Consider the following 1153433-nt stretch of genomic DNA (forward strand, 5'->3'; position numbering starts at 1 on the left):
ACTGGCTGGGCACAGTGGCTCACGCGTGTGATCCCAGAACTTTGGGAGGCCAAGTCAGGCAGATCGACTGAGGTCAGGAGTTCGAAACCAGTCTGGCTAACATGGTGAAACCCCATCTCTACCAAAAATTTGTAACTTAGCTGGGTGTGGCGGCAGATGCCTGCAATCCCAGCTACTGGGGAGGCTGAGGCAGGAGAATCACTTGAACCCAGGAGGTGGAGGCTGCAGCGAGCTAAGATCATGCCACTGCACTCCTGCCTGGGCAACAGAGCAAGTCTCTGTCTCTAAGGGGAAAAAAAAAACCAGAACAGCTTGGCCTGAACATGACAGTAAGGATGAGAACACTGGTCTTCTGACTTGGAAAATGGGTTGTAGGAGGAGAGCTTGTTGTTAAACTGGATTAAACTACACTAAAATAATGTCTCTGCAGTCAGCTCGGTGCTCCCTATCAACACCCTTCAGTGAGTCAATCCATGTATGACACAAAGCAAGGGGCTATTCTTAATGCCGCAAACCATGAGAAGAATAGGCAGTCACGCCCATCCTGAAATGACCTAAATATGGCTAACATGACTCCCTAGGAAAACTGCCAAGTCAAGGAGTAATAGAAATTTAGTTGCTGTGTCCCCCTTCCCACTCCACTCCACTTTCCCTCCTCTTTTTTTTTTTTTTTTTTTTTTGAGACAGACTCTTGCTCTGTCGCCCGGGCTGGAGTGCAATGGCATGATCTCAGCTCACTGCATCCTCTGCCTCCCAGGTTCAAGCGATTCTCCCACCTCAGTCTCCCAAGTAGCTGGAATTACAGGCACCCATCATCATGCCCGCCTAATTTTTGTATTTTTGTAGAGACAGGGTTTTACCACGTTGACCAGGATGGTCTTGAACTCCTGACCTCAGGTGAATCTCAGCTCACTGTATCCTCTGCCTTCCAGGTTCAAGCGATTTTCCCACCTCAGTCTCCCAAGTACCTGGAATTACAGGCACCATCATCATGCCCGCCTAATTTTTGTATTTTTGTAGAGACAGGGTTTTACCATGTTGACCAGGCTGGTCTTGAACTCCTGACCTCAGGTGATCTGCCCACCTTGGCCTCCCAAAGTGCTGGGATTACAGGCATGAGCCACCGCACCTGACCTCTTTTCTCTTTTCTCAGAGGTCTCTTTTCCCATCACAAAGCCAGAAATTACCAAATAAAATCAAGCATTTAAAATCATATAAGGCTATTTGCAGGGCCTGACACAAAAGGATGATTCTAATATCTGTCTTCCTAGAACTTTAATTTTTATAGATGCCATATTTATACACTTCATATTAATTCTAATTATTCAATTTATCAAGTGAATATAGCAAGATATCCAAGCAATTCTATATCGCAAATTCTCTTATAATTTTATCACACTTTATTAAATGATCTTTAAGATAATAAAATAGGAGAGGACTCAAGATGGCGCTGTGAGAACAACCCAGGATTGAAGCTCACGGTCAATGCGGGGAAGGGGTGAGTCAGGGCCGCATTTCCAGACAGATCCTTGTTGCCCACAGAATGGGGAAATTCCTAGGTATAGAGGAGATGCGGGACGCCAGGCAGAGGTTTTGGCTGGTGCAGCCGGCAGCCTGCGCTGTGGCGGCGCTACACAGCGGTCCACACAAAGCGCGCTCGTCCGGGTGCCCTGTTGGGCCAGCAACCTGAGACTTGGGAGGGCTGAACTTGAGACTGAACAGGACAGGGACAGTGAGCCAGCCCAGGAGATTCCAGGGTGACAGCGTTTGGGGTAGCGCAGTGGAACAAACAAAACGGTGATTCCAAACGCTCCCGTGGAGGGGTTCCCTGAGGCCGCAGCTCCATGGGGGAGGGGCGCCCACCATTACCGAGGCAAACCGCCCCTACTGAGGTACACGCCCATTGCCGACACAGCCTGCCGTTGCCGAGGCAACCCGTTACAACAGAGAGACTCCGCCGCAGGGCGTAGCCCGTGGCAGCAGGGCAGAGACCGCAGCAGAAGGGCAGAGCCTGCAGGAAAAGGGCGAACCTCACACCAGCAGGGCGGAGCCTCGGCAGGCAAATAGTGACTAGACTGCCTCCTAGCTGGGCAGGACAGCACGGCGGACACTCACAAGGAAAGCCCCAACCCCCCACTGACAGAGCATCTGAGAAAAAAAGGGTTTTTTTATGAGTTATGTTGCAGCAGAATTAAACATAGCAGCTTAACAGCCCTGAATGAACAATGGAGCTCACAGCTCAGCACTTGAGCTCCTACAAAGTACAGACTGTCTCCTCAAGCAGCTCCCTGACCCTCTATATCCAAAAGACTGACATTTGGCAGGCATCATTCTGAGACAAAGATAGCAGAAAAACAAACTGGTAGCATCCCTCACTGTTCCACAGCTGCTATAGGTGCACCCCAGAGAAGCAGGGCCTGGAGTGGACCTCAGCAGTCATACAGTGAAGGGGCTAGACTGGTAGAAGGAAAACCAAGTAACAGAAATACTTCATCATCAACAATCTGGGTGTCCACTCAGAGACCCAATCGAAAAGTCACCAACTAGACAGACAACAGGTGAATAAATCCACAAAGATGAAAAGACACCAGCGCAAAAAGGAGGAAAACACCTGAAACCAGAACACCTCGCCTCCTACAAAGGACCAAAACTCCTCACCAGCAAGGGAACAAAGCTGGACAGAGAATGACTGTGACGAAATGACGGAATTAGACTTCAGAAGGTGGATAATGAGAAACTGTTGTGAGCTAAAAGAACATGTTTTAAATCAATGCAAAGAAACTAAGAATGTTGAAAAAAGATTTGAAACAAGAATCGAGGAAATGATAACAAGAATGGATAACTTAGAAAGGAATATGAATGAATTAAAGGAGCTGAAAAACACAATACGAGAACTTCGCGAAGCATGCACAAGTTTCAATAGCCGAACTGACCAAGCAGAAGAAAGAATATCAGAAGTTGAAGATCAACTCAATCAAATAAAATGAGAAACCAAGATCAGAGAAAAAAGCGCAAAAAGGAATGAACAAAGTCTCCAAGAAATGTGGGACTATGTGAAGAGACCTATCCTACTTTTGATAGGCGTACCAGAATGTGACGAAGAGAATGAATCCAAGCTGGAAAATACTCTTCAGGACATTATCCAGGAAAATTTCCCCCATCTAGCAAGACAGGCCAACACTCAAATGCAGGAAATACAGAGAACACCACAAAGATATTCCGCAAAAAGAGCAACCCCACGGCAAATAATCGTCAGATTCAACAAGGTTGAAATAAAGAAGAAAATACTAAGGGCAGCCAGAGAGAAAGGTCGGGTCACCCACAAAGGGAAGCCTATCAGACTCACAGCAGATCTCTCAGCAGAAACTCTACAAGCCAGAAGAGAGTGGGGGCCAATATTCAACATCCTTAAAGAAAAGAACTTTCAACCCAGAATTTCATATCCAGCCAAACTGAGCTTCAATAGTGAAGGAAAAATAAAATCCTTCACAAACAAGCAAGTACTCAGAGATTTTGTCACCACCAGGCCTGCTTTACAAGAGCTCCTGAAAGAGGCACTACAGGTAGAAAGGAACAACCAGTACCAGCCATTCCAAAATCACACTAAATGCTAAAGAGCATCAACATAATGAAGAATCTACAACAACTAACAGGCAAAACAGCCAGCTAGCATCAAAATGGCAGTATCAAATTCACACAAAACAATATTAACCCTAAATGTAAATAGACTAAATGCACCAATCAAAAGACACAGACTGGCAAATTGGATAAAAAGCCAAAACCCATCAGTGTGCTGTATCCAGGAAATCCATCTCACATACAAGGATACACAAAGGCTCAAAATAAAGGGATGGAGGAAGATTTACCAAGCAAATGGAGAGCAAAAGAAAGCAGGAGTTGCAATTCTCATCTCTGATAAAATAGACTTTAAAGCAACAAATATCAAAAGAGACAAAGAAGGACATTACATAATGGTAAAAGGATCGATAAAACAAGAAGAGCTAATGATCCTAAACATATATGAACCCAATACAGAAGCACCCAGATACATAAGGCAAGTTCTTAACCATTTACAAAGAGACTTAGACTCCCACACAATAATAGTGGGAGACTTTAACACTCCACTGTCAATATTAGACAGATCAACCAGACAGAAAATCAACAAGGATATCCAGGGCTTGAACTCAGACCTGGAGCAAGCAAACCTGATAGACATTTACAGAACTCTCCACCACAAATCCAGAATATACATTCTTCTCAGCACCACATCACACCTACTCTAAAATTGACCACATAATTGGAAGTAAAGCACTGCTCAGCAAATGCAAGACAACTGAAATCATAACAAACAGCCTCTCAGACCATAGTGCAATCAAGTTAGAACTCAGGATTCAGAAACCAACCCAGAACCGCACAGCTTCATGGAAACTGAACAACTGGCTCTTGAATGTTGACTGGATAAACAACGAAATGAAGGCAGAAATAAAGAAGTTCTTCAAAACCAATGAGAACAAAGACAAAACATGCCAGAATCTCTGGGACACATTTAAAGCAGTCTCTAGAGGAAAGTATATAGCAATAAGTTCCCATATGAGAAGAATGTAGAGATCCAAAATTGACACCCTATCATCAAAATTGAAATAGCTAGAGGAGCAAGATCAAAAAAACTCAAAACCCAGCAGAAGACAAGAAATAACTAAGATCACAGCAGAACTGAAGGAGATTGAAACACGAAAAACCCTCCAAAAAATCAATAAATTGAAGAGCTGGTTTTTTGAAAAGATCAACAAAATAGACAGACCACTAGCCAGATTGATTAAAAATAAAAGAGAGAACAACCAAATAGATGCATTAAAAAATGATAAAGGGGAATCACCACAGATTCCACAGAAATTCAAACCAACATCAGAGAATATTACAAACAACTCTATGCACATAAACTAGTAAACCTGGAAGAAATGGATAAATTCCTGGACTCCTGTGTCCAGGAGGAGCCTAAACCAGGAGGAAGCTGAAACTATGAATAGACCAATAACAAGGACAGAAGACGAGGCAGAAATTAAGAGCCTACCACACAAAAAAAGCCCAGGTCCAGATGGGTTCACAGCCAAATTCTACCAGACACACAAAGAGGAGCTGGTACCATTCCTTCTGAAACTATTCCAAATAATCCAAAAAGAAGGAATCCTTCCCAAATCATTCTATGAGACCAATATCATCCTGATACCAAAACCCGGCAGAGACACAACAAAAAAAGAAAACTTCAGGCCAATATCCATGATGAACATAGATGCAAAAATCTTCAATAAAATATTGGCAAGCCGATTGCAACAGCAAATCAAAAAACTTATTCATCATGATCAAGTAGGATTCATCCCGGTGATGCAAGGCTGGTTCAACATACGCAAGTCTATAAACCTAATTCACCACATAAACAGAACCAAAAACAAAAACCACATGATTATCTCAATTGACGCAGAGAAGGCATTTGACAAAATACAACAGCCCTTTATGCTAAAAACCCTCAATAAACTCGGTATCAATGGAACGTATCTCAAAGTAATAAAAGCTATTTATGACAAACCAACAGCCAATATCATACTGAATGGGCAAAAACTGGAAGCATTCCCTTTGAAATCCGGCACTAGACAACGATGCCCCCTTTCACCACTCCTATTCAATATAGTACTGGAAGTTCTAGCCAGAGCAATCAGGCAAGAAAAAGAAATAAAGGGTATTCAAATAGGAAAGGTGGAAGCCAAATTGTCTCTGTTTGCAGACGACATGATAGTATACCTAGAAGACCCCATCGCCTTAGCCCAAAAACTCCTGAAACTGATAAGCAACTTCAGCAAAGTCTCAGGATATAAAATCAATGTGTAAAAATCACAAGCCTTCCTCTACACCAATAACAGACTTAAAGAAAGCCAAATCAAGAACGAACTGCCATTCACAATTGCTACAAAAAGAATAAAATACCTTGGAATACAACTCACAAGGAACGTAAGGGACCTCTTCAAGGAAAACTACAAGCCACTGCTCAATGAAATAAGAGAGGACACAAACAGATGGAGAAACATTCCATGTTCATGATTGGGAAGAATTAATATTGTAAAAATGGCTATACTGCCCAAAGTAATTTACAGAATCAATGCTATACCCATCAAACTACCATTGACTTTCTTCACAGAACTGGAAAAAACCACCATGAACTTCATATGGAACCAAAAGAGAGCCCACATAGCCAAGTCAATTCTAAGCAAAAAGAACACAGCGGGGGGCATCACACTACCGGATTTCAAATTATACTACAAGGCTACAGTAATCAAAACAGCATGGTACTGGTACCAAAACAGAGATATAGACCAATGGAACAGAACAGAGGCATCAGAGGCAACACAACATATCTACACCATACAATCTTTGATAAACCTGACAAAAACAAGCATTGGGGAAAGGATTCCCTGTTTAACAAATGGTGTTGGGAAAACTGGCTAGCCATGTGCAGAAACTGGACCCCTTCCTAACAACTTACACCAAAATTAACTCCAGATGGATTAAAGACTTAAACATAAGACCTGGCACCATAAAAACCCTAGAGGAAAATCTAAGCAAAACCATCCAAGACATAGGAGTAGGCAAGGACTTCATGACCAAAACACCGAAAGCATTGGCAACAAAGGCCAAAATAGACAAATGGGACCTAATCAAACTCCACAGTTTCTGCACAGCAAAAGAAACAGTCACTAGAGTGAATCGGCAACCAACGGAATGGGAAAAAATTTTTGTAGTTTACCCATCTGACTAAGGGCTGATATCCAGAATTTACAAAGAACTCAAACAGATTTACAGGAAAAAAACAAACAAGCCCATTCAAAATTGGGCAAAGGATATGAACAGACACTTTACGATAGAAGACATACATGAGGCCAACAATCATATGAAAAAATGCTCATCATCACTGGTCATCAGAGAGATGTAAATCAAAACCACATTGAGATACCATTTCACGCCAGTTAGAATGGTGATCATTAAAAAATCTGGAGACAACAGATGCTGGAGAGGGTGTGGAGAAATAGGAACACTTTTACACTGTTGGTGGGAGTGTAAATTAGTCCAACCATTGTGGAAGACAGTGTGGCAATTCCTCAAGGACCTAGAAATAGAAATTCCATTTGACCCAGCAATCCTATTAATGGGTATATATCCAAAGGACTATAAATCGTTCTACTATAAGGACACATGTACACGAATGTTCATTGCAGCACTGTTAACAATAGCAAAGACCTGGAATCAACCCAAATGCCCATTGATAATAGACTGGATTGGGAAAATGTGGCACATATACACCATGGAATATTATGCAGCAATCAGAAATGATGAGTTTGTGTCCTTTGTAGGGACATGGATGAATCTGGAGAACATCATTCTCAGCAAACTGACACAAGAACAGAAAATGAAACACCGCATATTCTCACTCATAGGCGGGTGATGAAAAATGAGAACACATGGACACAGGGAGGGGAGTATTAAACACTGGGGTCTATTGGGGGGAAAAAGGGAGGGCCAGTGGGAGGGGGTGGTGGGGAGGGATAGCCTGGGGAGAAATGCCAAATATGGGTGAAGGGGAGAAAGGAAGCAAAACACACTGCCATGTGTGTACCTATGCAACTGTCGTGCATGTTCTGCACATGTACCCCAAAACCTAAAATGCAATAAAAAATTTAAAAAAGAAACTTAAATAAACTAAGGTCTCTATTTTTTAAGAAACATTACTTATTTGTTTATTTCTGTAATTACCTTAAATAAATTATGTATATTTTTAAAGTACAAAAAATAAATAAATAAATAAAATAGGCTGGGTGCGGTGGCTCACGCCTGTAATCCCAGCACTTTGGGAGGCTGAGGTGGGTGGATCACGAGGTCAACAGATCGAGACCATCCTGGTCAACATGGTGAAACCCCGTCTCTACTAAAAATTACCAAAAATCAGCTGGGCATGGTGGCGCGTGCCTGTAATCCCAGCTACTCAGGAGGCTGAGGCAGGAGAATTGCCTGAACCCAGGGGGCGGAGGTTGCAGTGAGCCGAGATTGCGCCATTGCACTCCAGCCTGGGTAACAAGAGCGAAACTCCGTCTCAAAAAATAATACTAATAATAAAAAGATAATAAAATAAGATAAACCTTGAGATATAAAGCCCATAGCCAAATCCCTTTTGAGACATAACCAAATAAAGCACCAAGAGTGATAAAATAATAATTTAAGGCCCTAGACAAAATATGCGTTCTAATTCAATGCTGGAAATACTAGAAATTCAATCTGAAAGCAGATAACAGCCTCCTGGTGTTTGGTTTTCTCAACCAATACTCTGATGTTGAGCCACAGTTTCTTGTCCCTCAGTAACTCTGGTACATCCCCTGTTTGCTCATCTAAGATCGGTCTCTGTTAACAATCGGTTTTGCCTTTTTAAAACTGCCAGCTGCCAGGGTCCAGCATGGTGGCTATAATCCCAGCACTTTGGGAGGCCAAGGCAGGCAGATCACTTGAGGTCAGGAGTCTGAGACCAGCCTGATCAACTTAGTGAAACCCCGTCTCTACTAAAAATACAAAAATTAGCCAGGTGTGGTGGCACGCACCTGTAATCCCAACTACTCAGGAGGCTGAGGCAGGAGAATCGCTTGAACCTGGGAGGCGGAGGTTGCAGTGAGCTGAGATGGCACCACTGCACTCCAGCCTGGGTGACAGAGCGAGACTCCATCTCAATGTCAATCAATCAATCGATCAATCAGTCAATCAATAAAAATAAAACTGCCAGGATCATTTGAGGAAATTCCATCCATAGTTTCTCTGAACATGGTTGCCACATAGTGAAATGGCACATAGCATTTCAGGAAAGGAAGCGTGAGTGTTCTCCCCTCACAGGCTTCTGAACCCTCATCCTTGTCTCCCGCAGCCAGGCTGGCTCCACCTTGCCATGTGTCTTCCTCCAGCTGACTCAGAACTAGAAGGGAAGGGAGTCGAACTCAAGGTCACCTACTATTTTAAGAGCAACGGAGAAAGAGAAAGCACTTCAGAACTATGTAGGCTTCACTTATGTGTTCACAGCATGATATAAAAAGTGAATCTTCAGGAGAATCAGAAAGGAAAAGCACCTGCCTGCTCCGAGGACATGCATTTTGTTTCTGACGAGCCTCTCTAGAGACCCGTGTTTTATGCACACACTCCTCTCACTCAAGCTGGACTCCCTCCACATACACAGCGCGGAATGCTGTGGTCGGCTCTGATTTCTGCTGTGTCACATGAAAAGCAATTGCAATGAAACATGTATGCACATTTTTACATCTATAAAGTGCCTGGCACTAAACGAGTCTGGTCTTTGCAAATTTTCAGCTTCTATTTAGCAAAACCAAAAGTAAAACAAACAAATGTCCTGTTTCTCTTAGGAACTGCCGACTGGCAAACAGTTCTGGTCACACACAGGAATTTTTGCTCCCCGAAGGCCAAGATAACACATGTGCCTATAAACAGCAAAGAAGCAGTTCTGGAAAGTAATACATGAAAATGGGCGATGACAAGCTTCTTTCTCTCCGAGTCTCGCATCAGCCCCAGTGAATTTCCTCCAAAGGCTGCCTTGCTGAGCCTGCTTATTTTCAACCCAGTCTGGTCACCTCCAGCTATTACATTACCAGGTCAGAAAACAACAGAGATGGGCTTTTTGGGGGAAATCCTTTATCCGTCAGCACTGCCAAATGACCCCCTTACTCATCCATATACTGTTCTTCTCCGAATCGTCAAGGCTGTTAACCAAAGCAATAGAATAGAGAGCACCATGGTATCAGATGTTCTTTATCTAGCTTAAGTTTTAGGTCTCCTGCTTCCCAATTCAACTGGATGGCAGTCGACAACTTGCTTGGTGAGCTGGTATTTCAGAATTCAGTCAGCTGAATACACTTTTAGCAATATTCCACCCCTCTCCTTGCATCCTGCCAACCAGGAAAGTCGGTCCTGGAAAAACCTTGGCGGCAGAGCAAGATGGTAGAACAGATGGCTCCAGCAATCATCCTCCCTCTGGGGGGACACCAGTTTAACAACCATCTACACACAAAAGGCACCTTCATGAGAACCAGAAATCAGGTGGACACTCACAGTCCCGGGCTGTAACTTCATATCGCCAAAAGAGGCACCAAAGAGTTAAGAAAAACAGTCCTAAATCGCCAATGCCACCCCTCCCCAACCCCTGGCCGTGGCTGTATGGTGCCCAGAGCATCTCGGTGTGCTGGGGAGAGGGGAACGCAGCAATCATGAGGCCTTGAATTCAATACTGCCCTGTTACAGCAGAAAGGAAAGCCAGATCAAACTCAGCTGATGCCCACCCAGGAAGGGAGCATTTAAACCAGCCCTGACCAGGGGGAAACGCCCATCCCCTCCATCTGAACCTGAGTTCCTGCAAGCCTTGCCACCACAAAGCTTGGTGCTCTAGGACCCTACATAAACTAGAAAGGCGCTCTAGGTCACAAGGACAGCAACTTCTAGGAGACTCCAAGTGCTCAACTGGTCCCAGACCCGGAGAACTGGGGGGCACGTGACATACTGAGACACCAGCCAGAGCAGCTAAGGGAGTGCTGGCACCACTCCTCCCTTAACCCCAGGCTGCCCGGCTTGGGGCTCCAAACAAGACCCCTTCGTATGCTTGAGGAGAGGAGACAGATGAGTGGGGAGGATTTTGTCTTGTATCTTGGATGTCGGCTCAGCCATGGCAGGAAAGAGCACTGGGCAGAGTCATGAGGCCCCCTTTCCAGGCCCTAGTGCCTAATGATATTTCTAGACACATCCTGGGCCAAAAGCAAACCTGCTGCTGCCTTGAAGGGAAGGACCCGGTCCTGGCAGGATTCGTCACCTCCTAACTGAAGAGACTTTGAGCCCTGAATAACCAGCAGCGACACCCAGGTACTGCGTCAGGGCCTTGGCTGAGACTCTGGGACTCAACACATTCCCAGCTGTGGTGCTATGGGGTGAGCCTCCTTCCATGTGAGAAAAGCAGAGGAAAGAGAAAATGGGACTTGGTCTTGCACCTTAGGTGCCAACTAGGCCACAGGGGAGTAGAGCACCCTGTGGGGTCTACTGTTTCCAGGACTTGGCTCTTGGACAGCATTTCCGGACCTGCCTTGGGCCAGTGGGCTGCCTGCTGCCCTGAAGGGTGAGTCCCCCGCCAGGCAGCACTCACCACACACTGAATGAAGAGCACCTGGGACTCAACGGAACCTCGAGCATAGTTTGGCAGTACTCCCATGGGCCAGTGGAGGCAGGGCCGTGGGGTGAGGCTCTGCTGCCTTGGAAAGGGGATGGAAGAGTGGGAAGCATTGCATCCTGTGGTTTCAGTGCCAGCTCAACGCAGTACAATAGAATACAAGGTAGACGTCTAAGGGTTTTTACTGTAGTTCCTGGTTCCCAGATGGCACCTCTAGACCTGTTCAGGGCCTGGGAGAAGTCGCCACCAGGAAGGAAAGGTCACAGGCCTGGCTGGCTTTGCTACCAGCTAACTGTAAAGTCATGGGGCCTTCAGCAAACAAAGGCAGGAACCAGGCAGCGGCTATGGCAGGCCTTGAGCAACACCCCGTCATGTGCTGCCTTCCAGGCCTACACCCCGTCATGTGCTGCCTTCCAGGCCTACACCCCGTCATGTGCTGCCTTCCAGGCCAACACCCCGTCATGTGCTGCCTTCCAGGCCTACACCCCGTCATGTGCTGCCTTCCAGGCCAACACCCCATCATGTGCTGCCTTCCAGGCCTACACCCCGTCATGTGCTGCCTTCCAGGCCTACACCCCGTCATGTGCTGCCTTCCAGGCCTACACCCCGTCATGTGCTGCCTTCCAGGCCTACACCCCGTCATGTGCTGCCTTCCAGGCCTACACCCCGTCATGTGCTGCCTTCCAGGCCTACACCCCGTCATGTGCTGCCTTCCAGGCCTACACCCCGTCATGTGCTGCCTTCCAGGCCTACACCCCGTCATGTGCTGCCTTCTAGTCCTAGTGGTGGTGGCCACAGGGGCACTTGCATCACTCATCCCCAGGTCCAGGTAGCTCAGAACAGAGAGAGTTTTCATTTGTTTGGGAGAAAGTAAGGAAGCAGAACAACAGTTTCTGCTTGGTAATCCAGAAAATTCTTCCAGATCTTGTCCAAGACTCTCAAGGCCATACTTCTGCAAGTCTACAAGAGCCAGAAGCTTGGGATGACCCTAATGCAGACACATCTTAGATAAAAATACCTAAGTCCTTTTGAATAACTGGAACAGATTCAAACATGCCTAGACTGAGAAAACTGTAATAAACACCTAACTCTTGAATGCCAAGATATAAATGAACATCTACAAGTATCAAGGCCATCCAGGAAAACATAACCTCACCAAATGGACTCAGGAAGTCACCAGAGATGAACCCGGGAGAAACAGAGAATTTCAAACAGAGAATTCTTTCAGACAAAGAATTCAAAACAGCTGTCTTGAGGAAACTCAAATTCAAGATAACACAGAGAAGGAATTCAGAATTCCATCACATAAACTTAACAAAGAGATCGAAATAATTTAAATGAATCAAGCCAGGTGCAGTGGCTCACACCTGTAATCCCAGCACTTTGGGAGGCTGAGGCAGGTGGATCACAAGGTCAGGAGTTCACGACCAGCCTGACCAATATAGTGAAACCCCATCTCTACCAAAAAATACAAAAATTAGCCAGGCATGGTGACACACACCTGTAGTCCCAGCTACTAAGACACTGAAGCAGGAGAATCACTTGAACCCAGGAGGCGGAGGTTGCAGTGAATTGAGACTGCGCCACTGCACTCCAGCCTGGGTGATAGAGTGAGACTCCATCTCAAAAAAAAAAAATCAAGCAGAAATTCTGGAGCTGAAAAATGCAATTGGCATACTAAATGCATCAGAGTCTTTTAAAAGCAGAACTGATGAAGCAGAAGAATTAGTGAGCTTGAAGACAGGCTATTTGAAAATACACAGAGAAGACTGGGCACGGTGCCTCACAGCTGTAATCTCAGCACTTTGGATGGCCGAGGTGGGCGGATCGACTCAGGTCAGGAGTTCAAGACCAGCCTGGCCAACATGATGAAATCCATCTCTACTAAAGATAAAAAAAATTAGCTGGGTGTGGGATGGGTGCCTATAATCCCAGCTACTCAGGAGCCTGAGGCAGGAGAATTGCTTGAACCTGGGAGTCAGAGGTAGCAGTGAGCTGAGATTGCACCACTGCACTCCAACCTGGGCGACAGAACGAGACACCATCTTCAAAAAATAAAATAAGAAAAGAAAATGTACGGAGGAGACAAAAGAAAAAAGAATTTTTTTTAAAAAGTGAAGCACACCTACAGGACTTAGAAAACAGCCTCAAAAGGGCCAGGCGTAGTAGCTCACGCCTGCAATCCCAGCACTTTGGGAGACCAAGGCAGGTGGATCATGAGGTCAAGAGATCAAGACCATCCTGGCCAATATGATAAAACCCCATCTCTATTAAAAATACAAAAATTAGCTGGGTGTGGTGGTGCACACCTGTAGTCCCAGCTACTCAGGAGGCTGAAGCAGGAGCATTGCTCGAACTGGGGAGGCGGAGGTAGCAGTGAGCCAAGATGGTGCCACTGCACTCCAGCCTGGAGACAGAGTGAGACTCCATCTCAAAAAAAAAAAAAAAAAAAAAAGATAAGATAATTGTCTCAAAAGGGCAAATCTAAGACTTACTGGCCTTAAACAGGAGGTAGAGAAAAAAAATAGAGGTAGCAAGTTTATTTAAAGGAATAAAAACAGAACTTCCCAAACCTAGAGGAAGATAGAAAGACCCAAATACAAGAACGTTAAAGACACAAAGCGGATTTAACTGGAAGAACGCTACCTCCAGACACTTAATAATCAAACTCCCAAAGGTCAAGGGTAAAGAAAGAATCCTAAAAGCAGCAAAAGAAAAAACCGAATAATATACAATGGAGCTCCAATACGTCTGGCAGCAGCTTTTCAGTGAAAACCTTACGGGCCAGGAAAGAGTAGCATCACATATTTAAAGTGCTGAGGGAAAAACCTTTACCATAGAATATTATATCCACTGAAAAAATGCTTCAAACATGAAGGAATAATAAAAGACTTTCCCAGACAGACAAAAGCTGAGGGATTTCATCAATGCCAGACCTGTCCTGCAGGAAATGGTAAAGGGAGGACTTTGATCTGAAAACATAAAGGTTAATTATGAGCAATAACAAATCATCTGAATGTTCAAAACTCGCTGGTAATAAGTACTCAGAAAAACACGGAATATTATAACACTGCAGCTGTAGTGTTTAAACTGCTCTTAAGTAGAATGGCTAAATAATGAACCAATCAAAAAGAATAACCACAAGAAGACAAATTATAACTACAACAACTTTTGAGACATAGATGGTACAATAAAATATAAATAGAAACAACTGAAAGTTGAAAAGTGAGGAGATAAAGTTAAGGCATAGAGTCTTTATTCGTTTTCTTTTTGCTAATTTTTATTTGTTTATGCAAACAGTGTTAAGTTGTTAGCAGTTTAAAATAAATTATAAGATGGTATTTGTAAGCTTCCTAGTAACCTCCAATAAAAAAATACAATGGATACACAAAAAATAAAAAGCAAGAAACTAAATCGTATCACCTGAGAAAATCACCTTTACTAAAAGGAAGACAGAAAAGAAAGAAAGGAAGAGAAGGACACAAAACAACCAGAAAGCAAATAACAAAATGGCAGGAGTGAGCTCTGACATATCGAAAATAAAATTGAAAGCAAAGAACTAAGCTCTCCAATCAAAAGATACAGAGTGAATTAATGGTTTTAAAAAATGATCTGTTGCCTACAAGAAACACACACTTTACCTGTAAAGACACACATAGACTGAAAGGACAGAAAAAGATAAAATTCCATGCCAGTGGAAGTCAAAAAAGAGCAGGAGTAGCTGTATTTATATCAGAAAAAAAATAGATTTTAAGGCAACTATAAGAGACAAAGAAGTCACTATATCAACAAGAGGATGTAACGATTTTAAATATGTATGCACCCAACACCAGAGCACCCAGATATATAAAGCAGGTATTATTAGAGCTAAAGGAAATCAGAGGCCCCAACACAGTAATACCTGGAGACTTTAACACCCCGCTTTGAGCACTAGACAGATCTTTCAGACAGAAAATCAACAAAGAAACAGTGGACTTAAGCTGCACTATAGACCAAATGGACCTAATTGATATTTACAGAACATTTCATCCAATGGCTGCAGAATACGCATTCCTTTTTATTTTTATTTATGTATGTATGTATTTATTTATTTATTGAGATGGAGTCTAACTCTGTTTTCCAGGCTGGAGTGCAGTGACGTGATGTTGGCTCACTGCAACCTCCGCCTCCCAGCTTCAAGCAATCGTGCCTCAGCCTCCCAAGTAACTGGAATTACAGGAGTGCACCACCATACCTGGCTAACATTTGTATTTTCAGAAGAGACTGGGTTTCACCATGTTGCCCAGGCTGGTCTTGAACTCCTGAGCTCAGGTGATCCGGCCACCTCAGCCTCCTAAAGTGCTGGGATTACAGGCATGAGCCACTGCTCCTGGGCCAGAATGCACATTATTTCCTTAGCACCTACATTATTCTCAAAAATAGACCACATGTTAAGTCACAAAACAAGTCTAAAAACATTCAAAAAAAATGAAATAATACCAAGCATCTTCTCTGAAAATGGAATAAAATTAGGAACTAATGACAAGAAGAATTTTGGAAACTATACAAATACATGGAAATTAAACAATATGCTCCTGAATGCTCAGTGGGTCAAGGAAGAGATTAAGAAGGAAATTGAAAATTTCTGGCAACAAATGATAACTGGAACACAGCATGCCAAAATCTTGGTACTGCAAAAGCGGGGCTAAGAGGAAAGTCGATAGCTATAAGTGCCGACATGAAAAAAGAAGAAAAACTCCAAATAAACAACCAAATAATACATCCTAAAAAATTGGAAAAGTAGGCCAGGAGCGGTGGCGCATGCCTGTAATCCCAGCACTTTGGGAGGCCGAGGCGGGCGCATCACAAGATCAGGAATTCGAGACCACCCTGGCCAACACAGTGAAACCTCATCTCTTAGCAGAGACAAAAATTAAACTAAATCGTAGTTTAGTTTAATCATAGCTGGCTGTGGTGGCACGTGCCTGTAGTCCCAGCTCCTCAGGAGGCTGAGGCAGGAGAATTGCTTGAACCTGGGAGACAGATTATAGTGAGCTGAGACCGCATCATTGCCCTGCATTCTGGGTGACAGAGTGAGTGAGACTCTGTCTCAAAAAAAAAAAAAAAAAGGAATTAGAAAAGCAAGTGAACGCAATCATGGCATCTGCGGTGCTGGCGCTGAAGACCCAGACAGCGGTTACATCCTTGCTGAGCCCCACTCCGACTACAGCTCTTGCTGTCAGCTATGCATCCAAGAAGATAGGTGGTAGCTCCAAAAACCTCAGTGGAAAGTCATCAGGCAGACTTTAAAGCCAAGGCATTAAGACGATGGAAGTCACTATGTTCATGCCAGGAACATCCTTGGAACACAGCACCATTTCCACTGGCACCCAGGTGCCTATACTGGACATTGAGAAGGACCAGATTGTTGAGATAGCCTGTCTGATAACTGACTCTGATCTAAACATTTTGGCTGAAGGTCCTAACCTGATTATAAAACAACCAGATGAGTTGCTGGACAGCGTGTCAGATTGGTGTAAGGAGCATCATGGGAAGTCTGGTCATACCAAGGCAGTGAGGGAGAATCCAATTACATTGCAGCTGGCAGAGTATGAATTTCTATCCTTTTATGACAGCAGACTCCTCTGGGGCTCTGTTCACTTACAGGAAATTCAGTCCATGCAGATAAGAAGTATCTTGACAAATACATGCCCCAGTTCATGAAACATCTTCACTGCAGAATAACTGATGCGAGCACCTTTAAAGAGCTGTCCAGACACTGGTATCCAGAAGAATCTGAATTTGCACCAAAGAAGGCTGCTTCTCATAGGGCTCTTGTGACGTTAGTGAAAGCATCAAAGAACTTCACTTTTACTAAAATAACATCTTCAAGGAAAAAAACAGATGAAAAGAAGAGGAAAATTATAGAAAATGAGAAGACAGTGAGCTGATGCCAGTTATCATGCTGCCACTACGTCGTTATCTGGAGGCACTCTGGCGGGTTTGGTTTTGTTTCTTTCATGCTGATGTCCTGGCAGATCACCTTCTTTCAGTGAACTCGCATCTCCAGATTGATTGCTCAAGCAGGCAGCACATGAAATACATTTCTCTTAATATGCTGTTTCCATTATGACACAGCAGCTCTTTTGTATGTACCAGGTCATGTCACTCCCTTGGTACATATATGCATTTACTTTTAGATTATTTCTTTTGTTTAAACAAATAAATAAGTGAATAAATAAAGCTAGTTCTATTGAAATGCAAAAAAAAAAAAAAAAAACAAAGAATTTGAAAAGCAAGAGCAAACTGAAGCCAAAATTAGTGGAAGAAAAGAAATAATAAAAATCAGAGAATAAATAAATGAAATTGAAATGAAGAAAACAATACAAAATATCAGTGAAACAAAAAGTCGGCTTTTTGGGGAAATTAAAACTGACAAACCTTTAGCCAGACTAAGAAAAAAAGAGAGAAAATCCAAACGAATAAAATCACAAAGGAAAAAAGATACATTAGAGCTGATACCACATAAATTCAGAGGATCATTAGGAGCTACAAGGAGCAACTATATACCAATAAATTGGAAAATCTAGAAGAAATGGACAAATTCCTAAACACATATAACCTAGCAAGACTGAACCATGAAGAAAACCAGTCTGAACAGATCAGTAACAAGTAATAAAAAGTCTTCCCCTAAGAAAAGCCTGTCACTTTGGGAGTCTGAGGCAGGTGGATCACCTGAAGTCAAGAGTTCAAGACCAGCCTGGTCAATATGGTAAAACCCCATCTCTACTAAAAATACAATAATTAGGTGGGCGTGGTGGCGCATGCCTCTCCAAGGCTGAGGTAGGAGAATTGCTTTAACCTGCAGTGAGCTGAGATTGCACCACTGCACCCCTGCCTAGGCAACAGAGTGAGGCCCCATCTCAAAAAAAAAAAAAAGAAGAAGAAGAAGAAAAAAGAAAAAGAAAAGCCTAGGACCCAATGGCTTCACTGCCGAATTCTACCAAACATTTAAAGAACTAATACCAATCCTACTCAAACTATCCCGAAAAACAGAGTGGTAAGGAATACCTCCAAACTCATTCTACAAGGCCAGTATTACCCTGACACCAAAAGCAGAAAAAGACACATTAAAAAGAAAAGAAAAGAAAACTACAGGCCAATATCTCATGATGAATATTGATGCAAAAATCCTCAACAAAATACAAGCAAACTGAATTTAATGATACATTAAAAAGATCATTCATCATGACCAACGGGATTTCTCTCTGGGATGCAAGGATGGTTCAACATATATGAAGCAATTAATATGATACGTCATATCAACAGAATGAAAACTAAAAACCATATGATCATTTCAATTGATGATGAAAAAGCATTTGATAAAATTGAACATCTCATCATGCTAAAAACTCTCAGAAGTGGGGTATAAAAGGAACATACCTTAACATGTTGAAAGCCCGGTAAAACACATCCCCAGCTAGTATCACATTGCTTGAGGGAAAACTAGAAGCCTTTCCTCTAATATCTGGAATGTGACAAGGATGTCACTTTTACCATTGTTATTCAAGATAGTACTGGAAGTCCTAGCTAGAACAATCAGAAAAGAGAAAGAAAGAAAGAAAAAGAAAGAAAGAAAGGGCATCCAAATCAGAAAGGAAAAAGTCAAATTATGTTTGTTTGCAGATGATATGATCTTACATTTGGAAAACCTAAAGACTCCACAAAAGAACGATTATAACTGATAAATTCAGTAAATTTGCAGGATACAAAATCAGTATACAACATCAGTAGCATTTCTATATGCAAACAGTGAACAATCTAAAAAAGAAATTTAGGCCGGGTGCAGTGGCTCATGCCTGTAATCCCAACACTTCGGGAGGCCGAGGTGGGAGGATCACTTGAGCCCAGAAGTTCAAGGCCAGCCTGGACAACATGGAGAAAGCCTGTCTCTACAAAAAATACAAAAATTTGCCAAGCATGGTGGTGTATGCCTATAGTCCCAGCTACTCAGGAGGCTGAGGTGAGAGGACTGCTTGAGCCTGAGAAGCGGAGGTTGCAGTGAGCCAAGAGTATGCTAGTGAACTCCAGCCTGGGTAACAGAGTGAGACTCTGTCTTTAAAAAACGACATACAAATGGCAAACAGGCATATCAAAAGGTGCTCAACATCACTGATCATCAGAGAACAGAGAAATGCAAATCAAAACTACAATGAGATATCATCTCACCCTATTTAAAATGGCTTTTTATCTAAAAGCAGTAAGAAATGCTGGTGAGGATGCAGAGAAAAGGGAACTTTCATATGCTGTTGGTGGGAATGTAAATTAGTAAAACCACTATGGAGAACAGTTTGGAGTTCCCTCAAAAAGCTAAAGAGAACAGCTACCACATGATTCTGCAATCCTACCCGAAAGAAGGAAAATCCGCACCAAAGAGATCTCTGCACTCACAGATCTGTGGCAGCACTGCTCACAATAGCCAAGATTTGGAAGCATCCACTGTCCATCAACAGACGAACGGATAAAGAAAACGTGGTACATGTACACAATGGAGTACTATTCAGCCATAAAAAGATAACGAGATCCTGTCATTTGCAACAATATGGATGGAGCTGGAGGTCAATAGGCTACTGAAATAAACCAGGCATAGAAAGACAAACGTCGTATGTTTCCACTAATCTGTGGGATTTAAAAATCAGAACAATTGGTTGAGGTCAGGAGTTCAAGACCAGCCTGGTCAACATGGTGAAACCCCATCTCTACTAAAAATAGAAAAATTAGCCAGCCATGGTGATGCGTGCCTGTAATCCCAGCTACTCAGGAGGCAGAGGCAGGAGAATCATTTGAACCTGGGAGGCAGAGGTTGCAGTGAGCCAAGATCGCACCACTGCACTCCAGCCTGGGTGACAGAGTAAGACTCCATCTCAGAAAATAATGATAATAATCATCACATACTATTTGAAAATAAACAATGGCAGTACATATTCAAGACAGTAGGAAATAGTTTAAAGTCATACTCAAAGGAAAAATTGTAACATTGATTTCAAAAAACAAGAGTGAAAATAAATCAACTCATCTTCCCTTACAAGAAAGTGGTACTAACAATGGTAGCTAACATGCATTGAGGGTTCTTATGTTCCGAGTGTTTCATGTGTATTACTTCATTTAATTCTCACATCACACTACAACACAGGCATGATTATATTGTCATTTGACTGATGAGGGCACTGAGGCTCGGTGTCTACTAAACACACTGTTACAACAAACTGAGAGGAAGCTCCCAGAGCCCATGCTGTTACCACCAAACTGTCTATGACTCAGATAAAAACAGCAAAACAAAGGCAGAGCAAGCAGAAAGCAGATAATATGGGGAAAACAGAGAAGTGGATGAAATGGAGAATATAATTTTCAAGAAATATATAAAGAACCAAAATATATTTGACGAGTAGTATAAATACTAAATAAAACAATAACCTCAGAAGCTTGAGGTTAATCCCCAAATAAGTGATATATTCTGAATGCTCTAAAGGAGAATTATCCCAAAGCTTTAATACACCTATTTTTTTATTGCGTTTTAGGTTTTGGGGTACATATGCAGAGCATGCAATACAGTTGCATAGGTACACACATGGCAGTGTGTTTTGTTTGCTTTCTCCCCTTCACCCACATTTGGCATTTCTCCCCAGGCTATCCCTCCCCACCTCCCCCTCCCACTGGCCCTCCTCTTTTCCCCCCAATAGACCCCAGTGTTTAGTACTCCCCTCCCTGTGTCCATGTGTTCTCATTTTTCATCACCCGCCTATGAGTGAGAATATGCGGTGTTTCATTTTCTGTTCTTGTGTCAGTTTGCTGAGAATGATGTTCTCCAGATTCATCCATGTCCCTACAAACGACACAAACTCATCATTTCTGATTGCTGCATAATATTCCATGGTGTATATGTGCCACATTTTCCCAATCCAGTCTACCATCAATGGGCATTTGGGTTGATTCCAGGTCTTTGCTATTGTAAACAGTGCTGCAATGAACATTCGTGTGCATGTGTCCTTATAGTAGAACAATTTATAGTCCTTTGGATTATACCCAGTAATGGGATTGCTGGGTCAAATGGAATTTCTATTTCTAAGGCCTTGAAGAATCGCCACACTGTCTTCCACAATGGTTGAACTAATTTACACTCCCACTAACAGTGTAAAAGTGTTCCTTTTTCTCCACATCCTCTCCAGCATCTGTTGTCTCCAGATTTTTTAATGATCGCCATTCTAACTGGCGTGAGATGGTATCTCAATGTGGTTTGATTTTCATCTCTCTGATGACCAGTGACGATGAGCATTTTTTCATATGATTGTTGGCCTCGTATATGTCTTCTTTCGTAAAGTGTCTGTTCATATCTTTTGCCCAATTTTGAATGGGTTTGTTTGTTCTTTTTCTGTAAATCCGTTTGAGTTCTTTGTAAATTCTGGTTATCAGCCCTTTGTCAGATGGGTAAACTGCAAAAATTTTTTCCCATTCTGTTGGTTGCCGATTCACTCTAGAGACTGTTTCTTTTGCTGTAATGCACCTATTATTATTATAAACTAGGCCAGGCGTGGTGGCTCACGCCTGTAATCCCAGAACTTTGGGAGGCCGAGGTGGGTGGATCACGAGGTCAAGATATCGAGACCATCCTGGTCAACATGGTGAAACCCCATCTCTACTAAAGATACAAAAAATTAGCTGGGCATGGTGGCGCGTGCCTATAATCCCAGCTACTCAGGAGGCGGAGGCAGGAGAATTGCCTGAACCCAGGAGGCGGAGGTTGCGGTGAGCCAAGATCGCGCCATTTCACTCTAGCCTGGGTAACAAGAGTGAAACTCTGTCTCAAAAAATAAAATAAAATAAACTATTCCACAGAGCAGAACACATTGGGAAGCTTCTAAATCCACTGTATTACTACCACAAATCCTAGTATAACCCTGATAACCAGATTATGTTATAGCAGAACTAAGAAAAACTCAAAAATGCCAAAAAATCAATATGCAAATGTCCCTATGAATAAAACTGCAGATATTTATAAAAAGTAGCATATAAAATCCATCAATATATTAAAATTACTACAGTACGACAGTAATGCATAGAAAATTTATCATTACTACATTTAGCAACAAAGCTCATCTTATTAATAAATACTACTTTCTAGGCTGGGAACAGTGGCTCATGCCTGTCATCCCAGCACAGTAGGAGGCTGAAGTGGGCCAATCACCTGAGGTCAGAAGTTCAAGACCAACTTAGCCAACATGGTGAAACCTCGTCTCTAATAAAAATACAAAAATTAGCCGGGTGTGGTGGCGGACACCTGTAATCCCAGCTACTTGGGAGGCTGAGCCAGGAGAATCACTTGAACCTGAGAGGCAGAGGTTGCAGTGAGCCAAGATCACACCACTACACTCCAGCCTGGGCAAAGTGAGACTCTGTCTCAAAAACAAAAACAAAAAATTACTTTCTAAAACAAATTACCATGAAAGTTAAAAATCGATCAACAGGTTGGAAGTAACTTGGTTGTTAATGCATATAACAGAAGACAAAGATTAAACCTTGAAAAATATACAAAAAGAGCTCATAAATGAAATGAATATCTAAACAGAGAAAAAAAACAAGCAGTAAATAGCAAGGGAAATACAAAGGAATAAGCTTATTAGAAGATGGCCAGGCAGGGCGTGATGGCTCCCACCTATAATCCCAGAACTTTGGGAGGCCATGGCAGGAGAATTGCTTGAGCCTAGGAGTCTGAGACCAGCCTGGGCAACATAGCAAGGACCCATGTATACAAAAAAAAAAGAGCTGGGGTCAGGGTGCAAGCCTGTAGTCCTAGCGACTGGGGAGGCTGAGGTGGGAGGATGACTTGAGGACAGGAGCTCCAGGCTGCAGTGAGCTCTGACCACACCACTGCACTACAGCCTGGATGACACATTGAGACCCTGTCTCAGAACAAAAGAGGATGGCAAATACTCCCTATCTAGAAACATTCACAGTAATATAATGCCACAGTTCTCACCTGACAGAAAACAGTGGAAAGGATTAACGATAGGCAGTTCTGTTGTATGCTAGAGAAAATGGATATATTGTCTACTCTGGGTTAGAATGTAAATTGGTTCAGCATTTGAAAAGAGAATTTGGCAGCTTTCTCTTAAATTTTTAAGTTTGCCATTTCTATGGAATCATCCTGCAGAAATACACATTTATAACAGTATGTATAAAAGCTGTTCATAGCAGAATTATTAAGAGAAAAAGTAGATGTTCACCAATCACAGTTTGTTAACCCAATACACCCAGAGCATGGAATGCCGGGAGGAGTGAGAAAGAATAAGGTAATTTACATGTGTGAACATGCGGAGATCTCCAAGACAAAGTACAAAACAACAAAAATACGTGCAGAAAAATAAAAATTAAAATTAAAAAAGAAAGGTAAATTATTTAAATAAAAATAAACAAAAAATTTAAAAAAATTTTTTTAATAAAAAGAAAAAGAGAAATCCATGCAGAATGTATAGTCAATATGGTACCACTTAAGTAAAAACAAACACACAAACCCCAAACTCTATTTCTAACCTTACATATGAAACCAATCTGAAATAACAAAGGTGAAATTGTTAAAGATGGTGATTTTGGGAGAGGAATGGAATTAACAAGGGTGAGGAGGTGGATATAGGAATGGGGCTTGCATCTTAACATTTTTCTTAAAAATAAGCAAATATTATCTTAATATATATATGTAATTTACATTAGCAAAATGAGAAATAAAGTCCTAGAAATATGCAGACATTTTTAAAACACTACTGGCAAAATAAAGGCTCAAAGCAAAAAACTGGCAGACAAAATTTTTGGTTCAAATAATGGTTCGTAACTCAGATGCCATAAAATGAAGACTATGAATTTGATTGCATATGAAAATTAAGACATACAGCAAATGACTGGGAAAATTATCCTCAACACACAGGACAGATAGCAGCTAATTTCCTTAAGACGTGTGGTCACAAAACAATGGAGACGGGAACGATCCAAGATGGCCGATTGCTAACATCTCAGGATTGCAGCTCTCAGGGAAGGCGGGGAGAACTAGAGGAGGCCACACTTTCAGACAAATTCTGGTCGCTCACGGAGCAGAAGATCCCCCAGTGGAGGAATCACATGGGTCGCCTGCGTGACTTTCATGACCGGCGCAGCGGTTCCGCCAGCACCTCGGCGCCGCAGCTCTCGGAGCAGAGTAAACAGTTTCGGAGGACCCACAAGGGTCCCCAGCACAACACCAGAGCCCAGCCCAGCGGCTGTGACAGCACCTCGGCGCGGCAGCTCTCAGCGCAGAAGGACCGGTTCCCCTTCTGACCGAGGTTTGGAGCCCCAGGAAGGCAGAGTCGCCTACTATGGAAACAAGAAGGAAGCCCGACAGGAGAATCCTGGGCAGAAAAACACCATCAGTCTTAACGCCGCTGCTCTGGCCCTGGGAACTAACAACCTGGATGCCCACTCAAGAGACCTAATCTGAAAGTTGGTAATTTCAAAGAGGACAGGAGGATAAATTTACAATGACGGGAAGAAACCAGCGTAAAAAAGCTGAGAATACTCAAAATCAGAACGTCTCTCCCTCTAAAGATGATCACAGTTCCACATCAACAATGGAACAAGGCTTTATGGAGAACGAGCGCATCCTGATGACAGAATCACTCTTCAAGGAATGGATAATAACAAACTTCGGTGAGTTAAAAGAACATATTGTAGCCCAATGTAAAGAAACTAGGAACTTTGAAAAAAGGTTTGATGAAATCCTATTGAGAACAGACAACTTAGAGCGGAGTATGAGTGAATTAATGGAACTGAAGAATACAATACAGGAACTCCGAGAAGTATGCACAGGTTTAAAAACTCGAATTGTTCAAGCAGAAGAAGGGATATCAGAGGTCAAAGTCCAACTTAATGAAATAAAACGTGAAGAAAAGATTAGAGAAAACAGGATAAAAAGGAACGAGCAAAGTCTCCAAGAAATGTGGGACTATGTGAAAAGACCAAATTTACGTTTGATAGGTGTACCTGAATGCGACGGAGAGAATGAATCCAAGCTGGAAAATACCCTTCAGGATATTATTCAGGAAAATTTTCCTAAACTAGCAAAGCAGGTCAAAATTCAACCCCAGGTAATACAGAGAACACCACAAAGATATTCCTCAAGAAGAGCAACCCCAAGGCACATAATCATTAGATTCACCAGGGTTGAAACAAAGGAGAAAATACTAAGGGCAGCCAGAGAGAAAGGTCATGTTACCCACAAAGGCAAGCTTATCAGACTTACAGCAGATCTCTCAGCAGAAACTCTACAAGCCAGAAGAGAGTGGGGGCCAATATTCAACATCCTCAAAGAACAGAACCTTCAGCCCAGAATTTCATATCCAGCCAAACTAAGCTTCACAACTGAAGGAAAAATAAAATCTTTTATGAACAAGCAAGAACTCAGAGATTTTATTACCACCAGGCCTGCTTTACAAGAGCTTCTCTGAAAGAAGCATTACACACAGAAAGAAACAACCAGTATTAGCCTTTCTAAAAATACACCAAAAAGTAAAGAGCACCAACATAAAGAAGAATTTACACCAACGAATGGATAAAACAGCCGGTCAGCATCAAATGGCAGTAATCCTAAATTTAAATTGACTAAATCCCCCAATCAAAAGACACAGCCAAAACCCAATGGCATGTTACATCCAGACCTGTTTCACATGCAAGGATACACAAAGACTCAAAACAAAGGGATGGAGAAAGATTTACCAACCAAATGGAGAGCAAAAATAAATAATAAATAAATAAAAAGCAGGAGTTGCAATTCTCGTATCGGATAAAATAGATTTTAAAGCAACAAAGATATAGTGGTAAAAGGATCAATGCAACAACAAGAGCTAACGATCCTAACACCCAGATACGAGACTTAGATTCAATGAGACAGAAAATTAATAAGGATATCAAGGACTCGAACTCAGATCCGGAACAAGTAAACTTAATAAATATTTATAGAGCTCTCCACATCAAATACACAAAATATACATTCTTGTCAATACCACATCACACCTACCCATAAGTTTAAATGAAACATTCATTGGCCATTATTAATACCCAATTTTTTTCAAAATAAAGCAATATTTCCATTTACTCTCCCTCTTTCTCTTCCTCTTTCTTCCTCTCCTTTACTTATTTTTTTTTTCTTTCCTTCTCTCAAAAAAAAAAGAAATCAACTTGTAAACCTCTAGATCCAGGTCGGCAATATCTCTCTCATTGCTTGATTTCCTTCCTTCCCTTCCCTCCCTCCCTCCCTCCCCGCTTCCTCCCTTCCTTCCTTCCTTCATCCCTTCCTTCCTCCCTACCGTCCTTCTTCCCTTCCTTCCTTCCTCCCCCCCCCAAAAAAAAACAATGGAGACAAATGAACAACTGAAAAATGGGTGCACAGCCACTCATGGCGATATGCACCTGTGGTCCCAGATACTCAAGATGCCAGTGCAGGAGGATTGCTTGAGCCCAGGAATTGGAGGCTTTGGTGAGCTGTGACTGTGCCACTGCACTTCAGCCTGGATGACACAGAGACCCCCTCCCCTGGGGCTTCTGCAGAGTCACCTCGTGCATCAATGACATGTCACATGTTCTTACTGCCACCGTCCAGCAGCTCACCCCCAGCCTTCAGGGACTCTCCTGTTTCCCAGCTACCCACAAACCGCCACGGATTTCTGACAGCTCGTCACACCCAGGAATTCCATAGAAACTCAGACCTCACTGGGATTCTCCCCTGTGACTCCTGCTCCTTCACCCCCAGCCTCAGGGACTCTCCCATGTCTCCCAGTTACTCTCCAGCATCCCTGATCTCAGTCAGCCTCCCACACCCGGGAAGTACCTACAGACACAAATCTGAGTTCTCCTCCACGCTGTCTCTCACCTCTCCTGCGGCCCTTCGGGACATTCCACTGTGTCCCAGCTCCTCTCCAGCTGTTCCCCAGATTTCTCCTGGGCTCAGCCCGTAACACCCAGGAGACCCCCAGAAACTCACAGACCTCCCTGGAGTCCTCCCCATGTCTCCCGTGTCTTCACTCCCAGCCCACAGGGACTCTTCCGTGTCCCCCAGTTCTTCTCCAACCACCCCACATTTCAGCTGGAGTCAGCCCCCATACCCAGGAATCACCTAGAAACCCGCAGATCTCCCCAGGATCCTCCCCAACGTCTCCCTCATCTTCACCCTTTGCTCTCAGGGATGCTCCTCTGTCTCCCAATCCCTCCAAGATCCCCAGATTTCTGCAACAGTCAACCCTACACATCCAGGAAACACCCAGAAATTCAGAGACTTCACAGGACTACTCCCCCATCTCTCTCACTTCTTCACCCCCACCCTCAGAGACTCTCCCATGTGTCCCCACTCCTCTCCAACCATCCCCAGATCTCAAACCCCCACACCCAGGAATCACCTAGAAACTCACAGAGCTCCCTGACATCCTCCCCAATCTCCCTCATATCTTTACCCCCATTCCTTATGGACTCCTGTGTCTCCCGGCTCTGCTCTAACCATCCCCAGTTTTCTGCAAGAGCCAGCCCTAGGCACCCAGGAGACCCCTAGAAACTCACAGACCTCACCAGCTTATTCTCCCACAACCTCCGTCTACACAGCAGTGGCCCCCACATATCCCCCGTGGCTGCACGCCCATCTCCCTTCACACTCACACACTCCCGGGCCTCACAGCCACTCTCCATTATTGTCCTTCAGCTCATCGTCCCAGCCAATCTGCTGGCCAGCATGATGGCTTACTTGCCCCTTTCCCCACATTCCTGGCCAGGGCCCCACATCCAGCTACAGAAGAGCCCCTCCTGCCTTCCACACAGGCCCGTCTTTCTTTATACCGTCACACACTTGCCGGCAGTCTCTTCTGGGGCTCTGCACAGTCGCTGTGGACTGTGTGGACGGAGGTTGTGGGAGAGCCCCTCTAATGGCCAGCATCCCCAATCAGGCTATCATCGCCCCTCAGCTGGGCATCGGGACCCCCTGCCTGCCGACGTGGCTACCAGCATCCGTGCCAGCGTGACCCCCAGCCTGTCAGCATCCCGTGGGTGAGCCTCCTCTCTGGCAGTGACACTATTGGTGCGAACCCCCATTTTCAGGTCTCTCATTTGTAAACATGACCGTGTTCCCTTCTCTCTATTTCTTCCATTCACAGGACATCTCACTGTCTCTGTTTCTGCCTCCAAACAGTTACTCATTCTTTTTCCCTTTTCACTATGTCTGCCCCAGTCTCATTGTGGATGCCTTAGATGAGATTCACCTGATTAAGGTGATGGATTGAATGGCTTTCAGTATATTCATAATTGTGCACAGTCAATTTTACGATTTTATAACATTTTATCACCACCACCCCCACTGCCCCACCCCTGCCAAGGAAACCCTGTGAAAAGTAGCCATTCCTCATGCTGTCTCCAAGCCCCACCCACAGCCACAACCTGGGCCCTAGGTAACAGCCTCATAGAGAGCTCTACCCTAGCTCCATAGATTTGCCTATTCTGGGTATTTTTCTGTAAACAGAATAACACAATATGCGAGCCGTTTTTTTTTTTTTTTTTTTTTTTTTAGCTCAACTGCCTTTTTACTTAGGATAACGTTTTCAAGGTTCATCCTCATGGTAGCGTTGCCTACAGCTTCATTCGTTTTATGGCCAAATGATGCTCCATTGCATAAATACGCTCCTGGGGATGCTAGCAAGTTGATGGGTATAAGGCAGTTTCTACCTTTCTGCTTTTGTGAATAATGCCGCTCCGCACACTCCTGTATGCTATTTGGTGTGGAAATCTTTTCTCTTGGTGCATACCCAGAGAATTCCTGGGTCATATGAAGACTTACATGACATTTAACATGTTGAGGAACTCCCAGATTAGTTTCCAACATGGCTGTAGCATTTGACAGTCCCACCAGCAGTGCAGGAAACATTACAGCTTCCTTGCATCCTCATCTGCGGTTATCTAGCTTTTCCATCCTGGCCATTCTGGTGAATGTGAAGTGGCACCATTGTTGCTTTGACTTGGGCGTCCCTGAGGACCGAGGACGCAGAGAATCATTTCTTGCGTTTTGTGGGAAGTAGAAAAGTTCCTTTTTAAAGTTTCCTTTCTTGTTAAATCGTAAGTGTACTAATAACTCTTTGTTAAGCCCTATCCTATGTAGCTGTTAGACAGGTAGTACATTCTATGTCCTTGTACTTTCACCAAGATATCTGTGCTGGACATGCTCACGGGCTTGTCCCAGCTCTCCATTGATTTTACCTGTTTAGAAAAGTTTTAAGTTATTAGCCAATCAAGTTTTAGTTTAGATTGTGAGGTCCAGCTCCAGCCAAAGGAGATCAGACACAGCACTAAGGACATTCCAAATGCGTAAGGAGTAACTGTAGTATTCCCTTGGTTCTTTGTACTCTCAGAGCATAATGGCTACCGGAAGTACCCTTCCTGTAGTCCAGGAAGTAAAAATTGCATTGCTGAAAAATTCTTTGTCTCAGTGCTAATTTTTCTTTGCGGCACCAAGCATTTATTTCCAACATGTTTCTTGTCTATTTATGTATCTTCTTTGGAGAAATACCTACTGAAATCCTTTGCCTATTTAAAAATTGAATTATTTTTCTTCTTTTTATTGACTAGAAAGAATTATTTTTGTAATCCAAATACAAGTTCCCTATCAGGCATATGATTGCAAATATTTTCTCCCATTTTGTGGTTGCCTTTTCACTTTTGAAATATAAAATGTTTTACTTTTTATAAAGTACAATTGTATTTTCTTTTGCCACTTTGTGGTTTTGATGCCACGTCTTAAAAGACTTCATTTTACCTGCAGTTATATTTTCTTCTGAGATTTTATCTATTATTGGTTTGTTTTGTTATTTTTTATTTTTTAAGATTTTATCTTTTATTTATTTTATTTTATTGTGAGACAGAGTTTCACTCTGTTGCCCAGGCTGGAGCGCAATGACATGATCTCAGCTTGCTGCAACCTCTGCCTCCCGGTTTAAGCAATTCTCCTTCCACAGCCTTCTGAATACATGAGGTTACAGGCACGTGCCACCACGCCCAGCTAATGTTTATATTTTTTAAAATAGAGACAGAGTTTTGCCATGTTGGCCAGGCTGGTCTGGAACTCCTGACCTCAAGTAATCTGCCTCCCTCAGCCTCCCAAAGTTCTGGGATTACAGGTATGAGCCACTGCACTGGACAGATTTTATCTTTTTAGGTCTTAGATTTAGATCCACAGTCACGTTGGAATTAATTTTTGTGTGTGGAATGAGGAAGGTATCCAACATTATTATTTTGTATGAGGGTATCCCATTGTGCCAGCACTATTTGTTAAAAAGGGGATTCCTGGCCCATGGGGGCTCATGCCTGTAATCTCAGTACTTTGGGAGGCCGAGGTGGGCAGATAATCTGAGGTCAGGAGTTCTAGACCAGCCTGGCCAACATGGCGAAATGAAACCCCATCTCTAGTAAAAATACAAAAATTAGTCAGTCGTGGTGGTGTACTCCTGTAGTCCCAGCTACTCGGGAGGCTGATGCAGGAGAATCACTTAAATCCGAGAGGCAGAAGTTGCAGTGAGCCAAGACCACACCACTGTACTCCATCCTGGGTGACAGAGTGAGACTCTGTCTCAAAAAAAAAAAAAGATTCAGACTTCCATTGAATTTTCTCAGCACACTCTGAAAATCAATTGGCTGTAAATGTTATTCCCATCATCTATATCTCTATGTCTGCATCCCAGGACTATATAGCCATGATTATTGCATCTTGAAGGATGCGTTAACACAGGGAAGAGTCTTCCAATTCTGTTTTTTTCTTTGAAGATTATTTTAGTTATTCTGGGCCCTTGGCAATTCCCACATGAATTTTAGGATCAGCTTATCAGTTTCCGCAAACTTGCCAACTAGGCTTTTGATGGGAAGTATGTGGAATTGAAACAGGAATTATCTCAGTTATTTTGCCAGTTGTGACCTCTGGCCGGCGATGCCCCCCTGCCCCAATTCCCAGGCCTCACTCAGCCCCGGGGCCTGCCACTGGAGGTACCTGTATTATAGCTTATACCTGTGTCTGCTGGTTCCTGAGTTCTTGTTCTATGTCCAAGAAGAATGAGGTTGCACTGACAGTTGAAGGGTGAAGGTGGGCAGAGAGGGGATGCAGAAGGGCATGTGGGGGATTCCCTACCTCCACAGTTGGGTGTTCTTTTTTCTCTCAGTGTGGCTGGCCCTGGGCTTTTTATGAATTCAGAATGGGGAGTGTGCTGATTGATTCGTGAGTATGCAAAAAAGGTTAAAGCAAAGACACTACTCAAAGGTGGACATGACAATGTAGAAAATCAATTAGGAAAGGTTATGTACACATAAAATAGGTGAAGGATGGGGATCAATAAGAGGAAAGAATGCCAAATAGGAAGAGAGGTTCTCAATCCTGGCAAAAGATTTAATTTGTAGCTTCGATTTCGGGCTCTAAACTGCCTTCAGTTTGAAGGTGTGGTTTCACCAGAGACTCGCCCCTATCTGCCTGGGCGTTTGGCTGCCTCCCATCACTATCAGAATGTGTAGAACACTTTGGGAATTCTTACCACCCCAGCACTATGAACTCTTTCCATCCATGAACACTTTTTGTCTTTCCATTTATTTATGCAATCTATAATGTCAACAATATTTTGTGGTTTTCAAGATAGATGTTTTGTAATTTTTTGGTCAGCTTTAAAGCAAGTATTTTATTCTTTTTGATGCTATTGTAAATGGAATTGTTAAATTTCATTTCAGACTGTTCAATGCTATTGTGTGGAAATGTAATTGATATTTGTATATTGATCTTGTGTCCTGAAACCTTGTTGGACTAATTTCGTAGTTCTGGTAGTTGTTTTAATAGTTTCCTTAACATATTCTATATGTAGGATTATGTCTGCAGGGAATAGAGATCGTTTTTCTTCTTCCTTTCTAATCCAGACACGTTTTGTTGCCTAATTTCCCTGTCTAGAAGCTCTGGTACACTCTTGAATAGAAGTGGAAAAGTGGACATCTTTGTCTTATTCATGATGTGAAAAGGAAGGCATTCAGTATTTTGCCATTAAACATTGGGTTTTTTTTGTAGGTTTTTTTTTTTTTTTTTTTTTAGCTAATCTTCAACAGGTTAAGGAAGCTCCCTTCTGTTTACAATTTGTTTTTGTTTTGTTTTGTTTTGTTTTGTTTTGAGACTGAGTCTCACTCTGTCGCCCCAGGCTGGAGTACAGTGGTGTGATCTCGGCTCACTGCAACCTTCACCTCCCGGATTCTAGCAATTCTCCTGCCTCAGCCTCCTAAGTAGCTGGGACTACAGGCACACACCTCTACACCTGGCTAATTTTTTTGTATTTTAGTAGAGATGGAGTTTCACCATGTTGCCCAGGCAGGTCTCGAACCCCTAAACTCAGGCAATCCACCCGCCTCGGCCTCCCAAAGTGCTGGGATTACAGGCATGAGCCGCCACGCCTGGCCCCAGTTTTTTAAGTGTTTGTATTGGGAAGCGTGTTGTACTTTTTCAAATGCACTTTTTGTATTGATTGAGATTGCCATGTGGTTCTTGCTTTTATTGATTGTGTACTGTATTTCATCTCACTCTCCAGGAACTCCCCTTCAGCACTCATATTTCTAGTCATGATGAAAACATCTTTGTGTTTTTACTGTTTTGAGATATTTCTTCTCTTCGACATTCAAGTCCACACTGTAGTTGAAATATGCCAAAATTTCCCTTTTTATCTCCTATTTCAAATATTTACATTTGAGAAACTGATTCAGTTTCTGCTTTTAGTCCCGCCCAGTGTTTTCCCCTTCCTCCCTTTCTAACTACTCCCCCTTTCCTTCCTTTACTTTCTTCCCTCCTTCCCTTCCTTCCCATATGTTCCCATGTCAGATCCTTGAGAATTCTCAGTACAATTTCATTGTTGTTATGTACCAAGGTCCCTCTTCCAGGATTCCCCATCAACTGTAAACATCTTCTGGTTCCTCTCAAGTCACTCAGTATACTGTAATTAGTTAGACCATTTTGCCTTATTCAGCTACTCCTGGATTTTTGATGGTGTTATGTACTGATCGCCCCATCATAACTCAAAAACGGTTATCCCTATAAACCAATTGTAAAGTTGGTGGGAAAAGATAATAGACAAGAAAAAGAAATCAAAAGTATTCAGATTGGAAAAGGAGAAAAAACATTTGCAGATGACAGGATCTTATATATAGAAAAGTCTAGGCCAGGGGTGGTGGCTCACGCCTGTAATCCCAGCACTTTGGAAGGCTGAGGCAGATGGATCACCTGAGGTCGGGAGTTTGAGACCAGCCTAACTAACATGAAAATAAATTTATTTATTTATTTGTTTATAAGAAATTAATAAATACATAAAATAAAATAAAAAATCTATAAACAATAAATACATAAAATAAAAGTCTAAATAGTTTATGCCGAAAAACTATTAGAGTTAATAAACTGTTTCAGCAAAATTGCAGGATACAAGACCAACATATAAAAATCAGTCGTAGCAATAATCCAAAACTGAAATTAGGAAAACAGTTCCATGTATAATAGCATCAAAAAGAGTAACATATGTAGGGATAAACTAAACCGGAAGTGCAAAGTTGTGTGCTGAAAACCACACAATATTGTTAGAAGACATAAGTAAACAAAAAGCCATCCCATGTCCATGGACTGGAAGATGTAATATTTTTAAGATGGCAATACTCCCCAAAGCAATCCACAGCTTCACTGCAATCCACCAAAACTTCAACAGCCTTTTTTTTTAGCATGAATGGACAAGCTGATCCTAAAATTTATACAAAAATGCAAGGAACCCAGAATAGCCAAAACAGTCTGGAAACATAACAAAATTGGGCCTGAACAGAACAAAAAGTGGAGAACAGCAGAACTTGTTCCTTCCACCTGCCTGCTCCAGCTGGGACACCCATCTTTACCTGCCTTGGACTGAGACTTACACCATCAGCTCTCCTGGTTCTCAGTCCTTTGAACTCAGACTTTCCTGCATCTCCAGCTTACAGACAGCAGATGGTGAGAATTCTCCACCTCCATAATCATGTGATGCAGGTCCTCATAATAAATTTCTATCAGTCAATTGATCAATCATCTATCAGTTCTGTTTCTCTGGAGAACCCTCCACAGTGACTTTGGACTAGGCAATATTTTCTTAGATAAAACCCCAAAAGTACAGTCACCAAAAAAAAAAAAAAATAGAAAACTTGGGCTGCATCACAGTTAAAAACCTTTTTGCATCAAAGAATAATATTAAGAAAATAAAGAGACAATCCAAAGACTGGAAAAAAATTACTCGACTGGAAAAAAATTACTCACAAGCTATATATTTGATAAGATCTAGTATCCAGAATACATATACAAAAACTCTTACAAATCAACTAAAAACGGTCCAGGCATGGTGGCTCATGCCTGTAATCCCAGCACTTTGGGAGGCCATGGCCCGTTGATCACCTGAGGTCAGGAGTTCAAAACCAGCCTGGCCAAAATGGTGAAACCCCGTCTCTACTAAAAATATAAAAATTAGCTGGGCATGGTGGTGTGTACCTGTAGCCCCAGATACTCAGGAAGCTGAGGCAGGAGAATTGCTTGAACCTGGGAAGAAGAGTTTGCAGGGAGCCAAGATCATGCTACTGTACTCCAGGCTGGGCAACAGAGTGAGACTCCATCTAAAAAAAAAGTGACAAGTAACCTAAATTTTAAAATGAGCAAAATAGCCAGGTGCAGTGGCTCATGCCTGTAATTCCAGCACTTTGGGAGGCTGAAGTGGGTGGATCACTTGGGGTCAGGAGTTCAAGACCAGCCTGACCAACATGGTAAAACCCCTTCTGTGGCTGGGCGCAGTGACTCACGCCTGTAATCCAAGCACTTTGGAGGCCAAGGCAGGTGGATCACCTCAGGTCGGGAGTTCCAGATCAGCCTGACCAACATGGTGAAACCCCGTCATAAAAAAAAAAAAACCCCTTCTGTACTAAAAATACAAAAATTAGCTGGGCATGGTGGCATATGCCTGTAATCCCAGCTACTTGGGAGGCTGAGGCAGGAGAATCACTTGAACCCTGGAGGTGGAGTTGCGGTGAACCAGGATCCTGCCACTGCACTCCAGCCCGAGCAATGACAGCAAAACTGCATCTCAAAAAAATCTTTAATTAAATGAGCAAAGGAGTTGGACAGGATTGCTCCAAAGATGTACAAATAACCAGTACACACGTAAAAAGATGTTCTCCAGCACTAGTAATTAAGAAAAACCACCAGGAAGGCTAGAATTTAAAAAACGAGAAATAACAAGTGTTGGTGAGGACAGAGAGAAATTGAAACCCTCCTCCACTGCTGGTGGGGATGTAAAGTGGTACAGTCACCTTGGAAAACATGGTAGCATTTCCTCAAATGGTGAAACATAGCATCCATATGGCTCAGCAATTCCACCCCTACCCAACAGAAATGAATACACCCACACAAAAACTGGTACACAAATGTTTATAGCAATATTATTTATAATAGCCAAAAGGTACAAACAGCCCAAATGTCCATCATTCTGGAATTAGTGGTAATGGTTACACAATCTTGTGGCTGTAATGAATGACACTGATTGCACACTTTAAAATGGTGCATTTTATGGTATGTAGTTTATATCTCAGATAAAAAATAGAAAGAAAAAGCCCATGGAAATAGAGGCACAACAAAACCTCATCCCCCAGCCATTCCTGTCCTCAGGGCTCAGCACCACCAAGCTTAGAACTGAGTGGGCCTCATGGAACAGCAGGGCCACATTCCCGCGCTGTCCAAAATGACTTCAAGTCCAGTGACCACCTTCCCTGGGCACATGAGTCATTTATGCTGAGGAGAGAAGGTCTCATGTTGCTGTTGGTCACCCCCGACTAATAAAGAGCCCACTGGGCAGTGTTTCATATGAAGTTAACACAAACGTGGACTGGCTTCCTCTACATGCTCTACCTGTACATGTCCAGGGTGCATCTGACACATCCAAAAGTACCTGTCTAGCCCCTACACGGTTACCTTGGAGACCGAAAGGTCAATATCTCTGGTGGGGTTGCACCAACCAGCGGACCATGCGCTGATACCTGGTGTTGTTCAATGACACCACGAACACTTCCAGATTCACACCTGGTGTTCAGTGACACCACGAACGCTTCCAGATTCACACCTGTTGTTCAGTGACACCACAAACGCTTCCAGATTCACACCTGGTGCTGTTCAGTGACACCACGAACGCTTCCAGATTCACACCTGGTGTTGTTCAGTGACACCACGAACGCTTCCAGATTCACACCTGGTGTTGTTCAGTGACACCACGAACACTTCCAGATTCACACCTGGTGCTGTTCAGTGACACCACGAATGCTTCCAGATTCACACCTGGTGTTCAGTGACACCACGAACGCTTCCAGATTCACACCTGGTGCTGTTCAGTGACACCACGAACGCTTCCAGATTCACACCTGTTGTTCAGTGACACCACGAACGCTTCCAGATTCACACCTGTTGTTCAGTGACACCACGAACGCTTCCAGATTCACACCTGGTGCTGTTCAGTGACACCACGAACGCTTCCAGATTCACACCTGGTGCTGTTCAGTGACACCACGAACGCTTCCAGATTCACACCTGGTGCTGTTCAGTGACACCACGAACGCTTCCAGATTCACACCTGGTGCTGTTCAGTGACACCACGAACGCTTCCAGATTCACACCTGGTGCTGTTCAGTGACACCACGAACGCTTCCAGATTCACACCTGGTGCTGTTCAGTGACACCACGAACGCTTCCAGATTCACACCTGGTGCTGTTCAGTGACACCACGAACGCTTCCAGATTCACACCTGGTGCTGTTCAGTGACACCACGAACGCTTCCAGATTCACACCTGGTGCTGTTCAGTGACACCACGAACGCTTCCAGATTCACTCCTGGTGCTGTTCAGTGACACCACGAACGCTTCCAGATTCACTCCTGGTGCTGTTCAGTGACACCACGAACGCTTCCAGATTCACACCTGGTGCTGTTCAGTGACACCACGAACGCTTCCAGATTCACACCTGGTGCTGTTCAGTGACACCACGAATGCTTCCAGATTCACACCTGGTGCTGTTCAGTGACACCACGAACGCTTCCAGATTCACACCTGGTGCTGTTCAGTGACACCACGAACGCTTCCAGATTCACACCTGGTGCTGTTCAGTGACACCACGAACGCTTCCAGATTCACACCTGGTGCTGTTCAGTGACACCACAAACGCTTCCAGATTCACACCTGGTGCTGTTCAGTGACACCACGAACGCTTCCAGATTCACACCTGGTGTTGTTCAGTGACACCACGAACGCTTCCAGATTCACACCTGGTGCTGTTCAGTGACACCACGAACGCTTCCAGATTCACACCTGGTGCTGTTCAGTGACACCACGAACGCTTCCAGATTCACACCTGGTGTTGTTCAGTGACACCACGAACGCTTCCAGATTCACACCTGGTGCTGTTCAGTGACACCACGAACGCTTCCAGATTCACACCTGGTGCTGTTCAGTGACACCACGAACGCTTCCAGATTCACACCTGGTGTTGTTCAGTGACACCACGAACGCTTCCAGATTCACACCTGGTGCTGTTCAGTGACACCACGAACGCTTCCAGATTCACACCTGGTGCTGTTCAGTGACACCACGAACGCTTCCAGATTCACACCTGGTGCTGTTCAGTGACACCACGAACGCTTCCAGATTCACACCTGGTGTTGTTCAGTGACACCACGAACGCTTCCAGATTCACACCTGGTGTTGTTCAGTGACACCACGAACGCTTCCAGATTCACACCTGGTGCTGTTCAGTGACACCACGAACGCTTCCAGATTCACACCTGGTGTTGTTCAGTGACACCACGAACGCTTCCAGATTCACACCTGGTGCTGTTCAGTGACACCACGAACGCTTCCAGATTCACACCTGGTGCTGTTCAGTGACACCACGAACGCTTCCAGATTCACACCTGGTGTTCAGTGACACCACGAACGCTTCCAGATTCACACCTGGTGCTGTTCAGTGACACCACGAACGCTTCCAGATTCACACCTGTTGTTCAGTGACACCACGAACGCTTCCAGATTCACACCTGGTGTTGTTCAGTGACACCACGAACGCTTCCAGATTCACACCTGGTGTTGTTCAGTGACACCACGAACGCTTCCAGATTCACACCTGGTGCTGTTCAGTGACACCACGAACGCTTCCAGATTCACACCTGGTGTTGTTCAGTGACACCACGAACGCTTCCAGATTCACACCTGGTGCTGTTCAGTGACACCACGAACGCTTCCAGATTCACACCTGGTGTTGTTCAGTGACACCACGAACGCTTCCAGATTCACACCTGGTGTTGTTCAGTGACACCACGAACGCTTCCAGATTCACACCTGGTGCTGTTCAGTGACACCACGAACGCTTCCAGATTCAGACCTGGTGTTGTTCAGTGACACCACGAACGCTTCCAGATTCACACCTGGTGTTGTTCAGTGACACCACGAACGCTTCCAGATTCACACCTGGTGCTGTTCAGTGACACCACGAACGCTTCCAGATTCACACCTGGTGCTGTTCAGTGACACCACGAACGCTTCCAGATTCACACCTGGTGCTGTTCAGTGACACCACGAACGCTTCCAGATTCACACCTGGTGCTGTTCAGTGACACCACGAACGCTTCCAGATTCACACCTGGTGCTGTTCAGTGACACCACGAACGCTTCCAGATTCACACCTGGTGCTGTTCAGTGACACCACGAACGCTTCCAGATTCACACCTGGTGCTGTTCAGTGACACCACGAACGCTTCCAGATTCACACCTGGTGCTGTTCAGTGACACCACGAACGCTTCCAGATTCACACCTGGTGCTGTTCAGTGACACCACGAACGCTTCCAGATTCACTCCTGGTGCTGTTCAGTGACACCACGAACGCTTCCAGATTCACACCTGGTGCTGTTCAGTGACACCACGAATGCTTCCAGATTCACACCTGGTGTTGTTCAGTGACACCACGAACGCTTCCAGATTCACACCTGGTGCTGTTCAGTGACACCACGAACGCTTCCAGATTCACACCTGTTGTTCAGTGACACCATGAACGCTTCCAGATTCCATCTGCAGCTTGCCTTAGTCAGGACAGAAAAGCAAGGCAAACAATCCTAACCTACTCATAGCTCACTTGACCATGGGAAGGGCAGGCATGGAGCTGGGCTTCAGAAACCACAGGAGCTAGCCCTGAGTCACAGCACTTTCCCCTCTGTCCAGCCCCATGTCTGCCTCTGCCAGCTTGTCCTCTCAGACTGCTTTCGCCGTCACTGGGGGGATTGCAGCCCCCAGCAGCCCCTCTCTCCCTTATCATACACATCTGCCCTCAGAGGACACTAATCAACGTCCATCTCTCAGATGAAAGCAAAGAGGCCGACAATGGGTATCTCCCACACTGGTTTGCAAAGAGTGTTTCAAATTCTATAGATCTCATGAAAATTTCATTCCAGGCTACAACACGTGTATCTAGAACCTGAGCTGACAAAAATGTTATGAGTCATCATGGGGAGTTATTTGTACCTTTACTGTTTGCTTAGAGAAAACAATTCCAAAAAGCAGTACATCTGTTGACAAAACCAGGCATACTTCTCAGTGATAAAAAAAAAATGGTTTTTTTTTGAGACAGAGTCTTGCTCTGTCACCCAGGCTGCAGGGCAGTGGCACGATCTTGGCTCACTGCAACCTCCGCCTCCCAGGTTCAAGTGATTCTCCTGCCTCCATCTCCTGAGTAGCTGGGATTACAGGCACACATCACCATGGCTGGCTAATTTTTGTATTTTTAGTAGAGATGGGGTTTCACCATCTTGACCAGCTGGTCTTGAACTTCTGACCTCATGATCCATCCACCTCAGCCTCCCAAAGTGCTGGGATTACAGACGTAAACCACCACACACAGCCTTTCTTTCCTTTGCCTTTTTCTTTCTTTTTTTTTTTTTTTTTTTTTTTTGAACAGAGTTTCGCTCTTGTTGCCCGGGCCAGAGTGCAATGGTGCAATCTCAGCTCACTGCAACCACCACCTCCCAGGTTCAAGTGATTCTCCTGCCTCAGCATCCTGAATAGCTGGGATTACAGGCGCGCACCACCATGCCCAGCTAATTTTGTATTTATAGTAGAGACGGGGTTTCTCCATATTGGCCAGCTCCATATGAGCTCCCAACCTCAGGTGATCTGCCCGCCTCCGCCTCCCAAAGTGCTGGATTACAGACGTGAACCACCGCACCTGGCCAAAAATATTTTCAACACAAGGGCTGTTTGTGATGTCATTGTTCCCAACTTTGGTTCCAGCAGGATCCACCTGTAACATAATTAATCCTTGACAAGCAGCTGACTTCTTCCTTACCCAATGAAAACATCTTGAAACTCAGTGGTAACCAAATAGAGCCACCATTCAATGAGAAATGTTCTCAAAAGAAATTATCTCAAAATCAGAGAGGAGTCATAGGCGACCAAAAGCTTACATAAGTGACAACATAGCATCAGAAAGAGAAAGGTCTGTGATGCTGGGAATGCACTAAGCGGCTTTCTACCTCACAGATTGACAGATATCTACTATGGATCTATTTGCGTCTATGTGTCATACGTCTACTGGCCCTCGTCATTTAAAAATGTTTCAGGAGTATATACTGAGTCAAAGCCACCGCACAGTTCTGCCGTGCGGAGACCCGAGCGGGAGGCAGCGATCTTCCACTGTACACCGGCATTTCGACCTCACCCCGCAGCGTGTTTCTTCCCGCCCTGACCCTCGAAGCCAGTCGCTCTGCCAGCAGCGGGCAGGGTGGCTGGTGCTGGTGAGGGCGGCACACACACCACGACAAGCACTTTGTGACCTCCGTCTCATGATTTCCCTTTATCAATACAGCTTGAGGGAGGGAGAAATAAGCATGACCTGCAATTTTTAGTTGAAAAGGGATTATTTAAACTTGGCCTTAACAGATGGAAGGACACTTTGGGGTATAAAACCTACTTATGGTTTTCCCTGCAAGAAATTTCATTCATTCTGCAAAAGGAAGCAGTCATGTGCCTGGAACAGGGACGAGGAGGAGGAGCTTCCCAGTCCTAGGGAAAGGAGACAAAGGTTAGAATCTGCAAGGTGGCATCAGGAAATGCCTACCCGGTGGGGCCCTGCCAATACAGCTCAGTACAGCCCAGAAGACTCGGTGACGTAGATGTGCACCCACAGGTCATCTACAAGGCGCCCACGCTCAGCTAGGGGTTGCGCCAAACACATCATAAAGATTACTGAACACACAGCCCAGATGGGAACATTTACATGGGAACTGATTTTCGTGATGTGGCGATGTTAAAATTTAAACATTTCTGGTGCAATTGTCCTCCATGCCCATCCCTAAAAACACACACACAGATACACCCAACACTCACGTCCTGAGAGTCAGGAGGTCTCAAGTCAAAAGTCTGCAGCTGGAGAAGAACACAAGAGGAGGTTCCAGCAGAGAGCCATGAAAAGCGAGTGAGGACAGAGTTCAGGGAGACAAAACCAGAACGGCCAAGGGCACCGTGGTGAGACTGTCCTTGCTCCTCTCTAGAGGAAAGAGAATTGAGTATGTGTACCTCAAACGGAATATATTTCCTACTCCCCAGTGCCCGGTATATGCTGGACGCACTTCCACTAAGCCTCCTCCCAAGCCACTGTTTATTAGGCCCTTTGCTCCCCAAAGTGTGGTCTACCAACCAGTGGCCATCATGGGAAGCCTGTCAGGAACAGAACTGCAGGCCCCACCACGGACCTACTGAATTAGAATCTGCACTTTAGCCGGGCGCGGTGGCTCAAGCCTGTAATCCCAGCACTTTGGGAGGCCGAGGCGGGTGGATCACGAGGTCAAGAGATCGGGACCATCCTGGTCAACATGGTGAAACCCCGTCTCTACTAAAAATACAAAAAATTAGCTGGGCATGGTGGCGCGTGCCTGTAATCCCAGCTACTCGGGAGGCTGAGGCAGGAGAATCGCCTGAACCCAGGAGGCAGAGGTTGCGGTGAGCCGAGATCGCACCACTGCACTCCAGCCTGGGTAACAAGAGCGAAACTCCATCTCAAAAAAAAAAAAGAATCTGAACTTTAACAAACCATCAGGAATGCCATTAAAATCTGAGAAGCACTGGTCTATACCAAAATTATGCCCTTTCAAAAGACTGTACACTACATGTGAAAAAAACTGTCATTCTGTGTGCCTCCCACAGGACCAGCAAGGTTGAATACACAGTAAAGCATTCTATGCTCTTCAAAAACACACTGTAGGCCAGGCACAATGACTCATGCCTTATACCCAGCACTTTGGGAGGCCAAGAAAGGTAGATCGCTTGAGCTCAGGAGTTCAAGACCAAACTGGACAACATGGCAAGACCCCATCTCTACAAAAAATGTAAAACTTGGCTGGGCACAGTGGCTGATGCCTGTAATCCCAGCACTCTGGGAGGCCAAGAAAGGTAGATCACTTGAGCTCAGGAGTTCAAGACCAAACTGAGCAACATGGCAAGACCCCTTCTCTACAGAAATGCAAAAATTTTCCAGGCACAGTGGCTCATGCCTGCAATCCCAACACTTTAGGAGGCCAAGGCAGGTGGATCATTTAAGCTCAGGGGTTCAAGACCAGCCTGGGCGACATGGCAAAACCCTGTCTCTACAAAAAAATGCAAAAATTAGCTGGTCGTGGTGGCCTATACCTGTAGTCCCAGCTATTCAGGAAGCTGAGATGGGAGGATCACTGGAGCCCAGGTGGCAGGGGTTGCAGTGAACTGAGATCCCGCCACTGCACTCCAGCTCCAGCCTGGGTGACATTGCAAGATCCTGTCTCAAAACACACACACACACACACACACACACGAGTAAATGAGAAATTAAAGGAGTTAGCACCAAAGGTTTCTGAAATTGACTACTCGTTTCCATTTTGTCAAGACTAAACTACTCATGGGCTATCCAGAGTCTAAGAGGTAAAGCTGAGTATCATTAGAGAAAAAAAACTACAATAAGATACCATCTCACACCAGTCAGAATGGCTATTATTAAAAAGCCAGAAAACAGATGTTGGCGAGGTTATGGAGAAAAGGGAACACTTACACACTGTTGATGAGAGTGTAAATTAGTTCAGTCCTTGTAGAAGGCAGTACAGTGATTCCTCAAAGAGGTAAAAGCAGGACTACCATTTGACCCAGCAATCCCGTTATTGGGTATATACTCAGAGGAAAATAAATCATTCCACCATAAAGATACACATGTGCAAATGTTTGCTACAGTACTGTTGACAATAGCAAAGACATAGAATCAACCTAATGCCCATCAATGACATATTGGATATAGAAAATGTGGTACATATATACCATAGAATACTATGCAGCCATAAAAAAGGATGAGATCATGTCTTTTGTAGGAACACAAATGGAGCTGGAGGCTATCATCCTTAGCAAACTAACAGGAATAGAATGCCAAATATCACATGTTCTCACTTATAAATTGGGGCTAAATGATAAGAACCTGTGAACAGAAAGAAGGAAACAACAGACACTGGGGTCTAGTGGTGGGAGGGTGGGAGGAGGGAGAGGAGCAGAAAAGATAACTGTTGGGTACCAGGCTTAAAATCTGGGTGATGGCATAGCATGTGCAAAACCCCCATGCCACACACATTTACTTATGTTACAAACTTCACATGTACCCCAAACCTAAAGTTTAAAAAACGCTTTTTTTTTTGAGACAGTGTTTTACTTTGTCACCTAGTCTGGAGTGTCTGGAGTGCAGTTATGCGATCACAGCTCATTGCAGCCTAAATGACCTCCCGGGCTCAAGTGATCTTCCCATCCCAGCCTCCCAAGGAGCTGGGACATGCCCAGCTATTTTTGTATTTTGTGTAAAGACAGGGTTTCGCCATTGTTGCCCAGGCTGTCTCAAACTCCTGGGCTCAAGTAATCCACCCACCTCGCCTGGGATTGTACAGGCATGAGCCACTGCATCCAGCCAACAATATAACTCTTTAGTAAATAATTTCAGTTACCAAACACCAGGATGAGGAGCAACTCCCTATATTTAAGTATAGTTTTCATTCTCCCTAAAAGACAAGCTATCACCGGGCGCAGTGGCTCACACTTGTAACCCCAGCACTTTGGGAGGCCAAGGCGGGTGGATCACAAGGTCAGGAGTTCAAGACCATCCTGGCCAACATGGTGAAACCCCGTCTCTACTAAAAATACAAAAAATTAGCTGGGTGTGGTGGTGTGCGCCTGTAGTCCCAGCTACTCAGGAGCTAAGGCAGAATGACTTGAACCAGAGAGGTAGAGGTTGCAGTGAGCCAAGATCGCATCACTGCACTCCACCCTGGGTGACAGAGCAAGACTCCGTCCAAAAAAAAAAAAGACAAGCTAGCTATCAGTAACACTTGTTGTAGCACTATTCAACAACCTTAGAAATTTAGTCCTGGCTGGGCATGATGGTTCACATCTGCAATCCCAGCTCTTTGGGAAACCAAGGAGGGAGGTTCACTTGAGCCCAGGAATTCCAGACCAGTTTGGGCAACAAAGCAAAATCATCTCTATCAAAAATACAAAAATTTAGCCAGCCATGGTGGGGCATGCCTGTAGTCCCAGCTACTCAGTTGGCTGAAGCACGAGAATGGCTTGAACCCAGGAGGCAGAAGTTACAGTGAGCTGAGATGGTACCACTGCACTCCAGCCTGGGCGACAGTGCAAGACTTCATCTTAAATAAACAGCCTATCTCTAAGTTCCATCACATTGTATGTGTGAGAAGAGGCGGTGTATCTTCAGCATCTAACAGTGCCTGCCAGAAGGCAAGGATTAATAAGACAAAAGTCCTACTCTCAAGATTTGCTGGAAGCACCACTCATTGATGCTTATTAGAAGTAGAAATCAGCTGGGCAAGTGGCTCACGCCTGTAATCCCAACACTTTGGGAGGCTGAGGCGGGCAGATCACAAGGTCAGGAGATCAAGACCATCTTGGCCAACACAGTAAAACCCTGTCTCTACTAAAATACAAAAAAAATTGCCAGGCGTGGTGGCACGTGCCTGTTGTCCCAGCTGCTCAGGAGGCTGAGGAAGGAGAATCACTTGAACCCGGGAGGTGGACGTGGCAGTGACCCGAGATCGAGCCACTGCACTCCAGACCGGCGACAGAGCAAAACTCCATCTCAAATTTAAAAAAAGTACTAACTGACTTTTTTGTTTCACAATTCATACGACTTCACTGTGATTACATTCACAAGTGACTAGTGGAAGATAAGCTTAAAACGTAATCTCCCTTTTCTAATTAATCGTGTTTTTCTTAGTACATATGTTTACTTTACCTAGGTTGCATATATGAAGAATTGAGTTTTCTTATAATGTAGTTATAATACCAAGAGCTTTTCAACCCAAGCTGTGTGCACCTGGCTTCCCATTACCAGTAAGTTACCTCTTTCCAACAGACCTCATCTTACTGTTGAGACCAAAGCAATTGTACCCAACCTGAGAGGCATCCACCAGGGCCCCTGCGCAAGGTGTGCTGCATGCGGGGGCGTCCTCTCAGCAGTGTGGGGACATCAAGAATCACCAACGTCCAAAAGCCTATCTGTTCACCTTTGACCATGGGCAGAAATTAGGTGAACTCAGAAAGCACAAAAGGCTTAATGGTATCCCATATGACCGCTTTTAAAAAACCAACCCATTCTTTACATAGAAGTACAGGCTTGATGCAAATGCAAATTTATTTATTTATTTATTTTTTAGAGATGGAGTCTCACTCTGTCGCCAGGCTGGAGTGCAGGGGTGCGATCTTGGCTCACCCCAACATTCGCTTCCCGGGTTCAAGTGATTCTGCCTCAGCCTCCTGAGTAGCTGGGACTACAGGCACGCGCCACCATACCCAGCTAATTTTTTTATTTTTAGTAGAGGCGGGGTTTCACCTTGTTGGCCTGGATGGTCTCCATTTCTTGACCTTGTGATCCACCCGCCTCGGCCTCCCAAAGTGCTGGGATTACAGGCGTGAGCCACTGCCCCCGGGCCGCAAGTGCAAATTTTAACATAGACTAAGCACTCTTAGATTAATAACATAAAGAAATGTTACCGTTTATTGATCAGTGTGCATCAGACTCTGATTAAACCCATTCATGTTATTTCATCAAAAGACAACTCAGAGGCAAGCGCAGTCTTTACAGAATAAACTGAAGGTTACAGGGCTAACTGCCACAGTCACAGGACAGAGGCAAAACAGGCGTTTTCCCTGGGACTTGCAGTAGATTCCTCTGGACTGCTCTTCACTTAGCAATATTACTATCCAGTCCAGCTTAGAACGTTACGCTAATGGCTTCATTTATCCAGTTCAGCTTAGAACATTATACTCATCGGTAGTCAGACTCTACCAGACAGGAGGAGCCAGACGACGCACCGGCAGATTGCATCATCATCTCCTTAACCAAGAGTTGACAATGATGTACATATATTTACCTATGAACTCAATACTATTCACATGCAAGTACCTTTTATAAGGACTAAACATGGGGTGGGTTTAATAACAAGCATGCCAACATGTTTGAGAAACAGAACTCAAGTTTTCATTTCATAAAATATTACCTAGTTTTTAGCAATAAAGATTTCATTTTTTTAACCAAAACACTATTCCAACATTTTCTGTAACCAGATACACTGTTTTCAAAAAGGTATTTCTAACATTCTTTTGAAAAATCTCAAGCCAGGCACGGTGGCTCACACCTGTAATACCAGCACTTTAGGAGGCGGAGGCAGGCAGATCACCTGAGGTCAGGAGTTTTGAGACCAGCCTGGCCAACACGGTGAAACCCCGTCTCCACTAAAAATACAAAGATTAGCCAGGCATGGTGGTGGGCACCTGTAATCCCAGCTACTTGGCAGGCTGAGGCATGAGAATTATTTGAACCCAGGATGCAGAGTTTGCAGTGAGCCAAGATCACACCATTGCACTCCAGCTTGGGCGACAAGGACGAAACTACATCTGTCTCAGAAAAAATAAGGTCTCACTTTCTCTCAGCCTAGAGTGCAATGCCACGATCATAGTTTAAAGTAACCTCAAACTCTTAGATTCAAGCAAACCTCCCTCCTCAACTGAGATTGGCATGCCACCGCACCTGGCTAATTTTTATTTTTTGGAGAGATGGGCTCTACAAGTGATCCTCCTGCCTCAGCCTCCCAAAGTGCTGGGATTGTAAGCTTGACCTCCCATGCCCAAACTGTAATTTACTTTATTATTATATTTATTTATTTATTTTTGAGACAGAGTCTTGCTATGTCACCCAGGCTGGAGTGCAGTGGCCCAATCAGCCCACTGCAACCTCCACTTCCCAGGTTCAAGCAATTCCCACGCCTCAGCCTTCCAAGTAGCTGGGACTACAGGCATGCACCTCCATGCCTGGCTAATTTTTATATTTTTAGCAGAGATGGGGGTTCACCATGTTAGCCAGGCTGGTTTCAAACTCCTGGCCTCAGGTAATCTGCCTGCCTTGGCCTCCCAAAATGATAGGATTACAGGTATGAGCCACTGAATCCAGCCTACTTTATAATTTTAAAAGACCTTGCAGTTTTATTACAGGTCTAAAGAAGAGAAAAAAATCTAAGACCCTAAGTTCACACAATGTATGCATTAAACAATAGTTTAACAGAAATAATCCAAGACAATACTAAGTCCACAAGAACTTTTCTTCTCAAAGGGATTCATGTTACTAAAATTTTAAACCTCATGCAATTAATTTACTCTTCTTGTGAACTTAATTATTTTCACTTGAGTATTAGGATAACTGAAAACAGGCCCATCACCCACTTAACATTTGTCTGAAAAATCATTGCAATTATCCAGAATTTTTTTAATTATAGTAACAAAGAATTTATAATAATGGATGTAATCAGAACATTTGATTGCCATTACTTAATTGGCTAATATGGCTTGATAAGGAATGAAACAATGTATTTCTTGATCAATTATAGACTGTGGAGGAAATCTGTTCTTCCAGTTAAAGGCTGATAAGCCTCAAGGGCTATCAAATGTAATAAAGCACTTGCCAAGTATCAAGTACCATGTTTATTAATTATAAATGGATAACAGTATTGCAATTAAAAAAGCCATTCAGTATTAAAACAAATTTTACTACATGTTAATATGAGGATGTCCTGTTAAAATCGAGATTACTTTGTAATCTATTATTAAAAGGAAAAAAACAACTGAGCTGGGCAAGGTGACTCATGCCTGTAATCCCAGCACTTTGGGAGGCTAAGGGAGGAGGAAGGCTTGAGGCCAGGAATTTGACAGCAGCCTGGACAACAGAGCAAGACCATCTCTACAAAAACAATTTTTTTAATTAGCTCAGTGTGCTCCTGTGGTTTACCTGCTCTGGAGAATGAGGCAGGAGGAATGCCTGTCAAAAGGAAAAAAAAAAAGTGTCATCTTTGAACAATGCTTTTCTTCCATTACTCAACCACTGTACTGAAGAAGCAATGGAAAGTATTCACTATGGATAAGGCCACCAATCTGCTTTTCTACTGACCACAGGTTTCTTACTGGTTTCCTAGTGCCAACTAAGAATAACTCTGCTTTTGTACAGTAAGAATTCACACATTAAGTCCATATATTTGGCAGCAAATGGATCACTGCACAACACTTTCATGGTATTTGGTCAGTTCAACATTTGAGAAAGGATAATCCCCGGAATCTTTCCAATAAAACAAGATCTATCAGCCTTTATCATTTATTTCACAAATTAACCTATAGCAAAAACTTTGAGATGGTCTTATAGACTACATAAAAATATGAGATGCTGGCCAGGCACGGTAGCTCATGCCTGTAATCCCAGCATTTGGGAGGCTAAGGCAGGAAGATCACTTGAGGCCAAGAGTTTGAAACCAGCCTGTACAATATAGTGAGACCCTGCCCCTATCAAACACAAAAACCAACAACAACAAAAAACAGACATGGTGGCCCGCACCTGTAGTCCCAGCTACGCAGGAAGCTGAGGCAGGAGGATCGCTGGAGTAAATCATCATCACACCAGTGCACTCCAGCTGCATGACAGAGCAAGACCCTGTCTCTTTAAAAAAAACTTTTTATAAACATGAGATGGAGCAGACTCTCAGGAATTTTCTAGACGAAAATATCCTACTAATGATATAAACACCATAGCAACACCTCTTCGTGTCCAATGATTTTTTTTTCAATCATGTAACTCACTCCTTGAGTTTGCAAAACTCCTTTATTTCAACAAAATGACTTTTGCTTGTCACTTATTTCCTATATCATTAAATACCTTAATTTTCCCTTCAGAAAATACTTATAGTGTACCTTTATTTTCAACACTCCACAATACTTTTAAATAGACATTTTCAGTATGAATTATGGTTAAGATTTCATCCATTCTATAAGGCATATTTTAGTGGAAGAGGCATTCCTTCCTCCTATGCATTTCCTACTTTATAGTAAATTCAGTATCGGGTAAAAACTGCAAATGTTCCTATCAATCCTATAACACAATTCATTCATTACTTTTTATGACGCTTTTATTTTTACATACAAAAAAAAAATACACACTTTTCCCAAACCTTGAGGAGTTGAATTTCGTGTTTATGTGTGTGACAATAATTAAAAGCCAGGCAAGCTGGTATGGAAAATGATTTTGATAGTTATCAGAAAAGCAAAACCAGTGCCTTTCGATCCACCCCAGCAATAAATGATACCATGACATTACATATCCCAGCAATAAATGATACCATGACATTACAGATACCTAAAAAGCATTCTTATAAAATTCCTGAAATACCTCCAAAATCCTGTTATGCATGATACTAGACTTTATCATCAGTACTTATACTCTTCAGAATACGGTCACATGCTCATTAAAGAGCGGACAGTTTTGACGGCAGGCTACAGTTAGTTCACTGCTGTCTTTCCATGATGCACCAGCAGAACCATCCAAAGCCAAACACACCAAACCTATTAAGAAAAAAGCATTCACAATTCCCACCTGTGTCCTCTACATTTTCTAAACAGTATTAATTTCATATGTATTTGTCAATATTACATATTTAGTGGGAATTGACATTAAAATCAACATATTGTTAAGTAATCTTGACTAGTAAACCATGCGTCAAACAAATCCTGTCTGCAAAAACCTTAATTCTAAGTGTGATAAATTATTTTTAATAACATAAAACTATAAATTTTCTATTTTTACATTCAAGACTAAATACCATTGACTATCCTTCAAAATGTTTATGTTCCAAATTGCTGTAGTTCCAAAACCCATAAACCTACAACAAATGACTTTAGAATGCTAGAAAACTTTTTTTTAATTATCAATTCTGAAAATTAAGTAATTTAAATCATTAAATCATAACATTGACCTAATAGGACAAGAAGTTTCTTTGGGTAATCTTTATTAATATATGACCATCCTCAAGGGTCTCACTTGCTAGCCTTTTAAACAAATTTCTAAGGCAATTTTACAGTTCATTTAAAAGGTAATACCACACACTCCTACAACCTTAGCCACTTTACAAAACAAAGGCAAAATTTCTTCCAAATGTTACTACTATAGTGTTTCTGTCTTAATTCCTCTTACAGTCTCCCAGTGTGTCTCAGATTGCCATGTACATCTAGATTGTGACATGCAAAATGGATTCTGCTTTAGAAATGGATTAATTGGCATGCAGATTTCTGCAGAGATCCATAATCCCACAAACAAGAGGGGAAATGAACATTATAGGGCTGACTCTGACATGTAAGGGGAAGCGGGGTTGGCAACTTCACAATGGTGGTTATGGGGAAAAGAAAGACAAGAGACTGAGGTACCCAGATCATCATCCTGCCAACAGCATTCAAGTAGTTACTAGCTTCCATGTACAAGACACATTTTCAAAGTGGAAAGACAGTTCTCAGAGAGTTGGATTCAGACCATCAGTTACCATTAGACTACAGTGTCAGTGTAATTCAATTTAATCTTCAACCATTAAAAAAATTTTAAGACTGTATTTCAAGGTAATAATTCAAATTTAACAAATTACATACACACTAACTCGTACGTGTATGTTCTCTATGTGTCATCTTAAAGCATTTTAAGCATTTTTGATAACTAAAATAGAGCAGCCATGTTGAAATTAATGTTTACATAAAATGTCAGTGACTTTAATGTACTACTGGCCAAGAAAAGGTAGCTCAAAGCTTTAACTTTCAATGAGCTGGATAAAAGACTTTCAGGGCATGTTTGAGAAACATGTTCTACTAAAAACGTAATTATTATTTTTTTTCCTTTTTCTTTTTGAGACGGAGTCTCGCTCTGTCGCTAGGCTGGAGTGCAGTGGCATGATTTTGGCTCACCGCAACCTCCGATTCTGAGGTTCAAGCAATTCTCCTGCCTCAGCCTCCTGGGTAGCTGGAACTACAGCCGCCCACCGTCACTGTCACCATGTTGGCGAGGCTCAAGCTCCTGACCTCAAGTGATCTGCCCGCCTCAGCCTCCCAAAGTGCTGGGATTACAGGTGTGAGCCATCGTGTGGCCAATACTTTACTTTATAAGCAAAATTTGAAGATCTAATTTAATATTTGATAATCAAGGTTTTGGTTGGCCTATATATAGCAGGGTAAAGTATGAGACAAATTATTAAGCTTGACAAAATAAAAGGAGACTTTACCTGACCACCTTTCTATATTCTTCAGTGAATTAATCAAACAGTATTTTCAACAAAGCTTTGTATCCAGTACTTTGAAGTAAAAGTTACCTAAAAGCCTCACGTCACTTTGGTAAAAGCAGAACATATATGAGTTTTCAACTTCAGTTACATATTTATTAGAGTGGAGAGTACATGGAATGAATGAAGTTATCCTTATTAGTGTTAAAAGCACTAATTGGAAGAGAAAATGTCTCCAATTAGTTCACCCTATTTAATAGCCAAAAGTTTCACAGAGAAATAACAAAAAAGGTGTTATGATTTAAAAAAAATGAGGTGTATATTTAGATAATTTGCAACCTATAATTCTAAAAGAATTGCCAGAATGCAAAGATCTTTTGAATAATATTAATTCTGGTGAAATCAAGTTCAAAATATAATACCCAGGATTCCTCTTTATCCAAAGAAGAAATCAAACTAGGTAATTTCTTTTCTGAAATAGTCTGCAAATTCTAATTCAAAAGAAGTACACAAAATAGGATAAATAATAAAGGGTATGTATAAAAGAAAAGCTACAATAATTCCAATTTTTGCTTCCTTAGTACTGTACATATACTACATCGACATAATAGAAATGGCACAGTCTCTGAGGACACGTTCCACAATTTATTTACATTTTAAGACTAACTTTAATCTCAAAATCACATATCCATATACCTATTTCCTTTTTGTTGAATTCACTTAAAACTTAAATGCATGGTTAAACAAAGTCTGTAAACAAATATTTACCATGTCTGTTACATGTAACACACAAGAACAGCTTTTAACAGAAGTTCATCAACTCCCCCCAACATTTTTTATTATAAATACAGGTATCAAAACAATCCTGAACATATTTTTGATACAACTAGTAGTCAGCACCCACACCGCTTCAAAAATTAACACATTTGTGACAATATTCATTGTACCTGCTACGTTTTAAACAATTTCAACTGCAGCTTTCACTAAGCAAGATGGATAAAGCATGCCATTCCTGTTTTCTTTCTTGAGATTTTTACTTTTTAGAAACACACATGCTTCCACTGCCATCTGACACTTCTCCACACGCTTTCATCTTGTAAACCTGAATTCTATTTCGAGCGCTCCAGGTTTATGTTTAAATGACAGTGTCTTAACAAGAGAAAAAAAAATTGTGCTGCATTTTTCCTCCTGTTACCTGAAAACATAATGGGTGTACATATATTAAATATATTCTTACAAATGTCCAGGTCATGTTTACCAGCTGGAATTCTTTTACTTAATGTGTGGGTATTTTGCATTGTGATATTTAATCAAGACATTAACATGAGTAGAAGGTTGTTGATTTAAGACAAGTTTGAGATCCACTAAAATTAATTGTTGTACGTTTGTCCTTCTGGTGGCTGTGGAAGCTTCATATTTTCTTTGGACATCATTAGACGTCTTAGCTCTTGAAGTACAACTTTAATGCTATATGAATTTTGCCATTTTGCTAACACTGGTATGCTCCGGGCATCCACCTGAAAGGGGAGGAGAGAGCACAGTTAACCCGCAAGTTGAAAGTGGCGTCAATTTGTTAAGCATATTCTAGTAAGAATGATTTGGAAAATTCATAGCTTGCCTCTATTTTCACAAGTACACTATGAAATTACTAATACCATAATGAGTATACTTTATCATAATTAGCTTAATATTTAGGGAAAATATAAACATACAAAACATATAGTGAACTTTGACCATCAGAAATAAATGTTATATTAAGTAACTACTTCGTAAATAAATAGACCAATTCCTTCTTCATGGAGTAAGGTCAAAAGGTTCCTCTCCATTTCTAATGTCACTACCCAAAATCTGGGGAATTACCTCACACTGAGATTTAGACGAAAGCTACCAACCTGACTCTTTCACATTTTAATTTCCAGTGTATTCTATGTACTATTCCAAATAAGTCTTTTTTTTCTTTTTTGAGACAGAGTCTCACTTTGTCACCAGGCTGGAGTGCAGTGACACAATCTTGGCTCACTGCAACCTCTGCCTCCTAGGTTCAAGAGGTTCTCCTGCCTCAGCTTCCTGAGTAGCTGGGACTACAGGCACACCCCACACCCAGATAATTTTTGTATTATTAATAGAGACAGGGTTTCACCATCTTGACCAGAATGGTCTCAATCTCTTGACCTCATGATCCACTCTCCTCGGTCTCCCAAAGTACTGGGATTTTTGTTTTGTTTTTTGTTTTCTGAGAAATTCTTGCTCTGTCACCCAGGCTGGAATGCAGTGGTAAGATCCTGGCTCACTGCAACCTCCAACTCCCAGGTTCAAGCAATTCTCCTGCCTCAGCCTCCCAAGTAGCTAGGATTATAGGCGTCCGCCACCACGCCCAGCTAATTTTTTCTATTTTTAGTAGAGACAGGGTTTCACTATGTTGGCCAGGCTGGTCTCGAACTCCTGATCTCATGATCTGCCTGCCTCAGCCTCCCCAGGTGCTGGAATTACAGGCATGAGCTGCCGTGCACGGCCAATTTTTTATATTTTTTATAGAGACAGGGTTTTGTCATCTTGGCCAGGCTGGTCTCAAACTCCTGTGCATCTGCATGCCTCGGCCTCCCAAAGTGCTGGTATTATAGGCATGAGCCACCACCATCTGGCCCCATTCTCATCACTTCCTTCCAGTCAACATTGTACTGGAGGTTCTAGCCAGGACAATTAAGAAAGAAGGTGAGCTAAATGGCACCTTGATTAAAAAGAAAGAAGTAAAACTAATTCTATTTGCAGAAGAAATAATCTGGTATATAGATAATTCTTAGGAATCCACTAAAGAAATTATTAGAGCTAATCAACAAGTTCGTCAAGGCAACAGGATACAGGATCCACATACAAAAATTAGTTTTTCTTTACACTTGCAACAATATGAAATAAAAATTAATAAAATACCTAGGTATAAATATTTTAAAAATGCAAAACTTGTGCACTGAAAATTGTTAAGTAGCTCCCCTCCTTCCTTCCTACCACCCTCCTACCACTCCCTTTCTCTCCCTCCCCCCACCCCCAGAAAAAAAGAGAAAAAAAACTTTTAAATAAAAATAATTTAAAGGCCGGGTGCAGTAGCTCCTGCCTGTAATCCCAGCACTTTGCGAGAGGGAGGCAGGCAGATCACTTGAGGTCGGGAGTTTGAGACCAGTCTGGCCAACATGGTGAAAAAACCCCATCTCTACTAAAAATACAAAAATTAGCTGGGCATGGTGATGCATGCCTGTGATCCCAGCTACTTGGGGAGGCTGAGGCAGAATTGCTTGAGCCCGGGAGACAGAGGTTGCAGTGAGCTGAGATCACACCAATACACTCCAGCCTGGGTGTCAGAGCTAGACTCCATCTAAAAATAAAATAAAATAAATAAATAAAATAATTAAAAGAAAACTGTGAAATATAGTTGACAGAAATTAAAGACGTAAACAAATGTACATGGGTCAGAAGACTTCCTACTGTAAAGATGACAATATTCAAGTTAATTTAGATTCAGTATAACTCCTATTAAAATTTCAACTGCTTTCTTCTTTCTTGCAGAAATAAACAGGCTTATTCTAAAATTTGTATGTGAACGCAAGAAACCCAAAATGGCCAAAAAAAATGCTAAAAAAAGAAGAACAAAATTAATGATTTCAAAATACTACAGGCCAGGTGCGGTAGTTCACACCTGTAACCCCAGCACTTTGGGAAGTCAAGGTGGGCAGATCAACTTGAGGCTAGGAATTCAAGACCAGCCTGGCCAACATGGTGAAACCTCATCTCTACTAAAAATACAAAAAATGAGCCAGGTATGGTGGCGCATATACTGCTGGTAGCAATGTAAAATGGCATATTCACTTTGGAAAACTGTCTTGACAGTTCCTCAAAAAGCAAAACATAGAGTTACCATATGACCCAACAATTCCACTCCTAAAATTATATACCAAAGACATGAAAATATTTGCCCACTCAAAAACTTGTACACAAATATTCACAGCAACAATATTCATAATAACCAAAAGTAGAAAAATATACATATCCACCAGGTGATGAATGGATAAAATGGGATATCCATACAATGGAATATAATTCAACAATAAAAAGGAATGAAGTGCCAATACACACTACAAACATGAATAAATCTTAAAAACATTACATTAAGTCACAAAAGAGCGCACATGATATTGTTCTACTTATATAACATCCAGAACGAGCAATCTATAAAGACAAAAGGTGGATTATCGGTTGTTCAGGGGTGAGGGAGGGGGGATGGGAAATGATAACTAATGGGCACAGATTTGCTTTAGGAAGAAAAAAATGTTCCACAACTGGGTCATGGCAGTGATTTTACAATGTTGTGAATACTAAAACCACTGGGCCGGGCATGGTGGCTCAAACCTGTCATCCAGCACTTTAGGAGGCCAAGGCAGGCGAATCACGAGATCAGGAGATCGAGACCATCCTGGCTAACACGTTGAAACCCCATCTCTACTAAAAACAGAAAACATTAGCCAGGTATGGTGGCACATGCCTGTAGTCCCAGCCACTCGGGAGGCTGAGGCAGGAGAATCACTTGAACATGGGAGGCGGAGGGTACAGTGAGCTGAGATCGTGCCAGTGCACTCCAGCCTGGGCAACAGAGCAAGACTCTGTCTCAAAAACAAAACAAAACAAAAACCACTGTATTGTACACTTTAAATGGGTGAATTGCATGGTATATGAATTATATCACCATAAAAGTGTTTACAAGCAGAAAAGAAAAATAATTTTAGAGTGATACTTATCTTAGAAACTAATGTCAGGTGCGGTACCACACACTGTAATCCCAGCACTGTGGGAGGCTGAGGTGGGTGGATCGCCTGAGGTCAGGAGTTCAAGACCAGCCTGGCCAACACAGTGAAACCCCATCTCTACTAAAAATAGAAAAAATTAGCTGGGTGTCGTGGCGGGTGCCTGTAATCCCAGCTACTAGGGAGGCTAAAGCAGGAAAATCACTTGAACCCAGGAGGCGCAGGTTGCAGTGAGCAGAGATCACGCCACTGTACTCCAGGCTAGGTAACAAGAGCAAAACTCTGTCTCAAAAAAAAAAGAGAAACCAAGAAACTAACCAAAAAAATAAGAAAAATGTTACAATGGTAAGGTACATTTAAAATGCTTCCTCTGGCCGGGCGCAGTGGCTCACGTGTATAATCCCAGCACTTTGGGAGGCCGAGGCGGGTGGATCACTAGCTTAAGAGATCAATACCATCCTGGTCAACAAGGTGAAACCCCGTCTCTACTAAAAATACAAAAATTAGCTGGGAATGGTGGTGTGCACCTGTAGTCCCAGCTACTCGGGAGGCTGAGGCAGGAGAATTGCTTGAACCCAGGAAGCGGAGGTTGCAGTGAGCTGAGATCATGCCATTGCACTCCAGTCTGGGTAACAACAGTGAAACTCCATCTCAAAAAATAATAATAAAATAAAATATAATAAAATGCTTCCCCTAACGATTTCACTTTAAAGAGTGGCAACCTCTGGCCAGGCGTGGTGGCTCACACCTGTAATCCCAGCACTTTGGGAGGCCAAGGCGGGCGGATCACGAGGTTAAGAGATCGAGACCATCCTGGTCAACATGGTGAAACCCCATCTCTACTAAAAATACAAAAAATGAGCTGGGCGTGGTGGCGCATGCCTGTAATCCCAGCTACTCAGGAGGCTGAGGAGGAGCATTGCCTGAACCCAGGAGGCGGAGGTTGCGGTGAGCCGAGATCACTCCATTGCACTCCAGCCTGGGTAACAAGAGTGAAACTCCGTCTCAAAAAAAAAAAAAAAAAAAAGAGTGGCAACCTCCTTAGCCTATTTTAAATAGACTCCATAACTGAACAGTTTATAAAAATAGGTAGAGAGAATACCATGCTATTTCCAAAGCAGAAACAAACACAGCTGTAAATGGTAGTTAAATAAATATAAGTGATTGTAAATCCTGTGAAATACCAACAGGGTGCAAAAAAAAGAAAACCATACAAGATGAAGGGAGAGAAGGCAGTAAAGAGCATGGGAAAATAAATACCATGTCAGAACAAAATCTGCATCTTATCAGTCTACAATATACAATGACCTCCAAAAACAATATGCAATGAGATATGAGATCTCACTGCATAAAACAATGAAATTTAGACTTCGGAGTCCTAACCACCCACAAGGAATAATTTTGCCTTGTTGTATTAAATAAATATAAACCCAAATTACTAAAGTGACACCCACTATCACTGCCTGTGAACTACAATTCATGAGATACTTACAGCCTCAAAATATATAAAACTATCCTGGCACAATAATCAGTGTGAAATTCTACACCATTTACTAGTTATAAAAGTAATAATCCAAACTCTCAGATGTAAATGAAGAGAAAAACAGATGTCCAATATATGCACCCTACCCACAACCCTCTATACACACAACTACACTCCAATAATGATTAAAATCAGTACTTAATTTTTCTATTTCCTAGTCCCCATTCCAGGTTGACAGTAAGAAGGGTTGATGGGAATATACATTCAGAGGGTTCTGTTATACACCACTGGTGGGGCTGACATTGACCCAGCCCTGAGGAGAACAGCCTGGCAATATTCAAGGCCCCATGCCACAGCACACTTCTAGAGGCATTCCTGAGAGCAGCCCTACTCAAGGTACGTCCATGGAATGGGGCAGGCCACGAACAGAATTCTATTGGTCCTTGACAAGATAAACATTGCAATGGGAGTAACAATTTAGAAAGTTTTACAGAAATTTGATGGAGAACATTTTAATTTAAAAATTTTAAACTTGGCTGGGTGCAATGGCTCATGCCTGAAATCCCAGCATTTTGGGAGGCTGAGCTCAGGAGTTCGAGACCAGCCTGGCCAACGTGGTGAAACCCTGTCTCTACTAAAAATACAAAAATTAGCCAGGCATGGTGGTGGACACCTGTAATCCCAGAGAAGCTGAGGCAGGAGAATCGTTTGAACCTGGGAGGCAGAGGTTGCAGTGAGCTGAGATCCTACCATTGCACTCCAGCTTGGTCAACAAGAGTGAAACTGTCTCAAAAAAAAAAAAAAAAAAAAAAAAGCCACACACAGAATTAACTCTACTTATAATGTAGTCTTTGTCCTAATAAGAAAAAATTCTGTTACAAATAAGACAAATGTTAAGATTTGACAAAGCCAGGAGGAGGACACATAGATATTGGTTCTATCATTCTCTATTTAGCCAGGTGTGGTGGCACACACCTGTAGTCCCAGCTACTTGGGAGGCTGAGGCAGGAGAATCACTTAAACCCAAGAGATGGAGATTGTAGTGAGCCAAGATCCTGCCACTGCACTCCAGCCTGAATGACTGGGTGAGACTCTGTCTCAATAAAAAGGAAAGTGGAATCTGCAGGGAGAAGTGAAGGACCCACAGGAATTAGCCAGACTGGAGAGAAAGGAGGAAGAGAAGTGCAAAGGTCTTGCGGCCAAACAAAGGCATGCAAGCCAGTGTGCACCTTGAGTGCTCCTAGTGACCAATGGCAAGAAGCACGCACACTGAGGCTGTCCCTAAAGGAGTTTGAAGTGCAGAAATGACATGACACGATCCGTCTAATAGAAGGATCCCTCTGGCTGCTGGCTTTGGAAGGATTAGAAGGGATTTTAAAAAGTAGACCAGAGACGTTGTTGCAAGAGTCCAGACCACAAATGATGGCCAATATTCACCTGATGGCAATGCACATAGAAAAATAAGACCGAAATCAAGTTACACTTGGAACATAAAACTGATGAGGCTTAGTGATAGATGGGTTGGGGGAGGGGAGGTAAAGAGGGAGGCAAAATATAAGCTTATGGACCAGAGCTCAAGAGATCAGATAAGCTTATTAGAGATAGGTCTGAAATTTAATCCGAATTTCCTAGCTCCCATGGCAATGTAGAACACACCATTAGTTACTTAATTTACAGAAGCTATAATGTAAAAACAAACTAGTAATGAAGAAAAACAGATACATCTAGTAGCAAAATCTAACAAAGGTCTTCTTCATAGAGGCAATGCTATGTCACACAGGAAATTCCCTAAATAATATCCTTTCTGTACAGTCATTTGCTGTATAATCCTGCTTTCATCAAACTTCTTAAAAATAGATGTGTACTTACTTTCTAGAATAAGCACTGAAAGAACACAAACTGAATGAAAGAAGTTGAGAACAACCATTCCAACAGTAGGTAAGAAACACCTAGAAAAATAGAAACCACCAACTAAGATGACCTATTTAAACCTGAACGTGTCAGTAATTATGGATATTAAATGTAAATGGACTACATGCTCCCAGCAAATCATAAAGACTAACAAACTGAGGGCTGGAGAGAATCTCAAGTCCCAGCTCTGAGCTGGCAAGGGGCCGGGGGTTGGGAGGCGTGTGGGAGTGCTGATGGCCCAGAAGGTGCAGGGCTGAGGTTTCCAATGACCTTTCCCACCTTCTTCCTTTCTCAGGGTTATGCTTTATTTGGCCTGGTTCCTCCCTGCTGGATGCACTAGCCAATCTGGGGCCCCACCTCAGACCTACCTATTAGGCCGGGGTTGAGGGGCGGGGAGCAAGCTTTGGATCCAGGAGTCAAATTGTTGCCAGAAGTACAGTTACATGCAGAGGAAACTGAGAAATAAGTAAATGCATTGGGAATCATGGAAGCCAGTTTCTCAAGTGTTAGAAGAGAGAATTACAGATATGGAAAGGAAGAATCATAGAATAAACCCTATAGTTTTAGAATAAAGTTAGCAGGAGTTGTTAATATAAACTTGTGGTTTTTAACAGATGGTAAATAGATGGGAAGGAAAGAGAGAAAGAGAGGAAAGGGGGATGAATTTGTGTACAGATGTGAAACATCTGTGGTACAAAACAGGTTAGTAGACAGAGGGAACACCAGGGTAAGATGAGCAATCAAGAAATACTGAGGTCTTACTTCCTAAGATGGATGATACTCATTTTATGATGATGATATGTTATTTCACCTCCTAAACGGTATTTTGTGTGTGGTGTGCTCTCAACATGGCACCAAGAGAGCCTGGGCTTCAAAGTCTTATCATGAACCTAACAATCTACTCATACTGGAAATTCAGCTGTTTCTACCAACTAACTTATGTGCATCAAGCAGGGCATGTCATTTTGTTTAAAGAGACAATGGGCTGGACACAGTGGCTCACGCCTGTAGTCTCAGCACTTTGGGAGGCCAAGGCAGGTGGATCACTTGAGGTCAGGAGTTTGAGACCAGCCTGGCCAACATGGCGAAACCCCATCTCTACGAAAAAATACAAAAATTAGCCAGGCTTGGTGGCATGTGCCCTGTAGTCTCACCTACTCAGGAGGCTGAGGTGGGAGAATCACTTTAGGCCAGGGAAAGGAGGGAAGAGTCACTGCACTCTGGCCTGGGGGACAGAGTGAAACCCAAAAATAAATAGATAACGATGCTCAGCCATGACTGTTTCAACACAGATATACCTGTTTCTCAAAGAAAAAAATCCTTCATAAATATTCATCCTTTTCATCTCACCAAATTTACCTTAATCCTAAGAAAAGTAACATTCAAAGAGAAATAATGGGTTTTTTTCTTTTGAGATGGAGTTTTGCTCTTTCCCCAGGTTGGAGTGCAGTGGCACGATCTTGGATCACTGTAACCTCCACCTTCCCATTTCAAGTGATGCTCCTGCCTCAGCCTCTGGAGTAGCTGGGATTACAGGCACCTGCCACCTCGTCCCACTCATTTTTGTACTTTTAGTAGAGTCGAAGTTTCACTATGTTGGCCAGACGGGTCTCAAACTCCTGACCTCATGATCCACTTGCCTCAGCCTCCCAAAGTGCTGGGATTACAAGCATGAGCCACCGTGCCCAGCCCAATAATGGTCATATTTTTACCAAATAAGGATCAACTGAATATGACTACTGAGACAATTAAAACCCTACGAAAAGTTTTGGCCAAGCATAGTGGCCCACACCTGTAATCCCAGCACTTCGGGAGGCCCAGGCGGGAGGATCACCTGAGGTCAGGAGTTCAAGACCAGCCTGGCCAACACTGTGAAACCCAATCTCTACAAAAATACAAAAATCAGCCAGGCATGATGGTGGGCGCCTGTTATCCCAGGTACTTGGGAGGCTGAGGTAGAAGAATCACTTGAAGTTGGGAGCTGGAGTTTGCAGTGAGCTGAGATCACACCATTACAGTTCAGCCTGGGCAACAGAATAAGACTTCGTAGCAAAAAAAAAAAAAAAAAGTTCTAACCACCACATACATCTATTCTAGGCATGTACATTAAGGTTTTTAAGGATGGCCTAATTTATATTAATAAAAGAAAAATAACATAATGCAACCTTCCTTAAACTTTTGACTTAACTAAGTTCCTCATTTAAAAATATTTTCCTGACTACATATTCATATCTTAAATATATTATGTGTGTACAATTATATATAACTCTTTATATTATGTTCTAGAAAAACAAAATGACTATATTAACTTACCATCCCACTGGAATTATTTACTCCATTCATATTAATTTTTGTTACAAATCTAACTGACGGAGGAGCTTCAGGGTATTTAGGTCCACATTCTACTTTCAGGCTATATATTCTGTTTTCATAATTTGTCTGAAAGGCAATAAAACAAAAAGACAATCAAAATAACAATATCTAAAATATTAATGTCTAAGTGCTAAGAAAAGGAAAAGTACAATATGAATATACTTGATAAGACAGTGCTTATGATTAAGAATTTACTTTTCTACATTCAAATTTATTTGACCTATATGGTGAGAAAAAAACACAGTAGGCATACTTAAAAATTGAGATTTTACAAAATTAATTCCACAAAGTATTATCAGTATGATCACAACTTGCTTTTATGATAAAAATGATGCCTGTAAACAAATTAGAAAGAAAAAAAAGAAAACCACTTAAATTTAGATTTTGCTTAAAAGTTTACTTGTAGAAGGAGGGGCTACTTGAGACTTGTATCCAACATATATAAGGGTTTCTGTTTTCCAGAACAGCTCTGCTTATTCCTATTGTCCCAGAATTAACTAATAGCAGTGCCTCTTTTCATTCTCAAAAGGGTCTTGTTGGATAACAAATTATATGATTACCCTACTTAATATGACAATCATAACTTCTAACAAAAGGGAAAACACCATATTATACCATTTTGTAACAATAAAACATAATTATTTTATGTCTCCTATTAGTTATACTTACGTTACTGCTTCATTAATTTTGAGATTCATTAAATCCCATTATCTTAATTCAGAGATATAATAGCAAACTTCATGTTTATACATCATTTTCAAATAGGGTTTCTGAAGCATGAAGTTTGATTAACATAAACACAGCCATTTTAAAGCTGTCATACTTAAAGCTTCTAGATTATCCAAGGCTTATTTTCACGCCTATAAATTAACTCTTCTTTCTCCTACGGCTTTTGTTCACGTGGTTAACTTATTAGTGTACCATTAAAACAGTAAAGTAGGCCAGCATGGTGGCTCACGCCTGTAATACCAGCACTTTAGGAGGCCAAGGTGGGTGGATCATGAGGTTAAGAGATCGAGACTGTCCTGGCCAATATGGTAAAACCCTGTCTCTACTAAAAATACAAAAATTAGCTGGGTGTGGTGGCGTGTACCTGCAGTCCCAGCTACTCGGGAGGCAGGAGAATCGCTTGAACTCAGGAGGCGGAGGCTGCAGTAAGCTGAGATGATGCCACTGCACTGGCAATCATCTCAGATGTCCCACTCAGCCTGGCAACAGAGTGAGACTCCGACTCAAAAAAAACAGCAAAGTAAAAAATAAATGAATTCTCACCTGGACTCAGGAAATTAAAAAGAAAAAACAATGTTTCAGATAATTATAATTATCAAAATGTTAATACATTTTCTAAATTATAATTAAAATAATATAAAAATAAATACATAAATAGATGAAAGTGACAAATTTAATACCTGCTGGCTGCTGTGTAAGACCAGAGAGGCAGGAAGCTAATCAACCATCTGTAGATCTCACCTACTCAAACGGTCCCGCCCCCTTCAAAGAGCTATCCAAATGGAGGTCACATTTACAGTATTAAACGACCCGAATATAAAAGCTGTGCAACAATCTTATATGTATGTTATTAAATATTTCAATGCTTTAAGGGAAAAAAGAGCTGTATTAAACTCATCTGAGATTAATAGCAAGCAAATAGTAATATGCCCAACACTTTCAATCTACAAAAATGACTAAAATCAGATGTATCTCAAGATTATCTTGGCTGTGGTTCCCCAATCTGGATGCATATCAGACTCCCCTATGATACAGCAATTCTATTCCTTGGCATTTACCCAAGCGAAATTGAAACAAACATGTTCACAAAAAGACTTCTACAAGAATGCCCAGAGCAGCTTTATTTGTAACAGCAAGAAAGTAGATTAAGTCCAAATGTTCATAAAAAAATTGGTAAACATATTGTGGTATGTTCATACAGTAAAATACTATTCAACAATAAAAAGAAACACATTACTACTACCTGAGATAACAGAAGTGAATTGCGCAGACTTTATGCTGAGTAAAGATGAGAACCATGAGTATACACACTGTATGACTCTACTTACCAAAGCTCTACAACTTGCAAATCTCTCAGGTGCAGGAAGCAGGGGTGGGAGTGGGAAAGGACACAGGCGGGTTTCTGGAATGCCAGGAATGTTCTGTATCTCAGTATGGGGTAAGGTAACAAGCTACCTCATGGCAAACTCATGGCACATCTGCGCATTTCACTACATGTAAATTCTACCTCAATTTCTTTAAAAAAAAAAAAAAAAAACCAAAGCTCTTTCCTGAAAGAGTTTACGTAAAGAAAAAAAAAACTTAATCCCAAAGCTAACCTAGTAATCTAATCCAATGACTACAGTAAATATCACCCTAACTTCTGAAACCTTTGATTAATTTTAGTACCTCGAAATTTGAGATTAACAGGCCAAGTGTCGTGGCTCACACCTGTAATCCTAGTACTTAGAGGACAGACTGCCCGAGGTCAGGAGTTTGAGAGGTCAGCCTAGCCAACATAATGAAACCCCATCTCCACTAAAAATACAACAATTAGCAGGGCATGGTAGTGTGCCTGTAATCCCAGCTACTCGGAGGCTGAGGCAGGAGAATCGCTTGAACCCGAGAGACGGAGGTTGCAGTGAGCCAAGATCGCACCACTGCACTCCAGCCTGTCATCTAACAACAGAGCGAGACTGTCTCAAAAAAAAAAAAAAAAAGGAGAAAAACAAACTAATATTTACTAAGCCAGGTAGTCAGCTACTCTCCTATTATCTAATCATTATTTCACTTAACTCTCTCTCACTGTTTCTATTTTAAAGATGGGGACAGTACCCTTCATTTGCATATGAGAAAACTTAAAAAGTACTAAACTAGTGACAACAAATATTGCTTCAGAAAACTAAACACGAAAACATAGAAAAACAAAACTGCTAATCATATAAATCCAAAGAAGTACCTGAACAACATAAAAACCAGGGATCTTGGTCAACAGAGTATAAAAAATAAACAACAACTGGCCAGGCACAGTGGTTCACATCTATAATCCCAGCAGTTTCGGAGGCCAAGGCAGGAGGGTCATTTAAGCCCAGGAGTTTCAGACCAGTCTGGGCAACATAGTGAGACTCCTGTCTCTACACTCACACAAAAATTAGCCAGGTGTGGTGGTGCAACCCTACAGTCCCAGCTACTCAGAAGGCTGAGGTGGGAGGATTGCTTGAGCCCAGGGGTCCAGGCTGTGAGCTGTGATTGTGCCACTACACTCCAACCTGGGTGACAGAGTGAAACTATCTCAAAATAATAACAAAATAGCTGGGCGCGGTGGCTCACGCCTGTAATCCCAGCACTTTGGGAGGCTGAGGCGGGTGGATCACGAGGTCAAGAGATCGAGACCATCCTGGTCAACGTGGTGAAACCCCGTCTCTACTAAAAATACAAAAAATTAGCTGGACATGGTGGCGCGTGCCTGTAATCCCAGCTACTCGGGAAGCTGAGGAAGGAGAATTGCCTGAACCCAGGAGGCGGAGGTTGCGGTGAGCCGAGATCGCACCATTGCACTCCAGCCTGGGTAACAAGAGCAAAACTCCGACTCAAAATAAATAAATAAATAACAAAATAAAAATTAAAAAATAACCAACCATGTGAAGTCTTCTTCCTCTCCTGGCTAGATAGTCTACCCTGGAGACAAAACTGCTTTCAACATCATACCTTCTAAAGAGAAAACAACTGTGGTAAGACACCAATTCCTGCCTATTTTATGAAAAGGCAACTGAATATGCCCACCATGATCTCCTGCCTTCGAGAGAACCGGAGAGAGGGTGATGCAAAGAAGATCATCAGGTGGTAAGCAGAGGCCAGCTCCAGAAGAAGCCTGTGCCTTTGCAGGGCACACCCTCACACCTCTGCCTGGCACTAAAAGGAAGTAAGGGGGGGGGTCTCTGATGAGGTTCAGGACATACTATCCCAAAATACGGCACCTTGGCACTTGAGAAAACAGCAGAAGCAAGCTTACTTTTACCTTACCTTTGCCCCTTTCTCCCCTGAAGCAGACCCTAAAATCTAGCTGACCTCTCCATGAAGTAAGTCATGAGAACTACTCCAAAGGGGTCTTGTCTTATGTCAAAAAAGGAATAAAATGCAAAGACACAGGAAGAATCTGAACAACAGGCCTTGGTAAGCGCCCCGAGTCTATTACCTAGTATGTTACCAACAGACCAATCACACGGTTGCACCACCATCCATTCTTCATCAAAATTAGCATTAAAAACAGGTTTCATGGCCAGGCGCAGTGGCTCATGCCTGTATCCCAGCACTTTGGGAGGCTGAGGCAGGCAGGTCACTTGAGGTTGGGAACTCAAGACCAGCCTGACCAACATGGAGAAACACTGTTTCTACTAAAAATACAAAAAATTAGCCGGGTGTGGTAGTGCATGCCTGTAAACCCAGCTACTTGGGAGGATGAGGCAGGAAAATCGCTTGAACATGGGAGGTAGAGGTTGTGGTGAGCCGAGATCACGCCATTGCACTACAGCCTGGGTAACAAGATCAAAATTCCATCTCAAAAAAAAAAAAATACGTTCCCTTTATCCTTGGGTCTTCTTTTCTGAATGTTCCCATGTTATGTAAAACTTAAATAAGTTTGTATGCTTTTCTCTGCCTTTTATTATAAGTGTCTCAGTCATGAAGCTTGAGACAGGTGAGGAAAAGTTATTATTACCTTTTTTCCCCTGCAGCATCCAAACCACTCCCCATAGAGAATAGAGAACCACAGTAGCATCTTGCCTGTGTGCCCTGTGCCCCTGGAGCAAGAAGGGTTGCAGAGCAGCAGCCTTCACCCCACCCCAGTGGATGGAGTTTCCTGAGGTTTAGTGACACCAGTAATGGCAACTAGTTGGGGCAACCTGGTGGGGAACTCAATCAGGTGAAAGACCAAGCAGAAGCCAGTCCACCACAGCTGGGAACTGTGTTATGGGTCAGCCCACAAGACCACTGATGAACTCATCACAAACTCCAAAACATTCATAAAGAATAAGGTCTGCAGTCCAGGTGTGATGGCTCACACCTATAATCCCAGCACTTTGGGAGGCCGAGGCAGGTGGATCATGAGGTCAGGAGTTCAAGAGCAGACTGGCCAACATGGTGAAACCTGTCTCTACTGAAAATACAAAAAATTAGTTGGGCATGATGGCAGGTGCCTGTAATCCCAGGTACTCGGGAGGCTGAGGCAGGAGAATCACTTGAACCCCAGGTGGCAGAGGTTGCAGTAAGCCAAGAATGAGCCACTGCACTCCAGCCTGGGTGATAGAGCAATTCTCTGTCTCAAAAAATAATAATAATAATAAGTCTCTGTCTCAAAAATAAAGTCTGCTGCAGGCAGTGGCTGGAGAAAAAACAAATCTAAATAATTTCAAATTTATATTCCACCAAGTTCTGACTAAATCTTCCAATCAGTAAGTCAGAATGTTCATCAATTATAAGCACTTTTTCAACCAAACAAATCATGTTAATCATGTTCACAGGCAGTGAAACTCAAGGCTTTCATTATACTCACCAAGTTATAAGGAATTCTATTTATCAATATTATATTTCCTCCCTCAAATGTCTTTAGGAAAAAACAGAGCAAGGGAGGAAACAGGAAGCCTATCAGTTTGAGAGTGTGCATGAATTTTTCAAAGGAACACCAGAAAACAACGTAACACACACACTAATTCATTCTCTACCATTAATGTTGCTAATTACCTAATACATTTTTCTTTTATAATAATCAAAAGGGGCTGAGTACAGTGGTTCACACCTATAATCCCAGCATTTTGGGAAGCCAAGGCAGGTGGATCATTTGAGGCCAAGAGTTCAAGACCAGCCTGGCTACATGGTAAAACCCCATCTCTACAAAAACTACAAATATTAGCCAGAAGTGGGGACACACACCTGTAGTCCCAGCTCCTTAGGAGGCTAAAGTGGAAGAATCGCTTGAGCCCAGGAGGCTGAGGCTGCAGTGAGCCAAGATCGCACCACTGCACTCCAGCCGGGGTGAATGAACAAGACACTGTCTCAAAAATAATAATAAATAATAACAATCAGGAGGAACTCTGAATTCTACCCAAGAGCAAAACAGCTGAAATGCTCTCATCATAAGGTAGCAACCAGTATGCAAAACCAAAGACTTAACTCTTCAAATGTATGCTCTTTCCAACAAGCCAAAAACATTACAGAATATACATTTCAAAGACTCACTGCAGCGAGTGCAGTGGATGGGACCATTATGTAAGGAATTCAGTGTAAAAAAAAAAAAAAAATCCCAAGCTAGAAAAAAAGATTTTGAGTAAAAATAAAACTTCGTAAACCCAAGAAGGACCTAAGGACAAAGTACAATGGGCCAGTTGCCAACCACACTAGAAAAAAAATGTAAGAATCACAGACTTCTTATCGATGAAGGAACTGAGGCCTACAGCATTACTACTGCATGTGGAGTGTCAGAGGGCAAATAGCAACGTGCACTCAATGCAAACCCATTCAGAAACCTCAGTTACACACGAGAGGTTAGTAACATGTTACATCAAAATGACTGCTCTCCCCCAAACCCCCTCCATTTCCTCACCTTTTCTCCTCTCTATCTGGAATGTTCTCCATCCCCATCACCACCTTCTGAAATCCTACCAGTCAGTCCTTTAGGGCTCATTCCAAAGGCAACTTCCTCCACTGTTCAGCCTTCCTCAATTATTCCAGCTAGAAGAAACATATTCTAAAGTCCCGTAGTGAACTTGCTCTTTCATATTTAGAAGCCGTCATTTACACTGATTTTTCTCCTTTACTAAACTGCAAAACTTTGATGACAATGACCATATCAACCTTCCTCCCCCCAATCCTCTAGGAAATCAAGCATTACACCCTGCACATAAAAGGCATCAATAAATGTAAACAAAATAAAGAACTATTTTAGAAGTTATCATAATTGTTTAATATCGACAGTATAAAATTAAATACTTACTCTAAAGTAACAATAAATATTAATAGAAAAAATATAATTTATAGCACTGACCCTTGGTGGCCCAATAATCATGCCTGTCCACCTTGTAAGTGTCATATCTTCATCATCTTCAAGGCCCCAGCTAACCGTACCATCGCCTACTCCTTTTTGTCCTTCTTCAAGTTCTTCCAACAAGCGAAAATTACGGGGAACTTTAACTCCTATACAAAAGAACGTCAGTGTCAATGTAAAAGTTTGTAAGAGCTACACATATCTAAATTGTTTTTTCTGAATTAACCTTTATAAATTATTCCCCAAAAAGACAAAATCCCCTTTAAAAAGCATTCTGCTCTATACAAAAAAATTAATGAAAAAAAAAGCATTCTGCTCCAGAAAATGCTGAATCTAACAACTCCTCAAAGTGAAACCACTAAAGAAAGCACTGTACCAAACATTAACAGCAGTATAGAATGTGTATATAAATTCCTACTCAATTATCTACTGACGTAAGTCAATCAATCATAAGGTAATCATTACAAGTGAACGTTTTCCCTTCTTGAGGTTTCTGTTCCAGCCAAGGACTCTGGCATGACCAGAAAGTTCATTAATGTATACTCTCTAATGGTTTTTAAAGAGTAAAATTATGTTCCCTCTGAGACAGCGCACCAGAAGGTACTGCCTTTTAGAATGCTGAAGCGGTCCCACCCACGGTCCCCAGTCTGCCTCTTTCCTCCTGTCCCTAACCAATGAGGCCCTACTTCCGCCAAGTCAGCACCATCAGTTAAGGAACACTTGGGGAGTTACTGGATTCGAGGACAAATCTCCTGATATTCCAGTTTCCTAGGACATCATCCTTTACCTCCTTGCCTGACCTAGCAAATTTTTTGTAATCCACTAGCCCTTCTGACATCTCCACTCCATGCCATACATGTTTCTACCCTTTCAGCCTTTATCACTGCTTATTTCTAAAATCTTTTTTTTGTTGTTGTTGTTTTGAGACAGAGTTTCGCTCTTGTTGCCCAAGCTGGAGTGCAATGGTGTGATCTCGGCTCACTGCAACCTCTGCCTCCCAGGATCAAGCAATTCTCCTGTCTTAGCCTCCTGAGTAGCTGGGATTACAAGCACTTCAGGCGTGCACCACCATGCCTGGCTAATTTTTTATATTTTTGGTAGAAACGGGGTTTCACCATGTTAGCCAGGCTGGTCTCAAACTCCTGACCTCAGATGATCCACCCCCACCTCGGCCTCCCAAAGTGCTGGGATTACAGGTGTGAGTCACCACTCCTGGCTATTTCTAAAATCTTAACACAGAAATCTCTCTGCCTAGAATGGGTCCCACTCCTACACTTGCACTGAACCTGGTCTTTGCCATCATTCCAACTGCCAACCCCTGGAATCCAACCACAATTCCCCCAATTTTCCACAACCTGTCCTAGGATTACTGGCCTGGCCTCTCTACCAAAGGATGAACACTGTGGTCTTCCATGCCCTCCACAGCATCTAACATAAAACATCCTCTAACTTCATCACACAAGTCTATAAAAAATATGAAAATGAATCCTCTCTCTCTCTCTCTCTCTCTCACATACACACAATTATAAGGCAGAAAAAAAATCTACTTAAAAGTAAATGTAATTTTGTGCAGCTTCTCTTTCCCACTGAAAAAGTCGTTACAATTACTGTAATAGGGCCGGGCACGGTGGCTCACGCCTATAATCCCAGCAGTTTGGGAGGCCGAGGTGGGTGGATCACGAGGTCAAGAGATCGAGATCATCCCGGTCAACATGGTGAAACCCCGTCTCTACTAAAAACACAAAAAAATTAGCTGGGCATGGTGGCGCGTGCCTGTAATCCCAGCTACTCAGGAGGCTGAGGCAGGAGAATTGCCTGAACCCAGGAGGCGGAGGTTGCGGTGAACCGAGGTCACACCATTGCTCTCCAGCCTGGGTAACAAGAGTGAAACTCCGTCTGGGGGAGGGGGGGGGCAATTACTATAATTGTTAATAGCCATTTGTTTAACAAATATTATGTGCGATTTTAAATAAAGTTTCCCATTTAGTTCTAAAGTACCTGAAACTGAAAACGTGATGTGACCTTCTCAAGGTCACACAGCTATAAATGGCAGATCCAGTATTAAAATCCAGTTTCTAGACCACAGCAGCCCTTCTCACCACTAAGTGGCACAGCACTACAAGCACTACAAGCACTACAAGCACTACTGGCAGCACAGCCTGTAGTCTGAGCACACATATCAGACTGCCTGAGTTCAGCTCCAGCTCTGCTGCCCACCTGACCTGTGACCCCAGCACAGTTTTCTCATCTGTAGAAGTGGGATAACAATAATCCCTACCTCACTGGATCACTGTGAAAATTAGACAAGGTTACCCATCTCAAATGCTTACAATGTCGACTATGATCATTTCAGTGTCCACATTAAACAGAATGTTGTAAAACCTCTATGTACCTCCATCTAAGTTGTTGAAAATGAAAGTTCTTTATAAATTCCTCTAGGGTGGCCCTGGAAACGTTATCCTAAGGTCTAAGTTTCTACTAATATAACACTGGACAACTACTTTTTTATTTTACTATACTGTGTGGTTATGACCTCCAATATACTCTTCTTGAATAGCTTTTTAAAATAACTTTAAACAAGCTTAGTTACCCTTGCCATTATTAAGTCATTCCCCCAACAATCATTTTAAATTTGTATTGAATTTCTATGCTTCCTCTTTATAACCAATTCAGTGAGGTGACCTTTATGGGCACCCAAAACCACAAAGTAAACAATGTAAAACTAACGTTTCCTTTTACATAAGTGCCATAAAAGTGACAAATCTAGTTACTGCTAAACTTGTCACCATCTCTCTTATACAGCACTTTGGGAAAATCGTTCTAAGATTAACAGATAAATTATTGGCAATACTAATATTTAAAGAGTTATTGTAGCTTTTTGTTTTTAAAGTATGAGACTCACATCAGGCATGCTGGCTCACGGCCGTAATCCCAGCACCTTGGGAGACCAAGGCAGGATTACTTTAGGCCGGGAGTTTGAGACCAGCCTGGGCAACATAACAAGACCCTATCTCTACAAAAATTTTAAATATTAGCCAAGCAAAGTGATGCATGCCTGTAGTCTCAGCTACTCGGGAGACCAAGGTGGGAGGATCCCTTGAGGCCAGGAGTTCGAGACCACCCTGGGCAACAAGGCGAAACTCCGTCTCTACAAAAAATACCAAAATTAGCTTAACTGTAGGCCCAGCTACTAGGGAGGCTGAGGTGGGAGGATCACCTCAAGCCTGAGAGGCTGAGGTGCAATGAGCCGAGATCACAGCACTGCACTCCAGCCCGTGACAGTGAGACCCTGTCTAAAATAAAAAAAAAAAAGTTTAAAATTCAAAAAAGAAAGAAAAAAAAAATCCAAAAAAGCATTGAGACTCAAAACAACAGTGAGCTGTTTTCAAATTCTGGGCTAGGGCACTGTGGTCTTATTCTACCTAACCACTAATGCCTGTCAAGAGGAAAAAAAAAGCCACAAGGTGGGGCTGTCGCTCCACAAAAGTCACAGCATGCATGCACTGCCCTTGAATTTCTTGCATTAGTCAATAACCTAAAACTTCCAGAACTACTAGAGTTACCAAAACAAGCTGAGAATCCAAGTCTCCAGGCTTCCCACTAATCCAGTCTCCTAGTTAATACATCACAATGCACCTCCATTCACGAGAGATAAGGCCAAAATTAGTAATTTTCAGAAACAAAACCCTGCATGCAAACGTACTGGAAAACATGCTTCCAGTTATTAATCTGAAAGTTATGATACCGAGTTACCTGCCTTGATACCCAAAATGCGCCATGATACCCAAAACATGGCACGAAGACTGCCAAATGCTAGGAGAATGAGTCTTGCCATGCTGTGCTTACCAGAAACACAGATCTTCCTAATTCATAAACCTTTGACCTTTTTTAACAGGAAAAAAGCAAAAACAGAACTTTAAAGTTATTTTAAAATATTAGTCTTGTTAGTGGACAGGAGCAGAGAATTTGCCACTTTTTTTTTTTCTTTTTTGAGAAAGAGTCTCCCTCTGTTGCCCAGGCTGGAGTGCAGTGGTTCAATCTCAGCTCACTGCAACCTCCAACTCCCGGGTTCAAGCGATTCCCCTGCCTCAGTCTCCCGAGTAGCTAGGACTACAGGCACATGCCACCACACCCAGCTAAACTTTGTATTTTTAGTAGAGTTGGGGTTTCACCACATTGGTCGGCTGCTTTCAAACTCCTGAGCTCAATCTGCCTGCCTCAGCCTCCCAAAGTGCTAGGATTACAGGTGAGCCACCACACCCAGCCAGCCACACGCTCTTTTACACTACTTGACCAGATGACTGATCAGGCTACTCAAAAATTAAAGTAAAACACCTGCAGGAATCGAAGAAACGCTTTCCACCTTATTTATTTTCTAACCCCACAGCTGGTTCTCATAAACATCCAGGTGGGTCAAAGGTCCCCATCCCCTTTTACCCACTGCCCAGAGTATCTGTGGCATTAAGGAAGAAGGAAGAGGGTGTCTGGGGGCACATAAGCAGTGGGATGACTGGCATCTCTGGGGATTCACACCCAGCGTGTGGGGTGCCTGACCTCTGCAGAGTGCTCTCAGATGCATGGCTCTCAGTCTCTCTGAAGAGAGTGTTCACATTCTGTAGTCCCTGAGGGTAGGTACATCTTGTTAACTCATTACAAGTTCCACCTATAACTGTAGTTCTCTGGTTCCCTCCCCACTGCGGGAGTTCCCCTCAAACCCACGGAGTTGGTTAAAAATAAGGTATTTATTGAGCACTTCCTACATGACAGACATTTGCTACAAACTTTAGAGGCAGAAGTTTCTCATTAAGTCTCACCTTGTTAACATGACCATTATACTGTAAGAAAACTGAGGAATATATTACGTTAACCCTTATGAAACTGCTGATATGCAGGCATCTTTTTAACAGAAATAGCAATTTCATAAGGCTCAATCTAACAACATGGAGAATGAGTGGGAGAGTCAGGGCTGAAACTTGGGTTTCAAAGCCAAAGCCTATGGCCGTTATCCTTCCAGTCTCCACAGGGAACCTGGTGAGGCCTGCATGGCACTCACTTGGCTATCTTCCGGCACCATTGCCCGTAATCTCATAAGGAACGCGCCTTAACCAACTGTGGGAGCAATTTTGACAAAACACACCATGAGCTGATCTTTTTTATTTCTTTTACAAGACAGGGTCTCACTCTATCGCCCAGAGTGCAGACGTGCAATCATAGCTCAATACAGCCTCAACTTCCTGGGATCAAGCGATCCTCCCTCCTCAACCTCCTGAATAGCTAGGACTCAAGGTGCTCATTCTACTCACTGCAACCTCTGTCGCCAGGGTTCAAGCTATTCTTCTGCCTCAGCCTCCCCAGTAGCTGGAACTACAGGCACGCACCATCACACTTAACTAATTTTTGTATTTTTGGTAGAGACAGGATTTCACTATGTTGGCTCTGCTGGTCTGCTCACCACCTCGGCCACGATCCACCCACCTCGGTCTCCAAAAGTGCTGGAATTACAGGCGTGAGCCACTGCAGCCAGCTTTTTGGTTTTTTTTTGAGGCAGAGTCTTGCTCTGTCACCCAGCTGGAGTGCAGTGGGGCATTCTCAGCTCACTGCAGTCTCCGCCTCCCAGGTTCAAGTGATTCTCGTGCCCTCGTGCCTCAGCCTCCCAAGTAGCTGGGATTACAGGTGTGCACCACCACACCTGGCTAATTTTTGTATTTTTAGTAAAGATGGGTTGTTGTTTTTTTTTTTTAAAGTCAGAGTTTCGCCATGTTGGTCAGGCTGCTCTTGAACGCCCGACCTCAGGTGATCCGCCCACCTTGGCCTCCAAAGTGCTTGGATTACAGGCGTGAGCCACCACGCCCGGACCCAGCTACATTTTTTTCTGAACTTTAAAACTAAAATACATACATCATTCATACACTGTGAATTTATACAAGTAGATTTAATATTAAAAATATTTACATAATTCACCAAAAAATCAGAAGGCAATATTATTTTGCTGAAATGAAGGTTTACCAGAAAAGCGATTTTCAACTTTAGCCTCTAAAATATTTCAAAAAATTGTATAAGATTAAAAATATATTTCAATAGAAGACACTTAAGTTTAAATTGATCACACTGCTTAGTATTCAGGTCACAAATGAGAACACATGTCAATATGTTTGTAGAATACAGTATTTTGAATCTATTATATATATTTACCTCCATGTGGGTGTCTTAACAGATTTTTAAGTACTGTCTTTCATCAAATCTAAGATGGCACAACCAACTACATGATGCCATAATTTTAAAAAATTTAAAAACTTTACCAATTAAACTACAACACATATACCCATTTTGGATATTTAAATGTATTTTAGAATTGATGAAATATAGTAGTTAAAAATGTAACTTATAAAAGCAAAATTCAAGTCAAACTTCATACACCTGAAGCATCTATACTACATTTTCAAACACAAGTAGAAAAACCTCTGGATTAGAGGATTTGCAAAGTATCTCAATGCTGTGGTGTGGAGAATATATTACACACAAGAGAATATTAATCATACTACTGTTACTCTTTAGGTTGTAACCAACACCACCCTGCCTGCTGCCACTGAAAAAAAACCAGCACCTACATGGAGAGTTCATTCAGAATCTACATGTGGGCTGGGCGCGGTGGCTCACGCCTGTAATCCCAGCACTTTGGGAGACCGAGGTGGATGGATTACGAGGTCAAGAGATCGAGACCATCCTGGTCAACATGGTGAAACCCCATCTCTACTAAAAATACAAAAAAATTAGCTGGGCATGGTGGCGCGTGCCTGTAATCCCAGCTACTCAGGAGGCTGAGGCAGGAGAATTGCCTGAACCCAGGAGGCAGAGGTTGCGGTGAGCCAAGATCGCACCATTGCACTCCAGCCTGGGTAACAGCAAAACTCTGTCTCAAAAAAAAAAAAAAAAAAATCTACTTGTTAGATACTAACTCAGCTAGGTAAGGGGAAAATAAGCAGCTTCATGATTTTAGATTTAATAAATATATATTCACTAAAATCTTTTAGTAGTTTCCCTTCAGAAAAGCAAACTAAAAATAAGACAGTGAAATATTACAATATACAAAAAGGAAAAGTTATGTTTTGGAGGTCTTGTTTTTGAGACGAAATCTTGCTCCGTCACCCAGGCTGGAGTGAAGTGGCACAATCTCGGCTCACTGCAACCTCCGCCTCCTGGGTTCAAGCCATTCTCCTGGCTTAGCCTCCCAAGTAGCTGGGAGTACAGGTACCTGCCACCACACCTGGCTCATTTTTGTTTTTGTGGCTTTGTTTTGAGATAGTCTTGCTCTGTCACCCAGGCTGGAGGGCAATGGCATGATCTCGGCTCATGCAACCCGTTTCCCGGGTTCAACTGATTCTCCCACTTCAGCCTCCCAATTAGCTGCAACTACAGACATGTGCCACCACACCCAGTTAATTTTTGTATTTTTAGTAGAGACAGGGGTTTCACCATGTTGGCCAGGTTGCTCTAAACTCCTGACTTCAAGTGATCCATCCACCTTAGCCTCCCAAAGTGCTGGGATTACAGGCATGAGCCACCGTGCCCAGAGGTTTTTGTTTTGTTTTTGGTTTTTGAGACAGGGTCTCACTCTGTTGCCCAGGTTGGAGAGCAGTGGCATGACCTCAGCTCACTGCACCTCCACCTCCCAGGCTTAAGCAATTCTCCCACCTCAGTTCCCCAAGTAGCTGGGACCACAGGCATGTACCACCACAATCAGCTAATTTTTGTATTTTTAGTAGAGACAGGGTTTTGTCTTGCTGCCCAGGCTGGTATCGAACTCCTGGGCTCAAGTGATCCACCCGCCTGGGCCTCCCAGTGTGCTGAGATTAGAGGAGTGAGCCACCTTGCCAGGCCTGAAAAGCTAGGTTTTACTTGAGCCATTTATTTTCTCATTATTAAATCCCTGACACAGAAATTGTACCACAGAAAATGATGACACAACAGGCACTCAATAAACACTTGGTAAATTTGGCAAATGCTTACTTTTAATCTTTCAATATGTGTGAACTGACAGCACATGGTGCTGATACTGAACAGAGAATCCTTTCCTCAGGACACTACTGTCTAGCGAGGAAGACAACCATGTAAGTGAATACATCCCAATGTGATGCAGTAAGTTACTGCAGAAGGTTTCACCTGGATACACTACAAATATCGCACTGAGATAAGCCAAGGAATGCAGCCGTTACTCCACATTCTCCAATAAGGTAGTTCAGAATGTTCACTGCAGAACTATCAAGGAGACTTCCCTTAGACTACACTAGGAGTGGAAGAAAGTTAAGTAAGCTAATATATTCCAGTTCCTCTCTACTTTTAATTCCTAAGTAAAATTAGAAATGGCATGCACTTTAAAAGATGGGAGTCCTTCTAACAGACTATTAAATAAGCAGAACTGCTCACCTGTGAGTCCAGAAAGCTGTAGCTGGCTTCCAGTCAGAAAAGCTTATTAGGCAAAATAAACAGGTACAGTTATCTCTCCAAATCACTGCTTATGAGGTGACAACTTTAGAAAATTAAAGGCTTCTCAACAACAGAAATATTTCCTCTGAGGACAAAACCACTTACATGAGTATTGTTTAGTAAACAACCAATAATTTAGGCAGAACGTGACACGGGCATGAAGAGCAGTACACCAAGCAATGCACTGTCTCTACTTTTCAAGAACATTCCAATCCATAAACTGAAAAACCTCTGGCATAATCATACTACTTCCAAAGAATAAACTGTCTACAGTATGCATGATATCTGGCTATCAAACTTTTTTTAGTGTGAGATTAAACCTCACCTGGCAAGGTGAAGCTCAAACTCCTGTCCTTCTGTCACATATTAATCATAACCAGAGAATCAACTAGAACTCACAGTACTTCATCAGGATGTTTTTATTCATTTATTTTCGTTTCTGGCCATATCCTGCATAAAACATGGTTCTCAGTCGGGCATGGTAGCTCACGCCTGTAATCCCAGCACTTTGGGAAGCCGAGGCAGGTGAATCACCTGAGGTCGGGAGTTCAAGACCAGCCTGACCAACATGGAGAAACCCCGTCTTTACTAAAAATACAAAATAAGCAGGTGTGGTGGCGCATGCCTGTAATTCCAGCTACTTGGGAGGCTAAGGCAGGAGAATAGCTTGAAGTGGGGAGGCAGAGGTTGCAGTGAGCCAAGATCATGCCATTGCACTCCAGCTTGGGCAACAAAAGCAAAACTCCTTCTCAAAAAAAAGAAAGAAACATGGTTTTCTGGTGTGTGTGTGTGTTCGTTTTAGAGAGAGGGTCTTACTCTGTTGCTCAGGCTAGAAGGCAGTGGTACAATCAGTCTCATTGCAGCCTCGAAATCCTGGACACAAGTGATCCTCCTGCTCAAGAGGCCTCTTGAGCACACCTGTAATCCTAGCTACTCTGGCGGCTGAGGTGGGAGGATTACTTGAACCTGGAAGGCAGAGGTTGCAGTGAGCCAAGATCACAACATTGCACTCCAGACTGGGTGACAGAGTGAGACTCCAGCTCAAAAATAAGTAAGTAAGCCAGGTGCAGTGGCTCACGCCTGTAATCCCAGCACTTTGGGAGGCCAAGTCAAGTGGATTACAAGGTCAGGAGACCAAGACCCTCCTGGCTAACACAGTGAAACCCCATCTCTACTAAAAATACAAAAAATTAGCCAGGCATAGTAGCACATGCCTGTAGTCCCAGCTACTCATGAGGCTGAGGCAGAGGAATTGCTTGAACCTGGAAGGCAGAGGCTGGAGTGAGCTGAGATTGTGCCGCTGCACTCCAGCCTGGACAACAGAGCAAGACTCTGTCTCAAGCAAAAAAAAAAGCTAAGTACTGATACATGCTACAACATGGATGACCCTTAAAAGCATTATACTATTAATGCCATTTCTTACAATTTGTAGAAACAAGAAAAAACATTATGCTAAGTGAAAGAAGCCAGTCACAAAAGGCCACATAATTATGACTCTGCACATATACAAGTACAGAATGGGTAAATCTATTGAGACAGATCAGTAGAAGCCAGGAGCTGAGGTTTGGGGTTATAGGGCAGTGAGAACTACAGGGTTTCTTTCTGAGGTGATAAAAATATTCTAAAATGACGCTAAGAATATGATGGCCGCCTGTGGGGGGAAAAAAAAGTTCTAAAATGACCACAATTGCATATAGCTGTGAACATGCCAGAAGTCAGTGAATTGTACACTTTAAATAGAAAACTGTACGGTTTGTGAATTATATCTCAGTAAAACCATTCTGAAAAAAATAGCTCCCTGAAACCAAACTCGATATTCATTTACAACTCCATCCACCAGAAATTCAGCTTTCTTATGAAGCATCCCTCAAAAGTATGGTCAAATACTAGAGGAAACTGGCTCTTTTCCATAGAACTTTAGATTTTGGTAACCACTTCATAACCCCTCGAGAGAATAAGCCCAGGTTACAAGGCTGTTGTCCAGTCTTCTCAGTCCCAAAACTCCTAGAACCAAGTTCTTCCTACCTGATAATATAGTCGTATCTAGAGGTACCCTAGTTGGAAAAGTAGGTAAAATGAAGAATAAAAGGAAAGGAAGGAAGGAAGGGAGGGAGGGAAGGAAGGAAAGAAAAGTTCTAAAAGGTCACCTTAGGAATAACAGCAGCAATACTGAGATGTTTAGGATAACTCATCAGGTTATAAATTCTACCTCCTATACAAGATAAGTTTCTATCAAACACAACACTCCCAAAAACCTCCTTCTCCCTCCCTTCCCTTAGATAAACCTCAGATAGAAAATCGTAGACAGGCCAGGCACAGTGACTCACACCTGTAATTCCAGCACTTTGGGAGGCAGAGGCAGGCAGTGGATCACTTGAGATCAGGAGCTCTAGACCCCTCCTCTACTAAAATACAAAAAAATTAGCTAGGTGTGGTGGCTCAAGGCTGTAATTCAGCTACTCAGGAGGCTGAGGCAGGATAACTGTTTGAACAAAGAAGCAGAAGTTGCAGTGAGCCACGACTGCACCAGCGCACTCTGGCCTGGGCAACACAGCAAGACTCCATCTCAAAAAAAAAAAAATCACAGATTTGTAAGAATCACTAAGGGAACAATTAATATATATGTATTTACCTGCAACATCAAATATGTGCTTACAAAGAAGATTTATGTGAATACTGACAAGCATTTAGCCACTAAAATCTTCCTCTTTTTTTCTTTCCTTTTTCTCTTTTTTGTAGCTTTTGGCCACAATACTAGCCACTAAAATCTTTCCCTAAATTTCTGAAACTCATTTCAACATAATCCTTCACACCTTAACAGAATATGGAGTTTTGATAATCTATTGATACCTTTAGACTCTATCTAGGTTTTTTTTTTGGGGGGGGTGGGTTTTTTTTAAAAGATAGGGTTTCATCATGTTGGCCAGGCTGGTCTCAAACTCCTGACCTCAAGTGGTCCGCCCACCTCGGCCTCACGGATTACAGGCGTAAGCCAACTCGCCCGGCAAGTATTTTGTCTTGATTCTTTACGGCATTTATCTGTTTTGTTTTTGGTTTTCCTTTTTCTTTTTCTTTTTTTTTTTTTTTGAGATGGAGTCTTGCTCTGTCACCCAGGCTGGAGTGCAATGGCATGATCTCGGCTCACTGCAACCTTTGCCTCGTGGGTTCAAGCAATTCTCCTGCCTCAGCCTCCTTAATAGTTGAGATTACAGGCATGCACCACCACATCCAGCTAGTTTTTGTATTTTTAGTAGAAACAGGGTTTCACCATGTTGATCAGGCTGGTCTTGAACTCTTGATTTCATGATCTGCCTGCCTTGGCCTCCCAAAGTGCTGGTATTATAGACGTGAGCCACTGCACACAGCCCACAACAGCATTTACCTGTAAAATAACATCACTGGGTTTCCAGGAAATAAAAGCAACCAATGCATATGTAAGATACAGTGTGATACAAGGGCAGTATTAAAAACTTTTAAGACATCAGCTCTAGACTCAAAATCTAGCTAAAAAAAATCCTGCAAAAGCCATTTCGTAATCTGTATTTCCACCATTCGTCTATAAAATGAACTTGGTCTACAGTCTAGGCAATCCACAATGTATGTTCTATTAAACTGTTTTTTCTGTTTCTATTTAAGTACCTATACAAGGCCACAGGGATTTATCTCCTAAGATTTGAAACTTCTGCTGAGTTCCAACTTACTGAAAATACTATCTGCCCTCATTCAAATCAGCTAAGACTTAATAAACAAGAATAAAGCACTCCCAGCAAGGTGTGGTAGCTCACGCCAATAATCCCAACACTTTGGGAGGCCAAAGTGACAGATTATCTGAGGTCAGGAGTTCAAGACCAGCCTGACCAACGTGGAGAAACCGCGTGTCTAATAAAAAAAAAATTAGCAGAGCATGGTGGCGCATGCCTGTAATCCCACCTACTTGGGAGGCTGAGGCAGGAGAATCGCTTGAACCCAGGAGGTGGAGGTTGCAATGAGCCAAGATCATGCCATTGCATTCCAGCCTGGACAACAAGAACAAAACTCTGTCTCAAACAAAAAGAATAAAGCACTCCCAAATCCAGTCCTTAAATCCCATCTTACATATGTCAAAGACTTATTTTAATCAGCTCTTTGAAAAAGATAGCTACTCGGGAGGCTGAGGCAGGAGAACTGCCTGAACCCAGGAGGCAGAGGTTGCGGTGAGCCGAGATCGCGCCACTGCACTCCAGCCTGGGCAACAAGAGCAAAACTCCGTCTCAAAAAAAAAAAAAAAAAGTTATAGGATAGCTGACCATAGGAATGTTGACACTGCTGCCATCAAGAGACTCCAGATGTACAGCCAGAAAACCTGTGTCAAGGTGAGGCTGTCAACAGAAATAAGAAAACTGGTTGTGAGCAAAGGATGATGTCCCACAGGAGTGAAAAACTTCACAAAACAGAACTCACAGAGAAAGTTTCTACCATTGAAAGTACAAAGGATAAAATATTGAAAGGTGGTTCAAATTTATTATAGGACTATGAGGATTCACCAAAGTTTAGAAAAAAGGCTTCCTCTGGAAGAGAGTGGTGCAAGACGGCAGCACAGGACTTTCCAGCAACTGTACTTTGCAGAAACATCAATCTGAACTATCCACACACAGAAATAACTTGTTGAGAGCTACGGAAGCCAGGTGAGAAATCACAGTACCAGTATAATAAGATACACAGAGGAAGGTAGAACGACAGTTTTACATTACTCACATCACCCTTCCCCCAAACTCAAAAACAGCTAGCACAAAAAGCGATACTGTGCTCAGACGAAAGAAGGGGAAGCGCAAACACAAGACTCCAACTGTCCTGTGCTTAGACCAGGGACAGTTGGCTAGGACCCTAACACCAGGCCTACCAAAAGTAAAAGCCAGCACTGAACAGACTTGCACAGCCCAACTACAGATGGGTACTCAAAAACTGAGCCTTCAGACCTGCCCCAGCACCAGAATGCACACATTCATTCTGCAGTCTGCATCAGCGCCAGCTAACGACTAGAACCGTGGGTTCTGGAAACACCTTAGCAGGCAGGCCTCAGTGAGCATGGGCTTCAAACACAACCCCAGTGCTGTGCTAGCCTCACCAGCTGTCGGCTGTGGGTAGACCCCAACACTATGCCAACCTCAGTTGGTCACAGGATTCCAACCTGGCACTGCACTAGCTAGCTGCTGCAATCCTGGGTTTAGGGAACCCCCTAGCCCGGCAACATTTGCAGCAGTCACAGGCTTAGAGACTATTTGATTTGCCCAGAGTTTGTGGACAAGCTTAATGGTGAAGGATGTTCCCAGACAAAGCCAGACAGCAAAGACTTCAAATAAATAAATACTTCTTCAATGTGCAGATACCAACACATGAGCACAAAGTTCAAGAACATTCAGAGAAACATGGCATCACCAAACAAGCAAAGTACAATGCCAGTGACTGACACTGAGGAGATGGAGATGTGGCTGCGCACAGTGGCTCACGCCTGTAATCCCAGCACTTTGGGAGGCCAAGATGGGTGGATTACTTGAGGTCAGGAGTTCAAGATCAGCCTGGTGAACGTGGCACAACCCCATCTCTACTAAAAAATACAAAAATTAGCTGGCTGTGGTGGTGTGCACATGTAATCCTGGTTACTAGGGAGAATGAGGCAGGAGAATCACTTGAACCCAAGAGGCAGAGTTTGCAGTGAGCTAAAATCGCGCCACTGCACTCCAGCCTGGGTGAAAGAGTGAGACTCCGTCTCAAAAAAAAAAAAGAGAGATGAAGATGTATGAACCGCCTGCTAAAATATTCAAAAGAATTGTTTTAAAGGAGCTCAGTGAGATTCAATAAAATAAAAGAACAGATCAGGCATGGTGGCTCATGCCTGTAATCCCAGCATTTTGGGAAGCCAAGGCAGGTAGATCCCCTGAGGCTGGGAGTTCGAGACCAGCCTGACCAACATGGAGAAACCCCATCTCTACCAAAAATACAAAAAATTAGCCGGGCATGGTGGCATATGCCTGTCATCCCAGCTACTCGGGAGGCTGAGGCAGGAGAATCGCTTGAACCCCAGAGGCAGAGGTTGCGGTGAGCCGAGATCACGCCATTGCACTCCAGCCTGGGAAACAAGAGCAAAACTCCCCCCCCCCCCAAAAAAAAGAGGAACAATTCAACAAAATAAAAATAGTAACTGCCCAGAAGGAGAAATTTAACAAGAGACTGAAATGTTAATTTTTAACAATCAAACATATCCTGGAGCTGAAAAAATACAATAAACAAAATAAGTGTAATACAGAACACCAACAACAAAATCAAACAGAAAAATCTATGAACTCAAAGAGAGGTTATTTCAAAATACACAGGCAGAAAAAACAAAAAGGTCAGGCACAGTGGCTCACATCTGTAATCCCAGCACTTTGGGAGGCCAAGGCAGCAGATCATGAGGTCAGGAGATCAAGACCATCTTGGGTAACATGGTGAAAACCCCGACTCTACTAAAGATACAAAAAATGAGCCAGGCATGGTAGCACGCACCTGTAGTCCCAGCTACTTGGAAGACTGAGGCCGGAGAATTACTCGAACTGGGGAGGCAGAGGTTGCAATGAGCTGAGATCGTGCTACTGCACTCCAGCCTGGTGACAGAGAGCTTGACTTAATCTTAAAAAAAAAAAAAAAGTGACCAGGAAAAAACTGTCCTTCTGACAAAGCTGTCTGTCCCAGGACAAAGCTATTCTTCAGAAACAAAGGATAAAGACTTTCTCAGACAAAAGCAGAAGGAGTCAATCATCAAAAATGCTATGGCAAGTTTTTCAAACTGAAAGAAAAGGATGCTAATGAGTACACAAAAACATCTGAAACTATAAAACTCAGCCGGGCACGGTAGCTCATGCCTGTGACCTACTGTCACAGCACTTTGGAAGGCCGAGGCAGGAGGATCACAAGGTCAGGAGTTCAAGACCAGCCTCGTCAAGATGATGAAACCCTGTTTCTGCCAGGCGCGGTGGCTCACGCCTGTAATCCCAGCACTTTGGGAGGCCGAGGCGGGTGGATCACGAGGTCAAGAGATCGAGACTATCCTGGTCAACATGGTGAAACCCCATCTCTACTAAAAATACAAAAAATTAGCTGGGCACAGTGGTGTGTGCCTGTAATCCCAGCTACTAAGGAGGCTGAGGCAGGAGAATTGCCTGAACCCAGGAGGCAGAGGTTGTGGTGAGTTGAGATCGTGCCATTGCACTCCAGCCTGGGTAACAAGAGCAAAACTCTGTCTCAAAAAAAGAAAAAGAAAAAGAAACCCTGTTTCTACTAAAAATACAAAAATTATCCAGGCATGGTAGAGAGCACCTGTGACCCCAGCTACTCGGGCGGCTGAGACAGAGAACTGCTTGTAGCCGGAAGCAGAGGTTGCAATGAGCCAAGATCACACCACTGTATTCCAGCCTGAGCAACTTGAGCAAGACTCTGTCTCAAAAAAAAAAAAAGTATAAAACTCACTGAAAAAAGTAAACACAAGCTCAAATTCAGTATACACTAATACTGCAATGGTGGTGTGTAAATTACATGTATCTTTAGTAGGAAGGTTAAAAGACAAAACTATTAAAGTAACTACAATAATTTATAAGGAATATGCAATATAAAAAGATGCAGCCCAGGCGCGGTGGCTCACACCTGTATAATCCCAGCACTTTGGGAGGCCAAGGCGGGTGGATTACCTGAGGTCAGGAGCTCCAGAAAAGCCTGGCCAAAATAGTGAAACCTCATCTCTACTAAAAATACAAAAATTGGTGGAGCGCGGTGGTGGCCACCTGTAATCCCAGCTAATCAGGAGGGTGAGGCAGGAGAATCACTTGAACCCAGGAGGCGGAGGCTGCAGTGAGCCAAGATCACGCCATTGCACTCTAGCCTGGGTGACAAAAATGACACTGTCTCAGAAAAGAAAAAAAAAAGATGCAAGCTGTGACATCCAAAATTCAAAATGGGGCAGTAGGGTAAAAGTATAAAGGATTTTTAGGCAATCACGGCTAAATTGTTATGGCTCAAGCTGTAATCCCAGCACTTTGGGAGCCCAAGGCAGGTGGATCACGAGCTCAAGAGATCGAGACCATCCTGGTCAACATGGTGAAACCCCGTCTCTACTAAAAATACAAAAAATTAGCTGGGCATGGTGGCGCGTGCCTGTAATCCCAGCTACTCAGGAGGCTGAGGCAGAAGAACTGCCTGAACCCAGGAGGCGGAGGTTGTGGTGAGCCGAGATCGCGCCATTGCACTCCAGCCTGGGTAACAAGAGCAAAACTCCGCCTCAAAAAAGAATAATAATAACCTTTTGTAACTCTAAGAGCTTTTCTGTAAGCCTCATGGTAATGACAAAGCAAAAGCCTATAATAGATAAACAAAAAATAAAAATCAAGGAACAACCCAGCAAAGGGGATCATGCCTGAAACAGTAGTGCTTTGAGAGCCCAAGGTGGGAGGAGCACTTGAGGCTAGGAGTTCAAAGCTGGCCTGGACAATATAGCAAGACTTTGTCTCTACAAAAATAAAAAATTACCTGGGCATGGTGGCACATGCCTGCACTTCCAGCCACTCAAGAGGCTGAGGCTGGAGGATTGCTGAAGCCTAGGAGGTCAAGACCAGCTTACACAACATGGCAAGATCCCATATCTACAGGAAAAAAAAATTAGCCCGGTTTGATGGCACACACCTATCGTCCTAGCTACTCCAGAGTTTGAGGCGAGAAGACTGCTTGAGCCCAGAAGCTGGAGGTTTGAGTGAGCTATGATCATGTCAGAGCAACATCCTATCAAAAAAAAAAAAAAAAAAAAAAGGCAAGGAATCAAAACATGCTAGAGAAAACCAATTGCCAAATAAGACTGAAAGAGAGGAAGAAAGGAGCTACAAAACAAATAGAAAACAACAGAATGGCAATATTAAAACCTTATCTATCAATAATGACTCTGAATGTAAATGAACTAAATTATCTATCAAGACACAGAATGGCTGAATGGTTAAAAAAAAACAAAGACCCAACTGTATGCTGCCAACGAGAGATTCACCTCACCTGTATGGACACACGTAGACTGAAAGCAAAGGAATGGAAAAAGATACTCCATGAAAATGGAAATCAAAGAGAACAAGAGCCTGTTTCCCCAGCACTCTGAGGCGCCAAATTCCTGGTATTTTAGCCCAGGAATTTGAAAACATCCTGAGCAACATGTTGAGGCCCTATCTCTAGATAAAATATAAAAAATTAGCAAGGCATGGTGGCATGCGCCTGTGATCAACTACGCAGGAGGCTGCGGTGGGAAAATCACTAATCTCAAGAGTTTAAGGCTAGAGTGAGCCACATTCATGCCACTGCACTCTAGCCTAGACAGGGAGACCCTGTCTCAAAGAAAGAAAGAGAGAACAAGAACTGCTTCACTGGTATCAGGTAAAAATCCTTTTTGTTTTTGTTATTCTCAGACAGAGTCTCATTCAGTCTGTTGCCCAGGCTGGAGTACAGTGGCAGGATCATGGCTCACTGTAACCTCCACCTCCTGAGTTCAAGCAACTGTCCTGCCTCAGCCTCCCAAGTAACTGGAATTATAGGTGTGTGCCACCATGCCTGGATAATTTTTGTAGTTTTAATACAGATGGGATTTCACCATGTTGGCCAAGTTAGTCTTGAACTGCTGATCTCAAGTGATCCACCCATCTCAGCCTCCCAAAGTGCTGGGATTACAGGCATTAGCCACCACACCAGGCCCCCAATAAAATGGATTTTTAAATCAAAAACTGTAAAAAGATGTTTCTCACTGTAAAAAAAAAAAAACTGTAAAAAGACATAAAGAAGGTCATTATATAATAATAAAGGATTCAATTTGGTGAGAACAAATGTAAATAAATATGCATGCAGCATCAAAGCACCTAAATGTATAAAGCCAATTTTTTTCTTTTTTTTGAGACAGAGTCTTGCTCTGTCACCAGGCTGGAATGCAGTGGCACAATCTTGGCTCACTGCAACCTCCACTTCCTGGGTTCAAGCGAGCCTCCCGAGTAGCTGGGACCACAGGCACATACCACCATGCCTGGCTAAATTTTGTATTTTTTAGTAGAGATGGGGTTTCACTATGTTGGCCAGGATGGTCTTGATCTCTTGACCTCATTATCCACCCACCTAGGCCTCCCAAAGTGCTAGGATTACAGGCGTGAGCCACCACGCCCAGCCTATAAAGCCAATATTAACAGAGCTGAAGATAGACTGTAATACAGTAACAGTAGGAGACTTTCACGCCTCACATTTAGCAATGCACAGATCATGCAGACAGAAAAGCAACATGGAAACATGAGACTTAAGTGATACTACAGAACAAATGGACCTAACAGACATCTACAGAACATTCCATCCAACAGTGACATAATATACATTATTTTAAGCTGCATATGGAACATTCTCAAGGATAGATCATACGTCAAGCCACAAAATAAAGTCTTAACACATTTAAGAAGATGGAAATCGTATCAGATATCTTTTATGACCACAATGGTATAAACTAGAAATCACTAACAGGAGGATCTTCAGAAAATTCATGGAAATTAAACACATGCTCTTGAACAACCAATAGGTCTATGAATACATTAGAAGACAAATTAGGAAATTTTTTTTTTTTGAGATGGAGTTTTGCCAGGCTGGAGTGCAATGGCGCGATCTCTGCTCACTGCAACCTCCGCCTCCTGGGTTCAGGCAATTCTCCTGCCTCAGCCTCCCGAGCAGCTGGGATTACAGGCACGCACCACCATGCCCAGCTAATTATTTGTATTTTTTTTTTTAGTAGAGATGGGGTCTCACCATGTTGACCAGGATGGTCTCAATCTCTTGACCTCGTGATCCACCCACCTCGGCCTCCCAAAGTGCTGGGATTACAGGCTTGAGCCACCGCACCCGGCCCAGGAAATTTCTTGAAACAAATGAAAATTGAAACATAGCATACATAACCTATGGGATACAGCAAAAGCAATTTATAGTAGTAAACGCTGACATCATACATCTCGTACAGACAGGAACAATTTAACTTCTTCCTTTAGGCCAGGCACAGTGGCTCATGCCTGTAATCCCAGCACTTTGGGAGGCCAAGGCGAGCAGATCATAAAGTAAGGAGTTCAAGACCAGTCTGGCCAATATGTGAAACCCCATCTCTACTAAAAATACAAAAATTAGCCAGGCATAGGGATGGGTAATCCCAACTACTCAGGAGACTGAGACAGGAGAATCGCTTGAACCCAGGGGGTGGAGGTTTACAGTGAGCCAAGATCTCGCCACTGCATTCCAGCCTGGGCGACAGAGTGAGACTCTGTCTCAAAAAAAAAAAAAAAAAAATACAGTAGGAAATGTTGGTGAGAATGTGGAGATAAAAGAATCTTGGCAAGGCACGGTGGCTCACACCTGTTATCCCAGCACTTTGGGAGGCTGAGGCGGGCAGATCATGAGGTCAGGAGGTAGAGACCATCCTGGCCAACATGATGAAACCCTGTCTCTACTAATACAAAAAAATTAGCTGGGCACGGTGGCGCATGCCTGTAATCCCAGCTACTCGGGAGGCTGAGGCAGGAGAATTGCCTGATCCCAGGAGGTAGAGATTGCAGTGAACTGAGATCGCGCCACTGCACCCCAGCCTGGGCGACAATGAGACTCGGTTTCAAAAAAAAAAAATCTAAACACACTGTTGGTGGGAATGTGACTACAACCACATGGAGAGAGAACACTATGGAAGTTCTTCAAAATTTTAAAAATAGAACTACCATATGATCTAGCAATCCTGCTACTAAATATATAGCCAAAGAAAATAAAATCAGCATGTGAAACAGAGATATGCACTCCCATTTTATTGCAGCACTACTCAAAATATCTAAGATACAGAATCAACCTAAGCATCCATCAACAGATATCAACAGAATGGATGGGCCAGGCACGGTGGCTCATGCCTGTAATCCCAGCATTTGGGAGGCCAAGGCAGGTGGATTGCTTGAGGTCAGGAGTTTGAGACGAACCTGGTCAACATGGTGAAACCTCATCTGTACTAAAATACAAAAATTAGCTGGGTGTGGTGGCAGATGCCTGTAATCCCAGCTACTAGAGAGGATAAGGCAGGAGGACTGCTTCAACCCAGGAGGCAGAGACTGAAGTGAGCTGGGAACACACCACTGCATTCCAGCCTGGGCAACAGAGTAAGACTTCATCTCAAAAAAACACAGACGAATGGATAAAGAACATGTGTTATAAATATACAATGGGATACTAGTTCAATCACAAAAAAGAAGGAAATCCTTTCATTTGCAACAACATGGATGAATCTGGAGGACGTTATGTTAAGCAAAATAAGCCAGGCGCAGAAAGACAAATAGGTATTATTTCACTCACATATGGAGTCAAAGTTGATCTCACAGAAGTAGACAGAAGAATGGCAGCTATCAGAGGCTAGGATGCTTGTGGTTATGGCGGCGGAGGGGGGCAGGAGGGATTGAGAAGATGTTAGACAAAGGATACATAATCACAGTCGGAAAAATAAGTTCAAGAGAACTACTGCATAGCATGGTGACTAGACCACGACGTACTGTACTATTGAAAAATACTGAGTGGATATTAAGTATTCTCATCACAAAAAGGATAACTAGGTGAGGTAATATATTTGCTAATGAGCTAGATTTAACCATTCCACAATGTACATATAGTAGCCGGGCACGGTGGCTCACAACACTGTAATCCCAGCACTTTGGGAGGCCAAGGTGGATTACAATGTCAGGAGTTTGAGACCAGCCTGGCCAACAGAGTGAAACCCCATCTTTACTTTAAAAAATATGTAAAATTAGCCATGTGGACCAGGCACGGTGGCTCACACCTGTAATCCCAGCACTTTGGAGGGTGAGGCAGGGAGATCACCTGAGGTCAGGAGTTCAAGACCAGCCTGACCAACATGGAGAAATCCCATCTCCACTAAAAATACAAAATTAGCCAGGCGTGGTGGTGAGCGCCCATAATCCCAGCTATCAGGAGGCTGAGGCAGGAGAATCACTTGAATCCGGGAGGCAGAGGTTGCAGTGAGCTGAGATCGTGCCACTACACTCCAGCCTGGGTGACAAGAGCAAGAGCAAAACTCCATCTTAAAAAAAAAAATTAGCCAGGCAAGGTGGTGTATGCCTGTAGTCCCAGCTACTGGGGAGGCTGACGGAGGAGAATAGCTTGAAACCGGGAGGTAGAGTTGGTGGTGAGCCGAAATCGTGCCATTACACTCCAGCCTGGGCAATAGAGCGAGACGCTGTCTCAAATAAATAAATAAATTAGCAAGCACTGTTCAAATTACTTTTTAATTTTTTTTCCTAGACGGTGTCTTGCTCTGTTGCCCAGGCAGGAATGCAGTGGCACGATCACAGCTCACTGTAGCCTCAATCTCTCTAGCTCAAGCAACACTCCACCACAGCCTCCTGAATAGCTGGGACTGCAGGTGAACATCACCACACCTGGCTACTTTTTCTACAGATGGGATTTTGTTATATTGCCCAGGCTAGTCTTGAACTCCTGGGTGCAAGTAATCCACCCACCTCGACCTCCCAAAGTGCTGGGACTGCATATGGAAAGGTGGAGGCCACTGCACCCAGCCTCAAGCTACTCTTGACAAGCTTTTTTTTTTTTTTCTTTTGAGATGGAGTCTCACTCTCTTGCCTATGCTAGAGTGCAGTGGTGTGATCTCAGCTCACTGCAACCTCTGCCTGCTAGGCTCAAGCGATTTTCCTGCCTCGGCCTCCTGAGTAGCTGGGATTACAGGCACGTGCCACCATGCCAGGCTCATCTTTGTATTTTTAGTAGAGATGGGGTTTCACCATGTTGGTCAAGCTGTTCTTGAACTCCTGACCTCGTGATCCACCTGCCTTGGCCTCCCAAAGTGCTGAGATCACAGGCATGAGGCAATGCACCCAGCCGACAATCTTTTTTTAAATGAAATAAAACACTTTAATTCTTAATAACTGATACTTTAAATATAACATACTAAATATTACTATTTTCATTTTCCTGCACATTTTTTTTTTAAATGGGGTTTCACCATGATGGCCAGGCTGGCCTTGAACATCTGACCTCAGGTGATGCACCCACCTCGGCCTCCCAAAGTGCTAGGATTACAGGCCTGAGCCACTGCGCCCAGCCTCCTGCACATTTGTAAACAACAGGGAGAGTTCTTAATGTTTTGACATTTTCAAAAGTCTCAGAATAACTGTAATTTTCCCAATTAATAAGACTGCTTTGAGCAGTTTCTTGCATGGCAATTTTTACCTCTGCAAACTGCTGTTCAAAGGAATGCCTGTATAGTGAGGTTGTGTCATATTATCAAAAGTGTTTTATGTTTATCAAGGCCATCCAGGCTCCCAAATGACCTAGAAAAATCAACCAGGGCTGGATGTGGTGGCTCCTGCCTATAATCCCAGCACTTTGGGAGGCCGAGGTGGGTGGATCACAAGGTCAGGAGATCGAGACCATCATGGACATGGTGAAACCTCATCTCTACTAAAAATACAAAAATTAGCCAGGCATGGTGGCACGCACCTATAGTCCAGCTACCTGGGAGGCTGAGGCAGGAGAATCGCTTGAACATGGGAGGCAGAGGTCGCAGCGAGCTGAGATCGCAACAATGCACTCCAGCCTGGGGACAGAGTGAGACTCTGTCTACCAAAAAAAAAAAAGAAGAGAAAAGAAAAATCAACCAACTCAGTTATGGAAGCCTGATGAGGGAAATACACTAGACTACCATAGTTCAGCTCCTCTACTGCTTAGTTCCTGGGCTCTAGGTTATGATTTAAACTATGTAATTCTCTTCTATTACTACACCCAAGTTCTGTCTATATCCAATTACCTTCATCTAAAGAAGAGAAAAACAAGATCATGTTGCCCAATCTTTTAACAGATGGGATGGGAAAAGCAACGTTTAGTGATTACGTGACACACCCATGGTGGCACAGTAGTCTGTCAGGGGCTGCAGGGAACTCACAACACTGCTAAGCAAGTTCTTCTTCCAGTATACACAATGCTGCCGACTTCTGAATAAGGCAATTAGTAGGTTTTACTTTGGTTTGGGTTTCTGCCCACGTAGCACACACAAATCTATTCTTTTAATCTATTTTTTTCTGAGTCTCTCACTACTCAAAGACATTTTCCAAGCATCTGCAAAGAGACTAGAGCTTCATTGTACCACTATCATCTAAGTGATAAATTTTTTTTTTTTTAAATGGAGCCTCACTCTGTCGCCAGGCTGGAATGCAGTGGCGCGATCTCGGCTCACTGCAACCTCTGCCTCCTGGGTTTAAGCAATTCTCCTGCCTCAGCCTCCCAAGTAGCTGGGACTACAGGTGTGCGCCACCATGTCCGGCTAATTTTTGTATTTAAGTAGAGACAAGGTTTCACCGTGTTGGCCAGGATGGTCTCGATCTCTTGACCTCATGATCTGCCCGCCCCAGCCTCCCAAAGTGCTGGGATTACAGGTGTGAGCCACCGCGCCCGGCCTAACAATATTAAATTTCTATTCCCGAGAGTAGCTTCTTAAGCTTTGTCCTGTGAAATCCTCTTGAATCCTAGGGGTGACTCTGTCTATTGGAAAGGTGGAACCTAGATGAGGGCTACTTTCCCCTTTCATCCATGAGAAGGGTCTAACAGTCCGAAACAATTGTGCTAGGAAGGGAAGTGTGAAAGGGAGTAACTAAGTTTCATGTTCTGAGACTATTCCAAATTCAGGGTTCCTCATAATGGAGAGATCATCAGACTGAGGATAAAAGATCTGGATTCTAATCTTGCCTGTACTAATAACCACCTATATATAGCCTTTTATTTCTATAAGCTTCAGTTTTCTCATCTATAAAATAAGAATACCAGATGGCATGGGCAAAAATCTTTCTGCTTAAAAGTCTCAGTCTGGCCAGGCACAGTGGCTCAAGCCTGTAATCCCAGTACCTTGGGAGGCAGAGGCAGGATGATCACCTGAGTCCAGTCCAGACTGGGTAACATATGAAGACCCTGTACCTACAAATAATTTAAAAGATTATCAGGCTGAGCACAGTGACTGACACCTATAATCCCAGCACTTTGGGAGACCGAGGCCAGAGGATCAGTTTAGGTCAGGACGTCCAAGACCAGCCTGACCAACATGGCAAAACCCCGTCTCTACTAAAAATACAAAAATTAGCTGGGCGTGGTGGCAAGCGCCTGTAATCCCAGCTACTTGGGAGATTGAGGCAGGAGAATAGCCTCAATCTGGGAGGCGGAGGTTGCAGTGAGCCTAGATCACGCCACGACCCTCCAGCCTGGGCAATAGAGTAAGACTGTCTCAAAAAAAAAAAAAAATTAGCCAGGTATGGCAATGCATGCCTGTGTTCCCAGCTTCTCAGGAGGCTGAGGTAGAAGGTTCACCCAAGCCCAGCAGGTCGAGGCTGCAGTGAGCCATGATCACATGGCACTACATTCCAGCCTGGGCAACAGAGCAAGACTGTCTCAAAAAAAGAAAAAATAACTCGGTGCAGTGGCTCATGCCTATAATCCCAGCACTATGGGAGGCCGAGGCGGGTGGATCACAAGGTCAAGAGATTGAGACCATCCTGGTCAACATGGTGAAACCCCGTCTCTACTAAAAATACAAATATTAGCTGGGCATGGTGGCGCACGCCTGTAGACTCAGCTACTTAGGAGGCTGAGGCAGAATTGCTTGAACCCAGGAGGCAGAGGCTGCCGTGAGCCGAGATCATGCCATGGCACTCCAGCCTGGGTAACAAGAGCAAAACTCCGTTTCAAAAAAAAAAAAAACAACAACACAAAACACGTGCCTTAGGCCAGGCTAGGTGGCTCATGCCTGCAAACCCACCACTTTGGGAGGCCAGGGCAGGTGGATCACCTGAGGTTAGGAGTTCAAGAACTACCTGGCCAACATGGTGAAACCCTATCTCTACTAAAAAACTATATACAATAAATTAGCTGAGCATGGTGGTGCATGCCCATAATCCCAGGTACCAAGAAGGCTGAGGTAGGAGAATTGCTTAAACCTGGGAGGCAAAGGTTGCAGTCAGCTGAGATCACGCCATTGCACTCCAGCCTCACCAGAGAGACTCAGTCTCAAAAAAAGAAAAAAAAAGGTGCATTACCTTTTTTGCATCTACCTCGTCTAATTTTAAAATTTTTGAATTTTAAGCTGTATCACATTGCTTTCACAAATACACAGGTATTATTTACTTCCCATGTTACCAAAAAGCAAACAAAAGTATAGCTAATAGTATAATTAAAACTAATTAATAGACCAGGCACAGTGGCTCACACCTGTAATCCCTGTACTTTGGGAGGCCAAGATGGGTGGATTACTAAAGGTCAGGAGTTCGTGACCAGCCTGGCCAAGGGGAAACCCCGTCTCTACTAAAAATACAAAAATTAGCCAGGCATGGTAGCGCAAGTCTGTAATCCCACCTACTGAGGAGGCTGAGACAGGAGAATGCTTGAACCCAAGAGGCAGAGATTGCAGTGAGCCAAGATCATGGCACTTCACTCCAGCCTGGGCAAAGAAGCAAGACTCCATCTCAAAAAAAAAATAATAATAATCTAATTGGTAGACGGGAGCACTTTGGGAGGCTGAGGCAGGCGGATCACCTGAGGTGAGAAGTTCCAGACCTGCCTGGCCAACATGGTAAAACCCTGTCTACTAAAAATACAAAAATTAGCCAGGTGTGGTGGCAGGTGCCTGAAAAAAATAAAAGATTTAAAAAACTAAAAAAAAAAAAAAACCCCACAGTGGTAAAGTTTCTTCTGAGCTCATCTCCCACCCAGTTTGACTATATTATCAATTATCTAAAGTACAGAAAATGAATAAACAAAATACGAAACTGAACAGGGCAGGTTTTTAGCAATAGTTTCAAATCAAATTTCAGTGGTTTACAAAAATTTCATTAACTCTCTAAAATATATTAACTTCTTAATTTCCCCAAGATTTCAAATTTCCTAAGTCTAAAAAGGAAGTAAAACTGTAACAGAATGCTGAAATAAAAATTAGAAAATATTGGCCAAGTATGGTGGCTCACACCTGTAACCTGAGCACTTTGGGAGGCTGAGGTGGGAGGATCTCTTGAGCCAGCAATTTGAGACCAACTTCAAATTCGAAGTAGGAAGCATTGTCATTCAACATAGTGAGACCCCATCTCTATTTTTACAGAGAAAAAGAAGATACAGACTCCCTATCTACAACATGCTAATAATTTATCAGTAATCTTTATAATTTATATTCAATTTTCAAAACTAAAAGTCCTTAACAAAAAGTATTTGCCATTAATATCATCTAACCTTTGGTCTTTTCAAAATATAACATTCACTCATATGCTCAGTGTTATGAAAAAAATTGTGTTTAAATAAATAATGCAATTCACAAAATGAAAATGAAAACTACTACATTAAAATGCATTATTTTAGCCAGGCGCGGTGGCTCACGCCTGTAATCCTAGCACTTTGAGAGGCCAAGGTGGGGGGATCGCGAGGTTAGATCAAGACTATCCTGGCCAACATAGTGAAACCCTGTCTCTACTAAAATACAAAAATTAGCTGGGCGTGGTGGTGCGCGCCTGTAGTCCCAGCTACTCCAGAGGCTGAGGCAGGAGGATTGCCTGAACCAGGGAGAGGTTGCAGTGAGCCGAGATCACACCACTGCACTCCAGCCTGACACCTGGAGACAGAGAAAAAAAAAAAATGCAATATTTTATTACTAAATACTCAAAAATCTCTAAGAGGCCCTAAGCACAACTCTTAAAAATATATGACGCCATTAACGAGCACACAGATTTCAAACAGCACGCACAGTAAAGTCATAACACTAAAATGCCTTTTTTTTTTGGACAGAGTTTCACTCTTGTTGCCCAGGCTGGAGTGCAATGGCGCGATCTCTGCTCACTCAACTTCCGCCTCCTGGGTTCAAGCAATTCTCCTGCCTCAGCCTCTCAAGTAGCTGGGATTACAGGCATGCGCCACCATGCCGGGCTAATTTTGTATTTTTAGTAGAGAAGGAGTTTCTCCATGTTGGTCAGGCTAGTCTCGAACTCCAGACCTCAAAAGATCCGACCGCCTCGCCCTCCCAAAGTGCTGGGGTTACAGGCATAAGCGACCTCGGGAGGCTGAGGCAGGAGAATCACTTGAACCTGGGAGGTGGAGGTTGTGGTGAGCTGAGCTCACACCATTGCACTCCAGCCCGGGCAACAAGAGGGAAACTCCGCCTCAAAAAAAAAAAAAAAAAAAATCATGCAGAATGTATCCTGAGGTATTACTCTAACAATTACAACATACATTCGAAGCCTTGCATTTCAGTAAATACGGATTTGAAAATTCATTTTATTATGCAAAGATGGCATGAACTATTAAATCACAGTGCTCTATAATCTAGTTTCAATGAAGTCTAGGAAAAGGCAGATCATATGTGTTGACATTTTTAAACGTGTAGTAAAACTTAACCTTTTTAACGTTTCCGAAATGGTCTAAAACCTCAGCGTTAATACATTGTATTCAGTAGGAAAGAGGAGTTGAACGGCTTATCTAAGAAACCACTTGTTCTTCAATTAGCTTTCATCTTGCTCTGTGCTTTTATTTTGTTTGCACTGCAGTTTTTCACTTAAATAAAAAAAAAAATACGTATTCAGTCGGGTAAGAATGACCCTCTATCCCTCCCTTATTTTAAGGAGCAACCGATCTCTACTCCCACACCCATGTCAAGGAGAGTCCCGGGGAATGGGACCCCCACCATGATCCAGGACACCTCTTGGCCTGACCCCTCTCCGGTGTCGGAGGTTGACACCCGTCCACCTTGGGCCTCCTCGCCTCTCTCCCGTAGAGCCTTCAGCCCACAACTAGGACCGGCACCCGCCGGACCCTACGGGTGCACCCGCGCGGGAAACACCCCGCCCCCAGCCTGCAGGCGCGCGGCCGACGCGCGAGCACGACCCACCACCCCGACGGCCGCCGGGGCCCTCGGCGCCGGTCCCACCCGGTCCCAGGCTTCGCTCCACAGAAAGCGCAGCATTCGAGACAGCGCTCTCGAGCTTTCCCCACAAGGTCACAGCTCGGCCGCCAGCAGCAGGCGGAGAGACAGAGCCGGGTCGGAGCGGAAAAGCAGGCAGCCCGGCCCGGGAACAGACCTGTGGAGACCGCCATCTTCTCCTGCAGCCCGACGCAGCCGCCCGCACGCACGCACGAGCCGTCGCACGTCACTTCCGGGAGCGCGCAGCCCTGCATTCGTCACGGCGGCCTCCGCCCCCGGCTGGCGGGGGCTACCCTAGCAGTGACAGCGCGCACGTGGGCCGAGGTGTCGCGGGCCTTGCTGCTGTTTCTGCGGTTCCTTGTGAATCTGCTCTCAAAATGAAATAACTTCATGAGGGCCAGGCGCGGTGGCTCACGCCCTTTGCACTTTGGGAGGCCGAGGCGGGCAGACCACTTGAGGTCATGAGTTCGAAACCGACCTGGCCAACATGGCGAAACCCTCTCTGCTAAAAAACACAAAAATTAGCCAGACGTGGTGGCGCGCTCAGATAATCTCAGCTACTTGGGAGGCTGAGGCACGAGAAATCTCTTGAACCGGAGAGGCAGAGGTTGCAGTGAACCTAGATCTCGCCACTGGACTCCAGCCTGGGCTACAGAGCGAGACGCCATCTCAAAAAATAAAAATAAAACAAGTGGGCATTGACGCATTTGCGTTGATAAATGATTCAAAAGAGTTGGACAAAGTTAAGGAGCAAGGGAGACTGAGATGGGAGGATTGCTTGAGCCCAAGAGGTCCAGCTGTAGTGAGCAGAGATCACTGCACTCCAGCCTGGGTAACAGAGGGAAACTCTGTCTCAAAGAAAAGAAAGAAAGAAAAGTAATACAGGCTGGGCACCGCAGCTCACTACTTCTACTACTACTAATTTCTTCTCCTCCTCCTCCTTCTTTCTTCTTCTTCTTTTTTGAGACAGTCTTTGTCACCCAGGCTGAAGTGCAGTGGTACGATCTTGGCTCACTGCAATGTCTGCCTCCTGGGTTCAAGCAATTCTCCTGCCTCAGCCTCCCGAGCACGGTTCAATTTTGTATATATTTGTTTTTAATTAGAGATGGGTTTCACCACGTTGGTCAGGCCGATCTCAGACTCCTGACTTCATGATCCACCTCGGCCTCCCACAGTGCTGGGATTACAGGCGTGAGTCACCAGGCCTAGCCAATTTTTGTATTTATAGTAGAGATTTCACAATGTTGGCCAGGCTGGTTTTGAACTCATGACCTCAGGTGACCCGTCCACTTCAACCTCCCAGAGTGCTGGGATTACAGGTGTGAGCCACCGCATCCGGCCCACAGCTCACTTCTGTAATCCTAACACTTTGGGAGGCTGAGGCAGGAGGACTGCTTAAGCCCAAGAGTTTGAGACCAGCCTGGACAACATAGTGATACCCTGTGTCTACATAAAATAGTCTACATAGTGATACCCTGTGTCTACAGGTGGTTCATGCCTGTAGCCTCAGCTACTCAGGAGGCTGAGATGGGAGGATCACTTGAGCCAGAAGGTTAAGAAGTTAAGGTTACAATGAGCTATGATGGCACCACTGTAATAGAGCTTGGGCAAAAGAATGAGACTCTTTTTTTTTTTGAGACGGAGTTTTGCTCTTGTTACCCAGGCTGGAGTGCAATGGCATGATCTCGGCTCACCGCAATATCCGCCTCCTGGGTTCAAGCAATTCTCCTGCCTCAGCCTGCCGAGTAGCTGAGATTACAGGCACGCGCTACCGTGCCCAGCTAATTTTTGTATTTTTAGTACAGACGGGTTTAACTTTGTTGACCAGGATTGTCTGGATCTCTTGACCTCATGATCCACCCGCCTCGGCCTCCCAAAGTACTGGGATTATAGGCCTGAGCCACCGCGCCAAGACTCTATCTTAAAAAAAAAAAAAAGAAAAAGAAAAAAGAAAGAAAAATAATACAGTATCCTTACAGTAAGCCACTCTAACTTGACAAGCCAAAATGAGACTGTTTTTCTCACAAAGGGACCTGATATAACAACCTAACTGAAATGCCAGGCTCAGTGGCAAGTCCCTGTAGTCCCAGCTACTCGGGAGGCGGAGGCTGGAGTATTGCTTGAGTCCAGGAGTTCTGGGCTGTAGTGTGCTATGCCGATTAGGTGTCCACACTAAGTTCGGCATCAATATGGTGACCTCCCGGGAGCAGGGGACCATCAGGTGGCCTAAGGAGGGGTAAACCGGCCTAGGTCGGAAATGGAGCAGGTCAAAACTCCCACACTGATCAGTAGTGAGATGGGGCCTGTGAATAGCTACTGCACTCCAGCCTGGGCAACATAGTGAGACCCCATCTCTTAGAAAATAAAAATAATAGGCCGGGCGCGGTGGCTCACGCCTGTAATCCCAGCACTTCGGGAGGCCAAGGCGGGTAGATCTTGAGGTCAAGAGATCGAGACCATCCTGGTCAACAAGGTGAAACCCCGTCTCTACTACAAAAATTAGCTGGGAATGGTGGTGCGCGCCTGTAGTCCCAGCTACTCAGCAGGCTGAGGCAGGAGATTTGCTTGAACCCAGAAGGCGGAGATTGCAGTGAGCCAAGATCGCGCCATTGCACTCCAATCTGGGTAACAACAGCAAAACTCCATCTCAAAAAAAAAGAAAAGAAAAGAAAAGAAAAATAATTTCTTACCAGTGCAGAGAAAAACTTAATATTATCATCAAATTATTAAACTTTCCCCAAGTTTGTCTGCTGAATTCTAGTGATCTCAACATTACATACTTAGCAACAGCCTCTTGCTGACCTATCCTGAATATCAGTGTTTCCTAAACCCCATTTATTATGTCTGTACTGATTGAGAAAACCAACATTTGCTTCCTTTTGCCTGCCACCAGATTGGTAGTAACTTTCATATTGTTTGCCAGTAACGATTATCTGAAAAGCCATTTCTAAGGCCATATCCAAGCTCTGCAGAACAAAAGCGCTGTCATCCCATGTTGATGTACCTACCACAGGGAGTTATAGCAGACAATGGTCCATTTACCAACCTGGTCAAGGATGCCAAGCCCACACACCACAGCCTGATATTCAAAACCTACCAGAGCCCAGCCTCCACTGACCTATCCTGAGTGATTTCCCATCTCTGTCCAGTGGATGCCCACACTCAGCCAAGTGCGTTATTGCCGCTCAGGTGCGCTATTGCCACTGTCCTGGTAGTTTCTCCACCTTTCAATATCCTGTCCTTCCTTAAGGCCCAGTTGAAATCCCGCTTCTCTGAATCTTTTCCTGATTTCTTTTTTTTTTTTTTTTTTTTGGAGGCAGAGTTTTACTCTTGTTACCCAGGCTGGAGTGCAATGGCGCGATCTCCACTCACCGCAACCTCCACCTCCTGGGTTCAGGCAATTCTCCTGCCTCAGCCTCCTGAGTAGCTGGGATTACAGGCACACGCCACCATGCCCAGCTAATCTTTTGTATTTTTAGTAGAGACGGGGTTTAACCATGTTGACCAGGATGGTCTGGATCTATTGACCTCATGATCCACCCACCTCGGCCTCCCAAAGTGCTGGGATTACAGGCTTGAGCCACTGCGCCCGGCCCCTTTTTTTTTTTTTTTTTTTTGAGATGGAGTCTTGCTCTGTCATCAGGCTGGAGTGCAGTGGCACAATTTTGGCTCACTGCAACCTCCATCTCCCAGATTCAAGCAAATCTCCTGCCTCAGCCTCCTGAGTAGCTGGGACTACAGGTGCACACCACCACACCCAGTTAAGTTTTATATTTTTACTAGAGAAGGGGTTTCACCATGTTGGCCAGGATGGTTTCAATCTCTTGACCTCATGACCCACCTGCCTCAGCCTCCCAAAGTGCTGGGATTAGAGGTGTGAGACACTGCACTTGGCCAATTCTCTTTTATTAAAAACAACATGTTATTTTGAAATATGTGTACATTATGGAATGACTAAATCAAACTCATTAACATATGCATTACCATACACATCCTATTCTGGTAAGAACACTTGAAATCTGTTCTCAGCAATTTGCAAGAATATAGTACGGTCTTATTAACTATACCTCTCCTGAATTTATTCCTCCTGTCTTACTGAAATTTTGTATCCTTTGACCAACAACTCCCCAATCCCTCCCATACCCTGTTAACCACTGTCTGTCCTTTCCTTTTTCCTTTCCTCTTTCCCTTCCTACTTTTTTTTTTTTTTAAATATTCACCCAGGTGTGGGTGGGCTGAGTCTGAAAAGAGAGTCAGCCTCCTTTTTTTTTGAGGCAGTCTTGCTGTGTCACCAGGCTCCAGGTTGGAGTGCAATGGCGCAATCTTGGCTCACTGCAACCTCTGCCTCCTGGGCTCAAGCAATTCTCCTGCCTCAGCCTCCCAAGTAGCTGGGACTACAGGCATGTGCCAGCACACCCAGACAATTTTTGTATTTTTAGTAGAGATGGGATTTCATCATGTCGGCCAGGATGGTTTCGATCTCTTGACCTCGTGATCCACCTGCCTCAGTCTCCCAAAGTGCTGGGATTATAGGCGTGAGCCACCGAACCCGGCCTTTCCTTTCCTTTTTCCTTTTTTTTTTTTTTTTTTTTTTTTATCTTTCTCTTCTCTTCTTCCCTCCCCACCCCCTCAGTTTCACCATATTGGCCAGGCTAGTCTTGAATTCCTGAGCTCAACCAATCTGCCCACGTCAGCCTCCAAAAGTGCTGGGATTACAGGTGTGAGCCATCATGCCTGGCCTTCATTCCTTCCTTTTGAGTTGAACTTTTTTTGTATTCCACAAGTAAGTGAGATCATGTGATACTTATCTTTCTGTGCCTGGTTTATTTCACTTAACGTAAGGTCCTCCAGGTTCATCCACGTTGTCACAGATGACAGTACTTCTTTTTTTTTTTTTTTTTTTTGAGACGGAGTTTCACTCTTGTTACCCAGGCTGGAGTGCAATGGTGCGATCTTGGCTCACCCCAACCTCCACCTCCTGGGTTCAGGCAATTCTCCTTCCTCAGCCTCCTGAGTAAGTAGCTGGGATTACAGGCATGTGCCACCATGCGCAGCTAATTTTTTGTATTTTTAGTAGAGACAGGGTTTCACCATGTTGACCAGGATGGTCTTGATCTCTTGACCTCGTGATCCACCTGCCTCGGCCTCCCAAAGTGCTGGGATTACAGGCTTGAGCCACTGCACCTGGCTGAGCCTCTGCTTCTTTTGCAAAATGTCTTTTTGGATCTGTTGCCCCCTCCTTTTTTTTTTTTTTTTTTGAGGCAGAGTCTAGCTCTGTTGCCCGGCTGGAATGCAGTGGCGAGATCTCAGCTCACTGCAACCTCCGCCTCCCGGGTTCAAGCGATCTGCCTCAGCCTTCCAAGTAGCTGGGATTACAGGCATGTGCCACCACATCTAGCTCATTTGTATTTTTAGTAGAGATGGGGTTTCACCATGTTGGTGAGGCTGGTCTTGAACTCCTGACCTCAAGTGATCCACTTGCCTTGGCTTCCCAAAGTGCTGAGATTACAGGCATGAACCACTGTGCCTGGACTGTTGCTGATTTTTTAATCAGGTTATTTGTTTTCTTGCTTTTGAGTTGTTAGAGTTCCTTATATATTTTTGACACTAAGCTCTTTTCAGATATATGGTTGCAAATATTTTCTCCCATTCTGTGTGTTGTTTCTTCTTGAGAATCAGTTTTTCACCTGGCTTCAAAGCTTTGCTCCTGCTGTTCTGTTGTTTTGTTTTAGAAACAGGTCTGACTGTGTTTTCCAGCCTGGAGTGCACTGGCACCATCACAGCTCGGTGCAGCCCTGACCTCCCGAGCTCAAGTGATCCTTCCCCTCGGCCTCCCGAGTAGCTGGGACTGCAGGCACATGCCACCACCACACTTGGCTAATTTCTTTTACTTTTTGTAGAAGTGGGGTTTTGCCATGTTACACAGGCTCATCTCAAACTCTGGGGCTCAAGCCATCTGCCCACCTCGGCCTCCCAAAGTGCTGGGATTACAGGCATATCCTAGTGTTTTAAAGGTATTTAACATTTGTTTTAGTCAGGTATGGAAAGGCACACAGACATGGAAATGACTGTCATGAAGAGATAATTTTCTAGTCACAGATCCCTAGAAAGAGGAGGCGCAGCAGGCCACACAGGGCCACATGGCACTAGGTTTGGTCAGGAGGCAGAAGGAGTAAGGAAAATGTGGGTAACAGCCTTAATTTATTTTCCATGGGAAGGAACAAGAAAGGGATGATAAGCTTAGCAGCCAATGCTAAGCAGGCTCTGAGGCATACAGGCTGTTCCTAATTGTCAGTTACCTCGTCCTTGAATGATTAAGGCAGATAAACAGTGACCAAAGTGTGAAAGCTCAATAAAGGTGGTGGGGGAGGGCACTCTATTGGTTTGTATTTGAGAACCATAATCCCCAAAGCGCTGTTTAGCACCTCTAAGAATTAGCTAACACTGAGAGGAGCCATCCTTCAAGGGTCCACAAGGCCCAAGTAGTCAATGCATCAGAATACAGATAAACACCCGTCCTTGCCATTCATTCTGTCTCCTTTTCTGAGTCTTCCTCTTCTCCATGAAGTCACAGTATTGAGGACTAGTTCTTACTGGGCCTTATCAGAGCACCAGCAGCAGAGTGGTTGGCTTGCAGGTGATAAAAGAATTTACCACCAGCCAGGCGCGGGGGCTCACGCCTGTAATCCCAGCACTTTGGGAGGCCGAGATGGGTGGATCACGAGGTCAAGAGATCGAGACCATCCTGGTCAACATGGTGAAACCCCGTCACTACTAAAAATACAAAAAATTAGCTGGGCGTGGTGGTGCGTGCCCGTAATCCCAGCTGCTCAGGAGGCTGAGGCAGGAGAATTGCCTGAACCCAGGAGGTGGAGGTTGCAGTGAGCCGAGATCGCGCCATTGCACTCCAACCTGGGTAACAAGAGCGAAACGCTGCCCCCCAAAAAAAAAAAAAAAAAAGAATTTACCACCAACAGTTTAGGAATGTTATAATAGATAACACACTGCAGCAGAGTGCAGCAGGGCACCTCAGCAAGAGAGGACTGAGCAGCACCGTGGATTTTCCTTAGGGGTATTTATGGACCTTAAAGTGGGAGCCTAAGGGTAATCTGGACCATCTTCGCAACATATGTGGTGATAAATGATTACGCCTGTAGACATTTTGGTGCCGTGATGTCAGCAATGGTTGCATAATGAGTTTTGACATGTATGCATTTTGAAGATGTATAGAAATTCTAGTCACTTGTGAGTTGCCTGGAAAGAAGCCTGCTGCCAGATGCTGGCTTTAGATAATAGGGAGGCTAATTATCCTGAGTTCCTCGGCTAAGCAGTGCTGCTGTGGGTGGTCTGCTTCATAGCCACCAGGTGATCTTTGCTCTCCTCAGTTCTCAGTCTTTGTATATATACATTTTTATTTTATTTTATTTTTTAAAGATGGGGTTTCACTGTGTTGGTCAGGCTGGTCTTGAACTCCCGACTTCAGGTGATCTGCCTGCCTTGGCCTCCAAAGTGCTTGGATTACAGGCGTGAGCCACCACGCCCAGCCATGTCTTTTTATCTCTTCTCTACATTCACTTGGTGATCACACAGTTAGGCTCGTCATTTTAACTAGCATCCATATATGTGTATATATATATATATATATATATATATATATATATATGTATATATGTATATTTTGTTGGTTTGTTTGAGACAGAGTTTCACTCTTGTCACTCAGGCTGGAGTGCAATGGTGCAATCTCGGCTCACTGCAACTTCTGCCTCCCAGGTTCAAGGAATTCTCCGGCCTCAGCCTCCCAAGTAGCTGAAATTACAGGCATGCACCACCATGCCTGGCTAATTTTTGTATTTTTAGCACAGATGGGGTTTTACCATGTTGGCCAGGCTGGTCTCAAACTCCAGACTTCAGGTGATCTGCCTGTGTTGGCCTCCCAAAGTGCAGGGATTACAGGCGTGAGCCACTGTGCCCCGCCAGAAGCCTTTTCTTTCTTAATAAACAACAAATCTATTCTTGCTGAGGCCAAAATCCTTGGAATCATCTGATTTTAATTTGCTTTCCCATATACCAGCAATCATCAAGTAGAATCTGAAATTTAAAGCACAATACTGAAACTGCCTTTCCAAGAACCGTAACAGAAAAATATTACAATGGAAGAAGTCTGACCTGACAGAAACTGTCTCGCTTCTAACCCCGGACAGTCGTTCACTCCTGGGCGTAGGCTGAACTTTGTTCTGCAAACAGGAACTTACTTTACAGTTTAGCTTTGAAACAAAGACAATAATAGCCCTTTCCCAAAACAAGCCCCCTTCCTGCCTGGAGACTAGACTGCCTTTGCAGGACTACTAATTTAGCCACAAGATTAGAAATTATGGTTAAGGAGTCATACAGCTGGAGGCTGCAGGAGTCTAAACCTCTCCAAATTGCTCCTGGGAATAACATCACTATTGCAAAAACTACCATCAGTGCTTTGACACTTGGGAGGCTGAGGCAGAATAATTTTTTTTTGTTTTTTTTTTGAGACAGAGTCTCACTCTGTCGCCAGGCGCCAGGCTGGAGTGCAGTGGTGCGATCTTGGCTCACTGCAACCTCAGCCTCCCGGGTTCAAGCAATTCTCCTGCCTCAGCCTCCCAAGTAGCTGGGACTACAAGTGCACACCACCATGCCCAGCTAATTTTTGTATTTTAGTGGAGGCAGGGTTTCACTATATTGGCCAGGATCGTCTCAATCTCTTGACCTCATGATCTGCCTGCCTCTGCCTCCCAAAGTGCTGGGATTACAGGCATGAGCCACCGTGCCTGGCAGGAGAATTGTTTGAACCCAGATGAGGTTGCAGTGAGCTGAGATTGTGCCACTGCACTACAGCGTGGGCAACAGAAGGAGACTGTGTCTCAAAACAAAAACAAAAACACTCATGCCTATAATCCCAGCACTTTGGGAGGCAGAGGCAGGCAGATCATGAGGTCAGGGGTTTGAGACCAGCCTGTCCAACATGGTGAAACCCTGGTCTCTACTAAAAATACAAAAATTAGCTGGGTGTGGCGGCACGTGCCTGTAGTCCCAACTACTCGGGAGGCTGAGGCAGGAGAATCGCTTGAACCCAGGAGGCGGAGGTTGCAGTGAGCCTAGACTGCACCATTGCACTCCAGCCTGGACGACAGAGCAAGATCTCAAACAAAACAAAACAAAAACTGGTGTGACACAAAGACAGACTCAGGAGTCCAAAAGCTAAAGGTTGGATTGGGATTCATAGTGGATTTTTAGGTGTCTGGCTAAAGTGTGGTCAAGGAGAGACTCTGCAACAATGTATATGTGAACCTCCTAACCACCCTGCATCATGGATTAGAACAAGTATCTTTAATACTCCTGTATGAGGAATGAGGATACAGAGGTTTGGCGAGATTAAGCTGGAAAGTGAGTTCAGGCCTTCTGATCTGTTATTATTGCTCTTTTTTTTTTTTTTTTTTTTTTGAGACCGAGTTTTGCTCTTGTTACCCAGGCTGGAGTGCAATGGCACGATCTTGGCTCACCGCAACCTCCGCCTCCTGGGTTCAGGCAATTCTCCTGCCTCAGCCTCCCGAGTAGCTGGGATTACAGGCACGTGCCACCATGCCCAGCTAATTTTTTGTATTTTTAGTAGAGACGGGGTTTCACCATGTTGACCAGGATGGTCTCGATCTCTTGACCTCATGATCCACCCGCCGTGGCCTCCCAAAGTGCTGGGATTACAGGCTTGAGCCACTGCGCCCGGCCTGTATTATTACTCTTTTTTATGAGGCTTGAAAGCTGGGAAGGAAACGGGATACATTTTTGCAGGTAAATGATAATTGCTACTACTAAGTTGAGGGCTTCCCCTGTTATCAGTCACTGTACTCAATTATTATTATTTTTATTTTTTTGAGACATGGTCTTGCTCTGTTGCCCAGGCTGGAGTACAGTGGTGCAATCTCTGCTCAATGCCACCTCCGCCTTCCAGGTTCAAGTGATTCTCCTGACTCAGTTTTCCACGTAGCGGGAATTACAGGCAATCACCACCATCCTTGGCTAATTTTTGTGTTTTTAGTAGAGACAGGGTTTCACCATATTGGCCAGGCTGGTCTTGAACTCCTGACCTCAGATGATCCTCCTGGGATTATAGGCGTGAGCCACTGTGCCTGGCCTCTATTATTATTATTATTATTTGAGATGGAGTCTGGCTCTGTCACCCAGGATGGAGTGCAGTGGCGTGGCCTTACTAGACATCACACCTATTGGCACTTTGCTCTTGGACTTCCTGCTTCCAGCACTGTGAGGAATAAATTCTATTCTTATAAATTACCCAGTCTCAGATATTTTGTTCTAGCAGCACAAATAATAAAAAAGTAATTACGCTTTTACCTTGTTGCACTCCTGAGAGCAAGGTGGGTCACCAGCAGCTGTACTGGAGCCACCCGTGAAAATTCGGCCAGGTTTCTTGCTCTTGTCATGTCTGTTCAAACCAGCAGGGTCTGATCCGGAAATATGGCCTCAATATGTGCCACCAGAGTTTCCACCAGTACTCAAAGGATATTGGTTTCATTAAGCTGGACTAAATGATCTTCCTTCAAAGGACTATCCAAGGCATCTACCATGAAAAACCATAATAGTTGGCCGGGCGCAGTGGCTCACACCTGTAATCCTAGCACTTTGGGAGGTCAAGGTGGGAGGATTGCCTGAGGTCAGGAGTTCGTGACCAGCCTGACCAACATAGTGAAACCCTGTCTCAAAAATAATAATAATAATAATAATAATAATAAACTTTTTAAAAAAGTAATTAATTAATTTTTTTAATGCCTCTCCATCTTAGGAAGCCTAGCCAAGGTCCTGCTTTCCCATGGGTTTGAGTGACTTCCCCTCTTCTTGAGATCCCCAAAATGTCCTGAGGTTCCTGGTCCTGTGGAAAGTGACTGTCCCTTCCTCATTGTAAGGGAACCATGTGAGGGCATCTTGTGTACAAGGTACAAGGCCAGCTTTTTCCTTCAAGGGGCCTTATTGGCTCCACGGAGTCAACCTTAGTACCTAAAAATTGTCTGATAATATCTGAAAATACGACATTTCAGTCAAAGCCTTGGTAATACGACTAATGTTTCCAATTGTGTCTTGGTACAAACAGAACAGATTCTTACTGAACTTATGCAAATAATTAATTATATTGCCATGAAAACAAAATACTCACTAATAGTTTCTAAATTCTAAAGGGATCAAGTACGAAGAAGGGATAAATGTTTACATTCTTGTACAAAATTGTAATTTACCAAATGACTGTAAGCAATAGATAGCTTAGGAGAAAAGAAAATGGTATTCATATTATAATGATACTGATAAGGAAATTTTGTTATTTCTTTTTACTTTATAAATTTTTTCCTTTTATATTTTTTTCCTTGAATTAAGAAATTTTGCTAGTTCAAGACATACAATTTTTTTTCTTTTTCAGCAGGTGAGTTGTTACACACTCCGACTTCCATGGCCACCATCCTGCTGACATGCAGTATTTTAAGATAATAACTAGAATTACGATTAATACTATGGTCTCAGGACTATCAGAATTCTAGGAACTTTATATAATTTCTTTTTTTTTTTTTTGAGATGGATTTTCACTCTTGTTGCCCAGGCTGAAGTGCAATGACACGATTTTGGCTTACTGCAACCTCCACCTCCCAGGTTCAAGCAATTCTCCTGCCTCAGCCTCCTGAGTAGCTGGGTTTATAGGTGCTCACCACCATGCCCGGCTAATTTTTTGTATTTTTAGTAGAGATGGGGTTTCACCATGTTGGCCAGGCTGGTCGAGAACTCCTGACCTCAGGTGATCCACCTGCCTGGGCTTCCCAAAGTGCTGAGATTACAGGCGTGAGCCACCCTGCCTGGCCACTTTATATAATTTCTTGAACACTAGTACTAAATATACCCCAAAATGTATAATTTAAAGAAGGCAAAACATAACTTTTCACTTGATAATACTTCCCGTGCAAATTTAACACATCAAATAATCTTATTTTTAATATCTCTCTTTTCATAAGGAGGGAAAAAAACTTCTTTTGAGATATTATAGGGGCCATCAGAACATTCCAAAGTTATTTCAAGTTCAAAATAACTTAATTGAGGGGGCAGGGAAGGGGAAAAAAACTTAATTTAGAAGTTGATTTTAGGGCTGGGCACAGTGGCTTGTGCCTGTAATCCCAGAACTTTGGGGGGCCAAGGTGGGCAGATCACCTGAGGTCAAGAGTTTGAGACCAGCCCTGCCAATATGATGAAACCTCGTCTCTACTAAAAATACAAAAATTAGGCCAGGCCGGTGGCTCACACCTGTAATCCCAGGACTTTGGGAGGCTAAGGTCGGGGATCACAAGGTCAGGAGTTCAAGATCAGCCTGACCAGGTTGGTGAAACCCGTCTCTACTGAAAACACAAGAATAAGCCGGGTGTGTTAGCAGGCGCCTGTAATCCCAGCTATCTGGAGGCTGAGGCAGGAGAATCTCTTCAACCTGGGGGATGAAGGTTGCAGTAAGCCGAGATCATGCCACTGCACTCCAGCCTGGGTGACAGAATGAGACTCTATGCCAAAAAAAAAAAAAAAGAATTAGCCAGGTGTGGTGGGGGTGGTGCCTGTAATTTCAGCTACTCAGGAGGCTGAGGCAGGAGAATTGCTTGAACTCACTGCAGAGGCTACAGTGAGATAAGTGCAGTGAGCCAAGATCACACCACTGCACAACTGAGCAACAGAGCGAGACTCCATCTCAAAAAAAAAGTTGAGGGCCAGGCGCGGTGGCTCACGCCTGTAATCCCAGTACTTTGGGAGGCTGAGGCAGGTGGATCACGAGGTCAAGAGATCGAGACCATCCTGGTCAACATGGTGAAACCGCGTCTCTACTAAAAATACAAAAATTAGCTGGGCATGGTGGGGCGCGCCTGTAGTCCCAGCTACTCGGGAGGCTGAGGCAGGAGAATTGCCTGAACCCAGGAGGTGGAGGATGCGGTGAGCCGAGATCGTGCCATTGCACTCCAGCCTGCGTAACAACAGCGAAACTCCATCTCAAAAAAAAAAAAAAAAGTTGATTTTGTGAAGTTGTAAAAAATGTCAAAAGGTTTAAAATATTCAACTGGCCAGACGCAGTGGCTCACGCCTGGCCAATTGAACCCAGGAGGCGGAGGTTGCGGTGAGCCAAGATCGTGCCATTGCACTCCAGCCTGGGTAACAAGAGCAAAACTCCGTCTGAAAAAAAAAAAAAGAAAAAAAAAAAAAAAAAGAGTTTTCACCACGATGGCCAGACTGGTCTTGAACTCCTGACCTCAGGTGATCCACCCACCTCAGCCTCCCAAAGTGCTAAGATTACAGGTGTGAGCCACCGTGCTATACTGTTCTTGCAACCCTTTTTTTTTTTTTTTTTTGAGACAGAGTTTCACTCGTTACCCAGGCTGGAGTCCAATGGTGTGATCTCGGCTCACCGCAATCTCCTGGGTTCAAGCAATTCTCCTGCCTCAGGCTCCCAAGTAGCTGGGACTACAGGCACGCGCCAGCATGCCCAGCTAATTTTTGTATTTTTAGTAGAGATGGGATTTCACCATGTTGACCAGGATGGTCTTGATCTCTTGACCTCATGATCCACCAGCCTCAGCCTCCCAAAGTGCTGGGATTATAGGCGTGAGCCATTGCACCCAGCTCGTTCTTGCAACTTTTGTGTAAGTTTGAAATTATGGTGGCATTTTAAGGGTTTCTTAGATTTAGTACTCAACAGCAGTTTTTTAAAAAATTTTTTAAAATAAAAACCAGTCAAATTTAGCAGTGGGGGCTTGTATACCAACTTTAGTGACACTAATGTTAATAAGTTCTGATAACCCACTACCATTGGACCAGCCGCAGCAGCAGTTTTTAAAAGTATTTTCTAACTGATGTGCTGAGAGTCATTACAGTCTAGGTTTCCTCATTCCTCTTCTTAGCCTGCACTCCTTTAGATGGAGTTGGTTTTATCTATGGTGGATGCTGAAGGAGAATGGCACGTGGATTCTCCAATTAAATAAAGCAAGCCATTCTAATCAGCAAGACTAGGTATCTTCCAGAGTCAATGTCTGAGGGAAAATTTCAAATGGAATGACATATTGAAGTCTAAAAATTCAAGAGAATTCAGCTGAAATTATATCATCTTGGTATGAATAATCCACACTGTCCTGACTTTTCACAGTAACAACTAAGATGTTTTGAGCATTTGTTGTGTTCTATCCACTGTTCAAAGCATTCCACGTTTTGGGTAAATGGTGAGTGTGATTCAAACCTGGGCAGTTTTGTCCCGCACTCAGTATTTATAGTATAAACCAGCTTCTACAGATAGGGAAGACGCTCTCCCACCCAACGCGGTGCTCTCAATCTTTTCCGATAGCACTGATGTCAGGCATGCCTGAGGTGTAGCTTGGGTTCCATGAAATCACCAGGCATACCCTCTGGAAGGAATATTTATCAGAATTTATGGGGTATAACTGTTGTTCCTCTTATTCCTCCACTCCCCCGACTGATACTTCACTCTTTTCAAAAATGCCTTCTGACAACTTTTACACCTACACTCTTTTTTTTTTGAGACAGAGTCTCACTCTGTCATCAGACTGGAGTGTAGTGCCATGATCTCTGCTTACTGCAACCTTTGCCTCCAGGTTCATGAGATTATCCTGCCTCATCCTCCCGATTAGCTGGGATTACAGGTGCCTGCCACTGAGACGGGGTCATTTTTCTTGTATTTCTCTCAAGTTCTGGGGTACATGGGCAGATCATGCAGGATACACAGGAATACATGTGCCATGGGGGTGTGCTACATCCATCCCTACCGTCATCTACATTAGGTATTTCTCCTAATGTTACCTCTCCCCAACATCCCCACACCCTGCTATCCCTCCCCTAGCTCCCCCATCCCCCAACAGGCCCCAGTGTGTGATGTTCCCCTCCGTGTCTATGTGTTCTCATTGTTCAACATCCATTTGTGAGAACATGTGGTGTTTGGTTTTCTGTTCTTGTGTCAGTTTGCTGAGAATGATGGTTTCCAGCTTCTTTTCTTCTTTTGAGATGGAGTTTTGCTGTTGTTACCCAGACTGGAGTGCAATGGTGTGATTTCGGCTCACTGCAACCTCCGCCTTCTGGGTTCAAGCAATTCTCCTGCCTCAGCTTCCCGAGTAGCTGGGACTACAGGCGCGCTCCACCATGCCCAGCTAATTTTTGTATTTTTAGTAGAGATGGGGTTTCACCTTGTTGACCAGGATGGTCTCGATCTCTTGACCTCGTGATCCACCCGCCTTGGCCTCCCAAAGTGCTGGGATTATAGGCATGAACCACTGCGTCCGGCTGGTTTCCAGATTCATCCATGCCCCTGCAAAGAACATGAACTCACTTTTTTATGGCTGCATAGTATTCCGTGGTGTATATGTGCCACATTCTCTTTATCCAGTCTATCATTGTGGGGCATTTGGATTGGTTCCAAGTCTTTGCTACTGTAAACAGTGCTACAATAAACATACGTGTGTGTGCACATGTCTTTATAATGGAATGTTTTATAATCCTTTATATACCCAGTAATGGGACTGCTGGGTCAAATGGTATTCCTATTTCTAGATCCTTGAGGAATTGCCACACTGTCTTCCACAATGGTTGAACTAATTTACACTCCCACCAACAGTGTAAAAGCATTCCCATTTCTCCAGTCTCTCCAGCATGTTGTCTCCGGATTTTTTTTTTTTTTGATGGAGTTTCACTTGTTGCCCAGGCTGGAGTGCAATGGCGCGATCTCGGCTCACCGCAACCTCCGCCTCCTGGGTTCAGGCAATTCCCCTGCCTTAGCCTCCTGAGTAGCTGGGATTACAGGCACATGTCACCATACCCAGTTAATTTTTTGTATTTTTAGTAGACACGGGGTTTCACCATGTTGACCAGGATGGTCTCGATCTCTTGACCTTGTGATCTACCCGCCTTGGCCTCCCAAAGTGCTGGGATTACAGGCTTGAACCACCGCACCTGGCCTGTCTCGATTTTTTAATGATCGCCATTCTAACTGGCATGAGATGGTATCTCAATATGGTTTTGATTTGCATTTCTCTAATGACCAGTGAGGATGAGTTTTTTTGTTTTCTGCATAAATGTCTTTTGACAAGTGTCTGTTCATATCCTTTGCCCACTTTTTGATAGTGTTTTTTCTTACAAATTTCTTTGTAGTTTCTGAACATGAGCCCTTTGTCAGATGGTTAGCTTGCAAAATTTTTTCCCATTCTGTTGGTTGCTGGTTCACTCTAATAGTTTCTTTTGCTGTGCAGAAGCTCTTTAGTTTAATTAGATCCCATTTGTCTATTTTGGCTTTTGTTGCCATTGCTTTTGGTGTTTTAGTTATGAAGTCCTTGCCCATGCCTATGTCCTGAATGGTTTGCCTAGATTTTCTTCTAGGGTTTTTATGGTGTTAGGTCTTATGTCTATATCTTTAATCCATCTGGAGGTAATTTTTGTGTAAGGTGTAAGGAAGGGATCCAGTTTCAGCTTTCTGCATATGGCTAGCCAGTTTTCCCAACACCATTTATTAAACAGGGAATCCTTTCCCCATTTTTTTTTTTTTTTTTTTTTTTTAGTAGAGACAGGGTTTCACCATCTTGGCCAGGCTGATCTTGAACTCCTGACGACCTCGTGATCTACTGCACCAGGCCCCCACCCTCCTTTCATGACTTAATTCCCTCTACCAACATGTTATAAGCATCTAGTGCCAAGCACGAGGCACTGCATTGAAGGATATAACCATTTCTTCTCAAGAAACTTATGACCAGACTGGGTGTGGTAGCTCATACCTGTAATTCCAGTACTTTGGGAGGCTGAGGCGGGCAAGTCACGAGGGAAATTGAGACTATCCTGGCCAATATGGTGAAACCCCATCTCTACTAAAAATACAAGTAGTCCCAGCTACTCGGGAGGCTGAGACAGGAGAATTGCTTGAACCCCGATGGCGGAGGCTACAGTGAGCTGAGATCACATCATGGCACTCCAGCATGGGCAACAGATGGGGACTGTCAAAAAAAAAAACAAGTTTATAACCAGTGGTCAGGCTATAGAGTTTACTAAATAACTACAATTTTTTAAGGCCGGGCGTGGTGGCTCATGCCTGTGATCTCAGCACTTTGGGAGGCTGAGGTGGGAGGATCATGAAGTCAGTTCAAGATGAGCCTGACTAACATAGTGAAACCCCATCTCTACTGAAAATACAAGAATTATTCAGGCATGGTGGCTCGCACGTGTAATCCCAGCTACTCGGGAGGCTGAGACAGGAGAATTACTTGAACCGGGGAGGCGGAGGTTGTAGTGAGCTGAGAGGTGCCACTGCACTCTAGCCTGAGTGCCAGAGCGAGACTACATCTCAAAAAAAAAAAAAAAAAAAAAAGGAAAAAGCAACAACAAAGAATACCTACAATTTTTTTTAGCTTTTAAGATATTTAATTCAGCATTCCACTGATATTTTAATGCTATTTAAATATTCAGTTAGAACTATCATTTTCTGTAGCTACTTTATTAACAAATGTTGATTCTAAGTTATAAAAAAGGCCCAACTCATAAGATGTAAAGGTTTCAGAAATTATTTATTATAGTAGTATTTACACATAAGATTTCAGTCTATCGTCATTTTATAAAGATGACTGCTAGGATTTAATTAATATTTTTAAAAAACAAGACCCATTATATTATGGTGAGTTTTTAGGACCTATAAAATACTCACCACTACAAATTTCCATAAATGTAGTGGTTAGTAAAGCTTTTTTTCTTAATGAAAAATAATGCCAGATAACAAAATTCTGTTACCCAGGCTGGAGTACAGTGGCACCATCTCAGCTCATTGCAACCTCTGTCACCTGAGTTCAAGCAATTCTCCTGCCTCAGCCTTCCGAGTAGCTGGGATTACAGGCACGTGCCACCATGCCTGGCTAATTTTTGTAGTTTTAGTACAGACAGGGTTTCACCATGTTGGCCAGACTGGTCTTGAACTCCTGACCTCATGATCTACCTGCCTTGGCCTCCCAACGTGCTGGGATTATAGGCGTGAGCCACCATGCCTGGCCAGCATTAGTTTTATTTATAATGTAAAAAATAAAAATAAAACACACGCTTCACTACAAATATTGAACCTAAGTTAGAAAATTTTTATGTAGCCAAACCATGACTTTCAACTCTCTTTACACTGACGGCAGTTAACTGGGCTGCAGGCCACACACTATGTGCAACAAGGAGGACGTGCAGGCAGTCTTGCCCACAGGGCTTCAGAGTAAGCGCACGGTCTTCCCAGTCACTGTCAGGAAGTCATCATCTGCCAGGGCACGCAGTGCTTCCTCAAACATATCTTTGGTAATTGCCTGTGGAGAAGAGAACGAAAATAAGTATTTCACACATTACGTCCCTCCGTTACCTGTTAGAGACACAATAATTTTAAACTACAACCCAGTCTTCTCTTTTTGATGGGTATACACATGCCTTATACTCTAAATCAGGAGTGGAGTGGCCAGATAGTCCACATGGTAGAGTTGGCGTCTGTACAGTACACGCTGTAACTGTCAACTCTGCCCTCTCAGTGACAACACGGCCACGGAAAGTGAACTGGTGCTGAAAGCCTGCATATTCTTCCCACTAAATAACTCGCCTTACGTATTTACAAAAGGACACCTGAGTATTTTATACTTAAAACACACTTATATTTGTAACAACTATGAAAAGGGCATAACAATTTTTTTTTTTAAGACAGAGCCTCGCTCTATTAACCAGGCTGGAGTGCAGTGGTGCGATCTCAGCTCGCTGCACCTCTGCCTCCCGGGTTCAAGCAATTCTCCTGCCTCAGTCTCCTGAGTAGCTGGGATAACAGGTGCCCGCCATCACGCCAGGCTAATTTTTGTATTTTTAGTAAAGACGGGGTTTCATCATATTGGTCAGGCTGGTCTCGCACTCCAGACCCCATATCTGCCCACCTTGACCTCCCAAAGTGCTGGGATTACAAGTGGGAGCCACCATGCTTGACCAACAATTTTTTTTTTTTTGAGACAGTTTTGCTCTGTCACCCAGGCTGGAGTGCAGTGGCGGGATCTTGGCTCATTGCAACCTCTGCCTCCCAGTTTCATGCAATTCTCCTGCCTCAGCCTCCTGAGTAGCTGGGATAACGGGTGCCTGCCATCATGCCTGGATAAGTTTTATGTTTTTAGTAGAGACGGGGTTTCACTGTATTGGTCAGGCTGGTCTCAAACTCCTGGCTTCAAGAGATCCACCTGTTTCCGCTTCTAAAAGTGTTGGGATTACAGGTGTGAGCCACTGCACCTGGCCGAAAAATTTAATTGTGATTATTTTTTGATGATGGGCTTATGGTTCATCTTCCTTTCTTTATTCTTATCTGTATTTATTTTTTTAATAAACAAATAAAGGAAAAAAACCAAAAGCATAAGGAAAAGGAGAAAGCTCTATCAAACAAAAAATACATATACACACTTACTATGTCAGATTGCCCCCGAATGTCTTCAAAAAGTTGCTGGTATTTTAGAGCTGGCATTTTGCCCTTAGATAAAATTAGCTTTTTCAATGCTTCAGCTAATTCTTCTTTCCGTTTGCGAGAGGTGGCACTCATCCCTGATTTGAAAAGAAATCAATGAAAACATTATTGCTATGTTTCAAATTCTCAAAAATATTGCTTTGGTAGTATTGCCTAGAAGGGTAAGGGGACAGGGGCTGAGTACATTTGAAAGGAATGAGTTGGGAATGATTTTTCTCTAAGCCACTCGTTGCTGCCTTCCATGGAAACAGTCTACATATTTATGCAGCAAGCAGCTGCTGCTGATTAGGAAACACACAGCTTCTCTAAAATGGGTTAACACAACTGGCCAGACAGCCAAGGAGACAATCTCCTTAACACTATACACAAAACTCTGTATTAATGAATATTGTTATTAAGAGATGAGTAAGGGGCAACTTTCATCAGATTCCCAAAAGGGTCCTAATCCAAAGAAGGTTAAGAACTTTTGTTTCAAATGATTTAACTGTTAGCTTAAATCTAACATATGAACTACTCACATATTGAAATTATTTTCAAAAGCTTTTCCGTTCACTGAGAATAACAAACCTGTAGTAAGAATAGATATGTCCACGATGCCAGTTCGGGGGTCAGTTGCAGACTGCTTCAGAGCTTCCCGATGGAGGCGTTTGGCCTCTTCCACATCAATGGCTTCAACTTTGTTAGAAAATCTTACTTTAGCATGGGCTTCTGCTAAGCGGATTAGTGATTCTAGCTGTCGGGGGTATGCAGAAACCATTCCACGGCTACTGCCAATCTTCCTCATATCTACATAAGCCTATTGTAGGTAGAAAAACAAAAGCAAACCTCCTTTGTAGTAACTTTAGTTTTGTGATTGAATTTTGAACACTCAGGCTTCTGTTAAATAAACTAAACTCAGATCTGGTCCTGGGCCCCAGAGTGCCTCAGATGGTAAGTCGAAAGAAATTTCTACAGAAATCCCACATCCAGCGTGCAGTGGTGGGTGAACATATTCCAACTGGGAGACACTCGGGAAGACTTCTTGCAGAGGGTGGCATCTTACGTAGCTTTAAAGAACAGAGATGGGCATGGTGTGACAGAGGAAAGGGATGTGGCGTCGGGGGAGAGGAGCAGGCTCTCAGGACTCATAGGGTCAATCAGGGCCTGTTTGAGAAAAGTGCTCGGGGATAGTAATCCTGATCTACACCCCTGGCTAGGGGTACACTTGATGGGACACAAAAGGATTGCTGGGAGAATGCTGCAAAGGTAAGTTGGATCAACTTCACATACAGGTGACACAGTCTTATTTCTTCATGAACCACCCGAAGACCATGACACAAAAAGTTACATAATGTCTGCAACTTTCATCTTAGCATTTTTGGGAGCTCAGTTAGGATGTAAAGTTCATCAAAGCATCAGGAACCTGTGTCTACTAAAAATACAAAAATTAGCTGCGAGTCATGGTGGGCACTTGTAATCCCAGCTACTTGGGAGGCTGAGGTAAAAGAATCGGTTGAACCCAGGAGGTGCAGGCTGCAGTGAGCCAAGATTGTGCCACTGCACTCCAGCCTGGGCAAAAGAGCCAGACTCTGTCTCAAAAACAAACAAACAAAAAACAGTATGTTTTTATTAAGAAAATAATTAATGTTTTCATAATTTTGTTTTTTACCCATCAGCAGGAAAATAATTAATGCTTTAAAGATGGCTGGGCAGTCATATTAATGCTGTGGGCTACAGGCACAGTAAGCCTTTCCTCAGCTGGGTTACCTCGATGAGAGCCTGGCTAGCTTCCTCACTTAGCCGTGGCATGATGGTGCTGTGCGCATAGGCAATGTAGTCCTTCAGGACCGCCATGTCCAGGAGCTCCTCCTCTGCCTGCTCCTCGCTCTGGTAGTACAGTGCAACCAGGTGGTGAGCCAGACGCCTGTCATAGGCTTCGTCCTGAGGGTCCAGCATGAGGAAGATCAAGTCAAACCTAAGAAAACAAAGTAAAAACAGTTTATTCAGCACTGGGAGGCCGAGGCGGGTGGATCACCTGAGCTTGGGAGTTCAAGACCAGCCTGGCCAACACGGTAAAACCCTGTCTTTACTAAAAACACAAAAATTAGCAGTGTGCCTATCATCCCAGCTTTTCAGGAGGCTGAGGCAGGAGAATCACTTAAACTTGAGAGGTGGGGGTTGCAGTGAGCGAAGATTGTGCCACTGCACTCCAGCCTGGGCGACAGAGGGAAACTATCTCAAAAAAACAAAATAAAACAAAAAAACTGTTTTCCTAGTTGAGACACCAATACACCTACAAACAATGTATTAAAGAATGCTCGAGCACCGCAGATGTGCCGTGAATGTGCACCCTGTGAGTGCCCCAGGGAGAAGCATCTTTGCCTGGTGCGGAAAGAGCCTTTTTCTGTCCATCCGTTCAACCCACTCACCCTGTGCTGTCCCTTAGGTCTGCCCAGGGAATGACTAGAGACCAATCAGATGAGTCAAGGGAAGACTTACTTCCCTTAGAAAAAGGTTACTATAATTTTTTGACGATGGACAGTTTTTTTTTTCTTGTTTTTGAGATGAAGTCTCACTCTGTAGCCCAAGCTAGAGTGCAGTGGAGTCCTCTCAGCTCACTGCAACCTCTGTCCCCCCGGCCCAAGCAATTCTTGGGCTTCCTCAGCTTCCTGAGTAGCTGGGACTACAGGTGCCTGCCACCACACCTGGCTCATTTTTTTTAGATGGAGTTTAGCTGTTGTTACCCAGAATTGGAGTGCAATGGTATGATCTCGGCTCACTGCAACCTCCGCCTTCTGGTTCAGGCAATTCTCCTGCCTCAGCCTCCTGAGTAGCTGGGACTACAGGCACGTGCCACCATGCCCAGCTAATTTTTGTATTTTTAGTAGAGACGGGGTTTCACCTTGTTGACCAGGATGGTCTCGATCTCTTGACCTCGTGATCCACTTGCCTTGGCCTCCCAAAGTGCTGGGATTATAGGCATGAGCCACCGTGCCCAGCCTCATTTTCTTTTTTTAAGTAGAAACGGGGTTTCACCATATTGCCCAGGGTGGCCTCAAACTGCTGAGCTCACTCGATCCACCCACCTAGGCCTCCCAAAGTGCTGGGATTGCAGGCATGAGCTACTGCATGTGAATGACGACGAAAAGATTTGAACGAAAGCACATGCAACTATTTTTTTGGGGAAAAAGCTATTAAAAATACAAAAATTAGTGGGCATGGAAGGCACACCTATAATCCCAGCTAGTTGGAAGGCTGAGGCCAGAGAATTGCTTGAACCCGGGAGGTGGAGGTTGCATGAGCTGAGCACACCATTGTACTACAGCCTGGGCGACACAGAGAGACTCCGTCTCAAAAAAAAAAAAAAAAAGCAAGTAATTAAAACCTAAGATCCGCTTATGAGATATGTCCAATATTTGTAGTGGGGCTGAGAGTGAAAATTATGTGACTGATCTTTAATGAATCTACCTTTTCAGAGCCTCATCTACTGTACAGCGTTGTTCTCTGTCGATTCTCAGTGCTAGCTTTAGGAATAAGGATAGTGAGTGACAGCCATGTGAAAACGGCATGGGATTGAGATACCCCAACTGGTTAAAAAACAAGTAAGAGTATACATCATCCTTGCCTCGAAAACCCTTGACCAACCAAATCTGAAACATCCTGATGAGCGAAGAGTTTCCATTAGCAGTTGCCGAATCTTAGTAGCTCCTTTTCAATCTCATCCTGAATATTACACAAATGAACAAAATAAAAATCTGTTTTAATACCTTGATAATAAAGTGTGAGGTAGCTGGATGTTTTCAATGGTTGTTTTTTTAGGGTCCCACTGAGACTCAATGGGATTTGCCGCTGCCAGGACGGAGGTGCGTGCATTGAGCTGACAGACGATCCCAGCCTGTCACGAGAAAACAGCGCCGTCAGAAGCCTCTCAGACACCAGCAGTAACAAGCACCACCTTCGCCTGACCACCTGTTAAACCCACGTTCCCTCTGCTGCGGTTCTACTGCCTGAGCCATGTTGCCTTCACTGACTTCAGCAGTTCACCTGGATAAGCCCTGTCCTCAGGGTCATGTCAAGGACTGAGTTGAGATGAGTGTGTGCTATACCCACATCTTTCACAGAAAGCAAGCCCTTGCAAGAGCTTTAGGACAAACTCAAGTTTTTTGAACATGACGTCAGTGGGTTAGTAGAGTAAAAAAGACAAAACTGGATACCCTGTAGAAGATATGTAGAGATTTAGCTGAAATATGATGTGAAAAGCACTTATCGATCTCCCCAAGTTAGAATCAAAGTAGCACAGCACAGTTCCAGACGCTGTCTTTCAAGGATCCACACATTTTAAACATGCCCACGTCGACAGTGGAGAGGGCAACGTACCTTTGCGATGGACAGAGTCTGCTGTCCCATGACTTCATGCAGTACAGATAGGGCGACGTACCTTTGCGATGGACAGAGTCTGCTGCTCCATGACTTCATGCAGTACAGATCGTGTACTTTCATTCATCTTGTCGAACTCATCGATACAGCAGATGCCGTTGTCACTCAAGACAAGGGCACCTGTCTGCAGGACCAGCTGCCTTGTCTCAGGGTCTTTCATTACATACGCGGTGAGGCCAACTGCACTGGAGCCCTTCCCAGATGTGTACTGGCCCCTGGGGACCAGGTTGTACACGTACTGCAACAATTGGGACTTGCTGGTACCAGGGTCGCCACATAGCAAGATGTTGATCTCAGCCCGAAATTTGCCCCTTCCTGTGTGACTAAAATCTTTCCTTGTCCCACCAAAGAGCTGAAGCAAGATTCCCTAAAAAATCAAACACACAGACATGTCTGAACATTCATTTTCTGCACAGTAACTGAGACGTAGTTTAAACGTTACAGATACTTTTCTCTCTTATAAAGAACTACAATTAAGAAATCATAGGAAAGCATAAAAAGGCTTGTGGAAGTACTTGATATGCTCTCAGTTATCACGGACCAATTTATTCATCAGCACCTATCATTGTACCAGAATGGTGGCCATGCAAGTCCCTATTCTGACATGGTGTGTCCTCTTCTGTTTAGCAACCTAAGCTCAGAGCAGAGATGAGGACAGACAATGCTGATTCTCTTCAGCCAATGGCACGTCAGGATGCCTGCGCCTGCTCTAACAGGCCACAACTCATGTCCTTTATGGTGGAAGGCTCGAGGGGTGGAATGGATGTTTACACTATTTGATCTCAAAGAACTGTAAATCCCAATGCCTAGTCAAAAATTCAGTTACCTTCTTTATATCTTCATGTTCATAAATGCTTGGAGCCAAGGCTGAAGCAAGCCTCTCATAAATGTCTGGTTTCCTGGAAAGTTCCTTCAGCAATTCCACACGTTTCTCTGAAAAAAGTTTCTGTTCTGCTTCTTCATCAAGGCCATGCAGACGTTTTGCATCCGTTTTCCGATAATGAATGACATCAATGTGGGTTTTGTAGACAGACTTCACATTACTCACTCTTGGATTGACTCGAATAGGCACTGCTCGATAGATGCCTGAGAGCACAACCAGGAGATGCACTTTTACCTTCCCATGTCTTCCTCCAAGTGACTCAGCAACCAGTGTAGGCAACAAATGCACTAGGTGAGGCACTACACTGGGCTGGCCCTGGAGGTGAGCTCCACCATCTCCTCCATGACCCTCCCAAGCCCAGGACTCAGTCCGACGTTGCAAAGCTCCCGCCCCCTCTGAGCAAGTGGGGAAATGGCAGCAAGAAAGGGACAAACTTGAAAGAACCCAGGTTGGTTGGGTGTGGTGGCTCATGCCTGTAATCCCAACACTTTGGGAGGCCGAGGTGGGCGGATCACCTGAGGTCGGGAGTTTGAGACCAGCCTGGCCAACATGGTGAAATCCTGTCTCTGCTAAAAATACAAAATTAGCCTGGTGTGGTGGCACATGTCTGCAATCCCAGCTACTTGGGAGGCTAAGGCAGGAGAATCACTTGAGCCCAGGAGGCGGAGGCTGTGGTGAGCTGAGATCACGCCATTGTACTTCAGCCTGGGCAACAAGAGCAAAACTCCATCTTAAAAAAAAAAAAAGAGAAAGAACCCAGGTTTCTGCAAATGATAGACCCAAGGATGTGTTCATCTGGGTCCAGTCATCAGCAGTGTTCTGGGGCGGCTGCAGCTATGTGAGCACACCCGCAGGCACACAGTTGCTCTCAGGGTGAAATGAACCTGCTGTGCTTCTAGCTCCATGCTGGGTTCATTGTGTGTTCAATAAGCAGTATTTTACTTCTCTCAGTTGAGTGTACAGAATCTGCCTAGCACTTACCTGACTGCAACAAAATGCTAAAATCCTCCAGCCACTGAACTAGACTAGGTCCCTGCCTCCTGCCCCACAAAAGCATGCCAACCACGTCCTCCCAGAAGCCAGGCTCCCCACATGGAGAAGTCTCATCTGATGTTCATCTTTTCTGGATTTCAAATCAGAAGCCTTGGACTTCAGAATGATTCTGGCAGCTTTTGGAGAAAGTCTGACCCTTCCCCTGACAGCTATCTCAATGCGATGGCACTGAGTGCTGTCCTTGTTTATTTAGTGGGTCAGCGTATTTCTTGTTTAACACAACAAACCAGTTTACACACAGAATACACACTACTCTTCACTCCAATACAGGCTAGGGATGGACGATTATGTTGAAAGAGGTCTGTGATGATCTCACAGAACAGCACTGACACTTACTTCACATCTACACAGCACTTTCCACAGCCCCTTGGCCCCAGACAACTCTCACACATGTATCATCACATTAACTCCACTTTGTAGGTTAGGAAACTAAAATATTGGACTACTTTTTTGAAGGTTACAGGGTGGCAGAACTGGAAATGGCGCATGTCATTCACTAAAGACTACGCATTCTTTCAAATTCTCGGTGACTACAAGTACTTTCACAACTGAAGATTGCTAGTGACAACTGTGGGACTTCACACTGGGGAAGAAACAGGGAGCACTGCCTCATTGAAAACAAGAGCTGATGAATGGCGTGCCCCAGGCCCTCTGCTCAGGACCAGATCCAGGCACTCCCTGCCCATCAATGAAGAGCTATGCTGCCTTTAACACTCCCTTGCCCCAACCAAAATCCATTGTTCGTCTACAGAATCAAAAAGACTGCCACACTCATGTGGTGCTGTGCTAACAGCACTCTCATGGCAGCAAGAGGGGACCCGGGTCCTGGGTCATCATTTACTGTGGCATCTGAACTACCGCAGCCTATGTGCCCCTAAACCTCATGTGCTTTTGCACATGGAAACAAGGCGCTCTGACCTGTTCTTCGTAATAAACAAATATTAACTCTTGGCTGTACATTTCGGAAACAAGTAAAAATTGCTTAAAACTCCAGCCTTGAGATGGCGCTGTGAGAACAACCCAGGATTGGAGCTCTCGTTGTGTCCGCGGAGAGGGACATGGATGAATCTGGAGAACATCATCCTCAGCAAACTGACACAAGAACAGAAAATGAAACACTGCATATTCTCACTCATAGGTGGGTGATGAAAAATGAGAACACATGGACACAGAAAGGGGAGTACTAAACACTGGGGTCTATTGGGGGGAAAAGGGGAGAGCCAGTGGGAGGGGGAGGTGGGGAGGGATAGCCTGGGGAGAAATGCCAAATGTGGGTGAAGGGGAGAAGAAAAGCAAAGCACACTGCCATGTGTGTACCTACGCAACTGTCTTGCATGCTCTGCTCATGTACCCCAAAACCTAAAATCCAATAAAAAATTAAAAAAAAAACAAAAAAAAAACTCCAGCCTCTGGGCTGGGTGTGGTGTCTCACACCTGTAATCCCAGCACTTAGGGAGGCCAAGGTGGGTGGATCACATGAGGTCAGGAGTTGAAGACCATCCTGGCTAACATGGTGAAACCCCGTCTCTACTAAAAATACAAAAAATTAGCTGGCCGTGGTGGTGTGCACCTGTAGTCCCAGCTACTCTGGGAGGCTGACGCAGGAGAATCTCTTGAATCCAGGAGGCAGAGGTTACAGTGAGCCAAGGTCACACCACTGCACTCCAGCCTGGCAACAGAACAAGGTTCAGTCTCAAAAAAATTAAAAAACAAACAAAACAACCCACCTCCAAGATCGCACAACTGCACTCCAGCCTGGCGGCAAAGTGAGACTGTCTCAAAAAAACAAAGAAAAACTCCAGCACTGGTGATCCGTCTCTGAGCTGCTGGCATAACTCAAAACTTGACCCATTCCAGCCGTCCGAGGCTGCTCTCTCGTGATGCGAACAGTACGGACCAAAGACACATATAACTCCAGGATACTGAGAAAGCAAGAGGCAAGTGACCTCATAAACCACGGGCTCCAACATTCAAGTTCAGGAAGAATTGAACAATTTCATACTGCTGGGCTGTGGGACGCAGTTTAAAAGGTGGCAGACAAAGCGGGGATATATCCCACAGTCTCAAAGACGTGCAGTGACAACAGGAGGCAGAACTCGCCCATCCCAATGAACCTGGGATCGAGCCCAGTGACTCACTGAAGGGCAGCACTGAAAGCAAGACACGACACATGCTTACATGCTGGTACAAACCTACTCTTACCTGTAATATTCACTCTGTCCCCAGGCTGAACCTTGTCAACGAGATCATTATGAGCAAACAGGATGACGGTGTGTGGTGTCTGCCCCGCAGGCATGTCTTCCGGAGACTCCTGAAGCTTGATCTGAAGAGCAAAAGAGAGCATGTGGGCCACAGAGTGCAGGGGGGACACAATCTGCATGTGTTTGTACTGCTTTGTACTACATTTGCCACACCTTCTCTTGCAATCTGTTTTTGCCATGTAAGTCTACAATACGTATCTCTGCATGAATGTTTGTCCATGTTTCTCATTATTTAAGAAGTTACTTCTAGATCTCCTGGGTGACGCACCACACTTTTTTTCTACTTTATCTTAGCTCACCGCAACCTCCACCTCCTGGGTTCAAGCGACTCTCCTGCCTAAGCCTCCCAAGTAGCTGGGATTACAGGAATGTGCCACCACAGCCAGCTAATTTTGTATTTTTAGTAGAGACAGGTTTTTTCCATGTTGGTCAGGCTGGTCTTGAACCCCTGACCTCAGGTGATCCGCCTGCCTCAGCCTCCCAAGGTGCTGGGATTACAGGTATGGGCCACCATGCCTGGCCACTGCACACACTCTTAAGACTCACTGTCAGATGCACCTGTGCACCTCACAAACCCTGCCTGTGTCCACTCAGCCAGCCGGTGTCTGTGGTGCACCTGGCTTGTGCCAGAACCCATTCTAGGTGTCAGGGACTCCAAAGTGAACAAAGTTCCCTCACTCAAGGAGTGGAAGGGCGAGGTACAGAAAAGTGAGCACATAACATCTGACAGTGGCAAATACAGCAAACAGCAACAAAACAGGAAGGAATGCAGGGAGCTGCGGTGGGAGTGGTGGAGATGCTTTTCATAAAGCAGGGTCGAGGAAGGCCTTCCCAAACCAGGTGCCCTCGGAGAGGTCTAAGGATGCTGTGCTTTTCTCTAAGCCACTTTGGGGGCCCTGCCGGATTCTGAAAATAGGAGGCCGTGTGCCTGCCTTTCTGCCTCCAGCTCTCTGTGCCATGCAACATTAAATGAACTGTGTACATGTCGCCACTGAAAACTCAAATCCTGTCCTCCCACATCAACTTTACAGTTACAATCACGATAAATATGCAATTTTCTACCTTCCCCTCACTTATTTCTGTATCATTTTAATAACTTCATCTTAAATTTCATGAATAGAGAGGAAAAAGATCAAACTTTAGACAACAAAATTTGTGAAAAAGATTCAGAAAAATTCCTCCATCCTTCACTGATGGAAAAGCTGCAGAACGACATTTAACCAAGTATTCTGATCTCAAATGTTTAATGTTTACAGTAGAAAAAGGTTTTCTTAGGCCAGGCGCAGTGGCTCATGCCTGTAATCCCAACACTTTGGGAGGCTGAGGCGGGTGGATCACGAGGCCAATAGATCGAGACCATCCTGGTCAACATGGTGAAACCCCGTCTCTACTAAAAATACAAAAATTAGCTGGGCATGGTGGTGCACGCCTGTAGTCCCAGCTACTCGGGAGGCTGAGGCAGAATTGCTTGAACCCAGGAGGCGGAGGTTGCGGTGAGCCAAGATCGCGCCATTGCACTCCAGTCTGGGTAACAAGAGCGAAACTCCGTCTCAAAAAAAAAAAAAAGGTTTCTTTTCATGAAAATATGGTGTCTCCGACAATGGACATTACTACTGGCAACAGCATAGGGACAGTGCCCTGAAGCAGGGGCTTTGTGTGCTCTGTGTATTCAAACCACAGGCCACTAACAAACCCCACACCACCAGAGAGAGATGGAGCTGGATGACATTCGGGAAGCAAGGCTCAGGGTCGAAGTGACAAGTTAAAGTGGCCTTTTGAGCATACAGACAGAGGCAGAACAGAGGCAAAGCATAGCCTGGGGGGCCAGCATGGCTGCGCACCATCTGCTTGTCGGAGAATAGGGAGCGGTTGTGGATGAGTGCCATGCTGTGAGTGGTGTGGCAGCGCCCGCACACACTGGGCTCTGCGATGCGGCCGCGGTCCATCTCCACCCGTGTTGTGTGGGCGCACACTTGGCACTGGAAGAAGGCCTCCTGCATCTCAGGAATCAGCTGGGATGTCCTGATCACCATGCCACTGATGGTGATGAGCTGGTCGATATCTGTGAGGGGAGAGATCAGCACATAGGACCTGAGGTGAAGAGGTCCAGGAAAGGCTGGGATCATAGGCAGGCACTAGGTGCCCATGAGTCTGCCTAGGGTGCCCTTTCTGTGTCCAGTCTTCTTTAGGGTACATCTTCAGGAGACTCTCAAGCCCAGTGGATCTCTGGCTCTTTCTTCCTCAGGGCCCCTGTCCAGCAGGCATCCACTGCTCCCTTCTTGTCTGCCTACCCTGCTCTCTGCCTCCTGCCTCACTTACCCAGCCCCCTGTATGTCATCCTGCTGCCTCAGGGAAAAAGCCAGATGGTATAGACTGAGTCCTGACCCTAACTTGTCTCCTCTATAGAATAGGGTGATATCAGCACCTACCTCAGAGCTGAGGACTGAACGAGTCAGTGTACAGCAAGCCTAGTAAGAGCACCTGGCAGAGAAAAAGCCTTCTGTACTTCATAATCATTACTATCCACACAGGAGGGCCCCTTAGATGGTCTGATCTTTCACTCTTGCTTGTTTCCTCTAGGATTTGAACCTTCCCTGACATACAACGTTTCCCCTTTGAAGGTCGTACTGCCCCAACTAATTTCCCCTGCTGGTTTCAGACAAGCTACCCTGTATTGGTCTGTGGTTAGCCATTGTTAGACATAAACATCACCCTATCCTTCCACTGATTCATGAGACCTCTATAATTTGGTTGTTTTTGAGATGGGGTCTTAACCTGCTGCCCAGGCTGGAGTGCAGTGGTACAATCACGGCTCACTGCAGGCTCAAGTGAGCCTGTCACCTCAGCCTCCCAAAGTGCTAGTATTACATGCAGGAGCCACTGTGCTTGGCTAATTTCTTCCTAATTTTCATTTGTTTAAAGACATGGAGTCTATGTCACACAAGATAATCTCAAACTCCTGGCCTCAAATGATACTTAAGTCTTTAAAATCTATATATATATATTTTTTGGAGACATTCTTTCTGTCACCCTGGCTGAAATGCAATTGTGATCTTGGCTCATTGCAACCTCCGCCTTCCAGATTGAAGCACTTCTCTTGCCTCAGCCTCCCAAGAGTAGCTGGGACTCTAGGGGCGTGCCACCATGCCCTGCTAATTTTTGTATTTTTGGTAAAGGGGTTTCACCATGTTGGCCAGGCTGGTCTCGAACTCCTTACCTCAAGTGATCCACCTGCCTCAGCCTCCCAAAGTGCTAGGATTACAAGTGTGAGCCACTGTGTCTGGCCTTAGAATCTAATTCCATCTTCCTTCCACCTATTTACAATTCCTTCCTGCCTCCCTCGCCACTAGTCTTTTACTGTAAAATGCAGTTTGGTGACGTCTGAAATCAGGTGAACACTTGGCAGTTTCCTGCCTTCTACGCTACGATGATCTCCAGTCTCACTCAGGCAATGTTTGCGTAACGATGCCTTAATGCCGTGCTTCCGGAAGTTTAAACGCACCCCCTCACCCAACCAAACAGCGCTCTACCTCCTCCCGTGTTCCCAGCATCAGGATGTCAGGAGCCAGTTTCTTAAGAGAAAAAAACCATTCCTCCTCATGTTCACCGACTATGTTACTTTGTTATTGATTTTTTGTGCCCTTGGCACATTTTACTTAGAGATATTTATTACTTTTTAACAGCTTTCATAGTTCAATCTTCATACGTGGCAAATATATTTATCCTGTACTTTCAATCCTATGGCCACTATCTAGGTTACGGCTTAATGCCCCATGTTTTAACTACTGTCCAAGTTTACTAATAGAACTTCAACATGCCTTGCACATTAGAACCCCCACAAACTTCAACAGTGGCAAAATCTTTTTTTTTGCCACTAAAGGAACTAACGGTGCCTTATTTACTATGGAATAAAAATCTGGATTCTTTTTTTTTGTTTTTTTTGAGACAGGGTCTCGCTCTATTGCCCAGGTTGGTCTTGAATTCCTGGCCTCAAGTGATCCTCCTGCCTTGGCCTCCCAAAGTGCTAGGATTACAGGCATGAGCCCCCATGCCCAGCCAAGTCCTCTCTCTTATAGGAGAAACTTCAGTTAAATTTAAAGAGTATAGTGGATTCATAAGTATATAGGATTACTGAATCTGCATTATTTGTCAATTTATAATCCGTCACCTTGACTACCACCAGCAATGACTTCTTTCACAGTTTCTTGATGAAACAAGGCTATTTTCATGCAAGGCATTTTCCTTCCACAAAAGTAATCCTATGAAGTACATCACCTTCCGGATTCAGGTTTCTCATATTCTTAGTCTTCAATGCGTTGAATGGTCTTACTTGAATCTGATGTTCTAAGATTGAGTCAGGGTAACGGTCAAAGAAGATCTCATTGACAGCCATGTCAAAAGTTGGAATAACTTCCTGTAAAATAAATTATCAAGATGCCAGGATGTATTTTTATTCATATCTCAGTGTTAAATACAATAAAAGCACGTTAGAGTAGCAAAGCATAAAAACAAGACGACATGGCTTGCCCCCAAATGTTACCCTACAGAATCATTCACACGCAGTTGTCAAATTTAGGTATACTAAACTATCTACCTCTGCGTACTCTCATTTGGTTTAATCTGACAATTTACATGAAAGTGCCTTCTTGGCCAGGCGCGGTGGCTCAAACCTGTAATCTCAGCACTTTGGGAGGCTGAGGCGGGTGGATCATGAGGTCAAGAGATTGAGACCATCCTGGTCAACATGGTGAAACCCTGTCTCTACTAAAAATACAAAAAATTAGCTGGGCATGGTGGCGTGTGCCTGTAATCCCAGCTACTCGGGAGGCTGAGGCAGGAGAATTGCCTGAACCCAGAAGGCAGAGGTTGTGGTGAGCCGAGATCACGCCATTGCACTCCAGCCTGGGTAACAAGAGCGAAACTCCGTCTCAAAAAAAAAAAAAGAAAGTGCCTTCTTGACCAGGCATGGTGGCTCATACCTGTAATCCCAACACTTTGGGAGGCCAAGGCAAGTAGATCATTTGAGGTCAGGAGTTTGTGACCAGCCTGGCCAACATGGTAAAACATCATCTCTACTAAAAATACAAAAATTAGCTGAGCGTGGTAGCGTGTGTCTGTAATCCCAGCTACTCAGGAGGCTGAGGCAGGAGAATCATTTGAGCCTGGGAGGCGAAGGTTGCAGTGAATCAAGATCACGCTACCACACTCCAGTTTGTGCGACAGTTAAGACTGTCTTAAAAAAAAAAAAGCACGTGCCTTCTTGACGTACATTGGCATATTTTATGCTTTCTATTAGAAGAAAATATTTTTATCTCATATTTTCATTAACTTCCCCCATAATGAAATGATACCAAAGTAAGTTAAATCATATTTATTCAGATTTGTTAACATACAGTTCCCATTTTACAGATGAGGAAACTGCTTTTGGTTGGCTAAGGAACTTGGCCAAGAATATGCAGCTAGTAGTCAGCAAAACCAAGACTAAAAAAACCAAGTCTGCTTTCCTCCAAAGACTACACCCAGAGTCAACAGAGCTGATATTTCATTAATAAAAACGAATCTGAGGGCAAGAAGTAAAAGTCTACAGTACAATAAATAGATTATTTTAAAGCAGGAAGTATGCAATGCGTTTAAAATATTTCCACTTAAGACAACTTACTTCATGAAACCCAAGAAGCTATCAGTTGAAAGATTCATAATTTTTGTAGAGAAACACTGCCAATTAAACCATAATCTGTCATTGACAATAATACAAAATTCACATTCAGAAACATTCAAATGTGAAAAAAAAAAGTTCATCTTAAAAGGAAATAATACATGGTTTTCTTTTTCTTTTTTTTTTGAGACAGCCTCACTTTGTTGGCCAGGCTGGAGAACTGGTGCTGTGTCAGCTCACTGCAACCTTCACCTCCTGGGTTCAAGTGATTCTTCTGCTTCAGCCTCCCGAGTAGCAGGGACTACAGGCACCCACCACCATGCCCAGCTAATTTCTGTATTTTCAGTAGGGATAGGGTTTCACTATGTTTGTCAGGCTGGTCTCTAACTCCCAACCCCAAGTGATCCACTTGCCTTGGCCCCCAAAGCACTGGAATGATAGGTGTAAGCCACTGCACCTGACCCAAGGAGACGATACATGGTTTTTCCTAAAGCGTTTGTGCAAACTTTCTTCATTACTGAGGGATTTCTGTTATCTAGAAACATTCTTTCTAGATAGTTACTAAAATTCATCAAGGTCAAAGGCAAATTCTTACCTGTGGGTAAGAGATGAGCTGTCTGTACATATTTTTGTCAAATGATTTGATGTGTTCACAGTTTACATTTAAAAATGGCTCACCAATAACATTAATCTGCAAGATAAAAATGAACAAGCTGTATTTTGCTAATATAATCATTTTAAAACACATAACTGGGATTTAAAGAGCATTTGATTACCTCCCCAAGTCGTTGCATGTATATAGGTTCAGTAACATCTATGCCAACATTTTCTTCTTCTTTAGCCAGAGGATCAATAAAACGCTGAAGAAATCTCTTCAAGTGAAGAGAAAAAATATTAGGCATATAGCATTTGGGAACAAGCAACTATTAAAAACACACAAAGTTATGAGTATGTCACTATCAAGAGACAGAAATAAATAACACTTTTTCTTTTTTAAATTTTAATTTAGAGATGAAGTCTCACTATACCAGTCAGGCCGCTATCAACTCCTGGCTTCAAGTGATCCTCCCACCTTGGCCTCCCAAAGTGCTGGGATTATAGCTGTGAGCCACAACAGTAGCTCTTCTTAAACATTAGAAAGACATCAGTAATTCTAGGCCACCTACAAATCTGCCCCTAGTCATATGGCTACTTAGACATGGGTTACAAACACCACTGTCTCCGAATATTTTCAGAGCCCAAACAAGAATTTCAATACATATGGCTCACCTGAAAATTTTCTTTGCATGCTGCCACGTTTACATCTGTTCCCCAGATCACAAGCTTCTGGCCTAGAGACTGCTCACTTGCCACCATATCTTCTGCTGCTGCCTACACAGAAAAACATGACAGAACCATGACAATGAAGTTACCCACGTGATATCTGCCATAAGAGGGTTTCAGGAGACGGCATACTTACCGCGTCAGACTGCAGATCCACCTGCAGGCCCTTCTGTGCGGAGCCCAAGTCAGGCCTCTGTCTCACAGGTGTGCCTCTAACACCACTTCTTGGGGTTCCCTCTACCCTCGAGCTGGGAGTGCCATATGTCAGTGGTGAACTAACATCAAAGTCAAGAGGGATAGCTATAAAAACAAAATTAGGAGGTTTACAAGGAAATTCTGGTGGCATATCAAACCTTCAAACTACAGAATGTTGTCTGTCAATCTATATCATCTAATCTCATCGCAACAGCACACTGAATTATTTATTGCAACCTTCGGTGGTTGAAATTCTGAGCACTATTAAATGTCCTATTAAAAAAAGCACAAGAGAAGCTGCTTCCTCTGCTCACTAAGCCCTAAAACTACTATTCTCTGAGCTTTGTTCTGCAGGTCGTCTGGTTCAGAACATGCTCACACATGTGCAGAGGGGATGCTTTAGGCATTATGACAACCACTGTTATCAAACTAGTAAACCTGAGATGAAGCATCAGCTGTGTGTCAGGCACCCAGCATAACCTAGATCTCCAGACACGCACCTGAAGAATGCATTTGGGGAGGGCTGGAAAATAACGTGTCCTGCGCGGCTGGGCTCTGCAGGTCTGCTCCAGGTGAGGTTGGCATCGGCTGCAGCTCCCCTGTGGAGGTGGAATCCTCGCCTCTACGTCTCTGAGAGGGAGATGACCTAGCATCCTCACTTCGAGCTTGTGTCACACAAAACAGAAAAGACGGTCATGAACTTCCAGATCCGGCCTTCCTGGATTTGTCGGTCCTTTGGGGCACTATTGACCCATCACTGAACCAAACCAAACAGGGACAGATGGGTAATCAGTACCCAGGCCAGGACTGCTGTGACTGTGCGTACCACGGGGCAGCGCCCGGCCCGCGCACCCACCCAGCGCTGCCAGCTGCGGCGGGAGAGGGCGGAGGGGCCGCGCCAGGGGGCCGTGGAAGGCCGAGCTAGAGGGACTCACGCGTCTGAGCGGGGGTGGCTCTTCCACGCCGGCTACCGCGGCGGCTCGGGGTCGACGCAGGGGATGACATGGTGCTCGAGGTACCTGCACGATAAGGATAAGGTCGCGCCGCGCCAGCCTCCCGGCTTACCCGCCCTGCCCCGCCGCGCGGACGGCCCCGCCGGCTCCGTGCTACGCCCTCCCCGCCGGCGCGCGGTTACCAGTGAAAAGCGGCCTCTTGCAGATGCTCGCAGGGCTCCGGGTACACCTGGAGGGTCTAGCTCCCAAACCGCGAAACCGAGTTCCCGCCGGCGGCAAGATCGTCTCCGCCCCTGGCAGCGCCTCACCAATCACAGCGACGCTCGTGCGTGGCTCCGCCTCCGGGAGGCACCACTGCGCACTGGTAGGGGAGACACTGCAGCTTCCTTTGGCGCCCGTGCGGAAGCCAGATGTAGGCCTCGCTCAGTCCCCCCTCGGTCCAGATGGTCTGACCCCCCTGCCCTCCGGCGTTTTCGCGGGAAATCTGGGTCCGACGGCACCAGTTCTCGGGGATGTGTTCCTCTAGTGTTGGCTGGGGAGCATGTGCTTCTTTATCCCTTAATTGTTTTTGTCTAATAAGGACGTTACAGGTGCATTTGTCACTGTTAAAAAATTAAAAAAAAGCAACTAAGGACAGGGCAGGGATGGTCTCATTATGCTGCCCAGGCTGGCCTCGAACTCCAGCGATCCTCCCGCCCCAGCTTCCTAAAATGTTGGGATTGCAGGCGGGAACCACCGCGGCCGGACGCGTTTGTCACTCTTTATTGAGGAATAAACTTGGAGTTCTTGACCTAGGCCCCTCGGTTCTTTTATCTGCCACTGGTATTTATTTAGTCAACTCCAATACCAAGTAGCCACCCCATCTACTTCCGCAGGTCAGACTTATGGACGGCGTATCTCCTTAGGTTTCGTGGTCGATACGGACCAAGGAGACGTACCTCCAGGCCAGGGCCCTCCCGCAGGGGTCTCTGGGAAAGTTCCTGCCGCCGCGCTCCGTAGCCCCGCCCCCGCGCAGGGGCATTTCCGGGTCCGGGCAGAGCGGGCGCACGCGCGGGAGCGGGACTCGGCGGCATGGCGGGCTCCGGAGCCGGTGTGCGTTGCTCCCTGCTGCGGCTGCAGGAGACCTTGTCCGCCGCGGACCGCTGCGGTGCTGCCCTGGCCGGTCATCAGCTGATCCGCGGCCTGGGGCAGGAATGCGTGCTAAGCGGCAGCCCCGCGTTGCTGGGTGGGTACCGGTCAGAGCTGGGCCGCGGGTGGGTCCTGGCTTCACGAGTCGTTCTGGAGCTGGGCAGCCCGGCGCTTCTCTCTGTTTAGATGACGATGTTTTGAAGTACAGCGTTTAGGTTCTTGAGGGGAATTTCTGTGTATGAAAGGTGATTTGTCATACTGCTTTTTTCACGCTAGTATTAGAGGAAAGATATTTTAAAACCAAAGTTGGTGAAAACGACCGGTAATTTGGCAATCATTGCTATGCAGAGTGGGGGGAGGGCCAGAGAAAAAGTGCGTGCGTGTGTGTGTGTGTGTGTTTGTGCGTGCATGCGTGTCTGTGTGTGTGATGGAGTCTCTCTCTGTCGCTCAGGCTGGAGTGCAATGGCGCGATTTCGATTCACTGCAACCTCCGCCTCCTGAGTAGCTGGGATTATAGGCGCGCGCCACCACCCCCGGCTAATTTTTTTGTATTTTTCATAGAGATGGGGTTTCACCGTGCTGATCAGGCGGTCTTGAACTCCTGATCTCTTGATCCAACAGCCTCTACCTCCCAAAGTAGAGGTAGATTACAGGCATGAGCCACCGCGCCCAGCCAAGAGAAAGTATTTGCTTTCACCTGAATCTCGCCTAATTCCCAGCAGTACCTTTTCCAAACCCTTATATTTGCTGTTCCTGCTTTGAGAATAATTGAAAAAATATAATTGAAGTCGTGATGTTCTTTTAACTTAGCAATGCCTGGGTGGGAACTTTTTCCCTTTGTAGTAAAAGTGCCTCTTTTCAGTATTTAAAAAATTCAAATATTTCATTGTGTGGAAACTCCTGTAATTCCTTCTTTAAAACATGAGTGTGCAGACCTCTTCTGGATGTTGTGCCCAGAACACCATCTCACCAAAAGTTAGGTGAGATTTTCTGCTGGAGAGGCTAGTACTGAATATGGTGTGGGAATAGCATAAGCAGTTTAAACAAGATAGTGTATGTGGCCGGGTGCTGTGGCTTATGCTGTAATCCCAGCCCTTTGGGAAGCCGAGGCGGGCGAATCACCTGAGGTCAGGAGTTTGAGACCAGCCTGACCAGTATGGTGAAACCTCGTTTCTATTAAAAGTACAAAAATTAGCCGGGCACGGTGGTGTGCGCCTGTAGTCCAGGCTACTCGAGAGGCTGAGACAGGAGAATGGCTTGAACCCAGGTGATGGAGGTTGCAGTGAGCCCATATCATGCCACTGCACTCCAGCCTGGGCAGCAAGACTGTCTCAAAAAAAAAAAACATGCTGCATATATGTATCTTACATATTCTTTTTTTTTTTTGAGATGGAGATTCGCTGTTGTTACCCAGACTGGAGTGCAATGGCGCGATCTCAGCTCACCGCAACCTCCGCCTCCTGGGTTCAAGCAATTCTCCTGCCTCAGCCTCCCGAGTAGCTGGGATTACAGGCATGCACCACCATGCCCAGCTAATTTTTATATTTTTAGTAGAGACGGGGTTTCACCTTGTTGACTAGGATGGTCTTGATCTCTTGACCTGGTGATCCACCTGCCTCGGCCTCCCAAAGTGCTGGAATTATAGGCGTGAGCCACCGTGCCCGTCCAGTATCTTACATATTCTATGTGTTGTCAGGAACATATTAACAATGGGGAAATATAAAAAAACTAACATTGCATAATTACTTTCTCTTCTCAGGTTTCGAATTTATAATTCATTTTTGTTTGTTTAGCAACTTTTTTTTTTTTTTGGAGACGGAGTTTCGCTCTCGTTACCAGGCTGGAGTGCAATGGCCCGATCTCGGCTCACTGCAAGCTCCGCCTCCTGGGTTCAGGCAATTCTCGTGCCTCAGCCTTCTGAGTAGCTGGGATTACAGGCACGCGCCACCACACCCAGCTAATTTTTTGTATTTTTAGTAGAGACGGGTTTCTCCGTGTTGGTCAGGCTGATCTGGAACTCCCGACCTCAGGTGATCCACCCACCTCAGCCTCCCAAAGTGCTGGGATTACAGGCACTGCACTCGGCCAACGTATCTCCTTTCCCTTGAGAGATTCCAGGAGAAGTGTATTGGTTCCTTATTGCTGCTGTAGCAATTACCACAAACTTGGTGGTTTAAAACAGCATAGGTCTGTTACTCTCACAGTTCCCATTGCAGGAGGGATTCTGTAAGTCAGAATCCCACACAGGTCTCAGGAAGATGGAACCAAAGTACCACCAGGCACGGCTGCTTTCTTTCTGAAGGCTCCTGGGAGGATCTATTGCCTTATTCATTCAGGTTGTAGGATTGAGATCCCTGACATTTCGTACTTTTTGAAGCTGTCCCTTTCCTTGGATCACATCTCCCTTCCCTCCATCTTCAAAGCCTGCAACAGCATGTCAAGTACCCCTAACCAGAGGTTTGGAATCTTCTGCTTTCCCACCTTCTTGTCTCTGTGACCCACTCTTCTTTATTTTCTTACCTTTTTTTTTTCCCTATGAGTAAGCAGGATCTTATTATCTTCTTACTTTTAAGGGCCTGTGTGATTACATTGGACCCTCTGGATAATCCAATATGATCTCCCCATTTTAAGGTCAACTGATTAGCTACCTTACTTCCATCTGCAAGCTTAATTTCCTTTTGCCATGTACAGTTTACAGATTCACAAGGTGTGACCCCAGGGATTGGGATGCAGGCATCTTTGGGGCCATTATTCTGCCTACTGTATGCCTGTGGAACATTGTCTAGAATTTTTTGCTTTCCTTGTTTTAATACAGCAACCTTGGGTTAGTGTTTGATATTTTTAAGGCTGTGCCCTGAAAATCTGTGCAGCCCCCTTAGGAGTAGTTTTGCATGATGCTCTTGGCACTCTCTTAACTTACTTACTTGTTTTTTTAAACAGCATTACAGACATCTCTAGTTTTTTCCAGAGATTTCGGTTTGCTTGTATTTGTCCGGAAGTCACTCAACAGTATTGAAGTAAGTTGACAGTTTTTGTTTTGATTTTCTTGTATATTCCTGAAATGATTCCTCTTACCCAGATTTACAATGTGTATCTCTTTCATTACAGTTTCGTGAATGTAGAGAAGAAATCCTAAAGTTTTTATGTATTTTCTTAGAAAAAATGGGCCAGAAGATGGCGCCTTACTGTCTTGAAATTAAGGTAAGAAGTAAAAAACACACCTCATTACATTATATATCAACTTATATTTAACTTACGGTGTAAGGAACTTGGATTTTTATTTTAAAGATAAAAAATTCTCCTTTTTAAATGGGGAATTTGCTTATTTCTGCTTCATTGTGTTACAAAAGTAGGCTCTTCATTATTTTTTAGATTTAGTAAGCAAAGGCCTTTGTCAGGGAAACTACTTTGATAATTTTTTTGGTAACTACCTTAATTTTTTGTCCTGAGGAGACGGCAGTGGCACCCTGGGCTCCCTGGCCCCCTGACAGCGTTTTACACGTGAGATAAATAGTACCTTTCACAAAAAGTCATCACAGGTAGCATTTTTTGAATTGTGGAGAGATTCTGGAACTTTTTTTGTTGTCATTAAGACGAGGTTTCACCATCTTGGCCAGGCTGGTCTTGAACTCCTGACCTCCTGATTTACCTGCCTCAGCCTCCCAAAGTGCCGGGAATACAGGCGTGTGCCACCACACCTGGCGGATTCTGGAACGTTTTAAAATACAATTTAAAGAAAGCCTTTCACTGGGTGAGATTGTGTTCCCTGTAGTTTGTGTGTTCCCTTTGACAACAGTCGGAAAAGTTTGGCTCTCTTGGGTCTCTCTCCAACCTGCTGGCCCCAGGTTTCTTCTTCATATGGTAGGAACTAGCAGTCATAAATGAGGTTGTTTCTTATTTGTACTTTCAAGTACCACATATCATATGTGGTAAGTTTTTATTGGTCCTGAATTTGCTTCTAGAAGGATGAAGGAGGTATTCAATTGGAGGTCATTTTTAAGATGTTTTACAAATTTTAACTAGATAAAATATAAAAAATATTCCTTATTTTTTTTTTTTTGAGACAGTCTTGGTATGTTGCCCGGGCTGGAGTCCAGTGGTGTGATCTCGGCTCACTGCAACCTCCACTTCCCGAGTTCAAGTGATTCCCCTGCCTCAGCCTCCCGAGTAGCTGGGACTACAGGCGTGTGCCACCATGCCCGGCTAATTTTTATATTTTTAGTAGAGACAGGGTTTTACCGTGTTGGTCAGGATGGTCTCAATCTCCTGACCTTGTGATCTGCTGGCTTCAACCTCCCGAAGTGGTGGGATTACAGGTGTGAGCCACCATGCCTGGCCTAAAATATTACTTTTAATGGTTATCAGTCATTTTTGTTTTTGGAGGCAGGGTTTCACTTTGTTTCCCAGGCTGGAGTGCAATAGTGCCGTTGTAGCTCCCTGCAGCCTTTAACTCCTAGGCTCAGTGGATTCTCCTGCCTTGGCCTCCCTAGGGCCTGGCTAATTTTATTTCTTTGAGACAAAGTCTTGCTCTGTTTCCCAGGATGGAGTATAGTGGTACGATCATGGCTCAAACTCCTGGGCTCAAGGGATTCTCCTGTGTCAACCTCCTAAGTACCTGGGACTATAGGCACAAGCCATTATGCTGGCTAAATTTTTTTTAATTTACAGAGATAGAGTTTCACTATGCTGCCCAGGATGGTTTCCAACTCCTGGCTTCAAGCAATCCTCTTGCCTCAGCCTCCCAAAGCTATGGGATTACAGACATGAGCCACTGCATTCTTGTTGTCAGTCTTTTTTAATAGGTGTTTTAAGTTTTATTCCCTTTTCACTTCTAGGCTATCTTGATTGGAATCTTAATGTTTTTAATAATTGTCTCAGTAGTAGGAGTAGCTAATACTTTTTGTAGAGTGCTTTTCAGTTTACAAAGTTCTTTAATTTCTAGTTTGTCTTACTTAATTTTACCAAAACTCTGTGAGGAAGTTATTCCTAATCTCACTAGCTTATGAATGAAACTTAGAAGGAACGAAACTCACCTGTCTTGGAGCCAGGGCCTCAGTCCAGAACACGTGCTGTTTAGTTACACTGCTCTTTTCCTGTAGAGTCCCAGCCCTTCTTCTCTGAACGTCTTTTTTTGTTTGTTTGTTTTTTCTGTAGCTGTGCCACAGAACTCTGAATATCTTTAGTTACCCTTTTTATATTTCATTTCTTTCTCTCGATACATTGCAGTAAGTACTATGAGAAGCATATAAAGATGAGTGACTTTAAAAAAAATTCCACCGAGGTATCTGTTTAATTTGTATTTTTTTTTTGTTCTCGTCTATACCATTATCACAGCGTATTGCATCAATGTTTTTAATTATTTTTTTTTTTTGGCTGGGCGCAGTGGCTCACACCTCTAATCCCAGCACTTTGGGCAGCTGAGGCAGGTGGATCACCTGAGGTTAAGAGTTCAAGACCAGCCTGGCCAACATGGTGAAACCCCATCTCTACTAAAAATACAAAAATTAGCAGGCATGGTGGCGGGTGCCTGTAATCCCAACTACTTGGGAGGCTGAGGCAGGAGAAACCCTTGATCCCGGGAGGTGGAGGTTGCAGTAAGTTGAGATTGCGCCATTGCACTCCAGCCTGGGTGATGAGCGATATTCTGTCTCAAAATAATAATAATAATTTTTATTTTTATTGTTTATTTTTATTTTGTGAGACAGGGTTTTGCTCTGTCATCCAGGCGGCAGTGCAGTGTGTGATCGTGGCTCACTGTGGCCTCCATCTCCTCGGCTCAGGTCATTAACCCATCCCACCTCAGCCTCTGACATTGCTGGGACCACAGGCGTGTGTCACTATGCCCAGCTGATTTTTGTATTTTTTTTTTTTTGGTATAGACAGGGTTTTGCCCTGTTGCCCAGGTTGGTCTTGAACTCCTGAGCTAAAATGATCTTCCCATCTCTGCCTCCCAAAGTGCTAGGATTACAGGCATGAAGCACAGCATCTGGTCGATAATATTTAATCTGTACATTTATATACTCATATATTTATTTATTTGTTTATTTTTTGAAATGAGAGTCTCACTCTGTTGCCCAGGCTGGAGTGCAGTGGCACAGTCTTGGCTCACTGCAACCTCTGCCTCCCAGGTTTAAGCAATTCTCCTGCTTCAGCCTCCTGAGTAGGTAGGGTTACAGGTGTGTGCCACCATGCCTAGCTAATTTTTGTATTTTTAGTAGAGACAGGGTTTCACCATGCTGGCCAGGCTGGTTTTGACCTCCTGACCTTGTGATCCACCCGCCTTGGCCTCCCAAAGTACTGGGATTACAGGCATGAACCACTGCGCTCGGCCTAATGTTACATTTTTAACAGCTCAATACTAAGGATTGGTATTGTTCCTCTTGGAGATGTAGTTTTAGATATTGCTGAGTCTTAGTTTTTATATCTTATTGATGATTTTGGTTATGTCTTTTTTAAAACCTAGAATACTTGTACCAGTGTTTATACAAAAGATAGAGCTGCTAAATGTAAAATTCCAGCCCTGGACCTTCTTATAAAGGTAATTATGTTTCTAAGTACATGTATTTTATATTCAACATATAACTTTTGAAAGACAGATTTTTGAGTTTTGTTTTGGGTGAGAGTTTTGGAGAAGGATAGAATCTCATCACATTGATGTATGTATGGGTAAGAAACACATTTTCCGATGGTCACTTGACAATACCCTGGCTTTTTGTTCCCAGACTCTTCTGTGTAGTAAAAGAAGAATTTTGAGTTGTGAGAATGAAGGAGGAAAATGACTAAGGAATTTATTGCTCTTTCATTTATCGCCCTTACTGGCTTTGGTGAAACCTATTGCTGTTAGGAATTGCTGAAAAATCACCTCGTATCTCTGAGGTTTTTCCTAAAACCGTAGCAGTGGGAATGGGTTGTTATGTTGGATTTAAGTGGTTGTTGGGGTCACTGTGACCTGTTTCTGGTTTTTTTTTTTTGTATCTGTATTTTAGAATTCCCTTGTTTCTTGTTGGTCCTTGGTTTTGAGAGGGTAGTTCTAGTCGTCTTGGTTTCTTGGGAAGGTAACAAGCCTAGAGGACTCTTCCCCTGGTGTTCGTCCACCACCCACCTCAATCTCTAATTCCCAGATAAGCTGGGTTGGATGTGAATCCCGAGAGGCCAAGCGTAAATCTTTGAGACACACCTGATTCTGAACCTTTGCTGTGTACAAACGCACTGAGATAGAGAAATCCCTTTATTTTCCTCTTTAGAGAGAATGCTAACTTTTATTCTTTTTTCCTTCATTCCTGCACGACACTGATGTACGAATTTGTATTCTTTTAGTTACTTCAGACATTTAGAAGTTCTAGACTCATGGATGAATTGAAAATTGGAGAATTGTTTAGTAAATTCTATGGAGAACTTGCATTGAAAAAAAAAATACCAGATACAGGTGAGATGCATTTACATGTTATTTTCCAATAGTTTAGTAAATTAATATTACATTATTAGTGTAAGATTTAGGTTTTTTGTACTAGGTCTTAAATGTTTTACAAATGAATCCTTTTTTGCTGAAAACAAACCAAAATGGAACCAAACAAAAACAATATATGAAGATTTCCCTTCATAAAAACGTTATTATTTTTTTTTTTTTGAGATGCAATTTCGTTTGTTGCCTAGGCTAGAGTGCAATGGTGCAATCTCTGGTCACCGCAACCTCTGCCTCCTCAGTTCAAGCGATTCTCCTACCTCAGCCTCCTGAGTAGCTGGGATTACAGGCATGCTCTACCATGCCTGGCTAATGTCTTGTATTTTTAGTAGAGATGGGGTTTCTCCATGTTGGTCGGGATGATCTGAAACTCCTGACCACAGGTGATCCGCCCACCTCAGCCTCCCAAAATGCTGGGATTTCAGGCATGAGCCACCGTACCTGGCCAAAAACATTAAATTTTTACAAAATGATTTCTTTAAAAAGAAAACTCATAAGACATGTCAAATACATTTGCATAAAATTTATCAGGAAAGAATGCAGTCCTAAAAGCTATGTGTTTTATATGTCCTAAAAATTTATTTTGAACTTAACATAATTTTATTTTGGTTATACGTTTTGGTTTAACTTATTTAAATGTAGTTTGAGGCCTTCACTTGTCTAAATTTTTTTTTCAGTTTTAGAAAAAGTATATGAGCTCTTGGGATTATTGGGTGAAGTTCATCCTAGTGAGATGATAAACAATGCGGAAAACCTGTTCCGTGCTTTTCTGGGGGAACTAAAGACCCAGGTATGATGAACTTTCTGATACTCTGCTTCCATAGACACGGTCGTGTTTTTCTCTTGTAGTGGCAACTTCTTAAATCTTTCCTTTTAGATGACATCAGCAGTGAGAGAGCCCAAGCTACCTGTTGTGGCAGGCTGTCTGAAGGGGTTGTCCTCGCTTCTGTGCAACTTCACAAAGTCCATGGAAGAAGGTATTGCTTGGCTTCACTTGATTTTCTTTATTCAAAATCTGTAAGTCTAACGACAAATGCCTGCTTATTTCTTTGAACTCTTAAGCCAATAGTGAATTCATATACAGTAGCGGGAAATAATCCAGAGGGGCCTGTGTGCCTGCCCATTTCCCCCAGTGATGATGTCTTTCCCACCTGCAGTACCGCAGCGTGGTGGGTGTTAACATTGCTGTTGTCCACGGAGCTTTGTCGGATCCCAACAGTTTAACATCCACACATTTGTGTATGTGTATTTAGTTCTGTGCAATTAAAATAAACTAAAGAAACATTTTTTTTTGAGACAGTCTTGCTCTGTGATCTGGGCTGGAGTGCAGTGACACTTTCTCGGCTCACTGCAACCTCCACTTCCCAGGTTCAAGCAGTTCTTCACCTCAGCCTCCTGAGTAGCTGGTACTTAACAGGCACACACCACCACCTGGTTAATTTTTGTGCTTTGTTTTGTTTTATGTTTTTGAGATGGAGTCTCGCTCTGTTGCCCAGGCTGGAGTGCAGTGGCTCGATCTCTGTTCACTGAAGCCTCTGCCTCCCAGGTTTAAGCGATCCTCCTGCTTCAGCTTCCCCAGTAGCTGGGATTACAGGCACCCGCCACCTTACCTGTTTAGTTTTTTGTATTTTTAGTAGAGACAAAGTTTCACCATGTTGGCCAGGCTGGTCTTGAACTCCTGACCTCATGATCCGCCCGCCTCGGCCTCGTAAAGTGCTGGTATTACAGGCGTGAGCCACCGCACCCGACCAATTTTTGTATTTTTAGTAGAGATAGGGTTTTGCTGTGTTACCCACCTTGTTTGAAACTCTTGATCTCAAGTAATCTGCCCAGATTCACCCGCCTAGGCCTCCCAAAGTTCTGGGATTACACAAGTGAGCCACCGCTCCTGGTCCCTTTTAATATATATATATTGCTTTTCTTTTTTTCTTTTTTTTTTTTTTTTGAGATGGAGTCTTGCTCTGTTGCCCAGGCTGGAGTACAGTGGTGCAATCTCCGCTCACTGCAACCTCCACATCCTGAGTTCAAGCAATTCTCCTGCCTTAGCTTCCCGAGTAGCCGGGATTACAGGCATACACCAACACGCCCGGCTAATTTTTTGTATTTTTAGTAGAGATGGGATTTCACCGTGTTAGCCAGGATGGTCTCGAACTCCTAACCTTGTGATCTGCTCGCCTCAGCCTTTTTTAAATAATTGAGACAGGGTCTTACTATGTTGCCCAGGCTGGTCTTGAACTCTTGGGCTCAAGTAATCTGCCCACCTCAAAGTGCTGGGATTATAGGCACGAGCCACCACACCCAGCGAGTTCTGTGTAATTCCGTCACATGTGTATGTGCCATTGCAGTCAAGGTATTAACAGATTTATTGGCACAAATATCCCATGTGCTACTATATTAACAGCCATAGTTATGTCTTCCGCTGTTTTGGACCCCTAATCACCACTCCTGTCTATCTCCATTCGTGGTTTTGTCATTTCAAAAATATTACGAAGATGGACTCATAGTATGTAGCTTTTTCTGTGTGGCTTATTTCACTTAGCATAGTGTCTTTCAGGTTCGACCGTATCCTGATGTGTTAGCATTGTCTTCTTTTTGAAGGCCGAATCATATTCCTGTGTGTATATACTACATTTTGTTGATGAATTCATCCACGTATGGATACTCGGTTTGCCTCTACGTTTTGGTTATTCTCAGTGGTGTTGCCATGATCACTGTTGAACACATGTCTGTTAGCAGTCCCTGCTTTTGATTCTTTTGGTTATATACTTAGAATTGCGATAGCTGGATTACATGGTAACTTTAGCTTGAGTTTTCTGAGGAATCGTACCATTTTTCACAGTGGCTGCAGCATTTTACATTCCCACCAGCAGTGCACAAGGGTCGCAGCTTCTCCACATCCTCACTGGCTTGTCATTTTCTGTGTTTTTGGTATTAGCCATACTAATGCCTAATGGTTGTGAAGGGATATCTTATGGTTTTGATTTGCATTTCCCTGATGATGAAGATGTTGATTGTGCACCTTTTCATATACTTACTTGCGATTTGTGTATCTTTGGAGAAACGTCTGTTTAGATATTTTGCTCAATTTTTAGATTAATTGGTTTTCTTTCTTTTTTTTTTTCTTTCACCTTTTATTTATTGTTGTTTTTTGAGACAGGTTCTTGCTCTGTCACCCAGGCTGAGTGCAGTGGCTCAGACATGGCTCACTGCAGCCTCAACTTCTTGGGCTCAAGGGATCCTCCCACATTGGCCTTCCGGGCAGCTGGTACCACAGGTGCACAACATCACACTGAGCTAATATTAAAACATGTTTTGTAGAGACAAGGTTTTGCCATGTTTCCCAGGCTGGTTTCCCAGTCTGGTTTCCCAGTCTGGTTTCTAACTCCTGGGCTCAAATGATCCTCCTGTCTTGGCCCCCACAACGTAGTAGGAGGATAGGCGTCAGCCACTGTGCCTAGCCAGATACCAGTTTCTTATCAGATACATGATGTATGATTTGCAAATATTTTCTCCCCCGCAAGATAGGGTCTCGCTCTGTTCCCTGGGCTGGAGCACAGTGATGGCTGTCTGCTTACCTCCACCTCCTGGGCTCAAGTGATCCTCCCACCTCAGCCTCTCAGGTAGCTGGGACCACAGGCATGTGCCACCAAAGATGGCTAAGTTTTGTACTTTTTGAAGAGACGGGATTTCCCCGTGTTGCCCAGGCTGGTCTCCAAGTGATCCACCCACCTTGGGCTCACAAAGTGCTGGGATTACAGGTGTGAGCCACTGCACCCAGCCTTCTCTCATTTTTTGAGTGTCTTTTCACTGTATTATGTCCTTTGGTACACAAAAAGCCCTTATTTTGCTGAAGTTCAGTTTTTTTTTCTTTTGAGATGGAGTCTTGCTTTGTTGCCCAGGTTGGAATGCTATGGCATGATGTCAGCTCACCACAACCTCCACCTCCTGGGTTCAAGCAATTCTCTTGCCTCAGTCTCCTGAGTAGCTGGGATTACAGGTACTGGCCACCACGCCTAGCTAATTTTTGTATTTTTAGTAGAACCGGGGTTTCACCATGTTGATCAGGCTGGTCTTGAACTCCTGACCTTGTGATCTGCCCACCCTGGCCTCCTAAGTGCTGGTGCGGTGAGCCACTGCACCTGGCCCTTTTCTTACTTTTTTTAAGAGATGGGGGTCTCACCATGTCTCCCAGGCTGGAGTACAGTGGCTGCTCACAGACACAGTCATCGCTCACTACAGTCTTAAATGTCCAGACTCAGGCAATTTTCCTGCCTCAGCCTCCAAAGTAGCTGAGACTATAGGCGCCACCATGCCTGGCTCCTTTTATTTTTTGTAGAGACGGAGTCTCTCCATATTGCCCAGGCTGCTATTGAACTCTTCTCATCAAGTGATCTTCCCACTTCAGTCTCTCAAAGCATGGGGATTGCAGGCATGAGCCGCCATACCTGGTCAATGAAATTCATTTTTTTTTAAAAAGACAAATATAATTTTTAATCCTAAAAGAATTTTAATGGGTGGGGGGGGGGACTCCTTTGCTTTTCCTCATCACTTTTTCTTTTTTCTGAGACAGGTTTGCTCTCGTCATCCAGGCTGGAGTGCAGCGGTACAATCTTGGCTCACTGCAACCTTTGCCTCCCGGGGTTGAAGTGATTCTTCTGCCTCAGCCTCCTGAGTAGCTGGGATTATAGGCATGTGCCACCATGCCCAGCTAATTTTTATACTTTTAGTAGAGATGGGGTTTCACCATGTTGGCGAGGCTGGTCTCAAACTTCTGACCTCAGGTGATCCACCTACTTCGGCCTCCCAAAGTGCTGGGATTAGAGGCATGACCCACCACCACTGGCCTCTTTACCTAACTTTATCTTCAAGTAATTACCAGATGTTTGTACCTAGTCTGTTTTTCTTCCATTAGGTTGAAACTTCCAAAATTGCTTATATCCAATAATTTTTTTTTTTAACCTGCAAAAAGAGCAGTTTTAAGCTAATATTTCTTTTTTTTTTTAGATTATAAAAACTTCCTCTTTAATCAAGGTTTATAACATGAACAGATTTCTTGAAAAAAATGGAAAGTTTCCAATACACTGAAACATAAATCCACAAGTCACCACACATACAACACCCGGCAGGAAAAGACTAAAACAAGTTTACACGATCCCTGTCACAGCCATGGTCTTCATCTCAGATGCTTCCATTTGCCAAGTGTGTTCTGGATACACAGCACACTGTGGCTTCTGGGGTCACACTCAGCTGAGGCTGTGTGTCCACAGAGCACTCATCAGGCTGGGCTATGGTGGTGGTGGCTCTACTCAGGAAGCAAAGCAGTTACCAGCACATTCAAACAGTGTATTGAATCTTTTAAATATCAAAGTGAGAAGCAAGAAGGCAACACAATAATGTCATCAGAAAGATGTTAGGAAGTAAGGACAGCTGTGTAAAGCTTGAAGCTGAAAAGTGGCTTGCCAGCTTCATTTCTTCGGCTTCTTGGGTAGTGGGCGCCGGAGCAGTAAGATGTGAGGTTCTGGTTCATGGATCACATAATGGACCCAACCCTGACTCTGCTGAACGCCAAGATTCCTCCATTCAGATTCAGACATCAAATGGGTTTTAGGGACCAGCTTGGCTATGTCCTTGGGCAGCATGACATGCTAATACTCAAACTCCTCGTCGTCATATTTGTCCGAATAGTAAATTTGTTTGTGCGACATGATCGACACGATCGCTCCGTCTGCTAGCCTTCAGCCCCGTGCCGCCAACCTCCAAGCAACTCCCAGCAGCACGCTAAACTAATGTTTCTACGCAAGCCTTCTTTGTTGCTTATCAAGATTGTTAGAGTAGCCCTGTGTGATTTTTCTTCCTGTCATCTTTCTCCTGTATCCTGTGGCTCCCACTTCCTCAGCTTCTTTTCAACCATCGCCCTTTTGGGAAGCATTTATCATTCATTCCCCTGAGGTGAGCCATTTCCTCTGTCCTCTGTCCTCCCCTCTGTGACAGCACTTAAGTTGGGTCATGTTTCATTCTGTCCCTAGACCCTGCTGGCAGGTGTTGTTGCTTATTTGTCTTTATGTGTACTTGGCATATATAATGCAAGGAAAATAGTAGCACTTACTGCTCATTTACTGTTCATTAAGGACTATTCTAGACATGTTGCAAGACAAGCTCCTGTAATGACTCTGCATGACAGGTAAAATATCTCTGTTGTATAGATTAGTAAACTTGTCTAAGTTAAGTCACATAGTGACTTGTGTGGTTAGGAGAATAATGGCTCCCAGGGTGTCCCATCTTAGTCCCTGGTATGCTACATAGCATAGCGGAATTAAGGTTGCTAATCAGCTGACCTTGAACTGGAGAGATGAACCTGGATCATCCTCATGGCCTTGGTGTGATCACAGGGTCCTTAAATGTGGAAGAGGAAGGCACAGAGGAGTCAGGAAGGGGATGTAGAAGGCGGCATAAGCCAAGGCATGGGGTCACCCCTCGAGGCTGGAGAAGCAAGAAAAGGGTTCTTCCCTAAGCCTCTCGGAAGGAGCACAGCCCTGCTGATGCCTTGAATTTAGCTCAGTGAGAATCATTATAGACTTTTCGCCTCCAGAACTATAGATAATAAATCTGTATATATATATTTTGAGACGGAGTTTCACTCGTCGCCCAGGCTGGAGTGTAGTGGCATGATCTCGGCTCACTGCAGCATCCCTCTCCCGGGTTCAAATGATGCTCCTGCCTCACCCTCCTAAGTAGCTGGGTTTACAGACATCTGCCTCCATGCCCGGCTAATTTTGTATTTTTTTTTTTAAGACAGAGTTTCGCTCTTGTTACCCAGGCTGGAGTGCAATGGCGCAATCTTGGCTCACCGCAACCTCCGCCTCCTGGTTCAGGCAATTCTCCTTCCTCAGCCTCCTGAGTAGCTGGGATTATAGGCATGCGCCACCATGCCCAGCTAATTTTTTGTATTTTCAGGAGAGACGGGGTTTTACCATGTTGACCAGGATGGTCTCGATCTCTTGACCTTGTGATCCACCCGCCTCGGCCTCCCAAAGTGCTGGGATTACAGGCGTGAGCCACCGTGCCCAGCTAATTTTGTATTTTTAATAGAGATGGGATTTCTCCCTATTGGTCAGACTGGTCTTGAACTCCGATCCTCAGGTGATATGCCTGCCTCAGCCTCCCAAAGTGCTGGGAATACAGGTGTGAGCCACTGTGCCCGGCTCCAAATCTGTATTGTTTTAAGCTATTAAATATGTGGTAGGTTGTTATGACAACACTAGAAAATCAATTTGGCTAACAAGTGGCAAATCTTGGACTGAGGCTAAAATTGATAAGTTTTTTGATGCCATGATCATGTGACTTCAAGCACTAAATACAAATCCTAATAATTCATTCGTACACATATGGAAGTCACCCAGGAAATACAGAGTGTATGTATGAGTTACAAAAATAATTTTAAGGGCAGGCCCGGTGGCTTGCACCTGTAATCCCAGCACTTTTGGAGGCTGAGGCGTCCCACAGACACTTAGGAAGCATCCTTAGGGTGGATCTCAAGGTCAAGAGATTGAGACCATCCTGGCCAACATGGTGAAACCCCGTCTCTACTAAATACAAAATATCAGCTGGGTGTGGTGGTGCGCGCCTATAGTCCCAGCTACTCGGGAGGCTGAGGCAGGAGAATCACTTGAATCCAGGAGGTGAAGGTCACAGTGAGTGAAGATCATGCCACTGCACTCCAGCCTGATGATAGAGCAAGTCTCTGTCTCAAAAAATAAATAAACAAATTTAAAATTATTATATATATATAAAGAAATATATATATGTATATATATATTTTTTTCTTTTCTTTTTTTTCTTTTTTGAGATAGAATCTCACTTTGTTATCCAGGCTATAGTGCAGTGCTGTGATCTGGGCTCACTGATCCTCAGCCTCCTGGGCTCAAAACAATCCTCCCACTGTAGCTGTCCCCAAGTAGCTGGGGTCTACAGGTGCATGCCACCATGCCCTGCTTTTTTTTTTTTTTTTCTTTTTTCTTTTTTGGTGGGGAGGAGGAAGGCCGGAAGGGAGGGAAGAAGGACGGTAGGGAGGAAGGAAGGGATGAAGGAAGGAAGGAAGGGAGGGAGGAAGCGGGGAGGGAGGGAGGGAGGGAGGGAAGGGAAGGAAGGAAATCAAGCAATGAGAGAGACATTGCCGACCTGGATCTAGAGGTTTACAAGTTGATTTCTTTTTTTTTGAGAGAAGGAAAGAAAAAAAAATAAGTAAAGGAGAGGAAGAAAGAGGAAGAGAAAGAGGGAGAGTAAATGGAAATATTGCTTTATTTTGAAAAAAATTGAGTATTAATAATGGCCAATCAATGTTTCATTTAAACTTATGGGTAGGTGTGATGTGGTATTGACAAGAATGTATATTTTGTGTATTTGAAGTGGAGAGCTCTATAAATATTTATTAAGTTTACTTGTTCCGGATCTGAGCTCGAGTCCTTGATATCCTTATTAATTTTCTGTCTCACTGAATCTAAGTCTCGTATCTGGGTGTTAGGATCGTTAGCTCTTGTTGTTGCATTGATCCTTTTACCACTGTATCTTCGTTGCTTTAAAATCTATTTTCTCCGATACGAGAATTGCAACTCCTGCTTTTTATTTATTTATTATTTATTTTTGCTCTCCATTTGGTTGGTAAATCTTTCTCCATCCCTTTGTTTTGAGTCTTTGTGTATCCTTGCATGTGAAACAGGTGTGGATGTAACATGCCATTGGGTTTTGGCTGTGTCTTTTGATTGGGGGATTTAGTCAATTTAAATTTAGGGTTACTGCCATTTGATGTTGACTGGCTGTTTTATCCATTCGTTGGTGTAAATTCTTCTTTATGTTGGTGCTCTTTACTTTTTGGTGTATTTTTAGAAAGGCTAATACTGGTTGTTTCTTTCTGTGTGTAATGCTTCTTTCAGAAGCTCTTGTAAAGCAGGCCTGGTGGTAATAAAATCTCTGAGTTCTTGCTTGTTCATAAAAGATTTTATTTTTCCTTCAGTTGTGAAGCTTAGTTTGGCTGGATATGAAATTCTGGGCTGAAGGTTCTGTTCTTTGAGGATGTTGAATATTGGCCCCCACTCTCTTCTGGCTTGTAGAGTTTCTGCTGAGAGATCTGCTGTAAGTCTGATACGCTTGCCTTTGTGGGTAACATGACCTTTCTCTCTGGCTGCCCTTAGTATTTTCTCCTTCGTTTCAACCCTGGTGAATCTAATGATTATGTGCCTTGGGGTTGCTCTTCTTGAGGAATATCTTTGTGGTGTTCTCTGTATTACCTGGGGTTGAATTTTGACCTGCTTTGCTAGTTTAGGAAAATTTTCCTGAATAATATCCTGAAGGGTATTTTCCAGCTTGGATTCATTCTCTCCGTCGCATTCAGGTACACCTATCAAACGTAAATTTGGTCTTTTCACATAGTCCCACATTTCTTGGAGACTGCTCGTTCCTTTTTATCCTTTTTTCTCTAATCTTTTCTTCACGTTTTATTTCATTAAGTTGGACTTTGACCTCTGATATCCCTTCTTCTGCTTGAACAATTCGAGTGTTTAAACCTGTGCATACTTCTTGGAGTTCCTGTATTGTATTCTTTAGTTCCATTAATTCACTCATACTCTGCTCTAAGTTGTCTGTTCTCAATAGGATTTCATCAAACCTTTTTTCAAAGTTCCTAGTTTCTTTACCTTGGGCTACAACATGTTCTTTTAACTCACCGAAGTTTCTTATTATCCATTCCTTGAAGAGTGATTCTGTCATCGGGATGCGCTGGTTCTCCATCAAGCCTTGTTCCATTGTTGATGAGGAACTGTGATCATCTTTAGAGGGAGAGGCGTTCTGACTTTGAGTATTCTCAGCTTTTTTTACACTGGTTTCTTCCCATCATTGTAAATTTATCCTCCTGCCGTCTTTGAAATTACCAACTTTCAGATTAGGTCTCTTGAGTGGACGTCCAGGTTTTTAGTTCCCAGGGCCAGAGCAGCGGCGTTAAGACTGATGGTGCTTTTCTGCCCAGGATTCTCCTGTCGGGCTTCCTTCTTGTGTCGGTAGTAGGCGACTCTGCCTTCCTGGGGCTCCAAACCTCGGTCAGAAGGGAAACCGGTCCTGTTTACTCTGCGCTGAGCGCTTCTGCGCCGAGGTGCTGTCACAGCTGCTGCCGGGCTCTGGTGTCATGCTGGGGACCCGGGCCGGTCCTCCGAACCTGTTTACTTTGCTCCGAGAGCTGCCGCGCCGAGGTGCTGGCGGAACTGCTGCACCGGCCACGAGAGTCGCGCTGGCCACCCGTGTGTTTCCTCCACTGGGGGATCTCCTGCTCCGTGAGCGACCAGAATTTGTCTGAAAGTGTGGCGTCCTCTAGTTCTCCCCGCCTTCCCTGAGAGCTGCAATCCCGGGATGTTAGCGATTGGCCATCTTGGATCGTTTTCCCCTATTTGTTTTTTTTTTTTTTTCCTTTTTGAGACTGAGTCTTGCTCTGTCACCAAGGCTACAGTTTGGTGGCGCAATCTTGGCTTGCTACCACCTCTGCCTCTTGTGTGATTCCAATACCTCAGCCTTCCAAGTAGCTGGGCTTATGCCAGGCTAGTTTTTGTGTTTTTAGTAGAGACAGGGTTTCAGCATGTTGCCCAGGCTGGTCTTAAACTACTGGGGTCAAGTGATTTACCTGCCTGAGTCTCCCAAAGTGCTGGAATTACAGGTATGACCCAGTGCACTTGGCCCTAGCTAGCTGTTGGATTTTTCGTAGAGACGGGGTTTCACAGTGTCGGTTAACTCCTGGGCTGAAGCAGTCCATCTGCCTCACCTTCCCAAAGGTGCTAGGATTACGGGCTTGAGGCACTGTGTCTGGCCATGGGTGCCATCTATCTAAAGAGTGAAGAACCTGATGTTAAACCAGTGATTGAAATCACCGAATTCCTAAAATCATGAGCTCAGTCTAGTGGAGGAAACAGATGAACAAATAAACCAGCTCTGCTGATGTTGGGGTTCAGCAATGCCCAGAGGTGGGGTGCATTGAAGGGGAATGCCAGAATTTGGAAAGATGGAGCACACAGCCTGCTGGTGCTTTCTGAGGATGTAATACAGAAACTGTGGTCAGAAGGAAGAGAGGGAGACAGCTGGGGAAGTGCTGAAAAAGCAGTCATTCTAGGCAGTGGTTGCTTAGTGCCCAGCCCCATGCTTGGCCAGCCTCTGAGCCTGTGCTTAGCCTGCTTGTTATAGTCTGAGAGTCTATAAGAGCTGGCGTGTCTAGAGTGTGAAGGCCAGGTGAGATGGGAAGGACAAAGGGTTGGTATGTGAGGGGCTTCTGAGCTGGAATCTCATTCCAGATGGAGTGGGAGCCAGGGCTTTTCAAAAAGGAGTAGATGTGGGCCAAGAGATATTTCACAGGGCTCTGCCTGACCGCTGTGGGGTATGGGCTATGAGTTAGTGTAGGAATGAGACACTGTTCCTTAGTGAGGAACTGAGGGCTGTGCACTGACTCCTAAGCTGAATGGGATGGGATAGACCAACTTTCTGGTAGAAACCTGGCCTTTGTGTTGGATGTGTTTAACTGGAGACACTTAGGAAGCATCCAGGCTTAGATGTCATCTGTGTGGTTGCATGTATAACATGGGATGTTGCAGCAGAAGTCAGACCTCGGGCTATGCATTTGGAGGTCTTCAGCACAGAGGTAGTATTTAAAGCTAGGAGTGTGAGCAAGATAAGCATGGGGCAAGAGCGCAGGGCAAGAGCGCAGGACCAGGCAGAGGGTCGAGGGAGAGTGCTGAGGAGGTGATGCAGGGCTGCCTTGCCTCTGGTGGGGTCTGGGGAGGAGGCACCTGCAGTAAGTGGTGGGTTCAGCCCCATGAGAGCAGCATCCATTGAGCATTGGAGAAATGGGACCTCTAGGGTGAAGAGCAGGAGGAGCTAGAGACCGTTTGTAGAAAACACTAGTTAGATAAATCTTTTTTTTTTTTTGAAGTAGGGGACTGTTTCACTCTTGTTGCCCATGCTGGAGTGCAGTGGCGTGATCTTGGCTCACTGCAACCTCCACTTCCCGGGTTAAAGCGATTCTTCTGCCTCAGCCTCCCAAATAGCTAGGATTACAGATGCCCACCACTAAGCCCAGCTAGTTTTTTGTATTTTTAGTAGAGATGGGGTTTCACCATGTTGGCCAGGCTGGTCTCGAACTCCTGACCTCAGGTGATCCACTGCCTTAGCCTCCCAGAGTGCTGGGATTACAGGTGTGAGCCATCATGCTCAGCCAACGCTAGGCAAATCTTATAATGGAAGAGAGCAAAGAAATGGGCTGTGGCTGATGGGAGATGTGGGTGTCGGAGAGGGTTTTTTGTTGTTTTTGAGACATTCTTGCTGGAGTGCAGTGGCATGATCCTGTCTCACTGCAGCCTCTGCCTTCCGGGTTCAAGCAATTCTCATGCCTCAGCCTCCTGAGTAGCTGGGATTACAGGCATGCACTACCACACCCAGCTAATTTTTTTATTTTTAGTAGAGTTGGGGTTTCACTGTGTCGGCCAGGCTGGCTTCGAACTCTTGACCTCAGGCAATCTGACTGCCTCAGCCTCCCAAAGTATTGGGATTACAGGCATGAGTCACTGCACCTGTCCAAGAGAAGGTTTAAAAAAAATAGAATTTGTACTCCCATGTTCCTAGCAGCAAATCCACAGTAAGTCAAAGGGCAAGAACCACCCAAGTATTCATTAAGGGATGAATGGATAAAAACAAGATGGGGCACATACACACAATGGAATGTTAATTCAGACATAAAAAGCCATGAAAGTCTGACACATGCTGCAAGTTGGATGAACCTTACGGATGGGATGCTAAGTAGAATAAGGCAGCCACGAGATGCAAGCAATATGTGATTCCACTCATGCTTGGCACTTAGAGTAGCCAGATTCACAGAAACAGTAGAATAGAGGTGCCTGGGCCTGGGGGTGGGGAAACGGGAGTTACGGTTTGAGGGGCACAGCCCTTCTGTTACTGATGGTCAAAACATTTTGGTTATAGACAGTAGTGATGGTTACACAGCAGTGCGAATATATTTAGTGCCAATGAATTCTATCTGTGCATATTGTTTAAATGATAAATAGGTCTATTTTACCACATTGAAAACAACAGATAAAAGACCATGCTTGTACAGGGAGTGGGTCACTAGAGGGAGGGGGTGCAGGAGAGTGGATTGTGGAGGGCAGAGCCTAGGGAAGTCGGTCTTCGCAGAGTCCACACCCCAGACCCATTGTGCACTGTCGAGTGCCCGGTGCGCTGTGTATGCACACTTGTGTTTATTAACATGATTACTTTCTATTTGAATGACCTTTTCCCCAACTAGTACCTATTCTTTGAGCCTCAGAACAAATGCTACCATGTCTGGAAAGCCTTAATAGAATACTCAGTCAGAAATCTGTCATGAATTTCAAAGTAGCTTTTTAAATGTCTTTTTTATGCCACCATCCTGCAACTGTGTTGATGTTTCTCTGCTTTGAGGCCTATCTGACCACTTTCTTTATCCAGCTCCTGTCACATCATCACCAGGGCTCTGTCTCAAATATGTCAGTTCTTGGGTCTCTGCTGACTGATGACAAGTCACCGTTAGAAGGGTAGAGGAATTCGTGATGCCTAAAGCATGATTCTTCACAGCTACAGTGAATAATCTGGTGTGAGACGATTATGCAGATAACTGTGGTGTGTGTCGGGCCAGGATTAGAGCCACATGCTATAGTCGTGTGCCTGTTTTACGTTACCTTTCAGTAATAAGTTTGCTGAGGTCAAAAGTCATATTGTATTTGTATTCGTAATTCTCATAATATCTTGGCAAGTACCTTTCTTTTTCCTTCTTCTTTTTCTTTCTTACACGTACTGCGCGTTGAATAAATGCCTGGGTATATTGGGGAGAAATGGTGTGTTTGGCTATGAGTAAGTTATTTTATTTAATCCTCTGAACTATCCTAAAAGAAAGATATATACTGTCTCTAACACAAATAAGAAAATTGAGGCTTTGAGAGATTATTTAACAGAGCTTGTAAGTGATGAGTTGGTGCTTAAACCTCTCAGAGCTTGTAAGTGATGAGTTGGTGTTTAAACCTCTCAGAGCTTGTAAGTGATGAGTTGGTGTTTAAACCTCTCAGAGCTTGTAAGTGATGAGTTGGTGTTTAAACCTCTCAGAGCTTGTAAGTGATGAGTTGGTGTTTAAACCGTGTCTTTGTTATCCCAGATTTTCTTTGTTTCCTCGCAGTCATAACTGTGCAGCAGTAATAACTTGGAACGTTCTAGCTGGATGGAATGATGAAAGATGATACTCTTGAATTCACCAGGGACGAATAGGGTTAATATAGGCATCAGGCTGTCTGTAAGCGTGTCGCGTGATACTGTTACTACTGTTTGTAACAGAGGCTTCTTGGTATTTCCCCAGATCCCCAGACTTCAAAGGAGATTTTTAATTTTGTTCTGAAGGCAATCCGTCCTCAGGTAGGATTTATATTACTATTAATATTACTCTGATGCCTTTGCAGTGCAGACTTTCAAATACTGATGGTGAATTTTTGTTTTCTAAAATAGATTGATCTGAAGAGATATGCCGTGCCCTCAGGTAGGATTCTGATTTAATGAGGTATGTTATCTTAGATTACTAAATTAACATCTCAGGTAGGCTTTTGCTTAAACTCTGAAGGAAAGCGAATGTGATAGCATCTGTTATGTTTCACACAGTTATTTACAGGGAGTCTTTTGGTGACTTAGGAAGTTCTGGCTGAAACGGTGATACTCAGGCCATATGGTTGAAAGCATTTTATTTTAGGGTATCTTTCAGGGGATCCAGGCTGTTCGATTCCGCCTGTGTCTCAGTGAACCCTAATTCCACTTCTGACCCTTGGTTTGGGATTTGTCGGCTAAGTTGTGGGCCTGTTTAGAGCGCTGACGGGAATCCCTGGGTTACTGTAGTGTAATGGTACCAGATCTTCCTGAGCACAGTCTTGACTTTGACATAGCCCTGCAGCTTTTTTGGTTTTCTGTTCTGTCGTATGTCCTCTGATTTTAAATATAATGGCTTTTGCATTTGCAGCTGGCTTGCGCTTATTTGCCCTGCACGCATCTCAGTTTAGCACCTGCCTTCTGGACAAGTACGTGTCTCTATTTGAAGTCCTGCTAAAGTGGTGTGCCCACACAAATGTAGAATTGAAAAAAGCTGCACAATCAGCCCTGGAATCCTTTCTGAAACAGGTACTACAAATTCAAATGTCATTTAACAATGTTTCTTTCACACACAGAATTAAATTCCAATTGTATGCATGCGTGTTTGAGGATAAATACAAGGTGATCCATTAGCTTTTGTAGTAATGAAAGCAGAAAACTGTAGATCAGCCAGCCTCATGGGAGGCAGACAGGCTGAAATAGAGCTAGGGAGATACCAGATTTGATTAGGGCCTCAGAGCCCAGATTAAGACAGGTCTAATAGAGCGAAGACATGGTGGTAAGGAGGTGGTGGGAAGGGCTGGAGAGTGGATGGAGGGCTGAGGGGAGCCCCATCTCCTGGGAGCTGTCACCAGGGGATAGATGCTTATGTGTCAGCTTGAAAACTGGGAGTGCCCCTTTGCCCTTGTGGATTTTCCTCCTGGTTAGGAGGTGGTTACAGAATCTGCACCTGCGTGCATGGAAGCTTATCTGGTCGGCCGAGGAGACTGTGATTGTCGTTCTGAGCGCTGGTCTCCAGGATGTCCTGGACGTCCAGAGGTTTCCACAGGGGCTTGGCCGCCAAGGAAGTAGAATTCTGGGGTTGCTCTGAGGGAAAGGACTGGAGATTCACAGCAAAAGTTTTCTTTGGGGCAGTTCCATACCTGGGTAACCAGTAGCTGAATTCACAGGCTATTCACATAAACTGTGGGAACAGTGTTGCAATTGTGTTAGCCTTAGAGTCACAGCTGGAATGCGTAGAAGCTGAAGAGAGAGCGAGCACTGCCATCCTTTTTTCAGGTCTGGGCCCACCTCCCGAGAAAACCCGGCCCCTGGCTCTGCTGCCTGTCCCTTTCGCCCCTTAGCCTCCCTGCTATACTTGGCCTTCCCATCCGGCTTGTGTTCTCCCTGAAGTCTTGGCTTTGAGGTTGCCTCTTCTTGGTCCTCATAAAACTACTATTCTGCTTAACTTGCCTGGCCTTACTTGCTAAGGGAAATACAAATTTGAGGAATTATTTTTTACTGATTCATATAATATGTCTGGATTTCAGTAAGCATTTGCTGAAATAAACATCTTGAGAGAGAGAATTTCATGCTTTGTTAGCAAGGAGGCGTGTCCACGATGTGTGCAGAGTGATCATCATCCGTGGTGGCACCCTTGCAGCCTTGTTCCCTACCAATGCCTGCCTTTCCTAGTGCAGGGCTGGGCGGGGCATGGGCCTGCAGAGAAACCCATCAGCCCTCCCTCCACTGTGCTGGTTGTCTTTAATGAGCCACGCAGATATCTGTATTTCACATCTTGCCAGAGACTTCTCAGTCTCCCACTCCTATTCTTAACAAAAACTACATTGAGTAGATATTAGAGTTTAATTGAGGAAGTATATTCTACCTGCTAATCTCTACCTCGTGAGAAAGTCATTCAAGAAGTTCAGGAGAACAGGCCTCAATGCTGCCCTCAAGGGCTGATGCCTGTTGCAAGTTTGGGAGTTTCCAAGATACCCTCACATTTGATGCTCACTGCTATGGTTTATTACAACTAAAGGGCCCAGGTAAGAATTGACCAAAGGTAGCAGCAGCACTTAGTGCAGACACTAAGAAAGTATTGAACATGGAGCTTTCCTGGTCCTCTCCCTGTGGAGTCAGGGCAGCGTTGCTTCCCAGCATCTGTGTGCAGCAGCGCATGTGGAGTATTGACTGAGTGCTCCCCTGAACCTCAGTGTTTGGAGTTTCCCTTGGGGCCCCAGCATATAGGCATAGTAGGTTGTTGGGTCTCAGTTTCCAGGGATGCCAGGTGACCTAAAGCCGCCATTCTGAATCACATTGTTACCAGGTATGACCAGCCCCACCCTGAGTCCCATTGTTAGATCATCCCGTGTGACCTGAGGCCCCAAGCAAGGAGAGATACCTCCTTTCCCTCCTTCTTCAGAAGAGGGAGTGAGGAGAGGAAGAAAGAGGACTTTACATAAAGGAAACGTACTCTTTAGGCCTTAAGATTTTCCACTATGTTGAATATATTTTCCTCACAGTGACAGCTATATTTTTTTTTTTTTGAGATGGAGTCTGCTCTGTTATCAGGCTGCAGTGCAGTAGCACAATCTTGGCTCACTGCAACCTCTGCTTCCTGTGTTCAAGTGATTCTCTTGCCTTAGCCTCCCAAGTAGCTGGAATTACAGACACCTGTCACAGCTCCTGGATAATTTTTGTATTTTTAATAGAAACAGGGTTTCACCATGTTGGCCGGGATTAACTCAGGTGATCCACCTGCCTCGGCCTCCCAAATTGCTGGGATGACAGGCATGAGCTTCTGTGCCCGGATATTACAGATGATAATAACATCTGTAATCATACAGATGTTATGTTAATTCATAACATCTGTATTATTATCAACAGCAACGTAATATACGTATATATATATTTATATATATATAATTTTTTTTTTTGAGACAGAGTCTTGCTGTGTCATCAGGTGCCAGGCTGGAGTGCAGTGGTGCAATCTCAGCTCGCTGCAACCTCCGCCTCCCAGGTTCAAGCAATTTTCCTGCCTCAGCCCCCTGAGTAGCTGGGACTACAGGCACGCACCACCACGCCCAGCTAATTTTTGTAGTTTTTTAGTAGAGACGGGGTTTCACCATGTTGGCCAGGATGGTCTCCATCTGTTGACCTCGTGATCTGCCCACCTAGGCCTCCCAAAGTGCTGGGATTACAGGTGTGAGCCACCGAGCCTGGCCTGTAATATATATATTTATGAGCCATAATGTTTTAATCTGTCCCCTGTCTGCTGTTGAATAATTATTTTCAAGTCTTTAAATATTATATACAGAAATAGTTGAATATAGATACATTAGAAACATGCTTACTGAGAATACAATAATAGAAAATTAGCAGTGTTTAAGTGGTTACACATTATAGTATATAATATTCCCTATTCTGTAACTAAATAAAATGATGTTTGTTTACTTGCTGAGAAACATTTGTGATGTGTTTTATGAAGAAGGAAATTATGAAAGAGTACATATGATGTTTTATTCTTCAAACACAAACAGGGAGCAAAGTTCCCAGAAGGTCACATGCTAAGACCTGTTGGCTTTAGGGACACTGGGAAGCGTATGGGTAATTTGGCAATGGAAGGTGGATTTTTTTTTTTCTTCCTTTGGTGACTGCCTGGATTCCTTCCATTCTTGTCCTGGACAGTCTTTGTGCTGAAATGGGGAATGCTATGTTATTTCCTGCATTTAGGCTCCTGCCTCTTGGTTTGGTAAATAATTATCTATTGGCTTCTCAGATGACATTTTCCCCTTACATCACTTAATTTAAGCTTCATAGTTTGTAGCTTATTTTTTTGGAAACTGAGATGCCTTGTCTTTCTGATTGTTCTGAACTCTATTTATTGATGATGTCTGAAGTCCCTGATCCCCTGACAGTTCTCTTTCACCCTGTGGGTGACAGGTGAGTTCTAAAGACTGCTCTTTGCTTCATCAGAGAGGCTTAATTCAAAACCTCTTTTTTTTTTGGTCAGATCTAGGTGTATCCTTGGTCTCTTAGACCCTTTCTCTAGGAAAAACATGTCACTTAGCCTTATTTAAGACACTTTTCTGACCCTGATAGAGACTAAGGAAAATGGAAGAAAGGGTCTTTATGATTAAAAGCAATTGTGTATAACTGTAACAGTACATTAGTAGCATCTAAACAGTTCTAGTTTTTCCATGTTTGTATAGATTCTGTTGTTATTAAATATTTCCAAAAAAATAAATATTATATATTTGCAGGTTTCTTATATGGTGGCGAAAAATGCAGAAATGCATAAGAGTAAGCTGCAGTACTTTATGGAGCAGTTTTATGGGATCATCAGAAACATGGATTCAAACAACAAGGAGTTATCCATTGCTATCCGTGGATATGGACTTTTCGCAGGAGTATGTCTCATTAACTTACTTTGTTTTCTCTTGGTTTCTCATGATTGTTTAAAGGAATCTAATTCATTGCATTTTGAGTAATATCTATTATTTTTAACAATATAGCAGGCCCTGTGAACTGCTTAGGTCCACTTATATGCAGATTTTTTTTCAGCCATACATGGATCAAAAATACAGTGTGTGGCCAGGTAGGGTGGCTCACACCTGTAATCCCAGCATTTTGGGAGGTTGAGGCAGGTAGATTACGAGGTCAGGGGTTCAAGACCAGCCTGGCCCAGATGGTGAAACCCCATCTCTACTAAAAATAGAAAAGATTAGCTGGGCGTGGTGGCACATGCCTGTAATCTCAGCCACTCGGGAGGCTAAGGCGGAGAATTGCTTAAACCCGAGAGGCAGAGGTTGCTGTGAGCCGGGATTGCTCCACTGTACTCCAGCCAGGGAAAGAGTGAGACTATGTCTCAAGAAAACAAAAATACAGTGTGTGCTGGATAGGAAATGTATATAGAAGGCTGACTTGTATGAGACTTCCATAGGTGACTGTGGACTTGAAAGATTTAGGTATACTGAGGAGGCCCAGAACCAGTCCCTTCTCCACATATCCTGAGAGTCACTGCATTAGGATGTTTATTGTCTACTGTGTATTAGAATTCTTTAGATATGTTATCTCAAGTTTTCCTAACTCTCTTAGGAGCTGAGTATTACTGTTTTACAGATAGGAAACTGAAACCCAGAGAAATTAGGAAACTTGTCAAGAGACTCACAGAATTGACAGAACCACGGCATAAGTCCAAGTCTGAAGAATAGAAACACCATGTTTCCTCTCTGTGTTATGCTCCTCCTTATTCTTAAAGTAAAATTGTAGTTGATTTCACTCAGTTTTAGAAAGAGTTCAAAAAAAAAAAAAGAAGTTTATATGACAGGAAGAGATATATTTAAGAATATTAGCTAGGTGTGGTGGCCCATACCTGTAATCTCACCACTTGGGGAGGCCAAAGCAAGCACTTTGCCTGAGGTCAGGGATTTGAAACCACCCTAGCCAACGTGGTAAAACCCTGTCTCTACTAAAAATACAAAATTTGGCCTGGTGTGGTACAGACCTGTAATTCCAGCTACCAGCATTACAGGTGTGCACCACCGTGCCCATCTAATTTTTGTGGGCTTTTTTTGTTTAGTAGAGACAAAGTTTCACCATGTTGGCCAGACTGGTACTTGAATTTGTGACCTCATGATCTTCCTGCCTAGGCCTCTCAAAGTGCTGGGATTACAGGCACGAGTGACCGCACCTAGCCAGATACTGTGTTTTATGTCTGTATTTCCTCTTAAATAAAAAGCTTATTAAACTTGTGTTTATAATCACATGGCTTAATACATGATACCTTATTAGATATCACTATTTTGATCTTGATAAGATTGATGAAGACTTCTGTTTTACCTTTTCTAAAGCCTTGCAAGGTTATAAATGCAAAAGATGTTGACATCATGTACATTGAGCTCATTCAGCGCTGCAAGCAGATGTTCCTCACCCAGACGGACATTGGTGATGACCGTGTTTATCAGATGCCAAGCTTCCTCCAGTCTGTTGCAAGTGTCTTACTGTACCTTGACACTGTAAGTGAAATAGTTAAACTGAGCACAGTTTTAAGTATTTAATCTTCATTTCTTCAAATCATTTGATGGAGTCCTATTATACATTTAGTGTAGGCATTGTTGTGAACAACTTGACGTATTTAGTTAGCATTTTGTGGCAATGGAATTATTGTCATGAAACTTGATTTTTTGTTATCCAGAGCAAGATAACAAATTTGTTTCTCTTTCCATCTTTCTGAAAGATTCAGAATTGTTGCTTGGGATAGAATTGCACCGCAAGACAATTTTTACTCTATGTGTGTGTTTTTTATTAAGGCAATCACAGTAATAAATGTTAACTTAGCAGGTTAGATGACAAACCATGTTTTTCTTTTAATAAGTATCTAATTCAGTTGTAATTACTTTGAATATTTGTATTATTCCTGTATTCCCTGATTCCTTCCTCTAACTCACAGTTTGCTGTTTATTTCTGGTAGGTTCCTGAGGTATATACTCCAGTTCTGGAGCACCTCGTGGTGATGCAGATAGACAGTTTCCCACAGTACAGTCCAAAAATGCAGTTGGTGTGTTGCAGAGCCGTAGTGAAGGTGTTTCTAGCCTTGGCAGCAAAAGGACCAGTTCTCAGGAATTGCATTAGTACTGTGGGTAAGTTTGCAATTTATTGTTTTTATGAGTAATGATGGATAATTAAACATTATTTGATATAGGTAAAGAGAATCTGGTTACCAAATTCTTTTGCATCTTTGATACAGTTTCTGATGAACTAAATTTTGGTAGACCAAAATCTCTTCCTTTTTTCATCCTATTACCTCTGAATCTTAATAGTTTTAAGTTTTAAAATTAAAGTTATTAATGAACTTAGAAAATAAATTGAGAGGTAAAGTTGGGTTCCAAAATATGATGACTGCTGACTTTTTTTTTAGTGTTTTATTGTATATTTTTCAGCGTTTCCTTCATTTTTGTTTTTTCCTCTTTCAGTGCATCAGGGGTTAATCAGAATATGTTCTAAACCAGTGGTCCTTCCAAAGGTAAATTCTGAATTCTAATGTTTGGAAACTTAATCTGTTATCACAGGAAGTTAGGAATGTTGCTGAGGATTTCGAGTATAATTTTGCAAAAGTGGCTGTTCTTTTCTTTTAGCCATGCCTTACATTTTGAAAAGGACATAATACCTCTATAATATTTTATTAGGTGCGCAGACAACTTCTAAGGTGTAAAACGTCTTTAAGCATAACTTTAGGTTTTATACATTTTTTTAAAACAGAAATGTTTTCTCTCTTGAAACTCTAGAACAAAATGCTAAGGGAGGCATACCTTAGTTCCCAGAAGTTATAGGACATCTGATGAGATGGAGTTTGAAATATGTAAGAAAGCGAGATTAAGGATTATAGCGCATTCAGTGGATATTGTATTGAAATACCTTGTTGGTGTATCACAATTTTAGTCACAGAAGACTCACATTGTTTTCAGCTTTTTATCTATTTATTTATGTTTTGAGGCAGAGTCTTGCTGTATCATCCAGGCTGGAGTGCTGTGGTGCGATCTCAGCTCACTGCAACCTTCGCTTCTGAGGTCTAAGTGATTCTCCTGTCTCAGCCTCCTTAATAGCTGGGATTACAAGTGCCGGTCACCATGCTTAGCTGATTTTTATGTTTTTAGTACAGGTGTTTGCCATTTTGGCCAGACTGGTCTCAAACTTTTGACCTCAGGTGATCTGCCCACTTGACTCCCAGAGTGCTGGGATTATAGGTGTGAGCCACCGCACCTGGCCTCAGCTTTTTAAATTATGATTTTATAATACCGAGTCTTCCTTAATTATATGGTTTCCTATGAGTGACAGTTTAATCTAGAAAATTCTGAAAACTGGCACTTTCTGTCAGCAGTGCTGCTTCTGAGAATCTGTCACTAAATGTTGTCATGCTGTCTTCCTGGCCAGGGTGCTGAGTCTGAATCTGAAGACCACCGTGCTTCAGGGGAAGTCAGAACTGGCAAATGGAAGGTGCCCACATACAAAGACTATGTGGATCTCTTCAGACATCTCCTGAGCTCTGACCAGATGATGGTAACATTTACCATTTGAAAGCCTTAAATGTACCCTACTTTCTCTATTAGTCTCTGTAGTTTAGACACAAGAATTGTTTATTTCAGAGTTATATTTTACTAACTTTCAAAAGTTGAAAACAGTGTACTTCAAATAATAAAAAATTAAAACGATCAGGAAGTTAGAATGAGAGTAGAAAGAAACAAAAATATAGAACTCCTTTGAGTTCATGTGAATTAGTTACTGTAGCTGAGTCCTTATTTTAGCTTTAAGTAGCAGGATGGTACAGCTCATGCTAAGCTGTTCTTCCTCACAGATCCAGCCCCCTAGGTAACAAATTATCACTATGGAAGAGCTATTCTCTTTATTTGTTTAAGGTGAAGATAAATCCAATAAATGTAGTAGATATAAAGAGGATTGGTGCATAGCTATTCTGTACATCACTTCGGAATTATAATAAGGCCTCTTGCTTAATACATTTCTCACAGACATTTCCTCAGTGTCTACTTTAAGTCAGGTAATGGCTTATATTTTAGTACAGTTTGATTAAGCATTAATAGCCTACGACAAGCAATTTTTGTCAATATGTGATTCCTATCTTGTGAAAAATCTTAGGTGGTTTTAGTTTTTTTCTTACTGAAATAAAATACCAGTTGTTAGTAAGTTTGCCAGTATCTATTTTTTACATGTGATGTTAGGTATCTCTGTAAGTACCGTAAAATACGAGACTAAATATAGGCAGAGTAATTGGCCTATTAATTTTGGAATGGTAGAATGGCTTCACTTTTAAAGAAATGACAGATTATACTTTTAAATCAATTCTGAGGGTGGATATATATATATCCATGTACATAAAATACATGTACATGTTTATTTTTATTCTTTTTATTTTTTATTAAGATGGGGTTTCACCATTTTGGCCAGGCTGGACTTGAACTCCTGACCTCAGGTGATTCACCTGCCTCGGCCTCCCAAAGTGCTAGGATTACAGGTGTGAGCCACCACACCCGGCCCATGTACATGTTTATATATGTGTTCATATTTAGTTGTATATGCACATAGCCGTATGTGCGTGTACATATATGTTCACAGACATAAAAGACATAGTGTCTGTATATGCATATTATACATATTTGTGTTTATACATACACATCTACAAATTAATTGGGGTAAATCCTTTGACAAGGCCTAAATATTCTCAGTTACCACTATGTACATAAGTATTTGTTACATGACTAGATAAATGATATCTCACTGAAATGATGCTGTCATAATAATTTAGGAAGGTATCTTGCAGCTTGAAAACTCCAGGTAAATCTTCTGCAGTTTATAATCACTGTTGCCGTAATACCTGAATCGGCACGTACGTCTGTATATGTGTTTTAACGCTTATAAAATACTCATACTTTTTTGCACAAGATTTTGAAGTGTATTGTTTTTCTTTATTTAAAGGATTCTATTTTAGCAGATGAAGCATTTTTCTCTGTGAATTCCTCCCATCAAAGCCTGAATCATTTACTTTATGATGAATTTGTAAAATCTGTTTTGAAGATTGTTGAGAAGTTGGATCTTACACTAGAAACACAGACTGTTGGGGAACAAGAGGTTAGAAGTTTTTATCAATAGTACTTTTTCATCATCTTTGCACAACTGTCTTTGCATATAAATAATCAGGGCTTAGTAGCACGTTTGTAGAGGACTGGAGAAAATTGATTTCGTCAGGATTTTTATGTGCCATTGATGCTTTTTTGTTGGATGTAACCTATTGTATAGAAAACGTTATTACTAGATGGCTCAAGAAGTAATTTATATATTAATACGTTATTTTTTTTGGAAAAAGTTATTTACTAGGCTCATTTATTTCTTAATCTTTAGCAATAGTAGTAAAGAGTGACAGAAGTCTTATTTTGTGTAGAAATGACTTTGTGTAGGATAGGGAAACCTGGGGCTGCTCTTGTTTACAGTTAAGGAAACTCCAAATTGTGGTACAAGGTGTTAAATGTGTTCCTGAGATAGTAGAATATAGATAATAGAGAAATAAGAAAATGCCCTCCCTTTCTTTTGCACCCAATTTTCCTAACCTGGGTTAAAGATAAGTCATGGGTTAAGGCTGCCAGCCTGGAGTTGTCCTGCTCTTACTTAAGGCAACTGGACTCCATAGTAATTAGGCTGGTGAGAAAGAGCTGCGATCCTGGCAAGGCCTCTCCCTTGCTTTCTACTGCAGTGATTGTTTCAGGCTAGATGGTGCTGATTAGAGTTCAAGCATCAGTACCTCCACTGCTGTCCTGAGATAGACAAGAGGTAATGGAGAGGATGGGCATAGGAAATGTGAAGGTAAACAGTACAAGTCCGTGGCAAGGTCAGCTTTGTTGCACTTGGGGTATTCTGTTTTCTTTTTCTTTTTATTTTTTTGAGACGGAGTTTTACTCTTGTTACCCAGGCTGGAGTGCAATGGCACGATCTCGGCTCACTGCAACCTCCACCTCCTGGGTTCAAGCAATTCTCCTGCCTCAGCCTCCTGAGTAGTTGGGATTACAGGCACGCACCACCATGCCCAGCTAATTTTTTGTATTTTTAGTAGAGACGGGGTTTCACCTTGTTGACCAGGATGGTCTCAATCTCTTGACCTCGTGATCCACCCGCCTTGGCCTCCCAAAGTGCTGGGATTACAGGTGTGAGCCACCGCGCCCGGCAATACTCTTCACGTTGGGTGATAGATAACAACATCAGTGTGTACTTTATTGCTGTCTGTGCTTTGCATATGTCTAAAATAGTTTTATTAAAAAAAAAAAAAAACTTGCCGAAAGGGACTTTCTGGAACTGTGTCAGCTGACAGACCCACATTTTAGAACACGTGTATGTTCATCGCTGTCTTCAGTGGCTTCCTTTCTCCTCTGTTCCTGCCCTTCTAGTTTCATTCCAGCAGATCTGTGACCACCTGGTAACACTTCCCAGACACCTTTGGTCTCCAGCCTCCTCATCCCTTGTTGGTTCCTGTTCTGTATTTCTAACTACTTGTTTAACATTTGAATTTGAATACACAGTTGTGTTCAGTAACACAATTTGGTGACACAAACTTAACGTGTTTAAAACTGATCTTCCTGCACTTCCCCAAATACTGTATCTTTCATTTATACTGTTCATAATTTCTGTATTTTGCTGTTTCTTCACTTGACATCTCCAAGTCATCACCTATTAAAATTCTCTCTGTCAAGGCATCGTGGTTAGCTTCCTCAAGCAGTGCTGCCCTCCTGGCGTTTCTGTGTTTGACCCATTCTTTCATCACTTCCCGTGAGTCCTTTTGGTTAGCGCCTTCTGCAAGACCTGCCCTTTTCATCAGACTGTAGCTCTTGAGTGCCCATCTTGGTCTCTCTTGCTGTCACATTCTTTTTTCATAGCATGGGCCCTAGACTATGAAGTCAGTTGGAAAGTTATTTGTTGAGTGATTTGTGATTGAATGGTACAGTGTTTCTTTGCTGCAATTACTCTTTAAGAATGGAGATGAGGCGCCTGGTGTTTGGGTGATCCCGACTTCAGATCCAGCGGCTAACTTGCATCCAGCTAAACCTAAAGATTTTTCGGCTTTCATTAACCTGGTGGAATTTTGCAGGTATTTTGTAAAATTTCAATTATTTAAGAATAAAAATGATCATTAGTTATTGGCTATAAATTCCTTATATAGCTGTAAGAAAGGAAATAAAAGACTTAAAATCTATCATTGATTATATAGATCTTTAAAATATATCTAAGTATACCAGCTTACAGTTTTTATTATTTATTTATTTTTTTTTGAGATGGAGTCTTGCTTTGTCAGCAGGCTGGAGTGCAGTGGCATGGTCTCAACTCACTGTAACTGCTGTCTCCCAGGTTCAAGCGATTGACTCTCCTGCCTCAGCCTCCAGAGTAGCTGGGACTACCGGCCCACGCCACCATGCCCAGCTAATTTTTTTTTTTTTTTTGTATTTTTAGTAGAGATGGGGTTTTGTCATGTTGGCCAGGATGGTCTGGATCTCTTGACCTTGTGATCCATCCGCCTTGGCCTCCCAAAGTGCTGGGATTACAGGCGTGAGCCACCACACCCAGCCCAGTTTTCATTTTTTTTAATATTAAAAAGCTCCTAATGGATTATAGATATATCTAAACATTTTATGTATATCTAAAATTGTTGTGATGGAATTGTAGCTTATAGTTGTTTATGTACCTTATACTTTTAAAGCTAAATACAGATTAGTATGATAACAATTTCTACCTTCGATTTCTAATTTGTTTTTGCAGAGAGATTCTCCCTGAGAAACAAGTTGAATTTTTTGAACCATGGGTGTACTCATTTTCACATGAGTTAATTTTACAGTCGACAAGATTGCCCCTCATCAGTGGTTTCTACAAATTGCTTTCTATTACAGTAAGAAATGCCAAGAAAATAAATTATTTTGAGGTGAGTCTTTTTTGCAGGACATTGAATCTTCTTGTGTTTTTTTTTTAGGTCATGATCATGAGTCATGAAATATATGATTATGGCCCATGCCATTTTAAAGTCTACTAATTTTATTATATGTATTTAATAAAATGATGTGGCAGTTGGATAGCACTCTAAAAACTTAGCAGCATTTTTTGCCCTGATGCTCAAGCACCTGGCTAATTATATAAGATTAACAAGGCCTCTTAAAGTGTGGTCCTGGGACCAGCAGCCTTGAGCATTGCTTTCTGCATCAGAAGCCCTGAGGGGAGGTCTCTGCCACTTGTGCTAGGAGCTGCCTGGTGATTCTGGCACCTAGTGAAGTTTGAGAACAGCTGGATTAGCATTCTGGAGGCTCCAATCAGTAACTTGCGGAGCCCACCTGGGTGATTACAGGGTGAGATGGGGAAGAGGGAATGGAGTTAGCTGTATCCATGGCTTCTGAGTAGCTTCCGCCTTCCCTCTTCTTGTTCTGACTGGCCTGTGACTTGAAATGTCTGCAGAGCTGATTCTCCCTCTGGTCTGCACTAGATGTTGGTAACTTGAAATGGATTTGCGCCTTAGACAAGCTGGGAAGTACTGGATTAGGATACAGTCTCCGGATTCTTGTGCAGTGTCCTAACTTGCTGTTTTATTTGACAGGGAGTTAGTCCAAAGAGTCTGCAACACTCTCCTGAAGACCCAGAAAAGTATTCTTGCTTTGCTTTATTTAGGAAATTTGGCAAAGAGGTAATTTTTAAATGACTTATTTTAATGTTATCATGAGCTATTGTTAAATGAATGTCTATTGAAAAAATCCTAGTTAACATAAATAATCTAATTATTTTAAGGATTGGGGGCGGGCATGGTGGCTCACGCCTATAATCCTAGCACTTTGGGAGGCTGAGGTAGGTGGATCAGGAGGTCAGGTGTTTGAGACCAGCCTGACCAACATAGTGAAACCCCGTCTGTACTAAAAATATAAAAATTAGCCAGGTGTGGTGGCGTGAGCCTATAATCCCAGCTACTCAGGAGGCTGAAGCAGGATAATCACCTTAATCTGGGAGGCGGAGGTTGCAGTGAGCCGAGATGGTACCATTGCACTGCTTCCTGGGTAACAGTGAGACTCTCTCTCAAAAAAAAAAAAAATTAACAAATTGGGCTGGATTGGGAGGCTGTGGGAGGAGAATTGCTTAAATCGGGAGACAGAAGTTGCAGTGAGCTAAGATGGTGCCACTGTACTACAGTTAGGGCAACAGAGCAAGACTCTGTCTCAAAAAATATAAAAACAAAAAATGATTTGCTAAATCTAGAGTGGGAGTATGGTCTTTAAAAAAAATGAATAGAGGAAATTATTGTGCTTCAAAAGTCCTCAGCCAGGTGCAGTGGCTCATGCTTGTAGTACCAGCACTTTGGGAGGCCAAGATGGGCGGATCACTTGAGGGTAAGATTTCAAGACCAGCCCGACCAACATGACGAAATCCCATTTCTACTAAAAATACGAAAAATTGGCCAGGCGCGGTGGCTCATGCCTATAATCCCAGCACTTTGGGAGGCCCAGGCGGGTGGATCACGAGGTCAAGAGATCGAGACCATCCTGGTCAACATGGTAAAACCCTGTCTCTACTAAAAATACAAAAATTAGCTGGACATGGTGGCTCACGCTTGTAGTCTCAGCTACTCGGGAGGCTGAGGCAGGAGAATTGCCTGAACCCAGGAGGCAGAGGTTGCGGTGAGCCAAGATCACGCCATTGCACTCAGCCTGGGTAACGAGCGGAACTCCGTCTCAAAAAACAAAACAAAAGGCCGGGCATGGTGGCTCACACCTGTAATCCCAGCACTTTGGGAGGCCGAGGCAGGTGGATCACGAGGTCAAGAGATCGAGACCATTCTGGTCAACATGGTGAAACCGCGTCTCTACTAAAAATACAAAAAACTAGCTGGGCGTGGTGTCGTGTGCCTGTAATCCCAGCTACTCAGGAGGCTGAGCAGGAGAATTGCCTGAACCCAGGAGGCGGATGAGCCGAGATCGCGCCATTGCACTCCAGCCTGGGTAACAAAAGCAAAACTCTGTCTCAAGAAAAAAAAAAAAAAACCTAAAAATTAGTCGGATGTGATACTATGCACCTGTAATTCTAGCTATCGGGAGGCTGAGGCAGGAGAGTCACTTGAAGGGAGGTGGAGATTGCAGTGAGCCAAGATTGAGCCACTGCACGCCATCCTGGGTGACAGCACGACTCTACCTTAAAAAAAAAAAAGTTCCTCAGGCTCTTTTAACATAATTCAGTTGAATAATGGCCACTCAAAATGAAATAGATTATTGCTTTTCCATGTAGTAGGAATTATGCATTTCAACAAATTAACTTTCCTGGAGGTTAGTGCATAAGTTGTAAGTGAATGTGGTCTTGTCAATAAAGGCTACAAGCCCATTTTTTGTATTTGAGAATAGGGCAAATATTTGTTAGTTGATTTTCAACAGTAGGCTCTATTCAGATACACAGCACTGTCTTCCTTCTTGTTTAGGTGGCAGTTAAAATGAAGCAATACAAAGACGAACTTTTGGCCTCCTGTTTGACCTTTCTTCTGTCCCTCCCACATGACATCATTGAACTCGATCTTAGAGCCTACGTTCCTGTGCTGCAGGTGGGTGTTATCTTGAAGAGAGCCATGTCTTCATCACCGTTGTGAGTCCTGGAGCACTTGGAAACGCCATGCTCTTGCCCTGGCAGTCCCAGCATGCGCTTCCCAGCAGGCACAGCTGGCTCACGGTCTGCTTCTGCCACTCACTGGCTTTGGGACTCAGACCCTTGCTGACTTCTGAGCTGCACTTGGAGGTCGATGTGAGAGTTGCACCTGTGTGTCGTGAAAGTTCTGCGGTGTACCGCAGTCACAGAGCCAGCTGCTTGCTTTCCTCCTCGTTTCCTGGACTACACCCACTTACCTCCAGCAGTATCTGGTGTCTGGCATGAAAAGGAGTATTCATTAGAAACCACAATTAATTGGTATATTTTTTCTTTAAATCTTATATTTCCTGCATTTCAGTTTAACTTGTTTGTATTAACATACAGATGGCTTTCAAACTGGGCCTGAGCCATACCCCCTTGGCAGAAGTAGGCCTGAGTGCTCTAGAAGAATGGTCAGTTTACATCCACAAACATGAAATGCAGCCTTATTACAAAGATATTCTCCCCTTCCTGGATGGGTACCTGAAGACTTCAGCCTTGTCAGGTAAGGTTTAGAAGAATTGCTCTGGGTACTGTAATTAAAATGGAAATGGAATAACTTTAATAGGTAGGACTGTATTTTTGTAACTTCTGAAATTTAAACCCAGCATGTTCAAAATTTGATTGCTATTTTTGTAATTTCTCTAATTTGTCTGAACATATTTGGGATGACTAAGAAATATAGTTGAGATATTAAAAATATTTTTATTTACTTATAGCTTACTAATATTTATAAAATCTTCAATAATAAGGACTGTCTTAAATACCTTGGGACTTTTTATGGCTCCTAATACACTGCTTTGCAAAAAAACTTGTTGAATAAATCAGTCAGGATTAAAACCTTCAGAAAATTCATTCGTAATTTTGTATTTTTACTTAATTTCACTAGAGTTTTACTGCTTTTTAGAACTGATGAAGCAAACTAATTGTAGCTAATTAAAAATTTGGGGAAAATGTCATCATAGAAAAATTAGGTTTGGGAAAAGAGTCAAAGAAACAAGTTATCTGGCCAGGTAGGAATATTACTAGTCAAGAAAAAAACAAGTAGGACGTCAGAGTCAGGGTCGGGGCACAGACTTACTTAAACTGGAATGAAAAGAGGCATTGTCGTCTGATGATGGAACCAAAAAAGAAAGATTCCGTTGGGAGAAAGGCTGAAGTATTTCTAAGAATTTAAACTTTATTGTCTTCAAAGTACAAGTCAATTGTTAATTTGTAAGTTTTTTTCTTCATGAGGCTAAGAAAAGAAATATAGAAAAAAGTTGTGAGGTTTTACTTTTGTAAATCATTATTTTATTGTTAAATTTTATTGGCTTGGAAATACTCTGTGGAAGTTGTGACAGATTTCATGCACCATGTCTGATTTTTGTGACATCCTCAGTACATACACAGAGTTCATGAAGAGTCACAGTTTTTAAAGATTAGAATAGAAGTATGTTTTAGAGACCAAAACCACAAACTAGCTATAAGCTTTTTAAATTCACATGTATATAAGGAGTGCCATTATTTGAGTATTCATGTTAAATATATTGCTTAAATGAATATATCTGATAACACATATCTTTGTAGTATTTTCTTACTTGAGTTCTGTTAATTAACTCATTGAACAGATTTGTTTTAGATTAATAAAGGAAGTTACTGTGATTATTTTAAAGGATTTGCGTGTTAAACATACGTACTCTCAAGGTGATTCGATAATTGATAAAAGCAGAAAGTAAGCAAAATTAGGTGACAAAAGTTACTGTTTTAACCTGTTTTTGATATGCCAAACTTTCAGAACAATTACCTGGACAGTAAGAAGAACTCCATGTGTTCCGCCTAGATTCAGCAGTTATTAAGATTTTGTACCATTTGTGTTATTCCCTGTACTTTCTCTGATGTATGCATGTGCATGTTTTTATATTTACATGGGACATTTTTTTCGGAACTGTTTGTGAAGAAGCCGAAGATGTTATAGATCTTGAATACGTCATTGTATATTTCTTTAAGAGTGAGGATGTTCTTTTATATAACTACTGTATCATTATCAAAATCAGGAAAAATGACGTGGGTACATACTCTTTCAAATTATAGTCCATGTGCAGATTTTTCACTTGTCCCATTAATTTTTTTAGTGACACATGTAGGCTCATGTGTTACTTTTAGTTGTAACTCTTCAGCCTTCTTTAATGTGTGATAGTTCTTCATGCTTTCTTAGTTCTCATGTCCTGACATTTCTGAAGGCTGCAGGCCAGTTATCTTGTACAGTGTCCTTCCACGTGGGTTTGTCCGCAGTTTCCTCCTGGTGACTTTGGGCTGATGCTGGGTCCTGTTAGGACAGTTAGTGCCTTTGCTGGCTGTTTTCACTCTAAACAATTGGCCAGTGTTTGCATCATCTTTTTGTGGTTGTCAAGTTACTATTTCTCCCTCTGTGTGTGTTAGTAATTTGAGGCCTTCCTAGAGGGCTCAGTCCTGAGGTCTTTAGGTGGTACAGAGGGAGGTAGATGCTGGGCAGGGGGAGGTCCTAGCTGCTCTCGAGGATGTGAGGAGGGCATGCCTTAAGGGGCGGTCTGGCATGGAGTCCACCAAGCAAGATGAGGCACCCACATTTTGGGACAGCCGTCTGGGATGTCAGGGTGCAGGCTGGGCGAGGATGGGATGGAGGTAGTAGTTTGGCTACATATAGAGGACTGAATAAATACATAAATTCATTGAGAATAAAAGAAACTAGGTTTCTCATGTTGAAGTGAGCTGCAAATACAGAAAGACAGGAAACTGGAATGGACACGGTGGAGGTGCATTGGAAGTGGGTATATCAGTGTGAACTGATGGTCCCCCCTCTCTGCCCCTCCCCAGTTACATATGTACATTCACATATGGATGCATCTAAATAAATGTGGAAATAGAACTGAGAGGGAGAGAGAGATTGAGTGTGTGTGTGTGCGTGTGCGTGTGCGTGTGCGTGTGTGTGTGTGAGAGAGAGAAAGAGATACATACTCTGGCCTTCCTGCGAGTGTGGTACCTGAATAGGAACAAGCAAACCTGGCATATGGATCATGGCCTCCACATCTCATTTTCTTTTCTTTTTTTTTTTTTTTTTGTCCTGAGACAGAGTCTAACTCTGTTGCCCAGACTGGATTGCAGTGGTGCAGTCTTGGCTCACTGCAACCTCTGCCCGCTGGGCTCAATTGATCCTTCCACCTCAGCCTCCCAAGTAGTTGAGATTACAGGCATGCAACATCATGCCTGGCTAATTGTTGTATTTTTAGTAGAGATGGAGTCTCACTTTGTTGAGCAGACTGGTCTCCACCTTCTGACCTCAAGTGATCTGCCCAGTTTTGCCTCCCAGAGTGGTGGAGTTACAGGCATAAGCTATCACATCCAGCCCTACAGCTCATTTTACATTAATGGAACCTGGACTCCTTGGTTCCAGCCTGGGACCAGGAAAATATATTATGAACCTAGAATACTATATTTTATAGAACATCCAGAAAGTAAGGACCTATTCAAAGAATGATGGGGAAATGTCACAGGCAAAAGAAGTGATATTTGAGCATCAAAATAAATGCTTTGGAAACATTATAATCCATGGAATCAAATAGGAAACAATGAGCATGTACAGATATAAGTAAGTAAAATGAGTACATTCAAGTCCTAGTGGGGTGTTGTTTTTTTTTTTTTTTTTGGCTTGTTTGTTTGGTATGTAGTAAGTTCTTGTAAACTTAGCTTAAAATAGCACCTGTGAATTATTTCATAGATTTGTAGGACACAAGTCCAGATGTGCTGAGGCATATGACTGAAATGGAGGTGTTGGCTAGGCCAGGCTTGTTCACTCCCCATCCGGGTTGTTGCCAGGATTCAGTTTCATGTGATTGGAGGACCGAGGTTCCTGTCTCCTTGCTGACTGATGGCTGGAGCGTGATTCTCAGTTTGTGGAGGCGTCTGAGTGTCCTAGGTGGCCCCTGCACCTTCACAGCCAGCCTGGCACTTTCAATTCCTTGTATGCTCCGAGTCTGACTTCCTTTTCTAATACTTCCTGCAGAAAACTGCTTTGAAGGGGCTTGTGTGATTAGCTTAGGCCACCTGGATGATCTCTGTTTTGCCATTGATGTAATAGTTATGGGAGGAACTGCAGAGTTCAGTCCACCACACTTGGTTTTAAAGCACCTCACCCAGACACGTTCCATTGACTGAGAGTGAAATAGTGACTTTATAGCAGAGACACCTGGTAGAGCCCTGCTTAGCCCACTGACTAGCAGTCGGGCCTGTGGGCCCCATGTGTGTCTTGATGCGGCTTGCTGAGGGACCTCAGTACCACTCTGGGCCTCCTGCTAAAGACACAGGGCCTGAATCTCCTTTTTCAGACAGTGAAGTCAGCATAAAGCTCAGAAGTTTTTTTGGTAAGTCAGTGAATCTTTTGCTATTTCGGCAGATTATGTAGAAAGAATGACTTCTTGGCTGAGCACAATGGCTCATGCCTGTAATCCCAGGACATCAGGAGGCTAAGGCAGGTGGATCACCTGATGTCAGGAGTTTGAGACCAGCTTGGCCAACAGGATGAAACCCCACTTCTACTAAAAAGCCAAAAAATTAGCTGGGTGTGGTGCTGCACCCCTGTAATCCCAGCTCCTCAGGAGGCTGAGACAGGAGAAATGCTTGAACCCGGGAGGTGGAGGTTGCAGTGAGCAGAGATTGGGCCACTGCACTCCAGCCTGGGCCACAGAGATAGACTTGGTCTCAAAAAAAAGAAAAACTTTTCATGGTATAGGCAAAGACCTCAATCATTAAGCCAAAGAAGCAAACTTTTCAAGGTTGAGTGACCTTTGCTAGAAATTTAACTCATTTCAAATTATCTTCTCAGACTCATATAGTTACTTTCTGAGATTGGTCCTGTGTTATGTCCCTTCATATTCTGAAACCAGTTGGCATAACTTTCAAACACCAGTTTCCAGGGAATCTTGGAGATCAGAACTATTCTCATGGAAATACTGAGATGTTATGCAATGTTAGCATGATCTCCAAATTAGTCAATAAGTCTTTAAAACGTTGTCTCTGTTTCCAATATGGTAACTGCTGCTAGTTTTAACCCACAAAATAAAGATCTGTGGGGTAACTCCCAATTCTGGAAAGAGATCCAGATCCCAAAAAGCCTGAGACTCACTGTTTTATCAGAAACTATCCTTCTTCCTTAAAAATAAAAAGCAGGTGGCCGGGCGAGGTGGCTCACGCCTGTAATCCCAGCACTTTGGGAGGCCGAGGCAGGTGGATCACGAGGTCAAGAGATCGAGACCATCCCAGTCAACATGGTGAAACCCCATCTCTACTCAAAATACAAAAAATTAGCTGGGCATGGTGGCGTGTGCCTGTAATCCCAGCTACTCAGGAGGCTGAGGCAGGAGAATTGCCTGAACCCAGGAGGTGGAGGTTGCGGTGAGCCGAGATGGCGCCATTGCACTCCAGCTTGGGTAACAAGAGCGAAACTCTGTCTCAAAAAAAAAAAAAAGTACATTTCATGTTATGTATATTACACCAAAATTTTAAAAGTTATGAGAAGTAATATTAGATTACTAGACTAAATAACTGTAGAGAAAACAAACCCAATTAGAATAAAGTATATTTTCATGTTATACTTAATACTGATACATAAAACATATTTATTTAAGCCAAAATATTAAACTTGTCTGTTTACTATAGATGTGCCTTAATTATGTGAATATGGATTCCTAAATGATCCTGAGTTGAAAAAAACTTTAACGATTTTTGAAGTCCAGCACATTTAAATGACTGTTAGTTCAACTTCATTTTTGGAGAATTTTAGAAATACGTAATTTACATATCTGTATAAATCAGAACAGAGCTCTTTTAATTTCAGAAACTTTATAATCTAATTTTTCAATACCCTCCAAATACAGGAGAACGTTATACACAAAATTAGGTATAGGCCTTTATTAACCATAGAAACATAGATGCAAAAATACATAGAGAACTTAGTGAATAGTTTCAGTTCTGCAAGTTGAGCCGAAAGCCAGGAGATACAGACATCGAAAATACTGAATAATGCGGTTATCAAAGATCTGTTTTTTCCAGTGGACTAAAAATTCTTAACTGGAGTTAAAAAAAAAAAAACACAAAAAACTAGATTCTCTTATTATCTCTGGCCCATTAGAGATTGGAACTCTAACATGTACCATAGAAGGTCACCAAAGGAACCACCCAATTATAGAAAGGAAAAGAACTAGCTAGAGAGACAGAGCAGAGGTAAAATCCCACTGCTAGGGATTCATTCTGGAACCAAGAGAAGAGTTGCTGGGGTTAAACCACTGGGAGATGCCTCCCACAGGCTAATCTGGGTGTGTCAGTTAATGCACTGGACATCTCAGAACTGTTGGAAATGACTTTATAGTTGTAGAACTGTGACTCTGCAGAGAGAAAATGAACGTGTCAAAGTTTATTTAATTCAGCAGTTAAGAAGGGAACTAGTAAAATGTTACAACTGGTTCCCATAACCTGAGTCTAATCATGAGAAAACATTAGGCAAATGCAAATGGAGGGACCCTGTATAAAATTACTGGCATATAATTTTTTTAAATGTCCAAATTATGAAATGCAAGGAAATACTGAAGAACAGCTTCAGTCTGAAAGAGACTAAAGAGATAGGTCATTAAGTGCAATATGCTGTCCTGATTGAAAACATTCTTAGGCGAACTCTGAGTGGGGCTGAGGAGTGAATGTTGGTAATCTGGTTTGGATGGTTGTGGGGCCGTTGTGTGGGAGAATGTCCTATTGGAAAACACACATTGAGGCATTGTGGGCAGTGGGGTATTGAGTTGGAGTCAGTGCCCTTAGTGCTTCAGGAAAGAAGTTATATACTCTGCCCTCTGTAAGTTTATGATTGCTTAAAAAAAAAAAAAGGAATTTATAGGGGGGTACTTTAACACTGTAAATATTCTTCCTCCTTGAGCTCACCATAATAGTTTAGTATTCACTGACAGTTCTTCCTGAATCATTTCTTTCATCCTGGTTGACATTCTATTGCAATAAATAACTTTCCCTGTTATTTATCTATATTAGTAAGATTTGTGGATTCTTCTTTTTTCAGTGGGATCTTTTGCCATCATGATTGGTTTTGTTGCTCAGATTGTCTGAGATTTGGCCCAGGTGTGATGCTTGGAAGCCACTTCCATGCCACAAAATAATTCAGGTTCTTCTTGACCCTGGAGTCAGCCGCTTCCTCAAGGAGGCATGTTCCTTTTGGCAGACAATGATGTTTAAAAACAACTACCATTTTGTATTTTTTGTTCTGGAAACTTATTTTTTTTAAATCATAATTAAAATTAGGAATTTAATGTTTCTCTTTGACAATATAATGTGTTCTCTCTAATGTACATTAAATGAATGAATAAATGCTACTTTTAAATTATTTTTGTTTACTATTGATAGATGAGACCAAGAGTAACTGGGAAGTGTCTGCTCTCTCTCGGGCTGCCCAGAAAGGATTTAATAAAATCGTATTAAAGCATCTGAAGAAGGCAAAGAACCTTTCATCAGTAAGAAGTCCTTTGTGTTTTCTGTACCTTACATAATACAGAGATCAGATTCTAAACTTGTGAAAAGTAAAAATCTTCATTTAAAATGTTAGTTGTTTTTGTATACAAAGTGAGGCACAATATAGAAATAATTTTAACATATTGGCCGGCATGGTGGCTCACACCTGTAATCCCAGCACTTTAGGAGGCTGAGGTCAGTGGATCGCTCAGTCCAAGCCTGGTGCAACTAAGGAAGACCCTGTCTCCACTAAAAAATATAAAAATTAGCTTGGTGTCATGGCACATGCCTGTGGCCTTAGCTGCTCTGGGGGCTGAGGAGGGAGAATCACCTGTGTCTGGGGAAGCTGAGGCTGTAGTGAGCAAGATCACACCACTGCACTCCAGCCTGGAATGGGAGTGACCTGACTAAAAAAAAAAATCAATATATTTTTAGCCATGAAAATATAAACTATATTAACTATTTTGTTTATTTTTTAGGTCTTGTTTTTCTGTTTATCCCTGCCCTCAAATGTATTTAGTGGATAATCAGAGGTAAACTGGTTCATATTAAATAAGCAAGTCAGAATACTGACACCAGGGATACGTAAGACTTTCATTTATGACTAGATCTTAAATATGTCATTTTATCAAGTTTAGTTTGTTCCAGTTTTCTTTTTTGTTCTTTTGGGTTTTTTTTTTTTTTTGGTGATAATTTCTTGAGGCCAGTTTTCTTAGGATGAGCCATATGACATATGATGTGATAGTCAAAATGATGTAAATAGAGAAAATTGAGTTAGAATATTTTGGAATGAACTAAAAATTAAAATTTGAAAAACTTTTAACACCTAAAAGTGATAATGCAAACTCTAGGGTCAGTTCTTCCTACATCATTATTTTGGGCACCTTTTGATTGAGAAACTAGAATGAAACTAGAAACGGCAGCATAAAATTTTTTATAATTTTATCACAGCAGGATAAAACAACTTGAATATATCTCAAGTTTTACAAATAAAATTTCTTTTATTCTTATTGCTTTAATTTTGTTTTTGAGTCAGACCCTGGAGTGAAGTGGTGTGATCTCAACTCACTGCAGCTTCAACCTCCCAGACTCAAGTGATCCTCCTGTCTCAGCCTCCTGAGTAGCTAGGACCACAGGCGTGTGCCACGATACCCAGCTAATTTTTGTATTTTTTGCAGAGACAGGTTTTGCCATGTTTCCCAGGCTGGTCATGAACTCCTGGGCTCAAGCAGTCTGCCCAACTCAGCCTTCCAAATGCAGGGATTACAGGCTTGTGCCACTGTGCTTTGCCAAAATTTTTGTACAGATATACAATGCCAGTTCCTCGGGACTGTGGTTCTCTAAGTATAGCTAGACCCTGGGCGATCCAGGGTGCAAGGCCAAAGCTATTTTTACTCTGTCTATTTGTACCATGGTATTATGCTAGTCAACCACTGTCGATTCCCTAGCATTGACTCTGAGCGCAGATTTTTAAGAATATTCTGTGTGTGAGGCAGTAGGTGCACATGAAGCAGGCCTGCATAGTGAAGTGTGACAGCTATCTGGAGAAAAAGCACTGTATAGTGCTTTGAACTGGGAGCGAAGTAGCCACTGCTTTTTGGACACAATTTTTATTGAAATGACAATGACACGAACACTGAGGTTATTCAGAGGTGGATGTGTGGCAGACATTTTCCCTAAAATGAACGGAGCCTGCCACTTGAAGGAAAGCTTTTGAAAATCTGTTGCCAGTGACAAAATTTAAGCTTTTAAGTGAACTGTAAAATTTGGGAAAACTTGTAACTATTGCAAGTAAGTTTGATAGCTTCTTATTACTTAAAGATTTTTTGTTTTCTTTTCTTTTCTTTTTGTGACTGAGTCTCTGTCGCTCAGGCTAGAGTGGTGGTAGCCTCTGCCTCCCAGGTTCAAGCAATTCTCCTGCCTCACAATCCTGAGGAGCTGAGATTGTAGGCACGCAGCACCATTCCCAGCTAATTTTTGTGTTTTTAGTAGAGATGGGATTTTACTATGTTGGTCAAGCTGGTCTCAAACTCCGGACCTCATGATCTGCCCACCTTGGACTCAGAAAGTGCTGGAATTACGGATGTGAGCCACCGGGCCTGGTTTAAGATTTTTTCTATAAGATTGGTGATGATACTTGCTGATGTTATTTTTTGCATATATGATGAAATGTGTCAACATGTGGGATACAATGCCCTGAATCAGTATTTTCAGTTGAGGAATGCATAATGTTTCCAAATTATACATGGATGAAAAATCCACTCCAAGTACAAGATCAGCCACTGGATTTTAAAGTAGTAGAGTACATAGAGTTCGTGATAGCAATTCAGATTGCACGATGTAACTAACCTTTCAGACACTACCAATGGTTCCGTTTTGCTGTACTATCAGATAAGAATAACCACAGTTACCTAAAAAGACTATTTAAAATTTCCTGCCTGGTTTTCCAGCTACACTGCTGTGAGGCTGAGACTGCCCCCAGTGAGCTAGACTGTGAAGGGGTTTGCACTACTGTGAAACAGGATCACTTTGCCCGTAGTTTTTGTTTCTTTGAAAAATATAGTTGCTTTTTATAAAAGTGTGTCATTTGTTAACATGTAATGGGTTTAGTAGTTTTAAGTAAATATTTACATAATTTCTAAGTTTCAATTTCTATGTCATTAATACTGATAAACAGGACCTACATAAAACAAAGCTCTTTGGGGGTCCTTGATCTTTCTTAAGAACGGAAAGGATCCTGTCAAAAAGTTTGGAACTGCTGGTCTGGGAAATGGAAATCTAATTGGTGGCAAAGAGTTTCTTCCTATCGACTTCTGTTTAATCTTTAACCGATTTGTAATCATATATACAATTGTTCAAATTTACAGAGTGAAGCAATGTCCTTAGAAGAAATAAGAATTAGAATAGTACAAATGCTTGGATCTCTGGGAGGACAAATAAACAAAAATCTTCTGGCAGGTAAACTTTCTTTTAAAATAACCTCCGTAGATACATTTGTGCTTTTATTTAGATGTATCCAGGTTATACTATATTCTGAATGTTTACTTCTATATATGAGTTACATATTTTAGAATAAGATTATAAAGGATAATATCTTGTCTAATGAAATTCTTTGACTATATCCATAAAATTGGAGCAATTCAGTATACTGATAGAGCAAATGTTCTGCCTTGTTAAGCACGTTACCTAGTTTGAATCGATGTCATTTGTTACTCTTTTCTATATTAAAGTGTCGAGAATTCCAAGTTAATCTCTTTGAGATCAATATTGTTAATATTTTGATATTTTTAGAAATTTAAAAAAATGAGAATGATCATATTTGATTAGTAGGCTGGGCGTGATGGCTGATGCCTATAATCCCAGCACTTTGGGAGACTGAGGTGGGAGGATACTGCTTGAGCTTAGGAGTTTGAGGCTAGCCTGGGCAACATCATAGCAAGAGGCTGTCTCTCTTTTAATTTTTTAAAAATCCACTTTTTGGTAAGGGTTGGACATGGAGTCTTGCTCTGTCGCCCAGGCAGGAGAGCAGTGGCACAATCTTGGGTCACTGCAACCTCTACCTCCCAGGTCAAGGGATTCTCCTGCCTCAGACTCCTTAGTTGGGATTACAGGCAGATGCCACCACTCCTGGCTAATGTTTTGTGTTTTATTTTTGACATGGAGTTTCGCGGTTGTTACCCAGACTGGAGTGCAATGGCAGGATCTCGGCTCACCGCAACCTCCGCCTCCTGGGTTCAAGCAATTCTCCTGCTTCAGCCTCCCGAGTAGCTGGTACTACAGGCGTGCACCACCATGCCCAGCTAATTTTTGTATTTTTAGTAGAGATGGGGTTTCACCTTGTTGACCAGGATGGTCTCGATCTCTTGACCTCGTGATCCACCCACCTTGGCCTCCCAAAGTGCTGGGATTATAGGCGTGAGCCACCACACCCGGCCTTGTTTTGTGTTTTTAGTAGAGATTGGGTTTTACCATGTTGGCCAGGTTGGTCTTGAACTCCTGACCTCAGGTGATCCACCAGCCTTGGCCTACCAAAATGCTGGGATTATTGATGTGAGCCACCATGCTTGGCCAAAAATCCACATTTTGATTAGTAAAAATTCATTTGTAGTTTTACTTTTGAAATTTGGTGGTAAATATACTAGGAACTTTTGGTCATTTAGGGAGTTAGAGCCTGTATTTGTAAAGTGTTTTAATGAGGTTTTTTTTTTTTTTTTTAAAGAAAAATATCGTTCATTGACCTTTTTTTACAAAATACCTTAAGTAACTCTCACTGAATTTGGATGTTAAACATTCAAGACTATTAGGCTTGTTAAAAGTAATTTTATGAGGCCAGGCACGGTGACTCAATGCCTGCAATCCCAAAACTTTGGGAGGCTGAGGCCAGTGGGTCACGAGGTCAAGAGATAGAGACCAGCCTGGCCAACATGGTGAAACCCTATCTCTACAAAAGATACAAAAATTACATGGGTGTGGCGCTCGCCTGTAGTCCCAGCTACTTGTGAGGCTGAAGCAAGAGAATTGCTTGAACCCATGCGGCGGAGGTTGCAGTAAGCTGATACTGCGCCACTGCAATCTAGCCTGGTGAAAGAGCAAGACTCGTCTCAAAAAAATAATAATAATTTTACTCTAAATTAAATAGACTGATTTCTAATGTTTTAATTACATATCTGAGGCAAAGAAAAGGGAAAGATGAATAATGTGCTTCGCTTGAACAGAATGTAGAGCAGCTGGCATTAGAAATGTTTCGATTTGTAAATAATTCTGACACTTCTTATGCTAATAAAAAGAAGAAAAATGTTTCGAGTGGAAAAACCCTCTTCTTAAATCTTTTCTAACAGTTGCCTCCTCAGATGAGATGATGAAGCGTTATGTGGCCTGGGACAGAGAGAAGCGGCTGAGCTTTGCAGTGCCCTTTAGAGAGATGAAGCCTGTCATTTTCCTGGATGTGTTTCTTCCTCGGGTCACAGAATTGGCACTGACAGCCAGTGACAGACAAACTAAAGTACTTCTATTTTTCATTTTACCCATTATGTAGAGCCTATTGCTTTAAAAATACATATTGGTTAGGAACTGGAGAACACACTTCAGCCAGTATTAGGAGTTTTGTATTTTCTATAATACAGTAATTAGAAAACTACTTATTAGAAGTCAGTGTCATTGATAAATGGAAGTTAAGCATAAATCATCTTAATGGATAATTGGGCTGGGTGCAGTGGCTCATGCTTGTAATCCCATCATTTGGGAGGCTGAGGCAGGCAGATCACTTGAGGTTAGGAGTTTGAGACCAGCCTGGCCAAGATGGTAAAACCCCATCTTTACTAAAAATATAAAAATAAGGCGTGCTGGCGTGTGACTGTAGTCTCAGCTGCTCGGGAGGTTGAGGCAGGAGAATCTGTTTGAACCCAGGAGGCAGTGGTTGCAGAGCAAGTCGAGATTGTGCATTCCAGCTGGGCCACAGAGTGAGATGCTGTCTCGCCTTTCAAAACGTTGATATACCAAAAGCTCTTCAGTATACGAAATGCAATATTTATGAGTGATATTCAGTCTATGCTTGGTTATCCCCTTAACTTTGGGAGATTAGAAACAGATACTCTCAAATTTTCTTACTGGTGTAGCATACTTTGGTGGTATTGCAGATTCAGCTCCAGTTAGTGTCTCTGCAGCCATAAAAAAGAATGAGTTCATGTCTTTTGCAGGGACATGAATGAAGTTGGAAATCATCACATCATTCTCAGCAAATTAACAGGGGAACAGAAAACCAGACACCACATGTTCTTACTCATAAGTGGGAGTTGAACAATGAGATCACGTGGACACAGGGAGGGGAACATCACACACTAGGGCGTGTTGGGGTGGGGGGCTATGTGAGGGATAGCATTCAGTGAAATGCCTAAGGTAGGTGAACGAGTGATTGGTGCTGCCAGCCACCATGCTGCATGCCTCCCTGTGTAACGAGCCTGCACATTCCGCACATGTATCCCAGAACTAAAAGTAGAATAAAAATGAATAAATTAATTTAAAATGTATCTTGGCCGGGCATGGTGGCTCACACCTACAATCCCAGCATTTTGGCAGGTGGAGGCAGGCAGATTGCCTGAGGTCAGGAGTTTGAGACCAGCCTGGCCAGTGTGGTGAAACCCCATGTCTACTAAAAAATGCAAAAGTTAGCTGTGCTTGGTGGTGCATGCCTGTAATCCCAGCTACTCTGGAGGCTGAGGTAGGAGAATTGCATGAACCTGGGAGGCAGAGGTTGCCGTGAGCCGAGATCATGCCATTGCTCTCCAGCCTGGGTGACAGAGTGACAGTCTGTCTCAAAAAATATATATGTATATCTCAATGTAGCAAATCACATCAGTTTTTTGGTATTTCAGTACATGTAAAAGCTATGCTTACACTATACTGTGGTCTATTTAGTGTGTAGTAGCATTGGGACTTGAAAACACATACTTCAATTTACGTGCTTCAATTTAAAATACTTTGTTGCTTAGGAATGCTAACAAAGTGAGCACATGATGTTGGAAGAATTTTGCCAATTCACTTTTTCAATGCAGGGTTGCCATAGAACTACAATTTGTTAAAAAACACTTTGTGTCCAAAGCGTCATATAATGAGGTCTGCAAGTATTAATTTGTACATTTCCTATAGTGCTTCAAAAGTATTTTTACTAAAAGTAGTAGTTGAAAATGTGCTAACAGTTGAAGCAAAGTTATATAGTTACTTAATATGACAGCAGTGAAATACACTTCTCGAGAATGTATTGGTGTCAATTTCTAAAGCTCTTAAATTTTAATTCTTAGTTCTTAGATAAAAACAAAGTGAGCAGAATCATTAGTTTTATACGAGAAATGCTTATTCTAGTTAATTTATGTTTGTGTTAATGATAGTTATCTGCATTGAAATTTTTCTTCTTAAAGGGCTAAATTGAGTGACATTTCAAATATTCTCTTGTCATCAACGTGGTTACTTAGACTTTGCTGTCCTTCTGGTCTGTTTTAGGTTGCAGCCTGTGAACTTTTACATAGCATGGTCATGTTTATGTTGGGCAAAGCCACGCAGATGCCGGAAGGGGGACAGGGAGTCCCACCCATGTACCAGCTCTATAAGCGGACGTTTCCTGTGCTGCTTCGACTTGCGTGCGATGTTGATCAGGTAAGGGCTCTGCATCTGAAACAGTCGTAAAACTTAAAAAAGTTTAGTTTGTTTGGTTCAGTGCTTAGCAAGCCATGCTGCATATTGGAATTACTTGGAGATCATTAACAATACTACTGCCTGGCTGCTACCCCAGGTGCTCTGGTTTAATTGGGCATGTTCATGACCTGGGCACAACCTGGGCACCAGGACTCCTAAAAGCTCTCCCCTCCACTTTTAGTGTGTCTCAGAGTTTGGGAATTGTTGTTGTTAAAAGTTACTGGGAGTCTGCCCAGGCATCACAGGGGGAAGAATAGAGAAATAACCATGGGCCGGGAGCGGTGGCTTGCACCTATAATCCCAGCACTTTGGGAGGCTAAGGTGGGTAGATCACCTGAGGTCAGGAGTTCAAGACCAGCCTGGCCAACATGGTAAAACCCCCATCTCTACTAAAAATACAAAAATTAGCTAGGTGTCGTCGCGTACGCCTGTAATCCCAGCTACTAGAGAGGCTGAGCCAGGAGAATCACTTGAACCCAGGAGGTAGAGATTGCAGTGAGCTGAGATCACGCCACTGCACTCTAGTTTGGGCAACAGAGGGAGATGAGACTCAGTCAAAAAAAAAAACAAAACCTGTGGCTTATAGTCATGGAGGGGGTTGGAAATGCTGGCAAGTGGCCTATACCTGATGACTTTATGGACAAATGCTTCACTGCTGCCATAAAGCAGAAAAAGATAAGAAATCAGGGTACACACATGAAACTGAAACGCAAGATCAGCTGAGGTTGGGAGTCCAAGACCAGCCTGACCAACATGGAGAAACCTTGTCTTTACGAAAAATTAGCTGGGCATGGTGGCACATACCTGTAATTCCAGCTACTCGTGAGGCTGAGGCACAAGAATCACTTGAACCTGGGAGGCAGAGGCTACAGTGAGCTATCATGCTACTGCACTCCATCCCGGGCAGCAATGCAAGACTGTTTCAAAAAAAGAATAAATAAATAAATGAAGATGAAACACAAAACTCATTGATAATGCAGTTGGAAAATTCTGCAGTATACGTAAGTGGATATAGTCTAGTGATTAAGTAGAGTTCATGGTGAAAACTGGAAACTTAAGACAAATAGATTTAATGTAGCAGTGAACCTCTCCACGGAAGCCTGGAGGGCATTTGGCAGCTCCTGATAAACTAGTAGTTTCACATGATCTTTAATCTGATAGAACGTCAGCCTGAATCTTGAGCAGCCGAGTCATCCTCTGTGTGAAGTTCCCATACTCCTTTGTGCTTCTACCCAGCACAGGAGTACTGCCTATTTCTGGGAAGGGTCAGTGCTTCACTTGGAAGTAGTTATTTCTGTGTTTAGCATCTGACCCTCTCAAGGTCTGTGAGTCCCCTGAGAACATGGACAGAGCCTGGTGTTCCTCGTGCGCGCGCACTCTCTCTCGTGCGCTCTGTCTCTCTCTCCAGCATCTGCCTCAGCACTTGGCTCTTGGCAATTAAAAGATGATTGTTAGTGGGCTAGTAAGTATAGGACATCAGCCCTACTATTTGGGAAATTCCAGTCAATAATGTAAGATAAGAAAAATCATAGAAGGAATATTAGGAAGGAGAGAGATTATTATTTTGAGTATAATTATTTTCAAAAATCTGGAAGGCCAGGCTTAAACATATCAGCTGATAAACTGATAAAGGAAAACGCCGATAAAGTATACATACAGAATTTTCATATATCAGCTAGTTTCTTTTATTAGTCTCATAATTTACATATCAGTATTGACCACTTGAAAAATATGTCTAACATCTTATTCATAACAGCATCCAAAAAAAGGTGTAAGAATAAACTTCAAGGTGCCAGGCAAATGTATTTTACAACCATAGAAGATGAATAGCCCATATACTTGAATTAGAAGACTCATTACTGAAAAAAAAAGTCAATTTTCCCAAATTAACTGATAACTCTGGTGTAATTTCAGTAAAACAGTCCAGAATTAATTTTATTTTTTCCGCTTCAATTATCAATCTGAGGGAATAATTGCTTGAACCTAAGCAAGACCCATTTTGACAGGTAGTGTCAAATGGGAGGGAGTCCTGTGTAGGCGGTGTTAAAAACAGGCCTTATGGCGTTTTAAGAGGTTGAACGAGTGCACAGATGGCTCGGTAAGAGAGCTAGGTGCTGGGAAGTGGCCCCTTGTGTATGTGAAAATTGCGTGTATGGTAGGGGGTTATTTAAGTGGGAAATGGGTCATGTAATAAACGGTGGTAGGACAGTTGACTAACAATGTTAAAGAAAAAAATTATGACATTCGTTAAAGATGTTAAGGCAGACGATGAAAAGGCCTGCTCCAGTGGGCTTCTCCACTACTGGAGAGGGATTGGGCTCTACTCTAAATGCTCATTGACCAGGGAGATCAATAGCCAAGAAGTAGGGTCTGGGTCAGTGGTTGGAAAATCACTAAGAGGAAACGTCCGGTGTCAAGAGGATTTTGGCTGACCCAATCTAACAGTGTTACGGCAAAAACAAAGCAAAACAAAAAATGTATATAAATAAACGATTTGAGAGTTAACAGTGGTTACCTTTGGGATGTAGGATTGTAGAGGGTTGGTTTTCTATAAAGGGGAATGTGTATATTGTATATATATCTAGCTATGTATACATGTATTTAAAAACTTCTGTACTAAGAATAAAATAGTATCATACCTTTGTGGGGGAAAATAAGTGATGTTTTAAGACCAGGTTAAACTTTTAAACTGAAAGACCCTTTTATATTGATTAATCTTAAAAATTGCTTCTTAGAGGCCAGTGAAGGCACTGGGGAAAGAAATAACTTAAAAGGCTTGAAAAAAACGCTTTGGAAGAGTCTCTGCGTTGTTTAGCCTGAGCCCTGGGACATTTTGCATGGTTTTTGAGGTGTTATTAACTACAGTAGGGACCTCTAATATCAAAGTGCTTCATTCTTGAGCTCAGTAACTGGGGAATAAAGCTCTCCTGGATGGCTCAGTGCTCCTATAAAAGCTGTGGCCTCTGAGGCAGAAATGTACAGGATATCAGCTTAGGGAGTGTTTGCCTTAACTTCCCCCACAAGCATTTTACTCTTTGTTTTTCTTTTCTTTTCTTTTTTTTTCTGATAGGGAGTCTCACTCTGTCTGGAGTGCAGTGGTACAATCTTAGCTCACTGCAACTTCCACCTCCCAGTGCAAGCCATTCTTCTGTATCAGCCTCCAGAGTAGCTGGAATTATAGCTGCCCACCACCACACCCAGCTAATTTTTGGATTTTTAGTAGAGATGGGGTTTCATTATTTTGGCCAGGCTCGTCACGAATTCCTGACCTCAAGTGATCCACCCTCCTTGGCCTCCAGAAGTGCTGGGGCTACAGGCACCAGCCACTGTGCCTGGCCATTTTTATCTTCTTTAAACATGGTGTTCCTCTGTCACCCATGCTGGAGTGCAGTGGCACAATCATAGCTCCCTGCAGCTGCCATCTCCTGGACCCAAACCATCTACTCGTCTCAGCCTCCTGAGTAGCTGGGACTACAGGCACTCACCACCATGCCCAGCTAATTAAAAGATAATTTTTTTAGAGACAGGGTCTTGCATTGTTGCCCAGGTTGGTCTTGAACTGGCTTCAAACAATCCTCCTGACTTGGCCTCTTAAAATGCTGGGATTATGGGTGTGAGCCCCTGTGCCTGGCAAGTATTTTACTCTCATGTATAATGAGGATTGGATCTGGAACAGTTTGTCTAGTTAAAATTGCTCTGATCCAATTCTCTTACTGCCCCAAGATGGTCACACCTTGACCAGGCCACTAGGTTACACTTCCAAGCTTCCAGGAAGGCAGGAGCTCTGCTTCCTTGGGTATGGGTTTACTTTTCAGAAGGAAGGAGTTCAGGCCTGGAGACATCTTGGTTTTGCAAAGCCAGAGAGCATGGGACTGCCTGGCTCCTGGAGAGGCTCTATTTATGTTCCAGAAGATGAGACCTGGGATCCTTTTCATCCCGTCTCTGTAGAGGTTTTTCCCCCTTCTTTTGGCAGCAGTGTGAGAGGCAGGTTCCTCTTTGTCCTGAATGTGAACAGATTAAATCTGTTTTTCTCTGTTCTTCTCCTGTGGTATAGGCTTTTAATTTGTATATATAGGACATTGATTGGGCTTTCATTTTGTCACCACAAGGGGGACAATTAGGCCGTTAGGGAACCACAGGATTATTTCCTTTATAGAATAGTTGAATAGCGATTATCTGTCTGTAGTCTAGAATATCCCGTGTGCATATTGAAGATCAAATTACTAAGATGAATATTGAAAACGCAACAGTATCTACCCTAAATTGCCCTTGCAGTCCAAGGAACAGTGAGCTTCAGTATGTGTATTTTCCTTTGATGAGCTGGTCACCAGGGAATCAAACTACAAAAGGAAACTAAAGGGAGTGAGGATGGTGGCTCATACCTGTAATCCCTGCACTTTGGCAGGCTGAGGTGGGAGGATCACTTGAGGCCAGGCGTTCAAGGCCAGCCTGAGCAACATAGTAGGACTCTGTCTCTACCAAAAAAAAAAAAAACATTTAAGTTAGCTGGGCATGGTGGGACATGCCTGTAGTCCTAGATATTTTGGAGGCTGAGGTGGGAGGGTCACTTGAGCCTGAACTAAAAAAGGAAACTAATACAGTCATGGTGGTAGTATTGGTTAATTTTACCCCACTGCAAATGCCATTTAAATGGGACTCTTCACAGTATAAAATTTCTGTAACACGAAGGGAATTAACTCTAATGATATTCTTTCTTCAGGTGACAAGGCAACTATACGAGCCACTGGTTATGCAGCTAATTCACTGGTTCACTAACAATAAGAAATTTGAAAGTCAGGATACTGTCGCCTTACTGGAAGCTATATTGGTAAGTAATAGTTAATTCTCTTCCTTGTATTCCCATTGATTCGTTGTATTTGATGTTTGTTTATTTATTTATGTTTTTGAGACACAGTCTTGTTCTGTTGCCCAGGCTAGAATGCAATGGCACGATCTCGGCTCACTGCAACCTCCTCCTCTCAGGATCAAGCAATTCTCCTGCCTCAGCCTTCTGAATAGCTGAGACTACAGGCGTGCCCCACCATGCCTGCCTAATTTTCTGTATTTTAAGTAGAGACGAGGTTTCACCTTGTTGGCCAGGCTGATCTTACTCCTGATCTCAAGTGATCTGCCCACCTTGGCCTCCCAGAGTGGTGAGATTATAGGCATGAGCCACTGCACTAGGCTGGCTGATGTATATTTAGAAGTTTAACTAAAGTTACCTTTCAGAATCCCAAAATACGGCATGTAGGTGGATTATTTTCTTCTTTTTTATTTGTGAAATGATGTGATGGACATGATGCCGTATTTACTTTCTTGAGTGTTACTTTTAAATATCTGCAACTAAATGCTAGTTCTTACGTTTTGTTCTGTTTCTGGGAGGATGGTCATAAGACCTGACAAGTTTCATCTACATTAATGATGTGAGTGTGTGTGTGTGTGTGCATGGGTGTGGAGTGGGTGTGTGCATGCGTGTGGAGTGGGTGTGTGCATGTGTGTGCAGTATGTGTGTGTGTGCATGCGTGTGGAGTGGGTGTGTGCATGTATGTGTATGTGTGTGGAGTATGTGTGTGTGCATGTGTGTGGAGTGGGTGTGTGCATGTGTGTGGAGTATGTGTGTGTGTGCATGTGTGTGGAGTGGGTGTGTGCATGTGTGTGGAGTGGGTGTGTGTGTGCATGCGTGTGGAGGGTGTGAGGAGTAAGAATGTTCTTAGACTTCATCAATTGTGGTAGCTCTTAAGAAATACCCAGCTGATCACAGTGACTCATGCCTTTAATCCCAATCTTTGGGAGGTTGAGTCTGGCAGATTGCTTGAGCTCAGGAGTTGGAGACCAACCTGGCCAACATGGAGAAACCCTGTCTCTATTAAAAATACAAAAATTAGCTGGGCGTGGTGGTATGTATCTGTAGTCCCAGCTCCCCAGGTGGCTTAGGCATGAGAATAGCTTCAAACTGGGAGGCAGAGGTTGCAGTGAGCTGAGATTGCACTACTGCACTCCAGCCTGGGTGGCAGAGTAAGAAGACTCTATCTCAAAAATTAAAAATGAGAGGAATTTGTGATCATATCAGATTTTCTCCTATACTCAGATTCATTAAGTAAAGGGCCCTGGAAACAGCAATTCGCCTTTTACACAGAACTCTACTGACACAGATAAGCAGCATCTTAGAATCTGGTCACCAGCTCACTGAGGGCAGAGGCAGTGAGGCCAGCTAAACTGTAGGGTCTTTTGATGATTATTTTACTGTAATTTTTGAACCTGTGCCAATAAGTTTACATTGCCAGAGTCCTGGTTATGCTGCTGGTAGTGTACTCTGAGTGTGACCCTTCTTTGTAGTCATGTTACGGGTAGGAGAGAGTGACTGAACGTCCGTTAGGGTGGTGACATGTTTATACCTGTAATTTAATTCCCTGCCTTGTCTACCAGTGAATCCTACCTATAATAAATTCAGTTAATTAAAGTTAATTTATGGCTTATTTGCCTTCAGATTATTTCATTATAATGTTTCTGTTAGGAAGTTTTTATTTTAGTTGTTTCTGTTTTTCTCCTTTTTGATCCTTGAAGGTAGATTAAGTAATAGCTTCAGAAAGAAATCTGCTAAGTAAGATGAGATAGTTGAGGAAGGAAAAGGTCAAGAAGCAGTGTGAACTCGGTGGCACAGCAGTCAAGTGAAGGAGGGCCGTATGTTTCCTGGTGAGCGCTGCCGTTCCCTGCCAGCAGCACATGGAGCCGGTGACCTACTCTGAGAAGCAGGAAGCACCCCCGCCTCACATGCTCATGGCTTGTGTTACCTTTCTGAGTTCTAATTACTCCCGCAAGAAAGGATTTTGTATGTAGCAAATAACTGGAAGTGTTCGGCAAAACTCCCTCATTTCAGTTTTGAGTGCACAGTTTTCAAGTTAAACTTTTCTTTATAGATCTGAGAGAACATCATGCACAGAAGGAAACAAACCTTTAAGCAGAATACATCTCTGTGTGGTCACTGGCCAAATGACCGTAACTTTTTGGCAGGTATTCAGTGCCTTTATGGGGCTGCTCTTCATTCCTCCACAGGATTTTCCTGTATAGAACAGTGTGGTTTCTTTGGAACTGCCCAGGGTCTTACTCTTTTTAACTTCAACATGCAAAGTGTCTCAGATGCTGTTACGGGGTAAGATCAACAGCCAGCATTCCTCAGAAATTCTTCGGATATAGCTATTTTTGGGGGGAGAAGGGAAAGATTGTTTTAATTAAAGTTTTTTCTCCCTTCATGGATTTTCAGTTTATTAATTTGTTTAAAAGAAAATGTTTTCATTATGTCAGAAAGAAATAGTTATTCAAGCCTAGATTCTGGATAAACTGTGGAGATTGGTCTTACTCATGTTTATTTTTTTCTTGACTAGAGCTATAAATTAATCTTAACATACTTTTAGTTAGACAGATCAAGGGTATTCAGTTGTCGGTGGTTATAAGAATGGAAACAATCAAGGTCTCTGGGTTTTGTTTCAGGATGGAATCGTGGACTCTGTTGACAGTACGTTAAGAGATTTCTGTGGTCGGTGTATTCGAGAATTCCTTAAGTGGTCCATTAAACAGACAACACCACAGCAGCAGGAGAAGAGTCCAGTAAACACCAAATCACTTTTCAAGCGACTGTACAGCCTCGCACTTCACCCCAATGCTTTCAAGAGGCTGGGAGCATCACTTGCCTTTAATAATATCTATAGGGAATTCAGGTTTGTAACCTACACAACAAGGACGCCTGTCCAAGGTGCCCTTTAAACTTGTGGTTTTGAAAAGTGACTTAGAGTTTCGCTCTGTGTATCTGTGTATTCATATATTCTGCATTTAGTAAATAATTATGTGCTGGATGCTGTGCTGTCTTCTGGGAAATAAAAGAGTTAAAATTCAGTTTGTACTCGAGAAGCTTGGAAACTGCTGAGAAATGTTTATAAACACTACCTCAGCAGTATTGGAAATGTAACAAAAGACATATATATACAAGGGCTTTGGGTGCACAGATTAGCAGCTAATCCAGAGTGAGCAGGTTAGCTGAGACCTCTTGCTAGGGGGTTTATATTGGAGATGAGACTTGAAGGATGAATGGAAGTCAGCCAAGGCATTTTAGTCGGGGGTAGAGATAAGAAACAGGAAGGTGTCTGAGGCGATAAAGGCCTTTGAGGTTTGAGGTTTGGAGGCAGATGTCGTGAGGCTGGTGAGGAGAGCTCTGCCTGCTGTAGTGAGGAGTGTAGGTCACCTCTAGTGACAGGATCTGTGGAGTAGTGGGTGCAGGGAGAGGTGCATTCAGATTTCCTTCTAAAATTCACTTGCTGGTAGCTGTGTGGAGAGTGAGTCTGAGTAGACTGAAGACTGGGACACCAGTGAAGAGGCCATTTCAGAGGTCCAGGAAAATAGACCAATGGTCAGTGACCTAAGGTAGTGGTGTTCATTCATTGATTCAGCATTCCTCATTAGAAATATGTCCACATTTACCTGTGTAACAAACCTCACATCCTGCACATGTACCCCTGAACTTAAAAGTTGGGAAAAAAAAAAAAAAAGAATATGATGTGCCCGGCGCTGAGCCCATGTTGGAGGTATAATGGTACAGCCCTTTATGCGGGTTCCATTTCAGAAGGTCACATAGATAATAATCACATAGATAAATGAGCATTTATGCATTCTCAAGGGACGGAGTCACTTGTGTGTGGAAACAGAGTGAGTGCTGCCTCTGATTCATGCCTTTTTCTAGTCTGTGATTGAAGACGTATCTTTGAGAAGTATTTTAGGTTGTTTAATGTTTTGTTTTGTGGGGTTTTTTTTTTTGAAAGAGTCTCGCTCTGTCACCCAGGCTGGAGTGCAATGGCATGATCTTGGCTCACTGCAACCTCGGCCTCCTGGGTTCAAGCAACTCTCTCTGCCTCAGCCGCCTGAATAGCTAGGACTACAGGAGCCCACCACCACACCCGGCTAATTTTTGTATTTTTAGTAGAGACGGGGTTTCACCATGTTAGACTGGTCTTGAACTGCTGACCTTATATGATCCCCCCACCTCGGCCTGTTGCTCAGACAAGAGTGCGGTGACGCCATCATGGCTCACTACAGCCTCAACCTTCTGAGCTCAAGTGATCTTCCTGCCTAAGCCTCCCATGTAGCTGAGACCACAGGTGTGCATCATCTCACCTAGCTAATTTTTAAATTTTTGTAGAGACAAGGTGTCATTTTGTTGCCCAGGCTATTCTCAAACTCTTGGGCTCAAGCGATCCTTGTAGGCATAAGCCACCACACCTGGCTGAGCCTTTAAAAAAAACAAACAAACATTTAATTAATGTGTACCTTCTTTAATTCCATTCCTTCTTTTCTTTGTCCTTCCTGCTTTATTGTTATCGTGGGTCAGTTTTCCTCTTCCTTATTTTGCAGGGAAGAAGAGTCTCTGGTGGAACAGTTTGTGTTCGAAGCCTTTGTGATATACATGGAAAGTCTGGCCTTAGCACATACAGACGAGAAGTGCTTAGGTATGTTTTGCCCCAGTGGTCTGTCTGCCTTACGGGTCTGAAGAGTTTTCCTGAGTCAGGAGTTAAGACTCGTGTGATTCTCTCATAAGGTTTTTTTTTTTTTTTTCTAAGTGTTCCATAAATCATTAAATGTGAAGGGAAGATAAGCCCCTCCAGTGCCTCAAATCCAGCTTGTTAATGATTTTTTTATGGCTTCATTCTCTTTGACTCACCGTATACTCCTGGTGGCCATTGAGCTTGACCCTGATTGGTTGCAGATCCTGCTGAGGGCAGTGGAGGCAATGAAGCCAGTCAGACACTATGATGCTGTGATGACAGAACATGAAAATGTGTAGATGTGGTGCTGAAGAAGCTGGTATCACTGAGATGTAGTCAGTATCTCTGCACTCACTCATGATTACTTAGAAATTGGGTCTCATTACAGGACTGTGATAAAGCGATTTCATCCATGATGAAGGAATATTATAAAGATACTAAGTCAGAAGTAGGCTAAGGTAGCTAAGAGAGTAATACGTGATTATAATTAAATTCTGTGCGAGAAGCTATTAGGAGCGGCGTAGAGTTGTTGAGCTAGAAAACTTAACTCTCCATCGGTCCCAGCACGTGATGTAGTTGGGGCGCAGAGGCCCGGGCATGTCAGTGACTGAAAGGGCCACATAGCTGTGGCAGGACTCTGTCACTGATTGATACAGGTCTTGCTTTGTTTATTTTATTTTATTTATTTATTTTTGAGACAGAGTTTTGCTCTAGTTCCCCAGGCTGAAGTGCATTGGTGTGATCTCGGCTCACTACAGCCTTCGCCTACTGGGTTTAAGTGATTGTCCTGTCTCATCCTTCCTAGTAGCTGGGATTATAGGGGCCCACCACCACGCCCAACTAAATTTTTGTATTTCTAGTAGAGATGGGGCTTCACTATGTTGGCCATGCTGGGAACTCCTGACCTTACGATCTTTCCACCAAAACATAGAAAACTTTTTCCTAGTGACACAGTTCAAAATAAGATGTATAAGCCTTCTTTCCTAAATAATTACAGACTTCTGTGAGTGACTTCATGATCTGACCTCTGTGTCCTTCTACAGAGGTTGTATTACCAAATGATACCATAGTTTATTCTGCATAGGAAGGGAGGTCAAAAGACTTACACCGCTTTAAAATAGCCTCAAATTGAAGTCCACAGGTTCTGGCCTGGTATGTGGGTTTTGTAATACCTGCAAATTCTCTTCCATCTCAGGTCCATTAGGAGAGGCTGTACTTTGAGTGACTGAGATGTTGGTGGTACAGTTTTTAGTTATGCGTGGCATTGAGTTGTGGTGTGCCTGTGCCTGTGTATGTGCGTGCATGTACCATGCTATCTTGCAGTCTTAAATACGAGTTTGTGTTCAGTTTCGAATACGCAGTATAAATCATTTATCTAAATTTTTTATTCTTAGGGATGAAAACATTAAATCTATAGTAAAATTACCTTTTCAATTAAAAAATGAAGCCAACAAATTTGTAAAAAATAATCAGCAATATATACCTTCTTTGGAAATGTATCTTTGTACAATTGAACAGGTACAATCCAACAGTGTTGTGATGCCATCGATCACCTATGCCGCATCATTGAAAAGAAGCATGTTTCCTTAAACAAAGCAAAAAAACGACGTGTGCCTCGGTAGGTGATCTTGCTTCCTTTTCCGTTTTTCCCCCCAACATAAAACTAATTCTCAGCTAATAAAGGACCACCTGGGATGAGAGTGTGGAAGTGTAAGTAGTCTAAACAAGGAATGTGTGGAAGCAGGAAGAGTGCGTTTCCAAAACAGTTAAAATGCTTTATCTTTGAAAACACTTGGTTTACGGGATAAGGTATACGGTATTCGATCTGGACTGAGATAGTACATACAAATTTAAAATTACTTGTGTAACTGAGTCGTTTCATTTAATGTGCACTGATTTTGAATGTGATTTTATGTGAATGATTTGACCAGAATATGCATGAACCATTATTGAGTAAATTTTGAAGTGTATGAACTGGATGTTCAAATAGTAATGTTTTGACAGACATGGAATTATTAAATTAGGAAATAAAACTGCTTAGAGCCAAGGCTCGGGTGTTGGCCAGTGGTTTCCAGTGTTTGGCCTTATTCCATCTCAGTGGTGTTGCTTTCTCCAGTAGGGTGAGTGCTCTCCATCAGCCCCTCCAGGTCTCTGCAGGGTGTCTGGGGATGTCTGTTAATCTGTGCTAGTGGTCGCCACTCTGGAGAAGCACAGTCCCATGTGGACTGGATATTAATATTTTCTCTGTTGTTTTAAAGTTGATTCTTCCAGATTCTGTTAACTTACAATATCACTTTAGTTCATTGATTGTAACCTTAGCATGCATCAGAATTGCCTGGAGAACTAGTTAAATCACAGATTGCTGGGCTGCCCCACCCTCAATTTCTGTGTGCATCTAGGGTAGGCCAGATAACTTATATTTATAACAAGTGCAGAGGCAATGGTGGAACATCTCTCCAGGGACCACACTTTGAGAAGCACTGCTTTGCAAGGTACATTGCAAAGGAAACATGAAAATACTTAGCGCCGTTCTTTTAGGAAGTGCTCTTTTTTTCATTTTTCTTTCTTCTTTTTTTTTTTTTGAATTGGAGTCTCACCCTGTTACCCAAGCTGGAGTGAAGTGGCACGATCTCAGCCCACTGCCACTTCCGCCTCCTAGGTTCAAACAATTCTCCTGTCTCAGCCTGCAGGGTAGCTGGGACTATAGGCATAACGCCATCATGCCCGGCTAGTTTTTGTATTTTTAGTAGAGACGAGGTTTCACCATATTGGCCAGGCTGGTTTTGAACTCCTGACCTTGTTGTGATCCACCCTCCTCGGCCTCCCAAAGTGCTAGGATTACAAGTGTGAGCCACAGTGCCTGGACAATAAGTGCTTTAAAATTTTTGGCCACATGAAAAAATGAACATGAGCAGCATTTAGGACCCATTTCACCTGTGTTATTTTGATTGTGCTCTAATGATAATATATAGAAAATGAATTGAATGCCTGTCAGTGAGGTTTCTACGTGTATGTGTGTGATAAAGGTGAGTTTATGAATTCTAGAGCCTTGGAAACTGAATGTTGCACGTTGGAGAGGGACTAACAACAGTATGTTGTCTCTGCAGAGGATTTCCGCCGTCAGCATCATTGTGTTTATTGGATCTGGTCAAGTGGCTTTTAGCTAATTGTGGGAGGCCCCAGACAGAATGTCGACACAAATCCATTGAACTCTTTTATAAATTCGTTCCTTTATTGCCAGGTATGGTGATCTGTATATTTTTTATTTCACTACAGTTGGCTTTATTATCCCATTTAAAAGAAGTAAAGAAGAATTGAGTGATTGGGTGATCATTGCAGTTAACATGATAGTCAGTTAAGATTCAGAATATTAACAGTTGTTGAGATAATACAGTTCTATTTCACTGTGTTGTTAATAAGAAATTCCCAGCATATTAAGCCTGAATGATCTCAAATCATTATGATATTAAAGGAAAGCAGTGAACCTGTGCTTTTCAGTAATTACTAAAGCATTAAACTGCTTATGGACTGAAATAATTATGAGTTTCTTAGAAATGAATGTATTGTTCAATTTAGTCCATTAAGTCCAAACCCAGGTTTGATAGCTTGGGGGTGGGGAAGCTGTGCTCGGGACAGAACAGGCTCTGACTTCCCCCATTGTGTGCTGTGTGGCAGTTCACAGCCCCATGCAGTGCTTGGAGAGTACGTCAGGCTAGATGGGCACATTGGCTCCTTGGCAAAAGTTGGGGTGGAGTTCTGTCTGGGCTTTTTCTTCATGGAACAAGAGGGAAAAGTTACTTTATGTATTTCCGGGCTTCTAAAACTTACAAGGACTCTAAATTTTGTTATATTATGGGGCATATGATAATATTATATACTATAGAATATATATAAATACATACCATAATTGAATTCAATTATTTGATACATGCTATATGAATAATATAGTATACATTTACTGTACTATACTATTTTACATATATAATAGAAATGTATATCTATATTTTAATTTAGATAATTGTTTAAAAATTATTTTATTATTATTAGTTTTTTTTATTGAGATGGGGTCTTGCTCTGTCACCAAGGCTGGAGTGCAATAGCACGATCTCAGCTCACTGCAACCTCTGCCTCCCGGGTTCAAGCAATTCACCTGCCTCAGCCTCTGGATTAGCTGGAAGTACAGGGGCATGCTACCACACCCAGCTAACTTTTGTGTTTTTAGTAGAGGTGGGGTTTCACCATGTTAGCCAGACTGGTCTCGAAGTTATAACCTCGTGATCTGCCTGCCTCGGCCTCCCAAAGTGCTGGGATGACAGGTGTGAGCCACAATGCCTGGCCTAGCATTTTAAATTTGCTTACTGTGTTTAGCTAACAATTTTTTTTTTTTTTGAGACGGAGTCTCGCTCTGTCACCGAGGCTGGAGTGCAGTGGCGCAATCTTGGCTCACTGCAACCTCTGCCTCCCGGGTTCAATCAGTTCTCTGCCTTAGCCTCCCGAGTAGCTGGGATTACAGGCCCTGCCACCATGCCTGGCTAATTTTTGTATTTTTCCTTTTTTTTTTGAGACGGAGTTTCGCTTGTTTCCCAGGCTGGAGTGCAATGGCGCGATCTCGGCTCACTGCAACCTCTGCCTCCTGGGTTCAGGCAATTTTCCTGCCTCAGCCTCCCAAGTAGCTGGGATTACAGGCACGCTTTTAGTGGAGATGGGGTTTGACCATCTGGGCCAGGCTGGTCTTGCACTCCTGACCTTGTGATCACTTGCCTTGGCCTCCCAAAGTGTGGAATTACAGGCATGAGCCACTGCACCTGGCCCACAGTTTTTTCTTTTATATGTTAAGGCATTCTCTCAGTGACCCTGTGAAATTAGTCATTCAAAAGTGGACCAGTAGCTATGGAAGGGGTGGAAGACAGTGGGTGGCATTTTTTCCTTGTATTTAGTAGAAACTGAGACCCTGATAATATGTTAGTAGAGCTACTTATCAGCAGACCACTGTCTCACATTGAGTCTGTGACCGATAGCACACAGGATTTCTTGTGGCAACAGCTGTACTAATCTCAGGCATTTCTACAGCTATTCTCTTCTTAGTTGCCTATGGTACGGACCTCATGTATTCTGAACTAAATAGAGATCCATCTCTCGGAATTGTTTATTGGACAAAGGCTGCTAGGTAGTAGGTGAGCCTTGCCCTTCTCCCAACATTTAATTTATATAACATTAAGGAGCCTTCCTTGATTTGTCTCTTCGGTGGCCTTCTAAGGTGTAGCCACCTTTTTCCTTTGGTATCTTAACCCCCTAGTGGATATTTTTGTTTTCTTTTTTTCCTTTTCAGTTTTAGAGACAAAATCTCACTATGTCGTCCAGGCTGGACACAAACTCCTCAGCTCATGTGGTCCTCCTGCCTCAACCTCCTTAATAGCTGGGACTGCAGATGTGCAGCACCTGTTTATTTTTAAGAGACAAGGTCGGGCCGGGTGTGGTGGCTCAAGCCTGTAATCCCAGCACTTTGGGAGGCCGAGGTGGGTGAATCACGAGGTCAAGAGATTGAGATCATCCTGGTCAATATGGTGAAACCCGTCTCTACTAAAAATACAAATTACTCAGGAGGCTGAGGCAGGAGAATTTCCTGAACCCAGGAGGCGGAGGTTGCAGTGAGCTGAGATCTCGCCATTGTACTCCCTCCTGGGTAACAAGAGCGAAACTCCGTCTCAAAAAAAAAAAAAAAAGAGAGAAAGACAAGGTCTCACTTGTGGCCCGGGTTAGCTTGCAGTGACGTGATTATAGTTCACTGCAGCCATAAACTAAGCTCAAGTGATCCTCCTGCCTCAGCCTCCTGAGTAGCTGAACACAGGCATATGCCACCAGGCCTGGCTAATTTTTAAATTTTTTTGTAGAGAAAGAGTCTTGCTATTAATATGTTGCACTGGCTTGTCTTGAATCCTGGCTTCAAGCCGTCCTCATGCCTCGGCTTTCCAAAGTGCTGGGATTACATTACGAGCCATGGCATCCATGTTCCTTCAGTGGTATTTAAGTGACTGTGTCAGGTGTCTGTTTAGGTCACTGTGTAGTTGCAGTGTTGGGTGACAACAGGTGCAGGGTTGTCCCTCTGACGTGTCCAAGAGAGGCATCTCCTGACGCCTTCTGAATACTGAGAGTCATTGTGGCCCAGGCCCAGAAATAGAGGAAGGAAGAAGCAAGGCTGGGCAGGCTCCCGACCCCATGCATGCTTTTCTACATCTTCAGCTTCTCTCTCTTCTTGTGTTGTTCCCTTGTCTCCCCTCTCTCCATCTGCCCATCATTTTTCTTCTGTCACTCTTGATGTAGAATTTAAATATCTTACTATTTGTATTTTTGCTTATCATTATAGATTTGTCTCTTAGTGGAAGTAACAGAATATTTCCTCCTTTTTTTTTTTTGAGACAGAGTTTCGCTCTTGTTACCCAGGCTGGAGTGCGATGGCGCGATCTCGGCTCACCGCAACCTCCGCCTCCCGGGTTCAGGCAATTCTCCTGCCTCAGCCTCCTGAGTAGCTGGGATTATAGGCACGTGCCACCATGCCCAGCTAATTTTTTGTATTTTTAGTAGAGACAGGGTTTCACCATGTTGACCAGGATGGTCTCGATCTCTTGACCTCGTGATCCACCCGCCTCAGTTCCTCCTCTTAATATATAAAATGTTCTCTCCCATTTTTTTTTTTGAGACGGAGTCTCGCTCTGTAGCCCAGGATGGAGTGCAGTGATGTGATCTTGGCTCATTGCAGCCTCCCCCTGGTTTACGAAATTCTCCTGCCTCAGCCTCCTGAGTAGCTGGGACCACAGATGTGTACCACCACGCCTGGCTGATTTTTGTATTTTTAGTAGAGGTGGAGTTTCACCATGTTGGTCAGGCGGGTCTTGAACTCCTGACCTCAAGTGATCCGCCCATCTCGGCCTCCACTGAGCCGCCATCCCCGGCTGAGTGTTCTCTTCTTAATATATGATACCAATTTTCAGTTCTTCTTTAGAGTCAGACTGCTTTGATCTTTTCAATGCTATTGATTTCAGAGCATACAAAATGTAATTTTATTTATTTGATTTTTGATTTAGAAGAAGTTTAATATTTAAAAGAAAATTTCCTGGAAAAACCAGCTCATTTGATTCTCTTTTTTTTTTTTTTGAGACGGAGTTTCACTCTTATTACCCAGGCTGGAGTGCAATGGTGCGATCTCGGCTCACCGCAACCTCTGCCTCCTGGGTTCAGGCAATTCTGCCTTGGCCTCCTGAGTAGATGGGATTACAGGCACGCGCCACCATGCCCAGCTAATTTTTTGTATTTTTAGTAGAGACGGGGTTTCACCATGTTGACCAGAATGGTCTCGATCTCTTGACTTCGTGATCCACCCGCCTCAGCCTCCCAAAGTGCTGGGATTACAAGCGTGAGCCACCGCGCCCGGCCTGATTCTCTTTTTTAACAAATGCTGCACTTACTGTGTGCGTGGTAAATGTTATTCTAAGCACATGGGGTTCAAATGTTAAATACTTTAGTTCATCTAATCCTGTAACAAGACCAAGAGGTGGATATTATTGTTCTTATTTGCACGTGCTGTTTTGTTTCTTAAAGGAATAATAATTTTTAAATAAAAAGGCAGGGGAAGGAGTAGTAGTATGCTGCTATTCCGAATTGCATCCAACTATTGTTATAATGTTTAAGGAACCTGAAGAGAATAGCTGTGGTGGAAATACCTTCTTGGAAGTAATTACAGTGAGACACGTTGAATGCATAATTAAATGAAACAAGATTGTCCCATATTATTTTGAAAATTTAGGTATAAAGATTAGATATGTGGGAGTTATTTATGTGTCTGTATTTTAATCTTGTTTCTTTGTCTTGCCTATAGGCAATAGATCCCCTAATCTATGGCTGAAAGATGTTCTCAAGGAAGAAGGTGTCTCTTTTCTCATCAACATCTTTGAGGGGGGCAGCTGTCGCCAGCCCTCAGGTATCCTGGCTCAGCCCACCCTCCTGCACCTGCGGGGGCCCTTCAGCCTTAGGGCCACGCTTTGCTGGCTGGACCTGCTTCTGGCTGCACTGGAATGCTACAACACGTTCATCGGGGAGAGAACTGTGGGGGCGTTCCAGGTCCTAGGTAGGTTGCCCTTGCCTCATGCTTGTGTGTATGGTGCTGCCAGGTCAGAATCCCAGTGACATGATGACGGGTTCTGTGTGGATGCCTTGCCTGCTCTTTCGTGCCACCTCACTGTGAGGGTTCCTTCCTTCACACTTCACAGTTGACAATAGTTTTTCTCATAGCTTTATATAAGTGAAAAAGTTACACTTTTTGGTGTGTTGTAAATGTTGACGTTTTAAATATACAAAACTGTTAATTTTACTTGAAAAAATATATTGTTTGGACAGTAAATACTGTAGCAGTTTTATATTCAACATCATCGGCTGAAAATATAGCTGCTTTGTTGGAAATTATGTAGAGTACCTGAATTCCTATTTTCATTCCATACACTTTAAATGAGTTTATCCTAAAGTATTACATTTTATGCTTAAAATTTTACTATATCCCTCTCTATGTCTTTTTAATGAAAGGGTATACCTATTTAAAGATTCCTTGGCCAGGCGCAGTGGCTCACGCCTGTAATCCTAGCACTTGAGGAAGCTGAGGCAGGAGGATCACTTGAGCCCAGGAGTTTGAGACCAGCCTAGGCAACATGGCGAGACACTATCTCTACAAAAAGTACAAAAGTTAGCCGGTTGTGGTGATGCATACTTGTGGTCCCAGCTACTAGGGAGTCTGAGGTGGAAGGATCGCTTGAGCCTGGAAGGTTGAGGTTACACTGAGCTGTGATTGCGCCCCTGTATTCCAGCCTGGGCGACAGAGTGAGACCTGTCTAAAAAGTTTTTTCGGCGGGGCATGGTGGCTCACGCCTGTAATCCAAGCACTTTGGAGGCCAAGGCGAGTGGATCACCTGAGGTTGGGAGTTCAAGACCAGTCTGACCAACGTAGTGAAACCCCATCTTAGAAAATAAATAAATAAATAATTTTTTTCCTTTTGTGTTATTATTACATTTGTTGTTAGTGCACATTACATTTTTTACTGCCAGAATAACATAAAGATGGCAGTTTTGATAGTTATTACATATAAAAAATAAAATTATGTGGTTGGAATTCTACTTTTGTTTGTATAGATTTTCATATTTAAAAAAACTTGTTCATGGTCGGACACGGTGGCCCTTGTCTGCACTCCCAGCACTTTGGGAGGCCGAGGTGGGTGCATCACCTGAGATCAGAAGTTCAAAACCAGCCTGGCCAACAAAACAAAACCTTGTCTCTACTAAAAATACAAAAATTAGGCATGGTGGCAAGTACCTGTATTCCCAGCTACTTGGGAGGGTGAGGTACGAGAATTGTTTGAATCTAGGAAGGGGAGGTTGTAGTAAGCCAAGATCAAACAACTGCACTACAGCTAGAGTGACAGAGTGAGACTCCATCTCAAAAAAAAAAAAAAAACTTGTTCACGGCTTTGTGCAGTGGCTCACGCCTATAATCCCAGCACTTTGGGAGGCCAGGATGGGTAGATCACTAGGTCAAGAGATTGAGACCATCCTGGTCAACATGGTGAAACCCTATCTTTACTAAAAATACAAAAAATTAGCTGGGCACGGTGGCGCATGCCTGTAATCCCAGCTACTCAGGAGGCTGAGGCAGGAGGATTGCCTGAACCCAGGAGGCGGAGGTTGCGGTGAGCCGAGATCGCGCCATCGCACTCCAGCCTGGGTAACAAGAGCAAAACTCCGTCTCAAGAAAAAAAAAAAACAAAACATGTTACCAAAATTATTTTTAATGCTTTCAGTTGACAATTTGATTGACTTTTCTTAAATTATATTGGAAACAAAGAATTAGAAATGGTGAGACTTATAAAAAGGCTTTTTCTACTCAATCATTGCCTTTGCTCACTCTTTAAACAGTATAAAATTATTTTAAATTGTCCCTCAGGGCTCTGAAGGGCTGTGGACCTTGAAGTAATAAACTACAGTTAGAGTGGAGAGAGGTGAGGATGGATCTGTCTTTGGTTAAGCAGGAGAGTCCTGGTGAACAGGGAGAGATAGGGAGAGGAGAACCAGCTCCAGGGTGTTTTCAGACAAACGAGTTTTATGAAAAAGCCCATTGGAGAATTGATGTGTAAGCTGATTCAATAAGATGACTGGTGCTCCATAATTTGTTCCTGTCCTTTGAAGGACAGGATTTTTAATTTTTTCATTATTAAAAATAATGTTAAAAGGAACATTCTTAGAAACTCTCTCTGCAATTCTGTAGTCATTTTATTAGGTTAAATTTTCAGTGCTAGATAAAGCATAATGAGTTTTTAAACATTTGATAGAAACTCATGCATATTTTCAAAAACTTGGTCTGAATTGCCAAAATGTCCTTTAAAATGATTATAATAATTTATCTTCTCACATGTAATGTTTGAGAATCAAGACCTATCTTCCGTAAATGTGTCCTTATGGGATGAGTCTATGGTTTGGTTCTGTTTAGGCTGTGTTAATTTTGAAATGAGAAAAAATAACTGCCAACTTTATTCAGCTGTTATTAAGCTGTTTGTTTCTTTTGAAAAGTTGTGAATTTTTACTGAGCGAATATCATACCTATACTCAGAGAACCGATTTTATATTAATCTTAGTGGAGTTAAAAGGAAGCCTAAATTAATGTTTTAATCTAATTGCTTCTAGGTATTGAAGCACAGTCTTCACTTTTGAAAGCAGTGGCTTTCTTTTTAGAAAGCATTGCTATGCATGACATTGTAGCAGCAGAAAAGTGCTTTGGCGCTGGGGCAGCAGGTACCACACCAAGCCCACAGGAGGGAGAAAGGTACAACTATAGCAAATGCACCGTCGTCGTTCGGATCATGGAGTTCACCACAACTCTCTTGAACACCTCCCCTGAAGGGTGGAAGGTAGGCTGTCCTGCTGCTTTGTTAATTGAAGCTCAATATTTGGTACTGGAAAAATACTTCAAAGGTTCCTGTTAGAAGGGGTTTTGACTTTTTACAAAAAATCATTATTATATTTCATCCTCTCAATCCAGCTTTTCCTGACTCCAGGAAGAACCAGGAAGAGAAGCCCAGGTTTTGGCTTTTCTAAATCTTTTCATTGTCTGAAGAGTTATCTGTTAAAATAAATTTGTCAGTTTATTTTAGTTGTTAAAAACTGTATTTATGGTATAAAACAACAGCATGATGTTTTGATATGGTTTGACTTGTGGAATTGCTGAATTAGGCTAATTAATGTATCTATTACCTCACATGTAATGTATTTTGTGATGAGAACATTTAAAATCTATTTTCTTAGCAGTTTTCAAAATTACAGTGCATTGTTATTAACTAAGGTCATGATGATGAACAATCTACTCTTGAAACATGAAACTTTGCATGTCCTTCAGAGTTTCATTGCGTAAATAAAATACAAAATAGTGTTTTCTAATTGTTTTCTTGGATGCTGTATTTTGTACTGTGATCAAACATCTACCTTAGGAAACATAGGTTAGCAAATATTTATACATGTATCCGTGAGCTTTATTGTGTAAGCAAACTCCCTGGGATGCAGCAGTCCCCTAAGTCATAGATTGGGAAACTGTCCATGGGCACAACCCCACCTTTTGCCTGCTCTGCAGATAAAGCTCTGTAGGAGCATGGTCATGCGCCTCTGCCCACCTGTTGTCTGTGCTGCTTTCTTACCCGATGCATAAGGGGTTGCACAGAGACCACCTAGCCCACAAGCCTCAAGCGTTACTGTGCCCCTATTTTACAGAGAAACTCTGCCCACTCTTTCCCTAGTCAGGCAGAAATTCCCAACCTCATGGGCCCTGCACTCTGGTGAAAGTAGAAATGCTGGCTGATGACGTTATGTTTATCAAACCATGTGTTGCAGCTCCTGAAGAAGGACTTGTGTAACACACACCTGATGAGAGTCCTGGTGCAGACGCTGTGTGAGCCCGCGAGCGTAGGGTTCAACATCGGGGACATCCAGGTTATGGATCATCTTCCTGATGTTTGTGTGAACCTGATGAAAGCGCTAAAGATGTCCCCATATGAAGATACGCTAGAGACCCACCTGAGAGAGAAAATAACAGCACGGAGGTGGGCACTCGGTCGCATTCAGGAATGTGTTGTCTTGGAATTTCAGGTCCTAGTATGTTCCCGTGTAACTGCAGCTGCTCCTGTTTCCTCAAGTAAGGGTCATATCAGTGGGATGTTTGCTGCCAGTGACCTCAGCAGTTGTTTAGAAATTGCATTTAGCCTGTGCCTTCCCTGCACCAAGCTTCAGCAAACTTCAGACGCGGTTAGCACCATGTTTGATCTCCACACTAGCTTAGGGTGTGTGCATTCTGTTAGGTGTTGCCTCTGTTTGCTTTCATAACAGTGCAGACATTTTTCTCAGAGTGTCTTGATAATTTAATGAGATCAGAGCTCATATAGATTACTGTTTTTCTCTAATGGCCAGGATTGAGGAGCTTTGTGCCGTCAACTTGTATGGCCCTGATGCACAAGTGCACAGGAGCAGGCTGGCTGCTGTTGTGTCTGCCTGCAAGCAGCTTCACAGAGCTGAGCTTCTGCATGCTATATTACCATCTCAGGTAATTATATCCTATTTGTTTTTACATGTCTTTGAGCTTTAGTATGATAATTAGTGTATTTATTTATATTCTTAGTTAAATATCCTTTGTGTATTGAGCATGATGAAATGAGTTACAGAAATACTTGGTCTAGTATCAGTATAAATATGAAAGCAAATGTAAAAATTTGTAAACATAAATGAAAGCAAAATAAAGGACCTTGGGCAGCTTTCTGAAAAACTTTAAGAACTGCTGTTGTGCCTTTGTGGCAAGACAACACACAGGAAGAATCTAGCATAGAAAGCAAGGTTGAGCCAGATACAGTGGCTCATACCTGTAATCCAGCACTTTGGAAGTCTCAGATGGGAGGATTGCTTGGGGCCAGAAGTTTGAGACCAGCCTGGGCAACATGGCAAGAATTCATTTCTACAAAAAAATTAAATTAAAAAACAAAAACCCCACAAAATCCAGGAATGGCTGGTGTGGACCTGTACGCCCAGCTACTCAGGGCTGAGGTGGAAGCTTGAGGCTGCAGTGAGCCACGATTGTGCCACTGCACACCAGCCTGGGCAATAGAGTGAGACCCTACCGCAAAACAGCAAGGACAGCAGAAACGATGTTGAATTAAAGTTTTTCTGAATATTGCAAGGTAATTGTCAGTGCTCTCTATGGTGGGATTTTTATTTAATGAGAGGAGTGAAATTGTGTTTTCCTATGAAATGTCTTTTTGCTCGGCATTTCAGTGTCGGCTTTGTTTTAGTCCACAGATCTGCCTCATTCTCTCGGCACAGAGCTTCTTACCCTGGTTTATAAAAGCATTGCTCCTGGAGATGAGAGACAGTGTCTGCCTCCTTTAGACCCCAGTTGTAAGCAGCTGGCCACCGGACTTCTGGAGTTTGCCTTTGCTTTTGGAGGACTGGTAGGAAAGACCTCAGCATGCCGCACTCTCCTAATAATGGAAATACATACCTCACTTGCAGGTGTTGCTAGATACTGGCATTTGGGTAGTAAGGTCTTAGCTGAACAAGTATTGAATGATTAACATGAGCTGACTTTCTTTCTAAAAGATTCTTTTTTCAGTCGTTTATGAAAAAAAAAACAGAATAGAACAACATTCTTTTAATATTGAGGTATTGTCTGTCCCACTTTGTTTCCAAAAGGAATTATTAGCTACAGAACGTTTTGTGACTATGAAGCTGAGCCGTGTTGACATGTGGCCTCTTCTCTCCTTGGTGGTCCTCCACATGGATGATTGGGAGGGCCTTTAAAGGATAATCCCAGAGGCTTCAAAAAAAATATTCTCATGACTCTTTGAACTATGCTGGGCTGGCCTTAAATAGTCACTGCTGTAGCTGAGATCTGCAGCCAGCCCTCTGTGTTCACTCCATCCCAACTTCCTTTCTTCTGTAGCAGAAACCCCCTTTTCCCCCCTTTGTCTGGTTAATGTAGACAATTAACATATTTAAATTGTCTAAAAATACTCACCCTTACTAGACTTTACCCTCAAAGCAACAACACTGGGTGGGCATATGGCTTGAGCCCAGGAGTTTCAGAATAGCCTGGGCAACAAAACGAGACCCTGTCTCTACCAGGTGTGGTGGCATATGCTTGTAATTCTAGCTGCTCAGGAAGCTTGAGGTGGGAAGATAGCTTGAGCCTAGGAAGTAAAGCCTGTAGTGAGTCATGATCATGCCTCTGCACTCCAGCCTGGGCAACAGAGTGAGACCCTGTTTTTAAAAAACAAGGCTGGGCACAGTGGCTGATGCCTGGAATCCTAGCACTTTGGGAGGCCAAAGCAGGTGGATTGCTTGAGGTCAGGAGTTTGAGATCAGCCTGAACAAAATGGTGAAATGCCGTCTACTAAAAATAGAAAAATTAGCTGGGTGTGGTGGTATGTGCCTGTAATCCCAGCTACTTGGGAGGCTAAGGCAGGAGAATTGCTTGAACTCAGGAGGTAGAGATTGCAGTGAGCCGAGATCGTGTCATAGCTCTCCAGCCTGGGCAACAGAGCAAGACCCTATCTCAAAAAATAAAGTAAAAAACAAGAAGATTTTTTGTGCTTTCACAAGAAATATGGGTCAAGTAAGATTTCTTTCCCAAAATGACACCTAGAAAATGGAGGCTAGTTGAAATATATACAGTTTCAACTTGAATCAGGCTCTTTTTAGACTTTACTGCGTCATTTTCCAATTTCAAAGTTATCAATTGCCCAAGGGTCTTTTTGTGCCATGCAAAGACGTGCCCAGGTGATGGAACCTCTCCTTTCTTCTTTCCAGTGTGAGCGCCTTGTGAGTCTTCTCCTGAACCCAGTACTGCTGTCCACGCCATCCTTGGGCAGCTCACAGAGCAGCGTCATCCACTTCTCTCATGGGGAGTATTTCTATAGCTTGTTCTCAGAAACGATCAACACAGAATTGTTGAAAAATATGGATCTTGCTGTATTGGAGCTCATGCAGTCATCAATGGACAATCCCAAAATGGTAACAAAATTTTCCTTTAAGTAAATATTTTCTTTCCTTTCTTTTTTTTTTTTTTTGAGATGGAGTCTTGTACCATCGCCCGGGCTGGAGTGCAGTGATGCAATCTTCGCCGACTGCAACCACTTCTGCCTCCTGGGTTGAAGTGATTCTCCTGCCTCAGCCTCCCAAGTAGCTGGTATTACAGGCACCTGCCACCATGCCTGGTTAGTTTTTTGTGTTTTTCAGTAGAGACGGGGTTTCCCTATGTTGGCCATGCTGGTCTTGAACTTCTGACCTCCTGATCTGCCCACCTTAGCCTCTAGCCTCCCGAAGTGCTGGGATTACAGGTGTAGCCACAGTGCCCAGCCAATATTTTCTTATGTAATGCTTGTTAAAAGGTTGCTATATTCCCGAAATATTTCATTAAAATATGACAAGATTCTTTTTCTAGAAGATTAAAAGCTCTTTCTTTTAACAAACTCAACAAAAACCTCAAAACACACCTTTTATCAATAGTTAGTGGATGTTAGGTCAGGCGTGATGGCTCACCCCTGTAATGTCAGCACTTTGGGAGGACAAGGTGGGCAGATCACCTGAGGTCAGGAATTCGAGACCACCCTGGCCAACGTGGTAAAACCTTGTCTCTATTAAAAATACGAAAAGTTAGCTGGGTATGTTGGTGCATGCCTGTAATCTCAGGTACTCAGCAGGCTGAGGCAGAAGAATTGCTTGAACCCAGGAGGCGGAGGTTGCAGTGAGCTGAGATCATGCCACTGCACTCCAGCCTGGGTGACATAGGAAGACTTTGTCTCATAAAATAAAAAATAGTTAATGTTATTATCAGATGCTGAAACATTTTTTCTGTTCCCTCATGCTTTGCAAATTTTTAAGCCTAAGTATTACGAAGCAGAGCTATGCAGGATATTGATGTTTGCCAAAATGTGGCCTTGGAGCTTACAAACCCATCCCGGGGCCCAGAGGTGGCTTTGCATTCATACCAGCTGCAGGCGGGTCTCTGCGCCCCGGTAGACCTCTCTATTCTCAGCTCTCTCGTGGCCTTGATGCCGAGTTACCATTTTCTGCTTCTTCCTGCTGTGTCCCCCTTCCCCCCCACATCAGCTTTCTGGAGATCAGTATTTAATATACAGTTGACTTTCATTCGCTAAACTGGGATTTTGAAATCTAACCTGCTCTGTGGACGGAAACTGTTGGTATGTCCAGTTTAAGGGAGAGTACATGGCTTCCTAAGTTGAGCTTTTATTGCAAACAGTGCTTGTCTGTTGTAGGGGAATCTTTGGTGATAGATTCCTAGAAATTTGTATTTTTTTTTTAAGTTAGAAATAAAATCATAGTAGATGACATTCAGATTTAACATTCTGATTTTGTAAAGTATAACCTCTGAGGGAAATGATAGAAAAATTATAAACCTTTACCTCTATTCTTTTCCCGAATTTCTCTAAAGTAACAGAATGGGATTTAGAAAAAGCACCACTATAATCTCGAAGGACATGGAGAAAAGGATTCCCAAGAGTGACAAGAGCTGTAAATCAAAAGGACAGGTGTGGCAGACTGCATGCAGAGTCCGAGATAGCTGTGGGGTGATACAGCCTTTGGAAGATGGGGTCCGCACTGGCTGAACCCCAGCAGGGCAGGCATGGGAGCAGGGGTGGGCAGAGGCTGAGAAGAGAGGACTGGGGGAAGGCCAGCTCTCCCTTTCAGGGCAGCCTCCTGCTGTTGGGGGTCTGATCCTCCCCACTTGAGGAGAAGGGGAGGGGGCAGTGACACTGGGAAGGATAGACCTCTAGACTGGAGGTTTCTGGCATGGCTGAGTATACGGATAGCATCAGGAAAAGGGGGAAGTTAAGTGCAGGCCTACCTAAATTCTAGACTTCGAGGCTCTCTGCCCTTTCCCTCCAAATGCTTTGAGTTCAGCATCAAGAATACCCTGCCAAGCCCTAAGAGAAAATAAAGATGTAGGCATCACAGCCACCTGGGTCAGCGACAGTGATCCTCCCCACCAGCGAGTCCTGCATGCTGCACAGCGCTTCCAGCCAGGTCCTACCTGTGAGCCAAAAGACCAGCGGGCCAGGCATCTGAGGAAAGGAACGCCAGAGGGCGCAGCAGGACACAGGCATCTGTGTCAAGGCCTGTTCAGTGAGATGAAAATGTTAGGCGGAGAAGAGAACCGAAAGATGAGAGACTGTACTGTACCTGTGAAATAAGAATTGCTGTCAAGAGTGAACATCAGAACAGAAAAGGTCTCTTGGGAGTTAAGCATAGGCATCAGAAATTAAAAATGAAATGGGTTGAGAGTGAAAAGACAAAACAGAAAACACGAGAGAAATGAGGAGGAGACGGCTTTCATGCACAAGGTGGAGCAGCAAGGCCTTGGCTCCAGAGAGCAGGGGCCCGGAGAGGCATTTGCTGAGGACACAGCCCCAGAGGAGCCCAGAATCACAGGCCTTGAGTTCCCAGGGGAAAGAAGGCCATGAGGTGTCCAGCATGGTGCATAGAAACAGCTCCACGTGGAACACATTTCTTGAGAATTCATAATCCTGGGGTTTTACCAGGAGAAAACATTCTCAGGTTTCCATTGGAGAAAAAGCAGTTATGTGTGAAGGATCTAGAAATTGAATGACATATGTCTTCTTAGCAGCAGTGTGGATACTGCAAGACTTGAACCAAATTTCTTCCACAATTCATGAAATAAATCTCCAGCCTAGAGTTCTGAATCCAGCTGGTTTATCTATTATGTGAGAGTAGAATGCAGATGTTTTAGACAACCAAATCCCCAAGAGGTCCCTTTGCACTCTCATCAGGATGCTGCTGGGTGGAGAGTGATCAGGCAGTGAGCCAAGAGGGGAGGGTGTGGGTGCAGGACGTCGGCCCCGCACAGAAGCCTGGATGGCCCAGCACTGGCATTGCAGATCAGGAGCTGAGTCGCCACGGAGATGGGGCAGATGGACCTGATAGGCTCAGAGGGCTTTCAGCAATTTCATAACTTGGAGAGTTTGATGATGAATTAATGGCAGACACACTGAAAACAATGAAAGCAAATAAAATTAACTTTAGGAAGTACAAAATGTGCAAAAAGGAAAACCCATTGTTTCTGCTTGAAGCAGATCGCGTCTATCCTGGTCAACATGGTGAAACCCCATCTCTTCTAAAAATACAAAACTTAGCTGGGCATGGTGGTGCGTGCCTGTAATCTCAGCTACTCGGGAGACTGAGGCAGGAGAATTGCCTGAACCCAGGAGGTGGAGGTTGCGGTGAGCCGAGATTACGCCATTGCACTCCAGCCTGGGTAACAAGAGCGAAACTCCATCTCAAAAAAAAAAAAAAAAGAAAGAAATAGCTTCTTTATTTTCCAAGAATAGCTTTGAAATGAAAGTAAATTTTGTTTTCTGTCATTCTCAAAATTAAAAATTTTCCTTCACTCTCACCATCAAATTGTCTCAGGTGAGTGCCGTTTTGAACGGCATGCTAGACCAGAGCTTCAGGGAGCGAGCAAGCCAGAAACACCAAGGACTGAAACTTGCAACTGTGATTCTGCAGCACTGGAAGAAGTGTGATTCATGGTGGGCCAAGGAATCTCCTCTCGAAAGTAAAATGGCAGTGCTGACCTTACTGGCAAAACTTTTACAGGTATTTTGAAATTCCTTTAAAAAGCAGTTATGTTTGTTCTTTGAACTCTGTAACTTTTGTCTTTAAAATTTGATGGAGGTTGCTCCAAAAGCTCATTGGTTTGACAAATAAGAAAATATTTTGACAGGATGGGTGTTTATTTTTACCTTCCTTTTGAAAATTTTACCATTATTATTTATCAGACTTACTGTTTCTTCTGCTTTATCTTTTTAAAGCACCTTTGCATGTATTGTCTCAAAAGTATTAAAGTATTTTACAATAAGCTTGTGAAAATATTATTGAAGCCCAAAATTAAATTTACAGTTTATTTCCAGAATTTAAACATTTGAGCAATGGGTTAAAGAAACAGAGACATAATATAGAAATGTGTCCTGTTTTTCTTTTCCCTCTTTTAGATTGATTCATCTGTATCTTTTAATACAAGCCATGGTTCATTCCCTGAAGTCTTTACGACATATCTTAGTCTACTTGCTGACACAAAGCTGGATCTACATTTAAAGGTAAATAGTGAAATAATTATTTTTTTGGATTACATTCTCTTTCTTGTTTTTTTATTTTTGCATATTTGTGATTTTTTATTATGGAAAATTTCAAGCATTTTTAAAAATAGACTAGCACAGTAATCCAGTAATCCTCCTGTACTGATGAGCCAGTCTCGATAACCAGCCTGTGTGGGCCTCTTTGTTTCCCTGTGCAGTCACCCCACCCGTCAGTTGGCTGGGAAGGCCAAGCAGGCCGGGCATGTTATTTGACCTGTACCTGCTTCAGTTCAGTGTGTCTTTCCAAGACATAAGAACATTTCTTTTCCTTCCTTGCTTCCTTCCTCCCTTCCTCCCTTCCTCCCTTTCTCCCTTCCTCTTTTCCTTCCCTCCCTCCTTCCCTTCTTCCCTCCCTCCCTTTCCCTCCTTCCTTCCCTTCCTTCCTCCTTCCCTTTTTCCCTCCCTTCCTCCCTTTCCCTCCTTCCTTCCTTCCTTCTTTTCTTTCTTCTTTCTTTTTTTTTTTTTTTCTTCCAAGAGTCTCACTCTGTTGCCGAGGCTGAAGTGCAGTGGCACAATCAGTGCAACCTACACCTCCTGGTTTCAAGTGAGTCTCATGCCTCAGCCTCCCGAGTAGCTGGGATCACAGACATGTGCCACCAGGCCAGGCCAATTTTTGCATTTTTAGTGTATTTCACCCTAGTGGCCAGACTGGTCTCAAACTCCTGACCTCAAGTGATCCACCTCCCTCAGCCTCCCAAAGTGCTGTGATTACAGATGTGAGATGCTACGGCCTGAGAACATTTCTTTTAAAGTATAAGATTGTCATATTTGTATGAATTGACATTTGTGTTTGCATATATACTATTTAAATTGGCTTTTTGGGATTGCTATAATGACTTTATTACTCATTTATTAAACAATATAAAACTTTTTGGTGAATTTTACGGTCAAGAATTAATAAATATTGTCATTTAAAGGTTATTAAATTTAAAGTCCTAGAACAATTAGATTTTAAAGCCTATTGAAATGTGGCCTTAATGCAAGAGACCTTATTACTGGATAAAGGGGATAATTATTTGGAATTTTCAGCTGTGTGATTAATCAAATTTCCCATTTCTCCATAGACAGTCTTAGAATTTATCTGCCATGCAAGGGAGATAGGAATCAACTCCTAGTTAAGCTCAGTATGAAGTTCTCAGCTAGTTCTGCAATGTGTAGTTGTTAACCACCCCATCTACACAAAGCTTGTCCAGTACATTTTTACTAGGTTCATTATTTGTAGAAGAGGAAGCACATACCGAATCAGCACCATGTCGTATTTATTTGTGTGTCTACAGCCTGAGTCAACTGACCAGCCTGGTTAAGATTCAAAGGTGAGGTTTGTAGGCTGGGAACAGTGGCTCACACCTGTAATCCCAGCACTTTGGGAGGCTGAGGTAGGTGAATAGCCTGAGGTGAGGAGTTTGAGACCAGCCTGCCCAACATGATGAAACTCCGTATCTACTAAAAATACAAAAAAAAATTAGCCAGGTGTGGTGGCAGGTACATGTAATCCCCGCTACTCTGAAAGCTGAGGCAGTGAGAATCACTTGAACCCAGGAGGTACATGTTGCAGTGACCCTACATCGTGCCACTGCCGTCCAGCTTGGGCAACAGAGTAAGACTCCCATCTCAATAAAAAGATGAGGTATAGAATTGTGTTCAGGTTGGTTTTTAATATAATTTAGAAATTATGCTGAAGTCATTCATTGATTCCAAATAGTGCTTTATTTGCAGCGTCTTTAGAAAACAGTAATTTTATTTATTCTGTAGGATCTGTAAGCCACAATTAGTGCAGTTTCTTATGTCTGCCTTGCTCCACAGGGCCAAGCTGTCACTCTTCTTCCGTTCTTCACCAGCCTCACTGGGGGTAGTCTGGAGGAACTCAGGCGTGTTCTGGAGCAGCTCATTGTCGCTCACTTCCCCATGCAGTCCAGGGAATTTCCCGCAGGAACTCCGCGGTACAATAATTACGTGGACTGCATGAAAAAGGTTAGTTTCTAGTAGTATCAAGTAAGATTAAAACACTGATTTTTTTTTTCTTGTTACATATCTTGATGAAAAGAAGTGTGTGGAACATACAGAATCAGAGAAGTGCTCTAACTTTAAGAATTCATTTGATTCACTTGGAGAGCAGTGGTGGCAGGAGTATATGTGAATCCACTGGAATTTTTTTTCTCCCATTTTTAAGTTGTGAAACATTTTATGCATAAAATCGAATATATAAAGTACATATAAGTTATGAATAATGATACCAAAAGAAGCTAAGAAATGGAATATTACCAGTAATTTCCAGTTTCTAAAATTTCATAATGATTATTTAAGAAGCATTTCATGATTATCCCTGATACTATACGTTGAGCATCTCATTGCTGAAATGATTGGAACCAGAAGCATTTCAGATTTTGGAATGTTTGTATATACATTATGACATATCTCAGGGTTAGGACCCCATTCTGGATATAGACATGAAATGCATTTGTGGGGTGTGTGTGTGTCTGTGTGTTTCGTTGTTTGTTTATTTTGAGACAGAGTCTCGCTCTTTCACCAGGCTTGAGTGCTGTGGTGCTCTCTTGGCTCACTACAACCTCTGACTCCCTGGTTCAAGCAATTGTCTTGCCTCAGCCTCCCGAGTAGCTGGGATCACAAGCACGCGCCACTACACCTAGCTAATATTTTTGTATTTTTAATAGAGATGGGGTTTCATCATGTTGGCCAGGTTGGTTTCAATCTCCTGACCTTGTGATCCACCCACCTCGGCCTCCCAAAGTCCTGGGATTACAGGCATGAGCCACCATGCCCGGCCTTTTTTTGTTTTGTTTTGTTTTTGAGACAGAGTGTTTCTTTGTCACCCAGGCTCAAGTGCAGTGGAAACTGCACAGAATAGTTTCAGAGATGAAAGAAGGTATTATGTCCACGAGATGGGCTAAGGGTCCTTGGAAATTAAATATGCAGAAGCAAAATTTAAATAAAAACATACCTGTTTTATTCTGAAGGTAAAATTAAGGGTGTCTCCTAGAAAGTAGAACAGATACTGAGACAGAGAAGGGGATGGTTAGGATGAGAACATTGAGGGAGCGGCCTGGGTTGTTGCCTCTATAGCAAGGACAATGTGGAAAGCATGCACATGACCAGAATCGGAGTAAGGGCAAGAGTCTCTGGTGTGGTGAAGGAGGGGGCCTGTAGAAGGCGCATCACCATGGCCTCTCAGAACCTGAGACAGAGAGGAGAGTAACATTTGCAAAACCTAAAAAGAATACAGGCCCAGTATGTAGTAAACACTGATATATACCAGCCACCCACAATATCTGTAAAAATGACAGAAATATTAGTATTTAAGTCTGTGAAATTGTTTTTTTATATGTTATTATTTTTACTATATAAGAAACTTTTTAGATGTTTACATTTTTCACTATGTAGCTAGACGATTGAAGCAAAAGTAAAACCCAACACAATTTTGGTGATGCATTCCTTCCAGTTTCTAGATGCACTGGAACAATCTCAGAGTCCTATGTTGTTGGAATTGATGACAGAAGTTCTTTGTCGGGAACACCATCATGTCATGGAAGACTTATTTCAGTCCAGTTTCAAGAGGATTGCCAGAAGGTAACTCATTCTAGCCTGGGGTCCCAGGAGCCATATGCATTTCATTTTCGTCGGAAATTATCTTCTCTGTTTCAAAAAAAGCTTAGCTGCAGTTGCACTCTTGCAACTAAGCTTTATTTGGTTTTTGTCTTTAAAACAAAACTTTTATTATAATTTTTCAGACATATGCAGAGCTAGAGGAAGAGTATAAATAAGGCCCCATATTGAACAAAGTTCAACATTTTCCCAGCTTCATCTTGGCCTTCTGTTTTTTTTTCTTTTTTTTGCTGCTGCTATTATAATTTAAAGCAAAGCTCTGATACCATGTTCTTTCACCTCTAAATCCTTCTGTATATATCTCTAAAAAATGCAGTCTTCTTGAATAGCTACAGTACCGTTATCAACTGAATAACATTGTTAGTAATTCCATAGTTGATTTCCTTGGTCATCTCAAACGTGCTCACAGTGTTGGGTTATTGGAAATTTGATCCAAACAAGTTCATATATGGCATTTCACTGTTGTGTCTCTTCAGTCTGTCTTCATCTAGAACAGTCCCTCCTTTATTAATGTTTTGTTGTTGAAGAAACTTAGACACTTGTTGTGTACAATTTCTTAAACTCTGGATTTATCTGATTCTTTCATTTTCATTTAACTTCTTCCTCCAGCCCTTGGATTTCTGTAAATAGAAAGTTATATCTAAAAGCACAGTTAGATTCAGGTTGAAATTTTGGCCAGACTGTTTAATAGTTGATGCCTTATACTTATTCATGGCATTAGGAGGTGCATAATGTCTGTCTCTTTAGCTGTAATATTTGCTTTATATATCTGGGTGCAGCAGTGACGGGTGTAATTTGCAGTTGTTGTATCCTCTGGCTGAATTGGCCCCTTAAGCCTTGTATAATGACTTAAAAAAATCGCTTTTTATAATTTTTGTCTTGGACTCTAGTTTGTCTGTTATAAGTATAGGTTCTGCTCTATTTTGGTTTCCATTGGCATGAGATATCTTTTTCCATCCCTTTGTTTTCATCTACGCGTGTCTTTATAGGTGAAGTGTGTTTCTTGTAGGCAACAGATCATTTGGTGTTTTTTTTTTTTTTTCTTAATTCATTTAGCCACTCTATTTTTATTAGACAATTTAGTCCATTCACTTTCAGGTTGTTCTGGTAAGTGAGGGCTTACTTCTACCATTTGTTATTTGCTTTCTGGTCGATTTGTGGTCTTTTCTTCCTTCTTCCCTTCCTGTCTTCCCTATTAGTGAAGGTGATTTTCTTGGGTTGTGTGTTTTGATTTCTTGCTTTTTATTTGTTGTATCTTATTTTTGATTTGTGGTTACTGTGAGGCTTTCAAATAATACCTTATAGCCCATTATTTTAAACTACTGACAGCTGAACACTGAGAGAAAACTAATAAAAATTCTGTACTTTAACCTCATCTTCCATGTTTTAATCTTTTTGCTGTTTCAAGTTATACCTTATTATACTATGTCTGGAAAAGTTATCATTTTTGATGAATTTATCTTTTTAGTCTTTCTACTCAAAATATAGGTAGTTTACATCCCACAATTGCAGTGTTATACTATTCTGTGGTTTTCTTTGTACCTATTAGTGAGTTTTATCCCTTTAGGTGATTGCTTATCACTCATTAATGTCCTTTCATTTCATGTTAAAGAACTTGTGGCCGGGAGTGGTGGCTCATGTCTGTAATCCCAGCACTTTGGGAGGCCGAGGCAGGTGGATACCCTGAGGTCAGGGGTTCAAGACCAGCCTGGCCAACATGATGAAACCCTGTCTCTACTAAAAATGCAAAAAATTAGCCAGGCATGGTACTGGGCACCTATAGTCCTAGCTCCTTAGGAGGTTGGGGCAGGAGAATCGCTTGAACATGGGAGGCGAGGTTGCAGTGAGCTGAGACTGTGCCACTGTACTCCAGCCTGGGCAACAAGAGCGAAATGCTGTCTCAAAACAAACAAAAAACTCCTTTCATAATTTCTTGTATTATTTCTTTTCTGGTGTTGATAAATTCCTTTAGTTTTTGTTTTCAAGGAAAGTCTTCATGCTTGAGGTATATTTTTATAGGATATACCGTTATAGGAATAAAGGGTTGTTTTCCTTCAACATCTTAAGTATGTCGTGCCACTCTGTCCTGGCCTACAAAGTTTCCACCCGGAAGTCTGCTGCCAGACCAGATGTGTTGGTACTGCTTTGTGTGTTACGCATTTCTTTCCCCTTGCTTCTTTCAGGAGTCTTTGTTTTTCACTTCTGGATGATTGGTTGTTAGATGCCTTGAGGTAGTTGTATTTGGGTTAAATCTGCCTGGTGTTCTGTAACCTTCTTATACTTGCACATTGATGTCCTTCTCAATAAGGTTTGGAAAGTTCTCTTGTTGTTATACTTCTGAGAAAACTTTCTACCCCATCTCCCTCTACCTTCTATTTAAGGCCAGTAAGTCTTAGATTTGACCTTTTGAGGCTATTGTCTAGATCTTGTTGGTGTGCTTCATTGTTTTTTATCCTTTTTTCTTTTGTTCCCTCCGTGTATTTTCAAATAGCCTGTCTTCCTGTTCACTAATTCTTCTGCTTCATCAGTTCTGCTTTTTTCTTTTTTTGAGAATGTGTCTCGCTCTGTCACCCATACTGGAGTGCAGTGGCTTAGTGTTGGCTCACTGCAACCTCTGCCTCCTGGGTTTAAGTGATTGTCCTGCCTCAGCCTCTTGAGTAGCTGGAACTACAGGCACATGGCATGGTACCCAGCTAATTTTCGTATTTTTAGTAGAGATGGGGCTTCATGTTGACCAGGCTGCTCTTGATCCCTTGAGCTTGTGATCTGTCTGCCTGGGCCTCCCAAAGTGCTAGGATTACAGGCGTGAGTCACCGTGCCTGGCTTTTTTTTGGGGGTGGAGTGGGGTGTGGAGTCTGGCTCTGTCTCCCAGACTGGATTCCAGTGGTGCAATCTCTGCTCACTGCAACCTCCACCTCTGGAGTTAAAGCAGTTCTCACGCCTTAGCCTCCGGAGTTGGTCGGATTACAGGCATGAACCACCATGCCCAGCTAATTTTTGTATTTTTAGTAGAGATGGGTTTCACCATGCCCGCTTCAGCCTCCCAAAGTGCTGGGATTACAGGCGTGAGCCTCCATGCCCAGTCCCATCAGTTCTGCTTTTAGGAGACTCCAGTGCATTCTCCAGAATGTCATTTGCATTTTTCAGATTCAGAATTTCTGCTTGATTCTTTTTAAATTTTTCAATCTCGTTGTTAAATTTATCTGATAGGATTCTGAATTCCTTGTCTGTGTTATCTTGAGTTTTTGTTGGCCTTTGTCAAAACAGCTATCTTGAATTCTCCATCTGAAAGGTCACATATCTCTGTCTTTCTTGGATTGGTCTTGATGCCTTATTTAGTTCATTTGGTGTAGTCATGTTTTCTTGGCTGGTTTTGATGCTTGCAGATGCTCACTGATGTCAGGGCATTAAAGATTTAGGTATTTATTGTAGTCTTCTGGGCTTGTTTATATGCTTCCCTCTTGGGAAGGCTTTCTATGTGTTGAAGGGACTTGTGGGTGTGATCTACGTCTTTGGTCACTGCAGCCATAACTGCTTTAGAGGCCACACTATGTAATAATCTGCTGTAGGAGGCACCCCAAGCCCACACTGTGTATAGACTTACAGACGTATCACCTTGGTGGTCTTGGTTAAGACCTTGGAAAGCTCCCTGGATTACCACCAGGCAGAGACTCTTGTTCCCTTTACTTACCTTTCTCAAACAAACGGAGTCTTTCTGTGCTGAGCTGCCTGTAGCTGGGGGAAGAGTGATATGAGCACCTCTGTAGCCACCCCCTCTGGGACTACATGGAGTCAGACCTGAAGCACAGCACAGCACTGGCCCTGCACTGGGTCTCATTAAAGGCCTGCAGTGACCACTGCCTGGCTACTGTGTATGTTCATTCAAGGCCTAGTGGCTCTACAAGGGAGCAGCAGGCAAATCTAGCTAGTCTTGTGTCCTTTCTTTCAAGATGGTGATTTCCCCCTGGCTCCAGGTAGATCCAGAGATGCCATCTATGGGCCAGGCTTAGACTTGGAAACTGTAGGAATCTGCCTGGTGCTCTATTCCACTGTACTTGAGCAGGGACCCAAACTGCAAAACAAAGTCTTTTTCATTCTTCCCTCCCCTTTCCTTAAATAGGGAAGTCTCTCCCTGTGGTCACCATTGCCCCAGGCCTGCAGTGAGTACTGCCTGGCTACTACTGGTTTTCACGCAAGGCTCAAAGGCTCTGTAGTCAGCTTTGGTGAATGCTGCCAGTCCTAAGCCTCTCTCCATGGCAGTGGGTTCCCTTGTGGCTCAGGGCAGGTCCAGAAATCCCATCTAAGAGCCAAGGCCTGGAACTGGGGACCCCAGGAGCCCACTTGGTATGTTACCCTGCTGTGGCCAGGCTTGTGTCCATGTTGCAAGACATGAAAAGTAATGCCAGTCTCCTTTACTCTTCTTTTTTACTCAAGCAGAAGGGGTTTCTCCCTGTGGCCACCACAGCTGGGAATGTGCTAGATCACACACGAAGCTGCATGGCCCTAGGTGTTACCAAGCTCCATGGCAAGTACTACCTGGTTATCATCACCCAAAGACCCTTTAGTCAGTAGGTGATGAGTCCCATCAGACTGAGTCCTTCCCTTCAAGGCGTGGGTTCCCATCTGGCCGAGACTGTATCTAAAATAATTGCCTGGGAGCCAGAACCTGGAGTGAGTGAGGGCCTCAGAATTCTTTCTGGTACCCTGTTCTGCTGTGGCTCAACTGGTATCCCAGTTTTAAGACAAAGCCGTCTTGATTCTCTCCGTCCTCTCAAGCAGAAGAAGGAGTCACTTTCATTCTTGCAGGCTTCACTACTTGGGTTGGGGTAGGCAGGGCCAAGCACTCCCATGGTGGCCACAGCTGGTATCTCAGGTCATGTGCCCCCCAGGTCCACTGGTTCTGAGCCCAGCCCGGCACTAGGATTTGCCCAAGAATTGCAGATTTTGTCATCTTAGTTGCCGTTCAGGTTTATTTGGGACCTCAAAGCACTTTAGACCATGGTGGCAGGGCTTGCCAGAATGTAGGTTCTCTTATAGGGCGGGTCTAAATGTTCTCTCAGCGAGTGCTGGCTAATTCTGCCCTGGGTTGGTTTCTGCTGTGACAGGACAGCACCGAATTCCAATGCAAAGCACCCAGTCACTGTGCTTTTTGTCCCCCAAGTGCAAAGCTTGTGTGTCCTGTGTGTGACTGCTGCCGGGGGATGGGGAAGGAGTGGTGTAGCTGATTGAAGACTATCTTTCTTAGTTTCTTCAGTGCCTCTTTCCTTAATAGGAAGTTAAAACCAGTACCGTGATCACTCACCTGATTTTTGGTTCTTAATGACGGTGCTTTTTTTGTGTAGATAGTTGTTTATTTTGGGATTCTGCAGGGGAGACAATCACTGGAGACTTGTCACTAGCCTTCTTGGTCCACTGCTACCATTGAATTTTATCATTCATTCATCTGTAATTTTATCATTCATTCATTTATTATTTTTGAGATAGGGTCTTGTTCTGTTGCCCATACTGGAGTGCAGTGGCATAATCATTGCTCACTGCAGCCTTGACTTCCTGGGCTCAGATAGTCTTCTCTCAGCCTGCCTGGTATCTGGAACTACAGGCATGCTACCATGCCCAGCCTGGTTTTTTTTTTTTTTTAACATTTGAGAGGTTATTCTTAAGTTGCCTGGGCTGGTCTTGAACTCCTGAGCTAAGTTGATTCTTCTTCCTCAGCCTCCCAAAGTGCTGAGATTGCAAGTGTGAGCCAGCATACCTGGAATTCAAATATTTAAAAAAGAAATCATACTAGTAGTTCATAAACCCTTCAGGATATAGAGGAGGAACACTTCCCAACTCCTTTTGTGAGGCCAGTAGCGAGACCATCATAAGAGAAAGCACAAGAAAACTATAGACCAGGAAGTATCCTTCATGAATATAGACACAAAAAATTTTAAGGATACATTAACTTACTCAGCAACACTTATAAACAGTGTACGCTATAACCTTTTGGTGTTTATTATAAGAATGCAAGTTTTCTTTTCTTTTTGTTTTTTAAATTGTACTTTAGGTTCTGGGGTACATATGCAGATCATGCGGGATTGTTGCATAGGTACATACATGGCAGGGTGGTTCGCTGCCTCCGTCACCCTGTCACCTATATCTGGCATTTCTCCCCATGTTCTCTCTCCCCAACCTCTCCACCCACTGTTGTCCCTCCCCTCCCATCCCCTCCCCCGCCCCCCATCAGACCCCAATGTGTGATGTTCCCCTCCCTATGTCCATGTGCTTTTCTATCTGGGCATCAGTTAGTCTTAGATTTTTAAATTTTAGTTAGATGCAGACAAACACTTGACAAACTGCAGCACCCATTCATGATAAAACTGACAAAGGCTGTCTATGAAAAACCAGTAGCCAACAAAATATGTAATAGTGAAGGACTGCTTCCTCCTGAGACTGGGAGCAAAACCAGAGCGCCTGAAAAAATAAATAAAGAGAAATAAAACGCAACCTAATTTTTTGCTATTCAATTTATTTTCTTATTCTTTTTTGTTTTATAGGATTTTAATATAACTTCCTGTCTTCTTCCTTTACACTGTGCATCTTACTCTCTTTTCCTTTCTAATGTTGTTTCCGTTGATACTCTGTAATTACTCAATGGCTTTACAATATACACTTTAAAAAATGACAATACCAGTATTAGTACATAGAATAGTGACATCTAAATGAAGTTAAAATTTTTCATTTTAGCTATAGTTTTCTTAGAACATGCCATCTAAGGATCTACAGTAAAATTTTGTGTTCTAAAATCATTTGATGTAGTTTTGTGGTTTTTACACCAATCAGTAATGCTAATTTAATTAATTTTCAAAGTTTAGAGATTTTTTTTTCTTGACTCTAGTTTCTTTTTGAACATGTAAGATATTTACATGAATAAAATCAAAGCTGTATAATGAGCTGCATTGCAGAGGGTCTTTCTTCCATCTCTGGCCCTTCTCTCATTCCTCTTTTGCCTCTTCACCTTCCCATGTCTTCCACCTGTGTCTTGTACAGATCATTCCCTAGCAGCACATAGAGAGCCTCCTCATTCTTTTTTATTTAAAATGTGTTTAATTCTTCATTGCAAAGAAGTATTATAGTATTTTTAAGGCAACCTTTTACCAGTGGACTTCTGGGTTCAATCTTCTGCTGTTAAACATAATGCCACAGTGAAGCCAGATGTGGTGGCTTATGCCTGTAATCCCAGTGCTTTGGGAGGCTGAGACAGATGGATCACTTGAACCCAGGAATTTGAGACCAGCCTGGGCAACGTAGCAGAACCCCATGGTTAGAAAAATATTTCTTAAAAATAGTAATAATGCCACAGTGAATAGCTGTTTATTTATATCGTCTTGTATTTGTCCATATATCTTTGGGGTACATTCCTAAATGCAGATGAAAAGGCAAGTGCATTTGTAATTTTGCCAGGTATCTCTGTATTGCTTCTTTTGGGGCTGTATTATTTGAATTCTTTCCTTATTTGTAATGTACTAGAGTATCTGTTTCACCACTGTCTTGCCAACGTCGTGAAATATTTGGATTTTTCCCAATTTATAGGTGAGAAAGGGTCTCCTCTTGTTACCTTCTTTTATTATGAGTGAAGAAAATAAAAGAAAATTTTTCTTTATTATGAGTGAAGTCGGACATATTTTTACATATTTAATTTGCATTTGTTTTTCACTAAACCATCTACGGGCCCATTTACAAAATTAGGTCTTCGCTCTTTTAATTCTGCTTCTTTTTACCATCTTAGCTTTTTATGTAAGAAATGTTTTAAGACTAGAACCCATGTGCTTCTCTACCATGCTTGCTATTGGAAAGCTCCTCTAGAGAAAATGAGGCTAGGATGGTGCATGTGTTATTCCTTTCAGCTACTGTAGCAAAGTAGCACAGAGTGGGTTCCCTATAAACAACAGAAATGCATTTCTCTTGGTTCTGGAGGCTGGGAAGTCCAAGAATGTACTGCCAGGAGACATGGTGTCTAATGACAGCCCACTTCCTGGTTCATAGGCAGCACCTTCTCTCTGAGTCATTCATGGTAGAAGGGGCAAGGAATTCTCTAGGGCCTCTTTTTTTGAGACAGAGTTTGTCTCTTGTTGCCCACACTGGAGTGCCATGGTGTGATCTCAGCCCACTGCAACCTCTGCCTCCTGGATTCAAGCAATTCAAGCAATTCTCCTGCCTCAGCCTCCCAAGTAGCTGGGATTACAGGCATGAGCCACCGTGCCTGGCCTGTGGTGCCTCTTATATAAGGGTACTGATAACTTCCCAGCAGCCTTACCTCCTAATAAATCACATTAGGGGTCAGGGTTTCAACATAGGAATTTGGGGAGTCATAAGCATTCAGTCCATTATAGTGCCTAGATGAACTTTGCAAAGCCTGTGAGGCATCTAGTAGTGTCCTGCAGTCTTTTTATTGACTGAGTTATCTTCTGAATCTAGTATTTTTGCCCTGGTTATCTAACTTGATGGCATCAGGATTTTAATGGTTATTTAGTCTTAACCCTCTTATTTTTATAGATGAGCATACAACTCCGTTCTTAATTTGTAGATTTATAGACAAAACTTTATAGATGATTATTCAAATAAGGTATTTTTCAGGTGAGTAAATAAAGGACCAGATAGGTATATTTCTGTTTGGGAAATAGCAATGGTGGTTCATTGGTAAGGAGAAACTAGAATTTTAAAATCACAACTGCTGAGTTTTATATCCTGGAAATGTGACCATTTTTAGGCTTGAGACTCTTCCAGAGACTTCCAGATGTTCTTTAAGCAAGACCAAATTTGAAAGTAAATGAAAACAATCTTATTTTCAATGGCCACATTTGATTCGAAGATTTTGGGGAGCGAATAAAAACAATATAGTTTGTGTACAAATGTTTCTTGTATTTTGTGGATTTTACATATATGTAATCCTTAAAGTTATTTTTGTAATTTGTAATCATTATTGTTTATTTTGCCTGTTATGTAGTAGGCACTGAAAGTTCCTCTTCAGAGCAGGAATGTTCACGTGATTTTATCTTGTTTTCTTAGGGGTTCATGCGTTACACAAGTAGGCCTTCTGGAAAGTGTATACGAAATGTTCAGGAAGGACGACCCCCGCCTAAGTTTCACCCGCCAGTCCTTTGTGGATCGCTCCCTTCTCACTCTGTTGTCTCACTGCAGCCTGGATGCTTTGAGGGAATTCTTCAGCAGAATTGTGGTGGATGCCATTGATGTATTGAAGTCCAGGTTTACAAAGGTACCATATGCCTTAATCAGTTAAATAGTAATAAGAAGTGAGCAGCCTGCTTGACTTGTGTGCTTAGACACTGCTGTGTGCTCAGTCACTTGGCCTCTGCTGCTTGAGGAGTGTGCCACATAACAGACTGTATGGCATCTGCATTTATTTCCTGTGGCTTCTGTAACAACGTAGGCAAATTTGGTGTTGAGAACAACATAGATGTATTCTGTTATACTTCTGGCTGCCAGAGATCTGGAATCAGTTTCACTGGGATGACATCACATTGTTGTCGGGCGATGCTTGCTCTGGGAACTCAGGGAAGAGCTGTTCCTGGCCTCTTCCAGGTTCCGGGGGCTGCCAGGATTGCTTTGCTTGTGCTGTATCACTCTGGTGTCTTCCTCCCCCGTCACATTGCCATTTCCTGTCTATTTAATCTCCCTACACATCCTCCGTACGAGGTTGCCTGTGGTCTTATTTAGGGTCTATCCACCTGAACAATCCAAAATAATCTCATCACAAGGCCCTTAACTGAATTTTGTCTACGAAGTCCCTTTTTTGTCACATGAGGAAGTTGTATTCAAAAGATTCAGGGATGAGGGCATCTTTTGGATACCTTTTGTAGGGCAAGGGCGGGATGTATCATTCAGCCTCCCTCGGAATCCTATTGGGAAATACTGTGAATACCCAGATGCCACATTGTTAAAGCAAACTTCAAAATAGCTGAGAAATTTGTGTCTTAATATGTTGAATTTTCACTTTCACCTGCTGTTCCCATATCTTCAGTAAGATTTTCTGCAAACATTTCCTACCCTTGGCTCACTATTTGGATGCCATGCATTATTTCCTGCTTCACCTATTGTAACATATTAATGTTTCTATCTGTGTTCTAGACCCTGGACAATTACACACTCTTATTGAAGTGATTTAGCATTTTTGACTGTTAAAATTCTGTCGAAAGGATATTGAGTATTAAATTTGATATGTTTAATAAGATATATTTCATGCTTAATAAGACCAAAGATAATTATTTGTTACCTTTTCTAAGCTGAATGAATCTACCTTTGATACTCAAATCACCAAGAAGATGGGCTACTATAAGATGCTAGATGTGATGTACTCTCGTCTTCCCAAAGATGACGTTCACGCTAAGGAATCAAAGATTAATCAGGCCTTCCATGGCTCATGTATTACAGAAGGAAATGAACTTACAAAGACACTGATTAAGTAAGATTTTACTTCATTTTGGATTCTATTGTATTTCTCAGTGCTTTGGGTAAATATATTTTTATGCGTGTATATAATGTGAATATTTTATTTACATACTGAGCTTTTATAGTTTTCTTATGTATACACTATTTAGGTGAACTTTAGGGTATTATTGAATAACAGTTGTTTTATCTTGTACTAATCTTTGACAAAGAATAATACCTTTTCTTTTACTGTTCTTTTCCTGCTATTTTTTTTCCCCTCGAATAGTTTGATATATTTTTGGTGATTTTCAGTAAGAAAATATGTAGAATATATATATATATATATATATATATATATTTTTTTTTGTCATTTGAAATTAAAGGAATAGTAAATGTTTTTTTAACAGGCATTCTAAAAAACACAAAAGTAATCAAATGTATTTTCTCTAAAACTTGTTTTTAATGAAGTTTTCCTCCTAGTAAATATTGAACACAGACTTTGCTGTGTCTCATTGGCATCTCCGAACAAACTCATTATTGCCCTCCTCTTACCTAGTCAGTGAATGACGTCAGTCATGACTGGGCTGTTGTCTATACTCCTTGCTTCCTTATCTCTTTACTTACTGCACTTGATCCTGTTGCCTCAGTGACCTCTGTGTGGTGAGATCCATGTATGTATGCTGTGCTTGCTGTGAGATGGGTGACATGCACCTTTTCATGTTCTCAGTGCCCAGTACTCTGCCTGGCACAGGCTTGATAAGAAAGGCTGAACAGCATTAGGTCCTGTTGTCTGGCATTGTTGGGGTGGAGCAGTGATTTGTCACCTGGATCTACTCTGCAGGTTGTGCTATGACGCATTTACAGAGAACATGGCAGGAGAGAATCAGCTGCTAGAGAGGAGAAGGCTTTACCATTGTGCAGCATACAACTGCACCATATCTGTCATCTGCTGCGTCTTCAATGAGTTAAAATTTTACCAAGGGTTTCTGTTCAGTGAAAAACCAGAAAAGGTAGGCCTCTCCTAAGGTGTGCACTGTTGTAGGAGTGCAAAAGTTAGATTATATCTGCTGAAGTTGTATCATAATTTGCACCATCTTAGATTAAAGATGTGATTCTTTTAGTTCTGCATAGGTATATTTAAAGCTGGAGTGCTTTTCCATGAACTATTAAATAGCATTAATTCTAGAGCAACATCAGTTACGAGGATCTTCACCATTCAGATATTTTGACATTCTTTGTGTCCACAGAACTTGCTTATTTTTGAAAATCTGATTGACCTGAAGCACCGCTATAATTTTCCTGTAGAAGTTGAGGTGAGTGAAATTTTCAGTGTTTTGGGTTAAAAAAAGCTTTATCAAGTGCTCACAAAGAAAAACATACTATGTCAAACATGTTAAATTGCCAATATTTGAGCCAGCTTTTAACAAGAACTGGTGGTTTCAGGTCGTTTCTACAAAAATTGGCAATTTCAGCTGGAGGTACAATCTCAGGCAACTACAAAATTTGTCAGAACTTGATTTTTTCATCTCTTGACATGGGAAGGAGTGACAGTCCCGGGAAAAGGAACTGTTAGGACGTATCCCAGAAGTTTTTCTTAGTGAATTACTGCAGCCAAAGAAGTTGAGATCCTTACTGTGGTCTTGCTTGGGGAACATGGTAGGGTCACAGGAAAGTCATGGGCTAACTGGAATGCTCTGGCAGATAGGACAAGGCTTGTTTTAGCCAAGCTCAGATTGACATGCCAGCCTTAGCAATTGGGCAGTTGGTGAGAATGTTGTGGTTGCTGCCTTCACCAGCCATTGGAAATGGGAAGGTGGGCAGAGAGGTGAGCTCATCCGTCATGGTCTGCACTTTCACACAGCTGCTGACCTCCACCATGCCTTAGTGCTTCATTACTACATGTGAGTGGTGACTTCCCGCCTTGTACGCATTCGGAACAAGGCTAGGATTGTCTTCTAGCCGTATGTTCAAAGAAACAAAGTTAGCCAGTTTATTGAGCATGTAGACACATGCTATATGTTACAACAGTATAAGATATTATGATATATCATAACTGTAGATTTGAAGAAATTGAGGGTCAGAGATAAATCTGTCAGCAATCAGGCGTAAGAGCTTAGGACACACCGTGCAGTGAGCTATACCAGAGCTGAGATGGAGGGCAAGTACCCGGGCTGAGTTCTTTGGGAGTCCACAGGAAGGGTTTTCTTAAGGGGCACTCAGTGGTCTTATTTTGAGGTTATTTTTTGAGTGCTTTTAAATTTGTTTTGTTTTGTTTAAAAATTTATAATCTTTTTTTGCCAGATTGCTACTAAAACATAAAAAGTATGACTGATTATAAAATGTTGTACATTGTTTATTTGTGCTGCCTAACAGATTCCTATGGAGAGAAGGAAAAAGTACATTGAAATTAGAAAAGAAGCCAGAGGAGCAGCAAGTGGGGATTCAGGTAGGATGTTTTCAAAATCATGAGAAAGGATTCAAATCGATGGGTTCTTCTGTTGTGTTGTTTTGTTTTGTTCTAAGACAAATAGAGGAGTAAGGTATTTTTTATGTAAACAAAATAAGTACTCTAAAACATTGAAATTGAGTTTGAAAAATACTTTAAGTGGCAAATTGAATTATATTAAAAGAAACGTACTTAGCCAAACTTAACTGCATAAAAAGATCTCAGAGTGGCCAAATGGGCTCAGATATGTTACACTTTTTTTAAAGTACAAAATTAGTTTGGTGTCTTATTGTTTGCATATGGATTTTATTTGTATGTTATTTAGATATATTCAGAAGTGTGTATTAGAATACAAGTCTATTCCAGCCACTCTTCTGTGCCCAACCTCACAGTGGCTTCCCATCTCCCTCAGGACAGAGCTGCCCACAGCCCCTCACCTGCCAACCCCCTCCCCTGGTGCCCTCCTTCCTGTTCACTCTGGCAGATGGCCCCTGCCTGTGCCTTCTGGGTGCCAGGCTTCCCTTTGCCCCAGGTCATTTCCACTTGCTGTTTCCTCTAATACCCTCAACCCCAGCTATCAGCATACGTCATGACGTTTTGTTTAATGTCAGCCCCTGAAGTAGACTCTTCCTGGCCTCCCTATTTAAAATTAACCCTCTATCCCTCTGTATTCTCCTTGGTTTTTTTTATTTTTCGCTTAATTTTTCTTCGTAGCTTTTATCACCATTTCTTGACAGGAGAATAAAATTTGGACTAGTTTTCTAAATCCCTTAGATACTTTGGATCAGCTACTTTTCAGTAATATTTCTTCCCACATTTATGTTAGATTTAATGGGCAAAATGTACATCATCAAAGTTTTAAATGCAAAGAAAATTTGTTAATATTACGCCAAATTGGATCAGTATAACAATTTCCTTGTCTGTGAAAGAATAACTGCTAGATAGCAACAAAAACAAAATGAAATCTCTTCCATTTCCCTTTTGCTTTGTTAATCTGGATAATGGGTTAATAATCACAGGGTTGATGAAAACCTTAGATTAAAATACCCTTGAATTTTAATATCATTTGAGCTTAGAGAAGTACATTTCTTGCTGATTATGTTTGAATACATGTAATTTTCTTCTTATTCATATTTCAGATGGTCCTTCCTATATGTCTTCTCTGTCATGTTTGGCAGACAGTACCCTGAGTGAGGAAATGAGTCAATTTGATTTCTCAACCGGAGTTCAGAGCTATTCATATAGCTCCCAAGACCCTAGACCTACCACTGGTCGTTTTCGGAGACGGATGATCACATTTCACGTACTGAAAGAATATTGTTGTTTGTGAAGAAAGGGGGTCATAGCTCTGCCTTGCTTTTACTATAGGAAGCCAGTTCTCTGTCCATTGACAGCCCTCAGAGTATAGAGTTAATCTGGAGAATTTTCCACGATCTAATTCCTAGCCTTTTATTCTGTAGATTCAGCAGTCAGATCATCAGCACAGAAGGAAGTCAGAGGTCAGGGGTCAACATAGCAAAGTTGCTCTGGCCTGAGGTACACTCCTGGGAAGTGAGTATACAGTCAGATCAGGGATCAACATAGCAGAGACATCTGACCTGAGGAGCCATTCTGGGGAGTGGCCATAGATGGGAACAGGGGTCAGTTTAGCAGAGACATCTGACCTCAGGAGCCACCCTGTGGAGTGACTGGGCAGACGGGGCAAGGGGACTGTGTACCTGGGATGTAAGGAAGACATTAAATCCTTTCTATGTATTAATTGTATAGTGAGTGTATTTGATATTACTACAGAATTATCATTATTACCTAAGTGTTGTATGCTGTTGCCCCAGAAAGAGCCTCCCACATCCACTGCCACGTCCACTGAATGTTAACCATACTTTCTGCTCTTCTGGACTTCCCTTTCGCAGGAGCAGCAGGACCCTGCAGTGCATGCTGACGTGCTGGAGCTGGAAATGGATGAGCTCAATCGGCACGAGTGCATGGCGCCCCTGACTGCCCTGGTGAAGCACATGCACAGAAGCGTGGGCCCACCTCCAGGAGAAGAGGTACTGTTTACGCTATTCATTGGTGTCATATTGAGACAAACTTTTAATATTGAAGACCAAACCAAACTGCTTATCAAATATACATGATGTTTTTGTTCATGTATTATTTTGTTATTGTTTTCTTATAATATCAAAATGTAAGGTTATTTCATTCCACTTTTTAAGGTAATTTTGAGTGTTTTATTTCAGGAGTCAGTGCTAAGAGATCTTCCTCCTTGGATGAAATTTCTCCATGGCAAACTGGGAAATCCAATAGTACCATTAAATATCCGTCTCTTCTTAGCCAAGCTTATTGTTAATACAGAAGAGGTAAGTAATTGATTATTTTATTCTTTGAAGAGATTCTATAAGTCTGTTTATTCAATTCTGTGAATGGATCAGTTTCAATTCTATGAATCTACTTAAAAACATACAACAAAAGGGAAATATAAAGGGACAAAGCATGATATTTTTGTTATCTGATTAGCTATTCAATATTTATCTACTTGTTCATCATCATTTTTTTATCATTTTTAACACATATATATTCACCTCTCTCGAGTTAGAAGTGGTCTTTGTATAAAGTAGCAGCTTTCTTATGGCTGCCAATATTCTTTGCTTATAGTACCCAAAAAAACGGTGAGGGAGAAAATATTCCCGTTAACTATAAGAAAACAGCTAACTCTTAGGCATTTGCTGAGTTTGTCAGGCTGGAGGATTTTGAGTCGATTTTTGAAAGGCCTTTGAGCTAGACCTGGTGAAGTGCAGTGAGAGTTGAACTCAGCAGGGTAGGAGCGGCGCAGCAGGGGTGGCCCTTCGGTGGACTGAGCAGATATGCACGGACTGCACAGGCTGTGGGAGTGTGGTCTGGAGCAGAGCCAGGCTAGGCCCTCCAGGGCTATGCAGAGGGTTGGGCTCATTCATTGAGCAGTAGGGAACCACTGAAGGCCACTAAGTGGCGCTCTGACACCATCCACTTGGCTCCATAGAAAGTCTTTCTGGGCAGCTCTGCAGACATGGCGAGGCTGTCAGGAGGCCCCCGACAGGCTGCTCCAGGGATACCGCAGGACCTGCTTTCCTCAGGGCTAATTTGATTCTTTTCATACCCTGGGTATGTGGTCCCAGGGTGCCATACTGGGGGGACTCAGCTGTGGCCTGAGATCAAGCTGCTGGCAGGGTTGGTTCCTTTGAGGACTGAGAGAGAGTCTGGTCCAGGCTGCTCCCAGGTCTGGTGGCTTCGAGCACCGTGTGGTGTGTCAGAGGCGTTCTTCCTGTGTTTTCACTGCCTCTTCCCCTTGGATCTGTCTCTGTGTCCTAATTTTCTCTTTTTAATAAGGATACCAGTTGTATTGGATTAAGGTCCACGCAGATGACTTCACTTTAACGTGCTTATCTCCATTTTGAATTTAGATTCAGTCATAGTATAAAATTTTAACTGATGGAAGATATAGTCTCGTTTTAATATTTTGGCTACTCAGGACCATTCTTTGATGTTTGACTTTTAAATGTTCTTGTAGGTCTTTCGCCCTTATGCGAAGCACTGGCTTAGCCCCTTGCTGCAGCTGGCTGTTTCTGAAAACAATGGAGGAGAAGGAATTCACTACATGGTGGTTGAGATAGTGGCCACTGTTCTTTCATGGACAGGCTTGGCCACTCCAACAGTAAGCACCGATGCATCTTTTATGTTAATATATTATCCTTTGCCAATATCCTGTAGAGCCTATGACACATACTTCAGGTCCCCGGGACTAACTAGTCACAGTTTTCAGCGTTAGTTGCTATGCTGCTGGTGTGCACCTAAACCAAATGGCCTCAGCCTGCTTTGGTTTTGTTTTGTTTTCTTTGTCTATGGTAATTTCCCTGACCTTGCTTCTGTTATGAAATTGTCAGGTGTTTGTTTTATTTGCTGCCTTTACTTGCCTTGGAAATTTGATTGCAGATTTATTAAAACTATGTGTAAACTGAATGTCAACCAACCCTGAATGGGAGGCTCTGAGGCCTTCTGCCCTGACATTGGCATTTGTGCCAGCTTCTTTACCCTCAGAGTATTGCCTTTTATCAGTAATGGCAAGATGAGGGCTAAAGCAGCAGCTGCCAGATGATAGCACCATGTTATATTGAGGCAAATGTGGTACCACCAGTGTAGACATGTGTGTTGGAGCTTTGCCTATTCATTTAAAACTGTGGACACTGACAGCATACAAAAGTTTTCATGTGAGGAGGTGGTAGGAACAGTCCATATTAAATATAATACACACACATGGGCCTGTAATCCCAGCACTTTGGGAGGCTGAGGTGGGCAGATGAGTTGAGGTCAGGAGTTTGAGACCAGCCTGACTAACATGGTAAAACCCAATGTCTACTTAAAAAAAAAATTCTGTGGGGTGGAAGCAGAAAAAAGAAATTAGCTGGGGTGGTGGTGCACGCCTGTAGACCTGAGGCAGGAGAATTGCTTAAACCCAGGAGGCCGAGGTTGCAGTAAGCAGAGATCGTGCCGTTGCATTCCAGCCTGAGCGACAGAGTGAGACTCCATCCCCACCTTTCCCCGCAGAAAAGTACATAGAGCTTTCTCATGCACTTGTCTCTGGGTGTGCCTATCTCACTTTTTTTCAAACTAAACCAAATTTAGATTTTTTTAGTCTTAGTGTGATGAAATACTTTGTAGTCTGCTTAATAAAATGAAAAAAGGGGATTTAGTTTAACTTAGGATCCATTGGGAGAGATTGATGTAGCTGTCAGAACTCAGCTGAACTCGAGAGAGTGAAACTGCTGGCCTCAGGGTATCTGATTACAGCAATAGCAAGCCAGAAAGAAGGTTGCCGTGAAGACTTGACTCACTCTGGAGTCATGGAAGTGAGAGGCTAACACTGGAGGGGGACTCCCCCTGTTCTGTTTCTCCCTGGAGGGAGAAGCAGCCAGGTGGATTAGCACAGACACGGACTGTCTCGCTGTTGAGGTGTCCTGAACAAGAGACTCTGCAGTTTTATGGGGGAAGAGCTGAATCAGAAAGCACTGACTGGGTACTGAGTCGGAGTGGGGAAAGTACCTTTATGCCACTCTTGTGCCCTGCAGGCAGGCCCTGTTCGGGGCCTCACATAAAGGGTCCTAGGCATGGAGGCTCCAGGGAGGGATGCAGAGGTGCTTGCACGGGGGATGGCGGCTGGCATCCTGCACCCTGGATGACATCTCTGAGACTGCAGCGATGGCAGTGCCCAGTTCTCTTTGTTGTTGCCTTTTTCTGAGAAATCACAGAAAGGGCTTTGAAAAGGAGCCGGATTCCTCTGTAAAATGCCAGATTTCTTTAATAGACTTAAGCAATGCTTTTCCAGGCTCACGTCTGTAATCCCAGCACTTTGGCGAGCGGATCACGCACAAGGTCAGGAGTTCAAGATCAGACTGGCCGACCTGGTGAAACCCGGTCTCTACTAAAAACTACAAAAATTAGCTGGGGTTGCTCGTGTCTGTAATCCCAGCTACTTGGGAGGCTGAGATAGGAGAATTGCTTTAACTGGGACCCGGGAGGCGGAGTTTGCACGGAGCCAAGATTGCACCCCTGCACTCCAGCCTGTGCTACAGAGCGAGACTCCACCTAAAAAAAAAAAAAAAAAAAAAATGCGTTTCCAGAATGTAATGCTGCATATTAATAAAGAATTCTGTACCTTTTCAGGGGGTCCCTAAAGATGAAGTGTTAGCAAATCGATTGCTTAATTTCCTAATGAAACACGTCTTTCATCCAAAAAGAACTGTGTATAGACACAACCTTGAAATTATAAAGACCCTTGTGGAGTGCTGGAAGGATTGCTTATCCATCCCTTATAGGTATGTTTACTGGGTTTTGCAGTATTGTTTAGAAATTTAGGTTAAAACGTAGCGTGTGGTAAATGGTTATTACAGTGAAATTTAATTACATGAAATGATAGGAGGAAGAAAACCATTTATTGCTACTAATAATACTACAGCCTCCAGAGTGTGGCACCAGGCGTGTGTCTCGTGCTCTCCAGTGGCCCTGCCTTTCCCCTTAGCTTACCTCTACTGTCCACACACTGGGGTGGGGCACCACCCTGCATTGGCCCATGGGGTAGAGGGTGGTGGGGGGTCGGGTAGGATTGTGAGTAATGCCTTTTAGTGTAGCCTGAGGCAAGCTACAACTTTCAAAAAGTTTTGCTATCAACTAAGGGAGAACTTAGGCAAATAATAAAAATACGAGAGTAATAAAATTACCAATGTTACAAAGCTGGGATAACCTCTGAACAGCAGGGTATTATCAAGCAGGGGTATTGGATATGGGAAAAGAAAGAGAAAGCATTGCTATAAAGTCAAAGCTAGACCTGGGGAAGCAACAGAAATAAAGAAAAGGCATTTCTTACCCTGAAGATTAGCTTTAGAAAATTCTTTATCTGTCCAAAAATCAGCTGGGCATGATAGCTCACACCTGTAATCCCAGCTATTAGGGAGGCTGAGTGAAGCAGAATTGCTTGAACCCAGTGGGTGGAGGTTGCAGTGAGTCGAGATTGTGCCACTGCACTCCAACCTGGGTGACAGAGCAAGACTTTGCTAAAAAAAAAAATCTGCATTTCTCCTCCTGCTTCTTATTTGATTATGTAACTGTCTCAATTTTCTTTTCTGTGCTTATGTTTCAGGTTAATATTTGAAAAGTTTTCCGGTAAAGATCCTAATTCTAAAGACAACTCAGTAGGGATTCAATTGCTAGGCATCGTGATGGCCAATGACCTGCCTCCCTATGACCCACAGTGTGGCATCCAGAGTAGCGAGTATGTGTTTGCTTGATTCATTTTTAGGTCACATCTCCTCAGGCTGGATTGACGGACTGCAATATGGTGCAGTTTTGATAAATTTAAGGACGGACCCACGTTAGAAATGTTTCTGGACCAGGCACGGTGGCTCGTGCCTGTTACTCTAACACATTGAGACGCCAAGGGGGAAGGATTGCTTGAGTCCAGGAGTTTGAGACCACCCTGGATAGGATAGCAAGACCTCATCTGTACCAGAAATATTTTTTCCACCTAAATTTAGGAAGTTGGATTTAGATTTTTTTGGAAGAAAAAATGTGTTTGGAGTAAATGAGAAATATAGGTGTTTAAAATCAGTGAAATTTTTTTATGTACATGCTGGCAGATGAGAGCTGTTAAGTATTTCTCATATCTAAACTGATATCTGAACATTTACCCCCGAAAGTGACATAGGTTCCCCAAGAGGCTTTGTTCAGGGCTCTCTGACCATGAGGGTTGGTGGACACTGGGCTGCACCGTCCCGCCTGGGAGCTAGGGCAGCTGGGCACAAGATGCCAAGGCAAGAGACCATCCGAAAGATGGTTTCCAGACATCACAAAAGGGTGTTTCTTTGTGAGTGTTGAGAACGGTTGTGAAGTCCGTGTTGAGTCCTGGCTACTCCCTGGCTTTCAAGCCTGCCCTGTCTGAGCCTCACATCCCTGTGGGGGTTTCACTTTCTCTATTTGGTCCTCTGTTAGCTCCCCAGCACTGTCATACCATTTACCCGTGCCAGAGACGATGGGTGACCTCAGGACTGAGACAGCCAGTATTGCAGCAGCCTTTGTGGGAACTCGGCTCGTTTTAGACAGTCACTGGCTGGAGCTTTGGCTTCTACACTGGGACAACCTGGCAAAGTTCCCTGAGTGCTGACAGTGGACGCATGGCTCCCTGGGAAGCCTCTTCACATAGCATGGCACTGGGAGTATGGTCCTGCTCTTTCTCAATTTATTGTCCTTGTCCTGGTATAGTAGGTGGCTTTTGGAAGTGAGTCAGTGCCCCGTGATTGTGGATAGTAGCTCTTACTTTCACCGTAGCTTTCTGTCTGTCCAGCCTTATGGGTGGGTCCAGCTGCAGTGGGTCTGCATGATGGAACAGCAGACTGCCTTACGCCTTTCTGGTTGTGACATTAGTGCCCTCACATCTATGCTTATGTGTGCATTTGTACACAGAATTTGCATCACGTTCTGTATTTAGATGTTCTCAACTTAACGCTGTCAGTACGACATGAGAAGGAAAATTGTCATTTATATTTGTGGAACACCAGAATGGATTATTTGATGCATATGTCTTTTTGTTTGTTGTAGATACTTTCAAGCTTTGGTGAATAATATGTCCTTTGTAAAATATAAGGAAGTGTATGCTGCTGCGGCAGAAGTTCTAGGACTGATACTTCGATATGTTATGGAGAGAAAAAACGTGAGTGTGCTATATGCAATTTTCAATAAATACCTCTCATTCTATTTTGTTATCACCCTTGATACTTATATATGTATTTCCTGTATGATTAGAAACAAAATGGGCCTCTGCATTTATTAATATTTTACTGTTTATTACTATGATATATCAAATATAACACTTATTTTTTTAGATAGGACACATGATTTTTAAACACCTTGGACACTTGGTGAACATTGAGAGATCAGCAACTAACTTTGTAATGTCAAATCTGGATGAGAGTATTTAACCAGCTTTTATTACTGTGAACTTGTTTCTAAGGAGTTCCTTTTGGAGGAGATGGTCTTGGTAGATAGGTGCTGTGGTGAGTGCTGAGTTCTCTCGGTCTGGTCTTCCACTTGTAGTTTTCAGTGTAGCTATTGAACAGGAGCAGGGGCTTCCCAGGAGATCCTCTCAGTACTGCTGCCTTGCCCGCTGGACGGACTGTGAGGCAGCCTAACTGATCGTTTAAGTGCAGTGCATGTTCAGATCAGAAGACTAATGAAGAAGTCACATATTCTTTATTGTTTTACATTTTTTTTAGAGCTGGGGGTCTTGCTCTGTCACCTGGCTGGAGTGCTGGAGTGCAGTGGTGTGATCATAGCAGCCTCACACTCCTGGGCTTAAGCCATCCTTCCATCTTAGCCTCCTGAGTAGTTGGGACTATAGGCATATACCACTATGCTTGCCTAATTTTTGGAAGTTTTGTAGAAACAAGGTTTTGCTGTGTTGCCCAAGCAGGGTTGTGGGTTTCAGGGTTTTCAATGCTGGCGTAATCACTGGCATAAGGTTCTGTGTGGGACACTGGGGATCTTGCTGCTGCAGAGCCTGTCTGGGTGGCCCACCTGGTCATACCCTGAGGACGCTCTTGGCTCCCTTCGTCCTCTTGTAGCAGCCTCTCCTCCCTTTCCTCAGCTGCACTTCCCTGACCACCTCCATAGCTCTGCTTTGGCCTCACTAGCTGCTCATCTGCCTGCCTCATCCAGCTTCATGGCTTTACAGACTGCTTTTATGGTGGCAAGTCTCAAGTTTGTAGCCCTAGCTCAGTTACTCTCCTAAAAGAAAGGACAGAGTGGATTCCAGGCCCCAGTCACTGTTGGGCTGGGTGAGAAGAGGCTCGGGAGAAGCCAGGTGGTCCTGAGGAGGCACCAGCAGGCCCAGCACTGTGATTGGACCCTTGTCCATGTCACCAAGTATGGACTTGTTTGGATTTAAAATAAAATTAAGCTGCAAGGAAATAGATCCCTTTGGAAAGATCAAACATTACTTTCAATTTATTTTAGGAATTATCACCTATTTTTGTAAATAAACAGATTTTTAAAATTCAGTAGAACCTTTTTACAAGATGATTCTAACATCCCTAAATATGACATTTAAATCTATGTAATATGCTTCATTTCCACCATAAATGGAGTAAGTTACAGCAGATCCCTAGGTTTAATCTCTCTTAACTTAAATTTCAGCTTAAGAGTAAGAAACACTTTGTTTTATATATTTTTTTCTAAATATAAAAGTGATGACTTATCGTAGAAATTTGAAAAGCAGAGTAAACATGAAGTTATTAAGAGGCTGGATACTGTGGCTCCTGCCTGTAAGCCCAGCACTTTGGGAGGCCAAGGCAGGTGGATCACTTAGGTCAGGAGTTGGAGATCAGCCTGGCCAACATGGTGAAATCATGTCTCCATAAAAAATACAAAAATTGGTCAAGTGCTGTGGCTCACACCTGTAATCCCAGCACTTTGGGAGGCCAAGGCGGGCAGATCATGAGGTCAGGAGTTCAAGACCAGCCTAGCCAACATGGTGAAATCCTGTATTCACAAAAAATACAAAAATTGGTCAATCGCTGTGGCTCACACCTGTAATCCCACCACTTTGGGAGGCTGAGGCGGGTAGATCATGAGGTCAGGAGTTTGAGACCAGCCTGGCTAACATGGTGAAACCCCATCTCTACTAAAAATACAAAAGTTAGCTGGGCGTGGTGGCAGGCATACGTAATCTCAGCTACTTGGGAGGATGAGGTGGGAGAACCCAGGGGGTGGAGGTGTGGCGAGCAAAGATCACGCCACTGCACTGCAGCCTGGGCAACAGAGTGAGACTCCACTAAAAAAATGTAAAATGAAAAGAATAGAGTGAGATAGGCTCACACTCTTCCCACACAACGGTTGTCAGCACCTGGGCCACACGGCTCCACGGTCTTTGGTCTCTTACTCATACTGTTTTACAACTTGCTTTCTTTACGTGCTAGATTGTGACCATTTCATTGTGTTGTCGTATTACTTTTTTTTAAATTTTTTTAAATTTTTTTTTTTATTTTATAAAGATCAGGTTTCACCATGATGGCCAGGCAGGTCTTGAACTCCTGACCTCAAGTGATCCACCCACCCCAGCCTCCCAAAGTGCTAGGATTACAGGCGTGAGCCACCGCACCTGGCCTTAAATACTTTCAATAAAAGGAATCGGTAGTGCAATACTAACCAGCTCAGTAGTGAACATACAGCACTAACCACTGTATTCTATATGGGGTTCAGGCCATGGAAATTTGTGCTTTTGTGTTAAGGATTTTTCTTAAACATAATTTAAAAGTAGTCTCATACTATTTTGGAAAAGTATGTCTTTTCCAAGATGCTTGGGACCAGGATTGTTTCCAGTTTCTGGTTTTGTACTGTTTGCATTATAGTTCCTGTTTGAACACCCCTTATTCGAAAATCCAAAATTCACATCCTCCAGTGAATGTTTTGTCACTGAGGCTCAAAAAGTTTCTCATTTTGGAGGCTTCTGGATTTTCAGATTTGGGGTGCTCAGTCTGTGGTGAGTTTGCTTTGAAAAACTGTTCAGTCTTTGTGTCTTTGAAAAGGTTGCCTATGCTCCCTTCTGATGTTTGTGAGGAAGGAGGTGAGCCATGAAGGACAGCAGTGTTTTCTGTTGCTTCCTTCCAGTAGACGCTGCCGAGTGCTTCTCTGTGTGGAGCACATTTGAGGACTTTCTGGTTCTAGGTTCTAGGGATGCAGTAGGGAACATGTCCCTGCCCTTCGGGAGCCGGCATTTGAGGAGGTGAAACAGATGGTATACAGACAAATAGGTACAGTAGGTAGCAACCGTTGGTGAAGAGAGGTGGTGGGATGTGAGCAGTGCTGAGGACTGCTGTGTGAATAGAATTGCTTGAAAATTCTAGTCCATGTGAATATTTTTCATCAGAAACCTGGACGTCATAAAATATGTCTCAAACAATATTTAGCTTAGCTTCTCAAAGAACTTACTGGGAGTGTTTTGGTGTCAAAACACTAATCTTCATTGGTCTGACATCTGACACGAGCCAGATACCTGGGTGCTCAGCACAGAGCACAGCCACGTGGACTGGCTCACTGAAGTGTAGGAACTCAAGGATCCAGAGCCCGAGGGTGTGCGATGATCAGCGCAGACCAGCAGACATCCCCAGCACCTACTGTCCCATCATCTACCTTGTTGTAGGTGATAACATTGAGCACCTTCCTTGGGCTCACTTAAATACTAAAGATAAACCTTACTTAGGTGCTTAACCTATGTTACTTTTGTGTATTTGAAAATAAACTTAATTTTTCAGATACTGGAGGAGTCTCTGTGTGAACTGGTTGCGAAACAATTGAAACAACATCAGAATACTATGGAGGACAAGTTTATTGTGTGCTTGAACAAAGTGACCAAGAGCTTCCCTCCTCTTGCAGACAGGTATGGGCTGTCCAGGGCGTACCTGTTGGGGCAGGAGGGTCCTTGACCCTCCTTTCACCAGTCGTCTTGCTCCCCAGGTTCATGAATGCTGTGTTCTTTCTGCTACCAAAATTTCATGGAGTGTTGAAAACACTCTGTCTGGAGGTGGTACTTTGTCGTGTGGAGGCAATGACAGAGCTGTACTTCCAGTTAAAGAGCAAGGACTTCGTTCAAATCATGAGACATAGGTGAGTGAACACTAGCCCTGCTCTCAGGTCCCATTGGCTCATAAAGTGTTAATTTGTTCAGATATCTCCACCTCAAGAAGAACCTGTGGGTTTCCATGAAATGAACATTTATGAAGTTGGAATCTCTGAAGAAAAGGTGAAAGCAGAATAAGAATAGGACGTGTGCTGAGCTGGGCCTGCTTTCTGCTCCCTTGGCCTGGCATCTTGGGAGCCACATCCCAGGGTTTGTGTTTCACCACTAAATGAAGGAGGTGGCCTCTGGGGTTGCCTTGACTCTAGATTTAAAATGTATGCTTTTGAATTCTGTACCTATTTTGCCAGGTGAGAGGCTTTTGTTAATGTGTTTCAGTTGTTGATTTATTTTCAAAATTGCAACGTAGCATAAAAGTATATGTTAACACTTTGAGAGGCCAAGGCAGGTGGATCACGAGGTCAAGAGATCAAGACCATCCTGGTCAACATGGTGAAACCCCGTCTCTACTAAAAATACAAAAAATTAGCTGGGAATGGTGGCGCGTGCCTGTCATCCCAGCTACTCAGGAGGCTGAGGCAGGAGAATTGCCTGAACCCAGGAGACGGAGGTTGCGGTGAGCCGAGATCGGGCCATTACACTCCAGCCTGGGTAACAAGAGCGAAACTCCGTCTCGAAAAAAAGTATATGTTAGAAGAGAAAGCTGCTGATCACTTACATTATAGTATTTCCCTGTACTCTTTTCCAATTTTAGTCTATATACCTTTTTTTTTCTCATTTTTTTCAACTTTTATTTTTGAATCAGGAGGTACAAGTGCAGGTTTGTTACAAAGGTGTATTGCATAATGCTGACCTTTGGAGTAAAGATGAATCTGTCACTCAGGTCCTGACCGTAGTACTTAGTGGGTAGTTTTTCAGCTCTTGCCTCATTTCCTCCCTTCCCCTTCTTCTGTTCCCCAGTGTCTGTGGTTCCTGACTTTATGTCTATGTGTACTCAATGTTTAGCTCCCACATATGAGTGAGTACATGCAGTATTTGCTTTTCTGTTTCTGCATTAGTTCACTTAGGATAATGGCCTCCAGCTGAAACCATGTTGCTGCAAAGGACATTATTTCATTCTTTTTTTTATGGCTGCCTAACAGTCTATGGTGTATATGTACCATTTTCTTTATCCAGTGCATCGTTGATGGGTGCCTGGGTTGATTCCATGTCTTTGCTATTGTATATGGTGCTGTGGTGAACATACGGTGCATGTGTCTATTTGGTAGAATGATTTATTTTCCTTTGCATGTGTACCCAGTAATGGGATTGCTGGGTCAAATGACAGTTCAACTCTCACTTCCTTGAGAACTCTCGGATAGCTCTCCACAGTGGCTGAACTAATTTACATTCCCACCAAAAATGTGTAAGTGTTCCCTTTTCTCTACAACTGTTGCACTATCTGTTATTTTTTAACTTTTTAACAAAACCATTCTGACTGGTGTGACATGGTATCTCATTTGCATTTCTCTGATGATTTACTATGATGACCTTTTTATATATATATGTTTGTTGCCTGCTTATGTCTTTCGAAAAGTGTCCATGTCTTTTGCTCATGTTTTAATGGGGTTGCTTTTTACCTATCGTTTACGTTTTTTATGGATTCTGGATATTAGACCTTTGTTAGGTGCATAGTTTGTGAATGTTTTGAATATTTTCTCTCATTCTATAGGCCGTCTGTTTATCTCTTGATGGTATCTCTTGCTGCACAGAAGCTCTTTAACTAGGTCCTGCTGATCAATTTTTGTTTTCATTGCAATTTCTTTTTAGAACTTAGTCATAAATTCTTTGCAAAGGCTGATATTAAGAAGGGTATTTCCTAGGTTTTGGATTTTTATAATTTGAAGTCTTACATTGAAGTCTGTAATCCATCTTAATTTATCTCAGTGCCATTTATTGAACAACATATCTTTTCACCATAGTTTGTTTTTGTTGACTTTGTGGAAGACCAGATGGTTACAGGTGTGCAGCTTTATTTCTGGGTTCTCCATTCTATTCCATTGGCCTTTGTGCCTGCCTGCCTCCCTCCCTCCCTCCCTCCCTCCCCTTTTCTCTCCTTTCTTTCTTTCTTCCTTTCTTTTCTTTCCTTTTCTTCTTCCTTTCTTTTTACCAGTACCATGCTGTAGCCTTGTAGTTGTAGTGAAGTTGGGTAATATGATGTTCTGCCTTTGTTCTTTTTGATTAGAATTGTTTTGCCTATTCGAGCTCTTTGGTTTCATAGGAATTTTAGAATAGTTTCTTTCCAATTCTGTGAAAAGTGAGATAAGTAGTTTGATAGGAATAGCATTGAATCTGGAGATTGCTTTGGACAGTGTGGGCATTCTAACAATATTGACTCTTCCAATCCGTGAGCATAGAATGTTTTTTCATTTATTTTTATTGTCTTTTATTTCTTTTCAGCAGTGTTTTGTAGTTGTCCTTGTAGAGATCTTTCACCTCCTTGGTTAGCTGTATTCCTAGATACTTTATTCTTTTGCTGTTATATGTGTTGATTTGGCTCTCAGCTGTAATGTTATTGGTGTATAGAAATGTTACTGATTTTTGTGCATTGATTGTGTATCCTGAAACTTTACTGAAGGCATTTATCAGTTCTAGTAGCCTTTTGGCGAGTGTTTAGGGTTTTCTAGGTATAGAATCACACCATCAGAGAAGAGGGAATAGTTTGATTTCTTCTTTTCCTATCTGAATACATTTTATTTCTTTCTCTTGCTTGATTGCTCTGCGTAGGACTTCGAGTGCTGTGTTGAATAGGAGTGATGAGAGTAGGCATCCTCGTCTTTTCCAGTTCTCACGGGGAATGCTTCCAGTCTTTGCTGTCATTCAGTAGGACATTGGCTGTAGGTTTGTCATAGATGTCTCTTATTATTTTGACAAATATTCCTTTGATGCCTAGTTTGCTGAGGGTTTATATCATGCAGGGATATTGGAGATTTTTTAATTTATTTTATTATTTATTTATTTATTTTGGAGACCGAGTCTCCCTCTGTTACCCAGGCTGGAGTGCAAGGGTGTGACCTCAGCTCACTGCAAACTCTGCCTCCCAGTTTTAACTGATTCTTTTGCCTCAGCCTCCTGAGTGGCTGGGATTACAGGCAGACACCACCAGGCCTGGCTAATTTCTATATTTTTAGTAGAGACGGTTTTTTTTTTGTCTGTTTGTTTGTGGGTTTTTTTTGAGACGGAGTTTCGCTCTTGTCACCCAGGCTGGAGTGCAATGGCGCCATCTCGGCTCACCGCAACCTCCGCCTCCTGGGTTCAGCCAATTCTCCTGCCTCAGCCTCCTGAGTAGCTGGGATTACAGGCAGACACCACCAGGCCTGGCTAATTTCTATATTTTTAGTAGAGACAGTTTTTTTTTGTCTGTTTGTTTGTGTTTTTTTTTGAGACTGAGTTTCACTCTTGTCACCCAGGCTGGAGTGCAATGGCGCCATCTCGGTTCACCGCAACCTCCGCCTCCTGGGTTCAGCCAATACTCCTGCCTCAGCCTCCTGAGTAGCTGGGATTACAGGCACGCGCCACCATTCCCAGCTAATTTTTGTATTTTGAGTAGAGACGGGGTCTCACCATGTTGACCAGGATGGTCTCGATCTCTTGACCTCATGATCCACCCGCCTCGGCCTTCCAAAGTGCTGGGATTACAGGCATGAGCCACTGCGCCTGGCCCTAGAGACAGGGTTTTACCATGTTGACCAGGTTGGTCTTGAACTCCTGACCTGAGATGATCTTCTCCCCTCAGCCTCCCAAAGTGGGATTAGAGATGTGAGCCACTGTACCCAGCCTTGGTTTGTTCTTGTTTTTCTAGTTTATATGCGATGTTTGATTGTTGATTTGAGGTCTTTCTAATGTTTTGATGTAGGCATTTAGTGCTGTAAACTTTCCTTTTAATACTACTCTAGCTGCATCCCAAAGACTTTGATATGTTGTGTTCCTGTTTTCCTTAACTGAAAAGTAATTTTTTATTTCTGCCTTTTGTTGTTTATTCAACAATCATTTAGGAGTAAGTTGTTTAATTTTTGTGAAATTATGTGGTTTTGAGAGATACATCTTCATATTGATTTCTATTTTTATTGTACTGCGGTCTGAGTATGGTTTTGATTTTGATTTAATTGAGCTTGTGTTATGACTGAGCGTGTGATTGATCTTAGAGCACGTGCAGATGAGAAGAATGTATATTCTGTGGTTGTTAGGTGGAGTATTCTGTAGATGCGTTGGGTTGGATTGTTCAGTGTTGAGTTTAAATCCAGAATTTCTTTGTTAGTTTTCTGCCTTCCTGATCTATCTGACCATATCAGTATAGTGTTAGCTTTCCACTATTACTGTGTGGCTCTATAAATTTCTTCATAGGTCTAGAAGAACTTTTTCTTTTTTGAGACGGAGTTTCACTCTTGTTACCCAGGCTGGAATGCAATGGTGTGATCTCGGCTCACTGCAACCTCAGCCTCCTGAGTAGCTGGGTTTACAGGCACGCGCCACTATGCCTAGCTAATTTTTTGTATTTTTAATAGAGACTGGGTTTCACCATGTTGACAGGATGGTCTCGATCTGTTGACCTCGTGATCCACCCGCCTCGGCCTCCCAAAGTGCTGGGATTACAGGCGTGAGCCACCACGCCCGGCCTAGAAGAACTTTTTTTGTGAATCTGTGTGCTCCAAAGTTAGGTGCTTATATATGTAATATAGTTAAGTCTTCTTGTTGAATTGAACCTTTTGTCATTATGTAATGCTCTTTTTTATCCTTTTTAACTGTTGTTGGGTTAAAGGTGTTTTTCCTAATAAAAGAAGTGACCCTTGTTTTGTTTTCTGTTTTTGTGATAGATCTTTTTCCATCTTTTTACTTTGAGCCTGAGTATTGTTATATGTGAGATGGGTGTGTTGAAGAGAGAAGAGAGTTGAGTCTTTATTTTTAAATCCAAATTGCCACTGTGTGGCTTTTAAAGGGGGCCTTTAGACCATTTACATTCAGGGTTAATATTGACATGTGAGGTTTTGATCCTACTGTCTCATTGTTAGCTGGTTGATTTGGAGACTTAACTGTGTAGTTGCTTTATAGTGTCTGTGGGCTGTGCATTTTGGTATGTTTTTGTGGTAGCTGGTCTTCTTCTTTTGCTTCATGTTAAGCACTCCCTCAAGGAACTCTCATAAGGCAGGTCTAGAGGTAACAAATTCCCTTAGTGTTTCTTTGTCTGAAAAAGACTTTATTTGTCCTGTCCTTATGAAGCTTAGTTTGGCAGCATATGAAATTCTTGGTTGGAATTTGTTTTCTTCAAGGATGCTGAAAATAGGTTCCCAATCTCTTCTGGTTTTTATGGTTTCTGCTGAGAGGCCTGTTGGTACCCTGATGGGGTTGGTTCTCTCAGTAAATGACCTGACCCTTCTCTCTAGCTACCTTTAAATTTTTGGTTTCATTGGTAAATCTGATGACTGTGTCTTGGGGATGGTCTTGTATAGTATCTCACAGGGTTTCTCTGAATTTCTTGAATTTGCATGTTCACCTCTCTCGTGAAATAGGGAACATTTTCATGGACTGTATCTCAAATATATTTTCCAAGTTGTCTCCTCTTTCAGGAATGCCCATAAGTCACAGGTTTGGTTCTTTTTACATAATCCATTATTTCTCAGATATTTTGTTCATTTTTTAGAATTCTTTTTTCTCTATTTTTGTCTGACTGGGTTCATTTGAAGGACTGGTCTTCAGGCTCTGAGATGGTTTCCTTAGCTTGGTCTATTCTGTTGTTAATGTTTCCAACTGTATTGTGAAGTTTCTGTAGTGAATCTTTCAATTCTGGAAGTTCGTTTTGGTCCTCCTGTCTTCCTTCCCTTCTGTCCTTTTTTTTTTTTTTTGAGACAGGGTCTCACTGTGTCACCCAGGTCAGAGTACAGTGGTGGGACCGTGACTCGCTGCTGCAGCTTCTACCTCCCAGGCTCAGTTGATCCTCACACCCCAGTCTCCCTTGGAGCTGGGACCATAGGCATGCGCCATTATGCCCAGCTAATTTTTTGTGTTTTTTGTAGTGATGGAGTTTTATGGTGTTGCCCAGGCTGGCCCCAGACTCCTCAACTGAAGCAGCTACCTGCCTCAGCCTCCCAAAGTGCTAGGATTACAGATGTGATCCTAGCGCCTGGCTTGTTCGTTCTTAAAATGACTGTGTTGCCTTTTGACTCTTGAATCATTTTACTGGATTCCTTGGATTAGATTTCAGCCGTCTCTTGGATCTTGAATTTTCTCGCCATCTGGATTCTGAATTCTATTTCTGTCATTTCGGCCATTTCAGTCTGGCTAAAAACCATTGTTGAGAAGCTAGTACAGTTGTTTGGAGGTGAGCAGATATTTGAACTGCTGGGATTCTTGCACTGATTCTGTTACCCGAGAGGATGCTGCTCCTTTATCTTTTTAGAGTTGCTGCCGCTTGCATGGGGCCTTTTGTTTTCATATTCATCATTTTCCTTGACGGTTTGATTGTGGTGTTTGCTGAATGTAATCGATTGGCTTACTTTTTGGGTGCTTTCAGGGGGCGGAGGCTCTGTATAGGATCTTTCTTTGTGCTAGGTTCCTGCATTGAGTTTCACAGGTGATGTATACTAGAAGAATTTTTTTAGTGATTTAATTCAGACTATGATCCATTATATGGCACTTAAGGGTAAGGGCTAGCACATAGGCTCTTAGATTGGAGTCCGTTCAGCACAGTGCTCTGTTCTGGGGGTTAGGGGGAGGGAGACAACCCCTCTCACCAGGGTTATTCTCAGGCCCTAGAGGAGCCCCCTCCAATCACTGGTGCCATACTCACATTTCCTGAACCCCAAGGTGGGGGTCCCTGGCTGGCTGTGCTCCCCACCCCTTAGCAGTGGCCCGAGCTGAAGATTAGGTCACCAGGAGACCCGCAGCATTTTGGAGGCCTGCTGGTCCTCTGTGCTGCAGAGTCAGAGTGGGTTGTGGAGTATGTCTTTGGGTGGTCTGTTGGTATAGTAAATCAAGGGTTGGGGATCTCAGGGCAGGGTGATGTCATGGTGGTGCAGCTGTATGTTGCCTGCAGTCTGTTGCCCACAGCCTGGGGTTTTTGCCCAACTGACAGTTGTGGGGACTGCCCAGCTTCCTCAACCAAGTCTGTTGGTGTCTGCCCCTGTAGCTGGCCTGATCAGCTAGTGTATGCCATGCCTTCTGTGCCAAGATCGCTGGGCTGTTAGGTGTTTCATGTCACAGGGTTCCTTAGGCACATGCAAAGCTGGCAAACAGGCCTCGCCCTTCCCAGACCAGCCTTGTGGAAGGGGGCTCACCCAGCATTCATGCTGGAACACGAACCCACGTCTCACTCTGCTCAATCTTCTAAGCAGAGCTTGAGCTCTGACCCCAGATCTTGGCTCTATATTCGTTGCACCCTGGGGGCTGAGACCAGGCCCACAGCTTTGTCCTCTGTCCCTTTGGAATCGAGCGTCATCTGTGCTGGGGTGGTTGAAGTGTTCCCAGGCCATTGGCAAAGCTCTCAGGCTGGGTAGTGGAGGCTATGCTGTGTATATGCTCTTGTGGAAGCAGCCAGGGTTAGGGGAGGGGCTGGGAAATGGATAGATCGGCACACAGATCAAATTCGCCCCAGACCCTTGGGAAGGACAGTTCTGCTCTTTCCTAGCCCAGCATTCAGCAGGGACTAGAGTGACTCAGAGCAAGGTAAGAGCCTGGAGGCATGGGTCCCTGGGGTCACTTTTTGCTGGAGCTACCCCACACTGAGTAAGACCCGCTGGGCTTCATGTACGCCCGTGCTCTGCCTGTGCCTTCTCTCTGACATACCCCTGCCAATTAAAATGTCTGTGGGTTTGTGGGATCTCTTCTGACTAGTATCCCAGTGCTTAGCACCAAGTGTGGGTGGCTTTATAGTCACTCCACTCACCCCTTCCGTAGGACCTGATCAAGGCCAGGAGCAGGTCCTGGCACCTGGAGACTCCGTGCAGGCTTCCCAGCCACCTCCCTCTTCAACCTCAGTGTCTGCGTTGTCTCTCTATCTATACTATGTTTTCTTTCCAAAGATCTCTTCAAAGCCTGTGGTTTACTCACTATTTTGCTCTGTTTTGATGGGAGGGGCCCTCCTGACTACGTCTAGTCAGCCATCTTGTCTCCCTCCTATGGACGTATTTTTATATAGTGATGTTATTGATAAACATGCACTGTGTCAGTAACAAAGAATGTATGTCACTGTCCTAATATCCTTACATTCACTGGGTATCTACTATGTGAGGCATTCAGCTGGGTGCTATAAGGAGTCAAAACAAAGAAATAGCTATTTGCCTCATTTAGCGCTCACATTGCACTTAACTTCACTATACAGTATGCCACGTAGCACTGGAAGTCATTTTAAAAAATAATTTGTTTGCCATTGTTAGGTTTTTCTAAAAATGAGCTTTTTTTTTTGAGACAGAGTTTCACTCTTGTTACCCAGACTGGAGTGCAATGGCGCAATCTCAGCTCACTGCAATATCTGCCTCACGGGTTCAAGCAAGTCTCCTGCCTCAGCCTCCCAAGTAGCTGGGATTATAGGCGTACGCCACCACACCCGGCTAATTTTTTGTCTTTTAAGTAGAGATGAGGTTTCACCATGTAGGTCAGGCTGGTCTGGAACTCCTGACTTCAGATGATCTGCCCACCTCAGCCTCCCAAAGAGTTGGGATTACAGGCATGAGCCACCACGCCCGGCCTAAAAATAAGCCTTTTATCTTGAAGTAATTTTGTATTTACAGAAAAATTGAACGATAGTACACATAATTTCAATATAAGCCCTTTACTCAACTTTCCTTTCTTACATAATCTTGGTAAATTTGTCATAAGTAAGAAATTAACATTAGAACATTACTATTTACCAAACTAGACTTTACTTCCATTTCGCCAATTTCCTCCTAATATCCTTTTTCTATTTCAGTATCCAATGTAGGATAGCACATTGAAGTAATTTCTCTTATATTTTATAATCTGGTCCATGATTATTTTAAGAATATAAGTTTTATATAAGTGTAGTATTATCTATTATAACAAATTTTGAAATGACTGAATGGCACAGAGAAGAAAAACTTGTCTGTCATGCTTTGAAAGTACAATAATAAAAATAGTTAAATTTGTGTGTTCTTAAAATCTCTCCCATAGAGATGATGAAAGACAAAAAGTGTGTTTGGACATAGTTTATAAGGTGATGCCAAAATTGAAACCAGTTGAACTCCGAGAACTTCTGAACCCTGTTGTGGAATTTGTTTCCCATCCTTCTACGACATGTAGGGAACAAATGTATAATATTCTCATGTGGATTCATGACAATTACAGGTAAGCTATACATTGACTTTTTTTTTTGTAATATTTTGAATCACAGGTCACTGCAGCCTTGACCTCTTGGGCTCAGTTTATCCTTCCATCTCAACCTCCTGAGTAGCTGGGTCTATGGGTGTGTGCCACCATACCTGGCTAATTTTGTTAATTTTTTGTAGAGAGCAGGTTTTGCCTTGTTGCCCTGGCACCATGACATTTTCTATTACCTTTTTAGGGATCATTTGGGTCCAGTATAGCAATCTGGAACATAATGCATTTTTTAAATCATATGATTAATAATTAAAACACATTTATTTTAGTATATTGTATCCTTTTAAAAACTCATTTCACATCCATGTGTGAAATAATCAGCGAAAAAGTATAGTGTTGTGCAAATCAAACCTATTTTCATAGTTGTCCTTTTAAAATCCGGCAAGACTAAGGAATGAAGTCTGCCGGGACCCTTACCCTCCAGGGGCACCGGGCACTACCGCACCACCACAGCTGAACGTCACAAGACCACTTGGCCTCCTGTGGGCCTACCCCCTGTTCCACTCTCCTGCTGCTGTGGGCAAGGATGGGTTCTCAAGGCTTGTGCACACACCCGTGATGGGGGCAAGCTGTGATCTGAGAATCTGAAGTCTAACGGGAAAAGCCAGCCTTTTGAAATTTAATTCTAGACAGTGTTATTGTAGTTGAACAAAAGGGCTAGAAGAGAGCATTCATGTTTTGTCATTTTGTTGTTTTCTCAAACAGAGATTCAGAAAGTCAGACAGATAATGACTCCCAGGAGATATTTAAGTTGACAAAAGATGTGCTGATTCAAGGATTGATCGATGAGAACCCTGGACTTCAGTACGTGCTCCCCTGAATAACTGGGTCGGGACAATTAAATGTTAAGGGTACTGCTTTCTAAGGTAGCATGGAGTATTTTTCAGCAATTTTAGAAATCTGTGTGCAGTATTAGCAGTTTTTCTGCTTTCTGCATTTCCTAATATTTAGTAAAATTTTAAAGCACATTATGAAGAGTAAGTCTTTAAAATCCTGACAACTTAAAAGCACTCTTGAAACAGTGGTACGGACCAAATGCCGTATGCTATGGCAGTGAGATAAAGTGTTTCAAAATGAATAGAAAGTCTGTAATGACAATTCCTCTGTTTCCCATTTAACACACGTACTTAAGATCATGCTGTAAGTATTAATATTGAGAAAATGAAGTGTTTGAAACCTTAGAAATGAGAGGAAACCATTAATATTAGTTATATACAAAAGTGTAAATGTTAATTGTTACCCTCTAAAATGCTCGCCCTGAGTAAGTCAGTTATATGTGTTTCTTACCAAATACTGACTACATAAGAAGGGGCATAAACTTTTTTTTTTTTTTATTAATTACTATAGTTTTAAGAGATGAGGTCTTGCTCTGGCACCCAGGCTGGAGTGCAGAACTGTACACTTGTAGCTCACTGCAGCCTCTGACTCCTGGGCCCAGGTGATCCTCCTTCCTCAGCCTCCTGAGTAGCTGGGAATATAGGCACACAACACCAGGCTTGGCTGATTGTTTATTTTTTGTAAAGATAGGGTCTTGCTACGTTGCCCAAGCTAGTCTTGAGTGCCTGGCCTCAGTCCTCCTGCCTTGATTTCCCAAATTCCTGGGATTATAAGTGTAAGCACTGCGCCCAGCCTCAATATAAGAAGACACACGCTTTTTATATGTTTCTGTGTATCACTTATTTTTCTATTCTATTACAGTTTTAAATTCATGGAGCTTCTTAAAGTTGTATTTGGATTTCATATGCATTCATAAATTATAGGATGGAGTTATTTATTTGAGTTGGAGGCTCACTCTGTCACCCAGACTGGAGTGGAGTAGCATGATTTCAGCTGATTACAACCTCTGCCTCCCAGGTTCAAGTGATTCTCCTGCCTCAGCCTTCCAAATAGCTGGGACTACGGGTGCATGCCACCACATCTGGCTAATTTTTGTTACTTTTTTTTTGAGACGGAGTTTCACTCGTGTTACCCAGGCAGAGTGCAATGGCGCAACCTCGGCTCACTGCAACCTCCGCCTCCTGGGTTCAGGCAATTCTCCTGCCTCAGCCTCCTGAGTAGCTGGGATTACAGGAACGTACCACCATGCCCAGCTAATTTTTTTTTTTTTTTTTTTTTTTGGTATTTTTAGTAGAGACGGGGTTTCACCATGTTGACCAGGATGGTCTCGATCTGTTGACCTTGTGATCCACCCGCCTCGGCCTCCCAAAGTGCTGGGATTACAGGCTTGAGTCACCGCACTTGGCCATTTTGTTACTTTTAGTAGAGTTGGGGTTTCACTATGTTGACCAGGCTGGTCTTGAACTCCTGGACCTCCAATGATCCACCCACCTCAGCCTCCCAAAGTGCTGGGATTATAGGTGTGAGCTACCATGCCTGGCCCTAATTTGGTATTCAGTTAATATAAGTTTTAGGTATTTTATGGTAGTAATTTTTATAGTGAATTGTTATGGCAAGGCAGTGAAGGATTTCGTGTAATTTCTTACATGTTATGTTTGTTTGTTTGTTTCAAATAGTTAATATTACGTACTCATCATTGAAAACTTCCCAGGGAATTGAGATAAGAGAATAAAATCACCCAGTTTCTCCCCTCTTGTTAAATATGCTACGTTTTTTTTTTTTAATGTTCCCGTCCTTTATTCCTTCGGTGGATATGTTTCATAACTCAGACTATGCTTTTTTTTTTTTTTTTTTGAAAAGTCATCTCACTCTTGTCCCCCATGCGGGAGTGCAATGGCATGATCTTGGTTCACTGCCACCTCCACCGCCTGGATTCAAGCGATTCTTCTGTCTCAGCTTCCCGAATAGCTGGGATTATAGGCACCTGCCACCACGCCTGGCTAATTTTTGTATTTTTGGTAGAGATGGGGTTTCACCGTGTTGGACAGGCTGGTTTTGAACTCCTGACCTCAGGTGATCAGCCCACCTAAGCCTCCCAAAGTGGTGGGATTGCAGGCATGAGCCACTGTGCCTGGTGCCAGGATATACTTTAGATAGTGTTAAATGTGGTTTCCCTCTTTGTTAAGCTTCATGTGGGTGAAGAGCTGTGCCCTCTCCACGGGACACCCTGTACAGCACATTCTTTCCCATTTTCCATTGTCTGAGCAGTATACTTTTTCCTCTTTGGTTTTCAGATTAATCATTCGAAATTTCTGGAGCCATGAAACTAGGTTGCCTTCAAATACCTTGGACCGGTTGCTGGCACTGAATTCCTTATATTCTCCTAAGATAGAAGTGCACTTTTTAAGTTTAGCAACAAATTTTCTGCTTGAAATGACCAGCATGAGCCCAGATTATCCTAACCCCATATTCGAGCATCCTCTGTCCGAATGCGAATTTCAGGTAATGTGGTCTTCTCTCGCGGTAGTGAGTATTATAAGGTTTTCCTGTTCATGAACATTTGTAATAGCCTTGACTGCCTCTTAGCCTTCTCAAATACTCACACGTTCTTTTCTGAAACTCGTGCCTCTGCTCTTCCCACCTGGAGTTCTACAGGTCTCACCCTCTTGGCTTCCACTAGATTTCTCAGGATGGCCATTGCTCTCACTCCCCTCACTCCTCACAACCCACAGTGGATGCTGAGTCTGTGCTGTCTCGCAGCAGCCTTAACAGTGGGCATGATGGGCAAGTGTCAGAGAGCTCCTGGGGCAGGGCCCCTCTGTCCCCCCCACACACTCAGGATCTGTCCCAGTGTCATGTTCATGTGTGGTGAGTTGGGTCACTTGGTTTGTGGTGCTGAGCATGATACCAAGCCTTTTTATGCAAACATTAAGAAAGTTGGGTTTTCTCCCTCAAAACGTTAACTAGTTTTTCTAATTGGCAAATCACTTAGTTAAAACTTTTAAATTAGAGAAGGTTCTTCTTCAGCTGCATGTGAAGTTTTGGTACAGATATGCTGATGGTACCACTGGATTTTAAATAGAAATATATCAATGTTCCTACAAAAAGAGCATTACTTCATTTGAAACGTCCTTATATACAGGAATGCACCATTGATTCTGACTGGCGTTTCCGAAGTACTATTCTCACTCCAATGTTTGTGGAGACCCAGGCGTCTCAGGGGACTCTCCAGACCCGTACCCAGGAAGGGTCCCTCTCAACTCGCTGGTCGACGGCGGGGCAGTTAAGGGCCACCCAGCAGCACTATGACTTCACACCGACACAGACTGCAGGTAACAGTAACCCGGTCCTCCAGGCACGTATACAGCACTCTGACCTGTGGGCAGCTTCTGTCACAGAGCATTGGCCTTTTGCGAGGGAAGTAAGGGATAATAGCATAAAACAATAAGAACTCAGGGTAGATGTCAGTCAAAGGAGGGGTTCCTAGGACAGTCAGACTCATGGAAACAGAAAGTAGTGTGCTAGGTCCCAGGGGCTGGGAAGGAGGAAAGGGGATTTATAGTTTAATGGGCATAAAATTTCAGTTTTGCAAGAGGAAAAGTGCTGTGGAGGCAGGGTGCAGTGACTTATTCCTCCAGCTGAGGCAGGAGGATCACTTGAGCCCAGGAGTTCACCACCAGCCTGGGCAACATGGAAAGACCCCATCTCTACAAAACAATTTAAAAAATTTAGCTGGGCATTGTGACACACGCCTGTAGTTAGTTCCAGCTACCTGGAATGCAATGGTGCAGTCTTGGCTCACTGCAACCTCTGCCTCTCAGGTTCAAGCAACTCCCCTGCCTCAGCCTCCCAAGTAGCTGGGACTACAGGTGTGTGCCACCACACCCAGCTAATCTTTTGTATTTTAGTAGAGATGGAGTTTCACCAGTTTGCCAGGATGGTCTCAATCTTCTGACCTTGTGATCTGCCTGCCTTGGCTTCCCAAAGTGCTGGGATTGCAGGTGTGAGCCACTGTACCTGGCCTATTTTGCTTTAATTTTTCTGAGAAAGAAATGGATTACTTCTGACCAGAAAAAACAGAGAAAGTTTCAGTATATGTGTGCTTTGGTTTTGGTTTGGTACAGGAAAACATGGTGCAGCAAATTTAAGTCATCTTATCCCCAAAGCAGAGTAGAGGTAAACGAAATTCATTCACTAGATTTATAGTTTATTGAACTGTTCTTGCTCAGATGTTTAACTGCTTCCTTTGATGAGCAAAGTACAAATTGTAGAGTAAAATATCTTAATGCTTTTTAGAAACCCTTTAACATTTTTCCTTTATGTAATTTTTTTCAGATTTTGTTGATTCTGGAAGTGGGACTAATTTGAATAATCACAGTGCAAATACTGTGACACTAATATTAGAAGTCAGGGGCTCTTAGCACCTTTTAGTAGATACAAAATGTCATTACTGTGGTTGGAGCAGGTGGCCTCTTAACAAATGGGGACACTGAGGTCCATGAACCCGGTTTTCCTTGGGCCATACCCTGGTACCTGACAGAGCCTCTGCCCAGAGTTGGAGGTGAGCATGGAGGCCTAGGGTGCCACCAGGTGTGTCCTGGTAGGTGGCCCTGCCCCATTTGCAGAGCTGGGTGTGCTGAGTGCCTGACCACTCTGATTGCATGTTGCAGATGGAAGAAGCTCGTTTGATTGGCTGACCGGGAGCAGCACTGACCCGTTGGCCGACCACACCGGCCCCTCATCTGACTCCTTGCTGTTTGCCCACAAGAGGAGTGAAAGGTCACAGAGAGTACCCTTGAAGTCAGTGGGGCCTGATTTTGGAAAGAAAAGGCTGGGCCTTCCAGGGGACGAGGTGGATAACAAAGTGAAAGGTAAGCTGGGTTGCTAAAGTGTGCTTAAAATAGCCTCCCCACTAAATTAGTGCAGAGCTCAGGTCTGGAGACATTTCTGATTGTATCTGTGTTTCCTTGTAATTCATAATCAAGCCCATTAAAATTTAATTCAGTTAATGTTGTCTAGGCACTTACCATGCTGCAGACATTGTTTTTTGGGAGTTCCAGAAGAATCCTTCAGTAAGTTATTCTCGATGCATTGTTGAGTGACCTTTGGAGCATTAGGGGTGGGTGAGGCATTAATAAAGGGGTGATTGTAACATGAGGTGGAATTAGCAAGCGCATTCTAGGGAGAGAAGGCTTAATAATCCTGGTGGAGAATTGGGAGAGTGTCCGGAGAGACCGGGTAATGGAGGGGCCTTTGACAGGAGTCTTGGAGTTGGGGGTGCGGAAGGGAGAGTATGAAAAGGACAGGGATGGAGAATTTTCGGGGTGAGCAGGCCCAGAGCAATTCTGTAGTCCAGGTGAAGGGATGCTTTGGGGCATGCTGGAGTAACAGCAAAGGGTACTTCGAGGACAGGCTTGTGGGTATTGAGGTTTGCATCAAACCCCAGCTTCAGGAAGCAGGCCTTCCTTCAGAGGAAGGCCTGGGACTGAATGGCTTTCCCTGAGAGGTTTGTGTGGGGCAGAAGTGGAGTGACAGGGACTGGGAGGCAGAGGCCACAGGCACCAGGACCTGGTCTTGGCTGACTGATGACCAGAGGCAGACAGTGCCGAGAGGCTGGAAGCAGCTCTTTATGAGAAGTGTGGCTCTGGGAGGGATCAAGGGCCCAGAGGAAGGACAAGTGCAGAGTGATAAGGGCCCAGGACAGAACCCTGGGGGAGCACCAGCAGGGAAGCTGAGCTCTGTGGAAGTAAACTGAGAAGAACTTAGAAGCAAGGCTCGCTGCCTTCTTACCTAATCGTAGGACCTGAAACACATGCAGCATAACTTGCTTTACTCCGCCACTCTCTTTCATACTTTTCAGTCGCAAACCTGTGGCCCACACACAGTTCTCTAAATGGAAACCAGGAGAGGTCAGTGTGGCCCACCTTTTGACACGTGCTATGAGGTGAAGGTGCTCTGGTGGCCGTCATTCAGGTGGAGCTGCCTGGGTGCTGAGAATGGGGTCAGCGTCGGGGAGCTTTCTGGGAGCTGATGGCTCAGTGGCCTGGCGGGGCTGCTGCTGTGGAGCTCCAGGCCTGGTGCCATCCTCCACTGGTGATACTTTGTGAGAATGTAGGTCACTCTCTTTTAAACCAGTGTTCTGACGTTGCACACAAGTGTCCTTGGGCATAGGTGTGTTTCATTCTGTTTTCTGGGCGTATGGTGGGAGCTTTCAAGCTGCTGACTCTCACCTCCAGTTATGTAGCATCATCATGGGTGATTCTGTTGCGTTCTTCACATCGGTTTGCTGTTTTCTCTTTTTGGAGTCCTAGTGCTTGGATGTCACACCTGCCTGAGTGTCCTGACATGTCATATTTTTTGCTCTGCCTCATCTGGGAAATCCCTTCAACCTTATCTTGCAACCTGTGCTTTTAAGTTATGACATATTTTACTTTCCATGAGCTTTTTTTCATGTTCCAAACATTTATTTAGTTCTTGATTCTCTGCTGTAATGTCTACTCTCTTCTTTCTGATAAATGATAATATTTTGAATTTTTTTCCTTTATGATCTGCTTTTAACAATTGCTGTTTCCTTGTTGCTTACTTTGGCTTCTATCAATGATATTTCAAGCCTTCCTTAGAATGTGTGGTGATTTTGGGATTGTGGCTGGTATCTCTAGGTGGGGTACTAAACAGGTGTTTGGGATCGTGCTGGTTAGGAGTGCTGCGGTCACGAGGGGGCTGGTCTGCATGGTAACTGTTAAAGCCCCTGAGGGATCTCCTCTGTTGTTCAGTTACCCAGAGGCAGAGCACTCCCAGGTGAGGCGGGTGGAGTTTCAGAAGGTGACTGCGTGCCCTCCCCAGGGGCCACCTCTGCTAGCAGCACTCATCCACTGTTCAGTTGCAGCTGCACTCCCGCTCCCGGTTGTTGCCTCAGCAGCACTTTTAGGTTTTGTCTTTGAGGAAGCCCGAGATGAAAATGAACAAGCGGAGCCAAGTGTCTGGGCAGTCGGGAGTAACTGGGCCTCCTTTCCCTCTCCAGGTGTAGCTGGCCGGGTGGACCTACTGCGGCTGCGCAGACGGTTTCTGAGGGACCAGGAGAGGCTCAATTTGATTTATGCCAGAAAAAGCCTTGCTGAGCAAAAACGAGAGAAGGTTTGTATTGTCAAGAATTTGGTCAGAACGATGCAGTTTCTGTCACAAGATACAGGTGAAGTGAACAGGCTTCTGCTGGACACTGGCTCCAGAGTTGCCTGCAAACCAGGTGGCGGAGCTGCTCCAAGCCAGCCTCCTGGGGCTCCCCCGTGGGGATGCACCCACTGTGGCTCCCTGGTGGGGGTGTGGGAGTGCTGCTCCATCGTCTCCTTGGGTGGAAGCGGGGCCCGCAGCCATTCCAGGGATCAGACCAGCCCTACCTCAAGGTCCACACCCTGGCAGGGCTTCATTGGCCCTGTTTCAGGCGCCGGGACGCACAGTAGCCACAGTATCTATTCCTTTTAGAAGTATGTCAATAGGATGCCTTTGTAAGAAGGGTAGGACAGGTCTTGATGAAAAATCCCTGGAGGTGCTCCAGTTCAGCACCAGCCGCTGCCACGGGAGTTGCTCTGTCAATATCTGGGTGTGAAGGCTCGAAGGGCAGTGCTGTGCTGGCCCTTTCCCCCAACCCTGCTGCCCAGTCATCCTTGGGGAGCCTGGGGTCTCCTGGGCTGCACCCCCTGGGCTCTGTAGCTGCCTGGGGGCAGAGGTGGCCCAAGGGCAGGACCTGAGGCGGAGTGGGCACTAGCTGCCAGCTGGCCTTCCATTAAATCAAATTTTCTGATTTTATAAATATTCAGATTACTTTTTTTTTTTTTTTTTTTTTTGAGACGGAGTTTCACTCTTGTTACCCAGGCTGGAGTGCAATGGCACGATCTCGGCTCACCACAACCTCCACCTCCTGGGTTCAGGCAATTCTCCTGCCTCAGCCTCCTGAGCAGCTGGGATTACAGGCACGCGCCACCGTGCCCAGCTATTTTTTTGTATTTTTAGTAGAGAAGGGGTTTCACCATATTGACCAGGATGGTCTTGATCTGTTGACCTCGTAATCCACCCACCTCGGCCTCCCAAAGTGCTGGGATTACAGGCTTGAGCCACCGCGCCCGGCTTCAGGTTACTTTATAGTGAATATTGAGATAGCCTTTCCACTGCCTGTTGTGTCGTGATTTTTTTATTTTGGATGCAGCATCTGCCCTAGTCAGTAAAGCAGAGCGACTGAGCCTCAGTGAACAGCAGTTCCCACCGCTTGCCCTTATGGTTCAGGGATCCTGGCAACCTCATAGTTCATGCAAGACTGGTTTCCTTCATTGAGAAAGCTCGTCATCATCTTTGGTTCTGGTACTTATAGGAAATGAAGAGCGAGTTAAAAATGAAGCAGGATGCCCAGGTCGTTCTGTACAGAAGCTACCGGCATGGAGACCTTCCTGACATTCAGATCAAGCACAGCAGCCTCATCACCCCGTTGCAGGCGGTAGCCCAGGTTGGTCCTTGCCACTGCATTTTCCGTTGAAAGGTTAAAAGCTCTGTTTACAGTTTAGGGGTCTGCTTGTGTGAGGAAACATGCTACTAGACTGTCCTGCAACACGGACGAGGTGTTTGCTTGTCCTCCACAGTGGACTTGCTGTAAAGACCTTGCTCCAAGTCCTGCTCTGCCGTCTCCTGGTTCCGTGACTTCTTTACACATGCTGAGATTCAGTCTGAGATCGTCAGTGCTGAAGACGTTGTCTATCGGTTACCATTGCGTTTGTCTGAACAGAGGGATCATAAATGAACAAATTCGTTCCTAGCTCTCAGGAATCAATCAATGGATTGTAGACCTGGAAACTTGTCCACCACGTGCTACATAAAAACAGGAGGTTACCAAACATATACTGTGTAAAAGTGTGCACATTAGTGAAAGACACGTGCCAGTGACTGATCTCTTTATGGTATGATTATGGGTGATATTTATTTTCTTTTTTCCTAAACCACATTTTCTGGGTGCTCTGTTCTGTTCAACTGATCTGTGTGTCTGTTTTTGTACCAGTACTGTGCTGTTTTGGTTACTGCAGCCTGGTAGTATAGTTTGAGGTTCGGGAGTGCACTGCTTCCAGTTTTGTTCTTTTTGCTTAGGATTGCTTTGGCTATTCAGGCTCTTTTTTGGTTCTATATGAATTTTAGAATAGTTTTTTCTAATTCTGTGATAAATGATGTTTGATAGAGTTAGCATTGACCCTGTAGATTGCCTTGAGCAGAAGGGCCATTTTAACGATATTGATTCTTTTAATCCATGAATATGGAATATGTTTCCATTTATTTGTGTCATCTCTGATTTCTTTCATCAGTGTTTTTTAGTTCTCCTTGTAGAGATCTTTCACCTCCTTGATTAAGCATATTCCTAGGTATTTTATTCTTTCTGTGGCTGTGGTAAATGAGATTGTTTCTGATTTAGCCATATTTTCTAAAATTTTGTATAGTAATCACTAGAACTTCTTATAACAAGATAAATACGTTACTTAAACAATAGGGAATAAATCAAATTTGTATGTTTTAGTCACACATAGTTTTTTTCAAATAATATTTTTGCATTTGATAGATTTGTTTTTTAAAAATATTAAGTTTAATCTTAAATCAGAATTTCACAGTAAACTTTTCAAGTATTTAATTTTTGGCTGAGGTAACTAAGTGTAAACTGTTGCTTTTAATGTTCTTTTCAACAATATGCAGAAATCACACCAGAACATTCATTTAATGTAATTTGTTCATAAAACATCAAAAATGGATTACTATTATATCGTAAACATAATTAAAATAGATCTTAGACGTGAAAAAAGAACACGATTCCAAAAAGCAGCGCAAGTCTCACCTCCTTTAGAGGCAAACATGTAGTAAAATTAACAAAAAGATATTAACAGAACTGATCTGTCAATTATGATAGAAAACTTTTGAACAGGGTGGATTTCTAGAAGATTACACAAAGTAATTTTTAAACTTTATTTATCCATGCGTGCATGCCTCCATTTAGCAAAGATAGACACTGTATGCCAGGAACTGTTCTTGGTACTGATGCCACAGCGTGAATACATAAAGGGGAGTATCCTGTGGCTGTAGTGTGTGAGGGTTAGGGCTGTAAGCGTGCTGTTGGAGGGAGCTGATGCTCAGAAGCAGCCTCTAATGGTTTCAACAGTTGTAAATGGTCAGGTGGTGGGATCTTGAAAATTAACACTGGCATTTTATTTAAGCTTGTCAATTACTTTAAGCTTTACTGCGATGCTGATAGGAGGAAAATTCCTAAACATTTAACTTTCTCTGAGATTTTATGGAGTGCTGCCCTAAGCACTGGTGGGGCATCACCTGGGCTAATCTTCCCCACAGCCCACTGTGGTGTGCTCTGGTACCTCCCATTTACAGATTGGAGACCAGACTCAACTCAAGAGGGAAGCTGTGTCATTATTCTGTATTGATTACGCCAGCTTTTAAATTCACCTCTCTGGGCCAAATGTCCATGTTTCCATAACATACATCAAATATATGTTTGGTTAAATTCCAAATGCTCCCCTTGTCAATGCGTGTTAAATCTTTTTAAATAGAGTCGAGAGGTATAATAGATGTGTTTGCAACAGTTTGTATTTTCCAAGTTCTGACAATATTGGTGATTTATAGTATTTTTGCTTCAGATCCTAATTTGTCTTTGTTTTGAATTTTTTACAGAGAGACCCAATAATTGCAAAACTGCTTTTTAGCAGCTTGTTTTCTGGAATTTTGAAAGAGATGGATAAATTTAAGACACTATCTGAAAAAAACATCATCACTCAGAAGTTGCTCCAAGACTTCAGTTGTTTTCTTAGTACCACCTTCTCTTTCTTTCCACCTTTTGTCTCTTGTATCCAGGTAAAGTCTGCACAGACTTCACGTGTACATTGTCTTCTGTGGCTTCACGTGGTCGTTTTGTCATTGTGTTTCCAGTGTTGAAAATCTTCATAACCTGGTGTTGAACAGAGTAGATGTACTGTTTGGGTTACTGCTGCCCAAATGGGTAGATGTAATTTACGTCCCGTCCCTCACCCCCCCAGAAAAAACGATATGTGGCAGAATAACCAGAAATCAAACATGTCGTGTTTTATTTTGTAGTAAGCCAGTCCCCTCAGTGTTTTTGATGAAACCCTTCAGTTGTTTAGTTGTTTTTCCTTATGTAGTATTTCACCAAATTTTTTCCTGCCTTCTGACTGCTATCAAAAGGTGTTGACTGAGAACATGCCCGGCTCTGTTCTAGGTGGTTGGGCATCATCAATGAAAGGGCCAAAATTCCTCCCCTCCTGACCTTACATTCTATTAACAGACAGGTGATAGGCTACCCACAGGGAGATGTAGAACCGGACATTAGGTAGTAGTAAGGATCATAGTACCTGAGTAATAGGGAATTATTAAAGCAGCGTAAGGTAGTAATGAAGCAGGTAAGCAGGTGCCTCTTGATGGGGTGGGGCGTGTGCCTGGATGCAGGGGTCAAAGAAGTCCTTTCGAGAGGAACACAGTCCGATCAGAAAATCTAGTGTAACATTCAGTTACTACTCAAATATATTTGTCAGAAGATTATTTTTCATGTAAGAAATGTTTTCTTTGCCAAAGTATGGATTATATCAAATTTCCTCATAGAAAATCTCTTTGATTCATTTTAGTATATTTGTGTCTAGTGACCTTTTCTGAAATAATTACTAATTTATATAATATTGTTTATTGGTAGTATTGGTTTACAAACTAATTGGGTAATGCTTTTCTGAGATGAAATAGTTTTCCTGTTTTATTCTTTTTGATATAACATGAAACTGTCAGTATAAATTTCTTTTATACATTATTAGCTCTGTTTTTTAATGGTTTCTAATTTGTGTGGGTGTGTAAAATGTTCATATTTTGGTAGTGCTTTTCTAGCTTTAAATTGATCCCTGCATTGGAAGTGTAACATTATTGAATATTGCGGGAAAATTTGTTAATAGAGTTACACAGCAAAATTTCTGGTGATATCACTACTTAATGTTGGTGCCTTTTATGTTTAGTAAAGTGTGTTTCTCCTTATGACGACATGGTCCAAGTACCACAGGCTAAACAGCTGCTTGTGTGTGTGGTTTCACAGGACATCAGCTGCCAGCATGCAGCCCTGCTGAGCCTCGACCCTGCAGCCGTGAGTGCCAGCTGCCTGGCCAGCCTACAGCAGCCTGTGGGCATTCGCCTGCTGGAGGAGGCTCTGCTCCGCCTGCTGCCCTCTGAGCTGCCTGCCAAGCGAGTCCGTGGGAAGGCCCGCCTTCCTCCTGATGTCCTTAGATGGGTGGAGCTTGCTAAGTAAGTTTGAGGTCGAGCACTCTTGGGAGCACACTAGATTTGACCGAAGGAATACAGAAAACACTTGGCTTTATTTGGCAAAAAAATAAGCTAATACAGTTGATAGTATCACTAATGCGAAATTTAAAAAAAAAAAGTCTTTCAGGCTGATTACCATTCTCAAAATCAAGAACAGTTGCCACAGCAAGCAATGTCTTGCTCAAGGAAAGAGAATGTTTAAACCTGCTGATTTCTTTCACTGTAGAATCTTTTGGACTTGGTATTATTCACCAAGTTTAGTTTCCTATAAAGCGTGGCTGTGATTCATAGTTCCTAATATTTTATGTTTTTTCCTGCTTCACTACACTGAATAGAGGATGATTTCGTAGTTTCAGCAGGACTGAAGATTTTAGAAAGATTTTAATTCAGTTACTTTATTTGGGAAAAAACAGATTCCATTTTCTAGTTATGCCATTTTGCGTTATGTCTGATTCTTCTCTTCCTGTGATCTCATAACCTTCTGAGGAGGTTGTTAGGGTAAGGTTGAAATTTAACTTGAACTTCATTTTGTAGTGCAGATTTTTAGGGCTTTAGGTTCTAGGAGAAAAGATAGTAAAAGTAGGGGAGGGGAATCCTTGTTCTTTCCTGCCGTTTTGTAGTTGTTCACATCTTTCTTGACTGAGCACTGAGCGTATATGGTGCTGTACCCAGCACTAAAGAGACACGAAATTGGATTAGAGACATTGATCACAGACTCACAAAACAGCAATCTAGTAGGAAGTGTGTACTTTACACATAACTAATCATAACTGAAGTAGAAGGTGGTAAGTACTGAGAGAGACAAGATAAAATGCAGGGCCATTCAGAGAGGGCCTCGGATCGATGCTGCTTTTACCCAGGAGGCAGCTTTCTTCTGTTGCTTCAGATATGTATGTGAATGGGAAGTTACACCTTGTATGTTTACTGTTTCCAGGAGTGGTAAACACATAGAATGTGTATTTGCTAGGTAAATGGAGCAAACAACTTTTAAGGGCCTAAATATTAAACTTTTTTTTCTAACTGTATTAAATACATTTTCATACTTTTGTGATATTTTTACATTCCTTGCAGAGCACTGTGAACCTAGTCTACCCTTTTTTTTTTTTTTCCCTGATATGTCATGGCCATTGTTTTGACCATGTTATAGTGAACATAATCCAGGGACCTGGGAACCAGTATGGGGGTACATAGGTGATCTCTTTCCTGAGTCTGTGCAGAATGTAGCTCTCTGTCTTCCCTGACGCTGGGGCCATGAGCTGCTGCTCTATCACCCGTCTACCCACCCACCTTTGCTACTGATTTTTAACCCCTAACCCTCTGTAATCAGGACAGTGAGAGAGCCACATCTAGTAGATTTTATCGAATTCAGAATCCATAAGCTCTAGGAAAGAGCCTGTGGGGCTCTTTTGATGTAAATACAAGAGACTTAGTAGCCAGAAGGGAACTGAAGAGCAGGAGGACTAAGGAGGGAGCAGTTCTTGACTGGCTGGTTTAGGAAGAGATAACATTTGGGGTAAGACTTCAGGATGCAAATAAATTACCCGAAGGAAGAGAACAAACCTAATAAACACTTTGAGAATATCATCGATTGGGAAGCTTCATTGAATGGGTCAGGCCAGAATTGTTAAAGTAAAGAGATGAATGAACGCTCTAACAGATTGAGATGGTCTATAGAACATGGATTATAAACATGGCATCAGAGTCAGGAGTATTTTTTATTTGCTTCTGGGTTCTATGGGCTAGACAAGGATTCAAAATGGGTCACCTGCAGATATTATAATGGATTATTACTAGAGAAGCTTATGTAATAAAACATTTTATACACTGTGAACCGTTATTTTCAGATTCCATTTAAATGCACATCAGAATAATTTCTGCCTTATGTATGACTAAAGTTATAAAACTGAAGGGCTTCACAGTTTCTTAAATTTTATATTTTTAGCAGAATTAAAGTGACATTTTATGTCTCTTCTTTTGTTAATTATAATGTGTGGCAACTTGATTTACTGTTATTTCATTAGAATAAATAATTTCAAAATACTGGGGTGTTCCTTGATTTGGCCTTTTTGATTTGTTTCGTAGGCTTTATAGATCAATTGGAGAATACGACGTCCTCCGCGGTATTTTTAGCAGTGAGATAGGAACAAAGGAAATCACTCAGAACGCATTATTAGCAGAAGCCAGAAGTAATTATTCTGAAGCTGCTAAGCAGTATGATGAGGTAAGATTGATCTCTGGCAAATATGACACTTAACACTTTTATTCTCTGCTCAACTATGACTTTAAGCAAAACGAGGTACAGCAGATCTGCGAATAACGTTGTTTGGTTCAATGTCTTTTCATTATAATGTTGATGAGGGAGAAAATTGGTTTCATTATAGGTTCACTTAAGTGAGGATCTACTGTACTATGAAATTGTATGATATTATTTCTCTGTCTATTCTTATACAGTTTCTATTTGAATAGGTTGTTTTCTTTCAATATGTTAAAATTATAAAGAAGTTGTGTTAGGCTGTTCTTGCATTTCTATAGAGAAATGCCTGACACTGGGTAATTTATAAAGGAAAGAGGTTTAATTGGCTCACAGTTCCACAGGCTGCACAGGAAGTATGGTGCTGGCATCTGCTTGGCTTCAGGGGAGACTTGGGGAGCTTTACTCATTGCTAGAAGGTGAAGCAGAGCAGGCACTTCACATGGTGATAGGCAGTAGCAGGAAAGAGACAGTTGCTAGGGTGCGCCACATGCTTTTATTTATTTAGAGACAGGGCCTCATTCTGTCACCCAGACTGGAATGCAGTGGCATGATCATGGCTCACTGCAGCCTTATCTCCTCCCAGGCTCCAGCGATCCTCCCATCTCAGCTACCTGAGTAGCTGGGACTACAGTCATGCCCCAATGTGCCCAGCTAATTTTAATTTGTGTGTGTGTGTGTGTGTGTGTGTATGTGTGAGAGAGAGAGAGAAAAGAGAGAGAGAGAGAGAGAGAGAGAGAGAGTGTCTCGCTCTGTTGCCCAGGCTAGAGTGCAACGGCGCAATCTTGGCTCACTGCAACCTCTGCCTTACAGTTTCAAGTGATTCTCCTGCCTCGTCCTCCTGTGTAGCTGGGATTACAGGGGCGCACCACCATATCTGGCTAATTTTTTGTATTTTTAGTCAAGACAGGGTTTCACCATACTGGTCAGGCTGGTCTCGAACACCTGGCCTGGTGATCTGCCCGCCTCAGCCTCCCAAAATGCTGGAATTACAGATGTGAGCCACCACACCCAGCCTTAAAATTTTTTTGTAGAGTCAAGGTGTCACTATGTTGCCCAGGCTTGTTGGGATGTCATGAGCTCAAACCATCATGCCTGAACCTCCCAAAGTGCTACGACCACTCATCACCATGGGAATGGCTCACTCCATTCATGAGGAATCTGCCCCCATTGATCCAAACACCTCTCAACAGACCCTACCTCTGACATTGAGGATTACATTTCAACATGAAGTTTAGGTGGGGACACATATCCAAACTATATCAGAGGTAAAGAAGAATTTGGGAAGATGACTGTAAGTTCAGTTTTGTGCATTTTGGGCTATTCAAGTATAGGTATTGAAATTCAGAATCTGTGACCTGTGAGACTCTACAATGAGCAGTTCAGGTTTTAAAATCCTCTACAATTTTCTACAAATGTCCTATATTCTAATTTTATGTTCTAAGAACTTGTCTTCAGTCTTACTAATTGGTTTCATTGATAACTTTCTCAGAGAAATGACTTCCTCCTAGTTAGGGTTTTTTGTTTTGTTTCTCCCAAAACAGGTTCTCTTGTCACTCAGGCTGCAGTGCAGTGGCATGATCTCAGCTCATTGCAGCCTCAGCCTCCTGGGCCCAGGTGATCCTCCCACCTCAGCCTCCCAAGTAGCTGGGACTATAGGTGCTTGCCATTAAACCTGGCTAATTTTTGTATTTTTTGTAGAGACAGGGTTAGGCAATGTTGCCCAGGCTGGTCTCAAACTCCTGGACTCAGGTAATCTACCTGCCTCAGCCTCCCACAGTGCTGGGAGCACAGGCGTGAGTCAGTGCACCTAGCCGGGTTTTTCTAGTCATTTAGTGCTGTAGGATTCCTTTTGGTTCTTTTTCCATTCAGTGTTACTCTGAGTAGCTTCTCTGAAAAGGATTGTTTTTAATGTGATTGTTGCATTCCCCCATTTTACATGTTTTCATTGGTATTCTTTCCAAATTTGTAAAATAATTTTATTAACTTTTATATACCAGGCTCTCAATAAACAAGACTGGGTAGATGGTGAGCCCACAGAAGCCGAGAAGGATTTTTGGGAACTTGCATCCCTTGACTGTTACAACCATCTTGCTGAGTGGAAATCACTTGAATACTGTTCTACAGCCAGTGTAGACAGTGAGAACCCTCCAGACCTAAATAAAATCTGGAGTGAGCCATTTTATCAGGTGGGTAAAATTATTTTTAAGTCATTGAAGTAAATATTTTAGATAGGTGTTTTCTAGTTAACAAAGTTGTTTAAAACGTTTCAAAAACAAGGTAGTTATTGTGAAGCATTAGGGTAGTTGCATGACCTGACTCCACCTCAGAGTATTGTCAAATCTCTTATCCTTTTTAGCTAATAATCTTTTCCAAATGAATGCGATGCATTTTTAAAATAAGTATTAACATTCCTGGTGTGAGTACATGGTAGAATATTTCCTGTTGTCTCTTATATTACAAGAAGTTGCCCTGGATCACTGGCTACACACAGCTCCTGAGACAAGCTGCTCTCCTGGTTTTTCCACACCAAACCTATCCTGACTGTGCTTGGAAATTCCTCAGTTTGTGTGTAACATCCAAATCATCTTCCAGCTCAAAGTAGTTCCCATTTTGGGTAGATGTTGCTGTATGTTTTTTGGTTACGAAACAAGCTATTTTAGATGAATTTGTTATAAAAGTTAGAGTTTACTGTTATCAGTAAATGTCATCACTTTGACTCTAAATCTTGACCTATAAAAGTGCAGGAAAGAATATTATAGAAATAAAATAATTAGACATACTCAAATTGGCTTTCTGAAGTTATAAGTATCTTTTTATGTTCCTCAGGAGACGTATCTACCTTACATGGTCCGCAGCAAGCTGAAGCTGCTGCTCCAAGGAGAGGCTGACCAGTCCCTGCTGACGTTTATTGACAAAGCTATGCATGGGGAACTCCAGAAGGTGATTCTAGAGCTTCATTACAGTCAGGAGATGAGTCTGCTCTACCTCTTGCAAGATGACCTTGACAGAGCCAAATATTACATTCAAAATGGCATTCAGAGTTTTATGCAGGTAATACTATATATTATATATATTATTATAATAGGTCTATCTGAAATATACCATTTTTAGGATGTATTTAAAACTCAGTAAACTCATGGGGAAAAGAAACAAACATTTTCAAGTACTTTTTTTTTTGAGACTGAATTTTGCTCTTGTTGCCTAGGCTGGAGTGCGATGCTGCAGTGTGGGCTCATCGCAACCTCTGCTCCCCGGGTTCAAGTGATCTTCCTACCTCAGCCTCCCGGGTAGCTGGGATTACAGGCACCCAGCTAATTTTTGTATTTTTAGCAGAGATGGGGTTTTTACCATGTTGGCTAAGCTGGTCTTGAACTCCTGACCTCAGGTGATTCACCCACCTCAGTTTTCCAAAGTGCTGGGATTGCAGACGTGAGCCACCACTCCAGGCCGAGAGTAGACTTTTCCATTTAGGGTAGTGGAATGGCAGATTGGTTGCTTTGTGTAGAAGAGCAAGGGTTGATCTTCCCTGATTGTTTTCTGCCACTCTCTCATTCCTTTTTGCTTTTCTGAGGCACTTGTTTATAAGTCAGTGTCTCATATAGGGTTTATTAATAACATTTAGCATAGGTTAGTGACATTAAGCATAGAAGCTTATTCATTTGTTGTTTTCATTTTTGTTTAATGTGTTAAAGTTGATTAGCACACTCGAGAAAATTTATGAACAAGAGAATTAGCTTCTGTGGTCAGCAGTCTTACATGATAGGATGTTGGGATTATTAAAACTTGGTGGCGAGTCGAGGCAGTGATAACCTGACGATGTCAGTTTTATTCATTATGTTTTCCCAAAATGTGATTGAAACCTTAAATTATTTTTTAAAAATTTAAACTGTTAACTATATCCGTGACCTAATCCTTAACCATTCTGAGGCACACTGGGTAATTGTCATATTTATAGAATAATTGCTATATTTCATATATTAGAGGATTGTTAAAAATTTAAAGTCACAACTTGATTTATATAACATGGCATTTGCCTTTTTTCTTTTAGAGTTATTCTAGTATTGATGTCCTCTTACACCGAAGTAGACTTACCAAATTGCAGTCTGTACAGGCTTTAACAGAAATTCAGGAGTTCATCAGCTTTATAAGCAAACAAGGTAATTTTTTAAATCTGTCATTTTTTTCATTTCTAATTGTGGAAGAGTTTTAGCATGTAAATTTTTTTTCTCCTTAGTGAAAGTGCTTGTTTCTTAATGTATGGGTTGTAAACGCCATTGAATTTCCTCTACAAATATATATTTTCAGATCATTGAAATAAATGTTTAAAATGGTCAGCAGTGGTCTAGGCACCAGGGATACAAAGTGAAAGAAAACATGCTCCCTACATTAATGAAGCTTTTGCAGTAGCTCGGGGGCTTCAGAGGATACCTGCCTACAAGGGTGGTGGGCCCTGCGCTAACCTGAGGGGTTGCAAGACTCCCGGAGGAGGGTCCTGAACAGTGGGAAAGAGGCAGGGGTTTGCAGACAGAAAGTTGTAGTGCCCCTGAAGTGCATACTGAGGGCACTGGGTGCCCAGCTTGAAGGGAGAGCAGGGAAGCTGCAGGCAGCAGGGCCCACATCAAGAAGGCCTTTGTGTCACTGATGAGTGGGTTTTATCCCAGTGCCTATGGTAGGCAAAGAGTCTAAGGGGAGGGGTACATCTTTGCAAAGCTAAAATGTTTTATTTGTTCATCTGAGTTTCATTTTTGTCATCAATAATTAAAAATAAATACAAAAGATGCTTTTCAGAATATTAATAAAAACTGATATTTATAGCTACCTAGTTATTTGCTATTTTATTTTTGGAAAAATATTTTTCAAGTACATATTAATGATGTATCATTTATTAACTGCTTTCTTCTTTCAGGAGCTGCTTTAATCTCTATCAGTATTACCTAGTCTTGATAACAGCCTTATGAGATGTATTTTGTTCTCCTCATTTTTTAGAGGCTTATAGAGATTAAATGACTTGCCTAAGCTATTAAGTCAAATATGAAAATTTTGAACCCAGGACTATCTCATCTAAGCTTGGGTTCCCGACTGCTGTTTTCCCCCAATAGAAAGAAAACACATTAGCGATGTGAACTTTCAGTTTCCTGAAGATTATTATGAATCTCTTTTCTGATACCCTCGGGGCCAGAATGTTTTAGACGTCAGAAATATAACCTGTGTACACACCAGGGGCTGGGGCAGTATTCTGTAACTCTCCAGCTTAAGTTATGAATATTCACATTGATGGCATAAACAAAAGCTAAGTAGCCCTATACCAATGAAGATCAGATTTGTTTTATTTTTATTTTTTGCCAAGAAAATTTGCTGCAACCCTATGAAAATCTTTTTTAGTTATGAATGCTTTTTAGATTTTGATATTGGAGATGAAGGACCATAGACCTGTAATAAATGTAAAAAGAACTTGTGCAAGTGTATTTCTCCATGTTTATTCTCTGTCTTTAGGAAATTGAGTTTAAATGTCAGAATATATTAGGTTTAGTATGGTAACTTTGTGTTCCTTTTGTGAAAAAAAAAAAGATGATTTAAAAAAAAAATTTGGGCAGGGCCGGGTGCCGTGGCTCACGCCTGTAATCCCAGCACTCTGGGAGGCTGAGGTGGGCGGATCACGAGGTCAAGAGGTCAAGAGCATCCTGGCTAACATGGTGGTCCAGCCTCCCCGGAGGCGGAGGTTGCCGTGAGCCGAGATGGTGACACTGCACTCCAGCCTGGCGTCTGGCGACAGAGCGAGACTGCCTGAAAAAAAAAACCTGGGGGGCAGGAAGTTTGAATGTCCTGTTTACTGGTAGTGGCCTCACTTTATCATTTGGTTGAGCTGTGGGTATAGTCACCGTCTAATACTATTCTTAGGGAATTTATCATCTCAAGTTAACCTCAAGAGACTTCTGAACACCTGGACAAACAGATATCCAGATGCTAAAATGGACCCAATGAACATCTGGGATGACATCATCACAAATCGGTAAGATATAGTCCCTTTGAGTCAAATGTGGATTGTATTTTGAAATTGTTGGAATTTTTTTTTCCAAACCGTGATTTAGAGAAATGTGGGATTTGAGTCTAGTGAAGCTGTTTTCCATCCTGCCTGTTTCCCATGTAAGTAGTTCTGACAGAGCTCTCCGTGTCTGCAGTGTCCTCTTTCTCACTCGCCCTTTGGGGATGCTGCTGTCAGGGGGTGCTGGTGGCTAATCCTAAACCTGCTCCTCCAAGAAGGGAGACAGAGTCAGTGTGCATTTGCTCTTCCCTTAAGATGGAACGTTAAGTAGTCAGGTGACTACAAAGAAGATGACTACATAATGATTTTTATCATCGTATTTTATAACTTGGATTTTTGACACTCATGCCTCCTACCTCCCAACTTCATTATGCAGCAGTCATGTGTCACTTTCCCACGTCTCAGGTCATTTTCATATCCTTGTCTTCTCCTACCCTATAACTACCCTGTGGAATCCCTAGGGCAGGTAGTAACCATGTAATAAAATCAGAGAGGTTGTGATTTATCACATGCAAATGTGCATAGGAAATAGGACTCAACGACTCTGACCCCAAGTGTAGTGTTCTCCCATTATTTCCTCCACTACTACTATTTTTTTTAATGCTTTATTTTGAGATGAGTTCTCGTGGAAAAGTTGCAAGAAAAGTAGTGCTCTCCAGGGTGCCTTTAACCCCGATTCACTGATGTTTTAAATGACATTTTAAACATTTCTTCATGTTAGTGTTTGCATTATTTATTTTCTGAAACAGTTGTGAGTTTAAGCTGGATACATCCCTTTGCCTAGTTATAGATCAGTGTTCATTTCCTAAGAAAAAGAGTATTCTTTTATATAACTACAGTTCAGTGATGTACCTTGGTGCTTTCAGTGTTCCTCTAGAGCCCAATTTCCGTTTTGTCAGTTGTCCCCGTAATGTCCTTTGCAGCGTTTTCTCCATCTCAAGGACGGGGCCAGTACAGAATAATGGACTGCATTTAGTTATTGTGTCAATTTTTAGTCTCCCAAAAGGCTTTGTGTATCATAATAATTGACACTTTTGAGGAATGTTCCTCTGTTTGGGTTTGTCTTACGTTTCCTCATGGTGGGACTCAGGTGATCTGCCTCTGCCCAGAATACTCCTTAGGCTAGCAAATCACACGTAGGGGACAGTGTCCTTCTGCCTTTTACTGGTGATTACTTATTTATTTAGATAGAGTCTTTTTCCGCAAGGCTGGAGTGTAGTGGTGCAATCTCGGCTGACTGTAACCTCCGCCTCCCGGGTTCAAGTGATTCTCCTGCCTCAGTCCCCCAAGTAGCTGGGATTACAGGCACGCACTACCATGCCTGGCTAATTTTTGTATTTTTAGTAGAGACAGAGTTTCACCATGTTGGCCAAGCTAGTCTTGAACTCCTCACCTCAAGTGATCACCCACCTTGGCCTCCCAAAAGTGCTGGGATTACAGAAGTTACCTACCACGCCTAGCCTGGTGATAATTTTGATTGTTTGGCTAAAATATTGTTTAGTCTCTCCACTGTATAATGCCATTTTTTTTTTCTTTGCAACAAACAAATGTGGGAACTGCGTTGAGACATATACATGTCCTGCTTTTCCTAAGACTTACCCCTCCATATTTTGCATTTGTGGATGACTCCTGGCCCAAACTAGTCTTGACAATAATGGCTGTAAAATAATAATAACCAACTCCATCATTCATTCCATGTGTATTAGTCTACATCTTATTGTAAGGAGGCACCCCTCCCTTCTCTATTTACTTACTTATTTACTGTTTAAAAATTATCAGTACAGACTCAGGGATTCCAATTTTATTTAATGGGATATAACCTACTACTGTACTTACTTATTGTGTGTTCAATTATCTCAGGTTTGGCCAGCAGGCTCCCCTTTAAACTGACAAACCAGGCTCTTCTTGCCTATCCTGTTTTCTTTTAGAAATGTTATAGTTTTAGCTCTTACATTTAGGTCTTCGATGTATTAGAAGATAATTTTTGTAAATGGTGTGAAGTAGGGGTAAGTGTTTACTGTTTCCATATGGATATCTATCTAGCCCCATTTATTCAAAAAGCCTTTCATAATTGAGTTGCCTTGACAATTTTTTTTGGAAAATCAATTGACCCCCAATACGGGGGTCTATTTCTGGTTGCTACTGTAGCCCTTGTTTTGTGTTTTTTCACAATAGCAAACTGTCTTCATTTATATTGCTTTATAGTATGTTTTGAAGTAAGATAGGTTGAATTATTGAACTTTCCATTTTGAGACAGGGTCTTACTCTGTCACCCAAGATGGCCTACCACAATGTCAACCTCCCAGGCTCAAGCAGCCCTCCCACTTCAGCCTCCTAAGTAGCTGGGGCCACAGGCGTGTGCCACCAGGCCTGACTAATTTTTTTGTCTTTTTTTTTTTGTGGAATCAGGATTTCACCATGTTGCCCAGGCTGGTCTGGAACTCCTGGGCTCAAGTGACCCACCCACCTCAGCCTCCCAATGTGCTGGGATTACAGGCATGAGCCATGACAACCAGCTGTACTTTGCTTTTCTTTATGAAAACTAATTTATTTTAGTTTATTTGCATTTATTTTGCATTTTAGAATCTGTTTGTCAATATGTATAAAGAAAAACTGCTGAGATTTTGATTGGGACTGTATTGACTGTAGTTCACTTTGGGGGAGTTGTCATCTTAACAATATAGAGTTATCCAGTTCATTAATATGGCATATCTGTTAATTTAGATCTCTTTAATTTCATTGATTTGTATTTTTTTATCATAGAGATGGTGGATGTCTTTTGTGAGATTTATTCCTAAGTATTTTATGTTTTTTGGCACTGTAATAAATGGATATTTTCCTCAAAATTGTTCTATATTTTCCAATTATTTGCTGCTAATATCAATTGCTTTTTCTATATTAACCTTGTATCTTTGCTGACTTCCTAGTTTCAGTTCATGTTTTGCAGATTCTCTGGGATTTCCTATCATGTCATCTGTAGACAGGGTTATTTCACTGCTTTCTGAACTTGATGCCGTGTATTCCTTTTTCCTGCTTTGTTAAAACCATGAGAACATCAAGTACAGACTTGAAAATAAGTGCTGAAATGAGCATCTTAGTCTTATTTCTGATGTCAGAGAAGACAACTCACTCATTCAGCTTTAAAAAATGATTTTTTTTTATAAATGCCTTTTACCAGATTGAGGAAATTCCCCTTTTTTCCTGGTTTTCTGAGAGTCATGTTTTATCATGAATGGATGTTGAATTTTATCACTTTTTCTGCATCCCAGCTATAGGCCAAGGCAGGAGAATTGCTTGAACCCAGGAGGTGGAGGTTACAGTGGGCAGAAATCGTGTCATTGCACTCCAGCCCAGGAGATAGCACGCGAGACTCCATCCCATCCCCCGCCCCCAATTTTTTTTTTCAATTTCTTTTTGTGTCATTTTTGTTAAATTGTAATTTTCAATCACTTTGTCGATTTCTTTTTTAATTTCTGCCTTCGTTGTTTTTTTAAAATAAATTTGTCCATTCTATTAAAGTCATCAAATTATTGGTTTAAAATTGTTCACATTATTCTCTTATCCTTTTTTTTATTTATAGTATCTGTGGAGTGAACCCCTTTTTCATTCCAGATATTGGTGATTTGTGCTCTCTTTTTTAATCCCTGATTCATCTGGGTAAAGGTTTGTCAGTTTTGTTGATCTTTTCAAAGGACCAGTTTTTCACTTTTTTTTTTTTGAGACAGAGTTTCGCTCTTGTTACTCAGGCTGGAGTGCAATGGCGCAATCTCGGCTCACCGCAACCTCCGCCTCCTGGGTTCATGCAATTCTCCTGCCTCAGCCTCCTGAGTAGCTGGGATTACAGCCACGCACCACCGTGCCCGGCTAATTTTTTGTATTTTTAGTAGAGACGGGGTTTCACCATGTTGACCAGGATGGTCTCGATCTGTTGACCTCGTGATCCACCCGCCTTGGCCTCCCAAAGTGCTGGGATTACGGTGGCCTGAGCCACCGCACCCGGCTCAGTTTTTGACTTTCTAAGTTTTTTATTATCCATCTGTTTTCTATCTAATTGACTTCTGGTGTCATCTTTTCCATTTTTTTCTTTCTACTTTAGATTTACTTTGCTTTCCTTTTTGTAGTTTCTTTAGGTGGAAACTGTTGATCTTACACCTTTTCTTCCCTTTAATAATAAGCATTTGAAGTTACATGTGTCCTTCTACTGCTTTAGCTGCATTCTGCAAATTTTTGTATGTCATTCAGTTCAACATATTTTCCTAATTCTCATGTGACTTGATCCATTAAATATTTTAAAGTGTTTTAATTTCCAAATACCTTGGTTTTCTGGACATCTTACTGATTTCTAAATTCCCCTGTGGTCACAAAACACCCTCTATATGGTTTCAGTCCTTTTAAATTTATTGAGACTTGTTTTATGTGCCACCGTATGGTCTATTTTAGTAAATACCCCATGTAAATTTGAAAAATGTGTATATTCTGTAGTTCGTGGGTATCGTGTTTTATACATGTCAGTGAGATCAAGGTGGTCAGCAGTACTTTTCAGATCTTCCATGACATTTGTGTCGTTCCATCACTGCTGAGATAGGACTGTCAAAACCTCCTATGATTGCAGAGTTGTCTATTTCTTCCTTTAACTCTGTGTATTTTTACATACTGTATTTTGCTTCTGTTGTTAGGCACATACACATGGATAACTGCTATCTTTCGGATGAAATTCTTTTTTGTTGTTGTTCTTGAGTCAAAGTTTCCCTCTTGTTGCCCAGACTGGAGTGCGAAGGTGTGATCTCATCTCCCTGCAACCTCTGCCTCCCAGGTTCAAGCCATTCTCCTGCCTCAGCCTCCCAAGTAGCTGGGATTGCAGGCATGCACCACCATGCCCAGCTAACTTTGTGTTTTTAGTAGAGACGGCATTTTCCCATTGTTGGTCAGACTGCTTTCAAACTCCTTACCTCAGGTGATCCACCTGCCTTGGCCTCCCAAAATGCTCAATTGCATGTGTGAGCCACCGTACCCTTCTGAAATACTCCTTTTATCGTTATGAAGTAATGATACATTGATGTGTGTGTGGATGGATTTCAGGTATGTTTATATATGAAGTAACATGAAGACACCCTAGATAATACTGTACTTTTCACAGTCATACATATTCGACAGAACATATACACATTCCCTCACATGTTCTTCAGAACATAAGTGTATCTTCTATGTTCTTTATATGTTAATATATTTTTATATGTTCTTCAGAACATAAGTATATGTCTTTCATTACACTTGCCACTCTGTACTCATCATTTATTCCTAAGACCCGACTTTTCCTCTTGTGTCATTTTCCTTTAGCCTGAAAAATCCTTTAGCAGTTCTTGTAACGCAGGTCTACTTGTGATGAAGTCTGTTAGTTTTTTCCTACTCTGAAGTTATCTTTATTTATGTCATTCTTGAAGGACACTTTCTTAGAATATAGAATCTGGGTTGATTGTCCCTGCCCCTTGCAGTATCTTTTGGCTGTTGTGTCTCTGAAGAGAAAGTCCTGGTTATTCCCATTGTTGTGTTATATGTAAATGTGTCATATTTTTCTGGCTGATTTCAAGATTTTTTTTTTTTTTATCATTGGTTATCAGCAGTTTGATTATGATGTATCTAGGCATGGTTCTCTTTGAATTTATCTTGCCTGAAGTTCACTGACCTTCTTGAATCTGAAACTTTATGTCACCAAATTTGGAGAGTTTTCAGTCATTGTGTTTTTCCAAATACTTTTTGTCCACATTTATCTTGGTCTCTTTGTGGGAATCCAGTTACACCTACATTATGCCTTTTGATATGCTCTGTTCCTTTTTATTCCATCTTTTTTGTGGGGGGGTTATTCATCATATTAGATCATGTCTATTGATTTATCTTCAATCTTACTTTTACTTTGTTTTGTCTTGTTCTTCTAGTAGTCTGTGTAGTAACTATTTTATCTTAGGTATTGTATTTTCCAGTTGTAATATTTCCATTTATTTTTTTTAAAAACATTCTCTCGACTGGGCGTGAACGGCTCATCCTGTAATCCCAGCACTTTGGGAGGCCGAGGTGGGCAAATCATGAGGTCAGGAGATCGAGACCATCCTGGCCAACATGGTGAAACCCCATCTCTACTAAAATAAAAAAATTAGCTGAGCATGGTGGCACATGCCTGTAGTCCAGCAACTCGGGAGCTGAGGCAGGGGAATAGCTTGAACCTGGGAGGTGGAGGTTGCATTGAGCTGAGATTGTGCCACTGCACTCCAGCCTGGCAACAGAGCAAGACTCTATCTCAAAAACAACAACAAAAAAGCATTTTCTCTTTTTCTGCTGAGATACCTTTTCATTTGTTGCATGTGTTTTTTTCTTAACCCTCTGGAGCACAGTTAAAATAGCTGCCTTCAGGTCCTTATGTGATCATTCCAGCGTGTGGGTCAGGATAGAGTTCGCATCGGTTTTCTGTTGAGATGAATACATTCTCCTGGTTGTTTTTATCAGTTAATTTTGGAATGTAACTTGTGAATATAGTAGTCCCTTGTCTGTAGGAGATACATTCAAAGATCCCCATTGGAATCTTGAAACCATGGATAATACCAAACCTTTTGTATACTGCTTTTTTCTGTACAAACACGTCTGTGATAAAGTTTAATCTATAAATTAGGCACAGTAAGAGTAACAACAATAACAATAATAAGATAGAATAATTCAAACAGTAAACTACAATAAAAGTTATGTTGGTGACATGTGCCTATAGTCCCAAATACTGGAAAGGCTGAGGGAGGAGGTTGGCTTGAGCCTGGGAGGTGGAGGTTGCACTGAGGTGAGATCTTACCACTGCACTCCAGCCTGGGAAACAGAGACATGCTCTGTCGTTAAAAAAGAAAGAAAGAAGAAAATTCTGAGTCTGAATTATTATTTTGTGGACGTGGAAGCACTAAGTGATGTCTGGAAAATACTCCTAAAATATCATTGGTGATCTTTAAAGAGTTGGTTTATTAAAATGGGGAGTAAGTATAATACATGGAGTGTATATTTACGGTTTAAATGTGAACCTTAAGGCCAGGTGTGGTGGCTCATGCCTGTAATCCTAGTACTTTGGGAGATTGAGGCATGTGGATTACCTGAGGTCAGGAATTTGAGACCAGCCTGGCCAACATGGCAAAACCCCATATCTACTAAAAATACAAAAATTAGCCGGTATGGTGGTACACGCCTGTAGTCCCAGCTATTCAGGAGGCTGAGGCAGGAGAATGACTTGAACGGGGAGGCGGAGGTTGCAGTGAGCCAAGATTGCACCACTGCATTCCAGTGCAGGTGACTGAGCAAGACTCTGTCTCCAAAAAAAAAGTGAACATTTGCTAAGTGTACAATTTCTGCCTGTAATTGCTATCCAGCAGTTTCCTATTCCTGAGTCTGTGACACTGTCTCATTTTTCTTTGTGTAGATGTTTCTTTCTCAGCAAAATAGAGGAGAAGCTTACCCCTCCTCCAGAAGATAGCAGTATGAATGTGGATGAAGATGGAGACCCAGGTGACAGCGGGGAAATGCAAGAAGAGCAGGAAGAAGACATCAGCTCCCTGATCAGGAGCTGCAAGTTTTCCATGAAAATGAAAATGATGGACAGCGCCCGGAAGCAGGTGGGTGCTCATGTCTATGCTCCCTGCTATGTCACAGGGTTTTGCTAAATCAGTTCTTGTCTGATTTTAGCTTTTCTTTAAAATCTGAACCTTAAAATAATTGAGTAAGTAAGCTTGGCCAGGTAGAGTGGCTCACACCTGTAATCTCAGCACTTTGAGAGGCCAAGGCAGGCAGATGACCTGAGCCCAGGAGTTATAGACCAGCCTGGGCAAGAGTGAGAGCCTGTCTCAAAAAAAAAAAAAGAAACGAAAGAAAGGAAACTTGAAGGAGCACTTATTCAAAACTCTCCAGAAAGCCGCTAGAGTTTATTATATTCCTGTTAAATGTTTTAAAATGATTATTACATGTTACTTGAAAGGCAAATAAACCTACTATCAGGTCTGATCTCCTTTAACAATGAATTCTTACCAGTTAGTCAGGAATTACTTTTAGGGTTAGTTTGTAGGAATTGTTATTTAATAATAGAACCCTTTGTTGGTATTAACTATACATTACTTAAACATCGCTTGTAATGTATTTAAATATATTACCATCTTTGAATATGCTAGTGAAGCTTGCTGTGTTAATGACCCTATATCAGTTGCTATTGCAAAGAAAAGGATGTTCTAGTGGAAATAGTATTTCTTCTTTGTAGGTTTAAATGCTCATTTATAAATTTTTCTTTGGATGAGTGCCAAATCAATTCTGAATTTTTATATTGCAAATAACAAAATCCAGTTAGAGGTAGGCAGAACAGGAACTGGGTGAGAGAAGAGCAGGTGTGGCTGGAAGGGGCAATCTGAACTCAAGGTCTTACTGGTAAGGGAGCTGGGGTCGTGGGTAGATGACCGCAGTGTACTTAGGAAACTACACTGTAGCTAGGCACGACGAGGGAAAAGACACATTCCCTGCCATCACTGTTACTGTCTAGTGAGAGTGGGGCCGGCATGCATGATGACAGCAGCACTGGTGGGCTATGAAGAGAGATGTCAGCAAAGCCAGGAGGGCATAGGGAAGAGAAGAGCTTCCGCCTTGGACAGGGGAAAGGTAATAATGGTTAAGGTAGACTTTGTGGGCACGGAAGGATTTGGACATGGAGAGGAGAAAGGTATTCCAGGTGTTTGGAGACACACACAGAAACATGAAGGTGAGAAGAGTCTTAATGCTGGGTTTGTGGAGGGCGCGAGGCTGCAGCCCTTGCATGGATCAGGAGGCCAGTGAAGGTTCGATGCATGCTGGCCAGTTGTAAGCTGGGTGGGGGATTGACAGCTCTGGGGAACGCAAAGGCAGAGAAAGACTAGGAAGCCCCGCATTGGGGAGTAGAGAGGGAGCGAGTGGGGCAAGAGATGTGCTGTAAGGAGATCAAGAAGGACCTAAGGTAACATAAATGAGTGTGCGTGGCTGGGAATAACTCAGATTTCTAGCCTGGGTGCTTGAAAGGGCAGTAATTAGGAAGACCCACTTCTAATGAAAATGTCTCTGAAGCTTGAGAGAGAGTTAGAGGTGTAGATTTAAAAAGACATCCATGTAAGCAACTAAATTAAAAAATGAGTCAATTGTATTCAGAAGAAAAAACTGTTGTGCCTTGCCTGAGAAGCTAAAGAATATGAAAAGACAGGTGCGATGGGTCATGCCTGTATTCCCAGCACTTTGGAAGACTGAGGCGGGCGGATCCTGAGGTCAGGAGATCGAGACCATCCTGGCCATGGTGAAACCCCATCTCTACTAAAATACAAAAAAAATTAGCCAGGTGTGGTGGCATGTGCCTGTAGTCCCAGCTACTCAAGAGGCTGAGGCAGGGGAATCGCTTAAATCTGAGAGACGGAGGTTGCAGTGAGCCGAGATAGTGCTACTGCACTCCAGCCTGGTGAAAGAGCAAGTCATAAAGAACACTTCACAGCTGAACAGAAAGTCAAACAACCCAGTTAAGAAATGGGCATGAAGGGCCGGGCCCGGTGGCTCAAGCCTGTAATCCCAGCACTTTGGGAGGCCAAGGCGGGTGGATCACGAGGTCAACAGATCGAGACCATCCTGGTCAACATGGTGAAACCCCCATCTCTACTAAAAATACAAAAAATTAGCTGGGCATGGTGGTGCGTGCCTGTAATCCCAGCTACTCAGGAGGCTGAGGCGGGAGAATTGCCTGAACCCAGGAGGCGGAGGTTGCGGTGAGCCGAGATCGCGCCATTGCACTCCAGCCTGGGTAACAAGAGCGAAACTCCGTCTCAAAAAAAAAAAAAAAAAGGGCATGAAGTATTTGAAAAGATATTTCTCCAAAGAAGATAGGCAAGTGGCCAACCAGCTCATACAAAGATGCTCAGTATCACTAGGTTTGAGGGAAATGCAAATCGAAACCAGTGAGAGACCACTTCATAGCCACTGGGATTGCTGGAGGCATACACACAGATAACGCGTCGATGAGGATGTGGGAGACCGGAACCCTCCTGCACTGCTGGTGGGAATGTAAAATGGTGCATCTGCCATGGAAAACAGTCTGGCAGTTCTTACAAAAGTTGAACATAGAGTCTGGTCCAAGTGCAGTGGTTTTTACAACTACCTGATCACAACCAGTTACAGATTTCTTTGTTGATTCTCCACTTCCACTGCTTCAGTTGACTAGCTTAAAAAAAATAAGTTGAGGCCTGGCACGATGGCACACTCCTGTAATTCCAGCATTTTGGGAGGCTGAGGCAGGCGGATCACCTAAGGTCAGGTCACGAGTTCAAGACCAACCTGGCCAACGTGGTGAAATCCTGTCTCTACTAAAAGTATAAAAATTAGCTCGACGTGGTGGCATTTGCCTGTAGTCCCAGCTACTTGGGAAGCTGGGGCAGAAGAATCACTTGAACCCGGAAGGTGTAGGTTGAAGTGAGCCAAGATTGTGCTGCTGCGCTCCAGGCTGGGCCACAAGAGCAAAATTCTGCCTCAAAAAAAAAAAAATTGAACCTAGAGTAACCATATGCATATGACTCAGCAATTCTACTCTCAGACCCAAGAGAAACAAAAGCATAAGCACACATGGAAATTCATACACAAATGTTCTCAAGAGCATTACTCAAAATAGGTGGGAAGGTGGAAACAACCCAAATAAGATGTGGCGTGTCCAGCCAGGCGCGGTGGCTCATGCCTGTAATTCCAGCACTCTGGGAGGCTGAGGTGGGCAGATCACTTGAGGTCAGGAGTTCGAGACCAGTCTGGCCAACATGGTGAAACCCCATCTCTACTACAAATACAAAAACCAGCCAGATGTGGTAGCGCATACCTGTAATCCCAGCTACTCAGAGGCTGAGGCAGGAGAGTCACTTGAACCTGGGAGTCACAGGTTTTAGTGAGCCGAGATAATGCCACACTCCAGCCTGGGCAACAAGAGTGAAACTCCGTCTCAAAAAAATGATGTGGCATGTCCATGCAATGGAATATGATTCAGCCATAAAGAGGAAAGAAATGCTGACAGGTACCACAACATGCATGAACCCGGAAAACGTCATGCTAAGTAAAAGATGCCAGACAGAATCACCACTTACTTTCTCCTACCATTGTTACAGAATGTTTGGTGTAGGCAAATCCATAGAGACAGGAAGGGACTTTATGGTTGCCAGTGGCTGGGTGCTATGAACGAACAGTGAGTTTCATTTTGGGGTGATAAAAATGTTCTGGAATTAGGGGTGGTGGTTGCCCAACTTTGTGAAAAATACAATTTTTTTTTTTTTTTTTTTTTTTTGAGACAGAATCTTGCTCTGTTGCCCAGGCTGGTGTGCAGTGGTACAATCACAACTCACTGTAGCCTCAACCTCCCAGGTTCAAGTGACCCTACTACCTTAGTGTCCAGAGTAGCTGGGACTACAGGCACATGCCATGATGCCCAGCTAATCTTTTAATTTTTTGTAGAGACAGGGTCTCACTCTGTTGCCTGATCTGGTTTCAAACTCCAAGACTCTAGAAATCCTCTTACCTTGGCCTTCCAAAGTGCTGAGATTACAGTCCTGAGCCACAACACCTGGCCTGAATTGTACTCTTAAAGTGTGACTGATATCTCAGTGATAAATTAAAAGATATAACTGAAGTGAAAGAAATGGATTCGCTGCTCTGTGTTGGATTGTCTCATACAAAGGGAGAAGTAGGCCACTTAGAAGCTTCTATCACTTGTGTATCCTCATACCACCTTCTCTCTTTTTCTTCTATTAATACAGAACAATTTCTCACTTGCCATGAAACTACTGAAGGAGCTGCATAAAGAGTCAAAAACCAGAGATGATTGGCTGGTGAGCTGGGTGCAGAGCTACTGCCGCCTGAGCCACTGCCGGAGCCGGGCCCAGCGCTGCTCTGAACAGGTTCTCACTGTGCTGAAAACAGTCTCTTTGTTGGGTAAGTTGACTGCTTTTACCCATATAAATCTCAGAGAGCTGTTTTATATTGTCTTATGTATCTTCTTCTTTGTGCTACATCATGTGACATTTGGGAGGTAAATCTTTGCAGTAATTTTAGTGAATATAGCAAAGTGAGCCAGAGAATGATAGTTTGATTATTTTGAGAACTTTATATGTTTGCATGTAAGATGTAAACAAACATGAAAAGCCATTTCCGGGCAGCCATAGTGGCTCATGCCTGTAATCTCAGCACTTTGGGAGGCCGAGGTGGGCAGATCATGAGGTCAAGAGATCAGGAATATTCTGGCCAACATGGTGAAACCCCGTCTCTACTACAGATACAAAAATTAGCTGGGTGTGGTGGCAGGCACCTGTAGTCCCAGCTACTCTGGCAGCTGAGGCAGGAGAATCGCTTGAACCCAGGAGGTGGAAGTTGCAGTAAGCTAAGATTGTTCCACTGCACTCCAGCCTGGGCAACAAAAGTGAAACTTCATCCAAAAAACAAAACACCATTTCCTCCTTAGTTTTCTTTTTAAAATAGTGTAGTCTTTAGGACTACATTAAAGGAAAAAGTTTCTTGGGCAGGTTTGGGTCTGGTCCCCAACTCTGTTGCCCCGTGTCCAAGGGTGTGTGCTAGCACTGCAGTCAGGCACGATCCAACTAGGTTCCAAGACCAGCATCAGCCTCAACAAAGGTGTCTAGAGGAGAAGCACTCTTTATACCCTGATCCCAGGAGCAGGCGATTATCCTAACTGGGCATAGTGGCACGCACCCTTAGTCCCAGCTACTGGAGAGGTGGAGGTGGGAGGATGGCTTGAGATCAGGAGATCGGGGTTGCAGTGAGCCATGATTGCACCTGTGAATAGCCACTGTATTCTGGCCTGGGCAACATACTGAGATCCTGTATCTAAAAGAAGAAGAAAATCATCGTGATGATTTTTTGAGGGGAGAAGGAAGAGTTTGCTGATGTTAATACTGGTATCCATATACTTACAAGATAACAATTACACAGTTAGGGTATGGTTTTATAGTTCGTAACGGCCTTGCATGATAAGCAGGGCCAGTAGTTGTGATCTTGCATCTGAGACAACTCTGGCAGAGAATTGTCAGATCATGGGCAAGGAGGGCATGCGTTTGACCAGGCCTCCAAGTTTCAACACCATTATTGTGCCTGTGGACCTTGCAGACTTAACCAGCCCTGGTTCAGCTCCTTGCCCAGAACCACACAGTAGAAGCAGAACTAGAACTTTAAATGCAGCAGTGTCTGTTGCTTCATTAGCCATGGGCCACAGTGTCAATTTTAAGATCTACTCTGTATTGTTAATATAGGTACAAACACATTAGTAGCCATTTTCTATTCTTTTTAATAGAATTAGGTACTTGGCACGGTGGCTGACGCCTATAATCCCAGCACTTTGGGAGGCCGAGGCAGGTGGATCATGAGGTCAGGAGAAGAAGACCATCCTGGCCAACATGGTGAAACCCTGTCTACTAAAATGCCAAAAAATTAGCCCGGCGTGGTGGTGCGCACCTGTAGTCCCAGCTACTCAGGAGGCTGAGGCGGGAGAATTGCTTGAACCTGGGAGGCAGACATTGCAGTGAGCCGAGATTGCGCCACTGCACTCTAGCCTGGCGACAGACCGAGACTCCGTCTCAAAAAAAAAAGAAAAGTTTCCATTGCTTAGCCTCTGTGAACTTTGATACAGTTACTTATAACAAAGAACATTTTTCATTAATATGTGAGTTCAAGAAATTCCCTAGCCAGTATTTGAGGTCAGTTTCTTGTACTTGCAACATTTATTTTTATTAACTTCTTAATAGAAGACAACTTTTAGGCCAAGCACAGTGTCTCACACCTGTAATCTCAACACTTTGGAAGACTGAGGTGGGCAGATTGCTAGGGCTCAAGCGTTTGAAACCAGCGTGGGCAACATGGCAAAACCCATCTCTAACAAAAATACAGAAAATTAACCGGGCATGGTGGTGCAAGCCTGTAGTCCCGCGAATCGGGAGGCTGAGGTGGGAGGATTGCTTGAGCTCGGAAGGCAGAGGTTGTAGTGACCCAAGATCGTGTCACTCCACTCGAGCCTGGGTAACAGAGCAAGACCCTGTCTCAAAAACAAAAGAAAACTTTTGTAGATAATGAATTTCTTCTTTTTAATTTCACTCACACAAAGTGTTGTTTTTTGTTTTTTAATTCAACAGATGAGAACAACGTATCAAGCTACTTAAGCAAAAACATTCTGGCTTTCCGTGATCAGAACATTCTCTTGGGTACAACTTACAGAATCATAGCTAATGCTCTCAGCAGTGAGCCAGCCTGCCTTGCTGAAATCGAGGAGGACAAGGCTAGAACAATCTTAGAGCTTTCTGGATCCAGTTCAGAGGATTCAGAGAAGGTAATACTGGATGCTGGTGTGCTGTGTGTGTCTTCAGTGTGTGGTCTTCAGGCTACAGGAAAGTCATAATAAGGGTATTGCTTTGTGTTTGTTAAATATATTTGACAGTTATGCACAGCCAGTTTTCTTATGTGGAAAATTGACATACTCTGTACTTCTGTTTCTTTGAATGATACAGAGTTTTAATATTAAAACATGAATTTTAAATTTTTGTTGGATTGATTGGACAGTTCTCTTATGACTTTTGTTAATGAAATTTCCCCACCTTTCAGACATCCCATCAGCTTATGGAACAAATCAGCCTTTTCTGCCTTTTTTTTTTTTTTTTTTTTAATGCATGCTTTGCTTGGCTTGTTGCCAGTTACTTTGTCTTTTTCAGTAACTGTTGTCCTGCCTCACCTCAGCTGTGTGGCCTTGTCTTCTCGCTCTGCGTTGCTCGTGCACCACCTGGCCTGCACTGGGCTTGCTTTTTTTGTTTGGCTGTTTGTTATGTGCTGAGGATCTTACTGGAGTTGATTGCTCCTTCATAGCCAGGGCACACTCTTGTGTTTTCCAGTTCCAGAGTTTCAGTGTTATTTTGGAGCTGTTGATCCATTTATGTGTCATGAATCACAAATAGAAAGCAGAGTTCTTTGAGAGTTTCAGTCATGCTGATGTGTTGAGGTCTCTGAATTCCAGGTGATTGCAGGTCTGTACCAGAGAGCATTCCAGCACCTCTCTGAGGCCGTGCAGGCGGCTGAGGAGGAGGCTCAGCCTTCCTCCTGGAGCTGTGGGCCTGCAGCTGGGGTGATTGATGCTTACATGACTCTGGCAGATTTCTGTGACCAACAGCTGCGGAAGGAGGAAGAGAATGCAACAGGTGAATTGCAAAATTTTAAAAAACTAGTGTTCCTTTGTGTCAGCATAAAGTCTTACGAATTTTGTACATACTTTTGGTCTCCTAATTTTTTGTTTTCAAATTGCAAATGTTTTGAAATTTGTTGAATCTGTTGTCTTTTTTGTTTCTTTGAGATGTAGTCTTCCTGTAGCCCAGGCTGGAGGCCAGGGGCACAATCTCGACTCACTGCAACCTCCGCCTCCCTGGTCTCAGTTCAAGCAATTCTCCTACCTCAGCCTCCTAAGTAGCTGGGATTATAGGCACAAGCCACCATGCCCAGCTAATTTTTGTATTTTTTAGTAGAGACAGGGTTTCACCACGTTGGCCAATCTAGTCTTGAACTCTTGATCTCATGATCCACCCGCCTCGGCCTCCCAAAGTGCTGGGATTACAGGCATGAGCCAGAGACAATAGCAACTGGGTATAGTGGATCTGTTGAGGCTAGGAGTTCGAGACCAGCCTGGCCAACACTGTGAAACCCCATCTCTACTAAAAATACAAAAAAGTTACCTGGGCGTGGTGGTGCATGCCTGTAGTCCCAGCTATTCAGGAGGCTGGGGCAGAAGAATTGCCTTAACCCAGGAGGCAGAGGTTGCAGTGAGCCTCTGTCACACCACTGCACTCTAGCCTGGCCAACAGAGTGAGACTTCATTTCTAAAAAAGAAAAAAAGAGGGCCGGGTGCGGTGGCTCACACCTGTCATCTCAACACTTTGGAAGGCCAAGGCAGGCAAATCACCTGAGGTTGGGAGTTCAAGACCAGCCTGGCCAACACAGAGAAACCCCGTCTCTACTAAAAATACAAAATTAGCCAGGCATGGTGGCGCATGCCTGTAATCCCAGCCACTCAGGAAGCGGAGGTTGTAGTAAGCTGAGCTTGGGCCATTGCACTCCAGCCTGTGCAGCAAGAGCAAAGCTCCATCTCAAAAAAAAAGAAAAAGAAAAAGAGAGACAGTGGCCTGAGCAACATGATATACATTTAAATGGAGTTAAGCGGTCCCCTCTTTCCCTTTGCTTAATTTATACTTCGATATTTAGCTTGCAGCTTCTGTATTACTGGCTCGTGTGGCCTGCTTCATGCTCCTGGAATAAATTCAATAACTACCAACTGCCCCTTTTGTACTCAGCCCGGGTACAAAGACTCAGACTACTTCCTTCCGAGTGGGCACGCTAATGGAAGGATTTGGCTCCAGGGTAGATACAAAACTGTGCCTGGTATTTGTTGGTCTAAAGTAGTTAGGAAGAGAACAGCGACACTACAAAGTAGAAGCCCAGAAGGGAACGCGTTACTGTGTGTTAAGTTCATGGTTTATGGATAGTGAATGTAGTAACCACTGCTTTCTTCTTTGCTGTCCTTGGTAGTTACTGATTCTGCAGAACTGCAGGCGTATCCAGCACTTGTGGTGGAGAAAATGTTGAAAGCTTTAAAATTAAATTCCAATGAAGCCAGATTAAAGTTTCCTAGATTACTTCAGATTATAGAACGGTATCCAGAGGAGACCTTGAGCCTCATGACAAAAGAGGTTGGTGTCTTTCTTCTACTTAGCGGTAAGGAACTTTACAGAACTTAAAGATATGCTAATTTATATCTAAACGCGTTAGTGTGTCCAGTGCCTGTATTACAGCTTTTCCCAGTCAGCAGTGAATTCTGCTACATTTTGAGGACACAGGTAATTTAAAGCTACATAAATGAGTTTTCACATTTACCCATTTTCCTCTGTGGGTGTTAAGAACACTGTGTCTGAACAGGGACCCAGAGAAATGGAGGCAGGGTGTGTGGGATGGTGATGGAATCCTGTGTGGAAGGCTTGTTGCCCATGCAGTTGAGGCTGTGGTCAGTCACATCTGCTGTGCCCAATGCTCACCTGTCATTTAGCACAGAGGGAGTGAGCAAGGTTCAGCTTGCATCCCACCTTCCGGGAGCACAGCATGTGCCAGCGGCACAATGTCCAGATGGGTCTGGGGCATGTGAGCATGAGTGAGGGGTCAGTCTGTAGGTGTGGGAGGAACCTCTACCCCTCCATGTGACCTGCCCCTTGGCCCTGCCCAGGGCAGCACTGACAGCTGCAGTTCTGTCCTTTGGGCTCTGTCTGTGTGCAGGAGGGCTCCACTGACTTCATCTGCAAAGTGTAGGGACTCTGAAAGACTTCCTAGTTGACTTTTATAGACGTGTAGCTGGAAGATAGGGCCACGTTTGAATTGAAAACGTAATCGTTTACAAAGGGTTACATGGTTCTCTCTTTATTAGCTTTGCATGGTGAGTTTTTAAATAATGTTGGTCTCTGGGCTGTGGGGGCCCAGTTTGACTTTAGGGCCCTAACCACTCCCTCCATGTTTTTGTGGATTCTGAATAGTAGACTTTCTCAGTAAATTCAGAAATGCAGCATGTCTGAGTTTTTCTTCAAGATAAGTGAGCAGATAATTAAATAACTTTATTAAGATTTTGTTTTTTTCCAAAATAATAAAATGTTTATATATAATAAAAACAGCATTTGAATTTGTGAGGACATAAACTATTCACTCTGAGTTGTCAAGACACCCAATAGACATGTGCAGTGGAACTGGTAGCCTCTCGCGTGAGCTTATATGAGCTGTGTGGACTGAGCCGTCCTCACATGCCATGCCGTCCTCAGCGCACACATGCAGTCAGGAAGCCTGCCCACACTTCACGCCTCACACCTTATGCCAGCGTTTCAAACACGTCAAGTTTTATCTACACAATGACACCTTAAAAGTATCAGAGGAAAATGTGAACACGTTTTTAAAATGGTCTTGGAACGAAGAGACCAAATCTAGAATCCATGAAGGAAAATAGTTCGGCACTTCTATACAGAAAAAGAAAACACCATATACGCAATTTTAAAAAACAAATAAAGGGCCAGGCACAGTGGTTCAGGCCTGTAATGTCAGCACTTGGGAGTCTGAGGCAGGCGGATCACAAGGTCAGCAGATCACCAGCCTGGCCAAACATGGTGAAACCCCATCTCTACTAAAAATTCAGAAATTAGCCAGACATGGTGATGGGTGCCTGTAATCCCAGCTACTTGGGAGACTCAGGCAGGAGATCTGCTTGAACCTAGGAGGCGGAGGTTGCAGTGAGCCAAGATTGTGCCACTGCACTTTAGCCTGGGAGACAGAGTGAGACTCCACCTCAAAAAAAAAAAAAAAAAGAAAAAACAAAAATATTTGTAACACATCAAGAAACAGAAAGCTGACATTGGCAATCGACAAAATAAACGGTCACAATAGACCAGTAGAAAATGGTGAGAGAAAATGCAAGCATGATTAAAGGATGTAAGGCAAATAAACATGGAGTACTCAGCCTCACTAATAATGAACCGTGAAAATTTAAATTAGATTATTTTCACTTCTCAGATTGACAGTGATTTTTAAAGTTGATTACGTTCAGTGTTGGTAAAGACTTTTGGAAAGTAGTCAATCTAATATTTTCAGAAATGAAAATTTGAAAAATCCTTTACCAGTGTTTATTACAATTTTTAAGGTTCACACAGTAATTTTAGTTCTAGGAATTTATTCCACAGGTATATAGCACAAAGAGTTTTGTGTACAGGGATGTCTACTGCAACATTACCTGTGATAGCAAAAAAGTGGAAAAACTCCTAAATATCCATTGTAGAGCAGTAAACCACATGGAATACAGCTGGCAAGAGGAATAAGGTAAAAGGCTTTTCTCTACATCTGTCTGAGAACAGCCAGCAGCAGCTGTCTCATGTGATTCTATTTTTGGACAAAAGGCTGTGCGTGCACCTACACAGAAAGTGCCTGTGTAGTCCAGTGGCTGCCGCAGCAGAAGACAGCTGAGGGAAGACTGCTTTTATACTTCTGCTTTTATACTTCTGAGTTTTCTGTATGTTGGACATATGTTACTTTTATAACAGATGATGTGAGATGTTTTACTCAGCATTAAGTTTCAACTTTCTATTTTAGATGTCTTCCGTTCCCTGCTGGCAGTTTATCGGCTGGATCAGCCACATGGTGGCCTTACTGGATAAAGACCAAGCCATTGCTGTTCAGCACACCGTGGAAGAAATCACCGATAACTACCCTCAGGCTATTATTTATCCCTTCATCATAAGCAGTGAAAGCTATTCCTTCAAGGATACTTCTACTGGTCATAAGAATAAGGAGTTTGTGGCAAGGTAATATTGCAGAAAGGGTTATCAAATACTATAGGTTATAAAAGTGTGGTTAAAGCAAACATGTGGACACTTAGTTTTCAAATTAATTACAGTTGTCATTGAAGAATAGAAAAATCTTAGCCGTCCCTTTGTTGAATATATCTACTCTGGGTATGTTACTTGTTATAGGATATGTCTCATTTTTTAAAAGACTTTCATCTTACACTGCTAACAGAACACCCTACTCATATGCTTATCTGTTGCTTGGGGTAGCCTAGTTGAGATGCTTTTTGAAATCAACTCCTGAAATTTGTCCTGTAATTTAAAATACACAGAAAGACTCCTCCTTTTAATTAGGGCTCAGTAGACAGTCCTCCTGTCCACTCCTAAGTGGATTGATGAGTTGAGACTGATAAGCGAGCAGTAACGATTACAGGGATGCTTTGTAAAATGTGTAATATCTTAGTCACAGTCTCCCTCATGAGGTTTTTTTTAAAATTATGAGCAGACCTGCCTCATTACTTGAATGTTTAGATTTCAACAAGATGAAAAAGAGTGCCAGCTTTTAAAATATTTATATATATATTTATTTATTTATTTTTATGTATTTACATATTTATTTTTCAAGACAGAATATTGCTCTGTCAGCCAGGCTGGAGTGCAGTGGCGCAATCTTGGCTCACTGCAACTTCCGCCCCCTGGGTTTAAGCAATTCTCCCTGCCTCAGGCTTCCGAGTAACTGCGATTACAAGCATGTGCCACCATGCTCGGCTAATTTTTGTATTTTTAGTAGAGATAGGGTTTTGCCACGTTGGCCAGGCTGGTCTCAAACTCCCGACCTCAGGTGATCCGCCTACCTTGGCCTCCCAAAGTGTTGGGATTAGAGGCGTGAGCCACCACACCCAGCCAGGGCCCAGCTTCTATTGCAGTTGGTGGGTGGTTTGTGTGAACACATCCCTGTCTGCCCACCATACCATTTCTCTGAACAGACAACTGTTATCCTAAAAAATGAAAGAAGAGAAAAAGATGTGAAAGACAGTGTGTCAAGACGGTCACCTTCTGGGCATGGTGTCATATGCCTGTAACACCCAACTACTTGGGAGGCCAAGGCAGGGGAATCACTTGAGACCGAGAGAGAGTTCATTACCAGCCTGGGCAACATAGTGAGACCTCATTTCAAAAAAATTAAAATAAAAATAAGCCAGGCATGGTGGTGCATGACTGTACTTCCAGCTATGTAGGAGTGTGAGGTGGGAGGATTGCTTGAGTCCAGGAATTCAAGGCTGCAGTGAGCTATGACTGAACTTGTAAAATGCCACTGCACTCCAACCTGGGCAACATAGTGAGACCCCATTTTTAAAAAAGTGACCTTTACTTTCATAACATAATTTCAGAAACTATATCAAGTTATATCAAAATGTCAACATCAGTTGCAAGATTTGCTTTTATCTAAGAACATCTTTTTCATTTTAATTTTTATGAGTGCATAGTAGGTATTTTTATGGGATATTTTGATACAGGTATACAATGTGTAACAGTCATATCAGGTTAAGTGGAGTATCCATCACTTCAAGAGTTTATCATTTCTTTGTGTTACAAATATTCTAGTTATACTCTTAGTTGTTTTTAAATGTACAATAAAAATTCTTGACTGTAGTCGCCCTGTTGCACCACCAAATACTACATCGTTTGTGCTGACAATATTTTTGTGCCCATTAATCATCCCCACTCTCCACGTCACCTCCCCATGAGTTCAGTTGCTCTCATTTTTAGCTTCCACAAATGAGTAAGAACATGTGAAGTTTGTCTTTCTGTGTCTGATTTATTTCACGTAACATAATGTCCTTCAGTTCCATCCATGTTGTTGCAAGTGACAGGATCTCATTTCTTTTTTGTGGCTGAATAGTACTCCATTACGTGTATGTACTGCATTTCCTTTATCCATTTGTCTGTTGATGGACAGTTAGTTTGCTTCTAAATCTTGGCTGTGTGAATAGTGCTACAATAAACTTGGGAGTGCAGCTATCTCTGACATACTGATTTCCTTTCTTTTGGGTATGTACCCAGCAGTGGAATTTCTGGATCATATGACAGTTCTAGTTTTAGTTTTTTTTTTAGGAATCTCCATATTGCTCTTCTTAGCGCTTGTATTAGTTTACATTTCCACCAACAGTGTACAAGGGTTCCTCTCTCCACATCCTTGCCAGCATTCATTATTGCTGGAGGTGAGAAGATACCTCGTTGTGGTTTTGATTTGCGTTTCTCTGATGATAATTGATGTGGAACATGTTTCTATAAACCTGTTTGCCATTTGTATGTTTTCTTTTGAGAAATGTCTGTTCAGATCTTTTGCCCCAATTTAAAATGAAATTAGATTTTTTTTCCTATTGAGTTTTTTGAGTTTGTTATATATTTCGGTTATTAATCCCTTGTCAGGTAGTAGTATTCAAATGTTTTCTCTCATTCTGTGGGTTGTTTCTTCACTTTATTGATTGTTTCCTTTGCTGTGTAGAAGCTTTTTGACTTAATGTGATCCCCTTTGTCCATTTTTGCTTTGGTTGCATGTGCCTGTGCGGTATTACTCAAGAAATCTTTGTGCCCAGACCAATGTCCTGGCGAGTTTCCTGTTGTTGTTTTTGTAGTTTCATAGCTTGATCTTAGATTTAAGTCTTTAATCCACTTTGATCTGACTTTTGTATGTGGCGAGAGATAGGGGCCTAGTTTCGTTCTTCTGCATATGGATACCCAGTTTTCCCAAGATCATTTATTGAAGATTATCCTTTCCCTTATGTATGTTCTTGGCACCTTTGTCAAAAAATGGGTTCACTGCAGGTGTGTGAATTTATTTCTGGGTTCTCTATTCTAGTCCATTGGCTTACGTGTCTGTTTTTATGCCAGTGCCATGCTGTTTGGGTTACTATAACTCTGTAATATAATTTAAAGTTAGATAATGTGATTGTGCCAGTGTTATTTTTGCTCAGGGTGGCTTTGGCCATTCTGGGTTTTTGTGGTTCCATACAAATTTTGGGATTATTTTTTCTATGTCTATGAAGAATGTCATTGGTATTTTGGTAAGGATTGTGTTGAATCTATAGATTGCTTTGGGTAGTATGGACATATTAACAGTATTGATTCTTCCCATCCATGAACATGAAGTTACTTTGCCTATTTTTGAGTCCTTCAGTTTCTTTCATCAATGTTTTACAGTTTTCATTGTAGAGATTTTTCATTTCTTTGGCTAAGTTTACTCCTAAGTATTTTTATTTTATTTGTTGCTATTGTAAATAGAATTATTATTATTATTATTATTATTATTTTTGAGATGGAGTCTTGCTTTGTTGCCAGGCTGGAGTACAGTAGCGCAGTCTTGGCTCACTGCAACCTCCATCTTCCAGGTTCAAGCGATTCCCCTGCCTCAGCATCCTGAGTAGCTGGGCCTACAGGCATGTGCCACCGTGCCTGGCTAATTTTTTTTTATTTTAGTAGAGACAAGGTTTCACCATGGCCAGGATGATCTCGATCTCCTGACCTCGTGGTCTGTCGGCCTCGGCCTCCCAAAGTGCAGGTGTTACAGGCATGAGCCATCGCACCCAGCCAATAGAATTACTTTTGTGAATTTTTTGTTTCAGGCTGTTCACTGTTGGCATATAGAAATACTACAGATTTTTGTATGTTAATTTTTGTATTCTGCAACTTTACTGAATTTATCAGTTCTGAGAGTGTTTTTGGTGGAGTCTTTAGGTGTCTCCAAATAAGAGATCGTGTCATTTGCAAGCAAGGACAATGTGACTTCTTCCTTTCTAATATAGATACCCTTTATCTCTTTCTCTTGTCAGCTTGGTCTAGCTAAGACTCCCAGTAGTATGTGGAATAAAAGTGGACATCCTTATCATGTTCCAGATCTTAGAGAAAAGTCTTTCTTTTTTTTTTGAGATGAAGTCTCCCTCTTTCGCCTAGGCTAGAGGGCAGGGGTGTGATCTCTGCTCACTGCAAGCTCTGCCTCCTGGGTTCAAGCAATTTTCCGGCCTCAGCCTCCTGAGAAGCTGGGATTACAGGCACGCGCCACTCCACCCAGCTAATTTTATGTTTTTAGTAGAGATGAGGTTTCACCATGTTGGCCAGGTTGATCTCAATCTCTTGACCTAATGATCTACCTGCCTCGGCCTCCCAAAGTGCTGGGATCACAGGCGTGAGCCACTGTACCTGGCTGGCTTTCAGTTTTTCACTGTTGGGTATGATACTAACTGTAGCTGTTTCATATATGGGCTTTTATTGTGTTGAGGTATGTTCCTTCTATACCTAGTTTTTCTGAGAGTTTTTATCATGAAGGGATGCTGAATTTTATCAAATGCTTTTTCAACATCAGTTAAAATGATCAATGGTTTTTGTCGTTTATTCTGTTGATAAAGTGTATCACATTGATTGATTTGTGTATGTTGATCCATCCTTGCATCTCTAGAATAGATCCCACTTGGTCATGATGAATAATCTTTTTCATATCTTGTTGAATTTGGTTTGCAAGTATTTTGAGGTTTTTTGCGTTAATGTTCATCAGGGATATTGGGCTGTAGTCCGTCCTTCCTTCCTTCCTTCCTTCCTTCCTTCCTTCCTTCCTTCCTTCCTTCCTTCCTTCCTTTTTTTTTTTATTAAGATGTGTCTTTGTCTGGTTTTGGTATCAAAATAATACTGGCCTTGTAGAATGAGTTTGGAAGTATTCCCTCATCCCCTGGTGTGTGTGTGGCTGGAATTTTAAATTACTATGTCATTGGTTTTTTATATATATATATATGAGATATGTGTAAACAAACTATAATTATATGTAGTTATATAATTATGTAAAGCATACATTATTATCTGTATGTATAATAGGTCTTGATTTTTGAAAGATATTTGAGTACTTAAACTCTGTAAATTTTTTTTAATAGGATTAAAAGTAAGTTGGATCATGGAGGAGTGATTCAAGATTTTATTAATGCCTTAGATCAGCTCTCTAATCCTGAACTGCTTTTTAAGGTAATGATAGAACAGCTTCTGGCACATAAAACATAAAACTTGAGTAAAACTTAATTTCAATCTACCTTGACTTTTTTTTTTTTTCCTGCACACACAGGACTGGAGCAATGATGTAAGAGCTGAACTAGCAAAAACCCCTGTAAATAAAAAAAACATTGAAAAAATGTATGAAAGAATGTATACAACCTTGGGTGACCCAAAGGCTCCAGGCCTGGGAGCCTTTAGAAGGAAGTTTATTCAGGTATGGACTGGCACAGCCTGCCTTTATGATTGTAGAATCATTAAGACAGTCAAATTTTACATTTTAATGATTTCACAGTTCTGAATTCAAAATATCTGTTGAATGTTTTAGATGTCATGCTTTCTATGATGCGTTGATAACATTTTTAGGTCTGCAGGTTGGTCAGTAGATAAAACTTCATTACATGTTGCTTATGCTCAAATTTTTAGATCTGAAAATTACATGTAGTTTGGTATTTTCAATTCTTCAAATGGCTTCAGTACTGGATCAAGAAAATATTTGTACGTTAAGTAAGCTGATAAATATTTTCAAGCACTTAGTTTGGGGCACAGTTCTGTGCTCAGGAAATACGTGGAGAAGACAGATCCAGTCCCCAAATACCAAGGAGTTACGTGACAAAACTGCACACCAAGGGCTGTGCTAGGACACATGTGGCAGTCATGAGATCTTTCAAGAATGTGCTGGAGTTGGAAGGAAAACACACCATCATTTGATGGGAATGATGGAGCAGGTAGACTGCAGTCCGCCCAGTTCCCACAGCTTTGCCCACTTGGGTGCTTCTCTCCCTCCTCCATCTGGAGACTTGCTAGGGCTTGTCGTCAGCGTAATTTCTCCTTTGAGCCTTTCCTGTCCCTCCCCTGACAGTGACCTTCAGAAGAGTCAGGTGTTCCTCTCCTCAAACACCTTGCTTTAGAATCTCTCTCTTTAGCTTGCTGATTTTTCTAATTTTTATCAAATTACCTTTATTCATTAAACCTCAAGAAATTTAAGGGTCATAGGTAAGTCTTGGAACTCCTGCTGCCAGAGTTCTCAAGTTCCACTGTGTACACTGCAAAAGAAGAGCTTTATCCTTTTTAAATAGTTACTTTATTAAGATGTAAGTCACTGACCCACAGGTCATCCATTTAAAGTATACAACGCAGTAGTTTTTAGTACATTCACAGAGTCATGAAACCATCACCACATCAATTTTAGCACATTTTCATCACCACAAAAAGAACCCATACCCATTAGCTGCACTGCCTCCACACAGCTTCCAACCTAGCCTGTCCCAGCACAGGCTACCAGTCTGCACGTAGTCTCGGAATTCATGGCCACTTTGTTGCTGGAAGCCCTGAGGCTGCCCTGAAGGCTCTCCACAGGGAGTGCGGTTCTTGCCCCAGCAGCGGCACCTGGCCTGTAGGGTACCAAAAGATCTCCTGTATTCTTTCCAGGCAGGAGATAATATTTGGAGTTTAATTTCTAGTATAGTAGAAAATCTGTGCAGAATTTTCTGCCTTGTACAGCATCCAAAATAACTTGGATTCATTCAAATAAAAATCTGCCAAAACAAAGTGCCTCGGATTTCACATTAGAGTATGCTTAGGGGCATTGTGCCTTTCAGATAGGATGTTGCTGGTTACATTTGGGGAAGAGCTAATCTTCCCACGTATTCCAAAAATGCAGATTGCGTCTACGTTTTTCATCAAGTTAGAGACCAAAGAAGAAATCTGTTTTATACATGTCAATTTTCCTATAGTGGATTGTCTTAAAATAGAGCATTACTAACCATGGTTTGTTTTGCTTTTGTTTTTGAGACTGAGACTCACTCTGTTGCCCAGGCTGGAGTGGAGTGGCACAATCTCAGCTCACTGCAACCTCCACCTCCCGGGTTCAAGCGATTCTCCTGCCTCAGCCTCCCATGTAGCTGGGATTACAGGCATGAGCCACCACATCCAGCTAATTTTTTGTATTTAAAGTGGAAATGGGGTTTCACCATGTTGGCCAGGCTGATCTTGAAACTCCTGAGCTCAAGTGGTCTGCCTGCCTTGGCCTCCCAAAGTGTTGGGATTACAGGCGTGAGCCAACACACTCCACCAAAACTATACATCTTAAAAGCAGAGAAGCAGCCTATATCATTGCTCACTCCATTTATTACAGTTACAAGCTTAAGCCTTTTCCAAAGTCCAAACTAAACATCAGTCTTTATAGTAAATTCTTCTTAATTTCAGACCTTTGGAAAAGAATTTGATAAACATTTTGGGAAAGGAGGGTCTAAGCTACCGAGAATGAAGCTCAGTGACTTCAATGACATTACCAACATGCTACTTTTAAAAATGAACAAAGACTCAAAGCCCCCTGGGAATCTGAAAGAATGGTCGCCGTGGATGAGCGACTTCAAAGTGGAGTTCCTGAGAAATGAGCTGGAGATTCCTGGTGAGTTCGCCTCCAGGGTGACAAAACTGTACTGTCAGGAGCACAGCACTAGAGTAAGAGGTCTTGGTTTCTGGACTCGTGCTGCTGGGGTATTATTGGCAGTTACTCTTTTTTTAAAGAATTTTAAAGGTCACCAAATTTTTCATCATTAAAAAATTCATGATTACACATTACTAAATGTTTAATGAGGTTATAGTTTTTATATTCCTGATCCTGACAAATGTTCAGATTTTCATTTCATAATAATGGTAACCAGCAGTCATAGATTTCCTCTGAACATACTCATGCTTTGCTCCTGAGTGACTTTTCTTCAGAAACATAATACAGGTCTAGATGCAGATTGCTTCTTGGGATGTGTACACAGTTCCACTTAAAGTGACAAGGTTTGTGGTTTTTTTTTTGTGACATATTAATGATAAGTCACTTACCTGCAGGAAAAAAGACTGTGATATTAAGGATAGAGATGCACAGAAAATTGGCCAGAATTCAGGGCATGACTTTTTCAGAGGAAACCTGTGTACATTTATTTTCTTCACCCCAAATTTGCCAGAGGAAAAAATGTTTTAATCTGGTTATTCATGTTCTCATTCCAGTGGGTATAAGAAAAAACATATTTGGAGAAACACTTTTCTTTGTTATTAATAATGACTGTGCAGTTGCACACAGTCCATTTCAAGAAAAACATGGAAACGTAAGCCTTGTCATGTGCAGCTTGATTTTCCTTGAGATATGCACTGTTCTAGTCGGTGTATTATTTTTTTCTATTTAGGATGTGTCCATGCTATTAAAATACAGAGCTAACTTTCATTAATCAGTCAAACTGAGAAATAATTTTTAATGTCAGTTTCCTCCAAATGAGAACTTTCATTAAAAAGTTTTATCATGTTAAATTGACTTTTTAAAAAGTAGATCAGGAGGCGTGTTTTAAAATCCAGGTGGTTGTCTAACAAGTTCTTCCTAATAAGGCTCTGGTTTGTTTTAGGTCAATATGATGGTAGGGGAAAGCCGTTGCTAGAGTACCACGTGCGAATCGCCGGTTTTGATGAGCGGGTAGGTGTGAGGGTGTGCAGCCCAGTCCCCGTCTTGATGATTGTCCTTCAGATACAAGAATGATCTGTTTGCCTTTAGTAAAAAAGACACAACGGCCCATGTTGATCTCAGATATATGGGGTTTACCATGTTTACTGAATACCTTTTGTGTGTGTGTGTGAGAGAGAGAGAGAGAGATAAGAGTGTCACTCTGTCACCCAGGCTGGAGTGCAGTGGCTCAGTCTCAGCTCATTGCCTCCACATCCTGGGTTCAGGAGAGTCTTCATGTCCCAGCCCCCAAGTAGCTGGGATTACAGGTGTGTGCCACCATGCCTGGCTGATTTTTATATTTTTATTAGAGACGGGTTTCACCATGTTGGCCAGTGGCCAGGCTGGTCTGGAACTCCTGCCTGCAAGTGACCTACCCGCCTCAGCCTCCCAAAGTGTTGGAAGTAACAGGCATGAGCCACTGTGCCCAGCCCTAATTTCTTTTTTCTTTTATATATATATATATTTTTTATTGCATTTTAGGTTCTGGGGTACATGTAAAGAACATTTCTTAATATAATGTCTCCAGTGTTTTAACAGTAGTCCGATTTATCATAAATTCAGAGTAAGCTGTGTGTGAGTGTCCACTATAAAATACGTGTAGCATTAGCTTCCTATAGAAAGTTTGCATGCTGACTGTTGCTGGTTGCTAAGGATATCCACATTCATAAGTATTTATAACCAGGATTACGACATTTCTGCGGGCACAGCAGTCAGGCACGTGCAGGTAGCAGAAATTTATTGCTGGCCTTGGTGCTGTGCTCTTCTCTGGCACTGTCTTCAGAGGGTGGCCCCTTGGAGGAATGCTTGCAGCCAGCCTGGCTTTTCCCTCTGAGTTTGACAAGCAGCTAGCCTGTGCCCTGAGGTGACATTCTGATTTTTGAAGGTGACAGTCATGGCCTCTATGAGAAGGCCCAAGCGCATCATCATCCGTGGCCATGATGAGACGGAGCACCCTTTCCTAGTAAAGGGTGGCGAGGACCTGCGGCAGGACCAGCGTGTGGAGCAGCTCTTCCAGGTCATGAATGGGATCCTAGCCGGAGACTCCGCCTGCAGCCAGAGGGCCCTGCAGCTGAGGACCTACAGCGTGGTGCCCATGACCTCCAGGTAACTGCCAGGCTGCTCCCAGCCAGGAGGGTGCTGCACGTTGCTTGGCGTCCACGGGACTGTTTTTCTAGTGAAGAAAGAGCAGTTTGGGTTTACTCGTTAACTTTTTATTCTCCCTTTCAGGTTAGGATTAATTGAGTGGCTTGAAAATACTGTTACCTTGAAGGACCTTCTTTTGAACACCATGTCACAAGAGGAGAAGGCGGCTTACCTGAGGTAAGGGCGGCCACACGCCCTGCTCCCCCAGCAGTCGCCTCCCCTCACTTCTCCAGTGGCAGGTCGGGGCCATGACAGGCGCGGTCGAGAGCCCACGCTGCCTGCCCCGAAGTCTGCTGGCTGGGTCAGTAAACCAAGTGGAGTGCAGGCTGCTAACCAGGAGTTGCAGATATTTTACCATAATACAAATATAGATTAACTGGGGGGCGGGGTGAAAAATTGTTGAAGAAAATCAATAATAATAAGATTAGCAGATAACATGTAGTAAAACATTTTCTGTGGGCTAGATACTATTCCCAGTTTTTAATGTGTATGAACTAATTCTCATCAACCACCTACAAGGTAAGTGTTAATATCACTTCTGTACAGATGAGCACCCTGAGGCCCAGGAAGGTCAAGTGACTTGTCCTGTGTCACCCAGCCTGTAAAGCGGGGTAGCTGGGATTATTAGTAATGAATTCTAGGTTATGATAGGGATGCTTTTTATTTTTCTTTATCCTTTTCTCAGTTTTCCAAGTTTTCTACAATTAACTTACATTTTTTAGCCAGAAGTTTTTTTATTTGCCTTTTATTTATGTAAAGAAAAATAAGGGCCGGGTGCGGTGGCTCACGCCTATAATCCCAGCACTTAGGGAGGCCGAGGCGGGTGGATCACAAGGTCAAGAGATCGAGACCATCCTGGTCAACATGGTGAAACCCCGTCTCTACTAAAAATACAAAAAAAAAAAAAAAAAAAAAAAATTAGCTGGGCATGGTGGCATGTGCCTGTGATCCCAGCTACTCAGGAGGCTGAGGCAGGAGAATTGCCTGAACCCAGGAGGCGGAGGTTGCAGTGAGCCGAGATCGCGCCATTGCACTCCAGCCTGGGTAACAAGAGGGAAACTCCGTCTCAAAAAAAAAACAAAGGAAAAATAAGGACAACACAAGAAACATTTTGAGTGTTGATGGGTTTTGGTGACAGTGGGATGAAGGAAGACCACACAGTCAGAGACAGCTTCAGGGCTTCTTTCTCTTTGATGTCCTCTCATTCTTTCCTGAAAGTATTTAAATAGGCATTGGAGTATTTGCTTAGAATTGTTTCTACTTTCCCTGGAAGAAAGGGGAACTGATGAGCTTCCTGGAGTCTCACAAATTCCAGATCTGGTCCTGGCACTGAGGCTCTGCCTGGCAGTGGCGATGCTGAGCAGGTGTTGCCTTTCTTGTGGTACCTGCCTGCATTTGTGGGACGGGGTGGTAGCGTGAAACTGCACAGGGTGAACATAGGTACTGGAAGAGCCGAAAGCGCCTTTCAGATACGGAATTATGTAAATAACTTCCAACCGCCTTTTTACAGCGCACTCCCAGTACCCACGGTTAAAATCCTTGGTATTTTTTTCTTAATTCAGCATGTTTCAGTTTTATGACCTAAGAATTTTCATCTCAGTTTAGGAGGAGAGAATTTTAAGACGGAGTGGACTACTTATGAAATTAACTTCTGTGGCAACTCAGAAAAGATTTCACCTGAAGTGATTGAATTGCTAAGTCACATGTGAAACTGTTCTGCCTTTAGACTTTATTGGGAAAACTTGTTAAGGCTATCCACACAAAAGTACCTAAACATACCCATATCACATTGTTTCCCGCTGCCCAGGAACCACCTTTTTTCTAGGAAACATTGAAAACAGCTTTTCAATTCACTTTAAGCATCCATTGTCATTTAAGAAAATACTTTTCGGTTGGGCGCAGTGGCTCACGCCTATATCCCAGCACTTTGGGAGGCCGAGCAGGGTGGTGAAGAGAACAAGACCATCCTAGTCAAAAAGGTGAAACCCTGTCTCTACTAAAAACACAAAAATTAACTGGGCACAGTGGCGCATGCCTGTAGTCCCAGCTACTTGGGAGGCTGAGGCAGGAGAATTGGTTGAACCCAGGAGGTGGAGGTTGCAGTGAGTCGAGATTGCGCCATTGCACTTCAGCCTGGGTAACAAGAGCAAAACTCCGTCTCAAAAAAAAAAAAAGAAAGAAAATACTTTCTCATAGGAGTGCAGATGGCTTATTGGAGGAAAAAAGAAAAAATATTTTCTCCTACCTACTATGGTTTGTGTGTCTATCTACATATTGGAAATGTGAAGAAAGATGTGGCACTGGCTGGGTGTGGTGGCTCACGCCTACAATCACAGCACTTTGGGAGGCTGAGGTGGGCTGATCACCTGAGGTCAGGAATTTGAGACCAGTTTGGCCAACATAGTGAAACTCGGTCTCTACTAAAAATACAAAAGTTAGCTGGGCGTGGTGGCAGGCGCCTACAATCCCAGCTGCTTAGAAGGCTTGAGGCTTGAGAATTGCTTAAACCTAGGAGGTGGAGGTTGCAGTGAGCTGAGATCACTCCACTGCAGTCCAGCTTGAGCAACTGAGTAAGACTCTGTCTCAAAAAGAAAAGAAAAAGATGTGGCAGTGGTCTAAATAAGCATAAAAACAGACAATCCATCTTCAGCAAAACTGCATGCGTTTGTTTGCTTTGAGATGGAGTCTCGCTCTATCACCAGACTGGAATGCAGTGGTGTGATCTCAGCTCACTGCAACCTCCAGCTCCCAGATTCAAGCAGTTCTGCCTCAGCCTCCCAAGTAGTTGGGCCTACAGGCACATGCCATCAACGCACGCTAATTTTTTTGTATTTTTAGTAGAGGGTTTCACTGAGTTAGCCAGGATGGTCTCTCTCTCCTGACCTTGTGATCTGCCCGCCTTGGCCTCCCAAAGTGCTTGGATTACAGGCATGAGCACCATGCCCGGCCTGTATAGGCTTTTTGGCTGTGGTGGTGACACGGTCTGATGTGTCCTGCGGCTTCCAGCAGCCACCTGTGGTGCTGTTGCCCTCTTGCTATGCTTCTTTCTAGGTCAGAGTTTCAGAACTGCATGTCTGCTTAATAACTAGTGATGTTTAGTTCATCTTATTGTCTATATGAAGTGGGAAATGTATTGGATCTGATGGTTTTGTACCTAAATTTTTCATAGGAAGTATCTTGGATTTCTTTAGGAATAATTAAGAATGAATAATGGTATACTGAAATCCGAGATCCAGAGTAATACGGGTTCAGTGTTAATATTGAATATGATTAAAAGTCATATTTTTTCCTGCCTCTTCACTGTTTTTCAATGAATTCTTGGTGAGCTTTGCCTTTGAAATCACATAATGCTAAAATCTTCCTAATTCCAATTTCTCTTCTCACTCATTAGTGATCCCAAGGCACCACTATGTGAATACAGAGACTGGCTGACAAAAATGTCAGGAAAACATGATGTTGGAGCTTACATGCTAATGTATAAGTAAGTTTGATTTTGATTTTCATTTGCTTTGCTTTATTTATTTATTTATTTTTGAGGGCACTAATCTGCCGTTTTTTTCTTTTTATTTGTGTATTAGTTATTCTTCTCCAAGTTGCATGTTTTCTTTCAGTTCTTAGAAACCTTTGCCTCAGAGAGATCATCAAGATCTAGTTATTTGATATTTGACTCAATATGAAAAAAAGTTTTAAAATTTACATTTCAAGTCACAAGAAAATTTTTCTAATTAGATGTTTCTATTATTAAATCCTAGGGGAGCTAATCGTACTGAAACGGTCACGTCTTTTAGAAAACGAGAAAGTAAAGTGCCTGCCGATCTCTTAAAGTAAGTACCTTCTGCCCTCACCCTTAGTGGGGTCACAGCAGCCACACAGCCGTGTCTCTCTTGCAGGCGGGCCTTCGTGAGGATGAGTACAAGCCCCCAGACCTTCCTGGCACTCCGCTCGCACTTCGCCAGCTCTCACGCTCTAATATGCATCAGCCACTGGATCCTCGGCATCGGAGACAGACACCTGAACAACTTCATGGTGGCGATGGAGACCGGCGGCATGATCGGGATAGACTTTGGGCATGCGTTCGGATCCGCTACGCAGGTGCGCTCGCCGTGCTCTCATGGTCCTGGGCTAGGAGAGTCATCACAGGACTTTCAGCACCCTCCAGAAATAGACCGTTTTTAAAGAAAAACAGCACGTTAGTTAGGTTGGTTTTGTCATGGCCATTGAATGCAGAAGGGATAATCCCTGCGTTCAGCCTCATTCAGACAGGTCGCAGAAGTCATGGTGATCAGTGACATCAGCAGAGCCGGGAGTAAAATGTGTTCCCAGGTCAAAGAAAGACTCTAATATGAAGCCCATAATAAAAATGTCTTGTGCAAAGTGTGATACAGATCCTTTCTGTGGCTAAGCTCTGAATGTTTTGGATTGTCCTTCTCAGTCTCTGCGGCTTCGTGTCCTGGGCACGTGGGTTTTGCAGTGAGGGATGACGCAAGTGAGGTAGTTGCTGTGGAGCACAAGGACTCACATCTGTGTGTCCTGATTTCAAGGGAAGCGGAGTCTGTATTGTTACTAAATGTGAACAGTAGCTGTGACAGGATGCTGTTTTGTGCTCGGTACTCTGAGAGTTCCAGCTTACACATTCTGCCGTTTGCCTTTTTTCTTGTTTAGTTTCTGCCGATTCCCGAGTTGATGCCTTTTCGGCTAACTCGCCAGTTTATCAATCTGATGTTACCAATGAAAGAAATGGGCCTTATGTACAGCGTCATGGTACACGCGCTCCGGGCCTTCCGCTCAGACCCTGGCCTGCTCACCAACACCATGGATGTGTTTGTGAAGGATCCCTCCTTTGACTGGAAAGTAGGTTTTGTTTCATGTGCACTTTTCACTTTCGTGACAGTGTCCCCATGGGCAAACTGCTGTCTCCTGTGCATGATAGAAATGCAGTGAGTTGTGTCGATGAAAATATTTACGTTATTTTATACAGCATTTCTCAAAGTTAGTATTTAGCATTGTCTGGCACGAAAACCAGTTAAGAGGCTGGGCACAGTGGCTCACACCTGCAATTCCAAAACTTTGGGAGGCAGAGGCAAGAGGATCACCTGAGGTCAGGAGGTAGAGACCAGCCTGGCCAATGTGGTGAAAACCCGTCTCTACTAAAAATACAGAAATTCACTGGTGGTGCGTGCCTATAATCCCAGCAACTTGAAAAACTGAAGCAGGAGAATGGCCTGAAACCAGGAGGCAGAGGTTGCAGTGAACCAAGATCATGCCACTGCAACCCAGCCTGGGGGACAAAAGTGAGACTCCGCCTCAAAAAAAAAGGAAAAGGAAAAAAAAACGGTTAAGAGGCAAAAACCTTTATTTGGAAAAATAAGGGCCCCACTGAGGCCCCTGTTCTTATGCATGTGTGCACTGTGCAGTCGTATGAGCAGCTTGGTAGCTGTAGACAGGAAAGCAAGGCTGCTCCTGGTTGTAGATGTTTGCGTTAAGTTCTTCACTAGGTTTGATCTGTTTGGACATGACTGTGTACCATTGTAATAAGCAGGGGAAATCATACCCTTTTTTTTTTTAGAATTTTGAACAAAAAATGCTGAAAAAAGGAGGATCATGGATTCAAGACATAAACGTTGCTGAAAAAAATTGGTATCCCCGACAGAAAATATGTTACGCTAAGAGGAAGTTAGCAGGTGCCAATCCAGCAGTCATTACTTGGTAAGATTTTTATATGTGGGAAAAACTAACGGGCCACCAACATGCTACTGTTTCTCGGAGAACCAGCATATGTACAAAGTGCTGAGCACTTGATACTCTGTTAACATGACTTCTCCCCTGTCAATGAGGAGCAAAGCAGTGCTTCGAGAGGCTGACTTCCCCAAAGCCAGGGTGAGGCCTGCAACTGTGACGTATGTGACCCCTGCACTGTCTTCAGCACACTCAGTCCTTGGAACATGGTGCCAATAGAAGAGGCAGAAAGTGTACTCTTAGAGAGTTTTCATAATACTGTTCCATCCATGAGGAGACTTAGGTTTTAAGTTTGCTTTTGTACTTTTTAGGGCATTTGACCCTGATGGACATAGTACCTAGGTGTGAAAAGCATGGCTTGGGCTTGTTTAGATGAGAACCCAATCTGGGTTGGCTTTAGGTTAGCTTTAAATTTCTTTCTTGTTGAGGTCTAAAGCAAATAGAAATTTGTGGAGATGATTCACAGGAAGGAAAAAAGTTGGACTTTAGAATTAAGTAAAGTAAGTGGCAATCTGTTGTCAGCTTATTTTTGACAAGGGCACCAAGACCATTCAGAGACCTTTCCAACAAATAGCGCAGGCAAACAATGAAGTTGGGTTTGTGTTTCACACCATGTGCAAAAATTAATTCAAAATGGATCAAAGAGCTAACATCAAAACTATAAAACACTTAGAAAAAGGAGTAAATTGGCCAGGTGTGGTGGATCACTTGAGGTCAAGAGGATGGGACCACTCTGGCCATCATGGTGAAATCCCATCTCTACTAAAAACATAAAAATGAGCCAGGCACGGTGGCGCATGCCTGTAGTCCCAGCTAATAGGAGGCTGAGTCAGGAGAATCACTTTAACCCAGGGAGGTGGAGGTTGCAGTGAGTCGAGATTGTGCCACTGCACTGCAGCCTGGGCAACAAAGAAATAGGAGTAAGTCATTCTGATCGGATTTTGTTGTGAAACTTGCTGTTTTTTAGGTATGTATGACACCAAAAGCACAAGCAGGAAACAAATACTGCATACATTGGGCTTCATCAAAATTAAGCAGTTTTGTGCTTCACAAAGTGCTATTAGGAAAGTGTTTCAGCCTTCAGAATGGGATAAAATGTGTGCAAGTCATATATCTGATAAGGGACTTGTATCCAGAATACATTAAAAAACTCTTACAGCCCAATAATAGACAGACAGATAACCCAATTAAAAAGGGTCAGGGCCAGGCACGGTGGCTCATACCTATTCCCAGCTACTGTATAATCCCAGGCTGAGGCAGGAAGATTGCTTGAACCCAGGAGATGGAGGTTGTAGTAAGCCAAGATCACACCATTGCACTCCATCCAGCCTGGGCAACAGAGCAAGACCCTGTCTTAAAAAAAAAAAAAAAAAAAGGTCAAAAGACTTGAACTGACATTTCTCTAATGAAAATATACAAATGGCCAATAGGCACATCAAAAAATGCTCAACATCACTAGTCATCAGGGAAATACAAGTGAAATACTACTATGCAACTGCTAGGATGGCTTTTGTCTGTTAATTTTTATTTTATTTATTTATTGGTTTTGAGTCGAAGTCTTGCTCTGTCACCCAGGATGGAGTGCAATGGCGTGATCTCGGCTCATTGCACCCTCTACCTTCCGGGTTCAAACGATTCTCCTGTCTCAGTCTCCCAAGTAGCTGGGATTACAGGCACCTGCCACCATGCCTGGCTAATTTTTATATTTTTAGTAGAGATGGGGTTTCACCATGTTGGCCAGGCTGGTCTCAAACTCTTGACTTCAGGTGATCCACCCACCTTGGCCTCCCAAAGTGCTGGAATTATAAGTGTGAGCCACCGCGTCTGGCCAGATGGCTGTAATTTTAAAATGGGGCTGGATGCAAAGGCTCACACCTATAATCCCAAGCACCTGGGAGGCCAAAACAGGAGGATTACTAGAGCCCAGGAGTTCAAGTTTAGCCTAGGCAACATAGAAAGACCCTGTCTCTGCCAAAAAACTTTCTTTCTCAAATTTTTTTAAAAAAGAAGAAAAAAAGAATCTAACGAAGTGTTGAGGTTGTAGAGAAGGTAGACTCCTCAAACTCTGCTGGTGGGAATGGAAAAGGGTGCAACCGCTGTGGGAAAGTGGCAGTTCTTCACAAAGTGGGACATAGAGTTACGATTGGACCCAGCAGAGCCGCTGCTAGGTGAATCCTAGGAATTGGTCCATGAGAAGTGAGGCTGCACATTCACACAGAAACTTGAGCAGCATAATTCATCTTCTGTTTCCCTACAAATCCAGTCTTTGACTTCAAGGTTATAAGCCACAGAAAATACTCTGTGAGTGATGAGGTGGGGAATGGGTTTATATGTTCACTGGGAATATAGGCAACAAAGGAAAGTAACACATGGTTGGTGTATTTGTGTTTGTTCCATCTTTTTCCAGTGATGAGCTACTTCTGGGCCACGAGAAGGCACCTGCCTTCAGAGACTATGTGGCTGTGGCACGAGGAAGCAAAGATCACAACATTCGTGCCCGAGAACCAGAGGGTGGGCTTTCAGAAGAGACTCAAGTGAAGTGCTTGATGGACCAGGCAACAGACCCCAACATCCTTGGCAGAACCTGGGAAGGATGGGAGCCCTGGATGTGAGGTGTGTGGGAGTCTGCACATAGAAAGCGTTACATTGTTTAAAGAATCTCCTATACTTTCCGTGGCAGCAGTCCATGAGCTTGTTTTCCTGAAGCACTAAAGAGAAGAAATCTCTTTTTGTGCTACCGTTTTGTAGCATGAGTTTAAACAAGATTATGATGAATAAATGTATATGGGTTAAATCAAAGATAAGTTTGCAATAACATCAAAGATTAGGTGAGGGTTATAGAAAGATATGTATCCAGGCTTACCAAAGTATTAAGTCAAGAATATAGCATATGATCAGCTTTCAGAGCATTTACATGTTAAAGCATTCAGAAAGTTAGTGAAACAGCTGTGTGTATAAATGGAGGAAACATGGGGAAGCCTCGGAATGCCCTTCTGGTTCTGATACGTTGAAAGCACACCCAGAAGGCTTCGTCACCAAGATTTGGGGAGAGTAAAGGTGACGGTATAGTTGATGTGACATTGTAGAAGCAGTGTAGGAACAGTACGAACAATAGGTGAAGCTATACTTACAGCTTACTATATTTAGAAATGACTGCATTTGATATTTTAGGATATTTTTCTAGGTTTTTTCCTTTCATTTTATTCTCTTCTAGTTTTGACATTTTATGATAGATTTGCTGTCTGGAAGGGAACGTCTTTGTTTAGGAGGGAAAAACTTTGTCCTTAGCATTCACTTCTGCTATTCCGATCTACAACTGGAAGATCCTAAAAGTGCCGTATTGCACATCCGAGATAACTTCAGAAACCCCCAGGTTGGTGTGAGGGAGAGCACTAAGCATTTCAGTTCCAGGAGAATAAAAGAAACCCCTATTTGAAACCAGTTCCTCATTCGGAGTAAAGCAAGCATGCATTCTGGCACAAGAGCAAATCATGAAGTCCAAAAGTGGCTCCTCCCATGTGCTGTTGTGTCCCGCCTCCAGGCCTGTGCTCCCGAACTCGTTTCTGATTGGCTTTTAGCTTTTCGTTGTTGTTGTTTTTTCCTTCTAACACTTGTATTTGGAAACCCTTCTGTGATTTTGAGAAGTAACAATCTTGAGTGTTTAATAAAGTTTTTTTCCAAAAGTAATGTGTATCTCTTTTCCTTAGTTTCAAGAGCAAAATGTTTATCTTACAACTAGTTCATTATATTACTTGCCTAGTTTATTTTGATAAATGCAGGTAGGCACATCATGGCATTTAAAATAAACATTTATGGTCAGGTATAATGGCTCATGCCTGTAATCCAAGCGCTTTGGAAGGCCACGCGGGAGGATTGCTCGAATTCCTTGAGCCCAGGAGTTAAAGACCAGCGGGAGCAGCATAGATCCCATGTCTGTTTTCAAACATAAAAAAACATGCATCTTCTCGACAGATGACACCTATTGAACCAAAGAAACTTCATCTGCAAAGAAAAATAAGTAATTGTGTATGTGAAAAATCTAGTACACAGGTTTTAGTAAATACTTTTGCACCAAAATAAGCAAAGTAAACCTACTCTGGAGTAGAGTTGATAATACATTGTTTTCTGTAACAACTAATTAGCTATAATTCTTAAGTCCTAATAATTCGGGCTACATCATTAAATGGATCCACCTACATTATGGGAAACCTTGTTTTTTTAATGACTACTTTTCATGTCAATAGTTGATTGTTACAAGTTGTGTGTATGGGTCAAGTCTCAGCTGTGTGCTTGAAGTTCACCCTTGCTCATGAGAGTGCATTAAGAAGAAACTTGCTGTGTACAGCATTCAGGAGACACTCATAAAATTACACTAGATGTTAAATGGCCATTACACAATCTAGGAACTGGGTGACACATCTGAGTCATCACTGGCGCTCAGACTTCAACTTGTGATTCTTGCTGAATAAGAATATTTGATTGGGAGGCCAGGCGCAGTGGCTCACACCTGTAATCCCAGCACTTTGGGAGGCCGAGGCGGGTGGATCACGAGGTCAAGAGATTGAGACCATCCCAGTCAACAAGGTGAAACCCCGTCTCTACTGAAAATACAAAAATTAGCTGGGCATGGTGGCGCGTGCCTGTAATTCCAGCTACTCAGGAGGCTGAGGCAGGAGAATTGCTTGAACCCAGGAGGCAGAGGTTGCGGTGAGCCGAGATCGTGCCGTTGCACTCCAGTCTGGGTGACAACAGCGAAACTCAGTCTCAAAAAAAAAAAAACGAATATTTGATTTGGAAACCAAGAAACAAAAAAACACTTCTACTGACTACAATTTTTTAGTCGAAGTCTTGCTCTGTCACCCAGGATGTAGGGCAGTGGTGCAGTCTTGGCTCACTGCAACCTCCACCTTCTGGGTGGAGGAAATATGAGTGATATTAGTATTTTCATTAAGCTTTTTATTAAGCATTTTAATGTTTAATAAAAGGTAGGGATGGGCGCGGTGGCTCCTGCCTGTAATTCCAGCACTTTGGGAGGCCGAGGTGGGTGGATCGCCTGAGGTCAGGAGTTCGAGACTAGCCTGACCAACAGTGAAACCCCGTCTCTACTAAAAATATAAAAAATTAGCCGGGAGTGGTAGTGGGCCCCTGTAATCCCAGCTACTTGGGAGGCTGAGGCAGGAGAATCACTTAAACCCGGGAGGCAGAGGTTGCAGTGAGCCATTGCTCCATTGTATTCCAGCCTGGGCAATAAGAGCGAGACTGTCTCAAAAAAAAAACAAAAACACGTAGAAGCCATATATATTTTCAGAAATGTAAGAGTTCAAAGACAAGCATAGGTTGTTTTTTCCCAGAAGTAGGGCAGAATGAGCTATTTTCCTCACGCTTACTGTCAGGTGTAGCAGTGTGGCTTTGTTTTTGAGACAGAGTTGTCCCCTGGGCTGGAGTGCAATGGCGTGGTCTCCACTCATTGCAACCTTCGCCTCCCAGGTTCCAGCAGTTCTGCCTTAGCTTCCCGAGTAGCTGCCCACCACCACACCCGGCTAATGTTTGTATTTTTAGTAGAGATGGGGTTTCACCATGTTGGTCAAGCTGGTCTCGAATTCCTGTCTGCAGGTGATCCACCCACTTCAGCCTCCCAAAGTGCAGGGATTATGTGCGTGAGCCGCCAGCTCAGCTGTGTTGCATTTTGGTCAGAGAAGACACTGAGATTTCAATCTATTTAAATGTATTGAGACTTGTGTGTTCCTTAGGTTTAGATGGTGATGGTGCCGTAGTCTGCTATTTCCTTATTGTGTAGATGTTCTAGCCCTTAATGATCGGGGTATTGAAGTCCCAAATCTTATTCTAATTTGTTTGAGACAGAGTCTCTGTTGCCCAGGCTGAAGTGCAGTGGCGCCATCTCAACCCACTGTAACCTCCACCTCCTGGGTTCAAGCAATTCCCCTGCCTCAGGCTACCGAGTAGCTGGGACTACAGGCACCTGCCACCATGCCCAGCTGATTTTTGTTTGTTTGTTTGTAAGTAGAGATGGGGTTTCACCGTGTTGGCCAGGCCAGTCCCAAACCTCTGACCTCAAGTGGTCCACCCACCTCGTCCTCCCAAAGTGTTGGGATTACAGGCGTGAGCCACCGTGCCCAGCCCCCAACTATTACTTGAGGTCTCTCTTCTTCCCTTCACTTCAATGTTTGCTTCATATATTTTGGAGATCTGCTGTTTGGGTCTTTATAATTCTTATGCTTTTCGTGGATTGACCTTTTATCAATATATAACATCCTTTTTTGTCTCTTATAACAAGTTTTGACTTATTTTCTGTTATTAGCAGCCATGCCAACCTTTTTTTTTTTAACAGAGTTTTGCTCTTGTTGCCCAGACTGGAGTGCAATGCCACGATCCCAGCCGTGCCAGCTTTCTGTTGGTTACTAATGCACGGAAAATCTTTTTCCATCCCTTCACTGTTAAATCTCGTTGTGTCAGGATTTAAGTCGCCTGTCAGTAGCATATAGTTAGGTCATGTTTTGTTTTATTTTTTATTTTTTATTTTCACCATGTTGGTCAGTCTGGTCTTGAACTTCCGACCTCAGGTGATCCACCCACCTTGGCCTCCAAAGTGCTTGGATTACAAGCATGAGCCACCACACCCAGCCAGGCTCTATGTTTTTAAAACCCCCTCTGCCAAGCTCTCTCTCAGTTGGTGAGTTAAATACATTTACATTCAAAATGATTTCTGATTAGGAAGCACTTCTGTCATTTTGCTATTTGTTTTTTATTTTATATCTTTTTCCCCAAATTCCTCCAATAGTGTTTTGTATTTTATTGATTTTGCTAGTATTCCAGTTGAATTTTCTCATTTTCTTTTCTCTGTATGTTTTAAAGTTTTTTTTAGTGGTTATATTGGTGATTGTAATTAATAGCTTAAGTTTCTAAGAATATAGTTTGAATGGATATAAGTGAGTTTTCGTGGCATACAAAAACTGCTTCTATAGGCCGGGCGCGGTGGCTCACACCTATAATCCCAGCACTTTGGGAGGCCGAGGCGGGTGGATCATGAGGTCAAGAGATCGAGACCATCCTGGTCAACATGCTGAAACCCCATCTCTACTAAAAATACAAAAATTAGCTGGGCATGGTGGTGCGTGTCTGTAATCCCAGCTACTCAGGAGGCTGAGGCAGGAGAATTGCCTGAACCCGGTAGGCGGAGGTTGCGGTGAGCCGAGATCACGCCATTGCACTCCAGCCTGGGTAACAAGCGAAACTCCGTCTCAAAAAAAAACAAAACCCTGCTTCTATAAAGCTCTGTTCCTTCTCCCACTTTATGTTGCTTTTGTCAGATTGCATATTGCGTGCCCAATAACAGATTCATGATTATTGCTTAATGCATTTGTCTTTTAAGTCATACAGTAAGTAAAAACAGCAGTTGTAAACCAAAAATATGGTATGCTAGTTTTTAAAAATTTTTTGAGGTAAAATATACATATTTAATTTGTCACTTTTACCATATTTAAGTACACAGGTCGGTGGTATTAAATAAATACACTACATTATTTCCCTTCATACTGTCGCTGTCATGCCCTGTCTGGCCTCTGGTAACCATCAGTCTACTCTCTGTCTTAATGAGATCCACTTGTTTGAGCTCTTAATTTATGAGTGAGAACATGTGATATTTGTGTTTCTGTGCCTGGCTTATTTCACTAATGCCCTTCAGTTCCACACATGTTGCTGCAAATGACTGGATCTTACTGTTTTGTTGTGTGTCTGACTCATGCTCCGTTGTGTATATGTACCACATTTCACTTGTCCATACATCTGTTGATTCCATGTCTTGGCTACTGTAAACTGTGCTGCAGCCAGCATGGGAATGCAGACACCTCTCTGATAAACTGATTTCTTCTTTTGGGTGTATACCTAGCAGTTAGGTTGCTAGATCCTACGGTAGCTCTATTTTTAGTTTTTAAAGGAACCTCCAAACTGTTCTCCATCATGGTTGTATTAACTTACATCCCACCAGCAGTGTACAAGAGTTCCCTGTTTGCCAGCATGTTATTGCGCGACCTTTGGCTATCAGCCATTTTAACTGGGGGATGGTACCTCACTGTGCTTTGATTTGCATTTCTCTGAATACCGATGATGTTGGGCATTTTTTCATGTACCTGTTGGCCGTTTGTGTCTTTTGAGAAATTCCTGTTCGTATGTTTTGCCCATTTTAATCCGATTTTATTGCTATTGAGTTGTTTGAGCTCCTTATATATTCAAGTTATGACCCTTATCAAATGGACAGTTTGTAAATATTTTTTCCCATTCTATGGGTCATCTTTTTACTACGTTGATTGTTTTGCTGTGCAGCTTTTCAGCTTGATGTAATCCCGACTGTCCATGTTGGTTGCCTGTACTTTCGAGGCTTTATGCAAAACATTTTTGCCTGGACCAGTGTCCTGGAGAGTTTCTCCAATATTTTCTTCCAGCAGTGTCACAGTTTCATGTCGTGAATAAGCCTTTAATCCACTTCGTGTGATTTGTGTATAAAGTGAGAGTTAGGGTCTCCACATTCTGCATGTGGATATCCAGTTTTCCCAGCACCATTTATTGAAGACTGTCATTTCCCCCATTGTAAATTCTTGGCACCTTTGTGGAAGATGAGTTGGTTGTAAATGCCTGGATTTATATCTGATTTTCTATTCTGTCTCATTGATCTAGGCCTTTTTATGCCAGTTCCATGCTATTTTGGTTATAGCTTTGTAATAAATTTTGAAGAAAGGTGTGTGATGCTGGCGTTGTTATTTTTGCTCAGGTTGCTTTGGCTATTCGGCGTCTGTTTTAGTTCCATGCAAATTTTAGGATTTCTTTCTCTAATTCTGTGAAGCATGTCATTTGGTAGGGATTGATAGAGATTGCACTGAATGTGTAAATTGTTTTTGGGTAGAATTTTCATTTTAACAATATTCATTCTTCAAGTCCATAAGCATGGATTATCTTTCACTTTGTGTGTGTGTGTGTGTGTGTGTGTCCTGTTGTTTTTGAGACAGGGTCTCAGTTTGTGGCCCAGGCTGGAGTGCAGTGGTGCTATCATGGGTCACTGCAGCCTTGACCTGGGCTGAGGTCATTCTGCTACCTCAGCCTCCTGAGTAGCTGAGACTACAGGCTCGCGCCACTACACCTAACTAATGTTTTGTATTTTTAGTAGAGGTGGGTTTTCACCATGTTGTCCAGGCTGGTCTCAAACTCCTGGACTCAAGCAATCTGCCCACCTCGGCCTCCCAAAGTGCTAGGAATACAGGTGTAAGCCGCCGTACCCGGCGCACACATTAGCTTTCTAACAATAAACGAGTCCTCTGAACTCTACTAATACACACAGGAGTGAATGGTAAATGCTTTTATACTTAGCTGAGATCAAGGAGAAAAAAAAAATTGGTCAAGTTGATGGAAAAATGAAACCTTACATACACAGTACCTGGGGACCACAGAAACAGAAAGGATCAAGCGGCCTGGGCTTTCCAGTGGAGTTGTAAGGGGACCCAAAAGCAGCAGCGGGAAGTGGGGCCACTGGAACCAGCTTCTGAAGCCATGGCCATCAGGACAGATCTGGTCAATCCAGTGTGTCTGCTGAATGCACCACTGAGAGCAGCTCTTTGGCGCCTTGGGCAGCGCTCAGAGGAGTGCATTCGAGGGGAGCAGACCCGAGAGAGAAGACCGGGGGAGGGTGTGGGTAGTGGGGAGCCGCGGTCTCGCGTGTCACGTGCTCTGCCGGCAGAAAGTCTGCAAGGGCGGCCCTGCCCCCGGGGCCTCCTTGCTCACCTGTGGTTGCCCGCGCCCACTCGCCCGCACCTGCCTCCGAGAGGGGCCCCAAGGGCAGGGGAGAGCCCGTCCCTCCTGGCTGCACCCAGCCAGGACATCCGAGCCTCAGGGCATAACGCCTGGCTGTGAGTCCCGGACCCACTCCCTTCTTGTTTTGGGAAAACGGAATAAAACCCCAGCGACACGGAGACGGCGCCCGGGACCTGATGGGGACGCGGTTTCCCCAGCGACGGCCAGACGGACTTGGTGCTGCGCAGTTGTCAGGGCTGCTGGGTCTCCCTGGCCTGCAAGTGTCCGCCACGCCCTGGATGGTGTGGAGGGTGCCTGGGCACGCGCGGTCTTGGGGTCGGCGCGGGCTGCCGGGGTGGAGAAGGCCTTGCACGGCCGCTCTACATTTAGGGGAAGGGAGATGTCGCCCTCCAGGCGAGAGACAACGTTTCCAACGCAGCAGGGTCCAGGCCTAGAGCAGGCAGCAGGAAGGGAGAGGGGCACACACAACATACACAACCACACCACACACTCCATCCCACACCACACACCCCATCACATCCCACACCACACACACCAAAAACACCCCGTTACACACACCACACACCCCATCACAACACACACCCCATCACACCCCACATCACACACACCATACCACACACATACCATCATGTCACACACCACACACCCCATCATACAACACACAACCATACCACACATCCCATCACACATGACACACCACAATACACACATCCCAACACGCAACACATTCCATCACACACCAGACACCCCATACACACCACACACAACACACTCCATCACACACCATTACACACACAACCACACCACACACCCCATCACACACATTCCATCACACCACACACCCCATCACACACACTCCATCACACCACACACATCCCATCACAGACCACAACACGTACACTCCACACACCACACACCCCATCACACAATACACAACCATACCACACATCCCATCACACAGCATGACACAACCACAATACACACATCCCATCACACACTTCACACACCACAACCACATCACACACCACAACCACACCACACACCCTATCACACCACACACCATCACAGTCACACCACACACCGCATCACACAACGCAACCACGGCACACATACCCCATCACACACACAACCATACCACAATCACACCACCACACAACACGTAACCACAGCACACACATCCTATAAACACACAACCTCACACCCCATCACACACACACCACAATCACCCCTGCCACACACATCACACAACCACACCACACCCCTCTACACACACCCCATAGTCTCACACACACACACACACACACACACACACACGGAGGTTCCCTGCGAGAACTGTCTTGGGAGACTGGCCTGGCCCGGCCGTGCTGAATCCTCTAGGGCGAGCGTGAGCCGCCGGCGGCCCAGGCAGACTCTTGTTCCGGGACTCGGCCGGCCGCGGCCCTGAGCTCTGTCGCCTGCCTGGATCCTGCGGGTGCGGATGCTGGTCGCTCAGTGAGCGGGCAGTCGCGGCCGGGGAAGACGCGCCCTTCGCCCGCGCACGGACTGAGGGAGTAGCGGGTCTGTCCGCACTGTCTCAGACGGGGTCTTCACGTGTTGGGGCACAACCCGCTGTTGTGCTGTCCCCTTGTTGCTCAGCTTCCCTTTCACACGTTCTGTCACTGCAGGATGCCGAGCTCTGGACCCAGCCAGACAGCCCGGGGCGCTGGTCCTGGGACCACAGAATGAGGCCAGAAACCCGGGGCTGGTCCAGAGCGTGCTGTCACTGGTTGGCACTGGGAACCCCCGCTTTTTAGCTGAACGGACTAAAATGCTAATTCCCCACCTCGCGTGCAACTTGGAGGAAGCGTCCCCAAGGGGTCGGGCACAGGCTTCTCTGCAGGGAAAGGGCGCAGCCTCGTGGCTTCCTGGCTCAGGCAGCACAGACCTGACCACCCACCCCTGCGCTTTTTTTTTTTCCTTCCTAAAGAAGGGAGGAAAGGAGGAAGGGAGGGAGGGAGGGAGAGAGAGAAGGGAAGGAAGAAAATCGAGCAATGAGAGAGACATTGCCGAACTGGATCTAGAGGTCTACAAGTTGATATCTTTTTTTTCTTTTTTTGAGAGAAGGAAAGAAAAAGGAGTGAAGGAGAGGAAGAAAGAGGAAGAAAAAGAGGGAGAGGGAACAGAAATGTTGCTTTATTCTTTAAAAAAATGGGTATTAATAATGGCCAATCAATGTTTCATTTAAACCTATGAGTAGGTGTGATGTGGTATTGACAAGAATGTATATTTTGTGTATTTAAGGTGGAGAGCTCTATGAATATTTATTGAGTTCGAGTCCTGGATATCCTTATTAATTTTCTGTCTCATTGAGTCTAAGTCTCTACGTATCTGGGTGTTAGGATCATTAGCTCTTGTTGTTGCATTGATCCTTTTACCACTATATCTTTGTTGCTTTAAAATCTATTTTATCAGATACGAGAATTGCAACTCCTGCTTTTAATTTATTTATTTATTTTTGCTCTCCATTTGGTTGGTAAATCTTTCTCCATCCCTTTGTTTTGAGTCTTTGTGTATCCTTGCACGTGAAATGGGTCTGGATGTAAAGATACTGCAAAAACCCAACCCCTGTACTTCTTTTACATGACAGAGAAAACCTTTAGACCTGTGAAGTCAGATAGTTTGGACTGCCTGTTACCCCAAATGAAACCGAATACGCAGGAGCATTCTTTTTAGCAAAGCTAAAGTCCCACAGCATTCACGCAGTAAAAGCCACATATGGCAAAGAGGCTAACACAACTAAATGCGTCTACAGTTGAGATTCCGCGTTTCAGCTCTCTTGAGAGGTGCCTGACTCTAAGATGCACCCAGACTTTATGTGCCACGAAGAAAGAAAAATGCTTCCCTTTAAACAGTGACCCAGGTCGGGCCCGGTGGCTCACGCCTGTAATCTCCACACTCTGGAAGGCGGGTGGATCACCTGAAGCCAGGAGTTACCAGTCTGGCCAGTGTGCTGAGATCCCTTCTCTACTAAAAATACAAAAAATAGCCGGGCATGGTGGCCAGCGCCTGTAGTCTCAGGTACTCAGGAGACTGAGGCAGGAGAATCGTTTGAACCTGGGAGGCGAAGGTTGCAGTGAGCTGAGACCACGCCATCACACTTCAGCCTGAGCAACAGAGCTAGACTCCAACTCAAAACTAAAATTAAAAAACAATTTTTTTAAAACAATGACCCAGAGTTTCTATCATCTATCTATCTATATCTATCTATCTATATCTAACTATATCTATCTATCTATCATCTATCTATCTATCTATATCTATCTATCTATATCTATCTATCTATCATCTATCTATCTATCTATTGAGATGGAGTTTCCACTCTTGTTGCCCAGGCTCGAGTGCAATGGGACATCTCGGCTCACTGCAACCTCTGCCTCCTGGGTTCAAGCGATTTTCCTGCCTCAGCCTCCTAAGTAGCTGGGATCATAGGTACTTGCCACCACAACTGGCTAATTTTGTATTTTCAGCAGAGATGGGGTTTCACAGTGTTAGCCAGTGTGGTCTCAAACTCTTGACTTCAGGTGATCCACCCACCTCAGCCTCCCAAAGTGCTGAGATTAAAGGTGTGAGCCACGGCACCTGGCTCATGTATCATTTTAAAGAGACTGTATAGGCTGGGTGCGGTGGCTCACATCTCTAATCCCAGCAGTTTGAAAGGTTGAGGCGGGCGGATCACCTTAGGTTAGGAGTTCGAGACCAGCCTTACCAATATGGAGAAACCTCGTCTCTACTAAAAATATAAAATTATCTGGGCGAGGTGGCACATTCCTGTAATCCCAGCCACTTGGGAGGCTGAGGCAGGAGAATCGCTTGAACTTGGGAGGCAGAGGTTGCAGTGAGCTGCGATCTAGCCATTGCACTCCAGCCTGGGCAACCAGAGCGAAACTCTGTCTCAAAAATATTTAAAAAAAACTGTGTATTGCTTTAAGACTTTTATTCCTTGTTGTTACATTAATGGGTAAATTATAAGCCTCCTACATATGTATGTATATTTATGTTTTTATTGAAATAAAATTCACAACATATCATTCTCCATTTAAATAATTTTAGTGGCCAGGTGTGGTGGCTCACACCTGTAATCCCATGACTTTGGGAGGCTGAGGCAGGCGGATCACTTCAGGTCAGGAGTTTGAGACCAGCCTGGCCAACATGGTGAAATCCCCTCTCTACTGAAAAAAAAAAATAGCCAGGTGTGGTGGTGGGCACCTGTAATTCAGCTACTCACGAGGTTGAGGCAGGAGAATTGCTTGAACTCGGGAGGTGGAGGTTGCAGTGAACCGAGATGGCACCACTGCACTCCAGCCTGGGCAACAGAGTGAGACTCCATCTCAATAAATAAATAAAGTGTATAATCCAGTGGCATTTAGTACTTTTACAGTGTTGGGCATACATTATTTAAATCTAGTTCTAATTTTCAACACATCCAAAGGAAACCCCTTCCCATTAGGCAGTCACTCCCTACCCCTGTCATCGGGTCCTGGCAGCCAAAATCTGCTTCTTGTCCCTATAGATTGGCCTCATCTGGATATTTATACAAACAGAATAATACACTGTGTGCCCCTTAGGGTCCGGCTTTTCTCATCTGGTGAATGTTTTTGAGCTCATCTGTGCTGCGGCGTGCATCAGTACATGCTCCTTTTCATGACTGAATGAGACTCCGTGTTACTGATACATCCCATTTGATCTACTCATCTGTTGCTTGACAGTTGTGTTCCACCTTCTGGCTACTGTGAATAATGAGTATTTATATACAAATTGGTGTGAATGAATGCCTGTTTTCAGTTCTTCAGAGGTATATAACCGGTAGCAGAACTGGTTGGTCATAAGGTAGTTCTATGTTTAACTTTTTGAGAAACGTCTGTTATCCACAGCAGCTGCACCATTTTACATTCCTACCAGCAATGTGTGAGGGCTCCAATGTCTCCACATCCTTGAAAAACGCCTTTTATTGGGTTGTTGGTAAGATGGCCAAATAGGAACAGCTCCAGTCTGCAGCTTCTAGCGAGATCGACGCAGAAGGTGCGTGATTTCTGCATTTCCAGCTGAGGTATGCGGCTCTCTCGTTAGGACTGCTTACACAGTGGGTGCAGCCCACGGAGGATGAGCCGAAGCAGGTGGGGTGGACGTCCTTTTTGTTGATGTTGGTGCTATTCCTGTTTGTTAATCTTCCAACAGTCCCGTCTGTGAGGGCGTCCTTTTCGTTTGTTCCTTCCTCACACTCACTCTGGAAGCACAAGGGGTCGGGGAACTCTCTCCCCTGCCAAAGGAAGCCATGAGGGACGGTGCCGTGAGGGACGGTGACGTGAGGGACGGTGCCGTGAGGGACGGTGACGTGAGGGACGGTGCCGTGAGGGACGGTGCCGTGAGGGACGGTGACGTGAGGGACGGTGACGTGAGGGACGGTGCCGTGAGGGACGGTGACGTGAGGGACGGTGACATGAGGGACGGTGCTCTCCAGGCCAGATACTGTGCTTTTCCCATGGGCTTTGCAACCCACAGACCAGGAGATTCCCACGGGTGCCTACGCCACCAGGGCCCTGGGTTTCACGCACAAACCTGGGCAGCTGTTTGGGCAGACACCGAGCTAACTGTAGCTTTTTTTCCATACCCCAGCGGCACCTGGAATGCCAACAAGACAGACTTGTTCACTCCCCTAAAAAGGGGGCTGAAGCCATTGAGCCAAGTGGTCTAGCTCAGCAGATTGCACCCCCACAGAGCCCAGCACGCTACAATCCACTGGCTTGAAATTCTCGCTGCCAGCACAGCAGTCTGAAGTCAAACTGGGACTCTCGAGCTTTGCAGGGGGCATCTGCCATTATTGAGGCTTGAATAGGCAGTTTTCCCCTCACAGTGTAAACAAAGCCCCCGGGAAGTTTGGACTGGGTGGAACCCACCACAGCTTGGCAAAGCCGCTGTGGCAGACTGCCTCTCTAGATTCCTCCTCTCTGGGAAGGGCATCTCTGAAAGAAAGGCAGCAGCTCCAGTCAGGAGCTTATAGATAAAACTCCCATCTCCCTGGGACAGGGCACCTGGGGGAAGGGGCAGCTGTGGGCGCAACTTCAGCAGACTTGAACGTTCCTGCCTGCTGACTCTGAAGAGAGCAGAGGATCTCCCAGCACAGCCCTCAAGCTCTGCTAAGGAACAGACTGCCCCTCAAGTGGGTCCCTGTCCTGGGTGCCTCCTGACTTTGAGACACATCCCAGCAGGGGTTGACAGACACCTCATACAGGAGAGCTCCAGCTGGCATCTGGTGGGTTCCCCTCTGGGACGAAGCTTCCAGAGAAGGAACAGGCAGCAATCTTTGCTGTTCTGCAGCCTCCGCTGGTGATACCCAGGCAAACAGGGTCTGGAGTGGACCTCCAGCAAACTCCAGCAGACCTGCAGCAGAGGGGCCTGATTGTTAGAAGGAAAATTAGCAAACAGAAAGGAACAGCATCAACGTCAACCAAAAAAAATGTCCACACAGAAATCTCATCCAAAAGTCACCAAAATCGAAGACCAAAGGTAGATAAATCCATGAAGAAGAGGAAAAACCAGTGCAAAAAGCCTGAAATTTTAAATGAATAGAATGCCTCTTCTCCTCCAAAGGATCACAACTCCTCAGCAGCAAGTGAACAAAACTGGATGGAGAATGAGTTTGACAAGTTGACAGAAGTTGGCTTCAGGAGGTGGGTAAATAACAAATTCCTCCGAGCTACATGAGCATGTTCTAACCCAATGCAAGGAAGCCGAGAACCTTGAAAAAAAAGTTAGCAGAATTGCTAACTAGAATAACCAGTTTAGAGAAGAACATAAATGACCTGATGGAGCTGAAAAACACAGCACAAGAACTTTGTGAAGCACACACATGTATCAACAGCTGAATCGACCAAGCAGAAGAAAGGATATCAGAGATTGAAGATCAGCTTAATGAAATAAAGTGTGAAGACAAGAGTAGAGAAAAAAGAATGAAGAGAAATGAACAAAGCCTTTAAAAAACAAGGGACGATGTGAAAAGACCAAACCTATGTTTGATTGGTGTACCTGAAAGTAATGGAGAGAAAGAATGGAATCAAGCTGGAAAACACTGTTCAAGATATTACCCAGGAGAACTTTCCCAACCTAGCAAGACAGCCAAACATTCAAATTCAGGAAATACAGAGAACACCGCAAAGATATGCCTCAGAAATAACAGCACACTTCTACAAACATCTGAGCTTTGACCTGACAAAAACAAGCAATGGGGAAAGGATTCCCTATTTAATAAATGGTGTTGGGAAAACTGGCTGGCCATATGCAGAAAGCTGAAACTGGACCCCTTCCTGACACCTTATACAAAAATTAACTCCAGATGGATTAAAGGCTTAAACATAAGACCTAACACCATAAAAACCCTAAAAGAAAACCTAGGCAAAACCATTCAGGACATCGGCATAGGCAAGGACTTCATGACTAAAATACCAAAAGCAACGGCAAGAAAAGCCAAAATTGACAAATGGGATCTAGTTACACAAAAGAGCTTCTGCACAGCAAAGAAACTATCATCGGAGTGAACAGGCAACCTACAGAATGGGAGAAAAATTTTGCAATCAACCCACATGACAAAGGGCTAGTATCCAGAATGTACAAAGAACTTAAATAAATTTACAAGAAAAAAACAACCCCATTAAAAAGTGGGTAAAGGATATGAACGGACACTTCTGAAAAGAAGATATGCGGGCAGCAAACACATGAAACAAAGCTCATCAGCCGGGTGCAGTGCCTCAGGCTTGTAATCCCAGTACTTTGGGAGGCTGATGCATCAGGATTTTGAGACTAGCCTGGCCAACATGGTGAAGACCCGTCTCTACTAAAAATACAAAAATTAGCCAGGTGTGGTGGTGGGCGGCTGTAATCCCAGCTACTTGAGGCTGAGGCAGGAGAATCACTTACATCTGGGAGGCAAATGTTGCAATGAGCTGAGATCATGCTACTGCACTCCAGCCTGGGCAACAGAGTGAGACTCTGTCTCAAAACAAAACAAAACAAAACAAAACAAAACAAAACAAAAACAAACAAAAAACCTCATCACTGGTCATTAGAGAAATGCAAATCATAATCACAATGAGATACCATCTCACGCCAGTTAGAATGGCAATGAATAAAAAGACAGGAGAACAGATGCTGGAAAGGATGTGGAAAATAGAAATGATTTTACACTGTTGGTGGGAGTGTAAATTAGTTCAACCATGTGGAAAGCAGTGTGGCGATTCCTCAAGGATCTAGGACCAGAAATACTTTTTGACCCAGCAATCCTATTACTGGGTGTATACCCAAAGGACTATAAATCATTCTACTATAAAGACACATGCACATGTATGTTTATTGCAGCACTGTTCACAATAGCAAAGACTTGGAACCAACCCAAATGCCCATCAATGATAGACTGGATAAAGAAAATGTGACACATATATACCATGGAATACTGTGCAGCCATAAAAACAGATGAGTTCATGTCCTTTTCAGGGACACGGATGAAGCTGAAAACTATCATTCTTAGCAATGTAACAGAGGAGCAGAAAACCAAACACTGCATGTTCTCACTCATAAGTGGGAGTTGAACTAGAGAGCACATGGACACAGGGAAGGGAAGATTACACACCACGGCCTGTTAGGGGGTGGGAGACTAGGGGAGGGAAAGCATTAGGATAAAGATGACAGGTTGATGTGTGCAGCAAACCATCATGGCACGTGTATACCTGTGTAACAAACCTGCACGTTCTACACATGCACCGCAGAACTTAAAGTATAAAAATACAAAAACAAACAAACACCTTTTATTTTCTCTTTTTTAGAAGAAGTCTCCATCCCAAGCCCAGGAGTGGTGCCTCATGCCTGTAAACCCAGCATTTTGCAAGGCCAAGGTGGGCAGATCACTTGAGGTCAACAGTTCAAGATCAGCTGACCAGCCTGGTGAAACCTCATCTCTACTAAACATACAAAAATTAGCACCGTTGTGGTGGATGCCTGTAATCCCAGCTACTCCTGGGGCTGAGGAAGGAGAATCACTTGGACCCAGGAGGCAGAGGTTGCAATGAGTTGATATCACACCACTGCCCTTTAGCCTGGGCGGCGGAGTGAGACTCCATCTCTAAATAAATAAATAAATAAATAAATAAATAATCACCATTCCAGGTGTGGTGTGTGTAAAGTGGTATCTTACTGTGATTTTGATTTACATTTCGCTAATGATTAATTACGTTGTGCACTTTCCATGTGCTTTTTGGCCATTTGTATGTCTTCTTTGGAGAAAAGGCTATTCAGATCCTTTGCCTGTCTTGTAACTGGGTCGTCTTTTCATTGTTGAGTTCTAATATATTCTGAATACTACACATTTATCAGAAGACAGTCTGCAGATATTTTCTCCCATTCACTGGCTTCACGTTTCACTCTCTTGATGGTGTACTTCGATGTACAAACATTTCAATTTTGATGACGTCCAGTTTATCTATTTTTCCTTTTGTTGCTTGTGCTTTTCATGTCATTATTAAGAACCCATCAACAAAATGAAAGTCATGGAGATTTTCATTTCCTATGTTTTCTTCAGTGTTTGGTGGTTTTAGCCCTTGCATTTATATCTTTGATCAATTTTGAGTTAATTTTCCTACATGGTGTAATGCAGGTGTCAAAATTAAATCTCTGCTTTTGTATGCCCAATTGTTTCAGGTTTTTTTTTTTTTTTTTTTTTTGAGGCGAAGTTTTGCTCTTTTTACCCAGGCTGGAGTGCAATGGCGCAATCTCAGCTCACCACAACCTCCACCTCCTGGGTTCAGGCAATTCTCTGCCTCAGCCTCCCACGTAACTGGGATTACAGGCATGTGCCACCATGCCCAGCTAATTTTTTATATTTTTAGTAGAGATGGGGTTTCACCATGTTGACCTGGATGGTCTCGATCTCTTGACCTTGTGATCCACCCGCCCTGGCCTCCCGAAGTGCTGGGATTACAGGCGTGAGCCACCGCGCCCGGCCAGGTTTTTTTGTTTTTCTTTTTAGATGGAGTCTCGCTCTGTCACCCAGGCAGGAGTTCAGTGGTGCCATCTTGGCTCACTGCAACCTCCACTTCCCAGGTTCAAGAAAGTCTCCTGCCTCAGCCTCCTCAATAGCTGGGACAACAGGTGTGCACCACCATGCCCAGCTAATTTTTGTATCTTTAGTAGAGATGGGGTTTCACCTTGTTGACCAGGATGGTCTCGATCTCTTGACCTCATGATCCACCCGCCTCGGCCTCCCAAAGTGCTGGGATTATAGGCGTGAGCCACCGCGCCCGGCAATTTTGTATTTTTTTTTTAGTAGAGACAGGATTGCTCCATGTTGGTCAGGCTGGGTGTGAACTCCTGACCTCAGGTGATCCACCTCCTCAGCCTCCCAAAGTGCTGGGATCACAAGCGCGAGTAACCACACCTAGCCATTGATTTCTTTTTCTTGCCTAATTGCTCTGGCTAGAATTTCTAGTACAGAGTGTGTTGAAAGCAGGTACACTTGTTGTTCCTAATTTTAGACAGAAACAGCTTTTGTCTCTCCCCATTGAGTATGATGTTAGCTGTGACTTCTTCATAAGTGCTAATTATTCTGTTGATGAAATTCTCTTATATTCCTGTTTTGTTCAGTGTTTTTATCAAGAATGTATGTTGGATTTTGTGAAATGCTTTTTCTGCAACAATTGAGATCATCATATAGTTTTCCTTCATTTTATTAATGTAGCATTCATTGCTTTTTTTTTTGTATGAAGAATTACCCTTGTGTTTCTGGAATAAATACCATGTGGTTGATATGGACAATTCATGTAAAAGGTGGTTGGATTTGCTTTGCTAGGTTTTTAGTTTTTATTTTATTTTGGGGGGTATTTCTGCATTCCCTATATTTGTAGGGACGCTGGTCTGCAAATTTTCTTTCCTTTTTTCTTTCTTTCTTTTTTTTTTTAAGACAGGGTCTTGGGCTGGGGCAGTGGCTCACTCCTGTAATGCCAGTATTTTGGGAGGCCAAAGTGGGTGCATCACCTGAGGTAAGGAGTTCAAGATTAGCCAGTCAACATGAAGAAACTGCATCTTTACTAAAAATACAAAAATTAGTCAGGTGTGGTGGCTGAAACCTGTAGTCCCAGCTATTCAGGAGACTGAGGCAAGAGAATTGCTTGAGCCTAGGAGGCAGAGGTTGCAGTGAGCTGAGATTGTGCCACTGCATTCCAGCCTGGGTGACAGAATCAGACTCCATCTAAAAAAAAAAAAAAAAATACAGGGTCTCATTCTGTCACCCAGGCTGGAGTACATTGGCATGATCACAGCTCACTGCAGCCTCAAACTCCTGGCTCAAGCAACCATGCCTGGCCAGTCTGCAAATTTTCTTCTCTTGTGATATCTTCATTTGGCCTTGGCATCAGGTACTATGTATATGGCTTTATAGAATGAATCAGAAAATGTTCCCTCCTCTTCTTCTTTTTGGAAAACTTTGAGAAGGATTGATGTTAATTTTTCTTTAAATGTTTGTTATAGTTCACCAGTGAAGCCATCTTGCCCTGGGCTTATTTTTGTTAAAAAAAATGTTCGATTACTAATTCCAAAACGTTATAGATTTGCTCAGGTTTTTCATTTCTTCTTGAGTCAGTTTTAGTAGTTTGTTTCTAGGAATTTGTTCATTTCGTCTAGATTATTTAATTTGTTGGTGTATAATTTATCATATTATTCTCATGATCTTTTTTATTTATATAAGGTTTATAGAAATGGCCTAGTTTCTTACTGGTTTTCATAATCTGACTCTTCTTTTTCTCTGCTCAGTCTAGTTAAACCTAATTAAATGCTTCTCTTTCTTTGTTCCACTTGTTGAAAGAGCCACCTTTTGGTTTTGTTGATTGTATTATTTTTCGGTTCTTTCTTTTTTTTTTTCTGTAATCTTTATTATTTTTTCTTCTGCTAACTTTGGGCGGCTTAACCTGTTGTTGCTTTTTTTTCCCCTGGTTCCCTAATGTGTAAAATGATTGATTTGTGATATTTCTTTTTCTCAATTTATTTATTTAATTTTTTTTTTAAAGACAGGGTTTCTCCATGTTGGTCAGGCTGGTCTCGAACTCCCGACTTCAGATGATCTGCCCGCCTCGGCCTCCCAAAGTGCTGGGATTACAGACTTGAGTCACTGCACCTGGCCTTTTTTTCTCTTTTTAAAATGTAGGCATAAGTAGCTATAAATTTCCCTCTGAACACCATTTTCAGTAGGTTCCATAGGTTTGGATATGTTCTATTTTTGTGTTGATTTATCCCAAAAAACACATTTTCTAATTTCAGCTGTAATTTTTTCTTTTGCACATTGTATATTGTGTAAGTTCCACGTTATTTGTGAAAACTGAGTTTTCCTTCTATTTTTGATTTCTAGTGAGAGAACGATTGTAGCCTGAGAAGACGCTTTGTCTTATTTCAATCCTTTAGAAGTCTGTTGAGACTTGTTTGTGACTAACATGTTGTCTGTCGTAGGGAACGTCCTATTTGCAATTCAGAAGAATGGTGCTCTACTGTTGCTGAGTCTATGTATGTCCATTAAGTCTAGCTGGTGTGCAGTGCTCTTTAAGGACTCTATTTTGTTATTCATATTGAAAATGATGTATTTAAACTCTAATGATTATTATAAAATTATCTATCTCATCCCTCACCTCTGTCAAATTTTCCTTCATTTATTTTGGGGCTCTATTTTGATATGTGTATCTGTAAAACCGATATATCTTCTTGATAGGTTGACCATTTTATCTACATATAATGTCCTTATTTGTCTCTTGTAACAAGTTTTGACTTAAAGTCTATTTTGTTTGATACCATATAACCCACCTCAACACATTTTTTACTACTTACATTTCTACTAATTAGAAAACACTTCTATCATTTTGCTTTTTTCCCCTGTAAGCTTCATGTTACTTTTGTTCCTGAATTCATCTAATTGCCTTCTTTTGTTTGATTTTTTCTACCATACCAGGTTTCCCCACTTATTACCCTTATTTTTTAATGTAAAAAATATAAGGTAGGCTGGGCGCAGTGGCTCACGCCTGTAATCCCAGCACTTTGGGAGGCCGAGGAGGGTGGATCATGAGGTCAAGAGATCAAGACCATCCTGGTCAACATGGTGAAATCCCGTCTCTACTAAAAATACATAAATTAGCTGGGCATGGTGTTGCACTCCTGTAGTCCCGGCTACTCAGGAGGCTGAGGCAGGAGAATTGCTTGAACCCGGGAGGCGGAGGTTGCGGTGAGTGGAGATTGCACCATTGCACTCCAGACTGGGGGACAGAGTGAGACTCCATCTTAAAAAAAAAAAAACCTTCACCTCCCAGGTTCAAGTGACTCTGCTGCCTCAACCTCCTGAGTAGCTGGGATTACTGGTGCCCACAATCATGCCTGGCTAGTTTTTGTATTTTTAGTAGCGATGAAGTTTCAACATATTGCCCAGGCTGGTCTCGAACTCCTGACCTCACGTGATCCACCCATCTTGGCCTCCGAAAGTGCTGGGATACAGGCGTGATTCAGTGTGCCAGGCCTATTATTTATTTAGGTAGTCTTTCCACTACTTTCTCTTTGTCTCCTCTTTTGGAAACTCTCATTATGCATATGTTGATCTGCTCGATGATGTCCCATAGGTCCCTCAGGCTTGGTTCACTTTTCTTCATTTTCTTCTATTCTCACCTGGCTGCATAATTGCAATTGTCCTATTTTCAAGTTTGCTGATTTTTTCTTTCTTTTCTTTTTTTTTTTTTTTTTTGAGATTGAGTCTCTCTCTGTTGCCCAGGCTGGAGTGCAGAGATGTGATCTCGGCTCACTGCAACCTCTGCCTCCCAGGTTCAAGAGATTCTCCTGGCTCAGCCTCCTAAGTTGCTGAGATTACAGGCGTGCACCACCACCCCCAGCTAATTTTCTTTGTATTTTTAGTAGAGATGGGGTTTCACCATGTTGGTCAGGCTGGTCTCAAACTCCTATTCTCAAATGATCTGCCCGCCTCAGCCTCCCAATGTGCTGGGATTACAGGCATGAGCCACCACACCCAGCCTGATTATTTCAGATGCCTGTTCAAACCTGTGGTAACCACCTAGTAATTGTTCACTTCATTTCAGCTCCAGAATTTCTAACTGGTTCTTTTTGGTAATTTCTCTCTGTTTACTGATATTCTCTCTTTGGTGATACTTCATGCTCCTGACTTCCTTTAGTTCTTTGTTCGTGGTTTGCCCTAACTGAGCATTTTAAAGACAGATTATTTAGTTTTTTTTCCACTGAGTCCAGTGTCTGACTTAGGGACAGTTTCTAATTCATTTCTTCAGAGTATGCTTGTGAATGGTCCATACTTCCTTGTTTGTTTGAATGCTTCATAAATGTTTGTCAGAAACTTAGCATTTTGATAATTACAATGTGGCAACTCTGCAAAGTAGAGTGGGGATGTCCAACCCACACACCCCTACCAAGGGTAGGGTTTGTTGCTGCTGTTTGTTGTGGGCTGTTGTTACTGACTGCAAAATGACTTTTGTAACATCTGCATTGTTTGTTGTGTGAGGCCAGTAAGTCTGTGTTCCATTAGCTTAGCGGTCAGCTAGTATTTTTAACAGAGTAAACTTAAATACCTAAAGCCCTCAACCCATAAAAGAAATAAATGAAAAAGGGAAAAAACCCAAAACGAAACAAAACCATACGTACAGAAACTCTCCCAGTCTTTAGAGGTCGGCTCTGTGTTGGCATCGTCTTCTAACACTTAGCCAGGGTGTTGGCATTTCTGTCTTAGCTTCTCTTCTTGAACATGCACATCTTGAAGGTCAGCCGGAAGTGGAAGTCTGGGGTCTTTTCAGGCCTTTTCCGAGCACTAATCCCATGCTGGGCATGCACATGGCCATCTTGATTCCCTGGTACGCGCAAGAGCTTTTTTTTTATTTTTTTCCTTTCATTTTTTTTGAGACAGAGTTTCGCTCTTATTGTCCAGGCTGGAGTGCAGTGGCACAATCTTGGTTCACGGCAAACTCCGCCTCCCGGGTTTCAGCGATTCTCCTGCCCCAGCCTCCCAAGTAGCTAGGATTGATTGCAGGCATGCGCCACCATGCCTGGCTAATTTTGTATTTTTAGTAAAGAAGCGGTTTCTCCATGTTGGTCAGGCTGGTCTTGAACTCCTGACCTTAGGTGATCCACCCACCTCAGCCTCCCAAAGTGCTGGGATTACAGGTGTGAGCCACTGTGCCCAGCCACACAAGAGCTTTTCATGGTCCTATTCCTTACTTATGTTTTTCCCCAAACTCTTCCTTTCCAGACTTTTTGGTCTTCCTCTTGCTTGTCTCGGGCTCCCACAGCCAGTACTTTCAACCTTACTGCTCTCGGCAAGTGCCCAAATGCAAATGCCACCCTTGCTCTAGTCTGTCAGGGGTCTGCCAGCCCGGTCCAGACACACACCCCTGGTTCTTTGAGAACAGAGTGTGTGTTGTTCACTCTGGCCCTCGTCGGGAGCTCATGTTGCCATCTTCATGGCCGCCAGCGATCTAGAGAAGGAGGGACAGCAAGCAGGCAGCTTAAAGCACCACAGTGCTCTCTTACACAACGCAGCAGCTTCTCTCGTCATTATCCTTTCCCTGGTTGCTGTACGTCTGTGGCTAGATTTTGGAGTTCTGTAAAAGTTGATGAGGACAGCTTTTGCCAGTTGTATTTGGGGAGGGATGGGGCACTGAAATTCCTTACTCTGCCATTTTTGGTGATGTTGCTTCTCTCATATTTCTTAAAATTTTGATTTTGTACTCATAGAACTTATCTCTTTTAGGCATCAATTTTAATAATATATAATGCGTACCGTACATGTAAAAAGGACAATATAAGCAAATCAGTTAAGATATTCCCAAATGTCTTCATGCTTACTCTCTGTCTCCTCTGAATTACTTTTCATTTAAGAGTCATTGTCCTGTGGGTTTTTACATGCCACTGCTCTCCATTCCATCAGGACAGCGAGAGACATAGCATTTCTTTAGAAAATGCTCCCCGCTATCATCCTCAGAATTCACTCGCAGCCACTGGCACCCGTGTGGTCAATGACGAACACCCTAACTGATACTCTGGACAACAGTGATTGTCACATGCATCCCAATTTCAATAAAATGTGAAAAAATGTGCACTTAATAAATAATTGCCAAGAGGTGGGATATATTTTTCCTGAGAAGTCAGATGAGGAAGTGATTTGTTTGGCTCAAGGAAGTCACAGAAAGCGCCATCAAGGCAGGCACCATTTTAGGCCAGTCCGTAACAGATTGAAGGCTCTTGCCAGTGGAGTAGTGCAGAGAAACGGAGGAACCATCAGCTTCACACACAGGAAACCAGGCAGGTCCTGGGCATTTGAAATTGAGTCAGGGGCCAGTTGTTGTGAGAGGAAATTGACTTCTTGAAGTGGGCGGTGAAGGGCTCCCACTTGGGGACTGAAACTCCATTCTCTAGGCCAAGAAAGCTTCAGCAGACCCTAAGGAACACAGTGATGTGATGGGCTCTCTCGGGCGACCATCTGGAGGATGAGCAAGCTGTGAGTCCAGACCTGGTGTGCCCTTCCCGGGGAGCAGCTGCAGCATCACTGTCACCACGGAGGCAGCTGAGGACCCGGGCTGCAAGGACTCTGATGGTGGGGCTGTCGTGCGTGGGCCAGGGAGGGATGAATCCATTTGATAAGAATGTAGGCTGGGGAAGACAAATTGCTTTTCCTTTTCTGTTACGGAGAATGTGAGGAGGTATTTGGCCTCAGCCTCTTAGATTCTAGAAGCTGAAATGCACATAGAAATTGTTACCAATCATGGCAGGTTTAACAGCATGAGGGGTTCATGACCCCAAAACCCACTGGTTTTGTTCCTTTGACCCTTGTCCTTCTTTTTCCAAACCCACACAATGGGAATAAGGGTCATCGTAAAAAGTCGGTAGTTTTGGATATAAACATGTAATATATAATAATTTTGCTATTGTAACACAAAACATGGGAAAATCAGCCATAAAGTTAAAACAGTCCTAAGGCAGAAGGTAAACAAACCATCTAATCTGATAGTTGAGAATAACAATCTGAAGAAGGCACTAAAAAGTTTCCCACCTCTTGAAACTTCCTTTCATATTTCCATATAGAGAGCAGTGCACAAACATTTTTAATTTTTTCAGACTGTAATTTGGAGCAGAACTGTTCTTCTGCCATCTGAAGTATCCAAATATGATCCCTAGGAGGGAGAGAGCTGAATTATGGTCAACTTCATCCTATGAATGAGCAAGGGAAGCCAGACTGGCTTTCAGACCCCAACAGCATATAACAACTCAAAACATATTTTAACCATTTTCGACCCCAGAATTTCTGAACACTGATGTGTTTAGTGAGTCCACATGGGATGGACTTTGTAGGAAACACAGGAATGTTCTGGTCGGTAGTGGGGAACCAAAGGCCCCACTGGGATGCCCTCTGACCTCACTCCTACCTTCGGACAGGTCTGAGGAGGATATCAGAGAGTCAAAAAGGTTCAGATAATTACTTGAAATAGATGAATAATGAGAACTGGCTAGAACAGCTTTGTACTTGTCTTGAATAAATTAATAGTAGCGTTAAACTAGGACTTGAAATATGGACCAAGTAGAGACAGTAAAGAAATGACTACAAACAACCGTCAAACTAAATTTTTTTTTGAAACGGAGTCTTGCTCTGTCGCCCAGGCTGGAGTGCAGTGGCACGATCTTGGCTCACTGCAACCACCGCCTCTTGGGTCCCAGTTCAAGCAATTCTCCTGCCTCAGCCTCCCGAGTAGCTGGGCTCACAGGCGTGTGCCACCATACCCAGCTAATTTTTGTATTTTTGGTGGAGGCGGGATTTTACCATGTTGGCCAGGCTGGTCTCGAACTCCTGACCTTGGGATCCACCCGCCTCAGCCTCCCAAAGTGCCGGGATTATAGGCGTGAGCCACTGCACCCAGCCACTAAATTTTTCTTATTTTTTAAAAAGTCTTGAATTGCTCTCAGATGTCACAAGTCCATACTTCGTTGTTCAATCATCTCTTCCTCTGTCTGGAAAAGGAAAGAAAAGCCTTAAATCTAAAAGTAATGTTAGCTGGGCACAGTGACTCATGCCTGTAATCCCAGCACTTTGGGAGGCTGAGGCAGACAGATCACCTGAGGTCAAGACCAGCCTGTCCAACATGGTGAAACCACATCTCTACTAAAAATACAAAAATTGGCCAGGCATGGTGGTGCACACCTCTAGTTCCAGCTACTCAGGAGGCCGAGGCAGGAGAATTGCTTGAACTGGGGAGGTGGACATTGCAGTGAGCCGAGATCACACCACTGCACTCCAGCCCAGGTGACAGAGGGAGATTCTGTCTTAAAATAAATAAATAAATGAAAAATAGATGTAATTATGCTATCGGAATCAGTAGATTATCTTACTGAAAATAGTCTTTCAGTTGTTTTTAGGAGAATATGGTTATCCCTTATAAATATTTATTTTGCATCCCCTCAGTGATTAGAGAGGGCTTTAACAGTGTTTCTATGGCCTCTCAAATACATGAGAATGAAAAAAATTGTGCTAGGACTTTTTCTGGATGTGCATGAGTCCACACTCTATGCATTGTTGGATTTGAGTCTTCACAGGTAATTAATTGTCTGACATCATTATTGTGTATCCTCTGAGTACCTCTGAAGCAGAATGTTTGTTCTTTAGGAAACCTATTAAATATCCCATAGTGCAGCATTAGAAATGACTTCTGAAACTGACTGCAGAAACAACTACATAGCAGTGAGTAGCAGAGCTTGGTGTTCCGACGCAGATCTGGTGAGAGACCAAGGTGAGGAAGAGCCGCGACATGGAGCGGTGTGACTAGGGATAGTGATTTAATAGATTTGAGCTGGGCCTGGTGGCTCACGCCTGCAATCCCAGCACTTTGGGAGGCTGAGGCCAGAGGATCTCTTAAGCCCAGGAGTTTGAAATCAGCCTGAACAACATTGTGAGATCTCATCTCACCTCAACAATTTTTTTCTTTTTTTTTTTTGTTTGAGATGGAGTCTTGCTCTGTCACCCAGGCTGGAGTACAACCTCCACCTCCTGGGTTCAAGCGTTTCTCTTGCCTCAGCCTCCTGAATTGGTGGGATTACAGGGGTGTGCCACCATACCTGGCTAAGTTTTGTATTTTTAGTAGAGATGGGGTTTCACCATGTTGGCCAGGCTGGTTTCGAATTCCTGACCTCAAGTGATCTGCCCACGTCAACCTCCTAAAGTGCTGGGATTACAGGCATGAGCCACTGTGCCCAGCTAAAAAATTTCTATTTTTAATTAAAAATAATAAATGGGTCTGACCAGAAATGGCTGCCTCAAATTTCAGGACACATGACAAAGCCCATCCTTACTTTGTAAATTTTTTCAGATGCTGTTCTAACCACTTTATTTGCTTTTTCTCAACTCCTTCCAGCAACCCTATGGGGCAGGGGCTGTGGTATCCCTGCTGTGTAGACACAGTCTGAGGCTCAGAGAGTTTACCTGCAAGGGCGCTTAGCTACCAGGCTGACTCCAAATTCCATATTCCTAAGTGTGAGACTGTTTAGTGCCTATCAAACCCTGTCAAGTGGTGTCACTGCCCTGTAGGACCAGAATCAAAACAAAACAAATGGCCCCTTTGGAAATTTTCCTTCCGTTTGTTGCCGTGGTGGACGCAAGTTTTTTCTTTTTGGCAGGTGCTGTGCTCCTGGCTCAGTAATAGCCCAAATTATGAGGAGTCAAATTTATATTGATTCTGGCTGGGCGCGGTGGCTCACGCTTATAATCCCAGCACTTTGGAAGGCCGAGATCATGCCACTACACTCACTGCACTCCAGCCTGGGTGACAGAGTGCACTCTGTCTCAAAAAAAAAAAAAAAAAATTTATATTGACTCTATAGGAATCAGTTGTTTTTATGAGGATGTGGTTGGTTATCCCTTATAAATATCACCAAGTGGCACCTGGGCTGGAAATCCATGTTCTCAGACCAAGTACAGGCACATCCATTTGTCAAGGACAATTTTTTCTTTTCTTTTTTTTTGAAACAGAGCCTTGCTGTTGCCCAGGCTGGAATGCAATGTCGCAATCTCACTCACTGCAGCCTCTGCCTCCAGGGCTCAGGCCGTTCTCCTGCTTCAGCCTCCCATAGGCTGGGACTACAGGCCTGCACCACCACACCTGGCTAAGTAAAGGACAAATTTAATGAAGCACCTGATGTGTCATGAACAGGGCAGCATCCTCCAGCGTTGGTAAGTGAGGGTGTCTGTTTTGGATGTTCTGGCCCTGAGTTTCTGATGCAGAGTCCTCTGGTCCCCACAGGCAGCCTAAACTTTTAGGCCACACTTTGGGTGGAGACAGATTCTTACCCTCCCGACTGGGTGGTGGCCAGCTGGTGCTCATTGCCAGGTCTGCCTGACTGGGAAGAGCATTTTTCCCTGAATGGGAAAAGCTGAACTGACTTAAGCTGGATTCAGATGCTGCCAGTCTAACCCTGGGTGGCCTTCTCAATCACTGTGCTATGTGGCCTTTTAAGCCTCATGCAGGCTTCTGCTCGGCCAGCCCTGAGTAGCTACTCAGGTGTTGCATCTTAAGTGTGGAGTCAGGCAGAGCCTAACATTTAGAGATCGCTCACCCTCACTAAGCCCCATTTTACCTGTAGAACAGTAAGATGGACAACACAGGCTTCAAGAGGGCTTGAATTCATGTTTGTGTCTAGCCTTCAATCGGTGTCGTCTGTGTTGGCAGAAGCAGGCAGTTCACTACACTAAGTATTCCCAAGTTCTAGGTAAGCCATCCTGCTGGATCATGACTACCTCAAAGTGTGTTCATGTGTCTACACCTGGGAGCCTGTTTCAACCAGACATGTGCTCCAGTGTGCGGCCATCAGAAGACAAAGGCCAGTGTTGCTCCTCAGCCGATTATCAGCATTGGAAAGGGAGCATCCGACCGTGTTTCACAGATAAGCCCGTGAAGCCCAGAGCCTATTGGAGGGCACTTAGTTAAAGGGTGGCAGCTGGGACTGAAATCTTTCTTTCCTGAGTCTTTAATTCCTGCTACTTACTGTGTCTTTTCAAGCATTTTACAATGTGAAGAGCTAGCAACGTAGTGCAGTCAGCCCGACTAGCGACGGTTCCCTTTCCCATGGTGCGAAGGCAACACGCATTGGGCAGGCTCCTTGAAACCTGCCATAAATTGAAAATATCCAAGTAGAAAATGCACTTTGGGCCTGAGACAGTTTCAGTGTGTGATGGGTCTACCGCGATGTAACCCCATCGTGAGTTGAGGCCCATCTGCACCCTGCCATAGCTACTGGCAGAAATCTTACCTGTCTCCCAAAAGGGACCCAACTACGTTAGGTTCAAGGCACTTCTTGGAATATTTAGCAGGGAAAGGGCCTGGAACTAAAAACGCGTCTAACACAAGATGCCGCCACACGATGGCACTGCTTCTGTAGACCTGGAAGAAACGCGGGCGCCGGAGCTGGCGCGGGGCGCCGGGCTCAGTGGGGTCGGGGAACTGCGTCCGGCCGGGGCCCCCGCACCTCGAAGGGCCGGCGGAGGACGCAAGGTCGTGAGCGCGTCTCCCCCATCTGCTCTGCTCTTAGCGAGGGGGTCCCGCAGCCCTTTCGGCCGGGACGCAGCAGCCGCCTCGCTGGGCCGGACTGGGGACCTCCGAGGAAAGCAGCGAGAACCCGCCCAAATTCCCCGAGGCGCCCGAACGCGGTGCGGACAGCCCTCCCCGCCCGACAGGCCGCCGCCCGGAGACCCCTCGAGGAGGCTGTTTGTCCCCACGTTCCGACCGCATGTCCGGCCCCCCGCGCCTCTTTCCGCATCTGGTCCCGCAGTGGAGGCGCCGGGCGAGGGTCTCAGGCGCGTGGTCACGGTCGGGGGAGTCCTTGGACGCGCGGGTCCCCTCCCACGGGTTCACACCCCCGCCCTCCGGCGACGGGAGCAGGCCCGGGACGCGCGCGCCGGGGCCAAGTCCTGGTTTTGATTTCACTCCCAGCCCCGAGGAGCGAGGAGGTTCCAAGCCCACAAACAGGAAGAGGAGAAGGCCCTGGAGTGCGGGCAGAGGGAGTGACATTCCCAGCGGCGCGGACCGGGCGGGGGCCGCAGCGCGCACCCCCTCCTGCAGCGCGGGCTGGGGAGAGGGTCCCGGGGAGGAGCAGAGAGAAGGCGCGCCCCGGGAAGGCTCGGGGCGGCTCCGGGGGCTCCCAGGGCGCCCCCGCCCCTTCCCCCGCGGCCCCGGGGCGGGGCGTGCGCGTCAGCCGGGGCTAGAAAAGGCGGCGGGGCTGGGCCCGGCGAGGTGACAGCCGCACTTGGACGCAGAGCCCGGCCCGACGCCGCCATGAGCGCCGCGCTCTTCAGCTTGGACGGCCCGGCGCGCGGCGCGCCCTGGCCAGCGGAGCCCGCGCCCTTCTACGAGCCGGGCCGGGTGGGCAAGCCGGGCCGCGGGGCCGAGCCGGGGGCTCTCGGCGAGGCGGGCGCTGCCACCCCCGCCATGTACGACGACGAGAGCGCCATCGACTTCAGCGCCTACATCGACTCCATGGCCGCCGTGCCCACCCTGGAGCTGTGCCACGACGAGCTCTTCGCCGACCTCTTCAACAGCAATCACAAGGCGGGCGGCGCAGGCCCTCTGGAGCTGCTGCCCGGCGGCCCCGCGCGCCCCCTGGGCCCGGGTCCCGCCGTTCCGCGCCCACTCAAGCGCGAGCCCGATTGGGGCGACGGCGACGCGCCCGGCTCGCTGCTGCCCGCTCAGGTGGCTGCCTGCGCGCAGACCGTGGTGAGCCTGGCGGCCGCCGGACAACCCACCCCGCCCACGTCGCCGGAGCCGCCGCGCAGCAGCCCCGGGCCGACCGCGCCCGGCCCCGTCCGGGAGAAGAGCACTGGCAAGAGGGGCCCGGACCGCGGCAGCCCGGAATACCGGCAGCGGCGCGAGCGCAACAACATCGCGGTGCGCAAGAGCCGCGACAAGGCTAAGCGGCGGAACCAGGAGATGCAGCAGAAGCTCGTGGAGCTGTCGGCCGAGAACGAGAAGCTGCACCAGCGCGTGGAGCAGCTCACGCGGGACCTGGCCGGCCTCCGGCAGTTCTTCAAGCAACTGCCCAGTCCGCCCTTCCTGCCGGCCGCCGGGGCCGCCGACTGCCGGTAACGCGCGGCGGGGCGAGAGAGACTCAGCAACGACCCATACCTCAGACCCGACGGCCCGGAGCGGAGCGCGCCCTGCCCCGGCGCAGCCAGAGCCGCCGGGCGCCCGCTGCAGTTTCTTGGGACATAGGAGCGCAAAGAAGCTACAGCCTGGACTTACCACCACTGAACTGCGAGAGAAGCTAAACGTGTTTATTTTCCCTTAAATTATTTTTGTAATGGTAGCTTTTTCTACATCTTACTCCTGTTGATGCAGCTAAGGTACATTTGTAAAAAAGACTTCTCAGACAAAACCCTTTGTATTGTAGATAAAAGGAAAAGACTGAGCATGCTCATTTTTTATATCAATTTTTACATTATTCGTAAGAATAAAGCAGCATTTGAAATCTCCCCTGCTTCCTATGTTCACAGCGACTCCTGCACGCCCGCCGGTGGCGCAGGACCCAGCTGGGGAAGGGTGCGTTCCGGACCCGCAGCCAGCGAGCACGCACCTGGGAGTCCGGGCGCCAGGTGTGGTGTGTGTGTGTATGGGCGGGTGGGGTGGAGTGGGGAGGAGGCCCGAAGTGCTCAGGAGAGTGGGTCTGCGTCGCTTTTGAAACGCGCTAAAGGCTCCGCTCCCTCCTGGCTTTAACTTGCCTAGGCTCAGTGGAGCACGAGCTCAGGTAAGCTAGCAGCTTTCCAGCAGAAGGTGCTCTCCCAAAGAACTCAGACCTGGGGAAGGGTTGGCTGTTTGGGGGGCCCTGCTGAGAAAAGTCCAAGAGCTCCCTAACTATAGAGGCTGCTGGACGGGCGAGAGGGGCTGTAGGCCAACTAGAAGCCTGGCTGAATCATCTCCCGCTTTCCCAGGAGTTTGCTTTCACTTTCCTCAGTCATGTGGACGAGTCAACTAGATTTTCTACGTGCGCCAGAAAGGACAGAATAGTCATGTAGTGGATGAAAAGGGCAGTCACACAACTGCTGAAGACCGGCTATCTTGCTAGTAATTTGCAATGTTTTAAGGTTTAATCCTCCCTAAAAAGGCCCTCTGCTTTTACCCCAAGAACACTTGGTATTAGGCACCATTTCCTAGTCATGGGCTGCTACGCGTATATTATGTAATTAACCATGGCATGTCATGATTATATTGCTATAAGGAGGGGAACAAAGTCTTTAGTGTCCAAAGATAATTCTTGGTTTAAATCTCTGCCAACAAAGCAAATGATAACCAACTGCTCCTTAGTCTGTGATCTTTGCTCTCCGTGCACGTTACCCAGCCTGATTAAACAGGCGTGTGGTGGAGCCAGCTATCTCCACCTCCATTCAGCAGAGCCACAGTCACACCGGTTCAGATAGCTACACTTTATGGGTAACAATTTCACCTCTGATACAGTTCCCTGGAAAATTTTCCCGAAGTAGTGAATTGCAAAATACCTAGGCTTGACATTTATTGTAGCAGAACAGTAATATCACAATATGGGACAAAAGTTCACACTGCAGGGTACTCTTTGGGGGAATGTTAAAACATACTGTAAGAAAAACATGCTCAATCATGGTAAAATGTTCAACGTGTTAAAATTACAAATGAACAGAGTATTTTTCTGATATATTATTGCATAAAATACTAAATGAGCTCAAGCTTAAGATTCAACGTGAAACAAGTCAATGTCCATAAATTTATAGAAAATAAAAAACATAAAAACTGTATGAAAGGGTATTTTGATTTATAAGTTTACAAAACTTACATCTTATTAACATTTCCTCAGAAAAATCTAAGTTTCAAGATTGTAAACTATGTTCACTGTGTCCATAGTTAACAAATAACTACCCCAAATTACCACCAGCAGCACCCTGGCAGCCACATTGCAAAGTTCACAGATCCTGTGGCCACTGCTGGTGTTCTGCAGAGGCCCCTCCGGCACTCAGAAGCTCAATTTCCTCCAATCCAATGCAGCTCGTGGGGTGGGTGGTTATGGACTGGACAAAACAATTTAACAACCCCACCTCCTTTCCGAGGACACTCTTCACTTCGTAGCTCTGCAGTGATAAAGGTACACTGGTTAAAGCAAACAGCCTGGAACGTTCTGTTCCCAACAACACAAAACCAGAGAGCCAGCGTGGAAGGCCCTTTCCCCAGTCCACGACCTTCCATTCCTCAAACAGCTGAGAACAGTGGTAGGAAGGAGAAACAAATGAAGAGCCGCTATTAAAAAAAATCCCCATTTATTTTGGCAAGTGAAGGAACTACCTACCCTGTTCTGGGAACTGAATTCTGTTTTTACTTGGGACAAGATGCACACAGGCTCTGCTGGGAAGGCAGGGGCTGGGCGTGCAGTGCCCACAGCTGTCTCCCACTTCCTTTGGGACACTTCCCCAATCTAGTAACACTTCCGGTCAAGGGATTTCCTGGTGCCTTGCCCCAAACTTCCTTCCTTAATAGGATCCTATTTCTTCTAGAGTTACACTGGGCTAAAACCCTCCGTGTTTTTGTTATGAGACTTAGCTTTTCCTTTGCATTGTTTTTTTTTTTTGAGACAGTCTCACTCTATCATCAGGCTGGAGTGCAGTGGCGGATCCTGGCTCACCACAATCTCCGCCTCCTGGGTTCAAACAATTCTCCTGCCTCAGCCTCCCGAGTAGCTGGGACTACAGGCATGCACCACCATGCCTGGCTAATTTTTTGTATTTTTAGTACAGATGGGGTTTCACCATATTGGCCAGGATGGTCTTGATCTCTTAACCTCGTGATCCACCTGCCTCGGCCTCCCAAAGTGCTGGTGCATTCTTCAATAGTCCCAGATGAGTTTCATCTCCAGATGAGACAAGTACAGGGAGCCCTGGCCCCCATCCCTGATGAGGCTGAGAGGGTGTGGTGCACCCCGTTATAGATCAAGCTGCAGTGTTTGCCGGTGGAGGTAGGGCTGAAAATAAAGGCTCAAAAGCACTGCAATATTCCATATCTGGCCTTCTGGGAGGTTAAAGCTCTAGAAGGCAGTGCCACTTGCAGAGTAATATGTTGACCCCAAACCCCTCCTCTGTGCAAGGCACTTGGCAGTTGCTACAACAGTTCTATTTGGTATCTATTAACTCACCCCGCCCATCATTATGGTGTTATAGCCAAAGAGATTGAGGCTGGAGAAGCCAGACAACACGGCCAAAGCAGGCAGAGTGTGGCTCCTTGGTGCCCTTCCCTTCAAAGGTGTGTGTCTCACTGCCTTTCCCCAAGTCTGAGCTTCCCTGTCTCTGGCTTCTCATGAACAGAGTGCAGTGGAAAGGACACCAAGTGACGTTCCACAGTTGGTTAGGGAAGGTGCCCAGCCTTCAGCTGGCCCTTGGGATCCACACATAGACTGAGGGGGTCTGGCCAGAGTTGTGGCCTGGACATAGGAGCCTTCTGTGACCCCTGCCAGCCTTGGGGACACCTGCTAATGCCCAATGGAGCCAAGGGGAGCTGTCCTGATGGAACCCTGTCCAAACAAGAGTTCTGTGCACAGAATGAATATTGATGCCACCAAGTTTTGAAATGGTTTGTAACAATAAATGTCAAGATTAGTCTGGGATGTGAACACTACTGATGCCAACTTGTGGGGGGACTTTCATTTTCCCATTTGCAAGACAGGCATGGTGCCTATTTACTGTGCTTTGTCAAGTGTTTTGGCTTCCTTGGTGAAAAAGAATAAGGTCAACAGGATGGTTTAATGTAGTGATGGGGGCAGTGGGAATTACTGGTCAAGACAGGCAAAGAGACAGAACTTGGCAGTAGAAGCTGAGCCCTTCCCAAGGGTTCTGAGGTGGCATGGACAGCAAGTGCAGCTGCTCACTTACTCACGCGTGGGGGTTTATCACAAGCCCATGTGGGACTGTCGCTGAAGAGACGGCAGCGAGCAAGACAGAGCCTCCAGGCTGCTGGTCTGGAGGAGACACCAGGGGGTGCAGAAGCAGGGGGTCACCGCATGGGGAGGGAGGGTGGAGATGGCGTGCTGGACACCCTTCTGGTCTCCTTTTTTTTTTTTTGAGACAGAGTTTCATTCTTGTTGCCCAGGCTCAAATAAGGTGGTGCCATCTTGGCTTACTGCAACCTCCGCCTCCTGGATTGAAGCGATTCTCCTGCCTCAGCCTCCTGAGTAGCTGGGATTACAGGCGTGTGCCACCACGCCTGGCTAATTTTCTATTTTTAGATAGGGTTTCTCCATGTTGGTCAGGCTGATCTCAAACTCCCGATCTCAGGTGATCCGCCCGCCTCGGCCTCCCAAAGTGCTGGGATTACAGGTGTGAGCCACCGCACCCAGCCGCCGGTCTCTTACGGTACATTTGTCTTGCATGTTTGTGCAAGTGTGAAACAAGACCCTGTGGTCTTCTGGAATAAAAGTACGTGATTCTGACTTGGAAAAAGTCAGCAGAAAATTATTTATTTGTAAAATATTGGGTTTGCCTATATCATCTGTAAATGGAGTTTAAATTATATATATATATATATTTTTTTTTTTGTGTGTGTGAAACTGAGTCTCACTCTGTCACCAGGCTGGAGTACAGTAGTACAAACTCGTCTCACTGCAACCTCTGCCTCCAGGGTTCAAGTGATTCTCCTGCCTTGCCTCCAAAGTAGCTAGGATTACAGGTGCACACCACCATGCCTGGCTCATTTTTGTGTTTTTAATAGAGATAGGTTTTTGCCATGTTGGCCAGGTGAACTCCTGACCTCAGGTGATCCGCCCGACTGGGCCTCCCAAAGTGTTGGGATTACAGGCATCAGCCACTGTGCGCAAATAATAAATCTTTTATGTGTGGGAGAAATTAACACGAAGAGGTTAAAACAACCATATCGGCAAACTCCCAAGCACTATTCATATGAATGTGGGTCTGCACATGTATAAAATGTGTCTCTCTTTTAAAAAATCACTATATATGTTCTTTAAACTTTTCCTTTTCTAAAAGCTAAGGAAACACACTTCAAGTTCCATGTCACAATAATGTTACTACTGAGAAATGAGATGCACAGCTACAGACAATCATATTGTTTTTACATCTGCAGCCTGACCACATTACAGTAAAGGCAGAAAACTTAACACTCATGCATCTTAACTGAAACAGCATGTTTGCCCCAGGGAATAGAGTTATGGTTCTTGTGGAAAGCCCCAATTTGATTCTCTGAATTTTGGTGAATGTGCATGCTCACCCAGAAAACTGACAGAATCCATACTGGGTATCTCTCAGCTAATGTCTCCGCCCAGTCCCCCCTGGCACCCATCTTCTATCAGCTTCTTTCCAGATCGGTGGTAAAGACCTGATCACCCACTGTGAGTGGAGCTGGGCATGGGGTAAAGAGCCTCCTAAATTGTCTACTTCCAGACTTGGAACTTACCCACAGCCCACTGGCGTTGTCCCTGAAGCCAGAGCACCCAAGAGGGTGATACTGGGGCTGCTGCCACCCTCTGGCCCTCTACCAATGCATATACATACACACATGCACACATGTACACGTGTCAAGCATATGTACATAACAGCACACTCAAGTGGACACATATACACAGGCAAATGGGCAAAGGTGCTCTGATGCACACAGACGTCACAAACATGTGCATACATGTGTACTCATGTACACACACATTTGAGCTCTTTATAAGCAGGGCTTTTATCTATGGGAATATTCTAGTTGACAAGCTGAAATGTGTAGGAGGAACAAGCGCCTTAGCCAGAAGGAAACCAAGTGAAGGAAGGATTTCTACCAGGGTTCCTGGTCTCTGCATCTCTAAAGAGGGTGTGGATCAGCAGGGGTGTCAAGCGCTATCCATTGCTGGAGGCTTCCTGGATGGCAACCAGGGTGCCCTCCTGAAAAGCCTGCAGGGACCAGCAGGCAGCTGCTGCCACAGCACTGCCCCACCCTTCTGAGCAGATGGAGCAGCTGGGAGCTGTGGCCATGGCCAAGTGTTGTTGGTTGAATGCGTTGAGGTTGTGAGTTGCGGTTCATTTTGTTATGTGTGCTCAAACAGGCGTGTTTCTAATGCTTTCTCCCAATATTCTCCATGAAGCTGTGTTCCTAGAAAACCCAGATCTGCCATCTTTACCACCTGCTCAAACCCCCCTAGTTGGAAACTTCTACCCAGTCAGCTGTGGGCAGCTACCCCCTTTCTGGGCACTGCCTCCTCCTTTCTTCCTCCCTCCCTCCAGGACTGAGACAAGGAGACAAGGAATTGGCTGACAGGCACTGCTGTGTGGTCGGTTGCCTGTTATACACTTCAACTCCCTCAAGGACAGAAAAGCACATATGCTGTTCCTCATTATGCCCCTTGGGCTGGCTCCCAACTCTGCAGGTGTTCACTCTGGGGGTAACAGTGACTTTCCCTGGGCTGGGCGCGGTGGCTCAAGCCTGTAATCCCAGCACTTTGGGAGGCCGAGGCAGGTGGATCACGAGGTTGAGATCGAGACTATCCTGGTCAACATGGTGAAACCCCGTCTCTACTAAAAATACAAAAAAAAAAAAAAAAATTAGCTGGGCATGGTGGCACGTACCTGTAATCCCAGCTACTCGGGAGGCTGAGGCAGGAGAATTGCCTGAACCCAGGAGGTGGAGGTTGCAGTGAGCCGAGATCGCGCCATTGCACTCCAGCCTGGGTAACAAGAGCGAAACTCTGTCTCAAAAAAAAAAAAAAAAAAAAAGACTTTCCCTCTGTGGGACGTCTTTGCCCTTGGCGCTGCAGGGAAACGTGGACTCCACCTTGTTGGAACATTGGACAGTTGAATGGGGAAATGTGAGAACAAGGTAGGCTCAGTTCCTGGCCTGTGCTGAGGACTCAACTTTTGCACCACTGGGGAACGCTTGCTGCTGAGCCTCCACAGCCCTGCCTCAGCATCAATCCCTGTGCGCAGCAGTTCAGGGGACGGGTCCGACCTGGGGCTCAGGATCACTGAAGAGCTTTAAAGCTGGTGGGCATTATGCCAGGAGGGAGCGGAAATTTTTTTTTTTTTTGAGATGGAGTCTTGCTCTGTCGTCCAGGCCAGAGTGTGGTACGATCTCGGCTCACTGCAACCTCTGCCTCCTGGGTTCCAGTGATTCTCAGCCTCCTGAGTAGCTAGAGTTACAGGTGTGTGCCACTATACCTGGCTAATTTTATTCTATTTTTAGTAGAAATGGGGTTTCACCATGTTGGCCAGGCTGGTCTCGAGCTCCTGACCTCAGGTGATCCACTTGCCTCGGCCTCCCAAAGTGCTGGGATTACAGGCGTGAGCCACCGCACCTGGCCAAGAGCAGAAGCTCTTTTGAGCTTGCAGGTGATTCTAGTGTGTAGTCACCTGTGATCCCCAAAGATCCTGCTCATAGACTTGTCCATGTTCCACTTTAATCCAACTCTGACAGGCATGCTTTCCATGAGAGGACAAACTGCTGCTCTGCCTCCCAGGGTTGCTGGCCCCTCCTGAGGTGCAGTGGGGGAGAGGGTGGCAGGGGTCATGAGGCAGGGAGGAGTCTCCATAGGATGGGTCGAGTCACCATAAATTCGGGCTGGATACTTTGGAGGCTGAGGTGGGAGAATAGTTTGAACCCAGGAGTTCAAGCCTGTTGTGAGCTTATGGGTGAGCCACTGTACGCCAGCCTGCATGACAGAGTAAGACACTGTCTAAAAGAAAATAAAAAAATTCTGGCTAGAGTCTGGCCATGGGGACCCATTAGACAAAGACCCCTTATCTGACTGACCACAGAGCTCCAGGCATGATGGGCCTCCCCAGTCACCACACTCTCATCCAGTGTGGCCCAAGTCAGCTCCCTGGATATGGAGCCCACCTGGGTTCCAGGTGCCTCTTGTGAACTTGGGCTGTGCTCAGGGGCCACCGAGTGGCTGGACCCCAGCGCCCTTCCGTGGCTATTCCATGAGCCACTTGTGGTGTTTTTAAATGGCTTTGACAAGACAGAGGTGGCATCTCCAGGACAGATGCTTCATTTATGAGGGTCAATTTCCACACAGCAGAAACTCTTCAGTCCATCAATTATATATTTAGGTGACTTTTCTTGGAGGAGCCACCCCACTTTACTAAGCGTCACCATGGTGACTCTCAGGGCTGGACAGTCACATTACCAGTTATCTAGAGTCTGGAATACCCAGTGTTTAAAAAAAGAAAAAAAAAGCATCTCAGGGAATTCCATCCTATTAACATGACACCTTGGCAGTAGCACTCCAGCCTCAAGACTGTGTTGCTGTAATCAAAGCGGGGGACAGGCTGGGTGCAGTGGCTCACGCCTGTAATCTCATCACTTTGGGAGGCTGATGCGGGAGGATCACCTGAGGTCAAGAGTTCAAGACCAGCCTGGCCAACATGGTGAAACCCTGTCTCCACTAAAAATAAAAAATTAGCCAGGAGTGGTGTCTCATACCTGTAGTCTCAGCTATTTGGGACGCTGAGACAGGAGAATCACTTGAACCTGTGAGGTGGAGGTTTTAGTGAGCTGAGATCACGCCACTGCACTCCAGCCTGGGCACAGAGTGAGACTCTTAAAAAAAAAAAAAAGCCAGGGGACAGATTCCTGTATGTACCTCACAGCTGATCTAAAATAACCTCATTTCCACAGAGGAAAGGATCCCACTGGCCTGAATGGCAGTGGTGAGACATATCTGCCTTTCACTCGAGCATCTATACCACTTCCTTGTGGGATCTGTTGTAACAAAACACATTTGGGAGTGGGGGGTTCCTCTGGGGATGAGCTGCTCATGTAGGCTACCAAGTGTGGGCCCCTGGACTTACCCCATCCTCACCGGCGGCAAACCTCAGCAGGGAGGAAATGCTGCGCTGCGACAGCTGCAACGGCAGAAGCAGGGCTGGGTTAGACTCCCTCCAATGCAGTCAGTGCGCCAGTGAAATCACTCTCCCGAAAATTTACACGTCACATCCAAACCACCTGTCTCAGAGCTTCAGTCTCACGGCCTTTGGTCAAACGTGTTTTAACATGGAGAGACTGTGTTCAAATAGGGGGCATCCTCCCACCTTTCCCAGGGAAGCTCCTAGGACCTAGACGGAGCTCCAGATGCAACCCATCCTAGCCAAGTCCCAGCGCCTCTGCAGGTGTGCAGGAGGACGTGCACCTGCTCCAGCTCAGCCTCACCCTCGCTGTGCTGGAGTGAGCTACGAGTGCGTGCGTGCGTGCTCTGGCCTGGCTCCTACCTTGACCTTCACTCTGCAGCAGGGTCTTGAGCGGCAGTCCAGGAAGACCTGCAGGTGCCTCTTGAGAACAGGAGCTGTGACCACCCGGGAGCAGTCCCCACAGGAAAAGGCGCCTCTGGTATATGAAAAGCCAAGGGAAGACACGCCCCGGGAGGCATAAGTCAGGAAAGCTCCAGTGGGAGACATTTTCCTAAACATGAGTGTCTGCTGAGATAGAAAACGGGCTTTACTCTCAGAATCAAGTTTCTGAGAGAGGCCTGCAGCTGCCTGGACTCAGCCTGTCCAAGGGATGAACATCATCTTTGAGTAGCACTGGCTGGAGGCCAAGGAGGGTAGCAGAGGAGGGATAGGGAGCCTCCCAGGAAGGGAGGCCAGGGGTCAGGCTGCCCCCTGGACGGGGAGAGAAAGCCTGCTCTCAGATGCTAGCATGGCCACTGCGCTGTGCTACCATGCACGCCTGCACACGTGCTCCCCTATCCCTTCCACATGGCCTGGCGATGGCTTGTGTAAGGCCACCAGCAGAGGTGCACCAAGGAGACATCTGCTCTTTGCTATTTTTTTTTTTTTTTTTGAGATGGAGTCCCGTTCTTGCTCTGTCACCCAGGTTGGAGTGCAGTGGCGTGATCTCGGCTCACTGCAACCTCCCCCTCCCTCTGGTTCAAGCAATTCTCCTACTTCAGCCTCCTGAGTAGCTGGGACTATAGGTGTGTGCCACCATGCGTAGCTAATTTTTGTATTTTTAAAATTAATAGTAGAGATGGGGTTTCACGGTGTTGGCCAGGCTGGTCTCGAACTCCTGACCTTAAGTGATCCACCCGCCTCGGTCTCTGACAGTGCTGGGATTACAGGTGTGAGCCACTGCACCTGGCCATTAAGAAGCAGAAAAGTAATGAGCCCGTCTCTTTCTATCATATGACACTGCACGTGAGAGGCCGGAGCAGTTGACTCCACAGGGGCAAACTGCACTGACACTGGCCCAGACCCTGAGGGAGGGCAGCACAGTGGGGCAGGAAGGGACATCTGTCCAGCAGCTGCTCACTGTAAACCTGGTCTCTGTAACTGCACATTTCACAAAGGCCAAGCTGTACAGTTACCAAGTTTGTCTCACTTATTCATGTTTGTCCAGTTTTTCTTTATTCTCCTGACTGATAATAAAGAAGGTGGGGACAAAACCCAGCACTATTATCTCATAACAGGAGCAGTGCAAGAAGCAGCAGAAATCTCAGTAAGGAAAACCCATTGGCTCCAGGAGCCTCTTCCCTTGCCGCTCAGCAGAGGCAGAGGTTGCCCCTTGAGCTCTCGGGGGAGTCACCTGAGGCAGCAAGGCCCAGGCTCTGGGGCTGGGTTGCTGCTGTGCCCTTTGGGTTCCAGAGTTTTCAGGACAGTCCTGTCCCTTTACCTGTCTTCCGGCCTCTGTTCCAATCTCCCGTTGCCACACCAGTCACACACAGGCCATGAGAAAGCAGTGCTCTCGTCCACGCCAACCACAGTGCCTAGACCCAAGGGAAGAAAAGCCCACCTCAGAGGTGCTCCTGCCTCTCCGGTTCCTCTGCTCCTCCACGTGCAGATGACAACATGAGGGGCCTCATGATTTTTTTTTCCCTTACTTGTGAGTTTATATAAATGCTCCTAAGTTTTTATAATTTCCATTTATTGTACAAAGAAAAATGATGACAATAAAAAGTAGGTTTTAAAACTTGCCCGCATATTACCGCCTAACCGAAGTCTTTTCATTGGGCTCTTTCTCCAGGTGCATAGTTAGATCGCCACAGCGGAGCCGCCTGTGTGCTGTCTCGTCCTCCTTTCTGGTTGCTGGAAGACTATGCTGTCTTACCGATACTCCTCTGAGGTGCCCTGTCACAGTCCCTCAAACATTCCCCATATGGCATACTTAGGTCTGTGCTTTTTCTGTAGCATAATCATAGTATATAGACTCCTTAACACAGTAATGAGTGTCTGAGCTGTGACTATGCCACTGCACTCCAGCCTGGGAGATAGGGAAGACCCTGTCCCCCACCTTCTCCCCCCCCACAAAAAATGAAATAAATTGACAAATGAAAGACATCTGAGACGTGTGTCAGAGACACCCCTGGGCTTCCCAGAGGGTCACGGAAGGCTTCCTGAGGAAGGGAGTGAGGGGGTCCGCCAGCCAGCCAGTGCAGGCCACATGGGGCCTTGGCCGACTGTGCACAGCATGGCCAGGGTGAGGCTGGGTGAGCTTGCTCGTGCTTGCTGGGGATTGAGATGGTTTGATTTTCCTGGATGTGAAGCATTGTAATATCATCTAGAGAGAGCGGCAAATCAGACATCCTTGTTGAAAAGTGGTGAAATTAGATGTTTGAAGAAAAAGTAAAAGGAAGTTTCTAGAAAAATAGAAGGGTCTTCCTTTCCACTCTTGGAGCAAAAAAATTTCATTCCACACTAGAATAAGCGTTAGGAGAAATTTATCTTTAGAGGATAAAGCAGAGGTATGAGAATGAGTAGCTTGGTTCATTAAAGTGCATTCATGCAATGCATACTTGACTTACTTTTAAAAAATGAAAATAATAGATCTTGATTTTGAAAAGGCTAATGACATTGTCAAAGTGAGTCAAAGGGATGAAAAGCAAAGTCAATAAAGGCTCATAATGGAGCCGGAACACAGTGTTGACTAATTCACAACAGGCAGGCGCAGGAGGAGGTACAAAGGGAAAACGGAGTGGCCGCTTCCCTAAGCCCCAGAGCACGCCCCGCACCACCTGGCTCCCGCCCAGGGCCTGCAGGCCCAGCACAGGCCCACTGCCTGGTTTACCCGGTGCTTGGTAAATGACTGCTACCAGCCAAAGTTCCCTTTTATCCTAGGATATCCATGGGTGTTAATAGCATTTACGTTATGTGGGATTAAGCAATTTCCTTCCAATTAGAGAACAAGGCAAGAGTTGAGGAAATGCATTTCATCTGAGGTCCATAAGCCATTGGAAATCTTTTCTGGCAACCCTAAATAAAGAAAAAGATAGTTTACATCAGGGTTGAGGACACCACACTCATGAGCTTGCCAGCAGTTTGCCATTAAGTTGTTGCTTGTCTTACGTGCAGAAATGTCTTGCAATTAGGTTTGGGAAAGGTGTATCGCTTAGTTACAAACATATCTTTTTAAAAAGGTCCTTTCAAAGGGTCCTCAGGATGGGTGGGTCTGGCGTTCACCACAACCTGGTGCACACATTTCTTCAGTAACTTGAACTCTGCTGTGCCCTCTTCCTCCTTATCTCCAGATGGAAAGAAGTCAGGGCTCACAAGTCTTCTCTTTAGAGGCTAGAACCTGGTTTTAGACAGGACTTTGCCCCACCTTCCACAGAGATGTGAGCTTGCTGCATCCCTTCCCGCAGCCCTGTGCCAGGTCCCATCGCTAGTGAGTGGTGGATAGAGAGGGGGTGAGCAGTGTGAAGGAGGGAAAGCAGTGCTACAAAACGATTTCACCCCAGAAGACACAGCAGAAAAATGTTTCCACACATCCCAGAGCTGCCATTCAGGGAGCACAGAGATGAGGAGGCCTTGTGACTCCAGCAAGGAGTGAGCGCCTCCCATTCACCCTGTCACTGAGGCTTGGATGGACAGAGGGATGCTGCCAGCTCTCAGTAAGTGAGTGCTCCATGCTCAGAGTATGTTCAGGGTCTTTTCAAGCTCTGCTCAGAGAAAATGTTCAGAAGCTCAGCTGGTTCAGCTGCTGATGACAGCGGCCCAAGCCCTAGCACCAACTCTCTGCAGATGTGAAGGAGTCCCCTTGGAGCCATGCAGGGAACATGTCATCACTGAGACCTTCCGGGCCAGGGCAGGGAGGAGCAGATCAAGGCTGAGGTGCTGAGATGGGGACAACTGCTATTGTCAAAGAGCAGTGAGGGCTCCAGCCTTGGATGGATTTGATGGAGTTGGGCAGGCCCGTGGCTGGCCGGTGTGCAAGCTAAGGACTGCATAAGTGCAGGTCACTGCCTAGCTGCTACCTTGCTATGGACATGCCTGTCGGTGAGGCTTGGATAATCTCTGCTATTTTGCAGCTGGGGCTTTGTTTTCTCTTAATGCCCAGTTGACTGGTTCTCATGAGTGGATCTGGCAGCACTTGGCCCTGCCTCTGTGATAAGTCTGTTTACAAATCCTGAGCCCTACATGTGGGCCTGCAGGGCAGCTGTGGAGCAGGCCTGGAGGCAGAAGAGGCCCACAGGGAATGCTACATGAAAATGGCAACATATGAGGAAAATGAAATGTTAAAAATGGGGATCTATATAAAGAAAGGAAGAATATTAGAGAAGGAATAAATGAAGGTGAAATAAAATCTTGTACATATCGAATTCTAAAGTGATAGAAAAGATAATCATTTATTTAAATACTAATAATGTAATCAATGATTACACCTTTTGAGTAACTGAGATGCGTAACAGCAGTTACATGGGATGGGAAAGAAAGAAAAGGATTGGGAACACTCTTGAGATGAGGTACCCGTATTACCTGTGAAGCAGGACAGTGTTATTTGAAAGTGGCTATAAAGTGTATTGCAAACTCCAATCAAAATCCCATCAAGTTGTTTTGCGGATATCAACAAGTTGATTCCGAAGTTTATATGGAGAGGCAAAATGACCTAGAATAGCCAAAACAATATTGAAGGACAAGAACAAAGTTGGAAAACTGACAGTACCCGACTTCGAGACTTAAAAGTTGCAATAATTGAGACAGGGTACTGGTACCCCAAAGAACAAACAGATCAAGGGAACACAGCATAGATCCTTGTAAATATAGTCACCTGAGTTTTGACAAAGGAACAAAGACAGGCCAGGTGTGGTGGCTCACGCCTGTAATCCCAGCACTTTGGGAGGCAGAGGCAGGCAGATCACAAGGTCAGGTGTTCGAGACCAGCCTGTCCAATATAGTGAAACCCCGTCTCTACTAAAAATACAAAAATTAGCCGGGTATGGTGGTGTGCACCTGTAACCCCAGCTACTTGGTAGGCTTTGGCAGAAGAATTGCTTGAACCTGGGAGGCGGAGGTTGCAGTGAGCCAGACTGTGCCATTGTACTCCAGCCTGGGTGACAGAGCAAGACTCCATCTCAAAAAAAAAAAAAAAAAAGAACAAAGACATTTCAATGGAGGAAGAACAGTCTTTTCAACAAATGGTGCCAGAACAACTAGATTATTTCCACATGCAAAAAATGAATCTAGACATAGATCTCACATCTTTTACAAAAATTAGCTCAAAATGGATCACAGACTTAAATGTAAAACACAAAACTAGAAAGAAAACAGGAGAAAATCTAGATGACCATGGGTTTGATAATGAGTTTTTACATGTAACACTAAAAGTGCAATTCATGAAAGAAAGAACTGATGTGGGACTTCATTGAAATTAAAACTTATGGTTTGCAAAAAGACTATTAAGAGTATAAAAAGGGCCAGATATGGTGCCTCATGCCTGTAATACCAGCACTTTGGGAGGCCGAGGTGGGTGGATTACCTGAGGTCAGGGGTTCAAGACCAGCCTGGCCAACATAAGGGAAACCCTTTCTGTACTAAAAATATAAAACTTAGCCTGGTGTGGTGGTGGGTGCCTGTAATCCAGCTACTTGAGAGGCTGAGGCAGGAGAACTGCTTGAACCCGGGGGGCAGAGGTTGTAGTGAGCCAAAATCACACCATGGCACTCCAGCCTGGGTGACCGAGTGAGACACCATCTCAAAAAAAAAAAAAAATAATAAGTATGAAAAGACAAGCCATGAGCTGGGAAAAATATTTTCAAAAATACATCTGATCAAGGACTGTTAACTTTTAAAACTCAACAATAAGAAAATGAACAACCCAATTAAAAAATAGGCAAATGATTTGAACAGACAAATCATCAAAGAGGAACCATATGAAAAGATGCTCAATGTCATACGTCACCAAGGAATTGCAAATTAAAGCCACAATGAGATACTACTACACACCTATGAGAATGGCAAAAATACAAAACATTGGTAACAACAAATGCTGGTGAGGATGTAGATCAAGAGGAGTTCTTATTCATTGCTGGTGGGGATGCAAAATGATACAGCCAACTTTGGAAGACAGTTGAGCAGTTACTTCCAAAACTAAACATGATCACAATCGTACTTCTTAGTATTTACCCACATAAGTTAAAAACGCACGTTCACACAAAAACCTGCCCACACGTTTATAGCAGCCTTATTCATAGTTGCCAAAACTTGGAAGCAAACCAGAAAACTGTGGCATGTCCATGCGATGGAATACTACTGAGTGCTAAAAAGAAATGAGATACCAAGCAATGAAAAGATGTGGAGGAACCTTAAATGCATATTGCTAAGTGAAATAAGGTAATCTGAAAAGGTTGCATACTGTATGATTCCAACTATGTGACATTCCGGAGAAGGCCAAACTCCAGGGACAGTACAAAGATGAGTGGTTGCCAGTGGTTAGTGGTGAGGGAGGGATGAAGAGCCAGGCACAGGGTTTTTAGGGTGGTGGAGTTGTTCTGAATGATACAGTAATGGTAACGGTAGTACACAGTATCATACATCTGTCAAAACCAACAGAACTGTACAACACAAACAGGGAATGCTGGCTCCCCTGGGTGTTGGGGTGCACAGGAGCCCTGGCTCGCCTAAATGTAAAGAGCATCAGGTTCCTTGAGTATGGGTTGATTCTGGGAGATGTGGGATCCCTGGCTTACCTGGGTGTGAGGAGCATTGAGACCCTGGCTCCCTTGGCTTTCCCAGGGGTGGGAGCCCCTGGTCCCTCCAGCTTGGCTCCTAGGGCACCCTCCCATGTTAGCCCAGTGCCTGGGCCAGCTGTAGCTGCTTGGAGAAGGCAAATCCCCTGCTGCTGGCAATGCTGGCCGTAAGGAGACTGCCCAGATGTAACAACTGGTGCTTATATCTTTTCCATGAAGCTTAGGATGGCAGGGATGCCTCCTTCCTGCTCAGGCCACTAAAGTGACTTTGGTTTCCTAGGACATTTATTAACTGATGTGAGAGGCCTAGAACTTCTCATTGGCAAACCAATGGTGCCTGTGTTCAGTGCTGTCTCTGTGCCCTGTGGGCCAACTCCCCCAAAACCCACTGCCTTCCTGCTCACCACCTCACCTCAGCCTTTACCCACAGCTCTCTCACAAGGAGGACCTGTGAGGGTTTCCAACTTTTATTAAAAAGGAGCCCTGGGTGGGGGAAGGGAGAGCATCAAGAAGAACAGCTAATGGGTGCTGGGCCTAATACCTCGGTGATGGGTTGATCTGTGCAGCAAACCACCATGGCACATGTTTACGTATTTAACAAACCTGCACATCCTGCACATGTACCCCGGAACTTAAAAGTTGAGGGGAAAAAAAAGAATCCTGCCATTCCTGGCCAAGACCATATTTCCATTCTTCAGTATTTCTCTAGAAGAAAACAAAGTTTATCAGTAATGTTTGAATGCCCCACTGTGGTTTACACTTTATAAAATAAAATTTTAGCAAAGTACAGCGAATGAAAGGAAGCTTACTTAAACCATGAGGGTAGTAATGCATCTTCTGACTAGAGCCCGTGTGGGCAAATGAAACACGAAGGAGCTCTTTCCTCTAATGAGGTACAGAAGAAAGGACAAAAGAGCCAAAATAAGTAGTTTAAGCTATTTCTTAAGTGAATTTGAGAAAGGAAAACGTGTCAAATACGACTGGCTTAGTCAGAAATGTTGATCCCACCAACTTATAAAATGAGGGCACAGAAAATAAAACACCCCTTTTCATCTTAATACATGCAAAATACATGAACCAACTGGAGTTTGTTTTCCTCCCCTTTTTAGAAACCTTGCTTCTTTGCTTAGGGTTGGGAAGAGTGCTGACTGAGAAAAGGACAAATGCATATGAGGGTCTCTGTATGTGACTGATATGATGCCCTCTCTACTGCACTCGGAGGCAAGCACGGAGCTTTAATAGAGCACACCTCCACTCTTACTGTCCACTCAAACCTTGGAATAAAAACACGGATCCTGGCTGCAAGCTTTGCAATGTGGCTTGGGTGGACTGGACACAGGGAAGCCAGTCTCTGGAGTCCTTCAATGTGTCTGCACATGGACACGGGGCTTGGACCTGTGCAGCTGTTTTTGATTAAGGAGGGTGCCAGGAGAGCATGTGCTCCAGTGTCTCTCTCATTTTAGAAAGGTGTTACACTCAGCAAAGCCCACAGAGATCTGAAGGCAGCAGCCAAGTGTTAGGAATGGCATCTTGTGCTGCTCTCCTGCCAGTGCTTAGCTGCTTAAGGGTCTCAACTGAAGATCTCTGGAACACCTAAATTTGCTATCAGGAACAGAGCTTTATGTGCCTACTGATTACACTACACATATTTAGTTCTTACCACCCATATGAAGGTTCAGTTTGAGTGAGGTGGGGCCTAAGGATGGCTCAGCCTCATCAGTGTTCCCAGCTGCTGTCACCACAGCTAATGCCCAACAGGGAGGTTGCTGCACTGTCACAGGAGGCTGCATCTGACCACCTAGAGCAAATTTCCCTCAGCGTAAAAGTTGAGGGGAAAAAAAAGAATCCTGCCATTGGATCCTGTGGCCTACTGCCACAGGAACTACAGGGGAGTGTCTGCCTCTGTGTGCACCTCTGTGGCACTCACTGGCTGTAGTTAGGAATGCATTAGAGAAACCCTCCTTGGGGTTCTTCAGGTACATAATTACTCATGAGACACTGCTATGGGCGGTGGCGATTCTTATGGTCACAGAATAACAGGGTCCCATTTAGCCTAACTGGTGTGTGGCATGGCAGTGACTTTAAGACTCAGAGCTGAGACCTCCACTGTGGGATGTTCTCTCTCTGAGCCCCTGGCCAATCCTGCGGGGGAGGAGAACAGGTAGCAACCAATGAAGAGAAGGAATGTGGAAGGGATGTCCTTATAGAAGTGCCTGGAGACCAAAAAGCTCTGGAAGCAGGTGATGGATCATTGCCAAAAGCACACAGATACCGCATGCACCCCTCTGCGCCATGTGCCCTGTCCTTGTAGTCCGCTCAGGGGTGCAGTGCTGCTCTACACCAAGGAGTAGCTCCATGCTGTCACACATGGGCCAGGCGGTCTGCTCTACCCCTGCAGACCCTCTGCCCTTCTACCTCTTCCTGCCAATCATCTCTTGCTGCTTTGCCTCACAGTCTATGGGGCAATTTCTTCATTAAAAAATCCAGCCAGGCCGGGCGCAGTGGCTCAAGCCTATAATCCCAGCACTTTGGGAGGCCGAGGCAGGTGTATCACGAGGTCAAGAGATCGAGACCATCCTAGTCAACATGGTGAAATCCCATCTCTACTAAAAATACCCCATCTCCACATGGCCAGGGAAAGCAGAGCGATACACAAACAACTGGGTCCCTGCTGCCCTTCTTGGTCCCGCCCCTCTCCCAGCACTTGAAAGGGTTTATAACAGCTCCCAGCACTTCTGTGGGTTTTCCATGTGCCCTTCTACCAGCTCTTATGGCCTTACCCAATTCTGTTTGACAAATTCTGATGGTCCTAAGGCCACCCACCCACTGCAGTCACTGGCTGCAGCCCTCAGACATCCCTCCCTCCCTTCCTGACTCCTGGTATCAGTACTGAGATGCCTCAGAGCTTCAAAGCCCCCAAAGCCTCCTGAACATTATCTCATTTAATTCTCAATAGTGGTTTGAGGCTGATTCCATTAGCCCTATTTTACAGAAGAGAAAATGGAGGCCCCATATGAGCCATCACCCCATAACTGCAGTTATGTGTCACATTAGCCCCAAAAGGAGATGCACAGAAGAGAAAATCCAAATGGCCTCAACACAGTGAAAGAAGGTGAAAGCAACAATGGAATCATAGGAGTTTTCTGTTCATCAACAATTATAAAACATCAGGAACTAGTTATAGGGAAGGGTGAGGAAAACCAGTCATCTTAGACATCACTCTAGGAAGTCTGAATTTTGATATGCTTTCTGTTAACTAATTTACCAAAATCTTTAACTATTAAAGATGTAGAGGCTGGGCGCGGTGGCTCACGCCTGTAATCCCAGCACTTTGGGAGGCTGAGGCGGGTGGATCATGAGGTCAAGAGATCAAGACCATCCTGGTCAACATGGTGAAACCCCGTCTCTACTAAAAATACAAAAAATTAGCTGGGCATGGTGGTGCGTGCCTGTAATCCCAGCTACTCAGGAGGCTGAGGCAGGAGAATTGCCTGAACTCAGGAGGCAGAGGTTGCGGTGAGCTGAGATCGCGCCATCGCACTCCAGCCTGGGTAACGAGAGCGAAACTCTGTCTCAAAAAAAAAACAAACAAAAAGTAGCCAGGTGTGGTGGTGCATGCCTGTAATCCCAGCTACTTGGGAAGCTGAGGCAGGAGACTCTCTTGAACCTAGAAGGCAGAGGCTGCAGTGAGCTGAAATCACGACACTGCATTCCAGCCAGGGTGATACAGTGAGACTCTGTCTCAGAAAAAAAAACAACAACAAAAAAGAAGATGCACAAACCCCCAGTGTAGCCGCTTTGGAACATACTGGTGTTCTTCAAAAAGGTTAAATGCAGAATTACCATATGACTAGGCAATTCCAGTCCTGGATTCATACCCCAAATTTCAAAACAGTTGTTCAGACAAAATCTTGTCCATGAATATTCATAGCAGCTCTATTCTTAGCAGCCAAAAAGTAGAAACAACCTAAATGAAATGTCCGTCAACTAAGGAAAGAATGAAATGTGGCATAGCTGTACAATGAAAGGCTATTCTGCCACAAAAGGAATACAAAGTGCATTGTGGATGAACCTTGAAAACATTATGCTGAGTGCAAGATGCCAATCATGAAACACCACATAGTATATTAGGTTTGTGAAAAAGCAATCTCAGCTCTTTCCCTTACTTTTAATGGCAAAAACCACAATTACTTTTGCACCATTATTCCAGTTAACATGAAATGTCCAGAATAGGCTGGGCGCAGTGGCTCACGCCTGTAATCCCAGCACTTTGGGAGGCTGAGGTGGGCGGATCACCTGAGGTCAGGAGTTCAAGACCAGTCTGGCCAATATGATGAAACCTCGTCTCCACTAAAAATACAAAAATTAGCTGGGCATGGTGGTATGTGCCTATAATCCCAGCTCCTTGGGAGGCTGAGGCAGGAGAATTGCTTGAACGCAGGAGGCGGATGTTTTGGTGAGAAGAGATTACACCACTACACTCCAGCCTGGGTGACAAAGTGAGACTCTATCTCAAAAAAAAAAAAAAAAAAAAAGTTCAGAATAGGCAAATTCACAGACGCCAACAGTAGAGTGGTGGTTTCCTAAGACCAGTATGTGGGAGGGTGGTTGGTAACGGGACATGACTGATAACGGGTTCAGGTTTTTGTTCTAAAATTAGACAATAGTGATGTTTGCACAATTCTGCGAATACTAAAACACTTTAAATGAGTGAATTATATGGTATTACTGAGTTATAGTGCAATAAAATTGCTTAAAAAGTCCATGAACCCCAAACTGCTGAAATCCTCCTTTACAGAAATTGGTAGGAACTGATATCCAAGAATGTTTATTACAGCCTTGTTTAATAATTGCAAAAATATGAGAAATCCTGGATGTCCAGGACTGGAGGAAGAGTTTATTCATATGAAGGGATGCTATGTGATTATTAAACTCTTGAGTTAGATCTCTCTCCCCACCTGGACAGACATCCCTGCTAGAGGGAAGCGAGTGGCAGAATAATGTGCAATAAAGCATCTGACTTGCAGGCACACACGCCCCTCAAGGCAAGTAGCTGCGTCTCCTGCACCAATGCAGCAGGAAGCCGGGGACGGAGGGTGGGCTGTTACCCTTGTCTTCATTTATTTTTCACTAGTTCTGCTAGACATGTATGACTTTTATTACTAAGTTTTATAAAGTAAAACAAGAGAAAATATTAATGCTATTTTCAGCTCCAGACTCACATATCCTATCAGCTGCTGAACATCTCAGATGTATACAAAACACACAAACTCTCCAGATAGAACTGAGAGGGTCCCCTCAAAGCTGACCTCGCCTGCCACATCCTACTTCATGAACAGCACCGTCACCTCGTCTGAGCCAGGAGCTCAGAGGTTGTCAGCTACGTCTTTTGCCTCCATCTATGCCCAATTCATTGCTCAACCTTCTGATTTCCCTAAGTTCACCCTGGATTTCCTTCTCTATCACTGCCTCCACTGCCACCCAGCCCCTCCACTCTTCTCTGCAGGGAGGACATCAGACCAGGCCCCCTGTGCCAGTGACAGAGCGCACTCCTGACACCACCAGCCTGAGTTTGCGCTCAGCTCCATCTGGCTGCCTGTCCTGCCTCTTCCCGGGCACCCCTGCTCACCAGCTCTCTCATGCCAGTGGCCTTTTGAAGTCCTGCTGTCTTCCCAGGAATGTTCCTCCTGCTCTGTCCCTGACCTAAGTAGTCCCTCTATGCTTCAGATCTCAGCTTGAGACTCCTGTCTTTGGGAAGCCTTCCCTGAGCTCCCCGACAAGACATGGGCCCAGGTATCGGTGGCTGGAGCACTCAGGGCCTGAGGGCTAGGTTTGTCTGTGCTCAGCTGATTCACATCCTTCTGACTTGGGTCTGATACCAAGAACAACTTCTGCTTTTGTTCCTTATGTATCCAGTGTCTGGAACTTAGCGGGTGCTCCAGAAATCCTTGTTGAATAAATGAGTAAATGCATATAAAGTAGTTAACAAAGTATAAACATCACTTCCTGTGAGGCAGCTGCCTACCTTGAACACTACAGATGGAGTTGACAGGTGTGGCAGGGTCCAGGCTGTCGAGCGTCACCGGGCCAGGCAGCTCACAGGAGCTTACACCAGAGCCCACACTCAAAAGGGGCTTCTGAAGCAAGAGGACAGTCCTTTCAGCACAAACAATCCGACCTGCCAACATAGACACTTCAGGTTATTGAAGCCTTGACAAAAAAAGTGAATTGTGCCAATAATGGCAGCCTCCTTTGCTACCACTAGAGTCATATAGGTGAAGGTGCAGGTATGAGACTGTGTCCAGCAGCACAAAGCAAAGCACTGTGTGGACATACTCCAAACCCCGTGTGCAAGGCTAAAAAAGCACTCAGATGTGAGATTCAAGTCAATCCAGAAAGGGTAAATTATGTGGAATGTGAATAATGTCTCAATAAAAATGTAAAAAGACAGCTTAGCCAGGATTTTAGTTTGATCCCTGGAAAAAGGGGTTGGCTGATCTAAGTATATGCATTTATAATATTCTAGCTTCGGTTTGTTTGTGGATTCTGCAGCAGAACAGGGGGCCACCAGCAGACAATTCTGGAGTGAGCAATAGCATCTGCACAGAGCTGGTTCTGCCCAGGTGGCTGCTACAGGGTCAGTGAAGCCTGGTACATGGGCCATGTCTGTGATGGGCTCCCTGAAGACGCCAGCAGTGTCCAAGCAACTTGGAGGCATCCAGAGGCCACAAGAGCTATTCTATGGGCACCTATCAGCCGCCCCTGCACCCAAGCTGTGGAGAAGCAAGCATACCCTGGTCTCGGAGAGCATCTTTGAAGAGAATGCTGTGAGAGGCAGTCCCAGCCAGTGCCTCTAGGACTTCAGAGTCCAGCACACACAAGGGGGTCACATAGACCAGCAGGGTTTTAGGGAGCCTGGGGTCACTCTCCTCCTTAGTTTGCAGGGTGACGTCGGTCACCAGTAGCCAGATCTCCCTTTGCTCCAGAAAAAGCAGACTCTTTAGCTACAATTCGAAGACACAATAAAGATTAATTATCATATCAAAAATGTTTTAAAGACATTTAAAAGCAAAAGTTATATATACACTAACAATTTTTTTTTTTTTTGAGACGGAGTTTCGCTCTTGTTACCCAGGCTGGAGTGCAATGGCGTGATCTGGGCTCACCGCAACCTCCGCCTCCTGGGTTCAGGCAGTTCTCCTGCCTCAGCCTCCTGAGTAGCTGGGATTACAGGCACGCACCACCATGCCCAGCTAATTTTTTGTATTTTTAGTAGAGACGGGGTTTCACCATGTTGACCAGGATGGTCTCGATCTGTTGACCTCGTGATCCACCTGCCTCGGCCTCCCAAAGTGCTGGGATTACAGGCTTGAGCCACCGCACCGGGCCTATACACTAACAATTTAAGATATTATTTTAAATACACTTTAAAACATACATTGGACTTTGCACATCTTGGGATCCTCGACCTTGCACCTGGTTAAAGGCTGCCTTCACTGGGAACAGGCCATACTTCCCTGGCAGCATTCCATTTGTCTGCCGACCTCCTCAGGCAGAATCCATTGTTCTTTTCCTGCTGGTCCTGTGTTTATATTCTTAAGAGTGTTAATTACAAGGTTGTTTCCTATCTAGTACATACACATTATTCTTTCCAGGCAGTTTAGGTTTCCTGAGGGTTAGGAATAGATCTTACTTGCCCTCAGACTACAGGGCCTTGGTATAAAGCAGGTGTTGCAAATTTGTTGTACCTGCAACAGGCTTTATTATTTTCTTTTCTTCTTCTCTATTTTTTCTTTTTCATTTTTTTCTTATCTGCAAAACTTGTAATGCCTTTTCAAGTTCCATTAAGCTGGTATTCTGCCCCTTCCTCTTGGTCAGGGCTTAGGATTCAGTAGACGCAAATGGGGCCAAGGATGGTAAGCAGGGTAGGGCCTGAGGACACGGCTATTTGGAGGTTCGGCTGGTGTTGCCGGCACAGATTGTGTGGTCAGGCTGAGGATTCCACATGGGTGGTTAACAGGACTGGGCAGAGAAGGTCACTTGCATGGTCTGTAGCTGAGGGTTGGGGTGAAGGAGGTGGTCTACGTTGTCAGGAGGTTGATTACACACAGGAAGTATGAATAAGTAATATTGAGGAAAATGAAGCCAAGCCTCTCACTTTTGGAAAAGGGAGTTATACATATAGAAACAGGGAAACTTAGAATAAATTCTGTGGTAATGCTCTAGAGTTGGAAGTACTGGTATGAAATCATGATTTTAGACAGACAGAAATACAGAAATAGATATGGTGATGTATGTGTGTATGTGGAAGGATATACACACGTTTCCTTTCTCTGTCCACTGAGAGGGCATAAAGGCAATGACACCCCAATAGCAGCAAGCCCACCTAGAACCCAGATCTTGGCTTCTAAATATCATTCTTTTTTTTTTTTTTTTTTTCAAATGCAAGAAAACTTTTTATTTTACTTGCGTAAATTGTTCAGGGTTCCTTTGTATATATATATATATATTTTTTAATTTTTATTGGATTTTAGGTTTTGGGGTACATGAGCAGAGCATGCAAGACAGTTGCGTAGGTACACACATGGCAGTGTGCTTTGCTTTTCTTCTCCCCTTCACCCACATTTGGCATTTCTCCCCAGGCTATCCCTCCCCACCTCCCCCTCCCACTGGCCCTCCCCTTTTCCCCCCAATAGACCCCAGTGTTTAGTACTCCCCTTTCTGTGTCCATGTGTTCTCATTTCTCATCACCCACCTATGAGTGAGAATATGCGGTGTTTCATTTTCTGTTCTTGTGTCAGTTTGCTGAGGATGACGTTCTCCAGATTCATCCACGTCCCTACAAACGACACAAACTCATCATTTCTGATTGCTGCATAATATTCCATGGTGTATATGTGCCACATTTTTCCAATCCAGTCTATTATCAATGGGCATTTGGGTTGATTCCAGGTCTTTGCTATTGTAAACAGTGCTGCAATGAACATTCGTGTACATGTGTCCTTATAGTAGAACGATTTACAGACTTTTGGATATATACCCAGTAATGGGATTGCTGGGTCAAATGGAATTTCTATTTCTAAGGCCTTGAGGAATCGCCACACTGTCTTCCACAATGGTTGAACTAATTTACACTCCCACCAACAGTGTAAAAGTGTTCCTTTTTCTCCACATCCTCTCCAGCATCTGTTGTCTCCAGATTTTTTAATGATCGCCATTCTAACTGGCGTGAGATGGTATCTCAATGTGGTTTTGATTTGCATCTCTCTGATGACCAGTGACGATGAGCATTTTTTCATATGATTGTTGGCCTCATATATGTCTTCTTTCGTAAAGTATCTCTTCATATCCTTTGCCCACTTTTGAATGGGCTTGTTTGTTTTTTTCCTGTAAATCTGTTTGAGTTCTTTGTAAATTCTAGCCCTTTGTCAGATGGGTAGACTGCGCAAATTTTTTCCCATTCTGTTGGTTGCCGATCCACTCTAGTGACTGTTTCTTTTGCCGTGCAGAAGCTGTGGAGTTTCATTAGGTCCCATTTGTCTATTTTGGCTTTTGCTGCCAATGCTTTTGGTGTTTTGTTCATGAAGTCCTTGCCTACTCCTATGTCCTGGATGGTTTTGCCTAGATTTCCTTCTACGATTTTTATGGTGCCAGGTCTTATGTTTAAGTCTTTAATCCATCTGGAGTTAATTTTAATGTAAGGTGTCAGGAAGGGGTCCAGTTTCTGCTTTCTGCACATGGCTAGCCAGTTTTCCCAACACCATTTGTTAAACATGGAATCCTTGCCCCATTGCTTGTTTTTGTCAGGTTTATCAAAGATTGTATAGTTGTATGTATGTTGTGTTGCCTCCGGTGCCTCTGTTTTGTTCCATTGGTCTATATCTCTGTTTTGGTACCAGTACCATGCTGTTTTGATTACTGTAGCCTTGTAGTATAGTTTGAAATCCGGTAGTGTGATGCCCCCCGCTGTGTTCTTTTTGCTTAGAATTGACTTGGCTATGCGGGCTCTCTTTTGGTTCCATATGAAGTTCATGGTGGTTTTTTCCAGTTCTGTGAAGAAAGTCGATGGTAGCTTGATGGGGATAGCGTTGATTCTGTAAATTACTTTGGGCAGTATAGCCATTTTCACGATATTAATTCTTCCTAACCATGAACATGGAATGTTTCTCCCTCTGTTTGTGTCCTCTCTGATTTCGTTGAGCAGTGGTTTGTAGTTCTCCTTGAAGAGGTCTCTTACGTTCCTTGTGAGTTGTATTCCAAGGTATTTTATTCTTTTTGTAGCCATTGCGAATGGCAGTTCGCTCTTGATTTGGCTTTAAGTCTGTTATTGGTGTAGACGAATGCTTGTGATTTTTGCACATTGATTTTATATCCTGAGACTTTGCTGAAGTTGCTTATCAGTTTCAGGAGTTTTTGGGCTGAGGCAATGGGGTCTTCTAGGTATACTATCATGTCGTCTGCAAATAGAGACAATTTGGCTTCCACCTTTCCTATTTGAATACCTGTTATTTCTTTTTCTTGCCTGATTGCTCTGGCTAGAACTTCCAGTACTATATTGAATAGGAGTGGTGAGAGAGGGCATCCTTGTCTCGTGCCGGATTTCAAAGGGAATGCTTCCAGTTTTTGCCCATTCAGTATGATATTGGCTGTTGGTTTGTCGTAAATAGCTTTTATTACTTTGAGATACGTTCCATCGATACCGAGTTTATTGAGGGTTTTTAGCATAAAGCGCTGTTGAATTTTGTCAAATGCCTTCTCTGCGTCAATTGAGATAATCATGTGGTTTTTGTTTTTGGTTCTGTTTATGTGGTGAATTATGTTTATAGACTTGTGTATGTTGAACCAGCCTTGCATCCCCGGGATGAATCCTAGTTGATCATGATGAATAAGTTTTTTGATTTGCTGTTGCAATCGGCTTGCCAATATTTTATTGAAGATTTTTGCATCTATGTTCATCATGGATATTGGCCTGAAGTTTTCTTTTCTCGTTGGGTCTCTGCCGGGTTTTGGTATCAGGATGATATTGGTCTCATAAAATGATTTGGGAAGGATTCCCTCTTTTTGGATTGTTTGAAACAGTTTTAGAAGGAATGGTACCAGCTCCTCCTTGTGTGTCTGGTAGAATTCGGCTGTGAACCCGTCTGGACCTGGGCTTTTTTTGTGTGGTAGGCGCTTAATTGCTGCCTCAACTTCAGACCTTGTTATTGGTCTATTCACAGTTTCAGCTTCCTCCTGGTTTAGCCTTGGGAGGACACAGGAGTCCAGGAATTTATCCATTTCTTCCAGGTTTACTAGTTTATGTGCATATAGTTGTTTGTAATATTCTCTGATGATGGTTTGAATTTCAGTGGAATCTGTGGTGATTTCCCCTTTATCATTTTTTATTGCATCTATTTGGTTGTTCTCTCTTTTATTTTTAATCAATCTGGCTAGTGGTCTGTCTATTTTGTTGATCTTTTCAAAAAACCAGCTCTTGGATTTATTGATTTTTTGAAGGGTTTTTCGTGTCTCAATCTCCTTCAGCTCAGCTCTGATCTTAGTTATTTCTTGTCTTCTGCTGGGTTTTGAGTTTTTTTGATCTTGCTCCTCTAGCTCTTTCAATTTTGATGATAGGGTGTCAATTTTGGATCTCTCCATTCTCCTCATATGGGCACTTATTGCTATATTCTTTCCTCTAGAGACTGCTTTAAATGTGTCCCAGAGGTTCTGGCACGTTGTGTCTTCGTTCTCATTGGTTTCGAAGAACTTCTTTATTTCTGCCTTCATTTCGTTGTTTACCCAGTCAACATTCAAGAGCCAGTTGTTCAGTTTCCATGAAGGTGTGCGGTTCTGGGTTGGTTTCTGAATTCTGAGTTCTAACTTGATTGCACTATGGTCTGAGAGGCTGTTTGTTATGATTTCAGTTGTTTTGCATTTGTTGAGCAGTGCTGTACTTCCAATTATGTGGTCAATTTTAGAGTAGGTGTGATGTGGTGCTGAGAAGAATGTGTATTCTGTGGATTTGGGGTGGAGAGTTCTGTAAATGTCTATCAGGTTTCCTTGCTGCAGGTCTGAGTTCAAGCCCTGGATATCCTTGTTGATTTTCTGTCTGGTTGATCTGTCTAGTATTGACAGTGGAGTGTTAAAGTCTCCCACTATTATTGTGTGGGAGTCTAAGTCCTTTTGTAAGTCATTAAGAACTTGCCTTATGTATCTGGGTGCTCCTGCATTGGGTCCATATATGTTTAGGATCGTTAGCTCTTCTTGTTGTATCGATCCTTTTACCATTATGTAATGGCCTTCTTTGTCTCTTTTGATCTTTGTTGCTTTAAAGTCTATTTTATCAGAGATGAGAATTGCAACTCCTGCTTTTTTTTGCTTTCCATTAGCTTGGTAAATCTTCCTCCATCCCTTTAATTTGAGCCTTTGTGTATCCTTGCATGTGAGATGGGTTTCCTGGATACAGCACACTGATGGGTTTTGGATTTTTATCCAATTTGCCAGTCTGTGTCTTTTGATTGGTGCGTTTAGTCCATTTACATTTAGGGTTAATATTGTTATGTGTGAATTTGATACTGCCATTTTGATGCTAAGTGGCTGTTTTGCCTGTTAGTTGTTGTAGATTCTTCATTATGTTGATGCTCTTTAGCATTCAGTGTGATTTTGGAATGGCTGGTACTGGTTGATCCTTTCTATGTGTAGTGCCTCTTTTAGGAGCTCTTGTAAAGCAGGCCTGGTGGTGACAAAATCTCTGAGTACTTGCTTGTTCGCAAAGGATTTTATTTTTCCTTCACTTCTGAAGCTCAGTTTGGCTGGATATGAAATTCTGGGTTGAAAGTTCTTTTCTTTAAGAATGTTGAATATTGGCCCCCACTCTCTTCTGGCTTGTAGTGTTTCTGCCGAGAGATCTGCTGTGAGTCTGATGGGCTTCCCTTTGTGGGTGACCCGACCTTTCTCTCTGGCTGCCCTTAGTATTCTCTCCTTTATTTCAACCCTGTTGAATCTGACGATTATGTGCCTTGGGGTTGCTCTTCTTGCGGAATATCTTTGTGGTGTTCTCTGTATTTCCTGCATTTGAGTGTTGGCCTGTCTTGCTAGGTGGGGGAAATTTTCCTGGATGATGTCCTGAAGAGTATTTTCCAGCTTGGATTCATTCTCTTCGTCCCCTTCTGGTACACCTATCAAACGTAGGTTAGGTCTTTTCACAGAGTCCCACATTTCTTGGAGACTTTGTTCATTCCTTTTTGCGCTTTTTTCTCTAATCTTGGCTTCTCGTTTTATTTCATTGAGTTGGTCTTCGACTTCAGATATTCTTTCTTCTGCTTGGTCAATTCAGCTATTGAAACTTGTGTTTGCTTCGCGAAGTTCTCATATTGTGTTTTTCAGCTCCTTTAATTCATTCATATTCCTCTCTAAGTTATCCATTCTTGTTATCATTTCCTCAAATCTTTTTTCAAGGTTCTTAGTTTCTTTGCATTGATTTAATACATGATCTTTTAGCTCACAAAAGTTCCTCATTATCCATCTTCTGAAGTCTAATTCCGTCATTTTATCACAGTCATTCTCCGTCCAGCTTTGTTCCCTTGCTGGTGAGGAGTTTTGGTCCTTTCTAGGAGGCGAGGTGTTCTGGTTTCGGGTGTTTTCCTCCTTTTTGCACTGGTTTCTTCCCATCTTTGTGGATTTGTCCGCTGGTTGTCTGCGTAGTTGCTGACTTTTCGATTGGGTCTCTGAGTGGACACCCAGAATGTTGATGATGAAGTATTTCTGTTGCTTGGTTTTCCTTCTACCAGTCTAGCCCCTTCGCTGTACGACTGCTGAGGTCCGCTCCAGACCCTGCTTGTCTGGGGTGCACCTCTAGCAGCTGTAGCACAGCGAGGGATGCTACCAGTTTCTTTTTCTGCTATCTTTGTCCCAGGATGATGCCTGCCTAATGTCAGTCTTTTGGATATAGAGGGGTCAGGGAGCTGCTTGAGGAGACAGTTTGTACTTTATAGGGGCTTAATTGCTGAGCTGTGAGCTCTGTTGTTCATTCAGGGCTGTTAGGCTGCTATGTTTGATTCTGCAGCAACAGAGCTCTTTAAAAAACCCTTTTTTTTTTCTCAAATGCTCTGTGTTGAGGGGTTTGGGCTTTATTTTTGGATGTCCGTTGAGGTCCTGCCCAGCTAGGACGCAGACTAGCCACTGTTTGGCTGCCGAGGCTCCACCCTGCTGTTGTGTGATTCGCCCTGTTCCTGCAGGCTCTGCTGTGGTCTCTGCCACGCCCTGCGGCGGAGTCTCTCTGTTGTAGCGGGTTGCCTCAGCAACGGCAGGCTGCGTCAGCAGTGGGCGTGTATCTCAGTAGGGATGGGTTGCCTCGGCAACGGCAGGCTGCGTCAGCAGTGGGCGTATATCTCAGTAGGGACAGGTTGCCTTGGCACCGGCTGGCTGCGTCAGCAATGGGCGTGTATCTCAGTTGGGGCGGGTTGCCTCGGTAATGGTGGACTCCCCTCCCCCTCAGAGCGTCTCGGGCCGTCTGCCCGGGGCTTGTTTGAAATCGCGGTTTTGTTCGTCACACTGGGCCAACCCTAATGCTCTGTCCCTGCGATCCCCTAGCTGGCCCACTGTCCAAGTCTAGCTCAGTCTCAAGTCCAGCCCTCTCACGTCTCCTGTTGCCGGTTCAACGGGGCACCCGGACGAGTGCGCCCTGTGGGGACCGCTGGGTAGGGCCGGCCGCCGCCACCCCGGCTGCCAGCTTTGCCAAGCGGAGGTTCTGCCTGATGTCCCGTGTCTCCTCTTCACTTGGGAATTTCCCCGTTCCGTGGGCAACAAAGATCAGTCTGGAAATGCAGCTCAGACTCACCTTTCCGCGGACACAACGCGAGCTCCAATCCTGGGTTGTTCTCACAGTGCCATCTTGAGTGCTAAATATCATTCTTAACCAGGCACAGTGGCACAAGCTACTCAGGAACAATCTCAGCTATTTGGGAGGCTGAGGTGGGAGAATCACTTTAGCTCAGGAGTTTGAGGCTGTGGTGCACTAAGATCGTGCCTACAAATAGCCACTGCATTCCAGCTAGTAAACATAGCAAAACTCCATCTCTGAAAAGCTAATAAACAAACAAACACCATTCTCCATTAAAATCAACCAGAGCTTCTTGAAAAGATGGCTGATTCCAGAGCACAGAAAGCATAAGATGAGTCTGATACAACTTACTGTGTCAGAAAATAAGGAGGTACTCAAAGAATGATGGGGATGTGTCCAAAGGACACAGGAGACAGCTTAAATATGGTAAAACTGAGCATCAAAATGAATACAGTAATAGATACAACTTGCTGAATAAAAGATGAATCCACTGGTCCATACTGATATAAATAAGTAAGTGGGCTGGGTGCAGCAGTTTATGCCTGTAATCCCAGCAATTTGGGAGGCTGAGATGGAAGGATTATTTGAGCCCAGGAGTTTGAGACCAGCTGGGGCAACAGAGTAAGACCCCATGTCTACAAAAAATAAAATAAAGCTGGGTGTGGTGGCAAGTGCCTGTAGTCCCAGCTACTTGGGAGGATGAGGTGGAGAATCGCTTGGGCCCAAAAGGTCAATGTTACAGTCAGCTGTGACTGTACCACTGCACTACAGCCTAGATGACAGAGCAAGAACCTCCTCTCAAAGAAAAAAGAAAGAAAGAAATTAAAAAAAAATTGGTGAATATTTCAGGAGGGGCAAAGATTTCTATAAAGTTATCTGAGGTTGGGAGTTCTGACAGTCTCCAAAGATTTTAGGTGTTCTTTGTAAATAATCTGGATTTGGCCAGTGGCCTCTCTTTCAATCTGTTAATGAACCAAAATGTTCTAATCTCCTTTGAATTAACTATGAAATTGTCTCTACGATTGGGGTTATGAACACAGTAACAATAAAATCATCTGTAAAACGACATCAATAACTAAAGCAGTAATACCACTACACTGTGAACATTTTATTAAAAATAGATTTCTTCTCTGGTCAGGCATAATCCCAGCCTGTAATCCCAGCACTTTGGGAGGCTGAGGCAGGTGGATCACTTGAGGTCAGGAGTTTAAGACCAGCCTGGCCAATATGGTGAAATCCTATCTCTACTAAAAATACAAAAATTAGCCAGGTGTGATGGTGAACACCTGTAATCCCAGTTACTCTGGAGGCTGAGGCATGAGAATTGCTTGAACCCAGTAGGTGGAGGTTGCAGTAAACTGAGCTCATACCTCTGCACTCCAGCCTGGGTGACAGGGCATCTCAAAAAAAAAAAAAATTGGTGAATATTTCAAGAAGAGCAATGATTTCTATAAGATATCTGAGATTGGAAGTTCTGACAGTCTCGAAAGATATTAGATGCTCTTTGTAAATACTCTGGATTTGGCCAGTGGTCTCTCTTTCAATCCGTTAATGAACCAAAATGTTCTAATCTCCTTTGAAATTAACTATGAAATTATCTCTAGCTGGGCACAGTGGCTCATGCTTATAATCCCAGCACTTTTTTGGGAGTCCGAGATGAGCAGATCACCTGATGTCAGGAGCTCGAGAACAGCCTGACCAACATGGAGAAACCTCATCTCTACTAAAAATACAAAATTAGCTGGATGAGGTGGTGCATGCCTGTAAATCCCAGCTACTCAGGAGGCTGAGGTAGGAGAATTGCTTGAACCCGGGAGGCAGGTTGCGGTGAGCTGAGATTGCGCCATTGCTCTCCAGCCTGGGCAACAACAGTGAGACTCCGTCTCAAAAAAAAAAAAAAAAAAAGAAAGAAATTATCTCTACTATTGCAGTTATGTACAAAGTCTTTAACAATAAAATCATCTGCAAAAAGACATCAGTAACTGATTAAAGCAGTACTACCACTACATTGCTAAAATTTTATTAAAAATAGATTTCTTCTCTGACTGGGCACTGTGGCTCATGCCTGTAATCCCAGCACTTTGGGAGGCTGAGGTAGGGAGATCACTTGAGGTCAGGAGTTCGAGACCAACATGGTGAAACCCTGTTTCTACTAAAAGTACAAAAATTAGGCTGGGTGCAGTGGCTCATGACTCTAATCCTAGCATGCTGGGAGGCTGAGATGGGTGGGTCACCTGAGGTCAGGAGTTCAAGACCAGCCTGGCCAATATTGTGAAACCCAGTCTCTACTAAAAATACAAAAATTAGCTGGGCGTGGTGGCACATGCACAGAATTGCTTGAACCCGGAAGGCAGAGGTTCCAGTGAGCTGAGATTGCACCACTGCACTCCAGCCTGAGCAAGAGCGAGATTTCTGTCTCTCTCAACAAAACAAAACAAAACAAAACAAAACGGCTGGATACATTGTCTCAAACCTGTAATCCCAGCACTTTGGGAGGTCGAGATGGGCTGATCAGGAGGTCAGGAGTTTGAGACCAGCCTGGCCAACATGGTGAAACTAATTTTCTGCTAAAAATACAAAAAATTAGCCGGGCATGGTGATAGGTGCCTTTAATCCCAGCAACTCTGGAGGCTGAGGTGGGAGAATCGCCTGAACACAAGAGGTGGAGGTTGTAGTGAGCAGAGATCATGCCATTGTACTCCAGCCTGGGCAACAGAGTAAGACTCCCTCTCAAAAAAAACAAAACAGAACAAAAATTAGCCAGATGTAGTGGCAGATGCCTATAATCCCAGCTACTCAAGAGGCTGAGGCAAGAGAATCTCTTGAACCTGGGAGACGGAGGTTGCAGGAAGCTGAGATTGTGACAATGCACTCCAGCCTGGCAACAGAGTGAGATTCTGTCTCAAAAAAAAAAAGGTTTTCTTATTCATAATTGCCAAAACCTGGAAGCAACCAAAATGTCCTTCAGTAGGTAAATGAATAACTAAACTGAACCATGTGGTACATCCAGACAACGGAATATTATCCAGCGCTCAAAAGGAAATGAGCTATCTAGCCATGAAAAGTCATGGAAACTTAAATGCATATTATTAAGTAAAAGAAGTCCATCTGAAAGGCTACAGACTGTAAAGTTCTAATTTTATACAATATTCTGAAAAGTCAAAACTATGAAGATGGTAAAAATAATGTTTGCCACGGATTTGTGGGGAGGGGGAATAAACAGGTGGAGTACAGGCTTTTAGGGCACTGAAACTACTCCGTATGATACTGTGGTGGTAGATACAGATCATTACATATTTGTGCAAACCCATAAAATTACACCGCCAAGAGTGAACCCTCATGTAAACTGTGGACTCTGGGTGAGTATGGTGTGTCAGTGTAGGTTCATTAGTTGTAAGCAATGTGCTGGTAGGGATGTTTGTAATGGAGAGGCCATGCATGTGGGAGTAGACGGTGTATGGAAAATCTCTGTACCTTCCTCTCAATTTTGCTGTGAACCTAAAACTGTGCTAAAAGAAAAAAGTCTAATAAAATTTTTTTTATATCAGGAAAAGTTTTTTTTTTTTGAGATGGAGTCTTGCTCTGTCGCCCAGGCTGGAGTGCAGTGACACAATCTCACCTCACTGCAACCTCCACCTCCTGGGTTCAAGTGATTTTCCTGCCTCAGCTTCCCAAGTAGCTGGGATTACAGGCACCTGCCATCCATCATGTCCAACTAATTTTTGTATTTTTGGAGAGATGGGGTTTCACGATGTTGGCCAGGCTGGTCTTGAACTCATGACCTCAGGTGATCTACCTGCCTTGGCCCTGCAAAGTGCTGGGATTACAAGTGTGAGCCACCGCACCCAGCCCAGGAAAAGTATTTAAGCATAGATGATATAGCCACCTATAATGCTAGCAATCACGCAAAAGTATTACCAATGTAAATTTATCAGGAAAAAATAGATCTCTCCCATACAAATATGCCCAATTAATATCTGACAAAGGTGCAACAGCAATTTAATAGAGGAAGGATGATCTATCAATAAATGGTGATGGAATGAATAGATACCCAAAGGTGAAAAAATTAACCTTGACTTAAACCACACACCTTATACAAAACCCAACTCCAAATGCATCATGGACTTGAAGGTAAAGTGTAAAATTAAATATACTAGAAAAGAACACAAAAGAATAACTCTGGGACCTATGACTAGGCAAAGAGACTTGACTTCTCTTAGACTTGACAACAAAATTGTGATCTGTAAGAGGAAAATTTGGTAAATCTGCCCACATCAAAATTAAAAACTCGTACTATGTAAAAAAACCATTAGAAGGATGAAAATACAATTTACGGATCCTCAGAAAATATTTGCAAATCCTGTATCTGACAAAGGATTTGTATTTAGAAAATAGAATTTTAAAGGCTCAACAATAAACTAACAAGCAATCCAATCAGACAATGGTCAAAAGACGTGAACAGGCATTTTACTAAAGAGTACACATGGATGGCAAGTAAACATATGAAAAGTGTTGAGCACTACTAGGTCTTTGGATGAATCTCCAGATAATACTGTTAGCTGACACCTTATATCTCTTTAATTATTATTATTAATTTTTGAGGCAGAGTCTTGCTCTGTTGCCTAGGCTGGAGTGCAGTAGAGCGATCTTGGCTCACTTCAACCTCTGCCTCCTAGGTTCAAGCGATTCTCCTACCTCAGCCTCCTGAGTACCTGGAACTACAGGTGTGCACCACCATGCTTAGTTAATTTTTTGTACTTTTAGTAGAGATGGGGTTTCACCATATTGGCCAGGCTGATCTCCAACTCCTGACCTCAGATGATCTGCCTGCCTCAGCCTCCCAAAGTGCTGGTATTACAGGTGTGAGCCATGGCACCCAGCCTAATTAAAAAAAAATTTAAATAGAGACAGAGCCTCGCTATGTTGTCCAAGGTGGTCTTGGGCTCCCCTGGCCTCAAGTGATCCTTCTGTCTCAGCCTCCCAAAGTGCTGAGATTACAGGCATGAGCTACCATGCCTGGCCACTGCTAACACCTTGATTTCAGGCTTCCGGCCTCTGGAAGTGTGAGAGAATACATTTCTATTGTTTTAAGCTACCTAGTATTTGGAACTTTATAGGGTAATCCTAGGAAACTAATACAGATACATATTGCATGTAACAACGTGAAGATAACATAATTATAATGACAGAGAACAGGTGAGTGGTTGTCAGGGCTAGGGATAGAAAAAGGATGGACGTGGCTATAAAGGGGAACATGGGAATCGGTGGTGATGGCACAGCAGAGGATTCTGACTGCAGAGACTGTGATGTAAGGCTGAACATGTGACAAAACTGCACAGAAGCGTGCGTGCGTGCGCACACACACAGTGCACGCGTGGCTGCTGAAACTTGAATGGGCTCCATGGATTGTGACCATGTCAGTTTCTTTGTTTTGGTTTTTACTCTGGTTACTGTGGGTGTGGGATACTGGCATGGGGGTGGAGGGATGCACTAGACCCCCCTATATATTTCTTTGCAACCTACTGTAAAACTATAATTATTAAAAAATAAAAGTTAAATAAGAAAACTATCTTTTCACCTTCACAACTTAGTCATTAGTATAAAGGAAATACAACTGGATTTTTTTTTTTTTTGAGACAGGGTCTTACTCTGTCACCCAGGTTGGAGTGCAGTGGTGCAATCACAGCTCACTGGAGCAACTTCCTGGGCTCAAGGGATCCTCTCATGCCAGCCTCCCAAGTAGCTGGGACGATAGGGATGCAGCACCATGCCTGGTTAATTTTTTATTTTTTTGTAGAGATGGGGTGGTGCTATGTTGCCTGGGCTGGTCTGGAACTCCTGACCTCAAGAGATCCTCTTGCCTCAGCCTCCCAAAGTGCTAGGATGACAGGTGACAGCCACCACACCTGGTCTGGGTCTGTTTTTATGACTCAGGTTCCAGTAATGACTCATGGTACCATCCTGAAAGTTAATCTTCACTGCCAAGGATGCAGGCCACTGGCTTAACCATGGACTGGCCCCAGGACTCCACTTATTTCAATTCATTCTTGAGACTGCTGGTTTCTGGTGATTCTCTTACACAGAAAAGCAGATTACTAGAGACAGACAGAATTTCAGTAGATCATGGAACCTGTTTCGTGGATATAGGACCACTGATTCCTAGGCACACATACTCACTGGAAGCCATGCTTGCTGAAAGCTGCACCTGCACTGGCCTGTTTCTTGGACAGGAGGAGATTAACATATCCTCTCTACTTCCCTTCACAGGGCAAGGTGATAACCTGCTTTAACCTTGGTTTCTCTCTGCCGCAGAGTTCCCCTCTAACCGGCTTTGGTGCAAGCATTTTGATACTTGCTTTCTTTACTTTCAACCTCGGTCTCAGAGGGCCGTGGGCAGGAGTGTGGGCTGCAACTACCACATGACTGTTCTGAGGACAGCATTCCCCCTCTGGGTGAATGGCACCTGCACAGCGAGCCACAGCCTGGCCTATGATCCAGAATAGCAGGAAGTGCCAGAGGCCAAGGGCATTGCTACACATACTGAGTATTCTCAAGGTGGGCAGAGGAGCATGAAATCAATCTTAGGTCTCCATGGGCTTGGAAAGTATGAGACATAGCACCTGCCCTGCCTAGTCCTTGCTGGGAGCCCTGTCCTCCTATCTGCTGAGCCAGAGCACCACTGAAGGACCCATGTCAGTCATTCTCTAATTCTTCACGAGAGGCACTAATCAGCTGCCAAATGATGAAAAGGGGAAAAGATGAAGAGAAACAAAGGGAAAACAGTATTTCAAAACTCCTAAATTCATCCTAGAATAATCTACTATGGTGAGAGAATGTCATGCTCATTTGACAGATAAGGACACGAGGCAAAGTGGTGAAGCACCTGCACAAGCTCAGCCAGCATGTGGCTGGGGTGGGGGCATGTTGCATCCCTGCCCCACCCCCAGGGCTCCAGGTAACTGAGGGACTGTGGAGCCAGGAGGCACCATGGGACACTGGGCTGAGTAAGATTTAGGAAACCCACACCAGGCTCCACCAGGGTTTGGTCATGTGTATCAAAGACAGCAGGTAACCAGGCCTAACCTTGGTCTTCTCCACTTGGAATTAGGAACAGTGACACTAATGTTGCTGAGATAAAATGATATATACATGAGAATAATTTGAAAATCTGAAAAATCCCTCACAGAAATTAAAGATGGTCAAGTATTGATAATAAAAAATAAAGAGCTAAATGTGGTTCGTTTATCTTCATAACTCAGCCCTCTGATTTCTCTTTCTGTGAGCAACACTGTGCTGGCGAACAATAGCTAATCCACAGGTCAAGCTGCAGAAACACAAACATACTTTCTGCAGAGAAGGAAAGGAAACACAACCGACAGTTACTAGCGTATCATCTAAAGCACACTCCTCACATCTGAAATGCAAATATTAAACTGAGATAAAGCCTTAAAGTACTTTCATACAATGATCACACGGATCAGTGCTGTGTTCTTGCACAGAGCCTATGGCATCCTCAGGTAACAAGCTTGCGCCTAACTCAGTGGCCGTCAAGAGATGGCCCTCCCCGTCTCCTCTCTCTGACACAGCCTGCAGCACTGCACATTCAGTACAAACTTCAGGACAACAGGAGACACTCAGGTTATCTTTTCTTATTTTTATTTTTTGAGGTGGCGTCTTGCTCTGTCACCTAGGCTGGAGTGCAGTGGTGCAATCTCAGCTCACTGCAACCTCTGCCTCGCAGGTTCAAGCAATTCTCTGCCTCAGCCTCCTGAGTAGCTGGGATTACAGGTGCTTGCCACCATGCCAGGCTAATTTTTTATTTTTAGTAGAGATGGGGTTTCACCATCTTGGCCGGGCTGGTCTTGAACTACTGACCTCAGGTGATCCACTGACCTCAGGTGATCACCCTCTCAAAGTGCTGGGATTATAGGCATGAGTCACCGTGCCCAGCCAGGTTGTGTTTCTGTGTCACAGCTCCTGTGCCCTGTAGCCATGCTCAGTACCTGAAGAACATCAGTAAACCATGGCCTGCGGGCTAATCCATCCTGACCCCTGCTTATTTGTGGCCTGCAAGCTAAGTATGGTGTTTATATTTATTCAAGGTTCTTACATTTTCAAATGGCTAAAAAACCGTAAGAATATTTTGTGACAAGTAAAAATTATGTTAAATTCAAATTTTGGTGTCTGTAAATAAAGGTTTCTAAAACACAGCCCTGCTCATTCATGAATGACAACAGCCGCTTTTACACTGCAAGGTGGAGCTGAGCAGTTGCTATGAAAACCAAAACCATACAACCCAAGAAGCCTAAAATATTGACTATCTAGTCCTTTACAGAAAGAGTTTTCCTACTTATTCCTGATGCAGATAAAAGAGATATTGATTTAACATGCTTGTGATAACAATGACGTAATGACACTCGTATATATGCAACTCATCCAGAACTTGACTAGAAGTTAAGAAACATATTCTTTTAGTCACTTTCTTGTTCTACCGCTGCCTAAGAATAATCAGAGAAATGCAAAGAATTTGTTCAAAATAAATGCACAATAGAAAATAACTCTGGATAACTTAAGGGGAAGAGAAAGGCTCCAAAACCAGGCAGCCGAATTGGGTTGTATGCAAGCATGAATGCTTTGTAGAGATTCGTACCAAGTGTGTCAGGGTGAAATGGCACAAGGTCTGGGTGTACCTTAGCATACTTCAGCAACAAAAAGAAAAGTGAGGGGTGTGAGTGTCACATCTTGATAACCAGGCATAGTATGGTTAGAAGACAGCCGCTGGTGCCACCCTCACCACTGTGCCCTGACTTGAGGTGCACTGGGGCGCCTGGCTGAGATTGCTGGTCCAGGCGCCAGCCTCCTGCCCTCCCTCGAGACTCCTTGCTGGGTAATTCCTGGGTATTCTGGCCTGGCTGGTAGCTGGTGATCCACTGACAGCCCATGTGAGTGCAGACACCAGGGGCCTGGTTTGCTCCACTCACACACACCCTCGAGGAGGCAATGCGTGGGGCACTTGCTCTCTCCTGCACTAAGGCAGACGCACCTGGTGCACATCAACCATTACTGGACAAGAGTTTAATAAACAGGATGTTCTTAATGCCTCTTGGGTGATTGGACCTACATAGATGTTTCTGTAGGAGGTAAGGGCCGGCAGAGGTTTCTTGCAGAACATAGTTCATGCATTCAAACCGGCAAGCACATCGCCTTCCCTCCTCTACTCCTAGCTGATTGACAGCAAGATCCTCCAGGCCACTGCTCTCTAGAGTAGCCCAAGGCCTCATAGGGACCATGGGGTGGGATGGGGTGCTTTCAGTTTTGAAGGCTGTAAAAGTTCCCAGAAGTAGCTGAGCTCAATCCTGAGATTCCCACTTCCGCCCCATAAATGAGGTTTCTGCATCTCTTTCGTTTCTTCAACCTGCCTAAGTGTCAGAAAAGAATGAACATTATTGGGCGGGGAAGCTTTGGGGACAGGGTTGTCTGGGTCTTACACCCCAGTGCTTAGCACAGTGGCTGGTAGCTTGCACCTGTAAATGGAATGGATTTACTGCCACTTCAGTATATGGGGCATGCTTAACTGGACTTTAAAAATGCTTTTCTGTTTTGGCAAGCCATTAATTTCCAAGGGAGATTACCCTTTAATAAACCTCTAACGCCATGCATGTGTGTGTTTGTGTGTGTCTGTGCTTGTGTGTGTGTGTATGAGAGAGAGAGAAAGAGACAGAAAGAGAGAGAGAGAAGAGAGAGAGAGAGACAGACAGACAGACAGAAAGAGAGACTGAAAGATTGAGAGAGCTTACCTGTGGTCTTTGATAAATCACCCTGGCATAGAAACTGCAACGGGTACCAAGATCATTCATCTGGAAAGGAATTAGAAAAGGTTGGCAGCATTACAGGAAGCACACAGACACGGCCAATACCTAAATAACTTGTTAGAAACAAAGACATTACCTGGAGAATGTCTCGTAAGCAGCGAGTAACTGGAGGCTGGTAAAGGTTAGAAATGGGGTCTCCGTCAATTATATCAATTTGTCCCAGACTCGGTTGAGCTGTGAGGATATAACATAAGGCTGGAGGAGGTAGATGAGTTTTTATCTGTTTAAATGAGGCAAAAATAGAAGGTGAATGTATTGTTAAAGGACTCAACACATGATTAAAATATCCTCTTTAATATAGACATATTTGCTTACAGATGTGTCCTCTCTCTGGAATGCTGTACAATGAATGCATTACATCGTTTACTTCCGGGACCAAGTATAAGAACTTCTATACTTATGAACCTATTAACAATTCAAGATATCATTTTGAAATCTTTCCGGGTATACTGAAAATATCACCTAGAAATTACTTCCTCTTAAGTAATCTAGAAATGGGTTTTTTTTTTTTGAGATGGAGTTTCATTCTTGTTGCCTGGGTTAAAGTGCAATGGCATGATGTTGGCTCACCACAAACTCTGCCTCCTGGGTTCAAGGGATTCTCCTGCCTCAGCCTTGCGAGTAGCTGGGATAACAGGCATGAGCCACTATGCCTGACTAATTTTGTGTGTGTGTGTTTTTTTTTCTGTAATAAAATTCTTCTTGGCAGGCTCATAATTTTGTGTTTTTAGTGGAGATGGGGTTTCAACATGTTTGCCAGGCTGGTCTCGAACTCCTGACCTCAAGTGATCTGCCCACCTTGGCCTCTCAAAGTGCTGGGATTACAGGCATGAGCCACCACGTGTTTTGACAACTATTACGCTGTTTGACACAGTACGGAGTCACAGACTTAGAAGTTAGCATGACCTAAGGCAGATGTTTTGTTTTGGGAGCTCTGGCCCAAAGCAGCAGTTGTCTAGTCTGTGGGGAAAAGGCTCAGGAGGGAGAGGAAGGAACATTTTTAATCCATTTTGCTTCTTCTTAGACACTATCATAAACAAGCAGGACAATGGAAGTTCCTGGCTCTCCAGGAGGTTGTATGAATGCCTATGGATTATATTGAGTTGCTGCTCTAATTGGTAACTGAGTGTTGGTTCTGTGAGTGACTAGGAGTTCATGGGAAAAATTCTATGCCTACTTTAGCATGAGGCTGAAACCCCAATTGTTCCCACAGCATGTGAGGGTTGTAGTTTAAGCATTCATCACAAGTTAACTTCAAGAAAATGTGCAGCACAGTAGGGAAGGCAGCCAGAGCCTGGTCTCCAGGGACCTGAATCCCAGTCCTGGCTCATATTCACAGGTCACCACAAAGGAACTGGCTGCACGGGGGTTCCTCGTTGACACCGCAGTGGGGGACATAGACTGTGTGGGTGGCAGTGATGATGACTGGCTTGGCACCTGGTATGGAGTAGTCCACAACTGGGGAAGTTTTCCCAATGCCGGGCTTACCTCTTCACAGGGCTGGTCATGGCCAAGTGTTTTCAGAGTTACCGCTGGGGGCCACAGGGTGTCAATCAGACTGAAGATCCCTGCTGTCCTGGAACAAGAAAAGTCAAAGGTATTCATCATCAAACATCCCTTCCTAAGTATTTGGTCAGTGAGCTGGTAGAATGCTTCACAGATTCTAAAGTCTAATGCCACGGAGCTACAATTCGAGATGTGTGGTGATTCAGATGGGGAAGAAAGAAGGCAGACAAATGGACAGACACTGTGGGAAACCGACTGCAGAAGAATAAGAGCCTGCTCCCTAAATTAGGATCCATCCACACAGTGAAGTATTATACAGTCACTGAAATGGTTACAAAGAAAATATTTACGGACATGGAAACATGTTTATGATACCCTGCTAAGAAAAAAGCAGGCAACAAATTAACTTTCTCTGTGTGTGTGTGTTTATCTATGCAAGCATTTATATATATTAAGCCAAAGAAAAAGACTGAAGCCTATAAGAATATTTTCAGTGTTCATCTGAGTAGAGCTTGGAGGTGATATTTACTTTCTTACTTTGGAGTGGGTATTTTGTATATTTTCCCCAAAAGCTAAGTATTACTTATGTAAGAAAAGTTATGTGGGCTGGATAAGGTGGCTCATGCTTGTAATCCCAGCCCTTTGGGAGGCCGAGTCAGGTGGATAAGCTGAGGTCAGCAGTTTGTGATCAGCCTGGCCAACATGGTGATACCCCATCTCTACTAAAAATACAAAAATTAGCTGGGTGTGGTGGCAGGTGCCTATAATCCCAGTTACTTGGGAGGCCGAGGAGGAGAATCGCTTGAACCTGGGAGACGGAGGTTGCAATAAGTTGAGATCGCACCACTGCCCTTCTAGCTGGGCTAGAGGAAAACTCCATCTCAAAAACAAAACAAAACAAAACAAAATAAAAGCAGAAAAGTTATCTGAAGTAAAAAATACAGAGTTTTGTCTTTTGCACAAAAAGACAAAACACTGTTATGATTTCACTTATATGGCTCTCACCTTAGATCTGACTGCACTTCCGAGACCTGGCTCTAACCTTTACCTGTGCCCCTTGTTAATAGAGATGGGGAATAGCAGGGCCCCTGGAATCAAGAAACTCATCTAGTGTAAGCTCTGCCTTTTATATACTGTGAGACCTTGAGAAAATGCTAAGACCTTGTGTCAGCCCTTCTGGGAAACCGGGGGGATGCTGCTGGCATTATTGCAAGGGGTAAAGAAGTAAAGAATGTATGTGCAGCCCCTACTAGGGTTTCTATGCTCAGAGTGAGTGCCCAACACATTCGCCACTTGACGTTACTCTAGTTATCAGCATTGTCATTGCCAAAGCCGTAAACTTTTATGCTGCTTTTTGCTCAAAAGTCTGCCCAGTTTAAGACAGGATTTTAATCCTAGTGTTACTTTGTGAAGAAACAGAGTAAAATTAAGATAAAATTAAGTAAAATGTATTCATGATAAAAGATGAATGTAAGGTGGGTGGATCACGAGGTCAAGAGATTGAGACCATCCTGGTCAACATGGTGAAACCCCGTCTCTACTAAAAATACAAAAAATTAGCTGGGCATGGTGGCGCGTGCCTGTAATCCCAGCTACTCAGGAGGCTGAGGCAGGAGAATTGCCTGAACCCAGGAGGTGGAGGTTGCAGTGAGCTGAGATCGTGCCATTGCACTCCAGCCTGGGTAACAAGAGCGAAACTCTGTCTCAAAAAAAAAAAAAAAAAAAAAAAAGGTCTTCTTTGTATGGTATAGAAAAATAAAAAACCTTTTCCAGACGGTGACAGAGTACTTATCAACGTTTCTAAAATTTTGGAGTTTCCCAAAAAGTGTTCTGTGGAGTGTAACCCATGAGAACAGAACTCTGTGGCCAGCACTGCTGTGTGGTGCATCTGCAGCTGGCAGGACACTCACATGCTACGGTGGGACTGGACATGGTGGATGGCCCAGAGAGCTTTGTGTAAAAGGTGCCTGTGGCATACTGTTTTAAACCAAAGCTTCTCCCGTTTTTAACCAGGAAACCCTTTTTGGTGTCATCACTAATCACGTCCTGAGAAACTAGTGTTCTCTTGGAATTCTCTTTGATAAATGCTATTATGGAAGCACACAGCCATAGGAAAGTTCTATTTAAATTTAACAACTTCTGTTTATTTAGAGGATGCTACCAGCTAATTCAAAGACTTTAGACATATTATACATTTATATTTGATGCAAGATGCTTAGCTGAAGAATGGCTATGAGTTAAATAAAATGCCTAGTGTCATAAAAAATCAGCTTCTCTACTGTTTTTAAAAACTATTTTTAAAAAGAGATAATGGTCTGGATGGCTGCTATTGCCCTGTGAAGCAGAATCATCTGGGGGCAGCTCACACATTCATTTAAAGACTCCAGCCTGTGCTGCAAACAGACTTTGTGCAGAAGCTCACTTTTGGCACAAAGTGTATTGTTCCTCCCGCTGCAATTCATTCTTTACTATTAATTTTGCATAAGGATTCATTTTGTTACATAGGAAACATTTTTTCAAAAAAGTGATCCTTTAAAAAGATGTTTAAGCAACAAACAAGCTGTCTGACAGGGGAGTGGTTATCCTAAGTCTGTCTTTTCAAAAATTAATAAACGTTTGCATTAAAAAAATTTTAAATATAGGCCGGGCACGGTGGCTCACGTGTGTAATCCCAGCACTTTGGGAGTCCAAGGCAGGCAGATCATGAGGTCAAGAGATTGAGACCATCCTGGCCAACATGATGAAACCCTGTCTATACTAAAAAATAAAAAAATTAGCTGGGCATGGTGGTGCGTGCCTGTAGTCCCAGCTACTCAGGAGGCTGAAGCGGGAGAATTGCTTGAACCCAGGAGGCAGAGATTGCAGTGAGCTGAGATTGTGCCACTGCACTCCAGCCTGGAGCCTGGCAACAGAGCAAGACTGTCTCAAAAAAAAATTTTAAATATAAAGTAAATGTTTAATTACAGGAAAATGGAACATACAGATTACTTCATTATGCTTATGATTTGATAACATCATTATGTTGGAATAAATTTCTTTGGGTATACCTTAATTTACAGACTGTGTAAAATGAGTCTGCAGACAAATTTGGGTCATTAATCTGTGACAACAAAAGTTTGTGGAGCAGACAAGGAGAGAAACAGGGCCAGCTGTCCTACCCACCAGGTCCCCAGTTTGGCAGGCTCTGCAGCAGCCAGCAGCTCTCCCAGCAGCTCTCACAGGACTCCCTTCCAGAGAGCATGGGTGGAGGTCAAGTCAGCTGCCCATAACTGAAAGGAGAACCGCGTTTCCCACCACTCAGTCACAGTTCATCCAACCTCTAAAAATCAGCTGCATTTGAAGAGCAGCAAGAAGGGGGCTGGGGGTGGTGCAGGACACACGGAGAAGGAAGGAGGCAGCAGGGTACAGGCAGGCAACAGGGACAGGCTGGGAGCCTCCTCTGTGCACCCACTTGGGGGCTGCAGCAATCTGCCTGCACGCACAGGCTGTAGAACATGCAGCTGCTCATGGAGGTGGGAGGTGGGAGGTGGGAGGCCTGGCGGGAGCCCACACAAGATTTCCTAAAGTCAGGCTCAGGAAGCTGAAAGACTTGCAGTGCTATGTTTTTATTACAGTAACCAGTGTACTTTTTAAGTAGAAAGATATCAAGATCTATACATATGTTAAAATTATATCTACCAAATTATACTTAAAATGGTTAAAATAATAAATTTTGTTATTTTACCACAATAAAAATTATATTTACCATAAAAATAAATACTAAGTATTGTTTCTTCCTTCCCCCCTCCCCCCACTTCATCTCTTCTTCTTCTTCTTTTCCAACAGGGTCTCTCGCTCTGTCACTCAGGTTGGAGTGGCACAATCATGGCTCCCTGAGGCCAACTCTAAGACTATTTTCAAGTCTTCCACACTCTTTAAAGCAAGGCTACTCTGACATGTGACTGACTAGTCACTGAAGTGTAAGAGGCACTTTCTGAGAACATGTTCTCACTTATAAAAAAGCCCTTGGAGACACCCCTCAAGAGAGATAAAATAAGGACGGGGGTACCACATCACTTACATCTCATGAGGGCCCATGGAGAGACTGAGGCTGGGCCTGCACACTCCAAACCCATGATGCTGTGGGTGATGTGCATTTGCTTGGAGGAATGCTGGCCACAGAATTGAGGATAGAGTGGACAAGGTCCACCTTCCATCTACTGTGGAAGTTCTGAATCTCTCTCGGCCTCATTTTCCTCCCTTGTAAGATTCTGTGTTTCTCTAATTCCTAATGCTGCTGCTGTTCCTCACTGACACGTGCCTCTGTTCAAGGGGGAAAGATAGTTCCAAAGTCTCCAGTGCTAGATGTGGGTGGTGAAGTTGACACTTTCTCTGCAAGCGTTGCAGCATTGGGCGCTAGAAACAGCCAGCCACCTGCGGTAAGTGCCTTCTGCAGGCTGACAGGTGAGCTTGGTTGATTGAAGGCTTTCTGTGTTGCAAAGGGCTCTCTGGCGCAAAACAGAATTGCACCTGAACCTTTCCAATCTATTTGTAATGAAAAATTTACAAAGACAGAACAGCTAACTTTAACTTTAAAAAGCATTTTCAAATTTGTTGTTTTAGTAATTACCAGATCCTTGAGAGAGAGAAAATGTACTCTGAACATTACAAAGGTTAGGAATAAACCGATGGGGATATTTATATGGAGCAAAGTTAATTTCTTAGAATGAAAAAAATCGATTTTCTTGCCTGAATTTTGTTGTTGGTAAGATATTTTGGGGAGCTGTCAAAATCTAAGTAGAAAACACACAAATCACAAAGGAAGAGAATCAACTTGAGACCATCTCCGGAAAAAATTTACAAATGCAGTTCAAGAGCTGGAAGTGATGTCAATACACAGATGGGTCTCCTGAATGAACTAGAGCCGAGGTTTCCCATTGTGCAACAAGAAAGGTGAATGGAACAGAGTAACCTACCCAGGCGCAAAGAACCTCAACTGGGTACCTCCATTTCCTGAATTCCTAAAAAGGCAGCCCCTGTATCACCCACAAGCTCAGAAGTGAGGATGGGGCAAGTTCTGGGGCAATGGAAGTTGGCTGCGGACCAAGAAGAGAGTGGGAGTGGGCACCACACCCAAAAGGAGTCTCAGAAATACACAACAGATGAAGGAAGCAGGGTTTCTGCCTCACTGTCACTGAAACAATGCTAAATTTACGTATTTCTACACATATTTTACGGATATTTTGGCGCAGCAAATTATCTGCTTCCTCTAGCCTCATTATAGCTGGTGTAATTTACCTTGACCGGTAGATGACAAATGTCACTTGGAAAACCAATCATTCAAAGTAAGGGCAACCAAGATTTCCACACTCCAGCCCACTGGAAGGAAGTAAATATGGAGTCTTTGCACACTGGAACATAAGCTGATATTACCACCTTCTTGACGATTCTCTTAGTTATTTCAGGGTTTATTTTTTCCACCTGATACTGTCTCATGCAACTACTCTCAAATCTTCACAGAGCAATTTAAAACTGCCTGAATCACTTCCTTTTCAGTGTGGATAGAGGGGAAACTGCTCTAGGAGATTTAAGCCATACTGGTGCTGTGGACAACAGGAAGTGGGAAGATAACAAGTAAGGAAGCACCTGCCCCTCCACAGACTCATCCTCAGAGAGCTTGGAATCATTTTTTTTAACCAAGCATATATTTTGCGTATAGAATGTTCTTCAGATTTGTCATGTTGCTGCTAATTTCTCTGTACCTATTACTATAGTTGGACTCATATCTCTCCAAGACAGTTCACTTGGATAGTGGAATACTTCAGACCAGTCATTCATAAAGTGGAGTCTGGGGATCGCTCGAGGTTCCAAGAGCCTTCAAGGCCAAACTATTTTCTGCTAAGCCTTTATTTTTCTTTCTCACTTCCATTCTCTCACGAGTGTACAGTGGTGTTTCCTAGAGGCTCATATGTGATATTACAAAGACTGAAGGTGGAGCACAGATGATAATCCATCATCTCCCGTTCAACCAGTGAAGAGACCTGCAAACCACTCTCACCACTAAACACTTCTTTTTGTGTTTTAGGAAATATTTTTCATAAAAAATGTTATTTAGGTTGTCATATAATGGGTTTATTACAGACACTTTTAGGTAAATTAATGCATTAAATCTTTTTCAGTTTAAATTTTTAATACAGTAGACGATTAATTCATATTTAAAAAAAAACCTCCATGGGCCCTCATTATTCTTTTATATTACAGACACACACACCCTCCCCCAGATATGTTTTGGAGATAGAGTCTTGCTCTGTCACCCAGGCTGGAGTGAAGTGGTGTGACCTTCTGGGCTTAAGCAATCCTCTGGCCTTAGCCTTCCAAATAGCTGGGACTACAGGTGTGCACCACTGTTCCTGGCTAATTTTTTTGATTTTTTCTGTACAGATGGGGTTTCACTATGCTGCCCAGCCTGGTCTCAAACTCTAGGCCTCAAGTGATCCTCCTGCCTTGGCCTCCCAAAGTGCTAGGATTATAGGTGTGAGCCACCATGCTTGGCCAGTCCTCATTACTTTTTATTTTTTTCCTTCTTCCCTCCTTGTCTTCTACCTGGATGGGTTCTTTAGATTGCCTCCCCTGTCTCAGTCTGTCTCCCTCTCCTGCCCATTGCTGGCCAAACACTACACATCTTCCCTCACACAGCAGGGTCTCTACATGCCAGAGACAACAGACTTCAGGCATTTCTGGTAGGTGGTATTTTAAGATATAACCTCAATGCAGTCTAAGAAACAATTTCCTATTTGCTGCTGAATCATTATTAATTGTGTCCAATAAACTTAGATAGGAATCCTATTTCGAGTTGCAAAGGTAACTTCCCATTCATTGTAAAATTAGGTCAATGCATGTGGGTTATGTGTAAATAATCTAACACTTCCTATAACTCCATTCTTTCCTGTGGCTCCACACGCAACATGAAAATAGTCGTTTTAAGAGCAGGCCAACTTGCGACATTGAGAAAGACCTGTGGAGACTCTGAGGAAGTATCTCTGGGCCGGAAGGGAGCTCTTCATGTGGCTCCTGGTGTTGCTGGGGCTCCCACTACATGAATGCATCAGTGCCAAGAGAACAGCAAAGGGCAAGCAGTCTTGAATCGGCAATTCCTGCAAGAATCACTGTTGGCTTTTGTACAAGGACATAGGCGAGAAGAGGCAAAGAGGTCGCCTCTGATGCCACTCTGAGGCGTCTCCGCCCTACCTCACCCTGTGTTCAGGGCTTATCACCAAACTAAGATCCTCTTGCTTAGCTAGCGCTGCCTGTTTTGTGTCCTCATAAGAATGTGAGCCTTCTGAGAACAGGCTCTGTGTGTCTGTTCTCTGCGGAATCCCGGTCCTTAGATGAGAGTCTGGTGCCTGGGAGGCGTATAATGCTGGCATGGGATGAGGTCATGGGTCTAGGGTGCCAGCTAGCAGGGCCAGCAAGCCTCTCCAATCCCACTGGCTGGTATTGCACAGTGAGGACACATGGCATTTCAGCAACGCTGGCACCTGTCACACATCACAAGTGTCCCTCAATGCTTCAGAGTTTGGTAACTTTTCATGAGCCCTGATTTCTCTTATAAGAAATCCATGGCTTCTGATACATTTCTTTAACCTAAATTCACTTGTTCATTTCATTCATTTAATGTTAAACTCTAGGATAGTTGGAGATACAGTTTAGGTATATAATTAAGAAGTAAAAATAATGCCTTCAAGATGACAGCTTATCTCCTTTTATGACACCCTTAAACACAAAAAACAATCTTGAGTGAATTAAACAAACTCTTACCTCGTACTGAAATGGATTTTCTCCAACAAGGTTTGTTCTACTAGGGTAGCAGCAACAAATGGCCCAAAAGATCATGAACAACTGGTAGGAGCCATGGAACCTTGAGACTCTAAGAAGATTAGATTAGCTGTGATTAAAATGTACCATTAGGCTGGTGGGATAGTAAAATGAGGCCATCACTCTGGAAAACCACATGGCAGCAGTCCAGCCATTCACCTCCTGGCTGTCTATAAAGAGAACTGAGAACTTACATCTACATTTGTATATGAATGTTTGCAGCAGGATTGTTCAAGATACCCAGAAAGTAGAAACAACACAAATGTCCATCAACTGTTGAATGGATAAATTTGATGTACCTATGTAGTGAAATATTATTCAGCCATAAAAAGAATAAAATTTTGGCTGGCCGCAGTGACTCACACCTGTAATCCCAGAACTTTGAGAGGACAAGGCAGGTGGATCACTGGAGATCAGGAGTTTGAGACAAGCCTGGCCAACACGGTGAAACCCTGTCTCTACTGAAAGTACAAAAATTAGCTGGGCATGTCGACATGCACCTGTAATCCCAGCTACTCTGGAGGCTGAGGCAGGAAAACTGCTTGAACCCAGGAGGTGGAGGTTGCAGTGAGCCAAGATCGCGTCATTGGACTCTAGCCTGGGCAACAAGCAAGAAACTTGATCTCAAAAAACAAAACAAAACAAACCAAAAAAAAAAAAAAAGAAGGAAATTCTGATACATGTTACATCATGGATGGACCTTAAAGACATTCTGCTAAAGTGAAAGACACCAGACATCAAAGACACCAGACACATCTGTATGGTTCCATTGACAGGAAATGTCCAGAACAGGCAAATCCACAGAGACAGAAAGTAGAGGAGTGGCCACTGGGGGAGGGGATGTGTGGAGCTCTTGTTGAAGGTACAAGGTTTCTTTCTGGTGTGATGAAAATGTGCTGGAATTAGGATGCTGGTTGCACAACCTTGTGAGTAAAATAAAAATCAATGATTTGTACACTTTAAAAAGGGTAACATTTCATGGTATGTAAATTACATCTCAGTCAAGCTGTTACCTAAAAAGCGTCATTAAGACGGGGGCCTGTAATCTGGAGACTGCTAAACCTGACCTGAAATACGTCCACTGCTATACTTTCTTCAACTCTGCTTAATGATTTTGCTACAAACATTATCTCTTCCGTTCCTCAAAGCCCCCACCCAAACTAATCTCAAGCTTCCGGGAAACGAAAAGCTGGGGACTTCCACAATAAGAGTAGTGCTGTTATCTTCACTGGAAAGCTGACACAGAACCCAGGAGCAGTACAGGGCTGGGAGCGAGCCCAATGGCTTCAGTACTCTACTTTTGGAGTGGCCGAGCTTCCTGCTCCTACGTGATGACAGATGGGTGGTGGAACACTAGCTCCATGTAACTGCTGCTGTGCCCCTCAGCCCTGCTAAGCAGGTCTTAAGCACCAGACAGGACAGCCCTGCTCTGTGGCTCTTCACAGGACAGAGATGGTACCTGGGCTGGGCCCTGGGTTTGTGGCAGCACAGGAGAACATGGCTTAGAATACAAAGAATAATACTTCCTTGGGTTTCCACATCTATATAAAACTGTGGCCATGTGAACTTCATACTTAAACCCTCTCCTATGACATAAGGTATTGCAGAACAGTAAAATGCACACTGTAAAGCAGTATTTCAGCAATACTTCTGGTATGTCCTGGAGCAGCCCTTCAAGCACCGTGGTGGGACAGCCAGGAAGGGCATCTGATCAGGCATTCTGGCTCCAGAGACTGCTCTCTCCTAAGAATATACTATGAATACCGTATAGATGTGGGAACTTACAATACATTTCCAAAGCAAGTTCATTTATTGAGATGGAATCTCGCTTTGTCACCCAGGCTGAAGTGTAGTGGCATCATCTTGGCTCACTTCAACCTCCACCTTCTGGGTTCAAGTGATTGTCCTGCCTTAGCCTCCAAAGTAGCTGCAAGTACAGGTGCGTGCCATCACGTCTGACTAATTTTTGTATTTTTAGTAGTGATGCAGTTTCTCCATGTTGGCCAGGCTGGTCTTAAATTTCTGGCTTCAAGTGATCTGCCCATCTCAGACTTCCCAAGTGCTGGGATTCCAGGTGTGAGCCACTGTGCTTGGCCTGCTATTATATTTAAAAATATCTCTGTTAAAGACAGGGAATTAAAAATAATACATAGAACAAAAGAAAAAATCTCCTCCTAATCAACTCTTGACTCAAGATTGGGGACACAAAATTATTAAGTAGTATAATGTAGTAACTTTGTGAAAAAAAGTTCTTCACACACTTCTGTTGTACCTCATCAGGGAATTACACACACACACAGACACATGCATACACACACACACCCCTGCACAGGAGATGAAGAGCTCCTGAAACGTGTTGCTATCTGCACCTCTGCAAACAGTTCTCTCTTCTGTCCTGGTGGTGGTACTTACTATTCCAAAAGCCTCACATGATCCATCTGCTCACCAGCATGAAGGTGGAAAAACCCAGACTTTCACAAAAAATCTGTCAGCCCATAGCTCTTATATACACATAGGTTTTTTTTTTTTAAACCAAATATTACAAGTGTGCTCTGATACTTAAAAAAAAAAAACAAAACCAAAACCCTTGTCTCCTTACCATTCATCCTATTATTGTGAATTCACACATCGAGTAGCCTCCCCTCATATAATGCTTCAAAGACTGAAACTGTGAGTCCCATTAAAATAATTTACATTGACATGCCAAATAATGAAGAGGAAAACAACAAAATACCCTTTATCAAGTGACCAGGCTTCAACCTAATCAGTAAGCAGCCTGCACTATGCCACGGCTGGCCTTGGGGAGGGAAGTGATGCTGGCATTGGAGTGTGCCTCATCAGAGCTCCCACACAGCCCCCAGTAACGGAGAGCGGAGGGGAAGGGCCTGGGCTTGTGTCACAGTCAGACATCTGTCTCACCGCTGGTCCGCACCACGGACAGAGACTGTGGTGTGGACTCTGTCTTACCGCTGGTCCGCACCACGGACAGAGTCTGTGGTGTGGACTCTGTCCCCCACAAGGTGCCTGTGCCATGAAGCCAGGCTACGCTTCAAGCTGCCAGAATAGATGCAGAATTCTTTTGGGAGCCGTGTCAAAGGAAGCTTTACCCCTACCTTCCCACTTTCCAGTTGCAAAATCTTTATTGCTGATGAGCTTCAAGCTCCTCATCTGTGAAGTGGGTAAAATAATATCTGCTTCTGAGACTTTTTTTTTGGATCACAGAAACAGCCTAATTGGCCTATGATAAACAGTAGTTCTTGTTGTTATACACATCCATCTGACTTCTGCACTTCACTGTTTCCCTTGGTGCTCAAGTTAATCTCATTTTACCCGAAGGAGACATAGACTACAGCCTCTGCTGTAAGTATTCTGATTAAAGGTAACCCAACCAACTCAAGAGACTTATGAGTCCAGAAGCCATTTCAAAAACACTTAATGTTTCCTGGGATCCTGCCTGTGGGTCATGAAAACAAGTCTAGTTACATACTCTGGCCAGGCAGTCCCACTTTGGGGATGCTATCCCCCTCCCCCACATAAATTGGTACTTCTGTTGATAAAAAGACAAGCCACCCACAACATATAAATTATATACAACCAGTGACAGACTACTACTCGTAATATAGAAAGCTCAACACCCCAAGAGAAAAATAAAGGAAAGACTTGAGCAGCACTTCACCGAAGTGGAAACACAAATGGCAGTACAGTGCAAGAGGCTCTCAGCCTCAGCAGTACTCAGGAATTGGAATTAAAGCCACGGTGAATTCCACCACAGACCTACCAGGCTGAAAAAAATGCCTCTAGGAAAAAGATAAGAAAAAAGACATATACGTGCAGCGACTAATGGAAAGAGAGCAGAGCAGCAGGAGTGCCACCATGCTAACAGGAACGGAGGTGGAACTCTGCTCTTGGAAGACAGTCTAGCATTATCCACTGAAGGTGAGGAACACCCTACCCCCATGATGTGCACACCTGTGCCCTAGGAGATACACGGCAGGGGTTCATGCCTCTGCCAGCAGTGCCCGGAAATGCCTAGAACAATTGCATGAACAGATTGTGGTAAATAAATAAAATGGAATGAAAACAAATAAACTGGAGCTACCTGCAATAGATGGATAAATCTTACAAGGTTTACTGATTAGCACTATGTTGTCTCCAGCCCTCTTCTGTAAGAGGCTCCAACACCAGGGTCCTCTTGTGTGCAGCTGGGGCTGCAGCATCTCTGGTGAGCAAAAAAAGCAAAACACAATGTGCAAGCATGATGCTGTTTCCATAAAGTTCAAAAACAGTTAAACACACACACACAAACATACACACACACCACACACATGCACTTGCACGTGTGCATATTTAGTACACAAATATAGAGCAAAAAAAGCAAAACACAAAGAATGCACAAGCATGATGCTGTTTCCATAAAGTTCAAAAACAGGTAAACCTACACCCACACACACACACCCACACCCACACCCACACCTTTTTTTTTTTTGAGAGCCAGGCCTCTCTGTCACTCAGTGATTCTCCCATCTCACCCTCCCAAGTAGCTAGACTACAAGTGTGCACCACCACACTTGGCTAATTTTTTATTTTTTGTAAAGACAAGGTCTTACCACGTTGCCCAGGCTGGTCTTGAACCCCCAGCCTCAAGTGATCCTCCTGTCTTGGCCTCCTGAAGGGCTGGAATTACAGCATGAGCCACTATGCCCAGCCTAAATATATTTTAAAGACGTACAAAAAGTAGTACAACTGTAAAGAAACACATGGAAGAAATCCCCAAAGCGGGAAGATCTTGAGGGTCAGGGTGAGGGCAGCAGGTGGCTTCTGAATACCAGCCATGTTTACTGAATTCAGTGGTAGCTTCATGGGTGAGCTTTATTTACTCACTATTTGTTACAATCTACAATTATGCCCTCTTTCATATGCTTGTTATATCTCACAGTAAAGAAGCTTAAAATATAAGCTCAATAAATAAAGGGGACACAGACAGATATACAAGGAAGTGTGTTGCAACGCTGCTTTGAAGTGGTAAAAACCAGAAATAACCTGAATGACTATCAGAAGAGGGACATCCTGGTGAAATTAAGTGAAAAGGCAAGCCATACCTTTTTGTTTATAGATACCTCGGCATTCCTGGAGAAAGGTGTGAGATTACTCATCGGGGTAAATATCCGGTGGGTAAAAGGGAGATTATTAAATTGTTTTTATAATTTATGCTAATAATTTGAACAGCAACAACCAACAAAAGCAGTGGCTATATTATTATCGCATTTACAGATCATTACTGAAAGTCCTAATCTGAAGCCTTTTACAAATGTACAGTCCAGGTTCGACGGCCTCATGACAACCTACCCCATTGTTGGTGGCTTTAGAAAGAGAATTAAATTATCTTGCTTTTATTTAACAGTAATGACATTAAAAGTAATGGCAAAAACTGCAATTACTTTTGCACCAACCTTTCCTTAAAGCTAATTATTTTTGTTAATAAGTATCTAAGTAAACTGGGGGGGGGGAACCCTAACTAAACCAAAAGCAGGCAGTGTAATTATTTACTATGGATTTAATACTCTTCTTGGTTACTCAAGACAATCCTACTGTAGTTACTACTGTTGTTTAACAAAAACAGTGGAAAATGCTAAGAATTTAAATTCATATCAACATTACTGACAAGAAATAATCAGATTTTTGTTTTGAGGCCCAGGGGTTATAACAACAAAGCAAATGAGAAATTTACAGAAATGAATTCTCCTAAAATTGGAAGTAATTAAATGTCAGATGTAGTACTGAATATCAGACTTTGGAATTTGGTGGAACTGTCTTGAGACCCAGCTCACATACAGGGAGCCAAATTACTTAGTGTCAGTGAGCTTCAGGGTCTACATCTAAAAAATAAATACCATGACCTAATTTATTAGCTAGTTTGAGAGTAAAATGAAAAAACAGAGTGACTCCAGTGATGCTCAAGTTTTCTTTCCTTTCCACTTTCAACATTCCATATTAACAGAGAGAGATTTTCTTGGCAAATTATAAAGATTTAAGTGTTCTTTTCCAAAATTCAAATCTGTTAGATTTTCCAAATTTGATAATTCAGCTAATAATGGCATATTTAAAGTAAGTATTTGGATTTTTAATTTGAGATTAATACAGGAATTTCCATTCTGCTTCTGAATCATACTGCTACCCAGCGTCCCCATGATAGCAACTACTACCACAAGCTATTAACCCAAAAGGAAGAAAGAGGAAGAACTAAGGAATTTGTGAAATGTTTATATGATCAATTAATCCACAATAGATGCTTTCAGACTATGTTGCTGGACTCCTAAGGAGCTGGGGAGGAGCCATGTTGGCCCAACTCATCCACCTTCCAGAACAAACAACTTCACATGATTTGTTTTGTAAGCTTTTCCTTTAGATTTCCTTCCTTCCTTCCTTCCCTTCCCACCTCCCTCCCTTCCCACCTCCCCGCTCCCTCCCTCTCTTTCCTTCCTTCTTTCCTTTCTTCCTTCCCTCCCTCCCCTCTGGTCCCTCCCTCTTTCCCTCCTTCCTCTTTTCCTTCCCTCCCTCCCTTTCCATGTCTCGCTATGTTGCCTAGGCTGGTCTTGAACTCCTGTGCCCAAGTGATCCTCCTGCTTTGACTTCCCAAAGTGCTGGGATTACAGGCATGAGCCATCATGCCTGAACAGATTTCTACTAAAGAAAAATAAAAATGGAAAGTTTTAAAATTACTGACCTCCTACTGGTAGATAACTATGATTTCTGTGGAAAGAAGGATAGTGAGGGGTGGGGTGGGGGAAATATTTCTAAGAGAATAAATGAATAAAAAGAAAAAAAACAAAACCCTGCCCATTTACTGAATTCTAGACTTACCGTGCTGCAAGGTAAATTAACTAGTTAAATTACTAACCTGGAGGGATAAGTGGTATTTGTTTTTATGCTGTCATATTAGCTGACCTTCCATTTGGTTTCTCTTTTCTTATTTTTTTTTTTGAGACGGAGTTTCGCTCTTGTTGCCCAGGCTGGAGTGCAACAGCACAATCTCGGCTCACTGTAATCTCTGCCTCCCAGATTCAATTGATTCTCCTGCCTCAGCCTCTGGAGTAGCTGGGATTACAGGCACCTGCCACCATGCTCAGCTAATTTTTTTGTATTTTTAGTAGAGATGGCGTCTCACTACATTGGCCAGGCTGGTCTTGAACTCTTGACCTCAGTAGTTATCCACCTGCCTCAGTCTCCCAAAGTGCTGGGATTACAGGTGTGAGACACTGCGCCCAGCCCATTTGGTTTCTTTTATTCCTGTTTTAACTAAATCTTTCTGTATTAATCCTACTGGCTTCATTATATATTCTTTCCCATTATCAAGTAATTGACAATGCCTAGCAATGTCCAACTAGATGATTTATATTCTTCCTTGGGAAAAATATGGAACACTTTCAAACCCTATCATTCTTCTAAATTATTCCTGATTTCCTTTCTCTATCCATTTTGTTTGTAAAAACAAGACAACAAAGCCTTGGGTCAGTGCTAGCTGGATTTCTACTTTTTCAGTTAAGTAGAAATAAAAAAAAGTTTGATGAAGAAGGGAAAAGCCACTTCTTACATGGTGGTTTACACTGCACAAGGCACTTCTATGAATGTGGTCTCATTAAATTCTCCTAACAACTTTGGGAAGTAGATTTACTACTTTGGGAACAAGATGCAGTTGTGCAATCTTGGCTCACTGCAACCTCAGCCTCCTGGGTTCAAGCAATTCTCCCTGCCTCGGCCTTCCGAGTAGCTGGGATTATAGGTGCCTGCCACCATACCTGGCTATTTATTGTATTTTTTAGTAGAAACAGGATTTTGCCATGTTGGCCAGGAGAGTCTTGAACTCCTGACCTCAGGTGATCTGCCACCTTGGCCTCCCAAAGTGCTGGAATTACTGGTGTGAGCTACTGCACCTGGCCAAATTGGGTTTTTACTCAATACTGTGCTAACTGCTATAGAGGACACAAAAATAACACTTGGCCCTGAACAACAACCTGTTTTTGGTGAAAAGACAGAAGTTGAGTATCCCTAATCTGAAATCCAAAACTTTCTGGGAGTTGATGTGACACTCAAAGGAAATACTCTTTGCAGTATTTTGGATTTCACAGTTTCCAATTAGGGATGCTCAAACAGTAAGTATAATGCAAATATTTCAAAAATCGTAAAAATCAGAAATTTGAAACACTCCTGGTCCTAAGCATTTCAGATAAGGGATGCTCAACCTATACTGGGAAAATAAGTTTCTGGGTAAGATCATTTTACCCTGAGTGCTTCCCCATGGGCCTCTGCCTAGAAAATCAATGAACTTAATGAGTCCCAGCCAAAGGGCTCCTCCCCTGCTGACCAAAGCAGATGAGGGGGACATTCACCCACCCCAGCAAAAGTGTTATTAACCTGCTGCCCTTTGGAGTGTAAATGCTTTGAGGGCAGGAGCAATGACTTCACACGCCCATGCTAAGGTGCTATTTGCTGAATGAATAAGTGAAGCCATAGGGACATACAGAAGGCTGTAGTCAAAGCAGAACTTTTATCTAATTGACAATAATGTGAACTTATTTTTGTTGAGTAGTAGGGTAAGTATAGTCTAAAAGTTTTAAATAGTTTTAGCTTCAGTGGTAAAAGGGTAGGTACTCAGGGCATGAATGCTGGCAATGGTTAATGCTTAGCCTATACAGTTCAAACAGAATCTCTCAGGTGGTTTGTGGTTCCCATCCATCCTCCTTCCAGGGACCAAACAGGTAGGTGTTCCAAGCCTGGTCACAGTCCCTTGTCTTCCCTTTGCATGCTTTAATCACTTTTGCTTTCACTCTCATTGACAGTAAAAGTAGATTACATAGAGTAGATATAAAATCGGGTTTCTCACGTTAAAGATCAGAAAGAGATCTTCCACTGAAAGACAAGACTGATGGCTGATTTAGAGGGTTGCCCATTTTAATAAACAAATCCATGTCCTTATTTCCCCGAAATAGCCTTACTGGCCAAGGTTAATAATAATTGGCATTTCCTTTTTAAGTCCCTATTTCTTATGTTGTATCTTTTTGATATATGTGGAATTATGCCCAGAAGTTTCATTGAGAAACTATTCTTTTCCAACTGAACTTATGAAATATTTGTAGTTATAACAGTGTAAGTACTTTCTAGACAATTAGTTCATTTTTCTTTTTTAAACTTGGGGTAAAATTAATATAACAAAATTATAGTAAGAAAATAACTAAAGGAAATGAAAACCTCAAAAAATCAGTCATTTTAAAGTATGCAATTCAGTGGCATTTAGTACATTCACAATGTTGTATACACACTACCTCTATTTACAGAATATTTCCGTTATCCCAAAGTAGACACCATCCCCATTAGCAGTCACTCCCATTTCCTTTCCTCCCAGACCCTGGTAGCCAATCTGCCAGGTCTAGATTTGCCTGGTCTGGTCATTTCACACAAAGAGAGTCACAAGGAATGAGACCTTTTGTGTCTGTTTTTCTTTTCTTTTCTTTTCTTTTTGATTTGGCATCGTGTTTTTGAGGTCCATCCATGTCGTAGCATACTCCTTTTAGCTAGTTCACTTTAGACTCAATAAAACCTCTTTTACGGCCCATTTCATGTCTTCTCTTAAAGATGTTTCCTTCCTTTACTTCCAGTTCTATTTCTGTGTTTGCACTAGAGTAATGTTTCAGGACAATGACTAGGTTGGTTTAATTGTATCCCTTTGAATTTTATTATTGGTGCTATACCCCATATTCTTCTGGCCTTTTTCCCTCTTTAATTAAATCACTGAAGATTCATGACTGTTTAGCTGCTAATAAAAATGAAGAAACTAAAACTTGGAAGTATAATATTGCTCAGGTTACTGTCTTATTCTAATGAGAAAATAAGTACTTGTAAATTAAAGATTCAACTTTTCATCTTCTCCTGATCAAGAAAAGAACAAACTTTTCTTGATTTTTCTTACGTAAAATATGCAATATCAAAATTATTGTAAGCAGATTCAGTCATTAAGATAAAGACTCCTTGTATAAGAATAAATTAATGTGTTCAAAGTAAAGCAACCAAATACATAGGAAATGAAGAAACAGTTGAAACCTTAGAGAGTTATAAATTCTAATCATGATTTGTGTGACTTGGGACTAATACCTTCGATTTAAAAAATAGCTTTCCTTGGACCCAACACAGGAGCACCCAGATACATAAGGCAAGTTCTTAATGACTTACAGAAGGACTTAGACTCCCACACAATAATAGTGGGAGACTTTAACACTCCACTGTCAATACTAGACAGATCAACCAGACAGAAAATCAACAAGGATACCCAGGGCTTGAACTCAGACCTGGAGCAAGCAAACCTGGTGGACATTTACAGAACTCTCCACCCCAAATCCACAGAATACACATTCTTCTCAGCACCACATCACACCTACTCTAAAATTGACCACATAATTGGAAGTAAAGCACTGCTCAACAAATGCAAAACAACTGAAATCATAACAAACAGCCTCTCAGACCATAGTGCAATCAAGTTAGAACTCAGAATTCAGAAACAGACCCAGATCCGCACAGCTTCATGGAAACTGAACAACTGGCTCTTGAATGTTGACTGGGTAAACAACGAAATGAAGGCAGAAATAAAGAAGTTCTTCGAAACCAATGAAAACGAAGACACAACGTGCCAGAACCTCTGGGACACATTTAAAGCAGTCTCTAGAGGAAAGTATATAGCAATAAGTGCCCATATGAGGAGAATGGAGAGATCCAAAATTGACACCCTATCATCAAAATTGAAAGAGCTAGAGGAGCAAGATCAAAAAAACTCAAAACCCAGCAGAAGACAAGAAATTACTAAGATCAGAGCTGAGCTGAAGGAGATTGAGACACGAAAAACCCTTCAAAAAATCAATAAATCCAAGAGCTGGTTTTTTGAAAAGATCAACAAAATAGACAGACCACTAGCCAGATTGATTAAAAATAAAAGAGAGAACAACCAAATAGATGCAATAAAAAATGATAAAGGGGAAATCACCACAGATTCCACAGAAATTCAAACCATCATCAGAGAATATTACAAACAACTCTATGCACATAAACTAGTAAACCTGGAAGAAATGGATAAATTCCTGGACTCCTGTGTCCTCCCAAGCCTAAACCAGGAGGAAGCTGAAACTATGAATAGACCAATAACAAGGTCTGAAGTTGAGGCAGCAATTAAGAGCCTACCTCACAAAAAAAGCCCAGGTCCAGATGGGTTCACAGCCGAATTCTACCAGACACACAAGGAGGAGCTGGTACCATTCCTTCTAAAACTATTTCAAACAATCCAAAAAGAGGGAATCCTTCCCAAATCATTTTATGAGACCAACATCATCCTGATACCAAAACCCGGCAGAGACCCAACGAGAAAAGAAAACTTCAGGCCAATATCCATGATGAACATAGATGCAAAAATCTTCAATAAAATATTGGCAAGCCGATTGCAACAGCAAATCAAAAAACTTATTCATCATGATCAAGTAGGATTCATCCCAGGGATGCAAGGCTGGTTCAACATACGCAAGTCTATCAACGTAATTCACCACATAAACAGAACCAAAAACAAAAACCACATGATTATCTCAATTGACGCAGAGAAGGCATTTGACAAAATTCAACAGCCCTTTATGCTAAAAACCCTCAATAAACTCGGTATCGATGGAACGTATCTCAAAGTAATAAAAGCTATTTATGACAAACCAACAGCCAATATCATACTGAATGGGCAAAAACTGGAAGCATTCCCTTTGAAATCTGGTACTAGACAAGGATGCCCTCTCTCACCACTCCTATTCAATATAGTACTGGAAGTTCTAGCCAGAGCAATCAGGCAAGAAAAAGAAATAAAGGGTATTCAAATAGGAAAGGTGGAAGCCAAATTGTCTCTATTTGCAGACGACATGATAGTATACCTAGAAGACCCCATCGCCTCAGCCCAAAAACTCCTGAAACTGATAAACAACTTCAGCAAAGTCTCAGGATATAAAATCAATGTGCAAAAATCACAAGCATTCGTCTACACCAATAACAGACTTAAAGAAAGCCAAATCAAGAGCGAACTGCCATTCGCAATTGCTACAAAAAGAATAAAATACCTTGGAATACAACTCACAAGGAACGTAAGGGACCTCTTCAAGGAGAACTACAAACCACTGCTCAACGAAATCAGAGAGGACACAAACAGATGGAGAAACATTCCATGTTCATGGTTAGGAAGAATTAATATCGTGAAAATGGCTATACTGCCCAAAGTAATTTACAGAATCAACGCTATCCCCATCAAGCTACCATCGACTTTCTTCACAGAACTGGAAAAAACCACCATGAACTTCATATGGAACCAAAAGAGAGCCCGCATAGCCAAGTCAATTCTAAGCAAAAAGAACACAGCGGGGGGCATCACACTACCGGATTTCAAACTATACTACAAGGCTACAGTAATCAAAACAGCATGGTACTGGTACCAAAACAGAGATATAGACCAATGGAACAAAACAGAGGCACCGGAGGCAACACAACATACATACAACTATACAATCTTTGATAAACCTGACAAAAACAAGCAATGGGGCAAGGATTCCATGTTTAACAAATGGTGTTGGGAAAACTGGCTAGCCATGTGCAGAAAGCAGAAACTGGACCCCTTCCTGACACCTTACACTAAAATTAACTCCAGATGGATTAAAGACTTAAACATAAGACCTGGCACCATAAAAATCGTAGAAGGAAATCTAGGCAAAACTATCCAGGACATAGGAGTAGGCAAGGACTTCATGAACAAAACACCAAGAGCATTGGCAACAAAAGCCAAAATAGACAAATGGGACCTAATGAAACTCCACAGCTTCTGCACGGCAAAAGAAACAGTCACTAGAGTGGATCGGCAACCAACAGAATGGGAAAAAATTTTCGCAGTCTACCCATCTGACAAAGGGCTGATATCCAGAATTTACAAACAACTCAAGCAGATTTACAGGAAAAAAACAAACAAGCCCATTCAAAAGTGGGCAAAGGATATGAACAGATACTTTACGAAAGAAGACATATATGAGGCCAACAATCATATGAAAAAATGCTCATCGTCACTGGTCATCAGAGAGATGCAAATCAAAACCACATTGAGATACCATCTCACGCCAGTTAGAATGGCGATCATTAAAAAATCTGGAGACAACAGATGCTGGAGAGGATGTGGAGAAAAAGGAACACTTTTACACTGTTGGTGGGAGTGTAAATTAGTTCAACCATTGTGGAAGACAGTGTGGCGATTCCTCAAGGCCTTAGAAATAGAAATTCCATTTGACCCAGCAATCCCATTACTGGGTATATATCCAAAAGACTATAAATCGTTCTACTATAAGGACACATGTACACGAATGTTCATTGCAGCACTGTTTACAATAGCAAAGACCTGGAATCAACCCAAATGCCCATTGATAATAGACTGGATTGGAAAAATGTGGCACATATACACCATGGAATATTATGCAGCAATCAGAAATGATGAGTTCGTGTCGTTTGTAGGGACATGGATGAATCTGGAAAACATCATCCTCAGCAAACTGACACAAGAACAGAAAATGAAACACCGCATATTCTCACTCATAGGTGGGTGATGAAAAATGAGAACACATGGACACAGAAAGGGGAGTACTAAACACTGGGGTCTATTGGGGGGAAAAGGGGAGGGCCAGTGGGAGGGGGAGGTGGGGAGGGATAGCCTGGGGAGAAATGCCAAATGTGGGTGAAGGGGAGAAGAAAAGCAAAGCACACTGCCATGTGTGTACCTACGCAACTGTCTTGCATGCTCTGCTCATGTACCCCAAAACCTATAATCCAATAAAAAATTAAAAAAAAAAAAAAATAGCTTTCCTTTAAAATAAATCATGATCTCTCAATCTTTGATTAGACTCACTAGTAAAAATAATTGTCAGTTTACAGAAACAACAAGGACACTGAGAAATAAAGCAATTAAATAAAAATTAGGAAAACAGACTTCATCTTCCTAAAATGTAACCAATCCAAAGAAAATTTTTGTATATCTTATTTCACCTTCTAAAATGTTTTATGTTAAAAAAGAAATCACAATCTAGATGCTTAGAATGCATTATTTTAGGCTGGGCGCAGTGGCTCACCTGTAATCCCCATACTTTGGGAGGCCGAGGTGGGCAGATCACAAGGTCAGCAGTTCAAGAGCAGCCTGACCAACATGGTGAAACCCTGTCTCTACTAAAAATATTTTAAAAATTAGCTGGACGTGGTGTAGCGCGCCTGTAATTCCAGCTACTCAGGAGCCTGAGGCAGGAGAATTGCTTAAACCTGGGAGGTAGAAGTTGCAGTGAGCCAAGATCGCAGCACTGTACTCCAGCCTGGGCAACAAGAGTGAAACTTCATCTCAAAAACAAACAAACAAACAAAAACAAAACAAAAAACCCCACATTATTTTACAAAGACTTTACAAAGAGATACTTCAATTATTTTTATTATGCTTGATCAAAGATGCATGTTACACATCTGGCAGTTAGATGGCAAGTTTTTGAGTGTATCTGTTAAAAAAAATGTTTAGGTTCAACCTCTCCTTTAAGAAAAGGCATTCAAATAAAAAAAGTGTTTATTTGCACAAAGGTAAAAGAAAGCCCAACCCTACTAACCCTGAAAGGGAAAAGTCACCTCAAACTCTCAAGAAGCTTAAAGGTCATTTGCTCCAGTCCTTTCATTTTCTGACAAATTGGGGCCACCTCTATTGGTACTGGAACAGAGCTAGGAATACATTCCAGGTCTCTTGATACCAAGTTTAGAGCCCTTTCCGATATGTGCAGAGTGCCCACATGCCCCCCAAATTAGAGAACACCATGGCCATAAAATAAGGTGTGTGAACAGAACAAATACACAAGAAAGACTAAGAGAGAATGTTAAGAGAAAGTGCATCAGAACACAAAACCAAAACATTCACAGTATTAATAGCCAGGAAAAGCTGATGCCCAAGTACTGATTATCAGAAGAGGGGATACAATCTTGAAAACAGTTGGTTATGTGAATTTCTTTCTTTCTTTTTTTTTTTTTGAGACGGAGTTTCTCTCTTGTTATCCAGGCTGGAGTGCAATGGCGCGATCTCGGCTCACTGCAACTTCTACCTCCCAGGTTTAAGCGATTCTCCTGCCTCAGGCTCCTGAGTAGCTGGGATTACAGGCACGCGCCATTATGCCCAGCTAATTTTTTTTTGTATTTTTAGTAGAGACGGGGTTTCACCATGTTGACCAGGATGGTCTCGATCTCTTGACCTCGTGATCCACCCGCCTTGGCCTCCCAAAGTGCTGGGATTACAGGCTTTAGCCACAGCGCCCGGCCCATTACGTGAATTTCTATTCACTGTTTTACTGTTATTTATCCTTCCCCGAACAATAGTTAAATATTGGCCAAAATATCCAGTCTTAAAGGACAATAAAAAGATTTAATTTTGACTTAAAGTACTAGTGGGAGGTAACATTTGGCAGAAAGAGAAAAACTATAAAGAAAACACAAAACATACCTCTAAATTGATGAAGGGCTTGAAGTAACAGCATGCTGCTCAACTAGGAGGTGTCCAGTGCTGCTCTGAGCAGCCCTGGTCTCAAGATTCAGCAATCTTTTTTTTTTTTTTGAGAGAGTCTTGCTGTGTTGCCCAGACTGGAGCGTAATGGCATGATCTCAGCTCACTGCAACCTCCAACTCCTGGGTTTAAGTGATTCTCCTGCCTCAGCCTCCTGAGTAGCTTGGATTATAGGTGCCCACCACCATGCCTAATTTTTAAAAAATTTTTAGTAGAAACAGGGTTTCGCCACATTGGCCAGACTGTTCGCCAGCTCCTGTGATGTGCCTGCCTTGGCCTCCTAAATTGCTGGGATTATAGGTGTGAGCCACTGAGCAGGGCCCAGCATTCTCTCTCAAGTGCTACTTCATTCTCCTTTCAGGAACTTCAGTGAAGTCACCAGGAACAATTTTATTTTTCAAAATCATGAAAGAATTCGTAGAAATGTCCCTTGAAGCATGGTTTCTAAGCATAGCAATTAAGAAAGTTCTGGACCTCAAGCCCCGAGGGAAGCGTGTGGCTTTTTAAAAGAGCGGCCTTTTTGAAGAAGGAAAATCAAAGAAGGGAAATTACTATTGAAGTTTCTTACCCGAGGAGAGCTCCTACCACTACGCATTTCCTGTTAAAGGAGGCTTTGAAATGATTCTCCAATAAATAACCCAGCCCAGTAAACTTGTGTAGAATGATTCCTAAGGGTTCCCTCTCCAGCACTTTGGTGTATGCCAGTCTCACTGAGCTGGATGGAACATGATGGGCTCTGGGAGAGACTGAAGGCCCCAGCACCCTGCCCAGTCACAGCTGGGCTGGCTGGCAGACCCCGGGCCAGTCACCCCACCTCTGTCTCAGGCCCTCCTCTGTAAGACTGGGTGGATACAGAGCCTCTCCTCTGTAACTGACTTTTGTGAAGACTAAAAGGAAAAAGAAAAGCACAATGTATACATTTTTTTCCTGTGAAAATTAATAATGAACACTCACACTCTTTGCCATCTGTGATAAGCTTTCCCCGCGTGCCCATGTTAACTTCCCCTTAGATGAGTGAAGACACCAAGGCTGTGTGTCCAGAGGCACATAGATAGTGTGGTTTGTCACCTGCACTGCACACAGACCCTGGCACCAAACAGGTCTCTACCCTTATTGCCAAAATTGAGTTCCAAGAATTATGCTTATGAAGTATAAAAATACACATTTAAATCTTGCTAAGAAAAGTTCTAAGATTAATCCAAGAAAATACTTAATGTGCATCCCACAAATACAAATTATTTACTTATCATGTATCAGAAATTCTGCTATCTACAGGAAATATAATGGTGAATGAAAAACAGCACCTGCCTGGAGGGAGCCTACCAACCAGCAGGCAAGTGTGAAATACGGTGACTGGGCAGGCAATTGACACACCTTCACTGACTGCCTACGTGTCAGACACCCTACAGTTGTGATGATGACGAAGCCATCATAGGTCCATTAGACTCAGAGCCCAGACAGCGCATCGTACAGGTCAGCACTGGACGGGGTGGTGGGAGGTGGGCATATGGCACAGGCCAGCACTGGAGGGGATGAGGGCAGGTGGGCACCTAGTACAGACCGGTGCTAGAGGGGATGGAGGCAGGCAGGCTCATGGCACAGGCCAGCACTGGAAAGGATGGAGGCAGGTGGGCACATGGCACAGGCCAGCACTGGAGGGGATGGAGGCAGGTGGGCACATGGCACAGGCCAGCACTGTAAGGGATGGAGGCAGGTGGGCACATGGCACAGGCCAGCACTGGAGGGGATGGAGGCAGGTGGGCACATGGCACAGGCCAGCACTGGAGGGGATGGAGGCAGGTGGGCACATGGCCTGGGCCAGCATTGGAGGGGATGGAGGCAGGTGGGCACATGGTACAGGTCAGCATTGGAGGGGATGGAGGCAGGTGGACACATGGCACAGGCCAGCACTGGAGGGGATGGAGGCAGGTGGGCACATGGCACAGGCCAGCATTGGAGGGGATGGGGTGAGGTGGGCATGTGGCACTGGAGGGGATGGGGGGAGGTGAGCACCTGGCATAGGCCAGCACTGGAGGGCAGCCCCTGTATGATGCATCTATGATGCATGGGAGGGCTCCTCATAAGAATGTCATGATGTTCTCATATTAATCAAAAAAAGGGACACACTCAAACCCATACCTGTGACATCATTCACTGACATTAAAATATGTGTCTGTGTTGGGTCACAGGTCAGCAGACATCCCACACAGCCCTAGAAACAGGAACCAGAGTGAGCTGCACCTGACCTCCACGGTGCTTGCAGTGGAGAGGAAAGGGGACCTGGTGGTAGCTGCAGAAGGAGACGAGGGTGCAGCATGAGACTGGCCTATGAGGGAAAAGGGGCTTAAATAAAGCCCAGGAAACTAGTGCAGAGGCTAGCAGGGCAGTGGGCTGGGAATCCCACTGGGGGCTTCAAAGAAACTTTCTATCCTGACTCAGACTGGTTAATTTCTGAGCATACTGACTGAGTGGGGCTTCTGCTATAAAGCTTATCACCACTTAATCTGCTGCCATAAAAATGAAAGCTGATATTAAGACAATAGCTTCCCAATTGGCTAATTCTCTGAAATGCACTTCCTCCACTAACCTGTCATGGAAGCTGACCAGGGAAGCGGTCCTCGCCTTGTCTTCACTACCTATGAAATGGTTATGTGGGCCTGGGAGCTTTTCCTCCCTTCCATTCTAGTCCTTAGCCCATGCCTTTCCCGTTCTCTCCAGAGCTCCTACATTTTACCCCACCCTCTGCACCCCCTCCAAGGTGGCTGGCTCTGAGCCTCTGCTCTCTGTGTGGATGCTTGCCAGGTGGTGCTACATCACCAGCTATCCTTCTGAGTCCCCGCCTGCCCCCCACCGCCAGCTCCCGTGCTGCTCTGGGTGCAGAGAAAGTGGCATGTGCCACAGCTCCCGAGAGCTCCTTATGTACCGGTTTTCTGTTCCCCTTCCTTCAACTGTGGGAAGTTTCCAGCCTTGTGGCCCTGTCCTAGTCTCTCCTTCCATTTCTCATCTATTGTAGCTACAGGGGTAAAGACAGTCTTATACTCCATTTTCATGTTTACGACCTCTTCTCTTCACTCAAAAACTCATATTGACCCTTATTTCTCTGGAATCAATGCAAGATCCCTAATAGGATTTAGGCTTTATCTGACAGACTTTATACCTCACTATATTCCAGTGTGGCGTAAATCCCCCAAATCTGGCACATAGCTCAATGTCATGGCAACTAGCTAGAAGCATAGTACAAAGAGGAACTAAATAATATTTACTGAATAAGTGAGTGAATTATTTTTTCTTTTCTTTCTTTTCCTTTTTTTTTCTTTTTTGAGATGGACGTCTCACTATGTTGCCCTGGCTGGTCTTAAACTCCTGAGCTCAAGTGATCTGCCTGTCTTGGCCTCCCAAAGCACTAGGTTACAGGCATGCGCCACTGTGCCTGGCCATATTATCTTTTCCATAAACCGTCTTACTTCCCCTTTTGCATCTTTCTCTTTCTCTCTCAGTCCTACATTTGTCTTCACAGATAACATCTCACCAATTTGGAGACACTTTTCTTTGTGTTAGATCAAGATGTTTAAAGCATTTGTTCTCACTTCTTTCATGAAACTTTCTGAGATCAGTCAGCTATGATCTACTAGATTTTTGAATTGAATCATCAACTGCTTTAATACTTCTGCCTGTCCTGTTTTGGGTTGAAAGAGACACAATTCAAGGTCAAAGACCATGTCAGTTGCTTCCTTTGTCATTCTCCATACTGGGACAGCACCCTCTGTGTTGTATGAACAAAATGTTCTTCAATATGAGCTTCTCCAGTGCATTACTGTAAAAGGGACCTTCAAGAGGTCTACAGAAAATAGTACCTATAAATTAATAATATGGATTGATCCAAGATGGCTGATCGCTAACAGCTCGGGATTGTAGCTCCCAGTGAAAGGACAGAGAACGAGAGGAGGCCACACTTTCAGATGAATTTTCGTCGCTCACGGACCAGAAGATTCCCAGTAGAGGAGCCCTACGGGTTGCCAGCGAGACTCTTGTGGCTGGCGTGGCAGCTCTTCGTGCAGAGTAAACGGGAGGAGATTCCCGGGCAGAAGAGCACCATCAGTCTTAACGCCGCTGTTTTGGCTGGCGCAGTGGGTTGCTCGGATTCCAGCACTGGGAATCAATAAACTGGGCGTCCACTCAGAAACCCAACTAGAAAGGCGGTAATCGTAAAGACGACAGATAAATAAATTTATAACAAAGGGAAGAAACCACCCTAAAAAGGCTGAGAATACCCAAAATCAGAATCCCTCTCCCTCTACAGGGGATTACAGTTTCTCATCAGCAACAGAACAAGCCCTGATGGAGAAGGACCGTGTGCCATTAACAGAAGTGGGCTTCAGAAGGTGGATGATAAGAAACTTCTGGGAGTTAAAGGAACTTGTTCTAACCCGATGTAAAGAAACTAAGAACTTTGAAAAAAGGTTTGACGAAATGCTAACAAGAATAGACAATATAGAGAGGAATATAAATGAACTAACGGAGTTGAAAAACACAACACGAAAACTTAGCGAAATATGCACAAGTTAGAATAGCCGAATTGATCAAGTAGAAGAAAGGATATCAGAGGTCGAAGACCTAGTTAATGAAATAAAACGAAAAGACAAGAATAGAGAAAAAAGGATAAAAAGGAATGAGCAAAGTCTCCAAGAAATATGGGACTATGTGAAAAGACCTAATTTACGTTTAATAGGTGTACCTGAATACGATGAAGAGAATGAATCAAAGTTGGAAAATACTCTTCAGGATATTATTCAGTAAAACTTTCCCAATATAGCAAAGCAGGACAATATTCAACCCCAGGTAATACAGAGAACACCACAAAGATACTCCTCAAGAAGAGCAACCCCAAGGCACATAATCGTTAGATTCACCAGGGTTGAAAAGAAGGAGAAAATACTAAGGGCAGCCAGAGAAAAAGGTCAGGTTACCCACAAAGGGAAGCCTATTAGACTTATAGCAGGTCTCTCAGCAGAAACCCTACAAGGCAGAAGAGTGTGGGGGCCAATATTCAACATCCTCAAAGAACAGAACTTTCAGCCCAGAATTTCATATCCTGCCAAACTAAGCTTCAAAACTGAAGGAAAAGTAAAATCTTTTATGAACAAGCAAGTACTCAGAGATTTTATTACCACCAGGCCTGCTTTACAAGAGCTTCTGAAAGAAGCATTATACATAGAAAGGAACAACCAGTATTAGCCTTTCTGAAAATACACCAAAAAGTAAAGAGCATCAACATAAAGAAGAATTACATCAACAAATGGATAAAATAGCCAGTTAACATCAAATGGCAGTAACCCTAAATTTAAGTCGACTAAATCCCCCAATCAACAAATACAGCCAAAACCTAATGGTATGCTACATCCAGACCCATTTCACATCCAAAGATACACAAAGACTCAAAACAAAGGGATGGAGAAAGATTTACCAACCAAATGGAGAGCAAAAATAAATAAATAAATAAATAAAAGCAGGTGTTGCAATTCTCACATCTGATAAAATAGATTTCAAAGCAACAAAGATACAGTGGTAAAAGGATCAATGCAACAATAAGAGCTAACGATCCTAACACCCAGATACATAAGACCCATAAAGAGATTTAGACTCAATGATACAGAAAATTAATAAGGATATCCAGGACTTGAACTCAGATCCGGAACAAGTAAACTCAATAAATATTTATAGAGCTCTCCATTTTAAATACACAAAATATACATTCTCCACCTTAAATACACAAAATATTGATCGGCCATTATTAATACCCATTTTTAGAATAAAGCTACTTTCCCATTTTCTCTCCCTCTTTTTCTTCCTCTCCTTCACTCCTTTTTTTTCTTTCTTTCAAAAAAAAAAAAAAGAACTGCTTTTTTACAGAATATGTTATTTCAACTATTTTCCTTAGTTAAAAAAAGAAAATTAAATACAGTGGGTCATTCTGTATACCCTTCTGCTAGGGCAAAGGCTGAGTGTGGTTTTTCTTTAAAATAAATGAATAAATTAATTAATAATACATTTTGGACTCAGTGGTTGTTTTAACAAGTTGGGAAATAAGTTCCAGTAGATTTTTGAACTGAAAGAGGTCCCCTTTCCCCATTCCTCTTAAAATAATTTGCTAGCTATAGTTTCCATACCTATAATAGGTTAACATATTTCAGGGAATTTCTTTTTTTTTTTCTGAGTATTGCCCTGGCAAATAAAAATGAAAGCATATAATAAACAGCAATAAAAAAAATAAAGTTCGCATACAGAATTATGACACCAAAGCCATGTGACTTCTCAGCTTGTTTGGCCTACTAAAGTGCCCCACAGACCACTTGGGAGGACAGAGGTTGGGGTGCCGTAGCACAGAGTCACGGAGGAAGAAATAGCAGGAGTGCCCCGGAGAGGAAGGAAGCACAGGCCGCGCTGCACGTCCTGCAGTAAGCATACATCACACTGGCACTGTTGTGAGAACTGTACAGTTTTCAAACTGATGCTCAGGCTGTTTTTTTAATTCTTCTTCCTCTGATCAGTTGACAGACATTCAAATCCGAAAAATTAGTCTGTCAGAGAAACAAAAGCTATGTCACTGTTTTCCTGCAAGCCTCTGGATCAAAGCAGGTGGCAGGAATGGTGCTCCCTGTATAGGTGTATCTGGCTGATAGCTGGTGGCTCTGGTCATGAGTCCCCTGCAACACGGCCTTTCAATAGCAGGTAGGGCTGAGTGATGTTCCATCACCAGAACTGTGGATCAGATGAAATCGGTAGGCTAAATCTAAAAGGCTGTGTGACTTAGCTCAAACATACAACTATCTTCCAACTGGGAAAAGGGTATTTTCTGTCTTAGATACTGAAATTATAAAATTAATCATTTTAGCTTGAATTTTGGGAAGTAAGCATATTTTGTTAAGGTTTATGAGAAGTGTATTTTGTTAAAGTTTACAAGAGTTGCTATGAAACATGATAATTCATAAAAAAAGGAAAAAAAAAGAGACACAATGTTGTGTTTACTGGGCCATGGATGGATGGACGGATGATGTCACTAACAGGCAATTATAACATTCTGCATTCCAAAACGATTTAATAATTTGTTTTGAAGAGATATAGCTTCCAAAAGAACAAAAACACAATCTAAACATTTATTTGGATGTTTGCATGGCAAAATAAAAATAAATACATAAAATAAAGAAATTAATCCCAATCTAAAAAAGCATCAAATATTTAGTCACCAATGTCAACATGGAAGGAGGTTCAAACGTTTATCAGTAAATGAACTGGCTGGAATACGCAATGCATTTCCCATGGAAAAAAACATTTCCCATGTAAATGTTATAGATGGTGGTTAGGCTTCTAGTGACAGTCACAAAAACTAGGTTAAATGTTAGATACATGTATGGCTATAAAGAAGAATGGTGAAAAAAACGGAACTTTAGAGTCAAAGATTCCTGGGTCCTGTCTGGCTGTGTCCTTCCCCAGTAGTATTTCCATAAGATGCTATGTCCTGCAGTCTCCAGCCAGGACAGCTGCCTCTGGCCTGGAGCACACCAGGACGCCTGACAGCTGGAACATCCTGTTGCGGGAGCCCCATCATATCCTTGCTAGGCTCAGGTGGGTGGGAGCCGAGTCAAAGAGCGCCCCACTCTAAACGGTACTGATGGTTAAACAGTACTGATGGTTACCATAACTACGCGTAGTCCTCAGATGACTGTGAATCTGAAACGTTTACAATGAATATTCTTTTCTTTTTGAGACAGAGTCTCACTCTGTCTCCCAGGCTAGAGTGCAGTGGTGCAATCTCAGCTCACTGCAACCTCTGCCTCCAGGGTTCAAGCAATTCTTGTGCCTCAGGCTAAGTAGCTGGGACTATAGGCATGTGCCACCATGGCAGCTAGTATTTTTTTAGTAGAGACGGGGTTTCACCAAGTTGGCTAGGCTGGTCTCAAACTCCTGGCCTCAAGTGATCGGCTTGCCTCAGCCTCTCAAAGTGCTGGGATTATAAGGGTGAACCACCACACCTGGCCTACAATGAATATTCTAATGAGGACTAAAATGAGGTTCAGTGTTAAGGGTAAGATTCATGTGACCCAATCAAGCTTTTCTCGTATCTAGACATGCTTTCCAAATATCTGGACAAATAGCATTCCCCAAATACATAATGCAATTAAGTTATAATACAGCTGCCTGTTTATAAATAAGAGGAAGCATTTATTATCAAACATACCTGGCTGGATGTGGTGGCTCATGCCTGTAATCCCAGCACTTTGGGAGGCTGAGGTGGGTGGATCACCTGAGTTCAGGAGTTGGAGACCAGCCTGATCAACATGGTGAAACCCCATCTCTACTAAATACAAAAAAATGGCCGGGTGTGGTGGTGCATACCTGTAATCCCAGCTACCTGGAAGGCTGAGGCAGGAGAACTGCTTGAACCCAAAAGGTGGAGGTTGCAGTGAGCTGAGATTGCACTATTGCACTCCAGCCTGGGCAACAAGAGCAAAACTCCATCTCAAAACAAAACAAAACAAAAAACCATAGTTATACAAATTGATAAAAATGTGCTTTTATCTTCTCAGGGCTTACAGGGGATATGTCTATGAAATATATGTCTCCCAGGAAAATAAGCTCTTAGGAAGAGCTGACATTCACCAGTATGGTGCCACAGGAAAGACAGACAGCGCTCAAAGTCAAGGCCTGTGGGATAGCTAAATGCCTACTGAGGTCAGTCAAAGAAACGCTCACTAAACATTCACCATTTAGAATGGCCACAGTCAGAGTGGTTATGATGCAAACTCCTGGCAGATGCTATCAATAAATGCTCCAAAAGCAGAATATCATACACTCAACGGGATTTTTTCCCCTCAGATCCTGTTACAGCTCAGATGTTACTATAATTAAATAAAACATCGACGAGAGGTAAAATAACACACTATTTAAAGAAAGAAATGTAACCAGAAGATTGAGAAAACCCTCAATTCACTATATGACTGGATAGTTCCATAGAAAATGTTTCTTTTTTCTCCTAATTCATGGATTAGGATTATTACCAGAGAACAGGCACAGATAGGCCAGGTCTTTGTAACACTCCACCTCTGCCTATCAAAAACAACATTTTAGGGTGAGGTGCCATTAAACCTGGCAGGGAACAAAGCTTGCTTACTATGGAAAGTGCAAAGACATGACAACTTGAGAATTTTGCTTAAAGCTCACAAAATGTCTTTTCACTAAATTTGATTTTCATTTATACAATCTACCACCCAAAGATGCTTTATTGTTACAGTGAGGAAAACACGCAAAAGACAAATCTTCATAATTAAAACACATGTATAACATTTTAATCTTATTTTAAATAAAATTATGAATCATGAAATCTGCCTAATTTTTTTTGTTGTCAATCATAATTCTTCCTCTAAAGGTACTTTATAGGTTCCACTCAACTTCTGGTCTTGTTTTACAGGCAAACTCCAGGATCCTGGTTTATTACCTTTAAAAACAGAATTAGAGGGGAGTCGATCCAAGATGGCTGAATAGATACAATTCCAGCGCACAACTCCCAGTGAGAGAGACACAGAAATCCAGAGATCTCCTAGCTCCAACCAAGGTACCAGGTACATTTCAACAGGTCTGGTCTGATGGAGAGCAAAGCCCACTCAGGGCAGACCGAGGTGGGGAGGGGTGCTGCTTCACCAGAAAGTGCATCTGACTGGCAAGTCAGAGGCTGTCACCTTAACACTAAAATTAACTCCAGATGGATTAAAGATTTAAACATAAAATCTAATACCATAAAAACACTAGAAGGAAACATAGGCAAAATCATCCAGGACATAGGCATAGGTGAGGACTTCATGACTAAAACACCAAAAGCAATGGCAATAAAAGCCAAGAGAGACAGATTGGATCTAATTAAAATTCAGAGCCTCTGTACAGCCAAAGATACCATCATCAGAGCAAATTGGCAACCAACAGAATGGGAAAAAATTTTTGCAATCTACCCATCTGACAAAGGGATAATAACCAGAATCTACAAAGAACTAAAACAGATATACAAGGGAAAAAAAACAACCCCATTCAAAAGTGGGCAAAGGATATGAACAGACACTTTTCAAAAGAAGACATATATGAGGCCAACAAACATATGAAAAAATATTCATCATCATTGGTCATTAGAGAAATGCAAATCAAAACCACATTGAGATACCATCTCATGCCAGTTAGAATGGTGATCATTAAAAAATCTGGAGACAATAGATGCTGGAGAGGATGTGGAGAAATAGGAACACTCTTCAACAGTTGGTGGGAGTGTAAAGTAGTTCAACCATTGTGGAAGACAGTGTGACGATTTCTCAAGGATCTAGAAATAGAAATTGCATTTGACCTAGCAGTCCAATTACTGGATATATATCCAAAGAACTATAAATCATTCTACCATAAAGACACATGCACATGTGTTCACTGCAGCCCTGTGTACAATAGCAAAGACCTGGAACCAACCCATCAATGATACAGCCCATCAATGATAGACTGGACAAAGTAAATGTGGTATGTATACACCATGGAATACTATGCAGCCATAAAAAACAATGAGTTTGTGTCCTTTGTAGGGACTTGGATGAATCTGGAAACCATTATTCTCAGCAAACTGACACAAGAACAGAAAGCCAAACACCATGTTCGCACTCATAGGTGGGTGTTGAACAACGAGAACACATGGACACAGGGAGAGAAGCATCACACACTAGGGGCAGTTAGGGTGGGTAGGGGAGAGACAGTGGTGGGTGGGGAGGCATAATATGGGGAGAAATGCCAGATATAGTATGCACCTAAAGTTAAATAAATAAATAAAAAATAGAATTGGAGAGAAAAGACTAATAAAAAAGAACCAAGCACTGTAGCAAATTGGTCGCACATTCTCACCTTCCTCTGGTGGCTTTCTGTAGAACCTTCATTCCCACCAGGCTGCAACACTTCCCTTCCAACTGTCTTGCCTTCAACATGGTGAACTCCAAGTGTACTTCACCAAACATTCCACAGGCATCTTGTACTAGAAGGCAGATTCTGTAAAAAAGCATTCATAGTTGTTCTTTGAGGAGGCAGTTTGGATTAATACAGAGATCAAGACTTCCCTCTTCTTCATTAGAAAACCACTATATACTGTGGTGACTGGTCAATATAATTTAAATAAATTAAAGAAAAAACAAGAAAAAAAAAAGATATCCACTGTGGTGATCATCCTGAGTGGGTTAGTCAGGATAAAAAAGTTGGATTCAAGACATACTTTCTGCGCGTGTGCATGCAGGTGTTTGAATCACCATTCACAGGCATGAAACTAAAACCTAAGTCAAATATGGCTGAAAAATACACCAAGATGATAATATTTTTAAACCAACTATATTACCTGGATACAGAGTGTCCTTTTCTCATTTTTTACCCTGTTTCCCATGAAAGAAATATTTGTTTTGTGTGGATGCTCAATATTGAGAAAAGCTGCAGGATAACATTGATGAGAACAACAATAAGAGGCTTTCTCTGAGACACTACACATTTAGAGACACGCATATCCACGCAGGATAAAACGTGGTGTCCCAGCTTGCAGCAACACCGCTGTGATGGACAGGTCAGTGACATGATGGGATTCCCTCTAGTTTTTAAGTTCAGAAGATGGTTTACATAAAAGCCTATTTATGACTGAATTTCCAATCCTCTCATTTTATAACTGAAGTAAATGAAGTCTTATTTATCACAAAATGACACATTCTCAGAAAACATTTCATGGAGCCTGAAGAAATTATAGTCAGTAAATAACATCACAAAATGGACATGAAAACTATTCTAAAGATAAGAATGTAAAGAAAAGTACATGTTAGAAGAGAACAGATGAAGCCAGGAGCCTTAAGTGCTGCCTTGGCAAAAGGGTCAAGAAGTGTAGATACCTTGATGCTGTCTTCCAGGCCCACAGGGCCTGCTAGATTGCAAAAGAAGCATCTTTACTTGGATTGCTAGTTTGCCGTGGAGTAAGGCCAAACAAAGATATGCTCAAAGAAAAATCAAACACAAAGAAACAAACTGTCATGTGGGAATAGACCTGCTGGGGACTTGAGATATTAGAATTAAAGGATAGAAAATATAGAATAACTGTTTTAGAAAGGTAAAAAGTCCCCAAAATACCGGTAGGAGACAAGAAACTACATAAAATGACTTGATAGATTTGAAGAAGGATGCAATTACATCTTCAAAAATGAAAGCTACATTTGTTGAAACAAAAATATTCATTGAGTAGGTGCAACAAATGGCTATATGCATCTGAAGAGTGTATATATGATATCTGAGGTATAAATCTAAACAAATTGCCTAGAATATAGCTTGAGAGCTAAGAAGAAAAAAACATGAGAGAAGGTGCAGAAATAGAGCAAAGCGAGAAGGTCTAACATACGTCTAATAGGAATTTCAGAAACACAAGACAGAGGAAGGGAAGCAATAATATGAAGATATAGTAACTGAGAGATTTTCCGAACTGATTTAAGATACAGGAAGAAAAACAAATACCAAGTGGGGCTGGCCATAGTGGCTCACACCTGTAATCCCAGCCCTTTGGGAGGCCGAGGTGGGAGGATCACTTGAACTGAGGGGTTCAAGACCAGCCTGGACAATGTAGTGAGATTTTGTCTCTAGGAAAAATAAAAAAAAGTTAGCTGGGTGTGGTGGTGCATGCCCATAGTCCCAAATACTTCAGGGGCTGAGGCAGGAGGATTACTTGAGCCCAGGAGGTTGAAGCTGCACTGAACTGTGATCATGTCACTGCACTCTAGCCTGGGCAACAGACCAAGAACCTGTCTCAAAAATAAAAACAATGGGAGAAAAAACAAACAAACAAATACCAAGCAGAACAACTAAATGGAAATCCAACTAACATACTCACTGTAATGAAACTATGAGTTGTTAAAAGCAAGAAGCACACAAATAAGATTTTAAAAGCATACACAATGAGAAGATTTAGAAGACAGTACATCTGCAAAGGAATACATATTTGACTTAAATCAACCTTCTAAAGAGCAATGAATGAAGTCAGAAGACTGGATTATTTTCAGAATTCTGAAAGCCATCTCAGAACGATATCAGCAAAACTCCTTTCAAGAATGATGGCAAATTAAGGACATTTTTATTTTTTAATATTTATTTATGAGATGAAGTCTCAGTCTGTCACCCAGGCTGGAGTGCAGTGGTGCAATCTCGGCTCACTGCAACCTCCACCTTCTGGGTTCAAGCGATTCTCCTGCCTCAGCCTCCTGAACACCTGGGATTACCAGGTGCCCCCCACTATAGCGGGCTAATTTTTGTATTTTCAGTAGAGACGGGGTTTCTCCATGCTGGCCAGGCTGGTTTCGAACTTCTGGTAAAGTGACCCACCCACCTCAGTCTCCCAAAGTGTCAGGATTACAGGTGTGAGCCACCAACACTGGCCTGGGACATTTTTAGACAAAGAAAAACTAGGAGGATTTTCTACCTACAGAATCTGAAGTATTTACTAATTACTAAAATGAGTTCTAGACCAGGTACAGTGCTTGACACCTGTAATCCCAGCACTTTGGGAGGCTGAGGTGGGAGGGTCACTTGAAACCAGGAGTTTTTAGATCAGCCTGGGCAACAAAGTGAGACCCTGTTTTTAAAAAAATAAAAAATTTAGTCAGGTGTGGTGGTGCATGCCTGTTGCCTCAGCTACTCACGAGGCTGAGATGGGAGGATCCCTTGAGCCCAAAAGTTTGGGGGTTGCAGTGAGCTATGATTGTGCCACTGCACTCCAGCCTGGGTGGCAGAGTGAGACCCTGTCTCAAAAAACAAAGTGATTTCTAAATTATGTACTTTAGGAATAAGGAAATTATCGTGGAATAAAGGTCTGAGATACAGGAAGAACTAATCAGCAAAAATACAAACAACCCAAAATAAGTACAGTAGGATAGAATAACAACATAATCAGTAATATTAAATGTGTAGAGAGCTGAAAAACTGAAAATGTATAGCAAGGAAATCAAACGGGGGGTGACTGGAGCTCAAGTGTTCCCAAGTCCTTATATCACTCTAAGCCTAGAGTGAAGACATTAACTTAAGAATAGTATATGGGATACCATTTCAAGGATAATCACCAAAGAACAGAAACAGGGAATATAACCTTCTAATCCCTAGAGGAAAAAAATTGAGTGAGAAATATAGGAAAACAAACAAAAAAGGAAAACATAAAGAAAAAACATTTAACAGCCAAAAAAAAAAAGTGATAAGTGAAAGGGTAAACAAAAGCCCTGCATATTAGAAATGGAACAAAAATGATTTAAACATGTCAAAGACAGAATCTGTCATGTTGTTTGAAAGAAATAAAAATGTCTTCCAATAAACTGGTAACAGAAGTACAGAAAGATTAAAAGTAAAATGACAGGAAAAAATGTTTCTGACAAAATTTTTTTAGTTTTAATTAAGTTCTAAGACACATGTGCAGAACATGCAGGTTTGTTACATAGGTAAACATGTGCCATGGTGGTTTGCGGCACACATCGACCTGTCATCTACATTAGGCATTTCTTCTAATGCTGTCCCTCCCTTAGCCCCTAGGTCCCACTGTGTGAGGTTCCCTTCCCTGTGTCTATGTGTTCTATAGTTCAACACCCACTTATGAGTGAGAACATGTGGTGTTTGGTTTTCTGTTCTTGTGTCAGTTAGCTTAGAATGACAGTTTCCAGCTTCATCCATGTCCTTGCAAAGGACATGAACTCATCCTTTTTTATGGTGGCATAGTACTCCATGGTGTATATGTGCCACATTTTCTTTATCCAGTCTATCACTGACAGGCATTTGGGTTGGTTCCAGGTCTTTGCTATTGTGAACAGTGCTGCAATAAACATATGTGTGCATATGTCTTTATAGTAGAATGAATGATTTGTAATCCTTTGAGTATATACCCAGTAATGGGATTGCTGGGTCAAACGGTATTTCTGGTCCTAGATCCTTGAGGAATTGCCACAATGTCTTCCACAATGGTTGAACTAATTTACACTCCCACAAACAGTGTAAAAGTGTTTCTATTTCTCCACATCCTTTCCAGCATCTGTTGTTTCCTTTTTTTGGAGACACAGTCTTGCTCTGTTGCCAGGTGCCAGGCTGGAGTGCAGGGGCGAGATCTCGGCTCACTGCAACGTCCGCCTCCTGGGTTCAAACAATTCTCCTGCCTCAGCCTCCTGAGTAGCTGGGACTAAAGATGTGCACCACCATGCCCAGCTAATTTTTATATTCTAGTAGAGATGAGGTTTCACTATGTTGGCCAGGATGGTCTCGATCTCTTGACCATGTGATCTGCCGGCCTTGGCCTCCCAGTTTCCTGACTTTCTAATCATCACTATTCTAACCGGTGTGAGATGGTATCTCATTGTGGTTTTGATTTGCATTTATCTAATGACCACTGATGACGAGCTTTTGTTCATATGTTTGTTGGCCACATGAATGACTTCTTTTCAGAAGTGTCTGTTCATATCCTTCACCTACTTTTTGATGAGGTTGTTTTTTCTTGTAAATTTGTTTAAGTTTTATATAGATTCTAGATACTAGCCCTTTGTCAGATGGATAGGTTGCAGAAGTGTTCTCCCATTCTGTAGGTTGCCTGTCCACTCTGGTGATAGGTCCTTTTGCTGTGCAGAAGCGCTTTAGTTTAATTAGGTCCCATTTGTTAATTTTGGTTTTTGTTGCTGTTGCTTTTGGTGTTGTAGCCATGAAGTATTTGCCCATGCCTATGTCCTGAATGGTATTGCCTAGGTTTTCTTCTAGGGTTTTTATGGTTTTAGGTCTTATGTTTCACTCTTTAATCCATCTTGAGTTAATTTTTCTATAAGGTGTAAGGAAGGGTCCAGTTTTTGTTTTCTGCATATGGCTAGCCTGTTTTCCAAATACCATTTATTAAATAGGTATTCCTTTTCCCATTGCTTGTTTTTGTCAGGTCAAAGATCAGATGGTTGTAGATGAGTGGTATTATTTCTGAGGCCTCTCTTCTGTTCCATTGGTCTATATATCTGTTTTGGTACCAGTACCATGCTGTTTTGGTTACTGTTAAAATAAAGCCGAAAAGGTGGTTTTGACTGTAAGCAAATTAGATTTTAAGAAAGTATTATTAAGGATAGAGAGGTCACTAATATAGGTAAGAAGGTTTAATTCACTAGGAAAACATACAATTACAAACTTTTGTGCTCTTACTAGCCTCAAAATATATAAAGCATAAACTAATAAAACTACACAGAGAAATTAACAAATCCACTACCACTGTGGAAAATTTTAGCACATCTCTGCCTATTATTAAGTCAACAGATGAAAAAGTTAGTAAAAATTTAGAAAACTTGCATATACCTAGTTTGATTTGTTGGATAAACAATTAGAAAAACTGCTTGTAATTAGAAAAGAATGCATTCTCAAGCATACATGGAAGATGTATAAGAGAGGACTAGAGGCTGGATGTGGTGGCTCAGATCTGTAATCTTAGCACTTTGGGAGGCCGATTTGGGAGGATGCTCAAAGCCAGGAGTTCAAGACCAGCCTGGTCAACAAAGTGAGACCTCATATATATAAAAAAATAAAATAAAAAATACATATTTTAAAAATCTTCTTACATTTGGAAAATTCACAAGCTTTTTTTCAGCTCCTAGGTCAAATAGGAAATGACAGAGAAATACTTTGACCTAGTTGATAATCAAAAGACCACACATTGAAATGTATGGATTACATCAATACATAAGGAAATTCATAGGCTTTAGTATAATAACACATAATTACCTTACTTTTCTGATATACATTTATGTATGTATGTATGTATATACACATGTAGAGACAGGGTCTTGCTATGTTGCCCAGGCTGGTGTTAAACTCTTGGCCTCAAGCAATCCTCCCACCTTGGCTCCCAAAGCCCTGGGATTACAGACACAAGCCACCACAATTTGCTCCCTATATTCATTTTAAAATTAGTTTTTTATGCACTGATCATAAAATCTACCCTAAACCTCAGTCAATTACCAAGATCTTCTCTCAGGATGCTTAACCTCACAGGCATTGTACCCTGAAAAGCTCTTCTGGAGCCGTCTGCTGTACTCCAATCTGGATGGGTCAGCATCTGTATACCTGGGCACAATATCATCCCAGGATCTACTGGCACAAAATCTGGGGGTTCTCCCTTGCTGCTCTAATATGTTGGAGCTGCTATTTCTTACACCTACATCTTTTGACTTCAATTCAGTAGTTCCTGTCTTCTACTTTCCTGAAAAAAGAGAGTGTAAGGTAAAGTTTTAAAACCATTCATAAAGTTGTTGGTAATCAATCCACAAACTTTATGGGCAGTTTAGCTGGGTATAGATTTCTAGACAGGAACAAATTTTTCCATTCATAGTCCAATCATGTTTTGTTTCCCTCCCTTCTCTCCAAGTGCTAAGGTCTTTTTTAGTTTCTAGTATGCTACCTGAGAGCAGGTATAAAAACATACATTTTGATGCTGAATTTATAATGTCTTTTTTTTTTTGTCTATACATCCATTTAAAGGCCTCCTTACCTCCTGGTTACCTCTTCACATGACTCACTTCTCTGTTCCATATCTAAATAGGGAAGTCCAGGCCAAGCCTTGGGGACTAGGACATGGAGGGGAACTGGAGGTAGGACCAGGCTGCATTTACTACGAGAAATCTATCTCCAGGCTCTCCTGATAGAGAACAACCATGGTGGCCGGCTACCTTTCACATGTGATTATATTAAGGCCTGCTCATCTCCTCCTGATATGCCCAAGACTTTGCCTTAAATGCTATTTTTTAACCTATACAAAAGTGAAGACAAATACAAAAATCTCCACAGATCCATATACAAAGTTTCTATATTTTTGATTGTTTGTGTTGAGAAGGGAGAGGTGTAGAACTGGCTACTACCTTTGTCTTTAAGTTTGCCCTGACATTTTCCTTTGCCTCAAATAACAAGGAAGGGTGCTTCTGTCTATTCTTTTGCCCTAGAGATGAGTTATCACTATTCTTTTCCTGGTGCTCACACCCACCACACACACTCTCCCACTCTGTTCTGCTCACACAGCTGCAGCTCAGAGGCAGGCTGGCTCAGGCCCGAGGTGGAGTCATCACCCCCCTGGTTCAACTGGATTAGAACTGGCATTCCACAGACTGCCCAGACCAGCATGAGTTTATCAGCAGCCCACGTTGAATTCCACCCACTTGTCAATGCTTCCTGCCCAGTGAAACACTATCTCCTAAAATCTGTGCTAGTGTGACAGGTCTGAGCAGCAAAGTGTCCCCATGATTGACTTGTTTTTCTTGAACCACCAGGTATTTATCATACATTTTATCATATTCAGTGGAACACAAATGGCTTTCCGGGGGGCAGCATCATGTCAATAACTTTGGATCTTACAAAAGTTACTTATCTGTAGGAGCTTGAATTCATTCATTTTTAACACAAAATAAGAAAATCTAATTTAGAGAGGTGTTGTAAGCATTAAAGTCATTCACATGATATAGTGATACAGGACATGGTACAGTGACTGGTAGATAAATCTTTTTCTTAGTGGGGTACTTAGGTCAACTTTTATAATAAAATCTTATAATTTTCTCCATATAGCTCTTGTACATGTTTTGTTAGATCTACGTCTAGATTGTCTACGGTTTTGTGTTCTATTTTAAGTGGTGTTTTTGTTTGTTGTTGCATCTTGCTCGTGTGTTAAGAATACAATGGCCTTGTATACTGAACTTTTGTAATAGTCCATCAACTTACTAAATTTTATTATTATTTGTAATCCTTTTAATATACTTTTATGCAATTATTTCATAATTCCAATTTTGCTTCTTATTTTCTTTTCTGACTGCCTTTTAGGACCTTCAGGGCAATGCTGAAGAGAAGCCAGTGACTGGGCATCCTTATTTTGTTCCTACTTTAAAGAAAAAGCCTTCAATGTTTCACAGTCACTAATGTTTGCTTTATTGTTGGTGGTTTTTGTTTTTGTTTTTGTTTTTTTTTGTAGATATCCTTCACCCAGGTGGGGATTCCTAGTTTGCTAAGGAATCTTTTTTTTAAAATAATGAATGAGTGTTGGATTTTATCAAATGCATTATCTGTATTAATTGAACTAACTGTTTTCCCCCTTTAACATGTTAACATGGCAAATGACCAATTACAAATTCTTTCCAAGTATTAAAGTAATTTTTCACTCCTAATGTAAAGCCAAGATCCTATTTGCTATGTTTTATTTAGGATTTTTGTCTTTAGGTCCATTAATGATATTGATCTTTAATTTTATTTTTATACTAAATTTGGTATCAAGATCATTATATTAGCTTCACAGAATGAGTCGATGATTACCTTTTTTTTTTGAAAATTTTAGATACAAAGTATAAGACTCAAATAAACTATTTTGACAGTTTGAAATAATTAAGGAATAAAATCATTCAGCTTTAGTGTTTGTTTTTTTTTTTTTTTCCTGAGTAGATTCTAAACTACCAGCTCAACATCCCTAATGATAATTGGACTATTTGAACTTTTAAATTTTTTTCTTAAGATATTTTGGTAATAAATTTTTCTAGGGGTTTTTTTATCTTGTCTGTTTTCAAACTTAATAGCAATATTCTTACCTTTTTTCAAGTTTTGTGAATATTACTCAAAAATATGCTTCATGACTTTGCATGTCATCCTTGCCCAGGGGCCATGCTAATCTTCTCTGTATCCTTCCAATTACAGTAGACATTCTGCCAAAGTGAGCACATCTGTTTCTAATCCCTAAAGGAATTGATATTCCTAATTTTCCTTTTTACTATTATGTATCTTTTATTTATCAATTTTACCAAAGGGTTGTTATTATTTCTTGCTTTTGATTAGTCATTGTTTATGTCATAATTTCTACTCTTGTAATTTTTTTTCCATTTTCTATGGACTGATTCTATTATTCTTTTCCTATTTCTTATGTTGGAGGCTTGGCTCATTAATTTGCAGGCTTTCTCTCAAGCTATTGTCCTACTTCAGCCTCTTGAGTAGTTGGGACCACAAACATATGCCACCATGCCTGGCTTTTCCTTTTTTTTTTCTCTTTTCATTTTAAAGAGATGAGGTCTTGCTATGCTGCTCAGGCTGGTCTCTTACAATCCTGCTGCCTTGGACTCTTAAAATGCTGGGATTACAGATATGAGCCACTGTGTCCAGTCCTTTCTTCTTTTTATTTTTATTTATTTATTTGAGACTGAGTCTCCCTCTGTTGCCCAGGTTGGAGTGCAAATGCATGATCTTGGTTCACTGCAACCTGTGCCTCCCAGGTTCAAGCGAGTCTCATGCCTCAGCCTCCCAAGTAGCTGGGACTACAGGCATGTGCCACCATGCCTGGCTAATTTTTGTATTTTTAATACAGACTGGGTTTCACCATGTTGGCCAGGATGGTCTCGAACTTCTGACCTCAGGTGATCTGCCTGCCTGGGCCTCTGAAAGTACTGGGATTATAGGCATGAGTCACTGCACCTGGCCCCTTTCTTCTTTTAAAAGTTGAGCTAATTTGACTAAAATTTATTCTAAATATCAAGTTAATGACATCACATAAATTTTAATATTTAGTATTTTTATTTTTTTATCAGTTGTAGATATTTTAAAATTGTCATTATTTCTTTTTTGATCCAATAGTTATTTGGAAGTATTTTTCAAATTTTATAGTGGTTTTAAAATATATTATTTTTGTTACTAACTCTTACTGCATTCATTGTATGTTGCTACATAATACATTACTTCCACAAATTTGAAGCTTAAAATATAAACATTAATTTTTTTCATAGTGCATGTGGGTTAGATGTTCATCTTGACAGTTGTCAGTCATTGCCAGATCCTGCTCTATTTGCATCCCTCTCCTCAAAAGGCGCTTAAGAGCTAGGCTATTAATATCCCTATTTAGCACATAGAAGACTGAAGATCAGAAAGATTTACTATCTTGCACAAAACCATACAACATTAAATAAGCAAACTAACAAATGAATATATAAGCATATTTGATATAAATATATCTTTAAATTTACAGAAGTGCAGAATTACCAGCTTAATTTCCAGAGCTAAACCTCCATTAGAATTCAAGTGCAGGTGAAATTGATTTATAGACCACCATAGTCAGCAATAAGGAAGAGACAACTCTCTGCAAGGATGGAGTGAATGTTCTATGTCTATGTTGTCTAATGTGGTAGGCACTAGTCATATGTGGCTACTGAGCACTTGAGATATGGCTGATACAACTGAGGAACTACATTTTAAATTTTATTTAATTTTAATTAGTTTAAATATAAATAATCAAATGTGGCTAGTGGCCACCCTACTGGAAAGCACAGTTTAAAGTCCTACAGAACTGGAAGAACCAAAAACTATGAATACTTAAAAATTGGTTAATCAATTTTTCAAACACAGTAATTAAAAAGTGATGAATTTTTGGCCGGATGCGGTGGCTCACACCTGTAATCCCAGCACTTTGGGAGGCCGAGGTGGGTGGATCACGAGGTCAAGAGATGGAGACCATCCTGGTCAACATGGTGAAACCCCGTCTCTACTAAAAATACAAAAATTAGCTGGGCATGGTGGTGCATGCCTGTAGTCCCAGCTACACGGGAGGCTGAGGCAGGAGAACTGCTTGAACACAGGAGGTGGAGGTTGAGGTGAGCTGAGATCGTGCCATTGCACTCCAGCCTGGGTATTAAGAGCGAAACTCCGTCTCAAAAAAAAAAAAAGTGATGAATTTTTAAAGTGACTAGGAAAACCACAGTGGTTTAGAGGATAAGAGGTTATTATTTCAAATAGCTTTCTATTTAAAGATTATGTTCCAAATTATGTTTCATCAAAAAAGCAAAAAATTTGTTTCATTAAGCACTAATATTCACAAAGTATTAATAGGTGTTTCTCAAAAATTAGCACTATCACCAAAATGTTGTTAGCAATGTTTTTTCTAACATGTATTTTAAGATATCAAAACCATAAATTACTACTGTGTTCAATCTCCTTGATAATACAATATTTTATACCCAAGAATGCCAGGAAATCCCTGAGTGGTCACCTGATCCAGAAACACATGATTTTAGGTACGCATACTGTGTATAAGCAGTATTTAGCAGGTGATACCCAGAAGAATGTACCACCTATCTTAAGATAACTGGTCTTAATATTTCCACAGATATGTATGACATTATTTAATTTGTAGTGGCTATAAAACATTTATACAGCACAAACTAATTTCTCATGGTTCTGTGACTTAAGAAAAGGAAATTTTATACAAAAATTAGGTTTCTGTGACTAATAAGTAGGTCTAGTTCAAACAAGTATAAAGCTAGAACACTTCGAAATGAAGATGAACAACTGCGGTCTCTGGTTTCTATAAAAATTAAAAGGTGAGCTGTCTAAGATGAAACAATTAATCTTTAATCCTACTGACCTAACCTCAGGAATTAAAGGCCAGAAAGAAAGTATGGTGTAAGTAATTTGTTTCTTTCAGCATTTTGAAGATATTATCCCAGTGCCTTCTGCCCTCCATTGTTTCTGATGAGAAGTCAGCTGCACAGTCACTGGGATTCCCTTGTATTACTATATGATGAGTCATATTTCTTTTGCTGTTTTCAAGATTTTCTCTTTATCTCTGGTTTTCAACATTTTGACTATGAGGTGTCTGGGTGTAGATCACTTTGACTGTATCCTCCTTTGAGTTCACTGAGCTTCCTGTATATGCATATTAAAATTTTTCATCAAATTTGACAAGTGTTCAGCCATTATTTCTTCAAATACTTTCTGCATCATCCTCTCTCTTTGTGACATTCTCATTACGCATATTTTGGTGAACTTAATCATGTCCAACATTTTTATGAGGTTCTCTTTTGTATCCTACATTCTTTTCTCTCTCAGATTGCACAATCTTAGCTTAATTTCTTTCTTGCTCTCTTTTTTTGAGACAGTGTCTCACTCTGTCACCCCGGCTGGAGTGCAGTGGCACAATCATGGCTCACTGCAGCCTTGACCTCCCAGGCTCAAGTGATCCTTCCACCATAGCCTCCCAAGTCCACCACACCAGGCTAATTTTTGTATTTTTTGTAGAGATAGGGTTTCTGCATGCTGCCCAGGCTGGTCTCGAACTCCTGAGCTGAAGTGATCCACCAGCCTCAGCCTCCCAAAATGCTGGGATTATAGGCATGAGCTACCACGCCTAGCCTGATTATATTAATTTCAAGTCCACGAATTCTTTTTTCTACCCTCTCAAATCTACGGTTGAGCCCCTCTGGTGAATTTTTCACTTCGACTGTTGTTCTTTTCAACACCAGAATTTCCATTTGGTTCTTTTCATAGTTTGTATCTTTTAACTGACACTCTATTTGATAAGACAGTATTAACATATGTACCTTTAATTATTTAGATATGGTTTCCTTCAGTTCTTTGGACATAGTTATAACGGCTCCTTTGAAATCTTCTGTCTGCTAAATCAAACATCTGGACCTCTCCAAATGCAGTTTCTATTGCCTGCTTTACCCCTCCACCACTATTCTTCCAGGTTGGCCTCTCTAGCATGAAGCCTCTAACCTATTGGTGAGCTGGGATGGAACAATCAGGTCTTGGCCTGACTCATCTGGTAGGTGATGAGAGATGCTGAAAGCTGGCCATGAAGAGTGAAATGTACCCTACACTGGGGGTTGGGGGTAGAGAGGACCATCTTCTTGACTGGACCCCCTGAAGTAGAACCCCAGGTTAGTCTATAAAATGAGTTTGGATGGTGGGGGAGTGGATCGTGGCTCACAGGCCACAGACTTGATATTCTCACTGAGATTTAGTAGTTATTTTTGATTACATTCATAGAATGTTTATCCATTTGCTGGATAAACATATCCCTTAGGACAATTTCTAGAATTTTTAAATGCCTATCTTTCATAATTTTCTCTAGCTAAATGTTTGTTAGAGAGAGAATCTACTGGGACTCCACATTTGGGTACCCTTCCACGAACATTCCCTTCGTGGAAGCCTGTCTTCCCCTCCTAAACTCCATCTCTCTCTATTCCCTTCCACTCAGTGTGGAAGCTGCTTTCCTCTCCTGGATTCCATCTTTCTGGATTCTCCCACTCAATGTGAGAGTTAGCTGTTTTTTTCTCTCTCCTTCTCCTGTTTCTCTTTCTCTAATTAAATCACTTTCTATAAAAAATAAAATAAAAAAAGAGAATCTACTGTGTCCTCACTCTGCAATTCTGAAAGTTGGTTTGTTTCTTTGATTTATTTCCATTGGAAGTAAAGATTCTCTAGATGATTAGCATGTGTCATGTGAGAAAACAAAACGGCTCTTTAGCCTTTATTTATATATCTTGAGAATATTTGGCAAATATCCTTTCTGAATTTGTAGACTTAAGTGTGAGTTGTTATTTCTTAAGAGACATCTTGATTCGCTTGAACCCAAGAAATGAGCCAAGTACAAAATTGCAAAGCCAGATAATGGAAGTGCAACATATGCAGTGAGGCATGAAGGGCCGTGGAGCCATGAAATACGTGTCACAAGATTTTTAGTAACAAAAGCATTTGGGGGTTTGTCACTGTGCTCCATAACAGTGTCTTGGCCTTCTGGGGGTATCCAGTAAATCAATGATCCATCCCTTTATGTGCTAAATGCAGCAGGACTGCATCCTGGATAGGCCCTGTGAGGTGCTAGGTACAGGGTAGCAGGCAAACAGTCCCTGCCCTCTTTGCTCCTTGGCAAGAGAGACCAATCACACACAATAGGGCAACCGCAGATTGTGTGAGTATTAGGAAGGAAATAAAGTGCTGTGAGAGACAGCACTGGGGTGGTGGGTAGGTCTAGCCAGGGTCGTCAGGGAAAGCTTTTTAAAGGAAATGATCTTTACGCTGAGCCTAAAGTGAGGGAAGCAACCAGTCATGCAAAGGCTGAGAGAACAATGACAACAGAAATAACTGCATGTACGAAACCCTAGGATGGGAGAGAGGTTTTCCACGTTGGAGAAATTGCAAGGAGGCTAGAAGATAGTAAGGGAGAAAGACAAGATAGGTGTTTTAGTCCATTTGAGCTGCTCTAACAAAAATACCTCAGATGAGGTGGCTCATAAACAACAGAAATGTATTGCTCATAGTTCTGGAGGCTGGGAAGTTCTAGATGAAGGCACCAGCAGGTTTGGCATCTGGTGAGCGCCTGCTGCCTGGTCGACAGCTGTCTTTCAGAAGCAACCTCTTCTATGGTGGAAGGGTCAAGAACTCTCTCATGGGCCTCTTTTATAAGGATCTTAATCCCAAAGGCCCCAGCCCCTAATATCTTGGGGATGAAGATTTCAACATATAAATTTTGGGGAAGATACAAACATTCAGACCATAGCAATAGGGGAAAGCAGAGATAAGAGGAAAGACTATTACTTACTATTATTATTGTTGCATTATTCTTAATTAAAAATTAAACTTATATTTGTGAAAAAATTAAAAATTTGAGAAGAATTCTTTTCTCTTAGAAAGAAGGGAGTATGGCTCTGGGGAGGAAAAGGGTTTTGTGGGTGGGGGAGGGAGAGGCCCCTCCCATGGCTGGGTGCAGTTGGCACCTTTCGATGCCCAGAGGAGGATAGAGTCTGTGTGAGGGCTGTGTAAGGAGGCTGACCTAACTGGGAGACTTAGGGGTTATGTGTGTCAGTATATCTGGCTCCTGTCATCAATGAGTAAATGAGGAGGTGCCACTCAGAAGTGCTGGATTAAAAGAATATACTGATACAATGTTTGTTTCAGAAATGTCACTCTTGGGCAGGGTGGAAGATTGCTTGAAGAGGGAACTTTTAGACAGTCTCTGTAGACCCAGTGGGAGTCCACTGCCCTAATCAATGACAAACGGCTGAGAGGAAGGAGTGAAGGTACAAAGTGATGCTCACTGGCTGGTATGTTTTCTCTTGTTTATACAGTATTAAAGTTTTCAGAAACTGGTAACTAAAATTAGAAACTGGAAGACTTTACATAAAATTCAACTTTCCAGTTATCTTGAGAAATCTGCAACTCTGGTAGCACCAGGTCAACACCCACGGTGGCTGTCTCAGGATGAGGCATGGACTCATGGGTCCATCCTGGTATCCTCCCCTCCACACCTGGTCTCAGCCCTCTGATGCTGCCACTGTCTTTGCCTCTTTGGCTTCTGTCAGCATGTGAGAACGCCTTCAAGATATTCAAGAAACATTTCAAGGTAGAGACCAGAGAGCATACTAGTGGGTAAGGGATGTGGGAGAGAGCGCCTGCACTGGCCTGAGGTTCAGAGGAGGTGAGCAGGCGTGGAGAGTGAAGAGCAGCTTCCACATCAGGCATGGGATAGGCCCATTTCAGAGAACAGGGAGCTGTGAAAGAACCCAGAGGCTGCTCTAGTGACTCGAGACAGGATGCAAGCAAGAACAGGGCTGATTCACATAGAACTGGGAAGGCCAAACTGCTCTGTGGAGAATGTGACTCAAAACAGGAGAGCAAGGGCATTGGGATCCCGGCTCTGCTGCTACTGACAAGGCACAGAAGCTCTCTGGGCTGACAGTCCTTTTATAAGACAAGGAGCTATTCTCTAGAAGTCCTTTTCAGTTATTTTAGTTTAAGGAAGGTTAAATAGATGTATATCTAAAGAGAAGGCTGCAGCTGCAGCTCAGACACCAGCACCCAAGTTGAGGAGCAGATGCTTACTGTGTGTGGCTGTGCTCTGCATGACAACCAACAGACACCAGTACCATCCTCAGTAAGCTCTGAAATACTGGGAACCTGTGGCTAGCCAGGCTGCAGCAGGAGATCTGACATCCGAAAGTTATGTGATGAATGTTCATAGAACAGAGTTTCCACTTTGGGAAGCAGCTGAGTACATTCCTTTGCCGCCCTACCATAGCAAATCCACCGCGGAAGGCAAAGGTATACATCCAGTACACCATACTCTCCACTGCTAGCAATCTTGAGCTAAGGCCGTGCTGCAGGCGACTTCTACGCCCCATGCTATCTTTAGGAGTGATTAACTAGGATAAGTGCTTAGAACAGCCATGATAAAATATCTCACAGGGAAGAAGTAGAGCACATGTGTTTAGAATGAGAGTCTCAGAACTGCACTAATTTCATCCGCCAGAGAGCCATTCAAAAGTTCTTGGAATAAGATCTGGCAGGTGAATTCCACTTATGTAATGTTTAAGATCAATGCTTCTCCCTTAGACATTCACCCAATTAACTCCACTTTCCTGACTACAAGACTGCAGTGTAGGGGAGCAGGCACCACATGGTATGAATGGACACAGGCACTAGGAGTTCCGGTACCTGCACAATATAGATTATGTGAATTTGTTTCACACTCAGGTAAGTGCCTGCATCTCTTCTGTGCTCAAACTCTGAGTTTCCTTTACCTATCAGACAAATTCTCATTGTTAGAGATGTAGTTAACTGACAAGAAAATAGGATTCTCTTTCAGTAAGGGCCAGCTCTCCTAAGTCCTGAAGCAGGTGTCTGCCTCTTTGGAAAAGGACTAATCTTATGGGAAGGGGCTCACAGGAAGGTGCCATCTCACACAGATGTGAGCTTTTCCCATGGGAACCCAACATGTGATCGGCCTTATGATGCTGACATCATCATTTACCTACTGCAGTTTTGCTTTGTAAGGTAAAGCTCCATTCTGGGTAAAGCAATACATAACCATTAAAATACCATGTCTACAGCTGGTCCCTGACCCTAGCCAGCCACACTCCACCCCTCTCAACTGGGAAAACAAGGCAGCAGTCAGAAAGTGGTTCCAGGGGAACAGAGTAGCAGCAGAATCACCTGTTTCAGCCATCAGCAGCCATTCTGCAGGACTTTGATTCTCTGCATTTCTGAGCCATAGGTGAGGCCTGGACCATGTTGGAAGAGCTGATTAAAACTGGTCCCAAATGAAACCACTTTCCACCGCACATTCCCAGCAACATAAATAATACAGATAAGAGGTTCCTTGTTCACGATGGAAGTATAAAAGTCCATTATGAAGTTAATATTTGTCTTTAAGAATTTTTTTCTTCTCTTACCAACTTAATGTACATTATGCCAATTAAAGAATATTTTAAAACTAAAAATACATGTCTTGTTTATCTGTAAAGGCAACAGAATAAATCACAAGGAATAAAAACAAAAAAACCTCTTGATTTGTAGGGGAAGTTGTAGGAGTACAATTTAATTTCTCTTTTAAGTTTTAATTGTCCCGTCCCCTCTTTCCAAAACTATGTGTTTCCCTTTCTTTCATTCACTGGCTCAGTTTCATAGCTACACAAGTGAGGGACAGCGAGAGCACAGCAAACGTGTGTGCCTGTGCACGCATGTGCTGAGAGGGCAGATTAAGTGGCTATGTGGGATGTTTACGTGAGTTATGGGAGCAGTTCTTAGCAGTCCACCAAGAATTCCCGGAATCGGAGTCAGGCCCGGCTGTTTCATTCTAGGTCACTGTCAACTTAAGCAGCCTCGAAAGATCAACAAAGACCTGCCCTCCACTTTATAATCTCTTATGAAGCCTCGACTCAAGGAAAAAACAGAAGAAACTGGAGGATGAACTGATAAAAACAGAGAGAGAGAGAGAGAGAAAAGGGAGCATGGAGAGAGGAAAAGAGGGCTGGAACCCAAGCGCTAGGGAGCCACTGAGAAAGGGCGGGGGCGAGCGAGGCGGGAGCGCGGGCGGGGCAGGGACGCATAGAGGGCGGGGGCCTCGCCCACTCCTGCAGCCGCCTCGAGGACGGCCGGGAAACCAGAGACAGCAGGACATTGTGTTCTTCTTCTCAAAAACAACCAGCCTCTGCACTCCCAAAGTAAACAGTTAATCCTGTTGTTTATCTTTTTAACATGAGATGTTAGCACGACTTCTACTGCACAGAAACGTGTTTTTTATCCAGTTAAAAATCATATTTTCTCTTTGTTGAAATCAAAGTGTGACACGTAAACTTTTAAATATCAATGAACCGAAAGGAATAACAATCTTACTTTACTAAAAGTGATTTAGCCAAAAGAAGAGGCAAAAAAACAAAAAAAAACAAAACAAAACCCACAAAAACCATCAGCCTTTTTTCTCTTCTGAGACAGTGCCTCCCTCTGTCTCCTAGGCTGGAGTGCAGTGCTGTCATCTCTGCTCCCGCAACGCAACCTCCACCTCCTGGGCTCAACTGATCCTCTCACCTCAGCCTCCGGAGTAGCTGGGACCACAGGCACACTCACCAACAGGCTGGCTAATATACATATTTTTGCTAGAGACGGGTTTATGTCATGTTTCCCAGACTGGTCTAAAACTCCTGGGCTCAAGGATTCGCCGTCCTCAGCCTCCCAAAGTGCTGGGATTACAGGCATGAGCCACTGTGCCTGGCTGAGAAAGGCCTTTTCTATACTCACATATCATCTTTATTTTAAGAAACTACTGTGTTACTGAAATTAACAACAACAAAACGCTGCTGCAAGCTTGGTCTTTAAGGAAGACACAAATAAAACCGCTGACGCAACTGTGCCAGTCTGGACTTTGATTTGGTGATTGCCAGTGAACAGAAGACGTTTTATAATTTGATAGACATTTACCGATGGAACAAGTTTTCAAAAATACTTACCTCTTTTGCCTTAAAAAAAATAATAAAAATAAAGAAAAAAGAGACAGAGTCTCAATCTGTTGCCCAGGCTGGAGTGCAGTGGCATGATCATGGCTCAGTGTAGCACTGACCTCCTGGGCTCAAGCGATCATTCCACCGCAGCTTCCCTAATCGCTGGGATTAAGGCCTGTGCTACCATGCCCAGCTAATTTTTAAATTTTTTGTAGAGATGAGGTCTTGCTATATTGCTCAGGCTGGTCTGGAACTCCTGGGCTCAAGGATCTCAAACCCGCCTTGGTTTCCCAAAGTGCTGGGATTACAGGCAAGAGCCACTGCTTCCAGTCTGCCTTTTCATTAATTGAAATTTTTATTGAGTTAATTGTAGAGTCACATGTAGTTCTAAGGAATACCACAGGCTGCCAGCAGTGGCTCATGCCTGTAATCTCAGCACTTTGGGAGGCCGAGGCAGGCGAATCACCTGAGGTGAGGAGTTTGAGACCAGCCTGGCCAACATGGTGAAACCCCATCTCTAATAAAATACAATAATTAGCTGGGCGTGCTGACGGGCACCTGTATTCTTAGCTACTCGGGAGGCTGAGGCACTAGAATCACTTGAAACTGGGAAGCGGAGCTTGCAATGAGCCAAGACTGTACCACTGTACTCCAGCTTGGGCGACAGAGCAAGACTCTGTCTCAAAGGAAACAAAAAGAAAGAAAGACCCCAGAGGGAACCCCTGTACACTTTGCCCATTGCCCAGTTACCCTAATAGTATAAACCATACGTACTAGGGTATTGACGTTGATGAACCCCCCTACTCTTTTACTTGCATGTGTGTCACGTATTTAGTTTGATGCAGTTTGATCAACTGTCTAGGATCCTGTACCTTTAACCACAGTGAAAATACTGAAGTTTCATCCCCATAAGGGTCGCTCGGGTTGCCCTTTAAGAACCTACCTCCTTCCATCTCCCCACCCTCATCTCTCACATCAGAAAAACATTCACCTGTCCTTTTTTCTAAAATTTTGCCATTTCAAAAATGTTATAAAATTCAATCATTCAGTATACAATTTTGGGGATTGGATTTGTTTTCCCTCAGCGCAATTCCCTGGCAATTAAAACAAGCTATTATGCTTTTTTATTTTTATAACGGCTTTACTGAGGTATAAGTCACATACCATGGAATGCACCTGTTCATATTGTGGCAAAAGACACATAACATAAAACTTACCATTTTAATCCTTTTTTTTTGAAATGGAGTCTCGCTCTGTCACCCAGGCTGGAATACAGTGGCGTGATCTCGGCTCACTGCAACCTCCGCCTCCCAGGTTCAAGCGATTCTTCTGCCTCAGTCTCCCAAGTAGCTGAGACTACAGATACCCACCATCATGCCCGGCTAATTTTTGTTTAGTAGAGATGGGGTTTTACCATATTGGCCAGGCTGGTCCCGAACTCCTGACCTTGTGATCTGCCTGCCTCAGCCTGCCAAAGTGCTGGGATTACAGGCATGAGCCACTGTGCCCAGCCCATTTTAATTATTTTAAAGTATACCACAGTGGCATTAAGTACATTTGCGATGTTCTTCAACCATCAGCACTAACTAATTCCAAGATACTTTTACCATCCCCAAAGGAAATCTCCATTCATCAGTCACTCCTATTCTCCCCTCCCTGAGTCCCTGGCAACAAGTGATCAGATTTCTGCCTCTATGGATTTGCCTGTTCTAGTTATTTCACATAAATGGACTCATATAATATGTGGCCTTCTATGCCTAACTTCTTTTCACTTAGCATAATGTGTTCTAGGTTCACTCGTGTTATAGCAAGGGTCAGTGTTTCATTCCTTTTTGTTGCTGAATAATATTCTATTACATGGATATATTATATCACATTTATTTATCTTCCATCAGCTGATAGATATTGCAGTTATTCTGACATTTTTGCATTATGAGTAATGTTACTATGGAGTGACTGTGTAGAAGTTATGTGGACATGGGCCAGGCATGGTAGCTCAAGCCTGTAATCCCAGCACTTTGGAAGGCCGAGGCGGGTGGATCACGAGGTCAAGAGATCGAGACCATCCTGGTCAACATGGTGAAACCCCGTCTCTACTAAAAATACAAAAAATTAGCTGGGCATGGTGGCACGTGCCTGTAATCCCAGCTACTCAGGAGGCTGAGGCAGGAGAATTGCCTGAACCCAGGAGGTGGAGGTTGCGGTGAGCCGAGATCGCACCACTGCACTCCAGCCTGGGTAACAAGAGCGAAACTCTGTCTCAAAAAAAAAAAGAAGTCATGTGGACATATGTTTTCAATTCTCAAGAGTATATACCTAGGAGTGGAAATTCTGGGTCAGATGCTAATTCCATGTTTAGCTTTCTGGGGAACTGGCAGACTGTTTTTCAAAATGGCTACAACATTTTACATTCTCACCATAGTGTGCAAACATTCCAACTTATCCACATCTGGATTCATCCACACTTAGTACTGTCCCTGTCCTTTTTTATTATTGCCATCCTACTGACTTGCTATCCTAGTGACTGTGATGTAGTATCTCACTGTGGTTTTTATTTGCATTTCCCTAGTGTCTAATGATATTGATCATCATGTGCTTATTGGCCATTTGCATATCTTTGAAGAAATGTCTATTCACATCTTTAACCATCTTTTATTTGGGTTATCTTTTTATTGTTGAGTTGTAAGTGTTCTTTACATATTCTGGATACAAATCCCCTATAAATATTACTTATTTGTGGCTGGGCGTGGTGGCTCATGCCTGTAATTACAGCACTTTGGGAGGCCGAGGTGGGTGGATCACCTGAGGTCAGGAGTTTGAGACCACCCTGCCAACGTAATGAAACCCTGTCTCTATTAAAAACACAAAAATTAGCCAGGTGTGGTGGCAGAGGCCTGTAATCCTAGCTACTTGGGAGACTGAAGCAGGAGAATCGCTTGAACCTGGGAGGTGGAGATTGCAGTAATCCAAGATTGTGCCACTGCACTCCAGCCTGGGCGAGAGAGTGAGACTTTGTCTCAAAAAAACCAAATACCAAAAAAACACAAAAACTAGTGATTTGCAAATTTTTTTGAGGCATTAAAGTTTGTAATTTTGATAAAGTCCCATTTATATATTTTTTCTTTTGTCGTTTATGATTTTCGTGTCACATCCAAGAAACCATTGCCTAATATATAAGGTTAGGAAGATACAGTCCTACATTCTCTTCTGAGAAATTTAATTCTTCCATTAATTTTGCAGTAATTTTTGTATAAGGTGTGAGGCAGGGGTCCACCTTAATTCTTTTACAGATGGATACTAGTCATCCCAGAACTACTGACTGGAATGACTCTTCTTTCTCCATTGAATTGTCTGACTGACACTCATGCCAAAAATCAATGTACAAAAAATGTAAGGTATTATGCCTTTTTTTTTTTTTTTGAGACAGAGTTTCGCTCTTGTTACCCAGGTTGGAGTGCAATGGCGTGATCTCTGCTCACTGCAACCTCCGCCTCCTGGGTTCAGGCAATTCTCCTGCCTCAGCTTCCTGAGTAGCTGGGATTACAGGCACGAGCCACCATGCCCAGCTAATTTTTTGTATCTTTAGTAGGAACGGGGTTTCACCATGTTGACCAGGATGGTCTCAATCTCTTGACCTTGTGATCCACCCGCCTCGGCCTCCCAAAGTATTATGCCTTTTTAAGAACATATACATGATGTCAATGGTATTAAAAGATAATGTCTTATATGAGTATAGGTCTTTAAGAAAGAAAACAGTCTAAACCCTCTTGAGAGGATCAACCAGAGTTTTAGTTTATCACTGGCAAAGAGTTGTATGAGTGCATCTATATTTCCTAGGGTACACCGAATAAAATCAATGCTGTGTTTAGGCTAATGAATATACAACTAATGTAACTGGCCAGTATCTATCTGTCTTTCTCTAGTTCTCTTACTTTACCATCATTATGCCGAGCTCCCTCTTGCAAAATGCCCCACCATTCTCGCAGTCACTCAGTCTCAAAACCTGGGAGTATGTTTCCTTTTACATCCAGTTACTGTAACCTGTCCATTTTCCTTCCATGTTACCTTTTTAATATTCTCCTCCTCATCCCTGTTGTCATGGTCTTATCCTGCTTGTGGCCGTTGCTGCCACCTATATGGATTAGGCAGGTGCTTCCCAACCTGTCTCTTAACCCCCGTTCTTTCCTTCCTTCTAACCCCTCCTGCAGATTGCTGCTACAGTGCTCTTTCTTATTGAATAGAGTGAATCATGTCACTCACCTAGCCAGGGAACTCTGGGGGCATCCTAGTGGCTCCTGTATGTTTCTTGGTATACACCTGTTGGGGTCTAAGAAGGTCAAGATGCTGCTACCATGCCCCCATCTGTCTTGGCTCCTGCCTGTTCCCCTCATGGAATCTGATAGTCCTCGCGACTCCCACTCATCTAAGTATGCTCATTTTTCAAAGTCAGATGGAAACTCCATGTCTTGTATGAAGACTTCTCTTATCACCACAGTGTAAACAATTATTTTTCTTTTGCATTTAAAGCGGTTTATTTTTTGTCTTTTAGTTCTCATCACATTTACTATGTATTATAATAATTTGAGGAGATATTTTCTCTCTCCTGGAAGTTTCTTGAAGGCAGGAATCATATCTCTACCCTCTATACCTGTCAGAGCCCTTAGCTCAGAGACTTATGCATTACAGAAAATCAATATATGCTTGTTATGCCAAGTTGAGTTAATCAACAGGCATTTATTCAGCCTTCATGGGGAAAAGGGACATAAGACATAGAGGTAGGTCACAAACCAAAACTTATATTGCTACAAAGTGTACAAGCAGGAAAGAAAGAACTTAGTGAAATTGTAAATGAGGAGAAGAATAATGAAGGAAGAGGGAGGGAGGAAGGAGAGATCTACACTAAGAAAGTTTAATGTGCCACCAGCTCAGCATCCCCAGGCACACTAGGTCTTATTTGCTCTCATGCATTCCCCGACTGACTATCAAATGAAAGGCCATTTGGTATTCCCACTTTCCCATGCCTATTCATCACTGAAACCTGAGGAGACAAGGGTTTATAACCAGGTATAGAGTAAGGAACAAGACACTGGCCCGGGGATGCAGGTTTTGGTGGTGCCATGGGTAATTTAGTGACCCACAGCTTCTCCTGGGCCACCAAAGGGCATGTTGGCCCAAACAAGAGTCATCACAGGCTTTCAGAGGCAGGGTTCTCGGAGGGAATAAGCCTATAAACCCTGAGACTCCACTCCATGGAATGGATTAGCATCCCTCCTGTGCATGGTGAGTGGTATCAGTCATTGGCAGTCTAAGGAGAATGCGAAGACAGGCTCTGTAGTTCCAGAGAGTCTAATGAACTGGGTGAGGTGAGGGTAAACAACTAGTATAATGGGCCTACTGGCAGAACAGGAAACACAGTGTTGAGTCATCCTTAGGTGATTCGCTTCTGAATCAGGGTTTCACATTTTAAGCTGACTGACTGGCTTGGAAACAAGGCCTGTCTAATGCAAAGACTTATATGTCACTTGTTTTTGTGACATGTGCATACATATTCTACCTGCTCTGACCCTACCAAATAAAAAAGAAACTGCCTTGGCAAGCGCATAAATACAAGGCTTTACCTGGACTAATTTACATTCCCACCAGAAGTGTGTAAGAGTTCCCTTTTCACCATATCCGTTTCAACATCTCTTGTTTTTTTAACTTGCAAAATAATGTCCATTCTTGAGGGGGTAAGGTGCTATCTCACTATGGTTTTAATTTGCATTTCCCTGATAATTAGTGATGCTGAGTATTTTTTTCATATGTTTGTTGGCCACTTGTAAATTGTCTTTTGAGAAATGTCTATTCATGTCATTTACCTACTTTTTGATGGGATCTTCTCTTTTTTCCTTGAGGATCTGCTTGAATTCTTTGTAGTTTATACATTATTAGTCCTTTGTCAGATGCATAGCTTGCAAATATTTTCTCCCATTCTGTGAGTTGTCTGTTTACTCTGATGATTGTTTCTGTTGCTCTGCAGAAGTTTCTTGATTAGGTACCATTTATTTATTTTTGTCTTTGTTGTAATTGCTTTTGGGGTCTTAGTCATGAATTTTTTGCTTAGGCCATGTCCAGAAGAGTTTTCCCTACATTATCTTCTAGAATTTTTATCGTTTCAGGTTTTAGATAAGTCTTTGATCCATCTTGAGTTGATTTTGTATAAGGTGAGAGCTACGGATCCAGTTTCATTCTTCTACATGTGGCTTTTCAGTTGTCCCATCACCACTGATTAAATATGGTGTCTTTCCCCTAATTTATGTTTTTATATGCTTTGTTGAAGATCATTGGCTCTTAAGTATTTGGCCTTATTTCTTGAGCTTTCTATTCTTTTCCAGTGTGTATCTACTTTTATATCAGTACCATGCTGTTTTGGTAACTACAGCCTTACAGTATAATTTGAAGTCAGGTAATGTGACACCTCCAGATTTATTCTTTTTGCTTATTCTTTTGGCTATTCAGGCTCTTTTCTGGTGCCATATGAATGTTAGGATTTGTTTTCTTTTTAATCTGTGAAAAATGATCTTGGTATTTTGACAGAAATTGCATTACATCTGTAGGTTGCTTTGAAAAACATAACCATTTTCATGATGTTGATTCTTCCAAGCCATGAGCATGGGATGTTTCCATTTGTTTCTGTCATCTATGATTTCTTTCAGCAGTGTTCCGTAATTCTCTTTATCTTTCATCTCCCTGGTTAAGTATATTCTTGGTATTTTATTTTTTGCAGTTATTGTAAGAAAGACTGAGTTCTTTATTTGATTCCCAACTTGGTCATTGTTGGTGTACAGCAGTGCTACTGATTTTTGTACATTGATTTTGAACTCTAAGACTCCGCTGATTTGCTTATCAAATCGAGATGTCTTTTGGAGGAGTCTTTAGGGTTTTCTAGGTATACAATCATATCACTGGCAAACATTAATAGTTTGACTTCCTCTTTTCCAATCTGGGTGCCCTTTAATTCTTTTTTTTTTTTTTAATTTTTTATTGCATTTTAGCTTTTGGGGTACATGTGCAGAACATGCAAGACAGTTGCATAGGTACACACATGGCAGTGTGTTTTGCTTCCTTTCTCCCCTTCACCCATATTTGGCATTTCTCCCCACGCTATCCCTCCCCAGCTCCCCGTTCCCTGCTGACCCTCCTCTTTCCACCCAGTAGATCCCAGTGTTTAGTACTCCCCTCCCTGTTTCTATGTGTTCTCATTTTTCATCACCCACCTATGAGTGAGAATATGTGGTATTTCATTTTCTGTTCTTGTGTCAGTTTGCTGAGAGGGATGTTCTCCAGATTCATCCATGTCCCTACAAACGACACAAACTCATCATTTCTGATTGCTGCATAATATTCCATGGTGTATATGTGCCACATTTTCCCAATCCAGTCTATCATCGATGGGCATTTGGGTTGATTCCAGGTCTTTGCTATTGTAAACAGTGCTGCAAAGAACATTCATGTGCATGTGTCCTTATAATAGAACGATTTATAGTCCTTTGGATATATACCCAGTAATGGGATTTCTGGGTCAAATGAAATTTCTATTTCTAAGGCCTTGAGGAGTCGCAACACTGTCTTCCACAATGGTTGAACTAATTTACACTCCCACCAACGGTGTAAAAGTGCTCCTATTTCTCCACATCCTCTCCAGCATCTGTTGTCTCCAGATTTTTTAATGATTGCCATTCTAACTGGCATGAGGTGGTATCTCAATGTGGTTTTGATTTGCATCTCTCTGATGACCAGTGATGATGAGCATTTTTTATATGATTGTTGGCCTCATATATGTCTTCTTTCGTAAAGTGTCTGTTCATATCCGTTGCCCATTTTTGAATGGGCTTGTTTGTTTTTTTCCTGTAAATCTGTTTGAGTTTGTAAATTCTGGATATCAGCCCTTTGTCAGATGGGTAAACTGCAAAAATTTTTTCCCATTGTGTTGGTTGCCAATTCACTCTAGTGACTGTTTCTTTTGCCGTGCAGAAGCTGTGGAGTTTGATTAGGTCCCATTTGTCTATTTTGGCTTTTGTTGCCAATGCTTTTGGTGTTTTGTTCATGAAGTCCTTGCCTACTCCTATGTCCTGGATGGTTTTGCCTAGATTTTCTTCTAGGATTTTTATGGTGCCAGGTCTTATGTTTAAGTTTTTAATCCATCGGGAGTTAATTTTAGTGTAAGGTGTCAGGAAGGGGTCCAGTTTCTGCTTTCTGCACATGGCTAGCCAGTTTTCGCAATACCATTTATTAAACAGGGAATCCTTTCACCATTGCTTGTTTTTGTCAGGTTTATCAAAGATTGTATGGTTGTAGATATGTTGTGTTGCCTCCAATGCCTCTGTTTTGTTCCATTGGTCTATATCTCTGTTTTGGTACCAGTACCATGCTGTTTTGATTACTGTAGCCTTGTAGTATAGTTTGAAATCCGGTAGTGTGATGCCCCCCGCTGTGTTCTTTTTGCTTAGAATTGACTTGGCTATGCGGGCTCTCTTTTGGTTCCATATGAAGTTCATGGTGGTTTTTTCCAGTTCTGTGAAGAAAGTCAATGGTAGCTTGATGGGGATAGCGTTGATTCTGTAAATTACTTTGGGCAGTATAGCCATTTTCACGATATTAATTCTTCCTAACCATGAACATGGAATGTTTCTCCATCTGTTTGTGTCCTCTCTGATTTCGTTGAGCAGTGGTTTGTAGTTCTCCTTGAAGAGGTCCCTTACGTTCCTTGTGAGTTGTATTCCAAGGTATTTTATTCTTTTTGTAGCAATTGCGAATGGCAGTTCGCTCTTGATTTGGCTTTCTTTAAGTCTGTTATTGGTGTAGACGAATGCTTGTGATTTTTGCACATTGATTTTATATCCTGAGACTTTGCTGAAGTTGTTTATCAGTTTCAGGAGTTTTTGGGCTGAGGCAATGGGGTCTTCTAGGTATACTATCATGTCGTCTGCAAATAGAGACAATTTGGCTTCCACCTTTCCTATTTGAATACCCTTTATTTCTTTTTCTTGCCTGATTGCTCTCGCTAGAACTTCCAGTACTATATTGAATAGGAGTGGTGAGAGAGGGCATCCTTGTCTAGTGCCAGATTTCAAAGGGAATGCTTCCAATTTTTTGCCCATTCAGTATGATATTGGCTGTTGGTTTGTCATAAATAGCTTTTATTACTTTGAGATACGTTCCATCAATACCGAGTTTATTGAGGGTTTTTAGCATAAAGGGCTGTTGAATTTTGTCAAATGCCTTCTCTGCGTCAATTGAGATAATCATGTGGTTTTTGTTTTTGGTTCTGTTTATGTGGTGAATTACGTTGATAGACTTGCGTATGTTGAACCAGCCTTGCATCCCCGGGATGAATCCTACTTGATAGTGATGAATAAGTTTTTTGATTTGCTGTTGCAATCGGCTTGCCAATATTTTATTGAAGATTTTTGCATCTATGTTCATCATGGATATTGGCCTGAAGTTTTCTTTTCTCGTTGGGTCTCTGCCGGGTTTTGGTATCAGGATGATGTTGGTCTCATAAAATAATTTGGGAAGGATTCCCTCTTTTTGGATTGTTTGAAATACTTTTAGAAGGAATGGTACCAGCTCCTCCTTGTGTGTCTGGTAGAATTCGGCTGTGAACCCGTCTGGACCTGGGCTTTTTTTGTGTGGTAGGCTCTTAATTGCTGCCTCAACTTCAGACCTTGTTACTGGTCTATTCATAGTTTCAGCTTCCTCCTGGTTTAGGCTTGGGAGGACACAGGAGTCCAGGAATTTATCCATTTCTTCCAGGTTTACTAGTTTATGCGCATATAGTTGTTTGTAATATTCTCTGGGTGCTCCTGTATGGGTCCATATATGTTTAGGATCGTTAGCTCTTCTTGTTGTATCGATCCTTTTACCATTATGTAATGGCCTTCTTTGTCTCTTTTGATCTTTGTTACTTTAAAGTCTATTTTATCAGAGATGAGAATTGCAACTCCTGCTTTTTTTTGCTTTCCATTAGCTTGGTAAATCTTCCTCCATCCCTTTATTTTGAGCCTTTGTGTATCCTTGCATGTGAGATAGGTTTCCTGTATACAGCACACTGATGGGTTTTGGATTTTTATCCAATTTGCCAGTCTGTGTCTTTTGATTGGTGCATTTAGTCCATTTACATTTAGGGTTAATATTGTTATGTGTGAATTTGATACTGCCATTTTGATGCTATGTGGCTGTTTTGCCGGTTAGTTGTTGTAGATTCTTCATTATGTTGAAGCTCTTTAGCATTCAGTGTGATTTTGGAATGGCTGGTACTGGTTGATCCTTTCTATGTGTAGTGCCTCTTTTAGGAGCTCTTGTAAAGCAGGCCTGGTGGTGACAAAATCTCTGAGTACTTGCTTGTTCGCAAAGGATTTTATTCTTCCTTCACTTCTGAAGCTCAGTTTGGCTGGATATGAAATTCTGGGTTGAAAGTTCTTTTCTTTAAGAATGTTGAATATTGGCCCCCACTCTCTTCTGGCTTGTAGTGTTTCTGCCGAGAGATCTGCTGTGAGTCTGATGGGCTTCCCTTTGTGGGTGACCCGACCTTTCTCTCTGGCTGCCCTTAGTATTCTCTCCTTTATTTCAACCCTGTTGAATCTGACGATTATGTGCCTTGGGGTTGCTCTTCTTGCGGAATATCTTTGTGGTGTTCTCTGTATTTCCTGCAATTGAGTGTTGGCTTGTCTTGCTAGATGGGGGAAATTTTCCTGGATGATGTCCTGAAGAGTATTTTCCAGCACCCGGAAAGCGCACCCTGTGGGGATTGCTGGGTAGGGCCGGCCACCGCCGCCCCGGCTGCCGGCTTCGCCAGGCAGACCTACTGCCTGGCGTCCCGTGTCTTTTTTATACTTGGGAGTTTCCCCGTTCTGTGGGCAACAAAGATCAGTCTGGAAATACCGCTGTGACTCACCGTTTGCAGATTCAACGAGAAGAGCTCCAATCCTGGGTTGTTCTCACAGCGCCATCTTGAGTCCTCCCTCCGACTTCTGACCTTGTTATTGGTCTATTCACAGTTTCAGCTTCCTCCTGGTTTAGGCTTGGGAGGACACAGAAGCCCAGGAATTTATCCATTTCTTCCAGGTTTACTAGTTTATGTGCAGAGTTGTTTGTAATATTCTCTGATGATGGTTTGAATTTCTTTGGAATCTGTGGTGATTTCCCCTTTATCATTTTTTATTGCATCTATTTGGTTGTTCTCTCTTTTCTTTTTTATCAATCTGGCTAGTGGTTTGTCTATTTTGTTGATCTTTTCAAAAAACCAGCTCTTGGATTTATTGATTTTTTGAAGGACTTTTTGTGTCTCTGTCTCCTTCAGCTCTGCTCTGATCTTAGTTATTTCTTGTCTTCTGCTGGGTTTTGAGTTTTTTTGATCTTGCTACTCTAGCTCTTTCAATTTTGACTATAGGGTGTCAATTTTGGATCTCTCCATTCTCCTCATATGGGCACTTATTGCTATATATTTTCCTCTAGAGACTGCTTTAAATGCGTCCCAGAGATTCTGGCATGTTGTGTCTTCATTCTCACTGGTTTTGAAGAACTTCTTTATTTCTGCCTTTATTTCATTGTTTACCCAGTCAACATTCAAGAGCCAGTTGTTCAGTTTCCATGAAGCTGTGCGGTTCTGGGTTGGTTTCTGAATTCTGAGTTCTAACTTGATTGCACTATGGTCTGAGAGACTGTTTGTTATGATTTCAGTTGTTTTGCATTTGCTGAGGAGTGCTTTACTTCCAATTATGTGGTCAATTTTAGAGTAGGTGTGATGTGGTGCTGAGAAGAATGTATATTCTGTGGATTTGGGGTGGAGAGTTCTGTAAATGTCTATCAGGTTTGCTTGTTCCAGGTCTGAGTTCAAACCCTGGATATCCTTGTTGATTTTCTGTCTGGTTGATCTGTCTAATATTGACAGTGGAGTGTTAAAGTCTCCCACTATTATTGTGTGGGAGTCTAAGCCTCTTTGTAAGTCATTATGAACTTGCCTTATGTATCTGGGTGCTCCTGTACTGTGTCCATATATGTTTAGAATTGTTAGCTCTTCTTGTTGTATCGATCCTTTTACCATTATGTAATGGCCTTCTTTGTCTCTTTTGATCTTTGTTGCTTTTAAGTCTATTTTATCAGAGATGAGAATTGCAACTCCTGCTTCTTTTTGCTCTCCATTTGCTTGGTAAATCTTCCTCCATCCCTTTATTTTGAGCCTTTGTGTATCCTTGCATGTGAGATGGGTTTCCTGGATACAGCACACTGATGGGTTTTGGATTTTTATCCAATTTGCCAGTCTGTGTCTTTTGATTGTTTTGTGTGAATTTGATACTACCATTTTGAGGCTAGCTGGCTGTTTTGCCTGTTAGTTGTTGTAGATTCTTCATTATGTTGATGCTCTTTAGCATTTAGTGTGATTTTGGAATGGCTGGTACTGGTTGTTCCTTTCTATGTGTAGTGCCTCTTTCAGGAGCTCTTGTAAAGCCAGCCTGGTGGTGACAAAATCTCTAAGTACTTGCTTGTTCACAAAGGATTTTATTTTTCCTTCACTTATGAAGCTCAGTTTGGCTGGATATGAAATTCTGGGTGGAAAGTTCTTTTCTTTAAGGATGTTGAATATTGGCCCCCACTCTCTTCTTGCTTGTAGAGTTTCTGCCAAGAGATCTGCTGTGAGTCCGATGGGCTTCCCTTTGTGGGTGACCCGACCTTTCTCTCTGGCTGCCCTTAGTATTTTCTCCTTCATTTCAACCCTGGTGAATCTGACGATTATGTGCCTTGGGTTGCTATTCTTGCGGAATATCTTTGTGGTGTTCTCTGTGTTTCTTGCATTTGAGTGTTGGCTTGTCTTGCTAGGTGGGGGAAATTTTCCTGGATGATATCCTGAAGAGTATTTTCCAGCTTGGATTCATTCTCTTCGTCCCCTTCTGGTACACCTATCAAACGTAGGTTAGGTCTCTTCACATAGTCCCACATTTCTTGGAGACTTTGTTCATTCCTTTTTGCGCTTTTTTCTCTAATCTTGGTTTCTCGTTTTATTTCATTGAGTTGATCTTCGACTTCTGATATTCTTTCTTCTGCTTGGTCAATTCGGCTATTGAAACTTGTGCATGCTTCGCGAAGTTCTCGTATTGTGTTTTTCAGCTCCTTCAATTCATTCATATTTCTCTCTAAGTTATCCATTCTTGTTATCATTTCCTCGAATCTTTTTTCAAGGTTCTTAGTGTCTTTGCATTGATTTAAAACGTTCTTTTAGCTCACAAAAGTTTCTCATTATCCACCTTCTGAAGTCTAATTCCGTCATTTTGTCATAGTCATTCTTCGTCCACCTTTGTTCCCTTGCTGGTGAGGAGTTTTGGTCCTTTGTAGGAGGTGAGGTGTTCTGGTTTCGGGTGTTTTCCTCCTTTTTGCGCTGGTTTCTTCCCATCTTTGTGGATTTATCCACCTGTCGTCTGAGTAGTTGTTGACTTTTCGATTGGATCTCTGAGTGGACGCCCAGATTGTTGATGATGAAGTATTTCTGTTACTTGGTTTTCCTTCTGCCAGTCTAGCCCCTTTACTGTACGACTGCTGATGTCCACTCCAGGCCCTGCTTGTCTGGGGTGCACCTGTAGTGGCATCGGAACAGTGAGGGATGCTACCAGTTTCTTCTTCTGCTATCTTTGTCCCCGAATGATGCCTGCCAAATGTCAGTCTTCTGGATATAGAGGGGTCAGGGAGCTGCTTGAGGAGACAGTCTATACTTTATAGGAGCTCAAGTGCTGAGCTGTGAGCTCTGTTGTTCATTCAGGGCTGTTAGGCTGCTACGTTTAATTCTGCTGCAGCAGAACTCAAAAAAACAAAACACTTTTTTTCTCAGATGCTCTATCTTGGGGGGTTGGGGCTTTCTTTATGAGTGTCTGTTGCAGTGTCCTGCCCAGCTAGGAGGCAGTCTAGGCACTATTTGCCTGTCGAGGCTCTGCCCTGCTGGTGTGAGGCCTGCCCTTTTGCTGCAGGCTCTGTCCTGCTGCTGCGGTCACTGCTCTGCTGCCACGGGCAACGCCCTGCGGTGGGGTCTCTCTGTTGTGGCGGGTTGCCTCGGCAATGGCAGGCTGTGTCAGCAATGGGCATGTACCTCAGTAGGGGCAGATTGCCTCAGTAATGGCGAACGCCCCTCCCCCACTGAGCTGCACTGTCCTTGGTTCAGCTGTGCCCGTAGTGAAACTCTCCACCTGGAGCGTTTGAAATCGCCATATTGTTTGTCCCAGTGTGCTGGCCCAAATGCCGTTTCCCTGGAATCTCCTGGCCTGGCTCACTGTCCAAGTCCCGTTCTATTAGATGGATATGTCAATCTGCCCTCTCAAGTCTCAGATTGCTGGTTCAACAGGGCTCCCAAACCTGTGCGCTTTGTGCGGAGCGCTGTGGAGTGCTGCTGTGCTGTAGCGCTGGCCGCCGGCTGCACCGGCCACTGGCTGCACCAGCCAAAACCTCTTTGCCTGCGCCCCGCGTCTCTTTTATACCTGGGAATTTCCCCGTTCTGTGGGCCACAAAGATCCGTCTGGAAATGCGGCCCTGACTCACCCTCTGCACGTTCAACGGGAGCTTCAATCCTGGGTTGTTCTCACCATGCCATCTTGAGTCCCAGACCCCTTTAATTCTTTCTGTTGCCTGATTGTTCTGGCTAGCACTTCCAGTACTATGTTGAATAGAAGTGGTGATGGTGGGCATCCTTGTCTTGTTCCAGTTATCAAGAAAAATGCTTTCAGCTTTTCCACATTCAGTATGATGTCGGCTGTGAGTCTGTCACATATGGTTTTTACTACTGTCAGGTATGTCCCTTCTATGCCACATTTTTGGAGGGTTTTTATCATAAAGATGCTGGATTTTATCAAATGCTTTTTCTGCATCTATTAAGATGACCATATAATTTTTGTTTTTTTAAACATTTTTTTATGTGATGTATCACATTTATTGACTTGTATATGTTAAACCATCCCTTTAAAAAGTTTTAAAATAATCTCAAATTCTAAATACAGTAACAAGTTCTAAATACAGTACAAATCACGTTTTTCCCCCTGAATTATTTGAGGGTAACTTGCTGACCCCTTCATTCTCAAATGCTTTTGTGTGTTTTTCCTATAAATAAGGACTTTTTCCCACATATTCACTCTACAGCCATCAAGAGCAGGACATGAACACTGATCTTCCCTCTACCTAATTTTTCTGCCCATTCAAATTTTATGCATTGCCCTAGTAATGCCAAAATAAAAGATAGTTCAGAATCAGATTGCATTTAGTTGTCATGTCTCTTAATACTTGGCAATCTGGAATGGCTCTTCAGTCTTTTCTTGATTTTCATAACCCTGACATCTTGGAAGGAAACAGGTCAGGTGTTCTGTAGAGTTTGAACCCTCATTTTGGGTTTGTCTGATATCTTCTAAATATGAGATTCAGGTGATGTATTATTGGTAAAAATAACACAGACATGATGCTGTGTGTTTTTTTTGTTGGCACTCTTTCCCATTTTTCTTAAGACAAGCTCTCTTTCTGCTGCCTAGTCTAGAATATAGTGGCTATTCACAGGCGTGATCATTGTACACTACAAATCTCAAACTCCTGGGCTCCAGTGCTCCTCTCACGTCAGCGTCCTGAGTGGCTGGGACTATAGACATGCATCCCGTCCTGGCTTCTAATTACATACTGTGAGTCTGTGAGTTGGCACATTATTTTGATTTGTCCCGTTACTGATGATGTTCACTTTTTAAAACTTGATTAAGGTGATGTCTCTCAGGCTTCCAACTATAAGTCATTTTTTCCTTTTGAAGTAAAAAACATTGTGCGGGAGATACTGTGAAGCCATCTAATATCCCATTCCTTACCAAATTTCCAATTCATTCATTAAAAAATTTTTTTAATTTTTATTTTTCATTCATTTTTATATCAGTATGACTCATGAATTCTTACTGAATGAGTTATACTCCATAACGATCCCTTATTTTTTTATTGCATTTTATGTTTTGGGGTACATGTGAAGAACATGCAAGATTGTTGTATAGGTACACACATAGCAGTGTGATTTGCTGCCTTCCTCCCCATCACCTATATCTGGCATTTCTCCCCATGCTCTCTCTCCCATTTTGATGCTCGAATTGTCCCAGATTTGGCTAGTTGGGGACTCTTTCGAGTTAGCTTCTGTGTCCTTTTGCTTTTTGATGTCCTCATCATTCTTTGAGAATATTCTTACTGTCTGACATAACAAGATTTCAAGGCTCATCTGGTATTTTCTCTCACCAAACTTGGAATCAGCCACTTTGCCAATTTCCTTCAGGTATTTAGAAGTTAATATCTGGCACTGGGTGTGCTCATTGCTACTGATGTATCACTAACCTAGGGCCTCTAAGTAGACAGCTGGGAAGTGTGTGCACACATACACCCTCACACACACAAACACACACTGTCTACTGTTTATTCATCCATCCATTTTGAAAATCATGAGTTTATACTACCCTAATTTTGATGAAAATGACAGGATTCATTTTACTTTACTTCCTTTTGATATTTGTGACTCACAGGTCTCTCAACTCAACATGTTTAAAACAAAACACATCATCTCAGCTCTCTCCAACTCTGTTCCCTCTCCTGAATTTTGTCTCATTTAATGGTACCACCATTCATCTTGTTGGCCAAACCTTAGAATCCTTCTGGATCCCTCCCTTTTCTCCACCTCCCACATCCAATCCTTCAGAGTGCTAAGCTGAATTACCTTTCTACTTCTTGGATATCTCCAGTTCTGCACCATGTCTTTATCCACCAGCTTGCCCTAATGGAGGATTCAGACTCTCTTGCTTCTCGCACAGTCATTCAGAATCACTTCTGCAAGGGTTCTAGAATTTCTAATGGCTTTGTATCACATGTGGAATAAAATCCAAAGGCCTTATTATCATGGCTTTCTAGACCTCCTCGTGACCAGAATCCCAACCCTACCCTTTCTACCTCTCCAACCTTCATGCATGTGATTGACAGAAATACTGGCCTCCTTGTCATTCCACAAACATACCAAGTATATCCCTTCTTGCATCCTCAAGTACCAGATCTCCCTGCTGGGATGCTCTCTCTGCACATTTGCATGGCATACTCACCCACCTCCACTCGAGTATGACCTGCTTGGTGAGGCTCTCCTTGAGTCTCATGTAAAAATAGCAACCCTCCTTCCTTGTCTCTTATCTTGCTTTATTTGAAGCTGTAACCACTATTACTATTTTTTGGGGGGGATGGAGTCTCACTATGTCGCCCAGGCTGGAGTGCAGTGGCGCAATCTCAGCTCACTGCAACCTCTGCTGCCTGAGTTCAAGTGATTCTCCTGCCTCAGCCTACTGAGTAGCTAGGATTAAGGTGTGTGCCACCACGTCTGGCTGATTTTTGTATTTTTAGTAGAGCTGGGGTTTCACCATGTTGACGAGGCTGGTCTCAAACTCCTGACCTCAGGTGATCCACCCACCTTGGCCTCTCAAAGTGCTGGGATTATACGCATGAGCCACTGTGCCTGGCCTTAATTTCTTACATTATATCTATTGGTCTGTGGCCATTCTTCCCCCAAATAATGACAGTTCCAATGGTGTATGGATTTTATGGTTTTTTTTTTTCTCTCTTATTTATTGCTGTATCCCTAACACCTAAAACAATCTTTGTTATATAGCGGGCACACAATAAATATTTATTAAATGGATAAATGTTTCAGCATGGTCTTCTTAGTTATATTACACAGTGGCTTAATATCATATCATGCTGTATGTATGTCATATTCAATTAAATAATACCCCTACACTGACATTTAGGTTGCTTCTATTTTTCTCATTATTATAGGTATTGTTACCATGAAGAGGAATAGTGTTTATGTTTGTTTTTCATGAATTAAATTTCTAGGAAATACTGGGTCAAAGAGTATAGCATTATTGCTATATATACTGCTTTCATATATATATATATATATATATATATATATAATATGTCCAAAAATCTCAAGATCAATAATTTTATATAAAGTCCTTTAATTTTTCTGAATACATATAATTCAAAATTTAAAGGTATATGGTGACAAGTTTCCCTCTCTCCAGCTCCCATCCTACATTCTCTAGTTCCCAGCTACCCCTCAGAGATAATCAGTACTTTCTCACATATGCTTCTAAAGTTTCTGTCTATATATGCAAGAAATATAGCCCATTCAGGCATCCCACTTGCTTTTTCAATGTAACAAATTTTTGTGTCAGTTCATTTTTTCCTCATTCTTCTTGCAGCCACATGGAGAGCTGCATAGTATTCCGCTATAAGCATATGCCTTGGGGAGGACTCAAGATGGCGCTGTGAGAACAACCCAGGATTGGAGCTCTCGCTGTGTCCGCGGAGAGGTGAGTCTGAGCTGCATTTCCAGACTGATCTTTGTTGCCCACGGAACGGGAAAATTCCCAAGTGAAGAGGAGACGCGGTACGCCAGGCAGAAACTCCGCCTGGCGAAGCCGGCAGCCGGGGTGGCGGCGGCCGGCCCTACCCAGCGCTACCCACAGGGCGCGCTCGTCTGGGTGCCCCATTGAACCGGCAACTGGAGACGTGAGAGGGCTGGACTTGAGACTGAGCTAGACTTGGACAGTGGGCCAGCCCAGGGGATTGCAGGGACAGAGCGTTAGGGGTGGCCCAGTGGGACGAACAAAACTGCGATTTCAAACAAGCCCCGTGCAGATGGCCCGAGACGCTCTGAGGGGGAGGGGTGTCCACCATTACCGAGGCAACCCGCCCCAACTGAGATACACGCCCATTGCTGATGCAGCCAGCCATTGCTGAGGCAACCCGTCCCTACTGAGATACACGCCCACTGCTGACGCAGCCTGCCGTTGCTGAGGAAACCCGCTACAACAGAGAGACTCCGCCGCAGGGCGTGGCGGAGAACAGCAGAACAGCAGAGCCAGGGCGAGCGTCACAACAGCAGGGCGGAGCCTCGGCAGGCAAACAGTGGCTAGTCTGCGTCCTAGCTGGGCAGGACCTCAACGGACATCCAAAAATAAAGCCCAAACCCCTCAACACAGAGCATTTGAGAAAAAAAAGGGTTTTTTTTTTAATTGAGCTCTGTTGCAGCAGAATCAAACATAGCAGCCTAACAGCCCTGAATGAACAACAGAGCTCACAGCTCAGCAGTCAAGCTCCTATAAAGTACAGACTGTCTCCTCAATCAGCTCCCTGACCCCTCTATATCCAAAAGACTGACATTAGGCAGGCATCATCCTGGGACAAAGATAGCAGAAAAAGAAACTGGTAGCATCCCTCGCTGTGGCACAACTGCTAGAGGTGCACCCCAGACAAGCAGGGTCTGGAGCGGACCTCAGCAGTTGTACAGCGAAGGGGCTAGACTGGTAGAAGGAAAACCAAGCAATAGAAATACTTCATCATCAACATTCTGGGTGTCCACTCAGAGACCCAATCAAAAAGTCAGCAACTATGCAGACGACCAGCGGACAAATCCACAAAGATGGGAAGAAACCAGCGCAAATAGGAGGGAAACACCCGAAACCAGAACACCTCGCCTCCTAGAAAGGACCAAAACTCCTCAACAGCAAGGGAACAAAGCTGGACGGAGAATGACTGTGACGAAATGACGGAATTAGACTTCAGAAGATGGATAATGAGAAACTTTTGTGAGCTAAAAGATCATGTATTAAATCAATGCAAAGAAACTAAGAACCTTGAAAAAAGATTTGAAAAAAGATTTGAGGAAATGATAACAAGAATGGATAACTTAGAGAGGAATATGAATGAATTAAAGGAGCTGAAAAACACAATACGAGAACTTCGCGAAGCATGCACAAGTTTCAATAGCCGAATTGACCAAGCAGAAGAAAGAATATCTGAAGTCGAAGACCAACTCAATGAAATAAAACGAGAAACCATGATTAGAGAAAAAAGCACGAAAAGGAATGAACAAAGTCTCCAAGAAATGTGAGACTATGTGAAAAGACCTAACCTACGTTTGATAGGTGTACCAGAAGGGGACGAAGAGAATGAATCCAAGCTGGAAAATACTCTTCAGGACATCATCCAGGAAAATTTCCCCCACCTAGCAAGACAGGCCAACACTCAATTGCAGGAAATACAGAGAACACCACAAAGATATTCTGCAAGAAGAGCAACCCCAAGGCACATAATCGTCAGATTCAACAGGGTTGAAATAAAGGAGAGAATACTAAGGGCAGCCAGAGAGAAAGGTCGGGTCACCCACAAAGGGAAGCCCATCAGACTCACAGCAGATCTCTCGGCAGAAACACTACAAGCCAGAAGAGAGTGGGGGCCAATATTCAACATTCTTAAAGAAAAGAACTTTCAACCCAGAATTTCATATCTAGCCAAACTGAGCTTCAGAAGTGAAGGAAAAATAAAATCCTTTGCGAACAAGCAAGTACTCAGAGATTTTGTCACCACCAGGCCTGCTTTACAAGAGCTCCTAAAAGAGGCACTACACAAAGAAAGGATCAACCAGTACCAGCCATTCCAAAATCACACTGAATGCTAAAGAGCTTCAACATGATGAAGAATGTACAACAACTAACAGGCAAAACAGCCACTTAGCATCAAAATGGCAGTATCAAATTCACACATAACAATATTAACCCTAAATGTAAATGGACTAAATGCACCAATCAAAAGACACAGACTCGCAAATTGGATAAAAATCCAAAACCCATCAGTGTGCTGTATACAGGAAACCCATCTCACATGCAAGGATACACAAAGGCTCAAAATAAAGGGATGGAGGAAGATTTACCAAGCAAATGGAAAGCAAAAAAAAGCAGGAGTTGCAATTCTCATCTCTGATAAAATAGACTTTAAAGCAACAAAGATCAAAAGAGACAAAGAAGGACATTACATAATGGTAAAAGGATCGATAAAACAAGAAGAGCTAACGATCCTAAACGTATATGGACCCAATGCAGGAGCACCCAGATACATAAGGCAAGTTCTTAACGATTTACAAAAGGACTTAGACTCCCACACAATAATAGTGGGAGACTTTAACACTCCACTGTCAATACTAGACAGATCAACCTGACAGAAAATCAACAAGGATATCCAGGGCTTGAACTCAGACCTGGAGCAAGCAAACCTGATAGACATTTACAGAACTCTCCACCCCAAATCCACAGAATACACATTCTTCTCAGCACCACATCACACCTACTCTAAAATAGACCACATAATTGGAAGTACAGCACTGCTCAACAAATGCAAAACAACTGAAATCATAACAAACAGCCTCTCAGACCATAGTGCAATCAAGTTAGAACTCAGAATTCAGAAACCAACCCAGAAACACACAGCTTCATGGAAACTGAACAACTGGCTCTTGAATGTTGACTGGGTAAACAATGAAATGAAGGCAGAAATAAAGAAGTTCTTCGAAACCAATGAGAACGAAGACACAACATGCCAGAACCTCTGGGACACATTTAAAGCAGTCTCTAGAGGAAAGTATATAGCAATAAGTGCCCATATGAGGAGAATGGAGAGATCCAAAATTGACACCCTATCGTCAAAATTGAAAGAGCTAGAGGAGGAAGATCAAAAAAACTCAAAACCCAGCAGAAGACAAGAAATAACTAAGATCAGAGTTGAGCTGAAGGAGATTGAGACACGAAAAACCCTTCAAAAAATCAATAAATCCAAGAGCTGGTTTTTTGAAAAAATCAACAAAATAGACCACTAGCCAGATTGATTAAAAATAAAAGAAAGAAAAACCAAATAGATGCAATAAAAAATGATAAAGGGGAAATCACCACAGATTCCACAGAAATTCAAACCATCATCAGAGAATATTACAAACAACTCTATGCACATAAACTAGTAAACCTGGAAGAAATGGATAAATTCCTGGACTCCTGTGTCCTCCCAAGCGTAAACCAGGAGGAAGCTGAAACTATGAATAGACCAATAACAAGGTCTGAAGTTGAGGCAGCAATTAAGAGCCTACCACACAAAAAAAGCCCAGGTCCAGACGGGTTCACAGCCGAATTCTACCAGACACACAAGGAGGAGCTGGTACCATTCCTTCTAAAACTATTTCAAACAATCCAAAAAGAGGGAACCATTCCCAAATCATTTTATGAGACCAACATCATTCTGATAACAAAACCTGGCAGAGACCCAACGAGAAAAGAAAACTTCAGGCCAATATCCATGATGAACATAGATGCAAAAATCTTCAATAAAATATTGGCAAGCCGATTGCAACAGCAAATCAAAAAACTTATTCATCATGATCAAGTAGGATTCATCCCGGGGATGCAAGGCTGGTTCAACATATGCAAGTCTATCAATGTAATTCACCACATAAACAGAAGCAAAAACAAAAACCACATGATTATCTCAATTGACGCAGAGAAGGCATTTGACAAAATTCAACAGCCCTTTATGCTAAAAACCCTCAATAAACTCGGTATCGATGGAACGTATCTCAAAGTAATAAAAGCTATTTATGACAAACCAACAGCCAATATCATACTGAATGGGCAAAAACTGGAAGCATTCCCTTTGAAATCTGGCACTAGACAAGGATGCCCTCTTTCACCACTCCTATTCAATATAGTATTGGAAGTTCTAGCCAGAGCAATCAGGCAAGAAAAAGAAATAAAGGGTATTCAAATAGGAAAGGTGGAAGCCAAATTGTCTCTATTTGCAGACGACATGATAGTATACCTAGAAGACCCCATTGCCTCAGCCCAAAAACTCCTGAAACTGATAAGCAACTTCAGCAAAGTCTCAGGATATAAAATCAATGTGCAAAAATCACAAGCATTCGTCTACACCAATAACAGACTTAAGGAAAGCCAAATCAAGAACAAGCTGCCATTCACAATTGCTACAAAAAGAATAAAATACCTTGGAATACAACTCACAAGGAACGTAAGAGACCTCTTCAAGGAGAACTACAAACCACTGCTCAACGAAATCAGAGAGGACACAAACAGATGGAGAAACATTCCATGTTCATGGTTAGGAAGAATTAATATTGTGAAAATGGCTATACTGCCCAAAGTAATTTACAGAATCAACGCTATCCCCATCAAGATACCATCGACTTTCTTCACAGAACTGGAAAAAACCACCATGAACTTCATATGGAACCAAAAGAGAGCCCGCATAGCCAAGTCAATTCTAAGCAAAAAGAACACAGCGGGGGCATCACACTACCGGATTTCAAACTATACTACAAGGCTACAGTAATCAAAACAGCATGGTACTGGTACCAAAACAGAGATATAGACCAATGGAACAAAACAGAGGCACCGGAGGCAACACAACATACAGACAACTATACAATCTTTGATAATCCTGACAAAAACAAGCAATGGGGAAAGGACTGCATGTTTAACCAATGGTGTTGGGAAAACTGGCTAGCCATGTGCAGAAAGCAGAAACTGGACCCCTTCCTGACACCGTACACTAAAATTAACTCCAGATGGATTAAAGACTTAAACATAAGACCTGGCACCATAAAAACCCTAGAATGAAATCTAGGCAAAACCATCCAGGACATAAGAGTAGGCAAGGACTTCATGAACAAAACACCAAAAGCATTGGCAACAAAAGCCAAAATAGACAAATGGGACCTAATCAAACTCCACAGCTTCTGCACGGCAAAAGAAACAGTCACTAGAGTGGATCGGCAACCAACAGAATGGGAAAAAATTTTTGCAGTTTACCCATCTGACAAAGGGCTGATATCCAGAATTTACAAAGAACTCAAACGGATTTACAGGAAAAAAACAAACAAGCCCATTCAAAAGTGGGCAAAGGATAGGAACAGACACTTTACAAAAGAAGACATATATGAGGCCAACAATCATATGAAAAAATGCTCATCGTCACTGGTCATCAGAGAGATGCAAATCAAAACCACATTGAGATACCATCTCACGCCAGTTAGAATGGCGATCATTAAAAAATCTGGAGACAACAGATGCTGGAGAGGATGTGGAGTTAAAGGAACACTTTTACACTGTTGGTGGGAGTGTAAATTAGTTCAACCATTGTGGAAGACAGTGTGGCGATTCCTCAAGGCCTTAGAAATAGAAATTCCATTTGACCCAGCAATCCCATTACTGGGTATATATCCAAAAGACTATAAATCGTTCTACTATAAGGACACATGTACACGAATGTTCATTGTAGCACTGTTTACAATAGCAAAGACCTGGAATCAACCCAAATGCCCATTGATAATAGACTGGATTGGGAAAATGTGGCACATATACACCATGGAATATTATGCAGCAATCAGAAATGATGAGTTTGTGTCGTTTGTAGGGACGTGGATGAATCTGGAGAACGTCATCCTCAGCAAACTGACACAAGAACAGAAAATGAAACACCGCATATTCTCACTCATAGGTGGGTGATGAAAAATGAGAACACATGGACACAGAAAGGGGAGTACTAAACACTGGGGTCTATTGGGGGGAAAAGGGAAGGGCCAGTGGGAGGGGGAGGTGGGGAGGGATAGCCTGGGGAGAAATGCCAAATGTGGGTGAAGGGGAGAAGGAAAGAAAAGCACACTGTCATGTGTGTACCTACGCAACTGTCTTGCATGCTCTGCTCATGTATCCCAAAACCTAAAATCCAATAAAAAATTAAAAAAAAAAAAAAAAAAGCATATGCCTTAATTTAATTTTAATTTCCTAATGCTGATAATTAGGCCATTTTCACTTGCTATCACAAAGAATGGGGCAAGGAATAAGCTTGTATTTCATATATACACAAGTATATCTGCTGGATAAACTTTAAGAAGTGGAAGTGCTTGGTCAAAGAGCTGTGTGTAAAATTCACACACACACATCTGTACACATGCCAAGGTGCTCTCTCTGGGGTGGTGACGATGATGTACTCTCCCTCCTCCTTTGGTTTATTTCCCCTTAGCCTCACCAAGCAAAAGTTACAAATTACTAAAATTTCAGATTTCTGCAAAATTGATAGGGGAAAAATAATAGTGTCTAGTTTATATTTTTTATCATGAGACATTGAACATATTTTCCTTCTGTGAGCTGTGTATTCACACCTTTTGCCCATTTTTATACTGGGTTGTCAGTCTTCCCTACTAATTTCTATGAGTACCTCATGTACTAGAAAGAGTGGCTCTTTGTAATACAAATTACACATATATATTCTAAATTTGCCATTTAACTTGTAACTTTGTCATGTAGGCTTAATTAATTATTATTTTCTTTTGGATCTATGGATGTTGAATCACAGAAAAAAATTCTACCTCAAGATACTTCTCCCATGATTTCTTCTAGAACTTTTACGATTTCAGTTTTTATGTTTAAATATTTGATTCATTTGGAATCTATCTTGGTGTAAGATTAAAGTATAGATCCAATTCATTTTTTTCCAGATGGTTAACCTATTGTCCTTACTCATTTATTGAATGGTTTATCTTTCCTTATTGATTTGAAATATATGTATTACTAACTATATTCCTGTATATATTCGGGACTCTCTATTCCACTGGTCTATTACATTAAGGGGGAAAAATCCTTTAACTTAAAATTAACCTTAAAAAGTGGCTTTGATTAATTTCTCTTCCCATAGCTAGATGTTATTTATCCTGTGGTGTTTTTATAAAGACTAGAGAAGGTAATTCCTGCCTGGGTCTGGTAGTTGGCCTTCATGTGCTTACCTCTCTACTCCACAGTAAGCGCATATCCAATTTGATTTCTTCAGCTTGGTGTCTTACAGGTGTTTCCACCTCAACAAGGCCATCACTAGAACTCTGGCCTCCCCCAGTCACTCCCCACCTCAATAACTGCCACCCTACTTTCAGTCCAACAACCTCACCGTTGCCCTTGGGTCCTACTTCCTATCATCCCACATCTGATTTTTAGCTAGCACTATAAACCATATCTCTAAAACACACCCTGAATCTTCCTGCATTTCACCATGAGCACTCTGGTCCAGGTTGTCAGTCTGACATACTTAGATTTCTGAAATGGCCTAGCTTGTTTCCTGTTCCTACCCTTGTACCTCCACATTCCATTTGATGTGGAGCAGCCTAAGTGATCTTTTCAAGGCACAGATTGGATTGCATGTATCTCATGCTGAAAACCTTAAAGGCTTCTCACTGTCCTCAACAAAGTCTAAACTTCTGGCACCTTGCTCTTCTCTGTGCTAATCTTCTGTCTCAGCCCCTGGGTTCTCTATGTCCCAGGCACACTGGCCTCCCTTCTGCTCCTAGAATACACCAAGTCCATCCTTTTCTTTGCAATAGCTGGTGCCTTTGCCAGGAAAGTGTGTCTCTCCATGGCTGACTCTACTTCTTCTTTTAGGTTTCATCTTGAAGCACTCCCTCTTAGGCTTCCCCTCACTGCTCATTCCAAGGTGACCTTGATGCTCCTACCCAGGTTACTCCGTATCATGGCACAGTGTTATTTTTCATAATAATTGGGAGTGCATTTTGAGTACTTAGCATTAACCATATACCAGGACCTGTTCTAAGTGCTTTGCGAGTGTTATCTCATTCACATATCCATCACATAAGGAGACACGATCATAATCTCCATTTTACAAATGAGAAAAGTAAAGCATAAGGTAATTTGTCCAAAGTTACATGGCTGCAAACCAACTGAAAATCTTATTTACTTTGTTCTAGAGAGCTGGTCCCTTGTCTGTTTTATTCATTGCTTTATATTCCTAAACCCCATATGAAGAGGCGCTTCATAATTTTGTAATGCCTAGCAAGCACTCAGTAAATCAACATGATCACCTCATCATCACAGAACGTGCCACATGAAACACCTTGCGTGATAGTGGAGCACTGGGAATGCCAAGAAAGGAGAGAGACCTGACATCAGCTTGCATTCAGATTTATACTGTGCTTGGCTGTCCCACCTACCCCTCCCTGCCAGGTATGCAAGTAAAGGGATGGCTCGGGAGGCATACAGTGGAGCCTGCAATCCCCAGGACCCTTCTTCCTTGATAAACACCACAGGACTGGCTTGGGCATGTGGCTAAGCTTGAGTGTGAGCTGGAGTGACTGCTAAGGACCAGCCACCAGCACTCCATCTTCACAGCAGCCAGGACAGACTGAGGGTGGAATGCAGAGGTTCTAGAAATGTGAATACCACATCCTAAGCCTCTGTGGACACTGTTAAAACAGTGTAGTTAAATAGCATCTATATGTCACTAACTATATGAATGACCTCAAAAAGTGTATGTAGTTGAACAAAACATAACATGAAAAAACCCAATCTCTAGTAATATTCTACAAAGTCATAATCAAATATAGTTGATTTCTATTTCATGAGGGAAGGAATGAAAGTCTTTCCATTTTGAATAATCCTGTTCATATTAAAGCTTTTGAATACACAGTTCAGGTTTTCCATGGCAAATGCTTTTTCTGTGTATATAACATACATAGGAAATACTCCACTAATTATTGAGTTGCTGTTTTCTCTAAAATAGAAGTTGCAGGCAGGCACAGTGGCTCATGCCTATAATCTCAGCACTTTGGGAGGTCAAGGTGGGAGGATCTCTTGAGCCTAGGAGTTTGAGATTAGGGTGGGCAAGATGATGAAACCCTGTCTCTAGAAAACAACAACATTAGCCAGTTGTGGTGATATGTGCCTTTAGTCCCAGCTACTCCAGAGGTGAGGCAGGAGGACTGCTTGAGCCTGGCAGACTAAGGCTGCAGTGAGTTGTGACTGCACAGCAGCCTGGGCAGAAGACCAAGACTCTGTCTCAGAACCAACAAACAAATAAAAAATTAAGAAAAAATAGAAGTTACAGTTATAGAATATGGAGAATTCTACAGAATGCAGACTAGAAGGTAAAGAGTCTTATACCTGTTAATCATATGAATATTAAAATTTTCATATTTTAGATATGGAATGAATGACTTAAAAACACATTCAGTTAAAAAAAAGCATCCCACAGTTATGTAGGTATTATTAATGTTTTAAGGCCTTTATAAACCTTGGTAGTTATCTAGGTATAAGATGTTAGCTGAGAAGACTAAATATACTAACAATGATTTTCAATGCAGTAGAACAAAGCAGAATCAATTGAAATAATCCAGTCAATCCATAAGAGTCCATATGCTAGAATCCATATATATAAGATCTTTATAATTTCCCAAATTTGCAAATACTTGGCAATATTTGACATGTTCCTGCCTTCTATCAAATCCCATTTTTCCCTTTATTTATTTATTTATTTATTTAGAGACAGGGTCTCACTCTGTTGCCAATCATGGCTCACTGCAGCCTTGTGTTTCTGGCCTCAAATGATCCTCCTGCTTCAGCCTCTCGAGTACCTAAGACTATAGGTGTGTGCCATCACACCCAGCTAATTTTTAAATTTTTAGTAGAGATAGAATTTCACTTTGTTGCCCAGGCTGGTCTCAAACTCCTGGCTTCAAGCAATACTCCTGACTCCCAAAGTCCTGGGATAAAAGGCATAAGCCTCTGTGGCTGGGCCACAGTTGCTTTTCAACCTTCCCTAAAGTTTCCTCTTTATTGATGAGCTTTTTTGAATTTGATAAACATTAACACTTTAAAAGAAACTATGACAGGTCCCAAATAAGTCAGCAGGGCTGTCTTAACCTATAAATGCTGGGCTTCAGAATGCAGGTTCACTCACTGGCCTCACATAGCAATCACATATCAAATTCTTGACCCACAAAATTGCTGCTCCACACACATAGCGCCTGCCTTCACAGCATCCTCAACCAAGGCCTTGAATGCAAATCCCTGCATGCCAGGCTGTTCCCGCACGTGTGTGGAGTCCACTCTGGCTGGAATACCATGCCAGGTCTCCAGGTCCTGAGGCTCTGCATAGGTCTGCTACAGCTTTTAGTCCCCATCAGGCTGTGAGTAGGTGAAGCCTAGCTTTCCAGAGTGCTGGCTTTTTTCCCTCTGCCCAGCTGCTGGCAGGTGTTCAATCTCAGTTCACCAGAGAGCATGCAGCAGTTTAGGGAATTTAATGTTGTCACAACCAGCTCTTACACATGCTGGGCTGGGTAAGCTACAGCAGTCAGCCGGGCTTCTGTGCCAGACAGTGAGTGGCCAAGTTCCCCAATTTCACTTGGTCCATCCCTCCTGTGTTCACCCTCCTCCCTTGAGAGGCTGCAGGGATGTCCAGCAGCACTCCAGCCACATGTGGCATTCCTTCATGCTTGTGTTAGAACCACTACCTTTTACTTAAGTTTCAAGAACTATTTTTTTTTTTTTTGAGACAGAATTTCGCTTGTTACCCAGGTTGGAGTGCAATAGTGCAATCTCGGCTCACCGCAACCTCCGCCTCCTGGGTTCAAGCAATTCTGCCTCAGCCTCCAGAGTAGCTGGGTCTACAGGTGCGCACCACCATGCCCAGCTAATTTTTGTATTTTTAGTAGAGACGGGGTTTCACCCTATTGACCAGGATGATCTTGATCTCTTGACCTCGTGATCACCTGCCTTGGCCTCCCAAAGTGCTGGGATTATAGGTGTGAGCCACCGCTCCCAGCTCAAGAACTATTAAGGCCTTAGCATTACTACTCACTATCATTAACATATATTTGTAATGGTTATACTGTTTTAAAAGTCTCACCTATAGTAGACACTCAAGTAAATGCACTGAATTGAATCTTGTTTGAGATGTAAAGCAGGAAGGAATCCATAACAAATCTTACATTACGGAAATAAAGAATATTTAGAAGTAACACAAGTTCAGTCTCGGATGTAGCAAGTAGAACACAGAAGAGTCCAAATGGACTAGTCTGGCTGGGCACAGTGGCTCCCACCTGTAACTCCAGTGCTTTGGGAGGCCAAGGTGGGCGGATGGCTTGGGGACAGGGATTGGAGGGTGCCAGGAGCTATGACCATGTCACTGCACTCCAGTCTGGGTGACAGTGAGATCGTGTCTCTAAATAAAATGAAATTAAAAATTAACTAGTCTTATTTATTTCTTAGTGTTTGCAATGTCTATTTGCCTTAAGATTTGCTCACTTAAAAATATTTTAAAGTGTACTTCAAATATTCATGCCCCTTTTCAGCATCTAATTAAAAATTTCCTTTTAAAAATCACAGCTCGGCCAGGTGCGGTAGCTCATGCCTGTAATCCCAGAACTTTGGAAGGATGAAGTGGGTGGATTGCCTGAGCTCAGGAGTTTGAGACCAGCCTGTGCAGCTTGGTAAAACCCCATCTCTACTAAAATACAAAAACAAGCTGGGTGTGGCAGCATTTGCCTGTAGTCCCAGCTACTCGTGAGGCTGAGGCAGGAGAATTGCTTCAACCTAGGAGGCAGAGGTTCCAGTGAGCCAAAATCACATCTGTACTCTGCAGCCTGGGTGACAGAGCAAAACTCCATCTCAAAAAAAAAAAAAAAATCACAGCTCAACGGTTGTAGTCCATAGCATAAAATTTCATAGTTTTAATACTTATTACCAAGTAATACATATAAAAATATTTGGACTTTGAATTCTTTTAAAAAGATAAAACATTAAAAGCTAAAGGACAAAACATGTTTTTCTTCACCTGCCCTCTATTTTTTATGTTCCACACTCCACAGCTAATGGCGTTCTAAAATGAAATTTTAGGACTGTGGGACTTCGTTGTTATTCTCTGCTTTGTTCGTGTTTTAACTTCTCACTTCCTAAGAGTTCTTTCTAACTCTTTTGGTGAATAAAAAGGAGTCCAATGCCTTCTATGGGCCTTCCTAACTCCAGGGCCTGGACAGCAAACTCTACCCATCTCAGGTTCCCCTGTGACCTGTCAGTTCGAGCAGAAAGCCTGACTATACTACTTCTGCCAGCAGGCATAACATTAACAGAGATCTCAGGGTGTAGGCCAACAGCTCTGCAGCATTAAAAGGCAGGAATGGGGCATCTAGTGTATTGATTCAGCTCGCAGCCCACACTAAATGGTTTGAAAGCTGGAAGGCAACAGCTTCGGGGTCATGCAGTGCCCTGCTGTCGGCTGTGGCTCTGGGGATGCAGGTGAGCTGGCTTGCCATATTTCTGGTCGTATTAATAGAAGAGGCAGCAGCTCCCATGGCAGCCTGGCTCGTCAGTGTTGCTTAAAGCCACTTAAAATCCATTAATAAATCAATCTCTCTCTCTCTCTCTTTCTTTCTTCACCCAGGCAGGAGTGCAATGGCATAAGCCTGCCTCACTGCAACCTCTGCCTCCCGGGTTCAAGCAATTCTCCTGCCTCAGCCTCCTGAGTAGCTGGGACTACAGGCGTGCAACAATAGTCCTGGCCAATTTTTGTATTTTTAGTAGAGATGGGGTTTCACCATATTGGCCTGGCTGGTCTTGGACTCCTGACCTCAAATGATCCACCTGTCTCAGCCTCCCAGAGTGCTAGGCTAACAGGTGTTAGCTCCTGCGCCTGGTCAATACATCTCCTGTTGAAGTTGGACAGAACAGATTCGTCACTGAGCCTGACACATTCAACATGTAGTCAAATATGAAGATCCTACATCCAATATTTGATATGTGGAAGCGAAGTTACAGGGTAAAGGAACGCCATACACTCTTCCCTAGATAAATCAACAACTACAACTAAAAGTAAAAAACAAAATCATGAACAAATCTTACAATTTGGTGTCCATTTTTATCTGGAAATAATGTATCTCTTTAAGAGACAAGTGAAATTAGGAGTGAACCATTTCACTTCCCTAGTCTTGAAATCTCTAGAGAACAGACAATTAATCGGCAGCACTGAGGTCTTTCAGTATATATTCATTGTTATGACTTGTGCAACAAAACATCATTTATGCTGCGTGAAGAACTAGAGAACTTCTCTACGGGAGCTACACACACAACAAAGGAGCACACCTGGATGATACCATCTTCCCTCCCGTGTATTGTTAGTGCCATTTCACCAAAGACAACCATAAATAGAACACTTCTTAGCTAACATACCAAATTTTTATAAAAACAGAAATTCTAAGGCTAAAAGAAAGCATTTACTATTTGACAACCAGTAGTTAAAATACCTAGTTTCTATCTAGCCAAACAATATTTTAAGAAGTATTTGAGAATGTACATTCTTTCAATACCATCATCACAGATCATAGAAACCATGGCATCTAGGCACCAGAGACTCATAAATAGAACGGTAAATCATTTAGAGAGCCTTATTTTGAATAGAAACCTTTCATGCAGATGATATCCTGAAGTGATTTAGGGTATGTGATAATGCTGGCATGTAGTTAAGAAGCCTGCAGAGGAGATAAAGGAAGAAAGAGGCCCAGGGAGTTACTGAGGCTAACAGACAGAAGTCCTCGCACTATCTCCTCCAGAAATACTTCAATGAAGGCGGTAGATGATAAAAGGTATTGTCTATGGAGAGTTAGGGTGTCAGTGATACTGAAAACTAAGCAAACTACGGAAAGAAATGGCAAATGAGTAAACAACGAAATAAAGCTTATCTATAGATCAGTTTTGAGAAAAGGGCCCTTTCCTGGGGCTATAAAAGCTCTCCCAGTGGCAAGAGCTACATATCAAACATTCCACAACAGAGCATTCATACTTCTAAAGTCTCTATCTGGCCATGACTACCAATGCTAGTATCAACCCTATGCTTTAAAATGCGTTTGGGCTGGGTGTGGTGGCTTGTGCCTGTAATCCCAGAACTTCGGGAGGCTGAGGCAAGAGAATCCATTGAGTTCAGAAGTTTGAGACCAGCATGGGCAACAGTAAGACCCCCATTTCTTTTTAAAATGAATATAAATAAGTAAAATGCACTTGTATTCTCTTCATCTTCTTGTACCTCTTGGTATCTAATACAATTCTTCAAAAAAAGGAGCCAGGGCTCCTTGGAAAAATGGTTGATTCCAGGATGAGGGCAGAAAATATATAAGATGAGCCTAGAACATCTTACAGTGCCAGAAAGTAAAGAAGGACTCAAAACAAAACGGAACACTCACAATTATGGGAGTATATCAAAGGGATACAGACATCAACTGAAAGAACTCCAAGGGAAAAAAGCTGGAGCAATCTGAGCAATAAAATAAATAAAATAGTATTGGATTATAACTCAAAGTATAAAGCAAATAGGCACAAGCCCATAGTGATATAAATAATTAAAATAAAAAGTAGAAGAGAAGAGACGAATCTCCCATGCAGAGGAATTCCAAACAACTGCTCCACCCTCACAGAAGGGGAGCAGAGCTCTCTGTTCCTTAGGTGTGCATTGTGCATGATGGCTTCCTTCCAAAGACTTCAGGATTGAAAGGAGGAAAAAGTACAGTTCTTCACAGCGCAGAAACCTGACAAATACTACCTTAGCCAGGTGATCAAGGTCAGCATCAATGGCAGGAACTCGTGTTGAGTGTGTACACTGGATATGACACAATGAAAAGTACTTTATCCTGTGGTCTTCTTCCTAAGAACACATAACTCACGTAACTCTAGTCTCATCATGTATAATAAATCAGACAAATTCCAGTTAAGCATACTTTTTTCTTTTTTGAGACAAACTCTTGCTCTGTTGCCTAGGTTGGAGGGCAGTGGCATGATCTCAGCTCATTGCAGTAGCAGGATCTCAGCTCCGCCTCCTGGGTTCAAGCAATTCTCCCTCCTCAGTCTCCCAAGTAGCTGGGGCTACAGGTGTGCACCACCATGCCCAGCTAATTTTTGCATTTTAGAAATGGAATTTTACCATGATGGTCTTGAACTCTAGGCCTCAAGTGATCCGTCTGCCTCAACCTCCCAAAGTGCTGGGATTACAGGTGTGAGCCACTGCACCGGGCCCAGTTAAGGAGATTCTGCAAAATACTTTACATTTCTCAAAACTGTTAAGATCATAAAAGAGAAGCCTAAAAAGCTGTCACAGCCAAGGGGAGCCTGAGGAGACATGGCAACTGAGTGTAATGTGGTGCCCTTAATGGGCTCCTGGAACAGAATTAGGTGTCACTAGGTAAACACTAAGGAAATGTGATTAAAGTACATACTTCAGTTAATTTAAAAAATCACAACTATGTGCTTACAAAAGTAGAGTATATTTGTGTTAGACATATTATTTAAGTCTATGTAGACAATGGTGAATGTCTGTCAATTCCAGGGTCCCTCACTCTACTGCGGAGGCCCCTGGTTGAGATTTGGTAATCAACACCCTTGGAAGGAACAGTACTCTCATGACAGGCATAATTATCTTACTGTTATATCACTGTGAATATTTCCAAATAGCTGTTATTTTAGATAATCTCTTTTTTTTTAGACAGGGTTTTGCTCTGTTGCTTAGGCTGGAGTGCAGTGGTGTGATCATGGCTCACTGCAGCCTTGAACTCCCAGGCTCAAGTGATCCTTCCACCTCAGCCCCCAATTAGCAGAGACTACAGGCTCATGCCACCACACCCAGCTAATTATTTTTTACTTAAGAGATGTGGTCTCTGTATGTTGCCCACACTGGTCTTGAATTTCTGGGCTCAAGTGATCCTCCAGCCTTGGCCTCCCAAAGTGCTGGGATTACAGGCATGAGACACCTTGCTAAGCCAACAATCTCATTTCTTAGTACAGCCATACCTTGGGGATATTGTGCGTTTGGTTCCAGACCACTGTAATAAAGCAAGTATCACAAAAAGGTAAATCACACACATGTTTTTGGTTTTCCAGTGCATATAAAAGTTATGTTTACACTATACTATAGTGTACTGTGTGCAATAACAGGTCTTAAAAGAGTATGTACCATAAGAAACACTTTATTGCTAAAAAATGCCAACAACCATCTAAGCCTTCAGTGATTCATAATCTTTTTACTCATGGAGGGTCTGGCCTCAATGTTGATGGCTGTTGACTGGTCAGGTGGTGGTTGCTGAAGTCTGGGGTGGCAGTGGCAATTTCTTTAAATAAGACAACAATGACGTTTCCTGGGACGACTCTCTTTCATGAAGGATTTTTCTATAGCATGTTATACTGTCTGATAACATTTTAACTACAGTAGAACTTCTTTCAAAATGGGACTCAATCCTCTCCCACCCTGCCTCTGCTTTATCACCTATGTTTATAGAATATTCTAAATCCTGTACTGTAATTTCAACAATGTTCACAGTATTTTCACCAGGAGTAGATTCCATCTTAACAAATCACTTTTTTCGGCTCATCCATAAGAAGTAACTCCTCATCCCATTCAAATTTTATCATGAGATTGCAGCAATTCAGTCACATCTTAGGCTCCACTTCTAGTTTTCTTGCTATTCTACCACATTACTTCCTCCACTGAAGTCCAGAACCCCTCAAAGTCATTCACGAAGGTTGGAATTGACTTACAAATTCCTATTAACATTGAGATTTTGACCTCCTCCCATTAATCATAAATGTGTTTTTTAAACTACATTTATTAATTTGTTTAGGATAATGTCCTCCAGCTGCATCCATGTTACTGCAAAGGATACTATTTTGTTCTTTTTTTATGGTTGCAATGCATGTTTCTAATAGCATTGGGAATGGTGAGTTCTTTCTGGAAGGTTTTCAATTTACTTTGCCCAGATCCAGCAGAAGAATCATTACCTACAGCAGTTAGTAATTACTTCAATTACTCCTTAATCCCCAGGATGCAGAATGAATGTTGTGTTAACAGGCACGAAAAAACATTCATCTCTCTGGACATCTCCATCAAAACTCTTGAGTGACCAGGTACACTGTCAGTGAGCAGTAACATTTTGTAAGGAAATCTTTTTTTTTTTTGAGTAGTAGGTCTCAACAGTTGGCTTAAAATATTCAGTCAAGCATGCTATAAAAAAGGTGTGAGGGCATCAAGGCTTTGTTCTTCCATTTATAGAGCACAGGCTGAGAAGACAACATTATCATTATTGTTGTTTTTTTTAGAGACAGGGTCTTACTCTGTCACTGAGGCTGGAGTGCAGTGGCACAATCACAGCTCACTGACTCAAACTCATGGGCTCAAGTGATCCCCTTGCCTTAGCCTTCTGAACAGCTGGGACTACAGGTACACAACATGAGGCCTGGCCAGTTTTAAAAATTTTTTTGTAGAGATGGAGTCTCACAATGTGGCCCAGGCTGCTCTTAAACTCCTGGCTTCAAGAGAGTCTCCTTCCTCAGCCTCCCAAAGTTCTGGGATTACAGGCATGAGCCATCTATGTCCAGCCCAATTTAACATAATTGTTAAGGTCCCTAGGATTTTTGGAATAGTAAATGGGTATTAGCTTCAACTTAAAGTCATCAGCTATATTATCTACTAACAAAAGAGTCAGCCTATTCTTTGAAGCTTTGATGCCAGGTATTGACTTCTACTCTCTAGCTATGCAAGTTCAAGATGACATTTTCTTCCAACAGAAGGCTGTTTCATCTACACTGAAAATATTTTGTTAAGTGTGGCCATCTTCATCAAATATCTTAGCTAGGTCTTCTGGATAACTTGTTCCTGCTTCTCTATCAGCACTTGCTCCTTCGTCCTGCATTTTAATGTCATGGAGACGGCTTCTTTCCTTAAACGTCATGAACCACGTCATGAAACGTCTGCTGGCTTCATACTTTTCTTCTAAAGTGTCCTCACCTCTCTTAACCTTCACAGAATTGAAGAGAGTTAGGGTCTTGCTCTGGATTAAGCTCTGGTTTAGGGGAACGTTATAGCTGGTTTTACCTTCTATGCAGACCACTAAAACTTTTTCCATATTGGCAATAGAGCTGTTCTGCTTTCTTATCATTTATGCGTTCACTGGAGAAGCACTTTTAATTCCCTGAAAGAACTTTTGCTCTGCAGTCACAACTTGGCTGTTTAATGCAAAGGCGTAACTTTTGATCTGCCTTGGCTTTTGACATGCCTTCCTCCCTAAGCTTAATAACTTCCAGTTTTTTTTTTTTTGAGACAGAGTTTCACTCTTGTTACCCAGGCTGGAGTGCAATGGCGTGATCTCGGCTCACCGCAACCTCCGCCTCCTGGGTTCAGGCAATTCTCCTGCCTCAGCCTCCCAAGTAGCTGGGACTACAGGCGCGCACCACCATGCCCAGCTAATATTTGTATTTTTAGTGGAGACGGGGGTTTCATCTTGTTGACCAGGATGGTCTCGATCTCTTGACCTCGTGATCCACCTGCCTCGGCCTCCCAAAGTGCTGTGATTACAGGCTTGAGCCACCACGCCCGGCCCCAGTTTTTTATGTATAGTGAGAGATGTGCAACTCTTCCTTTCACTTGAATACTTTGAGGCCACTGGAGGCTTACTGACTTGTCTAATTTCCATATTGTTGTGTCTCAGGGAAGGCCACAAAAGAGGGAGAGAGATGGAGGAACAGCTAGTTGATAGAGGAATCAGAACACACATATTTGCTGATTAATTTTGCCATCTAATATAGGTGTGGTTGGTGGTGCCCTGAAACAATTACAGTAGCAACATAAAAGATCAGTGACCACAGATCATCATAATAGATAATAATAATGAAGAGATTTGAAATATTGTGAGAATTACCAAAATGTGATACAGAGACACGAGGAGAACATACGCTGTTGGAAAAATGACACTGATAGAATTGCTTGATGCAGGGTTGCCGAGAACCTTCAAGTAATAAAAAGAGCTCTATTTGCAAGTGCAGTAAAGTGAAGCGCAATAAAGTGAGCCATGACTACAAAGCATTCGCATATTACTAGAAAGCTTTTCTGACTAAAGTTCTCTACACATAAGGAAATAGTTACCTTTGTGGGTGGGTTTTCTTATCCAAGGCTACACAGAAAGCCAACATGTATGTCTGCCCAATTTTCACCCACTGGGAAACAGGTAAGCACATCAGCTTTCTCCTTCCTCCCAGAGGTCAGAAGCACTTTAATGCAAATATCCTCTTCTTAGGGTAATTTATTCCTTTTTATTTCTTTTTAGAGACAGTTTCTTGCTATATTGCCCCAGCTGGAGTGCACTGCCTATTCATAGACGATCATAGCAAACTGCAGACTGAAACTCCTGCTTCAAGTGATTCTCTGACCTCAGCCTCCTGATACATGGGACTACAGGTGCTACTGTGCCTGGCCAGGGTAATCTGTTTTTTGATGGTTGATTATAGTTCTTCCACAGTTCCTTTATTTATTTTTAAATTTTTTGAGGGTACATAGTAGGTATATATATTTATGGGAGTACATAAGATATTCTGATACAGGCATACAATGCTTAATAATCACATCAGGGCAAATGGGGTATCCAGACTCTCAAGCATTTATCCTTTCTTTGTGTTATAAACAAGACAATTTACTCTTTTGGTTATTTTATTTTATTTTTTTTTGAGACAGAGTCTCGCTCTGTCACCCAGGCTGGAGTGCAGTGGCGCGATCTCAGCTCACTGCAACCTCTGCCTCCCAGGTCCAAGTGATTATCGTGCCTCAGCCTCCCAAGTACCTGGGATTACAGGTGTGGGCCAGCACACTTGGCTAATCTTTATATTTTTAGTAGAGAAAGGATTTCACCATGTTGAATAGGCTGATCTCGAACTCCTGACCTCAAGTGATCCACCCACGTTGGCCTCCCAAAGTGCTGGGATTATAGGCCTGAGCCACCACACTCAGCCTACTTAACTATATTTTTGGACCCATTAACCATATCCCTTTCCCCCAACCCACAGTTCTTTTAACTGACAACACAGCAAACTTTAGGACTCCACTCTCAAGAAAAGTGTTAGTTGATCATACAAATGCTTTACTGGGGCCAGGTGATGAATCATTACAGCCAGATATATAGGAGATTCACTGGTGAAATCTGGATGATGAAAAACTTTCTCCAGCTAGTCAATTCTCCATTCATTTCTGTGGAGGCTAAGTCAGCAAAGGTTGCTGGCCAAGGTGTGAGTGGACAGTGCAGGTACAGGCTCTGAGCCAGGGGAGTAGGTTGCATTGCTCAACAACAGCTTGCCCTTCCGCTCAGCCATGGTGGGCAGGGATACCACAGCCAGGCCCGGGCCCGGTGAGCAGGCTGTCCTCTGGATCCTGGGCAGTGCATGATGCTAAAAAAACACATGGTTTTAATGAATACCCCTACTAATTTCAGGGTCTCTAAAGAGTGGAGGTTTTTCTCTGGAGGAATACAGTAAGTCAGAATATTAAGTTTCCTTTCTCACTTTTGTATGTGAAAAAGTTCTTTCTTCATTGTTTTTAAAGTTGCACTAGGATCTAACTAGACAGGATACAGGATTCAAGGTTATTCTTTTTTTTTTTTTTTTTTTTTGGAGACAGGGTCTCACCTTGGCACCCAGGCTGGGGTACAGTGGCATAATCTTGGCTCACTGCAGACTCAACCTCCTGGGTTCAATCCATCCAACTGCCTCAGCCTCCAGAGTAGCTGGGACTATAGGCATGTACCACCATGCCCAGCTAATTTTTTTGTATTTTTGGTAGAGATGGGTTTTGTCATGTTGCCCAGGCTGGTCTTGAACCCCTGGGCTCAAGCAATCTGCCAATGTCAGCCTTCCAAAGTGTTGGGATTACAGGCGAGAGCCACCATGCTCAGCCTCAAGGTTAATTTTAACTTATTAAATTCATTATGCTTTTTTCAAGCCATAATATTGCCCTGTACTTTGAGTGAATATTTTTTATAATACATAATGAAAATGCCTAATAAACATTAACTAAAGGTGATGAGGAATGCAGTCATTAAACAGTATCTCCCACCCCACTTCCTGAGTGTCTGCCCAGGTTGGTCTTGAACTCCTTAGCTCAAGCAATCCTCCTGCCCTGGCCTCCCAAAGCTACCATGCTGTTTCCCGCCCCCCTCAATCATTTCTATATCTAGTCTTCAATAGGAAAAAACCCGAATCTTTCTGTATTCTCTCATACACATCAGGTGGCATGGCCTGTAGGCCCAATGGCAGCAGGTAAGAACACTGTCCTTGGTTCAGGTTCTGCTGCCATCCTCCTATGCTGAAGACTGTAGTCCTTTTCTGGCTACCCACACAGTCAACAAAAGCAGGAGGTGACATTTTCTTCGACTTCCTTCATCAGAGTCTTAGATCACTGGCTTTTTGTTTATAAATATTTTCTAGACATCAATAATATGCAAATAATATTAATTTTCCTAACTCCTGATTATAGACACAGCCAGTTTCCTTACAAGTGAGGCTGACAGATAAATGCTCATGTCTCAAATAAAAATATTATTTGTATTTTTCAATTCTCTGTACTAGTGTGGTTTCCATTAGAGTGAATGAGAATAATTGTTTTTATGCTGTTACCAGTGTTTCTAAATGATCACTGTTAACTGAGCACAGAATGTGAAATAACTTGGATAGTGTGTTTACAAAGGCAATTGCCCTATGCCCTTGTTGGCTTGAAGGCGCAGAGGCAGACAGACCTGGTTTCAAGTTCCCGCTCAGCCTGGGAGCTTACGTTGCAGGCCCATCGCTCATTCCTCTGAGCAATAGGGAACTCACCCACCCCTGGAGACACACTGTCTTCTCCACAACTGCTGTGCAGTGTGCCCCTGAAAGCCAGCTACTGCCTGGGGATTTTGTGTGCTTTATTCATTAGTTACTCCAAAAAAAAAAAAGACTAAACAAAAGACAAAAACCAGGCACTTGGGATATATAGTTTCTCAACCAAGCTGCCTTCTTTTCCTCTGAGTAGGTAAAGTGAAATTGAAATGCTGCATAGTGGGAGTAAGGACCATTAGAGCTTCCTGACATTCTTTGGCTAAGAATAAAAAAAAGTTTCATGATTTCAACTTAAAATAAATATTATAAAACAGACTGGAAGATAATATGCAAAATAATTATATGGGAAGTAGAATTAGAATAAATTTTCTACTTTTGCAAATTTTGAAACCTATAATGGTACTATATTGATTTTACCATTTAAAATTACATGAACAATGATCCAGGCTGTCACATTATTTTATACATAAGATGGGCTGTTAGTGCAGTGAAAGGGTGTGATGTTGAGCAATGTTGCTTGTATTTTGAGTTTTGCCAAGCCTAGCCCAGGCCTGGGTACCACGTGTTAACTCTCAAATTTCAGAGTAGGCGAAACTTTGCAGTTTGTTTGAAGAAGATGGAATGGTAGTTCAACTCAGTATTTCACTTTCAGTAGGGTGAACCACAGTATAGCACAAGTCATGATTAAATTAAAATGTAAATTTACTTTTTTGTAGTACATAATGAAAAAGGTTGTGAAGAATATGTTTCCTAGCCACCCCTCCCCCCACCATTTCTCTAAAAATAGTCCATTCCAGAGGGTTTAACTGAAAATATGTTCCATTTGGGTGCTGGGGAGGGGGATGCGTGTGCAGAATTCTCTTTTACATCTGTGACTCCTGCAAAAATATCTGGCAGTACATTCAGTTCTATGTCTTCAAGCCTTGCAGGGCCAATTTGAAAATATTATTATAAATGCTCATAGTTATCATCACCTAACTGATCTAAAGTAATAAAACAGTTGGCCTTTTGGTTTTCTCAGACCATCCAGAGGTAAGGGCTGCATTCTAAATGTTGGTCTTATTAGAAAAACTTAGCTTATTAGAAAGTAAATTTCATTATAAATTAAGGAGCTGTATCTCACTGGCCTTCCAGAAAATAAGCTACAATTATAATTTGTATGTTGATTCTCTGAATTTCTGGTGAATAGTGAACTCTTCGAAGAGGCAAATAAGAGTTCTTTATCAACTTTTCATTCCTTTTTAATATGTCCCAAATAAATAAAATCCAAATCTGTTTTAGAGACACAAATTTCTTCTTTCACCATTTTCTGACATATTTATGGTGATGATTCATAAATCCAGTACATTTCTGTGTTGCTTTTTAGTTTGAACATATTCAATAATATTTGTGTGGTTTTAGAATTCATTTATTAATGCATGCCATATGCAACCACCAGGAGGTAAGACCCACTTTACTGAACAAAAGCCTCAGTTCTTACTTTGAAGAACTGTAAATTGACCCTAAGACAGATTTTTCTAAAAATCTATTATTATAACTGAGGGCATAGAGAGTGTGAAGTCTAAAACTAAAGACTGCGGTCTTTCTTCTCCCCATTGTTACAAAGCCTTGGGGTAGTCACAACTCTGGGTCTAGGGTGTCCCTCTGCCCACTTCAGAGTCAGAGAATCATTGGGTTGCCTGAGGCAGGGCGGACTTAGGAAGAGAAAGGGCTTACCTCTACCATCCAGTGCCTTTGTGACCTTTGGGAGTGGTCAGAGATGAAAGCCTCAGCCTCTTTACCGCTGTCTCCCTCTGTCCTTCCCTCCAAAGCCCTCATCCTGGCCTCTGCCTGCCCTCAGGGTGCTGGGAGCTATTGTTGAGTTCTTGCTCTCAGTCTGGAGGTCGCCCTTTAAAAAGGCCTGGAATTCAGTGTGACAGGGGTACTGTGACTTCCGCCTAGTGGTTGTAACTTTTACTTTTTTGAGTCAACAGGTGCATTGGAAGATCATAGGGGGCTACAGGTCCAATGGTATTTTCTGAGTAAGGAGTCAGGACATTTGACCTATGCACACCTGTAAAGGCTGGGATGACAGCCAAGACCAATGTGTGGATAACTGAGACAAGCTACAGGTCCTCTTAAATCCTGCTGCCCTGGAAAGGCCAACTACACTTCTCAGAAGGTAGCTTCAGATCGCCCAGGATGGACGTAGGGAAGTGCATCTGCTACAGTAGTAAATGGTAGTATTTATAGCAATGGAAAGTTTGAGGGCAAAGCACTTCACACATCTCTTTAAGACTCTAAAACAACATGTATGAAGTATATTATTCTCTCCACTCAGTACTGGGAAAACTAAAGCTCAGAGTAAGTTGCTCCCGGTCACAAACCTGTGGAGTCCAAGCTGGCACTGGAATTTAGAACTTTTGATGACAAATCCTGGATGCTTTTCCACTCCCCTCTATTGCTCTTTTTTTGGCGTTTACATTAAATATTGCTTTCATCATATTCTACATGTTTTTCTTCCTTAGGCTATTCTATTTTCCCCAGTGTTCCTTCTTTCACTTGTGAACAATAATTCTGGTATAAGGGTTTTAATTTTTATCTTGGTTCAAAAATTCAATTTGCTACCTATATTATTTTGTAATGTAACACATTCGAGACAAAGTATGCTGAGAAAACTTGACATTTCAAAATGTCACATAATTTTACCTCATGTGATAGAAGCTATTTTATCTAAAAATTAACACATGAATACATTCAGCAGTATAATTTTATATACTTTTTTGCATGTAGTTCAAAATATATAAGCACATATTTATACCTTCAAGTATTATTTTGATGTGCAGTGTGGGAGCTTGGAACTGGAGTCAAACAGTGGCTGAAAATTCTCTTTTATCCCTTGAAGAAAGGTCAAGGGAAATACCAGACATAACATTTACCTATTTATATAGATCAGAGGTTGGCAAATTATGGCCTGTGGGCCAAATTGTACCTATCCCTTATTTTTGTACATCGTTTCTTTTGTCGAAACAGAGCCTCGCTCTGTCACCTAGGATGGAGTGCAGTAGCGCGATCTTAGCTCACTACAACCTCCACCTTCCTGGGTTCAAGTGATTCTCCTGCCTTAGCCTCCCTGGTAGCTAGGATTACAGGTTTGCGTTGCCACACCCAGCCAATTTTTGTATCTTTAGTAGAGAGGGGTTTCACTATGTTGGCCAGGCTGGTCTCGAACTCCTGACATCAGGTGATCCACCTGCCTTGGCCTCCTAAAGTGCTGGGATTACAGGCGTGAGCCACGGTACCCGGCCCTTTGTACATAAAGTTTTACTGGCACACATCCACATTCATCTATCTGGGTATTATTGTCTTCTGCTGCTTTCAATGTTTCAGACTGATGCTTTCAGACTATGGTATGGCCCTCCAAGCCTAAAATAATGTTTGTCAATACCTGCTATGTATAAACAAAATAAAACCCCCAAAATCCAGACCTACTGGGTGTCCAGCATCTCACTGGGTGTATCTTTGTTATCTCAATCTACCAAACAATCCTGTGAGGTGGATGACAATTGAGTGCATACTACCATCCTAACATATATAATTACTAAATCCTTAATACTGTCTACCCTATTCTGGGGGAAAAGAAAGCATCAGGAAGAATCAAACAAAACTTTTCCTCAAGTGATCTAGCTAAACTGTGAGAGATGCCTGTTCTCTTCTAACAGCTGCTGTGACCCTTAAGGAAAGAATCTTAGCCCTTACATTTTTACAACTTAATCATTTAGCACTTTTCAAAGGTCCTAAACTCATTTTTGCAAATGTATTAAGTTTAAATGGAGGATATATTTTCCAATTTCCAATGAGACTGATCCAGAAAGTAACTGAGTCCTACAGATTTTTAGCTACTTCAGAATATTGGCTAAATTGATTTATACTTTAATCCCAAAACAAGCCACATCAAACCCAACAAACATTCTCCATTCAATGTTTTTTCATCTCCCATTTCCATTTTGTTAGACAGAGTGAGTATATGTGCACTCATGATACATACAGGTTGAGTATCTCTTACCCAAACTGCTTGGGATTAGATTTTTTTTTTTTCCGATTTTAACATATTTGCATAGACATAATAAGATATCTTGTGGATGGGACCCAAGTTTAAACACAACATTCATTTATGTTTCATATACACTTTATACATATAGCCCAAAGGTAATTTTATACATTTTATTTATATTTTAAATAATTTTGTACATGAAACAAAGTTTTTGTACACTGACTCATCAGAAAGCAAAGGTGTCACTACTTCAGCCACTCATGCTGGTATTCAACAAGTTTTGGATTTTGGATTAGGAATGCCCAATTTATATTAATGTATCCTAAACTAATGATTCTTAAAATGGTTAATTTTTGCCTTTATTCAGAGTTCTACCCATGAAAACGTGAACAATTCTGTTTAACTGCCAGAAATGGTTGGCTAAATTATTCTCTACCTCATAAGATGATGGTTCCTTGCCGTGGCTGGAGGAAAAACAACCTTTTCTACCCAATTTTTAAAACACTATGGGGAAACCATCCTGAGTAGCCAAAATCTAGCTTTCTTTAAAAGCATCATCTAAGGAAGCATGTTCTGTGGAAGGATGGCTACTTTAACAGGGAAAGCCATCTATATTTTTGAGTCTCTTGTTTGTTTTTAAGGATGGATCTGAATAGCACCCAGGGAGTTCCTGTATTTTAATGGAGCCATTCGAAATCACATCCCATGACAGAATGAGTGAGTTCATGTAAACACAGTCAGTGGTATCATGAGTAACAAAATCTGTTTTCATCAGAAGCCCTTCATCCTGCGTAAGAGACCTGTACACTACTAGGCAGTCCAGGCTAGTGTTAACCAGCTCCAGCCGGTCCACTGCTATAAAAAGAACTAATGAAAACACAAATGCTAACTTCTCCTTTCCACTCCGGCCAGTACGTCAAGGCTGCACAAAGACAGCCCTTTCCAAAAGCTCTTAGTGAATGAACCGGCAGGTCTGGTTCTCTAAAGTTGTTTACTGAACAGAGTGTGCAGGCGACTCGCTGAGCATTGACGGGGGTGCTAGGAGCCAGGGGGAGGAATCACATGATCTGTCAGTGCATAAAGCCAATTTTTCCAGTCTAGATTTAGTTCTATAACACACAAAGGCAGAGAAAGTTTTCAAAAGCAGAGACAGAGTACCTTGAGCAATTTCTTAAACACATATACACACTTAGGGTACTCTGGTTTTTCTTATGAAAATACATAATTATATCTGAGATAAATTAATGCTTTATTAAATATTCAAAATTCTTAGGTAAAGGTAAATCATATCTTTTGTGACATCAGAAATTCTTGGCTGGGCACGGCGGCTCATGCCTGTAATCCTAGCACTTTGGGAGGCTGAGGTGGGCGGATCATGAAGTCAGGAGTTCCAGACCAGCCTGACCAACATGGTGAAACCCTGTCTCTACTAAAAATACAAAAATCAGCCAGGGGTGGTGGCACGCACCTGTAGTCCCAGCTACTCAGGAGGCTGAGGCAGGAGAATCTCTTGAACCCAGGAGGCAGAGGTTACAGTGAGCCGAGATCACACCACTGCATTCCAGCCTGGATGACAGAGCGAGACTCCATTTCAAAAAACAGAAAACAAAAAACAAAAAAAGAAAAAGATACTTGAATTGAACCTTTGACTGGAGGTGTAAATGAAAGAAAGAAAGAAAAAAGAAATTCCTACTAAAGGTAAATTATTTCTTATTCAGTGACTTAGTCTATAAGAGGAGGCAATGATAAAGAGATGATCTATTTTAATTCTTTATATGGCTAATAAACTCCAGACTGTTAGTGCTAGAAGGTCCTGTGGAGATTTTTCTTATCTTCATCTCACAGATGGACACACTAGGAGGGCTTTGTGGGCCAGACTGCTTGGTGGCAAAAGGAACAAGGGTGTCTTGGCACCCACAACTGCTTTTCTGCTCCATTTCATTCTAGATGTGGCTAAGTGAATACAGCCAAGAAATAAGCGAAGAGGGTGCCTGGATAATTTCATAATATAGATTTCGCCTAACCTAGTCTTTTAACATATGAGGTTACTTGCAATGTCAACTGAAAATTTAGGGAGCTGACTTGACGTTTTTTTATTTTTTGAAGAGGCTGAAAGTGTGATTCAATTAGTTATCCTGCTAGATGAAAAGGTTTTTGCCTCATCCATGCAGGGCCAATGCTGTGTCTGGGACATTAATCTTCAGTACGAATGCTAACTCTAGAGTCATGCCCATCTTCCTGGGACCCCAGCCCTTACTTCCCATGACATGCTGTCATTACCTCCACCTTCTGTGCACCCCCCAGCCAGCCAGCTGTGAGGCTGTAGCAGGCGAAGCAAGCACCAAAGGAGAGCCGCATCAGGTTAGCAGTACCTGAGTATAGGCCTGACTCAGGCCCAGGCTTACCTCTAACCAGCCATTGGAGGGTTATGCCTCATGTAGCCAAGAGGCTGGCAGCTTAGGAACGTCCCAGGCTATACAGCTACTTCAAGCAGTGCGTCTCTGACTTCGAATCTAATCCTTCTCATGCCCTCTCCTTAGGCCTATGATTTTCCAAGTTATTGAGGTTGAAAACTTCAAAGCCATCTATAGACATCTTTCTTTTCCTTACTCCTTAAATCCTAACTATCACTAAGTCCAAATTTTTCAGTCACTCAAGCAGCCCTTCTCTTGCATTTATTCCTCTGCTGGGACTCCCTGCAGGGCTGACAGTGCTGAGCAATTCCCCCAGACATTCAAGCTCTCAACTCTGCTTCTTGCTTGCATCATATCAAATGCCTCAGTGGTCTGCCCATAAGATAACTCTCAAACCCTCTGCAACATGATCTCAATCTACCTTTCCAGTCTTACCTTGCAATGACTTCCCTCCATCTCACTCTGTCACCCAGGCTGGAGTGCAATGGCACGATCTCGGCTCACTGCAACCTCTGCCTCCCAGGTTCAAGTGATCATCCTGTCTCAGTCTCCTGGGTAGCCGGGACTACAGGCACCCACCATCATGCCCAGCTAATTTTTGTATTTTTGTAGAGATGGGGTTTTACTATGTTGGCCAGGCTGGTCTTGAACTCTTGTCCTCAGGTGATCTGCCCGCTTCAGACTCCCATACTTGAACTTTTAAAGTTTGAAAATCTGACTGTTGATTTCTCTAATAAACATTTATGGGGGTCCTGTATTCACACAGCTCTGTGTCAGATGGCACTGAGAGGCCTGGGGCCTCTCAGAGTATCAGGTAGAAAAAGCAAACAGACTGATCTTACATGACCTACATGACCCTGAGAGGTAGTGTCAGTTCCAAGGGGCAGAAGATCCAGGGAGAGAGGTTCAGGTTCAAGATAGGACAAAGCCTTCTAGGAAAGGGAGCTGCACAGGGGCTGTAGTAGAGCAATGTGCTGCCATGGGAGGTGCTCAAACGTGCAGCTGGGATAAAGCAGTAAATTAATAATTTGTAACTGGTATTTAAGGGTCAACTGAATGCTAAGATTCCATGATTCCAGAACACCAAAAAGACATTTAAACTAAAACCCCAAACACACAAACATCTAAATTATTTTAAGCTGAATAATCCTACTACCTAAAAAGACATATGCAGAGATTCATTATGTAGAATTATACCTCAGAGCACACAAGATCAACTCCATGACTAAAACCAATTTAATCATTAACAAACCTTAAAGCTGGCTAGGACTCTTGGATTATTCATTACAAAAGGCTTTTTAACACAAGTAACCCTTTCACATGGTTCAAAATTCAAACTTCTCCCTTCTCTTCCTAACTGCCTTATTCTCCCATGGGGCAACTAAAGTTACCAGCTTCTTGTGTATCTTCCGAAGATATTTCATGCATAGAAAGAACATTAGTGCCCATGGTACCCCTTTGTTTTAACCAAATGGTAACACACTTTGTGCTTGTTTTGGACCTTGTTCATTTGTCATAATAATACTGGTGATCATTCCATATTAACATAGAAAGACTGTTCACATTCCCTGTTTTTAGATGACAACATAGTATCCTGTTTTTGACATTTATATTGTTTCTAAACTAAGTTGTAAGTTCTCATAAATGAAGCTAAAGACCAATAGAACTAAAAAATGATTACTTTAAAAGTTGGTTGCTCAGCTGTTCTTACCTCAAAGTACACATACACACAAACTATTTTAATTATATAAAACCTTATATGTGGGTTTTAAAAATAAGGCCTTGCCCAACATACTAAACCTTTGTAGCTCACTTATTGACACTAAAGGTATCTTTTGGCCTAAAGGAAGTCTATTAGGACATAGTGCACCCAAAGCTGTCGCAAATCTTGACTATATGATTGTCACTGCCCTGAAGACTGGGGCCTGTCTCTGGCACACCCCAAGAACTGAGTAGCAGCTGAGCACCAACAATGTGGCTCAGAGAAGCAACATTCATTTTAAGTTAGTACTTCCCATTTCCAAAATGGCATAAAGTAATCTGAGGTCAGTGTTTTGGAAACATTAGCTCAAATCATCCAGGACAAGTCTTACTATTATGACAATACTACTTAATTAATTGTCACATATGTGGCATACTAATGTAAGATGTAACAACAGGGGAAATTGGGTATGCAATACGTGGAAACCCTCTGTATTATCTTCGCAACATTGTAAAAGCTAAAACTATTTTAAAATGAGAAGTGTATTAAAAGTAATTAAGTAAAAAAACTAATGATATGTACATATTTATAAATTCCCATTATAGAGAATATCATTGTAAAGAAGGATCCAGTAGAATGGAACTGGTTCTATATCCTGATGACTCAAAGCAATTATTTTAGCAATTTGATTATAAACAAATTCTCTATTAAGAATCACTGTATCTAAGAAACTTCTATGATTCCTAACTATATAGTATATAAAATTTAGCAAGTGTGATTATACTATGCAGAAAAAGCATTTGACAAAATCAGACATTCTTTCATGACAAAAAAGACTCAACAAAGTAGGAAAAGAAGGAACTTTCTCAACCTGGGACAGGGCATTGATGAAAACTCCACAGCTAACACACTCAGTGGTGAAAGAATGAGAGCTCTACCCAAGATCAGAAACGAACGATTCCCGCTTTTGCTACTTCCATTCAACGCTGTACTGGAAATTCTAGCTACAGCAATTAAGTAAGAAAAAGAAAGAAATAACAAAAAAATTGGAAAGGAAGAAGTAAAACTGTCTTTACTTGCAGATGATATAATCTTTTATGTAGAAAAATTTTTTTTAAATCCACAAAAATTTGTTACAGTTAAAAAACTTAGCAAAGTTGCGGGATACAAGATCAACAAACAAAAATAAGTTGTCATTTTTTTTTTTTTTTTGGAGAGGAAGTCTTGCTCTGCCACCAGGCTAGAGTGCAGTGGTGTGATCTCAGCTCACTGCAACCTCTGCCTCCTGGGTTCAAGCTATTCTCCTGCTCAGCCTCCCAAGTAGCTGGGACTACAGGCACGTGCCACCATGCCCAGCTAATTTTTGTATTTTTAGTAGAGATGGGGTTTCACCATGTCAGCTAGAATAGTCGCGATCTGACCTTGTGATCTGCCTGCCTCAGTCTCCCACAGTGCTGAGATTACAGGCTTAACCACCAAGACCAGCCTATAAGTTGTATTTTTATACACTAGCAATAAACAATCTGAAAAGAAAATTAAGAAACAACCTGGTTTATAATAGCATCAAAATAATAAAACAGAAACAAATGTAAACAAGAGATTGTAAGACTTGTATAATGAAAACTACAAAGTATTTCTGAAAGAAATTAAATAAGACCTAAATAAATGGAAAGGCATCCTGTCTTTGTGAACTTAAAAACTTACTAACATAAGACACTGCCATATGATGCAATGCAATCCCTATCAAAAACCAATGGCTGGCCAGGCTAGCCGTGGTGGCTCACACCTATAATCCTAGCACTATGGGAGGCCAAGAGAGGGGATCACCCGAGATCAGGAGTTTAAGACCAACCTGGCCAACTTGGCTAAACCCCTTATCTACTAAAAATACAAGAATTAGCCAGGCATGGTGGTGTGTCCCGGTATCCCAACTACTTGGAAGACTGAGGCAGGAAGATCGCTGGAACCACAGAGGTGGAGGTTGCAGTGAGCCAAGATGGTGCCATTGCATTCCAGCCTAGGCGACAGAGAGAGACTGGCTTAAAAAAAAAAAAGGCCGAAATGGAAATGTCAATCCTAAAATTAAGGTGGAATTGCAGTGAATTAGCCAAATTAATTAAAAATGTGCCAAATGGGGTGTTGAACAATGATAACACATGGACACAGGGAGGGGAGCATCATACACTGAGGTCTGTTGGCCGGGGGGGGGACTAGGGGAGGGACAGTGGGGGGTAGGGAGTTGGGGAGGGATAACATGGGGAGTAATGCCAGATATAGGTGATGGGGATGGAGGCGGCAAACCACATTGCCATGTATGTACCTATGCAACAATCCTGCATGTTCTTCACATATACCCCAGAACCTAAAGTGCAATAAAATATACATATATATAAATAAAATAAAATGTGTCAAATACCTAAATGCACATGGAGGCTAAAACTGCAAAATTCTTGAACAAAAACAGGAGTAAATCTTCATGACCTTGGATTTGATTACAGTTCAGATACCAAAAGCACAAGCAACAAAATAAAAAATAGATAATTTGAGTGTTATCAAACTGAAAACTTGGCTGGGCACAGTAACTTACCCCTATAATCCCAGCACTTTGAGAAATTCTCATGGGTGCAAGAGTTTGAGGCTGCAGTGAGCTATGATCACACCACTGCACTCCAGCCTGGGTGATAGAGCAAGACCCTGTGTCTTAAAAAAAAAAAAACTTAAAACTTTTGTGTATCAAAGGACACCATCGAGAAAGTGAAAAGACAACTTATAGGATGGGAGGAAAATGTCTCAAATCATGTATCCAATAGGGGTCTTATATCTATAATATATAAAAAGAGAACTCTTACACGAATGCGAATCAAAACCACAATGAGATACCATCTCATGTCAGTCAGAATGGCGATTATTAAAACGTCAAGAAACAACAGATGCTGGTGAGGCTGTGGAGAAATAGGAACACTTGTAACAGCTGTTGGTGGGAATATAAATTAGTTCAACCATTGCAGAAGACAGGGTGGTGACTCCTCAAAGACCTAGAACCAAAAATTCCATTTGACTCAGCAATCTCATTACTGGGTATATACCCGAAGGAATATAAATCATTCTATTATGAAGATACATGCATGTGTACGTTCATTGCAACACTATCCACGATAGCAAAGACATAAAATCAACCCGAATGCCCACCAATGACAGACTGGATAAAGCAAATGTGGTACCTATACACCATGGAATACTATGTAGCCATAAAAAGGAATGAGATAACATACTTTACAAGAACATGGATGGAGCTGGGAACCATTATCTCCATCATAGTAACACAGGAACAGAAAACCAAACACCACGTGTTCTCACATATAAGTGAGAGCTTAACAATGAGAACGTATGGACACAGGGAAGGGAACAACACACACTGGGGCCTGTCTGGGGTGGGGAGTGGGGAAAGGGAGAGCCTCAGGATAAATAGCTAATGTCTCTGGGGCTTAATATCTAGGTGATGGGTTGATAGGTACAGCAAATCACCATGGCAGATGCTTACCTATGTGACAAAGCTGCACATCTTTCCCATGTAACCTGGAACTTAAAATTAAAAAAACAAAACAAAATCCTCTTAGAACTCAACAGAATTTTAAAAAATATGACAGAATTTTAAAGAGTAAAAGACTTGAAAGGTCATTTCTCCATAGTAGATATGCAAATGGACAACAAGCACATAAAAGGAAGGCCATCATCAGTCCTTAGAGAGATGTGAATCGAAGCCACAGTGAGATACCACTTCACACCCATTAGGATGGTTATTGTTACAAAAAGAAAACAGCAAGTGCCGACGAGGACGTGGAGAAATTCTAACACTTATGCACCAATGGTGAAAATTTAAAACGATGTAGCCACTGTGGAAAACAATATGGTGGTTTCTCAAAAAGTTAAACACAGAATTACCTTCCGACCCAGCAACTTACTCCTAGGCATATATATAACCAAGAGAAATGAAAACAGACGTCCACAGGAAAACTTCTGTGGGGATGTTCACAGTAACATTATTCATAATAGCCAAAAAGTGAAAACAACACAAATATCCATAAATCAATGAACAGATAAAATGTGATATATCTATTCAATAGAATATTATTCAGTCATAAAAAGAAATGAAGTACTGGTACATGCTACGTATTATTGAGCCTTGAAAACTAAGTTGAAGATGCCAGACACAAAAGGTCAGATGTTATATGATTCCATTTATGTAAAATATTCAGAATAAAAAAATACACAGAAACAGAAAGCAGACTGGTGGGTGCCATGGGCTGGGGAAGGGGTTAGTGGGGAGGGACTGCTTAATATGCACAGGGTTTCCTTTGGTGTGATTAAACTGTTTTAGAATATATAGAGTTGGTAGTTGTATAACATTGTGAATATGCTACCACTGATTTACACACTTTAAAATGGACAATATTGTGTTAATTTTATCTTAATAAATAAAAACAAGTTGATACATAGATACACATAAAATTCATAAGGTTCTACCAGGCATTCAGGGAGCCTGCCCCATAGCATCCATTTCCTCTGTGGATCAATGACTGGAAACATTCTCTTATGGAAGCTTCCAGGTAGTGTATAAGGGGGACATATATGAATGCATATATGTAAATGTGCATACTTAGTGCTGTTTTTACCATGATGTTAACAGAGCATGTTCTGACCAGGCAGAGGTGACAGATGAGTCATAGCTGCCCAAAGGCCTAAAAGTCACAGTGGTATGTAGCTTCGTTTCCCCCCAGCTCCTTGGGCTATACTTTCCTCAACTTCCCACCCAAACATAAAACAGAGACCAGATATTCATATTTAGGAGGCACCTGGAAGAAGTTCAAAATTGAAACATAAAAGTAAATTGCCAGATAGTGCCTTTATGGTCTGCCATTAGGAATGACACTTTTCCCCAAATATATGGTAGCTCTTGAATAAAGTATATTATTTCAGGAAATCTTGTTCTAGCCTTTTCTGGAGAGGGGATGATGCATCCATGAGCTGAGTACAAACTAGAATTACACTGAAATTTTAAAGACAAGGTTTCCTGGTATCCTTGCTGTCACCGCAGTTTCCCACTTTTCCATAGCTCTTGAGGAGATGGGTCCTCAGAGATGTTCAGCTTCTCCCCATTCAATGTCTGTGGGATTCCTGGATAGCCAGGGTTCTATTTAATCAATCTGTGTGCAAAGACTCGAGGTACAAAGCTGAACAAGCCACTTCTGAAGTTCCAAAAGTCTGATTTCACTGGGAGGCATCAAGAAGATTTTGACATTTATCTCACTCTTCTTCCTACTCTATAACATGCAAATATAATCTAGTCCTCTCTTGTTCCCTCCGCTAGGAGCTGTCAACAACCTGTACTGAGATTCCACACCAAAGAAAGGAAGGGTGGTCCTGTGCTTATGGAAAGCCAGGTAGCAGGCCAGGTATGCATGGAGGGCCTCACACAGCCGCCCTGAGATGGAGCTGCCAGCAAAAGGCCAGAGGCCTGAAGAGTCTCTCCCCACAAGCTACCTCTGGATGGCTCAGTTTTCCTTTTTTGTTTAATTCAAATGATGAGTTCCTTCCTCTCAGGTGATTTTATTTCATTCAGTATTAAATGTCATAGTTTAATTCTTCTATCATCTGCCTATCTTTGCTTAATTTTTGCTTGAACTTTCTTAGTTCTACATTAATTGCAATGAATGCTTTAAAACCCTTACATCATTATTGACTGAATTCTCTATTTTCTTTATAAACATCTTCACCCAAAGCTGACCTTGTTCCTCCCTTGCCACTTTCCTAAGTGTCCCTCCCTGTGCTGTTCCCTGTTTGTTTACACTGACTGACATTTTTCAGGGACCTTGGTTCTCAATGTCTCATCCTCTATCTGATTGGAACAGACTAGACTTCACCTCTGTCCTAAAGGTGAGTATTCCTGGCAATTTCTACATCACTGGCCTCCTTGGCAATCTCCTTAGACAAACAACAGCATTTGTAGTACAACTCCATGGAATGGTTCATCCTGAGAAGAGAAGGGGAGCCACAACCTCATCCCACCTCCTCAGCTGCTCAATCAGCCACGGCTGTTTCCCATCAACGCATACTTGCTGGGTGTCTACTGTATTCATGGTCCTGTACCAAAACCAGATGATTGACAGCCCCTGACCTCTGAGGGCTTATTTATGGTTAAATGAGAGAACTGAAGTAAAGAAAACATGTAGAGTTTATTTTGAAGGCACTGACAAGTATCAGTGCAATGTTTAATACTTGGTCGTTTAGTCTCACCATATAATCAAGCATCTGTCACTCTCTTGGCATCTGTAAATAGAGGTGAAAGTTCAGACCATTTATAATACCAGTGCCAGGGTAGCAAGTGAGGAAGAAACAAGGGCACCTGTTCATGTATAATCCTCTCTCCTGGGAAGGAGGTGTACATCCCAAGAATTGCTCTGCAGGATTTTTGCTCCAGTCCCTGTGGAGAAGGAGTTGAGCTGGCTCAAGCCATTGAGAACTGTGGAGCCAAGAAATAAGCACAACAAGGGTGAGCCTACCAAACCTGCCAGCTGGCTGCACCAAGTGCTCTGGGTCTAGCAGCTGTTGGGAGACAGGCAAAAAGGCAGAGGGGCAGCAAGGTGCAGCAGCTCAGCTGGAGGAGGAAGTCAAGGTGGGTCAGGCTTCATCTCACCCTGTTTGTGCTTCCTGCCACCCACAGAGGCACGTGGCACTGTGTGCTTGCCTCTGGCCACCCTTCAAGACTCTGCCAGGCTGTGTGCTTTGTCTCCCATGGCTCTTCTCTGTGCTGTCATCTCAGCAAAGCACATTCCAGAGCAGCAATCTGACTCACAGGAAAGTTCTAGTGTGATCACAGTGCTGATCCAGATTGCAGCTGCAGGAATGGGGTGGGGGTGTGGTGGGAAGAGTCAGGGAGACTGTTCCAGGTCTCCAGCCTCTTTCTCTTTCAGAGAAAGGAGGTCAGAAACAGGGAGGAAAAAATTCCATGCCTTTTATATAGGGCCACCTTGAAATCCTTCTTGATCTTGATGGAGGACAGGTGCTGGAAAATCACCATGGCCAGGTTAAGATGCAAACTTAGAATGGTGGTTACACATACCATGACTGGATATGAATCTGGAAAATTACTCTTGCTATTTTCATTCTATTATCAAAACTTCATGGTTGTCTGTACTCACATCCCCAGGCTGTTGCCATTCCATGTCATTTTTTCCTTCAAGTCTATCACTGGATTAATATATAAAAAAAAAATGAACATGGAAACTTTCACTGCAGTTTTCATATTATCTGTAAGTTCACCAAGAAAGTTATTTAATGTTTGTAGCTATAAATGAGAACATGGGTCAAATGATATAGGCTGGTGTTTATCGAGTGTTTAAAAGAGCATTAACATACTACTTTCATATTATTTATGCTCTAACTCTACTCTGAAACTTTTACTGTTTCAGTCAGATAACTGTAATTCGACACTAGATCATTAAAATGATAAAAACTAAAAGAAACAAAGGGTGGAGAAATGAATCCATTTTCTGCCACCTACAAGGGAAGAAATGCTATGCAAAGACATAACACAGTGCAAACTGTAACAAACGCCAAAAGATATACTTTTAAATAAAATATAAAGACTGCTACTACTAACCACAATCTTTAATCAAAAGGAGGGTCCAACCTACATTGTTGAACCATACACACAAATTAACTCAAAATGGATCACACACCAAAATATAAGGGCAACAAACTATACAATTCTTAGAAGAGAACATAGAAGTATGTTTGCATAACTTTGGATTCACCAACGGTTTCTTAGATATGACACTGAAAACACAAGCAACAATAATAACAAAATGATCAATTGGACATCATTAAAATTATAAATCTTTGTGTTTCAAACGACAGTATCAAAAAAGTGAAAAACTCCACAGAATGGGAAGAATATTTGCAAATGATAAAGGACTTACACAGAGAACTCTTACAAGTCAACAACAACAACAAAATAACCCAACTTTAAAAATAGGCAAAGGACTTGAAAGACATTTCTCTAAATAACATATACAAATGGCCAATAGCCTATGAAAAGATGCTCAACATTGCTAGTCAACAGGAAATGCAAATCAAAGCCACAATGAGATACCTACTTCAAACCAATGCGGATGGCTACAATAAAGAAGACAACAATAATGAATTTTGAGTGGGTGTGGAGAAATTGAAACCCTGGTATACTCTACATTGTTGATGGGAATGTAAAATCGTGTAGCCACTTTGGAAAACAGTGTGACAGTCCCTCAGAAAATCACACATAGAGTTACCTTATGACTCAACAATTCCATGGGTAGATATATACTCAAGAGAACTGAAAACACATCCACACAAAAAACCTGAATGCAGATATTCATAGTAGCACTGTTCATATTAATCATAAAGTAGAAACAATTCAAGCGTGCATCAACTCAAGAGAAATAAAATATGGTATGTCCACATATAATGGATTATTATTCATCCATAAAAAGGAATGAAGAACTGAAACATGTCACAACATGGACAAATCTTAAAAATATTGTGCTAAGTAGAACAAGCCAGTCACAAAAGACTACAGGTTTATGATTCTATTTATATGAAGTATCCAAAATAAGTGAATCTGGAGAGATGAAAAGTAGATGAGTGGTTGCCAGGGGCTGGGAAGAATGGGGTGTTGGCAGTCATCTGGTATGGGGTTTATTTTTGAGGTTGCAGAAAGTTCTAACATATTACAGTTATGATTACACAAGTCTGTAAATATAATAAACAACTGAATAATACATTTTAAATAAATGATTTTATGGTATGTGAATTATGTATCAATAAAGCTCTTTAAAAATGTGATAGAGATAAGATAGACTCTTTCAGGTCCCCATCAGTCAGGTTTCAATTTTTAGATCTCTCTGTGTATACATGACAGAATCATAAACATTAGACTGTAATTCCACAGGTTCTGATATGTCTTTATTCTTACAGTAAGTTGGCATGTGGACAGGAAGAATGGCAAAGTACATAAAGGGCCTGGATGTCAATTAGTAGAATAAACAGTAGTAAGACTAATACTGCTAGAATTAGCCTTTTTATGTGGGAGATATTCTTGACTCTGTCTCCTTTTCTATTTCCTTGTCTATCTCCACAGTAGAGAAAGACTCTTGGGTCAAGCTTACTAGATTCCTCTTGAAAAGGTGGTCAGACCTTTTCAAAAGGAATTCAAAATGGTTGATCATCTTTTCAAAAGGAATTCAGTAAGCTTGATTCAAGAGTCTTTTTCCAATGTCCAAACACACACAAATCCTAAGGCTCTTAATCATCACATCCATGATCCACCAGTGCATGTCCCTCATTTGGCTTTAATACTGAGTCAGGGCTGAGAAGAAGCAATGTCAAACGACCCTGGACATCATAAGGGTCACCGGTGACTGTTTTAGAGAGGAAACAGCACAAGTTAAGAAGAGGTGGGCTGCTGAGATTAAAAGGTTTATTTAAGACTCATGGACACAGAACTAATAATTAAGGGATAATTTAAATTTATTGAATAAGCACAGGTAAGAACAAATCTAAGGAAAGGGCTATGGCATCAGTTATGAGGACATGCAAAAAAATGATAATCTCCACTTACAGTATCTCTCACATTACAATACAAAAATACTCAAATCATTGAAAAGGAACAATTCCAATTTTTCTACAACAGGAAGAAGCCAACAGACTTCAGAAATAAAATATGAGTGACAACAACCACCTTATGAAAATGTGACGCTAAGCAGATGGATGAATAAAGTCATTCCACCAACTCTGGCAGCATGTAGTGGTACATAAAAGAGCAGGTTAAATGGTCCCGTGTGACCAGGGAGCTGGCTTCCCTTCAGGCTTTTTAACTGTAGACAGGGATATGCCACTGTTACAGAGAAGGAATGTATGCTACCCTATCTCAAAACAGAAAAAAGGAGATAGAATCAAGAATATCTCTGTTTACTGGGAAGAAAAGTCAAGGTTCACAAGCAGAAAGAAGAGCTGTATTCACCCAGGGGGATGCAGCAGGTGAGCACACAGCTGGGGAATCAACGTGCCACAGCTGACCAGCTGTTCAAAAGGAATCTAGTAAGCTTGATCCAAGAGTCTTTCTCCACTGTCCTAACACATGCAAAGGCTAATGCCCCTAATCATCACATCCACAATCTACTAGTGCATGTTCCTTGTTTGGCTTTAATACTGAACCATTCTCACCATCAGGAGTTTGGGTTCTTTATTTGTTTAATGCTCTGGACAAAGTAAAACATTTTCCAGCCACAATACCAGCACCATCCAACACTGGCCTCAGCATTAGGGCAGTTTTCTGCGACATGTTTATTACTTGTTCCATCATTTAGACAGCAGTGGTCATATTTCACATATAAATTTATACAAATGCTTCTTTTCCAAAATAAGTGAGCATCAACTCATTGTTGATGGGAGTAGTAGAGGAAGAGGTGGGGAATGAGATGGCCAAAAGCATAGAAATAAATATCAGCTTCAAGTAAGCTTCCTCAGCAGCCAGACGGCAGACTCAGTACCAACACTGAGTGCTGATTTGTAATGCGATGGCTTGTCTTTGCTTCATTCAGGTTTCTGTTATTGTAGCAATGCTGTTTACCACTTTTTTTTTTTTACAGCATCTATGCTTGCTGTTAAAGAGTGAGCGAGCTGCTCTTTACTGAGTGCTGTCATACGGGAAACACCTTGCTGAGTACTTTACATACCTCATCCCAATTAGTCCTCACCACCAGTCTGGATTATAGTAAGTATTATAATGCCAATTTCACAGACAAGGAAACATAATTTGCCCCAGTTTCCTTGCTAAATGTCCCATCACCAGTGAACCCACAGCAGTCTGATTCCAGACTTTTTGTCCTTTCCAGTAAACCACCAACCTCTATGCATTTTAAAAAGAAAAATAGTACCTATATGTACATTAGGAAACAAGAGACAAAATGCCCGTATTGCAGCTCTGTTGTTCTATTTAAATTCGGACACTGTCATCCCCTGATGCATCAACAAAACATTGTTATCCAAGACTCTTCCTCCTCTGGCCTCCCACCCACTCCACTCTGCCAGGTGGGCTTCTGTGCTCACTGCTCCCTACAGCTCCTGCTCATGAAGTGACCCAGCAACTCCTCCCCAATCCGGGGCACAGCTTTTCAGGGCTCACTTTATTAGACTTTGCAGTACTATGGTTCCCTCCCACAGGGAAGCGCCATCCTGAGCGTGTGCTTCACCAGTCCAGCCTCCTCTGTCTCCTCAGCAGGCTCCTCTGTGTGTGTGTGTGTGTGTGTGTGTGTGTGTGTGTGTGTACATAAGTTTTTATTTTTATTAGCTGCATACTTACTAGTAGAAATGCAAGAGGACCATGGAGCTCAGCGCCTGCATTTCTTCTTTACTCTGTCTCTACTGTTTCCCTAAAGTGACCTCCTCTACAGCCCTGCCTGTAGACTTGGCTCTGACAGGACACTGCTGCCTGGTACCTACACCCACTAGTGCCTTTGGAGCTGGGCACCATGAACAAACATAATGGGCTGACATCCAAAAACAAAATGAATGTATATACAAAGATAAATACTGTCCAGATGTAGGCTGAGAGCCTACAAACATTTATGTCCAATCTAAAACTTTGTGGATGTAAGATATGTATGTCCAGCTTTCTCATAGTACATCTTTTCTTGGATGTCTCATAGGAATCTCAAACTTAGTAGGCCTAGACTGCCTTTTCAAGCTTTCTTCCAGACCTGTTCTCACGCTCGTTTTTCTCATCTTGGCAAATGGGACCATTCTTCCACTAAATAACTCAAGCCGAGGCTCACTCTCTGAACATTTCCTTCTACTTAACTCCTTCCCCGACCAATTAAAGCCATCACACACACCTTTTCTCCAGCTCTGACAGGGCCACAGGAGACTCAGGAACGCACCAGTCCTCTCTGACTTGGACTACGGCAGTGACTGTTTCCTGGGTCTCTGCTTTCACTGGGGCCCTCTCCCATGTGCTCATCTTCCCAAACCCCTGATAGCTAAAGCTGACTTTCAAACAGGGCAACCTCATTCTTGGTCAGTGAGCAGCCACAGCAAACACTGTAGCTCCTGCTCATGGTCCACCAGGCTGTGGCCAGTTGCCTGACTGGGAGCTCTTGCTGGCCTGTGCAGCACGGTCTTGCTTGCTTGACCCTCCTGTTCAGGAGCTTTTCAAAGGTATTCTCTCTTCTGTGAGCAATTTTCTTTATCTTCTCTTTCCCTAACACCTAAACAGTACTGCCTTAGAACACCCATCTTTGAAACCTCTAAACTAAATTTTGCCCCTTCTCCATTGTGCCCTACTTTTTCTCACCAGGACACGTATTGCAACTTATAATCATAAATGCAATTTCTGTCAATTATTTTGTGTGAGATCTCCCACTAGGACTGCTCCAGGAGCACAGAGATAATGTCTAGTTTTGTCAACCACTACAGACCCAGGACCTGGTACAGGGCATGGTAGATTTTTTTTTCTTAGTGAAAAGAAGGAATAAATAAACAACATGAGAATAAAGCAAAGCCCAAAAGACCAAAAAGAGGAATAAAACATCAAGGTATGGAAAAAGGAAAATGTGCTTTTTTCCTGAGTTCAGCTCAGTGAATTTTTCCAGCTTTTTGTCTGATGACATGACTATTTAGCAAGTTCTGTCCTCTTGCAAAGGACTGACTCTCCACTTTAAAATATTTCTGCAATAAAGGGCAAGAAAGAATTTGGGCCTCTAAGGGATAGAAATTAAATTACTTGGCCAGGTATGGTGGCTCATGCCTGTAGCCCTAGTACTTTGGAAAGCCAAGGCAGGAAGATTACTTGAGGTTACAAGTTCGAGATCAGCCTGAACAACACAGTGAGAGCCTATCTCTATAAAACAAAAACAAAAACTTAGATGGTGATGGACACAGTGGCTCATGCCTGTAATCCCAGCAATCTGGGAGGCCGAGGTGGGTGGATCATGAGGTCAGGAAGTTGACACCATCCTGGCTAACACGGTGAAATCCTGTCTCTACTAAACATATAAAAAATTAGCCAGGCGTGGTGGCACACGCCTGTAGTCCGAGCTACTCAGGAGGCTGAGGCAGGAGAATTGTTTGAATCCTGGAGGCAGAGGTTGCAGTGAGCCAAGATCTCACCACCGCACTCCAGCCTGGGCGACAGAACGAGACTCTGTCTCAAAAAACAACGAAAACAAAAACACCACAAAACTTAGCTGGGTGTGGTGGCACATGCCTGCGGTTTCAACTAGTTGGAGGCTGAGGTGGAAGGACTGCTTGAGACCAGGAGATTGAGGCTGCAGTGAGCCATGATTGCGCCACTGCACTCCAGCCTAGGCAACAGATCAAGACCATGTTCCACTAACTAACTAACTAACTAACTAACTAACTAACTAACTAACTAACTAACTGGTCCCTAGGTTAAATATCTCAAGGAGAAAGGAAGAGAACGTTTCAGAAAGGGAGAAAGAAAGGTGCTGTCAGCTGGCATTCACCATGGGTTGAAAGTGAGGTAATACGGTCTGGACCAACTCCACCAGGATACTGAGTCACCGAGGAATCAACACTTCCCCTCTTTGCCTCAGGTTTCATTATAAATTACCTCCAAGGCCAGTGCTCTCTTTCTGTTTTTTTTTTTAAAAAAAAGCCACCCTCTTCCGCCAAGATGGCCAAATAGGAACAGCTCCAGAGTGCAGTTCCCAGCAAGAGCCATGCAGAAGGGGAGTGATCTCTGCATTTCCAACTGAGGTATGAGGTTCATCTCAATGGGACTGGCTGGAGAGTAGGTGTAGCCCAAGGAGGGCAAACCAAGGCAGGGTGGGGCACTGCCTCACCCAGGAAGTACAATGGGCCAGAGGACCCCCCCACCCACCCAACGGAGGCCATCGGGGACTCTCTGGCCACTTCGGTTCAAATACGGTGCTTCTCCCACGGTCTTTACAGCCTACAGTCCAGGAGATTCCTGTCCAGCCGACAAGTGCCGTGAGGTTCCAGCACAGAACTGGGTAGCCGTTTTAGCCAGAGCCACAAGTTTCCACCACAAATCTGGGCAGCTGTTTTAGCTGGTGCCTGGAATGCCTGAGAGACAGAGCCACCCATTCCCCTGTAAAAAAGGGGGCTGAAGGCAGTGAACCAAGTGATCTGGCTTGGCAGGTCCCACCCCCACAAAGACCAGCAAACTGAAACCTGTTGGCTTGAGAGTTTCACAGACAACACAACAGTTTGAGCTCCACCCGGGATGGTGGAGCTCGGTGGGGGACAGGGTGTCTGCCATTGCCGAGGCAGTCCACCATTACTGAGGCAGTTCTAACCTTACCTGTGTAAACAAAAGCACAAAGAAGTTTACACAGTAGCTGGGCAGCACCCAAGGCAGCTCAGCAACGCCTCTGCAGGCAGACTATAACTAGACTCCCTCTTTGCTGGGCAGGGCACCTCTGAAAAAAGGCAGCAGCATGCCAGGGACTATAAATAAAGCCCAACCTTCCTGGGATAGAGCACCTGGGAAAAGGGGCAGTTAGGAGTTCTGCTGCAGCAAACTTAAACATCCCTGCCTAGCAGCTCTGAAGGGAGCAACAGAGCTCCCAGCACCGCACTTGAGCTCTGATACGGGACAGAATGCTTCCTCAAGCGGCTCCCTGACCCAACCTAGCAATTCAGGTCAACATTCAAATCCAGGAAATACAGAGAACACCACAAAGGCCTGCCTTACAAGAGCTTCTGAAGGAAGCACTAAACATGGAAAGGAACAACCAGTACCAGCCACTCCAAAAACGTACCAAATGGTAAAGACCATCAACACAATGAAGAAACTGCATCAAGTAATGGGGAAAACAAACAGCTAGTATCAAAATGGCATGATCAAATTCACACATAATAATATTAACCTTAAATGTAAATGGGCTAAATGCCCCAATCAAAAGACACAGACTGGCAAATTGGATGAAAAGTCAAGACCCATCAGTGTGCTGTATTCAGGAGACCCATCTCACGAGCAAAGACACACACAGACTCAAAATAAAGGGGTGGAGGAAGATTTACCAAGCAAATGGAGAGCAAAAAAAAAAGAAGGGGTTGCAATCCTCCTCTCTGATAAAATGGACTTTAAACCAACAAAGATAAAAAGAGACAAAGCAGGGCATTACATAATGGTAAAGGGATCAATGCAACAAGAAGAGCTAATGATCCTAAATATATACACACCCAATAGAGGAGCACTCAGATACATAAAGCAAGTACTTAACGACCTACAAAGAGACTTAGACTCCCACATGATAATAGTGGAAGACTTTAACACTCCACTGTCAATATTCGACAGATCAATGAAACAGAAAATTAACAAGGATATCCGGGACTTGAACTCAGATCTGGACCAAGCAGACCTAATAGCCATCTACAGAACTGTCTACTACAAATCCACAGAATATACAGTCTTCTAAGCATCACATTGTACTTACTCTAAAATTAACCACATAATTTAAAGTAAATCATTCCTTAGCAAATGCAAAAGAACAGAAATCATAACAACCAGTTTCTTAAACTACAGTGAAATCAAATTAGATCTCAGGATTAAGAAACTCACTAAAAACCGTACAACTACGTGGAATATGAACAACCTATCCCTGAATGCCTACTGGATAAACAATGAAATGAAGGCAGAAATAAAGATGTTCTTTGAAACCAATGAGAATGAAGACACAACATACGAGAATCTCTGGGACACATTTAAAGCAGTGTCTAGAGAGAAATTTATAGCACTAAATGCCCACATAAGAAGCAAGGAAAGATCTAAAATTGAAACCCTATTGTCACAATTAAAAAATGAGAGGAGTAAGATCAAACAAATTCAAAAGCTAGCAGAAGACAAGAAATAACTAAGATCAGAGCAGAACTGAAGAAGACAGAGACACAAAAAACCCTTTAAAATAATCAATAAATCTAGGAGCTGGTTTAGTGAAAAGATCAACAAAATAGAGACCGCTAGCCAGACTAAGGAAAAAGAAAAGAGAGAAGAATCAAATAGATGTAATAAACAATGGTAAAGGAGATAACAACACCGATGCCACAGAAATACAAACTACCATCACAGATTACTACAAACACCTCTGTGTACATAAACCAGTAAATCTAAAAGAAATTGATAAATTCCTGGACACTTAGACTCTCCCAAGACTAAACCAGGAAGAAGTTGAATCCTTGAATAGAGCAATAACAGGTCGGAAGTTGAGGCAGCAATTAATGGGCTACCAACCAAAAAAAGTCCAGATCTAGATAAGTTCATAGCAAATTCTACCAGACATACAAAGAGGGGCTGATAACCATTCCTTCTGAAACTATTCCAAACAATACAAAAAGAGGGAATCCTCCCTAACTCATTTTATGAGACCAACATCATCCTCATACCAAAACCTGGCAGAGACACAACTAAAAAAGAAAAATTTCAAGCCAATATCCATGATGAACATTGAGTAAAAATATTCAATAAAATACTGGCAAACTGCATGCAACAGCACATCAAAAAGTGTATCCATCTTGATCAAGTAGGCTTCATCCCGGGGATGCAAGGCTGGTTTAACATACACAAGTCTATAAACGTAATCCATCACATAAACAGAACCAAAGACAAAAACCACATGATAATCTCAATAGATGCAGAGAAGGCCTTGGACAAAATTCAACAGCCCTTTATGCTAAAAACTCTCAATAAACTAGGTATCTATGGAATGTATCACAAAATATTAAAAGCTATTTGTGACAAACCCACAGCCAAAATCATACTGAATGGGCAAAAACTGGAAGCATTCCCTTTGAAAACTGGCATTAGATAAGGGTGTCATCTCTCACCATTCCTATTCAACATAGTATTGGAAGTTTTAGCCAGAGCAATCAAGCAAGAAAAAGAGATAAAGTGTATTTAATTAGGAAAACAGGAAGTCAAATTGTCTCTATTTACAGATGACCGGATTATATATTTAGAATACAACTAACAAAGGACGTGAAGGACCTCTTCAAGGAGAACTTCAAAGCACTACTCAAGGAAATAAGAGAGGACATAAACAGATGGAAAAACATTCCAGGCTCATGGTTAGGAAGAATCAATATTGTTAAAATGGCCATATTGCCCAAAGTAATTTACAGATTCAATGCTATCCCCATCAAATTACCATGGACCTTCTTCACAGAACTGGAAAAAAGCACCTTCAACTTCATATAGAACCAAAACAAAGAGCCCACAGAGCCATGACAGTCCTAAGCAAAAAGAACAAAGCTGGAAGCATCACACTGACTTCAAACTGTGCTAAAAGGTTACGGTGATCAAAACAACAGCATACTACTGGTACCAAAACAGACATATAGACCAATGGAACAGAAGGGAGGCCTCGGAAGTAATGCCACACAGCTATAACCATCTGATCTTTGACAAACCTGACAAAAACAAGCAATGGGGAAAGGATTCCCTGTTTAATAAATGGTGTTGGAAAAACTAGCTAGCCATGTGCAGAAAGCTGAAACTGGACCCCTTCCTTTCACCTTATATAAAAATTAACTCTAGATGGATTAAAGATTTAAACATAAGACCTAACACCATAAAAACCTTAGAAGAAAACCCGGCAATACCTCAGGACATAGGCATAGGCAAGGACTTCGTGACTAAAACACCAAAAGCATTGGCAACAAAAGCCAAAATAGACAAATGGGATCTAATTAAACTTAGGAGCTTCTGCACAGCAAAGAAACTATCATTAGACTGAATCGGCAACCAACAGAAGGGGAAAAAATTTTTGCAATCTACCCATCTGACAAAGGGCTAATATCCAGAATATACAAAGAACTAAAAGAGATTTACAAGAAAAAAACAAAAGTGGTGATTTACAAACAAAATCCAAAAGTGGGTGAAGCATATGAACAGACACTTTTCAAAGGAAGACATTTATGCCGCCAACAAACATATGAAAAAATGCTCATCATCACTGGTCATTAGAGAAATGCAAATCAAAACCACATTGAGATACCATCTCATGCCAGTTAGAATGGCGATCATTAAAAAATCTGGAGACAACAGATGCTGGAGAGGATGTGGAGATAGGAATGCTTTTACACTGTTGCTGGCAGTGTAAATTAGTTCAATCATTGTGGAAGAGAGTGTGGCGATTCCTCAAGGATCTAGAAATAGAAATACCATTTGACCCAGCAATCCCATTACTGGGTATATACCCAGAGGATTATAAACCATTCTGTTATAAAGATACATACACACGTATGTTCACTGCAGCACTGTTTACAATAGCAAAGACTTGGAACCAACCCAAATGCCCATCAAGGATAGATTGGATAAAGAAAATGCGGCACATATATACCATGGAATACTATGCAGCCATAAAAAAGGATGAGTTCATGCTCTTTGCAGAGACATTGATGAACTTGGAAACCGTCATTCTCTGGAAACTGACACAAGAACAGAAAACCAAACTCTACATGTTCTCACTCATAAATGGGTGTTGAACAATGAGAACACATGGACACAGGGAGGGGAATATCACACACTGGGGTCTGTTGGGGGGGTGTGGGGCTAGGGGAGGGATAGCAGGGGGTGGGGAGATTGGGGAGGGATAACTAGGAGAAATACCTAATGTATACAGGTGACAGGGGGATGGAGGCAGCAAACCACCATGGCATGTGTATACCTATGTAACAGTCCTGAATGATCTGCACATGTACCCCAGAATTTAAAGTATATTTTTAAAAAAGGCCTAAGGTTTTACTAATCATGCATTTATCTAATGATCATCCAACATGCAGTGGATCTATAACAAAGCTGTTTACAGGCGCCGAACAGACTGCCTACCCTGTGGTTAGGGAGTGCCTTTTGCATTCGTTTTTTGTTACCTTTGATTTTAGTGATTTATAAAACAAGTTTGTGTTGGTTACTCTGACCTACAACACCTTGAGAACCTCACAGAAATGTTTTCATTAATAGCTTGAATTAAAGGAAGTCATCCAGAAGAACAATGGACAGGGTACTCTGACATATTATATTTCTGAAGTGTAAAGTATATTTCTGATAATGTTTCACAGTGCAGAGGACAGGAACCTTTTGATAGAATCTATCTGACCCTGAACAGAACTAGCTGCTTCAAAAAATTTCTCTTAATTTTGAAGTGGGCACTAATTGAGCTGTCAGCCATCAGAAGATAAGCTGTTACTGATATCAGAAAAATGACACTGCCCGAGCACTGGGAGCAGACTGAGGTTGACACCTACGATCAAGGTGCGAAGTCAACTGAGGCAAATTTACCGCAGGGTTTCATCAGCAACCACCTGACCTGGGCTGGGTGGGGAAGGGGGAACTACTGAGGCAAACAAATCTGCCATAAGACACTGTGGTTTCTTTTCACCCAGGCTTAATTTCTTCTGACATGGTAATTTCTGGACTTCACAGAAAACACAGTGATCAAGGTTGTTTTTAAGTTCAATGATAGTTTGAAAGATCTCTGGGGTAGAGCAGATAATGACAAGAGCTTAAGAAAAGCCATTCCAAAAAACAAGGAAACCAGACTTAGAGCTGCCTTTAGTTGGAAGGGGTCATTGCTTATGCAATTTTCCTTCTTCTGTGTGTGCTGTGTTGATGAGTCTATACTAGCTGAGCCTAAATTTGTCCATCTTGTGGGACCCACAGAGCATTCCATATGTCATCTATGATCAGGAACCTGAAGGCAGAAATCACAGGTAGAAAATCTTCCAGGCCACACATCTTCTAGTGATGTTTGTGCTACATGTACATGTATAAAAAACTGCCTTAGAATGCTTACTACTAAATGTGTCTCAAAGGCAGATACATTCTCTAAGTTTTTCTTTCTAAATATATTAGCAAAGAATTAGTGGTGAATAAAGTTCAATTTTACTTCTATATTAATTTGATATGTAAACTAGAGAGCCTGATCATTATCACAGCAAAAGAATCTAGAAAATATCAATGATCAGATCTTGTACCCAAAAGACATCTCAGCAGCTCTGTCCTCAAACTCAAGGCCAACACTATGGCCCTTAGTTCAAAAGTTCATTTTTGTACACAGTCCAACCAAGTATACCCAGGGCAAGGCACTTGGCACTTCTTCTGCCCTGGACAACTTGATCCTGGGTCAGCCTTAATCTAAATATGGCTTGGTTCTAACTCAATTTTATCCTTTTTCTTTTAAATTCTAACACTCTACAACCATGCCATCTGGGATTCTATATCCCATTACATTTTTCTTTGTGTCTACCTGTATAACCGTCAGCAGTGAGATTCTCCTTGAGGTTCAGTTTCATCTGCAGAATGGGAATAATATTGTCTAGCCTCAGTGTTGTGCAATCTCAGATGTGCTACAGAAAATGCAGCACACAGAATGCATATTCAATACCTCTGAATAACTGGATGTTGTTTTCTTGTTTTTGAAGTTCATGCCTGGCCTTCTTTCACCCTACTACAAGCATATTCTCATTGGATATGTCACCACATGTATTCCAAAGTACAACTCGAAAGCATTCACGATACCCTTCACACTGATAGCAATTCACCATATTTTGGCTTCTAATTTTTCTCTCTTTGCTCAGCAAGTAAAATAAGTGCCACTGAAGAACCTAAAGAGACAGCCTTCACAACGTGCATTGGTTGTGATTAGTCATAGGAAGCAACTGCACTGTCAGTTTCATTGTTCCTTCTCATCAGGGTGACTCAGTCCCCCATCATCTCTGTTTCCTTGGGAGTGCCCTTGGAGTATGTGTTCTCTGTCCTGAGATGAAGAAGCTCTACCGAGTTCCTCCTTGCCAAGGTAACTAGTATTCCCTTTTTCAAAACCTAACACTGAATGTGTCATTTAAAAAGCCAAGCAAAACAAAACAGCAAAACAAAAACCTATGTCTGATATAGAGCTGTCTTAGAAAAGTCTATATAAATTTACCACAGATTTAGGGCAAAGGGTACAAGACTGGTCTACATCTATAAGTCATGGTAAAGACCTTAAAACTGACTTAATTGATTTCATAAACATACAAATTCCAAAAAAGAATCATTTGTTTTTCTGTAACCCCAAAAGAAACATTCTCCAACTCTAGACCTCAAGGGGACTTTCTGAAATTATAGTATTTTTAAATAAAGTGCCTTCACTTGAAGTTGATTCATAATTCACACAGGAGTGTATCCTGTTTCTCCCTCTGGCATCAGAAGGCAGTGTAACGTTAGGATGATTGCTTATCTTTACATTAGAGAAGGGGTCTTGCCATCTTGCCTAGGCTTGTCTAATATTCCTGGGCTCAAGTGACCTGCCTGCCTAGAACTCTTCCCACAGTACTGGGATTACAGGTGTGAACAACCATGCCTGGCCAGGATGATTGTTAATTACTGTTTCTTCACAATGTGTTTTCTTATTAATAGTTAAAATGACAAAGTGGCATCTATACTTTTAGTTTCTATTCTGCTGCAAATCTATCTTACTTCTTTGAAGGCAATTAACATTGCTAGAGATAACTTCAAAATGCTATGCCAGACTGGGTGTGGTGGCTCACGCCTGTAATCCCAGCACTTTGGGAGGCTGAGGCAGTTTGATCACTTGAGGCCAGCAGTTTGAGACCAGCCTGGCCAACACAGCAAAACCTTGTCTCTACTAAAAATACAAAATCAGCCAGGCATGGTGCATGCCGGTAATCCCAGCTACTTGGGAGGGTGAGGCACGAGAATCTCTTGAACCCCAGAGGCGGAGGTTGCAAAAAACAAAAAAGACTATGCCTAGACTCTGAATGTAAACAAACAAACCTCTCTGTCAATCATGCATCTACAGCTATCAGTAAAAACCAACACCAAGAAGGGGCTAAATCTGAGCAGAGACATCACTTCTACTACATCTGTCTGCACATACTGCATTGGATGGTGCAGACAGACAACATTTACATCACTGCAGAAAGTTCTAATAGGCAGTGCAGATGGTTGATACAGTACTCTCTGAAAGCCACAAGTTTACCAATTGCTCTGATTTTCAAGGCATGTAAAACTGGGTCTTTTGAGGTATGACAACCACATGTCTTGGCTTTTCCAGAACAATATCAATATTTCTTGTATGTTTTTACTTTCAAGAATATGGACCATTAAAGGTAAAAGAAAATGCAGCAAGTTTAATTTTTAATAGGACTTTAAAATTAAGTAGATAGATAAAATCCTTTGTCATACTATGTATCCCACATTTTGAGGCAAGGAAAAACAGAAACAGCCCATGTGTATGGTGAATGCAGCTAAGAAGGTGACTCTGGGAAGAGTCTCCACTTCCTGGGGCACTCTAAGTGACTGTTCCTCCCCACCCCACACCAGCATCTTGGCACTCACCGAGTTCCAGTTGACTCTGTGTGTCCTGTGCTGGTCCCCTGCTGACCCCTGGTGCTGTCTCTGCTGGGAAGAGAGTATACTCTTTGCACCACCACTCGGACCCCAGCTCCTGACCACGAGGCAGCTCCCTGGCTTTCCACCACGTCCAAGAGAGAATCCCTCAGGGGAGCATCGATTGGGATATGTTGTTTTGCTTCTTTATGCCAGTGGGTCCAGGCTGTCCCCGTGGTGGCTATACCACTACACATAACCTGGCCAAGACACACAAAGGGAACAGTTTCAAGACTCACAAAGTTTTAGTGTGGCTAACAAGAAGTAGCATGCTGCACACCAAATAATGACATTCTTAAGCAGCCCCCACAATAGATCTGTACTGCACTGAAGTGATGATGAAGATGAAAATAAAGGAACTTGAGGCGTGGGTCTCTAGGCCTGCCAGGCGGCTAGGACTGTAAGCTGAAAGTGAGTGAAAGAACAAGGACCACAGTAAAATGTTTGCTACACCAGGCAGGTCTTTGAAAACACGCAGAAAGTTCTGCTAATAAAATAATTCAAGAAATTACAACAGAACAAACTAAAAATGAAGATAAAACAGTGACTAGGAATGAATACACAAATGCTTCATTTTATTAAATGCTTGATGTGCAATCTCCTAGGCTAAGCATTTTACATGCTTATATATTCTCCCCACAACCCCTCTTGTAATATCAGCTGTCATAATAAAACAACACTTCTAGAGTGCTTCCTATATTCCAGGCTTTTAAATTTGCATATTAAACATGCTTATCCTCACACAACCACCCAAGAAGATAGATAATATCACTATTTCCATTTTACAGATAAGAAAACTGAGACACAGAGACCACACATCTTGCGTAAGGTGACCTAGCAGGAAGTGGCTGAGGCAAGATTTGAACCAGGTCATCTAGTTCCAAAGTCCACATGTTTAATCATTATGCTACATGTAGTTTCATTATCACTGTCAAGATACAAAAATATTTCTCATGGGATTAATATTACATAGCTGTTTAAAAACCATGTGTTAAAACAGTAATGTGCTTTGAGCCATACTTTTAATCTGTTACAATTAAATTGATTTGAGAGTCCTCCTTTTCATATAATCCTCTCCAGATATTTCTTTTGATAATCAAAAGAGATTTTGCTTGACCAGCTGGTACAAAACAGCTTGAAAGTTTGTCTACTTTTCTTTCATATTCCTCCTCCCTTGTTCTGTCAGTCTCAGAAAGCATTCTGTTCAGTGACAATTTATATAACCCAGACCTTGATGCCAGTGCACCGGGAGCCACATGAACATTCAGAGCTTAGGGTGGTCCCAGGGGCCATTCATTCCCACAGCAAGTGTATTTTAGTGGTTCCCTAAATTCATGCTGGTACATGACCATGGTTTAGGACCAATAAAATTCCAAAAAACAACTCCAGCATATAATCTCAAGCTTACACAGTTCTTTTTATCCCAAGGGATAATAGATATTGTGAAAAAAAAAATTTGAGTTTTTAAACAAAAGAGGGCTTTAAAAAAATTCTTAGACAATTACAAGAATAGAGAAAATGAATGTTGTCAAATACCAGCATGCACTGTATAATGATGCTTCTGTCAGCAATGGACAGCATGTATAACAGTGGTCTCATAAGACTATGATGGAGCTGAAAAATTCCTGTTCCTGGTGATGTATTCACGTTTCTGGTGATGCTGGTGTCGACAGAAGTAGTGTGCTGCTGGCTGCATAAAAGTCTAGCACATCCTGTTACATATAGTACCTAATATTTGATAATAATAAACAACATTACTGGTTTATGTATTTACTGTACTATACTTTTTATTGTTATTTTAGAGTATTCTACTTGTTAAAAAACAAGTTATCTGTAAAACATCCTCAGGCAGGTCTTTCAGGAGGTATCCAGAAGAAGGCATAGTTACCCAAGGAGATGACAGCCTCATGCACGTTATTATCCGTCAACACATTCCAGTGGTGGAAGATGGTGATACTGATGGTCCTGACACTGTGAAGGCCTAGGCTAATGTGTGTGTGTCTTAGTTTACAACAGAAAAGTTTTAAAAGTATATTAAAAAAATTAAAAATAAAAAAATAGTTTTGTACAGCTGTACAATATATCTGTGTTGTAGGCTAAGTGTTTCTATAAAAGGATAAAAAAGTTAATACAAAATATAAAGTTTCTAAAGTTAGAAAGTTACAGTAAGTCAAGGTTAACTTACTACTGAAGAAAGACAAAAAGTTTTAAATTTAGTATAGTGTAAATGCTCAGTGTTTATAAAGTCTGCAGTAGTGTACAGTAGTGTCTGAGGCCTTCACACTCACTCCCACTCACTCACTGACTCACTCAGAGCAACTGTCAGTCCTATAGGCTCTATTTATGGTAAGTGCCCTACACAGGTGTACCATTTTTTTATCTTTTAGACTGTATTTTTACTATCCTTTTTCTATGTTTAGGTATGTTTACATACACAAGCACTTACCACTGTGTTACAATTACCTACAGTATTCAGCATAGTAACATGCTGTGCAGGTTTGTAGCCGAGGAACAATCAGCCATACCATATAGTCTAGGTGTGTTGTGGGCTGGACCATCTAGGTTTGTGTAGGTACACTCCACGATGGTCACAAAATGACGAAATCACCTAATGACAACTTTCTCAGAACATATCCCTGTTGTTAAATGATGCGTGACTCTATTTTAGTGAATTAGAACAAAGATTAAAGATATACAATTAGAAACACGGAATACTGTAAAAAGAGCACCACAAAATGCTAAACTGAACTATAATATAGTCAGGCATAACAGTAAGACCCTTCAGCATATATACTTGTGGTGGGTTTTTCAGAGGGAGACAAAAAGTAAACATCTTTACTTATACTAAAGCTCTTCCAAATCCAGTCGCTAATATTATTACAAGCATAAAAAAACCTTTAAGCCAACGAGAGTTTACCTGAATTTCAGGTGAATTATTTGTTAGACCCTTAACTACAAACATCTGGGCCAAAGAGATGCTTCTTCTTGGAAGGGGTATGTCCGGACAGTACACTTCACAAGCTTTTTCTGAATCTTCTTTGGCAACAACTTTCTCACAAAAATAAGTATTCAGAATAACAGGGCAGCTTCCATTTGGAATAATTAGTTTTTGCCTGGAAAAGAGAAAGACATGCAACTGTTTCTTTACAATACTGGAGTCCCCTCATATTGTTGCTGATCAGGAATGCAAAGAGCAATGACTCGCCTGCTATGGACAGCTAGAGCCAAGCCTGCCCTCAGAAGGACAGCTGACCTTCACGCTCCAGCATGACCTCCAGTGAGTCTGATTTCACTGTTCTAGTGAGAGCCCTGTGTCAGGAAGGGATGGAAGAAGCCTAAGTCCTTGGGCTTGCGCCCTTGTGCCCTCCCAGTATGGCTTCAAGACTCCTCAGGGGGAAATACAGAGGGTGAACAAAAACTGTCAACAGCCTGAAAAAAGTGCCCAAACGATGAAATAAAATGTGCAAATAAAAACTTCAGACATTTCAACAGCTCTAAGCTTTCAAAGAACATACCATTAAATGCCAAAGGAGTATCTACCTTTGCTATCAAACTGACTATAGTTGCTCAATGCCTCACATTTGAGTATTAATAGAAAAGGAGTCAGGAAATAGAGCAGACAAATTCTCCTGGTTCTTCTCAGTCCTTGGACAGGAGAAAACACTTTAATGCCTATTCCTTATAACAGGGTACTGCTTAACATCAAGAAAAATCTGGGGCCGGGAGTGGTGATTCACACTTGCAATCCCAGCACTTTAGGAGGCTGAGGTGGGTGGATCACGAGGTCAAGAGATGGAGACCACTCTGGCTAACATGGTGAAACCCTGTCTCTACTAAAAACACAAAAATTTTTTTTTTTTTTAGTAAAAGAAATGCTGGGCATGGTGGTGTGTGCCTGTAGTCCCAGCTACTTGGGAGGCTGAGGCAGAATTGCTTGAACCCGGAGGCGGAGGTTGCAGTGAGCCGAAATCACACCACTGCACTTCAGCCTGTGTGACAGAGTGAGACTGTCTCAAAAAAAAAAGAAAAAAGAGAAAAATTTGTGACTTCTGATTCTGGGAGGATGGTGTACCACACTTTTCCCCATTCCTCTCATTAAGTACAACTAAAATGCTTGACAATATATGTAAAGTAAACCTAAGAAGACACTGAGAAGTGGAGAGGAGCCAGACAGGCTAAAACCCAGAGACCTCAGGACCTTAGGAATGACACCGTGGCAAATTCCTGGGTTTTTTCTTTGTTTGAGACAGGGTCTTGCTCTGTCGCCCAGGCTGGAGTGCAGTGGCATGGTCTCAGCTCACTGAAACTTCTGCCTCCCTGGTTCAAACGATTCTCATGCCTCAGCCTCCTGAGTAGCTGGAATAACAGGCATGCACCACCACGCCCAGTTAATTTTTGTATTTTTTTAGTAGAGACAGGGTTTTGCCATGCTGGCCAGGTTGGTCTCAAACTCCTGACCTCAAGTGATCCACCCACCTCGGCTTCCCAAAGTGCTAGGATTACAGGTGTGAGCCACTGTGCCTGGCCCTGAGTTTTATTTTCGCCTCTTATATCTCAGGTTTTGAGTTGAAGGAGCCAGTAAGCAGGAAACAGCAACAGGTGCTGATGAAAAAGCCCTACCAAAGCCTACTCTCTTTAACCAAGAACCAAGGAAGAGGCAGCCTAGCAAGGCAGCAAACTCTTAGATGGTAACTGCTCTACTCTAGGTAAACATCACGGAAAACCTATGACTTGTCCCTATGCATAGGCCAAGTGAGGACCTGGACTTCCCCCTCACTGGGCTGTAATGAGAGCTCCCAGTATTCCAGCTGGTGTATGAGAGAAGGTGGGCCAGGGAGCTGACATCCTTTTCTTTTCTTTCTTTTTTTTTGACGTGGAATCTTGCTCTGTTGCTTAGGCTGGAGTGAGTGCAATGGCATGATCTCAGCTGACTGCAACCTCTGCCTCCAGGGTTCAAGCGATTCTCCCACCTCAGCCTCCCGAGTAGCTGGGACTACAGGCACCCACCATCATGCCCAGCTAATTTTTGTATTTTTGTAGAGATGGGGTTTCACCATGTTGGCCAGGCTGGTCTCGAACTCCTGACCTCAGGTGATCTGCTGCCTTGTCCTCCCAAAGTGCTGGGATTATAGGCGTGAGCCGCCATGCCTGGCAGAGCTGAGACTTTCATCCCCCACCAGGCCTGCAATGAGTATCCCCCTCGTTGTGACAGTGGAGAGACTACCTGGGGCCAAGACTTCACCTGCACTTGACGGTAGTAACCAAGCACCCTTCCCTGCCCCTCTAGGCTGTTGCGAGAGAAAGTGTGGCAGAGAATCAGGATTTCTACCCTCTACCCTCCTACCCTTCCAGTGTTGTCAGCAGAAGGCACGTAAAGAATGGCTGTGATGTCTGCCAGCAGAGGCTTAGCAGGGAGCTTCAGGAGCAAGCAAAGTCTCCCTCTCTGAAGTGTCAACTGAGGAACCTGGACTTCCCTCTCCATCTGGCAGTAACAACCCCACTCCACTCCTCACTTTTTCCTACCAGAGCAGTGTTAGATGAAGCTACCTAAAAGAGGTTTAAATAAGATCCAGAGTCTTAAAATTCAATACTCCAAATGTCCATGTTTCTATCAAAATCACTTGTTATACCAAGAACCATGAAAAATCTCAACTTGAATGAATAAAGGCAATTAATAAATGCTGAGAAAACATAAATGTTAGAATCATCTGGCAAAGATTCTAAAGCAGCTATTTTAAAATGCTGTAATAAGCAATCTCGATGCACTTGAGACAAATGAAAAAAAACAATGCCTCAGCAAAAAAATAACATAATAAATATTTATTAAAAATAGAAGTTTCAGAACTGAAAAAATAGTGAAAATAAAAAACTCAGTGAATAGTTTCAACAGCAGAAGGGAAGAGAAAGATAACAGAATCAATAAACTCCAAGACAAAAATAGAAAAAAGGACCCAATATAAATAATAAAGGGAAAATAGACTTAGGAAAAAAAAACCCAAATGGAACCAAGGACCTGCCGGAAGAAAAAGATAGAAGGCTATAGATAAAATAACACAAGTAAATACAATACACTTTCCTACTCCTCCTGAGTTTTCCAAATTTTTATTATAATAAAAAATATAACACTGTCTGAGGTGGTTCTAAATGTATGCAGAGAAAACATTAAAGATAATCATAAATAAGGAGGGAAAGGGAATATAAAGGGATAAGGTTTCTATAATTCACAGAAACTGGTAAAATGTTGATCCAGTAGACTGTGTTAAGTTACATATATGCAATATCCAGAGCATGAATTAAAACATCTATAAAAAGAGATATTCACCAAAACTTTATAAATAAAATTCTAAAAAATTTAATGTACAAGTAACTCATATGAAACAGGAAAAAGAAAACAAATAAAAACCAGAGAACAAAGAAAACAAAAAGTGAAAAGGTACACTTAAGTCCTAATGTATCAATAATTACATTGAATATAAATGGTCTAAATAAACCAATCAGAAGACAGAGATTGGCGGAGTAAATTTATAATCCATCTATATGCTGTCTACAAGAAACTAACTTCAAATATAGAAATATGGGTAGGATAAAAATAAAAAATGGGTAAAGATACATCATATAAACATTGATTAAAATATAGTGGGGGTGCTATATTAATATCATAAGAAGCAGATTTTGGAGTACGGAAAACTCCAGATATAGAAGGCAGATAGAACTAGAGAGAATATCAGAAAGAATACATTAGAGCACACCACCACGATCAATAAACAAGTTCTAGTTGACATTATAGAACACACCACCAAACAACTTTTCAGGTGCCCACAAAACATGCTAGGAGAGACCATATTATGGGCCATATGATATATCTAAACAAATTTAAGAGAATTGAAATCATATAGAGTATATTCTCTGATCACAGTGGAATCAAAATAAAAAATCAATAACTGAAAGATAGCATGAAATTCTCCAAACACTTGGAAATTAAACAACATATTTCTAAGTAATCCAAGAGTCAAAGAGGAAGTCTCAATGAAAATGTAAAAACACTGAACTAAATGAAAATAAAAATTTAACCTATTAAAACTTGTGAGAAACAGCTAAAGTAATACTGAGAGGAAATTTTATGGAACTGAAAGCTTACATGAAAAAAGAAAAAAGTCAGCTGGGAGCAGTGGTTAACGCCTATAATCTCACTTTGGGAGGCTGAAACGGGTGGATCCTGAGGTCAGGAGATCAAGACCATCTGGCTAACATGGTGAAACCGCATGTCTACTAAAAATGCAAAAATTAGCTGGGTGTGGTGGTGCGTGCCTGTAATCTGAGCTACTTGGGAGGCTGAGGCACGAGTCGCTTGAACCCAGGAGGCAGAGATTGCAGTGACCGGAGATCATGCCACTGCACTCCAACCTGGGCAACGGAGCTCCGTATCAAAAGAAAAAACAAAACAAAACAAAACAAAGAAAAAAGTCTCAAATCAATATTCTAAGTTCTTACTTCAAAAACCTAGAAAAATGCAGAGCAAAATAAACTCAGAGCAATTAAAAGGAAATAATTTTTTTTTTTTTGAGACAGAGTCTTGCTCTGTCACCCAGGCTGGAGTGCAGTGGCATGATCTTGGCTCACTGCAACCTCTGCTGCCAGTGTTCAAGTGATTCTCCTGCCTCAGCCTGTTGAGTAGCTGGGATTACAGGTGCCTACCACCATCCTCTGCTAATTTTTATATTTTTAAAGTAGAGACCAGGTTTCATTCACCATGTTGGCCAGGATCGTCTCAAACTCCTGACCTTAGGTGATCCACCCACCTCAGCCTCTCAAAGTGCTGGGATTATAGGCGTGAGTCACCATACCCAGCCAGAAATAAATATTATTAAAGAGTAGAAATAAATAAAATTGAACAGAAAAACAACAGAGGAAAAAGCAATGCAACAGAGTTATTTTCAAAAGATCTATAAACTGACTAAAAAATGAAAAAAAGAGAGAAGATACAAACTACCAATATCACGCATAAGATAGAAACTGTCACTATAGGCTCTGTACACATCACAAGGCTAGGTGTAGGACTACTATGGGCAAGTCTACATACATACATTTTAACAACTTAGATGAGATGGCCAAATTTGTCAAAAAGAAACAAAAATAACTACCACAACTCATGCAATATGAAACAGATTATTTGCATAGCCCTGACTATTAAGGAAAATAAATTTGTAATTTTAAAACTCCCAAAAGTGGTATCTCCAGGTCCAGATACTTTCACTGGAGAATTCTAACAAATGAGAAAAGAAGAACTAGCACCAATTCTACACACTGTCTTCTAGAAAACAGAAGAGGAGGAAATACTTCCAATTCCTTTTATACAGCAAGTATTACTCTGATACTAAAACCAAAGATAGTACAAAAAATAAAAAAGAAAACTATAAACCAATATACCTCAGTAACATAGATATGAATTCTTTAATACGTTAGCAAACATAATTCAGCAATATATCAAAAAATTATGGAATATGACCAAGTGGTGTTAATTCCAGGCAAGATGGCCTTGTTTGGTATTTGAAAATCACCTTCACCAGGTTGAAGTCTGAGGGAGAAAAATCATGTGATTATAATAATCAACTCAGAAAAACCACTTGACATAATTCAATGCCCATCCTTAATAATAATTTTAAGTCTTGGTGCAGTGGCTCATGCCTGTAATCCCAGCATTTTGGGAGGCCAAGGCAGGTGGATCACAAGGTCAAGAGATTGAGAACATCTGGCCAACACTGTGAACCCCATTTCTATTAAAAATACAAAAAGTTAGCTGGGTGTGGTGGCATGTACCTGTAGTCCCAGCTACTTGGGAGGCTGAGACAGGAGAAATGCTTGAACCTGAAAGGTGGAGGTCGCAGTGATCCGAGATCGTGCCACTGCACTCCAGCCAGGCAACAGAGTGAGACTCCATCTCAAAATAATAATTTTTAAAAACCTCCAAAAATTAGAAAGATAACTTCCTCAACTTAATAAAGAACATCAACAGAAATTCCACAGCTAGCATTACAATTAATGATGAAGGAGTAGATGTTTGCCATCTAAGATGGAAAACGAAGCAAAATTTTCCTCTTACAACTTCGATTCAACATAGTACCTGAAGTTCCAGCTAACGCAATAAATAGGACAAGAAAGGGGGAAAAGGCATATTGATTAAAAAAAAGACATAAAATGTCCTTATTTGCAGGTGACATAATTGCTTATACAGGAAATGGCAAGGAATCTACAAAATAACTTCTAAAACTAATAAGCAAGGTTGCAGGAACCAACAAATAGAAAAATTAGGTGTATTTCTACATACTATCAATGAATTCATGGACACCAAAATGAAAAATGTGCCATTTAAAATTGTAAAACTAAAAAAAAAGAGACAAAAATAATCCATGTCAGTGTAAATCTCAAAAAACATGTAATGACATATATGTTGAAGCTACAAAACACTGATAAAATAAATCCAAGAATATCTTAACAAATGGGGAGACATATATTTATGGATTGAAAAACTCAAAATCATAAAGATGCCATAAAGATACCAAAATCATAGGGAGCTCCCCAAATGAATTTATAGGCTTAAACCAATTCCCATCAATTCCAGCAAGATTTTGTTTGTGGATATCTAACTATCTATCTATCTATGTATATATACATATATGCTGATTTTAAATGTTATATGGAAAGGCAAAGGAACTAAAAGAGATAAAATAATTTTGAAAAATAATAGAGGGAATCACTTTCCCCAATTTAAAGAATTATTATAAAACTATAGTAATTGATATTATATGGTGTTCTTGAAGGGATAGACACATAGATCAATGAAACAGAATAAAGACCCCAGAAATATACCACACAAATATGCTCAAGTGATATTTAAAAAAAAATTGATCTATCTCCACAGTGTAATTTTTTTGTTTGTTTTGTTTTAGAGATAGGGCCTTATTATATTGCCCAGGCTAGCCTCAAACTCCTGGGATCAGGTTATCTTCCTATTTTAGCTTCTTGAGTAGCTGGGACCATAGGTGTGTGGACCACCATGCTCAGCACCAGCTGATTTTTTGTTTGTTTGTTTTGAGATGAAGTCTAGCTCTGTTGCCAGGCTAGAGTGCAGTGGTGAGATCACAGCTCACTGCAACCTACGCCTCCCAGGTTCAAATGATTCTCCTGCCTCAGCCTCCTGAGTAGCTGGTACCACAGGTGCATGCCACCACACCCAGCTAATTTTTTTTGTATTTGTAGTACAGATGGGGTTTCACCATGTTGGCCAAGATGGTCTTAATCTCTTGACCTAGTGATCTGCCCGCCTCAGCCTCCCAAAGTGCTGGGATTACACAGCACTTGGCCTTTTCCTTTCTTTTTTTATTTTTTGAGACGGGGTCTTGCTCTGTTGCCCAGGCTGGAGTGCAATGGCAAAATCTCAGCTTACTGCAACCTTCGTCTGCCTTCTGGGTTCAAGAGATTGTCCCACCTCAGCTTCCCAAGTAGCTGGGACTACAGGTACGCCACCATGTCCTGCTAATTTTTTTTTTTTTTTTTTTGGTAGAGATGGGGTTTCACCATGTTGGCCAGACTGGTCTTGAATTCCTGACTGCATAATCTGTGTGTCTCAGCCTCCCAAAGCACTTTGCTGGAAAAACAGGCCACTGCTCCCAGCCCACCAACTGATTTTTGACAAAAGTGTCAAAGTAATTCAGTTACTGAAGAATAAACTTTGGATAATCATAGGCAGAATTACCTTTAACTTAGTTCTCACAACTTATATACCATTTAACTCAAAACTGATAATGAATATAAATGTAAACTATAAAACTAGAAAAATGTTAGGGAAAAAAGAGAAAAATCTTTAGAATCTAGGACTAGGGAAAGAGTACTTAGACTTAAGATTTAAAAAAAAACAACTTGATCTGTTTAAAAAGAACTTGAGGCTGGGTGCAGTGCCTGATGCCTGTAATCCCAGCACTCTGGGAGACCAATGCTGTCAGATCATCTGTGGTCGGGAGTTCGAGTCTAGCCTGGCCAACATGGTGGAACCTCGTCTCTACTAAAAATACAAAAATCAGCCAGGTGTGGTGGCACATGCCTGTAGTTTCAGCTACTCGGAAGGCTGAGGCAGGAGAATCGTTTGAACCTGGAAGCTGGAGGTTGCAGTGAGCTATAATCTCGCCACTGCACACCATATCCAGCCTGGTTTACAGAGTGAAACTCCATCTCAAAAACAAGCAAAAAACTTGATAAACTAGAACTTATCAAAACTGAAAACTTTTACCCTGAGAAACGCCCTGTTAGGAAGATGGAAAGATAAGTTAGAGACACAGGAAAAATAATTTCAATTTTAAACCACATACCCAAGAATGGGCTAGTATTTACAACATATAAAGAATTCTTAAAAACACAGTATAAAAAAAGGAACAATCCAATTAAGAAACAAGCAACAGGCATGAATAGACATTTCACTGAAAAGCTATCTAAATGGCACATTAGCACAAGGAAAGATGTTCTACATCGTTAGCCATTAAGAAAATGCACATTAAAACCACAATGAGGCAAAATGGCTAAAACAAAACATGACATCAACATTGAATGCTGGCAAGGAAGTGGAGAAACTACATTGCTCATGTACTGCTGGTGGAAATGTAAAATCGTATAACTGCTCTGGAGAAGGATGCAACTTAGATGTGTAACTACTCTAAGCATGCAACACTATGCAACCTAGTATTTGTACTCCTGGGCATTTGTCTCAGAGAAAAGAAAACTTATGTGCATGTGAAGACCTACACATGAATGTTAGCAGCTTCATTAGTAACATTCTCAAGCTGGAAATAACCTAAATGTCTATCAGTGGGTGAATGGTTAAAACAAACTGTTAAATTTGTATCATGGAATACTATTCAGCAATAAAAACAAACCAACTATTGATATAAACAATGACTTGGATGAATCTCCAGAGAATCATGCTGAGTGAAAAAAGCCAATACCTAAAAAAGTGGAGAGTATTATTCTAGTTGCTGTGGTTTGAATATGCGCCCCTTCTAAAACTCATGTTGAAGCCTTAAAGAGATGACTGGGTCATGAGGGCTCCACTCTCACGAATGGATTAAACCACTCATGAATTAATGGACTAATGGGTTATCATGGGAGTGGGATTGGTGGTTTTATAAGAAGCAGAGAGACCTGGGCTAGCATGCTCAGCTTTTTAATGCTGGTGTCATCTCAAGACTCTGCAGAGTCTTCACCATCAAGAAGGCCCTCACCAGAAAGAAACCCTTGAACTCCCTAAGTGTAAGAAATAAACTCAAGCTCCATAAGGGTTAAGAAATAAATTACGCTTATGTATAAGTTACCCGGTTTCAGGCACTCTGTTATAAGCATCGAAAATAAGACAGAGGTTGCCAGGGGTTTAGGTTGTGGGGTGGGAGTGGGGAGAGGAGAAAGAAGGAAGCTGATCTGTCTGTATTATTTTATACAACTAAATGTAAATCTACAATTATCTATAAAGAAAAACTTTAATAAAAAATGAAAATTATGTAATAGTAATAGATCTAAGACAACATTCCTCTCAATCAACTCACTGGTCATTTTATGTTCATGAGGTTTCCAGTCTCTAAGACTTCCCATATTAAGGAAAAATACCAACTAACAATGGTCAGTATCTAATTTCTGTCCAATTATCAGTACTAGTTACACAAATATAAGTTTGGGCTTTATATAAAATTTCTAGTACTCAAATTTCCCTGATCGAAGATAAAAATGCTTATTTTTAACTTCATGTACTATGTTCTGGGCTCGACTTGCCTGTCTAACACAGAGTGCCTGTGATTAATTACACGTAAAGCTTATACTCCTATGATTTCTTTTCAAATAGATTGTTTTTTAGCCTAATCTAGATACATGTTTCTTAGTATCTAATATCTAATAAATTTCCCTATGTTTTCAATATAAACTTGCCATAGTAATATTTTAAGCCAATAGCCTATAGGCATGTAACCCAGAAATAAGGAAAAAAGTTGTGAGAAATAAAGAAAGGAGGGGCAGGGGCAGAGGGAAGGGGAGGAGGAAAGGCAGAGGAGGCCACAGGAAAATAAAAAGGTAGGGTGGGTGCAGTGTCTGGCACTGTCTGGGGCTGAATGCAGATCTGATACACACCGTCAGATGGATGAAAGGTGTTATAAACTTCCAGCTTTTTAATTTCATGTTAATTTTTTAAATATATGAATAAGAAATACTGTTTTAACAGCTAAGAAGAAGAAAACACTAGGTAAAATATATGTGTGTGCATATAGAACCTGTCAGTTTACAGATAAACATACCAACATTAGAACTATGTATGTTCTGCTCAATCCAAGGTGTTAAGGCCATTCTTCCCAACTCAAATTACTCAAATTGAATTAGTTTAGAACAGAAATGATTTGTAAGGAAATTTAGTTTGTTGCTTTAAATCATATTAAGTAACAAAATGATGGTCCTTGGAATACAGAAAATATGGTAAGCCTTCTTAAACAGATACAAACGATTTCTGATTAGCATATTACCTGTTTCTGCACGAATGTTATTGAAAATACTTAATTTCCAGCTGGGTGTGGTGGTTCATGCCTGTAATCCATTACAGCACTTTGGGAGACCAAGATGGGCAGATCACCTGAGGTCAGGAGTTTGAGACCAGCCTGGCAAACGTGGTGAAACCCTCTCTACTAAAAATACAAAGATTAGCCAGGCATGGTGGCGCATGTAGTAATCCCAGCTACTAGAGAGGCTGAGGCAGGAGAACTGCTTGAACCTGGGAGGTGGAGGTTGCAGTCACCGAGATGGCACCATTGCATTCCAGCCGGGGTGACAACAGCAAAACTCTTGTCTCAAAAATAAAAACAAAAACAAAAGCAAAAACAACCAAAAAAAAAAACCCTTAATTCTCTAATTTAAGGTAAATATACCTTTGAAATCTTGCCCATTTTTCTCACATACTCACAAGTCCTCTTTATCCCCAAAGATAACTACATAGGTAAGCATTAGTCTAACTAGGTCCAAAGGATCAGTTTCTGAATTAGGGAATCTGAATGAGGTTTAAAGTATGAGTCAGCATAATGTGAGAAGCCCGAAATTTTAGTCATAAATATAATGTTTTACACCCATATGATCTGGGAAATTAAGTCACAGAATAGCACATATCAAACAGATTTATGAGGCAAATGGATATGGGAAAAATCTTAAAATCCATATCTAGGTCCATTTCTTTAATTCTACTCTCCTTTGAATGAGCACTTGTGACATGGCGGACACAGTGACAGGGGACTGGGAATCCAGTCCAGGAGAACAAAGCTGCTGAGAGGATAGTTTCCTTGCAAAGGAAAAGGTTGTGACTTGGACATGATGCTCCAAGGGCTGCCACACTGGGAGCTGCTAGGAGGCTTCCCAGAAGAGGCAGGACAACGGGTGTTATGGGTGTGTGAAGGGAGCACATGGGCACTGCCCAGGAACAAGGACTGCACTTTGGAGTCAAATGCCACACTACCACATCATCGAGTTTCTGCAGAAAAAAATCCATGTTCTGTTTCCTTTATTAACAGGCAGAGGAATTACATCTTTTAAACATTCATATATAGAGTACCCGTGTTATCTTTCTAGATAGCATGACCTTTCCATTTCTTTTTATGCTGCAATCAATCCAACACTAAGTAGTGTGGCCTTTACAATCTCTCTATGATCTCACTGTTACAAATGTTATGTTACAATCAGAAGCACGTTGATATTGTATGTATGGATTGAGAATGAACATTTAGCATGTTTAGCTTTTGTGAAGACTGAACTAAAAACAAATCTAAAGTGTTAAACCTTACTTGGTAAGTCACACATATATCCAACCCTACCAATGAACATTATCATGGTGTTGGATGATGCTGATTCTTTCTTACAAGGAACTTTTAAGGATATGCATTTACTTTCCAGAAAATTCTCAGAGCATACTTGAGAAGTTGGTGGCTGTGGTAGTAAGACAGGCTAAAATTGGAAGAGTTACAAACACAAACTACACACAAAAAAACTAGAGTTAACAGTCTTCAGTGAAGTCTAAGTGCTAGAGTTTCTGGTGGAAATCTTTTTAATATATACATTCACACACACACACACACACACATACACACACACACACACGTATATAAATGTGCTGCTGTCGTTGTTTTCTCGAGATGGAGTCTTGCTATGTTGCTCAAGCAACGAGTGACCCCTCAGCCTCTGCCTCTGAAAGTGTTGGGATTGCAGGAATACGTCACCATACCTAGCGGCTTTTTTTTTTTAATAGAGAATACTGTGTGATCAATCAAAATTACAATTTGTCAAAACGTTTTCTAATTATTTCTCAGAAATGTCTGCCCAAACACATGCTTTGCATTAAGAACTATTTCTACTTTTTACCCGACAATGTTATATACATAGAACTCAAGTAAACAGAGAACAATTTAATAGACTTCAGAAAACGTAATTGAGGGCAGAGAAGGAAAACCACGTGAAATAGCTTTTCATTTTTTGTCACTATCAGTACTGTCAACATGTGAAATACCCTCCTGGCAACTTGTTTCAGGAAGTCCTAGTTTCATAAGTCAGGTTTACTTTTATTTTCCTACTAGTTAGGTTTTCTCGATTTTTTTCTCTGTTTAGCAACAAATTAAGAATACATTTTACACTGAATATGTAGACAGGAACAATGTAACTAAAACATAGATTACTATAACTACCTTAAAAAACAAGCAGTATTTTTTTTTTTTTTTGAGATGAAGTCTCACTCTTGTCACCCAGGCTGGAGTGCAATGGCGCAATCTTTGTGGCTCACTACAACCTCCGCCCCTGGTTCAAGCAATTCTCCTGCCTCAGCCTCCTGAGTAGCTGGGATTACAGGCACCTGCCACCACACCTGACTAATTTTTGTAGTTTTAGTAGAGATAGGTTTTACCATGTTGGCCAGACTGGTCTCGAACTCCTGACCTCAGATGATCCCCCTATTTTGGCCTCCCAAAGTGCTGGGATTATAGGTTGAGCCACCACACCTGGTCACAGTATTCATTCCAAATCATAAATTAGGATTGATGTGCTTGTTTACTGTCGAGGAATAATGTGTGTTCGTCTGTGGAGAGTGGCAAAGAGGATTCGTGGATTAATAGGGATTAATGCAGTGACAGAAAACGAAGGCAAATAGAAATTTTTTTCTTCTTTCCTTCCCCTCCCTTTTTTTCCTTCCCTCTTTTAATGGCTAGCTATCTAAAGGAGGAGAGATTGAGAACTGAGTTGTCAGAAAACATAATCAACATTTTTCTTTTCATGGAAGGCATGCTTTGGGATAATTTGTTCAATGTTACTTACAATTCAGTTTCAACTCTGGGACCCACTGGCCGAGGGCTGAAGCTGGATGGTGCATGCATCTTCTGCCTGTTCAGCAGGGCTACTATGCTGGAGCACCTTATACAGGGAGAGACACTGTGGCGATCATATTATATATAGGCATATATTTTTTAATTGACTCATTAATTTAGGGGAGAAAACTCAGTCTTTTCCTCAAAAACATGACCCCACTTACAACTGTGGAATCAAAGGAAGTCCTTAGGTTTAATTCTAGCTTTGCAAACTTATTAATATTTACTTAGGAAAATACTATTTTTCCGGTTAGGCTATGAGTTAAAATAACTTTGAAAATGAAAGTGACTGGGTTTCTCACTAGCTTTACTGAGAATAAAACTAGAATCTCTGGGTGGGGGCTAGCTGAGAGGGCTTCAAGTTCATAGACGTATACCAAGAAACAGCAAAATACAGTAAAGTATTACTGGTGCTGCACTAGAAAGAATATGGGCTTCTATATGGGAGACAGAAGATGGACTTCTTCATGTTAAGTGTCCCTTCTAGAATGCTGCCTCTGTGAGAGAAGGGGCTTTGGCTTGCTGGTTCACTAATGCCGGGAAAATCAATGCTTTTTGGAATGAATGTCATTCCTTCTTCCAGCTTCCTGGGAAAAGTTGCTCTTTTCTCTGTGCTCTGATAGTGCTTTTCACATTGTCATGTTCCAGGGTCTGTCTCTACAACTAGAAACTGAACTTCTAGAATACAACAGCTGTTTCTTTTTCTTTTTAACCTTTCTTTTTTATTAGATGCATGACTGTATCTGACATGTGCAAGGGACTCAACAGATGTTTGCTAAATTAATGGACATATATATGGATATATATATATATGCTTTAATGTAGGCATCTAAGAATGGCATAAACTTAAAGGCTTAGAACAAAAAGGCTGGGTGGCAAGTGTGTAAGCGCATGAGTATCTAATGCACAGCACATGATGACATGGGAGGAAGGAGAGAATACAGGTCTTAGATCTAAAATGTGTGGAATTAAATTCTTGCTTTGTCACTTAAAAGCTATGTGACTGTACAAATTTAAAGTCTTTGTGACTTGATTTTTATAAATTGACAGTATTCAGGGTAAATGTAAGCATTACACATATTTCTTGTGAAAATGAAATGAGTGAATTGATACAGAGTTGTGCAGAAGAGCTTCCCACCATGCAAGGGTTCAGTGGGAAGGATGTCGACATTACTGCTGTCATTCTTATGAATTATACCTTCAGCAATTTCAAATTAGTTGTTGCCTGCTGTTTAGCAAAAACTGGAGTTAGTGTTACTTCTCAAAACCTATTATGTTTATCCTCCTAAATATTAAAAATAATCACAATCATTAGCAGCGAACATCACTTTTCCATCACCTGCTCATAGGCACATTCGCACTGAGCCTTCTTTGCTACCTATCCTAGCTGGTTAGATTCTGATGGCTTTACTGCAGTTGCTATACTCTTACTTCGCCCTCTTCACAACAACTCCACAGGGTAAACATGACTATTCCCATCTTCGGAGGAGGTTAAATAACAACCAATTAATTGCACACCGCTAGTCCATGACAGGGCAATAATATAAACCAACTGGCTTCAAAACCAGTCTGTTCTTTTTCCAAGATACCAGGCTATCTCCCAGGAGGGACGACAGGACTCCCTACTTGGATATGGATAAGGAAGATCCTGCCACCATCAACCCTGGAGGAATCAATGTGTAAGAAAGTGAAGGAATGCAAACTGATGGGGGCAGTTGGCTAGCCAGGTACGTGGGATTAGATGGGGCTCACAAGAAGGCGTGCAATTTGGTTGGGGTGGGGATGGTGAAGTAGAGGAAACTATGCTTCTCTATCTCTTCGCAGTTATCAAGTGTTAGGCAGTCTGGCAAGCTGCAGTGGAAAGACTTGTTTTTACTGTATAAGGGTCTCCACGGTGACAGAACCTTGAAAGCCACCTTCTACACTGTGTTGGCCAGTAAGGTAGCCACTGGCTTACCTAGCTAATCAAATTTAAATGAAACAAAGTGAAATGAAACAAGGTATTTTAAAAATGCAGTTCCTGGGTTGCATGACCCATACTTCTAGTATTCAGCGTGGCTAGTGTCTACCATAGTGGGCAGCACAAAAATAGAACATTTCCATCAATGTAGAAAATTCTGTGAAGATATCAGAATTCTGGTTCTCAAGACAGACAATAAATCACATTCCAGTTACTCAGTAAATTCCTTTTGATTGACTGGATTTGAAAAGGGCTACCACATCTCAGTGACTTTCAGAGCTACCTTCACAGGCTTTGACATCACCTCTGCTCCTGACTTTGGACACCTGAATGTATGCCAGCATGAAATATGACTCAGTGATAAGGCAACGTCAACAGTGCTTGATACTAATGGATTTCTTAAAATCGCAAAATATTTAGTGACCAGCACCACTCTTCCTCACCAAAAATCAGATTTACTCTTTACAAGTCTTAGGAAATGACTCTAAACTGAAGTATAAAGATAATTTCAGAAATAAGTTTAAGGCTCGTATTCCTTTTATTTTCAGGTTCTTATTTGACAAGATTTTTATTCAAATGTGTTTCTCTGCCTTCCTACCCAAGTCAGACAGTTACATATAACCAAGAAACTGATGAAAATATTGACTAAAAAAGCCTGGCATTTATGATTGTGCGTGCTACTTTAAAATTCCCGGAGTGTACTTGTCTAATTCCCTTTTTATTTGAATAAATACAACATTGAGTAACAGATCATATTTTATATGATTTATTCCTGTAGGAAAGTGAACAGTATAATAAATAAATGTACTTTTTTTCTAATTTAGATTCATACTATGGCAGTAGGATCTGTCTACAGGGTTTGGTTTATGAGTCTAGCACTTAAAAGTAACATGTTTTAGACACTCAGCTTCATTGAAGCAACTTGTTACTAGGTCAGTTGTAGCACAATGCTAAGGCTAGGTTTTCCATAGATATGATTTCTGGGTAAAGAATTATACTTGTTCTGTTTGATTATGTTTTTTGAAAATCACAAGCAGCAACCTTTATAATGAGATTCAAATATATGTATTAACAAGTGAAGTGCATAGTGTAGTCTTGAAAGAAAACTGAATGCCTTAATATCAGTTATGATTAGTCTTCAAGTTATCACTCCAACCCTGAGTTATACAGCAGCTCCTGAATACAAATCTAAACCCATTCCCACTCTTGCCAGCACTACCCTTCCCAGTCAACCGTAAATCTTTATCTTACAGCCTTATATCTCCCAGACTCTAGAGCAGATATTTTCAAATGTTCACATGAATCAGAATCACAGCCTTGTTGAAACAGGTTGCTGGACCCCACCTCCAGAGTTTCTGATTCAGCAGGTCTGAGGTGGTACCCCTTAATGTGCATTTTTGACAAGTTCCAAAGTTATGTTGATACTTTTGGTCCCACAACCACATGTTGTGTATTACTACTTAAAAAAAAAAAAACCCCACAGAAGACCATTTACCTCTACCTAATTTTACTTAAGTAGAGTTGTTCCTAGGTATCTAAATGGGATTGCTTCCAGAACCCCTGAGGATATAAAAATCTGCATGTACTTGAGTTGGTCCTCCATACACACAGGATGCCTGTGAATATTGTATTTTGATCTGCATCTGGTTGCAGATACAGAACCCATCAATACGGTGGGTCACCTTTATTGAAAAAAATCTGTGTACAAGTGGACGTACACAATTCAAACCCATGTGTTCAAGATGCAACTGTACCTAGCACGTATCTCAAGCTTATCCTTTTCAGCTGAACTCTCAGGATGTAGGGTAAAGGAAAAGAAACCTTTCTATGGAGCCTGTCCACTTCACCAGTCCTGGTGGGAACTGCTTGACATTCTATGACATCAGGTCAATTTCTGTACTCAGGACAGCTATACACTGCAACCTCTGCCTCCTGGGTTCAAGTGATTCTCCTGCCTCAGCCTCCTGAGTTGCTGGAACTACAGGCAAGTGCTACCATGCCCAGAGAATTTTTGTATTTTTAGTAGAGACGGGGATTCACCATGTTGGCCAGGATGGTCTTGATCTCTTGACCTCATGATCTGCAGGCCTTGGCCTCCCAAAGTGCTGGAATTACAGGCATGAGCCACCGTGCCTGGCCTAGGATTTTAATGCATTAACTTGTTGACATGAACAGTTTCTAGCTTTCTAGCTAACAATAAAGATCTCCATGCAATCGAAGAAAATATAAAAATCATAAGTTAATGGAAACTGAACAACAGGCTCCTGAATGTTGACTGGATAAACAATGAAATGAAGGCAGAAATAAAGAAGTTCTTGGAGACAAACGAGAACGAAGACACAACATACCAGAATCTCTGGGACACATTTAAAGCAGTCTCTAGAGGGAAATATATAGCAATAAGTGCCCACATGAGAAGAGTGGAGAGATCCAAAATTGACACCCTATCGTCAAAATTGAAAGAGCTAGAGGAGCAAGATCAAAAAAACTCAAAACCTAGCAGAAGACAAGAAATAACTAAGATCAGAGCAGAACTGAAGGAGATAGAGACAGGAAAAACCCTTCAAAAAATCAACAAATCCAAGAGCTGGTTTTTTTGAAAAGATCAACAAAATAGACCACTAGCCAGACTGATAAAAAAGAAAAGAGAGTAACCAAATAGATGCAATAAAAAACGATAAAGGGGAAATCACCACAGATTCCACAGAAATTCAAACGATCATCAGAGAATATTACAAACCACTCTATGCACATAAACTAGTAAATATAGAAGGAATGGATAAATTCCCAAGCCTAAACCAGGAGGAAGCCGAAACTATGAATAGACCAATAACAAGGTCTGAAGTCGAGGCAGCAATTAAGAGCCTACCACACAAAAAAAGCTCAGGCCCAGACAGGTTTACAGCCGAATTCTACCAGACATGCAAAGAGGAGCTGGTACTATTCCTTCTGAAACTATTCCAAATATCCAAAAAGAGGAATCCTTCCCAAATCATTTTATGAGACCAACATCATCCTGATAGCAAAACCCGGCAGAGACCCAACAAGAAAAGAAAACTTCAGGCCAACATTCATGATGAACACAGACGCAAAAATCTTCAATAAAATACTGGCAAGCCGATTGCAATAGCAAATCAAAAAGCTTATCCACCATGATCAAGTAGGATTCATCCTGGGGATGCAAGGCTGGTTCAACATACACAAGTCTATAAACGTAATTCACCACATAAACAGAACCAAAAACAAAAACATGATTATCTCAACTGATGCAATCAGGCAAGAAAAAGAAATAAAGGGTATTCAAATAGGAAAGGAGGAAGCCAAATTGTCTCTATTTGCAGATGACATGATAGTATATCTAGAAGACCCCATAGTCTCAGCCCAAAAACTCCTGAAACTGGCAAGCAACTTCAGCAAAGTCTCAGGATACAAAATCAATGTGCAAAATCACAAGCATTCCTATACACCAATAACAGACTTAAAGAGATCCAAATCAAGAAGAAACTGCCATTCACAATTGCTACAAAGAGAATAAAATACCTAGGAATACAACTCACAAGGAATGTAAAGGACCTCTTCAAGGAGAACTACAAACCACTGCTCAACGAAATAAGACAGGACACAAACAGATGGAGAAACATTCCATGTTCATGGTTAGGAAGAATCAATATCGTGAAAATGGCCATACTGCCCAAAGTAATTTACAGAATCAATGCTATCCCCATCAAGCTACCAATGACTTTCTTCACAGAACTGGAAAAAACCACCATGAACTTCATATGGAACCAAAAGAGAGCCCGCATAGCCAAGTCAATTCTAAGCAAAAAGAACACAGCAGGAGGCATCACACTACCAGACTTCAAACTATACTACAAGGCTACAGTAATCAAAACAGCATGGTACTGGTACCAAAACAGAGATATAGACCAATGGAACAAAACAGAGGCATCGGAGGCAACACAATGTTATCTACAACCATACAATCTTTGATAAACCTGACAAAAACAAGCAATGGGGAAAGGATTCCCTGTTTAATAAATGGTGTTGGGAAAACTGGCTAGCCATGTGCAGAAAGCAGAAACTGGACCCCTTCCTGACACCTTACATTAAAAATAACTCCAGATGGATTAAAGACTTAAACATAAGACCTGGTACCATAAAAACCCTAGAAGAAAATCTAGGCAAAACCATTCAGGACATAGGAGTAGGCAAGGACTTCATGAACAAAACACCAAAAGCATTGGCAGCAAAAGCCAAAATAGACAAATGGGACCTAATCAAACTCCACAGCTTCTGCATGGCAAAAGAAACAGTCACTAGAGTGAATCGGCAACGAACAGAATGGGAAAAAATTTTTGCAGTTTACCCATCTGACAAAGGACTGATATCCAGAATTTACAAAGAACTCAAACAGATTTACAAGAAAAAAAAAAAGCCCATTCAAAAATCAGCAAAGAATATGCACAGACACTTTACAAAAGAAGACATACATGAGGCCAACAAACATATGAAAAAATGCTCATCATCACTGGTCATTAGAGAAATGCAAATCAAACCACATTGAGATACCATCTCACGCTAGTTAGAATGGTGATCATTAAAAAATCTGGAGACGACAGATGCTGGAGAGGATGTGGAGAAATAAGAACACTTTTACACTGTTGGTGGGAGTGTAAATTAGTCCAACCATTGTGGAAGACAGTGTGGCGATTCCTCAAGGACCTAGAAATAGAAATTCCATTTGACCCAGCAATCCCATTACTGGGTGTATATCCGAAGGACTATAAATCGTTCTAGTATAAAGACACATGCACACAAATGTTCATTGTAGCTTTACAATAGCAAAGACCTGGAACCAACCCAAATGCCCATCGATGATAGACTGGACTGGGAAAATGTGGCATATATACACCATGGAATATTATGCAGCAATCAAAAACGAGTTTGTGTCCTTTGTAGGGACATGGATGAATCTGGAGAACATCATTCTCAGCAAACTGACACAAGAACAGAAAATGAAATACCGCATGTTCTCACTCCTAGGTGGGTAATGAACAATGAGAACACATGGACACAGGGAGGGAAGCACTACACACTGGGGTCTATTCAGGGAAATAGGGGAGGGACAGCCGGGGCGAGCTGGGGAGGGATAGCATGGGGAGAAATGCCAGATGTGGGTGAAGGGGAGGAAGGCAGCAAATCAAACTGCCACATGTGTACCTATGCAACTATCTTGCATGTTCTGCACATGTACCCCAAAACCTAAAATGCAATAAAAATAAAATAAAAATTTAAAAAACGCCAAAAAAAATCATAACTTAAGTCTCCAGGCCCACAGCTCAATTGCTGCAGAGAAAATTACAATTTGAAGAACACCTTTCTTCACATGACTGACTTGACAAAGGCTCCTAAGTATCTCATCTGTGGCATCAACAAGTCATTCCAATAATACACACTTTTTAATAAACATCCAACTTACCATAACACATTTTTCTCCAGGTGCAAACTATTTGGAGTAGTAGTGTAGCATGCCAGGTTAAATAAAGAACACCAATTCTTTTTTTTTTTTTTTAATTATACTTTAGGTTCTGGGGTACATGTGCAGAACATGCAGGACTGTCACATAGGTAAATACTCGGCAAGGTGGTTTGCTGCCTCCATCCCCTAGTCTCCTATATCTGGCATTTCTCCCCATGTTATCTCTCCTTAACCTCTCCACCCCACACTGTCCCTCCCTGAGCCCCCTCAACAGACCCTAGTGTGTGATGCTCCCCTCCCTGGGTCCATGTGTTCTCATCAAAAAAACATGAATTCTAAAGACATGAATTCAAGTCCCAGTGTTTCACATACCAGCCATAATATTACGTAAACGAACAGAATCCATTTTATCTTGTATAGAGGTATAATGACATTTATATTAGAGCATTTTAAGGCAATAATAAATATGAAGGTATTTGATCCCTTAGATTGCTTTATTAAAAATGATGTTTATGGCTAGGTGCAGTGGCTCACACCTGTAATCCCAGCACTTTGGGAGGACGAGGTGGGCAGATCACCTGAGGTCAGGAGTTCAAGACCAGCCTGGTCAATATGGTGAAATCCTGTCTCTACTAAAAATTTAAAAATTAGCCAGGTATGCTGGCCCACACCTGTTAATCCCAGCTACTTGGGAGGCTGAGGCACAAAAATAGTTTGAACCTGGGAGGCAGAGGTTGCAATGAGTCAAGATCATGCCACTGCACTCTAGCCTTGGCAATACAGTAAGATCCTGTCTCAGGCCAGGCGCAATGGCTCATGCCTCTAATCCCAGCATTTTGGGAGGAGAGGCAGGCAGGTCACCTGAGGTCAGGAGATCGAGATCAGCCTGGCCAACATGTTGAAACCCCATCTGTACTAAAAATACAAAAATCAGCTGGATGTGGTGGTGTATGCCTGTAATCCTAGCTATTACGGAGGCTGAGGCAGGAGAACTGCTTGAACCTGGGAGGTGGAGGCTGGACTGAGCTGAAATTGTGCCACTGCACACTCCAGCCTGGGCAACAGAGTAACATTCTGTCTCAAAAAAAACAAAAACAAAAAAACCCTGTATAAAAATAAATGTTTATTATTCTTCAAAGATCTTGGATTTATCAAAATATGTCTATTGAGGAAAAATTTCAAAACAGTACTTCTCCTACAACAATTTCTGTAGCTGGGATTATAGGCGTGTGCCACCATGGATGGCTAATTTTTTTATTTTTAGTAGAAACAGGGTTTCACCATGTTGGTCAGGCTGGTCTCGAACTCCTGACCTTGTGACCTGCCTGCCTTGGGCTCCCAAAGAACTGGTATTACAGGCGTGAGCCACTGTGTTGGGCCAAAGCTTTTCTTTTTTTAAGACAAAGTCTCACTCTGTGGCCTAGGCTGGAATGCAATGGTATGATCTCAGCTCACTGTAACCTCTGCCTTCCAGGTTCAAGTGATTCTCCTGCCTCCGCCTCCTGAGAAGCGGGGATTACAAGCACCTGCCACAACACCCAGCTAATTTTTGTATTTTCAGTAGTGATGGGGTTTTATCATGTTAGTCAGGCTGTTGTTGAACTCCTGACCTCAGGCAATCCACCCACCTTGGCCTCCCAATGTGCTGGGCTTACCAGTGTGAGCCACTGAGCTTGGCCAGCTTTTTTTTTTTTTTTTAAACTACATAAGTTATGAAATATTTAGTGTATCTTTTTAAACCAGAAATACATAAATTTCCAAACACACAGGTAACAAAGCCAACTTCAATTCTAGGATGTCAATAACCACAAACCTCAACTGTGGGGACCACCTTCAAAGAAAATAGAAACTTAGACACAAAAAGATGAAGTGGCTATTCCCAAGACAAGCAGGGGTCAGAATAAGTGGCTCAATTTCTATTTAGGCTAATTTTTCTAGAGTTCTGGGAAGGGCTCAGGATAGGATGAAGAATCAATCATTTCAGCTATAACAGCTTAGGGGTTCTGTTTGTTTTATTTTCTGGTTTTAAAATTCTAGTTGAAATGAAAATGCTGACACAAATAAAAAAATCAGTCAAGAAACATCATAGTAAGTATTCATATGAATAACAATCTGCAAATAGATTCAGATCATTAAAATTCAACAAGGGTAGAAAGGCAACAGTGTACTTTAAAATATACTACATTTTAAAAATATATAAAAAAGAATTCTAGTAATGGTCTAGACTGCCTTGATAAAAGCTGACACTGTTCATATGTAAAAGGTGTTTTCTTTTCTTTTCTTTCTTTTTTTTTTCTGAGACAGAGTCTTGCTCTCTCGCCCCAGTTGGAGTGCAGTGGGGCGATCTTGGCTCACTCCAATGTCTGGCTCACTGTAACATCCGCCTCCCAGTTTCAAGCAATTCTCCTGTCTCAGCCTCCTGAGTAGATGGGATTACAGGTGTTTGCCACTATGCCTGGCTAAAAAATTTTTTTGTGTTTACATAGTAGAGATGGGGTTTCACCATGTTGGCCTGGGTGGTCTTGAACTCCTGACCTCAAGTGAACTCCTGCCTCAGCCACCAAAAGTGCTAGGATTATAGGTGTGAGCCACCATACCCGGCCTGTAAAACATGTTTTAGTGGTTGAATGTTTTGCTGTCACAAGGCTGTAGAAGGAGAAGTAAAACTGGAGATGGCACAAGATAAGAACAGATTATAGTATTTGAATAGTGCAATTGAGAAAAAAAAGGGAACAAACCAAATCAAATGCATTGAAAATGTTTTTCTAAAATCCACAAAATATCCTAAATTGAACTTCCAGTCAAGAATTTATGTAGAAATTCAGAACAAAAGGATTTACACTGACTGGCAATAAAAGGAGTTTTGGAAGACAGTGACCACAAGGGAGATGAAACTGACACTACAAACATAAAAGAATCAGTAAAATAAGACCAAGAAATATTGTCCTCAGAAATCACAAAGCCCAACTTTAATTATTACCACATAGAGACAAGTACTAAGCTTAGTTTAGCTTCAAACAGAACAAACCTCAGTTAAACTAGATAAATGTGCAAGGCTGGTTAATAGACAATGCTTTGAATTCTTAAAGCAGTAAGAACATTCTTGGATTAAAATTGTGTTTTACAGAGGAAGCACAATTTCTCTTGCATGGCACTGCTTATTTTCGCAAACAAAGAAATTAGGGCAACAAGGAAAGCAAAAACCTCAGAATGTCACATAGTAACCAAAGCACAGCGGAACTATAGCAGGGTGTGTATCATATGCTAACATCAAAACAATACCCTAAGGTGAGATTCGACTACCTGCCTGTGAGAAATACTACAGTAAACAGAGTCAGAAACCATGTATACTTTTTGGCCTTCCAAAAGCGAGACTGCCTTGAGAAGGAAAACTGTGACTACAGCTACCAGAGGCTGCAGTCCGAAGAGGATAAACCAGGGGAGGGAATGAAGCCTCCCAGACTTGACTTCTCCTCCGACTTTCTCCTGTCATTTCCTCCAAGCTGGTGAGGATGGAACACAGACCTGGCGTTGGGCTCAGATATCATGTTGCCCCCCAACAAATGCAGTGGCTCAGCAGGAAGGTGTCTGGCAAGGTCTGAGGGCTGCTGGGCAGCTACTGCGCTCATGATAGACCCCCTCAATACACTCTGACCCTCCTGCCTTATCACAGAGGACTCCTGAGTGTGCCCTGCCTGAAGGTGAAGTGTGTGGCTACAGAGAAGTCAGTACTAAGTCATTATACTTTCCACTCTTCACCCTCCAAGTTTAGTAACACTAACTTGAAACATCAACTTTTAATTAGTCATTTACTGTGCCCACACAGTAAACGTCCAAGTTTCCTCAGGGGGCTGCTGTCCTAAGCCTGCTGGGAAACAATCAGGACAAACACCAAATGGACTTTGCACTCGAAACTTCACTGTGTAGACTTTCTGATTTGTAATTTACACAACTTATTTTAAATAGAACTTCAAGCCATTTTATACTTAGGTGTATTTGTCTTAGACTTATTACCTGAGAAATTAATGTAAATGGGTTTACACTTAAACCCAAAATGCTGTTCATTAAAATAAAGACAAAAACTAAAAGATTTGTTTGTTTGTTTTTGAGACGGAGTTTCGCTCTTGTTACCCAGGCTGGAGTGCAATGGCATGATCTTGGCTCACTTCAACCTCCACTGCCTGGGTTCAGGCAATTCTCCTGCCTCAACCTCCTGAGTCACTTTCTTGTCTGTAGAGTATGTTATTTAGCACTCTTCTCTTCCTGCACTGGGCTTAGGGGGCTTCCTTGGGGACAGGCAGTAGCACCATCCCTGCTCCATCAGAGATGCTGTGTCAGTGTGTGGGAGACCTCAAGAGGGAAACAGACCCATCCAATGGAAGCCTTTTTCATCTTTCATTTCTGTCTCAAAAATGTTTCTCATTTGCAAAGCACATCTTAAAAGGAAACAATACAGGAATCGTACAACTTTTTAATGCCTTCTTTGACCAGTTTATTACTGATAATATCTATCAACTGAATTCTTGGCCTCCTAAAATTTATAGTTAAAGATAGATGTATGTTAAGATCGTAAACTACCACTCTCGTAGGCTATAAATATAATGGTAGTAAGAATTATCCAAATTACCTTGATCAAAATAAACAAGTTATTGACATTACATTCAAAACAGTCTGTGGTACCCTCAGGAAAACAAAATACTATCTAAATATTTTATATTATTTCAAATATATTATTTCAGTTAAATTTTTCTCTAGTACATTTATTGAGCATTCACTACATACAAGAGATTACTTGGTACACCAATGAATAGAAATGACAATGGAATCAACTTAATAGAAAGTTTAATCTATTAGAAGAGGGAAAGCATAATAATAATGTTATTATATTCATTTAATATAACAGTTCCCTCAGCCACGGTTTTGCTTTCTGTGGTTTCAGTACCCTTGGAACACCAACATCTGAAAATAGGTGAGTACAGTACAATAAGATATTTTAGGAGAGAGACCACTTTCACATAACTTTTATCACAGTATGTTGTTATAATTGTTCTGTTTTATTATTGTTGTTGTTAATCTTTACTCTGCCTAACTTGTAAATTAACATTGATCACAGGTATGTAGGTACAGGGAAAAATAGTTTATATGTTTGGGTACTATGTGAGGTTTCAGGTATCCACTGGAGGTCTTGGAATGTATCCCCCATGGATAAGGGAGCACTAGTACAATGTTTAATAATGACAAATATGCTTATTGCTATAATGTTTATATTTTATATATTAATTAAATTTGCATTTTATAAATTACTTTCCTTAAGTTACCTCATTTGATTCTTGTAACAATTATGGGAAGGAAGTAGAATATATAGATTCTATTTTTCATTTTATTTTGTTATTATTTTATTTCCTCCTCCTCCCTAGCTTTATTGAAATAAAATTGGTAAATAACAATTGAATATATGTAAGGGGGCACAATGTGATGTTTGAAGTAGGTATACAGTGTGAAATGATTGCCACGACATTAACATGTCCATCTCCTCACATGTTCTTTCTATGTGTGTGCTTAGAACACTTTAGATCCACTCTATCAGCAAATGTCAAGTATACCTTATTATTAACTGTAGACACCAGGCTGTCCAACAGGTCTCCAGAACTTACTCATCTTATAAATGAAAGTCCGGACTCCTTGACCAACATCTCTCCATTTCTCCCACCCCCAAGCCCTGGTACCACCCTCCTACTCTGTTTCTATAAGGTCAACTGTTTTTTTTTTTGTTGTTGTTGTTGTTGTTGTTGTTTTTTGAGACGGAATCTTGCTATGTCACCCAGGCTGAAGTGCAGTGGCATAATCTCAGCTTACTGCAACCACTGCCTCTGGGTTCAATTATCCTGTCTCAGCTTCCTGAGTAGCTGGGACTATAGGTGCCTACCACCACGCCTGGCTAATTTTTGTGTTTTTAGTAGACATGGGGTTTCATCATATTGTCCAGGCTGGTCTCGAACACCTGACCTTTTGATCGACCTGCCTCGGCCTCCCAAAGTGCTGGGGTTACAGGTGTGAGCCACCGTGACTGGCCAAAACCTTTAATTTGAACCACACTCTTATTGGCCACTTGTGTGTCTTCTTTGTAGAAACATCTATTCAGATTCTTTGCCCATTTTAAAATTTAGGCTGTCTTTTTATTACTGAGTTGTAAGAATTTTTTATATGTTCTCTATACAAGTCCCTTATCAAATATATGATTTGCATGTATTCCCCCCATTTTGTGGGTTAACAATTTACTTTCTTGATAGTGTCTTGTGAAGCACACACATTCTTAATCTTGATGATGTGCAATTTTTATTTTTCCTTTTGTTGCTTATGCTTTTAGTGTCACATCTAAGAGTCCATAAACAAATTCAAGGTCAGGAAGATTTATTCTTGTGTTTTATTCTAGAGTTTTATATTTTTGGCTCTCACATTTAGGCCTTTGATCCATTTTGAGTTAATTTTCATATATGTTTAAGGTAAGGATCTTTATTATTTTGCATGTGGATATCTGGTAGTCCCACCATCTGTGGAAAAGATCATTATTCTTTCCCCCTTGAAAAGATACCAAGGTACCCTTGTTGAAAATCAACTGACCATAGACAGAGAGGTTTAGAGGGCTTTCTAATATGTTTCATTGGTAACATGTTTTTATTTGTGGCAACGCTGCCTTAAGTATTGCATTCTTAACCCTATTAATCTCTTCCAACATTGTTTTGTAGTTTTCAGAGTGTATTACACTTGCTTTATTAAATTTATTCCCAAGTATTTTATTCCTTTTGATGCAATTGTAAATAAAATTAGTTTAATTTCATTTTCAGATTGTTCATTGCATTGTACAGAAATACAGCTAATTTTTCTATACTAACCTGGTATCTTACAACCTTGCTAAACTCACTTATTACTTCTAACAGTTTTTTAAATGAATTCCTTAGGATTTTCTACATTTGAAATCATGTCATCTGTGAATGGAGATAGTTTCACTTCTTCCTTTCCAACACAGAAGGCTTTTAATTGCTCTTCTTGCCTAACTAACAGTTTCCTGGATAGAAACTGCAGTACAATATTCAATAGAAGTGGTAAAAACAGATAGCCTTTTCTTATTCTACTGTAAGTAGAAAATATACTCTGTAAGATCTGACTATTTTAACTTATTAAGCCTTGTTTCATGGTTTAACATATAATCTATCCTGGAAAATGTTCCATGTGCACTTGACAAGAATGGGTGTTAACGCTGTTGTTAGGCGAAGATTCTGTACATGTCTGTTAGGTCTAATTGCTTTACAGTGTTGTTCAAGTCCAATATTTCCTTTCTGATCTTTTGTCCAGTTGTTCTAATCCCTACTGAAAGTGGGAGTAATTAAGTCTCCAATTATTACTTCAGAATTGTCAATTTCTCCTTCTGATTCCATCAAATTTAATTTCTTATATTTTGAGGCATCTTTGTTTGGTGTATATATGTTTATAACTGTTATCTCTTCTTGCTGTATTGAACCTTTTAATATACAGTGTCCTTTCTCTCGTAACTGTTTTTGATTTAAAGTTTATTTTATCTGACAATAGCATACGTATCTTGGTTCTCTCGTAGTTAATATTTGCATAAAATATCTTTTTCCATCCTTTAATTTTCAACCCCTTCTGTCCTCATAAATTGTGTCTCTTGTAATTGCATTAAAAAACAGGATTTATCTATGTGCTATCTTCTAATCTCTACCTTTTCATAGTTGAGTTGCATTCATTTACTTTTTTTTCCATTTTTGTTATCCATTTGCATGCAACGTGATTACCGATAAAGAAGGATTTATGCCTGCTCTCCATGTTAGGGCTTTAACAGTTTGACTCTAATATATCTTGGCACGAATCTCACAGTATGTTGAAAGTACATTGAGCTCATGGTGGCATATATTCTGATCTTTCTTTTTGGGGGAGATGTTTTTGTCCATTATTTCTTCAAATATTTTTTTGGTCCCTTTCTCTTTCTCTTCTTCTGATATGTAAAAATCCTCTTTGCTCACCCTGGCTCCAGCATGATGTACTAGGAAGGTTTGTGGCCTGACAGCTGCCTTCCATGAGGTTGGGTGTGGAAGATGGTAGCTGCTACAATGAAAGCTGAACTTGACCATGATTTTCTGAAATTTACCAGAACCTTTGCCCCTGAATGCTAAAAGTGTCTTATATCACCCAGAGTTCCAAAATAGTTGTCTTTCACAGTTCCTGTCAATTCAATTGTTTTGGTGAAGGGCCATTCCAATAATAACTAATATTTACTGAGTACTTAAGTCTGTGCTAAGTACTGTTCTAAGCACTCTTCATCTTCATATTGGCACTATGAGGAAGTATATTATGAAGACCTCCATTTTACAGATAAAGGGAGGTAGATTAATAAGCCTAATCAAGAGATGAGGAATGGTTGATCCAGGAGATAAACAAGGTAGATTCATGCTTGTAACTACAAAACTCTCCACATATTAATATATATTTCAATAAAGTGAGAAAATGCCTTATAAATCATCAAGGCATGTTACACATTTTGAAAATAAGAAAATAGGCCAGGCGTGATGTTTCATGCCTATAATCTTAACACTTTGGGAAGCTGGTGGGGAGGACTGATTGAGCCCAGGCCATCAAAACCAATCTGGGCACTCAAGACCTCATCTCTACATAAAAATAAAGAATAAAAAAAAATTCTAGGTGTGCTAGCATATGCCTGTGGTCCCAGCTACTTGGGAGGCTGAGGCAGGAGGATGCTTGAGCTCAGGAAGTTAAGGCTGCAGTGAGCTGTGATTACGCCTCTGTACTCCAGCCTGGGTGACAAAGCAGGACTCTGTCTCAAAACAAAAAAACAAAAAAGAAAGGAAGGAAGGGAGGGAGGAAAGGGGGGAAAAGAAAAGAAAATAAAAGAATGAAAGAAAAGAAAAGTTCGAGTTAGTGTACTGTCATACATAGAGTCTGTTAATGGCAAAAAACTGATGCTAAGTTTGTCTCCTAATTGCCAGCCCCTTCCTACCATACTAACCTCACTTCTCTGAGTAACTGAACTTTTGGAGTCTGAATGAAAATGTTTTCCTAGTAGCAGGATCTTTGAATGCAATGGCAGAGTCCAGAATTCACATTCTTTAGAAATACTGTTTATCCTCCAAAACCAGTGTAATCCCCATTTTCCTACCCCCATGACTTAAATGCAACCAGAAAAAAATACAGACCCCCCCCAACCTGTCTCTGTTATCTGCACAGCACTCCCTACCTTATACTGCAATTACTTAGGCACCTGTATATTTAAAATCTTCTAACATGAGAACAAACTGGGTTTTCTAGTTATTTATCTGTTCCATATTCTCTAACCTGATTATATATATATATATATATATATATATATATATATATATATATTAGAGTTTGACCAAATACTTGCTAAATGAATGATAAATGAAACCTTGCTTCCCAGAACCACACATTAATTCTATTTAAAATACCACTTCCACACAGTCACATCTACACTAAGATATCCTTGATGGCTCAGAATAAAGTCCAAAGTCTTTAATGTGATATTCAAGGCCATCCAATCCCCACAGGAGGCTCACCTGGTCTTTGGGCTGAAACCTTGATTTTTGTACTTCTTGGTGCCTAATGTTGTGTCCTGAATGTAGCAGGTGATCAGTAACTACTGACTGAGTGAAAGGAGCTAAGATTGATCTATGTGTCATTACACTCCAGCCTGGGTGACAGAGCAAGACTCTATCTCAAAACAAAACAAAACAAAACAAAAGGGTGATCTAAAAAGCGAAAGAACAATTAAAATATGTAACAGTGTTTTCAGGTGATCCACCCACCTTGGCCTCCCAGAGGCAGGAGATCACTTGAACCTGGGAGGTGGAGATTGCAGTGAGCCAAAAGCACACCACTGCACTCCAGCCTGGGTGACAAAGTTAGACTCCACCTCAAAAAACAAAACACACACACACACACACACACACACACACACACACACACACACACACAAAACCAGTGCTTCCAGATAGTTATGAAATCTCTTTCCCAGGAGAACTTCAAAAATAAAAAAAGATACTCATGTGCCTCAGTGACTGAGTATCTCTCCTGTCTGGAGGTGAGAAGCTGGACTTTACAGGTCCTTTCTGGTCCTACAATTCTATGACTACTCACTTAAAACTGCATTATTAGCCAACTGGAAGAAAAGGGAAGTAGCTCTGTACCTGTAACTAGACAGAGAAATTTAAAGAAATTATTTAAGATAAGGAGGAAAAAACTTTCAAGTTTAAGAAAGAAAAAAAACTAGGTATAAATATTGCATTCTTATCCATAATTATTAATATATCTGGTATACTGTGGTTATATAGTTGTCAGCCACATGGAAAGTAGAATTTCCCATTTGCTGTCTCATTTTTTCTGTTTTTAAACTTTTAATACCAAAATCTTGTTAACATAGGTTAAACAATATGGGATTGTTTAAATAATTTATAAGACAGCAAATGAAGAAATATTATGTAAATATTCAAATAGTACATAAGGATTACATAATCACGCATAAATGCTTAATAAAATATCACATCAAAAAGCATAATGTGAAATGGCATGGCTAATTTAACTGCAACAATAAAAAATAAGAATACAAATGAGTAAGGACTATAAAATATTTTAAAATATCTATAGTTGTATTAAATACTGTAATGGTGGGATAATCAGGGATATTTTACACTTTCAAAAGGTATAAACTATTTTTTTCTGTATCATATCTATGATATAAGAATTCCACAGAAATAAAATTTTAATGGTAATACTTAAATTTATTTAAAACATTTCTAAAAGATACATGGTTATTTATTTTCACTTTTAAAATGTTAAAATAAAGAGTTTCCTTAGATAGACTTTAGAACGCAGCGTAAACATCACTCTGTGCTCTAACTCAATGTTGCTTTTCTTTACTGCCCAATGCACACGTCCCCCAAACAGCAAATCAGCCTTCATCAACAAATTTCTTTTACACAAAGGCAATAAACCTAAACTAAAATAAATTTGTGCCCATAATATTTCTAGCAATAAAAAACTGCAAAATAATAAACTTAAGTTGACCAAGAAAATATTTTTAGGTTTATCTGAAAAATGGTGAAATGTTGCATTATATATATGTAATTTTTTTTGAGATGGAGTCTCGCTTTGTTGCCCAGGCTGGAGTGTAGTGGCACGATATTGACTCACCATGACCTCCGCCTCCCAGGTTCAAGTGATTCCTCTCCCTCAGCCTCCCTAGTAGATGGGACTACAGGCACATGCCACTATGCTCAGCTAATTTTTGCATTTTTAGTAGAGATGGGGTTTCAATATGTTGGCTAAGCTGGTCTCAAACTCCTGACTTCGTGATCCGCCCGCCTTGGCCTCCCAAAGTGCTGTGATTACAGGCGTAAGCCACTGTGCCCAAACTATTTTATTTTATTTATTTTTATTTTAAAATTATTTTTATTTTACTTTTTTTTGAGACAGAGTCTTGCTCTGTCACCAAGTGCCAGGCTGGAGTGCAGTGGCATGATCTCGGCTCACTGCAACCTCTGACCCCCGGGTTCAAGCAATTCTCCTGCCTCAGTCTCCTGAGTAGCTGGGACTACAGGTGTGCACCACCACGCCCAGCTAATTTTTCTATTTTTTAGTAGAGACGGGGTTTCACCACGTTGGCCAGGATGGTCTCAATTCCTTGACCTCATGATCCGCCCGCCTTGGCCTCCTGAAGTGCTGGGATTACAGGTGTGAGCCACCTTGCCCAAACTATTTTATTTTTAAAACTAGTCTACTTTTAAAGAAAAGCATAATATAACAATGAATGATAAAAATATCCTTAACTACTAAAAAAAATTTTTTTTAGGCCGGGTGCAGTGGCTCACAAAAAAAATTTTTTTTTTTCGGTGATGGAATCTTGCTCTGTTGCCCAGACTGGAATGCAATGGTGTGATCTTGACTCACTGCAACTTCTGCCTCCTGAGTTCAAGATATTCTCTTGCCTCAGTCTCCTGAATAGATGGGACTACAGGCGTGTGCCACCACGCCCAGCTAATTTTTTTTTATTTGTAGTAGAGACAGGGTTTCACCATGTTAGCCAGGCTGGTCTTGAACCCCCGACCTCAAGTGATCCACCAGTCTTGGGTTCCCACTGTTAAGATTACAGGCGTGAGCCACTGCACCCAGTCTAACTACTCAATTCTGTAAAAAGCAAACATTTACATATGATTTCCAAAGGGGACTAAACAATGGTTAAGTATAGGGAATCAGATTTAAGTTCTTCTTCACACTTTGTAAGTTTTACTACATCAAAAGATACTTAACCTCAGACTGAAAAGGAAAGTAATCAAGTAGCTGAAATAATGGTCAGATATTATCTTAAACAGGCATTTATTTCCAACAAGAGCAACTAAAAAATTATTCACAGGTATTAATCCCACACAGATGTCCTCTTACTCAAATAAGTGACTTAAAAACTTTTGAAAACTTGCCCATTTTCTCACAGAATTAGAATAAAAGTTACATTACCTTAGAGATAATGAGCAGTTCTGTCTTTAGGGATATTCTTACCAAGCTGATAGCATGCCAACGATCTGGACCCTCACAGATTCTAAATCTTATTTTCTCCACCATTATTATTTTCCCATGTGACAGTCAACAGGGGCACAATGAAGAATGACAACCTGAGGGACAGTGACAAGTGATGTGGCCAAGTGGAGAACATGGGATTTCGAATCACACAGACTTGGGTTTTGAGAGGGCCTGTGTGGGGCCAGGTGCAATGGCTCACACCTCTATAATCCCAATGTTTTGGGAGGCTGAGGCAGAAGGACAGCTTGAATCCTGGAATCTGAGACCAGCCTGGGCAACATAGGGAGACCCCATTTTCTAAAAAAGAAAGAAAGGAAAGAAAGACAGGTGTGGTGGTGCACACTGGTAATCTCAGCTACTTGGTGAGCTGAGGTGGGAGGATCAATTGAGCCCAGGAGTTCGAGGCTACAGTGGGCTGTGACAGGGCCACTGCACTTCAGCCTGGATGACAGAGTGTGACCATGTTTCAAAAAAAAAAGAAGTCCTGTGTGACCTGACCTGTCTCCATCAGTGGGCTTTGGTAAGAATTTAATGAATGAAACATGTATGTAGTAGTCCTTGATGAGGATTGGCTTATTTCTTTACTTCACTGACAAAAAAAGAGAGCAAGAGAAAAAATAGTGAAGTACTGTTTCTAATTAGCCCAGTGATTCCAAATACCAGGAAGCATATTTGCTGAAAAAACTGCCATAAATCAAAACAGTTAAGAAATTCTTCACAGGCTTTACTCAGATACTTTCTCAAGAGAGAGAAAAGGGTTAGACCGGAAGTACATTCAGGCTGGATGGGTAAGAGTAAGCTGGAGGGGTGAGGAATGGCAGGGATGAAGGGTGGGACAGTGACACAGGAGTAAGAATACGTCTCTCCCCTGTGCTCTTCCCTTCCCCCCATGCCCTATAAACTCTAAACAAATCTATACATTTCACATATGGGGAAAGCTAGGTCCTTTCCTGTCAAAATAAAACAGTGGCACCACAAGGGCAGTTGATTCTGGACTGCGTGCAGTCTTCAGCCTTCTGATACCCAGCAGCAACAGTGTCGGCAAAGACAGTCACCTCAGGTGCCAATAACATTTGTCAGTTTTTCTCTGCTGACTCTGAGGTGGAGCACCCTATGTGTTTGGTCCTACAAGTGAATCTTGCTCCCATGGGGGCTGAGGGTGCAAAGGAGAGAGAAATCCTTTCTCGAAGAACAGGCAAACCCTTCAGGCAATGCCCCATCTGGGGCCCCAGAGCATGTCCATTGTTCTCATTTCACCCCAGACTGAAACAGACTTTGATGTCCTCAGTCTCAAAACTGAGAATTCACAACCTCCATCACTGACCAACTGTTACATAGGTAATATTAAAATCAACAAAACAATTAAAAATTTGATGTATTTTTAAACCAATGAAATGTTATGACATCAGTAAGATGGTCACAAATACCATCAAAGGAATGGCAATGTCTACATTATATAATGCCAAATGGCAAGAGGAGAAGAAAATTACACCTAGGGCTACAGCTGTTAACTAGGTGAAATCATACTTATTATACACGAATGTGATCACTCTAAGATACTTATACAGGAAGCATAAAAGAGATGAAAGAAACAAACCCTTTTTTGGTTATAAAAGTAATAAATGAACATTATGTAAAACTTGGAAAAATCAGAAAAAAAGGAGGAAAAAAGGCAGACAGCCAAACACTCGTGTAATTCCTTCACCTTTCTCTTGGACATATTTTGTGGCTTGTAGTCATGCTTTACAATAAAATTCAGTATTCCACTTCTTAATATTATTTCAAAACCGCTTCTTTGTATCAGTGTACAAGATATAATGTGTCAGTTATTGTACATGTTATACAAGGCTATATGCTGACCCATAGTAACCCTTATGTACGGGATGGGCATAAGAAGGGTAGCTACTGGGAGAGATGGTGGAAGGGACCCAGGGAAGAGGGTAAGGAACCTGCCAGAGGGAGGTGGGGGAAGATTCCAGGAGGGGCAGGGGTGTGCACCGCAGCTCGACTAGCAAGTCAGAAATGGCAAAGGTACAGAGGAGGCAAAAACGATGCAAGTTAGAAAAAGCCAATGGATTTAAAAATTAGTGGGTCAGAGACTGACTACTGAGCAGCCAATCTTGACAGAGAAATGAGAGCTAAAGAGCAACTGCAGTGGGCAAAGAACAGAATGTGAAATCTACAAAGTGGAGAGAGCCTGCTGGCAGCTTCTTCAAGTGGTTGAGGGAGGCGTTCTGAGGCCTGGCTTAAGAGGACACAGTTCCGAAGGAGAAGCAAATGATAGAGCAAGGTACTGAACAGGTTTTGGATTAAATGTTAAAGCAGTTCTTCTGGGAGGTTCCAGGTGTTAATGCCAACAGAAATAAAATACTCTGATATGCTGCCACATAGACATGACACTTCATAGACTGGCAGTGTAACCTGGGTCTCACTTAAACATACATGCCATGGGAGCAGTGGTTAAAACAACAGCAAAACTTGTGTGCTATTCATGTTCCATGGCAGGCATCGTGCCAGGCACTCTGCTGCTTTGCCCCAGTGGAGCATCCTGGCTGCTCTATGGAGATGCTATTATTATCACAAGTTTAAAGTTGAGGAAGCTGACAACCTGGCAAACTGGAATGGAGAAGCTAGATGTGAACTACCTCTGCCTTAGGTACTCTAACACTACACCCAGAAAGGCTGCCTGGGGGTCACTAAAGAGTGACACAGTTTCATTGTGCAGCAGAGCACAGAAGGGATTATTTAATGTGAAATGTGTATGTCTTTGGAGAAAAATACACATAGATACTAACTCTTAAAGTGGCAAAATATAAGTCTATGGACTTAAGAATGGTTTGATCACCCTATGATCCACATAAAAAAAGGGTAGGAGAGGCTGGGTGCAGTGGCTCATGCCCATAATCTCAGCACTTCGGGAGGCCAAGGCGGGTGGATCATGAGGTCAAGAGTTTGACACCATCCTGGCCAACATGGTGAAACCCTGTCTCTACTAAAAATACAAAAATTAGCTGGGCGTGGTAGACACATGCCCTACTCCCAGCCCCAACTATTAGCACCTCCATTAAAATGCAACATTCACAGGAAGGAACATGAGTTCCCTACACTTTAGTTGTTAATAGCACAGATTTTGAAAAAATGACTTATCCTGTTGCTGAATTTTTGATGGACCAGATTAAAAATTACTAGATTATATAATTAAACACAAGAATCTATCTCCTTCTGTAGACTGTGTCTATTTTCCTTATGAGATTTTAGTGATGCAAGGGACTGGAGGTGCATCTTCTGTTTATTTCATCTCTATAGTTTGCAGTAAGTGCTAGGCACATCGTAGGCACCATACATACTGGAATGAATATCTGTCAGTTCTTCAGAAAATCATTCTTATCTTAGAATTGTTATTTTATTCAACAAAGTGCCATGGCTAGATGCATTTGTAACATATTCTAACTGTTTTACTTCTAAGCGTCCATATACAGCTTCTAAAATCTCCCCTTTAGGACAGTCAAATAATAATTATAAGTACAGAGTGGAAGAAAGCCTAGCAAAACAGAAATAGGAGACAGAATAAAAAGGAACGTTACACCACTTGTTTACTCATAAGTATTCTTGGTTAGATCAAGACTAAGATTTAGGAAAAACATTTTCCCATTATTTTCCACACCAAGAACTGGAAGCCCAGAAGCCTGGTATTTCCAAATGATAAAAATTACAGGTCGCTTGCTTTTGAAAATTTAATCAGGCAATATGTATTTGGAGACAAAGAGGAATGAAAATATTTAAACACACAAGAAAGAATATTTACAGTTTTCCCCTAAAATGATTTTTAGTCTTTTCATCAATTTTACTTTTTGGTTTGTTTTATTTTTTGAGATGGAGTTTCGCTCTGTTGCCCAGGCTGGAGTGCAGTGGCCCAATCTCAGCTCACTGCTACCTCCGCCTCCCAGGCTCAAGCTATTCTCCTGCCTCAGATTCCCTAATAGCTGGGATTACAGGTGCCAGCCACCATGCCCAGCTAATTGCAAAAAAAAAAAAACAGCTGCAGGTGGGACAAGACGAAAACAGCACACCAGGCTACCCAGTGCCCAAAGACACAAGGATGGAGCTAGTGAGGGACTAATTTGGGGCTTCCAGAAAAGATGCTGGGCCTAAGAATCTGTACAGATAGTGGAGAGGAGGAGTCTTCTCTTGGCCTGCCAGCACTATATGTGAAAGTAACAGCGGAAAAGAGAGTCAAGACTAAAAATATCCCACAAGGTAAAAGAACAGCCATTACTGTCAGAAGAGCTGGGCAAATGCTAAGTTTCATATTGACAGCTGCATCTCATAGTCTAAGAAAGAGAGTTACTATCAGGGAAAGTGATGAAATGCTCTTTAGTTCAGCCAAGAAAATGATAACTTTTGGTAAAATGTATGGCTTGTCAGTATAAGCATGCCTGTCAGGTGTGGCCTATCAACATAAGCAAGGAAATGTTACATATCAAAATCGGTGGGATGAAGTGAAAGCAGTGCTGAGAGGGCATTTTACAGGGCTAAAAGCATACACAGCCTCTTTCCATGCCTAATGCAGCCATGGCTCATGGTCTCAAGAAGCATCTGAAGTGGGTAGCAGCTCCAAAGCATTGGAGGCTGGATAAATTGCCTGGTGTTTGCTCCTCATCCATCCACTGGTCCCCACAAGTTGACAGAGTGTCTCCCCGTCATATTTTCCTAAGGAACAGACTTAAGTATGCCCTGACAGGAGATGAAGTAAAGTAGATTTGCATGCAGCAGTTCATTAAGATCTATGGCAACGTCCGAAATGATATAACCCACCCTACTGGATACATAGAGATCATCAACATTGACAAGATGGGAGAGAATTTTCATCTCATCTATGACACCAAAGGTTGCTTTGCTGTACATCGTATTACACCTGAGGAGCCTAAGTACAAGCTGTGCAACGTGAGAACAATCTTTGTGGGCACGAAAGGAATCCCTCATCTGGTGACTCATGATGCTTGCATGATCTGCTACCCTGATCCCGTCATCAAAAATCTCCATTCAGATTGATTTGGAGACTTGGAAGATCACTGATTTCATCAAGTTTGACACTGGTAACCTGTGGCTGGTGACTGGAGGTGCTAACGTGGAAAGAATTGGTGTCATCACCCACAAAGAGGGGCACCTTGGATCTTTTGATGTGGTTCACACAAAAGATGCCAATGTGGTGAAAGACGCCAATGGCAATAGGTTTGCCACTGAGCTTTTTTTTTTTTTGTTATTGGCAAGGGCAACAAATCATGACTTTTTTTTCCCCGAGGAAAGGTATCCGCCTCATCATTGCTGAAGAGACAAGAGACTGGTGGCTAAACAGAACAGTAGGTGAAATAGTCTCTGAGTGACAAGTTAGATCTTTGTACATAATTAAAAATAATGTGTCATGATTAATATAAATAAATAATAAAATACTACGTACATGAGAAAAGGTTTAAATCAACAATTTAGGTCCCTCTCCAGGACCTTAGGAAAACAAGAGCAAAATAAACCCACAGCAAGCTGAGAAAAGGAAATAATAGATAAGAGCAGAAATCAATGAAGCTAAAAATTAAAAATTAAGAAAATTAATGAAACAAAGCTGGTTCATGGATAAGATCAACAAAATTAACAAACGTCTAGCAGCAAGACTGACAAAGAAACAGAGAAGATGAGAATTACCAATATCTGGAGTGAAAAAGAAAATATAACTATAGACCATGCAGACATCAAAAGGATAACAAGGGAATACCATGTACAGGTCTACACACAAAATTTGATATATTAAGTAAAATAAACCAATTCCTTGAAAAAATACAACCTACTATAAGTCAGCCAATATAAAACTGTTTATTTGAATAGCCCTATGACTAAGTGAATTGATTTTGTAATTTTAAAATTTCCTAAACACGTATCTCCAGGTTCAGATAGTTTCAATATTGAATTCTACCAAACCCTTAAGAAACAATTAGTATCAATTCTCCATAATCTTTTTCACGAAATAGAAGAGGAGGGAATACTTCCTAATCCATTTTATGAATTTAGAGTTACCTTTTATACTCTATACAAAATAGAGTATAAAAAGAAAACTATAGGCCAATACGCTTTATGAATATAGATGTAAAAAATCCTTAACAAAATATTACTAAATAAAATTCAGTAGTATGTATCATAGTAGTATCATAACCAAGTAGCAGTATCATATTCAGTAGTATCATAACGAAGATGAGTTTATTCGAGGGATGTAATGCTAGTTCAATATTTGAAAATCAATCTATGTAATTCATCACACTAAATTATAAAGAAAAAATCATATGATCACATAAATCAATAGAGAAAAATCACTTGACAAAAACCAACACTCTCTCATGTTAAAACTTCTTAGAAACTAGAAATTGAGGGAAACTTCCTCAATGTGGTGGAGAACATCTATTAAAAAACCTACGGTTAACATTATACTTACTGCGGAAAGACTGAAAACTTTCCCCTAAGATTAGGAACAAGCCAAAATGTCTATTCTCACTTCTGTTATTTGATGTAGTACTGTGTGATAAGGCAAGAAAAGGAAAGAAAAGGCAAGCAGATCAAAGAACAAGAATTAAGCTATCCCTATTCACAGGTGAAATGATTGACTATGTAGAAGTTATGAAAGAATCAACAAAACTTCTAAAACTAATAAACAAGTTTGGCAAGGCTGCAGGAAACAAAAATCAACACACAAAAATCAATTATATTTCTATGCACACATGGACACCAAAATTTAAAAAACAACAACACTTTTGATAATTTCAGAAAAAAGAAAAAAAGGCTGGGCACAGTGGCTTACACTGGCAATCTTAGCACTTTGGGAGGCCGAGGCAGGCCAATCACTTAGGTCAGGAGTTTGAAACCAGCCTAGTCAACATGGTGAATCCCTGTCTCTACGAAAAATACAAAAATTAGCTTGAAATCACTTGAACCTGGGAGGCGGAAGTTGCAGTGAGCTAAGATCATGCCACTGCACTCCAGCCTGGGTGACAGAATGAGACTCCATCTAAAAAAAAAAAAACAGATTAAAAAGAAAGACTTTGGTGTAAATCTAATAATATACCTATAACACTTTGTATGCTGAAGCTACAAAATGCTAATGAAAGAAATTGAAGGGGCATCAAACAAATGAAGAGTCATACTGTGTTCATGTACTGAAAGACTTCATTCACATAGTAATTAGTAGTTCAATTCTTTCCAAAATAATATACATTTAACACAATTCCTAGTGAAATTCCAGAAAAACTCTGTAAAGATAAAATTACTCTAAAATTTATATGACAAGGCAAAGGAACCTGAACAGCTAAAACAATTTTGAAAAAGAATACAGTCCTATGAACCTGATTTCAAGACATAGAGCTTCTGTAGTCATGACTATGATGGTACACACAGAGGGACACACACAGAGATCAATGGAACAGAACACCCAGAAATAGATCTGTCTACGTGATTTTTTTCTTTTTATTGTACTTTAGGGTCTGGGGCACATGTGCAGATCATGCAGGATTGTTGCACAGGTAAATACATAGCAAGGTGGTTTGCTGCCTTCATACCCCCATTGCCTATATCTGGCATTTCACCCCATATTATCCCTCCCCGCCACCTGCTGTCCCTCCCCTAGCCCCCTGCAACAGACCCCAGTGTGTGATGCTCCCCTCCCAGAGTCTGTATGTTCTCATTGTTCAACACCCGCCTATGAGTGAGAACATAACAGTATTTGATTTTCTGTTCATGTGTCAGTTTGCTGAGAAGGATGGTTTCCAGATTCATCCACGTCCCTACAAAGGACATGAACTCATCATTTTTTATGGCTGCATAGTATTCCATGCTATATATGTGCCACATTTTCTTTGTCCAGTCTATCACTGATGGGCATTTGGGTTGGTTCCAGGTCCTTGCTACTGTAAACAGTGCTGCAATGAACATACATGTGCATATGTCTTTATAATAGAACGATTTATAGTCCTTTGGGTATATACCAAGTATTAGGATTGCTGGGTCAAATGGTATTTCTATTTCTAGATCCTTGAGGAATCGCCGCACTGTCTTTCACAATGGTTGAACTAATTTACATTCCCACCAACGGTGTAAAAGTGTTGCTGTTTCTCCACATCCTGTCAAGCATCTGTCATCTCCAGATTTTTTAATGATAGCCATTCTGATTGGCGTGAGATGGTATCTCAATGTAGTTTTGATTTGCATTTCTCTAATGACCAGTGATGATCAGCATTTTTCCATGTTGGTTAGTTTCATAAATGTCTTCTTTTGAAAAGTGTCTGTTCATATCCTTTGTCCACTTTTGGATGGGGTTGTTTTTTTCATGTAAATCTGTTTTAGTTCCTTCTACATTCTGGATATTAGCCCTTTGTCAGATGGGTATCTTGCAATTTTTTCCCCCAGTCTGTTGGTTGCCAGTTCACTCTAATGATAGTTTCTTCTGCTGTGCTTTTTAAAGGGTTTTTTTTGTGTCTCGGTCCCCTCAGTTCTGCTCTGATCTTAGTTATTTCTTGTCTTCTGCTAGCTTTTGAGTGTTTTTGATCTTGCTCCTCTAGTTCTTTCAATCCTGACCATAGGGTGTCGATTTTAGATCTTTCATGCTTCTCATGTAGGCATTTATTGCTATAAATTTCCCTCTATACACTGCTTTGAATGTGTCTTAAGAGAGATTCTGGTACATTGTGTCCTCCTTCTCATTGGTTTTGAAGAACATCTTTAACTCTGTCTTAATTTCACTGTTTATCTAGTCAACATTCAGAAGCCAGTTGTTCAGTTTTCATGAAGTTGTACAGTTTTGAGTTAGTTTCTTGATCCCGAGTTCTAATTTGATTGCACTGTGGTCTAAGAGTGTTTGTTATGATTTCTGTTCTTTTGCATTTGCTGAGGACTGATTTACTTCCAATTAGGTGTTTGATTTTAGAGTAAATGTGACGTGGTGCTGAGAAGAATGTATATTCTGTGGCTTTGAGGTGGACAGTTCTGTAGACATCTAATAGGTCCATTGTCCCAGATCTGTGTTCAAGTCCTGAGCATCCCTGTTGATTTTCTGTCTTGCTGATCTGTCTAATATTGACAGTGGAATGTTAAAGTCTCCCACTATGATTGTGCGGAAGTCTAAGTCTCTTTGTAGGTCATTAAGAACTTGCTTTATGTATCTCCCTGCTCCTGTATTGGATGCATAGATGCATATATATTTAGGATAGTTAGCTCTTCTTGTTGCAGTGATCCCTTTACCATTATGTAATGCTGTTTTTTGTCTCTTTTGATCTTTGTTGGTTTAAAGTCTGTTTTATCAGAGACTAGGAATACAATCCCTGCTTTTTTTTGCTCTCAATTTGCTTGGTAGATCTTCTTCCAGCCCTTTATTTTCAGTCTATTATGTGTCTTGGCATGTGAGATGGGTCTCCTGAATATAGCACACCGATGGGTCGTGACTTCTTATCCAGTTTGAGTCTGTGTCTTTTGATAGGGGCATTTAGGACATTTACATTTAATGTTAATATTATGTGTGAATTTGATCCTGCCATTTTATTACTGGTTGCTTTGCCTGTTGTTTGACACAGTTTCTTTATTGTGTCATTGGTCTTTACCATTTGGTTCATTTTTGCAGTGGCTGGCAGTGGTTTTTCCTTTCCATGTTTAGTGCTTCCTTCAGGAGCTCTTGTAAGTCAGGTCTGGTGGCAATGAAATCTCTCAGTGATTGCTTGTCTGTAAAGGATTTTATTTCTGAAGCTTAGTTTGGCTAGATATGAAATTCTGGGTTAAAAGTTCTTTTCTTTAAGGATGTTGAATATTGGCCCCCACTCTCTTCTGGCTTGGTAGGGCTTCTGCCAAGAGATCCACTGTGAGTCTGATGGCCTTCCCTCTGTAAGTGACCTGACCTTTCTTTCTGGCTGCCTTTAGCATGATTTTTTTCTTCATTTCAACCTTGGTGAATCTGACGATTACGTGCCTTAGGATTGCTCTTCTTGAGGAATATCTTTGTGGTGTTCTTTGTATTTCCTTTATTTGAATGTTGGCCTGCTCTGCTAAGGTTGGGGAAATTCTCCTGGATAATATCCTGAAGAGTGTTTTCCAGCTTGGATCCATTCTCCCATCTTCTTCAGGTATACTGATAAAGCATAGATTAGGTCTTTTCACATAATTCCATATTTCTTGGAGGCTTTGTTCATTTCTTTTCACTCTTTTTTTTCTTTTCTTGCCTTCTCTTTTTATTTCATTGAGTTGATCTTCGATCTCTGATATCCTTTCTTCTGCTTGATCGATTTGGCTATGCGTATGAATTGTGAAGCTCTCGTGCTGTGTTTTTCAGCGCCATCAAGTTTATGTTCTTCTCTAGGCTGGTTATTCTAGTTAGCATTTCATCTAACCTTTTTTTCAAGGTTCTTAGTTTCTTTGCATTGGGGTAGAAAATGAACTTTTAGCTCAGAGAATTTTATTACTCATCTTCTGAAGCCTGCTTCTGTCAGTTCATCAAATTCATTCTCTTTCCTGTCTTGCTCTCCTGCTGGTGAGGAGCTGTGATCTCTCGGGGGAGGAGAGGCTTTCTGGACTTTGATGATTTCATCCTATTTTTGCTGGTTTCTTCCCTTCTTCGTGGATTTACTTATCTTTGACCTTTGAAGTTGGAGATTTCAGGTGGGATCTCTGATTGGATGTCCTTTCTGTTAAGTTGGGGTTATTTCACCTGTATGACGGTATTTGTTTTTATATGGGGTCAGTGTGCCGCTTAAGTCAGTCTGTCCCAAGGCGCTACAGGGCTGCCTCAGTCTCAGCCAGGCTACTGTTTATTTTTCTCCTGGTTTCTGCTTACACAGGTGAAATTCATCCTGTCTTCCCAGTGGCGGGTGTCTTTCTCTCTGCCGAGCTTGCTCATCTTGGATGGATCTCAGTCTGATGTGTTAACTGTGAAATTCTCCAACAAGAGGGCCTCTACTTGCTGGATCTTGTGGAGGTGGGACCTTTATGGCCCTATCACCTAACTCCCAGCTTTCAACTCTCCCTCCTGTGGGATGGGCAGTTCCGTCCCACAAGCCTTCTTGGTGTTAGTCAAAGTCTCCGCCCTGGTCTGCGTCAACAATTTGTGGCACCAGGCCGGTAGGGGCTATTGCCTGGGTCTCCAACTCAAGTCCGTTCTCAGACAGGCTGCATTTTCCTGGTGTGTGGGCTGCTAAAATCACGGAGTGAAGTACGCTATCTGAATCAGACGGAGTGAAGCTTCCCAATTCTCTGTGCTAGATGCACGTCCTGAGTGGGGCAGAGTGCCGCCTTCCCTTGCCCTCTTTGGGCTATTGTTGCTGCCTTTTATGGGTTAATTCCATTGTTCAACCAGTCCCTTTAAAACGAACCCGGTACCTCATTTGGAGACGCCGAGATCACTCTCATTCTGTGTCTCACTTACTGGGAGCTGCACTCTGGAGAAGCTTCCTTTCATCCATCTTGGCTGAAGTCCTGTCTGTGTGATTTTTGACAAAGGTGCAAAAGCAATTCATTGAAGCAAAGATATCCTTTTCAACAAATGGTGGAGAAATTGGACATCCACAGGCAAAAAACAGAAATACCAAAACCTTCCACCTAAGTCTCACACCTTATATGAAAATAACATAAAATAGATCATAAAATTAAACACAAAATGACATAGAAGAAAATCTTTTGGGAGACCGACTCAAGATGGTGCAGTTAGAACAACCCAGAACTGAAGCTCTTGATGAATGCATGGAGGGAGAGTCAGAACCACTTTTCCAGATGGATGTTTGTTGCCCACAGAACGGGGAAATTCCCAGGTATAAAAGAGAGGTGGGATGCCAGGGCAGAGGTTTTGGCTGGTACAGCCGGCGGATGGTGTAGCTGGCGGCTGGCGCACAGCACAGCGGCGCTCCACAGCGCTCCGCACAAACTGCACTGGTCCGGGTGCCCTGTTGAACCAGCAATCTGAGACTTGAGACGGCAGATTGGCATATCCATCTGATTGAACGGGACTTGGACAGTGAGGCAGGCCAGGAGATTCCAGGGAAAAAGCGTCTGGGCCAGTGCAGTGGGACAAACAAAACGGCGATTACAAACGCTCCGGGTGGAGAGTTTCACTGTGGGCACAGCTGAACCCAGGACAGTGCAGCTCGGTGCGGGAGGGGCGTCCACCATTACCAAGGAAATCCGCCCCTACTGAGGTAAACTCCCATTGCTGACACAGCCTGCTGTTGCTGAGGCAACCCGCCACAACAGAGAGACTCCGCTGCAGGGAGTAGCCCGTGGCAGCAGGGTGGTGACCTCAGCAGCAGGGCAGAGCCTGCAGCAATAGGGCGGACCTCACACCAGAAGGGCGGAGCCTCGGCAGGCAAATAGTGACTAGACTGCCTCCTAGCTGGGCACGACAGCGCAACGGACACTCATAAAGAAAGCCCCAACCCCCCGAGACAGAGCATCTGAGAAAAAAAGTGTTTCTTGTTTATGAGTTCTGCTGCAGCAGAATTAAACGTAGCAGCCTAACAGCCCTGAATGAACAACAGAGCTCACAGCTCAGCACTTGAGCTCCTATAAAGTACAGACTGTCTCCTCAAGCAGCTCCCTGATCCCTCTATATCCAGAAGACTGACATTTGGCAGGCATCATTCGGGGACAAAGATAGCAGAAGAAGAAACTGGTAGCATCCCTCACTGTTCTGCAGCTGCTATAGGTGTACCCCAGACAAGCAGGGCCTGGAGTGAACCTCAGCAGTCGTACAGTGAAGGGGCTAGACTGGTAGAAGAAAATCCAAGTAACAGAAATACTTCATCATCAACAATCTGGGCGTCCACTCAGAGACCCAATTGGAAAGTCAGCAACTACTCAGACGACAGGTGGATAAATCCACAAAGATGAGAAGAAACCAGCGCGAAAAGGAGGAAAACACCCAAAATCAGAACACCTCGCCTCCTACAAAGGAAAAAAACTCCTCACCAGCACGGGAACAAAGCTGGACAAAGAATGACTGTGATAAAATGACAAAATTAGACTTCAGAAGGTGGATAATGAAAAACTTTTGTGAGCTAAAAGAACATGTTTTAAATCAATGCAAAGAAACTAAGAACCTTGGAAAAAAGATTGGAGAAAATGATAACAAGAATGGGTAACTTAGAGAGGAATATGAATGAATTGAAGGAGCTGAAAAACACAATACGAACACTTTGCGAAGCATGCACAAGTTTCAACAGCTGAATTGACCAAGCAGAAGAAAGAATATCAAAAGTCGAAGATCAACTCAATATAATAAAATGAGAAACCAAGATTAGAGAAAAAAGCACAAGAAGGAATGAACAAAGTCTCCAAGAAATGTGGGACTATGTAAAGAGACCTAACCTACGTTTGATAAATGTACCAGAATGTGACGAAGAGAATGAATCCAAGCTGGAAAATACTCTTCAGGATATTATCCAGGAAAATTTCCCCCACCTAGCAAGACAGGCCAACACTCAAATGCAGGAAATACAGAGAACACCACAAAGATATTCCACAAGAAGAGCAACCCAAAGGCACATAATCGTCAGATTCACCAGGATTAAAATAAAGGAGAAAATACTAAGGGCAGCCAGAGAGAAAGGTCGGGTCACCCACAAAGGGAAGCCCATCAGACTCACAGCAGATCTCTCGGCAGAAACTCTACAAGCAAAAAGAGAGTGGGGGCCAATATTCAACATCCTTAAAGAAAAGAACTTTCAACCCAGAATTTCATATCCAGCCAAACTGAGCTTCAGAAGTGAAAGAAAAATAAAATCCTTTGCGAACAAGCAAGTACTCAGAGATTTTGTCACCACCAGGACTGCTTTACAAGAGCTCCTGAAAGAGGCACCACACATAGAAAGGAACAACCAGTACCAGCCATTCCAAAATCACACTAAATGCTAAAGAGCATCAACATAATGAAGAATCTACATCAACTAACGGGCAAAACAGCCAGCTAGCCTCAAAATGGCAGTATCAAATTCACACAAAACAATATTAACCCTAAATGTAAATGGAATAAATGCACCAATCAAAAGACACAGACTGACAAATTGAATAAAAAACCAAAACCCATCAGTGTGCTGTATCCAGGAAACCCATCTCACATGCAAGGATACACAAAGGCTCAAAATAAAGAGATGGAGGAAGATTTACCAAGCAAATGGAGAGCAAAAAAAGGCAGGAGTTGCAATTCTCATCTCTGATAAAATAGACTTTAAAGCAACAAAGATCAAAAGAGACAAAGAAGGTCATTACATAATGGTCAAAGGATTGATACAACAAGAAGAGCTAATGATCCTAAATATATATGGACCCAATACAGGAGCACCCAGATACATAAGGCAAGTTCTTAATGACTTACAAAGAGACTTACACTCCCACACAATAATAGTGGGAGACTTTAACACTCCACTGTCAATATTAGACAGATCAACCAGACAGGAAATCAACAAGGATATCCAGGGCTTGAACTCAGACCTGGAGCAAGCAAACCTGATAGACATTTACAGAACTCTCCACCCCAAATCCACAGAATATACATTCTTCTCAGCACCACATCATACCTACACTAAAATTGACCACATAATTGGAAGTAAAGCACTCCTCAGCAAATGCAAAACAACTGAAATCATAACAAACATTCTCTCAGACCATAGTGCAATGAAGTTAGAACTCAGAATTCAGAAACCAACCCAGAACCGCACAGCTTCATGGAAACTGAACAACTTGCTCTTGAATGTTGACTGGATAAACAATGAAATGAAGGCAGAAATAAAGAAGTTCCTCAAAACCAACGAGAATGAAGATACAACATGCTAGAATCTCTGGGACACATTTAAAGCAGTCTCTAGAGGAAAATATATAGCAATAAGTGCCCATATGAGGAGAATGATGAGATCCAAAATTGACATCCTATCATCAAAATTGAAAGAGCTAGTGGAGCAAGATCAAAAAAACTCAAAACCTAGCAGAAGACAAGAAATAACTAAGATCAGAGAAGAACTGAAGGAGATAGAAACACAAAAAACCCTTCAAAAAATCAATAAATCCAAGAGCTGGTTTTTTGAAAAGATCCACAAAATAGACATACCACTAGGCAGACTGATAAAAAAGAAAAGAGAGAACAACCAAATAGATGCAATAAAAAATGATAAAGGGGAAATCACCACAGATTCCACAGAAATTCAAACCATCATCAGAGAATATTACAAACAACTCTCTGCACATAAACTAGTAAACCTGGAAGAAATGGATAAATTCCTGGACTCCTGTGTTCTCCCAAGCCTAAACCAGAAGGAAGCTGAAACTGTGAATAGACCAATAACAAGGTCAGAAGTCGAGGCAGCAATTAAGAGCCTACCACACAAAAAAAGCCCAGGTCCAGATGGGTTCACAGTCGAATTCTACCAGACACACAAAAAGGAGATAGTACCATTCCTTCTAAAACTATTCCAAATAATCCAAAAAGGGGGAATCCTTCCCAAATCATTTTATGAGACCAACATCATTCTGATACCAAAACCCGGCAGAGACCCAACGAGAAAAGAAAACTTCAGGCCAATATCCATGATGAACATAGATGCAAAAATCTTCAATAAAATATTGGCAAGCCGATTGCAACAGCAAATCAAAAACCTTATCCATCATGATCAAGTAGGATTCATCCCGGGGATGCAAGTCTGGTTCAACATATGCAAGTCTATAAACGTAATTCACCACATAAACAGAACCAAAAACAAAAACCACATGATTATCTCAATTGACGCAGAGAAGGCATTTGACAAAATTCAACAGCACTTTATGCTAAAAACCCTCAATAAACTTGGTATCGATGGAATGTATCTCAAAGTAATAAAAGCTATTTACGACAAACCAACAGCCAATATCATACTGAATGGGCAAAAACTGGAAGCCTTCCCTTTGAAATCCGGCACTAGACAAGGATGCCCTCTTTCACCACTCCTATTCAATATAGTAATGGAAGTTTTAGCGAGAGCAATCAGGCAAGAAAAAGTAATAAAGGGTATTCAAATAGGAAAGGTGGAAGCCAAATTGTCTCTGTTTGCAGACGACATGATAGTATACCTAGAAGACCCCATCGCCTCAGACCAAAAAGTCCTGAAACTGATAAGCAACTTCAGCAAAGTCTCAGGATATAAAATCAATGTGCAAAAATCACAAGCATTCGTCTACACCAATAACAGACTTAAAGAAAGCCAAATCAAGAATGAACTGCCATTCACAATTGCTACAAAAAGAATAAAATACCTAGGAATACAACTCACAAGGAACATAAGGGACCTCTTCAAGGAAAACTACAAACCACTGCTCAATGAAATCAGAGAGGACACAAACAGATGGAGAAACATTCCATATTCATGGTTAGGAAGAATCAATATCGTGAAAATGGCTATACTGCCCAAAGTAATTTACAGAATCAATGCTATCCCCATCAAGCTACCATTGACTTTCTTCACAGAACTGGAAAAAACCACCTTGAACTTCATATGGAACCAAAAGAGAGCCCGCATAGCCAAGTCAATTCTAAGCAAAAAGAACACAGCGGGGGGCATCACACTACCGGATTTCAAACTATACTACAAGGCTACAGTAATCAAAACAGCATGGTACTGGTACCAAAACAGAGATATAGACCAATGGAACAAAACAGAGGCATCGGAGGCAACACAACATATTTACAACCATACAATCTTTGATAAACCTGACAGAAACAAGCAATGGGGAAAGGATTCCCTGTTTAATAAATGGTGTTGGGAAAACTGGCCAGCCATGTGCAGAAAGCAGAAACTGGACCCCTTCCTGACACCTTACACTAAAATTAACTCCAGATGGATTAAAGACTTAAACATAAGACCTGGCACCATAAAAACCCTAGAAGGAAATCTTGGCAAAACCATCCAGGACATAGGAGTAGGCAAGGACTTCATGAACAAAACACCAAAAGCATTGGCAACAAAAGCCAAAATAGACAAATGGGACCTAATCAAACTCCACAGCTTCTGCACGGCAAAAGAAACAGTCACTAGAGTGAATTGGCAACCAACAGAATGGGAAAAAATTTTTGCAGTTTACCCATCTGACAAAGGGCTGATATCCAGAATTTACAAAGAACTCAAACAGATTTACAGGAAAAAAAACAAACAAGCCCATTCAAAAATGGGCAAATGATATGAACAGACACTTTACAGAAGAAACATATATGAGGCCAACAATCATATGAAAAAATGCTCATCGTCACTGGTCATCAGAGAGATGCAAATCAAAACCACATTGAGATACCATCTCACCCCAGTTAGAATGGCGATCATTAAAAAATCTGGAGACAACAGATGCTGGAGAGGATGTGGAGAAAAAGGAACACTTTCACACTGTTGGTGGGAGTGTAAATTAGTTCAACCATTGTGGAAGACAGTGTGGCGATTCCTCAAGGCCTTAGAAATAGAAATTCCATTTGACCCAGCAATCCTGTTACTGGGTATATAACCACAGGACTATAAATTGTTCTAGTATAAGGACACATGCACACAAATGTTCATTGCAGCACTGTTTACAATAGCAAAGACCTGGAATCAACCCAAATGGCCACTGACGATAGACTGGATTGGGAAAATGTGGCACATATACACCATGGAATATTATGCAGCAATCAGAAATGATGAGTTCGTGTCATTTGTAGGTACATGGATGAATCTGGAGAACATCCCTCTCAGCAAACTGACAGAAGAACAGAAAATGAAATACCGCATATTCTCACTCATAGGCGGGTGATGAAAAATGAGTACACATGGACACAGGGAGGGGAGTACTAAACACTGGGGTCTATTGGGGGGAAAAGGGGAGGGCCAGCAGGGGAGGAGCTGGGGAGGGATAGCCTGGGGAGAAATGCCAAATGTGGGTGAAGGGGAGAAAGGAAGCAAAACACACTGCCATGTGTGTACCTATGCAATTGTCTTGCATGTTGTGCACATGTACCCCAAAACCTAAAATGCAATAAAAAATTAAAAAAAAAATTCCAAAATGAAAACAGCAATTTAACTCTGCCTAGCTTTATGTGATTAAACAAGATATTTTTTAGATCTATTTTTCTTTGCTTTCTAGAAGTTTTATAATAAATCTTTATTTTTATATTTAAAAACCTAATTTTTATTAAACAAATAAAAATTCAAAAAAAAAAAGAAGAAAATCTTTTGGATTTATGGCTAGGTGAAGTTTTCTTAGACTTGACATCAAGAGCAAAATTCCTAAAAGGAAAAATTGTTAATTTGAACTTCATTAAAATTAAAACTTTTATTCTGGGAAAGCCCTCATTGAGAGGAAATGAAAAGTATAAGCTAGAAATTGTAATTAAGGACTAGTATCTAGAATATATTAAGAACCCTCAAAATTTCATAGTAAAATAGCTAACAATCCAATTAGAAAGTGGGCAAAAAGTATGAAAATATATTTCACTGAAGAAGATAAATAAATGGCAAATGAGCACATGAAAAGATACTTGATGCCATTAGCATGGAACACAAAAATAAAATCGAAAGCCTCCCAACCAACTGAACAGAACCCTCTTGGCTAAAGAGACCCCAGAGAAACCCTAAAAAATGAAGTCCTTGGTGATGATAGGACAAGAAGTTGGTTATGCCTCAGTAATCTCCTTCCTTATTAACATTTAACCAGAATTCTTTCCTAAGGCGTAAGCAGAAACCAACTCTGGAAAATAAGAAACAGACAACACATTCCTTTCTTGCCTTTAGCCAGTCATCTGAGGTCAAAACCAGGCTCCCTCTCCCTCTTTGAAGTTCTGATGTGACAGCCCACCAGGTTCACAATGCATCCCTTCCTAAAAACTGAGCACCATATCTCTGGACCAGTTCTGACTGACTAGCAAAGGATGTGCTATGAGGGTTTTCAGGTCCTCTGCTTCACATTTTCATGCTGAAAGGCCAAAAACTCCACCCTTGGATCATGCTACTGCCATCATTTTTTGAACATGTGACATATGAAGAGGCATGAAGCTCACTTGTGCTTCACCTGTCTTAGGCTTTCCTTCCTTAAATTGCTTGTTCTCAGCTTTTGCCAAAGGCTACATTTCCAAGCCTCCAATGTGCCACCCTCTATGAGAAATAAAGCTCTCCTTTTCAAATTTTTGAACTTCATGATTCTTCAGTTAACAAGTGTTAGGGGAATGCTTCTTCAGTTAACAAGTGTTAGGGGAATGCACATGAAAACCACAATGAGATATCACTATATATCTATCAGAATAAAAATAAAAAATAGTGACAACATCAAATGCTGGTATGGAGAAACTGGATCACTCACACATTGCTGGTGGCAATATAAAATGAAATAGCCACTCTGGAAGCAGTTTGGCAGTTTCTAAAAGAATTAAACATGCTGTAACTATAGGACTCGGGAACTGCACTCTTGGATATTTATCCCAGAAAAGTTAAAACTTATTTTCACACAAAAACTTGTAGACAAATGTTCATACCAGTGCTATTCATAAAGAGTTGGATGTCCTTCCATGGGTAAATGGTTAAACAAACTGGTACCCCATGCCATGGACATCTACTCTGCAGTAAAAAGCAACTACTTATACATGCAACAATTGGGATGAATCTCTAGAAAATTATCCCATGTGAAAAAAGCCAATTTCACAAGGTTACAAACCATAATTCCATTTCCATAGGATTACTGAAATGCAAAATAATAAGAATATGAAACAGACTAGCAATTGCTAGGGTTTCTGGAGTGGAACAGGGTGGAAGAAAATAGTATGCCTATAAAGAGTGGCAGGAAGCATCCCTTGTTGTTGGAAGTATTCTGACTACATTCATAACAAAATCCTGGTTCTTAACATTGCATTACAGTTCTGCAAAATGTTACCCTTAGTAGAAAATGGGTAAAGGGTAAACAAGATCTTTCTGTATTACTTCTCACAATTGTATGTGAATCTAAAATTATCTCAAAATAAAAAGTTCAATTAAAAAATATCTGCATTTGGAATTCTCTCATTGGCTCAAGGTATATGTGTTAATTGAAAGATTTTTAAGCAAGGGAGAGACATACTTTGATTTACATTAAAAAGAAATCCAGGCCAGGTGCGGTGGCTCACGCATACCTATGATCTGAGGACTTTGGGAGGCCAAGGCGGGCAGATCACGAGGTCAGGAGTTCAAGACCAGACTGACCAACATGGTGAAACCCTGTCTCTATTAAAAAATACAAAAATTAGCTAGGCATGGTGGCTTGTGCCAGCTGCTTAGGTGGCTGAGGTAGGAGAATTGCTTGAACCGGGACCCGGGAGGCAGAGGTTGCAGTGAGCTGAGATTGTACCACTGAACTCAGGCCTGGGCTACAGAGCAAGACTCCATCTCAAAAAAGAAAAGAAAAAAATCCTTAGCTGTTGTGTGGAATCTGAATTAGAAACCAATGGGACAGGTATTCCAATGGAGTGGTAAATCTTCTCCAATGTCAGCTTTCCCTTTCAGAAACCTCTCCTCTGATCACTTACCACTCTCCAGTCACTCACAGCAACTCTGGGCATTCACAGTGTCTCTTTGGATTTGCCTCTGGTTACATTCACTACAGCTCTCATCCAGGTACCCATAAAATAAGAAATGGTTGGCAACCACCACCTCACCCAGGATTTTCTCTTTCACAATATTAGTCATTAGAAAATGAAAGTTAATCCCTGGTGTCCATGGGGACGTGAGATAAAGATAAAAAAGAAAAGAAAATGACAGTTAAGATGATATTGCTTACAGAAATTTTCTCCCTTAATTAAGAAAACTGGCCAGGTGTGGTGGCTCACGCCTGTAATCCCAGCACTTGGGAGGCCAAGGTGACTGGAACAACTGCAGTCAGGAGTTTGAGACCAGCCTGGCCAACAGGGCAAAACCCTGTCTCTACTAAAAATACAAAAATTAGCCAGGCGTGGTGGAGAATCTCTTGAACCTGGGAGGCAGAGGTTGCTGTGAGCCGAGATCCCATCACCAGCCTGGTCAACAGAGTGAGACTCCATCTCAAAAAAAAAAAAAAAAAAAAAGAAAGAAAAATCATTTAAAGAATTCAGTATAAAGATAAGTTGGCAGTATATTCTTTGAAGAGTATTAATTGGCTGGGTGCGTGGCTCACACCTGTAATCCCAGCACTTTGGGAGGCTGAGATGGGTGTATCATGAGGTCAGGAGTTCAAGACCAGCCTGGCCAACATGGTGAAGCCCACGTTGAGACCGCACCACTGCACTCCAGCCTGGGCAACAGAGTGAGACTCTCACACACACACAAAAAGTGTTCATTATAACCATTTTTAAAAAAGTAAAATCAGAAAAATTCCATTATTCATTAACTCACTTAATAGCTATTTCTTGAACACCTATTATGTCCCAGTCACAAAGATTCATAAAATAGTCTCTGACCTAAAGCTTACTACCTATCTAGGGGCAATGGGGGAAAGACAAGAAGAATATGACCACAGATAGTAGTAAGTAGTACTGATAATATTGCAAATCATGTAGATTAGAGGCATGCCTTGGAAGTTAGTCCTCTGAACTAAAGGTGGAGTTAGAGAAAGTTCCTAAGAGGAGGCAATGCCCAGCCTTGGTAGGCTGGCCACAGGGGCAGAAGAGGGCTAGGAACTGTCTAAAAGAGGGTAAAAATATTTTACTGTAGTTTTGCAATTATATTTTTTTGAAAACCTTTCTTGGAAAAGGAGTTTTCAAAAAATATCACCCTGTGGTAACAGGGATACTTTTTAAATAAAATTCAAAAGTAAAATAACCAATTGTATTTTCCTTTTCACTTATTTGAATATAAAAAGTTAGCAGGAGAGAGATCCAAGATGACCGACCACTAGCAGCTCAGGCTTGTAGCTCCCACTGAAAGTGCAGAGAACAAGAGGACGCCGCACTTTCAGACGAATTTTTGTTGCTCAAGGACCAGGAGATTCCCAGTGGAGGAGCCCCACGGGTCGCCAGCGCGACTGTTGCAGCCGGTGCTGCGGTTTTGCTGGTGCCCCAGCGCAGCGGTTCTTGGTGCAGAGTAAACGGGACTGGTTCCCCTTTTGGCCGACGTTTGAAGCTGATTGAAGAAGGGATTCAGGAGGGAAGCCAGACAGGAGACTCCCAGACAGAAAAGCACCAACAATCTTGACGCTGCTGTTCTGGCCAGCGCAGTGGGTTGCTCAGATTTCGGCCCTGAGAATTAACAAGTTGGACGTCCACTAAGAGACCTAATTTGAAATTTGGTAATTACAAAGACAACAGGTGGATAAATTTACAACGATGAGAAGAAATCAGCATAAAAAGGCTGAGAATACTCAAAATCAGAATGCCTCTCCCTCTACAGAGGATCACAGTTCCTCATCAACAGGGGAACAAGGACTGATGGAGAACGAGTGCATTCCATTAACAGAATCAGGCTTCAGTAGGTGGATAATAAGAAACTTCTGTGAGTTAAAAGAACATGTTTTAGCCCAATGTAAAGAAATTAAGAACTTTGAAAAAAGATTTGACAAAATCCTAACGAGAATAGACAATTTAGAGAGGAATATAAGTGAATTAATGGAACTGAAGAATACTATATGAGAACTCCGAGAAGTATGCTCAAGTTTTAACACTCGAATTGATCCAGCAGAAGAAAGGATATCAGAGGTCAAAGACCAAATTAATGAAATGAAATGAGAAGACAAGATTAGAGAAGAAAAAGTAAAAAGGAATGAGCAAAGTCTCCAAGAAATATGGGACTATGTGAAAAGACCAAATTTACGTTTGATAGGTGTACCTGAATGTCATGAAGAGAATGAATCCAAGCTGGAAAATATTCTTCAGGAAAACTTTCCTAACCTAGTAAGGTGCGACAATACTCATCTCCAGGTAATACAGAGAACATCACAAAGATATTCCTCAAGTAGAGCAACCCCAAGACACATAATTGTTAGATTCACCAGGGTTGAAATAAAGGAGAAAATTCTAAGGGCAGCTAGAGAGAAAGATCAGGTTACCCATAAAGGGAAGCCTATCAGACTCACAGCAGATCTCAGCAGAAACCCTACAGACTACAAGAGAGTGGGGGTCAATATTCAATATCCTCAAGGAAAAGAATTTTCAACCCAGAATCTCATATCCAGCCAAACTAAGCTTTATAAATGAAGGAACAATAAATTTTTTCATGAACGAGCAAGCACTCAGAGATTTCATCACCACCAGGCCTGCTTTACAAGAGCTTCTGAAAGAAGCACTACACACAGAAAGGAACAACCAGTATCAGTCATCCCCAAAACTTGCCAAAAGATAAAGTTTATCTCCATAACGAAGTATTTATATCAACTAATGGGGAAAATAGCCAGCCAGCATTAAATGACAGTATTAAACTCACAAATATCAATATTAATCCTGAATTTAAATGGATTAAATGCCCCAATCAAAGACACAGACACACTTTTTGAATAAAAAGTCAAAACACATCGGCACTCTGTATCCAGATCCATCTCATAAGCAAGGACACACAAAGACTCAAAACAAAAGGTTGGAGGAAGACTCACCAATCAAATGGAGAGGAAAGAAAAACAAAACAAACAACAACAACAAAAAACAGGAGTTGTAACTTTCGTCTCTGACAAAATAGACTACAATAGTAACCAAGACTAAAAGAAACAAAGAAGGACATTACATAATGATAAAAAGATCAATGCAATAATAGGAGTCAATGATCATAAATATATATGTACCCAGTATAGGGGCACCCAGATATTTAAGACAAGTTTTCAATGACATATAAAGAGACTTGGACTCCCACACTAATAGCGGGAGACTTTGACACCACATTGTTAATATTCGACGGATCAACAAGATAGAAAATTAACAGAGACATTTATGATTTAAACTCAGATCTGGAACAAGTAAACTCAGTGAATATTTATAGAATTCTTCACCCCAGGTCCACAAAACATACATTTTTTTTTTTTTTTACTATCACATTACACCTATTTTGAAAGTGACCACATAAATGGAAGCAAATCACTCTTCAGCACTTGCACAGCATTTCACAGACTTAAACGAAATATTGGTTGGCTGTTTGTTATTTTCTTTCCTTATTCCTTCCTGTCTCCACTGTTAAGCACAATCATCAGCATAAAAGAGGTTTTTTAATACCTATTTCTAGATTGCATTCCAGCCTGGGCAATAGAGCAAGACTCCTGTTCTCTCTCCAACTTTTCTCTTTCTCTTTCTTTCTTTAAAAAAAAAAAAAGTTAGCAAATTCTTTTTGCGTGACATCAAAATTTATTTTCCCCTGTGCTTCAGGCTGGCCTCTACTCACTCTCCACCAAAGGAGAAATTGAGAGAACAATTTTATTGCTTCTGTTTCATTAGAAGTTTTGGTCCTAAATTAGCCTTATAACCTTCTCATGATAGTCAAGAAAGTATTTAGGATTCAAACCTTGTCTCAGCACAGTCTCTCAAACTGTGAGCTACACAAGTTCTAAGGGTTTATTTACCTCCAAGCATCACACCTGGCTAATTTTTGTATTTCTAGTAGAGATGGGGTTTCACCATGTCGGCCAGGCTGGTCTCTAACTCCTGACCTCAAATGATCTGCCCACCCTCTGCCTCCCAAAGTGTTGGGATTAAAGGTGTGAGCCACTGGGTCTGGCCCTGTTTTTCCATTTAAAAAAAAAATTAATATACTAATTTTTAGAGTAGCTTTGGGTTTATGAAGAAATTAAGCAGAAGTACTGAGAGTTCCCCTACACCCTTTCACCTATCTCAGTTTCCCTATTGACATCTTGCATTAATGTGATATATTCATTACAGCTGGTGAGCCAATATTGATACATTACTAAGTAAGGTTCATGGTTTACATTGGGTTCACTCTGTGTTGTACAGGTCCATGGGTTTTGGCAAATGTATAATTACAAATGTCCATCACAGTATCATACAAAAGTTTCACTGCTCTAAACATAACCTGTGTATCACCTATTCATCTCTCCCTCCCTCTAAACCCCATGAATCTTTTTAATATCTCCATAGTTTTGCCTTATCCAGAATGTCAAATAGTTAGAATTATACAGCATGCAGCCTTTTTAGACTTGTTCCTTTCACTTAGCAATATGCATTTAAGGTTCTTCTATGTTTTTTCATGGCTTGACAGCTCATTTCTTTTTGTCACTGAGTAATATTCTATTGTGTGGATGAATATGCATCTGTATTGTTTGTCCATCCACCTACTGGAGACATCTTGGTTACTTCCAAGTTTTTGGCAATTATGAATAAAGCTTCTATAAACAATTATGTGCAGGTTTGTATAAGTTTTCAACAATTATTTAGATAAATATGAAAAAGTACAATTGCTAGATCATATGGTAAGAATATGGGTATTTTTCTAAGAAAGTGCTGAACTGCCTTCCAAAGTAGCTATTCCATTTTGCATTCCCACCAGCAATGAATGATAGTTCTGTTGTTCCATATCCTTCACTGCATTTGGTGTTGTGTGTTTCGGGTGTCAGCCATTCTAATAGATATCTAGTGGTATCTCATTGCTGTTTCAATTGGCAATTCCTGATGACATATAATGTCAAGTATCTTTTAATGTGATTAGCTGTCATCTGCACATCTCCTTAATGAGTTTTCTGTTCAGATATTTTATTAATTTTTTAATTGTGGTGTCTGTTTTCTTACCGAATTTTAAAAGTTCTTAGTATATTTTGAGTACAAATTCTTTACAAGATCTGTGTTTTGTAAAGACTTTCTCCCAGTCCATGGCTTATCTTTTCATTGTCTTAACAGTGTCTTTCACAGAACAGATTTTTATTATTTTTTTTGACACAGAGTCTCTTGTCACCCAGGCTAGAGTGCACTGGTGCGATCTCAGCTTACGGCAACCTCCATCTCCCAGGTTCAAGTGATTCTCCTGCCTCAGCCTCCTGAGTAGCTGGGATTGCAAGCAGGTGCCGCCACGTCCAGCTAATTTTTGTACTTTTTAGTAGAGATGGGGTTTTCCCATGTTGGCCAGGTTGGTCTCAAACTCCTGACCTCAGGTGATCTGCCGCGTTGGCCTTCCAAAGTGCTGGAATTATAGGCATGAGCCACCATACCCAGCCAGAATTTTAAAATTTTAACAAAGTTCAACTTAAAAAACTTTTCTCTCATAGATAGTGCCTTTGGTCATTGCCATACCTAAAGTCATCTAGATTCTCTTCTGTCCTATATTCTAGTTTTAGAGTTTCACATTTTACATTTAGGTCTATGACCCATTTGAGTTACTTTTTGGAGTAAGATCTATGTCTAGATTCATTCTTTTTTATGTACATGTTCAGGCGTTCCAGCACAATTTCTTGAAAAGATTATTTTTCCATTCAGTTTCCTTTGCTTCTTTGTCAAAGATCAATTGACTATATTTGTGTGTGTCGACTTCTTGTTCTATATTCTGTTCTACTACCTATTTGGCTATTCTTTTGTCTCTATCACTGCCTTGATCACTTAGAATAATTCTTGAAGTTGAATAATGTTAGTTCTCTTTGTTCTCTTTCAATATTGAGTTGGCTATTATAGATATTTTGCATTTCTACAGAAACTTTAGAATCAGTTTGTTGATAACCATGAAATAACTTACAGGTAGTTTGATTGGAATTACACCGAATGTAGAGATCAAGTTGGGAAGAACTGACATCTTAGTATTGAGTCTTCTTATCTATGAACATGGAATATCTTTGTTTAGCTCATCTTTGATTTCTTCATCAGAATTTCATACATTTCTTCATTTAGATCTTTTATATATATTTTTAGATTTATACCTAAGTGTTTGATTTTTTTTAATGCAAGTGTCAATGATATTGTGTTTTTATTCTCCAGCTGTTAATTGCTAGTATATAAGTAACTATTACATACTAACGTATTCTGCACTTGCTATAATCACTTCTTAGGTTCAGGAAGTTTTTGGTGATTCTCTGGGATATCTACATACATAATCATGTTATCTGCAAATAAGGACAGCTTTATTTCATCCCTCACAATCTGTGAGTGGTGAAAGGAGCATCCTTCCTTGTCTTGCTCTTGATCTTAATGGGAAAGCATCATTTCTCACCGTTAAGTACAATGTCAGCTGGAGGTTTCTTTGCAGAGATTCTTTAACAAGTTGAGGATGTGTCTTCTATTGTTAGCTTTTTTTTAAAACATCAAAAATGGGTGTTGGATTTTGTCAAATCCTTTTCCTCCATCTATTCATAATATCATGATTTTTCTTCTTTAGCCTGTTGGTGTGATGGATTACATTAATTGTTTTTTGAAAGGTAAACTTGGTCAGGGTAGATCATTCTTGTTATATGTGTTGGATCTGATTTGTCAACATGGTGTTAAAGATTTATGTATCTACATTCATGAGAGACACTGGCCCTTAGTTTCCCTTCCTTATAATAATGACTTCAACTGATTTTTAAGACTGGCTTCCTAGAATTAGTTAGTCTTCCTTCTGTTTCCCTAAGTTTCTATTTTCTGGATGAGAAGATAGAAAATAGGTACAACTTCTGCCCTATATGGTAGAATTTACCAGTGAAGCCATCTGAGTCTGGTGCTTTCTGCTTGGAAAGGTTATTACTGATTCTCTTTAATAAATGCAGGCGTATTCAGATGATCTGTTTCTCCTTGTGCGAGTTTTGGTAGATTGTGTCTTTTATGGAATTGGTCTATTTCATAAGGTTAATAAATTTGTGGGCAGAGAGTTTTCCAATACATTAATAACCTTTTCATAGCTATGGGATCAGTAGTAACGGTCACTCTTTCACAACTGATATTAGCAATTTGTCTTTTTCCTTAATCTGGCTCCATATTTATCAATTTTATAATTGATATAATTTTATATAAATTCTAATTTATAATTTATATCAATTATACAATTTTATATCAATTATAATTAATAATTTTATAATCTTTGAAAGAACCAGCTTTTTTTTTTTTCTGTTGATTTTCTTTACTGATTTCCTCTATCAATTTAATTGATTTCTGCCTAATTTTTCTTTTGACTTTTATTTTAGGTTTGGGAGCACATGTGAGGTTTTGTTACATAAGTAAACATGTGTCATGGGGGTTTGTTGTACATGGTGGTTATTTTACCACTGCAGTATTAAGCCCAGTACCCAACAGTGATCTTTTCTTCTCTTCTCCCTCCTCCCATCCTTCTCCTTCAAGTAGACCCCAGTGTCTGCTGTTTCCTTCTTTGTGTTCTTAAGTTCTCATCGCTTAGCTCCCACTTATAAGTGAGAACATGTGGTATTTAGTTTTCTGTTCCTGTGTTACTTTGCGAAGGATAACAGCCTCCAGCACCATCCATGTTCCTGCAAAAGACATGATCTTGTTCATTTTTAGGGCTGCATAATATTCCATGGTGTATATGTACCACATTTAATTTGTCCAGTCTAATGTTGACGGGAATCTAGGTTGATTCCATGTCTTTGCTATTGTTAACAGTGTTCCAATAAACATTCACATGCGTCTTTATGGTAGCATGATATATGTTCCTCTGGGTATATACCTAGTGTATTAGTTTATTCTCATGCCGCTATGAACAAACACCCAAGACTGGGTAATTTATAAAGAAAAAAGGTTTAGTTAACTCACAATTCTGCATGGCTGGGAGGCCTCAGGAAACTGAGAACTCGCTATCTTAAGAACAGCATCAGAAAAATGGCCCCCATGATTCAGTTACCTCCACCTGGTCCTGCCATTGACATGTGGAGATTACAATTCTAGGTGAAATTTCGGTGGGGACACAGAGCCAAACCATAACACCCAGTAATGGGATCGCTGGGTTGAATGGTAGTTCTGTTTTTAGCTCTTTGAGGAACCACCCTACTGCTTTCCACAATGGTTGACCTAATTACACTCCCACCAACAGTGTATTAGGGTTCCCTTTTCTCTGAAACCTTGCCAGTATCTGTTATTTCTTGACTTTTTAATAGCTACTCTGACTGGTGTGAGATGGTATGTAATTATGGTTTTGATTTGCATTTCTCTAATAATCAGTGATGTTGAGTTTTTTTCCCCCCATATGCTTGTTGGCCACATGGATGTCTTCTTTTGAGAGGTATCTGTTCATGTCCTTTGCCCACTCTTTGGTGTTTTCTCTTGTAAATTTGTTTAAGTTCCTTATAGATGCTGGATATTAGACCTTTGTTAGATGCATAGTTTGCAAATATATTCTCCCATTCTGTAGATTGTTTACTCTCTTGACAGTTTCTTTTGCTGTGCAGAAGCTCATTAGTTTAATTAGATTCCATTTGTCAATTTTTTGCTTTTGTTGTGACTGCTTTGGTGTCTTTGTCATGAAATCTTTGCCCATTCCTATGTTGAGGATGGTACTGCCTATGCTGCCCTCCAGGGTTTTTATAGTTTAGGGTTTTACATTTAAGTCTTTAATCTACTTTCAGTTGAGAATTTTTATTATTTTATTTATTATTTGTAAAAATTATTTTATTTCTATTTATTTTGGATTTAATTCATTCTTCTTTTGCTGGTTTCCTAAAGTGGGAGCTTAAATTTACTGATTTAAATCATCTTTATTGTGTACATTTAATGTAAATAAATTTTCTTTACATTGTTTTCACTGCAACTTACAAATTTGGTTATGTTGCATTTTCATTTTCAGTTTGTTAAAATATTTTAAATTTCTCTTGAGACTTTTTGATGTGTGTTTGAAGTGTACTGTTTAACCTTCAAGTATTTTGGAGGTTTCCAGCTATCTTTCTGTTACTGAGTTCCAGTTTAATTCCATTATGGTCTGAAGCATACTTTGGATGATCCTATCATTTAAATTTGTTAAGGTGTGTTTCATGGTGCAGAATTTGGTGTGCCCTGGTGAATGTTTTGCATGAGATTGTGAAGAATGTATATTCTGCTGCTGTTGAATGAAATATTCTATAAATGTAAATTAGATTCTGTTGATTGTGTTGTTCATTTTTAACAATACCTTTATTGAGTTCTGTCTGCTGTATCTGTCAATTACTTATAAAAGAGTGTTGAAGTCTCCAACTATAATAGTAGTTTTGTCTATTTTTCTTTGCAGTTCTATAAATTTTTGCCTTATGTGTTTCAAATTTCTTGCTACATAAATACACATTGAGGGCTATTATGCCATCTTGGAAATTGGCCTTTTATTATCATTATGTAATGCTCTTTATCTTTGATAATTTTCCTTGCTCTCAAGTTGGCTTTGTTTGAAATTAATACAGGTATTCCAGATTTCTTTTGATCAATGTTAGCATCCCTATCTATGTCTTTATATTTAAAGAAATACCTTTTTATAAATTTAATGTAGCCTAGGTGTTCAGTGTTTATACAAAGTCTACAGTAGAACACAACAATGTCCTATACCTTCACATTTGCTCGCTGCTCACTCACTGATGGCCCCCGATAACAGAACAACTTCCAGTCCTGCAAGCTCCATTCCAGGTAAGTGTCCTCTAGAGGGGCACCATTTTTAACCTTTTGTACGATAGTTTTACTATACTTTCTTCTCTGCTTAGATATGTTTATTATATTTTTTTCTGACACATGGTCCTAAAGGTGTTTTATTTTGTTTTTGACACAGAGTCTTGCTCTGTTGCCCAGGCTGGAATGCAGAGGCTCAATCTCAGCTCACCGCAACCTCCACCTCCCAGGTTCAAGTGATTCTTGTGCCTCAGACTCCTGAGTAGCTGGGATTACAGGCAAGTGTCACCACACCCAGCTGGGGTATCACCATGTTGGCCACACTGGTCTCGAACTTCTGGCCTCTAGTGATCTGCCTGTTCACTGAGCCACTGCATTTAAGATATGTTTAAGGCTTGGTGAGGTGGCTCATGCCTGTAATCCCAGCACTTTGGGAGGCTGAGGTGGGCGGATCACCTTAGGTCAGGAATTCAAAACTAGCCTGACCAATATAGAGAAACCCCATCTCTACTAAAAAATACAAAATTAGTCGGGTGTGGTGGTGCATGCCTATAATCCCAGCTACTTGTGAGGCTGAGGCAGGAGAATTGCTTGAACCTGGGAGGCAGAGGTTGGCTGCAGTGAGCCGAGATCTCGCCATTGACTGCACTGCAGCCTGGGCAACAAGAGCGATACTGTTTCAAAAAAAAAAAAAAAAGGTATGTTTAGATACACACTATTTATCATTTTGTTACAATGTTCTATGGTATTCAGTATAGCTACATGTTGTACAGATGTGTAGCCTAGGCACAGTAGGCTATACCATACAGCCTAGGTGTGTAGTAGGCTACATCATCTAGGTTCAAGTGCCCTTATGATGTTTGCATAATGATCAAATCACCTAATGATGCATTTCTCAGAACATATCCCCAACATTAAGTGATATAATTGTACTTCCTTTTTTACATGGCTCCTCTTGAGTTTGATATATATGTAAAAGTAATTCAAATCCACTTTCAAATAATACCATGCCACTCCACGGTAGCACAAACAGGTTATAACAAAATATTCCTAATTCCTCCTTGCGTCTCTCATAATACTGCTGTCATTCATTTCACTTATACAGGTATTATGACCACTCAATACATTTTTGCTATTATTTTAAACAAAATATTATCTGTTAGATCAACTGAGATTTTATTTTACCTACAGTTATTCCTTCCCTTATAATCCTCCTTTCTTTATGTAGATCTCAATTTCTGACCTATATTATTTTTCTTCCATTTGAATAATTTCTTTTAACATTTCTTGCAAGGTAGCCTTAGCATTGACAAATTGTCTCAGTTTTTGTTTGGGCTAGTATTTTATTTTTCTGTCACCTTTGAAGGATATTTTTACTAGATATGGGATTCAAAGTTGGTGAGTTTTTCCTTCAATACTTTAAATCTTGTGCTACATCTTTTTGTTTGCAAGATTTCTTATGGGGAGTCTGATGTAATTCTTATGCTTCTTCTGCTATAAGTGGTATGTGTCTGCCAGATCCCCATCGGGTTTCTTCAAATGTTTTTTTTTTTTTGCCTATAATTTTCTGCAGTTAAAGTATGGCATGTCTAAGTGTAGATTTTGTTTTATTTATCCTGTTGGTGTTTAAGCTTCCTGCATCTGTGGTTTGGAACCCGTCATTAATTTGGAAAAATTCTCAGTCATAATATTGCTCCAAATATTTCTTTTGTGATTTCCTGTCTTTTCTCTTCTCTGGTATTCCCATTATATGTATGCTCTGCCTTTTGCAAATGTCCCACAGTTCTTGAATATTATGTTCCGTTGTTTTTTATTCATTCTTTTTTCTTTTCGTATTTTAGTTTTGGTTGACATTTCTTCAAGCTCACTAATTCTTTCAGTGGCCATGTCCAGTCTTCTGAAGAGCCAGCCCATTGAAGGCATTCTTCACTTCTGTTATGGTGTCTTTGGTTTCTAGCATTTTCTTTTGATTTTTCCTTGGGTTTCCATGTCTCTGCTTTACCCACCTGTTCTTGGCTGTTGTCCAATTTTCTCCTTTAGAGCTCCTTACATATTAATCATAGGAATTTAAAAAATTCCTAGTCTGAATAATTCTAACACCTCAGCAAAATCTGAGTCTGGTTCTAATGCTTGCTCTGTTTCTTCAAACTGTGATTTCTTTGTCTTTTAGAATACCTAGTAATTTTTTGTTACTGAAAGGCAGACATGACATATTGGGTGAGATGGACTGCAGTATTTTTAGTGTAAGGCTTTAAAATTTCACTTAAAAATTTTCTTTAATCTTTTTCATTTTACATGAGCTATGTATTTTAACAAGCAGATGCTTGACTTGAAGGGGGAAGTAGCAAGGATTCCTTTTCTCCCTTTTTTTGTAAAGACAGATTGACCCCATGTGAAGTTATACAGAAAAAAGTGATGAAATTGCCCTTGGTGTAACAATGATTTATTTTTTAAAAATTACAATTACCCAATGGAAAAATGTATATGAGGATTGTTATTATCATGTTGTAGCTGTTGTTGAAACAGGGAGAGCGTTGGAACAGAAAGATCAGAGCTGTGAGCAAGTCACTAATGGAGGGAGTCTTTCCACAAAACCAGTATTGACCCCATCCACTTCTCCATGAGATGTCAATCAAGACACACCATTGGTTATCTCCAAGTAATAGTTAAAAAAAAAAAAGATATATCACTGGTAAAAGTAATTTAGGAAAGCAAAAAAATAAAAATAAAAAAAGACAGCAATATGCTTCTGTGCCTTCACCATTTCATGTCCAATAAAGAATGGTAGCTCTCCGCCCAAAGATGGAAATAGAAAAATGAAACAGTAGCCCACAGGTGATATCTGGTGAATCCAACCAAGACTGGCACCAGTGGGGGCCATCTGGCAAACCATACTGATCCCAAGCTGGCAGTCAAGGCCAACACCTGCAGAGGACATCTGGTTGACCTGGCAACTTTAATGATGGGGCTGTCTTTATTATTTGCTATAGTGTTTTCAGAAGCTAAAATTTTCTCTGGTGTCCATGCTTTTGTCTGCCCTGTTGTCTTTGGGTTTCTTTAGAGCCTTCCGAGATGCTCAGTTTTTTCCATTTTATTCCTCTGTTGCTACACAGGAACCTTGCTATTATGGTGGGAAGTTTCAGGGAATGGGAAGCGTCCTATAGTTCTATGATGAAGTCTAGATCTTTGGTAAGCCTGTGCCTCTGGGCTGTGACCTTGACAGGTGCTTCTGAGCTTTTTTTCTCCGCTTAGGAGAAACAGAAAATCTGGAGTTGGTGTTGGTATTTTTCCTTCCCCTCGAGTTAACTGGGCTCTGATAAATCCCCAACTGGGTACACTCTGGTAAAATAGTTGCTCTTGAGGGCTGAATGCTCCCGTATACTGTTAAATGGCTACCTTCCCCTTCCCCTGTTACAAGTAAAATGGGCTATTCCCTGATCTTCACAGCTAGAACCTGGCAGGGTTCCTAGACATAGAAAATAAAACAAAACAAAAGTGTGCCCCCTTCTCCCCAAGACAGGACCCCTCGAGTGTAACTTGCAAGTTTCTCCACACTGAGCCTCTGGCAATGTGTCAATTAACTGAAGCTTTCTTAAGCCGGTTCTGGGTTCTGCTGGATACTTCTGCGCCTGGTCTTTTGCTGTGGGAAGCTGTGATTCTGTTTACTTGACTGTTGTTTGCTTCAATTTTGGGGGCAGTTGTTCTGTAACAATTCTCTGATGAAGCTAAAAAGCACTGATTTTTGGTTTGTGCAGCTTTTTTCTTATTGTAAAAACAGGAATGACAACTTCTACCCCACTTCCATGCCAGACTGGAAACCAGAAGTCAGAACTCCTGCTTTGGACTGCTTCATTTTGACCTGTTTAAACATTGTCTTGTTCGAGTTCCTTGATGTTCACCCTGCAGTTAGCTCTGGGAATCTCCTCAATGGTTTCATTTCTGTATATATGCTTCCTCTTAACACCAGGCAGCTGAATGTACCATCTCCAAAAACAGCCAAGAAGCAGCGTTCATTTTTTTTCTTTTCGCCTGAGGTCTGCACTATGTGACAGTCACGTCGTTTTTAAGGCTTCTTAGTCAATAAAGACTAGATTTTGCTCCCTGTGACCAAAATCCATGCCTTAAGTTTTCTGATTTCTCTTAGCACCTAGCAAAGTAACAGTAAGGTAGCAGCACTCTGCTCTATCTTAATAATAAACTCAAAATTTATTGATGTTTAATCTGGCTCTGATCCAACGGACCAGACCAGAATTAAATAACTAAGAACAGTGAGAAATACACATGTTGTGATGTCACCAAGGTCACGTGCTGACCCCAGGCATCACTGCAATGTTCCTTATTTCAGTACTGGAAGCACTGCCTCAGTGTGAAGAAGTCCAGCCTGGGAACAGCCCCACAACAGAACATCTTTCCTTTCTGTCCTTTCCATAAATTCAGAGGCTCTAAGTTTAACTCAGGGGAATACAAGATGCCTAAGGGCACACAGGCTAGAGCCACTATATCTTTCTGGATTCCTTCTGATCCATACTCTGCTAAGTTTTGCCGGGTATCTTAATGAGGTGGCCAGAACTACACTAAGTAGACTGCTTCACATTTTCTACAACTGCAGGAAAAACGGGTAAGCCCCCCCACACTTCCCACAAGTCCAGATGGCATGAACACCACCTTGTGTTTTCCCAGGACAACTCAGTAGGCATAGCCAGGTCCAACTAGCCAGGAGTGCTACCACCTTGCCTTGTGACTTTTTTTTTTTTTTTTTTTGATGCAGGGTCTCACTCTGTCACCCAGGCTGGAGTGCAGTTGCTCCTGGGCTCAAGAGATTCTCCTGCCTCAGCCACCTGAGTAGCTGAGAAAAGAGGCATACGCCACCACACCCAGCTAACTTTTGTAGTTTCAGTAGAGATGGGGTTTCACATGTTGGCAAGGCTTGTCTCAAACTCCTGACTTCAAGTGATCCACCCACCCTGGATTCCCAAAGTGCCTGGCCATGACCTCTTTTTATAAGTTCTTTCTTCATACAGAAAACTTTGGGAAGAGGGAGAACATACAATTTTCTAAATTTTCACCTATGTTTGTTAAAGAAAAAGTAAGTAGGTTATTCAGTTAGTAATGCCAAAGCTAGAACCATAAAAAGAAAGAGACTTTTATTTTTCCAGGCGGTCTCCTATTCTGGTAAATGGAATATCAGGATTCTCCACAGAATCCTGTGACGACAAGGCAGCAAGCAGCTGCCCTCTGGCACGGCATGTAAATGAACTCAGTCACCCCCTGGGTTTTCCCCTCTTCTTTCCCTGCTCTTTAGGAGGACACAGAATCATAGGGAGTAACTAGCTGAAGTTTGCTCTGTACTTTAATAGCAGGCAGGACGCCAAACTGCAAATACAATGACCAGATTCAGTTTTACAAGCAAACACTGGAACTGAATTCACCCTAGTCCGGGAAGAATGGCTCGGAACAGAACTAGCAGGAAATCCAATTCAAAACAGGGTGTGTCATCCCTAATTCACAGTGTGGCCCTTACACCTTTCATGAAGTCCTTTGGAAATAAAAGTTTCCTTCTGTAAAAGTTCTCCCCAAAAAACTACATTTTACTAAATTATATCAGAAATATTTTGCAGGAGATGTCTGAATTCCCACAACCAGCACCCTTGGTGCAAAGTGTTAGCTCCTCTCTTTCTTCTTTGGATAACTGATTATTAAAGTCTTAGGATTTACTAATAATTACTTAATTCTCTCAATTCTCTTCCAACCTCTGAGTGCTCTCTGACATCATGCAGCACCAACTCCTTTCCTGTTCTCTGGGTCACTTGAATAACTTAATATGAAAATGCTTTGAGACCTTCAGAGAATTAGGACAGTCACATACTTTGGCCCACACCCCCCCAAGATGTGCCAGGAGGTTTATGTGCCTGTGTCTCTGCCTCCTGCTGGCCAGGTTGTCCCAGGGCTCTGAGGAGAAACACATGCAAATGCTGAGAGCCAGTGGTTCCTCAGGGTGGTCAGGAGAGGTCAGGACCTGCTGCCCATGGCTGACCTACCAAAATGGTGCTGCGACTATAGGATCCCAGAGGGGCTGTGGTTAGGCCTGTGAAACAGTGAGCCACATGCCAGATACACACACTTTAATCTGGATGTACATGGGAGGAGATTATACAAGAAATGATGAAGCACAGGCTTCCTAAACTGGTTCAGGAGAAGAGGAGGAGGAGATTTCTCATCCACACAAGAACAGTGCTTTCTATGTAAATTCTTATCTTGCATAATCTAGTTTCAGGTGGAGAGTTGCCTGATTTACTTAATAAAATATAGGATGCCCAGGTAAATGTAAATTTCATATAAACAACGAATAATTTTGTTTTAGTATACATGTGCCCAGTAGTTTATCTAAAATTCACATTTACCTGGCACCCTTTATTTGATTTGGTAACCCAACTCAGGTGTCAATTCTAATTAAGTCATCTCTAAAATAATTTTCAGTGGTATCTGAGAAGCTACCATACCGCATTATCCTTCTGACACTTCAGGACACGTAATCCGTCATTGTGTTTTTTTGTGGGGTGTGTGGACAAAACTGCCACCTTCTAACCTCATAGAGGAAAACAGAGGAGCCTGCATTTCTGTGGAAAGACTTCAGAACAGCTCTCAAAAACTAAAATAATATCACCAGAGAAATTGGGTTATGTAATGGTGCATACCGCACTTCTGTTTACCTGAGGAAGTTAGCACTTCTTATTGAGAAGGATGTAGCCTGATTGTGCTGTTATCACCACTGAAAAAAAAATCTGTGATGCCCCTAGAGGCTTCCTAGTACTATGTAACAGGGAAGAGAGGGCAGACCTGGGTGCAGGGTGCTCGCATCCGTGCTCCAGCCTAACCAGCCCCTATCACCAGCCAGCAGGGAGACAGACTCACACTGAAGATAAAGCACAGCTGCTGTACTGGCTGGACGTGAGGTGGTTTATTTAAGTTGGCAGCTATGTTGAAGGACTTTTAAAAACCTCAAGTGATAGTTTCACCTTTGCACTTTCCACATTTAGCTGGCTTTTTCCCTTAAAACAAGCACAATCTTCAACCCTCCTTGAACAGGTGGAAATGCATCTTTCTTCCAAGCCAAGTTCTCAGTCCATATTAGTCCATACTTGTCTACGGATTTGACATTTGTGGCCACAATCCTACTAGAAACCACCTTTGGGTATTCCTTATCTTGCTGATCTGATTAGGGTCAAGTAATAGGTTTTCAATCAAATACTAAGAAGCTCACAAAATGAAAATTTAGGTAAAAATACATCAAAGTAGTATTAAAGTTCAAATTCCAAAAGTAAAACTTACATTAACAAAGAAAAGCCAGGCATGGTGAGAAGTGGGAGGAGAGCCTGAATCTGGGAGGGAGGGAGGGAGGGAGGGAGGGAGGGAGGGAGGGAGGCAGGCAGGCTACCACACAACAACAAAAACAACAAAAAATCAGTTTAAATCTTTAAACTATTCCTTTTAAAACAATGTGATAGAAACATCATCAGGTTACTGGAGATTTCATAAATAATGCATAATGAAGAGCTTTCTCAGAAACAGAATACTAACACCTAAAGAAAAAATAAAATCTATCCAAAACCAAGAATCTTCAGTAAATAAAATGCTTTTTAGGATTAAATAATAAAGATAGGTTTAAAAACCACGTTTTTAAAAATTGCAACAAATACTTCTTAAACCGTCTTTTTTAACAGAGCAAAGCAACAAAATATTCTGCATCCCCAGACAGTGACATTGTGTGATTTTGAGTAGGAACACATTTGAACCCTAACCGACCTTGGCAGGAGGAGACGGTAGGGGAGTCATTCAGCCTGGGGTCATGCTGGCAGCCAGGACATAGAGACTTCCTTCTTCCCTCTGAGCTCACAGGCCCTTCCCATTTCCCCGCTGGCTTCAATCCTTCAGCAGCCTTTCCTGCTGCTGACAACCAAGTGGCAAAAATAAATGAACTTTCAAACAGTTATTTTCCTCACAGATTTAGGGAAAGAAATGATGTGAGGGAAAACACATGTGGGTCAATACAAAATACAGTCATATATGTATTATGGAGGCTGCAGAAACCCCGGAGTCAAAGAACATGTTCCATTGAGAAGAGTGGAGAACAGCAGGAGAGGCCAATCCCTTCAGTATCACAGTTCTTTTCCTCCTGATCATTCATATATTTCTTTCTTTTTTTTTGAGATGAAGTCTGGCTTTGTTGCCTAGGCTAGAGTGCAGTGGTGCAATCTTGGCTCACTGCAATCTCCACCTCCTGGATACAAGCAATTCCCTGTCTCAGCTTCCTGAGTAGCTGGGATTACAGATGCCTGCCACCATGCCTGGCTAATTTTTGTATTTTTAGTAGAGAAGGGGTTTCACCACACTGGCCAGGCCACTCTTGAACTCCTGACCTCGTGATCCACTTGCCTCAGCCTCCCAAAGTGCTGGGATTACAGGCGTGAGCCACCACCCCCAGCCCAAGACAGACTCTCGGTCTTGTCACCTAGGTTGCCAGGCTGGAGTACTGTGGTCCAATATTGGCTCGCTGTATCTCGGGTTTAAGCAATTCTCCTGCCTCAGGCTCCCTGGTAGCTGGGATTATAGGCACCCGCCACCACACCTGGCTAATTTTCATATTTTAAGTAGAGAGGACCACTCTGGTCTCAAACTCCTGACCTCAAGTGATCGGCCCGCCTTGGCCTCTCAAAGTGCTGGGATTACAGGTGTGAGTGAGCCAGGCGCCTGCCCTCACTCATATATTTCTAAGAACTAGGAACATACTTCATTAACACAAAATTCTCCCCAATCTTGCTGATTAGACTTTAAAACTAACTGGAAGAATTTCAAATGCAAAATGGATCTCTCTTCTAAGCTGTCTTGAGTAGAGGAAAATAAAAAATAAACAGTGGCCTGGTGCAGTGGCTCACACCTGTAATCCCAGCACTTTGGGAGGCTGAGGTGGGCAGATCATGAGGTTAGGAGTTTAAGACCAGCATGGCCAACATGGTGAAACCCTATCTCTACTAAAAATACAAAAGTTAGCTGGGCATGGTGGTGCCTGCCTGTAATCCCAGCTACTCTGGAGGCTGAAGCAGGAGAATTGTTTGAACCTGGGAGGCAGAGGTTGCAGTGAGCTGAGATTGCACCACTGCACTCCAGCCTGGGCTACAGAGCGAGATACCGTCACACACGGGAAAAAAAAGAAAAGAAAAAAAGAATCACAAAAAAATGGCTGGGTATTGTTTCTGATATCTTCCATGTAGGTTCTGCAATTTCTTCATTTATAGCCACACACATCCCATAATGTCCAAGACAGAAATTTCTGGTTTTAATTATTTGCTCTCAAGGAGAAAGCAGTAAGGTAAGGAAGAAATGTGAAACATGGTTATTACTATTTGATTAGCCAAAGTGTGTCCAATTAAATCTCCGGCAAAACTGAATGAGGTTGACCTCAATTTTGCGTTGGAACAGCCCGCTAGAAACAAGGAAGGATTCAAGGCATACATGGATCCTGTCCAATCTGTGTGATATAAAACCCCATTCTTTGAAGCCTCTCTATTATCAGACGACTTGGATCCAACATTCATTCTCGAAATGTTACACATGTATTTTCTGCTAAAGAAATGAAGCCTTTTTACTCTTCTTCAGAGCAAGGCCATGTCCATACTTGTATTGAATTCGTATTGAGCAGCAGGACAAGGTCATGCAGCACCCACAAAGGGAAGTTCTGGAGCCATATCCCTGGAAAATTCTTTGAGGCTTATCCAGTTTGTTTAAGATTTTCTCTGGGCCATCAGCAAACCCTACTTTCTTGATCTGTAGTCAAATATTCTACCCCTGAGCTATACGCCCTCCTGAGCAAACCCTACTTTCACCTACAAATTGCAGGATGGCAAGAAGGGATTCTTTTCAAAAGTCATGCCCAGTGTCACACAGCTTTGTGATCCACTAGTGGTAGGAATTCGGCAAGTTATTTAACCTCAGTTTCCCCATCTGCAAATTTACTATAATAATGCCTCCCTTCCATTTGTGTTAAGAATAAAAAGAAAGCCTATGCAAAGCATTAAATATAGTTAGCTTCTTTTTTGAAAGGAATAAGTTAAGAATTTTCATGCTACTTGCAGCATACCGTCTTGGACTGCCAAAGGTTAGACTGAAAGGGGTGGGACTGGCTCCGGGGCAGCGAGAAAAATATTCACAGTACAAAGATTCTCAAGGCTAGATTTTTTAATGAACAAACTACTCTTTTAGCCAGCCTTCTGGGAGCTTGCTTGATACAAGTATAAAATTAAACAATTCAAGTTTTGTTCAATTCATATCAGACACTCAACATGTACCAGTTCCAAAAGGAAGAAAAAAGATGAATGGAACAGGCCCCTGCCATCCATGGGGCCTACACATGTTCAGCTCGTCATTAATGAGCTGGGGGATCATTAATGAGCCAGCTGATCAATACTGGAATGTGTACAGTGCTTTTAAAATATTTGCCTCTCCATGTTACAAGAGACCTATCACTAAAATTCTCTATAATTTTTCAGGAAATCTAAAGATAACTAAGTGAGAATCAAGTAATACATACTGCACATTCAAATACAATGATATTATCTATAGTCAAGTTCAGGTTATAAGGTTCTTGGTAACTAACCCCTTTTCCTCCCATAGGATTTAGGATGAATCTGTGCTATACTGACTGGTGTAAGGGCTTAAGATAATGACTAGAGGTAGAAATTTTAAAATCTGTCACACTTTATGCTCACTGACTAATTCAGTTGTCTTTGATCATACACCTTGTTTAAAAATTTTTAAAGATCATATCCCCAATCAAGCATATGTATTTATAAATGAATGCCTTATTTTTTGCAAACTTGCTATCACATATAATCAAAGTATCTTTTTCATTTGTTTGTTTTGTTGAGGCAGGGTCTTGCTCTGTTACTCCGGCTAGAGTGCAGCTGGGACCACAGGCCTGTGCCACCATGCCTGGCTAATTTTTAATTTTTTTTTTTACTACAGACAGAGTCTCACCATATTACTCAGACTAGTCTTCAACTCCTGGTCTCAAGTGATCTTCCCACCTTACTTTGGCCTCCCCAAAGTGCTGGGATTACAGACATGAGCCCCTGTGCCCAACCAAAGCATCTTTTTAAAAACGTTGTCATGGAGCTTAAAAGAACACATAGTGGCCGAGCGCAGTGGCTAATGCCCCAGCACTTTGGGAGACTGAGGTGGGGGGGGTCACCTGAGGTCAGGAGTTCGAGACCAGCCTGGGTAACAAGGTGAAACTCAGTCTCTACCAAAAAGACAAAAATTAACCAGGCATCATTATGTGCCTGTAATCCCAGCTACTCGAGAGGCTGATGCAGGAGAATTGCTTGAACCCAGGAGGCAGAGGTTGCAGTGAGCCAAGATCGTACCACTGCACTCCACCTTGGGCAACAAGAGTGAAACTCTTTCTCAAAAAAAAAAAAAAGGATACATAGCCAGGTCAGAGAACTGTCCACTCTATCCTGGTACATATCCTGATCATATGTACTTGGCATTATTAAATTATTTCCAACCTATAGTTCCTTACAGGAATCTTAGAGCTTGGTTTTCAAAGGTTTCACCAATTATTCACATTTCTTCACTTCGCTAATATAAGACTGTAAAAGTAGCATAAGTCTTGAGTGATATAACAATATGCCCTATCACCCCAGTTCTAGCAAGTGGCTGTCACCAGACATGCAGCTCTGGTGCGAGTGCTCCTGCTTCCCAATGCCTTCAGCATAGTGTCTAGGCACATAATGGAATCCCCATAACATTTCTTGGTCAAATAAAGAGAAAAGCATCATAAATCAAATAAAATTATTTGTTTCAAGTATTTCAAAAAGGAAATGCTATTAACATTTGTACTCTTCTAACAGGGATGATTAGGTGAAGCCCAAGGCAAAATAGTTACCATTGCAAGAATGTCGTAGCCAACTAGATGGAGCAGCAGGCTCTACAATTTAATTTATACAATTAATAAGTTCCTGAATTTCATAATAAGCAGATCATAAGAATACACCTGATCTTTTAGAATTCCTGCATGTCTAGCATGAGGTGAAACTGGAACTAACAAAGCTGCCTGGCTGCAACACCAGAACTATGTGTATATGAATTGCTACCAATGCACTTCTTCACATGGAGAGTATCTGTGAATGCTCGCTGAATAGCCTACAATTACTTTAAATATATTTTTAAAAGTATTAACAACCAAAAACTCTATAGAATGAATACTTGCTTAGCGAAACAGATTAGAATGAAAAAGAAAAGCTATTGACACAACGAAATAGAATACAGAGGCACGAAATAAATCTTATGATGTATAGGAATATGATATACGATAGATGCATTTGAAATCAGTAAGGGAAAATTATTCAGAAAGAAGTGCTGATAAAATTGTTTGGAAAAAAATTAAAATTAATCTCCACCCTTAAATCATATACCAAAATAAATTTCAGATGTAATAAAGAGTTAAATGTGAATAATGAAACCATGAAAATTAGCAAACTTATCACTGGTTTCATGATTACAAGATGGCCTTACCGTGAATAATTTCACAAACTTCCTAGCTTTAGGTTAAAAGTATGTTTTTTTCTGAGAAAGCTACAATCAGAATAAGTGAACATAATCATTCTGGATACCTAATGAATTTGATACAAATATATCAACAGAATACTGTGTAGACAGACTAGCTAATGAGGGAGGAGCCCGCTCTCTTCTGAGCCCTTAAGGATCAGTGGCTCCAGGGACATCTGTGGTTATGAATGTACACCTCATATCAAGCACTCGGTGTTTGTGGGCAAGGGGACGGCTGGTATTAGAGTATACAGAATTGATGAGGAACTCTTTATCCTAGTAGCAGACTTTTATTTTGCAGGTAATAGTAATAATTATGTTTTAAGTGGGGGTATTTCAGAATTTAAAGGTGTATCTGCCAGGCATGGTGGCTCACACCTGTAATCCCAGCATTTTGGAAGGCTGAGGTGGGTGGATCACTTAGGGGTCAAAAGTTCAAGACCAGACTGGTCAACGCGGTGAAACTCTGTTTCCACAAAAAATTAGCTGGGCGTGGTGGCAGGTGCCTGTAATCCCAGCTACTTGGGAGGCAGAGATTGCAGTGAGCTGAGATCAAGCCACTGCACTCCAGCCTGGGTGACAAGTCATTACAGAAATGCAAATCAAAGCCACAATTAAATACTACTTTTATACTCATTAGAATTATCAAAAAAAGAAAATAACAAGTGTTGGTGAGAAGGTGGAGAAACTGAAACTCCCATGCATTGTTGGTAGAAATATAAAATGATGCAACTTCTATGAAAAACAATATGGTGGTTCCTTAGGAAGTCAAACCAGGACATTCGCCAAGATGGCCGAATAGAAACAGCTCCAGAGCATAGTTCCCAGTGAGAGCCATGTAGAAGGTGAGTGAACTCCGCATTTCCAACTGAGATACCAGGTTCATCCCAATGGGAATAACTGGACAGTAGGTGTAGCCCAAGGAGGGCAAACTGAGGCAGGGAGGGATGCTGCCTCACCTGGGAAGTGCAATAAGCTGGAGGGCCCTCGCTCCTACCCAATGAAGGCCATTATGGACATTTCCGGCCACTCTGGAGCTCCGGTTTGGCTGCTATGCTTCTCTCTGTCTTTGCAGCCCACAGACCAGGAGATCCCCGCGTGCCATGGGTTTCCAAGGCAAATCTTGGCAGCCTATTCAGCAGTGCCACAAGTTCCCAGCACAAATCCCAGCACAAATCTGAGCAGCCCTTTTGACTTACACCTGGAGTTCCTTTGAGACACAGTCACCCATACCCCTGAGAGAAAGAGGTCTGAAGGCAGGGAGCCAGGTGATCTGGCTGAAGGCAGGGTTCCACCCCCACGGAGACCAGCAAACTGAATTCCACTGGCTTGGGATTTTTGCAGCCAGCACAACAGTTTGAGCTTGACCCTGGACAGTAGAGCTCCATGGGGGGAGGGGTGCCTGCCATTACCAAGGCAGCTCTAACTTTACCTGTGTAAACAAAAGCACAAAGTTTACGCAGCAGCTGCAGGGATCCTGCAGCAGCTCAGCAATGCCTCTGCAGGCAGACTGTGACTCAACCCCTTTGCTTGCTGGACAGGGCATCTCTGAAAAAAGCAGCAGCCTGTCAGGGACTTACAAATAAAGCCACATCTTCCTGAAACAGCACCTGGGAAAAGGGGTGGTTGTGAGTTCTGCTGCAGTAGACTTAAACATCCTTGCCCAGCAGCTCTCAAGGGAGCACAGCACTTGAGCTCTGACAAGGGACAGACTGCCTCCTCAAGTGGTTCCCTGACCCCCGTATATCCAGAGTCACCTAATACAGGAGAGCTCTGGCTGACACCTGGCAGGTACCCTTCTGGGATAAAGCAGGAGGGGACAGGCAGCAATCACTGATGTTCTGCAGCCTCCACAGGTGATTCTCAGGCAAGCAGGGTCTGGAGTGGACCTCCAGCAGTCCTGCAGCAGAGGGGCCTAACTGTTAGAAAGAAAACAAACAAACAAAAGAAATAGCTTCAACATCAACAAAAAGGATGTCCACTCAGAGACCCTATCCAGAAGTCACCAACTTCAAAGACCAAAGGTAGATAAATCCATGAAGATGAAAAGAAACCAGAGCAAAAAGAATGAAAACACCAAAAACCAGAACGCCTCTCCTCCAACGGATGACAGCTTCTCACTAGCAAGGTGAGAAAACTGGATGGAGAATGAGTTTGATGAAGTGACAGAAGCAGGCTTCAGAAGGTGGGTAATAAACTTCTCTGAGCTAAAGGAACATGTTCTAACTCAATGCAAAGTAACTAAGAACTTGAAAAAAGGTTAGATGAAATGCTAACTAGAATAACCAGCTTAAAGAAGAACATAAACAACTTGATGGAGCTGAAAAACACAGCATGAGAACTTTGCAAAGCATACACAAATTTCAATAGCTGAATCGATCAAGCAGAAGAAAGGGTATCAGAGATCGAAGATCAACTCAATGAAATAAAATAGGAAGGCAAGATTAGAGAAAAAAGTGAAAAGAAATGAACAAAGCCTCCAAGAAATATGGAATTATGTGAAAAGACCTAATCTATCCTTGATCGGTGTACCTGAAGAGGATGGGAGAATAAATCCAAGCTGGAAACACTCTTCAGGATATTATCCAAGAGAATTTCCCCAACCTAGCAAAGCAGGCCAACATTCAAATACAGGAAATACAAAGAACACCACAAAATATTCCTCAAGAAGGGCAACCCTAAAGGCACATAATCATCAGATTCACCAGTGTTGAAATGAAGGAAAAAATGCTAAGGCAGCCAGAGAGAAAGGTTGGGGCACCCACAGAGGGAAGGCCATCAGACGCACAGCGTATCTGTTGGCAAAAACCCTATGAGTCAGAGGAGAGTGGAGGCCAATATTCAACATCCGTAAAGAAAAGAGCTTTCAACCCAAACTTTCATATCCAGCCAAACTAAGTTTCATCAGGGAAGGAGAAATAAAATCCTTTACGGACAAGCAATTCCTGAGAGATTTTGTCACCACCAGATCTGCCTAACAAGAGCTCCTGAAGGAAGCACTAAACATAGAAAGAAACAACCAGTACCAGCCACTGCAAAAACACACCAAGTGGTAAAGACCATCAACACAATGAAAAATTGTGTCAACTAATGGGCAAAAAAACCAGCTAGTATCAAAATGGCAGGATCAAATTCACACATAACAATATTAACATTAAATATAAATGGGCTAAATGCTCCAATCAAAAGACACAGACTGGCAAATTGGATACAAAGTCAAGAACCATTTGTGTGATGTATTCAGGAGACTCCCCTCACCTGCAAAGACACAAACAGACTCAAAATAAAGGGATGGAGGAAGATTTACCAAGCAAATGGAGAGCAAAGACAGAAGGGGTTGCAATCATAGTCTCTGATAAAATGGACTTTAAACCAACAAAGATCAAAAGAGACAACGAAGGGCATTACATAATGGTAAAGGGATCAGTGCAACAAGAAGAGCTAACTATTCTAAATATATATGCACCCAATACAGGAGGACCCAGATACATAAAGCAAGTTCTTAACAACCTACAAAGAAACTTAGACTCCCACACAACAATAGTGGGAGACTTAACTACTCTGCTGTCAGTATTAGATAAATGAAACAGAAAATAAACAAGGATATCCAGGACTTGAACTCAGATCTGGACCAGGTGGACCTAATAGACATCTACAGAACTTTCCATCCCAAATCCACATAATATAAATTCTTCTTGGCATCACATAGCACTTACTCTAAAACTGACCACGTAATTGGAAGTAAATCACTCCTCAGCAAATGTAAAACAGAAATCATAACAACCAGTCTCTCAGACCACAGTGCAATCAAATCAGAACTCAAGATTATAAAATTCATGCAAAACCACACAACTACATGGAAACTGAACAACCTGCTCCTGAATGACTATTAGATAAATAATGAAATGAAGGCTGAAATAAAGATGCTCTTCAAAACCAATGAGAATGAAGACACAACATACCAGAATCTCTGGGACACATTTAAAGCAGTATCTAGAGGGAAATTTAGAGCACTAAATGCCCATATGAGAAGTGAGAAAAGATGTAAAATAGATACTCTATCATCAAAATTAAAAGAAAAGAACTAGAGGAGCAAGATAAAACAAATTCAAAAGCTAGCAGAAGACAAGAAATAACTAAGATCAGGTCAGAACTGAGGGAGACAGAGACACAAAAACCCTTCAAAAAAATTAATAAATCCAGAAGCTGGTTTTTGAAAAGTTAAAAAAAATAGATGGACTGCTAGCCAGACTAATGAAAAAGAAGAGAAAAATCAAATAGATGCAATAAAAAATGATAAAGGGAATATCACCACTGATTCCACAAAGACTACGAACATCTCTATGCACATAAACATCTAGAAGAAATAGATAAATTCCTGGACACTTACACCCTCCCAAGACTAAACCAGGAAGAAGATGAATCCCTGAATAGAGCAATAACAAGGTCAGAAGTTGAGGCAGCAATTAATAGCCTACCAACCAAAAACAGTCCAGATCTGGACAGGTTCACAGCTGAATTCTACCAGGTACAAAGAGGAGCTGTTACCATTACTTCTGAAACTATTCCTAACAACACAAACAGAGGGAATCCTCCCTAACTCATTTTATGAGACCAGCATCATCCTCATACCCAAACCTGGCAGAGATACAACTAAAAAAGAAAATTTCAGGCCAATATCCATGATGAATATTGATGTGAAAATCTTCAATAAAATACCGGCAAACCGAATGCAACAGCACATCAAAAAGCTTATCCATCATGATCAAGTAGGCTTCATCCTAGGGATGCAAGGCTGGTTCAACATACACAAATCCAAAAAGGAAATCCATCACATAAACAGACCAAAGACAAAAACCACATGATTATCTCAATAGATGCAGAAAAGGCCTTTGACAAAATTCAACACCTTTATGCCAAAAACTCTCAATAAACTAGGTATTGATAAAATGTATCTCAAAATAATAAAAGCTATCTATGACAAACCCACAGCCAATATCATACTGAATGGGCAAAAACTGGAAGCATTCCCTTTGAAAACTGGCACTAGACAAGGGTGCCCTCTCTCACCATTCCTATTTAACATAGTATTGGAAGTTCTAGCTAGACCAGTCGGCAAGAAAAAAAAAAAATAAAAGGTATTGAATTAGGAAACGAATAAGTCAAATTGTCTCTATTTGTAGATGACATGATTGTATATTTAGAAAATCCCATCGTCCAAGCTCCAAATCTCCTTAAAATGATAAGCAACTTTAGCAAAGTCTCAGGATACAAAATCATTGTGCAAAAATCACAAGCATTCCTATACACCAATAACAGACAAACAGAGAGCCAAATCATGAATAAACTCCCATTCACAAATGCTACAAAGAGAATAAAATACCTAGAAACAGCTAACAAAGGACATGAAAGCCCTCTTCAAGGAGAACTACAAAGCACTGCTCAAGGAACTAAGAAAGGACACAAACAGATGGAAAAACATTCCAGGCTCATGGTTAGGAAGAATCAATATTGTGAAAATGGACATACTGCCCAAAGTAATTTAGAGATTCAATGCTATCACCATCAAGCTACCATAGACCTTCTTCACAGAACTGGAAAAAAACACCTTAAACTTCATATGGAATCAAAAAAGAGCCTGCATAGCCAAGACAATCCTAAGCAAAAAGAATAAAGCTGGAGGAATCACACTACCTGACTTCAAACTATACTATAAGGCTACAGTAATCAAAACAGCATGGTACTGGTACCAAAACAAAGATAAGATCAATGGAACGCAACAGAGGCCTTGGAAGGATCACCATATATCTACAACCATCTGATGTTTGACAGACTGGACAAAACCAAGCAATGAGGAAAGGATTCCCTATTTAACAAATGATGTTGGAAAAACTGGCTAACCATGTGCAGAAAGCTGAAACTGGACCCTTTCCTTACACCTTATACAAAAATTACCTCCAGATATATTACAGAGTTAAACATAAAACCTAATAACATAAAAACCCTAGAAGAAAACCTAGGTAATACCTTTCAGGACATACGCAATACCATTCATAGGCATAGGCAAGGACTTCATGACTAAAACATGAAAAACAATGGCAACAAAAGCCAAAATAGACAAATGGGATGTAATTAAACATAAGAGCTTCTACATAGCAAAAGAAACTATCATTACAGTGAACTGGCAACCAACAGAATGGGAAAATATTTTTGCAATCTACCCATTTGACAAAGGGCTAATATCCAGAATCTACAAAGAACTAAAACAAATTCACAAGAAAAAAACCAACTCCATTAAAAAGTGGGCAGAGGATATGAACAGGCACTTTTCAAAAGAAGACTTTTATGTGGCCAAAAAACATATGAAAAAATGCTCATCATCACCGGTCATTAGAGAAATGCAAATCAAAACCACACTGAGATACCATCTCACACCAGTTAAAATGGTGATCATTAAAAAATCTGGAGACAACAAATGCTGGAGAGGATGTGGAGAAATAAGAATGCTTTTACACTGTTGGTGGGAGTAAAAATTAGTGCAACCATTGTGGAAGACAGTGTGGAGATTCCTTAAGCATCTAGAAATAGAAATACCATTTAACCCAGCAATCTCATTACTGCATATATACCCAAAGGATTATAAATTGTTCTATTATAAAGACACAGGTACACGTATGTTCACTGGGACACTGTTTACAATAGCAAAGACTTGGAAGCAACCCAAATGCCCATCAAGGATAGCCTAGGTGAAGAAAACGTGGCACAAATACACCATGGAATACTATGCAGCCATAAAAAAGGATGAGCTCATGTCCTTTGCAAGGACATGGATAAATGTGGAAATCATCATTCTCAGCAAACTGCCACAAGAACAGAAAACCAAACACCACACATTCTCACTCATAAGTGGGTGTTGAAAAATTAGAACACATGGACACAGGGACAGGAACACCACACAGTGGGGTCTGCTTGGGAGTACGGGGGTAGGGGAGTGATAGTGACTTTGGGAGAGTTTGGGGAGTGATAACCTTGGAAAAATAACTAATGTAGGTAATGGGGGGATGGAGGCTGCAAACCACCATGGCATGTGTATACCTATGTAACAATCCTGCAGGATCTGCACATGTACCTCAGAAGTATATATATAAAAAATAAGAAAAACCATTAGACCCAGCAATTCCACTTCCAGATTTATAGACAAAAAAAAATTCAGAGCAGAAACTAAACAGATACGTGTATACTTATGTTCACAGAAGCATTATTCATACAGTAGCCCAGAGGTGAAAACAAAGCAAATGTCTATGAACAGATGAATGGATAAACAAAATGTGGCATATACACACAACAGAATATTATTCAGCCGTAAAAAAGGAAATTCTGACACATAACGTGGATGAACTTTGAAAACATCATGCTAAGTAAAATAAGCCAGACACAAAATAACAAATATTGTATAATTCCACTTAAGAGTTACATATAATAGGCAACTTTATACAGGCAGAAAGTAGAATATAGATTACCAGGGGCTTGTGGGGAGGAGTAAGTGTTTAATGGCACCAGAGTTCACGTTGGGGGATGATGAAAAGTTCTGCAAATGGAGAGCGGTGTTGGTTGCACCGTGTTATGACTGTAGTTAATACCACTGAAAATACACCTAAAAATAGTTAAAACGGTAATTTTTATGTTATGTATATTTTACCACATTTTTTTTTAAAGCATTTCATGAGGCTGGGTATGATGGCTTATGCCTGCCATCCCAGTACTTTGGGAAGCCAAGCCAAAGAACTGCTTTAGCCCAGAAGTTCAAGACAAGTCTAGACAACAAAGGACGACCCTTTGTCTTAAAAAAAAAAAAAAAAAAAAGCACTGGCTAGGTGCAGTGACTCACATCTGTAATCTTAGCACTTTGGGAGGCAGAGGCGGGCAAATCATGAGGTCAGGAGATTGAGACCATTCTGGATAACACGGTGAAACTCGTCTCTACTATAAATACAAAAAATTAGCAGGGCATGGTGGTACGCGCCTGTAGCCCCAGCTTCTCAGGAGGCTGAGGCAGGAGAATCACTTGAACACAGGAGCAGAGGTTGTAGTGAGGCGAGATCATACCATTGCACTCCAGCCTGGGCAACAGAGCAAGACTCCATTTTGGGGGTGGGGGGAAGGCATTTCATGGGCTACATGAGTATACACACAAAAGCTTACAGAGAAAATGTATTTCTGCCTCAAAGAAGAGTAATTTCATTTATTTGGTAAAATGTATTAAATACCTATACATTTATGAGATATGCATAGAAACACAGTTCAGACAATTTAGACCTAGAATTTCATACGGTATTGGGAATGAAAGACAAAATATGATAAAGTCGTGTAAGTGCTATTATAGAGCCATATATGTCACTATTCTGGTCCGAAGATTTGTAGATTAGCCTCCCAAGGGGATTGGGACACCTCTCAAGGATCCTTGGGGGACAGTGACAGGCCCTAAGTGTCCCTACCTTCATCACTTTCAGTTTTTTCCATACCATAGGACATCAAAGCTAAGGACAACTACATATCAGTACCCAGTTGATTCCCAGACAGAATATTAGGCAGATGTTGACAAGGTTCTTCTTTGCTAAGTGTTTGAGAACTTAAAAAAAGCACTGAACAACTTTGGGAGGCCGAGGCGGGTGGATCACGAGGTCAACAGATCGAGACCATCCTGGTCAACATGGTGAAACCCTGTCTCTACTAAAAATACAAAAAATTAGCTGGGCATGGTGGCACGTGCCTGTAATCCCAGCTACTCAGGAGGCTGAGGCAGAATTGCCTGAACCCAGGAGGTGGAGGTTGCAGTGAGCCAAGATCACGCCATTGCACTCCAGCCTGGGTAACAAGAGCGAAACTCCGTCTCAAAAAAAAAAAAAAAAAAAAAAGCAGAGAACAATCCCTCATATTTTGAACTATGAGCTTAATTCTGTGAGTAATTCCTCATAAGAACCAAAATAGGTCACTGGTTTATGATCATTTAGCAGAAGAAATTGGCAGATAGTAAATTTAAGTAATGGGCTATTGTCAGAGAGCACACTGGAATCAGTTGAAGACTATCAGGGATCAGATGTGCAGGTTAAGCCTCCATAGCACAGTGTGGCCCAGGCTCCCATTTCCACTCCCTGCCCTACCCTGGGACCCCTGTTCAAAAGGAGGACATGTGCTCTTCCATTTGTTGAACTTTAAAGAAAACAGAAAACAGTTTTAAAATAATGTTCTATGATTTTGTGCATCCTTATGATTAACAAATAGCCATTCAAAAAATTTTTCAGGAATGATGAGAACATAAACCTCAGAAACATAAGGGCAGACTGTTTGAAAAGCATGGTCTTTTACAGCCTTTGAAAGCAGTCAGAAGTGGTAGTGAAACCATGTGTGCTGTTTTGTGTGGTGGCCTCAAAGCACATACAAATATAATTTGTAGTATATTGTTTGTTTTTCCTTTTAGGATGTCTGAATATTGGTTACCTACATATTTATATTTTCCTTATATCCCTTATCAGATTCTAGTTTCTATTTTTTATGTCTCTCCTAACATTATCTATTCAAATTACTTTCAATCAGTAACTCTGACAGCTTCAGAATCACATCCAAAAAACCACTCCCACAGACATTAGCACAGATTTTAGTATACCCCTCTTTCATGCCTCACTGTATCCTTAGATTTCTACCATATTAACTGTAAAGAACACTACATATTTCTGTAGACACATCCCCTGCAGTGGTCTCCCAGTGCCTCCCTCCCCTCAAACAAGGTAACAAGGAACACATCTTCCTCTGTTCTATGTCATCAGCGCTAACACAGAGCAGTGAGTACATGTTTGCAGAATTGATAGATGAGTGTATTTGGGATATATTAACTTTATGAGACCGGAGATGGGTTTAGAAGGTGAGTTTTTGTTTTAGAAATCCCTGTTCCAAAGCCAATCTAGCAGTCATTTCTATACCAAATGAACAAAAAAGAAATCTCAATCAGTAACTTCAGAATCAGACAATTTAACGAATGTAAAATATACAGGCCAGAAGCAGGCATATTAAAGTCAACAAATCCTAGTTTTTCTCTGTACTCCAGTCAGCTAATATTTAAGTTGTTATTATTACATTCAGGGACTTCTGATCGCAGACACAAAGGCACAATGCCATGGACCTTTTCCTGCAGCACTCTCCTGAATGCAAGCACTATGTGACTTTCACATTATAGAGACCATGGTGAGTCACCACCCCAGCCCAAGAAGGCACGTGGTTCACCTGTGGGCAAGAGGCAGAGAGCACAACAGTAGGGTAACTATAGCAAAAACAACCTGTTTTCCAAATTCTAATAATAGACTGTAGGAAAACACACATTTAGACACACATTTAACGCTAGAACTTGTCGCCATTTTAAAGCTATTAACATGGATCCCATGCTAAGCAACAGTCCCTCTTCCACCCTTACCCTTAATCTAAAAATAAAATGAAACATTACAGCCACATATTTTGCTTGCCTCAGCCAAGAGCTCAAAAATCCCCCTCAAGTCCTACTGTTGCTGGATCAGTCCACTGTATACTATGAGTCAGCACTTCTCCACATTTCTGGAAATTCCTCACCAGCAACATGACCTACAAGAGGAAGCCAACTTTCCATTTCAATGTATAACAGGAAGTATTCAAACAAATTTCGCCTAAACTGGAGAACTGTTGTTAATGTAACTGCTGTTACATCAAAATTAGTGCAAATCTACTGAAAAACATCAAGTTGTTTTTTAAAAAAGTATAATATTTTAAAATAAAGACATATAGATTGTGATTAGCTAAACCAGTATAGTGAATTTGAACAGAGGTACTTCAGTGGCTGGAAAACAAGAAAAACACAAACTTTAAATTCAATTCAATACTGTCCATTTTTCTATCGCACATATTATTGCCGAGTTGTAAGACTTGGGCAAAACCTGTTTGTTACGTTAAGAATCTGCTAAGTTTTGTTTTGAATATCTGGTTTGAGCAGTAATGTACAGAAATTACACTGGAAGTGTAAATATTTTGAGAAAAGACATTCTGCAGCAGTTGCTAACATAGAATTTACCTCTCTCCTCAATAATTGGTTTAAATTTGTTTGAACAGCACAAACTATGTTAATAGATTACAGAGCCTTTAAGTTTCAGAAGTGACTTTTCAGAATATTAACAGACCTTAAAGCAGCCTGTAGATTAACTAGAGGGTCATTTTCATCAGAGTCCTTGCTTTTACATTCAGAAAGTTGCTTGCATAGTTAACATGTCAACTATAAGAAGTCGTTTTTCCATAATTCTTACAGAGTTTCAAGACTTAAGTTCAGTAAAAAGCCAAATAGCTCAGTTATTATAGTCATTAATAAATTGATTTAACATTCATGCAGCATCGGAATGTAAGACATCTGGTTCTAATTTCAATTTTGGCTCAGAATAAAAGTGCCTCCCCCACAATACTTTGATTACAAACTGTCCTTTTCCTCCTCTCTTTTTTTCTTCTTTGGAACTGTTGTCCTTCATTCTTGCTGGAAGCCACCTGACCACTGCCAGGAAGAGGAATGCAAAACATTCCCAGGAGTGGCCGTGACGTCAGCGCCACATTCCACCTCTCCGTGGTCAGGGCTGTCGGGAAGCTCCAGCCTCCAGCAAAACCACTGGGAGAGATAGCAGCTGAGGCCTGCACTAAATCATATTATACTAAAAACTGCTTCATGTTATGCTTTAAAAATGCACAGTATCTTCCCCCAAAACAGAGAGAAAGAGAGTGGGAACAGAGCTGGCTTTCAAGCCATATTTACTGTTCATCTTCAAAACACCTTTTGGTTGCAGGAAGGAGAAAAGTAAAAAGTGATTAACAGTAATTCTCAGCTGACCAATCACCACAGGAAACAGTGTATAGACAAAGTAAGAACAATAACAGAAGAGTTTGGGTTTCAGCTAGCATATCCGCCTCTATTAAACCATCCTCAACAACCCAGTCACTAAGCTCCATCTCAGAAGAAAGAGACAAAAGACCCACTCAAGGATGCTTTAGAAACCCTAAGAAAGCAGTGACAGTAGGGAGGAGCATGGGTCGAAGATGGTGGCTGAACAATAGGAGGTGCTGAGGGAGTGTGTGGTGGCGACAGGGGCGAGGAGGACTGGCCTGCTTCTTCCTCGAGTCGGTTGGCTGGGACTTGCAGATGGTGCTAGTGAGCTTTTATGAGGATAGAGGGGATGGAGACATCACAACCATCTTGCAGGCAACCCCCAGTTCAGTGTCCAGAGGCACAGCCCCCAGTGATAATAAAGTGACATCCTTCAGAGACCTCATTCATGACCAAGATGAGGAGGAGGAGGAAGACCAGAGGTTTTATGCTGGGGGCTCAGAGAGAAGTGGACAACAGATTGTTGGCCCTCCCAGAAGAAAAGTCCCAATGAGCTGGTGGATGATCTCATTAAATGTGCCAAAGAGCATGGAGCTGTGGAGTGAGTGACCAACAGCAATGGAGAGACCAGTAAACTGATCATCTGCAGAAGGTGGCTACAGCCTTGGAGCAGCCAGAGGAAGAGTCTGCCTGTGTGGCAGGAGAAAAGAGGCAGCATTCCAGCCAAGGTGTTCATGTAGCACAGAAACTCTGGAAGAGGGGATTCAGCCTGGAAAATGGGGAACTCAGAAGCTACCAAGACCCATCCAATGCCCAGTTTCTGGGGTCTATCCACAGATGGGAGGTACTAGCAGAGGTGAGGAGGTAAGCTCATGGTGGACAGGTAAACTTGGATATGGAGGACCATTGGGACAAGGACTCTGTGAAGTCCAAAGGAGCCCTCAACGCCTTCACTGGCAAGGGTCAGAGAGTGGGCAGCCCTGCCACCCAGGGGTTGAGTACCAGCTCTCCAGACCAACCAGCAGAAAATAAAGCCAAAGCCAGCTCTTCCGTCTTAATTGTCCAATCAGAGCCTCCCACAAACATCCAAATTTGGCTTGCAGATGGTGGGAGGCTGGTGCAGAAATTTAACCATAGCCACAAGATTAGCGACATCCAACTCTTCATCATGGATGCCAGCCATGGCTACCACGAGCTTTATCATCATGACTACTTTCCTTAACAAAGAGCTGGCTGATGAGAGCCAGACTCTGAAGGAAGCCACCTCGCTCAATGCTGTCATCGTGCATTAGTGAACAAAACTGCCCAGCCAGCTGCCTGGACTCCCTCCTGTGTTTCCCATGACCAGTGGCCATGCCCCATGGGAATCACCCCTTCTGCTGCCTTGTGCACACCAGCAGTCCAGTGCAACAACTTCTCCATAGCTCTGGGTTCTTAGATGTTGTCTGAACATTTGCTTTCTTCTTAGTTGGATATCCTGGGTTTTTGTGACAATTAATGGACTTTAATGAAAAGAAATAAAACAAACAAAGATACAGCCAAATGGATGTATTTTCACTAAAAAGAAATATATAGACATAGAAACTGAAGACTGTAATTATTGCGAAAAATTCCAAACATACACATAATTCTCTTATATACAGTTTTTCATTCGTAACTTCCTAGACTCTATCAACAAGTATATTTGTTAACTATATGTACAAATACATTATACACTTTTTTTTGCAAATACTATACTGAATATTTCCCCATTCTATTTAATATAATATGATCTTTCATACTTTATGAAACTCTAAAACTAAAATTTTTTTTGGGAAAAAGAGAAGAGTTCTACTGCAAAAAAAAAAAAATGCTTTACATACATAATTTTTTTATGCTAAACTCCAATTTCCTTAAAGTAAACTTTCAGGCATGGATATCCAGATTAAGTATGTAATTTCTTTTGATATTTGTTACATATTGCTATACTGAATTCCAAAAGAACTGTACTCAGTAAGGCAATTACACATTTCAGTGTAACCACTGTAACTCTGTTAGCATTTGTGTGTGCACACTTAATTACACATAGCGTTGACATATACATTTTGCCAAGATACTTTAAAATTTCTTTGATTAATAATGAGACTGAGAATTCCTTCATGAGTTGGGTTTTGGGCAACTTCTGAGGTGAGAAATTTTAGAAAAAAAACCACATTGCAAGTAATGACTGTAACTGAAATCAAAACGCAGACTTTACTTAACCCTAACAATAGAAATCGCTGAATTGGAATTTCTTAATAATATATGCTGCTTTTAGGAGCATCAGCATTTGACATGACACAAACTGTAATTTCTGGATAGAGGGTGTGTGGTGTACAGATGTGTGTGTCATGTGTGTGGTACGTGCATAAGTGGTATGTGACGTGTGGTGTGTGTTACGTATGTATGAGTGTACCATATTATACGTATATACACATCCACGTGCCACTACAGTATCGTGTTGTAACAAAAGAGGACAAGAAGTTAAGAGATGTATGTTGTAGACCTAGCTCTGCCTCCAGAAAAGTTAATCACAGTTTTTGAATCTGTTTCCTCATCTGTAAGAATCTAGCTTTATGAATACTATACAGTTATCTTAACAGGAAGTAAGAAAATAAATGTGAAAGTAGGGTGAAAAGTTATTTGACCTGCTTTTTTGTCTGTTAGATGTTATGTTACTAGAGAAAGATATCCGAGGTATAAAACTGGGAGTTTCTCATACTTGCCTACATGCCAGTTTATAAGTGGCACTCTCCTTGGCCCTAAAACCAAGTACCTTAAAACATCTACCTTCTGCATAGAATAACAGCCCCCTGGAATCGAAATCAGAATGCCTGGATGCCAGGAATGTCTTGATAAATGCAGATGTAGAAATATAGACTTAGGGGGATCTATCATGTCTCCTGCTTACTCACCTCCTAACTACACTCCCAGGAGGCCAGACAGGAAGGCCAGCATTGCAGATGCTGCCTCAAGGGCTTCCTGATTTCTACAATAACAGGAATGGCTGAGGCAGCAGAGCTAAGCATCCAGAGGCAAGAGGGTCCTGTGAACAAAACAAGCTGGAGGGCCAAAGTATTGGTGTGAGCTGGCCGGGTATTTGGAAGAGGACAGTTAATGAGAGGGTTCGTAGTGCCACAACAATGGGAAAGCCTCAGACACTGATCTGATCTGTAGGCACGTGACAGAGGCCTGGAGGGATCCAGCACGACAGTGTCAATAGTCACTCTTCTCTCCTCCAACAGCGTCTCACTGAAGGAGCAATTGGTCCTTAAAGGAAGAACACTTCCATAATATGGGAATCATATAAGAAATCTTTCTTCTATCAATTCCCAAAGGATGTGCAGTTACTTCTGAGGAGAAAAAAAAAATAACTGGACTTTTCAGCACTTGATAGACATTGTTCCCGAGGACTCAACACCTTTGTGTCCTGATGGTGGGGTGGAAGCTGCGTGGGAGTCAGATACAACTGGAGTCTGTGGTATTACTACCTGCCTAGAACCTGGGTTTACAGATGGGATCTACACTCACACATAGGCAGAGTTTCCACAGCTGTACCTTGACCTATGCTAGAATTCAAAGGGTTAAAGAAAAGCTTCTGAACTTCTCTTCCCTGCCACAAAAGCAACCAAAAGCAATACTGCATCTTTTAGAGGATGCAGACATTAATGCCACTGTCAGAGACTTGAAGGGTTCAGGGTGGGGACTCCCATCACATCTCTTTTATTGTGTGTAGGCCTGTGAGGATGACACACAGGTCTTTGAGAATGACAGTGGGTTATAACAAACTTTATCAAGGAGCAACTCCAGTTGATCAAGCCCATTGGATCAAATCAACACATTCCCTTATCTGACATGCAGCTTCTGATATGACGAACATGGTGTGTGTGTTTTCCTATCCCAATGGCAGGAAAAATGAAAGCAACCTGCTCTAACCATCTTGTCAACTCTGGTTAAGTGCCATAACTCAGTCTATAGGAACCTCAATCATCTTACCTGTCCACAAGACATCATGCTGATAGGATTTGTTAGCAAGAAGTAACAATACCCGAGGATACCCTGATTAGGCAAGTATTTGCAGGAGGGCAGAAGACACATATTCGAAAAGTCCAGCCTGCTCCCAGGGTAGCCTTTTGAGTACTACCTTGATCTATTTACTGAGTAACGTATAAAGCCTCCAGTATTGAATGGTCTAAGAAAAAGCTCGCTATATGGGCTAGAAGGCAAGCAATTGTGCCCTTGCCCCTGTAGCCAACGAACTGGGATACTCAAAGTCAAAACAGAATAGTGGAAAGTCCCAAGGTTTTGGGGTCATGTCATACTCCATATAGCAAGTAACTATCTTCCTTTTGATAAACAGATTGGCTTCATACTGTCTCCTAGTGGACAATGAACAGCTGAGATTTCACATTAGATAACAGTGAAACCATGCCCATGGGACCCACATGTACTGGGTATTGAGGCTCCAGAGAAGGACATGTTTAGGACACTGTGTCCTCAGGTGAAAGTCATATATGTAGGATATTTAGGTGTGAATAGCATCTGAAACTCAGTTCTGTCAGCAGGAAGCTTATATTCCTGATGTGCCTACTCTTGCATCTGCCATCCTTCCCTCAGTCCACACTAGGGCTCAGGGAAAGTCTGCATGACCAGCTGTCAGAGGAGCTGGTATCCAGATAGAGCAACACCGCATGGGCAGCAACTGAAGTCGGCTGTTGCAGCTTTGCAGCTCCCTTCAGAGAAGGCCCTGATGGAGGAACAGAGATTACCATGGCATGTCTTGGGTCCAGTCTGCCCAGAAGACATGGCAATGGATCACACTGATTCATGGGCAGCAGTAACCGCTGAGCTAAACCACTGGGAACACGCGTTAGGGGCACATCTCATGGACCACCTGACCCAAGCAAAAAGACAGCTTGCAGTGCAAGCCTCTACTCACAAAGAATCAGCGCTTACACTGACCAGCACAGACAAAGGAGGAAGAAGGCTGAGGAGCTAGCAGCAGGTGGCTGGAAAGAAGCATGTGGGTGGATTTCTTGAACTAGGAATAAGAAAGAATACCGTGTCCATATGAATGCTTACTGGAGAAGAGACTCTCAGAAACCAAGTGGACATGATAAATCACCCTATGAATGCTTGTCTCACTCTCTTCACAGTAGCCCAGAGCTTGTTTAGTGGGCTCATCAGCAAAGTGACCACAGTAGTAAAAGTACAACATGGGCAGGCTCCCTGCACAGAGCTCAGCTGTTTCCCAAATGAATGGAGTGTCAACTTGACAGGAGCAACAAACTGGAGGGACCACCTACTACAAAGTAGCCGATTAATTACACTGACCCCTTCTACCAGGACAGGATACTATTTTATCCTTACTAGAATATACACCTCCTCAGGTTTGGTTTTGTCTTCACTCTCTGCCAGTAACACTGCATATGTCCTCCAACACACTAGGTGACACATTTGGATACTTTAGGACATTCAGACCATGAAATGGGTAGTAACCACTTGCAGAAATGAGAACTCTAATAATTATGCATACTTCTTCCTTTCTTAGTGTGGCAAGTATCTATTTATACATGTAAACTCATTTCCTTTCTCTTTTTCTCCAGTTTTAGATAGGGTGTATTGGTGATATTAGCCATGCAATTCATTCCATAGGTTACAGGATCCCAGAATTCTAAGATAGAACACTGCCTAAATTAGAGAAAGAAAGAAGATCACACTGAGAACTTGTGCTGGTGGGGCTGACTACAGAAATGAAGGAGATTTGTGGACTTCCCTCTAGGGAGAGAGAGACCCTCATTATTTCTATAAGAGAGAACTGTATGATAGGTGTAAATAACCTGTTGCTGCTGTTATTTGGAAATGTAAGGGAGGTTTATGTTTACACAGAACAGCCAAACATGCAGCTGAAATAGCAGCATTTGCGCTGAACTGCCTGGCAGCTTTCCTCTTCACTGTGTTATTTCCAGGTGAGTGGGCAGCAGCCAAACATGCTCAGCTTAGAAAGCCTCGCCTGGATTCTGTCCTCTGCAACTGAGCTCTCAACTCTTGTAGCATTAATACAAGAAACAAAGGAGGTACTATATATGCAGAAATAATTTGAGAAAGTATAGAAACATCTACAGAAAGCATAATTTTCCATGTTATAGTTTAAGATTGAGAAAATCATGAGTCAGAAGATATATTCAATGTGCCAGGAGAGCAATACTCAAAAATAATAGAATTACATATACTGAAATCATGCACAAGATATAGGCTAAGTATACATATGATTGAGAAGTTAGTGAAAAAAATTTCACAAAAGCTAAAGATTCGGAGAGAGTGAACATTAATATTCTGGGTGGCACTGCTAATTTTGTCACTAGATGACCACAGATCAGTGCATTTGAAATGCCGCTGTTTGATCTGACAGTGTCTATTTCTTTTTTTGTTTTCTTTTTCTTTTTTTTTTTTTGAGATGGAGTCTCACTCTGTTACCAGGCTGGAGTGCAGTGGCATGATCTCGGCTCACTGCAACCTCAGCCTCCAGGGCTCAAGTAACTCTCCTGCCTCAGCCTTCCAAATAGCTGTGACTACAGGCACGCATCACCATGCCCAACTAATTTTTGTATTTTTTAGTAGAGACCGGGTTTCACCATGTTGGCCAGGATGGTCTTGATCTCTTGACCTCGTGATCCGCCCACCTCGGCCTCCCAAAATGCTGGAATTACAGGCGTGATCGGCTGATGGTGTCTATTTCTGAAAGTCATGGTGCTCAATTGTCCACAAGTAGATCGAATGTTTTAATGAAGCAAAAGTAGTTCTAGAGCCATTTCATAGATTCAAGTTAGCTTGATGGGAGAGAGAGAGCCTAGGGTGAAACTATATTTTAGAGGCAACCCGAAAGCTCTAACAGACTTTTTGAGCCAATACTAGTGCAAACATACATCCTGTATTTGGATATCAGTCTGTATTCTGAAAGTCTGACAGTCATAGACTTTGCATGAACTTCTGTCCTTAGTTACATGCCAGTGTAGTGCAGCCAAGAATCATACATCAAGCAATTTGTTATGTACTCTGCATATTTTCTGTGCTTAGTTTTACCAAAGTGATTTTCCAACAGTCAACAGGCATTTGTTGAGCTCCTTCTAGGCTGACAGCAGTAAATGCTCACTGATCCACATAAATGGTTTTTTAGGTTTCTTTTGCTAAACAGCTAGAATTTCTGATACTGAAAGTTAACTGAAGGACCATAGAGGACTTTGCTTCTAGATGGTAATGAGAAACCTAGTGATAGTGATTACAAACATTTTCTTAAATAAACAAAATAGGTACATATTGTGACACTGTTTATTCAGTACAGCATCAAAAAGCTAAATGAAGAAACACTGAATTTGGGATCCAAATGAACCAGTGAGGTAAGGTTATAGCAATTACTCAAAATAGATATTAAAGATATTCTTGACATTATGCCTTTCTCTCATTGCAAAGACTATAGAGTACATCACACATTTTGGACTGGTTGAAAATAAATACAAACATGTTAGGTCTAAGTCGGTGTGGCAAATGTACAAGTCTTGACCTGGTAGATATGCTCCCCTTTGGCAGTAAAGGAAAAGCCCAGAAAATAGCACAGAATATCTAGGATATACAGTAGTAACAGTAAAAAAAAACTTGGTCCTATTTTTATAGTTAGAATATAGATAATCTTCCTACAGACTATCTGGGAAGGTTATAAACAATGAAAGTATTCATTGAAACCCATAACTTAAGCGTTGTTTTGCATTACTGCTTTATTTTAAAACAAAAAAGCTATCTTTCAGTAATGTTCTGGGCTGCTTTTTAAAATGGTGATTTGAATATTACAGTGTGTTAGATCACAGAAGAGAGCATATTTAACCTGGGTTGCTTTGATAAAGAAACTGCTGACCTCAGTTATTCAAGATGGAACATATGCCAATGAGTGTCCTTGTTGCTCATTACCAGAATGATGATGCAAAAGAACTTTTAGATCAATTGGCCAACAATGTGCTTCCCTTTGGCCTATCACTGCCAAAACAAGAGAGAGAGAGAGAGAGAGAGAGAGAGAGACACAGACAGACAGATGGAGTGGGGGGGAGGTATCATCTGTCCTCCAATCTTAAGAAACACACACGGGTCTTTTAGTTTCAACACTGAAAGTTACACTTAATTCTTGACATTCTCTTTGTATTGATGCCATAGTCAATACAGAAAAGAAAGCAGTACTCACCTTCTTATTTGCTATTCTTTGGGTACCTCTAAATCACTCTGCTGTGCAAATGTATGCCATCTTTCAGCATCAAAGCACTGTATGTAACTACCACAATTCCCTTTGTTAAACTAACATAATGAACAGGTTCTCCACATGAAGACTGTGCCTTGTGCCTTATACAGTTTCCTTGCTAGCCTGTCTTTAGAGTGATGCCTAACAACAGCTGTCTAATGACCAGATAGACGGTTACTCCAAGCCCTATAAAACACTGTATTTCCATGCAATATTAGTTTAAACTAAACCCTTTACCCTTGTAGAACTAATACTTCCACCAAGCCTTATCAAAAAAATCAAGCAAAATTAAAAGCTGCGTTATGCTAAATGAAAAGCTGTAAAAAGCTTATCTTTTCTAAGTGCACAGATACTGTCTCCTGAACAGACCAAATGCTCAGTAAATACAAAATGACTGAAGTCATACAAGGTATCTTCTTTGAACACAGTGAAATGAAATTTGAAATCAACAGCACTATGAAATGTGAAAAATTGACAAAGATGTGGAACTTAAACAACACACTCCTAGATAACCAATGGGCCAGTGAAGAAATAATAGAAATAATGAAAAACACTTTGCCATGAATGAAAAGGAAAACACAGCAAAGCACAACTTATGACATCAAGCTAAAGCAATGCTCAGAAGGATATTTATAGTTATATATGCCTGTATTAAGAAAGAGAGACCTCAAATCAATCTCAACTTTCATCTTAAGAAACCAGAAAAATGAGGAGGACTCAAGATGGCGCTGTGAGAACAACCCAGGATTGGAGCTCTCGTTGAATCCGCAAACGGTGAGTCGGAGCTGCATTTCCAGACTGATCTTTGCTGCCCACAGAACGGGAAAACTCCCAAGTATAAAAAAGACACGGGACGCCAGGCAGTAGGTCTGCCTGGCGAAGCCGGCAGCCGGGGCAGTGGTGGCCGGCCCTACCCAGGAATCCCCACAGGGTGCATTTGTCCGGGTGCCCTGTTGAACCGGCAACCTGAGACTTGAGAGGGCTGGACTTGAGATTGAACGAGACTTGGACAGTAAGCCAGCCCAGGGGATTGAAGGGACAGATCGTTTGGGATACCCAGTGGGACGAACAAAACCGCGATTTCAAACTATCCCGAGCAGACGGTCCGAGACGCTCTGTGGGGGAGGGGCATACACCACTACCGAGGCAACCCGCCCCAACTGAGATACACGCCCACTGCTGACGCAGCCAGCCGTTGCCGAGGCAACCCGCCCCAACTGAGATACACGCCCACTGCTGACGCAGCCAGCTGTAGCTGAGGCAACACGCTACAACGAAGAGACTCCGCTGCAGGGCGTGGCGGAGACCACAGCAGAGCCTGCAGAAACAGGGCGAATCGCACAACAGCAGGGCGGAGCCTCAGCAGCCAAACAGTGGCTAGTCTGCCTTCTAGCTGGGCAGGACACCTCATCGGACATCGAAAAATAAAGCCCGAACCCCCCAACACAGAGCATTTGAGAAAAAAAGGGTTTTTTTTTTTCATGAGCTCTGTTGCAGCAGAATCAAACATAGCAGCCTAACAGCCCTGAATGAACAGAGCTAACAGCTCAGCAATTGAGCTCCAAAAAAGTACAGACTGTCTCCTCAAGCAGCTCCCTGACCCCTCTATATCCAAAAGACTGACATTTGGCAGGCATCATCCTGGGACAAAGATAGAAGAAAAAGAAGCGGGTAGCATCCCTCACTGTGCCACAGCTGCTAGAGGTGCATCCCAGACAAGCAGGGCCTGGAGTGGACTTCAGCAGTCGTACAGCAAAGGGGCTAGGCTGGTAGAAGGAAAACCAAGTAACAGAAATACTTCATCATCAACAATCTGGGTGTCCACTCAGAGAACCAATCGAAAAGTCAGCAACTACGCAGACGACAAGCGGATAAACCCACAAAGATGGGAAGAAACCAGCGAAAAAAGGAGGAAAACACCTGAAACCAGAACACCTCGCCTCCCAGAAAGGACCAGAACTCCTCACCAGCAAGGGAGCAAAGCTGGATGGAGAATGACTGTGACGAAATGACGGAATTAGACTTCAGAAGGTGGATAATGAGAAACTTTTGTGAGCTAAAAGAACATGTATTAAATCAATGCAAAGAAACTAAGGAACTTAAAAAAAGATATGAGGAAATGATAACAAGAATGGATAACTTAGGAATATGAATGAATTAAAGGAGCTGAACAACACAATACGAGAACTTCATGAAGCATGCACAAGTTTCAATAGCCGAATTGACCAAGCAGAAGAAAGAATATCTGAAGTCGAAGACCAACTCAATGAAATAAAACGAGAAACCAAGATTAGAGAAAAAAGCACAAAAAGGAATGAACAAAGTCTCCAAGAAATTTGGAACTATGTGAAAAGACCTAATCTACGTTTGATAGGTGTACCAGAAGGGGACGAAGAGAATGAATCCAAGCTGGAAAATACTCTTCAGGACATCATCCAGGAAAACTTCCCCCACCTAGCAAGACAGGCCAACACTCAAATGCAGGAAATACAGAGAACACCACAAAGATATTCTGCAAGAAGAGCAACCCCAAGGCACATAATCGTCAGATTCAACAAGGTTGAAATAAAGGAGAAAATACTAAGGGCAGCCAGAAAGAAAGGTCGAGTTACCCACAAAGGGAAGCCCATCAGACTCACAGCAGATGTCTCGGCAGAAACACTACAAGCCAGAAGAGAGTGGGGGCCAATATTCAACATTCTTAAAGAAAAGAACTTTCAACCCAGAATTTCATATCCAGCCAAACTGAGCTTCAGAAGTGAAGGAAAAATAAAATCCTTTGCAAACAAGCAAGTACTCAGAGATTTTGTCACCACCAGGCCAGCTTTACAAGGGCTCCTAAAAGAGGCACTACACATAGAAAGGAACAACCAGTACCAGCCATTCCAAAATCACACTAAAAGTTAAAGAGCATCAACATAATGAAGAATCTACAACAACAGGCAAAACAGCCAGTTAGCATCAAAATGGCAGTATCAAATTCACACATAACAATATTAACCCTAAATGTAAATGGACTAAATGCACCATTTTTATCCAATTTGCCAGTCTGTGTCTAAATCAAAAGACACAGACTGGCAAACTGGATAAAAATCCAAAACCCATCAGTGTGCTGTATCCAGGAAATCCATCTCACATGCAAGGATACACAAAGGCTCAAAATAAAGGGATGGAGGAAGATTTACCAAGCAAATGGAGAGCAAAAAAAAGCAGGAGTTGCAATTCTCATCTCTGATAAAATAGACTTTAAAGCAACAAAAATCAAAAGAGACAAAGAAGGCCATTACATAATGGTAAAAGGATCGATAAAACAAGAAGAGCTAACGATCCTAAACATATCTGGACCCAATGCAGGAGCACCCAGATACATAAGGCAAGTTCTTAATGACTTACAAAGAGACTTAGACACCCACACAATAATAGTGGGAGACTTTAACACTCCACTGTCAATATTCGACAGATCAACCAGACAGAAAATCAACAAGGATATCCAGGGCTTGAACTCAGACCTGGAGCAAGCAAACCTGATAGACATTTACAGAACTCTCCACCCCAAATCCACAGAATACACATTCTTCTCAGCACCACATCACACCTACTCTAAAATTGACCACATAATTGGAAGTAAAGCACTGCTCAAAAAATGCAAAACCACTGAAATCATAACAAACAACCTCACAGACCATAGTGCAATCAAGTTAGAACTCAGAATAGAGAAACCAACCCAGAACCGCACAGCTTCATGGAAACTGAACAACTGGCTCTTGAATGTTGACTGGGTAAACAATGAAATGAAGTCAGAAATAAAGAAGTTCTTCGAAACCAATGAGAACGAAGACACAACATGCCAGAACCTCTGGGACACATTTAAAGCAGTCTCTAGAGGAAAGTATATAGCAATAAGTGCCCATATGAGGAGAATGGAGAGATCCAAAATTGACACCCTATCATCAAAATTGAAAGAGCTAGAGGAGCAAGATCAAAAAACCTCAAAACCCAGCAGAAGACAAGAAATAACTAAGATCAGAGCTGAACTGAAAGAGATTGAGATACGAAAAACCCTTCAAAAAATCAATAAATCCAAGAGCTGGTTTTTTTAAAAGATCAACAAAATAGACCACTAGCCAGATTGATTAAAAATAAGAGAGAACAACCAAATAGATGCAATAAAAAATGATAAAGGGGAAATCACCACAGATTCCACAGAAATTCAAACCATCATCAGAGAATATTACAAACAACTCTATGCACATAAACTAGTAAACCTGGAAGAAATGGATAAATTCCTGGACTCCTGTGTCCTCCCAAGCCCAAACCAGGAGGAAGCTGAAACTATGAATAGACCAATAACAAGGTCAGAAGTCGAGGCAGCAATTAAGAGCCTACCACACAAAAAAAGCCCAGGTCCAGACGGGTTCACAGCCGAATTCTACCAGACACACAAAGAGGAGCTGGTACCATTCCTTCTAAAACTATTTCAAACAATCCAAAAGGGGGAATACTTCCCAAATCATTTTACGAGACCAACATGATCCTGATACCAAAACCCGGCAGAGACCCAACAAGAAAAGAAAACTTCAGGCCAATATCCATGATGAACATAGATGCAAAAATCTTCAATAAAATATTGGCAAGCCGATTGCAACAGCAAATCAAAAAACTTATTCATCATGATCAAGTAGGATTCATCCCGGGGATGCAAGGCTGGTTCAACATACGCAAGTCTATCAACGTAATTCACCACATAAACAGAACCAAAAACAAAAACCACATGATTATCTCAATTGACGCAGAGAAGGCATTTGACAAAATTCAACAGCCCTTTATGCTAAAAACCCTCAATAAACTCGGTATCGATGGAACGTATCTCAAAGCAATAAAAGCTATTTACGACAAACCAACAGCCAATATCATACTGAATGGGCAAAAACTGGAAGCATTCCCTTTGAAATCCGGCACTAGACAAGGATGCCCTCTCTCACCACTCCTATTCAATATAGTACTGGAAGTTCTAGCCAGAGCAATCGGGCAAGAAAAAGAAATAAAGGGTATTCAAATAGGAAAGGTGGAAGCCAAATTGTCTCTATTTGCAGACCACATGATAGTATACCTGGAAGACCCCATCACCTCAGCCCAAAAACTCCTGAAACTGATAAGCAACTTCAGCAAAGTCTCAGGATATAAAATCAATGTGCAAAAATCACAAGCATTCGTCTACACCAATAACAGACTTAAAGAAAGCCAAATCAAGAACGAACTGCCATTCGCAATTGCTACAAAGAGAATAAAATACCTTGGAATACAACTCACAAGGAACGTAAGGGACCTCTTCAAGGAGAACTACAAACCACTGCTCAACGAAATCAGAGAGGACACAAACAAATGGAGAAACACTCCATGTTCATGGTTAGGAAGAATTAATATCGTGAAAATGGCTATACTGCCCAAAGTAATTTACAGAATCAACGCTATCCCCATCAAGCTACCATTGACTTTCTTCACAGAACTGGAAAAAACCACCATGAACTTCATATGGAACCAAAATAGAGCCCGCATAGCCAAGTCAATTCTAAGCAAAAAGAACACAGCGGGGGGCATCACACTACCGGATTTCAAACTATACTACAAGGCTACAGTAATCAAAACAGCATGGTACTGGTACCAAAACAGAGATATAGACCAATGGAACAAAACAGAGGCACCAGAGGCAACACAACATATCTACAACTATACAATCTTTGATAAACCTGACAAAAACAACCAAGGGGGAAAGGATTCCCTGTTTAACAAATGGTGTTGGGAAAACTAGCTAGCCATGTGCAGAAAGCAGAAACTGGACCCCTTCCTGACACCTTACACTAAAATTAACTCCAGATGGATTAAAGACTTAAACATAAGACCTGGCACCATAAAAACCCTAGAAGGAAATCTAGGCAAAACTATCCAGGACATAGCAGTAGGCAAGGACTTTATGAACAAAACACCAAAAGCATTGGCAACAAAAGCCAAAATAGACAAATGGGACCTCATGAAACTCCACAGCTTCTGCACGGTAAAAGAAACAGTCACTAAAGTGGATCGGCAACCAACAGAACGGGAAAAAATTTTTGCAGTTTACCCATCTGACAAAGGGCTGATATCCAGAATTTACAAAGAACTCAAACGGATTTACAGGAAAAAAACAAACAAGCCCATTCAAAAGTGGGCAAAGGATATGAACAGACACTTTACGAAAGAAGACATATATGAGGCCAACAATCATATGAAAAAATGCTCATCGTCACTGGTCATCAGAGAGATGCAAATCAAAACCACATTGAGATACCATCTCACGCCAGTTAGAATGGCGATCATTAAAAAATCTGGAGACAACAGATGCTGGAGAGGATGTGGAGAAAAAGGAACACTTTTACACTGTTGGTGGGAGTGTAAATTAGTTCAACCATTGTGGAAGACAGTGTGGCGATTCCTCAAGGCCTTAGAAATAGAAATTCCATTTGACCCAGCAATCCCATTACTGGGTATATATCCAAAAGACTATAGATCTTTCTACTATAAGGACACATGTACATGAATGTTCATTGCAGCACTGTTTACAATAGCAAAGACCTGGAATCAACCCAAATGCCCATTGATAATAGACTGGATTAGAAAAATGTGGCACATATACACCATGGAATATTATGCAGCAATCAGAAATGATGAGTTTGTGTCGTTTGTAGGGACATGGATGAATCTGGAGAACGTCATCCTCAGCAAATTGACACAAGAACAGAAAATGAAACACCGCATATTCTCACTCATAGGTGGGTGATGAGAAATGAGAACACATGGACACAGAAAGGGGAGTACTAAACACTGGGGTCTATTGGGGGGAAAAGGGGAGGGCCAGTGGGAGGGGGAGGTGGGGAGGGATAGCCTGGGGAGAAATGCCAAATTTGGGTGAAGGGGAGAAGGAAAGAAAAGCACACTGCCATGTGTGTTCCTACGCAACTATCTTGCATGCTCTGCTCATGTACCCCAAAACCTAAAATCCAATAAAAAAATAATAATAATAAAAAAAAAAGAAACCAGAAAAATAAGAACAAACAAAACCCAAAGCAGGCAGAGGAAGAAAATCACAAAGATTAGGCAGAAATACATGAAATAGAGAATAGAAAAACAATTAAGGAAACAAATGAAGCCAAAAGATGGTTGCTTGAAAAGATCAACAAAATTAACAAACTATTAGCTAGATTGACCAAGAATAAATGAAAGATGGCTCAAACTGTGAAAATCAGAATTAAAAGGGGGGAAGCACTACCAAGCTTACAGAAAGCAAAGAGATTGTATAGCACACTAAAAGAAAGTAACCTGAGCAACTGTGCACCAATAAGTTAGAAAATGGAAATAAAATGGACTAACTTCTAGAAAGGCACAAACTCCCCAAACTGATAGGTAGAAATAAAATCTGGGCCAGGCGCAGTGGCTCACGCCTATAATCCCAGCACTTTGGGAGGCCGAGGTGTGTGGATCACGAGGTCAAGAGATTGAGACCATCTTGGTCAATATGGTGAAACCCTGTCTCTACTAAAAATAGAAAAAATTAGCTGGGCATGGTGGCGCGTGCCTGTAATCTCAGCTACTCAGGAGGCTGAGGCAGAAGAATTGCCTGAACCCAGGAGGCAGAGGTTGCGGTGAGCCGAGATCGCGCCATTGCACTCCAGCCTGGGTAACAAGAGCGAAACTCCGTCTCAATTAAAAAAAGAAAAGAAATAATAAAATCTGAATAAATCTATAACAAATAAAGAAATTCAGTCAGTAACTTAAAACTTCTGACCAAAAAAACAAAAAAACAACTTAGGGCCAGTTAGCTTCAGTGGTGAATTCTACCAAATGTTTAAAGAGAAATTCAGAACAATCTTTTACAAACTCTTTCAAAACAAATAAGAGATGAGGGAACTCATTCTTTGAGGTCATTATTACTCTTATGCCAAAATAAAAGACATCACAAGGAAATTACAGACCAATATCTCTTATGAATATATATGCAACAACTCTGACAAAATGTGAGCAAATCAAATCTAGCAACACAACTAAATGAGATTTATACCATGACTGTTAGGTTGCTTTACCACTGGAAACTCAATTAATGTAATAGAATCATCTCAATAGAATAAAGAACAAGTCATATAATAATCTACATAGACACAGAAAAGGCATTTGACAAAATCTAACACATTTTCATGATAAAAACACTCAAGAACTTGGAAATACAAGACAGCTTCCTCAATCTGACAAACAGCAGTCACAAAAGCCCTGCAACTAACATCAGACTTAATGGTGAATGCTTTCCCTGAACAGTTTCCCCCTAAGATCCAGAACAAGGACAAAGATGTCTGCTCTCGACACTTCAATTCAACGTTGTACTAGAGGTTCAAGTCAGGGAAATGAGGTGGGGCGGGGGGGAAGAAATGAAGGCATCCAGATTGAAAAGAAAGAAGTACAACTCTCTGTTAGCAGATGACATAATCTTGTATATTACAAAGAATCTTAAAAAAACTATGATCAGTAATAAATGAGTTTAACAAGTTTATAGGATATAAGATCAATATAGGAAAATCAAATGTATTTACTTAAAAAAATTAAATTATATTTCTATGAAAATGAAATTTAAAACAAACATTTCATTTATGATAGTATCAAAAAATAATATACTTTAACAAAGAAAGTATAAAACTTGTGTTCTAAAAACTATAAATCATCATTGACAGAAATTAAAGAATACTTAAGTAGAATGACATTCCATATTCGTGGATTAGAAGATAATATTGTCAAGATAGCAATGTAATCTACATTGATCTCAAGATTCAACACAACCCTATCAAAAACTCATCTGGCCTTTTTGCAGAAATTGACAAGCTGATTTTAAAATTCATATGAAAATTCAAGGGACCTACAACAACAAGAACAATATGGAAAACAAAGACTCATACTTTTTAATTTCAAAATGTACTATAAAGCTATGCTAATCAAGATGGGATGGTACACAGACCTAAAATTAATAGTGGCATAATGAGAGAAATATAAATCAATGGGAAAGAATTGATCCTTGAACTTATAGTGAATTCATTTTCAATAAGGGTGCCAAGAAAATTCAGTAAGAAGAAATATTTTCAAAAATGGTGCTAGAACTGGATATTCACAGGCAAAAGAATTTGAATCCCTTTTTACACCATACACAAAAATTAACTCAAAATAGATTGCAGATCTAAAAGTAAGAGCTAAAACTATAAAATTTTTGAAAGAAAAAATCAGAGCAAATATTTGTAATCTTGGACCAGGCCATGGCTCCTAGATATGATACCAAAAGGACATATGACAAAAATTAAAACAATAGATGCTGGACTGAAAAGTAACAGTGAATGGGTAAAAGGTTTCTATTCAGGGTAACCAAAATGTTCTCAAATTTACTGTAGTGTGGTTGTACAACTCTGTGAGTATATGAAAAACACTTAACTATATGTTTTTAAATAAAGAATTGTATACTATGTTAATTACATCTTTTTTGGGGGGTGGGTAAAGCAGCTCTCATATACCTGTTTTACTTACATCCTTTTAGATGATACTTGTACCATCTCAGAGGACAAGGAATGAAAGACAGGTGAAGGTGAATTTCCCAATGTGCCCACAGTCCCAACTGATCTGGATACAGGTGAACAAAATATTCATTTAGTAAAAGGAGCTCAATTCCTGGACATGTGCACTATGCAACAGAAGGGTGCTGTGGTTAAAAATGCATATTCTTGGTGGCAATATTGTTGCCATGTTATTTCCATCAGATCCTTGATCTATGCAATACACATACAAGATAGCAAAATAAGATTCCAAACAGTAACTTTACGAAAATACTGTCACTAAAATAGACTTGGTTACAACTCCAAAGATTCACTGGGGTGGCTCTGTCTCATCAATGGTGAACATTACAAGAGTCACCCACAGCCCCATACCACTTCCCTTTCATTGTCACTAGATGGAACATTTGCAAGTCCTATGACAGAATGAGAAAAAACAGTAAGATTTTCTCATCCTCTAAACTCTGAGTGGGCCCCCTGCTGCTACCACCCCAGGCTCCAGGGCCTCTCCCAGGCTCCAAACCTCTGCTCAGATCACCAGGACAATAGCAACCATGAGGGTTTGCAACTCTTCTTTCACAGTGTTACTGAAAAATAAGTAGGCTTTAAAAATGAAAGCATTGGTCTACATTTTAACATTTTCCTACTGAATCTTGAAGTGTTAAAACAAAGCACAATACTTAAAAGACACCCTATTTTTCTTTTCTTTTCTTAAATGTTTTAAGAAATTTAAAGCATTAATTTCTTTTCTTAAATGTTTTCTAGAAAATAAATTTTAAAACCTGTTTAAATAATATATTAAAATAATAACGGTATCTGTGGCATTAACTCTGGGTTTCTTATTGGTAGCAGGTTTAGAGATAATAAACACTGTCAAATCTCTATGGAATATATGAATTTTTCTACAATGCCATTCCAAATTATAGCAAATTCTGTTACTGGAGATCTATGCTATGAATGGCACTGTGTCATATCCATTGTTTCTGCTCTTAAGCAGGTAGCAATCTCCAAAGTAGGAAGATAGAATAAACCTATGTATAACTCTTGCATTAAGCAGAATATGCAAGTGCTATATGCAAAGTACTAGTTAAACAGACACACACGCACACACACGGAGACACACACAAACACACACACATATTCCAATGGTTCAAACACTAGAGAAAGCCCATCCAGCTGGAAAGAATCAGTAGAGACTTCATCAGGAAGAATTTGAGATGTCTCAAATGAAGAGTCAAGACATTCCGGGCACAATGAGGGTGGAAATACCAGGAACATTGAGTTAGTTCATTAATTGGGCCAAAGAATGAATGGCAGAACAACAGAAAATGCACATGGAAAAGCTGCATTAGGGAAAACTTGTACACGGAGAAGCAGGCTGTAATGTACATCTCAAGGAACCATCTAAGATTTCTGAACAGATGAGCAGTAAAGCTAGACCTGATTCCTAAATTCACATCTCAGCTGTGACAACACCCAAACGAGGACCTACAATGGCTTGAGGAAAGAAAGTCATAGAAGTAGGCAGGTAACCAGCTAAAGGCCATTGCAATGATTTAGAGAAGAGGTAAAAGGACAGCAGTGAAAATGGAAAAGAGAAGGAACCAAAGAGCCCGTCTGGAGGAAGAGTCTACGAAGACCGAGGCACTCATTTGTCACTAAGCATTGATTTACAATCAGCAGGGTGCAAGAAGTGAATTCATTAGGGCTAAAATGCACCATGGTTTATCTGTTTCTTAGGGATGAGAGACCTGATTAATTTAAAAAACCAACCTCTCTGTAGAGGAAATGGCCTTTATGAGAAGTCTGCCTACTTGGCCAGACATTGGTTTTATACCTTGGGAAGAATAAAATTATGTGCGGGTGGAGTTCAGGCCATGACTGCATCTGGCAAATGGAAAAGGAAATCAGGGGAGGGACAAACCATGCACTGAAGACATGGCATGTAGGTTGGGAGTTTGCTGCTAGAGAGCAGCATGAGCCATGCTTGTCACATCATGTCCAGCTTCTTCACATGTAGCACAGGGAAGGGGCGAATCTGATGCACAGGGGTCTAGTTATGCAGGCTTCTCTTTTCAGGTTGGGGAGTGAGAGACCTGGCCGCTATCCAGGGGTGGTGTCACATGGTTAACCACATGACAGCGTCACCTTGTTCCTCCTATGCTGCCTGGCCTCCTGGGGTCTGGCTCCTTATCATATCTTTGTAGGTTGCTGTGTGGTTAGAGATCTCAGCATAGAATCACTGTAAAAACAAAAGGTTCAATATTGGCCTTTTTTCCTTTTCTTTTTAAAAGACAGGGTCTCAACTATGTTGCCCAGACTGGAGCGCTGTCGCAGGATTATACTTCACTATGGCGTTGAACTTGTGGGCTCAAGCCATCTTCCTGCTTTAGCCTCTGGAGTAGGTGAGACGACAGGTGTGTGCCACCATGCCGGGCTAATGCTGGGGCCACACCCTTCTGGGACACCAAAGCAAACATCAGAGAACAGCACCTCTGAACAGCTGCCCCTGGCCCTTGGTGATTTCACTGCATTCGTGTTCTTCCTCCCTGCACCTAAGTTTTGTAGTTACCTAAGATAGCCACTCTGCCTCAACATTTTTTTTAAAAATTCTCTCAGGCTTACAGAAAACATTCAAAAACTTTGATATTCTTGAGCCAGATTCATGAATGGTTAGCAGATTAGACAGACAGACAGACAGACAGATAGATAATTTGTGGTGGTCATTGTGGCTACTAATATTATTTTGCTGAACCACAGAGAATAAACTGCAGACATCATGGCCATTTAATTCTAAATAGGTCTGGATATGTTTCTAAGAACAAGGCGATTCCCTTGGAATGCCACAGTGTGGTGAACACATTCAGGAAATGTGACACTGATAGAATACTATAATCCAAGATGCAATTCATGTTCAAATATTAACAATTGTCCCAATGATATCTTTTATAACAAATCTTTTCTAATCCAGGATCACAATTGTGTCTGGTATCAGCTACCTGGTTTTTACTGTTGCTTTTCTATGTCCAAAACTATGAGACCCTCTCTGCCAAATACACCCATCTGTAGCAACTGAGCCTCAGGAAACTTAACAGCATGAGCTACTTACTGCCTGAGGAGGATAAGGGGCCAGTGTCACTGAGCCTCACCCACCATGTTCTGCTCTGGAGGATGGATTTACCTTCAAGAAGGCACTGCACATGGGACTATGAGGTTCACCAGGACCTCAGGAGCAGGAGGACAAGGCCAGGAGCAGGAGGACCAGGCCAGGAACAGCTGAGCCCACCCTAGGTGAGATGACCCATCTTGTTAGGCCTTACCAACAAATTCACAGCAGCTTCAAAGAGCATTGAGCCCATACTGGGTACTGCAGGGGGACTGACCCATCTGCCCTCAATGTGTTGATATATGTATAAAGCCCTTAAAAGACAAGTGAGCTCTCATCAAAAGTTACTACTTTCATTGCTATGACTGCTTCTCTTGGGTTCCTGATTTTGGTGAAGAAAACTATAACTGCAACTTCCCTTCACTCATTCCACACTTTATTAAGTAACTTCTTTGGGTCGGGTCACGTGTCAAGCACTTGGTCTACCTTCCCTTGTAGAGAATACTGCTACAACCCTAGCTATGGAAATCTGAGAACCGGTTCAATCAAATTACTCTGGAAATAGACAATCACAGAAATAGTTTGCTAACCTGATAAAGACGCAACAACATTTTTTTGTAACATAAAATTGTACTTGATCATTTTCCAGGTTTCAAGGTGGGTATCAAAATTTGAGAGCTTTCATTAGTAAAACTCAAACTCCATCTTATCCTCTCTCACACTCACATCTAAGACTGCACAGGCACCACTTGACTGAAATAGCTAGAATCCAATGACACATACTACAGTGGCGACCAAGGTTTTCGGATCACGAACATAATGAACCTCAAAGGTCATATAGCTGAGACTGATGATTTTACTCTGGGCCACAGATTCCCATGAACAATCAGATATAAAGGGATCCTCTCCCTAGAAAAAAAGAGCACATACTAATCTTCACAGGATCCCTATCCCAGAGCTAAGACAATGATACTGTTAATCAATTCCTTTGTCTTGTCTTTGGAGTTCAATTTCTTAGTCACTTCTCTCAGAGAATCTGTGCAACCGCCTATCCTAAATAGGTCATCTATTCCTCTACTTTTGAGATGGCAGTCACCCCAAAGGGGCAGCAGAAGGAAATGATTGGTGCTACAGGGAGTATCTTTTCAGGACTTATTAGAACCAGGAAAGGCATTTAGCCTGCTCTGTTTGGGGTGCAGACAGGCTGCATATCTGACCTCTTGGGCTGCCATTTTCTACTAACTTTGTTGTTGAACGGCAGGAAATAAAAAGTTGATATAAACTGGATGACAAAGGCTATAAAGTTGGTTTTTTTTTTTTTTTTTGAGACAGAGTCTCACTCTTGTTGCCCAGGCTGGAGTGCAATGGCATGATCTTGGCTCACGGTAGCCTCTGCCTCCTGGGTCCAAGTGGTTCCTTTGCCTCAGCCTCCTGAGTAGCTGGGACTACAGGCATGTGCCACCATGCCCAGCTAATTTTTTGTATTTTTAGTAGAGACAGAGTTTCACAGTGTTAGCCAGGATGGTCTCAATCTTCTGACCTTGTGATCCGCCCACCTCAGCTTCCCAAAGTGCTGGGATTACAGGCATGAGCCACTGCGCCCAGCCAGCTATAAAGATTTTTAACACATAAAACAAGGCTTACTTTAAGTAATTATCCCAATATATAAGAATAAAAGAAAGTTTTAAAAAAGAAGACAACTCCAAGAGTAAAAATCTCACTCACACACACACACACACACACACACACACCCAAGTAGCTATGAATCCCTGAATGAAAAAGAGCAGGGTCTCTACAGCTGAGTCAGCAAGAATAGGGAAGCTTAGACCTGCCCGACTCTGGGCACCACCCACTGTGGAGGAGCCGAGGGGCCTTTCCTTGGGAAGGGGGAAGCCAGGGAGGGGGCAGCCAGCAAGTAAAAATTTTATAGGGTCAGGATTGAGTAAGAAAATAAGTAGAAAAGCTTTTTTTTTTTGCCTTTTTTATTCCGTTTTAGGTTTTGGGGTACTAGAAAAGCTTCTTAAAAACACAGCTGCTGCCCATGAGGATTCAGTTGGGGAGGCGGTATCAAACCCACAATGCAAAGGTCAGAGGACTCAGGCGCTATGCCCTCTTCCCTCATATCTTGCCAACTGCTCTTCATTTTTCAAGAAGCATCTCTGAAGTCTTTGCCTGGGCTCAGTGCAGAGACTGGAGCCCTACAAACCTGTCTCCAAACACTCTCTCCTGTGGTTGCCCTGTTAGTCATTTCTCCCCTTCACTAGGCAGGATGAGGAAAAGATCTGTGCCCCAGCACTTACAGCCTCAGAGAATAGCTGCTCCATCAATGTCTGCTGGCCCCGCACATGAGAATGCAAGCAAAGGCACCAGTGGAAGATGGTCTCATGTAGAGAAGACAAAGTCATGAGACATTTTTTTTTTTTTGAGACAGAGTCTCACTCGATAGCCCAGGCTGGAATGCAGTGGCATGATCTTGGCTCACTGCAACCTCCAGCTCCTGGGCTCAAGTGATCCTTCTGCCTCAGCCTCCTGAGTAGCTGGGACTATATGTACACACCACCATGCTCAGCTCAGCCTCCCAAAGTGTTAGGATTAGGCCAGAAATGGAAAGATGTACATGAGTTTGAGGAGTCACAAAGGATTAAAAAAAAAAAGGAATGAGTAAGCGTGTGGGAGAAGATTTTAAAGCGCAGATGTAAACACTGACGGTGGAACTGCTCATGACGCTATCAGCAACAGAAGGGAAGTACGTACTTTAGGTATAAGTACCCACTGACCATGCTCAACATGTGCTGTACATAACATGTAAACTACATTCTCACATGAAAACTGACAGATGCTAGGACATGAAGAAACATGCCAAAATGTTTGTTATTTACTCTGAGTAGAACAATATATGAAAAATACTGACTTTGGTCTACATTAAAAACGATAATATCATCTACATGCAATTGAAGGCAGATCACTATCTCGCCTAAAATGTGGCTGAATATTTTAAGAACAAAGAGCAAAGACTAAGAACTCTATTATCTCCAGAGAGTTCCTCTTCAACAACTTCTAGTGATCCTTTCTAGTCTTTTTTTAAACTCAATTACGTGGAGTCAACCTTGTCAATCATATAATCAGCCTGGTCACTCACATGGGCTGGTCTCCCACAACTGTTTTCCTACCTCCAAGTTCCTTTTTTTCCTTTGTATTCATTCTGTCCGTAGTCATTCAATACACACTGAACACAAACACTGAAGTGGCCAGAAATACAGTAGGAAGCAAAACAGACAGTGCCCTGTGGAGCCTCCCAGGTTCAGGTGATTCTCCTCTCTCAGCCTCCAGAGGAGCTGGGATTACAGGCATGTGCCACTATGACTGGCTAATTTTTGTATTTTTTTAGAAATTTAGAAATTTAGAATTTTAGAAATTTTAGAAGTTTAGAATTTAGAAATGGAGTTTCTCCATATTGGCCAGGCTGGTCTTGAACTCCTGGCCTCGAGTGATCTGCCCACCCTGGCCTCTCAAAGTGCTTGAGATTACAGGCATGAGCCACCACACCTGGCCAACCATCAATCCTGAGGTACATTAAAATTCTCAGTTTTTCATGTACCATTATACATACAAATGTCCGATTATATTCCTCTTTCCAGAGATCTGTCATGTACTACAAACCTAAATGGAATGTAATGACCAGAAAAGACCATTATACATTATAGATGTCATAAGATTGTGACAGTGACCAAGAAGTCAGTCAGAAGATAGCAGCACTCACATACATTCAACAGTAACATCACAAAGATAGCATTACAGCAGTGATTCTTGTGCTGTCCTTCAAGAAAGAGCTTTCACCTTTTCTGTCATTACTACCACCACTATTCAACAGTTTCATGATGGCAGCTGGGTTTGCCAATCATCTTGAATTAACTTTTCAATATCCCTACTTTTGCTTTCATGAAAAAAAGCGTTTTTGTTTTGTTTTGTTTTCTGAGATGGAGTCTCACTCTGTCGCCCATGCTAGAGTGCAGTGGCATCATCTTGGCTCACTGGGAGCCTCCACCTCCTGGGTTCAGGTGATTCTTCTGCCTCAGCCTCCCGAGTAGCTGGGACTAAAGGCATGTGCCACCATGCCCAGCTAATTTTTTTTTTTTTTTAAAGTAGAGATGGGGTCTCACCATCTTGGCCAGGCTGGTCTCGAACTCCTGACCTTGTGATCCACCCACCGCAGCCTCCCAAAGTGCTGGGATTACTGGCATGAGCCACTGTGCCTGGCCAAGTGGTTACTTTTATCAACATTCTATCAGAAAGGTCTAGCAAGGTTAGCAAAATTAGTATTAAAGCCTCTAAAGTTTGGACAATGAGAAATCAAACCCATTCCCAATGAAGGGATTAATCATTATAAAGGAATGAAGAACCCTCTCATTGGGCCCCAGGAACAGATGCTGAGACCCTTCCTGCTGACTCAGCTCATCTGGACAGGAAGGAGAAGATGCTGGGCCTTTTCCAGACTCTCAGCTGTGCCTCATATAAACTCTGAAATCCAAGTCAGGCTACATGGGAGCACATAGGTTGCTCACCGATCCCTGAGGGCACCAAGAACACTTGATCCCGGATTGTACCCTTTCAGTTTATATAAACGAAGCTGTTCACCATTCTGACATTTGACATCATCCACCAACTACCCACTAACACTATCTGTTACTGCAGAATGTTTGGAATTTCCTTGTTTTTAAGAGCTGGAAAGTTTCAAGTACAGATCTTACATTTTAACAAAGTAGTACATGCTATTACTTTTAGGGATTTAGGACCTTTCCTCCTAGATTACTCAATTAGGACATACTCTTCTAATCAAATACTTAACCCACACACTAAGAGACAAACATGTCTGTGTCTAAGAGACAGCTTTTAAACAATTCCATGAACACTGCAGGATAACATTTTAAATCAGGTAATTGCTTAATTGATTTCCTCCCAATCTTCCACTTTAGACACTAAATCCATCTTGTCTTTTCCTTATACTTACTTCTAAGTCTTCAGTGTCCAACACAGTATTCAACTGTGGCCGGGCAGGTCTTAAACTCAGGCAGGCTCTCATGAGTAGTAGATGGATACATTTTCCTTTATTTGGTAGATTTTAAACAGGAAAATACTGGTAAGATAGCGGAAGAAGTTCTCCAAGATAATACTTTACTTTTTCTTTTGCCCTAAGCCTCAAAGAAGATGAATTCACATTTCTGCCTGGTGGTGAAATCTTTTTACTGTGGTTCATTTAAAGCTCAAAGCACCATGAGGCACAAACTAAGAGAAACTGGACGGTAAACACTGGAGAAGCTACTGTGGTCCTCACGGCATGATGGACTTGAACTATTAGTGCTCCTAACGGCTGTTCAGTTCTTGAGCACAAACTACTCTGTTTTCTAAAATCGATAAGCCTTGCTTCCCCAAACTTATAGTTCTATGAGTCTATAGAACGTTCCACTACAGTGTAAAACTAATTCCTTTCTGACAAGCTACCCTGGCCTGTCTGGGAAGAGCAGGTTGGCTTCAGGCCACTCCCCAGCTCCTGCTCATGGCTGCTTTACCACCTGAAGGAGAACCTCAGCCACAGGATCAGGTGCAGCTCTCCCTGCATTTCCCCTCACTACCCCACTTTACTTGGGGAGTAGAATTCAGCTGTGGGCTGTGCTGCTGAGCTAGCTTACCACAGGAGCCTGTTAATGACCTGAGGACAGAAGTTGTACCCACTATGGGAGTCAGAGCAGGGGAAACCTTCTCTTATCAGATAAGATACTTCCCAGCAAAGTAAGACAGAATTGTGCTCCACATCTCTTTCTTTTCTTTTCTTCTTCTTTTTTTTTTTTTTGAAAGAGTCTCACTCTGTTGTCCAGGCTGAAGTGCAGTGGCATGATCTCAGCTCACTGCAGCTTTTGCTTCCTGGGTTCAAGTGATTCTCTTGCTTCAGCCTCCTGTGTGGCTGGGATTATAGGCGCCCACTACCACGCCCAGCTAACTTTTTATATTTTTAGTAGAGATGGGGTTTTACCATGTTGGCCAGGCTGATCTCAAACTCCTGGTCTCAAGTGATCCACCTCTCAATCTCTCAAAGTGTTAGAATTACAGGCGTGAGACACTGCACCCAGACCCACATCCCTTTCTTTAAATTTTTTTTTCACTCACTTTATACCACTTTTGCAAGAGATGAACACCTTCCTAACCAAAACAAAGAACACATGGAAAAAACTGTTCAAAAGCAAATCATCTATTATTAATAAGCTAAGAATGACCTGGATGAGCAAGCGCCTCTGCTAATTAAACATGGCTTCCGATTAATTCCTCAGAAATCAAAGTTATCTTTGTGGTGAACACTTTTGTGCATTCAACAGGTTTAGAAATGATAATCTAGGTAAAGCATTCAGTTACACATTTTATAGCCAGTTTAGGAAAGCGCAGCTTTTGCCTCACTGCAATTACAGTTTATGAGCATTTTACTATTTTACTGGATTTCCTTTTTTTTTTTTGAGATGGAGTCTCACTCAGTTGCCCAGCCGGGAGTGCAGTGGCGTGATCTCGGCTTACTGCAGTCTTCGCCTCCTGGGTTCAAGCAATTCTCCTGCCTCAGCCTCCCAAGAGAATCTGATTCTCCTGCCTCAGCCCCCCAATAACTGGGATTACAGGCACTCGCCACCACGCCCGGTTATTTATTTATTTTTTTAATTTTTAATAGAGTCAGGGTTTCACCGTGTTGGCCAGGCTGGTCTCAAACCCCGACCTCAAATGATTCACCCATCTCAGCCTCCCAAAGGGCTGGGATTACAGGCATGAACCACCATGCTCGGCCTGGGATCTCCTTTTTAATGGAGAGATGAGTATCTGTTAACACTGAGAAATGCTGCTACTTTATGGAGGAGAACCTTGAAGACCTAAAACACAGTGACCATGTGTTCATATGAACCCAAACTGTTCTTGCTAGGATGAATGTGGCTCTGCAGCAGGGGCTCCCCAGTGCTCTATTTGGGCACATGCTGCTCTTAGGCTCCTCACTTACCGCAACCTCAGCTGACTTTTAAAAGTGCAGCTAGTTCATCTGCACTCAATCAAGAAATGAAAAGTAATCGAGGCCTGTCCTTCCTGCTTCTTCCATCTCTGAGAAGGTGCATATCCCCAATCCTCATCCTTTGAACTCTGAGAAGCCTGTTCCTTCTTGCCACTGGTTAATCCTCCCCATCGCACTGTGTCTGCCCTACTGGTTGCTCCTCTTCCCACTGCCTTTTACCTCCTCAGAGGTGTGTTTGTTGCCAGGCTGGAAGCCTAGCCAGCTCTCAGTTCATTATTCACATTATTTCTGTTGGATTTTCTAAAACAAAGCCTGATGCGTGACCTCTGCTATTCCTTATGCTTTCCATACTGCATTCTTTCCTCACACAAAGTGCCAGCCCTTCACGCCCAGGGTGCTGCTGGCACTGTAGCTTCAATCTCAGCCATACCACCTCCCTTTCACATGTTCTACCTGAGCAAGTTACCCTGCCCCTTGCTGCCCCTAATCCTGCAGCCCGCTCCTCCAATTTCTCCTTTCCAGCTAAGCACAGCTCTCTTTCCTGGGGGTGCCTTTCCTAGGGCTCTGCCTCCCCATGCTCCCCTCTGAGCCCTGACAGGCTCCCCCAGTACCCTGTGTGGTAACTACTTATAGGACTGTCAATTCCACCAAGGCCCTGAAATGGATGCATCCTCAGCACCCCACACTAAAAATATTTGTTGAATGAAACAAAGGATGAAAGTATGTCAGCGGCATAACTTTAAACTCACTGTCACTTTAATACTAATTGAGGGACAATATACAAGAAGCCATCATTTATTGAGTAGTGGCTTAAGTTTTGCTTTTATTTTATTTTTGAGATAGCTTAAGGAATACTCCAGGACTAGATTTCTAAAATTACCTCTACTATAGAAAACATTACAAATTAATATGAACAATAAAATAGTTAAAGTTAACTAAGCATCAGCCAGGTGCTGTGGCTCATGCCTGTAATCCCAGCACTTTGAGAGGCCGAGGCAGGCAGATCAGTTGAGGCCAAGAGATTGAAAACAGCTTAAGCAGCACAGCAAAACTCCATCTCTACTAAAAATGCAAAAATTTGCTGGGCGTGGTCACGGGCACTTGTAATCCAAGCTACTCAAGAGGCTGAGGAAGGAGAGTTGCTTGGACCTGGGAGGCGGAGGTTACAGTGAGCAGAGGTTACAGTGAGCCAAGATCAGACCACTGCACTCTAGACTGTGCAACAGAGCGAGACTCCATCTTACCAAAAAAAAAAAAAAAAAAAATTGAGCATCTACTACATCTAATATATACAGAATTTGGTACCAGATACTATGTTTCATTAAGCTTTTCACACCCCTTGAAGTGTTTTTAATCTCCATTTTACTCATTGGAAACTAAGCTCAGAGATGCTTAAAAGTTTCAAAATAAGAGGGCCAATAAATACTACATAATCTACAATCCCGCTGAGCTGTTATGCTGGCAGTTTGCACCAACAGATATTAACAGAAATTGTTCTCATTAAATAGGTAATTAATTTGTTCTCCTGTATTATTTTATTTCTGTGTTATAGCTTCCTACTTATATAAGGTGTTACTACCAGATATTGCTGTGCTTTTCCTGTTAACAGATCTGTTTTCGGGCAGAGACCTGCTCCTTGGTGTTGACCTACTCTCCTACTTTACCACAGCCTGCTGCTTCTCTTGCATATAGATTTGTGCACTCAGTGAAACTGGTATTTTTGTAAGCCAATTAAAATAAATTTTTAAACAAGATAGATGCAAAATAAACAAGCAAATAAATAAGAACTGGTGACTTAGACACAACCCTGGTTCAGTGAAGAATCAGAAATGACAGGGTTGGGATGGTCCAGGCAGGGGTGGAGTGAGTCTCGGAGGCAGTGAGGTGAAAAAGAGGCAAGGTGAGTCTCAGAGAGAAGGAAAAGAAGGCTACCTGTGGAAAAATGTGTGACTCACAATGCCACGACTGTCTTGCAATTTAACTGTAGTCAATCTGGGCTACCATTTATCGAACTGCTCCTGCTTATTGGCTGTGTGCTGGGTGCTTTCACATGGTATTTTCATCTCTTCGTCACCCTAATGAAGTAGCTGTAAATGCTGTGTCACAGCTATGGAAAAGGGGATTCATGGCAATCAAGGAACCTGTCCAATCTCCATCACAAACTCAAAAGCCATTGTTTCAATGCCAGTGCTCTTACCTGTCCTCCAGTAGCTGAACACCTGTTATTTCATGGCAGTCCTCTGGAGTTTAGACACAACAGACCATCCCTCAAGCAATGCCTAAACCCACAACTCCAAGAACACTTTCACACTTTGACACTGTAACACAACAGCTACCCAATTTAAGGGATACACAAAAAGCTTTAACTTTTGTGTTACAATAGGTACCCTTAAATTGGTTCTGCCTGATATTCACAGATCACAGAACACTAAGAGGTAAACCTAACAACTTGTATTTCCTCTTAAATGACCTATAAATACTTTTAAAAATGCTGTATCTTTTATTAAAATGAAACAGTAAACAAGAAAATAGACTTTTCTTTTCCAGTTATAATATTGTATCCAAACCTCCTACAACTTTTCCACTGCTAAATTTGACTGGCTTTACAAAGTGGGGTGGGAATGCTGTATTGGTTTAGATAAAGAAACCTTAACCATTTACTTCTTACCTTTTTGGGTCATTTTATGTGTGTATTCTTGGCTCTGGTATCAATACACATTACTTCCTCTTCTCTCCATAGTTAAAACTAGATGCAAAGTCAGCCTTGCATTCTCCAAGTGATGAAAAAGTCAAGAAACATGTAGCCTTTTATTATAATTTTTCTTTCACAGAAAAGAGTTACAATCAAATGTTTTGCTACCAATTACCTAAAGATTATCAAAGTGATATTTTACTTGCAACTTTATTGTAATAGAAATTATACTTTAACCCATGGCTTTAAAGATCACTGCATGATCTTTGGATTATTTTAATTACAAAATTAAATAATTGTTTAAATAATTAATAATTGTTTGCTGACAAACACACATCTATTTCTCAATACCTGTTTCTTTACATGAAAGGTAGAAAAGAAGTTAAAAATAAAGTAAGTATGAGACAACATACCAGATGTCTTTGCTATCTTTCATGACTACACTCTAATCTGAGGATGCTCTGAGCCCAGCAGGCATGCCCTGGGAGAACTGTGAATTGAGGGCAGGGTGTGCTACCAGCCTGTCTTCCTAGTAGATCTGCTAATCCAGGAGAGAAGAGACCAGCAAGGATACTAACTCAGCTACACTCATCTTCTAAGCTGCAGGTCAGGACAATACTGTTGTTTCAAGTAGTGCAAATAAAAAGCTTCATTTCCCAGCACTCTCTCTTATTTGTCCACTGTCATCTTAGTAGCTGAAGAGAATCTATGAAACACTTCCAGAACATCAAGCTGCTTCCCCAGAGGTCTAAAGGAGCTTAAAGCAATGTAACAGAATTGGCGTTCCATAACTTTGTGTCTATGAAACTACTAAGGAAAATGACAATAGATAAAACCCAAGCTGACCTAAAAGCCAAAGAATCAAATGTTAATTATGACTTAGCCACAGACATAACTGCTTCCAGCAAATCAACGACATTTCAACTGTGTAAACTCTGGACTCTTATCTACAATGTGGAAAATAACAAATTCTACTGACATCCTACAAAAGTGCAGGTAATAAATTAACTCTCTGTTGGACTGGATTCTCATTTCTTAAATCAATTCTTTAGAAAACGCTTAGGATTCTAGATGTTGGAATAAAACCAAAGAGGTTTTTTATCTTTTTTGTTAACATGAAAATCTCTGAAGCCAACTTTGAAAAGGGAAGAGATTGAGAATTCCATTTTAATATTACTGACTTGTCTAAAAGAGAAAATATGCCAGACAGCAGCCTGACATATTCACATATCTGTGACTGGTTCACAGATCTCCCAAAGGCGAAGAGCTGCCCTTCACTCACACCAGAAAGAGAACCAACATTCAGAACTACTCCTGAGTGTGAGATGTTATGACTGGGGCTAGAATAATAGGTATTGGCATTACCACATTTTTACCTTTTAGATTATTATTATTTGAGACTGTATTTTTCAAACAGCTAAAGATGGCATATTTATTGAGAAAAATTATTAAGTAAGCTCAAAATAAGTAAGATATTCATTTTCAAAATACTTTTGAATATTCAGAATACACAGGGGTATTCTACACAGAATTAAAAGACCTATTTTATGAAAACTGTACTCCATAATATGCTGAGGAGTTGGGATCAAATATACAGAAAGACAGAACCTCCAATTAGCAATCATTCATCAGACAGGTTTGATATTTTTCCTTTTGGTCAGTTTTTTTTTTCACTCAATAAAGAATGCTGAAGGGATTCCAGACAGCATGACCACACAGGTTGGGAAGAGAACTCATCCATGTGAGAACAACTGGGAGCCCAGTGATCATGCCTGCTTGTGTTCTCCTTGTCTGCTTGGCACTAATGTAGCAAGAGAGCACTTCTGTTGAGTGAACACCACCCACCTCTCCTACTGTAAGCCCTCTGGCCTGTAAGGTGTGGATGAGAATGAAAATTTTCCAAGCATTTGTATCTTAGCTGGTGTAGAAAGATCCACTGAACCATGTATTTTCATAGCTGCAAATACTAGCATACAAATCCCCATCCTCCTTCTGGTTTCTCACAAATCAGTTGGGATCTACTTTCCAGCTCCTGTGAGAAAACATGAAGACTCTATGGCCACACTGGTCTTGCAAGGCCAAGATTTCCACTTAAGCCACAAATCATACTTGCCTGCACTCCACAGCATAGAAAAGAAGGCAGAAATGCAACCACAGATCCTATTGAATGTGCTCCAACAGACGCGTATGGAAGGCACCATGGTGCTATGCAGAAGAGAGGGACCAAGTACGTCAGTGTTGGGAAAAAGATGGCAGTGAAAGTACAAAGAAAAGGAGCAGAATTATGAGTGAGGTTTTCAGGCAGACCAGGAGTGGGAAAGGGTACTCCAGGAAGAAACAACAGCGCCCACAAAGTGGGGAGACATGATAGGAACCCTCAGTGGTCACAATAAGCCCCTATCAATTTGAGAACAAGCCAAGTCAAAGGCCACTTCTATCCTGATCCTTTCCCTTAAGCTTATAGTTTATATTGAAAAAAAGAAAATAAGCTAGAAAAAGTAAAGAAAACCTTCATTCTAGCTAGGACATGTGTAGGTATAGCATGTTATGCTTCTATGCGTGAAATCACAGAAGACAGAGAATATGCTTGCTTCCGAAACATTTTAAGCTAGAATAAATCTGTATTAAATTATGAAACATTTTGTTCATATATATAATTAACCTGATGGGTGTGTTATGTGTCCAAAATCATGAGTGTGCTAAGTGGTGGCAGTACCGGAGAGAGTGCAGGGGCTGGCACAGCCTGACCATCCAGGCAATCGCAGGTTGAACTGAGGCCAGTAACTTGGGGTTGTGCTGGTTAACACCACACCCCCAGAAAACCATGGCCAGAAAGAAAAAAATTTTTAAGCAGTGAAATTTTGTTTGCTTTTCCAGTCTTTGCTTTTGTGATAAAGAATACAAATGGACCTACTGAGAGGCTGCATTAGATATGAAGCATTCCATTCATTCAATAATGTTTAATATTTAACCATAAGTTTATTGCTTTAACTGTAAAGTTCTGAACAGGGCTTCAAAGCTGGATCAAAACTGTCTTATATCCCTGACAACTAATCACTTGGGTTGTTGCATCAAAATTACTTATTTTGAGGTCAGTGATGTTTAGCTTCTCTGAAGTAAATAAACTGTGTTCTAAACAGAAAAAGTAGTGTCCTCTCAAGAACCCACATTCTTTCAGAAACAAAATAGCACAACTCATCTCTATGAATTCACTTAGTTTACACTGTGTGTGGGTATCAGCCAGCAGTGTTTTACTTGACCCTTTAATACCTAGAATCCTGTGCAAAATTATGTTACAATTCTCTGTCGAATTTCTCCTGGTCCTCACTGGCCCCTCAACCCAGAACACTCTCCTGGAATGTTGGTCATCACTCCTCCCTCTGTGCCCACCTCATCAATGTCTCAACAGAGTGTCTACCCTTCAGGTAACTCAGACACAAGCTCTCTACCAAGACTTCTTGAGTTACATGATCAGATCTTGCAGGGTGACAGCCATCATCCCAAACTCTCCTAGGAGAGAATAAGAAAGAGGGGTTAGCCCCATAGTAGCAGACTTGCACATGGTTGTATGCAACGAGCTGCAGCTTTGTTCAACACAGCAAGGCCTGACTGCAGCCCTCCTGTGCCGCGTTTACTACTTTCGGGGAGACTGTAAAGAAAATGGGGAAGATACAGAATAACTCTGAGGGCTACTGCAAAGTTAAAGGAGATTCAGGAACCAGGCACTGTACTGGCATATAGTGAACATGCAGGTAAAAGTTTGCAATCACCACTCTTGTACTATTTATAAATCTAATGATTAATTAGTTAGGGCATAACTAGAATTTTGGAACCTTCTAAGTTCGCAGAAAAAAATTATTCCCCTTCTAATACACCCATTTTGAAAATGAGAACTAAGTTTTACTAGATGTTTTATTGTAAATGGATGGATACATCTACAGATTAAATATGCCTCCACATCCATGTGTACTACACAAGTATGAATTTGGGTTAGAAAACTAATTTATGAACTGAAACAAACACCAGAGAAGTAGCCAATAATAACTTTTAACTGCTTCCTTCTCTTTTTATATTCATTTTTGTTATGATAAAACATACATAAATGTTGTTTTGACCATTTTCAGTGGATAATTCTGAGGCATTAAGGACATACATGATGTTGTATAACCTTCAACATTATCTATTTCTGGAACACGTTCATTTCCAGGACTGTTTTCCTTAGTAACTATGCCTTCTTAAATTTCTAGCAGCAGTGCTAAAGAGCTCCAATTTCTTTGCATTTTTGCCAAAAATTGTTATTCTCAGTGATCTTTGATCAAAAAATGGTATTTCATTGTGGTTTTGATTTGCGTTACCCTAATGACTAATGATGTGGAGTGTTTTTTCATGTGTTTATTGGCAATTTGTTTATCTTTTTTGGATAAATGTCCATTATAGTCCTTTGCTCATTTTTGATTTGCGCTGGGTTTTCCATTTTTCTATTTTTTTTTTGACTGTGATTTATAGGAGTTCCCTATATATTCTGGATAGTAATCCAGTAACAGACATACAATTTGAAAATCTTTTCTCATACTGTATGGATTGTCTTTTCATTCTTTTGACAGTGTTCTTTGATGCAGGAAACTTTAAGATTTTGATAAAGTTCAACTCACCTATTTTTTTCTTTGGTTGCCTGTGCTTTTAGTGTCATGTCCAAGAAATCACTGCCAAATCCATCGTCATCAAGACATTCCCATGTATTTTCATCTAATGGTTTTATAGTTCTGGCTCTTAAGTTTCAGTCTTTAATATATTTTAAGTTGATTTTTGTGTATGGTGTAAAACAAGGGCCCAATGTCATTAATTTGCACAGGGATTTCCAATTTTCCCATTAGTTGAAAAAGACTGTTCTTCCTATTGAATGATCATAGTGCCCTTGTCAAAACTCACTTCACGGCCAGGCGTGGTGGCTAGGGCCTGTAACACAAGCACTTTGGGAAGCTGAGGTGGGCATATCACCTGAGGTCAGGAGTTAAGAGACCAGGCTGGGCAACATGGTGAAACCCTGTCTGTATTAAAAATACAAGAATTAGGCATGGTGGCAGGCACCTTGGAAGGCTGAGGCAAGAGAATTGCTTGAATATGGGAGGTGGAGGTTGCGGTGAGCCAAGATCATGTCACTGCCTGGACGACGGAGCAAGATTCTGTCTCAAAAAAAAAAAACCCTCAAAAATAAAACTCACTCCACCGTATATGTAAGACTGCTTATTTGTGGGGCCTCTATTCTATCCCACTGATCTCTACCTCTCTCCTTATACTAGTATCCTACTGTTTTAATTACTGTAGATTTATATTAACATTTGAAATCAGAAATTGTGAGTCTTCTGTATTTGTTTTTCCTTTTAAAATGGTTTTGGCTATTTGAGGTCTGTTGATAGTCCATATGAATATTCAAATAGATTTTCTCTTTCTACAAAAAAATGCTGTTGGAATTTTGATAGGGAAGGGGAGGGGACCGGAGGGGAGGGAAGGAGAAGGGAGGGTAAGCGGGGGGGGGGGGCAGGGGAGTGGGAGGAGAGGGAAGGGAAAAAGGGGTCTCTGCCTCCTGGTATTCCAGAGGCTTGTGGTAAGAGCAGGTTGCTTATTGTCAGTTCAACTCAGCCATTCCCCCTGAGTCACTGGGAGCTAGGAAGGAGTCCCAGTAGGCAGTAGCACTGTGCTGGGTTCCCAGCTTCCTACCCTTTCAGCCCCACTTCTGTTTCTTCCTTCCATCCACTGTTAGGGCCTTCCTTCTGAAGACCTTAGGAATGCGCCAAGTCTTCCTGGTTCCTTCATGACAGCTGTTCCACCTAGCTACATCTAGTTGGTCATCTTGCCCAAATCTGTTTTGAAGTTTTTATTGTAAAAGTCTGGAATCTACTTGGTTAAATTTGTTTTCCTAAGTGGTTTTTAAAAAAATGCTGTTATAGTTGATACTGCTTACTTAAATTCCTTTTTTAGATTATTCACTGTTAATGATAAAAATCTAATTTTTGTATATTAATCTGCATTGTGCAACTTTGCTCAATTTATTAGCACATGCTGTCTGTCTCTCTCTCTCTCTCTGTGTGTGTGTGTGTGTGTGTGTAATCTTTAGGGTTTTCTATAAATAAGATCATGTCATCTCTTAACAGAGATAATTTTCTTTCTTTCCAATCAAGATCTTTTCTTTTTCTTGCTTAAGTGCTTTGTCCAGAACTTCTAGTACTATCTTAAACGAAAGTGCTGAAAACAAGCAGCTTTGCCTTGTCTCTGATTTTAGAGGAAAAGCTAATAGGTTGTCATCATTTGGTATAATGTTAGCTATGGGTTTTTCATAAATGGTCTATGTTAGGTTGAGGAAGTAATCTTATATTCCTAGTTTGTTGGAGTGTTTTTACCATAAAGTGTTGGAGTCTGTCAAATACTTCTGCATCAATTAGAATAACTGTATGGTTTTTCTCCTTCATTGCATTAATGTGGTATATTATATGGATTGGTTTTTGTGAACTATCCTTGTATTCTGGAAAATCCCATTTTTAATATGCTGCTCAATCCAATTTGCTAGAGTGCTGTTGATTTTTTCATCAATACTCAGGGATACTGGTCTCCAGTTTTCTTGTAAAATCTTTGTCTATCTCTAGAGGAAAGTATATAGCAATAAGTGCCCATATGAGGAGAATGGAGAGATCCAAAATTGACACCCTATCGTCAAAATTGAAAGAGCTAGAGGACCAAGATCAAAAAAACTCAAAACCCAGCAGAAGACAAGAAATTACTAAGATCAGAGCTGAGCTGAAGGAGATTGAGACACGAAAAACCCTTCAAAAAATCAATAAATCCAAGAGCTGGTTTTTTGAAAAGATCAACAAAATAGACAGACCACTAGCCAGATTGATTAAAAATAAAAGAGAGAACAACCAAATAGATGCAATAAAAAATGATAAAGGGGAAATCACCACAGATTCCACAGAAATTCAAACCATCATCAGAGAATATTACAAACAACTCTATGCACATAAACTAGTAAACCTGGAAGAAATGGATAAATTCCTGGACTCCTGTGTCCTCCCAAGCCTAAACCAGGAGGAAGCTGAAACTATGAATAGACCAATAACAAGGTCTGAAGTTGAGGCAGCAATTAAGAGCCTACCTCACAAAAAAAGCCCAGGTCCAGACGGTTTCACAGCCGAATTCTACCAGACACACAAGGAGGAGCTGGTACCATTCCTTCTAAAACTATTTCAAACAATCCAAAAAGAGGGAATCCTTCCCAAATCATTTTATGAGACCAACATCATTCTGATACCAAAACCCGGCAGAGACCCAACGAGAAAAGAAAACTTCAGGCCAATATCCATGATGAACATAGATGCAAAAATCTTCAATAAAATATTGGCAAGCCGATTGCAACAGCAAATCAAAAAATTTATTCATCATGATCAAGTAGGATTCATCCCAGGGATGCAAGGCTGGTTCAACATACGCAAGTCTATCAACGTAATTCACCACATAAACAGAACCAAAAACAAAAACCACATGATTATCTCAATTGACGCAGAGAAGGCATTTGACAAAATTCAACAGCCCTTTATGCTAAAAACCCTCAATAAAATCGGTATCGATGGAACGTATCTCAAAGTCATAAAAGCTATTTATGACAAACCAACAGCCAATATCATACTGAATGGGCAAAAACTGGAAGCATTCCCTTTGAAATCTGGTACTAGACAAGGATGCCCTCTCTAACCACTCCTATTCAATATAGTACTGGAAGTTCTAGCCAGAGCAATCAGGCAAGAAAAAGAAATAAAGGGTATTCAAATAGGAAAGGTGGAAGCCAAATTGTCTCTATTTGCAGACGACATGATAGTATACCTAGAAGACCCCATCGCCTCAGCCCAAAAACTCCTGAAACTGATAAACAACTTCAGCAAAGTCTCAGGATATAAAATCAATGTGCAAAAATCACAAGCATTCGTCTACACCAATAACAGACTTAAAGAAAGCCAAATCAAGAGCGAACTGCCATTCGCAATTGCTACAAAAAGAATAAAATACCTTGGAATACAACTCACAAGGAACGTAAGGGACCTCTTCAAGGAGAACTACAAACCACTGCTCAACGAAATCAGAGAGGACACAAACAGATGGAGAAACATTCCATGTTCATGGTTAGGAAGAATTAATATCGTGAAAATGGCTATACTGCCCAAAGTAATTTACAGAATCAACGCTATCCCCATCAAGCTACCATTGACTTTCTTCACAGAACTGGAAAAAACCACCATGAACTTCATATGGAACCAAAAGAGAGCCCGCATAGCCAAGTCAATTCTAAGCAAAAAGAACACAGCGGGGGGCATCACACTACCGGATTTCAAACTATACTACAAGGCTACAGTAATCAAAACAGCATGGTACTGGTACCAAAAAAGAGATATAGATCAATGGAACAAAACAGAGGCACCGGAGGCAACACAACATACATACAACTATACAATCTTTGATAAACCTGACAAAAACAAGCAATGGGGCAAGGATTCCATGTTTAACAAATGGTGTTGGGAAAACTGGCTAGCCATGTGCAGAAAGCAGAAACTGGACCCCTTCCTGACACCTTACACTAAAATTAACTCCAGATGGATTAAAGACTTAAACAGAAGACCTGGCACCATAAAAACCCTAGAAGGAAATCTAGGCAAAACTATCCAGGACATAGGAGTAGGCAAGGACTTCATGAACAAAACACCAAGAGCATTGGCAACAAAAGCCAAAATAGACAAATGGGACCTAATCAAACTCCACAGCTTCTGCACGGCAAAAGAAACAGTCACTAGAGTGGATCGGCAACCAACAGAATGGGAAAAAATTTTCGCAGTCTACCCATCTGACAAAGGGCTGATATCCAGAATTTACAAACAACTCAAGCAGATTTACAGAAAAAAAACAAACAAGCCCATTCAAAAGTGGGCAAAGGATATGAACAGATACTTTATGAAAGAAGACATATATGAGGCCAACAATCATATGAAAAAATGCTCATCGTCACTGGTCATCAGAGAGATGCAAATCAAAACCACATTGAGATACCATCTCACGCCAGTTAGAATGGCGATCATTAAAAAATCTGGAGACAACAGATGCTGGAGAGGATGTGGAGAAAAAGGAACACTTTTACACTGTTGGTGGGAGTGTAAATTAGTTCAACCATTGTGGAAGACAGTGTGGCGATTCCTCAAGGCCTTAGAAATAGAAATTCCATTTGACCCAGCAATCCCATTACTGGGTATATATCCAAAAGACTATAAATCGTTCTACTATAAGGACACATGTACACGAATGTTCATTGCAGCACTGTTTACAATAGCAAAGACCTGGAATCAACCCAAATGCCCATTGATAATAGACTGGATTGGAAAAATGTGGCACATATACACCATGGAATATTATGCAGCAATCAAAAATGATGAGTTCGTGTCGTTTGTAGGGACATGAATCTGGAAAACATCATCCTCAGCAAACTGACACAAGAACAGAAAATGAAACACCGCATATTCTCACTCATAGGTGGGTGATGAAAAATGAGAACACATGGACACAGAAAGGGGAGTACTAAACACTGGGGTCTATTGGGGGGAAAAGGGGAGGGCCAGTGGGAGGGGGAGGTGGGAAGGGATAGCCTGGGGAGAAATGCCAAATGTGGGTGAAGGGGAGAAGAAAAGCAAAGCACACTGCCATGTGTGCACCTACGCAACTGTCTTGCATGCTCTGCTCATGTACCCCAAAACCTATAATCCAATAAAAAATTAAAAAAAAAAAAAAAAATCTTTGTCTAGTTTCTCACCAGGGTAATCAGGAAGTGTTCCTTTCCCTTCAATTTTTGGGAGATATTTGAAAACAACTGGTGTGAATTCTTCTTTAAATGCTTGGTAGAATTTTTACTCATGGATACATTTGATCATGGATCTTTCTTCATTAGAAGGTTTTTATTACTGATTAATCTCCTTACTAGTTATAGGTTTATTCAGATGTTTTATTTCTTCATGAATCAGTTCTGGCAGACTGTTTTTTGTAGAAAATTGGTCATTTCATCGAGGTTGCCCAATTTGTTGGTATTCAGTTGTTTATAGGATTCTCATATAATCCTTTTCATTTTTGTAAAATCATAATAGTCTGTTCTTTACTTCTGATTCTAGTAATTTGACCAGTTTTTTTCCCAAGTCAATCTAGCTTAAGTTTGGTCTATTTTGCTGACTTCTGCAAGGATGCAATGCTTTTAAAAATGATTTTTGATTTTTCTCTAATGTTTGTACTCTTTCATCTCCACTCTAACCTTTATTATTTCCATCCTTCTGCTAGCATTGCATTTAGTTTGCTCTTATTTTTTTCTAGTACCTTAACATGTGCAGATGGTTTACTGATTTAATATCTTTCTCTTCTTCAATATATATATTTATATCCATAAATTTCCAACTTTTCATACTACTTTCACATCATCTCATAGTTTTGGTACATTATGTTTTTGTTTTCATTCATCTCGATAATTTCTTCTTGAAGATTTGGAGGGGGGAATGATGGACAGAAGGCAGGAATAGATTGCAGCCCCCACTCAGACAGACAGAGCAGCTCATAGAGATTCATATCATGAACTTTTGCTCCAGAACTACTGCAGTAATGTACCAGGAAAGCCAAGAGAATCTGAAGACCCTCTGAAGAAAGCATATTGCTCCTGCAAGACCCAAGAGACACCTTAAATACTGTGTTGGTATCCTTGGCAGAGAGACCTCAAGAAGGTTCACATCACAGGACTCTGTGCAGACAACCCCCAGTAATAACCCACGGCTTCTTAGCCTGGCTAAATGACTAGATCCAGAAGAGAAATAATAGTCACTACAGCTTGGCTCTCAGGAAGCCACATCCCTAGGAAAAGGCAGAGTACTATATCAAGGGAACACCCTGTGGGACAAAAGAGTCTGAACAAGAGCCTTGAGTCCCTGATCACCCCTCTGACAAAGCCTACCCAAATAAGAAGAAACCAGAAAAACAATTCTAGTAATATAACAAAACAAGGTGCTTTAATATCCCCCCAAAATCACACTAGCTCAGCAGGAAGGGATCCACACTAAGAAGAAATCTCTAATTTACTTAAAAAAGAATTCAGAAGATTGATTATGAAGCTAATCAAGGAGGCACTACAGAAAGATAAAGTCAAATTTAAGGAAAGCAAAGAAATAATATAAGAAATGAGGGGAGAAATCTTCAGTGAAATAGATAGCAAAAATGAAAAAAAAAAATCACAACGTCAGGAAGTAAACACAGAGAAATGCTAAAAGTTCTGGGAAGTCTCAGCAATAGAATTGACCAAACAGAAGAAAGAACTTCAGAGCTTGAAGACAAGGTTTTCATATTAACCTAATCCATCAAAAGATGAAGTAAAAATAATTCAACAACAACAACAAAAAACAGGCTGGGCACAGTGCTCATGCCTGTAATCCCAGCACTTTGGGAAGCCGAGGTGGGCAGATCATAAGGTCAAGAGATTGAGACCATCCTGGCCAATGAAGTGAAACCCCATCTCTACTAAAAATCCAAAAATTAGTTGGATGTGGTGGAGCGCACCTTCAGTCCCAGCTACTTAGGAGGCTGAGAGCCAAAAGCACCAGGTAACCTAAAAATGAAAACTGATCAGATTAACAGAAGATTTTTCAGCAGCAATGCTACAAGCTAGAAGGTACTGGGGCCCTATCTTCAGCTTCCTTAAACAAAACAATTATCACCCAATAATTTTACATGGAGGGGGAGGGATCCAAGATGTCCGATTAGGAGCAGCTCAGGATTGCAGCTACCAGTGAAAGCGCTGAGGGTAAGTGGACGTGACATTTCCAGATGAATTTTTATTGCCCAGAGACCAGGAGATTCCCAGGCAGAGCAGTCCCACGGGTTACCATCATGGCTGTTTTGGCCAGTGGCTGTTTTGGCCAGCGCTGCTATTTTGCCGGTGTCCCAGCGCAGTGGTTCTCCAAAAAAAAATAATACATGGGTCCAGGCACCATTTTAGCTGGGGATTGGAGCTCCAGGAAGGCAAAGTTGCCCATTCATCTGATTAAAAATGGGACTGAAACAGGGAGCCAGGCCAACAGATTCCAGGGCAAAAAAGTGTCATGAATCTCAGCACCGCTGTTTCAGCCGGCGCAGTGGGTCACCACACGGGAAATCACACAGATCCTGGTGCCTTTTCAAGAGGCGACTGGAACACCTGGGAGACAGTCAACCATTCAACTAGAAAAAAAAAAAAAAAGGCTCTGAGACAGGGAGCCAGGTAATCAGGCTTGGCTAGTCCCACCCCCACAAAAAAACAGCAATCGGAAATGCTCTGGATTGAGAGTTTCACAGCAAGCACAGCTGAACCCAGGATGGTCCAGCTCTGTGGGGGAGGGGTGTCCACCATTACCGAGGCAGTCCACCACTACGAGGTAGTTTGCCACTGCTTAGGCAGCCTGCCATTACAGAGAGAGTCAGCCATTATAGAGGTGGGCCGCCATTGCCAAGGCAGTTCTAACTACACCCATATAACAGGACTGCAGGGAAGTTCACAAGGCAGCTGGGTGGAGCCCACAGCAGCTCAGCAAAGCCTCTGCAAACAGACAGTGACTAAGCGGCCTCCTCGATCAGCAGGGCAGCCCTGAAAAAAGGCAGCAGCAAAACAGAAACTCATAAATAAACCCCTTTCCTTAGGGACAGAGCACCTAAGGAAAAAAACAGAGGCGGGGTTTATGAGTTCTCAGCAGACCTAAACGTACCGGCCCAGCAGCTCTGAATGAACAATGGAGACCACAGCTCAGCACTTGAGCTCCTATAAAGGACAGACTGCCTCCTCAAGCAGCTCCCTGACCCCGGTATATCCAAAGAGTCACCTCATAAAGTAGAGCTCAGACTGACATCTGGCAGGTATCCTTCTGGGACAAAGATAGCAGCAGAAGAAACTGGCAGCAACCCTTACTGTTCTGCAGCTGCTGAAGGTGATCCCCAGACAAGCAGGGCCTGGAGTGGACACCTCAGCAGTCCTACAGCAGAGGGACCAGACTATTAGAAGAAAAATTAAGAAACAGGAAGAAATAACTTCATCATCAACAAACTGGATGTCCACTCAGAGACCCAATCTGAAAGTCAACAACTACAAAGACAACAGGTGGATAATTCCAGAAAGATGGGAAGAAATGAGTGCAAAAAGGACGAAAACACCTGAAACCAGAATGCTTCTCCTCCTACAAGGGATCACAACTCCTCAAAAGCAAGGGAACAAGGCTGGATGGAGAATGAGTGTGATGAGTTGACAGAATCAGGCTTCAGAAGGTGGGTAGTAAGAAACTTCTGTGAGCTAAAAGAACATGTTTGAACCCAACACAAAGAAACTAAGAACGCCGATAAAAGATTTGGCGAAATGCTAATGAGAATAGACAACTTAGAGAGGAATATAAGTGAACTGATGGAGCTGAAAAACACAACACGAGAACTTCGCAAAGCATGTACAAGTTTCAACAGCCGAAGTGACGAAGCAGAAGAAAGGCTATCAGAGGTCGAAGATCAACTCAATGAAATAAAACGAGAAAGCAAGATTAGAGAAAAGAGGGTAAAAAGGAATGAACAAAGGTTCCAAGAAATATGGGAGTATGTGAAAAGACCTAATTTACGTTTGACAGGTGTACCTGAATATGATGAAGAGAATGAATCCAAGCTGGAAAATACTCTTCAGGATATTATCCAGGTAAACTTCCCCAACATAGCAAGGCAGGCCAATATTCAAGTCCAGGAAATACAGAGAACACCACAAAGATATTCCGCAAGAAGAGCAAACCCAAGGCACATAATCGTTAGATTCGCCAGGGTTGAAATGAAAAAAAAAATGCTAAGGGCAGCCAGAGAGAAAGGTCAGGTTACCCACAAAGCGAAGCCAATCAGACTCACAGCAGATCTCTCAGAAAAAACCCTACAAGCCAGAAGAGAGTGGGGGCCAATATTCAACATCCTTAAAGAAAAGAACTTTCTCACGATTCTCCTGAAGATGGTACAGTAGGAGCAACACAGGATTGCAGCTCTCAGTGAAGGCACAGAGGCTGCTACAGGTGTACCCCAGATGAGCAGGGCCTGGAGTGGACATCAGCAGTCGCACAGCAGAGGGGCTGGACTGTTAGGAAAAAAACTAAGTAACAGAAATACTTCATCATCAACAATCGTCCACTCAGAGACCCACTCGAAAAGTCAGCAACTACTCAGGCGACAGGTGGATAAATCCAGAAAGATGTGAAGAAACCAGTGCAAAAAGAAGGAAAACACACAAAACCAAAACACCTGACCTCCTACAAAGGACCAAAACTCCTCACCAGCAAGAGAACAAAGCTGGACGGAGAATAGTGTGACGAAATGACGGAATCAGACTTCAGAAGGTGGATAATGAGAAACTTCCATGAGCTAAAAGAACATGTTCTAAATCAATGCAAAGAAACTAAGAACCTTGAAAAAATATTTAAAAAAAGATTCAAGCAAATGATAACAAGACTGGAAAACTAGGAGAGGAATATGAATAAATTGAAGGAGCTGAAAAACACAACACGAGAACTTTGCTAAGCATGCACAAGTTTCAACAGCCAAATTGACCAAGCAGAAGAAAGAATATCAGAAGTCCAAGATCAACTCAAAGAAATAAAACAAGAAACCAATATTAGAGAAAAATGCGCAAAAAGGAATGAACAAAGTCTCCAAGAAATGTGGGACTATGTAAAGAGACCTAACCTACGTTTGATAGGTGCACCAAAATGTGACGAAAAGAATGAATCCAAGCTGGAAAATACTCTTCAGGATATTACCCAGGAAAATTTCCCCAACCTAGCAAGGCAGGCCAATATTCAAGTCCAGGAAATACAGAGAACACCACAAAGATATTCCACAAGAAGAGCTACCCCAAGGCACATAATCCTCAGATTCACCAGGGTTGAAATGAAGGAGAAAATACTAAGGGAAGCCAGAGAGAAAGGGCGGGTCACCCACAAAGCCAAGCCCATCAGACTCACAGCAGATCTCTCGGCAGAAACGCTAATGGCCAGAAGAGAGTGGGGGTCAATATTCAACATCCTTAAAGAAAAGAATTTTCAACCCAGAATTTCATATCCAGCCAAACTGAGCTTCATAAGTGATGGAAAAATAAAATCCTTTGCAAAAAAGCAAGTACTGAGAGATTCTGTCACCACCAGGCCTGCTTTACAAGAGCTCCTGAAAGAGGCAACACACATAAAAAGGAACAACCAGTACCAGCCATTCCAAAAACACATCAAATGCTAAAAAGCATCAACAAAATGAAGAAACTACATCAACTAACAAGCAAAACTGCCAACTAGCATCAAAATGGCAGTATCAAATTCACACATAACAATATTAACCCTAAATGTAAATGGGCTAAATGCACCAATCAAAAGACACAGAATTGCAAATTGGATAAACAAGGAAAACCCATCGGTGTGCTGTATCCAGGAAACCCATCTCACATGCAAGGATACACAAAGGCTCAAAATAAAAGGACAGAGGAAGATTTACCAAGCTAATGGAGAGCAAAAAAAAAGCAGGAATTACAATTCTCATCTCTGATAAAATAGACTTTAAAGCAACAAAGATCAAAAGAGACAAAGAAGGTCATTACATAATGGTCAAAGGATTGATACAACAAGAAGAGCTAATGCTTCTAAATATATATGGACCCAATACAGGAGCACCCAGATATATAAGGCAAGTTCTTAATGACTTACAAAGAGACTTAAGACTCCCACACAATAATAGTGGGAGATTTTAACACTCCACTGTCAATATTAGACAGACCAACCAGACAGAAAATTAACAAGGATATCCAGGACTTGAACTCACACCTGGAACAAGCAAACCTGATAGACATTTACAGAACTCTCCACCCCAAATCCACAGAATATTCATTCTTCTCAGCACCACATCACACCTACTCTAAAATTGACCACAGAATTGGAAGTAAAGCACTCCTCAGCAAATGCAAAACAACTGAAATCATAACAAACAGTCTCTCTGACCATAGTGCAATCCAGTTAGAATTCAGAATTCAGAAACTAACTCAGAACCACACAGCTTCATGGAAACTGAACAACTGGCTCTTGAATGTTGAATGGATAAACAATGAAATGAAAACAGAAATAAAGAAGTTATTCGAAACCAACGAGAATGAAGACACAACATACCAGAATCTCTGGGACATATTTAAAGCAGTCTCCAGAGGAAAATATATAGCAATAAGTGCCCACATGAGAAGAGTGGAGAGATCCAAAATTGACACCCTATCGTCAAAATTGAAAGAGCTAGAGGTGCAAGATGAAAAGAACTCAAAACCTCGCAGAAGACAAAAAATAACTAAGATCAGAGAAGAACTGAAGGAGATAGAGACACAAAAAACCCTTCAAAAAATCAATAAATCCAAGAGCTGGTTTTCTGAAAAAATCAACAAAATAGACAGACCACTAGCCAGACTGATAAAAAAGAGAACAACCAAATAGATGCAATAAAAAATGATAAAGGGGAAATCACCACAGAATCCACAGAAATTCAAACCATCATCAGATTATACTACAAATAACTCTATGCACATAAACTAGTAAACCTGGAAGAAATGGATAAATTCCTGGACTCCTGTGTCCTCCCAAGCCTAAACCAGAAGGAAGCCAAAACTGTGAATAGACCAATAACAAGGTCTGAAGTCGAGGCAGCAATTAAGAGCCTACCACATAAAAAAAGCCCAGGTCCAGATGGGTTGATAGCCGAATTCTACCAGACAAACAAAGAGGAACTGGTACCATTCCTTCTGAAACTATTCCAAATAATCCAAAAAGAGGGAATCCTTCCCAAATCATTTTATGAGACCAACATCATCCTGATACCAAAACCTGGCAGAGACTCAGCAAGAAAAGAAAACTTCAGGCCAATATCCATGTTGAACATAGATGCAAAAAATCTTCAATAAAATACTGGCAAGCTGACTGCAACGGCACATCAAAAAACTTATCCACCATGATCAAGTAGGATTCATCCCGGGGATGCAAGGCTGGTTCAACATACGCAAGTCTATCAACGTAATTCACCACATAAACAGAACCAAAACCAAAAACCACATGATTATCTCAATTGACGCAGAGAAGGCATTTGACAAAATTCAACCGCCCTTTATGCTAAAAACCCTCAATAAACTCGGTATTGATGGAATGTATCCCAAAGTAATAAAAGCTATTTACGACAAACCAACAGCCAATATCATACTGAATGGGCAAAAACTGGAAGCATTCCCTTTGAAATCTGGCACTAGACAAGGGTGCCCTCTCTCACCACTCCTATTCAATATAGTACTGGAAGTTCTAGCCAGAGCAATCAGGCAAGAAAAAGAAATAAAGGGTATTCAAATAGGAAAGGAGGAAGCCAAATTGTCTCTATTTGCAGACGACATGATAGTATATCTAGAAGACCCCATAGTCTTAGCCCAAAAACTCCTGAAACTTGGCAAGCAACTTCAGCAAAGTCTCAGGATATAAAATCAATGTGCAAAATCACAAGCATTCCTCTACACCAATAACAGACTTAAAGCCAAATCAAGAACGAACTGCCATTCAGAACTGCTACAAAAAGAATAAAATACCTAGGAATACAAGTTACAAGGAACGTAAGGGACCTCTTCAAGGAAAACTACAAACCACTGCTCAACGAAATCAGAGAGGACACAAACAGATGGAGAAACATTCCATGTTCGTGGTTAGGAAGAATTAATATCGTGAAAATGGCCATACTGCCCAAAGTAATTTACAGAATCAACACTATCCCCATCAAGCTACCATTGACTTTCTTCACAGAACTGGAAAAAACCACCTTGAACTTCATATGGAAGCAAAAGAGAGCCCGCATAGCCATGTCAATTCTAAGTAAAAAGAACACAGCGGGGGGCATCACACTACCAGACTTCAAACTATACTACAAGGCTACACTAATCAAAACAGCATGGTACAGGTACCAAAACAGAGATATAGACCAATGGAACAAAACAGAGGCATCGGAGGCAACACAACATATCTACAACCATACAATCTTTGATAAACCTGACAAAAACAAGCAATGGGGAAAGGATTCCCTGTTTAATAAATGATGTTGGGAAAACTGTCTAGCCATGTACAGAAAGCAGAAACTGGACCCCTTCCTGACACCTTACACTAAAATTAACTCCAGATGGATTAAAGACTTAAACAGAAGACCTGGCACCATAAAAACCCTAGAAGAAAATCTAAACAAAATCATCCAGGACATAGGAGTAGGCAAGGACTTCATGAACAAAACACCAAAAGCATTGGCAACAAAAGCCAAAATAGACAAATGGGACCTAATCAAACACCACAGCTTCTGCACGGCAAAAGAAACAGTCACTAGAGTGGATCGGCAACCAACAGAATGGGAAAAAATGTTTGCAGTTTACCCATCTGACAAAGGGCTGATATCCAGAATTTACAAAGAACTCAAACGGATTTACAGGAAAAAAAAAACAAGCCCATTCAAAAATGGGCAAAGGATATGAACAGACACTTTACAAAAGAAGACATACATGAGGCCCACAAACATATGAAAAAATGCTCATCATCACTGGTCATCAGAGAGATGCAAATCAAAACCACATTGAGATACCAACTCACGCCAGTTAGAATGGCGATCATTAAAAAATCTGGAGACAACCGATGCTGGAGAGGATGTGGAGAAATAGGAACACTTTTACACTGTTGGTGGGAGTGTAAATTAGTTCAACCATTGTGGAAGACAGTGTGGCGATTCCTCAAGGCCTTAGAAATAGAAATTCCATTTGACCCAGCAATCCCATTACTGGGTATATATCCAAAGGACTATAAATCGGTCTACTATAAGGACACATGCACACAGATGTTCATTGCAGCACTGTTTACAATAGCAAAGACCTGGAACCAATCCAAATGCCCATCGATGATAGACTGAATTGGGAAAATGTGGCACATATACACCATGGAATATTATGCAGCAATAAAAAATGATGAGTTCATGACCTTTGTAGCGACATGGATGAATCTGGAGAACATCATTCTTGGCAAACTGACACAAGAACAGAAAATGAAATACCACATATTCTCACTCATAGGCGGGTGATGAAAAATGAGAACACATGGACACAGGGAAGGGAGTACTACACACTGGGGTCTATTGAGGGGAATAGGGGAGGAACAGCGGTGGGGGAGCTGGGGAGGGATAGCATGGGGAGAAATGCCAAATGTGGGTGAAGGGGCGGAAGGCAGCAAAACACACTGCCATGTGTGTACATATGTAACTATCTTGAATGTTCTGCACATGTACCCCAAAACCTAAAATGCAATTCAAAAAAAAAAAAGAAAAGAAAAAACTTTCAACCCAGAATTTCATATCCAGCCAAACTAAGTTTCATACATGAAGGAAAAATAAAATCCTTTGTGAACAAGCAAGTACTTACAGTTTCATCACCACCAGGCCTGCTTTACAAGAGCTCCTGAAAGAGGCACTACACATAGAAAGGAACGACCAGTACCAGCCACTCCAAAAACATACCAAATGGTAAAGAGCATCGACACAATGAAGAAACTACATCAACTAACGGGCAAAACAGCCAGCTAGCCTCAAAATGGCAGGATCAAATTCACACATAACAACATTAACCCTAAATGTAAATGGGCTATATGCGCCAATCAAAAGACACAGACTGGTAAATTGAATAAAAACCAAAACCCAATGGTGTGCTGTATCCAGGAAACCCATCTCACATGCAAGGATACACAAAGGCTCAAAATTAAGGGATGGCAGAAGATTTGCCAAGCAAATGGAGAGCAAAAAACAGCAGGAGTTGCAGTTCTCGTCTCTGATAAAATAGACTTTAAATCAACAAAAATCCAAAGTGACAAAGAAGGACACTATATAATAGTAAAAGGATCAACGCAACAAGAAGAGCTAACGATCTTAAATATATACACATCCAGTACAGAAGCACCCAGATACATAAGACAAGTTCTTCATGACTTACAAAGAGACTTAGACTCCCACAAAATAATAGTGGGAGACTTTAACACTCCACTGTCAATATTAGACAGATCAATGAGACAGAAAATTAACAAGGATATTCAGGACTTGAACTCAGACCTGGACCAAGCAAACCTAATAGATACTGACAGAACTCTCCACCCCAAATCCACAGAATATACATTCTTGTCAGCACCACATCACACCTACTCTAAAAATGACCACATAATTGGAAGTAAAGCACTCCTCAACAAATGCAAAAGAACGGAAATCATAACAAACAGTCTCTCAGACCGCAGTGCAATCAAGTTAGAACTCAGAATTCAGAAACTAACTCAGAACCGCACAGTTTCATGGAAACTGAAAAACTGGCTCTTGAATGTTGACTGGATAAACAATGAAATGAAGGCAGAAATAAACATGTTCTTCAAAACCAACAAGAACAAAGACACAACATTCCAGAATCTCTGGGACACATTTAAAGCAGTCTCTAGAGGAAAAGTATATAGCAATAAATGCCCATGTGAGAAGCAAGGAGAGATCCAAAATTGACACCCTATTGTCAAAATTGAAAGAGCTGGAGGAGCAAGATCAAAAAAACTCAAAAGCTAGCAGAAGACAAGAAATAACTAAGATCGGAGCAGAACTGAAGGAGATAGAGACACAAAACACCCTTCAAAAAATCAATAAATCCAGGAGCTGGTTTTTCGAAAGATCAACAAAATGGACAGACCACTAGCCAGATTAATAAAAAAGAAAAGAGAGAATAATCAAATAGATGCAATAAAAAACGATAAAGGGGAAATCACCACAGATTCCACAGAAATAGAAACCATCATCAGAGAATATTACAAACAACTCTATGCACATAAACTAGTAAATCTGGAAGAAATGGATAAATTCCTGGACACTTGCGTCCTCCCAAGCCTAAACCAGGAAGAAGTCAAAACCCTGAATAGACCAGTAACAAGGTCTGAAGTTGAGGCAGCAATTAAGAGCCTACCACACAAAAAAAGACCAGGTCCAGATGGGTTCACAGCCAAATTCTACCAGACATAAAAAGAGGAGCTGGTACCATTCCTTCTGAAACTATTCCAAACAATCCAAAAAGAGGGAATCCTTCCCAAATCATTTTAGGAGACCAACGTCATCCTATACCAAAACCCAGCAGAGACTCAGCAAGAAAAGAAAACTTCAGGCCAATATTCATGATGAACATAGATGCAAAAATCTTCAATAAAATACTGGCAAGGCGATTGCAACAGCACATTAAAAAGCTTATCCGCCATGATCAAGTAGGATTCATCCCGGGGATGCAAGGCTGGTTCAACATACGCAGGTATATAAACATAATTCACCACATAAACAAAACCAAAGACAAAAACCACATGATTATCTCAGTTGATGCAGAGAAGGCCTTTGACAAAATTCAACAGCCTTTATGCTAAAACCCTCAATAAACTAGGTATTGAGGAAAGTATCTCAAAATAATAAAAGCTATTTAGGACAAACCAACAGCCAGTATCATACTGAATGAGCAAAAACTGGAAGCATTCCCTTTGAAATCTGGCACTAGACAAAGATGCCCTTTCTCACCACTCCTATTTAATATAGTACTGGAAGTTCTAGCCAGAGCAATCACGCAAGAAAAAAAAAAATAAAGGGTATTCAAATAGGGAAGGAGGAAGTCATATTTTCTCTATTTGCAGATGACATGATTATATATCTAGAAGACCCCATCATCTCAGCCCAAAATCTCCTGAAACTGATAAGCAACTTCAGCAAAGTCTCGGGATACAAAATCAATGTGCAAAAATCACAAGCATTCCTATACACCAATAACAGACTTAAAGAGAGCCAAATCAAGAAGAAAGTGCCATTCACAATTGCTACAAAGAGAATAAAATACCTAGGAATACAACTAAGAAGGAACATAAAGGACCTCTTCAAGGAGAACTACAAACCACTGCTCAACCAAATAAGAGAGGACACAAACAGATGGAGAAACATTCCATGTTCATGGTTAGGAAGAATCAGTATCATGAAAATGGCCATACTGCCCAAAGTAATTTATAGATTCAACGCTATCCCCATCAAGCTTCCAATGACCTTCTTCACAGAACGGGAAAAAACCACCTTAAACTTCATATGGAACCAAAAGAGAGCACACATAGCCAAGTCAGTTCTAAGCAAAAAGAACAAAGTGGGAGGCAACACACTACTGGACTTCAAACTATACTACAAGGCTACAATAATCAACACAGCAGGGTATTGGTACCAAAACAGACATACAGACCAATGGAACAGAACAGAGGCCTCGGATGCAACACAAGACATCTACAACCATCCAATCTTTGACAAACCTGACAAAAACAAGCAGCGGGGAAAGGATTCCCTGTTTAATAAATGGTGTTGGGAAAACTGGCTAGCCATGTGCAGAAAGCAGAAACTGGACCCCTTCCTGACACCTTACACTAAAATTAACTCCAGATGGATTAAAGACTTAAACATAAGTCCTAACACCATAAAAACGCTAGAAGAAAACCTAGGCAAAACCATTCAGAACACAGGCGTAGGCAAGGACTTCATGACCAAAATACCAAAAGCATTGGCAGCAAAAGCCAAAATAGACAAATGGGACCTAATCAAATTCCACAGCTTCTGCACGGCAAAAGAAACAGTCATTAGAGTGAATTGGCAACCAATAGAATGGGAAAAAATTTGGCAGTCTGCTCATCTGACAAAGGGTTGATATACAGAATCTACAAAAAACAGAAACAGATTTATAAGAAAAAAACAAGCCCATTCAAAAGTGGGTGAAGGATATGAACAGACACCTTACAAAAGAAGACATATATGAGACCAACAAACATATGAAAAAGTGCTCATATCACTGGTCATTAGAGAAATACAAATCAAAACTACATTGAGATACCATCTCATACCAGTTAGAATGGCAATCATTAAAAAATCTGGAGACAACAGATGCTGGAGAGGATGTGGAGAAATAGGAACATTTTTACACTGTTGGTGGGAGTGTAAATTAGTTCAACCATTGTGGAAGACACTGTGGCGATTCCTCAAGGACCTAGAAAAAGAAATTCCATTTGACTCAGCAATCTCATTACTGGGTATATATCCAAAGGATTATAAATGGTTCTACTATAAGGACACATGCACACGAATGTTCATTGCAGCATTATTTACAATAGCAAAGACGTGGAACCAACCCAAATGCCCATCAATGATAGACTGGAGAGGGAAAATGTGGCACATATACACCATGGAGTACTACGCAGCCATCAAAAAAGATGAGTTCGTGTCCTTTTTAGGGACATGGATGAACCTGGAAACCACAATTCTCAGCAAACTGACACAAGAACAGAAAACCAAACACCACATGTTCTCACTGCAAGGTGGGTGTTGAACAGTGAAAACACATGGACACAGGGAGGGGAGCATCACATAATGGGGTCTGTCGGGGGGAAATAGGGGAGAGACAGCGGGCAGTGGGGAGTTGGGGAGAGATAGCATGGGGAGAAATGCCAGATATAGGTGATGGGGAGGAAGGCAGCAAATCACATTGTCATGTGTGTACCTATGCAACAATCTTGCATGTTCTTCACATGTACCCCAAAACCTAAAATGCTATAAGAAAATTAAATTAAATTTAAAAAAGAAGAATTTTACATTGAGCATAACTAAGCTTCATAAATGAAAGAAAGATACAGTCTTTTTGAGACAAACAAATGCTGAGAGAATTCACAAGTCTCACAGGATCTATAAAATGAAAAGACAATAATTTAAAAAACCACCAAGGTATACAGCCAACAAACAGCACAATGAATGAAATAGTACCTCACATCTCAATACTAATGCTGGGTGTAAATGGCCTAAATGCTCCACTTAAAAGAAACAAAATAGCAGAATGGATAAGAATTCACCAACCAAGTAAGTATCTGCTGCTTTCAAGAGATTTACCTAACACTCAAGGACTCACAGAAACTTAAGGTAAAGGGGTAGCAAAATACATTCCATGCAAATGAACACCAAAAGTGAGCAGGAGTAGCTTTTTTATAACAGATAAACTTTAAAGCAACAGCAGTTAAAAAACATGAAAAAAAATACCAAAACCCACAATTACTCTTGCACCAACCTAATACAATGATAAAAGGCCTTGTCTAACAGGAAAATATCACAATCCTAAATATGTATGCACCTAACACTGGAGCTCCCAAATTTATAAAACAATTACTACTCGACCTAAGTAATGAGATAGCAACACAATAATAGAGGAGGACTTCGATACTTCCACTGACAGCACTAAACAGGTAATCAACAAGACAGAAAGTCAACAACAACAACAACCAATGGATTTAAACTATGTCATTGAACAAATGGACTTAACATATTTATAAAATATTCTACCCAACAACCACAGAATATACATTCTATTCATCAGCACATGGAACTTTCTCCAACATAGACATATGATAGGCCACAAAACAAGTCTCAATAAATTTAAGAAAATTGAAATTATATCAAATACTCTTTCAGACCACAATGGAATAAAATTGGAAATCAACTCCAAGAGGAACTGTCAATACATGGACATTAATAACCTGCTCCTGAGTGATTATTGGGTCAACAATAAAATCAAGATGAAAATTAAAAAAACGATTCAAACAGAACAATAATAATGACACAAGCTATCAAAACCTATGGGATATAGCAAAGGTGGTGCTAAGAGGAAACTTCATAGCCTTAAATGCCCACAGCAAAAGTCTGGAAGAGCACAAATAGACAATCTAAGGTCATACCTCAAGGAACTAGAGAAACAAGAACAAACCAAACCCAAACCCAGCAGAAGAAAGGAAATAACCAAGATCAAAGCAGAACTAAATGAAAATGAAGCAAAACAAAACAAAAGATAAATGAAACAAAAAGCTGGTTCTTTGAAAAGATCAATAAAATTGACGGACCATTGGCAAGACTAACCAAAAGAGAAGATCCAAGTAAGCTCAATTAGAAATGAAATGGAAGATATTACAACTGATACCACAGAAATACAAAAATCATCCAAGGCCACTATAAACACCTTTACGCACATAAACTAGAAAACCTAGAGGATGATGGATAAATTCCTGGAAAGATACAACCCTCCTAGCTTAAATCAAGAAGAATTAGAAACCCTAACCAGACCAATAAAAAGCAGCGAGATGGAAATGGTAATAAAAGAATTACCAATAATAAAATTCCAGGACCAGATTCACAGCTTAATTCTACCAGACATTCAAAGAATTGGTACCAATCCTTTTGACACTATTACACAAGATAGAGAAAGAGATAATCCTCCCTAAATTATTCTATGAAGCCAGTATCACCCTAATACCAAAACCAGGAAAGGATATCAGACACACACAAAAAACTATGGACCAATAACCCTGATAAAAATAGATGCAAAAATCCTTAACAAAATACTAGCTAACCACATCCAACAGCATATCCACCATGCTCAAGTGGGTTTCATACCAGGGATGTAAGGGCAGTTTAACATATGCAAATCAACAAATGATATGTGATACACCACATAAACAGAATTAAAAACAAAAATCACATGACCATCTCAACAGATGGTGAAAATGCATCTCACAAAATCTGGCATCCCTTTATGATTAAAACCCTCAGCAAAATCAGCATACAAGGACATATCTCAATGTAATAAAAAGCCATTTATAATAAATCCACGGTCAACGTAATATTGAACAGGGAAAAGTTGAAAGTATTCCCTCTGAGAACTGGAATAAGACAAGGATGCCCACTTTCACTATTTCTATTCAACACAGTAATAGAAGTCCTAGCCAGAGCAATCAGACAAGAGAAAGATATTAAGGGCATCAAGATCAGTAAAGAGGAAATCAGACTGTCACTGTTTGCTGATAATATGATTGTATACTTAGAAAACCCAAAAGTCTCCTCCAAAACGCTCCTAGAATGGATAAATGAATTCAACAAAGTTTCAGGATATGAAATTAATGTACACAAATCAGCAGCTCTGTTATACACCAGCATCAACTAAGCTGAGAATCAAATTAAGAACTCAACCCCTTTTACAATAGCTGCAAAATGAATAAAATACTTAGTAATATGCCTAACCAAGGTGAAAGGCCTCTACAAAGAAAACTATAAAACATCACTGAAAGAAATCATAGACAACACAAACAAATGTAAATACATCCCATGCTAATGGATGGGTAGAATCAATATTGTGGAAATGATCATATTGCCAAAAGCCATCTACAAATGCAATTAATTCCCATCAAAATACCACCATCATTCATCATAGAACTAGAAAAAAGCAATCTTAAAATTTATATGGAACTGAAAAAGAGCCCACTTAGCCTAAGCAAGACTAAGCCAAAAAAACAAATCTGGAGGCATGACATTACCTGATTTCAAAGTATACTATAAGGCCATAGCTAACAGCATGGTGCTGGTATAAAAAATAGGAACATAGACCAATGGAACAGAATAGAGAACCCAGAAATAAACCCAAATACTTAACAGCCAACTGATCTTTGACAAAGCAAACAAAAACATAAAGTGGGGAAAGGACACCCTATTCAACAAACGATGCTGGGGAAACTGGCAAGCCACATGTAGGACAACGAGAGATCCTCATCTCTCACTGTATACAAAAATCAACTCAAGATGGATCAAAGACTTAAATTTAAGACTTGAAACTATAAAATTTCTAGAAGATAACATTAAAAAACCCTTCTAGACATCTGCTTAGGCAAAGATTTCATGACACAGAACCCAAAGCAAATGCAATGAAAACAAAGATAAAGAGGTGGGACTTAATTAAACTAAAGAGCTTTTGCACGGCAAGAGGAACAGTCACCAGAGTAACAGACAACCCATAGAGTGAGATAAAATCTTCACAATCTGTACATCTGGCAAAGTACTAATATCCAGAATCTAAAAGAAACTCAAACAAATTAACAAGAAAAACCCAAACAATCCAAACAAAAAGTGGGTAAAGGATATGAACATACTATTCTCAAAAGAAGATACACAAATGGCAAATAAACGTATGAAAAAATGCTCTATATCACTAATGATCAGAGAAATGCAAGTCAACACCACAATGCCATACCACCTTATTCCCCACAAGAATGACCATAATTAAAAAATCAAAAAATAATAGATGTAGGTGTGGATGCACTGAAAAGGGAACACTTCTACCCTGCTGGTGGGAATGTAAAGGAGCACAATACTATAGAAAACAGTGCAGAGATTCCTCAAGGAACTAAAAGGAGAACTACCATTTGACCCAGCAATCCCACTACTGGGTACTGACCCAGAGGAAAAGAAGTTGTTACAGGAAAAAGATACACGCACATGCATGTTTACAGCAGCACAATTTGCACCTGCAAAAACGTGGAACCAGTCCAAACGACCATCGATCAATGCGTTCATAAAGAAACTGTGTATATATATATATATATATATATATACATATACATATATACCATGGAATACTACTCAGCCATAAAAAGGATTTATAAAGAATTAATGGCATTTGCAGCAACTTGGATGGGATTGGAGATTACTATTTTAAGTGAAGTAACTCAGGAATGGAAAAACAAACATGGTATGTTCTCACTCATAAGTGGGAGCTAAGCTATGAGGATGCAAAGGCATAAGAACGATACAACAGACTTTGGGGACTGGTTGGGGGAATGGGTGGGAAGGGGATGATAAATAAAAGACTACAAATTGGGTTCAGTATATACTGCTTGGGTGATGGGTGCACCAAAGTCTCACAAATTACCACTAAAGAACTTACTAATGTAACCAAATACTACCTGTTCCCCAAAAACCTATGGAAATAAAAAATTAATCAAAAAGAAAAAAGAAAAAAAATTCTTGGGACCAAATGGTTATATAAGACTGTGTTGTTTAATCTGCACATATTTATTAATTTTACAGTTTTCCTTCTGTTAGTGATTTCTAGGTTCATTCCATTGTGAACAGAAAAGATACTCGGTAATTTGAAAGTTTTAAAATGTGTTGGTTTGCTAGAGCTACCATAACAAAATACCAGTCTGAGTAACCTAGCCAAAATTTATTTTCTCACATTTCTGGATGCTGGAGGTACAAGATCAAGATGTAAGTAGGCTTGGTTTCTCCTGAGGCCTCTCTCTTTGGCTTGTCTATCTTACTGTGCCCCCACATGGCACTTTCTGTGTGCACACATCTCCCTCTTGGTATAAGCACACCAGTCATACTAAATTAGAACCCACTCTACTTAACCGTAATTACTTCTTTAAAGGCTCTATCTCCATATAGCCACATTCTGAGATGTAATGGGAGTTAGGACTGTAGCATATGAATTTCAGGGGAACACAATCAATTTATAACAATTTGTTTTGTTGCTTAACATATGGTCTAATCTAGAGAATGTTATGTATGCACTTAAGAATGGGTATTATATTTTTTGATGCAGTGTTTTACATATGTTTATTAGGTCTAATTGGTTTATACAGCTGTTGAATCCTTTATTTCCTTATGGATTTCCTATATGATCGTTCTGACCATTATTGAAAATGGGTACAAGTTTTCAACAGTTATTGTAGATCTATTTCTCCCTTTAATTCTGTCCATTTTTACTTCATATATTTTGGGGCTCCTTTGTTAAGTATGTATATATTTAGAATTGTTTTATTTTTTGCTGTGTTAAACCTTTTATCAATTTAAAGTCTTCTACATCTGTTGTAAACTTTTTTAGATTTACCAAGTCAATTTTGTCTGATAATAATATAGTCGCTCGTTCTTTTTTAGTATTTTCATTATTTTGCTGTCAACCATTTTGTGTCCTTATGTTTTAACTTGATTCTCTTGTAGACACCTTATAGATAGATTCTTGTTTTATTTAATCTTATCTACCAATTGCTACCTTTTAACAGTCATGTTTCATTCATTTACGTGATTACCAATAAAGAAGGAATTCACTTTTTCCATCAACTGTTTTACATACTTTTTTGCTTTTCAATTACTTCATTACTAGTTATTTTTCTGTTCTTTTTCATTTTAATTCCCTTCTTTTCTCCCATCCCATTCTCTATATTAGTTATTTTCTTAATAATTTTCTTGGAAATTACAATGAGTGTCTTTTTTTTTTTTGAGAAGGAGTTTCACTCTTGTTACCCAGGCTGGAGTGAAATGGCGCAATCTTGGCTCACCGCGATCTCTGCCTCCTGGGTTCAAGCAATTCTCCTGCCTCAGCCTCCTGAGTAGCTGGGATTACAGGCACGTGCCACCATGCCCAGCTAATTTTTTTGTATTTTTAGTAGAGACGGGTTTCACCATGTTGACCAGGATGGTCTCGATCTCTCGAACTCGTGATCCACCCGCCTCGGCCTCCCAAAGTGCTGGGATTATAGGCTTGAGCCACCGCGCCCGGCCAATGAATATCTTAAATAACATCCTTTGAATAATATCAACTAAGTTTCAGTAGTATACAACACTCTGTTCCTCTACATCTCTACCCCTCTCCCTTTTTATTCTTATTGTCAAAGACTATATCTTTTTTTTTTTTTTTTTTTTGAGACAGTCTCACTCTGTCGCCAGGCTGCAGTGCAGTGGTGCAATCTTGGCTCACTGCAACCTCTGACTCCCTGGTTCAAGAGATTCTACTGCCTCAACCTTGCCAGTAGTTGGGATTACAGGCACGCGACACCACGCCCAGCTAATCTTTGTGTATTTAGTAGAGACGGGGTTTCACCAGGTTGGCCAGGATGGTCTTGATCTCCTTGTGATCCACCCACCTTGACCTCCCAAAGTGCTGGTATTACAGGTGTGAGCCACTGCACCCGGCCACAGACTGTATCTTTATATACTGCATACATCCTAATATAGATTTATAAGTATTATTAAATGTATTTGCCCATTACATTATATAGGAAAAAGAGAAATAACAAACAATTTCGAAAGCATGGTAACAATGGCAGTTACATTTACCTATGTAACTACCTTGACCAACAGTCTTTATTTTTTCTTTTGGCTTCAAACTGCTGTTTAGTATCTCTTCCTTTCAGCCTGAAGGACTTGCCTTAGCATTTCTTGTCTATCAGTAATGAAGTACTTTGGCTTTTATAATATTTGGAAATGTCTTAATTTCTCCTTTATTCTTAAAAAATTTTTTTATTTTTTAGAGACAGCATCTTGCTGTGTTGCCTAGGCTGAGGGAGTGCAGTGGCTATTCACACACATGCTCACAGCACACTGCAGCCTCAAGTTCCTGGGTTCCAGCAATCTTCCTCCCTCAGTCCCCCAAGTCACTGAGGCTATAGATGCATGCCACCATACCCAGCTTCATCTCCTTCATTCTTAAAGATATTGGCCTGGCACGGTGGCTCATGCCTGTAATACCAGCACTTTGGGAGGCTGAGGTGGGCAGATCACTTAAGGTCAGGAGTTTGAGACCAGCCTGGCCAACATGGTGAAACCCCATCTCTACTAAAAATAAAAAATTAGCTGGGGGTGGTGGCACGCGTCAGTAGTCCCAGCTACTCAAGAGGCTAAGACAGGAGAATTGCTTGAACCCAGGAAGCGGAGGTTGCAGTGAGCTGAGATCATTCCACTGCACTCCAGCATGGGAGACAAAGTGAGACTCTGTCTCAAAAAAAAAAAAACAAAAAAAAAAAAACAGATACTGTTGCCAGACAGACTGTCTTGGTTGACAGTTTCTTTCTTTCAGGTCTTTAAATATGTCATCCCACTGCTTTCTGGCCCCCATAGTTTCCTTTTTTGTTTGTTTCTTTTTTTTGATTGGTTGATTTTGGACCTTGTAGTTTCTGATGAGAAATAAACTGTTAATATTATTGAGGAGCCCTTATACGTGACAAGTTGCCTCTCTCTTGCTGCTTTCAATATACCATCTTTGTTTTTGGGTTTCGGCAATTTCACTACAATGTGCCTTGGTATAAATCTCTGATGTTTTATGCTTGAAGTACACTAGTCTTCTTGGGTATGTACATTAAACATTTTCAAAAATAAAAAAAAATTTCATCAAATATGAAGAATTTTATTATTCTTCAAGTATTTCAAAGTAGTATTTCAAGTGGTAGCAATTACCATTCCCTAGCCCCATAATCCTGGTTTAGATTAATGGGACCAGGGCAGATTATGTGTTCTGATGGCTAACTGCTGCTTTTGATCACTGAGGAGCTGGCACAGAAACTAGAAGATATTGTTCCTCAGCCATTATTCTTCAAATATTTCTTTCTGGTGTTTTTTCTCTCTCTTCTCCTTCTGGTACTCCTGTAATATAAAGGGTTCTATGTTTGATGATGTCCCACAGGTCCTTTGGGCTCTGTTCATTTTTTTCATTCTGCTTCTCACACAGAAAGAGTTCAATTTTCTTTTCTTCGAGTTCAATGAGTTTGTGTTCTTGAAATCGGCTGTGGAACCTCTCTAGTCTGTGTCTGTGTGTGTGTGTGTGTGTGTGTGTGTGTTTCTTTTTTCTTTGTTTGTGGCAACATCTCAATCTGTTGCCTAGGTTCAAGTGCAGTGGCGCAATCTCAACTCACTGCAACCTCTGCCTCCCAGATTCAAGCCATTCTTGTGCCTCAGCCTCCCAATAGCTGGACTTCAGGCACGCATCACCACACCCAGCTAATTTTTGCATTTTTTTGTAGAGATGGGGTTTCTTCATGGTTCCCAGGCTGGTCTTGAACTCCTGGACTCAAGTGATCCACCCACCTCAGCCTTCCAAAGTGCAGGGATGAAAGGCTTATGTCACCATGCTCAGTCTCTAGTGTGTTTTTAAAATTTAAATTACTGTACTTTCACTCCAGAATTTCTCTTTGGTTTTTAAATAATTTCAATATCTTTATTGATATTTTCATTTATTGATATCATTTTCCTGTTTCCTTTAGTTCTTTATCTATGGGTTCCTTTAACTCATTGAACATGCTTAAGACAATTGATTTCACATTTTTGACTAATAATTCCAATATCTAAATTTCCTTGGGGATGCCTCATGTAAAATTATGTTTTTCCTGTACTAGGCCATACTTTTCCTGTTTCTTTATGAGTTCTGTCACTCGTTGAGAATTGGACATTTGTGTGATATTTTACAAAAACTCTGTAATCTAATTATCCCACTCCTTAGGGATTGCAGAATCTTACTTGCTGAAGACTGAAATTGTCCATCTGTGACTTTTCCAAATTATACTTTAATATTTGCTGTAAGTGTTCACCTGGACTGTAGAATTCCACAACAGGCACTTCATACGGTTCCTTCCAGGTCAGTAGTTATTTAGATAAAGGGATGGATTTCGGGAACTTCCTAATCTATCATTTTCATAACATTGTTCCTCTCAGTCGCTCTCTTTACTCAGTATCTTAGATTAGGAAGAGGATGGTAATTTGTTTGCTAATATTTTGTTCAAATGTTCCCATTTCTGCTTCCCTCTACTGGAAATAACATGTACATCTGCATATGAGAGACTCTGAGCAGTCCTACAATACAACAACTGGGACACATTTCAGCAGCCTTTTCCAAGCTTATTTGAGTAGAAAACACTTTAATCATATTTCTATGAACACCCTGCTATAGTCTGAATGTGTTTCCCAAAGTTTCAGCATTGGAAACTTAATTTCCAATGCAGCAGAATTGGGAGGTAGAACCTAATAAATGGTGATTAGCTCACAAGGGTGCTACCTTCCTGAATGGATTTCTGTCATTACCACAGGAGTGGGCTAGCTATCACAAGAATGGTCTTAATTATAAAAGCAAGTTTGGCTCCCTTTTGCTTTTGTGCTCTCTTGCCCTTTCACCTTCTGCCACAGGAAGATGAAGCATGAAGGCCCTCAACAAATACTGGTGCTATGCTCTTGGACTTCCCAGCTTCTAGAACCATAAGACAAATAAATTTTTTTCTTTTTTTGAGACAGGATCTCACTCTGTTAGAGGCTGAAGTGCAGTAGTGTGATCATGGCTCAATTCAGCCTTGACCTCCCTTGGCTCAGGTGATTCTCCCACCTCAGCCTCTCACGGAGCTGGAACTACATGCATGCACCATCATGCCTAGCTAATTTTTTTATTTTTTGTAGAGATGAGGTTTTCCCAGGCTGCTCACGACCTCCTGGACTCAAGCAATCCACCGCTAGCCTCCCTAAGTGTCAGGATTATAGACATGAGCCATTGCACCTGGCTGATAAATTTCTATTGCTTATAAATTACGCAGTGTCAGGTTTTCTGTTAAAGCATCACAAAACAGACTAAGACACACCTCAAGGAAAAGTGTCATCTACTTTACTTCCTCCTCATGCAGAATAAATGACTGCCCTCCTTCCAGTTTTTCAGATTATCCAGATTACCCTCACAGTCTTTATCTTTTCCCTTTTCGTACAGCATTAATTTTCTTTCATACTTATTTCCTCTTAAGACACCCTGTAATTTTGGTGGAAAAGACTGAATTCCTGGTTGTCCCAACAGGAAGAAAATCTCACTGAATAAACAAACCTTCTGTCTTTAGCACTGCTTTGGTCGTCTCAGCAATAGTAGCCAGCAATTTATTTATTTCAAAGAATCTGATGTGGCAAATATAAAACAGGAACCAAAGCAGTTGTGAATAGGCCCATGGACTCTACCTTTCTCCTCTGCCAATTACCACACATGGGTTATAATGAAAACTCAGACCAGCTGACAACGTTTCTCTTTCGGCATCGCAATCTTTCTTGTATTTACTCTGGGCTCTAATTACTGCTGGCACCAAAAAAAAAAAAAACAAAAACCTACAGTTGTCTGGGCCCCACAAATCCATCCCAAGTCTCCCATTTTAGTACACGGTATGATCATTAACTTGTTTGCTCAAGCCAAAAATTTAGTTGTTTTCCTATCTTTCCTTCAAATACCACATCAAACCCATCAGCAAATCCAGTTGCCTCTAACTCCAAAATATATTACGAATCCACTATTCACCATCATAGTCCAAATCACCACTTCTCCTACTTGAGCTACTCCCACAGCCTCCCAGATGCATTTATTTTGCCCTTCTACCCAAGTAATCCTCTGCAGACTTTAAAAGGTGAATCAGATCATCATGACTCTCCTATAAATCTTAGCTCTTTAACACTGCACACAGGGTGGTTCTCCAGACTCACTTTCTGCTGCTACTGCCTTGAAATTTCCACTTTGTACACAAGCACTACACATACCCCTGCATATGTCTTACATTAGGCCCTTCTGACTTTTTGGTCTTTACTCACGTGGTTTCCTCTACTCCAAATCCCCTCACAGTCCTCCCCTGGTTCTTTCTAATATAGCCCTTTTAGCTGAGATAGGGCATCCTCAACTTCGGGAAGCTTCCCCTGTCACCACATCTCTCAGTCCTACTCTCCCCTGCATACACACATACAAACAAAGTACACACATATACACTCACATAACCCCCCACCCCTACTGACGTACCTATCTAATGGTTGCACTTACCTCTCCAGTGCTCTCATATCCTCTGTACAGATGTCTATTACTATGCCTGCAAGGGTCTTTTAAACTTGTTTCTATTACTTTTCTCTTCTACTACACTGTGAGCTCCTTAAGGGCAGAAATAATTTGACATCCATGTTGAATGTTGTATTCCCAGTAATTCTAGTACAAGGCTTATTAAAGAATAGGTAAGTAAACATTCGGTAAAAATTTTTAAATGAATGTACAAATCAGCAAAGTCTTCTCATTCAATTAGGGAGGATAAACAAGGCTGACAATATCTTCACGATGATATAATACATTAATCATTCAGTTACTGAGTGCCTACTATGTTTTAAGCAGTATTCCGGGCATTGGGAATGCAGTAGTAAAACAATTTTGATTTGAATGTTTTAGCCAAAGTGATAAGACATTAGTCAGATAAAGAAGCATGAATACTGGAAGGAAATATTAAACTTATTATTCTAAGTCATATAACTTTAAAAAGAAAAGCTGTCACTAGTAAATAAATATAAGAAAAAGTACGGGCATATCTTGGAGATATTGCAGGTACAGCTGCAGACCACTCCAATAAAGTTATTATCAGAACAAAGCAAGTCACATGAATTTTTGTTTCCCATTGTATATAAAAGTTATGTTTATATTATAGCCTATAAGGTGTACAACAGCATTGGATCTAAAAAAAATGTGCATACCTTAATCAAAAATGTGTTATTGATTTAAAAAAATGCAGCCTCAGTGAGTCATAATCTTTTTGCGGAGAAAGGGTCTTGCCTTGATGTTAATGGCTACTGACTGACTGGGGTGGTGGATGGTGAAGGCTGGAGTGGCTGAGGCAATTTCTTAGAGAGAACAATAAAGTTTGTTGCATCAATTGACTCTTCCTTTCCAGAAAGATTTCTCTGTAGCATGAGATACTGTTTGATGGCATTTACCCACACTGGAATTTCTTTCAGAATTATAGTAAATCCTCTAAAACCTGCTGGTGCTTTATCAATTAAGTTTTTGGAATATTCTAAATTCTTTGTTGCCATTTCAACAATGTTCACAGCATCATCATCAGAAATATATTCCATCTAAAGAAACCAGTTTCTTTGCTCATTCATAAAAAGAACTCCTCATCCATTAAAGTGAGGAGATTTTAGTATTCAATCCCAATCTTCAGGCTTTGTTTCTAATTTGAATTGTCTTGCTTTTTCCACCACATCTGCAGTTACTTCCTCCACTGAAGTCTTAAACCCCTCAAAGTAACCCTCTTCCATATTCCTGACAATGTTGATATTTTGACCTCCTCCCATGAATTATGAACGTTCTTAATGGGAGGTACAATGGTGAGTCCTTTCAGGAAGGTTTTCAATTTACTTTACCCAGATCCTTCAAAGGAATCATTATCTATGGCAGCTATAGCAAGACTTGAAAGTCAGAATTAACCCTTGATCCACAGGTTACAGAATGGATGTTGTGTTAGCAGTCATGAAAATAATGTTAATCTCCTTGTACGTCTCCATGAGAGCTCCTGGCTGACCACGTGCATTGTCAATGAGGAGTAGTATTTTAAAAGATTTTTTTTCTCCTGAGCAGGTCTTTAGTATTTAGTAAACCATGCTATAAACAGATGTGCTGTCACCCAGGCTTTATTATTCCATTTATAGAACACAAGCAAAGTAGATTTAGCATAATTCTTAAAGGCCCTAGAATTTTCAGAACGATAAATGAACACTAGCTTCCACTTAAAGTCACCACCTGCATTAGCCCCTAATAAGAGAGTCAGCCTGTCCTTGGAAGCTTTGAAGCCAGGCATTGACTTTTCCTCACCAGCTATGAAAGTCCTAGGTAATATCTTCCTCAAATACAAGGCTGTTTCATCTACATTGAAAATCTGTTGTTTGGTGCAGCCACTTTTATCAATGATCTTAGCTGTATCTTCTGGATAACCTGCTGCCGTTTCTCTGTCAACACTTGCTACTTTATCTTGTACTTTTATGTTATGGGAGAGTTTCTTAAATCTCATGAATCAACCTCTGCTAGCTTCAAATTTTTCTTCTGAAGCTTCCTCACCTCTCTCAGCCTTCTAAGAACTGTAGAGGGTTAGGGTCTTGCTCTGGATTAGGCTTTGGTTTAAGAAACTGTCATGGCTTTTTGATCTTACATCCAGACAACTCAAACTTCCCCCATATTAGCAAAAAGGCAGCTTTGTTTTCTCATTATTTGTGTGCTCACTGAGTAGCACTTTTAATTTCCTTCAATAACTTTTCCTTTTCATTCATAACTTGTGTAACTGCTTGGTCCAAGAGGCCTAGCTTTCAGTCTATTTTGCCTTTTGACATGCTTTCCTCACTAAGCTTAATCACTTCTAGCTTTTGGTTTAAAGTAAAAGATGTGGAATTCTTCCTTTCATGTGAACACTTAGAAGGCATATTAGGATTATTAATTGGGCTAATTTCAACTGTTGTGTCTCATGGGATGCAGGGCCTGAGGAGAGAAAGTGAGAAAGGGAAACATCCGATTGATGGAGCAGTCGGAGCAAACATAGTATTCATCAATTAAGTTTGCCATCTTATATGGGCACGGTTCATGGCACCTCAAAATAATTACAATAGTAACATCAAAGATCACTTATCACAGATAACCATAATAGATAACACAAAACTTTGAAATATTGGCATAATTATTTAAATGTGATATAGAGACACGAGGTGAGCACATGCTGTTGGAAAAATGGCACTGATAAAAAGTACAACATGTGTGAAGTGCTATAAAAGCAAAGAAGCAAAGCACAGTAAAATGAAGTGTGCTGTATTTGATGTGATCGGCTGCAGGGACTCTGCTAGGAGGTTTACAGATGACTTAACAATATCAAGGAGTCACAGCAGCAACAGCAAAAACAAAACAGAAACCCTATACTAAAACAGTTCCTAAAACCTGCTTTGAAACATCTGAAGTACATACCAAACTACACATATAACAGTATCTACTACATAGCTGTTTATGAGTAAAAGAACCAATATGTATCATATCCTGAGAATATGGAAAGTGTTTTTAAAACTGTATCACACTATGCAGTCATAACAAATGCTGAATGTGGTGTGATGAGACTGGCGGCAGCAAAGACACCTTCAACCTTTACAGGTTACTATGGAAATAATATATCAAAAGGCTCAAAACCCACTGGTGTTCTATGACCAAGAATTTCTACTTTTAGAAATATTCTATGAACTAAATCAGAAGGAAAGTATAAGTATAAATACTTCAACCAAGCAGTGATGAAAACAGCTCAAAACAGAAAGAAACCTTAAAAATCCTAAATAACAGGATGTTTAAATTACCACATAATCATATAGAGGAATACCAAGTAGTGACTAAAAAGATGATACGAATGGACCAATGGAGGGGTATTATCCTGACAATGGGGAAAGTCAGACTTCACTTTTCCAGCATACTGGGATGTGTATTAGGAGATGCAAAGTATCTGGTACAGGGGATACCAATAAATACTTCTGAATGAATAAGAGGTGTCCTGGTTGTCCCTGGATATACTCTCACACACTCAACCGCTTACCTGTCCTCCTTCCGGCATTAGGGTTCATGACAGGATGTAATTAGGCAGATGGTTTTTACCTTCCTCTCTCCCCAGTATCATTATAGTAAATTGCTTCATTTGCTTTTTCTGGTATATCTGCATTCAAGTGGTGAGATGTTTCTTTGGAATCATTATAAAGCTTTCAGTTTCCTTGAGTAGTAAAAGCTATTTATTCATTAGTTAATAAATGCTGAAACTATGAAACATGGGATTCATTATACTAGTTTATTTTTATATGTCTGAAATTGCATAGATTAATACATTTTTAATAAGTTGGTTACTGTTATATAATTCTATGATTATTTCATAATGCAATTAATTGGAGGCAAGGCATTTTATTTCTATCTTTATTTTCAGACTGCCAGAGGCAAAGCTGCATTACCTCTCACTGGAATCCAATGAGAATTTACTAGGCAATATCTACAGAGGGCTCTAAAGCTCCCTGGGGTAAGCAGCCATTGTACCTAAACTCATATTTATTACTATAGGACAAATAGGAGCATCTAAAGTTTATTGATTCTTTTTAAAAAAAACTGTGCCCATGTTAAAAAACAGTTTAAATGAACACAGAAGGGTGCTAGTGGGAAAAGGATAGCTAGCCCACAAGGAAAAATATATTGACTATGATTTGTTAAGTTTCCTTAAAAAAAAAATAAAAAAATATATATATATATTTATTCATTTATTTTGCGGGGGGCGGGGATGGAGTTTTGCTCTCATTGTGCAGGCGCAATCTTGGCTCACTGCAACCTCTGCCTTCCAAGTTCAAGCGATTCTCCTGCCTCAGCCTCCCGAGTAGCTGGGATTACAGGCATGTGTCACCATGCCTGGTTTGTATTTTTAGTAGAAACAGAGTTTCTCCATGTTGGTAAGGCTGGACTTGAACTCCTGACCTCATGTGATCCACCTGCCTCAGCCTCCCAAAGTGCTAGGATTACAGGTGTGAGCTACCATGCCCGGCCAAGACTAGTCCTTCAAAATTATTTTGGTTTTCTTTCATTAAGTATGAGAGTTTTTTTTTTTTTGGAGACAGGGTCTTGCTCTGTCGCCCAGGCTGGAGTGCAGTGGTGCAATCTTGGCTCCCTGCAATCTCCACCTCCCAGGCTCAAGCGATTCTTTCACCTTAGCCTGCCGAGCAGCTGGGACCATAGGCACACACCACCCATACCCAGCTAATTTTTGTAGTTTTAGTAGAGATGAAATTTTGCCATGTTGGGCAGGCTGGTCTCGAACTCCTGACCTCAACTGATCTGCCCGCCTTGGCCTCTGAAACTGCTGGGATTATTACGGGCATGAGCCAATGTAAATGGTCTCTTCTATCTTCTTAAGTATTATATGCTGAATATACATAAATAATCTCTTGACAGCCTGCAGGAATTCCTGTGGAGAGCAACACCCAAGGGTTGTTTGGTAAGACCCAGACCTACAAACATTCCAAAGTCCAATGATAATAACTCATTTACTTGTAAAGTCTAAGAAGCCGGTGGGATTTAGAAATTCTTGGTCATATAAATCTTTGGAGATAAACTTGATCTAATTTTACTTCTCATAAGCCCAAGAAAATGTCCTACATTTAAAGCCTCTTAAACATCTTCCCTGAAGAAAAATAATCATATAGATATTTTTTTAAAAAACTAGGCCATTTAATAAATGCATTTAAAAACATATAAAGGTGTGCAAAAAAAAAAAAAATCAGAAGTTGAGAAGGAGTCAGCCCTGGTGGCTCAGGCCTATAATCCCAGCACTTTGGGAGGCCAATGTGGGACGACTGCTTGAGGGCAGGAGTTTGAGACCAGCCTGGGCAACATAGCAAGACTCGGTCTCTACAAAAACAAATAAAAGAAAAAAGAATTTAAAAAGTTGAGGGGAGAGGAGATTTTTAAAAAATAACAACAATAAAAGGCTCTGCTACCACAAATAAACTTAGATGTTAATAAGAGAACTAAATTCTACAAGGGAGTAAAACTAAGGTGGGAACCAAGAAGGTCTGAATGAGGACAGATTTCTGAAGGAGGGAAGACAGTTTCAAGGTAAGAGAGGAGATGCTGATAGAAGTTCTGTGCTGCTGTGTGCTCCATGAACGCAGAGAGGGAAGCATCAAATCAGAACCCTGCCAGCCACTACCTTGAAAGCCATGCTCCATGAATGTAGATTAACCTATACTAATAAACCTATTGATCTGTTTTTAATCCAGTAAATTAAAACTAAAGTTATTATAGAAAAATAGGCAGAATTACATAAGTTACATAAAGATTATATATAGTCACTGGGATGTGTTAAATACATTATAATTGAATATTTAACCATTAAAAAAATGCTGGAAGATTATACTCCAAATTGTTAAAAGTGGTCATCTAGAATGAGTGTGATTAATTGAAGAGGTGGGGGTAAGAGGATTCACTTTCTTTTTTTTTCTTTTTATTTATTATACTTTAAGTTCTGGGGTACAAGTGCAGAACGTGCAGGTTTGTTACATAGGTATACACATGCCATGGTGGTTTGCTGCATCCATCACCCCATCATCTACATTAGGTATTTCTCTTAATGCTATTCCTCCCCAATTCCTCCACTCCCTGCTATCCCTCCCCTATTCCCCTACCCCTGACAGGCCCCGGTGTGTGATGTTCCCCTCCCTGTTCTTTCTAAGGTATATATTTCTAAATTGTTTTAACTTTCACGATGGATATTTGAAAATAAATGTTTAAGGCAAATATTTAAAGCAAAAAAGAAAGAAAGCATGATTAGGAGGAAAGTTCTAAAAAATAAGCTTAATGAGATGTAAGTAGTCATAGCAGTTACTGAAACATCATACAAAACTATAGTAATTGAAATAGTGTAATACTAGCATGTGCAAATACAGTTACATTAAAAGAGCTAAAAGCCCAAAAATATATGTAGGTATTTAGTACACGATAAAGGCAGCATTAAAATTATATGAAGAAAAGACCCAATGTTCAATAAATAATGTTGAGATTCTTGGTGGCCAATTGGAAAAAAATAAAATAGCATTTGCTACCTCACATAGTACACATAAAGATAAATTCCAGGAGTGTCAAAGACTTAAATGTAAAATTTTTAAAAATCCATGAAAGTATTAGAATAAAACATATAATAATTTTTACACCTCACAGTAAGGAAAACCTTTCTGTCTATGATACAAAACCTAGAAGCCATAAAAGATAGGTGAAATAAACCACAGAAAAAGAGAAAATTTCTGCTCATCAAAAACAAAGCAACAAAACAAATCCCTCCCCCAAAAATGTCAAAAGTCAAATGACAAATGAGGAATGAACTAAGTGCAATGTATATGACTGACAAGGCGCTTTTTTTTTGAGATGGAGTTTCGCTGTTGTTATCCAGACTGGAGTGCAATGGCACAATCTCGGCTCACCTCAACCTCCACCTCCTGGTTTCAAGCAATTCTCCTGCCTCAGCCTCCCGAGTAGCTGGGACTACAGGCGTGCACCACAATACCCAGCTAATTTTTTTATTTTTAGTAGAGACGGGGTTTCACCCTGTTGACCAGGATGGTCTCAATCTCTTGACCTCATGATCCACCTGCCTCAGCCTCCCAAAGTGCTGGGATTATAGGCATGAGCCACCGCGCCTGGCCTAAGGTGCTTTTTAAAAAAAAAAAAATTATAAAAATGTTGGTAGAAATCACTTGGACAAATAGTCTAAGAGAAGAAAGGAATTATCAATGGACATAAAATGAAATACAAGTGATTCTTAAACATGGAGAAAAATGCCTAGGCCCATTTTATATAAGAGAAATACAAATTAAAATGATAAACACCATATTTCCAATTTTTAACTTGGTCAAGATCAACAGAGTAGGTTTGTAAAGGAAAAGAAATCAGCACTTCATGCATTGCTGGTGGGAATGTAAAATGGTGCCATTTGACAAAGTCTGCTAAAATTAAGGAGGCACATATCCTCTGATCCAGCAATAATAATACTTATAAAAATTTATCCTATAGCCCTTCCTCATACATAAACAAATGGAAACTTACAAAAAATTACCAACAAATTAATAATTGGCTCTTAAAACACAGATGCTCAAACAATCCCTCAAAAGCAGTAAAATTTTCTTCTATTCATGGTAAAAATCAATATCCCATTGCAAAAGAAAACATAGTATCCTTTAAAATAATTTCTGATCATTTTTGCTCCTGCAATTCAAACCCTAGTATATCTCAGTTCATGCTTTTTATCCTCCCCTCTCAAGTGACTAAGAAATATTTAATTAATAATGTGTGTTATCCTATTGTCATATAATGTCTCTTAATAAAATTATTTTTCCAAGAAATATAAAAACAAAAACAGCCAGATCTTATAACACATCACTTGGGCAAGAATTTTAATATGGCTGTTTCCTCAACCCTCTCATCCCAAATTATCAGAAATCTGCTGACAGAAGTAGAAACAAACCATCAGAGACAATCCAGTGCTTCTCTGACAGAAAACCAACGTCCAATCCTGGCTCTCTTCCTCTGACATTGCTCTATGATAAAGTGACAAAAATGTTCCTGATAAAAACTTCTTTTCTTATGAGGCTGACTCACAGTTGGTGACTGCTGGATTCAGTTCTGCGCACTCACCAGGGAGGGAAGATCCGGACGACGTCCTGGGGACGGCCCCTGAGGTAGCCTGCAGTCTCCTTGGTGAAGAGAACTTTCAGGCCAGCCCCAGGCCTGGAGGCCACACCTCGGGAGGGGCTGGTGGCTGGTGGTCCCAGTAACTGCTCACACATGGCAACCTGCATGGCACATTCCTCGTGCAACTCTAAAATTTTCACAGTTAATACACCGGATTTTCTACCTAGAGGTTGACGAAAAGAATAAAGCAAAAATGAAGTCAAAAGACAGATAATTAAAGTGTGAATAAAGAGTCATGAAAAAAAGATCCACATGCAGATAACACTCTTTGCCTGGAGAAAATGGTCTCTACATTTTGCAAAGTAAAACAGAGATATTACCATGCTCACTATAACAATGTTCTTCAATCAAAATAGGCTTGCATGTTGCATTTAATATATGCATTTTAAGCAACATAAACAGTCTCTGTCATGAAGAAATTGTTTTGTATAAACAGAAACCTTAGACCCATAGACCCATCATCTTAAGGAGCATGCTTTTTACTCCAAGTCTCAAATCCTTTGATAACCACAAGGAGAATATGGCCACTGTGGATTCTTCTTGTTAAGGATGAACCTCTTCATGATGTTTTTATTCTCTGCTTTGATATCATGTATGTTACTAGCTAGCTGCAACTGTTCCAATGATCAGAAAGGCTAACAGTTGAAGAGTTATGTGGACTGCTGGGTATTAGAGCTCTAGATTGAAATGAGTGAATCTGATCTGGATTCAAGTACTGGTTTCCTTGTTAAGTTGGCTAAGTTCTTCAGCATTCAACACTTCCAATTTTCCCATGTGTAAAATGGAGATCCTGCCACCTGTCCCAGGGAACATTTGCTGGGATTAAGTGAGATAACTAAAGTTTAGAGTATGCATAGCCTCTACCCCAGAAATCCTAGGTAGGTACTCAGAAACTGTCAGATGCACCAGGAGACCTAAACAAGAATACATATCTCAGTGTTGTTTATACGAGTAGAAAACTGCACCCAGCATAAATCAGTAGGATGGGCAAACCATGGTGTGTCACATAACAGAACACTGTATGGCACTTAAAATGAGGTGAAACAGATTTGTAAGTTATCAGATAGAGAGGTCTTAGGAAAAGAAAGGGGATAAACAGGATATATAGAGTATGACAACTATAATGTAATTTTAAAAACACAGACATCATGCGATATGTTTATGAATACAAGTATAAAAATATAAATAGAAGGATTCACAGAAAAGTCATGACAGCCACTGTCTCTAAGGAGAGAGAAAGAGGAGTATGACTCAGGAGGGGAATCCAGAGGGTTTCAAATTTGTGTGTCATATTGTTTCTATTATAAAAGTATGAGAAACGAAAAAAACGAAGGATTAACATGTGCTACTAATTCTAGGTTGTGAGTATGCTTATGTGTTTCTATCACTCTCTGTGCGTTTTAATTTAAAAAAAATGAAAAAATACACAAATTAAGAAGAGCAAAAATGAAGGGTACAACATACCATCTTGTTAAGAACAGATACTCACCAATATGAGTTTCTCTACCACTTCAGCCCACTGGTTAACAGCGAATAATAAAAATTAGTATTTAAATGGTGCTAAGATTTTAGTTGTAAAGTTTAATTATATTTCTATTTCTTTCTCTCTCTTTTTCTTCATTCATTTCCCATTCTACCTCAAATTTTCCATCCTTTCCTTTATCTAGGAGTCCATGGCACATGCCCATATACTGGGCCCTGGGCCACAATGCCTCCCCTGAGCACTGTCTTGACAACTATTACTTAAGGCAAGAAAACAGAATGAGGGAAGGATATGAACAAGTATAATGTACAAGCAGCATATGAACAAGTTTCTGCAGGTCACTCTAGAAGAGGGAACAAAGGAGTGAAACCAACTTGCAAAGAAAGGCACTAAGAAGTGAACACACAGATGCCCTGCAACAACAGGTGTCTTGTTAATGAAAAGTAGCTCATCTTTAATTGATAAATTGGAGAAAAAAATCAAGATAATATGGAGGTCACTTCAGCCCATAAAACTGTTCCTCAACAGGGCAGCCAGAGCAGTGTGTGCAGAATTAGAGTCTCCAGAAGCAAAGGGAAAAGCCCTAGATTTAGGAGCTACAGTGGCTGCAGGAGCATTTTGAGACATAATTTAAAAATTGTTGAACTTGTACCTATACTCAACTCAGGGCTCATCGCCAACATGCACAGGCCTGAAGCCTCCCCTGTAACCCACTGACAGCAGCAGCTATCAGGGCTCCATGGCCACTTCCGCTCTCAAGCACCCAGTGGTCTGCTCAAGTTCAAGTGTGCCAGCTGAGCACAGGCATTTGGTTCTGCGCACTGCAGTATTCTTGTCATGGGCAGCTCCACAGACCCTGACAGATTTTATCAATGCAAGCTATTATAGAAATACATAAATAGTATTATAGAAGAAATACTTACATACCTAAGATGTATCATACTGCCTGACTATAGTTTCTTTGAAGATTTCCATGATAAATCCTGACAATATTCCAGAAACTATGAATTGTGATTAAGATCTATGGCACCAAATAACTTATAGAATAACATTTTATGAAGTTAGCTATCACCCGCAGCACTGCACAGGACAGCTCATGTGGTGACTAAATAGGCCTTGGAAGCAATACCGAGCGGTGCTCCTATGACTGTGCCACCAGGTCGGGGACAGGGCTACCCTCCCCACCGGGCATTCTAAAGCTCTTCCTACAAAGCACCCTCCAAAGCCTTCCTTACTAGGAGAAAATAAAGCAGGGTAAGCTCCTCCTTGTCTAAGAGAGAAAAAAGCAAGGGCAATTTACACTAAAAATGTGCTTGAGGCAAGCTTTTATTTTATTTTTAGAGACAAGGTCTCGCTCTGTTGCCCAGGCTGGTGTACAGTGGTATGGCCTTGGCTCACTGCAGCCTCAATAACCTGGGCTCAAGGGATCATCTCACCTCAGCCTCTCAAGAACCTGGGATGACAGGCTTGCACCACCAAAACATCCAGCTAATTTTCACATTTTTTTTTGTAGGGATGGGGTCTCACTTTGTTGCCCAGGCTGGTCTTGAAGTCCTAGGCTCAAGTGATCTTCCTGTCTCAGCCTCTCAAAGTGCTGGGAATACAGGCGTGAGCCACCATGCCTGGCAGAAGCAAGCTTTTAATCTAAGCAGGGGATATATTCATTTTACAAACAAAGAACAATGTGTTGCAATTAGATGACTAGTACATAAAAGGCCATTTTAGTGCTACCAGGCAACATTTTCCATAACTGCTACAAGACAGCCAAAATTTCACCTTGTCCAGGAAGATTTTTCTGATTACCAGCCAGAAGAAACTATTCCTTCCCTTCAAAATCTCCAAATACTTTATCTATGTCTCTCTTATAAGAGCATCCTCAGTTTTAAATACAGACAGTAGTAGCTACCCCAAGAGCACTAAAATCACAGACGCAATGCAGCAAATGTACCACAAGGTGCCTGGCCTGGCACACATGCAAGGATGGCAACCACTGTCACTGCCATCAGCTCTTCAAGGCATTTTCAAGGCCAGTCTCTTACTTGATCCACAACAACCCTATGACATAGGTAAGGAATGTATCAATCTCCCTTTTTGGAAGATGAGAAAACTGAAAAATAAAGCTAAGTTGCTCATGTGACTTTCTTAAGAACAGAGAACACAGCGGGGGGCATCACACTACCGGATTTCAGACTATACTACAAGGCTACAGTAATCAAAACAGCATGGTACTGGTACCAAAACAGAGATATAGACCAATGGAACAAAACAGAGGCACCACAACATATCTACAACTACACAATCTTTGATAAACCTGACAAAAACAAGCAAGGGGGAAAGGATTCCCTGTTTAACAAATGGTGTTGGGAAAACTGGCTAGCCACGTGCAGAAAGCAGAAACTGGACCCCTTCCTGACACCTTACACTAAAATTAACTCCAGATGGATTAAAGATTTAAACATAAGACCTGGCACCATAAAAACCCTAGAAGGAAATCTAGGCAAAACTATCCAGGACATAGGAGTAGGCAAGGACTTCATGAACAAAACACCAAAAGCATTGGCAACAAAAGCCAAAATAGACAAATGGGACCTAATCAAACTCCACAGCTTCTGCACGGCAAAAGAAACAGTCACTAGAGTGGATCGGCAACCAACAGAATGGGAAAAAATTTTCGCAGTCTACCCATCTGACAAAGGGCTGATATCCAGAATTTACAAAGAACTCAAACGGATTTACAGGAAAAAAACAAACAAGCCCATTCAAAAGTGGGCAAAGGATATGAACAGACACTTTACGAAAGAAGACATATATGAGGCCAACAATCATATGAAAAAATGCTCATCGTCACTGGTCATCAGAGAGATGCAAATCAAAACCACATTGAGGTACCATCTCACGCCAGTTAGAATGGCGATCATTAAAAAATCTGGAGACAACAGATGCTGGAGAGGATGTGGAGAAAAAGGAACACTTTTACACTGTTGGTGGGAGTGTAAATTAGTTCAACCATTGTGGAAGACAGTGTGGCGATTGCTCAAGGCCTTAGAAATAGAAAATCCATTTGACCCAGCAATCCCATTACTGGGTATATATCCAAAAGACTATAAATTGTTCTACTATAAGGACACATGTACACGAATGTTCATTGCAGCACTGTTTACAATAGCAAAGACCTGGAAACAACCAAAATGCCCATTGATAATAGACTGGATTGGAAAAATGTGGCACATATACACCATGGAATATTATGCAGCAATCAGAAATGATGAGTTTGTGTCGTTTGTAGGGACATGGATGAATCTGGAGAACGTCATCCTCAGCAAACTGACACAAGAACAGAAAACGAAACACCGCATATTCTCACTCATAGGTGGGTGATGAAAAATGAGAACACATGGACACAGAAAGGGGAGGGCAAGTGGGGGGGGAGGTGGGGAGGGATAGCCTGGGGAGAAATGCCAAATGTGGGTGAAGGGGAGAAGGAAAGAAAAGCACACTGCCATGTGTGTTCCTACGCAACTGTCTTGCATGCTCTGCTCATGTACCCCAAAACCTAAAATCCAATAAAAAATTAAAAAAAAAAAAAAAAAGAAGAGAGGATGACTGGCATGTCTAATCCGAATAATCAAGTATCCTTACAAGCCAAGGACCAAAATATTTCTCAGATAAATGCCAATTGTGAAACCCCGTCTCTACTAAAGATACAAAAAATTAGCTGGCCATGGTGGTGCGTCCCTGTAATCCCAGCTACTCAGGAGGCTGAGGCAGGAGAATTGCCTGAACTGAGGAGGCAGAGGTTGCGGTGAGCCGAGATCGCGCCATTGCACTCCAGCCTGGGTAACAAGAGCGAAACTCCGTCTCAAAAAAAATAAAAAAAGAAAGAATAAGAAATTGTGAGTGATCGGTTTTCCCCCCTACTTCATTCAGCTAAGACATAGGGCTTGTTTAAAATGCAAAGACAGACAATGCTTCAGGTTGAGAAATGGACTCCGTGAGACCTACTGCTGTGGCTGGACACAGTGAGGGTTTCAACAGAACTTGTACTGAAAAAGAGGATACCTAATCAAGTGCTAATCACCAAAGAGAATGTGCCACAAAGAGACCACAAATACTAATATACAATAGCAAAGACATTAAATGATTAAGAAACAGGAACAGGGGGGGAGGACTCAAGATGGCGCTGTGAGAACAACCCAGGATTGGAGTTCTCGTTGTGTCTGCGGAGAGCTGAGTCTGAGCTGCATTTCCAGACTGATCTTTGTTGCTCACGGAACGGGGAAATTCCCAAGTGAAGAGGAGATGCGGGACGCCAGGCAGATATTACGCCTGGCGAAGCCGGCAGCCGGGGTGGCGGCGGCCGGCCCTACCCAGTGCTCCCCACAGGGCGCACTTGTCCGGGTGCCCCGTTGAACCGGCAACTGGAGACGTGAGAGGGCTGGACTTGAGACTGAGCTAGACTTGAACAGTGGGCCAGCCCAGGGGATTGCAGGAACAGAGCGTTAGGATTGGCCCAGTGGGACGAACAAAACCGCGATTTCAAACAAGCCCCATGCAGACGGCCCGAGACGCTCTGAGGGGGAGGGGCGGCCACCATTACCGAGGTAACCCGCCCCAACTGAGATACACGCCCATTGCTGACGCAGCCAGCCGTTCCCGAGGCAACCCGTCCCTACTGAGATACACGCCCACTGCTGACGCAGCCAGCCGTTGCGGAGGGAACCCGTCCCTACTGAGATACACGCCCACTGCTGACGCAGCCTGCCATCGCCGAGGCAACCCGCTACAACAGAGAGACTCTGCCGCAGGGGGTGGCGGAGAACAGCAGAACAGCAGAGCCAGGGCGAGCCTCACAACAGCAGGGCGGAGCCTCGGCAGGCAAACAGTGGCTAGTCTGCATCCTAGCTGGGCAGGACCTCAACGGACATCAAAAATAAAGCCCAAACCCCTCAACACAGCATTTGAGAAAAAAAAGGGTTTTTTTAATGAGCTCTGTTGCAGCAGAATCAAACATAGCAGCCTAACAGCCCTGAATGAACAACACAGCTCACAGCTCAGCAATTAAACCCCTATAAAGTACAAACTGTCTCCTCAAGCAGCTCCCTGACCCCTCTATATCCAAAAGACTGACATTAGGCAGGCACCATCCTGGGACAAAGATAGCAGAAAAAGAAACTGGTAGCATCCCTCGCTGTGCCACAGCTGCTAGAGGTGCACCCCAGACAAGCAGGGTCTGGAGCGGACCTCAGCACTCGTACAGCGAAGGGGCTAGACTGGTAGAAGGAAAACCAAGCAACAGAAATACTTCATCATCAACATTCAGGGTGTCCACTCAGAGACCCAATCGAAAAGTCAGCAACTACGCAGACGACCAGCGGACAAATACGCAAAGATGGGAAGAAACCAGCGCAAAAAGGAGGAAAACACCCCCCGAAACCAGAACACCTCGCCTCCTAGAAAGGACCAAAACTCCTCACCAGCAAGGGAACAAAGCTGGACGGAGAATGACTGTGACGAAATGACGGAATTAGACTTCAGAAGATGGATAATGAGAAACTTTGGTGAGCTAAAAGATCATGTATTAAATCTATGCAAAGAAACTAAGAACCTTGAGAAAAGATTTGAAAAAAGATTTGAGGAAATGATAACAAGAATGGATAACTTAGAGAGGAATATGAATGAATTAAAGGAGCTGAGAAACACAATACGAGAACTTCGCGAAGCATGCATAAGTTTCAATAGGCAAATTGACCAAGCAGAAGAAAGAATATCTGAAGTCGAAGACCAACTCAATGAAATAAAACGAGAAACCAAGATTAGAGAAAAAAACGAAAAAAGGAATGAACAAAGTCTCCAAGAAATGTGGGACTATGTGAAAAGACCTAACCTACGTTTGATAGGTGTACCAGAAGGGGACGAAGAGAATGAATCCAAGCTGGAAAATACTCTTCAGGACATCATCCAGGAAAATTTCCCCCACCTAGCAAGACAGGCCAACACTCAATTGCAGGAAATTCAGAGAACACCACAAAGATATTCCGCAAGAAGAGCAACCCCAAGGCACATAATCGTCAGATTCAATAGGGTTGAAATAAAGGAGAGAATACTAAGGGCAGCCAGAGAGAAAGGTCGGGTCACCCACAAAGGGAAGCCCATCAGACTCACAGCAGATCTCTCGGCAGAAACACTACAAGCCAGAAGAGAGTGGGGGCCAATATTCAACATTCTTAAAGAAAAGAATTTTGAACCCAGAATTTCATATCCAGCCAAACTGAGCTTCAGAAGTGAAGGAAAAATAAAATCCTTTGCGAACAAGCAAGTACTCAGAGATTTTGTCACCACCAGGCCTGCTTTACAAGAGCTCCTAAAAGAGGCACTACACACAGAAAGGATCAACCAGTACCAGCCATTCCAAAATCACACTGAATGCTAAAGAGCATCAACATAATGAAGAATCTACAACAACTAACAGGCAAAACAGCCACTTAGCATCAAAATGGCAGTATCAAATTCACACATAACAATATTAACCCTAAATGTAAATGGACTAAATGCACCAATCAAAAGACACAGATTGGCAAATTGGATAAAAATCCAAAACCCATCAGTGTGCTGTATACAGCAAACCCATCTCACATGCAAGGATACACAAAGGCTCAAAATAAAGGGATGGAGGAAGATTTACCAAGCAAATGGAAAGCAAAAAAAAGCAGGAGTTGCAATTCTCATCTCCGATAAAATAGACTTTAAAGCAACAAAGATCAAAAGAGACAAAGAAGGCCATTACATAATGGTAAAAGGATCGATACAACAAGAAGAGCTAACGATCCTAAACATATATGGACCCAATGCAGGAGCACCCAGATACATAAGGCAAGTTCTTAAGGACTTACAAAAGGTCTTAGACTCTCACACAATAATAGTGGGAGACTTTAACACTCCACTGTCAATACTAGACAGATCTACCAGACAAAAAATCAACAAGGATATCCAGGGCTTGAACTCAGACCTGGAGCAAGCAAACCTGATAGACATTTACAGAACTCTCCACCCCAAATCCACAGAATACACATTCTTCTCAGCACCACATCACACCTACTCTAAAATTGACCACATAATTGGAAGTAAAGCACTGCTCAACAAATGCAAAACAACTGAAATCATAACAAACAGCCTCTCAGACCATAGTGCAATCAAGTTAGAACTCAGAATTCAGAAACTGACCCAGAACCGCACAGCTTCATGGAAACTGAACAACTGGCTCTTGAATGTTGACTGGGTAAACAACGAAATGAAGGCAGAAATAAAGAAGTTCTTCGAACCCAATGAGAACGAAGACACAACGTGCCAGAACCTCTGGGACACATTTAAAGCAGTCTCTAGAGGAAAGTATATAGCAATAAGTGCCCATATGAGGAGAATGGAGAGATCCAAAATTGACACCCTATCGTCAAAATTGAAACAGCTAGAGGACCAAGACCAAAAAAACTCAAAACCCAGCAGAAGACAAGAAATAACTAAGATCAGAGCTGAGCTGAAGGAGATTGAGACACGAAAAACCCTTCAAAAAAATCAATAAATCCAAGAGCTGGTTTTTTGAAAAGATCAACAAAATAGACAGACCACTAGCCAGATTGATTAAAAATAAAAGAGAGAACAACCAAATAGATGCAATAAAAAATGATAAAGGGGAAATCACCACAGATTCCACAGAAATTCAAACCATCATCAGAGAATATTACAAACAACTCTATGCGCATAAACTAGTAAACCTGGAAGAAATGGACAAATTCCTGGATTCCTGTGTCCTCCCAAGCCTAAACCAGGAGGAAGCTGAAACTATGAATAGACCAATAACAAGGTCTGAAGTTGAGGCAGCAATTAAGAGCCTACCACACAAAAAAAGCCCAGGTCCAGACGGGTTCACAGCCGAATTCTACCAGACACACAAGGAAGAGCTGGCACCATTTCTTCTAAAACTATTTCAAACAATCCAAAAAGAGGGAAGCATTCCCAAATCATTTTATGAGACCAACATCATTCTGATACCAAAACCTGGCAGAGACCCAAAAAGAAAAGAAAACTTCAGGCCAATATCCATGATGAACATAGATGCAAAAATCTTCAATAAAATATTGGCAAGCCGATTGCAACAGCAAATCAAAAAACTTATTCATCATGATCAAGTAGAATTCATCCCGGGGATGCAAGGCTGGTTCAACATACGCAAGTCTATAAATGTAATTCACCACATAAACAGAACCAAAAACAAAAACCACATGATTATCTCAATTGACGCAGAGAAGGCATTTGACAAAATTCAACAGCCCTTTATGCTAAAAACCCTCAATAAACTCGGTATCGATGGAACGTACCTCAAAGTAATAAAAGCTATTTATGACAAACCAACAGCCAATATCATACTGAATGGGCAAAAACTGGAAGCATTCCCTTTGAAATCTGGCACTAGACAAGGATGCCCTCTTTCACCACTCCTATTCAATATAGTACTGGAAGTTCTAGCCAGAGCAATCAGGCAAGAAAAAGAAATAAAGGGTATTCAAATAGGAAAGGTGGAAGCCAAATTGTCTCTATTTGCAGACGACATGATAGTATACCTAGAAGACCCCATTGCCTCAGCCCAAAAACTCCTGAAACTGATAAGCAACTTCAGCAAAGTCTCAGGATATAAAATCAATGTGCAAAAATCACAAGCATTCGTCTACACCAATAACAGACTTAAAGAAAGCCAAATCAAGAGCGAACTGCCATTTGCAATTGCTACAAAAAGAATAAAATACCTTGGAATACAACTCACAAGGAACGTAAGAGACCTCTTCAAGGAGAACTACAAACCACTGCTCAACGAAATCAGAGAGGACACAAACAGGTGGAGAAACATTCCATGTTCATGGTTAGGAAGAATTAATATCGTGAAAATGGCTATACTGCCCAAAGTAATTTACAGAATCAACGCTATCCCCATCAAGCTACCATTGACTTTCTTCACAGAACTGGAAAAAACCACCATGAACTTCATATGGAACCAAAAGAGAGCCCGCATAGCCAAGTCAATTCTAAGCAAAAAGCACACAGCGGGGGGCATCACACTACCGGATTTCAAACTATACTACAAGGCTACAGTAATCAAAACAGCATGGTACTGGTACCAAAACAGAGATATAGACCAATGGAACAAAACAGAGGCACCGGAGGCAACACAACATACATACAACTATACAATCTTTGATAAACCTGACAAAAACAAGCAATGGGGCAAGGATTCCATGTTTAACAAATGGTGTTGGGAAAACTGGCTAGCCATGTGCAGAAAGCAGAAACTGGACCCCTTCCTGACACCTTACACTAAAATTAACTCCAGATGGATTAAAGACTTAAACAGAAGACCTGGCACCATAAAAACCCTAGAAGGAAATCTAGGCAAAACTATCCAGGACATAGGAGTAGGCAAGGACTTCATGAACAAAACACCAAGAGCATTGGCAACAAAAGCCAAAATAGACAAATGGGACCTAATCAAACTCCACAGCTTCTGCACGGCAAAAGAAACAGTCACTAGAGTGGATCGGCAACCAACAGAATGGGAAAAAATGTTTGCAGTTTACCCATCTGACAAAGGGCTGATATCCAGAATTTACAAAGAACTCAAACAGATTTACAGGAAAAAAACAAACAAGCCCATTCAAAAGTGGGCAAAGGATATGAACAGACACTTTACGAAAGAAGACATATATGAGGCCAACAATCATATGAAAAAATGCTCATCGTCACTGGTCATCAGAGAGATGCAAATCAAAACCACATTGAGGTACCATCTCACGCCAGTTAGAATGGCGATCATTAAAAAATCTGGAGACAACAGATGCTGGAGAGGATGTGGAGAAAAAGGAACACTTTTACACTGTTGGTGGGAGTGTAAATTAGTTCAACCATTGTGGAAGACGGTGTGGCGATTCCTCAAGGCCTTAGAAATAGAAATTCCATTTGACCCAGCAATCCCATTACTGGGTATATATCCAAAAGACTATAAATCGTTCTACTATAAGGACACATGTACACGAATGTTCATTGCAGCACTGTTTACAATAGCAAAGACCTGGAATCAACCCAAATGCCCATTGATAATAGACTGGATTGGAAAAATGTGGCACATATACACCATGGAATATTATGCAGCAATCAGAAATGATGAGTTTGTGTCGTTTGTAGGGACATGGATGAATCTGGAAAACATCATCCTCAGCAAACTGACACAAGAACAGAAAATGAAACACCGCATATTCTCACTCATAGGTGGGTGATGAAAAATGAGAACACATGGACACAGAAAGGGGAGTACTAAACACTCGGGTCTATTGGGGGGAAAAGGGGAGGGCCAGTGGGAGGGGGAGGTGGGGAGGGATAGCCTGGGGAGAAAAGCCAAATGTGGGTGAAGGGGAGAAGAAAAGAAAGCACACTGCCATGTGTGTACCTACGCAACTGTCTTGCATGCTCTGCTCATGTACCCCAAAACCTATAATCCAATAAAAAATTAAAAAAAAAAAAAAAAAAAAGAAACAGGAACAGAAAGATTTAATAAAGAAGATACACCAAGAGATCTAGTAATTTCTATCCATGCATATGCCTAGCAGATGAAACAGAGTTCTTAAAGATGGATAGTATTTAACTTAAAGGATAACATTTGCTGAACAAATGCATGAATGAGTAATTGAATCAGCTAACTGCTCTTTGAAAAGTCTTTGGTTTGAAATAACAAAGAGGCCATACATAAAAAAAAAAAAAAATCTAAGCACATGACTGAGCACGGTGGCTCACACATGTAACCCCAGCACTTTGGGAGGCCAGGGCAGAAGGACAGCTTGAGGCCAAGAGTTTGAGACCAGCCTGAACAGCACAGTGAGACCCCCAACTTTACAAAAATAAAAATAAAAGAATTAATTAGGCAGTGGAGTATACTGTAGTTTCAGCTACTTGAGAGGCTAAGGCAGGAGGGTCTCTTGAGCCCAGGAATTTGAGGGTATAGTAAGCTATGATCACATCACTGCACTAACTGGCCTCCCTACTAGTGGAATCACAGAGTGAGACCCTGTCTTTCAAACAAAACAGAAAAAAAAGAAAATAAAAAAAACACCCCACATCGCACTTACTCTAAAACTGACCACATAATTGGAAGTAAATCACTCCTCAGCAAATGCAAAAGAATGAAAATCATAATAAACAGTCTCTAAGACCACAATGCAATCAAGTTAGAACTCAGGAGTAAGAAACTCTCAGGGCTGGGTGTGGTGGCTCATGCCTGTAATCCCAGCACTTTGGGAGGCGTAGGAGGGTGGATCACTTGAGGTCAGGAGTTCAAGACCAGCCTGGCCAGCGTGATGAATCTCCATCTCTACTAAAAATACAAAAAATTAGCTGGGCGTGGTGGCACATGCCTGTATTCCCAGCGACCAGGAAGGCTGAAGTAGGAGAATTGCTTGAACCTGGGAGTAGAAGGTTGTGGTGAGCTGAGATTGCACCACTGCTCTCAAGCCTGGGCAACAAGAGTGAAACTCCATCTTAAAAAAAAAAAAAAACACATTCAAAACGGCACAACTACATGGAAATTGAACAACCTGATCCTGAATGACTGCTGGATAAATAATGAAATTAAGGCAGAAATAAAGAGGTTTTTTGAAATCAGTAAGAACGAGGGACCCATCCAAGATGGCCGATTGCTAACATCTCGGGATTGTAGCTCTCAGTGAAAGCACAGAGAACTAGAGGACGCCACACTTTCATACGAATTCTGGTCGCTCACAGAGCAGAAGAACCCCAGTGGAGGAATAACACGGGTTGCCAGCGTGACTCTTGTGGCCGGTGCAGCAGTTTCGCCGGCATCTCGGCGCGGCAGCTCTCAGAGCAAACAGGGCTGGCTCCCCTTCCGACCGAGGTTTGGAGGACCCACACGGGTCCCTAGCATGATTCCTGAGGCTGGCGCAGCGGCTGTGACTGCACCTCCGCGCGGCAGCTCTTGGCACAGAGTAAACAAGACTGGTTCCCCTTCTGACCGAGCTTTGGAGCCCTGGGAAGGCAGAGGCGCCTATTAGGGACACAAGAAGAAAGCCAGACGGGAGAATCCTGGGCAGAAGAGCACCATCAGTCTTAACGCCGCTGTTCTGGCCCTGGGAACTAACAACTTGGACGTTCACTCAAGAGACCTAATCTGAAAGTTGGTAATTTCAAAGAAGACAGGAGGATAAATTTACAATTATGGGAAGAAACCAGCGTAAAAAGGCTGAGAATACTCAAAATCAGAATGCCTCTCCCTCTAAAGATGATCACAGTTCCTCATCAACAATGGAACAAGGCTTGATGGAGAACCAGCGCATCCCAATGACAGAATCACTCTTCAAGGAATGGAAAATAAGAAACTTCTGTGAGTTAAAAGAACATGTTGTAGCACAACGTAAAGAAACTAAGAACTTTCAAAAAAGGTTTGATGAAATCCTATTGAGAATAGACAACTTAGAGAGGAATATAAGTGAATTAATGGAACTGAAGAATACAATACAGGAACTCCGAGAAGTATGCACAGGTTTAACTCGAATTGTTCAAGCAGAAGAAGGGATATCAGAGGTCAAAGTCCAACTTAATGAAATAAAACATGAAGACAAGATTAGAGAAAAAAGGTTAAAAAGGAATGAGCAAAGTCTCCAAGAAATGTGGGACTATGTGAAAAGACCAACTTTACGTTTGATAGGTGTACCTGAATGCGACGGAGAGAATGAATCCAAGCTGGAAAATACCCTTCAGGATATTATTCAGGAAAATTTTCCTAAACTAGCAAAGCAGTTCAATATTCAACCCCAGGTAATACAGAGAACACCACAAAGATACTCCTCAAGAAGAGCAACCTCAAGGCACATAATCGTTAGATTCACCAGGGTTGAAATGAAGGAGAAAATACTAAGGGCAGCCAGAGAAAAAGGTCAGATTACCCACAAAGGCAAGCCTATCAGACTTACAGCAGATCTCTCAGCAGAAACTCTACAAGCCAGAAGAGAGTGGGGGCCAATATTCAACATCCTCAAAGAACAGAACCTTCAGCCCAGAATTTCATATCCAGCCAAACTAAGCTTCACAACTGAAGGAAAAATAAAATCTTTTATGAACAAGCAAGTACTCAGAGATTTTATTACTACCAGGCCTGCTTTACAAGAGCTTCTGAAAGAAGCATTACACACAGAAAGAAACAACCAGTATTAGCCTTTCTAAAAATATATCAAAAAGTAAAGAGCACCAACATAAAGAAGAATTTACATCAACGAAAGGATAAAACAGCCAGTTAACATCAAATGGCAGTAACCCTAAATTTAAATTGACTAAATCCCCCAATCAAAAGACACAGCCAAAACCCAACGGCATGTTACATCCAGACCTGTTTCACATGCAAGAATACACAAAGACTCAAAACAAAGGGATGGAGAAAGATTTACCAACCAAACGGAGAACAAAAATAAATAAATAAATAAATAAATAAATAAAAAGCAGGAGTTGCAATTCTCGTAGCGGATAAAATAGATTTTAAAGCAACAAAGATATAGTGGTAAAAGGATCAATGCAACAAGAGCTAACAATCCTAACACCCAGATACATAGAGACTTAGATTCAGTCAGACAGAAAATTAATAAGGATATCAAGGACTCAAACTCAGATCCAGAACAAGTAAACTTCATAAAAATTTATAGAGCTCTCCACTTCAAATACACAAAATATACATTCTTGTCAATATCACATCACACCTACTCATAGGTTTAAATGAAACATTGATTGGCCATTATTAATACCCATTTTTTTTTTCAGAATAAAGCAATATTTCCGTTCACCCTCCCTCTTTCTCTTCCTCTTTCTTCCTCTCCTTTACTCATTTTTTTTCTTTCCTTCTCTCAAAAAAAATAAAAGAAAAAAAAAAGAAAAGAAATCAACTTGTAAACCTCTAGATCCAGGTCGGCAATGTCTCTCTCATTGCTTGATTTCCTTCCTTCCCTTCCCTTCCCTTCCCTTCCCCTCCCCTCCTTCCCTCCCTCCCTCCCTCCCCCCTTCCTCCCTTCCTTCCTTCATCCCCTCCTTCCACCCTCCCTTCCTCTTTCCCTCCCTTCCTGCCTTCCTCCCTTCCTCCCCAAAAAAAAAGAAATCAGTAAGAATGAAAATGCAATGTACCAGAATCTCTGGGATACATTTAAAACAGGGTCTAGAGGAAAATTTATAGCATTAAGTGCCCACAAGAGAAGCAAGGAAAGATATAAAATCGACATCCTAATGTCACGATTAAACCAACTAGAGGAGCAAGATCAAGCAAATTCAAAAGCTAGCAGAAGATAAGAAATAACTAAGATCAGAGCAGAACTGAAGGAGATGGAGACACAAAAAAACCCTTCAAAGAGTTAATAAATCCAGGAGCTGGTTTTTTTTTTTTAAAAGATCAACAAAATAGATAAACTGCTGGCCAGACTAATAAAAAAGAAGAGAGAGAAGAATCAAATAGATGCAATAAAAAATGATAAAGGGGATATCACCACCGATGCCACAGAAATACAAACTACCATCACAGATTACTACAAACACCTCTATGCACATACACCAGTAAATCTAGAAGAAATGGATAAATTCCTGGACACTTAGACTCTCCCAAAACTAAACCAGGAAGAAGCTGAATCCCTGAATAGACCAATAACAAGGTCTGAAATTAGGGAGCAATTAATAGCCTATCAACCAAAACAGTCCAGGACCAGACAGGTTCACAGCCGAATTCTACCAGAGGTACAAAGAGGAGGAGCTGGTACCATTCCTTCTGAAAGTATTCCAAACAATACAAAAAGAGGGAATCCTCCCTAACTCATTTTATGAGATCAACATCATCTTGATAGTAAAACCTGGCAGAGATACAACTAAAAAAGAAAATGAACACTGATGCAAAAATCTGCAATAAAATACTGGCAAACCGAATCCAACAGCACATCAAGAAGCTTATCCAACACGATCAAGTCGGCTTCATCCCTGGGATACAAGGGTGGTACAATATATGCAAATCTATAAATGTAATCCACCACATAAACGGAACCAAAGACAAAAACCACATGATTATCTCAATAGATGCAGAAAAGACCTCTGACAAAATTTAACAGCCCTTCATGCTAAAAGTTCTCAATAAACTAGGTGTTGATGGAAGGTATCTCAAACTAATAAGAGCTATTTATGACAAAGCCACAGCAAACGCAATATTGAATGGGCAAAAACTGGTAGCATTTTCTTTGAAAACTGGCATAAGAAAAGGATGCCCTCTCTCATCACTTCTATTCAACATAGTATTGGAAATTCTGGCCAGGGGAATCAGGCAAGATAAATAAAGCATATTCAGTTAGGAAAAGAAGAAGTCAAATTGTCTCTATTCGCAGAAAACATGATTGTATATTTAGAAGACCCCATCGTCTCAGCCCAAAATCTCCTTATGATGATAAGCAACTTCAGCAAAGTCTCAGGATATAAAAATCAATGTGCAAAAATTACAAGCATTCCTATACACTAATAGACAAACCGAGAGCCAAATCATGAGTTAACTCCCATTCACAATTGCTACAAAAAGAAAATACCTAACAAGTTGAATAAAATACAATTAACAAGGGATGTGAAGGACCTCTTCCAGGAGAACTACAAACCATTGCTCAAGGAAATAAGGGAGGACACAAACAGATAGTAAAACATTCCATGCTCATGGTTAGAAAGAATCAGCACTATGAAAATGGCCATACTGCCCAAAGTAATTTATAGATTCAATGCTATCCTCATCAAGCTACCACTGCCTTTTTTCGCGTAATTGGAAAAATACCACCTTAAGCTTCATATGGAACCATAAAAAAGCCCGCATAGCCAAGACAATCCTAAGCAAAACAAAACTGGAGGCATCACGCTATCTGACTTCAAATTGTACTACAAGGCCACAGTAATCTGAACAGCAGGGTACTGGTACCAAAACAGAGATCTAGACCAAAGGAATATAACAGAGGACTCGGAAGTAATGCCACACATCTACAATCATCTGATCTTTGACAAATCTGACAAAAACAAGCAATGGAGAAAGGATTCCCCTATTTAATAACTGATGCTGGGAGAACTGGCTAGCCATGTGCAGAAAGCTGAAACTGGATCCCTTCCTTACACCTTATACAAAAATTAACTCCAGATGGATTAAAGATTTAAGCATAAGACCTAACACCACAAATATCCTAGAAGAAAACCTAGGCAATACCATTCAGGATATAGGCATAGGCAAGGACTTCATTACTACAACACCAAAAGCAATGGCAACAAAAGCCAAAATAGACAAATGGGATCTAATTAAACTAAAGAGCTTCTGCACAGCAAAAGAAACAATCATTAACTATCATTAGAATAAACCGGCAAACAACAGACTGGGAAAAAATTTTTGCAATCTACTCATCTGACACAGGGCTAATATCCAGAATCTACAAAGAACTAAAACAAACTTACAAGAAAAAAACCAAACAACCCATCAAAAAGTGGGTGAAGGACATGAACAACACTTTTCCAAAAGAAGACATTTATGCAGCCAACAAACATAAGAAAAAAAGCTCATCATCACTGGTCATTAGAGAAATGCAAATCAAAACCACACTGAGATACCAACTCACACCAGTTAGAATGATGATCATAAAAAAATCAGCAGACAACAGATGCTGGAGAGAATGTGGAGAAATAGGAACGCTTTGACATTGTTGGTGGGAGTGTAAATTAGTGTAACCATTGTGGAAGACAGTGTGGTGATTCCTCAAGGATCTAGAACTAGAAATACCATTTGACCCAGCAATCCCATTAATGGGTATATACCCAAAGAATTATAAATCGTTCTATTATAAAGACACATCCACATGTATGTTTACTGTGTCACAGTTTACAATAGAAAAGAACTGGAACCACCCCAATCAATGACAGACTGGATAAAGAAAATGTGGCACATATACACCATGGAATACTATGCAGCCATAAAAAAAGATGAGTTCATGTCCTTTGCAGGGATATGGAACAAGCTGGAAATCATCATTCTCAGCAAACTGACACAAGAACAGAAAACCAAAGGCCACATGTTCTCACTCATAAGTGAGTGCTGAACAATGAGAACACATGGACACAGGGAGGGGAACATCACACACCGGGGCCTGTTGGTGGAGGGAGGGGAGGCTAGGGAAGGGATAGCAGGGAGTTGGGGAATTGGGGAGAGATAACATTAGGAGAAATATCTAATGTAGATGATGGGGTGATGGACATAGCAAATCACTATGGCATCTGTATACCGACGTAACAAACCTGTACATTTTGCACATGTACCCCAGAACTTAAAGTATAATTTAAAAAAATAAAAATAATACTAAATTGAGTAAATGACAGAAAAACAAAGTATGTCTGTGACTCCTGAGTTTAATGCATTTTTTGTTGTTGAAATACACAGGTAGCCAGGGCCCAATTACACTCATGTCAACTGTCAAGTCTTCCTAAGTAGGTTATCTTTAAGTAATATCTATTATGAGGATAACAAATAACTATGCAAGAAACGACACAGTGAAGCAAGTTAGTATAAGGGGAGAGATACTGAAATTATTCTCTGATAGAGGACAGTAAGTCTTTCTAACAGAAATACTTTTCATAACATAATTATTGCCACTAATGTTAAGTTGTCCATTTTCTAAACACTGACCACATGGTAATTTGGAATTTTCCTCCTACATTATTGTTCTGTCTCTCTTTATCTTCAGAGATATCCCAGAAGGCTAGCCTACCCAGTATCCTGCTCTAAAACATATGTTCCAGTATTCTCTGAAATTGATACTTTTTGTCTTCTTCAGGTCAATTCATCAAGTGTCCACCGTTTTTTCTCTGTCACTTTCACCTAGCATGCATGTAAATGTGCAGACACACATACACACACACACAATCATGAGCAAACACCAATGGTCAGCGATGGACATCAGGGGGTTTTAAAGTCCCTCTGCTTCCTATGTGTACACGATTCTATCTTTATTACACACTCTGACACTGGTTATCACAAGGTGTGATGATTGTAATTCATCTTGCTGCACACACTCCAAACTACTGTGCTATATAATCAGTGTACATTTTACTCTTTTAAAAATAGTGTTTTATGTCTTTCCCCCCCAAATAATACATGTATCAATTACTAAAATGGTTTGATTTGGGGTGTTTCTAGTTACTTGTGAAGTTTTAAACAACATATTTAACAAACTCTATTCCCTATTTTACTCACTTGGCATAGCGTTTTGGGGTTCCTAGCATTGTAAAATGAAGAAAGGCATATACCCTGCTCTATGTTTTCCCTCCCCAACATGCTACACAATTTTAATTCTACCTAATTCCACTTTCATTGTCAAGGTTAATGTTCTATCTTATAACCTATGCCAAATCTCTGTGCTCCGGCCATATTCTGACTCCAAGAGTTAACAAATAATCAACAAATTTACATTAGCACAATTATATAAACAGAATTTAATGCTGATTAGGATCTTAGGATTGCATTTAAATGAGAATATCTCAGACTTAGGTCAAATAATTTGACTTTAATAATTCTTATGATCATTTAGGCCTTCCAAATGCCAAAAGAAAAAGGACTATATTCTGGTGGCCCCAGCATACTGATTAGTAGTCTCAGCTTTCCCCAAAAGTTCACTCCAGCTTTTTAGAGAACGGCCCATTCATGTTCTGTCTGGGACTAAATGTGGTCAGCTGGAGCCTGGGCAGGAAAAAAGAAGATCAAATCAGTTCGAAATCATCAAGCAGGGAAGAAACAGGCCTTCTATCTTCAGAGTGTGAACCTGGGTATTTCCTTTGGATATGATAAGAAGCCAGCAGGGAAGTCAAATGATGAGCTGTGTTGAGACCAGACTGGAGGGGACCAGGGATAAAGTAGGGAAGCTAGTTAGGAGAGTCTGCAGCAATCCAGGACAGATGATGGTGTCTGGGACCTAGGGAGTGACAGGAGAGGTAAGAAATGGTCAGATTCTAGATATTCTTTGAAGGTAGAGCCAATAAGACTTGTTTATGGACAAGGAGTGAAAATGAGAGTACAAGAATGACTTCAGTGTATTTGGCCTGAGCAAGAATAAGAACTGAATTAACATTTGCTGAGACAGTAAAGGTTTCTAGACAAATGCATTTCTTTTCTGGGAAGTGCAGGTAGTATAAGAATACTGGGACAAGACAGATATTAATATTGAGATGCCTCTTAGTTATTATAATAATCTGGTACTAACTGACCTCCCAAGTCTAGTACCTGATTCTTCCAACCTACTGTTCATAAGGCTGACCTGAGTGACCTTCGTAAGTGCAGATGTAATGACAGCCACCCTGTACTTGCACCCATCCATGGCTAGCCACTCGATCAAATCCAAACTACTTGCCATTGTATAGAAAGTCCTTGGTTAGCTGTTACTTCTTACTGCTCTAGTCTCAAATTCCATAGTTTCATTCAAGCAATTTAAAATTATTTCTATGACAAGGTGAAACGTAAACAATTGTGCATTAAGACAGTTCCATCACTGCCTCCCTGGTGAGCTTCTCCCTGGGCATGACTCTCCTTTCCACTCTGCAGTTTACCATTTCCCCGTACACGTTATCACTGTACGTCTTGTTTATACCTCTGATTTAACACAGAAAGTAAACAGTTTCATCTATTAAACCATGAACTCTGTGTTGCACCTGAATCAGTACCAATACATATGTAAGAAAAATGAATCCTAATACAAATTGATGTAAAGCACGTGGGGGACTCTGTTGACTTCACTGCTAACCAGGATGCTCCTGACCTGTCTCTGCTTCACCCCAACTGCACTTTGTGCGTACTCAGGGAATGCAAATTAAACTTGACTCAAATGATGCTTCAAAGAGAAAAATAAATAATACATTCCAAAATCAAATCCAAATGACATTTTATCTATTCATTCTATTGTACCATGTTTTCATTAACATGCACTAAAAGCTTAACTGTATTTACTTGTTTATACTGTCTTTTTTTTTGAGAAGTTACAACAAATAGCAATTTTACCATGGACTCTCAAACACATAACAATATGTTCCCATAAGGATTTGGTAAGTAAATATCTGTTAAATTATTGATTGTATTAGTAATGTTTAGTAAATCAAAATTTTAATTTCTGAGTAAATCTGATAGGATGACATGAGACTCATTTCATAGATAGCTTCAGGATAAAATTCATAAAGTTGCAAGCAAGAGAACCTGATTATAATGCCTAAAAACAAATTCTGGAAAAATTCACATATTTATCCTATAAACAGCACAATTCATTTTTGTTTAAAATTTATGCTCCCCCATAAAATTTGAAGTCATCTGGCAATGATGAATAGACACATTTCTTTACCACAACTGCTTACTGAACTGTAAACAATTGTGCTTTCACTTCTTGATTCCACATTTTTTGCCTTTTCACCCAGTTTAAAATATTCTTCTCCAAAAGCCACAATTATTCTAAGCATGAAACAGAAATCTGAAACCCAACTCTTAAAAAAAAACAAACAAAACTCAAAACAAAGAAGTAGACAAGACTGACCAGGCGATCAGACTGTTTTCACAATCCCCAGTGATGAGAGCAGTCAAAGCCTAGCTGAGTACCTTGGCCTCCAGGGTCACAGTGACCCCACCTCCTCCTGTGACTCATTCTGTAGGAATAGCCTATACTGTCCTGTAGAAAGTGAGTGGACAATGAAATATCCAATTTTAAAAGAAAGTCAAAGTCGGGCGCGGTGGCTCATGCCTGTAATCCCACCACTTTGGGAGGCCAAAGCAGGCAGATCACAAGGTCAGGAGATTGAGACCAGGCTGACTGACATGGTAAAACCCCTTCTCTACTAAAAATACAAAAATCAGCCAGGCATGGTGGTGTGCGCCTATAATCCCAGCTATTCAGGAAGCTGAGGCAGGAGAATCACTTGAACCCAGGAGGTGGAGGTTGCAGTAAGCCGAGATCGTGCAACTGCACTCCAGCCTGGGGTACAGAGTGAGACTCTGTCTAAAAAAAATAAAAAAAGAATAAAGCAAACAAAGGCTCTAGAAAAGCAACAGATCCCCAAACCAAGTTAAGCCAGACAATTGGGGTGTGTTATAGATTGAAAGTTGGTGTCCCCTCAAAATTCCTATGTTGAATCCCTAATCCTCAGTCTGGCTGTATTTGGAGATGGGGCCACCAAGGAAGTAACTGAGGTTAAATGAGGTCCTAACGGTAGGACCCTGATCTGACAGGCTTAGTCTCCTCATAAGAGGCAGCACTGGAGGACTTGTTTTTTCCCTGCACCCATATGGGAAAGGCCCTGTGAGCACACAGTGAGAAGGCCGCTGCCTAAAACCAGTAGGAGGGCCCTCACCAGGACCCCACCACACTGTGCCCTGGCTACCAGCCTCCAGTACTGTGAGAAAGAACTGTCTGTTCTTTATGTCACAGTCTATGGGATTCTGTGATGGCAGCCTGAGCTGAGATGGGACAATGCTATAAACACAGGACTGCCCAGCACAAACACTGACGCCGATGACCAGCCACACCTTCCACTCTTGAGTATCCAGAATGGGGGTTCTTTATTGAAACCTTTTTCATTTAAAACACCTTATTTCATACAACTATAGATGATAATTTTGGTTCACAAAATAGAATTAAAATGGTGTCTAGTAATCACACTGAAAACTTTTAAAAGGTCATATTGCTAATGACAAAGTACAGAAACAGGTATTTAGGTATTTGCATTTTTATAAATGTGGCATCAACAGAGAAACAAATGTGTTGGGAAAAACTGCAAGAACCCAATGTTAAAATAGTAAGTTACTAATTATGGGTAGTCACTATAGTCCTCACAAACCTACCTCTAAACCATCCCGAGGAACGCTAGGAGCATCTGGGCATCGGGCCTCTCCAGCATGAGGCCAACACACTGAATCTCTGCAGCAGGGAGAGTTGAAAATACACTTACTGATGAACTGACAAGAGTCCGGGGAATCCCTCCTGCCCCCTTATCCTTGATTTTTAAACTCCAACATTAATCTGGCCCCTGCCATAACGACTATCGATAAAGGACATTCTAATGAACAACTTCTACTTTATCTTAATTTGGGTGGAAACAGGCAAACCCTGTGATAAGCCAGAATAGGGCATGTCCAAATGGAGTATGGGAAATTCACAACTCCTAGACATAAGAAGATATTTGTGTCTTGCTGCCATCTTCTTCGTATGGCATTTCAACAAACAGGCAGTGAAAAGAAGAAAAAGAAGAGAAATTAGCTTAAGGATTAAAATGAGATAATGCAGTGACAAAAACACAGAGCGACCATTACCACGAAGTGTCTCTCCTGAAAGGTGTGCACAAGATCAGAGTGTACTGATGCTGGGAAAGCTTCATGGGCATCAGACACAAAAGTTAAAAGACACAAAGTTAAAAGCACTCTGAGAGAGACTTTCACATAGGAATAACAGACAAGACAGGGGAAAACAGCAATATCAACTTCAAAAAGTGGAAATAACCCACGGTTTAACAAAGTCACTCTTTCTCAGTTAAAAAACTGCAGCACAGATGAAGTAACCCACATAGGCCTTCAGCCCTGGCCAGGTTGGGACCAGAACCAACACTGCCTGATGAGGGCCATTTCTGTACTCTGATGCCATGTTATAACATTTTTAAATTACTAGGCATGGCTCAGGGATGCCCTATACATCTTTGTAGCACTTTGTGCAGTTCTTATTTGCTTATATTTTGGGGAATTAACTGTATTAACTACAGGATACTGGAATTATAATTACAAACAGAGCATTAAGAGATAAAAGTACATGTATTAGGCCTGCTGCCCAACTTATCCCATGAAAGGCATGGCTTTGACTCATGGAATTATTGCATTCTGTGCACATGGAGGTTGGGGGCCACAGAATGGGGGAAGTGAAAACTGAGATCAAGACAGTTGGGCTGAGTGTATGACAAAGAATGTCACCCCAAAGAGCCTTCAGATAATGAAGCTTTGTCCCATGGACACTAGGCAGTCAATGAAAATGTCTTAAAACAGGAGGGTAACAGTATCAGATTTGCCTCTTATGATGATAATCCTGATAGGCTGAAAACAAAAGAAAGGTCGATGGCAGCAAGACGACCAGGCAGAGCCTAACACAACAATCCTGGCACAGGAGAACAGGGGCCTGAGCAGAGGTTGTGGCGGATGTAGTAAATGAGATCTGCTTGAGAGAACACTCTGCAGTAGAATCATCATCTGAATCTGGGGATGAGACGGACTGAAAACATGTCAGAGAGGCCAGATGCAGTGGCTCACACCTGTACTCCTTGCACTTTGGAACGCTGAAGAAGGTGAATCACCTGAGGTCAGGAGTTTGAGACCAGCCTGATCAAACCTCATCTCTACTAAAAATACAAAAAATTAGCCGGGCATGGTGGTGGGCACCTATAATCCCAGCTACTCGGGAGGCTGAGGTGGAAGAACTGCTTAAACCCGGGAAGCAGTGGTTGCGGTGAGCCAAGATCATGCTACTGCACTCCAGCCTGAGTGACAGAGTAAGACTCCATCTCAAAACAAACAAACAAACAAAGAAACCAACAAAAAACCCCCAAAAATAGAAAACATGTCAGAGAAAGCCCAATCAAAGATTGCTGAGTTAACAGACCAGGGGAGGAAAAGGCGGGCCATGCTGCGTCTGAAGTGTGCAGGATGCTCAAGCGCAGGTGGACTGGGGTGGGGCCGTGAGATCCGGCAGAACAGAGGCTGGGCAGAAGCAGCCATGAAGGTCACTGAATACCAAGGAGGGGCACATGGAACAAGAATGAAAGAGGTGCTGGCAGAAGTCTGAGGAGCCCATGTTGAAGGAGCACATGGAGAAATGGGTACAGAAGGCAGAAAACCAAGAAGGAGCACTGTCCTTGAAGCTGAGGAAGATAGGTGACAGGCCATGTGTGTGCTGCAATGAGGCGGCACTCAGGAAGGTGATATTTTCTGCACACTGGTGGAAAAGAGACTGTGCAGTACTAGGATGGAAAGAGAGTGAACATGGGCTACAGGCTACTCTTTCAAATCACTCTCACGACGCAAAGTCATAGTTTCCATTTTTTTCCAACTTCACGAGGAATTTTACTAATTCAAGAACTTTTTTATTCCATCTGCCAGCTGAAAAGTTCCCTATATTAAAACAGAAAAACAAATTTACCATCTGGTCAGAAAAATAACAAGTGCTGAATGATAAGCAGTAATCCATTCTAGGATCACCTTCCCAGAAGATCTTCAACCAGGGCTGGGCAGAGCATGGATACCTGCCTTGCGACCCATGCCCCCTGCAGCAAGCTCCATGAACGGTAAGGAGAAATCCAGTCTGGGCTTGTGTATTCCAACAGGCTTCTCAAGGCAACAGGATCCCAATGGAAAACCTAGAACCCTTTTGAAAATAAAAGTGAGCTCAAGAAGTTTGGAAAACTAGATTAGTAGAAAGGTTAAGATGGCATGCACAAAATTTCATAGCATGGACAAATGCCAACATGATTCCAAACCAGGCTGGAGAGTAAAAGTGACAATTTGTTTAGCAAGCCAAAGATAATGCTCCCTTGCCAAAATCGATACTTGTCCTTAAGGTCAAAAACAGGGTTTTCAATGTACAGATAATTTTCATCATAAACAATGTCCCAATTTAACCCTATGGATGAATATTTGTCAAGCCATATACGGAAATCAACAAGTTTCAACAGGAAACATGTTTTACACACTATATATGTAGAATAGACTAACTTTGCAGTCTTATTTTTGGATCACTTACAACACAGTAGAAAGAATCTCTTAAACTTCAGGTCTATGAGAAACTAACCTTAAAACTATATGAAAAATGAAAAGATTTTTCTTTTCATGGAAAAAGAAATGGAGAAAGTACAGATGAAATAAATACACTGGGAATCTAAAAGCATCATTTAATTCCATAGTATCATGGAATCTCACTTCATAGTTCTTTGGCTATGAAAATTTACAAGAAATAATGTATTTCTAGGAACAAAGGCATAAATGGAAGTAGCTATGGAGTGACAGCTAGGGAACTGAGTTTGGTATTAAGTACCCCTTCCTCTATTTCTTAGGTCTCACCATTATTTTTAATAAAATTATCAATTAACTTGGTATTATTAAATTCTAATAAGAACTCTTTACTCTTCTGTTAATACACACTTAAAATGACCACTGGAAATTATGATATATTGTGACATGGAATCATAGCTCTAACTTGTATCACAGTTTGTTTCCTGACTAGAATAGTTCAGCCTGAGTATTTCCACAAAATCTTCCATGACTACAAAGAATAATATTAAATATCACTGCTGCACTGAAAAGTGGCTAAGGATATAGCAGTGGGAAAAATAAAAGTTTGAATACTATAGTTGGCATTCTGGTTTTACTGGCCAGAGGGAAGCGGGAGATAATCCAGAGTCAGCTCCCCTGACCCCAGAGGAAAGGGGAAGTAAGACAAGAAATGGAAGCAAAACTTCTCTGGCCAAATCAGAGCTGACCCACGCTGAGTGGGCAATGGTTTCAACTGAAGCACAGAGAGGGAGAAGACAACCCAGCAAGGAAGTTTAAGAAAAAATTTGAAATGACTTTTTAAAAGATGTTGACATTAACAACTCTTCTTTAATCCGTTCTCATTTCTTAAATCTAAAAAAAAAATTGTTTTTTAAAATGTTTGCTATTACACAAAAAAATTCCCACAGAAACTAAAGATTTTAAAGGCATAAACTATTGCCAAGAATTGGCTAAATTAAATGAGTGGCTCATCATACACCTACCTTTTCTGGGTTTAAATATACAATACTAGAATACTAAGATTAAATATTTATTTTCTAACACTTATTTTCAATTAAATAAAAGGGATCTTATTTTACCAACTGACTTGTCTTGGGAGAAATGACCAGTCTACCATTTTCGACACCAAGTTAGGCTTTAATTATTAGAAAATACTGCATCAAGGAAATTAGTGAAATCTTATAGACACCCATGTATCTACACAAGATTCCTTGTTCAGCCTCCAACTCACACCATTTCTGTATAGAAATCGCTGACCGTGGGCCGGGCATGGTAGTTCATGTGTATAATCCCAACACTTTGGGAGGCCAAGGCCAGGTATATTACTTGAGGTCAGGAGCTTGAGACCAGCCTGGTCAACATGGTGAAACCCCATCTCTACCAAAAATACAAAAATCAGCTGGGTGTGGCAGCTGGCACCTGTAATCCCAACTACTCAGGAGGCTGAGGTGGGAGAATCATTTGAACCCAGGAGGTGGAGGTTACAGTGAGCTGAGATTATGCCACTGCACTCCAGCCTGGATGACAGAGTGAGATTGTGTCTCCAAAAAAAAAAAAAAAAAAAAGAAAAGAAATCGCCAACCTCAACATTCCTTCTTCCTCTCCCAACCACTCAAGTGGTGACCCTAGACCACAACCCATCTCAGGGGCTTTGGAGGGGTTCCTGGAAGCAGTAAGAAACAGGTGCGGGGCCAGATTTCTGGCTACACGCTTGCGATGAGACTAAGGAAGCCCCACTCTATGGACTGCACTGTGGGAGCACCACATACACTGCTCCCGAGGTTGCCTGAGGGTCAGGGCTGTCTCAGCCTCCTTGTTTCTCTGCATCTGGTACACAGAGACACTCACCTAAGGTTCACACAGTAACAAGGAGGGTGTGGAGGTATTGGAGATTATACACCAAGCATGTCAGGCTGTTGACAACTGATCTCGTCCAAGGACAAAGATCACTACACTCTTCGTTCTGGAAAACTACCGTATTACAGAAACTAGTCTTGTTATTGAATTTTTCATTTCTTGACACAGAAGTATAATTTTTTATACTTTGTAAGTAAAATTCAGGGTGCAGTTTTCTATGACTTCACATTTATCTCACTACAATGGTAAAAACAACACTTGATTTTGACGGATTTCTTTTCTAAAAGGTATATTAAAAAAAAAAAACAACCCTGTCCCAACCCCTTTTCCAATGGAATTCTTAACTGCTTCTGACAATTATTTTTTATTTATCAAAATTTTTATATTTTATAAATATTTATGATATTTATAATGTTTACAAATATTTCCAAACCATTATATAATGTGAAGAAAATCTAAAAGCATTAGAAGCATCCAGGAGTGTTACCCTGTATGAGTATTTTATCATAATCATCAGAAAATGGAAATAGCGTATGATTTTAGTTTCTCTTGAAATTATATAAACACAATATTCTTCAAGCAGTAACTCATCACAGTTTTTCTCCTTTACAAATCCTAAGAAATACTTTATTCTCTTAGGCTTTCTTTCTTTCTTTTGATTCTTCAAAATGTACTTCAATAAATGGAAAGTTATAGATGTTATTGCTATGGTCTGAATGTATCTCCCAAAGTTCATGTATTGGAAGCTTATTCTCCAATGAAACAGTGTTGAAAGGTGATCTTTAGGAGGTGCCAGGGCTCTGCCCTCAGGGATTAATGTCATTACCATGGGAGTGGGCTCCTCATTACAGGGTAAGTTCTACCACCTTCCCCTCCCTCTCTCAGGCTTGTGTTCTTCCAGTGAGGCAGACAGTAGATTTCCCAGCCTCTAGACATATGAGAAACAAATTTCTTTATCAATAATCTAGTCTGTGGTATTTTATTATGGCAACACAAAACAGACTAAGATTGTTATGAAAACATCTTCAAGTGTGAAATACTGTTTTGTTTTCTTCTAAAGAATAAAGTTTTAATATCTTAAAAAAGCAAGCAAGGAAAAATGAATTATAATGTTATGATGAAATCAGACAGTTCTGTCAATGATGGACATCTACTTGTTGCTTAATAAATGTTGAATGAAAGTAGTAGGAAACAAAGTAAAAAAAAGTAACTAGTCAATTTTTTTTTTTTTTTTTAGATGGAGTCTCGCTTCGTCACCAGACTGGAGCGCAGTAGCGTGATCTTGGCTCACTGCAACCTTTGCCTCCCGGGTTCAAGTAATTCCCCTGCCTCAGCCTCCAGAGTACTTGGGTCTACAGGCACGCGCTACCATGCCTGGCTAGTTTTTTGTATTTTAGTAGAGATGGGATGTTGGCCAGGATGGTCTTGATCTCCTCACCTCCTGACCAACCCATCTCAGCCTCTCAAAGTGCCAAGATTATAGGCATGAGCCACTGCACCCAGCTGATTAGTCAAAATACTACAGTCATTTGCCAAGAAAAAATAAAAAGGCACAAGGCATCAATTTACAATATCGATGCAGTGAGTAAAAAAATACTGAATAGAAAACCATCTATTTCTATTCCTTTTTTTCTTTTTTAAGACAGAGTCTTGCCCTGCTGCCCATGTTGGAGTGCAATGGTACGATCTCAGCTCACTGCAAACTCCACCTCCAGGGTTCAAGTGATTCTCCTGCCTCAGCCTTCCATGTAGCTGGGATTACAGGTGTGCGCCACCGGGCCTGGCTTTTTTTGTTGTTGTATCTTTAGTAGAGACGGGGTTTCATAATGTTGGCCAGGCTGGTCTGGAACTCCTGACCTTGTGATCTTCCTGCCTCGGCCTTCCAAAGTGCTGGAATTACAGGTGTGAGCCACCATGCCTGGCCTATTTCTATTCTTTACATAGTGGTAGTTACGGGGGCACTTGCTATATAATACTTGTTAAGTTGTATATCTGTGTTTTCTGTAGTTTCTTATATTTCAACAAAAAATAGTAATTCAATAAAAGCAAATATTCACATGGCAAAGGTAAGCCTAGACCAAAATTTTCTTCCACCCTACTGGGTGAACATAATATATACTAAATAAACTGCTTCTTATCGAACTTCAATAATAACCTAAAGAAATCTTTCAAATATAATAATTTTATGCAAGAAAAAATATTTAAAATACGGGCTACTTAAAATCTGTTACATAAAATATATTTTTTCTAGCAAAAACAAATAAATAACAGAACTCCCACTATCCCAAAACTGTTTAGGCATCTCACATTGATATTCTGGCTCAGAAAGTAGACAGAAGTTGTAGTTACACACTGTAAATATGAAGCTTGCTTCCATAGCCTGTCCTGCACAGCTCCCACCACACCCACACAGACTTCCCTAACCTGTCCCGATTTTCTCTCTGCTTGTCATCCATCTAGTCCACTAAAAGAGAAGGTCTAAGGGTGCAGTGACCAGATCTTGCTTATTCACTGTGTGTCTTTAGTGCCCAGCAAGGAGCCTAGCACACTGGAGGCCCCTGCTGAGCAACTGCTGAGTAAGTCAATGAATGTGACCTGCCAGCTTGGTATCTGTGACTCTCACTTCCCAGTATCCAATCCCCACCACCAGATATAGGGACCAGTAAAGCATTTACTTCATACAACAAGATTAAACACAGAAATATGAGCACATGCAAAATTTTCCTCTGTATGACTGAAAACTACTGAGAATATTACTTAGTTGCTTATCCTCTATAAATTTAAATGAGAATCATTGTTTTTAAATTAGCTAATGGAAGTGATCTTAAATTTAAAAAAAACAAGTGTCTTGCTTAATAGGTAGCCAAAGGCAGGGTGCGGTGGTTAATGCCTGTAATCCTAGCACTTTGGGAGGCTGAGGTGAGCTCTACTAAAAATACAAAAACTAGCTGGGCATGGTGGTGGGCGCCTGTAATCCCAGCTACTCAGGAAGCTGAAGCATAAGAATCATCTAGACGCAAGAGGCGGAGGTTACACTGAGCCAAGGCTGCACCACTGCACTTGCTCTTGCAAAAGAGCAAGATTCTATTTAAAAAAAAAGGGGGGGGGGCAGCTAAATATTTAAAATTTAAAAGAGTAGAGGCCCTGCCTCCCTGATCCCCAAATCAGTCTTCTTCCTTTAACCAATAATCTGTAACTCTAAGGGCTAGAGTGTGGAATATGTGAACACTGTTAGGGTTTGGAAGGCACACTCTAACCTGCTGGGTGACCTTGAGGACAGCCATGTGAAGGCTGTGAGTGCAACCTGCTTAGTGTCTAGCCTGAAGGACACCCTCACTTGCATTATCTGCATCAATCTGAACTCTATTCACTTCATAGTCTTTGAAAAACTTTCAAGTCTAGTATTCCAGAAATCCAAGGAGGAACACAGAGTGTCAGGAGATCTTTTTGCCCTCCAGCCTATGCTCTGGAGGCAAACACAACTCAAACAACCCACCAAGCAACAACAAAATCTTTGACTAGGATAATGTGTAACAAAATGTGGCACTGGAAAAATAATAAGGCAGTGAATTTTTGCAAAAGTCACAGTAGGAAGAATAAGGAAATAATTATTCTCAACACAAAGATTTTACGAAATTAAAATTTTTGAATGGACGAAAAAGAAAACAAGAATTCTTGAAATCGAAACTTATCCAATAGATCACTGTGTGTGAATTTCTTTTTTTTTCTTTTTCTTTTAAATTTTTTTGAGACAGGGTCTCACTATGTTACCCAGGCTGGAGTGCACTGGTGCAATCACAGCTCACTGCAGCTTTGAACTCCTGGGCTCAGCTGATCATCCTGCCTGAGCTGGGAGCACAGACACGTCCCACCACGCCTGGCTAATTTTTCGTAGAAATGGAGTCTCAATTTGTTGCCCAGGCTACTCTCAAACTCCTGGGCTCAAGCAACCCTTTCACTTCAGTGTTGCTAAGTGCTGAGATTACAGGTGTAAGCCACTGTGCCTGGCCTAAATTTATTTCTTAAAGAGACTCAGTACCTAATCTAGGTAAGCTGGGTTGGGCTGTCCTCAAACTAGGTGGAAAGTACCCATGTATTGGCTAGTGGTGTAAAATGAAAGCAAGGTTTCCTGGTGGCAGCATCAAGATGCTGTTGAGAAGTGGATAAAAGACATTCACAGAAGTTATGCCATTTTGTGACCTATGAAAGTTTCAGCTGAATATGACCCAGCAGCAAAAAGCTAAAAAACAAAACAAATCCTAACACAAAAGCTATTACTGCAATACTGACATGAAGAGCTAAGTTCATTCTTTGCATCTTAGGATACTATCTTCAGTATGACGTATTTAACACTTTTTGAAGACATACACATTCCCACACACACGCACACACACACACACACACAGAAAACCCACAGCAGTTCCACCTTCACAGGCACGTCAGAGGGTGTTCTGAAGCAAGCACTCACACACATATACACACACACACACACCCTCACACATATGGTAACATATTCGACAGAGATCACATTGAGGGAAAAACAATTCAGGGGGAATTCTGCTCTGGACAACAGTAAGGACTACTGAACTTCATTGATTTTGTTTGTATTTTTATTATTTCCTACACCCTTTTCCTTGAAGTTTAAAGGGAACTTTTAGGAACAAAAATCTCATTTTGAGGCCGGGTGTAGTGGCTCAGGCCCATAATTCCAGCACTTTGGGAGCCTGAGGCAGGAGGATCACTTGAGCCCAGGAGCTCAAGACCAGTCTGAGGAACATAGTAAGAATCTGTCTCAATGAAGAAAATTTAAAAATTGGCTGGGCCTGGTGGTGTATGCCTGTGGTCCCAGCTACTCAGGAAGCTGAGGTAAGAGGACTGTTGAAGCCCTGGAAGAGAGGCTTCAGTGGGCCATGATGGTGCCACTGCACTTTCAGCCTGTGCAACAGAGCAAGACCCTCCTCCTTCCCCCAAAATATCTTATTGTGAAAAATCATTCATCTGAAGCCCATCACTTTCTTTGGTATCACCTGTTCTTTTTTTACTCTCTTCCTGTATAATACAAGAAGTTTTTCTGCATTTAAGAACATCTAAAGGTTCGGGTGTGGTGGCTAATGCCTGTAATTCTAATGCATTGGGAGACTGCAAAGGGAGGTTCCTTTGAGGCCAAGAGTTCAAGACCAGGCTGGAAATCATAGCAAGGCTCCATTTATACAGGAAAAAAAAAATATTTTTTTAAACAGCTGGGTGTGGTGGCATGTGCCTGTAGTCCCAGCCACTCTGGAGGTTGAGGTGGGAGGAGTCCTTTGAGCCCAGGTGCTTGAGGCTGCGATGATGATGGTGAGCTGTGATGATGCAACTATACTCCAGCCTGGGCAACAGAGGGAGCCCCTACTCAAAAAAATATAAGAACATTTGTAACTATTTTTAGTTTTAAAAACAATGGTATCAAACATATTGTGAAAATATTTGTCACAGAGATCAGACAAGGGAGCCAGGGAGTAACCACTGCTGCACTCGCATCTCCTGAACTCAGTTCTGCCCAGACGTGCCCCCAAGACAAGTGGGCCATGAACATGGGCCACATTAGGCTGCCCAGTGTAAATCTGGCTCCACCACCCACTGGCAGGCACATTGGCTTATATCCATTCATATTCTCCTGTGTCTGCACTGTCCTCATCTCTAAAGTAAGGAGAGCAGGACGTAACTAAAAGGGTAATTGTGGGGGCTTAATTAGTTAACATACATGTAAAATGCTTTGAATATCACTTAGTAATCGCTGCTCACTAACATGAAGATAAAGAGCAGAGTGATGTTGGGAAACTGTTTCCTCCTTGAGAAAAGGAAAAATACAATGATTTCTGAAGATAAATAGAACACAACTTCCCCTTGCCTCTATAGTTGACCATTCTCTATGCCATAGCTACATTTTAAAGTGCAAGTTTCCATGGCATCACCTTGGAAGTAAAATCTAGCCAATGCCTCCAGGCCCTGCATGATCCGGGCTCCCCTGCCCACCCCCTGCCATGTCATCAAACCACATTCCCTGCAAGGCCTTTGTGTGCAACACTTGTGCTTCTTGCTGCTCTTTTATTTTTTTCAGACAGTGTCTTGCTCTATTGCCCATTTTGGAGTGCAGTGGCACCATCTCAGCTCATGGCAACCTCTGCCTCCCAGGTTCAAGTGACTCTCATGCCTTCGCTTCCAGAGTAGCTGGGATTGTAGGCATGCGCCACCACACCTGGCTAATTTTTTTTTTGTATTTTTAGTAGAGATGGCATTTCACCATGTTGTCTAGGCTGGTCTTGAATTCCTGACCTCGTGATCCATCTGCTTCGGCCTCTCAAAGTGCTAGGATTACAGGCGTGACCCACCGTGCCTGGCTTGTTGCTCTTTTCAAGCCAAGCTCAATACCTTCTCAGTGTATCACAAAGAATCTTGATATGTATGTCTTTTATACTGAAACGTACTAGAAGGCACCAACAAGGAAGATAACATCGATTGTTAAAAGGTACAAGCAGGAGTTATAAAACAGCCCAGTAAAGTCAGCTATCCAGGAGGAAAGAAAGAAAAAATTGACATCCACATGGCAAAGATGTTAAAAATAAAATTTCTTAAGCCTAGAAAGATGTACTAGAGATACTCACTGAAATATTTGATATTCATATGCATTTTTAAACAAAGCAAAACATGCCCTTATCATAACACCTCACAACTGCACTGTTGATCATTTATTCCAGAAAAATAAGAACATATATTCCCTCAAAAACTGGTACACAAATGTTTACGGCACCTTTTATTTGTAATGACCCAATATGGAAACAACCCAAAAGCCCTTCAGTCAACAAAGAGTTCAACAAACTGTGGCACATTTGTCCCATGGAATACTACCCAGCAATATAAGGGAGTGAGATACTGACATACACAACAACTTGGATAAATTTCCAGGGAATTAGACTGAGTGAAAAAAGCCAATTCCAAAGGTTATAAACTATATTATTACATTTCTGTAACATTTTTTAGATGACAAAGTATGGAAATGTTAAACAGATTAGTGGCTGCAAGGGGTGAGGGAGGAGAGTCGCTAAGAGGTGGCTATGGGTATAAAGGGTGGCACAGGATCTTTGTGGTGATGGATCCTTCTGTGTCCGGACTATGTGATAGTCACATGAATCTACCCAAGTATTTTAATCCATCTTGGCTGCTATAACAACAAACCAGAGCTATGTGGATTTGAAGCAACAGGAATTTGTTTCTCACAGTTCTGCAGGTTGGGAAGTCCAAGATCAATGCTCTGGCAGATTCAGTGTTTGGTGAGGACCTATGTTCTCACAGATGGATTCTTCTTGATGTATCCTCACATGGTGGAAGGACCAGCTAGCTCTTAAGGGTCTCTTCTAATTCCTTTCATGAGGGCTCCACCTCATAACCTAATCACTTTCCAAAAGCCTTACCTCCTAATACCATCTAATTGGTGATTAGGTTTCAACATATGAATTTTGAGAGGATACAAAAATCCAGACCATAGTAACAGGTGACAAGATTACATAAAACACACACACACACACACACACACACACACACATAAATGCATGTAATATTGGTGAAATCTGAACAGGGTCAATGGACTGTATCTGAGATCATCATCCTGGTTGTCCTGTCATTCTACAGTTATAAAACATGTCATTACAGCGGGAAACCACGGGCATGGTACAAGGGATCCCTCAGTATTATTTCTAACTGCATATGAATCTATAATTATTTTTAAATACAAAGTGTTTTAAAAGGGAAAAAAGAAGTGTTACAGACATTCAAACATTTTAAATCAATATACAGGAGAAAGTGTACCTCTTAATTATGGGGTAATTAAATAATACTCTCCAAATGGAAGACAAGTGGAAAGAAAGACCTCAAGCTAAATCATCATAATCTACAGATCAATTTTGTAAACCAAAATTTCTTATCTCTTAAGGAGATAAGGAGAACCTCAGTTTGACAAGCTACACTTAATGTCTAGAACAAAATTTAAGAAGTGATATTGTAAGGAACATTCCAAATAAGCTATGTTTTGGTTATGAGCCAAACAAAAAAAAAATCACCTTTTTCTCCCTTCATTCTGGACCACCAGTCATACAAGTTTAACTTGATATTTTTCTATCCAGACATGCAGAAGACACTCTGTCAACTACATACTTGACAATTTGATCAATTCACTATAATGAGTAACCAGGATGACAATGTCTAGTGATTTCTGACTTATAGTAATATCAGTAATTAAGAAGATAATCTGCCACTTCTCATCAAAATCATAATATTTTAGGACATCCTATACAGTTCCACAATTTACACAGTCTCAGCAATCTTCAAACCTATGTCCTATGCTTCTCCAATTAGTACTGTCTCAAGAATGTGATAAAGACCTACATTTTGAAAGATTTTTTTCAAAAGAAAAACATCCGTATCAATATTTCTAATTTTGCTGATTCCTTAATCCCTTGTTTTCTTAAGTCTAACTTTCTCTAGCCCAAACAGATTAACTAATGAAGCTCTGTAGAGATTAGTGAATAAGAACTTGAACTTCAGAGTACAAATCTGGGCTTAGTTATCTGTAGCATATACTCAACCTATAGTTTTTTCATCTGGAAAGTAAGGAAAGCAAACTCTTTTAGAAGATTACTTTACATACTAAATGATTTAATATATTGTAAGCCTTTGGCATTGTACCCATAGATATCAAACTTCCAAATGTGATGCAACAATGAGGATGAGACTGAAGGAAAGAGGACAGACAGAACCCAAACTATTTCTTAAGAATTTATGATCCAGTTCAAAGTTTGCCCACATTTTGCTCCTATTTGGAAGATATTTACAATTTTTCAAGACTATAATAACATCAGCAAAATTCAAGACACTACCTGACTAAACACAGAGTCCAATTTGGACTACCTGGTTATTCCCCACTAGTAATCTCAATAGGAAACTGGCAGAGGAGTAAAATGATTATTTTCATATGGCAGAAGGGTGGCAGGGTTTGAAAGCATGGCACTGGGAATCAGGAGGCCTGGTTTTGGCCCTGTCTCTTCCTTGGCTAGATAATCAGAGCAAGTCACTTCCCTCCCTCTAGGCAATCTGCCAAAGAGGAGCTTAAACTGGAAGGTCTCTAAGAGTCCTCACAGAATTAACATTCTATCTCCCCATGTGGAAAAAGGAAACAAAAGTGCTGCATTAATGCCAATGAAATAAGCAAATGATATCTTCAGGTTCTAGTCTTTAAGGCCTTCAGTAGCCAGAGTCCTGTGTGCCAGGCTCCTCTTTTCCATCCGATAGCTCGCCATCCACCCCATCCCAACGCAAAGCTGATGTTACAACTAAGAACTGAAAACAGCCTTCCTGAAACAGAATAATGCAAACATTTATATCCAGTTGAAAGAAATCCAAGCTTACCATTCTCTCATGTCCCTACTTCAAAAGAAGGGAGGCAAAAGGAGGACAGAAGGAGGAGCAATTTGAGAATTTAAGTGGCAAGGAAAAATATTTTTCTGGTTCAAGCAGAACAAAATATAATCATAGAATCCCAAAGTGATGAGTGACACACAGATTAAACAGAAACTATTTAGAGGTGGAGATAGGTAGAGTGTAAGACAAAGTTCCAGTTCAAGGTCATTCACACTTGAGAGGTTAAACATACACATGCAAATACTTATAAATAGGAGAACATAAAGAATCACTGAATGACTAAAATGAGATAACATACTATAGAATTACAAATGGTTCCTGCTGGTTTTTATCAAATAACTCTGGAAATAAAATAATCATGAGTTAAGTATATGGCTGGTAGAGTGTTACTGACTGTAGTCCATGCTGGCCAGAGTCATTAGGATGACTTCCATCAGGGACTCCTGTCTCTACCAGATCAATGAAAGTCATTTTGGGCATTTCTGGTAAAATACTGGAAAGAAAGCATTCTTTTTATTGGACTTGAAGCTGAGAGTTACCACATAGAAGATGACTGCCAGCCTTTTCAAAACCAGTATGTCTGAAGCATAAAGTCTTCCCTGTGGCATTCAATTACAAGTACCATTAAATTCTTTTTTGTGCTTAAGCCAATGTGCTATTAAGACTTCCTTAAATAATAAGACAAGACAACCTTTATGTCTACCTGGCCTTCAAGGTGATCAAATGAATTGCAAAGATTATTATTTAATGTCCTAATAATTGATATTAAAAAAGAAAAACAAGAAACAAAGTCATAAGTATAACAATGAATTGACCCACAGATATGTATAAAAGAAAAAGTGACCAGGTACAGTGGCTCACGCTTGTAATCTCCACACTTTGGGAGGCCCAGGCGGGCAGATCACCTGAGGTCAGGAGTTTGGGACTAACCTGGCCAACATGGTAAAACCCTGTCTCAACTAAAAATAAAAAAATTAGCCAGGTGTGGTGGCTGGTGCCTGCAGTCCCAGCTACTTGGTGGACTGAGGAGGAGAATCGCTTGAACCCAGGATATGGAGACTGCAGAAAGCCAGGATCGTGCCACTAAACTCAAGCCTCAGCAACAGAATGAGATTCTGTCTCAAAAAAGAAAAGTATACTTGGGTCATATGTATTAGGTCATCCTGACACATATATATGTATTTCGTATTACAGTACTTTAATACAAAAATGTGAGAGAAGACAATTGCTAAGTGACAGCTGGGAAAGGATTTTATTACATATTTTTTAGAGACAGGGTTTTGCTCTATCACTAAGGCTGGCGTGCAGAGGTGCAACCATAGCTCACTGTGACCTAGAACTCCTAGGCTAAAGCAAATCTCCCACCTCAGCCTCTCAAGTAGTTAGGACTATAGATGTGTGCCACAACTGTACAGTTGGTTTTTAATTTTTTTTTTTTGTAGAGAATGAATTTCACTACATTGCCCAAGTTGGTCTTGAACTCAGCCTCAAGTGATCCTTCTGCCATGGGGAATACAGGCATGAGCCACTGCAACTGGCCTCAGAAAGGATTTTAGAAAGAATAAATGAGATGAGAATTGAAAAGTCTTCTAAAGAAATGTGTAATATAATAGTTGAGAACATAACAGTTGAGTGATCTATTTAGTAGAATATATTATTCTATTTAGTAGAATACATTATTGGGAATGGGGGGATCAACTCTAAGAATAATGTTTCTTAAATTCTAGCATGTGCAAAAATCACCTGGAAGCCTATTAAAATGTACATCCTAATGATCCCCCATGAAATACTAATAATCGTTGGTTTGGTATATGTGACTGTGCCTACCTACCCATCCCTGCAATCCAGATGGAGGAAACACACAGAAAAAAACCCACTAAATCAGCACTGTTTAGGACGAGAGGAGGCTTTTCTAGACATGTGGTATCTTTTCAATATCAAACAATTTGTTAAGAAACAAGAGTTTTCAGTGATTAGACCTTGGAAGAATAGACTCATCTCCTGGATAATTTCTGAGACCTATATGACACCTGAATAAAACAATCAGTTTTCAGAGTACAAGTCCTTAACATCCATGATTAAGTTTATTCGAGTATTTCACTCTTTTTGATGTTATTGTAAATGAGATGGCTTTCTTAATTTTCCAATAGAAAATATTTCATAGTTAATAAACAGAAATTTCATTGTTAATATATAGAAATGCAATTGATTTTTGTATGCTGATTTTTAATCCTGTGGCTATGCTGAATTCACTTACTAGTTCTAACCTTTTTTGGCAGGGGCAGGGTGTCTTATAGGGTTTTCTAGATATTAGATCATGTCATCTGCAAACAGAGATAACTTTACCTCTTGCTTTCCAACTTGGATATCTTTTATTTCTTTTGCTTGACTATGTGCTCTGACTACAGAAGCAGAACCTGCAACAGTGGCTACCAACACAGAGGTAGGTATTCATAAAAGGGTTCAAAGTTTTGATTATATAAGATAAATAAGTTCTAGAGATCTGCTGAACAGTATCCTGCCTATAGTTAACATACTATATTGTATACTTAAAATTTTGCTAAGAGGAGCTGGGCATGGTGTCACAAGCCTGTGGTCTTAGCCACTCGGGAGGCTGGAGTGAGAGGATTTGCTTGAGCCCAAGAGTTTGAGGCTACAGTACACTATGATTATGTCACTACATTCCAGCCTGGGCAACACAGTGAGAACCTGTCTCTAAATAATGAAATAAAATAAAATAAACTTTGCTAAGAGGGTAGAGTGCTCTTAATGATAAGAACAGATCAAAACTTTTGGAGGTGAAGGGTAGATTTACAGCACAAATTGTGGTAATGGTTTCACAAGGGTGTACTTATCTTTAAACTCATCAAGTTGTAGATATTAATTACGTATCACTTTTGTCTGTCAAAATTAGAATGTTGGAAAAACAAACATTGTTTTTAAAGTAATGAAAATAGTAATAACCAACTTCATATATTTTAATGGAAAAATTCCTGGCAAATGTATAACCAGGTAACAAACCTGCACATTCTGCACATGTACCACAGAACTTAAAAGTATAATTTAAAAAAAATATATTAATAAAGTGAAGAAAAAAATTCTTTTAACTAAAATTGTTTTTATACATTGTCTCAGGTGCCTGTATAAGCCTTACCTGAAAGTGTCTTTTGGTAAGAAATACATTGATGTCGCCACAAAGAAATGGAAGATCTCTCTCGATTCTGCAGTCCATTTAATCTTTCTGCTAGTCCACCTCTGTTTAATGAATTATAATGCATTAAGTTTAGTTAAAAGGAAAACTTCAGAATCACTCAAACAGTTATACTGTATACCTCCAACCAGAGACAGATAAAACATGCAAAATTTTAAAGTATATTTGTTACCACATTCTCTTCCTAGAGACCATATCCTCGTAAGTCAGTTTTTGTTTTCTTAGAAGCTTGGTTTTCTGATTCTTAGAAATATGGGCTAATATTATGTCTTAAACATAGTTGTTGGAAATATGACAGCTAAATATCAGCTTACCTCCTTTTCTATTCTTTCTTATTTTATTCAATCCTAAAACACGTACTGCTTACTCATCACCTGCTATACGCTGGCACCTAGCACTTTGTTAGGTACCAGGGACACAAGGACAGCTATGAGTGCTGCTGTGGAGGTGAGAGAGCTCCCAATGAGCTCAGCAGATGGGTGCAAATGGAGAAATATAAAGTGGGCTCAGAGTTCCAGTCAAGAAAAACCTTGCCAACTGCTGACAGAACACTCAGATAAGAGCACTTGGGTACGAGTCCATTATTTGAACTCTAGAGATATTTGAGTATCAATCACAAACACACAGCAAGGATACCGATGTTATAAAAAAGAAAACTTCCACATACAATAGAAACACAATTTATAACGACAGACATACAGGGACTGCAGAAGAACGTTAACCTATCAATGAACATACATACTCACTGAGATATATATGCTTATAAGTATATAATTATATGTAAATTATAAATGTAAGTAAATAAATACATGCATATGTAGAGAGAAAGAGAAGTTATCAACTCCTAACATAATTTCAAGAAAAATCAAGATCAGTTGCTAATTATCACTATAGCTACATGCTATATAGATTATCAATGTATTATCTCGTAAGATTATTATTATCAATTCATTAATATTTCACTACACTATATTTATTCAAATAATATCATTTTGAGGTAGAAAGAACAGATATCAATACCCACTGGACAGATGACAAAACCAGAATTTACAGAGAGATTAAGGAACTTCTCCAATATTACATAACTAGCCAGATGAGGAACTAGCTATTAAAACCAGAATGGACTTAGCACAGCATGTAGCCTTTAATAAACCTTCAAAAAATGCCCATGATTGGTGTAACTGTTTTTGTTATGTATTTTACTTGTACCCTATATGGCTCTTTCCACTATGACGGTAATATTTTAATAAATATATTTAATACCTATAGAAAAACCTAGTATTTTTTCCTACAGGTATTATTTCTGAATGTATTTGTTTATAGCATATATAACAGAAAAAATTTAAAAACCTCTTATACACAGAAATATGCCATAGCACCTCTACGTGTCAGTCTCTACTTACTATTAAGCCCTTCTTCATATAATTCTATTTACATGAAGTAACTCATTTATGCTTCCCCTTTACACAATACTGTAAAGTAGGTACTATTATGATTCCACTTTATAGATTACAAACTGAGGCACCAAGATGTTAAACATCTGTCCAAAGTGAGATGTCTAATGGGTGGCGTAGCTGGATGCACACCCAGGCAGTCCAGCTCCAGAGTCCAAGCTCTTAGTCTTGATAATATATCTATCACCTCTTAAACAGTACTATTTAAAATGATGTACATAATAATTACAAGAAACAAATGCTGTATTCTTTGTCCAGTTATATAGATAATTATTTCCCCAATATTGCTTTTCAATGCTGTGACCTTACAGAAAAAAAAAAAAAAAGGCAAAATGAACTCTGAAAATAGTATCTGGTTAAAGTCAAGCCTAGAACCCTGCAAGAAAACTGTAGGGAGTACAGGACGAAAGGTAAAAGCAACAGTAAACATATGTAAAGGAGTTCTCTACACATGGCATCATGAGTGGAGATGCCCTCAGATAAAAACTGTGTCTGGAGACCTCAGATAAAAACTGTGTCTCCACTGGTACCATTCCTTCTGAAACTATTCCAAACAACACAAAAAGAGAGAATATTCCCTAACTCATTTTATGAGACCAACGTCATCCTGATAAACCTGGCAGAGACACAACTAAAAAAGAAAATTTCAGGCCAATATTCATGATAAATATTGATGCAAAAATCTTCAATAAAACACTGTCAAACTGAATCCAACAGCACATTAAAAAGCTTGGCCGGGTGCAGTGGCTCACTCCTGTAATCCCAGCACTTTGGGAGGCCGAGGCGGGCGGATTGCAAGATCAGGAGATCAAGACCATTCTGGCCAACATGGTGAAACCCCATCTCTACTAAAAATACAAAAATTAGCTGGGCATGGTGACGCGTGCCTATAATCCCCGCTACTCAGGAGGCTGAGGCAGGAGAATTGCTTGAACCCAGGAGGTGGAGGTTGCAGTGAGCTGAGGTTGCGCCATTGCACTCCAGCCTGGCGCCTGGCAACAAAGCAAGACTTTGTCTCAAAAAAAAAAAAAAAAAAAAAAAAGCTTATCCATCACAATCAGGTAGGCTTCATCCCAGGGATGCAAGGCTGGTTCAACATACACAAATCTATAAAGGTAGTCCACCATATAAAAGGAACCAAAGACGACACCATATGATTATCTCAATAGATGCAGAGAAGGCCTTTGACAAAATTCAAGTCCTTTATGCTAAAAATTCTCAATAAACTAGGTATTGATGGAACATATCTCAAAATAATAAAAGCTATTTATGACAAATCTACAGCCAATATCATACTGAATGGGCAAAAACTGGAAGCATTCCCTTTGAAAACTAGCACTTGACAAGGGTGCCGTCTCACATCATTCCTATTAAACACAGTATTAAAAGTTTTAGTCACCGCAATCAGGCAAGAAAAAGAAATAAAGGGTATTCAATTAGGAAAAGAGGAATTCAAATTGTCTCTATTTGCAGATGACATGACTGTATATTTAGAAGACCCCACGTCTCAGCCCAAAATCTCCATAAGATGGTAAGCAACTTCAGCAAAGTCTCCACATACAAAATGAATGTGCAAAAATCACATGCATTCATATACACCAAAAACGGACAAACAGAGAGCCAAATCATGAGCGAACTCCCATTCACAATTGCTACAAAGAGAATAAAATACCTAGGAATACAACTAACAAAAGACGTGAAAGACCTCTTCAAGGAGAACTACAAACCACTGATCAATGAAATAAGAGCAGACACAAACAGATGGAAAAACTTTCCATGCTCATGGTTAGGAAGCATCAATATCGTGAAAATCGCCATACTGCCCAAAGTAATTTATAAATTCAATGCTATCCGCAAGAAGCTACCATTGACCTTCCTCACAGAACTGGAGAAAACCACCTTAAACTTCATATGGAACCAAAAAAGAGCCCACACAGCTCAATCCTTGCTACCTGGCCTTTATCAGGTAAAAAAGTTATTTTTAATCACGACAAACCACCATCCCTTCACCAAAGGCAGTGATTGTCTTCATCAAAGACAATCCTAAGTAAAAAGAACAAAGCTGGAGGCATCACAATACCTGACTTCAAACTATACTACAAGGCTACAGTATCAGAGATACAGACCAAAGGAATAGAACAGAGGCCTCCAAGTACCACCACATGTATAAAATCATCTGATCTTTGACAAATGTGACAAAAACAAGCAATGGGGAAAAGATTTCCTGTTTAATAAATGGCATTGGGAAAACTGACTAGCTATATGCAGAAAGCGGAAACTGGACCCCTTCCTTACACCTTACACTAAAATTAACTCCAGATGGATTAAAGATTTAAACATAAGACCCAACAACATAAAAACCCTCGAAGAAAACCTAGGCAAAACCATTCAGGACATAGGCAGAGGCAAGGACTTCATGACTAAAACACCAAAAGCAATGGCAACAAAAGCCAAAATAGACAAATGGGATCTAATTAAACTTAAGAGCTTCTGCACAGCAAAAGAACAACCATTACAGCGAACTGGCACCCAACAGAATGGGAAAAAATGTTTGCAATCTACCCATCTGACAAAAAGGCTAATATTGAGAACGTACAAAGAACTAAAGCAGATTTACAAGAAAAAAACAAACAAGCCCATTCAAAAGTGGGCAAAGAATATGAACAGACACTTTTCAAAAGAAGACATTTATGCGGCCAACAAACATTAAGAAAAAAGACTCATCATCACTAGTCATTAGGGAAATGCAAATCAAATCACACTGAGATACCATCTCATGCTAGTTAGAATGGCGATCACTAAAAAATCTGGAGACAACAGATGCTGGAGAGGATGTGGAGGAATAGGAACACTTTTACACTGTTGGTAGGAGTGTAAATTAGTTCAGCCATTGTGGAAGACAGTGAGGTGATTCCTCAAGGATCTAGAAACAGAAATACCATTTGACCCAGCAATCCCATTACTGGGTATATACCCAAAGGATTATAAATCGTTTTATTATAAAGACATATGTACATGTATGTTCATTGTGGCACTGTTTACAATAGCAAAGACCTGGAACCAACCAAAATGCCCATCAATGATAAACTGGACAAGGAAAATGTGGCACATATACACCATGGAATACTATGCAGCCATAAAAAAGGATGAGTTCATGTCTTTTGCAGGGACATGCATGAATCTGGAAAGCATCGTTCTTAGCAAACTGACATAAGAACAGAAAACCAAACACCACATGTTCTTACTCATAAGTGAGTTCTGAACAATGAGAACATACAGAAACAGGGAGGGGAACATCACAGACTGGGGTCTGTTGGAGGGTGGGGGGCTAGGGGATGGATAGCAGGGGGTGGAGGGATTGCAAAGAGATAACATTAGGAGAAATACCTAATGTAGGTGATGGGGGGATGGAGGCAGCAAACCACCATGACATGTATATATCTATGTAACAATCGTACAAGATCTGCACATGTACCCCAGAACTTAAAGTATAATAATAAGAAAATTAAAAAAAACAGAGAGGAGGAGGAGGAAAAAAAAACAAACTGTGTCTCCAGCTGAGTTTGGCCATTAGGGTTTGTCCTGCAGGGAATTCAGACCACATGCACTTGAACTTAAGAACAGAAACATCATGTCCTCTAATCAACAATCCTATTTCTAGTAAAAACCTATCCAACATTAAAAAAATCAAGTCATACCAAAAGTTCAGGAAGGCCCTGACATCTATATCCAAATTAACTCTTTTGAATGTAGCCAGACAAGTTAATAATAAAAGCCAAAACTCCAATGGAACAAAAATATGATGAATTCACTGAGCAAGTTAAGATATCCTAATTATCTTTTCTGTAAAATTAACAGATTCGTAACCTATCTCCAAAGATTACTGGTATCAATTCAACACTGGTAAACAGTTCTATAAAATCAACATGAAGAAGTAAAGAATAAAGATTCAAAAATATTACAACATTTCTAGTCTGCTTTTTCTCCATAAAGTTTCTCTCCTCTGACTTGACATCTAAAGGAGCTGACTTCGAAGCTCCTTTTTAGCCTTCCCTTGACACAGGCGGGGCTCCATTAACCTTTGCTCTCTATTATGAGCAACGATTCCACTTTGCTTGTTCCTGTGCATGAACAGTGCTTGGCAAGTGGCAGGCCCTCAGCAAGGCTGGGGACATGACTTCCTGTAATTGCGTGGCATCACCTTCATCAACAAAGACATGGTAATCCCTTTAATGGGCTTCCTTTTCCTTTCTCCCCAGAGACTATTACAAATCACATTCTATTACAAATTACATCCTATTACTATTACAAATTACATTCTCTTTTGAGGCCACAACTTTGTCACTTTGGACATAAAGCCTTCTGCCTTACAATGAGTAGGCACGAATGGATCTCTGTGACCTGGCCATCTCGCTGGACTTGGCCATATCCTCATGCTCTTTCCTCCACTGGTGTCCTCAAGCTGGGGCTCCCCTCTCCACCTTCCTTCCCTACCTCCTCTGCAGGTTGCTGACAGAACCATGGTGCAAGCTCTCTGTCTACTGGGACCCCTGCTGTTTTCAAAATCTGTCTCTCCTATTCCCTGCACTATTTCTAGAGGCTCGACATTTTCCATGTGATTGGCAATCCCAAAGAGAAGAATCAAAGAGCTCCTGCCTGGTCCCCAACTCCCACACAGGAGCCACAACCCCATCCTCACTCCCTGAACCATGTGCTACTTCAGCCACAGGCCCTGGTCTCCTTAGATGCATGCCAGGCTTGTCTTCTCATGATGTGACAATATAATCCGTGGATCCAACATCTACACTCTTGATTATCACATTTACTCTTTCTACTGAAACTCCTTTGCCTTGAAATGCTTTACTACTTTGCATTTGTGGCAATGCTTCCTACAGGTTCTCTTTCTTATTTTCACTGGGTCTTTGCTTGACATTGTTTGGGTTTTTTTATATGTATATATTTTTTATTGTACTTTAGGTTCTCAGGTACATGTGCAGATCATACAGGATTGTTGCATAGGTACATACATGACAATGTGGTTTGCTGCCTCCATCCCTCTGTCACCTATATCTGGCATTTCTCCCCATATTTTCTATCCTTCCCCAACCCCCCTACCCCCCACTGTGCCTCCCCTAGTCCCCACCAACAGACCCCAGTGTATGATGCTCCCCTCCCTGTGTCCTATGTTCTCACTGTTCAACACCTGCCTATGAGTGAGAACATGCTGTTTGATTTTCTGTTCTTGTGTCAGTTTGCTGAGAATGATGGTTTCCAGATTCATGCCATGTCCCTACAAAGGACACAAACTCATCATTTTTTATGTCTGCATAGTATTCCATGGTGTATATGTGCCACAATTTCCTTGTCCAGTCTATCAACAATGGGCATTTGGGTTGGTTCCAAGTCTTTGCTATAGTAAATAGCACTGCAATGAACATATGTGTGCATGTGTCTTTACAATAGAACAATTTATAATCCTTTGGATATATACCCAGTAATGGGATTGCTGGGTAAAATGGTATTTCTATTTCTAGGTGCTTGAGGAATCACCACACTGTCTTCCACAATGGTTGAACTAATTTACACTCCCACCAACAATGTAAAAGTGTTCCTATTTCTCCACATCCTCTCCAGCATCTGTTGTCTCCAGATTTTTTAACGACTGACATTCTAACTGGCGTGAGATGGTATCTCAATGTGGTTTCGATTTGCATTTCTCTAACGACCAGTGATGATGAGCATCTTTTCATGTTTCTTGGCCTCATATATGTCTTCTTTTGAAAAGTGTCTGTTCATATCCTTCACCCACTTTGGAATGGGTTTGTTTTTTTTTCTTATAAATCTGTTTTAGTTCTTTGTGGATTCTGGCTATTAGCCCTTTGTCAGATGGGTAGATTGCAAAAACTTTTTCCCATTCTGTTGGTTGCCAGTTCACTCTAATGATTGTTTCTTTTGCTGGACAGAAACTCTGGCGTTTAATTAGATCCTATTTGTCCATTTTGGCTTTTGTTGCCAATGATTTTGATTTAAACAACAAAGAGACCTTGTATCACACATGGATGGGGAGGGTCCCTACCTACAGGCTCCTTCACGTATCTTTCCTGATTTGCTGCCCATGGCCACAGCCCAGCCCCTGAATGACACTCTAGTTCATGGCACACCAGACACATCTTGTCTGTGGGTCTCTGCTCTCTCACACTTTTTTGCACTTGCAAGTGTTGTCCTGGCAGATCTCTCTCATAAAAGTAGTCTGACATGATCTATACATATTTCTGTTTTCCCTTTTACATTATAAATTACTCAAGATTAGAACAATTACTCACTTGTATTCAAGTGAATTCACTTGTCTCCAAGGTACCTAGAACACTGACTCTCAATAAAATTTGTTTAGCCAAACAATAAATCTCCATTAAAAAATGCAGTCACATCTGCTGGCCACGACTGAACCCATGACCCTCAAATTGGATGAACGTTCCATTAATCAGCTCCAGAACTTAGGATTTCATATGCAAGTATATTAAAATTAACATTTTAGATATTTCAGTTTTTAAAGAAAGAGAAGAAAAAAAGAGTATTTAAAAAGGTATAATTTAACCTTAAAAGCTTCTTCTTTGCTGAATTTTCTGGAGTCCTGGGAAACTTAGTTGTGGGTTTCTGGGGTGTATGCAAGATGGTCTCTCTTGATTTTGTCCTTGGGTCTATCAGTCCCTCCATAATCTGTCTTGCATCCGATGCCAACTCCATGTGGTATTTGTGAGGGGATTCTGAATCAATGCGTGGGACATTTTCCAAGTCATCTTCTTTTTCACTATCTGATGAATATTCTAAAATTTCTATAGAACTTAGCTGAAAAAAATTAAGAGAAAGGCATATTTTTAAATACAAAGAGTATTTTATTTAAGTCCACATTTATTTACATCATTCCATTCCCTTACAGTTACATTTCTTGAAGGAGCTTTTTGAATACAGTATCTGCAGCTTAAACCCCTGTTCTGACAAAATCCCAAAGTAACCAAGACAAAGACAAGAAGAGGTTAAATCAACATGAGTCAGACTTTATATCATAGAACCCACAAAAATAAGTACAAATATTTCAATCTTCTTTCAGCAAACTACAAGACAGTACAATCTCCAAAACTGAACTAATAACACTCATCTGAAAGGCTGATGATCCTCACTACGAATCTGACAACTACTAGAAAGTATTTCTTGGACTTTGAAATTTACTATGAAGTTAAATTGCCTCTTCAGGTGTAAATCATTTAATTTGCCAAAGGAATCCCCAAGAATAAAGATAAAGACTTGACTCTCTCACAGTAAAATTATATAATATTTTCCAGAGACTAGTTTGAAGTTGCAAATATCAACAGGAACCATTCAAGAATATGAGTCACTGTCTCCTTTTCCTAACATTTCCTAAAGTGTTTCTTCTTTCTCCGACTGAGATTTCTAAACTTCCAAAATAATTTTTTGAAAACTGGATTATCAAACAAGAATTCATATCATATGGCCTACAAAAAAGAAAAAAAAACATTATCATATGGCCAATTCTGGAGGAAAGAATCAAAACTTTTTTGACGTTTTCCGTCTTTACCAAAACACATGCTAAAACTTTAAAGCACAAGATCTTATTTTCCTATACTTGATTATATAGATCAATCCCATGTTATTCTGTGTTAGCAACAATTCATCCTTCAATTTCCTAACTTCCAGTTAGGATGCACTAGCAGTCCCATCTAATTTACTACCTAAATACTGGGGGTGGTACCAGAGTTTACTTCATTAACTAATCTACATAAAGTGAAAGGCCTTTTTTTCTGAGGATTACATTTTTTTTTTTTTTGAGATCCAAGTCTCACTCTGTCACCCAGGCTGTAGTGCAGTGGTGTGATCTCAGCTGACTGCTACCTCTGCTTCTCCAGTTCAAGTGATTCTCCTGCCTCAGCCTCCCAAGTAGCTGGGATTACAGGCACCCGCCACCATGCCCAGCTAATTTTTGTATATTTAGTAGGGATGGGGTTTTACCATGTTAGCCAGGGCTGGTCTCAAACTCCTGACCTCAAGTGCACCACCCACCTCAGCCTCCCAAAGTGTTAACAGGCGTGAACCGCCACACCCAGCCAAATTCTTTCTGAGTCAAAAAAAAAGAACCACCCATCTCCACACATCATCAAAAAACTGCGTGGGTAGTCACATTCTATAGGATGCACTGAAAATAAGAAAAAGTAAATGCCTAAATTTCTAAAATAAATGCAGAGCTTAGTTCTACTGTCCTCACCATTTCAGTTTTGTGCCTAACTCACTCCAGGTACCTGTTAATACACTAGTAACCACTGAGACATAGGTCTGCCTCACACGAGAGCTTCTGAATAAACATTAAAAATGGGTCACCAAAAGATCCAGAACAGTTCAGATTCAGAACGAAGCTCTCTGACACTAAAACCTTTACATATTACTTAAGAACTCCATATTTAAATAATTTCATTTTTTCTGTTATGAGAAGTCTTTAGTGCCCTAAAGTTTTGCCCTTTGTCCTAGAGCATTGTCTCTTAATCTTGGCACTCTTGCCATTGGGGCTGGACCATGAGCTGGGCCATCCTGTGCACAACGGGGTGCCTCTCGGCACCCCTGGCCTCTACCCACTAGATGACAGGAGCACCACCTCACCAGTCAGGACAATAAAAAAGGTCTCCAGGAGTTGCCAAATGTCCTCTGGGGACAAAATCACCCCCAGATGAGAGCCACCATCCTAGAAAGAAGTCAACAAATAACCAGCCACAGGTGGCTTGGGCTGGGGACTCACATGCAACCATGAAGAGGATTCATGCTGCTTGTAAGGATGGGAGAGGCCAAACCCAGATAGTTATAAAACACTGTGGTAGGAATGCTGCCATGGAGGTACTGCTTGGGCTCCAAGGAGAACACATAAGAAGGGCAACAAAGCCAGGAGGGGCATAAGGAAAGAGAAGAGTTAAGTGTCAGAAAAGGTCTGTTTCTGGCTGGGCAGGTGTAATCCCAGCACTCTGGAGGCTGAAGCAGGCAGATCACTTGAGGCCAGGAGTTTGAAAGCAGGCTGGCTAACATAGCGAAACTGCATCTCTATTAAAAAACACAAAAATTAGCTTGGTGTGGTGGTGCATGCCTGCAATCCCAGCTACTAGGGGGGCTGAGGCAGGAGAAAAACTTGAGACGCTGGGAGGCAGTGGTTGCAATGAGCCAAGATCACGCCACTGCACTCCAGCCTGGGCAACAGTGTGAGACTGTCTCAAAATAAATAAAGAAAAGGTTTGCTTCCCAGAATCTGCAACCTGAAGTTTGATGCTAACTGTGGATTAGACAGAGAGAAGAGGGAAGGACAATCTAGGGAGAAGAAAGAAGACGACCAAGATTCTGAGGCAGGAGACAGCCACTGGCAGCTTCACACAGGAGCTAACAACCTCTGACGGTAATGGAAAATGACCATTTGAACAACACTGGAATGGTGATACAGAGAGGGAGGAAACCATGCTGGCAGGGGGAGAGCAGCTAGCTGGAAGGCTCTTCCATATTCAGAGCAAGAGATAGAGAGGATCTGAGTGGTAGTGGGAACAGAGAGGTAGACTGCAAAGAAATGAGGAAAAGGATGCAGTAACACTTGAGGACCAAATTCAGTATCAGGAAATACATTTGGGCAGGAGTTGCTGATACTCAAGCTGGTTTGGATGTGTGAATGTTGTGGTGCCTATGGGATACCCAGGGAAAAACTGGTCAACATGCAGTGGCTCTGCAGGTCTGGAGTTCTAGGAGTGATGTGGGATGCAAATAAAACTTCAGAAATCATGAGAAACAGGATGTGAAGCCATGAGGGCTGGAGAAGATTATGGAAAGTATGTGAAAGGAAGAAGAGAAGGTCCAGGTTGGAACCTCGGAAACATCAACAATATTCATGCTGTCTTCAGGTGAGAAGAGACTGAAAAGTGTTTTGCATTTGAAAAAGAGAAATTGTACAGAGATAAGAAATCCATGGGACCTTGGTAAGAATGTGCCTTAAAGAATAAATGGAAGATAAAATGAAAACAGCAAACCTGATAATTTGTTTTAGAAAGTTTAGATAGGCATATTTTATTTTCTTTCCCAGAAAGAATGGCATAAAAACGTACATTTGGTTAGCTTTGAACAATGTGGCACAATGATGCTTAAGTTAAAAATCATGAAATCCAAATGAATTTCCTCAGTGAAGAATTTAACATCAGTAAGACTGGTGAGACTTAATAGTAGCTCAGGTAGTACTTCGAAATTCTCAGCATCAATCCATAACAAATATTAGGACCCTTTGGCTTAAGCTGTTGTGTCGTCCGTGAGAACTAGCTAATATCTAAGAATATACTGCATGCCAACTACTCACATGCTATGTTAGCTGCTACAGTAGTATAAAAAAATTTAAGTCCATTCAAATTCCTGCATCCTTATACCCAATTTAAAAACTGAAGGAAAAACTAAACATACAAAGTAATTTATGGACAATTCCAAATGCAGCCGGCACACAGCAGATGTAGACATGGAGATCACCTGGAGTGGTAGCAGCCTAGAAGGTCTTTCCCAACAAAGGTGGTGGTTGACTAGAACACTGCCGTGGTCTCAGCCCTATTCCCTACTAGTGGCTACCTCGGGGAATTATTTAACTTCCCTATACCTTTGTTTCCTCATCTTCAAACTGGAGATGCAGTAATAAATGCTACCGTATTAGCATTTAGCAAATGTTAGCTATTCTTTTTAGTCCCTAGAGTTTATATGTCTTTTGGTTTCAAATGTAATATTTTAAAATTTGTATTTATTTTTCTATTAAAACCTTTTTCTTGGTTTCTAAGAGGATTTCTATATAAAAGACAATATGGAACACAAAGAATGTCTTCTGTAGACAACCAAAAAAGACAAATACTGTCTTAACCCACAGAGTAAATCCTGGACCCTTTGTGTAGTCATTTTTAAATTAATTATTTACTTGGTTTGTTTTTTATTTTTTTGAGATAGAATCTCACTCTGATGCACAGGCTGAAGTGTGGTGGCATGAACACAGCTCACTGCAGCCTCAACTCTTCTGGGATTGAGTGACACTCCCACCTCAGCCTCTCAAGTAGCTGAGACTACCGATGTGTGCCACCATGCCTGGCTAACTTTTTAAATTTTTTAGTAGAGACAAGGTCTCATTTTATTGTTGCCCAGGCTGGTCTCAAATTCCTGAGTTCAAGCCATCCTCCCACCTTGGCCTCCCAAAGTGCTGGGATTACAGGTGTGAGTCAATGAGCCCAGCCCACGTAGTCATTTCTAACAGAAGCCAAGCTAGAAGGAACACATTTAAGAAAAGATAACTGTAAGTCACCATTTTAGCAAATTGTATTTTAAAACATCCCTCTATGCCCATAATCCTGGATGAACATGGAGGAACTCTCCCATCACAGACAGAGAGGACCTAGAGGACCTACTTGCTCACTTAACACCAGCTGCCTTGGCCTGGGCCTGACTATGAGGAACACATGATCTTTCAGAAAGGGATGGTACGTGCAGGTGTACATGTGCGCACAGACATGTACGTGCCAGGGAGGGTGGAAAGAGAGGGAATAGTAAGAGATAGGTCAAAGGTGACTGACCACAGGTTCATAGTTTCAAGCTTACATTTCCTCTCTATGTTGTAGAATCAGATTAATGAGAAAGAAGCTCCGTGAGTTTTGGAACAAGACAGACTTGTTTTTGATCTCAGCTCAACTATTTAATTACTTTGTTACTTTGGAAGAGCTGACTCCCCCGTTTCCAGTTTAATCATCCAAAAATGGAAAAATTCTTTTAGAAATATTTTAAGAATTAGAGATAATGACTATTTATTATAAAATATTTAAAGGCACAGAAAGGTAGGGAAAAAAATAACAAGCAGATGTACCCATCACCTTTTGTCAAATTTTAACGTGATGCAAAGTTTTTTTTTTTTTTTTTTAATAGCACAGTTGAAATGTCCTGTATTTTTCTTCCTGTGTCTGTTCTCCTTAGAGGCAATTCTCTTCTGAATTTGGCATTTCATTATCATCTGTTTTCATTTTTTTTAAATCGCACACATACAAACGTACTATTTTGCAAGGACACAGCAGCTGTAATTCATTAATTTTCATTGCAATGAAGTATTCCAGAGTCTGACTATACCACTTTTTTTTTTTTTTTTTTCCCGAGACGGAGTTTTGCTCCTGTTACCAGGCTGGAGTGCAATGGCGTGATCTCGGCTCCTCCGCCTCCTGGGTTCAGGCAATTCTCCTGCCTCAGCCTCCTGAGTAGCTGGGATTACAGTCACGCGCCACCATGTCCAGCTAATTTTTTCTATTTTTAGTAGAGACAGGGTTTCACCATGTTGACCAGGATGGTCTCGATCTCTTGACCTCGTGATCCACCCGCCTCGGCCTCCCAAAGTGCTGGGATTACAGGCTTGAGCCACTGCGCCCGGCTATACCACTTTTTACTTATCTGTTTCACTACTGGTGGACACTTAAGAGTTTTGTAAATTTTCTCATTACAACAAAACTGTAATGTGTATGTACTGTACTTGTTTTACTGGGCACATACATGCTGATTTCTCAGTGGTAGACACTACCCAGTGGATTCGTGGACAGTCCATTCTCAACTACACTGGCAATTGTGAGATGGCTCTGTAGAGACACTGTGCTGACAGCGATGCCCATCAGCAGTGTTTGAAAGCTGTGGCACATTATCAGCCTCACTGAGTAATTTTAAACTTCTAAATTTATACCTATCTGATTGGTATGAAATGTTATATCTCTCCTAAGTGTGCACATCCCTGATCATTCACAGGATTGAGCATCTTTGTACTTGTTGAATGGCTCTTCACATTTCTTCCTGTTTATTCATATCCTTTACCCACTTCTCTAGTAGGAGAGAAAATGAATTTTTCAATCATCTGGATCTATGTATTCCATAGAGAGAAGGTGGTTAGAAAAATGTTTTTAAAATTTTAAAGTGACCGAAGAAGGACCTGGTATACACCACTGACATCCTTTCCCAACCATACCTTAAAAAAAATCAATCACATTTCTTAACCACACTTATTCCTGATAGGTAGCCTACTGCTGCTACACAGTGACCCAATGTACTTGGGTAAAGTTTTTGTTCCATGGAAATTTTTATCCTTTACCAAACCATGTTTACAAAAAATAATTACTTTGCATAAATGGTAAGTTTCAAGAACAAAGTAAAGATTTAAATTTGTTTTTGCAAAGTTAACCAACTGATGCCCTCCTGAAACTTTCACAGGTTACTTCTTTCAGAGATATAGCCCAGTTATAGAAATAATATAGATGAATAAATAAGGATCTTTTATAGCAGTAAAACAACTGCAATGGTCAAATGCACAGAGCAAAGAATGACTATGTAGCTATTACCATAATCTGCTGATGTTTAAATGAAATAAAATTATTGCCATAAGGACTTTTTTTCCTCCTGATGTAAGAAAGTTTAGAAGGAGGAGTCTTCTGATTTAATGAGTAAATATCACAAACAGCAAGACTGATAGGAGGCAAGGAATTGTTCTTATGAAGTCAGTCAACAAACACAATAGTCTGGTACCACTTCCATTGCAATATACTAAAACGACCTTGGTTAAAACCATCTACAATTTCTCAAAACCATAAAGTATTCAATATTGACTCAGTTTCCAAAGTTAGCAATACTGCTATAGTACACATCTATCACAATTTATTTCTGACTCTTTTTTTCAGAAAGCAAATGTTTCTATCCACAGAGGGAAATCCTTCAACCTCTGGCAGCCATGGGGTTAGGGATATCTCACATTGCAGCAGCCATGTGTCTAGGATAAGCCTGTTTCAGGGGTCAAAGCTGATTGACCTCAGGTAGACAACTGACCAGTGCTTAGCCAATCAGATTCTTTTCCTCCAGATTTTGAATTGAGTCTGGAAAGTGGAAGTTAAGCTACACTAATGACACACCTCTACATGAAAAGTCCATGAGCTTCTGCTGGTGAGGTTCCCAGGGCTGCCCCAAGGCTCAGTTCATCCTTCAACTTTATCCTGTTACTCAAGATATGCAGTACTGTTCTAGTGAATTTTCTCTTCTTTAAAAAACAGCTACACTTCGTTCCTTTTACTTGCAACTAAGAGGCTAATTACCTTAAAAATATCTCCAAATAGAGAAAACATTAAATAAATATTTATTCAGTACACACCATGTATAAGGTATTACAGAATAGAGAAAATGTGATGCACTTCCATATAGAGCCTGAAATAAAATAAAGCAGATATAAGCAGGGTTCACACTAATTCTCCAAATGGACAAAAAAGGGAGCCCTTATTTCCGGTTGATCTAAAACCAGTAGATATAGTGGAAGAGGTAAAACCTGTATTGGGCCTCAGAGGATTGGAAAATTCTCAACTGATAAAGATGCAAAAAGAGAGAAGAAACCACATAAGGCAGGAAAGTACAATGACTTTCATGACCTATAGACAAGTTCAGACAACTGAGAGTTTAGAATTCATACTGGGAGGCAAGAGACAGTAACAAGAAAAACATAATCCTGTGGGTTGGATGAGGAGCAAGCTGTGGAGGATCTTGAATGTCAGGTTTAAGAGTTTAGATATCCCTGAAGAAAGCAGAAAGCTTTTGAGTAGGCAAGGAGGATGAACTTAAAAGGCATGCTGATAAGACTGCAGTGGAGACTGCATATGGGATGTATTTAAAGAAGGGAAATGCTAATGCAGGAAGTTACTGTAAATATCCCGGCCAACTTCTCTCCATTTCAGAGCTGTCCATCTTCTCTCAAAGGGTTCAGTTCACATATTCACAAATATCTCAATACAGCAAGTTCAAAATCAAACTCCTAATATATTCCTCAAAACCAGGTGTTTGGCCCAGTATAACCTGTATCAGTAATACCACACGCTACCCAGGTGCACGTCAGAAATTCCCTGATCTTCAATTCATGAGTATGAAGTTTTACCTCTAAAACTAGCCAGGATATGCTCCTTTCTCTCCACCCACTCCCACCTGGCACCACAATGGCTGCGACTCAGAGCTACTCTCTCGCTCTGCTCCTGCCCTCCTGCCGGGGTCTGCTCTCCACACAACAATCAGAACAACCTAAGTCAGAGCATTCCATACCCTTCCTTTAGATCCTATAAACGACTTCCCAGTACATCTAGGATGCCATTCAATGCCCCCAACCTGCCTGGTGGTTTCTAAGGCCTCAGGTGGCCTGTGGACCCACCAGGCCTCTACTGGTAGCTATCTGCCTCCACACTGCTGCTCCCCAGCCCTTCTGACCTGCTTTTAGGTTTCCATACCATGTTCTTTCCTGCCTGTGGACACTACAGCCCTTCCAGCCCTAGAATATGCTTCCTCATTCCCACCCCAAATCTTTCCCTAAGTCGTCCTCACGTTTCAAAGTTTTAGCTTACATATCCTCTCATCATACAGGTCTGCCTTCAGCACACGAGCAGAAATTGGTGGGTGAGGAGGCTGGGGCAACAGCAGCAAACTCAACATCTCTCTCTCTCTCTTCCTTATTTTCTGGAACATGAGAAAAAATTAAGCTCCCTTCAACTAAAGTAAAACAGGAAAAATAACTACAATATCATCATCATCATGTTCTTATACTACACTCTACCGGTTTTGAAGTACTTACACATGTATTAATTCATTAATTCCTCACAACAGCTGAATGAAATATAGTGATGGAAAACTACTCACTGTATCTAAATATGGGTAACTATGCTGGGACAGGCTGTCCTTGTATACATGGAAACACATGAGGGACACTTTGGTGACTTGCTCAAGCCCCCACAGCAATCTAGTAACAGAGCCAAAAGGCAGCCCACTTCCTACCACTCCTGACTCCACTCTTCCAAAACACTGTCCTGCCTCTCCAGGCCTACACATCTGATGCCCTCAGTGACTCTCAAAGCAACAGTTAATAACTAGGAGCCTCAGTATAACCAAAAATTTTTAAAGCATACATATAAAGTATATGAGTACTTATGTCAAGTAGAATTACCCCACTAAATTTAAAGAATTTCCTTCAAGCTTTTTTTATTCAAGCAAGGAAAATTCAAGAAAAGAAAATAAATGAAGGGCAACACTTACCAAATAATAAATCATACTATAGAATATAGTTATTAAAAGCTTGGTACCAACACAGGAACAGACAATCCAATGAAACAGAAGTGATATTCCAGCAGTATACCCAAATAGAAATAAGATTGCATGTAAAAATAATAAAAATAAGAGTCAAAATCACTGAGCAAAATAAACTTACTTGGGAACAACTGACTACCTTTCTGGAGAGAGAAAAAAACTGGATCCCTCTCTATTTACATCAAAATAAATTTCCAATGGCTCAAAAAATCAAAATATTTTTATAAAGAACTAAAACAAAATATGGATGCATTTTTAAAATAATTGTAAACTGGAGAAAGGTTTTTCTAGTATGACACAAAGTCCACAGAAGAAATGACTGACCACATAAAAATTTAAAACTGTGTCCAAAAATTTCCCTAAGTGGAAACATTTAAAAAAACAGCAAACTGGTAAAACAACAACAACAAAAGAGGACCCAAAAAAAAAAAAAATCTGCCACAATTAACAAGCAGTTGGTTTTCTTCAATGTACAAAAGACTGCCATGAATCAATAAGAAATGGAAGCCAACCCAATGGAAAAAATGAGCAAAATATGCAAACAGGCATTCCAATGAAACATGATTCAAATGACCAAGATAAGATGATCAGTGTCCCTGGGCAACCACATGCCGGCAGAAGCACTTGGCCAATGAGAGAGAAAGAGTGAATTCATGTGACTGTACTGGGAGACTAAAAGCAACATACATTAAAGCTTAAAATGTAAATACTTTCAACCTTACAGTGTAAATACTTTCTTATAGGGTCTATTCACTCAACTGTCCATACACATATGTACATGGAAGCACACCACAGCACAATATACGTAAAGAAAACCCCAAACCAAAAAAACTGTAATCATTCATTAATCAAGTGCTGGTTATGGTATTTATACAAGAAAATATTATGCAACCATTAGAAACAATGTGATAGATCTATAAGTCTTGATAAGAATACAGAAAGTGGTAAAACTAATGTATATATATGGGAAGACCTTATGGGTAGAAAAACCAAAAAATACAGAAGAACACATACAAATATTCTTGAAGGCTACTCAAGAAATTTAATGATTACTTCTGGGAGCGGAGATTATTATTCTTTGATTTAACCACTGTTCTAGTTGAAATTTTTTCAGTAAGTATGTATTTTTTTATTTAAAAATATTTTAAATTTAGTAAATTAAAAGTAGAGAGTATAAAAGCCATCTAGAGGATTCAGACACTCAGTGGCCAAAAGAGGAAACAAAACAAAACAAAATGGAGGGAGAAGGAACAAGAGAGAGAGACTGGCAGGAAGCCATCTCATGGGTAGGAGAAGACATAATATTTCAATCTGTTTAGTCACTAGGGATGTTTGTTCTCCAAAATGAGCAGAACAAGAAATACAAAAATCTTTCTTAGGCCATCTAGATAAACAAAAATATATCACTGGTCACTGACTTGGGTTGCCAATGGAATTTTTTAGCAAAGGGTCTGAGTTCATGGCCTCCAGCCCCAGAGGGTGAGAGAGACAAGAAGGAGAGGATGGCAGGGGTGTGAGGGAAGTCCCGCATCTGTCTAAACTGGCAGCTGCTGCTCAGAGCAAATTGCTTCCCGCAACATGGGCAATCTGCCCAATAACAAGCAGAGTTCTTCAAGGGAAGATAAAGAAATCTGAAACCTAAGTGAATTCTCCTAATTTTAAAATATTTGCCACTAACTGAAAAAAAATATTTTTAAACATGGTATAAGGGCACTACAGCCTGCGGATACCAGTTTCTATACAAATTACACTGAAGTACTAAAAAAAGAAAAAGTTATTTCTAATAATATTTCCAACTTTTCTTCAATGCTAGATTTGTTTTGTTAGTCTTAAGTAACACAAAAGCTTTATTTTAATATTTTGAAAGTAAATAGAAACCAAAGTATCAGTAAAGCTATGCTTTTTCAAAGGCTAACAAAAAGGTATATATACAACTATATAAGAACAAAGATTTGAGAGTAGTTTCACCAGAAACACTGATGGTTTTGCTTTATTGAGGGGGCTGGGTGGGCTTAATAATGAGTGGTAAACTCTCATTCACTAAATTCAACAAACCAATACATGCTAATTCCATAAGAATTCGGTGGGGAAAAAATGGAATCCTTAATAAACTGTTTTCATTTTTGTTCAGGAAATTCTCTTTCCAGTTTTAGAGCTTCGTGTATGTTGAGAGAACTAAATACCATATATCAAAACATGAACATTTTACGCTAATAATACCTGGTGGTATTCAGGTCTACCAAGTTCACTGAAACACTGCACTGCAAAAGATGAACAGACTACCTGGAATTTCTGTCCTTCAGTCAAAAAGATAAAAGCAAATAATCAAAATGGCAAGCCCAAGTCTTCTACTAATTATAAAGATTATAATTAAAAAACACAAATATATAGTTTTACTTATAAAAAAAATGTTCTAAAGCATAACTAAATACAAGTGTGTGCCTGCAGGTGCATTAATAGAAAGAGAGGACACAGGTTCTCTTGCAAATAAATCAAGACAAATAAATCAACAGATAAATCAACAGAACTATCAGCAGTGGGGACAATGCTCTAAGTGTTTTTCTTAGAATAATGATGAACTTGGGCACATTTACCCACACCCATTAAATAGGGCTTTGAGACATTGGGGTCTGGGGGTCAGTGGTAGTCTGTGCAATTCTGACTTGTCTTCATTTTCAACTCCACTGATGAAATGCTCTAACAAATTAAGTTAATAAAACATTTTAATATACTGAAAGTAATTCAGCATACTGGTAAGTGCTGATTCATTTCCGTCCCATTACTTTAATAACTATTATTCTAAAACAGTTCAGTAACCAAATGTTATTAATGAAAACACTTCAGAGAAAGAGTTAGTTGGTTCAAGTGATGGACTAGAAGACGCCAAAGTTCATGCCAGCCAGGATAATGGTGTTAACTGAAACAGATAAAATATTAGGGAGCAAAGAAAGGAGAAGGAAAATACTACTTGGAGTTTTAAACGTTCACAGGACCAACACAGAGACACAGAGCACCTGGCAGGAGGCTGAAAATGCAGCTGTTTAGCAAGGAGACCATGGAGAAGAAAAGATCCCAGTAAGATGTCCCTGTGGTGGGTAGGGTGAGGCTGCAGCAGCACCCTAACTCTTGGACTCTTGACAGTTCAGGTGCATTTCTACAGCTTCGCCTCACCACAGGCGGTGTCCCACAGGCTGTATGCTAAGAGTTACAGTGACTCCGCAATTCCATTCCTTTTGGGGATTCTTTGACATTCTATAATACTGGGCAGTCAAAACGATAAGAAAAAGACCTGTTGTTTCTCTAACTTGAAATCTGACAGTTTTTTGGTAATGTATGCAATGGGGAGAAGGGGTGTGTAAAATGAGAAGTACAGGCATATGTTTCAGGGAGCTGACCAGAAAAAACAATTTTAAAATCCTACAATTCTCTTAACAGTTGGACATTCAACAATATCACTTTTGCTTTAAAAAATAAACTTTACACCAGGTGCAGTGGCTCATACCTGTAATCCCAGCACTTTGGGAGGCTGAGGCGGGCGGATCACGAGGTCAAGAGATCGAGATCATCCCGGCCAACATGGTGAAACCCTATCTCTACTAAAAATACAAAAATTATCTGGGGGTGGTGGTGCACGCCTGTAGTCCAAGCTCCTCAGGAGGCTGAGGCAGGGGAATCTCTTGAACCCGGAAGGCAAAGGTTGCAGTAAGCTGAGATCATGCCACTGCACTCCAGTCTGGTGACAGAGTGAGACTCTGTCTCAAAAAAACAAAAAAAAAACCAACCAACCAAACTTTAAATTTAAAAAGTAATTAGCACAATGCTTTATACAATTTAGTTGCTACTCTTTAAGCTAAGGTTACTTCCTATAACCCTACCTACACATTTCTTCATGAAATGTTCAGAAAAGCTTCTCGTGATTGCCCTGAATACCTGAAGAGCTGTCCTTGAATTGCAGTGTCCCAGTTCCTATCAACCAAATCTTAATCTAAATCCATGTATGATACTTCACATGTGTAGGGTCCTCCTAGATGAAAAACTGTCTGCTTTCAAGTGAGGAAGACATTAAAGTCTAATTTCAAGATGAAGCAGTCCCTCTGTAGTATGAAATAAATCAGCCAGATGAAACACTGTTCTTTAATGTTCAGAAATTAAAGCTCTTAATTCTAGAATTTATAGAAAGATCACATCAAGAGCAACGATGGAATATCACTAATAAATGATCACTTCCTTATTTTAAAATTACACCTTTACAGCTAAATGCTACCCAGCTGGTAGAACAAAGGGAGGATGGTAACTAAACTCATCATTCTTCAAGATAAACCAATCATAAGACAGAAAACTTCTCACTTGACTCACATTTCATGCAAAAACAAAAGTCTCAAGTCTTTGGTCTCAGCCAACATGCAAAGGCGTGCCACAGGGCGGCTCTTTGAGAACAACTTGTGCGCATGGTACCATGTGGGGCAGGTCTGGCTGAGCCCAGACTCCCCATGCCACTTCCTGCTGATCGCTGGCTTCTGCTCTCTGAGGCCTCCCACCCAATTACTGACCAGGTCCAGACCTGCCCAAGTAGGATCTTCTGAGAACACCCAGAGCAGTGTTATGCCAGGTTCACCTTGCCTATCCTGAGTTCAGTCTCCCTTTCTTAAAGTCATACTACAAATGAGCACAGTCAGTAGCACCATAAGGAAAGAGCAAGAGAGTTAGAAGGCCCTGCCTGCCTAGAAGCTTTTAAATCCCATACAAACCACTGTTTTAAGGAGGTTGGATGGTAAGGGCAACTACAAAAATGCTACAGAAGATATACTATGGCAAGTAAAATCATGAAAACCAAGACTGCTCTTCACACACTGAGGGGAATGAAAGAGTACTGGTAGCGGATAGGCCAATAGATGTAGTTATCACATGACTGTGTTTTCACTTCCACTTCTAAAATGAAATTTATTCATGTAACACATTAACTGAGTGCCTACTGTGTATCAGGAATCATTCTGGGTACAATGGGTACAGAGGGAGAAAGGGACCCGAATGCACATGGTCCTCTATTATCCCAGTGCAGTCATGGTGCATGCACGCGAGCACACACACACACACACACACACACACATTAATGTGGAATGCTCTCTGGCTATGCAGTAAGAACTTCACTGGTTGTGTGGAAAAGAACAGCAAAACAACCCGAAATAAAGAGTATATTGGACTTCCACTTGCTAACAAAATTTTATTTTCTATTGAATTAAAACCAATAGAGCAACACCAATTCCAAACAATAGAAAGGCTTAAACCACCGATAAGAGATCTACTTTCACTGTTTACATGGTGTGCTTTTTGTGACTGAAACTTTATCCATGAAAATCAGCCAGCTAGTGAGAGGCAAAACAAAAGCTACAGGTTTTCTCACACATTCCAGGAAAAAATCTTTTTTGAGGTAAACAGTTTAACAAGCTACACCCACAGTTACACCTCTGAAAGCCACCTGGCTTGCCTTCCTCAAACCAAATCAAAGTTTCCAGCCTCAGCTGCAGCCCAGCGAGACAGAACAAACTTTACTCAAGTCCCATGGACTGGCTTATGGAAGCCCCCTCCACCTATCACCAGGCCCCGCACCCGCTCTGCGGAGTCCAAGGACAGAGATAGGAAGGCAAGTGGGGAGGGGAATCATGAGACTCAAGAAAGGCACCTGCCAGATCAGTCAAAGTTTACCAAGCAGTAGCTGGGGGTGGAGAAGGCAGCAGCGCCCAAGCCAGGGGGCTCCACAGCAAACAGCAGGCCCCACCCAACAACACGGTCCTCAGAGGTTCTCATGCATTTTGTCTGCAGTGATCACAGATGAAAAGTACCCGCTTCTCCAACAAAATAGCATACACCTGTGGATACAGTCTGTGATATGACCTGTCCGGCCATTCTGTGTGTTTTAAAACCTGCTCAGTGAGCGTCAGCCCTGAGCTGCTGCAAGGGTGCCTTCTGCCAGTCCCAGGCAGGGGCACCATGTGTTGCTGTGGTACAGGCTGAGGGGTCATGACTCAGACCTACACTCAAAACCAGGGCCTCAAAATTAGTAGAAGCAAACATGATGGCATGTTTTAAAATTAAATCTGTTCATTTATGCAGCTGGACCCAAGGCAACCCAGGTTGCTTCTCGTTATGAGCTAAGCTTTGTTTTCATTAAAGGCAAAGAATTAAAATGCTACACAATAGAGGACTGAGGAAGGTGAAAATGAAAGAAATTGAGAGAGAAGCCCTGAGAAGGTAGAAGACTTCAGAGGAATCAAGCCAGGTGGGTGTCCTAGGAGAACAAAACCAATAAAGCCAAAGCAGTGACCTGTGGGTGGACAGCCCTGAGCTGTGGGCCCAGGGGTGTTCCTCACCCAGGAGCTCCACAAGGAGCGAAGGCAACAGGGAACAAGGAGCTTCGCTGGTACGTGGGCTTAAACACACCTGGCACAGGAAGCGCCTTGAACTGTGAATATGCTTGTGTGCACTCTGCCCTCTACAAGGAGTCTACAATAAGTAGTCTTTCCTAAACTCCTTTAGCCTCAATTTAACCAGCGTTTCACTGCACATCTCATGGAGCTGAATATTCTAAAATTTTATATTTTAATCATTTTAATGAAAAGCTCTTGCAAGTGAAGTTTTCCATCATTTCTTCTTTCACCCAGGTCACGCAGGCTGGAGTGCAGCGGTGCTATCTTGGCTCACTACCACCTCAGCCTCCCAAGTGGCTGGGACTGTAGGCTTCCACCACCACACCTGGCTAATTTTTGTATTTTTTACAGAAATGGGGTTTCGTTATGTTGCCCAGGCTGGTCTCAAACTAATGAACTCAAGCCATCCACCTACCTCAGCCTCCCAAAGTGCTGGGATTATAGGCGTGAGTCACCAAGCCCAGCCTCTTTATGTTGAATATAGGCAAATAATCTCATGACAGCTCACAGGCATTCCTGTGGTGAGCCATTATTTTGGACTCTGAGGTAGCGGGGTTCTGCATGCCAGCTGGGCTTCCTTCCCTCCGGCTACAGGCTGCTCTGCTCACTGACCCCACTCCTAGGGTGCTGGAGTCTGCTCTAACAGCCTTTTCTGACTGACTGCCTAAGCCACGAGCCCCTCTCAGTTTGCCTTGGGTTTTAAGGGCCTACAGCAAGACTCAATGTGGGACACCTGGAGGACTCTTAAAACTAATAAAATACAGATTCTGCTCTTTAGAGATTTACATTTGGCTACTTGTTCACAATTAAGTTGAGCCACTGAGAGCTCAAAACACTCAACTGTAAAGCACAACTAAGAGCAATTATTTCAGAGTCCCAGGGCCCCATTCAAGATCCAAGGAAGGCACTGGCTGAGGTTCTGGCAAGTGCCATCTTGCCATCTTAGGTGTACAAAATGATGCTTCTTTGAAATAATCAAACTTGAGCAAAATAATCCTTATGAGATTACTTTGGGGTGAAAGAAGACAAATGAGGTAAACTGAAACAAGATCAAATGAATTAAATGAAGCTGTCCACAGTCACACAAGAGAAAAATCTCAGAGCTACTACTATCCACACAGCATCTTACACATAATGTACCAGGCTCTGTCTAGAAAATAATAGAGGCCAAAAGAATTAAGAAAGGAAAATCTATACATATGTAGATACATTTAACTTTGATAGCTGCAATTATGAGTAAAGGCAAAATGAATTATCTTTAAAGAACAAATTTGTTCCTATGTATTTTTCCATAACCATGAAGTTCAACAAACATGATTTCCTAAGGACTTTAGTATTAAAAAAATTAAAAAGTAGTTCATGTTTCATAATGCTTGTTTCATCATTATTTCAATAGTGAAAAGATAATGTTTAATATACTATTGGGAATTTTATTGGCCACAATGAGCTAAAACAATATTATGTACATAAGTCATCTCTGAAAATAATTACTGTCTGATATTCATGCAAGAACATGAACTATGGGGAAAAAGTGCAGGTTCTCTCAGTTCCTAAAAAAACTAGAAATGTCAAAGGTAGTGCTGGAAACCCCACTCTTGGGAAGACACTTGGTTTAAGTTATGAATTAAATTAAAACAAAACTATGTTTATCTTGGTGTAACTTTAAATACCCATAACTTTAAGTACTATAAAGTTATCCTGGGTTTGATTTATGAAGTCATATAAGAGTTTCTTAAATGAAAATAAGATACTGCTGAATAAAAATAAGGCACTAAAAGGACATTTTGTAATATAACTAGCAAAACATGTCATGTTTCTGAAATATACGCCACTAGAGATTCTTATTATGGAGAGTTTGGGAATGAATTAACTCCGCAGGCTGAGTTGCTTCAACCTGTTCAGGTGACTGGCCCTTGACCCGGTCACTTGGGAACTGAGTTCTGGGAATATTCTGATAGAAATGTTTGCATGCTTGAAACCTTGACCAAACTGTATCACTGTCTACGTAGTCTGTGCAAACAACATAATTTATGGTGAAACCTGCTGTTTCCTCCTGGGCGACAGTTTTAGTAGCTGTGGTAAGTCACACAGGCACTGTGAATCTACAAAACTGATTCAGAATAAAAATCCTAAACTGTTAGGACCAAGAGAGTTTCCCTGATAGCCAGTATTTGCACATAATGAACTGCCATAATTCACTGCTAGAGGAACTAAGCGTGTCCTGTTCAACTCCCATGAACAGGACACTTGGAGGCTTGTGCCTGGTCTCCTCCAGATTGCTCTCAGCACACCTTTCCCACTTGCTTCCTTTGCTGTAATAAACTGCAATCATGAGTATACTTACTTCTAAGTCCTAGGACTCCTTCTAGCAAATCACTGAACTTGGAAATAATCTTAGGGACCCCAAACACACACAGTTTATGAGATTTTATTAATTTTATCACATTTCCTATCATTTCAGTAGAGTGAGATGTAAAAACCAGTCTATACAACCCTGATAATCAGGTATGGCTGACTACATTAAAAATAATAACTTAAAGGAGTATCAGTCCTCATAGATGGAAGCCAATTAGGGTTAAATGAATATGGCTAGAAAGCAAATCACCATCGAGAACAGGGGTCAGCAAACTTTTCTATAAAGGAAAATATTTTAGGCTTTATATATGGTAAATATATATATAGTAAATATTTTAGGCTTTGTGGGCCATGCAGTGTCTGTCACAAATACCCAACTATGCCATTATAGTGTGAGAGCAGCCAGAGATAACATGTGAACTAATGAGTATGGCTGTGCTCCAGTAAAATTTCATTGTGGAGACAGGTGGTGGGCCAGATTTTAAACTGTAAGCTATAGTTTGCCAACTCCAATCCAGAACAAGTGAGCTTCAATAAAAATAATGTTTCTCTATTGCTTTTCTAGGTTAAAAAAAGTTTTTTTAAACATATAGGAAAATTCCAAGATGTTTTCCTCATCACTCAATATACCTTGACATGCTACAATAAAACTCTGAAATTCAAATGACCTATATTAGAAGTACAGTGATTTTGAAAATTCAACTTACTACTATTGGCATCTACTATGACCTTAGTACAACATCAAATGTCCTGAAGAGAAATCTATGCAAGAGATCCTGCCACTGGAATTGGGATATTACAGACTGGTTGATGTTGCCCTGTATGGGTTTTCCAATGCTTCACAACAAATTACCACAAACTTAGCAACTTAAAACATCTCCCATTTATTAGCTCACAGCTCTGTTCAAACTTTATCTGGGTAAACAGAAGGCTGGGCATGGCAAGAACGGGTTCTCTACACAGGGCTTCCCAAGGCCAAAATCAAGGTCCTGGCTGGGCTCCTTTGTCATCTGGAGCTCAGGATCCTCTTCCAATCACACCTGCTTGGGGTGTGATTCAGTTCCTTGCACACTGGGGTCCCTGTTTCCTTGAAAGCAGTCGAGGCTGCTCTCAGCTTCAAGAGGCTTTTCACATTATTTGGCACATGGTCTCCTCTGAGTTTTTGTTTCATTTGGTTGTTTTTGAGATGGAGTTTTGCTCTTGTTGTCCAGGCTGGAGTGCAATGGCGCAATCTTGGCTCACCACAACCTCCATCTCCTGGGTTCAAGTGATTCTCCTGCCTCAGCCTCCCGAGTAGCGGGGATTACAGGCATGCGCCACCACGCCCAGCTAATTTTTATATTTTTAATAGAGACGGGGTTTCTCCATGTTGGTCAGGCTGGTCTCTAACTCCTGACCTCAGGTGATCCACCTGCGTCGGCCTCCCAAAGTGCTGGGATTACAGGTGTGAGCCACCACACCTGGCTAGTCGTCTCCATGTTTAAAGCCAGCTAGAAATAAATAATCTTTTTGCTATTTAATAAATGATCAGTTCCTGAAACTGGCTCTTACAACAAAAAAGTTTAATTTACCTAGATTCACTGTTGCTCAAAGACCTCAAAGTGTGTCTAACACAATCAAAGTCCCTAAAAAGGCACAGTGAGAGATAATTTTGAAATGATTTTTTTCTTAGAAATAATTCTATCTTAAGGTCATGTAAAATGATGGATTTCCTGGGACTGATAACAAACTTCCTGGGAATACTGAGTATTAACATAATCTTAAGTATTCAGGTAATGTAGACAAACTAAAAAAGCTTTTCTATTATGCTAGATTCTCTTTTCTTTTCTTTGAGATGGAGTCTTGCTCTGTCACTGGGCTGGAATGCAGTGGTGCGATCTCGGCTCACTACAACCTCCACTTCCCGGGTTCAAGCAATTCTCCTGCCTCAGCCTCCTGAGTAGCTGGGACTACAGGTGCGCGCCACCACGCCCAGCTAATTTTTGTATTTTTAGCAGAGACAGGGTTTCACCATGTTGGCCAGGATGGTCTCGATCTCTTGACCTCATGATCTGCCCACCTCAGCCTCCAAAAGTGCTGGGATTATAGGTGTGAGCCTCCATGCCCAGCCCAGAATCTTAATAATACTTGTAAGAGACCCTAATATATTAAAATTCCTTTCTTCATCATCTACAACTTACTGATTTAATGACAACTATCTTAAAAGAAACTTAACAAAACGAGAAATTTCTGAGCACAGTGGTGCACACCTGTAGTGTCTGCTACTCACGGAGATCCCTTGAGACCAGGAGTTCAAGACCAGCCTGTATAACACAGCCAGACACTGTCTCTTTAAAAAAAAAAAAATTCGGGTAGCTTGAGAATATGGAACAATTAAACCTATTTCTTTGAAGGCTGTGCTTTAGAAAACTATTATTTTTGTTTTCTTAATAGCTATTATTTTGTTTTCCACTGCCCCTCAAAAGAATACAACTTTAAAACCAGACAAAGCAAAATAAGAAAATCACATGCTTTGAAAACTATCTACCAACTTTGGCTACACATCTCTCTGGCCTTGTCTGTTATAATTAAATGACTGGGTTTTTGGGGGGAGCAGGGGAACCAAGTCTTGCTCTGTCTCCCAGGCTGGAGAGTGCAGTGGCACGATCTCCATTCACTGCAACCTCTACCTCCTGAGTTCAAGTGATTCTCCTGCCTCAGCCTCCTGAGTATCTGGGATTACAGGCACCTGCCACCATGCCCAAATAATTTTTGTATTTTCAGCAGAAAGCGTTCACCACGTTGGCCCGGTTGTTCTCAAACTCCTGGCCTCAAGTGATCCACCCACCTTGGCCTCCCAAAGTGGTGGGATTACAGGCATGAGCCACCATGCCCAACCAAAAAATAACTTACCACTTACAAGCATAAATGAAAAGCAAATAGTCTGGCATTCAGGACATTTATGATCTTAATTCTGTAATCTCATTACCTGCTGCTCTTCCACAATAAAATGCCTAACTCACCTAGACCAAATTACTGAAGTTTCTCCAAGAAAACTAGATAATGTGTTGGTTTTTTTTTTTTTTCATATTTCTAACATACTGTTTCTTTTACCTGGAATGCCCTTCCTCTTCCCTTCTGGCAAACTACTACTCAGTACAGAAGACTTTACTAAAACATCCTTCATATGTGAAGCCTTTCTCCCACCCCAACAGTCTATGATGAGTGAATCTGACAGCATCCACTTACTTTCTTTTTTTTCTTCTGGAGACAGAGTCTGGCTCTGTTGCACAGGATGGAGTGCAGTGGGGAGATCTCAGCTCACTGCAACCTCCACCTCTTGCCTCAGCATCCCAAGTAACTGGGATTGCAGACACACGCCACGATACCTGGCAAATTTTTGTGTATTTTTAGTAGACATTCACCTTAGGTTCCACCATTTGTCTTACTATATGCCTCCTTTAGCATCATCCACTACAGGGTCTTTTGAAGCCACAGAGGGCTGTCACCACCACATATGATACCATTTCCATTACTTAATTTCTGTGCATTACAATAATTTGTATAGATGTCTGTCCCTTCTTTGAGACTGTGAGCTTTAAAACCTGGCTTGGTTTTTATAGGCTTGGCTCCAAGAATATAGACAGGCATAAAAAAATCTACGTGAGAGAATATAAAATAAATAAATCTTGACCACTTCACTTACTGAAAGCTTCTGCTTATCTGATCCCTAAATAACAACAGCAAAAAAGTATTTTTTGTGATATACTATTTCTTTATGTTGGGAGCCCTAGAGGCAACTGATCAACATTGCGCCTCCTATGCAGTTGATACAGAGGGCAACTAAAGAGGTTCCTTCTGCCTTCTGAGGAGAGAGACAGATTTCTTTCTACATAAGATGTCACACACAGGAAAAGACACTCCCTCGAGTCCACGACCACATTTATAATCCCCACTCACTTAGTTAATTACTGTTGACATACTGCTGTGCCTACAAAAACCATCTTTATAGGAGACAATCATGAAGCCAGGTCCTGAACAGAAAGATGAAACTAACAGTATACAAGAGACTTGCAGTGCAGAAAATAAAGAGAATGGAAGATAGAAAAAAAAAAGAGCAAGGGAGAGAGAGATTTATTTGCATTATGTTAAAGAAAAAGACTCTCCCTTACAATGGGAAATAAAGACCCCTTAAAAAAACACAGACAAACTAAAAAATCACTATTGGAAATTAATGTATTTAATATGACTATAAAGGAAAACAGCACTGGACCATAAGATCTTTTTTAGACTATGGTTAAAATATTTCCTTTACGTATGTATTTTGTTCTCCAAATGATCAGACTCTTAAATGTATCTCTAGAAATGAAGTCCTTTCTATAAACTATCCTCTTCATAACTGCCACTCAGAACACCAACTGCCTATTATGACACAGCAACCGAGAAACACTTGGGCTTGTATTGGGGACAATCAACTTGTGACTTCCTGCCAGACTTTCTCAATTCACATGATGATGAAATGGCTAGTGTTGCAATGCACTCATGGCTTTAGATAAAAACATACGCACTCAAGACAGAAGTGGCCAAAGAGAGCATCGCCCAGCAGGAAGTTGTTCCTACAAAGGAAATTGCAGTTTCTAAGATGAAGAGGAAGTCAAGTGGGAGAATTAAGTGTCTTAAGGACTTGAGAAAATACTGAAGAAACTACTTGTGGCCTCGAATACAGTTAAAACACTAAGCAGTCCAGGCTATCACTAATTATAAATTCAAAACTTTAACAATGCAATGTGGGGTAAAGCTAGTCCACAAAAGGTAAATCGTGTCTGTGTAACCTCTGTTCTTACACACCTGCTCCTGCACAATGTGAGAATCTTAGTCCCATTTCTCTTCATTTTATGATATCCTGCAATGTCCTCTTCATATACAAACCCACTCCCCAATAAGCTTCTAGTTTCTATATAATAAATGGCTACCTTCTCAAGTTTGTTCATTCCCACATGCCTAGGAAACATAACCTGGACACAGAGAACACATTACTAGTCATTTATCTGGCATTACAGCTGTTTACTTTACTACAACTTTCATAAGTTCTAAGAAACCTCTGATAGAAGCTGTTTCAGCCCTTTCATCTCTACACATTTCAACCATATGGGAGCTTTGTATCTCACCTACTTATTTTCAGTTTTGAAAAATCATGCCCAGAATTCTTTGATGCTGATAAATATTCACAGAACAGACTTTTTCCATCATTAAACAGGAAACTGAATATTGCACATCTATGCTTTATAGTCAATAGGCTGTATAGAGTTATTAGTGGTATTAACAAGGAGACTACTGATCATTTTTCATAAAAGACCACACATGACCTTCTTTTCCATAGGTTAATCATATGTTAACCACTTCTGCACAGAAAAGACGTGCACATGGAAGGCAAGCATGAAGAACATGCCCACATACAGCAATTTTCTTGTCTCATCAAGACCACAGCATGTTTGCCAAGATGGCTGGCAAGATGACAACAGGCTCCAAGGATCTGCTTTTTATTCTAATTACTGAAATCTAGTCTTAGTTTTCAGCATTTCATAGAAAGCCATCTACACTCAGCAGTGGGATCTCCCTAGCAAAATCTTTTTCTTTTTTTTTACTTCTCAACTCTTTCTGACTCCATTAACAACCACTGACATATGCTATGAACTGAATGTTGTGTCCTCCCCACAAGTTTCAAAACTTGTAAATTGAAACTAATTGCCAATGTGGTGGTATCAGAAGGTGGGACTTTGGGGAGGTAATTAGGTTAAGGGGGTGGTTATAAATGGGATTAGTGCCCTTATAAAAAAAGGTCCCAGAGAACTGCCTTGTCCCTTCCACCATGTGAAGTTACAGCAAAAAGATGGCTACCTATGAACCAGGAAGTGGCCCTCACCAGACACCAAATCTGCTGACACCCTAACCTTGGACTTCCCAGCCTCCAGAACTGTGAGAAATGTATTTTCATTGTTTATATGCCACTCAATCTGTAGTACTTTGTTACAGCAGCCCCAATGGACTAGGACAAGTATCATCCTACGATTTCCAGTTTGGCTTTGAATCACCATGTTCTTATGATCTCCAGTACCACTCCTTTCCTCCAGCTGCTTATTTTCTCCAACTAGCATTTCACAATTCCTTCCCACCTTCATTCACTGAACACATACAGGCTGAAAACCAAGTATTTGCTACATGCTGCTGCTACAACACTGAGCAAGACTCAGGCAGGTTATGAACACATTCCACTAAATGCTATCAAAGGAGTGGAGTGGGCTGGCCAGGGGAAGGGCAGCAATGGGGGCTAGTGGTAGAACTTCTTGCTGACCATTTAACTTTTTTCTATTCCCATATTCCCACTGCCTTAAATGTGTGGGTTTATATAATGATCCACACTACTTGCAACCTTCAACTGTTGTTCCAAAACTTTTGTTAGTTTCCTATTGCTGTGTAACAAATTGCCACAAACTTAGTGGCTTAAAGTAACACTCATTTATTAGCTCCCAGCTCCAGAAGCCAGAAGTCTGGCCATGTTTTAAACTGGGTTCCCTGCTCAGAGTATCAGGAAGCTGAAATCAAGATGGTGGTGGAGATTAGTTCTCCTCTGTTAGCTCGAGAAAAATCCAATTCCAAGCTCATTCTTTGTACTAGCAGAATTCAGCTCCTGTGGTGACAGGACTGAGGTCTCTGTTTCCTTGTTGGCTATCAACTGGTTTGCTCTGGCTCCTGGCTATGGCTGCATTCCTTGCCTGGTGGTACTCTCCATTTCTGAGCCAGCAATAGCACTTAAACCACTCTCCTGCTTTGAATCTCTCCTCAGCTTCTGACCTCTAAATACAAATGTAAAGGGCTCTGGGGATTGGGTCAAACCCACTGAGGACAAATTCCCTTCTTGCAGTCAACTGTGCCATATATTAAACCTAATCACAGGAGTATAACCCACCCTAGTCACAGTCTCAGGGAGGTATAGCGGAAGTGGGCATATTGGAGGTCATTCAGAATTCTGTGTACCACAGTTTATTAAAAAACAAACAAAAATTTGGCATTAATAAAGAATTTTATGGCACTGATTAGAAATACAGTACTGAGATTTAGTTTTCAATCCTGAAAGCAGAATAACCCAAAAAATCATGGGTAACTCAAAAATCCATTCCTCCAGCCCTTTTGGCCTTAATCTATACAGCTTTGCAAATACCCAACAGGCACTTACATTTGAAAATTTCATTCAACCATACCTGATAAAACTGATTTAATAACCTCCCCCTTTCTCAGATTTCCATTATACCAACCAGGCTGCCAGCACTCCAAGATCACCTTTGAGGGATTATCATTTACTCTATTTTCTCTTTATCATCAAACTGAAACTAATTCAATACCCAATCTAAACAACTTGCCCTTCCGCTCCATTCTCAAACACACTTCATGTCTAGAGCAGAATCATTAGATACACTGATCTCCTACCCTTACCTCCCTACCCTTTCCTGTTCTGTCTGTGCACAGCCTTGCCCTATCCTACACATACCTCCCAAGAAAGTCTAACGCTGTGCTTCATGCTCTCCTCTTCAGGAACCACAGCCTCCTCAAACTAGTCAGAGCTATCAAAGCTCTTCATCCCAGCACTTAAGGCCAACAGTATCCTCTGGACCCCAAAGTCATACTCCAAACCCCACCATCCACTGCCACACCACACCCTCAGTCCCTGGGACACCTCACCTTCTGACCCCACCTTCAGCCTCTCCTCAGCTGCTTTCTCAGGCAGACATACCACAGCAGGGAAGGGACAGCTCCACAAAGATGTCTCATCCACAGCCTGCTTGCTGTCCTCTGACCTAGACCACCTGGTATTATCTTTACCTTGCTTTGGCTTCATGTAATTTTTTAATAGGTACATTTTACCTTTCTCACTATATCAGGAACTTTGTGTGTGTGTGTGTGCACACGTGCACTTGTGTGTTTATGTGTAAACATGAATATTCTTTTTCTTATTCCATAGCATTTATGCAGCACACACAAGAAATTAAACAAATTTTGCTTTTTTTCTCACAATCCAATCTGCATATACTGTACTGACCTTTCACCTATTTTTATAATCTCTTTATCTTTACTTGCCTGGAAGAACAAAATCTTTAGAATAGAGGTTAATAAAATAGGTCATCCATCCTTGTCTCTGCATGAATGACGTAATGGCATAAATAACAGCCCAGAGTTACAGAAAAGGACATTTATTTAATGTTTCAATTAAATAAAATATAAAACTCTTAAAACAGGAATAATAGAAAAATTCTAGGAAAAAGGTCAAGAAGCTTTAAAGGAGGAAAAGGAAGAGAACTTGGAAAATGTGCATTTTCACATGCAAAAGACGGGAAACAATCTGAAAGTCCACCTACAGAGAACAGCTAAACAGATGAGGGTACTGCCAGGCAATGCAAGGCTGCACACCATAGGGGTAAATAAAGAAACTTTCCCACATTGCTCAGAAAGACCCATGGCATGCTAAAATGTGGATGGGTCTCCTGAGCAGTTGTGGAATATGCTGCCATGTGTCTCTAATTGGGCGGGCAACAGATCATCAAAAACATTTATTTAAGTCTCTGCAAGAACTCAATAATCATGTCTGCCTATAGGGGAAGGGTACTCTAGGTATATAGGGACAAGTGTGAGGAGGCTTCCATCCGTTTTCATGCCACTGGACTGTGTGAATATGGAAAAAGGCCAGGTAGACTCCTCTCTGCAAGTGCAGGAACAGGGCAGAATCAGCCACAGATTGCTATAAAGTTCAGTGTCCAGGAAGGAGCATGATGCCTCCAGATGAAAAATAAATGTATGCCTTTGCCTGTTCTAGGTTCTCTAGCAGAAGGAAACAAGCCATGCAGGTCTTACTCTCTGAAATACTTGCCAACTCCTCCTTTTGCTACAGATGTGCTGTATATGGCATAGAGAAGCACAAACTGTACAGGTCGCAGGCTTGCTGTGGGGAAGACAGAGGCAGCAGTGGGGCTCTGCCGGGGCGCCTGCACATGATGGGGCATAAAGGCCCATCCGCTACCTGTGTCAGTGCATGCAGGGAAAGTCTGGAAAATCACCTGAGACTCTGCAGGATTTACATATTCAAGACAAGCTAAAGCTCTGACTACAAACTCAGAAAAAAGGTAATGCATACAGACAAATATGCTTTTTAACAGACTTTTTTTTGGATTATGATGCCAGCATTATCAGAAAATGCCACTGAAAAGACTTCCTGAAAAACATATGGTATTTTAAAAACTCAAATCATAGTCTGTGAGATTTGCTGCAACTGAGAGAAACCAAATGAACATTGGATATATTCCAAATGAGAATTCTATTTGTGAACTGAAGAAAAACTGGGGCCTGCCAAACTGATAATTAAACTGAGCACCCTGAACCAACTAGTGGAATGACTCCCTCTTCCTGGAATAGGTTCGCCATACCTTACATATTGAAAAACAAACTTTGCGGGAAAACGAGAAGATGGTGCTGTAGGACCAACTCAGGATTGCAGCTCCCAGTGAAGACGCAGAGGATGAGTGGACGCCACATTTCCAGACGGATCTTTATTGCCCACAGATCAGGAGATTCCCAGGTGTAAGAGTCCCATGGGCCACCAGCACGGCTGTTTGGGCTGGCGCGGCTGTTTGGGCTGGCGCAGCTGTTTGGGCCGGGGCCGCAGTGCAGCGGCACTCCGTACAAAATACACTGGTTTGGTTGCCCTGTTAAACCGGCAACTGGAGATTTTGGAAGGCAGATTAGCACATTCATCTGATTAAACAGGACTTAAACAGAAAGCCAGGCTAGGAGATTCCCCGGCAGCAACGTTGTTCCAGCTGGCGTAGTGGGTCACTGCACGGGAAATCACACAGATCCCAGCGCCCTTTCAGCAGGCAACTGGAACACCTAGGAGAGAGTCAACCGTTCAACTTAAAAAAAAAAAAAAAAGGGCTTTGAGGCAGGGAGCCAGGTGGTCAGGCTCGGCAGGTCCCACCCCCACAAAAACAAACAAAAAAACAATTGGAAACACTCGGGGTTGAGAGTTTCACGGCAAGCACAGCTGAACCCAGGACAGTGCGGCTCGGTGGTGGGGTGTCCACCATTACCAAGGCACTCGACCCCTACGGAGGTACTCTGCCATTGCTGACACAGCCTGCCGTTGCCAAGGCAACCCGCTGTAGCCAAGGCAACCTGCCATAACAGAGAGAGTCCGCCACTACAGAGGCGGGCCACCATCACCATGGCAGCTCTAACCACACCCATATATACAGGACTACAGGGAATTACACGAAAGCAGGGCGGAGCCCACAGCAACAGGACGGAGTCCACAGCAGCTCAACATAGCCACTACAGGCAGGCAGTGATTAGACTGCCTCCTTGCTGGGCAGGACAGTGCAACTCATAAATACTCATAAATAAAGCCCTAACTCCCTGGGACAGAGCACCTGAGGAAAAAAAGGGGCTTTATGAGTACTGCTGCAGCAGACTTAAACGTACCTGCCTAGCAGCCCTGAATGAACAATGGAGCTCACAGCTCAGCACTTGAGCTCCTATAAAGTACAGACTGTCTCCTCAAGTATAAAGTAGAGCCAGTCTCCTCAAGCAGCTCCCTGACCCCCATATATCCAAAGAGTCTCCTCACAAAGGACTGATCAGACTGACATTTGGCAGGCATCATTCAGGGACAAAGATAGCAGAAGAAGAAACTGGTAGCAAACCTCACGGTTCCGCAGCTGCTACAGGTGTACCCCAGGCAAGCAGGGCCTGGAGTCGACCTCAGCAGTCCTACAGCAGAGGGGCCAGACTGTTAGAAGGAAAACTAAGAAACAGAAATACTTCATCATCAACAATCTGGACATCCACTCAGAGACCCAATCGAAAATCAGCAACTACTCAGACAACAGGTGGATAAATCCACAAAGATGGGAAGAAACCAGTGCAAAAAGGAGGAAAACACCCGAAACCAGAACACCTCGCCTCCTGCAAGGGACCACAACTCCTTACCAGCAAGGGAACAAAGCTGGACAGAGAATGAGTGTGATGAAATGACAGAATCAGACTTCAGAAGGTGGGTAATGAGAAACTTCAGTGAGCTAAAAGAACATGTTCTAACTCAATGCAAAGAAACTAAGAACCTTGAAAAAGATTTGAGGAAATGATAAAAAGAATGGACAACTTAGAGAGGAATATGAGTGAATTGAAGGAGCTGAAAAACATGAGAACTTCACGAAGCATGCACAAGTTTCAATAGCCGAATTGACCAAGCAGAAGAAAGAATGTCAGAAGTCGAAGATCAACTCAATGAAATAAAATGAGAAGCCAAGATTAGAGAAAAAGGTGCAAAAAGGAATGAACAAAGTCTCCAAGAAATGTGGGACTATGTGAAGAGATCTAATCTATGTTTGATAGGTGTACCTGAATGTGATGAAGAGAATCAATCCAAGCTTGAAAATACTCTTCAGGATATTATCCAGGAAAACTTCCCCAACCTAGCAAGGCAGGCCAATATTCAAGTCCAGGAAATACAGATAACACCACAAAGATATTCCGCAAGAAGAGCAACCCCAGGGAACATAATCGTCAGATTCACCAGGGTTGAAATGAAGAAGAAAATACTAAGGGCAACCAGAGAGAAAGGTCGGGTCACCCACAAAGGGAAACCTATCAGACTCACAGCAGATCTCTTGGCAGAAACCCTACAAGCCAGAAGAGAGTGGGGGCCAATATTCAACAACCTCTAAAGAAAAGAACTTTCAACCCAGAATTTCATATCCAGCCAAACTGAGCTTCAGAAGTGAAGGAAAAATAAAATCCTTTGCGAACAAGCAAGTACTCAGAGACTTTGTCACCACCAGGCCAGCTTTACAAGAGCTCCTGAAAGAGGCACTACACATAGAAAGGAACAACCAGTACCAGCCATTTCAAAAACATATCAAATGCTAAAGAGCATCAACAAAATGAAGAATCTGCATCAACTAACAGGCAAAACAGTCAGCTAGCACCAAAATGGCAGTATCAAATTCACACATAACAATATTAACCCTAAATGTAAATGGGCTAAATGCACCAATCAAAAGACACAGACTGGCAAATTGGATAAAAAGCCAAAACCCATCAGTGTGCTGTATCCAGGAAACCCATCTCACATGCAAGGATACACAAAGGCTCAAAATAAAGGGATGGAGGAAGATTTACCAAGCAAATGGAGAGCAAAAAAAAGCAGGAGTTGCAATTCTCATCTCTGATAAAATACACTTAAAAGCAACAAAGATCAAAACAGACAAAGAAGGACATTACATAATGGTCAAAGGATCGATACAACAAGAAGAGATAACAATCCTAAATATATATGGACCCAATACAGGAGCACCCAGAAATGTAAGGCAAGTTCTTAATGACTTACAACAAGACTTAGACTCCCACACAATAATATTGGGAGACTTTAACACTCCACTGTCAATAATAGACAGATCAACCAGACAGAAAATCAACAAGGATATCCAGGGCTTGAACTCAGACCTGGAACAAGCAAACCTGATAGACATTTACAGAACTCTCCACCCCAAATCCACAGAATATACATTCTTCTCAGCACCACATCACACTTACTCTAAAATTGACCCTCCTAACTAGAATGTGAGCTCATGAGGGTGAGCTGAACTGTAGCATAGAGCAAGCATAGAGCACAGTTCAGTTCTAGAGAGAGCAAAATCAGAAAGGGAGTATTTTTTAATTAAAAAAAAATATCATTTTAATAACATGAATAACTGTTCACTATGGTTCCAAACATAAGCACTGTGGAAAGTAGCCATCCAACAAGCTTCCTCCCAAGGGATCACTGCCAGAGGCTGGGTCAGGAAGAGAAACCAAGAGATTGAAGAGTTTAAAATACTTTTTGACCTAATTAAAAAAAAAACAGCTTTAATTTCTATGCCTTTTAATTCCCTCAGAGATGCTTTTGCCACATGAACTCGCCTAGGGGACTCTGTGGAGCTTACTATAACACGAGCCCTGACAAACTCACTGCCCTGTCAGTTTACTAGGTAGAGATGACACATTTGGGTTGACCACCTGCAGGTGGAATAGGATTTGGTAAGAACAGATATGTTGTCTAATGGGCAATATTGGCCAGAAAAAAGAACACTGGCCAGGTGTGGTGGCTCATGCCTGTAATCCCAGCACTTTGGGAGGCTGAGGTGGACAGAATACTTGAGGTTAGGAGTTCAAGACCAGCCTGGCCAACATGGTGAAATCCTGTCTCTACTAAAAATACATAAAAAATTAGCTGGGCATGGTGGCATGTGCCCATAATCCCAGCTACTCAGGAGGCTGAGGCAGGAGAATCGCTTGAAACTGTGAGGCGGAGGTTACAGTGAGCCAAAATTGTGCCATTGCACTCCAGCCTGGGCGACAGAGTGAGACTCCATCTCAAAAAAAAGAGCACCACATGAGTGTTCATTACTTCTCTTTACATTTTTATGTTTTTTTCTCTTTACACTTTTGTGTGCCTGATCTATTTCATTTAAAACAAAGAGGAAAACACAAGCAAAATACATTCTAAAACTGGCAGTGACCTGACATGGCTGACATGTAGTGATGTGTGGTCAAAGAGCAAGGGGAGGAAATGCTGGAGATGAAGCTGGGTCCGGGCTTCATCCTGAACACCAGGGGAGATGTGTTCAAGGGAGCCTTCTAGACCACAGAATGCAGAGGAGGACTTGTCAGTCCTGACTCCCAGTAGTAAGCAATACCACTTAGGGAGTTTTCAACCCCACGGCTAATTACAATCATTACAGGTCTTTAAAAGTGATCCAAGCGGTTCTGTCAGCACCATAAAAGGCAGTCACTCTCAGCAGAATCTCTCAAGCTGCAGCACCACAGGTTATGTCTAGGATAGCACAGCTGGCTTCCACTAAGCTGAACTCAAAGGAGTATGCCACACTTGTGTGCAAATGCACATGTGGCACACCCACTGCTACAGTAGCAACCAGTTCCACACATGCCAGGCTTCAGCACCTGTGCTCACACTTCTACTCTGGCCAGCAGTACATTGTGCTGGGCCCACTCTGGATACTCTAAAGTCTACATCTGACTATCAAGGGCTGAAAAAAATATATAGCACATGGAGCCTCTGGGCTGGACAATTACACCAAAGGGCAGTCCAGGAGCACATGTGGTGTCCCTGATAACTAAGGGTCCCTGCATCCCCAACTTTCATCATGAAGGACCTACTCTCTTAACTACATGGAGCCAACTAAAATAAAGCCTGGCCTCAGGCTGGTGCTCCTGCTTTTGCCTGCCCTCATCCATCTCACATTCTTCTCATCTCCCCTCAATTGTAGTCCTCTCACCCACAAGCCTGCTGCTTGGCAGGGCCCTCTATCTCAGTTACTCTCAAACCACAGAATCACCCGTAGAGCTGTTAAAACATAGTGGAGCCCCACCTCAGAGTTTGATTCAATGGTGGCTGGAGGGTCTGAGAATTTGCATTGCTGACAGATTTTCAGCTGCTGTTGTCAGTGGTTGGAGGACCATCCTTTGAGAACCACAGCTCTAACTAGCACTTACATATGAATATTCGATTTGGGTTCCTACTTGACTTACCCAGCCTCATCCAACCCAAGTTCATTAGCTCAGGGACTGTGGACTGCCCAATTCACAACTGGGATGCCAATTCCCACCCAGGCCCTTCCTGGGAGCCACAGTGTGCCACAGATCCACAAACCAGCAGCATTGCATGCTCCTCCTGTCTCCTCCTAACCAATGGTCAGATGGATGGAAGGCTGAACTGAATTCTTAATAAAAATTAATGATTTATTCCCATGATAAATTCATGTAGTGCCCTGTAGCTGACAATGCACTTTCCTTCTCCTGTTGCTCCATTTGAACATCAGCACAAGTTCTAGAAGTAGATATTACCATTTCCAATTTACAGATAATAAAACTGAGGTCGGAGGTACATAAGATCACAGCACTGGGACTTCAGTTACCTTCTTTTAAGTAATTGTGGTCATGTAACCCATTTATCAGTTGAACATTTTTTATACTTTTAACAGCATCACTCATTTATTTTTAATATTAAAAAGTCCATCAGCGTTTTTTGTAAATGTGAAATAATATGTCAATGCTCACCATACACTCCAGAAGTATTGGTTGAATCAGAGTTTTATCCTACCATGAACACAAACAACACCAAAGCAATGTCTGCGGTCCAGCACATTCCAGAAGGCTGAAAATACCACTAATACCTTCAAGAACTGGACAAAACTGGCAACCAGGGGACAAATTTTTGCCCCACAGACTTTCACTTCTGGTTGTTTTTTTGTTTTGTCATTTGAACTAGCTGCCAACATGTAGAAGTGGGAGATTTGATATACATATCTGGATAGCCAGCTCTCTTAAAATTGAGAAGACCTGACATCTTTTCAAGGCACACATAGCTGGCTGGAGTTTACCACCAACCCTGGTGCTCAGCCATGGCAACCTCTCCAGCCAAACAGAGCCCTCTGGGTCTATGGGTTTTCACCATCCACCTGGTCTACAGGCATTCTTAGGCTCCTGCCCTGGAGCTTATTCTATAATACAGTTAAAATAGATGAATGACAAAAAAATTGAGCAAAACGAATTCCTCCTGGCTCACCAAATTAAAACTGAAGAATGATAAGGTTTGGCTGCTTAGGGATTACTGAGAAATAATAGAAAAAATCACTAACTACACAGCAATTAGATGAAGAGCCTGATTCTTATTGCCTCTCTCCAGGGAAAGCCAATCCCTCCATTTCAATAAGAGAAAGTGATAAAATTGTTCCAGGCTCTCTCAAACACTTTGATATACATGTATACAGATGTACAATACATCATGTATTGTACTTACCAAGCACTTACCACAGTATCAGAGCTTGTTCTTACAGAGGATCCCTTTTCTAGAGAAGGAGGCTGGCAGCACATTTCAAATGAAAACCACTATTTAGGATATATTCTTGAGTTAAAAAACACACACAACACACAGAAAGAAGAATTATACTTTCTTTGGAGACAGGATGCTCTCTACCTACTAGAGAATAATCACAAACTCTATGGGGCACGATACTGAGCAGTCAAAACTTTATTTAATGTCTAACTGTAGTAGTTGATTTTCTAGAAATATGGGAAAAAGAATTCAAACAAATTCATCCTCTACCCATGCATGTCACTGCAGAAAAGGTGAGTCATAAAATCACTATCTTGCATTCATCAGCTCTTTTTTCCGTTTTGCCCCTTTGAGGACAGCCCAGAAGAAAGGCTGTCCCAGTTTCCTTTACATGCTCTGACACACAAAGGGGACCTAGGACTCCCAAACAAACAGAGCCCTTGACCCATGGTGCTTTCTGAAAAAGAGAAGTTCAAAGTTTGAGACTTTCATCAAATGTGCCAAAGTGGATATTATAAAAGAGAACTACATAAAATTAAAAAAAAAAAAGTAGGGGGGGATGGGTAGGAGGGAATCTGAGATCTCTGCTCAATCCTATAAACAGATGTCTCTGAAATCCAGGCCATGCCAGAGTTAGTGTCTTAACATGAAAACAAACTATAAAAATGTTAACACCAATTGCCTCCACCTGGAAACTACCAGAAATTTTTGTGATCATGGGTTATTTTATTAAAAGAGAGAAAACTCAATGAAATTTATTCGTGCTGAAATATGTGGGGCAAGTATGCCTGTATATAAGTATTCTACATCCTAACTTCCTAAATGCAAATACCTATGGATAGTACTAAAGTCCATAAAAGCAGAAAATGGACAATTCTATGAAAATAATAAAATATTTAAAATTCTCCTGAAGTAATATAGGGATCAGATAATAGAACTGACCTGTAAAACAAATTCTAATGAGATAATCTAAGCCAATGCCATGCCATTTTTAGGGATAGCAACAGGGAGAAATAACATGGCTTGATTTCCTCATTTCTTCTTTATGACATTGTCATAGGAAAGCTAGAGAGATCTTAGCCCCAAACCTTAATCTTAAAATTTGGTGTTAAATCCTGTCTCCCGACACCTCAGGAAAACAGGCCAAACTCAGTAGTGAGTATACATTGTAAATTTATCATTTCTAACATAAGGTATTTGAGAAAAAGTAAGATAATCTCTCAATATTTCTTTAAAAATTAGGCGGGGCATGGTGGCTCACACCTGCAATCCCAGTACTTTGGGAGGCTGAGGCAGGTGGACCACGAGGTCAGACATTCAAGACTAGCCTGCAAACATAGTGAAACTCCGTCTTTACTAAAAATTCAAAAAATTAGCCGGGCATGGTGGTGGGTGCCCATAGTCCCAGCTACTCGGGAGGCTGAGGCAGGAGAATTGCTTGAACCTGGGAGGCAGAGGTTGTGGTGAGCCAAGATTGTGTCACTGCACTCCAGCCTGGGTGACAGTGCAAAACTCCATCTCGAAAAAAAAAGAAAAGAAAGGGGCATGGTGGCTCACGTCCTAATCTGAGCACTTTGGGAGGGTGGATCACGAGGTCAGGAGATCGAGACCATCCTGGTTAACACAGTGAAACACTGTCTGTATTAAAAATACAAAAAATTAGCTGGGCATGGTTGCACATGACTGTAATCCCAGCTACTTGGGAGGCTGAGGCAGGAGAATTGCTTGATCCTGGGAGGTGGAGTAAGCCAAGATTGCGCCACTGCATTTCCGGCTGGGTAATAGAGCAAGACTCCATCTCAAAAATAAAAATACAATAAAAAAATTAAAAATAAAATAAAATGACTAGGCAAGGTGTCTCATACCTGTGATCCCAGCAACTCAGTAGGCTGAGGTGGTAGGATCACTTGTGCCCAGGAGTTTGAGACCAGCCGGGGCAACACAGTGAGAATCCCATCTCTATAAAAACTTTTATAAAAATTAGCCACTGTGGTGTGCCATATCTGTAGTCTCATAGTGAAACAATGAGTAGTCTCAGCTACTCAGGAGGCTGAGGCTAGAGGATTCCTTGAGCCCAGGATTCTTACAGAGGATCCATTTTTAGAGAAGGAGGCTGGTAGCACACCTCAAAATGATCACACCCGTGAACTCCAGTGTGGGCAACAATGCAAGACCTAAAACAAACAAATAAACAAGCAAACAAGAATAAAAAATAAAATAGTCTGCCAAACAGTCATTTACTGGTTAACAGATATGGAAAACAAGGATGCTAATCCTCATCAGGTTGGAGAAGAAAGACTGCCAAAGTGAATGTAAACCATACATACTTCCCAACTACACGAAAGCCTGCTGAAATCACAGGTGAGTACTTATTTAATGGTCTCTAGTATCATTTACTGACCTTCGTGTGGCTTTAAACACTAGATGATCAACATGTATAAAATCTCCTTATTTCCTCTCCATTTCCTTCCCTAACTTTTTTTCAGAATCCCAAATTCCAGACCTCAAATTTCTTTCTTAAAAGTGAAAAACTAAACAAAAGCACATATTTATGGAAATGAGTATGAGGCTCATTGTGCTTGCCTTCTTAGAAGTTCAATTAAAATGGAAGAATCAAAAATTATATACTGAGGAAAATAAATGCTATCTTCCTCCATCATACCACTGAAAGAATGTAACCCATAACCAGAGTAAAACGATAGATGAAAAATAAGATAAAGAAGTTTGATTTGAGCAAATTTCTTTCTTCTCTTGGCCATCTAAGCTCCTCCACCCCATCTTTTCTTCAGGCAGTTACCCTAGAGCTAAGCCTAGTGGATGTCTCAAGTAACCATCAGACATACACCGAGCAGGGCAGAGTGCTGCTATCTCCCACACAGGCCAGATAAGCACAGCGAGTTCTGACAGGTAGCTATGGCGTGGGTGTCGGGACATGGGAACTGGGTGGAATGATTTTCCCTCCTTCGTATCCAAATACCAAAGGGCACCAAGGTCCGGAAATTTGGATGCCAGACTCTTAGTAAAAGATGAACAAGAAAACAGGCTAGCATAGAAAGCTTAACTGTTCTATTATGAGCAAGTGTTAGATTGTAAATCTAAAGACAGAGAGGTCAAGGCCTCTTTTTACCAGCCCTGAGGTGATTTCTCATGCCTAGCTGATAAATTCACACTCTTTCCCCTAATTTCCTACCTATTTAAGAAAATATGTTACACAAGCACTCAATTTAATCTGACTAGTAGAATACAAGAGAATTCTTCTCTTATGATCTAATTCAAAGATTTCCTTGGTTGTCCTCACTCTGCTCCTTCCTGGCAAGTAATGCTAGGCAAGTTTTTAATTTATTTGAGACACAGCCAAGTTATCCCATATGTAAAATAAACCCCATTTCAACAGGGTCATTGAGGAAACTAAGTGAGAAAATATGTATAAAATAGATTCTGCAGCACCCTACATAGTAGGTAGGTGCCTACAAAACAGCAGCTGTCATTACTACAGGCATTCTAAAAACCAAAGTTCAGTATCCAATTTTTTCTAGGACTTTATGTTCGTATTAGCCTTACTATAGTTAACAGATGCAAACCACCCCCTACCCTCTGCTGCTACCCACTGCAAATATGCTGTCTGTGCAATCATGTTTTCCACTAAAATTTCTTCTGGAAATACAAGTTATACAATCACAGCCACATATTCAACCCATGGGATACTTCAGCTTTGTTAATGAGCAGTCTACTTACAATTTAATTATCATATAGAATCCTGGTAGTAGGTTTTCAAATGACCAAGCCATGTGATCATTACACACTCCTTTCTTCAACTATTTTTCCTAATTAAGTGCAGAATCTCTCTCCAGTTAATTCTTCTCATAGTTGAAAATTCTGATTACATCAGGAAACATATTTTGTTAAATATTCTCAGCTCCCATAGGAATGCACAGATATAATCAATACTCTGAGGGAGCCCTCAGTGAATGAGAAATTATGCTCCCATGACAGCGACTCTGATCCCTTAACTTTATCCCATCACTTTCAAGAGTAAAACTGTTTGATAAAAGTAGAGAAATTTAAGGGAATAAGTATAAATCAAAACGTGTAATATCACGAATCTATTTTCACAAGGACTAAATGTTTAAACAGTTGTACCTATTATGCTTTTATCACAGATACAGGTATTTTGATCATTAGCTCATGAGCATATGAGTCTTTGCCACTGGTTTCAGTCCCTGCCATTATTTGTCCACATGTGCTGTGTCTACTACATTCATTCACTCACTCATTCATGATGATCCTGGCCCTCAAGAAACCTGCAGCCTATTAGGCAAGCAAGGTAAATACGGCAATAATTAACAAGAGCTATGCCAAAGCTCTTGGCACTATTGTGATGTGATATGCAGGCCCAGTTCTTAACATCTGCAACAGAGCCACCAGAGGGGAAGTGGGAGGAAGTAATAAACTCCTTCCAGAGTTTAATAGGAAAAGGTTTTCTGAGAAATCCATGCAAATCCAATCTACATTTTAAAAATATTTAGTACTGTTTAGAGTCCCTGGAAGAACAATGAATAAATAGGAGAAATACCTCATGTAAATGATGGGGTGATAGATGCTGCAAACCACCATGGCACATGTATACCTATATAACAAACCTGCACGCTCTGCACATGTACCCAAGAACTTAAAGTATAGTTATAATAAGGTACTTTTGCCAAAGGAAGATTTAATGAGAAAATATGTAACTTCCATTTGAACTTCACTGGACTCTGATTTTAAGTAGCCCAGGCAATGTAACTAACTCATCCAGAAAAATGTCCCAAAGGAATGGTTATAATATAGCTTTCTGATAATATGTTCGCTTTTAAATACTTGAGCTATGTCTGTAAAAACATATATTTGTGATTGCTTCATTTGTTTTTCATATATGTATGATATCAAATAGGTTCCCAGACATTAATACTCCATTACTGCAAAGTTGAGTGGTGGTTGTTACCCATTCACTGGTTAGGTTTTGGGTACGTGGAGAGCAACTATGGGCCAAGCACTCTGTCAGATTCTAGAAAGGCATTAATGAATAAGGACATAATGATTGATCACAAACATGCTAATTACCAGACATCAGCAAAAAAAAATCACACATTCCAACAGACACTATGGCAGTATTTTTTTTACAAAAAACCTTGGTCAGCCAGATGCCATGGCTCACACCTGTAATCCCAACACTTTGGGAGGCCGAGGTGCGTGGATCACCTGAGGCCAGGAGTTCGAGGCCAGCCTGGCCAACGTGGTGAAACCCTGTCTCTAGTCAAAATACAGAAATTATTTGGGCATGGTAGCAGGTACCTGTAATCCCAGCTACTCAGGAGGCTGAGGCAGGAGAATTACTTGAACCCAGGAAGCAGAGATTGCACTGAGCCTAGATTGTGCCATTGCACTCCAGCCCGGGCAACAATGGCAAAACTCCGTCTCAAAAAGAAAAAGAACAAAAACAACTTTCATCAGGGCTCAGTGTGGTAGCTTATGCCTGTAATCCCAACACTCCAGGAGGTCGAGGAAGGAGGATCACTTGAGTCCAGAAGTTTGAGACCAGCCTGGGCAACATAGCAAGACCACCATCTCTACAAAAATTTACAAAATTAGCCAGGCATGGTAGTGCATGCCTATAGTCCCAGCTACTCAAGAGGCTGAGGCAGGAGGATCACCTGTGCCCAGGAATTCAAGACTGCAGAGAGCTATGATCGTACCACTGCACTTCAGCCTGGGCAACAGAGCGAGACCCTGTTTCTAAAAAAATATAAAAAATTTGGCTGAGCGCAGTGGCTCACGCCTGTAATCCCAGCACTTTGGGAGGCCAAGGCGGATGCATCACGAGGTCAAGAGATCGAGACCATCCTGGTCAACATGGTGAAACCCCGTCTCTACTAAAAATACAAAAAATTAGCTGGGCATAGTGGCGCGTGCCTGTAATCCCAGCTACTCAGGAGGCTGAGGCAGGAGAATTGCCTGAACCCGGTAGGCAGAGGTTGCGGTGAGCCGAGATTGTGCCATTGCAATGCACTCCAGCCTGGGTAACAAGATCGAAACTCTGTCTCAAAAAAAAAAAAAAAAAAAAATATATATATATATATATAAATTTAAAATAAAAAAATAAAAACAGTCATCAGTATCAACATAAATATGTTACCTTGGTTAAATACTATAATTAATAGAAAAAAAACAATTAGCGTCTGAAGGTCTAATGAGCTAGTTGTAAGGCAGAATGTTCACTCAGAAATCAGTATTTATGCATAATTTCCAGGCAAAACTGAGTGATCAATTAGCTCCAATCCTTAGCTTTTTGTATAGTGGGTGCATTTTTAAACTAAAAGTCAATACACTTCTGTGGCTGAAAAAAAAAAAAGATGGCAGATGAAATAAAGGAAACTGAGGAAGAACTGAGTAAAGAAATTAATAAAATATATATAGATAAATATATCTTCATAGGTAGATACTCCTTATCAAACACTGTATTTTTGTAGCTTCTGAGCCACTGCTTCCAATTTTTGAATTCACATATATCAAAAAAAGCATTTGGTGAATATGTTTTCTTCCAAAGTATAAAATAATACCTCGAAATGATACAGTAGAGTCAGTATGTTATACAGTAGATTCTAACCTGGTATGGTTAGGAGAGCTGTTATTTTACCAGATGAGGCATGGAGAGTCAGTAAGTAGACACGAATGTGATACTACTATCAAAGCACTGTCTGTATAAGAAGTCTTAAAAGCAAAAAATCCGTAACCCTGAAAAAACAAAAGTATAAGCTTGTTTTAAAACAACTAATTTCCCAGACCCATCTAACATGCAAAGACAAGAGGAACATTCCTCACTCAGTCAGAATCTACACTGAAACTTATGTGAATGAACTTGACCCAGGCTGGCAGCAAGCCAGCAATCTTCGTCACTGAATGACTTAACAGAACACTGTGTTCTTGGCAAAAGCACAAAAAAAGTGTCGACATCCACACTAAAAAAATCTCAGTATAGATTTTAAATCAATTTTAAAATACAATGATAAAGAATACTAAAATACAATAAGGGATTTTCAGTGTTTGGTACATATTTAATTCAGGTAACGTTTTTATACTCACTCAATTTGGCCACGTTCAGTGTTTCCCTTGAACAAGCACTCCAACCCTCTTCCCACCAAACTAAACCCACGCTCTGGCCTCCTCCGGTGTTATAACTTCTCCAACACTGTACCTGGAAAATTCCAAAGCACCCTAAGCTGGCATATTAGGGAGGGACAGCAAGTAAAGCCAGAAACAATGTGTTGACTCACTTCCGTGGAAAGACTTAGAGAAAAATCTAGGCCACAGTTCAGCCCTCTCACGCGATGCAGCTGCAAAGAGGTTGGTGAAGTTATGTCATTCCCACACAGGTCCTGCTAACTTAGCCACAAAGGTAAGATGCAAATGAGAAGGCAAGTAAAATATAATCTGACATATATATATATATATATATATATAAGTACGCAGATAGTCTATACAGTTACAGAAAAAATATGATTTTAATTCTTTTGACTCCCCCCATGTTGGATGTTATCTAGAACTTAACTTTTGAACATAAATTGAACAAAATTAAGTTAAACAAAACTATACTTTTGAAAGAGTAACTTTTGAAGTTACTTTACTAACTTTAGTTTTTGCCATCCTCCTTTTCCCCTACTTTAAATTTCTCCCAAAATGCCATCTTTGTTATATAACATTATGGTAATTCACTCTCACCATTAGCAAAAGCAGTTCACAACCACCTCATACTCTGGGGAATACTACACAAGTCCTAAAATGTTCAGAGTGAACGAGATCCAAACCACAAACATTCAGCAGTCTACACTGGCAGAATCACCGTAATTAAAAATGTTTAGTCCTTCCTTTCACCCCTCAACCCTGCAGTTTTCAGTCTTAATTTTTTACCACATTTACTGCTAGTAGCTAAAATAAATCAGATCTCTCATCCTATAGCAATACATATCCAGTATCTAGGCTAAGACAAATAGACATATAAAGCCTTTAACTGCAATGCTTATATTTTATAGCCTAGACTCTAGATGAAAACAAGTAGTACATGGTCAAATTATTTTCTAATACAATAAAATGTTTAAAGGATTCTGAACATCTATTCTTTCAAAATTCTAATATACAGTCATCCCTCAGTATGCATGAGGGATTGGTTCTAGTACCTCCTCACCCTGAGGACAACAAAATCCAAGGATGCTCAAATTCCTGATATAAAATGGTATAGTATTTGCATATAATATTATGTACATCCTCCTGTATACTTTATATTAGTTATAATACCTAACACAATACCTATGTGTCACTTCATTCAGTGCAGTACTCACTGTGGCAAAATCAAGTTTTGTTTTTTGGAACTTTGTAGAATTTGTCTTTCCAAATATTTTTGATCCGTGGTTGGTTGAATCGACATAACTGATCCCGTGGATATGGAGGGCCAACTGTACTTTAAAAGATACTCTTTCAAAATTATGATACCATTTTGTTCAACTTGTGTTCAAAAAGTTAAATTCTAGGTAACATCAAACATGGGGAGAGAGGTCAAAGAAAAAGAATTAAAATATAATATATATGGTTTACCCTCAAATACAAGCTATTTTTTTCTAAGCATATTTATTTTTCCAAATATAGTTTACTTAGATAAATGTTAAAAGCAATAAAAATATATTGATACCAACCGATGCCTATGGGACATATGGACCACAATTGTGTTTAGAAGTCAGCTTGGGCTTAAAATTTTTCTGTAATTAAAAAGTCATCTCTACTATATATTTATATGCCATGACTATCTAACCAATAAATAAAAACACTTTGTACACTATGTTAGTTTTTATATAAAACCATTATTTGTATATTTGCTAGGATATCCTCTCATATAGCATTTCACAGTATAAAACAGAAGCACTTCAACAATTCAGGGATTCTTGGCACTAGAATTGTGCCAAGGTGCAAAGACCATCTGGATAATCCTTACAGAAACAATACCACCTACACAGAGTGATAAAGAAATGAGACTACCTACTTTTGTACACACCCTCATCTGTGCATATAAGAAGGCAGTGCTTATTCAATATACATGAGCATTAGGGGACTGGCAACCTCAATGAAGAGAAGAACGTTTTAACTTTTTGTCCTGGTAAGATTTTAAACATACAGAAGATTTACAAAGATAGTATAGAGAATTTCCACATAGTCTTCATCTACCTTCCCTTAATGTTAACGTCTTACATAACAGTGGTATAATTAGGAAAACTAACAGATTAACATCAATTCAACACTACTAATTAAATTAAAGGCTTCAATCAGTAGACTTCAGCTTTTCTGTTTCAGGATCCAACCCAGGTTTCCACGTGGCAGTTAGTTGGCATGCCTTGAGTCTCCTCCCACCTATGAGAGTTCTGCTTATCCCTGTCATTCAGGAACTTGGCACATTAGAGAGTATTGTTCAGGTATTCTGTAGAATGCCTCTCAGTTTGGGTTTGTCTAATACTTTCTCATGGTTAGACTGTGGTTATGGACTTTATGATAGTGTGTCCTCAGTTCACCGTAACATAGAGTACACAATATCAATGTGTAATAATTTTTAACATTCATCATGTGGTTAAGAGGATATCAGCCAGGATTCAACACATAAAGTTACTGTTGTTCCCTGTTTAATTAAGAAATATTTGGGGGCTGGGCACAGTGGCTCATACCTGTAATCCCAATATTTTGGGAGGCCAAGGTGAGAGGATCATTTGAGACCAGGAGTTCAAGACCAACTTAGGCAACACAATGAGACCCCTTCTCTATAGAAAATTTTAAAATGAGCCAGGCATGACAGCTAAAAGAAACCAGGTGAGATTACAGCAAGCTATAATCATACCCTGTAGTCCAGCTTGGGTGACACAGCAAGATTAACAATAATAACTAATTACATAATAAATGGAATAATAATAACAATATGTCAAAAAAAGAAAAATATTTTGGGGAAAATGCTTTGAAGTCACACAAATACTCTGTTTCTCATTAAGTTTTACCCACTAATTTTAACACACTGATGGATCTTGCCTCCAGCAGTTACTACTGTGAGGGAGGTCTAAAGATGATTTTCTATTTCCCTCAATTCTTCATTTTTAATTAATTAATTTATTTATTTATTTGAGACAGAGTCTCACTGTGTTGCCCAGGTGGGAGTGTAGTGGTGCAATCCTGGCTCACTGCAACCTCTGCCTCCAGAGTTCAAGCGATTCTCCTGCCTCAGTCTCCCACACAGCTGAGATAACAGGCACGCACCAAGAAGTGTGGCTAATTTTTTTGTTTTTTTAGTAGAGACAGAGTTTCACCATGTTGGCCAGGCTGGTCTCGAACTCCTGACCTCAACTGAGCTGCCCACTTCGACCTCCCAAAGTGCTGGGATTACAAGCGTTAGTTACCACACTCAGCAAATCCTTTTTTATCTTTACATTCTCCTGAAAAGTTGTTCTTTCTCTGTTATGTATGTATTTATTAATGTATCTATATAAGTATGAACTTGTAGGCATTTGATTCTTTGAGCTATAATCTAATGTTCTTTATCTCAATGCTCAAGTTGTTTCAGCTTTGGCCAGGCACAACACTGACTGGATGTGTCCTTTGGACATTCCCCACCTGCTTTGTTTAGAACTCTTCCTTATTTTCTGACAATACATGATCCTCAAAGTTCATCCTGTATTTTCTCTGCCTTGGGCAGAGTCAGCCATTTTTCTAAGCAGCCCTGGTTCCTCTTACAGGAGAATGGTACTAGAAACCAAGATGGAGGTGCTAGGTATGGTTGTTTCTCACTGCTTTTAGGACCTCTCAGTGGACAGAGATAGAAAATGATACACACACACACATTTATTGCTACATTTATTTCTTGAATCTGTGTGTGTGTGTGTGTTTTAAAGAAAACACCTGAATTCCTACCAATCCAGCACCACAAGATTCATTCCAGCATTCCCATGGCTTATTTGCAACTTCTTTCTCTCCTAGTTTTAAGCATCTACAACATGAAATATATTTATTCAATTACAGTATTAAGTAGTTTTAAAACTGCTAAGTCATACAGCTGTGAAAAATGAATTTATCAACTCAAATATGTTTGTATATAGTTCTTTTTGTCTTCAGCATTATAAAACACAAACACTGTATTCCAAAATACAAAGAATGTATTCCAAAGTTGCTTGGGTCAGCTCCCTTTTCCTTACCTCCTTCAGTGAGGTTATATTATTGGTCTACATTCTATCTTGGGTTCCCTTGACACCTGGTTGATTTATTTAAATGTGCATAGAGTAAAATTCACTGTTTGGCATTTATAAATATACAGGTTGGGACAAATGTCTAGAGTTGTGTATCCACTCCCATAGTACAAGAAGGACTGTTTCCTTATCCCCAAAACCCACTCCTCCCCCATGCCACCGGAAACGGATTGCCCTTTGGTGTCAATCCCTTACCCCAACCCCTTTAACCACTGATCTGTTTCCATCATGAGAGAATTGTAGTATACTTGATTCTGCCTTCTTTCACTTAGCAAAATGCATTTAAGATTCATTCACATTTTGCATGGATTAAATCTGTTGCTTCTTATTGCTGAGAGTAACCTACTGTATGGATGCATCCATTCACCTACTTAAGGACATCTGGGTTTCCAGTTTGGGGTGACTATAAACAAAGCTGCTATCAACTTTCATGTTTAGGTTTCTGTGAGAACATAAGTTTTTAGTTCACCCAGGTAAATACCTAAAATTGGGATTGTTGAGTTGTATGGTAAATTTACTTTTAACTTCATAAGTACCAAAATGTTTTCAAAGTAATGTATGACAGTTCCAGTTACTCCCCTTTCTCACAGCACTCAGGTTTGGCAAGATTTGGGGTTTTATTGTTTTGTTCAGCCATTCTGATAGGTGTGCAGAAGCAGGTATACTTAGCAAATCAGAAAATCACACATATGAAACCAAATTCCTGTCTTCTAATGGAGAATCAGAGGTTTAGATAACATGGTACCAGCATTCTTGAAAGGCAACAAGTGGCTAGAAATACTGCCATGGTTCCATGAGCATATTTTCTCCATTTTACCACAACACCCTACCCATTTCAATTATCTAATATTGGCCTGCTTCACACATGCAAGTCACTTGCCTCATCTGTATGGCCACCTGAGTTTGTGACCCAATTACAAATATTGGTGGTCTAGTGTGGCTACACCTAGTCTATCCCCTAAGACTTAAATCCACTCCTCATATCCCTTCACAGTCTTGCCCCAAGCCACCTTTATAATTCAATCTCTTATCATCTTCCCCACCCAAGGGTCCCAGACTCCAGCCTGCAATGACAATACACACACACACCTGTGTCATCCCAGCTCTTTACCACATTTTCTATATTACGAAATCCCACTTGACCTTCAAAACTCAACTCAGTTTCCTTTCTGAACTCACCTACCTTCTTTACATTGCTTTTAAAACATGAGACCCCTCTCAGACAATAATCAGTTCTGAGAGGATATGTTCCAAGACTCCCAGTGGATGCCTGGAAACACGGATGGTACCAACTGCTATATTCACCAATATTTTTCCCATGAATAGATGCCTATAATAAAGTTTAATTTATAATTTGGGCACAGAAAGAGATTAACAGATAATAATAGAACGATTATAACAACACGCCAGCATCACTACTCTTGCACACTGGGGCCACTACTAAGTAAAATAAGTGACATGAACATAGCACTGAGGTATTGTGATAGTCAATCTGATATCAGAGTGACTAACATGCAGGGGCATGTACAGCATGGATAGGTGGGACAAAACGGGGTATTCACGTTGCAGGTGGGACAGAATGGCGTGGCAAGAGATTTCATCATGCTGTTCAGAATAATGTGTGTCTTAAAATTAATTACTCCTAGAATCTTTCATTTACTACTTTTAGATCGAGGCTTATCACAAATAACTACGGCCTCAGAAAATCAAACTGTGAATAAAGGGGGACTACTGCGTATCACATAAAAGTTGTTTCTCAAATGTTACAGTACTGTTTTCAAATTTAAAATTTCATTTAAGTCAGCCATTCTTGACCATAGTATGATGTGGGCTATGGTCAACAGCTAGGAAAAGACGTTAGATATGGTCATAAAATAATAAAGTACTAAGGTTTACATTTGCTCCTTAAGAAATTAGGCCAGGCACAGTGACTCACGCCTGTAACCCCAGCACTTTGGGAGGCTGAGACAGGCAGATCACTTGAAGTCAGGAGTCCAAGACCAACATGGCCAACAGAGTGAAACCCTGTCTCTACTAAAAATACAAAAGTTAGCCAAGCATGGTGGCACATGCCTGTAATCCCAGCTACTCGGGAGGCTGAGGCAGGAGAATCACTTGAACTGGGGAGGGCGACAGAGGGAGACTCCATCTCAAAACAAAATGAAAGAAATTAGAGCAGATTCCCACCACATTTACTCACTCACCTTATAATAGGCTTTCTTTTAGTAAGTAAAGCGGGCATAATATTATTAGCTAGTGCCAGAAATGCATATAACTCTGAGAGTATGACACAAAAATTTTAACAAATGTAATCTTTCACATATGTCAAAAAAGAAAAAGGTTTAAAATCACCAATCTTAGCAATCATACTATGAAACATCCTTTTCCTGCTCAGAGCATTTTCTTGGGAATCTGCAAATTGTCTTTGTTATAATTTACATAATCCCATTTACACAAATTTCATTAAGATGGGGATTACAGTAACAGCAAATTTGTTGGATTATTATTAAGAAAAAACCAACAAAATATATAAAATGGCCTTGGAGAGTCTCTGCCACAGAAGGTTAAATACGTAAGAAATGTCCTACAAGCATTTTTTCTCCCCTGAAGGACAAGTCTCCAGGTGACCTTGGACGGACCCAGTTCTCCCTGCTCCTCCTTGTAGTGCTTAAGAACTGCAGAATGATCTGGAAATGAAACATCCTGAGAAAGGGAAAGACTGGCAAGAGAAGCCGAGGTTCTGTTTCAATCTCTGCCCGAAACAGGATGCCCTTCCACACTTTAACCCAATAGTTCTGTGGCGCCTGGGGTATAAAACCCACGTCAGGCTGCTTTCTGAGGTCCTGCAGCTGTGGTGCAAGTGGGGAACATGGAGATGAGACTCCATTCACCCCAGGCAGCTTTCCTCAGCCTTGAGAAACTGGTGCGTTAAAAAATCCCCAGGCTTCTTCTGGCCCTCACTGCCTGTCTGTGAGTAATAAACCGGCTTCACGTCAGTTGTGTCTCACCGAGCTTGGACATGTTGGTAACCAGTGCACAGTGACCCTGTTTCACACCCTCCACTTCATTAGTTCATTGATCCAGTAAACATTTAGTGAGTATCGAGCACATGCCAACCTCTATGCTAGGTACTGGGAATGAGAAATCTTAACCTAAAGAAGAGACTCAAGTCTCTTCCTGAACACAAAAATCCAACTCTCAGATACCTGATGTCAAAAATACTACAGATAAAGGGAATCTTTGTTTTCATATTTTGTATCATAATTTTAATACTGTCAATCAGATTTTTATACTACAAATAAATTTTTTATAGTAAAGGCACTCTGTATTCTCAAACACTAGAATTTGTTATTAGGTATTTAAAGAAAAAAAAAGAAAAGATCAATAATCAATATTATCAATAAACAAAACAAGGCTACAATTCTCAAAACTTCTCCTCAGTGAAGAGTTAACATGGATGATATGACATGCGCCTAAACATAATCTTAATTCACTAGTATAATAAAGTTAGAACAGCCAGATAATGAGCTTGGGGAGTGTGTATCTGAACAATTTCCAATCAAACAGAACCCTAGATGTGACTGGGAGATTTGTTTTTATAAATTACGTCCATATTCTGAAATATCTGCTCATAAATATGACTAGTCTGGTTTTAAGAACACGGTGGGAAAATGCTCTCACAATTACTGTATTAATACAGTACAGCCTAAAGTCAGAAATAAAGGGTAGCCAAGAGAGGTATCTGCACTAAAGGTATGTAAATATTTAAATTCCAGCGTGCATAAGAATGGTAATAATAAGAAAGAAGTTTACCATGTGTGCTAAAAGCTGCCTTTAAAAATATAAAAATAAGACATTTCAGGCCAAGCACAGTGGCTCAAGGGGCAATCTTATGAAAGCAGATAATATTTATGAGCAGATATTTCAGAATATGGAATGGCATGTACTGCAATTCAACTCTGACAGTAACTACCTGAGTTAGCACAGAACCCACAGGTGAAGGGAAAGTCCTCCCCAAGGCTGCCCTCACTTCTGATGTCAGTCTCAGGAGCCAGGCATTGCCCACGCTGACTGGCTACAGAGGGTCCTTCACAGTCCTCTTGGGTTAAAAAGGTACAAACAGTACAACTCAGAGAACTCAGGGAAACTGCTAAAATTGGAACTAGTTACTATAAAAGATAGACATAGGGTGAGGTCTGGGAAGGTCCTAGACACATAGTTTCCATACCCTCTCCTGACTCCATGATGTGGAGCCAGGATGCATCAGCCTCTGGACACACTGGTGGGTTTGCTAACCAGGAAGAGCCCATTGAGCTGCAGTATCCAGAGTTTTGAGTTTCATTATGCAGAAATGATTGATTACATCACTGACCTCCCTAGAGTTCTGGCAGCTGAAGTCCCAGCCCTCTAAACATGTGCTTGGTATTTCTGGTGATAAGCCTTCAGAGGTCTCCACCTAATTACATAACAAAGACGCCCAAGGATTTCTGGTGGGTTTTTGTTGTTGTTGTTTTATTTTTTTCCAGACAGGTCTCACTCTGTTGCCCAGACTGGAGTGGAGTGGTGCAATCTTGGCTCACTGCAACCTCCGTCTCCAGGGTTCAAGTGATTCTCGATTCTCCCACCTTAACCACCTGAGTAGCTCCCACCTTAACCACCTGGGACATGGTGCTACTATGTCCTGATAGTTTTTGTATTTTTAGTAGAGACGGGGTTTCACCATGTTGGTCAGGCGCATCTTGAACTCCTGACCTTAAGTGATCTACTTACCTCGGCCTCACAAAGTGCTGGGAATACACAGGCAGGAGCCACTGCACCTGGCCTATTGTTATTTATTGTACACACTGAGAAAAAGCCAGAAACTGAACTTAAACTTCGAGTCTCATGGTTGTATCTCGCCTTGGGAACCTGCAGACATATGGGACAAAATGCCTTGAAAGCACACATTCATTGATAAAGCCCATAACCTCTTTTGTGCTAGAAACTGTTTATCCTCTTGGAAGGTGAAGAAAGAAGGAATAATACAAAATCATAATAGCCACTAAAAATAATAAGCATGAAAAACTGGAAAAGCCCCACAAAATTAAACCACAACTAGAATACAATTATGGAAAGACTACATTGACACTCATGGAAAGAAATGAAAGCAGCAACAGAAGAATGTAAACAATTATGTTATGCTCAACATGTATTCAGCTTAAAATTTTCGTTTTAAATAAAAAACAGTGATTTTCCTTTTCCACTCTACACAAGTCCTCAAAATGCAAAGAATATCCTTATCTTGTGGATTGTTTAAATAAATACCCATTTTCACAAGCCCCGGTACTTAGTTCACTTTCATCTACTGATCTTCTTTAGGTAAATGAGAAAAATGTGGAATTTATTAAAGTGTAAGTTAATTACATTAAAAGAATGGTAAATAAATTTTCACCTTCAAATATTTTTCTCTGGCTAGAATCACACAAACATTATGGTAAATTAGTTTTTAATAGGAGCATGTTAGATTAGTTCTCCATTGAAAAATAGTAGGAGCATAGTAAATTGATTCTTACTAGAAACATAATAAATTAAACACAAGCAGCAATCTCATGAAAGCATAAACTAGAACATTTTCAATTTGTTGTTTATAAAAAAGGTACAAACAGGCCGGGCGCGGTGGCTCAAGCCTGTAATCCCAGCACTTTGGGAGGCCAAGATGGGTGGATCACGAGGTCAAGAGATCGAGACCATCCCAGTCAACATGGTGAAACCCCGTCTCTACTAAAAATACAAAAAATTAGCTGGGCATGGTGGCGCGTGCCTGTTATCCTAGCTACTTGGGAGGCTGAGGCAGGAGAATTGCCTGAACCCAGGAGGCGGAGGTTGCGGTGAGCCGAGATCACGCCATTGCACTCCAGCCTGGGTAACAAGAGCGAAACTCCGTCTCAAAAAAAAAAAAAAAAAAGGTACAAACAAAACCTCTAAACTTCCAAAAACTGAATCCCACAATTCTGTGTCAAGTCTTAATTCTTGGATAAAATTTCAAATGAAAATGTTAAATATTAAATATTTAAAACCCCTCTGAGCAGTTGTACTAAAACAAATTCATAGATTTAGTTAAGGAAATTCTTTACTTCCTCATTGTGACCTCTCACTCATGTAGATTCACTGTAAGTAGTACTTTTATCTAAACCAGAACAATGCAAGCTTCACTGATTTTACTCATTTTGTCCTTTACTCTTGAAAGTAATTCCCTATTCTCACCTACATTAAGCCATTTAAGTTGAAAGAATGCCAAGCTGACCCTTCCACTCCCATCCACCAATAAAAACAGCCGCTATGGTATCTAGTAACATAAACTTGAGCAGGACTACCCTTACGATACAGAGAAGCCCTGGGCAAAAAATTTTTGTGAGACCTTATGTATAAATAAATTGATTTTAAAGTATATTACAAAATCATGGGCCCATAAACACCTGAGTGATTTTTCAATGAAGTTTTAAAATATTAGGTAGAAAACAGATAGTCTAAGTATTTATTTATTGTTCAATCATGCACATGAACTTTCCTCAGTGTCCAGGCACCATCTCTAATTCTTCATTGTTATATGTGCTTTTCCTTGCTAATTTCCTGTCACCCAAGAAAATGGTAACAATACTAGTAATACTCACAATGCCATGGCTCCTAGGACATGTTAGTATTGAGACAACATATATCTGCTGCAGTTCATTAATGTCATTTATTTAATGCTGGTTCAATCATTACTAATGATGCTGCATCTTGCATTATAATACATATGAATACAAACTTCCAATGACTCTCTCAAAGGTAGTTCATTGTGTTTCATTTGACAATCTCAAAATTTCTGGTCATGTTAAATTTATGTTGGGAATTTCATACCATAAAATTAGAACAAACATATCTTTTAACCATGTCCCATCTTGAAATCTTCCACCATGCTTACCACTAGATCACTACAAGAATGTAACCTCTTTCCATTTGGACTGCACCTCTGGCCTCCCACACACCACCACCAGGAAAGGGACAGGCAAGAGACCCACAGGCTGGGGATAAGAGTACAGAAACAGAAAAGCTTATTCTAAACTTTGTATAGAGACAGAAAAGAACCAGAAGAGCCAAAACAACCTTGAAAAAGAAAACAAAGTTATAGGTCTCCCACTTCCCAATTTTAAAACTTATTATAAAATGACACTAATTAAGGTAAGGTGGAACTGACATGAGGATAGACACATAGACCAACGGAAATGAATAGAAAATCCAGAAATAAACCTATAAACCTATAGTCAACTAATTTTTCACAAGGGTCCCATGACCTTTAAATGGTAAAAGAACAGTCTTCTCAAAACATGGTGCTACAACAGCTGAATATCCACATGCAAAGTAATAAATCTGGACAGCTACCTAATATACCAACAAAAAAGTTAATTCAGAATGGAGATACATCTAAATTGAAAAGCTGAAACTACAAAGGTCTTAGAAGAAAACACAGGTATAAATCTTCATGACCTTTTTTATAAAAATACGTTAAGTTCTGAGTTACATGTGCAGAATGTGCAAGTTTGTTACGAGGTATACACATGCCATGGTGGTTTGCTGCCTCCATCCCCCTGTCATATATATTAGGTATTTCTCCTAATGCTATCCCTCCCCAATCCTCCCACCCCCGATAATCCTCCCCCAGTCCCCCAACCCCTAACAGGCCCCAGTGTGTGATGTTCCCATCTCCATGTGTTCTCATTGTTCAAAAACCACTTATGAGTGAGGACATGCAGTGTTTGGTTTTCTGCTTCTGTGTCAATTTGCTGAGAATGATGGTTTCCAGCTTCATCCATGTCCCTGCAAAGGACATGAACTCATCCTTTTTTATGGCTGCACAGTATTCCATGGTGTATATGTGCCACGTTTTCTTTATCCAGTCTATCATTGATGGGCATTTGGTTTGGTTCCAAGTTTTTGCTATTGTGAACAGTGCCGCAATAAACACATGTGTGCATGTGTCTTTAAATAGAACAATTTATAATCCTTTGGATATATACCCAGTAATGGGATTGCCGGGTCAAATGTTATTTCGATTTCTAGGTCCTTGAGGAATCGCCACACTAACTTCCACAATGGATGAACTAATTTACACTCCCACCAACAGTGTAAAAGTGTTCCCATTTTTTCACATCCTCTCCAGCATCTGTTATCTCCAGATTTTTTAATGATCATCATCCCAACTGGCATGAGATGGTATCTCAGTGTGGTTTTAATTTGTATTTCTCTAATGACCAGTGATGATGAGCATTTTTTCATGTTTCTTGGCCACATAAATGTCTTCTTTTGAAAGTTCATAGCCTTTGCCCACTTTTTGATGGTTTTTTTTTTCTTGTAAATTTGTTTAAGTTCTTTGTAGATGTGGATATTAGTCCTTTGTCAGAATGGGTAGCTTGCAAAAACTTTTTCCCATTCTGTTGGCTGATGGTTCATTTTGATGATAGTTTCTCTTGCTGTGAAGAAGCTCTGAAGTTCAATTAGATCTCATTTGTCTATTGGCTTTTGTTGCCATTGCTTTTAGTGTTTCACTCACGAAGTCCTTGCCTATGACTATTGTGTAGGTTTTCTTCTAGGGTTTTTATGGTGTTAGGTCTTATGTTTAAATCTTTAATCCATCTGGAGTTAATTTTTGTATAAGTTGTAAGGAAGGGATCCACCTTCTTCTTTTTTTTTAAACAGTGGTTTCTAACATGTTTAGAAAAAGCAGCAGCAACCAAAAAATATATAAATATAAATTACTAAAACTAAAAACTTATGGAAAAAAGGACGACATTAAGGAGGTGAAAATACAACCTAATGATGAAAAAAGTATTTACAAATCATATACCTGGAAAAAAAAAGACATACACAGAATATATATAGAACTCTTACAACTCAATAATAAAAACATGAATAAGGGTGAGACACAGTGGCTCTCATGCTTATAATCTCAGCACTTTGGAAGGCCAAGTCAGGAGGCTCACTTGAGCCCAGGAGTTCAAGACAAACTTGTCAATATAGTAGGACCTTGTCTCTACACAAACATTAAAAAAAAAAGTAGCCATGGGTGGCATTAAGCCTCTCTCTAGTCCTAATTACTTGAGAGGCAGATGTGGGAGGACAGGTTGAGCCCAGGAGGTCGAGGCTGCCGTAAGCCATGATCAGGCTACTGCACTCCAGCCTGGGGTGATGGACCAAGAATCTGTCTCAAAAAAAAAAAAAAAAAACACACACACAATTAAGCCAACTGAAAAATGGACAAAGAATTTAAATAGACATTTCTCCAAAGAACATATACAAATGGCCAATAAGCACATAAAAATAGCATTAGCCTTTAGAGAAATGCAAATTAAAACCAAAAAGTTACCATTCCACACCCACTTAGAATGCTATCATGAACAAGGAGGTGAAAGGCTGTGTTGATAAGAATGTAGAGAAACTGAAAACCCTCAGACATTGCTAGTGGGAATGCAGAACAGTGCAGCCACATTAGAAAAAATCATGTCAGTTCCTTAAAAAGTTAAAAAGAAATATAACATGATCTAACAATTCGACTACTAGGTATATATCCAAGAGAACTGCACACATACTGAAACCAACCTGATGTCCCATAGTTTTTTAACATAAACAGAGACATTCTTTAAGTTTGAAACTTCATCTGAATTCCTTCCTCATGAAATGAACTTCTGCTCTTGAAAAGTATCAAAGAACTGAAATTCACCAATCACCACATCCAGACAATGAGATGCAAGACCCCTCATCATGATTGCTTCCTTGCCCCTCCCTAGCTCCTGTTTTCTTATACACTGTTACATTTTTCCCTGCTATATAAACCCCTAATTTTAGTTGGTCAGGGAGAGGGATATGAGACTGAGCTCCCATCAGCCACAGCACCCAATTAAAGCCTTCTTCTTTGGCAATACTCATTGTCTCAGTCATCAGCTTTCTATGTGGCAAGAAACAGTGTTTCAATAACTGTATGTTAACAGAAAAACCTGCACATCAATTTCAGAGTGACAGTATTAATAACAGCCAAAAAGCGTAAAAACACCAAACATCCTTCAACTGGTGAACAGGCTTTTAAAATGTGCTATATCTATACAATGGAATACTACAAACCTACAAAACTGAAAAGGAAACAGAGAAAAGACTAAAAAAATAGAATATCCAAGAAGTGTGGAACATCTATAAAAGATATACACTTAATGGGAATACCAGAAGTAGAAGAAAGACAAAAAGGAACATTACAAATATTTGAAACAATGACTGAGAATCTCCCCAAATTACTGTCACACACCAAACCATACACAGATCCAAGAAACTAAGGACAGCAAGCTCAATGCAGAAAAAAAAAAAAAAAAAAGCAAAAACTTGGGCATTATAAATTTTGAAGTACAGAAAAATGTAACAAAAACAAATTTCCAAAGGAAGTCCAAGGGGGTAAAAATACCTTATTTACAGAGAAGCAAAGATCACAACTTCTCAGAAACAATGCAAGTAAGAGAGTAGAGTGAAATGTTTAACCTGTTGAGAGTGGCCTGGGCATGGTTGCTCACACCTGTAATCCCAACACTTTGGGAGGCTGAAGCAGGTGGATTACTTGAGGCCAGGAGTTCAAGACCAGCCTGGTCATGATGACAAAACCCTGTCTCTACTAAAAATATAAAAATTAGCCAGCTGTGGTGGCACATGCCTGTAATCCCAGCTAATCAGGAGGCTGAGGCAAGAGAATCACTTGAACCTGGGAGGCAGAGGTTGTAGCAAGCTGAGATCATGCCACGGTACTACAGTCTGAGCAACAGAATGAGACTTCATCTATAAATAAATAAATAAACAAACAAACTGCTGAGAGAAAAGAAACCACCAAAATAGAATTCTGTAGTGGGTAAAATTATGCTTTAAAAGTGAAGGAAAAATACTCTGTCAGATGAACAAAAATCTAATGACTTTGTTGCCAATAAAACTGCCGTGCAATTAGTGTTTAAAGAAGTTTTACAGAAGGAAAATAATATAGGTTGGAAATTCCGTTCTACATAAAGAAAGTAAAAGCTGATGAAGGAATAAAGACAGTAAAATTTTTTTTTTAATTTTTGAAAAAATTCTTAATTGACCTAAAAGACAACGGTTTGTTGAAAATAGAAACTGCAACATGTATTTAATTATGTATACTCTTTATATTTATTTATGTATGCTTACATATAAGTAATATGAATGCCAGGAATGGGAAGGAGAAATTAGGATAATTTTGCTATTATAATATAATCACATTATCTGTGAATGTGTAATAGCGTTATTGGAAAGCTGGCTTGGATTAGTTATAAATGTATATTGCAAACTCTAAGGCAACCATTTAAAAAGTTAAGAAAGAAGTGTAAAGGATATACTAAGAAAATGAGAAAAAAATAGAATCATGCAAAATGCTCAAAGAGTGGAAAATAAAAATAGGAACAAAGAACAAATAATAATAAATAATAAACCAGTAATAAATACAGTAGATATTAATCCAACTATACCAATGATCATTTTAAAAGTCAATGCACCAATTAAAAGACAGTCAAAGTGTAATTAAAAACAAGAGCCAACTGCTTGCTGTTTACAAGAAACCTGCTTCACATGTAAAGATACATATGAACTAGAAGTAAATGGATGGAAGAAAGATATATCATGCTAACACTAATCAATGCAAAGCAGGAGTAGCCACATTAATTTAAGGCAGAATAGACTTAAAGCAAGGAAAGTTATTAAGGATAAAGAAGGGTATTACACAATGATAAAGGATTCAGTTCTCCAAGAAGACACAATGATAGATGTAACATGTATACATCTATCAACAGTGTTAAAACACAAAGCGAAAACTAGTAAACTGCAAAGTGAAATAAATTAGTCCACTACCATAACTGGTGACTTCAAGATTTCTCATCAGAAATAGACAGATTTAACAGGCAGAAAATCCATAAAGATATATTTGAACTCAATAACACCACCTATCAACTGGATATAAATGACATTTATACACCACTTCATCCAACAATAGCAGAATACATATCCTCAACATTACATGGAATATTCATAAAAATAGATCACACTCTAGGTCATAAAATAAATGTTAAGAAATTTTTTAAAAACATACAATATATAACATCTGCTTTAAGACCAAAATAAAATTAAACTAGTGAAATCAATTAACAGAAAGATACATAGAACATCCCAAAATATGTGAAAACTAAACAACATACTTCTAAATACACAAGGGTCAAAGAAGAAATCTGACGAGAAATTTTTAAATGTTTTCAACGACATGAAAATAATACCCAACTTATCAAAATTTGTGGAATGTAGTGAAAGCAATGCTTATAGGAGAAATTTATATCACTGAATGCATATACAGTCATGTGCCACCTAATGATGTTTTTGTCAGTGACACACCTCATATATGACAATGATGGTCCTGTAAGATGATAATGGAGCTGAAATTACTACTATCTAATGATGTCATGGCAGTTGTAACCTTGCAGAGCAATGCATTTTCACATTCATGGTGATGCTATTGTAAACAAACCTATGTGCTGCCGGCTATATAAAACTATAGCACATATAATTATGTATAATACATGTTTGATAATGATGACTGTGGTACTAATCTACGTATTTACTATACTATACTTTTTATTATTATTTTTAAGTATACTCCATGGCCAGGCGTGGTGGCTCACGCCTGTATTCTGAGCACTTTGGGAGGCCAAGGTGGGCAGGTCTCCTGAGGTCAGGAGTTCGAGACAAGCCTGGCTAACATGGCAAAACCGTGTCTCTATTAGAAATACAAAAAAATTTAGCTGGGCGTAGTGGTGCATGCCTGTAATCCCAGTTACTAAGAAGGCTGAGACAGAAGAATAGCTTGAACCCAGATGGCAGAGGTTGCAGTGAGGCGAGATTGCACCACTGCACTCCAGACTAGGTGACAGAGCAAGACTCCATCTGAAATAATAATAATAAGGTATACTCCTTTCACTTATTTTTTTTAAGTTAACTGTAAAACATCCTCAAGGTCCTCAAGTAGACCCTTCAGGAGGTATTCCAGAAGAAGGAATTGATATCACACAATGTGACAGCTCCATGTTACTGTCCCTGAAGACCTTCCAGTGGAACAAGATATGAGGTAGAAGACAGTGACACTGATGATCCTGATGCTGTGTAGGCCTATGTTAATGTGTGTGTCTGTGTCTTAGTTTTTAACAAAAAAAAAAAAAGCTTAAAAATAACAGAATTTTTGAAAAAAGTTGACAGAATAAGGATATATGAGTTGAGATCACGCACAGCACTCCAGCCTGGGCGACAGAGCAAGACTCGCTCTCAGAAAAAGAGAAAACAAACAAACAAACAAATAAAAACAAAGTATTTTTGTTCAGCTAAACAGTATGTTTGTGTTTTAAGCTAGGTGTTATTGCAAAAGAATTACTACAAAATGTTATTACAAAAGAGTCAAAAAGTGAAAAAAAAAATAAAAAAGTTTAAGAAATAAAAATGTTAAGGTTAATTTATTATTGAAGAAACAATTTTTTTTGTCCCCAAGACAGAGTCTCACTGTGTCACCCAGGCTGGAGTGCAGTGGTGTGATCTTGGCTCACTGCAACTTTCTCCTCCCAAGTTCAAGCAATTCACCCTGCTTTAGCCTCCCAAGTAGCTGGGATTACAAGTGTCCACCACCATGCCTGGCTAATTTTTGTATTTTTTTAGTAGAGATGAGGTTTCACCATGTTGGACAGGATAGTCTTGAACTCCTGACCTCAGGTGATCTGTCTGCTTTGGCCTCCCAAAGTGCTGGGATTACAGGTGTGAGCCACCATGCCTAGTCAGAAAAGTTTTTAAAATAAATTTAGTGTAGTCTAAGTGTACCATGTTTATAAAGTTGATAGTAATGTATGGTAATGTCTTAGGCCTTCACATTCACTCACTACTCACTCAGTGACTCACCCAGAGTGCCGTCCAGTCCTATAAGCTCTATTCATGGTAAGTGCCCTATACAGGTATACCATTGTTTATCTTTTATGTCATATTACCTTTTCTATACTTAGATACACAAATAATTATCATTGTGTTCCAATTGATTACAGTATCCAGTACAGTAAGATGCTATACAGGTTTGAAGCCTAGGAGCTAAAGGCTATACCATATAGCATAAGTGTGTAATATGACAGACCATCTAGGTTTGTGTAAGAACACTATAATGTCCGCCAAGGACAAAATCACCTAATGATGACACATTTCTCGGGATGTATTCTGATCACTAAGTGATACAGGACTGCATTAAAAAAGAAAAATGACCTAAAATCAATAATCTTAAGCCTCTGCCTTAGGAATTAAAAATTGGCCAAAGCCTTAACAGATACTTCACCAAAGAAGATGTAGACACAGATGGCAAGTAAGTGCAAGAAAAGTTGCTCCACATCATATGTTACCAGAGAAATGCTGTAAACAATGAGATATCATGACATACCTACTAGAATGGCTAAAATTCAAAACATTTTTGACACAGCCAAATGCTGACAAGAATATGGAGCATCAGGAACGCTTTTCCTGGTAGGAATGCAAAATGCTACAACCACTTTGTAAGACAGTTTGGCAGTTTCTTATAAAAATAAAAGTACTCTTACTGATGCAATCCAACAATTGCTTTGCTTGGTATCTACTCAAAGAAGTTGCAAATGTATGTTCACATGGAAATTTGCACATGTAAATTTATAGCATGTTTAATCACAATTGCCGAAACTCATAGGCAACCTAGACGTCTCTCAATAAATGAATGGACAAAATGTTATATATCCAGACAATGAAACATAATTCAGTGCTGAATAAAAATAAGTAATCAAGCTATGAAAGACATGGAGGAAAGTTAAATACATATTACTAAATGAAAGAAGGAAACCTGAAAAGACTACATACTATATAATTCCAACTGTATGACATTCTGGAAAAGGCAAAACTATGGAGACAGTAAAAAGATCACTGGTTGCCAGGGATTAGGGTGTAGAGAGTAATTACTAGGCAGAGCAAAGAGAATTTTTAGTGCAGTGTCAGTACTCTGTATGTCATTATAATGGTGGATATATAGTTTGATACATTTGTTCAAACTCACAGAATACAAAATGCCAAGAATTAACCCTGATAGAAACTAGTGATAAAGATGTGTATATACAGGCTCATCAACTGTAACAAATATGCCATTCTGGTGGGGGATATTGATTATAGGAAAGCTATGCATATGTGGGGGAAAAAGGGATATATCCATACCTTTCTTTCAATTTTTCTGTAAAACTAAAACCTCTCTAAAAAAAACTTAAGAAAAACACCACCAACAATAAAATGAAGGCATAATCCCAGCACTTTGGGAGGCCGAGGCAGGTGGACCACGAGGTCAACAGATCGAGACCATCCTCGTTGACATGGTGAAACCCCGTCTCTACTAAAGATACAAAAAATTAGCTGGGCATGGTGGCACGTGCCTGTAATCCCAGCTACTCAGGAGGCTGAGGCAGGAGAATTGCCTGAACCCAGGAGGCGGAGGTTGCGGTGAGCCGAGATTGCACCATTGCACTCCAGCCTGGGTAACAAGAGCGAAACTCCGTCTCAAAAAAAAAAAAAAAATGAAGGCATAATAAATATATTTTCAGATAAACAAAAACTGATCATTGCTTGCAGACCTACCTGATAAAACACACATACAGAATTTCTTAAGGCTAAAGCCAGGTGGCCTAAGAAGCCACCTAAGTTAACAAGAAAAATCTGGGTGTCAAGAAAAGTAATTATCTAATTAAAACTCAGCATATGTGTGTATTTGTTCTCCTAGCTGATTTAAAAAAACAGCTGCATAAAATATGTATATAATGGTACTGCTGTACCTACAACATACAGAAATGTTATTATCTGTGAGTCACAGAAGATTGGTGTGTGGGAACAAAACTTTATCAAACTAAGGAAACGACACCAGATGGTAACATGATTCCTTCGGAACCAATGAAGAGAACACAAATGGTAAATAAGAAGGGTCAGTTTTGCAAGGTGCAGTGGCTCATGTCTATAATCCCAGAACTTTGGGAGGAAGAGGCAGGCAGATAACAAGGTCAGGATATCAGACCATCCTGACCAACATGGTGAAACCCCATCTCTATTAAAAATATAAAAAATTAGCCATGCATGGCAGCACTGTGCCTGTAGTCCCAGCTACTGAGGTGCTGAGGCAAGAGAATCACTTGAACCTGTGAGGTGGAGGTTGCAGTGAGCCAAGATTGTGCCACTGCACTCCAGCCTAGGTGACAGGGCAAGAATCTGTCTCAAAAAAAATGAGTCATCTAACACTATAAATGTATACTTGCTCTCCTTTCTTTTCACTTGTATAAAAGACAAAATTATGTTAATTAAAAATAATAACAGATATAATTGTTATATCTGTTAACAAAACAATAAAAGATATAATATGTATAATAATAGCATAAAGGGGAGGAAGAGAAAATAGAGCCATGTAGTGGTAATGTTTCCATGCCTCGCTGGAATAAAACTAGTAACAAACATGAGAGAAATCTGGTTGAGATGTATATGATAAGCACTAAAGCAATCCATAAAATCTCACTCAAAAACATATTGCGGGCTGGGCGAGGTGGCTCATGCCTGTAACACAGCACGTTGGGAGGCCAAGACAGGCAGACCACTTGTGGCCAGGAATTCAACACCTGCATGGCCAACATGGTGAAACCCTGTCTCTACTAAATAAAAATACAAAAATTAGCTAGGCATGGTGGGACATGCCAGTAATCCAAGCTACTCGGGAGACTAAAGCACAAGAATTGCTTGAACCCAGGAGGTGGAGTTTTCCATGAGCCAACATTCTGCAACTGCTCTCCAGCCTGAGCAACAGAGTGAGACACAGTCTGCAAAAAAAAAAAAAAAAAAAAAAGGTGAAAATGACAAAAGAAGAACTAAATGTTACCAAAGAAAATATTGCTTTAAAGTAAAAGAAATGAGGAAAGAGCAGAGAAAAAACCCTGAAACATTTGCAGAAAGTAAACTGGTGTACATAAATGCAACTATATCAATAATAAAATCAAATGAGCATAAATTAACCTAGCCAAAGGCAGAGACTGTCATATAGGATTAAAAAAAGTAAAGATTCCACTGTATGTTCTGTATAAGAGATGCAATACATACTCTACAAGGGTGTCATGACCTGCCAGTAAGGAAAGAATAATCTTTTCAACAAATGGTGCTTGGACAACCAGATTTGCATATTCAAAAAAATGAAGTTGGAGCCCAGCGTGGCAGCTAACGCCTGTTATCCCAACCCTTTGGGAAGCTAAGGTGGGAGGATCCCTTGAAGCAAAGGAGTTTGAGAACAGCCTGGGTAACACAGCAAGACCCAATCTCTAAAAAAAAATAAAAAATTAGCCAGCTTTGGTGGCACTGTAAAGGTTATAGTATTAACTAAGACCAATAAACTAAAATTCAAAAAAAATTTTTTTTCAGCTTAAACAAAGGTTGCAGTATTATTTCTTATAAAATTTTAACTAATAGTTTCCAATCAAGATACAACCGGGCCTTAGAGACCAGAAACACAGCATTTAGTGACTACAGGTAGGTGTCTATGGGTTCTGTAGTCACTCAGACTCAAAGGAGATCTGAAGAAGTAAAAGACAAATTCTGCTTCTAAATCTATTATAAACCTAGGAATGTCCACCTGCATCCTAAATGAATCTGGCATTGCTTGAATGTCTTCTATGTTCTAGGTGTTCACTGTGTCATGACTCACCAATTTTCACCGTTTAACTATGTGAGGAATATATTATTGAAGTCATTTGACAAACAAACCAGTTGGGTCAAAAAAAAGTTAAATACCCTCGTGAGTACAGTGGCTCACACCTATAATCCCGGCACTTTGGGAGGCCGAGGTGGGAGGAATCACGAGATCAGGAGTTTGAGACCAGCCTGGCCCATATGGTGAAACCCTGTCTCTACTAAAAGTACAAAAATTACCTGGGCGTAGTGGCGTGTGCCTGTAGTCTCAGCTGTTCCAGAGGCTGAGGCAGAAGAATTGCTTGAACCTAGGAGGTAGAGGCTGCAGTGAGCTGAGATCATGCCACCGCACTCCAGCCTGGGCAACACAGCAAGACTCCATCTCAAGAAGAAAAGTTAAATACGTTGCTTAGGGCCAAGCATTGTGTGAGAGGTAGAACGCAGATCTGAGCCTAGGACGGTTGTTGATACAACACCAATGCTCAGGGCCTTTTTCTGTCTCCCGAAAAGTAAAAGCTAGTCCTAATACATTTCATGTCTAGGACAAAAATAACAAATAACTTCATTATCAATTGTACTGTTTTATAGCAACTGGAAATAAACTCAGGTGGTGGTGAAAGGAGATACGGTACACCCACATCAGAAATTTAAGTTCTCTAATATTATGATTCTCTAATAATTATTATGACAATTACCTACATAAACACAAAACACAGTTCCATGTTCCCTGAAAAGATTTTTTAAATTTTTCACACAGAATATTATGCAAACTTCAACCAGAAATTTTTTAGAGATACTATAGTAAAAACCAATATATATATCACCAAGACTTTACAACTGTTATTATTTAGCTATGACCAGTTTATTACATTTCTCTATCCATCAATCCATCTTACTTTTTGATGCATTTCAAAGTTGCAGATGACACTACACATCATCCCATTAACCCTCAGCATGAACATCAATAACAAGAATTCAGTGTATTTTCTATTAATATGTATTTACTTTTTTCAGTAAGTTTTATATATGATAAAAGACATACCGTTTGATAAGTTTTAACACACACACACACACATATATACAGCATTTAACTCAAATTCCTAACAAGAAATAAAGCATTTCCTATCACCCAGCAAGTTCCTCTGACTTTTCGCAAATAATCCTTAACCCGCTATCGAAGGCAACACTGCTTTTTCTTCCATTATATATCAATTTTGCCTGTTCTAGAACAAGAGGTAAATGGAATACAGAATGTACTCTTTTGTGTAAGCTTTCTTTCACCTATCATGTATTTGAAATCCATTATGTTGCTGATGTACCAAGACAGTGTTCCTTTTCAATGCTAAGTTGTATTCCATTTATGATTATACCTATTTGTTGATCCAGTCTCCAACTGAGGGATATGTGATCTGTTCCCATTTCAGCCTATTATAAACACTTCTGGACAAACCTTGTAGATGTATTTTTATTTTCTATTAAGTAAATTACTAGGAGTAGAATTGCTAAGTCATGGGTTAGGGTATAAAAACTCTTAGTTTTCTCAGAGTTCTCATTGCTCTACATGTGGTAGTATTACTCTAAGCTAACGAGACAAAGTAGTACTTCATTGCAGTTTAACTTTGTATTTCCTTAATAATTGATTGATGATGTTTGGTAACATTTTCAGGTGTTCACTGGTTTTTCAATATAGCATCATTCATGAAATGGTTGTACTAATTCTTTTCCAATTAATCAAGTTGTATTTTCATTGTTCAGTTGAAGAGTTTCTTTATATGGTCTTAATACAAATCCTTTACAGATACAGGTTTTGTTATTATTTTCTTCATGTCTTAATAATGCCTTTTGACAAGTAGAAGTTTTTTAGTTTGAAGAAGTTTAATTTAGAGTGTTAGGTGTTTTCTTTAAAACAGTTGCTGCTTTCTGTATCTTCTCAAGGAAACCTTTGCCTATTCTCTACTTGTTTCTTCTAAAAGCTTTATACTTTTTGCTTCTACATTTAGATCCATCTTGATTTATCTTTTGTGTACCACATGAGGGTAGGGAGTCAAGGTGAACTTTCATCCATACCGATGGCTAGTTGTTCCAGTACTTTTTGTTTAAAAGCCTTTCTTTTCCCTCACTGGATAACTTTCTTTGTTAAAAACAACTTACCAGTTCTCTGTTCTGCTCCGTTTATATACCTATATATCCTTATGCTGATATCACAGTCTTAGCTACTGTATCATTAGACTAAATCTTGAAATAAGGAAATTTAAATTTTCCACCGTGTAAATCTCTTAAGATTGCTGTGTATAATGTAGGTCATTTCTATCTTCACATAAATATTATAATCAGCTTTTCAATTTCTACCAAAAGAGAAAAGTCCAGCTAAGATAATGATTTGAACCATATTAAATTCACGGATCAACTAGGTATAATTATGTTGTTTAATTTCCAAATATTCAGTTTTTCCTGGTTATCTTAATGCTATTGATGTCTATTTTAAATTCTACTGTAGTTACAGAACATACTCTTTAGGATTTCAACCTTTTGAAATATACTGAGACATGTTTTAGGACCCATATATTATTTATCCCGGTATGCATATGACATATACTTGAATAGAATGCACACTCTATTTTAGTTGCACACGATATTCTACAAATGCCAGTTAGGTCAAGGTGGTTGAAGTATTTTACTTCAGTTAGATCTTCTATGTTCTAATTGATTTTTTGTCTACGTTTTCTATAAGTTATGGAGTAGTGTTAAAATTTCCACCTATGACTATAGATCTTATTAGGTGCATACAAATGTATGATTACTATATATTTCTACTGAGTTTTATCACTATATAATGCCCTTCTTTAACTTCAATAATACTGTCTTGAAGTCTACTTTATCTAATATTAATATAAGACTCCATCTTATACTTACTATTTGCATGCTACATCTTTTCTCATACATTTACTTTCAATCTCTCTGTGTCATTATATATACAATGCATCTCTAGTAGACAGAATATATGGAGATCTTGCTTTCTATCCAATGTGTGAATCTCTGCCTTTAAATAAAACACTTAATCTATTTTCACTTAATATAATTATTGATAGGGTTCATGTGGGACTCAAGATGGCGCTGTGAGAACAACCCAGGATTGGAGCCCGCGTTGAATTCGCAAACGGTGAGTCAGTGCTGCATTTCCAGACTGATCTTTGTTGCCCACAGAACGGGGAAACTCCCAAGTATAAAAAGACATGGGACGCCAGGCAGTAGGTCTGCCTGGCGAAGCCGGCAGCCGGGGCGGCAGCGGCCGGCCCTACCCAGCAATCCCCACAGGGCGCGCTTGTCCGGGTGCCTTGTTGAACCGGCAACCTGAGACTTGAGAGGGCTGGACTTGAGACTGAACGAGACTTGCACAGTAGCCCAGCCCAGGGAATTGCAGGGACAGATCGCTTGGGATACCCAGTGGGACGAACAAAACCGCGATTTCAAACTATCCCGGGCAGACGGTCCGAGACGCTCTGTGGGGGAGGGGCGTCCACCACTACGGAGGCAACCTGCCCCAACTGATATACACGCCCACTGCTGAGGCAGCCAGCCGTTGCCGAGGCAACCCGCCCCAACTGAGATACACGCCCACTGCTGACGCAGCCAGCCGTTGCCGAGGCAACCCGTCCCTACTGAGATACACGCCCACTGCTGACGCAGCCTGCCATTGCTGAGGCAACACGCTACAAGGAAGAGACTCCGCCGCAGGGCGTGGCGGAGACCACAGCAGAGCCGGCAGGAACAGCGCGAATCACACAACAGGAGGGCGGAGCCTCAGCAGCCAAACAGTGGCTAGTCTGCCTTTGAGCTGGGCAGGACACCTGATCGGACATCCAAAAATAAAGCCCAAACCCCTCAACACAGAGCATTTGAGAAAAAAAAAAGGGTTGTTTAATGAGCTGTGTTGCAGCAGAATCAAACATAGCAGCCTAACAGCCCTGAATGAACAACAGAGTGCACAGCTCAGCAATTAAACCCCTATAAAGTACAAATTGTCTCCTCAAGCAGCTCCCTGACCCATCTATATCCAAAAGACTGTCATTAGGCAGGCATCATCCTGGGACAAAGAGAGCAGAAAAAGAAACTGGTAGCATCCCTCGCTGTGCCACGGCTACTAGAGGTGCACCCCAGACAAGCAGGGTCTGGAGCGGAACTCAACAGTCATACAGCGAAGGGGCTAGACTGGTAGAAGGAAAACCAAGTAACAGAAATACTTCATCATCAACATTCTGGGTGTCCACTCAGAGACCCAAACGAAAAGTCAGCAACTACGCAGACGACCAGCGGACAAATCCACAAAGATGGGAAGAAACCAGCGCAAAAAGGAGGAAAACACCCGAAACCAGAACACATCGCCTCCTAGAAAGGACCAAAACTCCTCACCAGCAAGGGAACAAAGCTGGACAGAGAATGACTGTGACGAAATGACGGAATTAGACTTCAGAAGATGGATAATGAGAAACTTTTGTGAGCTAAAAGATCATGTATTAAATCAATGCAAAGAAACTAAGAACCTTGAAAAAAGATTCGAGGAAATGATAACAAGAATGGATACCTTAGAGAGGAATATGAATGAATTAAAGGAGCTGAAAAACACAATACGAGAACTTCGCGAAGCAAACGCAAGTTTCAATAGCCGAATTGAACAAGCAGAAGAAAGAATATCTGAAGTCGAAGACCAACTCAATGAAATAAAACGAGAAACCAAGATCAGAGAAAAAAGCGCAAAAAGGAATGAACAAAGTCTCCAAGAAATGTGGGAGTATGTGAAAAGACCTAACCTACGTTTGATAGGTGTACCAGAAGGGAACGAAGAGAATGAATCCAAGCTGGAAAATACTCTTCAGGACATCATCCAGGAAAATTTCCCCCACCTAGCAAGACAGGCCAACACTCAATTGCAGGAAATACAGAGAACACCACAAAGATATTCCACAAGAAGAGCAACCCCAAGGCACATAATCGTCAGATTCAACAGGGTTGAAATAAAGGAGAGAATACTAAGGGCAGCCAGAGAGAAAGGTCAGGTCACCCACAAAGGGAAGCCCATCAGACTCACAGCAGATCTCTCGGCAGAAACACTACAAGCCAGAAGAGAGTGGGGGCCAATATTCAACATTCTTAAAGAAAAGAATTTTGAACCCAGAATTTCATATCCAGCCAAACTGAGCTTCAGAAGTGAAGGAAGAATAAAATCCTTTGCGAACAAGCAAGTACTCAGAGATTTTGTCACCACCAGGCCTGCTTTACAAGAGCTCCTAAAAGAGGCACTACACATAGAAAGGATCAACCAGTACCAGCCATTCCAAAATCACACTGAATGCTAAAGAGCTTCAACATAATGAAGAATCTACAACAACTAACAGGCAAAACAGCCACTTAGAATCAAAATGGCAGTATCAAATTCACACATAACAATATTAACCCTAAATGTAAATGGACTAAATGCACCAATCAAAAGACACAGACTGGCAAATTGGATAAAAATCCAAAACCCATCAGTGTGCTGTATCCAGGAAACCCATCTCACATGCAAGGATACACAAAGGCTCAAAATAAAGGGATGGAGGAAGATTTACCAAGCTAATGGAAAGCAAAAAAAAGCAGGAGTTGCAATTCTCATCTCTGATAAAATAGACTTTAAAGCAACAAAGATCAAAAGAGACAAAGAAGGCCATTACATAATGGTAAAAGGATCGATACAACAAGAAGAGCTAACGATCCTAAACATATATGGACCCAACACAGGAGCACCCAGATACATAAGGCAAGTTCTTAATGACTTACAGAAGGACTTAGACTCCAACACAATAATAGTGGGAGACTTTAACACTCCACTGTCAATACTAGACAGATCAACCAGACAGAAAATCAACAAGGATACCCAGGGCTTGAACTCAGACCTGGAGCAAGCAAACCTGGTGGACATTTACAGAACTCTCCACCCCAAATCCACAGAATACACATTCTTCTCAGCACCACATCACACCTACTCTAAAATTGACCACATAATTGGAAGTAAAGCACTGCTCAACAAATGCAAAACAACTGAAATCATAACAAACAGCCTCTCAGACCATAGTGCAATCAAGTTAGAACTCAGAATTCAGAAACAGACCCAGAACCGCACAGCTTCATGGAAACTGAACAACTGGCTCTTGAATGTTGACTGGGTAAACAACGAAATGAAGGCAGAAATAAAGAAGTTCTTCGAAACCAATGAGAACGAAGACACAACGTGCCAGAACCTCTGGGACACATTTAAAGCAGTCTCTAGCGGAAAGTATATAGCAATAAGTGCCCATATGAGGAGAATGGAGAGATGCAAAATTGACACCCTATCGTCAAAATTGAAAGAGCTAGAGGACCAAGACCAAAAAAACTCAAAACCCAGCAGAAGACAAGAAATAACTAAGATCAGAGCTGAGCTGAAGGAGATTGAGACACGAAAAACCCTTCAAAAAATCAATAAATCCAAGAGCTGGTTTTCTGAAAAGATCAACAAAATAGACAGACCACTAGCCAGATTGATTAAAAAGAAAAGAGAGAACAACCAAATAGATGCAATAAAAAATGATAAAGGGGAAATCACCACAGATTCCACAGAAATTCAAACCATCATCAGAGAATATTACAAACAACTCTATGCACATAAACTAGTAAACCTGGAAGAAATGGATAAATTCCTGGACTCCTGTGTCCTCCCAAGCCTAAACCAGGAGGAAGCTGAAACTATGAATAGACCAATAACAAGGTCTGAAGTTGAGGCAGCAATTAAGAGCCTACCTCACAAGAAAAGCCCAGGTCCAGATGGGTTCACAGCCGAATTCTACCAGACACACAAGGAGGAGCTGGTACCATTCCTTCTAAAACTATTTCAAACAATCCAAAAAGAGGGAATCCTTCCCAAATCATTTTATGAGACCAACATCATCCTGATACCAAAACCCGGCAGAGACCCAACGAGAAAAGAAAACTTCAGGCCAACATCCATGATGAACATAGATGCAAAAATCTTCAATAAAATATTGGCAAGCCGATTGCAACAGCAAATCAAAAAACTTATTCATCATGACCAAGTAGGATTCATCCCAGGGATGCAAGGCTGGTTCAACATACGCAAGTCTATCAACGTAATTCACCACATAAACAGAACCAAAAACAAAAACCACATGATTATCTCAATTGACGCAGAGAAGGCATTTGACAAAATTCAACAGCCCTTTATGCTAAAAACCCTCAATAAACTCGATATCGATGGAACGTATCTCAAAGTAATAAAAGCTATTTATGACAAACCAACAGCCAATATCATACTGAATGGGCAAAAACTGGAAGCATTCCCTTTGAAATCTGGTACTAGACAAGGATGCCCTCTCTCACCACTCCTATTCAATATAGTACTGGAAGTTCTAGCCAGAGCAATCAGGCAAGAAAAAGAAATAAAGGGTATTCAAATAGGAAAGGTGGAAGCCAAATTGTCTCTATTTGCAGACGACATGATAGTATACCTAGAAGACCCCATCGCCTCAGCCCAAAAACTCCTGAAACTGATAAACAACTTCAGCAAAGTCTCAGGATATAAAATCAATGTGCAAAAATCACAAGCATTCGTCTACACCAATAACAGACTTAAAGAAAGCCAAATCAAGAGCGAACTGCCATTCGCAATTGCTACAAAAAGAATAAAATACCTTGGAATACAACTCACAAGGAACGTAAGGGACCTCTTCAAGGAGAACTACAAACCACTGCTCAACGAAATCAGAGAGGACACAAACAGATGGAGAAACATTCCATGTTCATGGTTAGGAAGAATTAATATCGTGAAAATGGCTATACTGCCCAAAGTAATTTACAGAATCAACGCTATCCCCATCAAGCTACCATTGACTTTCTTCACAGAACTGGAAAAAACCACCATGAACTTCATATGGAAACAAAAGAGAGCCCACATAGCCAAGTCAATTCTAAGCAAAAAGAACACAGCGGGGGGCATCACACTACCGGATTTCAAACTATACTACAAGGCTACAGTAATCAAAACAGCATGGTACTGGTACCAAAACAGAGATATAGACCAATGGAACAAAACAGAGACACCGGAGGCAACACAACATACATACAACTATACAATCTTTGATAAACCTGACAAAAACAAGCAATGGGGCAAGGATTCCATGTTTAACAAATGGTGTTGGGAAAACTGGCTAGCCATGTGCAGAAAGCAGAAACTGGACCCCTTCCTGACACCTTACACTAAAATTAACTCCAGATGGATTAAAGACTTAAACATAAGACCCGGCACCATAAAAACCCTAGAAGGAAATCTAGGCAAAACTATCCAGGACATAGGAGTAGGCAAGGACTTCATGAACAAAACACCAAGAGCATTGGCAACAAAAGCCAAAATAGACAAATGGGACCTAATGAAACTCCACAGCTTCTGCACGGCAAAAGAAACAGTCACTAGAGTGGATCGGCAACCAACAGAATGGGAAAAAATTTTCGCAGTCTACCCATCTGACAAAGGGCTGATATCCAGAATTTACAAACAACTCAAGTAGATTTACAGGAAAAAAACAAACAAGCCCATTCAAAAGTGGGCAAAGGATATGAACAGATACTTTACGAAAGAAGACATATATGAGGCCAACAATCATATGAAAAAATGCTCATCGTCACTGGTCATCAGAGAGATACAAATCAAAACCACATTGAGATACCATCTCACGCCAGTTAGAATGGCGATCATTAAAAAATCTGGAGACAACAGATGCTGGAGAGGATGTGGAGAAAAAGGAACACTTTTACACTGTTGGTGGGAGTGTAAATTAGTTCAACCATTGTGGAAGACAGTGTGGCGATTCCTCAAGGCCTTAGAAATAGAAATTCCATTTGACCCAGCAATCCCATTACTGGGTATATATCCAAAAGACTATAAATCGTTCTACTATAAGGACACATGTACACGAATGTTCATTGCAGCACTGTTTACAATAGAAAAGACCTGGAATCAACCCAAATGCCCATTGATAATAGACTGGATTGGAAAAATGTGGCACATATACACCATGGAATATTATGCAGCAATCAGAAATGATGAGTTCGTGTCGTTTGTAGGGACATGGATGAATCTGGAAAACATCATCCTCAGCAAACTGACACAAGAACAGAAAATGAAACGCCGCATATTCTCACTCATAGGTGGGTGATGAAAAATGAGAACACATGGACACAGAAAGGGGAGTACTAAACACTGGGGTCTATTGGGGGGAAAAGGGGAGGGCCAGTGGGAGGGGGTGGTGGGGAGGGATAGCCTGGGGAGAAATGCCAAATGTGGGTGAAGGGGAGAAGAAAAGCAAAGCACACTGCCATGTGTGTACCTACGCAACTGTCTTGCATGCTCTGCTCATGTACCCCAAAACTTGTAATCCAATAAAAAATTAAAAAAAAAAAATTATTGATAGAACTGACCTAGGTATGGAATTTTGCTATTTGTTTTCTTTTCATCCTGATATGGTTTGGCTGTGTCCCCACCCAAATCTCATCTTGAAGTGTACTTCCCATAATCCTCACATGTTGTGGGAGGGACCTGGTTGGAGGTAACTGAATCATGGGAGCGGTTCCCTCATGCTGTTCTCATGATAGTGAGTGAGTTCTAATGAGATCTGATAATTGTATAAGGAGCTTTCCCCCCACTTTGCTCTCAATTCTGTTCCTTGTTGCCACCATGTGAAGAAGGACATGTTTGCTTCCCCTTCCACCATGACTGTAAGTTTCCCGAGGCCTCCCCAGCCATGCTGAACTGTGAGTCGGTTAAACCTCTTTCCATTATAAATTACCCAGTTTCAGGTATGTCTTTATTAGAGCATGAGAACAGACTGATACACACCTCATTTGTTTTATATTCCACTGTTCCTTCCTTTATACCAAAGATCTAAATATATTTCTCTATATACAAAATATATTCTCTAAATATATTTTAGAAATCCATTTTGACTTCTCTTGTTTTTTTTACCTATCACCTTTGTATCTTTTTCTTCTTTAGTGTTTGTTTTAGGAATTATAACAAATATTTTTAACTTTGCACAGTGGACTTAAAGCTAATTCTACCACTTCACATAAAATAAGAACCCAGTAAGTACATAGCTCCGTCTACCTAGACTCATTATTCTTAATGCTCAGCAGTCACATATATATATATATATATGTCATAAATGCCATATGAAAACATTATAATTTCTGCTTTAAACAGTCAGAATTATATATTTCTTACTGGAATGGGGAAGAATTACATTTTTACAAATTTCAGGGCTCTTCATTCCTGAAGATCTGAGTTTTCAACTGGTATCACTTTCCTTCAGCTTGAAGTATCTCCTTAAATATTTCTTGTAAAGATTTTCTTAGTTAGAAAATATGGAATTTGGCTATAGAATTCTGAGTTCATTTTTATTTTACCAGCACTTTAAAGATAGCCTGCTGGCCTGCATTACTTCTGATAAGAAGTCAGCTACCATTCATTAGCATTTCTCAGGGTGCTTACCAAATTTTTTTCTTTTGGTAGAGATGAAGTCTCATTTCATTTCCCAAGCTGGTCTCAAACTCCTTAGCTCAAGCAATACCCCTGCCTTGGCCTCCCAAAATGCTGGTATTACAGGCATAAGCCACTGCACCTAGCCAAGCTTTTTGTTTATCATTTTTAACAGCTTTACTATAATGTGCTTAAGTGCTATTTTATTGCATTTATCTTGTTTGGAGTTCACTAAACTTCTTCAATATGTAAATTCATGTTTTGTTTTTTTTTTACCAATTTAGGGACCTTTCCAGCCATAATTTCTCCAGAATTTTTTGACCCAATTTCCCCTGTCCTCTATTTCTAGGACGACTTCAAGTGTTAGACATTTTGATATTGCCCTACCAGCCACTGAGGCTAGGTTCATTTTTTGAAATCTCTTTTTTACTTTTTTTTTTTTTTGAGCCAGAGTTTCGCTCTTATGACCCAAGCTGGAGTGCAGTGGCGCAATCTCAGCTCACCGTAACCTCCGCCTCCTGAGTTCAAGCAATTCTCCTGCCTCAGCCTCCCAAGTAGCTGGGACTACAGACATGCACCACCATGCCCAGCTAATTTTTGTATTTTTAGTAGAGACAGGGTTTCACCATATTGACCAGGATGGCCTCAATCTCTTGACCTCATGATCCACCTGCCTTGGCCTCTTTTTCTCTTTTTAAGAAAAAATAACTTCTATGAATCTATCAAGTTCAATAGCTCCTTGATCTTTTTCCTAGCCTTCTGTAATCTCTAATCAGTTTTTATTTCAAATATTGTACTTTTTACTTATAGAATTTTCATTTAGACCTTTTATCTAGTTTCCATTTTTCAGCTGAGGTTTCTTATTTGTTCATTCATGGTGTATATATTTCTTTATGTATCCTTAAAAAGAGTTAAAACAGCTGCTATTTCTAACACAGGAGTCATGTCAAGGCCAGTCTCAATTAATTGGCTTTTCACTTAAGTACAGATCACATTTTTCGGTTTGTGTATGTGTCTACTGAAAATGGATTGTATTCTGGACACTGTGCATGGTACATTTTTAGAAACTCTGGATTTGATTATGTTCCTCTGAGGAGTATTGCTTTATAAGTAGTTAACCTGGCCATACTCCTCTCTTGTGCAAATGAAGTATCTTTAGTTATTTTAGCCTAAGAGTTTTATGCAGAACTTAGGACACCTTCCTCTATGAAAGACTACTTTACACTCACTAACTTTCTAGCTGCTAGAGTTACCCCAACTCAGTCTGTGGTTTCTATTCAAGCTGCTGTCACCTACACAACCAATGACTGAGTCCTGTCCTCTGGGAAACATTCACAAAAACGGAATCGTTCACCTTATACCAGTCTATCTTCCAAATTTCAATATCCTTCAGTTTCTTCATACTCTCTGTCCTCCTAATGTGTCTTCACATACATGTTTTTTTAAAATATTTTGTCCAAAAGTTGTCATTGTTATTTTCAGGAAAGGTAGTCCAACATGTACAACTCTGTCATTAAAAGTAGAACTCCTAAGAATTGTTTATAATACCAGAAGACTATAAAAGTCACACCCATAGTGACTTATTACTTTTTAACATTACATAGTTGTAACAATTTTCCTAAAACAATCCTTTTCTGTTCTAGTCCTTCTTATATCAGAAAAAAAGGAATTATTTGGGAAACGAAAAGACAAGAAAGAGGGCAATGAAGGGAAATGAGATGACACGGTGCTAGTGAAAGGGGAAGAAGGTTCATGGAAAGAAAAAGAACAAACTGACAGAAACTCCTTGTCCTGACATCTTATAAGCTAAAGTTCAGCTACACAAAACGGGAAATGAAGAAAAGACAAAACATAATTTCTGCCACAGATCCAACAATTGATATTGGTATATACAGTTACTTACTTTCATAAAGACAATAAAAGCCCAAAAATGCTATACCATTGTAATGAACAGATACATCATATAATACATGAGTTAAAATATAAAATAACAGCAAAAATAAATACACTCCTCAACACAATCTCCAACCTTCTTCTCTTTTTATCATGAGAACACACTGGAACATAGACTTCAGTACAATGTTTCTATAATTAAATCTTTAAAATATAATAATACAAAAAGCATGACTAGGAACTCTGGAATTCCCTTTACAAGCACTAAATTTTATCAGTTTTTAAATAAACATAGTCATATGATAGGTTTCTAAAATGCATGACCATCAGAATTAAACTCTTTCAACTGTATATGTAAATTACATGCAATCAGATGATTCTGGGAAAATGGTGGAGTAAGAAGCACCATGAATGTGTTGCCCCACCTAAAAGATCATTGCACTGGCAGAATCTGTCCTATGTAACTATTTTGAAACTCTGGAATCTGTTGAAGGCTTATAACATCCAGGGAAAGGCCTGGACATAATTTCAATTGCTTGCAGGTACTAGCACAGTAACAGCTATCCATTTGCCACTCTCAGCCCTATGGCAGGCAGTTGCACATGCATTCCAAGGAGCAGCTTGCGCACAGCTTACAGGAACCAAGGACAGACAAAAAGGACTCTTGACTACAAATATAGGGTATGTGTGCCCTGATTACTGAAAGCTACTTGATCAGAAGTGGGAGGCAGAGGTAGGCAGATCACCTGAGGTCAGGAGTTTGAGACCAGCCTGTGAAATATGGTGAAACCTCACCTCTACTAAAAAAACACAAAAATTAGCCTGGCGTGGTGGCAGGCACCTATAATCCCAGCTACTCAGGAGGCTGAGGCAGGAGAATTGGTTGAACCCAGGAGGCAAACGTTGCAGTGAGCTGATACTGCACTACTCCACTCCAGCCTAGATGAGTGAAACTCTCTCAATAATAATAATAATAATAATAGTAGTAGTAGTAGTAGTAAACAGCAAACGGTGGGAAAGAGGGAGACTCTAATTTCCAGACTTACCACATCATTATATTCAAATGATGTTTTGGATGTTTGTTTTCAACAAAAAATGACAAGATATACAGGAAAGTATGACACATTCAAAAGAAAAAAAACAAAACAACATAACTGTCCCTGAAAAAGACCTGATGGCAGATCTTCCAGACAAAGACATTATGACAATTGTTTTACAGTTGTTCAAAGAACTAAAGGAAGATATAGAGAACAGCAAGAAAATATTACATGAATAACAATATCAATAAAGAGAAAATCTAAAAAAAAAGACCAAAAAGAAATTCTGGAGCTGAAAAGTACACTAATGGAAATGAAACATCAGCTGGACCAACGTATGCATTCTGGGAGTATCAGAAGGAACAGAAAGAGAGAAAGAAACAGTATATTTGAAGAAAAAATGGCTGAAAACTTCCCAAACCGGATGAAAGATACGAATAAAAACATCCAAGAAGCTCAATAAATTCCAAGAAAAATAAAGTGAAAGAAATATACATGGAAACACATTATAATCAAATATACTTCCAAGGGCCGGGAGCGGGTGGCTCACGCCTATCATCCCAGCACTTTGGGAGGCCGAGGCGGGTGGATCACGACGTCAAGAGATCGAGACCGTCCTGGTCAACATGGTGAAACCCCGTCTCTACTAAAAATACAAAAAATTAGCTGGGCACGGTGGCGCGTGCCTGTAATCCCAGCTACTCAGGAGGCTGAGGCAGGAGAATTGCCTGAACCCGTGAGGCGGAGGTTGCGGTGAGCCGAGATCGCGCCATTGCACTCCAGCCTGGGTAACAAGAGCGAAACTCCGTCTCAAAACAATAACAACAAATATACTTCCAAGAGAATCTTTTTTTTTTGAGACAGAATTTCGCTCTTGTTATCCAGGCTGGAGTGCAATGGCGCGATCTCGGCTCACCTCAACCTCCGCCTCCCGCGTTCAGGCAATTCTCCTGCCTCAGCCTCCTGAGTAGCTGGGATTACAGGCACGCGCCACCGTGCGCAGCTAATTTTTTGTATTTTTAGTAGAGACGGGGTTTCACCATGTTGACCAGGACGGTCTCGATCTCTTGACCTTGTGATCCACCCGCCTCGGCCTCCCAAAGTGCTGGGATGATAGGCGTGAGCCACCGCGCCCGGCTTATGATAAGCGACAACCTGTCACACATAAGGGATCATCAATCAGATTATGAGCATATTTCTCATCAGCAACTTTGAGGCCAGAAGGCAGCAGAATAACATATTAGGAGCACTAAAAGAAAAAAAAAAAGAAGAAAAAAAACACAGGCTAGGCACAGTGACTCAGGCCTGTAATCCGAGCACTTTGGGAGGCTGGGGTGAAAGGACTGTTTGAAGCCAGGAGTTCAAGACCATCCCGGGCAACATAGTGTGACCTCGTCTCTACCAAAAAAAAATTTTTTTTTTCCAAATCATCTGGTCATGGTGGTGTACACCTGTAGTCTCAGCTACTTGGGAGGCTGAGGCAGGAGGATCACTTGAACCCAGGACTCAGAGACTGCAGTGATTCATGAACACACAACTGCTCTCCAGCTTGAGTGACAGGGTCAGAATCCGTCTCAAAAAAAAAAAAAATTGTCAACCCCAAATATTACATTTGGCAAAACTCGTTCAAAAGTAACGGAGAAATTAAGACATTCCCACATAACCAAAAACTGAGGGAATTTATTACCACTAGACCTGCCATGCAAAAACGCTCAAAGGAGTCCTGCAGGTTGAAATGAAAGGATTAGCCAGTAACTAGAAGCCATATGAAGAAATGATTATCTCAATAAAGGTAAATACATGGGAAATTATAAAAGTCAGTATTATTGTCACTTATTGTTTTCTACATAATTTCAGAGAGTAATACATGTTTTAAAGGTTATTAGTCAATAAGATATTATTATTGTAACTTTTGAACTCTATATTGTTTTCCACATACTTTAAACAATTTAAAAGAATTACTCATTTATGTTTTTAGACACACAATTTAAAAAGATGTAACTCTGTGACATCAACAACCCAAACGAGTGGCAAGAGAGCTGCAAAAAGGCAGAATTTTTGTACGTTATTGAATTTAAGCTGGTATAAAATTCAAATTAGAATGTTATAGGGTTAGGACATTAAATGTAATCCCCATGGTAATACAAAGAAGAAAACAGCTATAGACTCTGCACAAAAAGAAATGAGAGCCAAGCGTGATAGCTCACACCTGTAATCTCAGCATTTTGGGAGGCTGAGACAGGTGAATCACTCAAGTTCAGGAGTTCAAAATCAGCCTGGCCAACATGGTGAAACCCCATCTCATTAAAAATGCAAAAATCTGCCAGGCATAATGGCACGCACCTGTAATCTCAGCTATTAGGGAGGGTGAGGCACAAGAATCGCTTGAACCCGGGAGGCAGAGGTTGCAGTGAGCTGAGACTGTGCTACTGTACTCCAGCCTGGGTGACAGAGTAAGCCTCCGTCTCCACAAAAAAAAAAAAAAGAGAGAGAAAGGAGGCCGGGTACAGTGGCTCACACCTGTAATCCCAGCACTTTGGGAGGCCAAGGTGGGTGGATCACCTGAAGTCAGGAGTTCAAGTCCAGCCTGGCCAACATGGTGAAACCCCATCTCTACTACAAATATAAAATTTAGCTGGGTGTGGTGGCACATGTCTGTAATCCCTGCTACTCAGGAGGCTGAGCCAGGAGAATCGCTTGAACCTGGGAGACAAAGGTTGCAGGGAGGCACAGGCTGCAGCGAGCCAAGATCATGCCACTGCACTCCAGCCTGGGAAACAGAATGAGACTCCAATAAAAAATAAAAAAAGAGAGAGAGAGAGAAAGGAATTTAAACATTTCATGAAAAAACTCAACTAAACACAAAAGAAGATAGTATTGCAAGAAATGAGGGCCCCTATAAAAAGCAGTAATTATATGAACAACAAATAACAAAATGACAGAAATCCTTCTATACAAATAATTTAAATTCAAATGAATTAAACTTTCCAATCAAAACACAGAGATTGACAACATGGAGAAACAGGATTCAACCATATGTTGACTATACTAGACTCACTTTAGATCCATAGACGAACGTTTGAAAATTAGAAGACGGAAAAAGATATTCATGCAAATAGTAACCACAACGGACTAGAGGTGGCTATACTAATATCAGAGAAAACTGACTTAAAGCAAAAAAGGTTACAAGAAAAAAGGACATTATATATTAATAAATTATTTGATACAGCAAGAAGACATACCAATTATAAACATTTATGCAACAATTTAAAAACCTCAAAAATACATGAGACAAAACCATACAGAATTGAAGGGAGAAACAAATAGTTCTAAATAAGAGATGATTAAATCAATACCTTACTATCAATAGTGGATAGAATAACCAGATCGAAAATAAGTAAACAGAGGACCTCAGACAATAACCAATTAGATCTAACAGACATATACACAACACTGTAACCAACAGCCATACACAGTCTTCTCAAGTGAATACAGAACATTTTCCAGGATATACCATATGTTAGGTCACAAATTAGGTAAAACTATGGTATAAACATACGAAGGAAAACTATTCAGTCTTTAAAAAGAAGAAAATTCTAGTTGGGTGTGGTGGCTATGCTTGTAATCCCAGCACTTTGTGAGGTTCAGGTGGGCAGATCACTTGAGGTCAGGAGTTCAAGACCAGCCTGGCCAACATGGTGAAGCCCCGTCTCCACCTAAAATACAAAAATTAGCTGGGTGTGGTGGTATGCGCCTATAATCCCAGCTACTGGGAGGCCAAGGCACGAGAATCATTTGAACCTGAGAGGTGGAGGTTGCAGTAAGCCAAGATTACACCACTGCTCTCCAGCCTGGGTGACAGTGAGACTCCTTGTCAAAAAAAAAAGGAAATTCTAACAACAAGGATTAACCTTAAGGATATTATGCTAAATGAAATAAACCAGTCACAAAAAGACAAATACTATATGATTCAGGAGTTAATTACAGCAGTCAAAATAATACATAGAGACAAAGTAGAACGGTGGTTGCTAAGAGCTGGGGGAAAGACAAAAGGAGGGATTACTGTTTAATGAGTAAAAAGTTTCAATTTCACAAGATGAAAAGAGTTCTGGAGATAGATGGTGGTAATGGTAGTTAAGCAACATTACGACTATATTCAATACCACTGAACTGCACATTTAAAAACGGTCAAGTAGTAAACTGTATGCTATGTGCATTTTACACTGTAAAAAAGATTAAAACAGTGGGCAGTTCTTAGGCATTAACAATTAGCACACATCCAGTCATATCATTTTATTCAAATTCACTATTAAAAGCAAAACTAAATTATTACTTTCAAAAATGTATATAAATAAGTAAAAATAGGTTAGGCACAATGGCTCACACCTGTAATCCCAGCATTTTGGGAGGCCAAGGCAGGCAAACCACGAGGTCAAGAAATTGAGACCACCCTGGCCAACACGGTGAAACTCCGTCTCTACTAAAATTACAAAAAAATGAGCTGAGTGTGGTGGTGCGTGCCTGTAGTCCCAGCTACGAGGGAGGCTAAGGCAAGAGAATCGCTTGAACCCAAAAGGTGGAGGTTGCAGTGAGCTGAGATCAAGTCACTGCATTCCAGCCTGGCAACAGAGCAAGACTCTGTCTCAAAAAAAGTAAAAATAAAGAAAATTACACATACGCTCATTAAATTTAGAACTTTTTTTTGAGATGGAATCTCGCTCTGTTGCCCAGGCTGGGGTGTAGTGGTGTGATATTGGCTAACCACAACTTCCACCTCCCAGGTTCAAGCGATTCTCCTGCCTCAGCCTCCTGAATAGCTAGGACTACAAGCACATGCCACCACACCCAGCTAATTTTTCTATTTTTAGTAGAGACAGGGTTTCACCATATTAATCAGGCTGGTATTGATCTCCTGACCTCGTGATCCATTCACCTCAGCCTCCAAAAGTGAGGGGATTACAGGCATGAGCCACTGTGCCTGGCCAGAAATATTTTTAAAGATGTGTCAGATCACTTTCTACAAGGTTATAATATACTCCCATGTAACATAAAATTTTGTTTATTCCTGTTTTTTTGAGATGGAATCTCACTCTGTTGCCCAGGCTGGAGCACAATGGTGTGGTCTCGGTTTACTGCAACCCCCACCTTCCAGGTTCAAGCAATTCTCCTGCCTTAGCCTCCTGAGAGGCTGGGATTACTGCATGCACCACCATGCCCAGCTAATTTTTGTACTTTTAGTAGAGATGAAGTTTCACCATGTTGGCCAGGCTACTCTCAAGCTCCTGACCTTGTGATCTGCCCACTTCGTCCTCCCAAAGTGCTGGGATTACAGGCGTGAGCCACTGCGCCCAGCCTGTTTTTCTTTTTTTTTTTTTAACTTTTCCATAATTCCATCTTTTATGAGTTACTGAATCATTTCTCCTACCCCTACTGGTAAGAATACAAACAAAACATCTGTCTCATAAAAATGAATCCATATTTCAAATTTGAAAGCCACATTTACTTTCCCTTTAAAACTACATGAACTACTTTCAGATCTCTTATTTGTGCCAGCCAGCAGCTTTCTGTTGTTCACCTTCTTACAAAAGTGCCAGAATCTCATTCACATTATTTGATATGCATTATGTCTATTCGCCTGTATTTGCACAGGGGTCACTACATAAAGTATATGAGAATTACATAACAAAGTTCACCTAAATCCAATTTCCTTCACACTTCCTGAAAAATGTAGGTTATGAGAATTCACTGCTATGTCTCTGCTGCCCTCTATAGGTACGGTGTCTTAGTCTACTTTGCTTTGCTATAACAGAACACCACAGGGTGGGTAACTTCTAAAGAAAAGAAATTTATTTCTCAGTTATGGAGACTAAAAATTCCAATATCAAGGTATTGGTGCCTGGTAAGAACCTCTGTCCTGCACTTTCCCATGGCAGAAGGCAGAAGGACAAGTGAGGGTGAGAGCAAGGGACAGAAAGTGTTGTTACAACAATACATTCTTGTGGTAACAAAGCCACCACTGTGATAATGATATTTATCTATTCATGAGGGCAAGGCCCTCATGGCCTAATCACCTTACTGGTCCCTGTATTAGGCCATTCTTGCATTGCTATAAAGATATACCTGAGACTGGGTAATTTATAAAAGAAGAGGTTTAACTGGCTCACAGTTCTGCAGCCTGTACAGAAAGCATGGTGACACCTGCTTCTGGGGATGCCTCAGGGAGCTTTTACTCATGGTAGAAGGCAAAAATGGGTGCAAGCACTTCACATGGTAAAAGCAGGGGGCGAGGGGGAGCAGACACTTCACATGGTGAAAGCAAAAGAGCAAAGGGGGCAGTCCTACACACTTTTATGTATTTATTTTAATGTTTTTTAAAAGAGACGAGTCTTGCCATGTTGCCCAGGTGGGTCTCTAACTTCTAGGCTCAACTGATCCTCCCATCTTGGCTTCCAAAGTGCCGGAATCACAGGTGTGAGCCATGGGGCCCAGCTGCTACACATTTTCAAATGACCAGCTCTTGCAAGAACTCACTCACTATTGGGAAGACAGTACCAAGGGGGGATGGTGCTAAACCATTCATGAGAAATTCACTCCCATGATCCAATCACCTCCCACCAGGCCCCACTTCCAACAATGGAGATTACAATTCAACATGAGATTTGAGCGGGGACACAGATCTAAACTATATCAGTTTGGATATTTAATATTGTTACCATTGTAATTAAATTTCAACAGGAGTTTTGGAGGGAACATTTAAACCATAGCAAATGGTCCTTGGAAGGCACCAATAAAATAAATTATAAACACCCAGACAATAATATCAAAGTACTATCAACTTAACAATATGGAAAGTCCTATCAGTATCAAATACATCCGTTAAATGTCCTAAAAGACAATACTGCAGGTGGGCATGGGGGCTCACGCCTATAATGCCAGAACTTTTGGGAAGCTGAGGTGGGTGGATCACCTGATGTTAGGAGTTCGAGACCAGCCTGGCCAACATGGTGAAACCCTGCTTCTATTAAAAATACAAAAATTAGCAGCGCATGTTTATGGGCGCCTGTAATCCCAGCTACCATATCATCCTTGATGGACAAAGATGCAAAAATCACCAACAAAATACTAGCAAATTGAATTCAATAGTGCATTAAAAGGATCATTTACCAGGATCAAGTGGGATTTACCCTTGGGATGCAAGGACAGTTCAACATATGCAAATAAGTAAATGTGATATACCACGTTAATAGAATGAAAGACAAATCCATATGATCATCTTGATAGATATGGAAAAAGCATGTGATAAAATTCAAAACTATTTCATGATAAAAACTGGCAACACATTAGGTACAGAAAGAATATACATCAATAAAACAAAGGCCATAAGTAATAAGCCCACAGCTGCCATGCTCCGTAGTAAAAAGGTAAAAGCTTTTCCTCTATAATCAGAAACAAGATAAGAACGCCCACTCTTGCCACTACTATTCAACATAGGTAGAAGTCCTGGCCAGAGTGATCAGGCAAGAGGAAGAAATAAACGCATCCGTATCAGAAGGAAGAAGAGAAATCATCGGTTTGCTGATGTCATGGTCTCACATATGGAAAATGCTGAAAACTCCACCAAAAAAACCACTTGGACTGATAAACAAATTCAGCAAAGTTGCAGGATACAAAATCAACAGTGCTTCTTTATGCTAACAATGAAGTACCTGAAAAAAAATTAAGAACTCAAATTCATTTACAGTAGCATGGGGAAAAAAAACTCCTCAGAAGTAAATTTACGGAGGTAATCTATATACTATATAATTTATATACTATATAATCTATATACTAGAAAATACACACACTGGTGAAAGAAATAGTAGATGATACAAACAAATGGAAAGGTACCCATAATCACGGAATGGAAGAACATTGTTAAACTATTCATACTACCCAAAGTGATATACAGATTCAATGCAATGCCTACCAAAATTCCAATGTCATTCTTCAAAGAACAAAACAAACAATGCTAAAACTCATATGGAACCACAGAAAAAAAACAGTCAAAGCAAAAAGAACAAACCTAGAGGCATCACACCATCTGATTTTAAAATCTACTACAGAACTATTGTAACCAAAACAGCATAGCATAAAAACTCACCAACTAACCAATCACACAGGATAGAGAGCCCAGAACTAAACCCACCCATTTATGGCCAAATGATTTACAACAAAGGTACCAAGAACTTACAATGGAAAGAGGACAATCTTCAATAAATGGTGTTGGCAAACAGGTTAACCACATGTAAAAGAATGAAATTAGACCCTTATCTCACATCATACACAAAAATCAACTAAAAATGGATTAAAGACTTAAACATAAAACCTGAAACTGTAAAGCTAAAACAGAGAAAAGGCTCCACAACATTGGTCTGGGCAAAGATTTCTTAAAATATTACCCCAAAAGCACTGACAACAAAAGCAAAAAACAAATGAGATTGTATCTAACTAAAAAGATTATACAAAGCAAAGGAAACAATAGATCAAGAGATGACCCACAGGTTGAGAGAAAATATTTGCAAACCATACATCTGATAAGGGGCTAATATCTAAAATATATAAAGAACTCAAACAACTCAATAGCAAAAAAACAAAGAACCCAATTTAAAAATGGGCAGGGGACCTAAATAGACATTGCTCAAAAGAAGATGTATACATGGCCAACAGATACATATTAAAATGCTCATCATCACTACTCATCAGGGAAATGCAGATTAAAGTCACAATGAGATATCATCTCACACCTGTTGGAAAGGCTATTATCAAAAAGATGAAAGATGACAAGTGTTGGTGAGAGTATAGCAAAAAGGGAAACCCTGTATGCTGTTGGTGGGAATGTAAATGAACACAGCTATTATGGAGAACAGTATGAATGTCTCTCAAAAAACTAAAAATAGAACTACCGTATAATCTAGCAATCCCACTTCTGGGCCAAAGGATTGAAATCAGTATGCTAAAAAAATATCTGGACTCCTGTGTTCACTGCAGTGCTATTCACAATAGCTAAGATTTGAAAACAATCTAGGTGTCTAGATGAATGGATAAAGAAAATGTAGTCCATATACACAATGGAATACTATCCAGTCTTAATAAAGAAGGAAATTCTATCATTTATGACATGAATGAACCTGGAGGACATTATGTTAACTCAGATAAGCCAGGCACACAAAGACAAATACAGCATGATCTAACTTACATGTGGTATCTAAAACAGTAGAACTCATAGAATTGGGGTAGAATATTGGTTAACAGAGGCTGGAAAAGAAAGGTAGATGGGGAAAGGGAAGATGCTGATTAAAGGATACAAAATTTCATTTTGACAGAAGGAATATGCTTTAGTAATCTAATATGCAGAATGATGACTATAATAAATAATAGTGCATTGTATTTTATAATTCTTAAAATTTATACACATGCAAAAAAGCAGAAAAATACAACCCATAAGGAGAAGAAACATGACACAGATAGATTTAATAAAAGAGCCATTAAAAACAGCTATTATACATATACTCTATATGTTCAAAATACAGACAAAAGTATGACATGTTAAGGAAAGACATGGACAATATAAAAAGACTGATATCCAACTTCTAAAAATGAAAAATACAACATCAGAGATGACTAACACACTCGAGGGTATTAGCCGCAGAATATACTGAATTTTTTTTAAAAAGTTATTAAAGTTGAAGATTTAGCAACAGAAACCACCCAAAATGAAATGAAAGGTAAAAAAAATGGCTGAAAAAATGAGACAGAACACATCATCAAGCAGCTTAATTAATATACATGTAATTGGAGTCACAGGAGGAAAAGAAAAGGGGAGTCAGAAAAAAAAATTTCTTAAGAAATAAAAGCCAAACATTTACCAAATGTGATGAAAAATACAAACTCACATATATGCAGAAAAGAGTTAACATAGTTGGCCTGAAGTGGCTTTCCTTAGAAAACCCTGCTTGCAAAACTGGTTCTTGCCTAGCTTCTGAAAACAGATTTCAGGAGAATCTTCATCAATCCATAAATGATAAGAAGGGTGGCACAATGTGCCTAAACTGTATAAACAATATGGTTTTACTGAATATCTATTTTCTTTCTGAAGTCTGGAATTTGGGTAGATTCTAGGGAGACAGTGCCTATGTTACCAGTTCCCAATAAAAACCCTGGGCACTGAGTCTCTAATGAGCTCCCTGGTACATAACACTTTACACATATTGTCAAAACATTTTGCTGGGAAGATTTAAGCACATCCGGTGTGACTCCACTGGGCAAGGACTCATGGAAGACTGCTGATTTAAATTTGTATCCTTTTGGCCAGGCATGGTGGCTGACACATGCAATTCCAGCACTTTGGGAGACCAAGGTGGATGGATCCCTTGAACACAAGGGTTCGAGGCCAGCCTGGGCAAGATGGCAAAATCCCATTTCTACAAAAAATTAGCTGAGCGTGGTGGCACATGCTTGTAGTACCAGCTACTCTGGAGGCTGAGGTGAGAGGATCACTTGAGCTAAGGAGATCAAGGCTGCAGTGAGCTATGATTACACCACTGCGCTTGAGCCTGGGGAACACAGCAAGACCCTGTCTCTAAATAAATAAATAAAAATAGATCTGTATCCTTTCAGTTTAATTAATGATAGCCATAAGTATGACTATATGCCAAGTCCTGTGTATCATCCTAGTCAACTGCTGAACCTGAAGGTGGTCTTGGGGAACCCCCAAAACACCACAGATTGAAAAAGCTTGACAAACACCAATGGAAAAATCATACCAAGGCATATCACAATCAAACTGCTTAAAAACAGTAGTAAAGAAAAAATCTTAAAAGATCAAGAAATGAGAATAGCTTCAAGCTTACTCACAGCAACTCAAGCTATGATAAAGAAGCAATGCCTTCAAAACTTTGAAGTAAAATTATTTCCAACCTAAAAGTTCAATACAAAATTTCAGTCACATATCAAAATATGACAAAAGCATCTTCAGACATGCCAAATCATTCCTCAGGAAGTTACTGGAAGATGTGTTCAATCAAAATAGGGTGAAAACCAAGAAAGAAGAAAGTATGAAGTCCCGGACAACAGAGCTCCATCCAGGAGAGAAGTTAATAAATTCCCAGAATGACAGCAAAGTGTGAGTGACAATGTACACAAAAGCAGAGAGGATGCTGAGTTCAAACTGGAGCCCCAAGGACTTTGTAGGAAAGAGTTCTCCAAAAAAATGAAACTCACAGAATGCCTGCTGTCTGAAAATCTTAACAAAGAGAGCTAGGCAATGGTGAAAAAGTATTTTTTCCATCAATAAATAAAACCAGATGAACAAAAACCAAAATAATTATTAAGTCTAGGGAAAGCAAATGGCTGCAAAGGATAATAATGATAATTAGCATTTCTCTTGGTTATCAATGTTATTTATTCACAATTGTATAAATGCTGTATATAATCTAATCAAGCTATATATCTGTACTGGGAGAATGGTAGGATTAAAAAAGGTTCAGTGTGCAGTGAGGGAGGGAAGTGAATGAGAAGAAAGCTCAATATTTATCCATGTTGGGAAGTACAGCACAAGCATGTTCTTTAGAGATAAGCAGGTAAAGAACAAAAGAATCCCAAGTCAAAAGTGGTTGTTCTTGAGGAAGGATGGAAAAAAAAACAACAACTCAAGACGACTATGATTAGCAAACGTTATAAACAGAATAAAAGTTTTGAAAGAATTCATTCTTACCTTGGGAAACTCAGATAGCTTCTCATCACTTGTCAAAGACCGACTACTCGCACAAGAAGCACAGTCTGAGATTTCCACAGCACCCTCGCCATCTTCAAATTCATTACAGTCACTAGCATCTGCCCTGTCACTGTCGATCTCCCAGTCAATAAACTGTAATTCATCTAAAAAATACAATTTTTAAACTTAATTATATATCTCCACAGCCTTTCACTTTTAAATCTTTTATTCTTAGTAGTTAACATATCCATGTCACTCAATAATTTTAAAAAACATATTTAGGACCGGGCACAGTGGCTCATGCCTGTAATCCTAGTGCTTTGGGAGGAGACTGAGGTGGGTGGAATGCCAAAGCTCAGGAGTTCAAGACCAACTTGGCCAACAAGGTAAAATGCTGTCTCTATTAAAAATACAAAATACAAAAAATTAGCTGGGCATGGTGGCACACACCTATAGTCCTAGCCACTCAGGTGGCTGAGGCACCAGAATCACTTGAACCTGGGAGGTGGAGGTTGCAGTGACCTGAGATCATGCCACTGAACTCCAGCCTGGGCAACAGAGTGAGACTCTATCTCAAGAAAAACAAATTTAAACAGTGAAAAGTACATTTCTACTCTTATCTCAAATCACTGATTCTTCCAAATCGTACTCCAACCCCAATTTTAACTACTTTTAGTAGGTGTTTCTGTATCCTTGTATAGTTTCCCCAGCATGTTTAAGCAAATAAACTATGTATTTTATTTTTTCCTCCTTTCTTACACAGCTAAACTCTTTCACTAAACATAATTAAGAAAACTTACTATACGAATAAGCAGGATGTATCCTCATTCTTTTCTACAAATAGTATTCCATATTACATAGTTGAACCATAGTTTATTTAACCAGTCTTCTATTAGAAAATATGTTTTCAAACATATTTTCACCTAATGATTTTTTTCGATGGATTTCTACTATAAGTAAGGAAACAATGAAAGTAAAATGCAAATTTAAGTGTAATAGTAGTAGTCCTTCCGCCTTTAGTTTACTTCATAAACATTATCTAAATGCTGCTTTTACAAAATTTTAAGTCAAACTCAAATTATTTTTATAAACTAAGTAACCAAATGTACTGATTCTAATCTGCTATGCTTAAACAAAGTAGTAATTAAAGATAAATTAGTCTCTGAGGTAGGATAACATAAACCTTCCTTATAATACAAAGCACAAGTATTCCCTAGGAATTACTTCAGTAACTCAGAAAGCTAATTAGATATCTTGGTCCTATTTGGAGGTGTGATAGCAACCATCTCACTTCTAATGAAGTGAGCTTATATATATTTTTCGAGACAGCGTCTCCCTCTGTCACCCAGGCTGGAGTGCAATGGCACAATCTTGGCTCACTGCAACCTTACCTCCCAGGTCCAACCTTTTCTCCTGACTCAGCCTCCTGAGTAGCTAGCTGGGATTACAGGCATGCACCAATATGCCTGGCTAATTTTTGTATTTTTAGTAGAGACAGTTTCACCATGTTAGTCAGGCTGGTTTTGAACTCCTGACCTTGTGATCCACCTGCCTCAGCCTCCCTAAGTGCTGATATTATAGGCTGCCAGCTGGTAACATATTTTTTTTAATGCTAGCTTTAATACCTGAAGGGAATTTAAAATTTAAAAAGAAAAAAATAAGCTAAAAAGTATGGAATGAAATAAACAAACAAAAATAAGTATTAATACTTTTCAGTGGCTCATGTCTGTAACCCCAGCACTTTGGGAGGCCGAGGCAGGCAGATCACGAGGTCAAGATATCAAGACCACCCTGGCCAACATGGTGATACCCTGTCTCTACTAAAAATACAAAAATTAGCTGGGCGTGGTGGTGCACGCTTATAGTCCCAGCTACATGGGAGGCTGAGGCAGGAGAACTGCTTAAACCCAGGAGAAGGAAGTTGCAGTGAGCCATGATCATGCCACTGCACTCTAGCCTGGAGACAGAGCAAGACTCTGTCTCAAAAAAAAAAAAGTATTGTTGTTCCAGAAGATGCAGTAAAAGTCCACTATAAGTTGGGAATGGTGGCATGTGCCTGTAGTCTGAGTCACTCAGGAGGCTGAGGCAGGAGAATCACTTGAGCCCAGGAGTTTGAGGCTGCAGTGAGCTATGATCCACTGCACCCCTCCCCCAGCCTGCATTACAGAGCAAGACCTCTTCTCGTAAAAAAACAGCCACTATAATGATCATAACAGACTGAAGGTCAGACCACTATTGAGAGAAGCAGATGCATAATGGCAACTACTTGCCACACTAACATCATATTTAGTCATGGAAGCCAGGGAGGAGAACATATGAGAGATTCTCCAGATTGCTGAACCTTCCCAACAGGAAGCCAGGGAGAGACAAGGGAAAAACACAAGTGCCCTCAGAGCTGCTGCCAGCATCACAAATCTGTGAAGCACTCATTCATTCATTAGACAAAGCAAGTGCCTAAAAAGAGACCATCACACCATTCAAGATAGTCACAATACAAAATAAACAAATACAAGAGAGAAAACAGCACTATTCCTAGCCTGGTGTAGTCCACAGATTAATATATATTGCAATATGATACATGCTATGAAATATCTGGGACTTTCATCACAAAACTTTTATAGTCACAAAACTTTTATAAAGCAGGAATACTACTATTACACTTAAATTTGCATTTTACAGATAAGGAAATTGGGTCTCCGTCCAATAAGTTAAAAGATTTTCCCAAAGTTATATAAACTTTTTTTTGTTTGTTTGAGACGGAGTTTCGCTCTTGTTGCCCAGGCTGGAGTGCAATGGTGCGATCTTGGCTCACCGCAACCTCCGCCTCCTGAGTAACTGGGATTACAGGCATGCGCCACTGTGCCCAGCTAATTTTTTGTATTTTTAGTAGAGACGGGGTTTCACCATGTTGACCAGGAGGGTCTCGATGATCTCTTGACCTCGTGATCCACCCGCCTCGGCCTCCCAAAGTGCTGGGATTACAGGCGTGAGCCACTGCGCCCGGCCCTTATAAACTTTTAGATAATTGGTAAAAACCATATGGAAGGGAGGCCAGGCACAGCAGCTTACATCTGTAATTCCAGCACTTTGGGAGGCCGAAGTAGGCAGATTACTTGAGGTTAGGAGTTTGAGACCAGCCTGGCCAACATGGTGAAACTCTGTCTCTACTAAAAATACAAAAATGAGCCAGGTGTGGTGGTGCACACCTGTAACACCAGCTACTCAGGAGGCTGAGGCAGGAGAATCACTTGAATCCAAGAGGCAGAAGCTGCAGTGAGCAGAGAATGCGCCATTGCACTTCAGCCTGAGTGACTGGGTGACACAGTGAGACTCCGTCTCCAAAAAAAAAAAGGAAGGGAAAGTATTTTTAAGAGAAAAATATTTTAAAATTTTAAGTCAGGATTCCTCCCTCTCAAGCCCAATTCCAGGCCTTAAGGTCCAGAGACCAATCCAGCAGGACTGCAAAAAGGTCTAGGAATATCGTTTTACTTTTTTTAAATTTCCATTTTAATTTCTGTTAATCTTTTACATAATTCTAAATATCTTACACATTTTGTATTTTAGATCTAACATTTTATATTTGTTATATTAATGTAAATAATATTTTTTAAAACTGTCCTATAATTTGTTACTCATATAAAATTAAAATGGATGTTTATATATTGAGCTTGTATTCAGCATTAGGAATATTGTTTTTAAAGCTCACAAGGTAATTCTGATACCTGGACGCCAGCTTTGGTGACCACCACAATAGTGCTGAGGCATACGGCATCCAGGTTAGACAAACCTGGTTCTGGTTACCAGCTGGCACACTTATTAACTATGTGACTCTGGGCAAGTGACTTGTAAGTCCCATATTTCTTCTCTAAAATGAGGATACTACTTAGCACACAAGATACAGCAGACATCAAAGGAAATAAGCACATCTGACACCCAGTCAAATGTCTGAGTCAAACAAAAACTTAACCAGTAAATGTAAAAAGGAAGGAAGAAGTGGGGACAGGAAGGACACGAGCAGAGGATGGGGAGTTGGGGAAGAGAAAGATAAACCAGAAGCTGTAAACAGAATTACACAAACCCCAAGGGATCACCTACTTGTCACTTAGTGCTCAACTTTTTAAGATAAGTCAACAATTTTAAAGTACTATAAACTCATTCTTAAGTAATTAGCACAAAGCATCTTTCCACTGTTAAGAGTTTTAGAAAGTACTGAATGTCCCTATTCATAGAAGATAAACTTTTTAAAAAAAAACCAGCTTTATTGAGATATAATTTGCAAACCATAGTATTACCCACAAAAAGCACAAAGTTGTACTACTGAAATTGTATTCTGAAATGTATGAAGACAAACCAAGGGTTACGTAACAATAAATTTCATTTAATGTGTCTGAATTAATAATACAGGTGCTATCAGCTTATACATAATCTTAAAACACCACTTCACCTGATAACTACTAAAATGTCAAGGGTATTGAATTACTAAAATGAGATACAAAGTGGTCAAAAGAATTTAACTACCCCCCCCAGAAGCTGTCTGTACAAACCTATCATGAACTGTCAGAGTTAAAAGTCGCAAGCTTATTTTGAAAACATTAAGATCTTTAAATACTCTAGATGATTTGTATATTGTAAAATTTCTAAAAAGACATGATTTCCATAATTCTACATCTGTGGTTATCAACTAGGGGTGATTTTTGTACTTCAGGAGACCCTTGACAACATCTGGAGACATCTTTGTTTATCATCCCTATGGCTGGGATGCTGCCATGACCCAGAAGGTAGGGGCCAGGGACACAGAATATCCTACAAGGCATAGGAAGGTGCTTCTCCCCATAGCAAAGAATCAACTGACCCAAAATGTCAAGAGTGTCAAGGATGAGAAACTTTGCTTTAAATTATCTACACATGACACAATATAAAACACCATCTAAATAGAAATTTGTCAGTCTGTTACACCTCTATCACACATTGGTTGTCACAGTATTTACTCAACAATAACAGGCTGGCAAGAAGGCAGTATGGGTGCAGCACTGTGTAGAAGTTGAAGGAACTGGCTATGGAGCAAAAGAGACCTAAAATGGAATCCCAATCCATTCTTGTAAGTCCAAGCTTAAGCTGTTAACTATAAAAATAATACCTATCTCTTACAGTTACTGTGAGAAATATCAAGTCAGAAAATGTTTCTGAAGTGTTTAGCACAGAGGGTGGGACTCAGTAAAATCCTATTAGAAAGGAATTTAATTTTCATTCTCTGGGACAAATGTCTAAGGGTACACTTACTGGGTTACATGGTAACTGCATAGTTAGTCTTTAAGAAACCGCCAGACTGTTTTCCAGAGTGGCTGTACCATTTTACTGTGTACCTGCAATGTATTGGTGATCCTATCTCTCCATAACTTCATCAGCATTTGGTATTGTCACTATATTTTATTGTAGCCATTCTGATAGGTGGAATGTTAATGATAAATACTAGAAAGGAATGTAAGTTTCTCCCAATATTAAATCCAATATTTAACAGAAACTGGATTTCTAACAAAATTATCAATTTACCTTCACTGGCCCCATCTTCTGGACACAAAATGCTCCTCTTACAAAATCTGTTTATTCTAGAGCCATGTCCATTATCTCTCTGTAGTTTAGAAGGTGTCTTATCTTCATCTGACAAATCACTTCCACTGGAACTCCATGTAATGTCTGTAAGCTCATTGGTGCTCTTAGATGTGCTGGTTTCTGTTGAAGAAAAAGAAAGCACATAAACATGATCCCCTTATATGGCTATTTATCAGAATACAATTTTATGCATGTAATTTTGCCAAAGTCACAAATACACAAAACTCTGTGATAGGAAAAGGAATGTCTACATCAAATCTTCCTGCCTAAAGTGCTATGTACAATCTCACTAACATTCTCTGAGTTGAAGCTAAGTTCCAAGAAGAAAAAGAAGTAGAACTGGTTAAGTTATATAAAAAAAGGAAAATGACTGGAGCACAAAAGAAAACTGGAAAAGTAAGACTTGAAATAACATTTATAAAAGTATAACTTCCTTGGATATTTGATGAAACAAAAAAATCTTTTTAAATGCAAAACACAAAGTCAAACTTATGAATAAAAGGAATGCTTCTGTGTGCTTCCTTTGCCATGTTAAGAGCTCTGGGAGCAGGGTGCATAGAACACTTGACAGCTAACCTTGTATTTAATTAAACTTTTTATTTTAAGATAATAGTAGATTCACATACAACTATATGTAAGAAATAACAGAGAAAATACTTGTGTCCCTCACCCAGTCCCTCCAATGGTAACATCTTGCAAAACTGTAGTAGAACACAACCAGGATACTGACATTGATCTGGTCAAGCTACAGATCAATTCTATCACCACAGGATGCCCTGCATTACCTTTTTATTGCCATATCACCTCCTGGCCCCATATCAATCCCTAAACTCTGTCAACCACTACTCAGTTTTGCATTTCTGTAATTTTTTTCATTTTAAGAATGTTAGATGATCGAGACCTGCCTGGCCAACATGGTGAAACCCTGTCTCAACTAAAAATACAAAAAATTAGCTGGGCACGGTTGCAGCATCTGTAATCCCAGCTACTCGGGAGGCTGGAGCAAGAGAATCGCTTGTACCCAGGAGGTAGAGGTTACAGTAAGCCAAGATCAAGCCACTGAACTCCAGCCTGGGCAACAAGAGTGAAACTCAGTCTCAAAGAACAAAAAAATGTTACATAAATGAAATCACTATGTAACCTTTTAGGATTGGCTTTTTTTCACTCAGCATAATTTCCTAGATAGTCATCTCAGTTGTGTATATCAACACTTATCTTCTTTTTATTACTGAATAGTATACATGGTACTATGCACCATAGTTTGTTTCATCATTCCCTTACTGAAGGACATCTGTGTTGTTTCTAGTCTGGGGCTATTATGAACAAAGCTGCTTATGAACATCTGTATACAGGATTTTATGTGAATTTAATTTCCATTCTCTGGGACAAATGCCTAAGGGTACAGTTGTTGAGTTATATGGTAATTGCATGTTTAGTCTTTAAGAAACGGCCAGACTGTTTTCCAGAGTGGCTGTACCATTTTCTGTATACCTGCAATGTACTGGTGATCCAGTTTCTCCACAACCTTACCAGTATTTGGTGTTGTTACTATTTTTTATTGTAGCCATTCTGATAGGTGGAAAACCTAGACAGAATGGAGCTATTTCATCTTGGCAGAATCAAAAGTCAACAGCAAATATTTCTGATACTGATCAGAAAAAGAATATATACCTAATAAAAATCAATTATTCTGTTCACATTCATAATTGTAGACATAATGTTAAAATGTATGTACACACATATATATATCTTATCCTATGTGGTATGGTATTTGACATATTTCAAAGCACATTTCAAAACACTATGAAATTAAGAGATTAGATATTTATAAAATTCATGTTTTACAGAAAATAAACTTAGGCTTCATTAGATATATATTTACAGAAGCCCTCTGATACAGTAAGCCATGAAGAAACAAAGAAAACTCCAGCCTAGGCAACACAGTGAGACCACTTATCTATAAGAAATTAAAAAATTAGCTGGGCATGGTGGTGCATCCCTGTAGTCCCAGCTAGTTGGGAGTCTGAAACAAAAGGACAAATTTAAGTGAAAAAGTTTGAAGTTGCAGTGAGCTATGATTGTGCCACTGCATTCCAGCCTGAGTAACAGAGTAAGATCCTGTCTCTAAAAAAGAAAAGGAAACTCCTTCTCACAAGGAATATGTGTGATCTGGAAGGAAATACTAATCACGAAAAAAACTTAACACTATACCCGATGTATGTCACAGAATAATGGTGGCACAAAAAAAACTGAATGTTCTACTTTGCACTGATCAGGAAAAGAGGATTCACTAACAAGATGATGTCTGAAAAAACAGTACTTACAAAGGCACAAAAACATAAAATAGTCAACATTTACTGAACACTTACTTTGTGCCACAAACATCTAGAATTACTGACGTGGCCTATCTATCGTTCATGTTATAAAAGGAAAAATAAACTATTCAGAATATCCTTAAGAATCTACATCTATCTAAATAGCTAATAAAACGAAGCTGAGTACTTGCTTGCAAGAGACATTATCAATCTCTATCATTGTTATGCATCTGAAAAATAAGTCAAAAAGAAAATTATCACTATTTTCAAATTATAAAATGAATTCATGAAAAAAGTTAAGAAATCAACTGAAAAGCTACTACCATTAATAAGAAAGTCCAATAAAGGCAGCAAGGTACAAGCTGCAATACAGAAATCAAATTTAAAGCAGTAGCAAAAAAAAAAAAACCTATAAGAAACTTAGAAGATACATAAAACCAAAGTACACATTTTTAAAAGCCTTCAAAAGAACATAAAAGAACAAACAGACATATGCTAAGATTTTGGATGAACTGATCAGAAAAAAATGATCTCTCAGTGCCCTTGAGGCTGGGTATCTTTTCATATGTTTGAAAATCATTTACGTTTCCTGAAAACAGACCCTTCATAATCATTATTTTTACAATAGTTATCTTTTTTCCCCTAGATTAACTTCTGATAGTTCTTTATTAGAAATATCAGCCTTGGTCTGTGACATGAGCCACAAATGTTTTCCCTGGTTTTTCTGAATTTTAAATTTTGTGTATACATGTGCAATTTTTTGTAAGAGATGTGGTCTTGCTATGTTGCCCAGGATGCACTGCAGCAGCTATACACAGGCATGATCACAGCACACTGCAGCCTCAAACTCCTGGGCTCCAGTGATCTTCCCACCACAGCCTCCCCAAGTAGCTGGGACTACAGACGTGTGCCACCCTACCAGACTTATGTGTGTCATTTTGGCCATGCTGTTTTTCCCTTTCTATTTAGGTGAATTTACCAGCTTTATTCATACAGTTTCTAGGTTATGAGTCATTCATTGGAAATGACTTCCCAAATGTAATGCCTCTTTTTCGCCAGCAGCTGTGGTGCCTGAGAGATTCACTTAGGCAGCTTAGCTTCTGAGTCCATATTCTTAACCATTATGCAAAGCTCCCAAGTCAGACAGACCTGCAATTGCTTTCACCATTAGTTTGGTGTGAGTATCTAAGGGAATATATATGTAACTGGTGCTTTTGTACCATCTAATTTAAAAGACAGGATAATCATTAGTTATGTCATTCAAAACCTCAGAGAACAGGACTCTAGATTTATAAACCCATGAATTATAAGCACCTGAATGAACAACTAGATAATTTAAACCACTACCAGGAATTGACTAGTAACTCATTTTACTTGCTGAAAAGAGACTATTCTTGAGATCAAGGCTCATTTCAATGGAACTGTAGGATGGATATTAGCCAGACTGAACATTTCGGTGTACCCACGGTGTGCCAGGCACTGTCCTAGCACCCAGTGTTACAAGCTGAACGGTGTCCCCCTCAAAATTCATATGTTGAAGTCCTAACCTCCTGTACCTCAGAATGTGACTTTATTTGGAAATGAGGTCTTCACAGAGGTAATCAAATTCAAGTGAGATCATTAGGGTGGGCCCTAATCCAAGATGACTGGTATCCTTATAAGGGGAAATCTGGACACAAAGACAGATGTGCACTGAGAAGACAATGTGAAGAGACCTGGCAGAGACAGAAGGAGAAGGCAGTAATTTACAAGCCAAGGAGAGAGGTCGAGAACAGATTCTTCCCCTACAGCCCTCAGAAGGAACCAACCCTGCCAACAGCTTCATTTCAGAGTTCTGGCCTATAGAACTGTGAGAGTTTCTGCTGATTAAGCCACCCACAGTTTGTGGTACTTCCAAAGGCTGTGATCCAACCTTTGGGAACTAGTTCAGCTGGGATATAAAGATGAGCAACAGATGGGGTCTGCCCTTAAGAAGCCAGTGGTCCAGTGGGAAAAAAGGCAGGTCCAGAAATAATAATAAAGTTAGTAATTTTTTATTAGCCAGCTAATTTTAACTTTTTCCTTTTCTCATAGTGCCAAATGCTGTAATATTCAAAGATCAAGTTAATTTGGTTTCTAAACCTTTATAGTATATGGGAGGAAAATATTTGTCTTTAAACAGATATGGTTTAAATCTTTTCTGGAGATTTAAAATATGTATAGTAAATTCAATTTTAGAAAGAAATACTAAATAAGTTATCTTGTCTTTAATAACAAAATGATATTTTGGATGATTTTCCCACGCCAGTACTTATTTGACCAATACTCTGATGTACCTTCTACTCTACAGAATGATCAATATATTTTGAAAGGTTAAAAGAGCTTATATGAATGTATAGTTACTTTATAATATATGCAGCTTGTTAAGCAAAAAAGTAGTCAATAACTTAATAAAGGCTTGCTATTTGTAGTAGAGATTGGTAGAAAAAGGGACTTGAGGAATTTCCTAGAACTGGTTCATTTTTAACAGTAGCTTCTAAAGTATTAGTTTAAGAAATCCTATTAACAAATATTCCAAGATAAAAATTCTACACTATATTTTGGGTGAGGCGGTTGTATTTTTAAGACAGCTGGGAAGCAGAGTGGGGAACATACATTTGTAATGTGTGCATAAGGTCAGAGTCTTGTCTCTGCCAATAGCTTCTGCAGTTCCATCAAAAGATTATAGTATTTAAAAGATGTGTACCAATTTATTCCATAATAAACTATTTTATGAATTTTAAGGAAATATTTTGGCAAATTTTGTTTTTCGTTTCCATAGAAAAGAACCCCCTTCTATGTCACTGAAATAATAATATGGTTTAGAATGTCGCAGAAAGTTAGTTCACTCTGCAGAACTCTGAAGAGGCTTTCACACAGCTCTTTCTGCCATCAGACAAAGCAACTGCTGTCCTCAATCAAGTACCTTTTAACTAAGCATTTTATCTACTTTTCTTAGCTCACTTAATATTCATAATAACCCAGTGATTATGTCAATTCTCCAGATACAAAACTGAGACAGAAAATGTTTAGCTTAGTTTTCAAAGATTATAGAGCCAGGACAGAGCAGGATCCAGTAAGTCACAAGTCCTCACGCTTCCTACACACTCACAGCAGGGCTGGCTGACTGTGGCAGCAGAACCAGCAGCCTACCTGATATCCACCCCTTCTTCATTACTAATAACCCCAGTTTTCTTTAGCAGCAACATACCAATCTACAAATCCTTAATTTCACTCAAGCATCTTTAATGGAGGTGACCCTGTGTAATAGCTTCTAGCCAAAGGTAGAGATACTGGGAAGGACATTCCTTCCCAAAGGAAAGGCAGAGCGGATTTGGCGAAAATCCTCAGCACCTACACTCTTCCAAGAATTCAGCTTAAAGAATTCAGCCACTACCTCCTGACCATGAGAACCAATTCCACACTCAGGCTACAGAATTCAGAAAGAGTCTAGCCCTCTGGATGTCCTGCTGCACGACACAAATGCAACCTCATTTGTCCAAACACTCAAGTGTTTGAACAGAATTTTCTACTTCTTATAGCTTGAAAGTTTCCTAATTCATCAAGAAAGGATTTCATAGCCTGAAGCAGTCCAGTTCTTATGCTATAGTTCACATTTCTTTCCCAAATCAGATTAAAACAATAAAAAAAGAAACCCTGGAGCTAAGAGCATGAGCTAACCTACTGGGCTCTGTGATAAAAATAAACTCAGGAAGGACACACAAAAAATGTTAATTATCTGTAAGGGGGCAGGAGAAACGCAGTAGATGGTGACAGCAATGAAAGAGTTCTCAAAAATACCTTTTTACATTGTCCTGATGGTTTTTAACTATGAATACAGTCTACCCAAACCACATAACTTTTTTAGAAAGCAAATTTTAAAAATAATCACAGAAGAATATAATCTTATATCTTCTCTGTCAAGAAATCTACAAAATAGTATTACCTTGCTTGGGTCTAGGTGATAATTCAAGGTGCTTTACTGTAGTCGTCTTCTCTTCAGCTGTTAATGACTACAGGCAAAATAATAATGATGAAATTTATGTGACAAATGCTAAGAAGAACCGATATTTTATAAAACATCAAAATCTTAAACTACACTCTCCTTAACATTTTCTTCTCTGATTTCCTTTACCCATTCACTAATTTCAGTATTCCCAGCGCATATACTCCTCATATATTTATGAATTTGTTGTTTTCCAGAATCTAAAGAGATCTCCCTGACCAAAATGTTTCACACTAACATTCAGGGTTACTATCTGCTCATACATATGACTCTGACCACCTATGAGGTACTCATTACTACTCAGACCCAAATTATCTTGAGTTTATAACATCATTCCTCTATAAGTCACCACATACACAAAAATTATCCAGAATATCTCATTGCCAAAAGATTCTGAATATACAGGCATACATCATTTTTGTGTGCTTCACTTTACTGTGCTTTGCAGATATAGCATTTTTTTACAAACTGAAAATTTCTGGCAATCCTGTGCCCAATTCTATGGGCGCCATTTTTCTGACCGCACGTGCTCACCTATAAACTTGTGCTTCTGTGTCATATTTGGATAATTCTTCCAACATTTCAAACTTCATCATTATTAAATCTGTTATGATAGTCTGAGATCAGTGATCTCTGGTATTACTACTATAACTGATTTGAGGTTCCACAGTCAAAACCAATATAAGACAGCAAAATTAATAAATGTTGTGTGTGTTCTGACTGCTCCACCAACCAACTGCTCCTCCATCTCTCACCTTCTCCTTAGGCCTCCTATTCCCTGCAACACAACGATATTAAAATTAAGCCAATTAATAACCTTACAATGGCATCTAAGTGCTCAAGTGAAGAACAGGTGAATGTCTCACACCTTAAATCAAAAGTTTAAAATGGCTGTGCACAGTGCTTCACACCTATGATCCTAGCACTTTGGGAGGCCGAGGCCTGACCAACATGGTGAAACCTGGTCTCTACTAAAAATACAAAAATTAGCTGGGCCTAGTGGCAGGTGCCTGTAATCCCAGCTACTCCAGAGGCTGAGACAGGAGAATTGTTTGAACCCAGGAGGCAGAGTTTGCAGTGAGCCAAGAGTGCACTACTGCACGCCAGCCTAGGCAACAGAGCGAGACTCCATCTCAAAAACAAAAACAAAACAACAAAACTGGAAATAACTAAGCTATAGGAAGCCATGACAAAAACCAAGATAGGCTAAAAGCTAGACCTCTTGAACCAAACCATTAAGCCAGTTGAGAATGCAAAGGAAAGTTCTTGAAGGAAATTAAAAGTCCTATTCCAGTGAACATATAAATGATAAGTAAGTAAAACAGCATTATTGCTAATACAGAGTTTTAGTGATCTGGATACATCTATCCAGATGAAGAGTTAATTCTTATGGATGAACAAGGAAAGTGGTTCCTGGAAATAAAATCTGCTCCTGGTGAAAATGCTGTGAACGCTGTTGAAGTGAAAACAAAGAATTCAGAATATCCTATAAATTTCATTGATAAAGCAGTGGCAGGCTTTGGGAGGATTGAGTCTAATTTTGAAAGAAGTGCTATTACGGGTCAAATGTTATGAGCATCACATGCTACTCAGAAATCTTTCATGAAAGGAATAGTAAATATATGTGACAAACTTCACTTTTGCCTTATTTTAAGAAACTGCCACAGCCACCCTAACCTTCAACCACCAACAACCTCATCAGTCAACAGCCATCAGCATCAAGGCAAGACTCTCCCCTAGCAAAAAGATTATACTTTGGTGAAGCCTCCTATGATTATTAGCATTTTTTTTTAGCAATAAAATATTTCTAAACTAAGGTAAATACATTGCTTTTTTAGACATAATGTTATTGCACACTTAATAGACTACAGTATAATATAAATATAACTTTTATATGCACTGGGAAACCAAAGAATTCATGTGATCACTTTATTGCCTTGGTCCTGAAGCAAACCTACAATATCTCCAGAATATGCCACTATAAACACTTCATGAATACATTTCTTGTGAAGAGTGGTATACTCAATGGTTTCATCTTCTGAGAACATTCTTAGTAAATATCCTTCATTTACAAACAAAGAAGCAGAAAGGTTCTGCATGAATTTAAAAAGTGAGTATAGCTAGGCACGGTGGCTCACACCCATAATCCCAGCACTCTGGGAGGTGGATGTGGGAGGATCTCTTGCATCCAGGATTTAGAGACCTGCCTAGGCAACACAAGACCCTGTCTCTACAGAAAGTTTTTGAAAAATTAGCCAGGCAGACGGGCACAGTGGCTCATGCCTGTAATCTCAACACTCTGGGAGGCCAAGGTGGGTGTATTACCTGAGGTCAGGAGTTCCAAACCAGCCTGGCCAACATGGTGAAACCTGGTCTCTACTGAAAATACAAAAATCAGCCGGGGGTGGTGGCATGTACCTGTAATCCCAGCTTACGCAAGACGCTGAGGCAGGAGAACTGCTTGAACTGGGGAGGCGGAGGTTGCAGTGAGGCAACATAGTGCCACTGCACTGTAGCCTGGGCAACGAAGTGAGACTCCATCTCAAAAAAAGAAAAAATTAGCTAGGCATGGTAGTGTATAACTGTAGTCTCAGCTATTCAAGAGGCTGAGGCAAGATAACCTGAGCCCAGGAGTTCGAGGTTGGAGTGAGCTATGATTATGCCACTGTACTCCAGTCTCTGCAACAAAGTGAGACTCTGTTAAAAAAAAAATGTGAATATTAACTTGCCACGATTATTCAAGGAATGAAAGGGAAGTAAAAGGAGTACACCAATTACAGTGACCTGAAAGAACAAGAAAGGGATTTCAATGACATGTAATTACAATGTTTTGAACACTCAGATAGGATTTCTTCTTTGGCATTCAGGGAAAACAATTCTACAGATACTTTACCAGAGTCCCAGAAGTGTCCTGAAATCCTTCTCCACACCTAAGCCATGCTTCAGAGAGGGAGGCAGCTCCCCCAGATGTCCTGAGTCCTGCTTTTCGGAACTGCAGTGGTCTTTCTCCTGGAAAGGATGGGCATTCTATATCCCAACTCCTTTTTCTCTGTGGAGATGATTATTAAAAGAAAAAACAAAACAAACAAAATCAACTTCATTAAATAGACATTAAGTTTACAGTTTACAATTTGAAAACCTAGGAGTGGCAACAGAAAAGGCATAGTTTTTGAATGCCTCTGAATCTCCACATAAAGAGCAACTAGACAGCAAAGTCAAAAACAGAGAACGAAATTAATCAGCAAACTCCAAGACATAAGTGGGTAAAGACAAACCACCAACTCTCCAAGGTCTGGCATGGATCAGTATCTGAGAGGAAAGACGCCAAGGAAAGTAAGAGAGCCAAGGAGGCCCTGAGAACCTAGGTATCAGTGCTCCCTAGGAAGAAGAGCAGACGACAGATCTGAGAAGAGTGTATGACAGAACTGACAACAGCGCCTGAATCTAGGTGAGAGCAGGGGCGCCACTGTAAGAAGATGTGAAGACATGGGAGCAGCCTGGGCCACCCGAAACTGGTCACTGTGGAATCCCTTCTGGGCCCCTCATTGAAAGTGTTGAGAGTGGAATCCACTCAGCAGCACAGGGTGGCAGAGACACAGAAAAAGTCCAGATGGAGCAAACTCGGGAAGAATCTGTAAGACAAATACACAAGTGGCCCTATTTTTATAAGCCATATGAAAACAACACAAGGTACAAAAGCAATGCATCACTGGGTGCCATGGCTCACACTTACAATCCCAACACTATTAGTGGCCAAGGCAGGAGGATTTCAAGAGCCCAGGAGTTCAAGACCAGCCCAGGCAACATAGCAAGACCCCATCTCTTAAAGAAAACTTTTTAGTGAGCTGGGCATGATGGCACACAAATGTGGTTCCAGCTACTCAGGAGGCTGAATCAGGAGGATCGCCTGAGCCCAGGAGTTTGAGGCTGCAGTGAGCTATGATCGCATCAGTGAGCTATGATCACACCACTGCACTTCAACCCGGGCAACACAGTGAGAGCCTACATTCTTTAAAAAAAAAAAAAGTATCCTAAATCCTGCCTCCTTCTAACATTTCAGAAGACTGTGACACAAAAATAAGCAACAGAAAGGTATCAAAGCTAAATCCCATAAAATCATTATTAGGGAAAAACTAAGTAGAATAACATCCTAACATACAAAAAAAAAAAAGTACATCAAAGACACACAAAACAGATAAAATGGTAAACTACCAATTTCAAAAAAAGGTAAAACATTCAGATTAGAAACTCAGAAATGAGGTAACAAAACTTAAGTAGAATAAAATTTAAAATGTACTAAATCAGAAGAAATCCAAGAACAAATAGGTATTACAGATAATATCTTAAGTCTTCAGTGTAAAAGGAGTAAAAATTTAAACATAATGCTATCTTACAAACTAGCTGCTTTACTCCTAGCAATTTATACAAAGAAATAAAACTATATGTCTACAAATATTTTTACATATATTTTATAAGCACTTTATTTGTAACAGCCAAAATCTAAAAACAACCCCCAAGTCCATTGCAGTAGCTTTAAAATATTACAACAAATTCTTTGATACTGCTCCCTTCAAAAGCAGCCCCTAATTCTTTACTCTTTGAGTGTGGGCTGGTTATAGTGACTTATTTCTAGCAAATAATATGAAGAAAGTGACAATGTGTGACTTCCAAGACCAGGTCATAGTAGGCATTGAGGCTTCCAGCTGGGAGCAGTAGCTCAAGCCTGTAATCCCAATACTTTGAGAGACCAGAGCGGGCAGATTGCTTGAGGCCAGGAATTAGACAAGCCTCACCAACATGGTGAAACCCCATCTCCACTAAAATTACAAAAATCAGCTGGGTGTGGTGGCGTACATCTGTAATTCCAGTTACTCGAGAGACTGAGGCACAAGAATCACTTGAACCCGGAAGACGGAGGTTGCAGTGAGCTGAGATCACGCCACCGCACTCCAGCCTGGGCAACACAGAGAAACTGTCTCAAAAAAAAAAAAAAAGCATTGTAGCTTCCTCTTTGCCCACGCTGCTGTTAGATCACTTGTTTTAGTAGTAACCAGATTCTATGTAATAAGAACACTTCGCCAGGCATGGTGGCTCACATCTGTAATCTCAGCATTCTGGGGGCCTAGGCAGGCAGATCACTTGAGGTCAGGAGTTCAAGACCAGCCTATCCAACATGATGAAACCCCATCTTTACTAAAAATACAAAAATTAGCATGTGGTGGCAGGTGCCTGTACTCCCAGCTACTCAGGAGGCTGAGCCAGGAGAATCGCTTGAACCTGGGAGGCGGAGGTGGAAGTGAGCCAAGATTGCATCACCACACTCCAGCCTGGGCAGCATAGTGAGACACCATCTCAAAAAGAATCAAAACAAAACAAAGAAAGATCCTGCAAAGAGGATCCTTGGTCAGAAGACTAGAGGTTGAGGCCTCTGGCCAATAGCCACAGAAGTATCTTTGAATTGAATACTGCAGTGAAGCCTTCAAATGGCTTCAAGGCATCCAACATCTTGACAGCAATCTTATGAAAAACCCTGAGCAGTCACCCAACTAAGCCACTCCCAAATTCCTGGCACAGAAACTGTCAGGTAATAAATGCATGTTGTTTTATGCCACTAAGTTTTTAGATAAACTTTTATATTGCAACAGATAGCTAATATAGCCATCAACAGGTGGATGGATTTTAAAATTTGTGATATAGCCACACAATGCAATCATATTAAATAATAAAAAAGAATGAAGTACTGAAACATGCAATAATATAACTGGATTTCAAAGTGACACTGAAGGAAAGAAACTAGACCACAAAAATCCATTTGCATACAATTCTAGAAAATGCAAACAAACCAATAATAACAGAAAGCAGGTTCATGATAAACTAGGAATGTGAGGAAAAGGGAGAGAAATAGGAATTACAAAGCGGCAAAGAAAAACCTTGGGGCATGATTGTTATATTCCCTAAATTATTTGTACTGATGGTTTCATGGAGATGCGTGGATCTCAAAAGTTATCAAATTGTATGCTGTAACTATGCAGTTTATGTCAATTATTCTTTTAACAAAGCTGTTAAAACATCAGTATATTCCAGCCAGACACAGTGGCTAATGTCTGTAATCCCACTACTTTGAGATTCCTAGGTGGGCGGATCATGAGGTCAAGACATCAGGACCATCCTGGGCAAAATGGTGAAACCCCCATCTCTACTAAAAATACAAAAATTAGCTGGGCATGGTGGTGCATGCCTGTAATCCCAGCTACTCAGAACACTGTGGCAGGAGAATTGCTTGAACCTGGGAGGCAGAGGTTGCAGTGAACCGATATCGCACCACTGCACTCCAGCCTGGCGACAGGGACTCTGTCTCAAAAAAAAAAAAAAAAATCAGTATATTGCAAAAAGAAAAAGAGAGAAACTGAAGATGAAAAATGAATTTTTTGTAAAATTTTTTTTTTTAAAGTTCCTGGGGTACATGTGCAGATCATGCAGGATTGTTACGTAGGTATACACATGCCATGGTGGTTAGCTGTATCCATCCCCCTGTCATCTACATTAGGTATTTCTACTAATGTCCCTCCCCAATCCCCCTACCCACTGCTATCTCTCCCCTAGCATCTACCCACCAACAGACCCCAGTGTGTGATGTTCTCCTCCCTGTGTCCATGTGTTCTCATTGTTCAACACCCACTTATGAGTGAGAACATGCAGTGTGTGGTTTTCTGTTCTTGTGTCAGTTATCTGAGAATGATGGTTTCCAGCTTCATCCATGTCCCTGCAGAGGACATGAACTCATCCTTTTTTATGGCTGCACAGTATTCCATGGTGTGTATGTGCACATTTTCTTTATCCAGTCTATCCTTGATGGGCATTTGGGTTGGTTCCAGGTTTCTGCTATTGTAAACAGTGCCACAATGAACATATGTGTGCATGTGTCTTTAAATAGAACAATTTATAATCCTTTGGGTATATACTCAGTATTGGGATTGCTGGGTCAAATGTTATTTCTATTTCTAGATCCCTGAGGAATCGCCACAATGTCTTCCACAATGGTTGAACTAATTTACATTCACACAAACAGTATAAAAGCATTCATATTTCTCCACAGCCTCTCCAGCATTCATATTTCTCCACAGCCTCTCCAGCATCCGTCTCCTGAGTTTTTAATGATCATCATTCTAACTGATGTGAGATGGTATCTCAATGTATCCTTCGTGGCTGCTGGTCCACTATAATGATAGTTTCTTTGGCTGTGCAGAATCTCTTAAGTTTAATTAGATCCCATTGGTCTATTTTGGCTTTTGTTGCCATTGCTTTTAGTGTTGTAGTAATGAAGTCCTTGCCTATACGGATGTCCTGAATGGTACTGCCTAGGTTTTCTTCTAGGATATTTATGGTGTTAGGTCTCATGTTTAAATCTTTAAATCCATCTGGAGTTATTTTTTGTATAAGTTGTAAGGAAGGGGTCCAGTTTCAGCTGTCTGCATATGGATTCCCTATTTAATAAATGGTGTTGGGAAAAGCTGGCTAGCCAGTTTTCCCAACACCATTTATTAAATAGGGAATCCTTTCCCCATTGCTTGTTTTTGTTGGACTTGTCAAAGATCAGATGGTTGTAGATGTATAGCATTACTTCTGAGGCTTCTGTTCTGTTCCTTTAGTCTGTATCTCTGTTTTGGTACCAGCACCATGCTGTTTTGATTACTGCAGCCTTGTAGTATAGTTTGAAGTCAGGTAGCATGATGCCTCCAGCTTTGTTCTTTTTGCTTATTATTGTCTTGGCTATGTGGGCTCGTTTTTGGTTCCACATGAAGTTTAAGTTGTTTTTTTCCAGTTCTGTGAAGAAGGTTAATGGAAGCTTGGTGGGATAGCATTGAATCTATAAATTAATTTGGGCAGTATGGCCATTTTCATGATATTGATTCTTCCTAATCACGAGCATGGAACGTTTTTCCATCTGTTTGTGTCCTCTCTTATTTCATTGAGCAGTGGTTTGTAGTTCTCCTTGAAGAGGTCCTTCACATTCCTTGTTAGTAGTATTCCTAGGTATTTCATTCTCTTTGTAGCAGTTGTGAATGGGAGTTTACTCATGATTTGGCTCTCTCTTTGTTACTGGTGTATAGGAATGCTTGTGATTTTTACACATTGATTTTGAACTCTGAGACTTTGCTGAAGTTGCTTACCATCTTAAGGAGATTTTGGGCTGAAATGATGGGGTCTTCTAAATATAAAATCATGCCATTTGCAAATAGAGACATTTTGATTTCCTCTTTTCCTAACTGAATATCCTTTATTTCTTTTTTCTTGCCTGATTGCTCTGGCCAGAACTTCCAATACTATGTTGAACAGGAGTGGTGAGAGAAGGCACACTTGTCTAATGCCAGTTTTCAAAGGGAATGCTTCCAGTTTTTGCCCATTCAATATTATATTGGCTGTGGGTTTGTCATAAATAGCTTCTGTTATTTTGAGATACATTCCATCAATACCTAGTTTATTGAGAGTTTTTAGCATAAAAGGCTGCTGAATTTTGTCAAAGGCCTTCTCTGCATCTATTGAGATAATCAGATGTTTTTTGTCTTTGGTTCTGTGTATATGATGATTACGTTTATAGATTTGCGTTAAACCAGCCTTGCATCCCAGGGAAGACACCTACTTGATCATAAGGGATAAGCTTTTTGATGTGCTGTTCGATTCAGTTTGCCAGGATTTTATTGAAGATTTTCACATCAATGTTCATCATGGATATTGGCCTGAAATTTTCTTTTTTAGTTGTGCCTCTGCCAGGTTTTGGTACCAAGATGATGATGTTGGTCTCATAAAATGAGTTAGGGAGGATTCCCGCTTTTTGTATTGTTTGGAATAGCTTCAGGAGAAATGGTACCAGATCCTCTTTGTATCTCTGGTAGAATTCAGCTGTGAACCTATCTGGTTCCGGACTTTTTTTGGTTGGTAGGCTATTAATTGTTGCCTCAACTTCACACTTTTTTATTGATCTATTCAGGGATTCACCTTCCTCCTGGTTTAGTCTTAGAAGGATGTAAGGGAGGATGTAAGTGTCCAGAAATTAATCCATTGCTTCTAAATGTACTGGTTTATGTACATAGAAGTGTCTGTAGTAATCTTTGATGGTAGTTTGTATTTCTGTGGATTTGGTGGTGATATCCCCTTTATCATTTTTTTACTGCATCTATTTGATTCTTCTCTCTTTTCTTTTTTACTAGTCTAGCTAGTGGTCTGTTTTGTTGATTCTTTTCAAAAAACCAGCTCCTGGATTCATTTATGTTTTTGAAGGTTTTTTTTTTTTTTTTTTTTTTTTTTTTTTTGCATCTCTATCACCTTCAGTTCTGCTCTGATCTTAGTTATTTCTTGTCTTTTTGTTAGCTTTTGAATTTGCTTGATCTTGCTCCTCTAGTTCTTTTCATTGTGACATTAGGGTGTTGATTTTAGATCTTTCCTTCCTTCTCATGTGAGCATTTAGTGCCATAAATTTCCCTCTAGACACTGCTTTAAATGTGTCCCAGAGATTCTGGTACGTTGTGTGTTCATTCTCATTGGTTTCGAAGAACATCTTTATTTCTGCCTTCATTTCATTATTTATCCAGTAGTCACTCAGGAGCAGGTTGTTCAGTTTCCACGTAGTTGTGTGGTTTTGAGTGAGTTTCCTAATCCTTAGTTCTAATTTGATTGCGCTGTGGTCTGAGAGACTGTTATGATTTCTATTTTTTTGCATTTGCCGAGGAGTGATTTATTTCCAATTATATGGTCAATTTTAAAGTGAGTGCAATGTGGTGATGAGAAGAATGTGTATTTTGTGGATTTGGGGTGGAGAGTTCTGTAGACGTCTATGAGGTTCACTTGGTCCAGATCTGAGTTCAAGTCTTGGATATCCTTGTTAATTTTCCGTCTCATGGATCTAATATTGACAGTGGAGTGTTTAAGTGCCCTACTACTAATGTGTGGGAGTCTAAGTCTCTCTATAGGTTATTAAGAACTTGTTTATGTAAATTTTATTCCTCAAGTAAACTTGTCTAAGAAGAAAAAGGAAACTTAAAAGTTCCACCATCCAGCTCCAATGAAGAAAGAGAAAAAGTATTCAAGAGAAATAATCTGATTAAGTCTCTTTCAGGATCCAACATAAAAGGTACAGAAATTCCTGAAGAACATCAATACAATTGGACAGATACTAAAAACTACAATTCCAGAAAACTTGACTGAATTTTTTTTTTGAGACCGAGTTTTGCTCTTGTTGTCCAGGCTGGAGTGCAATCGCACCATCTCAGCTCACTGCAACCTCTGCCTCCCAGGTTCAAGCAATTCTCCTGCTTCAGCCGCCTGAGTAGCTGGGATTATAGGCATGCGCCACAACACCTAGTGAATTTTGTATTTTTAGTAGAGATGGGGTTTCTTCATGTTGGTCAGGCTGGTCTTGAACTCCTGACATCAGATGATACACCTTGGCCTCCCAAAGTGCTGGGATTACAGGTGTGAGCCACCATGCCCGGTCAACTTCACTGAATTTTTAAAAAGAATGTAAGCCAAGGAGATTATATGTAGTAATAACAATGATATTTTCTCTAGGCTTGTTTGCCCTTTTTTCCTTGTTTAAAACAAACGTCTGCAACATACATATCTTCATTTCATAATATTTTTAATTTGCATTTTAAGGAAAATTTTAGGTTTGTGTTGGGAACTAAATTAAGGTCAACTATTATAACTTGATCACCTATACAGAAATACGTCTCCACATCAATACCATTGTAGTTTAAGCAATAATAATACATTAAAATTAAAATACACCATTAAAACTTCCTTAACTAGTGCTATAGTCTGAATGCTGCTGTCTCCTAAAATTCATATATTGACATTCTAACCCCCAATGTGATGCTAGTAAGAGATCAGGCCTTTGGAGGTGAAACTACAGCCCCGCAAATGTGGTTACTGTTAAAACTGGTGAGCACCCTAGGCAACACTGTGAGACCTCATCTCTACGATTTTTTTTTTTTTTTTTTTAGAATTAATCAGGTATGGTGACATGTGCCTATAGTTCCAGCTACTCGGGAGATTGTGGAAGGAGGATTGCTTGAGCCCAGGAGGTCAAGGCTGCAGTTAGCCATGATTACACCACTATACTCCAGCCTGGGTGACAGAGCAAGATCCTGTCTCAAAAAAAAAAAAAAAAAAAGCTGGCTGTGGTGGCATGTGCCTATAGTCCCAGCTAGTGGAGAGGCTTGGGTGGGAGGATCACTTGAGTCTTGGAGGTCAAGGCTGGATCACTGATTATGCCACTGCATTCCAGCCTGGATGGCAGAGTGAGATCCTGTATCCAAAACAAAAACAAAAAGCAAAAAACTACAATGATATGCCACTTCACACACATCAGAATGGCTATTAAAAAAAAAAAAAACAGCATTGCCAAGGATGTGTAGCAATTATAACTTTTGCGCGCTAGTGGAAAAGTAAAATGTTGCAGTTGTTGAAAATGATTTGATAGAGTTTCAAAAGTTAAACACAGGGTAGGGCACAGTGGGTCACACCCATAATTCCAACACTTTAGGAGACCAAGGCATGAGGATTACTTGAGCCCAGGAGTTCAACACCAGCCTAGGAAACAAAGCAAGTCTCTACAAAAAATAAATTAGCAGGCATGGGAATGTGCATCTGTAGTCCCAGCTACTTAAGAGGCTGAAGCGGAAGAATGGCTTATCCCCAGGAATTTGAGGATGCACTAAACTATAATCACACCACAGTTCTGAAGCCTGAGGAAAAGAACAAGACTCTGTCTCTAAAATAAAATAAAATTGAGTTAAATTAAATTAAAATGCTAAACAACCATGATCTAGCAATGCCACTGCTCAGTATATACCCAAAACTCAAACAGATACTTGCATACCAACGTTCACAGCAGCAATATTCACAATAGTCAAAAGGCGGAAAGAACACAAATGTCCAACAATGAATGAATGGATGAACAAAATGTGGAACATATATAATGATTTACTATTCAGCCTTAAAAAGGAATGAATTTCTCATACATTTTACAACATAGTTGAACCTTGAAAACATTATATTCAGTAAAATACGTCAGATACAAAAGGGCAAACATTATATGATTCCACTTATACAAGGTCAATTATAATTGAGCCATATTATGAAACAAATTCACAAAGACGAAGTAGAATGGTTGCTAGGGGCTGGGGAGGGAAGAATGAGGAGTCATAGTTTAATGAGTACAGAATTTCCACTTTGATGATGAAAAGGTTCTAAAGATAGATGGTGGTGATGGCTAAACAACAATTCTATCTTAGTTTGTTCTGGGAGCTATAACAAAATACCATAAACAGAGTGGCAAAGAAACAACAGAAATTTATTTCTCATAGGTCTAGAGGCTGTAAAGTTCAAGACCAAGGCATCAGCAGATTCAGTGTCTGGTTGAGAGCCTGCTTCCCAGTTCATAGATGGCTTCCTGGTTCTTCTCGCTATATCCCTATGTGACAGAAGGAAGAAGAAAGTCTCTGGGAATTTGTTTGTTTTTTTTTAAGGGCACTAATCTCATTCACGAAGGTACCTTCATGACTTAATCTCCTCCCAAAGGCCCCACCTCTAAATATCATCACTTTGGGAAGCAGGTTTCAACATGTGAATATTGGAGAGACGGAAACATTTAATCTACAGCAAATGTGATTGTATTTAATACATAGGACTACACACCTAAAAATGGTTAAAACAGTAAATTTCACAGTGTATATATATATACACACACACACACACAAACAGTGGTAAATATATTTTGGTAAACATATTGTGTAAATATATTGAGGTAAATATATACATTTTACTACACACACACACACACAAAAATGCAATCCAAGGAACATGCACATCAGAGCAGGGATGCTTTAACAGATACCTAGGTACCCAAATCACAAGTTAGAATTCTGAGAGAAGAAAGGCTCAGGAATCTGCATTTTAACAACCATCTCTGCTGATTCTTATTCCATAAATGTTTGAGACCACTGCTAAGCACGTTGGATTAGAATTCAACCTGTAATAGGCAAATCAAACGCAAAATTTAAATCCTCAGGATCTAATTCAAAATCACAAGTTTCTCTGTGCACGCCTGAAATTTTTTATTGGAGTATATAATGTTGGGTAAAACAGTAAAAATATCACAAACTTGGTCAGGCATGGTGGCTCACACCTGTAATCCCAGCACTTTGGGAGGCTGAGGCAGGTGCACTGCCTGAGCTCAGGAGTTCACAACCAGCCTGGGCAACATGGTGAAACCCCGTCTCTTCTCATATACAAAAAATCAGCCGGGCATGGTAGTGTATGCCTGTAGTCCCAGCTACTTGTAAGGCTGAGGCAGGAGAATTGTTTGAACCCAGGAGGTGGAGGTTGCAGTGAGCTGAGATCACACCACTGCACTCCAGCCTGGGCAAAAGAGTGAGATTCCGTCTCAAAAAAAAAAAAAAAAAAAAATCATGAACTTTGTTAAGTTAAAAAAAAAAAGCTGAGGAAGACACTCATAATGCCTTACATTCCAGTGGTTTGAGACTATAAAAAGGAAATCCTAAACAGAAAAACAGGGTGCTCATGATGAGACACGGCAATCAGGATTCCAATCCCCTCCACTTTAACCGGTTTCATCACTCAGTCCACCATTCAATCATGTTCAAGTCTCTAACACTAACCACCATAAAAATCTCTCCCTCACCTTTAAACTATCTAGCTTGCTCATTCCCTTCCCCAGCAGCCTTAGAGAGTTACCTACCTGAATAACTTATTTGTTTTTCCAACCATTGCAAATTCTTTTTTTAGATGGAGTCTTGCTCTATTGCCAGGTTGAAGTACAGTGGCACGATCTTGGCTCACTGCAACCTCTGTCTCCCAGCTTCAAGTGATTCTCCTGCCTCAGCCTCCTGAGTAGCTGGGATTACAGGTGCATGCCATCACATCCAGCTGAATTTTGTATTTTTAGTAGAGATGGGGTTTCACCATGTTGTCTAAGCTGGTCTGGAACTCCTGACCTTAAGTAGTCCACCTGCCTCGGTCTCCCAAAGTGCTGAGATTACAGGTATGAGCCACCATGCCCAGTCCATTGCAAATTCTTTACTAGCCTTTCCATCAAAATTGTCTTCCCTTTGGTTATTTTTTTTAGTTTCTTCTTTTGTTTTCCCTTAGTTACTTTATTTCTCTACCTTATGGATATACAAGTATATTTGTTACCTATATTTTATTAATGGGTAAATGACAAAGAACTAAACATGAAATTCAATAAACTCATTTGAAATAAGAAAGGTCTTATAGGGTAATGTACAGAGAGAAATATTTTCAAGATCTTGGTAAAACTACATACAAAACTCAGGTGCAAAATAGGTTTCACTTTTTTCCATAAATAAACTAGCATGTGGACAGATGACATTATATACTGCTTTTCTTTGGTCATAGCATTTAACAAATACAGAATAAAATCTAGAGCTATAAAAACTGGAAAGGTAACTTTTTTTTTTTTTTGAGATGGAGTCTTTCTTCGTCACCAGGCTGGAGTGCAGTGGCATGATCTCAGCTCACTGAAACCGCCTCCCAGGTTCAAGCTATTCTCCTGCCTCAGCCTCCCGAGTAGCTGGGATCACAGGCATGCACCACCATGCCCAGCTAATTTTCGTATTTTTAGTAGAGACAGGGTTTCACCATGTTGGCCAGGATGGTCTCAATCTCCTCACCGCATGATCAGCCCGCCTTGGTCTGCCAAAGTGCTAGGATTACAAGTGCGAACCACTGTGACTGGCCCTGGACAGGTAACTTTCAAAAAAATTATTCATGTGTTCCTAAATCTTCACAGAAATTACACCTTCTTTATTTATTCTCTTAACATTATAACAGACCAGGCACAGTGGCTCAGGCCTGTCATCCCAGCACTTTGGGAGGCCAAAGCAGGCAGATCACTTAAGCCCCAGAGTTTAAGACCAGCCTGGGCAATGTGGCAAAACTCTGTCTGTCCAAAAAAGAAATACAAAAATTAGCCAGGCATGGTGGCATATTGCTGTAACCCCAGCTACTCAGGAGGCTGAGTCAGGAGGATTGCTTGAGCATAGGAGACCCAGGCTGCAGTGAGCCATGATCATGCCATTGCACTCCAGCTAGGGCAAGAGAAATAAGGTCCAGCCTCAAAAAAATAAACACACACACACACACACACACACACAGAGAGAGAGAGAAACAGAAAAAAAGTAGTCATGGTCTCACTATTCATCCATTCCAAAAATATTTACTGAATATGAAATTAGGTACTGGGCATCAAGCTACCAAACTGACATAACTATTTTAATGTTTTCCTACCCTATTTGAGTCTTCTGATTAGATATATTTTCAAGTTATAACTGTAAAATAGACAATGTTGTACTCTGCTCCTTTTGTTTATTTAAAATAATGAAACATTTTCTTTAAATAGAGGTTCTACTCATTGTAAGAATGGAAACTAAAACTTACAAACATATGAGAAGCCAATGGAAATCTTATTTACACATAAGAATACATACTCTGCTTTTATCAGAATGGAAAATATTATTCTTACCTAGTTTTCAAATAACACATCCATGTAAAACTAGTGACATTAAATTTTAAAATAATGTACAAATTTGTAATATGTATGATAAGCATTTGTATAAAAACATGAGCAGGGAACTGATCAAAATGCTTATATTATCTGACTTTATAGTCAGATATGGGGGATATTTTCTATTGTATTCTTTATTTTCTAGCAGCTCTGAAATATACTTAGTAAAGAGAACAATCATTAAAACCATTCTAACTGGAACATATGGAATTCTATTTCTCTGGCTTGAGTCCTTGTTCCAAAAGAACATCCGTACATGCTCCCTCTGCTGGTTACATGAAAACATTAAACACCTATAATGGAGAGTTGCTAGTTTCTAAAAAGTATGAGCAGTAGTCAGAAGCAAATGAGCACTTCAAATGAAATCATGCAGAAAGGCAATGATACCTATCTCTAAATTTCAGTGTAAATGAAGATATCTGAAAACAAACTAACTACTAACTTGATAGGCTTTCTTCCCTAACTTTCTCTACATCCTATCTCTTCCACACACCCATACTTTTTTATTCCTCCATCTTAACCCATGACATTGTCTGACCATTACCCATATAATACAACAGGGTTTTTTTATGTAATAGGAGTATTAAAATAAGTGTTAACTAATTTTCCCAAGTACATCTGTGGGCCTTGAATATCCCCAGCTCCAATCCCATCCCCACTTAGATTTTGATTGAGTCATCTGAAACAAAATGGATGTTAGAAGATAGCAGAGCCATGCCTTAAATATTCTGAGGAAAACTGATTTCCAATTTAGACTTCTGTTCCCAGGCAAACTATTACTCAAGGGAAAAAATAAAGTTCTTTTTAAAACATGCAAGAACTTTAAAATTTTACTTATCATGATTCCTTAAATAGGAAGATAATGGAGAATATATCTCAACAAGAGAAGGAAAGAAGACATATTATCTGACCAGTAATGGGCACAGAATTAAAAATTTTAAAGTACAGGGAGATGAAGAACAATGTAAAGAAAAATGCATAGCAATTATTTACTCTTGTACAACTAAAATGTTCTGCATGAACTATATAAATCATAAGCAATGATTGAAGCAAAAATTGTAAAACGATTCGATACTCAATACAATATTTTTAAATAGGGAAGGTAAAGATATTGTGCTATAACATGAAATATATCTGGTCATTATTCCAGGTTTCTGCCACAGAACTCTTACAACTCTTGGAATTTCCTAAGTGATAGGAATATCTTTTGCTATTTATAAAGAGCCCCTGTGATAACTCCTGAGTTTATCCTACTAAGGTTACTTAGGGTGGCCTCAGAATGGGGCCACTCAGCAAAAAGACCAAGTGATTAGAGGATTAATGGGTTGATATTTTCAGCTCTACTCAGTTTCCTCTGGGAAAGGGGAAGCCAGAGATCAAGCTTTATAAAAATACTTTAACAGCCAGCACTATGGCTTACTCCTATAATCACAACACTTAGGGAGGCCAAGGCAGGAGGATCTCTTGAGCCTGAGTTTGAGACCAGCCTGTGCAACACAGCAAGACCCCATCTCTACAAAAAATACAAAAATTAGCCAGATATAGTGGCATGCACCTGTGGTCCCAGCTGCTCAGGAGGCTGAGGTAGCAGGATAACTTGAGCCTGAGAGGTTGAAGCTGCATTGAGTCAAGGTCATGCTACTGCACTCCAGCCTGGGTGACAGAGTGAGACTGTATCTCAAACAAACAAACAAACAAATGAACAATTTAAAAAAACAGTCTTTAACAACATTCAATGAGCTTCTCAGTTGCTAGACATACAGAGTTATTAGGAGGGTGGTTTGCCTGAAGAAGGCATGGAAGCTTCAAGCACGCCTCTCGCCCTGTCCATGTCTTGCTCTATCCATCTCTTCATCGGGCTGTTCATCTACTTCTACTGAATACCTAAATCAGTAAATGTAAGCATTTCTTTCACTTATGTGAGCCAATATAGCAAATTAATTGAACCTAAAGAGGAAGGTTTTTGAATCCTAATTTATATCCAGTTGGTCAGAAATATGGGTGACAACCTACTACTTGTGATTGGCCTCTGCAATGAAGCCAGTCTTGTGGGACTAAGATCACTTGTGTGATCTCACAGCATCTCCAGGTAGAGAGGATCAAAACTGGATTAAATTATAGGATACCCAGTTGGTGTCTGCTGGATGCTTGGTATCAGGATAAAACACCCCACACATCTGGGCATAGAAATGTACTGTGCTAAGTATGAGAGAAGAGGGAAAAACAGTTTGTTTTTTCTTTTTATAGGTACCTAAGTGAAAAGTGAAGTTTCTATAACTCATTTTAAGTGGTAGAATGTTGCATATGTAGACTGTGGTAAGTTACATATGTATAATATAATATCTAAAGAAGCAATTAGGAAAACTAAAACAGGGCGGGTGTGGTAGCTCATGCCTGTAATCCCAGCACTTTCAGAGGCTGAGATGGGCAGATCACCTGAGGTCAAGAGTTTCAGAGCAGCCTGGCCCACGTAGTGAAACCTCATCTCTACCAAAAATGCAAAAATTACCCAGGCATGGTGGTGCGTATGATCCCAGCTAGTTGGCAGGCTAAGACAGGAGAACTGCTTGAACCTGGAAGGCAGAGGTTGCAGTGAGCTGAGATCGTGCCACTGTACTCCAGTCTGGGCGACGGAGTGAGACTCTATCTCAAAAAAAAGTGAATAGGTCAGACATAGTGGCTCACACCCATTATCCCAGAATGTTGGGAAGCCAAGGCTGACAAATTGCTTGAGCCCAGGAATTCGACACCAGGCTGGGCAACAGGGGAAAAGCCTATCTCTACAAAAATGACAAAAATTAGCCAGGAGTGGTGGCATGTGCCTCTGGTCCCAACTACTCAGGAGGCTGGGGTGGGAACTGCTTCGGCCCGGGAGATCAAGGCTGCAATGAGCTGTGACTGTGCCACTGAACTCCAGAGTGGGCAATAGAGAGAGACCCTGTCTCAGAAACAAAAAAGGAATAAAGATTGAATCCTAAACTTATTTAAATAACCCCAGGAAGGCAAAAAAACAAAAACAAAAACAGGTAACAGCTCAGAGGGGTAAAAATAAAATGGCAGACCTGACCACTAACAATACCAATAATTATCTTAAATAGGCCAGGCGCAGTGGCTCATGCCTGATATCCCAGCACTTTGGGAGGCCAAGCTGGGTGGATTGCTAGAGTTCACCAGTTCCAGACCAGCCTCAGCAACATGGTAAAACCTCATCTCTACCAAAAGTACAAAAATTATCTGGGTGTGGTGGTGCACACCTGTGGTCCCAGCTACTCAGGAGGCTGAAGTGGGAGGATGGTTTGAGCCGGGGAGGCAGAGGTTGCAGTGAGCTGAGATTATGCCACTACACTCTAGCCTGGGTGACAGAGCCATACCTTGTCTCCAAAAAAAAAGAAGAAATATCTTAAATACAAATAATATAAATACATCCATCAAATACAGAGATTGGCAGTGTAAATAAACAATCATAAACCAATCATACACTGTTTGGAAGATGCTAACTTCAAATTCAACATTATAGGCAGGCCTGAAAGTAGAAGATTGGAAAAAATTATACCAGGCAAACATTGATCAAAAAAGCAGGAGTGACTGTATTAACATCTAATAAAGTAGACTTCAGAGCAAAGGTAATTACTATAAAGAGAGAGAATGCATAGTGACAAGAGGAACAATTCACTAGGAAAACATAACGATATTAATTATGACAGGAGACAGCCAAATGCTACCCAGGTGCATGAGGGCTTGCCTAAACATGCCCATGGTGAAAAATTCCATCCCTTTACACATGTGCAATAAGGGAAATGTGCAGTAAGGGAAAGAAATCAATGTCGAGTGGCTCAGACTAAGGGTCTACCTGTGTACCAGGAGAATGGGGTGGAGCCACCAGGAATTCTCACCTTAAGGAGGGGGATGGGGTAGAGAGGAGCCTGGCCTCTTCAGCTTATGTAGGGTGGCCTGGTATTCAATCTGTGAGGTGGGAGCCTGTTGGCAGGACCCCCTTTCTTCCATTGAGAGCTTTCTTTTAATAAATACTGCTCTCCTCACCTGGCAATGTGTCCGTGTGCCTAATTTTTCCTGGTCGTGAGACAAGAAGCCAGATTTTAGCTGAACTAAGGCGCAAAAATTCCTGCATCACTATGTACATGCCTAATGAAAATGCAAAATTCTCTGAACTCTGGATCACCTCAAGGCTCTGCACAAGGAGGAAGTGAAAGTTAAAATGGGGTTACAAATTGCCAGAGTATATGTCTGAACAGAGTCCCTCAGTAAAAGATGACAGACTTCTTGGCCCAAAGCATTTATGGTAATCTCTATCCAATAATCCACAGACAACTAAACTAACCACATAACATCTTCATTAGCTACACACAACAGGCAATATGGACTTTACAAAATTCATCCAGGAAAATCATTTAATGAACAAAATTATAGCACAAATAACAAACAAAATCCCTGGGGAGGGGTTGGGAGAATTTAATATCCAGGGTTGTTACATCATATTACTTAAAACATCCAGTTTTCAAGCAAAAATTATAAGACATATGAAGAAACAGGAAAACATGACAAGGAAAAAATGCAGTCAAGAGAAAATGTCCCTATGAGGAGCCAGAAGTTGGACTCACTAGATAAAGATCTTAAATCACTTATTATAAGCATATGCAAAGAAATAAAGGAACTATATCCAAAAAGTGAAGAAAATTATAAAAATGCCTCACCAAATAGAGAATATCAATAAAGACACAGAAATTATAAAAAGACAGAACCAAACAGAAATTCCAAAGTTGAAAAGTACAATAACTAAAATGAAGAATTCACTAGAGGAGCGCAACAGCAGATTTGGCCTGGCAAGAGAAGGTATCCAGAAACTTTAAACCTGACAAATTAGATTATCCAAGCTGAGGAACAGGAAAAAAGGAGCATAAAGAAAAATGAACAGTACCTCACAGAACTGTGGGACACCAACAGACACACAAATATACATATAATAAGAGTCTCAGAAGGAAGGAGAGGCAAAAGTAGAAAGAATATTTGAAGAAACAAAGCCCAAAATGCTTCCTCGATTTAATGAAATGTTATACAACCAAGAAGCTTAAAAACTCCAAATAGCGTAAGATCTAAAGAGATCCACCCTAAACATACCAAGTCAACTGGTAAAAAAGAAAAAACTATGAAAGTAACAAAAGAAAATGACTTATCACATACCAAGGATCCTCAATAAAAGTAACAGTTGCATTCTCGACAGAAACCATGAAGATACCCTCTAACACTAAGGAACAGCAGAATACACATTATTCTCATGTACGCATGAAACATTCTCCAGGACAGACCATATGTCAGGCCATAAAACAAGCTTCGGTAATACTGTTCTTAGGCAGTAATAGGAAAAAATTTAAACTTTACAATAAAAATAAAATAAACATGCAAAAATTAAACACAATCCTAAACAGCCAATAGATCAAAAAATCATGAGAAAATCAGAAGATAACTTTAAAAGAAATGAAAACAAAATATACCAAAACTTATAGATGCAGCTAAAGCAGTACTTACTGGGAAATCTGTAGCTGTAAATAACTATATTTAAATAGAAAAAAGATCTTAAGTCAATAACTTAAACTTCCATCTCGCAGAAATAAGTGAAATAGAGAACAGAAAACAAGAAAGAATATTTTTAAAAACCCTAATAGTTAGTTCCTTGAAAAGATCAACAAAATTCACAAGCTAGGCTAAGTGGGGGGTAAAAAAAAGAAGACACAAATCACAAAAGTCAGGAATAAAAGAGAGGAAGCACTACCAATTCTGCAAAAACCTGAAAGATTACAGAGAACATAATAAAGAAATAATATGAACTATATACCAACAAATTAAATAACTAAAACAAAATGAACAAATTCCTAGAAAGACAAACTAGCAAAACTGACTCAGAAATAAAAAACTGATCAGAGAGCTATAGCGAATAGAGATTGAGTCAGTAACTTTACAACTTCCTACAAAGAAAAGCTGAGGCTCAGATGGCTACAATGGTGATTTATACCAAACGTTTTAACAAACAGTATCTGTCTTTCACAAATTCTTCCAAAATACAGAAGAGGTAATTCTTCCTAATTCACACCATGAAACCAGTATTACTGTGATAAAACCAAAACATCACAAGGAAGCACAGAGCAAAATTGTTTATGGATATAGAAGTAAAACCCTCAACCAAATACTAGGAAACTGAATCTAGCAACATATACAAAGAATTATACACAATAACCAATAGAGATTTTTTGCAGGAATACAAAATTGATGTAATATTCAAAATTCAATCAATGTCATATATTAACAAAACAAAGGATAAACACCACAGGATCATCTCAATTAGATATAGGAAAAGCAACTGACAAAGGCCAACAACTATTCCACGGTAAAAACTCAACATACTGGCAATAGACAGTTATTTCCTCAACCTGATAAAAATGTATCTACAAAGAACGAACCCACAGCTAACATCATACAGAATAGTGAAACACTGAATTTATCCCTGAAAGAAGGAAAAAGAATGTCACCTCTTGCCAATTACATTCAATATCTGACTGGAGGTTCTGGCCATGGTAATGAGAAGAAATAAAAGATGTCTAAATTAGAAAAATTAAAATCATCTCTACTGACACACAGCACGATATTTTTGTTTTCTTTTTTGATTATTTATTTATTTTTTGAGATGGAGTTTAGCTCTTGTTACCCAGGCTGGAGTGCAATGGCGCGATCTTGGCTCATGGCAACCTCCGCCTCCTGGGTTCAGGCAATTCTCCTGCCTCAGCCTCCTGAGTAGCTGGGATTACAGGCACACGCCACCATGCCCAGCTAATTTTTTGTATATTTTTTAGTAGAGACGGGGTTTCACCATGTTGACCAGGATGGTCTGGATCTCTTGACCTTGTGATCCACCCACCTTGGCCTCCCAAAGTGCTGGGATTACAGGCTCTTTTTTTATTTTTTAAGAGTCATGGTCAGCCAGGCACAGTGGCTCATACCTATAATCCCAGCACTTTGGGAGGCCAAGAAGGATAGATCATGAGGTCAGGAGTTCGAGACCAGCCTGGCCAATATGGTAAACCCTGTCTCTACTAAAAATACAAAAATTAGCCTGGCATGGTGGCACATGCCTCTAATCCCAGCTACTCAGAACTGAGGCAGAAGAATCGCCTGAACCCAGGAAGCGGAGGTTGCAGTGAGCTGAGATTGCGCCACTGCACTCCAGCCTGAGTGACAGAACAAGACTCCGTCTCAGGGAAATTAAAAAAAAAAAAAAAAAAGAGAGAGAGAGACCAGGGTCTTACTCCGTTGCCAAGATGGTCTACAGTAGCACGATCATGGCTCACTGCAGCTTCTACCTCCTTGGCTCAACCAATCCTCTTGTTTCAGCCTCTCGAGTAGCTGGGACCACAGGCATGAGCCACCACATCCTGCTAATTTTTGTACTTTTTGTAGAGAAGCAATTTCACCATATTGCCCAGGCTGGTCTTGAACTCCAAGGCTCAAGTGATCCACCCGCCTTGGCCTCCAAAAGTGCTGGGATTACAGGTGTGAGCCACCACACCCAGCTTCATGATCTTATACATAGGAAATCCTAAGGAATCCACCCCCTAGAAAGCCCAAACGATTATTAGAACCAATATATGAGTTTAGCAGAATTCCAGGATACAATCTCAGTATTAAAAAAAATCAAGTGAGCTAGGTGCAGTTGGCTCATATCTATAATCCCAGAACTCTGGGAGACCAAAACAGAAGCATCCCTTGAGTCCAGGAATTTGAAACCAGCCTGAGCAACAGAATGAGACCCCATCTCTGCAAAAAAAAATTTTTTTTTTAAATAAGCCAGGCATAGTGGCATGTGCCAGTAGAAGTGCATTCAAAATAGTATGAAAATGAATAAACTCTTAGAAATAAATTTAACCAAAGAAGTGCAGGACTTTTTCACTGCAAACTATAAAACACAGATAGAAATTAAAGATCTAAATAAAAGGAAAGACAACCCATGTTCATGGGAAGTAATATTGTTAAAATGATAGTACTCTCCAATTTGTCTACATATTCAACCCAATCAAAATCCCAGATGGCTTTTTGCAAAAATTGACAAGCTGCTATTACTCATATGGAAATGCAATGAACCCAAAACAGTTAAAACAATCACAAACCAGAAAACAAGTCAGAAACTCACTCTTCTAATTTCAACACTGCCAAGTTACAGTAATTAAGACAGTAATGGTACTAGAATAAAGGCAGACACAGAGACCAGTGGAATAGGATTCACAGGCCAAACCAAATCTTTACTTTTATGGTCAACTGACTTTCCATTAAAACAAAAAAGTGCCAAGACAACTCAAGGAGAAAGGACAACTTTTTCAACAAATAGTGTTGAGGCAACTGGATATCCACATGCAAACAAATGAAGCTGTACCCCACCTCACAGTGTATAGAAAAATTAACTCCGAGTGAATCACAGACCTAAATGTAAGAGCTAAAACTGTAACTCTTGGAAGAAAACATAGGAATAAATCTTTGTGATCTTGGTTTAGGCAATGATTTATTAGACATGACACCAGTAAGCGCAAGCAACAAAAGAAAAACAAATTGGACTTCATCAAAATTTTAAAAAACTTTTTTACTTCAATAAGAAAATGAAAACCCAAAGGATAGGAGAAAATATCTGCAAATATACATCTTAGAGGAGAACAGTATACGGAATTTTGAAAGACTCATGATTCAACAATAAAACAGCAAATAACCCAACTAAAACACAGCCAAATAAGCTGAATAAACATTTCTTCAGGAAGATACAGAAATGCCCAATAAGTACATGAAAAGAGAACTGCAAACCCAACCACAGTGAGGTAACACTTCATAAGCAACAGGATGACCAAAAACATGACAGGCAATGGCAAGTGTTAGCAAGAATATGGTGAGATTAGAATATTCATTCTTTGCTAGTAAGACTGTAAAAGGTGCAACCACTTTGAAAAAGTTTAGCAGTTATCCAAAATGTAAACATATAGTTATTATGTGACCCAAAAATTCCACTGCTAGAAAGAAAAACTTAGGTCTACATAAAGATGGATACACAAGGCCAGGCTCGGTGGCTCGTGCCTGTTATTCCAGCACTTTGGGTGGCTGAGGTGGGCAGCTCATGAGGTCAAGAGATTGAGACCATCCTGGCCAACAGAGTGAAACCCTTTCTCTACTAAAATACAAAAATTACTTGAGTGTGGTGGTGCGTGCCTGTAGTCCCAACTACTCAGGAGGCTGAGGCAGGAAAATTGCTTGAACTTGGAAGGCAGAGGTTGCAGTGAGCCGAGATCATGCCACTGCACTCCAGCCTGGTGACAGAGCAAGACTCCGTCTCAAAAAAATAATAGTAATAATAACACAGACACAAATGTTCAATGCAGGCCAGGCACGGTGGCTCACACCTGTAATCCCAGCACCTTGAGAGGCTAAGGTGGGAGGATCTCTTGAGCCCCCGAGTTTGAGACCAGCCTAGGCAATATAGTAAAGAACTCATCTCAATTAAAAAAAATAAAATGTTCAAAGCAGCATTATTCTTAAGAGCCCAATAGTGGAAATAATCCAAATGTCTATCAACTGACAAATGGATTTTTAAAATGCAGTATATCCATACAACGAAAACTTTATTCAAAATAAAGAGGAATGAAATACTGATACATGCAACATGTATAAACCTGGAAAACATTATGCTTAATGAAAGAAGCCAGTAACAAAAGAACCACACACTCCATGATTCCCTTAATATGAAATGTCCAGAAAAGGCAAATCCGTACACACAGAAAGTAGCTTAGTGGTTATCAATGGATGAGGGAAGAGAGAATGGGGAGTGACTAATAGCTATGGGGTTTCTTTTTGGGGTCATGAAAATATTCTACAATTAGGAACACTTGTACAACTCTGTAAATATACTAAACACCACTGGATTTTACACTTTAAAAAGGTAAACTTTATTATCTATAAAACTGAATCATAACATTCCCAATAGGACTGTAAAATTATACAGATAAAGCTCACGCCTATAATCCCAGCACTTTGGGAGGCTGAGGTAGGCGGATCACGAGGTCAGGAGATGAAGACCTTCCGGGCCAACATAGCGAAACCCCGTCTCTACTAAAAATACAAAAAAGTTAGCTGGGCGTGGTGGCACACACCTGTAGTCCCAGCTACTTAGGAGGCTGAGGCAGGAGAATTGCTTGAACCCAGGAGAAGGAGATTGCAGTGAGCCAAGATCATGCCTGTGCAACAATGCGAGACTCTGTGTGAAAAAAAAAATTATACAGATACAGCCACTTTGGAAAAGTCCATCAGTTTCTTAGAAAATTAAATATTAAATTACCATAGGATCTGGCAATTACACACTTAGGCATTTATCTCAGAGAAATGAAAACTTATGTTCACACAAAAACCTGTACACAAATGTTCGTAGCAGTTTTATTTGCAATACCCAAAACCTGGAAACAGCTTAGAGGTCCTTCAATGATAAATGTTAATTCAGGCTCTGGTATATCCGCTATATGAAACACTACTCAGCAATTAAAACAAAGAAACTGGCCAGGCGCGGTGGCTCAAGCCTGTAATTCCAGCACTTTGGGAGGCCGAGGTGGATGGATCATGAGGTCAAGAGATCGAGACCATCCTGGTCAACATGGTGAAACACAGTCTCTACTAAAAATACAAAAAAATAGCTGGGCATGGTGGCGCGTGCCTGTAATCCCAGCTACTTAGGAGGCTGAGGCAGGAGAATTGCCTGAACCCAGGAGGCGGAGGTTGCGGTGAGCCAAGATCACGCCATTGCACTCCAGCCTGGGTAACAAGAGCGAAACTCCATCTCAAAATAAAAAAAGAAAAGAAACTACTGATATGCATAACAACTTGGATAAATCGTGACAGTTTTATGTTGTATTTAAAAAAAAACTCAAAAGGTTACATATTACATTATTCCATTTATGTAACACGTTTGAAATGACAAAATTTTTTCCAGTAATTAGGTAAGGGAGCTACTGGAAGTGAGTGACTGTGATTATATGAGATCCTTGTGCTAACGGAGAGTGTCTTAACTATGGTGGTGGATACATGAACCTACAGAACCCACATGTGATAGAACTGCACAGAATTGCTATGGCCCAATGTTTGTGTCTCCTAATATACATTTGTTGAAATCCTAACCACTAAGGTAGTGATATTAGGAGGTGAGGCCTTTGGTAAGTGATAAGTTATAGAATGGATGCCCTTATAAAAGAAAATAGCTCCTTGGAGAGCTCCTTTACTACTTCCACCATGCAAAGACATGGTGGGAAGATGGCTGCCTATGAACAAGGAAGCAGGCCAACACCAGACATGAAATCTGTAAACACTTTGATCTAGCAAGTCCCAGCCTCCAGAATCAGTTTATAAAACAACTATTCTCTGTATTACTCACAACTGTCTACAAATTTACAATTATCTCAATAAGAATAAATGGAAGGAGATGTGCAAGGGATTGCTGGATTTTACGAGAAACTTTTTAATACTCTTTTACCTTATCTATGAAAATATATTATTTTGACTAAAAAGAAAACACAAGTGAGGTACTCTATGCAAAGTGCTTGACATATAGAATGTTTTCAATAAAAGGTCTCTCTCCCTTTGGTTTGAGGAATAACACAACCTCTAGGCCAGGCACGGTGGTTCACGCTGTAATCCCAGCACTTTGGGAGGCCAAGGAGGAAGAATGACTTGAGGCCAGGAATTGGAGACCAGCCTGGCAACATAGCAAGATCCTATCTTTACAAATGAAATTTAAATATTAGCTAGGCACAGTGGAACGGCCTATGGTCCCAGCTACGGGGGAGGCCAAAATGGGAGGATCATTTGAGCCCAGGAGCTCAAGACCGTGTGAGCCCTGATTGTACCACCGCACTCCAGCCTGGGCAACAGAGTAAGACTGTCTCAACAAAACAAAACAAAACAAAAAAGACAACTGAGATGTCCATACTAAGTAGTCTAATTCTGAGATGTAGGGCCACCAGTAAATGATTCAACGAGATTATCAAGGCCTTAAACTGGAAGGCCTTAAACAAAACAAAACAAAACAAAAAAGACAACTGAGATGTCCATACTAAGCAGTCTAATTCTGAAATGTAGGGCCACCAGTAAATGATTCAATGAGATTATCAAGGCCTTAAACTGGAAGGCCTTAAACCATGAGGTACTCCTACCAAGATAACTATGAGAATTTCCTGCCATCACCGAAAAACTTTAAAATAAGCCCTTTTCCTATTTCTTGTTCGACAAGCTGAAAGACAGCAATTCAGGGAAATCCAGAGACAAAGTAGCAGAAGATGAACAATTATCTTTGTCCTCATACAATTTCTTTAATTATCATGGTGTTTCATTAATTAATTGCTTTCATTATCACCAACATTTATTGAGTGCTTATATGCTCAGTATATCATCCCATGCATTCTCATCATTTAATCCTCACATCAACCCAGCAATATAGGTATTAACCCCGTGTTATAAAGAAACCACAACTCAAAAATATTTGCCCTATTCAGAGCTAAGAAGCAATGTGTCAAGATTTTCTTCCATGTACGCCTAATTCCAAAACTAAAGATTCTAGCCACTGGTTCTCAATTACCTCACATTAATAAAAGTGTCTATCAACTATACAAGCACTTCCCACACATAGGCATCACAAGTGAGTTTCTGACTGGGCTCTAAGTATCTGAAAATTCACTGGGACTTGTAAGTCCCACTCACTTTATCAGAGTCACTCCCTCCTAATCATGACGCCTCCCATGCCATTCTGCACTCTATGGCCTACTACTTCAGTGTGGCCTTTAAAGCACTAAGACCCCTACCCTTCTACCAACCCATGGGGTTACCAATCACCAACCTATGGGGCCACTGGAAAAAGGCCCCAAAATGAGAGCAGTTCCTCCAGTTATTCTTACATGTCTTGTCTACTGTTAAATACTTACTTCCTAGTTTTCTACTATAAACCTACACAGAATCACACACATACATGTGAGTTCCATACCCACACTTCTCTTGACATCTCCATATCAGCCTCATAGCTCATGCTGTCACATCTTCCTCAGGAAAAAAGAATTAGCCATTGTAAAAATCAGCTAACTTCCCATCTACTGGGCTCTCCTTCTTCCCTACAGTCTCATGGGGAAATGTGCCTATTCTCTAAAACTAACCCTGCTCTGTAATGAAATCCAAACCTTCTAGGATACTAAAAGGTCCATTGGCTTCTTCTCTCCTACTTCAAATAGGCAAAATGTTTCCCTTTCTTGACAAAGAAAACCCTTTTTTAACCTGCAGCCGTGAGTACTCTTCAATCTCATGTGTACACTGTATTTAATCAATACCCACCATATGCCTGGCCCAGTGCAAGAAGCACCAGAAATAAAGTAAATTGGCCGGGTGCCACGACTCATGCCTGTAATCCCAGCACTTTGGGAGGCCAAGACAGGAAGGACTGCTTGAGGCCAGGAGTTCGAGACTAATCTGGACAACATGGCAAAACTCCATCTCCACACAAAAATTAAAACAAGCCGGGTGTTATGGTGCACACCTGTGGTGTCATCTACTCGGGAGGCTGAGGTGGGAGGATCGCTTAAGCCTGAGAGGTCGAGGCTCCAGTGAGCCACTTCACATCACTGCACTCCAGTTTAGATGACAGAGTGAGACCCTGTCTCCAAGAAAAGAAAAGAAGTTTTGGTGATGAGGGAGACCCAAAGGATTAGAGAAAGAAGGTGTCATAAGGAAGATGTAGTCTCTCTTTCATAATTTTGCCAAGATACAGTTTTTCTTTCAGTGGAAAAGAGTAAGAAGGTGGGGTGGGGAGAAGCGAGAAACTAGAATTCAGTCTAAGGAGGTGAAAGGAGCTGTGAGAGTATAATAGCTGGGGAGGATCAGAAAATCTCAAAAGGCAAGGTGCTGGCCAAGAACAGGAGTATATGTGGTCATCCTTGGCTACTTCTTAAGGAAAGGAAGAACACAAGGCATAAAGGGAAGAAAGAATCACAGCATGTTAAGGGATAGTGAGGGGCTAGGACATGAGAGGCCCATGGAAGAGATGGGAGTCAGAAAAGAGCTAAGATATCCCCAGCCTTTGAGCAACTGACTGCCCTAATCTCCCTAGGGCTTATATTCCACATATCTATATATCCTAACATCAGTCAAGAGGCAGGCAACCAACTCTCCCACTTCTCACAGGTTCAACTTTGAGTCACCATGGGTTCCCTCCTCTTCCTCTTTCAATTGCAGTTGCCTAAATCTCACCTTCCATTTGTAGTCTATCAACCCAGTCCTTTCCATTCTATTCCAAATTCCACCACTTTAGTCCACGACAGAATAACCTTTCATCTTAAGAGTCCTGAAATATCTGCATGGCTTGTCCAAAATTGCAAAATCAGTCAGCTGTATTGCTGAGGCTGATATCGAAGGCTTCAGACTAAGGTATCCTCATGTTTCTTCACATCTGGAATACTTGCAAATCTTCTAAACTGTTTCCCTTTCATTAATTCATCAGATGTTTCTTAGGTATCTAGCATGCACAAGGGATATGACAGGTACTCTGGGGAATATGGGCAGAAGACACAGTCCCTAATCTTAAATGTCTAGACTATACGGGGATAAAAGTGTAGACACAAATAAACCTAATACATGAAATAGTAAGAGTTATTTACGTAAAATTCCACAGACTACAGAAGAAAGTTTATATATAGCTCAGATAATTTGGGAGAAGGTGGGACTTGAGGTGGGCCTCAATGGATGATTAAGATTTCAATCAGCAGAAATAGGAGAACTGGCATTATTCCAAACCATGAACATTTCAATTACCACCAAAGGGCAACAAAGTAAGATGACAGCAGTAGTCTAGTTTACCTGAAAGATAAATAATGAACAAAGCTGTAAAATTAAGGAATAAGATACAGATGTATTATGGAACCTGTGAATAACAGGCTGAAAGCCTGAACAAAAGCAAGGTCTGGAGCAGACTACCTGGATATAAATCCTAGCTTTTTCCTTTAACTGCTGTGTGACCTTGGGCAAATTACCTAACCTCTCTGCTGAGCCTCAGTTTCCTCATCCATAAAATGAGACTAAAGGTATCTACCTCACATAATTGTTAAAATAATTACATAGTTAATACATATAAAGTACTAAACATAGGGTAAGTACTGCAATAAATTAGGATGCAGCCAATAAGAAGTAAAATGAGATTTAGGTAGAGGACTAACAATATAATCAAAGTGGTGTCTAAGGGAAAGTCACCTCTGAAGATGAGTGGGAGCATGCTAGCTGGCACCACACATCAACACTCTAACCATTAAGTACTGACCTAGAGAGACAGAAACAAACAAAAAAAATCCCTGGGGCAAAACTACTGTGGAAGCCAGCCTCCAAGGTGGGCCCTGTGATCCCCACCTCCTGGGTCCTTGATACCCTCCTCATTCAGTGTACCAGATTATTGGTCCATGTAATGAATAGACAGGAGATGGGATATTACTTCTGAAATTAGGCCATAAAAGACACGGGGGGGGGGCAATATCTTGTTGCTTGCTGGCGCGCTCTCTCTCTCTCTCGCTCGCTCGCTCGCTCGCTCTTGGAATAGCCAGGACCCTGCTGTGAGCTGTCTTAGAGAGCTGTCAAGAAACAATCCGTGAGTGAGCTTGGAACTGGATCCACCAGCTCCAACGACTCTTTATTTGACTGCAGCCTTGTGGGAGATCCTGACCTACAACCACATAGTTGTAGATTCCTGAATCTCAGAAACTATGATATAATAAACATTTGTTATGAACTACTTCAGTTTTCAGCAACTTATTACACAACAGACAACTAACACAACTACTGAAAAGAAAAACTGATAGAGTCTTGAAATATGACAGGATGAAGAGACCAGAGGTGAATGTCAATCCAAAAATACTAAGTTGTCTAAGTCAAGTGAAACGGTTAGGGCCTGGACAACTAAGGGTGAAATGACGATGATTTTGTGATGCACTAAGTTTGAGCTCAAGGAAAAGAGCTAACATAGATCTGAAAGTCATCCATACAGCCCTAAAAGTTAATTTCCATGTATGTTTCCACTGCCCAGAGCAAACGTGGAAAGTGAGAAAAAGCACAAAGTCAAAAATTAGAACATGGCACGAACACAATAAAGAGAAGAAAATGAGCAGTTGCAAGACAGGAAGACAATCAGCGTAGCAACTTCAGGGATGTTCCAAAAGAAATAAAAGCAGGTGATGAATGTGTCCAATGCTGCATGACCAAGTAAACGACTTATACTGGATTTAACAAATCCTAGTTTTTCTCACACATTAATGCTTCTGAAATCAGGCTGCGTCTTATAATCAACAGAGGTGCCTGAAATGTTTTATTCCCTAAAGCCAGTCACAAAATTGATAGTGTGGTCTGATAATCAATGGTATCTGAAGCGAGAAAGCATGGTAGTTCCAAAGTCGAACCAGTATATGTGGACTATTTCCTCAAGAAGTTTTCGAGTAAAGGGAAGAGTCAAGAATGGAGGTCCTGTCTTTGCTTTTCTAAAACTGTTTATGAGCAAACGTATTTGAAAGCAAGGAAGTTATAAGGAACTTGTAAAAAGATAAAGGACACACGCCAGGAGAAGCACAATTAGCAGAAGAAAAAAGGATGCACTCTCGGATGCAGGTGCAATTAAACACCACTCACGCAATGCTTCCACCCGCTCCCCGCCTGGACCCAGAGGCAGCGCGGTGCTCACGGACCGGGCAGTCAGCCGCAGAGTCCCCCCCAGTGCGGCAGAGAGAGAGAGAGAGTTGACAGTGGGCTATCCGGGGAGACGGGCAAAGCCGCTAGGATTCCCTGCTGTTTGGTGCATTACACCAGAGTGAAAAAGAGACAAAAGCATCGCCAAGTACCCCCGAGGCTGACCTAGGTTCCTGCTCACTCCGGCCTCAAGTCCCAGCAGCCAGCTCCGTGTCTCCCATAGCTCCACCCCTCGCCTCCCGGACAGCCGCTGAGGGCTCGGCCAGGACAACGGGACCGTAGCCGGACCCGAGGGCTGCACCCCGCGGCGCGGGCTCGCTACACGCGCGCAGACGGAACTCGCCACCACCTCGTCCTTCAACCCCAATGCCCACCCCCTCTTACCCCAGCAGCCCGGGGCCAGCCCAACACCGGCCCGCCGCTCCCCCGCGACACTTAAAACGGCGCGGCGCCCGCTACAGCCCCAAAGCCTACCTTAGGGCCACTAGCGCAACTGCGGCGGGGCATCTCCAGGAGGGAAACCTCAGCGCGCCGCCTCAGCGCGCCGCCTCCTCAACGCGTCGCCGTCGTCCCACCTCGGCGCGCCGCACCGCGCGCTGCCATTGGCGGGTGCTCGGGCGGGGGGCGGGGCTTCGCCGGGGCCGGGGTTTCTCGGCCCCCAGGCGCTTCAGGGCTTCCCAGACCTCCCGGCTGGGGAACCCGGAAGAGGTGTGGCGCGGCGGGTCGAGCTTTCTTGCCCGGGCAGGGGTCGTTGCTCGCCGTTTGGTTCCTGGCGGGTTCGGGAAAGCTGCTGGGCTGGCGCCTGGAGCGGGGTCCGCTTCGAAGTGCTGTCTTTCAAATAAAGTTAATGTCTGTGTTGTCAGGCAACAACTGACCTTAAATAAAAATGGAAACCTGAAGTAGGGTACACATGCAACAGTGGAAACTTCAGGAATGGGAGTGGCTGCTGGTGACGGGAGCAGAGAGAGTGTGGTTTCCCCATGTTTGGCGTCCGGGGAGGAAGGAGTAACGTCTGAATATCCAGAGCTGAGACTGCACGTCGGACATCACATCCCCTGGAGAACTTGTGGAGGCTGAGGAAAGGGTACGGGGCGCCGGCGTCTGAGGAGGCGGGAGCCTGCGTTCCTACCTGGTTCGCCTGGGCGCGCAGGGGCTCCGCGGGGGCCGCAGCTCCTAGGGGCGCTGGAGGAGTGAGCCTGAGACCGCGCGGCGGCGACCACGGCCGGAGGAGGAAGCCGCGAGTCTGACTGGGACGCGAGGACTGTGAAGAAGGCATCTCCCATGGAGAAAGCTGCCAGGTAATTTAACAAGGTGCAAAGCGTCAGCCTGAGGAGGAGGGAAGGATGCTCAGAAAGTTGCCTTCTGAGGACGCAGCGGTGGAGGGGAATCTAATGCTTCAGAGGCACGTTTTGTGCCTCTGAGAATCCGTTGCTTTCTGGTTGATCCATCTTCGGGTTTTCTCTCCGTCCTAGTCCCTGTTCTGCCACCATCCCATTTTGAATCTGGTACCCAAGCCCACAGGTACCTGGTTTATGGTAGCTGTCCACTCTGCAGTGGCTGAAAACACGGAAGAAAAACATCTTCGCCTGGGGAGGACGCCATTGCTAGTGCCATTACGGTCAACCGTTGGAACAAGATAAACGGCACGCCCAATCTAGTGAGGATTTTGGACACGGGGACTCCGACTGGGACCCCACCTAAAACCCGATCTGCGTTGCCGCCTCGGCGGGGCCTCGCTGTCTTACTGAGCACAGTAAGTGGACCCGACCTCGCCGAGGTCCCCATTTCACCCCTGCAGCCAGACCTCTTGTGAGGTTCCCGCTTGCCATCTGCACCCGGAGATGCTCTCCTGCCGAAATGTTGGGGGTTTTCTCCAGACTTCCTCCCGTTCAGAATTCACTAGCTCAGTAGTGGCAGGGACATCCACTTGGTGATGGTTCACCCAGAAACCTGGGAGTTTCTGTGAACACTTCTGTGTCTCTTACCAATCTGTCCACACTCTCCACTGCCACCACTGTTTCCCTGGCCACTAGTGTCTTTTTTGCCCAGACTGCTAGTAGCTCCTAACCCATGTCGCCTAATCCACTCTTGCCCCTCACACACCACACACATAGGATCCATTCTCCACACAGATACCGCAGTGATGATGCTGTCTATATTGGCCTTCCTTTCGGTGGTCAAATGCGCCTAGCTCCTGCAGCGCAGGGTCTAATAAGCATTTGCTCTTCCTTTTGCCTAAAAGGCTCTGACCTCCCTCTGCCATGCCAATTCCAATGGGCCTGTCAAACCTGAACCTGGTAGCCTAGCTTCCCTAAACTAGCAAGCCTGAACCTCCCTGCTCTTCATGTCCATAGGACCCCGTGCTCTGTTGAAGATGTTTTGACAATCAGAATCTAAATAATCATGATAGTTATTTTTTTACCATCCGGCTCCACCCCCATGCTGTAAGGTAATACCATTTCTATCTTCTCTGTTTTTATATCTCCAGCATTTAACACAATGTCTTCCACACACAAAGCACTCAATTATTTGCTGTGGGTGAACTACTAATTATAAAACAAATGAATTGCCAGAGGCTGCACAGCTACCAAGTGTTCAGGATTAGAACTCATATGTGATACCAAGGTCCATGCACTCTCCACTTCACCAGTCAGAGCATAGTAGAATCATGAGGAATTTTCAATTGAACATATGGACTCAGTAAAAGGGAACTGTTGATAAGAAAGATGAGTCCTGCGGAAAGAGACTCTTGAGTCCTCTCCAGGCTTTTCTTATTTCCTCCTCAACAAACACTCAGTGGCAAACACCAAGACAAACCAGAAAGTCCTTCTTTTAACTTTTTTCTCATCAAACTTTTTGGCCTAGTTGTTGTTCGGCAGATATTTGTGGTGTTCACTCTGCTTACAGCCATCCCAAAGATTTCCATGGAGAACCATGGAGTCTATGGGGAGGGTGTGACTCACAAGAGGGTCTCTGCTGTACCTTCAGGGCAGCTCTCCTTCCATCTGTCTTACATATGGGGCAAGATTGTATTTAAAGAAAGATCTAATATAGGGAGAAATGTTTAAAACATACTCATCCATATTCTTTTTTGGTCTGGTAGGTGACAGTGCTCTAGGCTACAAATCCAAGATTGAACGTGAATAAAATGTCAAGGTATTAGAATAAAACATGACCAGATTTCTTTATAATCTTAGAGTGGGGGAAAGGGAAGAAAGTCTTTTCAACTATGAACTCAAAATGCACTAATCGCAATAGGAAAGATTGATCAATTCAACTACATAAAAACCCTAATTTATGCATGGCGAAAAACACAATAAGCAAAATTGAAAAATAGTTAATAATGATGTCATATAGAAACAACCCCCTAAAGTATAAATTACTCCTGGAGGAGTAACCAAGAGTACTCCTTGGGGGAAATAACCAAAAACCCAGTAGACAATGGGCAAAGGACAAGGGCAGTTCACAGAAAAAGGAACACAAATGGCCTTTATACATATGAAGAATGTACTATCTCACTCGTGATGAGAGGAATGCAAATTTAAACTGTACACCTATCATATTGGCTAAAATCCAAGTCATAGGCAACACATGTCAGGGTAAGGGCATGTTGCTAACAAAAGTACAGAGTTATACAACTCATCAATGGGACTTTGGAAATATGTTCCAAATTATAAACATATTTACTCTTTAAGCTAGCAGTCCCACTTCTGGGAATTAATCCTATACATACACCTACACACATATTGTCTTAGTCTGTTTTGTGCTGCTATAACAGAATACCTGAGACTAGGTAGTTTACAAAGAACAGACATTTACTTTCTCATGCTGAGAAATCTGAGATCAAGGAACTAGCATTTGGTGTCAGATGTGGGCCTTCTTGCTGCATCTTTATATGGCGGAAGACAGAAGGGTCAGGGAGCAAGCTAGCCAAATGCTGCATGAAACCTCTTTTATAAGGGGCCTTAATTTTATTAATGATGGAGGAGCGTTCAGGGCCTAATCACTTCTTAAAGGTGCCACCTCTTAATACTAGCACATTGGCAACACCTGAATTTTGGAGGAGACACATTCAAACCATAATACATGTAAAATGATATTGGGTATTTATTGCAGCATAGTTTGCAATAGCAAAAGACTAGAAACAATTGAGATATTTGTTTACTTGAAGGAGACTGTTAAATATGCCATGGTAATATGTCCATAATGATCTCCAGCTGTAATAAATGAAAAAAAAATGGCAGAGTATGATCATAGTGTGCTGCCTCTCTAGTACAAGAAAACAGGGAAAGACCACATGTTCCTTGTATCTGCATGAAGAAATGCTATATAGAAATAGATATATAGAAAAGTAAATAAAAGTGGCTACCTAGTGGTGGGGAGAAACCAAGTGATTTGGATAAGAGGAGGAAGACTTCTTCATCTCTACTTTTCTGTGTAGTTTTATATACCTATTTTAAAAACAGATTGAAAAGAAAAATGTGTACTTTATTCTAAAGTGATGATGGTTGTACAACTCTGAATTTTGTAACAAATCACTGAATGGTATACTTTAATGGGTGATTTTATGGTATTTGAATTATATTTTAATAAATCATTATTTTAAAAATGTTTGGTCAGGGGCTGGTAGCATCAGCAGCATCTGAAAAATGGTCAGAAATGCAAATTCTTGGACTCCATACTAGACCAATTGAATCAGAAACCTGGTAAACAAGACCTGGCAATCTTTTTTGACAAGCCCTCCAACTGACTCTGATGCACGCTCACCTATGAGAAGAACTGGATTGGACGCAATTGCATGGAGTAACAAGCTCTTGCAGAGTGGTCACCTACAAAACACCCACTCAGGGTGGGACGAAAAAGCCTTGTCAGCCTTTTCTTTAATCATTGACTACAATAATGTTAATAATAATATGACATTTATGTATGCAGGCAATGTTAATCCCTTTATATGAAACAAAAATAGGGCCTCATCTGATGGGTTAGAACACAGCAGATACAAAGGAAGTGCCCAGAAAGGGTTAGCAATTATTATCATCATTTATCTCAGAAAAACTCTATGACAATTGTGTGAAGCACGATTGTGATTACATATAATTACATCACAGACATGTTATGTAACTTGCAAAAGGCCACAAACCCAATAAGCCTAAAACACAGAGGTTTTCAACTTCTGTGAATCTCTGTCTCTTTGTCCTGATCACACTTAGAGAACCATGGATCTCAGTTTTCAAAGGTGTACAAATAGTTTTTATACATAAGAAAAGTGGGAGTGTCAGCCAGGTGGCTGGTGTGGTGGCTCACACCTGTAATCCCAACACTTTGGGAGGCCGAGGTGGGTGGAATACAAGGTCAGAAGATTGAGACCACCCTGGACAACATGGTGAAACCTCGTTTCTACTGAAAATACATAAAGAATTGGCTGGGTGTGGTGGCACTTGCCTGTAATCCCAGCTACTTGGAAGGCTGAGGCAGGAGAATAGGTTGAACCTGGAAGGCAGAGGTTACAGTGAGCTGAGATCACGCCATTGCACTTCAGCCTGGGTGACAGAGCAAGACTCCATCTCAAAAAACAAAAAAGAAAAGAAAAATAGGAGTGGAAAATAGAGTAAAATGCAAAGTATTCAAGGAATGTGCATTCATTCATTCAACAAACAAATATTGAAGTTTACTATGTACCAGGCCTATCTTAGGCGTTGGTTGGTTTTCTTAGTCCATTTGGGTTGCTATAACAACCCATCAACTAATAACTCAAAACTGCATAGCTGATAAAGAATATAAATTTATTTCTCAAAGTTCTGGAGGCTAAGAAGTCCAAGATCAAGGCACTGGCAGATACAGTGTCTGGTAAGGGCTGATTCTTCATAGATGGCACCTTCTAGCATGTTCTCACATGGTGGAAGGGGCAAGTTATCTCTCTGGGGTCTCTTTAAAGGCATTCACCCTATTCATGAGAGATCTGCCCTCATTACCTATTCACTGCCAAAAGTCCCACTTTCTTTTTTTTAACTCATTTTTTAATTGACAAAAATTATATATATTTATGGTGTATAACATGATGTTTTGAAAAAATGTATACATTGTGGAATGTCTAAATCAAGCTAATTAAAACGCATGCATTACCTCACATAGTTAACTTTTTTGTGGTGAGAACACTAAAATCTAATCTTAGAAATTCCCAAGTATATGATACATTTTGTTTGAGAGGGGGTCTCACTCTGTTGCTCAGGCTGGAGTGCAATGGTACAGTCACGGCTCACTGCATTTTCAGCCTCCTGGGCTCAAGAGATTCTCTGCCTCAGTCTTCCAAGTAGCTGAAATCACAAGCACACACCAACACACTTCACTTTTTTTTTAGTTTTTGTAGGGAAGGGTTTCACCACGTTGCCCAGGCTGGTCTCAAACTCCTGGTCTCAAGTGATCCTATTGCCTTGGCCTCCTAACATGTTAGGATTACAGGCATGAACCAGTGTGCCCACCCAATACATTGTTATTAACTATAGTCACCATGTTGTATAATAGATTCTTGAACTTATTTCTCCACCTATCTGAAATTTGACCAACATCTCCAATCCTATCTGAACTTATTTCTCCATCTAACTGAAATTTGACCAACATCTCTCCAATCATATTACCTCTCCCCTGAGCCCCTGGTAACCATCATTCTCCCCTCTGCTTCTGTGAGTTTGACTTTTTTAGATTCCACTTATGAGATCAGCAGTATTTGTGTTTCTGTGTCTGGCTTATTATTAACACCATTTATTCTCAATCTCTTTCAAAAAATAAAATATGAAGGAACACTTCCCAACTCATTCTATGAGGCCAGCATTATTCTGATACCAAAGCCAGGCAAAGATATCACACAAAAAGAAAACTAGAAAGTAATTCCTGGAGTCAGGTGTGATGGCTCACGCCTGTCATCCCAGCACTTTGGGAGGCCAAGGTGGGTGGATCACGAGTTCAGGAGTTCAAGACCAGCCTGACCAACGTGGTGAAACCTCTGTCTATATTAAAAATTAAAAAAAAAATTAGCCAGACTTGGCAGCATGTGCCCGTAATCCCAGCTACTCACAAGACTGAGGCAGGAGAATCGCTTGAACCCAGGAAGTGGAGGTTGCAGTGAGTCCAGATTGTGCCACTGTACGCCACCTGGGCAACAGAGTGAGACTTCATCTCAAAAAAAGAAAAAAAAGGAAATTATTGGATGTCACAAGATGGCTGACTGGAAGCTCCTAGCACTTCCCTGACTCCAACATAAAATATACTGAAGTAACAACTATATTTCAATCAAAATAACTAAAGGAGAACACAGGAGAACAAAAAAAGCAGCAGAAATTCTGTCAAGTATGGAAACCTGGGATGGCAGCACAGGAAAGGAAAGAATACTCTGCCACCCTGTGCACTCAGGATCAGTGTGGAACCAGGAGAGACTTCTTCCTGCAGGAAAAAGGTAAGCAGGAGGACCCCAGCAACCCCCATCACCATGATTGACACACACAATCTTCATTACCAGAAGTTCCCACATCCCTCACAGGCTCTGAGCCCAACTGAGAGAGCTCCCCAGAGTTCACGTGTTGAGCTATCCGAGAGAAAGAGCTGATACTTTGCCATCTCCCATCATCTGTGCAGCTACTGCACTGCACCATCTTGGAACCACAGCCACTGCTTGAGTGTGTTGTGATCTGGGAGTGAGAAGTATGCACCTCTTCATCCTGTGGCTTTGCCAAGACTGAATCCATCCTACCCAGTAGCACATCATCCCCAAAACAAGCTGCTCCAAGCTCTATCCCCTAGGGCCAAACTGCCATGGAACTTCATCACTCACATGTGAGGCACTGGTGCATCCTCCCTTATGGCTGAGCTGAAGTGACTCTCCACCTCCCAGGGACTTCAGGCATCCTACAAACAATAGCAGACACAATCCTGGTGCCACGGCAGATGCAATGCCCTTCTCCCTAGGGACCTCATGTCTTTGGCACTCCAGAGCCACTGCAGGTGAGGCAACCCCTTGCCCCAGGGCTCTGAGCCTATAGCACATTGGAGCAGTTGCACCCACCAGTGCCACAGCTGATATGGAACCATGCCCTAGGGAGCTGGATCCTCCACTGACCCACATAGCCATGCTTTCTGGGACTTAGCTGCACCTTACATCCCAGGGAATCAGGAGCTTGCCTGAGCTGGGTCATATCAACCTCTAGGCTAAACATCCACAGTGCCCCACCTATCTCAAACTGGACTAGTCCCTCGAACTCTGAGCTGCTGAGGTGTTCTACCTCTTTGGAGAGTGGAATCATTGCTGTGCTGCTCTATTCCCCCCAGGTCCCAAGCACAGGGGCATCTTCCCATGTGTCCAGGTCCTTGATGTTGCTGCCCCTAGACTCAGAGTCTTGGCTACGGCCATGTGCCACCCTCCCAGCGTCCAGAGTGACTACTGTGTGCTACCTCATCTCCCAGAGCCTGCACTGTTTCTGTATCCTGTTGGTTCTGAGTCCCAAATTGCAACTGTGTCCTGCTCCCCGAACCTGAGCCTCCAGAGTACCTCTTTACACTACAGCTGTGTCAGGGCTTTACTTTAGCCCTCCGTGTCAGAACTACAGCTACATCCCAGGCCCTGGGACCTCTCAGTGACCCTCATCATGACATTGGCCACGACCTTCATGCTCCTCTTCATCTGGCTGTTAACCTGAACCTATATTTCACCCAGCCCTTGGCCTTGACCTAACCCCTCATCTTTACCTTGACACTACCCTAAGGCTGGCCATGAAACCTGACCTTGTCTCTGACTCCACTGTATCTGACCTTGACTCTGCACTGGGTTAATTAGTGACCCCAAAAAGGTATGTCGATGTCTTAACCCTTGATCTCTGTGAATGTGATTTGATTATTGAGTCTTTGTGGAAGTGATTAAGAACCTTGAGATGGGATATGTGGAACACTGCTTCATAGTGGATTGAATGTGTACATTTGTTTACTTATATATGTTACAATACAGAGAGGGAGGAGACTGACTCTGAGGAGATGCATAGAAAGATGACCATGTGGAGACAGAGGCAGAGACTGGAGTGATGTTCACAAGGAAAGGCACTCTAGGAGCCTGCAGAGGCCTCAGAGATAAGGAAGGATCCTCCCCTAGAGCTTCCCGAGGGCTGGATTCTAGCCCACACATGGATTTTAGACTTCTGGTCACCACAATCATGAGATAATAATTTCTATTGCCTTAAGTCATTCTGTTAGTGTTGTTACTCAACCCTACGAAATGAATAGACACTGTGATCCTCACTATGACAAGGTGTCTGACATTTCTCATGCCCTTAGCCTGACACTGACTCTCCTCCTGGCCCCAGCCCTGACATGGCCACTCACCCAGAGCTAGACTTTATCCTGGCCCTGACTGTGACCCTGAGCCTGACCCTCACCATTATCCTGAATGTTCTGTGTCCCTCACCCTGACCATCTTCTACCCCGTGCCCTCACATTCTCTTAGAGCTAGACCTTGACCACCCCCTGCCCTAACAATCACCCTGATATTGAATATAACCTTCTTCATAACTTTGACCCTGACTCTGACCTTGATCTTCATCCTGATATGAACTCTGATATAAATTCTTTCATTTATTTTCATCATGAAGATCCCATGACCCTGAATCACGCTGAACATTGTCCTAACCCTGACCCTTAGCCTGACCCAACCTCACCATGATCCTGAACCTGTCCTGGCCCTGACCTGGACCTTGTGCCTCACTCTGACCCTGACCTTTTTAATGATATATGTTGAAACAGTGTGTTTAATAGTGTTAGGTGAGCATGCTACCCAGTATTTAGGTATGTGTTAGAAACACTGCATTTAAGCTCAGTGTGGAATGATGGACAGAAGACTCAAAAGTGGGAGTGAGAGGGGGTTGAGTAATGGGAAGTTGCTTGGTGGGTGCAATGTGTATTACTCCAGTGATGGATGAGCTGACTTCACCACAATGCAATGTAGCAATGTAGCAAAACTGCGCTTGTACCCAATGAATATGTACAAAACAAACAAAAACATTGTGTTTATATGTGTGTATTTCACTTTGTTAAATGATACGCCATAATATATTTAAGAGTGGTGGGTAAGTATATTATTATGTGTGTTTGAAACATCCTGTTTAGCAGCCTTCAGTACATGTGCTGTTATCTGTGATATATATTGAAACACTGTTTCCAGAGCCTGATGTTACTGAGTATAATGATATGTATGAGAAACAGGTGAGTTCACACTCTGCCGGCATGCAGGACTTTGTGTTTAAAAAAGATAGTGTGTGTTCCTATATGTAGTGATCTATGCGTGAAACATTGTGCTAGCAGTGTGGAGTGCATGTACTATTTTGTTTAGTGACATTTTTAAACTGCATTTAGGAGAAGTGTATAAGTTACCTGAGTATTGTGATATAAGGGATTTATGAAATGTGGGATAAGTTAGTAGCACCTACTAAATGTACTGCTTTTTTAAAAGGAAGATGAGTGTGGTGCAGGTACTGCTTTGTTATGGGAAATGTTGGAACACTGCTTACAGGACTAGGCGTATACCATCTTGAGGATTAGGATATACATAGGAAACCACTGAACCACTGCTAAGCTAGGTATGTTTGTGTGTATGTGTGTATACTGAACCACTGCTAAGCTAGGTATGTGTGTGTGTATGCATGTGTATTTTTTTTGTTTTTTTGAGACGGAGTCTTGCTCTCACCAAGCTGGAGTGCACTGGCACGACCTTGGCTCACTGCAACTTCTGCCTCCCAGGTTTAAGCAATTCTCCTGCCTCAGCCTCCTTGGTAGGTGGAACTACAGGCATGCACCAACATGTCCAGCTAATTTTTGTATTTTTATTAGAGATGGAGTTTCACCATGTTGGCCAGGATGGTCTCGATCTCTTGACCTCGTGATCACTTTGGGAGACCTTGGCCTCCCAAAGTGCTGGCATTACAGGCGTGAGCCACCATGCCCAGTTGTATGTGTGTGTATTTTTATGGGATAAAAAGTGTGCTTAGCACTGTTTGCATGCTTGCTCTTTGAGTTTGTGTGCTTGTAATATTTTCATTGGGAAAATATTTTGAAACATGCTAGGTGTATGCATTACCAAGTGTAGTGATATGTGTGTGAAACACTGTATTAACAGTGTGTACTGCATGTATTACTTTGTTTTGTGATTTCTTTTTTGCCTTTTTTCCCCTAATAGACCTCCGTTTTTGTTTTTTTTTTTAAGACAGAGTTTCGCTCTTGTTACCCAGGCTGGAGTGCAATGGCGCGATCTCGGCTCACCGCAACCTCCGCCTCCTGGGTTCAGGCAATTCTCCTGCCTCAGCCTCCTGAGTAGCTGGGATTACAGGCACACGCCACCATGCCCAGCTAATTTTTTGTATTTTTAGTAGAGACGGGTTTTCACCATGTTGACTAGGATGGTCAAGACCTCATGATCCACCCGCCTTGGCCTCCCAAAGTGCTTGGATTACAGGCTTGAGCCACTGCGCTGGTCCCAGACCTCAGTTTTTAGAACAGTTTTAGGATCACAGCAAAACTGAGTGAAGGTACAGAGATTTCCCACGTACCCTATCCCCACACATGCTTAGCCTCCCCATTATCAACATCCTCAATAGAAAAATACCTTTGACTATTACAATTGATGAACCTATATTAACATACCCTTATCACCCAGAGTCCATAGTTTACATTAGGGTTCACTCTTAGTGTTATGTATTCCACTGGTTTTAACATATGTATAATGACATTTATCCACCATTATAGTATCACATAGTAGTTTCAGTGGCACCAAATCTTCTGTGTTCCACCTATTCATCCTTCCCTCTTCCTTAACCACTGCTAACCACTGATCTTTTTACTGTCCCTATGGTTTTGCCTTTTCCAGAATTTCATATAATTGGATTCATACAGGATGCAGACTTTTACAGATTGGATTGTTTCACTTTGTAATATGCATTTTTTTCTCCATGTCTTTTCATGGTTTGATACCGATTTCCTTTTAGTGCTCGTAATATTCCATTGGCTGGATGAACCACAGTTTATTTATTCATTCACTATTGAAGGACATGTTGGTTGCTTTCAACTTTTGGCAAAGGCTGCTAAAAATATCTGTATGCAAGTTTTGTGTGAACATAAGTTTTCAACTCCTCTGGGTAAATACCAAGGAACACAGTTGCTGGATCACATGGTATGAGTATATTTAACTTCGTAAGAAACTACCAAACTGTCTTCCAAAGTGGCTGCAACATTTTGCATCCCCACCAGCAGTGAATGAGAATTCCTGTTGCTCCACATCCTCACCAGCATTTGGTGCTGTCAGTGTTTTGATTTGGGTCATTCTAATTCACATGTAGTGATGTCTCATTGTTGTTTAAATTTGCATTTTCTTCATGATATATGATATGGAGCCTCTTTCATATATACTGGTCTGCCATCTGCATATCTTCTTTGATGAGACATCTGTTAAGGTTTTTTAATTTTAAATGGGGTAATTTTCCTACTGTTGAATTTTAACTTTTTTGTATATTTTCAATAACAGTTCTTTAGCAGATATAGTCTTTGGCAAATATTTTCTCCCAGTCTTGGCTTGTTTTTTAATTCTCTTGATAGTGTCTTTCACAAAGTAGTTGTTTCTAATTGTATCCATTCTTCTTTCATGGATCATGCCTTTAGTGTTCTATTTAAAAGGTAATCACCAAACCTAAAGTCATCTACATTTTCCCCTATGTTATATTCTAGGAGTCTTATACTTCTGGCTTTTAGATTTAGGTCCGTCATGCATTTTGAGTTAATTCTTATAAAATGAATAAGATCTATGTCTATTCACTTTTCTTTTGCAGGTGGATATCCAATTGTCTTGAGCACCATTTGTCAAAAAGACCAATTTGCTACATTGTCTAGACTTTGCTTCTTTGTGAAAGATCAATTGACTAAATATAGGTGGATCTATTTCTCAGCTTGCTTTCTGTTCCTTTAATCTATTTGTCTATTCTTTTGCCACTACCACACCGTCTTGATTACCAAATGATTATAATAAGATTCAGAGTCTGGTAATCTCAGTCCCCCAAGGTTTTTCTCATCAATATTGTATTGGCTATTCTGGTTCTTTTGACTCTCAGTATAAACTATAGAATCAGTTTGTCAATATTGACAAAGTAACTTGTTAAGATTTTCATTGAGATTTTATTAAATCTATGTGGTGCAGTCATGGCTCTGCAGCTTCACTCTCCCAAGCTCAAGTGATCCTCCTTACCTCAGCCTCCAAGTAGCTGGGACTGCAGGTGCATGCCACCAGATGTGTCTAATTTTTTATGTTTTTGGAGAGATGGGGTTTTGCCATGTTGCTCAAACCAGTCTTGAACTGCTGGGTTCAAGCGATTCCCACACCTCAATCAGCCAAAGTGCTGAGATTACAGGTGTAAACTATCATGCCTGGCTATTATTGTGTTTTTAATTTCAAATTTGACTTGTTCATTGCTGGCATATGTGAAAGTAATTGAATTTTGTACATTAACCTTGTATCCTGCAACCATATTATAAGTGCTTATTATTTCAGAAGTGTTTTTGTCATTTTTTTTGGTTGTTCTACCTAGACAACCATGTTATCTGTGAATAAAGAGTTTTATTTTTTTCTTTCTAATCAGCATACCTTTTATTTCCTTTACTTAGCTTATTGCATTAGCTAAAACTGCCAGTATGTGGTTGAAAAACCACATGGTTGTCTAGGTAGAACAACCAAAAAAAAAAAAGCAGTGGTGAGAGGGGACATTCTTGCTATGTTCCTGATCTCAGTGGGAATGTTTTACTTTCTCATCATTAAGTATAATATTAGCTGTAGGATTTTGTTGTTTTTGTTATTCTTTCTCAGTTTGAGGAAATTTCTCCCCATTCCTAGTTTAGTGGGAGTTTTGATCATGATTGGGTGCTATTTGTCAAGTGCTATTTCTGCATCTATTGCTATGATGTTATTTTCTTCTTTAGCTGGTTGATGTGATGGGTTATGTTAACTGATTTTCAAATGATGAGCCAGCCTTGCATACCTGGAATAAATCCCACTTGGTTGTGGTATATAATTCTTTTTATACATAGTTGGATTTGATTTGCTAAATTTTGTTGAGGTTTTATATCTATGTTCATTAGAGATACTAGTCATTAGTTCTTTTTCCTTGTAAGGTCCTTTTCTTGCCTTGGCATTAAGATAATACGAGCTTCATAGAATGAGTTAGGAAGTATTCCCTCTTCTATCATCTGAAAGAGGTTGTAGAGAATTTATATAATTTATTCTTTATGTTTGATAGATATCATCTGTGAACACATCTGGGATTGGTTCTTTCTGTGTTGGAAAGTTTAAGTATTGATCTGATTTTGTTAATAGATGTAGGCCTATTCCAGTTTGTATATTTCTTCTTGGGTGACCTGTGTCATATTGTGTCTTTCAAGGAATTGGTCCATTTTCACTAGGTTATCAAATTAGTGGGCATAGAGATATCGATAGTATTCCTTTATTATCCTTTCAATGTCCATGGGATCTATAGTAATGCCCCCCTTTCTCTTTCTCTCTTTCTTCTTTCTTGAGGGAGTCTCACTCTGCCACCCAAGCTGGAGTGCAGTGGCGTGATTCTGACTCACTGCAATCTCTGCCTCCCAGGCTCAAGAAATTCTCATGTCTCAGCCTCCTGAGTAGCTGGGATTACAGGCACACATCACCATGCCTGGCTAATTTTTGTATTTTTAATAGAGATGGGGATTCACCATGTTGGCCAGGCTGGTCTCGAACTCCAAACCTCAAGTGATCCACCTACCTCAGCCTCCCTAAGTGCTGGATTACAGGCATGAGCCACTGCACCCGGCCCCCTCTTTCATTTCTGATATTAATTAGTGTCTTTTCTCTTTTTGTCTTAGCCTGACTAGAGGCTTATCAATGTATTGATCTCTTTTTTTTTCAAAGTACCAGGTTTTATTTTTGTTGATTTTCTTCTTTCAATTTCATTGCCTTCTGCTTAATAAAGCCTTTAATTATTAATATTTTTTCTTTTATTTAGTAATAGTTTAGGGCCTGATGTAATGGCTTATGCCTGTAATTCCATCCCTTTGGGAGGCCAAGGTGGGAGGATGCCTTGAGTCCAGGAGTTTGAGACCAGCTTGGGCAACAGAGAGACCGTGTCTCATGAATGATTATTATTGTTTTATTTTCTTCTTCTCCTTTTTTTTTTAATCCTTTTTTGATACAGAGTCTCACTCTGTTGCATGGGCTGGCGTGCAATGGCGCAATCTTGGCTCACTGTAACCTCCGCTTTCCAGTTTCAAGTGATTCTCCTGCCTCAGCCTTCTGAGTATCTGAGATTACAGGCATGTGCCACCACACCTGGCTAATTTTTGTATTTTTAGTAGAGATGGGGCTTTGCCATGTTGGCCAGGCTGGTCTCAAACTTCTGACCTCAAATGATCTGCCTGCCTTGGGCTCCCCAAGTGCTAGGATTACAGGAAAGAGCCACCACATCTGGCCCATTTCAAAATATTTTCTAATTTCTCCTGAGATTTCGTCTTTGAAATATTTCTTCTCTGTAGTATTTAGAACTGTTTGTGTAATCTTCAAATATTTTGAGATTTTCAGCTGGGCATGGTGGCTCATGCCTATAGTCCTAGCACTTTGGAAGGCTGAGGCGGGCAGATCACTTGAGGCCAGGAGTTTGAGACCAGCCTGGCCAATGTGGTTCCATCTAAATGTTCCCATTTAGTAGAGTAGAGTAGAAATCCCATCTCTACTAAAAATACAAAAATTAGCCAGGCATGGTGGCGTGTGCCTGTAGTCCCACCTACTCAGGAGGCTGAGGCAAGAGAATTGCTTGAACCTGGGAGGCAGAGTTTGCAGTGAGATGAGATCACACCACTACAGTCCAATCTGGGTGACAGAATAAGACCTTGTCTCAAAAAAAAAAAAATTGAGATTTTCCAGCTATCTTTCTATTATCGATTTTTAGTTTAATTTCACTGTGGTCTGAGAGCAGATGTTGTATGATTTCTATTCTTTTAAATGTGTTAAGGTATGTCTTATGGCCTGTCTTGGCAAATGGCCCATGTGAGCTTGAGAAGAATGTATATTCTTCTGTGCTTGGATGAAGTAGTCTATAGATGTCAGTTATATCCAGTTGGTTGATGACATTGAATTGAATTCACTTATGTCTTTACTAATTTTCACCTATGTCCTAACCTTCCATATCTTTCCTTTCCTTTCCTTTTTTTTTTTTTTTTTTTTTTTGAGACAGTGTCTCGCTCTGTCACTAGGTTGGAGTGCAGTGGCATGATCTTGGCTCACTGCAGTCTCTGCCTCTTGGGTTCGAGTGATTCTTCTGCCTCAGCCACCTGAGTAGCTGGGACTGCAGGTGTGCACCATCATGCCCAGCTAATTTTTGTATTTTTAGTAGAGATGGGTTTCACCATGTTGATCAGGATGATCTCAATCTCTTGACCTCATGTTCTCCCTGCCTTGGCTTCACAAAGTACTGAGATTACAGACATGAGCCACTGCACCTGGCCATATCTTTCCATTTCTGATAGACAGTTGTTGAAACTGAAATATAAAATCATAATAGTGGATTCATCTATTTTTCCTTACAGTTCTGTCGGTTTTTGCCTTAAGTATTTTGACACTTTGTTGTCAGGTGCATACATTTTAACAAGTGTTATGTCATTTTGGAGACTTGATCTATTATTAATCATTATGTAATACCCCTCTTTATCCTTGATAACTTTTCTAGCTCTGACTTTTCTAGTTCTACCTGCAATTAGCATAGCTACTCTTGCTTTCCTTTGATTGATATTAGCATGATATCGATTTACTTTTAATCTACATGTGTCTTTACATTTAAAGTATGTTTTAAAAATCATTCTCACAATCTTTTAATTGGTGCATTTAAGACCACTGACATTCAACATGATTATTGATATAGTTAGATTAGTATCTACCATATTCATTACCATTTTTGTATTTGTTGTCTTTGTTCTTTGTTCCTATTTTTGTCTTCTTTTTCTGCCTTCTGTGGTTTTAATTGAGCATTTTATGTGATTTATTTTTCTTTTCTTAGCATATTCATTTTACTTCTTTTTTTTCACTGGTTGCCCTAGAGTTTGCAATACGCATTTACAACTAATCCAAGCTCACTTTCAAATTCTGCTATACTACTTCACAGGCAGTTTATTTACCTTATAATAACAAAATAATCCTAATTTTTCCTTCCCATTGCTTGCATCATTACTGTAATTCACACCACTTATACATAAGCATATATAATATATCTTCGTAAGCATGAGTAATGGAAGAGCATTATTGCTTTTTTTTTTTTTTTTGAGATGGAGTTTTGCTCTTGTTGCCCAGGTTGGAGTGCAATGGTGCGATCTTGGCTCACTGCAACCTCTGTCGCTGGGGTTCAAGTGATTCTCCTGCCTCAGCTTCCCAAGTAGCTGGGATTACAGGCATTCAACACCACATCTGGCTAATTTTGTATTTTTAGTAGAGATGGGGTTTCTCCATGTTGGTCAGGCTGGTCTGAAACTCCTGACCTCAGGTGATCCACCTGCCTTGGCTTCCCCAAGTGCTGGGATTACAGGCATGAGCCACTGTGCCTGGCCCCACATTATTGCTTTTATTACTTTTAACAAACTATCAATTAAGAATAAGAAAAATACAAGTTTTGGCTAGGTGCAGTGGCTCACGCCTATAATCCCAGCACTTTGGGAGGCCGAGGCGGGTGGATCACAAGGTCAAGAGATCAAGATCATCCTGGTCAACAAGGTGAAACCCCTTCTCTACTAAAAATACAAAAATTAGCTGGGCGTGGTGGTGCGCACCAGCTACTCAGGAGGCTGAGACAGGAGAATTGCTTGAACCCAGAAGGCGGAGGTTGCGGTGAGCCAAGATTGTGCCATTGCACTCCAGTCTGGGTAACAACAGCGAAACTTCATCTCAAAAAAAAAAAAAAAAAGAGAGAAATACAAGTTTTTATTTTACCATTACTTATTTATTCTCTGATGCTCCTCCCTTCTTTTTGTAGTCTAAATTTCTGACCTATATCATTTTCCTTTTTTCTGACGAATTTCTTTTAACATTTCTCAAAAGGCAGATCTACTGGCAATAAATTTCCTCAATTTTGAGAAAGCATTTCTTCTTCACTTTCAAAGCATACCATTATAGAGTATAGAATTCTAGGTGGGTGGGTTTTTTTCCCTCAGTATTTCAGTCTGTTTCTTGTATGTGTTGCAAATGTATTTCTTTTCTTTATTCTTCATGTTCTTTTTTTTTTTTTTGACAGAATCTTGCTCTGTTGCCCAGGCTGGACTGCAGTGGCACAGTCTCAGCTCACTGTAACCTCCACCTCCTGGGTTCAAGTGATTCTCTTGCCTCAGCCTCCTGAGTAGCTGAGATTACAGGTGTGCGCCACCACACCCAGCTAATTTTTGTAGTTTTTTGTAGAGACGGGGTTTCACCATGTTGGCCAGGATGGTCTCAATTTTTTGATCTCATGATCTGCCTGCCCCAGCCTCCCAAAGTGCCGGGATTATAAGCTTGAGTCCAGCCATCTTCCTGGGCATTTTCCCTGAGTCTGTCCCTCATGGTATATCATGGTGAGAAACAAGAGCCATAGGCAGGCTCCCAGCTGGCATGGTTTGCCTTTTGAAAACACTTCTGTTATGATTCTGCTCATGGAAGCAGCTTCCATTTATAAGAAAGGGCAACTCTGCATAGTAAGCTGCATTGGAATAATCAAGTGTTTCCTAATAGGCCTGATAAGGTTCAATTTTTACCTTAAGAATGGAGATGATACTAACTTCTCTGCCTTACAGGACAATTGTTAGACTCAGCAATATTATTATGATGATAATAATAATGATGATGCTAGTGATGATGATGATGTTGGTGATTGTGATGATGCTGGTGACAGTGATGATGCTAGGGATGGCAATGGTGTTGGTGATGAGGCTGGGGATGGTGATGATGCTGGTGATGGTGATGATGCTGGGGATGGTGATGATGTTGGTGATGGCAATGATGCTCAGGATGGGGATGGTGATGGTGATAATGATGATGCTGGGGATGGTGATGGTGTTGGTGATGGTGAGGATGCTGGTGATGGTTATGATGTTGTTGATAGTGATGGTGTTGCTTATGGTGATGGTGTTGCTGATAGTGATGATATTGATGAGGATAATGTTTCTCAGCAACAATGCAATGATGGAAGCACCATTTATGGGGTAGATATGATGTGATAGGGGGTGCAGTAAGCTTTGTGCAGGCATGGTCTCATTTCATTCCCACAACAGTACTTGGGAATGAATAAAAAGCAGGCATTAATGTCTCACTATTTCAGATGAAGACAGTAGGCCCAAAGATCTGAGCAGTATGTCTGGAGTCACCTTGCAACTGGGATGACAGCAAGTGCAAGGCAAGTAGGGTGGTGAGAGCAATCGAGATGGGAAAGTTCTAGCAGATGTGACATTGTCCTCCAGGTGGGTCATGGAAACCACATAGGAAGCTCCGGCTGCCTGCTGGTCCACCTGCTGAGGCCTCACTCTTGTCTGAATGTCTCCAGAAGCAGTGATTCTTCTGGGCAGAGAAAGAGAGAAGCTCGGGCGCTGTGGATGGCTGTGGCTTCCCTCATGAATTTGCCACTTGCGGTCTGAATGCATTTTGTGCAGATAGTGTAGAGTGTAATTGAGCCCAGCAGAAACCCAGGCAGAGTTCATGAGCCCCCCAATAGGTTCTGACCCCACAATATTGTTGCTCTTGGTCAACATGCTGTCTGTCACCACGAGGAGAACTCTGCAAAGTTGGCTGTGGTTTATTTATTGTTGGAGCCCTCAGTGCATGGCAGCTCAGTGCTGGCTCAGGGCAGCACCCAAAAGAGAGAGGCGGGGTTATATTCCCATAGGAGCCCAGCTGCCCTCACCTTTTGTGTGGTGTGGATGATGGTTTTGAAGAGGCTCCTGTGAAAAGCAGGAGGAACTTGGTTCACCTAGCAGGAGAGGCCACAAGAGCCCAGGATCTGCACTCTCCTGGAGAAGGTGCTACCTGGAAATTCAGTTGCCTGTCTGGTCCTCCCCTTGACACTTGAAGAAGCTGTGCCAGAGTCTCATGTCTCCTCCATGTCTCCACTGGTAACATGGGCATGATTCCCTTCTTTGACTCATGGAAACAGGTTGCTAGGTCGTCTGATGCAGATTAAGGAATGAGTCTCAGGAGCTCCAATTTTTGCTTTCAATTGGTTCAGCCCCTCACTCACTGCCTCTCCTCTGTCCCTTCCAGAGCTGCTCCAGTACTGCGTGCAGTGTTGTCTATGAAGCCCTTGCCTGACTGCTTCAGTCCTCCCCAGGCTTCTGCAGTGACACCCTCCATAGTCCCAGGAGGACACATGGAAGGAGCCAGAAAACAAAATGGCCTGGTGGCTGCTCATATAGTTCTAGTCATGACCTGTAATGGAACTCAGGAACGGCCTGGACACTGCGGGGGAGACAGGGCACGTTATTTTGGTGAATAAATAGCCTGGAGGCTGACTCATCAGGGAACAAGGTCCAGTTTCTCAATCATGACCCTGCTGATGGATGTGCTGGGGCCCCCTTAGTCCTTGGGTCCTCAGACCTTGCTCTCTGCAGCTCTCCACTGCTCCCCATGAGAGCAAAGAAGAAACCCTGGCTGAATCCTGGCTCCTCCTGTGCTGTCCAGGACTACAGGGACAGGTTCAGTGGGTAGCTCAGGGTCTGGTGGTCAGCTGTGTTCAGTCTCTGAAAGCCCTGCTTTCTAAAAAGCACCAGGGGTTGCCACTTGTGCTTTATTAAGTGATCAAACCTGAAAGATAGGGCTTAGTAATGCTGTCTTGATCCAAAAATGAGTTCTACACTTATTACTAGTTTTACTGTAAAAGGAAGGAGGAGGTAGTTTTGTCTAGAATATGCTCTTTGTGGGTAGCATATGAAAATGTCTGTAACCATGGCTTTGCTACTAAGATGAACAGAACAGCAAGGGTTCGATGGTCACAAACAAGCTTCTCCAACAATATTCCATTTATTTCTCACAACTATGCTGAGAATTTTATAATTTGATTTTCTGTTTCTCAGTTGCAGAAATTAAGAGAACGTCTATGACTTGTCCCAGGGGTCACAGTCACAGATTGCAGAACTGGAACTTGAGCCCAGGTCAACTACCAGAAAATTCCTGCTTGGGCCATGCGCATGTTTTCCAACCTTGTTTACTGGAGGACCTTCTTTCTGCATCACTGTGGCTACATGGACGGGGCTAAGGTTGGTGGTCACCCTGTAACCCAAGCCCACCATACCTCCCCATCAAAGCGCGACCCACCTTGGCCTCATTCTGCAAACCGGAAGAGTCCCTTATATTGAGTATCAAGCAAAAATAAAATCCCAAGTTCTTCAATTGACTGAACTTAACTCCCTCTGGGCCAAGAAGAACTTGAAAAACTGAATTCCTGGCCATTACAGGAAGAGAAGCTGGGCACACCTCATTGTACCCCCTCTCTTTTGGAGTTTAGGCACAACTGGCCAGCATTAACATTAAAATAGAGATCAATAAGAATGAAAGAAAGAGTTTTTTTGGCAATGAGATGCCAAACTCCAACCTGATTGTTACACAGCATCACATGGCAGATGGCAGACCCTGAAAGAAATAAAAGTATTTTACCCTAAAATGTACTTCTTTTTTTTTTTTTTTGAGATGGAGTTGTGCTCTGTCACCCAGGCTGCAGTGCAGTGGCACAATCTGGGCTCACTGCAACCTCTACCTCCAGGTTCAAGCGATCCTCCTGCCTCTGCCTCCTGAGTAGCTGGGACTATAGATGCATGCCACCACACCCAGCTAATTTTTTGTATTTTTGGTAGAGACAGAGTTTCATCATGTTAGCCAGGATGGTTTCCATCTCCTGACCTCATGATCTGCCCACCTCGGCCTCCCAAAGTGCTGGGATTACAGGTATGAGCCACCGTGCACATGGCCAACTTCTTTAATGTATTTTGAAATGGCCAAGCAAAGCTGTCTTTTGTGGGAGAAATTTTCATCTGTAGAGACTCTCCATTCACGCAGCCAGGCCTCCCTCTCTAGACCTTTCCCAAATCTAGGCAAGATTAACTGAGAGCCTGACACCTCTAAGATCTGAAAAAAGACATTCACGATCTATTCTCTCTGGGGCTGCTACCTATGAGATTTCATCTATGTCACAAGAACCTTGGCCCCACAACCCCCTTACTTTAACTCAAGCATTTCTTCCTACTGACTTCAAGTCTTCAAACAAAGCTTAAGTCTTTCAACCGACTGCCAATGAGAAAAATCTTTAAATCCACCCTACTTCAAGATTTCTCACCTTCTCAGGTTGAACCAATGGCCACTTTCCATATTTTCTTTTATGATATTACCTACAGTCCTGTCACTCTAAAATGTATAAAGTCAAACTGTAACCCAACCACCTTGGGCACATTTTCTCAGGATCTCTTGAGACTATACCTTGGGCCATGGTCTCTCACATTGGCTCAAGATAAACCTCTTTAAAGTATTTTACAGAGTTTGTTTTTTCCATTAGCAGGGATGAAGATCCCATCTTCATTGATCATTTCAGTCTTTCATTTCTTTATCTCTACCCACTAAGAAGCAAAGAAAAAATTCCTACATCATATCTGTAATTTAGTGTACACTTTAAAAGGTGATAATTTATATGAAATAAATGTTCTATAAAGCTACATATTAACATGATAAAAGTGGTGAGAGAAGTAGGCTTATTGGAAAAATTTTATTCTATTTGATATCTAAATTTTTTATATTTTCGGAATGAGGATGTATATTTCTTTTTTTTTTTTTTTTACTATTGCAAAAGTATTGCTTTATTTTCTGGGAGTTTTCTTTTAAAATGTTGAACTCCCCAACTGTGTTTTTCCTTTTTTTTTTTTTCTTTTTTTGAGACGGAGTTTCGCTGTGGTTACCCAGGCTGGAGTGCAATGGCGCAATCTCGGCTCACCGCAACCTCTGCCCCCTGGGTTCAGGCAATTCTCCTGCCTCAGCCTCCTGAGTAGCTGGGATTACAGGCACGCGCCACCGTGCCCAGCTAATTTTTTTGTAATTTTTTAGTAGAGACGGGGTTTCACCATGTTGACCAGGATGGTCTCGATCTGTTGACCTCGTGATCCACCCGCCTCGGCCTCCCAAAGTGCTGGGATTACAGGCTTCAGCCACCGCGCCCGGCCCATTTTTTTTTTTTTTTATTGCATTTTAGGTTTTGGGGTACATGTGCAGAGCATGCAATACAGTTGCATAGGTACACACATTGCAGTGTGTTTTGTTTGCTTTCTCCCCTTCACCCACATTTGGTATTTCTCCCCTGGCAATCCCTCCCCACCTCCCCCTCCCACTGGCCCTCCCCTTTTCCCCCCAATAGACCCCAGTGTTTAGTACTCCCCTTTCTGTGTCCATGTGTTCTCATTTTTCATCACCCGCCTATGAGTGAGAATATGCGGTGTTTCATTTTCTGTTCTTGTGTCAGTTTGCTGAGAATGATGTTCTCCAGATTCATCCATGTCCCTACAAACGACACAAACTCATCATTTCTGATTGCTGCATAATATTCCATGGTGTATATGTGCCACATTTTCCCAATCCAATCTATCATCGATGGGCATTTGGGTTGATTCCAGGTCTTTGCTATTGTAAACAGTGCTGCAGTGAACATTCGTGTGCATGTGTCCTTGTAGTAGAACGATTTATAGACCTTTGGATATATGCCCAGTAATGGGATTGCTGGGTCAAATGGAATTTCTATTTCTAAGGCCTTGAGGAATCGCCACACTGTCTTCCACAATGGTTGAACTAATTTACACTCCCACCAACAGTGTAAGAGTGTTCCTTTTTCTCCACATCCTCTCCAGCATCTGTTGTCTCCAGATTTTTTAATGATCGCCATTCTAACTGGCGTGAGATGGTATCTCAATGTGGTTTTGATTTGCATCTCTCTGATGACCAGTGACGATGAGCATTTTTTCATATGATTGTTGGCCTCATATATGTCTTCTTTCGTAAAGTGTCTGTTCATATCCTTTGCCCACTTTTGAATAGGCTTGTTTGTTTTTTTCCTGTAAATCTGTTTGAGTTCTTTGTAGATTCTGGATATCAACGCTTTGTCAGATGGGTAAACTGCAAAAATTTTTTCCCATTCTGTTGGTTGCCGATTCACACTAGAGACTGTTTCTTTTGCTGTGGAGAAGCTGTGGAGTTTCATTATGTCCCATTTGTCTATTTTGGCTTTTGTTGCCAATGCTTTTGGTGTTTTGTTCATGAAGTCCTTGCCTACTCCTATGTCCTGGATAGTTTTGCCTAGATTTCCTTCTAGGGTTTTTATGGTGCCAGGTCTTATGTTTAAGTCTTTAATCCATCTGGAGTTAATTTTGGTGTAAGGTGTCAGGAAGGGGTCCAGTTTCTGCTTTCTACACATGGCTAGCCAGTTTTCCCGGCACCATTTGTTGAACAGGGAATCCTTTCCCCATTGCTTGTTTTTGTCAGGTTTATCAAAGATTGTATGGTTGTAGCTATGTTGTGTTGCCTCTGATGCCTCTGTTCTGTTCCATTGGTCTATATCTCTGTTTTGGTACCAGTACCATGCTGTTTTGATTACTGTAGCCTTATAGTATAGTTTGAAATCCGGTAGTGTGATGCCCCCCGCTGTGTTCTTTTTGCTTAGAATTGACTTGGCTATGCGGGCTCTCTTTTGGTTCCATATGAAGTTCAAGGTGGTTTTTTCCAGTTCTGTGAAGAAAGTCAATGGTATCTTGATGGGGATAGCGTTGATTCTGTAAATTACTTTGGGCAGTATAGCTATTTTCACGATATTAATTCTTCCTAACCATGAACATGGAATGTTTCTCCATCTGTTTGTGTCCTCTCTGATTTCGTTGAGCAGTGGTTTGTAGTTTTCCCTGAAGAGGTCCCTTACGATCCTTGTGAGTTGTATTCCAAGGTATTTTATTCTTTTTGTAGCAATTGTGAATGGCAGTTTGTTCTTGATTTGGCTCTTTTTAAGTCTGTTATTGGTGTAGAGGAAGGCTTGTGATTTTTGGACATTGATTTTATATCCTGAGACTTTGCTGAAGCTGTTTATCAGTTTCAGGAGTTTTTGGGCTGAGGCGATGGGGTCTTCTAGGTTTACTATCATGTCGTCTGCAAATAGAGACAATTTGGCTTCCACCTTTCCTATTTGAATACCCTTTATTTCTTTTTCTTGCCTGATTGCTGTGGCTAGAACTTCCAGTACTATATTGAATAGGAGTGGTGAAAGAGGGCATCCTTGTCTAGTGCCAGATTTCAAAGGGAATGCTTCCAGTTTTTGCCCATTCAGTATGATATTGGCTGTTGGTTTGTCATAAATAGCTTTTATTACTTTGAGATATGTTCCATCGATACCGAGTTTATTGAGGGTTTTTAGCATAAAGGGCTGTTGAATTTTGTCAAATGCCTTCTCTGCATCAATTGAGATAATCATGTGGTTTTTGTTTTTGGTTCTGTTTATGTGGTGAATTACGCTGATAGACTTGCGTATGTTGAACCAGCCTTGCATCCCCGGTATGAATCCTACTTGATCATGATGAATAAGTTTTTTGATTTGCTGTTGCAATCGGCTTGCCAATATTTTATTGAAGATTTTTGCATCTATGTTCATCATGGATATTGGCCTGAAGTTTTCTTTTCTTGTTGGGTCTCTGCCGGGTTTTGGTATCAGGGTGATATTGGTCTCGTAGAATGATTTGGGTAGGATTCCCTCTTTTTGGATTATTTGGAATCGTTTCAGAAGGAATGGTACCAGCTCCTCTTTGTGTGTCTGGTAGAATTCGGCTGTGAACCCGTCTGGACCTGGGCTTTTTTTGTGTGGTAGGCTCTTAATTGCTGCCTCGACTTCTGCCCTTGTTATTGGTCTATTCATAGTTTCAGCTTCCTCCTGGTTTAGGCTTGGGAGGACACAGGAGTCCAGGAATTTATCCATTTCTTCCAGGTTTACTAGTTTATGTGCATAGAGTTGTTTGTAATATTCTCTGATGATGGTTTGAATTTCTGTGGAATCTCTGGTGATTTCCCCTTTATCATTTTTTATTGCATCTATTTGGTTGTTCTCTCTTTTCTTTTTAATCAATCTGGCTAGTGGTCTGTCTATTTTGCTGATCTTTTCAAAAAACCAGCTCTTGGATTTATTGATTTTTGGAGGGTTTTTCGTGTCTCAATCTCCTTCAGTTCAGCTCTGATCTTAGTTATTTCTTGTCTTCTGCTAGGTTTTGAGTTTTTTTTGATCTTGCTCCTCTAGCTCTTTCAATTTTGACGATAGGGTGTCAATTTTGGATCTCTCCATTCTTCTCATATGGGCACTTATTGCTATATACTTTCCTCTAGAGACTGCTTTAAATGTGTCCCAGAGATTCTGGCATGTTGTGTCTTTGTTCTCATTGGTTTCGAAGAACTTCTTTATTTCTGCCTTCATTTCGTTGTTTATCCAGTCAACATTCAGGAGCCAGTTGTTCAGTTTTCATGAAGCTGTGCGGTTCTGGGTCCGTTTCTGAATTCTGAGTTCTAACTTGATTGCACTATGGTCTGAGAGGCTGTTATGATTTCAGTTGTTTTGCATTTGCTGAGGAGTGCTTTACTTCCAATTATGTGGTCAATTTTAGAGTAGGTATGATGTGGTGCTGAGAAGAATGTATATTCTGTGTATTTGGGGTGGAGAGTTCTGTAAATGTCTATCAGGTTTGCTTGCTCCAGGTCTGAGTTCAAGCCCTGGATATCCTTGTTGATTTTCTGTCTGGTTGATCTGTCTAATATTGACAGTGGAGTGTTAAAGTCTCCAACTATTATTGTGTGGGAGTCTAAGTCTCTTTGTAAGTCAACTTGCCTTATATATCTGGGTGCTCCTGTATTGGGTCAATATATGTTTAGGATCGTTAGCTCTTCTTGTTGTATCTATCCTTTTACCATTATGTAATGGCCTTCTTTGTCTCTTTTGATCTTTGTTGCTTTAAAGTCTATTTTATCAGAGATGAGAATTGCAACTCCTGCTTTCTTTTGCTCTCCATTTGCTTGGTAAATCTTCCTCCATCCCTTTATTTTGAGCCTTTGTGTATCCTTGCATGTGAGATGGGTTTCCTGGATACAGCACACTGCTGGGTTTTGGCTTTTTATCCAATTTGCCAGTCTGTGTCTTTTGATTGGTGCATTCAGTCCATTTACATTTAGGGTTAATATTGTTATGTGTGAATTTGACACTGCCATTTTGATGCTAGCTGGCTGTTTTGCCCGTTAGTTGTTGTAGATTCTTCATTATGTTGATGCTCTTTAGCATTTAGTGTGATTTTGGAATGGCTGGTACTGGTTGTTCCTTTCTATGTGTAGTGCCTCTTTCAGGAGCTCTTGTAAAGCACGCCTGGTAGTGACAAAATCTCTGAGTACTTGCTTGTTCGCAAAGGATTTTATTTTTCCTTCACTTCTGAAGCTCAGTTTGGCTGGATATGAAATTCTGGGTTGAAAGTTCTTTTCTTTAAGGATGTTGAATATTGGCCCCCACTCTCTTCTGGCTTGTAGAGTCTCTGCCGAGAGATCTGCTGTGAGTCTGATGGGCTTCCCTTTGTGGGTGACCCGACCTTTCTCTCTGGCTGCCCTTAGTATTTTCTCCTTTATTTCAACCTTGTTGAATCTGACGATTATGTGCCTTGGGGTTGCTCTTCTTGTGGAATATCTCTGTGGTGTTCTCTGTATTTCCTGCAATAGAGTGTTGGCCTGTCTTGCTAGGTGGGGGAAATTTTCCTGGATAATGTCCTGCAGAGTATTTTCCAGCTTGGATTCATTCTCTTCATCACATTCTGGTATGCCTATCAAACGTAGGTTAGGTCTCTTCACATAGTCCCACATTTCTTGGAGACTTTGTTCATTCCTTTTTGCGCTTTTTTCTCTAATCTTGGTTTCTCGTTTTATTTCATTGAGTTGATCCTGGACTTTTGATATTCTTTCTTCTGCTTGGTCAATTCGGCTATTGAAACTTGTGCATGTTTCGCGAAGTTCTCGTATTGTGTTTTTCAGCTCCTTTAATTCATTCATATTCCTCTCTAAGGTATCCATTCTTGTTATCATTTCCTCAAATCTTTTTTCAAGGTTCTTAGTTTCTTTGCATTGATTTAAAACATGTTCTTTTAGCTCACAAAAGTTTCTCATTATCCACCTTCTGAAGTCTAATTCCATCATTTCATCACAGTCGTTCTCCGTCCAGCTTTGTTCCCTTGCTGGTGAGGAGTTTTGGTCCTTTCTAGGTGGCGAGGTGTTCTGGTTTCGGGTGTTTTTCTCCTTTTTGCGCTGATTTCTTCCCATCTTTGTGGATTTATCCACCTGTCGTCTGTGTAGTTGCTGAGTTTTTTATTGGATCTCTGAGTGGACACCCAGATTGTTGATGATGGAGTATTTCTGTTACTTGGTTTTCCTTCTACCAGTCTAGCCCCTTCGCTGTACGACTGCTGAGGTCCACTCCAGGCCCTGCTTGTCTGGGTTGCACCTGTAGCGGCTGCGGAACAGCGAGGAATGCTACCAGTTTCTTTTTCTGCTATCTTTGTCCCAGGATGTTGTCTGCCGAATGTCAGTCTTATGGATATAGAGGGGTCAGGGAGTTGCTTGAGGAGACAGTCTGTAGGAGCTCAAGTGCTGAGCTGTGAGCTCTGTTGTTCATTCAGGGCTGCTAGGCTGCTATGTGTAGTTCTGCTGCAACCTAACTCGTAAGAAAACCCCTTTTTTTTTTTTTCCTCAGATGCTCTGTTTGGGAGGGGGTTGGAGCTTTCCTTGTGAGTGCCCGCCTCATTGTCCTGCCCAGCTAGGAGGCAGTCTAGTCACTTTTTGCCTGCCGAGGCTCCGCCCTGCTGGTGTGAGGTTCGCCCTTTTCCTGCAGGTTCCGCCCTTCTGCTGTGGTCTCCGCCCTGTTGCCAAGGGCTACGCCCTGCGCTGGAGTCTCTCTGTTGTACCGGGTTGCCTCGGCAGCGGCAGGCTGCGTCAGCAATGGGCGTGTACCTCAGTAGGGGCTGATTGCCTCAGTAATGGCTGACGCCCCTCCCCTGCGGAGCTGCGCTTTAAAAAAAACCTATTCACCGGGAGCGTTTGGAATCGCCGTTTTGTTTGTCGCACTGCGCTCCCCCAAACGCTGAGTCCCTGGCATTTCCTGGGCTGGGTCACCGTTCAAGACCCGTTCAGTCTCAAGTTCAGCCCTCTCGGGTCTTAGTTTGCCGGTTCAACAGGGCACCCGTAACAGTGCGCTTTTGTATGGAGTACTGTGGAGCGCCTCTGTGCTCCGGCGCGGGCCGGAGCCGCACCGGCTGCCGGCTACCGGCTACCCCAGCGGAGACCTCTGCCTGGTGTCCCGCGTCTCTTTTATACCTGGGAATTTCCCCGTTCTGTGGGCAACTAAGATCCGTCTGGAAATGCTTCCCCGACTCACCCTCTCCGTGCGTCCAGCGAGAGCTTCAATCCTGGGTTGTTCTCACCGTGCCATCTTGAGTCCTCCCCGTATATTTCTTATAGTAACCACAAAATGAAATGCTTGGGGGAAAAATCCAATGCAAAGTAAATAAATACAGGAAAGAGTTCAGGGACCCCACAGGCTAAATGATTCTCATGAGAGTGACATGAAAGCCCCATACTTCTGTGTCTGTTGGCTGAGTTCCAAGCTAAGAGCAAAATCTGAAAGATGTGGGGGTTGGGGAGGGCCGTAGAGAGTGAGAAAGGACCTTGATGATTGTTCTGTGTCTTCCTCCCCTATCTGCCCTGTCCCCAGCAAACCAAGAGAGTCGTTTCTGTGCAGCACTGACATTCCCAGGGGCACCACCTGCCCACCCACCCTGAGCATCCCTCTGCTCAGCCTGCTGGAGCCAGGCTTTCCAGGTCATGCAGTCTTGGACAGGTCAAGTGGGGCAAAGGCAATGCCAAGGAAGATGCTGTGTCCCTTCTGACAGGTAAGAAAAGGGCTTCAGAAAGTTGCATGGCAAGAAAAATCCCCAGGCCTGAGGCAACCAGAAGGTGTCAGCAGCTCTTGCTGCTTCCAGGTCCTGGAGACAGAGAGCCCACAGCTCCAGGCATCCCACTGCAAAGAGTCCACAGAGACCCCTGCAGTAGTTGGTGCCTCCCCCAGGGACTCCCATATTCTGACTTTTTTTTTTCTTTGAGACGGAGTTTCACTCTTGCTACCCAGGCTGGAGTGCAATGGTGCGATCTCAGCTCACGGCAACCTCTGCCTCCTGAGTTCAGGCAATTCTCCTGCCTCAGCCTCCTGAGTAGCTGGGATTACAGGCACGTGCCACCATGCCCAGATAATTTTTTGTATTTTTAGTAGAGACAGGGTTTCACCATGTTGACCAGGATGGTCTCCATCTCTTGACCTCACGATCCACCCTCCTAGGCCTCCCAAAGTGTTGGGATTACAGGCGTGAGCCACCGTGCCCGGCCCTCTGTCCTCTTTTAATCTCCTTGAGAGGATATCACTATGTGAGTTTGAACAATCAAAGCAGGGAGAGACAGAATGAGATCCTGTCTATTGGGAGAATCAGGAAATGGCTCAGCTTGGGGTTCTGACTTTTCTTTGCAGCTTTTGCTTTTTGTTTTTACTTCTATTTATTTGTTTATTTTCCAAACAGACTAGGAGTCTAGGCGCTATCGCATGACTTGCCAATTTTGGGGAAGTGGGAAGTGGAGCAGGTCTCAGCTCAGACCTACTTGGGATCATCCACCACTAGCCTCATGGAAACCCTGGCCTGGGGCTTTGAAATGGCACTGTGACATCTTAGAACTCAGTGTGAAAAGGAGTTCATCCAGATTGGTTTATCCTGATACAGGTCACAAAGACCTCGCTGATAAAACAGGTAAAGAAGCTGGCCATAATCTTCCAAAACCAAGATGGCGATGGAAGTGACCTCTGGTCATCCTCACTGTTCATTATACACTAATTATAATATATTGACGTGCTAAGAGACACTCCCACTAGCACCATGACAGTTTACAAATGCCATGGTAATGCCTGGAAGCTACACCATATGGTCTGGAAGTGGAAAGAACCCTCAGTTCTGGGAATTCCAGGAAAATTCATGAATAATCCACCCCTTATTCACCATATGATCAAGAAATAACCATAAAATAGCCAACTATCAGTGCTTAAGGCTACTCTGCCTATGAAGTAGCCACCCTGTTATTACTTTGCTTTCTGAATAAGGCTGCTTTCATTTTACTCTATCTGCTCACTTTTGAATTCCTTCCTGTGTGAAGCCAAGAACCCACCATGTGGCCTCCCAGGCTGCACCCCAAATTTGGGATTCACCCTGTAATATCTTTTCTGGTGATTATTAAGGGATGATGGAGACCTCTCTCTACCTCAAATTAAGAATGATCAGCACCAGGCCAGGCATGGTGGCTCATGCCCGTAATCCCAGCACTTTGGGATGCTGAGGCAGGTGGATCACCTGAGGTGGGGAGTTCAAGAGCAGCCTGACCAACATGGTGAAACCCTGTCTCTAAAAAAAAAAAAAAAAAGAAAAGAAGAAAAAAAGACTGATCAGCACCATTTGGACCTGACAGGTGGTGGGTCCCTTCTGTCCAGATTCAATTCCCTACCTTTCTTTCCCCTTCAATTTTGGCTTCTCTCTTCCTTCATATATTCTTTATTTTGTACAGTTGGAGAAGTGGCCATGAGACCTCTGCTGGGGAAGCCTGACTGCAGTCTCCCATTGCCTGGTGCCCTGGACAGGAACCTGCCTGGCTGGCCACATCTTTTGTAACCCACCTGGTTGCCCCTTCTCTTAAACCCAACCGGCTGTTTTACTTTTCTGCTTTTAGAGCTGAAATGCATGTGCATGTTTATTCCATTGTTGCATTTGTAGTCTCTGGGTTGGCCATTTGGGCAGTTGTCTCTACTCTATGTGAGGCAGGGCACTTTCCTTGATTTTTTGAATTTTTGCCCTTTGTCATTTTGAGAGATCACCTATTGTGCTGATTCTGGGATTCCAGGGTCACTTTATTTTGTGGTCCCAAATATGTTTGGTCTTCTGCCTTCCCTACATTCCAGCCCTTCTGCACCCAGCCTCCACCCCGCTGCGTTTTCTTTTTTAACTCTGGTCCCAAACATTTGTATAGTTTGGCTGCTTAACCTAACCACATCTCATTCCATATGTCTTTTCTCTGTACCCTCAGTTCATTAATCAACAATACTGATTATTAATTACATTGATAGACCATCTTTACTGACTGTAAACACTAAAGTTGTTTTCTCCATAGAGGGATGTATTGTATTTGAACTATTCATCATTCAAGAAAAATCCTTGTTTGTGAAGTGAGCTTTTTTATGATAGGGGAAAATTAATGAGACTGTAAAAACAATTATTTTTTCTCTTTTTTTTTGGAGATATGTTAAGTTTTGCAGCCTGGAAAGTGACTTAAATATAATAAACTGCCTTGCTGCTGCTGGTCATCTAGGCAGTCTCAGGTTCTGAAGGGGAGAAGGCAAAGGCATTGGGGTTCACTGTTAACCACCCTCTGGATGCTCTGGGATTTTTCAGTATTCTGGATGAAGACTCTCATTGGCTGATACCTGGGAAATCAGTATTTTTTTTTTTAGCATTTGGTACTGTTGGCCACCCCCTGGATGATCTGGGATGTTGAGCATTGACATTCCTTCTAGGATTGTGGAATAGAGTCCCATCCTAGGGTAATCATGGTCTTTCCTTTTATATTGTGCCCTAAAGTTATCATTTTCTCAAAAGCATTTTCTTTGCTTAATGTCACTTAACACTTTGGTACAGGAGATGAGAATTTGCAGGGGAAAATAACTGGGCTCTTGCTACACTGAGAAAACTTTTGTGTCTAGTAGAGATCCTTGTTAGACAATGGCACATCTTTGTTGATATATGTGTATACATGTCTAGATGTGTTTATGTGTATGTACATTTATTATGTTATATATTGTGTGTATGGAGTGCCAAACTGGCTTATTAACAAAAGAGCACTCATAAGTTCAATAAATAAGTCTAAGCATTTTTCAAGTTCATGTCACTTAAGTTCACTAAAATTTAGGGTTACTAAAAATTTGTATGCAATTCTGTAAATAAAATGTGCCAAAGAAGATATCCTCTTATTGAAAAAAAATTTGACCAATTCAAACTTATTTAAAGTGGGGGTTTTAAATGTGGATTTAGGAAGATGATGTGAAGACAGTTATAAATATGAGGACGTATTTTTGGTAATAAAAGAAATTTTATGTGAGAAAGAATCTTACATAGTATGGTCTTGTCCTAAAATAGAATGATTGATTATTTAGGAAAGAGGGAAATATAGGCCAAAGTCCAAGCATCTTATAGATGGTCTGTGTAAGTCATGATAAGGTTCATAAAAGGAAATTTATTAACAATTTTGTAAATAAATTAACCATAACTGAAAGAAAATTTATTTATAATTGTCTATGTAAATGTTGGTTCCCTGTATTTAAAAAGTTGTTTCTTGTAAGTATAAGTTTGCTTTCAGTAAAATTGCCAGAAATACTGACTTTTAATTATAAAATCTATTTCAAGACTTCTCATACATAGATATCTGTTCCTTTCCCCTTGAAAGGTTACATCTTTTGCAAGCTCAAAGATGACTACTGTAGATTCCTCCTGGGAAAAACAATATGGTGCTCACTTCATGCTGTAATTGAGTAAGGCTTTGATCCTCCATGGTGATGGCTTAGGGAATGAGTTTCTGGTTTGATACTTGTGGGACTTCTGCCATTTATTTATTCTTTTTCCTCCCATGGCCAGCTTATTGCAAGGGTATTCCCTCAAGGATGGTGGGCAACCCAAAACCGATTAGCTTGATTAACCAAGTCTAATTTCCTGACTGCAATTTTCTTTGAGCTACTATAGGGATGATTCTAGATCCTATAAAAAATCACTCACCATCTCTTTGGAGGAAACTTATGTGTCCATGATTAAGTTGTAACCTTAGTAAAGGTTTATTGGTTTCACTTGAGAAAATACCTTTGCAGGAAGAAAAAGGTTTAAAAGCTAGAGGTTTCAGCTCTGTCCTGGATTGAGTCTGGTATTAAGATATTTAAAATAATTTTTTAAAAAGAACTCTATGGTTAAAAGTCAACTTAATTAAAAATGAAGATCCAAGCTATGTATATTTATTTATTTATTTATTTATTTAATTTTTTTGAGACAGAGTCTCACTCTGTCACCAGGCACCAGGCTGGAGTGCAGTGGCACAATCTTGGCTCACTGCAACCTCCGCCTCCCAGGTTCAAGTAATTCGCCTGCCTCAGCCTCCTAAGTAGCTGGGACTACAAGTGCATGCCACCACACCCAGCTAATTTTTTTTGTATTTAGTAGAGACAGAGTTTCACCATGTTGGCCAGGATGGTCTCAATCTCTTGACCTCATAATCCGCCTGCCTTGGCCTCCCAAAGTGCTGGGATTACAGGCTGAGCCACCGTGCCTGGCCTCCAAGCTATGTATATTTAAAAGACTGTATGCTTTTTCTATTTTGGGATCTTGGGTTTTTGGAAGATAAAGTGGGTTTCTTTGGGTGTTTCTTCTAAGTTGACTATATTATTTCTCCAGAACAATTTTCTGTGGATGACAGAAGTTGTAGGACAGCCACAGTTGACACAATTAATAAGGAAATTGTTGTCTTGTTGTAATCCTTTTCAAAAGGTGGTTTACAATCAGCTATAGGACTCTGATGAGTATTGATAAATGCAGGTCTCTGACAGCTTTAAAAATTGTGCCATTGAGCCAGGTGTGGTGGCTCATGCCTGGATTCTCAGCACTTTGAAAGTCCAAGGCAGGCAGATCGCTTGAGCTTAAGAGTTCCAGACCAGCCTCGGCAACATGGTGAAACCCTGTCTCCACAAAAAATACAAAAATTAATCACATGTGGTGGCATGTGCCTGTAGTCCCAACTACTCAGGAGGATGATATGTGAGGATCACTTGAGCCTGGAATGCAGAAGTTGCAGTGAGCTGAGATTACACCACTGCACTTGAGCCTGGGCAACATGAGTGAGACCCTGTCTCCAACAAAAAAAGAAAAAGAAAGAAAAAATTAAATTAAATTAAAAAATGGTACTGTTAAAACAGAAGAAAAAACTTCCAAGACTGTTGTAGAAAGCTAATATATTCATAGACTATGGCTCAATATCTATGCTATAAAGAGTTAATAGCATAGACTAAACTAATAAAAATGTAATCTTTTTGTGATTTTTTGCTTTGAATGTTTCTGATTCCTTCTGTTGTTTTTCAGAGTCAAGAAAACTTGTTTTTCTTCTGAACTATTTACAGCTCTTAGCACTTGAATAAAGTATAGTCCTGTAAGCAAAATTTGGAGCATATTTCTTTCTGTCTACCTGATTTATTTAGAATTTGGAAACTATTTCTGAGTACTCTTAGCTTATGGCAATATAGTTATTTGCACAAGTACAATAGAAATCTGTTTTATTTTGTAATAAAACACAGTTAGAGACATTGGTTATTTTACCAAGGCTTTGACTGGAATGGCATGGTTTTAACTATAAACAAATTGCTTTATGCAATCAAAGTTGACATCTAAGGCCAATAAAAGCCATTTAGAAAAACTGGCCACATGCCTTATCTATTCAGTACCTGTACAGGGTTCCTGGACCTGTGGTAAATAAAGAATGTCACTTTCTGACAGGCCCAGGAGCCTCCATTTATCTTGGGACCTCAAGAGGAGAGGAATTCACCCAACTCATGCAGATGCTTCCAAGCGCAGATAAATCTGAGGCTTCTACAGGACAGATTTTCATACTGTCACAGAGTAGCTACAAAGATAGGAAAACCTGCCAAAATTATTAGATCAGGGAGCAAGAGATTATCTATGCCTCTATGTGGCTGAGCTCAAAGAAAAAAGCAATTTCTGTCAAAATACATTTAAAGAGGTTTATCCTTAGCCAATATGAGTGACTGCAACCTGGGGTTACACAATCTCAAGAGGTCCTGAGAAAGCATGCCTAAAATGGTGAGGTTACAGTTTGCTTTATACATTTCAGGGAGACAGGAATTGCATGTAAAGTCATAAATAAATATATGGATGGTACACATTGGTTCATTTCAAAAAGGCAGAACATCTACAGGGGGAGAGGGGCAGTGCTTTCGAGTCACAGGTGGGTTTTGAGGATTTTTAAATTTTTTTTTAGATGGAGTCTCACACTGTTGCCTGGGCTGGAGTCCATTGGTGCAGTCTCAGCTCACTGCAGCCCCTGCCTCCCAAGTTAAAGTGATTCTCCCGCCTCAGCCTCCTGAGTAGCTGGGATTACAGGTGCCTGCCACCATGCCCAGCTAATTTTTTGTATTTGTAGTAGATACAGGGTTTCACTATGTTTACCACGCTGGTCTTGAACTCCTGACCTCATGATCTGCCCACCTTGGCCTCCCAAAGTGCTGGGGTTACAGGCATAAGCCACTGTGCCAGCCAGGGTATTCTTTAGTGGACAGTTGGTTGAGAGAGTTAAGCTATTATCTAAAGACTTGAAGTCACTAGGAAGTAATACCTGAGTTAAGGTAAGTGGGCTATGGGGCCAAGGTTCTTGTTATGTAGATGAAGCCTCACAGGTGGCATCCCTGAGAAAGGATAAATGGTGAATATCTCTTATGAGACCTTAAAATACATCAGGCTCTCTTAAATCTAGGAAAGGCCTAGAAAGGGAAGGCCTGGCTGCATGAATGGAGATTCTCTACAGATGCAAATTTCCCACAAAAGATGGTTTGCAGGGCCATTTCAAAATATAGAAAAAAAATTATTTTCAGGTTAAATACTTTTATTTCCTTCAGGGTCTGCTCTCTGTCATGTGATGCTATACCAGAGTCAGGTTGGAAAGTAAGTCACATTGTACCAGATTAATACGAATCTGCATAACTAGATGTTATGGTTTGTAGGGCATGACTCCTCAGGTCCCTCAGGTGAGAATTTGGGCAAGAAAAAAAAAGACTTTAGTCCTGTTCATGAAAAGAGTCAAGCTCTGTAAAGTATTTAAAGAATTTATTCTGAGCCAAATATGAGTGACCAATGGCCTGCGACACAGCCCCAGGAGATCCTGAGAACATGCGTCCAAGGTGGTTGGGATGCAGTGTGGTATTTTATTTATTTAATTTGTAAATTTTATTATTTATTTCTTTTGAGATGGAGTTTCACTCTTGCTGCCCAGACTGGAGTGCAATGGCTCCATCTCAGCTCACTGCAACCTCTGCCTCCTGGGTTCACACGATTCTCCCACCTCAGCTTGCCAAGTAGCTGGAATGACAGGCAGTTTTAAGCTTACGTAAATTGAGCAGAATGCATACAGAGGTTCTAAGAATTCTCAGACTGTGGTCACCCAGTTTTCTTATTGTTAGCATCTTGCATTGGAGTGGTATGTTCATTATAACGGACAAATAATAGTTGTTATTAACTAAAATCTAAAACCTACATTAGGGTTCAGCTTTGCATTGTGCACTCTAAGAGTTCTGAGAAACGCATAATGTCTCATATCCACCATTATGTGCCCTACAGAATGTTCTGCATAAAAATCCCATGTCTCACCAATTTATCCCTTCTCTCCAACACTGATTTTAAGAAAGGAAACTCTGTTGATGGAGGAACTGCTGAGGGATTCACTGCATCAGGTGATTTAAGCTGCTCCATGATGCTCACACTAACTTGTTCACACACAGTGCCACTTGTATTTTTGATTTTGGGATAAATCCCATAATATAATGGTAAATTTATTATCTTCTCCTCAAAATCTGCAGTTCCAGTGGAAGTCCTTTTTACCACTGATGTCTTCTTAGTGCAGGAGAGAGTCTACCCCCAGCCTGGCAGTGCTGCTCTGGGTGTTGGCTTTCTCAGCCTTGGGCCCCACACTGAGGTTACTGAAGACAGCCCCAAGGACTGAGTCAGGGAGACCCTGCCTTGGGACGTAGTTAGAGAGCCCACCCCAGACACAGCTCTGTGGATTCCCAGTAGGCCCTCTCCTGGAGGAAGGAGGCCCTGCTACTCACTCAAAAAGCGGCAATCATTTCACTGGGGAGGGAAGAAAATGCTCCCAGGGATAGAGTTAGATTTGCCATAAATAAGATTATGTGGCAGGAAGGAGAAAGCACCCATCTCCTCCTTCAGCCCTCTAGTCTGCCAGAGAAGGAACGTTGTATTGAGGTCACAAGAGGCTTGGAAGAGTCATCAAAACTCATTCCTCAGTATCTCAGCTCTTTGTGGTCAGGGTCTGTGAGGTCTCAGCATCTGCCTCTCTCAAGGTTTCTCTTAAGGGACAGCAGGGTGAAAACTGCCACAGGAAGGGTAGGGAAGCTGATTTGCAGAAAGAAGGTTTTCCCCTGTTGGGTCTGGAGAGACATGAAAAGGCCCTGAGGACAAGAAACCCCAGTGAAGAAGCCTGAGGCCACCTAGCTCTTGTGACTGTACCCACCATGGCCTGCACGATGCTTCTCCTTGGGCTCCTTGCTTATGGGTCAGGTCAGGGGAAGGGACTCTGCATCCCTGGAGGGACCACACAAGCAGGGTCCAGGTTACCCTCATCCCTGTGACCATAACTATGTGTCTCCTGTTGGTTTTAGGAGTAGATTCTGTCTGTGGTGACCCAGGAGCCATCACTCTCAGGGTCTACTGGAGGGATGGTCACACTCACCTGTGGCCTGAGCTCCGGCTCAGTCCCTACCAGTCACTACCCCAGCTGGTACCAGCAGACCCCAGGCCAGGCTCCACACATGCTCATCTGCAGCCCAAACACCTGCCATTCTGGGGTCCCTGTTCACTTTTCTGGCTCCATTCTTGGGAGCAAAGTTGCCCTCCGTCACGGGGACTCTGTAGATGATGACTCTGATCATTACTGTGTGCCACACATGGGTAGTGGCAACTCCACAGTGATTTAAACTTATGAGCAGGTGTAACTAAAACCTCTTTACAACTTAGAATGATTCAGCCCTTAGAGGCAGGAGAGAAGGTGAAAGGGTGGGAATATCAACACCATGAGCAGGGTGCCTCCTTACCCCAGTCTCCTGTGCAGGGGTTCACTGCCAGGTGCTTCATCCAGTCTCTCCCAGGATGTGTCCACCTCCCCAGCTCACATGGCTCTATCTACCCTAGATACCGATGGCCATCACAGTCACCACTGAGCCACGCAGGGGGGCCTCCAATGCCTGGGTTTCACAGTGCTGCTGCCAGACCACCTACATGTGAGAATGGCTGACAAGCAGGAAGCCTTGGTAATGTCATCCTTGACCCAGCCAAGGCCACAGTCTCAGGCTCTGGCATCTGCTCCCCACTTCCACCCCTAGGAGTGTGGGCCATGGATGCTGCCCCAACCTGTAATATCACCTCACCCAGGAAGGCAGAGGTTAGGTGCAGGGACACCAGTGGTCCATGCCATTAGGGGGACTTCTAATGAATTTGCAGTAAAATATTTTATCTTCTAGGTAGAATATGTGACATTCTTAAACAAATGAATCTTCATTTTGAAATATCCTTATTCTTTTTGTTGATTCTGCTATTAAGTTTTGACAGTATTCCCAGCTAAATTTGTTCTCAACAGCTTTGTCAGCAGCCATCATGGGTGGTTCTAGATTAATATAGAAGTAGTCCTATTATCTCACCTTGAGGACTAATGCTTTTATTTATTCCTTATTTTTTTTAATGGCTCGTGGTTCTGGATGCCTCCTTCCTCCATTTGAGCAGCATCGCAGACAAAAAAAAAAAGGCTGCTGGACACCTCCTTTCCAGTGGTCCACATGACTGTGGATGAAGGCATAAGACAGTAAAGTCTTGGACAAACGTAAATCAGTTATGAGGCTAAACACTGATCCAGAACTATTTGAGGGTTACTTATGTTGATATGTTCAATATCACATTCCTTCCCAGAGGCCTTATCAAAGGTAAGTAGTGAGTTCGGTATGAAGACAGCAAATCAGGTGATACCTCAAATGGATTGGAATAAACCCCAGTCCTGAGGGACTTTATGAACAGCAACTAAATTTGAATTAACAGAATAGAGCACTTGACACAGAAAAATTCATGGCAAAAGAACTGAGGCTTTAGGACTCTGTCATTTGCTAATGAGAGCATTACATGGAGTCTTATTGAGAAACATCTATCCAGAATGTCCTATACTGGGACTGTGGCAGTGGAAAATTTAAGATATAGACCCACTCTAAAGGATTGGCTTCCCACTATCAGATTTCAGCTTATCATGACCCATGGAAAAAACAGCAGAGTTGAGGGCTCAATTTGTGAACTGGAACAGGAGCAAAAGCCTGGCTATTCAATATTAACAGGGTTGCAAGTCTGGCTTTGGAGCATGTTTAAAATATTGCAAAATGACAACGACATTGGAGTCTTGCATGGAACTGAGAATTGATAGAAAAAATAGCAAATAAATATAAAAAAGCACTGCTCTACAGTCCAAACAACCATAAATACTTGGCTGTATTCAAGAACTAAAAGAGTTTTCTCAAGCACCTCCTGATAAATTTGTGTCAGCTTTCACTGTTGGGACACCTGTATGGTGAATGGGGAAATGTCTTTTGAGCCTACTGCTGGAGCCATTGCTTCAGTGATGATTAGTAAAGATGATATCGGAACTATGCTTCAAGAACAGTAATGATGTCCTCAGATCACAAAATTTGATTACTGGAAAAATGTTTTTACTGCAGAAGCAGACTACCAGTGCCAGGTATGATGGCTCAGGCCTATAATCTGAGCACTTTGGGAGTCCAAGGTGAGAGGATCACTTGAGCCCAGGAGTTTGAGACCAGACTGGGCAACATAGTAAGACCTTATCTTAACCAGATATGGTGGTGCATGCCTGTGGTCCCAGCTACTTGGGAAGCTGAGGTGTGAGGATCAGTTGAGTTCAAGGAGTTGAGACCCTCGTGAGCCAAGATCGTACCACTGAACTCCAACCTGGGTGGCATAATAAAATCCTGTTTCAAAAAACAAAACCAAAAACAAACAAACAAACAAACAGAAAAGAAACCCCAGACTATCTGTCATTTACTACATTTTTTTGGTTATTGTTGGGACAAGTTGTCTCTGGCTCAAAGGTGACAGAGAAAGTGAGATTTACAATATCTTTCCATGAGAATCTGACACAAAAATTAGATGTTCACTTAAAAAATGAATAGACTCAACTGATTAAAATTGATACCTGTGAAATTTCCATATTGTATAGAATTGATAACCAAAAGTGCTGACACATTTTAAATTTCGAGAGACAGTCTTAAATAAATGATGAATTGTTTAGAATTTGAAATTTAACTGTAAAAGTGCTTTTTCCTTCCCTTTACTCCTAAATTTATGGAATTGTCAGACAAAACATGTATCATTTCATTAGTGCATATTTTTATAGTACTTAAAAATCAAGATTTTGAAATAAGTTGAAGATGATGGAGAATGTTAGGAAATCTTGATATTGCCCTAATTGAAACAGGCAAATAAATAAGCTTTATATGTGCTAAGAAATCTATAATTTAAGAACACAGTATTTTATGACTTTTTTCATTTCAAAATGTTAAATCATTTAAAAATTATAGATGAATATTTTCATTTGATTTTAATTCTGGTAATTTCAACAATGAAACACATATATCTGAAAACAATGATAATGCTGTTCCAAATGTATTAATTATGTAATAGCTGTTTCAAGTCAGACAATTTTTTAAAAATCAAAACCACATTGAGATACCATCTCACTCCAGTTAGAATGGCGATCATTAAAAAATCTGGAGACAACAGATGCTGGAGAGGATGTGGAGAAAAAGGAACACTTTTACACTGTTGGTGGGAGTGTAAATTAGTTCAACCATTGTGGAAGACAGTGTGGCGATTCCTCAAGGCCTTAGAAATAGAAATTCCATTTGACCCAGCAATCCCATTACTGGGTATATATCCAAAAGACTATAAATCGTTCTACTATAAGGACACATGTACATGAATGTTCATTGCAGCACTGTTTACAATAGCAAAGACCTGGAATCAACCCAAATGCCCATTGATAATAGACTGGATTGGAAAAATGTGGCACATATACACCATGGAATATTATGCAGCAATCAGAAATGATGAGTTTGTGTCGTTTGTAGGGACATGGATGAATCTGGAGAACGTCATCCTCAGCAAACTGACACAAGAACAGAAAATGAAACACCGCATATTCTCACTCATAGGTGGGTGATGAGAAATGAGAACACATGGACACAGAAAGGGGAGTACTAAACACTGGGGTCTATTGGGGGGAAAAGGGGAGGGCCAGTGGGAGGGGGAGGTGGGGAGGGATAGCCTGGGGAGAAATGCCAAATGTGGGTGAAGGGGAGAAGAAAAGCAAAGCACACTGCCATGTGTGTACCTACACAACTGTCTTGCATGCTCTGCTCATGTACCCCAAAACCTAAAATCCAATAAAAAGTTAAAAAAAAAACAAACAAAACTTTGCATATACTGGCAATGAATATAAAATAATAAATAAAACCATTATCATTCTGTGCAAAAAAAAAAATGACTTGAGTCTAATTGGTTTCTTCTATCTTTAAAACTCTCTAACATAGATTCAAAGATGAAAATGATAAATTGCTTAGACATTTTGTATTATGAGTTCAGTAACATTGTAAAAAAGTAGATTAATCTAAGGTTAGGGGTATTGTCAGAAAGAGAATGCATTCTTTGGTAAATCTGTGAAACAGTAGTTTTGGAATTGACTTATATAGCATCCTGGTGGGTTAAAATTAGTTTATATTATAAATATTACATATGAGGCTTGAAGAATAAAGTGTTATTGTTTTTCTTTTTTTTCCCTTTATGAGAATTTATTTACTTTTGGAGGAAAATACTTTTGTTGAACTCTTGATCTACTTATGATAAGTAATCCTAGAATGTTTGGGGAAAGCTCCTTTTGTTGTACACTAAAACAGTTGCTATTCTCATGACATGTATTTAAGATGTTTTTTTGACTTGCAGGAAAAAACATTTGTTCAATTATTAACAAATATTTATTGAATATCTCTGCTCTGTGCCATGTACTCCTGTGTCAGGTACTAGCTACAGGTTGGTGAATAAAACAGACTCTCTCCTTATAGAAATTGTGTACAGTGAGCATAGAAGTAGATTCTGTGAGGGCTGCAATGGAGAGTTAAATTGAGCTCTCTTAGATTTGCCAACATGTAACATGTTGTTCTTACCAATTTCTTATTTTAAAATAAATGTTAATATACAAAGATAATCTAGGTTTTAATGTATATTCAGAAATATATATTTTTCTTAGTTAAGATTATCTACACAAACACAGCAAATAATTTATAGTATGTATCAGATATAAATAATATAAAAGTAAATGAAGTGTTTTACCAGAGCTTGATCTAGTTTCTGATTTGATATTTTAATGACATACATAAAATATCACTTTATAAAGAAGTGTTGTTCCACACTATAGAAACTTGCCTAACGGGTTTAAAATATCTTCTTGAAAAAATACCAACACCATCTTTAATCTGAAGGAAATCCGATTGTCCAAATACATCTGTTAAGATGTAACATACGAATAGGTAACACACTGTGTAAGATTACTTATAAGACATATTTTAAAGATTTTAAAAATACTTAATGTACTCACTTTGTGCTGTAACTTCTAACATTTCTGCTCTGTGGTGGTGACTTGTAAGAAATGAGAGGTGGCAAGGCACAGGTGCAGACTGTTTTTGGGTGGGTCAGCTGACCCTAGGGTCCCTTGAGCTGATTTAGGCCACTTGCCTTGGTCTCAGAAACACCGCTGTCATGGCTAGTCAGTCACAGGGGACTGAGAAGCAGGCTGTTGAGAAGGTGTCAGAGGCCTGCAGCCAAAAGAACCAGAGGCTGAAGCAGGCCAAAGTGGCAGCTCAGGCTGAAATTGAACAGTGCCACCTGCAGAAAGAGAATGAGTTCAAGGCCAAGGAAGCTGTGGTGCTGGGATCCTGAGGCAGCTGCAGCATGGAAGTGGAGGAGACTCAGGATAAGGTGACTATCCTCCAGACCTACTTCCAGCAGAACAGGTAAGAGGACATGGATAACTTCTTGGCTTCTGTCTGTGACATCCGGCTGGAAATCCATTAAAACTACGGCATAAATGAATACGATGAGAAGCGCCTGCTCCATGGACTAGCATTTTAGCTGCCCTCATGGAATAAGAAACTTCAGCAAAGCTCGAGTTATATTCTGATGAGAAGGCATTTAATTATTTCTGTACATTGTATATTTGGTCTCTTCACTTTATGAAGAGCAGCAAACCCAGCTTCTTGTGCAGACATATAGCTAAATATGTCATCCTTTTACTTCATGTTTCTTAGGAATCTAATGGTTATGTGCTGTCTGTTTTCCTATGCCTTTTGGCTCAAGTAACATATAGCAGTGTTGACTTTTTCTTTTTTTAGATCTAGTAAAACAACAAGAAAACAATCTTTGAAGAAAGGAAGGAATTAAATATTTTTCCTCTAATGCTTTCTTGAAGGTCAAGGACTTTATCAATGAAAAAGTGGTAAATAGTTATTTGTTACCTGTGTGAAGCAGCAGCCAGCCCTAAAGGGGTCCATTCCTTCCAAAGCTTAGAACAGTGACTACTATTGTAATTGCTCAGGCTTCTGTTAGTTGCTCTTAATAAAAATTACTATATGATAGAAGTCATATTACTTGATGTACTGAAGATAATTTAAAAGTAAAGACTCTGTTGTGCAAAAAAGGAAGAAATGAGAGGCAAAGAATGTTAAAAATAGCAAAAATGTTTTTATGAGAGAGTTAACCTTTTTTTTTTTTTTGAGATGGAGTCTTGCTGTTGGCCCCCTGGGCTGGAGTGCAATGGCATGATCTTGGCTCACTGCAACCTCCACTTCCCAGCTTCCAGCAATTCTCCTGCCTCAGCCTCCCGAGTAGCTTAGATTGCAGGGGCCCACCACCATGCTCGGCTAACATTTGTGTTTTTAGTAGAAATGGAGTTTCACCATGGTAGCCAGGCTGGTCTCAAACTCCTGGCCTCAGATGATCCACCTACCTCGGCTTCCCAACGTTCTGGGATTACAGGTGTGAGCCACCATGACCGGCCAAGAGTTAATCTTTTGATGGCAACTATATGTGAATAAAATTAAACCATCACAAAATATTCATTAGAATAAATAATAAAATAACCAAATTCATAATTAATAAAATATATTGTTGGTTTTTGTTATATTACTTTTTATTCATATTAGAATTTCTGTCAGTGTTTGAACATTAATATTTAGAGAGTTTGTACATTTTCACCTTTTAAGGTTTAAAATGAGAACCACACTACATCACAAAAGGTAACTAATAAACATTTCACAATTATGTGAATATCCACTCACTCTCTCTCTCTCTCTCTCTCTTTTTTTTTTTTAAGACAGAGTCTCCTTCTGTCTCCAGGCTGGAGTGTAGTGGCACAATTTCGGCTCACTGCAACCTCTGCCTCCGGGGTTCAAGTGATTCTCCTGCCTCAGCCTACAGAGTAGGTGGGACTACAGGTGCATGCCACCATGCCCAGCTAATTTTTTTTGTATTTTTAGTAAAGACAGGCTTTCACCATGTTGGCCAGGATGGTCTTGATCTCCTGACCTTGTGATCTGCCCGCCACAGCCTCTCAAAGTGCTGGAATTACAGGCGTGAGCCCCTGAGCCTGGCCACTCTCACTCTCTTAATACTGTTAAACAATTTCTTTCCTTACTGTAATTTAGAGTGAAGTATGCCCCACTCATGTCTCAGCAGTCTCAGATGTTATGGATTCAACACATGTATATTCTTTTAAAATATACTTCTGTCAGAAGAGTTGATAACTACTATGTACACTACAAACATAAATTTTACATAAATTATATGGCATATTTTTATCATTGTAATTGAAAGAACATAAATTCACTTACACCAAAATTGGCAATAAGAACCAGTTTGAATATTTATTTCTTTTAAACTCTTTACCCTTTAGGGTTTTAACCAACCAAGAGTCCTTAATGTAAATGTTATATACTCCAAACTATGTAACATTAGTAAGCACCCTATACAAATAAAACTTCTGTTCAAAAGTAAAACAGAGCTGTAGTAGGGTTTCCAACAGAAATAAAATCCCTGTATTTGTGGTTATAAACTGGAATGACAAATACCATAGAAGAAAACATTCTTATGATACAAATTAAAAATAACAGCAATGTTTTTAAAATCAAAACATCCACATGAACAAACAAGACAGATAAAATAAAACTATTAAAAAAGGAGAGAAAAATTATAATTACCTGTTAGCCCCCAGTTCTCCGTTTGTCAATGTGACTATTGGAGAAAATTCCACACCTTGCAGAAATTAGGGGACCACAAAGGCTCTGGTGTACCACAAGCTGGGCTCAGAAAAGGAGCAAGGGCATACCAGGAGCCAGAGGGAAGTCGACTTCAGAATTCTGCATCATGTCTTTTTGACACAGGACATACATTTTCTGGGCAGTGGTCACTATGATGTAGGTATTCCTGGAGGCCCATTGCCCTTCCTTAAGATTTCCCACATAATTTAAGAGAGAGTAACAGGAACTGCCACTTGTGAGTGCCACACAGGAGCTCAGGCTTCAGCCCTGCAGCGACTCTGCCCTTTCCTCTGACTTCTTGTCTGCAACAAGGTGCTGGTGTTGATTTGGATGGGGAGCCAGACACTGGGTGCTTCCCTGACATGTGCTGGTCTCTGGCTAAGAGGTTGAGGGAGCCCAAATCTCACAGCAAAAGAAGAGCGGTATAGAAGCAACTTTTTGAAAATATGCCTGGTTGAGAGCTCTGCCTCCGCCTACATCCTTCAGTGGGGTGTATGCCATCCTCCTGCTTTTCCACATCACACTGAAGGAGCGCTGTTGATGGGGAGGACTGAGACAATGATGGTTCATTTAGGAAGTGTGCATTCCAACACTGATGCCTTGAGGAGAATCCTTCCCGAGGTCGTATCTCACAGAATGCCTCCTCTGGATCACCGCAATGCATGCCCACCATTTACTTTTAAAGAAAATGTAAACAGATCCAGAAAGTCCCCGTGAGCCGTTCCATTTACTAAGACGGAGTTTAAATCCCAGGAACTCAAAACATCACTTCTGGGTTTATTGTGGGCCAAGGAAAACGGAACAGGTTTTTATACCTGGGCCATGGTCTCCAAAAGATTTGCAATCTACTCTTAAATTTGGGGGTGTTGGGGGACGGGTCATGTGTGTGTTGGTTGTGAGAGGGACAAAATATTACATGCTTTTTAGACTATAGTCTCATGGCCCAGCCAAGTCTAACCATTAGGCATGTTACCCGATTCTTTAAGAGCCGCGATGCTGAACAGATGTTAGCTCCACACCCTGAAGTTTCGGTGTTCATTATGATGCTCCGTGAGAAGGAACTTGTTTCCTCTGCAGCACAAGTTGGAGTGTGGATGACAAGCAATGATAGTAAGAGATGCTGTGGACACGAGGCCAGCCGGGCCTTTCCTGGGCTCATTGGAAAGGATTAGGGGGAAGTTCACGGCCAGCCCTCACCCTCACCCAGCACAAAGCAATAGAAGATCCTTATGCTTCTTCCAATCTGACTAGGTCAGAGCCTACTAAGGGTTACAAACAACGAGGAGAAACGAAACAAAACAGGTAATACAAACAAAGCACAGTAGAGCTCACTGGGAAATCACACGTGTTCACACGCACGGCCACTGCAGAACGCCACACAATCGCACCTAGAGAAGCCACTGGGATAAATGGAACGTCTGCTGAAATGTAGGACTAAGCGAAGCTGGAGCTCGGTTGTGGCCCAGAGACCAAAGCACAGACAAGGAAAGGCCGCACTGCAGCGTCCACACTCCGGGGCAGGGGTGGAGAAGCCCCAGATCGTTGTACTTTACGTCCTTCCGTCCTGTGTCACACGCATGCACACCTCTTAAATACTGACAGACATGTTGAAGGAAATGACACAGTCACTCACCGCAACCACGCGCTGCTGCCCTGGCTCGGGGCGTCTTTCCGGAACTGCCAGCAGTTCTCGCCGAGAAGTTCTGGAAAGATGTGGGCGCAGGGGCTTCCGATCTTTGTCCTCTTTTGCTTTTTTTAGATGGAGTCTCGCTCTTGTTGCCCAGGCTGGAGTGCAGTGGTGCCATCTCGGCTCATGCAGCCGCCCCATCCCGGGTTCAAGAGACCCTGGTGCCTTGGCCTCCGCAGTAGCTGCGATTGCAGGCGCCCGCCACCGCGCCCGCGAACCTTTGTGTCTTTAGTAGAGACGGGTTCACCGTGTGGGCCAGGCTGGTCTCAGCCCGTGATGTCAGGTGATCCACCCGCCTCCGCCTCCCCAAGGGCTGGATTCAGGCGTGAGCCGCCGCCCGGCCTGCTCGGGATCTTAGTCCCTCAGCGGAGCCGCTGCCCCAGGGCCTGTCCTGACGGGACATCCTGCCGCTCTGCGACGTCCACCTTGTCCCGACGGGACATCCCGCCGCTCTGCCACCTCCGCCTTGTCCCGACGGGACATCCCGCCGCTCTGCCACCTCCGCCTTGTCCCGACGGGACATCCCGCCACTCTGCGACGTCCACCTTGTCCCGACGGGACATCCCGCCGCTCTGCCACCTCCGCCTTGTCCCGACGGGACATCCCGCCACTCTGCGACGTCCACCTTGTCCCGACGGGACATCCCGCCGCTCTGCCACCTCCGCCTTGTCCCGACGGGACATCCCGCCGCTCTGCCACCTCCGCCTTGTCCCGACGGGACATCCCGCCGCTCTGCGACGTCCACCTTGTCCCGACGGGACATCCCGCCGCTCTGCCACCTCCGCCTTGTCCCGACGGGACATCCCGCCTCTCTGCCACCTCCGCCTTGTCCCGACGGGACATCCCGCCGCTCTGCCACCTCCGCCTTGTCCCGACGGGACATCCCGCCGCTCTGCCACCTCCGCCTTGTCCCGACGGGACATCCCGCCTCTCTGCCACCTCCGCCTTGTCCCGACGGGACATCCCGCCGCTCTGCCACCTCCGCCTTGTCCCGACGGGACATCCCGCCGCTCTGCCACCTCCGCCTTGTCCCGACGGGACATCCCGCCGCTCTGCGACGTCCGCCTTGTCCCGACGGGACATCCCGCCGCTCTGCCACCTCCGCCTTGTCCCGACGGGACATCCCGCCTCTCTGCCACCTCCGCCTTGTCCCGACGGGACATCCTGCCGCTCTGCCACCTCCGCCTTGTCCCGACGGGACATCCCGCCGCTCTGCCACCTCCGCCTTGTCCCGACGGGACATCCCGCCGCTCTGCCACCTCCGCCTTGTCCCGACGGGACATCCCTCTGTTCTGCGACGTCCGCCTTGTCCCGACGGGACATCCCGCCGCTCTGCCACCTCCGCCTTGTCCCGACGGGACATCCCGCCGCTCTGCCACCTCCGCCTTGTCCCGACGGGACATCCCGCCGCTCTGCGACGTCCGCCTTCCAATCCCTCCTCTCACCGCGGACCTGCAAAGGCACGTGAGGACCCACGAGCCGCCCGTGGTCAGGCCCAGGACAGCCCTCCCGGCTTGGGGGTCCTGCTCCGTCCCGGCGACAGGCGGAGGGTGCACAGTGACAGTCACGGAAGCGGATGCCACCACAGTGGAGATGGAGGACGCTGCGGGCCTCAGGCGGCTCGGCCGGGCCGGGGTCGATAGACCTGCTGCTGCGGCCGCCACCGGGGCAGACCCCGCGCCCTCCACCGCCGCACTGCCCGGCCCCGAGGTCTCTGAGGGAGGCCGAGAGCCAGCACCCAGTGAGCCCGTCCGTGCTCGCTGCGGCCCCAGCTTTCCCTACCTGCTCCTGCCCCGCGCCGAGACCCCGCAGCTCAGACAGAGCCAGCAAATCCTCGCGGTCCCGCCAGCGCTGCGGGCTCCCTCCACCCCTCCCGGGTCTACGGCACCCACAGAGCCGCCACGGGGTGCAATGGGCCTGGCGGGTTCCAGCGCCGCTGTTGCTCCCGGGTGGCTCCCAGCGGCGGCGGCTCCCCCAGGCGGCGGCGGCTCCCTCAGGCGGCGGCTCCCTCAGGCGGCGGCGGCTCCCTCAGGCGGCGGCTCCCTCAGGCGGCGGCGGCTCCCTCAGGCGGCGGCTCCCTCAGGCGGCGGCGGCTCCCTCAGGCGGTGGCTCCCCCAGGCGGCGGCTCTCAGCGGCGGCGGCTCCCCCAGGCGGCGGCTCCCCCAGGCGGCGGCTCTCAGCGGCGGTGGCTCCCCCAGGCGGCGGCTCTCAGCGGCGGCGGCTCCCCCAGGCGGCGGCTCCCCCAGGCGGCGGCTCTCAGCGGCGGCGGCTCCCCCAGGCGGCGGCTCCCCCAGGCGGCGGCTCTCAGCGGCGGCGGCTCCCCCAGGCGGCGGCTCTCAGCGGCGGTGGCTCCCCCAGGCGGCGGCTCCCTCAGGCGGTGGCTCCCCCAGGCGGCGGCTCTCAGCGGCGGTGGCTCCCCCAGGCGGCGGCTCCCTCAGGCGGTGGCTCCCCCAGGCGGCGGCTCCCTCAGGCGGCGGCTCCCCCAGGCGGCGGCTCTCAGCGGCGGTGGCTCCCCCAGGCGGCGGCTCCCTCAGGCGGTGGCTCCCCCAGGCGGCGGCTCTCAGCGGCGGTGGCTCTCAGAGCTGCGGCTCGCCCGCCGGGCTGGGCTGCCGGGTCGCGGGGCTGTGCGGCCTGCCCTCCGCTCTCCTGGCTCCTCCGCAACCCACGCACCCATCCCGCCCCAGCGGCGCTGCTCTGGCTGCCGGCCCCCAGGAGCCTGCTCTGACTGTGCCCCGGGCAGCAGCTGCACCGGCTCCGGACTGAGTAGCTGAGATGGAAGAAGATAAAAAGAACTCTCTCCATGTGGAGAAGGAAGGAGAAGGGGAGGTGGAGACAGCAAGCGAAACAGAAAAAGGCGATACTGCTTTTAATAGAATTCTCTAAAATTTCAGGATGTTTATTGTTCTACTCTCATTAAAATGATAAATGCATCTAAAAGAAAACAACCATGAAACGGAGCAAATAACACACGGTGTTGGAACACACGGTGAAGTGTTTTCTAACCTGAGGAAAGTAGTAAAATTTCAACAACGAGTGAACAGGCACTGCGGGCCCATTTCGTTATTTGATTATTGTGAGTTCGTGTGTGTCTTTCCTTGAGATGATGCGCAGGCGAGTGTCAGCAGAGGAGACAGCACAGGCGCCTCAGATGCCGGAAGCAGGGATTGGTAACCATTACCTGCCCGGTGCTCGCGCCCTTGCTGGGTCAGGCTCTGTGCCTGCAGAGGCGGCCTGGGTGCTTCTGAAGGGTCTGATGCACTCAGCACTCACTCAGCCAGCCCCATCTTTTAGAACTGAGGGTCACCTCCTTCTGCCACTGGAGCAAGCAGCAGAGTCCTGTGGATACTGTGGCTTGGGCTCCCAGCTCCTAGGAGAAGCCCCACGCAGTGACGCCTGCTGTTTCCCACAGCTTCCCACAGCGGGCAGGGGTCTCTGTGGGGACTCTTGTTCTAGATCTGGCCATGCGGCCTCCTTTACTACTCTGGGCTCCTGTCTAAGGCTGAGGGTGAGGATTCCCATTCAGGAGGCGGAAGGAGCCCAGTGCAGCCCAGGGCCCCTGGCCCCAGGGAAATGAGGCCCAAGCCTCTTGTCTGATCCCTCTAGGACCCCTAGACCCACTCTTCCCTCTTGTCACCAGGACCAGAATTAGGCAAAACTTCTGCAGGCACTTCTCCCTCCTGGAGCTAGGAGCTGAGATCTTCGCTGAATCGGTGGCCTTCTATCCCACCAATATTTATGCTTAACTACTAAGATAAACTATCCCAGTCTGATCATTGTCACGCAGGCACGAAGCTCGGGTGGAAAATACTCTGGCCATCTCATGTGTCTGAGCATGTGGCCTTGATGTGTGTTTGCGTCCCTGTCACAGGATGAGTTTTGGTTGGGGGCCCAGGGAAAAGATGCTGAGGTTTGTGAAGTCAAAGAGGAAACTCATGCACATTTATACCCAAGACAGCTTGTGAAGTCTGCAGGTTCGGAGCGTGTCTGCAAGGTAAGCAGGAACCTTCTCCAGGATGAATGACTGGGACACCACAAAGGAAAAACCAGTAGGAAGGTGTGGACTTCAGCACAGGCTACACAGTGATAGTAGACCCGCCCGTGCCCCAGGACGCTGAAAGTGCTGTGAATGTCATTCAGCATCCTGGGGCTGAGTGGAAAGAGCACTGATCATCTTTGCTCACCACAACAACCAGTGCAGAAGGCTCTCAAGACCAAATGTGTGGGGAGTTTTCGCTCCCACAAAGCAAGCCATCAATTTTGTAGTGGACTCCCCACCCCGCCCCGGGTGTCCTCTCAGTCATCTCAGTTCTGACACTTTCTACATGAAGATGGGGGTCAGATCTTACAGCTTGAGGGCTCTTTAACCAAGACTGTGCTCCATTCTTATGCCAATCACCTTGACCAAATAGGCTTTATTCCAGAGATGCAAGGTTGCTTCAGCATTTGCATTCAATAAGTGCGATTCACTGTATAAACAGATGAAAAGCAAAACCAAATCATCTCAATAGATACAGAAAAGCTTTTGATAAAATCTAACGCCACTTCATGATAAAAACTCTCTACAGGCTGGGCGTGGTGGCTCATACCTGTAATCCCAAAACTTTGTGGGACTAACATGGGAAGATCACTTGAGCCAAGAAGTTCAAGGCCAGCCTGAGCAATATAGTGAGATCCCTGTCTTTCAAAAAATAAAATGAATTAGCCAGTTGTTATTGTGCATGCCTATAGTCTCAGCTACTTGGGGGGCTGAGGCAGGAGGATCGCTTGAGCTGAGAAGATGGAGGCTGAAGTGAGCTGTGATCATGCCACTGTGCTCCAGTCTGGGCAACAGAGTGAGACCTTATCTCAAAAAACAAAACACAAAATAATAAAATATAGTAAAATATAAAATATGAGTTGTACAGTAGATAATACAAAAGAGGTGGGAGGCATGTCTCCAGTGGTGCCCCCGGTGCACCCAGTGGTCTTGGCTCAGAACATGGCACCTCTAAGCCCTGGGAATGGCAGTGTGGGTCACTAGTATTTCCTGCCAGGGCTCCATGGGGGAATGAGGGGAGAGTCCTGTGGATGGGGAGATGGAGTGCTCTGGAGAATGATGGGATAAATGACAGTCATGCTGAAACTTTGTGTTCTAACTCAGGGAACCACATGGATTGAGGGCATTCTGGATTTGGAGATTTGTGGCCCAGACAGAAGCAGAGTAGGAGCTTGTCACTGGTGGAGAAGGAGGATTAGGGTTAGTGCAGGTGATGGAGGAGTCAGGAAACAGATGATGGGGCTTTGCAGAGTCAGATGTGGAGAAGAATGTGGCAGAGGGTGAGGAGGCAGGAAGAGGCCCTAGGCAAATGCTTAGATTCCCTGATCCTGCCTCTGCAGCTCTACATGGCCTTGACTGGGAGACCCCAAAGAGCCTCTGCTGTGACAGATTTCACTGATGACTCACAGCAGTCCCAGGAGTGCTGAGATGACTACTAAATAAAAATATTGAAGGATATTTTGTCAGATGTTTAACATTATTATTTTTGATACAGTGCCTCCATAGTTTAGGCTGGAGTGCAATGGTGCAATCTTGGTTGATTGCAACTTTTACCTCCTGGCTCAGGTCATCCTCCCAGCTCAGCCTTCCAAATAGCTGGGACTATAGGTATGCATTACCATGGCAAGCTAATTTTTCTATTTTTTTTTGGTAGAGACAGAGTTTCTCCATGTTGTCCAAGCTGGTCTTGAACTCCTGGACTCGGGCGATCCACCTGCCTTGGCCTCTCAAAGTGTTTATATTACAGGTGTGAGCTACTGCACTGTTTTTTTAAAATTACACATCTTTTTATATAGTTAGCAAATTATCCCATCAAAATTCTATGCACATATTTGTCAGGCCCTTTTCTAGTTTCTGTGGGACAATTGTGTTTATTCAAACACACACACACACACACACACACACACACACACACACACACACACACAGAGAATATATTTAAGGAGAAATGCAGCAGAAAGTCTTCATCCAAGACCAGGATTTCTACTTCTAGGAGAGCAGCCTTTCTGGGGCATCTGAAGCCTCAGAGAGCCTGATGTCTATCCCCAGAGGTCCCTTAATAATTGAATGACCACTGAGGGAGGAGAGTCATGGGCAGGTCTGGGTCTCACCTGGTTTCCAGTCAGGAGCCCTGTGTGAGGCCTCAGTTTGCTTTCACAGGAATGTGGGAAGTGTCTGGTCATTCTTGTCCCTTGATTAAGGCATGGCTGGCATTATTACACATGTGTGGTGTATGCCCAATGCCATATATGTACAGGCAAGCTTTATTATGTATGAACTGGATTTCACATGAAAGTTAGAGTGGCAATTTGTCTTATAATTAACTCTTTAGAAAGTATAAATATCACAATACATCATCTGAAGCTCCTAAACCTAGTGAAACTGGTAACAGAAACTGCTACTCATCTTTGGACAGATACAGCAATAGCATTAATGAAAGTATGTTCCACTTGTTCCTGTGCCTGAGGGAAGAGAGGAGGTTAGAATACTGGCATTATTGATGCAGCCATTCATGATAGTTGTTTCCTATTAACAATGATAAAATTAAGTTTACATTTTTTAGTTTGTGTGGAGGTGAAGACTCTTGTTCTTTTGAGGGCTATCTCTCAAGGTGTTGACATCAAGGCCACTCATTCCAAAATGCATCAGAGATGGGAATTTAAACCTCTTCACAAAGCAAACCACTGGTAATTCATAGGAAGTATTCAACGTTGTTTTATTTATTTATTTTTTTAATTGCATTTTAGGTTTTGGGGTACATGTGCAGAACATGCAAGATAGTTGCATAGGTACACATGTGGTTTTATAACACATCTCCAGCAACATGGCAACATCATTTCTTTGGAACACAGTTTTCTTGATCCCATAAGAAGTTACAGGATAAGAAAATTGGTAGTTAAATGACAACAGTCTTGTTACATACAGGACAGTTATTTCCCAGGTGTATGTCACTCATTCTGTTTTTTTTTTTTTTTGAGACAGAGTTTTGCTCTTGTTACCCAGGTTGGAGTGCAATGGTGCGATCTCGGTTCACCGCAACCTCCGCCTCCTGGGTTCAGGCAATTCTCCTGCCTCAGCCTCCTGGGTTCAGGCAATTCTCCTGCCTCAGCCTCCTGAGTAGCTGGGATTACAGGCACGCGCCACCGTGCCCAGCTAATTTTTTGTATTTGTAGTAGAGACGGGGTTTCACCATATTGACCAGGATGGTCTCGATCTGTTGACCTCGTGATCCACCCGCCTCGGCCTCCCAAAGTGCTGGGATTACAAGCATGAGCCACCGCGCCCGGCCTGTCACTCATTCTGATTTCAGTGTTGAGGCCATGACCGTGAGGCGGAACCATCCTGCGTTGCACACTGTGACCACAGGGGGCGTCCAAACTGGCTTTTCTGCCCTTACATGGTGCACACGGGTGTTCTACCAGCAGGCACAGTGTGGCATGTAGGCCGTCCACAGCGAGGAGGAGAAGGGCTCCAGGTCCCTTAGGACTCGCCAGATGGGGCAGTGCGGCAGCTTTGGGATGACTTGGGGCTGCGTCCTTGGAAGAGACAGCTCCAGTCCGCAGTGCTGACTGCTTTCATCCCAGCGCGGCTCCTGGGGTGTTTCTTCTTCTGTGAGTACAGAAGCTTTCATTCTGTGGAATGCTCTGTTATTCCTGTCAGGGTCTCACTCACTTTTCACTTTTTCTGTTAATACTTTAGTATGTATTTTACAGTAGTGTTCTTCCCCTGGTGCTTTTGAGGGTGGCAGAGTAGAAGGCTGTAGTATTTTAGGCCTTAGGATTTTTTTCTGAGGGAAACTCCTTCATGTGAATGGAGAGAAAGTGGAGCTCTATCTGTGGGAGGCAGGGGAAGCCCTGCCCAGGTTGCGTGTTGGAGCCAGACCCCGGTTTGATTGTGCTGCATCCAAGCCTCAGGTGGACAGAAAAGAATCCCAGCCACCTCCAAGGTTTGCTGATTTTTTCTTTAGTTTTTTGAGACAGGGTCTGGCCCTGTTGGCCAGGCTGGAATGCAGTGGTGGATCCCAGCTCACTGCAGCCTCCACTTCCTGGGCTCAAGGGATTCTCCAGCTTAGCCTCCCAGGTGACTGGGCCTGTGACACCATGCCCAGCTAATTTTTTTTTTTTTGTGTATTTTGTTGTAGAGATGGAGTTTTGCCATGGTACCCAGGCTGGTCTCAAACTCCTGAACTCAAAGCAGTCCTCCTGCCCCAGCTTTCCAAAGTGCTGGGATTATAGGTGTGAACTACCACACCTGGACTGCTAATTTAAAAAAAAAATCTGCATTCCCACTTTTGGAACACAGGGGACACTTTTCTCCACCCCCTGCATCACTTGACCCCCTCAGTCCCTCCAGGCGCAGCCACCTGACCAGGGGAAGGAAGCTTTTGTGCTGCTTAATGCCCTCTTTGCAGAAATACCTATTCAAGGTCTCTGCCCAGTCTTGGGTGGATCATTTGTTTTATTGTTGCTACCTAGTACTGTTAATGTGTTGCATATATTCCATAACAGCCCCTTAGCAGATAGGTGATTCCCTGAAACTTTCTCCCAGCCTTTCTCATTGGGTTGTTTCCTTTGCCTTGCAAAAACTTCTCACTTTGGTGGAGCTATGCATGTCTATTTTTGATTTTGTTGCTTGGAATTTTGGTGCCCAATTAAAAAAAAAATTCACAAATGATTCCATTCTCAATGAGATTGCAACCTGGTGTATTCCCTCTCTCCCTCTCTTCCTTCCTTTTTCCTTCCTTCTCCCTTTCCCTTTCCCTCTCCCTCTCCCTCTGTCTCATCCTGTTTGTCCCTTCCCATCCAATCCCATCCCATCCCGTCCCATCTCCCTTCTCTTTGCAACCTGTGAGGATGGATTTAAGTTGCCCTGAAAGTAAGCTTTCTCTATTCTTTCTTTCTTTCTTTCTTTCTTTCTTTCTTTCTTTCTTTCTTTCTTTCTTTCTTTCTTTCTTTTTCTTTCTTTGCCAGGCTGGAGTGCAGTGGCACAATCTTGGCTCACTCCAACCTCTGCCTCCTGAGTTCAAGCAATTCTTCTGCCCCAGCCTCCTGAGTAGCTGGGACTACAGGTGGGTTCCACCACGCCCGGCTAATTTTTGTATTTTTAGCAGAGACAGCGTTTCACCATCTTGGCTAGGATGGTCTCAATCTCTTGACTTCATGATCTGCCCACCTCAGCCTCCTATAGTGCTGGGGTTACAGGCATGAGCCATGGTGCCCGGCCCCTCTATCTTTTCTTACAGGAATTTTATGATGCTTCATGGTTCCAGGTCTTGTGCTGAGGTTTTAAATCCATTTTGCGTTGATTTTTGTTCATTGCGTAACAAAAGGGTCCTGTTTCATTCTTTTGCGTATGCAAAAGAACGGTTTTTCCAAAAGCATTTAATGAAGTAAATCTCTGTTTCCATTGTGTCTTTCTGATCTCTGATGCTGATTTCACTTGCTTTGGAAGTATACCCAGTAGTGGGATTGCTAGATCATATGGTAGTTATATTTTCTTTCTTTTTTTGAGACAAGGTCTCACTCTGTTGTCCAAGCTGGGGTGCAGTGTAACAGTCTTGGCTCACTGCAGTCTCTATGTCCCAGGCTCAAGAAATTTTCCCACCTCAGCCTGAGTACCTGGGACCACAGGCATGTGTCACAACGGCTGGCTAAGTTTTGTAGATGAAGGGTTTTACTGTGTTGCCTTGGCTGATCTTGAACTCTTGAGCTAAGCAATCCACTCACATTCGCCTCCCGGTAGTTGTATTTTCAAATTTTGGGGGAACTCCCATCTCTTTACCATAAGGTATATACTAACTTATCTTTCCTTCAACTGGAAAAAAGAGTTCCCTTTTCTCCAAATTCATACCAGCATTCTTCTTTTTTAAATTTTTTGTGGCCAGACACAGTGGCTCATGCCTGTAATTCAAGCACTTTGGGAGACTGAGGTAGGCAAGATCACTTAAGCCCAGCCTAGGCAACATGGCAAAACTTCATCTGTACCAAAAATTTTTAAAAAGTAGCCAGGCATCCTGGTGCATGCCTGCAATTCTAGGTATTCAGGAGGGTGAGGTGGAAGGATCACTTGTGCCCAGGAGATGAAGACTGCAGTGAGTCCTGATTCATGCCGCTGTCCTCCAGCCTGGGTGACAGAGTGAGTCCCTGTCTCAAAAAAAGTTTAAAACATTTTTTTTAGTAACTTTCATTCCAGTAAGTGAAATGGCATCTGAGTGTGTTTGTGTTTGTGTGTGTGTGTGTTTTTTTTGAGACAGAGTCTTGTTCTGTCACTCATGCTGGAGTGCAGTGATGTGATCTCGGCTCACCGCAACCTCCTGGGTTCTAGCAATTGTCATGGCTTAGCCTCCTGAGTAGCTGGGATTACAGGTGTGTGCCACTATGCCTGGCTAATTTTTTGTATTTTTAGTAGAGACAAGGTTTCACCATGTTGGTCAGGCGGGTCTTGAACTCCTGACCTCAAGTGATCTGCCCGCCTCAGCCTCCCAAAGTGCTGGGATTACAGGTGTGAATCACCACAACTGACCTGAATGTGGTTTTGAAGTATGTTTTTTTCTGATGAATGATGATGTTGAGGATCTTTTCTCTTACCTATTGGCCTATTTTTTATCATCTTTGCTGAGATGTCTATTCAAGGTCTCTGCACAATATTAGTTTGGATATGTATTTTTATGCTACCTAGTATTTTTTTTCTGTGCACATATTTGGTAACAACCAGTTATCACTCATGATTCCTTGAAATTTTCTCACTATATATATACTTTTGAGACAGAGTGTCATTCTCCCATCCAGGCTGGAGCACAGCAGTGTCATTTCATGTCACAGTAGCATGTATTTTAGATACTTGCAGCTTTGCCATTTTGATATCAGGAATTGTGAATCCTCCAACTTGGTTTATATTTCTCAGAATTTCTTAGATATTCAGGCCTATTTGTGGTTACATATGAACATTAGCATTGTGTATTCACATTTCTTGAATTTCTGTGTACAATAAAGTATATAATTAGAGGATATGCTGGGACTTCTCTTTGCTCTGGGACATTTTGATACACATATAGTTTAAGTAATGATCAAATCAGGTACTTCGGATATCAGTTCATTCATGAAGCTATTATTTCTCTGTTGTGAGAACATTCAGATTGCTCCCTTCTAGCTTTTTTTTTGTTAATTCTTTTTTTGTTGTTAACCAGAGTTACCCAGCTGTAGTATAGAACACAAGAATGTGTTTGTCTTAACTAACTGCAACTTTGTTTCCAGAACCAAGCCCTCCCATAACCTTCTTTCACTCTTCTCAGAAGACCAAGAATGTCCCCTTATTGGCTGGTCATGGTGGCTCCCACGTGTAATCCCAGCACTTTGGGAGGCCAAGGCAGGAGGATCATGAGGTTAAGAGATTGAAACCATCTGGCCAACATGGTGAAACCCCATCTCTACTAAAAATACAAAAATTAGCTGGGAATGGTGGCATGTGCTTGTAGTACCAGCTACTTGGGAGGCTGAGGCAGGAGAGAATCACTTGAACCCGGGAGGAGGAGGTTGCAGTGAGCTGAGATCGCACCACTGCACTCCAGCCTGGGTGACAGAGTGAGACTCCATCTCAAAAAACAAAAAATAGAAAACCTAAACAAAGCCCCCTTATTCATATACAATGGATTTCTCCTGACCATTATCTCTAGTTATACACAGTCTTCTTACTATCTCAGCAAAATCATTCTGAACTTCCATTTCTCAGGTAGAAAATAGATGCCAACTCAAGATAGATTAAAGACTTAAATGTAAGATCTGAAACTATGAAACAACTAGAAAAAACATACTAAAAATGCTTCAGGCCATTGGTTTAGGCAAATAATTTATGGCTGATATCTCAAAAGCACAGGCAACACAAGCAAAAATAGATAAGTGGAATATAGCTTCTGCACAGCAAAAGAAACAACACAGTCAAGAGACAGATCCTTGAATGGGAGAAAATAACTTCAAAGTACTCATCTGACCAGGGACTAATAGGCAGAGTAATACAAGGAACTCAAATTTCCCAAAAGTAATGAAACAATCCCATTAAAAATGGGCAAAGAACAGGAATAGACATGTCTCAAAAGACATGCAAATGGCTAACAGGTATATGAGAAAATGCTCAACATTATTGATCAGGATGCAAATCAAAACCACAATGAGACTGAGCAAAGCACACTGCCATGTGTGTACCTACGCAACTGTCTTGCATGCTCTGCTCATGTACCCCAAAACCTATAATCCAATAAAAAATTAAAAAAAAAAAAACCACAATGAGATATCATCTCACCTCTGTTGGAATGGCTATTATTAAAAAGATGAAAAGTAACAGATACTGGTGAGAATGAAGAGAAATAGAAACTCTGTTACACTGTCAGTAGGAGCACAAATCAGTACAACCATGATGGAAATCAGTATGGAGAATTCTAAAAAATGAAAAATAGAACTACCTTATGGTCCAGCAATCCTACTACTGGGTATTTATTCAAAGGAAAGAGTTCAGGCTGGGTGTGGTGGCTCATACCTGTAACCCAGCACTTTTGGAGGCTGAGGCAGGTGGATCACTTGAGGTGAGGAGCTTGAGACCAGTCTGGCTAACATGGCGAAATTCTGTCTCTACTAAAAATACAAAAAATAATTAGCTGGGCATTGTGGCACATGCTTGTAATCTCAGCTACTTGGGGAGGCTGAGGCAGGAGAATCACTTGAACCCAGGAAGTGGAGTTTTTGGTGAGCCAAGATTGTGCCACTGAACTCCAGGCTAAGCAACAGAGTGAGACTGTCTTAAAAAAATCAACATAGCACAGGGATGTCTGCATTCACATGTTTATCATAGCACTGTTTACAATAGCAAAGATATGGAATCAACCCAAGTATCTATCACAAATGAAGAGCTAAATAAAATGTATGAAATGAACACAATAGAGTACTATTTGGCAATAAAAAAATAATAAAATCATGTCATTTGTAGAAACATGGATAGATCTGGAAGGCATTATGTTAAGTGAAATAAGCCAGGCACAGAAAGACACATACCAACGGTCCTCACATGTGGGAGCTAAAAAAAATTTCATCTCATGGACACAGAGAATACAATGGCAGATACCAGAGGCTATGAAGACTGGGTGTGTGGAAGGGAGAAAGAAGAGAAGTTGGCTATTAGGTGCAAACATACAGTTAGAAGAAATAAGCTGTAATGTCTGATAGCAAAACAATATTTCGAAGTAGCCAGAATACACATTCACTCCGTGTAACAAACACTCACCTGTATCCTATAAATAGGTAAAATGTTGTGGGTGTCAATAAAAGATTCTTTTTTGGGTGGGAGGGATGGAGTCTTGCTCTGTTGCTCAGGCTGGAGTGCAGTGGCATAACCTCGGCTCACCACAACCTCCACCTCAGGGGTACATGCGATTCTCCTGCCTCAGCCTCCCATGTAGCTGGGATGATAGGCATGCGCCACCACGCTTGGCTAATTTTTATATTTTTATACAGATGGGGTTTCACTATCTTGGCCAGGCTGGTCTCAAACTCCTGACCTCATGACACCCACCTCAGCCTCCCAAAGTGCAAGGATTACAGACATGAGCCACCATGCCCAACAATAAAAGGTTCTTTTAAGATGGCGAGGTTATGTCCAAGTCTCCAGAGAGGGGCCCTTTGGTTCCACACAGCAATCCTGCCCACCTCTACTGTTCCACCATGCTGGTCCTGTGTGAGCCTTCATGCTCTTGCCCCCAAAGCAGGTGGTTCTGACTCAGTTGGCCACACTGTGGACCTGGGTGTTGGTGGCCCAGAGGGTGGGTACTGTGGGCTTCCTGCCCTTCTTGTTTTACTGCGACCAGATGGAGCCAGGCAGTGACAGGGCACCACCTTCTTGACCAGATCCTGGGACATAGGAGGAGTGCCACCTGGCCCCTCCTTATCTCAATTCAGAGCTCAAAGTACCCCTGGGCCCGGGACATGGGTGGGCTGGACTCAGGAAGGTTAGGATGCAGCTCAAGGCTTGTGGGACCTCTGGGTTGTCTACCCACTGAGAGTGCCCCCATACAGATGACCCAAGACCCATAGCTGGTGGGAAGGGTCTGGCATTTCTTTGGTCCCTCCTCATTCATGCCAGGCACCCTGACTGTCCTTCCTGATCTATTGCCCTGTCATATTCCCCAGGGCAGCTTGGGGCTTTGTTCAGATGTCTACCATAATCAGGTGCCTAATAAGTGCTGAGACTTGCAAGACCACCTGGGCAGATGGGTAGGTGCCCCCTGGTGAGCACCCCCGTCAGCCAGGCCCCTGCCCACGTGTCTGCCTGCTCCCACTTGTGTTTGTCACAGCTGGATCACTGCCTGGATCCAGCTCAACTCTGCTGCCAGGGTTGCTTCAGTCTGGCTTCCCAGGGCTTGCAGCATCCTGGTCACAGGATCTGCACACAGGGCCTCCTTTTTGCATCTTGCCCTCAGTGATAGGTGCTCCTCCAAGCCCCACCTGCCAGCCTGGAGACAGCCACCCACACCCCGTGCCCCTATTGCATGCCAGGGGAGTGGAGCCTCTGCCAGAAGCCCCACAGCGGTTGGCCCTGGCTTAGACACCATGTAGGGGCACCGGCTGGGAGCTGGCCACCCAGCCCCAAACCTGTGGCCCCCGAGTGCCACGTCACTGATGGTCCCATATTCTGGGGGTGGACCAAGGAGGAGTGGGTGGGAAGGCACGTCGGGCAGGCGCTGGGCTTTGTGGGTGGCTTGTGTTCCGTGATTTTTTTTTTGGAGGTGGAGTTTCGCTCTGTTGCCCAGGCTGGAGTGCAGTGGCGCCACCGGCTCACTGCAACCTCCGCCTTCCAGGTTCAAGCATTTCTCCTGCCTCAGCCTCTCCTGAGGTTGGGATGCAGGCACCCACCACCGCATCCGGCTAATTTTTTGTACTTTTAGCAGAGGCGGGGTTTCGGGTTTCACCGTGTTGCCAGGCTGGTCTCCAACTCCTAAGCTCAGGCAGTACCCCCGTGCCTCGGCCTCCGGAAGTGCTAGGATTGCAGGTGTGAGCCACCGCGCCTGGCCTGTTCTATGATTGATTTTGAGGCCATCTGTAGCGAGCTCCGACAGCCCGAGCTCCCAGCTGCAGCTGCCACGCCCCACCCCCACAACAGCACCGTCACAACTGCCTTGGGGGCTTTCTTCAGAGGAGACTGTCAGAGTCCTCAAGTTCCTGGCGCTCTAGTCCTGGTCCTGCTTCTAGAGGCTTTTTCCCAGTAGCTGCCTCTCCTTCTCAATGGCTTGAGAGCTTGACCAACTCCCGCACAATTTGGTGGGAACACAAGGCCGCCACTGACGTTTGTGGCGCCAGAACTTGCACATGCGGTGACACATGTCGGCCACTGTGCCACGTGCAGAGACGCCGCCTGAGGTGCGCACGTCTCACGCGCACGCCTCACGCGCGTGTATCCACGCGTGTGTAACGGCTGGCTTGCGTGCCTGCTGCACGGGCACGCCACACGCGCACGCCACAAGCGCACTATGGTACATGCAACACACGCGTGTTGGCGTTCCATGCATGCGTCTGTAACGGCTTGTCTTGGCGTTCGTCGCTTGGCTTGGCGTTGGTCGCTTGGCTTGGCGTTGGTCGCTTGGCTTGGTCGTCCTCCAGTGGATTGGCATTTTCTCCCCTAGCGTTTCTTTGCTGGGATTGGCATTTTCTAGACTGGGCTTGGAATTCCCCTGCTGGGCTGGGTGTTTCCTTGGGGGATTGGCCTTTCCCTGGGTGGGCGGGGATTTCCCTGGGGGTGGGCGGGGATTCCCCTGGGTGGGTGTGGCCTTTCAAACCTCGCTGGTCTTGGCCTCTCCCCCTGGGCTTGGCAAGGTTTTGCCTGGCCTTGTCCTTTCTCCTCTGACAGATTGGAAACTTGGAGTTTCCTGCTTGTTGGTGAAACTTGTTGGCAGAGGCGATTGGCTAGCTATTACCCGGCTCCTCGGGCTGGTGGAAGCGGATGGGGGCTGAGGTTTCTCCAAAGCCGTCTGCTCCCCCTTTGAAGAAGCCCTTTGGCCTCAGGAGCAAGATGGGCAAGTGGTACTGCCTTTGCTTACCCTGCTGCTGGGGGAGTGGCAAGAACAACGTGGGCGCTTGGGGAGACCACGACGACAGCGCCTTCAGGGAGCCAAGGTACCACGTCCGTCGAGAAGATCTGGGCAAGCTCCACAGAGCTGCCTGGTGGGGTAAAGTCCCCAGAGCGGATCTCATCGTCATGCTCAGGGGCCCCGGCGTGAACAAGAGGGACAAAAAGAAGAGGTAACCTGGCCTGGGCTGGGAGGAGGTGGGATGTGGGGACTTGGGGTAGGGACATGCTCTCCTGGCACAGCGGGGGGTCAGGGGCTGGATTTCTCTCCTCCGCAGGACCCACACCGCCCAGAGTTTGAAAAACTCAGAGGTCGGGGCGCAGGCCTCTTTAAGAGCAGCAACACGAACCCAAAATTTTAGCTCATTTCCAATCCAGTTATAATTTCCCTTATAGAACACTGACTGTTTCAAACTGATTTAACTTGTAAAATTAAGTTGATGCAGCAGATTATTTTTAACGTAAGCATTTTAAAACAATGTTATCTACATTATAGAAAGGTATATTGAGAGCTAAGTCCCATAATATGTCAACTTCTGGGCTAAATATTCTTCAAATAAAATCTAACATGCATTTTATATCAGTGTACCCTATGTATATTGTTCTTTACTGAGGAACCTTGGAAGGAAACTGAAGTGGAAGGATGGTTTGTGTCCTTGACTAGGAAGATTCATTTTTCTTAAGATGTGAGCTCTTTCTGTTTCTTATTTTCACCTAAGCCAAATAAAAATAGGAAAGTTTTAGCACTCTTAAATTACACATGCTGGCATTTATTATCGTGATAAATTTTTTGTAACAGAATGGAAAAAGACTTGCCTTTCCGGATATCAAAATGTGCATGTGCTATTTTTGCAAATTGTTTACTAACAGCTGAAAATACATAAATGAATAGAATAGTTAATTCCCATTTTATTGTTGAGGAAATTGAGACACAAAAAGGCTAAGCAACAGCTAGGAAGGGACAGAGCTTAAAGTAGGATTCCATCCCAAGTTGAGTGGAATCTAAAGGCCATGATCTTTCTCTTCAAATTGGCTGCTCTTTCATTAAAACGGTGAGTAATGGGAGGTAATAATTAGCGTGCTTTCTTCACAGGAAAATTAAATGTTTGCTTTGAAGGAAGAGGAATAGCAGGCTATTCAGTGTTTGCAATTACATGAATCATTGATATAGCTTTAAATAGTGGACTACAATTTCCTAAAAAGGCTTCTCACTCTCACAGGACTGCTCTCCATTTGGCCTGTGCCAATGGAAATCCAGAAGTAGTAAAACTCCTGTTGGACAGACAATGTGACCTTCATGTCTTGGATAGCAAAAAGAGGACAGCTCTAATAAAGGTATGCAGTAGTCAGCTAATCAGTGTGAGATGGATTTGATTTCAGTACATAGAATAAAAATTAGTTTCCTCAAGTAAATATAACTAGTTGATGAAAGCTGTGGAATGTTTATTTTGAATTCTGAGGGCTTATAATTTGTTTTTTTATCATACTTGCAGGCCGTACAATGCCAAGAAGATGAATGTGCATTAATGTTACTAGAACATGGCACTGATCCAAACATTCCGGATGTGTATGGCAATACCGCGCTACACTATGCGGTCTACAATGAAGACAAATTACTGGCCAGAGCACTGCTTTTATGCGGTGCCGACACTGAATCAGCAAACAAGGTATAGATCTACCAGTTTTATTTTCAAAATACTGAAATGCATTTGTTTGAGCACTGACCTGTGTAAGGGTCAGTTTTTCATATTTGGAAGCTCAAGCATAACCTGAATGAAAATATTTTGAAATGACTTAATTATTATCTAATATTTTATGCTAAATATTATTACTTCTAAGGAAACATTCGAGGGTACGGTTTTTTTTAATGCACTTGTGGTAAATTGTTTTTTGAAAACACCGAAATTGTAAAAGGTAATAATTATTTTGTTTTAAATTTTTCCCTCCCAGGTTTTTTTTTTTTTTGCCCCTAATCAATGTAAAATGACAAAATTTGCCCTGGAAATAGGTTTAAAACTCCAAGAAATGAAACTATATTTCAGTGAATAGAAATCCTGCTGCTTTGGCAAGTTCCTAAAAAAAAAAAAGTAGTATACATGAAGTGATGTATCTCTCAGTGGCAAGGCTTAAGATATTTCTGATTGTTCATGAGGCAAAAATGAAAAGGTAAAAAGAGAGCAATCAGAAATATTGAGGCCAATTTTTCAATTAGATAATGGAGGAAAAAAACTATGAAGAAGGTGTGTGTGTGTGTGTGTGTTTGTGTGTGTGTGTGTCTGTGGTGTTGTTCATTTATCTGTTTCCTTTGTATGGTAACACAAGGATCTCTTCAGTTTTAGAGAAAGACAGTTTTCAGTTCGGGAAAGGGAGTTAGTGAGTTGTAAACTCCCTAGAGATCAATTTTAGGAAGCCTCTGAGGAACCAGACTGGCAGTGAATAGGTGGTGATGTAGTGGGAAACCCTTGAGCAGAGGGAATAATAAGTAATCAACTGACTTATTATCCTATTCTGATAGAAATGGCCAATTAGAGTCTCAACTCTGCTTTCAAATCTAGAATGTCTTTATAGGAAGGTGGGACATAAGGCACTTATAAGTAACAAGATCAAGTTGGATTTTGAGTTTACTAGACCCTGATCTACTCGTACCTGGGAAAATTATGTGGTGTTTTTAGCAAATGAGTCTCTTTCCTACTCTTTCCTCTTTTTGGCCAAATACTTAAGTGATAAAGGGACTTTGTCATGTGGGTGGGAGATGAGACTGAAGTAATTGTGTGTTGCACTAGTTGTCAGAATTGTGCATCCCAGTAACCTGAGGAAACTTTTTAAATGATCTACAAGTCTAGGCTGCCCCTGAAGGTTTTGATAGACTAAGTCTAATAAAGCCTGGATACCTATGTTTAAAAATATTTCCTTGAAGCCAGGCATGGTGGTGCATGGCTGTAGTTCCAACTGCTAGGGAGGCTGAGGTGGGAGGATAGCTTGAGAACAGGAGTTTGAATCTAGCCTGGGCAACATAATGAGACCCTGTCTCTAACAACATCAACAACAGCAACAAATTCCTTAAAATCCAGATGCTCCTGCCTAGGAACCACTGAACAGATAAGTTTAATGTGTAAATTCATGGATCTCAGAAACTTAAAATATCTGTAGGAGAGTTGGAGTTGGATATGTGCTAATTCCTTTAAATCTTTCCTTTCCAATAATATTAGTCTTTTTTTTTTCTTTTTCATTTATTTTTTTTTTGAGATGGGGTCTCACTCTGTCTCCCAGGCTGGAGCGCAGTGGTGCAGTGACAGCTCATGGTAGCCTTAACCTCCCCAAGCTTGGGTGGTCCTCCCACCTCAGCCTCCCAAAATGCTAGGATTACAGGTGTGAGCCACTACACCTGGCCTAATCTGACTTCTATCTCCGTGGTAGGGACATTAAAATGAATATTACTGGAAGTATCTCTAAGCTTACAGAATAATAATTTTTCCTTCCTACCATCAGTTATTCATTGCTATTCAGAAGGTCTTTAGAAATTTGCAGTGAGTAGTCTTTCAATAACTAGAGGATGGTCCTTTCAGGATTTTGCATCTTTTTGTCATCATTCAAGTGCTTAGGTCAGTAAGTCGTTATTAAGAGCAGAGTTTTCTCAATCAGAATTGTAGCAAATTCTAAACCTTTTTTGTCAATTGAAGCTGTATTATGGACTATCCAGTATGTCTCTTAAATTTGTAGAGCCTTGACTTAATCAGGATGGCAGTTTTAAACACTAAAAACTATGGAATTATTAAGAATACAGATAGAAATTCTGTTAATTTAGTTTGAGCAGTCTGAATTCATTATCTATTTAGTTAACAATCTGGGAAAATTAAATACAAATGGATTTTAAGTGAATAAATGTTGGAAAAATCCTTGAAAAATGGACAGTATGAGTCTTAATAGCAATTTTTGTTGTATGTTGGAGCTTGATGTTTTGGTAAAACATGTGAAACTAAAGAAATATTTTACATGCAAATTCTTGCTTTATACACAACAATATGTCATAAGGTTTGAGGATATAGAGATAAAAGATACAGGCATTGCCGTCAAGAAGCTCTTTGTTTAGATGGGAAAATAAATTATTATCTAATAATGCTATGCCAAATGCTGGATTAGAAGCAAAGATTTTGGAACCAGTAAGTGTTTAAAGTGAGTTTTTAAGATGACCAGAGTTAATGCGATGAGGCTGAGGAGAGGTGTTTCCCAAGGGAAGGAGGAGTGTGTGGGAAAGCACAGAAGAGCGAGAAGGAAGTGACGTTTTATTTCCTTTCTGCGAGTGTAAGTTCATAGGATCTTATATAAAGTTTCCAGTTCAGTTGAGAAATATGTGATTTTTTGAATTACATATTGTTTTTGCTTTATATTGTTTTACAGAGTGGCCTGACACCACTTTTGCTGGGTGTACATGGACAAAAAGAGCAAATGGTGAAATTTTTAATCAAGAAAAAAGCTAATTTAAATGCACTTGATAGATTTGGAAGGTATAGTTAATTACTTTAATCTGTGTGTTTTAGAGTGATCGTCACTCAAGTCGTAAGTAGTAAATTAATAAGATTCACTTCTACTTGTTGGGACGTAGTGATGAGTATCAACATCAATGAGTTAAGGGGAAAAGCAGTTATTTGGACTGGGATAAGCAGTCACATGGCGATCCATACAATGACTTTAAAGTTACCACTTTTTTTAGTTCACATAAAGAACAGTTTCAGTAGGATTCATCTTCTCTTATTATATGGACTGATGTTACTTGTTATGTGACATTTTTGGTTATATGATCCTACGTTAGCTAACGGGAGTTCCTATGAGTGTTATGAAGTGTGAACTTCAACTTTTAGTTTACTTTATGACTCAGTACTGAACTTCTTAAACCTTTCTAGTAGTTTTTGACTTCTGCTTCTTATACGCTCTTCCATTAAATATGCTATATTAAACATAAATAGGAGTTGAAAATCATTTTGTCTTTTGAATGACTCTGCTTTCAGTTGCCTTTTTTTGAAGAATATTAATGTTTGCTTATCCCTACATGACAATTAATTGCTATTCCCACATACTTTGGGTTCATCAGCTTTTTTCCTTTTTTATTTCCAGTGTATTTTGATGTTTTTAAATTGGTATGGAGAGAGGGAGTGAAGACAGTTTTAAGTGGATACACTTTTCCTTTAATAAAGGCAAGCTGTAGGTGGGTGATAAAGAGAAAAGAGCTAGGCTTTAGATTCACACAAGACTGGCATTTAATTCAGTGCCTAGGACATGCTTATTGGCATCATTAACTGATGCCATACACTTCTTACCGTTATTATTAATACTATTGCTTTCAGCATGCAGAATACTCTTTTTTTTTTTTAATTTTTTATTGGATTATAGGTTTTGGGGTACATGAGCAGAGCATGCAAGACAGTTGCGTAGGTACACACATGGCAGTGTGCTTTGCTTTTCTTCTCCCCTTCACCCACATTTGGCATTTCTCCCCAGGCTATCCCTCCCCACCACCCCCTCCCACTGGCCCTCCCCTTTTCCCCCCAATAGACCCCAGTGTTTAGTACTCCCCTTTCTGTGTCCATGTGTTCTCATTTTTCGTCACCCACCTATGAGTGAGAATATGCGGTGTTTCATTTTCTGTTCTTGTGTCAGTTTGCTGAGGATGATGTTTTCCAGATTCATTCATGTCCCTACAAACGACACGAACTCATCATTTCTGATTGCTGCATAATATTCCATGGTGTATATGTGCCACATTTTTCCAATCCAGTCTATTATCAATGGGCATTTGGGTTGATTCCAGGTCTTTGCTATTGTAAACAGTGCTGCAATGAACATTCGTGTACATGTGTCCTTATAGTAGAACGATTTATAGTCTTTTGGATATATACCCAGTAATGGGATTGCTGGGTCAAATGGAATTTCTATTTCTAAGGCCTTGAGGAATCGCCACACTGTCTTCCACAATGGTTGAACTAATTTACACTCCCACCAACAGTGTAAAAGTGTTCCTATTTCTCCACATCCTCTCCAGCATCTGTTGTCTCCAGATTTTTTAATGATCGCCATTCTAACTGGCGTGAGATGGTATCTCAATGTGGTTTTGATTTGCATCTCTCTGATGACCAGTGACGATGAGCATTTTTTCATATGATTGTTGGCCTCATATATGTCTTCTTTCGTAAAGTATCTGTTCATATCCTTTGCCCACTTTTGAATGGGCTTGTTTGTTTTTTTCCTGTAAATCTGCTTGAGTTGTTTGTAAATTCTGGATATCAGCCCTTTGCAGAATACTCTTATTTATCTGAGCCTCTGGCTGATTTTCTATTAAGGGTATCAGTCTAGGGAGGCTGGAAAAAAATCTTCACTTAAATCTTTGTCCACTTCAGATAAGCAGCCATAACAAAGTTTCTTGCTCATCAAGGCCTTTAAATTAGTAACTTCTACTATGCAATACCTCACTGAGATAAGAGTCTTCCTTTCTGACCCTTCCTTTTAACCCTGGTGGTATTTTACAAAGATGAACACTTAGGCACTCAAGATGCTTACGTCTTTTAGTGCATGTAAATGTTTAATTCTGCATGGGCAGGCAAGATATTAAATTGGTAAAGTATATCAAACTAGCCTTTATAATAGCTTTACTAAAGTTCCTAAGGAAGAAATTCTCTCTGTCATTTTAGAACTGCTCTCATACTTGCTGTGTGTTGTGGATCAGCAAGTATAGTTAGCATTCTACTTCAGCAAGATGTTGATGTATTCTCTCAAGATGCATCTGGATGGACTGCTGAAGATTACGCAGCTTCCGGTCATCATGACATGTAAGTGTTCACGTTAAAAGGCTAGTTAACACTAAAGTGAGGTTTAAAATAATTATAACCATTGTATCTTATATATCAGGTGAGATGTCATAGTCTGGTTAAGGTAGTTTTAAAGTGGCAGTGAGTTAGTCCCCTGCATCAGCTAGAAATCAAACAAAAAGCTAGACTAGTTAGAAGAACCAATGGGTGCAGGATTCTTTATCTCGGGACTTTTAAGACCTTTATCCTTAGAGATCCCAACATTGTTTATTTCATTCCAAGTATAACACCTATGCATGGGATAAAAAATAATGTCACATCTTTGATTTTTTCTGATTAGTCCTTTGAGTCTTGAGATGTCCAGTTTAGCAGGAAGTCTTATACTGTCTTCTGGGGACTATTTTCTACGTACTCTTTGAATTTTTCAAGAACCAAAGGGGTTCACTAAGCCCAAAGAAGACAATCCTTTTTATCATGTCAGAAGGAGGAGAAGACAAAGGACATTTTAATTGTCCTGTTTTTTCTGTTGATTCTGTTGCTGCATTGTTGCCACCGAAACTGGTCCTGCTGCTTGGTAATGGTTGACCTTTGACACCAAGATGGCCTTATTGATTCAGATCCCTCAAGTCTTCATACATAGACTTCAAAGTTACCACGTTTTTTAGTTCACATTCCTATGCTTATGTGCTCAGCCATTGTACTCAAGGTACCAGCACCCTGCTCTGGCAGCTCGGCATCCTGCCTTTATCCACACATGAAGTGAGCAAATTGACTCTTCCCCTGACATTCAAAACCTGATGTGGAACTCACATCTTACCACAGATGTAACTGACACCTACATGGTAAGAGATCCTTTGAGTTCCAGGTTGGTCTTTTCTCTAGCACATATTAGTTGGGCTTGTTCTAAACTATCAGAGAGCTTCAAATAATGTGGCAGAAAGAGATCGGCGTTTGATTTCTTCTTTGCTACCAGATCTGTACCCTGAAGCATCTATACCCTGTATAGTACCTTAGGCAACAGAAAGTCTGACATTAACCTTCCTCAGAGTTTGGGCACCCAGTTGTGGTTGGCCCCTTGAGTGATCTGTTTTCCATAATGATGAAAACTGCTTACATCTCTTCCTCAAGATTTAAAAATATTTTCAAATTCTACCTCACAGGAAGCCATTGAAGAGAATTCTCGGGATCTCAAGTAGGTTAGTTGGACTTAGAGCCAAACCTTGTCCATGACTCATCACTGTCCATTTGTAAAAGTAGGGCTTTGTGCTTGCTTCGGCAGCACATATCCTAAAATGGGAACAGTACAGAGGAAATTAGCATGGCCCTGCATAGGGAGGCTGCACACATTTTTGAAGCATTCCATATTTGCCTAGTCACTGGAAGGTCATTTGACTGTTTGCTGACTAGCTGTAAGGAAATGGTGTGAATTGAAGCAAAACGAGTGCCACCTAAATATTGAAATTGCTATTTGTGCTACAAAAATATTCCTGTAAGCTGGTCTGTGAGATGACACCAGAGCTGAATAATATGTGGGGTATTGTGTACAAAATATATTGTTAGTGAGTATCTTGAAAATTAGAGAATGTCAAATTGCAACTTCTTCATGGAACCTAAAAAAAAATGTAGGGTTTTGGTCTTCCATGTCAGCTGGAGATGAACATGGATATGAAGCATCATCTTAAAAAACATCTGCTGGTTCAGAGTGTGAGTCTGTAGAGAAGGATCATTGGTCCAAGCCACATCTTGACATCCATTATTTTTTTTGCCCTTGGTGTGATTGATAAACTCTGTAATAGTGGACAGTCACGTTATCAACTTTAATGAGATATTTACGAATAAATTTAGTTACAAGCTATGAAATAGTTGAGATGCCCTGAATTATAAGCTATAAAGATTAGGACAACTAACAAGCAAAATGAAGACTTACTAACATTCCCTGAAAACTACATTTGCATCTTAGGACCTGGAACAAAATACACATTGGGTTTTTTTGTTCTGGAGTCTTGCTGTGTTGCCAGACTGGAGTGTAGTGGTGCCATCTTGGCTCACTACAAACTCCACCTCCCAGGTTCAAGCAATTCTCCTGCCTCAGCCTCTTGAGTAGCTGAGACTACAGGCGTGTGTCACCACGCCCAGCTAATTTTTTGTATTTTTAGTAGAGACGCGGTTTCGCCATGTTGGCCAGGATGGTCTTGATTTCTTGACCCCGTAATCTGCCTGCCTTGGTCTCCCAAAGTGCTAGTATTACAGGGGTGAGACATGGCGCCCGGCCACACATCGGGTTTTATTTGGGATTCCAAGATAATTTTAGTCATAGAGTTTAGGAACAGATTATTCCATGTCTCTACTATTTCTCTGAGCATTTAAAACATGGTATCTTGTTTAATCTTCATCACAATCCAGTGAAAAAGGCAGCAAAGTTCTCACTTTGTGGAAGACACTGAGCCTAACAGAAGTAAATTTTCCAAGAATAAATAGCTGTTCCTTGTGGAGCTAGGACTTATTTGGAGTTGGGACACTTTCTGTTATGTCCAGCTAATGCAAATTAGTTTACTGAGTCACAGTGCCCTTGATTTATGAGTATTTCACCTTACTTTTTGTCCTCTTCAATTAGAAGCTGAATGAGAAGTTTGTAGAATGTACACATAAGTGGATGGGATAATATTGTTAAGTTCTGATATTCTAATATTGTAGAAATACTCTAAGAATTTTACATTTGGAAAGTAATTTTTGTATCAGCATTAATATAGTCATTTTATTTGTCACATTTTTATACATAGAATTTGCCAGTTACTTTCTGACTACAAAGAAAAACAGATGTCAAAAAACTCTTCTCAAAACAGCAATCCAGGTAAAGTCAGTGAATTACTTTAAGTCAGTTGTCCCCAACTTTTTGGCACGGGAGACCCATTTTGTGGAAGACAATTTTTTCATTGACTAGGGAAAAATGCAGATGGTTTCAGAATTATTCAAGCACATTACATTTGTTGTGCTTCTTTATTTGTATTATTATTACATTGTAATCTGTAATGAAATAATGATACAACGTACCATATTGTAGAATCAAGGAAGCTCTGAGCTTGTTTTCCTGCAACTAGATGTTCCTATCTGGGGGCAAAGGGAGACAGTGACAGGTCATTAGGCATTAGATTCTCATAAGAAGCACATAATGTAGATCCCTCACGTGGTCAGTTCACGACAGGGTTCATGCTCCAATGAGTAATGCTGTCACTGATCTGGCAGGAGGTGGGGCTCAGGTGGTAAGATGAGCCATGGGCCACAGTTGTAAACACAGATGAAGCTTCCCTGGCTTGCCTGCTGCTCACCTCCACCTGTGTGGCATGGTTCCAAAATGGCCATGGATTTGTACCAGTCTGTGGCCTGGGAGTTGTGGATGCCTGTTCTGGGTGGTCCTACCATAGACAAAAAAGTAAAAGGAAGGAAGTTTTGATCACAAAAGAACAGCGAAGCCCAGGTCATGTTACGTATGCTTGTACAAACAAGGTCTCACTATTACTGACCTCATTCCTCCTAATTTGAAACTGAAAGAGATTTATTTACTTTGTTGGAACAAGATGTTTTCTTCTACCTGCTGGTTGTTATGATAACGGTAATTTTGTTAAATCAAGGTGCTCTGCTACCATTTGTCAAAAGATTTTCATAATAAATACACAAATTGCTCAACTCTAGGCCCAGCAGAGGATAATAAACATACGAAAATGCTTCACAATAACAAAAATGCTAGTATGCTATCTGGATGTGGACACCTAATACATTGTATAATTCAAACTGTATGAGGCCACCTTTAATTTAGCCTATGTTTATCAAAGAGCTTCTGTAAGTTAGATTTTATAGGTTGTAGGAGACCAAGATGGAGCAGAAGTAGTTTTAATCTTCAAGGAGTTCATAATATAATAGAGCTGTCTCTATTTCATTTCTGTGCTTTTTCAACAGAATTAACAAAACATTTTTATGTTTTTACTTGACCACTTGACAAATAATAACTATAAAATGTCTTTTAGATACTAAGCATTTTTGTAAACCTACAGAACACAAACAATTACAAATACAGACAGGAGCTTGTTATTATCATTGTCGTTTTTATTATTTTGCTATTTTATTCAGGGCTTACTGTGTGTTAGATGCCCACTAGAAGCTTATAATTATGATTTATTATACATTATATTGATTATGTGCCAGACATATGTGATGAGAAAGGAAAGCTTTAAAAAATAGTAGATAGGATTTACGTAAAGATACAGAGTGAGTAGAAGTTTTCTAGGTTAAAGAAGCAGAAGAATGACATTTGGCAGAAGGAACACGTAACAAGATTGTGGGTTTGGCAGAAGAAACACCTAATGATACTGCCCGTTTGGGAGGAAGAGCAGCAAGTGCAAAAGGCAAGACGCTGCGTGAACTTTGCAGGGTTTTTGAGCAGTTCACTTTGCTATTTTGAAAAGTCTGAGATGTGAGAGGTTGGGAATGAGGTGAATACTTAGCTAAGGCAAATTTCTGATAGACTTTTTAATACTAAGGAAATGAGTAGCTCTTATCCTGTGGGCCATGGGAAATTTACCAGGTAGAATGCTTTGGGCTGCAAAGACTAATGAGCAGTGGCTAAAACCGTAGGAACCAGAGTTGTTTTGGTTGTTCAGTGATACTTTAGGATCCCTTGTGTCCCTCTTTCATCTGTGCTGTTGGCAGTGTCTTGTTCGTATCTCCTTTCATGGTTGGCTAATTCGCAACAACTCCAAACATCTTGTTCTCACAACACAACCTCACCAGGGCTGCTTTTCTTTAAATGTATCTTTTAAAACTCAGAAGCATGCAGTGGACTTCCTGTAACATTTCATTGGCTGGACCACACCGCATCCCAAACCAGACACTGGGAAAGCAAATGTAATTATGTAATTAGCTTAGAACAATCATTCTCTTTCTGAAGCTGGGGAGGGATATTGGGATAATAAATTTCCCAATGACCTGTGTTTCTTCTGCAAGAAAGAATAAGGAATGGGTACTGGTAGGGAGCCAGCAGTGTTTGCTATAGGGACTCATTGGAGAGATTTGAGCAGGGGAGTCACAAGATTAAATTGGAGCAGTAAGCCCTTCAGCTTATGGTGTAAAACAGGGGTTGGCAAGCTTTTCTGTGAAGGAGCATGTGGGAAATATTTTAGACTATGTGGTCTCTGTCAAATCTACGTAACACTACTGTTGCAGTGTGAAAGCCACCGTGAATAATATGTAAGCAAGTAGGCATGACTGAGTGCCAATGAAACTTTATTTACAAAGTTGTAAGACAGACTGGATTTGGCCTGTGGCCTATAGTTTTTTGACCCCTCATAGAGGATTGATGGAAGGTAACCAGGTAAAGAAAGCAGGAGACAAAGGAAGCTTTCGCAGTAATCAGCTAATGTTTCCTTGTTACACATCCTTGGACTGGTATCAGTGTATTGTAAGATTTTCACCCATCTGTGGTGAAAAAAATAAAGTTAAGAATCTCAGTTATTCATTTTGAAATGTTGGCCTTTTTTGGTGTTTTGCCTTTTTCATTTGTTTTGCTTAAATTGTTTTTTTTCATGTAAGAAATAACATTGATAGTTGGCGGTTTTTTTTTTTTAAATAAAAGCCATTTTGTAAATGCTTATGTTTAGCAGTGGGAATATAAAGCAGAGGCAGAAGAGAGGTATAGTCAACATGACTTGGTGATGCCTGAATGAGAAAAGTTTGGGGGACAGAGAAAAATCTCAGATGATTCACAGGTTTCCAGGTTGTGTATTAGCATTTAACCTGGACATGAGGAAGGAGTAGGAAGTTTTCTGGTGAATATGGAAGAATAAAGAGCAGCAGTTCAGCAGGAATGACAGATTTTTTTTTCTGTGCATGTTTAATGGGATATTTGTATAGGATATTTTGAGTAGGTCATTGGATAATCAGCATTTATAGCTCATATCCTACTAGTTCGACTATCAGTAATAAGACTTGTCTAAGATCCAATAACCTAAAAGTTGATGATAAATGTCCATGTGTATCACCATCGATGACCGAAAGTCAGTCAGCATCCATGGAATTGGGACAGATGATCTTAACAGATAAAGATGAACATTGGAGATGTATTTCTCATAGGGAATGATACTTTGCATGACCTGTGTGAGTCACAGCTGCCAGAAAACAAAGAGAGCAAGAAACGTATTTAAAGAGGTACGGCAAATTCAGTCCTAGGGTGCCCTGTTTGGCTTCATGCCGTAGTTTTGACTTCTAAAATATTATTTTTGCAAAACGTGCTCTGTGTTTCTTCCCCTCTTGCAGCCTGCAACCAAATAGAACCCATTTTAGCAGGGGATTTTTATGTTCTTCTTTAACCAAAGTGACATATAAATCAGAAAAAGGAAGAGAAAGAGCATTTTTGTATAGGCTTGCTGCATATATATATATATATATATATATATATATATATGTTTCAAGTTCTGGGGTACATATATAGAACATGCAGGTTTGTTACATAGGTATATATGTGCCATGGTGGTTTGCTGCATCCATCCCCCCTGTCATATACATTAGGTATTTCTCTTAATGTTAGCCCTCCCTAATCCCCCAACTCCCTGCTATCCCTCCCCTTGCCCTCCACTCCCGAAAGGCCCTGGCGTGTGATACTCTCCTCCCTGTGTCCATGTGTTCTCACTGTTCAACCCCCACTTATGAGTGAGAACAAGCAGTGTTTGGTTTTCTGTTCCTGTGTCAGTATGCTGAGAATGATGGTTTCCAGCTTCATCCATGCCCCTGCAAAGGACATGAATGAATCCTTTTTCACGGCTGCATAGTATTCCATGATGTATATGTGCCACATTTTCTTTTTATCATTGACGGACATTTGGGTTGGTTCCAAGTCTTTGCTATTGTAAACAGTGCCGCAAAAAAACATACGTGTGCATGTGTCTTTACAATTGAATGTTTTATAATCCTTTGGGTATATACCCTGTAATGGGATTGCTGGGTCAAATGGTATTTCTAGTTCTATATCCTTGAGGAATCACCACACTGTCTTCCACAATGGTTGAACTAATTTACACTCCCACCAACCGTGTAAAAGCATTCCTATTTCTCTACATCCTCTCCAGCATCTCTTGTCTCCAGATTTTTTTATGATCACCATTCTAACTGGCATGAGATGGTATCTCAATGTGATTTTGATTTGCACTTCTCTAACGACCACTGAAGATGAGCTTTTTAAAATATATTTATCGACTGCATAAATGTCTTCTTTTGAAAAGTGTCTGTTCATATCATTTGCCCACTTTTTGATGGGATAGTTTGCTTTTTTCTTGCAAATTTGTTTAAGTTCTTTGTCGATTCTGGATATTAGCCCTTTGTCAGTTGGGTAGATTGCAGAATATTTTTCCCATTCTGTTGGTTGCTGGTTCGCTCTAATGATCGTTTCTTTCGCTGTGCAGAAGCTCTTAAGTTTAATTAGATCCCATTTGTCTATTTTGGCTTTTGTTGCTATTGCTTTTGGTGTTTTAGTTATGAAGTTCTTGCCTATGCCTATGTCCTGAATGGTATTTGTATAGGCTAGTATTTAATGTAAACTTGAGAGTACCAGGATTATATTTAGAAAATAGGAACTAGATGGGAAAACTAGATAGGAATTTAAAGATTCTGAACTCCAACACAGTGTGGTTTCTTTGCTCTATTTTCACGGCTCTGAATTCACAACTATTAGTTTTTCATATGTATATATATAAAACATATATATACACACATATGTATATATACATATATACACACATATGTATATATACATATACACACACACACACATATATATACATATACACTATAGCTTTAAAAAGCACCATTCAAATATTAAGTGATTTCTTATCATTTCTATAACTTTATTATAGAATTGACTATCCAAGTGTTTATAAGAATTATTGAGAATTTTCTACATAGTATCATCTCAGCCATGTCCACATGAGCTATCCATCACTTTGTGTTAATGAATAATGGTTCACTAGGAATATTGGTTTTTTGCATTTAAAGTGATCAATATCTAATGCAGATAGGACCAGGGGCCACTCTTAAACATTAATGTCCCAGCACCTTTTTTTTTTTTGAGACAGAGTTTCACTTTTGTTAACCAGGCTGGAGTGCAATGGCGCGTTCTCGGCTCACCGCAGCCTCTGCCTCCTGGGTTCAAGCAATTCTCCTGCCTCAGCCTCCCGAGTAGCTGGGACTACAGGCGTGCGCCACCATGCCCAGCTAATATTTTTTTTTGTATTTTTAGTAGAAACAGGGTTTCACCGTTTTGACCAGGATGGTCTCAATCTCTTGACCTCATGATCCACCCGCCTCGGCCTCCCAAAGTGCTGGGATTATAGGTGTGAGCCACCGTGCCCAGCCTCCAAGCATCTTAAAATTACAATAAGGCTTTCATAATCTGACTTCTGCCCTACTGTCCATCTTTAGCCATTTTCCCTGTGTGCCCTTTCTCTGGCATTACTGAATGGCTGGTAATGACCTACTCACTCATCTTTCTATTCTAGGCAAATACATTGACTCTTTCAGGCCTTACTCCCTATCTTGCTGCCTCCTGGCATGCTGTCATCCTTTCCTGTCCTCCACCTCTTTTAATCTGGCTAGCCTCAATATTTAAGCCTCCGCTTGTGCATGATTTCTACAAAAGCCAACCCTGATGTGCTTTATTTTCATTGTTTCTCAACCCTAACACCTAGTATGTATGTATAGCAGGACTCAATAAAAAATTGCTGAGTAAAATAAAGACTTTATACAAAGATGACTTGCAAGGCTGTCCCCTTCAGTCCTGGAGAAGAGGGGACAGACATGGAACAATAATGTACAGTTCAGGTGGTAAAGATGCAGTAGAAAAATCAGTAAAGTACTAAGGCAGCCTCAAGGAAGGAGGTACCTGTTAATCAGGAGAAAGACATGCAGAATCGAGGAAGGCTTCACATAGCGTTGTTTTAAAAGATAAAAAAAACTTGTCAGAATAGTGGAGGGAAACATTTTAGGTATTAGGAAGACATTCTACACTAATAAATGTGTCAGTGATTTTGGAAATCAATTATAAGGTACTGTTAGGAAGTGGAGAACAATATACTGTGTTATCTTTTATGTTCTGTATTTTAAAATTGTGTTTCTGGTGGTTTTGTTCATTTATGTTGGGTGAATGAATTTGTGAGTGAATGTTTGACATGTTTGTATGTCTTCAATCTAGTGACATCTGATATCTCCCCAAGTGGTTTGTTGATGTTTTAGAGAATTATTTCTTAAGTAACTACTTCATGAAAGACTAAGTTCCATTTAAATGCTCAATTTATGAAACAAAATGAAATGTCTTAAATCTGTTTTACAAAGGCAGTAATTTTTCATGTTGTAAGCAGTCCATTTTAACTGAATATATGAATTTCTTTTCAGAACAAGACTTAAAGATGACATCAGAGGAAGAGCCTCAAAGGCTTAAAGGAAGTGAAAATAGACAGCCAGAGGCATGTCAAATTTTCAATTTAAATTTTTGGTTTAATGTTGTTTTCTTTGCTTTAACAATATTAGATAGTCCAATTACCTTTCAGACTAGGCTTTGAGAATCAATCGATTCTTTTTTTGAAGAATCTTTTAGTACATGCTTAAAATTTATTTTAATAAATTTAGCAACCTTATTAACAGAAGAATCAATATATTCTAATATTTGATATTTAACTTAAGCATTATAACCCTCTATAAATTTTAGAATATTCTTATTTTAAATATTCTTGGGCTGGGCACGGTGGCTCATGTCTGTAATCCCAGCACTTTGGGAGGCTGAAGTGGGCAAATCACGAGGTCAAGAGTTTGAGACCAGCCTGACCAACATGGTGAAACCCTGTCTTTACTGAAACTACAAAAATTAGCTGGGCGTGGTGGTGGGCGCCTGTAATCCCAGCTACTCAGGAGGCTGAGGCAGGAGAATGGCTGGAGCCTGGGAGGCGGAGGTTGTGGTAAGCCAAGATTGCATCATTGCACTCCAGCCCAGGAAACAAGAGCGAAACTCCATCTCAAACAAAAAATAAATAAATAAATAAATTCGTATTTGCCTTCTTGATTAGTTTATAGCTAATCTTTCTCTTTGGAATAGAGACCAAAAAAAAAAATCCAGAACTTTGTTAACAAACACTCTAACATGATAAAGAAAGTAACATCAATTATTGGATAATATTATTAAGCAATTGAAACTATGAACAGTGTAACGGTGATGGTCCCTGAGCTGGATGCGTGGTAAAGGAGGAATCATGGCCAGTGACTGAGAACCTGCAGTTTGATCCTGTCCGTCCCTGATGCCAAGGTTAAAGATGCATTCTGCCTCTCACTGACCTCAGGGTTTCTGTTCAAAGAGAGAACCAGGTCTAAAAGCAACCCAACTGCCTGGTAACAAGGAGTATATCTTGAAGAATGGGACCTCTTGTGTTAATGTACAAACAGAATAACATTCTAACTTACTTAAGTTTCAGAAAATCAGTCTTATTTAAACATTTTTATCCACTGTCATTCAGAATATATTAGAACTGGATTTAAACAGGCAGTCTAGATACATAACACTATCATATTCCAGTGTATAATTTCAATTAAAATGTAAAAATTTGCATTTCTTTCTGTTTGGTGTGAATTTCAGCTCCTAATAATTTAAAATGTGCCTACACTCCAGCTTGTAATCGTTTAGAAAAGGACTTAAATGCACAGTAGGGGCTCACTAGTTAGGGTATGGTGAAGTAAAATTTTTTCAAGTGAGGAAGCCTTTGCAACATTACAAATCATTTGCTAATTTATTTTTGGTAGACTTAACACATAAAGAATTAAGTTTAATCAAACAAATGGTGACAAAGTTAAGTTTGCTGGTTCATGTTTGTCTTTTCCCTTTGGCTAAGGTGTGTTATTTTTCATGAGTTAGTCAGAAGCCAGTGATGTGGCAGTAGCTAAACATAGATTAAAAAGTTAATTCTTGGCCGGGTGCGGTGGCTCACGCCTATAATCCCAGCACTTTGGGAGGCCAAGGTGGGTGAATCACGAGGTCAAGAGATCGAGAACATCCTGGTCAACATGGTGAAAACCCGTCTCTACTAAAAATACAAAAAATTAGCTGGGCATGATGGCACGTGCCTGTAATCCCAGCTACTCGGGAGGCTGAGGCAGGAGATTTGTTTGAACCCAGGAGGCGGAGGTTGTGGTGAGCCGAGATCGTGCCATTGCACTCCAGCCTGGGTAATAAGAGCAAAACTCCATCTCAAAAAAATAAAAAAAGTTAATTCTTAATTTTAATTATTTAATTTTTATTTAATTATTCTAATAGGTAAATTTTAATTATTTTCCAATTTTTTATTGTCCATACTTGATTACTTAAGAATAAAATTATTTTAAAAACATGCACTCCAAAAAAGCAGAGCTCTGAGAAATACAACAAGCAAATTAATCTTCTATTTTTGCATCTGCAGAAAATGTCTCAAGAACCAGACATAAATAAGGATTGTGAGACAGAGGTACAACTTTATATTTAAATGTTTCTGTTAAATTAGATTTTTACGTTATGTGGTTTAACAAAGTGTAGTAAGTTTAGGCATGTATGATTCTATCACGTAGCAGCATAAATCATCAGTGAAAAATTTGGCATTTAACTCAAAAAGCTGAGTTCTGTACATTGAGTTTTAAAGAGAGACAAACCCTGGAGATCCTCTTCGTCGTGGTGGAATAATCCTGAATGGTGCTGTAAAATGCTAGGTGATGCCACTTGAGGAGCTTCGGCTCAACCACTTTTATCTTTCTTGGTTTTAGCGTGATTATCAACAGATAACGTGGCTAAAAAAGATAATTTCTTTTTCTGCATATCCTCCAGCTAGAAAATTTTATGGCTATTGAATGGGAAATCTGGGGAGCATCTCATTTTCTGGAATTCCTCGACAGCACCTCAGCAGTTTCACTCCGATCCTTGTGTTGTGGCAAACGTTGGTTCCCATGTTTCAGTGAGCACCTTCGTGTTTTTGATATCCAGGAACCAAATGGAAAAAGAATGATCAAAGGCAGTCAGGGAGAAGTATATCTTAGTGCAGAAAAGGGAAATCTCTTCTATTCCTGACCCTGAGGTCAATGTCTCATTCTCTAAACCTGACTGTTTAATGGAAAATCCAGGTGGTAAAGACAGAAGAAGACATTTTGCATCTTTGTCTTTTTATTTGTGTGTTTCCACAAGTCAAATGGGATGAATGTTTGTTTATATTATATTCTGAAGAGTGGTTGGGAATAAAAGCACAAAATGAAGGAGGACCCTTTTTGGAATTTTAGAAAATTGTTTTATTCATTCAAACAGAAATAAAGCAAACTACAAAAATTTCAATGACATACTAATGATATAATAATTACATCTTAAAATTATATGGTAACAGTTCTGTATATACGATCAAATTTAAGTGTGAAATATTTTTAATTACTAAAATAATGACAAACTGAGTCTAGTGATAAAATAATTAAAACAAAAAGGTTCTTTGAATTCAATAAAGCAATAACCATTTTTAATATCAAACTTCCACTCAAGGCTGAAGAAGAAATGCAGAAGCATGGAAGTAATCATGTGGAATCACCAGAAAACCTGACTAATGGTGTCGCTCCTGGCTGTGGTGATTATGGCTTAATTCAATGAAGAAGGAGCAGAAAACCTGAAAATCAGCAGTCTTCCAGCACAGAGAATGAAGAGTATCACAGGCAAGCCTATGGCAACATTTAATAGGAGATAACTATGTGCTATCAAACTAACCCTAATTTGGGATAATATTCATGATGAACAAATTTTATACTTTTACTAGAATATTAACATTTGTCTGGTAATCAGAAAAATGAAAGTCAGCAAACAATGAGTTATCGTTTTTTCCCACTCATTAATTTATTTGAAACATAACCAGTATTGGCAAATGTGAGGGAAAAGTCATTTCCTTTTCCTTTTAGTGAACTTTTATTTTAGCTTCATGGGTACATGTGCAGGTTCGTTATATAAGTAATATGTATTATGGAGATTATTTCCTCAGCCACTTCATAAGCAAAATACTTAACAGGTAGCTTTTCGGTTCTCTCCCTCCTGCCACCGTCCACTCTCAAGTAGGCTCAGTGTCTGTGTTCTCTTTGAGTCCATGAGTTCTCATTGCTTAGCTCCCACTAGTGGGTAAGAACATGTGGCATTTTATTTTGTGTTCCTGCCTTAGTTTGCTTAGGATAATGGCCTCCAGCTCCATCTGCGTTGCTGCAAAGGAAATGGTCTCATTGAAAAAGACATTTTCTTACACTGTTGGTAAATATATTTTGAGTGTTAATTTAGTAGCATATTTACACACACACATATAGTAAGGATATTTGTATATATATGTTACATATGTATAAGGACATTTACTGTAGCATTATTACATCAAAAAGTTGGAGCTAGTTTAAATCCTTAACAATAGGAAATACCTAAATTTTCATACTGAGAAAAGAATATGGTATGCAACCATTTTTAAAACTGTGGTTAGATCTAGAATATATGGATTATTTCACAATTAACATGTATTTAAAGCATTTAGTTTGATGACACATCTTAAGATAATTTTGTTAGAATTCTTGTAATATCTGCTGTGTCGCAAGTGGAAGCTACATGCTACATTGACACTGTACCTTTTTAGCCACAAGATTGCTAGTTATTACATTTTTGCTGTTGGTGCCTGAGTGCTGAAATAGTGGACCTCAATTTGAATATTGCCAAGGGATTGTGCATGGGGATCTATACTTCATATAAACACTTGAATATATTGGATAAAACTTGTTAAAATACATAAAAGGATCTTTGCCAGCTTTTTCTGCAAATAGCCAGTTAGTAAATATTTTAGGTTTTGTGGACTGTATGTATTTATTTTCTTGAGACACGGTCTCACTCTTACCCAGGCTGGAATGCAGTTGCATGATTGTGACTCACTGCAGCCTTGACTTCCTGGGCTCTAGTGATCCTCCCACCTCAGCCTCTCTATTAGCTGGGACCACAGCTGTGTAGCATCACACCCAGCTAATTGACTCTATGGATTATCAAGTGAATAAGCATGGCTTTGTTTCAAGATACTTTACTTACAAAATAGGCAGTGGGCTGGATTTGGCTCACACGTGTTAATTTGCTGACCCCTGTGCTAAAAGGAAGGTGCTGCTAATGCAGTGCATCTTTTTTTTATTGTTTATATATATATATTTTTTTTAAAATTTTTTATTGGATTTTAGGTTTTGGGGTACATGAGCAGAGCATGTAAGACAGTTGTGTAGGAACACACATGGCAGTGTGCTTTTCTTTCCTTCTCCCCTTCACCCAAATTTGGCATTTCTCCCCAGGCTATCCCTCCCCACCTCCCCCTCCCACTGGCCCTCCCCTTTTCCCCCCAATAGACCCCAGTGTTTAGTACTCCCCTTTCTGTGTCCATGTGTTCTCATTTTTCATCACCCGCCTATGAGTGAGAATATGCGGTGTTTCATTTTCTGTTGTTGTGTCAGTTTGCTGAGGATGACGTTCTCCAGATTCATCCATGTCCCTACAAACGACACAAACTCATCATTTCTGATTGCTGCATAATATTCCATGGTGTATATGTGCCACATTTTTCCAATCCAGTCTATTATCAATGGGCATTTGGGTTGATTCCAGGTCTTTGCTATTGTAAACAGTGCTGCAATGAACATTCGTGTACATGTGTCCTTATAGTAGAACGATTTATAGTCCTTTGGATATATACCCAGTAATGGGATTGCTGGGTCAAATGGAATTTCTATTTCTAAGGCCTTGAGGAATCGCCACACTGTCTTCCACAATGGTTGAACTAATTTACACTCTCACCAACAGTGTAAAAGTATTCCTTTTTCTCCACACCCTCTCCAGCATCTGTTGTCTCCAGATTTTTTAATGATCGCCATTCTAACTGGCGTGAGATGGTATCTCAATGTGGTTTTGATTTGCATCTCTCTGATGACCAGTGACGGTGAGCATTTTTTCATATGATTGTTGGCCTCATATATGTCTTCTTTCGTAAAGTGTCTGTTCATATCCTTTGCCCACTTTTGAATGGGCTTGTTTGTTTTTTTCCTGTAAATCCGTTTGAGTTCTTTGTAAATTCTGGATATCAGCCCTTTGTCAGATGGGTAAACTGCAAAAATTTTTTCCCATTCTGTTAGTTGCCGATCCACTCTAGTGACTGTTTCTTTTGCCATGCAGAAGCTGTGGAGTTTCATGAGGTCCCATTTGTCTATTTTGGCTTTTGTTGCCAATGCTTTTGGTGTTTTGTTCATGAAGTCCTTGCCTACTCCTATGTCCTGAATACTTTTGCCTAGATTTCCTTCTAGGGTTTTTATGGTACCAGGTCTTATGTTTAAGTCTTTAATCCATCTGGAGTTAATTTTAGTGTAAGGTGTCAGGAAGGGGTCCAGTTTCTGCTTTGTGCACATGGCTAGCCAGTTTTCCCAACACCATTGGTTAAACAGGGAATCCTTTCCCCATTGCTGGTTTTTGTCAGGTTTATCAAAGATTGTATAGTTGTAGATATGTTGTGTTGCCTCCGGTGCCTCTGTTTTGTTCCATTGGTCTATATCTCTGTTTTGGTACCAGTACCATGCTGTTTTGATTACTGTAGCCTTGTAGTATAGTTTGAAATCCGGTAGTGTGATGCCCCCCGCTGTGTTCTTTTTGCTTAGAATTGACTTGGCTATGCGGGCTCTCTTTTGGTTCCATATGAAGTTCATGGTGGTTTTTTCCAGTTCTGTGAAGAAAGTCAATGGTAGCTTGATGGGGATAGCGTTGATTCTGTACATTACTTTGGGCAGTATAGCCATTTTCACGATATTAATTCTTCCTAACCATGAACATGGAATGTTTCTCCATCTGTTTGTGTCCTCTCTGATTTCATTGAGCAGTGGTTTGTAGTTCTCCTTGAAGAGGTCCCTTACGTTCCTTGTGAGTTGTATTCCAAGGTATTTTATTCTTTTTGTAGCAATTGTGAATGGCAGTTCGTTCTTGATTTGGCTTTCTTTCTGTCTGTTATTGGTGTAGACGAATGATTGTGATTTTTGCACATTGATTTTATATCCTGAGACTTTGCTGAAGTTGCTTATCAGTTTCAGGAGTTTTGGGGCTGAGGTGATGGGGTCTTCTAGGTATACTATCATGTCGTCTGCAAATAGAGACAATTTGGCTTCCACTTTTCCTATTTGAATACCCTTTATTTCTTTTTCTTGCCTGATTGCTCTGGCTAGAACTTCCAGAACTATATTGAATAGGAGTGGTGAAAGAGGGCATCCTTGTCTAGTGCCAGATTTCAAAGGGAATGCTTCCAGTTCTTGCCCATTCAGAATGATATTGGCTGTTGGTTTGTCGTAAATAGCTTTTATTACTTTGAGATACGTTCCATCGATACCGAGTTTATTGAGGGTTTTTAGCATAAAGGGCTGTTGAATTTTGTCAAATGCCTTCTCTGCGTCAATTGAGATAATCATGTGGTTTTTGTTTTTGGTTCTGTTTATGTGGTGAATTACGTTGATAGACTTGCGTATGTTGAACCAGCCTTGCATCCCCAGGATGAATCCTACTTGATCATGGTGAATACGTTTTTTGATTTGCTGTTGCAATCGGCTTGCCAATATTTTATTGAAGATTTTTGCATCTATGTTCATCATGGATATTGGCCTGCAGTGCATCTTATTTATAAAAGTGCCCTAGATGCGTGACATTACCCTTCCTTTGAAAAAAAATATATTACAGTATTCTACTCACCATATATATTTTTTAACTTTTATTTATGTTATATTTTTAAATTGCATGTAAAGTTCTGGGGTACATGTGCAGATCTTGCAGGATTGTTGAGTATTTTTTAACAGTGACTTCATGTAATTTTTTCATTTATATAACTCATATAATTATACCTCATATAATTGTTAAAATTTCACTTATAAAAGAAGATTATTTCCTGCATGTTTTCTATTTTACTCCTGTTAATAGAACTCAGTATTTTACTGTGATCAGTTATTTTGTATATTTGATGAGTATCAACAGTCTTAGAATTAGCTGATTTTTGTCAAGCAAGAAATAATCCCCTTGTAACTTTTAGTATTCCTTAGTCTTTACAAGCATGAGCAAAATGATAATCAGCTTATGTAATCTACAAATGTTCAAGGGGTCTTTTAGTTCTATAATTTTAAGAATTTAATACCTCAATCTGGTATTTTAAAATGCCATATTGTATAATTTTTAAAACCTTTAAAATACATAATTGTTACATAAAATTTGAAAACTGCACTACTTATGTAAAATTTGAAAAATTCTATTTCTTATCTATCACTATTCCATGACTGTGGAAGAAAATTACATCATTCATAGTCATGACTCCTACGTATGATATCCTTCAAAGAACTGTCTGTTCCATTCACTCTTTCCATTCGCTCTTTCCATTCAATCTTTCCATTCACTCTTTCCATTCATTCACACTTTCCATTCACTCTTTCCATTCGCTCTTTCCATTCACTCTTTCCATTCGCTCTTTCCATTCGCTCTTTCCATTCGCTCTTTCCATTCGCTCCTTTCCATTCGTTCACTCTTGGCTTCACACCAGAAGTCTTCAGTTTCAGCACTCCTCCAAAATTGTTTTTCTCAGGGTTATCACCATTTCTTTTTGTAATAAATCTAGGGATTTTTTTCTTACACCTCATTTTAGTTAATCTGTCAGCAATATTTGACCCATCGGAGGACATGTGCTCTGTAACAGCATCTTCACTGGCTTTCAGGACCTCACTCCCTCAGGTGTTTCCTCCTGCTGTTCTGGTTCATTCATCATGGTCTGTTTTGCTTGCTTCTCCTCATCTTTCACCTTTCGCACATTGTTGTTTCCAAGGGCTCAGTTCTCAGTCTTCTTTCTCATGACTTTTTGTTTTTCTTTTCTTTTTTTCCTTTGAGATGGAGTCTCATTCTGTCATCCCGGCTGGAGTCCAGTGGTGTGATCTCGGCTGACTGCAACCTTTGCCTCCTGGGTTCTAGCAATTCTCCTGCTTCAGCCACCCGAGTAGCTAGAATTACTGATGGTTGCCACCATACCTGGCTAATTTTTGTATTTTTAGTAGGGACAGGGTTTCCTCATGTTGGCCAGGCTTGTCTTAATCTTCTGATCTCTGGCAATCTGCCTGCCTCGGCCTCCCAGTGTTGGGATTACAGATGTGGGCCACCATCCACAGCCCCTCATGACTTTTTCTACTGTGTATATGCTAATGATTTCCAAATGTATGTTTTAGATCTCTCTCCTTCGTTCCAGATCTCTATGTCAGTCTGCCTCCTTGACATCTCTCTTTAGTTAGTTATTGGGTATCACATACTAGTCAGATCCAAAATGGGGCTACTAATGTCCTTCCTGAAATCTACACCTCATGTAGTCTTTCCTACTTTGGCAACTCTTCCAGTTGCTCTGCCTAAAACCTCGGTGTCATTTTTGACTCATCTTTCTCTGTCTCTGACACCTCACATCTAATCTTTCAGTAAATCTTGTGAGGTCTCCCCGAAGATTATATCCAGAAGCCAGTTATATCTTGTACATCTGAGCCACCATCGTCTGTAGTCTAGATGAGTGCCATAGACTGGTAACTGATTGTCCTGGTTTTAAAAAAATTTCCTTTAAATCAATTCTTAACTCAGTGGATGTATTTAATACATAAGTCAAATTGTGTCATTCCTCTGCCCCACCCTTCTGATTATCTCCCATTTCACTCTGAGTGTGTGTCAAAACTCCTCCTAATAATGAAAAGGCGGAACACCATCTGGCACATTATCTCTCCTGCTTAAACTCCTATTTCTTACTTGCTTTGCTCTGCTTCAGCCACACTGAACTTCTTGCTGTTTCTTATCCGTCCTTATTGCTTAAAGACTCCAGGCACACCTCTGTATTTGGCTGTTACCTGTGTCTGGAAGGCCTTTTCTTCAGCTATCCTCCTGGCTTACTCTTTCCATTCTTTCAGTCCTTTACTTAAAATCCCGTTTCTCAGCAGGGACTTTTCTGGCCACCCCACTTTCCCACCACCCTTTCCCTCAAACACATGAACATTTTATTTTTCTGCTTTAGTCTTTCTCCTCTAACGTACTGTATATGTTGCCTTATCTGTCCATTATTATTGTATGTTTATCACATTCTCATCAATAGAATCTTTATTGTTCACTACTATATCCTCATTGTTCACTACTATATCCTCACTGCCTAGAAAAAGGCCTAGTGGCCAGATGTGGTGGCTCATGCCTGTAATCCCAGCACTTTAGGAGGCCGAGTCAGGTGGATCATGAGGTCAGGAGGTCAAGACCATCCTGGCTAACACGGTGAAACCCTCTCTACTAAAAATACAAAAAATTAGCTTGCTGTGGTGACAAGCTCTTGTAGTCTCAGCTACTCAGGAGGCTGAGGCAGGAGAATCGCTTGAACCCGGGTGGCGGAGGTTGCAGTGAGCCGAGATCGTACCACCGCACTCCAGCCTGGGCAACAGAGTGAGATTCTGTTTCAGAAAAAGAGAAAAAGGCCTAGCATATCAGATGTAGCTACCTAATAAATACTTATTAAATGAGTGAATGGAGTTTATCCTGGGTATATTGATTGGCTGATTGATATTACTTGAAAAATGTTTGACATGGTTCATTGTAACAATTTTGCCTGGCAGTTATGTGTATTTTTAAATTCTTTTAGCTCTTTATAATAAGCTACATTTCTTCATATTAGTTTTTTTGTTTGGGGAGAAAAGCCCAATTTTGTGGTTATTCACTATACTTTTACTGGTGATTATGATCATTGTAGTTATGGTAAAATGATTCAGAAGAATTGCAAACTTGACTGATATTTTATCAAAAAAATGTTAGGGTGGTAAATTTAATGGACTTACAAATTCTTTCCAAGGGATTGTGAACCTTCAGTATTTGAAATAAAAAGAACAGAGTTGGAATTTTTTGCTTCCTATAGGAAGACATATATTGGCCAGGCACTGTCTGTTCTGATGGAGCAGCCGCTGCTTAACTGTCTTTCAGAAGGAAGCTGCTTACATTGATATTGGTTGGTGAGCAACGCCAGTGGTCATTGATCAATTGACTAGATTTAGAACTGGCTCTGGGTGTCTTCTTGTTATCATGGCTACAGGTCAGTTCTTTCCAAAGTTTGAGTCAACTTTAACCGGAAATTTTCTATTTAAAAGTTGCCTTCCATTCACTATGTTCAAAATGAAAGTATTTTAAATCCCAGAATTGTAGACTTATTTTTTTTGATCAGGATGAATTGGTTAATAATAGGTCTCTGGAAGATTGATCTATCTATCTATCTACCTATTATCTATCTATCTATCATCTATCTATCTATCTATCTATCTATCTATCTATCTATCTATAGTCTTATCTTAACCAGAGGAGTTCTCTGTACAATTTATTTCTTAAAAATAATTGTTTTGTTTCTGTTCTTGGTATTTTTAGAAGCTTTTGCTCAAGTCCTAACATAATATTCAGTGGGAGATTTTAGTCTCTTTGTCAGTTCATGTATGTATATGGTAGTGATATTCTCTGTTTTTAAATTCCCTTTCTTGTTCACTTTCTTCTCTGTACAATAGTAATAACATTTTTATGCATGTTTACCTTATGAAAAAGTAATTCCAATTTTCTACTGGCAAATCCAGATTTTTTTTTTTTTTGAGAGAGAGAATTTTGCTCTGTTGCCCAGGTTGTAGTGCAGTGGTGCGGTCTTTGCTCCCTGCAACCTCTGGCTCCCAGGTTCAAGCAGTTCTCTTGCCTCAGCCTCCGAGTAACTGGGAATAAGGTGTGTGCCACCATGCCCAGATAATTTTTGTTTATTTAGTAGATACGGAGTTTCACCACATTGGACAGGCTGGTTTTGGACTCCTTACCTTGTGATCTACCTGCCTTGGCCTTCCAAAGTGCTAGGACTACAGGTATGAGCCACCACTCCTGGCCAAATGCAACTTTTTATATTTTGACTAAGTACTAGGCTAAAATTGAAAAAAAATTTACCAGATCATTTTATTTTCCAACAAAATCATAAGTAATCAAAAATTTCTATTTTTAAAATACAAATAATGACATTCAGATATTTTAAAAGTAAGGATACTCTCTGATATAGTTTGGCTTTGTATCCCCACCCAAATCTCAAGTAACATTGTAATTCCCAGGTGTTGGAAGAAAGATCTGGTGGGAGGTGATTGGGTCATGGTGTCAATTTCCCCCATGCTGTTCTCATGATAGTGAGTTCTCACAAGAGCTGATAGTTTCATAAGGGGCTCTTCCCCTACACGTCTCTCTCTCTCCTACCTCCTTTTGAAGAAGGTGCCTGCTTCCCCTTCACCCTCCATCATGATTATGTTTCCTGAGGCCTCCCTAGCCAGGTGTAACTGTGAATCAATTAATCCTGTTTCCTGTGTGAATTACCCAGTCTCAGCTATGTCTTTATAGCAGCATGAAAATGGACTAATACAGAGAATTGGTACCAGGGATAGTGGGGTACTGCTGTAAAGATAACCTGAAAAATGTGGAGGCAACTTTGGAACCAAGTAACAGACAGGGGTTCTAACAGTTTGGAGGACTCAAAGAAAGACAGGAAGATGTGGGAAAGTTTGGAACTTCCTTCAGACTTGTTGAATTTTTTTTACCAAAATGCTGATAGTGACATGGACAATGAAGTCCAGGCTAAGGTGGTTTTAGATGGAGATTAGGAACTTTTCGGGAACTGGAACAAAGGTGACTCTTGCATGTTTTAGCAAAGAGACTCCCAGCATTTTTCCCCTGCCCTAGGAATCTGTGAAATTTTGAACTTGACAGAGATAATTCAGGGTATTTGATGGAAATTTCTAAGCAGCAAAGCATTCCAAGAGATGAACTGGTTGATTCTGAAAGCATTCAGTTTTATGAATTCACAAAGAGATGGTTTTAAGTTGGAACTTATGTTTAAAAAGGAAGCAGAGCATAAATTTGGAAACTTTACAGCCTGACTTTGGTGTGGAACAGAAAAATATTTCATTTTCTGGGAAGGAATGCAGGCTGGCTGTAGAAATTTGCATAAGTAATGAGTAGTGGAATGTTAATCACCATGACAATGAGAAAAGTGTCCCCAGGGCATGTCAGAGAGTTTTTGGCAGCCACTCCCATCACAGGCCTGGAGGCTTGGAAGGAAAGAATGGTTTCATGGGTGGGCCAAGGCCTTTGCTACTATGTGCAGCCTTGGGACTTGGTGCTCTGTGTTGGGCTGCTACAGGTCCAGCTGTGGCTAAAAGGGGCCAAAGTGCAGCTTAGCCTTTATGAATTAATTACCCAGTCTTCAGTATTTCTTAATAGCAGTGTGAAAATGGACTAATAAACTCTCCCTCAAGACATTTTCCCAGTTTCATCTTTCATGTTCTGTGTACCACTGCTATTTTCAAAACTTCATTTAGAGGTAAACTTTATTATATTGAGTAATAGAAACAGAAATATAGCACAAATATAATTATGACTTTCATGTTTAACAGTCATTGCTTGTATTTGGTGGACTCCAGCTTTTTAATGTAGCATTCAGTGTCATGTAGCATTCACCTTCTATTCTTATCTTTCAAGTATTTTATACTTCTTTTTCAAGTTCCTAGTATACTTGTAGACTTCATGTGCTTAATTTCTGTGCTCACATTCTGTTCTCTAACTGGAATGGTTTTCTCTCACTGTTTTTACTAGTGGGCTTCTCTTATATTTTGCCTCTTTTAAAGGAAGGCTTTAGCCTGTGTGCTAAAATACAACTTTTTATGTATGAAGTCTTATATAACACATTAGATCATTATTGTGTATTACCTTTTTTGAGTCATGGAATGCATATTTCTTTTTATGTTGTTTGTACTTCATAAACATTTTTAAAATTAATCAGTGAATTGAGATGGAAAAGAGTTGGAGGTTTACAAAAATTGAGGGTTTTTTGTTCGTTGTCGATAAGAGTTATTAGAAAACATTGGCTTTCTTTAGTTTTTAAAGTAGTGACTTTGCCTTGCATATGAAGAAAGTAAAGAAACATCAAAATAAAAAAATGGACCTCAAAATAATCTGTGTTTACACCCATGTTTGAGAAGGCCAAGTTACTAACTCACGGTCTGCTACAAGTAAAAGTTTAAGTGAAATAGATAAGGATCATAGAAGGTAAAATATGTAAGTCCTTCATAAGAATTTCTGGGAATACCCCATCAAAAGTGGGCAAAGGATAAGAACAGACGCTTCTCAAAAGAAGGCATTTACATGGCCAAAAAAAGTATTGAAAAAGCTCATCATCACTGATGATTAGAGAAATGGAAATCTAAGCCACAATGAGATACCATCTCATGCCAGTTAAAATAGCAATCATTAAAAAGTCAGGAAACAACAGATGCTGACAAGACTGTGGAGAGATAGGAATGCTTTTATACTGTTGTTGGGATTGTGAATTAGTTCAACCATTATGGAAGACAGTGTGGTGATTCCTCAAGGATCTAAAACCAGAAATACCATTTGACCCAGCAATCCCATTACTGTGTATATACCCAAAGGATTATAAATCGTTAAACTATAAAGACACACACACACATATGTTTACTGCAGCACTATTTACAATAGCAAAGACTTGGAACCAACCCAAATGCCCATCAATGATAGACTGGATAAAGAAAATGTGGAACATATGCACCATGGAATACTGTGCTGCCATAAAAAAGAATGAGTTCACGTCCTTTGCAGGGACATGGATGAGGCTGGAAACCATCATTCTTAGCAAACTAACACAGGAACAGAAAACCAAACACCGCATGTTCTCACTCATAAGTGGGAGTTGAAGAATAAGAACACATGGATACAGGGAGGGGAACGTCACATGTAGACAGCCAGAGGAGCCCACCCTCTCTGGTGGAATCAGCAGCAAGGCTTCTATAAACTTTCAGTGAACTCCAGAGACATGAAACCAGAATAGGGGGAATTTGTATGTCTCAGAGAAGAACAGAGAGGCCTAGAAAAAGATAACCAGCTCTCACTGACCTTGCTGCAAAATAGTTGTTAGCTGAAGTATGTTAAATACTGCATGAAGTAGGAGTTATAACCACAGGCTGTTCTAAGTAACTGCACCATCCCTCTGCTGTGTGATTTGCAAACATATAAAATAAAGTACTCTGAGGCAGTTCGGGACTGAAGAGACTGACATCATCAGCTTTTTGGACCGCTGGGCACATCTTTATATATGTCTGTCTATATGTCTTTCTTTATCTCCTGCTGTTCCCTCTTAGGTTTTTGAACCCTTGTGCAGTGTGGGATGCAGCACATGCCAATCACACACTGGGGCCTGTTGGGGGTTTGGGGACACAAGGAGGGAGAGCACTAGGTCAAATACCTAATGCATTCAGCTTGCAAGACTTAAAACCTAGATGACGGGTTGATAGGTGCAGCAAGCCACCATGGCACATGTATACCTATGTAACACACCTGCATGTTCTGCACATGTGTCCTCGAAGTTAGAAAAGAAAAGAAATCTCTGGGAAGGAATGTTAACACTGATTACTTTTCCTGGAAATAGAATAATGTAGTCTCCTAAAGCTGGAAATACTCAACTATATCAGTGCTGTTGAAAGATTGATTACAATAAGGATTAATGACTTTGACTAGGAGCAGTTTCAGTAAATGGTAGCTACGGAACTCTGTAGTGGATGAACATGGACAACTCTTGAGAGAAACTTTACTGGGAAAAACAATAGAGAAATGGGCAATAATTGAAGAAGAATGTGGGATTTGAGGACATTTTCTCTCCTTTTGTATTTCAAAACAGAAATTTTAGAGTATGTTCTTTACTGTTAGGAATGATCTATACAAGAAGAAATTGTTTATGAAATGTAATTTGTTTGCTTGGTTGCACGTCTAAGCATTAAACAGCTTGATTTATTATCTTTTATGGATGTTTAGCAAACTAATTTTCCTTAGAACTTCTGTTCATATATAGTTTTATGGTTAGAGTTGTTTTTTTTTCAGAATTGCTTCAGAAATGTAACATATTAGTGTAACTGAATATGCAGATGATGACCTAGAACTTAAACTATTATATACAGATGTGTTACGTAATTATAATACACAGTCACATACTTAGGCCATGTTCAATAGAATTTAATTGTTCCCGCATAATTGTACATATTGCAATACCTTCGAGAGTAGCATCATGAATAGCTATGATTTGCTGAGGTACTTACTCCAAAATATCAGGTATATGAACTTTTTTTTTTTCTCTCTTTTTTTTAAAAATTTTATTGGATTTTAGGTTTTGGGGTACATGAGCAGAGCATGCAAGACAGTTGCGTAGGTACACACATGGCAGTGTGCTTTGCTTTTCTTCTCCCCTTCACCCACATTTGGCATTTCTCCCCAGGCTATCCCTCCCCACCTCCCCCTCCCACTGGCCCTCCCCTTTTCCCCCAATAGACCCCAGTGTTTAGTACTCCCCGTTCTGTGTCCATGTGTTCTCATTTTTCATCACCCACCTATGAGTGAGAATATGTAGTGTTTCATTTTCTGTTCTTGTGTCAGTTTGCTGAGGATGACGTTCTCCAGATTCATCCATGTCCCTACAAAGGACACAAACTCATCATTTCTGATTGCTGCATAATATTCCATGGTGTATATGTGCCACATTTTTCCAATCCAGTCTATTATCAGTAGGCATTTGGGTTGATTCCAGGTCTTTGCTATTGTAAACAGTGCTGCAATGAACATTTGTGTACATGTGTCCTTATAGTAGAACGATTTATAGTCCTTTGGATATATACCCAGTAATGGGATTGCTGGGTCAAATGGAATTTCTATTTCTAAGGCCTTGAGGAATCACCACACTGTCTTCCACAATGGTTGAACTAATTTACACTCCCACCAACAGTGTAAAAGTGTTCCTTTTTCTCCACATCCTCTCCAGCATCTGTTGTCTCCAGATTTTTTAATGATCACCATTCTAACTGGCGTGAGATGGTATCTCAATGTGGTTTTGATTTGCATCTCTCTGATGACCAGTGACGGTGAGCATTTTTTCATATGATTGTTGGCCACATATATGTCTTCTTTTGTAAAGTGTCTGTTCATATGCTTTGCCCACTTTTGAATGGGCTTGTTTGTTTTTTTCCTGTAAATCTGTTTGAGTTCTTTGTAAATTCTGGATATCAGCCCTTTGTCAGATGGGTAGACTGCGAAAATTTTTTCCCATTCTGTTGGTTGCCGATCCACTCTAGTTACTGTTTCTTTTGCCGTGCAGAAGCTGTGGAGTTTCATTAGGTCACATTTGTCTATTTTGGCTTTTGTTGCCAATGCTTCCGGTGTTTTGTTCATGAAGTCCTTGCCTACTCCTATGTCCTGGATAGTTTTGCCTAGATTTCCTTCTAGGGTTTTTATGGTGCCAGGTCTTATGTTTAAGTCTTTAATCCATCTGGAGTTAATTTTAGTGTAAGGTGTCAGGAAGGGGTCCAGTTTCTGCTTTGTGCACATGTCTAGCCAGTTTTCCCAACACCATTTGTTAAACATGGAGTCCTTTTCCCATTGCTTGTTTTTGTCAGGTTTATCAAAGATTGTATAGTTGTAGATATGTTGTGTTGCCTCTGGTGCCTCTGTTTTGTTCCATTGGTTTATATCTCTGTTTTGGTACCAGTACCATGCTGTTTTGATTACTGTAGCCTTGTAGTATAGTTTGAAATCTGGTAGTGTGATGCCCCCCGCTGTGTTCTTGTTGCTTAGAATTGACTTGGCTATGCGGGCTCTCTTTTGGTTCCATATGAAGTTCATGGTGGTTTTTTCCAGTTCTGTGAAGAAAGTCAATGGTAGCTTGATGGGGATAGCGTTGATTCTGTAAATTACTTTGGGCAGTATAGCCATTTTTACAATATTAATTCTTCCTAACCATGGACATGGAATGTTTCTCCATCTGTTTGTGTCCTCTCTGATTTCGTTGAGCAGTGGTTTGTAGTTCTCCTTGAAGAGGTCTCTTACGTTCCTTGTGAGTTGTATTCCAAGGTATTTTATTCTTTTTGTAGCAATTGCGAATGGCAGTTCGTTCTTGATTTGGCTTTCTTTACGTCTGTTATTGGTGTAGACGAATGCTTGTGATTTTTGCACATTGATTTTATATCCTGAGACTTTGCTGAAGTTGCTTATCAGTTTCAGGAGTTTTTGGGCTGAGGCGATGGGGTCTTCTAGGTATACTATCATGTCGTCTGCAAATAGAGACAATTTGGCTTCCACCTTTCCTATTTGAATACCCGTTATTTCTTTTTCTTGCCTGATTGCTCTGGCTAGAACTTCCCGTACTATATTGAATAGGAGTGGTGAAAGAGGGCATCCTTGTCTAGTGCCAGATTTCAAAGGGAATGCTTCCATTTTTGCCCATTCAGTATGATATTGGCTGTTGGTTTGTCATAAATAGCTTTTATTACTTTGAGATACGTGCCATCGATACCGAGTTTATTGAGGGTTTTTAGCATAAAGGGCTGTTGAATTTTGTCGAATGCTTTCTCTGCATCAATTGAGATAATATGTGGTTTTTGTTTTTGGTTCTGTTTATGTGGTGAATGACGTTGATAGACTTGCGTATGTTGAACCAGCCTTGCATCCCCGGTATGATTCCTACTTGATCATGATGAATAAGTTTTTTGATTTGCTGTTGCAATCGGCTTGCCAATATTTTATTGAAGATTTTTGCATCTATGTTCATCATGGATATTGGCCTGAAGTTTTCTTTTCTCGTTGGGTCTCTGCCGGGTTTTGGTATCAGAATGATGTTGGTCTCATAAAATGATTTGGGAAGGCTTCCCTCTTTTTGGATTGTTTGAAATAGTTTTAGAAGGAATGGTACCAGATCCTCCTTGTGTGCCTGGTAGAATTCGGCAGTGAACCCGTCTGGACCTGGGCTTTTTTTGTGTGGTAGGCTCTTAATTGCTGCCTCAACTTCAGACCTTGTTATTGGTCTATTCATAGTTTCAGCTTCCTCCTGGTTTAGGCTTGGGAGGACACAGGAGTCCAGGAATTTATCCATTTCTTCCAGGTTTACTAGTTTATGCGCATAGAGTTGTTTGTAATATTCTCTGATGATGGTTTGAATTTCTGTGGAATCTGTGGTGATTTCCCCTTTATCATTTTTTATTGCATCTATTTGGTTGTTCTCTCTTTTATTTTTAATCAATCTGGCTAGTGGTCTGTCTATTTTGTTGATCTTTTCAAAAAACCAGCTCTTGGATTTATTGATTTTTTGAAGGGTTTTTCGTGTCTCAATCTCCTTCAGCTCAGCTCTGATCTTAGTTATTTCTTGTCTTCTGCTGGGTTTTGAGTTTTTTTGATCTTGCTCCTCTAGCTCTTTCAATTTGACGATAGGGTGTCAATTTTGGATCTCTCCATTCTCCTCATATGGGCACTTATTGCTATATATTTTCCTCTGGAGACTGCTTTAAATGTGTCCCAGAGGTTCTGGCATGTTGTGTCTTCGTTCTCTTTGGTTTCGAAGAACTTCTTTATTTCTGCCTTCATTTCATTGTTTACCCAGTCAACATTCAAGAGCCAGTTGTTCAGTTTCCATGAAGCTGTGCGCTTCTGGGTCGGTTTCTGTATTCTGAGTTCTAACTTGATTGCACTATGGTCTGAGAGGCTGTTTGTTATGATTTCCGTTGTTTTGCATTTGTTGAGCAGTGCTTTACTTCCAATTATGTGGTCAATTTTAGAGTAGGTGTGATGTGGTGCTGAGAAGAATGTGTATTCTGTGGATTTGGGGTGGAGAGTTCTCTAAATGTCTATCAGGTTTGCTTGCTCCAGGTCTGAGTTCAAGCCCTGGATATCCTTGTTGATTTTCTGTCTGGTTGATCTGTCTAGTATTGACAGTGGAGTGTTAAAGTCTCCCACTATTATTGTGTGGTAGTCTAAGTCCTTTTGTAAGTCATTAAGAACTTGCCTTATGTATCTGGGTGCTCCTGCATTGGGTCCATATATGTTTAGGATCGTTAGCTCTTCTTGTTTTATCGATCCTTTTACCATTATGTAATGGCCTTCTTTGTCTCTTTTGATCTTTGTTGCTTTAAAGTCTATTTTATCAGAGATGAGAATTGCAACTCCTGCTTTTTTTTGCTTTCCATTTGCTTGGTAAATCTTCCTCCATCCCTTTATTTTGAGCCTTTGTGTATCCTTGCATGTGAGATGGGTTTCCTGGATACAGCGCACTGATGGGTTTTGGGTTTTTATCCAATTTGCCAGTCTGTGTCTTTTGATTGGTGCATTTAGTCCATTTACATTTAGGGTTAATATTGTTATGTGTGAATTTGATACTGCCATTTTGATGCTAAGTGGCTGTTTTGCCTGTTAGTTGTTGTAGATTCTTCATTATGTTGAAGCTCTTTAGCATTCAGTGTGATTTTGGAATGGCTGGTACTGGTTGATCCTTTCTATGTGTAGTGCCTCTTTTAGGAGCTCTTGTAAAGCAGGCCTGGTGGTGACAAAATCTCTGAGTACTTGCTTGTTCGCAAAGGATTTTATTTTTCCTTCACTTCTGAAGCTCAGTTTGGCTGGATATGAAATTCTGGGTTGAAAGTTCTTTTCTTTAAGAATGTTGAATATTGGCCCCCACTCTCTTCTGGCTTGTAGTGTTTCTGCCGAGAGATCTGCTGTGAGTCTGATGGGCTTCCCTTTGTGGGTGACCCGACCTTTCTCTCTGGCTGCCCTTAGTATTCTCTCCTTTATTTCAACCCTGTTGAATCTGACGATTATGTGCCTTGGGGTTGCTCTTCTTGCGGAATATCTTTGTGGTGTTCTCTGTATTTCCTGCAATTGAGTGTTGTCCTGTCTTGCTAGGTGGGGGAAATTTTCCTGGATGATGTCCTGAAGAGTATTTTCCAGCTTGGATTCATTCTCTTCGTCCCCTTCTGGTACACCTATCAAACGTAGGTTAGGTCTTTTCACATAGTCCCACATTTCTTGGAGACTTTGTTCATTCCTTTTTGTGCTTTTTTCTCTGATCTTGGTTTCTCGTTTTATTTCATTGAGTTGATCTTCGACTTCAGATATTCTTTCCTCTGCTTGGTCAATTCGGCTATTGAAACTTGTGTTTGCTTCGTGAAGTTCTCGTATTGTGTTTTTCAGCCCCTTTAATCCATTCATATTCCTCTCTAAGTTATCCATTCTTGTTATCATTTCCTCGAATCTTTTTTCAAATCTTTTTTCAAGGTTCTTAGTTTCTTTGCATTGATTTAATACATGTTCTTTTAGCTCACAGAAGTTTCTCATTATCCATCTTCTGAAGTCTAATTCCATCGTTTCGTCACAGTCATTCTCCGTCCAGCTTTGTTCCCTTGCTGGTGAGGAGTTTTGTTCCTTTCTAGGAGGTGAGGTGTTCTGGTTTTGGGTGTTTCCTCCTTTTTGCGCTGGTTTCTTCCCATCTTTGTGAATTTGTCCGCTGGGCGTCTGCGTAGTTGCTGACTTTTCGATTGGGTCTCTGAGTGGACACCCAGAATGTTGATGATGAAGTATTTCTGTTGCTTGGTTTTCCTTCTACCAGTCTAGCCCCTTCGCTGTGTGACTGCTGAGGTCCGCTCCAGACCCTGCTTGTCTGGGGTGCACCTCTAGCAGTTGTGGCACAGCATGGGATGCTACCAGTTTCTTTTTCTGCTATCTTTGTCCCAGGATGATGCCTGCCTAATGTCAGTCTTTTGGATATAGAGGGGTCAGGGAGCTGCTTGAGGAGACAGTTTGTACTTTATAGGAGCTTGATTGCTGAGCTGTGAGCTGTGTTGTTCATTCAGGGCTGTTAGGCTGCTATGTTTGATTCTGCTGCAACAGAGCTCATTAAAAAAAACCCTTTTTTTTCTCAAATGCTCTGTGTTGAGGGGTTTGGGCTTTATTTTTGGATGTCTGTTGAGGTCCTGCCCAGCTAGGACACAGACTAGCCACTGTTTGCCTGCCGAGGCTCCGCCCTGCTGTTGTGATGCTTGCCCTGGCTCTGCTGTTCTGCTTTTCTCCGCCACACCCTGCGGCAGAGTCTCTCTGTTGTAGCAGGTTGCCTCGGCAATGGCAGGCTGCGTCAGCAGTGGGCGTGTATCTCAGTAGGGACGGGTTGCCTCGGCAACGGCTGGCTGCATCAGCAATGGGCGTGTATCTCAGTTGGGGCGGGTTGCCTCGGTAATGGTGGACGCCCCTTTCCCTCGGAGCGCCTCAGGCCGTCTGCACGGGGCTTGTTTGAAATCGTGGTTTTGTTCGTCCCACTGGGCCACCCCTAACGCTCTGTCCCTGCAATCCCCTGGGCTGGCCTACTGTCCAAGTCTAGCTCAGTCTCAAGTCCAGCCCTCTCACCTCTCCAGTTGCCGGTTCAATGGGGCACCCGGACGAGCGCGCCCTGTGGGGAGCACTGGGTAGGGCCGGCCACCACCACCCCGGCTGCTGGCTTCGCCAGGCGGAGTTTCTGCCTGGCGTACCGCGTCTCCTCTTCACTTGGGAATTTCCCTGTTCCGTGGGCAACAAAGATCAGTCTGGAAATGCAGCTCAGACTCACCTCTCCGCGGACACAGCGAGAGCTCCAATTCTGGGTTGTTCTCACAGCACCATCTTGAGTCCTCCACTTTTTTTTTTTTTTTTTTAGATGAAGTCTTATTCTGTCACCCAGGCTGGAGTGCACTGGCGTGAACTCGGCTCACTGCAACCTCTGCCTTCCGGGTTCAAGAATTTTTCCCACCTTAGCCTCCCAAGTAGCCAGGACTACCAGCATGCACCTGACTACTTTTTTGTATTTTAGTAGCGTGGAGGTTTCACCATGTTTCCTAGGCTGGTTGTGAACTCCTGAGCTCAGGCAGTCCACCTGCCTTGGCCTCCTAAAGTGCTATTTGCAATAGCAAAGTCTTGGAAGCAACCGAAATGCCTGGCCAGGTGTATGAACCTTATAGTTGTTTAGATTCTGGGGAGTAGGGAATGATTTTGTTCATGAATTTGAGAAAAGCAAACTATTGACACTATCACAGGTTATTACTTCTGGATTATAAAGTTCTAAACTATTAAAGCCATGTTTCCCTGTGCCAATAGTGTTATCAGCATGTATTGTATGCTCAATGAGTATTTGTTGAATGCATGAATAAACAGTTGAAGAGATGAATGAATGTCATTGATTAATTTCTTTAAAAAACTAAGTTTTTAGTTTTCTGAAAGTAGTAGGTTTCCAAACTTGCCTCTGTATAGTTAACAAAATGCAAGATTCAGAAATTATTCGTTATAATTATAGCCAAAAATGGAATGATAATATGGATTCAATCTGCTATCATATCTCTTAAAAACACTTGAAAATAAATACTACTTTCACAGCATATTGGAAAACACATGTTTTGGAGGCAGAATTCTTGGATTTTAGTGCTCTGTCAACTACTGACCAGCTCAATGGGCTGGGGACATTTATATGGTCTTTCTGCGCCTAGTTTCTCCTTTAATAGAATCCCTAATATATTACCTAGCTCACAGAGATGTTATGATGACTAAAATGAGCTTGACGCATGCACAGTACTTAGAATGATGCATAGTGCCTGCATAAATCCTGGAAAAGATAATATTATCGTTAAAAAAGGGTTCCCCTCATGTAAGAAGAAAAGTAATGTTTTCCAGTTAGGATTTAGTGCCAGTAAAACTTGTTTTTATTGAAAAAGACAACAATGAGAAGTCCTGGTATATTTCTTTCTATCACATAATACAAGTAACATATTTTTTCTTTTGTCTTGACTTTCAGGAAGTGTGATCTAAATTTAATTCTTTGTAATGATATTATTTTTACCATATTTTCTTTCTCACTTAATGTTACTCTTTCTGTTTGTAGTTTATTTCTCCTTGTGAAAACGATTATATTTACATTACCTCTTAAAAAATGACCTGAAAACTTAATGGATAGAAGGAATAACATATAAATGCAGAGATTTTATATAATAACACTAGTTTTGGACATTCTTTTTACTTTATGTATTTGCTATTTGTCTAAAAGGAATTGTTTCTTTTTTCAGCCCTGAAAAGAAACCTAATGAAAACAACAAGGTACTGTTAAAAGTAAATTATCTAAAACATTATTGTCAAAAAAACACATTACAAAAGGTAAAGTGAGAATATTTTGTTATAAAGACATTTAGTTAGAAGAAAAAGGGCTTAAGGAACAGTGGCCATTGATAATGGCCTTTTAAGAAAAATCTGTTGTTTTAAAAGTGCCTTGGGCTGGGTGCAGTGGCTCACACCTGTAACCCAGAACTTTGGGAGTCCAAGGCGGGTGAGTCACAAGGTCAGGAGATTGAGACCATCCTGGCCAACATGGTGTAACCCTGTCTTTACTAAAAATACAATAATTAGCTGGGTGTCGTGGTGCATGTCTGTAATCCCAGCTACTCAGGAGGCTGAGGCAGGAGAATCACTTGAATCCAGGAGGCGGAGGTTGCAGTGAGCTGAGACTGAGCCACTGGACTCCAGCCTGGTGACAGAGTGAGACTTTGTCTTAAAAAAAAAAAAGCAAAAAGAAGTGCCTGTGGTTTTGCTCATATAAAAAGATGAATAAATACCACTTCTTTACATCTAGTATATTCTATAAATACTTTGCGGACATTTGAAACAGTGTTATTTGTCTTACAGGTCAAAAGCCAAATACATTCAGTGGATGATCTTGATGACATAAGTTGGCCATCGGAAGTAGCCTCAGAGGATTATGATTTGCTTTACTCTAATTATGAGACTTATATGTTGCTCAATGAACAACTCAACATGGATTTTAATGGTGTGAGTACTACATAAGTAGAAGGCCTTGTTTGTATCCTACAGTAATATTCACACACATTGCTTAGCATTGCATGGTAGAGCACTGACATGTGATAAGGTTGATTATCTCAGAAATAAGTTTAATGTTAAAACAGACTGAGAAATAATATATATTGTCTACCAAAGAGCTATGATAATTCTCTTGTCCCTTTATCAGTGTGAAGGGCAGTCTCAGCGTTTTTGTTGACTCTGCTTCTCACCTATGCCTTCCTTTCAGATCAGGTTACCATTCTTTCCCACTCAAGAGTACTGCAATAACCTTAGAACTGTTTTTCCTGCTACCCTACTTCCGGAGACCATGGTCTACTCTGAAACTATAATTGTTCATTTTTAATAATTCATATCTAATGTCTCTTGCTCATAACTCAGCTTACCACATCCCATTGCTATAAGGTTAAGATTTGAATCCTCTAGCTCTCTCCTGCATCTTGTAATACCTTTTTTTCCTCTGTGACCTTGCCATTGTCTTAGATGTTTATTCCTGCAATTGATAGCTTTAGTGAGGTATAACTGGTATGTGATAGACTACAATTTGATAAGTTTTGGCATATGTATGCACATGTTAAAGCATCACCATAATCAAGAGCAGTAACAAACCCATCATCCATAAAAGTTTCTTCCTGTCCCTTTGTATTCCCTTATTAAGAAACTACTAAATGTTTAAGTATTTGTACTACTTTCCATTCCTATCAGTAGTATTTGGTAATTCTTATTGTTCCATATCATCGTGAGCTGTTAGTATTGCTGTTAATTAGTTTTTAGTTTTAGCCATTCTAATGGGTACATGTTGTGTGTGTCATGATGGTGTGAATGTGCATTACCCTAAGGACTAAGACTGCTGAACATCTTCGCATGAGCTTATTTGCCACCTGTATATCTTCTTTAGTGACTCATCTTTTCCAATCTGGATAGCTTATAAAGATTTAAAAATTACATAGTTTTTATTCTTATTTGTTGAGTTTTAAGAGGTTTTTAAAAATAGATTCTCCTTGGAATGATTTTTCCCAGTTTGTGGCTTGACTTTTTGTTGATAATATATTAGTTTTTTCATTTTGATGAAGTCTGATACATCCGTTTGTTTAATTATGAATTTTGCTTTGTGTCTCATATCTAAAAAATCTTTGTCCAGCACAAGGCTTCAAAGATTTTCTTCTCTGCTTTCTTGAAGAATTGTCATGGTTTTAGGTTTTATGTTTAGATCTGCAATCCACTTTGTGTACACTTTTGCACGTGGAGTGAGGTGTGGATGCAAGATCATTTTATGGATGTGGATATCTAATAGTTCCAGCAGCATATGTTGAAAAGGCTGTCCCTTCTCCATGACACTGCCATTGTGCCTTTGTGAAAAATAAGTTGGCCGTATGTTTGTGGGTCTATTTCTGGACTTTGTTTGTGTTCCATTGGTCTACATATTCTTCCAGAGTTTAGCTGATAAACCTATCATAAGTTGAAAATCCACTTACTACCCAATAAACCCATCATACATTTGAAACATTCTACGTAGAATCATCTTTTTTTAAAAAATTTTTTATTGAATTTTAGGTTTTGGGGTACATGAGCAGAGCATGCAAGACAGTTGCGTAGGTACACAAATGGCAGTGTGCTTTGCTTTCCTTTTCCCCTTCGCCCACGTTTGGCATTTCTCCCCAGGCTATCCCTCCCCACCTCCCCCTCCCACTGGCCCCCTCCCCTTTTGCACCCTATAGATCCCAGTGTTTAGTACTCCCCTTTCTGTGTCCATGTGTTCTCATTTTTCCTCACCCTCCTATGAGTGAGAATATGCAGTGTTTCAATTTCTGTTCTTGTGTCAGTTTGCTGAGGATGATGTTCTCCAGATTCATCCATGTCCCTACAAACGACACAAACTCATCATTTCTGATTGCTGCATAATATTCCATGGTGTATATGTGCCACATTTTCCCAATTTAGTCTATTATCAATGAACATTTGTGTTGATTCCAGGTCTTTGCTATTGTAAACAGTGCTGCAATGAACATTCGTGTACATGTGTCCTTATAGTAGAATGATTTATAGTCTTTGGGATATATACCCAGTAATGGGATTTCTGGGTCAAATGGAATTTCTATTTCTAAGGCCTTGAGGAATCGCCACACTGTCTTCCACAATGGTTGAACTAATTTACACTCCCACCAACAGTGTAAAAGTGTTCCTTTTTCTCCACATCCTCTCCAGCATCTGTTGTCTCCAAATTTTTTAATGATCGCCATTCTAACTGGCGTGAGATGGTATCTCAATGTGGTTTTGATTTGCATCTCTCTGATTACCAGTGACGATGAGCATTTTTTCATATGATTGTTGGCCTCATATGTGTCTTCTTTCGTAAAGTATCTGTTCATATCCTTTGCCCACTTTTGAATGGGCTTGTTTGTTTTTTTCCTGTAAATCTGTTTGAGTTCTTTGTAAATTCTGGATATCAGCCCTTTGTCAGATGGGTAAACTGCAAAAATTTTTTCCCATTCTGTTAGTTGCCAATTCACTCTAGTGACTGTTTCTTTTGCCGTGCAGAAGCTGTGGAGTTTCATGAGGTCCCATTTGTCTATTTTGGCTTTTGTTGCCAATGCTTTTGGTGTTTTGTTCATGAAGTCCTTGCCTACTCCTATGTCCTGAATACTTTTGCCTAGATTTCCTTCTAGGGTTTTTATGGTGCCAGGTCTTATGTTTAAGTCTTTAATCCATCTGGAGTTAATTTTAGTGTAAGGTGTCAGGAAGGGGTCCAGTTTCTGCTTTCTGCACATGGCTAGCCAGTTTTCCCAACACCATTGGTTAAACAGGGAATCCTTTCCCCATTGCTTGTTTTTGTCAGGTTTATCAAAGATTGTATAGTTGTAGATATGTTGTGTTGCCTCCGGTGCCTATGTTTTGTTCCATTGGTCTATATCTCTGTATTGGTCCCAGTACCATGCTGTTCTGATTACTGTAGCCTTGTAGCATAGTTTGAAATCTGATAGTGTGATGCCCCCTGCTGTGTTCTTTTTGCTTAGAATTGACTTGGCTATGCGGGCTCTCTTTTGGTTTCATATGAAGTTCATGGTGGTTTTTTCCAGTTCTGTGAAGAAAGTCAATGGTAGCTTGATGGGGATAGCGTTGATTCTGTAAATTACTTTGGGCAGTATAGCCATTTTCATAATATTAATTCTTCCTAACCATGGACATGGAATGTTTTTCCATCTGTTTGTGTCCTCTCTGATTTCGTTGAGCAGTGGTTTGTAGTTCTCCTTGAAGAGGTCTCTTACGTTCCTTGTGAGTTGTATTCCAAGGTATTTTATTCTTTTTGTAGCAATTGCGAATGGCAGTTCGTTCTTGATTTGGCTTTCTTTAAGTCTGTTATTGGTGTAGACGAATGCTTGTGATGTTTGCACATTGATTTTATATCCTGAGACTTTGCTGAAGCTGCTTATCAGTTTCAGGAGTTTTTGGGCTGAGGCGATGGGGTCTTCTAGGTATACTATCATGTCGTCTGCAAATAGAGACAATTTGGCTTCCACCTTTCCTATTTGAATACCCGTTATTTCTTTTTCTTGCCTGATTGTTCTGGCTAGAACTTCCAGTACTATATTGAATAGGAGTGGTGAAAGAGGGCATCCTTGTCTAGTGCCAGATTTCAAAGGGAATGCTTCCATTTTTTGCCCATTCAGTATGATATTGGCTGTTGGTTTGTCATAAATAGCTTTTATTACTTTGAGATAGGTGCCATCGATACCGAGTTTATTGAGGGTTTTTAGCATAAAGGGCTGTTGAATTTTGTCGAATGCCTTCTCTGCGTCAATTGAGATAATCAGTGGTTTTTGTTTTTGGTTCTGTTTATGTGGTGAATGCCATTGATAGACTTGCGTATGTTGAACCAGCCTTGCATCCCCGGTATGAATCCTACTTGATCATGATGAATAAGTTTTTTGATTTGCTGTTGCAATCGGCTTGCCAATATTTTATTGAAGATTTTTGCATCTATGTTCATCATGGATATTGGCCTGAAGTTTTCTTTTCTCGTTGGGTCTCTGCCGGGTTTTGGTATCAGAATGATGTTGGTCTCATAAAATGATTTGGGAAGTATTCCCTCTTTTTGGATTGTTTGAAATAGTTTTAGAAGGAATGGTACCAGCTCCTCTTTGTGTGTCTGGTAGAATTCGGCTGTGAATCCGTCTGGACCTGGGCTTTTTTTGTGTGGTAGGCTCTTAATTGCTGCCTCGACTTCTGACCTTGTTATTGGTCTATTCATAGTTTCAGCTTCCTCCTGGTTTAGGCTTGGGAGGACACAGGAGTCCAGGAATTTATCCATTTCTTCCAGGTTTACTAGTTTATGTGCATAGAGTTGTTTATAATATTGTCTGATGATGGTTTGAATTTCTGTGGAGTCTGTGGTGATTTCCCGTTTATCATTTTTTATTGCATCTATTTGGTTGTTCTCTCTTTTATTTTTAATCAATCTGGCTAGTGGTCTGCCTATTTTGTTGATCTTTTCAAAAAACCAGCTCTTGGATTTATTGATTTTTTGAAGGGTTTTTCGTGTCTCAATCTCCTCTAGTTCAGCTCTGATCTTAGTTATTTCTTGTCTTCTGCTGGGTTTTGAGTTTTTTTGATCTTGCTCCTCTAGCTCTTTCAATTTTGACGATAGGGTGTCAATTTTGGATCTCTCCATTCTCTTCATATGGGCACTCTTTCCTCTGGAGACTGCTTTAAATGTGTCCCAGAGGTTCTGGCATGTTGTGTCTTCATTCTCATTGGTTTCGAAGAACTTCTTTATTTCTGTCTTCATTTCATTGTTTACCCAGTCAACATTCAAGAGCCAGTTGTTCAGTTTCTATGAAGCTGTGCGGTTCTGGGTTGGTTTCTGTATTCTGAGTTCTAACTTGATTGCACTGTGGTCTGAGAGGCTGTTTGTTATGATTTCCATTGTTTTGCATTTGTTGAGCAGTGCTTTACTTCCAATTATGTGGTCAATTTTAGAGTAGGTGTGATGTGGTGCTGAGAAGAATGTGTATTCTGTGGATTTGGGGTGGAGAGTTCTGTAAATGTCTATCAGGTTTGCTTGCTCCAGGTCTGAGTTCAAGCCCTGGATATCCTTGTTGATTTTCTGTCTGGTTGATCTGTCTAATATTGACAGTGGAGTGTTAAAGTCTCCCACTATTATTGTGTTGGAGTCTAAGTCTCTTTGTAATTCATTAAGAACTTGCCTATGTATCTGGGTGCTGGTTTTTTGAAAAGATCAACAAAATAGACAGACCACTAGCCAGATTGATTAAAAATAAAAGCGAGAACAACCAAATAGATGCAATAAAAAATGATAAACGGGAAATCACCACAGATTCCACAGAAATTCACACCATCATCAGAGAATATTATAAACAACTCTATGCACATAAACTAGTAAACCTGGAAGAAATGGATAAATTCCTGGACTCCTGTGTCCTCCCAGGCCTAAACCAGGAGGAAGCTGAAACTATGAATAGACCAATAACAAGGTCAGCAGTCGAGGCAGCTATTAAGAGCCTACCACTCAAAAAAGCCCAGGTCCAGACGGATTCACAGCTGAATTCTTCCAGACACACAAAGAGGAGCTGGTACCATTCCTTCTAAAACTATTTCAAACAATCCAAAAAGAGGGAAGCCTTCCCAAATCATTTTATGAGACCAATATTATCCTGATACCAAAACCCGGCCGAGACCCAACGAGAAAAGAAAACTTCAGGCCAATATCCATGATGAACATAGATGCAAAAATCTTCAATAAAATATTGGCAAGCCGATTGCAACAGCAAATCAAAAAACTTATTCATCATGATCAAGTAGGATTCATCCCGGGGGTGCAAGGCTGGTTCAACATATGCAAGTCTATCAACGTCATTCACCACATAAACAGAACCAAAAACAAAAACCACATGATTATCTCAGTTGACGCAGAGAAGGCATTCGACAAAATTCAACAGCCCTTTATGCTAAAAACCTTCAATAAACTCCGTATCGATGGAAGGTATCTCAAAGTAATAAAAGCTATTTATGACAAACCAACAGCCAATATCATACTGAATGGGCAAAAAATGGAAGCATTCCCTTTGAAATCTGGCACTAGACAAGGATGCCCTCTTTCACCACTCCTATTCAATATAGTACTGGAAGTTCTAGCCAGAGCAATCAGGCAAGAAAAAGAAATAACAGGTATTCAAATAGGAAAGGTGGAAGCCAAATTGTCTCTATTTGCAGACGACATGATAGTATACCTAGAAGACCCCATCGCCTCAGCCCAAAAACTCCTGAAACTGATAAGCAGCTTCAGCAAAGTCTCAGGATATAAAATCAATGTGCAAAAATCACAAGCATTCGTCTACACCAACAACAGACTTAAAGAAAGCCAAATCAAGAACGAACTGCCATTCACAATTGCTACAAAAAGAATAAAATACCTTGGAATACAACTCACAAGGAACGTAAGGGACCTCTTCAAGGAGAACTACAAACCACTGCTCAACGAAATCAGAGAGGACACAAACAGATGGAGAAACATTCCATGTCCATGGTTAGGAAGAATTAGTATTGTGAAAATGGCTATACTGCCCAAAGTAATTTACAGAATCAACGCTATCCCCATCAAGCTACCATTGACTTTCTTCACAGAGCTGGAAAAAACCACCATGAACTTCATATGGAACCAAAAGAGAGCCCGCATAGCCAAGTCAATTCTAAGCAAGAAGAACACAGCGGGGGGCATCACACTACCGGATTTCAAACTATGCTACAAGGCTACAGTAATCAAAACAGCATGGTACTGGTACCAAAACAGAGATATAGACCAATGGAACAAAACAGAGGCACCGGAGGCAGGACAACACATCTACAACTATACAATCTTTGATAAACCTGACAAAAACCAGCAATGGGGAAAGGATTCCCTGTTTAACAAATGGTGTTGGGAAAACTGGCTAGACATGTGCAGAAAGCAGAAGCTGGACCCCTTCCTGACCCCTTACACTAAAATTAACTCCAGATGGATTAAAGACTTAAACATAAGACCTGGCACCATAAAAACCCTAGAAGGAAACCTAGGCAAAACTATCCAGGACATAGGAACAGGCAAGGACTTCATGAACAAAACACCAGAAGCATTGGCAACAAAAGCCAAAATAGACAAATGGGACCTAATTAAACTCCACAGCTTCTGCACAGCAAAAGAAACAGTCACTAGAGTGGATTGGCAACCAACACAATGGGAAAAAGTTTTTGCAGTTTACCCATCTGACAAAGGGCTGATATCCAGAATTTACAAAGAACTCAAACAGATTTACAGGAAAAAAACAAACAAGCCCATTCAAAAGTGGGCAAAGGATATGAACAGACACTTTACGAAAGAAGGCATATATAAGGCCAACAATCATATGAAAAAATGCTCATCGTCACTGGTCATCAGAGAGATGCAAATCAAAACCACGTTGAGATACCATCTCATGCCAGTTAGAATGGGGATCATTAAAAAATCTGGAGACAACAGATGCTGGAGAGGATGTGAAGAAAAAGGAACACTTTTACACTGTTGGTGGGAGTGTAAATTAGTTCAACCGTTGTAGAAGACAGTGTGGCGATTCCTCAAGGCCTTAGAAATAGAAATTCCATTTGACCCAGCAATCCCATTACTGGGTATATATCCGAAGGACTATAAATCGTTCTACTATAAGGACACATGTACACGAATGTTCATTGCAGCACTGTTTACAATAGCAAAGACCTGGAATCAACCTAAATGCCCATTGATAATAGACTGGATTGGGAAAATGTGGCACATATACACCATGGAATATTATGCAGCAATCAGAAATGATAAGTTTGTGTCGTTTGTAGGACATGGATGAATCTGGAGAACATCTTCCTCAGCAAACTGACGGAAGAACAGAAAATGAAACACCGCATATTCTCACTCATAGGTGGGTGATGAAAAATGAGAACGCATGGACACAGAAAGAGGAGTGTTCTCTTGGGTCTATTGGGGGGAAAAGGGGAGGGCCAGTGGGAGGGGGAGGTGGGGAGGGATAGCCTGGGGAGAAATGCCAAATATGGGTGAAGGGGAGAAGCAAAGCAAAGCACACTGCCATGTGCGTACCTACACAACCGTCTTGCATGCTCTGCTCATGTACCCCAAAACCTAAAATCCAATAAAAAATTTTTTAAAAAAATTTCAGACTGTTTGTAGCTAGTATATGAAAATACGGCTGATTTTTATATGTTGACTTTTGTATCCTCTAGCCTTGCTAAACCTACTTATTAGTTTTAGTACCTTCTTTGGAAGATTGGATCAGATTTTATACACAGAAGAAAGATTATTAAATCTTTTTATTCTCTAACTATTGTTTTACTCAAGATAGGAAATCTTTTAGACTTGTGGCAAAATAATCTCTGTTGCAGTTAACTATGCCATTGTAGTCTGAGAGCAACCAGGGAGGATACATACATTAATGAACACAGCTGTGTTCCAATAAAACATTATTTACAAAAAGAAGAAGCTGGCCCACAGGTTGTAGTTTATCTACCCCTATTGTGTGATCATGGTTGTGAACAAAGACAGTTTTACTTCTTCTTTCCAACTTGGATACCTTTTATTTCTTTTTCTTGTCTGACAGCACTGGCTAGAATCTTTAGCACAATGCTTACTAAAGTTTGAACTGCAGATATTCCTATGTTGTTGCTTATATGGGGAAAGCATTCAGTTTGTTGTGGTGATAGATGTTAATTGTGGGTTTATCATAGATGCATTGTCTCACTCTGATGAATTTCATTTGTATTCTTAGGTTGATGAGAGTTTTTTTTTAAATCAAGAATGAAGTTGAATTTTACCGAATGCCCTTTATCTACTGAGATGATCATATGGCTCTTTTCTTTTAGCTTTTTAATGAGGGGAATAACTGATATTTTAATGTTAAACAAATCTTGCATTTTAGAATTAATCCCATTTGCTTAGGATGTAGGCTTTTAAAAAGTGCATCACTGGGGCCAGACACGGTGGCTCATGCTGGTAGTTTCAGCAATTTGGTTGGTCAAGGCAGGAGGATGGCTTGAAGCTGGAGTTTGAGACCAACCTGGGCAACAATGACCCTATATTTATTTGTATTCAGTTTGCCAAAATTTTGTTTAGCTATTTTTAAAAGACTATTTTAATGTAGTTGTAGGTTCACAGCAGCATTGAGAGTAAGGTACAGAGATTGTCCATGTACTTCCTGTCCCCAGACACAGATAGCCTTCCCCAATATCAGTATCACTCACTAGGGTGGTACAGTATATGACTGATGAACCAAAATGGCATGTCATAATCATCCAAAGTTCATAGTTTAGATTAGTGTGCACTTTTGGTGTTGTACATTCTGTAGGTTTGGAAATTGTATAAAGTATTTTTATGGCTCTTAAACTCCTTTATGTTTCACCTATCTGCCCTTTCCTGTCCTCCTTAACCCCAGGCAACCACTGATCTTTTTACAGTATCCATAGTGTTGCCTTTTTGAGGATGTCGTATGATTTCCTGTATGAGGAAATCATACAGTGCATAGCTTTCAGATTGGCGTCTTTCACTTAGTAATATGCATTTATGTTTCCATCACATCTTCTCATAAGCTGACACCTCATTTCTGTTTGGCATTGAATAGTAGTTTGTTGTATGACTGTACCAGATGCTCTTCATTCGCCTATTGCAGGATATCTTGGTTGCTTCAAAAACTGGTTAAATTTTTTGTCAACGTTCATGAGGAAGTTTTCTTTTTTGCAATATCATTTGGCTCAGGGTAATACTAGCATTGTAGATTGAGCTGTGTTGTATTTCTCCTCTTTATATTTGTGGGGAGATGTTGTGTAAAATTATATTATGTCTTCCTAAAATGTTTGATAGAATTCACCAGCATAGCTGTCTGGGCTTGGAGTTTCTCAACTTTATTTTCTTTTGTAGATATAGGGTGATTTGGGTTATCTGTTTCTTCTTGATTGAGCTTTGGTGATTTTTATATTTCAAGGAACGTGTCCATTTAACCTACGTTGTCATGGTTAGTTACATAAAACTCAAACTATTATCTTTCTATTCTTTTAATATCTGTAGAATTTATAAAAATGTCACATTGGGCTGGCATGGTGGCTCATGCCTGTAATCCGAGCACGTTGGGAGGCCAAGGTGGTGGATCACCTGAGGTCAGGACTTTGAGATCAGCCTGGCCAACATGGTGAGACCCCATCTCTTGTAGAAATGCAAAAATTAGCTGGGCATGGTGGTGGGCACCTGTAATCCCAGCTGCTCGGGAGGCTGAAGCAGGAGAATCACTGGAACCTGGGAGGCAGAGGTTGCAGTTAGTGGAGAGTGTACTATTGCACTCCAACCTGGGCAACAGAGTGAGACTCTGTTTCCAAAAAAACCCCACATATTTCTGAAATTAGTAATTTGTTCTTTTTATTTTTTGTATCATCAGCCTGGTTAGATCGAGGTTTGTCACTTTCATTGACCTCCTCAAAATGTTTGGTTTCATTGATTTTCCCTATTATTTCTCTGTTTTACTGGTTTCGTCTTTGATGTCATCATGTTTGGCCTGCTATCACAAAACACCAAAGACTGGGTAGCTTAAAACAACAGAAACTGATTTGTTACATTCTTGGAGGCTGCAAAGTCCAAGATCCAGGTGCCAGGATATTTAGTGTCTGGTGAGGGACCAATTCTTTGTTTCTAGGTTTCCTTTTTTCCCCTGTGTGCTACATATGGCAAAAGGGGTGAATGAGCTCTCTGGGCTCTCTTAGATAAGGGCACTAATCCCATTCATAAGGACTTGGGTTCCATGAGGTAGTCGCCTCCACAAAGCAGCAGTTTCTAATAACATCACCTCTGTGATTATGTTTCAACATAGGAGTTTTGGGAGGACACAAATGTTCAGACCATAGCAGATGTTTGTTATATAATTTCCTCTGCTTCTTTTGGGTTTAATTTGCTCTCTCTCTCTTTTTGAAATTTGTTCTTTTATACTTTCTTAAGATAGAAGTGAAGGCCATTGATTTGAGGGTCTTCCAGTATAGACATTCAGTGCTAACTTTTTATTTAAGTACTGTTGTAGCTATATTCTACAAATTGTGTTGTATAGAATTTTCTTTCTTTCTTTTCTTTTTTTTTTTTTGAGACAGTCTTGGTCTGTTACCCAGGCTGGAGTGCAGTGGCACAATCTTGGCTCACTGCAACCTCTGCCTCCTGGGTTCAAGCAATTCTCCTGCCTCAGCCTCCTGAGTAGCTAGGATTACAGGTGTGTGCCACCTGCCTAGCTAATTTTTGTATTTTTAGATGGGGTTTCACCATGTTGGTCAGGCTGGCCTCAAACTCCTGACCTCATGATCCACCTGCCTCGGTCCTCCAAGTGCTGGGATTGCAGGCATGAGCCACCGTGCCCAGGCAGTATTTTCATTTTTATTCAGTTCAAAATAGTTTTTAATTTCTCTTTGCATCACCTCTTTGACCTAGGGTTATTTAGATGTGTGTTACTTTGTTTCCAAATTTTTGAGTATTTTCATGAGATATTTTGTTATTGATTTCTAATTTGATTCATTTGTGGTCAGGGGTCATACATTATATGACTTAAATCCATTGACTTAATTCCTTTATGAAGATTTATTGTATGGCCTAGAATATGGTCTGTTTTACTAAGTGTTCTTGAGAAACACAGTGTTCTTGAAGAATGCTGTCATCTTGCTGATTTTCTGCCTCCTTTTTCTATCATGTATTGAGTAAGCAATATTGAAATCTCAGACTCTACCTGTGAATTTGTCAATTTCTTTTATCAGTTTTTTTGCCTATGTTTTTGATGCTGTTATGTTACTAGTACATAAACATTTAGGATTATGTGTTCTTGATTAATTGAACATTTTATCATTATGAAATGATGTTGTTTATAGCTAGTAATATTGTTTGCTGTGAAATCTATGCTGATATTACCATAACTATTCCTGCTTAGTTTTCTTTTGTCAATTGTTTGTGTGGTATATATTTTTCCTTCTTTTAACCAATTTGCATTTTTACATATAAAATGTGTTTCTTATAGGTAGCATGAAGTAGGATTTGCTTTTGATAGAGTTTAACAATCTGTCTTTTAATTTAGGTTTTAAGGCCAGTTTTATTTATAATGTGATTATTGATATATTAATAGTTAAGTTTATCTGTCATCATGCTGTTTGATTTTCATTAGTTCCAGCTGTTCTTTTTTCCCTTCTTTTTCTGCTTTCTTTTCAATTAGTTATATAACTTCTATGATTTAGTTTTCTCTCTCTTTTATTGGCTTATTGGCTATAACTCTTCTTTTGCTATCTTGGTGGTTGCATTACAATTTGTACTGTATGATTTTAACTTATCACAGCTCACCTTGAGGCAATATTATGTCATATCATATATAGCATAAGAAAATTAGAGTAGTATACTTTCATCTCCTGTCTCCCAGCCAGATTTGTGAGATTATAGTTTTCATTAAGTTTAGAAGGTTTCTGGCCATTTTATCTTTATGATTTGTCTTTCTACCTTTCTCTTTGGGGATTTATATATTATTGCTTAAAGTTTTCTCATAGTTCTCTGATGTCTCCAGTTTTTAAATCTTCTTTTTTTGTGATATCTAGTCTGTATTTACTTCCACTCAGTGTTGTTTTCAGTTCTGACTTTTCTTTTTTGAGACAAATTTCGCTCTGTTGCCCAGGTTGGAGTGCAGTAGATCGATCACCACTCACTCCAACCTCTGCCTCCCAGGTTCAAGCAATACTCCTGCATCAACCTCCTGAGAAGCTGCAGTTATGGGTGTCTACCACGATGCCCAACTAATTTCTTTGTATTTTTATTAGAGAGGGGGTTTCATCGTGTTGGTCAGGCTGGTCTTGGACTCCTGACCTGAAGTGATTTGCCTGTCTCAGCCTTCCAACGTGCTGGGATTACAGGTATGAGCCACCGTAACTGACCTAGTCTTAACTTTTTAATTTGAATTCCTACTAGTGCAGTTTGCTTTCAAAAAATACCTTCCATGCTTCTGCTTGAGATTTATTTGTGGACACAGTTGACTTACTTATAAACAACCCGATCTTTCTGGTCTTGCATTATGATTTGGGCTAACTTTCCACTCCTGAGGTAAGGTGTTTCTGATAACACTATTCTTTATTTTGTGAATTTTTTCCAGTATCAGTCATAGGAATGGACAGTCTTCCTGGTATATTGTGAGCAACAGACACTATTTCTTCTAATTTTTTAAGAAAATATTTCCCTTTTCTCAAGTAGTTTCCTAGCACACATGTAGTGTTCATTACTCTGTTAAATAAATACCCAAGGGGGTATTTTTGCAGATCTCCAGTGTTCTTTTCCTGTACTGCTGTCATCTTTCCAGTGTTCTGTTTTGTGGTTTCTGTCTACCTCGGTTTTTTGAGACTCTTGGCTTCATTGTGCCAACTCAAGGAATCTGGTGGACTGCACCTCAGTTTTTTTTCTCCTGATATGGTGGCCTGGAAACTTTGTCAAGTTAGGGAGCTGGGGTGTTGGTAAGGCTTACTTCATTTGTTTCCTGTCTTACAGGGATTGTCTTCATTACATAAAGTCCATGTTCTCCAAAATCACTGTAGTATGTATTTTGTCTTTTTTGTTTTTGTTTCAGACAAGAAGGTAAATCAGTATCTGCTGCTCCATTGTGGCCAGAAGAGACTGCAGCAGAGCTTCAGCACCTTCCATACTGGCTGGAATATTTCTCTACATCTTTTACTTAACTGCTTCCTTTTGTCCTTCATTACTCAATGTAGCCATCTCTTTTCCAGGGAAATCTTCCTGAGCCCAGTATATATCAAATTCAATGTGATCGTAGAACTGTTTTCTTGCAGCATCCATCTGAATTTGTAATTTCACTTTTATCGTCCTTGTTCTTCAGTACACTTAAAATTAAACAAGAGCAGAGTTATTGTTTTTTTCTCTGCAAAGCTCAGTAGAATGTCTCCCACATGGTAGGAAATCAGTGCATATTTGTTTGGTGTATGGATGGGTGAATGTTAAAATGCACAGGACTTTATATCCAAAAAGTACTCATATATTTTATTTCTACCTTATTTTCCCCGATGCAGATTCTGCCAGCCTGTCAAAAATCCAGGATGCAGTTCTTTCCGATGAACACTTACTAGAACTTCAAAATAATCAGTGGGAACAACTTACCATAGAAATGGAGCAAATGGAAAATATGATTCATGTACTAGAGAAGGAGCTATCTGAAACAAAGGAAGCACAATTACAGTTACTGCATCAAAAAGGTGAATTTGAGCAAGAACTCTCCACTTTGAGGTATGATATTCTAGTTTAAAAATATTTTAGCTTTTTATTTTATACTAAAGATATATGTGAGAATTGTTGTGATTGCTGACTTTCTGGGGCTTAATGGGAAAAAATGTCTTGGTCTTGTGGAGTATGAAAATTTTGGAAATAATATAACAAATTCTTCATTGTGATTCTTCTAATAATTGCATATTCTTTTATATTATGATTTTAATGGCTATATAGAAGTCCACCAATCAGAAATCTCATAATTTAACAAATTGTGGAGTTTTAAATTCTTTTGTGTTAGAATTAATGCTGCAAGGAACATCTTTTATTATTATTAACATTATTACCATTACCATTATTAGACACTATTATTAGACATTATTATTAGGGTTTTGCTCTGTCACTGAGGCTAGAGTGCAGTGGTGCAATCATAGCTCACTACAGCTTTGAACTTTTGGGCTCAAGGGATCCTTGCACCTCAGTTTTTTAAATAGCTAGAAGAATAGGTACACACTCCCATGCCTGGCTAACTTTTTAAACTTTTCATCAAGACAAGGTCTCACTATGTTGCCCAGGATGACCTCCAACTCCTGACCTCCAACAATCCTCCTGCCTGAGCCTTTCAAAGCATTGGGATTAAAGGCATGAGCCATTGCACCCAGTCCAGAACATCTTTTCTATAAATTATTTTCTAGATTTTGAATTATTTACTTTAAATAAAGTCTTCAATATAGAATTTTTTATTTAAAATGTGGAAACTTTTTTAAAAAGTCCTTGGATCAATATTTCTAAATTGTCCTCAGGAATATTTGTATTTAATGCATGCTGGGGTTAATACCTAGGTGATGGATTGATAGATGCAGCAAAGCACCATGGCACACGTTTACCTATGAAAGAAACCTGCACACTCTGCACATGTATTCCAGAAATTAAAAATTAAAATTAAAAAATAATATTTGTATTAATTTACAGTTCAACCGACAGAGCATGAAATGGCCATTTGTCTCAAATCAGAATACTTTTTAAAAAACTTTTTACAATTTTGTTCTTCTTTTTACTCCGTGTTTAGATTTACTTATTTCTATTTCAGCAGCTTTAGGGGTACAAGTTACATGGATGAATTGTATAGTGGCGAAGTCTGGGATTTGAGTGTACCCATCACCCAATAGGTAGTTTTGATTGCTCATTTTCCTTCTTTTCTTGCTTCTTCTGAGTTTCTGATGTCATTACACCACTCTGTTCGCCTTTACAGTCCCATATCACAGCTCCCACTTATAAAAGAGCATGTGGTATTTGTTGTTTCATTCCAGGGTTACTTTACTTAGAATAATGGCCTCTAATTATCCAGGTGTCTGCAAAAGACATTGTATTATTATTCTTTACAGCTGAGCAATATTCTGTGGTATGGGTGCATACACACACACACACACACACACACACACACACACACATGCATATATGTATAGATACCACATTTTCTTTATTCTAGACACCAGTTGGATACTGGTTGATTCTATATCTTCATCTATTGTGAATTGTGCTGCAGTAAACATATGTATGCAAGTGTTTTTTTGATATAATGATTTACTTTATTTTGGGTAGATATCCAGAAATGAGAATGCTGGATAGAATGGTAGGATGTAACTTTATGAGTTCTTTGATGAATCTCTGTACTGTTTTCCATAGATTTTGTACTAACTTGGATTCCTACGAACAGTGTATAACTGTTCTCTTTTTGTCACATCCACACCAATATCTATTGTTTTTTGATTTTTAATAATCCCAGTTTGGCTACAATGAGGTGATGTCTCATTTTGTTTCATTTTACATTTCCCTCGTAAGTGATGTTTAGCGAGTTTTATATGCTTGTTCACCATTTGTATATCTTCTTTTGAGAAATGTCTATTCATGATATTTGCCCACTTTTTAATGGAATTATTTGTATTTTTCCTGCTGATTGGTTTGAGTTTCTTGTAGATTATGAATATTAGTCCTCTGTGAGATTCATAGTTTGCAAATATTTTTTCTCATTCCATAGGTTGTTGGTTTACTCTGATGATTATTTCTTTTTTTTTTCTTATTGGATTTTAGGTTTTGGGGTACATGAGCAGAGCATGCAAGACAGTTGTGTAGGTACACACATGGCAGTGTGCTTTGCTTTTCTTCTCCCCTTCACCCACATTTGGCATTTCTCCCCAGGCTATCCCTCCCCACCTCCCCCTCCCACTGGCCCTCCCCTTTTCCCCCCAATAGACCCCAGTGTTTAGTACTCCCCTTTCTGTTTCCATGTGTTCTTATTTTTCATCACCCACCTATGAGTGAGAATATGCGGTGTTTCATTTTCTGTTCTTGTGTCAGTTTGCTGAGGATGATGTTCTCCAGATTCATCCATGTCCCTACAAACGACACAAACTCATCATTTCTGATTGCTGCATAATATTCCATGGTGTATATGTGCCACATTTTTCCTTATTTCTTTTGCTGTGCTGAAGCTTTTTAGTTTCATTAGGTTTTATTTATTTATTTACTTTCATTTTTGTTGCATTTGCTTTTAGGGTCTTCCCCATAAATTCTTTGCCTGGCCAGTGTTTTCAGGTCTTAGGTTTAGGCCTTTAATCTATCTTGAATTAATTTTTGTATATGGTTAGAGATAGAGATCCAGTTTCATTCTTTTTCCTGTGGCTATCTTTTTTTCCAGCACCATTTATTGAATAACATGTACTTCCTCTAGCATATTTTTGTGTATCATTTCTCAAAGATCATTTGCTTGTAAGTGGCTTTATTTCTGACTTGTGTATTCTACTCCATTGATCTGTGTATCTACTTTTATACCAGTATCATGCCATTTTTGTTTCTGTAGCCTTAGAGTATGATTTGAAGTCAGGTAATGTGATGCCAACATATTTGTTCCTCTTGCTTGGTATGTCTATTGTTATTCAGGCTCTTTCACGGCTCTACATAAATGTCAGCATTTTTAAATGATTCTATGAAGAATGACATTGGTAGTTTGATAGGAATTGTATGGAATCTGTAGACTGCTTTGGGCACTCTAGTCATTTTTACAATATCAGTTCTTTCAGTCCATGAACATAGGATGTATTTTCATTTGTGTCATCTATTATTTCTTCAGTGGTGTTTTCCAGTTATCCTTATATAGATCACTCTACTCCCTCATTAAGTATATTCCTAGGCATTTTACACTTTTGCAACCATTGTAAAAGGGATTGGGTTCTTGAAATTACTCTCAGCTTTGTTGTAGTTGGTGTATAGTGGTGATACTGATTGATATTCATTTATTTTGTAAACTCTGAGATTTTACTGAATTCATTTATCAAACCTAGGAGTGTTGGCCAGGCATGATGGCTCATGCCTGTAATCCCAGAACTTTGGGAGGCCAAACCGGGTGGATCACCTGATGTCAAGAGTTCGAGACTGTGCTGACCAACGTGGAGAAACCCCGTCTCTACTAAAAATACAAAATTAGCTGCATGTGATGGTGCGTGCCTGTAATTCCAGCTACTAGTGATGCTGAGGCAGGAGAATTGATTGAACCCAGGAGGCGGAGGTTGCAGCGAGCCGAGATCACACCATTGCAATCTAGGCTGGGCAACAACAGGGATTCTGTCTAAAAAAATATCTAGGAGTATTTAGTAGGAGTTTTTATGGTTTTCTAGGTATAAGACAATATCATTGGGGAAGAGATAGTTTTAATTCCTTTTTTCCAGTTTGGGTGCTCTTTATTTCTCTTGCCCAGTTGCTTTGCCTGGGAATTCCTAGTTTTATTCTTAGCTTTCATGAAATAAAAAGTAAAAGGAAAGTGATTAATGATTAATTTATTTTACATCCGTCATACCAGTTAACATTAATTCTGTTCTACATTAAAATACATATTGTTCTTCATTGCTTAAATATTAGAGCATGTCTTGTTCCAAAAGGAATTTCTGAGTTGTTTATAAAATAGATAGGTATCAAGAATATAAGTGGAAAGTGTTTCCAGAAAATAAATATAAAAAGTATGGGCTAACACAGGGGCTTCCAATCCCCAGGCCACAGACTAGTACCAATCCCTGGTCTGTTAGGAACTGGACCACACAGCAGGAGGTTAGTGGCAGGTGAGAAATAAAGGTTCATTAGTGTTTACAACCACTTCCCTTCACTTGCATTACTGCCTGAGCTCTTCCTCCTGTCAGATCAGTGGTGGCATTGGATTGTCCTAAGAGTGTCACCCTACCCTGCTGTAAGCTATCCATGCAGGGGATCTAGGTTGTGTTCTCCTTATGAGAATCTAATGCCTGATAATCTGTCACTGTCTCCTATCACCTCCAGATGGAACCATGTAGCTACAGGAAAACAAGCTCATGGCTCCCACTGATTCTACATTATGATGAGTTATATAACTAGTTCATTGTATATTATGATTAATAATAATAGAAGTACACAATAAATGCAATGTTCTTGAATCATTTTGGAAACATCCCCCCACCTCAGATTTATGGAAAAATTATCCTCCATAGAACCACTGACTGGTGCCAACATGGTTGGGGACAGCTGGGTTAACAGATGTGAGACCCTTTTGCTTTGTCTTGGATTAATCTGCAGATATACATTGTGTTAAAGACATCTGATGGTGACATCTTTCCCTGTAAATCATTTTAGGGATACTTGCAGTATTTCGTGAAAATTAAAATGTTTTCTAGTGAATTTATAAACTTGTTTATTTGTAAATAGTATGTTCTTTTTAATTAGTTAATTTGAAATGATCTGTCCTAATTAAGAAGTTCCTATGACTGTGTGAAAAAGAGGTAATTTTCAACTTGTAACTTTACTGAATAATTTCTAATATCCTTTCCCATAACATTTATCGGAGTTACTAGTAACAAAAACTCACCAATTAGCAAGATGTTCTTTCCTCTCTACCTTTCAAGTATTTATCCCTTGGGAGAGATTGAAGGAATAAATTAAAAGCATGAAAACTAGAAAGAAAAAATAGTCAAAAACACAGAGATTTTACTTGAATAATAAACCTATACAGGAAGGGCTAGATCACAAAATAAACTTTTTTATTTTCTAACAAAACAACTTTTACTATAACTGTATTTAACTGTAGATTGGCCTTAAAACAAGAAGAAGAGAAGACAAGGAATGCAGATATGTTGTACAAAAAAGGTAGAGAGGATTTAAAAAGAAAACAAGAGGAATATGAAAAAGAAGTTGAAATGGACCAACAACGCAAACAGACTTTGCAAACACAAGCCATGGAATTAAGGACAGTAAGAAACAATTTGGATCAGGTATATTAATTTCAGATACAAATTTTATATTTTCAATTTTATGTTTCATCAGTATTACTTATAATATTCCTTTGATTTAATGTGGTATGTTATTTAGATGTAAAACACACCAAAACTGTTATCTAATTTTTAAAATGTGCTATGACATTTATAGTTAGAGTATTTGTAAACCTTGGCATTTCAGTCTGTGATGCTCAGTCTATGTTTTCAGAATGAAGAAATGGGAAATGAGTTTAATTACTGACATTCATGCTCATTTATGGATTTTGATGTTAAAATACAGGCTAAATAGCTTTGAAACTGTAATGAAATGTGTTAAATATTTTGACAGAAATTTTATTATACAGTACTGTATCTTTCTATAGGTAAGAACTGTTTTTCCTCTTAGAGAAATTTGACTGTTATGTATGCAACTAAAATTCTAATGATTCTTGAGGGTTAAAAGTTTTTGTTTAAGAGGCTACTTTCTTCTAACAGTTTTATAAAAGAGGTTCTGCTCTTTTAGACTTTCTTTTTCAGTCCTATTAAACCAAAAATGTACTGTATCTCTGGGTTGTGCAGGAACAAAATATTAACCAGAAGCAACTTTCTGAAGAACAGAATGGTAGAATATTACTAGCTGAGATTCTGACTGATTATCAAAAGCAGATAGAAGTGATTGAAAAGAAAATGAATTCTGAGGAATTTTCTTTGGTCATTTTCAAATATTTTTATATGTGTATATTTGAAAACCCAACCCTGTGTATTTTGGAAAGCATAAAGGATTTTTATATCTCACACACACACATATATATAGACATATATATGTATATATCCTTTATCATGTATCTATATATGTATATATAGAATAAAGCCATGTTCTTAATTCAACTCCATTTGCCTGCAGCAGTCTAGTGGTGACATTCACAATGGCCTCAATCCAAAGGAGAAACATTTGGTATTTTTCATAAGAATTGAAGTTCTTTTTACTATCAAAAATAAGTTTTACTATTAACAACAGATTTTCTAGCTTTTGGACATTATTTCATCTTCTTAGAATATTAATGGAAAGGTCAGTTCATTATTTTCACTCATAGGAAAGCAGGAAATATATAGCTGATTCAGAGGCCATATTGTGGATGTCACTATCCTTACGTTTGAGGAGAATACCAGTTTACTCCATGTAGTTTCTCATTTCAATGCAAAGAGGTTTGGAAACAGTGACATGCCATAATGCACATTTAGTGACAATTTATCGATAAGTATTTTGTTCCCAGAGAAATAGTTCAGTATGTTTTCCTCTGTTTAACATGAATTATTGTTTTAAACATTATAAAGAGGAAATAAAAGTTATTGCAATGGCAAATAATCTCATGAGTTCTAAGAAAAGCTCTATAAGTTGTAATATATTTACCATTCATATTTTGAAATGAAAGACTTATTTTGTATTTATATATTTATACCATAGAAAGAACTATGATTTTGTGGAGTATCACTAGAAGTAGCATCAGAAGACCTGAGGAAAATGCTGCATCTTGCATATTTTTCAACCTTTCCTTTTAAGTATTGTTATCTTACATGAGTTTAGTGTTGTATGCAGAAGTGTGGTGCTTAGATGCAGATGTGTACAATGTAGAAGGGGACAGTGCTTAGATTTAACCATGATGAATAAATGTAATTCTTATGCCTGACTATACAAATACTAGAAAAGTAGAATGTTGATAAAACATTCTTCAGACAAAGGAACTTAAAGAACTTTGAGAAATTGCTTCTATCCACTTATCAGAGTGTAAACGCAACTTAAAATATATAGTCAAATGTGTTAATCTTATATTTTATGCCTCTGGGTTTTTTGTAACTCAGAGAAAGGCTTTTACAATTTTGAGATTCGTAAAAATTCTCTAGTGATTTATTTTTTATAATCTTGAAATAAATATTTAAACTTTTGGGAATTCACACTCTGTTAGGCTTGAAGTTTTGTCCAATGTTTTTTCCAGTTAAATATTCTCTACGGGAATTATTTCATTATACAAATATACAGGTTACTCTTTAATTTCAGAACAAATTATGTCATTCTATTGAGGGCTAACTAAAAGTTCTCTTTGCTTACTTAGATTGCTCTTAGCCAAAAGAAAGACGAGGATCTCTTGCATGAAAATTGCATACTACAAGAAGAACCTGCCGTGCTAAGACTGGAACTGGACATAATAAAACATCAGAACCAGCTAAAGGAAAAGAAATATTTAGAAGACACTGAAAGTGAGAAAGAAAAGAATGACAGTCTTAGAAATGCTATAAAATTGACTGAGGAAGCATTAGCAAAAACAGTGTTTCAGTACAGTGAACAGCTTATCACTTTGACAACTGAGAATAAAATGCTCAGTTCTGAGCTCAAGAATGAAAAACGCCAGAAGGAAAGGCTGGAAATGGAAATATAGTCATCTCATGGTAGACCAGCTGCTACCCTACATGATAGTGACCAAAGTCAGGTAGCAGAAAGAGACCTCTTTCCAGAGAACAAGACATGAACGGGTTTATTTACAGGAAGCAATCAATTCTCATGTGTCTAACCTAAAAGATAACAGTGAGATTCTTTCTGAACGACTCTCTAATGCTGACAGTAAAATTAACAGCCTAAAGATTAAGTGCCATCATACAAGGTAAACTCTGAAAGATAGGGCAGGCCTCAATCTTTTTTGTTTAGGTGACTCATCCATTCCAGCCTGCAGACTTTGGAGTGTACAAACTGACCAGGGGCAGAAGAGATCCCACAGCACAGCACAGCTGCTTTAACAAATCATGGCCAGACTTATTCTGTAAGCAGGCCCCTGATCCTGTTTCTCCTCACTGGACAGGACTTCCCAAATGGGACCTGCAGCTACCTCCAGCAGTGTTCCTCTGCCAACAAGAGATTTGAATCCCCTCCTGGGACAGAGCTCCCAGAGGGGAGAGGGGTTCCATCACCTTTGAGTTTGGGCAATCAGCTGTTCTGGCCTGTGGGCTTTGGAGAGCCCAAGCTGACCAGGGGTGGAAGTGGTACCCCAGTGCAGTAAAGCCACCCTACTAAAACTCGGCCAGTCTTTTTTAAGTCAGTCCCTGACCACATTTCTTGTCACTGGGTGGAGCCTTTCAATCAGGGTCTCCAGCTGCCTTCACTGCTGTTCTCTGGCTGAAAGAGGTTTCAGGCCTCCCTGGGTCAGAGCTCCCAGGGGGAGGACCAGACTGTCATATTTGCTGTTTGGGAAACTCAGCCATTTCAGCCTTAGGGCTTCAGAGTGCCTGAGGCAACCAGGGGCTGAAGGGAACCCCAGCACAGCACAGCTGCTCTGCAAAAATGTGGCCAGACTTCTTTTTTAAGCAAGACCCTGTTCTTGTTCCTTTTGTCTAAGCATGACTTCTCAACTTGTCCAGCCACCTCCTGTAGGTGTGACTAGATTGGCAACAAGTTTGTATCTCAGTGGTACAGAGCTCCCAGAGGAAGGGACAGGCTATCATTTGCCTTTTTGCAGCCTTCATTAGTGATACTCTCAGGTACTGGAAACTCTGAGGCAAGTAGGGACTGTAGTGGACCCCAGCATACTACAGCAGCCCTATGGAAAAGTGGCCAGACTGTTAGGTGGGTGCCAGTTTCCATAGCTCCTTGATGGGCAGGTTCTCCCAGCCTGGATCTCTGTCAACATTCCACTGGAGCTATTAAGGCAGTAGCAACTCAGCAATTCCCTGGACAGAGCTTCCAGGAGCAGCTGAAATCCTCTCTGCCACTGCCTCTGAAGTGGAACTGTCCTTGCTACTCTCAGAATATCAATGGAGCAAAGACCCTAAGTGCCATATTGACACCTCCAAGAAGCTGCAGTTGACTTAAGGAGCAAGCCATTCCCTCTCCCATGGGTACTATACACATGATCATCAGGGAACTATGGCTTGAGCCCACATCCTGGGCTGATTGCACTAAGTAATTGCTAACCCGCATCTCTCTGCGGTAGAGCCCACAGGAAACAAGCAAAGTGGTGAAGCAGCAGTCCAGCTGATGTGGAGCCCTCTGGGGAGGGCAGGGACAGCTATCTCTCTAAGATTGCTCTTATGAATCACTTTACCCCAGCACTGTAGGAGTGCTGAGGTCAGACTGGCCACATCTCATGTGCAAGACTGCCCAGCATAGATCAGGTCTGAGAGTTACCCTCTTAAAAAGGGGGACTTATTTGAAAAAGGAGTCTGGCCATGTCTTTGTAGAGCAGCTGTGCTGTGCTGCGGCTTCACTCTTGAGAGACTTTTCCTCTCAGACCTGATCTATGCTGGGCAGTCTTGCACATGAGATGGGGCTGGTCTGACCTCAGCACTCCTTAGTCTGCTTGCCTCTCCCAGGGCCCCAGCGTGGTGACACCTGCTTATACCATAGCTTCTGTGCCAGTGGACAATGCCTGACCAGCGGAGAGCTGTAGCAAGGTGGCCCACACAGGCATACACCAGTTTGCACATTGCCTCTCCATACTGCAGCTCTTAATACGGAAACTTACTACATCACTTTGTTGGTGTGTGTTTACACGGGGCTTTTTTCATACAAGATTTTTCTACACTTGCCCTACCAGCACAGAGGAGTGCAACACACATGCCAGCCCATGCCAACTGCTATTGAAGATGGAGCCATGGCAGGCACAGAGCCAAAAATCTCCACCTCCTCCAGCACCTCACCCTTAAGGTAATACTGTACAGAGAAAAAGGGACCCTCTTACATCCCGAGCAACCACTGTTGCTTGGGGGCTCACAGAAGGCACCCCACCCCAAACCAATAGAACTCCAGTACAACAGCACACAATAGGGGCACCCTGGCCCTCATCTGAGCTGTCTTGCCTCCACCACGGTGAACACCCACAGGGTTACAGGCACTCTCCTGCAGGTCCAGCACTTTGGTCCCTCAGTACAGTGGACTCCAAACCTGGAGGAGCCAGAAAACAAAGTTGGGGCCCAATACAATTTCCTCAGAGTTAAAGCACATAGTCTAGGAATTGGTAGCTGAACATCAGCCCCCTAAAATCTTCCAGAAGCAAAGCTGAATACACCTTACACCCCAATCATACTGTCAGGGTCATGAAATACAATAAAATAAAAATACCCTGTCTAAAGGTCAGCATCCTCAAAGGTTGAAGGTTGATAAGCCCATAAAAATAAGAAAGAATCTGTACAAGAGCACTGAAAACTCAAAAATTCAGTATGCCTTCTTTCCTCCAAATGATTGCACTCTCTGGCAAGTGTTCAGAACTGGGCTGAGGCTGAGATGTCTGAAATGATACAAGTAGAATTCAGAATATGGGTAGAAACAAAGTTTGCTGAGTGAAAGAAGTACATTGTAATCCAATGCAAGGAAGCTAAACATCATTGTAAAACATTGCAGGAGGTAACAGACAAAAGAGCCAGTATAAAGAACATATCTGACCTGATAGAGCTGAGAAGCACAGTACAAGACTTTTCATAATACAGTACATGGTGATTGGGTGTGACTGTATTATGAAAATTCTTGTAGTGTGTGTGGGCACCCGAGAGTGCCCTGTAAGCAGGTGTGGCCAGGCTGGGGCCCTGGGAGAGGCAAGCAGACTAAGGAGTGCTGAAATCAGACCAGCCCCATCTCATGTGCAAGACCACCTAGCAGAATAAACCAAGCAGAGGAGAGAATCTCAGAAGTTGAAAACTGGCATTCAGAAATAAAACATGCAGACAAGAATGGGGGGAAAAGAATGGAAAGGAATAAACAAAACCTCTGAGAAATATGGGATTATGTAAAGAGATCAAATCTATGACTGATTCATATACCAGAAAGAGGTGAGAATGGAACCAACTTGGAAAACGTATTTCAGAATATCATTAGAATATCCCCAAGTGAGCCAGACAAGCCAACATTCAAATTCAGGGAATCCGGAGAACCTCAGTAAGATATGCCACGAGAAGATCATCTCCAAGACACATAATCATTAGATTCTCCGAGGTCAAAAATGAAAGAAAAAATGTTAAAAGTCAGCTATGGAGAAAGGTGAGGTTACCTCCGAAGGGAAACCCATCAGACTAACAGCGGACTTCTCAGCTGGAACCCCGAAAGCCAGAAGAGATTGTGAAGCTCAATATTCAACTTCTTAAAAGAAATTTCAACCCAGAGTTTTATGTGTAGTTAAGCTAAGCTTCATAAATGAAGGAGAAATAAGATCCTTTTCAGAGAAGCAAATGCTGAGGGAATTCATTACCACCTGCCTCACAAGAGCTCCTGAAGGAAGCACTGTGGAAAGAAAAAACCATCACCAGCCACTACAAAAACGCACTGAAGTACACAGACCAGTGATGCTAAAAACCAGCCACACACACAGGTCTGCAAAATAAGCAGCCACAGAATGGATCAAATCCACATACATCATTACTAACCTTAAATGTAAATGGGCTAAATGCTCCAATTGAAAGACACAGAAGGGCAAGCTGGATAAAGAACCATGACTTATTCCAGTATGCTATCTTTAAGACACCCATCACACATGCAGTGCCACACATAGGCTCAATATAAAAGAATGGAGAAAAATCATTTAAGCAAATGGAAAACAGAAAAAAGCAGGTGTTGCAATCCTAGTTTCTGACAAAACAGATTTTATACCAATAAAGATTTTTTTTAAAACTTTTTTATTGGATTTTAGGTTTTGGGGTACATGAGCAGAGCATGCAAGACAGTTGCGTAGGCACACACATGGCAGTGTGCTTTGCTTTCCTTTTCCCCTTCACCCACATTTGGTATTTCTCCCCAGGCCATCCCTCCCCACCTCCCCCTCCCACTGGCCCTCCCCTTTTCCCCCTAATAGACCCCAGTGTTTAGTACTCCCCTTTCTGTGTCCATGTGTTCTCATTTTTCATCACCCGCCTATGAGTGAGAATATGCGGTGTTTCATTTTCTGTTCTTGTGTCAGTTTGCTGAGGATGATGTTCTCCAGATTCATCCATGTCCCTACAAACGACACAAACTCATCATTTCTGATTGCTGCATAATATTTCATGGTGTATATGTGCCACATTTTTCCAATCCAGTCTATTATCAATGGGCATTTGGGTTGATCCCAGGTCTTTGCTATTGTAAACAGTGCTGCAATGAACATTCGTGTACATGTGTCCTTATAGTAGAACGATTTATAGTCTTTTGGATATATACCCAGTAATGGGATTGCTGGGTCAAATGGAATTTCTATTTCTAAGGCCTTGAGGAATCGCACCAATAAAGATTTAAAAAGGAAGAGAGAAATATTACAAAGGCGGCCCTGGCCTTTGATAAATATCAATATTGCTTAATATTAACCTAGGCTATCTTCATTTCTCAAACCAATAGGAAAATTTGTGGAAGTTGGGGAGCTTCTCCCCTCTAGAGAGTCCCTGATCTCCCAAAATTTGGTTGAAATCTAAGGTTGATTTTGCTGTACAACTCCTTTTCTGAAGGGTTACTCGCTTCCAACACAAAAGGCAAGTTTTCCTGCTTCCATGATGGTGGAGAGCAGGCACCTCCTTTCTTGAGTTTCAACTTGCTTCTGACAAGGAAGGTGAGTTTGAGTTTTTTCCTACTTCTCTAAAATGGTAGCGAGTGATCATCAGCCTGAGCATTATTTCCAGGTAAGTAGTTGAATTAGAGTTTTGTCTTAAAAATGTTCCTTAATGACTAAAAGTTAAGATTACCAATCAGCTGTTTTTAACTTCTCCTTACCATCAGAACACTCAGTAATCATGTGAATTGCGCAGTTGTTTCTTTTGCCTGTCTGTTTTTGTTTGTTTATGTTTGGGGTTTTGTTGTTGTCGTTTCAGTTTTCTCCTGTGAGGTATGACCATCTCTTTCTGACTTAGTCAAATCCAAATGAATGTTCCAAATTGTGGGAAAAAAGGCATCTGAATTGGCTAAAACTCCTGTAGCTCTAAAAAAAAAAAAAAATCCAGTTAGCAGAAAGGATTTTAAAAAACTTTTCTATTTAAGCCTAAGAGGTTTTGTCTACCTAACAAGGCCATCTTTTGCTAGCCAAGGCCAAACTGAAGGAGCAGTAGTGGCCACCCAATGCTAACATTCTGCACTGTTCACCACAGCAAACTGAGTTTGGTTCCTATGTCTAGTTCTTTTTTGTTTGGTATTTGTGTTACTTTTAAAATAGCAGTTTATCCCAACTATGATGTGGTAGTAAGATATTTAAAAATATTTTTAAGAGCTCTATCTATGATTAAAAGCTTAATTAAAAGCAAATTTATAATATATGTCATTATATTTAAATGTAATTACATATATATTAGAAAGATGTAAATATATATAACATGAACATATATACATATGTATGTTTGGAATATATGTTCATATATTTCTAATATGTGTGTCTGTGTGTGTGTGTGTGTGTGTGTGTATGTGTGTGTGTGAGTTTGAATCTAAAAGATCTTTCTCTCTTTGGATCTTGTTTTTTGAAAATATTTTTCTTCTCAGTCAACTGAATTGTCTCTCTCCATTTTACTTTTGTCTGTCCTTTTTTTCTCTTGCCACCCTTGATGCCCACATAACAGATCTAAAATAACTTCTAATAACTGGGGATTACTTACAACAGAAAAGCCACCAGGGATGTTTTCAGGAGGAACCACTATTTTTGTTTAACAAATCCCAAGAGTTGTAAACAGGCAAGTTTTTTGCAAATCTTAAACTGCACACCTTTTAAATTTCATTACTGGATCTTAATGGCTTTTTTGGGTGTCAAAAATGACTTTGCACAATGAGAAATTTTTTGACCTTTGTGTATGTAATAGCTAGGTAGGAGATATAAATTTTAGGGCTGGTTATCGGAAGAGATATTTATAAGCTTTGGCCACCTGAAAGGTGTGGAAACATCCCAAACCCCCACTGAATAGTGAGATTGCTATGAGATAAGAGCTGATAATTGAATGTGCTATTTGGCTTTTGCTGGCCACCAACCTGAGGGGAAATGTATTTGTAGTGAAATGCATGGTAAGAACGTGGCATAGTCTGATCCCATAATGTTTTCCTTTTTTTGAGGGCCTGAGGATTTTATATAAAAGTGAAACCCTTGACTTTTTGAGATCTGTTCTGCCTTACAGCTGTGCCTGCATGTTAGGCCCTAGAAGCTGCATGCTTCCTTAGCTCTGTTCCTTAAAATGTTCCACCATTAAGCCAGTAAGTCAATTTATAAAACTCTTTAGGAAAATCACAATTAACAGTGTCTGCTTTCCCTGGCCATGTTAACTGAACTTTTAGAGCATTTTTTTTTTTTTTGGCTTGAGTAAAATGTAATTCCTTCATCTTGTTTCACCTAAGAGTTGTCCCTTTAAAAATGCAAATTTGGAGTTTCCTCACTGATAATTGTTTACAGCAGGAAACAAATAATCAAATGACTAATGGTCTAAAGTGGAGAAGAAAAACTGGCAAATGAAAAATCTTACGAATCCCAAAGATCTACTTCTGTGTGTCCATATGTCTAAGTATTTATATGACATATGTATATAATGTTTCAGTACCAACAATATGACAGGTTCTAATTTGGCTTTCAAAAAAAGTTGTTAAATGTTTTTTCAGAGAGTTGGAAACTTATTCCTGAATACTTTCTCAAGTTCACATGACAAGTAGACTTTTAACCAATCTGTTGGCTTTAAACTGATGGGTTAAAAATAAATTCAAAATGTCTTTACAATTGTCAGCATACATTATTATTTAGATGTATTAGTCAACTGTTTTTTTTTTCTTTCTTCATTTTTTAAATGTTCTGGTCAAGTAGTTTTATATTTATCTCTGCTAGCTACTATAAAATGTCAAAGTTTGGCACAAGGGTTATAAACTACCCACCCAAAACAATGATTTTTCTTCATGTGATTTTTGATAAATAAGATACTTGATATTGTTGATTTAATAAAAACATCTCAATCCAGAGTCATCAGTTAAAAAAAAACTATTAAAAATAAATTAGGTAATTGTAATGAACTTTTCATATAAGTTATATCTTAAAGTTGTATTAAATAATATTAAGTGTCTGGGTCATTATCAATTGTTAAATTATTAGAAACATCTTAAAATAATTATAAGAGGATTCTCACCTATAAAATGCTGATGTGACAAAGATTTTCTACTTCCTAGGTTATCACAAAAAGTTTATTACTAAAATCAAAATTTTGGTTAATATGTGATTTTCATATACATTGTGACAAAATAAGAAGTATTCTAATGAAAAAAGAAAAATTTTAAGAAATATGAAATAAAGAAATGATAAGAAATAAAATGAAAATAATTGTTGTCCAATTCAAGAATTATTTAAATATTTTTTTATGAAGCAAGGTAAAGGTAACCAGAAAGTAAGAGAGGGATTTAAAGAAAGTTAAGTTACAAAGAAGAGTTTTTGGTAAGAAAGATTAAAAAGAAAATAATTTTGTGTAAGAAACAATACTGTATGATTGATTTTTATCCTAAAATGAAATGGCTGGTTATTTAAGAAAAAGATTATGTTTAGTTTGAAACGTTATAATTGGTAAGTCCACGCATGTTACAATTGGTCTGTGTAATAATAAGCTTCATTAAAAAGATAACTTGTTTTAAAATTTTGTATGCGATTTGGTTGGCTGCATTGGAAAGGAAATTATTCATAATAGCCTTTTGAAATAATTGGGCTTTGATTTTTAAAGTACAAGAAAACAAAACCAAAAATTGGTTAGAACAAGAATTTTTCTTTTTGAGACAGACTCTCGCACTATTGCCCAGGCTTTTGTCCAGTGGCATGATCTTGACTGACTGCAATCTCCACTTCCTGGGTTCAAGCAATTCTTCTGCCTCAGCCTCCCAAGTAGCTGCGACTACAGGCATGTGCTGCCATGCCCAGCGAATTTTTTTTGTATTTTTATTAGAGAGACGAGGTTTCATTATGTTGGCCAGGATGGTCTCAATTTCCTGACCTCAGGATCTGCCTGCCTCAGCCTTTCAAAGAGCTGGGATTATAGACATGAGCCAACACACCCAGCCAAACCAGATTTTTAAAGCATTGATTTAATGAAATTGTACAATTTTTAAAATTATAATTTTATAATTTTTTCTAAATAGTTTATCAGATTAATATCTCAAAAGTTCAGTTTCTACTGTACACACTGCTTTTAGCTTACTCAGCTTTCTCTCCCTTTGAAAAAGCCTGGCTCTTCAACTTTTGTTGGCTCCAGCAGCAGTTTTCTTCCTTCTTCTAATTCTAAATCTGTTGTTATGTCCTGATGATAACATGTTTTATATTTAAAGGTTGTTCGTTTGTTTTTGAAGGCAATGTTTTTTCCCAGTATAACTTAATTCCTCTGAAGGTTTGCTTAAATTCAACTTTCAAAAGACCAATTGACTAAAGAGAGGGCATGCATATTTGTTTGGGATTTATACATGAGAGTTTTCAAAATAAAGGCCCAGTGTACATGAGAAATTATCTATTTTTCATTGCTTATGTTGAACAAAGTATGAGCAGCCATGTAAAGAAGTGTGTTTGAAAAAAAAGGATATAATGTAGTTCTTTTTTATTATTATTATTATTTTTTTAATTTTTTATTGGATTATAGGTTTTGGGGTACATGAGCAGAGCATGCAAGACAGTTGCGTAGGTACACACATGGCAGTGTGCTTTGCTTTTCTTCTCCCCTTCACCCACATTTGGCATTTCTCCCCAGGCTATCCCTCCCCACCTCCCCCTCCCACTGGCCCTCCCCTTTTCCCCCCAATAGACCCCACTGTTTAGTACTCCCCTTTCTGTGTCCATGTGTTCTCATTTTTCATCACCCACCTATGAGTGAGAATATGCGGTGTTTCATTTTCTGTTCTTCCGTCAGTTTGCTGAGGATGATGTTCTCCAGATTCATCCATGTCCCTACAAACGACACAACTCATCATTTCTGATTGCTGCATAATATTCCATGGTGTATATGTGCCACATTTTCCCAATCCAGTCTATTATCAATGGGCATTTGGGTTGATTCCAGGTCTTTGCTATTGTAAACAGTGCTGCAATGAACATTCGTGTACATGTGTCCTTATAGTAGAACGATTTATAGTCTTTTGGATATATACCCAGTAATGGGATTGCTGGGTCAAATGGAATTTCTATTTCTAAGGCCTTGAGGAATCGCCACACCGTCTTCCACAATGGTTGAACTAATTTACACTCCCACCAACATTGTAAAAGTGTTCCTTTTTCTCCACATCCTCTCCAGCATCTGTTGTCTCCAGATTTTTTAATGATCGCCATTCTAACTGGTGTGAGATGGTATCTCAATGTGGTTTTGATTTGCATCTCTCTGATGACCAGTGACGATGAGCATTTTTTCATATGATTGTTGGCCTCATATATGTCTTCTTTCGTAAAGTGTCTGTTCATATCCTTTGCCCACTTTTGAATGGGCTTGTTTGTTTTTTTCCTGTAAATCCGTTTGAGTTCTTTGTCAATCCTGGATATCAGCCCTTTCTCAGATGGGTAGACTGCGAAAATTTTTTCCCATTCTGTTGGTTGCCGATCCACTCTAGTGACTGTTTCTTTTGCCGTGCAGAAGCTGTGGAGTTTGATTAGGTCCCATTTGTCTATTTTGGCTTTTGTTGCCAATGCTTCTGGTGTTTTGTTCATGAAGTCCTTGCCTACTCCTATGTCCTGGATAGTTTTGCCTAGATTTCCTTCTAGGGTTTTTATGGTGCCAGGTCTTATGTTTAAGTCTTTAATCCATCTGAAGTTAATTTTAGTGTAAGGTGTCAGGAAGGGGTCCAGTTTCTGCTTTCTGCACATGGCTAGCCAGTTTTCCCAACACCATTTGTTAAACATGGAATCCTTTCCCCATTGCTTGTTTTTGTCGGGTTTATCAAAGATTGTATAGTTGTATGTATGTTGTGTTGCCTCCGTTGCCTCTGTTTTGTTCCATTGGTCTATATCTCTGTTTTGGTACCAGTACCATGATGTTTTGATTACTGTAGCCTTGTAGCATAGTTTGAAATCCAGTAGTGTGATGCCCCCCGCTGTGTTCTTTTTGCTTAGAATTGACTTGGCTATGTGGGCTCTCTTTTGGTTCCATATGAAGTTCATGGTGGTTTTTTCCAGTTCTGTGAAGAAAGTCAGTGGTAGCTTGATGGGGATAGCATTGACTCTGTAAATTACTTTGGGCAGTATAGCCATTTTCACGATATTAATTCTTCCTAACCATGAACATGGAATGTTTCTCCATCTGTTTGTGTCCTCTCTGATTTCATTGAGCAGTGGATTGTAGTTCTCCTTGAAGAGGTCTCTTACGTTCCTTGTGAGTTGTATTCCAAGGTATTTTATTCTTTTTGTAGCAACTGCGAATGGCAGTTCGTTCTTGATTTGGCTTTCTTTAAGTCTGTTATTGGTGTAGACGAATGCTTGTGATTTTTGCACATTGATTTTATATCCTGAGACTTTGCTGAAGTTGCTTATCAGTTTCAGGAGTTTTTGGGCTGAGGCGATGGGGTCTTATAGGTATACTATCATGTCGTCTGCAAATAGAGACAATTTAGCTTCCACCTTTCCTATTTGAATACCCGTTATTTCTTTTTCTTGCCTGATTGCTCTGGCTAGAACTTCCAGTACTATATTGAATAGGAGTGGTGAGAGAGGGCATCCTTGTCTAGTACCAGATTTCAAAGGGAATGCTTCCAGTTTTTGCCCATTCAGTTTGATATTGGCTGTTGGTTTGTCATAGATAGCTTTTATTACTTTGAGATACGTGCCATCGATACCGAGTTTATTGAGGGTTTTTAGCATAAAGGGCTGTTGAATTTTGTCAAATGCCTTCTCTGCGTCAATTGAGATAATCATGTGGTTTTTGTTTTTGGTTCTGTTTATGTGGTGAATGACGTTGATAGACTTGCGTATGTTGAACCAGCCTTGCATCCCCGGTATGAATCCTACTTGATCATGATGAATAAGTTTTTTGATTTGCTGTTGCAATCGGCTTGCCAATATTTTATTGAAGATTTTTGCATCTATGTTCATCATGGATATTGGCCTGAAGTTTTCTTTTCTCGTTGGGTCTCTGCCGGGTTTTGGTATCAGAATGATGTTGGTCTCATAAAATGATTTGGGAAGGATTCCCTCTTTTTGGATTGTTTGAAATAGTTTTAGAAGGAATGGTACCAGCTCCTCCTTGTGTGTCTGGTAGAATTCGACTGTGAACACTTCTGGACCTGGGCTTTTTTTGAGTGGTAGGCTCTTAATTGCTGCCTCAACTTCAGACCTTGTAATTGGTCTATTCATACTTTCAGCTTCCTCCTGGTTTAGGCTTGGGAGGACACAGGAGTCCAGGAATTTATCCATTTCTTCCAGGTTTACTAGTTTATGCGCATAGAGTTTATAATATTCTCTGATGATGGTTTGAATTTCTGTGGATTCTGTGGTGATTTCCCCTTTATCATTTTTTATTGCATCTATTTGGTTGTTCTCTATTTTATTTTTAATCAATCTGGCTAGTGGTCTGTCTATTTTGTTGATCTTTTCAGAAAACCAGCTCTTGGATTTATTGATTTTTTGAAGGGTTTTTCGTGTCTCAATCTCCTTCAGCTCAGCTCTGATCTTAGTTATTTCTTGTCTTCTGCTGGGTTTTGAGTTTTTTTGATCTTGCTCCTCTAGCTCTTTCAATTTTGATGATAGGGTGTCAATTTTGGATCTCTCCATTCTCCTCATATGGGCACTTATTGCTATATACTTTCCTCTGGAGACTGCTTTAAATGTGTCCCAGAGGTTCTGGCATGTTGTGTCTTCGTTCTCTTTGGTTTCGAAGAACTTCTTTATTTCTGCCTTCATTTCATTGTTTACCCAGTCAACATTCAAGAGCCAATTGTTCAGTTTTCATGAATCTGTGTGCTTCTGGGTCGGTTTCTGTATTCTGAGTTCTAACTTGATTGCACTATGGTCTGAGAGGCTGTTTGTTATGATTTCAGTTGTTTTGCATTTGTTGAGCAGTGCTTTACTTCCAATTATGTGGTCAATTTTAGAGTAGGTGTGATGTGGTGCTGAGAAGAATGTGTATTCTGTGGATTTGGGGTGGAGAGTTCTGTAAATGTCTATCAGGTTTGCTTGCTCCAGGTCTGAGTTCAAGCCCTGGATATCCTTGTTGATTTTCTGTCTGGTTGATCTGTCTAGTATTGACAGTGGAGTGTTAAAGTCTCCCACTATTATTGTGTGAGAGTCTAAGTCCTTTTGTAAGTCATTAAGAACTTGCCTTATGTATCTGGGTGCTCCTGCATTGGGTCCATATATGTTTAGGATCGTTAGCTCTTCTTGTTTTATCGATCCTTTGACCATTATGTAATGGCCTTCTTTGTCTCTTTTGATCTTTGTTGCTTTGAAGTCTATTTTATCAGAGATGAGAATTGCAACTCCTGCTTTTTTTTGCTTACCATTTGCTTGGTAAATCTTCCTCCATCCCTTTATTTTGAGCCTTTGTGTATCCTTGCATGTGAGATGGGTTTCCTGTATACAGCACACTGCTGGGTTTTGGGTTTTTATCCAATTTGCCAGTCTGTGTCTTTTGATTGGTGCATTTAGTCCATTTACATTTAGGATTAATATTGTTATGTGTGAGTTTGATACTGCCATTTTGATGCTAAGTGGCTGTTTTGCCTGTTAGTTGTTGTAGATTCTTCATTATGTTGATGCTCTTTAGCATTCAGTGTGATTTTGGAATGGCTGGTACTGGTTGTTCCTTTCTATGTGTAGTGCCTCTCTTAGGAGCTCTTGTAAAGCAGGCCTGGTGGTGACAAAATCTCTGAGTACTTGCTTGTTCGCAAAGGATTTTATTTTTCCTTCACTTCTGAAGCTCAGTTTGGCTGGATATGAAATTCTGGGTTGAAAGTTCTTTTCTTTAAGGATGTTGAATATTGGCCCCCACTCTCTTCTGGCTTGTAGTGTTTCTGCCGAGAGATCTGCTGTGAGTCTGATGGGCTTTCCTTTGTGGGTGACCCGACCTTTCTCTCTGGCTGCCCTTAGTATTCTCTCCTTTATTTCAACCCTGTTGAATCTGACGATTATGTGCCTTGGGGTTGCTCTTCTTGCGGAATATCTTTGTGGTGTTCTCTGTATTTCCTGCAATTGAGTGTTGGCCTGTCTTGCTAGGTGGGGGAAATTTTCCTGGATGATGTCCTGAAGAGTATTTTCCAGCTTGGATTCATTCTCTTCATCCCCTTCTGGTACACCTATCAAACGTAGGTTAGGTCTTTTCACATAGTCCCACATTTCTTGGAGACTTTGTTTATTCCTTTTTGTGCGTTTTTCTCTCATCATGGTTTCTCATTTAATTTCATTGAGTTGGTCTTCGACTTCAGATATTCTTTCTTCTGCTTGGTCAATTTGGCTATTGAAACTTGTGCATGCTTCGTGAAGTTCTCTTATTGTGTTTTTCAGCTCCTTTAATTCATTTATATTCCTCTCTAAGGTATCCATTCTTGTTATCATTTCCTCGAATCTTTTTTCAAATCTTTTTTCAAGGTTCTTAGTTTCTTTGCATTGATTTGATACATGTTCTTTTAGCTCACAAAAAATTTCTCATTATCCACCTTCTGAAGTCTAATTCCATCATTTTGTCACAGTCATTCTCCCTCTAGCTTTGTTCCCTTGCTGGTGAGGAGTTTTGGTCCTTTCTAGGAGGCGAGGTGTTCTGGTTTTGGGTGTTTTCCTCCTTTTTTCGCTGGTTTCTTCCCATCTTTGTGGATTTGTCCGCTTGTCGTCTGCGTAGTTGCTGACTTTTCGATTGGGTCTCTGAGTGAACACCCAGAATGTTGATGATGAAGTATTTCTGTTGCTTGTTTTTTCTTCTACCAGTCTAGCCCCTTCACTGTATGACTGCTGAGGTCTGCTCCAGACCCTGCTTGTCTGGGGTGCACCTCTAGCAGCTGTGGCACAGCGAGGGATGCTACCAGTTTCTTTTTCTGCTATCTTTGTCCCAGGATGATGCCTGCCTAATGTGAGTCTTTTGGATATAGAGGGGTCAGGGAGCTGCTTGAGGGGACAGTCTGTACTTTATAGGAGCTCAATTGCTGAGCTGTGAGCTCTGTTGTTCATTCAGGGCTGTTAGGCTGCTATGTTTGATTCTGCTGCAACAGAGCTCATTAAAAAAACCCTTTTTTTTCTCAAATGCTCTGTGTTGAGGGGTTCGGGCTTTATTTTTGGATGTCCGTTTAGGTCCTGCCCAGCTAGGACGCAGACTAGCCACTGTTTGCCTGCAGAGGCTCCGCCCTGCTGTTGTGAGGCTCGCCCTGGCTCTGCTGTTCTCCTGTGTTCTCGGCCATGCCCTGAGGCGGGTCTCTCTGTCGTAGCGGGTTGCCTCGGCAACAGCAGGCTGCATCAGCAGTGGGTGTGTATCTCAGTAGGGATGGGTTGCCTCGGCAACGGCTGGCTGCGTCAGCAATGGGCGTGTATCTCAGTTGGGACAGGTTGCCTTGGTAATGGTGGATGCCCCTCCCCCACAGAGCGTCTTGGGCCGTCTGCACTGGGCTTGTTTGAAATCGTGGTTTTGTTCGTCCCACTAGGCCACCGCTAACGCTCTGTCCCTGCAATCCCCTGGGCTGGTCCAGTGTCCACGTCTAGCTCAGTCTCAAGTCCAGCCCTCTCACATCTCCAGTTGCTGGTTCAACAGGGCACCCAGACAAGTGCGCCCTGTGGGGAGCGCTGGGCAGGGCCGGCTGCCGCCACCCCGGCTGCTGGCTTTGCCAGGCCGAGTTTCTGCCTGGCGTCCCGCGTCTCCTCTTCACTTGGGAATTTCCCCGTTCCGTGGGCAACAAAGATCAGTCTGGAAATGCAGCTCTGACTCACCTCTCCGCAGACTCAATGCGAGCTCCAATGCTGGGTTGTTCTCACAGCACCATCTTGAGTCCTCCAGTAAATTTGTTTCTTATAGATGCTGACCTTTGTCAGATGCATGTTTGCAAAAATTTTCTTCCCTTCTGTATGTTTTCTGTTCACTCTGTTGGTAGTTTCTTTTACTGTGTAGAATTGCTTTGGTTTAATTAGAACCCATTGGTCAAGTTTCGCTTTCATCGTAATGGCTTTCGATGTCTTCATCATGAAATTTTTGCCCTTACATATGTCCAGAAATGTATTGGCTAGGTCATCTTCCAGGGTTTTGATAGTTTTTGGGCTTTCCATTTAAGTATTTAGTCTATCTTGAGTTAATTTTTATACATGGTGTAAGGAAGGGGTCCAGTTTCAATTTTCTGCAAAAGGCTAGCCTGTTATCCCAGCGCCATTTATTTAATAGGGAATCTTTTCTCCATTGCTTGTTTTTGGCAGGTTTTTCAAATATCAGATGGTTGTAGGAGTTTGGTCTTATTTTTTGTGTCTGCGTTTGCACCAGTATAGTGTGTTTAGTCACTGTACCCATAGAGTACAGTTGGAAATTGGGTAGCGTGATGCCTTCAGCTTTGTTCTTTTGGCTTAGGATTGACTATTCAGGCTCTTTTTTGATTCCATATGTATTTGAAAATAGATTTTTCTAGTGCTAGGAGAAATGTCAATGTTTAATAGGAGCAGCATTGAATCTATGAATTGCATTGGGAAGTATGACTATTTTAATGGTATTCCTTCTTCCTATCCAATGAGCATGGAATATTTTTCTATCTGTTTGTGTCATCTCTGTTTTTTGAGCAGCACTGTTTCGTAGCTCTCCTTGTAGAGATCCTTCACCTCTCTGGTTAGCTGCATTCCTAGGTATTTCATATTTTTTGTGGCAGTCATGATCAGAAATTTCTTCCTGATTTGGCTGTCAGCTTTACTTTGTTAATGTATAGGAATGCTAGTAATGTTTGCACATTGAATTTGTATCCTGAGACTTTGCTGACATTGTTTATCAGCTTAAGAAGCAGTTGGGCTGAAATTATTTCTAGATATTGGATTATTTCACCTGCAGACAGGGATAGTTTTATTTCCTCTCTTTCTATTCGAAGCCCTTTATTTCTTTCTATTGCCTAATTGCCCTGGCCAGAAATTTCAATACTGTGTTGAATAGGAGTGCTGAGATAGGGCATCCTTGTGTCTGCCTGTTTTTGAGAGGAATCCTTCCAACTTTTGCCTATTCAGTATGATGTTGGCTGTGGTTTTGTTATATATGACTCATTATTTTGAGGTATGTTTCTTCAATACCTAGTTTATTGAGATTTTTCTTTTTTAGCATGAATCGATGTTGAATTTTATCAAAAACCTTTTCTGCATCTATTGAGATAATCATGGTTTTTTTGTCTTTAGTTTTGTTTATGTGATGAATCACATTTATTAATATGTGTATGTTCAACCAAATTGTCATCCTGGGAATGAAGCCTACTTGTTGGTGATGGATAAGCTTTTGATGTGTTGCTGGATTTGGTCTGCCAGTATTTTATTGAGAATTTTTGCATTGATGTTTTAAGGGTATTGGCTTGAAGTGATCTTTTTTTTGGCATCAGGATGATGCTGGCTTCATAGAATAAGTCAGGGAGGAGTACCTCCTCCTTAAATTTTTGGAATAGTTTCAGTAGAAATAGTACCAGCTCTTCTTTGTACATTTGGTAGCATTCAGCTGTGAATCCATCTGGTCTTGGGCTTCTTTTCGTGGGGAGGCTATTCATTACTTACTCTATTTCAGAACTTGTAATTATTCAGGGATTCAGTTTCTTCCTGGTTCAGTCTTGGGAGGTGTATATGTCCAGGAATGTTCAATTTCTTCTAGATTTTCTAGTTTATGTGCATAGAGGTGTTCATAAAATTCTCTAATGGTTGCATTCTGCAGGATCTGTGGTAATATCCCCCTTGTCATTTCTGATTGTGTTTATTTGAATCTTCTTTTTTTATTTATTAGTCTACACAGTGGTCTCTCTGTTTTATTACTTTAAGAAAAAAAAACCAAGCTCCTGATTTTGTTGATCTTTTGAATGATTTTTTTTTGTGTCTCTGTCTCCTTCAGTTCAGCTTTGATCTCGGTTATTTCTTATCTTCTGATAGCTTTGGGGTTTTTTTTCTCTTGGTTTTCTAGTTCTTTTAGTTTTGATGTCAAATTGTTAATTTGAGATCTTTCTAACTTTTTAATGTGGTACTTTAATGCTATTAATGTCCCTCTTAACCCTTCCTTAGCTGTGTCCAAGAGATTCTGGTATATTATTTCTTTGTTCTCATTAGTTTCAAAGAATTTCTTGATTTCTGCCTTAATTTCATTATTTACTCAAAAGTTATTTAGAAGCAGGATATTCAGTTTCCATGTAATTATATAATTTTGAGTGAATTGTTTAGTCTTGCTTCTTGCCTTCGAATATTATTGCATGTGGTCTGAGAGACTAATTGTTAGGATTCCAATTCTTTTGCATTTTCTGTGGAGTGTTTAACTTCCTATTATGTTATCAATTTTATAGTGAGTTTCATGTAGCAATGATAAGAATGTATATTCTGTTGTTTCAGGGTGGAAAGTACTGTAGCTGCCTATCAGGTCTATTTGATGCAGTGTTGACTTCAGGTCCTGAATATGTTTGTGAATACTTTGTCTTGATAATCTGTCTAATATTGTCAGTGGGGTGTTAAAGTCTTCCACTATTATTGTGGAGCAGTCTACATTTCTTTGAAGGTCTCTAAGAACTTGTTTTGTGAATCTTGGTGCTCCTGTGTTGGGTGCATATATATTGCTCTTCTTGTTGAATTGAGCCCTTTACCATTATGTTATTTCTTTCTTGCTTTTTTTTTATCTTTGTTGGTTCAAAGTCTGTCTTTTAAAAAGCTAGGATTACATCCTCTGCTTGTTTCTGTTTTCCATTCACTTGGTAGATTTTCCTTTATTCCTTTATTTTGAGCATATATGAGTCGTTGCATGTGAGATGGGACTCTTGAAGATAGCATACTAATGGGTCTTGCTTCTTAATCCAACTTGCCATTTTGTGTCTATTCGTTGGGACATTTTAGCATAAAGTGTTTGCAAAGCAGTCTCAATAGAGACAATTATTTTGTTGTCCTAAGTATTAGCAATATATCCTCATGCTACCTCTCCCAAGTATCTTATTTTAAAAGATCAAAATAATTATTGACATATTATTATTAGCCCAGTTCTTGTTCTTATAGGTATCACATCTTATTGTGGTTAAATTGTGTTGGTTAAATGTCTGTCTTCAAAATTGCACACCATTGTAGGCTCTGAGTCTGGGCTGGCCACATGCTCCACAGTCCAAGAGCTGGCTGAGGCTCCTTCCCAAGACAGAACCAGAAGAGCCACAGCTACCATGCTTTGCTTCCTCATGTGTCTTCATGCACAGTTTAAGTCTGCTCTCCAAGTGGCCATATGAGCTACAATGTCTCTCTTAGTCCTGGCACAGAGAAGGACTACACCTTTGGGCTGACTGCACAGTGTTCAGTCCCTCACCTACTCTTAGTCCATGTATTTTTGTTTCTCTTTCAGTGAGTTGGCTTCTGGAACACCAGAAGCTTATGTCATATGCTTGGAGGTGGCTCCAGGGAACTTTGAGAGAAACTATTTTCTGGTCTGGCTGCCTTTGCTTTCTTTTTGACAGACCAGTTTCTCAAACTGGCCACATCATTTCCCAACTTATTTTGGATGAAGAGTTATAGAATGTATTTGTGAATGCCACTTTATGATGTTCTTTTTTATATAGGCCAGGTGGCTTCTGGTGAGGGAACAAGGCTAGAATTTCTAATGTCTTTTCTTTGAGCCTGAAAGTGTAGGCTTTTGGAGAGGATGTTTCAGTGGGTGTACATACAGAATGTTCAGAAGCCTGAGGGAAAGTATGGTCCTGGGAGCTTACCGATGAGCCAGAGGGGAAGTGCTGGAGAGGATAAGCTGGAATCGCTGGTCCCTGGGCAAAGGTTAAATATTGGGGGTAATGCCTTCTCAGTGTTTTGGTTTGTGCACTACTCTTGCCCATTTCATTACCCATGGCTAAACTCTGACTGATAAGCTATTGTCCCTCTATTTGGAAAGACTTACCACACTTGATTGTCTCAATCCTCCTCTCCATGCAAGAGACCAACTTCACAGTTGTTTTATATTGTTTTTTTGTATAAAATCCCCTGAGATAGGTGAGCTTGTGGTTCTGGTCATTTCTCTTGGGCTCTGAACAGCACTGGTGTGTCCTTGAACTCTTTAGGGCATTTGCTGTGTGTGGTGGGAGCATCCAGATGTATACACCTTGAAAGGCTGGTTCTTGCAATGATCCTGTGAGGACACAGGATTACAAGTGGAGGAGATGGCCTGTGCTTAGACTAGGAAAAGTCTGCATGATTTCCTTCATTAGACAAGCCTTTTCTTCTTTGGTGGCATTGTGTTTCCTTGCTGATATCCGTGCCTATGACTGAACTCTGTTTAAAACAGGTAATGCTTCCTCCAGGAGCTCTTGTAAGGCAGGTCTAGTGGAAACAAAGTCTGTCAGCATTTGCTTGTCTGAAAGAATCTTATTTATTCTTTGTTTATAAACCTTAGTTTGATAGGATATTAAATTATGGATTGGAATTTATTTTCTTTAAGAATGTTGAATTTTGACCCCTAATCTCTTCTATCTTGCAGGTCCACTGTTAGTCTAATGGGCTTCACTTTGTATATGACCTGGCTTTTCTCTCTAGCTGCCTTTAACATTTTTTCTTTCATTTCACCCTTGAATATGACAATTATGTTTCTTGGTGATGATCTCATGGAGTATCTTACTAAGATTCTCTACATTTCCTGAATTTTAATGTTGGCCTCTCTAGCTGGGTTGGGAAATTTCTCATGGCAGATATGCTGAAATATTTTCTAAATTGGTCCCATTTTCCCCATCTTCTTCAGGTACACTAGTCATAGATTTGTTCTGTTTACATAATCCCATATTTCTTGGAGGTTTTGTTTATTCCTTTTTAGTATTTGTTCCTCTATTCCTGTCTGTCTGTCTTATTTCAGAAAACCAGTCTCAAGCTCTGAAATTCCTTCCTCCACTTGGTCTGCTCCGCTATTAATATTTGTGATAGCATTATGAAATTCTTGTAGTGTACTTATCAGGTCGGTTACATTCTTCTCTATACTGGCTATTTTGTCTGTCAGCTCATGATTTTTAGCCTCCTTGCGTGGGGTTACAACTAAATGTTTGGGAGGTTTTTTATTTATTTATTTATTTATTTTTTATTTTTATAGGAAGGGAGGAAGGAAGGAAGGCAGAAAGGGAGGAAAGGAGGAAGGGAGGGAGGGAGGAAGAAAGGGAGGGAGGGAGGGAGAGAGGGAGGAAGAAATGAAGAGAGGGAGAGAGGGAAGGAGGGAGAGAAGGGAAGGAAGGAAATCAGGCAGTGAGAGAGACATTGCCGACCTGGATCTAGAGGTCTACAAGTTGATTTCTTTTTTTCTTTTTTTGAGAGAAGGAAAGAAAAAAAAGGAGTGAATGAGAGGAAGAAAGAGGAAGAAAAAGAGGGAGAGAGAACGGAAATGTTGCTTTATTCTAAAAAAATGGGTATTAATAATGGCCAATCAATATTTCATTTAAACCTATGAGTAGGTGTGATGTGATATTGACAAGAATGTATATTTTGTGTATTTAAAGTGGAGAGCTCTATAAATATTTATTGTTTACTTGTTCCAGATCTGAGTTCAAGTCCTTGATATCCTTGTTAATTTTCTGTCTGATTGAGTCTAAGTCTCTATGTATCTGGGTGTTAGGATCATTAGCTCTTGTTGCATTGATCCTTTTACCACTATATCTTTGTTGCTTTAAAATCTATTTTATCAGATATGAGAATTGCAACTCCTGCTTTTTATTTATTTATTTATTTATTTTTGCTCTCCATTTGGTTGGTAAATCTTTCTCCATCCCTTTGTTTTGAGTCTTTGTGTATCTTTGGATGTGAAATGGGTCTGGATGTAGCATACCATTAGGTTTTGGCTGTAGTTTTTGATTGGGGGATTTAGTCGACTTAAATTTAGGGTTACTGCCATTTGATGTTAACTGGCTATTTTATCCATTTGTTGATGTAAATTCTTTATGTTGATGCTTTTTACTTTTTGGTATATTTTTAGAAAGGCTAATACTGGTTGTTTCTTTCTATGTGTAACGCTTCTTTCAGAAGCTCTTGTAAAGCAGGCCTGGTGGTAATAAAATCTCTGAGTACTTTCTTGTTCATAAAAGATTTTATTTTTCCTTCAGTTGTGAAGCTTAGTTTGGCTGGATATGAAATTCGGGGCTGAAAGCTCCGTTCTTTAAGGATGTTAAATATTGGCCCCCACTCTCTTCTGGCTTGTAGAGTTTTTGCTGAGAGATCTGCTGTAAGTTGGGAGGCTTTTTAATATTGAAGGATGGGATTGGTCCTGACATATAGTTTTAGAAATACTAGCAGAGGGCTAGAGAAAGCACCTTCTATAGAGTAATCATGCCTTATGTAAACAGTCTGTGAGACTGGTGTCCAGAGAAGACCAGGATATAACATGAATGAGGAATAGGTGCCTGGGGAGAGGGTAAGGATGCAGAGAAACCGTCAACATTCTATAGACTATATTTTAATAAGTAGGTTAAAAATCCCACCAATCGCCCGCCAGACTTCATCGCCGTGGAGAGCCGGCCTCTGGGAGCCCGCCGCCATGGGAACCTGGTGAGCGTCCAGCTGGAGGGGCAACAGCGCGGTCGAGGATGGAGGGGTCGGCGGAGCGGGGCCCGGAGGCGGACCCGGGCCTTGAGGCGACCCTGGGCCCCGAGACTGTGCTGCGCTTCCTGGGGAGCGCGGGGGCCGGGCCCACGCCGAGCTGGTGCAGCACTTCAAGGACGCCGTAGGCGGCGAGCCCGGGCGCGCTTCAAGGAGCTGGTGAACGCCGTGGCATTGGTGCGCGTGGATCCCGCAGACGGCGCCAAGTACTTACACCTCAAGAAGAGGTTCTGTGCGGGGCCGCCCGCGCCAGCTGGGGAGCCGCCACGAATCCAGGTGACCGCCGAGCCTGAGGCCCCAGACAGCCCGGCCTGGCCCGAGGTGCGCGATCCGCTCCCCAACGCAGCGATCCCGGAGGCGCACCCCGGACGGGGCCTCCAGCCTGGCGATGGGAGCCCCCTGCTGCTGGCCCCCGCACAGGCCGCCCTTAGCGCCGGGGCTCCCTGGAAAAACTCGCGGCGACGTGCAGCTCCTACCCCGGACTCCGGCCCGGGGGGCGGCGAGGACCTGGAGCCCCCGCCCCATGGCTGCGAGGAGGCGGACAGGGGCAGCTCTCTTGGGAGGGGCATCGCGCCGAGGCCGGCCCGCCAGAATTTCCGCGACCTGGTGATGTGCAGCTCCCCGCAGCTGAAGAGGAGCGTGAGTCCCGGGGGCAGCAGCCCGGGCAGCTCCTCCGGGGGAGGACGCAGCAGAGGCGGGGGTGACTCAGACAGAGCATCGGTGGCCTCGTCCGTGGAGGAGGAGAGAAGTGGCGGGGACTCCGTGACCCTAGACCCCCTGGAGCACGCCTGGATGCTTTCTGCCTCCGATGGCAAGTGGGACAGCCTGGAGGGCTTGCTCACCTGTGATCCCGGCCTGCTGTTCAAACGGGACTTCATTACCGGCTTCACCTGCCTGCATTGGGCGGCCAAGCACGGAAGGCAGGAGCCTCTGGCCATGTTAGTTAACTTCGCCAACAAGCACCAGCTGCCCGTGAACATCAACGCCAGGACGAGCAGAGGTTACACCGCCCTGCACTTGGCAGCCGTACACGGGAACATAGAGGTGGTGACGCTGCTGGTGGGGACCTGTGAAGCCGATGAGGAAATCAGGGACTGCAGTGGGAAAAAGGCCTCCCAGTACCCGAGTCAGAGCATTGCGGAGGAGATCGAGAACCTGGTGGAGCTCTGGACCAGGAAGATGGGGAAAGCGCTGCTAGCAGCGGTGGTGGGTGCTGGAAGCTTTCAAAGGTGCTTCCCTCGCACCTCATCACACACAAATTCTCACACCCCTTAGAAGATGGAGGAGACCGTTACCACCACCACCACCATCACCACTCGGCTGACGGGTGGGTCGGAGGCAAAGCCAAGGATCCAGGGCGCAAAGCCAAGGATCCAGGGTGGCTCCAGTGGACGTATAAAACCCAGGCTCAACAAAATCCGCTTCAGAACCCAGGCTGTCCACACCACACACCGTTTCAGGGACCCAGAACAGCCACTGGAGGATGTCGAGGATGAGGAGGAAGTAGAGGAGGAACGATCTGTTAAAGGCCGCTCTTCCTCCTTCATATTGAGACCAAAGTCCAATGTATTTGGGTAAAAATGGTTTCTTTTTTTTATAGATTAATATTTTTAATTACACAATTAATAATCACTATGAAAAATATGGATCACCGCAATCCCACCAACAACTGAACATTTTTCTTAGCTTTTAAATTCTTTTTATTTTATTTTATTTTTTTATTGGATTTTAGGTTTTGGGGTACATGAGCAGAGCATGCAAGACAGTTGCGTAGGTACGCACATGGCAGTGTGCTTTGCTTTGCTTCTCCCCTTCACCCACATTTGGCATTTCTCCCCAGGCTATCCCTCCCCACCTCCCCCTCCCACTGGCCCTCCCCTTTTCCCCCCAATAGACCCCAGTGTTTAGAAAATGCAAAGATTTATTTGTCTTCAGACATTCAGTAGTAGGTGTTTTAAGTAAATGAGACCAGAAAGACAAGGTAAATTATTCATTCTTGAGGGATTGGAATGGATGGGGCGGAGTTCCCTTCAAGCTAGCCTTCTGGGGAAAGTGAATTTCTTTTTAAGAGATATTATCCCTTGACCTGTGCCTCTTCTCTGCCCTGGAGTCAGTTTCTGGAGACTAGAAATGGACCTAATTTGGGGGAACAGAATCAATGAATGGGAGTTCCTTTACTTTAGCCATTCCTGGATGCCTGCACAGTAAGGAACTGTGCACTTTAATGTATCTGATTTTATAAGGGGTTACTCTTTCAAGAGCAACAACAACAACAACAAAACAAAAACGCAAATTGTAATGAAACTGGTAGTATTTGTAAGTTTGAAAACAACATACTGCCCCGTTTTTTTACTAATTTGCATTTTAAGTTACTGCTGAAGGTTAGATCAGAGTTGAAATGCAAAAATACCAATTAGAGAATACTGTGAATGAAATGAGAACCCCTTAGTATTCTATGTGTATTGTAAGTAACAGTTCAATTATTTTTTAAAAGCAATTTCAGTTTTAATCACTGAACTAAAGAAACTGGCAACATTCACTTACGTGGTATGGTTTCCACCGAACTATCTCTAACCCACTATTAAGGTACACCAGTGTTCAGGTACACTAATAACCACACAAAATTTTATTTAAGGAAGATAGTACTTAGCAAACTATGGTACTTTAAATAAAATGTTGCCTCTTGTTCTCATTCTCACTAACGTGTTACTATTCAAAAAGTTTGAATTTGCTGGGGTTTTTATTTTGACGATCATATAACCGTTCTTCTATTTGGCATAACCCTATTTAAGGGCACTTAGAGCTGAATTACCTACAGAAACTATTTCTGGTTTAAATAATTAGCATGAATTGGCCTAAGTATTAGTGAGCCCCTGTTTCTGTGAAGTAATTATTAAACAATTTAATGATTCTCACATAAGATATACTTTAATACATTGGTAGTCTTTATGACTTGTAGCAATGTTGCAAATGTTTAAAATGCTGAACTTAATTTTCCAACCTTTTCTTGACAATTAGATACCTGTCCTGTAGTTACTGAAAATCTGGGTAGGAAATCTACCCAGTTAAAATGACACTTTATAAAAGGGAATAGAGAAGAGATGGGACTATTTCTGTATTTAAATGCTGCTGGCTATTAAATTCCTTTGTATGTAAATGAAAAATGCCATTAATTAAAGACTTGTTTAAGTGTGGTTCTTAATTATATTTCCTTCATTTATATTAGAGTAAATGGCTTCATAATTACTTTAAAATTTAACCCACAAGCATATTAAATCTGTTTGTTTAAGATTAGAAATAATTTTTGAGAGGGGCTAATTTAAACACGTCCTCCTTTAGTCTTTGGGTCATGTAATTGCAGAAACCTAAGTACCTACAGCCTACAGGATAAGGGAGTTCACAGCCTGCAGGATGAACACATGTGTGAATTGCACAGAGCAATTCATAGAAATTTATAACCAGTTTGTAACATCTCTGTCTAGATGGTCATTGAATTTGTTTAAAGATTGATGAAAGGCCCGGTGTGATGTCTCACACCTGTAATCCCAGCACTTTCAGGGACTGAGGCAGGTAGATCACTTGAGTCCAGAAGTTCAAGACCAGTCTGGCTAACATGGCGAAAACCTATCTCTACTAAAAATACAAAAATTAGCCAGGTGTGGTAGTGCACACCTGTAGTCCCTGCTACTCAGGAGGCGGAGGCATGAGAATCACTAAAACACAAGAAGTGGAGGTTACAATAAGCCAAGATCATGTTCACTGCACCCCACCCCTGAGCAACAGTGAGACTCTTGTCTCAAAAAAATAATAATAAATGAAAATACAAAATATATAAACTATCAGTTTATGTGCCTTTTGTAGGATTTTGGATATGAACTGAAATGTGTACATTTGAGACACACTTTTATGCATATACATGGGTGAAAAACCTATCTAATTTTGTATAAATAGGCTGCTGGAAGGTAAAAAGCAGTCATTATTCTAAATCTATACATTCTGCCTGTATCTAGTGCAGAAAAAGCTATAACGTCCCGTTGAGGAATCTTAAATTTCATAGACATGTAAAGCTAAAGTAGCTCTAAAGAATAGATGCTTAATTGGCTGGTGACGGTGGCTCATGCCTGTAATCTTAGCACTTTGGGAGGCCGAAGTGGGCAAATCACCTGAGGTCGGGAGTTCAAGATTAGCCTGACCGACCAACATGGAGAAATCCCGTCTCTACTAAAAATACAAAATTAGCCCTGCGTGGTGGCACGTGCCTGTAATTCCAGCTACTCCAGAGCCTGAGGCAGGAGAATTGCTTGAAGCTGGGAGGCAGAGGTTGCGGTGAGCTGAGATCCTGCCATTGTGCTCCAGCCTGGGCACCAACAGCAAAACTCCATCTCAAAACAACAACAACAAAAGAATAGGTGCTTCAGAACCACCAGAAGGTTCTGGTGGACAGTCAGTATTAATCTCTTAAATGTATATGTTGGTCACTAATTACACAAATTTGATAATTTGCTAGGTCTTTAGAGATTGAGTCAATATGTCTTACCATGGTTTCCCCCCAAAGGCTTTAACTTTTCTGATAAAACAATATTTAAAAATTTCAAAAACCCATTCCTGAGGGGATCTACTTCTAGCATTCCTGTCATGATGTGCTTGTGTACAGTAAGTAGCATTTTTGGTTACTTAACTCTATATTCCTCTTATTTTTCAGTTTTCAGTTCAATTATAAAAAGCAAACGATTGATATAATTTGATGTTCATAGAGTTGTGTTTACCTTTAATGGAAAAATATATGTCGGATACTTAGATGTTTATTGATATGAGACTATATGGTTAAAAAAACTCAAGTATGTCCATATGTTTCTTACAAGGTACACTTGAAACTAGTGAGTGTCACATTTCTCTTTACTTTCATGGTATGTAAAATGCAGCTCAATTATATAACATGAATATCTGGTACTAGTATTTTCATGCCTGAGATTTTGGAGTCTAGGTTGCCTTGTCTATTGTTTTTTAAATAAGTGCTATTTGGGAGATTGTAAAATCTGTAAAGTTTGTTTTGTCAAAACAAAATGTTCACAGTAGAAAAAAAAATCCCACAAATCTGAAGCATGAAGACAAGTGTATGCAGTCATGGAGAAAATAAGGTCAAACCTTCCCTAATCTAAGCCGGTGGAAAGTTTTGCATCATGACTAGACTCATTTCTTAGTGCTTTGATTACTGGCATTTTTCTCACCTACTTATTAAAAACATACCATGAAATGTAGCAGGTTTCTCAATTATGCAAATGCTATTAACACCATGGCACTGCCTTGCTGAAATGTTCCTCCACAGCCCTGCCTCTTAGATTATAGTCAGCCAGAAAAAAAGAATACTTAAACATCAGCATTGTTTTGATTTTTCTAGTTTGGCGACGGAGAGAACAATTTAGAGGTTGGTAGATTATAAGGAGTCATAGAATAGAATACCCAACCAAGTGGCTGCAAGGGCCTTCTCAGACCGAAGGCTTGCCTTGGCTTTTACTTCCAGAAGTTTTTCCATATTTTTGTCCCAAATGATTGACGACTAATACATGGCTGATTTTATATCCATGGACCTTCCTCCTCTTAAAAGTTACATAGTCAAAGGGGGAATAGAGCAGCAAACCATCTGGTTATGTATGCACCTATGCAACAATGCTGCATGACCTGCACATGTACAGAACCTGAAGTAAAATTAAAAAAGAAGTTATAACAGGTTATTTACTATGTGGTAATACATTATCAGGCCTCGCCAGGTAGTGTGAAGGAATGACACTAAATTTGGACGTGCATCTTTTTTCACGTTAACTACTTACCTATCAAAATTGCTTTGAGCCCATTTTATCTCTTTAATCCACCACCAGATGGACCCTTCTTCCACAAACTAGCTTACTCCATGTTATTTTTCTTATCAATCACCAGAAAACTGTCATATTAAATGTTATTTTCTTGTTTTTCAAAAGGTTACATTATCAGTTATAGTGAAAAAATGTTTTGTCGAAGGTAGACGTTATTTCAGTATTTACTATAGTTGCTACCTACCTCTCAGAGACATGGTCTGTTTTCCTTAATCATTACAATTAATTATATTTTATAACCCTGTTTCTAAAGAACAACTTAATGACTCTAGCCATCTCAGTCACAGATGTGTAGTCAATTTTACCTTTTAACTAACCGCTCCCACGTAATAAAACTCCGATGAGTCCATATACATCTTTTATGGTATAATATATAAAGTTAGCAGGAAGTGCCCTCACCCTTAGGGAATACCACAATCAGGACTGCAAGACATGAATGAAACTCATGCCTTGAGGTGTCTTTCTGGAAGAAATTTCTTCTCTACTTACCAAAATAATAGTTCTAGCCTTTGTCTTCCATATTGACAGGTGGAAAAACAACCACCAAATTTGAAGCATGGAAGAAAATAGTTGCTGAGATTGTTTATAATCATTCCTACACTCTGTGTTCCCTTAGATACTCTGGTAGTGCTTCATGTGACTAGTTTGCTAATATTGCTGTAAAGATTATATTGTAAAATTTGAAGACAGATTATGTTATTTTATTATACTCCATGAATCTATATTATTAGACTGATGCTTTATCTAAAATGCTTTGTGTTTGTATAATACATTTTGACCAATTTTACTACCATGTGTTGTGTAATAAGAATATACTTTTGTTCTTGCAGAAACTGCTGCTAACTTTTAAAGTTGTTTGGCTTTCATGGCAGCAATTGTGAATATGTATGAAGTCCACGCTGTCAAATATAATGCCATCCTGCAGAATTAGCCATCGCACCAAAGCAATATTGCTTTCCATAGAATTGTGCTAGTTAATGAGTCCAAACTCTGCATGACATTGGAAATTTCATAGAGCATAATTAATGCTGAATTAAATTTTGAGCTTTTAGTCAGAACCCATCGTCAAGTCTTTTGAGGAAAAGTAGTTTATTTTAAAATATTCTTTGTTTTATTTGCCAAACAAATTATGTTTTATACTCAAAGTCTTCATTTTCTTGGGCATTATGTTTTCATTGTTCTCCTGGAATGAGAAATAGTTAATATTCTTACAGCCAAACAGCCATCAGCTCACTTTAATTGATTATGTGATATTTTCTTATTTAAGTTTGTACCATTCTAAGAAGCATATAAGTTGACCCAAGATGCATCCCAAGACATCAATGATTTTCAGGCTATATCCATTTATTAAATATGACTAGATTCTTACTACTGCTACATCTTTGCCTTCTTAAAGTTGGCTGAAGTTTCCTCTGTGTAAATTTAATCACCATTTTGAAGTGATTTAGAAGAGTATACTACCTTAGGCCAGAAAATGCTTGCTCTAACTAGAAAGTAAAGAACAAAACCCCATTGTCAGTTTGTATTTGGACGATGTCACATAGGTGGATGTTAATTTCTCTCTAAATTTTACAGAAATATAAAGATAATTTCACTTATAAAAAAGAGCCTAACACAAGAACAGAAAATCAAACACCACATGTTCTCACTCATAGGCTGGTGTTGAACAATGAGAACACATGGACACAGGGAGGGGAGCATCACACACTGGGGTGCATTGGGGGGAAATAGGGGAGGGACAGTGGGGGGTGGGGAGTTGGGGAGAGATAGCATGGAGAGAAATGCCAGATATAGGTGAAGGGGAGGAAGGCAGCAAATCACACTGCCACATGTGTACCTATGCAAAAATCTTGCATGTTCTTCACATGTACCCCAAAACCTAAAATGTAATTTAAAAAAAGAGCCTTGATATGGTTTGAATCTATGTCCCTGCCCAATTCTTCTGCCAAATTGTAATCTCCAGTTTTGAAGGTGGGGCCTGGTGGGAGGTGATTGGATCACGTGGTCAGTTTCTCATAGTTTGCCACAATCCTCTTTGCTGTCATTTCAGTAGTGAGTTCTTTTGACGTCTGGTTGTTTAAAAATGTGTGGCACCTCCCTTCTTCCTCCTGCTTCTGCCATGTAAGACATGCCTGCTTTCCATCACCTTCTGTCATAATTTTAAGTTTCCTGAGGCCTCCCCAGAAGCAGATGCTGTTATGCATTCTATACAGTCTGTGAAACTGTGAGCCAAATAAAACTTTAAAAGAATTACCCAGTCTTAGGCATTTCTTTATAGCAGTGTGAGAATGGACTAATACAAGCCCTAATCTAGAAACATTGGATTTAAGAAATTATCTCGTTTTGGCCAGACGTGGTGGCTCAAGCCTGTAATCCCAGCACTTTGGGAGGCCGAGGCGGGTGGATCACGAGGTCAAGAGATTGAGACCATCTTGGTCAACATGGTGAAATCTCGTCTCTACTAAAAATACAAAAAAAAAAAAATTTAGCTGGGCATGGTGGCGCATGCCTGTAAACCCAGCTACTCGGGAGGCTGAGGCAGGAGAATTGCCTGAACCCAGGAGGTGGAGGTTGCAGTGAGCCGAGATCACACCATTGCACTCCAGCCTGGGTAACAAGAGCGAAACTCCGTCTCAAAAAAAAACAAACTTATCCCGTTTTTTGCTTGTTGACTTTTCATAACCTGACATTGAATTGAAAGGATCTAATGCATCCTTGGGCCAATGGGTTATTGTTTCTTCTTAAAGTAAATTCTAATAATATTATGTATCTTGATCCAAATTTGGGAGATGAGCATTTAAGTCATTTTCCTACCAGGTCATGTTTTAATGATTTGAGAGCAGAGCTTTGCAAACTGCTTATTTCAGTGCAAAGAAAAATTGATTACAAAAATACTTTTAGTAAATAAGTTTTATTCCTCAAACAATAAAGTTGGGTAAAATGTTCACTTTCTTTAACATCTGTTCTGGTTATGAGGACTTCTCATGAGGTAAGTTGTCAAGGCCACCACCTATGGGGTTCTGTCCTGCAGACCCTTACTCAACAACGAATTAGTAAATTCACTCAGACACAGATGTTCAATGCATGAGCAGGCTGCGGTGTCTGGGCCACTCACAGAAAGAGATAGCAGCCACCGGCCCTGACATACTTGCCTCATCGACCTTTATTCATCACACATTAAATGAGAAACACTTTGAGTCAACACAGCTAGAGTGCAGACATTACAGGCCAGGTTCCTAGGCCTAAAGTAAACACCATTAGTAGGTAATATCCCTGGATGACCTTTCCCCAAGAGATCCATCCAGAATGAGTGAGGGCTAGTTTATAGGACCACACGAGTAAACAAGTTATTTGTCTCTACGCCATAAGGGGACAAGGCTGCCTTCAGCCAAGAACTATGGTAGTAAAAACCCTTAGACAAAAGAGTCTGTGTATACAATCTATAACTAAAATGTCTCCCACCAGCCTGACTGAATCCCCGTGGTAAGTTTGCAAGTATTCTTGAGTTCTGTGCTGACTACTCTGAGCAAGAGCCCTCCCATGTTTCTGAATCATCTTCATGTTGCATTCAGATTTTTTTTTAACAGAGTAAACTCCTTGAGCTTCAGCTCTACATAATGTGTAAGATGTTATGGGATAATTGGGAGACAACTCTGGGGTGTAACTTGAAAAGTTTTGTTTTAAAATCCCAAAAATGTACGTGGATGATGGTATAAAAGAGCATTGTTTTTTAATTTGTATTCACATAGCACCAGAACACACACATTGTTAGTTAAAAATATTTTTTAAATTTATTTTATTTGTTAAACTGAGATCACACCATTGCACTCCAGCCTGGGTAACACATTTGGTGTTAATTTTACATGTAATATAAGATGCAGGTTTTGGAGACAAGATTTCAATGTTTTCATCTGGGCTTTGTATTAGATTGCAGTAACTTGGAATTAGGATTTCTTTCAGCATCTTAATCCACTGAGAAGTGAATAAAAACAGGTGAGGCAGTTTCACTACTCTGAGCCAATAAAATGTGGGCTACAAAAAATATCCCTCTGTGCCAGATTACAGGGGCTATGATTTTTACTGCTAAAATTTTCAAGAGAAAAGGTTTTATATCTTTTCCCAAGAATGGGTTGACCAGGTAGTAGAGAGTTATTAAAGTTCATCCCTGCAAGAAGCTTCCTGCATGATGGCACAGCAAGTGAGTAAGTAGAGAGGGAAAAAACCTGAGATGAGCTAATTCATACTAGAAACGGAAACACAGGGAGTTTTAAAACCACTGAAAAGAAGGAAAGAGCATGGCTCTGAGAAATAGTGTTAAAAGTGACAAAATGCTATTCAGGCAGCTAAATTTGTATTGCCAGGTGATCCTAGTGATGCAGGTGAAAAAGACAAATTGTTTCTGTCCTTAGGGATTTTAAATAGGGAAGAAAATGAATGCGTTGTACAGAAGAATGGAAACAGTAGTAGTCATCAGGCACTTAGTTGCCTGCATGCCCTGGTGAAAAATATATTACATGTAGTATTTCATTTAATGCTCACAATGTATCTTGTGTGTTGTGTACATTCAGCTGGAAACTCATTCTGACCACAGCTTTTTTCTACCTTTTCATTTTAAAATAGGAAAAAAAATACTTATTTCATTATAAAGCCGGCACAAATTATGTATGTGACATAACCACCTAAACATTCATAAATTCTTGTTTCTAGGCTCAGCATCTCCAATTTGAAAAAATCAAATTAGAAAAAAATTCAAAAAGCTATGCTAAATGTAAAAATAATGGGACTCAGAATTTGGTTTAGATAAAATGGCAGACGTGTCTTTCTTCTCTTCACCACCAAGTAGAACTGTAAATCCTATCAATACACTGGAAACAACAAAAAGAGAACCTTGAATGAAAACAGGAAGACAGCAAAATTGGTTTAGCACCATAAAACTGTGAAAACAACACAGTGGTAGAGCATTTTATATCCTCTCACCAATAGTATAAGGAGACCGAGGCCTGGCCTTTTCCACCTAGAAACAGAAGGCAGCTCAGAAATGCTTCTTCTACTCTCTGATCAATCAGAAACCTTGTGATGCCATTAGGCGAAGCAGACAACACCAGAATGAGGGACAGATGACAGTCTCACTAATAATAAATCATCTTTTCTGCTAGGTCTGAGACTCCTTTCATCCCTGGAAGATACCAGGTTGGTCAGTTGACAACAGCATCAGGGACTCAGTTACAAGAAGCTCATTCTGGGAAGCTACTTTGCCACAACAACTGTAAAACATTCCTCTCCTGTCCAAAGACACTGACACAGCCAGATGGCGTAGATAGGAGGGTTTCCACCACCAAAATACCCAGCCAGAGCAGTCTCAGGCCTGTGGAACAAAGGGGACTGCCTGACTGGAAACATCAAACTAACATCCCACAAAAGCCCTGAAAGCTGTCATTATACCCAGAGCGTTCAAACACAGACAAGGATCTGGGTAAACAATGTGACTGCCTGCTAAAATAAAAGATTTATGGAGAACCCAGAGCCTTTTTAACAATATAGACAAAATGTCCAGAATACAACCGAAAATTACCTTTTACACCAATAAACAGAAAAATCACAACTTTGATGAGAAAATGCAACAGATAATAAGATGATTTTAAAAACAGCCATCTTTAAGATGTGTCAAAAATGAACTACAGATTTTCTCAAGACAAAATGTTAGCCAAAAAAAGTTATTTTAAAAATGGAAGTTGTTCAACTGAAAAATGTAAGAACAGAAATAAAAAATCTCAGTGTGCGAGTTCGATGGTAGAGTGAAGATGACAGAAAATAGAATCAGTGAACTTGAGGACAGATTGATAGAATTAATCACAACAACAACAACAACAACAACAAAAGAACAGAGCCTTAATGTCCCATGGGACACTAACAGAAGAGCCAATATTTGTATCAGTTCTAGAAGGATAGAGAGTAAGGCTGAAACAGTACTCAAGGAAAGAACGGCTGGAAATTTTACCCAAATGTGGTGAAAGACACAAGCCTATACATTCAGGAAACTGAGTGAAACCTAAACACAATAAATAAAAATGCATCATAATCGAATGTCTGGAAACTAAAGATGAAAAAATTTATTGAAAGCAGGTGGAAACATGCTTTACCTATAGGAGAACAGAAGTTCAAATGAATAAGGATTTATTATTTGAAAGCATGGATGCCAGAAGGAAGTGGCACAGCATTTTACAAGTGCTAAAAGAAGAACCAGCTGTCAACCCAGAAACCCATATCCAGTGAAACTAATCTCAATGAATGAAGAGAAAATAAAGACCTTCTCAAATGAAAGAAAATGTCAAGAATGTGTCACTAGCAGACCTACTTGTAAAGATTTGCTAAAAGAATTTTTTTAAAGTAAATGATAAAAATTTGGAACACCAGGAAAAATGTAAAAACAAAGGAAAGCAGAAATAAAGGCCTGTGTAATAGACAATCCTCATGAGTTTTATATGTCATGTTTGATACTTGAAACAAAACTACAACACCACTTTATATTCAATCCGATGATATTTCAAAGTGCAAAAGGTAAAATGTCTTAAGTGGAAGTAATGTTTCCATACCTCAAAGTGGTAAAATGTTTGTGCCAGTAGAATGAGATACATTGTAATATCCACAGCAACTACTACAAACGCTGCATAATTAAAGTGTGCATCTCTCTAAAACACCATAAATACATCAAGATGAAAAATGTATAACCTACAGGAAGGAAAAAAACAGAGGAACAAAACCAGAGGATGCAAGCTCTAAGGTATCAAGAATTGCCTTAAATGTAATCTACTATATTTGTAATAAATGTACCATAAATGTAATCTATATTTGATCTATACTGATCAAAAGATAGAGATTGACAAAATGTGTTAAGTGTGTTTAGGAGGGAGAAAAATATTTTTTTCAAAAATGACCTAACTACATTCTGTCTACAAAAATTTACTTCAAATTCAATGACAGGCAGGTAGAAAGTAAAAGAAAAAAATGTATATTATGCAAACATTAATCAAAAGAAAGCAGGAGTGGGTGCATTAAAACTGTAGAAGGTAGACTTGTAAAGCCAATAAAATTACCAAAGACAGAAAGGACCTTAATTACAGAAATCTGGGGCTGCCTGAGGGCCATTAGCACATGTGCTTAAGAATAAAGAAGTCTCCGGAGGCCGAGGCAGGTGGATCACGAGGTCAAGAGAGTGAGACTATCCTGGCCAACATGGTGAAACCCCGCCTCTACTAAAAACAAAAATTAGCCGGGCATGGTGGTGTGTGCCTGTAGTCCCAGCTACTCGGGAGGCTAACGCAGGAGAATTGCTTGAACCCGGGAGGCAGAGGTTGCAGTGAGTGGAGATTGTGTCACTACACTCCGGCTTGGCGCCTGGTGACAGAGTAAGACTCTGTCTCAAAAATAAAGAAAGAAAGAAAGAAAGAAAGAAAGAAGTCTACTTTCAGCTCAGAGCAGACAAAGACATCTGCTAACAAGGTAGTAAGCCTAGCACTTTATCTCTTGGTAAGTACATCTTACAAGCTCCAGACACATTGCTTGGCAAAGCAGAGGTCCAAAGACTGCCTGCACAAAAGCACCTTTCCCAATGATATCTGTATTCAAAACACGACTAAACCAAACCAAAAAAATTTAGAGCTGACCTCACAAGTCACATAGCATACACGCCAATGATTCACAGGCTGTTGGAATTGTAAAAAGATGTAGAGATAAATTCAATGTTAAGAAAGAATTGCAATTTGAGACAATTTGAGGCATGCATGTAGACTGGGTGGTCTTTGGTATGTGCAAAGAAAAAAGAGAATGTTGGGAGCTTTATATTAATAAAAAAGAGGAAAGTTACCTGTGTTCCAGAGAGAAAATGTACTGTTTTTAGTAAAGCTTCCATTCGACTCTCCTACCTGGGTGCAACGGTGGAGGGCCTAGGTTATTTAACTCTACCTGGGCCTGGCTGACAGGTGAGATTATGACATATACAGGGGTTCAGCACCTCCTTGGCCATGCCCACTGGTGGGATTGTGATATTTACCTGGGCATGGCACCTAGGTGATTTGACCCTCCTACATGGTCACAGCCCACAGAAATGACTCGCAGGTGGGATGGTGACCCGTTTCTGAACCCAGCTCACTGGCTGTATGATGACTCTCAAACCTGGCCCCAGCCAATAGGAGAGATTTTGATTCTCATACCTGAACTAGGAACACAGGAAAGATCATGGGTCTCATAGCTGTATGAAAGAATCAGAGAAAACTGTGATTCTCACACCTGCTATATAAAGCCCTCAAGTGGTACAGAGAGTATCATAATAGGATCCACCTCACAGGTGGGAGTGTAACTCCTATGCACAGCAAACCAACAGTTAGGATTGTCATCCTCACACTCGGACACAGCCCACACAGCCTGCTGGTGAGGATTTTGATCTCATACCCAGATGCAGTCAAAAGTTGGATCTGTGACCCATACATGGATTCTGTAAGGCGTGCACAGCAACATATTCAAGCTTATGTGCATGGCATTTAAGGTTGGGATATGGAAAAATACTGAGGTACTTTGTATGTTATTTGTGCATGGGAATAAAACTCCTTGACCCTGAAAACAGGACAGAGAGTAGGGTGTGTGGTGTGATAAGGAACACTGAAAACAGTGAGAATGCAGTTCAAGTGTGTACAAGGTCACGGGTGCCTCAGCAACCCATCTCAAATGACCATTTAGTGGATGTTTGTAGTTAAATACAAACCCTCTCAATAAATACTTGGTGGACAGAGGCTGGGGCAGACTCTCTTGGAAGAGGTACCCCCTAGCCTTGCTCAGCTGCAACTGTCTGAGTACTTAGTTCTTGGCATTCACTGCAAGCGATAAGCTCTGCAGTTCTGGTCCACAGGTGGAAATGTGACTCATTTCTGTACTAAGGTAATGTAGAGAATTATGACTCCCATGCCTACTGTATAAAGCCCTCAGGTGGTACTGAGAGTGTCATAACAGGATCTGGTGAGACAGTGACTGTGGCATGCACACCCAGCAAACAAGATTGTCACACTCACACAATGACACTTCCTATTCAGGTAAGGTTCTGAATCTCACACCCAAACACAATTGAAAGGTTGATTGGACTCATTTGGGCTACAGGAAATAAAAATAACTTTACCTCATTTTCATTTGTGACTTTCACATAGAAATATTCACAAATAGACATTACATAGACATGATCATATAATCATGCATGTGTATATGTGTTTATGTACCTATATATCCATGTTTATATTATCAATATCTACAAAAAAAGGCAAACAGAGAAAACCTAGGTCAGAAGTCATTTTTCTGTCAGTTCCCTGGAGCCCAGGTGAATCCATTCAGCCAATTAGCTCAGTTCAAGTAAATCAAATCAGGGCCATGCATGACTTTCTAGTTTTCTTGTGCCTGTGAAAATGTCCTTCTATCTTGTCACCCACATATTTTAAAATCAGGAGGTCATCAGTTTAGCTCAGTGGGGTACTGGCCATCCAGCTAAGACTGGGCAAAGCTGGCTGACACCAGTGGGTGTAGCATTCAACACACTGATTCTTTGACCTGGCTATCACGTGCTACTTTTAGTCCTTTGGTGACTGATGATTCTGGCCTGGTTGTCTTTTGCCCCAGTGCCACATTCTCTGACATTTGTTTTCAGTACCCAAATGTAGTTTTAGGGAACAAACTTAAGCTTTTCTTCTCCTATGTAAAAAGACACTTCTCAAGCCACCAAAACGGAAAAGTGTACTCCTATGTCACATGCTCATAAAGAAAGGAACGGTTCCTGCCTTGATGGGAACCTAATGTGAATCAGCACTCTCAAATCTGTGTGGAAGTCTTTGTGCTGGGGCTGGTTTATCTCTGCCTCATGTTCACCAGAATGGACAGGGTCAACACTGGTAATGAATGAAACCCCTGGCCTTAGTGCATTTTCTGCTTACAAAAGTGAGCAACAAGGGCCAATGGTTTCTTAGTATATGTTTACTGCAGCAGGACATACGCCACAGTGGACCTCCATCTGTTTGCTCTTGTAGGTGTAGTTGATAGGGCAGATAGGCCTTTACATGTATGGAATTTTCTTTATATTCCTATTAGTACCAATAAATAATACATCTATCCTCTCTATCTAGACTCTATAAATATAGATAGATGATTGATTGGTTGATGTAGAGATAGACATAGATAGGTAGATAAACATAGACATACAGGATTATATGAGTGTGTCTCTGTAAATATGTATACATATGATGTTCACCAACATACGTTTTGAATAACCCTGCCTATACTAAGCATGCAGAACTAGACTTAGGAGCCCTAATGAGGAGCCATTATTTGTGAATTTATGTTAGGTCCATTGGACTGGGTGATTCACTTCTCACCTGGTATTCATCAGAAAGGGAAAGGCCAACATGGACCTAGCAGTGAATGGCTCCATGCCTTAGTGCATTTCTGCTGACAGAAATGAGCAACAAGGACCAATGGCTCCTTCACATATATATGTGGCTCTGTACCATCTCAGAATGGCACATAGCTCTAGAATGTTGTATGTATAAATGTAAACAAAGCTTCACCTTTAGAAGCCATGCCTGGCAAGTAAGCGGGCAGTACTGCCATGTGAGGCTCCATGCCCAGCTTAGCACAACAGGGCCCTGCTTTCCCTCTCAGTGGATGCCTGCACTCCCCATTTCCACCACTGCAGTCTACCTTGGTCCTTCAGCACAGCCCATTTGGCTTCTGAGCTGATGGGGTTCACCTTTGCTGAGATAATATAGATTCATCTGGTCTGAACAAATTGAATAATTACATGTACCTGGGCTGGAGAGGATGGCGACAGAAATGGCCTTTTACCTAGATTTTATTTGGACTATTTTACATAGCCATACTAAAAAATGGACATTACATAGACATAATCATATAACCCTGTATATGTGTGGTTGTTTATATGTCTACCTATTCATATCTATATATCTACAATGAAAAGCCCCCAAAGAAAGTAGGTCAGAGATTACTTCCACTTTTAGCCCCTCCATTTCAGAAGAATCCAATCAGCTAATTACCTCAGACCAAATAAATGCAGTCCAAGCCATACCACTTCCCATTCCCTTTGTATCTGTGAAAATTCGTTGTTATTTGACATTTGTGATTTTAATTCAGGGGCTCATCAAATCACCCAGTAGGGTTCTCGTTATGCAGGTAAGACCAGCAGAGCTGAATGACACCAATGGCTGGGTGTAGCCTTTGACAGAACAAACCACTGGCCTGGGCAATAAGAGCTTTTTGGTAGTACAGCACAAGTTGACTCTGGCCTGGTTGTTGTTTGCCTGAGAACCATATTCCCTGACATCTGTGTTTTGTGCCACAGTCTACCTTCAGGGCACAAACCCAGACTTTCTTTGCCTTACCCCAAAGACCTTTCTCCCGCCACCAAAACCAAAAGACAAGATTGTACTCCTATGTTCTACGTTCATAGAAAAAAGGCCTCCTGTCTTGATGGGAGCCCAAATGAGGAGCCATTATTTGTGAATTTGTGTTAGGGTCATTGGGGTGGGGTGGTTCACTTCTGACCTGGTGTTCATCAGAAAGAGACAGGCCAACACCGACCTAGAATTGAATGGCTCCCATGCCTCAGTGCATTTCTGCTGACAGAAGTGAGCAACAAGGACCAATGGCTCCTTTGCATACACTGAATGCAGCAAGATGCACGTCACAGTGTTTGGTTACTGTTTGTTTACTATTACAGACATAGTTTACAGGACAGACAGGCCTCTACATAGATGGATGTCGTATATTACTATCAGGACCTAAAAATATCAGTACTTCTACCTTCTATATCTACATCTTGTATGAATAGAGATACGTAGATATATACATGTAGATATTTATATAAATACACATACACACAGAAATATATGAGTATTTATATGTAAATACGCATGTATACATTGGGGTAATTGCCAATAGACACTGTCAGTAACCCTACCTGTCTTTTTTTTTAATTTTTTAAAATTTTTTATTGGATTTTAGGTTTTGGGGTACATGAGCAGAGCATGCAAGACAGTTGCGTAGGTACACACATGGCAGTGTGCTTTGCTTTTCTTCTCCCCTTCACCCACATTTGGCATTTCTCCCCAGGCTATCCCTCCCCACCTCCCCCTCCAACTGGCCCTCCCCTTTTCCCCCCAATAGACCCCAGTGTTTAGTACTCCCCTTTCTGTGTCCATGTGTTCTCATTTTTCATCACCCACCTATGAGTGAGAATATGCGGTGTTTCATTTTCTGTTCTTGTGTCAGTTTGCTGAGGATGATGTTCTCCAGATTCATCCATGTCCCTACAAATGACACAAACTCATCATTTCTGATTGCTGCATAATATTCCATGGTGTATATGTGCCACATTTTTCCAATCCAGTCTATTATCAATGGGCATTTGGGTTGATTCCAGGTCTTTGCTATTGTAAACAGTGCTGCAACGAACATTCGTGTACATGTGTCCTTATAGTAGAACGATTTATACTCTTTTGGATATATACCCAGTAATGGGATTGCTGGGTCAAATGGAATTTCTATTTCTAAGGCCTTGAGGAATCGCCACACTGTCTTCCACAATGGTTGAACTAATTTACACTTCCACCAACAGTGTAAAAGTGTTCCTTTTTTTCCACATCCTCTCCAGCATCTGTTGTCTCCAGATTTTTTAATGATCGCCATTCTAACTGGCGTGAGATGGTATCTCAATGTGGTTTTGATTTGCATCTCTCTGATGACCAGTGACGATGAGCATTTTTTCATATGATTGTTGGCCTCATATATGTCTTCTTTCATAAAGTATCTGTTCATATCCTTTGCCCACTTTTGAATGGGCTTGTTTGTTTTTTTTTTTTTCCTGTAAATCTGTTTGAGTTCTTTGTAAATTCTGGATATCAGCCCTTTGTCAGATGGGTAGACTGCGAAAATTTTTTCCCATTCTGTTGGTTGCCAATCCACTCTAGTGACTGTTTCTTTTGCCGTGCAGAAGCTGTGGAGTTTCATTAGGTCCCATTTGTGTATATTGGCTTTTGTTGCCAATGCTTTTGGTGTTTTGTTTATGAAGTCCTTGCCTACCCCTACGTCCTGGATAGTTTTGCCTAGATTTCCTTCTAGGGTTTTTATGGTGCCAGGTCTTATGTTTAAGTCTTTAATCCATCCGGAGTTAATTTTAGTGTAAGGTGTCAGGAAGGGGTCCAGTTTCTGCTTTCTGCACATGGCTAGCCAGTTTTCCCAACACCGTTGGTTAAACATGGAATCCTTTCCCCACTGCTTGTTTTTTTCAGGTTTATCAAAGATTGTATAGTTGTCTGTATGTTGTGTTGCCTCCGGTGCCTCTGTTTTGTTCCATTGGTCTATATCTCTGTTTTGGTACCAGTACCATGCTGTTTTGATTACTGTAGCCTTGTAGTATAGTTTGAAATCCGGTAGTGTGATGCCCCCCGCTGTGTTCTTTTTGCTTAGAATTGACTTGGCTATGCGGGCTCTCTTTTGGTTCCATATGAAGTTCATGGTGGTTTTTTCCAGTTCTGTGAAGAAAGGCAATGGTAGCTTGATGGGAATAGCATTGATTCTGTAAATTACTTTGGGCAGTATAGCCATTTTCACGATATTGATTCTTCCTAACCATGAACACGAACTGTTTCTCCATCTGTTTGTGTCCTCTCTGATTTCGTTGAGCAGTGGTTTGTAGTTCTCCTTGAAGAGGTCTCTTACGTTCCTTGTGAGTTGTATTCCAAGGTATTTTATTCTTTTTGTAGCAATTGCGAATGGCAGTTCGTTCTTGATTTGGCTTTCTTTAAGTCTGTTATTGGTGTAGACGAATGCTTGTGATTTTTGCACATTGATTTTATATCCTGAGACTTTGCTGAAGTTGCTTATCAGTTTCAGGAGTTTTTGGGCGGAGGCCATGGGGTCTTCTAGGTATACTATCATGTCGTCTGCAAATAGAGACAATTTGGCTTCCACCTTTCCTATTTGAATACCTTTAATTTCTTTTTCTTGCCCGATTGCTCTGGCTAGAACTTCCAGTACTATATTGAATAGGAGTGGTGAAAGAGGGCATCCTTGTCTAGTGCCAGATTTCAAAGGGAATGCTTCCAGTTTTTGCCCATTCAGTATGATATTGGCTGTTGGTTTGTCATAAATAGCTTTTATTACTTTGAGATACGTGCCATCGATACCGAGTTTATTGAGGGTTTTTAGCATAAAGGGCTGTTGAATTTTGTCAAATGCCTTCTCTGCGTCAATTGAGATAATCATGTGGTTTTTGTTTTTGGTTCTGTTTATGTGGTGAATTACGTTGATAGACTTGCGTATGTTGAACCAGCCTTGCATCCCCGGGATGAATCCTACTTGATCATGATGAATAAGTTTTTTGATTTGCTGTTGCAATCGGCTTGCCAATATTTTATTGAAGATTTTTGCATCTATGTTCATCATGGATATTGGCCTGAAGTTTTCTTTTCTCGTTGGGTCTCTGCCGGGTTTTGGTATCAGAATGATGTTGGTCTCATAAAATGATTTGGGAAGGCTTCCCTCTTTTTGGATTGTTTGAAATAGTTTTAGAAGGAATGGTACCAGATCCTCCTTGTGTGCCTGGTAGAATTCGGCAGTGAACCCGTCTGGACCTGGGCTTTTTTTGTGTGGTAGGCTCTTAATTGCTGCCTCAACTTCAGACCTTGTTATTGGTCGATTCATAGTTTCAGCTTCCTCCTGGTTTAGGCATGGGAGGACACAGGAGTCCAGGAATTTATCCATTTCTTCCAGGTTTACTAGTTTATGCGCATAGAGTTTTTGTAATATTCTCTGATGATGGTTTGAATTTCTGTGGAATCTGTGGTGATTTCCCCTTTATCATTTTTTATTGCACCTCTTTGGTTGTTCTCTCTTTTATTTTTAATCAATCTGGCTAGTGGTCTGTCTATTTTGTTGATCTTTTCAAAAAACCAGCTCTTGGATTTATTGATTTTTTGAAGGGTTTTTCGTGTCTCAATCTCCTTCAGCTCAGCTCTGATCTTAGTTATTTCTTGTCTTCTGCTGGGTTTTGAGTTTTTTTGATCTTGCTCCTCTAGCTCTTTCAATTTTGATGATGGGTGTCAATTTTGGATCTCTCCATTCTCCTCATATGGGCACTTATTGCTATATACTTTCTTCTGAAGACTGCTTTAAATGTGTCCCAGAGGTTCTGGCATGTTGTGTCTTCGTTGTCATTGGTTTCGAAGAACTTCTTTATTTCTGCCTTCATTTCGTTGTTTACCCAGTCAACATTCAAGAGCCAGTTGTTCAGTTTCCATGAAGCTGTGCGGTTCTGGGTCGGTTTCTGAATTCTGAGTTCTAACTTGATTGCACTATGGTCTGAGAGGCTGTTTGTTATGATTTCAGTTGTTTTGCATTTGTTGACCAATGCTTTGCTTCCAATTATGTGGTCAATTTTAGAGTAGGTGTGATGTGGTTCTGAGAAGAATGTGTATTCTGTGGATTTGGGGTGGAGAGTTCTGTAAATGTCTATCAGGTTTGCTTGCTCTAGGTCTGAGTTCAAGCCCTGGATATCCCTGTTGATTTTCTGTCTGGTTGATCTGTCTAGTATTGACAGTGGAGTGTTAAAGTCTCCCACTATTATTGTGTGGGAGTCTAAGTCCTTTTGTAAGTCATTAAGAACTTGCCTTATGTATCTGGGTGCTCCTGCATTGGGTCCATATATGTTTAGGATCGTTAGCTCTTCTTGTTGTATTGATCCTTTTACCATTATGTAATGGCCTTCTTTGTCTCTTTTGATCTTTGTTGCTTTAAAGTCTATTTTATCAGAGATGAGAATTGCAACTCCTGCTTTTTTTTGCTTTCCATTAGCTTGGTAAATCTTTCTCCACGCCTTTATTTTGAGCCTTTGTGTATCCTTGCATGTGAGATGGGTTTCCTGTATACAGCACACTGATGGGTTTTGGATTTTTATCCAATTTGCCATTCTGTGTCTTTTGATTGGTGCGTTTAGTCCATTTACATTTAGGGTTAATATTGTTATGTGTGAGTTTGATACTGCCATTTTGATGCTAAGTGGCTGTTTTGCCTGTTAGTTGTTGTAGATTCTTCATTATGTTGATGCTCTTTAGCATTCAGTGTGATTTTGGAATGGCTGGTACTGGTTGATCCTTTCTATGTGTAGTGCCTCTTTTAGGAGCTCTTGTAAAGCAGGCCTGGTGGTGACAAAATCTCTGAGTACTTGCTTGTTCACAAAGGATTTTATTTTTCCTTCACTTCTGAAGCTCAGTTTGGCTGGATATGAAATTCTGGGTTGAAAGTTCTTTTCTTTAAGAATGTTGAATATTGGCCCCCACTCTCTTCTGGCTTGTAGTGTTTCTGCCGAGAGATCTGCTGTGAGTCTGATGGGCTTCCCTTTGTTGGTGACCCGACCTTTCTCTCTGGCTGCCCTTAGTATTCTCTCCTTTATTTCAACCCTGTTGAATCTGACGATTATGTGCCTTGGGGTTGCTCTTCTTGCGGAATATCTTTGTGGTGTTCTGTGTATTTCCTGCAATTGAGTGTTGGCCTGTCTTGCTAGGTGGGGGAAATTTTCCTGGATGATGTCCTGAAGAGTATTTTCCAGCTTGGATTCATTCTCTTCGTCCCCTTCTGGTACACCTATCAAACGTAGGTTAGGTCTTTTCACATACTCCCACATTTCTTGGAGACTTTGTTCATTCCTTTTTGCGCTTTTTTCTCTAATCTTGGTTTCTCGTTTTATTTCATTGAGTTGGTGTTCGACTTCAGATATTCTTTCTTCTGCTTGGTCAATTCGGCTATTGAAACTTGTGTTTGCTTTGTGAAGTTCTGGTATTGTGTTTTTCAGCTCCTTTAATTCATTCATATTCCTCTCTAAGTTATCCATTCTTTTTATCATTTCCTTGAATCTTTTTTCAAATCTTTTTTCAAGGTTCTTAGTTTCTTTGCATTGATTTAGTACATGATCTTTTAGCTCACAAAAGTTTCTCATTATCCATCTTCTGAAGTCTAATTCCGTCATTTTGTCACAGTCATTCTCCGTCCAGCTTTGTTCCCTTGCTGGTGAGGAGTTTTGGTCCTTTCTAGGAGGGGAGGTGTTCTGGTTTCAGGTGTTTTCCTCCTTTTTTCGCTGGTTTCTTCCCATCTTTGTGGATTTGTCCGCTTGTCGTCTGCATAGTTGCTGACTTTTCGATTGGGTCTCTGAGTGGACACCCAGAATGTTGATGATGAAGTATTTCTGTTGCTTGGTTTTCCTTCTACCAGTCTAGCCCCTTCACTGTACGACTGCTGGGGCCCGCTCCAGACCCTGCTTGTCTGGGGTGCACCCCTAGCAGCTGTGGCACAGCGAGGGATGCTACCAGTTTCTTTTTCTGCTATGTTTGTCCCAGGATGATGCCTGCCTAATGTCAGTCTTTTGGATATAGAGGGGTCAGGGAGCTGCTTGAGGAGACAGTTTGTACTTTATAGGAGCTTAATTGCTGAGGTGTGAGCTCTGTTGTTCATTCAGGGCTGTTAGGCTGCTATGTTTGATTCTGCTGCAACAGAGCTCATTAAAAAAAACCCTTTTTTTTCTCAAATGCTCTGTGTTGAGGGGTTTGGGCTTTATTTTTGGATGTCTGTTGAGGTCCTGCCCAGCTGGGACGCAGACTAGCCACTGTTTGCCTGCCGAGGCTCCGCCCTGCTGTTGTGAGGCTCTCCCTGGCTCTGCTGTTCTGCTGTGTTCTCCACCACGCCATGCGGTGGAGTATCTCTGTTGTAGCGGGTTACCTCGGCAACGGCTGGCTGCATCAGCAATGTGAGTGTATCTCAGTTGGGGCGGGTTGCCTCGGTAATGGTGGACGCTCCTCCCCCTCAGAGCATCTCAGGCCGTCTGCACGGGGCTTGTTTGAAATCGCGGTTTTGTTCGTCCCGCTGGGCCACCCCTAATGCTTTGTCCCTGCAATCCCCTTGGCTGGCCCACTGTCCAAGTCTAGCTCAGTCTCAAGTCCAGCCCTCTCACCTCTCCGGTTGCCAGTTCAACGGGGCACCCGGACAAGTGCGCCCTGTGGGGAGCACTGGGTAGGGTCGGCCGCCGCCACCCCAGTTGCCAGCTTTGCCGGGCGGAGGTTCTGCCTGGCGTCCCATGTCTCCTCTTCACTTGGGAATTTCCCCGTTCCGTGGGCAACAAAGATCAGTCTGGAAATGCAGCTCAGACTCACCACTCCGTGGACACAACGAGAGCTCCAATCCTGGGTTGTTCTCACAATGCCATCTTGAGTCCTTCTAACCCTACCTGTCTTAAGGGTGCAGACTTAGTCTTTCTTCCCTCCTGTATGGCTCAATACCATCCTAGAATGAAAAACAGCCACAGAACCTTGTATGTATAAACATAAACAAAGTTTTATTTTTGGGAGCAAGGCCTGGCAGGTAAGCAGACAATACTGCCAGTTCTATTTTATTTTTCTTTTGAGGCAGAGTTTCACACTTTTTATCCAAGCTGGAGTGCAGTGGTGCAATCTTGGCTCACTGCTACCTCTGCCTCCTGGGTTCAAGTGGTTCTCCAGACTCAGCCTCCCAAGTAGCTGAGATTATAGGTGCATAGCACCACAACTGGCTAATTTTTGTATTTTTAGTAAAGACAGGGTTACATCATATTGGTCAGTTTGGTCTCGAACTCCTGATCTCAAGTCATTCACCTGCCTCAGCCTCCCAAAGTGCTAGGATTACAGGCATGAGTCACTTTGCCCAACCTCCACTTAAGGTTATTTGTCCACCTTAACACTTCGGGGACCAGATTCTCTTCTGGATGCAGGCCTGCATTCCTCACATCTGCCACTGTGGGCCTGCCTTGATGGTTAAGCAGTTTCAATTCTTGAGTGGAATTCACCTGGGTTGGGCCAATTAGCTGATGGGACTCACCTTTCCCATCAGCTAATTGAGCTAATTGAGTAGATTCACCTGGGCTGCAGGAACAGGAAAAGGAAGGACCTTTGACCTAGATTTTATTTGGGCTTCTATACACAGATGTACTCACAAATTACATAGACATACTCATGTAATCCTGTGTGTGTGTTTATGGGTCTGCCTATTTGTAAGAATATCTACAAAGAAAGGCTCCAAAAGAAAACTGAGTCAGATCTTTTTTTGTTTCTTTTTTTTTTTTTTTTTGAGACGGAGTTTCGCTCTTGTTACCCAGGCTGGAGTGCAATGGCGCAATCTCAGCTCACCGCAACCTCCGCCTCATGGGAACAGGCAATTCTCCTGCCTCAGCCTCCCGAGTAGCCGGGATTACAGGCACACGCCGCCATGTCCAGCTAAATTTTTTGTATTTTTAGTAGAGACGGGGTTTCACCATGTCGACCAGGATGGTCTCAATCTCTGGACCTCGTGATCCACCCGCCTCGGCCTCCCAAAGTGCAGGGATTACAGGCTGGAGCCACCACGCCTGGCTGGTCTTTTTTGTTTCTATCTGCTCTATCCTAGATGTAGCCAATCAGACAATTAGTTCAGTCCAAGTGAATTCAATTTGCGCCACACGCCACTTCCCATTCTTGTACCTGTAAAAAGGCCTTTGTTATTTGGCACTGAGGTTTGGTTTAATTCAGGAGCTCATAAAACCTACCCAGTACTGTTATGGCTATTCAGCTAGGGCCGTTGAGAACTGGCTGACACAGGTGGGTGTAGTCTTTGACACACAGGACCTTTGGACTGGCCAGTAAGAGCCGCTTTGGGCACTTGGGCATGCGTTGACTCTAACCTTGTCGTCTTTTGCCCAGGAACCACGTTTCCCTACATTTGCTTTCAGTGCTGCAGTTTATCTTCAGGGCACAGACCTAGAGTTTTTTCTTTACCCAAATAAACCTCTCTCCAGCAACCAACCCTGAAAGACAAGAGTGTCCTTGTCAGATGGGCGCGGTGGCTCATGCCTGTAATCTTAGCCACTTGGAAAGCTGAGGCAGGCAGATCACTTGAAGTCAGGGGTTAGAGACCAGCCTGGCCAACATGGTGAAACTCCATCTCTACAAAAATTATTAAAAAAATTATCCGAGCGTGATGGTGTGTGCCTGTAATCCCATTGACCTGTGGGGCAGAGTTTGCAGTGAGCCAAGACTGCGATACTGCACTTTAGCAGTGATGCTTCAGCGGTCCCAAGTCACCTCATTAGCTGATTGGACTCACCTGGGCTGAGCTATTGGCTAAATTGACTCACCAGGGCTGTAGGTGCTGGAATCTAAAATGACCTTTGACCAGGCTGAGTGACAGAGTGAGACTCCATCTCAAAAAAGAAATAAAATAAATTGGGTGAAAGCCTTTGAACCAGGGCTGGTTCATCCCTGGCCTGGTGTCTACTGGAAAGAAAGGGTTATTATTGACCTCACAATGAATGACTCCCATGGCCTTAGTGAATTTACTGCTCACAGAAGTGGGGAGTAAAGATCAATCATTCCTTAGTATACATAGAATGCATCAGGATGTTTTTGGAGTATATGTTCATTGTGTAGTATTTTAGATATAGTTTAAAGAGCACATAAAGTCTTTACATGTATGGAAGCCTTTTTATATTATTATTTTAATACCTAGCAATACTTCTACCTTGTGTATATTTACTCTGTTTCAATGTAGATAGATATATACCACATGGATATAGATGTAGACAAGTAGACAGATAAGCATAGGCAAAGAGTATTATCTGAGACACCTATGGAAGTATTCAGTATACATTCAATATTTCCCAATAGATTCTTTCAATACTCCAGCCTATCCTAAGGGCACAGACGTTGTATTTCTTCCCTGCTATATGGCTCAATATCATCCCAGGATGGAGCTCAACCACAGAATTTTGTACATATGAACATAAAGCTTCACCTTTAGGCAAAAGGTCCAGGAAGTGAGTCAGCTGTGCTGCCATATAAGGTGTCATGTCCCACTCAGCATGTCAGTGCCCTGTGCTTTTTCTTGAGGGACATCTGTGTTTTTTACATCCATCCTGTGGGCCTGCCTTGATGCCTCAGCAGTCCCAAGTCACCTCATTGGCTGATTGAACCCACCTGGGCTGAGCTAATTGGCTGAATTGAGTCTCCTGGGCTGTAGGGGCTGGAACCTGAAATGACTGACCTAGATTTTATTTGGGGCTTTTTAGCATAGACATACTTACCAATAAACATGACAGAAGTATTCATATAATGCTGTATGTGTATGGTTACTTATCTACCTATCTGTATCGATACAAAAGAAAGCCCCATAAAAAGCTAGGTCAGTGGTCATCTCTCATGCCAGCTGCTCCAGCCCAGGTGAATCCAGTGGGCCAATTAGCTAAATACAAGTTTATCTAATCCAAGCCAAATGCCCCACTCCATTCTCCTTCTACCTAAGACAAAGTCCTTTTTAACCTGGCACCCAGGTGTTTTTAATTCAGGGGCCCAGGAAACCAGCCCAGTGAAGGTCTGTCCATCCAGCTAGGGCTGGGAAAAGCTGGCTAACAGCAAAGTGGGCAAAGTCTTTTATGGAAAGAACAACTGGTCTGAGTAATACAGCCAGTTTTGGCCCTAGGGTGCATGTTAACTCCGGCCTATTGTCTTCTACCCAGGTACCATGCACCCTAACATTTGATCTCAGTATGGCAGTCTCTTTTCAGGAAATAGATCTAGGCTTTTTTCCCCCCTTAACCAAAAAGACATTTCTCCAGCCAGCAAAAATTAGACAGGAGTGTGTTCCTACATCGAACATTAATAGAAGAAAGAGAGAAAATCTCCTGCCTTGAGAAAAACGCTGAAGAGAAGTCAGCATTCTCAGATCTGGGTGAAGGCCTTTGGAATGGGGCCAGTTCATCTCCGACCTGGTGCTCACCAGAAGGAGGAAGGGTTAACATCAACCTGGCAATGAATGATGCTGTGGGCTTTATATGTTTTCTACTCACAGAAATGAGCAGCAGGAATGAATGGTTTTCTAGTACACATAACATGCAGCAGGATGTATGTCAGAGTGTAGCTTTATTTGTGTACTATTGTGGATATGGCATATAGGCAGACAGGTCTTCACATGTATGGAAGTTTCTTTTAATATTCTTTTCATTGCCTCTGCCTATCAATAATATTTTCTATATTGTTACTCTGTATGAATATAGACAGATGTAGATAGGTAAATAAACACACACACACATACATATGATATGAGTGTGTTTATGGAAACATTTATGTATAAATACAATGTTCCCCAACAGAGGTCTTCAATATTGCAGCCTATTATAAGGGAAGAGACCTAGAATTTCTTCCCTCCTATATTGCTCAGTACTATTCCAGAATGGAATGAAATTATAGAACCCTGTATGTGTAAACATAAAATATTACCTTTAGAGGCAGTGCCTGGGAAGTAGTGACATGTAATGTTCACCTCCAAGTGTGTACTCGAGAAAACTAAAAATACATTTATATAAACACCTGTATACCATGTTAATAGAAGCAGTGTTCATAGCCAAGAGAGGGAACAACCCATGTTGGTCCATCCATCCTTTATTTGTGTACTATCCATCCTGTGGGGTCTCATTGAGCCATAAAGGAAAAGCAGTGCTGAGGCGTGCATGCCACAGAACAGAAACAGTGCTAATTGAATACAGCCTGTCACAGAGAGCCACACACCACATGATGCCATTCCTAGGAAGGTCCAGAATAGCCAGATCCATAGGGACAAAACATGGATTGATGGTTTTTATTGTCTGGGGCTGGAGTGGCCACTTAATGTCATGGAGTGTCTCTTGGAGTGATGAAAATCTTTCTGAATTAGGTAGCGTTGATGTTTGGATGGCATTGTGAATATACTACATACCTCTGATTTGTACACTTTAAGATGGTTAAAATGGTGAGTTTTATTTTATGTGAATATTATCACAATCAAACGAAAGTCAGCAGATGATTTCAAAACGTTAGTTAATGCCCAAGAACCAAGTGAAGCTCATGAGAAGATGCCCTCCCACAGGAGTCTCACTTTCCCCGCTGTCAGTCAGGCAGCCTGGGGGATGTCTTGGCATGGAGCAGGACGGCAGGCCCCCTGACTGCTCTAGGATGGGATCAGCATTTGCTGATGGTGCTAGCTTGGCTGCTGTAAGTGTGATGAAGATGGTTGCAGAATGACCTCGTCCACTCATAAACGGGGCCCTTTCTCTTCCTCCTGCGCATCCGAGGATGGCTCCAGCAGCTTGTTACCTGGGGCCTGACGGCCAGATGTTCAAGGAGCAGACATTTAAAGGTGGTATATTAATTCCGAGTGTCTTCCTCTAAGGAAGGTACTAAGCTGGTGATAAATCACCCACCAAGTTGTGCAGGGTGCAGCAGTAGCATCCACAACAATGGCTCAGGAACTGGGTTTCCTGCGTGAACTGTGTGGGGCAGTGTGGTGTGCATGGTCCTGTCGGAAACTCACCTTTCCTGTGCAGCCAGCAAATGCCTGGCTTCTCCTCCCTTGCATTACTCTCTGCAGCTCCCAGTAGGTGGAGGTCACATCACTCTGTCTTGGCCTCACACTGTCTGTGGCTGTCTCTGAGGCAGGTCAGAGCCCTATGTTGTGGACAGGCTTCTTCCGTCCTCCATGGGCTTTTAGAAAATCAAGTAAGTATTTGCAGTCACAGCAGACCTTTATTTTTCTACCCTATATTCAGAAACTCCTACTTTTTTTCTGAATTTTTTAGAAGAGAATCTTTCAAATGTTGTTCAACAATCACAAGTGCACCCTCCCCTGGCCCCTGGTACTATTAGAACACTTTTGGGTGTCCTGAGACAATGCTATTTGCTAATTTATGCTGAATATGGAAAATCAGATCTTAATGAGAGTTTTTCTGTTCTCTAAAGCTGGCAATGGCTTGTACAGGCTACACTACCCTACTCTGAGCTCCACCTGAGAGGCCTTCTGCCCTCACCCTTCTCCCAGAGGCCCTGTCTCCTGTCTTCAGAGGCAGCACCCACTCCCAGTCCTTGACTGTGGCCTACCTTGTCTGTGACTTTGAGTAATGCCTCTTCCAGAGAGCCCTTCCCACCACACTCATAAACAGACCTTGCCTCCCCTACTCTTCTTTTTCCATCTGACCCTTTCTCTTGGTTCTTGGAGCCAGAGCCTTCTTTGTCACTAAATAAACTGCAGAGTCCTATGTGGTGGAGGTGTCCTGTTTTCACTCTGTGGTCACCTAGAGCATCCAGCAGCTGGTTCACAAGAAAGGCCCAGCAGCCTCAGAAAGCTATCAACACAGATGACTTGAAGACTGGAAGAGGAGCTTCTGCAAAGTGTATGGGATAGATTAGTTTCTACACAAAATGCTTTCTTGGAAGAATTCTGAGAAGCAAATGTCAGTGTTCTCAGTTCACAGTCCTGTTGCCAGTCAATGGCAGAGGCCAGGTTTGAACCCAGGTCCTTCCAGGTCTTGCTGATGTACATGGTTGCCTCCTCTTCCATCTCAGCCACTGGAAACATGATGCAGTTGCCCATCTTGATATACTTGGAGTCTCCTGACAGCCTGCTCCATGCTGGCCTCCACCCCCAGACCCACGTAGGAGTCTTTTCTGCTAATTCACCTGTTCAGGGGCTGCTTCCCCTCCAACTGAGAGCTGCAGCCCAAACTCAGCACCTCCTCTTGTTGTGTAAGCAGAGAAACGCTCCAGAAATCCCAGCAGATAACTAACCCCACCTTTTTAAGGTTATTTCTGCCTCAGTCAGTTCTTAAAGTGCAAGAAGAAATAAGCTGCCCAGATCTGACATTTCTCAAGTGAAGAGTTGTTCCTCAGGCCCCCAGCCCCAGCAAGGAAGTGAGAAGAAGACATGAGCTGCCAGGTTGACATGGGTGCCTCCCTCTACCTATAAGAGTCAACATCAGGGAGGCTGGACTGCAGCGTCAGAGCCTGCTCCCTTGGCCATTCCTTTGATTGGTAATTGCTTCAGCATTTCCATTTTCCACTCCCTGGTTTTGTTTCTCTTTGGATTTTTTTAAAAAGAGAATCGTGTATTGACACTTGGAGGTATTCAAGATGGAGGTAGACGGCATTAAGACAGCTGTGCATTGAGCGGGGATGGAGGCAGCAAACCATCATGGCATGTGTGTACCTATGCAACCATCCTGAAAGATCTGCACATGTGCTCCAGAACTTAAAGTATAATTAAAAAAAATACAGCTGTGCATCATGTCTAGCCAGGTGACTGGAGTTGACAGAGCTAGGGGTTTGCACCAATCCCTCTCTGAGGCCCTCTCCCTTCTGAACTTGAAGCCAGGCACACAGTGAGCAGAAACCAGGGAGGAGGGGCTGCCCCTCACATCACAAAGTACACACCTGTGCTGCTGGAGCTCACATGTGCTTCACAGAGTGGAGGCTGAGGCTGGCTCTGCAGGAAGTGCCAGCGAGGTAAACAGGGCTCGGTTTAAATGGAGACCTCAGCAGGGCTTCTTAGCTGTGAGCTGTTCCCACATCTGGGACCTGGGGATGTGGTGGTGGCACTGCTTTTGTGTTAGATTCTTGTGGAGATTAAATAAAATCATGTGTTCAGGGGGACTCTTTAGACCAGAAAACTCTGCTTGGATGCAAAGCCAGCCTAACTACTCAAGAGATGAATCATTGAATTCAGACTCTTACGAGAACCCTGGATGCAGACCTCTTTTGCTTTCTTCTTTAGTCCTGCATAGATTCAGAAAACTAAATCATGGACTGAATTTCATCTGGCTCTTCATCACAGAGGCCTTTTCAGGCTCAGCCATGATTTCTCTGCACAAGTAGACTCAGGGTGACTGCGACTCCTTCAGGCTGGGCATGGGACAGAGCTGAGACTTCCTGCACACTCACTCATGTGCTTTGCACTTGGCATGCATCTTATTACATTCTCCACAGCCCCACTCGATAGTGGAGATATTGATGGCCTCATTTTCATCAGGAGAAGGTGGAAGGTCACAGGTGCATCCTGTGCTCAGACCCATTCCACAATCAGCTGCAGCTGGCGGTTCATGTGTGCGTGGGTTCCTTGAATCCCTCTCAACCCCACGCAGCCCTAGGTTTCCTTGTTCTTCCTAGAAGCAGCTGTGATTCCCCATTTTAGGAGGATCCCGAGGCTCTCTGTGAGCCTGCATCATCCATACCAGCCTCTGGGGTGTGACTGGGGGCTCCAGTGGTGGACATGGCATCACTCATTGTCAGAGTGGGCTCCTCCCTGATGTTCTCTCTTGGCGCCAAACTAGCACAGACCCCAGAAAATGTGCAGCTTTGCTTCTGCCCCATATGGGAACCTTGGCCTTCTGGGAATATTCCTGAAATCAGTCTGTGCTCTGTCTAAAATTTTACCAGTACGTTGTGATGCTGCCCCTGTAAATACAGCTCTGTCCATTTCCCACGACTGGAGAGTGTGTACACAAGGCTTGGGAGGCTGTCCTTGCAGATGGTATTCTTTCAGAATCCGTGGGTTTTTTTCAGACCAGAGCAGGGCAGGCTCTCCTCAGCTGGCCCTGAGTGGGCTGCAGAGGATGAAGGCTTCCTCTGCTCCCTTCAGCCTCCAGGCCTGGTTCCTCCCTCTACTTCCTGCTCCCAAGAGCCCCATCTAGAATGTGCCTGCTTTTCTCCCTGCACACCTGCTCCAAGCCATCCACTGCACTTTAGAGTGCATGGGTCTGGAACCTCCCAGCACCTGGTTTGGACCCTGCAGTCCTTCCTACCCTTTTCTTAAGTCCCAGGCGTCCAGTCCCCTCCCTCTGTGGTGTGCATAGGAGCAGCTGAGAGTGAGCACTCTAGGGGCCACCTCTGGGCCTGGCTTCTTACGCGGGCCTGCAGAGCAGACACAACGGGGACTGCTAAGGGCCTGTTCGGGATGCCACAGGGGTAGGTGGGGATTGGGGCAGATGTCCCTCTGCCCTTCTGGAATACAAGTGGGGAGCCAGGAGGGGAGCTGATGGACACAGGGTCACAGAGGTGGTGCGAGGCCGGAAGGAAGAGCAAGGCTGGGTTTAGCCTGGGGCAGTGAGGGATGGCGGGTCTGATGAAGCAGAGGAAGCTCTCTCGGTCAGATGCTTGGCCTGTGAAGCCTGAGGAGGCAAGAGCGCTCCTGTCTGTGGGATGAGGAGGAGCAGGGCATGGGGGGCTGGGTGGGGTGGGGCAGGGAAGGCAGGAGTGAGGCTGAGGTGGCCTCCTGTGAGTGCAGTGGAAGGCCCAGGCCAAGGTTCAGTGTGTGTGGATGAGTGCATTTTCAGATGAATCTGATGTCAGGGAAGAGATGGGCTTGTGTTTGTCCCATGGAGACGTGAGTGTGCCAGGCAGGGGAGAGGCAGGGAGCTGTTAGGGACTGTGCTCATGGGAGACGGTGGCTCAGCATTGGACTAGGTCCCCATGCTGGGGCAGAGAGCCTGAAGCCTGCAAGTTGTCCCGGATTTCTTACTGAGGGGTTGCATGTGGTGGGAACAGAAAAGGGGTCAGAGAGGACCCTTGGTTCTGGCTTGTGGCTGGGAGATGCGGGGGTCCTGTCTTTCCCAGAGCAGGGGCAGGACGCAGGCCTCTCTCCTTAGCTTTGGACTGGGGTGCTCCCTGCCTGGAGCCTTGGGCCCCTGGTCAGACCCCTTCTCTTGCCTCTGCTCTGAGGTTGTTTGGTTCCAGTGGCTCCTGCCACCCTGGGTGCTGACCTGGGTTGGTTTTCACTGTTTCAGTCCCTCACTCAGGAAAGGACCCTCAACTGCCAGCATTCCCAGCTCCTCTCTCCCAAGGTACCTCCTCCAAGAAGGCTCTCACTTGGAGGGCGGGCCCACCGGACCCCAGCTTCCCTCCCATCTGATTGCTGTAGAGATGCCCTGTGGAGAGTGGTAGCCCAGGGCACAAGGAATGTGCCAGTCATGGTGTGAGTTGGCCTTTCTGCCCTGGAGGACCAGAGCATGGCAGAACGAGTGGAGGTTGCCCAGGCCTCCCATGCCTACATCTGGCACCACCTGCGCCTGGGCAGGCGGGCCTCTCACAGGCCTCATCCCAAATCTCCCCAGGTGCTTTTCTACACTCAGTGGTGACCCTTTTTATTTTTGTTAAACAATGTTTAGGAAACTGGAGCCTCTCTTGGGTGACAACTGATGGAACAGGAGCCAGCCTGTGTCTGGGAGGCCCTGCTGGATGGGCAGGAGGGAGCCCACGTGGGCCTCACTGCTCCCTGCCCAGCTGGGGATTGGTGGGTGTGCCCTGGCTGGGGTTTGGTGTCTCTCTGTGCTCTGCTGTACAGACAGCCACTGTCTGCTCATGTCCTTCAGGCCATGCCTGCCAAAAATGAGGCATCCCCATTCTGTGGGTGGCAAGCTCGCCGTCCATAGAACCCCTTCACCTTGGGCCTGTACCCAGCCCCAGTGTGTAGATTCACCTTCCGGGCCAGCAGCAGAACCTGGTACCCACTGTGGTGCCTGTCCATCTTGTGGGAGCTGCAGGCTCCTGCCCCGTGGTATATGTTGGGGACCCTCTCTGCACCCCATTCTGTCTGTGGCCCTTCCCAGCTCTCTCCTCTGTGCATGTGACAAGCAGACATGTAGAACAACCTTCCTTCAGCTTCTGCAGACCCCCTGATGAAGTGTGAGGGGCGAAGATGGGTCCACCCCCTTCTGTCCCTGGGGGCTGCAGCACTTGCTCTGTGCAGGCCTGGGGCTGGGGGGAGGCTGATTGTGCCCCGTGGTGGATGTCGGGCTGTGTCCTTGTGCTTCTCTTCCTGACAGAGACTTGTAATGAGGCAGTTGTTTGGCCGTGGCTGGGCTTGGCCTGACTGGGGTGTCTGCCCTCCAGCACTCTGGGAGCGCTCCCTGGAGGTCAAGCACAGCTGTGTCCTAGGGGAAACAGCAGCCTCCCACACATCACTCAGTCACTTGAGGTGGGACCTTATTCATCTGTAAAGTGGAGAAGTGAAAAAATTATATGTGTGGTGGGTTTTGATCTATGTTCCTCAGATCTCCAAGAATAAAGATACTTTTAGGGATTTTGCAAGAGTTCAAATTTGCGTGAATATTTTTCTGTTTTGAGGTCAAAGTGTCCTTACTGAAGACCCCTGTGCACGTGCACTGATGTCTTCCCCCACCAGAGGCCGCCAGCGAGCTAAGGAACACTGGGTTAGAACAGGGACAGTCACGGAAATAGAACCTTCACATTCGTGCTCTCCTGTTACTGATTAGGCTGTTTTCACTTCGGCTCTTACAACAAAAATATAGACTGGGGATCTGGACAAACATTCATTTCTCACAGTTCTGGAACTGAGAAGTCCAAGATGGCAGCACCAGCAGGTTTGGGCTCTGATGAAGCCTCTCCTCCTGGTTTGCAGATGGCTGGCTCCAGCCCTCCCAGGGCACAGAGGAAGAAAGTAAGCAGCGCTCTCATGTCCCTTCCAAGGATGCTCAGCCCATCAGGAGGGCTCTAACTCCGTGTCCTGATTACCTCCTACAGGCCCCACTCTCACACAGCATCGCATTGAGATGAGGGTTTAGATGCACAAATCTGGGGGCACAAGTATTCAGTTCACAGCAAAGGTTGTGCTTAGCTTAGAATGTTTCTTATTTTTCATTGGCCTCGGCATAGCTATTGCACATTTGTACCCTGTGTGTTTACACATCAGGCATAATTCTGGCATTGCGTCTGTGGTGCAAGGCCCCTCCATGCACCATCCCAAACATTGAGTCAGGGTCCAGAGAGGGTGACTGTGCCTCCTCAGATGCACAGCACCAGCCTGTCCGGACCTTTCTCAGAGCCAGTCTCACATGGCAGCCTCTCCGTGGGCTTCTGCAGTCCAGGACCCCATGGTTTCCAGAGGGATGTTTGTTTTTATTGTTTTTCCCGTGCCTTGGGGAGTGCTCAGGCTAGGTTGGGCATTGGGAGTAGGTAGGAAAAAAGCATGTAAAATGCATGGGTCATGTGTGGGAAGGGCCGGATAAACAGTGTTTTGAAGGGGCTCATTAAAATGTCTCCTGCTTCCTTGGAATGTGCCATCTCCTTTCATTGTTCCTTGAGAGCATATTCTTAGGCTGAGAGTTTTTTGACAGAGATTGAAGTGGCCTGCAGTGGCTGCTCTCAGTGCAGAGGTGGCATTGAAAAAGCTCAGTTCTGGATTCTTTCAGTAGATGCTGTCTCAAAAAGTGATTGATACACATGCCCAGCTTTTGCTTTAAGAACTGAGACTACACTCAGAACTCCCAAGGATCACAGCAACACCAGTATTCATTTTTTATGGGGTTTCCCTTCTTTCCTTCAGAATAAAGGCTAAGGTTGTACAAAGAGAACATTCCCAAGAGAGAAAATCCAGCAGCGTAGGGTGCTGCCTTTGGGGGTCAGCATTGTGGGATTTGGCTCCTCATGTAGGAAAGCATCTAATCCCTTGTTTGCTTATGGTCTGTCTTCTGCCCTAGTCAGTTATGAAGTTGTCACCTCTCAACTCCATCTTCCTTTTCTGTGCCCAACTTTGCAGGGCTGGGACCTGCAGCCCATGTTCCTGCTTTGACCGCTGGTGCCTTTCTGCAGCCCTGCCACAGGGGAAATAGAGAGAGCCCCATTGAGAGGTTGCAGGAATGGCCTGGCTCTGCCCTTGCAGGTGGCCGCACTGCAGTGACACTGCCTCCTGCCCTCCAGCAGCAGACCCCAGCCTGCATTTTCTGCAGCTCTCAGAGGTACCTGCTCTGGAAGACTGCTGCCCTGTCCTCAGAGGTCTGAGTCCAGGCTTTTCAGGGGCTCCCTCTCAGCTCAGACCCCCACAGAGCCTCCCTCAAAGGTCTGTTTCTGTTCTGTGGGGCCCTCCTCTAAGTTTCTAAATTTTAATTACTCCACCCTCTTTCTTTTGTTCCCACAGCTCAGGGCATGGGAGCTCCTTCCTGAGTTGCTGCCTCTTTGAAGCCTTAAGATTGTCTTCTTTCCCTATGTTACCTCGGTACTCATGCTTCATACTATTCTCTCTGTTTCTGTAACATGTGTGGCATCTTTGCCTGAAATTCCCACCCCAGCAGAGCAGGGGCTTGGTGAGATGAGTCTGACTGTGGTGTCTGAGCTCTGCTGTCTGGTGCCTGGAATGATGACCAGCTGGCCCTCAGTCCCTGTTCCACCTGTTGAGTGGATTAAGCAGACAACCCACGAGTCAGGTCTGAGTGGCTCATAGGCCTGAGCAAGGCTCTGCAGAGAATATTCCAGAGGATCAGCTTCTGTTATGTTTCAAGGTGGAATCTTAAACTTTAGTTCTGTTCTTCAGGAAAATTCGGTCCTAATTAAACATCAGGCCTCAGAACATAGCCCCAGTGTTGCAGGCCAGGCTGCCCGCCATGCTTTCCTGCCTGTATTGGGGGGTCTTGGGTACTCACGTCTCAGGTGTTTGCCATGCTTTCTTTCCTGCTGTGGAAACGTGTATCTCTGCTATGGACATGTGTTCCTCTGGCTTTATTTCTTCTCATTCTTACTTCATGACATAGATTTTACTACAGGGGGCGGAAATGATTTGTTTGTGGGTGTGCTATTTGATTTTCATTTGTTGTCAAAATGAGTATAGCAATAGGAACTGAAATGGCAAAAGACAAAAATTACACATAATTAGATAACCCCAATAAAAAGCGCCTCTCACCTCAGCCTCAGCTGGGACTTCAGATGTGCACCACCATCATGTCCAACTGTTTTTTTTTTGTATTTTTTGTCCTTTTGTTTGTGTGTGTGAAATTACTAGTACTATTGTGAACCCCTTACATTTTTTAAACTTCATCTGCAACGCTATTATCATGCCACTGCCCTACAGCCTCAGCAACAGAGTGAGGCCCCTCTGGGTACTCTGGCTTTACATATTAAAAATTGGGTAACCTTGTGCTGACATCTTGAGTTTTTTGTTTTGAAACCTCACTGAACTTTAAATCCCAAAATACCATATACCAATTGATACTAAGAAAGGTAGAAGTAACATATAAATAAAAACATAGACAGAAGTATCAGTGAGATGTATCATCAGGAACTATCAGATGACTTGGCAGCAGAAGGCGGGTTCTCTGTTTAATCTCCTCAAGTGCCACAACAGACTAGTAAGACTGCATTTGACACCTTGGGATAAACACTTTTGCCAGGTTTGTCATCCATTAAATTAATGGTAAATTACAAGAGTTGACCAGATTCATGTTACTCGAGAAAGAAGATGAGTATTGTTTTTAGATATTTAAGGAAGTTTTAGAAAGTATATATTTCAAACCATAACTACTCTATAAACTAATAGCTAGGAAACTTCACATAAAATTGAAATAACATGGATACAGCAGTTTAAATGATGGTATTTTATAGTTATTCAAGGATTTCTATTAGACAAATTCATGCATTTATGGTTTTTAATGAAAATTATTTATTAGATATTGCTTATGGTGTGGCATAATTGATAGTCATAGATCAAATGAGAAAGTAGAAAACTAGGGTTATACTGTGTTCTTAAAAGCTTGAGAACTCATGTTCTTAAAGAATACATGTTGATAAAAACCAAAACAAACAAAACAAAACAAAAAAATGTTTAAAAATTTATTTGGAAACTAGCATGTTGAAGGCCTAACTCCTAAATCAGCTGTGCTCTGATGACTCGGCCAAAATACCACTTAAAGAAATCGATCATGTAAAACGGTTTGTTATGTAAGCAGAGAGCTGAGTAAACTTTGTTAATAATGGAAAGATGAAAGGGAAAGAAAGAAGAAAACAGGGAAACAAGTAAAGGAGGGAGAAGAGATTGAAGTAAGAAAGTTTCTGAGGACAGCACACTATAGAACAATAATAACATTTTGGGAACATGAACTATTTGTTTAGGTGGCTAAAGCTGTGGGTCTGGCATTCATTTGTTTCCTAAATGGAAAAATATGTATTTGTTAAAACAAAAATATTTGACATCATGCTTAAAATTTTATTTTTAAGAAATAAATTATTTATTATTAATTATATTAACTTAATGATTATTAAAAGTGAAAAGAGTATTTTGTTGTAAAACCATTTGTGTAAGCTTACTCACTTGTAGAAATACTGTCTTTTCATTTGGCCCTGGCAGTTATGAACCCATTGCTAATTTTTCAGCTACATGATGTAAACAAATGTGTTTATTCATAAGTTTGCAAACTAGACATTTTCAGGGCTGTGGTGTGGTAGGTGGAACCGTTAGACAGTCTATTCATACATATAAGCCCTGAAACTTGAGAGCTGACGTCATCCAAAAATGAGTTTAATGTATGTGAAGTTATAATAAAAAGTAATAGAACAGGCAGATAATTTTGCAGAATAAATGATTAATACTAAAGTGTAGAAAAATATATTAAAGACCAGATTGGAATGCAGAGCAGAAGGCATCTGAATCCCAGTCTAGAGGTGATTTGAAGCTGTGCAAATCAACAAGATCCTGCAATGAAGAGCAAAGAGAAGGAAGAGCAGGGTGAGAATTGAATTCTGAGTAGGGTGCACATTCAGGCGGCAAAAAAGCAGAGGAGACGCAAATGGAACTGAGGCGAGAGAATGAACAGAGCAAAGCCCCACCGAGACCAAGGCCAATCTGTAAGTGCCGTGAGCCGCCTGTGGCCAGTGGAAAATATAGACTGCAGGCTCAGATTTAGCCTTAATCTTTTTTCTGACTTCAGCTATTTTCTTTAAGCAGACTTTCTGATTAGTGATAAAACTGAAATGGGCCATCACAGATTTATTTTCTAATGCTTTATGGGGACCATTCATTATACCAGGTATTGGGATCATCATCTTCTCAGGAAAGATAAGGCTCATGAATTTTTAAATTCTATGTAAACTAAGTAATTGTAATTTGTTCTCTATTTTGCATGTAAATATAAGTACTTGTGTAGATCAACGGTGTGAAAAGAGCTGAGACAGTAGTCAGTGGGTGCAGACCCAAGGGAGGGCAAAATCCATGGAAAATAGAGATGAGAAAATCCAACTGGCCAGCAGAATCAGGAAGCAGGTTGAGCCTCTGCAAGAGAACCTTCTGTACTGAGTGCCCAGGGACCCACTTCCCCTCTGCTGGTCTGTATTGGAACAGAGAGCTCAAGAACAGCCCTCCAACTAATCTTTTTCTCCATGACCAGAATCCTGAGTTAAATTGGTTCCCATTGCTGTCTGCTTCTTGGGTGAATACCAATGCAGCCATTCACTGCAGGTGGTTATCAGTCAACACTTGCAAGCATGTGCAGACAAGTCCCCAACAGAAATGCGTTTATTACAGGCTATGAATGAAATATCTTTTAAAAGACTCAGACATCAACACATGTCTCAAAATAACTCTGAAAGGGTTTCAAAAGATACGTGACTCTTTAAAGTTCTAATTTTTAAGTTAGCTTGACTCATTTAAACTGTTTTCTCTTTTCCTCCTCAAGAAAAGCAATTAGAAAGAATGCTTTTTTTTGCATTTTTTTTCATCAACACATTCTGAGTGCATACCTACTCCAGGGCCAGACACTGTTTTGGACTTAAGAGACACAGCAGTGCAGACGAGAGACACAGTTCCTCCTTTTGTGCATTTACACTCTAGTGAAGAAAAAAGTAAACAATAAATAGATAAGATGGTTAGAGATTGTGTGAGACACAGGAGGTGATGCTGAGGAGTGAGGACTTTGAAGGAAGTAGCATCTGGACTGAAACATGAGCAATGGAACTGAACCAGCTGTCTAAGCACATGAGAGAACACCCACAGTCACAGAAAAAGCATGTCGAAATTCTTAGATGACCTAGAGCAACAGCAACAGTGACAATAGTCTGGCTGGCACAAAGTGAGCAATGTCAGAGTGGCAAAAATGATTCCGAAGAAGCAGGCATTTGTATCATTTACAGGCTTATGGGCCACGTGGAAAAATCTGGAGTTTGTTCCATGGGCAAAGGAAAGTCACTGAAGTGTCCTTAACAAAGGAATGGCATGATTGACATGTTGAACCTACCTGGTTTTTACATGGTAGGTTCATTGCAGTACAGCAGAACTCTGCAGTGCTTTCCCTGTATGACTGCAAGAAATGGTGGTGCTGCTTTCTTTAAAAAAATAAGGGGTGAAAGATACTGTGTTCAATAGGTGAAAGGAGCTCCATCTAGGGCCCAGCTTTTCACTGAAAAGTAACTCCTGATGAGGTCTTTGTTAAATGAAATGTATTTCCTCAATTTTTATACCTGAGCATAATCTTCTCTTCCTATTCAGTTAGCTAGAAGCAATGACAAATGTCCTAAGATGTGCAGTTTCAGTAGGAGTAATAGTGTACACGTTTTCAATAGAGGACTTCAGAATGATTCCAGAATCACAGTAAATTCTGCAGAAATGAGAAATCAATATGGCAGCCTTCTGTAAATTATAATGCATAGGGCAAGGAAACATCATTACTAGGAGTGGAATACCAAATGTTCTTCAACTAAGGAAAGCACTTGCACTGAACCTTGACTTTCCTTCACTTGGGCCATGAAACCTCTATCTGTGAGCAAACATCAGAAAAATATGTTTACTGCTGCAATGATGACCAATCTAAGTTAGAAGCTTTGAACTCTGAATTACTCCCCAAAATATAGACCTCAAGCTAGAGAAAGCTGTATTCACCTGGGGAAATTCTGTAAGAATAAATTAAATATTTCCTAAAGAGACATCATTGCTATTAACATTGGTATATTCTTTTGAATTTCAGAAAGAGGCACTTATGCAAAAACACACTTTACCTTGTTTATATTTCTTTCAATGAAATTTCTTCAAGAATCTTTTGGCTGGGTGCAGTGGTACATACCTGCAATCCCAGCACTTTGAGAGGCTGAGGCGGGTGGGTCACAAAGTCAAGAGATTGAGATCATCCTGGCCAACATGGCAAAACCCCATCTCTACTAAAAATACAAAAATTAGCTAGGCACAGTGGCTTCCACCTGTAGTCCCAGCTACGTGGGAGGCTGAGGCAGGAGAATCGCTTGAACCAGGGAGGTGGAGGTTGAAGTGAGTGGAGATCATGCCACTGCACTCCAGTCTGGGTGACAGAGCAAGACTTCATCTCAAAAAAAATCCCTTTGATGTAAATATCAGATAAGTGAATTGGTCTTTAGCATAGTAGTCCAAGGTCATTTCACTGAAGAGAGGAAAAATTAAAACTATATAAGAGCAGTTTTGGAATGAGACTTCAGTGTTATTAGTTAAATTAAAATATCAGTTTCAATGACTATAAAAAAATTCAAAAAGAATTTTTTCCACTTGAAATTATCAGACCAATAAAATCAAACTGAAAACATCATTTTCCCTCAGCTCTGACTAGTGTGGTGTGTAGAAAATGTATAGATAGTTTTTAAAGGTTATCAGGGCTGGTAGACATATTGACTCCATTGTGCTGCAGGGGCTCAGATCCTGAGATTTGAAGAGATGCTGCAGTGTCCCCATTGTAATGGTGAATACTGAGTGTCAACTTCATTGGATTGAAGGATCCAAAGTATTGATCCTGGCTGTGTCTGTGAGGGTGTTGCCAAAGGAGTTTAACATTTGAGGCAGTGGGTTGGGAAAGGCAAACCCACCCTCAATCTGGGTGGACACCATTGAATCAGCTTTCAATGTGGCTAGAATATAAAGCAGGCAGGAAAACATAAGAAACCTAAACTGGCCTAGCCTCCCAGCCTACATCTTTGTCCTGTAGACCCTTCCTGCCCTTGAACACCAAACTCCAAGTTCTTTAGTTTTGGGACTCAGACTGGCTTTCCTTGCTCTTCATCTTGCAGACAGACTATTGTGAGACCTTGTGATCATGTGAGCTAATACCTAATAAACTCCCCTAATATATATATTAGTTCTGTCCCTCTAGAGAACTGTAATACATCCTTTAGCTGGAGGAAAGCACAGCTCAGGTTTTTGTTTGCTAACCAAGTACATAGATCCAAAAGCCGGCATGTCTTTATGGAGCCAAAATTAGATTCTGTTTCTCATCCTGACAACAAGTCAACCTTTATGATAATAACTATTCTGTGATCTAAGTGTACCAGATTCAGAAGTTCACAGTCTTCCCTTTTTGTCAAGCTGGATATGTCTTTATTGGGACTCAAAACCAGAGTAGAGCTAGCTTTGAAAAAATAAAAATTACTTGTTCTGTATGATACTTAAGTAGTACTATTAATAGTTTATAAGTTCTCTGTATGAAATGCTTAAATGAAATGCTGATTAAAACTCCTCTAATTAGTGAAGCAGTTTTCCATATTGGTGTAGACAAAATTATGAATTGATCTTGAAATATAAAGATTGAAATGGGATCTGGTGAAAGTATGTGTGCACAAACAGTTAACAGAATCAGAGAACTGTTAGTAAATGATAAAATAAGCATAATTTCAAGGCACTCCTAAAAACTTGAATGTGATGATTTAAAAAAAAGGTTTATTTATCTTTATTTACAACATCCACAATCACTTACTTATGTAGAACTAGGTGTTTAAAAACATTTACATTTAATAACCAAAGTTTTATCCTGACTATCTTACTTTCGGTACACTGATCAGGACGGGACACAGTGGGTCTGCTCTTATCGAAATGCCTCTTTCGATGACATTTGGCCACTTGGGTTCCAGGTGACCTGTGTGAATGTGGAGTGAATTTGATGCAGCTGCTTGTTAGTACAGGATAAGCAGTTAGCATCAGGGTTCCACTGTTGGATTGTCTGGGAAGAATCCTGGGTCTGCCTCTCACTTACTGTGTGACCTTTGGTAATTTATTTGAAGTTTCTATTTTGGTTTCCTCAACTTTATAATAAAAATGTTAACATTACCTACCTATGAGGATAGGTAGGATGGTTGAAAGACATTGCACTGTATACATAAAATTCTCAGAACAGTGGCTAATATACACTACTGCTAAAATGATGTTTAGTAGGCTCAAGGTGCTGGTAGTGGTGTGGTGGAAGTGAGAGGATTTATGGTCAATCACTGGATGGATGCATATCTAAGAAATGATGTATTATTTCAAACTTGGAAATACTCAGTCTGGTATCTTCTCTGATATTATCATGTAACCTCCAGTGTTAAGTACTACATTCATACAAATGCCCACACACATTTACTCTCTCTGGAGGAGACAGATTCACCATTCATTGAAGACAATATGATAGTTTGTCAAATCAAGTAATTTTGTGATGCCTTACCTCCTACTTCTTAGAAAAAAATAGATAGCATTAGAATGGCATGCCTTGTGATGTCCTGTCACAAAATATAAAGGCCTGCCTGGATGTGCAGCTTCCCTTTCCCCTTCCATCATTGTTCATTGAAAGTGTTTCTTCTCATGTCTGCAGTCCCAGCACTATGGGTAGCTGAGGCACGTGGATCACTTGAGGAGAGGAGTTTGAGACCAGCTTGGGTAATACAATGAGACCCCACCTCTACTAAAATTACAAAAAATAAAAAACAAAAACTTAGCAGGGTGTGCTGGTGTACTTGTAGTCCCAGCTGCTACAGAGGCTGAAGCAGATGAATCACTTGAACCCAGGAGGTGGACGTTGTAGTGAGCTGAGATTACACCACTGCACTCCAGGTTGGGAGACAGAGTGAAACTCCACCTCAAAAAAAGAAAAAAAATAGGAAGTGTTTCTTCTCTACATGGTTAATCCCTCTTTTTTGATTTAAGTCCCGGCATCTTTCTACCTTCTCATTTATTTCATTTATATTATATTGATAATATCTACTGTATTTTCCCACAGGCTCCTTCCCATCATAGTTTAAATTTTAAAAACCAAAAATGAAGCAAAAAAAAGTATGAGCTCTGTTCATCTAGTTTTTACTCTGGCTCTCCCCTCGCTTTTAAGAATAAGCTTATTTAACTAAATTATCTTCATGTCCTGGCTACGCGGTGTTACCTCCAACTAAAAAGTCCTTCCCACATTGCAGCTGAGTGTTTAGTCCAATCATCTTCTGCAAGTGACCTTGAAAATGACTAATGACCTTCAGGTGCTAAACCTTCTTAACATAGTTTATATTTTATGTCATTCAGTGCTTGATTTCTCTGGATTATTTTATGTTGTTCAGTACTCTTAACCTTCAGAATATTCTTTTTTTCCCCGTGATGTTATTTCTATGGTTTTCTTCCTCTACCTTCTGCCAGTCCTTTTGAATGTCTTCATTAGGGCATGTTTACATTGTTTTATAATTAGACTTTTACTTATATTTCTTTTCTGGTTGGCTCTCAGTCCCTTGCTTGTATGAAGCACGTCTTGTCTTCTTTATGTCTCCAGAGACATTATAATATTAAATTGATCATGAAGCAATAAACAAATGAACAACTGAATGGTTGTCCTAGAATGTTTATACATTCAAGGATGGCAAAAAATATATCATTGGGATAAAAACTGTAAAAGGTATGGATTAATTTTAAATGTCATTTCCTGAAATAAAGTTTGTCTTATTTCACTTTATGTTGCTGTAACAAAATACCTGGGACTGGATAAGTATAAAGAAAAGAGGTTTAATTGGCTCATGATTCTGGAGGTGGAGAGGACCAAGGAGCACGGTGCTGGCATCTGAATGGTTTCTGGTGAGGGATTTGTGCTGCATCACAACATGGTGGAGAAGCGCAAGTGAACACAGAAACAACTGTGCAAAAGAAGCAAGACACCAGAGGCAACCTTGCTCAATAACAATCTTCTCTCTTAGGAACTGATCCACTCTCACAGGAATTCATCTGGTCTTCAAGAGTGAGAACATACTAACTACCACTACCGTGGCACCAAGCTACCTATGAAAGTTGAGTGCCCATAACCTAACCTGAAATAACTCCCATAGGTCCCACCTTTTGAAATGTTCACTTTACAGCATTGCTGCACTGAGATTTAAGGTTTTGACATGAATTTTGGCAGGGGCACGCAAACAATACCTAGAGGATTAAGTGACATGAGTAAAACTACCTAATTTAATAGGTAAAATACTGTGATGCATATTAATTTAATAAGTATAAGAATATAACATAATGGAAATGAATAAGTTAATCAACTAACAGTTCATGTTTATACCATTGTTTCCATTTGGTTCATGCAACCTTAACTGGTGAAACCTGCTATTCCCATCCCACCTTCATTTTACTTAGAAGCAATCATTCATCTCTTACCATAATTTAAAAACTAAAGTTGCTAGTAACAAGCCAAAGGAACACCATTCAATGAGCAGTTGTTAAAACTGTGAAGTCCTGAGCCAGATATCATGAAGAAAGTTAAAAGACCAGTAAAATATGAATCTTGTCTTTGGTCTTAGAGCATCGTATAATCAAAATATGAGGGACTTCAAAAAGTTCATGGAAAAATTAAATTAAAAAATAATGAAATAAAAAACATAAACTTTATCAACATAAGATTTATGAAATTCAAGACACTTTTGAGAGCAATGCTACTAGCCAGTTAGTCCATCCCTAAATAACTGAGGGACCTTGGAATTTAATCATGTCAAAGGTCACTGGGAAATGAAAACATTTTTAAACAAAGGGTGCTAAATTAGTAAATAAATATCCATATAGAAAAAAATAAAAGTAAAACTTAACACCATTGCACTATACTCAAAAATTAGTTTGACATTAGCCAGGAGTGGTGGCTCACATCTGTAATCCCAACATTTTGGGAGCTCCATGTGTGAGGATCACTTGAGCCCAGGTGTTGGCAATCACCCTGGTCAACATAGCGAGGCCTTGTCTCCACAAAAAAATTCAAAAGTTAGCTGGATGTGGTAGCACTCACCCGTAGTCCCAGCTACTTGGGACGCTGATGTGGGAGGATCGCTTGAGCCCAGGAAGTAGAGGTTGCAGTGAACTGTGATTGAGCCAGTACACTCCAGTCTGGGTAACAGTGAGATTTTTGTCTCAAATAAACAATGTTCACTGATACAAATAAATGTAGGAACTAAAGCTATACAGCTTTCAGTAGAGAAAATAGAAATAAGCTTTTTCCCTGTGGCAAAGTTTTTTATATGGTATAGAAAAAGAAATCATGACACTTGATAGAGTCGATTAAAATAAACAATTTCTGTTCATTAAAAAATTACATTATTGAACAAAATTGACAAGTAAAAGACTTGGAGAAAATATTTACAAAGCAATCCATAACAAAAGGCTAAAATCTTTATAAATCTAATATTAAGAATTTCTATAACTAATAATTAAAGTACAAATGACCTCATATAAAAGATCTTAGCAGTCATTTCAAAGAAAGATTATAAATGGACAATATCTACAAAAAATGTGCTCAATATCACTTGTATTCAGGAAAATGTAAATTAAAGCCTCTAGCAGATATAAAAGAAATGAAAAAAACAATAACACTGAACATGGGCAAGGATGGAGAGCAAATGAAGCACGTGTATATTGTTAGTGGAAGAGGAAAACAATAGAACTATTTTGCAAAATAAGTTATATTAAACAGCTAAAATGATACTTACCTTAAGACCCCACAATTTCAACTTTAGGTATGTACCAAGAAAAACAAAAGCACTTTTACAAATATGTAAATAAGAATATTCATAATTGCCAAATTTTTCAATTGGTCATTTGTGGCAGATATTATTTTATTGAGCCTGTATCTATAATTGCTTGGTAAGCAAAATAAAAATTATATAATGACTAAATAGTATTTTCTGTTACTAGATAATACATCACAAGTAACTAAATCTTAAAAATATAAAATTTCAGTAATTTATGTTGCTATTTATTTATTTTATATGAAGGAATATGTAAGTCCTTTCCTACTATTTTCTCGACATCACCAAAACTTTAAGTAGAGATTTTTGGTTTAACAAATATATAAATTGAACTTATATTAAAATCTAATGTTATTTAAAAGACCATCCCATCCTACCCCACCCCCACAGTTTACCAAGAAAAAGATATTCAAGAAGTTTAAGTGGTTTTTATACCATCATTAAAGAAAAAAAACAGATAACAGACATAGAAATCCACAGAACTTCTAAAACAGAGCCTATCTTATTTATTTCTATAAGATATAACAGCAGTGCTATCCATATTTTATTTTATTTTTTGTTTTCTGTCTGCTGATAGTGTAGAAAGTCAGTGAGCAATCTTCAATGGTTCTATTAAAGAAGGAAGGGTGTGTAACATGGTTATAAAACTGTAGCACTGAATTATTACTTAACTGCTTATCACACAACTTGCTACTTAAAATTTTAATACTCTTCCTTATGTTTCTACTGAAAGTGAAACAAATTATTAGCAGTTCTTCAGTTCTCTGATTTTTGTTCTTTAGAGGCTATATTAGTTTCTATCAGTTAAATTAGATGGCATCTGATACTGTTGGGATTGAAAAATCCATTTGACAGTGCAAAGCAGAAATCTGATAAAGCAAACTTCGATTTGTTTTTTTCCAGTATCATGTGTATTGATCATCAACATCCAGTTGGATTTAGCTTTTCCTGACCACGTGATGTTTCATTGTGAAATATATAGTGAGTGATGCCAGCTACTAAGAGTGGCTGCTGTGAAAGGGCAATTTGATCTGTACTGTCATTAACAAGATGAATTTGAAAAGTCTGAAGTGCAAACTCTGCAACCAGGAAAGTCTTAAATAGAGAAGTCATGTCCATTTACAAATATTCTTGCTGTGTCCTTTGAAATATGGAGAAAACAATTTGACTGCCATTCCATATCTGAGTATTTTAAAATCAGCAAGAAGATAGCGTGATTTTACTATGTTGCCAGATGAATATTAAAAATCCAATGATCTGAATCTCTTCATTCATATATACACTGGAAATATATTTTCTCTGTGTCAGGCAGAATGTGGGTAATTGGCAATTTGCCTTGGCATAGGAGAGTTCTGCCTCTTCTGTGCTGTTGTTCATCTTGGATGTGCACTTCCTCCTCACCAGGAAGTGACCACATGCTCTCCAATGCCATGTTTCCCTTTGGGAATTGAGCTGACTTACATAATCTTGCACTGACTACTAGAGTTTTCTAAGTTCATACATTATTTTATGGAATGTTCAGCACATTTAAATGAATGTTTATTATATCCATTTTCATATAAAAAGACTTTGATCAAATGAATACACTTCTAATTATAGAATCTTAGACATCAGTGTCTGTCTTCCGTCTATATGGGGAGGGAACTAGTGAAAATGGGACTTCTTTAAACCTCCAAATTTGCACAACTTGCAAACCTAGCAACTCTGTAGTTTATTAGGAGAAAAATAAAATATTCCTTCAAATGAAATGAGAACATTTCTTTAAAATATTTAGATAACAAAATGTTTTATTTGTTTTAATTTTGTAATTTTTCTTGGTAGTAAATAATTAGATAGATATCAAAGGTTACCCCTATTTTGGGGAAATTATATCAATTTAAGTTATCTTTCATGTAATTTAAAAATGTACATGTTTTTCTAAATCTCATTAATGGATATATTCATAGCATAAGATTTTTATATTAATGTATTTTTTAACTGGATGTGTTGATAAAACTACTCTGGTGCTTCATTAAGTCAATAACATTTTTCTAATTCTTCAATCCTGGAAGGTGTTAGAAAACAGAAAAAGAGATTTTAAAAAATTTTATAAGTAATTGGAGAAATTACTTTTAAACATCTGAATCTTCTTAAGAAAATGTTGAGATGTTCTAACATTATAAATTGTGTAACCAAAAAAATTGAGATAAAGGGACAGATAAATTGTTGGAAGTTCTTATTATGAAATCAGTAAGAGGTAGTCTTATTAACAGAGAAAGAACAGAAAGGATAGATCTTCAGTGGTTAAAAAAAAACAGAAGGGGAAGCATAGGAAAATATGGGCATGGCATTTAGAACAGATGAAGTATAGAATAGGATAGATGATAGATAGATAGAGATGCAGAGGTAGAGATATATGATAGAATCATCTCAGCAAGCTGGAGAGGAAAGCGGAATGAGAATACTAAGAATCTGGCATGCCAGGCCAGAGACTTTTGAATTTGATCTGAGGGAAGTGTAGTTCTCAGGGCCTGGAAGAGGCATGATGAGAGTGTCCATTGACAAGGCATCTGCTGGGTCATCCACCAGTGCAAGACGGTCACCTGCTTAGGGGCATGCCTGAGGGTTTTTGAATGGCCTACAAAAGATGGATGACTTGATACCTAACCACAACCCTAGATGTCAAAGTGAGATTGTGAAGTTTATTTACACACTTGATTTGTACTGTAATCAGTTTCCATCTTCTTTTCTTTGATCCCTTTGATGATCTCTATGCCTTATGAATAAAGCAATCAGAACATTAGTTGTCAGATGGCCTCATCACAGCTTATGAACATATCTGTGGAACACAGTCAACTGCGTTTTCCCCAGACATCTTGCAATAAAAACTAAAAGCACCAACATTTTAAAGGACATGGACATACTAGAAAAATGTACAGTATAGCCTTCCAGCTCAGTTCCAGGGAAAAGTATGGAGCAAAATATGTGAAGACAGAATGTCTGTTGCAGTTTTCAATACCATGATGGTAGGGATAAGTTCTAAATTAGAGATGAAATTATAGCTTCACACATCCCCCTATCAATTCACTAGCTGGCTTCATGCCTTGGGTGTCTAATTTGGTCACACTAATTGAGTCTTTAAAAATATTCTATTTTTCTTGTTAATGTTTTAATTTCTAGCAGTTGTTTTTAATTTTTGTTTATTTAAAATAAAAGATCAAAACTATTGTTTTAAAATATACTCATGCAAGTCTTGCTTCTACTCCAAAATCAGCTACCCTGTTGTACCCATCATTTTCATTAGTTCCCAGTTGATATCCAGATGTATGTCTAGTGTTTGGATATATTTTTATTTATTCTTTTTTTACACAACTTATACAATATCCTGTTTTCCCTGCTTTGATCATTTACAAATATATCCTGGTGACTTTTTATTCTCTCTCTCACACACACAGTATGTGTGTGCGTGTCGGTGTGTGTCTAGTTGATAAATATTCCACTTGGGGGTGTGTGTCTAGTTGATAAATATTCCACTTGGGGATGTGTGTCTAGTTGATAAATATTCCACTTGGGGATGTGTTTTAGATTTATGGGCATTAACTTTATTCCCCAATCTCTTTTTTTAACCAATAATGGCACCTTGAATAAACTTGTGCATTTTTTCCCTATTTGTGGAGGAATAATACTCACTTCTAAAAGTTTTCTAACTATACAGGAAGTTAAAAAGTATTATAGAAGGAATACTGTTCTCATTTTATAGCTCTAGAAATGTTCTATTATTTACAAATAGCTCTTTAGTGCCCTCAATTTGCAGAACACTTTAAAAATACCAATAGCAGGCATTACAATATTGGTTTATTTGCCATCCAGGGAAAGAGCTGAATCTTACTTTGTATTCTCTGAAGAGAAAATTCATAAAGTGAACCTTATACTTCATCTGGTACTAAAGAACACTGTCATTTGGACTCATACTGCATACAATATGGTCAGGTATGCGGCATTGCAGTCATACTGTTTCAATTTATATTTATCAATGTTTTATTTGTATAAATAAAACGATTTTGAGATTCTTTTCTAAATTAACTGTCAATCTCCTAAGATTTGACATTGGAGGTATTATTTATTGCAAGTAATCAAGAAGTAAAATATATATATATATTTATTTTTATGAAATAATGAGATTTCATCTAGATTTTGTGATTAATTTTATATTTTCCTTACCTATTATAATTTAATTTATGTAGCTTTTCTACTCATTCTCTGAAGGCATTTTAATTATTTATGAAAATCTAAAATACAAAAGGAAAATATTTCAATATTCACTTTTCCTTGTAGAGATACTTGTCTTTTTCCACTGCAAATAACCACGTAGAACAGGCCTGTCAATGTTTTGTAAGCCAGGAAGCAAGTTCCACCTTTTTTTATCATTATTTTTTATTGCTGACAAACTAAATAAAAAAAAACCCGAACTACTTATTATTATCACTAATATTAATTATCCAGTTATCCAACAACAACATAAAGGTAGTTAAAAACTCCTTTTTATTATATTATGCCATCCTAGGAAATAAAGTATAATAATATTTTTGTGTGTAAGGGTTCATTATATTGTAGATCGTATTTAAAGCAACTGTATTTGGTTATTAAATTAGTTTATTTCTTAGTTATGCAGCTTTATTCTCACTCTTTTTATAACTTTTTTTCTGAGGAGAACCAAGACTACAGAAAAATGCAGCATCATTGGCTTTCTAATGAAGAAAACATGAATAGCAATAAATGCTTGACACTTAAGGTAATAACTACATTTATTTGCCACAAATCCTCTAATGCATACACTTGTCATGTTCCAGTGATGCTTTAGCTCATACATAAACCCAACACATTTTTATTATAACACAACTAAACTTTTGTGTTTTAATCTAGAAGCAAAATACATCCTGATAAAAAAGTTTTGAAATAGGCATGTGGTGCCCAATAGCTTAATCATTTGTAGGCGGTAAAAATGTGGGAGAAAAGCTGTGTGGATGAGATGAAAATGTTATTTGCAGAGATTGTATACATATGTATGCATTTTCCAAAGATCTAGAGAGGGGCCTGATGATGTAACATCCAGGTTTCGCTGTTATACTCCATGTTCTTTTCTAGATCTCTATTCTCTGGTCTGGCTGTCTTGATGCTGCACATGCTTAGCACATGGAGAACCTAAGTGCCTTCCTCCCACTTCCAGCATTTAATAAATATGCAGACAACTACTGTGCCAGTGACGAGCTTCACTCTGGAACTTGCGCATTTCTCCAGGCCTCATCTAAGCTTTCATGATTCCAATTCTGCTATGGGGCTAGAAACAAACACTGTCTTAAAATACAGAGCCAGGCTTGGTGCAGTGGCTCATGCCTGTATTCCCAGCACTTTGGGAGGCTGAGGGAGGATGATCCCTTGAGTCCAATAATTGAAGATCAGCCCTGGCAACACAGGGAGACCCCATTTCTACAAAATAAAAATTTCAAAAATAGCCAGGTGTGGTGGCACCAGCTGTAGTCCCAGTTACTCTGATGGCTGAGGTGGGGGGATCACTTGAGCCTGGGAGGTTGAGGTTACAGTGAGGCACAATTGATCACTAAACTTTAGCCTGGGTGACAGAGTGAGAGCCTGTCTCCACTAAAAGAAAAAAATACATAAATTAGCCAGACGTGGTGGCATGCACCTGTAGTCCTAGCTACTCGAGAGGCTATGAAGGGAGGATGGCTGCAGCCTGGGTGGTTGAGACTGCAGTGAGCTATAATTGCCCCACACTGCCCTTTTGCTTGGGCCACAGAGCAAGACCCTGTCTCAAGAAAGAAAATACAGGGAGGAGGACTCAAGATGGCGCTGTGAGAACAACCCAGGATTGGAGCTCGCGTTGAATCTGCAAACGAGACCCAATCGAAAAGTCAGCAACTACGCAGACGACCAGTGGAACAATCCACAAAGATGGGAAGAAACCAGCGCAAAAAGGAGGAAAACACCCGAAACCAGAACACCTCGCCTCCTAGAAAGGACCAAAACTCCTCACCAGCAAGGGAACAAAGCTGGACGGAGAATGACTGTGACGAAATGATGGAATTAGACTTCAGAAGATGGATAATGAGAAACTTTTGTGAGCTAAAAGATCATGTATTAAATCAATGCAAAGAAACTAAGAACCTTGAAAAAAGATTTGAAAAAAGATTCGAGGAAATGATAACAAGAATGGATAACTTAGAGAAGAATATGAATGAATTAAAGGAGCTGAAAAACACAATACAAGAACTTCGCGAAGCAAACACAAGTTTCAATAGCCGAATTGACCAAGCAGAGGAAAGAATATCTGAAGTCGAAGACCAACTCAATGAAATAAAACGAGAAACCAAGATCAGAGAAAAAAGCGCAAAAAGGAATGAACAAAGTCTCCAAGAAATGTGGGACTATGTGAAAAGACCTAACCTACGTTTGATAGGTGTACCAGAAGGGGACGAAGAGAATGAATCCAACCTGGAAAATACTCTTCAGGACATCATCCAGGAAAATTTCCCCCACCTAGCAAGACAGGCCAACACTCAATTGCAGGAAATACAGAGAACACCACAAAGATATTCTGCAAGAAGAGCAACCCCAAGGCACATAATCGTCAGATTCAACAGGGTTGAAATAAAGGAGAGAATACTAAGGGCAGCCAGAGAGAAAGGTCGGGTCACCCACAAAGGGAAGCCCATCAGACTCACAGCAGATCTCTCGGCAGAAACACTACAAGCCAGAAGAGAGTGTGGGCCAATATTCAACATTCTTAAAGAAAAGAACTTTCAACCCAGAATTTCATATCCAGCCAAACTGAGCTTCAGAAGTGAAGGGAAAATAAAATCCTTTGTGAACAAGCAAGTACTCAGAGATTTTGTCACCACCAGGCCTGCTTTACAAGAGCTCCTAAAAGAGGCACTACACATAGAAAGGATCAACCAGTACCAGCCATTCCAAAATCACACTGAATGCTAAAGAGCTTCAACATAATGAAGAATCTACAACAACTAACAGGCAAAACAGCCACTTAGCATCAAAATGGCAGTATCAAATTCACACATAAAAATATTAACCCTAAATGTAAATGGACTAAACGCACCAATCAAAAGACACAGACTGGCAAATTGGATAAAAATCCAAAACCCATCAGTGTGCTGTATCCAGGAAACCCATCTCACATGCAAGGATACACAAAGGCTCAAAATAAAGGGATGGAGGAAGATTTACCAAGCTAATGGAAAGCAAAAAAAAGCAGGAGTTGCAATTCTCATCTCTGATAAAATAGACGTTAAAGCAACAAAGATCAAAAGAGACAAAGAAGGCCATTACATAATGGTAAAAGGATCAATACAACAAGAAGAGCTAACGATCCTAAACATATATGGACGCAATGCAGGAGCACCCAGATACATAAGGCAAGTTCTTAATGACTTACAAAAGGACTTAGACTCCCACACAATAATAGTGGGAGACTTTAACACTCCACTGTCAATATTAGACAGATCAACCAGACAGAAAATCAACAGGGATATCCAGGGCTTGAACTCAGACCTGGAGCAAGCAAACCTGATAGACATTTACAGAACTCTCCACCCCAAATCCACAGAATACACATTCTTCTCAGCACCACATCACACCTACTCTAAAATTGACCACATAATTGGAAGTAAAGCACTGCTCAACAAATGCAAAACAACTGAAATCATAACAAACAGCCTCTCAGACCATAGTGCAATCAAGTTAGAACTCAGAATTCAGAAACCGACCCAGAATCGCACAGCTTCATGGAAACTGAACAACTGGCTCTTGAATGTTGACTGGGTAAACAACGAAATGAAGGCAGAAATAAAGAAGTTCTTCGAAACCAATGAGAACGAAGACACAACGTGCCAGAACCTCTGGGACACATTTAAAGCAGTCTCTAGAGGAAAGAATATAGCAATAAGTGCCCATATGAGGAGAATGGAGAGATCCAAAATTGACACCCTATCGTCAAAATTGAAAGAGCTAGAGGAGCAAGATCAAAAAAACTCAAAACCCAGCAGAAGACAAGAAATAACTAAGATCAGAGCTGAGCTGAAGGAGATTGAGACACGAAAAACCCTTCAAAAAATCAATAAATCCAAGAGCTGGTTTTTTGAAAAGATCAACAAAATAGGCATACCACTAGCCAGATTGATTAAAAATAAAAGAGAGAACAACCAAATAGATGCAATAAAAAATGATAAAGGGGAAATCACCACAGATTCCACAGAAATTCAAACCATCATCAGAGAATATTACAAACAGCTCTATGTGCATAAACTAGTAAACCTGGAAGAAATGGATAAATTCCTGGACTCCTGTGTCCTCCCAAGCCTAAACCAGGAGGAAGCTGAAAGTATGAATAGACCAATAACAAGGTCTGAAGTTGAGGCAGCAATTAAGAGCCTACCACACAAAAAAAGCCCAGGTCCAGACGGGTTCACAGCCGAATTCTACCAGACACAGAAGGAGGAGTTGGTACCATTCCTTCTAAAACTATTTCAAACAATCCAAAAAGAGGGAAGCCTTCCCAAATCATTTTATGAGACCAACATCATCCTGATACCAAAACCCGGCAGAGACACAACGAGAAAAGAAAACTTCAGGCCAATATCCATGATGAACATAGATGCAAAAATCTTCAATAAAATATTGGCAAGTCGATTGCAACAGCAAATCAAAAAACTTATTCATCATGATCAAGTAGGATTCATCCCGGGGATGCAAGGCTGGTTCAACATATGCAAGTCTATCAACGTAATTCACCACATAAACAGAACCAAAAACAAAAACCACATGATTATCTCAATTGACGCAGAGAAGGCATTTGACAAAATTCAACAGCCCTTTATGCTAAAAACCCTCAATAAACTCGGTATCGATGGAACATATCTCAAAGTAATAAAAGCTATTTATGAAAAACCAACAGCCAATATGATACTGAATGGGCAAAAACTGGAAGCATTCCCTTTAAAATCTGGCACTAGACAAGGATGCCCTCTCTCACCACTCCTTTTCAATATAGTACTGGAAGTTCTAGCCAGAGCAATCAGGCAAGAAAAAGAAATAACAGGTATTCAAATAGGAAAGGTGGAAGCCAAATTGTCTCTATTTGCAGACGACATGATAGTATACCTAGAAGACCCCATCGCCTCAGCCCAAAAACTCCTGAAACTGATAAGCAACTTCAGCAAAGTCTCAGGATATAAAATCAATGTGCAAAAATCACAAGCATTCGTTGTGAAGGCAAGGACTTCATGAACAAAACACCAGAAGCATTGGCAACAAAAGCCAAAATAGACAAATGGGACCTAATGAAACTCCACAGCTTCTGCACGGCAAAAGAAACAGTAACTAGAGTGGATCGGCAACCAACAGAATGGGAAAAAATTTTCGCAGTCTACCCATCTGACAAAGGGCTGATATCCAGAATTTACAAAGAACTCAAACAGATTTACAGGAAAAAAACAAACAAGCCCATTCAAAAGTGGGCAAAGGATATGAACAGATACTTTACGAAAGAAGACATACATGAGGCCAACAATCATATGAAAAAATGCTCATCGTCACTGGTCATCAGAGAGACGCAAATCAAAACCACATTGAGATACCATCTCATGCCAGTTAGAATGGCGATCATTAAAAAATCTGGAGACAACAGATGCTGGAGAGGATGTGGAGAAAAAGGAACACTTTTACACTGTTGGTGGGAGTGTAAATTAGTTCAACCATTGTGGAAGACAGTGTGGCGATTCCTCAAGGCCTTAGAAATAGAAATTCCATTTGACCCAGCAATCCCATTACTGGGTATATATCCAAAAGACTATAAAGCGTTCTACTATAAGGACACATGTACACGAATGTTCATTGCAGCACTGTTTACAATAGCAAAGACCTGGAATCAACCCAAATGCCCATTGATAATAGACTGGATTGGAAAAATGTGGCACATATACACCATGGAATATTATGCAGCAATCAGAAATGATGAGTTTGTGTCCTTTGTAGGGACATGGATGAATCTGGAGAACATCATCCTCAGCAAACTGACACAAGAACAGAAAATGAAACACCGCATATTCTCACTCATAGGTGGGTGATGAAAAATGAGAACACATGGACACAGAAAGGGGAGTACTAAACACTGGGGTCTATTGGGGGGAAAAGGGGAGGGCCAGTGGGAGGGGGAGGTGGGGAGGGACAGCCTGGGGAGAAATGCCAAATGTGGGTGAAGGGGAAAAGGAAAGCAAAGCACACTGCCATGTGTGTACCTACGCAACTGTCTTGCATGCTCTGCTCATGTACCCCAAAACCTAAAATCCAATAAAAAATTTAAAAAAAAAGAAAAAAAAAGAAAATACAGACCCCAAAATATCCCCCCATCCACTTTTCAATTTCCTTTATACTTTAGTTCGATGCTATCTTTTGACAACAGTCCCTATCCCTTGTTTTCTACATGTAATTTTGGAGACAAGAAGATGAGTCTTCATTCTCGGAATATACCAGGCACTTTCATGCCTGCTTGCTTTCATTTTAATTACTTCCACTTAAATCCCACCTTCCACCGCCTGCCTTTTCATGGCATTTGCATCTGGCCATATGGCTAATTCAAACCAATATGACTAGTGAGGAATTATTATGAGTGTCCCACCCAGATTTCAGGAAGTGGTTGTGCTTCCTTCACTCCCTTAGTTTTCTGTTAGGTGGCTGCACAGGGTTAGGAGGCCCTAAGAAGCAGAAAAGTATGGGAAGGAAGAACCTCAGGTTCCAGAATCACTAAGCAGGATAACTGCACACTCATTTGCACAGCCACATGAGGCTGTCACATGTGCAGTAGCAAAGCCTAGTTATTAAGCCCCTGACATTTTGGAGTTAATTTGTTCAGCAGTTTAAAACACTGAATATGGGCCGGGCGCGGTGCCTCAAGCCTGTAATCCCAGCACTTTGGGAGGCCGAGGTGGGTGGATCACGAGGTGAAGAGATCGAGACCATCCTGGTCAACATGGTGAAACCCCGTCTCTACTAAAGATACAAAAAATTAGCTGGGCATGGTGGCGCGTGCCTGTAATCCCAGCTGCTCAGGAGGCTGAGGCAGGAGAATTGCCTGAACCCAGGAGGCAGAGGTTGCAGTGAGCCGAGATCGCGCCATTGCACTCCAGCCTGGGTAACAAGAGAAAAACTCCATCTGAAGAAAAAACAAAACAAAACAAAACAAAACACTGAGTATTAGACCAGGTATGGTAGCTCACACCTTGTAATTCCAGCACCTTGGAAGTGGAGGTGGGTGGATCACCTGAGGTCAGGGGTTCGAGACCAGATTGGCCAACATGGTGAAACCTCATCACTATCAAAAATACAAAAATTAGCCACATGCGTGGTGGATGCCTGTAATCACAGATACTGGGAGTTTGAGCCAGGACAGTGGCTTGAACCTGGGAAGCAGAGACTGTAGTGAGTCGAGATCACACCACTGCACTTCAGCCTGGGTGACAGAGCAGGACTCTGTCTCCAAAATGAAATTTATTTCACAATTTCAACTTGGTCACTTGTCCCTCATGTTTTATCTGTTTCTGTTAAGAGAAAAAAATATTTACTAAATACCTATTTTTGGAAATGTTAGATTCTCTTGGGAATGTGACTATTATCTAAGTATGGTCTTTGTTCTTGAGAAACTTAAAATTTAATATCATCATAGTTTTCACTTAGCTATAAAGTCATCTTTGTTTACCTATATTTTTGGAAAATGTGTACATTAAGCAGCAACTCTACATGAAATTTTCAATTCTGTATTTTGTCAAAATGAAAAAAGTCTCCATCAAATCTTATCTAAGAAATATTTCTATGAAAAGTTTAAGGATCTTACTCTGTGTAATATTTTGCACAAGTCACCATAGAAACTTTTGAATGACACAGTTTCTGAATTAGATGAGTTTATAATATCACGACAAGCAGAAAAGTTAGACCATCACTTTGGAGGAATGCCTTGTTTATATAAAATTAACTTTTTATCTGTTTCAAATAGTTTTAAACTAATAGAGAAATTAGTTAGATAAAAACAAAAAGATAATTGAAACTCTTTAACAAGGTCGTATTCTTTTTTTTTTGAGATGGAGTTTAGCTCTTGTTACCCAGGCTGGAGTGCAATGGTGCGATCTCGGCTCACGGCAACCTCCGCCTCCTGGGTTCAGGCAATTCTCCTGCCTCAGCCTCCTGAGTAGCTGGGATCACAGGCACCCGCCACCATGCCCAGCTAATTTTTTGTATATTTTTTAGTAGAGACGGGGGTTTCACCATGTTGACCAGGATGGTCTCGATCTCTTGACCTCATGATCACCCGCCTCAGCCTCCCAAAGTGCTGGGATTACAGGCTTGAGCCACCGCGCCCGGCCACGAGATCTTATTCTTATGAGGAAAGCAAAGCTTCTTAGAAACTAAAACAATTCTTTTTTAAGAGGCAAAAACAGTATAAAAATCTCAATTTTAAAAAGCAACTTATTTTCAGAGCCAGTATTTCCTGGAATAATACAGCATTAACAAACAATTCACAAGACTCTACTTGAAATTTTTATTTTATTTACACTCTTTGGGCCAACAGCTTACTTAGTCCTGACTCTGTACCATGTCATTATCTAAATGTACTAGAGTGCAAGTGAAATCCCTTTCAGTAAAGGAGATACCTTAGGAACAATCATCGGATACACTCCAGATTGACCCAGAGAAATACCAGCACATGCTTTTATAAGACAGTAAATGCCTTTCTGATTTTTAAAGTAATTCCATCGAGTAATTATGTAACAGCAAGAATTATTTGTTTTCACGTAAGTGCCCATTCTGAATGAAATGCCTGTTTTAGAATAATGAAAAGAGTAAAATTGGAATGTTTCTAATACACAAAGCAATGATAAATATTTGAGTTGATAGAAACCCCAATTACACCGATTTGATCATTACACATTGTATGTTTCTATAAAAACATCACGTAGGCCCCATAATACATATGGATACACCTATTACGTTTCCTAATAATTTTAAATAGAATTTGTATAAAGAAGGCAAACCTATTCAAGGTTCCTAAAAAATCTGGCTCAATTTTGAGTTATTAAATTAAAAAAACTAAACTTCTTGGAAACAATTATGTGTCATAGTATAAGGATATATTATGGTTTTCGTTGTAGATGAGCCCCATCAAATTCAAATACGTCAGCCCCAGCTCATTCTGCCTGCACTTCCAATGCTGCAGACAAATAGACAATGCCTCTCGCAGCATGAAGTTATACCACTAGCTGACTTCCCATATTATATCCAGGTAAGTTTCACCAAAGCAACCAATCCCACTTTTTCCTTGTTAATAGTCTACTATTATATGTGTGCATTTTTTATTCTTCCTTGTGAAAAATATTTCTCTTGGCCTTAATTCTCTCTTGCATTTGTATTGAGATTGAAATTGCTATTATAGACCCATGCAAACTTGAACAATACATAAACATATATAGAACACATATACATGAATAAACACCGAAAGAACCCTAGACAAAAGTATTTGCTTTCATATTTTTATTAATAGTTTAAAAACCATATAAAATTTAAATATCAAGTTTGGCATCTATACCAAAGACAGATGGTTAAGATGCTATGATTAGAAAAGGAATTAATAATGAAACAATCAAGGATTAAAGATTTTATTACTCTTCTAAATCTTAATATTTTCCTAAATTTTGCTCTAATGAGTCTGTTATAAAATATCATATTCAATATGAAATGCAAATGATTCCTTGAATCACTTTATTAAATAACATTATGCTTTTGGTAATGCATACAGTGTTAGTTCATTTTGTGTTTCTGTAAAGGAATACCTAAGGCTGGGTAATTGATAAAGAGAAGAGAATTATTTGGCTCACAGGTCTGCATGCTGAGCAAGCATGGTGCCGGTCTCTGCTTCTGGTGGGACCTCAAGACACATAATTGCAGCAGAATGTGAAGGGCAACCAGATGTGTTATACAGTGAAAGAGAGAGAAAGAGGGAGAGAAGGAGGTGCCGGGCTCTTTTTAACTATCAGCTTTCACGTGACTAATAGAGCAGGAACTCACTCATTATCTCAGGGGTTGCACCAAGTCGTTCATGAAAGATTCACCCCCATGACACAAACACCACCTGCAAGTGTTTATCTCCCACACTGGGTATCACATTTTAGCATGAGATTTGGTGGAGACAAACATCCAAACCATATGACATACTAATCTATCTCTTTATATTTATATATAAATATAACCAAATAGTAATTTACCAAGTGATAAGATATTCCAGAAAATAACCTTAGAAAGGAATAGAACCCTGTTTTATTAATCAACAATTATTTATTGAACTGATTCATATAGCAATATGCATTTGATATTTGCTATATTTAAATTTGCATTATTGGATATTAGTGTGATTCAGCAACACATACTTCCTCCTCTATAAAATTACAGTGAAGGATTCCAGAGGATAATACTGGTACTATTTCTGTGTATTCAGAACATCTCGATATTAAATTCTCTACATTGTGGTTGGCTCTTAGACCTTTATACTACGTGAGCACCTAGGTATTTCAGAGCTACACGCAATGAAAATAGAGACAAGTTTCTTTTAAATCTGTCTTCCATTCTCTCCCTTACTGCATTCATGTAACCTCTCCTAACTCGCTTGATAATAGCCATTCTGTCAGAGACTGCAGTTGTTCACCAAAATGTATGCTGCTGTTCTTACTGAGCAGACATACAGACTATAATCCCCATTATCCGTGAAAGTTGGGTAAGACAAAGTGAGTATGTCAGGCAGCAGAATGTGAATGGCACTGGTACGTACCACTTGAGTCTGGGTCTTCCAGATAGCAGCATGCTTTCTCCTCATTCAGTTCCCTGTTTCACTTAGCCAGGAAGAAAATAAACAGAGTGACATTGGAAGTGACCTCAAAAATTATGTGCTAAGGATTGCAGTGTTGCCAGGCCTGGTACCTTAATAAACACCTAAGGCCAACTTCCTGTTTACTTGAAACACCATACCAGATTGATTGGTACATGACGGCGGGGATATGGGGGGACTTTTAATTGCTCGACTCACTAAATTATTGTTAATTTTGTTATGGAGGCATAGTTAGCGTAACTAATACAAACTGCCCAAGTCAGGTGTTACCATAATAAAAATGTGTGACATTTTTGAACAGTTGAGAAATAGATGGTAAAAAGTATTTACAACATTCTAACCTTTTAAATTACATCATAAATATTTTTATAAACGGGTTATGTGGGCTAAATTAGAAAAGACCTATTTGCCTCTCATTGTCCTGTAAATGTCTGGAGGACCTCTGGTGAATGTCATTTGTTTCTTCTTTTTCCTTTGTAATCACTGCAAAAGGTTTGACAACATTATTGATCTTTTCAAAGAACCAACGTTCAGTTTCATTGATTTTTTTAATAGTATTTTGTTGTTTTCAATTTCATTGATTGAAGTTGTTACCTTTATTATTTCTTTTTTCCTCCTGGTTTTTGATGTATTTTGTTTCAGTTTGTTGAGTTGGGAGCTTAGATTATTGATTTAGGACATTCCCTTTTCTGATACACACATGTAGTTCTATATCTTCCCCTTTCAGCAATGCTTAAGCAGTTTCCCACAAATGTTATGTTGTATTTTCAGTTTTAATTAGTTTAATGTATTCTTATTTTTGTTTGTTTGCTTACTTTTTAGAAAAATTTAGCTTTCATTATAGATTAAAAGGCAAATGTGCAAGTTGGTTAGATGGACATACTGCAGAGGTTTGAGGTATAAATGGCCCCATCACCCAGGTAGTAAGCATAGTACCCGGTAGGTAGTTTTTCAGCACACATTCCCCTCCCTCTCTTGCCTACCTAGTAGGCTCCATTGTCTGTTGTTTTCATCTTTGTGTCTATGTGCATTCAATTAGCTCCCACTTATAAGTAAGAACATTTGGTATTTGCTTTTCTGTACTTGCATTGATTTGCTTAGAATAATGGTCTCCAGCTCCATCCTTGTTGATGCGAAGGACATGGTTTTGTTGTTGTATGGTTGTACAGTATTTCATGGTGCATATATACCACATTTTCTCTATTCAATTCATTGTTGATGGGCACCTATGTGATTCCACGTCTTTGCTATTGTGACTAAATAGTGCTGTGATGAACATAAAGGTGCGAATGATTTTTTGTAGAACAATTTATTTTTCTTTGGGTATATACTCAGCAATGAGATTGCTGGGTCAAATGGTATTTAGGTTTTAAGTTCTTTCCAAAATCACCAAACTGCTTTGAGTAACTGAATCAGCTTCATGAAGAAATTCTTAGAAAGAGACAAATCCTCATCGGCCAGGAGTTCGGATCAGCAGAAAATGGGACAAATCGTTCACGACCAGCACCACCACCTGATGTGATAAATGCACAAGAAGGTGCTATAAAAACTTTAAAGCTCCATCTAAATATTAACCCAATGAGACTTGCCAGAAATCTGGAACCAGAAGTTAGGGCCTACATCTGGATTCAATGGCAGGAAATAAAGACACATGCCTTATACCTATTTGATGATTAATGCCTATCTAGCCCAGAATAAAAAAATACCCTTTCAAAATCATCAACTCCTAGGGAAATATGTTTTATCTCTCTGAACCAATGACAATTAATTCTCCTGAGTTCAAATGGTCTGGGGCCAAGTCTGTTTCACAAACAAATGAATACTCCAGACAACTTACCAAGGAAAACTTAAGATGTATTTATGTTTATGTGTGTACACACACACACACACACACACACACTCATGACTCTCCACAGAGCCTCCTAACATAGCACGGGTGACAGGCATAACTGTCTTTTTCCCGTTTTCAAAATTAGCAGGAGCAGTCGTAGGCATTCCAGAGCGGAAAACTGTCCAGTGAGAGAAACTGCCTGCCAGGATTCTAGAATAATCTCTGCCATCTCTCAGTCAAAGAGTACGTAATAGAATTTAAAGTCATATACACTTTTACTCAAGCAAAGAAAAGGTAGCGTCTCATTTTTTACAACTAATGGGCTTTCTCATCAGCCTCCACCATGCTGGGATACCGGGGGGTAGTCAGAGTGAAACCCTTTCAAATTTTTATGTACTGTTGTCTCCTTCTCTCACAGTCTCTTAGCAACTGGCTCTGTCTCTTGGGTAAATATTCAGCCTTTTGCTTATCCATGGCGGTGGCCCAGGCAATGGGCATATGGATGAGGTTTGGGGCCTGCATGAGTTCTTTGAGTCTTCACTAATGTCTGCTCTAGAGCCACCAGCTGGCTCTGTTTCCTGGTGCCTGGTAGATTCTGCTATGGTGTGTCTGGAGAGATTGTACTTACTCTTTTGTGGGTCAGTGCCTGATGGGTATGTGGGCCCTTTATCCTTCACCCCAACCCCAAGTCTCTTCCAGGGTCATGTCTGTCTCTTAAAGAGCTGTTTGTGTTATGGCCTTTGCAGTAGGGTGGCACCCATTTACCATGGTGGCCCCGGAAGCAGGCATCAGCCCCCAGCAGAGCTGGTGATCATGGACCTCCCCTGTGGCCTCCAGCACTCCAGTGTGCTAACCAGGCTCCCTCTGCCCTACCATAGCACATCTGGCTCTGTGATTGCAGCCACATCCGACCAAAGTTCAAAACAGTGAACAGCTCCTTTGCCTTTGGCTGTCCTCTCAGCCCTAAGTCCTGAGAGATTTCAGCCTGGAGTGGAGCCATGATGCCCCCACACCCATCTACCTGCCTCTCTCTCCCATACTCTGCTGTAGTCATCAGACATCTTTTTAAAAATAGTTTGATCAAGATATAATTTAAATACAATTCACTCATTTAAAGTGTACAATTTAATGGTTTTGGGATATTCACACATTGTGCAACTATCGCCATGGTCAATTTTAGACCATTTTCACCAGTGCAAAAGTGAATCCCATAGCCATTGGCAGTCAGCCCTCCTTTCCATTCTAACCCCAGCCTTGGGCTACTATGAATCTACATTCTGTCCCAATAAGTTTTTTCAACAATTTGCATATTCTAGGCTAGGCATGGTGGCTCATATCTATAATCCCACTGCTGCCAGAAGCCAAGGCGGGAAGATCACTGGAGGCCAGGGGTTTACAACCATTCTAGACAACGTAGTGAAACTCTGATTTTACAAAATTTAAAACATCAGCCAAGCCAAGCATGGTGGTGTGTAGCTATAGTCCTGGCTACACAGCAGCTGAGGTGAGAGGATCCCTTGAGCCCAGGAGTCTGAGGCTGCAGTGAGCTGTGATTTCACCACTGCACTCTAGCCTGGGCAACAGAGCCAAACCCTGTCTCTAAAAAGAAAAAAAAAAGATAATTGCAGAAGGAAATAATTTAAGACATTGATACCTTCAGGTCAGTTTGTTAGTGAAACATTAATTCTGTATGAAGAAGATTATCCCAGTGAATTCTGACAAAACATCCTGTTCTAGAGATGAGAAGACAGAGGCTTACCCCAGTGAGAGGGGCCAGTGCATTGTATGGGAGGATGCTCACTGTAGCACTGGGAAAATGGCCACAGAAGAGACCCTGTGGAGGTCCCACAGCAGAGAAAGGCTGAATTGCTGTGGTGAGCAGCCTGGCTTCCAGCTGTGTAGGACACTGAGGGCCCAGGTCTAAACCTGCATGGCTGTGGGCAAGTCTTCCTCAAGACAGCATGGCGGGGAAATGGGCCCATAGCATAATTCCCTGTCCTTTTGGGGTAAACAGCGCTACTACTCATGGTAATGCATGAGACTTGAAGATGGTGTGGGACCACAGCCAGGCCACCTGTTACAAGGACAACTAGGAGAGAAGTCAAAACATGGTACAATAGTGAGATGCCAAAATAATTATGGCCTGAAGTAAAATAGTATAAAATAATATCTTTTCTGATAGTCCAAGGAACACATGGAACAGATTCTTTGCACCTGGCCAAGGAGAGGGCTGGGCAGTGAGGTGGTGTTGAGGAGTGTAGTGTGATGAGTCCCTCAGCAGCTTGCCTAAGGCCATTACGTCCACTGCTCAAGACTTGTGTGCTGGTCAGTGAGCCAAAGCCATGACCTCACCGAGAAGCAGGTGTTCCTGAGAACCCGAACATCCCAGAGAATATCTGAGAACCAAAAACACAAACAAACTTATTGCTCCAACACAGTAGGCAGATCCAGAACATTAGCCTAAAAGCAGTTGAGAGGTGGGAGGCAGTACATGTCTCTAGAGCTGTCCTGCTGCCATCCAGGTGTGCCCTGCATGCAAGTCCTATCAACTCATCTACTTGTCAAACTGAGCTTGTCCGAGGCAGTCTTTGGGCTAACAGCACCTTCTGTTTGTGGGGACACATTACAGTCCCAAGTTTTTCTGGTAACATGGAGGACATGGGGCCTAGATGCCAGTGGGAGCAGAAGTGCAGCCTTTTCCAGCAGCAAAGCCCTGACAGAGCAGGTTAGGGAGGCATCTGGGCCCCAGGGCCCTCTCTGAGAGTGTAGACCCTCTCTGCACCCACACTCACCGGCAGCTCTCTTGATCCCTGTTTGCAGTGAGGGGCCTCTGTCCTGGTGAAGGGAGCTGGAGCAGAGGACCCCACTGAGCAGCTCCTGTGGATCTCCTGCATGGAGCTCTGCAGTGACAGTTCCCACAGCAGATCAAAAAGCACAGAGCCCTCCCTGCCATCGTCCAGGCTGTTCATGCAACTGGTGACTTTCTGGCCCCCAGGCCACACACAGATCCTTGTGCAACAAGGACTTTTACCCAAGAAGGAAGAAAATGGCCACCTGAGGGTCGAAAATTCACTTTGGAGAAGATGAGAGCGGCCCAGCACTCACCTTCCCACCATGCCAGGCAGGATCTGGGGTGTGACTGTGGCAGGACCTCGAGGATGACACCGCTCATTCATCTGCTCCTGCCCAGGGCAGATCTCCTCTCACATCCCTACTCTCCTGCACTCAGGCAGAGGGGCGTTGCTGTCCAGGCCTGCTCACAGGGATGGCCTGCCCTGGACTGGCCTGCCTTGGCTGCCTATGTTTCCTTTGGGTGTCTTTGGAAAAATGGCTTGTGGTGAGGGCTGATCCCACATCTGTAGCATCAGGAAAGGCTCTCATGCCAGGGTTTCCTGAGGCTACAGCCTGGATAAGTCAGCAGGTTGCTCTCTGGCCAAGTGCTCTGGGGCAGGAGCTGTTTCTAAACTGTGGGTGCCTGATTACAAGCATTTCAAGTTCTATTGGGGCCTATTGCCAAGGAAATGAGGTCACTTCCTGAGGTCACCTTACCTGGCACCTTCTCTGACAATATCCCAGATGGTTCTCTTGGCTGATGTTTCACCTCCTACTCTATGACATCCCACATCTGTGCACAATTACAAAAAGATTACCTCTCTACAGCTGCTGTGGAAGGCCTGGGTACAGCCAGGGTCCCAGCTCTGAGGGACAAACCTGGGTTTAGACCCAGCTTCTCACCACTTACATGACCTTGGATAAGGTACTGGGCCTCTCGGGGTCTCCCCAGGTGTGCTCCTGCACAATGAAGATCCTTCTAGCACCTGCTTCCTGGGGCTGTCCTTGGGCATGTGTGAGATGATGCTTACAAAACCTGTGGGCTGCACTACTGAGTATGTGTGAGAGGAAATGAAGTCATTATGCAAAAAGATACTTGCACACACATGTTTATAGCAGCACAATTTGCAATTTAAAAAATGTGGAACCAGCCCAAACACCCATCAATCAATGAGTGGATAAAGAAACTATATATGCATTATCTATGACAGAATACTACTCAGCCATAAAAAGGAATAAATTGATGGCCTTTGCAGCAACCTGGATGGGATCGGAGACTACTATTCTAAATGAAGTAACTCAGGAATGGAAAGCCAAACATTGTATGTTCTCACTCATAAGTGGGAGCTAAACTATGAGGATGTAAATGCATAAAAATGGCATAATAGACTGAGGGTTCCAGGGGAAAGGGTGGGAAGGGGGTTAGGGATGAAAGACTAAACATCAGGTTCAGTGTACACTGCTCAGGTGATGGGCACACCGAAATCTCACAGATCACCACTAAAGAACCTACTAATGTAATGAAGCACCACCTGTTACCTGAAAACCTATGGAAATAAACAATTAAAAAATAAAAGAAACCTGCAGGCCGGCATCATGTGTAACCAATGCACAAAATTAGAGATAAAATAGAGGAAGGGTTGAGATGTAGCATGGAATACAACTGAAAGCATGCCTGTGTTCCTGCTGTGTAACCTTGGAAATGTCACTTCCTCGCTTGACCTCATTTTCCTGTCTGCACATTCTCCTGTCATGCTCCATACAAGTCTTGCTGTGACTTCCCTTTACATGTAGATTCAAATCCACATGCCTCATCTCAGCCTCCTTAGTGGCTGCCACAACCCCCACCTCCTAGTTTATGCATCACATGTAACTTCTTTCCCATGAATGTAGACTAAACTTATTGCCTCACTTCTAACAATGGAATATGGCAAAGGCCATAGATATCTCTTCCAGGATTCAGTTATGAAACAACCGTAGCTAATGTTGCACTCTCTTTCTTCTTCTCTCCATATTTATCTATTTCTCTCTCTCTCTCATGTGCCCTAGGACCTCAAGAGGGCAACAGATGGAGGGGCCCTCAGGGCCTTTGCATAGACTGAATTCTCCCAATGAGCTTGGAAGTGGATCCTGCCCCAAATGAGCCCCTATTGAAACAGCAGCCCCAGCCTTAAGTGACAGCTTATGGCAGAAGTGCCCAGCTGAGCTCTGCTGGGTTCTTGAGCTACAGAAACTGATGAGATGATGAATGTTTCTTGCTGTAAGCCCCTGTGTTTGGAACAATGTTTCATATAGCAATAGATTCTCTAATGCAGTCTACCTGCTCAGAATCTGCCACTGCCCTTCTTCCTTCCTCATCTCAATCGCACTGGCTGCCTTTCCCACCTTCCTCCTGGCCAAACTCGCTTCTGTCTTTGAATCTCTGTGCAGTTGAACCTTCCCCCAGCATGCCATTCCCGGACTTTTGGAGGGTTGATTCCCGCTTGTCATTCTGCTCCCAGAGCAAATGTTCCCTTACTGAGGCCCTTTCAGATCCCCCAGGCAGAGGTCCCCAGATCTCCCTTACAGCAGCCTAATTTATTTCTAGACAGCACTTGACCTTTTTTCTTACCTTTATAGTCATATGCTGTGTGAGGACATTTCAGTCAATGACAGACCACATATGTGATGCTGGTTTCGTGATGCTATAATGGAGCTGAAATATTCCTATTGTTCAGTGACGCCATTGCCATAGTAATGTTGCAGCCCAAGGTATGACTCACGTGTTTGTGGTGATGTTGGTGTAAACAAACCTCCTGTGCTGCAAGTCATATAAAAGTAGAGCCCATACAATTACACACAGTGCACCATGCTTGATAATGGCCATCCACTACCATTTTGCTGGTTTATGTATTTATTGTACTATACATTTTATCACTCATTTAGAGTGTACTCATTCTCCTTATAAAATGTATTTATTATGTATGTATATATGTATGTATGAGACAGGGTTTTACTCTGTCACCCTGGTGAAGTGCATTGATATTGTCATAGTTGACTATAGCCTTAAACTTCTGGACTTGAGCAATCTTTCCATCCCAGCCTCCCAGGTAGCTGGGACCACAGGAGCATGCCACCTGCCCAGCTAATTGTTTTCTTTTCAGAGAGACAGGTTCTCACTATTTTACCCAGGCTGGTCTTGAACTCCTTGCCTCAAGTGATTCTTCTGCCTAATCCTCCCAAAGTTCTTGAATTATGGGTGTGAGTCACCACACCTGGTCTAGGTCTCTATTTTTAAAAGTTTTCCCAATTATAATGCATATCTCTCTCTCTCGTATTTTTTTCTAAGAGCTTTATAATTTTAACTTTTGCATTTAGAGGTACAATAAACTACAATCAATTTATGTGTATGGCCTGAGATAAAAATCAAGATCTTCTCTGTGTGTGTGTGTGTGTGTGTGTGTGTGTGTGTGTGTGTGTGTGTGTGACTGTCCAGTAGGCTTGGCACCACTAGTGCCAGTATCGACATTATTTACTTACTGCACTGTCAACTTTGTCATTAATAGGTTGGTCATGTATATTTTGTAAAAGTAGTTTTTAAAAGGATTATGTTTTAGTTGAAGGTTAATTGGCAGTTTCATATGGGTAAAACCCCTAGTTTTGTTTGTTCTGTTTTTATTGCATTCTGGATTTCTTTCACAGAAACATAAAGCACCAAGACTGCCACTGTAATGGCCTCCCTGATAGGATTTTAAAATACTTGATTTTATTTATTTTACATATTTATTATGTATCCATTGATCCAATTCTTAGAAGTTGGGTCTATTATTTCTGTTCCATTGGCAATATTTACATCTAATAACTGTTCACAGCACATCTGCTATCTTATTTCATGTGTGATTCAGTAAACATCCAGGCATCAAATATGATATTTATAAGCCCCTACTATTTTTTTATTTTCTATAATGATAAGTTTGCAACAATGCATTGTCTATTTTAGAAAATTTCTTTTTTTTTTTAGACATATGAGACAGCACCTTGCTTTGTCACTGAGGCTGGAGCATAGTGGCATAACCACAGACCCCTGCAACCTCTGCCTCCCAGGTTCAAGCAATTCTCATACCTCAGCCTCCCAAGTAGCTGAGACTACAGGTGATTTCATTTTTGATTCTACTTTGTCAGGAGTTCCTTGACCACTCTCAGAATTGATGACAGCTAGAAAAGCTCAAAAGACTTACAAAGACAGTTACATTTATAGTTACAATTTATTAAATAGAAAAGATAGCTTTTTTATGTTAAAATTAATTTCTTTACTGATATAGTTAAATTTTAAATCCTGAGAAGAAAAGAGAGAAGGGAGAAGGGTGCTGGGTGTCTGGCACCCTCAGCTACTGGCCCAGCACACACATGGCATCCGTGCATCCGGACACGGGGTGTGGCATGCACACTCGACTGGGGAGATACAGGCCAGTGTTCCCAGAGCCTGCTCATGGTTCCTTCTACTGCAGGACAGCAGAGGGGTCAACAGCCAGCAGTGATTGTTGCTATGGAGCGGGCATCTGTTCTTTTGGATAGGATCAGGAAAGGCTTCCCCTGTGAAGCCAGAGTGGTGGCGAGGATCCTGCCCTAGTTTCTAAAAGATACAGAGTGTATTTAGGAAAGAAAATAGGAGGTAGGAAAGGTTCCAGTAGAGAGCAAGTGCACACCTCCAGTTGTCCTGTCACAGCGGAGTCACACAGGCAGCACACAGTTTTCCCAGTTATAATGTGACATGTGCAAAGTTTTGCCAAGTAGGGAAATCAACAAGAGTCTTGCTGTCCAAAGTATTTTCTTGGGCTTTAATCACATAGGCATACAGTGGGCACTTGACTGGCTCTAGCTATGCAGTCACCATTTCTATTGCAGAGGTCAGACTAATACAGCATGGCCCAGAGATCCATGAGTACAAAAACGGATATTCACTACCCCTTACATGGCTAGAATAAAATACATGTTGTTGTCTGTTGTTGTCCAAGACCTCAAGTGGACGAAGACAATCTTCTTTATCAGGCAAAATTTTCCAAGGCCCTGGAGGTATCCTCCACGGGCAAGTGTAGAGCCAGTTCTGAAGACCTTTAAAATGTATATGCTTGGGGAAGTCTAGACCTATTAAATTAATATTTCATTGCAGAGCTTTATAAAGGTAAAATATAACTATCATTGGTGCAGGATATTTTCTATTGAATTATTTCTTTGTCACAAGGCCTAAAGCAGTCAACAGTTCACTGTTGAATGAATAAATGATTTCCAGGTACTTGTTCTCAGGCATGGAAATGTTCAAGACTGAAATAGGAAGTTCTTGGTGATGCAAGAACTTCCTTAAACTAATCATTTATTCACTCTCTATTCAAACTATCAATGCTTAAAATATGCACAAACAAGCAAATACAACTATTAATGGAGATGAGCTAATAGCTCAGAATTCTGAATAAAACTACAGCCAGATATTTACCTTGTTCTATCTCCAGCTAAGGCTGATCACTTTTGGCTGTCCATGTATGAGGAACACTAAGTACAAATTACATGTCAAACGTGTTAAAAATATTCCATGATACTTGTTAAAGCATAATAGGAAACCCTTTATTCAGAATAATAAGATTGGTATAAGACACCACTGATGTGAGATTTTTGTAGTGGGGATAAAGATTGTGCTCAATTCTGGTTGCAATATGGGTAAGTAAGCACTTATAGCCAAGGAGCTGGATAAGAATTGATGGGAGAAAACTTACTAAGAGGAAACAAGGATGATGGGTATTCTGGCTAAAGTGACCAAATGAATTCTTGCAGGGGACAGCAAGGGTGATCAGGCTTGTGGGACCGTGGAGAGTGAGAAACCTGATGAAACATTGAGGCTGATCAGATATCAATGATGAATTGTTCTTGCTAAACTGACTTTTCAAGGTAATTTGCTACAACTGAATTTTACAAGTTTATAGAGAGGCCTAGAGGAAGGTACAGAAGTCTGACAAAAGGAATAACAGAATAGGAGTCACTCTGAGAGAGAATCGACACTAGGACCTAGAGTTGGAATTGTTTGCTTGATAAAGAAGTCACAATTTCTATTATGTTTTACTTGAAAATGTGATTAAAGACTGTAGAGGATTTGAACATGAGAAAGACACAACCTGTACTTATGACAAGGAGATGGCCAGTTTATTATTTTCTGTCTAGATCTGTTATATCAAACATGGGCTTGTGGACATTCGAGCTGAATGTGCATGGTCAGTGCAGCAAAACTATTCCAAGTGCCAAAGCTAATACAGGGAAAAAAATAAGGTATCTTTGGGTAAATTTAGTCCCAATTAAGTAGAAAAACATAAATTAAAGTAATACATATTTATGACCCTTAGATGTCTAATAAGTGAATATATAAATTAATTATGTGGAGAAATCAGGCAGGCTGAGTAAGTGTACATTAAACAAAAAATGTTGGAAATAGAAAAAAAATGCTCAAAGATCTTGTAGACATAGAATTGCCTTCTTGGAGTCATTTTTTCCCTCCAGACTTACTTATTCTATGTTTTGGTAACAGTTTATTCTGGTGGCCATTTATATGTTTCCATTACAGGTCACATAGACACTTTATTAGGCACAGTTCAATAGTTAGAGAAAAACTACAGGATAGAAGACCCAACTTCACACTTTATGGAAAGTGAAATAACTGGTTCTGTCACTGCCATGGGGCACACATATTGTTTCTTACATGTGCAGTCCTGGGTTAGCTGAACGTGTGATTGTGTTAAATTTGATGTAGAAATGCATGCGACATGACAGGGCAATTCTGATTTGATAATTTTATTGAAAATCAACCAAATAAAGAGTGAGAAAGATATTAAAGAGCAATGTAGCTGAGTGTAAACATTAAAAAGAACACATGGAAAAGACTCCATGTAAAGAGTCTGATTTTACAAAATTCAGCTCCAGTTACTTTTGAGAGGTGACCTTTATTTTCCTTTCTTTACTATATAAGATTAAGGCTGTCCCAGCGACCATCAACTGGAATCAAAGGGCTGGACCAGTCTGGCTTGAATAATTATCCCTGCCTGCAAGAAAAGGGTAATGCTGCTGCCTTACAAAGCAAAAGGTAACAGGGCAAACAACAGACGCATGGAAAAGCCTGAAAGAAAAGTCAGGAAAATGAGATAATTTGAAAAATAAGGAAGCATTTTGAAAGCTTTCACATATTTCTAAAAATCTTGAATGGCACACTCTGCCCCAACAAAAGTTTTGGGGAAGGCTAAGATCTCATGCATGCCTGAAATTTATTCTATGAGTAACAGGGAGTGAAGGCAAAAGTCGAGTTGTGGACTGCGTGGCTGTGTTAAAGGCATGGTTCATTGCAGAGGCAGACTACAATTGTGAAGATAGGAAATGCGTATTCTCTGGACAGTTAAAAATTCCTCTCTCCAATCAAAAGCCAGCAACCAATGAAACATGTGTATCAGTGATCACTGATGACAAATAATACAGCTTTACAAATAAACCAAAATGGTCACTAACTAAGTAACTGCAACTCACAACAAACAGTCAAAAAGCCCAGGCAGGGAGGAGAATTTGATTTCCAGATTTAGTACAGTATAGTATTCAGCATGTTTATTTTTCAAAAATAAAGATGATGAGGCAGCAAGATGATGTGTGACCACGTGGCTGTGGCTGTGGCTGTGGCCCACTGGAATCTGAGACCCTACATCACCCTCCGCAGAGCTCTGTGGCCTGGCAGTGAGAATGGTGTCCTGAGGCTTTGCCTGTCCTCTTCCTGGTGTCCGGAGGTGTTACCACCCACTTGCTCTTTCTTTTCTTTCCTGGGGCCTGAGATGGGGGCTGCTTCCCGTTGTAATTAGTGGGGAGGCTGGGCTGCCATCTCCCAGGAGGAAGGCAGTCCCCTCTCAGAGTACTTTCCCACCATCCACCCACAGAGACATGCCTGTCTCTTGGAGGGGGAAGCTTAGGGCCAGGTGGAAACTGTGTGAACAGAAGCTGAAAAGAGGCACCTCCCAGAGCTGTGAGCAGCCCTCCTAGGCCTCTTGGGGTGGGTGGTGGAGAGAGCCCAGCAGACTGTGAAGGGTTGTATCACAGGACTGGAAGATCACACCTACTTACTGCCAGAGAGTGCCTCCTGAAAGATGGCCTCCATGCCCTCACAGCCCCAGCCGAGGCGGAGTGGAAATACCAAATGCCTGCCTAGGACAGTCAGGTAAGCAGGGGCAAGCAAGGACTCAGGTCACAGGCACAGGGAGGCTGTGGGGGGTGGGCAGGGCTGAGCAGAGAGCTGGAAAATGTTCATCCCATCCCAGATTCGATCAGCCCTTGGCATTAGCTCCCCTGGTTTTCCCTGAGCCCTGACCCCCCTGGCTGGTTTCTCCTTTCCTCCTTGTCTTCTCCATCCCAGAGGGCCCAGAGGCTCAGCCAACACATCATCTTTCCCGAAATTGTAACTGTCTCCACACATCTGTTCCTTGATGACCCTCAACAACACTTGCACATCTTTCAACATTTCCAGGACCAGAAGCCCCACCTCTTAGCCAAACCCCTCCACAGCTGGGCGAAGTCCCCCTGCCACTGTTCTGGGCCAGAATATTCAGGCATTGTCCCCCCAACAGCTCTCTCATAGCCACGGCTCACCTGTCAGGAAATACTGAGGGCTCTCCCTTTGCTATCCTCATCACCATCCTCCCCTGCCACTGGGGTGTGACAGTCACTTCCTGCTTCCCACAAGCCTTTAGTCCAGCAGGAAGCCTTCTGAGCCCCTGTGACCTGTTGCACTCTCACCTGTGATGGCTTGCCTCACTGAGAGTCAACACCAAAGTCCTCACAGGCCAGCCCTGGCCTCTTTCCAACCCCAGAACTCCTAAAGCCATGTGCCTCAGTCTCCCCATTTGCAGCATGGGTGCTCCCTTCCCATCCACAGCCTGACACCCAGAGGCAGCTCACCCAGAAAGTGAGCTCTGTGGGCAGGCTTCCAGAGCCATGTCAGGGGAACCAGTCCCTCTACCACCCTCAAGAACCTGTCAGTGTGACCTAGGGGAAACAGTGTGTGTGCCTCAGCCCCGTGATGGCCCACATCCAGCTGCCTGCTGCTACTCCACGAGGGCAGTGTCCTTCTATCCCGGGGCTAAGCCTTTGACTTTCCCCATGAGGGCCCCAGCTGCTCTTCACTGATGGGATTGGAGCCCCTCCCTCATTCAGCCGGCACCTCCTAGGGGGGCCCTCCTCTCTAACAATCATCAGAGAGACCCTCATGGAGGGGGTGCTGCAGCCACACCTGCTGAGACCGCTTGGCTGCTCCTGGGCCAGGCAGCCACCCAGTGAATGTAGCCACCAAGGCCTCCTTCCTGCAGCCTGGTGCGGACCCAGCAGGTACCCTCTGTCACATGGACACTGAAGGGCACAGCACACACTGGGTGAGCTGCTGCAGCTGTTGGCTCTGATTTCTTCATGAGAAGAAGTCAGCGCCTGCAGTAGCTGGAGCCAAGCAGGATGGCGGTCCAGGAAACCAGCCACACCACCCTCAACCTAGGCAGTGAGCTCCATGGGACCCCTTCCAGGTTGGGGGCAGCTCAGCTCCAGAGTTCCCACTGCTGAGGACAAGTCGTTCCTGCAGGCAGGGCCACCCCAGGCCTGGAACCTCAGCAGGTGAGATCAGTGGTTGTGACGCACACACAGTGAAACGTGGCACACATGGGCTCAACATCCCCTCGGGAGGCACCGTGGTACCCTCTCTCTAGAGGCACACCAGTGGAGGCCACGGCAGCCATGAGTGAGGAAGGATCTGACACAGAGCCTGGGGTCCTGCCACACAACCCTCAAACCCCGGGCTGGAAACTTCCTCTAACGGGTCAGGGATCAATATTATCAGCTTTGGCAACCGTTTTCCATGCCAAGGACTTAACTGTACCATCACAGCCAGACAGCAGCCTTCCCCAGACCACCTGAACATAGACAGGCATGGCTGGGCTCCTGGAGAGCTTTATTCATGAACCGGCAACATACACTTCATAACATCACAGTGTCATGAAATATAATTGCTTTGATTTGTTTGAACATTTGGAAATGTAAAATCCACTCTTAGCTCATGGGCAGCACAAAAGCAGGTGAGGACAGGTTGCACTTGGCTGAACTCCAGCTGAGACAGAGCTCAGAGGAGTGGATGACAGAGTGGGCAAACCCAGGCCCCTCACAGTGGAGATTCACCCCAGGAGGGGTCCCTCTCAGCACTCCCCTTCCCACCCCTCATCTTGGCTTCAAGAGCAGCTCAGATGGAGAAGGGGGAACAGAATGAGTCTCAGCAACAAGGATGGAGATGCTGGCTCAGGCAGCCGTGTGGACAGATCCACTCAACAGTGCACACGGCAGGCACCACATACACCAAGCTGAGCACAGACACAATCAGCCCAGGAGGCTGTGGTGAGTGTTCTTTGGTGTGGGGGGGTTCTCTGGGCCAGGGAGCAGTCTCTACCCTCAGCTTCTGCAAGTGCCACACCGTGGTCATTTCAGAAAACACACACTGAGAAAAAGAGCAAAATACAAATAGCCAGTTGGATCTCACAGGCCAGTGGAGTGAGGAGGCCCTGGTGGGCCTACTAGGGTGGTTGGTGGTGGGCTCCTTCCTACAGAGAGGTCGGGTCCCCCAGCTCACAAATGAAGACCCACATAAAGTCCCCACAGGCTCAGGGGAGAGTCAGTCATCATTTGGCAAGGGAGTCAGAACTAGAGCCACAGGGCAGGTGAGGAGCCCTGGTCACATCACCCTGAGGGCTGAGAAGCTGGGGTGGGGGCACACATCCAGGGCAGGGGCATGCAGGTGGTCCCCAGACCCCTCCCCCTGCCCAGTGCCTGCCCATCTCCCTAGGTGCCACTAAGGTCTGAGACCCAGAAACAGAACACCTAGTCACCACACCCAGGCTTCTCTGCCAAGGCTAGACAGTGCCCAGTATAGGCAGGCAGTCTGGGTTTGGGGCTGGGACAAGGGTGGGAGTCCTACTGGGTAGGCCTTCTTCCCCAGATCCAGCTGGGATGTTTGACTTACCACTTGCTGTTCTGCCAATATGTAGCCTAGATGTCGGGGCCCAGCTGCATACTCTGGCCACAGCAATCACTGGCCCAATTCTGCCCATCCCACCTAACCTAGCCCCACATGCCTAGTGCCCACCAAGATCCTGCCAGCCAGGACCCATGCTCATCTAAAGCATTTACATGTGGCTGCATCCCATAGGAACCCACAGCTCAGAAATAGCCCCTGTGGACCCCCATGGTCAGGTGGTCTCCTGATCTAACTCCTAGCTCTCCAGTCCTGGCCATCATGTCTTCTGGGGACCACCAAGCACTGGCCCGCTGATGGCCCTGAAGAAGGCAGAGAATGGGCTGGTCATGGCAACCTCAGGCCTGGGCCCTGGCCTCCCAGAGACAGCTGGTTAGTTCTGATTTGGACTGGACATTGACAACAGGCCAAAAGACTTGGGTTTGGGGTGATATGAGGAACAAAGCGTTCTAGTTTTAGACCCACAGGAAGATCTGTGAAGCGCTCTTAGGTAGAGCACATATTGCCTGGTGTGTGCTTGAAAAGAGCCTAAGAAGAGGGCGCCACGTGGCAGGAATTCTGACGTCAAGGGTTCAGCCTTCCCGCTTGGCACCTGGGCACATTCCGAAAAGTTTCCTCCTAAGAAAGCCAGAAAAAAAGATCCAGGGGAGGCTAATGGCGCTTTACTGGGACTATCCTGCCTGATCCTCCAAACAGGGCCACAGCAGCCCATCAGTCCTCTGGGACAGGTGAGGAACCTGAGGTTCCGGAAGGACACGCAGAAGGTCCAGGCGGAGTCCCCTAAACCCCACACCTCCCCGCGTGGCAGCTCCAATCCCAGCTTTTTCACTAGTTAGGGGCTGCTGGGCCACACCCCCTCCCCAACTCCGGGACGTAGCTTCACGCGGCCGCCTGGCTGGGGACAGGGACCCGGTCCGGAGCTGGCTGCCACCAGGGGGCGCGGCCGCGGAGTCCGGAGTCCTGCGGCGTGTGTGCAGCGGCCCGCGCGCCCACTCCTGCCTTCCCAGCGGCCTTTGCCAGGACGCCAACGCCGCTCCGGACCCTGCCCTCCAGCGGGGCTGCAGTCCACGGCCTGCGACAGCCGCCCGGCCGGCAATCGGAGTGCTCTCCGGGGCAGAGGCCGGGCGTCCTCAGGCTGTGGCGCCGGCCTGCGACCCCACGCCCGGCTGGGGCCCGGCGGAGGAGGTCGCTGTTTCCCAGGGAGGGCGGCCTGTCACCCGGTCACCTGGAAAAGGGCTGGAGCGGATTGCAGGCGGAGACAACTGTGTGTGCGCACACCTGGGGGCGAAGGGGACTCAGCCTTCCTCACCCATGAAATGCAGGAGACTGAACCCCAGAAGCGGCGGGTTCACTGGGGCATTGATGAAGCAAGTCTGGGACTCACCGTAGCTAAGCTGCGAGTTCTGTGCCGGGGGTCCCAACACCCATTCCCCCAGGAAGACACAGGTTTGGAGGTTGGGTGCTTGTCTGGCCTCAGAATGGAGAGCAGGGGCGAGAGACACCAAGACACCAGGTACGGGGAACCCACCCTAGAGCTCTGAGGGACGACGATGTGCGGAACTAGTGGCAGAGCCTGAGCTGGCCCAAGGTTGCAGGTTGGGGACAGATTCGAGGCATAGCAGGGACTGGTGACCCGAGTTCCCCGAATGTTCCAGCCTGGCCTCCTGGTCCAGCCAGCAAGTAGTGGGTGCTGCCCAGCAAAGACTCTGGGGGTGCCTGGACCCCCCTCATGACCCGTGATTGGTGATTTCCATGTCCACTCTCACAAGAAGAGGGATCTTCTGTCACTTTCAGGCAAGCCCAGGAAAGTCAGGGGCCTATGAGAGCCAAAGAGGAGAGAAGGCAATGCCTCAGCCCAGTGTTTCTGCCCCATGTGGCTTGTGGCCTTAGAGACTTGATTTGCACCTCAGGAGAATGTGTAATGAAAGCCCCTCCCTCACTGGCTTCTCACTCCACTCTGACCAGCCCACTGCACAGTGCCCACACTGCAGCTCCAGGTACAGAGGCTGGGCTGGCTCTGGGCTGACCTCAGGGCCTTCTGATGGCTCCAACCCTCAGGATGCCTCATGCTCACCCCTTGGCACTAACCTGACAGCTCAGCATGTCCTTAATGCCTGCTTTAGATAATCTCAAGTCCCCTAGGAGTAGCAGAGGGAACTTAGCTGGCAACTAAGTCCCAGCTCACTGAGCCCCAAGTGGGCTGTCCAGCCTCCCTCTTCAGTTCACAGCCCCAGGCAAGTTCTCCACAGTGATGTGATCCCAGGGGCCACAGCAGCACATTCTGGCCTACTTATTCACTACTTAAAACAGTTACTGACTAAAAGGCCAGGATGGACATGGGCCCTGATATTAATCCCTTTTGTCTGTGAGGAGGCTGGATTGGATGTGCCATCCTGATGTCTTTGTGGAAAGAGCTGGCAGGTGGAGCAAGTCTCAGGGGCCAGCCATGGGACTGGGAACCTAGGATTCATCTCTGCTGAAACCCTCTGAGGCCCCTGCGGGCAAGAGGGTCCAGTGGAGGTCCAGGCATCTCTCCCAGGTTGGTGCTCATAGCCCCTCCCTGGCCCACTCCCTCTACACCTGCACCTGCTGGTCTCTGGGAGGGGAGTGTCCATCCATCTTGTGCAGTAGCTTTCGGCTTCATTTTCATGAGGATGGTATCCATGGCAGAAATGCCCAGTAGGGGCTCTTGAGTCTGTGCTGGCTGTTGTCTAAGTGCCAAAGTGTCACTGAGAGGGACTTGAAAACTCAAGACTTGTTAAAATTATTTTCTGCACTTTATGCTTTCAGGGTTGCAATTTTGTTAAAATATGTAAAAAAAAAACCCCTGAGATTTCTATTTTTTATATCATTTGGATTCTGTCATCACACAGACCTTTCATTTTCTTGAAATTTATTTATATATCAAACATTTATTTTTTTGTTTTCTTCTTTACTAAAATTAACTGCAATTCAAATCATTTTTTACAAAACATAATATCCTTTCACAAATATTAATAAATGTATTTATTTAAAATATACTTGTTAAAGATGTGAATAATTGCATTAAAAACTTTATATTTTTTGTATGAATTAATTTACATATTTCTACATTCTTGAAAAGTATTTTAACTAGGTATGCATTTCCAAATTGACACATATTTAATGTAGAGTATGAAGCATATTATCTACTGATGTATCAATTTTATGAAGGACTTGAGAAACAGGATGAAAACCGTATTGCTCCATAGTTAATTTGCATTTTCTATTTCAATGAGTTTAATTCATTTATTTTATTTTGGTGTTAACTTTTTCCTTTATTATGATGTTTTTAGATATGTATAGCTTTTGTGTTTTGGTTGATATTTGATGAGCACGTATTTCATTATTCTTTAAAATTTTTAAACATGTCTTATTTTCTACTATTTTCTCTTCCATTTATTTAAATTTCTGTTTTGAAAATTTGTTGGAAATACCCCTTTCATTCCATTTCTCTTTATTTTTACCTCTATTTTCTATTTAGTTTTCTCCTTGTCCTGACATCTAAGTACTGATTTCAGCTCATTCTTTTACTCATATTTTAGCTCACATTTTTTACTTTGCCTGTTTCCCTCTAATTTCTGTAAACACTTCTAGCTACAAATATATTTTTATACTTAATACACTACTTTGGAATTCCTTGAGGCCTAATTGTATAAGGAGCTCTGATTTTGCTGTTATTTCTGAATGACATTGACTTTGGTGCTCTTCATTTTGCATACTTAAAAATATCAGATTGTGTGATTACATTTGACAGGTCTACTGCTGTTCAGTGCTTTGGGCTGAGTTTTGGGATTGGTTGAGCTTTGGGTTGGAGAATTTTCCTCCACAGGGGATTGTCTTGAATTTTTCTGTTTCCCCTCAATATCCACTTGGAAAACATTTGAATCAATTTATATTCACTTAAATATTTCTGTGCAAAAACTGTGTACAAAAGCCCCAAAGTAAAAGTGGGCTGCCTTCCTTCCCGAATCAGCCAAGGCATAGGCTGAGGAGCTTTGCAGTTGATCTTCCTTTGACTGCAGGCTGTGTGTTCTAGGTCATTTTTCTTAGACTTTGGAACTTTGAGGCTTTTGCTTTAGTTAGGCTGCTCAGTTTCTTATCATCTTCTCTGGTGCTGCTGTAGCACTGTATCTACACCCAAATGCTGTTAAAACCCAACAAAGATCCCCCCCTATTATGACAGCACCATCATGGGCAGCCCCACCCTGCCAGCTATGCTCTTATCCTCACTCCTTCCTGCCACTCATGCTTCTTCACTTTCACTTCCCCACTTAGGAATAATTTGCACAATTGAGCAATTATTCTCTTGTCCAGCACCTATGGTGGTTTGTAGTGGAAAAGATTTTTAGAATATATGGATTTTCAGAATTTTCCTGGAAGCCCAGATAGCCACACTTTACCTTTGGAGGAATTAATTCTCAGACTACTGCACACAATCACCTTTGGAAAAAGCTTGTATCCCCAGCAAAAGCTCTAATTTGTTGAAGTCCATTGTGTGTTATTTCCAGGAGAATACAGCAATAATGATAATGTTGTCAAATGATTCAAATATAAAATGCTGTTATGCCCAACGTAAGGCTTCTATGTGATCATGCCTTTTGGCTGAGACTACCCTTGTCTTTTTGAAATAATTGATAACTAGATTCTAATTGCTAATAAGTCAGGACAATTAGGAACACCAAATTTTAGTCTACTCAAGAGAACTCCTCTCATTTAATTTGAGATTTTTTTTACCTTTATCACATGCAAAAGAAATATTTATATAAAAGTGTTTGTTTTCCAGATGAATAGATTACTGTTATTAGTTATCATTTCATTGTTAATTTTTTTCAAGTACTGTTATGTTTTTTTTAAATTTTTTATTGCATTTTAGGTTTTGGGGTACATGTGCAGAACATGCAAGACAGTTGCATAGGTACACACATGGCAGTGTGTTTTGCTTCCTTTCTCTGCTTCACCCACATTTGGCATTTCTCCCTAGGTTATCCCTCCCCAGCTCCCCCCCACCGCTGGCCCTCCCCCTTTCCCCCCAATAGACCCCAGTGTTTAGTACTCCCCTCCATGTGTCCATGTGTTCTCATTTTTCATCACCCGCCTATGAGTGAGAATATGCGGTGTTTCATTTTCTCTTCTTGTGTCAGTTTGCTGAGAATGATGTTCTCCAGATTCATCCATGTCCCCACAAACGACACGAACTCAACATTTCTGATTGCTGCATAATATTCCATGGTGTATATGTGCCACATTTTCCCAATCCAGTCTATCATCAATGGGCATTTGGGTTGATTCCAGGTCTTTGCTATTGTAAACAGTGCTGCAATAAACATTCGTGTGCATGTGTCCTTATAGTAGAACGATTTATAGTCCTTTGGATATATACCCAGTAATGGGATTGCTGGGTCAAATGGAATTTCTATTTCTAAGGCCTTGAGGAATCGCCACACTGTCTTCCACAATGGTTGAACTAATTTACACTCCCACCAACATTGTAAAAGTGTTCCTTTTCCTCCACATCCTCTCCAGCATCTGTTGTCTCCAGATTTTTTAATGATCGCCATTCTAACTGGCATGAGATGGTATCTCAATGTGGTTTTGATTTGCATCTCTCTGATGACCAGTGACGGTGAGCATTTTTTCATATGATTGTTGGCCTCATATATGTCTTCTTTTGTAAAGTGTCTGTTCATATCCTTTGCCCATTTTTGAATGGGCTTGTTTGGTTTTTTTTCTGTAAATGTGTTTGAGTTCTTTGTAAATTCTGGATATCAGTCCTTTGTCAGATGGGTAAACTGCAAAAATTTTTTCCCATTCTGTTAGTTGCCGATTCACTCTAGTGACTGTTTCTTTTGCCGTGCAGAAGCTGTGGAGTTTGATTAGGTCCCATTTGTCTATTTTGGCTTTTGTTGCCAATGCTTTTGGTGTTTTGTTCATGAAGTCCTTGCCTACTCCTATGTCCTGGATGGTTTTGCCTAGATTTTCTTCTAGGGTTTTTATGGTGCCAGATCTTATGTTTAAGTCTTTAATCCATCTGGAGTTAATTTTAGTGTAAGGTGTCAGGAAGGGGTCCAGTTTCTGCTTTCTGCACATGGCATTGTTAATTTTTAAAGATATAGAGTTGGAAGTATCAATGTGTCTTTCAATATACATTAGTGGAATTTATTAAATTTTCATGGATATCCTTTGGGAGGTTGAGGAAGTAATTTCTATTGCTAGATTTCTGGAAGATTTATCAGGAATGAGTGTCAGACCTCGTCAGATATCCATTGAAATTATCATGTTTTTTCCCTTTATTCTATTAATATGGTGTATTATATTGATTGATTTTTAAATTTGTATTTGTAAGATAATTCTTTTTGGTTATAATGTCTACCATTATTTTTTAATTTTTCTTAATTTTTATTACAGATGAGTCCTCACTCTGTCACCCAGGTTGGAGTGGAGTGGCACAGTCATAGCTCACTGTTGCCTCAAACTCCTGGCAACAAGTGATCCTGCCACCTTAGCCTCCTAAGTAGCTGGGACTACAGGTGTGCACAACTATGACAGGCTTGTCTAACATTTTTATGTTTTGCTGAACCAAGTTTGTTAAAGTTTTTGAAGATTTCTGTCTTTACTCATGAGGGATAATTGTCCGCACATTTATTTTCTGGTGATATTTTTGCCTGATTTGTTATCTGGGTAATGCTGGCCACAAAAATGAATTGATTTTTTCCTTCTTCTCTGCTTTGAAAGTGTTTGTGAAGGATTGGTTATTCATCAGTTTTGAATAGAATTCCCTAGAGAAGCTCTCTAATCCTGGGCTTTTCTCTGTGTGAGGAGTTTTCATTAGCCTAATCTGTTTACCTGTTGTGTGAATAAGCATATATTCTATTTCTTCTTAAGTTTACTTTTACAATTTATGTATAGCGGGGAATTAGTTTCTCACCTGTAGTATTTCATGCTTCTAGGTTTTCATGGCAGTTGAGATGTAAGAATAAAAATAATGTTGAGAGAAGCTGTGGACAATCAATGAATAACCCAACATCTGTTGTGGGAAGGAGGGGATTATTTTTCTCTTGTTGTACTTAATACTCATGTTTATAGTGTGAGACAAATGTAATGTTGTATCTACATAGAACTAGGAAAAGGTGTCATTTATCTTAGTATTTAATCAAGATGGAAGTCTGAGACTACCTCCTCTCTTTTCTTAATATATAGACAGGACATCAACATAAATTTGAATAAAGACAAACAAAATGTCAGCAAATGAACAATGATATGAGTGGGTTAAAATGTAATTAAACAGAGTGGTGAATATTTACATAGAATCCATGATGTCTTAGGTGCTATTTCAAGCTATTTGCACATACAGTTTTTTTACCGATGTAATTGGTAATTGCAAATAGCTTGAAACAGTTTTATTTAATTTTATTAAAATGTATAACATAGAGATTCATATAAATAAAAATCACAACATTGACAATCACATTAGCTGACACTAAAACTGTCATAGAAATACCGTTTCATATAAAACAAATAAGTTAATATCAATTATTAAATAAATTTTAGAAAGGTTGATAGTTGGCCAGATGAACAGGTGATTAGCGTTTTTAGTCAGTAAGCAAGGAATATGCACAATTTTCAAATTTCAGAGACAAATATTTTAAATATTTAAGACCTAAAAATCTATCACTGACTTCATGGAAGTAGATATTCAATAGGTGATACCTTCTAGGCTCTGTGAAGTTACTTCAGAAGATGTGAATTACAATATAACCAATCAATAATATCTAGTCACATACAAAATAATTGAAGATCGACTTAAATAACTATTAGATTAAGAAATAGACACTGAGGTAAATTTACAGGGTCCATGAGGATTTAAGGAGAAAGCATGGACTCTGGAGCCCAAGGACCTGGGATTACAGAACAGATTCTACCAGTGCTAACTTACTACTATGGAGAAAACATCAATTCTGTTCATTTGCAGACACTATTCATGAAGAAAGGGATTAGATGTCAGAAAAGCGTTCAAAATATAGTCATACTTTGACATATTAATGAATAATCACATTCTAAGCATGACAGCTCCATCTGGAATATTGAGGAGGGTGCTCCAAATAAAGAGACTGAGGATTTCTCATGAGAACTCAGTGTCTGCTAGAAAATATCTAAGTAAAATATTTGACTTATGTGGACAGTGTGGATGTGTGTGCATCAAAAGTTTCAATAATCCCTACAATGTACAATGGAGATGAGTCAAAAATATCAGAATCCCCCAGGACCAGAAGTGAGGCAAGAAAATATTCAGAGGAATTGTAAATGTAAAAAGCCAATGGCCGATCACAAAGCAACGTTAACAATCTTGGGCCAGGCCAACTAGAATAAATACATAAACATACAGATTGGAAATATTTAAATATTACGTCTTCCTGATGTGAGAACTAAATTATAAAGACTGAAGCATACGAGAAAATAAGGTACCAGAATTTACGCTACCAGAATAAATTAGATTACACATAAATTCCTGATATTGAAATTGTCACAAACGTTTAAGTCAATACAGTGGGAAAATATAAAAACAAAAAAATGTTGAAGGAGCAAAAGCTTTATAGTTGAAGAGTGTATGTGAAAAGAGCTGAGGATAAATTGAAAAGCTAAAAAATAAGGTATAGAATTTGAATCTACATCATATGGGTTAACTATTAGCTTTGTAGGAGCTGCTGAGAGGAATAGTGCACTGGAAGATTAAGCAGCACAAAGCTATGGTGAAAAAGGTAAACTGATGTAAGACATAAATATAGACATATAAAGACTAGAGTAGAAAGGAGTAGAACATATTTAATTACTTCACTGGAATATATAAAAAAAAATCAAAAGCTAATAATTTTATAAAATAAAATTAAAAACCAGATACAAATCTTTTAATTCAGACATGCATAATGTTCAAAAACAGATAACTAATATTGATGCAGAAATAATAAACTACTACTGCATAGTAAAAAAGGAAAAGGGAAACTACAGAAACATATGTATCTGAAAAATGAGACTTTATATTTTAAATGTTATTTACTATATGGTCAAAATTATCACAAATGACCCATTTTTATTCCATTCAATGTTTTCTTGATTTTTTACATCTTTTCTATTTTTTTTTTAAATTTTTTATTGGATTTTAGGTTTTGGGGTACATGAGCAGAGCATGCAAGACAGTTGCATAGGTACACACATGGCAGTGTGCTTTGCTTTTCTTCTCCCCTTCACCCACATTTGGCATTTCTCCCCAGGCTATCCCTCCCCAACTCCCCCTCCCACTGGCCCTCCCCTTTTCCCCCCAATAGACCCCAGTGTTTAGTACTCCCCTATCTGTGTCCATGTGTTCTCATTTTTCATCACCCGCCTATGAGTGAGAATATGCGGTGTTTCATTTTCTGTTCTTGTGTCAGTTTGCTGAGGATGATGTTCTCCAGATTCATCCATGTCCCTACAAACGACACAAACTCATCATTTCTGATTGCTGCATAATATTCCATGGTGTATATGTGCCACATTTTTCCAATCCAGTCTATTATCAATGGGCATTTGGGTTGATTCCAGGTCTTTGCTATTGTAAACAGTGCTGCAATGAACATTCGTGTGCATGTGTCCTTATAGTAGAACGATTTATAGTCTTTTGGATATATACCCAGTAATGGGATTGCTGGGTCAAATGGAATTTCTATTTCTAAGGCCTTGAGGAATCGCCACACTGTTTTCCACAATGGTTGAACTAATTTACACTCCCACCAACAGTGTAAAAGTGTTCCTTTTTCTCCACATCCTCTCCAGCATCTGTTGTCTCCAGATTTTTTAATGATCGCCATTCTAACTGGCGTGAGATGGTATCTCAATGTGGTTTTGATTTGCAACTCTCTCATGACCAGTGACGATGAGCATTTTTTCATATGATTGTTGGCCTCATATATGTCTTCTTTCGTAAAGTATCTGTTCATATCCTTTGCCCACTTTTGAATGGGCTTGTTTGTTTGTTTCCTGTAAATGTGTTTGAGTTCTTTGTAAATTCTGGATATCAGCCCTTTGTCAGATGGGTAGACTGCGAAAATTTTTTCCCATTCTGTTGGTTGCCGATCCACTCTAGTGACTGTTTCTTTTGCCGTGCAGAAGCTGTGGAGTTTGATTAGGTCCCATTTGTCTATTTTGGCTTTTGTTGCCAATGCTTCTGGTGTTTTGTTCATGAAGTCCTTGCCTACTCCTATGTCCTGAATAGTTTTGCCTAGATTTCCTTCTAGGGTTTTTATGGTGCCAGGTCTTATGTTTAAGTCTTTAATCCATCTGGAGTTAATTTTAGTGTAAGGTGTCAGGAAGGGGTCCAGTTTCTGCTTTCTGCACATGGCTAGCCAGTTTTCCCAACACCATTTGTTAAACATGGAGTCCTTTCCCCATTGCTTGTTTTTGTCGGGTTTATCAAAGATTGTATAGTTGTATGTATGTTGTGTTGCCTCCGGTGCCTCTGTTTTGTTCCATTGGTCTATATCTCTGTTTTGGTACCAGTATCATGCTGTTTTGATTACTGTAGCCTTGTAGTATAGTTTGAAATCCGGTAGTGTGATGCCCCCCGCTGTGTTCTTTTTGCTTAGAATTGACTTGGCTATGCGGGCTCACTTTTGGTTCCATATGAAATTCATGGTGGTTTTTTCCAGTTCTGTGAAGAAAGTCAATGGTAACTTGATGGGGATAGCATTGATTCTGTAAATTACTTTGGGCAGTATAGCCATTTTAACAATATTAATTCTTCCTAACCATGAACATGGAATGTTTCTCCATCTGTTTGTGTCCTCTCTGATTTCGTTGAGCAGTGGTTTGTAGTTCTCCTTGAAGAGGTCTCTTACATTCCTTGTGAGTTGTATTCCAAGGTATTTTATTCTTTTTGTAGCAATTGCGAATGGCAGTTAGTTCTTGATTTGGCTTTCTTTACGTCTGTTATTGGTGTAGACGAATGATTGTGATTTTTGCACATTGATTTTATATCCTGAGACTTTGCTGAAGTTGCTTATCAGTTTCAGGAGTTTTTGGGCCGAGGCAATGGGGTCTTTTAGGTATACTATCATGTCGTCTGCAAATAGAGACAATTTGGCTTCCACCTTTCCTATTTGAATACCCATTATTTCTTTTTCTTGCCTGATTGCTCTGGCTAGAACTTCCCGTACTATATTGCATAGGAGGGGTGAAAGAGGGCATCCTTGTCTAGTGCCAGATTTCAAAGGGAATGCTTCCAGTTTTTGCCCATTCAGTATGATATTGGCTGTTTGTTTGCCATAAATAGCTTTTATTACTTTGAGATACGTGCCATCGATACCGAGTTTATTGAGGGTTTTTAGCATAAACGGCTTTTGAATTTTGTCGAATGCCTTCTCTGCATCAGTTGAGATAATCATGTGGTTTTTGGTTTTGGTTCTGTTTATGTGGTGAATTATGTTTATAGACTTGCGTATGTTGAACCAGCCTTGCATCCCCGGGATGAATCCTACTTGATCATGATGAATAAGTTTTTTGATTTGCTGTTGCAATCGGCTTGCCAATATTTTATTGAAGATTTTTGCATCTATGTTCATCATGGATATTGGCCTGAAGTTTTCTTTTTTCGTTGGGTCTCTGCCGGGTTTTGGTATCAGAATGATGTTGGTCTCATAAAATGATTTGGGAAGGCTTCCCTCTTTTTGGATTGTTTGAAATAGTTTTAGAAGGAATGGTACCAGCTCCTCCTTGTGTGTCTGGTAGAATTTGGCTGTGAGCCCGTCTGGACCTGGGCTTTTTTTGTGTGGTAGGCTCTTAATTGCTGCCTCAACTTCAGACCTTGTTATTGGTCTATTCATAGTTTCAGCTTCCTCCTGGTTTAGGCCTGGGAGGACACAGGAGTCCAGGAATTTATCCATTTCTTCCAGGTTTACTAGTTTATGTGCATAGAGTTGTTTGTAATATTCTCTGATGATGGTTTGAATTTCTGTGGAATCTGTGGTGATTTCCCCTTTATCATTTTTTATTGCATCTATTTGGTTGTTCTCTCTTTTCTTTTTAATCAATCTGGCTAGTGGTCTGTCTATTTTGTTGATCTTTTCAAAAAACCAGCTCTTGGATTTATTGATTTTTTGAAGGGTTTTTCGTGTCTCAATCTCCTTCAGCTCAGCTCTGATCTTAGTTATTTCTTGTCTTCTCCTGGGTTTTGAGTTTTTTGATCTTGCTCCTCTAGCTCTTTCAATTTTGACGATAGGGTGTCAATTTTGGATCTCTCCATTCTCCTCATATGGGCACTTATTGCTATATACTTTCCTCTAGAGACTGCTTTAAATGTATCCCAGAGGTTCTGGCATGTTGTGTCTTCGTTCTCATTGGTTTCGAAGAACTTCTTTATTTCTGTCTTCATCTCATTGTTTACCCAGTCAACATTCAAGAGCCAGTTGTTCAGTTTCCATGAAGCTGTGCGGTTCTGGGGTGGTTTCTGAGTTCTGAGTTCTAACTTGATTGCACTATGGTCTGAGAGGCTGTTTGTTATGATTTCAGTTGTTTTGCATTTGTTGAGCAGTGCTTTACTTCCAAATATGTGGTCAATTTTAGAGTAGGTGTGATGTGGTGCTGAGAAGAATGTGTATTCTGTGGATTTGGGGTGGAGAGTTCTGTAAATGTCTATCAGGTTTGCTTGCTCCAGGTCTGAGTTCAAGCCCTGGATATCCTTGTTGATTTTCTGTCTGGTTGATCTGTCTAGTATTGACAGTGGAGTGTTAAAGTCTCCCACTATTATTATGTGGGAGTCTAAGTCCTTTTGTACTTTGCTTTGTGTAGTTGTCAAACTCTGGTTAAGTTTCTTATAACCTTCTTTGTGCACCTTATACTCATCCATATTGGTACAATCAATTTTTAACTGTAAATTATCATGTCCACATTTTTCATGTCTTCTCAAAACCACTTTTTGGAAAGAATCTTCTATGCCCTCCTCTTCCCAAAGGTCTTGAGAAAAATGAGAACATATAATCTGTAATCATCCCAAACTCCTTTTAGCCACATTCTGTGAGAGGTCTTACTCTTCCAGAGGCCTGAGGGTTTGGGCACCATCTCACATCTCTTTATATTCCAGGGCTTTTTTTCTTGGTCCAGAAAGGTGATCAGGTCTGGCTTAGAGACAGCAATACCCAGAAAGACCAGGTTTCTGTAGTTCTCTAACATCACATTCCTATATAAATTCTGCTGTGCAGTGTCCACGCATTGCCACTCCTCCAGAGAGAATTCTACGGCCACATCCATAAATGTCAATGGTCCCATTTCTCGGCTGCCAGGGGGTCCTGGAGTCTTAGCTGTGGATCTTCCCATACCGCAGGTCATGGGGCCTCAGAGGATGGATCTCCAGGAGCAGAGAACAAAGACCAGTGAAGACGAGAGCTCTTTTCTATTTTTAAATTTTTTACTTTACAAGATGTCAAACACTCAAAATATTTTTCGATAAACTCTATCATAAACTTTAAAAAATAGTCACATTATTGTACACCAAATTATAAATAAATGTGTAAATACACACACACACACACACACACACACACACACACACACAACCAGCACATTTATAATCACCTGTATAGAATGCCCATTATCTGCACTGCTATAGAACTGGGGCTCACTATTGAGAAAACACTTTTTGTTGTTCTATATTCTCCTACCTAATATTTATTGCCTAGAAGAGTGAGAGTCACATAAAAATACCTCATGAGTGTTGTATATCTGAACTAAAGTAAATTTTATTTTAAAGGAGAGAGTTTCTAAATGAAAAATAAATTAAAAAAACCAACAAACTCCCTCACATCACAGTGCTCAGTCTCCCTTCTTAGTCTCTCTTTTACATTTAAAGACTTTTACCATTATATTAGGCCAAACTTGCAATTCACATTAATATTCTTATTTTTGAGTCAGCTGATCATCAAACTTTATTTTACCTGCAGCCTTATGTCTGCTTTGTCACATATCATGTTGTTGCAAATGAAAGAATATCATTTTTTTATGACTGAATGTTACTTCATTGTGTATACGTACCCCATTTTCTAAGCTGATAAACATTTAGATTGCTTACCAATCTTGGCTATTGTGAATAGCACTGCAATAAATATGACAGTGCAGTTATGTCTTCAATATACTGATATCCTTTTTTGGGTATATACATCAGTGGGATTGCTGAATCCTATGGTAGCTCTATTTTTAGCTTTTTGAGGAACCCCAGACCATTCTCCACAGTGTTTTTACTAATTTCTTTTCCCAAAAACGTTGTATGAGAGTTCCCTTTTCCCCAAACGCTCACCAGCATTTGTTATTGTCTGTCTTTTGAATAAAAGCCATTTTAACTGGGGCAAGATATCTCATTATAGTTTTGATTTGCATTTATCTAATGATCAATGATGTTGAGCACCTTTTCCCATGTGTGTTTGCCATTTGTATGTCTTCCTTTGGTAAATGCCTATTTAAATGTTTTGCCCACTAAAAATCAGATTATTAGATTTTTTCCTACAGAGTTGTGTGAGTTCCTTATATATTCTGGTTATTAATTATTTGTCAGAGGGGTAGTTTGTAAATATTTTCTCCCATTCTGTGGGTTGTCTTTTCACTTTGTTGACTGTTTATGTAGCTATAAAGAGGCCTTTTAAATTGATGTGAACCCATTTTTCCTTTGGTTGTGTGTCTGTTGGGTGTATTACACTTTGCCCGGTCCAACTTCCAAGAGATTTCTCACAGTGTTTTTCTGTAGTGGTTTTATACTTTGAGATCATAGATTTAAGTCTGTAATCCATTTTGATTTGATTTTTTATATGATAAGAGACTAAGGTCTAGTTTCATCCTTGTGCATATGGATATCCAGTTTTTCCAGAACCATTTATTGAAGAGACTGTCTTTTCTCTAGTGTATGTCCTTGACACCTTTGTCAAAAATGAGTTCAATGTAGATGTGTGGATTTGTTTCTGGGATCTTTATTCTGTTTCATTGGTCTATGTGTCTGCTTTTATGCTAGTGGCATAGTGTTTTATTATAGATCTTTAGTATAATTTGAAGTCATATAATGTGAGTCTACCAGTTTTGTTCTTTTTGCTTATAATATCTTTGGATATTCTGGGTCTTTTGTGATTTTTTTTTCTATTTCTGTGAAGAATGTCATTGGTATTTAGATAGAAATTGCATTAAGTCTGTAGATTGCTCTGGCTCATATGCACATTTTAACAATGTCAGTTTTTCCAATCCATGAACATAGAATATCTTCCCCTATTTTGTTTTGTATACAATTTCTTGGATCAAACTTTTATATTTTGCATTATAGATATCTTTCACTTCTTTGCTTAATTTCTAGGTATTTAATGTTGTTTGCTACTCAGAGATGGTTCAAGATGTGACTCTGTGTGCTTTCTGCCCCCAGTCTAATAAGGTCATTTCTTTTTAACCTAGAGTCCCAGTTTCTATACCCTGTGTTTACAGACTTAGGATCTGGGAGTGAGCACTTGAGTATTATAGCTGGAGCTCTCAAGTATTTGATTGAAGAGATCCTTTTTTAAAATTCACTGTGAATCAAAAAGACATGTAGATGCCCTAAACATGGCATGGTGGGTGTCTCTGTCAGTGTTCCTAGTTCTCATCTAGAACACATGAAACACTGCATTCATCAAGAATACTGTGGTCTTAGAGGGAAACTGCCAATTTTGCTTCCCAACTCTCCCTGAAACTCTCAACAGCCACAGACAATGGAATCTACAGTGAAAATTATGCAAAAATTGCACCACTCCAGTTTTCAATTATTTAAATTTTTAAAATGTTTGTTCTTTGCATCACCTAAAGTCATCTTTAAGAGATATTGGATAAAATCATCCTTGGTAATTATGTTTGACATAGTAGATATTCTCAGATAGGAAAGTCTGCTAAGAAAGCTTTGGCAGGGAAGAAACAGGATGCTTTGTTTTTTTTTTTGTAGTTGTTGTTTGTTCTTGGAATTATCAAACATAGGATTTAAAGTAAATTATGATTAATATATTGAGGGCTCTGATGGGAAAAGTAGACAACTTGCAAGAACAGGCAGGTAATGTAAGCACAGAGATAAAAATTCTGGTAAAGAATAATGAGGAAACTCATTAACTAGGGAAGTTTAAACTCATAGGAAGGAGAACCAAGGAATGTCACCACACTAGAAATGTTTCATCACGTGTTATTGCATGGTATTCAATCCCATTTGGCTTCCGATGAGAATCATATATAAACTATGCTCTCTTCTTTGGGCCCATTCACTTCTCCAATAATCATTTCCTTCTCCTTCTAAAATTGCCTATACCCCTTACTTCCCTTTCTCTAAGAAGAGTATTTAAGCTTCAAACATTTTGCTCATCTTGGAGTTTTATATTTTACATTGCTCTGCTGTACATGTGCACATGGATAGATAGGTATGTTTTTTCTCCGGTTAATCTTTTTATTGCCAGTTTATTTTGCCTCATTGACGAAAGATGGTAGAAATTATCTTAGTCCCTAAGATCAAAATTGTAGCCAGAGACCACAGAGCCCAGCCTCAGAGGCATTTCTGGGATTCTGCCATACAAGTTCAGCAACTATGTTTAATTGGTGCTTTTTAAAAAAGAATTCTTCCTGGGTTCCAGTTCTGGGTTCTCCTCTGCCAGCCCTGAGAATCCTCAATGCCACAATTTAGAGCTCTTGAGATTCTCGCAAAAGCCTTTTCATTGCCTTGGCTCTTCTTGTGCCAAAATGTTAAGGTTCTAGAGCATTTTCAGGGCCTGGGCACAACACCCACCAGGTCTAAGAACTGACTCTGACTGGACTCCTCTGGGTCTGTTGGCTCTGAAGGAGATGATCACAAAGTTCAGATATCTCAAGAAAGTAGACAGGTGCTGGGACCACCCCAGGGCCACTCGACACCTTTTCAAGGCCAGCCCATGCCTAGGACGAATGGGCTGATGGATCCTCCTCCCTCTGTGCATTTCTCCCAGTGCACACAGGGTAAAGAAGGCCACCTGGCTCCTCACTCACCAACTGGAGCAGGCTAAAGAGAAGGGCATGTGGAGCACTTCATCCACATTAGGGCTCAGTCATCATGGAGCCAGTAAAAGCGCCCTGGGATCTCAGCTTCCAAGGTTTCCAGAGTCACTGCCGCATATGATGGATGGTCCAGAAATTTTCTCAGAGATTTGCAGAGCTCAGCCTCAGTGTCTCCTGAAGATGATACAGACAAATTCTTCCTTCTTTCTTATGTGCAAACCACCTCCCTCAAGCAACTTAAGAGTCTGCCAGGACTCCTTGACAGCATGAAACATTTCTGGACATAAAGATTTCTGGGTTGCCTGACAAAAGCCCTTTTCAGTAGTGTGGTTATGACCATTCTCCCATTCTTGCTTTCCTGACTTCCTATGTAGCCATGGCAACTCTGGGCCAAACAAAAACTAAGGTTTCACTTCTAGACCAAGATGGGATTCAACACGTTGTGGACAGCACATATGGTTCCCTTAAAATTTCTGGGAACCTGCACCCGAAGCACCTCCTTCCTGCCTGGCACAACCAGCTCATCCAGCCAGGCATGAGCAGAACCTGTAAGGGCCCTGGAAGTGCTGAGCCTCTGCCACCTTTGGGAAAATGCATGGAATTCTGCATTTCCATGCAGGAGAGAGTGTTTCCTTGGAGGAAGGCTGTTTCAGCTCAGAAACCAAAGCCCAGGAGGTGAGTATCTCCTTTTGGCCCCAGACCTGCCTTAGTTCAAGCCCACAGTGTCTCTGGCCAAACAGAATGCTAGAACCAGTCATGGAGCCTCACCACCTACCTGGGCTTAGAAAGGTTGGTCTCTAGGCACTGGCCTAGAACCCAAGAAGTGGCTAGCGGATGGGATTTTCCACACCTGCAAGGCCATAGGGTTCAGAGGGAATCCCTCTGCTCTTACTCAGGCCCTGGTATATTGCAGACCTGTGGGCTGATGGGCTGCTGTGTTTTACCTACCTGGCCTCTGCCATATTCCAGAACCTGCAGGCCTTATTACTGTCTTTATTGATAAAATATTTATTTCCCCTAGCACAACTTACATTTTTTACTAAATATATTTCTTTCTCAAAAGCAATATTCATATTGCTACTACTAAGAATCAAGTTTACTTGAAATTTTACAGGGCAAAACAATCAACAAAGTGAAAATTATTATTTTATGTTAATTCAAATTGCAGTTAGCCAAGATTATACAACTGCACTCCAGCCTGAGTGACAGATCAAAAACAAAAACAAAAACAATTATATAAAGACAATCAATAGGAACACGAAATCAAGTCCAAGTTTTTTTTAAATTAAGCACAAAATCTCTACACTCTTCCATTGATTTTGACTTCAGTCAGACACCTCTGTCATCTATTATTTAACTCAGTGAAAGAAATAAAGACAAGCCAGAAAATATATTATATTCTACACTATCCATTGTGTTTGTGAATGAATAAAGAACCAAATATGTTTTTAGTGTTTTTACCATATTTAATGGCAACATAATAAATTCTGATGACATTAGAAGGCAATTCAATTAACTACAACTTGTGTGTCCTTTTGATAAGACATGAGAAAAAGGGCTTCCTGAAATAAAGTGGGTCTGACACCCTACAGATACATTTCTAATTAGTCTCTAGTCAAAAGTGACTACAGCAAAAGATAGGCCAGATATAAGGTGAGAAGGAGCAATTAGAGATGGTATGTATAAGGGAACTTTGATCAACATTAATAAAGCTCACAGTTCTACCTTCATAATCCAGAAATATTCCTAGTTGCCTAGTAGGTCTTGGTACATAATGAAACATAAGTGGGGAGGTGGTAAAGAGAGTGCAGTGACTGTCTTTAAGACATCCAAGAAGAAAGAGTCCCTCCTCTTCATCTCTTCTGTCATTCCAACTCCTCTCTTTCCAATAATCATTACAGACACCAAAAGCCCAGTTCCAAGAGTCCCCTACCTGAACCTCCCAGTAGTATTTGCCATCAGTGAAGCTCTGAGCACCCCATTCAAGAAAACATCCAGGTGTTGCAGTGATATGAGGATTCTCCTGAGGTTCACATCCAATATTCATGCTTCTCAAATCTCCATGCAGGAAGATATGACTATTGGCTCTTTCAGGCTGCAGAGTAATATTCACTGTAAAAGAGAAAATAAATGCATAGGCCTTTGTAAATAAATGGCAATTAGAAGTCTTGAGGGAAATAATTTTCTAACAATAAGTTACTTTAGCAAGAAAGGTGAAGACACAGTTTTTAACAATTTTGGTTGTAATGTCTAATAAAGTATAGAGATGGTCAATATTTTCTATAGGACAAAAAAACCCCCTAAAAACAGACATTAAAAAAATTTTTTTGAAAACTCAAAAGTTAAGAGTCAAATGTAAACAAATCATTTTAATCTAATTTTCACAATAAAAGTAAAACTTTAAATGGTCTATTTGGGGGAAAAGGGGAGGGCCAGCGGGGGGTGGGAACTGGGGAGGGATAGCCTGTGGAGAAATGCCAAATGTGGGTGAAGGGGAGAAAGGAAGCAAAACACACTGCCATGTGTGTACCTATGCAACTGTCTTGCATGTTCTGCACATGTACCCCAAAACCTAAAATGCAATAAAAAAATAAAATAAATGCCCTGAATGCCCTTTATTCAATAATAATCAAGATCATTATTAAAACATATTTCTTATTCTTAAATGCTAGTGGTATAATTTTGGGAAGGACCTGAAGATTTTCACTTACTCAAGCACTGCTTAGATAGCTATATAAGAATTTATATATCTGTGTTGCATTAAAGCAGATATCTGCAAAACATTTTATCAGTCCCTCTATGGTCTTCCATGCTAGCTCTGGGCTGAATTCTAGATTTTATATGCAGCCCTTTGTGTTGAAATTAAACTAAAATTATTATTTTTACTTTTATAAAATAATTTGTTTTTTGACTGTACAAATTAACTCAAATTTTTACATTATATGAAAAGTATGTATACAAATAGCCAACAAACTGCAGTGAAGTACATTTCCCAAAAATTCCTAACAATTCAAATGAAATATACTAAAGAAATGTACAGTTTTTAAAAATCTAACTTTGGATATTAAACTTCCATCTGAGCATTGTTCCATTTATTCAGTTTTTTTATTTGTTATGTCATTTCTTTTACCCATTATATAAGTCGGTACACATGATTACAGAACATATTTAATTTTTACTATTTTTTACTTTTATGTTATAAGTTGAATTGTAAACACAGAGATATGAAAGGGTTGCAGAGTCATATCACTCACGTGCTTCTGAAAAGAAGTCCAATATTTGATGAAGGGTAAAATAGCACCCATGTGATACTGACAAGTAAAAACAGATGGGGGAGTTCAGCCAATGGGCTGGCACTCACCTCGGAATTGGTTGAGCCTGACCCTCAGTCCAGTGATGGGCTCTGCACTGAGCTCTGGATTCACAGGCTGGGGCATGTGCAGCAGCACGGACTCACTCCTGCAAGAGAAAGATGCAGTTACAGCATCTACAGCCAAAAAGTAAACACAAAATAAAAATTACTACTTTTATTTAAAATACATTTCATGAGAATCCTTTTAATCCACATATTTGCTAATTCAAAAATTATCACTTTTTTTTCAAATTTCTTCTTTTTCACAATTCCTGATTTTCAAGCATAATGGAGAGGTCTGAGTCAGAATTCAATCTGATCTCTGTTTTTATTGCCCAAATCAGTAAGTATCCTTAGTCTTAAAACCATGAGAACGTTCAAAAATAAAATTCTGATTTCCCGACCTCATCAGGATCCCCCAAAAACTCTGTCTGAAAAAGCAGATTATTTGAAGACTGCTGTGTCTGTTGCTTCCTTCTCACTGTCAAGGTGTTGAAACTTGCTCCAGCCAGGAAAATCTGTCTTTTATAGCTGAGCTTTCCTAGAAGCCTACACAGTTCTAACATTCTGAGAGCTAATCTATTTTTTAGAAACACACACACACACACACACACACACACACACCTATATATATATAAAAGGATATATATATGTGTGTGTGTATATATATATATTTCACAATGTATGTAAGCAAGAAACTGTCGACACTTTTCACTGCTAAGATACTTTTCACTATTCTCTCCAACATCCCCTGGCTGACGAACTTGCCAACTATAAAACTTAATATTCCTCCTTCAACTGTGCAGGATTTTGAGCAACAAAAAGGAAATTAGGGATAGAAAGATTTCCTTCCTTCCTTCCTTTTTGCAGGACTCTATTTGTACCTGCCTAATAAAATCACTGAGTATGACAACAAAACAGATGACTGCATGGGGTAGCAGAGGGGAGAGCAAACCCAGAAAAAAAGTTCCAATATCTGAATCATTTATGCCTTCAGGATGGTAAATTCTGCTTGATATTTCTGGAAATTGAAATAACATCTGCTGAAATCCAAGTACATACTCACCTGTGTACTATGTCTCCAAAAGCCTGTTAAAAAAATATATATATATAAAGACTTAGTTACTTTCACAAGATGTATCTTCCACTACATTCAATGTCAGATTTGGAGGCATTTTCTGAAGATGTTATTTTCCTACCATCTTTCCTTCTGGCAAGTATTTTCCATTGTTTTTCTTATTAAAAAGCCCAGACTGCTATATTGTCATAAATTAATGTCCTGTTAAAGTCTGAGTCTTGAAGACAGTCTCTATACAACTGAAGGGAGAAGGTGCCCAGAAAGTCTCTATGCTCTTCCATAACCATGAAGAACCTACTCAGTCATCTTCCCTAGGCCCTATTGCCAAAGTGAGTGGACCCAGAAATAATATTAATGTGATACTAGATTCCCAAATCTCTCCATCATGTCATGTCTCCAAATTAATCTAAATGTCAATGAATCACTTTTTATTTTATACATTTTCAGAAACCCAAAATTTACTATTGACTTAAGATGGAGAATATTTCTTGGGCTGTTACTTTGACCATTCCACAAAGTTTTGTTGCTGGTGGTAAAGCAGGGCAACCTTTGGTCTGATAGAATCTCTTGGAGGAGCTATACTCTCCCAAAAAAGTGGCATTAATTACAAAAATGTATTTTTGGAAACAAATCATAAAAATTAAGGGGGAGATAGAATTCAAGAGAGAGGAAAAACACCTATGCATATGGATGTTCAACATCCTGATACCTTCTGGTCAATCAGTACCTGAAGTAGCTCCACATCTGGTCTATGGCACATTTCCTTTAGCTCCTCATACATTCCTCTTAACATCTCCCTCCTTTGTTCCATTCTGGCTTTGCTTTCATTGAGTTGCTGAGAAATGTCCTTGCCATCCTTTTGCAGCCTCTCCAAATGATGTTTCTCTTCTTCGTGGAGAAATGATGGCATCTTCTGATATTCAGCTCTGATGGCTTCTATTCTTAAACTCACATAATCCTGCAGTGGCAATAAATTAGTCAAAATAGAAATCTACTTTTTCATCTCCTATTGAATCTCACTGATTCCTCTTTGTTTCCTGAATATCCAATATTTTAACTGTCAGTCCTGCCAATTCTCAGAATCCACAAAATGTTATTCCTGTTCCCTTTTCCTGCGTTAGGATTAACATAGTCGTATGTGTCCAGTTGCACTCATTTGATACAGATTAAAATGTTTTCTAAAATGAAAACCAATTGCATTCTTCTCTTCCAGCACACATTTATGGAAAGGAAACACAGTTCTTGCTTAAGAATTAACATTTAGAGCTGTATTGGCAAGATAAGAAACAATTATCTATATTTCTGATATTCGGGGCAAGTTATATAAACTCATTATATGGAAAATAATAAAATGACCTCAGATTAGCATCGTCAATTCAATGCATTTCACCCAGCATAACTATTCTAATAAGATGTTCTTTAGTCTCATCCAAATGCTCCCTAACCTGCAACAGGAACTTTTCTGGGTTTCATCAACCCCCAATTAAACACAAATGAAATATTATTTCACATGTTGTATTCTCTACCTAGAATTGTTTCTCATACATATATGTTATATATGTGTATATATTTATATATGCACACAGTATATATACACATACACACCATTATGTTCTTCATACCTATTCTATATGTAGAATCTCCTGTTTGCCTTCCTCTTCAAGATTTTGTTTCAGTGTGAATTTTTCACTGAGGTTTTTTCTAACCACCATATTTAAAACACAAATCCTCATTCCCAGTCCCTCGATTTGTTTTTTCTTCTTTACTTCTCTCCATAATTATTTTCCAAAGAATCTACCACAATTTAACACATCATGTATTTCACATATGTACATGTTGACCATTTGCCTCTCTCATTTGTCAAGATATGTCAGGGCAAGGAAGCTTTCTTTCTTCTTTACGACTAAATTAGAAAATTTAGTCGTAAAGAAGAGAGAAAGAAATATTTTAAATGAACTAATACTAGATATCACATCCTCAAGATAAACATTAACAAAGAGAAAATCACTTCTAAAATTATTTAAGTCCTCAGAGCTCTCCTTATATTTAGATATTAGTTTTCATATTTCTGGCATGTTTATATGTCTCCCTCGAGACACAAATCCACATTTCTCACCACTTTTCCCATCATATGTTATGTATTATTCAACATTAAATATTTGAGATACTTAATTTCATTGTTTCTCTACATTTTCACTGTTGCTTTTTCTCCTGAAGTTTTCCACACATTTCCAAATATTACTTGCCTAACACCATTCAGATTAATACTGACCCACCCTCAGAAGGTTCATGTGAACTTTCCATGAATGCCAAATAACTTGGCACCCAGCATTTATTCAAGCAGCACAGATGGCAGCTGTGTGACAATGCTGTTTCTTGTATTTGTTGGTGTATTGCTACAGGTTGTATAGATATAGATGAACATGCTTTGAGTAACATCTGTGGTTTGTTTAGAAATTCTACCTACAAGTCATACTATCCTATGTAAGAAATTAGGCCACTTTTTCTCAGTTCCTTTCTTTGTTATTGAATCCCAGAAACATTGTGGTTTGAGATAATGTTCCTGTTTTTCAAGGGTCACCTATTTGGCCACTGTAAATTCCTGGAGAGGGTAGAGTAGAGTAGAGTATATACGGTACTAACCTTCCAGCAACTGGTTCTGGTGGTTTCCATGTTCAGGTTTCTGTAATTTTCAAAAACTTTTTCCCATACAGCCTGCATTTTCTTTATGAGCTTCTCCTGCAAAAGAGCCATAAATAGGAGCACAAGTGCAGACAATAAAGTAACGCTCAACCCTGACATAGGGAGGGAGCCCAGAATGAAAGATGAGTCAGTCCCAGAGAAAACTGTTTCGTTTCCCCTTCATGTTTGTCAAAACTCGGAAGTCTGGATCTAGGAAACTTTAAAATGGAGATGCTTAAGAGACTCAGAGATGGCTTCCTCTAATCTCCAAGAAAATATACTCACAGAAATATTACGCATCCTTTACAGAAACTGATCTTCAGAGGCACACTTACCCGGCGTTCCTCAGCAGCCCATTCAATGGGACAGTGTCTGTGATCCTGGTGTTCCTGAGAGTTGGAGCACAGTAAACAGAGCAGGCTCTTGTCCACTTCACAGAACATCTTCTTTGTCTCCTTGTGAGCCCCACACATTTGCTCCTCAGTGCTCAGGAACTGCTGGAGACTGGCTTTTCTGACAAGGGAAGCCATCTTCTTCACACAAATGTCAGTTCTGAGATGTCTCTGCCATGTAATCTTCTTGCACTCAGAGCACTGAGCAAGAACTGGGAAGTTTGGCCAGCTGATGTACAAACAGGGCCTGCAAAAGCTGTGCCCACAGTCTATGGTGACTGGGTCTATGAAGTAGTTCATGCAGATGGGGCAGGTGAGTGCCCTCTGGAAGGCTTTCAAGAATCCAGAATTCATCTTCCTGAGGAAGAAAGAGCAACACATCATTTGAGGGCCTGGGTTGGTGAAAAGCTTCTGAACATGTGGTGATATGTGATAGCTCTATGTTCTTTACTTGAGGGTGTTAGTTAAAGCAGAACAAAAACTATTTCTTCTTTAACAAAAATGAAAAACTCACACATAAGGATGAAATATTCATCCTTCAGGCTTTATAGCAGACGTTACTGACTAGATGCCTCACTATCCCTTCTATTCCTAGTTCCTGTCTGTAGCATAATACAAATCTGTTCAAGTACCTGTCAGTCAAGGAAAGTGATGATAAAAGTCTCAATCATTTCAGGGGATTCATTTGCCAAAGTTAAGAATGTGCCTGAAAGACAGCCTTTCTCTGAAGATGATTTTGACAGCCCCAAATTTAAAGGGGAAATTGAGCAGCACAGTTTTACATAAACAAAAGGGGCAGAAAAAGACTAGGAAATCTGCATTTTACATAAGATAACACAAACAAAATGGGATAGGGGACCAATCAGACTTGCATTTGTGTCTGGTGGGCCAGAGGGATTGCTCCTGTAAAGAGAAGCTATCCGCCGGGCGCAGTGGCTCATGCATGTAATTCCAGCACTTTGGGAGGCCAAGGCAGGTGAATGATGAGATCAAGAGATTGAGACCCTCCTGGCCAACATGGTGAAACCCCATCTCCACTAAAAATACTAAAATTAGCTGGGCATGGTGGCGTGTGCCTGTAGTCCCAGCTACTTGGGAGTCTGAGGCAGGAGAATTGCTTGAACCCAGGAGGCAGAGGTTTCAGTGAGCTGAAGTCATGCCACTGCATTCCAGCCTAGCACCTGGTGATGGAGCAAGACTCTGTCTCAAAAAAAAAAGATAAGCTATCAATTTGCATTTTATTAGCTTACCAGGAATTTCTTAGTGAGCAAAATATTGGGGAGGCATATAGCTTTTCATCCTGTTGCCGTCTTATCTAGAAGCCAAGAGCAGGGAGCAGTGTGCAGGACCCAGCACCCAGCTTGAGTTTTTCCTTTGGCTAAATGAGTCTGGGGTCCCCAAATTTAATTTCCTTTCACATACCTATTTCCTGGATGTGGATATAGAACTTGAGTTTTGGTCTAAGTAGTCTAAAATAAATCACTGTGGTTCCTATTCCATTCACATAATAACTGAGTGACTATGGAAGAGGGGCAGAAATTCTACATTTATAACAAAATATGAGAAGATGGCCATAGGGTACTATGAAATATCTTTAGGGACAGGGACACAGAAACCCAACTCTTTAAAATAAAAGTAAACCAGAGAGACAGCAATTAAAGCAATCTGGGTTCACTAGGAACGAAAAGAAATAATGAAAGAACTGGGGTCTTTATATTTTCTTATGAATTAATTTCCTCCTAGGACTGCTGAAACTCTTAACTGACATATTGTAGGATTTTTTTTTAACTGAGATATGTGTAATTATATTTCTGTGGTATGTTGGTTAATTTTAGGTGTCACTTTGAGCGGATTAAGCAATACCTGGAGAACTGGTGAAGCATTGTTTTTGGCTGAGTTTGTGAAGGTGTTTTCAGAGGAGAGAGACGTGTGAGCTGGTGAGGTCAGTGGGGGGATATCATCCCTCAGTGTGCTTGGGCACCACCCAATCAGCTGGTAGCTCAGATAGAAGAAAAAGGTCAGAGAAAATGACAATTTTATTTCTTTCTCTCTGGAAGCTGGTTCTGAGACTTTCACACTTAAGCTCAGCCAGGATATTGATATGCCTGGGACACCAGCTTAAAGACAGACACCTTTTACTGGAAATACTTAGACTCCATAATCGAGCCAGCAATTTTTCTGACAGATTCTCTTTCCTGTACCGTCATGTGTTGCTTAAGAACAGACATATGTTCTGAGGAATGCATAAGACAATTTTGTTATTGTTTGAATATGGTGGAGTATACTCACACAAACCTAGATGATGCAGCCTACTACATACCTATTGTATATGGTATAGCCTGTTAATCCTGGACAACAAACCTGTACAGCATGTCATGTACCCTATACTGTAGGCAACCGTAACATAATGGTAAGTATTTTCTTTCTTTGTGTGTGTGTGTGTGTGTGTGTGTAGATAGGTAGGTAGATAGATAGATAGATAGGTAGGTAGATAGATAGGTAAATAGGTATACATGATATAGCTTTGTCTCTCTGGAGAACCCTGACTAATAAAAGCTATACTTGTTGTTTTCACAATTTTCAGTCTTTTACTTTACTCTATTTTTCTTTAAACCACTGCTGAATTTAAGTGCAGAAAGTGAAAATCCTGGAATTGCAAACATCAGAAGTCATCTGAGTCATTTTAAAAAGCTTTTTGACAGTTTAATCAGATTTAAGCCTCAAGTAAAATGACAACCAATATGACATACCAAGTTAGAGCTTATAAATTTATCTAGTAAAAAATTGTGTTTTGACTTTTAAACTAGACTATTTCAGGGAGCCTCCTTATTTCCTTTAGTATCACCATTTTGCATCTCATCATTGCCTCAGTAATTTACAATTGTGTCTAAAAACTTAAGGTCATAAAAGCCCATTATTTACAGCATTCAATAATTAGCTCTTCTTAAGTAGTTATATGTACCAATATTAATACATGCATTATACATATACACATGGCTATATGTACATATATAGGTACATATGAACTCCATGTATTCATTATGCATACATATCTATTGCAGCAAACACTAGATATTTAAAACTCTTCAAAAATATATTTAACAATCATGGACTATGCAAAATATCAACAATTAATATCCTCAACAATTAATATCTAAAATGAATAGTGAAAGTATAAGTTATAAATATCATTCAGTAAGTTTAAAATAATGAAATTGTTAACACTCTAGTTTTTTATTCTGTGAAGGAAAAGAAAAATGATTTCTTAAAGAATTCTGTTAAATACTCCTCAAGATCAGTTCATTAATTGCAGTATTGACTTCCAAAAGTCTCCAAAATGCAGTTAACTCTAAGTGTCACCCTTCTCTTGTGGAGAAAAATAAGCTTGTCCTCTCTATGTCTATTTATACGAATTTTTGAAGAGAACACCCACCTCTTTATGGGCATTTAGGGTATTAAGAAAGGTGGAGCAGAGATGATTAGGTTTATGCAATATTAAGTGCCCATTTTTGCACCACTGATAAAATTAGCATCACACCTTCAGTTTGAGACCACTGCCTGAATGATGAATATCTAACATAAATCCAATCAGAATAGACATACGCTAGAAATTAACTAAGATTTACTTAATACTGCCTATTGAGTTCCTTCCAAAACACAGGCATTTCTCTAAGGCATTTATTTAATCATTGTAGAGAAAGTATCTCCCTCTTGTGTGCTGTGGCACAATTGTAGCTCACTGCAGCCTTGAATTCCAGGGTTCAAGTAATCCTTCCACTTCAGTTTCAAAAGTAACAAGGAGTACAGGTTTATGCAATTGCATGTAGCTCAGTTTTAATTTTTTTTGTAGAGACAGGGCATGACTATGTTGCCCAGTTGGGTCTCCAACTCCCAGCTTCATGTCATCCTCTGACTTTGGCCTTCCAATGTGGTAGGGGAACAGGCATGAGAGCCACCTCAGGCAGTCTTAAATACTCTTCAAATACATCTATTGGTTATTCTCAGAGTAGACCAACAGAAAGTTAAAACGTTTTTGGCTTGTTTGTTTTCTGCTGCTTTAAAAGAAATCATGGATTAGCCGAATAACCCCAAATAATAACTTGGGATCTCTTATTGAATTTACAGGGCTAAGCATGGTGGCTCAGCCTGTAATCCCAGCACTTTGGGAGACCAAAGCTGGTTTAGAACTCTTGAAATGAATGAATAGTGAGAGTATAAACTATAAATGGTATCATTCAGTAAGTTTAAAATAATGAAATATTGTTTACACTTTAATAAGGGCAGATCACGAGGTCAGGAGTTTTAGACAAGCCTGGCCAATATGGTGACACCCCATATCTACTAAAAATACAACTATTAGCCAGGCATGGTGGCATCTTCCTGTAGTCTCAGCTACTCAAGAGGCTGAGACAGAAGAATTGCTTAATTATTCTCTGCACCCTCTGCCTCCCAGGTTCAAGCAATTCTCCTGCCTCAGCTTCTGGAGTAGCTGGAATTATAGACACCCGCCATCACACCTGGCTAATTTTTGTATTTCTAGTAGAGACAGGGTTTCACCATGTTGGCCAGGCTGGTCTTTAACCCCTGACCTTAAGTGATCCACCCACCTTGGCCTCCTAAGGTGCTGGGATTACAAGTATGAGCCACTGTGCCCAGTCATTCCTCAAATATTTTTGATCCGAGATTGGTTGAATCCATGGAGATGAAACCCATGGACACAAAGAGCCAACTGTGATATAAAGGAGAAAATAATAACAAGAGTCCTGGTAGTATTTTCATTTCAACAAGCAGGGCTCTCATCATGCCCAAATTACTTAGACAAACTTAAAGCTTGGGCAGAGGGTAAAAGTTGGGATGATGTCTGCATCACTTATAATAGCTGATTTGACAAAAACCACAACCCAAATCTCTTTCTATGTCTCTCAATGATTCCATGATGATAGTATCTGAAAGACACTTATTTTCTGTGCTAAAAGTCTATACTCCTTGCCTCCAAATTCATCTATAAATTTTCCTGAAGACAATTACAAACAAATCAGGTTTTATCTAAGCTTGATTAATTCAATCAGAATTGACTTCTACTGTTACTTCTAAAACTATCAACCATTGGATTTGTCCTACTGATTTTAATTTCAAAACTCTTCCTTTCAATAAATTAAATGCCAATAATATCTATTATTTTTAGTTTAGGAAAATTGTTCTCAAAGACAGATGATCAGACAGAACACCTTCTCATTTTGAATTGGTGAATATTTAAGCTATAATAATTAGCAAAATTAATAAACAATTAACCATCATTTTAAACAACAACAATAACAAAAAAATGATGATATATATATTAGGCTTTCATTTCTACCCTAGAGAATCCAGAAAAGCAGTTAATGAAGCACGACCACCAATTAATCTTTATTTCCAACATTTTCCCATAGTGACTTGGAAGCCACACAGTCTCTTGGTAATAACAAGAGTCCTGGTAGTATTTTCATTTCAACAAGCAGTGCTCTTATCATGCCCAAATTACTTAGACAAGCTTAAAACTCAGGCAGAGGGTAAAAGTTGGGATGATGTCTGCATCACTTATAATAGCTGATTTGACAAAAACCACAACCCAAATCTCTTTCACCTGGTTGGTGAAATCTATTTTCAACACTTCAAATCTAGTCTGCAAACTGAAAATTTTGAAGAGACAGCAAATTAGACCTTTACAACAAGACTTTTCAAAGTAATTCAGCATTTTTAACTTTTACTTCGGTGTAGATAGAATACATTACTACATGCCTACATTTTAGTGAACTTTTTAGATATTTTATGGATTTCAACATTGCATGAAACTCTGGAAATATGTCTCTGCAGACTTGAAAAATCCAGCAATACAGAAAATAAAAGTAGCAATGGAGCACAAAGCATATATTACAAATGAAATATTCTTTATATTGATGTTATTTAAAATCACTAGGACAGCTACTTGTTTGTTTAGACAAGATCCAAGCATGCTGCTAGATAAATTTAAAGTATTTTTTATGAGAAAAAGTAAACATGATGGGTTTACTGTAAATTGCATACTCACAAGGCTTCTATGAATGGTCTCACGTTTAGAAGCTCTGTCAGTATCTACATCAGCAGTAACACTTGGCTCTCCAAAGCCCAGCAGCCACAAATCCGGGTGGGTGCTTTCTGGAAGAGAAATCTCTGGACAAGCATCCTTTTAAAGTGTTTGGGCCCGCCCAAGACCAAACCCACTTCCTGAGACTGATTAGGTTGCACGGAATGTATAAATTGGCTGATTAGATTTATAAAGCATAGAAAACCACGCTTGGGGGCTAACAACTCAACAGAAGAGTTTGGATGAGACAAGCAAGTAGAGTTAACACATGTTGTTCAAAAGAGGGGGTGGATCACCTGAGGTCAGGAATTCAAGATCAATCTAATCAACATGGTGAAACCTTGTCTCTACTAAAAATACAAAAACTAGCCAGGCGTGGTGGCAGGTAACTCCTAAATAATCCCAGCTATTTAGGAGGCTGAGACAGGAGAATCACTTGAACCTGGGTGGTGGAGGTTGCAGTGAGCCAAGATCACACCATTGCAATCCAGCCTGGGAGACAACAGTGAAACCCGGTCTCAAAAACAAAACAAACAAAGATTTAAATAACACAATTATTTCATTAAATATGTTTTTATGTATCACATGGTAACTGTTAAAATTTTGTTTCTTATTCTGTGGTTTAAACTTATAATCGCTTATCAAGTGCCTAGCCATTATTTATCTGAATATGTCCAAAAATAAAATATTCACTGGAATGACCAACACATGTTTATTGTGTAACTCTCTCATTTTAAGAAAAGTGTACCAAGGAATTGCGTACCAAATCAATTGTTTTTCAAATAATTGTATCTATATTGATTGGTGGAATTCATTGTATCAGCCTATTTTTTTTCTAATTTTCAGTATTTTTTGACTATTTTTAATAATTGCTTTACAAAAAAATCTGTTTATTGATTCATACAACTTTTTGAAAAATTTTAAACCAGATGCTTTACATATATATGCACATAACTATAACAATTTATGTATTCATACTTAAAAATTATATAAAAATTATTTACACAATTATCTGTGTAATTATATTTGATAAACAGTGAATGAAAATTATTTTTAACATGGTTTCCATAGGTACACATTTTGTTGCTATTTGTCTGATTAAATAAATCACCAATGTTTACACATAGTTGTACTAACAAATTAATGTTTGGTGATTTAGGTCTTTTCTATAAACTTAAAATTGTCTAACCTTTCCAGAAATTCAAAAAGTGAAAATCTATATAAAAGTCACCATTTAAATACTAACAACAAAAAAATTATAAAATTTATAAAGCCAGCATATTCTAGAAAGAGTTGAAGTGGCTGTCTTTTCAGCCAATGTATGGCATTGTAAATTAGTATATTTTCTAAAGTGTCATTTGAGCACCACTATGCTTAAGAATTAGGTCTTTAATGCCAGGCACAGTGGCTCACGCCTGTAATCCCAGCACTTTGGGAGGCCGAGGCGTGTGGATCACAAGGTCAAGAGTTCAAGACCATCCTGGTCAACATGGTGAAACCCTGTCTCTACTAAAAATACAAAAATTAGCTGGGCACAGTGGTGCCTGCCTGCAATCCCTGCTACTCAGGAGGCTGAGGCAGGAGAATTGCCTGAAACTAGGAGGCAGAGGTTGCGGTGAGCCGAGATCACACCATTGCACTCCTGTCTGGGTAACAAGAGCAAAACTCCGTCTCAAAAATAAAAAAAGAATTATGTCTTTAAAAAAAATATATATATGAGGGGAGGAACTCAAGATGGCGCTGTGACAACAACCCAGGATTTAAGCTCTTGGTTAATCTGCAGAGAGGTGAGTCAAAGCTGCATTTTCAGACTGATCTTTTTTGCCCACAGAATGGGGAAATTTCCAAGTATAAAGGAGACGTGGGACACCAGGCAGAGGCTCTGCCTGGAGAAGCCGGCAGCCGGGGTGGTGGCAGACGGCCCTACCCAGTGATCCCCACAGGGCGCACTTGTCCGGGTGCCCTGTTGAAATGGCAACCTGAGACTTGAGGGGGCTGAACTTGAGACTGAAAGGGACTTGGGCATTGGGCCAGCCCAGGGGATTGCAGGGACACAGCGTGTGGGATAGCGCAGTGGGACAGACAAAACGGCGATTCCAAATGCTTGCCATGGAGACCGTCCCTGAGGCGCTCCTTGGGGGAGGGGCGTCCACCAGTACCGAGGCAACCCGCCCCGACTGAGACACACTCCACTGCTGACGCAGCCTGCCATTGCCGAGGCAACCCACTACAACAGAGAGACTCCGCTGCAGGGCGTAGCCCATGGTGGAGAACACAGCAGAAGAGCAAGAGCCTGCAGCAACAGGGCGAGCCTCACAACAGCAGGGTGGAGCCTCAGCAGTCAAATAGTGATTAGACTGCCTCCTAGCTGGGCAGGACACCTCAACAGACATCCAAAAACAAAGCCCCAACCCCCCAAGACAGAGCATTTGAGAAAAAAAGGGCTTTTTTAATGAGCTCTGTTGCAGCAGAATCAAACATAGCAGCCTAACAGCCCTGAATGAACAACAGAGCTCACAGCTCAGCAATTGAGCTCCTATAAAGTACAGACTGTCTCCTCAAGCAGCTCCCTGACCCCGCTATATCCAAAAGACTGACATTTGGCAGGCATCATCCTGGGACAAAGATAGCAGAAAAAGAAACTGGTAGCATCCCTCACTGTTCCGCAGCTGCTATAGGTGTACCCCAGACAAGCAGGGCCTGGAGTGGACCTCAGCAGTCATACAGTGAAGGGGCTAGAATGGTAGGAAAAAAACCAAGTAACAGAAATACTTCATCACCAACAATCTGGGTGTCCACTAAGAGACCCAATCGAAAAGTCAGCAACTACGCAGATGACAAGTGGATAAATCCACAAAGATGGGAAGAAACCAGCGCAAAAAAGAGGAAAACACCCAAAATCAGAACACCTCGCCTCCTAGAAAGGACAGAAACTCCTCACCAGTAAGGGATCAAAGCTGGACGGAGGATGACTGTGATGAAATGACAGAATTAGACTTCAGAAGATGGATAATGAGAAACTTTTGTGAGCTAAAAGAACATGTATTAAATCAATGCAAAGAAACTAAGAACCTTGAAAAAAGATATGAAAAAATATTTGAGGAAATGATGACAAGAATGGATAACTTAGAGAAATATGAATGAACTAAAGGACCTGAAAAACACAATACGAGAACTTCGCGAAGAATGCACAAGTTTCAATAGCCGAATTGACCAAGCAGAAGAAAGAATATCTGAAGTCGAAGATCAACTCAATGAAATAAAACGAGAAACCAAGATCAGAGAAAAAGCGCAAAAAGGAATGAACAAAGTCTCCAAGAAATGTGGGACTATGTGAAAAGACCTAACCTACGTTTGATAGGTGTACCAGAAGGGGACGAAGAGAATGAATCCAAGCTGGAAAATACTCTTCAGGACATCATCCAGGAAAATTTCCCCCACCTAGCAAGACAGGCCAACACTCAAATACAGAAAATACAGAGAACACCACAAAGATATTTCACAAGAAGAGCAACCCCAAGGCACATAATCGTCAGATTCAACAAGGTTGAAATAAAGGAGAAAATACTAAGGGACAGCCAGAGAGAAATGTTGGGTCACCCACAAAGGGAAGCCCATCAGACTTACAGCAGATCTCTCAGCAGGAACACTACAAGCCAGAAGAGAGTGGGGGCCAATATTCAACATTCTTAAAGAAAAGAATTTTCAACCCAGAATTTTATGTCCAGCCAAACTGAGCTTCAGAAGTGAAGGAAAAATAAAATCCTTTGCGAACAAGCAAGTACTCAGAGATTTTGTCACCACCAGGATTTACAAGAGCTCCTGAAAGAGGAACCACACATAGAAAGAAACAACCAGTACCAGTCATTCCAAAATCACACTGAATGCTAAAGAGCATCAACATAATGAAGAATCTACAACAACTAACGGGCAAAACACCCACTTAGTATCAAAATGGCAGTATCAAATTCATACATAACAATATTAACCCTAAATGTAAATGGACTAAATGCACCAATCAAAAGACACAGACTGGCAAACTGGATAAAAATCCAAAACCCATCAGTGTGCTGTATCCAGGAAACCCATCTCACATGCAAGGATACACAAAGGCTCAAAATAAAGGGATGGAGGAAGATTTACCAAGCAAATGGAAAGCAAAAAAAAGGAGGAGTTGCAATTCTCATCTCCGATAAAATAGACTTTAAAGCAACAAATATCAAAAGAGACAAAGAAGGCCATTACATAATGGTAAAAGGATCGATACAACAAGAAGAGCTAACGATCCTAAACATATATGGACCCAATGCAGGAGCACCCAGATACATAAGGCAAGTTCTTAAGAACTTACAAAAGGACTTAGACTCCCACACAATAATAGTGGGAGACTTTAACACTCCACTGTCAATACTAGACAGATCTAAAAGACAAAAAAATCAACAAGGATAACCAGGGCTTGAACTCAGACCTGGAGCAAGCAAACCTGATAGACATTTACAGAACTCTCCACCCCAAATCCACAGAATACACATTCTTCTCAGCACCACATCACACCTACTCTAAAATTGACCACATAATTGGAAGTAAAGCACTGCTCAACAAATGCAAAACAACTGAAATCATAACAAACAGCCTCTCAGACCATAGTGCAATCAAGTTAGAACTCAGAATTCAGAAACAGACCCAGAACCGCACAGCTTCATGGAAACTGAACAACTGGCTCTTGAATGTTGACTGGGTAAACAACGAAATGAAGGCAGAAATAAAGAAGTTCTTCGAAACCAATGAGAACGAAGACACAACGTGCCAGAACCTCTGGGACACATTTAAAGCAGTCTCTAGAGGAAAGTATATAGCAATAAGTGCCCATATGAGGAGAATGGAGAGATCCAAAATTGACACCCTATCGTCAAAATTGAAAGAGCTAGAGGAGCAAGATCAAAAAAACTCAAAACCCAGCAGAAGACAAGAAATAACTAAGATCAGAGCTGAGCTGAAGGAGATTGAGACACGAAAAACCCTTCAAAAAATCAATAAATCCAAGAGCTGGTTTTTTGAAAAGATCAACAAAATAGACAGACCACTAGCCAGATTGATTAAAAAGAAAAGAGAGAACAACCAAATAGATGCAATAAAAAATGATAAAGGGGAAATCACCACAGATTCCACAGAAATTCAAACCATCATCAGAGAATATTACAAACAACTCTATGCGCATAAACTAGTAAACCTGGAAGAAATGGACAAATTCCTGGACTCCTGTGTCCTCCCAGGCCTAAACCAGGAGGAAGCTGAAAGTATGAATAGACCAATAACAAGGTCTGAAGTTGAGGCAGCACTTAAGAGCCTGCCACACAAAAAAAGCCCAGGTCCAGACGGGTTCACAGCCGAATTCTACCAGACACACAAGGAAGAGCTGGCACCATTTCTTCTAAAACTATTTCAAACAATCCAAAAAGAGGGAATCCTTCCGAAATCATTTTATGAGACCAACATCATCCTGATACCAAAACTCGGCAGAGACCCAACGAGAAAAAAAAACTTCAGGCCGATATCCATGATGAACATAGATGCAAAAATCTTCAATAAAATATTGGCAAGCCGATTGCAAGAGCAAATCAAAAAACTTATTCATCATGATCAAGTCGGATTCATCCTGGGGATGCAAGGCTGGTTCAACATACGCAAGTCTATAAATGTAATTCACCACATAAACAGAACCAAAAACAAAAACCACATGGTTATCTCAATTGACGCAGAGAAGGCATTTGACAAAATTCAACAGCCCTTTATGCTAAAAACCTTCAATAAACTCGGTATCGATGGAACTTATCTCAAAGTAATAAAAGCTATTTATGACAAACCAACAGCCAACATCATACTGAATGGGCAAAAACTGGAAGCATTCCCTTTAAAATCTGGCACTAGACAAGGATGCCCTCTCTCACCACTCCTATTCAATATAGTACTGGAAGTTGTAGCCAGAGCAATCAGGCAAGAAAAAGAAATAAAGGGTATTCAAATAGGAAAGGTGGAAGCCAAATTGTCTCTATTTGCAGATGACATGATAGTATACCTAGAAGACCCTATCACCTCAGCCCAAAAACTCCTGAAACTGATAAGCAACTTCAGCAAAGTCTCAGGATATAAAATCAATGCACAAAAATCACAAGCATTCATCTACACCAATAACAGACTTAAAGAAAGCCAAGTCAAGAGCGAACTGCCATTCGCAATTGCTACAAAAAGAATAAAATACCTTGAAATACAACTCACAAGGAACGTAAGGGACCTCTTCAAGGAGAACTACAAACCAGTGCTCAACGAAATCAGAGAGGACACAAACAGATGGAGAAACATTCCATGTTCATGGTTAGGAAGAATTAATATCGTGAAAATGGCTATACTGCCCAAAGTAATTTACAGAATCAATGCTATCCCCATCAAGCTACCATTGACTTTCTTCACAGAACTGGAAAAAACCACCATGAACTTCATATGGAACCAAAAGAGAGCCCGCATAGCCAAGTCAATTCTAAGCAAAAAGAACACAGCGGGGGGCATCACACTACCGGATTTCAAACTATACTACAAGGCTACAGTAATCAAAACAGCATGGTACTGGTACCAAAACAGAGATATAGACCAATGGAACAAAACTGAGGCACCGGAGGCAACACAACATACATACAACTATACAATCTTTGATAAACCTGACAAAAACAAGCAATGGGGCAAGGATTCCATGTTTAACAAATGGTGTTGGGAAAAATGGCTAGCCATGTGCAGAAAGCAGAAACTGGACCCCTTCCTGACACCTTACACTAAAATTAACTCCAGATGGATTAAAGGCTTAAACATAAGACCTGGCACCATAAAAACCCTAGAAGAAAATCTAGGCAAAACTATCCAGGACATAGGAGTAGGCAAGGACTTCATGAACAAAACACCAAAAGCATTGGCAACAAAAGCCAAAATAGACAAATGGGACCTAATGAAACTCCACAGCTTCTGCACGGCAAAAGAAACAGTCACTAGAGTGGATCGGCAACCAACAGAATTGAAAAAATTTTTGCAGTTTACCCATCTGACAAAGGGCTGATATCCAGAATTTACAAAGAACTCAAACAGATTTACAGGAAAAAAACAAACAAGCCCATTCAAAAGTGGGCAAAGGATATGAACAGATACTTTACGAAAGAAGACATATATGAGGCCACCAATCATATGAAAAAATGCTCATCGTCACTGATCATCAGAGAGATGCAAATCAAAACCACATTGAGATACCATCTCACGCCAGTTAGAATGGCGATCATTAAAAAATCTGGAGACAACATATCCTGGAGAGGATGTGGAGAAAAAGGAACACTTTTACACTGTTGGTGGGAGTGTAAACTAGTTCAACCATTGTGGAAGACAGTGTGGCGATTCCTCAAGGCCTTAGAAATAAAAATTCCATTTGACCCAGCAATCCCATTACTGGGTATATATCCAAAAGACTATAAATCATTCTACTATAAGGACACATGTACAGGAATGTTCATTGCAGCACTGTTTACAATAGCAAAGACCTGGAATCAACCCAAATGCCCAGTGATAATAGACTGGATTGGAAAAATGTGGCACATATACACCATGGAATATTATGCAGCAATCAGAAATGATGAGTTTGTGTCGTTTGTAGGGACATGGATGAATCTGGAGAACATCATCCTCAGCAAACTGACACAAGAACAGAAAATGAAACACCGCATATTCTCATTCATAGGTGGGTGATGAAAAATGAGCACACATGGACACAGAAAGGGGAGTACTAAACACTGGGGTCTATTGGGGAGAAAAGGGGAGGGCCAGTGGGAGGGGGTGGTGGAGAGGGATAGCCTGGGGAGAAAAGCCAAATGTGGGTGAAGGGGAGAAGAAAAGAAAGCACAGTGCCATGTGTGTACCTACGCAACTGTCTTGCATGCTCTGCTCATGTACCCCAAAACCTATAATTCAATAAAAAATTAAAAAAAAAAGAAAAAAAGGGTATTCAAATAGGAAAGGTGGAAGCCAAATTGTCTGTATTTGCAGACGACATAATAGTATACCTAGAAGACCCCATTGCCTCAGCCCAAGAACTCCTGAAACTGATAAGCAACTTCAGCAAAGTCTCAGGATATAAAATCAATGTGCAAAAATCACAAGCATTCGTCTACACCAGTAACAGACTTAAAGAAAGCCAAATCAAGAACGAACTGCCATTCACAATTGCTACAAAAAGAATAAAATACCTTGGAATACAACTCACAAGGAACGTAAGGGACCTCTTCAGGGAAAACTACAAACCACTGCTCAACGAAATCAGAGAGGACACAAACAGATGGAGAAACATTCCATGTTCATGGTTAGGAAGAATTAATATCGTGAAAATAGCTATACTGCCCAAAGTAATTTACAGAATCAACGCTATCCCCATCAAGATACCATTGACTTTCTTCACAGAACTGGAAAAAACCACCTTGAACTTCATATGGAACCAAAAGAGAGCCCGCATAGCCAAGTCAATTCTAAGCAAAAAGAACACAGCGGGGGGCATCACACTACCGGATTTCAAACTATACTACAAGGCTACAGTAATCAAAACAGCATGGTACTGGTACCAAAACAGAGATATAGACCAATGGAACAAAACAGAGGCATCGGAGGAAGCACAACATGTCTACAACTATACAATCTTTGATAAACCTGACAAAAACAAGCAATGGGGAAAGGATTCCGTATTTAACAAATGGTGTTGGGAAAACTGGCTATCCATGTGCAGAAAGCAGAAACTGGACCCCTTCCTAACACCTTACACTAAAATTAACTCCAGATGGATTAAAGACTTAAACATAAGACCTGGCACCATAAAAACCCTAGAAGGAAATCTAGGCAAAACTACCCAGGACATAGGGGTAGGCAAGCACTTCATGAACAAAACACCAAAAGCATTGGCAACAAAAGCCAAAATAGACAAATGGGACCTAATCCAACTCCACAGCTTCTGCACGGCAAAAGAAACAGTCACTAGAGTGAATTGGCAACCAAGAGAATGGGAAAAAATGTTTGCAGTTTACCCATCTGACAAAGGGCTGATATTCAGAATTTACCAAGAACTCAAACTGATTTACAGGAAAAAAACAAACAAGCCCATTCAAAAGTGGGCAAAGGATATGAACAGACTCTTTACGAAAAAAGACATATATGAGGCCAACAATCATATGAAAAAATGCTCATCGTCACTGGTCATCAGAGAGATGCAAATCAAAACCACATTGAGATACCATCTCACGCCAGTTAGAATGGCGATCATTAAAAAATCTGGAGACAACAGATGCTGGAGAGGATGTGGAGAAAAAGGAACACTTATACACTGTTGGTGGGAGTGTAAATTAGTCCAACCGTTGTGGAAGACAGTGTGGCAATTCCTCAAGGCCTTAGAAATAGAAATTCCATTTGACCCAGCAATCCCATTACTGGGTATATACCCAAAGGACTATAAATCATTCTACTATAAGGACACATGAACACCAATGTTTATTGCAGCACTGTTTACAATAGCAAAGGCCTGGAATTAACCCAAATGCCCATTGATGATAGACTCGATTTGGATAATTTGGCACATAAACACCATGGAATATTATGCAGCAATCAGAAATGATGAGTTTGTGTCATTTGTAGGGACATGAATGAATCTGGAGAACATCATTCTCAGCAAACTGACACAAGAACAGAAAATGAAACACCGCATATTCTCACTCATAGGCGGGTGATGAAAAATGAGAACAGATGGACACCGAGAGGGGAGTACTAAACAATGGGGTCTATTGGGGGGAAAAGGGGAGGTCCAGTGGGAGGGGGAGGTGGAGAGGGATAGCCTCAGGAGAAACGCCAAATGTGGGTGAAGGGGTGAAAAGAAACAGAACACACTGCCGTGTGTACCTATGCAACTGTATTGCATGCTCTGCACATGTACCTCAAACCTAAAATGCAATAAAAAAATAAGAAATATATATATATTTTAAAAAACATAATCAGGCTGGGTATGGTCTTTCACACCTGCAATCCCAGCACTTTGGGAGGTCGAGGCAGGTGGATCACCTGGGGTCAGATATTTGAGACCTGGTCAACAAGGTGAAACTCCATCTCTACTAAAAATACAAAATTAAGCTGGGCATGGTGGCAGATGCCTGTAATCCCATCTGCTTGGGAGGCTGAGACAGGAAAATCACTTGAACCCAACAGGTGGAGGTTGCAGCGAGCCAAAATGGCATCATTGCACTCCAGCCTGGGGAACAAAATTGAAACTCCATCTCAACAAAAACAACAAAAGAAAGACAAAAGTCAGTCATAGATACATACACGAAGACATTCCCAAAAATGTTATTCATTGAAACCTGCTTCAAACACTTCTGAAAATGTTGCATATTGTCTACATAAGTATAGAAAGAAAAGGATTTCTGGTAGTCTCATTTGTCAGTAAAAATTCAACACTAATTTATGCAGAATGTTCTGTATCAGGCAGAAATAAACAATAAGCAACTCATGAGATGCATATAAAATAATGAACAATAGTTCCAAATTTTATTCCTGGAAATTGCAAAAGTCATTGTTTATTATACTACAAATGTGTCAACATGCAGAAAGGGTAAGCAAGAAAAAGTGGTATTTCATTAGCTAATTATAAAATACTCTTTCATTCCAATGAAAACATCAGACATTCATTGATTATTAATTATATGCTAAATATTGTTCTAAGTGCTTTACATGTTATAGCTTATTTAATTCTTATAGCAACTCCATGAAATAAATGATATTTTTACTCATTTAAACATTGAGAAACTTAAGAACACAAAGCTTGAATAATTTGCCAGTAGTGTAAGTAAGAGGGAGAAGTACGACCTGAATTCAGGTAATCTACCTTTCAAAGCTGTTCTATTATTGCACTATCCCTTGTGAATGACAGTGACATTAAATATGATGTCAACATATGTTCCTCAGCCACTGAATTACATACAATATTTTTTGAGGGATGCTTATTCCATGTTTTCAGAATCGATTGAAGGTTGACAGACCTTTCATGTATTTGATCCATTTCTCAAATACTAATATTCACCTTGTCCAACATCTATAATACTGTCCACATCTATAATACTGTCCATCAATGACAGCACAAAAAGCCTGTTAGCATGCTCTGTGAAACCCCATAACAAAGGCATTGCAAAAATCCTTCTGTGGAGTGCAGCTCTTGTTTTCAAAGCATGGAATGGCTCAGAGAGTCTCATACGCTTGTTACTCTGACTTTTCACAGAATTTATGTCTGCTATGGACTCTCCATACTGGTGGGGACTGGAGCCAAAATTAAAAAAAAACACACACACAAAAACCAAGACTCAGTCCCTAAAGAGCTTATAGCCTAGAAGGGGATACAAGGGAAGGAAGTTTTTCTAGAAGAGATGAAACCTAAGCTGAAATCCAAAGGATGAGTGCAGTCTTATCTTTTCTGATGGTAATGTTTACATAACACTGGTTGTCATGAGAAAAGATTTTGGGACCTGGCATGGCAGCTCATGCCTTAAATCCCAGAACTTTGGGAGGCCAAGGTGGGTTGATTGCTTGAGCCAAGGAGTTCAAGACCAGCCTGGACAACATGGTGAAACTCCTTCTCTACGAACATACAAATATTAGCCAGTCATAATAGTACATGCCTGTAATCTGAGCTACTTGGGAGTCTGAGGCTGGAGGATCACTTGAGCCCAGGAGGTAGAGATTGCATGAAGCTAGTATTGCACCACTGATTCAAGCCTGGCAGAGTGAGATCCAGTCTCAAAAAAAAAAAAATTAGTTCTGATTTCTTGCTGGGTTGATGACCTTCTAATCTATGTAGGCCAGAATGCTTTTTAAAATGCAAATATGCTCATATCCCTATCCTGCTTAACCTTATTATGGGCTTTTGATAAACTACAAGACAGTAGTTACACTCCTTTTGATGTCCGCCAAGACTTATGTGATATATTTGGTGCTTGAAATATGGATTGTTCCTCCCACAAATGCCTTGGATTCTACTAAAACTGAGTTATTTGTATTTAACATTCCACAGTTATTTATACATCTATTATTTTGTGTAACATGATTACTTTCCCAGTGGAAATATAAATAAATAAAATTACTTTGAAACACTTTGGCATTGCTCATAAAATCGAAGATGCACATTTTTTTTAAATTGCATTTTAGGTTTTGGGGTACATGTAAAGAACATGCAAGATAATTGCATAGGTACACACGTGGCAGTGTGATTTGCTCATCACATGTTGTTTAGAGTTCTTTTTACCTTTTACTAGACAATATGTCATTGCTCCAATTCTGTTATAATTAATCACTCTTTATATTAACTTTATTCACATTGTATATTTTTTCTGTCTTGATAGACTCTGAATCTTACTTTCATGTGAATGAATAATTTATATCAGAAAAAAGATGGCAAAGCACAGCCACAGTGATACATAGATGAACTCTTAAAGGTCAGTGAAAACATAGAGTACCAAATAAATACACATGGTATGATTTTACTTATAAAAAGTTCAAAACTACATAAAGTCAAAACACATAAAGGATACAGCCATGTGTGATTTGCTGCCTTCCTCCCCTTCACCTCTATCTGGCATTTCTCCCCATGCTCTCTCTCCTGAACTCCCCATCCCCCACTGTCCCTCCCCTATTGCCCCCAACAGACCCCAGTGTGTATTGCTCCCCTCCCTGTGTCCATGTGTTCTCATTGTTCAACACCCGCCTATGAATGAGAACATGCGGTATTTCATATTCTGTTCTTGTGTCAGTTTGCTGAGAATGATGGTCTCCAGGTTTATCCATGTCCCTACAAAGGACATGAACTCATCATTTTTGACAGCTGCATAATATTTCATGGTGTATATATGCCACATTTTTCCTGTCCAGTCTATCATCGATGGACATTTGGGTTGATTCCATGTCTTTGCTATTGTAAACAGTGCTGCAATGAACATTCATGAGATGCACAAATTTTATAACCCAGACATTCCACCTATAAGCAGATACTGTCAGAAAAGAGAATCTCTTGAATATTTGCATTAGGAGACATATTCACAAAAGTAACATTCAGGAAACTTTCAAAATGTACACCAGCAAAAATGAATAAATATATTTCATTATACCCCAGTCATCCAAATTCATGTTATCCACTCCAAACTCACTCCTGATTAGCTTCATAAACAGATCTGGGCCCTTTAAATATTTCTTCTTTGCCAAGTGTTATGATGTTAAACTTTGTGATTAGAAAGCATTGGAGAGGGATTCTAAGAAAGTGCTTTCCAACCTACTTTCTGTATGCACCCATGTCAGGTTCCAAAAATGCCAATGACATCCAAAATCTAGTCCAGATGGCATACAGGGCTACAGCAGTGTCCAGATTCTGATTCTGTACTTCAGTCTCCTGCAATAGCATCCACTTCCTGAAGTTCATAGTGGTCAGGAGAACCCAGCAGCCAAGAGAGTCTCCTGAAACAGCTCTTTGCCAAATTTTCAGTAGAGCCCTTCTGGCATGACGTTTCTTCAGAAACAGCTTTACACAGTGGACTAGAAGGCAAGTTTCTTGGGCGCTCTAAAATGTCCATCTGAAGCAAGTTCATCAAGTGCAACACCACAGCGACTTCTTAACATTCAGTGAGGCCAAGGTGTGAGGAGACTCTTCATTGGTTGCACCAAATTCACCATGGAGACAATGGCAGTTCCTTACATCTGCTCACCACATGTTGTTTATAGTTCTTTTTACCTTTTACTAGACGATATGTCATTGCTCCAATGCTGTTATAATTAATCACTCTTTATATTAACTTTATTCACATTGTTGTATATTTTTTCTGTCTTGATAGACTCTGAATCTTACTTTCATGTGAATGAATGTTTTACATCAGGAAAACATCACAAAGTACAGCCACAGTGATACATAGATGAACTCTTAAAGGTCAATGAAAACATCAAGTACCAGATAAATACACATGGTATGATTTTATTTATAAAAAGTTCCAAACTACATAAAGCCAAAACACATAAAGGATACAGCCATGTGTGATAAAATTACAAATAGCAACAGAGGAAAGAAAGATAAACATAAAATTCAAGAAAGTAAAAAAACACAACTGTCATTAGTACATGGGGAATCCAAAGATATTGGAAATGTCATTTTCTTAATATGGCTATTAGGTTCACAGATGCTCATTTACTATTTTTACTATACATATATTTATATTGTAGCCTTTTATTTAAATAAAATACTTTCAAATAGGAAATAATTATTTTTTATGCTATAGAGTGATTGCACTTACTAAAAGTGTAACTAGACCAGTTTTTCAACAAGTGAGCTAAGATGGTGGTTCTCTAAGCCTTGGGTGGCCAAGCAGGGCATGAGACCTCTGGCTTGGAGCAGTCCTGTGCATATTCTCCAGTGTGCTCTACAACATACTGATGTTTTCCTATGTGTGAAGTGACAGGAAAAGGTTTGCAAATACTGTATTAGACTTGATTCCCTAATAATGCCAGATGAGAGTTTCACTATATTAAACCATTCTTCCTAGATTTAATAGTTTGATTATTCCACTTCAAAATAAGTCTTTATGATTATAAAATTTATTTTTTATTTTTAATCCATAGGGAGGAGATAAAGGAAAAGTACACACATGAACACTCACATAACTATATGTAATATCCAGACTTATTTCTGATATACGATTTAAAAAGTTATCAATATACCCATCGTAAGTCTTCCTGAGTGATATACCATACAAATTCTATATGAGTTCTGTGAAGAATCCTCTTAGGCTACTTCTTTCAAAATCTCTGCAGCTGCCTGCACTGTGAAGGCTTAAATCTGTCTCTGCACTTCTCCCCAGGCCTTAGAAGGGTCCACTTTGCTTTCAGTATCAAAGCATCACCAATCCTGGAAATGTCTCCTTGAATACTTGCTGTGGCTGCTTGAAGCATAGATGACAGGCCTGTTGATAAAATTGTTTGCTGTTTGTTAGTTGCTCAACTACATGAAAAACACAAGAGCACTCTATAATTCCTGGGATGGCATATTTGTAATTTGACAATTTGAATAAATTGCAATTGTAAACTGAACTTCCACAATCAATCATCTCTAAAGACTAGTCTGAAATATGTAGTAATTAATTATATTTTGACTTCAAACAGATAACTTAAAGTGGTTCAGTGCTACAACAGTAACAGTGATAGTAACCACAGCAATTATGCTTGGCATTACCTACAATTTTTCTAATTAAAAAAAAAACTCTACACAGTTGACATTAGTGTTTCACAGAGGAGGAAAGGTCTGAGAGATCAAGTAACTAAATGATTCATCTCAAGGCACATTACAAGTAAGTGCTGAGTTTTTCACACACCACACTACCCTCTAAATTACAACACAACTGTGATCATTACATTCTTGTTTGTGATTAGCCAACCTTCTATTGTGGGTTTTTTAGTCCTTTTCAAAAAAGTGACACTACCATGTCAGAATACTTAACATAAAGCATAAAGAATCATCAAAAACAATTTTGTAATGTTTCCCATGGCCATAAAGAATAGTGTTTTGTAGAATGGGTTAAGATAGCTTATGTAATAGCCCAGGAAGAGAAGGATAAGCTCTGAAGTAAAGAAATAAATAAAGCCAGGAGCGGAGGCTCATGCCTGTAATCCCATAAATTTAGGAGAGCAAAGTGGGAGACTTGCTTGAGGTCAAAAGTTCTAGACCAGCCTGGGCAACATAGGAACACCCTGTCTAAACAAATAAAAGTACAAATAATAGCTGGGCATAGTAGCATGTGACCGTAGTCCTAGCTACTTGGGAGTCTGAGGTGGGAAGAGTGCTTGAGCCCAGGAATTTGAGGTTGCAGTGAGCTAAGAATGCACTACTGTACTCTAGCTTGAGAGACAGAGTGGGAACCTACCTTTAAAAATAAAGTAGGGGAGGCCGGGCGCGGTGGCTCAAGCCTGTAATCCCAGCACTTTGGGAGGCCGAGGCGGGTGGATCACGAGGTCAGCAGATCGGGACCATCCTGGTCAACATGGTGAAACCCCGTCTCTACTAAAAATACAAAAAAATTAGCTGGGCACGGTGGTGCGTGCCTGTAATCCCAGCTACTCGGGAGGCTGAGGCAAGAGAATTGCCTGAACCCAGGAGGTGGAGGTTGCGGTGAGCCGAGATTGCGCCATTGCACTCCAGCCTGGGTAACAAGAGCGAAACTCCGTCTCAAAAAAAAAAAAATAAATAAAATAAAAAAAATAAAGTAGGGGGAGTGGGGAGAGTTATAAGCATCTTGCCGCTTGCAAGCCCATCAACCTTTGTAAAACATGCTCTTACTCCCAAGTCTTACCCTTTGATAATCCTTAGACAGAAAGACAGGACCATTTCTGAATGTTCCATAACCTAACACATTCTGCAATACTTATAAGATTGACCTGGGGAAAGTCAATATTTAGCAAAATAAATTGCAATTGTCAAGATTTAGTAGAAAAAACCCTTTCAAATAACAGAAGAAATAATACATAAACATATATTATTATGTACATTATGTAGACAGATTCACTTAGTTGTGTGTATACATAAACAAAAATATATTTAAAATAGAAAAGGGGCTAAAATCATACACAAAAGAATATAACCATGATTTTATATTTTTCTGGTGTAATTAGGGAGATCTTCATTTTCTGCTGTGGGTTTCTTGGTCATCAATATTTTCTAAAACAAATATATTTTCTTTTAAATCAGGAACAAAAGATACTGAAAATAAAAATATGCAAAAAAATTACATTATATGAAGAAAAATGTATTTATTATATACTACACATATTTTGACATTTTCCATTGGCTTGCCAAAGTCAACTATGATATTTTTCCAAAGTGCAAAAAAAAAATTAGAAAAAGTGATATTATAGCAGGGAGTAGTTTTTTTTTCTTACCTATAAAAAATATCTGTCTGATAATTCTGATGTATCAATAAATGTATATTCCAGAATCATCAGTTGATCATTCATAATTATCAATAACGTTGGACTGAGATAAAAATGAATATAGTTATAACTTCATGAAAATGTGTTTTTAACCACAAAATAAAAATTTCAGAAAAAGGTGAACTCAGTCAATCATCTGTTGGGATTGGTTCCAAGACCACCTTCTATACCAAAATTGGTGCATACTCAAGTTCTGCAAGGAAGACACGTATATATGAAAAGTCAGTTCTCATCCTCTGTGGAATTAACAGGATGAAAATGAACAAAAAACTAAGCACATCAAATTGGCATTTTAGTATAACGACCCAGATTTGAGTCTAAAAATGTTTTATCTTTTCATGTGATTGTCACAATTATTTAATATTTTATCTTTTCATGTGATTGTCACAATGATTTAAGCACAGCATTCTCAGGGTTTCATAGGACTTTCTGGTTTAACTTGCTCTGCCTCAATGATGAAATGGAGCTGTGCATGTGGAATCTGAAGCCACGTTAGATCTCCTTGCCCCCAATATAACTGTTTCCACATGCCTAATTCCCCTTTGACATTCTGGTTCTCATATTGTTAATACTTTGAAGTGGGAATTATATAAAATAGAAAATGTTTATGGAACACATGGCTAATAGTCCAAATGGAATGTAACAGTTTTGTTTTATTTTGAAAAAAAAAAGGTTTTATATTTCTTTTACTTTACATTTTTTAATTAATTTCTCATTTAATACATCTGATGTTCTCAGATTCAGGTTCATGAAATCAGCATCATTCTGCCATAAAAGTTCTAGCATATCAAAGATAAAGGAAAAAAATTGTTGACTTTTTTTTCATAAAAATAAATTTACTCATTTAAAAGACTTTTCTCCTGGATTTATGCCCTTTCTACTTTTTAATACTTTTAACGAAATTATTTTCTGTTTGCAATAGTAATATTTGGAAATGCACATTTGAAGATAACAGATTTAATTTGGCAAAATAAAAAGTGTACTACCTTTAAAAATAAAAAGTCAGCTCTCCATATACATGCATTTCTTTCCTTCAATACTGTATTTTATTTTGTTTTCTTAAGACATTGGGTCTTACTCCGTCATCCAGGCTGGAGTGCAGTGGCTTATCATATCTCACTACAGTCTCAAACTCCTGGGCTCAAGCAATCCTCTTTCCTTGGCTTCCTAAGTACCCAGGATATCAGTGAATAATACTGTATTTTCTATCCATATTTGCTTGCTCATGTGAAATCCATAGATGAAGCTGATTTAAATATTCAAGTACAAGTGGACCTGTGCAGTTCAAATAAGTTTTTTTCAAGGCTTCATTGTGTATTTTAAATTTCTGTAATATGAAAATTAAGAACAATAGCATACATAGCTATCCATATTTGTAAAATCTTATAAAATACTATTCTCCTGAGGCTGATGAAATCACAGTGATTTTTATTTATATTGGAATAATAATTAACTGATAGACCCAGACACACAAATACAGGCAAGACTTTCTTCTCCTTAGGTTTCCTTAGTAATCTACTCACATGAGTAACAATATTAAAATGAGATCGAGGAGGACTCAAGATGGCGCTGTGAGAACAACCCAGGATTGAAGCTCGCGTTGAATCCGCAAACGGTGAGTCTGAGCTGCATTTCCAGACTGATCTTTGTTGCCCACAGAACGGGGAAACTCCCAAGTATAAAAAAGACATGGGACGCCAGGCAGTAGGTCTGCCTGGCGAAGCCGGCAGCCGGGGCGGTGGCGGCCGGCCCTACCCAGCAATCCCCACAGGGCACGCTTGTCCAGGTGCCTTGTTGAACCGGCAACCTGAGACTTGAGAGGGCTGGACTTGAGACTGAACGAGACTTGGACAGAAGCCAAGCCCAAAGGATTGTAGGGACAGATCGTTTGGGATACCCAGTGGGACGAACAAAACCGCGATTTCAAACTATCCCGAGCAGATGGCCCGAGACGCTCTGTGGGGAAGAGGCGTCCACCACTACCGAGGCAACCCGCCCCAACTGAGATACACGCCCACTGCTGACGCAGCCTGCCGTTGCTGAGGCAACATGCTACAACGAAGAGACTCTGCCGCAGGGCATGGCGGACACCACAGAAGAGACTGTAGGAACAGGGCGAATCACACAACAGGAGGAAGGAGCCTCGGCAGCCAAACAGTGGCTAGTCTGCCTTCTAGCTGGGCAGGACACCTGATCGGACATCCAAAAATAAAGCCCAAACCCCTCAACAAAGAGCATTTGAGGGAAAAAAAGGGTTTTTTAATGAGCTCTGTTGCAGCAGAATCAAACATAGCAGCCTAACAGCCCTGAAGGAACAACACAGCGCACAGCTCAGCAATTAAACCCCTATAAAGTACAAACTGTCTACTCAAGCAGCTCCCTGACCCCTCTATATCCAAAAAACTGACATTAGGCAGGCATCATCCTGGGACAAAGATAGCAGAAAAAGAAACTGGTAGCATCCCTCACTGTGCCACAGCTGCTAGAGGTGCACCCCAGACAAGCAGGGTCTGGAGCGGACCTCAACAGTCGTACAGCGAAGGGGCTAGACTGGTAGAAGGAAAATCAAGCAACAGAAACACTTCATCATCAATATTCTGGGTGTCCACTCAGAGACACAATCGAAAAGTCAGCAACTACGCAGACGACCAGCGGAAAAATCAACAAAGATGGGAAGAAACCAGCGCAAAAAGGAGGAAAACACCCGAAACCAGAACACCTCACCTCCTACAAAGGACCAAAACTCCTCACCAGCAAGGGAACAAAGCTGGATGGAGAATGACTGTGACGAAATGATGGAATTAGACTTCAGAAGATGGATAATGAGAAACTTTTGTGAGCTAAAAGATCATGCATTAAATCAATGCAAAGAAACTAAGAACCTTGAAAAAAGATTTGAAAAAAGATTCGAAAAAATGATAACAAGAATGGATACCTTAGAGAGGAATATGAATGAATTAAAGGAGCTGAAAAACACAATACGAGAACTTCGCGAAGCAAACACAAGTTTCAATAGCCGAATTGACCAAGCAGAGGAAAGAATATCTGAAGTCGAAGACCAACTCAATGAAATAAAACGAGAAACCAAGATCAGAGAAAAAAGCGCAAAAAGGAATGAACAAAGTCTCCAAGAAATGTGGGACTATGTGAAAAGCCTTACCTACGTTTGATAGGTGTACCAGAAGGGGACGAAGAGAATGAATCCAAGCTGGAAAATACTCTTCAGGACATCATCCAGGAAAATTTCCCCAACCTAGCAAGACACGCCAACACTCAATTGCAGGAAATACAGAGAACACCACAAAGATATTCCGCAAGAAGAGCAACCCCAAGGCACATAATCGTCAGATTCAACAGGGTTGAAATAAAGGAGAGAATACTAAGGGCAGCCAGAGAGAAAGGTCGGGTCACCCACAAAGGGAAGCCCATCAGACTCACAGCAGATCTCTCAGCAGGAACACTACAAGCCAGAAGAGAGTGGGGGCCAATATTCAACATTCTTAAAGAAAAGAATTTTCAACCCAGAATTTCATATCCAGCCAAACTGAGCTTCAGAATTGAAGGGAAAATAAAATCCTTTGCGAACAAGCAAGTACTCAGAGATTTTGTCACCACCAGGCCTGCTTTACAAGAGCTCCTAAAAGAGGCACTACACATAGAAAGGATCAATCAGTACCAGCCATTCCAAAATCACACTGAATGCTAAAGAGCTTCAACATAATGAAGAATCTACAACAACTAACAGGCAAAACAGCCACATAGAATCAAAATGGCAGTATCAAATTCACACATAACAATATTAACCCTAAATGTAAATGGACTAAATGCACCAATCAAAAGACACAGACTGGCAAATTGGATAAAAATCCAAAACCCATCAGTGTGCTGTATCCAGGAAACCCATCTCACATGCAAGGATACACAAAGGCTCAAAATAAAGGGATGGAGGAAGATTTACCAAGCTAATGGAAAGCAAAAAAAAGCAGGAGTTGCAATTCTCATCTCTGATAAAATAGACTTTAAAACAACAAAGATCAAAAGAGACAAACAAGGCCATTACATAATGGTAAAAGGATCAATACAACAAGAAGAGTTAACGATCCTAAACATATATGGACCCAACACAGGAGCACCCAGATACATAAGGCAAGTTCTTAGTGACTTACAGAAGGACTTGGACTCCCACACAATAATAGTGGGAGACTTTCACACTCCACTGTCAATACTAGACAGATCAACCAGACAGAAAATCAACAAGGATACCCAGGGCTTGAACTCAGACCTGGAGCAAGCAAACCTGGTGGACATTTACAGAACTCTCCACCCCAAATCCACAGAATACACATTCTTCTCAGCACCACATCACACCTACTCTAAAATTGACCACATAATTGGAAGTAAAGCACTGCTCAACAAATGCAAAACAACTGAAATCATAACAAACAGCCTCTCAGACCATAGTGCAATCAAGTTAGAACTCAGAATTCAGAAACAGACCCAGAACCGCACAGCTTCATGGAAACTGAACAACTGGCTCTTGAATGTTGACTGGGTAAACAACGAAATGAAGGCAGAAATAAAGAAGTTCTTCGAAACCAATGAGAATGAAGACACAACGTGCCAGAACCTCTGGGACACATTTAAAGCAGTCTCTAGAGGAAAGTATATAGCAATAAGTGCCCATATGAGGAGAATGGAGAGATCCAAAATTGACACCCTATCGTCAAAATTGAAAGAGCTAGAGGAGCAAGATCAAAAAAACTCAAAACCCAGCAGAAGACAAGAAATTACTAAGATCAGAGCTGAGCTGAAGGAGATTGAGACACGAAAAACCCTTCAAAAAATCAATAAATCCAAGAGCTGGTTTTTTGAAAAGATCAACAAAATAGACAGACCACTAGCCAGATTGATTAAAAAGAAAAGAGAGAACAACCAAATAGATGCAATAAAAAATGATAAAGGGGAAATCACCACAGATTCCACAGAAATTCAAACCATCATCAGAGAATAATACAAACAACTCTATGCACATAAACTAGTAAACCTGAAAGAAATGGATAAATTCCTGGACTCCTGTGTCCTCCCAAGCCTAAACCAGGAGGAAGCTGAAACTATGAATAGACCGATAACAAGGTCTGAAGTTGAGGCAGCAATTAAGAGCCTACCTCACAAAAAAAGCCCAGGTCCAGATGGGTTGACAGCCGAATTCTACCAAACACACAAGGAGGAGCTGGTACCATTCCTTCTAAAACTATTTCAAACAATCCAAAAAGAGGGAATCCTTCCCAAATCATTTTATGAGACCAACATCATCCTGATACCAAAACCCGGCAGAGACCCAACGAGAAAAGAAAACTTCAGGCCAATATCCATGATGAACATAGACGCAAAAATCTTCAATAAAATATTGACAAGCCGATTGCAACAGCAAATCAAAAAACTTATTCATCATGATCAAGTAGGATTCATCCCAGGGATGCAAGGCTGGTTCAACATACGCAAGTCTATCAACGTAATTCACCACATAAACAGAACCAAAAACAAAAACCACATTATTATCTCAATTGACGCAGAGAAGGCATTTGACAGAATTCAACAGCCCTTTATGCTAAAAACCCTCAATAAACTCGGTATCGATGGAACGTATCTCAAAGTAATAAAAGCTATTTATGACAAACAAACAGCCAATATCATACTGAATGGGCAAAAACTGGAAGCATTCCCTTTGAAATCTGGTACTAGACAAGGATGCCCTCTCTCACCACTCCTATTCAATATAGTACTGGAAGTTCTAGCCAGAGCAATCAGGCAAGAAAAAGAAATAAAGGGTATTCAAATAGGAAAGGTGGAAGCCAAATTGTCTCTATTTGCAGACGACATGATAGTATACCTAGAAGACCCCATCGCCTCAGCCCAAAAACTCCTGAAACTGATAAACAACTTCAGCAAAGTCTCAGGATATAGAATCAATGTGCAAAAATCACAAGCATTCGTCTACACCAATAACAGACTTAAAGCAAGCCAAATCAAGAGCGAACTGCCATTCGCAATTGCTACAAAAAGAATAAAATACCTTGGAATACAACTCACAAGGAACGTAAGGGACCTCTTCAAGGAGAACTACAAACCACTGCTCAACGAAATCAGAGAGGACACAAACAGATGGAAAAACATTCCATGTTCATGGTTAGGAAGAATTAATATCGTGAAAATGGCTATACTGCCCAAAGTAATTTACAGAATCAACGCTATCCCCATCAAGCTACCATTGACTTTCTTCACAGAACTGGAAAAAACCACCATGAACTTCATATGGAACCAAAAGAGAGCCCGCATAGCCAAGTCAATTCTAAGCAAAAAGAACACAGCGGGGGGCATCACACTACCGGATTTCAAACTATACTACAAGGCTACAGTAATCAAAACAGCATGGTACTGGTACCAAAACAGAGATATAGACCAATGGAACAAAACGGAGGCACCGGAGGCAACACAACATACATACAACTATACAATCTTTGATAAACCTGACAAAAACAAGCAATGGGGCAAGGATTCCATGTTTAACAAATGGTGTTGGGAAAACTGGCTAGCCATGTGCAGAAAGCAGAAACTGGACCCCTTCCTGACACCTTACACTAAAATTAACTCCAGATGGATTAAAGACTTAAACATAAGACCTGGCACCATAAAAACCCTAGAAGGAAATCTAGGCAAAACTATCCAGGACATAGGAATAGGCAAGGACTTCATGAACAAAACACCAGAAGCATTGGCAACAAAAGCCAAAATAGACAAATGGGACCTAACAAAACTCCACAGCTTCTGCACGGCAAAAGAAACAGTCACTAGAGTGGATCGGCAACCAACAGAATGGGAAAAAATTTTCGCAGTCTACCCATCTGACAAAGGGCTGATATCCAGAATTTACAAACAACTCAAGCGGATTTACAGGAAAAAAACAAACAAGCCCATTCAAAAGTGGGCAAAGGATATGAACAGATACTTTACGAAAGAAGACATATATGAGGCCAACAATCATATGAAAAAATGCTCATCGTCACTGGTCATCAGAGAGATGCAAATCAAAACCACATTGAGATACCATTACATGCCAGGTAGAATGGCGATCATTAAAAAATCTGGAGACAACAGATGCTGGAGAGGATGTGGAGAAAAAGGAACACTTTTACACTGTTGGTGGGAGTGTAAATTAGTTCAACCATTGTGGAAGACAGTGTGGCGATTCCTCAAGGCCTTAGAAATAGAAATTCCATTTGACTCAGCAATCCCATTACTGGGTATATATCCAAAAGACTATAAAGCGTTCTACTATAAGGACACATGTACACGAATGTTCATTGCAGCACTGTTTACAATAGCAAAGACCTGGAATCAACCCAAATGCCCATTGATAATAGACTGGATTGGAAAAATGTGGCACATATACACCATGGAATATTATGCAGCAATCAGAAATGATGAGCTCGTGTCGTTTGTAGGGACATGGATGAATCTGGAAAACATCATCCTCAGCAAACTGACACAAGAACAGAAAATGAAACACCGCATATTCTCACTCATAGGTGGGTGATGAAAAATGAGAACACATGGACACAGAAAGGGGAGTACTAAACACTGGGGTCTATTGGGGGGAAAAGGGGAGGGCCAGTGGGAGGGGGAGGTGGGGAGGGATAGCCTGGGGAGAAATGCCAAATGTGGGTGAAGGGGAGAAGAAAAGCAAAGCACACTGCCATGTGTGTACCTACGCAACTGTCTTGCATGCTCTGCTCATGTACCCCAAAACCTATAATCCAATAAAAAATTAAAAAAAATAAAATAAAATAAAATAATAAAAAAAAAAGAATGCACACATTGAAGACCGTTGTGTTAGGTAGCTCCGTTTTGGTTTTAGAAGCAGATATTTCTCAATACCGCGTTTACTGCCATTCACTCTGGAATATCAAAACGCAGTTCCTACAAGTAACGGGCTTCAAATTCTCTGAATCTCAACACAGGTTCAACTCCCCTAGTTGAACGAACACACAACAGAGCAGTTTGAGAGATACGTTTGTTTTGTATTTCAGACCGAGATTTACCGCTATTTCTCAAATGCTTGGATTTGGCTCCAGAAATGCGTTTTCGGCTTCCTTACAGAAAGAGTTTCCAAACTTCTGCAAACACACATCAGTTTAAGTCTGTAAGTTGAATGCACACATTGAAGACCGTTCTGTTAGGTAGCTCCGTTTTGGTTTTAGAAGCAGATCTTTCTCAATACAGTGTTTACTGCCATTCACTCTGAAATATCAAAACGCAGTTCCTACAAGGAACGTCCTTGAAAGTCTCTGAATTTCAACACAGGTTCAACTCCCTTAGTTGAACGAACACACAACAGAGCAGTTTGAAAGATATGTTTGTTTTGTGTTTCAGACAGAGATTTACCGCTATTTCTCAAATGCTTGGATTTGTCTCCAGATATGCATTTTCGGCTTCTTCAAAGAAAAGGTTTACAAACCCCTGCAAACACACATCAGTTTAACTCTGTAGTTGAATGCACACATTGTAGACCATTCTGTTAGGTAGCTCCGTTTTGGTTTTAGAGGCAGATATTTCTCAATACAGCGTTTACTGCCATTCACTCTGGAATATCAAAACGCAGTTCTTATAAGGAACCTGCTTCAAACTCTCTGAATCTCAACACAGGTTCAACTATCTTAGTTGAACGAACACACAACAGAGCAGTTTGAAAGAAACGTTGGTTTTGAGTTTCACTCGGAGATGTATTGCTATTTTTCAAATGCTTGATTTCGGCTCCAGAGGAACGTTTTCCGCTCCTTTACAGAAAAGGTTTACAAACAACTGCAAACACACATCTGTTTACCTCTTTAAGTTGAATGCACACATTGAAGATCATTCTGTTAGGTAGCTCCGTTTTTGGTAATAGAAGCAGATATTTCTCAATACAGCGTTTATTGCCATTCACTCTGGAATATCTAAACGCAGTTCCTAGAAGAAACGTGCTTCAAGCTCTCTGAATCTCGAAACAGATTCAACTCCATTAGTTGAACGAACACACAGCAGAGCAGTTTGAAGGATACATTTGTTTTGTGTTTCAGACGGAGATTTACCGCTATTTCTCAATTGCTAGGATTTGGCTCCAGAAATGCGTTTTCAGCTTCTTCACAAATAGGGTTTATAAACTACTGCAAACACACATCAGTTTAACTCTATAAGTTGAATGCACACATTGAAGACCATTATGTTAGGTAGCTCCATTTTGTTTTCAGAAGCAGATATTTCTCAATACAGCGTTTACTGCCATTCACTCTGGAATATCAAAACGCAGTTCTTATAAGGAACCTGCTTCAAACTCTCTGAATCTCAACACAGGTTCAACTATCTTAGTTGAACGAACACACAACAGAGCAGTTTGAAAGAAACGTTGGTTTTGAGTTTCACTCGGAGATGTATTGCTATTTTTCAAATGCTTGATTTCGGCTCCAGAGGAACGTTTTCCGCTCCTTTACAGAAAAGGTTTACAAACAACTGCAAACACACATCTGTTTACCTCTTTAAGTTGAATGCACACATTGAAGATCATTCTGTTAGGTAGCTCCGTTTTTGGTAATAGAAGCAGATATTTCTCAATACAGCGTTTATTGCCATTCACTCTGGAATATCTAAACGCAGTTCCTAGAAGAAACGTGCTTCAAGCTCTCTGAATCTCGAAACAGATTCAACTCCATTAGTTGAACGAACACACAGCAGAGCAGTTTGAAAGATACATTTGTTTTGCGTTTCAGACGGAGATTTACTGCTATTTCTCAATTGCTAGGATTTGGCTCCAGAATTGCGTTTTCGGCTTCTTCACAAATAGGGTTTATAAACTACTGCAAACACACATCAGTTTAACTCTGTAAGTTGAATGCACACATTGAAGACCATTTTGTTAGGTAGCTCCATTTTGTTTTCAGAAGCAGATATGTCTCAATACAGCGTTTACTGCCATTCATTTTGGAATATCAAAATGCAGTTCCCAGAAAGAACGTGCTTCAAACTCTCTGAATCTCAACACAGATTCAACTCCTTTAGTTGAAGGAACACACAACAGAGTGGTTTGTTAGATACGTTTCTTTGTGTTTCAAACGAAGATTTACCGCTATTTCTCAAATTCTTGGATTTGGATCCAGAAATGCGTTTACGGCATCTTCACAGAAAGGGTTTACAAACCACTGAAAACACACATCAGTTTACCCCTGTAAGTTGAATGCATATATTGAAGGCCATTCTGTTAGGTAGCTCCGTTTTGGTTTTAGAAGCAGATATTTCTTAATACAGCGTTCACTGCCATTCACTCTGGATTATCAAAACGCAGTTCCTACAATGAACGTGCTTTAAACTCTCTGAATCTCAACACAGGTTCAACTCTTCTAGTTGAACAAACACACAACAAAGCAGTTTGATAGATAGGTTTTTTTGTGTTTCAGACTAAGATTTACCGCTATTTCTCAGATGCTTGAATTTGGCTCCAGAAATGCGTTTTCGGCTTTCTCAAAGAAAGGGTTAACAAACTACTGCAAACACACATCAGTTTAATTCTGTAAGGTGAATGCACACATTGAAGACCATTCTGTTAGGTAACTTAGTTTTGGTTTTAGAAGCAGATATTTCTCAATACAGCGTTTACTGCCATTCATTTTGGAATATCAAAATGCAGTTCCCAGAAAGAACGTGCTTCAAACTATCTGAATCTCAACAAAGATTTAACTCCCTTAGTTGAACGAACAAACAACAGAGCAGTTTGAAAGATACGTTTGTTTTGTGTTTCAGACGGAGATTTAAAGCTATTTCTCCAATGCTTGGATTTGGCTCCAGAAATGCATTTTCAGCTTCTTCACAAATAGGGTTTACAAACTACTGCAAACACACATCAGTTTAACTCTATAAGTTGAATGCACACATTGAAGACCATTATGTTAGGTAGCTCCATTTTGGTTTCAGAAGCAGATATTTCTCAATACAGGGTTTGCTGCCATTCATTCTGGAATATCAAAACGCAGTTCCCAGTAAAGACGTGCTTCAAACTCCCTGAATCTCAACACAGATTCAACTCCCTTAGTAGAACAAACACACAACAGAGCAGTTTGAAAGATACGTTTGTTTTGTGTTTCAAACGGAGATTTACCACTATTTCTTGAATGCCTGGATTTGGCTGGAAAAATGCGTTTTCGGCTTCTTCACAGTAAGGGATTACAAACTACTGCAAACGCACATCAGTTTAACACTGTATGTTGAACGCACACATCGAAGATTATTCTGTTAGGTAGCTCGGTTTTCGTTTTAGAAGCAGATATCCTCAATACAGTGTTAACTGCCATTCACTCTGATATATCAAAACGCAGTTCCTAGAAGGAACCTGCATCAAAATCTCTGAGTCTCAACACAGACTCAACTCTCTTAGTTGAACGACCACACAACAGAGCAGTTTGAAAGATACGTTTGTTTTATGTTTCAGACGAAGATTTACCACTATTTCTCAAATGCTTGGATTTGGCTCCAGAAATTTTTTTTTTTGGCTTACTCACAGAAAGGGCTTACAAATTCCTGCAAACACACATCAGTTTAGCTCTGTAAGTTGAATGCACACATAGAAGACTATTTTGTTAAGTAGCTCCGTTTTCGTTTTAGAAGCAGATATTTCTCAATACAGCGTTTACTGCCATTCACTCTGGAATATAAAAACGCAGATCCTAGAAAAAACGTGCTTCAATCTCTCTGAATCTCAACAAAGATTCAACTCTCTTAGGTGAACGACCACACAACAGAGCAGTTTGAAAGATACGTTTATTTTATATTTCATACGAATATTTACCTCTGTTTCTCAAATGCTTGGATTTGGCTCCAGAAATGCATTTTCGGGTTCTTCACAGAAATGGTTTACAATCTACTGCAAACAAACCTCAGTTTAACTCTGTAAGTTGTATGCACACTTCGAAGACCATTCTGTTAGGTAGCTCCGTTTTGGTTTTAGAAGCAGATATTACTCAATAGAGCGGCACTACACATAGAAAATCAACCAGTACCAGCCTTTCCGAAATCACACTAAATGCTAAAAAGCATCAGCATAATGAAGAATCTACAACAACTAATGGGCTAAACAGCCAGCTAGCATCAAAATGGCAGTATGAATTTTACACATAACAATATTAACCCTAAATGTAAATGGACTAAATGCACCAATTAAAAGACAGAGACTGGCAATTTGGATAAAAAGCCAAAACACATCAGTGTGCTGTATGCAGAAAACAATCTCACATGCAAGGATACACAAAGTCTCAAAATAAAGGGATGGAGGAAGATTTACCAAGCAAATGGAGAGCAAAAGAAAGCAAAAGTTGCAATTCTCATCTCTGGTAGAATAGACTTTAAAGCAACAAAGTTCAAAAGAGACAAAGAAGGCCATTACATAATGGTAAAAGGATCAATACAACAAGAAGAGCTAACGATCCTAAACATATATGGACCCAATACAGGAGCACCCAGATACATAAGGAAAGTTCTTAAAGACTTATCAAGAGACTTAGACTCCCAAACAATAATATTGCATGACCTTAACATGCCACTGTCAATATAAGACCGATCAACAAGACAGAAAATCAACAAGGATATCCAAGGCTTGAACTCAGACCTGGAGCAAGCAAACCTGATAGAAATTTACAGAACTCTCCACCCCAACTCCATAGAATATACATTCTCCTCACCACCACATCACACCTACTTCAAAATTGACCACATAATTGGAAGTAAAGCACTGCTCAGCCAATGCAAAACAACTGAAATCATAACAAACAGCCTCTCAGACCACAGTGCAATCAAGTTAGAACTCAGAATTCAGAAACCAAACCAGAACCGCACAGCTTCATGGAAACTGAACAACTGGCTCTTGAATGTTGACTGGGTAAACAACGAAAGGAAGGCAGAAATCAAGAAGTTCTTTGAAACCAATGAGAACGAAGACACAACGTGCCAGAATCTCTGGGACACATTTAAAGCAGTCTCTAGAGGAAAGTATGTAGCAATAAGTGCCCATATGAGGAGAATGGACAGATCCAAAATTGACACCCTATCATCAAAATCGAAAGAGCTAGAGGAGAAAGACCAAAAAAAACTCAAAACCCAGCAGAAGAAAATAAATAACTAAGATCAGAGCTGAACTGAAGGAGATTGAGACACGAAAACCCCTCCAAAAAAAATCAATAAATCCAAGAGCTCGTTTTTTTTTTTAATTTTTTATTGGATTATAGGTTTTGGGGTACATGAGCAGAGCATGCAAGACAGTTGTGTAGGTACACACATGGCAGTGTGCTTTGCTTTTCTTCTCCCCTTCACCCACATTTGGCATTTCTCCCCAGGCTATCCCTCCCCACCTCCCACTCCCACTGGTCCTCCCCTTTTCCCCCCAATAGACCCCAGTGTTTAGTACTCCCCTTTCTGTGTCCATGTGTTCTCATTTTTCATCACCCATCTATGAGTGAGAATATGCGGTGTTTCATTTTCTGTTCTTGTGTCAGTTTGCTGAGGATGATGTTTTCCAGATTCATCCATGTCCCTACAAACGACACGAACTCATCATTTCTGATTGCTGCATAATATTCCATGGTGTATATGTGCCACATTTTTCCAATCCAGTCTATTATCAATGGGCATTTGGGTTGATTCCAGGTCTTTGCTATTGTAAACAGTGCTGCAATGAACATTCGTGTACATGTGTCCTTATAGTAGAACGCTTTATAGTCTTTTGGATATATACCCAGTAATGGGATTGCTGGGTCAAATGGAATTTCTATTTCTAAGGCCTTGAGGAATCGCCACACTGTCTTCCACAATGGTTGAACTAATTTACACTCCCACCAACAGTGTAAAAGTGTTCCTTTTTCTCCACATCCTCTCCAGCATCTGTTGTCTCCAGATTTTTTAATGATCGCCATTCTACCTGGCGTGAGATGGTATCTCAATGTGGTTTTGATTTGCATCTCTCTGATGACCAGTGACGATGAGCATTTTTTCATATGATTGTTGGCCTCATATATGTCTTCTTTCGTAAAGTATCTGTTCATATCCTTTGCCCACTTTTGAATGGGCTTGTTTGTTTTATTTCCTGTAAATCCGCTTGAGTTGTTTGTAAATTCTGGATATCAGCCCTTTGTCAGATGGGTAGACTGCGAAAATTTTTTCCCATTCTGTTGGTTGCCGATCCACTCTAGTGACTGTTTCTTTTTCCGTGCAGAAGCTGTGGAGTTTGATTAGGTCCCATTTGTCTATTTTGGCTTTTGTTGCCAATGCTCTTGGTGTTTTGTTCATGAAGTCCTTGCCTACTCCTATGTCCTGGATAGTTTTGCCTAGATTTTCTTCTAGGGTTTTTATGGTGCCAGGTCTTATGTTTAAGTCTTTAATCCATTAGTTAATTTTAGTGTAAGGTGTCAGGAAGGGGTCCAGTTTCTGCTTTCTGCACATGGCTAGCCAGTTTTCCCAACACCATTTGTTAAACATGGAATCCTTGCCCCATTGCTTGTTTTTGTCAGGTTTATCAAAGATTGTATAGTTGTATGTATGTTGTGTTGCCTCCGGTGCCTCCGTTTTGTTCCATTGGTCTATATCTCTGTTTTGGTACCAGTACCATGCTGTTTTGATTACTGTAGCCTTGTAGTATAGTTTGAAATCCGGTAGTGTGATGCCCCCCGCTGTGTTCTTTTTGCTTAGAATTGACTTGGCTATGCGGGCTCTCTTTTGGTTCCATATGAAGTTCATGGTGGTTTTTTCCAGTTCTGTGAAGAAAGTCAATGGTAGCTTGATGGGGATAGCGTTGATTCTGTACATTACTTTGGGCAGTATAGCCATTTTCACGATATTAATTCTTCCTAACCATGAACATGGAATGTTTCTCCATCTGTTTGTGTCCTCTCTGATTTCGTTGAGCAGTGGTTTGTAGTTCTCCTTGAAGAGGTCCCTTACGTTCCTTGTGAGTTGTATTCCAAGGTATTTTATTCTTTTTGTAGCAATTGCGAATGGCAGTTCGCTCTGGATTTGGCTTTCTTTAAGTCTGTTATTGGTGTAGACGAATGCTTGTGATTTTTGCACATTGATTTTATATCCTGAGACTTTGCTGAAGTTGTTTATCAGTTTCAGGAGTTTTTGCGCTGAGGCGATGGGGTATTCTAGGTATACTATCATGTCGTCTGCAAATAGAGACAATTTGGCTTCCTCCTTTCCTATTTGAATACCCTTTATTTCTTTTTCTTGCCTGATTGCTCTGGCTAGAACTTCCAGTACTATATTGAATAGGAGTGGTGAGAGAGGGCATCCTTGTCTAGTACCAGATTTCAAAGGGAATGCTTCCAGTTTTTGCCCATTCAGTATGATATTGGCTGTTTGTTTGTCATAAATAGCTTTTATTACTTTGAGATACGTTCCATCGATACCGAGTTTATTGAGGGTTTTTAGCATAAAGGGCTGTTGAATTTTGTCAAATGCCTTCTCTGCGTCAATTGAGATAATCATGTGGTTTTTGTTTTTGGTTCTGTTTATGTGGTGAATTACGTTGATAGACTTGCGTATGTTGAACCAGCCTTGCATCCCTGGGATGAATCCTACTTGATCATGATGAATAAGTTTTTTGATTTGCTGTTGCAATCGGCTTGCCAATATTTTATTGAAGATTTTTGCGTCTATGTTCATCATGGATATTGGCCTGAAGTTTTCTTTTCTCGTTGGGTCTCTGCCGGGTTTTGGTATCAGAATGATGTTGGTCTCATAAAATGATTTGGGAAGGATTCCCTCTTTTTGGATTGTTTCCAAGAGCTGGTTTTTTGAAAAGATCAACAAAATAGACAGACCACTAGCCAGATTGATTAAAAAGAAAAGAGAGAACAACCGAATACCTGCAACAAAAAATGATAAAGGGGAAATCACCACAGATTCCACAGAAATTCCAACCATCATCAGAGAATATTACAAACAACTCTATGGACATAAACTAGTAAACCTGGAAGAAATGGATAAATTCCTGGAATCCCGTGTGTTCCCAAGCCTAAATCAGGAGGAAGCTGAAACTATGAATAGACCAATAACAAGGTCAGAAGTCGAGGCAGCCATTAAGAGCCTACCACACAAAAAAAAAGCCCAGGTCCAGACGGGTTCACAGCCGAATTCTAGCAGACACACAAAGAGGAGCTGGTACCATTTCTTCTGAAACTATTCCAAATAATCCAAAAAGAAGGAATCCTTCCCACATCATTGTATGAGACCAATATCATCCTGATACCAAAACCCGGCAGAGACCCAATAAGAAAAGAAAACTTCAGGCCAATATCTATGATGAACATAGATGCAAAAATATTCAATAAAATATTGGCAAGCCGATTGCAACAGCAAATGAAAAAAACTTATTTATCATGACCAAGTAGGATTCATCCCGGGGATGCAAGGCTGGTTCAACATACGCAAGTCTATCAACGTCATTCACCACATAAACAGAACCAAAAACAAAAACCACATGATTATCTCAATTGATGCAGAGAAGGTATTTGACAAAATTCAACAGCCCTTTATGCTAAAAACCCTCTATAAACTCGGTATCGATGGAACGTATCTCAAAGTAATAAAACCTATTTATGACAAACCAACAGCCAATATCATACTGAATGTGCAAAAACTGGAAGCATTCCCTTTGAAATTCGGCACTAGACAAGGATACCCTCTGTCACCACTCCTATTCAATACAGTACTGGAATTTCTAGCCACAGCAATCAGGCAAGAAAAAGTAATAAAGGGTATTCAAATAGGAAAGGAGGAAGCCAAATTGTCTCTATTTGCAGACGACATGATAGTATACCTAGAAAACCCCATCGCCTCAGCCCCAAAACTCCTGAAACTGATAAACAACTTCAGCAAAGTCTCAGGATATAAAATCAATGTGCAAAAATCACAAGCCTTCCTCTACACCAATAACAGACTTAAAGAGAGCCAAATCAAGAACGAACTGCCATTCACAATTGCTGCAAAAAGAATAAAATACCTTGGAATACAACTCACAAGGAACGTAAGGGACCTTTTCAGGGAAAACTACAAACCACTGCTCAACGAAATCAGAGAGAACACAAACAGATAAAGAAATATTCCATGTTCATGGTTAGGAAGAACTAATATTGTAAAAATGGCTATACTGCCCAAAGTAATTTACAGAATTAATGCTATCCCCATCAAGCTACCATTGACTTTCTTCACAGAACTGGAAAAACCACCATGAACTTCATGTGGAACCAAAAGAGAGCCCGCATAGCCAAGTCAATTCTTAGCAAAAAGAACACAGCGGGGGGCATCACACTACCGGATTTCAAACGATACTACAAGGCTACACTATCAAAACAGCATGGTACTGGTACCAAAACAGAGATATGGACCAATGGAACAGAACAGAGGCATCAGAGGCAAAACAACATATCTACAACCATACGATCTTTGATAAACCCGACAAAAACGAGCAATGGGGAAAGGATTCCCTGTTCAACAAATGGTGCTGGGAGAACTGGCTAGCCATGTGCAGAAAGAAGAAACTGGACCCCTTCCTGACACCTTACACTAAAATTAACTCCAGATGGATTAAAGACTTAAACATAAGACCTGGCACCATAAAAATCCTGGAAGAAAATCTAGGCAAAACCATTTAGGACATAGGAGTAGGCAAGGACTTCATGAACAAAACACCAAAAGCATTGGCAACAAAAGCCAAAATAGACAAATGGGACCTAATCAAACTCCACAGCTTCTGCACGGCAAAAGAAACAGTCTCTAGTGTGAATCGGCAACCAACAGGATGGGAAAAAATTGTTCCAGTTTACCCATCTGACAAAGGGCTGATATCTAGAATTTACAAAGAACTCAAACAGATTTACAGGAAGAAAACAAACAAGCCCATTCAAAATTGGGCAAAGGATATGAACAGACACCTTACAAAAGAAGACATATATGAGGCCAACAATCATATGAAAAAATGCTCATTGTCACTGGTCATCAGAGAGATGCAAATCAAAACCACATTGAGATACCATCTCACGCCAGTTAGAATGGCAATCATTAAAAAATCTGGAGACAACAGATGCTGGAGAGGATGTGGAGAAAAAGGACCACTTATACACTGTTGGTGGGAGTGTAAATTAGTCCAACCATTGTGGAAGACAGTGTGGCGATTCCTCAAGGTCTTAGAAATAGAAATTCCATTTGACCCAGCAATCCCATTACTGGGTATATATCCAAAGGACTATAAATCATTCTACTATAAGAACACATGCACATGAATGTTCATTGCAGCACTGTTTACAATAGCAAAGACCTGGAATCAACCCAAATGCCCATCGATGATAGACTGGATTGGGAAAATGTGGCACATATACACCATGGAATATTATGCAGCAATCAGAAATGATGAGTTCGTGTCGTTTGTAGGGACATGGATGAATCTGGAGAACATCATTCTCAGCAAACTGACACAAGAACAGAGAATGAAACACCGCATATTCTCACTCATATGCGGGTTATGATAAATGAGAACACATGGACACAGAGAGGGGAGTACTAAACACTGGGATCTATTGGGGGAAAAGGGGAGGGCCAGTGGGAGGGGGAGGTGGGGAGGGATAGCCTGGGGAGAAACGCCAAATGTGGGTGAAGTGGTGAAAGCAAACAGAACACACTGCCCTGTGTGTACGTATGCAACTGTATTGCATGCTCTGCATATGTTCCCCAAAACCTAAAACGCAATAAAAAAATAAGAAGAAAAACATAAGGAAGAATATTAATATTTTAAGTAGCAAGTTGCATGATAAGCAGTTAAGTAATAATTTAGTGATAGTTTTATAACCATGTTATGCACCCTGTCTTCTTTAATAGAATCATTGAAGATTCCTCACTGACTTTCTACACTATCAGCAGACAGACAACAAAAAATAAAATTAAATATTTAAAGCACTGCTGTTATAGCTCACAAAAATTAATAAGATAGGCTGTGTTTTAGAATTTCTGTGAATTTCTATGTCTTGTTATTTGTTTTTTTTTTAAATGATGGTATAAAAACCGTTTAAACTTCTTGAATATCTTTTTCTTGGTAAACTCTGGGGGTGGGGTAGGATGGGATGGTCTTTTAAATAACATTCGATTTTAATATAAGTTCAATTTATATATTTGTTAAACCAAAAATCTGTACTTAAAGCTTTGGTGACATCGAGAATATAGTAGGAAAGAACTTACATATTCCTTCATATAAAATAAATAAATAGCAACATAAATTACTGAAATTTTATATTTTTGAGATTTAGTTACCTGTGATGTATTATCTAGTAACAGAAAATACTATTTAGTCATTATATAATTTTTTATTTTGCTTACCAAGCAATTATAGATACGGGCTCAATAAAATAATAATATCTGCCACAAATGATGAATTACAAATTAGGGAATTATGAATATTCTTATTTACATATTTGTAAAAATGCTTTTGTTTTCCTTGAGACATACCTAAAGTTGAAATTGTGGGGTCTTAAGGTAAGTATCACTTTAGATGTTTAATATAACTTATTTTGCAAAATAGTTCCATTCTTTTCCTCTTCTAATACCAATATATGTGTGCGTCAGTTGCTCTCCATCCTTGCCCATGTTCACTGTTATTGTTTTTTTCATTTCTTTTATATCTGCTAGAGGCTTTAATTTACATTTTCCTGAATACAATTGATATTGAGCAATTTTTTTGTAGATATTCTCCATTTATAATCTTTCCTTGAAATGACTGCTAAGATCTTGAATATGAGGTCATTTGTACCTTTTTATCATGTTATATTTTACTTTTTTAATTTTTTATTGCATTTTAGGTTTTGGGGTACATGTGCAGAACATGCAAGACAGTTGCATAGGTACAAACATGGCAGTGTGTTTTGCTTCCTTTCTCCCCTTCACCCACATTTGGCATTTCTTTCCTGGCTATCCCTCCCCAGCTCCCCCCTCTGGCCCTCCCCTTTTCCCCCCAATAGACCCCAGTGTTGAGTACTCCCCTCCATGTGTCCATGTGTTCTCATTTTTCATCACCCGCCTATGAGTGAGAATATGTGGTATTTCATTTTCTGCTCTTGTGTCAGTTTGTGAAGAATGATGTTCTCCAAATTCATCCATGTCCCTACAAACGACACAAACTCATCATTTCTGGTTGCTGCATAATATTCCATGGTGTATATGTGCCACGTTTTACCAATCCAGTCTATCATAAATGAGCATTTGGGTTGATTCCAGGTCTTTGCTATTGTATACAGTGCTGCAATGAACATTCGTGTGCATGTGTCCTTGTAGTAGAACGATTTATAGTCCTTTGGATATATACCCAGTAATGGGATTGCTGGGTCAAATGGAATTTCTATTTCTAAGGCCTTGAGGAATCGCCACACTGTCTTCCACAATGGTTGAAATAATTTACACTCCCACCAACAGTGTAAAAGTGTTCCTTTTTCTCCACATCCTCTCCAGCATCAGTTGCCTCCAGATATTTTAATAATCGCCATTCTAACTGGCATGAGATGGTATCTCAATGTGGTTTTGATTTGCATCTCTCTGATGACCAGTGACGATGAGCATTTTTTCATATGCTTGTTGGCCTCATATATGTCTTCTTTTGTAAGGTGTCTGTTCATATCCTTTGCCCAATTTTGAATGGGCTTGTTTGTTTTCTTCCTGTAAATCTGTTTGAGTTCTTTGTAAATTCTAGAAATCAGCCCTTTGTCAGATGGGTAAACTGCAACAATTTTTTCCCATCCTGTTGGTTGCCGATCCACTCTAGTGACTGTTTCTTTTGCCATGCAGAAGCTGTGTAGTTCCATTAGGTCCCATTTGTCTATTTTGGCTTTTGTTACCAATGCTTTTGGTGTTTTGTTCATGAAGTTTTTGCCTACTCCTATGTCCTGCATAGTTTTACGTAGATTTCCTTCTAGGGTTTTTATCATGCCAGGTCTTATGTTTAAGACTTTAATCCATCTGGAGTTAATTTTGGTGTAAGGTGTCAGGAAGGGGTCCATTTTCTGCTTTCTGCACATGGCTAGCCAGTTTTCCCAACACCATTTGTTAAATAGGGAATCCTTTCCCCATTGCTTGTTTTTGTCAGGTTTATCAAAGATTATATGGTTGTAGATATGTTGTTTTGCCTCAGATGCCTCTGTTTTGTTCCATTGGTTTATATCTCTGTTTTGGTACCAGTACCATGATGTTTTGATAGTGTAGCCTTGTAGTATAGTTTGAAATCCGGTAGTGTGATGCCCCCTTCTGTGTTCTTTTTGCTTAGAATTGATTTGGCTATGCGGGCTCTCTTTTGGTTCCATATGAAGTTCATGGTGGTTTTTTTCAGCTCTGTGAAGAAAGTCATTGGTAGCTTGATGGGGATAGCATTGATTCTGTAAATTACTTTGGGCAGTATAGCCATATTCACGATATTAATTCTTCCTAACAATGAACATCGTATGTTTCTCCATCTATTTGTGTTCTGTGATTTCGTTCAGCAGTGGTTTGTAGTTTTCCTTGAAGAAGTCCCTTATGTTCCTTGTGAGTTGCATTCCAAGGTATTTTATCCATTTTGTAGCAATTGTGAATGGCAGTTCGGTCTTGATTTGGCTTTCCTTAAGTCTATTGGTGTAGAGGAAGGCTTGTGGTTTTTGCGCATTGATTTTATATCCTGAGACTTTGCTGAAGTTGCTTATCAGTTTCAGGAGTTTTTGGGCTGAGGCAATGCGGTCTTCTAGGTATACTCTCATGTCGTCTGCAAATAGAGACAATTTGGCTTCCACCTTTCCTATTTGAATTTCCTTTATTTCTTTTTCTTGCCTGATTGCTCTGGCTAGAATTTCCAGTACTATATTGAATAGGAGTGGTGAAAGAGGGCATCCTTGTGTAGTGCCGGATTTCAAAGGGAATGCTTTCAGTTTTTGCCCATTCAGTATGATATT

At 41.3% G+C, this 1153433-nt stretch overlaps 7 protein-coding genes, 2 long non-coding RNA genes, 2 other non-coding genes and 7 pseudogenes across 38 annotated transcripts; 11 read left to right on the forward strand and 7 right to left on the reverse strand.

The window, feature by feature from the left end:
• Positions 1–16555: 16555 nt before the first annotated feature.
• LOC100403624 (oligoribonuclease, mitochondrial pseudogene) lies at positions 16556–17178 on the forward strand (annotated as a pseudogene).
• A 33573-nt stretch (positions 17179–50751) lies between these two features.
• On the reverse strand, positions 50752–98342 carry UBE2V2 (ubiquitin conjugating enzyme E2 V2). Of its 6 annotated transcripts, XM_035277667.3 has the most exons (6): positions 98244–98342; positions 78028–78069; positions 69604–69752; positions 62517–62642; positions 60162–60241; positions 50752–53536 (listed from the first exon to the last, which is right to left on the reverse strand). In XM_035277667.3, the coding sequence occupies exons 1-6, from the start codon at positions 98338–98340 to the stop codon at positions 53509–53511; spliced, it is 522 nt and encodes a 173-aa protein (XP_035133558.2). In that variant the 5' UTR covers positions 98341–98342; the 3' UTR covers positions 50752–53508. The 6 variants fall into 6 exon arrangements, with proteins under 6 accessions (XP_035133558.2, XP_054102697.1, XP_035133557.2 ...); XM_054246722.2 differs by lacking the exon at positions 78028–78069; XM_035277666.3 differs by lacking the exon at positions 60162–60241.
• A 2001-nt stretch (positions 98343–100343) lies between these two features.
• Positions 100344–108657, forward strand: LOC108588555 (small ribosomal subunit protein uS14 pseudogene; annotated as a pseudogene).
• Positions 108658–115670: 7013 nt separating this feature from the next.
• MCM4 (minichromosome maintenance complex component 4) lies at positions 115671–134664 on the reverse strand. Of its 2 annotated transcripts, none has more exons than XM_054246699.2 (17): positions 134558–134664; positions 134358–134441; positions 133923–134087; positions 133364–133527; positions 133174–133275; positions 132681–132776; positions 132500–132595; positions 130524–130662; positions 128090–128310; positions 126190–126310; positions 122878–123137; positions 122053–122418; positions 121382–121509; positions 119382–119589; positions 118203–118431; positions 117579–117712; positions 115671–116457 (listed from the first exon to the last, which is right to left on the reverse strand). In XM_054246699.2, the coding sequence occupies exons 2-17, from the start codon at positions 134425–134427 to the stop codon at positions 116365–116367; spliced, it is 2592 nt and encodes an 863-aa protein (XP_054102674.1). In that variant the 5' UTR covers positions 134428–134441; positions 134558–134664; the 3' UTR covers positions 115671–116364. The 2 variants fall into 2 exon arrangements, with proteins under 2 accessions (XP_054102674.1, XP_078208618.1); XM_078352492.1 differs by having other exon boundaries at positions 133923–134179.
• A 757-nt stretch (positions 134665–135421) lies between these two features.
• Positions 135422–331268, forward strand: PRKDC (protein kinase, DNA-activated, catalytic subunit). 4 transcript variants are annotated; one of them, XM_035277313.3, is made up of 87 exons: positions 135422–135600; positions 138444–138520; positions 138612–138704; positions 141967–142041; positions 142821–142929; positions 143643–143755; positions 143843–143942; positions 157373–157428; positions 157519–157549; positions 158021–158178; positions 161895–162041; positions 163485–163649; positions 164105–164273; positions 164607–164656; positions 165565–165690; positions 167122–167274; positions 169164–169279; positions 169945–170104; positions 170768–170854; positions 172628–172747; positions 173173–173332; positions 180247–180353; positions 183219–183309; positions 185190–185353; positions 187348–187500; positions 192260–192367; positions 195028–195254; positions 196939–197033; positions 198588–198687; positions 200177–200310; positions 204943–205191; positions 207789–208012; positions 208986–209194; positions 209559–209691; positions 210431–210589; positions 211947–212150; positions 215589–215774; positions 216170–216274; positions 218117–218284; positions 219771–219898; positions 228983–229190; positions 230218–230396; positions 231204–231372; positions 231610–231675; positions 232736–232808; positions 233948–234111; positions 234719–234856; positions 235046–235165; positions 236353–236496; positions 238503–238654; positions 239476–239607; positions 240930–241041; positions 244640–244764; positions 244842–244991; positions 254125–254298; positions 255037–255135; positions 257463–257670; positions 258311–258500; positions 259839–260039; positions 262190–262302; positions 263531–263662; positions 265873–266052; positions 267290–267495; positions 269596–269734; positions 271765–271953; positions 272594–272818; positions 273816–273924; positions 275666–275777; positions 283255–283447; positions 287618–287792; positions 290000–290193; positions 290872–291052; positions 292431–292591; positions 295017–295228; positions 300133–300220; positions 300318–300461; positions 302453–302657; positions 303640–303707; positions 304621–304841; positions 304965–305057; positions 308272–308361; positions 308633–308704; positions 308771–308972; positions 309543–309731; positions 310447–310586; positions 313024–313229; positions 329288–331268. In XM_035277313.3, the coding sequence occupies exons 1-86, from the start codon at positions 135447–135449 to the stop codon at positions 313226–313228; spliced, it is 12405 nt and encodes a 4134-aa protein (XP_035133204.3). In that variant the 5' UTR covers positions 135422–135446; the 3' UTR covers position 313229; positions 329288–331268. The 4 variants fall into 4 exon arrangements, with proteins under 4 accessions (XP_035133204.3, XP_002758930.3, XP_078208607.1 ...); XM_002758884.6 differs by lacking the exon at positions 329288–331268 and adding an exon at positions 313831–314299; XM_078352481.1 differs by lacking the exons at positions 304965–305057; positions 329288–331268 and adding an exon at positions 313831–314299.
• Positions 148283–148744, reverse strand: LOC118148581 (cyclin-dependent kinases regulatory subunit 1 pseudogene; annotated as a pseudogene).
• An 11504-nt stretch (positions 331269–342772) lies between the features above and the next one.
• On the forward strand, positions 342773–344007 carry CEBPD (CCAAT enhancer binding protein delta). Its single transcript, XM_008982602.5, has one exon. It carries the CDS (start codon positions 342815–342817, stop codon positions 343619–343621), a length of 807 nt encoding a protein of 268 aa, XP_008980850.3. The 5' UTR covers positions 342773–342814; the 3' UTR covers positions 343622–344007.
• A 1023-nt stretch (positions 344008–345030) lies between these two features.
• Positions 345031–857195, reverse strand: SPIDR (scaffold protein involved in DNA repair). 16 transcript variants are annotated; one of them, XR_008477199.2, is made up of 21 exons: positions 857116–857195; positions 827143–827298; positions 824190–824256; positions 817851–818030; positions 812301–812464; positions 723673–723923; positions 715567–715667; positions 674647–674866; positions 512600–512795; positions 509632–509882; positions 420034–420174; positions 385614–385701; positions 384202–384345; positions 384051–384110; positions 366226–366436; positions 365458–365610; positions 360036–360137; positions 354143–357352; positions 352744–352858; positions 352327–352380; positions 345031–345630 (listed from the first exon to the last, which is right to left on the reverse strand). XR_008477199.2 is itself a non-coding variant. In XM_035276749.3 (20 exons), the coding sequence occupies exons 1-20, from the start codon at positions 857146–857148 to the stop codon at positions 345466–345468; spliced, it is 2844 nt and encodes a 947-aa protein (XP_035132640.1). In that variant the 5' UTR covers positions 857149–857195; the 3' UTR covers positions 345031–345465. The 16 variants fall into 16 exon arrangements, 14 of the variants coding, with proteins under 14 accessions (XP_035132640.1, XP_078208610.1, XP_078208611.1 ...); XR_013527828.1 differs by having other exon boundaries at positions 345301–345630; positions 354143–354236; XM_035276749.3 differs by lacking the exon at positions 360036–360137 and having other exon boundaries at positions 354143–354236.
• LOC118148664 (U6 spliceosomal RNA) lies at positions 428785–428886 on the reverse strand. The gene has a single exon (XR_004735584.1). It is a non-coding gene; the product is annotated as a U6 spliceosomal RNA (small nuclear RNA).
• Positions 601163–602522, forward strand: LOC118148386 (NSFL1 cofactor p47 pseudogene; annotated as a pseudogene).
• A 125-nt stretch (positions 857196–857320) lies between the features above and the next one.
• Positions 857321–892049, forward strand: LOC103788436 (uncharacterized). 3 transcript variants are annotated; one of them, XR_013527829.1, is made up of 6 exons: positions 857321–857939; positions 858196–858394; positions 877762–877944; positions 886485–886662; positions 887341–887565; positions 888371–892049. It is a non-coding gene; the product is annotated as an uncharacterized LOC103788436 (long non-coding RNA). The 3 variants fall into 3 exon arrangements; XR_004735196.3 differs by lacking the exon at positions 887341–887565; XR_013527830.1 differs by lacking the exons at positions 858196–858394; positions 887341–887565.
• Positions 892050–900470: 8421 nt separating this feature from the next.
• Positions 900471–900949, forward strand: LOC100400709 (V-type proton ATPase subunit G 1 pseudogene; annotated as a pseudogene).
• Positions 900950–920340: 19391 nt separating this feature from the next.
• On the forward strand, positions 920341–990440 carry LOC100408043 (POTE ankyrin domain family member A-like). The gene is given in 14 exon segments (XM_054246338.2): positions 920341–921054; positions 922102–922216; positions 922375–922548; positions 925280–925386; positions 927565–927702; positions 930462–930532; positions 937114–937184; positions 939162–939206; positions 940256–940422; positions 960742–960772; positions 961355–961496; positions 975632–975845; positions 980932–981115; positions 983209–990440. Coding segments are annotated over 14 exon segments (2082 nt in total). The 5' UTR covers positions 920341–920755; the 3' UTR covers positions 983533–990440.
• On the forward strand, positions 928945–929050 carry LOC118148675 (U6 spliceosomal RNA). The gene has a single exon (XR_004735594.1). It is a non-coding gene; the product is annotated as a U6 spliceosomal RNA (small nuclear RNA).
• Positions 990441–1004400: 13960 nt separating the features above from the next.
• Positions 1004401–1008914, forward strand: LOC100400042 (ankyrin repeat domain-containing protein SOWAHC-like; annotated as a pseudogene).
• Positions 1008915–1074252: 65338 nt separating this feature from the next.
• LOC128929868 (uncharacterized) lies at positions 1074253–1080252 on the forward strand. Of its 2 annotated transcripts, XR_008477081.2 has the most exons (4): positions 1074253–1074868; positions 1075228–1075359; positions 1078414–1078527; positions 1079597–1080252. It is a non-coding gene; the product is annotated as an uncharacterized LOC128929868 (long non-coding RNA). The 2 variants fall into 2 exon arrangements; XR_008477082.2 differs by lacking the exons at positions 1074253–1074868; positions 1075228–1075359 and adding an exon at positions 1076603–1076739.
• Positions 1080253–1096648: 16396 nt separating this feature from the next.
• Positions 1096649–1097090, reverse strand: LOC100398352 (zinc finger protein 273 pseudogene; annotated as a pseudogene).
• A 5250-nt stretch (positions 1097091–1102340) lies between these two features.
• On the reverse strand, positions 1102341–1108583 carry LOC100397996 (tripartite motif-containing protein 51-like). The gene is made up of 6 exons (XM_002763757.3): positions 1108173–1108583; positions 1107799–1107894; positions 1105883–1106113; positions 1105144–1105166; positions 1104087–1104184; positions 1102341–1102837 (listed from the first exon to the last, which is right to left on the reverse strand). Exons 1-6 carry the CDS (start codon positions 1108581–1108583, stop codon positions 1102341–1102343), a joined length of 1356 nt encoding a protein of 451 aa, XP_002763803.3.
• Positions 1108584–1153433: the final 44850 nt, after the last annotated feature.

This window comes from Callithrix jacchus, chromosome 16 (genome assembly GCF_049354715.1).
Source record: "Callithrix jacchus isolate 240 chromosome 16, calJac240_pri, whole genome shotgun sequence".
NCBI lineage: Eukaryota > Metazoa > Chordata > Mammalia > Primates > Cebidae > Callithrix > Callithrix jacchus.

Excerpts from the sequence above, each read along its gene's own strand:
- UBE2V2 (XM_035277666.3), bottom strand. The coding sequence starts at position 98,340 with ATGCAGGGCTGCGCGCTCCCGGAAGTGACGTGCGACGGCTCGTGCGTG. Across the intron at positions 62,643-69,603 it reads TGATTATTGGGCCACCAAGG|ACAAATTATGAAAACAGAAT; the intron begins GTCAGTGCTATA and ends ATTGCCTTTCAG. Across the intron at positions 53,537-62,516 it reads TAAATAATTCCAGTGGGATG|GTGGATGCCCGGAGCATACC; the intron begins GTAAGTTAATAT and ends CTCCCCTTTCAG.
- MCM4 (XM_054246699.2), bottom strand. The coding sequence starts at position 134,427 with ATGTCATCCCCTGCGTCGACCCCGAGCCGCCGCGGTAGCCGGCGTGGA. Across the intron at positions 133,528-133,922 it reads TCCCCAAATGCATTCTTCAG|CTATCCCTCTTGACTTTGAT; the intron begins GTGCGTGTCTGG and ends TTGTTTTTATAG. Across the intron at positions 130,663-132,499 it reads AGCTCATCTCTTACCCACAG|GAAGTTATTCCAACTTTTGA; the intron begins GTAAGAATTTGC and ends TTTATTTTACAG.
- LOC100397996 (XM_002763757.3), bottom strand. The coding sequence starts at position 1,108,583 with ATGAATTCTGGATTCTTGAAAGCCTTCCAGAGGGCACTCACCTGCCCC. Across the intron at positions 1,107,895-1,108,172 it reads GGGCTGCTGAGGAACGCCGG|GAGAAGCTCATAAAGAAAAT; the intron begins GTAAGTGTGCCT and ends GCTCTTTTGCAG. Across the intron at positions 1,105,167-1,105,882 it reads CAGATGTGGAGCTACTTCAG|GCTTTTGGAGACATAGTACA; the intron begins GTACTGATTGAC and ends TTTTTTTAACAG.
- PRKDC (XM_035277313.3), top strand. The coding sequence starts at position 135,447 with ATGGCGGGCTCCGGAGCCGGTGTGCGTTGCTCCCTGCTGCGGCTGCAG. Across the intron at positions 170,105-170,767 it reads AGAAAATAAATTATTTTGAG|GGAGTTAGTCCAAAGAGTCT; the intron begins GTGAGTCTTTTT and ends TTTATTTGACAG. Across the intron at positions 238,655-239,475 it reads TGCTTATCCATCCCTTATAG|GTTAATATTTGAAAAGTTTT; the intron begins GTATGTTTACTG and ends CTTATGTTTCAG.
- SPIDR (XM_035276749.3), bottom strand. The coding sequence starts at position 857,148 with ATGCCCCGCCGCAGTTGCGCTAGTGGCCCTAAG. Across the intron at positions 384,111-384,201 it reads GCTTACGAGACATTCTCCAG|ATGAATGATCTTGGTACCCG; the intron begins GTAATGTCTTTG and ends ATTCCTTTCCAG. Across the intron at positions 352,859-354,142 it reads GAACAGAGGCCGGAAGACAG|AGGCGCCTTTTCCTGTGGGG; the intron begins GTAAAGGGACAG and ends TTCATATACCAG.
- CEBPD (XM_008982602.5), top strand. The coding sequence starts at position 342,815 with ATGAGCGCCGCGCTCTTCAGCTTGGACGGCCCGGCGCGCGGCGCGCCC.